Below are 1153433 nucleotides of genomic sequence, written 5' to 3' on the forward strand. Positions count from 1 at the left end.
ATTCATTTAAAAGTGTCATTCCTCTGCCTAGGTTTTCTAGTGCTTCCTGCTGCTTCCCAGAGTTCATATTCCTTAAGATCCCTTCTTATAGCCTCTTTCCACTTTATAGTCTTCTCCGCTCAGGGCTCTCTAACTGTGGCCATCCTGAATTCCTTAAAATTCCCTTCAACATCCTATACTATCTCAAGAATCTCTCCCAATACTATCTCTTTTTCTCTGCCTCTCAGGACAGGTACCTTCATGACCGGCAGCTCTGTGGAAGGTGGTTGTGATGATGAAATAAAAGGAATGTTCAGTGTTAACATAGCTTATAGTTGGTGCTCAACAATTAATAGGTCTAGTTCCCTAGGAACGTCTGGAAAAGTTTTAACACAAGCCTATATTACAAAGTTCAGATGCAGATGACTTTACCAGTTTCTGGAAGAAACACCCCATTGGTATTACTAAGTGATAGGATTAGTATTTAGAATATTAAAGTCCTAAACCTATACCCTTTTTAAGAAATGTGTTGTTTTTCAAGCATTGTGAAATATTCTTGTTTTCTTTCTGTTAATTTCCAACTGGAGTCCATTAGGGCAGAGGGCATACACTGTGTGATTTCAACCTTGAACAAATATGTAAAGGTTGGTTTTATGACCCATGATAGATACTTGAAACAATATGTCTTCTGCTATTGTTCAGAGGAGTGTTCTGTACTCTGTGTCTGGTAGACCTTATTAGATATTTGTGTTGTTTGAGTGCATCTGTACCCTTGTTGATTTCTTATCTACTAATTCTATCAATTACTATAAGAGTCCTAATATCTGCAACTGAAAAATACAGGTTTGTCAATGTGTTTATTCAGTTCTGGTGTGTGTGTGTTGTTGTGTTGTATTTGTTAGTCGCTCAGTCATGCCCGACTCTTTGTGACCCCACGGACTGTAGTCTGCCAGGCTCCTCTGTTTGTGAAATTCTTCCGGCAGCAAAACTGAAGTGGGTTGCCCTTCCCCTTTCAGGGTATCTTCCCGACTGAGGGATCAAACATGTCTTCTGCATCGCAGGCCAGATTCTTTACCATCTGAGCCACCAATGAATTTGGCAGCTCTTTTATGGCATATACACAGACATTAAAATTGCTGTGTCATCTTGGTGAATTGGCTCTTTAATTATTACATAATGTCTCTCTATATCTCTGATGACTGTCTTTGCCTGAACCTTATCCTATATCACCACAACAGCTCTCCTTTGGTTAATATTTGCATAGCATATGCTTTTCCATTCTTTTACTTTTAGCATATTTATATGATTATATTTGAAATGAATTTTTGTATATAACTTATAGGTAGATTATTATTTCATTCTACCAAACCCTCTTTTAATTGGTGAATTTAGATCATATATATTTAGTGTATGTTTTGATGTGTGAACACTAAAGTCTACTGTTTTATTATTTCTGTTTTTCACTTTGCTTTCTATCTTCTATTTCTCTTTTTTTTCTCTTACTTTGAGTCACTTAAACATTTTGTGAGCACCCCATTTTAATGTATCTGTAGTGTTTTTGAGTATATCTCTTTGTATTCCAGTTTAAGTGCTTGCTGTAAAGCTTACAGGCTATGCATACATAGCTTATTGCCTCATCTGATATTGTTTCCATTTTAAGGCTGAAGAAACTGACAGAAATCTGTCAAATTATTTGCCTAAGTTATTCAAAATTGATAATGATCAAACAAGGACTTACACCTAAGACTATTTGAATCCTACACACAATCTCTACTTAGGCTACCTGACTTTTTTTGATATAGTTAATGAATAATTGATTTATTCTAAGATTCATTTATCCAAGAGGCATTTATGAAGTACTTACCAGATGACAGGCATAGTACAAGAGAGTGTATGATGTAATGTGTGGTATAACCCACCTTTGGGTAACCAAACGAAATATCATTAGGTAGGTTTACTGCGATTGGGAAACCACGGGATAACCTCTGAAGAATGTTGAAATAAATTTGGCTGAACTTGAAAGGCATGTTATGCAAGTGGTTATGGAATAAAGTAGACAGGAGATTTTTGAATAGGAGACAGTGACATGAGCGAAAACAAAGTGACAGAACAGTGAAGAAATAGGCCTATTTGTTTGGCATGATGAGAACCTTCCTTATTTTCTCCCCATTTTCTAAACTCTCTCTGTCATAGCTGCAAGGCTTATTAAGAGAACATTCTGGAAATATGAAGAAATCTTATTGGCTATGGTGGGGAAGTGATAGATAAGGTAGATAATTGTATTATGAGGATATACATCAGGCTGCTTGTAACAAAAAGATTTCTAAATACAGTAGTGGAAAAAGGTTGAAATGTATTTGTCTCTCACAAGTAGAAATAGATGTAGGCAGGAAGACCAGGATAACAAGGCTGCTATGTACCGCAAAGTCTTCTGAAAACTGCAACACTTCTGTCTTACTGCTCTGGTCCTGCAGCAGTGTCACATGTGAGAACTGTGCCGTGACAAGAGGAAAATGGGAGATGATGGGAAGCAACTTTCTTTTAAGGACACGACCTAGAAGATGCACACACCATCACTACTCACGCCCCACTGGACTCATGTGAAACTGATAGAAAAGTAAGGTGTCCCATTAACCCTAGGGAATTCATCACTCAGAAGAACAGAGAATATCTCCATGCTTTCATTTAAGGATGAGTCATACAGAGGGAGCTAGAGAGAGCCCTACTTTATGCTCATTAATTAGGCTCTTTATCTCTGTGCCTCTTTTTCTGAAAGCTGAGAATAAATTCTGGGGTTGTCATAAGAATTAAACAAGTCATGAATATCAGTTAACTGCCAGGATGCCTAGCACATAGTCGATGCTTATTTCTATGTCTATCACCCTCTCCCATTCTTCAGAACTTTATAGTAACAAATTCAAGGAAAAACCAGTTGTTGGTTGCATACCAGGAATCACTTGTCTGGCCTGATCACTACATGGGCTCCATCCATCCAGTCTCTGGCCACTTCTTCCAAATCCTTTCACTAAAATACACTTCCAAATAGATCAATAACAATAAATAATTTATTATTAATTTTAGTATTATGATCACTATTTTTGTGGGCCGAAACCTTGACTTTCTCTGTTCACTGAAGCCAAATAAAAGAGAAAGACAGGAGGATATAGAAAGTTGGCTTTAACTCTCAGCCAACAGAGAGGGGAACACAGTAGGTTCATGCCTCAAAAACTGTGCCTGTCCTCTGCCTCATGAAGAGTCTTCAGTTCAGTCACTCAGTCATGTCCAACTCTTTGCCACTCCATGAACCACAGCATGCCAGGCCTCCCTGTCCATCACCAACTTCTGGAGTCTACCCAAACCCATGTCTTTTGAGTCGGTGATGCTATCCAATCATCTCATCCTCTGTCATCCCCTTCTCTTCCTGGCCTCAATCTTTCCAATCATCAGGGTCTTCTTAAATAAGTCAGCTCTTCACATCAAGTGGCCAAACTATTGAAGTTTCAGCTTCAAGATCAGTCCTTCCAATGAACACCCAGGACTGATCTCCTTTAGGATGGACTGGTTGGACCTCCTTGCAGTCCAAGGGACTCTCAAGAGTCTTCTCCAACACCACAGTTCAAAAGCATCAATTCTTCGGCACTCAGCTGAAAAACTATAGCCTTGACTAGATAGACCTTTGTTGGCAAAGTAATATCTCTGCTTTTTAATATGCTATCTAGGTTGGTCATAACTTTCCTTCCAAGGAGTAAGTGTCTTTTAGTTTCATGGCTGCAATCACCATCTGCAGTGATTTTGGAGCCCCCCCCAAAAAATAAAGTCAGCCACTGTATCCCCATCTATTTCCTATGAAGTGATGGGACCAGATGCCATGATATTAGTTTTCTGAATGTTGAGCTTTAAGCCAACTTTTTCACTCTTCTCTTTTACTTTCCTCAAGAGGCTCTTTAGTTCTTCTTCACTTTCTCCCATAAGGGTGGTGTCATCTGCATATCTGAGGTTATTGATATTTCTGTGGCAATCTTGATTCCAGCTTGTGTTTCTTCCAGCCCAGCATTTCTCATGATGTACTCTGCAAATAAGTTAAATAAGCAGGGTGACAGTATACAGCCTTGACATACTCCTTGTCCTATTTGGAACCAGTCTGTTATTCCATGTCCAGTTCTAACTGTTGCTTCCTGACCTGCATATAGGTTTCTCAAGAGGCAGGTCAGGTCGTCTGGTATTCCCATCTCTTAAAAAAATTTCCACAGATTATTGTGATCCACACAGTCAAAGGCTTTGGCATAGTCAATAAAGCAGAAACAGATGTTTTTCTGGAACTCTCTTGCTTTTTCGATGATCCAGTGGATGTTGGCAATTTGATCTCTGGTTCCTCTGCCTTTTCTAAAACCAGCTTGAACGTCTGGAAGTTCATGGTTCACATATTGCTGAAGCCTGGCTTGTAGAATTTGGAGCATTACATTACTAGCTTTTGAGATGAGTTCAATTATGTAGTAGTTTGAGCATTCTTTGGCATTGCCTTTCTTTGGAATGGAATGAAAACTGATCTTTTCCAGTCCTGTGGGCACTGCTGAATTTTCCAAATTCTGGCATATTGAGTATAGCACTCTCACAGCATCATCTTTCAGGATTTGAAATAGCACAACTGGAATTCCATCATCTCCACTAGCTTTGTTCCTAGTGATACTTCCTAAGGCCCACTTGCCTTCACATTCCAGGATGTCTGGCTCTAGGTAAGTGTGAGTGATCACACCATCATGATTATCTGAGTCATGAAGATATTTTTTGTACAGTTCTTCTGTGTATTCTTGCCACCTCTTCTTGATATCTTCTGCTTCTATTAGGTCCATACCATTTATGTACTTTATTGTGCCCATCTATGCATGAAATGTTCTCTTGGTATCTCTAATTTTCTTGAAGAGATCTCTAATCTTTCCCATTCTATTGTTTTCCTCTATTTCTTTGCATTGATCACTGAGGAAAGCTTTCTTATCTCTCCCTGCTATTCTTTGGAACTCTGCATTCAAATGGGTATATCTTTCCTTGAGGAGACTAGGGGCTTATATAAGATAAAGGTTCACAGTCATGAGTTGATGATGAGAAACACAGGTGTTAACATGTGTTTTTTGTTTTTTTTCCTTTTGTATTGTTTCAAAAACAGTCATAGGCTGGGGTCACTAACCCAGTAATTGAGTCTGGCAATTTGGTGGTCCTGTGGCCTTCTTTCTGATATGTAAAAAAGAACTACAAGAGGAAGAGAGTATTGGAAGGGTCAGCACCAGACAGAGGATGTATTTAGCATAGAGTCAAAGGGAAAATAGGTGTGAAATGTGCCTCCTACAGAGAGCTGCTGCTGCTGCTAAGTCTCTTCAGTCGTGTCCGACTCTGTGTGACACCATAGACAGCAGCCCACCAGAGTCCCCCGTCCCTGGGATTCTCCAGGCAAGAAACTGGAGTGGGTTGCCATTTCCTTCTCTAATGCATGAAAGTGAAAAGTGAAAGTGAAGTCGCTCAGTCGTGTCCGACTCTTAGCGACCCCATGGACTGCAGCCTACCAGGCTCCTCCGTCCATGGGATTTTCTAGGGGGGCAGAAAAGTAAACTTAGTTACAGACATGTTGAGTTAGGAGGCAGAAAAGCAAACTTAGTTATGGACATGCAGTTAGGAGCAGTTGGGTGATGCTAGTGCGAGAATCATTTCCTAGGCAGGTTGATAAGAAGTCTAGGGGTCCCCAAGGAGAGAGGGGTCTGGAATTCTCAAGGAGGAGAAAAGGACAAACTTTTTTTTCCTCTGCATTCCTTAGTTTTAGTCAGTTACACAACTCAGTTTAAACTCTGTACTAGGGATTATGAAGCAATGTATCCAGCTGGAGGACAGTTTCTCCTTCCTGAAAACCTTCTGACTAATCCTGATATCTTAGAAAGTATATTATGGGAGTGGGCCTGGAGGATCTTTCTATTGTCAAATGCTAATCCTATTATCTTAAAATGTAAATTATGGAAGTAGGTCTGGTTGAGGTCTTTACAACCTCCAGACATTCTTTTGATTCACTGGAGAGTACATAACTCCACTGCTAACATTAGCAAGGGGGCACTCTTTCTGCCCCCTTCTGATGCCTATGGCAAAAGCTTTCTCTATCTCCTTAACACTTTAATAAAACTTTATTACACAAAAGCTCTAAGCCATCAAGCCTCTGGCCCCGGATTGAATTCTTCTCTTCCGGAGGCCAAGAATCCTGGCGTCTTTTCGTGGTTCAGCAACAACCTTTCACTAGTGATAAAGAAACTGCCTGTCAGTGCAGGAGATATGAGACATGGGTTTGATCCATGGGTCAGGAAGAGCCCCTTGAGGAGGGGGCTCCACTCCAGTATTCTTACCTGGAGAATCCCATGGATAGAAGAGCCTTGCAGGCTACAATCCATAGAGTCACACAGAATCAAACATGACTGAAGCAAATTTGCATGCATGCACACACCTATGCAAAGTAAGAAAACGCAGAATGTTCAGGCCTGCCCACTGTTCTCTTATCTTCATTGTTTTCAGGAAAGGGAAAGAAAACTCATTCCTCTTTTTTCCCCCTTTTCATTGCAACACTATCACCAGAATCCTAAATTGTAATAGCTGTCATTTTATACATTTTGAAATTGAGACAGAGGGAATTTAAAAAGCTTGACTAAATATCACACAGAAAGTAACAAGTGGAAGCTGAATACAAAGGGATTTGTATGACTTCAAAATCCAAGCTCTGAGGCACTCACCTTACCTCATCTATTCAGGTTTCTAAATACAAGCAAAACAAGGTCTAAAGTGTTTCACTTGACATTAAGACATCCTTGGTCCAGCTCACAGTACCTTGCCAGCCTGTATCCCATCTCTCTACACAGTGAGAGCTATTTTTTCCAGGAACCTATCCTAGCCCCTGGGTTCCTTATGTGTCTGTGACACACCCACACACTCTCCCTTTCTCTTTCTTTCTCTTTGGTCCATTATTCTCATTCTCACTTTCATGCTGTCACATCCACGAAACTCTAAGGTCCAGTACCATCTCAAGTTCATGTTTCTGTTCTTATATCTTACATAATGCCTGGCATATTCCCTCCAGCCACCAATAGCTCTGTCACATTGTCTAAGTTGCTTCTCCATGACTAATTTTCCTTACTAAAACCTGAATAAAATCATTAGTACTGTAGGGTGGTGTGAAGGAAATGAGATAAAAGGTGAAAGTAGTTAGCATGGCACCCAGGAGCTGTGGTTGTCTATGAACATCCATGCCTTTCTTCTGCACGTCATCCATATGCTCTTGTCCTATCTGTCCCCTTGAGCAAGTGCATGCATGTCGCTTTGCACACAGAGGCCATTCATTCCCCACACTATAGAGTGGCTGTCTGACAGGACCCAGGGCACAAAGTGCATTTCACATTATTGTTCTCATTCCTCCTCACAGAAACCATTTGGGTTCTGGAGTGTGGGGTTTTCCAGCGCACCGTTCTGCTTGTGGGATTTTGCTCCCTGTGCAGGGATCATACCTGGGTCCAGGGCAGTGGATGCCTAGTCCTAATCACTGAAGGGTCAGGGAGTTCCCCCTCACAGAAACTCCAAGGGAGGAACAGTTTTCTACCTTTCACAGCTGGGGAGCTTAGGCGCCAAGAAAAGTGAAGCAACTATTCTGAGATCTCAGTTGTCAATCACAGAGTTGACATGACTCCAGAACTAGTGTTCACTTCTCCATATCTAGTCCCTGACTCAGAGTGACTTTTTTTTATCACCTAGAACCTGTTGAGGAAGGGGATGTTCTCTTGTGATTTAACAGATACTATGCACTAAGAAGTCCATGCTTGATAGGTTAGTCTTCAACTAAACATCTCTGACTTCTCTGGTGAGTCACATGTGCTGAATTCTCTCCATTCACTAAATTCTAAGATGCTTAGGATAAGAGACCTTTGCTTACTTTATTATATTTTATGCATTATTCGCAGGTCACATAAGCTCACTCAAGTAAGTTGAACATATGAATGAGTTTTATAATGAATGTCTGTGCCCTCTAGTGGATTTCGTGGACGTCTAAATGCAGCCCAAGACGCACACACATACACACAGATTCCACTCATTACAAGCCTCCCCTCTGCACCCCCCACCCCACACCCCCATCGCAGCTCCACACATTCTCCATCTAGGACACATAGACGTGTACATACTCAACTGTGACTCTTCTATTTTTCAGGTTGTGAAGAAATATGGGAACATTATTAGGCTAGATTTTGGTGTAATTCATTCCATCGTTATAACTGGATTGCCCTATATCAAAGAAGCCCTTGTCGACCAGGAACAAAACTTTGTAAACCGCCCCATGATACCTCTTCAGAAACATATCTTTAACAATAAAGGTAAGTTCCATGACCAAAATAAGAAGCATATATTTGATATTCCTGTGGCCTCTGAAATTGCTTCCAACACTCCCAGGACCAGGCCCCTCATGGAATCTCTGCCCCTCAAGGAAATGGAGTGGCCCCATTTCCTGTTGAAGTCACCTCCTCAGGGAACCTGGCCAGGTCAGCTCTAATGTCAGGGATTTGGGAGAAGTGGCATCACCTGCATGAACTCACTCTGGGTGTTTTGATAAATAAGTATCCTCATCACTCAGTGATGTGATGTGTTTTTTTAAGAAGAAGAAAGGCAATGCTGTGTTCTCAGGCTCTCTTCTATTTTCTCATTCAAATCTTCAAATCTTGTCCCCTAGGAAAATATGTAGATCAGTTTCCTCGTACTGACTTTGTGATCCCTTCTTGCCTCTAATTCCTTGTGCTCTGTTATTAAAGCTGTGCCTCACAAAGTATCTCGAGCTTTCTGTCAATGGAAGAGTTTGGCATGAATACTTAAAAAGATCATAAAATAAACTTGGTAAATTAACTTAGATTTTCACAAATCTGAATGAAAAGCTAAAGTCAATTCTTCTACCAAAGCACTCTTTTTTTTTACCCCCGGGGGTTTCTCGATTCCTCTTTGAAATATTGCATCTATTAACTCTATGTCCATTTATTCTATGTCTGTAATGTGAACCTAGTGGCTGGCTCTAGTGATAAAACTGTGAGTAGAACAGACAAAATCCTTGGTTATCTATAACTTACAAGTGACTAAGAAAGACGATATCAATTACACAAATCATTTAAGGCTATGAAGTGTTACGAAGAGCAGGGTTCATCTATTATGGGTATCTAATCTAGTCCTGAGACTCAGGAGAAGCTAATGAAGTTAAAGACAATTGATAAAGTGAAGAAGCAATCCAGAAATCCAGTGACGAAGCAATCCGGAATAGAATATGAAAAGTCTCTGAAGTGGGAAGGACAGTAAACTGAGGAATTGAAAGAGGGCCAGTGTAGTACACACAGGGATTAAATGGAGATAATTAAGTGGAGATAAAGCTGGGGAGTTTGGCCAGAAACAGTTCATCCAAATTCTTGTTAAGGATGTTGTTTTTTATCCTAATAACAATGGAGGCTCCTGAATGGTTTCAGTAGAGAAAGGAATCACCATATTTACATTGTACATTTTAGAGACTTATCTAAGCTGCAATGTCAAGAATGGAATAAAAGGAGCAAGAGACTATGGAGTCTTGGAGGTTAGAGGAGGTGGTGGCCTGGATGAGGGAGGTGGCAAGAAATGATAGCATAGTGAGTTAGACCAGGAAAGTGACTGTGAAGATACATGGATTTAAGCTACTCAGGAGGCAAATCCAATAGGACATGATGACCTAGACAGAGGGACAGTGAGGTGCTGAGGTAGACACCCAAATGGGTAGGTAAAGGAAAGAAGGGTCATGTGAAGGAGGACAGATGTTGACTGGCCTGAGTGGGGAGTTGTATGGAGCAAACCATGAATTCAGTCATTGATATGCTGAGTGTGAAGCCAGGAGAGACAAGCAGCAGGGAATTGTGTAAGCACCTGAAGCTGAGAGACAATAGCACATGTTAACTATCAGTAGATGTCATTTGAAATTTTGGAGTGGAGATTTCCTAGAAATGGAGGATGGGGTAAGAAGAGAAGAGGCTTCAGACCTAATCTTGAAGAGCTCCATCATTTCAAAATTAGATCAAAGAAGATAGTTAACCAAAGGTATGATAATTTCTCTGAAGTCAGCGAATTAGCAGAAAAATCTGGAGAGTGTGATGTTCTGGGCTCCATTGGCAGAGAGTGTTTCAAGAAGAAAGCATCTCATGCTGCTGAGACATCAAGATGAAGCTGAAAAGGACCCTGGATTGAACAGTAAGAAGAGCCATTTCACTAAGGTGATGGAAGCCAAAGGGAGATATTAGAAGGAGTTGAAGTGTAAGATGAAAGGAAGAAATAAGAGGACGGTGGCCTCACCAGTGTTATAAAATAAATGCCTTTATACGATGGCATATTAAGATGTATTCTTTTTTCCTTTTTCTGTGGTATTCTTTCTGCACAGTGTTCACATTTCTTTATGTTCTTGGGTGATTTATTTATCTTTTTAAGGTCTTTTGTCCTTATGAGTATTGATTTTGTATAATCCATAAATTCATACTTAATATGTAGCATAGCAAATTCTTAAATATGGTTATGTGACAAGTAATCAAAGTGTGGGTTTTGGAGTCAGGCAGACTTGAATTTGAATGCATGTTCAGGTGTATACTGACTCTATGACCTTTTATAGTGTGATTTATCCTTTGAGACTCATTTTTCTCATCATCAAAATTGGGAGGCTTTTTTGGCAGTAACGGTTATACTTACATCAGAGAAATTCCATGAGTACTAAATTACATAATGCATTAAAAATGCTAATGTGCCCAGCATTGCAAGCAATCAGTAAATTCAAGCCATTATATCCATTGCTTAGAGATTATTTCTCTGAATAATTTTCAAGTGCCTTAAAGTGCTTCTCCTTCCTTCCATCTGACAGGTTATCACCCATGGACCTTGTTGCCTTGCTTTTCATACCATTGTATTCATTTTCCCAGGCTTGGTCAGGTCCAATGGCCAGGTATGGAAAGAGCAAAGAAGGTTCACCCTGACAACTCTGAGGAACTTCGGTTTGGGAAGGAAGAGCTTAGAGGAACGCATTCAGGAAGAGGTCACCTACCTCATCCAGGCAATAGGAGAGAAGAACGGTGAGCCAGTCGTAGGACAGATGCAGGTTCATGCTTTCACTAACTGTGAAACCACTAACTGTGGTTCATGCTTTCACTAACCAGAAGCTCATCAATACCTACATGTCTGTCCTAATACCAGCACTTTGTAGGGTCCTAGGGTCATAGTCCTGGTGGTGGTTCTATTGTCTTTATGTCATACATCATATAGAGTAGACTTTTAGTGGCATGAGAAAGAAACCTATCTGAAGGCTCCATCTCTTCTCCTGCCTCCAGGACAGCCTTTTGACCCTCACTTCATAATCAACAATGCCGTTTCCAATATTATTTGCTCCATCACCTTCGGGGAGCGGTTTGACTACAAGGATGATCAGTTCCAGGAGCTGCTGAGGCTGCTGGATGAGATCTTGTGTATTCAGGCATCAGTGTGCTGCCAGGTAAAACAGTTCACATTTCATGTCTTGAAAAAAATATTGGGTTGATGTCAGAATCAGATGAGATGGAGTCACTCTTTCCTTTTTAGCTGAAATCTAATCTTTTTCAACACAAGCTTATTTGAAATCAATCTGTTGATTTTACTGTTTTTGGGTAATATTGTTTAATATTTACTATGGACAAAGAAAATTTCCAACATTCATATAAAGTACAAAACTTTACATGACAAACCATGTATGCACTTATGTTTTTTCCCTTGAAAAACATAACATTGCCATCACTTTTGAGTTTTCCTATCCATTTCCTGACTCTCCATTAGGTGCACTAATGATCTCGTGTGATTTGGTCATGCAAATAACCCTGGTGCCCAATGTCATGACAGATTACATCACCATCATTATCATCATTATTATTGTCCCCCAAATTTATGAAAGCAGCAGAGCTAATAGTCAAACCCATGTCTGTTTCATTGTAAGTCAAGGAAACTTTCCATTATGTTGTGCTATCAATTTTATACCAGAAAGTATTAGAGAAAATATATCCAAAAGTCACTTAATTTTATTAAAAATATCTTACCCACATGGAGAATACATCATAATGGGCAGATAATCAAATACATATCTATTTTTAACATAGATGGCTAGCTAGCTAGACAGTGGTATTCTACACACACACACACACACACAAATACACACTCATATGCTAGAGACAATTGCCATGAAAAAAAATAAAGCAGAATTAAGGGAATGGAGAAAGGATTCCAGAGATGCTGCTACTTAGAGGATTATCATGATGAATGAAATAAAAGGCTGGTGTTATACAGATTCCAGAGGAAGACCAATTGCCATTGAAAGAATAGCAAATACAAAGGACTAAATATTGTCATCCTTGATGTTATCACAGAGACCATTAGGGATGGACTAGAAAGACTAAGAGAGAGCGAAGATGGCAGTGAGTGACAGCAGAGGAAGGGACACGAGGGTGAGGAGTCGGGACATGTAGAGCTCCAGGCCAGGAGAAGGGTATAGAGTTTGTCTAAACATCTTCAAAAGTCACCAGAATATTGAGGGATAAACAGTAAAACAATCTATTAAACTCTTAAAGGATCCCTCCAGCTGCTCAGTAGAAGGAAGACTGGGAAGGGGGTTAAGGAGAGAATCAGGAAATGTGTTGGAGGCTTTACAGAATCCAGATAAGAAATGGTGGTGATTTTTACTAAACTGAAAATGCATAGAGTAGTGAGAAGTGGTTCAAAATTGGCTATATTTTGATGGAGGCCAGAGGGGAAAGAAGAGGATTGAGGCAGAGAAGATGAGTCAAGGGTGACGCCAAGGGCCAAGTGTAAGTAAAGAAGAGACATAGAATGGGGAACACTGTCTCACCCCCTTGTCCACTTGACTGTCGTTTTCTCCATCAGCTCTACAATGCCTTTCCAAGAATAATGAATTTCCTTCCGGGATCCCACCACACTCTCTTTCGTAAATGGGAGAAACTGAAAATGTTTGTTGCTAATGTGATTGAAAACCACAGGAAAGACTGGAATCCTGCTGAAGCAAGAGACTTCATTGATGCTTACCTCCAGGAGATAGAGAAGGTGAGTGAACCTGGGTGTTTCCCTGAGGAGTGTTCTTAAAGAGCACATGGGGGGATTCTGGTTTCTTATTGCTGCTGTAACAAATCACCACAAACTTGGGGGCTGAAAACAACCAGGGCCCCTTCCTCCAACTTCAAAACCATTGGTGTAGATTCTTCTCTGCCCCCATCCTCACATCTTCTCTTTATGTTCTACTTACTTCCCCTTATAGACTCTTGTGACTATAATGGTACACTGGGATAATCTAGAATAATCCTCCCGTATCAAGATCCTTAACTTCATCATATCTGCAAAGCTCCATCTTTCAAAAAGTATTCACCCATTCCAGAGATTAGGACATTCATATGTTTGTGAGTCATTATTCAGTCTATCACAGGGGAGAAAAAACAGAGGCAATATTTCAGTGTGTACAAATATCATTAACTCAGAATTGATGATACAATTAGAAATAAAGATATTGGTTAAAGAGTATTTGGCTTGTGTGCATGCTCAGTCACTAAGTCATGTCCAACTCTTTGTAACCTCATGGGCTGTAGTCCACCAGGCTCCTCTGTTCATGAAATTTCCCAAACAAGAATACTGGAGAGGGTAGCCATTTCATTCTCAAGGGGATCTCCCCATGTCTCCTACATTGCAGGCAGATTCTCTGCCTGGGTAGCCCATTTGACTTGAAATCTTTGGAAAGACCAAATACTGCCTTTAATAGTCTATTCTATCCTCTACCCATATGTGAGAGACCTGTACACAAAGGAAAAAGAGGCATTGTTTTATTCTTACTTGTCAATACCAGTCTCCTACACTTTTCTCAAGCTCCCCAGTACAGAACACAAAAGTGAAATTGAGTCTGATGCCCAGAGTTTAGCCTCAAGTGGGAGGGACTTTTGCCTTCCTCCCTCATCCCCATGTCATCCACTTTTCAGTACTATTTGCAAAAAGCAGGAAAAAGGCAAAATTGGATGTCTATCCTTTAACATAGTGAGTTCAGTTCAGTTCAGTCGCTCAGTCATGTCCGACTCTTTGCAACCCTATGAATCGCAGCATGCCAGGCCTCCCTGTCCATCACCAACTCCCAGAGTTCACCCAGACTCACATCCATCAAGTCAGTGATGCCATCCAGCCATCTCATCCTCTGATCCCCTGGTTAATGTTCACCATTGCATTTTGGACTCATTGGATTGTTTATTCCTTCCCAGGAGTTGAAAGAACGAAACATTTTTTCTGTCTCCTCTATTTCACCTTCTTGTTATAACATAGAAGCATTGATTCCTCCTGAAAGGAGGAGACTTCACTTGCTATGAAGTGTGCAGTTGTGGACGGCACACAGGGCAACACTGACTCATTGAAGCTTCTGGAGGAAGGTGGTAAAGATGCTGGAATGCCATTCAGAATGGCTGTTGGAATCAGAGATGTTTAACTGGGGAGGCGTGAGGATTATACTTTAGTGAAATGCATTTATTGTTTCTGGTGTCAGTAAAAGCATTTGTTGAGGATTTGTTATATGCCATTTCCTACTCACATAATCCATAATGCCACTTGATGGGTGAATATTGTTATTTCTATTTTATGGAAAAGGCAATTGAAATATAGACAGGTTTGTGTGTGTGTTAGTCACTCAGTTGTGTCCAACTCTGCAATCCCCTGGACTGTAGCCTGCCAGGCTCTTCTGTCCATGAAATTCTCCAGGCAAGAATACTGGAGTGGGTTGCCATTTCCTTCTCTAGGGGCTCTTCCTGACCCAGGGATCAAACCCCAGTCTCCTGCGTTTCAGTCAAATTCTTTACTATCTGAGCCACCAGGGAAGCCCAAATAAGTTGTGGGCCTTGGTTCAGGGCTGAGATTAAAGCCCTGGAGGAGCTGGGACTTGAACCCAGGACCTTGTGCATGCTAAGCACAAGCTCTACTACTGAGCTACACCCCAGTTATAGACAGGTTTAGTGATTTAGGAACTTGGTCAAGTTGTACACATAGTGAATGCTGTGGCTAATGTAGGAATGGAAAGCTGTTTTTCCAGTGAAATAACATGTGTGTATGTGTTTGTGTGTGCAGTTGCTTAGTCTTGTCCAACTCTTGTGGTCCCATGGATATAGCCCACCAGGCTACATGGGCAGAGGAGTCTGGTGGGCTACAGTCCAAGGAATTTTTCTAGAGTATGGTGGGCTACAGTCCATGGTATTTTGCTGGCAAGAATACTGGAACAGGTTACCATTTCCTACTCCAGGGGATCTTCCCAACGTAAGGATCAATCCAGTGTCTCTGATGTCTCCTGCATTGGCAGGCAGATTTTTTACCACAAGACCCAGGATATTAATAGATTCTCCCAAATTATGGTAGTAAAATAAATTAATTGACCCATTTCCATCCACCAAAACTAACAAAAGCTTCCAGCACTTGAGCCGGAGGATGATAATGATACTGCAGTAATAAGTCTCTGCATCCTGGGATGGCTAAAGGGAAAGTCATTTCTCCTGGGGGGAGGGGGTGTTTCCTTCCCTGTTCTCTCTTGGGTGAAGCCCCCTGTGCTGTGGCAACTTAGAATCATCTGAAAAGTCAATAATCACTATGCTTTCTAGCACAAAGGCAGTGCTACTTCGAGTTTCGATGACGAAAACCTCATCTGCAGCACCCTGGACCTCTTCTTGGCTGGAACAGAGACAACTTCAACTACCCTGCGCTGGGGATTGCTTTTCATGGCCCTGAACCCCGAAATCCAAGGTGAGCACATCAGTGTGTGTGCCTGGACCAAGTCAGAGTGCTTCTGTAAATCAGTTCTTATAAATCTTAATGTTCCTAAAAGGAAAGTTGATTTATCCTCACTAGTCAGGCGAAACTAAGCCTCAACAAGCTTCAGGAACTCTCAGCAGAAATGTTGTAGAGCAAGAGTTTGGCACCAGATTTGTCTCACACCAGGGCCCACTTCCCACTCACATACCTCCCTGGGGAGCAGTCTGGAGAGCTCACTATAGCTTTAGCCATTTTGATCCTAGTTATTCCATTCCTTAGCTTAACCAGGCTTAAGGAAAATTATGGAATATTAGAATAATACAGCCTCCTCTTATTTCCCAGAAAAAGTCCAAGCTGAGATCGACAGGGTGCTCGGGCAATCACAGAAGGTGAGCACGGCCTCTCGAGAGTCCATGCCCTACACCAACGCTGTCATCCACGAGGTGCAGAGAATGGGGAACATCGTCCCCATGAACGTGCCCAGGGAGGTGACAGTGGACACCGTCCTGGCTGGATACCACTTGGTCAAGGTAATTAGAGGCTCACTCACAGCCTCAGATCTCCAAGCTTATATTTTAAATGGTGTGAATCTCAACTGAAAAGTGACATGTTTTCTTCTCTTAGAGAAACACTTATGGGGAGAGGTATTTTTGCTGGTGGAATACTAGATTTTTTCTTTCATTTGGGATCTTTACAAGATTAGTTCAAATATATGTTAATAGGTGTTCTGGAGGGGAAGGGGGACTCCTAGGTCAAATGTGTTTATATGAAGATTGGCTTTTCTTTGCTACGAGATTGCTCAGTGTTCTTACTCCGTGATTGTGAATATCTCTGGGGATATAGCTGCAGCAATTCTCAGTCAGACTTTGCTAAGAGATCCTTTTGTTTGCCTTGGGAGAGCTTCTCACAGGATGGGGACCTGCCAGACTTATGTTGGAAAGTTCTGCTTCTTTTTTTTTTTTTAATTTTATTTTATTTTTAAACTTTACATAATTGTATTAGTTTTGCCAAATATCAAAATGAATCCGCCACAGGTATACATGTGTTCCCCATCCTGAACCCTCCTCCCTCCTCCCTCCCCATACCATCCCTCTGGGTCGTCCCAGTGCACTAGCCCCAAGCATCCAGTATCGTGCATCGAACCTGGACTGGCAACTCGTTTCTTACATGATATTTTACATGTTTCAATGCCATTCTCCCAAATCTTCCCACCCTCTCCCTCTCCCACAGAGACCATAAGACTGTTCTATACATCAGTGTCTCTTTTGCTGTCTCGTACACAGGGTTATTGTTACCATCTTTCTAAATTCCATATACATGCGTTAGTATACTGTATTGGTGTTTTTCTTTCTGGCTTACTTCACTCTGTATAATAGGCTCCAGTTTCATCCACCTCATTAGAACTGATTCAAATGTATTCTTTTAATGGCTGAGTAATACTCCATTGTGTATATGTACCATAGCTTTCTTATCCATTCATCTGCTGATGGACATCTAGGTTGCTTCCATGTCCTGGCTATTATAAACAGTGCTGCGATGAACATTGGGGTACATGTGTCTCTTTCCCTTCTGGTTTCCTCAGTGTGTATGCCCAGCAGTGGGGTTGCTGGATCATAAGGCAGTTCTATTTCCAGTTTTTTAAGGAATCTCCACACTGTTCTCCATAGTGGCTGTACTAGTTTGCATTCCCACCAACAGTGTAAGAGGGTTCCCTTTTCTCCACACCCTCTCCAGCATTTATTGCCTGTAGACTTTTGGATCGCAGCCGTTCTGACTGGCGTGAAATGGTACCTCATAGTGGTTTTGATTTGCATTTCTCTGATAATGAGTGATGTTGAGCATCTTTTCGGGCAGAAAATGTTGACTTATGAGGGACATGTGGGACCACTTGAACCAAAATCACATTAGTACTGCTGTTTCTAACATAACATCCCCACAGGTATTGTTTCCAGCGTTAACTTACAGCCCCTTGATGGGACTACCTCAAAAGGGAAAAGAATCCAAGCCTGTGCACTATTAAATAACAGAAAAGAGGAGAAGGAAACCAATACTTCCTTGGTTCCTAAAGCAGTCAGGACTCTATAGATTCTTTCAAAATGTCTGATTCAGTCCTCAGAATAATTCTGCTATCCTCATTTTACAAATTTGAAATCCAGGCTCAGAGAGTGATTAATCTTGTTTAAGAATTCTCAGTTACAAAGTGACGAGAGTTGGGTTCCAGAAACAGACTCGTTCTGAGTTCCAGGCTCATCTTTGTTGTCTACACCATGTTCTCTTTATAAGAGTTGCTCTACTTTGACTTTAGAAGAGTCTCCCTGCAATTGTTCTCAGTGGTTCTCTGTTAAATTCCCTGCGTTCACAGAGGAAATTCTGCTCTCTCTGCCCTGCTCTCTTAGGATCTCAGCAGACAGCTCTGCTGTGCCCCCTAGTGCCCTCTCTGCACACTGCACATTCACAGTCTGCTTTCTCACCACCTTGGTCCATCTCTGTGGATGCATTGCAGTTGGCCTGAGTCCCTCTGTATGTGGAACCTGGGGTTGATCTCAAGGGAAAAACACAGGAGCATCTCCCGTGGGCTCCCCATGGTCTCTGTGCCTACAGAGCCTGTAAATGCAGTTATTCCTGCAGCAACTGTGTTTTTGATTTTCTTGCTGATTGACCATCTTATGTGTGAAATATGAGGTCTAAAGGTTTTCACAGGTGATCTTTGCATATTCACAGCAATATATTTAACTGCTATTTATATTTAAGAACTATCCTAACTTAAAAGATTCATTCCAACAGATTTTTTCTGATGTAATGTTCAATGAGACCTAGCGAACCAACTAAATCTGATTTTTATTTTATTTCATTTATTTTAATTTGAAGACAATTACTTTACAATATTGTGGTGGTTTTTGCCATACATCAACATGAATCAGCCACAGGTGCACATGTGTCACCCTATGCTGAACCCCCCTCCCACCTCCTTCCCCACCCCATCCCTCAGGGTTGTCCCAGGACACCAGCTTTGAGTGTCCTGCTTCATGCATCGAACTTGCACTGGTCATGTGTTTTACGTATGGTAATATACATGTTTCAATGCTATTCTCTCAAATCATCCCACCTTCACCTTTCCCACTGAGTCCAATAATCTGTTCTTTATGTCTGTGTCTCTTTTGCTGCCTTGCATATAGGATCATCATTACCGTCTTTCTAAATTTCATATATATGCATTAATATACTGTATTGGTGTTTCTCTTTCTGACTTACTTCACTTTGTATAATAGGCTCCAGTTCCATCCACCTCATTAGAACTGACTCAAATGTGTTCTTCTTTATAGCTGAGAAATAGTCCATCGTGTATGTACCACAACTTTCTTATCCATTCATCTGCCAATGGGCATCTAGGCTGCTTCCATGTCCTACCTATGTAAACAGTGCTGCAGTGAACATTGGAGTAAATGTGTCTCTTTAATTCTGGTTCCCTCTGTGTGTATGCCCAGCTGTGGAATTGCTGGGTCATATGGCAGAATGGAACTGGAGGAATCAACTTTTCTGACTTCAGCCTATACTACCAAGCTACAGTCATCAAGACAGTATGGTACTGGCCAAAGACAGAAGTACAGATCAATGGAACAAAATAAAAAGCCCAGGGATAAATCCATGGAACCCTTATCTTTGAAAAGGTGAAACTATACAATGGAGAAAAGACTATCTCTTTAACAGGTGGTGCTGGGAAAACTGGCCAACCACCTGTAAAAGAATGAAACTAGAACACTTTCTAACACCACACAGAAAAATAAACTCAAAATTAATTAAAGATCTAAATGTAAGACCAGAAACTATAAAACTCTTGGAGGAAAACATAAGCAGAACACTCTCTGACATAAATCACAGCAAGATCCTCTATGACCCACTTCCCAGAGTAATAAATAAAAATAAAAATAAACAAATGGGACCTAACTAAACTTAAAAGCTTTTCCACAATGAAGGAAACTATAAGCAAGGTTGATAAGGCAGCCTTCAGAATGGGGGGAAATAATAGCAAATGAAACAACTGACAAAGAACTAGTCTCCAAAATATACAAGCAGCTCATGTAGCTCAATACCAGAGAAACAAACAACTCAATCAAAAAGGGGGCCAAAGAACTAAACAGACATTTCTCCAAAGAAGACATGAAAGTGAAAGTGAAAGTGAATTCGCTCAGTCATGTCCGACTCTTTGCGACCCTGTGGACTGTAGCCCACCACGCTTCTCTGTCCATGAGATTTTCCAGGCAAGAGTACTGGAGTGGGTTGCCATTTCCTTCTCCAGAAGATCTTCCTGACCCAGGGATCAAACCCAAGTCTCATACAGATGGCTAATAAACACATGAAAAGATGCTCAACATCACTCATTTTTAGAGAAATGCAAATCAAAACCACAGTGAGGTATCATCTCACACGGGTCAGAATGGCCACCATTAAAGTCTATAAACAATAAATGCTGGAGAGGGTGTGGAGACAAGGGAACCCTCTTACACTCGTACAGTCACTATGCAGAAGTGTGGGGATTCCTTACACTGACTTTTAGTAGCAACTAAAGTCCCCCTGGAGGATGTCGTGTGCAGTGCTTCTCTGTAAGCCCCAGCATGGGAGCTCTGAAGTCCTGGCTGCCAGGGTCAGGATGCGCCCCTCTATTAGCAAGGGAAACTGACTGAAAGCAAAAGAAAAGAAGATGAGGTAATGGATCCTTGGCCAAGGATCCTTGGCCAAGGATACATAATGAAAGCGATCCTCAAATTGTGTAAGATTTAGGTCCCACAAAGCTGGCCTGGTTGATTCGTTCAAGATGATGCAACAGAAGGACACCAGCTTAACTCTTCTTATGTAAACACAAAAATCACAATTATCTACTGGGTGCTCAGTCGCTCAGTCATGTCCGACTCTTTAAGATCCCATGGACTGTACCCTACTAGGCTTTTCTGTCCATGGGATTTTCTAGGCAAGATTACTGGAGTGGATTGCCATTTCCTTCTCCAGGGATCTGCTGAATAACCATTAACAAAACTGCTAAAACTTGTCAAAAAAGACACCCTAATTCCAGTTTTTTAAGGAATCTCCACACTGTTCTCCATAGTGGCTGTACTAGTTTGCATTCCCACCAACAGTGTAAGGGGTTTCCCTTTTCTCCACACCCTCTCCAGCATTTATTGCCTGTAGACTTTTGGATCACAGCCATTCTGACTGGCGTGAAATGGTACCTCATTGTGGTTTTGATTTGCATTTCCCTGATAACGAGTGATGTTGAACATCTTTTCATGTGTTCGGATAAGAAAGCTGTGGTACATATATATAATGGAGTATTACTCAGCCATTAAAAAGAATACATTTGAATCAGTTCTAATGAGGTGGATGACTCTGGAGCCTATTGTACAGAGTGAAGTAAGCCAGAAAGAAAAACACCAATAGAGTATACTAACACATATATATGGAATTTAGAAAGATGGTAACGATAACCTGTATGCGAGACAGCAAAAGAGACACAGATGTATAGAACAGTCTTTCGGACTCTGTGGGAGAGGGCAAGGGTGGGATGATTTGGGAGAATGGCATTGAAACATGTATATTATCATATGTGAAACAAATGTCAGTCCAGGTTTGATGCAGGATACAGGGTGCTCAGGGCTGGTGCACTGGGAAGACCCAGAGGGATGGTACGGGGAGGGAGGTGGGAAGGGAGTTCAGGATGGGGGACACATGTACACCCGTGGCGGATTCATTCCAATGTATGGCAAAACCACTACAATATCATAAAGTAATTAGCCTCCAATTAAAATAAATAAATTTATATATTTAAAAAAAGACACCCTAAATAGATAGCCAGTGGGAATTTGCCATATGACTCAAGGAGCTCAAACTGGTGCTCTATAACAACACAGAGGGGTAGGATGGGGTGGGAGGGAGGATCAAGAGGGCAGGGACGTATGTATACTATAGTTGATACATGTTGAGGTATGGCAGAAACCCAACACAATATTGTAAAGCAATTATCCTTAAATTAAAAATAAATAAAAATTTTTAAAGATACCTTAAATCCAAAGACAAAGAAGAAGCCACCACAAGATATCAGGAGGGGTAGAACTGCAACAAAATCAGCTCCCATACCCACCAGATGCTGTGCTTAATCACTTAGTCATGTTCAGTCTTTGTGGACATGTAACCATGTAACCAAGGACTGTAACCCACCAGGCACCTCTGTCCATGGGGATTCTCCAGGCAAGAATACTGGAGTGGGCTCCCATTCCCTCCTCCAGGGGATCTTTCCAATCCAGGGATCAAACCCAGGTCTCCCACATTGCAGGTGGATTCTTTACAGTCTGAGCCACCAGGGAAGCCTACTTGCCAGGTGGGCAACCTGCCAACTGGAAAACAATTATACTACAGAAGTTCTGCCACAGTAGTGAAAATCCTGAGCCCCAAGGCAGGCATCCCAGCCTAGGGGTCTGGTAACAGGAGGAGGAGCCCCCAGAGAATGTAGCTATGAAGATGAGCAGATTGTGATCTCAGGAATTCCACAGGGCTGGATGGAAAAAGGACAGTCTTGGAGGGCACACACAAGACTGTGGACTGTGTGCACATGAGCACACAGGCAAATAAAGCAGTGACCTCATAAGAGGCTGGACCAGACCTACTGCTAGTATTGGAGGGTCACCTGCAGAGGCAGGGGGCAGCACAGCTCACAGCAGGGACAAAGACACTCAGAGCAGCAGCTCCAGCAGATACTCATTGGCATGAGGATGCCCAGAGGTTGCCATACAAAGAGTCCTGGAAAATATTGGGAACAAATGACAAATTGAGAAACTGAAAGAGACTTGATGTAGTAAGCACGCAGGGAGAAGGATGGTGACTCAGGATGGGCAGGTGACGTGCCCATAACCTAAGAGAGATGGAAGCCATTGAGGGGTATCTATTGAGGTCCAAATATGGTGGGCGGATAGAAGTGACATAATTAAATCATGTCCAAAGCTATCTCAGCTTTCAATGTGTCCAGCACATTGAAGGGGAAAGAAAGGATATGGATGTAGTTAGGACTAGTGTAGGAGTGTGGGAAACCAAGGTAGTAACTTGGACCAGGCAGTGATGGACCTGAAATGGAGGTGACAGAATCCAGAGAAAACTCAAGTCAAGTTGAGCAGCCCAGCGAAGGCCTGGACGAAGGCAGAATGAGGGAAAGGGGGGCGTTAAGGAGGACTCCTGAGTTTGTTGCTGCATACCAGGAAGAATAGTGGTTTCTTCCACTTGGTGACCTTATTCTATTGTTAAACTTTCTGTGGACTTTACTAGATAATGGAGGGAAGAGAATGTGAGAACCGTAGGCAAATGAGACATTTTTCATGTTGGACAAACTGCCATAGTTACCACTTGAGTAAGCAGCTGGGTCAGTCTCGGTCTAGAACTGCCTGCCCACTGTCACATTATTCATATATGTTTCATATGTGTTCACTGATGCATATGTGTTCCCTCCCAAGTTCTACACTGACAAGTCCCTGCAGAGATCCATTCTGCACTAAGAGCAGTCACACTTCCCTGACAAATTCCCAGCAGACAATTCCAGTCCATCACTGTAAGCTGTCCCAAGGCAAAAAAAACAGTGCTAGGGATTGGGCTCAGAAGGTGGTGGGTTGGTGAGGCCGAGGGAGTTCAGGGTGCTGTCAGCCCAGGTGTGGGAGCGCCGGAGGACTGCCGCCCGTCTGTACGTGTATGTTGTGTGGGTCAAGTCTGCCTGAGTCTCTTCTGCCTTCTTCAGGGCACCATGGTGCTGACCAACCTGACTGCACTGCACAGGGACCCCGCAGAGTGGGCCACCCCTGACACGTTCAATCCAGAGCATTTTCTGGAAAATGGACAGTTTAAGAAAAGGGAATCCTTTCTGCCTTTCTCAATAGGTGAGTAGCAAGAAATAGGTATGTGGGAACCCAGGACTCCTCTCTCTACCCTTGCCTACTCTTCTCCTTGTGATGCTTTGCTTTAGTTGGAACAACTCCAGATAGCCCTGCCAAGCATGACTCACTCTTGCTGTGGTTGCACCTCAAGATTCCCTGGGGTGAGCATCCCCAGGATTAATGCTGTTGCTTCCTAAGCCCTGGCTTGACTCTGATGGAGATTTCAGCTTCACATTGTTCTGTCCCTGCCAACACTGGGGATAGAAGCGTAGCCTCCTCCTGTTACCCACAAAGAAGGTTGGAACCTTACCATCTGAGTAGAGTTTTAAGTGTTCCAAGATCTTTTTAGAGCCTCCCACTCACAAAAATGTAAAGTGAATTACTACAAAAGGGATGGGGGAGGTGCCAGTAAAGGAGCTGCTTGTCTGTCATTATGGGCATCACAAGGGACTTGTGCCATGGACTTAAGTAGATGAGATTCTACTCTTTAAGATATTCCTGAAGAGGTCTTTTAAAATTTTGCCTTTTTAAACTCTAATAACCCCTTTACAAATATAGTTACATCATTCACATGATGCACAACCCGAAATGTATGAAAGAGAATGCAGGGAAACTCTCTCTCATGTTTCCAAGGCAGCCAGTTCCAAAAGTTCCAAAAGCTCCAAATATTTTAACTTATAACTGTGAAATGAGTAACAAAATTCTTCATATGTATCAGATAATGAGTTATGTATTTTGTTGAGATCATTTCAAATAATATCCCAGATCCTTAATTCTATAAATGTTTCTTGAGCACCTGTTATGTGTAAAGTATTCAGTCCTGAGGATATGAAAAATGATTCAGTAGACAAAAATACCATGCAGTTCTCCTGTAACCTTCCAAGGTTCAAATTTGAATCACCGCTTTGGGTATAAGGAAGATAACTGAAGTTTAGCAGGGTCAGCTATGGAATATACACTCATAAAAGTCATGGGGGCAGTCCTAGAATTGAGTGTTATTCATGTTTATCCAATACTAATGCCCGTGCCTCTTCCTAACAGTATCTCCTAAAATAATAACTAAATGCTACACTGAGTTGACATTCTGAAATTCATAGTAGTTTTCTTATCATTAATTTTCTGTGACAGTATCATTTTGCTGATCATGCCACAAAGGCACAGAGAGGAAGGGTCTGGAATTTGACCCCATGCTTAGCTTAGCTTAGGCATGATCCAGAGCCCAGGCTTCCCTGCTGTAGGATACTGTCCTGAGTGTATCTGAACTCATTCGATTAGATCTTCTGTGTCTTTCCTCTCCAGTTCTGTGCCACCTTTGCTCACATTGGGCAAGTCACTTTCTAATCTCAAAGCAGAGATGAGATGTAAGAAAACCTTCCAGTCTTCCTGTCTATAAGAGCTTCAGGTTTCCTATTACAGTACAAAGTTTTAGCTGTTTTAATGTTATAATTCTCCTGAAGTTTTTGTTGTTGTTGTTGTGAGAGTTGTAACACACCCTTCTAATTACAGATTTTATTTGCAAGGAAATTATTTTATTTAATATGTACAGCAATCCAGTTATTAACAGTTTGACAGGAAAGAAATCAGTATTTCCTTTCCCAAGGCATAGAAATTAGGATTTAGAGAAAGCTGTTTCTTACCCAAGGCCATGTGCCCAAGGAATTGGCAGAAAACAGCCTAAGACTCATTTGTTGTTTTTTTAATTTTTTTTTTGTAAAGCAGAGTTGATTTACAATATTGTGTTACTTTCAGTAGTAGAGCAAAGTGATTCAATTATATATATATATATATATATATATATATATATATATACACACACACACACACACATATATGGAGAAGGAACTGGCAACCCACTCCAGTGTTCTTGCCTGGAGAATCCCAGGGATGGGGAGCCTGGTGGCTGCCGTCTATGGGGTCACACAGAGTCGGACACGACTGAAGTGACTTAGCAGCATACACGTATATACACACACCTTTTTTTGTTGTTTTAGTTTTTTCCCTTACAAGATACTACAAAATATTGGTATACTTCCCTGAGCTATACAGTAGGTCTTCATTGGTTATGTATGAAGTTCTAATCTAGTGTGCTCCCTAACACAACTAGAATGTAACACATTTACTTACTTAAAAGCCCTTCCATTTTAAGATTCACCAAGTCCATGTCATATGTATCGATTGTTACATTGCTGTATTACAAAGGTGGTAAACTCAGTGACGTAAAACAGTAAGTGTGTATCGTTGCCCGAAGCCTACAATTGAGCTGGGAGCTGCCTGATCTTAGCCGGGCTCTCTTGCCTGTGTAGGAGGTCAGATGACTGAAGACTGATCTAGGACTAGATCGGCTGGGTCAGTGGGACTCTTTTCCAAGTTTCCTCCTCCAGCAAGCTAACCCCCGCTGGTATACATGCAGATGATAAGACCCAGGAGGGAGGAAAGCACACAGTGCCTCCTGAGAGCCAGGCTGGGAACTGGCGACCGTCACTCCCACTTCATTCCGGGGCCCACGCAGGTCACACTGTGAGCCCCAGTTCAAGGGAAAGGGAAATAGCACAGCTTTTATGGGAAGGGCTGTGCAATCACATTGCAGATGATGTGGGTACAGGGAGAGGGGGGAGATTGGAATTTATGGGAAGGGCTATGGAATCACATTGCAGATGATGTGGGTACAGGGAGAGGGGGGAGATTGGAATTTATGGGAAGGGCTATGGAATCACATTGCAGATGATGTGGGTACAGGGAGAGGGGGGAGATTGGAACAAGTGTTGCAATCAGGTAATATCCCTCTTTCTGCCTGGGAAGAATGAAATTCAGAGAAGGTAAGCAACTTGGGGTTTTCCTCAGCTGTGGCAGAACGCAGCCTACCTAAATAGAGTAGGAAACGGAAGCCTGAAAAATGCTCTGAATCGAAAAGTCAACACTACTATTCGTTTTTCTCCCACCACACTCCCATCTGGGGCACAGTTGCTTTGACTCATTCTTGATCCAGCACTTTGTAAAGAAAGCTTCCTTGAAGAATGGGGTGTGGAGAGCTCCCTCCCTTCTCTTGGAGAGGCGATCAGGTGTGGAATTAGAACACACACACAGTCAGGGCAGATGGCAGAGGTATCATTGCAAACATATTTTTTTTCTTCATTTAAGTGTTTCCCTGTTGATGCAGCAAAAGACATCTTCATGAAGACAAGAGACTGAGTCCTCATTTTTCAAAGTAATCACTGGATCATAGGAGACAAAAAGAGAAAGACCTTTTTTCAGAAACCCTAGACCAATTCTCTCATTCTTAGTGAGGTGATTGATCTAGTTATTTAGAGGGAGCACCAAGGAGAAGGTCCACATTTCCCGTGGTCCAGAATGAAGTTGTAGAATCAAGTGGCCCTCCTTTTCATGATTTTAAAATCAAATTCATATCTCCTGTATTACTCATATCCTTGTCCAGCCACATAGTGTAGTTAGGATATTATTTTACAAGTTTGACAACTGAAAATGGTTTAGGTTGGTGAGAATATTTACTCATAGCCCAGAACTGGTTACTGGTTACCAACACTGTAAATCTGGATCCTGACTCTGTGGATCCAGTTTTGTCACAAATCTGGATTACTTGAGGATAATTTTCAGTATTTACAATACAGCTGGTTTGGTACCATTTGAACAAATTTCTTCCTCTGCTGCATTTTTAACTGATGTCCTCATTGTTCTATTAGTGATGCGTAAAGAGATCAGAGAGAGGGGAACAGAGATGATTAGAAACTGCTGGTGGGAAACACAGACACACAGGCACAAAATCATATAAAAAGGACATAATTCTGAAGCATATCTTGATTTATTAAACACATTTGCAGGCATTCTCTAATCTTATTTTCAACAACTGCTTACAGAGGCAGAGGACAAAATTGAGGCATACCCCTACAATAACTATTTTTGAAGAATATTTCACGACATGGGGAAAAACCAAAGTAACAATAGCAATGCCCAGAATTAACTACAGAGAGTAATCTCAGGGATGGGTGTGCAGGAGAATCTTTACAAAGACAGTGAGGAAATTTGTCAAATGTTAACAAGGGTTTTTTGTCTGGATTATGGGATTACAAACATCTTTTATATCTTTATACTTCTCAGACTTTTTTTTTTTCATTTTTGCAATGAACATGTATTAATTAGTGAGAAGGTAAATTATTAAAACACCCACAAGAGAGATAATGGAGACCCGAGTAGGGTGTTGTAGCCCAAGTGGGGAGGAGGGCATCATGAAGGGAGGGGCTGGGGGAAGCCTGGAAGAGATGGTGCAGAGGTGGGCTGAGACGGGGTTGGCCCTGCACGGGCAGCCCTGGCAGGGAGATGCCCAGTCCTGATGGAGGGAAACGTGATGTAGAGAGAAGATGCCTCATACTTGAGAAGCCTTGATCTGATGTTCACTTTCTTATCCTTCTCAACAGTTGTTTTTTATAATGATTGAAAAATATTAAAACAGAATTTTTCTTTTTGTCTGCTTTTGTCATCATCATTTCCTGATGGATTTTTGAACGACTTTAGGCTAGACGCTGTTTGTAGGTCAGCCCAGCCCCTCTGCGCTCTGTCCGCAGCCTGCACCTGCACCCTGTACCTTACCATCCTGACCCCTGAAGGCACTGAGCTGTGCGATTGTAGATTCACTCAATTGGGCTTAGGTTTACAAGGTGGTTGCCATGAAATAAGCCAGCTGCATAAAGGCCAGGGCCTATCAGCCTCTCACTTTGCTCAGTTTTTTAAGACGTGGTACAAGATTTCAGTCCTTGCAAGACACAGTCACCACCTGAGCAGGTAACTCACGTCATATTTTTGTCTTTTAGGAAAGCGGATGTGCCTTGGAGAACAATTGGCCAGGACAGAGTTGTTTATTTTCTTTACTTCACTTCTGCAAAAATTTACCTTCAGGCCTCCAGAGAATGAGAAGCTGAGCCTGAAGTTTAGAGAAAGCCTGACCAGCTCCCCAGCCAGCTACCGCCTCTGTGCTATTCCTCGGGCCTGAAATTGTCCAGAGTGGGAGGAGAAGGAAAGAAAGAAGAATGGGCCTGTTCCCCTCAAGACAGAGCACATGCTCAGGAGTGAGGGAGCAGCATTCAGTGCCTCTAGGACAGGTCACAGGAACTGGACTCAGAGGAAACTGAATCCAAACCCCAGCTTAACCGTCTCCAGTGGGGCCTTGGGCAAATCAGTTATGTTGTGAGTGATTTCATTTTCATCTGGGAAATAGAAGGTGGACAATGATTTCTTCTCTAAAGCAAAAACTAATGCAAAGATCAAAGGAAATTAAGGGCTTTAAATGGCTTGGAAACCATAAAGCACATCATAAAATTCATAGTTGTGATCTGCCTTCTGTGTCCTTCCTTAGACAGAAATATGCTTCTGGCCTGTTGAGATGGCCTGGGTCAAAGTGGGACCAAATGGTGGATAAGAGTCAGAAGTTGGGCCCTGGGGCAGCCATGGAGGTCAGCCAGAAAGGCCCTCACATTTGGTAGCACCAGGCAATCTTATCCTGCTTCTGCCTCAGACTGGCCCCTGGGAAGTCAGCAAGGCAGGTAGATTCCTATTAATAAGCACGGTTCTGTGGAAAAGCAGTTTCTCTGGTTTACCTAAGAAAATACTACCTTGGCCTTGGACACCAGAGACAAATAGAATGTCACCAAATTTAAACAAACATGGAAAGCTACTTAGGGGGAAGTAAATGTGGAAATATTTTCTGACTTTAACGTGCCCTCTTACCTTAAAACCTCCCTCATGCATTATTTCTGAACCCCCTTATTGTTGTTAAGAACACGGTGGTTGTGATGTTTTCTTAAAAATTGATTGTCACTGTGATTGACATGTAGCCCCAGCCTAAACACAGATGATGAGCATTGACAGAGTATTGTGTAGAAGGAGACAGAAATGCAGGAATCCTGCTCAGCCCTCCTGTGTGGGTGCTAAGGAGAGAAAATGCCATCAACTGGAAGGCCAGGTCCCACTGAGAACCCATGGGGTTGGGATGCCAGCCCACATGCAGACAAGCAATGAAACATGGTAAACCTTATAGAAGGTCTTTTTTCCTAAGGCTGTTAGAATTAAGGAATTTAAATAGCTCAGAGCAAAAAGGGCCATGAAGACATGGGGCTCTTCAATCCTGTTGCTGGGATTCAGAGAAAAACTATGTCAGTGGGCACCATTAAAGGAAAATAGAAATAGGAAGGGAGGCAGGGAGGAAGGGAGAGTCTGGCTGGATCTATCCTGTGTCTGTCAGAGCCAATTGGTATTCAAAGAGAAATGATTGTGTTTCCTAAAGTGCATGGGGAGGGTTTGAGTTAGACTAGAACTCACTTCATGGAAAAGAGACAGGGAAAAAATGAAAACATTAACAGGCTTTATTTTCTTGGGCTCCAAGATCACTACAGATAGTGACTGCAGCCATGAAGTTAAAAGACATTTGCTCCTTGGAAGAAAAGCTATGACAAACCTAGACAGCATTAAAAAGCAAAGACATCACTTTGCCAATAAAGATCTGTATAGTCAAAGCTATGATTTTCCAATAGTCATGTACAGATGTCAAAGTTGAACCATAAAGAAGGTTGAGCACTGAAGAATTGATTCTTTCAAATTGCTGTGCTGAGAAGACTCTTAAGAGTCCCTTCAACAGCAGGGAAATCAAACTAGTCAATCCTAAAGGAAATCAACCCTGAATATTCATTGGAAGGAATGATGCTGAAGCTGAAGCTCCAATACTTTGGCCACTTGATGTAAAGAGCTGACTCATTGGAAAAGACCCTGATTCTGGGAAAGGTTGAGGGCAGGAGGAGAAGGGAGTGACAGAGGATGAGATGGTTGGATGTCATCACCAACTCGATGGACATGAGTTTGAGCAAGCTCCGGGAGTTGGTGATGGACAGGGACGCCTAGTATGCTTCAGTCCATGGAGTCATAAAGAGCTGGACACACCTGAGTGACTGAACAACAACAGCAGGACACTGAGAGCCCCAGCTGCATCACCCGAATGCACTTTCCTTGTAACCTTTTGGAAAGCTGCCTCTCTGGAAAGCACTGCAAATTATATTTCTAGAATAAAATGAATCAAACCAGCCCTCGAACACCCAAACATCTGAGACCTTGTCTTCCACTCTTTATTCCCCCAATCAGTTTATCCTCTTTGGAGACTAAGAATTGGCCAAAATACTTTTCATTATGTGCTCAGTCTCCTAAATTATAAAATATAGGGCTTTTTATAGTCATCTCTGAGGTCCATTCCTACTCTGTTGTGCATTTTCCATGACTCTCTGGTGGATCAGAGGTTAAAGCATCTGCCTGCACTGTGGGAGACCTGGGTTCGATCCCTGGGTCGGGAAGATCCCCTGGAGAAGGAAATGGCAACCCACTCCAGTATTCTTGCCTGGAGAATCCCATGGATGGAGGAGCTTGGTGGGCTACAGTCCACCATCCCAAGAGGGATGGTATGGGGAGGGAGGAGGGAGGAGGGTTCAGGATGGGGAACACATGTATACCTGTGGCGGATTCATTTTGATATTTGGCAAAACTAACACAATTTTTAAAGTTTAAAAATAAAATAAAATTTAAAATAATATAAAAAGAATTTTTAAAAAGAGAGTTATAAAAGGACAGAAAACAAAAATTATTTTGTAATGCTTTTACAGATCGAGAATTTATATTTTACGGTCTCTCAATGAGCTTTTGAGAAAAATATAGGGCAGAAAGTTCAACTACCCTCAGTCCTGTGTCCCCAAGTTTCTGGTTAATTGTGGTCACATGCTACTTGGGTCTGGGCCCCATTGCATCTATCAGGCCAGATGAGTGTCCAGGGGTTTTCCATTGATCCCATGAAAGTGAAAGTGAAGTTGCTCAGTCCTGTCCGACTCTTTGCAACCCCGTGGACCATAGCCCACCAAATTCCTCTGTCCATGGGATTCTCCAGGCAAGAATACTGGAGTGGGTTGCCATGCCCTCTGCAGATATACCATCCTAACACCAATCAAAAGAAAAGTGAAGTCGCTGTACTAAGTGCTGATATCAGAGCAAGGAAAATTATAAATTTTAAAGGGGAAGTACATAACAAAAGGATCAGTTCTCCACGAAGACATAGCAATTCTACAATGTGCATGCACCTGCAAACTGATGGAACTGCAAGGGAAAATAGATGAATTTCTTATTATAGTTAGATACTTGAATATCCCTTTACCATCAGTGGACAGAACCAAGAGTCAGAAAATCAGTAAAGGCAAAGTTGAACCATGCAATATTACCACTTACTTGGATCCAATTGAGATTTATAGAATTCATAATCTAACAAGAGCAGCACGCATATTCTTCTCAAGCTCATGTTGAACATTCACCAAATAGGCCACATTCTAAGTATAAAACACATTTTATCAAGTATCATATGGAAATCACACAAATTATGTTTTCATAACAAAATGGAGTTAACTAGAGACCAATAAAAGAATAGTACATGAAAAACTTAAAACTATTTGAATATTGAATAACACATATAAATAAGCATGGACCAAAGAAGAAATCTCCAAAAAATATCTTTAAACAAAGAAAATATAAGGTATCAAAATGTGTAGATGCAGTGAAATCAGTGCGCTGAGGAAAATTTATACCATTGAATAAATAAAGGTTTAAAATAATCTATGCTTCCACCTCATGGTTCTAGAAAAGGAAGAGAAAATTAAATCCAAAGAAATCATAAGAAAATAAATAATAAAAATTAAAGCATCAGTGAATGAAATTGAAGATAGGAAAATAGAGAAAATGAACAAAACCAAAAGTTAAAAAAATTTAAGTTTTTAAATTGGCAAACATCTAACCAAGTTAACTAAGAAAAAGAGAGAGATGGTTTAAGTTACTACTATAAATGAACATGCAACATCACTACTCATCTCATGGACATTGTAAGAAAGGAATATTATGTACAACTCTGTGCCCACAAATTTGATAAATGGGCCAATTCACTGAAACACAGTCTAGAAAAACTCACAAGGAGAAATAGATATCTCAATAGGCCTGTATCCATTTAAGAAATAAAATAAATAATAAACTTTGAAAAGTGAAAGCACCAGATCCAGAAGCTTCCAAATATCCATTCTACTAAACTTTAAGAAGAAAACTATAGCAAGTTGCTACAATCTCTTCCAGAAAATCAAAGCATAGAAAATACTTCATAATTCAGCCCTTGAGACCAGCACTAAAAAAAAAAAAAAAAAGACATCAGAAAAAGGGAAAAATCAATCTCTCTCTGATATAAGTGCAAAAATCTTCAAACAAGTATTAGTAAATCCAATCCAGAGATTACACAGTTATATAGCATGATCAAGTGGAATTTTTTCTATGGTGCAAAGTGGGTTTGAAATTCAGTTAATGAAGCTCCATCACATCAACAGACTAAAGAAGAATATTCATATAACTTCATCAACAGATGCAGAAGGAGCATTTGACAAACTCCAACATGCACTAATAATAAAAACTCTTAGCAAATGAAGAATAGAGAAGGACTTCCTCAACTTGATAAAAAAATATCTACAGAGAACTCATGGCTAACTAACATCATAGTCAATGGCAAGAAGCTAGACGCTTTCATCAAAAGATCAGTAAAAAGATATAGGTATCCTTCTTATTCAAGATTGTACCAGAAGTCCTAGCTAATGCAATATGACAAGAAAATGAGATTAAAGATATATATATATATATATATATATATATATATATATATAAACTACCAAGAAAGAAACAAAATGTCTATGTAGAGAATCACAAGAAATTAACAAAATACCTTCTGGAACTAATAAGCAATGGTAGCAACGTAGTAGGACAAAACATTGGATTATACTACAAAGTATTAAGTAAAAAAAGATGAATACATAAAATTTAATTTCTTTAAATACAAGCAAAGAACAATAGAAATTTGAAATTAACAACTTAGTATCGTATGCAAGCTAAATATGGGAACTTTCTTTACTTATCACTCATTTTATGTAAATTTATAATACAAAGTTGACGATCTGTTCCTAAAGTTTTTATGGAAAGGCAAAAGATCCAGAATAATAAACACAAAATTGAAGGAGAAGAGCAAATTTGGAGGACTGACACCAGCAGACTTCAAGACTTACTATAAGCTGCATATCAGGATGTGTGGTATTGGTGGAGAATAGACACATAGATCAGTAGAACAGAATAAAGACCCCAGAAATAGATTCAGAAAAACACAGTCCTTGACAAAGGAGCAAATGCAATTCAATGGAGAAAAAGTAATATCTTTTGCTGGAATAACTGGAATCCCTATGGAAAAAATGAACCTGGACACAGATGTTACACTTCTCACAAAGGTTGACTCAAAATGGATCACAGATATAAATGTAAAACTCAAAACTATTAAACCTCTAGAAGATAACAAGGAAGCTATCTAGATGACCTTGAGCGTTTCTCATGATTTTCCATATAACACCAAATGCAAGATTTATGAAACAAAAAAGTAAGCTGGACTTCATTAAAATTTAAAAAATTAACACTTATTTGAAAGTGCACTTTGAAAATTAGCCATATTTATTCCAGATAGTAGCTGTTCAGGTAACTGTGGTTGAGGACTTCTACTGGACTGTATCCAAAGGAAACTGATTAGGATGGATAAGATTCCCAAATTCACCAAAAGCCTAGTAGATATCAGATATCTCAGAACTTTGGCCTTAAATTGATTTAATTCTTACAACTCTCAGTATGAAGTGAAAATATTATTCTCATTATACAGAAGGCCCAAAAGAGTGAAGTGTTTTGCCAAAGCTCACCAAGGCAGAATGAATGGCACAGCCAAAATAAGAACCTGGGTTTTTTTAGTCAAATACCTTTGTCAATTATATTCAAATATGACTTATAAAAAATTAACTATAACAGTGATAGCAATGAAATAAGTTACCAGTGAGTGCTCAACATTACTTACTATTAGGAAAATGAAAATGAAAATGAGCTATGCCCTCATACTTGTCATAATGGCTATTATCAAAAGATATCAAGTGTTGGCAAGTACATGGACAAACCCTTGTACACTGTTGATGAGTAAGTAAATTGGCACAACCATTATGGAAAACATTATAAAGATTACTCAAAATTTTAAATAGGTCAACCTTATGATCCAGTGATCCTCAGTCAGTCAGTTCAGTTGCTCAGTCGTGTCCGACTTTTTGCCACCCCATGAATCGCAGCACGCCAGGCCTCCCTGTCCAACACCAACTTCCGGAGTTCACTCAGACTTACGTCCATCGAGTCAATGATGCCATGCAGCCATCTCATCCTCTGTTGTCCCCTTCTCCTCCTGCTCCCTATCCTTCTCAGCATCAGAGTCTTTTGCAATGAGTCAACTCTTTGCATGAGGTGGCCAAAGTACTGGAGTTTCAGCTTTAGCATCATTCCTTCCAAAGAAATCCCAGGACTGATCTCCTTCAGAATGGACTGGTTGGATCTCCTTGCAGTCCAAGGGACTCTCGAGAGTCTGCTCCAACACCAGAGTTCAAAAGCGTCAATTCTTCGGTGCTCAGCTTTCTTCACAGTCCAACCCTCACATCCATACATGACCACAGGAAAAACCATAGCCTTGACTAGACGGACCTTTGTTGGCAAAGTAATGTCTCTGCTTTTCAATATGCTATCTAGATTGGTCATAACTTTCCTTCCAAGGAGTAAGCGTCTTTTAATTTCATGGCGGCAGTCACCATCTGCAGTGATTTTGGAGCCCCAAAAAATAAAGTCTGACACTGTTTCCACTGTTGCCCCATCTATTTCCCATGACGTGATGGGACCAGATGCCATGATCTTCGTTTTCTGAATGTTGAGCTTTAAGCCAAGTTTTTCACTCTCCACTTTCACTTTCGTCAAGAGGCTTTTTAGTAACTCTTCACTTTCTGCCATAATGATCTCTGTTAGTTTCCAAGGCAAACCATTCAATATCACAGTAATCCAAGTCTATGCCCCAACAAGTAATGCTGAAGAAGCTGAAATTGAATGGTTCTATGAAGACCTACAAGATCTTTTAGAACTAACACCCAAAAAAGATGTCCTTTTCATTAAAGGGGAATGGAATGCAAAAGTAGGAAGTCAAGAAACACCTGGAGTAACAGGAAAATTTGGCCTTGGAATACAGAATGAAGCAGGGCAAAGGCTAATAGAGTTTTGCCAAGAGAACACACTGGTCATAGTAAACACCCTCTTCCAACAACACAAGAGAAGACTCTACACATGGACATCACCAGATGGTCAACTCCAAAATCAGATTGATTATATTCTTTGCAGCCAAAGATGGAGATGCTCTATACAGTCAGCAAAAACAAGACCAGGAGCCGACTGTGGCTCAGATCATGAATTCCTTATTGCCAAATTCAGACATAAATTGAAGAAAGTAGGGAAAACCACTAGACCATTCAGGTATGACCCAAATGGAATCCCTTATGATTATACAGTGGAAGTGAGAAATAGATTTAAGAGATTAGATCTGATAGATAGAGTGCCTGATGAACTATAGATGGAGGTTCATGACATTGTACAGGAGACAGGGATCAAGACCATCCCCATGGAAAAGAAATGCAAAAAAGCAAAATGGCTGTCTGGGAAGGCTTTACAAATAGCTGTGAATAGAAGAGAAGTGAAAAGCAAAGGAGAAAAGGAAAGATATAAGTATCTGAATGCAGAGTTCCAAAGAATAGCAAGGAGAGATAAGAAAACCTTCCTCAGTGATCAATACAAAGAAATAGAGGAAAACAACAGAATGGGAAAGACCAGCGATCTCTTCAAGAAAATTAGAGATACCAAGGGAACATTTAATGCAAAGATGGGTTTGATAAGGGACAGAAATGGTATGAACCTAACAGAAGCAGAAGATATTAAGAAGAGGTGGCAAGAATACACAGAAGAACTGTACAAAAAGGATCTTGATGACCCAGATAATCACGATGGTGTCATCACTGACCTAGAGCCGGACATCCTGGAATGTGAAGTCAAGTGGGCCTTAGGAAGCATCACTACCAACAAAGCTAGCAGAGGTGATGGAATTCCAGTTGAACTATTTCAAATCCTGAAAGACGATGCTGTGAAAGTGCTGCACTCAATATGCCAGCAAATTTGGAAAACTCAGCAGTGGCCATAGGACTGGAAAAGGTCAGTTTTCATTCCAATCCCAAAGAAAGGCAATGCCAAAGAATGCTCAAACTACTGTACAATTGCACTCATCTCACATGGTAGTAAAGTAATGATCAAAATTCTCCAAGCCAGGTTTCAACAATATGCGAACTGTGAACTTCCAGAAGTTCAAGCTGGTTTTAGAAAAGGCAGAGGAACCAGAGATCAAATTGCCAACATCCACTGGATCATCGAAAAAGGAAGAGAGTTCCAGAAAAACATCTATTTCTGCTTTATTGACTATGCCAAAGCCTTTGACTGTGTGGATCACAATAATCTGTGGAAATTTTTTTAAGAGATGGGAATGCCAGACCACCTGACCTGCCTCTTGAGAAACCTATATGCAGGTCAGGAAGCAACAGTTAGAACTGGACATGGAATAACAGACTGGTTCCAAATAGGAAAAGGAGTACGTCAAGGCTGTATACTGTCACCCTGCTTATTTAACTTCTATGCAGAGTACATCATGAGAAACGCTGGGCTGGAAGAATCACAAGCTGGAATCAAGATTACCGGGAGAATTATCAATAACCTCAGATATCCAGATGACAGCACCCTTATGGCAGGAAGTGAAGAAGAACTAAAGAGCCTCTTGATGAAAGTGAAAGAGGAGAGTGAAAAAGTTGGCTTAAAGCTCAATATTCAGAAAACTAAGATCATGGCATCTGGTCCCATCACTTCATGGGAAATAGATGGGGAAAGGGTGGAAACAGTGTCAGACTTTATTTTGGGGGGAGGGCTCCAAAATCACTGCAGATGCTGATTGCAGCCATGAAATTAAAAGACGCTTACTCCTTGGAAGGAAAGTTATGACCAACCTAGATAGCATATTCAAATCAGAGACATTACTTTGCCAACAAAGGTCTGTCTAGTCAAGGCTATGGTTTTTCCAGTAGTCATGTATGGATGTGAAAGTTGGACGGTGAAGAAAGCTGAGCGCTGAAGAATTGATGCTTTTGAACTGTGGTGCTGGAGAAGACTCTTGAGAGTCCCTTGGACTGCAAGGAGATCCAACCAGTCCATTCTAAAGGAGATCAGTCCTGGGTGTTCTTTGGAAGGACTGACGCTAAAGCTGAAACTCCAGTACTTTGACCACCTCGTGCAAAGAGTTGACTCCTTGGAAAAGACTCTGATGCTGGGAGGGATTGGGGGCAGGAGGAGAAGGGGACGACAGAGGATGAGATGGCTGGATGGCATCACCGACTTGATGGACATGAGTTTGAGTGAACTCCAGGAGTTGGTGATGGACAGGGAGGCCTGGCGTGCTGCAATTCATGTGGTCACAAAGAGTCGGACATGACTGAGTGACTGATCTGAACTGAACTGAACTGAATGGTCTATTGGTTTTCCCTACTTTCTTCAATTTATGTCTGAATTTGGCAATGAGGAAATTATGATCTGAGCCACAGTCAGCTCCCAGTCTTGTTTTTGCTGACTGTATAGAGCTTCTCCATCTTTGGCTGCAAAGAATATAATCAATCTGATTTTGGTGTTGACCATCTGGTGATGTCCACGTGTAGAGTCTTCTCTTGTGTTGTTGGAAGAGGGTGTTTGCTATGACCAGTGTGTTCTCTTGGCAAAACTCTATTAACCTTTGCCTTGCTTCATTCCATATTCCAAGGCCAAAATTGCTTGTTGCTCCAGGTGTTTCTTGACTTCCTACTTTTGCATTCCAGTCCCCTTTAATGAAAAGGACATCATTTTTGGGTGTTAGTTCTAAAAGGACAGAATGTGGTCCACTGGAGAAGGGAATGGCAAACCACATCAATATTCTTGCTTTGAGAACCCCATAAAGGTCTCCAAAATCACTGCAGATGGTGATTGCAGCCATGAAATTAAAAGATGCTTGCTCCTTGGAAGGAAAGTTATGACCAAACTAGACAGCATATTAAAAAGCAGAGACATTACTTTGCCAACAAAGGTCCGTCTAGTCAAGGCTATGGTTTTTCCAGTAGTCATGTATGGATGTGAGAGTTGGACTATAAAGAAAGCTGAGTGCTGAAGAACCTATGCTTTTGAACTATCGTGTTGGAGAAGACTCTTGAGAGTCCCTTGGACAACAAGGAGTCAAACCAGTCCATCCTAAAGAAATCAGTCTTTAAATTCATTGGAAGCACTAATGCTACAGTTGAAGCACCAATACTTTGGCCACATGATGTAAAGATCTGACTCATTAGAAAAACCCTGATGCTGGGAAAGATTGGGGGCAGGAGGAGAAGGGGACGGCAGAGGATGAGATGGTTGGATGGCATCACCGACTCAATGGACGTGAGTTTTGGTAAACTCTGGGAGTTGGTAATGGACAGGGAAGCCTGGCCTGCTGCAGTGCATGGCTGCAAAGAGTTGGACACGACTGAGGGACTAAACTGAACTGAATTGCTGGGAGGGGCCATGCTTAGTAAATCTTTAATCCAATTTTCTGTTGAAGGGTGGTGCTGTGTTCCCTCCTTCTCTGTGTGCAGATGATACTATATTAATATGTGAAGTAAAGAAGTGAAGTGAAGTTGCTCAGTTGTGTCTGACTCTTTGCTACCCCATGGACTGTAGCCTACCAGGCCTCTCTGTCCATGGGATTCTCCAGGCAAGAATACTGGAGTGGGTTACCATTTCCTTCTCCAGGGGATCTTCCCAACCCAGGGATCAAACCCAGGTCTCCCGCATTGGAGGCAGATGCTTTAACCTCTGAGCCACCAGAGAAGCCCTTATATTAATATGTAGGAAACACTAAAGATACCACATACACAAAAGCTGTTAGAAATAACAAATTAATTCAGCAAATTTGCAGGATCCAAAACCTACAAAACTCAGTTGTGTTTCTGTACATTAATAAAAAACCATCTGAAACAGGTCTTGTTTATTTCTTTAATGGACTCTGACAGTCTTTTAATTAGTGTGTTTAGAATATTAATGTTTAATGTGGTTATTGATACAGACTATTATCTACCATATTCATTGCTGTTTTCTGTTCATTGCTTTTGATTTTTGTTTCTTTTTGTTTTTCACTTTTTTCTCCCCTTTTAACTGAGTATTTTGCATAATTCCATTTTCTCTTTGTCTTAGCATGTCAATTATATTTCTTTTTTAAAATTTCAGTGGTGGCTCTACAGTTCACAGTATATATTTCCAACTGATTCAAATCCACTTTCAGCTAGAACTAGTCTACTTGATTGGTAGTGCAAGTACCTTACAGTAGAATTTTCCTAATTAATTCTATCCCTTCCAACATTTTATCTTTCATATCATCTTTGCATTTGCTGAAATCACCAAGTATATTGTTGCTATTTTTATTTTGAACAAACTTTTATCAGCTCAATTAAGTAAAAGCAAATAGTATTTAATACTTTAATTTTTTTCTTTAATGTCCTTGTTTAGGTCTGTGTTTGTATTCTATATATCTTTCCTTCTCTCTGAGGAACTTAATTAATCATTTCTTGTGAGGCAGGTCTACTAACAACAAATTCCCTCAGACTTTGAGAAGATATTTATTTTTCCTTAACTGCTAGATGGAACAAAAAATGCATACACATAATTTTTTTTACTGAAGCAATCTATATAAAGCAGAGAGTTCAGTGCCTTGTTATAAAGTAGTTCACAAGAAATGTCAGCTGCTGCTGTTTTTGTGATGGTTCACCAGGCTGGATTCCATCCTTTGGTGAGAAGGTGATTGAAAATTGAGATGCTCAAGTGTCTGTGGAGCTCTCTGAGATACAATAAAACCATAAACCTTAGCGCCCCTTGGTCTCAGAGAATGACACTCTCCAGATAGAGTAACAAACCAATGGAAAAGAACCAACACATGAGAAATGGAATATTTCCTGCCATATCAGTAAACAAAGGATGTCAGAGTCATCAGCAATTGCAGTCACCAGAGAGGGTGAGCTGATTACCTTGAGGGAACTCAGGAAGAAAAGAATACCTGCCACCTAGCAGCCATCAGACTGCAGCCACTTCCTATGTTGAGCCCCGAGGAAACTCAGGATGTGAAGACATAGGATACTGGCCGCAGATAGGTAAGGTGCCTATCAAAGGAATGATTTCAGTGAGCCCAGACTCTTACATCTTTCCATATACAGGAAAGTGCTAAATTTCTTAACTTGAGATATCTGGATTTCCTTTAATTAATGAAAATCTTTTGCCTTTCAGACTACTTGACCTTTGTTGCAAAACTTCTAAATAACCTGGCTCCCATCTTCTCCTCAGCTGAGCAGTTCTCTCACTGTTACTTGAGATGCTGCCTTCTGGACTTAAAGTCCTAAAGTGAAAGTGAAGTCGCTCAGTCATGTCTGACTCTTTGCGACCCCATGGACTCCTAGCTGCCTCCTGCATCCATCCATGGGATTTTCCAGGCAAGAGTACTGGAGTGGGTTGTCATTTCGTTCTCCAGGGGATCTTCCCAGTCCAGGAATCAAACCTGGGTCTCCCACATTGTAGGCAGATGCTTTTACCATCTGAGCCACCAGGGAAGTCCTAAAAATCCCCACCAAATAAAACATAACTTTAAATATTTAGGTGGTGAATATTCTTTAAGTTGATGAAACAAAAAACTTCCAGCCTGTCCTTTTTCTGATATCTAAGCATGTTCTCCAGGGAATCCCATGCCTGACATCTAGTGGATAACAGGCAGGCTGGGCTACAGCCCAGAAAGGGAAAGAATCTGTTAGGGGCCAGTTGTGGGGAGGGGAGGAGAAGGAAGGGCTACTCCATCTACAATCCACTCTCACTAAGGTATTCATTTTAAAATGTTCCTCTGCCTAGGTTTTCTTAGTGCTTCCTGCTGCTTCCCAGAGTTCATATTCCTTAGGGAGCCACATGGATCCCTTCTTGTAGCCTCTTTCCACTTGATAGTCTTCTTACCTCAGCATTCCATAACTGTGGCCACTCTGAATTCCTTAAAATTCCCTGCAACACCCAACACTCTCAAGAATCATCAGCTTCTTCCCTGCCTCCCAGCACAGGTATCTTCCTGACAAACAGCACTGTGGTAGGTGGTTGTGATGATTAAATAAAAGGAATGTTCAATGCTAACATAGCTTATTGTTGGTACTCAGCAAAGAATAGTTCTAGATCGCTAGAAATGCCTGGAGCACTGTCAACACAAGCCTGTATTACAAACTGAAGTTCAGAAGGAGATGGCTTCATCACTTACTAGGAGAAACCCCAATTGGTAGCACTAAGTGACAGGATTAGTATATAGAATTTTAAAGCTAAGATCCTAAACCTGTATACCCTTCTTTGAGAAATATTTTGTTTAATTTCCAAGTATTAGAAGTTTTTCTTGTTTTCTTTACCTGTTAATGATTTACAATTGGAGATCGTTAGGGTCAGAGAACATTTAACTGTATGATTTCAACTTTGAACAAATATATAAAGGTTGGTTTTATGACCCAAGATAGAGTCCATGCATACTTTAAAAAATATGTCTCCTGCTGTTGCTGTGTGGAGCATTCTGTACTATATGTCAGTTAGACTTGAAGAGATTAGTTTGTTGGTTAGTGCTTCTATGCCCTTGTTGACTTCTTATCTACTAATTCTATCAATTACTAGGAGAGGCGTGTTGAAGTTTCTAACTATAATTAGAGGCTTATTTCTGTATCTAGTCAGTTCTGATAGTTTTATTTCATGTATTTGGCAGCTCTTTTATTTGGCACATGCACATTAAAATTGTTACATTATCTTGGTGAACTGGCTCTTTAATTATTACATAATGTCCTTCTTTATCCCTGATTTTCTTTGCCTGAACTTTATCCAATATAATTTAGCCACAGCAGCTCTCTTTTGATTAGTATTTGCATAGCATATGCTTCTCCATTCTTTCACTTTTAACCTACTTATACGGTTATATTTTAGATGTGTTTTTATATGTAACATATAGGTGGGTCATTTTTTTCATTCTCCCACTCTCTCTTTTAATTCATAAATCTAGATCATTTATATTTAGCACAATTTCTGAGGTCTAAACAATTACGTCTTCCATTATACTATTTACTTTGTATTTCACTTTTTTTATTCCTCTGTTTCTCCTTTCTGGTCTTCCTATGGGTCAGTCACTTGAACATTCTGTAAGAATTCTGTTCTAATTTATCTGTAATATTTTTGAGTATGTATCTTTGTACTGTGCTTTAAGCACTTCCTATAAAGTTGTACACATAGTGAATGGTGTGGCTAATATTGGAACCAAAGGCTGTATTCCAGTGTAATAATAGATTCTCCCAAATTATGGAAGTAAAAAAAAATAACTGTCTCAATTTTCATCTACCAAAGTAACTAAACCTTCCAGCATTTGGGTAGGAGTATGCTAATGATACTTCAGTAATAAGCCTCTGCCTCCTGAGATGGCCAAAGGGAAAGCCATTTCTCCTGGGGATGTCATTTCTCTTTAGAATGAAGCCCCCTTTGTTGTGGCAACCAAGAACCATCTGAATAAGCCAATAATCACTGTGCTTTCTAGCATAAGGGCAATGCTGATTCAAGTTTACGTGAAGAAAACCTCATCTAAAACACCCTGGACCTCTTCTTTTCTGGAACAGAGACAACTTCAACCACCCTGCGCTAGGGGCTTCTCTATATGGCCCTGAACCCCAAAATCCAAGGTCAGTGCATCAGTGGGTAGACCTGGCCCAGATCAGTATGCTTCCATAAAGCAGTTCATATAAATCTCAATATTCCTAAAGGGAAATTGGATTCACTGTCACTAATAACGAGAAGAAACTGAGGCTCAAAGAGCTTTAGGATCTCACAGCAGACATGTGGATCAAGGGTTTGCCACCAGATTTGTCTCACACAAGGGCCCACTTCCCACTCACATACATCCCTGAGGAGCTAGTCTGGAGAGCTTACTATAGCTTTAGCCATTATGATCCTGGTTATTCCATTCTTTAGTTTGACCAGCCTGCATGAATGTTATGGGAAAATAGAATAATAGAAGCTCCTCTGCTTTTTTCAGAAAAAGTCCAAGCTGAGATTGACAGCATGCTTGGCCAGTCACGACAGCCAAACAGCCATTCCAGACTCCATGACCTACACCAATGCTGTCATCCACGAGGTGCTGAGAATGGAAAACATCATCCCCGTGAACGTGCCCCGGGAGGTGGCACTGGACACCACTCTGGCTGGATACCACATGCCCAAAGTAATTAGAGGTTCACTAACAGTCTTCAAGCTCCTATTTGTAAATACTAGGAATCTCAACTAGAAAAGTCACATGTATTCTTATCTTAGGGAAACACTTAAATGGAGGGAGAGATGTATTACTGTTGATGTGATACCAGATTTTTTTTCTTCATTTGGTGTCCTTAGAAAATTAGTTCAAATTAATGTTAACAGGTGTTGTGGTGAAGAAGGCAGATTCCTAGGTCAAACATTTTCAAGCAAAGATTGACTTTTCTTTGCTATGAAATTTCCCAGTGTTTTTACTATGTGATATGAATTGTCAGAGCTTCCCTGGTGGTGCTAGTGGTAAAGTGGTGCTAGGTGGTGCTAGACTGCTTTGCTGCTGCTGCTGCTAAGTCGCTTCAGTCGTGTCGGACTCTGTGCGACCCCATAGATGGCAGCCCACCAGGCTCCACCACCCTGGGATTCTCCAGGCAAGAACACCGGAGTGGGTTGCCATTGCTTTCTCCAATGCATGAAAGTGAAAAGTGAAAGTGAAGTCACTCAGTCATGTCTGACTCTTCGCAACCCCATGGACTGCAGCCCACTAGGCTCCTCGGTCCATGGATTCTCCAGGCAAGAGTACTGGAGTGGGTTGCCATTACCTTCTCCGAGACTGCTTTGCTAGTCTCCTGCTTTGCAGGTTCCATCTCTGGGTTGGGAAGATCCCCCGGAAGAAGGCACAGCAACCCACTCCAGCATTCTTGCCTGGGAAATCCCATGAAGAGAGGAGCCTGGTGGGCTACAGTCCTTAGAATTGCAAAAAGTTGGACATGACAAGCAACTTAGCACGCACACATGCAAGCACGTGCATTGTTAATACTTGTTGAGATGCAGCAGGCAGCAATTCTCAGTCAGCCTTTGCCATGAGATCCTTTTCTTTGCCTTGGGAGAACTTCTTACAGGGACCTACCACACTTACTTTGGAAAATTCTCCTTCACAATCCTGGGCCTATAGAATGTTGAAATATGAATACATATTTGAGATCACCTGAACCAACATTACATTAAATTGGTGTTTCCAACATAATATCCCCAAAGGTATTTCTCCAACTTTAACTTAGAGCCCCTTAATGAGATTACCTCACAAGGGAAAAGAATCCAAGCTATGTAGCATTAAGTATTAAAAACAGAAAAGAATTGTTAAGCAATGATTATGTGCCATGGACTATAAAGGTTCTTTCAAAATGTCTTTATCAGTCTTCAGAATAATTCTGTTATCCTCCTTTTAGAAATTTGAAATTCAGGCTCAGAGAATGATTAATCTTGCATTTGAATTCTCAACTACAAAGTGACCAAAGCTGGGTTCCGGAAACAAACCTGTTTTAATTTCCAGGCTCATCTTTTTCTTACTATATACATGTTCTCTCCACAGGAGCTGCTTTACTTTGACTTTGGAAGAGTCTCCCTGCAACTCTTCTCAGTGATTCCCTGTTAAATTTCCTGTCCTCTCCAAGGCAATTCTGCTCTCACTCTGCCCACCCTTCTCAACAATCTCAGCAGACAGCTCTCCTGTGCCCCCTAGTGCCCTCTCTGCACACTGCACACCACCTTGGTCCAACTCTGAGGATCCACTGCAGTTTTTCTGAGTCCCTCCAGGGACAGGGGAGCCTGGTGGGCTGCTGTCTATGGGGTCGCACAGAGTCGGATACGACTGAAGTGACTTAGCAGCAGCTTGTGTGTGGAACCTGGGGTTGTTCTTAAAGCAAAACCAGAGGAACTTCCCCATTGTGTTTCCCTTGGTCACCATCGCTGCAAACCAAGAAAAACAGCTATTTCTGCAGTGAGTGCATTTACTATTTTCTTGCTGATTGACCATCTTGTGGGTGACATTGAGAGCTAAATGAGTTCACAAAGGACCTGTGCATATTCATAGCAATTGATTTAGCTCCAGAGAACCATCCCATCTCAACAGACTGGTTCTAATGGGTTTTCTTTTCTAATGTGTTGTTCTGTGAGGCCCAGTGAGCCCAGTGATTTTTAATAACAACTTGAATAGCACCCTGGGGGGTGTCATTCACAGTGCTTCTCCACACTGCCCCAAGCTGAGGAGTGCCAGTCCTCTGCATGCAACTTTCTATGAGCAAGGGACACTAGACTGAATGCAAAGGGAAAGAGAGGGGTAAGTGGACACTGAGGTAAGCCAGAGTCTTGCCCATGGATACACAATGAGAGTGCTCCTCAAGTTGTGTAAGGTTTAGGTCCCCCAAAGCTGGGGCCTGGTCAGTTAGCTCAAGAGGGTACGGTAGGAGGTTGTGGGCTTAACCCTTCTTATGTAAACATAAAAATCACAATTATCAATTGAACAATCACTGAGAAGAAAAAAAAAGAAAGAAAGTTACCAAAAAGATATATTACATCCAAAGACAAAGAAGGAGCCACAAGAAGATGGTAGGAAGGGCACAAGTGCAGTAAAATCAAATCCCATACCCATCAGGTGGGCAACCTGCAAACTGGAAAGCAATTATATTAATAACAAGTTCTGTCACAGATGTGAAAGTCCTGAGCACAGTGTAAGGCTTCCCAGCCTGGGGGTCTGGTAACAAGAGGAGGAGCCCCCAGAGAATGTAGCTTTGTAGACCAGCAGCTTTTGAACCCAGGAACTCTACAAGGCTGTGTGGGGAAAAGAAACTCCATATATGAAGGGCACACCCAATGTCGTGTGCACACCAGGACCCAGGGAATAAGGCAGTGACCTCATAGGAGACTGGACCAGACCTACCTGCTAGTACTGGAGGATCCCCTGGAAAAGGAGGGGGTCAGGGGCAGCTTTGGCTCACACCAGGGATAAAGACACTGGCGGCAGCAGCTTCAGCCAGTACTCACTGGCATGAGGATGCCCAGAGGCTGCCATGAAAAGAGGCATGGAAAGAAGTGGGAACAAATGGCATGACTGAGAAGCTAAAAGAAATTTGATGAAGTGGGAGTGCAGGCAGAAGGTCAGTGGCTCACACAGGGGGCAGGCGATGTGTCCATCTAAGAGAGATGGGAACTATTGAAGGGTATCTATAAGGTCCAGGTGTAGTGGGTGGATAGGAGTGGCATAATAAAATCATGTCCAAAACTAACTCTGCTTTCAGTGTGTTGAGTACATTCATGGAGAAGAGAAGATGGGCATGGATGGGGCTACTGTAGGAGTGTGAGCAACTAAGGTAGTAACTTGGACCAGCTTGCAGTTGACATAAAATGCGGGTGATAGAATCAAGAGAAATCTCAAGTGAAATTGACCAGCACAATGAAGAATGGAATGAAGGCAGAATGAGGGAAAGCGAGGCTCCTACAAGGACTCCTGGGTTTCTTACTGCATTCCAGGAAGGATAGTGGTTCCTTCCACTGGGTGACCTGATTCTATTATTCAACCCTCTATGGAGTGTGCTGGATAATGGATGGAAGTTAATGGGAGAAAGTTAGATGAATGAGATATTTTTCATGTTGTAGAAGCTCCTATAGTTACCTCTTCACTGAGCAGCTCAGTTGATTTTGGTCCAGAACTGCCTGCCCACTGTCACATTATTTATACATGTTGCATACATGTTCATTGATACATACATATTCTCTCCCAAGATCTACATGAAGTCCCTCCAGAGACCCATTCTTTACTCGGAAGTAATCACAGTCCCCTGATAAAATTCCCAGCAGTTAATTCCAGTCCATCATCTTAAGCTTTTCCATGGCAAAGAGCAAAGTCCTAGGGTTGGGCTTAGAAGGTGGAGGGTTGGGGATGCTGAGGGACTTCAGGGTGCTGTCAGCCTTGGTGTGGGAACCTGGGGGACTGCTGCCCCTTTGCACATGCGTGTTGTGTGTGTCAAGTCTTTGTGAGTCTCTTCTGCCTTCTCCAGGGTACCATGGGGCTGACCAACCTGACTGCACTGCACAGGGACCCCGCAAAGTGCACCACCTCTGACACGTTCAATACAGAGCATTTTCTGGAGAATGGACAGTTTAAGAAAAGGGAATCCTTCCTGCCTTTCTCAATAGGTGAGTAGCAAGATATAGGTATCTGAAAATCGAGTCCCTCTCTCTGCCCTTGCCTACTCTTCTCCTTGTGATGCTTTGCTTTCGTTGGAATGTCTCCAGATAGCCCTGCCCAGCGTGACTCACTATTGCTGTGGTTGCACCTCAGGTTTCCTTGGGTGGAGCATCACCGGGACTGTGTTCTTATTTCCTAAGCTCTGGCTTGATTCTGGCGATGATTTCAGCTTCAAGTTGTTCTGTGTCCCAGAACACTGGGAACAGAAGCTTAGCCTCTGCCTGCTACCTACAGAGAAGATTGGAACATTGCCATCTTTATAGAATTTTAAATGATCCAAGATCTTTTTACGGCATACTCCGTAGTGGCTCGAGGGCTTCCCGAGTGGCTCAGATGATAAAGAATCTGCCTGCAGTGTAGGAGACCTGGGTCCAATCCCTGGATCAGGGAAGATCCCCTGGAGACAGAAATGGCTACCCATTCCAGTATTCTTGCCTGGGAAATCCCATGGACAGAGGAGACTGGCAGGCTACAGTCCATGGGGTCTAAGGAGTCGGACACGACTGAGTGACAGACACTTTCACTTTGCTTCTCTGGTGGCTCAGATGGTAAAGAATCTTCCTGCAATGCAGGAGACCTGGATTTAATCCCTGGGTTGGGATCAAAACTAAAGCTAACTGCTAAGAAAGGGATGGATGAGGCACCAGTAAAGGGGTTACTTCTTTATCATTATGGGCAACACAAGTGACTCTAGGTGCCATGGACTTACTAGATGAGATTCTATTCTATATATTCTTTCTGAAGAGGTCTTTTTGCCTTTTTAATTTCTAATAACCTTTAAGAAATCCAGTTAATATATTTACAGGGTGTACAACTGGAAATGCATAAGGAGAATGCAGAGATATTCTCTCACATTTCCAAGTCATCCAGTTGCAAAAGGGTGTAACTCTTAACAGTATGAAATAAGAAAAATTCTTTATATATACCAGATAATTAGTTAAATATGTTCTTGGGGTTATTTCAAATAATTTCCCAAATCCTTGATTCTGTAAATGTTTCCTGAGTACCTATTATGTGTCAAGTATTCAGCCTGGAGGATATGACAATGATTAGGTAGGAAAAAAAAATGCAACTCTCGTGGACCATATATTGTAGTGCAATCTTACAAGGTTCAAATTCCAGTCACCACGTTGGGGATAAGGAAGGACTCTGAAGCTTAGCAGAGTCAAGAATGGTACCTATAGTCATAAAGCTCACAGGGGCAGAGTTAGAACTCAATGTTAACCAGGTTTATCAAATATAAAACCTGAGTTCAGAATGTGACATGATTAGATGCATCATTTAGGAAAATAACTGGTGCTGCTGAAGGTTAAATTGGAGACAAGTAAGATTTATGTACATAATTACCATCAACAATGGTGAAAGTGATGACCACACGATGTATAGGTTAAGTGCTATGGAAAGATTATACATACCTCTTTCATTTTGAAGAATATTTCTAAAAGGACAGAGAGTAATCTATGTTTGATGTTACTCTTATTTCTGTTCTACATCAGTCCAGTTTGTATTGTCTACCATATAGTCTGTAATTTAAGATAAACCTTAGGAAACAGTTTCCAACTTTAAATTAAAAGGATCTCTATTAACAGCTACAGCATCATTGCTTTCATTTCATTTTAGTTTGCTTTGCCTTTCACTTAAAATCTGTACAAAAACAAAAAGTGTGCCCTTCCTAGCAATATCTCCCGAAAATAATGACTACATGCCACAGTGAGTTGGCACTTTGAAATTCGTAATAGTTTTCTTATAATTAATTTAAATTAAATATAGATTGATTTTTTGGTGACAGTATCATTTTGCTAATCATGCCCAAAAGGCACAGAAAGGGAGGCAATGGAATTTGACCCCATGTATACATGATGCAGAGAGAAGGCAATGGCACCCCACTCCAGTACTCTTGCCTGGAAAATCCCATGGATGGAGGAGCCTGGTAGGCTGCAGTCCATGGGGTCGGAAGAGTCGGACACGACTGAGCGACTTCACTTTCACTTTTCACTTTCATGCATTGGAGAAGGAAATGGCAACCCACTCCAGTGTTCTTGCTTGGAGAATCCCAGGGACGGGGGAGCCTGGTGGGCTGCCGTCTATGGGGTCGCACAGAGTCGGACACAACTTCGACTTAGCAGCAGCAGCAGCAGCATACATGATGCAGAGCCCAGGTTTTCCTGCTGTAGGACACTGTTTAGCAGGTATCTGGACTGATTCTGGTTAGATCTTCTGTGTCTTTCTTCCTCTGGTCCTGTGCCACCTTTGCTCACTTGGACAAATCACTTCCTAACATGAAAGCCCATATGAGATGCAGGAAAACCTTTCAGTCTTCCTGTCTACAAAAGCTTCATATTTCCTGTTACAGTACAAAGTTTCAGTTGTTTTAAGAATTATAATCATTCTTGTTTCTTTTGTTGTGGTGGTTATTGAGAGGTGTTACACAGAGTTCTAATTATAGATTTTATTTGCAAGCAAGTTATCTTATTTAATACTTACTTATTTAATTAACAGTTAAAGAGGACAGGGATCAGAGTTTCCTTTCTCAATGTAAGGAAATTAGGGTTAAAAGAAAGTTATTTCTCATCCAAGGTAATGCGCCCAAGGAACTGACAGAAAATGGCCTAATGCTAAAGTTTTGTTTTAACTTTTTTTGAAGTGTAGTTGATTTACAATGTTATGTTCATTTCGGATGTACATAGAAGTGTTTAAGTTATACATACATATATATCCTTTATCTGGGTTATTACAAAATATTGAGTATAGTTCCCTCTACTATAGAGTAGGTCCTTGTTGGTTATGCATTAAGTTCTAACTGAGTATTCTAAACAATAAGAATGTAACTCATTTTCCCATTTAAAAGCCCTCCATTTTACCATTCACCAAGTTCATATCATATGTATCAATTATTATTTTAAGTCACCGAGTTTTCCACCTTTGTAATGTAGCAATATAATAGGGGTGCATTATTGCTCACAAGTCTACAGTTGAGCTGGGAGCTCCATTGATCTTAGCTGGGCTCTCTTGTCTGTGTGGGAAGTCAGTTGGCTGAGGCTGATCTAGGATGACCTCGGCTGGGGCAATGGGGCTCTTTTCCAAGTTTCCTTTCCAGGAAAATAGCCCAGTTGGTGTACATCTGGAAGATAAGACCCTGTGAGGAAGAAAAGCACATAGTGCTTCCTAAGGGTCAGGCTTGGAATAGGTAACCATCACTCCCACTGCTTTCTGGGCCCATGTAGGTCATACTGTGAGCCCCAGTCCAAGGAAAAGGGAAAATAGCACAATTTTTATGAGAAGAGCTATGAAATCACATTGCAAATGATGTGGATTCAGGGAGAGGGGGAAATTGGAGCCAGTGTTGAAATCAGGTGATCTCACTGTCTGTCTTTCTGCCTGAGTGAAATTCAGGGAAGGCAAGCAATTTGGGGACGCTATCAGTCGTGAGAGAATAAGGCCTAGCTAAACAGAACAGCAAATGGAAACTCCAAAGCTCCACCGAGTCGCAGTGTCAACACCCCTGGCAGGTTTATTCCTACCACACTCCCGTCTTTGGAGCACAATTGCTGTCCCTCGTTCTTGATCCAGTACTTTGTAAAGAAAGCTTACTTGAAGGAATGGCATGTATATAGCTCCTTCCCTTTCCTTAGAAAAAACAGTCAGGTATAGGATTAGGACATATGCACAGTCAGGGCAGATGACAAAGGTGTTATTGCAAACTTACATTTTCTTTTCTTCATTTCAGTTTTTCCCTTTTGATCCAACAAAGCAGCAGACAGTTTCATGAAAGGCAAGAGGTTGAGTCCTCATTTAAAAAAAAAAAAAGTCACTGGGTCATAGCAACAAGATTTGAAAGATCTTTTTAAAAAAAAACTCTAGGTTAATTCTCTCATTCCTAGAGAGGTAATTGATGTGTTTGCTAGTGATGGCCAGTTACTGGAAGCACCAAGGAGAAGCTTCATGTTTCATATAATCCAGAATGAAGCCTTGAAATAAGGTAGCCCTGATTTTCATGATTTTAAGATCAAATTCTCATCTCCTGTCTTACTGGTATCCTGCCCAGCCACATAACATAGATAGGAGAGAAATTATTTCTTCAGTTTGACAAGTGAGAATGTTTTTGTTAGGGGAGAATAAGCTGTTTAGTTATGGCCCAGAGCTGGTCCGGTACTCCAGCACTGGTTCCTGACTCTGTGGCTCCAGTTTTGTCACAATATCTGGACTCTCCTAGAATTTGAGGTATTTCCAATGCAGCTGGTTTGGTGCCATTTGAACAAATTTCCTCATTTGCTGCAATGTTAACCAATTTTCTCAGTGTTCTATTAGTAACTGGTAAAGAGAGGTAATGAGAGGAACAGAGATAATTAAACTTGTGCTGCTGGGAAATACAGGCATCAGTTCAGTTCAGTTCAGTCGCTCAGTCGTGTCCGACTCTTTGTGACCCCATGAATCGCAGCACGCCAGGCCTCCCTGTCCATCACCAACTCCCGGAGTTCACTCAAACTCACGTCCATTGAGTCGGTCATACCATCCAGCCATCTCATCCTCTGTCGTCCCCTTCTCCTCCTGCCCCCAATCCCTCCCAGCATCAGTCTTTTCCGAGGAGTCAACTCTTCGCATGAGGTGGCCAAAGTACTGGAGTTTCAGCTTTAGCATCATTCCTTCCAAAGAACACCCAGGGTTGATCTCCTTTAGAATGGACTGCTTGGATCTCCTTGCAGTCCAAGGGACTCTCAAGAGTCTTCTCCAACACCACAGTTCAAAGGCATCAATTCTTCGGTGCTCAGCTTTCTTCACAGTCCAACTCTCATATCCATACATGACCACTGGAAAAATCATAGCCTTGACTAGACGGACCTTTGTTGGCAAAGTAATGTCTCTGCTTTTAAATATGCTGTCTAGGTTGGTCATAACTTTTCTTCCAAGGAGTAAGCATCTTTTAATTTCATGGCTGCAGTCACCATCTGCAGTGACTTTGGAGCCCAGAAAAATAAAGTCTGACACTGTTTCCACTGTTTCCCCATCTATTTCCCATGAAGTGATGTTCCAGAGTAGCTCACAATAAATGTCAGGTGCTGTTGTTTTCCCCAAAGTTCAAGATGCTGGGCTCCAATACTTTGGTGAGAAGTTGACTGAAAAACACAAAGCTCAAGGATCTGTGGAGCCCTCTGAGATGCAATGAAACCAAAAACCTTAGGGCACCCTTGGTCTCAGGGAATGACGAGCTCTCTAAACAGCAACAACAACAACAAAATACTCCAAGCCTGGCCTTTACCAAGACCCAAGTGTGTGTTCTTTCCAGAATCCCATGGAGCCAGCTGGTGGGCAGGAGGAAGGCCGGATTTCAGAGGCAAGGAGTGATGCGGTGGAGATTTGGCGGGGGCAGGCGAGGTGCACAAGAGGTGGGGCCTGGGGGAAAGCCAGGACTGGTCTGGCCCACCTCGTCACTGGAAGCTAGGCCACGCCAGGGGCGGGGCGAAGCGGAGTTGCGGACGGAGGGAAGAAGAAGAGCAGGAGGAGGTGGGGCAGGAAAGCACCAAAGAGAAAGGAAAAGACCGGGTGCACAGAGGGACGGGGAGGCGGGGCCTGGGAAGCCGACTCGCTGGGGAAGGAGGGCGGTGCTGGCAGCTGGGAGGCAGAGCCCCCACAGGGACCTCCGCAGACTCGGACCGCGGAAGGGGGAGCAGGCAGCGCAGCCATGTTGGAGGCGTTGGGCTCCCTGGCGGCTGCCCTCTGGGCCGCGCTCCGTCCTGGCACTGTCCTGCTGGGGGCCGTTGTCTTTCTTTTCTTAGATGATTTTCTCAAAAGGCGTCGACCAAAGAACTACCCGCCAGGGCCCCCGCCCCTGCCCTTCGTAGGCAACTTCTTCCAACTGGATTTCGACAAGGCGCACCTGTCGCTTCAGCGGGTAGGAGCGGGCGAAGGTGCCCACGCGCGTCCTGACCCTGACCTGCGGGACAGGGGCCATTCCGGGTACCGAGGGCGGGAGGCCTGGGAGGGTGCACGCTCTGGAGGCTTCCCTGGTGGCTCAGGCGGTAAATAATCTGCCTGCAGTGCAGGAACCCCAGGTTTGATCCCTGGGTGTGGAATATCCCCTGGAGAAAGAAATAGCAACCCACTCCAGTATTCTTGTCTGGAGAAGCCCATGAACAGGGAGCCTGGTGGGCTATAGTCCATGGGGTCGCAAGGAGTTGGACACTATGGAGCAATTAACAATTTCACTTTTCTGAGGCTAACGCAGGCACCCTGGTACACCCACTTTGAGCCTCTCTCTTGACCGTAGCAAGTGGCATGATTCACAGTGCTTTCTACGTGTGAAATATGGTTAACTTTTCACTGTTGAGTGTGCTAGAAAAAATATACTTTGGGGGCGGTGGTGCAGGTTTATTGTACAAAACAAAAAGTGCCTCTCGGTCCATCTAGCTGTGGGAAAAAGTTTAACTATTGAACTGTAGCTTCTCAGGTGCCTCAGTGGTAAGAATCAGCCTGCCAAGCCGATTGGAGGAGGAATGGCAACCCACTGCAATATTCTTGCCTGAGACACCCCCAAGGACAGAGGAGCCTGGCGGGCTATAGTCCATGGGGCTGCTAAGTGTCCGACACCATTTAGGGATTCAGTAACAACAAGCACTCATCTGAAGCCTTCACATGCTGCCAGGAGCTTAGTCATCCGCATATTTTCTCTTCTGTCAGGATACAGTATGGTTCAGAACCCACTCTGCATGCTTAGTAAATGTTTTTGACTGACCAGGTGGTCCTTTATCTCTTCCATTTCTTTTATTGGAGCCTTGAGGGTGACAGACACAATACGGTTTTAAGTCATTTAGTTGCGTCTTGTTACACATTGAGCTTCCCTGATAGCTCAATTGGTAAAGAATCCGCCTACAATGCAGGAGACCTGGGTTCAATCCCTGGGTTGGGAAGAACCCCTGGAGAAGGGAAAGGCTACCCACTCCAGTATTCTGGTCTGGAGAATTCCAGGGACTGAATAGTCCATGGGGCCGCAAAGAGTCAGACACGACTGAACGACTTTCTCTCTTCTCTGTTACGTATTACTGGGACATTCTTTTTATAGTATGATCACTTTGTCTTTTTTTTTCACATTGTTTATTTTTGGCTGCACTAGGTCTTCCTTGCTTTTGCTAGGGCCTTCTCTAGTTGCTCCAAGTGGGGACTGCTGTTGGTTGGAGTATCTGGGCTTCTCATTGTGGTGCCTTCTCTTGTTGTGGAGAACAGACTTTAGGCACAGGGCCTTCGGTGGTTGCATTTCGCTGGCTCTAAATCGTGAGCCCAGTAGTTGAGGTGCTCATGCTTAGTTGCTTGTGGAATATGGAATTTTCCCAGACCAGAGATAGAACCCATGTCCCCTGCATTGGCAGGCAGATTCTCATCCACTGCGCCCCCAGGGAAATCTCCCACTTTGTCCTTTTAACATTATTATCCTTGGTGGGGAAAGAGAGAGTGGAAGCTATACTTTCCCTGGGAGGTTCTGTTTCCCTGGTGTAAAATGATTATGAAGAAAAGAAGTGAAAGTATTAGACACTCAGTCATGTCTGAGTCTTTGCGACCCCATTGACTGTAGCCCTCCAGACGCATCCGTCCGTGGAATTCTCCAGGCAGGTATACTGGAGTGGGTTGCCAGTCCCTCCTCCGTGGGATTTTCCCAACCTAGGAATCAAACCCAGGGCTTCTGCATTGAAAGCAGATTCTTTACGGTCTGAGCCACCTAAATCTTCACCACTTGTCAACCACATTGTTCCCATCCCCACAAGGTTAGAGCCCCTCATCTTCAGGTTCCTCCTTCTACAATCCACTCTCAATAACGTACTCATTTTAAAATGCCATTCGTCTGTCTAGATTTTCTTAGTGCTTCCTGCTGCTTCCCAGAGTTCATATTCCTTAGGGAGCCACATGGATCCCTTCTTGTAGCCTCTTTCCACTTTATAGTCATCTCCCCTCAGGGCTCCCTAACTGTGGCCACCCTGAATTCCATAAAATTCCTTTCACCACTCAACACTATCTCAAGAATCATCAGCTGCTTCCCTGCCTCTCAGCACAGGTACCTTCCTGACAGACAGCTCAGTGGTAAGTGGTTGTGATGATTAAATAAAAGGAATGTTCAATGTTAATGTAGCTTAATGTTGGTGCTCAGAATAGTTCAAGTTACCTAAGAATGCCTGGAGCACTTCAACACAAGCTTGTATTACAAACTCAAGTTCAAATGGAGATGGCTTCATCACTTTCTGTGAGAAACACCCAGTTGGTAGCACTAAGTGACAGGATTAGTATATAGAGTTTTAAAGCTAAGATGCTAAACCTGTACCTTTCTTTGAGAACTGTGTTGTTTAATTTCCAAGTATTGGAAGCTTTTCCTGTTTTCTTTCTGTTAGTGATTTTGCTTGAACTTGAAAGAACTGTGAGGCAAGTGGCTATATGGAGTAAAGTGGACAGTAAGTTTTTAAATGGGAGGTAACATGAGCTAAAACAAAGTGAGAAGGCAGTGAAGAAGCTGGTTGATTTGTTTGACATAAGCGGAACCTTCCTTATTTCCCCCATTTCTGAAACATTCTCCACCATAACTATATGGCTTATTATAGAAACATAAATGTGAATAACGAAAAAAATCTAACTGGACTAAGGATGGGAAGTGATAGATAAGGAGGATAAATGTATTATGAGGATATAAATTAGGCTGCTTGTAACAAAAAGATCCCAAAGTACAGTGGTGTGAGAATATTGAAATTTATTTCTCTAAACAAATAAGGTGAGATGTAGGCAGGAAGACCAGGATAGCAAGGCTGCTTTGCTCCACAAGGTTATCCAAATACTCAGTGCTTCTATCTTGCTGCTCTGGTCCCACAACCCTCAACATGTGCGATTTCTGTACCATGAAAAGGGGAAAGTGGGAGGTGGTGAGCAGCAGCTTTCCTTTAAGGACATGACCCGGAAGATGCACACATCACCACTACTCACATCCCGTTGGAAGTTAATTGGAAAGTAATGTGGCCAGTTAATCCTTAGGGAGTTCCATCACGCAGCAGAAAAGAGAGAGAATATGCTTTCTCCATGCTTTCATTTAAGGATGAGACATACAGAGCGAGTTAGAGCTCTACTTTATGCCCACCGACTAGGCACTAAATCTCTGTGCATCATTTTCTGAAAACTAGGAATACATTATAGGGTTGTTATAGGAACCAAACAAGTTTGTGAATATCAGTTTACCCCAGGGTAAACTAGCACATAGCTAATGCTTACTTCTATATCTACCCTTCTCCCCTTTTCTTCAAAAATGTATGGTAACCAACTCAAGGAAAAACCAATTGTTGATTATAAATGTGGCATCACTTGTCTGACCTGATTACCTCATGGACTTCATTTATCCACTCTCTAGCCACTGCCCCTCCATTTCTTTGTCAATACCTTATTAGAATCTTTTTGCTAAAATACACTCCCAAATATATCAATAAAAATAATTTTCTTGTTGTGTTATGGTTGCTATCACCAGAATCTTAAAGATGGGAATTTGTAATAGCCCTCATTTTATTCATTTGGAAACTGAGACAGAAGAAAGTCCTATCTGTCCCTTTGAACAAGGGCTTCCACATCCCTTTGCACACAGAGTCCATTCATTCCGCAGAGGCTCCAGTGGCCGTCTGCCAGGGACCCAGGAACAAAGTGACTTTCACATTGCTGTTCTCATTCTTCCTCACAGAAGCTTCTTTGGAGGGAAGGGAACACACAGTGCTGCTTGTGGGACTTTTGTTCCCTGTCCAGGCATTGAACCTGGATACTCAGCAGTGAAGGCCTGAGTCCTGATGTCCTGACCACTGACCCACCAGGGAATTCCCCCTTACATAAACTTTGAGGGAAGAACAGTTTTCTACCTTTTATATATGGGAAGGTGAGGCTCATAAAAAAATGAAGTAGCTTTCCTAAGTGCTCACAGCTAGTCAACCACGGAGTTAAGATTTCCACATGTCTCCACAGCTAGTGTACTCCTCTCCATAATTCCTCTAATGAAACTTCTGTCACCTACAGCCTGCTGAGTAAGGGGACATTCTCTCCTAGTTTAGTAGATTTGATTTACTAGGAAGTCCCTGTTCCCTACCCCAGAATTCACTAAACATATCTCTGCCTTCTCTGGTAAGTCACATGGGCTGAATTCTCTCTTTTCATTAGACTCTAAGATGCTTGAGGTTAGAGACCTTGTTTATTTTATCTTTATGCCTTATTCTCAGGACACATGTGCTCACCCAATTCAAGTATATTGAACATATAAATGAGGGTGTATAATGAATGTCTATGTCCTATGGTGTAGTCTAGATAAGAGCAAAAAAAAAATGGAAACAGGTAGACATATTTCCAACAGCTCAAGGTACACAGACAGACAAACACAGAGACTCCCCTCAATACAAGCCTCCTGCCAGCTCCACACACCCTCCATTCCAGGATTCAGAGACATATGCATACTCAACTGTGGCTCTTCTATTTTTCAGTTCGTGAAGAAATATGGAAATGTTTTTAGCGTCGATTTTGGTATATTTCGTTCCGTTCTTATAACTGGATTGCCCTTAATCAAAGAAGCCCTTGTCCACCAAGACCAAAACTTTGCCAACCGCCCCTTGATCCCTATTGAAAAACGTATCTTTAACAATAAAGGTAAGTTTCTTGAACAATGTATGTTTGCTATTCCTATGGTCCATGAAAGGGTCTCCAATAATCCCAAGGACCAGGCTCATCATATTCCTGCCCCTCTAGGAAGCTGAGTCCCCACTCAGCTTTTTTTGAAGGTACCCCCTCAGGGAACCTGGCAGGGTCAGCCCTAATGTCAAGGATTTGGGAGAAGCCATGTTTTTTCAGATGTTTCCCAGTTTCTCTTTGAAACATTTAATCTATTAACTCTATATCCATTCACTCCATGAAAGCCAGGTGTACCTAGTGCTAGGCACCAGTGATAGAACAGTGAGGATAACATACAAAATCCTTGATTGTTCTGTAACTTACATACTATTAAGAGAAACAGTGTCAATTACATTCATAATTTAAGGCCTCAGTGTTATGAAGATAAGAGCAGGGTTCACTTATTACAGGTATCTAATCTAGTCCTGAGACTCAGGAAAAACTTATGTAAGTAAATGACATTTAATAAAGTGATGAAGCAGTGCAGCAGAGGAAATAAAATGTAAAAGTTTCTAAGATGGGAAGACAGACAGTGAACTGAGGAATTGAAAGGTGGCCAGTGCGGGAAGCACAGAGATTAAATGGAGATAATGAAATGAAGATGAAGCTGCTGAGTTTGGCCAGAAATAGTTCATGCAAGTTCTTTTTAAGAATGTTGCTTTTTATCCTAATAACAATGGAGGTTCTGAATGGTTTAAGTAGAGAAAGGAACCATCATATTTATATGGGACATTTTAAAGACTTCTCTAAGCTGCAATGTCAAGAATGGAATAAAGGAAGCAAGAGACTGTTGTAGCCTTTTAGATTAGAAGAGGTGGTGGCCTAGAAGAGGGGGATGGCAAGAAATGTCAGTCCAGTAGGTTAGAGCAGGAGAGTGACTGAAGATACATGGATTTAAGCTACTCAGGAGGCAACTCCAATAGGACACGATGACCTAGACAGAGGGAGAATGAGGTGCTGAGGTACACACCCAAGTGGGTAGGTAAAGGAAAGAAGAGAGATGTGGAGGAGGACAAAGTGTTGGCTGGCCTGGGTAGGGAGTTGTATAGAGTGAATCATGAATTCAGTGATGAATATGCTGAGTGTGAAGCCGAGAGAGTCAAGCAGAGAATTGTACATGTGTCTGGAGCTGAGAGGCAGAAAATAGGTGTTTACTGTCAGTAGATGTGATTTGAAGTTTTAGAAATTGAGATTTCCTAGAAATGGAGGATAGGGTAAAAGAGAGGAAGCTTCAGATCTAGTATAGAAGATAGTTAACCTAAGGTATGATAATTTCTCTGAAGTCATAGAATTACCAGAAAATTATGGAGAGTGTGGTATCCTGGGCTACACTGGCACAGAATGTTTCAGAAAGAAAGGATCTCATGCTGCTGACTCATTAGGATGGGGTTGAAAAGGATCCTGAATTGAACAGCAGGGAGGGCCATTTCACTAAGGTGATGGAAGTGAAAGGAGACGTTAGAAGGAGTTGAAGAGTGCTCTGGAATGAAGAAATGGGAGGATGGTGGCCTCTCCTGTCTTATAAAATCACTGAAATTCAACTGCACACACCATACAGATTGTTTTCCTTTGCCTGTGGTGTTCTTTCTGCACAGTGTCCACAGTTTGTTATCTAGGGTGATTCTTATCTTTTTAAGATATTTAAGATCTTTTCTGTTTATGGGTATTGACTCCTTCTAATCCGTAAGTTCATACTTGCTATGTAGCATAACTGCTGCTGCTGCTGCTAAGTCGCTTCAGTCCTAGTAATTAAATAGTCTTATGAGACAAGTAATCAAATGACAGGCTTTGGAGTCAAGCAGACTCGAATTTGAATGCCTGTTCAGCTGCTTACTCACTCTGTGACCTAGCAGAATTTCCTTTTATCTCCCATGTCTCATTTTTCTCATCATCAAAGTTAGGCTGTTGGTTTGGCCTAACGATTGTACCTCCCCCAGAGAGTTTCTGTGAACACTAAATTACACAATGCATTAAAAATGCTAGCATGTCCATCATGACAAGCAATCAGTAAATTCAAGGGATTATTGCTTTGGAATTATTTCTCTGAATAGTTTTCAAGCACCTTAAAGCCCTCCTTTCCTCCATCTGGTACATTATCCTTAATGGGTCTTGTTGGCTTTTTTTAATGTTAGCTTTCTTTTCCCAGGATTGATCATGTCCAATGGCCATGTGTGGAAAGAACAAAGAAGATTTGCCCTGACAACTCTGAGGAACTTTGGTTTAGGAAAGAAGAGCTTAGAGGAACGCATTCAGGAAGAGGCTGCCTACCTCATCCAGGAAATAGGAGAGGAGAACGGTAATCAGGTCCCAGGACAGGTGCAGCGACTGTGGTTTACTCATTCACTAGTCAGATGCTGAGTTAGAGCCCATGTGCCTGTCCTGTGCCCAGCACTGTGGGACACTGAGGGAATGACAGTGGACAGCTAACCATGACCTGCCCTCGTGGGGGTCAAGAATTAAGAAGAAGAAGAAGAGGGGTATTAAAACTTACTATTGGTTTTAAATCCTGGTCATCACTTCGACTTCCCAGACATTGACTAAGTACTTGCTGTGTGTCAGACCCTGTGCAGGGGCTGTGGACACAGTCTAAGATGTGGTTCTGTAGTCAGTGTGCCGTATGTCACAGAGAGTAGGTTCTCTGGAAAATAGAAACCAATCTGAAGGCTCTATCTCTTCTCCTGCCTCCAGGACAGCCTTTCGACCCTCACTTCACAATCAACAATGCCGTTTCCAATATTATTTGCTCCATCACCTTTGGGGAGCGGTTTGACTACCAGGATGATCAGTTCCAGGAGCTACTGAGGCTGTTCGATGAGGTGATGCATCTGAGGACATCAACGTGCTGCCAGGTGAGCCCCTTCTCACTTCCTCTCTTGGATAAAGACAGTGGGCTAATGTCAGATACAGATGAGATGGTCTTCCTTTTGTTTTAGGCTAAAATGCAACCTTTGAAATTGACTTCACCACAAACTTGTTTAAAATAAATCTGTTGACTTTAGTGTTTGTGTCCCTGGTGGCTCAGATGGTAAAAAATCTACCGGCAATGTGCAAGACCTAGGTTCCATCCCTGGGTTGGGAAAATCCCCTGGAGAAGGGAATGGCAACCCACTCCAGTATTCTTGCCTGGAGAATTCATGCACAGAGGAGCCTGAGGACCTACAGTCCAAGGGGTTGCAAAGAGTCAGACACAACTGAGCTACTAACACACACACATTAAATATTTACTATCAATAAAAAACATTTCTTACGGTCATTTAAAGTACAGAATTTATGACAGACACGTATGCACTTACGTTTTTTTCCTTAAAAAACAATATCACCATCACTTTTGAGTCTCTCCTCTCCACGTTCCTCCCTAGCTCCACACCTCCATGATCCTCAGATGTGTGTTTCTGTGCCTGACTCTCCCTCAGCACATTGTTTTGATTCATTTGTTAGTTCCTCTTATTTTACTCTGCATAGTTTTCCACTTCATGAATGTGACACTGATTGTTATTCTCTTGAATAAAGGCTCGGGGGATTGATTGATAAACACATTTCTAATTAGAGGGATTTCTAATTTGAGGGATATTATGAATAAAGCGGCAATGAATATTCTTGTTTTATGCACACTCAAAGATACACATACACACACACACACTAGAGACAATTGCCATGAACAAATAGTAAAACAATGTAAGGGAATAGGAGAAGGGCCCCAGGGGTGCTGCTGATTAGAGGATACCAGGAAAGACAGGTCCAAGTAAGTGACACTTATGTGGACATGAATGAAGTACAAGGCTAGTGTTGTACAGATTTCAGACGAAGACCAATCGGATTGTATGAATAGCCAACGCAAAAGACTAAACATTATCATCCTTCAGGTTGTCACAGAGACCAAAGGGGCTGGACTAGAAAGACTAAGAGAGAGTAAGATGACAGCAAGTGATAGCAGAAGAGAGAACAGGAGGGTGAGAGGCCAGCTCATGTGGAGTCCAGATCAGGAGAAGATTTGTCGAAATGTCATGGAAAGTCAGTAAAGTATTGAGGGATAAGCAGTGAAATGATTATGCTCTCCAATGTCTTTCCAAGGATAATGAATTTCCTTCCGGGTCCCCAGCATACACTCTTTAGTAAATGGGAGAAACTGAAAATGTTTATTGCTGGTGTGATTGAAAACCACAAGAGAGACTGGAATCCTGCTGAAGCAAGAGACTTCGTTGATGCTTATGATGAAATGATTTATTAAACTGTTAAAGGGTCCCTCTGGCACCTCAGTGGAAAATCAACTGGGAAGGGGGTTAAGGAGAGAATCAAGGGAAATGGTGGAGGCTTTACAGCATCCAGGTGAGAAATGTTGGTGCTTTGTACTAGAATGACAAATACATTGAGTAGTGAGAAGTGGTCTGAAATTGGTTGTATTTTGGAAGAAGTGCTAAAATACTTTGCCAAGAGAAAAGAGGATTGAGACAGAGAAGATGAATCAAGGGTAACTCAAAGGGTTAAGTGTAAGCAAAGAAAATATAGATAACGATACAATAGTTTCTTAGTCTTCAAGAGTGGAAAACTGGCACCCCCTTGTCTTCATGACTGTTCTGTTTTCTCCGTCAGCTCTACAATATCTTTCCAAGGATAATGAGTTTCCTTCCGGGTCCCCAGCATGCACTCTTTAGTAAATGGGAGAAACTGAAAATGTTTATTGCTGGTGTGATTGAAAACCACAAGAGAGACTGGAATCCTGCAGAAGCAAGAGACTTCATTGATGCTTATCTGCAGGAAATAGAAAAGGTGAGAGAACCTAAGTGTTTTCCTGAGTAGTGTTCTTAAAGAACAAGTGAAAGGATTCTGGTTTCTTATGCTGCTGTGACAAATCAAACTTAGGGGCTTAAATAGACCCACATTTATCAAGGCAAGGTGTTGGCAGGGCTGGCTCCTTCAGTGGCTCTAGGGCAGAATTATTGACTGACTTCTCCAGCGTCTCGAGGCTGCTTGTACTCCATGACTCAGGGCCCCTTCCTCCACCTTCCAAACCATTGATATATCTTCTTCTCTGCCACCATCCTCATGTGGTCTCTTTACGTTCTTCTTGCCTCCTCTTATAGAGACTCTTGTGATTATAATTGAAACACTGGGATGATCCAGGATAATCTTCCCACAAAAGTGGACAATTTTTATGGCTCATTTTTCAGCCCACCACAGGGGAAGGATATAGAGATTAGAAATATCATTAGCTTAGAATTGATGATACAATTAGAAATAAAAATATTAGTGTAAGAGTAATTGACTTGAGGTCTTTGAAAAGCCCAAACAACTGCCTTTTCATTGTTCAGTCTCTGTCTTCTACCTGAGTCTGAAGTGCCTGTGCACAAAAGGATGAAGAACCATTGTTTCACTATTACTTGGGCCAATGCCCAGTCTCTCGCCCCTTTCTTTAGCTCCCTAGTACAGAACACAAATGAAGCTGAGGCAGAGGCCAGAGTTAAGCCTCAAGTGGAGGGACATGTGCCTCCTCCCACATCCTCATATCATCCACTTTCCAATATTATATAGGAGAAGCAAGAGAAAGGCCAGTTTGGATGTATATCATTTAACATAGTGAACCCCCTGGTTAATACTCATCACTGCATCAGTGTTATCATTTTTGTCTCATTAGATTGTTCATTCCTTCTCCTGGAGTTAAAAGAATGGTGCATTTTTCCCCCATCTCCTCTCTTAGTTCACCTTACTCTTACGACATAGATAGAGGCACTGATTCTTCCTGAGAGAAAGAGACTTCACTTGCTATGAGGTGTGCAGATGTGGGATCACACACAGAGCCACATGGACACACTGAAGCTCCTGGAGGACGGTGGTAAAGACGCTGGGGTGCCATGAGGAATGACTGTTAGAATTAGAGAAGTTTAACTGGGGTGATGCGAGAATTGTTGTACTTTAGAGAAATGCATTTTATTCTTTCTGGTATCAATACAAACAGTTGTTGAAAATTTGTTATGTGCCCTTTCTACTCACATAATCTACAGTATAACTTTCAGGGGTGAGTGTTATTATTTCTATTTTACGTATCAGGAAAGTGAAAAATAGACAGGCTGATAAGTTTGAGGTTTAGTAACCTGGCCAAGTTGTACAGATAGTGAATGATGTGGCTAATATTGGAACTCAAGACTGTTTTTCAAATGTAATAATAGATTCTCCCAAGTTATAGAAGTAAAATAAATTTATTGTCTCAATTTTCATCCACCAGAGCTAACAGAAGATTCTAGCACTTGGGGCAGGAGGATGCTAATTATATTGGAGTAATAAGTCTCTGCCTCCTGAGATGACCAAAGGGAAAGCCATTTCTCCTGGAGAGGGAGTGGTCTCTCCTCCCATGTTCTGTCTAGGATGAAGCCCCCTATGTTGTGGCCACTAAGAACAGTCTCAATAAACCAATAATCACTGTGCTTTCTAGCATAAGGGCAATGCTACTTCATGTTTCCATGAAGAAAACCTTATCTATAATACCCTGGACCTCTTCTTTGCTGGAACAGAGACAACTTCAACCACCTTGCGGTGGGGACTGCTCTACATGGCCTTGTATCCTGAAATCCAAGGTGAGCACATCAGAGGGTAGGCCTGGGTCAGGTCAGAATACTTCCCTAAATTAGTTCATGTCAATCTCAGTATTCCTAAAGAGTGCTATTTGATTTATCCTCACTATTAAGAAGAGGAACCCGAGGCTCAAAGAGCTTCCGAAACTCACAGCAGGAATGTTGTCCAGCAAGAATTTGCCACCAGATTTGTCTCACACCAGGGTCTACTTCCTACTCATATAACCTCCCTGAAGAGCTAGTCTGGAGAACCTAAAATAGCCATTTTGATCCTGGTTATTCCATTCCTTAGCTTAATCAGGCTTAAGAAAAATTATGGAATACTAGAATAATACAACCTCCTCTTATTTTCCAGAAAAAGTCCAAGCTGAGATTGATAGGGTGCTTGGCCAATCTCAGAAACCAAGCATGGCCGCGCGAGAGTCCATGCCGTACACCAACGCTGTCATCCATGAGGTGCTGAGAATGGGAAACATCCTCCCTCTGAACGTGCCCCGGGAGGTGGCAGTGGACACCACCCTGGCTGGATACCACCTGCCCAAGGTAGTTAGGGCCTCTCTCATAGCCTCAGGTCTCCAAGTTCATATTTGTAAATGGTTGGAGTCTCAATAGGAAATGTGACGTGTTTTCATGTCTTAGGGAAGCACTTAAATAGGGAGAGAGAGATATTAATATTATTGCTGATGTAATAGTAGAATTTTTTTTTTTCTTGTGGGGTTTTTAGAACGTTAGTTCAAAAAAACGTTAATAGGTGTTGTGGGAAAGTAAGGGGATTCCTAGGTCAAACATGTTTAGGCAAAGATTTGCTGTTTTAGATTTGAGATATCTCAGTGTTTTAATATGTGATGTGCATTGTTAATTCCTGTGGGGAGACAGCAGGCAGCAATTCTCAGTCAGACTTTGCCGTGAGGTCCTTTTCTTTGCCTTGGGAGAGCTTCTCACAGGATATGGACCTGCCACATGTATGTTGGAAAATTCTGCTTCACAATCCTGGTGGTTTAGAATATTGAAATATGAATAAATATTTGAGACCATCTTAAATCACTTTAAAGTGATTTGAACCAAAGTGAACCAAAATCACTTTAAAGTGATGGTTCTAACATAATGTCCCCAAATGTATTTTTCCAGCTCTGATGTACACCCTCTTGATGGGACTGCATCACAAGGGGAAACAATCCAAGTCTGTGTAGTACTAAATATCAGAAAAGGAGAGAAAGGAACGTGTGCTTTTTAAGCAGTAATTATGTGGCATTGGTCTTCCCTGGTGGCTCAGACTGTAAAGAATCTGCCTGCAATGCAGGAGACCCACATTTGATCCCCGGGTCGGGAAGATCCCCTGGAGAAGGGAATGACAGCCCGCTCCAGTATTCTTGCCTGGAGACTCCCATGGAGAGAGTAGCCTGGCGGGCTGCAGTCCATGGGGTTGCACAGAGTCGGACACGGCTGAGCGACAAGCACACACACACCATGTGCCACTGGCTGCTCAGGCTCTCTCAGAACATCTGCATCGGTCCTCAGAATAATTTTGTTATCCTCATTTTACAAATTGGAACTTCAGGCTGAGAGAGTTACTAGTCTTTTAAAGACTTCTCAACTATAAAATGACCACAGTTGGGTTCCAGAAACAGAGATTTTCTGATGCCCAGGCTCATCTTTTTCTGTTCTACACCAAGTTCTCTCCTCAGGGGTTACTTTACTTTGCCTTTAAAAAAGTCTCCCTGCAATTATTCTCTGTGGGGCCCTGTCCTCACAAAGGCAATTCTGCTCTCATTCTGCCCACCACTCTTAGGACCTCAGCAGACAGCTCTCCTGTGCCCCCGAGTGCCCTCTCTGCACACTGCGCATTCACAGTTCTTTCCTTTCTCACCCCTTGGTCCATCTCTGTGGATCCATTGCAGTTTGTCTGAGTTCCTCTGTGTGTGGAACCTGGGGCTGATATCAAGGCAGAACAGTAGGAACTTCCCCATTGCGTTCCCCTTTGTCCCCATCCTGCAGAGCTGGGAAAAGCAGCTATTCCTGCAATGATTGCGTTTACTATTCTCTTGCTGATTGACCATTTTGTGGGTGAAATCTGAAGTCTAAATGACTTCACAGGTTATCTTTGTATATTCATACCAATTAATTTAGTTCCCGATAACCATTCTAAGTCAATAGACTGGTTATAACAAGTTTTCTTTTCTGATGTAACATTCTGCAGGCCCAGAAAGCCAAGTAAAACTGAGTTTTAATAGCAGCTCGAATAATCACCCTGAGGGGTGGCATGCGCAGTGCTTCTCCACCCTTCTCTCAGCCCCAAGCGGAGGAGTTCTGAAGCGTTGGCTTCCAGGCCTCTGCAAGCAACCCTCTAGGAGCAAGTGATACTAGACTAAATGCAGAGGAAAAGAAGATAGGGCATTGGGTGCTGAGGATAGGCAGGTACTTGCTGAAGGATACACGATGAGAATGCTCCTCAAATTGGGTTAAACTTAGGTCACAGAAAGCTAGGTCCTGGTTGATTAGCTCACAATGGTGTAGTAGAAGGACTTGAACTTAACCTTCTTATGCAAACACAAAAACCACAGATATCTTCTGAACAACCACTGACCAAAAAAAAAAGGAAACCTACCAGAAAAGATACCCTACATCCAAAGATGAAGAAGCCACAGCAAGATGGCACGATTAGGATAAAGTCAAGTCCCATACTCACTGGGTGGGCGGTGCGCAAACAGGAAGCCAATTACGTCACAGAAATTCTGCCACAGAAGTGGAAGCCCTGAGCCCCATGTCAAGTGCCCCAGCCTGGGGGTCTAACAACAGGAGGAAGTGCCCCCACAGAACCTAGCTTTGAAGACCAGCAGCGTTTGATTGCTGGAATTCCACAGGACTGGGGGTAACAGAAGCGCCACTCTTGGAGGGCACACACAAGGTGGTGTGCACCCCAGGACCCAGGGGAAAAAAGCAGTGACCTCGTAAGAGGCTGGACCAGACCTACCTGCTAGTATTGGAGGGTGTCCTGGAAAGGTGGGGGGCAGCTGTGGCTCACAGCAGGGACAAACACTGGTAACTCCAGCAAGTACTCATTGGCATGAAGATACCCAGAGGCTGCCATGCAAAACGGCATGGAAGGGAGTGGGGACAAACGACAGATTGAGAAATTGAAAGAGGCTGGATGTAGTGGGAGTGCAGGTAGAAGGACAGTGGCTCCAACAGGGCAAGTGATGTGTCCTTAATCTGAGAGTGATGGGAGCTCTTGAAGGCTGTCTGTCAAGTGCCAGGTATGGTGGGTGGACAGGACTAACATGATTAAATCATGTCCAGAGCTAACTCTGCTTTCATTGTGTTGAGAACATTGAAGGGGAAGAGAGGATATAGAGTTGTAGTCAGAGCTACTGTAGGAGTGTGTGGACAACCAAGGTGGTACCTTGGACGTGGCAGTGGGCATAATGCAGGTGACAGAATCAAGAGAAATTTCAAGTAAAATTGACCAGCCTGCCTGAAGGACTGGATGAAGGCAAAAAGGGGGAAAGGGAGGCACTAAGGAGGACTCCTGGGTTTCTTGCTGTGTATCAAAAAGGATAGTGGTTCCTTCCACTGGGTGACCTGATTCTATCATTAAACCTTCTGTGGAATGTGCTAGATAATGGAGGGAGAAACTTAGACAAATGAGACATTTTTGTTATACAAACGGCCATAGTTACCACTTCACTGAGCAGCTGGGTTGATTTTGGTCCAGAACTGCCTGCCCACTGTCACATGGTTCATACCTGTTGCATACATGTTCATTGATTCATACGTGTTCCCTCCCAAGATCAACACTGAAAGGTCCCTGCAGAGATGCATTCTGCACTAAGAGTAGTCATACTTCCCCAATCAAATTCCCAAAAGACAATTCCAGTCCACAATTTTAAGCTGACCCATGACAAAGAGCTGAGTCGCAGGGGCTGGGCTCTGAAGTAACTGGGTTGGGGAGTTTGAGGGAGTTTGGGGTGCCGTCAGCATTGATGTAGGAGACCGGGGGGCTGCTTCCCTATCCCACACGCGTGTTGTGTGTGTCATGAGTCTTTTCTGCCTTCTCCAGGGCACCATGGTCACGACCAACCTGACTGCACTGCACAGGGACCCTGCAGAGTGGGCCACCCCTGACACATTCAATCCAGAGCATTTTCTGGAGAATGGGCAGTTTAAAAAAAGGGAATCCTTTCTGCCTTTTTCAATAGGTGAGTAGAAAAAATTAGGAGTGCGGGAACCCAGAGTCTCTCTCTCTTTACCCTTCCCTACTCTTCTCCTTGTGAGGCTTTGCTTTAGTTGGAATGTCTCTAGATCGCCCTGCCCAGCGGGACTCACTCTTGCTGCGATTACATCTTAGGAGTCCCTGGGTGGAGCATCATGAGGACTCATGCCCTTACTTCCTAAGCCCTGGCTTGACTCTGGTGGAGATTTCACCATCAAGTTGTTCTGTCCCCAGAACACCAGAGACAGAAGCTTAGCCTCTGCCTGTTACCCACAAAGAAGGTTAGAACCTCACCATCTTCATAGAGCTTTAAGTTCCATGATCCTTTTAGGGCTGCCCACTCACAAAACTAAAGCTATTTTCTAAGAAAGAGGTTGGAGGAGGTTCCGGTAAAGGGGCCGCTTCCTTATCATTATGGGCATCACAAGTGACTCTGGGTGCCATGGACTTAAGCAGATGAGGTTCTACTCTATCCGTTTTCTGATGAGGTCCCTTTGCCTTTCTAAATTCTAATAACCCTTTAAAAATCTAGTTAATACATTTACATGGTGCACAACTTGAAATGTACAAAAGAGAATGCAGACAAAACGCTTTCTCTCATGTTTCCCAGCCTGCCTGTTAAAAAAGGGTGTTTTAACTCATAACAACGTGAAATGAGTAGCAAAAGTCTCCATATATACCAGATAACGAGTTAAGTATGTTGCTGACATCGTTTCAAATAAATTCCCAAATCCTTAATTCTATAAATGTTTCCTAAGCACTTATTTTGTGTCAAGCATTCAGCCTGGAGGATATGACAATGATTAGGTAGCGGGGGAAAAACAATGCAACTCCCATGGACCACGTCTTGTAGTGTAACCTTACATGGTTCAAATTCCTGTCACCACATTGGGGTTAAGGAAGGAAACTGAAGCTTAGAAGGGCCAACTGTGGTATCTACAGTAATAAAGCTCATAGAAGCAGAGCTAGAACTCAGTGTTGAACATGTTTATCAAATACTGAAGCCTGTGCTCTTCCTAGCAGTGTGTTCTTTAAAAAGTAACTAAATGCTAGTGAGTTAACACTCTGAAATTCATAGTAGTTTTCTAATCATTAATTTAAATTAAATATAGATTGATTATCTGCAACAGTATAATTTTGCTGATCATGACACAAAGGCACAGTAAGGGAGGGATTGGAATTTGAACCCACATAGACGTGATGCAGAGCCCAGGTTTCCTGCTGTAGGACTCTGTCCTGCGTGTATCTAGACTGATTCTAATTAGATCTTCTGTGTCTTTCTCACTCTCATTCTATGCTACCGTTGCTCATTTTGACAAGTCACTTTTCAACATGAAAGCAGACATGAGATGTAGGAAAACCTTTCAGTCTTCCTGTCTACAAGAGCTTCCAATTTCCTATTATAGTACAAAGCTTCAGGTGCTTTATTTAAGTATGAAATTATTCTCGCCTCACTGGTTTTGTTGTTATTGCTGTTTTTATTCAAAGTTGTATCATACTCTTCTAATTATAGATTTCATTGGCAAGCAAATTGTTTTATTTACTGCTTTGCTAATGCTAAGTCACTTCAGTCATGTCCGACTCTGTGTGACCCCATAGACGGCAGCCCACCAGGCTCCACAGTCCCTGGGATTCTCTAGGCAAGAACACTGGAGTGGGTTGCCATTTCCTTCTCCAACGCATGAAAGAGAAAAGTGAAAGTGAAGTCTCTCAGTCGTGTCCGACTCTTAGCGACCCCATAGACTGCAGCCTACCAGGCTCCTCTGTCCATGGATTTTCCAGGCAAGAGTACTGGAGTGGGGTGCCATTGCCTTCTCCGATTTGCTACTTACAAAAACCCAATTATTAGCAGTTAAAGGGATCAGTATCTAACTTGCAATATAAGGAAATGAGGATTCAGAGAAAGTTGTTTCTCATCCAAGGTCATCTGCCCAAGGAATTGGCAGAAAAGGGCCAAAGACTCAAGTTTCTGGTTTCTTTTTAAATTTTTATTGATGTATAGTTGATTTACATTATTGTATTAGTTTCAAGTGTACAGAAAAGTGGTTCCGTTATACATACATTTATATCTTTTTTCCTACTTTTTTTCCCCTTACTGATTATTACAAAATATTTAGTATAGTTCCCTGTGCTATACAGTAGGTCCTTGGTGGTTATATTTAAGTTCTGATCTAGTGCTCTTGCTAACACAATTAGAACGTTACTTATTTTCCTAAAGTAACTTCCATTTTAAGATTCACTGAGTTCCTATTTATATATATTGATCATTATATTACTACATAATAAAGTCAAGAACTCAGTTACTTAAAATAATATGTATTATTGCTCCCAAGTCTACAATTGAGCCTGGGAGCTCGACTGATCTTAGCTGGGCTTCCTTGCCTGTTTGGAAGGTCAACTGGCTGAAGGCTGATCTAAGATGACCCTGGCTGGGACAACAGGGCTCTTTTCTAGGTTTTTTCCCTCCAGCAGGTTAGCCCAGCTGGTGTACTTGTGGAAGATATGACCACAGGTGGGAGAACAGAAGCACACAGTGCCTCCAAAAGGCCTAGCTGGGAACTAGTGACCATCACTGTGACTGCATTCTGCTGCCCATGCAGATTATAGCCCCAGTTCAAAGGAAAGGGAAAACAGCACAATTTGGGGGAAAGAGCTATGAATCACATTGCAAATGATGGGGGTACAGGGAGAGGGTAGAACTTGGAGCCACTGTTGCAATCAAGAGTTCTCACAAGCTGTCTTTCTGCCTAAGAGTCAAATCTAGAAAAGGCAAGCATTTTGGGGATACTCTCAGCTATTACAGAATGAGAGCTAGCTGAACACAGCAGAATATAGAAACCTGAAAAATGCACTGAGTCACAAAGTCAACACAGCTGTCAGGTTTTTCGCACCCCACTCCCATCTTCGGGGCACTGTTGCTTTGCCTCATTCTTGATCCAGCACTTTGTAAAGAAAACTTCCTTGAAGGAATGGGATGCGGAAAGCTCCTTCCCTTCTCTTGGAAAGACGATCAGGTGTGGAATTAGGAGGTATGCACAGTCAACTATTATTGCAAACTTGTATTTTCTTCATGTAAGGTTTTCCCCTTTGATCCAACAAAACAGCAAACAACTTGAAAAGCAAGAGGCTGAATCCTCATTTTCAAAAAGAAATAATTGGATCATAGGAGATAAGATTAGAAAGATCTTTTTTCAAAAGCCCTAGGCCAGTTCTCTCATTCCTAGTGAGGCAATTGACCTGGTTAGTGATGGCCAGCTAGTGGAAGCACCAAGGAGAAGGCTATGTTTCCCGTAGTCCAGGATGAAGACTTGAAGTAAAGTAGCCCTACTTTTCATGGTTTATAAATCATGTCTCCTGTCTTACTGGTATCCTTTCCCAGCCACATACTGTGGGTAGGAGAAAGATTACTTCACAAGTTTGACAAGTGAGAATTGTTTATGTCAGTGAGAATAAAGGATTTACTCATAGCCCAGAGCTGGGTACTGATAAGACCAGTACTGTAACACTGGTTGCTGACTCTGTGGGTCCAATTTTGTCACAATATCTGAATTCTTCTAGAAAAATCTTGGGTATTTACAATACAACTGATTTGGTATCGTTTGAACCAATTTTTTCATTGTTCCATTAGTGATGGATAAAGAAATCAGAATGAGAGGAACAGAAATGATTAGATGTGTGCTGGTGGGAAGCACAGAAACAGAATTATATAAAAATGGCATAATTCTGAAGCATATTTTGATTTATTAAACACTTTTGCAGCTACTCTCTGATTTTATTTCCTCAACAAGTGGTTTCAGGCAAAGGACAAAATGGAAGCATGCTACATTGCTGCTTTCCAAGAATATTTCATTACTTGGGGAAACACGAAAAAGCAGCACCCAGAATTAACTACAGAGAGTCATGCCAGTGAGGGTGTACAGCAGAATCTTTTCAAAGACAGATAGGCAATATGTCAAAATGTTAACAAGGGTTTTGTCTGGATTATAGGATTACAGACATCTTTTATATTTTTCACACATTTTCTTCATTTTTCCAGTAAACATGCATTACTTAGGGAGAAAGTAAGTTATGAAAACACCCACAAGAGAGATGGTGGTAGAGCCCTGTGTGGGGTGTTGTAGCCCAAGTCAGGGAGGAAAACATCATGAAGGGGAAGGGGTGAGGGAAGCCTGGAGCAGGTGAACACAGGTGGGATGAGATGGAGTCTTACTTCTATCCTATGGGCAGTGGGAATGGGGTCCTATGGCAGTGAGATTCCCAGTTATTAAGGCAGGAAACCTGCCATAGGGAAAAGTGCCTCCTGCTTGAGAAACTTTGACATTCATTTGCTTATACTTTTCATCAGTCTTCTTCTGAAAATTGAAAAAAAAAATGCAAAATTTTGCTTTTTGTCTGCTTTTGTCCTTATCATTTGCTAATGGATTTTTGAAAGACTTTTGACGACATTTGTAGGTCAACCCAACCCCTCGCTTGTTTCATCCACACCCTGTACCTTCGTCCTGTGCCTCACCAGTCTGATCCTTGAAGGCAATGGAGTGTGTGATTGTGGAATGAACTCGCTGGACTTAGGTTACACCAGGTGGTTGTGATCAAATAAACAGTGCATAAAGGCCCAGGACCAGGCAGGCCCTCACTTTGCTCAGGTTTTACAAGATGTGGTGGAAGATTTCCATCCTTTCGGGACACAGATACCATCTGAGGAGGTAACTCATCTTATATTTTTGTCTTTTAGGAAAGCGGATGTGCCTTGGAGAACAGTTGGCCAGGACTGAGTTGTTTATTTTCTTTACTTCACTTCTGCAAAAATTTACTTTCAGGCCTCCAGAGAATGAGAAGCTGAGCCTGAAGTTCAGAATGAGCATGACCCTCTCCCCACTCAGCCACCGCCTCTGTGCTATTCCTAGGGTGTGATATTGCAGGGAAGGGGAGGAAAGCTGGAAGAATGGGCATGTCCCCTCAAGGCAGGGGCCCTGCTCAGAAATGAGGGAGCTGCATCCAGAGCCTCTAGGACAGGTCACAGGAGCTGGACTCAGACGGAACTGGATCCAAACCTCAGCTTTGTCATCTTCAGTGGAGCCTTAGGAAATCAGTTACTTTGTGAGTGATTTGCCATTTCATCTAGGAGATTTAATCAATCTTGAGCACGCTTTGGAAGGACTGATGCTGAAACTGAAGCTCCAATACTCTGGCCACCTGATGCCAACGACTGATTCATTGGAAAAGACCCTGATGCTGGGAAAGAGTCAGGACAGGAGGAGAAGAGGGCGGCAGAGGATGAGATGGTTGGATGGCATCACCAATTCAATGGACATGAACTTGGGCAAACTCTGGGAGATGGTGAGGGACAGGTGTAAAGTATGGAGTTAGAGTAGGTGAGTCAGAAAAAGAATGAGACTGGCACTCTACAGGAACAGATCACCTTTAATGAGGCGAGAAGGGGCAGCAGTCAGATTAGCGAGCTGCTTCACTTATCTAAGAAAAGAGTAAGTATATATAGGCATGTATGTAGAAAGCCCCCTTAAGGGGGCCTGTTCTTCTCCAAGGTTGCTGGGAGTAGTTATCTCTTAAACAGCTGGGACAAGGAGTTCTGGAGATTGGCCAGAGGCTGGGCCGGCTTGGAGCTGGGCGTAATCAACCTAATGTCTATTTTTCCTTCTGGTGAGAGAGTTCTTTGTTTTGCCTAGAAAGGTGGGGAGGTCCTGGAGGGGAGTTTTAATTCCAGGTTACCTTTAGCCATGCAACTTTCCTTCATTCCAGGCTTTAAGGAATATATATAAAAAGAGAAAGAGATGTGGGTGCCGTTAATGTTAGGGCTTCTTCGTGCTGATAAATGAGAGTCAGGGGTTTGTAGTTTGGGGGGAAGGAAGTCTAAGTCCCATAGTGTTGATTTTTTATTCTCGCCATCAGGGTTTCAAGCATAAGAACAGTCTTGACTTGGTCTCGAGAGATGGCCCGAATCCGTTCTTGGAGAAACCTTTGAAAGAGATTGAAGAGACAGGGTCTAAATAAAAGGAATAAATGATAAGTACCAATGGTCCCAAGAAAGGGAGTAACCAAAGGAGGGCCTGTTGGAATGGGTTTTGGGGAGTGTAAAGGTTTTTTAACTCTTTTTTGCGGTGTTCAATTCTGTCTCTAAGTTCTTTGACTTTGCCCTGGAGTATGCCTATTTCATTAACAAAATAGCAGCAGTCTTACCCTAGAAAAAGGCAGGTCCCTCCCTTTTCTGTGGTGAGTAGGTCCAGGGCTCGCCTATTTTGTAGGGCCACAGAAGCCAATGAGTTAATTTGTCTTTGGACTGAAATGAAGGACTCTACTGCTTGCTCCATATCCTCATTAAGTTCTTGGTACAGTTTGTAGTAAAAATGGCCTGAGGTCGAGATGCCCCCAATGCCAGTGCCTAGGGCTGCTGCTATGTCAGTCCCAATCAGGAGGGGCTATGACAGCTCGTCTTTTTGTGGGAAAGTTCTCCTTGGGGGTAGACTATTTGTTCTACTTCTTTGAGGAATGTTGGACCTGGGGTCAGGAAGACCATGATGCAAGGTCCAAGGGGATCAAGGGGGAGACATGAATATGCATAGGTCCCACAGAGAATGAAGATTCCTGGGTTGGTGCAATTATTTGTGCTGTTCCAAAGAACTCAAGTGGAACAGAAGGAGGGAGCGGAGATTGTAAGACCAGTGTAGTTAGGACGAGAGTAGTTGATACAGGTTAGGTTTGAAGAGGCTGAGAGTAGGACATTGTCAGAGACTGGCCCAATGAGTTATGTGGTTTTTTGGGGGGAAGGGGAGATATAGTTGTTCTGTGACAGCCAGGTTGAGGATAAGGGAATTGCTATGTGCGGTGAGGGAGACAGTGACACGTATATCCAACACTGGGATGTTTGTTGTGTGTACTGGAAGAATTGGAAAGAAGAGCTGAGAAGGCAGGTAAGGTGTTGGTTATCAGAGGGAGGTTTTAGGAGAGGCCGTAATTGGGAAAGGAGGTCTAGGCGTTTATAAGGCTCAGGGGTCACCTGTAACTGGGAAGTTAAGTTCTTTATAACTTTTTTTTTCTTTTTTTATTTTGATCTAGTATCCCACCCCTAGAAACATATGTTTTTTTCCATTTGGCTTATGGCAGGTACTCACGAAACTTCCTCTCTTTTGTACTTTAACAGTGGATAGGGTATTGGACTGTCTCCCCCCGAGGTTCATGGTGCATGGTCTTGGAGCCCTATTATAACATAAAGAATGAACATAGGAATAAATGTCTAAGCAGGGGCAGGGACTAGCCAGAAGGCTGGGGAGTGCAGCAAGGATAAGGAACAGAGGAGCCATGATTCTGTTAGTTAGGCAGTGCAGAGGAAATAATACCCTGTAGGCGATACCAACAGAAAGACGAAGGGTAAGTGACCAGTCCTGAAGGGAGATAGTTATTAGGCCTATAGCAAGGACTAAGATTAAGAGTGCAGTTATAGTTAGAGAGACGGGAAGAGGCCAGTCAGGGCGAGGGGCAGAAGGTCCCAAGTTGGTGGTTGCTTGAATCTGAGGAGGGAACAGTGTTCATTAGGATGTAGAATGATGTAGAGAATGAGAGTAAAGAAATCAGTTTCTTCTGGAGTCAGGTTGTAAAAGGTTCCCTGAAGTCACAGTTGAGATACTAGCATGGTCAGGTCTTCGAAGGAGGTTCCTGTCAGGGCACTGGTCCAGAGGTCTTGTAGTAGTTGGGTCAGGAACAGCTGTAGGTTGAAGAGTGTCCAGGTCATTCAGTGTCTTCTTGGATGGTTGACAGAGGTTGTCACCGGGTGATTTTTAAGGAGGTAGGTCCAGTGAGAGAGACCTGAGAGGGGTCAGTTAAGGAGGGCAGCACAGGATCAGAAGTGACCCGTTTTAGGTGAGAGAGGTTTACCCAGGAGGTGACTCCAGTGGGTAATGGGATAGAAATATAAGGGGCTTTGTTGTTTTTTTGGCAAAGGCAGTTTAATGTCTTAAGAAACTTGTATCATGCACAAAACTCTCTTCTACTTGCTGCTGCTGCTGCTAAGTCGCTTCAGTAGTGTCCGACTCTGTGCGACCCCACAGACGGCAGCCCACCAGGTTCCCCCGTCCCTGGGATTCTCCAGGCAAGAACACTGGAGTGGGTTGCCATTTCCTTCTACTTGTCACAGACCTTTTTTACACTTTCTGTATTCATCACTTTATTTGTCCATTCATAGAACAGGCAATCTATAAGCCATACTTCCTTTTTCTCTTAATAAAATGTAATTCTATTTCTTATACCTTTTTTAGTGAAAACATGCATCTTACTTTCTTTCAGAAACCATGAACTGTTGTTTAGCTCATTTATAAATTAACCTCAGCAATATTATCCAGAGACAAAGACATACACTGAGACATACATGTATATCCAGGCAGACAGAGATCTCACAGTCTTCTCCTTTAAGATTTAAAAGATCTCTTTGCCCTCTTTTTTTTTTTTTGGCTTGAAGTTGTACTAATCTGTCTAAGGCTGACATCTCAGGCAAAGTGGGTTGTCTGTTTCGATAATGTGATAAGAGTTAACTATAGGCTTTTACCAAGGCATGTTTCTATTATATCAGGGTTGGAGCTGTTGGGTCAGGAACAGCTGTAGGTTGAAGAGAGTCCAGGTCATTCAGTGTCTTCTTGGACGGTCGACAGAGGCTGTCGCGGGTGACTTTTAAGGAGGTAGGTTCTGTGAGGGAGGCCTGATAGGGGTCAAATAAGGAGGGCAGCGCAGGATGAGAAGTGACCCATTTTAGGCAAGAGAGGTGTACCCAGGAAGTGACCTTCTCGAGTTTAGCTACAGTTGGGGTAAGCAGGATGATTTTGAATGGTCCCTGCCACTTTGGATTTAGGTCACCTGGGGATTATCCGACAGATAGACCATGTCTCTAATTTGTAAAGGGGGCAAGGGGGCTTGGGGGTCAGGGGCAGGCAGGTAGTGGTTGATGAATTTCCAGAGGGCATTGTGGAGTTCTGCCAGCAGAGGGGAGTGTAGGAAGCTTGGTATGGGAGGAGCTTCAGCAGGGAGTCCAGGAAGGAGCATGGGCCTTCCATACATCACCTCAAAGGGGCTCAGCCCCAGGGGCTTTTTGGGCAAAGCCCGTACTCTGAGGAGAACAATCGACAAAAGTTTTAGTCCAATCCAGATGTACCTCGAGGGTTAATTTGGTAAGAGTTTCTTTGATTATTCTATTCATCCTTTCTACCTTTCCTGAGGACTGGGGATGATATGGAATGTGAAATTTCCAGGGTATCTGTAAGAATTGGACAAGTTGTTGGGTGACCTTGGATGTAAATTTTGGGCCCTTATCAGACTGTAGGGATGAAGGCAGGCCAAACCTGGGGATAGTTTTTGTGAGGAGGATTTGGGCCACAGTGTGGGCTCTTTTGTTTGTAGTGGGAAATGTTTCTACCCATCCCGAAAAAGTGTCCACAAGGACCAGGAGGTATCTGAATTGCCAAACCGGGGACATATGAGTAAAGTCTATCTGCCAGTCTATCTGCCAGCTGGGAGGCTGTCTCGCATTTGATGAGTTGGAAAGGAGGTAGGTTTAAGGTTGGAATTGGGCTTAATACGTTGACATGTTTGACAGGAGCAGGTAAGGTTATCTAAATATTGTTGGTCAGCAATGAATATAGGGAAGTAGTTATGGAGGAACTGTTGGGGTGTCTTGGATGAGGGATGAAAGAGTGAATGTAGATAAGAGGACTTTTTTGGTGGTGGGAGGGTCGGATGGAGTCAGAAGTAAGATGACAGGGTGCTGGAGGGAGAGATGAGACAGGGCTATCTCTTTTGTCTTCTGGTCTGCAGCATTGTTGTAGGCTGATATGAGACTTCTCTTTTGATGTCCCCTACAGTGGAGGATGGCAGCTTTGTTTGGTAAGAGTGCTGCTTCTAGAAGTTGTGGATGAGGTCTGAGTTAATAATGGGGGATCCCTTTTGGGTTTGGAAACCTCTCTCTCTCTCTGTATTAGGATGTTTGAGTGAAGTATGTTATAGGCGTATTTGGAGTCTGTGTGGATGTTAACCCTTAGATTTTTAGCCAGAGTCAAAGCTCTGGTGAAAGCTATCAGTTCTGCCTGTTGGGAGGTGGTGTGAGGTGGCAGAGGTGAAGCTTCAATTGTCTGGGTCTCATAATTGTGACAAAGGTCCACCTGGATAATGGCATATCCTGCTGCGAAGGGTGGGGATTTTTGAGAGCTGCCATCAACAAACCAGTTGATGTCTGGAGTGTCTGGATCTAGGATGGGCTGTTAAATGTTGAAAGGAGTTTTGGATAAGATATACTGGTCAACCACTTGTAAAAGAATGAAGCTAGAACACTTTCTAATACCATACACAAAAATAAACTCAAAATGGATTAAAGATCTACACATAAGACCAAAAACTATAAAACTCTTAGAGGAGAACATAGGCAAAACACTCTCCGACATACATCACAGCAGGCTCCTCTATGACCCACCTCCCAGAATATTGGAAATAAAAGCAAAAATAAACAAATGGAATCTAATTAAAATTAAAAGCTTCTGCACAACAAAAGAAACTATTAGCAAGGTGAAAGGACAGCCTTCAGAATGGGAGAAAATAATAGCAAATGAAGCAACAGACAAACAACTAATCTCAAAAATATACAAGCAACTCCTGCAGCTCAATTCCAGAAAAATAAACGACCTAATAAAAAAATGGGCCAAAGAACTAAATAGACATTTCTCCAAAGAAGACATACAGATGGCTAACAAACACATGAAAAGATGCTCAACATCACTCATTAGCAGAGAAATGCAAATCAAAACCACTATGAGGTACCATTTCATGCCAGTCAGAATGGCTGTGATCCAAAAGTCTACAAGCAATAAATGCTGGAGAGGATGTGAAGAAAAGGGAACCCTCTTACACTGTTGGTGGGAATGCAAACTAGTACAGCCACTATGGAGAACAGTGTGGAGATTCCTTTAAAAACTGGAAATAGAACTGCCATACAACCCAGCAAGCCCCCTGCTGGGCATACACACCAAGGAAACCAGAATTGAAAGAGACATGTGTACCCCAATGTTCATCACAGCACTGTTTATAATAGCCAGGACATGGAGGCAACCTAGATGTCCATCAGCAGATGAATGGATAAGAAAGCTGTGGTACATATACACAATGGAGTATTACTCAGCCATTAAAAAGAATACATTTGAATCAGTTTTAATGAGGTGGATTCTCGGGGTCCAGCCCCGGTTGGATCCAGGGATTCCCTCAGGATGACGGCATTGGCGATTAGAATAGCAAAGCAGAGATTTATTAGATGCTCAATAATAACTGGTTTACGTGGGAAATCAATAAAGTTCGTGACACCAAACTTGCTCTGACCACGGAGGCTGCAGGTGCCCTCTCAAATAGCAGAAGGTGCCCCACCTTAGGCACCTTCTCGAGTGGGTCTTAGAAACCCAGGCAAATAAGTGGTCACAGAGGACCCCCGCACTCCAATTATTTTGGCATGAAGGAAGAACAGAAGAGAAAAGCAGGAAAAGGAAACAAGAAAGAACGACACGGGGAGACCAAGCTTCGGTGAGCAAGGCCCATAGCTTTATTTTCAACAGGGGCTTTTATACCCTAAGTTGCACATAGAGGATAATAGGGGGTATGAAATCATGCAAAGTCAGCAGTCTTTGATCCTTATTGAGACCAGGCTTTCTTTTCTGCAAATTTATTGTATACAAATGGTTTAGGTGATTTCCATCATCTTCTGGCCAGAAGGCCTGTTAACATTTTATGACTCTGATAAAGGTTTGTCAACCATAAGACTTATTTTCTCTAAGAGTAATTATTTTAAAGTTTGGCGCCATCCTCTGAAGGTGTTAGATAAAGTTGCATTCCTGTAGGGCAAAGGTGCAGTGGGTTTACAACAAAGAAAAGAATTTATTACTTTAAGGGTCTAAAGTTGTTAACACCAAGGCCACTACTTATTTTTTCTACATACCAACTATATTAATTATACACTTCCAAGGATACAATACAGGGGATGTGGAAACTTGGCAGCAAGCATTGGCCCAACAATGAAATCTTCTACTAGTTCTATTCTGACAATTTCTAAGTCTCCGAGAGGCTCTATACTATTTGAATATCTTAAGCTTCCCGTGCCTCTCCCGGCTGGGAGACTGTAAACAATCGTATGCATAGCTGTAGGAGTCCAGGTAAACCTGTCAGGCAAGTTAGGGAGCCATCTGAGGGGTTTGTGAACTAAAACACTCTTGTCACACCTGGGAACTTTATTAACTGGGGCTGTAAGTTAATTCTTTTCCAGAGAGAGAGAATGGTGGTGGGGGACAGGTCCCCGTAGAGTCAGAGGTGTAGGTGAGCACAAAGCAGTAAAGTAGGCAGACTCTGGTTTTGGGGTAGATGCTCAGGCAGGCCCAGAGGGGCACCCCTCAAGTTCTGGCTCACCTTGCCCACCAGAACGCTCCCACATAACCTTGTTATGGGTGGGGACTCCCGTGCTGGCTCCCGGCAGTGGATGAAACTGGAGCCTATTATACAGACTGAAGTAAGCCAGAAAGAAAAACACCAATACAGTATACTAACGCATATATATGGAATTTAGAAAGATGGTAACAACAACCCTGTATGTGAGAGAGCAAAAGAGACACAGATGTATAGAACAGTCTTTTGGACTCTGTGGGGTGGGGGGGAGATTTGGGAGAATGGCATTAAAACATGTAAAATATCATATATGAAACGAATCGCCAGTCCAGGTTCGATGCAGGATACAGGATGCTTGGGGCTGGTGCACTGGGATGACCCAGAGGGATGGTATGGGGAGGGAGTTGGGAGGGGGTTTCAGGATTGGGAACACGTGTACACCCATGGCGGATGTATGTTGATGTATGGCAAAACCAATACAATATTGTAAAGTAAAAAAGTAATAATTAAAAAAAAAAAAAAGATCTACTGTTAGGCTGCAGCTATGTCGGAGAGGGTCTGTTGTAGAGGACGTGGGTAATAAGCTGATGGGGTTAAGGGGAGAGCAGGTGGAGAATGAGAGCCGAGGGTCGAGGAGAAAGGCGTGTAGGACCTGTACCCTGGAAGGGTGAAGGGAGAGGAAAGCCTGATGTGATAGTAAGTGTCAGAAGGTGTGTGGAGAACAGACTGTTAAAGGGGCATGTCTAGAGAGTTTATTTGCTTCGGGTACAAGGGCTGCAATAGCAGCCATGGCCTGTATGCAGGGAGGCCACTCCTTGGTCACCATGTCAAGCTCTTTTGACAGATAGGCTATAGGAGACCAGGTGTCTCCAGCCTGCTGACATAGAAGTCCCAGGGCCTGTCCTTGGTTGGAATGGGCAAAGAGAAAGAATGGTCTGGTGTGATCTGGCAGGTGGAGAGTTAGCACTCTGAGGAGGCTCTGGGTGAGCCGGCAAATAGGATTGGCCAGGGAGGAGGGATTAAAGAGGGGCTCATCTGGACATCCTTTAGTTGCCTCATAGAGCGGCTTTGCAAGGAGGGAGAAGTTAGGGATCCAGATATGGAAAGAGTTGAGGAGGATAGGCAGGAGTCCCTTTTCGTTTTTGGAAGTGGACAGTAATCAAGGCCTGGATTCTATCTGGAGGAATCGTTCTTTGTTGGTGGGATATGGAGAGCCCCAGGTAGGTGACATTTGTCTGTACTACTTGGGCCTTGGATCAGAACACCCAATAACCCTAAGATCCCAGGGCCCCAAGGAGTTTGGCAGTATGTTGGAGACAGAGTTTTGGGTTTGGGCTACAAAGGAAGAGGTCATCTACGTATTGGAGGAGATGACTTGGGGCTAGGTCGAGTGTCTGTAGGTCCTTTTGTAAAGCCTGTCCAAAAATGTGGGGGCTGTCTCTGGGGGAGAACTGTCTATGTTAGTTGTTGGGAAATGTGAGTCTTGGGGTCTTGCCAGGTGAAGGTGAAAAGGGGTTGGGAGAGTGGGTGGAGGGAGATAGTGAGAAAGGCATCTTTGAGATCTAATACTGTGAAGTGGCTTGCAGTTGGGGTATGGCAGACAGAAGGGTGTAAGGATTAGGGACTACTGGGAATGTTGGCATAATTGCCTCATTGATATTTTTCAGGTCCTGGACCAGTCTTCAAGAGTTTGGTCCCTTTCTTACTGCCAGAATAGGTGTGTTGTGTGGTAAATGGGTAGGAATTAAGATAGAGGCTTGAAGAAGACTATCTATGATAGGCTTAAGTCCCTTGTGGGCCTCTGGGGTGAGAGAGTACTGTTGTTGGGTGATTATAGTCGAGGGGTCTTTTAGGGTAATGTGGACTGGGGGATGATGTTTGGCTATGGATGGGTGATCAGTGTCCCAGACTTAGGTGTCTAAGGTGGGTAGATCCAAGGGAAGGTCAGAGGTGAGAGATAGGGACGATCCAGGTGTCATCTGCATGCAGAATATAGAGACTGTATCGAGGAGGGGAATGGTAATAAAGATTCCCAATTTAGATAATAGGTCTCTCTCCAGGAGTGCCATTGGGCACTTAGGCATTATGAGGAATGAGTGTATGAGGGTTGATTTTCTAAATTGACAGAGTAATGGAGGACTGATTTTTGGCCTTAAGGGAACTCCAGAGACCCCCTTGATTTTGAGTTCTGAATCTTGAGTTAGGCCAGAATAGGAAGTTAAGAGAGAGAAAGTGGCTCCAGTGTCTACTCTAAAGGAGGTCTTTTTTCCAGCCACTACCCCGTCTACCCTAGGTTCCGAGCTCATGTCCGGGACATGGGCTGGGGGCCTGGAACCTGGGTCCTGTCATTGGACAAACTCTTGTAGTGTTGGGCTGGGGTTTTAGTGAGAAGTGGGGATCTCCCCAGGGGCACCAGGGCGTCTCTGTGGACATTCCATTCTCCAGGTCTGGGAGGTGGGGACCTCTCCAGGGGTGTCAGGGCGTCCCTGGGGACAGTCCATCTTCCAGTGTCCCCACTGGCCACAGGTCGGGCATGTTTTTGTAGGGGGCTGCGGGTTTGGGCATGCTTTTGCTCAGTGTCCTGACTGGTTGCATCGGAAGCAGGGTCCAGGGGCGGGCGGTTGTGGCGGGGGGGTGGGGGGGGCGGTCTTGAGTCCCAGTCTGGGATGACTTGGGCCAGGCTGATCTCTTCCCTTAATTGCTGCCACCAAAAGGGCATATTTAGCTTTTCTCTCGGGGTCTTTTTCTCTCTTAGCTTCTTCCTCTCTATTATTGAACACCTTGAAGGCTACTTCTAGAAGGTCTCTTTGAGGGGTATCGGGGCCCTTCTCTAGTTGTCGAAGCTTGCGTCTAATGTCAAGGGTGGACTGGCTGATGAATTGAACATGAAGGTAGAGTAACCCAGCAGGGGTGGTGATATGTAGCTTTGGACTGCCTCTGTGAAGCGTGCCAAGAATAAGGCTGGATTTTCATTTGCCCCTTGGGTGATTTCTCTGATTTTATCATAATTGACATGGATATAAGTATTCTTCTGCATTCCTTCTAGAAGGCAAGTAATCATATGATTGAGCCTCTTGATACCTGGGTCATTGGGCTGGTAAGTCCAGTGGGGATCTAATTGAGGCAGCGCCTCATCCGCAATTGTGCTATCCCAGTCTTGGTTATGTAAGTGATCAGCATGGGCTTTTGCCGCTTGCCAGTTACGGTCTTTTTCATGAGAGTGAAAGTGTGAGAGTGGCATTTAGGATATAATATATGTCACTCCATGTGAGGTTATAGGCCTGGGAGAGTCTCAGGAATTCTTTTCTGTATCTGGTAGGATTTTCAGAAAATGACCCTAACTTTTCTTCTGTCTGGCTCATATCTGACAATGAAAATGGTACATGGACTCGGGTGGGGCCCTCTGACCCCGCTACCTCTCTCCGGGGAAACACATGTTGGGTACGTGACCCTGTGGCAGGAGGGGAGGGAAGAGGGGAGGGGGAGTCAGGGAGATGGAGTAGCAGGGTTGAGGGGGAGTCAGGAGAGGTTTTGGGGTCAGTAGGTGAATTGGATGAAGGGGAAGGAGAGGGTTGGCGGGGTGGCAGATAGGGCGGGGGCTCGTCCGCTGGGTCAAACTCTGGGGGTGCAGAAGGTCATGACCAGCAGTTAGTTGAAGAAGAGCCCTTTATGGGGGGAGGCAAGGTGCATAGAAGGACCTCATGGGTAGAGCAATTCTTGCATAGGGAGGGCCTGCTCTGAAGGGCCCAAAAAGCTTGGGCATATAGGACCTCCGACCCTTTTCCATTCCGTTTGAGGAAGTTAGTGAGATCTGATAAAATATTGAAATCAAAAGTCCTGAACTCAGGCCAGTGGTTTTGTCTGTCTAATTGGTATTGAGGCCAAATCTGTATACAGAGTTGTTTTAAGTGGTTAGCTTTGAGTTCAGTGAGAGAGAGTGGCTTGAGATTTTTGAGAACACAGGCCAGAGGGGAATCCTTTGGGACAGATTGGCCAGACCCCATAATTGAAAGGCAATCAGAGACTCCTGTTGGGAGCTCGAGTCATCACCTGTAGTCGCAATAGGAGTTATGAGAAGAGAGCTCTGTGTTGAGGTGGAGCATCCCCCATTGTTGCCTACAGAATGGCCCTAGGCTGGGGGTCCCTGGAACCCGGAGAGGACTAAGTTTTAGGGCACCATTAGAAAACTGTCCAGAATGGGTCTTACCTTAATTTAGGGGCTGGCTTGAATGGAGTGTTGCATGTAAAACGGTCAAATGGCAAAAGGCCTCTGTCCTGAGTTGGTCAGTCTCACGGAAAATAAAGTATAGAGAAAGCAGGAATAGAGAGAGAGAGAGGCCAGTATTCCTTGGGGTACATGGAAAACCAATAAAGCCCTTACACAGGACTTGTACCGCTTACAAAGGCACAGGGCATTCTCTCGAGGAGGTCTTGAAAGCCCGGGCAGCAAAGTGAGCTCAGCAGGCTTCCACGCTCTGAAGAGCTGGCCAAGGGGAAGGAGAAGGAACCTCAACCTCCCTGGTTTCAGCACCAAAAATGTAAGGTATGGAGTTAGAGTAGGCGAGGTTCAGAAAAAGAATGAGACTGGCACTCTACAGGAACAGATCACCTTTAATGAGGCGAGAAGGGGCAGAAGTCAGATTAGCAAGCTGCTGTACTTATCTAAGAAAAGAGTAAGTATATATAGGCATGTATGTAGAAAGCTACTGTCTTAAAGGGGGCCTGTTCTTCTCCAAGGTTGCTGGGAGTAGCTATCTCTTAAACGGCTAGGGCAAGGAGTTCTGGAGATTGGCCAGAGGCTGGGCCGGCTTGGAGCTGGGCATAATCAACCTAATGTCTATTTTTCCTTCTGGTGAGAATTCTTTGTTTTGCCTAGAAAGGTGGGGAGGACCTGGAGGGGAGTTTTACTTCCAGGTTACCTTGAGCCATGCAACTTTCCTTCAACAGGGAAGTCTGGTGTGCTGCAATCCATGGGGTCTCAAAGAGTCAGACACAGCTGAGTGACTGAACAACGAATAACAACAACTAGGAGGTTTGAAGTGGACAGCAATTCCTTAACTAAACAAAAAACTGCTGTTAAGATCAGAGGAGTAGAGAACAGACTTATGGAGAAAGGAGGGGAAAGACAGGGTAGAACTAATTGAGGAAGTAGCATTGCCATATATACACGACCATGTGAAAAATAGATATTGGGAAGCTGCTGTATAACACAGGGCGCTCAGCTGGTGCTCTATGACCTCCTAGAGGGGTGGGATGGGGTGGGAGGATTGAGGCTCAAGAGGGAGTGGATATATGTATATCCACGGGACTTCCTGGGCAAGAAAACTGGAGTGGATAGTCATTCCATTCTTCGGGGGATCTTCCTGGCCCAGGGATCAAACCCAGGCCTCCTACATTTCAGGCAGATTCTTTACCATCTGAGCCACCAGGGAAGCCATGTGTGTGTGTGTGTGTGTGTGTGTGTGTTTATGTCTGATTCACATTGTTGTATAGCAGAAACCAACATGACATTGTAAAGCAATTTTGCTCCATTAAAAAAAATAGATCAGGGAAAATAATGGACTTTAAGTGGTTTGTAAATTGTAAAGCACATCAAAAAAGTTATCATCGAGATCTGCTTTTCTGTGTAGTTCCTGAGAGGGAAATTTGCTTCTGGCCTGTTGAGATGGCCTGGGTCAAAGAGGTGCCAAATGATGGATAAGAGTCAGAAGTTGGGCCCTGGGGCAACCATGGTGGTCAACCAGGAAGGCCCTCACATTTGGTAGCACTGGGCAAACTTATCCTGCTTCTGCCTCAGACTGGCCCCTGGGAAATCAGTAGGGCAGGGAGATTCTTGATTTATAGGCAGGTTTCTATGGAGAAGCAGTTTCTCTGGTTTACCTAAGAACACACTGCCTTGGCTTTTGACACTAGAGCCAAGAAGAACATCACTACATATGACCAAACATAGAAATCAATTTATGGAGAAACAAACGTGGAAATATTTTGTCATTATATTGTGCCTCCTTACCTTAACTCTTCTCATGCATTTATTCCCACCCCACCCCACCCCCCTTATTGGTATTAGTAACATGGTAGTTGTGATCTTTTCTTATATATTGATTGTCAGCTTTTGACTGATAAATATTCCCAGCCTAAACACAACTGATGAGCTCTGGTAAAGTATAGTATAGAAGGAAACAGAAATGCCAGAATCCTGTTAGCCCTCCTGTGTGTGGTCACTGAGGGGCAAAAATGGCATTAACAGGAAGGCCAGGTCCCACTGAGAGTCCATGGGGTTTTAATGCCAATCCCCATGCAGACAAACACCAGCAAACCTGGTAAACTGGATTAAACCTTGTAGTTTATTTTCTCAGGTGTTAGAATTTAAAAAATATAAATATCTCAGAACAAAAAGACACTTGAAGACATGGGCCTTTTCATCCCTGTTGCTTGGGATTTAGAGAAAAGCTAAAACATGGCACCATTAGAAAGGGACTCAGGAAGAGAAGGCAAGAGAGAAGGAGTGAGAGCATCTGGCTGGAGCTAGCCTGAGCCTGTCAGAGTCAAGAGTAAGTCTGGGAGAAATGGTTGCATGTCCTGAAGGGCAGGGAGATGATTTGCAGTAGAGTAGAAAATGAGAACCCCAGCTGCCCACCAGAGTGCACTTTCTTTGTAACCTCTTGAAAAGTTGCATCTCTAGAAAACACCCTAAATGATATTTCTGAAATGAAACCAATCAAACCAGACCTTGAACTTCCCGAGCATCTGAGACCTTGTCATCCGCTCTGTGTTTCTGCAGTCAGATCATTGTCATAGGAGACTGCAAACTGGCCAAAATACTTTCCCCTATCTACTCAATCTCCTCAACTGTTAAATGAACTCTACTGAATCATCTCCAAGGTCCATTCATGCTCTGCTGTGCATTTTCCATGATTTACTAGAATCATGTTTACTAGAGTTGGTAGGGCAGGCATTTACCTACTCCCTGTGGAATCAATGGAAAACTCCTGGACACTCATCCTGCCCTAATAGATGCAGTGGGACCCAGACCCAAGTAGCATGTGATCACAATTAACCAGAAAGCTACAGGACACAGGGCTGGGAGTAGCTGAATTTCTGAACTTGCAAAATGTCTCCTTTTTTCCTCAAAGCTCATATTTCAGAGACCCTTAAGTATGAATTCTCTACTGTAAAAGCATTAACAAGGATTTTGTTTTCTGTCCTTTTGTAACTCTCTTATTCCTCATCTATTTTGGAAGCTCCACGTCATCGTTCCCTCTTTCTTTGTGTCTGTATCTGACACATAGCATGCCAGCATATGACGTGTTCTGTGACATCGTGGATGAGATGCAGATTTTACTGGAAAGCACCCAGGCTGTGAATATTCCCTTCACCCTCGTCCTCCCTTAGAGACACTGACATGCACATGCTGCTGTGTTATTTAAGGTCAGGTCAGAGGCTGGCCTTTTACAAGTAGATGAGGAGCAGGGCACTCAGGATACCCTGAGTTGTATAGAAACATATTCAGGTCAGGCATGACTGCAGAACATGACCAAGAAGCGGGTCTAGCAGAGGAGCCACTTCCCATGCCCCTGTGTGTTTACAGACAGGAGGCAGGAGCTGGCAGATGCCTAAGAAACAAGGACAGTGTCCTAGGTGAGTTTCTATGTGTGACCTGAGAACCCCAGAGCCTACCTCCATGTCAAGCTCTTCTCCCTGTGATCTAACTCAAACTTGCTTATTGCTAAGCTACCAAGAAGGAAGGAGGCGTGCACTGAGGATGAGTGTCCAGGGACATTGGTCCATGTCAGTCATCCCAAATTCCAAATTTCTCTTCTTAGCAAGATGACACTGCTGCTGCTGCTGCTAAGTCGCTTCAGTCGTGTCTGACTCTGTGCGACCCCATAGATGGCAGCACACCAGGCTCCCCCGTCCCTGGGATTCTCCAAGTCAGAACACTGGAGTGGGTTGCCATTTCCTTCTCCAATGCATGAAAGTGAAAAGTGAAAGTGAAGTCGCTCAGTCGTGTCAGACTGTTAGCGACCCCATGGACTGCAACCTACCAGGCTTCTCCGTCCATGGGATTTTCCAGGCAAGAGTACTGGAGTGGGGTGCCATTGCCTTCTCTACTATGTTGCAAATTCTCTCATTGTTGTAAAAGATTCAAGTCAGTCTTCCAGGGAGCGCCTTATGTTTCATATTTAACATATTTTATTTAATATATTAAATATTTATATATATAATATATACTAGATTTAAATTATATATTATATAAACATTTTTGTGGTATAAATATATATGTAATATATCTATATTAAATCAAGTTACAGTTTACTTTGCATATAATACACTAAAGTGTAGTTGTAGTCTTAGAAAAGTACAACCCGCCAAGTATGAACCAGAAAGAAATAGAAATTATATAGAGACCAATCACAAGCACTGGAATTGAAACTGCAATCAAAAATCTTCCAGAAAACAAAAACCCAAGGCCAGATCACTTTACAGGCAAATTCTATCAAATATTTAGGGAAGAGCTCACATATATTCTGCTCAAACTCTTCCAAAAAATTGCAGGGGGAGGAATACTCCCAAACTCGTTCAATTAATATGATGCCATGATCACCCTGATACCAAAAGAAGACAATGATACCACCAAAAAAGAAAATTACAGGCCAATATCACTGATAAACATATGTCAAAAATCCTCAATAAAATGCTAGCAAACAGAATCCAACAACACATTAAAAGGATCATATACCGTGATCAAGTGGGGTTTATCCTAGAGATGCAAGGATTCTTCAAAATATAAAAATCAATCAATGTGATACACCGTATTAAGAAACTGAATGATAAAAACCATATAATAATTTCAATAGATGCAGAAAAAGCGTTTGACAAAATTCAACATTCACTTATGATAAAAACTCTCCAGAATATGGGCATAGAAGGAACCTACCTCAACATAATAAAGTCCCTATACGAAAAACCTACAGCAAACATTATTCTCAAAGGTGAAAGACTGAAAGCATTTCCCCTAAGATGAGAAATAAGACAAGGTTGCCCACTCTCACCACTATTATTAAGTATAGATTTGGAAGCTCTAGCCATAGGAATCAGAGAAGAAAAAGATATAAAATGAATACAGATTGAAAAAGAAGTAAAACTCTAAGTGGTTGCAGATGACATGATGCTATACAAAGAAAACCCTAAAGATGCCATCAGAAAATTACTAGAACTAACCAATGAATTTAGTAATACTGCAGGATACAAAATTAACACACAGAAATCCCTTGCCTTCCTATACACTAAAAATGAAAAATCAGAAAGAGAAATTGAGGAAGCAATCCCAATTACCATTTCACCAAAAAGAATAAAATACCTAGGAATAAACCTAGAGAGAAAAAAGACCTGTATGCTGAAAATTATAAGACATTGATGAAAGAAATCAATGATGACATAAACAGATGGAAAGATATAGCATGTTCTTGGGTTGAAAGAATCAATATTGTGAAAATGACTATACTACCCAAAGCAATCTACAGATTCAATGCAATCGCTATCAAATTACCAATGGCATTTTCTACAGAACTAGAATACAATTTTACCATTTGTGTGGAAACACAGAAGACTCCAAATACCCAAAGCAATTTTGAGAAAGAAAAATTGAGCTGGAGGAATCAGGTTCCATGACTTTAGGCTATCCTACAAAACTACAGTCATCAAGATACTATGGCATGAAAATAGAAATGTACCTCAGTGAACAGGATAGAATGCTCAGAGATAAACCCACATACCTATAGGCAACTTATCTTTGACAAAGGAGGCAAGAATATACAATAGAGAAAAGGCAGCTTCTTCAATAAGTGGTGCCACTAAAACTGTATAGCTACATGTAAAAGGATGGAAGTAGAACACGTACTAACACCATACACAAAAATAAATTCAAAGTGAATTAAAGATCTAAATGTAAGGACAGAAACTATGAAATTCCTAGAGGAAAACATAGAACACTCTTTGACATAAAGAGCAGCAAGATCCTTTTTGACCTACCTCATAGAGTAATGAAAATAGAAACAAGAGTAAACAAATGGGACCTAATTAAACCTGAAAGCCTTTGCACAATAAAGGGAGTTATAAATAAGATGAAAGACAACCCTCAGAATGGGAGAAAATGATTACAAATGAAGCAACTGACAAAGGATTAATCTCCAAAATATACAAACAGCTCAGGCAACCCAATATCAGGGAAACAAACAATCCAATCAAAAAATGGACAGAAGATCTAAGCAGACATTTCTCTTAAGAAGACACACAAATGGCAAATAAACACATGAAAATAATGCTCAACATTGCTTATTACTAGAGAAATGCAAATCAAAACTACAATGAAGTGTCAACTAACACGGGTCAGAAGGGCCATCATCAAAAAATCTACAGACAATAAATGCTGGAGAGGGTGTGGAGAAAAGGGAACCCTCTGGCATTGCTGGTGGGAATGTAAATTAATACAACCACTAAGGAGAACAATATGGGGATTCCTTGCGGTTGGGGAGTGGGGGGACTAGGAATAAAACTACCTTATGACTCAAAACTCAACATTTGAAACACTAAGATCGTGGCATCCAGTTCCATCACTTCATGGCAAATAGACAAGGGGAAAATGGAAACAGTGACAGACTTCATTTTCTTGGGCTCCAAAATTACCGAAGACAGTGACTGCAGCCGTGAAATTAAAAGATGCTTGCTCCTGGGAAGAAAAGTTATGATAAACCTAGATGGTATATTAAGAAGCAGAGACATCATTTTGCTGACAAATACTCATATAGTCAAAGCTATGCTTTTTCCAGTAGTCACGTACGGATTTGAGAATTGGACCATAAAAAAGGCTGAGCACTGAAGAATTGATTCTTTAGGACTGCAGTGCTGGAGAAGACTCTTGAGAATCCGCTGGACAGCAAGGAGATCAAAAAGGATCTCCTTTAGTCTGACTAAAGGATCTCCTTTAGTCAATCCTAAAGGAAGTCAGTCCTGAATATTCATTGGAAGGACTGATCATGAAGCTGAAGCTAATACTTTGGCCACATGATGCGAAGAGCTGATTCATTGGAAAAGACCCTGATGGTGGGAAAGATTGTGGGCAGGAGGAGAAGGGGGTGAGGAGGATGAGAAGGTTGGATGGCATCATCGACTCAATGGACATGAGTTTGAGAAAATTCTGGGAGATAGCAAAGGACAGGAAAACCTGGTATGCTGCAGTCCATGGGGTTGCAAAGAGTCAGACAAGACTTAGCGACTGAACAATAACAATAACCCAGCAATCCCACTCCTGGGCATATACTCTGAAAAAAACATAATTCAATAAGACACATGTACCATAATGTTCATTACAACAATATTTACAATAGCCAGGCCATGGAAACCATCTAGATGTCCATCAACAGATGGTATGTACCATGTATGTACCAACAGATGAATGGTAAAGAAGTTGCGATACATATATACAATGGAATATTCCGTTCAGTTTGGTTCAGTTGCTCAGTCGTGTCCGACTCTTTGCGACCCCATGAATCGCAGCACACCAGGCCTCCCTGTCCATCACCAACTCCCAGAGTTCACTCAGACTCACGTCCGAGTTGGTGCTGCCATCCAGCCATCTCATCCTTTGTCATCCCCTTTTCCTCCTGCCCCCAATCCCTTCCAGCATCAGAGTCTTTTCCAATGAGTCAACTCTTCGCATGAGGTGGCCAAAGTACTGGAGTTTCAGCTTTAGCATCATTCCTTCCAAAGAACACCCAGGGCTGATCTCCTTCAGAATGGATTGCTTGCATCTCCTTGCAGTCCAAGGGACTCTCAAGAGTCTTCTCCAACACCACAGTTCAAAAGCATCAATTCTTTGGTGCTCAGCTTTCTTCATAGTCCGACTCTCACAGCCATACATGACCGCTAGAAAAACCATAGCCTTGACTAGATGGACCTTTGTTGGCAAAGTAATGTCTCTGCTTTTCAATATGCTATCTAGGTTGGTCATAACTTTCCTTCTAAGGAGTAAGCGTCTTTTAATTTCATGGCTGCAGTCACCATCTGCAGTGATTTTGGAGCCCCCCAAAATAAAGTCTGACACTTTTTCCACTGTTTCCCCATCTATTTCCCATGAAGTGATGGGACCGGATGCCATGATCTTCGTTTTCTAAATGTTGCGCTTTAAGCCAACTTTTTCACTCTCCTCTTTCACTTTCATCAAGAAGCTTTTTAGTTCCTCTTCTCAGCCATAAAAGGAATAATTTGAATCCATTGAAATGAGGTGGATGAATCTGAAGCAGAGTGCAGTAAATCACAAGAGAAAAACAAATATTGTATATTAATGCATATATATGGAATCTATGAAAACGGTGTGGATAAACCTATTTGCAGGACAGGAATAAAGACATAGATGTACTGAACGGACTTGTGGACACAGTTGGGGAAGGGAAGAGTGGAACAAACTGAGAGCAGCATTGATACATATACACTACCATGTGTAAAATAGATAGTCACTGAGAAGATGCTGTATAGCACAGGGAGCTCAGCCAATGCTCTGTTACAACTCTAGAGGGGTGAGATGCAGGGGTGCATGAGGGAAGCTCAAGAGGGAGATGATGTATGTATAATTATAGCTGATACATGTTGTAGTCTGACATAAACCAACACAACATTGTAACGCAATTATCTAGTTAAATATAGGAAAGAAATCATAAAAATCCAAGCAGAAATAAATGAAAAAGAAATGAAAGAAACAATAATAAAGATTAATAAAACTAAAAGCTGGTTATTTGAGAAGATAAAATTGACAAACCTTTAGGCAGACTCATCAAGAAAAAGAGAAGAATCAAATCAACAAAATCAGAAATTAAAAAGGAGAGGTTACAACAGACAATGCAGAAATACAAAAGATTAGAAGAGACTATTATGGACAACTCTATGGCAATAAAATAGATAACCTGGAAGAAATGGACAGATTCTTAGAAAAGTTCAATCTTCCAAGACTAAACCAGCAAGAAATAGAAATTATGAACAACCCAATTACAAGCCCTGAAATTGAAGCTGTGATCAAAAATCTCCCCCAAAATAGAAGCCCAGGACCAGATGGCTTCACAGAATTCTATCAAACATTTAGAGAAGACCTAATGCCTGTCCTTCTAAAACTCTTTCAAAAAAATTTCAGAGAAAGGAACACTTCCAAACTCATTCTATGAGGCCACCATCACCCTGATACCAAAACCAGACAAAGACAACACACAAAAAAGAAAACTACAGGCCAATATTACTGATGAACACAGATGCAAAAATCCTCAACAAAATTTTAGCAAACAGAATTCAGCAACACATCAAAAAGCTCACACATCATGATCAAGTTGGGTTTATTCCAGCAATGCAAATATTCTTCAATATACACAAAACAATTGATGTGATACACCATATTAACAAACTGAAAGGTAAAAGCCATATGATCATCTCAAAAGATGCAGAAAAAATCCTTTGACAAAATTCAGCACCCATTTGATTAAAACTCTTCAAAAAATGGGCATAGAAGGAACCTACCTCAACATAGTAAAGGCCATATATAATATGCCCACAGCAAACATTATTCTCAATGGTGAAAAAATGAAAGCAGTCCCCCTAAGATCAGGGACAAGACAACAGTGTCCACTTCCACCACTATTAATCAACATAGTTCTGGAAGTCCCAGCTACACCAATCAGAGAAGAAGAAGAAATAAAAGGAATCCAGATTGGAAAAGAAGTCAAGCTCTCACTGTTTGCAGATGACATGATACTGTACACAGAAAACCCTAAAGATGGTATCAGAAAATTACTAGAGCTATTCAGTGAATTTAGCAAAGTTGCAGGATACAAAACCAATACACAGAAATCACTTGCATTTCTATATACTAATAATGAAAAATCAGAAAGAGAAATTAAGGAATCAATGCCATTCACCATTGCAACAAAAACAATTAAATATCTAGGAATAAACTTACCTAAGGAGACAAAAGAACTGTACACAGGAAATTAGAAGACATTAATGAAAGAAACCAAAGATGACATAAACAGATGGAGAGATATTCCATTTTCCTGGGAAGGAAGAATCAATATTATGAAAATGTCTATACTACCAAATGCAATCTACAGATTCAATGGAATCCCTATCAAATTACCAATGCCATTTTTCACAGAACTAGAACAAAAAATTTCACAATTCATATGGAAACACAAAAGACCCCGAATAGCCAAAGCACTCTTGAGAAAGACTGAAGGAAGAATGGAGCTGGAGGAATCAACCTTCCTAACTTCATATTATACTACAAATCTACAGTCATCAAGACAGTATGGTACTGGCACAAAAACAGAAATATAGACCAATGCAACAAGATCAAAAGCCCAGAAATAAACGCATGCACCTATGGGTACCTTATTTTTGACAAAGGAGGTGAGGATATACAATGGGGCAAAGACAGCCTCTTCAATAAATGGTGCTGGGAAAACTGGACAGCTACGTGCGAAAGAATGAAATCAGAACACTTCCTAACACCATACACCAAGATAAACTCAAAATGGATTAAAGACCTAATGTAATACCAGAAACTATAAATCTCTTAGAGGAAAACATAGGCAGAACACTCAATGACATAAATCAAAGCAAGATCCTCTAGGACCCACCTCCTAGAGTAACCAAAATACAAACAAAAGTAAACAAGTGGGACCTGATTAAATTTAAAACTTTTGCACAGCAAAGGAAACTATAAGCAAGGTGAAAAGACAACACTCAGAATGGGAGAAAATAATAGCAAATGAAACAGCTGACAAAGAATTAATTTCCAAAATATACAAGCAGATCATATAACTCAAAGCCAGAAAAATGAACAACCTAATCAAAAAGCAGGAAAAAGATCAAAACAGACATTTGTCCAAAGAAGACATACGGATAGCTAACAAACACATGAAAAGATGCTCAACATCACTGATTATTAGAGAAGTGCAAATCAAAACCACAATGAGATATCACCTCACACCAGTCAGAATGGCCATCGACAAAAAGTCTAAAAACAATAATTGCTGAAGAGAGTGTGGAGAAAAGGGAACACTCTTGCATTGTTGGTGGGAATGTAAATTGATATAGCCATTATGGAAGACCATGTGGAGAGTCCTAAAAAAAAAAAAAAAAAAAAAAACTAGGAGTAAAACCACCATGACCCAGCAATCCTACTCCTGGGCATATACCTTGAGGAAATCAAAATTGAAATAGACACCTGTATCCCATTGTTCATTGCAGCATAATTTACAATAGCTAGAACATGGAAGCACCTAGATGTCATTTGACAGATGAATGGATTAAAAAGTGTGGTACATATACACAATGGAATATTACTCAGCCACAGAAAGGAACACGTTTGAGTCAGTTCTGATGAGGTGGATGAACCTAGAACCTATTATACAGAGTGAAGTGAGTCAGAAAGAGAAAGATAAATATCGTACTCTAACACGTATATACAGAATCTAGAAAAATGGTACTGAAGAATATATTTACGGGGTGGCAATGGAGAAACAGACATAGAGAATAGACTTACGGGCATGGGGAGAGGGGAGAAGAGGGTGGGATGTATGGAAAGAGTAACATGGAAACTTACATTACCATATATAAAATAGACAGCCAATGGGAATTTGCTGTATGACTCAGAAAACTCGAACAGGGACTCTGTTATCAACCCGGAAGGGGTGGGATGGGGAGGGAAAATAAATAAATAAATAAATTTTAAAAGTGAATAAAGTGTAATTATAATGCTGTAATACTTTCTACCAGACCACCTGACCTGCCTCTTGAGAAACTTATATGCAGGTCAGGAAGCAACAGTTAGAACTGGACATGGAACAACAGACTGGTTCGCTGAGTAAATTCCACAAAACAACTTCTGAAAGCCGGCAGAGGACATCAGGCACCCAGAAAAGCAACCCAAGTCTTGAAAGGAGGTAGGGAAAAATATAAAAGACAAAAAAAGGGACAAAAGAGGGAGGGACGGAGTTCCGTCCCGGGAAGGGAGTCTTAAAAAGAGAGAAGTTTCCAAACACCAGGAAACCTTCTCACTGCCGAATCTGTGCCGAGCCTTGGAAGCACAGAGGGCAACATAACAGGGAGGAAAAATAAATAATTAAAACCCGCACATTGGGAGCCCTACGGTAACTCCCCAGCGGAGAAGCAGCGCAGAGGCCTGCATACGCCATTAGCAAGCGGGGGCTGGGCAGGGAGGCGCGGCGCGGGCTGCATCGCAAGAATCTGGCCTGAATACCCCGAGCACTATCTGAGCGAAATAATTTGGGCTAGCAAACCAGACTGTGGGATATCTACCACACGAAAAGCCAGCCCTAACCTATGACACCGCCAGGCCCGCGCACGGAATAAAGGACTGAACAGAGATAGCCGGCGGCAGACCATCCCCCTCCGGTGATAGGCAGCCAGAGCCGGAAGGGGACAATCGCAGCCCCAGAGAGACATTATCTATAAAACTGTAAGCAGGCTTCTTTGCTAACTAAAACTTCTTGGGGGTCTGGACGGTCAACATCTGCCTGAGAAGGTGTGCCGGTGCACAACTAGATAACCGAGCGGCGGGGAGGCGATAAGTCGCAGCAATCGTGCGCGCAAAACACCTCATCACCTGAGCTGCTCGGATCTGGGAAGGGCACAAAACGCAGGCCCAACTGAGAGTCTGCGCCTCTGAGGACTACCCGAGTGCCTGAACCTGAGCGGCTTGGACCTGGGAAGTACAGGCAGCCCAGGGCAGGCTGCGGATGGTTCGTGGCGGAGCAACCTAGAGCCTGAGCAGCGTGGGCAGAGAGGCTACACGCGCCGTGAACTGGGGGCAGACCCAGTGTGGCTGAGGCACTGCGAGCACACGCCAGTGTTATTTGTTTGCAGCATCCCTCCCTACCTCCCCTCAGTGCGACTGAACAAGTGAGCCTATAAAAAAAAAAAAAAAATTAAGTCCTCTATTATTCCTTTAATTTCCACTTTTATAACTGATTACTTTGCAAAAAAAAAAAAAAAAAAAAAGACCCTATTTTTTTAAAGCAAACTTCATATATATTTTTTTAATAATTTTTTTGACTTTTTTTCTTTTTCCTTCTTTTTTTAACATTGTATTTTTGAAATTCCAAACTCTACTCTAGATTTTTAATTTTAGCTTTTTAGTATTTGTTATCAATTTTGTACCTATAGTTTTTTTTTTGTTTTTGTTTTATATAATTTCTGTGACCCCTTTTTTTTTTTTTTTTTTTTTTCTCTGTTTCTTTCTCTTCTTCTTTTAAATAACATTGTATATCTGAAATTCCAAACTCTATTCTAGATTTTTAATTTATGCTTTTTGGTATTTGTTATCAATTTTGTACCTGTTTTTTTATTTATATAATTTATGCGACCTTGTTTGTTTTTGTTTGTTTTTTTTTTTTCTCTCTTTTTTTTCTTCTTCTTTTTTAACATTGTATTTTTGAAATTCCAAACTCTACTCTAGATTTTTAACTTTTGCTTTTTGGTATTAGTTATCAATTTTGTACCTATATTTTCTTTATAATTTTTGTGACCTTGTTTGTGTTTGTTCGTTTTTTCTGTCTTTCTTTTCCTTCTTCTTTCCTTTAACATCTTATTTTTGAAATTCCAAACTCTACTCTAGATTTTAAATTTTTGCTTTTATGTATTTGTTACCAATTTTGTACCTTTAAGAACCCAATCTTCAGTACCCATTTTTCACTAGGGAGCGAGATTACTGGCTTAACTGCTCTCTCTCCCTTTGGACTCTCCTTTTTCTCCACTAGGTCGCCTGTGTCTCCTCCCTAACCCCTCTCTACTCTACCCAACTCTGCGAATTTCTGTGTGTTCCAGACGGTGGAGAACACTTAGGGAACTGATTACTGGCTGGATCTGTCTCCCTCCTTTTCATTCCCCCCATTTATCCTCCTGGCCACCTCTGCCACCTTCTTCCTTCTTCTCTTCTCTGTATAACTCTGTGAACAACTCTGAGCAGTCCAGTTGTGGAGTGCACATAAGGAAGAGATTACTGAATAGCCCACTGAATAGCCCTCTATTGACTCCACCTCATCTCATTTGGGTCACCTCTAACTCCCTCCTCACTCTTCTCTTCTCCATATAACGCTGTAAACCTCTCTGGGCGAAACAAGTTTCAGGGCAAGACATACCAAGCAAATTCTCCAGCAGCAAGGAACACAGCCCTGAGCTCCAAGATACAGGCAGCCCAAAGTCACCCCAAAACCATAGACATCCCATAACTCATTACTGGACATTTCATTGCACTCCAGAGAGAAGAAATACAGCTCCACTCACCAGAACACCAACACAAGCTTCCCTAACCAAGAAACCTTGACAAGCCACCTGTACAAACCCACACAGAGCGAGGAAATGCCACAATAAAGAGAACTCCACAAACTGCCAGAATACAGAAAGGACACCCCAAACTCAGCAATTTAAACAAGATGAAGAGAAAGAGGAATACCCAGCAGATAAAGGAACAGGATAAAAGCCCACCAAACCAACGAGGAAGAGATAGGGAATCTACCTGATAAAGAATTCCGAATAATGATAGTGAAATTGATCCAAAATCTTGAAATCAAAATGGAATCACAGATAAATAGCTTGGAGACAAAGATTGAGAAGATGCAAGAAAGGTTTAACAAGGACCTAGAAGAAATAAAAGAGAGTCAATATAAAATGAATAATGCAATAAATGAAATTAAAAACACTCTGGAGGCAACAAATAGTAGAATAACAGAGGCAGAAGATAGGATTAGTGAATTAGAAGATAGAATGGTAGAAATAAATGAATCAGAGAGGATAAAAGAAAAACGAATTAAAAGAAATGAGGACAATCTCAGAGACCTCCAGGACAATATTAAACACTACAACATTCGAATCATAGGGGTCCCAGAAGAAGAAGACAAAAAGAAAGACCATGAGAAAATACTTGAGGAGATAATAGTTGAAAACTTCCCTAAAATGGGGAAGGAAATAATCACCCAAGTCCAAGAAACCCAGAGAGTCCCAAACAGGATAAACCCAAGGCAAAAAAAACCCCAAGACACATATTAATCAAATTAACAAAGATCAAACACAAAGAACAAATATTAAAAGCAGCAAGGGAAAAACAACAAATAACACACAAGGGAATTCCCATTAGGATAACAGCTGATCTTTCAATAGAAACTCTTCAAGCCAGGAGGGAATGGCAAGACATACTTAAAGTGATGAAAGAAAATAACCTACAGCCCAGATTATTGTACCCAGCAAGGATCTCATTCAAATATGAAGGAGAAATCAAAAGTTTCTCAGACAAGCAAAAGCTGAGAGGATTCAGCACCACCAAACCAGCTCTCCAACAAATACTAAAGGATATTCTCTAGACAGGAAACACAAAAACAGTGTATAAACTCGAACCCAAAACAATAAAGTAAATGGCAATGGGATCATACTTATCAGTAATTACCTTAAATGTAAATAGGTTGAATGCCCCAACCAAAAGACAAAGACTGGCTGAATGGATACAAAAACAAGACCCCTATATATGTTGTCTACAAGAGACCCACCTCAAAACAGGGGACACATACAGACTGAAAGTGAAGGGCTGGAAAAAGATTTTCCATGCAAATAGGGACCAAAAGAAAGCAGGAGTAGCAATACTTATATCAGATAAAATAGACTTTAAAACAAAGGCTGTGAAAAGAGACAAAGATGGTCACTACCTAATGATCAAAGGATCAATCCAAGAAGAAGATATAACAATTATAAATATATATGCACCCAACACGGGAGCACCGCAATATGTAAGACAAATGCTAACAAGTATGAAAGGAGAAATTAACAATAACACAATAATAGTGGGAGACTTTAATACCCCACTCACACCTATGGATAGATCAACTAAACAGAAAATTAACAAGGAAACACAAACGTTAAACGATACAATAGACCAGTTAGACCTAATTGATATCTATAGGACATTTCATCCCAAAACAATGAATTTCACCTTTTTCTCAAGCGCACATGGAACCTTCTCCAGGATAGATCACATCCTGGGCCATAAATCTAGCCTTGGTAAATTCAAAAAAAATAGAAATCATTCCAAGCATCTTTTCTGACCACAATGCAGTAAGATTAGATCTCAATTACAGGAGAAAAACTATTAAAAATTCCAACATATGGAGGATGAACAACACCCTGCTGAATAACCAACAAATCACAGAAGAAATCAAAAAAGAAATCAAAATTTGCATAGAAACTAATGAAAATGAAAACACAACAACTCAAAACCTGTGGGACACTTTAAAAGCAGTCCTAAGGGGAAAGTTCATAGCAATACAGGCATACCTAAAGAAACAAGGAAAAAGTCAAATAAATAACCTAACCCTACACCTAAAGCAACTAGAAAAGGAAGAAATGAAGAACCCCAGGGTTAGTAGAAGGAAAGAAATCTTAAAAATTAGGGCAGAAATAAATGCAAAAGAAACAAAAGAGACCATAGCAAAAATCAACAAAGCCAAAAGCTGGTTCTTTGAAAGGATAAATAAAATTGACAAACCATTAGCCAGACTCATCAAGAAACAAAGGAAGAAAAATCAAATCAATAAAATTAGAAATGAAAATGGAGAGATCACAACAGACAACACAGAAATACAAAGGATCATAAGAGACTACTATCAACAATTATATGCCAATAAAATGGACAACGTGGAAGAAATGGACAAATTCTTAGAAAAGTACAACTTTCCAAAACTGGACCAGGAAGAAATAGAAAATCTTAACAGACCCATCACAAGCACGGAAATTGAAACTGTAATCAAAAATCTTCCAGCAAACAAAAGCCCAGGTCCAGACGGCTTCACAGCTGAATTCTACCAAAAATTTAGAGAAGAGCTAACACCTATCCTGCTCAAACTCTTCCAGAAAATTGCAGAGGAAGGTAAACTTCCAAACTCATTCTATGAGGCCACCATCACCCTAATACCAAAACCTGACAAAGATGCCACAAAAAAAGAAAACTACAGGCCAATATCACTGATGAACATAGATGCAAAAATCCTTAACAAAATTCTAGCAATCAGAATCCAACAACACATTAAAAAGATCATACACCATGACCAAGTGGGCTTTATCCCAGGGATGCAAGGATTCTTCAATATCTGCAAATCAATCAATGTTATACACCACATTAACAAATTGAAAAACAAAAACCATATGATTATCTCAATAGATGCAGAGAAAGCCTTTGACAAAATTCAACACCCATTTATGATAAGAACTCTCCAGAAAGCAGGAATAGAAGGAATATACCTCAACATAATAAAAGCTGTATATGACAAACCCACAGCAAACATTATCCTCAATGGTGAAAAATTGAAAGCATTTCCTCTAAAGTCAGGAACAAGACAAGGGTGCCCACTTTCACCATTACTATTCAACATAGTTTTGGACGTTTTGGCCACAGCAATCAGAGCAGAAAAAGAAATAAAAGGAATCCAAATTGGAAAAGAAGAAATAAAACTCTCACTGTTTGCAGATGACATGATCCTTTACATAGAAAACCCTAAAGACTCCACCAGAAAATTACTAGAACTTATCAATGATTATAGTAAAGTTGCAGGATATAAAATCAACACACAGAAATCCCTTGCATTCCTATACACTAATAATGAGAAAACTGAAAGAGAAATTAAGGAAACAATTCCATTCACCATTGCAATGGAAAGAATAAAATACTTAGGAATATATCTACCTAAAGAAACTAAAGACCTGTATATAGAAAACTATAAAACACTGGTGAAAGAAATCAAAGAGGACACTAATAGATGGAGAAATATACCATGTTCATGGATTGGAAGAATCAATATAGTGAAAATGAGTATACTACCCAAAGCAATTTATAGATTCAATGCAATCCCTATCAAGCTACCAACTGTATTCTTCACAGAGCTAGAACAAATAATTTCACAATTTGTATGGAAATACAAAATACCTCGAATAGCCAAAGCTATCTTGAGAAAGAAGAATGGAACTGGAGGAATCAACCTACCTGACTTCAGGCTCTATTACAAAGCCACAGTTATCAAGACAGTATGGTACTGGCACAAAGACAGAAATATAGATCAATGGAACAAAATAGAAAGCCCAGAGATAAATCCACGCACATATGGACACCTTATCTTTGACAAAGGAGGCAAGAATATACAATGGATTAAAGACAATCTCTTTAACAAGTGGTGCTGGGAAAACTGGTCAACCACTTGTAAAAGAATGAAACTAGAACACTTTCTAACACCTTACACAAAAATAAACTCAAAATGGATTAAAGATCTAAATGTAAGACCAGAAACTATAAAACTCCTAGAGGAGAACATAGGCAAAACACTCTCCGACATACATCACAGCAGGATCCTCTATGACCCACCTCCCAGAATATTGGAAATAAAAGCAAAAATAAACAAATGGGACCTAATTAAACTTAAAAGCTTCTGCACAACAAAGGAAACTATTAGCAAGGTGAAAAGGCAGCCTTCAGAATGGGAGAAAATATTAGCAAATGAAGCAACGGACAAACAACTAATCTCAAAAATATACAAGCAACTCCTACAGCTCAACTCCAGAAAACTAAATGATCCAATCAAAAAATGGGCCAAAGAACTAAATAGACATTTCTCCAAAGAAGACATACAGATGGCTAACAAACACATGAAAAGATGCTCAACATCACTCATTAGCAGAGAAATGCAAATCAAAACCACTATGAGGTACCATTTCACGCCAGTCAGAATGGCTGCGATCCAAAAGTCTACAAGCAATAAATGCTGGAGAGGGTATGGAGAAAAGGGAACTCTCTTACACTGTTGGTGGGAATGCAAACTAGTACAGCCACTATGGAGAACAGTGTGGAGATTCCTTAAAAAACTGGAAATAGAACTGCCTTATGATCCAGCAATCCCACTGCTGGGCATACACACTGAGGAAACCAGAAGGGAAAGAGACACGTGTACCCCAATGTTCATCACAGCACTGTTTATAATAGCCAGGACATGGAAGCAACCTAGATGTCCATCAGCAGATGAATGGATAAGAAAGCAGTGGTACATATACACAATGGAGTATTACTCAGCCATTAAAAAGAATACATTTGAATTAGTTCTAATGAGATGGATGAAACTGGAACCTATTATACAGAGTGAAGTAAGCCAGAAAGAAAAACACCAATACAGTATACTAACGCATATATATGGAATTTAGAAAGATGGTAACAATAACCCTGTGTACGAGACAGCAAAAGAGACACCGATGTACAGATCAGTCTTATGGACTCTGTGGGAGAGGGAGAGGGTGGGGAGATTTGGGAGAATAGCATTGAAACATGTATAATATCATGTATGAAACGAGTCGCCAGTCCAGGTTCAATGCACGGTACTGGATGCTTGGGGCTGGTGCACTGGGACGACCCAGAGGGAGGGGAGAGGAGGGAGGAGGGTTCAGGATGGGGGATGCGGGTATACCTGTTGCGGATTCATTTTGATATTTGGCAAAACTAATACAATATTGTAAAGTTTAAAAATAAAATAAAATTAAAAAAAATTATATAAAAAAAAGAAAGTGAAGAGGAACTTTCATTTTTTTTAGTTTTTTCACAACTAAAAAGCCTGTTGATGAAAGTGAAAGAGGAGAGTGAAACAGTTCGCTTAAAGCTCAACATTCAGAAAACGAAGATCATGGCATCTGGTCCCATCACTTCATGGGAAATAGATGAGGAAACAGTGGAAAAAGTGTCAGACTTTATTTTTCTGGGCTCCAAAATCACTGCAGATGGTGATTGCAGCCATGAAATTAAAAGATGCTTACTCCTTGGAAGGAAAGTTATGACCAACCTAGATAGCATATTGAAAAGCAAAGACATTACTTTGCCAACAAAGGTCCGTCTACTCAAGACTATGGTTTCTCCAGTGGTCATGTATGGATGTGAGAGTTGGACTGTGAAGAAAGCTGAGCGCCAAAGAATTGATGCTTTTGAACTGCGGTGTTGGAGAAGACTCTTGAGAGTGCCTTGGACTGCAAGGAGATCCAAGCAGCCCATTCTAGAGGAGATCAGCCCTGGGTGTTCTTTGGAAGGAATGATGCTAAAGCTGAAACTCCAGTACTTTGGCCACCTCATGCAAAGAGTTGACTCATTGGAAAAGACTCTGATGCTGGGAGGGATTGGGGGTAGGAGGAAAAGGGGATGACAGAGGATGAGATAGCTGGATGGCATCACCGACTTGATGGACGTGAGTTTGAGTGAACTCCAGGAGTTGGTGATGGACAGGGAGGCCTGGCGTGCTGTGATTCATGAGGTCGCAAAGAGTTGGACACAACTGAGCGACTGAACTGACTGAATTGAACTGAATACTTTCTCAGACTTAGCCTCCAGTTATTTCTATACCCTTTTTCTATGCCATTTGATCTCTTCCTCACTGGCTTCACAGAGCAATTACTGTCCTTCCTATAGACCACAGGGAATGGAGTTCTTAACCACAGTTATCTGAACAGCTATGCTCTGAAGGAAATATGGCATACACTTCCTTCAATATTCAAAAGTGCACTTGCAGATAAGTAGGATTTTTTAAATCTTAATAAAGTCTAAATTACTTTTTTGTTTCACAGAACATGCATTTGGTATTTATCTAAAATCATTGACAAGTGCTGGATGTATCGCAATATTTTCCTATGTTATCTCCTAGGAGTTTCTGTTTTGATTTTACACATAAGTCTGTGATCCATTTTGAGTCAACTTTTGTGAAAAGTGTAAGGTTTTGTCAAGTTTCATTTTCATGGGCACATCCAGTTGTTCCAGCACCACTTGTTATGAATATTACCCTTTTCCCATGAACTGCATTTGCTCCTTTGTCAAAGGACTATATTTATCTATTTCTGGGGGTTTTATTCTTTTCAAACGATCTATGTGTCTATTCTTCCACCAGTACCACATGCCCTGATATATGCAGCTTTATAGTAAGTCTTGAAGTCAGGTGGTGTCAGTCCCCCAATGTTCTTCTCCTTCAATTTTGTGTTTACTATTCTGGGTTTTTGTCTTTCTAAATAAACTTTAGAATCAGATTGTCAATTTTGTTTTACAAATTTACAGAAAAAAACAAGTGAAAAGTAGAAAGTTCCCATATACCCTTTCACTAGTTCCCATACATTCTTCTCCTATTCTTAATATTTTGCATTGAATAGTAATTTTTAAATTTCAAACTCCAATTATTCATTGCTGATACATAAGAAAGAAATTAACTTTTCTGTGTTAATCCTTTTTTTAACTAATACTTTTATAGTATAATCCAATATTCTGTCTTACAACCTTGCTATCATTGCTCACTATTTCCAGGAGACATTTTGTTAATTTTTCATAATTCTCTACATAGACCTTTTGTTTCTTTCTTTGTAATCTAAATATAGCTTTTGTTTCCTTGTCTTTGTCATAGTGTATTAGCTAGGACTACAGGTACAATGTTGAATAAGGTGGTGAAAGAGGCCATTGTATCTTTTTACTGATCTTATGGAGAAAATACCTGGCAACTCAGATTTGACTATGATCTCGGTGGTGGTACTTTAGTCGCTAAGCTGCGTCTTGTGACTCCATGGACTGTAGCCCACCAGGATCCTCTGTCCATGGGATTTCCAGGCAGGAATACTGGAGTGCCTTGCCATTTCCTTCTCCAGGTGATCTGCCCGACACAGGAATCTAACCATGAGTTTTTTGTAGATATTCTTTTCTAAGTTGAGTAAGTTTCCCTCTATTCTCCATTTGCTGAGGTTTTATCATGAATGTTGGAGAAGGCAATGGCACCCCACTCCAGTCCTCTTGCCTGGAAAATCCCATGGACGGAGAAGCCTGGTAGGCTGCAGTCCATGGAGTCGCTAAGAGTTGGACACGACTGAGCGACTTCCCTTTCACTTTTCACTTTCATGCATTGGAGAAGACCCCCGTCTCTGGGGTCACACAGAGTTGGACACGACTGAAGCGACTTAGCAGCAGTTTATCATAAATGTATGTTGGAATCTGTCAAATACTTTTTCTGCATCTGTTGACTTGCTGCATCTATTGACCCCATGAATAGTATGAAAAGGCAAAAAGATAGGATACTGAAAGATGAACTCCCCAGGTTGGTAAGTGCCCAATATGCTACTGGGGATCAGTGGAGAAATAGCTCCAGAAAAAATAAAGGGATGGAGCCAAAGCAAAAACAACACCCAGTTGTGAATGGGACTGGTGATAGAAGCAAGGTTCGATGCTGTAAAGAGCAATATTGCACAGGAACCTGGAATGTTAGGTCCATGAATCAAGGCAAATTGGAAGTGGTCAAACAGGAGACGGCAAGAGTGAACGTCGACACTCTAGGAATCAGTGAGCTAAGATGGACTGGAATGGGTGAATTTAACTCAGATGACCATTATATCTACTACTGTGGGCAGGAATCCGTTAGAACAAATGGAGTAGCCATCATAGTCAACAAAAGAGTCCGAAATGCAGTACTTGGATGCAATCTCAAAAGGACAGAATGATCTCTGTTTGTTTCTGAGGCAAACCATTCAATATCACGATATTCCAAGTCTATGCCCTGACCAGTAACACTGAAGAAGCTGAAGTTGAACAGTTCTGTGAAGACCGAAGAACATGATGGCACCCCACGCCAGTCCTCTTGCCTGGAAAATCCCATGGAAGGAGGAACCTGGTAGGCTGCAGTCCATGGGGTTGTGAAGAGTTGGACACAACTGAGCGACTTCCCTTTCACTTTTCACTTTCATGCATTGGAGAAAGAAATGGCAACCCACTCCATTGTTCTTGCCTGGAGAATCCCAGGGATGGGGGAGCTTGGTGGGCTGCCATCTATGGGGTCACATAGAGTCAGACACAACTGAAGTGACTTAGTATAGTATAGTATAGTATAGTATAGTATAGTATAGTATAGTATAGTATCGTATGAAGACCGACAAGACCTTCTAGAACTAACACCCCAAAAAGATGTTCTTTTCATTATAGGGGACTGGAATGCAAAAGTAGAAAGTCAAGAAACACCTGGAATAACAGGCAAATTTGGCCTTGGAGTACAGAATGAAGCAGGGCAAAGGCTAATAGAGTTCTGCCAAGAGAACGCACTGGTCATAGCAAACACACTCTTCCAACAACACAAGAGAAGACTCTACACATGGACATCACCAGATGATCAATATCAAAATCAGATTGATTATATTCTTTGCAGCCAAAGATGGAGAAGCTCTGTACAGTCAGCAAAAACAAGACCAGGAGCTGACTGGCTCAGATCATGAACTCCTTATTGCCAAATTCAGACTTAAATTGAAGAAAATGGACAAAACCACTAGACCATTCAGGCATGACCTAAATCAAATCCCTTATGACTATACAGTGAAAGTGAGAAATAGATTTAAGGGACTAGATCTGATAGAGTGCCTGATGAACTATGGATGGAGGTTCATGACATTGTATAGGAGACAGGAATCAAGACTGTGCCCAAGAAAAAGAAATGCAAAAAAGCAAAATGGCTGTCTGAGGTGGCCTTACAAATAGCTGTGAAAATAAGAGAAGTGAAAAGCAGAGGAGAAAAGGAAAGATATACCCATTTGAATGCAGAGTTCCAAAGAATGGCAAGGAGGAATAAAAAAGGCTTCCTCAGTGATCAATGAAAAGAAATAGAGGAAAACAACAGAATAGGAAAGACTAGAGATCTCTTTAAGAAAACTAGAGATACCAAGGGAATATTTCATGCAAAGATGGGCTCAATAAAGGACAGAAATGGTATGGACCTAACAGAAGCAGAAGATATTAAGAAGAGATGGCAAGAATACACAGAAGAACTGTACAAAAAGGATCTTCGCGACCCAGATAATCACGATGGTATGATCACTCACCTAGAGCCAGACATTCTGGAATGTGAAGTCAAGTGGGCCTTAGGAAGCATCACTATGAACAAAGCTAGTGGTGATGAAATTCCAGTTGAGCTATTTCAAATCCTGAAAGATGATGCTGTGAAAGTGCTGCACTCAACATTCCAACAAATTTGGAAAACTCAGCAGTGGCCATAGGACTGGAAAAGGTCAGTTTTCATTCCAATCCCAAAGAAAGGCAATGCCAAAGAATGCTCAAACTACAATACAATTGCACTCATCTCACACGCTAGTAAAGTAATGCTCAAAATTCTCCAAGCCAGGCTTCAGCAATACATGAACTGTGAAATTCTAGATGTTCAAGCTGGATTTAGAAAAGGCAGAGGAACCAGAGATCAAATTCCCAACGTCTGCTGGATCATCGAAAAAGCAAGAGAGTTCCAGAAAAACATCTATTTCTGCTTTATTGACTATGCCAAAGCCTTTGACTGCGTGGATCACAATAAACTGTGGAAAATTCTGAAAGAAATGGGAATACCAGACGACCTGACCTGCCTCTTGAGAAACCTATATGCAGGTCAGGAAGCAACAGTTAGAACTGGACATGGAACAACAGATTGGTTCCAAATAGGAAAAGGAGTACGTCAAGGCTGTATATTGTCACCCTGCTTATTTAACTTCTATGCAGAGTACATCATGAGAAACACTGGGCTGGAAGAAGCACAAGTTGGAATTATGATTGCCAGGAGAAATATCAATAACCTCAGATATGCAGATGACACCACCCTTATGGCAGAAAGTGAAGAAGAACTAAAGAGCCTCTTGGTGAAAGTGAAAGAGGAGAGTGAAAAAGTTGGCTTAAAGCTCAACATTCAGAAAATGAAGATCATGGCATCTGGTCCCATCACTTCATGGGAAATAGATGGGGAAACAGGGGGAACAGTGGCTGACTTTATTTTTCGGGGCTCCAAAATCACTGCAGATGGTGATTGCAGCCATGAAATTAAAAGACGCTTACTTCTTGGAAGGAATTTATGACCAACCTAGGCAGCATATTAAAAAGCAGAGACATTACTTTGCCAACAAAGGCCCATCTAGTCAAAGCTATGTTTTTTCCAATGGTCATATATGGATGTGAGAGTTGGACTATAAAGAATGCTGAACACCAAAGAGTTGATGCTTTTGAACTGTGGTGTTGGAGAAGACTTTTGAGAGTCCTTCGTACTGCAAGGAGATCCAACCAGTCCATCCTAAAGGAGACCAGTCCTGGATGTTCATTGGAGGGACTGATGTTGAAGCTGAAACTCCAATACTTTGGCCACCTGATGCAGAGAGCTGACTCATTTGAAAAGACCCTGATGCTAGGAAAGATTGAGGGTAGGAGGAGAAGGGGACGACAGAGGATGAAATTGTTGGATGGCTCACGGACACAATGGACATGGGTTTGGGTGGCCTCCGGGAGTTGGTGACAGACTGGGAGGCCTGGAGGGCTGCACTTCATGGGGTCGCAAAAAGTTGGACACGACTGAGCAACTGAACTGAACTGAACTGATTGACTTGCTCTTCAGCCAACTAAGTAGCGTTCAATGCTTTGTGACCCCGATGGACTTCAGGCTTTCCTGTCCTTCACTATAACCCAGAGTTGGCTCAGATTCGTGCCCAGTGAGTCAGCTCTTTGCATCAGGTAGCCAAATTATTGGAGGTTCAGTTTCAGCATCAGTCCTTCCAATTATTATTCAGGGTTGATTTCCTTTAGGATTGACTGCTTAATATCCTTGCTGTCTAATGGATGCTCAAACAGCACAGGTCAAAAGCATCAGTTCTTTGGCACTTAGCCTTCTTTTTGGTCCAATTCTAACATCTATATGTGACTACTGGAAAAACTATAGCTTTGACAATATGGACCTCCATCGGCAAAGTGATCTCTTGCTTTTAAATATGCTGTCTAAGTTTGTCATAGCTTTTCTTCCAAGGAGTAAGCATCTTTTAAGTTCATGACTATTAGTCACTGATTTTTCAGTAATTTTGGACCCCCCAAAATAAAATCTGTCACTGTTCCCAGCTTTTCTCCAAATATCTTCCATGAAGTGATGGGACTGGATGTCATGTTCTTAATTTTTTGAATGTTGAGTTTCAAGCCAGCTTTTTCCCTCTCCACTTTCACATTCATTAAGATGCTGTTTAGTTCCTCTTCACTTTCTGCCATTAGAGTGGTATCATCTAATGATAGAATCTATTGATGGAATCACATATTTTTCTTTAGCCTGTTGATGTGATGAAGTTACATTGATTGAATTTCAAATATGGGATCCACTTTGCATACCTAGCAGAAAATCCTTCTTGATCATGGTGTATACCACCTTGTATACATCTCTGAATTTGATTTACTAACACTTGACAAAATTTTTGCACCAATGTTCATGAGAGTGATTCTTCCTTCTCCTCAGATCTTTGTTTGGTTTTTTAATTAGTGTAACATTGGTCTCAAGGACTAAATTAATATTTTCTATGCATTGATTTTGTGGAAAAGATTGTAGTAACTTATTATGTTACTACAATGTAGTAACATAATAGTTCTTCTGTTCAGTAGTTCTTCTTAAAGTTCAGTAGAATACATCTTTGAAAGCTTCTGGGTCTGTACTTTCACCTTTGAAAGTTTATTAATGAATTACTTTTTCTTTAATAGATATAGGCTTATTGAGATCTCTATTTCTTCTTATGTGAGTTTTTGTAGACTGTCTCTCAATGAATTGGCCCATTTCATGTAGGTTATCAAATGTGTGGGCATAGAGTTATTCATGATATTCCTTTCTTATAATATCCATTAGATGAGTAGTGATGGTGTTTATTCATTTATCATAGTAATTTACATCCTTTCTCTCTTTTCTCAGTTAACTTGGCTAGACATTTGCCAATTTTTAAGAAATTAAAAAAAAAAAACTTTTGCTTTTGTTCATTTTTCTATTGTTCGCCTATCTTCATTTTGATTAATTACTGCTCTAATTTTTATTATTTATCTTCTCATGCTTTCTTTGGATTTAATTTTCTCTTCTTTTTCTAGAATCATGAGATAGAAGATTAGATTGTTAAGTCTTTTATTCTTTCCTGCTATATACCTTCAATGGTATAAAATTTCCTCAAAACACTGATTTTACTGAATCCACACATTTTGATAAGTTATATTTTCATTTGTTCAAGATTTTTTATTTTTTGGAGATTTCTTCTTTGAGTCATGTTTATTTATGTGTGTTGTTCAATATCCAAGTAGTTTGCAGTTTTCTACCTACTATTCTTTTATTGATATCTAGTTAACTTTGTTTTATTATGAAAGCATAATTTGTGTGACTTATATATTGATATTTAATAAAATATATTTTATATTAGAATGTGGCCTATTTGGTGAATGTCCTACATGAGCCTGAGAAGAATATGCATGCTGATCTTGTTGGATGATGAATTCTATAAAGGTTAATTGAATCCAGGTAATAGATAATGCTGCCTGGTTCAACTTTGCTCTTACTGGTTTTCTGCATCTTGGTTCTGTCCATTGATGGTAGAGGGGTATTCAAGTCTCTAAGTATAATGGTAAATTCATCTATTTTCCCTTGAAGTTCCATCATTTTGCCTGCAAGTACTTTGAAACTCCATTGTTAGGTATATACACATTATAGAATTGCTTACTCCTTGGAAGGAAAGTTATGACCAACCTAGATAGCATATTCAAAAGCAGAGACATTACTTTGCCAACAAAGGTTCGTCTAGTCAAGGCTATGGTTTTTCCTGTGGTCATGTATGGATGTGAGAGTTGGACTGTGAAGAAGGCTGAGCGCCAAAGAATTGATGCTTTTGAACTGTGGTGTTGGAGAAGACTCTTGAGAGTCCCTTGGACTGCAAGGAGATCCAACCAGTCCATTCTGAAGGAGATCAGCCCTGGGATTTCTTTGGAAGGAATGATGCTAAAGCTGAAACTCCAGTACTTTGGCCACCTCATGCGAAGAGTTGACTCATTGGAAAAGACTGATGCTGGGAGGGATTGGGGGCAGGAGGAGAAGGGGATGACAGAGGATGAGATGGCTGGATGGCATCACTGACTCGATGGACGTGAGTCTGAGTGAACTCCGGGAGTTGGTGATGGACAGGGAGGCCTGGTGCGCTGCGATTCATGGGGTCGCGAAGAGTCGGACACGACTGAGCGACTGATCTGATCTGATCTGATGTCCTCTTGGAGAACTGACCCTTTATCATTATGCATAGACCTTTGATTCATTGCTGCTCTAATTTTTATTATTTATTTCTTGTGCTTTCTTTGGATTTAATTTTCTCTTCTTTTTCTAGAATCATGAGTTAGGAGATTAAATTGTTTATTTTAGTCTTTTATTCTTTCCTACTATATGCATTCAATGATATAAATTTTACAGTTTATGAAAGTTTTCCTTGTTCTGGTATCAGCAATTAATACAGCTACTTCAGTTTTCTTTGATTGGTGTTATCATGGTATATCTTCCTCCAACCCTTTAATTTCAATATATCTGTGTCTCCATATTTAAAATCAGTCTGCTCTAGGCAACATACAGTTGGGTCTGTGTATGTGTGATCAAAAACAAATAACAGGAGATCTACCTGATATATAAAATTTTAAATGTAGAGTAAATCACCAGCTGTGGGGTTCCATGTTGTAATGGTTAGCACTCTGGACTCTGAATCCAGTGACCTAACTTCCCTGGTGCTTAGATGGTAAACAATCACTCTGCAGTGCAGGAGACCTAGGTTTGATCTGTGGATCAGGAAGATGCCCTGGAGGAGGAAATGGCAACCCACTCCAGTATCTTGCCTGGAGAATTCTATGGACAGAGGAGCCAGGCAGGCTACAGTTCATAGCGTCTCAAAGAGTCAGACAAGACTGAGTGACTAACACTTTCACTTCTAAGTGTATAGGACAGTAGTGTTAACTCTAACCACAGCATTTCACACATGATCTCTAGAAATTTTCCATCTCACATGGTTGAAACTCTATTCCCATGGAGCAGAAAATTTTCATTTTTCTCCTTCCTCCAGTATCTGGAAACAACTAGTGTGGGCAAACTGGGAGACTTATGCACCATTGGTAAGAATGTAAAGTGGTGCAGTCACTATGGAAACCAGTATGGAGATTCTTTACAATTAAAAATAGATCTTCCCTATGAACCACTGGTGCTATTACTGGGCACTTATCCACAAGAATAGAAATCAGAAAATTGAAGAGAGAGATTTTGATTTCACAGCACCATTATTCATAATAACCAAGAGTTGGAAACAAGCTAAATGTCCTTTAATGAATGAATGAGTAATGAAAATGTGTACTATATATGCAATGAAATATTCTTCATTCATAAAGGAGAAAGAAACCTTATCAAATTCTAGAAATGGATGACCATTGAGGACTTTATACTAAGTGAAATAAGCTAGCCATTGAAGGACAAATACTACATGATTCTACTTCTCTCAATTATCTAAAACAGACAGCTCATAGACAAAAGTGTGAGGTATCCAAGGTTGCTTTGACTATTCAGAGTCTTTGTGATTTCATATAGATATTAGGATTATATTCTCTATTTCTATAAAAAATGCCTTTGGGATTTTGACAGAAATTGTATTGACTAACATGAGCAATTTAATAATATTAATTCTTCTAGTTCACAAGCATGAGATAGCTTTCCATTTATCTGCATCTTCTTTAATTTTCCTCAGCAATATTTTACATTTTCAATGTAAAGTCCTTTGCCTTCTTGGTTAAGTTTATTCCTAAGTATCTTGTTCTTTCTGATGCTGGGCTAAAACTATTTCTGTGTGTAGATGACATTATTTTAATGTGTGTGTGTGTGTGTGTGCATGCATGCACACGCATGCTCACTCATATCCAATTCTTTGTGACCCCATGGAGTGAGTCCACCAGGCTCCCCTGCCCATGGAATTTTCCAGGCAAGAATACTGAAATGGGTTGCCATTTCCTTCTCCAGGAGATCTTCCAGATCCTGAGACTGACCTGGGTTTTTTTGCATCTCCTACATTGGCAGGCGATTCTTTACCACTGCACCACTTGGGAAGCCCATTTTAATATCTAGAAAACTCTAATGATTACACACATACAAAAACTGTTACAAATAATAAACGAATTCAGCAAAGTCTCAGGATCCAAAACCTACAAAAATCAGTCATGTTTCTGTATCTTAATAATGAACCATCTGAAAGGAGTCTTTTTTTTTTTAATGGACCCTGACAGTCTTTTAACAAGTGTGTTCAGAATATAAATATTTAATGTGGTTATTGATACAGATTATTATCTATAATAGTCATTATTTTTTCCTATTCATTGCTTTTGATATGTGTTTCTTTTTTGTCTTTCACTCTTTTTATCTCTCCTTTGGTTTTAACCGAGTATTTTGTATAAATCCATTTTCTCTTCTGTCTGAGCATACAGTTATATTTCTTTTTTAAACCTTTAGTGATTGCTCTATAGTTCACAGTATACATTTCCAACTAATTCAAATCCACCTTCAAATAATACTACACTGCTTAATTAGAAGGTCAAGTACCTTATAACAGAATTTTCCCAATTCTTTCCTTCTGTGCAACCAACATTTCATCTTTCATATCACCTATCTATATGCTAAAATCACCAAATACATTGTTGCTATTTTTTTTGAACAAAGTTTTATTATCAGCTCAATTAAGAAAAAGCAAGTAAGACTCAATATGCTTTACTTGTTTCTCTAATGTTCTTTATTTATATTTGTGTTTTTGACCTATATATCTTTCTTTCTGAAGACCTTAAACATTATTAAGGCAGGTCTACTAGCAACAAATTCTTTCAAACTTTGTTTGAAAAGATGTTTACTTCTCCTTAACTGCTAAATGGAACCAAGAATGCATCCCCATAATTTTGTCACTGAAGTAATTTATATAAAGAGAAGAGTTCAGTCCCTTGTTACAGAGTACCTCACAAGAAATGTCTGGTTCTGTTGTTTTTCCGAAGTTCAAGATGCTGGGCTCCAATCCTTTGGTGAGAAGGTGATTGAAAAACACAAAGCTCAAGTGTCTGTGGAGCTCTCTGAGATGCAATGAAACCATCAACCTTAGTACATCCTTGGTCTCAGAATGACAGGCTCTCTAAATAGAGCAAAACAATAAACAAACCAACAAATGAGAAATGGACTATTTCCTGTTGTATTAGTAAACAAAGTATGTCAAAATCATCAGCGATTGCAGTAACTGCAGATGGTGAGCTGATGACCCTTGAGGGAACTCAGGAAAGAAAGAATACTTGCCTCCTAGGAGCCATCAGACTGCAGCTACTCCCTATGTTGAGCCCTGAGAAAACTCAGGATGTGAAGACACTGGATACTGGCCCCAGATAAGTGAGGTGCCTATCAAAGGAATGATTTCAGTGAGCCCAGACTCTTACATCTTACTGTATATAGAAAAGTGCTAAATTCCTTAACTTGAGATATCTGGTTTTACTTTAATTAACAATAATCTTTTGCCACTCAGACTGCCTGTCCCCCCACCAACTCCTCTGAGCAGTTCTCTGTTACTTGAAATGCTGCTGCCCTAGCTGGTGACTGCAGCCATGAAATTAAAAGATGCTTGCTCCTTGGAAGAAAAGCTATGACCAACCTAGACAGCATATTAAAAAGCAGAGACATTACTTTGCCGACAAAGGTCCATCTAGTCAAGACTATGGTTTTTCCAGTAGTCAGGTATGGATGTGAGAGTTGGACTATAAAGAAAGCTAAGCTCCAAAGAATTGATGCTTTTGAACTGTGATGTTGGAGAAGACTTGAGAGTCCCTTGGACTGCAAGGAGATCCAACCAGTCAATCCTAAAGGAAACCAGTCCTGAATATTCATTGGAAGGACTGATGCTGAAGCTGAAACTCCAATACTTTGGCCACCTGATGTGAAGATCTGACTCCTTGGAAAAGACCCTGATGCTGGGAAAGATTAAAGGCAGGAAGAGAAGGGGATGACAGAGGATGAGATGCTTGGATGGCATCACCTACTCAATGGACATGATATGAACAAGTTCCGGGAGCTGGTGATGGACAGGGAGGCCTGGCATGCTGCAGTCCATGGGGTCACAAAAAGTTGGACATGACTGAGCGACTGAACTGAATTGAACTAGCTTGAAGTTCTAAACTTCTCATGGAATAAAACATAACCCTCAATGTTTAGGTTGTGAATATTCTTTCAGTGGACACAAAAAACCTCCCAGCCTAGCCTTTTCTCAGATCCAAGTATGTTCTCCAGGGAATCCCATGCCTGACATCTAGTGGGTAGCAGATAGGCTGGGCTCCAGCCCAGAGAAGAACAGGCTCAGGTGGGAGAAAGTTGGAGAGAGGGGAGGAGGAGACAGGACCTAAGGAAAGGCAAGGAGGGGTAAGGTGGACCCGGTGCCACAGGGAGCCAGGGGTGGGGCTTAGCTGAGCGCTGGGGGAAGGGAAGAGCAGTGGTGGGAGGAGGGAAGGGCGGGGTGAGACGGTAGGATGGGGCGGGATCTGGGAACCCGGCTGAGCGCACAAGACGCACAGATCCTCACAGAAGCGAAACCAGACATCGCAGTAATGCTGGAGGCCTTCAGCTCCCTGGCAGCGGCCCTCTGGGCAGCTCTCCGTCCTGGCACTGTCCTCCTGGGGGCTGTCGCTTTTCTCTTCTTTGCTGATTTCCTCAAAAGGCGGCGTCCAAAGAACTTCCCGCCAGGGCCCGCGGGCCTGCCCTTTGTAGGCAACTCGTTCCAGCTGGATCCTGAGAAGGTGCACCTGACGCTTCAGCAGGTAGGACTCGGTGACGGTGTCAGAGCCGCGTCCTGACCTGATCTGCAGGACAAGGGCCTTCCGGGTACCGAGGGCCGGAGCATGGGGGCTTCTGAAGCATTCAGTCGGGAACCGGGTATACCCTGCTTTGAGCTTCTCTTTCCTCACCATCACCTGGAATGATTCCAGCTGTGCTTTCTAGGGGTGAACTGTTGTTGCTGCTGCTGCTGCTGCTAAGTCGCTTCAGTGGTGTCCGACTCTGTGCTACCCCATAGACTGCAGCTCACCAGGCTCCCCCTTCCCTGGGATTCTCCAGGCAAGAACACTGGAGTGGGTTGCCATTTCCTTCTCCAATGCATGAAAGTGAAAAGTGAAAGTGAAGTCGCTCCGTCGTATCTGACTCTTAGCGACCTCATGGACTGTAGCCCACCAGAATCCTCCATCCGTGGGATTCTCCAGGCAAGAGGACTGGGATGGGGTGCCATTGCCTTCTCCAGAACTGTTGTTAACTGTTTACCATTTAAGTGTCCCGACACGATCAGCTTTTGGGAAGGTAGGGGCTGCAGGTTTATTGTACAAAACAAAAAGTGTTTCTTGGTCCATATAGCTGATGGAAAAAGTGTAAATATTGAACTGTAGCTCTCATCTGAAGCCTCACATACTGCCAGGAGCTTTAACATCTGCATATTTTCTCTCGTGTCAGGGATCCTTGGATAGAATATGGTTCAGAATCCCCTCTATATGCTCAGTAAATGTTTTTGACTGACCAAGTGACTCTTTGTCTCTTCTGTTTCTTTTATGAGTCTAGAGTGTGACAGACACATGTTTTTAAAGTCATTTTGAAAAAAAATTAAAAAGTCATTTCGTTGTGTCTGGTTACATATTACTGGGACATTCTATTTATAGTATGATCACTTGTCTTTTCAATACTTTTATTCTTGGCGGGGGTAGGGGTGAATGCTATACTTCCCCTCTTGGAGGCTCCATTTTCCATATGTAAAATGAGGATGTCTGTGCGTGTGCTTAGTCGCTCAGTCACATCCAACTCTTTGTAATCCCATAGACTGTAGCTCACCAGTGTCCTCTGTTCATGAGATTTTTTTCGGGCAAGAATACTGGAGTTGCCATTTCCTTCAGGGGATCTTTCAGAATTGGGGATCGAACCCGAGTCTCCTTTGACTCCTGCACTGCAGGTTGACTCTACCCACTGAGCCATCCCTACCTAAATCCTCACGACCTTTCAACTACATTGCTTCCATCCACACAATGACAGAGTTCCTCATCTTCAGGCTCTTCCTTCTACAATCCACTCTCACTAAAGTATTCATTTAAAAATGTCATTCTGCCTAGATTTTCTTAGTGCTTTCTGCTGCTTCCTATAGTTCATATTCCTTAGGGAGCCACACGGATACTTTCTTGTAGCCTCTTTCCACTTTATAGTTGTCTCCCATCAAGGCTCCCTAATTGTGGCCATTCTGAATTCCTTAAAATTCCCTTCATCACTTAATACTGTCTCAAGAATCAACTGCCTCCCTGCCTCTCAGCACAGGCATCTTCCTGACCGACAACACTGTGGTAAGTGGTTGTGATGATTAAATAAAAGGAATGTTCAGTGTTAAAATAGCTTATAGTTGGTGCTAAAAAAAGAATAGTTCTAGTTCCCTAGAAATTCCTGGAGCACTTTCAACACAAGCCTGTATTACAAACTCAAGTTCAGATGGAGATGGCTTCATCACTTTCTGGGAGAAACAGCCCATTGGTTGCACAAAGTTACAGGATGAGTATATAGAATTTTAAAGCCAAGATGCTAAGATTCTAAACCTGTGCCTTTCTTCAAGAATTGTGCTGTTTAATTTCCAAGTATTGGAAGATCTTCCTGATTTCTTTCTGTTAATGATTTACAGTTGGCATTCATTAGGGTCAGAGGACATATACTGTATTTCAACTTTGAACAGATATGTACAGGTTGGTTTTATGACCTAAAATGGAGTCCATGCATACTTGAAATAATGTCTTCTGCTGTTGTTGGAGCATTCTGTACTATAGATCAGATAGACTTGAAGAGGTGAGTGCGTTGTTTAGTGCTTCTATACCCTTGGTGAATTTTTATCTACTAATTCTGTCAATTATTAGGAGAGGCATGTTGAAGTTTCCAACTATAATTAGAAGTTCATCTATGTGTCAAATCAGTTCCGATAGTTTTACTTTATATATTTGGCAGCTCTTTTTATTTAGCTCATACACATTAAAATTGTTACATTGTCTTCATGAATTGGCTCTTTAGTTATTACATGTTCTTCTTTATCCCTGAAGATTTTCTTTGCCTGAATGTTACCTGATATAATAGAGCCACACCAGCTCTCTTTTAATTAGGATTTGCATACTATATGCTTCTCCATTCTTTCACTTTTAACCAACTTATATGATTATACTTGAAATGAGTTTTTATATAGAACATACAGGTGGGTCATTTTTTCATGGTGCCAATATCTCTTTTAATTGGTGAATCTAGATCATTTGTATTTAGGGTAGCTTTTGATGTTTGAGGGATTCCCTGGTAGCTCAGCTGGTAAAGAATCCTCCTGCAGTGCCAGAGACCCTGCTTTGATGCCTGGGTCAGGAAGATCTCCTGGAGAAGGGAAAGGCTACCCACTCCAGTATTCTGGCCTGGAGAATTCCATAGGCTGTATAGTCCACGGAGTCACAAAGAGTCGGACAGGACTGAGAGACTTTCGCTTTGATGTGTGAACACTTAAGTATGCCATTTTACTATTCACTTTCTATTGTTCACTTTGTTTTTTGTTCCTCTGTTTCTCCTCTCCGGTCTTTTGTGGGTCACTTGAGCATTTTTAAGAATTCCTTTCTAATTTAACTGTAGTGTTTATAGTACGTTTCTTTGTTTGGTGCTTTAAGTGTTTGCTCTAAAGTTCATGTGCTATGCATACATAGCTTATTGTATCATCTGAGGTTGTTTCTCCATTTTAAGGCTGAGGAAACTGAAAACTAAGTGATTTGCCTAAGTTACTCAACACTGAAAATGGCCAAAGTAGGACTTGAATCTTAATCTGGTCTCTACTTATGCTACTTGACTTTTCATGATATAGTTAGCAGATAGTTGATTTTGTTCAGGGTTGCACTTATCCAATAGACACTTAAGAAGTGCTTATCATATGACAGGTATAATACAAGAAGAGTATATGGTGAAATGTGTGGTATAAATTTTTGGTAACCAAATGAGATGTCATTAGGTGGGTTCATTGTGAATGGGAATCCATGGGGATACCCTCCATTGAATGTTGAAATAAACTTGGCTGAACTTGAACAGAGGCAAGTGGCTCTGTGGAGTAAAGTGGACAGGAGATTTTAAGTTGGAGAAGCGACTTGAGCTAAAACAAAATAAGAAGGCAGTGAAGAAACTGGCTGATTGGTTTAGCATGGTTTTTCCCCCATTTTCTCAACATTCTCTACCATAGCTGTCTGGCTTATTATTGAAACATTTATGTAAATAAGAAAAATTTCTTATTGGACTAAGAAGGGGAAATGGTAGATAAGTTGGTTAAATGCACTATAAGGGTTTATATAGAGTTGCTTGTAACAAAAAGATTCCAAAAGACAGTGTTGTAAAAAGACTGAAATTGATTTGTCACTCACAAGTAGGTTGAGATGTAGGTAGGAAGACTAGGATAGGAAGGCTGCTTTGCTCCACAAGGTCATCTAAAACCACAGTGCTTCTGTCTTGTTGCTCTGGCCCTGCAACAGTGTCATGTGTAAGTTCTGCGCCATGAAAAGGGGAAAGTGAGAGGTGGTGAGAAGCAACTTTCCTTTAAGAACACGACCCAGAAGATGCACACGTCACCTCTGCTCACGTCCCATTGGATTCACGTGAAATTAAGTGAGGAGTAATGTGCCAAAGCCTTTGACTGTGTGGATCACAATAAACTGTGGAAAATTCTGAAAGAGATGGGAATACCAGACCACCTGACCTGCCTCTTGAGAAACCTATATGCAGGTCAGGAAGCAATAGTTAGAACTGGACATGGAACAACAGACTGGTTCCAAATAGGAAAAGGAGTACGTCAAGGCTGTACTTGTCACCCTGCTTACTTAACTTATATGCAGAGGACATCATGAGAAATGCTGGGCTGGAGGAAGCACAAGCTGGAATCAAGATTGCCAGGAGAAATATCAATAACCTCAGATATGCAGATGACACCACCCTTATGGCAGAAAGTGAAGAGGAACTAAAAAGCCTCTTGATGAGAGTGAAAGAGGGGAGTGAAAAAGTTGGCTTAAAGCTCAACATTCAGAAAACTAAGATCATGGCATCTGGTCCCATTACTTCATGGCAAATAGATGGGGAAACAGTGGAAACAGTGTCAGACTTTATCTTTCTGGGCTCCAAAATCACTGCAGATGGTGATTGCAGCCATGAAATTAAAAGATGCTTACTCCTTGGAAGGAAAGTTATGACCAACCTAGATAGCATATTGAAAAGCAGAGACATTACTTTGCCAACAAAGTTCTGTCTAGTCAAGGCTATGGTTTTTCCTGTGGTCATGTATGGATGTGAGAGTTGGACTGTGAAGAAGGCTGAGCACCGAAGAATTGATGCTTTTGAACTGTGGTGTTGGAGAAGACTCTTGAGAGTCCCTTGGAGTGCAAGGAGATCCAACCGGTCCATTCTGAAGGAGATCAGCCCTGGGATTTCTTTGGAAGGAATGATGCTAAAGCTAAAACTCCAATACTTTGGCCACCTCATGCAAAGAGTTGACTCATTGGGAGAGAGTCTGATGCTGGAAGGGATTGGGGGCAGGAGGAAAAGGGAATGACAGAGGATGAGATGGCTGGATGGCATCACCAACTCGATGGACGTGAGTCTGAGTGAACTCCGGGAGTTGGTGATGGACAGGGAGGCCTGGCATGCTGCGATTCACGGGTTCGCAAAGAGTCAGACACGACTGAGCAGCTGAACTGAACTGAACTGAATGTGACCAGTTAATCCTTAGGGAGTTCCATCACTTAGCAGAAGAGAGAGAGAATGTGTCCATGCTTTCTTTAAGGATGAGACATACAGAGCAAATTAGAAACAGTCCTACTTTATGCCCATCAGCTATGCACTATTATCTCTGTGCCTCTTTTTCTGAAAATTGGGCATACATTATAGAGTTGTTACAAGAAAAAAATTAGGATTATCAGCCTACTGCCAGGGTGCCTAGCATACAGTTGATGCTCAGTTTATATATCTACCTCCCTCCCCCTCTCTTCAAACATTTACAGTAACCAATTCAAGAACAAAAAGTTTTTGATTGCAAATGAGGCATCACTTGTCTGGCCTGCTTGCTGCATGGGCTCCCTTCATACACACTCTGCCCACTTCCCCTCCATTTCTTTGTCAGTATCTTACAAGAAATCTTTTGTTAAAATACACTCCCAATATATCAATAAAAGTACATAATTTTATTATTAACCTTAGTATTATGATTACTAACCCCAGAATCCTAAAGATTAGAATTTGTAAGAGCCCTCATTTTATATATTTGGAAACTGAGACAGAGAGAAGTTAAATAACTTGACCAAGTGTCACATAGAAAATAACCAGTGGAAGCTGGATACAAAGGGATTTGTATGCCTTCAAAATCCAAGTACTAAGCACTCACCTTACCTCTCCTATTCAATTTTTAGTTGCAAACATAACAAGGTATAAAGTGTTTCACTTGACATTAAGACGTCCTTGGTCTAGCTCATAGTACCTTTCTGGCCTTGTAGCCCATCTCCCTACACAGGTGAGAGGTATTCTTTCCAGGAACCTATCCCAGCCCCAGGACCCTTATGTGTGTGTGACACACCCAGACACTCTTCCTTTCACTCACACTCTCTTTCTCTCCTCTCCCTGCCCCATTACTCTCATTCTCAGTTTATTGCTGTCACATCCAGTAAACTCTAAGTTCCCAGTGCTATTCCAGCTTTATGTCTTTGTCTTTAAATCTTACAAATACCTCCAGTCCTTAATATCTTTGGCACTTTGGCTAAGTTACTTCTCCATGACTCATTTTCCTTACTAAAACATAAATAATATCATTACTGCCATAGGGTGGATGGATGAGTGGTTAAGAAAATGCGCTTCCACAGTAGGAGGCACGAGTTCGATCCCTATTCAGGGAACTAAGGACCCACAGCAATGTGGTGCACTCAAAAAAAGATATATTCGGTCTAGCTTCCCTAATAGGGAGTACACACCGTCATAGGGTGGTGTGAGGGAAATGAGATAAAAGGTGAAGGGTGGTTAGCGTGGCACCCAGTGGGTGTGGCTGGCTGTGACCAGCGGTGCCTTTCCCCTGTACGTCTTCCCTTTGCTCTTGTCCTGTCTGCCTCCTTGAGCAAGTGCACCTGTGCTCCTTTGCTCACGGAGCCCATGCATTCCCCAGAGTCTAGAGTGGCTGTCTGCCAGTATCGAAAACAAACTGTTTTTCCCATTGTTGTTCTCTTTTTTCCTCACAGAAATTTTCTTTCCCCTTTTTCAGGGCTGTAGAGAGCATACTGCCCTGCTTGTGAGATTTTAGTTCCCCGTCCAGGGTTAAACCTGTATCCATGGCACTAAAAGTCCAAGCCCTGACCACTGGACAGCCAGGGAATTACCCCTCCCAAAAACTGTAAGCGAAAAATTGTTTTCTCCCTCTTATACGGGGGGAGTGGAGGCTCCAAAAAAAAGTGAAACAACGTTTCCGAGATCTCAAAGCTAGCCAAGCATAGAGTTTGCATGGCTCCAGCTAGTGTGTTCTTGTCTATGACTGGCCCTAGCCCTGTAATGAATTTTTTGCCACCTAGAACCTGTTGAAGAAGGGGACACTGTCTTGTGGTTAAACAGATATGATTTACTACGAAGTCCATGCTTTCTACCCCAGACATTCACTAAACACATCTCTGCCTTCTCTGCTGAGTCACATAGGCTGAATTCTCTCGCTTCACTAGAGTCTAAGATGCTTGAGGTTAGAGACCTCGCTTATTTTATTGTATCCTTATGCCTTATTCTCAGGATACATATGTTCACTCAATCCAAGTAAAGTGAACATATGGATGAGTATTTATAATGAATGTCTACATCCTCTAGTGGATTGAACTGAAGTCAAGTTGACAGCAAGAGAAATGGAAACAGGCATAAGTATTTCCAACAGCAAAGGTATACACACACACACACACACACACACACACACACACACACAAACACAGAGATTCCCCTCAATATAATCTCCCTCAGCTCTACATACCCTCCATTCCAGGACACACAGGATGTGCATATGTAACTGTAACTCTTCTACTATTTTTCAGTTTGTGAAGAAATATGGGAATGTTTTTAGCTTGGATTTTGGTACATTTCCTTCTATTCTTATAACTGGATTACCCTTAATTAAAGAAGCGCTTGTCCACCAAGGCGAAAACTTTTCCAAACGTCCTGTAATGCCTCTCCAGGAGCGTATCTTTAACACTAAAGGTAAGTTCTTGCATTGGTTAGCATGTGTTTTATATTCTTGTGGTCTGTGAAAGTATCTCCAACAATCCCAGGGACCAAGCTCCTCATAAGCAACCTGAGTGCCCGCATTTCCCTGTTGAAGGCACCCCCTCAGGGCACCTGGCAGAGTCAGCTCTAATGTCAGGGATTTGGGGGAAGCGACATCACCTGCATGAACTCACTCTGGATGCTTTGATAAATAAGTATCCTCATCACTCAGTGAATGTGATGTGTTGTTTAAGCAGAGAAAAGGCAATGCGTCCTCAGGCTCTCTTTCTGCTTTCCCGCTCAGATCTCTTCCCCTAGAAAACGGATGTGGATCAGCTTGTTCCTGTTGATTAAGTGATCCCTTCTTGCCTCCAGTTCCTTATGCTCTATTTTGAGGCTGTGCTCCAAAGGTATCTCAAGCCTTCTATCTATGTTAAAAGAGTTTGGCATGAGTACTTAGAATGGTCACTAAATAAACTTACTTTTTCAAAATTCTAAATGAAAAACTTTATACTTCTACAAAAATTTTATACTTCTACACCATTTTTTTCCAGGTATTTCTCAATCCCTCTTTGAAATAGTTCACCCATTATTCTACATCCATTCACTCAATTATCTGCCATGAGAACTTAGGACTAGAGGCACCAGTGACAGAGTAGTGAGTAGAACAGAAAAAATTCTTGATTTTTGTGTAATTTACATGTTATTAAGAGAGTCAGTATCAAGTATGCTAAAATTTAATGCCTCGGTTTTATGAAGATAAGAGCAGGGTTCACTTAGTATGGGTATCAAATCTGGTCCTGAGACTCAGGAAAAGCTATTGTAAGTAAATAACAAGTAATAAAATGAAGAAGCAATCCACTAGGGGGAATAGAATATGAAAAGTTTCTAAGATGGGTAAATGGACAGTGAACTGAGGAATTGAAAGGTGTCCAGTGTGAGAAGAACGGGGTTTAAATGGAGATAATTAAATGAAGATGAAGATGCTAAGTTTGTCCAGAAATACTTCATGTTTAAGGATATTGCTTTTTATCCTAATAACAATGCAGGCTTCTGAATGTTTAAGTAGTAAAAGGGATCAACATACTTACATGGTAAGTTTTAAAGACTTCTCTAAGCTTCAATGTCAAGAATGGAATAAAAGGAGCAAAAGACTACTGTAGAATTTTAAGTGAGAAGAGGTGGTAGCCTGAACTAGGGAAGTGGCAAGAAATGGTAGTCTAGTAGGTTACACTAGGAGAGTGACTGTGAAGACAAGTTGATTTAAGCTATTCAGGAGGCATATTCAATAGGACATGATGACCTAGATGGAAGGAGAATGAGGTAGACACCCAAATGGGTAGGTAAAGGAAAAAAGGAAGATGTGGAGGAGAACAAGGTGTTCATTGGCCTGGGTGGTGAGTTGTATGGAGCAAATCATTAACTCAGTCATGAATATGCTGAGTGTGAAGCCAAGAGAGTCAAGCAGAAAATTGGTTACATGTCTGCACAGATACAGACATTCACATCAGTAGATGTCATTTGAAATATTTGGAATTGATAAGATTTAGTAGAAATGGAGGATAAGGATAAGGAGAGAAGAGGCTTTGATCCAAGATTGAAAAGGTTCATCATTTCAAAATTTGATAGGAGATAAGTTAACCTAAGATATGATGATTTCTGTGAAGTCAGAGAATTAGCAGAAGAGTCTGGAGAGTGTGGTGTCCTGGGCACCACTGGAAAAGAGTGTTTCAAGAAAAAAGCATCTCGTGCTGTTGACACATCAACATGAGGCTGAAAAGGATCCTGGACTGAACAGCAGGGAGGGCCACTTCACTAAGGTGGTGGAAGTGAAAGGGACATATTAGAAGGAGTGGAAGAGTGTATGGGAATGAAGAATTGAGAGGGTGGTGGTCTCACCTGTGTTATAAAATAAATGAAGTTCTCTGCACACCTCATGATGGATTTTTTATCCTTTGCCTGTGATTTTCTTTCTGCACACATTCACAATTCTTTGTTTGCTTGGGTGATTCATCTTTTTAGGATCTTTAAGCACTTTCTCCTTATGAGTTTTGGTTTTGTCTAGTCCATTAGTGCATACTTAGTATGTAGCATAACAAATACTTAAATATAGTATGTGACAGGTAATCAAAGCATGGGCATCAGTCAGGCAGGCTTGAAAATGAATGCCTGTTCTGCTGCTCCAACTCTGTGACCTTGCAGAGTGTACTTTTATCTCTTGTGCCTCAATTTTCTCATCAGCAAAATTGGGGTAGTGGTTTGGCAATAGTGATATATATAGAAGTATATCAGAGAGTGAATACTAAATGCCAGAATGCATTACAAATGCTAATGTGCATGGCATTGCAAGCAATCAGTAAATTCAATCCATTATATCAATTGGTTTGAAATTATTTCTCTGAATAGTTTCAAGCACCTTAAAGCCCTTTTTTCATCCTTTTGATACATCATGGGTCTTGTTGGCTTTTTTTCATAATGTTGGCTTTTTTTCATAATGTTGGCTTTCTTTTCCCAGGCTTGATCATGTCCAGTGGCCGCATATGGAAGGAACAAAGAAGGTTTGCCCTGACAACTCTTAGGAACTTTGGTTTAGGAAAGAAGAGCTTAGAGGAACGCATTCAGGAGGAGGCCTCCTACCTCATCCAGATGATAAGAGAGGAGAATGGTGAGCATGTCATAGGACAGGTGCAGGGACTGTGGCTCATACTTTCACTAACCAGATGTTCATCAGTGCCTACCTGCCTTTCCTGAGCCCAGAGTTGTGTAGGGTGCTGAGGGGATAACAGGGAACAGCTAACCGTGACCTGTCCTCATGGGGCTCATGAATTAAGACAAAGATGGGTAATAAACATATTGGTTTTAAATCCTGGTCATCAGTTTGACTTCCCATGCATTGACTAAGTACTGGCCCAGTGTCAGACCCTGGGGTCACAGTCTCGGAGGTGGTTCTATAGTCAGTGTGTCGTATGTCATACAGAGCAGCATCTCTGTAAAATAGAAGCAATCCAATATGAAGGCTCCATCTCTTCTTCTTCCTCCAGGAAAGCCTTTCGACCCTCACTTCATAATCAACAATGCCGTTTCCAATATTATTTGCTCCATCACCTTCGGGGAGCGGTTTGACTACCAGGATAGTCAGTTCCGGGAGCTGCTGAGGCTGCTGGATGAGGTCTTAAATCTGCATACGTCACTGTGCTGCCAGGTGAGGCAGTTGTCACTTCCTATCTTGCATAAAGATATTATGTTGATGTTTGTCACAGATTAGATGGGGTCTTCCTTTCCTTTGTAGCTAAAAGATAACCTTTTTAAATTGACTTCAGCACAAACTTGTTTGAAATCCATCTGTTGACTTTAATGTTTTTTATAATATTGTCAAATATTTACTATTGATAAATAACATTACTAACATTTGTATAAAGTACAGTACTTTACATGACATACAGGTATACACTACATTCTTTTCCTTAAAAAACAGAATACTGCCATAACTTTTGAGTCCCTTCTGCCCATGTCCCTCCCTAGTCCCACACGTCTGTGATCCTCAAATGTATGCTTCTGTGCCTGGCTCTAACTCAGCTCATTGTCTTGAAATTTATTTATTGGCTCTTCTAATTTGCTCTGTGTAGTTTTCCTCTGCATGCAGGTGCCACTGATTGTTATTCTCCTGAATAATGCTTGCAGATTTATTGAACATATGAGGGATTTCTAATTTGAGGATGTTATGAATAAAGCTGCCATGAACATTCCTGTTTTATTGTTCATGTGGACTGCTGCTGCTGCTGCTAAGTCGCTTCAGTCGTGTCCAACTCTGTGCGACCCCATAGATGGCAGCCTACCAGGCTCCACCGTCCCTGGGATTCTCCGGGCAAGAACCCTGGAATGGGTTGCCATTTCCTTCTCCAGTGCATGAAAGTGAAAAGTGAAAGTGAAGTCGCTCAGTCATGTCTGACTCTTAGCGACTCCATGGACTGCAGCCTACCAGGCTCCTCTGTCCATGGGATTTTCCAGGCAAGAGTACTGGAGTGGGGTGCCATTGCCTTCTCCGGTTCATGTGGACACATCCACTCATTTCTCTTGCATATGCACCTGTATGTAAAAACCCTTAATGGTTTCCACCTGTTGGTCTATTTCCATGCCCATCCACACTTGTTCCTACCAGTTTTCTAAATGTCTAGGATATGGATTTAAGGGATTCAACCCTCACCCTGTCCTTGGTAGTCCCTGCCGTCTCCTTTTGCCCTGCTAGGGTTGTAAGTCTGTCAAAAGCTCTGCTCATCTGCTTGGCCTCTCAGCCCCTTTTGTGTATCTGGAAGGCACTGTTAGGGGAAAATCAGCCCTAAGTGTTGGGGTAAACCCTTGTATATGTAAAGGAGGATTTACTTGTAATCATTTTTTAAAAGTAACATTGCCTGGAGATTTATGAACTTCACCTAACCTGATAAAGCAGTTAGCATGAATCCTGGCACAGAAAACGGACATAATGAATGTGAGCTACTATGATTATTATTGTCAGTATTATTTTTGAACAACATTTCTTATTGTCACTTCTAATCATGGTAACCCCTCCATTCAGTAATTCCATTTTCTTCCTTCCCATTAAGACAGAACTTAGGAAGTCTGGGACCTCAGTGAGCATGTGTTGACTATTCCAAGGGAAAAGAAATTCCTGAGAAGGTTGGATGAGGCAGTGAGGCAGGGGGTAATAAACATTTTTTAGAGACCCAAAATAGCTCAGGCAGTATGACTGACAATTCCATATACTTTATTTCAATTTTTACAACAACCCTTTAAAGATGAAATGGAGCATCCTAATGTGTGCAAGTAGATATGGGAATGCTTAAGCATATTCACATAGTGATCCACTGGCTGTGTGTTAAGTGTGGAATAGATCTCATGTGATTGAATAAGGAAAATAACTCTGGTGCCCCAATGGCAGCGGATTATACTAAGCCCAGACAAATTACATCATCATCTTCATTATTGTCATTATTATTATTCCTGAAGCCTTATATCTAGAAAGCAGTGGAGCTAATATTCAAAGGCATGTATGTTTCATTTTAAGTCTAGGCAATTTTCCATTATGTTGGGCTATCTGTTTTCCACCAGATATTTTTAGGGAAAATATGTCCAAAATACACTTAATTTTATTAAAAATATCTTATCCGCATGAAGAATACATCATAATGGTAAGTTAGATAAACACATATCTATGTTTAACATAACTAACTAGCTGGCTAGAAAGAGGTGTTTCATGCACAAAGATATATACACACAGAGGAAAATGTCATGAAAAAATAGAAAATAAGGGAATGGGAAGAGATTCTAGAAGTACTGCATTATAGGATTATCAGGTAAGATATCTCCAAGCAAGAGCCAACCTGAATGAAACAAAGGCTAGAATTATACAAATTCCAGAGGAAGACCAATCTTCATTGAAGGAATAGTGAATGGAAAAACTAAACATTGTCATTCTTGACGTTGTCACAGAGACCAACGGAGCTGGACTAGAAAGACCAAGAGAGAGTAAGATGGCAGCAAGTGATAGCAGAAGAGGGGACAGGAGTGGAAGAGGCCAGCTCATGTGGAGCTCCAGGCCAGGAGAATGATGTAGAATTTCTCTAAATGTCACGGAAAGTCATTGGAGGATTGAAAGATAAATAGTGAAATGATCTGATTAAACTGTTAAATGATCTCTCTGGCAGCTCAGTGGAAAATAGACTGGGAAAGGGGTTGAGGACAGAATCAGGGAAATTGCTGGGAGGCCTTAAAGCACCTAGGTAAGAAATATTGGGGCTTTGTCCTAGAATGACAAACACATGGAGTACTGAGAAGTGGTCTGAAAATGGTTCTATTTTGGATGGAGTGCTGAAATGCTTTGCCAGAGGGGAAAGAAGAGGGGTGTGACAGAGAAGATGAGACAAGGGTGATTCCAAGGGTTAATGTAAGCAAAGAAAATACATATAGAGATACAATGGTTTCCTCGTCTTCAAAAGTAGAAAACAGGCACCTCCTTGTCTCCCTGACTGTTTTGTTTTCTCCATCAGCTCTACAGTGTCTTTCCAAGGATAATGAATTTCGTTCCGGGTCCCCACCAAACCCTCTTTAGTAATTTGGAGAAACTGAAAATGTTTGTTGCCGAAATGATTGAAAACCACAAGAGAGACTGGAATCCTGCTGAAGCAAGAGACTTCATTGATGCTTATCTCCAGGAAATAGAAAAGGTGAAGGAACCTTGAGTGTTTTCCTGAGTAGTGTTCTTAAAGAGCAAATGAGGTGATTCTAGTATCTTATCGCTGCTGTAAGAGATCACTATTTTAAACTTGGTGGCTTAAAACAACCAACATTTATCAACTCAAGGTTGGGGCAGGCTGGCTCTTTTGAGGCTCTAGGGCAGAATCCATTGATGGGCTTTTCCAGCATCTAGAGGCTGTCTATACCCCTGAATTCATGCCCCTTCCCTCTGTCTTCAAAGCCATTGATGTAATGTCTTCCTTTCCACTGTCCTTGCGTCTTCTCTTAATTTGCTCCTTGTCTCCTCTTATTGGAGAAGGCAATGGCACCTCACTCCAGTCCTCTTGCCTGGAAAATCCCATGGACGGAGGAGCCTGGTAGGCAGAGGTCCATGGGGTTGCTAAGAGTTGGACACGACTAAACGACTTTACTTTCACTTTTCACTTTCATGCATTGGAGAAGGAAATGGCAACCCACTCCAGAGTTCTTGCCTGGAGAATCACAGGGACGGGGGAGCCTGGTGGGCTGCCGTCTCTGGGGTTGCACAGAGTTGGACACGACTGAAGTGACTTAGCAGCAGTCTCCTCTTATACTCTTCTGATTACAATGGGCACGCTGCTGCTGCTGCTGCTAAGTCGCTTCAGTCGTGTCCGACTCTGTGCAACCCTAGAGACGGCAGCCCACCAGGCTCTGCCATCCCTGGGATTCTCCAGGCAAGAACACTGGAGTGGGTTGCCATTTCCTTCTCCAATGTATGAAAGTGAAAAGTGAAAGGGAAGTCGCTCAGTCGTGTCCAACTCTTAGCGACCCCATGGACTGCAGCCCACCAGACTTCTCCATCCATGGGATTTTCCAGGCAAGAGTACTGGAGTGGGGTGCCATTGCCTTCTCCGAATGGGCACGCTAGGATAATCCATATCAAGATCCTTAATTTCATGATATCTACAAAGTTCCATCTGTCAAAAAAAATTTACCCGTTCCAGAGATTAGGACATGGACATTTTTGTGGGTCATTATTCAGCCTAGCACAAGGTTGGAAAAATAGAGACACTATTTCAGAGTTTAGGAATATCATTAGCTCAGAATTAATGATACATTTGAAATAAAGATACTGGTTTAAGAATATTCAGCTTGAGATCTTTGGAAAGCCCACATATACTGCCTTTTGATAGTCTATTTCTGTCCTCTACCCATATCTGAAAGACCTGTACACAATAGGGAAAAGAAGAATTGTTTCATTATTACTTGTACCAATGTCCAGTCCCCTACCCCTTCCCCAGTTCCCCAGCGCAGAGTATAAGTGAAGCTGAGTCAGATGTCAAAGGTTAGTCTCAAGTGGAGGACTTTTGCCTTCCTCTCTCCTCCCTATTTCATGTACTTTAAAATGTTGTCTGTGAGATGCAGGGAGAAGGCCAAATTGGATATAGGTCCTTTAACATATTAAGCCCTGTGGTTAACACTCATCACTACATCAGTGTCATCATTTTTGACTCATTTTCAACTTGTAGAGTTGAAAGAATGGTGAATTTTTTTTTCTGTCTCCTCTCTTATTTCACCTTATTGTTATACCATTAATAGAAGTATTGATTCCTCCTGAGAGGAGGAGACTTCACTTGTTATAAGGTGTGCAGGCACACAGAGGAACACTGACACATTGAAGCTCCTGTAGGAAAGTGGTGAAGACGCTGGAGTGCCATGAGGAATGATTGTTGGAATCAGGGAAGGTTAACCTAAGGAGGATGTTGATGGGGGATTATGAGAATTGTACTTTAGAGAAATTAATTTTATTCTTTCTGGTATCAATGCAAACATTTGTTGAGGATTTCTTACATGACCTTTCCATCTCACATAGTTCATAATGCCAAGTGAGGAGTGAATACTGAACACAGAGTGTTTGAGAGGTTTAGTAACTTGGTCAAGTTGTACATATAGTGAAAGGTGTGGCTAATATTGGAACGCAAATATTATTATATTTCCAATATAATAATAGATTCTCCCAAAATATGGAAGTAAAAAGGTTCTCTCAATTTTCATCCTTCCAAGGTGACAAAAGCTCCCAGCACTTGGCGCAGGAAGATGCTAATGATACTGCAATAATAAGCCTCTGCCTGCTGAGATGGTCAAAGGAAAAGTCATTTCTCTTGGGGGAATCTCTCCTCCCATGTTCTCACTAGGATGAAGCCTCCTATGTTGTGGCAACTAAGAACCATCTGGATAAACCAATAATCACTGTATTTTCTAGCATAAGGGAGGTGATGCTTCAAGTTTCCGTGAAGAAAACCTCATCTACAGCACCTTGGACCTCTTCCTTGCTGGAACAGAGACAACTTCAACCAGCCTGCGCTGGGGGCTGCTCTACATGGCCCTTAACCCCGAAATCCAAGGTGAGCTCATTAGTGGATGGGCTGGGCCAGGCCAGTATGCTTCCATAAATTAGTTCATCAGTGTCTCAATATTCCTAAAGGGAATGTTGGTTCACCCTCACTAATAAGAGGAACCTGAGGCTCCCACAGCTTTAGGAACTTGCAGCAGGAATGTTGTTTAGCAAGAGTTTTCCACCTAATTTGTCTCACACCAGGGCCCACTTCCCACTTTCATACCTCCCTGAGAAGCTAGTCTGGAGAGCCTAAGATAGCCATTTTGATGCTGGTTATTTCATTCCTTAACTTAACCAGGCTCAAGGAGAGTTATGGAAAAACAGAATAATAGAACCACCTCTGCTTTTTTCAGAAAAAGTCCAAGCTGAGATTGACAGGGTGCTTGGCCAATCACAACAGCCAAGCACGGCCGCTCGAGAGTCCATGCCCTACACCAACGCTGTCATCCATGAGGTGCTGCGAATGGGGAACATTATCCCTCTGAACGTGCCCCGGGAGGTGGCAGTGGACACCACCCTGGCTGGATACCACCTGCCCAAGGTAGTTAGAGGCTCACACCAATAACCTTAGATCTCCAAGCTCATATTTGTAAATGATGGAAATCTCAATGGCAAATGCGATGTGTTTTCTTGTCTTAGGGAAACACTTAATTGGACAGGGAGATATATTACCACTGATGTAATTCTAGATATTTTTCTTTACATGGGGTCTTTAGAATATTAGTTCAAATAAATGTTAATAGTTGTTCTAGAGGAGAAGGGGGATTCCTACGTCAAACATGTTCAGACAAAGCCTGGCTTTTCTCTGCTATGAGATTTCTCATTCTTTTTACTGCCTGACGTGCATTGTTAATTCTTGTGGGGAAACAGCAGGCAGCAATTCTCAGTCAGACTTTGCCATGAGGTCCTTTTCTTTGCCATGGGAGAGCTTTTCACAGGATAGGGACCTGCCAGACTTATTTTGGAAAATTCTGTTTCAAAATCCTGGGGGTTTAGAATGTTGAAATATGAGAGACAGTTGAGACCTCCTGGGCCAACATCACATTAAACTGGTGTTTCTAACATAATATCCCCACAGGTATCGCTTCCAGCCTTGACTTACAGTCCCTTGATGGGCCTGCCTCACAAGGGGATCGATCCAAGCCTGTGCACATTGAATCTCACAGGAGTGAAAGAACCAATGGTTTTTAAGCAGTGATCATGTACTATGGACTATATAGGTTCTTTCAACTTAGTCAGTCCTCAGAATAATTCTACCTTTTTTTTTTTTTTTTTTTTTACAAATTTATAATGAAGGTTCAGAGCTGACTGATCTCACATAAAATCTCTGGTGTACAAAGTGACAAGAGTGGGGTTAAAGAAATAGATGTGTTCTGGGCCCCAGGCTCATCTTTTTTGTGCTATACCATGTTTTCTCCACAGGACTTGCTTTACTTTAAAAGAAGCTCCTTAAATTGTTCTCAGTAGGACCCTGTTAAGTTCCCTGTCCTCACAAAGGCAGTTCTGCGCTCTGCCAATCACTCTTAAGATCTCAGCAATCAGCTCTCCTGTCCCTACTAGTGCCTTCTCTGCACACTGCACATTCACAGTTTTGCTTTCTCGACACCTTAGTCCATTTCCATGGATCCATTTCAGTTTGTCTGAGTCCCTCTTTGTGTGTCGAACCTGGTGTTGATTTCAAGATAAAACCAGAAGAGCCTATGCTTTGGGCTCGCCTTGGTCATGGTCCCTGCAGCCCTTGGAGAAGCAGCTATTCCTGCAGTGATTTCATTTACTATTTTCTTGTTGATTGACCATCTTATGGATGAATTCTGAGGTCTAGATGATATTACAGGTGATCTTCACATATTCACAGCAATTCACTTAGCTCCAGAGAACCATCCTAGCTCAAGAGATTGGTTTTGTAAGATTTTTTTAAGTACTGTTCTGCAAGACCCTTACCCACTGGGTGGGCAACTTGCAAACTGGAAAACAATTATACTATAGAAGTTCTGCCACAGGAGCAAAAGTCCTGAGCCCCAAGGCAATCTTCCCAGCCTGAGGGTCTGGCATCAGGAGGAGGAGCCCCCAAGAATCTGGCTTTGAATGTCAGCAGCCTTTTATTGCAGGAATTCCACTGGACTAAAGGAAGCATCAACTCCACTCTTGGGTCATGTGCATACTGAGACCCATGGAAAAATAGCAGTGACCTCATAAGAGTCTGGACCAGACCTACCTACTAATATCGGAAGGTCTCCTGCAGAGGCAGGGGGCAGCTGGGGCTCACGGCAGGGACAAAGACCCTGGCACTGGCAGCTCTAGTGAGTAGTCACTGGCATGAAGATGCCCAGAGGCCACCATGCAAAAAGGTATGGGAAGCAGTGGTATGATTGAGAAACTGAAAAAGGCTTGATATAGTGGGAGTGCAGGCAGAAGGACCATGACTCAGACAGAGGGCTGGTGATAGGTCCTTAATCTGAGTGATGAGAACTATTTGGAGGGTTTTTTATCAAGTTCCAGGAGTGTTGGGTGGCTAGGAGGGACATAACTAAATCATCTCAAGAGCTAACTCTGCTTTCCGTGTGTGAAGCACTTTGAAGGGGGAAGAGGATATAGAGTTATAGTTAGGCCTACTGTAGGAGTGTGGACAACCAAGGTAGTATCTTGGACCAGACAGTGGGGGGAAATAACATGGAGGTGATAGAATCAAGAGGAATTTCAAGGAAAATTGACCAGGCTGGAAAAGGATGGAATGAAGGCAGAATGAAGTAAAGGTGGGGGGCCATTAAGGAGGACTCTTGGGTTTCTTGCTGCAAGCCGGAAAGAATAGTGGTTCTTTCCACTAGGTGACCTGATTGTATTATTAAACCTTCTCTGGAATGTGTGAGATAATGGAGGGAAGAGAATGGGAGAAACAGATGAATGAGACATTTTTCATGTTGGGGAGGCTGCCGTATTTACCACTTCACTGAGCAACGGGGTTGATTTTGGTCCAGAACTGCCTACGCACTGTCACATTATTCTCTCATTAATGCACACATCTTCCCATTCTGCACTAAGAGTAGTCACATTTTGCTGATAAAATTCCCAGCAGACAATTCCAGTCCATCATTGTAAGCTGTCCCATGGCAAAGAGCAGGGTCCTAGGGGTTGAGCTCAGCAGGTACAGGGTTGGGGAGGCCGAAGAAGTTCGATCAGCCTTGATGTGGGAGCCTGGGGGACTGCTGCCCCTCGGCACACATCTGCTGTGTGTGTCATGTCTTGCATGAGCCTCCTGCTTTCTCCAGGGAACCGTGGTTGTGACCAATCTGACTGCACTGCACAGGGACCCTGCAGAATGGGCCACCCCTGACACCTTCAATCCAGAGCATTTCTTGGAAAATGGACAGTTTAAGAAAAGGGAATCCTTTCTGCCTTTTTCAATAGGTGAGTGTCTGGAAATAGGAGTGTGGGAACCCAGAGTCCCTCTCTCAGCCCTTCTTCTGATGCTCTCTCAGCCCTGCTCTTCCTATGATGCTTTGCTTTAGTTGGCATGTCTCTAGATAGCCCTGCCTAGCATGACTCACTCTTGCTGTGGGTGCATTGCAGGTTTCCCTGGGCTGAGCATCACCAGGATTCACTCTCTTATATCCTAAGCCCTGGCTTGACTCTGATGGAGATTTCAGCTTTAAATTGTTTGGTCCCTAGGAACTTTGGGGAGAGGAACTTAGCCTCTGCCTGGTACCCACAAAAGAAGGTTGGGCACTTGCCATCTTTATAGAACTTAAAGTATTCCGAGATCTTTTTAGTGCTTCCCATTCACAAAAACATAAAGCTAATTGCTAAGAAGGGGTAGGAGAGGTTCCAGTAAAGGGACTGTTTTCTTATCATTATGGGCATTACAAATGACTCTAGGTGCCATGGGCTTAAGTAGATGAGATTCTATCTATAATATGTTCTTCCTGAAGAGGTCCTTTTACTTTTTTAAATGAGATGGTTTGATAGCATCAATGCTATGGACACGAGTTTGAGCAAACTCTGAGATGTGGTGAAGTACAGGGAAGTCTGTGTAGTGCGGTACATGGGGTCGCAAAGAGTCAGACACAACTTAGTGACTGAATAACAGCATCCTTTACACATCTAGTTAATACATTTACATGGTGTATAACTTGAAATATATGAAAGAGAATGCAGAGAAAACTCTTTCTCTCATGTTTCCCAGCCAGCCAGTTCCAAAGTGGTGTTTTACTCATAACTTTGTGAAATGAGGAAGGAAAAGTCTTTTATTTACCAGGTAATGAGTTAAGTATGTTACTGAGATCATTTTAAATAATTTCCCAAATCCTTAATTCTATAAATGTTTTCTAAGCACCTATTATGTGTCAATTATGCAGCCCTGAGAATATGACAATGATTAGGTAGGAAAAAAACCAGTGCAACTTTTAAGGACCATGTGTTCAACCTTAAAATTACAAGGTCCAAATTCTAGTCACCACACTGGAGATAAGGGAGGAAACTGCAGCTCAACAGGGTCAACTGTGGTATCTATAGTCATAAAGCTCACAGAGCAGAGACTGAACTCAGTGTTCACCAGGTTTATCAAATAAAGCCTATGCACTTTCTAGAAACGTCTCCCAAGAAAGTAACTAAATGCTACAGTGAGTGAATGCTCTGAATTTCGCAGCAATTTTCTTATCATTAAGTTAAATTAAATAGACATTGACTTTCTGTGACAGTATAATCTTATTGATCATGCCACAAAGGCACAGAAAGGGAGGGACTGGAAATTGACCCCATGTAGGCATGATACAGAGCCCAGGCTTTTCTGCTATAGGACACTGTCCTGCATGTATCTGGACTGATTCCAATTAGATCTTCTTTCTTTCTCTGGTTCTCTGCCACCTTTGCTCACTTGCACAAGTCACTTTTTAATATGAAAGCAGACATGAGAATGTTGGAAAACCTTCCAGACTTCTTGTCTGCCTTGGTGCATGCTAAGTCGCTTCAGTCATGTCTGACTCTTTGCAACCTTATGGGCTATAGCCTGCCAGGCTCCTCTGTCCATGGGAATCTCCAGACAAGAATACTGGATGCATTGCCATGCCTTCCTCCAGGGAATCTTCCCAGCCCACGGTTTGAACCCATATCTTCTAAGTCTACTGCATTAGCAGGTGGATTCTTACCACTAGCACCACCTGGGAAGCGTAGACTTCTTGCCTACAAGAGCTTTATGTTTCTTATTATAGTGCAGAGTTTCAGCTGTTTTATCTTAAGTGTTATAATTTTTATTGCTTCACTGTATTTTTTGTTATTTAGAGTTGAAACACATCCTTCCTACTACAGATTTCATTTGCAAGCAAATTATTTTATTTTATACTTACAGCAACCCAATTATTAACAGTTAGGAAAACGATTAGTATCTCCTTTCTCAGTGAAAGGAAATTAGGATTAAGAGAAAGTTATTTCTCATCCAAGGTCATGTGCCCAAGGAATTGGCATAAAAGGGCTGAAGACTCAAGTTTCTGGTTTCTTTTAAATTTTTGTTGAAGTATAGTTGATTTACAATATTGAATTAGTCTCAGGTGTACAGCAAAGTGATTTAGCTATGTTCTTAGTTGCTCAATCATGTCCAACTCTTTGTGACCCCATGGACTACAGCCCACCAGGCTCCTCTGTCCATGGGGATTCTCCAGGCACGAATACTAGAGTGGATTGCCATGCTCTCCCTCTGCCAGGGGGTCTTCCCAAACCCACAGATCAAACCCAGGTCTCCAACTTTGCAGGCAGATTCTCTACCGACTGAACCACCAGGGAAGCCCAAGAATACTGGAGTGGGTAGCCTATCCCTTCTCCAGGGGATCTTTGTGATCCAAGGATCAAACTAGGGTCTCCTGCATTGCAGACGGATTCTTTACCAGCTGAGCTACTGGCTCACATGGTAAAGATTTAGTTATAGATACATATATATCTTTTTCTTTCTAGGTTTCCACCTTACTGGTTATTACAAAATATTGCGTATAGTTCCCTATGCTATACAGTAGGTCCTTGTTGGTTATATACATAGTTCTAATCTAGTGTTCTCCCTAACACACTTAGAATTTTCCTACTTAAAGGCCCTTCCATTTTAAGATTCACTAAATTCATATCATATGTATCAATTGTTACATTGCTGCATCACAAAGGTGGCAAACTCAATGACTTAGAACAATAAGTGTATGTTATTGCTCACAAGGCTACAGTTGAACTGAGAGCTCCACTGTTCTTAGCTGGCCTGTCTTGCCCATTAGGGAGGTCAGCTGGCTGAAGGCTGATCTAGGATGACATCAGCTGGGACAATAGGGCTCTTTTCCAAGTTTCCTCCTCCAGCAAGCTAGCCCATCTAGCTTGTGTGCATGTAGAAGACAAGACCCCAGAAGGGAAGAAAGCACACAGTGCCTCCCAAAGGCCAGGCTGGGAACTGGTGACCATCACTCCCACTGCATTCTGGTGCCCAAGCAGGCCATACTGTGAGCCCCAGTTCAAGGGAAAGGGCAAATAGCACGATTTTTATGGGAAGGGCTATGGAATCACACTGCAAATGATGGGGGTTTGGGGAGAGGGGGGAAATTGGAGCCAGTATTGCAGTCAGGTGATCTCACTATCTTTCTTTCTGCCCAAGAAGAGTGATTCAGACCAAGCTAGCAATTTGGGGATCCCCTCAGCTGTGACTAAATGAGGACTAGCGAAGCAGAAACGGAAATAGAAACTGGAAAATCCACTGACTTAAAGTGTCAGCACTGCCGTCAGGTTTATTCCCACCAGACTCCCGTTTTTAGGGCTCAGTTGCTTTGCCTCATACCTGATCCAGCACTTTATAAAGAAAGTTTCCCTGAAGGAACAGGGTGTGAAAAAGCACCCTCCCTTCTCTTGAAAAGAAGGTCAGGTGTGGAATTAGGAGACATGCACAGCTGGGGAGATTACAAAGGTGTTATGCAAACATATATTTTCTTTTCTTCATTTAAGTTTTCCCTTTCGATCCAACAAAGCAGTAGATATCTTCATGAAAGGCAAGAGTCTGAGTCCTCAATTTCCAGAAATATCACTGAATCATGGAGATAAGATTAGGAAGATCTTCTCTCAAAAACCCTAGGTCAATGCTCTCACTTCTAGTGACTGATCTGGTTAGTCAGTGATGGTGAGTTAGTACATGCACCAAGAAGAAAGTCTGTGTTTCCCATAATGCAGGATGAAGCCTTGAAATAAGGTAGCACTCCTTTTCATGACTTATAAATCACACTTAAATCTCCTTTTTACTGGTATCCTTGATCAGCCATATATAGTACTTAGGAGAGCAATTACTTCACAGGTTTGACAAGTGAAAATTGTATATGGTGATGAAAATAAGCAATTTACTCAGAGCCCAGAGCTGGTTACTGATGGAACCAGTAATGTAATCCTGGATCCTGACTCTAAGGGTGCAGTTTTATCCCAAAATATGGATTTTTCTAGGAGAATTTTGGGTATTTATAATATGGCTGATCTGGTGCCATCTAAAACAAATTTTTCATTTCCTGCAATTTAAGCCAATTTCTTTTTTTTTTTTTTCAATTCAGTTCAGTTCAGTTCAGTCCCTCAGTTATGTCTGAAATTTGTGACCCCGTGGACTGCAGCACAGCAGGCCCCCCTGTCCATCACCAACTCCGGGAGTTTACTCAAACTCATGTCCCTTAAGTCAGTGATGCCATCCAACCATCTCATCTTCTGTTGTCCCCTCTCCTCCCACCTTCAAACTTTCCCAGCATCAGGGTCTTTTCAAATGAGTCAGTTCTTTGCATCAGGTGGCCAAAGTATTAGAGTTCCAGCTTCATCATCAGTCCTTCCAATGAATATTCAGGACTGATTTCCTTTAGGATGGACTGGTTGGATCTCCTTGCAGTCCAAGGGACTCTCAAGTTCAAAAGCATCAATACTTCAGTGCTCAGCTTTCTTTATAGTCCAAGTCTCACATCCATACATGACTATTGGAAAAACCATAGCTTTGACTAGATAGACCTTTGTTGGCAAAGTAATGCTTCTGCTTTTTAATATGCTGTCTAGGTTGGTCATAACTTTTCTTCCAAGGAGCAAGCATCTTTTAATTTCATGGCTACAGTCACCATCTGCAGTGATTTTGGAGCCCCCCAAAATAAAGTCTGTCACTGTTTCCACTGTTTACGCATCTATTTGCCATTAAGTAATGGGACTGGATGTCATGATCTTAGTTTTCTGAATGTTGAGTTTTAACCCAACTTTTTCATTCTCCTCTTTCACTTTCATCAAGAGGCTCTTTATTTCTTCTTCACTTTCTGCCAGAAGGGTGGTGTCATCTGCATATCTGAGGTTATTGATATTTCTCCCAGCAATCTTGATTCCAGCTTGTGCTTCATCCAGCCCAGCGTTTCTCATGATGTACTCTGCATATAAATTAAATAAGCAGGGTGACAATATACAGCCTTGATGTACTCCTTTCCCTATGTGGAACCAGTCTGTTGTTCCATGTCTAGCTGCATGTCCAGATCATGTCTGTTTCTTCTTGATCTGCATACAAATTTCTCAGGAGGCAGGTCAGGTGGTCTGGAATTCCCATCTCTTGAAGAACTTTCCAGTTTGTTGTGATCCACACAGCCGAAGGCTTTGGCATAGTCAATAAAGCAAAAGTAGATGTTTTTCTGGAACTCTTGCTTTTTTGATGATCCAGTAGATGTTGGGAATTTGATCTCTGGTTCCTCAGCCTTTTCTAAAACCAGCTTGAATATCTGGAAGTTCACAGTTCACGTACTGTTGAAGCTGGGCTTGGACAATTTTGAGCACTACTTTACTAGCGTGTGAGATGAGTGCAATTGTGCAGTAGCTTGAGCATTCTTTGGCATTGCCTTTCTATGGGATTGGAATGAAAACTGACCTTTTCCAGTCCTATGGCCACTGCTGAGTTTTCCAAATTTGCTGACATATTGAGTGCAGAACTTTCACAGCATCATCTTTTAGGATTTGAAAGAGCTCAACAGGAATTCCATCACCTCCACTAGCTTTGTTCATAGTGATGCTTCCTAAGGCATACTTGACTTTGCATTGCAGGATGTCTGGCTCTAGGTGTGTGATCATACCATCGCAGTTATCTGGGTTGTGAAGATCTTTTTTGTACAGTTCTTCTGTGTATTCTTGCCACCTCTTCTTAATATCTTCTGCTTCTGTTAGGTCCATATCATTTCTGTCCTTTATTGTGCCCATCTTTGCATGAAAAGTTCCTGTGGTATCTCTAATTTTCTTGAAGAGACCTCTAGTCTTTCCCATTCTATTGTTTTCCTCTATTTCTTTGTATTGATCACTGAGGATGGCTTTCTTATCTTTCCTTGCTACTCTTTGGAACTCTGCATTCAAATGGGTATATCTTTCCTTTTCTCCTTTGCCTTTTGCTTCCCCTCTTTTCACAGCTATTTGTAAGGCCTCCTCAGACAACCATTTTGTCTTTTTGCATTTCTTTTTCTTGAGGATGGTCTTGATCCCTGCCTTCTGTATAATGTCATAAACCTCCATCTATAGTTCTTCAGGCACTCTATCAGATATAATACCTTAAATCTATTTGTCACTTGCACTGTATAATCTTAAGGGATTTGATTTAGGTCATACCTGAATGGTCAAGTGGTTTTCCCTACTTTCTTCAAGTTCAGTCTGAGTTTGGCAATAAGGAGCTCATGATCTGAGCCACAGTCAGCTCCTGTTCTTGTTTTTGCTGACTGTATAGAGCTTCTCTATCTTTAGCTGCAAAGAATATAATCAATATGATTCTGGTGTTGACCATCTGGTGATGTCCATGTATAGAGTCTTCTCTTGTGTTGTTGGAAGAGGGTGTTTGCTATGACCAGTGCGGTCTCTTGGTAAAACTCTATTAACCTTTGCCCTGCTTCATTCGGTACTCCAAGGCCAAATTTGCCTGTTACTCCAGGTATTTCTTGACTTCCTACTTTTGCATTCCAGTCCCCTATAATGAAAACGACATCTTTTTTGGGTGTTAGTTCTAGAAGTTCCTGTAGGCCTTCATAAAACCGTTCAACTTCACCTTCTTCAGCATTACTGGTTGGGGCATAGTCATTGGATTACATTACATCACATTGGATTACTGTGATATTGAGTGGTTTGCCTTGGAAATGAACAGAGATCATTCTGTCATTTTTAAGATTGCATCCAAGTAGTATATTTAGGACTCTTGTTGACTATGATGGCTACTCCACTTCTTCTAAGGGATTCCTGCCCACAGTAGTAGATGTAATGTTTGTCTGAGTTAAATTCACCCATTTCAGTCCATTTTAGTTTGCTGATTCCTAAAATGTTTACATTCACTCTTGCCATCTCCTGTTTGACAACTTCCAATTTGCCTTGATTCATGGACATAACAGTCTAGGTTCCTATGCAGTATTGCTCTTTACAGCATCAGACTTTACTTCTATCACCAGCCATATCCACAACTGGGTGTTGTTTTTGCTTTGACTCCATCTCTTCATTCTTTCTGGAGTTATTTCTCTACTTTTCTCCAGAAGCATATTGGGCACATACTCACCTGGGGAGTTCATCTTTCGCTGTCCTATCTTTTTGCCTCTTCATAGTGTTTATAGGGTTCTCAAGGCAAGGATACTGAAGTGGTTTGTTATTCTCTTCTCCAGTGGACCACGGTTTGTCAGAACTCTCCACCATGACCTGTCTGTCTTGGGTGGCCCTACACAGCATGGCTCGTAGTTTCATTGAGTTAGCAAGGCTGTGTTCCATGCGATCAGATTGGTTAGTTTTCTGATTGTGGTTTTCAGTCTATCTGAAACTCTGAATTTCTCAACAACTGGTTACAGGCAGAGTACAAAATAGAGGCATCCTGCATTAACCATTTTCCAAGAATATTTCATTACATGGGAAAGCAAAAAGTAGCAAAAGTCATGCTCACAATTAACTTCAGAGGGTAATCCCACTGATGATATCCAGGAGAATCTTTACTGAGATAGTGAGGAACTATGTAAGATGTTAACGAGGGTTTTTCTGGATTTGGGGATTAAAATATGTTTTAATATTTTTATACTTTTCACACTTTTTTCATTTTTGCCATGAACATATATTAATTAGGGAGAAAGTGAGCTATTAAAACACTCACAAGAGAGATGATGATAGAGTCTTTTGTGGGGTGTTGTTGCCCAAGTTGGGCAAGAAGGCATCGTGAAGAGGAGGGGCTGGGGGAAGCCTAGAGCAGGCAAACACAGGTGGGATGAGATGAGGTTGGCCCTGCATGGGGAACCCTGGCAGGAAGATTCCCGGTCATGATGGGGGAATACTTGACATAGGGAAAAGATGCCTCATACTTGAAAAACCTTGCTTTGACATTTACTTTCTTTTAACTTTCAACATTTTTTTTTGAAAATTGAGAGAGGTAAACACAGAGTTTTGCTTTTGTCCTTACCGTTTGCTAATGGATTTTTGTAAGACTTTTGGCTAGACCACATTTATAGGTCAACCTTGGCTGCTCACTTGCTTCATCCACAGCCTGCCTCTTCACCATTGCTCGACTGTCTGAGTCCTGAAGGCACTGGAGTGTGTGATTGTGGAATGACCTCACTGGGCTTAGGTTACCCCAGGTGGTCGTGATTAAATAAGCTGAGTGCGTAAAGGCTCAGGGCCAAGCAGGCCTGCGATTTGCTCAGGTTTTGCAAGATGTGGTGGAAGATTTCAGTCCTTGCTGGCACAAACCAAATGAGGTACTCATATTTTTGTCTTTTAGGAAAACGGATGTGCCTTGGAGAACAGTTGGCCAGAGCTGAGTTGTTTATTTTCTTTACTTCACTTCTGCAAAAATTTACCTTCAGGCCTCCAGAGAATGAGAAGTTGAGCCTGAAGTTCAGAGTTAGCTTGACCCTTGCCCCAGTCAGCCACCGGCTCTGTGCTGTTCCTCGGGGCTGAAGTTGCTGGGGTCGGGGGAGTGAAGAAAAGCAGGAAGAATGAGCTTTCTCACACACCCCAAGGCAGGGCATCTGCTCAGAAGTGAGGGAACAGCATCCAGTGCCTCTAGGATATGTCACAGGAACTGGACTCAGAGGAAACTGGAACCAAACCCCAGCTTTGCCATCTCCAGTGGGGCCCTGAGCAAATGAGTTATGTTGTGAGTGATTTCGTTTTCATCCAGAAGATTTAAAGTGGACAATGATTCCATCTCTAAAGGAAAATCTACTATATAGATCAGAGGAAATAATGGACTTTAAATGGCTTGGAAACCATAAAGCACATCATAAAAGTCATAGCTGTGATCTGCCTCCTCCCTACTTCCTTACTTAGCTTGGTTTTGCTTCTGGTCTGTTGAAATGGCCTGGGTCAAAGAGGTGCCAAATAGTGGATAAGAGTTAGAAGTTGGGTCTGGGACAGCTATGGAGGTCAGCCAGAAAGGCACTTATACTTGGTAGCCCTGGGCAAGCTTATCCTGCTTCTCCCTCAGACTGACCCCTGGGAAATAGCAGGGCAGGTGGATTCCTGATTTATAGACAGGTTCCTATGGAGAAGGAGTTCCTCTGATTTATCTAAGGAAACACTACCTTAGCCTTGGACACCAGAGCCAATAAGAATGTCACCACAATAACCAAGTATGGAACTCAGGTTCAGTTTAGTTCAGTTCAGTCGTTCAGTCGTGTCCAACTCTTTGTGACCCCATGAATCGCAGCACGCCAGGCCTCCCTGTCCATCACCAGCTCCCAGAGTTTACCCAAACTCATGTCCATCGAGTCGGTGATGCCATCCAGCCATCTCATCCTCTGTCGTCCCCTTCTCCTCCTGCCCCCAATCCCTCCCAGCATCAGAGTCTTTTCCAAGGAGTCAACTCTTCGCATGAGGTGGCCAAAGTACTGGAGTTTCAGCTTCAGCATCATTCCTTCCAAAGAAATCCCAGGACTGATCTCCTTTAGAATGGACTGGTTGGATCTCCCTGCAGTCCAAGGGACTCTCATGAGTCTTCTCCAACACCACAGTTCAAAAGCATTAATTCTTCGGTGCTCAGCTTTCTTCACAGGTTAGGAGGGAACAAATGTGGAAATAGTTTCTGTCATTACTGTGCCTCCTTACCTTAAATCCTCTCATGCATTTACTCCCAGCCCCATGATTGGTGTTAACAACTTGATGGTTGTGATCTTTTAGTATATATTGCTTGTCAGCTTTTGATTGACAAGTATTCCCAGGCTAAACACAACTGATAAGCTCTGGTAAAGTATAGTATAGAAGGAAACAGAAATGCCAGAATCCTGTTAGCCTTCCTGTGTGTGGTCACTGAGGGGCAAAAATGGTATCAATGGAAAGGCCAGGTGCCACTGAGAGTCCCTGGAATTTGGATGCCAACCCCATGCAGACAAATATCAACACACCTATAAAATGGACTTATCCATAAAGAAAAGTTATTTTTCTCAAGTGTTAGAATTTAAGAAATTTAAATATCTCAGAACAAAAAGGCACTTGAGGACATGGGCCTTTTCATCCCTGTTGCTTGGGATTTAGAGAAAAGCTAAATCATGGCACCATTAGAAAGGGAATCAGAAGTAGGAAGAGGAGGCAAGAGAGAAGGAGTGAGAGTGTCTGGCTGGAGCTAGCCTGAGCCTGTCAGAGTCAAGAGTAAGTCTGGGAGAAATAGTTGTGTGTCCTGAAGGGCAGGGAGATGGTATGTACTAGAGTAAAAAGTTAGAACCCCAGCTGCCCACCAGAGTGCACTTTCTTTGTAACCTCTTGAAAAGTTGCATCTCTAGAAAACACCCTAAATGATATTTCTGAAATGAAACCAATCAAACCAGACCTTGAACTTCCCGAGCATCTGAGACCTTGTCATCCGCTCTGGGTTTCTGCAGTCAGATCATTGTCATAGGAGACTGCAAACTGGCCAAAATACTTTCCCTTATCTACTCAGTCTCCTCAACTGTTAAATGAACTCTACTGAATCATCTCCAAGGTCCATTCATGCTCTGCTGTGCATTTTCCATGATTTACTAGAATCATGTTTACTAGAGTCGGTAGGGCAGGCATTTACCTACTCCCTGTGGAATCAATGGAAAACTCTTGGACAGTCATCCTGCCCTAATAGATGCAGTGGGACCCAGACCCAAGTAGCATGTGATCACAATTAACCAGAAAGCTACAGGACACAGGGCTGGGAGTAGCTGAATTTCTGAACTTGCAAAATGTCTCCTTTTTTCCTCAAAGCTCATATTTCAGAGACCCTTAAGTATGAATTCTCTACTGTAAAAGCATTAACAAGGATTTTGTTTTCTGTCCTTTTGTAACTCTCTTATTCCTCATCTATTTTGGAAGCTCCATGTCATCTTTCCCTCTTCCTTTGTGTCTGTATCTGACACATAGCATGCCAGCATATGACATGTTCTGTGACATCGTGGATGAGATGCAGATTTTACTGGAAAGCACCCAGGCTGTGAATATTCCCTTCACCCTCGTCCTCCCTTAGAGACACTGACATGCACAGGCTGCAGTGTTATATAAAGTGAGGTTGGAGGCTGGCCCTTTACAAGTAGATGAGGAGCAGGGCACTCAGGATACCCTGAGTTGTATAGAAACATATTCAGGTCAGGCATGACTGCAGGACATGCACCAAGCAGGGGCTCTAGCAGAGGAGCCACTTCCCACTCCCCTGTGTGTTTACAGACAGGAGGCAGGAGCTGGCAGATGCCTAAGAAACAAGGACAGTGTCCTAGGTGAGTTTCTATGTGTGACCTGAGAACCCCAGAGCCTACCTCCATGTCAAGCTCTTCTCCCTGTGATCTAACTCAAACTTGCTTATTGCTAAGCTACCAAGAAGGAAGGAGGTGGGCACTGAGGATGAGTGCCCAGGGACATTGGTCCATGTCATTCATCCCAAATTCCAATGTATTTTCTCTTCTTAGCAAGATGACACTACTATGTTGCAAATTCCCACCCCCTCCTTCTTGTAAGGGATTCAAGTCAATGCCTCCAGGAAGCCACCTATTGTTCATATTTAACATATTTCGTTTAATATATTAAATATTCATATATAATCAATTAGATTTCAATTATATAGTATATAACATTTTATTGTGAATAAATATAAATGTAATATATATATTAAATCAAGTAACAGTTTACTTTGCATATAATACCTTAAAGTACAGCTGTAGCCTTAAAAAAGTACAACTTGCCAATAATGAACTAGGAAGAAATAGAAATTATGAACATGCCAGTCACAAGCACTAAAATTGAAACTGTGATCTAATAACAAACAAAAACCCAGGGCCGGATGGCTTCACAGGCAAATTCTATCAAACGTTTAGAAAAGAGCTGACATATATCCTCCTCAAATTCTTCCAAAAACATTGCAGAGGGAGAAACACTCCCAAACTCATTCTATTAATATGAGGCCACCATCACCCTGATACCAAAACAAGACAAGGATACCACCAAAAAAGAAAATTACAGGTCAATATCACTGATAAACATAGTTGTAAAATATCCTCAATAAAATACTAGTGAACAGAATCCAACAGCACATTAAAAGGATCATATACCATAATCAAGAGGGGTTTATCCCAGAGATGCAAGGATTCTTCAATCAATGTGATACACCATATTAAAAATCTGAAACATAAAAACCATATAATTTCAACAGATGCAGAAAAAACTTTTGACAAAATTCAACATCCATTTATGATAAAAACTCTCCAGATAGAAACTCTCCAGGGCCTAGAAACAACCTTCCTCAACATAATAAAGGCCGTATATGACAAACAAACCCACAGCAAACATTATTCTCAGAAAAAAAAAAAAAAAAAACTGAAAGCATTTCCTGTTAGATCAGAAATAAGACAATGGTGCCCACTCTCGTCACTATTATTTAATATAGTTTTGGAAGTCCTAGCAATGGGAAGCAGGGGGGAAAAAGATATAAAAGGAATCCAGATAGAAAAAGAAGTAAAACTCTAACTGGTGGCAGGTGACATGACACTATACACAGAAAATCCTAAATATACCATCAAAAAATTACTAGAATTAATCAATGAATTTAGTAACATGACAGTATATAAAATTAAACACAGAAATCCCTTGCAAACCTATAGACCAACAATGAAAACGCAGAATGAAATTGAGGAAACAATCCCAATCACCACTGCAACAAAAAGAATAAAATACCTAAAGGAGACAAAAGACATGTTTGCAGAAAATTATAAGACACTGATGAAAGAAAGAAACGATGACATAAACAGATGGAGATATATATATAGCATCTTCTTGAATCTGAAGAATCAATATTATGAAAACAACTATACTACCCAAAGCGGTCTACAGATTCAATGCAATCATTTTTCACAAAACTAGAATAAAATTTTACCATTTGTGTAGAAACACAAAAGACTAGAAATACCCAAAGCAATCTTAAGAAAGAAAAATTGAGCTGGAGGAATCAGGCTCCCTGACTTCAGATTATACTACAAAGCTCAGTCAGCATGATAGAATGGCACAAAAGCAGAAATATAGATCAATGAAACAAGATAGAAAGCTCCAAGATAAACCCACTATGGGCACCTTAACTTTGACAAAGGAGGCAAGAATACACAATGGAGAAAAGACAGACTCTTCACTAAGCGGTGCTGGGAAGACTGGACAGCTACATATAAAAGAATGAAACTAGGACATTTCCTAACACCATACACAAAAATAAACTCAAACTGAATTAAAGACCTAAATGGAAGGCCAGAAACTATAAATTTTTTAGAGGAAAAGCTAGATAGAACACTCTTTGACATAAAGAGCAGCAAGATCCTTTTTGACCCATCTCATAGACTGATGAAAATAGAAATGGAATCTAATTGTACTTAAAAGCTTTTGCACAACAAATGAAATTGTAAGCAAGATGAAAAGACAACCCTCAGACTGGGAGAAAATAATTGTAAATGAAGCAAGTGACAAAGGATTAATCTCCAAAATATACAATCAACTCATGCAACACAATGTCAGAAAAACAAGCAACCCAATTTTTAAAAAATGGGCAAAATACTTAAACAGACATTTATCCAAAGAAGACATACAGATGGCAAATTAACACATGAAATAAATGCTCAACATTGCTCATTATTAGAAAAACACAAATAAAAAGTAAAATGAGGTGTCACCTAACACTGGTCAGAAAGGCCATCATCAAAAAATCTACAAAAAATAAATGCTGGACAGGACGTGGACAAAAGTGAACCCTCTTGCACTGTTGGTAGGAATGTAAATTAATGCAACCACTAGGAGAACAATATGGACATTTCTTACAAAACTAGGAATAAAATTACCATATGACTTAAAACTCAACATCAAAAAACTAAGATCATGGCATCTGGTCCCATCACATCATGACAAAAAGATGGGGAGAAATGGAAAGAGTGACATTTATTTTCTTAGGCTCAAAAATCACTGTGGACATTGACTATAGCCATGAAATTAAAGATGCTTGCTCTTCAAAAGAAAAACTATGACAAACCCTGACAGCATATTAAAAAGCAGAGACCATATTTTACCAACAAAGTCCATATATTCAAAGCTATCAAAGCTATGGTTTTTCCAGTAGTCATGTATGGATGTGAGATTTGCACCATAATAATGCTGAATACTGAAGAATTGATGCTTTTGAACTATGGTGTTGCAGACTGTCGAGAGTCCCTTGGACTGCAAAGAGATCAAATAAGTCAATCCTAAAGGAAATCAACCCAGAATATTCACTGGAAGGACTGATGCTGAAGCAGAAGATCCAATACTTTGGCCAACAGAAGTGAAGAGTTGACTCTATGGAAAAGACCCTGATGCTGGGAAAGATTGAGGATGGGAGGAGAAGAGGAGAACAGAAGATGAGAAGTTTGGATGGCATCACTGACTCTATGAACATGAGTTTGAGCAAACTCTGGGTGATAGTGAAGGACAATGAAATATGGTGTGCTGCAGTCCATGGAGTCAGAAAGAGTCAGACATGATTTAGTGACTGAACAGAAACAATGACCCATCAATCGCACTCGGAGGCATATATCCTGAAAAAACATAATTCAAAAACACATAGGTATCCTAGTGTTCACTGAAGCACTACTTACAATAGCCAGGATGAGGAAACGATCTAGATGTTCATCAACAAATGAATGGTAAAGAAGTTGGGGTACATATATACAATGGAATATTACTCAGCCATAAAAAGTAATAAATTTGATTCAGCTGAAATGAGGTGGATGAACCTAAAGCCTGCCATACAGACTGCAGTAAGTCAGAGAAAAACAAATATCCTATATTCATGCATATATATGGAATCTATAAAAGCAACACTGATAAACCTATTTGCAGAGCACAGATAAACATGCAGATGTAGAGAATGGACCTGTGGACACAGCTGAGGAAGGGAAGCATGGGACAAATTGAGAGAGTGGTATTGAAATGAATACCCTACCATGTATAAAATAAATAGCTAGTGGGAAGCTGCTGTATAACACCGGGAGCACAGCCAGGGCTCTGTGACAACCCAGAAGGGGAGGCGGGGAACTCAAAAGGGAAGTGATATGTGATTCATCAAAAAAGCAAGAGAGTTCCAGAAAAACATATACTTCTGCTTTTTTGACTATGTCAAAGCCCCGTTGTGTGAATCACAACAATCTGTGAAAAATTCTTCGAGAGATGGGACTACCAGACCACCTCACCTGCCTCCTAAGAAATCTGTATGCAGGTCAAGAAGCAAAAGTTAGAACTGGACATGGAACAATGAACTGTTTCCAAATTGGGAAAGGAGTATGTCAAGACTATATATGTTCACCCTGCTTATTTAACTTATATGCAGAGTACATCATGTGAAATGCCAGGTTAGATGAAGCACAAGCTAGAATCAAGATTGCCAGGAGAAATATCAATAACCTCAGATATGCAGATAACACCAGCCTTATGGCAGAAAGTGAAGAGGAACTGAGGAACCTCTCAATGAAGGTGAAAGAGGAGAGTGAAAAAGTTGACTTAAAACTCAACTTTCAAAAAAATAAGATCATGGTATCCGGTTCCATTACTCCAAGGCAGATAGATGGGGAAACAATGGAAACAGCGAGAGACTTTATTTTCTTGGGATTCAAAATTACTGCAGATGGTGACTGCAGCCATGAAAGGAAAAGACACTTGCTCCCTCAAAGAAAATCTATGACCAACCTAGACAGCATATTAAAAAGCAGAGACATTACTTTATCAACAAAGGTCTGTCTAGTCAAAGCTATGGTTTTTCCAGTAGACCATGTATGGACATGTCTACTGTAGACATGTAGACATGTGAGAGCAGGACCATAAAGAAAGCTGAGTGCCAAAAAATTGATGCTTTTGAACTGTGGTGTTGGAGAAAACTCTTGAGAGTCCCTTGGACTGCAAGATCAAGCCAGTCAATCCTAAAGGAAATCAGTCCTGAATATTCACTGGAAGGACTGATGCTGATGCTGAAGCGCCAATACTTTGGCCACCTTATGTGAAGAACTGACTCATTTGAAAAGATCCTGATGCTGGGAAAGATTGAAGGCAGGAGGAGAATGGAATGACAGAGGATGAGACGGTTGGATGGCATCACTGACTCGATGGACATGAGTTTGAGGGAGTTCCAGGAGTTGGTGATGGACAGGGAAGCCTAGCGTGCTGCAGTCCATGGGGTCGCAAAGAGTCAGACATGACTGAGTGACAACTGAACCATGCTGATGGCTGATTCATGTTGTTGTCTGACAGAAACCAACACAACATTGTAAAGCAATTATGCTCTAATTAAAAATAAAATTTTTAAAAGTCTAATTGTAAGCTTTATGATTTCTCAGATAAAGCCTCTAGTTATTTCTACTTTTTTTCTAGGCCATTTGATTTCTTCCTCAATGGGTTCACAGGGCAATTACTGTCCTTCCTATAGACTACAGGAAGAGGAAGTTCCTAACAATAGTTACCTGAACAGTTACTCTCTGAAAGAAATACGGCATGCACTTCCTCTAATTTTCAAAAGTGCACTTGCAGATAAGTAGGATTTTTTAAATCTTCAGTTCAGTTCAGTCAGTTCAGTCGCTCAGTCGTGTCCGACTCTGCGACCCCATGAATTGCAGCACGCCAGGCCTCCCTGTCCATCACAAACTCCCGGAGTTCACTCAGACTCAAGTCCATCGAGTCAGTGATGCCATCCAGCCATCTCATCCTCTGGCATCCCCTTCTCCTCCTGCCCTCAATCCCTCCCAGCATCAGAGTCTTTTCCAATGAGTCAGCTCTTCACATGAGGTGGCCAAACTACTGGAGTTTCAGCTTCAGCATCATTCCCTCCAAAGAAATCCCAGGGCTGATCTCCTTCAGAATGGACTGGTTGGATCTCCTTGCAGTTCAAGGTTTTTAAATTTTAAATCTTAATGAAGTCTAAATTACTTTTTCTGTTTCATAGCTCATGCCTTTGGTATTTATCAGAAATCATTGACAAGAGCTGAAGGTCATCTTGGCATTTTCCTATGTTATCTTCTTGAAGTTTTAGCTTTGAATTTTACATGTAGGTCTGTGATCCATTTTGAGTCAACTTCTGTGAGAAGTGTAAGATCTGTGTCCAGATTCCTCTTTGCATAGAGATGTCCAGTGTTCCAGCACCACTTGTATGAATATTACACTTTTTCCATTGAACTGCATTTGCTCCTTTGTCAAAGGACTATATTTTTCTATTACTGGGATCTTTATTCTTTTCTAATGACCTATATGGAGAAGGAAATGGCAACCCACTCCAGTATTCTTGCCTGAAGAATTCCATGGACAGAGGAGCCTGGTGGCTATAGTTCATGGGGTCTCAAAGAGTCGAACACGACTGAGTGACTAAACAACAATGACCCATATGTCTTCTTCCACCAATACCACATGCCCTGATACATGCAGCTTAATAGTAAATCTAGAAGTCAATCGTATCAGTCCCCCAAAATTGTTCTTCTCCTTCAATTTTGTGTTTACTATTCTAGGTTTTTGCCTTTCTATATAAACTTTAGAATCAGATTGTCAATTTTGTTTTACAGATTTACAGAGAAAAATATGAGTGAGAAGTAGAGAGTTCCCATATACCCATTCTTTATTCCTCACACATTTTTCTCCTATTATTAATATTTTGCATTGGAAGTAAGTAATTGGAAGTAAGTAATATTTTGCATTGGAAGTTTAATTTCAAACTACAATTGTTCATTGCTGGTACTTAAGAAAGAAATTAACTCTTCTGTGTTAATCCCTTTTTTAATGAATGCTTTTGTAGTATAATCTGAGACTCTATCCTACTATCATTGATATAGATAACCTTGCTATCATTGCTTACTAGTTCCAGGAGACATTTTGTTAATTCTTTGTGATTGTCTACATAGACATTTTGTTTTTTTATTTGTAATCTAAATACAGCTTTTGTTTCCTTGTCTTTGTCATAGTGTATTAGCTAGGACTACAGGTACAATGTTGAATAAGATGGTCAAAGAGGCCACGTATACCCTTTTACTGATCTTATAGAGAAAGCATCTGGTTTCTCAACCTTGACTATGGTGTTAGCCATGAGTTTTTTGTAGATATTATTTTTCAACTTGAGGACATTTCCTTCTATTCTTCATTAGCTAAGAATTTTTATTGTGAATGGATGTTGGAATTTGTCAAATACTTTTTCTGCATTTATTGATTTGTTGTTCAGTCACTAAGTCAAGTCTGACTCTTTGTGACCCATTAACTGTAGCTTGCTAGGCTTCCCTGTGCTTCACTACCTCCCTGAGTTTGCTCAAACTCATGTCCGTTTGAATCAGTGATGCCATCCAACCGTCTCATCTTCTGCTGCCCCCTTCTCCTTTTGCCTTTAATCTTTCCCATCATCAGGACTTTTCAGTGAGTCAGCTCTTTGCATCAGGTAGCCAAAGTATTGGGCTTCTGCTTCAGCATCAGTCCTTCCAATGAATATTCAGGATTGCTTTCCTTTAGGATTGACAGTATGATCTCCTTGCTCTTCAAGGGACTCTCAAGAGTCTTTTCCAGCACCACAGTTCAAAAGCATCAATTCTTTGGCACTCTGCCTTCTTTATGGTTCAACTCTCAAATCCATGCATGGCTATAGGAAAATCCATAGCTCTGACTATTCACACCTTTGTCAGCAAAGTGATGTCTCTGCTTTTTCATACACTGTCTAGGTTTGTCAAAGCTGTTCTTCCAAGGAGTATCTTTTAATTTCCTGGCTTCAGTCACCATCCCTCAGTGATATGGAGCCCAAGAAAATAAAATATGTCACAATTTTTCTCCATCTATTTGCCATGAAGTAATGGGACCAGATGCCATGATCATAATTTTGAATGTTCAGTTTTAAGCCAGCTTTTTCACTCTCTTTCACCTTCATCAAGAGACTCTTTAGTTCCTCTTAGTTTTCTGCCATTATAGTAGTGTCATCTAACGATAGAATCTATTGATAGAATCATATATTTTTCTTTAGCCTGTTGATGTGATGGAGATACAATAATTGAATTTCAAATATGGAGTCCACTTTGCATGTCTAGCAGAAAATCCCTCTTGATCATGGTGTATACTGTTTCGTATACATCTCTGGATCTGATTTACCAACACCAGTTTAAAGATTTTTGCAACTATGTTCACAAGAAATACTGATTTTCCTTCTCCTGATGTCTTTGATTTTTTTTTTTTTTTTAGTGTAATGCTAGTCTCAAGGACTGAATTATAAAGTATTTTCTATGCTTTGATTTTATAGAATAGATTGTAGCAACTTACTGTAATTTGCTTCTTAAAGTTTAGTACAATATATCTTTGCAAGTTTCTGGATCTGTGTTTTCACTTTTGTGCATTTATTAATGACTTATTTTTTTCTTTAATAGATACAAGCCTATTGAGATCTCTTGTTCTCCTTATGTGAGTTTTTGCAGATTGTGTCATTCAGTGAGTTGGCCCACTTCATCTGTGTTTTCAAATTTGTGGGCATAGAGTTATTCATAACATTTCTTTCTTATAATGTCCATGAGATGAATAGTGATGGCACTTGTTCATTTATGATAATAATTAACACCCTATTTTCTTAGATAAGTTGGCTAGACATTTGCCAATTTAAAAAAAATTTTTTTAACTTTTGCTTTTGTTCATTTTTCTATTGTTTTCCTATTTTCAGTTTGATTTAATGCTGCACTGATTTTTATTATTTATCTTCTTGTCCTTCCTTTGGATTTAATTTTCTGCTCTTTTTCTAGAATCTAGAAAGTCAGATTTTTTATTTTAGTCTTCTCTTCTTTCTAATATATGCATTCAATGGTATAAATTTTCCTCAAATCACTGTTTTCACTGTGTCCACACATATTGATAAGCTTTATTTTCATTTGTTCAAAGATATTTTTTATTTTTTGGAGATTTCTTCTTTGAGCCATGTTTATTTCTGTGTGTTATTCAATAGTCAGGTAGTTTGAAGTTTTCTACCTCCTATTCCTTTATTGATTTCTAGTTAATTCTGTTTTGTTATGAAAGCAAAATTTGTGTGATTTCTATATTTATATTTAATAAAGTATGTTTGATATTAGAATGTGGCCTATTTGTTGAATGTTGTACATGAGCTTGAGAAGAATATGCATGCTGCTCTTGCTGGATGATAAGTTCTATGCATATAAGTTGGATCCAGGTAATTGATAATGCTGCATGGTTCAACTTTGCTTTTATTTGTTTTCTGCCTCTTGTTCTGTCCATTGGTAGTAGAGGGATATTCAAGTCTCTAATTATAATGGTAAAGTCATCTAATTTTCCCTGCAGTTCCGTCAGTTTGCCTGCACATATTTTGAAGCTCCCTTATTAGGTGTAAACACATTATAGAACTGCTATGTCTTCTTGGAGAATTGACCCTTTATCATTATGTAATGCCCTTTTACAGTTAATTAATATTTTCTTTGCTCTGATATCAGCAATAAACAGTTACTCCAGTTTTCTTTTGATTGGTGTTAGCATGGTATATCGGAGAAAGCGATGGCACCCCACTCCAGTACTCTTGCCTGGAAAATCCCACGGACGGAGGAGCCTGGTTGGCTGCAGCCCATGGGGTTGCGAAGAGTCAGACACGACTGAGCGACTTCCCATTCACTTTTCACTTTCATGCATTGGAGAAGGAAATGGCAACCCACTCCAGTGTTCTTGCCTGGAGAATCCCAGGGATGGGGAAGCCTGGTTGGCTGTCGTCTAGGGGGTCACACAGAGTCGGACACGACTGAAGCGACTTAGCAGCAGCAGCAGCATGGTATATCTTCCTCCAACCCTTTAATTTCAATCTATTTGTGTCTCCATATTTAAAGTCAGTTTGTCCTAGATAATGTATAGTTAGGTTTGTGTGTGTGTGTGTGTAATCAAAAACAAATAACAAGAGATCTACCTGGTTTATAAAATGTTAAGTGTACAGTAAACCACCAGTTCTTGGGTCCCGTGGTGTAATGATTAGTGCTCTGGACTCTGAATCCAGCAATCCGGCTTCCCTGGTGGCTCAGATGGTAAACAATCTGCCTACAATGCAGGAGACACAAGTTCAATCCCTGAGTCAGGACGATGCCCTCGAGAAGGAAATGGCAGCCCACTCCAGTATCTTGCCTGGAGAATTCCATGGACAGAGGAGACTGATGGGCTAAAGTCCATAGAGTCGCAAAGAGCTGGATATGACTCTGGACATGCGGGATTAACACTTTCACTTTCAAGTGTATAGTACAGTAGTGTTAACTCTAAGCACTGTGTTTCACACATGAACTCTGGAAATTTTCCATCTCACATGGCTGGAACTCTCTTCCCATGGAACAGAAAATTTTCATTTTCTCCTTCCTCCAGTCCCAGGAAACCACTAGTGTGGGCAAATTGGGAGACTTGTGCACCATTGGTAAGAATGTAAAATGGTGCAGCCACTATAGAAAACAGTATGCTGCTGCTAAGTCGCTTCAGTCGTGTCCGACTCTGTGCGACCCCAGAGATGGCAGCCCACCAGGCTTCGCCGTCCCCAGGATTCTCCAGGCAAGAACACTGGAGTGGGTTGCCATTTCCTTCTCCAACGCCTGAAAGTGAAAAGTGACAGTGAAGTCGCTCAGTCGGGTCTGACTCTTTGCAACCCTGGACTACAGCCCACCAGGCTCCTCCGTCCATGGGATTTTCCAGGCAGGAGTACTGGAGTGGGGTGCCATCGCCTTCTCCACAGAAAACAGTATAGAGATTCTTTAAAATTAAAAATAGATCTCCCCTATGATCCACTAGTGTGATTACTGGACATTTATCCACAAGAATGGAAATCAGAATCTTGAAGAGATATTCTCATTTCACAGCACCATTATTCATAATAACCAAGAGGTGGATATAAGCTAAATGTCCTTTAATGAATGAATGGATAATGAAAATGTGGACTATACATACAATGAAATATTCTTCTGCCAATAAGAAGAAAGAAATATTTTCAAATTCTAGAAACAGATGAACCTTGAAAACTTTATGCTAAGTGAAATAAGCCAGCCACAGAAGGAAAAATATTACATGATTTCACTCCTCTCAGTTACCTTATAGACAGCTCATAGACAAAAATGTGAGGTGTCCAAGGTTGTTTTGACTATTCAGAGTCTTTGTGCTTGGGTCGGGAAGGTCCCCTGGAGAAGGAAATGGCAACCCACTCCAGTATTCATGCCTGGAAAATCCCATGGACCGAGGAGCCTGGTGGGCTACAGTCCATGGGATCACAAAAAGTCGGACACGACTGAGCGACTTCATTTCATTTTCTATTTCTGTAAAAAATGCCTTTAGGATTTTGATAAGAATTGTATTGACTAACATGAGCAATTTAATAATATTAAGTCTTTCAGTTTTGAACATGAGATATCTTTCCATATCTTCAGCTTCTTCAATTTTGCTGAGCAATATTTTATATTTTCAATGTATGAGTCCTTTGCCTTCTTGCTTAAGTTATTGCTAAGTATCTTGTTCTTTTTGATGCTGAGCTAATACTATCTCTGTGTGCAGATGACATTGTTTTAATGTGTGTGTGTGTGTGTAACTGTGCTCACTCATGTCTGACTCTTTGTGACCCCACGGACTGTAGCTGACTGTGCTCCTCTGTCCATGGACTTTTTCACGCAAGAATACAGGAATGGGTTGCCATTTCCTTCTCCAGGGGATCTTCCAGACCCAGTGATCGACCTGGGTCTCTTTGTGTCTTCTACATTGGCAGTCAATTCTTGACCACTGCACCAAATGGGAAACCCATATTAATATCTAGAAAACCCTAAAGATTACACATACACATAAACTGTTGGAAATAATAAATGAATTCAGCAAAGTCTCAGGATTCAACACCTACAAAAATAAATTGTGTTTCCATATTTTGATAATGAAGCATCTGCAAGGAGTCTTGGTCTTTATTTTAATGAACTCATAAACATTCTTTTAATTAATGTGTTCAGAATATTAATATTTAATGTGGTTATTGATTCAGATTATCTACCATAGTCATTACTGTTTTCTATTCATTGCATTTAAGTTTTGTTTCTTTTTTGTCTTTCACTCTTTTCCCTTTCTTCTTTGGTTTTAACTAAGCATTTTGTATAACTCCATTTTCTCTTCTGTCTTAGCACGTTGATTATATTTCTTTTCTAAAACTTCAGTTGTTGACTTATAGTTCACAGTATGCATTTCCAACTAATTCAAATCTAGCTTCAAATAGTACTACACTGCTTAATTCGAAGTTCAAGGACCTTAATGGAATGTTCCTAATCCCTTCCTTCTGCTCAGCCAACATTGCATCTTTCATGTCACTTATCTATATGATAAAAATCACCAAATTTCTCAACGTTAAGGCTGTGAATATTCTTTAGACAGAAATAAAAAAAACCTCCCAGCCTGGCCTTTTCTGACATCCAGGCAGGTTCTCCAGGGAATCCCATGCTTGACATCTAGTGGGTAGCAGACAGGCTGGGCTCCAGCCCAGAGAAGAACAGGCTCAGGTGGGAGAAAGTTGGAGAGAGGGGAGGAGGAGACAGGACCTGAGGAAAGGCAAGGAGGGGTAAGGTGGACCAGGTGCCACAGGGAGCCAGGGGTGGGGCTTAGGTGAGCGCTGGGGGAAGGGAAGAGCAGTGGTGGGAGGAGGGAAGGGCGGGGTGAGACGGTAGGATGGGGCGGGGCCTGGGAACCCGGCTGAGAGCTCGGAGGCACCGACCCTCACAGAAGAGAAACCAGACGTCGCAGTGATGCTGGAAGCCCTGAGCTCCCTGGCGACGGCCCTCTGGGCCGCGCTCCGTCCTGACACCGTCCTGCTGGGGACACTCGCCTTTCTCCTCTTTGTTGATTTCCTCAAAAGGCGGCATCCAAAGAACTACCCGCCGGGGCCCCCCGGCCTGCCCTTCGTAGGCAATTTGTTCCAGCTGGACCCTGAGAAGGCGCCCCTGGTCCTTCATCAGGTAGGAGCAGGCGAAAGTGTCAGGGCCACGTCTTCACCCTGACCTGCAGGACAAGGGCCATTCTGGGTACTGAGGACAGGAGACTGAGGGGGCTCTGAGGTTAAATCGGAAACACGGGTACACCCGACGTTGAACTTCTCTTTCCTTACCATCAACTGGAATGATTCCAGCTGTACTTTCTAGGGGTGAACTGCTGTTAACTGTTTACTATTTAAGAATCCCGCCTCCATGCGCTTTGGGGGAGGGAGGGGCTGCAGGTTTAATGTACGAAGCAAAACTTGCTTCTCAGTGCATCTAGCTGATGCAAAGAAGTGTAAATATTGAACTGTAGCACTCATCTGAAGTCTCATATCCTTCCAGGAGCTTGGTTATCTGCATAATTTCTCTCCTGTTAAGGATATTTGGATAGAGTATGGTTCAGAACGCCCTCTGCATTCTCAGTAAATGTTTTTGACTGACTAGGTGACCCTGTGTTTTCTCTTCAGTTTCTTTTATTTCTTTTATTACAGTTTCTTTTATTTTGAGGGTGACAGATATAATACATTTGTAAGTCATTTAGTTGTGTCTTGTTGCGTATTACTGGGACATTCAATTTATAGTATGATAATTTTGTCTTTTTAATAATTTTATCCTTGGTAGGGGGAGGAGGGATGCTATATTTCCCCTTTTGGAGGTTCCCTTTTCTAACTGTAAAATGAGGATATGTGTGTGTGTGTGCCTAGTAGCTCAGTCCTGCCTCTCTCTTTGTGACCCCATGAATGGTAGCCTGCAAGGGTCCTCTATCCATAGGATTTTTTCAAGCAAGAAAAGTGGAGTGGGTTGCCATTTCCTTCTCCAGGGGATCTCTCAGACCCAGGAATCGAGCCCGAGACTCCTGTGTCTCCTGCACTACAGGTGGATTCTTTACCTGCTGAGCAATCACCACCTAAATCCTCACCATTTTTCAACCACATTGCTTCCATCCCCACAAGGACAGAGCCCCTCACTTTCAGGATCCTCCATAAACAGTCCACTCTCACTAAAGTATTAATTTAAAAATGTCATTAAGTAGCATTAAGTGATATGATTAGAATATAAAATTTTCAAGCTAAAATGCTAGGATACTAAACCTGCACCTTTCTTTAAGAAATGTGTTTTTTAATTTCCAAGTATTGGAGGATTTTCTCTTTTCTTTCTGTTAATGATTTACAGTTGGCGTTCATTAGGATCAGAAGACATATACTATATGATTTCAAATTTGAACAAATGTGTAAAGGTTGGTTTTATGACCCATGATAGACACTTAAAAAAAAAAATTCTGCTGCTGCTGCTGTTTGGAGCGCCCTGTACTATATGTCATTAAGCTTGAAAAGATGAGTGTGTTCTTTGTGCTTCCATACCCTTGCTGACTTCTTATCTACTCATTCTATCAATTACTAGGAGAGGCGTGTTAAGTTTCCAGACATAATTAGAGGCTTATTTCTGCGTTTGGTCAGTTCTGGTAGTTCTACTTTATTTATTTGACAGCTCTTTAATTTGGCTCATGCATATTAAAATTGTTATGTCATCTTGGTGAATTGGCTCTTTAATTATTATACAATGTCATTCTTTATCCCTGATGATTGTCTTTGCCTGAACTTTATTTGATATAATATAGCCACGCCAGCTCTCTTTTGATTAGTATTTATGTAGCACATGCTTCTCCAGTTTTTCACTTTTGACCTACTTATATGATTATACTTGAAATGAGTTTTTATATATAACATATAAGTGGCTCATTGTTTCATTCTACCAATATCTTTTAATTGGTGAATCTAGATCATTTGTATGTTGTGTAATTTTTGTTGTGGAAACACTTAAGTCTGCCATTTTACTATTTATTTTCTATTTTTCACTTTGTTTTTTGTTCCTCTAGTTCTCCTTTCTCCTCTGGGTCACACGAATATTTTTTAAGAATTCCTTTTTAATTTATCCATAGTTTTTTTTTAGTACATCTCTTTATATTGTGCTCTAAGTGCTTGCTGTAAACCTTATGTGCTATGCAGTCAGTCAGTTCAGTCACTCAGTCGTGTCTAACTCTGCAACCCCATGGACTGCAGCATGCCAGGCTCCCCTGTCCATCACCAATCCCAGAGCTTGCTCAAACTCATGTCCGTTGAGTCAAAAACTAAGTGATTTGCCTAAGTTATTCAAAATTGATAATGGCCAAACAAGGACTTGAAACTTACATCTATCTGGTCTTTACTTATGCTACTTTTCATGATATAGGTAGCAGGTAATTGATTTTTCAGGGTTTCATTTAGCCAACAGGCATTTATGACGTACTTATCGAATGACAGCATAATACAAGAGAGTATGTGATGAAATGTGTGGTATAAATTTTTGATAACCAAGTGAGATGTCATTAAGTGGTTCACTGTGAATAGGAAACCTTGGGGATAACCTCTGTAGAATGCTGAAATAAATTTGAGTGAACTTGAACAGAATGGTAGGAGAGGGGTTGTGTGGAGTAAAGTGGACAGGAGATTTTTTAATTGGAGAAGTGACAGGAGCTGAAACAAAGTGAGAAGGCAGTGAAGAAACTGGCTTATCTGTTTGGCATGATGAGAACCTTCTTAATTTCCCATGCCCCATTTTCTAAACATTTTCTACAATAGCTGTCTGGCTTATTTTAGAATCATTTATGTGAATAAGAAAAAAATCTTACTGGACTATGATAGGGAAATGGTATCACTCTCTGGCCATTTCCCCTCTATTTCTTTGTCAATATCTTTCAAGAATTATTTGCTAAAATACACTCTAAATATATTAATAATAATACATAATTTTATTATTAAGTTTAGTGTTATGATTACTAACAGCAGAATCCTAATAATGAGATTTATAACAGCTCTCATTTTATACCTTTAGAAACTGAGACAGAGGGAAGTTATGTAGCTTAACCAAATATAACATGGAAAGTAAACAGTGGAAGCTGGATACAAAGCAATTTGTTGGCCTTCAAAATCCAAGTTCTTAAACACTCACCTTTTGACATTAAGACCTTCTTGGTCTAATTCTAGCACCTTTCCGACACTGTATCCCAGCTCCCTACCCAAGTGAGATGTATTCTCTGCGGGCACCTCTCCTAGCCCGGGACACACCCACACACCCTTCCTTAATTAGTGCTTCCTCCCTCTTCCTCTCCCTGCCCCATTACTCTCATTCTCAGTTTACTGCTGTCATATCCAGTAAACTCTAAGTTCTCCGTGCTATTTCAGCTTTATGTCTTTGTCCTTAAATCTCACAAATACCTACAGTCCCATATATTTTTGGCACTTTGGCTAAGTTATTTCTCCATGACTCATTTTCCTTACTAAAACATGACTAACATCATTACTGCCATAAGGTGGTGTGAGGGAAATGAGATAAAAGGTGAAAGGTGGTTAGCGTGGCACCCAGTGGGTGTGGCTGGCTGTGACCACCGGTGCCTTTCCCCTGTACGTCTTCCCTTTGCTCTTGTCCTGTCTGCCCCTTGAGCAAGTGCACCTGTGCTCCTTTGCTCACGGAGCCCATGCATTCCCCAGAGTCTAGAATGGCCGTCTGCCAGTATCAGAAAACAAACTGTCTTTCCCATTGTTGTCCTCTTTCTTCCTCACAGAAACTTTTTTCCCCTTTATTAGGGGTGTAGAGAGCACACTGCCCTGCTTGTGAGATTTTAGTTCCCCGTCCAGGATTAAACCTGTATCCATGGCACTAAAAGTCCAAGCCCTGACCACTCGACAGCCAGGGAATTACCCCGTCCCAGAAACTGTAAGGGAAGAATAATTTTCTCTCTCTTATAGCTGGGGAGCACAGGCTCCAAAAAAAATGAAACAACTTTCCCGAGATCTCACAGCTAGCCAGCCGTAGAGTTAACTTGGCTCCAGCTAGTGTGTTCTTGTCTATGACTGGCCCTAGCCCTGTAATGAATTTTTTGCCACCTAGAACCTGTTGAAGAAGGGGACACTGTCTTGTGGTTAAACAGATATGATTTACTATGAAGTCCATGCTTTCTACCCCAGACGTTCACTAAACACATCTCTGCCTTCTCTGGTGAGTCACATGGGCTGAATTCTCTCGCTTCACTAGAGTCTAAGATGCTTGAGGTTAGAGACCTTGCTTATTTTATTGTATCTTTATGCCTTATTCTCAGGATACATATGCTCACTCAATCCAAGTAAGGTGAACATATGGATGAGTATTTGTAATGAATGCCTGTGTCCTGTAGTAGATTAAACTGAAGTCTAGTTAGGACCAAGAAAAATGGAAACAGGCAGAAATATTTCCAACAGCCCAAGGCGTGCGTGCGCGCGCGCGCGCACACACACACACACACACAAATTCCCCTTAATATAGGCTGCCAAAGCTCCACATACCCTCCATTCCAGGACACACAGAGATGTGCATATGTAACTGTAACTTTTCTACTATTTTTCAGTTTGTGAAGAAATATGGGAATGTTTTTAGCTTGGATTTTGGTACAGTTCCTTCTGTTCTTATAACTGGATTGCCCTTAATTAAAGAAGTGCTTGTCCACCAAGGCCAAATCTTCTCCAACCGCCCTGTAGTGCCTCTCCAAGAGCACATCATAAACAACAAAGGTAAGCTGTTACACTGGTAAGTGTATGTTTGATATTCTTGTGGTCTGTGAAAGTGTCTCCAACAATCCCAGGAGCCAAGCTCCTCATAAGGAACCTGAGTGCCCGCGTTTCCCTGTTGAAGGCACCCCCTCAGGGCACCTGGCAGAGTCAGCTCTAATGTCAGGGATTTGGAGGAAGCGACATCACCTGCATGAACTCACTCTGGATGCTTTGATAAATAAGTATCCTCATCACTCAGTGATGTGATGTGTTGTTTAAGCAGAGAAAAGGCAATGCATCCTCAGGCTCTCTTTCTGCTTTCCCGCTCAGATCTCTTCCCCTAGAAATCGGATGTGGATCAGCTTGTTCCTGTTGATTAAGTGATCCCTTCTTGCCTCCAGTTCCTTATGCTCTATTTTAAGGCTGTGCCCCAAAGGTATCTCAAGCCTTCTATCTATGTTAAAAGAGTTTGGCGTGAATACTTAGAATTGTCACTAAATAAACTTCCATTTTCAAAAATCTAAATGCAAAACTTAAATCTATACTTCTAACAAGACAGCATTTTTTTTTCAGGTATTTCTCAATCCCGCTTTGAAATAGTGCACCCATTATTTTGCATTCATTTACTCCATCATCTGCCGTGTGAACCTAGTAAGACTAGGCACCAGTGACAGAGTAGTGAGTAGAACGAAAAAATTCTTGATTTTTCTGTAAGCTACATGCGATTAAGAAAAACAGTATCAAGTAAGCTAATAATTTAAGTCCTCGGTGTTATGAAGTTAAGAGCAGGGTTCACTTAGTATGGGTATCGAATCTGGTCCTGAGACTCAGGAAAAGCTATTGTAAGTAAATGACAAGTAATCAAGTGAAGAAGCAATCCACTAGAGGGAATAGAATATGAAAAGTTTATGAGGTGGGAAGAAGGACAGTGAATTGAGGAATTGAAAGGTACCCAGTGTGGGAAGAACAGAGATTAAATGGAGATAATTAAATGAAGATGAAGATGCTAAGTTTGGCCAGAAAGAGTTCATGTTTAAGGATGTTGCTTTTATCCTAGTAACGACAGAGGATTCTGAATGGTTTAAGTAGAAAAAGAAATCATTGTATTTACATGCTACATTTTAAAGACTTCTCTAAGCTATAATGTCAAGAATGGAATAAAAGGAGTAGGAGACTACTGTAGCGTTTTAGGTGAGAGAGGGTGGTGGCCTGGATTAGGGAGTTATCAAGAAATGGCAGTTCAGTAGGCTAGACCAGGAGACTGACTGTGAAAATATATGGATTTAAGCTATTCAGGAGGCATATCCAATAGGATATGATGACCTAGACAGAGGGAGAATGAGGTAGACACCCAAATGAGTACGTAAAGGAAAGAAGGAGGATATGAAGAAGGAGAAGGTGTTGGCTGGCCTGGATGGGGAGTTGTATGGAGCAAGTCATGAATAAAATCATGAATATGCTGAGTATAAAGCCAAGAGAGTCAAGCAGACAATTGGTTACGTACCTGCAGCTGAGGCACAGATAGAGATGTTCACATCAGTAGATGTTATTTGAAATATTTGGAGCTGATGAGATTTCACAGAAATGGAAGATAAGGGTAAGAGAGAAGAGGGTTTGACCCAAGCTTGAAAAGGCCCATCATTTCAAAATTTGATAGGAGATAAGTTAACTGAAGGTATGATGATTTCTGTGAAGTCAGAGAATTAGCAGAAACGTCTGGAGAGTGTGGTGTCCTGGGCACCACTGGAAAAGAGTGTTTCAAGAAAAAAGCATCTCGTGCTGTTGACACATCAACATGAGGCTGAAAAGGATCCTGGACTGAACAGCAGGGAGGGCCACTTCACTAAGGTGGTGGAAGTGAAAGGGAGATAGTAGAAGGAGTGGAAGAGTGTATGGGAATGAAGAATTGAGAGGGTGGTGGTCTCACCTGTGTTATAAAATAAATGAAGTTCTCTGCACACCTCATGATGGATTTTTTATCCTTTGCCTGTGATTTTCTTTCTGCACACATTCACAATTCTTTGTTTTCTTGGGTGATTCATCTATTTTTTAAAGATATTTAAACTCTCTCCTTATGAGTTTTGATTTTGTCTAGTCCATTAGTGCATACTTAGTACGTAGCATAACAAATACTTAAATATAGTATGTGACAAGTAATCAGAGCATGGGCATCAGGGTCAGGCAGGCTTGAAAATGAATGCCTGTTTAACTGTTCCAACTGTGTAACCTTGTAGAATGTACTTTTATCTCCTGTGCCTTATTTTTCTCATCAAAAAATGGGGGGGCTGATTTTACACTAATGATTTAATCAGAGAGTATCTGTGAGTACTAAATCCCAGAATGCATTACAAATGCTAATGTGCACAGCACTGCAAGCAATCAGTAAATTCAAGCCATTATATTCTTGCTTAGGGACTATTTCTCTGATTAGTTTTCAAGTACCTTACAGCCCTTTTTCTTCCTTTCATCTGATACATCATGGGTCTTGTTGGCTTTTTTTCATAATCTTGGCCTTCTTTTCCCAGGCTTGATCATGTCCAGTGGCCAGTTATGGAAGGAACAAAGAAGGTTTGCCCTGACAACTCTTAGGAACTTTGGTTTAGGAAAGAAGAGCTTAGAGGAACGCATTCAGGAGGAGGCCTCCTACCTCATCCAGACGATAAGAGAGGAGAACGGTGAGCATGTCATAGGACAGGTGCAGGGACTGTGGCTCATACTTTCACTAACTAGATGTTCATCAGTGCCTACCTGCCTTTCCTGAGCCCAGAATTGTGTAGGGTGCTGAGGGGATGACAGGGAACAGCTAACCATGACCTGCCCTCATGTGGCTTGTGAAATAAGGAAAAGATTGGTATTAAACACATTATTGGTTTCAAATACTGGTCATCAGTTAGACTTGCCAGGCATTGACTGAATACTGATTAGACCCTGAGGGTGTCAGACCCGGGGTCACAGTCTCAGAGGTGGTTCTGTAGTCAGTGTGCCATACATCACACAGAGTAGCATCTCTGTAAAATAGAAGCAACCCTATCCGAAGGCTCCATTTCTTCTCCTGCCTCCAGGACAGCCTTTTGACCCTCACTTGACAATCAACAATGCCGTTTCCAATATTATTTGCTCCATCACCTTCGGGGAGCGCTTTGACTACCAGGATGATCAGTTCCAGGAACTGCTGAGGATGCTGGATGAGATATTAAATCTGCAGACGTCAATGTGCTGCCAGGTGAGGCAGTTGTCACTTGCTATCTTTCATAAAGACATTAGGCTGATGTCCATCACAGGTTAGATTGGGTCTTTCTTTCCTTTTTAACTAATGTAACCTTTTAAAATTGACTTCAGCACAAACCTGTTTGAAATCGATCTGTTGACTTTACTGTTTTTGATTCTTATTCTATTGTTCATGTGGACACATCCACTCCTTTCTCTTGCATATTCACCTGTTTGTAAAAATCCTTAAAGATTTCCACCTGTTGCACTATTTCCATGCCCATCCACACTTGTTATTACCAGTTTTCTAAATTTGTAGGATATGGATTTAAGGGATTCAACACTCACCCCATCCTTGGTAGTCCCTGCTGTCTCCTTTTGTCCTGCTAGGGTTTTAAGTCTGTCAAAAGCTCTGCTCATCTGCTTGGTCTCTTAGGCTCTTTTCTTTATTTGGAAGGTACTTCTAGGGGAAAATCAGCCCCAAGTCTTGAGGTAAATCCTTGTACACCTAAAGGACGATTTATTTGTAATCATTTTTAACAAGCAACACTGCCCGGAGTTTGATGGACCCATCTCACCCAAACTGATAAAGCAGTTAGCATGTTTCCTGGCACATTAAAGGAACATAATGAATATGAGCTACTAGGATTATTGTTGTCAGTATTACTTTTGAATAACATTCCTTATTGTCACTTCTAATCATGCTAAACCCCAGCCCCTGTTCAGTAATTCCGTTTTCTTCTGTCCTATTAAGACAGAACCTAGGAAGTTTGGGACCTCAGTGAGCATGTATTGACTATTCCCAGGGAAAAGAAATTCCGGGGAAGGTTGGATGAGTCAGGAGGCAGGGGGTAATATGCATTTTTTTAGAGACCCAAAATAGATCAGGCAGTTTACCCGACAATTTCACATACTTTATTTCAGTCAGTTTTTTTACAAAAATCCTTTAAAGATGAAATGGAGCATCCTAATGTGTGCAAGTAGATATGGGAATGCTTAAGCAAATCCACATAGTGACCCATTGGCTGTTGTTAAGTGTGGAATAGATCTCATGTAATTAATTGAGTAAGGAAAATAACTCTGGTGCCCCAATGGCAGTGGGTTACACTAAGTCCTTCAAATTACATCATCATCTTCATTATTGTCATTAATATCATTATTATTCCCAAAGCCTTATAGCTAGAAAGCGATAGAGCTAACAGTCAAAGGCATGTATGTTTCATTTTAAGTCTAGGCAATTTTCCATTATGTTGGGCTATCCGTTTTCTACCAGATATTTTTAGTGAAAATATATCCAAAATCCACTTAGTTTTAAAAATGTCTTATCCACATGAAGAATACATCATAATGCATAGATAGTCAAACATGCATCTATGTTGAACGTAACTAGCTACCTAGCTAGAAAGAGGTGTTTTATGCACACACAAAGATATATACACGCATAGTAGAGAAAAATGCCATGAAAAAATAATAAAAGGAAGTAGGGGGATGGGAAGAGGTTCCAGAAGTACTGCATTATAGAATTATCAGGTAAGATATCTCCAAGCAAGTGACACTTGAGCCTACCTGAATGAAACCAAGGCTAGAGTTATACAATTTCCAGAGGAAGACCAATCTTCATTGAAGGAATAGTGAATGGAAAAACTAAATGTTGTCATTCTTGACGTTGTCACAGAGACCAACGGAGCTGGACTAGAAAGACCAAGAGAGAGTAAGATGGCAGCGAGTGATAGCAGAAGAGGGGACAGGAGGGTGAGAGGCCAGCTCATGTGGAGCTCCAGGCCAGGAGAATGATGTAGAATTTCTCTAAATGTCATGGAAAGTCATTGGAGGATTGAAAGATAAATAGTGAAATGATCTGATTAAATTGTTAAATGATCTCTCTGGCAGCTCAGTGGAAATTAGACTGGGAAGGGGGTTGAGGACAGAATCAGGGAAATTGCTGGGAGGCCTTAAAGCACCTAGGTAAGAAATATTGGGGCTTTGTCCTAGAATGACAAACACATGGAGTACTGAGAAGTGGTCTGAAAATGGTTCTATTTTGGATGGAGTGCTGAAATGCTTTGCCAGAGGGGAAAGAAGAGGGGTGTGACAGAGAAGATGAGACAAGGGTGATTCCAAGGGTTGAGTGTTAGCAAAAAAAAATACATATAGAAATACAATGGTTTCTTTGTCTTCAAAAGTAGAAATCTGGTACCCACTTGTCTCTAAGACTGTTTTGTTTTCTCCATCAGCTCTACAATGTTTTTCCAAGGATAATGAATTTCCTTCCGGGTCCGCACCAAGCACTCTTTAGTAATATGGAGAAACTGAAAATGTTTGTTGCCCGTATGATTGAAAACCACAAGAGAGACTGGAATCCTGCTGAAGCAAGAGACTTCATTGATGCTTATCTCCAGGAAATAGAAAAGGTTAGGGAACCTGAGTATTTTCCTGAGTAGTGTTCTTAGAGAGCAAATGAGGCAATTCTGATATCTTATTGCTGCTATAAGAAATCACCACAAACTTGGTACTTAAGACAACCAACATTTATCAAGTCAAGGTTGGGCAGGGCTGGCTCTTTCCAGTCTTTAGGGCAGAATCCATTGACGGGATTTTTCAGAGTCTAGAAGCTACCTGTACCCCTCAACTTATGCCCCTTTCCTCCATCTTCAGAACCATCAATGTAGCTTCTTCTCTTGCACCATCCTCACGTATTCTCTCAATGTGCAACTTGCCTCCTCTTACAGAGACTCTTCTGATTATAATGGGTTCACTAAGATAATCCATATCAAAATCATTAATTTCATCATATCTACAAAATTATATCTGTCAAAAATTATTTACCAGTTCCAGAGATGAGACATGAACATCTTTGTGAGTCATTATTCAGCCTACCAGAGGGTTGGAAAAATAGAGACACTATTTCAGAGTGTGCTGCTGCTAAGTCTCTTCAGTTGTGTCCGACTCTATGCGACCCCATAGATGGCAGCCCACCAGGCTCCACCGTCCCTGGGATTCTCCAGGCAAGAACACTGGAGTGGGTTTCCATTTCCATCTCCAATGCATGAAAGTGAAACGTGAAAGTGAAGTCGCTCAGTCATGTCTGGCTCTTCGCGACCCCATGGACTGCAGCCCACCAGGCTCCTCTGTCCATGGGATTTTCCAGGCAAGAGTACTGGAGTGGGGTGCCATTTCCTTCCCCTATTTCAGAGTGTAGGAATATCATTAACTCAGAATACAGATACATTCAAAATAAAGATATTTGTTTAAGAGTATTTGGCTTGAGGTCTTTCAGTTCAGTTCAGTCGCTCAGTTGTGTCCGACTCTTTGTGACCTCATGGACTGTAGCACGCCAGGCTTCTCTGTATAACAACAGTTCCCGTAGCTTAATCAAACTCATATCCATCGAGTCAGTGATGCTATCCAACCATCTCATCCTCTTTTGTCCCCTTCTGCTCCTGGTTTTAATCTTTCCCAGCATCAGGGTCTTCTCAAATGAGTCAGTTCTTAACATCAGGTGGCCAAAGTATTGGAGCTTTAGCTTAGCATCAGTCCTTCCAATGAATATTCATGACTGATTTCCTTTAGTATTAACTGGTTTGATCTTGCAGTCCAACGGACTCTCAAGAGTCTTCTCCAACACCACAGTTCAACAGCATCAATTCTTTGGCACTCAGCTTTCTTTATAGTCCAACTCTCACATCCAAACATGACTACTGGAAAAACCATAGCTTTGACTAGATGAACCTTTGTTGGCAAAGTAATGACTCTGCTTTTTAATATGTTGTGTAGGTTGGTCATAGCTTTTCATCCAGGGAGCAAGCATCTTACTTTCATGGCTTCAGTCACCATCTGGAGTGATTTGGAACCCCAAGAAATAAAGTCTGTCACTGTTTCCATTGTTTTGCCATCTATTTTCCATAAAGTGATGGGACCAGATGCCATAATCTTCATTTTCTGAATGTTGAGTTTTAAACCAGGTTTTTCACTCTCCTCTTTTACCTTCATCAAGAGTCTCTTCAGTTCCTCTTTGCTTTCTGCCATAGGAGTGATATCATCTGTGTATCTGAGGTTATTGATATTTCCCCCAGTAATCTTGATTCCAGCTTGTGCTTCATCCAGCCCAGCATTTTGCACGATGTGACCTGAATATAATTTAAATCAGCAGGGTGACAATATACAGCCTTGACATACTCCTTTCCCAATGTGGAAACAGTCTGTTGTTCCATGCCCTGTTCTAACTGTTGTTTCTTGACCTGCATACAGATTTCTCAAGAGGCAGGTAAGGTGTCTGGTATTATCATCTCTGTGAGAATTTTCAACAGTTTGCTGTGATCTGCACAGTCAAAGGCTTTGGCTTAGTCAATAAAGCAGAAGTAGATGTTTTTCTGGAACTCTCTTGCTTTTTTTTAATTAATTTTTTTATTGAAGGATAATTGCTTTATAGAATTTTGTTGTTTTCTGTCAAATCTCAACATAAATCCACCATAGTTATACATATATCCCCTCCCTTTTGAACCTTCCTTCCATCTCCCTTCCCATCCCACCCCTCTAGGTTGATACAGAGCACCTGTTTGAGTTTCCTGAGCCACATAGCAAATTCCCATTGCCTATCTATTTTAAATAAGGTAATGTAAGTTTCCACGTTACTCTTTCCATAGATCTCACCTCTCCTCCCCTCTCCCTATGTCCATAAGTCTATTCTCTATGTCTGTTTCTCCATTGCTGCCCTGTAAATAAATTCTTCAGAACCATTTTTCTAGATTCTGTATATATGCATTAGCATATGATATTTATCTTTCTCTTTCTGACTTACTTCCCTCTGTATAATAGGTTCTAGGTTCATCCACCTCATCAGAACTGACTCAAATGCATTCCTTTTTATCACTGAGTAATATTCCATTGTGTATATATACATGACTTCTTTATCCATTCGTCTGTAGATGGATATCTAGTTTGTTCTGCCGGGGTCCAGCCCCGGCTGATCCAGGGTATTCGAAGCGGGGACAGCATCGGCGAGGATCAGGATACAATAGCTTCAATTAGATATTAATTAGAGATGTAAAGAGTAATAGAAAGAGGATAGCTCAGTAGGAAAATTCAGTGGAGAAAAGAGGCTGAGTAGCTTGGTTTACGCGGGAGACCAATAAAACTTCAAGACAAGAAGTTTGCACCACTTACGTAGGCCGCAGGCGTCCTTCCGTTCTCCCAAAGGAGAGGAGACACTGAGGCCTCCCTGGTCAGATCTTAGAAGCCCAGGCAAAATTAGTAAGCATGGTGGGTTCTGCACTCCAGATTTAGACTCAGCCACAGTGAGAGAGAGAGCGACATGGGGAGACCAGTATTTCGAGAAACTGATCCCAATTCTTTATTTTCCATGGTCTACTTTTATACACTGAGAGGTTATGCAAAAATCACATGGGGTCAGCAGTCCTGACTTTTATCAAGTCAGGTGCTTCATACAAATGTATACGGAGGTCTTAGGGGTGTTACATCATCTTCTGGACAGGCAGCCTGCTGACAATTTATGACCCTCTCCTTGTGACAGCGGTCAGTCAACCAGGACACTTATTTCTCCAGGGGTGATTATTCTTAAAACAGATGCCACCCAAATAAAGTTACATTCCTATAGGGTGAGGGTGTAGTGGATTTTAGTTAAGGAAAGAATTTACTTAGCCTAAGGTCTAACGTGATTAATATCAAAGGTTAATACTTATTTCTTCTATATATTCATTAATGTGTGTAAGGGCAGGGGATATGGAGTCTTAGCAACAAACATTGGCTCAACAAATGAAAAACCCTTCACCAATACAATTTCTAATCAGCCCATTATACTTATACTAATAGTTTTCTAACTTTTCTAAGGAACCTGTTTTTAGAAGGTTTAAAGCATCTCGTGCTTCTCACGGTTGGGAGGCTGTGAGCAATCACATGTGGCCGGACAAGCCTGTCAGGCAGGCTAGAGAACCTTCAGAGGAGTTTGTAGGTTAAAACACTCTTGTCACGCCCAGGAGTTTTTATTAACTGGAGCTCTAAGTTAACTCCTTCTCCGAAAGAGGTGATGGGGGACAGCCCCCCGTAAAGTCAGAGGTGTAGGTGGGAGCACTAAGTAGTAAAGTAGGCAGGCTCTGGTTATGGGGGTAGATGCTCGAGGATTTCCAGGGGGACTCCTGAGGCTCGATCCCGTCTTTGTGTATGTCGAGCCTCCTTCCTCATGACCTTTGCCATGGGCAGAGTGCCTCACTCTGGCCCCCAACATTGTTCCATGTTCTAGCTATTGTAAATAATGCTGCAGTAAACAATGAGATACATGTGTCTTTTTTGATTTTGGTTTCCTCAGGGTATAGGCCTAGGAGTGGGATTGCTGGGTCATATGGTGGGTTTAATCCTAGCTTTTTAAGGAATTTCCATACCATCTTCCATAGTAACTGAATCAATTTACGTTCCCACCAACAGTGCAAGAGTGTTCCCTTTTCTCCAGCATTTATTCTTTGTAGACTTTTTGATGATGGCCATTCTGACTAGTGTGAGTGATATCTCATTGTAGTTTTGATTTGCATTTCTCTAATAATGAGAGACATTGAGCATCTTTTCATGTGTTTGTTAGCCATCTGTATGTCTTCTTTGGAGAAATATCTGTTTAGGTCTTCTTCCCACTTTTTGATTGGATTGTTTGTTTTTCTGTCTTTGAGTTGTATGACCTGCTTGTATATTATGAAAATTAATCCTTTGTCATTTGTTTCATTTGCTATTATTTTCTTCCATTCTGAGGGTTGTCTTTTCACCTTGCTATAGTTTCCTTTGCTATGCAAAAGTTTAATCAGGTCCCACTTGTTTACTTTTGTTTTTATTTCTGTTACTCTAGGAGGTGGGTCCTAGAGGATCCTGCTTTGATTTATGTAATTGAGTGTTCTGCCTGTGTTTTCCTCTAATAGTTTTATAGTTTCTGGTCTTATATTTAGGTCTTTAATCCATTTTGAGTTTGTCTTTTTGTTTGATGTTAGGAAGTGTTCTAATTTCATTCTTTTACATGTAGCTGTCCAGTTTTCACAGCACCATTTATTGAAGAAGCTGTCTTTGCCCCATTGTATATTCATGCCTCCTTTGTTAAAAATAAGGTACCCATAGGTGCATGGGTTTATTTCTGGGCTTTCGATCTTGTTCCATTGATCTGTATTTCTTTTCTGTGCCAGTACCATCTTTTCTTGATGACTATAGCTTTGTAGTATAATCTGAAGCCAGGAAGGTTGATTCCTCCAGCTCCATTCTTACTTCTCAAGATTGCTTTGGCTATTCAGGGTCTTCTGTGTTTTCATATGAATTTGTTCTGGTTCTGTGAAAAATGTCTCTGGTAATTTGATAGGGATCATATTGAATCTGTAGATTGCATTTGGTAGTATAGTCATGTTCATAATATTGATTATTCCTACCCAGGAACATGAAATATCTCTGCATCTATTTATGTTGTCTTTGATTTTTCATTAGTGTCATAATTTTCTGTGTACAATTCTTATATTTCCTTAGGTAAGTTTATTCCTTGGTATTTAATTCTTTTTGTTGCAGTGGTGAATGGGATTGATTCCTTAATTTCTCTTTCTGAGTTTTCATTGTTAGTATAGAGAAATGCAAGTGATTTCTGTGTATTGATTTTGTATCCTGCAACTTTGCTAAATTCACTGATTAGCTCTAGTAATTTTCTGATACTATCTTTTGGGTTTTCTATGTACAGTATCATGTCATCTGCAAACAGTGAGAGCTTTCCTTCTTTTCTGATCTGGATTCCTTTTGTTTCCTTTTCTTCTCTGATTGCTGTAACAGGACTTCCAGAATGATATTGAATAATAGTGGTGAAAGTGGACACCATTGTCTTGTTCCTGATCTTAGGGGGAATACTTTCAGTTTTTCACCATTGAGAATAATATTTGCTATAGTCTTATCATTTACGGTCTTTACTGTTTTGAGGTAGGTTCTTTCTATGCCCATTTTTTTGAAGGATTTTAATCACAAATGGGTGCTGTATTTTATCAAATTCTTTTTCTGCATCTATTAAAATGATATGGTTTTTATCTTTCAATTTGTTAATATGGTGTATTACATTGAATGATTTGAGTATATTGAAGAATCCTTACATCCCTGGAATAAACCCAACTTTATCATTATGTATGAGCTTTTTGTTGTGTTGCTAAATTCTATTGCTAAAATTTTGTTGAGGATTTTTACATCAATGTTCATCAGTGATATTGGCCTGTAGTTTTCTTTTTTGTGTGTTGTCTTTCCCTGGTTTTGGTATCAGGGTAATGATGGCCTCATAGAATGAGTTTGGAAGTGTTCCTTCCTCTGAAATTTTTTGAAAGAGTTTTAGAAGGACAGGCATTAGGTCTTCTCTAAATGTTTGATAGAACTCTCCTGTGAAGCCATCTGGTCCTGGGCTTTTGTTTTTGGGGAAATTTTTGATCACAGCTTCAATTTCAGTGCTTGTATTTGGGTTGTTCATAATTTCTATTTCTTGCCAGTTCAGTGTTGGAAGATGGAACTTTTCTAAGAATCTGTCCACTTCCTCCAGGTTATCCATTTTATTGCCATAGAGTTGTTCATAATAGTCTCTTATGATCCTTTGTATTACTGCATTGTCTGTTGTAACCTCTTCTTTTTCATTTCTAATTTTGTTGATTTGATTCTTCTCTTTTTTCTTGAAGAGTCTGGATAAAGGTTTGTCAATTTTGTTTATCTTCTCAAAGAATCAGCTTTCAGTTTTATTAATCTTTACTATTGTTTCTTTCATTTCTTTTTCATTTATTTCTGCTTGGATCTTTATGGTTTCTTTCCTTCTGCTAATCTTTGGATTTTTTGTTTTGTTTTTCTTTTCCCAGTTGTTTTAGGTGTAAAGTTAGGTTGTCTATTAGATGTTTTTCTTGTTTCCTGAGGTAGGATTGTATTTCTATAAACTTCCCTCTTAGAACTGCTTTCGCTGCATCCCATAGGTTTTGAGTTGTCATGTTTTCATTGCCATTTGTTCCTAGAAATTTTTTTATTTCCCTTTTGATTTCTTCAGTCACCTGTTGGTTATTTAGAAATGTATTATTTAATCTCCAAGTGTTTGTGTTTCTTACCATTTTTTCTTGTAATTGATATCTAGTCTCATAGAATTGTGGTCGAAGAAGATGCTTGGTATGATTTCAATTTCTTAAATTCACTGAGGTTTGATTTGTGACCCAAGATGTGGTCTATCCTGGCCAATGTTCCATGTGTACCTGAGAAGGTGTATTCTTCTGCATTTGGATGGAATGTCCTGAAGATATGAATGACATCCATCTCATCTAATGTATCACTTAAGACTTGTGTTTCCTTATTAATTTTCTGTTTTGATGATCTGTCCACTGGTGTGAGTGGGGTGTTAAAGTCTCCTACTATTATTGTGTTACTGTCAATTTCTCCTTATGTCTGTTAGTGTTAGTCTTATGTACTGAGGTGCTCTTATGTTGGGTGCATAGATATTTACAATTGTTATCTCTTCATCTTGATTGTTCCCTTGATCATTATGTAGTGTCCTTCCTTATCTCTTGTAATATTCTTTATTTTAATGTCTATTTTGTCTTATATGAGGATTGCTGCTCCAGCTTTCTTTTACTTCCCATTTGCAAGGAATATATTTTTCCATCCTATCACTTTCAGTCTATATGTGTCTTTAGATCTGAAGTGGGTTTCTTGTAGACAGAAAATATGGGTCTTATTTTTGCATCCATTCAGCCAGTCTGTGTCTTTTGGTTGGAGTATTTAATCCATGTACATTTGAAGTAATTATTGATATATGTGTTCCTATTGCCATTTTCTTAATTGTTTGGGGTTTGATTTTGTAGATCTTTTTCTTCTCTTATATTTCTTGACTATATAAGTCCCTTTAACATTTGTTGTAAAGCTGGTTTGGTGGTACTGAATTCTCTTAACTTTTGCTTGTCTGAAAAGCTTTTATCTCTCCATCAACTTTGAATGAGATCCTTGCTGAGTACAATAATCTTGGTTGTAGATTTTTCCTTTTCAGTACTTTAAATATATCCTGCCATTCCCTTCTGGCCTGCAGTTTCTGCTGAAAGATCAGCTATTAAGCAAATGGGGTTTCCCATGTATGTTACTTGTTGCTTTTCCCTTGCTGCTTTTAATATTATTTCTTTGTGTTTAGTCTTTGTTAGTTTGATTAGTATGTGTCATGGTGTGTTTCTCCTTGGGTTTATCATCAATGGGACTCTTTGTTCCTCTTGGACTTGACTATTTCCTCTTCCATGTTGGGGAAATTTTCAACTATAATCTCTTCAAAAATTTTCTCATACCCTTTCTTTTTCTGTTCTTCTTCTGGGACCCCTATAATTCAAATTTGGGGCATTTGATATTGTCTCAGAGGTTTCTGAGACTATCCTCAGTTCTTTTCATTATTTTTACTTTATCTGTTCTTCAGAAGTTATTTCCACAATTTTGTCTCCCAGCTCACTGATTCATTCTTCTGCTTCAGATATTCTGATATTGAATCCTTCTAGAGTATTTTTAATTTCAGTAATTGTGTTGTTTGTCTGTCTTGGCTTATTCTTTAATTCTTCTAGGTCTTTGTTAATTGATTCTTGCATTTTCTCCATTTTGTTTTCAAGGTTTTTGATCATCTTTACTATCATTATTCTGAATTCTTTTTCAGGTAGTTTGCGTATTTCCTCTTCATTTATTTGGACCTCTGTGTTTCTAGTCTGTTCCTTCATTTGCATAGTACTTCTCTGCCTTTTCATTATTATTTTTTTTAACTTATTGTGTTTGAGGTCTCCTTTTCTCAATCTTCAAGGTTGAATTATTTCTTCTTTTTGGTTTCTGCCCTCCTAAGTGTTGGTCCAGTGTAAGCTTTGTATAGGATGGGATTTGTGCTGAGTTTTTTGTTTGTTTGTTTTTCCTCAGATGGGCAAGGCTGAGTGAGGTGGTAATCCTCTGTGCTGATGATTGGGTTTGTATTGTTTTGTTTGTTTAGATGAAGCATCCTGCACAGGGTGCTACTGGTGGTTGAGTGATGCCATATTTTGTATTCAAGTGGCTTCCTTTGTGTGAGTTCTCACTATTTGATACTCCCTGGGGTTAGTTCTCTGGTAGACTAGGGTCGTGGAGTCAGTGCTTTCATTCCAAAGGCTTAGGGCTTGATCTCTGGTCATGAACAAAGATTCCTCAAGTGGTTTGCTGTGGTATTAAGTGAGATTAAAACAAATACCCCAAACCAAGAACCCAAAGATGAACCCCCGACAAATAGCCGTTACAAAATCAGGTAAATAATAATCAAAATAACAGAATATACACACATATATATATATACCCATAAGTAAAGTCAAAACAGTCCAACGAAAATAAAGTACAGTAGATTGACCAGGTGAACAAAGGAAATAAAAAATTGTATTTATCAGTTAAGAACAAAACTAACTAAAGCACAAACTGGAAAACAAAACTAAATCAAGGTGCAAATAAAGCAATGAAAGCAGACCTAACAAATATGTTGAGAGGAAAGAAAAGAAAGAATAGATATGCAAAGTTAAATAGTCATGGATGCAGAAGATTTATATACATTAACAATTAACTGCAAAATGAAGAATAGTAGGAAAGGCAAACCAAGGAATAAATGTAGAAAAATATATAGTAGGTTTAAAAAATTAAAAATTAAAATTATAAAAAAGAAAAGAAAAAAAGAAGATTAAAAAAAGGAAGAATAAAGAAAGAAAAAGGAAAACTCCACAGAACTGCAAAAGCCCAATATAGAGGCAGAGGTTTATAACAACAATAAAAAGTGTCACTGAATACACACACACACACACACACACATATATATATACACACCCATAAGCAAAATCAAAACAGTCCAACAAAAATAAAGTAGAATAGATTAACCTGGCGAACAAAGGAAACCAAAAATTATATCTACCAGTTAAGAATAAAACTAACTAAAGCACAAACTGGAAAACAAAACAAAAGCAAGGTGCCAATTGGGGAATAAAGCAATGAAAATAAAACTAACAAATATGTTGAGAGGAAAGGAAAGAAAGTAAAGAAAGAATAGATATGCAAAGTTAAATAGAGGTAGATAAAGAAGATTTATATACATTAAAGATTAACTGCAGGGGAAAAGAACAGTAGGAAAAGCAAACAAAGGAATAAATATAGAAAAATAATAATAGGTTTAAAAAGTCAAAAATTAAAATAAAAAAAACAAAAGGAAAACTCCACAGAACTGTGAAAGCCCAACATAGAGGCAGAGGTTTATAACAACAATAAAAAATGTGAGGAAAAAAAAAAAAGCTCAAATGCTTAATTAGATTTCATAGTGCCAATAAAATCAACAACTACAACAGAAAGGGGGGAAAAAAGAAAAAAAAATCCAAAAGAATCTACAGAACAAATCAAAACACAAGAATAATAAATGTTTTTCCTGAATCATTGCTGTCAGAGTCCTTTTCCTCTCTGGGAGTCACAGTCCACCTCACTTCTCTAGGATGCCCTCCAACACTATGCTGATCTCTGGACCTGCTGTGGGTGCAGCTCAGATTCTAATCTGGTCCCATTCCTGTGTGTTCTTCCCTCCAGTGTCCACAGCTAACAGAACCAGTGCATTTTCTTTTGTGCGAGCTCTCAGTGTCCTTTTACATATTCCATAGGCACAGAGACTGCCTAGTTGATCATGTGGGTTTAATCTGGAGCTTGTACAGCTGGTGGGAAGATTTTGGGTCTTCTTCCTTGGCCACACTGCCCCTGGGTTTCAATTGTGGTTTTATTTCCACTTCTGCATGTGGGTCATCCATCGTTCATTGGGGTTTGCTTCTGAGGCTGCCCTGGAGGACTTGGGTTTGCCCTTGTGAAGGTCAAGTGCAGAGGTGGTCCAGCTGCTTGGGTCGCAGGGGTTCTGGCAGCACCAGGTACTCAGAGGAGTTGGCGGCTAGGGCAGCAGGAAATATAGTGCTCTAGAAGAGTATGGCAACCAGTATTGGCCAATATGTTCCAGTATTCTTACCTGGAGAAGCCCCCTAACAGAGAAGCCTGGCAGGCCACAGGGTCTACAGGGTCACAAAGAGTTGGACACGAATGAAGTGATCCTGTTTGCATAGATGCAAGACTTTTTTTTTTTTTTTTGGCCTGTGGCAGCTCTGCCCCAGTGAGAGTTGAGCATGAAGGTGGCGCAGCTTCTTGGCTTGCAGGGACCCTGGCAGCACCAAGTGTGTGGGGAGACGGACTGCCTCCATCGCAGGAGTTATGACCCTCTCAGAGTCTTTTTTCAAGCCTCTTGTAGCTGGTGATCAGAAGGCCTCTTTAGCCAGCCTTTCTCTGTAGCTCTGCTCATTCAGGCACTTAGAGGGCTCCCTTGCCTGGGGTCGTTTTCTGTTGTTGGGCACGTCAGGCACATAGAGGGGCCCACCTGGCTGGCATCCTACTCTGTAGATCTGTGTATCAGGCACTTAAAGAGGCACCCTGGGTGGGGTCCTACTCTAGTTCAGTGCATCAGGCGTTTGATGGGCCAGCCTCTCTATTGTTCACACCGATGCTGGTGTGTGGGGAGAGAGAGGCTATGGTGAATGTTCCAGACACTACTGCGTGACTCAGAAGTATTGCTTTGCTTCCATGGCTGCCCAGGTTTTCTCCACAGGCATTTCCCACCATAATCTTCTTGTTCACATCCCCTCGATCTGTCTCTCTGTAACCAGCAGCAGCCCTCACCCTGGGATTGCTCCACAATCCCTAAACTCCATCTCTCAGCCATTGCACCTTCCAGGGAACCTATGTCCCTGTCCAATGTATGTGTGGCTGCAGCAAGGACTGTCTGGTTTTCATTCCATTTAGGCTGCCACAGATCAGCTGTTTCACTCTCAGCCTTAAATGTTTCTCCTCTGACTCATACAATTGCCCCAATGTGGGGATAGGACCCCTGCTTCAGTTCCCCCACCGGTTGAGGGCAGGTCCACTCCTAGTTTTCCCCCTCATTCCTTCATCCTACTGAGTTTTGCATGGTTCTGGATATTCTTTTCTGCTGGTCAGGCACTCCTGTCCACTCACAGCTGGTGTTCTGCATGCACATCTCTGTTCGAAGGTGTATTCCTGGTGTATCTGTGGAGAGAGATGTACTCCATGTCCACCTACTCCTCTGCCATCTTATTCTCCTCCTCAAGCTTCTGTGAGGCTTCTTTAAAGAGAACCATAAAGGTGTGTGTGGTGAGCTCTTCAAAGCATTTTGCCCATGGATTGGAGCACGCAGATGTCCCCTGCCGGCTCCTGGCTTGGGGTGGGACGGTGCTGCATCGAGCTCCTTGCAAGCACCCATGGTCTTGCTGATCTGCTCAGGAGAAGCAGTCAGTGTGAATGGTCTCTCTTGCTCTTTTGATGATCCAAAAGAGTTGGCAATTTGATCTCTGGTTCCTCTGTCTTTTCTAAATCCACCTTGAACATCTGGAAGTTCTTGGTTCACGTACTGTTGAAGTCTCTTGGAGAATTTTGAGCATTACTTTGCTAGTGTGTGAGATGAGTGCACTTGTGCAGTAGTTTGACATTCTTTGGCATTGCCTTTCTTGGGGATCGGAATGAGAACTGACCTTTTCCAGTCCTATGACCATGGCTGAGTTTTCCAAATTTGCTGACATATTGAGTGCAGTGCTTTAACAGCATCATCTTTTAGGATTTGAAATGGCTCGACTGGAATTCCATCACCTCTAGTAGCTTTGTTCATAGTGATGCTTCCTAAGGCCCACTTGATTTCACATTCCAGGATGTCTGGCTGTACATGAGTGATCACACCATTGTGGTTATATGAGTCATTAAGATCTTTTTTGTATAGTTCTTGTGTGTATTCTTGCCACCTCTTCATAATATCTTCTGCTTCTGTTAGGTCCATACTGTTTCTGTCCTTTATTGTGCCCATCTTCACATGAAATGTTCCCATGGTATCTTTAATTTTCTTGAAGAGATCTCTAGTTTTTCCCATTCTATTGTTTTCCTCTATTTCTTTGCACTGACCACTTAGGAAGGGTTTCTTATCTCTCCTTGCTGTTCTTTGTAACTTGGTATTCAGATGGGTATATCTTTCCTTTTCTCCTTTGCTTTTAGCCTCTCTTCTTTTCTCAGCTATTTGTAAAGCCTCCTCAGACAACCATTTTGCTTTTTTTCATTTCTTTTTCTTGATCACTACCGCCTATACAATGTCATGAACCTCATCCATAGTTCTTCAGGCACTCTGTCTATCAGATCTAATCCCTTGAATCTATTTGTCACTTCCACTGTATAATCATAAGGTATTTGATTTAGGTCATACCTGGATGGTCTAGTAGTTTCCCCTACTTTCTTTAATTGAGGTCTTTGGAAAGCCCAAATACTGCCTTTTCAGTCTAATCTCTATGCTCTGCCCATATCTGAAAGACCTGTACCCGATAAGAAAAAGAAGCATTGTTTTCTTAATAGCCATACAATGTCCAGTCCACTACCTCTTTCCCAGTTCCCCAGTGCAGAGCACAAGCGAACATGAGTCAGATGCCAAAGGTTAGCCTCAAGTGGAGGACTTTGGCCAGGATTCCTTCCTCCTCCCTATTTCATGCACTTTCAAATGTTATTTGTAAGATGCATGGGAAAGGCCAAATAGGTTGTATGTCCTTTAACATAGTAAGCCCTCTGGCTAATACTCATCACTGCCACAGTGGCATAATTTTTGACTCATTTTCAACTCTTGCAGTTGAAATAATTGTGCATTTTTCTCTGTCTCCTATTTCACTTTATCATTATACCATTAATAGAAGCATTGATTTCTCCTGAGAGGAGGCGATTTCACTTGTTATAAGGTGTGCAGGTGTGCGACCACACACAGAGGAACACTGACACTTTGAAGCTTCTCTAGCAAAGTGGTGAAGATGCTGAAGTGCCATGAGGAATGGCCGCTGGAATCAGAGAATTTTAACCTAAAAAGGAGGATGTTGATGGGAAATTATGAAAATTGTTGTACTGCAGAGAAATTCATTTTATTCTTTATGATAACAGTACAAACATTTGTTGAGGATTTCTTCTATGACCTTTCCATCTCACATAGTTCATAATGCCAGTTGAGGGATGGGTATTGAATGTAGTTTGAAAGGTTTAGTAACTTGGTCAAGTCATATACATAGTAAAAGGTGTGGCTAATATTGTAACCCAAATATTATTATATTTCCAATATAATAATATACTGTTATAATAATAAATAACAGATTCTCCCAAAATATGGAAGTAAAGAGGATGTCTCAATTTTCACCCATCCACGGTGACAAGAGATTCCAGCACTTGGGGCAGGAGTATGCTAATGATACTGCAATAATAAGCCTTGGCCTGCTGAGATGGTCAAAGGAAAAGTCATTTCTCTTGGGGGAATCTCTCCTCCCATGTTCTCACTAGGATGAAGCCTCCTATGTTGTGGCAACTAAGAACCATCTGGATAAGTCAATAATCGCTGTATTTTTTAGCATAAGGGTGATGCTACTTCAAGTTTCCAGGAAGAAAACCTCATCTACAACACCCTGGACCTCTTCCTTGCTGGAACAGAGACGACTTCAACCAGCCTGCGCTGGGGGCTGCTCTTCATGGCCCTTAACCCCGAAATCCAAGGTGAGCTCATTAGTGGATGGGCTGGGCCAGGCCAGTATGCTTCCATAAATTAGTTCATCTATAGGGAATGTTGGTTCACTCTCACTAATAAGAGGAATCTGAAGCTCAGAGAGCTTTCCAGCAGGAATGTTGTTGAGCAAGAGTTTGCCACCTAATTTGTCTCAGAGCAGGGCCCACTTCCCACTTTCATACCTCCCTGAGAAGCTAGTCTGGAGAGCCTAAGATAGCCATTTTGATGCTGGTTATTTCATTCCTTAACTTAACCAGGCTCAAGGAGAGTTATGGAAAAACAGAATAATAGAACCACCTCTGCTTTTTTCAGAAAAAGTCCAAGCTGAGATTGACAGGGTGCTTGGCCAATCACAACAGCCAAGCATGGCCGCTCGAGAGTCCATGCCCTACACCAACGCTGTCATCCATGAGGTGCTGCGAATGGGGAACATCATCCCTCTGAACGTGCCCCGGGAGGTGGCAGTGGACACCACCCTGGCTGGATACCACCTGCCCAAGGTAATTAGGGACTCACACCAACAGCCTCAGATCTCCAAGCTCATATTTTAAATGGTGGGATTCTCACCTGGAAAAGCGACCTGTTTTCTTGTCTTAGCGAAACACTTAAATGGGGAGAGAGAGATATAATTACTGACCTAATACTGGATATCTCTCTTCATGTGAGGTCTTCAGAACATTATCAGATCAATGGTAATTGGTGTTCTGAAGGAGAATGGAAATTCCTACGTCAAGCACATTCAGGCAAAGGCTGAATTCTCTCTGCTGTGAGATTTCTCATTCTTTTTACTGCATGATGTGCAGGCAGCAATTCTCAGTCAGCCTTTGCCATGAAGTCCTTTTCTTTGTCATGGGAGGGCTTCTGATAGGATAGTGACTTGCCAGATTTATTTTTGGAAAATTCTGCTTCACAATCCTAGGGCTATAGAATGTTAAAATGTGAGGGACAGTTGAGACCTCCTGGGCCATCACATTAAACTGGTGTTTCTAACATAATATCCCCACAGGTATTGCCTTGACTTACAGTCTGTTGATGGGACTACCTCACAAGAGAATCAATCCAAGCCTGTGCACATTAAATATCACAAAAGGAGAGAACTAATGAATGCTTTTTAAGGAGTGGTTATGTACTATGAACTATATAGATGCTTTCAAAATGTCTTAATTCTCAATCATTCTCTTATCTTCATTTTACGAATTTGCATCAAGGCTCAGAGCTGATTGATCTTGTATTTAAGATCCCTTGGCTACAAAGTCATATGAGTTGGGTTAAAGAAATAGAAGTGTTCTGATGCCCAGGTTCATCTTTTTTGTACTACACCATGTTCTCCCACTGGAGTTGCTTCATTTGGCTTGATTTCAAGAGAGTGTTCCTGCAATTGTTCTCAGCAGGGCCCTGTTAAATTCCCTCTCCTCACAAAGGCAATTCTGCTCTCTCTCTGCCCATCACTCCTAAGGATCTCAGCAAACAGCTCTCCTCTGCCCCATAGTATCTCACCAGAACACTGCACATATCCAGTACCTTGCTTTCTCGCCACCTTGGTCTATTTCTGTGGATCCAATCCAATCTGATCCCTCTTTGTGTATTGAACCTGGTGTTGATCTCAAGGCAAAACTGGAAGAACCTCCCTTTGGGCTCGTTTGGTCATGGTCCCTGCAGCCCTAGAAAAAGCAGCTATTCCCGCAGTGATTGCATTTGCTATTTTCTTATTGATTGACCACTTTATGGGTGAATTCTGAGGTCTAAATGATATTACGGGTGATCTTCACATATTCGTAGCAATTCAGTTAGCTCCAGAGAACCATCCTAGCTCAACAGACTGGTTCTACAAGATTTTTTTTCTGATGTAGTATTCTGTGAGGACTAGAACAAATCTCTGGGTGGGGAACTTGCAGCTGGAAAATGATTACAATACAGAAATTCTGCCCACAAGAGTGAAAGTCCTGAGCCCGAAGGAATCTGGCTTTGAATGCCAGCAGCTTTTGATTGCAGGAATTCCACAGGGCTATAGGAAATATCAACTCCACTCTTGGATCATGTGCACACTAGCACTCAGGGAAAAACAGCAGTGACCTCATAAGAGACCGGACCAGACCTACCTACTAATATTGGAAGGTCTCCTGCAGAGGGAGGGGGCGACCAGGGCTCATGCCAGGGACAAAGACCCTGGCACCAGCAGGTCTAGTGAGGAAGCCCGGAAGCCACCATGTAGAAAGTTATGGGAACAAGTGGTATGATTGAGAAACTGAAAGGGGCTTGATATAGTGGGAGTGCAGGCAGAAGGACCATGACTCAGATAGAGGGCAGGTGATGTGTCCTTAATATAAGAGTGCTGGGAAATACTGGAGTGTATCTATCAGGTTCCAGATGTAGTGGATGGATAGCAGTGACAACCAAATCATGTCCAGACCTAACTCTGCTTTCCGTGTGTGAAGCACTTTGAAGCGGGGAGAGGATATAGAGTTGTAGTTAGGCCTACTGTAGGAGTGTGGACAACCAAGGTAGTAACTTGGACCAGACAGTGGAGGACATAACATGGAGGTGATAGAATCGAGAGGAATTTCAAGGAAAAGTGGCCAGCCTGGTGAAGGATGGGATGAAAGCAGAATGAGGGAAAGGGAGGCACTAAGGAGGACTCCTGGGTTTCTTGCTGGGCACTGGGAAGGACAGTGGTTCCTTTCACTGGGTGACCTGATTCTGTCATTAAATCTTCTGTGGAATGTGCTAGACAATGAAGGGAAGAGAGTTGGAGAATCTTAGATGAATGAGACATTTTTCATGTTGGAGAAGCTGCCATCTCACTGAGCAACTGGGTTGATTTTGGTCCAGAACTGCCTGCCCACTGTCACAGTATTCTCTTATTGATGCACACACCTTCCTTCCCGAGTTCTACACTGGCAAGTCCCTGAAGGGATCCATTCTGCACTCGAGTAGCCACACTTCCCTGATAAAATTCCCAGCAGACAATTTCAGTGCACCATTGTAAGCTGTCCCATGGCAAGGAGCATGGTGCTAGGGGCTGGCCTCAGAAGGTGGTGAGTTGGGGAGACGGAGGGAGTTCAGGGTGCTGTCAGCCCTGGAGCCTGGGCTGCGTGAGCAGGGGGACTGCCTCTGCACACATGTGTTGTGTCCTGTCTTGCATGAGTCACTTCTGTCTTCTCCAGGGCACCATGGTCATGACTAACCTGATTGCACTGCACAGGGACCCCACAGAGTGGGCCACCCCTGACACCTTCAATCCAGAGCATTTTCTGGAGAATGGACAGTTTAAGAAAAGGGAATCCTTTCTGCCTTTTTCAATAGGTGAGTAACAAGAAATAGGAGCATGGGGACCCAGAGTTCCTCTCTCTGCCCTTCCCTACTCTTCTTCTTGTGATGCTTTGCTTTAGTTGGAATGTCTCCAGATAGCCCTACCCAGCATGAGTCACTCTTGCAGCTGTTTGTACCTCAAGGTTCCCTAGGCTGTGCATCACCAAGACTCATGCCCTTACTTCCTAAGCCCTGGCTTGACTCTGATGGAGATTTCAGCTTCAAGTTGTTCCCTCCCTAGAAACTTGGGGGATAGGAGCTTAGCCTCTGCCTGTTACCCACAAAGAAGATTGGACACTCACCATCTTTATTGAGCTTTAAATGTTCTGAGATCTTTTTAGGGCCTCCCACTCACAAAAACGTGAAGCTAATTGCTGAGAAAGGGATGGGGAAGGCTGCTTCCTTAGCACTGTGGGCATCACAAGTGATTCTAAGTACCATGGACTTAAGTAGATGAGATTCTACTCTGTAAGTTCTTCCTGCAGAGGTCGTTTTGCCTTTTTAAATGAGATGGTTAGATAAGCATCACCGACTCAGGGAACATGAGTTTGAGCAAACTCCCAGAGATTGTGAAAAACAGGGAAGCCTGGTGTAGTGCAGTATGTGGGGTCACAAAGAGTCAGACACAACTCAGTGACTGAACAACAACCACCCTTTACAAATCTAGGTGATACATTTATATGATGCATAACTTGAAATATGAATGAGAATGCAGAGAAAACTCTTTCTCTCTTGTTTCCCAGCCAGCCAGCCAGTTGGGTGTTTTACTCATAATATTGTAAAATGAGTAAGAAAAATTCTTTTTTGTATACCAAATAAAGAGTTAGTTATGCTGCTGAGATCATTTCAAATTGTTTCCTAAGTCCTTATATCTATAAATGCTTCCTGAGCATATATTATGTCTCAATTATGCAACCCTGTGAATATGACAATAATTAGGTAGAAAAAAGACCAGTGCAACTTTCATGGACCATGTGTTCTAGTTTAAGGTTACAAGGTTCAAATTCCAATCACCACACTGGGGATAAGGCTCAAAAGTGGAGCTTATCAGGGCCAACTATGGGATCTACAGTCTTAAAGCTCACAGGGCACAAGTAGAACTCAGGTTGACCAGGTTTATCAAATAGTAAAGCCTGTGCTCTTCTAGCAGTGTCTCCCCCAAAAAGTAACTAAATGCTACAGTAAGTTGACACTTGAAATTCATAATAGTTTTCTTATCATTGCTGCTGCTGCTGCTAAGTCACTTCAGTCGTGTCTGACTGTGCGCCCTCGTAGACGGCAGCCCACCAGGCTCCTCCATCCCTGGGATTCTCCAGGCAAGAACACTGGAGTGGGTTGCCATTTCCTTCTCCTTTTCTTATCATTAAATTAAATATGGACTGACTTTCTGTGACAGTATAGTTTTGCTGATCATGCCACAGAGGCACAGAAAGGGAGGGACTGGAATTTGAACTCATGTAGGAGTGATTCACAGCCCAGGCTTTCCTGATGTAGGACACTGTCCTGCGTGTATCTGAACTGACTCTGATTAGATCTTCTGTGTCTTTCTTCCTCTGGTTCTATGCTACCTTTGCTCACACTGGACAAGTAACTTTCTAACATGAAAGCAGACATGAGATATAGGAAAACCTTCCAGTCTTCCTATCTACAAGAGCTTTATATTTCCTATCATAGAACAAGTTTCAGCTGTTTTAAGTATTATAATTATTCTTGCTTCACTGTTTTGTTGTTGTTATTGAGAGTTGTAATGCATCCTTTTAATTACAGATTTCATTTGCAAGCAAATTATTTTATTTTATACTTACAGCAACCCAGTTATTAACAGTTAGGAAAGCAATTAGTAGCTCCTTTCTCAGTGAAAGGAAATAAGAAGATAAGGTTTTTTCTCATCCAAGGTCATGTGCCCAAGGAATTGGCTTAAAAGGGCTGAAGACTCAACTTTCTGGTTTCTTTTTTAAAATTTTTGTTGAAGTATAGTTGATTTACAATATTGTATTCGTTTTAGGTGTACTGCGAAGTGATTCAATTATACATATATACAGGCTCCTCTGTCCATGGGATTTCCCAGGCAAGAATACTCGAGTGGGTTGCCATTTCCTTCTCCAGGGGATCTCCTCCACCCAGGGATCGAACTAGCATCTCTTATGTCTCCGGCCACTCCTGCGTTGCTGGCGGATTCTTTACCACTGAGCCTAAAGAGGCACAACTGTAATTGCACTGGGAAATACAAAGTAGCAGAAGTTACACCCAGAATTAACTACAGAGGGTCATCTCAGTGACAGTGTGCAAGAGAATCTTTACAGAGATAGTGAGCAACTACATCAAATATTAACAAGGGTTTTTTCTGGATTGGGGGATTACAAACATCTTTAATGTCTTTATACTTTTTTTTTTTTCATTTTTGCAGTTAAACATGTATTACTTAGGGAGAAAGTAAAACACCCCCAAGAGAGATGATGGTAGAGACCAGTGTGGGGTGTTGTAGCCCAAGTCGGGGCAGAGGGCGTCATGAAGGGGAGGGGCTAGGGGAAGCCTGGAGCAGGTGATGCATGGCTGGGATGAGATGGGGTCGGCCCTGCACGGGGAGCCCTGGCAGGGAGCTTCCCGGTCTGAAGGAGGGAAACGACATAGCGAAAAGGTGCCTTGCTTTAACACTGACTTTCTTTTACTTCTCAACAATTTTTTTTGAAAATTGAAAGAGATAAACACAGAGTTTTGCTTTTGTCCTTTGCTAATGGATTTTTGATAAGACTTTCGGCTCGACCACACTTATAGGTCAACCTTGGCCCTCGCTTGTTTCCTCTATACCCGGCCCCTTCACCCTTGCTCACCTGTCTGAGCCCTGAAGGCACTGAATGTGTGAAGGTGGAATGAGCTTGGAGGGCTTCTGTTACCCCAGGTGGCTGTGATCAACTAAGCTGAGTACGTAAAGGCCCAGGGCCAGGCAGGCCTGCCATTTGCTCAGGTTTTGCAAGACGTGGTGGAAGATTTCCGTCCCTGCTGACACAGACCACCTAACCAGGTAACTCACATTTTTGTCTTTCAGGAAAGCGGATGTGCCTTGGAGAACAGTTGGCCAGGACTGAGTTGTTTATTTTTTTTACCTCACTTCTGCAAAAATTTACCTTCAGGCCTCCAGAGAATGAGAAGTTGAGCCTGAAGTTCAGAGTTAGCTTGACCCTTGCCCCAGTCAGCCACCGGCTCTGTGCTGTTCCCCGAGGGTGAAGTTGTTGGGGCGGGGGAGTGAAGGAGAGCAGGAAGAATGGGCCTGTCCCCGCTCAAGGCTCGGGGCCTGCTCAGAAGTGAGGGAACAGCATCCAGCACCTCTAGGACAGATCATAGGAACCAGACACAGGAAACTGCATTCAGGCTTTACCGTCTCCAGTGGGACCTTGAAGAAATCAGTTACGTTGTGATTCCATTTTCATCCAGAAGATTTAAAGTGGACAATGATTCCTTCTCTAAAGGAAAAATTGCTGTAAATATCAGAGGAAAGAATGGATTTTAAGTGGTTTGGAAATCATAAAGCACATCATAAAAGTCATAGCTCTGATCTGCTTCCTTCTATGACCTTCCTTAGATGAGGACTTGCTTCTGGCCTGTTGAGATGGCCTGGGTCAAACTGGTGCCAAATGGTGGATAAGAGTTAGAAGTTGGGCCCGGGGGCAGCCACTGACCTAGGCCAGAAAGGCCCTCACACTGGTAGCACTGAGCAAGCTTATCCTGCTTCTCCCTCAGACTAGCTCCTGGGAAGTCAGCAGGGCAGGTAAATTCCTGACAAATAGGGTTCTATGGAGAAACGATTCATCTGGTTTACCTACGGAAACACTACCTTGGCGTTGGACACCAGAGCTAAGAAGAATGTGAGCAAAATAAAGTAAACCTGGAAGGCAGGTTTGGGGAACAAATGTAGACGTGTTTTCTGTCTTTTTATGTGCCTCTTTACCTTAAACCCCATCTTGGGCATTTATTCCCAAGCCCCATGTTGGGATAACGATATGGTGGGTGTGATCTTTTCTTGAAAACTGATTGTCAGCTTTTGATTGACAAGTTAAGTCCCAGGCTTAACACAATTGATCAGCATTTTGCAGAGTGTGTATAGGAAGAAACTTTTTTTAAAATGTGCATATCTATTATAAATTTTTGCTTTGCCATTACCATCCATGGACAGAGGAGCCTGGCGGGCTACAGTCTGTGGGGTCGCAGAGTGGGACATGACTGAGCGATTAACACACACACATTACCATAAAGTTTTTGTATAGCAATCTATATAGCTGTAGATCAGCAACTTAGAGCAATCATATATATTGCTTGCTGATCTCTTAATTCCAATTGCATTTTAAACACCCTGCATTTGTACTCTCTGCCTGTGATTACTGTTTTTATATCATATTTTACATCTAATTGCTTGCTTTTTGTGGATGCAAGTGATTTTACTACGTTGTGAAAGTCACTCAGTTGTGTCCGACTCTTGGCAACCCCATGGACTATACAATCCAGGGAATTCTCCAGGCCAGAATACTGGAGTGGGTAGCCTTTCCTTTCTCCAGGGGATCTTCCCAACCCAGGGATCGAACTCAGGTCTCCCGCTTCGCAGGCGGATTCTTTAGCAGCTGAGCCACTAGGGAAGCCCAATCATGAACTTTTTTTCACTGCCTTAGTCTTTTAACCTGCTCATCAGTTTAGGATCAGATGGTTTCCTACCTTTACTGTTTGCCTTTACCATACTTTATTGTTTCTATTTTATTCTGCCTACAGAAGTTCCTTTAGGATTTGTTGTAAAACTAGTTTGGTGCTGAATTCTTCTAAATTTTCCTTTTGATTTCTCCATTAAATCTGAACATGAGCCTCTCGGAGTATTATTGTTGCAAGTTTTCCCCTTTCATCACCTTAAATATGACATGCCACTCCCTTCTGACCTGCAGATTCTGCTGAAAAATCATCTGATGATTTTATGGGAATTTCCTTGTATTTTATTTGTTGCTTTCCCCTTGTTGCTCTTAATATTCCCTTTTCTTTTTTTTTTTCATTTTGATTGTGATGTGTGTGTGTGTTCCTCCTTGAGTTAATCCTGTATAGGACTCTCTGGAATTTCTGGACTTGTTGACTGTTTGCTTTCCCAGGCTAGGGAGTATTTTCAGTTATTATCTTTCAAGTATTTCTGAGGTTCTTTCTTCTGTTATCCTTATGGGACCCCTATAATGTGAATATCACAGTTGATGTTGTCCCAGAGGTCTCTTAAACTGCTCTTATTTCTTTTCATTTTTTTCCCCTTTATTCTGTTCCATAGCAGTGATTTCCACTACTCTGTCTTACAGCTCACTGATCTATTCTTTTGCATCATCTGGCCAACTTGATTTCTTGTAGTGTATTTTTCACTTCACTTATCATATTCTTCAACTCTGCTTTTTTGTTCTTTATATTTTCTAAGTATTTTTTAAACTTCTAAGTTCTCACTCTGAATGTGAGAATGTGCATACATTCTCTTCCTGAGTTCTTTGATCACCTTTACGTTCATTACTCTGAACTTTTTTTCAGGTAGACTGCCTGTCTCTACATCACTTAGTTCTTCTGTGATTTTATCTTGTTCTTTTGTCCCATATGTATTCCCCTGCCACCACATTAGTTTTTATATGTATGTGGTAGGTTTGTTATGCTTTTCAATCTTGGAGATGTGACCCTCTGTAAGAGATGTCCTATGTATCTGAGCAGAGCCCTCCCCTCTCATCACTCAAGGGTCAGGGACAAATTGGTCCCAGGATAGGGTGTGGTGTACATGATGGTTAATATGGGGCTTATATAAAATATAGTTGTAACCGTCTATTTAAGATAACTTCACTTGCAAACAAATCTTTCTCTCCTCCCCCATTATATGGTAATGTCACAACTTACATCTGTTTATATTGTGTATCCATTAATCAATCTTTTGTACTAGAATGAAAAATGATTTACCACCACTGTAATAGTAATATAGAATTGTTTTTGTCTATATATTTACATTTATCAATGAGTTTCATAATTTCTTATGCTCTTATGTTGTTTAATATCCTTCAGCTTTTATCTGTGAAAGTCTTTTGTTTCCTCTTCATTTTTGAAGGACAGCTTTGTCAGATATAGTATTCTTGGCTAGCAGTTTTTTTTCCCCTGCAGAATTTTAAATATATCATCACATTCCCTTCTAGAGGGCAAAATTTCTGATGAAAAATCTGCTTATAGTTTTATGGGGCTTCCCTTGTACCTAACAAATCACTTTCTCTTTTGTTTCAAAATTCTGTTTAACCTTTTAATAATTTGATTGTAATGTGTCTTGGTGTGGGTCTTATTTTATTTGGTATCCTTTAGGATTCATGGACCTGAATGGCTGTTTCTTTTCCCAGGTTTGTGAAGTTTTCAGCTATTATTTCTTTGAATAAACTTTCCCTTTCTTTCTCCTCCTGTGCTGCTCCACTGTTTCACTGCTCAGTCATGTCCGATTCTTTATGACCCTATAGACTGTAGCCTGCCAGGCACCTCTGTCCATGGGGATTCTCCAGGCAAGAACACTGGTGTGGGTTTTCATACCCTCCTCCAGGGGATCTTCCCGACCCAGTAATCGAACCAGGGTCCTCCGCATTGCAGGCAGATTCTTTGCCAACTGATGTACCGGGGAAGTCCCCTCCTCCTCCTGGGACTCTCTGAACTTTCTGTAAGTCCTTTAAGCTATCTTTTTTCCCTTTTTACCCTCTGATTTCCAACAGCCAGTCTTTTTGGTTTGTCAATGCTTTTATCAGCTTGATTTATTGTTTTGAAGCCCATTAAAGTTTTTCAGTTCAGCTATTGTATTCTTTACCTCTGCGATTTCTGCTTAGTACTTTTTAAAATTTTCTGTGTGAAATTCTTTGTTCATGCATTCCTCTTCAGTCCTTCGTGAACATCTTTATGACCATTATTCTGAATTCCCTGCCAGGTAAATCACCAATCTCCATTTTATTTGGCATCAGTTTCTGGAAACTTATCTTGTTCTTTTATTTGGAACATATTTCCTTCTTTGTTTTCCTTGACTCTCTGTTGATTTCTACACATCAGATAAAACACCCACCTCTCCCAGGCTTCATGGACTTTCTGTGTATAGTATGAGATAAACCTCACCAATTATTCTGGCCAGAGATTCTGAGTGCCTCTCAGACTACTGTGCTTGTCCAAACTTTCATCTTTGTTCTTATTTCCCCCCAGGAAAATAAAGAATGTCAAGTCCTCAGAAAAGGTGACAAGTCAGTAGGTCAAATAACAGCTAGAAAACTTGGGGCACTAAATGAGTAAACCAAGTCCTTCTCTAAGTGAGACATCAGAAGCTGGAGTTTATCACTCACTTGCTATACAATGAACTTGGGTGAAGAACTGTGGCAAATTTCTGCACCCTTATTCAGACCAACCACTCTTTCAAATGGTTGCTTTGCTGTATTTCTCCCAGAGTCTTAGCAAATGCTGTGTAATGTTAGGTTTCATAGGTGGGTTAAAAGCAGTCCCTTGGGTAGCAGTTGCAAAGTGGGGGTCTTGATGTGAAGTTCAACTTCCTCTAGGGAGAAGCTGGGAGCTTGATTTTATCACTGTTGCAGGCAGGGGAGGGTAGGAGCTGCAGAAAGTGCCTGCATACCTGTTTAAACTCCCAGTAGACTGGTCATTGCCTGTCCTGCGGGCTCTCAGAGACAGGCAAGTTAGAAATCAGATCCTCAGGCAGCAACTGTAAGTCAGAGCACCAGTATGCAGTTTAACTCGTCCTAAAGTGTAGCTGAGAGCTGGGTATTTTGGAGTGAGCTGAGGAGTGTGATGGGAAAAGCATGCAGGGCCATTCAGAATTGTTGCTTCTCTGTTAACCCTGGGTGACTAATGCAGGCCTCCCAAAGAAAGGCAAGTTAAACCATTAAAGAGCCAGCTGGAAAAGTGAGGACATTGACTGTACAGTTCAGCTCTTTCTAGGGAGAAGCTGGAGGCTTGGATTTTCACTGGAGCAAGCCAATGAGAAACCAAAGGAAATGCCCACATGCCCCTTTAAGCTGCGAAGCATAATAATTACCTACCCCAATAGCCCCCAGATAATACCCATTAGCACCAGGGGGCTTCCCTGGTGGCTCAGTCAAGAATCTGCCTGCAATGTGGGAGACCTGGATTCGATCCCTGGAAGATCCCCTGGAGAAGGGAATGGCTACCCACTAGAGTATTCTTGCCTGGAGAATTCCGTGGACAGAAGAGTATGGTAGGGTATTGTCCATGAGGCTGAGAAGAGTCGGACATGACTGAGCGAATAACTCTAACATTAGCTCCCAGATGCAGGCTGGTTAGAAGGCAAATCCTCAGACAGCAGTTGGGAAAGGCAGTGACATGAGCAGTCAACCCCTTCCAGGATGCAGGTGGGACCTGAGTATTATTGCCTGCTCACTCAGCACCTAGCCAAGGGGAAGGAGCTGGGCAAGTGTTGCACAAGTTTAAAACTACCTTATAGTTCCTTGAGGTCTTGGGGAACAAGCAAAGACCAGGCCCCATCAGCTCCCAAAGGATTAGAAGCCAGTCCTTCAGGAGGCAGCCATAAAAATTGGGATGCTAGATGTGTGGTCCAAACCCTTCACTCAAGTTGAAGCTGGTGGCTGACAGTTTCCTCCCAAATGCCAATTGTATGGCATGCTGTTGATGATGAAGTTCATGGGAAGGGTGGCTCAGCCATTCCACCTGTTTCAATGGGTATTTTCTTAGTCACCCAGTGTGTAGGAGTCTCTAGTTTCGTGAAGTTTATCGAATCTGTGGGTAGAGGGTTGTTTGCCTATTCAGATACTCCTTCCAACACACCCTGCCCTGATGTCCAGGGCAGAAAACATTCTGTCCAGCATCAGCAATTCTCGTTCAGCTAGTGCATATTTACTGACTCTGTGGAACATACTGTGCCAAGTGTTGTGGGAGAAACAGAAATGAACCAGATATGGCCAAAGACCTCAAGAAACTTAGTGTAGCAGGACAGACACATTTTTTAAAAAAGGTAGACTGCATTAAGGTCACTAGGAAAAAGACTTTGAAAGTTACAGAAAAAATAGATCTCTCATTTTATCTTGGAATTTGAGTTGAAACGAGACAAGTGATCTAATTTACAACGTTTAACCACTTATTGATAGCAAGTTGTTGCAGCCTAGGTGGGCAAGGGAATGGAGCACTTCACCATGAAAATTAGTTTAAGGATCCAACCGTAGCTCTATTCCTGAACATGTTACTGTGTGCAGGGTGATGCCTGGAAGTTTCACTTCATTATATTTTTGTTATCCCCTATAATCTGGAACCTCAGAGAGCTGTAGAGTATGTACATAAACCTAGGTATCTAGAGTGAAAGTGAAGTCACTCAGTCGTGTCTGACTCTTTCCAACCCCGTGGACTGTAGCCTACCAGGCTCCTCCATCCATGGGATTCTCCGGGCAAGAATACTGGAGTGGGTTGCCATTTCCTTCTCCAGAGGATCTTCCCGACCCAGGGATCGAACCCGGGTCTCCTGCATTACAGGCAGACGCTTTAACCTCTGAGCCACCAGGGAAGCCAGATATCTAGAGATATCTAGAGTAGAACTGTCCAATAGGATTTTCTTTGATGACAGAAATGTTCTTAATCTGCACTGTCCCTCAGGCACATGGCATTCTAGATAAGGAGTGGAAGGGGGAGAACTAGGGAAAGCTTGCCCTTTCTTTAACTAGGCACCCATCACTATTATTCACATCTCTTTGGCCAGAACGTAGTTAAATGGCCCACCCAGTTTTACAAAGTAATCTGCTGTGCTGTGCTGAGTCACATCTGACTCTTTATGACCCCACAGACTGCAGCCCTCCACAGGCTCCTCTGTCCATAGAATTTCCCAGGCAAGAAGACTGGAGTGGCTTGCCATTTCCTTCTCCAGAAGATCTTCCCAATCCAGGGATCGAACCTGCACTCCTGCATTAGCAGGCAGATTCTTTACCACTGCCCCACCTGGAAAGCCCCACAAAGGAATTTGGCAAGTAGTTAATCCATACCTCCTTCCCATGCCTTCCCCTTGGTAAATGTAACAAGCTAAAGTATGGGGTTCTGTGACTAAAGAAAGAAGAGAAAAATGAATATTAAAGGACAGTATCAGATTTTGCAAAAAAAAAAAAAATTCTAGAGTCCATGATAATGCAAACTGGGGACATAAATGATACATCAAAAATCACTTTTACACATCTTCTCATTCACCAAAAAAAATTCAAATGTAAAACAAAATTAGAATGAATGCAATTATTTTCTCTTTACCAGTCTAAATATTTAAGTTTTTTATTTAAAGCAGCAAATAAATGTGCACTTGTACCCACTAAAAATACATATCAGACACAAAATCAGAAAGTTTATTTACTTAAAACATCTGACAACCATCATATTGGACAATCATTTATTTAAAATAATATCCTAAATACTTACAAAAATAAATCCAGTATCACTTCTATTTTTTAAGTGTCAAAGTCTTTGCCATAGAAAATAGAAAGAACCTTTTATAAACTAAAAATTACATTTAAGATACATCAAGTTTAATAACTGCACACTATTTTCTTTTATGGTTGTGCTTTACAAATTTACTTCTTTGCAATGTACAGATTCACAATATGAATGTATGCATAAAACCACATACACACATTTTTACATAGGAATGTTATTCATTAAATACACATACAGAGAACCTAACACAGATAATATTGTGGCCTAAAAGCCATCCCATAGGGCCAGAGGTGTAGAAACAGGTATAGAAGTAGAAGTATTATTTGACATTCAACTTAGCACTCCAGTTATTAAAGATGAGGGCATCTTAGCAAGGGATTCTCAGTTTAATGTTTCTAGACAAGACATTAATTCTTAATGTATCTTAAATCATTAGTTCAACAGTCTTCTTCACTGAAAAAATACAATGAACTTGAAATATTTTGCGTTACATTAAGTTAAGCAGAGGATAAACATCACTGTCATATGTATACACACTTTTATTTTAAAAAGATAAAGGGAAGAGAAATTCAGCATTTATGTATTTGATAAGGAATGGAATGTCCCAGTGATTATAAAGTAAAACCACTTTGGGAATGATCTTTAATTTTCAGCATTTTCTCTAAGATTAATAATTCCTTTATCTTTACCACCCACAGGGTGTCAATCTCACTATATTAACCAGATGTGGAAAAGACTCTCACTTCTGATCAGTTCCTGAATTTCCATATAATAATCACAATAATATAGAACTTTAAATTATGTTAGTAATTTATAAGTATAAATACATATTGAGCATGTTAAATTCTATCAACTAGAAAAGTGATAAATCACAAAATTTGCTTTCTCTCTATTTAGGAAAAAAGAATCTAGCCTCACATCCTTATTTAGAAATTGCATGAATTATTTAGAAATTTCAAATATAATAACTGGAAAATTATAAGCAATTGGACTGTGAAAATTCTAATTTATTGAAATTGATGTTTTAGAACTGATTTCATTAAAAGGGAGCTTGAAGAGCTTCTGAAATCTCAATTACAGCAAGTAGTAAACACTAAAGGAGCAGATGTCTTACATTGACCAAAATGTACCAAAATGCTATAATACTTGGAAAATTTAATTAGCATGCTAAAATAGTTTCATTTCACTAAAAGTCACAGGCAAGCACAGACTATAAAAATATAGGAAAATGCAACCCAACAACATAATTGCACCACCAGTAAAGAACACCAAAATCTAAGAGGTAGTCAAAAGAAGTAACCCTGATAAAACAAAATATCCTGGCAGATGCTCCCTAATCTCAGAGACCCAAATAGAGTATTAAATTCTTACATCTTCAATGATTAGAAACATTTACTGGTATAGAATCTAAAAACCAAGTATCTGAATAATACTATAAATGGAACAATACTCGTATTTTCAAAAAAACAAAAAGGCTAAGAGGCTAAGAATAAAATCTTTAACAGAGGCCTATAAGCCTACTAAGTCTGGCCTACTGCTGGTTTCTGCGAAGTTTTACTGAAATACAACCACATCTATTTTATTTACATATTGTGTATGGTGGCTGCTTTTATACTTTCAGCTGAGATGAGTATTTGCAATAGATTATATGGCCCACAAAGTCTAAAACATTTACTGAAATATCGACCATCTGTCCCTTTATGGAAAGTTTGCTGGCCCCTGCTCTAGACCTGTGCTGATCGGTACTGTAACTGTGAACAGCTCTGGAAAAATTAACTGTGAATGTCACAACACAAGGTATTCAACTGAAAGGAATGTAAGATGCTGGTTACATCACAATTCAATTCCTTTTCATGTCTGATATCGTCCTAACATTTTTCTTTTTTTTTTCATCTTTGTGTTCTAACATCGAGTATTCCAGGTTTTTATAAAAAGATCAAGTACTGCGCTGTCCACTGGAGGTTTCTGCATTTTACATCTGCACTGTCCAGTACTGGAGCCACTAGCCACACGTGGCTGTTGAGCCCTTGAAATGTGGCTAGTGAAACCAACAACCTGAATTTTCAGTTTTAATCAATTTGCCACATCGTGGCTTTTGGTTACATTATTGGACAGCACAGATTTTACTCAAATTAAAATTCCAAAGTGTGACTCTTAAAAATAACTAAAAATAATGGAGTAACACCTTTGAGAAAAAGAGCTTTGGGCAGATATGAACTGAATACCATAAACTCAGCCCAAGACAGGTTTCTTAATTAGTAAACAAGGTAAAACTTATTCCAAATTGACCCTTCACTCTACCTCTGTACACTCTCTTTTCAGTGAAGAGGTAAACTACTATCTTTTTTTTTTTTTAACGAGAAGCCCTCTTAATTTTTCGCTTAAAAACAATAATAATTTTATGCTTTAAAGCAATAATTGTAATCTTCATTAATTATATTAAATATAGTGTGGGCATTTCACACAAAGTAGACTTTTCAGCTTGCTTCCCGTCCGAAAGTCATCTCTTAAAGTCAAAAGTCCATACCCTTAACATTTCAAGCATGCTATACAGAAGCCTTTGTTTATAGTAGGTACATATGAGAACTATGACCTTGTCTAAATCTGCAACATTTCCAAATAGTCACTCTACTATGGAGAAGTCATTTCAATATAGTCAAATCTTCCAAATGTTATTTTCCATTACATGATAAAATATACCCATTCAACGACAGAATGAGAGGTCAGAGGTAATATCTGTGTATTTTTAATCAAAAAATATAACTCTTGCATAGTTCTCCATGTGCCTACCTGTTCACTATTTTTATATGGACCAGAACAGTAGTTTTAAATTGCATATAACTGATTACACATTGCAAATTAGTTACTGCTACAACTGAGAACATTAAAATATACTAAGTCAATGTGAAATAATATAATACTCTCCAAAGACAAAAGTTTGAGATGTTTACCTTATTATATCTTCCAATTACTCACACGTGCTCCCCCAGATAGCTACTTCTAAATTCTGTCTCCATATTAATCTGGCAAGATTAATTGCATACATTTTGATTTTTAAAAAAGCTGCTATCCAGAAACATACACTTCTTTTCAACCATGCAGTTAGTTGAAAGATACAAAACATTTTAAGGGCACTTCTGTTTATGTGTTCTTTTGCGGTTTAATCAGTTGTCGCAGCAGGAACTTTAACAGAGAGACTTCTTCTGGTGCTGGTGATGTGGCGCTGCTGTGCTAGGAAAGACCGGGCAGGAGCATAGGTCCCCGTGTCTTTGCAAGCACCACTGCTGCTCACAAGTCTAGATTCCATCCCCAATTTCTGGAATGCTAGACTCTGAACAAAAATAAACAAATAAACAAATAATAAATGACTATTTAGAGTCTGCAAAGTGCTTTCCACCTATACAAAGTCATTTAATCCTCAAAACAATTCTCTAAAGCTGGTGTTTTCCTCACTTCTTATAGAGAAAAATAAGAGTTCAGAAGCTAATCTGCACATGATAATACCCATTAAGATAGGAGAAAACCAGGGCATAAAACCCAGTTTCTCTATTTTAATCCATTACATTTGAAATCTTTAAAAACAATAGCTTAAAATAATGTTCTAGAATTAAGCTTAAGTATAAAAACAACAAAAAAAGTTCCAAGGCAAACACTCGTGTCAGGCCATTATTCCAGCCACTATGAGCAGATACAGCACAAGAGAACAGCTCAGATCAATGGTGCTTGAAGTGTGGCCTGTGGATTAATACCTGCACCACTGGGAATTTAAAAGTGCAAATTATACTTATGGATTCTACCCAGACTGACTGACTAAGAACCTCTGCAGGTAAGTCCGGTAGTGTATTTTAACAAGCCTTCTGACGCATGCTGAAGTTTGAGAATAACAGACTACTTCAAATTTACTATGGTCTAGCTGTAAATCTGTACATGACAAATTATTGTAGTTGTGGGCTGTTGCGTTCCTTACTAAGGAAAGTCATTACTCCTCTCTCACTAGACCACATTTCAGTTACAGCTTCACTAGTAACTAGTACATAGGGTAAGTGTCAGTCACTCAGTCGTGCCTGACTCTCTGCGACCCCATGGACTGCAGCCCACCAGGCTTCTCTGTCCATGAGATTTTCCAGGCAAGGATACTGGAGTGGGTTGCCATTTAAATGCTCAAAAAACACAGGCTGAGAAATGACTAAATAATGCATTATTTGGCTCTAGTATCTTTGCTGATTTATGTGTCAAGAGGCCACAGAGCAACAAGGAAAATAATAAATAAGATCGTCTCTGATCTTAACTAGGATGGATAACCCATGAGGGAAGGTGCTGGGAACATTTCACACAATTTCCTTCAAGGTCTTGCTAAATTAAGGCAGAGTTTATCAAACAGAGGAGGGAGGGAAAGAATACAGACAAAAAGTATGATAGCATGAAAGAAGAAGGCATGTTTGAGGAAGGAGAGCCAGCTCCACGTGATGAAGTACAGGGTTCACAGGTTGAGAGTCCGAAACTCTCCCACACTATCAATAAATACACAGTAGCTAAGGTCGATGGAGAAGGAAATGGCAACCCACGTCAGTGTTCTTGCCTGGAGAGTCCCAGGGATGGGGGAGCTTGGTGGGCTGCCGTCTATGGGGTCGCACAGAGTCGGACACAACTGAGCGACTTCACTTTCACTTTTCACTTTCATGCATTGGAGAAGGAGATGGCAACCCACGCCAGTGTTCTTGCCTGGAGAATCCCAGGGACAGGGGAGCCTGGTGGGCTGCCGTCTATGGGGTCGCACAGAGTCGGACACGACTGAAGCGACTTAGCAGCAGCAGCAGCTAAGGTCGACAATGGCTGTGTTATTATCTATGCTAGCTGGTTAGAATACCCAAAAGAACCATATACATCAAGAAATGCTACTCTTGAAAACATCCCACTAAGGATAACAAAATAAAATGTATTTCAAATTATTTTATACTACTTTCTTTGTTAGGACAGACAGATAATTCTTAAAGAGCAGTGTCTGGACTAAAACAAATAAATATAATAAAGGGCATACTGAGATCAGCTTTATGGATATTAAATGCTGAGCACTAGTAACACTTAATTTTGCATTATACAGATATTTGTATTTCCACAGAAACCCTTTATGAAGAACATATTAACTGCTTTAGCTCAAATGAGGCAATTTTTAAAATGTTTATGAATTGCACTAATGCTTCATGTACATTAATTTAAAGGTTAGTGAGTAATGAAATCAATTTAGTGGTTTTGAAAAAGTCAGAATCAACTAAGGACATTAAAATAAAATATAAAGTAAATTTGGATTATGATCAGTTTTTTTTTTAAATAAAAGATCATACAACAAAATACCTGAGTGCAACACACAGTCAGGTTAACTCTGTTCAGCTGTGCATAAACAGGAGCATGTTCTGATTTGCACTGATTCCTTCCATGGGTCATGGTCAAAATGCTTGATGAGCATGGTTCAAGACATCCAGTCACTGGCTAAATTTCAACTCACCTTATTATACCAGGCAGAAACAATGAGCTTTTCTTCATAATCACGGAATTTTGCTACTTTACATTCACTCTGGAAAAAGATACGAGGACTATTTAATATCCCAGAAATAAACCCAAACTGCTAAAAATGGATACTTTTTCATTATGCTCATGATCAAGAGAATGTGAAGAATGTGCTGGGAGGCACATACAGCAGACAAAATGTAAAGCTGAATCATGGAGAGTATATGCCCAACACCTTTAGGAAAGAGTAAGACTGACTAATAAATGTAGGAAGTTTACTGGGAGAACAGATACTGAACAATAACAACAAAAACTGAGCGGTTCTATCTAGAGAAAAAAGTAACCACTGGCTTCAGTGACAAAACAGAGCTGCACCTGTGGAGGAGTCAAAACTAAGGAGAAAAGGGATGTGGGGAAAAATAACCCGAAAAATCTTTTAAAATTTCCTGTAAAGCTTAAGCATCAATTGTTCTGTCTGTATACTAGACTGGCTGTGGCCCTATCTGTTTGCCTAGAGACTGACATTCATTTCTTAACTATTCTAGTACAGTGGATTTTGTAATTTTGTTGAGCACCTGATATAGTTGACTCACATAAAATGTTATAACCTAAAACATCTGAATGTTCCTACAGATGCTCATGAAACAAAAAGCGTACAGGAAACAAAGGAGGTAAGATGATCTTCTGGATCACAGGCACTCCAGGAGGACTGCCCAAGGAGAATGCAGACAGAATAACCTCTGCTATAAACACTAGCTTTCTGCTCTTTACTTCTGCAGTGTGTATACAGATATGCATCCATAAATTAAAAGTCCATATGAAGGGTCTTAACTGAAGATTTCCTCAGAGCCCTGTATTAGAGGCATGGTTTTATCATCACAGCTGTTAGGGAGCTGCATGTCAGGCAACGACACTGGTGTACTCAGCTCATGGGCTTTCACTGGGAAGTGAATAATCAGAGCAACTTAGAGTTCAGCAATCATTCAGTTCAAGTCCCATTATTTTACGGATGAACAGACTGACGACTAGAGAGGAAGTTGATAACTTTAACATATATTAACACTAAAGCTGTAACCTTGGCCTCTGATTGATGTGATACTGAATGCTGCGGGTACAGAGATATAAGATACAGCCCCTGTCCTCAAGACACTCTAACACATGTCATAAAGAAAGATGCTATCATGGAATGAATTCATGAGTTCAAAGTACATGGAGTCACTATGGAGAGATCACTAACTGTGCCTAAGATATATACGGAGAGCTTTATAAAAGAGGAGATATTCAAACTGGATCCTGAAGAATGAATAGTATTTCTCCCGAGAGATGCCTCTATCCAGTGCTTTTTACAATGCCTGACATGGCCTGGACAAGCATTTATAGCAAGCGCCACCATAACGCTGGTGTACATGCTGGATATTAAAGTCTTCAAGTCTTTAAATATTTTTACCACACTCTATCTAATGGCTCAGAAATAATGTAAAGAAAATGATAAATGAATACACTTCCCTAAAACATAACCTTCCTAGTTGACTTACAGGGAGAAGAAAAGGGAAGAAGAATCTGGTTAACTGAGTACTGCTGCTGCTGCTGCTAAGTCACTTCAGTCATGTCCAACTCTGTGCGACCGGCAGCCCACCAGACTCCCCAGTCCCTGGGATTCTCCAGGCAAGAACACTGGAGTGGGTTTTCCTTCTCCAATGCATGAAAGTGAAAAGTGAAAGTGAAGTCGCTCAGTCGTGTCCGACTCTTCGCGACCCCATGGACTGCAGCCTACCAGGCTCCTCCGTCCATGGTATTTTCCAGGCAAGAGTACTGGAGTAGGGTGCCAGATGAGCTTTGTTTCTTTTTTAAAAAAAAATGAACTCTCATCCATCCTTTGATTTTAAAAGGAGCATGATAGCAGAACTCTACTAGAAAGAAGGACTAGCTATATGACTGGCTGTTACAGACAGAGAGACATACAATGCGGCAGGGTACACAAGCTTGGAAAGGCCCATCTTGTGGGCTAGTGAGATGCTCTATAATAACCATACTGAGTGCTAAAATGTGCTACTCTTCTAAGTTCTTGTGAAACTTGATCATTAATGGAAAATGCTAACAGCAGTTAATTATTAGGATTATACAGAATTAAGAGGGGATAAATGCATATGGAAATTTTACCTCCAGAATCTCAATTCTTCTCTCTTTCTCTGCCAACTGCTTTCTAAGTAGCATTATTTCAGCTGATGCTGGATTTAATTTGGGATCTAAAGTTTTTATTACCTGTTTAAAGGAAAGAAAACAAAACAAATCTCTTATGTTTACTTTGTCAAATACTGAAATATGAACACAGTCCATAAAATCAGTGTAAATAAAGTGGAACATTATCCAGAAAGTGATCCAAGAGTTAAGTGCAGAATAATAAAAATAACATTCTAAAGAAATTCAATATTAAAAATATGAAGATACACATCCCCAAATCAAATTTCCTTTCTTCAAGACACAGTACTCAGGAATAGTTACTTAGCTTTATAAAGCTTTGAGCACTGAAGCCTTGAAATAACCCTTTTAAACATTTATCTGACTTATATCAGACAAATTAAAAATTTTGTTTAAGTTTAATTAAAATGAATTCAATAATTATACAATCTGCTGAATATACACGGTTAAGAGTAACAAAAATTTCTTAGCAATAATCTTTTTTATCACCATTATCTAGTTAAATGTAATTCAATATATAAGATCAATATAATAGGTATTGATGATTTTATGTGTAAATTCTAGAGTACTCAATTATAGCTATGTAAATTACTACAAGTTGAGTAAAAACAAAGTTTGATCAGATGTTGCTCAGAGTGGACTAAACTAGGTGGTCACCTAGTTTACTAGGTGTTTTCCTACTATGGTGGAAAATCAACTCAGAAATATCAGGTGTAAATTACAAGCAAAAACAAGTTTCCAATAATAAGGTCATTTGTTTGATCTAATTACAAAGCTATTTTAAAGGATTTAAAATTTACTGAAACTCCAATAATTTGGCCACCTGATGCAAAGAACTGACTCACTGGAAAAGACCCTGATGCTGGGAAAGACTGAAGGCAGGAGGAGGGGACAACAGAGGATGAGATGGTTGGATGGCATCACTGACTTGATGGACATGAGTTTGAGCAAGCTCCAGGAGTTGTTGAGGGACAGTGAAGCCTGGTGTGCTGCAGTCCATGGGGTTGCAAAGAATTGGACACGACTAAGGACTGAACTGAAAATTTAATGAATTCAGAAAATTTCATCTATGTTTACAGAAGTTAAGGAAAAAAAGACTAGAAGGTAATAATCCCTGAAAATTACTGTGGTTCATTCAAAACAATTTACTGAGCACTAAATGCGGCAGGCATTACGGCAGATGGGACTACAACAGTTCACCAGAGTCAGGGGACACTCCCATAGAAGTACACATTATAAAAGCAGACATATTAGTGTTTAAATCACAGTTTAATTACAAAGAACACATTAATAGTTTGTTGCCTCTAAGTGCTGAAAGTATGGTTGTGACTTTTTTATATTTTCTGAGTTTTCTATTATATACACATGCTGCTGCTACTGCTGCTAAGTTGCTTCAGTTGTGTCCGACTCTGTGTGACCCCAGAGATGGCAGCCCACCAGGCTCCCCCGTCCCTGGGATTCTCCAGGCAAGAACACTGGAGTGAGTTGCCGTTTCCTCCTCCAATGCATGAAAATGAAAAGTGAAAGTGAAGTCGCTCAGTCGTGTCCGACCCTCAGCGACCCCATGGACTGCAGCCTTCCAGGCTCCTCCGTCCATGGGATTTTCCAGGCAAGAGTACTGGAGTGGGGCGCCACTGCCTTCTCCAATTATATACACATGGTACTACTTTAACCTCTGCCCTGAAGTAGCATAAGGGTAAAAAACAAAATCATATTTACCAAAAAAGCAGCTGTTTTTTAAATGACAATATTTGATGACAGCAAGAAGATGGGATTCATTGTCACTGCTTCATCTAAGTAGTTATAATACTTTTGGAATATCATTTCAAGCATCTTAACAATGTTCTTATACTTTGACCTAATAATTTTATTTGATAGATAAACCTAGGAATGAGATTAAGACAATAAACCAAAATAAGGCGAAAAACTTTCTATATAAATATGCTGCCTATAGCCTTATTTTTAGGAGCAAAAAAAAAAAAAAGACATGGAAACAAAATTTTTCCAACAATAGGACATCGACTAGGTAAACTATGATATATCCACTCAACTGAAAGAATATTACCTAGCGAGTCTTTTATTTTGTAGTCTGCTTCATATACAAAGTGTCTTCTTTGCCACTGCATTCCCAGTACTTAGCATAACATTAAATATTAAATTATATCTATATAACATGAGAACATTAAGTTTTAAAATACAAATCATATGATCACAAATCATATGTGATATGATCATACAAACCAAGTGTGCGTTTGTATTATGGTAAACAATCACAGAGATAATAGGCATTGAAAAAAATGCACTGTTAAGAAAATATACCAAAAGGTTATGAGCAGTTGTCTCTGGGAACCTTACAATATATTTTCACTGAAAGCATTTACACTTTTGTTTTTAACTGAGACACTGAACTGTGGCAGTCTGCCTGGATGTTTCACAAGCCTGCCTCCCTAGAAGTTGGGAGCAGCCACATGCCTGAATTCTGCCCAATGAAATGAGAGGGAAGTGCTTTACACCTGATCCACTGAGTATCTCCCATGCAATCTTGGCTGTCTTCCCCAATCCACAGCTGGACAATGTCAAGTGAATCTGAGAACTCCATAGTGAAGAAGGCTGAGCCTCCGTCAGCTTGGGACTCTGCATGATTGCGTAGAGTAGAGCCCCTCCCACACTGACCAAGAAGTAAACTCCTACCTTGTTAAGCCTTGAGGTCATGGGGTTTACCTGTTGCTGCAGGTACAATAACATTCTTTGAAAATACTTACAGTTAATGAATAAAATATATTCACGGAAGTAAAAGATTTTATGAAAACAGTACTTACAAATATTTAAGAAAAAGTATGAAATAAGGGAAAGAATAATCTGGTGGACAGTAGACCAGTCTTTAGTTGTCTATTATAGACAATGCTAAAACAAGTTAAACACGTTTTCAAAGCTCAGTTTTCATAAAGGCAAATGTTAATTGTAAGAGCTAAAGATTACGTTACTTACAGTAATCATTTTCTCCAGTGAGGTTACTGCAACATTTAAACTGTCCCTATGAAGTCATGTGCAGTTATTGTACCTGTTTCTATTTACTGAATAAAAGAAGAGAATTTTATGCAGAGCCTTAAAATACTGCTAATATGTCTGCCTTGCAAATAGGGACCTGACTGACAAGGCAGGGTGGTAAGGAGCAAAGCAACGTGACGTAGATCCATGAAGGGGGGTATGGACCCCGTTAGAACCCGAGTCACAAAGACTAAAATGCTGGAAGACAAGCCACTCACATTTCTTGCTTTCTCTAAGTACATTTTGTATCTTTCCTCCATTGCTTTCATATCTTCATCTTTCTTCTGAAGAGCAGCTTCAAGCTCATTGATCTTTTGTACTATTGTTGAAAAAAAAGAGATATGACCAATTTGAAATACTCCCTCCTCACATAAAAAGAGTACATGTATTTTCTAAAGACTGATAAAGAGAACTTAAGAGAGAAACCTTTTATTCCTTCTTTATAGTGAATTCTCTAAAACTTTTGAACTATACCCAAGACATCCATGTTTATTTTGTATTATTTTTTCTCAAAAATATCAATAATTTGCATTCCCAACCTATTTTTCTCCTTTCTAGCAGGTATTTCAATGAGCAAATACAGCTTATAATTTAAGCACAACCATCACAAAGTAAAATGTTCTTTCTACATATTTGAAGCTCATTTTAATCTGATTACAAATTTTATTTACACTTTCAAATTGCTAATTCTATTATGTTTTACAATGTTTGATACTCCTATATATCATTCGGTTCATTTTATAGATTTACTTTTTGCTTTAAGATATAATCATTTATTAATTACTTAAATCATTGAAAATTATCAATGATTTTTATTTGCAACGTATTTATCTTTGCATTGCCCAAAGACTTATATACACAGTTCTAGCATCCTTCAACTAAAAAGGCAAGTCTTTAGATACAGTCTGATTCAGGTTTTTACAAATACCCACCGTTCTGGTTTACATCTGGCTGGAGGTCTTCAATGAGCTCTTGTTTCTTCTGTAGTTCTTCATGGACCTCTGTTAGTTTTTCCCTAAGTAATGGAAAGAGCATGGAGGTTTGGAGCCAGAGAGACCTAAGAATGAAAACTGCTTTCTGCCATATAACATCTGTGGACTATGGACAAGTCACTTTCTGATTCATAATTTCCTTATCTGTGAAATGGTAATAATCCCTGGCAAGTATTCTAAGGGTTGGTTGTGAGGATGCAAACTGCCTGACACGTGGTGAATGGCAAAAATTTTAGTTTTTTTTCCCCAGCCACCCTAACTTTCCTAAGAAAGTTAAAATAAATATTTTACAGGTTAAACACCCCACATTGCCTGGCGGGCTACAATGGGGTCACAAAGAGTTGGACATGACCGAGAGACTAACACTTTCACTTTTCCTTTCCACATAATCTAGTTGTGACAGGTGTCTATTTTGTAAATTCTTCAAATGACACTAGCAATTGAAAAATACAGGAGTTTGGGATCACGAGCAGGCAGGCTGAATCTTTTACCATGTTTTTCTTTTCACATTTTGGTGACAGTGCTGAACATTCGATTGCATCAGGGTTTTTACTTTTTATAAACAAAATCAGAAAAGGGTATTAATAACCTTTTAAAGTAAAATCCTTCCCCTCTCACATTTGAAACGAAGTATCAGTTTACTTACATATGAGCTTCCAACTTCTGCTTTAGTTTGCTGGACTATAAAAATTAGAAAAAGTTGCTGTAAGATAACTATTGTGACAAAGGTAAGTTTTTCAGACATCAAAATCTCTTTACCTCCTTTTGAAGATGGATTATATAAAATAATAAATGTTTTTAAAATTTTATTTCTAATAACATACTTTCAAAACATAAAATTTTAAGTATATTTTTACTTCAAATGAAGACAGGAAAGAGAACAGAAAATTAAATTAGGAATAGTGCAAGAGTAGAAAGAAAAATGCTTCATATTTCTAAATACAATGAAAGTAAAATTTGAACTTGATGAAAAATAGCAAATGCAAGCTGAATGTGATATACTGAGGAGTATCAAACATTTAAACATCTAAAGAATTATCCATCTAAAATATAAAATTTAAGATTTTAGACCTTCACTGAAGAACAGACTTAAAAAACTATATCATCTCTATAATAAAACCTTACCATTAAATGCAAACACTTCTAATGATAACATCAAAATGAGGCAACTGGATTTTGTTAAAAAAAAAATTTAAAACACAAAATTTTCTGTTTAAAAGAACAGGAATTTAAGTGGCAATAGTAGTTCTGAATCATCTACCAAACAGATTGAAAAGTTTGAAATATATAATCTGAAATGTATTTTTGATACCAATTATTTTTGTTTGTTTGTTTTTGGCCGAACCACACAGCACACAGGGTCTTAATTTCCTGACCAGGAACTGAACCTATGCCCTTTGCAGTGGAAATGTGGCGTCTCAGCCACTGGACCACCAGGAAAGCTCTCCAATAAATTTTTTATAGTGATAAATTTAAAATCTTTAAAACACTGCGATCCAAAATGTACTACCCCAAAATGATCCCATTTTAAAAATATTCTCTACTGTGGCTTAACAAAATTTGTATTAGAGAGGTACAATACCGTATATATGCACATATGAGATGCCGCCATGCATGAGACGATTTCTATTTTCCAAGCCCCCAGGGAAGAAAGAGAAAATCATATAAAGCATATAAAAGACAGAAAGGAAACAACCCTTTCAATCTTCCTTTTCATCTTATTTACTCTCACTCCATAGTTTTCTCCCCCATCAATACAGGTATGTCAGCTAACATTCTATCCAATCAAAATCTATCTAACACACCCTTCCTTTTTGTTGTTGTTGTTTTAGTTAAATACATTCTCCCTCAATTATTACTCCTTTTTTTCTCTGCACAGAACTCAAACTAGGGAAACATTGCTATGTCTACTCAGTTACACTGTATGATCTCTTTTAGGTTCTCTTGTCTCTATACCCTCACAATTATTGACCATAAAAACCATGAGAAATGGCAAGGCCATGAGTCTGTAGGAAAGGAGGGAAGAATTAAGGGGCAATGTACTTCAAGACTGCTTTAAGATTTCTGTCCTTTGGAGGCTGGTGTGATCTACTATTTCCTGAGTGCTCTTTTGGTAGAAATCGCTTTCTCACTCTCTCTTTTCCTCAATTCTGACTGCTAATTACTCTTATTAGGGTTTTTCTCAGGCTAGTCCTGTTGGGATTCCAGCACTACTGTGAAGGTTCAAGTGTAGCACGCATGTAATCAGGAATTACATGAATCTAAGGGGTAGCTATTGAAGAACAGCAGATACAAATCACTTTCCAACCCATATTACTGATTTATAGGCTTCAAATTGGCAAAGTCACTGCATCTGTTATGCAGATATATACGGTATTTAAGGGCACCCCCCAATGATAAGGGTAGCATTTTCAAATATAAGATTAATTTGGGCATCAGGACCAATTACAGAGAGTCCATCCACAACAGAAGTATCATAATTTTTAAGTTACTTACACTTTCACCTTCAGACTTGGAGCCTTGTTCTTGTAAAGACTTCTGGAGGTCCTCAATCTGCTGCTGCAACTCTCGGATTCGCTCTTTGCTCAGCCTATTATAAGATGGGTTACATGTGTTTATTTGTACTGAAAGTCAAAGCACTTAAGGATTCGTGCATGTGTGCTAAATTGCTTCAATTGTGTCCAACTCTTTGTGACCCTATGGACTATAGTCTGCCAGGCTCCTCTGTCCATTGGAATTCTCCAGGCAAGAAAACTAGAGAGGGTTGCCATACTCCCTGCCAGGTGATCTTCCCCACCCAGGGATCAATCCCACTTCTCCTACATTGCCAGCGGATTCTTTATTTGCTGAGCCTCCAGGGAAGCCAGGTGCATTATGCAATTTAACTCACAGAGTGTGCATTTAATAGCAACAACCAAAGCTGAAAAACTACCTGTGGCTAGATATAATATATGGTACAGTAAACTACTTTCAAGGAAATATTCTTTTAAAAAAGATATTTTTATCCTAAAAGCATATATGCCCACATTTAAAAGTTTAAAGTACCTTAATGAGTTAGTTTAAGAAGCATAACATTTCTGCAGTGAACTCACTGGAATAAAAATTAGAAAACTAGCTCAGTTTTCCTTCAGTTGTATTTTTAATGAATGGAAACTAGGTTTCTGTTTCTTGTTTCAGATTTCCTACGGTATTGCAAGAAAAGGAAGGCCACCATTTTTTCAACCATTTCTTCATGACCTAAAAGAGCCTGGCACTAGCAACAAGTGTAGCTTTTTAACTTGGCAAAATCTCATTCTTTAAAACCTTGCTTAATCATTACCTCTACTGAAGTTACCAGCAAGACAATTAGTATCTGTCTTTCTCTTCATATATATGTATATGACAAAACATCCCCTGCCCACTATAATACTACATATTTCCACTGTTATATATATTACATAATCATTACCTATTCACATGTTTACCTTCCTGTATTAAAAGCTCAAACTCAGCATCTCCAGTGCTGATACTGAATTATATAAATTAGCAATATTTCCCTTATGGCTCAGCTGGTAAAGAATCTGCCTGCAATGCAGGAGACCTGGGTTCGATCCCTGAGTTGGAAAGATGCCCTGGAGTAGGGAAAGGCTACCCACTCCAGTATTCTGGCCTGGAGAATTCCATGGACTGTATAGCACGTGGGGTCACAAAGAGTTGGACATGACTGAGTGACTTTCACTTTCAACAGTCTCTTCAAGAAGCTAAAATGCTATTATTCTTTTAACTACGGTTGATATAATAGTACACATACAGGTTGACAGACAAGGTTCAAGTGTCTAAAATTCCTAGTGATCTCTCAGATCCAATACAGGTATGTCCAACAAACCCAAATACTTTTATTGCCAGTATGCTATTTGTAAGAGGCAGGACAGCAACAGTGGTAACAGCACAGACTGAAGCCTGACTGACAGAAGGCTCAAAGGCAGGTCCAGAACTCACTAGCTGTGTGATTTGGGCAAGTTTCTTAACGTCCTTGCACCCTCGGTTTCCTGTTCATAAAATGAGATTATCACACTTACTACTTCATAGAGTTATTATAAGAATTTCATGAGTTAATATCAAAAAGAGCTTAGAAGCTCACTAGTAAGCACCACATGTTGGTGTTGTAGTATAGTCACTATGTCATGTCTGACTCTTTGCGACCCCATGAAATGTGGCCCTGCCAGGCTCCTCTGTTCATGAGATTTCCCAGTCAAGAATACTGGAGTGGGTAGCCATTCCTTCTCCAAGAGATCTTCCCAACCCAAGGTTCAAATCCGCATCTCCCACATTGGCAGGTGGGTTCTTTACCAATGAGCCACCAGGAAAGCCCAAGCGCCACCTGAACATAATTTTTTAAAAATATTTATAAATTTTAAGCACCTCACTGGTATCAAATAAGTACACCATCTGTTTTAAACACATTACCTGTAATCTTCATTACAACCTGCAAATAGGTGCCATCTCCAATTTATATCTGGGATACTAAGTGTGAGTTTAAGTAAATGCCCAGTTAAGTAAAGGTGGCATTCAAATTTGATTCCACAATCTGTGTACCATCTGTGCACCGGACTCCAGTTGAAAACCATTTATTGCCATTTATTCATTTGTTAAATTTTCTGTCATTTGTGAAGACATATGAATGAAATTCAAGAATAAGCAATCTGCTTAACAAAGTCTGCTAAAAATAATGGATAGTGAGAGATGAAAAAAACAGAAACTGAAACTTGCACAAATCCTAATGATTTGAACTACAATGACATCTTCCGCCTTTGTGAGTCACAATTCTGTGGCCAGGTAATTAAATGGCTATGATCATCGACTAGGAAGGAGTGCATCAGTCACCTCTGCTCGGTTTCCAGCTCATTCATCTTGCGGTGCTTCTGCTCCAGCTGCTCCTGCAGCTCCTCAATACGCTCGTTCTCAGTGCCTTCCTGCTGTAATCGAAGCATCTTATTTTCATGTTGCAGTCGAATGAACACCTCCCTGATGTTAAAAATCAAAATTTCTTTTTAAATTTTTTAAATATGAGTTTAAAAAATTCTTTAACTTTTGAAAAAGAAAATTTCTATCTACTCAACAGCTGTCATTTTGAAATGTTACTAAAGTTTCTAAAAGCTTTTCTTTTAAAAAAAATGTACACTCTAACACTATGTCTCAAAAAACAAATAGTAAATTTTTAAAGGTACAAGATTATAGATCAATAAATGTTTATTATGCAACTCTCCAAGAGATAATATGAATTTTTTTTGATAATTGAGAAACAATTCACATTAAAGTAATATACAGCACATCCTTAAAAAACATATGAAGAAAAAGCAATAGATTTAAGAAATTACAGTCTGCCTAAAATTTTTAAATATCCTTTTATGCTAATGACTGTCTTTAGAATTCTGTTTCTAGAAAATATTTTATTAAAGGTATATATACATATATTTTTTAAAAATGCAAATGATAGGAATGGTGTTAAATTAAAAATAATGCTCTACTACCTGCTGCCCTCCTAAATCCCATTACCCAAAAACAACTAATTTCAATTAATCTCAATTTCTGTTCTGAATGCCAGCATGATAACTTTAAAAATATAGGCTCATAGGACTATTTTTAAGTGATTAATATCACTGCTGCTGCTGCTAAGTCACTTCAGTCATGTCTGACTCTGTGCGACCCCATAGACAGCAGCCCACCAGGCTCCCCCATCCCTGGGATTCTCCAGGCAAGAACACTGGAGTGGGTTGCCATTTCCTTCTCCAATGCATGAAAGTGAAAGTGAAGTCGCTCAGTGGTATCCGACTCTTAGCAACCCCATGGACTGCAGCCTACCAGGCTCCTCCATCCATGGGATTTTCCAGGATGCCATTTTCCAGGGTGCCATTGCCTTCTCCTGATTAATACCACTGGATATTACTAACTAAAAGTGCAAGTTAGTTTCCAGCCCAGCTTGTAAGGAGCTTTATCTTAACAGCAAAAAAACTGAACAAACTGAAAATCAACAACTTATAAAAACTATGCAAAATGAAAGAATTCAACCACAAAAGGCCACATATGGTATGATTCCACAAATATGAAATGTCTGTAATAAGCAAATCCACAGAGATAAAGAGTAGATTACTGGCTACCTGGAGCTGGCACTGGAGGGGAGGCAGGAATGGGTATCTTTTGGGGAGGATGAAAATGTTCTAGAATTAGATAGCGATGATGGTTGTACAACTTGTGACTACTAAAAAGTACCAGGCTGCACATTTGTAAATGCATGAATTATATCTCAGTAATAAATAAAGAGTAGGATGTGAAGTAATTAATAAGTAAAACTGTTGCCACAAAAAGGAAAAGAAGACCGTAAAAATACCAGGTAAGTCAAATACCTAGAAGTAAACACAGCAATAAAATACCAAAATAAAAGTTGGGTCAAGAGGAACCTTTAAAATGTGTATTTTAACTCTGGCTTACTCGTCCTGCAATTGACAGATCATCTCCTACTTTGTTTCACTGCTGGGAATTTGAAAACTATGTATTAAAAAGGTTTTCCAGAGTTTAAGAAAGGAAATTCCTGTCCATTAAATAACTGTCATTTTAAAGTGATACCAAAGAGTTTAAGGATAGAAAAATAAGTTCTACACAATAAAGGTCATATTACAAAAAACCAGAATATGTTATTCAGCTAGTAAGTGAAATTTTATTTCTGGTAAATTTTTAAACTGCTATAGTAGCAATAACAATGTGATTTAGAAAGTATAAGCAGATGAGACAAAGTATTTTCAAGCTCTATGACTCATAAAATGAAAAATAAAGGCTTAGAAAATTATGAAAAGAATTCACATTTCTAATATTAAGTATGGGTTGTCAATTGATAAAAACAAATTTACCTATATTCCACTGGCATAATCTCAGCAGCAAGATTCTCATAACTTTTTGTAGCGGACGCATCTAAACAATATCAGCAACGAAAAAACAGATTAACATCCCAGTATCTAACATTAAAAAACCTTTTCTAAATGCAACAAAATCCACCTGCTTGGTTTAGGTGATCCTGTTGTACTTGTGAACATCGAAGCTCTTCATTTGTTTCTTTCAGAGTGTCACGCTGTTCTATTAGTCTCTAAAAAAGAATTATTTATATAAGCAAAATATTTAATTCTGCCCAAAAGCAATGTACTTTATACTTAAGATAATTTACCTTAATATGTTAATCTGATAATTGCTACCTACTTAATTAAAAAAGACAACGTTTTAGTTTTAGTGCTAAGGGGTAATTTTCTCTTGTGTAAATCACATAAATAACAAGACTTTATACAACACAAAGCTTGTGATTTTCCCACTAGATAGCTTATCTTTGAACCAAATGAATGTATTATACAACAGAGTACAAAAATTTAACTTTAGAGTAATAACAGGATATGGACTCTGGAGGCAAACAGAGTGTGGCTTGAATTCAGTTTTACTATTTCCAGTTGTATTATTTAAGGCAAGCTACTGACTCTTTGGCTTTAGATCTTTATCATCAAAATTGAGATACTGATTCATAAGCCCCTACAAGGTGTTCTGAGTAGTGAATAAGAAAAAGTTTGTCTAAAGCTAGAATACAGTCCAGTGTGTAAGAGATATGAGAGACTTGTTATTTCCTTCTATTACTGTAAACAGCATATTGGAAGTATGAATCTGTGAAAACCCACTATCTACCAGGGATAGTATGCTAGGACTTCATGTCATTAGTTATTTTATTTTACTGGACTGGATGAAGCACAAGCTGGAATCAAGATTGCCGGGAGAAATATCAATAACCTCAGATATGCCGATGACACCACCCTTGTGGCAGAAAGCAAAGAGGAACTAAAGAGCCTCTTCGTGAAGGTGAAAGAGGAGAGTGAAAAAGCTGGCTTAAAACTCAACATTCAAAAAGAGAAGATTCTGGCATCCAGTCCCATCACTTCATGCAAATAGATGGGGAAATAATGGAAACAGAGACAGACTATTTTCTCAGGCTCCAAAATCACTGCAGATGGTGACTGCAGCCACGAAAGTAAAAGACACTTGCTCCTTGGAAGAAAGTTATGACAAACCTAGACAGCATATTAAAAAAGAGACATTATTTTATGGACAAAGGTCCATATAGTCAAAGCTATGGTTTTTCCAGTAGTCATGTATAGTTGTGACAGTTGGACCATAAAGAAGGCTGAGCGCCGAAGTATTGATGCTTTTGAATTGTAGTGTGGGAGAAAGTGCTTGAGAGTCCCTTGAACTGGAAGAAGATCCAACCAGTCCATCCTAAAGGAAATCAGGCTGGAATATTCATTGGAATGACTGATCATGAAGCTGAAGCTCATACTATGGCCACCTGATGTGAAGAACTAACTCACTGGAAAAGACCCTGTTCCTGGGAAATATTGAAGGCAGGAGGAGAAGGGGACAACAGAGGATGAAACAGTTGGATGGCATCACCGACTCAATGGACATAAGTTTGAGCAAGCTCCAGAAGTGGGTGATAGACAGGGAAGCCTGGTGTGCTCCAGTGCTGCTGTTGCTAAGTCGCTTCAGTCGTATCTGACTCTGTGGGACCCCAGAGACGGCAGCCCACCCGTCCCAGGGGTTCTCCGGGCAAGAACACTGGAGTAGGTTGCCATTTCCTTCTCCAAGGCATGAAAGTGAAAAGTAAAAGTGAAGTCGCTCAGTTGTGTCCGACTCTTAGCGACCCCATGGACTGCAGCCTACCAGGCTCCTCCGTCCATGGGATTTTCCAGGCAGGAGTACTGGAGTGGGGTGCCACTGCCTTCTCCACATGGGGTTGCAAAAAGTTGTACAAGACCGAGCCACTGAACTCAACTCGTTTTATTTTACAGCTGACAGTCAAATGACAAATTACTACACTCTGAGAAAAAGGCTCAGGTTTAAATGAGTTTTCCAGAACCTGAAAAGTAACATAAAATCGTATTTTAAATGCTGCTATACTTCAAATCAATAAACAAAACCCTATTAGGTCCATCCAGATCAGATCAGATCAGATCAGATAAGTCGCTCAGTCGTGTCCAACTCTTTGCGACCCCATGAATCGCAGCACGCCAGGCCTCCCTGTCCATCACCAACTCCCAGAGTTCACTGAGACTCACATCCATTGAGTCAGTGATGCCATCCAGACATCTCATCCTCTGTCGTCCCCTTCTCCTCTTGCCCCCAATCCCTCCCAGCATCAGAGTCTTTTGCAATGAGTCAACTCTTCGAATGAGGTGGCCAAAGTACTGGAGTTTCAGCTTCAGCATCATTCCTTCCAAAGAAATCCCAGGGCTGATCTCCTTCAGAATGGACTGGTTGGATCTCCTTGCAGTCCAAAGGACTCTCAAGAGTCTTCTCCAACACCATAGTTCAAATGCATCAATTCTTCGGTGCTCAGCCTTCTTCACAGTCCAACTCTCATATCCATACATGACCACAGGAAAAACCATAGCCTTGACTAGATGAACCTTTGTTGGCAAAGTAATGTCTCTGCTTTTCAATATGCTATCTAGGTTGGTCATAACTTTCCTTCCAAGGAGTAAGCGTCTTTTAATTTCATGGCTGCAATCACCATCTGCAGTGATTTTGGAGCCCCCAAAAATAAAGTCTGACAGTGTTTCCACTGTTTCCCCATCGATTTCCCATGAAGTGATGGGACCAGATGCCATGATCTTCGTTTTCTGAATGTTGAGCTTTAAGCCAACTTTTTCACTCTCCACTTTCACTTTCATCAAGAGGCTTTTGAGTTCCTCTTCACTTTCTGCCATAAGGGTGGTGTCATCTGCATATCTGAGGTGATTGATATTTCTCCCGGCAATCTTGATTCCAGCTTGTGATTCTCCCAGTCCAGCGTTTCTCATGATGTACTCTGCATATAAGTTAAATAAACAGGGTGATAATATACAGCCTTGACGTACTCCTTTTCCTATTTGGAACCAGTCTGTTGTTCCATGTCCAGTTCTAACTGTTGCTTCCTGACCTGCATACAAATTTCTCAAGAGGCAGATCAGGTGGTCTGGTATTCCCATCTCTCAGAATTTTCCACAGTTTATTGTGATCCACACAGTCAAAGGCTTTGGCATAGTCAATAAAGCAGAAATAGATGCTTTTCTGGAACTCTCTTGCTTTTTCCATGATCCAGCAGATGTTGGCAATTTGATCTCTGGTTCCTCTGCCTTTTCTAAAACCAGCTTGAACATCAGGAAGTTCACGGTTCACATATTGCTGAAGCCTGGCTTGGAGAATTTTGAGCATTACTTTACTAGCGTGTGAGATGAGTGCAATTGTGCGGTAGTTTGAGCATTCTTTGGCATTGCCTTTCTTTGGGATTGGAATGAAAACTGACCTTTTCCAGTCCTGTGGCCTCTGCTGAGTTTTCCAAATTTGCTGGCATTTTGAGTGCAGCACTTTCACAGCATCATCTTTCAGGATTTGGAATAGCTCAACTGGAATTCCATCACCTCCACTAGCTTTGTTCGTAGTGATGCTTTCTAAGGCCCACCTGACTTCACATCCCAGGATGTCTGGCTCTAGGTCAGTAATCACACCATCATGATTATCTGGGTCGTGAAGATCCTTTTTGTACAGTTCTTCTGTGTATTCTTGCCATCTCTTCTTAATATCTTCTGCTTCTGTTAGGTCCATACCATTTCTGTCCTTTATCAAGCAATCAACTTAGCAGTAAATTGGTAACTGATTCCAAGGGTCCTTAGGCCAGTGTGTACAGTGTTCTAAGAATCTCTGAATGCTATAAATTATAACTACGTCAGGCATCAGGACCCCTATAAATCTGTTCCTTCAAAAATGCAATGTGAACACTTGAAATTTGTCAAAATCAACTTTTCAAAAAGTCTGAAGATTAACCAAAGGTCAGCCATGATTTTAGGAGCACTTATTAAAGAAAATGTGCTAAACCTCAGAACAGTGAGCTTTTTGTTCTAACTATCCTGATTACTATCACCCTCTCCCTAACCATGGAGTAGCCCTGAGTAGCTTTGAAAGCAGAGGTTACCACCACCTGGAGAGGCTGACTAGCTATGAAACTCTTCTTTAAAAGCCCCATGCTAGATATATCAAAAGAAAAAGAAAACTATCACTATTTGGTCTGTCGAGCAGCACCCTGGAGAAGTCCCAATCATGCTTTTCATTATTTGAGCTAATTTGGTGCTTGCTGTGCCAGAAAATATTCCTTCAGATCAGTCACTCAGTCGTGTCTGACTCTTTGCAACCCCATGAATCGCAGCACGCCAGGCCTCCCTGTCCATCACCAACTCCCAGAGTTCACTCAGACTCACGTCCATAGAGTCAGTGATGCCATCCAGCCATCTCATCCTCTGTCATCCCCTTCTCCTCCTGCCCCCAATTCCTCCCAGCATCAGAGTCTTTTCCAAGGAGTCAACTCTTCGCATGAGGTGGCCAAAGTACTGGAATTTCAGCTTCAGCATCATTCCTTCCAAAGAAATCCCAGGGCTGATCTCCTTCAGAATGGACTGGTTGGATCTCCTTGCAGTCCAAGGGACTCTCAAGAGTCTTCTCCAACACCACAGTTCAAAAGCATCAATTCTTTGGCGCTCAGCCTTCTTCACAGTCCAACTCTCATATCCATACATGACCACAGGAAAAACCATAGCCTTGACTAGACAGACCTTTGTTGGCAAAGTAATGTCTCTGCTTTTCAATATGCTATCTAGGTTGGTCATAACTTTCCTTCCAAGGAGTAAGCGTCTTTTAATTTCATGGCTGCGGTCACCATCTGCAGTGATTTTGGAGCCCAGAAAAATAAAGTCTGACACTATTTCCCCAGCTATTTCCCATGAAGTGCTGGGACCGGATGCCATGATCTTCGTTTTCTGAATGTTGAGCTTTAAGCCAACTTTTTCACTCTCCACTTTCACCTTCATCAAGAGGCTTTTGAGTTCCTCTTCATTTTCTGCCATAAGGGTGGTGTCATCTGCATATCTGAGGTGATTGATATTTCTCCCGGCAATCTTGATTCCAGCTTGTGATTCTCCCAGTCCAGCGTTTCTCATGATGTACTCTGCATATAAGTTAAATAAACAGGGTGATAATATACAGCCTTGACATACTCCTTTTCCTATTTGGAACCAGTCTGTTGTTCCATGTCCAGTTCTAACTGTTGCTTCCTGACCGGCATACAAATTTCTCAAGAGGCAGATCAGGTGGTCTGGTATTCCCATCTCTCTCAGAATTTTCCACAGTTTATTGTGATCCACACAGTCAAAGGTTTTGGCATAGTCAATAAGGCAGAAATAGATGTTTTTCTGGAACTCTCTTGCTTTTTCTATGATCCAGCGGATGTTGGCAATTTGATCTCTGGTTCCTCTGCCTTTTCTAAAACCAGCTTGAACATCTAGGGGCAATGGCTGGGAGGAGCTACCCCATGCCCCCACGCCCGATGCCAGGGGCGGCGGCCGGGAGGAGCAACCCACGCCCGAGGCCAGGGTCAGCAAGGAGAGGAGTTACCCGGAGCCGTGGCTGCAAGGGCGCAGGAGGGCCTAGAGGAGCTATCCCACATTGAAGGTCAGGAAGGGCGGCGGTGAGGATGATAGAGTCAGTTCCTAGACAGGTTGATAGGGAGTCTAGGGGTCCCCAAGGAGAGAGGGGTCTGAAATTCTCAAGGAGGAAGAAAGGACAAACTTTTTTCTTTCTCCACATTCCTTAGGATTATATACCAATAATGTATCCTGCCTAAGGACAGTCTTTGGATTCAACCTTCTGTTATTTTAAAATGTTAATTATGGGAGTATACCTGGTCTTTACAAGGATGTATCTTGCCTGAGGACAGTGTTATCTTAAAATGTAAATTATGGGAGTAGGTCGGAGGAGGTCTTTACAACCTCCAGACATTCTTTGGATTATATAACCTCATTATTAACACTAGCAAGCGGGTACTCTTTCTACCCCCTTCTGATGCCTATGTCAGAAGCTTTCTCTATCTCCTTTATACTTTAATAAAACTTTATTACACAAAAGCTCCGAGCGATCAAGCCTTGTCTCTGGCCCCGGATTGAATTCTTCTCCTCCGGGGGCCAAGAATCCCGGTGTATTCGTGTGATTCAACAACAACCTTTCAAGGAGATACCCCTCATCCAAGGTAAGGAGCAATGGCTGTGCTTTGTTGGAGCAGCCGTGAAGAGATACCCCACGCCCAAGGTAAGAGAAACCCAAGTAGGATGATAAGTGTTCTAAGAGGGCATCAGAGGGCAAACACACTGAAACCATACTCACAGAAAACTAGTCAATCTAATCACAGTAGGACCACAGCCTTGTCTAACTCAATGAAACTAAGTCATGCCCGTGGGGCAACCCAAGACGGGCGGGTCATGGTGGAGAGATTTGACAGAATGTGGTCCACTGGAGAAGGGAATGGCAAACCACTTCAGTATTCTTGCCTTGAGAACCCCATGAACAGTATGAAAAGGCAAAATGATAGGATACTGAAAGAGAAACTCCCCAGGTCAGTAGGTGAATCATCAGCAATTGCTTTCATTATAGCTGCTGAAGGCATGATGCCAGTTAAGGCAAGTAAGACTCTTGCCAAAAACTTACAAGGAAGAGCTGGGGAACAAGATATCCATAGAGGACGTTAAAAAGTCCTAACATATTCCTGTAGATCCAGGAGGTCAGCTATGTACAGAGCTGTGTGCATGCCCAGAAATAACCTGAGAGGACCCCAATGTCTCAGCTCTGGATAAACTTGAAGCCCTGTGCAAACAGGAAATAAAGGCAAAGGCAGAGTTTTAAACTTCCTAAGAACTGAAGATGTTTTCCAAAATAAACACACATTGAGTCCTTTGGCAAAGATTGGGACATCTACGGAAATAGCTGACAAATCATTAACTGATCTCAGTGGTTACTGGGCAGAGAATGCAGTGGCTCCACATTACAAAGAAAAAAAAACTTTACAAAGAAAAAAAAACTTTATAGAATTAGTCTAAAAGAGTCACTAAAAAACCAGCAAAAACAAAAAACCCTGAGGTTGGGGGGAAATCTGATTTCCAGAGTTGAAATACATTATTATTTTAAAGGTCATATTTTAAACAACAACAAAAAAACAAAACATGCAAAGAAATAGAGAAATACCTACACAGGGGGAAAAAAATGAACAGTTAACAGAAAGAGTCAATGAGATGACACTAGTGGGTGGACATACTAGACAAAGACTTTAAGTGAGCTAAGACCAAAAATGCAGGAACATTTTCTCAATGCATTTTATATCATATCACCTTGACACCAAAACCAGGCAATGACATCAAAACAAAACTACCAACCAATATCTCTTATAATACAGATGGGAAAACACTCAACAAAATACTAGTAAACTGAATCAAGCAACATACAAAAGTGATTATACCCTATGACTAAGTAGAATTTACCTTAAGAACACAAACTGGTTTAAGATTTTAAAAAATCAATGTAATACATGACATTAATACAGTAAAAGACAAGAACTATGTGTCATCCTACTAACCCAGAAACAGAAGTTGACAAAATCCAGAACCCTTTCAGGATAAAAACATGGAATAAATTAGGAATTAAAACTTCTTTAACCTGACAGAAGGCATCTACAAATAAAATCTACAACTAATAAGACACATAATGGTGAAAGAATGAATGCTTTCTTCGAATATTGGAAACAAGAGAAAGATACTCTCACCTTGCCATTTCTTTCAACAAAGTACTGAAGGTTCTAGACAGGACAATTTAACAAGAAATAAAAGACTCAGAATGCAAAAAAAGAAATAAAACTATCTGTATTTACAGATGTCCTGATTTTGTATATAGAAATCCTAAAGAATTCACTAAAAACTATTAGAAATACTAAGGGAATCCAACAAGGATGTAAATAAAATATAAGATCAATGTCAAAAAATAAATTGTATTTCTATTGTTAGCACTGACAGAAAGAATAAAAACTCATGAACAGTTTTAAAAGGTATGAATTTTATAAAATGAAAACTACAAAACACTGTTGAAAGAAACTAAAGACCTAAATATATGGAATGTTATGACATATTAATGGATCAGAAAACTTAATGCTATTAAGGTGGCCAGGTTTCCAAACTGATCAACAAATTCAGGAAATTTCTATCAATATTTCAATCTGGCTATTTTGCAGTAACAATAATCTGACCCTTATATTCGTATGAAATGCTAGAGACCCAGAATAACCAAAACAATAGCTTTCCAAAGAAAAAGTTGGAGAACTTATTTCAAACAAGTATACTTTCCAATTTGAACTTGGTACAAAGCTTCAGTAATCATGACAGTGTGGTACTACCATAAAATTAGACATGTATATCAATGACAGTTAAAAATCTGGAAATAAACTCTAACATTTGTGGCCAAATGCTTTCTTTTTACTTTAAAAAAATTAATAGGTTTTTTTTTTTTTTTAAAAAGACCTGAACAGAAAGTACAAAGTTCCCATATATTCCATCATCGCCACCCCTCACCAACTCCCCAGTTTCCCTTATTATTAACATCTTGCATTAGTGTGGCTACTTGTAAGAACTGATAAGCCAAAAGTGATACACTACTATTAACTAAAGGACGTAAGTCTACATTAGGGGACATTCTTTGTTTCATTTTTATGAGTTTTGACAAAGGTATAATATATCCATCATTACAGGACCATGTCAACTGATTTTTAACAGTAGTATCAAGAATATTCAGTGGGGGAAAGAACAGTCATGTCAACAAATGGTGCTGGGACAAATGAATATCTAAACACAAAGGAAGAAAGTTAGAAACCTATCTCATACCACATAAAAATGAATTTAATATTGATCACAGAGTAAATATAAGAGCTAAAAATATAAAATTCCTAAAAGAAAACAGAGGAATAAACCTTTATAACCTTAAGGTTACCCAATGGTGTCATAGAAACACCACCAAAAAAACACAAAATAAAAAGTAGATAACTTTGTTTTCATCAAATAAAAAACTATTCTGCTGCAACACACACACACACACCATTTAAAAAGTGCAAAGATGACTCACAGAATGGGAGAAAATATTTGCAAACCACGTATCTGACAAAAGATTTGTATCTAGAATATATAAAGAACTCTTAGAATTCAAAAATAAAAAAGCAAATAACAAATAAAATATGGTCTAAAGAATTTGAAGAGGCATTTCTCAAAGAAATAAAATCAGAAATGGTCAATAAGTTCATGAAAAGATGTTCAACATCATTTGTCATTAGGGAAATACAAATCAAAACCACAATGATATACTACTGCATACCTACTAGGATAGCCAAAGTCAAAACTCAATATGATTTGACAAGAGTTGGGAGAAATTGGAATCTTTTACAAACTACTAGTGAGAATGAAAAATGGTTCATCCACTTTAGAAAAGTCTGGTAATTCTTAAAAAAGTTAAACACCTACCATATGACCCAGCAATACCATTCCTCAACACCTATTCAAGAAATGAAGATGTGTGTCCACATAAAAACTTGTACATAAATGTTCATAGCCCAATACAGTATACTAACGCATATATATGGAATTTAGAAAGACAACCCTGTATGCGAGACAGCAAAAGAGACACAGATGTATAAAACAGTCTTTTGGCAACTCTGTGGGAGAGGGAGGTGGGGATGATTTGGGAAAATGGCATTAAAACATGTATAATATCATGTAAGAAACAAATTGCCAGTCCAGGTTCGATGCAGGATATAGGAAGCTTGGGGCTGGTGCACGGGATGACCCAGAGGGATGGTATGGGGAGGTGAGAGGGGGGTTCAGGATGGGGAACATGTGTCCACCCGTGGTGGATGCATGTTGATGTATGGCAAAACCAATACAATATTGTAAAGTAAAAAAAAAAAAAAGAAGATGCAACAATATACTGGCAAAAAAAAAAAAAATGTTCATAGCCATATTATTCATTTAATAGGCAAAATGTGGAAACAACCCAATTGCACTTTGTTTCCACTGATGAACAGATAAATAAAATGGAGTATATCCATATAACAGATTACTCAATTCAGTTCAGTTCAGTCGCTCAGTCGTGTCCGACTCTTTGCAACCCCATGAATCGCAGCACACCAGGCCTCCCTGTCCATCACCAGCTCCCACAGTTTACCCAAACTCATGTCCATTGAGTCAGTGATGCCATCCAGCCAACTGACCCTCTGTCGTCCCCTTCTCCTCCAGCCCCCAATCCCTCCCAGCATCAGAGTCTTTTCCAAGGAGTCAACTCTTTGCATGAGGTGGCCAAAGTACTGGAGTTTCAGCTTTAGCATCATTCCTTCCAAAGAAATCCCAGGGCTGATCTCCTTCAGAATGTACTGGTTGGATCTCCTTGAAGTCCAAGGGACTCTCAAGAGTCTTCTCCAACACCACAGTTCAAAAGCATCAACTCTTCGGCACTCAGCCTTCTTCACAGTCCAACTCTCACATCCATACATGACCACAGGAAAAACCATAGCCTTGACTAGACGGACCTTTGTTGGCAAAACAATGTCTCTGCTTTTGCATGTTCTATCTAGGTTGGTCATAACTTTCCTTTCAAGGAGTAAGCGTCTTTTAATTTCATGGCTGCAATCACCATCTGCAATGATTTTGCAGCCCCCCAAAATAAAGTCTGATGGATTACTACTCAGCAATAAAAATGAGTGTAGTACTGATACCTGCTACAACACTGATAAACCCTGAAAGTATTATGCTAAATGATGGAACCCAGTCACAAAAGTCATAAAGTGCATGATTATATATTCAGGACAGACCAGGCAAATTCACAGACAGCAAGTAGATGATGGTTGCTAAGGCTGGGGAAAAGGGGACCAGATGCAGAATAACTGCTATCAGGCACAGGGTCTCTTTGGAATGATGACAGAATTCTAGAAACAATGATGGTTTCCAACTCTGAATACTTACACCACTGAACTATACCTTTTAACTAGGTGCAATTTATGATATGTAAATTATATACTAATAAAGCTTTTAAAAATTGCATCTATGGTCCTTGCTTTCAAGGAATTGACAGTCTAGAGCTGGAACACATGCACTGAGACATGACTTCATCATATCAAGAAAATTTAACAAAACTGCACAAAGAATTTCTACAAGACTTTCTTTTACATCACTAATTTCAATTTGGAGAAAGAAGAACTGGTTACATCACTTCCATTCTTAAAACAGCAAGGATAATATTAAAACTAAAATAGGACATACATATTTCACATCAATTACATTTATGTTTACCTCTTTTTCCTTAAGTAAAGCTTCGTGTTTCTCTTCAAGCCGCTTCATTTCAAATGCTAGTGTGTCCGCCCTTTTGGATTCAGAGGAAAGTTTAACATGAAGATCCTGAACCTTTTATCAGAAACAAAAGTAGAAAATAAAGAGTATATAATATTCATAGCATTTCAGAGATCAATAAATGAACTGGAAATAAAATTTATAGTAAGATTACAGTCTAATTCTAAATATTTGTGGAAATGGCATGTAAATAAAAAATTAAAATAAGTTTTAAAATACACAAATAATAATTTAGCAAAAAAACATAAGTAAGTCTTCTACTGTTTCTCTAGGGTGTTTGATAAATAACAAAAGAGAATATTTTAGGTTATAACTCCATTCTCTAGGTATTTATCCCTGGTTACCAGAAATGTTAATGAAACAATAAAATATCCCCAAAGTATACAAGCTCAGAAGCCAATAAAAATGCCACAAGGGAAGCCCAATAATACTGGAGTGGGTGGTTTATCCCTTCTCCAGCAGATCTTCCTGACCCAGGAATCAAACCGAGGTCTCCTGCACTGCAGACGGATTCTTTACCAACTAAGCTATCAGGGAAGTCCAAAAGACCTAGAAAACACAAACTCAATGATCAACTCTTGAATTAAAATTACAGATAGAAGATACATGTGATAATAAGTACACAACTGACTACAAGTAGTGTTTATTTGGGGCTTCCTGGGTAGCTCAGTGGGTAAAGAATCCACCTGAAATGCAGGAGACCCCAGTTCTATTCCTGGGTCGGGAAGTTTCCCTGGAGAAGGAATAGACTACCCACTCCAGTATTTTGGGGCTTCCCTGGTGGCTCAGATGGTAAATAATCCACCTGCAATGTGTGAGACGTGGGTTCTATTACTGGGTTGGGAAGATCCCCTGGAGGAGGGCATAGCAACCCACTCCAGTACTCTTGCCTGGAGAATCCCAATAGACAGAGGAGCCTGGCAAGCTACACAGTCCATGGGATTGCTGAGTCAGACACAACTGAGTAACTAAGCACAGCACAGCACAGTGTTTATTCACTGCTACATCCTTCTTAAGGAGTGAAAAGTTATACTCTTTCAATTTTATTGATTAAAAAAAATTAGGTATTTTCTCACCTGTCTCTTGTATGTTTCTAATTGTGTGCGTGCAGCATTTGCCTTCTTTAATTCCTCTTCTAAGCTGACTGTATTATGCATGTACATCATGTTTGTTTCCTGTAAAGTTTTCACTTGCTTGCGAAGGTCATTCAGATCTTGTAGCTTCTGACGATATATCTCAACTGTAGACTCCAGTTTATTTGCTTTATCAGAGGTAGCCCTATAATAACAAAGATTAAACATTACTATGTAAAAACAAGTAAATGCACATAACAGTGTTATTCTGGCTGTAAAACGAGTCTTCCAAATGAACTATCAACTGGTCAAAAAAAATGAGAGGGACAGAGACAAGAAATCATTAACTTTGTGAGAAATCTGGAAACGGGCTCAAAAAGTTCAACCCTTCTGTTATAAAGTCATCAAAATAAAATGCTCAAAATTTGACACACTGTATTATTGAACTATTCTATATATCTCAACAATGTATAAAAAAAAGAATGGTTTTGTAAATACAGCTGAACAATTCCAAGCTGCATTTTAGCTCACAGGCCAGTTGTGCTCTGTGCATAAATCTAATGTAGTTTGTTGTAAGTATTTGATATACTCAGTAAGTTGACCTAATTTATAATTTGTTTGGCAAAGCACTTCCCTTTAGAGCTGTGCACACCTGACAAATGGGATGGAGAAAAAATAAATAAACAGAATCACTTCAATATCACATGAAGGTTAAAATTAATGCTTATAAAGATTTTGTTTTAAATGAACATTAAAAACTGTGTAAGAAATGGTTAATTAAGAAAAATTAACATAAAAAATCATTTAAACAGATTCTTTGCTTAACATTTCGTAGGCAAAGCTCATTATAAACTTTGTACTGTCAAAGACAATAAGAGAACCTGGGATAATCTTGAAATAAATGCTAGGATTCTTATCTATATTTTATCAAATGTCAAAATACGGTTTGTGAGAATACATTTCTTACACAAAAATTTCACAATATGTACTAGTAAGTACAAGAAGGTCAAGTCAAATGTATCTAAAAATAACAGCTTACAAATTTTTAAGAAAAAGGTATCGTCTTCTTTAATCAGAAATAAGAAAAAGGTTTATGGTTCCAATATGAAAATCTGTCCTAACACGAATCAAATATTATCCTAAAACTTCACATAACTATCAACTAACATAAAAGAAGTAAAGACTAGGAACTTGGATAAAAACTGATCAATACTTGATACACAGGTATAACTGTAAGATTCCTTAATTAAAATATAGAATACCAAAATGAGAAGTGACATAATTATATTTAGACATGCCATACCTAAGAACATCTATTTCATCTTTCAGGGCTCTTGTTTCCTCAGCAAGACTAGTCAATTCATCATTCCTATGTTGAAATTCAATTAATTGCTTTTCAAGTTCTTCACAGTGAACACGGTAATCATCTTTTGCAGCTTCAAGCCTTGCATAAAGAAAACAAGTATTTATAATGTAATTTCCATTATTTGTTTTTTCACTGAGATATGAGCTTAGCAAAACTAACTTCTAAAATGTTTGATTCCACATTCAAAAAAAGAAAAACTAAAGGAATAAGCTACTTTCTGGTCCTTAGTTTTAAAACAATAGCTTAAAAAAAGTTGGAGAACTCATACTTTCCCATTTTAAAAGTTACTACAAAGCTACAGTAATCATGATAGTGTCATCCTACCATAAAGCTAGACATATGGATCAATGACAATTAGAAGTCCAAAAGTAAACTCTTAACATTTATGGTCAAATGATTTTTTTTTACTTAAAAAAATTAATAGATTTTTTTTTTCCCCCCAGAAAAACTGAACAGAAAGTACAAAGTTCCTGTATATTCTCTCATGGTTGTCTCATTCCCCAGTTTCCCTTATTATTAACATCTTGCATTAGTGTGGTTACTTGTAAGAACTGATAAGCCAGTAATGTTCTGAATTTTCATTATCACTCTGAAACACTGAGTCTGGTTCTCTAGTTCAAATAGGAATTTTAATTTCAAAACAAAAAGAGAAACCATATAAAGTTACCCAAAAATGTACATAGCACACAAAGTGGTAAAATATGAACTCTAAGTATAGACTGTGATAAAGAATAAATACTTTGAACCCAAAAGGAACAACAAAAACTAAAATGACTATATAGTGATAAAAATATTTAAAAATTACTTGATCAGCTGACAATAATGCAGAAAAGAAAAATAAACACAAGAACATATATGACAAATGAAAAATAGCAAACTGATAGACCCTAAGCACAACCATATCAAAAATTATGTAAAGGGCAAAAGGACTAAACACACCAATTAAAAAGGCAGAGACTATCAGATGGATAAAAAAGCAAGGCTCAAATATATACTAGTTATGAGAAACATTTTAAATATCAAAACACAATAGGTTAAAAGTAAAAAGATGAAAATAAGTATCATGTAAATAATAAGCAAAGAAAACTGGGGTATTTATCTTAACATCAAAAAAATGGTTTAATACAAAAAGTATTACCAAAGGTATAGATATTTCACAATTATAACAGGGTCAAGCCATCAGAAAGACATATCAAAAAATTATATGTAACTAAAAACAAAATTTTAAAACAGATGAAGCAAAAACTGACAGAATCAGAGATCTACAAATCCATAATTATTGTCAAGAATGTTAACATCAGTCTCCCAATAAATGAAAGAACTAACCAAAAATGTCAAATACAGAAGAAATCTGAATAACCTTACTAATCAGCTTGATATAATAAATATTTGTGAAACATGTCAGTAAAAAATTACAGAATACACATCCTTTGCAAGTACACATGGAATATTCACTGCAATAAAACGTGATGATCAATAGGTATCATAAATATTAAAAAGAATGAAGTCTTACGGACTATATTCTTTAACCGCGAGGAAATTAAATTAGGAATCAGTCACAATGAGAAGTTTGGAGAAAAGCCTTAAATATTTGCAAATTTTAAAATACATTTCTAAATGATTCCTGAGTCAGAGAAGAAATCAGAGAGGAAATTAGAAAATATTTTGAACTGAATAATAACAGAAACACAATCAATCAAATTTTAGGGACACAGCTAAACCAGTGCTTAAAGAGAAATTTACAGTTTTAAAGGCTTATAATAGAAATAAAGAAATGCTTAAAATCAATCATCTAACTTTAGGAGGCTAGAAAAAGAAGAGCAAATCAAATCCAAAGTAAGTAAAAGGAAAGGAATAAAGAACAGAGATCTAAAACTCACACTATGGGAAACTAATAAAGGCTGTTCGATTAATAAAGGGTGTAAGATTAATAAAACTGATGAACCTCAAGCAAGGGTGACCAAGAAAAATGAAAGAAAACACAAATTACCAACATCAAGAAAGAAAAAGGAAACACCATTACAGCTCCTGTAATCATTAAAGGGACCATAAATAGAATATTATGAAAAACTTCATGCCAATAAATTAAACAACTTAAATCAAATAAATACATACCTTGAAAAAAACAATTTAGGAAACTGACATAATATGAAACAAAATCTAAAAAGCCTATGAACCATTAAATAAATTACATGTGTCATTAAAAGCCCTTTCACAAAGAAAACCACAGATCCAATTGTTTTACTGATTAATTCTATCAAATATTGAAGGAAGAAATAATGTCATTCTTACATAAACTCTTTCAGAAAATAGAGGAGGAGAGAGTATTTCCCAATTATTCTATGAGACTAGCAGAACAAAACCTGAAAGACATTACAAGAGAAAAAAGTTATAGACCAGTATCTATTATAAAGACAAGACACAAAAATACTTTCAAAATATCAACCAATCAAATCGAGTCATATGTGCATAAGATAAGAAAATATGACCAAGGTGGTTTTTCTCTGGAATACAAATTTTTTTAACAGTCAAAAATTAATTGTATTAAAAGAATAAAAAAGAAAAACCAAACCATCTTTTTTCAAGATGCATAGAAGTCCTAAGACAAAAATCAACACTCATAAGTGATAAAAACTCTTAGCAAGGCAGAAATAAAGGAGAACTCTTTCAATCTGATAAAAAGCCCATTTAAAAACTCTACAGCAGGTTTCCCTGGTGGCTCAGTGGTAAAGAATCTGCCTGCCAATGCAGGAGACACAAGTTTGATTCCCAGTCCAGGAAGATTCTACATGCAGCAGAGTAACTAAGCCCATGTGCCACGACTGTTGGCCCTGTGCTCTAGAGACCACGTGCTGCAACTACCGATCTGTGTGCCTAGATCCCGTGCTCCAAAACAAGACACTGCAATGAGAAGCTGGCACACAACTAGAGCGTATCCGCCACTCTTCACAACTACCACAACTAGAGAGTACTGCCGACTCTCCACAACTAGAGAAAGCCCACACAATAGCAAAGACCCAGCACAGCCAGAAATAAACAAAGAAATATAAAAACACTACTAGCTAGCTTCATTCTTGACAGTACTTAATTGGACGTTTACTCCCCAAGACTCAGAACATAGCAAGATGTTTGCGCCTGTTCAAAGCAAGGAAAATAAAGACAAGGCAGAAATAACAAAAGGAAGAGGTAAAGGTCTATTAATAGATGACTGTAGATTCCTTAGGATTTTTTTTACCAAAACAAACTACTAGAATCAGTAAGTGAATTAAAAAACTTTGCAGGGCTTCCCTGGTGGTCCAGCGGTTAAGACTTTGCACTTCCACTGCAGGAGCACGGGACTGGACCCTGGTCAGAGAATCAAGATCCTGCATGCTGAGCAGTGTGGCCAAAAAATAAAAAAGGAAATAAATAAAGTTGTTTGAACAAAAAAAAGGGGAAACTCTGCAAAACATACAAGTTTTCAAATGCAAGACATTAAGATTCAAGATATAAAAGTTTCAACATATAAAAACCAACTGTGTATCTATATATTAGCAGCAACTTTTCAGAATAATTTTTGTAACTGTGTTTGTAATAGCAAAAAATTAAATATTTGAGAATGAAATGAACAGAAGACACACACAACACTATGCTGGAAACAATACAACACTGCTAGAGAAATTAAAGACAAATAGACAAAGACACTAAATTCATAAAACAGAAATTCTCAATATGGTTAAGGAATCAATCATATACAACTTGAAGACACAATCACAAAAGGTTTTTAAGAGAAACTGACCAAAAAAGCAAAAAGACAGAAGAGTCAACAACATATTTTGAGAAGAAAGAGTTGGAATATTCACACTATCTGATTTTAAATGACTTACTCTAGAGCTATAGTAGTCAAGATCAAGTCTTACGGGCTAAAGACAGACAAATTCATCAGTAGGAAGGAACTGAATACAGAAAATCACCCAAATTTTATAGCTATATCATTTTTCACAAAGGCGCCAAAGCAATTTGATGGAGTAAAATAAAAATCTTTTCACCTGATGATACTGGAACAACTGGATACACATAAGGGAAATAAAAGTAAAGTCTGACACCCACATATCACACTATTTTCAAAAAAGTCAATTCAAGATGGATCACAGACCTAACTGTGAAAAATAAAACTATAAAGGTTCTAGAAGGAAATACTATTTTCATGACTAGGGAGTAGACAGATTTCTTGGACAGTACATAAAAAGCACTAATCTAAAAAATACTGATAAATCAGACTTCATCTAAGAACTTTAATTCCTGATAGATAACATTTGAAAATGAAGTGGCAGGCTACAGAAAAGATGAAATATTATTACATGCATATCTGACAGAGATTCTATAACCAGAATATATATTTTTTAAACTCTTACAACTCAGTAATAAAGACAAACAACCCAATTTAAAAATAGGCTAACAGTGTGGAGAGACAATTCATATAGTAAAATATAGTGCAAAAAAGCACATGAAAAGGTGCTTACCACCATTATCATTAGTTATCAGGAAAATGCATATTAAAGCCACAATTCAACACTCTTAACCCATTCCCTGGAATAACTAAAATGAAGAAGACTGATAAGGCCAACTTACGTTATATAGGCAGAGTAACTAGAGCAACCAGCAGCAAGCACTGCTGGTGGGGATGTAAAACAATATGACCACTTTGGGAAATGGTCTGCTGGTGTCTTTTAAATGTAACACAAACAAAATGTGTGACTCAGCAATGCCACTCTATATAATTGCCAATGAGAAATGAATAAATATGTTCACAAAAGTTTTATATTCCCATGTTCATATCCATTTTATTTATATTAGCCAAAATCTGGAAACTCAAATGTCCATCTAAAGGAAAATGAATAAGCAAAATGTGTTACAATGTGCAATAATTCCATTTAGCAGAATACTACTCAGCAATTAAAAAAAAAATGAACTGATATATTCAGCAACATTGGTAGATTTCACAAATATGCTGAGCAAAAGAAGCCAGTCACCAAAGAATTCATATTACAATTTCTAAGAAGTTCTAGATCAGAGAAAACATTCTATACTGGAAAATAATCGGAAGAGTCTCTGGGACATAGGGGTTATCTGGGAAGGGACATAGGGGAACTTTCTGTAGTGACAGAAATGATTTATCAAATGATAAAGATGTGAGTTACACAAATGTATGCTTTTAGTAAAAGATGCCAAACAGTGCAATTCACTCAACTCACGGTATGTAAACGTTATCTTGAAAAAAGAACTGTAAACATACTGAAGTGTAGCATTAGTTTGCACTGTAGCGTTACCTTTTTATAGAAGGCATGAATTAGCAATTCTTACTTCAAAAGTGTTTTGGGATTGAGTAGATGAATAAATCTGCTGAGGAAAATGGAAGTCAGGTTTCTCAATGTTGGAGAAGGGAGTTACAATATGAAAATGCAGAAAATCAGAATGCACCCTGAAGTCACTGGACTGAAATGGAAGATGATAATATGAATTCACTGTTCACTATGAAAATAGATAGATACATGCATAGACATATGTGTGCAAACATGGACTGGTATGAACCTGTACAAGTGACTTTCCTAGCTCTGTACACCAAGGTGGCCCAGAAGCAATGACAAAAAAACTCATCTAGATCATCCTTGGAAGAAAAGCCATGATCAACTTAGACAGCATATTAAAAAGCAGAGACATTACTTTGCCAACAAAGGTCCATCTAGTCAAAGCTATGGTTTTTCCAGTAGTCATGTATGGATGTGAGAGTTGGACTATAAAGAAAGCTGAGTGCTGAAGAATTGATGGTTTTGAACAGTGGTATTGGAGAAGACTCTTGAGAGTTCCTTGGAATGCAAGGAGATACAACCAGTCCATCCTAAAAGATATCTGCCCTGAATATTCACTGGAAGGACTAATGCTAAACCTAAAACTCCAATACTTTGGCCACCTGATGTGAAGAACTGACTCACTGGAAAAGACTGAAGGCAGGAGGAGAGGGGGATGACAGAGGATGAGATGGTTGGATAGCATCACTGACTTGATGGACATGAGTTTGAGTGAGCTCCGGGAGTTGGTTATGGACAGGGAAGCCTGGCGTGCTGCAGTCGGTGGGATCACAAAGAATCAGACACGGCTGAGCGACTGAACTGAACTGAGACCATAGACCTTTGTTTTTAGCGGAGAATAAATCTAGACAGAAAAATTCATCTAGACCATAGATCTCTCTTTTTAGTGGAGAATAATATTCTCCACTAAAAGGAATCAGGACTTTTGGAGAAATGGTTGATCTAGAGTGGAGGAAGAACAATTAGAGTCTGGAACATTTTGTTGTGCCAGAAAGACGAAAATACTCAAAAAAGGATAGCAACATATTGTAAAGACACATGGCTAATAGAAAGGCTTCTCAGTGGTCAAATCTGGGACAATTTAAACATAAAAATAAATGACGATAGTAATGGAATTATAGTCCGTTGAGTAAGAATCAATTTCTAAATGCAAAGCACGATCCTGGATTAGATTCTGAAACAAGAAAAAGCTTAAGTTTTAAGGATACTGAGATAGCTGATAGAATTTGCATATGATTTATAGATTAGATAATGATTTGTTTCAAATACCAATTCACTAATTTTGATAACTATGCTGCGGTTTATAAGAGAATATCTTTGTTCTTAGGAAATACACACTGAAGTACATAGGGGTAAAGCAGTATGCCTCCAGTTTATTCTCAAATGGTTCAAAAAACAAAACATATATACACATGTGACCATGTAAAGAGACTGCTAAAGCAAATGAATAGAACTGTAAAACAAATGTCGAATCTGAATGAGAAATATACAGAAGCTCCCTATCCTATTCTTGCAACTTTTTTCAGTAAGTTTGAAATCATACCAAAATAAAGTAACACAAAAACACATACAGTACAACTGGAGCGCCTATTTATCAGGGCCTTACATTGCAGGGCTCAGGGGTAAGCACACAAAAAGATAATGTTTATCAAAGGTTAGATGTACACTTTTTTTTCCCAAACGAAGAAATATAAAAGTTGATATGAAAAGCATCCTTTTAGTGTGACACTTATATATTTCTTCCAATTATCAAGTTCCCTCTTCTATGCAAAAATTTCTCTTCTCCCCAGGCTTTAGCAATCATTCTTTTAATTCCTCGTGGACTTGCCTATGGCTTTTGTTTGGCCCTCATCACACATTATTTTGAATTGTTTTGCTTTTTATATATGTATCCCACTTGCTTAACTGGATTGTTAGCCCTACGAGGACAGGAACCACTTATACTAGACAGTATTTTCATCCACTTAGTATTCTAAACATGTGTTGTAATGCTTAATCATCAGTTGTTGCTATTATGATTTTTAGCTACTGGTTTAATAAAACTGTATAGAATGATTTCTACTAAAAATGCTACCTGAAGTTTTCTTCCTGTAATTGTTCTAGTTGCAACTGTGCATGAAAATATTTTTTTGCAACCATTGTATTTGGATCATCAAAAGATCCATCCAACTGGTCAAGTTTTTCATTCATCATCTCGTTCTCAGAAACTAGTGAATTCTTTTCATCTTGAAGCGCTGTCACCTAAAAAACAAAAACACAAACATAAGCATCAGTAGCAAATAAAGAGTTTAGAGTGGAATTCTAGATTCTAAATCTGACCAAGCCATTAACTAGCCTAGTCAATCAGACTAGATAAATTCTTAAAGATCCTTCTAGCTCTGGAATTCTGGGTCTAGGTTTGGATCAGAAGAAATAAAATTAATTTTATTAATAGAGAGAAAAGAGAGTTAATACATATAAAGCAGAATATCTTCCAAACTTCATGCTTGCTTTAGGTCAGAGAAGAAACTGTTTCTAAGTCTCTAAAAATTTTATGCACCTATGTACTTCAAAAAAATAATTTGTTTCCCCTTTAGGTATAAATGTATTTTCAGGATGCTGTTACCTAGTAAACTGAGGTACAAACAAATATGCACAAAATTACCATTTTAGGTTCATAGTAGAAAATTATCAGATTCACATGTATCTTCAGGGGATAACCACATTATTTGGTTAGTGAATCAGCAGCAAAAAACTGAACCCAATTGCACACTGAAACTATTTGCTTAAGATTTAATGGATATAAACATATAACTTTAGAATGACATAAATACCAGCACTTGATACATTTTTAATTCTACTTACATATTTGTGTTAACAAGCATTATTTGCTCCCTTAGTTCTACTTCTTTTTCATTTAAAAATATCTTTAAACATTTAGAGATAAGGCTGCAACCTTTTATAAGACATGCTTCCTGAGTAACTCAGTCGGTAAAGCATCTGCCTGCAATGCGGGAGACCTGGGTTCAATTCCTGGGTCAGGAAGATCCCCTGGAGAAGGAAATAGCAACCCACTCCAGTATTCTTGCCTGGAGAATTCCATAGACAGAGGAGCCTGGTGGGCTACAGTTTGTGGGATCCCAAGAGTTGGACATGACTTAGCGCTATCTTTCTTTCCTTTCTTTCTTTATAAGACCAGACATCTACATGGGATTTTACTAAGATTAGTTTGAAAAAGGCTGACTTATCATAACTTACAATACATTGTAAGTTATTGGGCTTCCCTAGTGGCTCAGCTGGTAAAGAATCTGCCTGCAATGAAGGAGACCTTGGTTCGATCCCTGCATTGGGAAGATCCCCTGGAGAAGAGAATGGCTACCCACTCCAGTATTCTGGCCTGGAGAATTCCATGGACGTATAGTCAGTCCATGAGGTCACAAAGAGTCAGACACAACTGAGCGACTTTCACTTTCACAACATATTACTGCACAAGTTTGCTATTTATAGTTTCAAAAGGTGTAATCAATGCAGTCTAGTTATGTGAATGGGACTACATATTGATACACCGAGCTAATAACAGCAAATTAAAATCAAGTTATAGGGACTTCCCTGGTGGTCTGGTGGTTAAGAATCACCTGTGAATGCAGGGGTCATGGGTTTGATTCCTCATGCAGGAAGATTCCACATGCCACGGGGCACCTAAGCCCAAGAACCACAATTACTGAGCCTGTGCTCCACAACAAGAGAAGCTACCACAATGAGAAGCCCTCTCACTGCAACAAAAAGTAGCTCTTGATCACCAGAACAAGCGAAAGCCCATGCACAGCAACAAAGACCTAGAGTAGCTAAAAATAAATAAATAATCTTTTTAAAAAAATCAAGTTATATTATATAGTCTTAAATACAGTGTAGGCAAGTTACAAACACTGTCCTCCAAATGAGTAACACAAAATCTAAAAAACCACTGCCAGACAAAGAGGAAACAGTTTTTCTTCCTAAATACAATGCATGCATCCATCCTTGTCATATAAGCAGTTTAGTGACTATTATCTGTCATGTAATACAATCCTGTTATTGAGATACAAAAAACAGTGGAGGCTGCACCCTTTAAGATCCCTACAGAAGAAATGTAAACAATTATAGGACAGAAAATGTGGTGCTTTGATGAAATTATGCTATTTGGGGGTGCGAGAAAAGAATCTCTCTATTAGCTTGAGGGTAGGGGCTGTTACAAGACTGGTAGAGTAGAAACAATACCTTGTCTTCAAACTGGATAGGAATCCCCTGAAGAAGGGAGAAGAGCAAGGGCAAACTTAGTTTTCAATATCTAGTGGGAAACCAACCCTGTTCCTAACCATGAATTTCACATAGTCGTTCCAGAGCCACCCCGGATGAGTGACTTAGAATGTCCAGAGGTGGTTCTAGGTATCTTTTAACAAGATGCCATGGTGATATTTTGTTTAGGCTCACTCTGTACCTGCCTCTGTCCCTTTCTGTTTCTCTAGTTTTTCTGTCTCTCTCTCTCTCTGAGCTACTTAAAAGAAAGTTCAAAAAGCTAAAAAAAATAATGCTCTTTTCTCATGTCACTCAGATTTAATATTTTTATCATATTAGCTTATTAAAAACTTAAAACATAAATTTCTATAGCTGGAGTCCTGTTTCACACATAATTTTCAGACACCTTTAGGTTTGAAGATCACTGCCTCACTACATGTGACACGATGCTGGGTAGGAGTATGTTTCTCTCTAACATACTGTAAGCAAGAATAACCAGCCTCTGTTACTCCAGTAAGTGAAAGAGAGCTACTGATGGCTGTCAAGTGTTAGGATTAATGGTTGAGTAAGGCAGAGGAAAGAGCTGTTGATAAACTCATCCTAACTTGCCCAAAGGCCCCATAATCATTGGACAAAAACTATAAGATTACATGAGTTTCTCAAACCTTACATCTAATTCTCATATGGGTTTTTTTCTTTTCTTTTTAAAGTACACATAATCAGGCTTCCTCCTGATTTAGTGAGTCAGAATTTCAGTTGTTCCAGAATCTGTAACCATAATTTGCACAGAATGCACATAGATCTTTATTTAAATGGGTAATGCTTCACCACCAGATCTTTCACTACAGAGTTCTTGCATTTTTTTATTCTGATTAAAACATGTTTGCTAACTGGACTGTGCGAACAAGCAGGTTTTTTTCAAGAAGGGCTCATGAATTTGCATCTGTGCTCTTCTTCAGTTAACGCAGTTAACGCGTCTTCAGCTAATGCTCTTCCCTGCCTCAGCATTTTATGGATATAGCTCCTCCATTTTCTGGCATCAAACTTGCAGGGGAGCCTGATTTTCTTATCTTTGTCAGTGATTTAGCTTTTCTACCTGTGTTACAGAGTTGTTTTGCCTTTATTCCTGAAATCTGAGAGCTTAACTAGGACGAGGTTTGATGTTAATTATTCACTAATTTGTTTCTAGCCGAAATTTCCTTTTAAATCTCACTTCACTGTCCTACCACCTAGTCTACTCTACTGAAGTGTTCTTATGAAACTGTAATACTACATAAAGCAAAAGTTCTCTAAGCTTGAGTGCGTGCGTGCTAAGTCGCTTCAGTCATGCCCAGCTCTTTGCGACCCTATAGACTGTAGCCTGCCAAGCTCCTCTGTCCATGGGATTCTCCACGCAAGGATTCATTTCAATATTTGGCAAAACTAATACAATATTGTAAAGTTTAAAAATAAAATAAAATTAAAAAAAAAAGAATACTGGAATAGGTTGCCATGTCCTTCTCCAGAGGAACTTCCTGACCCAGGGATCAAACCTGTGTCTCCCATGTCTCCTGCACTGGCAGGCAGATTCTTTACCACTAAGCCACCTGGGTAGCCCTCTCTAAGCTCGGCTACCGTCTTCTACGTACACTTATCTATTTCTGGTTTTAGTCTGTAATGTTCACACAGATGTCACGCTTTTATTCTTTTCATCTAGTTCATGCTTTGCTGGCAGTCAAGATACCCTATTTGTTTTGGCAATGTTGAAGACTTCTTGGACATGCTCTCCAATGTACCCCATGGCCCAGTATGCTTTCCCCTCTTGAGTTATAGCTGGGACTGTTTTTTCTCCACCACTCTATACAGCCTTGTGAATGGTGAGGGAAGGCAGTAGTTGCGGGGGCGGGGAAGAGCAGCTGAGCCAGTGGGCAATCTTTTTTAATAACACGTGAGCTAGGCTATCATTTCCGAGGTTTAAGTACCTCATACAAGGACGGTGAGAATGGCATTCCATTGCCGTGGAGAAATTCCTTTGGGCATCAGTGCTGCCCCAATTCAGTGTGTGGCCCTATACCCTTTGTTCTTATCAGAGTCAGGCCCTTAGTTTCTTCTTGGCCATTATTTCCACTCATATCTAGTGCAAATAAAATGAAGAACTCAAAGAGTGAATTTCCTTCTGATTGAGATTACTGTGAGAAGTCACAAGATTTCTGTTGACTCCCCAGCAAGAGCAAGGAATGAAGAATGAACAGCAGGTTTCTGCTCTGCAGCACCTCTGTCAATATCAATACGCTTGCTTCTTTCCTTGATTACCAAGCTTTTTAATTTAACTTTATTAGGTTAAGCCCTTTTTCTTGTTTACCTGCCCTTGGCGAATTTCTTTGCCACCTATTTTTCTTTTTTGGTTCATTTGGTTGGGTATTAAAAAAATTCCCCCCTAATTTAAATATCACTCTCCAGTTTTATTGTTGTTCAGTTGCCCAGTCACGTCTGACTCTGTGACACCATGGACTGTAGCACACCAGGCCTCCCTGTCCCTCACCATCTCCCGAAGCCTGGCCAAGTTCGTGTCCAATCCAAGTTCATGCATCCATGAATCCAGTGATGTTATCCAACCATCTCATCCTCTGATGCCCTCTTCTCCTGCCCTCAATCTTTCCCAGCATCAGGGACTTTTCCAATGAGGTAGCTATTCTCATCAGCTGAGCAAAGTACTGGAGCTTCAGCATCAGTCCTTCCAATGAATATTCATGGTTGATTTCCCTTAAGATTGACTGGTTTGATCTCCTTGCTGTTAATTGGACTTCCAGGAGTCTTCTCCAGCACCACAGTTCGAAGGCATCAATTCTTTGGTGCTCTGCCTTCTTTATGGTCCAGCTCTCAAGACTGTATGTGACCGTTGGGAAGACCATAGCCTTGATTATATGGACTCTTCTCAGCAGAGAAACATCTCTGCTTTTCAACATACTGTCTAGGTTTGTCATAACTTTCCTGCCAAGAAGCTACTGTCTTTTGATTTCATGGCTGCAGTCATCATCCACAGTGATTTTAGAGCCCAAGATGATGAAATCTGTCACTATTTCCATCTTTTCCCCTTCTATTTGCCATGAAGTAATATAACCTACTGTCTGGTTACATATGATTAAAAATACACATTTTTCAAAAATAATTTTTCTTATAAAATTAGGGTATGCATCATATACACCTGTGTGAAATTCACATTGTTAAATTAATCAATTACTTTTTGTTCTGATTATATGCAGTAGTCATTTATTTCACACATGTAGCAGATAGTTGAGGGTTGCCTCTATTTTGATACTGGAATTAAAATGCCAAAACTTGGGATGTCTATACTTTTCAACAAAAATCAGATCATCATGTACTCTTCACCATGTGTTACAAATACTGAAATGTTTTAACCGAATTTTGTGTTCTTTTTTAAAAAAGAATTTCTCAGAAAACTGTACAGAGATCTTACATAAGGCTGGTAACACCTGAATGAGTCAGTCCTCTACTCCTTACATGAGGTGTTCTGGAAGGATATAATCTTACTTGAAAATAAAACATTTCAGATGCTGTGCATGTGGTTAAGAATGAAGAAAGGCAAAAACATAGTGAGACACTAGTTTTGTTCAAACACAGAGGAGGGATATTTAATGATAAAGTTAGGAGGTTTGGATTCTGGTGCTGGTTGTCACTGCCCTGCACATCTGAATCACCCTGACCAAGTCACTTCTCATCTCATTTGCAAACTCAGGAAGGTTAGAAATACACCCAGCGCTATACTTTTAGATAGTTAAGCAAGGGTATTGCTACCACAAGCCTTGTTCCTTGTCCTCATACTTTTCAGAGTCAATTATTTACGTAGCTCATTATTTGAATGAAAAACATGTAGCATATTAGGATGGCATATTTAACCTTTTGTACAATTTTTCAAGACTTATTGCATAATTTCATATTTGCACTTTCATTTAATAATAACAATATATGCAAACACATACATAACCCCTTATGTGCCTGGCCCTCTTTAAGAGCTTCAAGTATATTAATTCACTTAATCTTCATATCACTCAGGGAAATATATACTATTATCACATCATTTCTCAAAAGAGAAAAACGAAGTATAGAGAAACTAAGCAATGAGCCCAAGTAGACACAACTAGCTAGTAACATGACCAGGACTTCCCTGGTGGCTCAGCTGTAAATCCACTTGCAACTCAGGAGACATGGATTCAATCCCTGGGTCAGGAAGATCCCCTGGAGAAGGAAATTGGCACCTACTCCAGGATTCTTGCCTGGGAAATCCCACGGACAGATGAGCTTGGCGGGCTACCATTAATGGGGTCACAGAAGAGTTGGACATGACTTAGCAACTAAACAACAACAACAGTAACACGATCAGGTTCTGAATACAGGAAGCCTGGTCTGACGATTCACCCCTTCAACTATTTAACTACTGTTTCTCATTCCCAGTTTATTTTGCTAACATGTATGTGCATACCAACCTGAGAATTACATACGTGTTCATATACACGTACATGTTAGCAAAACAAACTTTGCACCTGCATTTACTGGAGGTCAAGCACTTCTAAATATTTCCATAAAGGACTCCACTTAACACTCACACCTTATAAAGGAGATACTTTAGTTTCCCCTTTTTATAGAATAACAAATTAAGCTCTATCTAAGCAGTTGAAATTTTACAATTTGAATGATCTTCTCAATGAAGTAGTTATGCCAGCAATTTTCAACTCTAAAAGAAAAATGATCAAATTTATGTTTCAATATTCAAGTCTATAGCAAACTCTTTCAATGGTCCCTCCGTGAAATAAAATCCAATCTCCAAAACACTTTACCCATTAATTAATTAAAAAAGGCTTATTAATTCAAAGAGGAAATTACTCTCATATCCATACCTGCATATCTAGTTCTTGGCATCTTTGCCTCAGTTCTTCTTTTTCTGCTAGTGCTTCCTGAAGTTCTTCTAGGGCCCTTTTAAGCTGAAACAGAAAATGTCCTAATTCTTAGTAAATCATATTTTGAAACAAACTGATGTATTTATCACAACACATATATATACTGATGTTGGAAACAGTTTCAAAATTAACAAACGCATTTGCCTCTTCTTTTACCATTTCCCTTCCAACCGAGGTTGGGTTATACAGAGGAAGAGAGTATCTTTCCCACCAGGGAAAACAACTGTGTAAAATACCCAGGGGAAGGAGTCTTGAGTACAGAACCGTAGAGTTCAGTATTAAAGGAAATCAACTGTGATAAAAATCACATTTCCTTATTAGATAAATCAGAATTTAGCAGAATTTTTAAAATTGTCTGCTATTTAATTATGTAACTATATAGCATGAGCTACATATGTATTAACAAATATCAGGAAAGTTTAATGCCACTTGACTCTTCAAACACCACCATTAAAAACTGGAAATCAACACTACCTGCATTCAAGAAGCAATGAATAATATTATTTAAGATCTTACAAGAGAACAAACTATCTAAATTTCACGGAGGAAAATATCTTGTATGTGCTCTCCGATATAAGCCTTTAAGACAGTACTGGGTTTGCCAGAAAGTTCGTTTGGGTCCTTCCATTAAGATGTATGGAAAACCCGAATGAACCTTTTAGTTAACCCAGTAACTGACAGAGGAACTCAATCACTGTTACATTTTCCTCACATATTGAAATACTCACCTGTTGTTCTAATTCTCCAACAGCATCATTTGTGGGAGAGCTCACAATTTCTTTACTCATCAACTAGGATGAAAATAATAAAATTAAGTACAATAAACTGAGGCACACACAGTAAAAGTATTCACTTTTTTTTACAAGCAAAAAGTTCTTTTACACAGTAAAAATAACAGTAAGGTGTTTTATGTTTAATTTTTCCTTGCCTTAATTTGATGACCCTTATTTTATTCAAATAAAAAATATATAGCAGCTTAAGCTAAATAACTCAATGTTCAAACATTATATTAGTGAAGACAAAAAGTAGAGTGTGCTTGAAATATGTAAATAGATATATTTAAAATACTAATGTACTAAAAATTATAATACAAATTCTACATAAAATTGAGCACATTAAATAATTTTAAAGAATGATTCTTCTGTAACATGAGTTGGCACTTTAAAAATTCAGCTATAAATGAGTTATGTGGCAAAATTCCTAATCCAAGAAGCCATTTTAAATGTAAGAGCTACAATTATATGAGAAAAAAGATCCTGTAAAATAATTTATTTTGCATATGCGAGACATGTATATTTATGCATAGCAGTGTTTTGAATTCAAACTAGCAATGCAGACTCAGGGTATATCCATTTTTCACGTCCTATATGCTGCCTCTCTTTAAATCACGACTCTTCCAAACTAACCCTTCACTCAATTTTCCCTCAGGCCTCCTCTTCACTTGACTTCATCTCTGCCTTCTGGTCTGACTTTAAGAATGAACATGTGCCAAATGAATTCTGAATCTTTATGGCATAACTTAAGATAACCAGGCTGGATTGAACCCAGATGACCTGGCTCTGAAATATACTTATCACTGTGTTTGCTCACAGTTCTAACATTCTGAAAATGCACATAAGATACATACACACACACACTTTAAATTTCAGAGACAATTATTCTATCTGGCAGAAAAAAGAGAAGGTATAAAAATTCCTATCTGGGAAGATGCTGTTTATCCTGCTTAGCTGAAGTTACTTAAAGGAACTTAATAGTAATTTAACTTTTAAAATGCAGAGGTACTAAAATTGGGCTTGAAGTCCTTATAAGAAATTTTGGGGAAAAAGAATGAAGGGACAACACAACAATCAAAGACAAATCAACCTACTGCAAAGGGCACGTTTATACAGTAGTGAAATATACATCCATAAAGTTTTTGTGAACAGTTTTATTCAATTTGGTTTAGGATTTTTATACATGTGTGATTATGATATAACGTACCTCTTGAATAGCAGTCATGACCACATGTTGAACAGATTCTTCCAAAGTCATTATATTCTGAATATGTTCTATGATTAAAAAAAAAAATCAGATCTGATAAAAACTCTACTCTTTACCCACAGTAATTCAGCCATTCAATTAACCACATAAAAATTCATTCACTACATATAATTCTTTATGCAAGTACAATACTTTTTCCACAAGAAATATGTCCATTGAAAACAAATACGCATAATTGAAAATATTCATATAAATATTTATAAATGTTTTAAAGAAAATCTCTAAGTCTCTTATAAGGGAGAAAACGAGAAGTAATTGCAATTAATCTTAAAACAACTATGACAATTTCTTCCATCTTGTTAAATATTCAACATTATGGGATGAATTCACATATACAGATATAGCACAGAGATATTATAAGTTCAGTTCCAGACAATAAAGCAATGATCACAATAAAGTAAGTCACGTGAATTTTTTAGTTTAAAAGTTCTATTTACAAACTACTGTAATCAATTAAGTGACAATAGCATTATATCTAAAAAAGACAATGTACAAACCTGAATTAAAAATTGCTTTATTGCTAACAAAATGCTAACCATCATCTGAGACTTTAGTAAGTGCTGATCCTTTTACTAATAAGAGGATCTTATTGATATTTTGATGCTGATGGCTGCTAGAAGAAAACCAAAGAGGGTGCTAGCGAAAGCTGTGGTGTCTGTGGCAATTTCTTAAAATAAGACACCAGTGAAGTCTGCCGTATCAACTGACTCTTCCTTTCACAAACAATTTCTCTATAGCATGCAGTGCTGTTTGATACCATTTTACACACAGTATAGCTTCTTTCAAAACTAGAGTCTATCCTCTCAAATCCTGCTACTGCTTCATCAACTAAGTTTATGTAATTTCTAAATTCTTTGTTGTCATTTCAGCAATCTTCACGGCATCTTCGCCAGGAGTAGATTCCATGTCAAGAAACCATTTTCTTTGTTCATCCATAAGAACCAACTCATCTATTAACATTTTCTCATGAGATTTAGTCGTATCTTTAAGCTCCACTTCTAATTCAAATTCTCTTGCTATTTTACATCTGCAGTTAAACCCTCCATTGAAGTCTTGAACTGCTTAAGTCATGTACGAGAGTTGGAGTTCATGTACGAGAGTTGGAGTTAGTTTTTTCCAAACTCTAATTAATGCTGGAGTTTAATGTTTTTACCTCTTCCCATGAATCATCTATGCTCTTTCTTTTTCCCCTAAGGCAAACACGCCTTTACCTTTTTAATTTTTATTTTACATTGGAATATAGTTGATTTACAATGTTGTGTTCATTCTGGGTGTACAGGAAAGTAGTTACACATATAACATCCAGTCTTTCTCATAGTCTTTTCCCATATAGGTTACTACAGAGTATTGAGTAGAATATGGTAGTTTGCATATGTTAATCTCAATATCCTAGTTTATCTGCCCTCCCCACCTTTCCCCTTTGGCAACCATAAGTTTGTTTGCTAAGCCTGTGAATCTGTTTCTGTTTTATAAATAAACTCACTTGTACAATTTTTAGATTTCACATATTAGTATATGATATATGTCTTTCTCTGTCCGACTTACTTCACTTAGTAACAATCTCTAATTGCATCCATGTTGCTGCAAATAGCATTATTTCATTCCTTCTCTATGGCTGAGTAATCTTCCATTGTATATATGTACCACATCTTCCTTACCATTATCTACTGATGGACATTTAGGCTGCTTCCATGCCTTGGCTATTGTAAATAGTGCTGCAATCAACATTGGGGTGCAAGGATCTTTGCTAATTAGTTTTCTTCAGATATATGCCCAAGAGTGAATCAAATCTATTTTTAGTTTTTAACATCTATATTGTTCTCTATAGTGGCTGTACCAATTTATATTCCCACCAACAGTCTAGGCTGACACAAACAAATGTAATGATATACCAAGTTCTTGGATTGGAAGAATCAATATTGTCAAAATGACTACACCACCCAAAGGTAACCTACAGATTCAATGCAATCCCTATCAAATTACCAATGGCATTTTTTTGCAGCTCTAGAACAAAAATATCTTAAAATTTGTATGGAAACACAAAAGACCCTGAATAGCTAAAGCAATCTTGAGAGAGGAAAAATGGAGCTAGAGGAAACAGGCTCCCTGACCTCAGATTATAAAGTAATCAAAACCTACAGTAATCAAACAGTTTGGTAATGGCACAAAAACAGAGGTATTGATCAATGGGACAGGATAGAAAGTCCAGAGATAAACTCATGTACCTATGGTCCATTAATCTATAACAAAGGAGGCAAGAATATAAAATGGAGAAAAGACAGTCTCTTCAATAAGTGGTACTGGAAAAACTGAATAGGTAAATGTAAAAGAATGAATTAACATTCTCTAACATCATACACAAAAATAAATTTTAAATGGATTAAAGACCTACATGTAAGACCATATACTGTAAAACTCTCAAAGGAAAATATAGGCAGAACACTTTTTGACATAAACTGCTGCAATATCTTTTTGGATCCACCTCCTTAGAGTAGTAAAAATAAAAATAAATAATAGGACCTAGTTAAACTTAAAAATTTTTTTTGCACAGCAAAGGATAGCTATGAGAAATAAAAACCTATAGAGAAGTACTCACTTGCCCAAGAAAAAACAGCCAGTTAATAATAGAGATGGCCTAATATGAAAGTTTTCTGATACCCAAACCCTTTTTTATTGACAAACTATAGCTGATTTCATATATTTTATTTTTCTCCTTCCTGAATTAATTCTTACTGAATTTATCTTGTCTTCTGTGCTGTCTTCATTAGTTAGATAACACTGAATATTTTCTAAGGTTCTGACTTAAAGTATTTTACAAACTTCAGCACCCAACATCCTCTTAAAAAGGTGATGTCCTAAAGCCAGTTTTGGATAAGTCATGCAAAAAATATCAGGATCAAAAATCTCATCACCCAGACTGATGCAAGCTCCTGAGAGAAGTAGATCTTGGTCTGTTCAGTTCATCATTTTACTCATTACTTTCAACCAAAAACACTCTTTTTGTACTCAGCTGGATATGGATTACTGTGTTCAGATATACTAATATAGTCCTCAACTCCGTTTATATCATCAGACTGCTCTCTGGAGGACACATTGAAGGCATTCTTCTGAAAATAGCAGAATATCACCTGAAGAAGCCTGGATTATAATTTAGCAGCTGCATAATCATTTATGAAAGTCTGAACCAACATAAGGTTCTGTATGTGAAAGAAAAAGCTTATCAAATGAATAAGTACAGTTTTTATTGAATATCCACTAAGTCCTAAGCACTGATTAAATTAAGCTAATTAAAGTACATTTTATTTAGCCACTGAATATGAATCTCAGAATCCAGAAATACAATTATACTGAAGATCTATAGCTTTTTAATGGCAGAGCTGTGCTTGAATTCAGAACCTCTGGCCTTTTGCCAACCCTCAATACTACATTATTATGCTCTTTCTTATAAGCAATGTAGGTTGTTTCTAGAAAGTAGATATACTCAAATAATTGAAATTCACTTACCTTGTTTCTTTTCACAGTTGACAGCACAACCTAAAATAAGCTGGAGCAATCTCCCAAGCTCCACAGAATCTGAACATTCAGTTATCTGGTTTAAATCAGGGATAAGTTCTTCAGAAATCTGTTGCCCCAAAAACTGCAGTGTTAAAAATAAATTAGATCACTCACTTATGTAGGCTACAGAGAACTGACTACATTTAGTTGTTATAAGGAAGATAAATTCTATAAATAGGTTCATGAAATGATTCAGATAAATTAACAAATGACAAAACCACAATTATTGACTAAAACCAGTTAGCAAAGTTAAAGCAAGCTCCTAAAATTTTGAGAACCAACCTAATGCAACTAACATGGTTTTATACCAAGTATCATTTTACCCCACTGTCAGAGAGAGGAATTGTTTAGGAAGCCCCTGGCCTGATCTATTATGATAAAACTTATGCCTTTCCATATAAAATAAACAGATTTATGTTAAGTCAAAGAATATTCAAAATATTTTGATATAGTCTTGATGAACAGAGAAACACAAAATAAACTGTCACACTTTGACAAATGAATAACAGATTTAAACGATTAATCTTGGCTGGCTCTATAATTTTTCTGCATGGTGTCCATGGGATCGCAGAGTGGGACACAACTTAAGAGACGGAACAACAACTTTCATTCTATTTTTCTGTTGTGCCACACGGCTTGTGGGATCTTAATTTCCCAACCAGGGACTGAACCAGTGCCCTGGGAGTGAAAGTGCCAAGTTCTATCACTGAATTGCCAGGGAGTTCCCAAGACTGTTTTCTTCAAGTTACTAAAAGTATTCTTGGCATTAAAAAGACAAAAAAACAAACCAAAACTCAAAATGAGTTTTAGGCATTAGTGAATTGAAAAATTTTAGTTCTAAAATTACTTGGAAGAAACAAGTTCAATTGTACAAAAATTAAAAAAAAATTCTTTAATGGCAAAACCAGACCAAAAGTTTTCACACATTAAGCAATTAACCTTCTAATATCAAATAATCCTACTAGAGAATTTCTTATAATGCTGAATAAGAAAAACAAAGTACTTGAATAATGTAATATCTAATGCGACTTTAATACTACTTTTATTTTGCATTCTTCCTCAATTCACTTGCATAAGCATAATTTCATAGTGTATTTTGCTGCTGTTTACGCTGGAAAGAAACAGAATAATATTTTAAACATAGAAGTACTTCAATTTAATTATAAGATCTACTTTATAGCATTGCATAAAATCAAATTATATAAAGATGTAAGCAATTTTATTTGAGAAAATAATCAACTTAAAGAGTAGCAACATATAAACATTATTTTACAAATCAATATATTAAGTTTTAGCCCTTTTATATTCACAAAATTTGAGTGTACTAAAAATGGAGAAAAAACAATATCTTTCAATTATGAATTATACATCATAAAATGTTATAAACTAAAAGCAAGTCATTTTTCATTGTCAATGTAATTGTCACAGAGTATTTTATATTTAAATAGTCAGATGATTTTCATACCTCATTGTAGTAACTCATAATTCCTTGAAGTACCTTCTTTAAATTACTAGCCTAACAGAAGAAAAAATAAGAATTAAATCATTTAATATTAATAATGAAAGAAAATGCATGTCAAGGTGAAAGACAATAAAAACTTCCCAATAAAAAGGACAACAAAAATACATATTGGAGTTCTACAAATACAAGTACATGGTAATTTTTAAACATCAAAGCTTTATTTAGAGTTTTATTAAAGAAAAAATGTTTTACTGCTTACATAGTTTAACCACAGTGATTCTATTTAAAATGAGCCACAACTAAGTTGTGGCTAAGTTAAAATTCAAGTACTAACTTAGAAAATTTAGCTATGAGCATGCCCACCTTTAGTCACGAGTAACAACAAGAAAACAGGAATATTATCTTCAAGCTTAGCCAAAAGACAATATAGAACTCTAATTTCTGAGAGAAGAAAAACAAAAAAGGTGAGCCCTATACTAATCTAAGATTTCTCTCTAGAGGTAATTTTCATACCATGGGATAGGGAGGTGGGAACGAAACAAAGCCTGACATTCTAGTGGATTTGAGAAGATAGACATCAGAAGTTCAGGAAGAAAAAAAAAAAAAAAAAGAAGTTCAGGAAGGTCAAGGTAGTTGGGATTTGCAGAGTATAAAAATGAAGAGGTGAGAGCTATGGAAAGAAAAAGCTCCAGAAATCTGCATAGTAGTTCCTTTGACTCTTTGGCTGAACAATAATTTGCACGTGCATGGGTGAAACTCTATGAGATTAAACAAAAATAATTTCCAAGGAAACAACAATCCAGGGAACTATAAACTGAACAATTCCTGAAGATTGCACAGGGCCAGAAACAGTTGAAATTCTCACCAGTAAGAGTGAAGAGACCATGACCAGGTTAATACAGATAAGCATTCAATAAAGACCTCAAAAAGGTCACAACTTAGTGAATCTAAATAGTCCAAGAGGAGAAAATAACTCTAGATCTGCCTTCCATTTCCACAAACCATGAAAGAATCAAACTGATTCACAAGGATCTTAACTGCCTATGAGAACAAAATCCAACACTCTTTAAAGGAATACAAAAAACCCCAGCACTCAATAATAAAATTCATACTATCTAGCATCCAATAAAAAATTACTACACACATGAAGAAGCAGGAATATGTGAACTATAATTAGGAGAAACCACAGTCAATAGAAAGAAGCCCAAAAATGAGAGATGAAAGAATTAGAAAACAAGATGTTAAAATTGCTAGTTTAAAATGTTCAAGGATTTAAATAGCAGGAATATAAGAAAGCTAATGATTTATTTAAAAAAAAACTAAATAAAGAGACTGTTAATGGACTTTTTAAAAAGCAAGATCTATTAGGTGTCCACAGCATTTTCAATATAAACAGAGAGAGACTAAAGAAAAAGACAACAGGCAAAAAAAATCATAACAAAAGTGGTTATATCAGTATTGGAAAAATTACACTTTCAAAGAGAAAATATTACCAGGATAAAGAAAGTCATTTCATAATGGTAAGTAGATTCATTCATCAACAAGACATAAAAAACTAATGTATGTAAACCATATAACATAGATTCAAATTACATGATTAAAATATTTGCAGATCTGAAAGGAGAAACTGAAAAATCCACACTCATCATTAGTGATTTGAAAACTCCTCCTCCCTTAACTGACAGAATAATCAGACAGAAAATCAATAGAGATATAAAAGATGTAAACAGTACTATCAAAGAAGTGAAATAATCCATACTTGTAGAAATGCAGACTGTATGTTATTTTCAAGTGTACATGGAATATTCACCAAGACAGACTATATATTAGGTCACAAAATAAGTCTCAGTAAATGTAAAAGAATTCAGAGTATGTTCTCAAACTAAAATGGAATTAATTTATAAATTAATAAATAAAAGATACATAGAAAATCCTCAAATATTTAGAAGCTGAAATACTTATTCTAATCTACTCAGGGGTCAAAAGAAAAATCACAAGGGAAATTATCAAATATTTTGAATGAAATGAAAATAAGAACATAGTATGTTAAAATGTGTGGATGTGGCTAAAGCAATGCTTACTATTAGGGAAAAGTGCTTAAAACATCATTTAAGCTTTCACCTTAAGAAGCAAAAAAAAAGTGCAGATGTAAAGAAGAAAGGAAATAATAAAGATCAGAAAGGAAATCAACAAAAAAGAAAACAAAAGCTGCTCTTTTGAAAAAAAAATTTCAAAAAATGGAAAATCAAACCAGATTTATCAAGAAAGAAAATACAAAAGCCATAAATCACCAGTATTAAGGAAGAAAGACTAAAAACAGTTCAAAGATTCATCAACAGGCCAAGCAAACTGTAGTAAATCAGTGTAATGAAATACTAGTCAGCAAAAAAAAAAAAAAAAACTAATACAGGCAACGTTGATGAGTCTCTAAATAAAATATTACACTGAGTAAAAGAATACCAGAGAGTTCATAATGTCCATAGAGTTCAATCCATTTATATTGAACTCTAGAAATGAAGGGCTTCCCTGATAGCTCAGTTGGTACAGAATCCACCTGCAATGCAGGACACATGGTTCAATTCCTGGGTCGGGAAGATCCCCTGGAGAAGGGATAGGCTACCCACTGCAGCATTCTTGGGCTTCCTTTGTGGCTCAGCTGGTAAATAATCTGCCTGCAATATGGGAGACTCTGGGCCTGGGTTGGGAAGATCCCCTGGAGAAGGGAAAAGCTACCCACTCCAATATATTGGCCTGGAGAATTACATGATATAGTTCATGGGGCCGCAAAGAGTAGGACAAGACTGAGCGACTTCCACTTTCTAGAAATTAAACCTACAGTGACTAAAAGCAGACCTGTGGCCATCCAGGGCCAACTTAGGAGTGAGGATTAACTAGTAAGGGGAATACGTACATGTTTTCGGTTAATGAAAATGTTCTATGTCTGATTATGATGGTATAAGAACACATGTAACTATCAAAACTGAAACTACACACAACAAAATACAGCCTTCAGTTAGTTTAAAAAAGAAGATTTAGTTGAGCTTAGTGCTAATTTCAGAACCACTGTTTGGATCATGTATACCTAGCATTCATCCTGCATACCTTTATTCTCCAGTTGTCACCAGTATCTTCTTTAATTCGGCTTAACCAAGGTTCATCGAACCAAGCTACATCACTACAACAAAAATACAAATGAACATTAAAATGTTTTTATGACATGAAAATACCACATCTAATCAATAGATAAAGTTATTTTCCATCTTAAAGGCTGTCCTTATCAAGAACAGTAAATATTATTTAAAATGAACCCACTGAATTTTTTGTTATTCCTGAGGGTTTCTTTTGGAATTTCTCATAGTAAATGAATTAAGTCAGTAACATCTTCAATTTAACAAAATTTACTAAATAACTCATACTAGGCACCCTGGTAGCAGGTAGATGTAAAAATCCCAATCCTAAAGGGGAAAAAAAAGAAAACAATTTAATGTATCTACTACGTGTCAATAATTGTGCCTAATGTTTTTCCATATCACTTCATTTTAATATAACAGTAACTCCAGTACTTTTGCCTGGAAAATCCCATGGATGGAGGGGCCTGGTAGGCTGCAGTCCATGGGGTTGCTAAGAGTCGGACACGACTGAGCGACTTCGCTTTCACTTTTCACTTTCATGCACTGGAGAAGGAAATGGCAACCCACTCCAGTGTTCTTGCCTGGCGAATCCCAGGGACGGGGGAGCCTGGTGGATGCCGTCTATGGGGTCACACAGAGTCGGACACAACTGAAGTGACTTAGCATAGCATAACTTAGTAAATATCAACGACCTCAGATATGCAGATGACACCACCCTTATGGCAAAAAGTGAAGAGGAACTAAAAAGCCTCTTCATGAAAGTGAAAGAGGAGAGTGAAAAAGTTGGCTTAAAGCTCAACATTCAGAAAACTAAGATCATGGAATCTGGTCCCATCATTTCATGGGAAATAGATGGGGAAACAGTGGAAACAGTGGCTGAATTTATTTTTTGGGGCTCGAAAATCACCACAGATGGTGACTGCAGCCATGAAATTAAAAGACGCTTACTCCGTGGAAGGAAAGTTATGCCAACCTAGATAGCATATTGAAAAGCAGAGACATTACTTTGCCAACAAAGGTCCATCTAGTCATGGCTATGGTTTTTCCAGTGGTCATGTATGGATGAGAGTTGGACTGTGAAGAAAGCTGAGTGCCGAAGAACTGATGCTTTTGAACTGTGGTGTTGGAAAAGACTCTTGAGGGTCCCTTGGACTGCAAGGAGATTCTGAAGGAGATCAGCCCTGGGATTTCTTTGGAGGGAATGTTTCTAAAGCTGAAACTCCAGTACTTTGGCCCCCTCATGCGAAGAGTTGACTCATTGGAAAAACTCTGATGCTGGGAGGGATTGGGACCAGAAGGAAGAGGGGACGACAGAGGATGAGATGGCTGGATGGCATCACTGACTCGATGGACGTGAGTCTGAGTGAACTCCGGGAGTTGGTGATGGACAGGGAGGCCTGGCGTGCTGTGATTCATGGGGTCACAAAGAGTCGGACACGACTGAGCGACTGAACTGAACTGAGTAAAGGGTCTATGATCCCCAATCTTATTCCTTTAGTGAACTGAGAATAAGATAGTAATTTGCACTAAGTGACACTGCTGCTGCTGCTAGGTCACTTGAGTCATGTCTGACTCTGTACGACCTCATAGACGGCAGCCCACCAGGCTCCTCTGTCCCTGGGATTCTCCAGGCAAGAATACTGGAGTGGGTTGCCATTTCCTTCTCCAATGCATGCATGCACGCATGCTAAGTCGCTTCAGCCATGTCTGACTCTGTGCGACCCTATGGACAGCAGCCCTCCAGGCTCCTCTGTCCACAAGATTCTCCAGGTAAGAATACTGGAGTGGGTTGCCATTTCCTTCTCCTAAGTGACACTAGTACATAGCAAAGTTTAGTATTAAATTTGTTAAGCCTTAAATTGGCATGGAAGTCCAAGACAAAGAGCTACTATATCAAATTATTATGTATTTAATAAGGCCTTGAAGAATAACATCTGATTAAAAATAGTCAGCTATAATAAAAGATTATATTCTAAGCAACATTTGGAGGCTTACTCTGAGTAAAAACATTGAGTGAGATTAATACAAAGATGAAAAATTTACTATCCTCTTAGAGAAATAGCTACTAAAGGGAGAAAGTAAAGAGCACCCTTATGGCAGAAAGTGAAGAAGAACTAAAGAGCCTCTTGATGAAAGTGAAAGAGGAGAGTGAAAAAGTTGACTTAAAGCTCAACATTCAGAAAACGAAGATCATGGCATCCAGTCCCATCACTTCATGGGAAATAGATGGGGAAACAGTGGAAATAGTGGCTGACTTTATTTTTCTGGGCTCCAAAATCACCGCAGATGGTGACTGCAGCCATGAAATTAAAAGACGCTTACTCCTTGGAAGGAAAGTTATGACCAACCTACACAGCATATTAAAAAGCAGAGACATTACTTTGTCAACAAAGGTCCATCTGTTCAAGCCTATAGTTTTCCCAGTGGTCATGTATGGATGTGAGAGTTGGATTGTGAAGAAAGCTGAACACTGAAGAATTGATGCTTTTGAACTGTGGTGTTGGAGAAGACTCTTGAGAGTCCCTTGGACTGCAAGGAGATCCAACCAGGCCATCCTAAAGGAGATCAGTCCTGGGTGTTCATTGGAAGGACTGATCTTGAAGCTTTAACTCCAATACTTCGGCGACCTGATGCGAAGAGCTGACTCACTGGAAAACACCCCGATGCTGGGAAAGTTTGAGAGCAGGAGAAAGGACGACAGAGGATGAGATGGTTGGATGGCATCACTGACTCAATGGACATGGGTGTGGGTGGACTCCGGGAGTTGGTGATGGACAGGGAGGCCTGGCATGCTGCGATTCATGGGGTCGCAAAGAGCTGGGACACGACTGAGCGACTGAAGTGAACTGAACCTCAAACTAAGGGATGCCTGGAGACCCAGAGACTAGAAACAGCAAGGTAGGATCCTGACCTAGAGGTTTTGAAGGGAACATGGTCCAGTTAATACCTTGATATAGGATTTGTAACCTCCTGAAAGCTAAAGAAGATATTTTTGTTGTTTTAAGCCACATAATCTGTTGCACTTTGTTATGAAAATCCCAAGAAATGAATACAGTTGTAGTTACAGGTTTTCTCCCATGTGTCTTTAAAATAGCAAGTTTCTGCGTTTTTTAAAGTGATATATATTATTTATTTGGATTAAAGATAACAAATACAGAAGTGTAGAATCCTACCAACAATTTCATGACTCATCATGTCTAAGTCATATACTTTGGGAATTGATTTTTAAGACTGTATTATTTAGAAGTGTATCTGCCTCAGGTAACTAATGAAAGAATTATTCACTAGATTTTGCTATTTCCTTAAAAAAGCAAACTTTCCCATCTCATTTTCAGTAACAACTTTGATGTGAGTCACAACAGCCATCAAAGAAATACATAATAAATTGGAACATATATAAAGTGCTTTGAAGTGTTCAAAGAAATGAAGTAAAATTTGCTTTTTTTTCTTTTTTTAAAGCAGGAATATGATACACTGACCCAACTAAGGGAAAATATGTGCTGTGAATTTCACTGTCTGGAACCAGACTTCTAAAAAGCTTACAAAAATGGAAGGGAGTTCAAAAGAAAAATAAATTTAAACTGGCTCTTATAGGATAAGGAGGTTTACACATCTCAGTTCAGTTCAGTCGCTCAGTTGTGTCCGACTCTTTGCGACCCCATGAATTGCAGCTCGCCAGGCCTCCCTGTCCATCACCAATTCCCAGAGTTCACTCAAACTCACGTCTATCGAGTCGGTAATGCCATCCAGCCATTTCATCCTCTGTCGTCTCCTTCTCTTCCTGCCCCCAATCCCTCCCAGCATCAGTCTTTTCCAATGACTCAACTCTTCCCATGAGGTGACCAAAGTATTGGAGTCAGCTTCAGCATCATTCCTTCCAATGAACACTCAGGACTGATCTCCTTTAGAATGGACTGGTTGGATCTCCTTGCAGTCCAAAGGACTCTCAAGAGTCTTCCCCAACACCACAGTTCAAAAGCATCAATTCTTCGGCGCTCAGCCTTCTGAGAGTCAACTCCCAACTCTTACATCCATACATGACCACAGGAAAAACCATAGCCTTCACTAAAAGGACCTTTGTTGGCAAAGTAATGTCTGTGCTTTTGAATATGCCATCTAGGTTGGTCATAACTTTCCTTCCAAGGAGTAAGCGTCTTTTAATTTCATGGCTACAATCACCATCTGCAGTGATTTGGGAGCCCAAAAAAAAGTCTGACACTGTTTCCACTATTTCCCCATCTATTTCCCATGAAGTGATTGGACCAGATGCCATGATCTTCGTTTTCTGAATGTTGAGCTTTAAGCCAACTTTTTCACTCTCCTTCACTTTCATCAATAGGCTTTTTAGTTCCTCTTCACTTTCTGCCATAAGGGTGGTGTCATCTGCATATCTGAGGTTACTGATATTTCTCCCAGCAAGTACATGCAAAAACAAGTAAATGAAGCCAGAGGTTTAGAGCCAATTTTAGGTCACTGTCATTTGTTTTATGAAGAAAGAAAGCTTTCTGATTGGTTCACTCATATTATTCCTACAGAAAAGCTATTAGAAGATGGTAAGAGACAAAAGAGAGAATAAAAAAAGAAAAATTGGAGAGACAGAGGATCAGCAATAACAACAGAATCCAACATATTATGTAAAAATGAGTTGGTGATAAAGGATACAGTTTAACTAAAATTGACCTGACCCTACTCTAAACATCAGGTATAGTACTGGCATATAGGAGGTCAAAGAGCCATATGTATATAATCATATAATGGTAAAAACAGCTCTCATCTACTATGTTGTGGTGTAAAGCTATGAAAGATGCTTCAATACATATAAATAACATTTTTGGATATCAAAGTAAGTGAACATTCATCAGCCTTACATCTATGCCAACCACAAGATAGCTATATGTACACCAATAACCACAACAATAAGAAAAGGCCAGACTGTACATTAAAACAATGATGAATTTCCCAAATCAACAAGACCATGTTCACAATTCTTGTGTGCATGCTAAGTTGCTTCAGTTGTGTCCAATTCTTTCTGACTGTATAGACTGCAGCCTGCCAGGCTCCTGTGTCCATGGGATACTCCAGGCAAGAATACTGGAGTGGGTTGCCATTCCCTTCTCCAGGGGATCTTCCCAACCCAGGGACTGAACCAGTGTCTCTTATATCTCCTGCTTTGGCAGATGGGTTCTTTACCACTAGGCACCATCCGGGAAGCCCAATTCTTAGTTTGGACCAATTAAATCACTTTAAAGACAATCTATATGCAAGACAGGAAGCAATAGTTAGAACTGGACATGGAACAACAGGCTGGTTCCAAATAGTAAAAGGAGTACATCAAGGCTGTATATTGTCACCCTGCTTATTTAACTTATATGCAGAGTACATCATGAGAAACACTGGGCTGAGGAAGCACAAGCTGGAATCAAGACTGCCAAGAGAAATATCAATAACTTCAGATATGCAGATGACACCACCCTTATGGCAGAAAGTGAAGAGGAACTAAAACGTCTCTTGAAGAAAGTGAAAGAGGAGAGTGAAAAAGTTGGCTTAAAGCTCAACATTCAGAAAATGAAGATCATGGCATGTGGTCCATCACTTCATGGGAAATAGATGGGGAAACAGTGGCTGACTTTATTTTGGGGGGCTCCAAAAGCACTGCAGATGATGACTGCAGCCATGAAATTAAGACACTTACTCCTTGGAAGGAAAGTTATGACCAACCTACACAGCATATTAAAAAGCAGAGACATTACTTTGTCAACAAAGGTCCGTCTAGTCAAGGCTATGGTTTTTCCAGTGGTCATGTATGGATGTGAGAGTTGGACTGTGAAGAAAGCTGAGTGCCGAAGAACTGATGCTTTTGAACTGTGGTGTTGAAGAAGACTCTTGAGAGTCCCTTGGAGTGCAGGGAGATCCAACCAGTCCCTTCTGAAGGAGATCAGCCCTGGGATTTCTTTGGAAGGAATGATGCTAAAGCTGAAACTCCAGTATTTTGGCCACCTCATGCGAAGAGTTGACTCATTGGAAAAGACTCTGATGCTGGGAGGGATTGGGGGCAGGAGGAGAAGGGGACGACAGAGGATGAGATGGCTGGATGGCATCACTGACTCGATGGATATGAGTTTGGGTACGCTCCAGGAATTGGTGATGGACAGGGAGGCCTGGTGTGCTGCGATTCATGGAGTCTCAAAGAGTCGGACACGACTGAGTGACTTAACTGAACTGAACTGAAAGCCAATCAGGGTAAAAATAAAATAATTAAGAAATATTTTTAAGAAAGCAGGGAATTAAGGCATACTTCAGAATGACTGCCAAAAAAAAAATGTTAACATGCTAAATTTAATGCTCAAGTGTTAATCTTGAGTTAACCATAAAATCTGTCTATTCTAATTAGATCATTTTAAAGATTCAACGTAACTAAGATTATGATAATGTTTCAAGTTGTTTTTTTAAGATGGTAAAGAATTTCTGCTAACCCATTTTTTGCTAAAGCATTTTTCAGAGTCAATCATAAAAAAAAAAACCTTTACAAAAATGATGGCAATAATTAAACAATTTCTGACATCTAAAGCCATGTAGCAGAGATAGGATTCATTGAAGATATATTATGAATGTCAGCTAGTACAAAATCAATATGAAAATTAATAAATCATGACTATAGCATTGGCCCTCTTTGTCTTATTAAGAGTACAGTTCATACTGTGGATATTATAATCCTAATCCTCTTACAATGCTTGGCAAAAATGGTGAAATAATGGATTAAGGCTCTTCTGATATTGTATAATTACTTAAAATGGGCCCAAGCCAAACAGAATCTCTTTACTGGGCTAAAATTTCATTTATAGAATATTTCATTATTGGTGGATTCATACAATTGCTATTATTAATTCAAATATAAATTTTAAATTTAATATTTTTTCTAAAACCAGTATTTCATGTTTGAATTATCTAAAAAGCAATAATCTCTACGGATTGATACCTTAAAATGACAACAGTATAATTGGAGAAAACACTGTAAGAAATTACATCACTCATTTAACCTGCTTCTTTCCTAGTAACTGTAACTTGTGAACATGACCAGAACAAGTTTAAAATTAAACATCTGTTGAATAGATAAGAATCCTGATTGGTAATTTAATTAAGATGTATCTCTATGAATAAGCAAGAAATAATCAGATGGTAAAACTTTTTGTCCCCTAGATGCATGAATACCTTGATACCATACGCCTGTCAGCGCTAAAAAGGATCAAGTTTCAGTAGCCTTTCAATATAATTATTTTAGGAAGAATCTGAAACAATACGTACATTTGATGAAGAACTTGTGCCATGGCAACTCCACTAGTCAGCTGTTGGACATCCTGACAGGGTGCAGCAGTATTGAATGTCTGCAGCTAAAATGACATAAAGCAAGTTACTTTAATGCCATAGTCCTCACTCCACTGAATTTATATACATGAATGAGCACTGGAGAGAACACTCTGCCAAACAAAGGAAACTATACTAATAAGTTTCTATAACTGGGTTGTATTTTCATAAGAATAAACACTTAACATTTCATAAAACCACTGAATATTATACCTAAAATATTCAGATATATTGATGTCATATATGAAGTACTTCAGAATTTCTGAAAAATACATGTAGAACTCAAGAGAGTCATACTTTCTGTTTTGTCAAGTTTTAGGAGAATAACATCAGAAAAAGAACTTTAAAACAACCTAATATCTGCAAGTGAAAATTTCATTCATATCACTTGCTAGGAAAACAAAGGCTACAAATGTCAAGTTTAACACTACCTAGTTTATCACGGAGCTCTAGGCAAGACTTCTGCCTGCTACCAACAGTTATCCTCAGAGCATGAACAGTCCAGGGCGCACCTTCAACATCAAGTTGTTTCTATCTAGTTCGGTGTTAGATACTACTAACTTTCCAAATCTCTGTTAAATATTCACGTATATTTTGAGAAGAGAAGTGAAATGGCAGCAGCTCTTTCTAAGAGGTAAATACAAGATAGAAGAATTATTTAAAAGCAAATTACAATAGAGCTAAATGGATTATATATTTTCTAGAAATCCAATCTCAATCTGTAAAGATCTTAAATATACTATGATTCTCTTTTCCCACATTTATTCATCTCCTTTACTATTCAGTTATTCAATTCTAATTCCTTAGTTTATCACCATAAAACACCTTTAGTGGTTGCTGTTTATTTTGAGGTTCTAGAAATCTGTCTCTATTATCCTAACACAACATGGAAGATTGACAGAAACTAAATCGAGCCACAATTACATTCAAAGCACAAAGATAAAGATACTTTCCTGAGCTTTCTACTGTACATAGGGCACTGCAGTATAAGGTGGAATTACAAGGGAACATTACCGGGCTTCCACATTTAGTAGCTTCAACTGAGAATTCAGGAGAGGAGAAAAAGACACAAATCATCTCTAGAAGATGCCACTTCTTCTCCCATGACTGCAGCATGCACAAAATGTTCTGAAGTGTGTAAGAGCCAGCTAATCAAACTAGGGTGTGTACTAGGAAAGACTTTACTAGAGATGATTCCAATGGATGGTCTTGAGTACACAAAGGACCAGGAGAAGGAAGCTTTAGGAAATAGCAACATAGAGTACAAATACAAGAAATGGTGTTTTTAGGTAAGGCATAGTTCAGTATTAATGGCTTTCTACGCATTTCAGTGCCAAGGGAGACAACCAAGGGGCGCAGGTTAGAGCTCGGAAGGGCCGTGGTAAGAAACTTGGAATTAACCTTCAGGGCATTATCTATATTATAGGGAAACAGCAAAATAGTTTCTACCTCACAAGATGGTTGTGAGAATTAAATAAATTAGCAAACACAGTGTACTCAGATCTGTGTCTAGCACATGGTACAAATTCAACAGCTGTTAGCACATTAGCTAAGGGTTTCTCAAAGTGTAGAGTCCAAGACAACATGTATCAGAATCAGAAAATCCCCAAGTGATTGTTATGCACCTCATTTTTTTAGAACTATTGCTCTGGGTGATGAAGAATCACTGAAGAATAACAAGGGAGAGACATCTTTATCTTTAGTATGTTGTGGAGAGCAGTTAAGAGTGACACAGAGAAGGAGAGAGAACAGCTTTATGCCTGTGTCAGTTAGAAGGCTCCGGCAATGGTCTTTGTGATAACCTGGGATGCTGAGATGAGTTACCATAATACTGACTGAAAGGACAGCAAATTCATGGAATATGTAAAATACAAAGTAAAAAGGATTTTGCAGTCAAGTGGATGTACAAGGAAGAAAAACCCCAGGGTTTAGGGCATTTTTCAAAGGAAGATAATCATATACTTTCAGGTAAAATGTGGCTTCCATTTTTCAACCCTTCCTACTTATACTTTACACCATTAAGTTTCTATAAAATGGTTATGATTAGTGATTTTAAAAAGACAATTTCATGAGACACAGAATATTAGGCAAAATAGGAAAGAAGTATGTAAAAGGAGTAAATACACTGAGTGCCTCAAGGCCCACCACACCCAAATTAAGATCGATTTCTCCTTTTTACAACCATGAAAAGTATTTCCTATAAGCTTTTAAACTAGTTACAAAATAGGTAACAGAGAATGTCATTTCATTTGGCTAAACTGAAAGACTTTACAACCAAAAGTGTGACTAAATTATAAAGCCCAGTACGGGGAGTATAGCCAAAGCAGCAGGATGAAAGAAAATGTATTCTTTCAGACTACTCTTCATAGAGGTGAAGAGGCCGAAGTCTCTTTGTGAGTGACCCAAAAATGACAGACAGGGCTTCCATCTCTAAACACAGTTCTTTGGCAAATAGCATCTTACTGTCTTCTTTATTTTTTAAATAAAGCAAATGATCAGAAATGTGGAAATGCTGTTCCTGAACTGCTTCAATATAAATGTCAAAGAAATCAAGAAAGAAAAGGGGTTTTCACAACTGAAAGCCAACAAAAACTCAACTTTGAGTCAACTCTGGTCTCAAATTCTCTTCCTCCAGCCGCTCATTTCAGAAAGAGGATCACCGCTTTGAATTTTAAGATCTTTATAAAAACAATTCAACCATGCTTTTTTTTTTTTTTTTGTAATTTGGGCATATCCAACACTCTAATTCTATTGGTGAAATCAGAGTCCAATAACTTTAAAATTTTAAATGTCACAGAGCCAAGAGGCAGAATTAAATTCACCTTCACACACATACCTTGAACTCTCTCCACCACGTAAACGATGCCAAATTTATCTTTCAGCCCTGAATTTTTTTGCTAAGTGGCAGTATAACATTTCGAAGAATTAGTTATTTTAAGATGAATTTCAAATCATAAAATGTACCTTTTAAAACACTGCCAAAACAGGCATCTCTTCACCTAACCAACTTTTCTTGGTGACTTCTCTGTTAAGGATGGTTCTACTGTCCTAGAACAATGTGCAGCACTGAAAGAACACGGTTTACTACCATCTGTGTTCTCTCCTCCGTTATAACTTTTTTTTTTTACCTTCTATCTCCTACAACTTCCTCTCAGCAGATTAACATTACTTAGATTGGCAGGGAACACATTAAGAGTCCAGGGGTATCATGACAAACGTGTCTTCCATTACCATCTTTCAATCTATCATCAAAGACGACCATTTACATTACTTCTAAGGGTTCTTCTCTGTGTCTTGAAAACTCATTTCTCCTGATTTCAATGTGTTGAAATGCATCAATCTTCTATGAAACAGTTAAAAATGTATCCCAGGTACTTAGTGGTGAAATAATCAATGGTGAAATATTAGTTTTCGAGATGAGGACCAAGACTAGGATATTTACTATCATCACGTTGATTCAGTGTTGTACTAGAGATCCTAGTCAGTTTTTGTTCCTGGGGACAGAACAGAAAACAGGTTGGGCAAGGCCTCTGTCCCTAAAGTGCAAACAAGATGACTTCAGAAAATATTAAGTGTTTACAGACACAACAAAAAGGGGTTAGCAGGTTACAACGGGATATGAGTAGGGTACAGGTAGGTCACTCACTGTCACAGTGTCTCTGAAACATGACACTAGACCCAAGAAATGAACGGTAAGAAGTCAATCAGCCACTGAAAGAACTAGAAGAAGGATATTTCAAAGAGAAATTAAAAAGCTGTGATGCATTTATAAATAAAAACAAACAAAAAAAACCCACACAAATGCTTATCTTCCTAAAGAAAGTCAATGTAGCATGGGGGCAAAGAGAAGCATGGCATGAGGGCAGTTTGTAGAAAGTTGGAGAGGTAAGCTAACACTAACAGTGAAGTGGCTGACAATCAGCAAAGTTCCCTGCTGCTGCTGCTAAGTCACTTCAGTCTTGCCCGACTCTGTGCGACCCCACAGATGGCAGCCCACCAGGCTCCCCCGTCCCTGGATTCTCCAGGCAAGAACACTGGAGTGGGTTGCCATTTCCTTCTCCAATGCATGAAAGAGAAAAGTGAAAGTGAAGTCAAAGAAGTAAAGAAAAGCCTAGAGGCAAGAACCCAAGAAACTAAGGCAGAAGATAATTTCACAAAGGAATCATCAATTAACATAAGGATAATAAAAGTTTCCAGTTTGCCAAACCCAGTAAGAGAAGGCCTTAGAGCAAAGAATGCCAGTGCAGTGGGCTGAGGTGTAAATAAAAGTTCAAAAAGTATAAAGGATGAGTATTTAAAAATGAAAGAAATATGACTGAAGGAAAGTGGGGGGATACAGTGTGGCTCAGTAGACACCGATGGCTTTCTGCTTTTTCTCTTTAGGAGAGGGAATATTTGATCAAGTTTACATGTAGTGAGGAAGGAGCTAATGGAAAGGAAAAAATAGATACTAGAGGGGATAAATGACAGAGCAAAGTTTAAGACAACGTCGAAGGTGTGGATCTAGAGCCAGAGCCAAAGATAAGGAGGAGGTCACTTTCCTGATGGAGAGAAGCATTGGGGCTCAAATAGGATACTGATTAAGGTTTGCAAAGAGAAACATGAGAGGAACTGTATGGTTAATCTTAATAGTAAAGCTGGGCTGGGTATGGAAACAGGAGGATTTGTCTATAGCAGCATTTGGGAGGCAACAGTCTGTACATTAATTCCATTTTCTCCATAATGTTTCAGCAGCCTGAGAGAGAACTGGAGAAGCAAACAACCGATTATACTCTGTCATCTATTATCATTCCTTATGTTTTAAATAATTTTTTTACATGGGGCTTCCCTGGAGGTCTAGTGGTTAAGACTCTGCACTCCCAATGCAGGAGGCACGGGTTCAATCCCATCCCTGGTGGGGGAACAAAGATCCTATATGCTGAATGGCACAGCCGAAAAAAAATAAAATAAAAATTTTACTGTTTTTAAGGAATTTTGCCTTCCATTACAAAAAATACACAGATCTACCTACCACACCAATTAAAATGGAAGATTCTTTTGATTATTCTTGATATCTTTCTTCCTCAGTGTCTTATACAAAGTAGGAATGTCACTATTAATACTGATTAAAAGAATGGATATAGTCACGAAATAGTTTAAACTTTTTAATAAAATTCATGAAAATCTTATACTTCACCACCAACCCTCATATAAGTCAATGACATCATGAAGACTAAGTTTACTATAAGTCACATGTTTAGAGCAACAATGCAACAGATTAGGAAACACCCTTTAATTAGTAATTTACTAAGCCACACCATTAGAAGTAACTGCCTTGTTTCACGACAACCTTAAATATGGCATTTAAACCCCATACTAAGTTTAAGTGAAAATATGGGTGAACAGTCAGCTAACTGCTTTTAACTCAGAAACTCCAGATGCTTGCATTTTACTTAGAGCAAAAACTTTTTACCTCCAAAGTGTAAAGGTAGCTTTACATTATGGTTATTTACAAGAGAATTCACATACTGCCAGAAACATTCCCTGATTTCTTTCTTTTGAATTACATGCACTGAGAGAGAGAGAAATTCATCAATTACTGCCTCTTAATCTAGTCTGTTTACATTCCATTCTACACACACTCCCGGACACAAAATTAAAAAACTGCTTTAGGGGTGAGCATCACTGACTGCACCTTGTGGACCATGGAGCGTCAGACTTGCCCAATATGGACTAGAAGCCACACCTAAATGCCAGCTCTCTCCGATCGCTGAGCACTTCCAAAAGGTGAGACACTTTTGTTGATCGCAATACTGAGGACAGATCCTGTCTGTCCAAACCCAACATAAATTAATAGGACTACCAAGTGCGGATAAAGTGCAAACGAAAATGCCAAGTTTTTTTTTTTCTTTAAAGAAAATGCTTGTCCATTGGAAGAGGAGGGGAACCAGTGAGAACAAGAGAATACGAGCGCCCCACCCCCAACATTATCTTCTGATCCACGCAGGAAATATATACGTGGAAACATCTCTTCTAAGAGGCCTCTACAAAAACGGATGTCCTGGGGTCCGGGAGAAGCACTAACCCATGAACTAAAACCACTTCTTTGCCACCTGCGTCCAAATTAGAGCTAGGTGGTTGCAGTGGGAGGGAGGTTTCAGAGGGGGCTCTTCACTCCCAAGGAGCATAAAGGTCTCTATGAGAAGGCTGTTCTGCAGACGTAAGGCAAGGATGTCGGTGGTCCAGAAAGTCTAGAGCCTGGGCGCAGAGCAGGGGGTAGCAAATGGCCCAGCGAGGAGTAAACGGATGGGCGCTAGGCTCCCGCCACAGCTGTCAGGAGCAGGATCAGGGCGGTAAGACAAGTGTCCTTCTTCCCGCTCCCCCACCCCCACTCCCAGCTCCTTTTACCCTCCCTCCTCCCGCCCGCGAAGACAGAAACACACGTACGCACACTCACTCACCTACGCACACCTGCCCCGCGACCCGCAGGTGGCACTCTCGAGGTCAAGGGCGACTGGAGACGCGGAGGGCTACGCGCAGTCCGGGGCGCAGGTGACCGTCGCTCCTCCGCAGGCTAACGTGCGAGAACCAGGCACCCCCCTGCCCCAGGAACTCGCCGCGGCCCCTCGGCCCGATTCGCCCCCTCGCACTCACCCAGATGATGAGGCTGTCGCACAGCGGGAGCTCGGACTGCGGAAGCGGCTGCGTCTCTTCCATGGCCAGGACCGCCGTCGACTACACCGCTGACGCCGACACCTCCCTCCTCCCCGCGCTCCCCCAGGAGCCGACGTCGAGGACCTGCTCGCCCACCGGGAAAGCTCGGTAGCCAGGCCCAGTGCCCTCGCCGCTCACGCGCGAAGCCTCGCGCGGCCGACGTCGCCGGCGTAACGCCCTCCTCGCCGCTGCCCCCGCCCCGCTCCGCAGTTCGCCCCCTCCCGCTTCTGGCCTGGACTGCGCCGCACGGCACCTGAGCCCCGCCCCCTCCCCTCCTCTTTTCTCCCCTCCTCTCCCCTCCCCTCCCTGTCCTCCTCCCGCCCCTCCTTCCCACCCCGGCACACCTCTGCCTGGCGCACTGAGTGACCTGGGTGCGCACCAGTCACAAAGAAGATAGGCGCCCGAGAGGGACGGGTGGGGCGGGGAGGGGGCGGGAAGAGCGGGAATTGGTGGAGCAGGAGGGATTGCTGATTGGACGCACCCTCTTGGGCTTCGACCAATCAACGTGAGATAAGACTGAGCCTCCTAGAGAGAGCTCAAGCGGGTGGGAAGGGGTTTATGACCTGGCAGGTGCAGTTAGGGCGGGGGGCAATGAGTGCGCGTGCGCGATGGGGCGTTAGTGAGGTAGTCGATCGCGTAGTCCCAAGGGCACAAGTGGCCACGGGGGCCTAGGAATGTGTAGGAGAAACTCCAGGCATCTTCCCGCCTCCTTGCGAGTAGGGCAGCTCCTGGCTACACCTGTGGAGACCGACAGACTGCTTCCACAGCGTCTTCAGAGATAGATCCTACCAGTGAATAAAAACCATCCAGAAAGGGAAAGCTAATGTTCTAGGCGCTCATTAGAAAAGGATATTTTAATTTGCAGATATGGGAAAGAAATTTTTTCCTATAGGGTAAAATACTATTCAGTTCAGTTCAGTTCAGTTCAGACGCTCAGTCGGGTCCGACTCTTTGCGACCCCATGAATCGCAGCACGCCAGGCCTCCCTGTCCATCACCAACTCCCGGAGTGAATACTATAAAGCTGCTTAAACCAAATAAGCTCTCACAAGATCACAAAACCATGGACAATTTTATTTTAAATGAGGCAAAAGGGAAAGTCATTTACAGGTAGGAAAATGAAAAATAAAATGATCTTTTACTTTTCAAAAAAATATGAAAGATATCAATGTACAATGCTTCTTATGTTTCTAGAGCGGTTGAAAAACCTGTCTTTTCTCAAAATGTTCATGAGGAGGTGTAAAATTGGAAACTAAGGTACTGACTGATATATAGCTTAGGTTATTGAATTGGGCTAGAATATCCCATGGACGGAGGAGCCTGTTAGGCTGCAGTCCATGGGGTCGCTAAGAGTCGGACACGACAGAGAGCCTTCATTTTCACTTTTCACTTTCATGCATTGGAGAAGGAAATGGCAACCCACTCCAGTGTTCTTGCCTGGAGAATCCCAGGGACCGGGGAGCCTGGTGGGCTGCCGTCTATGGGGTCGCACAGAGTCGGACACGACTGAAGTGATTTAGCAGCAACAGCAGCAGAATATTATTACTCTCGCTTGATTTTCATCACTCATTCATAAACTCATCAGTCCATGCTATGTGTAAAACTGCAGCTGGCTCATTTATATTATTGCATCTTTATGTTTCGACATGGAATGTTTAAAACTGATCACTGCAATTAAAAGCCCCCCAATTTAAATCAGTCTCATTCTAAAACTAGAGTACATGCATTTGCTACTGAGTCCCTTAACATTATTCCAGGACTTTCTTACACTGTGTGGAGTCATTTTATACTTCTGTACACTGGCAACACTAGTAATATGACTTAATGAAAAGTAGAAGATCTAGGAATTGAAGACCTGGTCTGGGTCTTGATTTTACTCTTCACTGGCAATGTTGACAGCTTTCTCCTGTGGAACCTACCCTCCACCTTCCTAAAATGATGAGAATGACACTAACCTCCCCTGGGTACCTCATAAGGGCAAAAATGACAATGGACGTGGAAGGTTTTTATGAATGGAAAACTCTTTTGCAGATATGAGTTACTACAATCATATATGCTTAGAAGTGTATGAGAACGTGTCTCTAAGAGCCACATTAGTGACTACTGGAAATATTTAAGAAGGGGCAACTGAGGGGCAATTGAGTTATCTTTCTGGGATCTATACAATCAGGAATAGATGCCCAGTTTTATTCATGATACTAGATTCAATAAGAAAATATTAACATGTGAAGGACATGATTGTGAATTTAAAGAAATATTTCAAATTTGAAAAGTTAGAAAAGTGTAAAACATGAATCATTGAAATAAAACAATACAAAATGTTGAAAAGAGTAAAGTGTACTTTCATATACAACTGGAACAAGCATTTTAGAAATTTTTTTCTGTTTTTAATTATAAGATTATCTTGTATTACATTGGACCAGAAAAAAAAAAGATGTTAAAAGAAATGCCTAATACAATGTAGGCTGTTATTTTCCAACTGTTGGCATTCATTTCTAAAAGTCAGCACCCATTATTTGGAGAATTGGATAAAACTAACTTTTAAGCAGTAGCAATGGAATTATAAATTGATACACTCTTCTGAAAAGTTTTTGAGGATATCAAGAATCTTTAAAATGTTCAAGCCTTTAAGTCAATTTTACTTCCAGAATCTATTCTAAGAAAATAATCAGATGCCAACAAAGTTGTTGATTGCAGTGCTATTTATCAAAGCAGAAAATAGAAACAGTCATTAAATATCTGAAAGAAGAATGATTAACTACATTATGATATATCCATACAATAAAATATATAGTAGCTCTTAAAATATTTTGAAAGAAGTTTAATTGCTCAGGAAAATGCTTACAAAATAATATTAAAATTAAAAAGTGATGATACAAATCTGTACATACAGTGTGGCTCTCTTGAGAGAGAGAGAGATGAATAGTAATATAATGATAATATCCAGGTTTTGGACTAATTGGTAAGTTTTACCTCTTTGTACTTGACAATAATTTTGAAATTTTCTACAGTGATTTTTATCATTAGACAAACTAAAGAACTGAAAATAATTAAAATTTGAATATGGCTAGATCTCAACTGTGGAAGAATATATATAAGAATGCAAACACACACACACACACACACACACACCCCACCCCTAAGTGTTTGAACAGAGAGAGATTGAAAAGAAAGTTGATTAAAATTATGCCTATGACCTAGCAATCCCACTCCTGGGCATATACTGGGAGAAAACCATAAATTGAAAAGCTTCATGAACACTAATGTTCATTGTAGCACTGTTTACAATAGCCAGGACATGGAAGCAACCTAATGTCCATCAACAGAGGAATGGATAAAAAAGATGTGGTACATACATACAATGGAATATTAGCCATAAAAAGCATGAAATAATGCTATTTTCAACAACATGGATGGACCTAGAGATTATCATCCTGAATGAAGTAAGTTAGACACAGAATGATAAACATCATATGGTATTTATATGTGGAATCTAAAAACAATAGGATACAAATGAACTTATTTATCAAACAGAAGTAGAGTCACGTGTAGAAAACAAATTAATGGTTACCAGGGAATAAGGGGGTGGGGCAATAAATTGGGAGATTGGGATTGACATATACACACTACTATATGTAAAACATATACACATACACATACACATACACTACTATATGTAAAACAGATAACTAAGAAGAACCTGCTGTATAGCATAGGGAACTCTACTCAATACTTGTAAAGGTTATACGGGAAAAGACTCTAAAAGAGTGGATATATGTATATGTGTAACTGATTCACTTGGCTGTATACTGAAACTAACAGAACACTATAAATCAACTATATGCCCACAAATTTTTTAAAAAATATTAAGTTCAAACTTTAGTGTTCTAGATACCTGATGTGACTTATTGCCTGGATGATCTTGGGCAAGTCACTTAATTTCAGTAATCTCCAATTTCAGTCTCTGTAAACTCAAATAATACTAGTCAAATAATATTACTCTGTAAACTCAAATAATACTACTCAAATAATATTACTGGGCATTTCTATATTGATTAGGGGTTTTTTGGTGGTAAGTAGGTGAAATTTAACCTGCTAACTATTAAAATGTTATCACAAGGGTACAAAATCTCTCGGATTCAGAGAAAAAATCTGAAGAACTCCACATGGGAAAGGGCAGGTCTCAGAGGAGCTCATCAGATCTAGGTTGCAAAAGTTATAACAAGTCTTTTCAAGAGAGTGCCACCCAGATGAATATGATAAAAATGGTTTCAAGTCTTTTTGAGTCATTCTATTCAAAATTCAAGTTGGAGAAAGAGCATCTAGTGGGTCTATCATGACATATTTGTCCAATCCTTTGCCAGAAGAAGATAAAGTACCTAGAATGGCTGCCCTACCAGGACTGTAAACCCAAGTTGAAATCATGCAATGGTTGCCCCATGTGGATAGAGTAGGGTGTATGGATGCCTGCAGACAAAAACAAAACCAGCAATTCCCTCCATGTAAACTCATATGGTTGCTGTGAATACCAAATGCATATAAAATGTCTAACAGAACTCTTAGCTCATGATAGTTGCTAAATCTATTTTAGTACAACTATTATTTACACTGCATGTATGTCTTAAGGTGTGTGTGTGTGTTTGCACTCATTATAAAAACAGTGAAAGAAGATACATTAAAATTTTGGTAGAGGTTATTCACAATGATTATTAATTTTTAAAATTTCCTCTCTTACCAAAATGAACTAATATTACCTTTTAAAAATAAAACCAAAACTTCTAAAAGAGAAAGATGAGATCAGGATGAGATTTTTAAGCTCTAAATTGGCCTCTAAGTGGATGGATATGTGATAAAAGGAGAAAAGTCCTAACTAGGTACCTTAAAAAGAACTGTAGACGGCTCTACTAATAAGAGTATATCTGTGCCTTGCCCATACAAGTTATGGAGTGAAAAAAATGGAGAAGTCTAAGATTTTCCCTGCTGATATGTAGATACACTGAATGGCTGAGGGAGAAAATGGAAGAAAACCCTGGCCTGGACAGGCACAGATCTGGACATTCAGAAAGAACAGCCATTCTAGCAGAGTGACCATATCAGCAGCAAACAACCCAGTGGACCTCCCAGCAAAGCATTCATTCCTGAAGCAAATTATTGGGCCCCTACACACAAGATCCTACATCCAGTCAGCATCTAGATCTATAATGAGCTGAATACAACAGGAGACATTTCTAGATTGTGACAATTTGTAGAATCTGGGAGATGTTTTGGAGTAAGAGTGTCCACATCCTGGGAAAGGGGATTTACAAGCCCTAGGTAGATTCCCAGGGAAGAGAAATGATGATGAAAAATCTACATTTTAAAACAACATCTAGTTCTTAGGCCTGTGACCAGAGTTGGTGCAAGTGCCTAGCTCTATTAAATCCTGTACTGGCTTTAGGAAAGCAAGACCTCAAGACCAACCCCAAACACTAACCGTAGGTGAGCTTTAGCTTTTTGATGAGACAATCTTGGACAGAATTGACTTGAGCACTCAGTGGGAGTCATCCCCACAGGCACTTTCAGACCTGATGACTAATGGGAAAGAAACTGGAGAAAATGGATCAGGGATGAGGACTACTTCCCACTGGGTATAAAAGGGAATACTTCACCTTGGCCAGGAACTGACTCCTGTTACGAAAATAATGATCATTTGGAGACTTACAGGATACTGAAAATATTGCTTCTGGGGCTTTTCATAGACTTATGAGATTTTATATCACTTAATAAAACTGCTTTTAAGTGCATTTTATTTCAGTATTTAAAATCAATATGATTACTAACCTATTGAGCTACCCCAAAAGAGATTATTCTAAGATTTCAATGATGAAGTTCATGTTCATGTTCAGATCAAGAGTGAAAGCATCTCTGTCATTGATGAATATACAGATACAATACAAAAGATTTTAAATTTATATTATAAGAAAAAAATTTCAAAAAGTGATTTTGAGATGAAGATTAGCATTCAGGAGGTTTGTTAAGAAGTGCTCTTGAAGGTCTTCCCTGGTAGTCCATTGGATAAGAATCTGCCTGCAGGGGACAGGGGTTTGATCCCTAGTCCAGGAACTAAGATCCCACATGCCTTGGGGGCAACTAAGCCCATACAGTATAACTACTAAGTCTGTGTGTTCTAAAGCCTGTACTCTGCACCAAGAGAAGACACCACAATGAGAAACCCATGCACCGCAACTGGAGAGAGTCCATGCATAGCAACAAAGAGCCCGTGAGCCACAATATTACCCAGCACAGGCAATAAATAAATAAATACATGTATTACTTTAAAAAAGAAATGCTCTTGGGAATAACAGCCGTGGAAGGGAAGGAAAGGAAGCAGAAGTGAGTAGAGGGAGAAAGAAGGCTGAGATGGAGTCCTATTGATAGTCCCAACCAACCCCTGTGGAGCTCTGAAGCTGGGATGATGTGTCTGAGTTTTCTGAGTTTGAATGAAAGGGGTTTAATCCTTATGCCTCCATAGTCCTTGGATGTGGGCTATCCTAGAAAGGTGGCATGGCAGCCCAGGCAGTTCACAATGGCTGATGGCTGTCTGTGAACAGCACTCCCCCATGTTGGGATCTGGGCATCACATCACAGAATCCTCTGAACAGCAGTCGGGCCCACAGTCATGTAGATGGAGGTGGGGGTGCCATCACTCAGAATGGTAAAGCCTGGTTCAGAAAAGCCTGGACAAGTAGCCCCAACTGGAGCAATAGTATCATAACCACGAAGTTAAAACAGTCCCAGAGGAAGAACGCTGGCATCCTTCGTTCTTGTACTGAGAAGGCACCAAAATGGAAAGAGAGTATAGAAACAGTTATAATTTCATATAGAGACTTGGTGTCAAATAACTAAACAAATACTGCCTTGGAGAATTTAAAACCGGGGTGTCTGGGGAAATAAAAGTTATGAAAGACAAATCACAATGTAGGATGATATTATCAATTGTATTTTAAACTGATGAGAACGAATGATCAATATGTCACTTAATTGAGTGAAAATGAATACCACCATTTCATTTACTAAGCATATTTAAACACACTCCAAAGCTAAGTCAAATAAAGCTGAACCTGATTATTTTATCTTGCCCTAAGGTGGCACAGTGGTAAAGAATCTGCTTTTAATCCAGGAGACTTGGGTTCAGTCCCTGGGGTGGGAAGATCCCCTGGAGTATGAAATGACAACCCACTCCAGTATACTTGCCTGAAGAATTCCATGGACAGAAAAGCCTGGCAGGCTATAGTCCATAGAGCCACAAAGACTCGGACATGATTGAGCCACTGACACACACAAGAAACAAAGATGAGAAAAAAAAAATTAATAGCAAGGTATATATTTCAAAAACTACATTTCAAAAACCTAAAAGCAACACGTAACAAAAATAAATATTTAGTAAAATGTATTGATAATAATGTAACCAACCTAAAGCATCACTTTAAACATACAAGTCGTCTGCTTTCCGGCTCAGCTTCCCTAAGTGAATCACAAGATATGTCATCATTTTACACTCTGTTAGAAGAGCTGATCCCCACTCCTCATTCTGTTGGTGACCTGTTTCTTCTATACAAAAATCCTTCTAATCCATGTAAGCAGATTTTTAAAATAAAACCTAAACAGACACACAGTGGCTTATCACTTAATCCACAGATGTTTGTTTCTAAAAAGCAAGCAAAATCTAACTTTACAGTATAACTCTCCAAGGTACCTCCTATTGTCTTCAAGGGTATTGAAGATTAATATTTCAAAAATAAGAAGTTCTTTAGTTTACACCATGTAAATGGAAAGTGAATACAATCACATTCACGAGACAAGGTTCACAAAAATGATAAAAGTATGGTTTCTAAGGATGACAGGGATCACTGTGTTAGAAATACTGCTTATATCTTTTTATAGCTTGAAAAACCTATATTTGAAACCATTATGCCTAAACATGGTGTTTAGGCGTAATGAAACCTCCACATGTATATCAATTGAAAATAAGGAAAGTGATTTTTCCCTGAGGAGATATACCTGTTCACTCTCCATGTGTTAAATACTGTGACTTAAAATACCAAAATGCTAGAAGGAAGAAATTTATCTGGAAATTAAGGACAAAAGAAGAGGGTGGGCTATCTAATCAAGAGCCATACAAGTCAGGCTGTAAAAATAAAGACAGAAAGGCCGGGACAGACGCGTGATGGCTTTGTTAATATGAGCAACTATAGGAAATACCTAAAAGTCCAATTAAGGTTAATAAAATTTTTGAAGTGATTTAACCAAATAAATAAATACTCTGTAATGTGACTTGGAAATATTTTCCAGATAGCCTAAAAATAAAACAAAACAAACATAAATTTAAAAACTGATCAAGGTTTATTCTTATAAAGAGAGAAGCTACACATTTCATTAAAGTACGGGGCCTCACGCTTAAATAGTGTTTAGTATGATCGTGATTGGTAACCAAGAAGATACCTAGTCCTGAGGCTATAAAGACCTACAACAGCAACAATAGTAATAGCAGCTAAAATTTAAGGCATAGTTATTAGGTGCTAAGCACTATTCAAAGTACTTCATCTTTGCCAATTCATTTATTAATATCTTTAACAAACTGACAAGGTAGGTAACATTTTTAGTCTTTTGCAGATGAAGAAACTGATCATGAATAAGCTGCATACTTCAGAAAATCTCTTTCCAAATGTGAAGAGGAGACTTCTACTAGGGGATATCAACACTGTTTTTTAAGCTTTATTATAGTATAATTGATATACAAACATTTACACACATTTAACATATGCATATTGATCAGTTTGAATATCTGCATATACCCATCATGCCATCACCACAATCAAGGTTCTAAACCTAGCCACCATCTCCAAAAATTTCCTTGTGTTCTTTGGTGTTTGTGTGTGGTTTGTGGTAAGAACTGATTTTTTTTTTTTAAGATAACCATTACAAAATAAAATATAGCACATTCAGTTCTTCAGTCATTATTGTTTTTGTTTTGTCCCTTGCTACTGAAATCTGTCTTCAGGCAGTCAAGATTCTTTTTGTTAAACACTGTGAAGCAAGTGAAGCCATCATATCCAGATGAGTGAAATTAATTGTTGCTTTTAGAGAGTCTGCTAACTGAAGGCTAGTGACTATACACGTGACTGAGAGACCTTGAGTGGATCAAGCTTTTGACATTTTTTATCTGAAGATGAGTCTGACTTATTATTTCAAATATGATTTTTCTTATAAACATTGCATGATTTTTCTCAGCAATAATTAAGTTGGCTGTTTGGTCTGAATAACTGGTCTACTATTGGGGGTGTATTTTTTATGTTCAAATTGTTTTTATTGATTATAGTCACCATGTTCATTCTCTCTGTATATTTCAATAGTAATCAAAATAGTTACCCTTTCTCCTTAAATCATCAAATAATAAGAATGATTATTCTTATTAGGTTGAATGGGAAGCCATTCAACCTACAATCCTTACATAACCTGGCTGGCTTCCCTGGTAGCTCAGATGATAAAGAATCTGCCTGCAATGTGGGAGACCCAGGGTTGATCTCTGGGTTGGGAAGACCCCCTGGAGAAGGAAATGGCAACCCACTCCAGTATTCTTACCTGGAAAATCCCATGGACAGAGGAGCCTGGCGGGCTACAGTCTATTGGGTGGCAAAGCGTCAGACACAACTGAGCAACTACCACACACACTTACATAACCACCTATAATCATCACATTTGGGAAATTTAACATTAATACAATATTATTATTCAATCATGTGTGCTCGATTGCTCTCTGTGACCCCATTGACAGTAACCCACAAGGTTCCTCTGTCTATGTAACTTTCCAGGCAAGAATACTGGTATGGGTTACCATTTCCTCCTTCAGGGGACCTTCCCCATCCAGGGATAGAACTCACAAATCCTGAAGCTCCTGCATTGGTAGGTGGATTCTGCCACCCGGGAAGCCATTCAACCTACAATCCTTCTTTAAATTTACCTAATTGTCCTTAATTATTTTTCTCCCTCCGGAATCCTCATTGACCCCAGGGACTGTAGCCCATGAGGCTCCTCTGTCCAGGGGATTTCCTAGACAAGAATATAGGAGTGGGTTGCCATTTCCTCCTCCAAGAGATCTTCCCCACCCAGGAACTGAATCCACGTCTCCTGTGTCTCCAAGTTGCTTTGATCTCCCTTAATCTAGGTCAGTACTCTAGCCTGTGTGCATGTGTATGTGTGTGATTTCATGACCTCAACATTTTTGAATGGCCCGGTCTAGTAACATTTGTCAGATTGTCTCCTTATGACAAGATTTGGTTTAACCATTTTTATATATGAACTCAATGAGTGTGTCACATTGGCAGGAACATGACATTGTGTCATCTGATTATGCTGCTAAGTCGCTTCAGTCGTGTCCGACTCTGTGCAACCCCAGAGATGGCAGCCCACCAGGCTCCCCTGTCCCTGGGATTCTCCAGGCAAGAACACTGGAGTGGGTGGCCATTTCCTTCTCCAGTGCATGAAAGTGAAAAGTGAAAGTGAAGTTGCTCAGTTGTGTCCGACCCTCAGCGACCCCATGGACTGCAGCCCACCAGGCTCCTATGTCCATGGGATTTTCCAGGCAAGAATACTGGAGTGGGGTGCCATTGCTTCTCTGCATCTGATTATGGGAGAAGTTAAATTTTATAATTTAGATAGGATCCACCAGATTTCTCCATTGTAAAGATTTTTTTTTCATTGTAATTACTTAGTAACTTGACACTGTGTGAATATATGGTTCCCCAAGAGTTTGTCAGCCAGTCCTTTTAGCATCTACTGTTAGTTATTGCCTGAACTGATTACTATCATGGTGGTCACAAAATGGTGCTTTTCCATTTCCATCATTCTTTTTACATCTGTTAGCTGACACTGTTTTGTTAAAAATGACCTTTCCTCTTATCTCCACACCCACTTTTAACTTTTTAAAGTATAAATATGGACTCATAAATGTGTTTTAATTCAATATGACACAATTAATTCTCATCACTATTTTTTAGTCATCAAACCGTCCCAAATTCAGCCAGTAGGAGCCCCTTCCAGTTGGCTTCTATGTCCTTTCTGCATACCGCTCCTGTTTTTATGCACTTCTCTACACAAGAAGTTCCAAGTTCCCTTTGTACTTTCCTGCCCCTATCTTGACATCAGTCATTTCTCACAGAAACCCTGGCTCCATTTTATGGGGAATGGTATTTAGTAGGGCTGAATTTCTGTGACCAAAGTGGGTTACATTTCTTAATTATAATTTTGTTTTTTTGACATTCGATTTTTCTGTGTTGAAATAATACATCCCTGTAAAAACTAGAATATGGAACATAATAGTCATTTACATGTCAGGGTGAAAGTATTTATCAGCTTGCATATTTTATAAGAGATTGGAAGCAGAGAGAATGAGGACACCAGACAATGTGAAGGGAGGAGGTTGAGGGCGGTAGAGAGGTGAAACAGGTTCATGGATAGAAAGAAAGCTAATATCAATTACTTCTATTCTGGGAACATTTGTGTAAACTATTTAAATTAATCCTTACAACAATCCTTATTTTTACAAAAGAGGAAGTAACTTCCTCAAAGTTGTAATATGTATAGCAGATAGTCTAGAACTAAAACCCTTTTTGCTTGGCCAGAAAAACCTTGTCTGTGCCTTCTATTACCCTAAGTTGTTCCCCAAGGCAAGCAAGGAGGTTGATTAGCTAAAAAGACAAGTTTCGCCTACCTCAGTTTTGAAGCAGAGTAAACTACGGTCCAGCTGCTTACCCTCTTTCACTTGAAGTTGTTTGTTATGAGTTGCATGCATAGCCACCCTCACAAATACTGTCCTTCAGTTGAGAATAAGGTTCAAACATTTTTCCAGTGCTCGGGAAGTCTGTGGGAAGCAATTCGATTTCATTTGCTTTCATTGTTGATTCAAAAAGAACAGACAGGCATCTCAAATTGAATGTTTCTCAGTTGGATTATTTATTACAAGTCCTGCCTGTTGCCAGAAGTTTGTCTAGTGGTGGGAAAGCTTGTTAAAGGCTTGAAAGAGAGAACTGAGGCAAGTTACCCGAAAAACAAGGTTGGGAACAAAACCCACAAGAACATGCTTGTCTCCCCTTCTTATTAATACATTGGTTGACTCCCAAATTCTCTTGGTTCTCAGTTTTCTTACTGTAAATGGGGATGATAGCTTTCTTGCCTGAAGAAAGGAGGCAGAATACCTAGGACATCAATAACCACGCATTAAGTATCTTCTATTCAGTTCAGCTCAGTTCAGTCGCTCAGTCGTGTCCAGCCCTTTGCAACCCCACCGATAGCACCAGGCTTGCCATCACCAACTCCTGGAGCTTGTTCAAACTCATGTCCATTGAGTTGGTGATGCCATCCAACGATTTCATCCTAGTTGTCCCCTTCTCCTCCTGCCTTCAGTTTTTCGCAGCATCAGGGTCTTTTCCAATGAGTCAGTTCTTCACATCAGGTGGCCAAAGTATTGGAGTTTCAGCTTCAGCATCAATCCTTCTAATGAATATTCAGAACTGATTTCCTTTAAGATTGACTGACTTGATCTCCTTGCAGTCCAAGGGACTCTCAAGAGTCTTCTCCAACACCACAGTTCAAAAGCATCCATTCTTTGGCGCTCAGCTTTTTTTATGGTCCAGTTCTCACATCCATACATGACTACTGGAAAAACTATAGCCTTGACTAGATGGACCTTTGTTGGCAAAGTAATGTTTCTGCTTTATAATATGCTGTCTAGATTTGTTATAGCTTTCCTTCCAAGGAGCAAGCATCTTTGAATTTCACGGCTGCAGTCACCAGCTGCAGTGATTTTGGAGCTCAAGAAAATAAAGTCCATCACTGTTTCCATTATTTCCCCATCTATTTGTCGTGAAGTGATGGAACTGGATGCCATGATCTTAGTTTTTCGAATGTTGATTTTTAAGCCAGCCTTTTCACTCTGCTCTTCCACTTTCATCAAGAGGCTCTTTATTTCCTCTTCACTTTCTGCAATAAGGGTGGTGTCATCTGCATATCTGAGGTTATTGATATTTCTTCCAGCAATCTTGATTCCAGCTTGTGCTTCATCCAGTCTGGCATTTCGCATGATGTACTCTGCATATAAGTTAAATAAGCAGGATGACAATATATACCCTTGACATACTCCTTTCCCAATTTGGAACCAGTCCGTTGTTCCATGTCAGGTTCTAACCATTGCTTCTTGACCTGCCTACAGATTTCTCAAGAGGCAGGTAAGATGGTCTGGTATTCCCATCTCTTTAAGAATTTTCCACAGTTTGTTTTCATCCACACAGTCAAAGGCTTCAGCATAGTCAATGAAGCCTAAAGTAGAAGTTTTGCTGGAATTCAACTGCTTTTTCTATGATCCAATGGATGTTAGCAATCTGATCTCTGAACATTTCCTTTGACACTGAAAATGTGGAGAACTATAAGGCAGAGTATCTACTCTTACTATGCTGGCCATCTAGTTGGGGATGCTGAATTTGCATATGAAAAAGAACAAATAAATTTTGTAACACACCATGTGAGTGTCAAAGACAAGGGAAATGATTAATTACCAAGGACAGTATTAGTGTACTAATTTAAAATAATAATAAAATACAACTTTCTTTTTTTTCAATCAATGTTTTAGAAATGAAGTAAGAAACAAGGAATGAAGAGACAAGGAAAATGGAACAAATGAAGAGGGAAGGGAGAAAGGAAAGGAAAAAAACGGAGAGCAATGATGATAACTACATAGGTTAAAAAAGTTAGTATTAATGTAGTTTTACTTTGTAACTCCTTGTTTTCCTATAAAATAATTATTGTAAGTCTATGTTGATGGGTATACAATGCATAAAAGGTAACGTGACAGTAGCATAAAGGGAGGATCAAATTGTATAGGAACAAACATTTCCTACATAATTGAAGCTTCAGTTCAGTTCAGTTCAGTTCAGTCGCTGAGTCATGTCCGACTCTTTGCCACCCCATGAATTGCAGCATGCCAGGCCTCCCTGTCCATCACCAACTCCCGGAGTTCCCCCAGACTCACGTCCATCGAGTCAGTGATGCCATCCAGCCATCTCATCCTCTGTCGTCCCCTTCTTATCCTGCCCCCAATCCCTCCCAGTATCAGAGTCTTTTCCAATGAGTTAACTCTTCGCATGAGGTGGCCAAAGTACTGGAGTTTCAGCTTCAGCTTCATTCCCTCCAAAGAAATCCCAGGGCTGATCTCCTTCAGAATGGACTGGTTGGATCTCCTTGCAGTCCAAGGGGCTCTCAAGAGTCTTCTCCAACTCCACAGTTCAAAAGCATCAATTCTTCGGCGCTCAGCCTTCTTCACAGTCCAACTCTCACATCCATACATGACCACAGGAAAAACCACAGCCTTGACTAGACGGACCTTTGTTGGCAAAGCGATGTCTCTGCTTTTGAATATGCTATCTAGGTTGGACATAACTTTCCTTCCAAGGAGTAAGCATCTTTTAATTTCATGGCTGCAGTCACCATCTGCAGTGATTTTGGAGCCCAGAAAAATAAAGTCTGACACTTTTTCCACTGTTTCCCCATCGATTTCCCATGAAGTGATGGGACCGGATGCCATGATCTTCATTTTCTGAATGTTGAGCTTTAAGCCAACTTTTTCACTCTCCACTTTCACTTTCATCAAGAGGCTTTTGAGTTCCTCTTCACTTTCTGCCAGAAGGGTGGTGTCATCTGCATATCTGAGGTTATTGATATTTCTCCTGGCAATCTTGATTCCAGCTTGTGTTTCTTCCAGCCCAGCGTTTCTCATGATGTACTCTGCATATAAGTTAAATAAGCAGGGTGACAGTATACAGCCTTGATGTACTCCTTTTCCTATTTGGAACCAGTCTGTTGTTCCATGTCCAGTTCTAACTGTTGCTTCCTGACCTGCATACAGATTTCTTAAGAGGCAGGTCAGGTGGTCTGGTATTCCCATCTCTCTCAGAATTTTCCAGAGTTTATTGTGATCCACACAGTCAAAGGCTTTGGCATAGTCAATAAAGCAGAAATAGATGTTTTTCTGGAACTCTCTTGCTTTTTCCATGATCCAGTGGATGTTGGCAATTTGATCTCTGGTTCCTCTCCGTTTTCTAAAACCAGCTTGAACATCAGGAAGTTCACGGTTCACGTATTGCTGAAGCCTGGCTTGGAGAATTTTGAGCATTACTTTACTAGCATGTGAGATGAGTGCAATTGTGCGGTAGTTTGAGCATTCTTTGGCACTGCCTTTCTTTGGGATTGGAATGAAAACTGACCTTTTCCAGTCCTATGGCCACTGCTGAGTTTTCCAAATTTGCTGGCACATTGAGTGCAGCACTTTCACAGCATCATCTTTCAGGATTTGAAATAGCTCAACTGGAATTCCATCACCTCCACTAGCTTTGTTCCTAGTGATGCTTTCTAAGGCCCACTTGACTTCATATTCCAGGATATCTGGCTCTAGATGAGTTATCACACCATTGTGATTGTCTGGGTCATGAAGATCTTTTTTGTACAGTTCTTCTGTGTATTCTTGCCACCTCTTCTTAATATCTTCTGCTTCTGTTAGGTCCATACAATTTCTGTCCTTTATCAAGCCCATCTTTGCATGAAATATTCCCTTGGTATCTCTGATTTTCTTGAAGAGATTTCTAGTCTTTCCCATTCTGTTGTTTTTCTCTTATTTCTTTGCATTGATCACTAAGGAAGGCTTTCTTATCTCTTCTTGCTATTCTTTGGAACTCTGCATTCAGATGCTTATATCTTTTCTTTTCTCCTTTGCTTTTCGTTTCTCTTCTTTCACAGCTATTTGTAAGGCCTCCCCAGACAGCCATTTTGCTTTTTTGCATTTCTTTTCCATGGGGATGGTCTTGATCCCTGTCTTCTGAACAATGTCACGAACCTCATTCCATAGTTCATCAGGCACTCTATCTATCAGATCTAGGCCCTTAAATCTATTTCTCACTTCCACTGTATAATCATAAGGGATTTTATTTAGGTCATACCTGAATGGTCTAGTGGTTTTCCCTACTTTCTTCAATTTAAGTCTGAATTTGGTAATAAGGAGTTCATGATCTGAGCCACAGTCAGCTCCTGGTCTTGTTTTTGTTGACTGTTTAGAGCTTCTCCATCTTTGGCTGCAAAGAATATAATCAATCTGATTTCGGTGTTGACCATCTGGTGATGTCCATGTGTAGAGTCTTCTCTTGTGTTGTTGGAAGAGGGTGTTTGCTATGACCAGTGCATTTAATTGACACTAATTCAAACTAGATTGTTATGAATCAAAATGCTACTTACAATCTCTAGGGCAACCACTAAGAAAATAACTTAAAAATGTGTAGAAAAAAAGAGAAAGGAATCAAAGTGGTTCACTAAAAAATACTTATTGAACATGAAAGAAGGCAGTCATGGAGTTGATGTACAAGAAAAGATATAAGACATGTAGAGAACCTATGCAAAATAGAAATCCTCCCTTATCTGTAATAACATTGAAGGAAAATGAAATTAAAACTTCAACCAAAAGGCAAAAAAAAAAAGGCAGAATGGTTTCTAAAAACATGATTCAATCATATGCTATCTATAAGAGACTCACCTTGCACTCAAAGGTAAGTAAGGTTGAAAATTTAGAGATATGAAAAAAATATTCCATGCAAACACTAATCAAAACACAGGTGGATTGTCTATACTAATATCAGACAAAACATAGTTTAAGAAAAATTATTATAAAAGATAAAAGGCCATTACATAGTGATAAAACGATCCATCAAGAAGACATATTAAGTACAAACACATAAATCAAGCCAAAAAAATATATGAAGCAAAAACTAACAATTAAAGCACCAAACAATAATAGTAGAACATACATATACCCCACTTTCAATGATGGATGAAACAACTACACAGAAGTCAGCAAGGAAACAGAAGACTTTAACAACGTTATAAGCCAACTAGAGCTAAGAGACATATATAGAACAGAACACCCAGTAACAGCAGAATAAACTTTCTTGTCAGGAGCATGTGGAACATTCTCCAGGAAAGACCATATATTAGGCCACAAAATACATTTAAAAAGACCAATACCATACAAAATATGTTTTCTGACCACAATGGAACAAAATGAGAAATTAGTGTAGAAGTCCTAGAAGAAAACACAGAAGAAACGCTCATGACATTGGGTTTGGCAATGATTCTTGCATAATACACCAAAAGCACAAGCAACAAAAGCAAAAATACAGATGCAATCACACTAAAAATCTTCTGCATAGTGAAGGAAACAGGGTGAAAAGACAGAATATAGAGAAGGAAAAATATTTTAAAACCATATATCTGATAAAAGATTAGTATCCAAAATATACAAGGAACTCCTACAACTCAACAGCCAAAAAAAAAAAAAAAAAGATTAAAAAATGAGCAATGAACTTGAATAAACATTTCTCCAAAGATAGGCCACTGGTTGACAGGCATATGAAAAGATGCTCAGCATCATTAATCACCAGGGAAATGCAAATCAAAGTCACAATTAGATATCACTCACACTTGTTAGGATAGCTATTATAAATATTTCAAAGGTAATGAGTGTTGGTAAGGAAGTGGAGAAATTGGAACTCTTGTACACTTTTGGTAGATGTAAGATATATAAAAGGGCGAGCCTCTATGGAAAACAGTATAGAGTTTCTTTAAAAAATTAAAATTAGACTTACCAGGGGATCATATATCAAAATAAACTGGATTCAGGATCTCCACAAGATATATGCATTCCAAAGTTCTTTGCATTATTGACAATAACCAAGATATAGGAATGACCTAAATATCCAACAACAGATGAAAGAAAATGTGATATATACATACAATGGAATATTGTTCAACCTTAAAAAAGAAGGAAATCCTGCCATATGTGTCAATATAGATAAACCTAGAGGACACTATGCTAAATGAGATAACCCAGTCACAGGGGATAAATACTGCCTGATTTCAGTTAGATGAGGTATTTAAAACTGCCAACCTCATAGAAACAGAGAATACAATGATGGTTGCCAGGGGCTGGAGGGACGGGAAAGTGGGACGGCGCTGTTTAACAGGTATAAGGTTTCAGTGTTGCCACCTGAAAAACTTCTAGAGATCTGCTGTACAATACTCTGCCTAAGTTAACCTATAATAATACTGTATTGTGCACTTAAAGTTTATTAACAGAGTAGATAGATATGTTTAGTGTTAACACACAAAAAGTCCTTCTTAAAAGATAGATAGAAGAAAAAGAAAGAAAAGTGCAAAGGAAGGAAGGGAATAAGGGAGGAAGATAACAAACAGGAGAACTGTCAAATTCACAAATATATGGAAATTAAACAACACACTAACCAATGGGTCAAAAATGAAATCGCAAGAAATTAGAAGATACTGTGAGATGAATGAAAAAGAAAACATAACACACCAAAACTTATGGGATGCAGTTAAAGCAGTTTGTGGTGGTGTAGCCACACGTTCCGGGAAACAAACTCACTCAGGACGATGCAGATAGTGGAGTGCAGCTTATTACACCGGTGGGCCCAAGGCAGAGTCTCCTCTTAGCCAAGGACCCTGACCAGTTTTTGCGAAAATCTTATATATCTGAAGTGTATGTGCACAAAACCTTCCCCAAATTCCCTGAAACTAGTCTGAATAAAGGAAAAAGAAAGATACAGTCAAAGTTAACCTGTGATTCATATGCCTTCAGCCTAGGTAGTTAACAGTGGACAATTATCAATAGGCCTGTGGTCAGACCCCAATAAGCATAATAGAATGTATGATTCTATTCGGTTACACAGATAATTAGGATATTCTTTTAGGCCAGGGAAAGTATAGGTAGGAGCCCTGGGCTCTTCCTCCCGGGGGCCTGGTTTTCCAGTTGGTATGTCGTTTTCTTAGATACTGGGCATATAGCTCATAGTCCACAGTCTGGCCTAAGATGGAGTCCTACTTTCAAGATAGAGCCTGTTTTGTTTCCTCTTTCAGTAGAAGAAAATTTGTGGTTCTAAAATGCTTACATTCAAAAAAAAGAAAAACCTTATTATCAATAATCTAAACTTCTAAGGAACTAGTAAAGAAAAATCCAAACTACCAAACTAAATCCAAAGCAAACAGAAAGAAACAATGAAAATTTGAGTAGAGATAAATGAAATAGAAAAAAAAAAGATTCCACTTAAGATCAAAATGAATAAAATACTTAGTATAACTAAGGAGGTATAAGACTCATACACTAAAAACAACAAAATATTGCTCAAAGAAATTGAAGAAGACCTAAATAAATGGAAGGGCATCCCACATTCATAGATTGGAAGACCTAACATAGTTAAGAGGCAATATTCCTTCTTGGTTCAGATGGTAAAGAATCTGCCTGCACTGCAAGAGACCTAAGTTCAATCCCTGGGTTGGGAAGATCCTCTGGAGAAGGGAATGGCTACCCACTCCAGTATTCTTGCCTGCAGAATTCAATGGAGAGAGGAGCCTGGAGGGTTACAGTCCATGGGGTTGCAAAGCGTTGGACATAACTGAGCAACTAATATTCATATTCCTCAAGTTGATGTACAGATTCAGTGTAATCTCTATCAAAATTCCAGGTGCCTTTTTGAAGAATGGACAAGCTGATTATAAAATTCACATGTAATTGCAAAGGATGCCAAATATCCAAAATCTTGAAAAAGGGCAAAATTCTTCATATTTCTCTATTTCAAAACTTACTGCTAAGCTACAGTAACCAAAACACTGTTGTGCTGAAGTAAGGACTGACATACAGATCAATGGAATATAATTCAGAATCCAGAAGTAAACCCAAATATCTATAAGATACCAAGAACATTCAATGGGAGAAAGAATAGCCTTTTCAACATACAGTCCTGGGACTGAAGGAGGAAACAGATTGAATGGGCTCCTTCTTGAAAGCAGGACTCCATCTTGGGCCAGACTGTGGACTTTGAGCTATATGCCCAGTATCTATGGAAACGACATACCAACTAGAAAACCAGGCCCCCAGAAGGAAGAGCCCAGGGCTCGTATCTAGACTCTCCCTGGCCTAAAAGAATACCCTAATTATCTGTGTAATCGGATAGAATCATACATTCTGTTATGCTTATTGGGGTATGACCACAGACCTATTGATAATTGTCCACTGTTAACTACCTAGGCTGAAGGCATATGAATCTTGGGTTAACTTTGATTGTATCTTTCTTTCCCTTTGTTCAGACTAGTTTCAGAGAATTTGGGGAGGTAGGTTTGAGCACATACACTTAGGGTATATAGTTCAGTTCAGTCGCTCAGTCGTGTCTGACTCTTTGCAACCCCATGAATCGCAGCACGCCAGGCCTCCCTGTCCATCACCATCTCCCGGAGTTCACTCAAATTCACGTCCATTGAGTTGGTGATGCCATCCAGCCATCTCATCCTCTGTCGTCCCCCTTTCTTCCTGCCCCCAATCCCTCTCAGCATCAGAATCTTTTCCAATGAGTCAACTCTTCGCATGAGGTGGCCAAAGTACTGGAGTTTCAGCTTTAGCATCATTCCTTCCAAAGAACACCCACGGCTGATCTCCTTTAGGATGGACTGGTTGGATCTCCTTGCAGTCCAAGGGACTCTCAAGAGTCTTCTCCAACACCACAGTTCAAAAGCATCAAGTCTTTGGCGCTCAGCTTTCTTCACAGTCCAACTCTCACATCCATACATGACCACAGGAAAAACCATAGCCTTGACTAGATGGACCTTTGTTGGTAAAGTAATGTCTCTGCTTTTGAATATGCTATCTAGGTTGGTCATAACTTTCCTTCCAAGGAGTAAGCGTCTTTTAATTTCATGGCTGCAGTCACCATCTGCAGTGATTTTGGTATATATAAGGTTTTCACAAAAACTGGTCGGGGTCCTTGGCTAAGAGGAGACTCTGTGTTGGACCCACCGGTGTAATAAACTGCACTCCACTGTCTGCATTGTCCTTCTGAGTGAGTTTGTTTCCTGGAACACGTGGCTACAACAGGACAACTGGATATCCACACAAAAGAATGAACTTAGATGTCTACTTCTACCATATACAAAAAAATAATTCAAAATTAATCAAAAGACCTAAATGTGAGTGCTAAAGTTCTACAACTCTAGGAAAGAACATAGATGTTAAATCTTCATGACTTTGGGTTAGGCAATAGTTTCTTAAACATGATACCTAAACCACAAGCAACAAAAGGAAAAAAGTAGATAATCTGGACTTTATAAAAATTTAAAACAGCACTTTTTTTCATCAAAGGACACCATCCTTTAAATAAAGACAACTATAGTATGAGAGAAAATATTTGCATATCATCTATTTGTTAAGAGACTTGTGTGCAGAATACATAAATAACTTGCCATACAACAACAAAAAGGTCAAACAATCCAGTTTAAAAATGGACAAATGATCTGAATAGACATTTTTTCTAAAAAAGAAATTTTAATGGTCAATAAGCCCATATAAAGTTGCTCAAAATCATCAGTCAGTAGGAAAACACAAACGAAAACCACAATGAGATGCCACTTTACTCCCACTGGGATGGCTGCAAGCAAAGCCAAGCCAAAACAAAACAAAACAGAAAATAACAAGCATCAGTGAGGTGTGAAGAAATTAAAACACTCATACGTTGCTGATAATAATGTAAAATGGTACACCCACAAAGGCAGCTTAATCGTTCCTCAAAAAGTTAACTGTCTCATTAGCATGTGACCCAGCAATTCCACTCCCAGGTATGTATCCTGCAGAAAAATTGAAAACAGGTGTTTAAATAAAAACTTGTATGTGAATGTTGATACCAACACTGTTCGCAACAGGCAAAAGGTAGTAATGACGCAGTGTCTACCAACAGATGAATGGTTACACAAAACATGGTATTTGTGTACAATGAAATGTTATTCAGTCATAAAAAGAAATGAAGTACCAATTCACATTAATATTTGGATGAACCTTGAAAACATTATGGTAAGTGAAAGAAGGCAGACACAAAAGGGCACATATGCTATGATTATATTCATAAGAAATGTCTGGAACAGACAAATCCTTAGGAACAGATAGCAGATTAGTGGTTGCCAGGTGCTGGAGGGGGAGGGGAATGACCAGTGACTTCTCAATGGGCACAGCCTTTCTTTGTAGGCTGATGAAGATATTCTAGAATTAGATAGTGATAATGCTTGAAAAACATTGTGAATGTACTAACACCACTGAACTGTATAATTTAAAATGATGAACAGGGTGTTACACGAATTTCACTTCCATTAAGAAAATACAGGAGGAGAGAGGAAGCATTTGATGATTCTTATCTTATTCCCAGTCTTACCCTAGGCATTTTGCATTTGTTTTCTCATTGAGCCAAGTGGACCATAAATTCATTTGTCCATAAATAGGTCATGACTTGACTGAAGAGAATTTCCCAGCTGGAATTAAAACTTTAGAATTTGCACAATTCCACCTCCTCTGTGAAGCATCCCCTTAACTCTTCTAAGACAAAAAAAAAAAAATGTTTACAGATTTTGGAGCAATTTTCTACCTTTTTCCAGCTTCTAATACCTGCACATTTTACCCCTTAGCTTTACTTTTCACATGTATTTTCTTTTACAATGTGACATGTTCATTGCCTGGTTTCTGAGCTCCTCAAGATCAGGACTGCTCCTTTGTGTTTACAGGTCTGTGCTCAGCATACTGGAGAAGGCGATGGCACCCCACTCCAGTACTCTTGCCTGGAAAATCCCATGGAAGAGGAGTCTGGTGGGGTACAGTCCATGGGGTCTCGAAGAGTCGGACACGACTGAGCAGCTTCACTTTCACTTTTCACGCATCGGAGAAAGAAATGGCAACCCACTCCAGTGTTCTTGCCTGGAGAATCCCAGGGACAGGGGAGCCTGGTGGGCTGCCGTCTATGGGGTCGCACAGAGTCAGACACAACTGAAGTGACTTAGCAGCAGCAGCAGCTCAGCATATAGTACATGCTCAATGAAGGTTTTCACCGGCCAGCTGGAATCACATATTTGGTTCCTGTAAATATACTACATTAATGGCTCCTAAAATAGCCATGCCTGTTTGACTTGCCTGTGCTACACTCAGCATCCATTTCCCAGAATGAAACTAGGTCACATCTGGGACGCATGAACAGTTTTAAGAAAGTTCCGTCTGAAATTCAAAACCCTTCAGTGTATATCAAATGTAATCAAGCTGATGATGCCAAAAAAACTGTAAAGGATTAAAACTTCACTTCATTATTACATTTTTGGTCTTTGCTCTTTTACTTCATTTAATAAGTTTTACAGCAACAGAACGATTTGCACATGTTAAAAACCAAAACAGGATGAAAATGGCAAAAAAAGAAAAGCAAAGCATTTCACTTTATGCATCTTTGTCTTTGTGAGTTCTCCCCGATCCTGTGGTTATTTTGTACAAGGTCTGTCTGTTTGGTTATAGGGACAGCTTTTGGGCAAAAGATCTAAGACATCTCTGCCCTCCTGTAAAAATGTGCATCAACAGAGAAAAGAAAAAAAAAATGGATCTCTTTCTATAAAGAGGTCCTGAGAATGAGAGTCTCTCCTGATGGTAGTAACATGTAGGATATTTCAGTAAGGGAAGCTCTTGAAATTATGTGCCTTTGGTGTCTTCTAGGGACAACAGCAGAATTTGCTGTGCGGTCACAAACCTTTTGTTGTCCCTCTGCTGGAACACTCTTCATGAGTTCTTGTTGTGGTCTCTCTTGTTTGTGATTCTTAAAGTATCTTTATTTTGAAAGGGAGACAAAGTACTTCCTTTCTGATTGCACATCCTTGGAAAATTATAAATCATTCCAAAATCAAAAAGTGCATGAGCACACTAGGCATTTCATTAATTATGTTTATGTCCACTCACCTGTATCCCACCCCCAGGTATGTGAAATGGCACAAAGAAAATTCACATACTTGCTTTCTGCTGCATTATTTCTTTTTGAATTTTTTCTGAAACCTAGAACAATAGTTTACATCTTCATAAATGCTGGCATTTTGTTGTGGTTGTGCAAGTTAAACAGCCTGATTAATCCTGCTTATTCCTCTTTCTTCTGCTGACATTCCATACTGGGGAAAGGAGGTCATCTGATGGAAAGGATCCGAGTCCTATGCCTCAACTTCTTGTGTGTGAAATCTGTTCTCCTTTATCCTTCTCATACCCCTTACTTCAGATTTATCAGCATTTATTGAATATCTGCTATAAATATTGACTGGTCTATGGTTGGCCTGTAGTTGGGGCTCAAAAATCAAATCTATTCAGTCAGGGCCCTGACCAGAAATAGAAAATATGCTCATGTTGGATTCCGGTGAGAATTTAATGAAGGGACTGCTTACAGAAATATGAATGGAGCTGGGGAAACCAACAAGTGATCCTGAGATACCCTGTGATCCTTTGGCCTAAAGAAGGAAGGGGAGGCCACAGTCTTGGAGCCTGGTGAGAGTTGGTGGTCTGGAAGGTAGCTGCTCATCAGGAGCTACAGTCATAAAGGGACCAGCTACCATAAGACTCTCGGCATTGAAGAGGTGGGGAGAGGTTTCTCCTCGTTGGTTGAATGGAATAGGAAGCCTGAGGGCAAAGGGAGCCCAGGCAATGCAGCCTGCAGGGCAGAGAAGTGAGGGAATGGATCTCGGTGACCAAAGGGAAGATAAAGAATATGCTCACTTCACAGTTTAACTTCAGAATAATTGAGGAAGCAGCATTATTATCCAAAGTTTACAAATGAAGACACTGAGGCAGTCAAGTTTAAATAACTTGCTGAAGGTCATATGGCTACTAAGTGGCAGCCTGTGCGTGTGTATCCTAAGTCACTTCAATCTTGTCCAACTCTGCAACCATATGAACCATAGGTAGCCTGCCAGACTCCTCTGTCCCTGGGATTCTCCAGGCAAGAATACTGGAGTGGGTTGCCATTTCCTCTTCCAGGACTAAATGGCAGACCTAAAATTCAAATTCAGGCCTTCTAGTGCCACTTCTATTTCTTTATACTAAAATGGTTGTCCTGTCCTTACACTTTACTTACATGACCAGCCTTATATTTTTGACAATGTGAGCCTTGTAAATGATTATGACTTCCATATTTAATTTGGTTGTTAGGAAATTCTATCAAATATTAAGCCCCCATTGCTAATTGTGCAGGATTTTGTGGCTTGCATATCTCAGTGGCCTTACCTACCTTTTGCCTTGTTATTTAAAATCTTTTCATATTACATGTCTTTTTTGAAGAGGTAAAGGATAAACAAATGAGTAAATGAGTAGCTAGTATCTGAATAACCTTGGGGATCTGTGCTTGATTAGCCTTTCCCCTAATACAGACCATCACCGTATAGGGACTGCTAATGTTGACCTCCATTCTCAAACACACACATCTGTTAACTTTGTGGTAGAGTTGGCTTTATTATCACAGCCTTTTTCAACGTTGTATTCCTAGCAACCACTACCCATCAATTAATATTGACAGCGGAGTTGAAACCTATTTGCTATGCCTGGTGTAATACGACCAGTAAATCAACCAATGTCTGTTTAATCGCAGACATCCTGAGAGCCTTTTATTAAGCTCACTGTATGTGATGCACGTCATTATAGTCTGACTGCTTCCCATGCTTCAGATACTTTAGTAAAAGGCAGTATATGCAATATATGAGTGCACTCCTTCTCCAAATAATTAAGTTTTCTTCTTTAGACTCAAGTATGTGGCATGATTCCAACGATATCTCAAGTGGTTATTTTAAGAAGTTGCTTGCTGTTTGTTTTTTTTATCATCCTAGATAAAGGCCTCTTTGGCCTTATTAATAGAGTTAGCGTTGTTAAAGCTGCCGGGTCACAATAACATTATCTCACATCCTGAAGCAGCACGACAACACTATTCAGAAAGGAGTGGAACTCATTTAAGCAATTTGAGACTTGGATTTCATTCAAGTGCATTTAGTGAAAGTTTCAAAGGACTATTATTATGAAGCCTTGCCTGTGAGTTTGTAATGGCACTGGAACAGTATAACAATCAAAATACTACAGATAATAGCAGTTTCTTGGTTAGATAGCATCACCAACTCAGTGGTCATGAATTTGAGCAAACTCTGGGAGATAGTGAAGGACAGAGGAACCTGGCATGCTGCAGTTCATGGGGTTGCAAGGAGTTGGACATGACTTAGCGAATGAAAAACAACAAAAGCAGTTTCTTAGAGTTCCATACATATTGGTAGGTTTTAATGTGTTTTCACCTATGTTATCTCATAATCTCCAAATGAAGCTTTAACAAGGTTCATATTAATGCACATATTTAACTGTAGGTATAAAAACATATAAACAAAAGGAGTTTAAGTCTGTGGAGAATCTACCCACACTCACTGATCAGCATCATTAATATGTTCTTTAATCAAACCATTCACCTTCTACTCTGTTGTGTGAAACAGGTTCACTGACCTGTGACCTTTGATCATGAGAAATGATTCTTTTACCCCAGTGAAAGCCTGAGCACTTTTTCTTTCTCCTCCAAGTCCAGTTTATGAAACTTCGACATTGACACAGATGTGGCTATTTCTGATTCAGTTATAGTCTGTTCTTTCATGTGTTTGAGGACTAAAACTAAGAAAATGTTCAGGATTCTGACACCTTCCAATGTAGAATCTTCCTGGTAGCTCTTCTTTCCATGTTCGTACTATTCCTCCATTTGTTTCAAAGATGAACAATGGACATTTGATGATGTTTTCACATTTAAAAATTGCTTTCTCTTGTAACACTTCATTATTTTTCTATATCACCCTGTGTAGTGGATATCAAGGTTCATACTTTACCAATGAAGATATTAATGCTCTGGCATTCAGAGCTAGATCAGGTGTGGGAGAGTCAGCTGAGCCAATGGTGCCGTAATCATTGGTGTTCATCATTTACTGTTGATTTTAAAATATCTGTTGTTCACCTCTGTGTGTACCACACAATACCAGACATGCGGAGCAATACACAGATACACAGAACACTTTGGGACATGTCCTCCAAGCCCCAGGAGTAACTTACTTGTGAGGGAAGACCTCCCGGTCTTTCCAAGTGCTGCTTTTTCTGCCTGGAAGTTTCTTCCTAACTCTTTTTAACTCTTCTTAATTTCTCTAAAACTCATGAATTAAGCAGTAGGTCTGTATTTCCTGCTGTATTCCTGTCACTAGTGCTCTGTACATGGTAAACGCTCCATCAGTATTTGCTGACTTAATAGGGCATATCTTGTCTCATTCTGTCCCTGCAGTAATTTTACTTCCTTGCTGCCCTGTTGTAACTACAGCTCACATTTCTCTTGCTTTGGAGTCCTACTGCCATTTCTGCTTCTGATTCTGAAATAAACTCCAGAAAACAGGTGATACAGAAGGTCTCAAAAGTCTTTTCTCAAAAGTTCATCATGTTATTTGGCTTGGGCCCACTGTCAAGCCAAAACAGAAAGAAGTGATCAGGACAATACTAAGAACTAAACACAAAACCTGGGGGTTTCTGCCGAGGCACCGTGAGAATCCGGAACAGTTGGGGTCCAGCCCGGATTGCTAAAGTGGACTGTGTGCTCCCGGGTCATGGCCAATGTAGCTTTCCCGCAGGAGATAAGCTGAGTCTGCAAGATTGAGAGGGGTTGGGGTGATTAGAAATTGTAAAGAGGTCTACTGAAGTCAAAATGTCTCAAAAAATCCAAGGCGGGTCTGTAGTAGAGATGCAAGAAGATGAAATGACATGAATCATTTGGGAGTTGATTAAAGAGAAACTCATTTTTCCCTATGTGGAACTGGATCAGCACAGCTACAATTTAGGCATAGAGAATCACCATGCCACCAATGACTAGGTCACCGAGGACGCTGCAGAAGCTATAAAGAAGTACAACGTTGGTGTCAAGTATGCCACCATCACCCCCGATGAGAAGAGAGTGGAGAAGTTCAAGTTGAAACAAACGTGGAAATCTCCAAATGGCACCATCTGAATTATCTTGGGTGGCACTGTCTTCAGGGAAGCTATTATCTGGAAAAATATGCCCTGGCTTGTGAGTGGATGGGTAAAACCCATTATCATGGGTCGTCATGCTTACGGGGATCAATATAGAGCAACCAATTTTGTTGTGCCGGGGCCTGGAAAAGTAGAGACGTCCTACATGCCAAGTGATGGATCCCCCAAAACGGTATACCTAGTATATAACTTCAGAGAGTGGTGGTGTTGCCATGGGGATGTACAATCAAGATAAGTCAATAGAAGATTTTGCATACAGTTCTTTCCAGATGGCTTTGTCTAAGAATTGGCCTTTGTATCGGAGCACCAAAAACACTATTCTGAAGAAATACAATGGACGTTTTAAAGACATCTTTCAGGAGATACATGACAAGCAGTACAAATCTGAATTTAAAGCTCAGAATATCTGGTATGAGCACAGGCTCATTGATGACATGGTGGCCCAAGCTATGAAATCGGAGGGGGGCTTCATTTGGGCCTGTAAGAACTATGATGGGGACGTGCAGTTGGACTCCATGGTCCAAGGTTATGGCTCTCTCAGCATGATGACTAGTGTGCTGGTTTGTCAAGATGGCAAGACAGTAGAAGCAGAGGCTGCCCACGGGACTGTAACCCGTCACTACCAAATGTACCAGAAAGGACAGGAGACATCCACCAATCCCATTGCTTCCATTTTTGCCTGGACCAGAGACTTAGCCCACAGAGCTAAGCTTGATAACAGTAAAGAGCTCAGCTTTTTTGCAAAGGCTTTGGAAGAAGTCTGTATTGAGATCATTGAGGCTGGCTTCATGACCAAGGACTTAGCTGCATGTATTAAAGGTTTACCCAACATGCAACGTTCTGACTACTTGAAATTTTTGAGTTCATGGATAAACTCGGAGAGAACCTGCAGTTAAAACTAGCCCAGGCCAAACTTTAAGGTCATTTCTTGTCTTTGGAGGATTTTTTTTTTTTTTTTTCTGGTAACTAGGGTTTACATTTTTCTCTATAACTCTCATGGGTAAAGGCAAAATCAATTTTGTAATTTGTTTAGAAGCCAGAATTTATCTTTTCTATAAGTTTACAGCCTTTTTCTTATGCATACAGTTATGCCACCTTTGTGAACGTGGCCGGGGACTTTTTTTTAAATTTTATTTTCTACTAATAGCCTAGGAACTACTTTTAATGTCCACTTGTACTCACTGTCACTTTTTCTCATGTGCTGAGATCAATGACCAAAATGAACAGTGCTCAAAAGGATAAACTATAGCCACGGTATTATTCCCTGAAATTGTATAAGGTAGAGATTCATTCCTTTTCCCGCTTTCCATGGCCTGGGGCCCTGGGTCATTCTAATGTAACAGATATCTCATTATTTGCAGTAGAAGCTGTATGTTAGACTTGCACATGATTTGAAATGAAGAGCATGGCCGTAACTAAAACCTGTTGAAGACTCATCTTTGTAAAGAGCTCTAGTTGAATCTTTTAAAAATACTAAATATTTTTTAGCTCCTTGGAGAATCCAGAAGAAATACTACCTGGGGGTGGGGGGGGGGTGGCTGGTATTTGTGTCCTCCTCCTGACCTTGTGTGGCCTAAGTATTATGCGACCTTGAACAGCGTGTTTCATCCAAGTGCAATAATACAAGCTGCACCTTTTTTTTTGGACATCTGCTGGCCTCTTTTATTTCCTTTATGTAAATGTGATTTTTCAGAAGTTGATTGTAAACACTATTCTAGTCCTGTTCTTCATCTAAACTATCGATTTTAATTAAAATTCAGTGCTAATGAAAAAAACAAACACAAAACCTGATAAAATTCACCAGTTTAGTAAAAAATTAGCCCGTTTCTAACTTTTTTTTTTTACTAGAAATAGTAGAATCATCAATCATACAGTTGCAAATCCAGATTTTCAGTTACATTAATTGGTAAAGCTCAGTATATAATATCTATGACTCAGTTAGAAGAAATGTATTGCTTTCAAAATAAGTAAAACAAATTTTAAAGGTTTAACAAGAGGAAATATCGTAACTCCATGATAATGTTCTGATGTTGTTACATAGATGTAATCTAAGAATTACCATGTACATGTTTAATTCTATGAAACTTGTTTTCATCATTATCTTCTATTCAAACATCTCTAGATATCTGGCATGAGCACTGGGGATGGTGTATTGTGTGTACTCAGAAAACATTCTTGAAATGAATGAATACATATACCATGACTGATCCTTGACAAGAAATTTACGGTATAGAAAGTGGACCATTTTTCAGCAATTATTCCATTGGAACCTCATAACAGCCTAGTGGTTTGGATAGAGGGATAACTATGAACTCTATCTTAAAAATAAAAGAAGAGCAATTCAGAAGGACTAATTGATTTGTCTGAGTTCACACATAGTATGTAATAGAGCTGTCTTTTAAATCCAAGTTTTGGTGCTGATGCTTTTCTGACTTGACCTTCAAACTTAAGTTTATGTATGGTATGCTGCTGCTGCTGCTAAGTCACTTCAGTCGTCTGACTCTGTGTGACCCCATAGACGGCAGCCCACCAGGCTCCCCCGTCCCTGGGATTCTCCAGGCAAGAACACTGGAGTGGGTTGCCATTTCCTTCTCCAATGCATGAAAGTGAAAAGTGAAAGTGAAGTTGCTCAGTCGTGTCTGACCCTCAGCTATCCCATGGACTGCAGCCCACCAGTCTCCTCCATCCATGGGATTTTCCAGGCAAGAGTACTGGAGTGGGGTGCCATTGTTATGTATGGCATAAGGACTGAGAATTCTTTAACAAGTCAACTGGCACTCTATATATTTGTAAAATGTCAAAATAAAATGTTCTAATTTTTAAAAATTAGAATCATTAATCTAAATAAACACAGAGACTATTAAAATAAATTTAGAATCTGCAAATAATTGAACACATTGTCTTAGGACTAAAATGGGAGGAAACCACAGGTGTGTGGAATAAAAACAATCATGCTGTTAGCGAAATGTCAGCATCTCTTGGTCTGAAGGACTAAGTAATTATCACAAGAGGAAAGGAAAAATAAACTGTAATTAAGCAATGACTGTAATGGTGTTCTTCTGGTGATAATTGTTTGTCTTTATTGCATTCCAGCAATTCTACTCTATAGATGATATAGAACCTACCATTTTCATTTCAATAGTTACATTTGATCCATGCATTTTTAAATCTATGATTTTAATAAACAAATTGCTTTCTTAAGGTATTTTAAGCTTAGTAAACCTTTACTTTTACATAAGGCACAATGAACATTTTAAATAACCAGTACCCTGTTATTTAACAAAAACAACAGACCATTGTTAATTCATTTGGCCCAACAATCAACAAACATTAACAACTCTGCAGTAATTAGAGCTTTTCAGAGAAACAGAGCAACGTCAGGAGCTCTGTGTTGCTGAAATCCTCAGGCTGAGGCTCGTAGTGGTGCCAGAGAGAAAATTCTAGACTCGAGTAGTAGGATAGCCTTCTTATTTCTTTGTTCATTAAAAAAATATATATCTATATTGTAACGGCCCTCACTTCAAAAAATATCTTCAATTTGTAAAAGTACAGATATAATAAACTATCCAAGCAGTCACTATAATCAACCAATCAGTAAAAGAGGAGAGGAGAAATTATTTTATCAAGAATTCGCAGGAAAATACAACTGGGTGTGTATCATATGTGGTCCTGAACTTCATAGCAACTGAGCAACAGAAGGAAACACTATTCTTACTATTTAGCAGAGCCTGGAGTTCTGTGAAGCACTGGATATAAGTCTGTTCATAGAAAAGGCTTTACATAGACAATGTAAATGAGAGCACACTTTACAACTAAAGCATACAGGTATCCCTCATATGACTGCATTTCATAGATATGGCCTTGGTGAAATCCAAAACAAACTGGAAAGAGAAGACTGTGGTGTGGACCACAGTGATATGGCTTCCTGGAATGGGTGCCAGCAGAGACAAGCTTATAGGAGAGAGGGCAAGGAGAGCCGAGGCGGTTGGGGGTGGTTCCCACTTCACACAGGCGTACATTTCTATGTGAACCAGGATGCATCTCCCTCCCTATTTAAAGCCCTTCAATGATAACCCATTGCATTCATGACAAAACCTGAAATTCTCATCATGGCCTTCGAGGCCATACATGATTCAGCCTCTGCCCATTTACAGTTACATTTCCCTTGGATCTCTTTGCTCTCACCATGATGGATCTCTTCCACTTCTGCAAATGCAAGAGCTCTTCCTACACAGTATTTCTTCAGAGGCTGCTCCTGCCTGAAATGCTCTCTCTCCTTGCCCTTTTTGTCTGGCTAATTCTTGTTCATTTATAAGATTTTGGCTTATGTATTCCTGCTACAAAGAAGATCACACTGGCCACTGCCTTGCCTCATTTATAGTAAATAACACCTGCTGCTGCTGCTGCTAAGTCGCTTCAGTCATGTCTGACTCTGTGAGACCCCATAGACGGCAGCCCACCAGGCTCCCCTGTCCCTGGGATTCTCCAGGCAAGAACACTGGAGTGGGTTGCCATTTTCTTCTCCAATGCATGAAAGTGAAAAGTGAAAGTGAAGTCGCTCAGTTGTATCCGACCCTCAGCGACCCCATGGACTGCAGCCTACCAGGCTCCTCCATCCATGGGATTTTCCAGGCAAGAGTACTGGAGTGGGGTGCCATTGCCTTCTCCATAACTCCTGTCTATTGTGAGAAAACATCAGACAAACCCAAACTAAGGGATTTCATACAAGCTACCTAATCTTTAATTTTCAAGTCTCAAGGTCATTAAAAAAAAGAAGTCTGAGAAACTGGCACAGATTGGAGGAGAGTACGAAGACATTGCTGACTAAATGCAATGTTTTGTCCTATGTGGAATCCTGGAACAAAAATATTAGCGGAAAAGCTGGTGAAATCTATTAAAATCTGTAGCTCAGTTAGGAGTATTGCACCAATGTTAATACTTAGTGATAAACATTCTATGGTTATGTTAGATGTTAACATTAGGGTAGATGGGAGAAGCATATACTGGTACTCTGCATTACTTGCAACTGTTCTGTAAAACTATTTCAAAATGAGAAGCTAAAAATATCTTCTTCCACAGAACTCCATCAGCAGGAATCATCTCGGCAGTATATCCATTCCTAGAATGCTGTTATCCAGATATGCTGGATAAGACTTTGGTTTCCAGAGCCTGGGGGTATATTTAATTCCTGTCCTGGCCACTCATGAGCTATGTTATGAACAAGTTTCTTAAGTATTCCATGTTTCAATGTTCTCATCTGTAAAAGAGAAGATAGGTGGTTATGAGAATGGCAGGGTTTAATATGTATAAAACACAAATAACAGTGGAGGGTTAGTTATCATTGATTTAATTCCCATTCAATATATCATTGTTGAATGATTGAAGAATGAATGATGCAAGGTTTTTGCTAAGAGGGAGTTGCGATTCAATTAAAGTCAGAGAGAGTTTGGAGAAGAAGCTGAGGGCGCAAAGTGGAGGCTCCATGAGGCACAGTGGAGGGGTTGGCATAAAGATGGCACAAATATAAGAATAATTTGTGGGGGGTAGGGCGGTGAAACAAGGAGCAATACTGATATGGAAGTGTGTCTGAGTGCCCTGAATTCTGATTAACAGTGAGGAGCGAGTAGTCTCTCTAGGGCATGCTGCCTTAGGTAGGTTCTTCTCTTGAACCCCACTCTGCATTTGCAGGAGGCTATCCCCTGCAGGCTGCATTTCTCAGCCTTCCATTTCTGCTGGTTTCCAGCTCAATACGGTCAATTGGGCTTCCCAGGTAGCTCTGTTGGTAAAGAATCTGCCTGCAATGCAGGAGACCCCAGTTCAATTTTTGGGTCAGTAAAATCCACTGGAGAAGGGATAGGCTACCCACTCCAGTATTCTTGGGCTTCGCTTGTATTCTTGGGCTTCCCTTGTAGCTCAGCTGGTAAAGAATCCACCTGCAAAGTGGGAAACCTGGGTTCGATCCCTGCGTTGGGAAGATGCCTTGGAGAAGGGAAAGGCTAGCCACTCCAGTATTCTGGCCTGGAGAATTCCATGCACTGTACTGGACTGTATCAGTCATGGGGTCTCAAAGAGTCGGACACGACTGAGTCACTTTCACTTCACTTTCACAGTCAATAGGAGGCAATGTTGAGATGCTGCAGAGTGGGAGACTGGAGTCCCTGGCTAGGGCAATGACTCCAGCAGCAGTGACATTTCGCCCATGAACAGTCCTGCCATGGCCTCAGTTTTTGCCCAGGGGCCAGTCATGTCACCACCTCCTCTGTCCCTGTAACTTAAGAGTCTTAATGGCTCCTTCTGTGGTATTCTCACAGAATAACTCCTTCTGTGAGTTATTCTCTGGGTTGCCTCCCTGTCCTCTGTTTGGCTGTCAGTCCCTCCATTACCCGTGTAACTTATTCCCAGTTTTGAAACTGCTGTTTAATGAATGCTCAGGTGGTTTCTGTTTCCTGGTTAGATTCTGACAAAAACAAAGGTCGTGGTGAAATTCCCTGTTTTCCAGATGGACTGAAACTCTGGGGCACGGTTTCCCAGCGCTCCATGGCTTGTTATCCTAATTATCTGTGACAGTCAGTGTGCTGTGAAGTATCCTGGGCTTCAGGGATTGTGAAGTTCAGAAGAAGGTGGTGTTTCTGGGAGTCAGTGTAGGATTACTGAAGCACCACTGCTTTCCAGACAGTCCCAGACAGGTAAGAAACATCTGATGGGAGGAGGAAGTGTTAGAATCCCAGTGACACACAGCCAACCCCAGTGATGGGTCAACAGGGTTTATATGGGCAAAAGAGCCCCCCTGATTAGAAGTATGCTCAAGTACTGGAGTCAGAGAAGGGGCATCCATACCATTCCAGGTGCTTTAAATAAACCTGACTTGGCCACGCTGGTACTTCATGCACAAAGATGCTACGATCATTAGCATTGTGTCTCCAGCATTTGTTTAGACAGCCTCTCACATGTGTTCTTGTTCTCTTTCTCCTCATTTGGGCTCCATTTCCCACACTTATTCCTCACTTTGCCCTTGGGAAGGGCAACCTGGCTTGGCTGGCTGCCCTACCTTGACCTTGGTGTCCCTTCCAGGACATCATTCTGGAATTTGTCTCTCAGCTCCTCATACCCCCACCACAGTGATGAAGGACCCTCCTTCCATACATTCACTTAGGACCTCACCAGGGTCTTCCTTTCATTTCAATTAAAAATAGGAAACCAAATGAAAGATGGGTGTGAGGGTTGATGATGAGGTTGGCAGCAATGGTCAGGTTAGAATAATGGAACGAGAGATGGGGGCAAGCAGTTAGCTAGGGAGCTGTTAAATGTAGTTAGAACCTGGACTCTGAGAGTGGAAGAAGTGAAGATGTATGGGAACTCCAAGAGATTTCTTTAGAGAGAGAGATAATGATAGTAATAATATTTAATAATGAAGACACAGCTTTCAGAGTATCTGATCCCTTCCTTTTGGCCTCAGTTGGATGGTTCTGTAAACATCCTTGCCTATCTGAGACAGTAGCAGTGACAGGTAGGGTTTTTAGGGTGAGGGGGTTTCTCATTCCTATGGAAAGGGTGTTGCAAAAGCAGTTTTATGAGAAGTCTGTTAGTTCCTCCTTTCCACCAAATTGAGTCCTCAAAGAAATTCCTATATAGACATTCTCAGTTCTCTACTGAAAGAGGTACTTTATGGCTATTAAATATTGATCATGGCACTTAAAATCTAGAAAACAGTATCATTAGTTGGTGATTTAGTTAGAGAGTGCAACCACCTACACTCCCATGCAAGCCAGGCTCATAAATGCCTTCTTCTCGTCACCTCTAAAGGTAAGCCTGATTGTGTTCACATCCCCAGAGGTGACTCTTTGATGAAAAATAATGAAAACATTTGTCACCACAGGCTGAGACTGAGAAGTTACCTGCTCAGCCTAGATAGCAACTTATTTTTAGCCAGGAATCCAGGAAGACAATATATCTGGAGTGTGATATTGTGAGCAATATGGGTTTTGCGTGGATGAAGACCTACTTTGAGTACTGGCTTCACTATTTACCGGCTGTGTGACTATTGGTAATTTATTTAACTTCCCTGTGCTTCATTCTATCACAAAAATCAGGATAATAATGCATCCCTTATAGTGCTTTCTAAAGGATTAAATGAGTAATACTACTGGATCTAGCATAGCTGGTATTTAGTGGCTTGTTATTGCTAGTGATGGTGTTTTTAAGTGTATTTCCTGAAGGACAGGCTCTCTCATTCCTGTTCCATAGAGCCCTCTCCTAGAGATAAAATGAAGTTAGATTGTGATGGTTCTTTTTTGGGGGAGCCACACAGCGTGGAATGTGGGATGTCAGTTCCCTGCCAGGGATCGAACCCATGACTCCAACATTGAAAGCTCAGAGTATTAACCACTTGAATGCCAGGAAAGTCCATTCCAATGGTTCTTAGTGACAGCTGCACTTTAGAATTACTTGGCAGAGATTTTCAAATATACCAATGCCAGGCCACATCTCAGAACAATTCAGTCAGAATGTCTGACTGGTAAAATCTGGTAAATGTAAAAACTGGTAAAATGTCTGGAGGTAAAATCCAAACAGGTTCTTCTAACATGCAATTGGGAGTGAGAATCACCAGCTTAGAGGAACCATGGATCTGAAGTTGGATGGCATGATGGTTAATTTTGTGTGTCAACTTGACAAGGGCCATGGTGGGGGTGGTCCACATATTTGATTAAATGTTATTTCTATGCATGTCTGTGGGGATATTTCTGGATAAGATTAGCATTTGAATCTAATAGACTACGAAAGGCAGATTACCATCCCCAATGTGGGTGAGCATCATCCAGTCTTTTCAGGAAGTGAAGAGAACCAAAAGGTGGAGGGAGAATTCTCTCTAATTATATAAGCTGGGACATCGCCTTCTGCCTTTAGGCTGGGATTTTTACCATTGGCTCTTTCTGGTCTTTTTGGCCGTTGAACTTGACTATACCACCGGATTTCCTGGGTCTCCAGTTTACAGACAGCAGATTGTGGGATTTCTTAGCTTCCATAATTTTGTGATCCAATTCTTTATAACAAAGTACAAAGTATATATACACGGCTCCCCTGGTGGCTCAGTGGTAAAGAATCCACCTGCCAGTGCAGGAGACATGGGTTCAATCCCTGGGTTGGGAAGATTCCCCTCGAGCAGGAACTGGCAATCCACTCCAGTACCCTTGTCTGGAAAATCCCATGGACAAAGGAGCATGGCAGGCAGAAGAGTCAATGGGGTCGCAAAAGAGTCAGACACAATTTAGTAACCTAACAACAGTATATATATGTGTGTGTGTGTATGTGTGTGTGTGTCTATTCTGTTTCTCTGGAGTACTCTAATACAGACAACAGTCTTACAATCCTTTGTGTTCTACAGATTTGAGAAGACTAGTATTCGTCCTCTCTTATGAGCAATATGAACCTTCATTTTCCTAAAAGAGACAATTTCAGTTTACTATCACCTTATATTCAGATCAACCCACTCCAGTATTCTTGCCTGGAGAATCCCATGGACAGAGGAGCCTGGTGGGCTACAGTCCACAGGGTCGCAAAGAGTTGGACACGACTGAGTGACTTCACTTTATATTCAGATCTAGGGTGGAAGGATTTTGCTGAATCTATTTGCATAAATATGATTTTATTAGCAGTATGTTGCAGAGTTATCCAGTGGATAAATGTAAATTAAGTCATGTTTATATTTAGGGACTACTCTTGCTTGGAGAATCCCAGGGACGGAGGAACCTGGTGGGCTGCCATCTATGGGGTCTCACAGAGTTGGACACGACTGAAGCAACTTAGCAGCAGCAGCAGCATGGATGTTTACATATTGATATATACCTATTTATCCATTATAGTTGTTTCTTTTTTTGATGCAATAATTGCCATATTTGGCCAGTAGAAACACTTCAAGTTGGCTCTAGTGTTATTTTAATATGACCCAATAGTCTTTGATAATACTTATCCAGTGTAAGATATTATCATTATTAGTTATTTTTATTGGTACATAGACTATAAATACTTGAAATGAGAGCTGGGATTAAAGCATCATATGAGAAACAATAATTTTTAGAACACTGAATTGAGTACAAACACAAAAGCTTGCAAGGAGAGTAAAATAATAAGGAAAGGTTTAAAAGGGTAACACATTGTTATCTCATTCTACATTTACAATCATAAAGATGTTTTTTTTCTTAACCACTTCCTCACCAACTTAATCACCTTTATAACAAAGTCAACATTGTATATATTTCTGGTAGATTTCATAAGCTGCCAGAAGTTTCCTGGCAATACCTTGTATTAAAAAGAGCAGGTGATACCAAGGCCAAGTATATGTTCCTGATATAAATAGCAGGAAGTCTATGAAGTGTTTGTTTTAAGAAGAGTAGGTTTGAAACATATGCTTGAATATATAGAAGCACAATACATTCTCCAGTGCAGTATAACACCTGTGTAGAACAGCTAAGCCATATGTTTCAGAAATTATACTTTGAAAATTACTATGTAGATGTCAAAAAGGAAAATGCACATTTACAAAAAACTAAACACGTTTGCTATTAACACAACTCAACTGTATGTTTTCTTCAAATCCTTTTTAAATGCAACAAGTTTTTAAAAATCTAAGATATGCCAAAACTTCTTCTAAAACCATTAACATACAATAAGCCAAAAATCTAAGAAGTCTATTGTCAAAAAGATGATACTAAAATTTCTATGCAACATTGAGATATAAATCAACTCAGTTTTAATGCAACTCACAAAATGTAGTTATCAGAAACTCCATGTGTCACAAAATAGCTATTGGCAGATATATTTTCCATTGAAATTTTGTTGGTCTCAGGGAAAGAGCTTTCTACTCTTTTTAGCTGAAGATCTAACACTGTGTTAAGGTTGTTCATGTTGTAGGTATGGTTTAGGGTTAGGGTGTGCACAGGAAAGTAAGGTAAGAGTGGGATGTCTCTCAGGCTGCTGTGTGCGACTGGAGAGTTTCCTACCTGGAATATATCATAGAGCAGAGGAAGACTTAAAGTTGGAATAAATGGAAATACTAAGTTTGATAATATTACCAAAAAAGGCAGCATTGTATCTTCAGCTGTATTTAACACTAGCTGCTACCCTAATGATTTGATCTATGCTGCACTAAGAGCTAAAATTTAACTGAAAGGATAATTTGATTGAATTGAAAGATTTATCATAATGTGCTCCTAAATAAACATACTCTTTGAGCCTATTTTTAATGACTAGTTTGTGCACGCTCAGTCGTTTCAGTCATGTCAGACTCTTTGTGACCCTATGGACTGCAGCCCATCAGGCTCCTCTGTCCACGGGAGTCTCCAGACAAGAGTACCGGAGTGGGTAGCCATGCCCTCCTCCAGGGGATCTTCCTGACCCAGGGATGGGACACGCACATCCAGCTTTGCAGATGGATTCTTTACTGCTGAGGCACAGGGGAAGCCCCAGTGACTAGTTTGCTAAGTCGCTTCAGTCGTGTCCGACTCTGTGCAACCCCAGAGACGGCAGCCCACCCGTCCCTGGGGTTCTCCAGGCAAGAACACTGGAGTGGGTTGCCATTTCCTTCTCCAATGCATGAAAGTGAAAAGTGAAAGGGAAGTCGCTCAGTCCTGTCCGACTCTTAGGGACCCCACGGACTGCAGCCCACCAGGCTCCTCTGTCCATGGGATTTTCCAGGCAGGAGTACTGGAGTGGGGTGCCATTGCCTTCTCCGAGTGACTAGTTTAGACCTTGACAATTAATACTCATTTGTAAGGTAATATTTGATGTAGCAAAGTAGTGAGTATAGTACATTGATACAGTAAAGCAATTTGTTTCTATAATTCGGTTTCTATAATTAGGTAAAATAACCAAATTTCATTTAATAGCTATTAATTTGCTGAATAAATCTCTTATTCACAGATAACATGAAAGAAACATTCATACAACTCAAGGTAAAACATTACAAACTCTTGGTCAGTTTGTATCACTATAGTGGTTCTATATGAGTACAATAAAATGGTCACTACAAAAATGAGATAAGTCTGGAATATGCCTCACAACTTGTCTCTCTCTCTCTCTAGGAGATTCACAGTGCACAGAGGATAAGATTATTCTAGTTTAGTTCAGTTCAGTTCAGTCATTCAGTTGTGTCCGACTCTGCGATCTCACCAACTGCAGCATGCCAGGCTTCCCCGTTCATCACCAACTCCTGGAGCTTGCTCAAACTCATGTCCATCAAGTTGGTGATGCCACCCAACCATCTCATCTTCCGTCATCCCCTTCTCCTCCCGCCTCCAATCTTTCCCAGTATCAGGGTCTTTTCCAGTGTGTCAGTTCTTCATATCAGGTAGCCAAAGTATTAGAGCTTCAGCTTTAGCATCAGTCTGAATTATTCTAAGATATCGTATAATAACAAAGCCTGTTTTAACTGTTTCCCAAAGTTGGTTGTTCCTGGGTCATTTTCCCAAGGAAAACCTTTATTCTGGCAAACCCTGTTGGCTCCTTATACAACAGTCCTTCCCTCCTCCCCTTTTCTAACAGAACAATGATTTCATTGGAACAGCAACATGCCCAGTCCCAATGCATCTTGCGTTCTCTAAGCCAGTCTTGAGAATCCCTAGTGGCAGACCTGTGATGCAGAACCTGGCCAATGAGACCTAAGGAGAAGTCTCCTGAGAGATTCTTCCTTTATCACAAAGTGTGGCATTGCGAACCAGGCCTATTATCCTATTATCCTTTGGATACTGTTCTGTGAAAAATAAGACACCTCTAAAAGTGACAGCCTCTTACAGTCAGGAAGTTACAAAACCTGAGGTCAAAAGCCTTCTGGCTGAGGTGGGAGGAACAGAAAGATGAAAAGGACTTGAATCTTTGATGAAATTGTTGAATCCAAAAATCAACTTGATGACTGCGCCTGTCTCCATATTTCTTAATAAGAAAATGCAAATTTCATGTAAGCTACTCTCAAACGTGATTTCTGTCACTTGCAGCTCCAACCATCCCAATCGACAAACATTCTCTCGGGCAATGGAATTAAGAGGGTGTCCGGCTGATTTCCTGTGAGATTGAGTGCTCAACACACACTAGTTGGGGAAGGAAGCATGAAGGGTTGTTCAGGGCTGGGACCAAGGGGATTAATTTAACAAGACTGAGTCTGCTGTTCAGATCACAGCAAACTTAGCTTCATGTGAGTCAGTGTGGTGCTAATAGTATGAGGTCTATCCGCTGTGAAGTCCATCAGTAAGGATAAAAAGAGATTATGCTGAGGGAAGAAACAATCTTAAAAATTTGAGTCTCATTCAAGCTGCAAGTCCTGTGGGTTGACTGGGGGTCTCTGCTCTGACTCATCTTCACTCTGGGGCCCAGGAGGAGGGAGAATCCTTGTCTGGACCAGTGCTGGTTGTTGTATAACAGAAAAGAAAGCTCTGGGGATTCTCACTTGACAATCAAAGGCTTGGGCCAGAAATAACACCCATCATTTCTCACAGCTCATTAAACAGAACTGGTTACAAGATTCCACTCAACCATAAAGAGGCCAGGAACGGGAAGCACTCAGAGACCATCTTCACCGGCTATGGCTCACAGCAGCGGGGCTGGCACTGCAACAAAAGTTTCTAGCCAGAAAGAATGCTTGAGTCCCTTGGATTCTCTCTGGGAGGTCTGTCTGGGCAAAAGCCAGGCCTGAGTTGGTGGCTGGAGGGTTTCAGGGAACTGCATTTGGCCTTGGGGGAGAGAGCTCACAAGCACTAGACGAAGTGTCAGGGTTCTATCAAACAGCCCAAAATCCAAGCAGGACTCTGGCCCCAGGAGGGAAACTGGAGGCCTAGATGTTTACAAGTTTCTATTTGCTGAGTTCAGGTAGATAAACCTTCCATATGGTTTAATTTGAGAGGAATTTCTGGGGCCAGGTGGGATGGGAGAGAGGATTTGTAAGTCAGAGTAGCAGGAAGGTGAATTTAACCAACTCATGGTTGAAGGAGAGCCAAAGTTCCACCCAGGGAGATAGTTTCAAAAGTCAAATTTGAAGGGATTAGTGAGGCCAGAAATAAGAGAATAAGTAAACAAAGCCCGAGTTCAGGAGGATTACATGTGGAACGCAATGTAATGTGAGGCATGGACTTTGACAAGTAGCTTAGGAATAATGCAGTGAACCATGTGAGTGGACTCAACATTTCTTTCTTTGTGTCCAGCATAAGAAGAACTGCGCAATTTCAAGGGGTCATGCCACACTGGACAAACATGTTTGTTCCTTAGGGGAGAAGCCTGTGATTTAGTGAGGCTCCCAGTGCCTTGGGCCTAAGGGCAGAAAGACAAATTCCAGACTCACTGGCTGGGGAAGAGCTGCAGCTGGTCTGAACTGGGTGTACACAGCCTGGGTGTACCTTGGGGATGGAGCAGAGCTGAATCTTCAGGTGAAAGACCTTCAGTACCTGAGCTTAGCAGAGCTGAAAAGGAGGGCTGGCTGTTTCATCACTTACAGATGGCTTTTCAAGACAGACCTACATTACTGGCAGCCTTGGATCTCTCTCAACACCACTCATTGGGCATCTAGAATGAGATTTCTGGGCATTTGAAATCTCTTTCTCTGTATATTCCCTTTCTCAGTGACTTGCACCTGGCCTCTTGATGCACTGACAAGAACTATTCCGGCACTCTTGACCTAGTAAGAACCCATTAATCATTGGTTGTTATGGATGGAACATAGAACTTCTATCCACAGAAACTGGATATAAAGTTGTCCAACCTGACTGGAAACAATGCTTCTTGAAACTTTATGATGTAAAATTGGATTGATTGAGGAGAAAAACTGCTATCTGTTGCAATTCTATTTTATATCAGGCACTGGGCCAGGCGGGGCTTCCCAAGTGGCACTTCCCACGTGCCGATGCAGGAGACGTGAGATGGGGGTTCTATCCCTGGGTCTGAAAGATCTCCTGGAGGAGGATACAGCAACCCACTCCAGTATTCTTGCCTGGAGAATCCCATGGACAGAGAAACCTGGTGGCCTATAATCCATAGGGTCACAAAGATTCAGACATGACCGAAGCAATTTAACATTCACACACACGCTGGGCCAGGTACTTCAAAACATCATCCCATTTACTTCTCACATTAGTCATGAGGCAGATTTTCTTTTCTTTCACTTTATAAATAAGGACCAGAGACTCACAGGTTAATTAGCTTGCATGAGTTTATACACTGTGTGGATCAGTAAGCAATGAAGCTGTGTTCTGAAGGCAGGACTCCATAGCTCAAGGCGTTATCACTTCACCACTCCGCAGACAATAGAAATAACACAGTACTTTGACCAACCAATGAGCATCACAAGGGGCCTCCTAGATATTATTTATACATCTGCTAAAGAGGGGAACCACAGAGGAGAGAGCAATTAGCTAACTAGTGAATCATCCTCTGTTGCACAAATAAGCTAATTGAATTTACTTAGGAAGAAACAAGGCCCCCCTGTTTCTGCTATCCAGTCTTGGGCCAGTTAATTTACCTCTTGGAGCCCTGGTTTATGTATCTATAAAATGTGATCTCCCCCTTTGTCAGGGATTCCCTTACCAATCCATTTATAAGGAGTAGCTGAGATTATATATGTTCAATCAATACGGATACTGAAAAGAAATATTCAAATGGAAGACATCATTATTGACTTTGCCCACCAGACATTATAAGTCAAATATTTTCCACTTCATGTGTTAAAATTGTACAGGAGGGAGCCAGGCTAACCCTAGATTTTAACGAGAAAACATTTCTAATCAAGACATCAGACATAACTTAAGCAAACAAAATTAGGTCTTTAGAACAATTTATTCTAATATGTAATTTTAAATGATTTTCTGTATAGAATAGAAATGGATCATAAGATTAATGAGTGAGCTAATCACAAGTTAGGAAACCTGAATTTATTAGCAGTAGTCTTTAAGTTACTTTTGCTTTATAAATTTTATATAATTGCCAAATATTTAGAAGTACAGGCAGAAACATCCTTTTAAAAATGTACTGCTTTTTAAGTTCTTTCTATGAAAACTAGGAAAGGAAAAAAACAATTTTTTATATGCAAGACTTCCTGCTATTAACCGTCAATAACACTTAAGTGTATTTTTGGAGACATGAAACAGCACAAAGATGCTTCTGTAATTCATTAGAAGGCCCTTCTTAAGTATAATTATATTACACAGCTCTGCTTGGTCATTAGTTTCTTGTTTAGCAACAATGTCCTTCATTTTAAATCCTTTGATGGTAATCATTTGTAACTATGCCCTTGAATTCTGAAAGCGTGTGTACCACAGCCCTGATGAACAATGGGTATTTCTGGACAACGACGTAACTGGTTTCCCATAAGAGATCATACAGAAATGGCCTGTAAGAACACTAACAATTTGCAGAAGGCTTCTGAGCTTGGAGCACAGCCCCAAATGTGGTGTGTGCTTATGCATGTACATGTGTGCGCTTGTGCAATAAAAAACTAAAAGCAAGTCGTTAGATACAAGGCATGATTTTCGTAATGGCTTAATAACCATGTCACATTTTAAAGTTTTTGATGCTGCTTAAATTAAGGTGTGTTAACACATATCAAGGAGAAGGCAATGGCACCCCACTCCAGTACTCTTGCCTGGAAAATCCCATGGACAGAGGAACCTGGTAGGCTGCAGTCCATAGGGTCGCTAAGAGTCGGACACGTCTGAGCGGTTTTACTTTCACTTTTCACTTTCATGCATTGGAGAAGGAAATGGCAACCCACTCCAGTGTTCTTGCCTGGAGAATCCCAGGGATGGTGGAGCCTGATGGGCTGCCATCTATGGGGGTCGCACAGAGTCGGACACGACTGAAGTGACTTAGCAACACATATCATAGATTGACCTGAGAGTGAGACATTTTGGAGATATTTTTAGTTTTACCCGTCTTCTTTGTGCAGAAAAATGTCTCATGTTTGTGTATTTACTTACATATACATATATTGAGCACCCATATGCATTGGGAACTATTTAGGTGCATAGAACCCAGATCTTGGTTTCCACAAGAGCAACCAGGTCAGTGGCAGGGGAACAAATAAGTCAACCTGAATAACCTGATTATCCTCCAGCCTGTGAGAAACAGAGGATCACGTTAATGTTAAGACTTTAATGCTCCAGCTTGTTACCCTCACCTGCTGATCTAGTGCCTCCTCAAAGCTGGGTGTTTCCAGGGATGGCCTACAATATTTTGACCCACCCCTTGGAACACACTCTATCCTTCTGCCCGCTAGTGCAACCAGCAACAACACAGACTGCTCTGATATTAAGACCAACTGCCCAGCTGGGATCCCCCTGAGAGGGCATCGTGTTCAGCTGCTGCACTTGGACGCTAGCGTCAGGTCCTGCTGTCTATCCCTGCTCTGCACCACATCAAACGTTCTGCTGTCCCTGTCTTTTCTTCCCTGTTTCCCTCCTCTCCCAGCTTTTGTTCTTCCAGGCTCTTTGGAAAGCCATATTTACATTCTTCACATATGGCAAGTATTTTTGGTCAAAAGAAAAAAATCTGCACTGTGCTCCTTAGCACAGTGATTTGAGAAACAAGACTGGCTTCAACTTGAAAGAAAAGCTTGTGGTAGGCAACCAAATCAAACAAAATCCCCAGAACCACTCTGGCCACACTGTAATTCTTATTCGTAAAAGCTAAATACACTTACACTTTACAGGTGTGCATTAAATAAACCCCCCCCCCTTACCAGTGCAAGAAGGTGAGTACTGGAGTCATTAAAATTTTTATTATTGAGCCACCATTGGTTAAAGAAAGCCATATAGACATCTACATTTTCCTAAGACACTGGCATTATAGTAAGAACCAGAATTATTTTCTTAGGGATTAGCCATCTGGCCAGATGGCATCAGAGAACACTGTGGGAACAATACTTGCAGAGTGTCTATTACCCACTGAGGTAGGGCCTTTATGTTTTCTTCACTGAATCCTTATGACCAACATTAGGAGGTAAGTAACAGGTAGGTAAGCACTGACAGAGAAAGAGACTGAGGCTTACAGGTTAAGTATCTTGGCCAAGGCTTTTCAGCCCTTCTAACTTAGTTCAGCTCCCTACTCTTAAGATGCCGGAGCATTTCTAGGATTCCCATGTTCCTTGCCTCTTTTGTGTGTTTTCCTTTCTCTATAAAGCAATGGGAACCCTAGGTCAGGTTTGGTTTGGATAGGAGTTGCCTCAAAGAATGACCAGTAGCTCTGCTAGTCACCCACATCAGAAGCACTCTAACCAAAGAGCAGATGGATAGTAGGGACAGATTCCTTTGTAGCTGTTATTACTACACCAAGGAAACACTCGAAGTTTTGCACCCACAGAGATCTGGACTTGTATCCTGTCTCTACTACCACCTGAGGGACTCGGGGCAAGCTGTTTAACTTCTCTGAGCCTTAGCTTTCTTAACTGCAATGTGAAGTTAATGCTACCTACTTCTCCACACTATGGTAAGGATTACAGGAAGGACTTGGCAAACAGTGGCTAATTATTCTCCCTCCTACCTTTGCAGTTCCTGGAGGCACAGCTCCTGCATTCATCACTGCTTTGCCAGAGTGGGGCCAGGCCTGCCCTGGTCTCTAAGTCAGTGTTGATCAGCATTAGGAGCCTAGGCCTGTCAGACTGTGGTCCTAACATCTTGCCTAGATCCTGCTGTACCTGACTTCTCCTCAGTCTTTATCATCCCTAGCTCAGGTTCTGTCTGGGGTCTAGGTGAATGAACTGGTCTTCTTCCTGCTGCCAAAGCCTGCTGGATTGGATGGCCACACTCACTTTACACCCTACTCCATGCCCAAGATCTTGATGTCCTTTAGATGCTATAGAATGCTATTATAGAGCTGGCCTCTGCAACTGGGTATGATCATCCTACTCATAATTTGTATTGTTATTGTTATTTTTCTGAGCATCTCCTCAGAAGTTAGAAGTGAAACCAGGCCTAGTCTGCAATGCAGGAGACCTGGGTTTGATTCCTGGGTTGGGGAGATTCCCTGGAGAAGGAAATAGCAACCCACTCCAGTATTCTTGCCTGGAGAATCCCATGGACAGAGAAGCCTAGCAGGCTACAGTCCATGGGGTCACAATAGTCAGCCACAACTTAGCGACTAAACCACCACTGAGCATCTCCTAGGTGACAGGCCCTGCAAAAAGACAGATATGGTCCAGACAATGGAGCTAAGTGCCTTACAAGTATGATTTCACTTAATCCTTGTTATGATCTGGTAAAGTAGGTACTATGAACATCTTCATTTAAAAACTGAAACTTGGGAAGACTGAGGGACTTTCTTCAAGTCATGCAGGAAGTTAGAGGTGAAACCAGGCCAAGAATCCCAAGCCAAAGGTCACAGCCATTATACCATAATGCTCCATCCAATCTGTCAGTCTCCCACTTTTCTGGCTGTTTGATATGCTCTGTGGCAGCAGATGCCTTCTTTCAATGCGGCGACTCTTACAATGTACTGTGATTAATTTACTCGTTTCTGTGTTTCTTTAGACTGGAAGAGCCCTGAGAGCAGGGACCATGTGTTTTGTTTTGTTTTTTTTAATCCCTGTACTCCAGTGTGTAGCACAATAAGAATAAGAAATACGAAGAATAATAATACGAAATAAGATACGAAATAAGAATAAGAAATACGAAATCCTATCCTGACACAGAATAAGAAATACGAAATCCTAAAGAGGTTCACTGACCGAGTGGTAGTGGTGACTTTTCTACCTGCTGACTTATGTTGCTGAGGTTGCATACGCTTTCTATCCAAATTCGTCTGAAGGATGACAGCTCTGGAATCAACACTGGCAGTTACTCTTGGGTCCAAAATGGTATGTGTGTGAATGTACATATTGCGTGTGTTTGTATGTATGTATTATGATATCAACTAAAGTAACTGTAGTTGTGTTTTCAAACACTTGTCTGCATCAAAAACTTTAAGCCACCATGCTTCTTTTCCACACACTTTGCATGACATAAATACTTTTAAAGAATATAGTCTATTAAAAGAATAGAATGCTGCCCAATTTGGGTTTTAGCTAATGCTTCCTTCTGATTAGATGGAGGCTATGAGTTCCCAGCCAGAATGATGTTGTGTCCTTTTCAGGCTGTCACATCTGGAGGCCCCTGATGTCTATTTATGCATCTGAAGTTAATTTTGATCACCCAGTCAAGACGCTGTCCCATGTCTTCCCTGCGTGGTTAACATTTTTTTTCCCTTCTTTTAACTGATAAACAATCTATGAGGAGACATTTTAAGACCACACAAATCCGGTTACTCATCAAAATTTCCTTCTGGATTCATTGATGATTCCTGCCTGTACCTATCTTTAATATGATGTTTGCAAGATGACTCTTCTGCAGTTAAAAGGAGTGGTGGTGGTGGTTTCATCATTAAACTGTGTCCAACTCTTTGCAATGTCTCAGTCTAAACTGGATCCTATGCAGGAGGGAAAAAATGCCATAGAAGACATTATTGAATTATTGACAAAATCAGAATATGAATGGAAGATTAAATAAAAGCACTATATAAAAATTAAGGCTACTGAAATTTACTCTCAAGTGATTCATAAAAATCTGTGTGTATATGTATTCATATGAGAATGAATATATATGAGTATACACACACACACACATAGAGGGAACATATAAATGGGAAAGCAGATGGATGGGATAATTATTCAAAGGTAATGGGTGTTCCCTCTATTATTCCTATTCTTGCAACTTTTCTGTAAGTTTGAAATTATTTCCAAATAAATTAACAACAAGTGTTTAGCCATCTCTAGAATAAACATTTGGAGAAGGCAATGGCACCCCACTCCAGTATTCTTGCCTGGAAAATCCCATGGACAGAGGAGCCTGGTAGGCTGCAGTCCATGGGGTCGTGAAGAGTTGGACATGACTGAGTGACTTCACTCTCACTTTTCACTCTCATGCATTGGAGAAGGAAATGGCAACCCACTCCAGTGTTCTTGCCTGGAGAATCCCAGGGACGGGGGATCCTGGTGGGCTGTCTTCTATGGGGTTGCACAGAGTTGGACATGACTGAAGTGACTTAGCAGCAGCAGCAGAATAAACATTGGATGTCCCACATGAAGTGATGTACGTCTTTAGTGACTGGCATCAAATCAATTACCAAGGACCATTTCTCCTGGATGGAATGATCCCCAAGTTCCAGTCCTATAGGAGATCCTATGCTACCTGGTGAAACTTCTGTCTCCATGATGGTGCCCGTGGCAACTACCAAGTAAATAATGGTGGTATTTTGAAATGGAAGACTCTAGTTTTGGTTGCATATGTCTCAGCTTTTTTTTATTAAAAGGCAATGCAGAAATGAATGAAATGATACCTAAGGGTCTCGAATGTAAGGTGAAATGACAGAGGTCCCCGATGCAATGATATGAAACCTGGCATCAGCCCCTGCAAGCTCTGCTCAGTCCCCTTTCATGATGGCTGCATACTCCTTCTGGTGTTCAACCAGCTTCAGGAATACTTGATATTTCTTGTCATAATACCTGTAGGAAAAAAATAATCATGTTGAATGATCTCAACAAAACTGCTGTGCAGCTTCCCCCAAGGTTTAGAAAAACAGGAATATCTGTTTCGGTTTTGCAAACACTTCCCAGTCTTTGGATGCGGACGGCACCCTGAGTCACATGTTTCACACCCCCTATCTTTAACCTCCATGGGTGAATCTACATCTCCATGTTAGAGGTAAAGATTTTATATCTGAGAGCTGCTCAAGGAGGCAAATCTAGAGTATCACTAAAAATGGGCAGAGCTGGAATTCAAACTCAGGGCTGCCTGATTTCAAAGCCTCCACCATAACATAGTGAAAAACCCAGGGCTGACACAGGACTTTTCGCATTCTCAGCTTCAATAAGTATTTCATATATGACTACTCCACCCCTACTCCAGTTTAGTGACTGGTTTAAAGTCATAGCCTGCCCAGAGATGAGACTGAGTGTTTTAATCACCATTTGCAGATTCTGCACCTGTGTTTCCTTTGCAGACTGCTTTATCTGGGAGTAAAACCCTATGAAAACATGACTAATGCCTCTCCTGGAGCTGCACCCTGCCTTCCAGGCATCCCACAGAGGACCCTCCTCTCCTGTACTCTCTGGCTGAGTCTTCAGATGAGACGTGTTAGAACTAGTGTTGCCCATGAGTCAGACAGCAGAGCAGCTGAAGCTACCTTGGCATCACAATCTTCAAAAGGACAATAGTAGCTAAGACCAGTTATACTTGCAGATGGCAGCTTGGCCCTTATTCCTTTTGGCTGGGAGAAAGGATAAGGGGTTAATGAAACCTGTCTAACATGCCTTGGTAGATTCTGAGGTTCTTTGAAAAGAAGTCTTCATGAAGGAACTTTGGGGCAAGCTTGGGAATTGGGGGTGAGAGAGTGTAAAAGTAACCCTGGATTACACATAGGGACTTCTACCTGTAACACGCAGGGCTAAATGGATCAACAGGAATACAACCCCCCAGTGCCACCCCACCCCCACCCCAGCATTTCCACTTTAAGAATTCTGGTAACTTAAGAGCTGTGATGGGGCCAAACACACGGTTAAGAAGTGGACTTTGAGGCCTGGGTTTGAGTCTCAGCTTGGCCTCATTGCTAGTTGTGTGACCATGGATATTTTACTTAATCTATTCGTTCCTAAATGTCCTATTTGTAAATGGGACAGCTCTCAACCTCAGACAGCTCTCTACCTCAAGAGAGCTGTTATGTGAACTAAATGAGGTAATATTTGAGAAGCTCTTAGAACAGCACTAGGATCATAGCAAGTGATATCAACGCTGGCTATGGCTACTCCTTAAAAATTAATGTTCCAGTCTTATCATCAATCTCACTATATGTAGGTTCTACGAAAACTCGCTCTATGAGCCTCCAAATTTATTAACCACAGAATGATTTGGGGAACAGCAATTTGCTTCTTCTAATGTTACTCTCAGACAGTCTAATGTCAATAATTTTTTTTTCACTATATGAGATGGATTTTCTGACTCTGGGGACACTTCTAGAAGGGAGCTTGGGTCAGTATTCCTTCTCATATACTTCAAGATTTCCAGTTTTAATACTGAAACCTTCGCAGCAACTTCGTACAGTGGGAAAAGCATCGGCTTTTCAGGCAGAGAAGGCTAGGTGATTTGGGGGAACTTCTTTAAATGGCCCAAGTCTCAGTTTCCCCGCTGTTAGAGGGATGATAACAGTACCTAATGTCACAGAGTGACTGAACTGTAAACATGAAAATGAACACGAAGTACTCTCCAGGCTGTCAAACTCTTACACATGTGAGCTAATGTTCTTATATCCTTCTAGTATTCTGAAATGTCAAGAGATGGATAGACTGTTATTCAGGCATAAAAAAGAATGAAATAATGAAATTTGCAACCACGTGGATGGACATAGAGATTATCATACTAAGTGAAGTCAGAAAGAGAAAAATACCATATGGTATCACTTATACATGGAATCCAAAAAAAATTATACAAATTAACTATTTACAAAACAGAAATAGACTCACTGATATAGAAAACAAACTTACGGTTACCAAAAGAGAAAGGGAAGGAGGAATAAATTAGGAGCTTGGAATTAAAATACATACACTACTATATATAAAATAAATAAGCAACAAGAACCTACTGTATAGCACAAGGAACTATACTTAATATCTTGTAATAAACTATAATGGAAAAGAATCTAAAGAAGAATATATATATACACATACACACACATACGCACACATATATACATATCTGCATAACTGAATCACTTTGCTATATGCCTGACACATAACACAACACATTATAAATTAACTACACTTCAACAACAACAACAAAAAAAGAGAGATGGATAGACTATATTTTCCCTTTCTTATACATGGCAAGCTGAGGTCCCAAGGCACTTCTTTCCCTGTGCTTTTAATTTTTCAATCTTTTTTTATTGTGGTAAAATACACACCACGGCTTCCCTGGTGACTCAGATGGTAAAGTGTCTGCCTGCAATGTGGGAGACCTGGGCTCGATCCCTGTGTTAGCAAGATCCCCTGGAGAAGGAAATGGCAACCCACTCCAGTACCTGTGCCTAGAAAATTCCATAGACCAAGGAGCCTGGTAGGCTACAGTCCATAGGGTCACAAAGAGTCAGACACGACTGAGCAACTTCACTTCACTTCATACATACCACGAAATTGACTGTTTTAGACATTTTAAACTGCACAATTTAGTAGTATTAAGTACATTCATATCACTGTACAGTCATCGCCACCATCTATCCACGGAACAGTTTTCACTTTGCAAAACTAAAACTCTACCCATTAAACAGTAACTTCGCTTTCTCTCCTTCTCCCTAGTCTCTAGCCACCACCATTCTATTTTCTGTCTCTCTGAATTCAACTATACTAGGTTCCTCATGTAAGTGGCATGCTATGCTAAGTCCCTTCAGTCGTGTTTGACTCTGTGCAACCCTATGGACTATAACCCGCCAGGCTCCTCTATCCATGGGGTTCTCCAGGCAAGAATACTGGAGTGGCTTGCCATTTCCTTCTCCAGGGAGTGGCATGTAAATGGAATCATATGGTATTTGTCATTTTCTGACTGACTCTTTTCACTAACATAATGTCCTCAAGGCCCATCCATGTTACAGCATATTTCAGAATCCTATTTTTTAAGGCTGAATAATATTCTATCATATGTACATACCACTTTTTCTTCATGTATTCAACTGTTGGTGGACACCTAAGTTGCCTTCATTCAACTACTGTGAATAATGCTGCTGTGAACATGGGTGCCTAAATACCCAGAAGTGGACTTTCTGGGTTATATGATAATTCTATCTTTACATTTTGAGGAACCACTGTATTATTTTTGACAGAGGATGCACCATTTTACATTCCCACTAGCAGTGGGCAAGGGATCCAGTTTTTCTGCACCCTTGTAAATAAAAGTGAAAAGTGAAAGTGTTAGTTGCTCAGTCCTTGTGACCCTATGGACTATTGCCCACCAGGCTCCCCTGTCTATGGACTTCTCCAGGCAAGAACACTGGAGTGGGTAGCCATTCCCTTCTCCAGGGGATCTTCCCAACCCAGGGATTGAACCCAGGTCTCCTGCATTGCGGGCGGATTCTTTACCATCAGAGCCACCAGGGAAGCCCCTACTAGTTAATTTTTGCTTTTTTGACAGTAGCCATCCTAATGACTGTAAATTTGTATCTCATTGTGGTTTTGATTTGCATTTCCCTAAAGATTAGTGATGTTGATCTTTTCATGTGCTTACTGGCTATATATTATTTTTGGAGAAATGTCTATTCAAAGTCCTTTGCCCATTTTTGATTTGGGTTGTTGGTTTTCTTGTTGTGGAGTTTTAAGAGTTATCTGTATATGGATATTAATCCTTGATCAGATAATCCTCGATCCTTCCATCTTGGGTCTGTGTGGCACAGACCTGAGTGACTGTTTTGTTCAGACAAGAACATGATTTGAGTCAAGATGTTGAGAAATGCCCGGAAGGAAACCGGCTCTCTTTCCACTTGCAAATCTCCGGGCCACCTGCAGATGGTGCTAGAGCACCGTGTGTGGCTCCCTCGCAGAGGCCCGCTCCCAGCTGACGGCAAGAAACCAAGGATTCTTCTCAAAAGAACACGTGGGACCTACTCAAAGAACTGAAAAACAGACTTTCCTCAAAAGTCTTCGGAGGGTCAGTGAGGAGATGGAAAGAAGAATCTGTTTCTAATTTCAACAAAAGAGGGATGTTGCTAGCCCAGGGCTCCCACCGCCGCCGGGAACTCAGATCTCTCCATGTTCTGCTTTACAACCCCGGTATTTAGAGAGGGGTTTATATTCAGGGGATTAACAGCTCCCATTTGGAGATCTTCTAAGAAAATAAAAGGTGGATGGCTTTTTCCATGGACCATTCCACTCTGTTAAACGTTGATCATGCTTTGGTGGGATCAGCACCTTTTCTTGTCCATTACATAAGGTAGAATTTGCTTTTATGTCTTAACCTCAAATACTTTCCTAAAATGATAAAGCCACTGGCACAATTGTTCTTTCATCTCTAAACTGAAAACCAGTGAGTCAGTATAGGTTCTTTTCATCTCTCAAATGGATTGTTGAAAAGTTTTCCATCTGGTCTCTCTGCTTCTACCCTTAGGCCCTCTCATGTATCCTCTAAGAGGATCTTTCTAATATCTGCATCTGAACAGGTCCCACCACTCCTTAAAATTCACTATCTCCATTCTGCTGGTAGGATGAAACCTGAGGTCCTTAGCTCCCTCACAGCTCCCTATGAGAGGAACCCTCTGTTCCCCCAACACCCTGTTCCATTTCCTATCATCTCCCATCTCATACTTTGCATTTCAGAATTATGAGTTGTTTAGAGTTTCCTAAATATACTATGCTGTTCCCACCTTTATAACTTGGCCTTTGTTATTCCCTCTACTGACAAAAGTTCTTTTTGGTTTTGGTTTGACAATTTCTTTTAAGCATTTAAAGTCAGGTAAACTTAACCTCCTCTCAAAAGCTTTCCCTTACTCCTACAGGGTCAAATTTTCTTCTGCTTTGGGTTACTTTATCATCTGGTAATACTTTTATTATAAAACATACCTGTTTGTCCTGAAGTGATCTATTACATAAATAAGATTGTGTCTTACTCTCTTCTAAGTCCTGCCTAGATGTCAAGGAGCATAATGGCTTAAAGATAGGAGGGACTCAATAAATAAGTGTTTTGTGAATTGGGGTTAAAACATTAATCAAAATGATGGTGGTCTACTGTATAGCACAGGGAACTATACTCAATATTGTAATAACTATAAAGGAACAGAATCTGAAAAAGACACACACACACACACACACACAGGCATGCATATATATAACTGAACTGCTGTGCTGTATACCTGAAACTAACAGGATATTGTAAATCAAATATACTTCAATTAAAAAAAAAAAAGTCATGTTGTAACCCTCAAAGTCACGTAATGCAAAGGCAAAGGGTGGAGGAACAGATAGATGCTACTGTGTGGGAAGACATGAGATTTCCATTTTAGGACAGATGAGACCAGATTTGCTGTTAATGATCTAAGGAAAAGAAATTGATTTGAAGTTCAAAGTTCAGAAGCTAATATTTGACCCCCAGGTCTGGCCCTTCCTGGCTCTGCGATCTTAGGGAACTGAAAAGGACTTTACCTTTCTGAGATGTAGTTTTATCAACTATGAAATGAAAAGGCTGGCTTGCTGATCCCTGCGGTTTATTCCAGCTCTAGAGTTGCATGTGTCTGTTGTTTTCATTCCTCAGCATTGTGGACAGAAAACATATAAACTTACCTTTTATCCTCATGTCTAGGAAACACGACTTTTCCAACTTTGCTCATTTTTGCCATTGCCTCCTGTCAAATAGAAAACAGAACACAGCTAAGTTGGAAAGTTAAAACCTAAGTGAGGCCTATCACGGGCAAAAACATGTTAATGAGAATTTATTTCCCCTTAAGAGATTCAGTGAGTTCATTTTTTTTCAACTTAATATCTCTAGTGTTAAGATGAAAACCCAATGAATATTAAAAGTTACATCTACCACCACAAGCCTGGGCTTAATAAATGATTGCCTATTGAGACCTCCAGAGCATAAAGATCCTGGAAGGCAAAGCACTTTTGTGATGGCTTGCAGGGGGCTATGGGAGGGAACTATTTCCACTTCCCATTGCCCGGACATGAGGGCCTGAGAGGTAACATAATCTGCCACTGAGCCTGTTGTCCACTTAACTCACAACAGTAACTGAACAGAAGCCACTCTGCACCCAAACTTTAGGTCAGAATATTTAAGACCTCTTCATTTCACTTTCAGTTCTTTTCCCAGTAGTCTCTGCAACTGTGAGTACAGATGTGAGACCTCTGGGCTGAGCCTAACAGACTTGACCTCAGGACATTCTTGTCTTTACAATGGGGCAGGTGGGCAGTCAGCAAGTTGCAGTGTCTTGGGTGGACATGGTTGGAATGAACAGCAGCAAGATCAACCACAGATTGCATTGGCTCCATTGCATGAAAGGAGAGGTCAGGTTTCCTTGGATGGTCTCTCAATGTTGTTAAGTCTGTGGGAAAGTTAGGGGAGTAGAGTGAACCCATACTTTGTGGAATCCAAAGTCTTGACTTTGGGGAGATTGCAAGCAATAGCATGACAAAGCTCCTCAGAAGAGGTCCTGTCTTGGGAACAGCTATTGAACTCCTATTGTTAAGGATGTAGTCATTCTGGGGTCACATATGTACAACTTCTTACTCTATACATGTATTAATTACTATGTACCAGACACTGTGCTAGGAATACAGATTTGTGTAAGACATGCTCTATGGCCTAGGGAAACTCACATACTAGCAGAGGAGGAAAGAAACTTAAGAATCTGGCTACCACACAGAATGTGAAAGGCCTGGGCATCTTCAAAACATGCCCAAGTGTTTCCCTGAACATCCTTACCACTTTACTGGTGATTTATTTATTTACATATACATACATATGTACTTATCCAATTCTATAAATATTATATTTATTATTTATCACTAATTCTTGTGTGACAAGTCATGTACTTACTAGTTTATATTCCTTCTCTGCCTCTTCATCCTTCGTTCTAACCAGAATGTAAGCTACATAGGCTGGGAGATATGTCTGTTTGCTGCTTAATCTCAGTACCTGAAATATTCATAAAACATATTGAGCCCCTTCCATGTGCCAAGCACAGCATTCACTATATATGGAAAACAGAGATGAAGAATTAAGTGGTCCTTTCATCAAGGAGCTCACCATGGAATGGAAAAGACATTTACTGCGATCAAAATAGAATGTGATAAATACCATGCTAGAAGCAGATAAACTTCAATAGCTATTCAAGGATTAAGAAACTTGATACTTTTTCATCTACTAATCACTTATTTAATCTATTAATCACTTACACATATTTCCAATCTGGCAAATATGTTCTACCAGCTCTTTCTCAAGGATGCCATGGACATTCTGACTAGTTATCTGGTTTCCTGGTGTCCAGGGGTTTTAAAAGTGCTGTTTGGGAGATCAGAAATGCTGAGAGTAAGAAGCCCACTGACAGAAGGAAAAAAACAGCAAACTTACTAAGGAGGAGGTTTGAAAAATTATGAAAAGTTATTGAAAAGGGAATCAAGGTGAAAGGATAAGAACCAACAAAGGGCAGTCTAGAGACAGTTTGTAAAAGAGCAACCATATCTTAGTGCGGTCACTGCTGTTCCACTTAGCAAGAATATTTAAACAGCTCTGCTCACCCCAACGTATGCCAGACGTTCTCCTTCATAAACTAAATTCTGATTTCCTCTAAAGCAAGTCCCATGTGTTGCTGAGATGGGTGCAGTCATTCCCCCACCAACTTTGCCACTAGGTCTCCTGTTTTGGGCTCGCTTCTTCCTTCACAGCGGTGCTCTGTTCTGCTCTGCCTGTTTTAGGGCAGACCTGCCTGCTCTCAATCTTGAAAATACCCTGGGGGAATCCTCAGCATTGGGCTTAGGCTTTAAACTTGAGCCGACATTCCAAGACCGCCTTCATGGGTGGGATCCAGGAAACTTGTATTATACAAGAAGCATCATAAATGTCACTTCCCTTCACACCGTAATGGATGTGTAGACACATGGCAGATAGCAGGGAATTCTTTCTTCCTGTCTTCATGTTACTTTTGCTTATTTTTAAAATAAATTTTTGACGAATAAAAGCAATAGAGATTTCAAAGGTTTAACAAGAGGTTATTTTGTTTCTCACAAAAGTACAGATTTAAGACATTAAGCTGAGCTCAGGTACTGATTCCACAGAAGGTCTTTCCTGACTCATCCTCACTGCCTGCCTCCCACCTAGAATGAGTTATCTGCTACTCTAGAAACTTATGCTTCCATCTATCATAGCATTTATGACACAGTACCACAATTTTTTGTTACCACATCAGCTTCCCCAACTAGACTCCTGCTCCTTAAGCAGCAACTCTTTTAACCATTTCCACTGCCAAACTCAGCATCTGGTGTATCATACATGCCCAGCAAATGTCTATGGGATGAGTGAACTTAAGGACCATACACATGAAGGAATGTTAAAATGCAAGTTTTGTCTGAGAGCTAAAGTTGACAGATATAAGATACCAAAGTGAGCTGGAAACAGACCACCCTGAAAGGGTAGCTGAGGACCCATAAATCAACTCTGAAACCTTTCATCCATGTGGAAGGTCAGAAAAAGAGGTGGAATTTTAGGAGGGAGCTGTGTGTGGACTGAGCATCAGGGCTCCTTCCAGGGGAGAGGGTGAGAGCATGGTTTCACTGATATCAACTGGTATCTGGACACATGTCCCTGAGGTTGTGGGACAGGGTGGGCTGAGTGTACCTCTTGTCTGGAGAAGTGCTAGCTGGCAGCTTTGGTATAGAAGTGAAGGAGGCTTGCCCTGGGATCAGCGAGTTCTGCCAGTGTCTGTCAGACTTCAAAAGGCATGACTGTTTTCCACAGACCCGAGGTGGCCACGGGTGAGAGGGCTTTGTGGGTTGTCTAAGATCCTGGCCAGTAAGGCCATCTAATGAGGAGAGGGAGCCTGCACTGGGAGCCTGCTATAAAGCACAGAAAGCTCAGCTCAGTGCTCTGTGATCTCCATGGTTGGGATGGGGGTGGGATGGCAGGGAGGTCCAAGAGAGAGGGGATATATATGTACACATGGCTGATTCAGTTCACTGTACAGCAGAAATGAACACAACATTGTAAAGCAATTATATTCCAATTTAAAAAAAGAGAAAAAAGAAGCTTGAGGCAACCAGCTGGATTTTTAAGGAATTAAAAGAGCTACTAGAATGGAGAAGGACAAGGACAAGATACAATGAGATGTCTACAGAAGTGGAGAGTCTCCCTAAAAAATCTGCAATGGAGCCCAGCTGTAAACACATTTTTGACTTAGCACCAAGCCCATTTATGACAGTGCTATTCAAGATAAGAACTTTCCTACACCCCTTAACTCTCTTCCTTTCCAGCTTCCAACCACATCTGAAGAACAAGAAGAAAGCTAACATATTCTTGGAGAGAAAGCGAATGAGGAAAAACAGAAGAATCTAATCACAGCCATCTCTTCATATCCCCAGCAGTCCTGGCTGGAGCAATGAGGAGCTGTCTTATCTTTAGATGAACGTTCAAGTGATGAGCATGATATATTTCTTGGTATTCTAATGTTGGAATTTTGGTTATGTCTCATGACTTACAGGGACCATAAAACCCACATTATCTAAGTGACTTTCTGCTTACTTAAGAAAGTAATGGTACTACCAAAATTTTTAAGTGGGCCAGAGAGAAACTAGCTAAAGTGCACAGATATAAAGGGACAGTGGGAGTAAAAAATATAGTTGTTTTTCAATTCTGTCTCAAAAATTATGTATATGTGCATAATAAACAATAGTTGAAAATATATTTAAAAAATCAACAGGTTCAGGAGCATGGGTGGTTAGTTTTTTAGTGTTCACTTGTTTTTTTCTGTCTTCACTTGATACAGTGGCACAAAGGGATTTGATCATTTGAAGGAGAATAAAACAAAACTGCACTCTAAAAAAAAAGTGATGCTTCTAGAGGCAATCAAAATGACTCGTGGTCATTCTCCTTTCTTCTGGGAGGCAGGGCTCATTGAGGGTATTCGACACAATATGGAGAGTACCCAGAGAACTGGTGCTGTCATCAGAAACGGCACTGCTGAGTTTTCCCATTTTTCCAAATCATTAACATAAAACTGAAACCTCATGAACCCACTGGCTGCAGTAAATCTGGAAATTACCACAGCATAACAATATGAATTTATTATGGACATGCTGACACGTGCTAAATATAGTCACCTCCCCCCCACAATGTATTTCTGTTCAAAAGGGTTTATTTGAAGTTGGCCTCAAAATTCATTCTTTTTGTCAGCAGGCAAGAGCTGGACAATCTGGATTTGTGGCACGCTACCCTCTTTGTTGGGGAGTCTAGACAGAAACAACGAAGACAGGGACTTTTCTCTTTCCTTTTTGCCCACACAATGAGAGCTTTTGAAAACAAAATATTTGGCAAAATCGCCTTTTAATCACTTCTTTTCTTTCTGTCTATAAGGCCAAGCTATAAATAAACCATGAAAGTTCACATTTGATCGTCACTTCTGTAAGAAAAAATAGGAGCCCTGTATCAGGGCCATGAAAGACCGCATTCATGGGGTATGACCCTTCCCTGCCGTGTCAAGGCCGAGATACCAGTCCGCACACGCAGCTCACCACTTCCCTGGAGCAGCGCTGGCAGCCACCAGGCCTGTGTAGGCCCAGGGAACTCCCAGTTCTCACGTCTTCCAGACTGGCTTGGGAGCCACCGGAGGGCTGTAGGCTACACTGGGGGAGGTACCCAGGGAAGTCAAGTTCAAGAAAGGAAGGTGCTCATCAGCACCCATGGAGAAGAAGGGGATTCCGAGAGTGGCAGACAGAAGTTTCGGCAATTTGGGGAGCAGGGGATTTGATACTTTCCCTCCTACCCAGGAGAAGAGGAACAATGACCTTAAGACTTTGGGAAGGCTGGCAGGTAGTCTAGACTTAGGCACCAAAGTGCAGTGCAAGTTTGGCAGCGTCGAGTCATGGTCTGCAGGGAAGAACAACCACAACCTGGCCTGGTGGGAGCTAAACTGTGACTCCCACAAGGCAGGAACCATGTCACTAAGTCTCACGCTTAGCATGGTCCTAGCACATAAGGGCATAGTTGCGTGGTGAATGTTGGCTGAGCTGCTGAATGAAAGGGTGGTGACATTCATGACAGAGGTAATGGAAGATCACCTAAAATAGCATACATGCGCTCCAAGGGAGTGCTGGAGATGACCTACTAAGATTTCAGAAGAAAATACTGGGAGCGCTACTTATATGACTTTTAGTCTGAGGAAATTAATTCAGCTTTAATATACAGATTGTCACCAGTTCTAAAGGTTGGTCCACACATCAGCCATGAATACGATGTGTGAGGTCTCCTAAAGGGAGGGTGAGAGTTCTGCTACACCACCTCAGAGGCCAGCAGGGCGCTCCATGCTGTGTCCCCAGCTTCCAGGGGTTTGCTACGTGTGTCATTTACGTGTTCCAGGTTGGGAGTTTATGTGCAAGTGTGAGTGTGCACTTGCTAAGTCATGTCTGACTCTTTGTGACCCCATGGACTGAATAGCCAGCCAGGCTCCTCCATCCATGGGATTTCCCAGGCAAGACTACGGGAGTGGGCTGCCATTTCCTCCTCCAAGGGTCTTCTTGACCCAGGGATTGAACCTGTGTCTCCCACGTCTCCTGCTTGGCAGGTGGATTCTTTACCACTGAGTCACCTGGAAAGCTAATAAGTCAGATAGAAAAAGATAAATACTGTATGACATCACTTATATGTGGAATCTAAAAAAATAATACAAATGAATTCATATGTAAAACAGTAGAGGACAAACCAGTGTTTATCAATCGGGACAAGGATGGAAGGATGGGTAAGATGGGAGTAGGAGATTGAGAGAAATAAATTATGTATAAAATAGATAAGCAATAAGCATATACTGTACTATTGTATAGCACAGGGAATCATAGTCTTTATCTTGTAATAACTTCATGGAGTATAATCGGTAAAAATACTGAATCACTATGCTGTATACTTGAAATTAACATAATATCATAAATCAACTATACTTTAATTAAAAAAAGAAAAAGAATACTGTTTGATATATAGAGGGGCACATACAAAATCATTTAGAAATCATCAATAATCATTTAAAAAATCATTAAAAACTCATCTGGCCATAGACAGTGTACCTTCAACTATTGCCTAATGTTAGTATGATGCTATTATGATGAAATAGTATCTTATTTCAGCTCTATTTCAGTTGTTTTATGTGTAAATAATCTACAAGCACAGTAGAATATGTATACGCTTTTTCATAAATAAGCTTCCATGTATTTAGGATGTAAGTTCAATTTCTTTTTAAACTGATGGAGTTTATGAGCCAAAAAGCAAGGTGTCCATTGGCCCAGCAGTCAACTCCCATGGTTGTTGCTAGGTGACCAGTTCAGCCAAGATACTGCAGGTGCTACTTTGTGCTGTGCATTGTACTAGTCACTTTATGTACGACTCTTTAAATTCTCAAAATGACTATGACACAGATATCATCATCTATCTTCACTTTATGGGCCAAGAAGTGAACGGAGAGAGTATGAGGAATTTGCCCAAGGTAAGAAAGCGAATATGCAGTAAAGCTAGAATTCAGACCCACCTCTGACTCCAGGCTTTTGCTTAGCCCTACACTCAGGCGTGACCCTCCTGTCCTCCTTGCGATGCAAAAACCTCGTGCCTGAGTCCCCTGGTGGTGGTGGTTTAATAAGTCGTGTTCAACTCTTGTGACTCCGTGGATTGTAGCCTGCCAGGCTCCTCTGTCCGTGGGATTTCCCAAGAATACTGGAGTGGGTTGCCATTTCCCTCTTCAAGGCAGCCACCAGGGAAGCCCTGAGTCCCCTGGGCTTGAGTTCAAATCCCACTTCTGCTGCTGATTAGCCATGTGATCGATGTGTGTGCGTTTGTGAGACACACCAATACAGAACACTGTACCTTTTTTCAAAGGTGCTGACACATAGCTCTGAAATACATGAATATGCCTTCTTGAGGAACTCTGACTCATTTGACTGGAACAACAAGTTCACATGCTAATGTGTGGGCTGAGGCACATGACCCCTCCGAAGAAAAACAAAGTATAGCAATGTGATTCTCCTCCAGCAAGTGTTAAGAAATGGCTCGTTGTTCTCCTATTTATTTTGTTTTTCGTTTTGACACACTCATCTTTTGACCTGCACCTGGTATTCTGTGTAACCTCCGTGACAACAACAATTGAGAGGCAAGAAAGGATGAGAGAAAGGAAAGTGAGTCTTCATCACGAATCATGACATAAAGACTCACGCCTCATTTATAATTTTAAATACATGGCATCAATCTACCTAACCTGTATGTGAAATTATATTGTTAATTTATCTGCATCCTTGCTTCCTGTCTATTTCTTCCTTGGCTTTCACATCTACTCCTTCCTTGTGAACCTAAGCTCTATGAAATCAGGTCCTTGGCTTTCTTATTCATTGATGTATCCTTAGCTTTTAGGAGGATGTTAGCTGAAGGTTATTTGAAAGTATACACTAATTAAGTGTCTGTTCTGGTGAGGCACTGTGTATCTATATCTTGCCTCATTTGATGCTCACAAACATTCTGTAATGAAGGACTTATTATCTAAATTTATAATGAGCAAACAGAGGCTCAGAGCGGTTAAGTGACTTTCCTAAGCTAGTAGATGGATTAGCTAGGATTTGAAACTTGCTTTAACTCATGAATAAGACCAGGCCTATTCCTTGACAAGCTCACAAGTTAATAGATCTCCAGCATTAGTTCAAGACAATTTATCTTGCTCTGATGACTTTAAGGCCCTGTTAAACCCTAAAAGCTTGCTTTCTCCACCATCAAAGACAAATTCAATTATAGTTATGATATTGTGCTCACAAAGGCAGGAAGATTCGTTGATGTATGGAAAGACTGTTCATATTAATTTTTGAAGCAAACAAAATTATTGCCAGCTGTATGACCCTGAGTAAGGCTCTAGCCTTCCCTGGGACTCACTTTCCTTATCAGCAAAATAAAGGGATTGGATTAGATTATTTCTAAAATCTTTGCCAGCTTTGCAATCTGTTGGTTCCATGTACATGTCTTTTTTTGATTAACTTTCAGTTGACAAATGAACCGGTTACTCTCAATGGTACATTTTATTTTATTTATTTATTTTATTTAACTAGGTTCACTCTAAGAGGGAATATACCTACCATGTTTCCTCAGCAAGGTACAGCCTATTCCAACTCAGTCATACAATCATGGCAGAGGAGAGAGGTCCCATAATAGGTAAGGATACCTACCACTGTGATATTTTGAGATGCAGTCCTAATACAGGGCCTGGTTGCAAAGGGTTTGGGCCCTAAAATGAATAATTGAGCAACTATTCATCCTACTTACATTGGTTTGACTTGGCTCTTCTGAGTTTTCTCAAAGGCAAAATATCAAGCTTCTTGCTAAAAGCATCAGATTATAGACTTCAAAACTGCAAGTTATCACCCATTTAATAATCTGTTATTGACTGAAAAAGAAATGGTCCTGCTGATATTTCTGGCTGAGTACTGCAGTGAGCTATGACAGAAATACTACTATTAATAATAACTCAACAACAAAAATAATAATGGCAGCTAATGGCCCAATACTCTATTAAACGCTTTGTTGTTGCTGTTGTTGAGTCACTAAGTTGTGTATGATTCTTTGCGACCTCACTGACTGTATTGCCAGGCTCCTATGGAATTTTCCAGGCAAGAATACTGGAGCCAGTTGCCATTTTCTACTCTCTCTAAGGGATCTTCATGACCCAAGGACTGAACTCATGTCTCTTGTGTCTCCCGCATTGCAGGTGGATTCTTTACCATTGCGCCACTTGGGAAACCCCATTAAACACTTTACCTACTTCACATCCCCAACTGAAAGATGAGGAGACAAACAGTTTTGGAATTCTATTCTTAACCATTCACTGTGGAACAAAGGCTTTGGTGATAAAAGAGACCATAATTCAAACCCTGCTGCTGCTGCTGCGTCACTTCAGTCATGTCTGACTCTGTGTGACCCCATAGACGGCAGCCCACCAGGCTCCGCCATCCCTGGGGTTCTCCAGGCAAGAACACTGGAGTGGGTTGCCATTTCCATCTCCAATGCATGAAAGTGAAAAGTGAAAGTGAAGTCGCTCAGTCGTGTCCAACTCTTAGCGACCCCGTTGTTGTTATTATTACTACTACTATTTACCCATCAACTGAAACAAACCTTATTTTCCCAGAAGCTTTATTAAAAGTAAGAGTTAACATGCATTACTAATACTTGGATATATGTTTCAGGTTGGTGGGGTGGGTGGATTAGGGAAGGTGGTGGATGTTAACAATCTCATGGCTCCTTATCATCATTTCTGGATGATTGCTTCTCCATCTGCAAGCAAAAACCTCTACTCTGAGTTTTATGCCATCTAACGATAGAGATATAATCATATTTAGTTCCTCTGCATCTCTGTGCTGTCATCATTAGCCTCTTGTTGACGTCAAATGAGCCTAAGGCTTAGATATCATCTCCCTATCCATCTAGGGGTTTGTCATCATCATGTAAGACTTCAGTGTCTGTTTACAAGACCCATCCAATGCTTGAGACTTATGGTTTTGAAGTGTTTTCAATATTATAATTGCCACTTTCTGACTTCAGTTGCCCATTAATTTAATCTTGTTTGCCACATCATTCCTATCATATGTCTTCCTCCACCTGACAGTTATTGCCAGAATCTCAGTCCCTTTTTTCAGTCTATATACCTTTTCTGACTTATTTCTTCCATATATAGGGGTGAGTCCCTGTCCATTAAATCAAACACTGATCAATAAGAGTCACCACTGATTCTCTTTTATTTGTCAAATTCAATTGATACATCTAATCCACAGACATTCCTTAGCAGGAATATGCTTCATTTATGACTGTAGGAGAAAAACAAAGTTTAGGAAGGAGTGGGCTGAGGGGAGATTGCAACTTGAGAAAATACAGGATCCTGAAAGTTCTCACGGTCCAAATACCTTGGAAATTTACACTTCCTGTTTCAAAGCTAATTTTGTATTGTGAAGATTTTTTTGGTTAACAGATCAGGTACCATAATTGATAGCAGAAAATAAAAATGTAATGGCATTAACATTTTTTAATGTTCCAAATCTGATATATTTTATTATACTCCGTTGTAAAACCAAAAATCCCCCCATTGCACAGAGGCTAATATCCTATAAGATCATGAAAAAGTGGTGTAGAACATGCAAGACATGATGACTGAGCTCCAAGGGATGTTGGGTAGTCACTAGTCAATTTCTCTGTGTTTAGGCTGGTAAATAACCACATTTTCTAAGACGCAGGTATTTTTCCATCTATTTTGTCCTCCACACTCCTTAAAGCTCCATGTTTTAGATTTCCAACTCTCCTAGATCAGAGTCACATTAGAAGTGGGGCATGCACATCCTGGTCTAGCCTTTGGGTTGGCCTTAGACTGCTTTATGATACAGATGTGCTTCCGGCTATGCCAGAATGCATTTCAAACCTACATTAGTAGGACAAAGACAAGCAGGGAGGATGTGTCTGAAACCAGGAGTAGAGGAGGCTGAAGATGTCGGCAAAGCTCCAAAAGCATGAGAAAGCCTGGAGGGAAACCGGGAAGGAAGGAGAGAGCAGAGGTACACAGGGTAAAGAAAGCACGGCAGGCAGGTCCAGGATAACTCATATGTGTCCTTTTAAGTTGGTTTATAAGCTTCTCTTGTGTCCCAAAGCCCCCTGTATCTTAGCACTTGGCATGCAGTAGGATAAATATCTTTTTACTTATGTTTCTTACACTAGACAGTGAGAGCTCAGAGGAGAGAGGCCATTAATTTTACCAGTATCCTCAACAATAGATATAATGTGACTTTTCAATAAGTAATGTTGAGAGAGTAAAAGAACGAATGAGTAGACAGATCAATGAATGAATGAATTAGAGATGGGATATCTGTATAAATCAACTATGGGATCTCCCTCAATTGTACTTTTTGGTATTTCCTGTCAGGTCAACCTATTCTTCACTTTCAGATATCACACCATTAAGATCATGGGTTCTGGACTGACTAGATCAGAGCCTTGGCTCTTTTAAATGAATGGCTTAGGCGATTTAATAACCTCTTTATGCCTCAGTTTACTCATCTGTAAAACAGAAACAATAGAAATAATTACTCATAGAGTTAGTAAGACAAGAGAAAATATATGCAAACCATCTAATTTAGTGCCTGGCACAAGTGAGAGCTAAAAAATTTGTTATTTTTATAAAAATCTCCACTATCTCCATCCCAACACTATACAGGATCTTATATTGTTTTCTTGAGCACTACTATTTAAAGACAGCACTTCCTAATCTTCTGCTACATGTGACATGCTGCCTCGGCAGGGGATTGATAAAAAGCATGGAATGAAGGCATTGCTCAACCCTGAACCAGCTGATGCCTCTGGTTAATGCAGGGAAGGAAGAAGTACAATAAGCAGAATGGGGCCTGTAGGCAATAAAAGTTGTAGGAGTTTGTAGGTTTAGAAATACGGAGTTTACTTTTGGGTTGGACTTCCAGGCCTTTTACATAAAACAAAGAAAATAACAACTATGTCAGCTGTGTTTATGAACATGAGCTTGCGCTGGCTTTCTCAAAACATAGGGAATTCAGTCTACTTCCCTCTGTTTACTAAGTTATTGACAAACACATGATGTACTGGAAAGAAGACTGACCTGGAAATCAGGAGGCTCTGGTCCTGTATGAATCTCAGTCTGGGCTCTGTAATTTTGAATGAATTGCTTCCTTTCTTTGGATACTAGTTTCCTCATCTCCAAAACGAGAAGTCTGAGTCAGATAATGTTTTACTGTTCAACAAATAGTTATTGAGGACCTACTGTGTGCCAGACATTGTACTAGGCACTGTGGATACATAAGTGAATCAGATGGCTCTGATCCTTGACCTCATGGAGTTCAGAGTCTATTAGAAAAACACAGGAGCTATGTGAGAGCGCCAGATGAAGACAAAACTAGTTTGGGGGCTTAGCGAACTATCTGAAGGTTCACTAGGACATGGGCAAACAGTTAAAGAAAACTGATGAAGAGGGTCCCAGGCTGAAGAAAAGGCATATTTTCAGGTCCCAAGTCAAGATTATATGGTGCATTCAAAGAACTAAAAGAAGTCCAAGGTGGTTTGAGTAGACAGAATGCAGGCAAAGAGTGAAAACAGACAAAGCTACAAATGAAGGCAGGAATAGGTTCTGGGGTGGCCTCTTAACATCATGTTAAAGGTTTCCGACATTATGCCAAAGTCAAGGGGAAGACACTGAAGGTTTTTAAGCTAAAGCATCCTATTCAAGTTTGTAAAAGATCACTTTGGCAGATGTGTAGAGAATGGATTAGAGTGGTAAAAGTGGTGGTAGGGAACCCATTCAAGAGGCTCTTGGAGAAGTCCGGGTGAGAGCTGATGGTGGCTTGGACTAGGGTGGGACTGTGGAATTAAAGCAAAGTGGAGAATTAAAGAGACACAACGAGTAGTTTAGAAAGAGACCAGGAGAGACCACAGTGGAGGAAGAAGAGGGTGGGCTATGAATGTCCTTGAGGTCCTGGCAGAAGTGATTAAGTAGATGTGGTACCATTACCAATACTGCCATGTCCTAAGCTAGCGCCAGTTTTGCAGGCAGAGGTGGAGATGCTGAGTTCAGGTTTGAACCTGTTTAAGTTGAGATGCCTGTGAGACCTTTAAGTGCAGATGTACAGCTGCTTGCATATCAATAGAAAATGAATCCTTAGAAGTAGATGAGAGGGAAGATGGCGGAAGAGTAGGACGGGGAGAACACTTTCTCCCCCACAAATTCATCAAAAGAGCATTTAAACGTCGAGTAAATTCCACAAAACAACTTCTGAATGCCGGCAGAAGACATCAGGCACCCAGAAAAGCAACCCAACTCTTCGAAAGGAGGTAGGAAAAAATATTAAAAACAAAAAAAAAGAGACAAAAGAGGGAGGGACGGAGTTCCATCCCGGGAAGGGAATCTTAAAAAGAGAGAAGTTTCCAAACACCAGGAAACCTTCTCACTGCCGAATCCGTGCCGAGCTTTGGAAGCACAGAGGGCAACATAACAGGGAGAAAAAATAAATAAACAATTAAAACTCGCAGATTGCGAGCCCTACGGTAACTCCCCCAGCGGAGAAGCAGCGCAGACGCCTGCATTCGCCATTAGCAAGCCGGGGCTGGGCAGGGAGGCGCGGCGTGGGCTGCATCACTGAGAGTAAGAATCTGGCCTGAATACCCTGAGCACTATCTGAGCGAAATAATTTGGGCTAGCAAACCAGACTGTGGGATATCTACCACGCGAAAAGCCAGCCCTAACCTAAGACCGCCAGGCCCGCGCACGGAACAAAGGACTGAACAGAGATAGCCGGCTGCAGATCTTCCTCCGTGACAGGCAGCCAGAGCCGGAAGGGGGCAATCGCAGCCCCAGAGAGACATTATCTATAAAACTGTAAGCAGGCTTCTTTGCTAACTAAAACTTCTTGGGGGTCTGGACGGTCAACATCTGCCTGAGAAGGTGCGCCGGTTTTAACACCCAGATAACCGAGTGGCAGGGAGGCGATAAGTCGCAGCATTGGCGCTCGCCAAACACCTCATCACCTGAGCTGCTCGGACCTGGGAAGAGCACAAAACGCAGGCCCAACTGAGTCTGCGCCTCTGAGGACTACCCGAGTGCCTGAACCTGAGCGGCTTGGACCTGGGAGGTGCATGCAGCCCAGGGCCAGCCTCGGATTGTTCCCGGCGGAACAACCTAGAGTCCGAGCAGTGTGGACAGGGAGGCTACACGCACCGTGAGCAGGGGCAGACCCAGGGTGGCTGAGGCACTGCGAGCCCACGCCAGTGTTATTTGTTTGCAGCATCCCTCCCTCCCTCCCTCCCTCCCCACAGCGTGACTGAACAAGTAAGCCTAAAAAAAAAAAAAAAAAAAGAAAAAAAAAGTGTCCTCCACCGTGCCCTTTGTGTCAGGGCGGAAACCAGATACTGAAGAGACTAGCAAACAGAAGAAGATATAACAGAGGGAAACGCCTTGGAAGCTACAGGCAATAGATCAAAACCCTGTGGTTACTACGGACTACATAGGAAGGGGCCTATAGATCTTGAGAAATATAAATCTGACCAAGGAACTAGCCAAAAATGAACTGAACCCACAACACCCACAAAAAAAAAAAACAAAAAGTCCTAGATATATTTTTATTATTTTTACAATCATTCTTTTCTTTTTTTTTTTTAAAAAAAATTTTTTTAAGTCCTCTATTGTTTCTTTAAATTTCACTTTTATAACCTATTACTTTGCAAAAAAAAAAAAAAAAAAAAAGACCCTATTTTTTTCTTCTTCAGCAAACTTCATATATATATATTTTATAATTTTTTGACCTTGTTTTTTGTTTATTTTTTTTTTTTCTTCTTTTCTTTAACATTGTATTTTTGAAATTCCAAACTCTACTCTAGATTTTTAATTTTCACTTTTTGGTATATTTTATCAATTTTGTACCTATTTTTTTTTTTTATATAATTTCTGACTTTTTTTTTTTTTCCTTCTCTGTTTCTTTCTCTTCTTCTTTTATATAACATTGTATATCTGAAATTCCAAACTTTACTCTAGATTTTTAATTTATGCTTTTTGGTATTTGATATCAATTTTGTACCTGTATTTTCTTTATAATTTTTGTGACATTGTTCATATTTGTTTGTTTGTTTTTCTTTTTTTTTTTTTCTTTTTTTTTTTTTTTTTTCTTCTAGATTTTTTAATTTTTTTTTTTAACATTGTATTTTTGAAATTCCAAACTTGTTTGTTTTTTGTTTCTACTCTAGATTTTTAATTTTTGCTTTCTGGTATTTAGTTATCAATTTTGTACCTGTATTTTTTTCTTTATAATTTTTACCTGTATTTTCCTTGTTTGTTTTTGTTTGTTTTGTTTGTTTTTCTCTCTTTTTTTCCTTCTTCTTTCTTTTTCTTTATCGTATTTTTGAAATTCCAAACTCTACTCTAGATTTTTAATTTTTGCTTTCTGGTATTAGTTATCAATTTTGTACCTGTACTTTCTTTATAATTTTCGTGACCTTGTTTGTTTTTGTTTGTTCGTTTTTCTCTCTTTCTTTTCCTTCTTTCTTTTCTTTAACATCATATTTTTGAAATTCCAAACTCTACTCTAGATTTTTAATTTTTGCTTTTATGTATTTGTTACCAATTTTGTACCTTTAAGGACCCAATCTTCAGGACCCATTTTTCACTAGGGAGTGAGATTACTGGCTTGACTGCTCTCTCTCCCTTTGGACTCTCCTTTTTCTCCACCAGGTCGCCTGTGTCTCCTCCCTAACCCCTCTCTACTCTACCCAACTCTGTGAAATTCTGTGTGTTCCAGACGGTGGAGAACACTTAGGGAACTGATTACTGGCTGGATCTGTCTCCCTCCTTTTCATTCCCCCCTTTTATCCTTCTGGCCACCTCTGTTACCTTCCTCCTTCTTCTCTTCTCTGTATAACCCCATGAACATCTCTGAGTGGTCCAGTTGTGGAGTGCACATAAGGAAGTGACTACTGGCTAGCCCACTCTCTCCACTATTGATTCACCTCATCTCATTTGGGTCACCTCTAACTCCCTCCTCCCTCTTCTCTTCTCCATGTAACCCTGTGAACCTCTCTGAGTGACCCTCACTGTAGAGAAACTTTTCATCTTTAATGTAGATGTTTTATCAATGGTGCTGTATAGAAGGAGAAGTTTTTAAACTACTGTAAAAATAAGACCAATAACCGGAAGCAGGAGACTTAAGTCCAAACCCTGACTCCAGGGAACTCCTGACTCCAAGGAACATTAATTGACGGGAGCTCATCAAACGCATCCATACCGACACTGAAACCAAGCACCACACAAGGGCCAATAAATTCCAGGGCAAGACATACCAAACAAATTCTCTAGCAACAAAGGAACACAGCCCTGAGCTTCAAGATACAGGCTGCCCAAAGTCACCCCAAAACTATAGACATCTCATAAATCATTACTGGACATTTCATTGCACTCCAGAGAGAAGAAATACAGCTCCACCCACCAGAACACCGACACAAGCTTCCCTAACCAGGAAACCTTGACAAGCCACCTGTACAAACCCCACACACAGTGAGGAAACGCCACAATAAAGAGAACTCCACAAACTGCCAGAATACAGAAAGGACACCCCAAACTCAGCAATTTAAACAAGATGAAGAGACAGAGGAATACTCAGCAGATAAAGGAACAGGATAAATGCCCACCAAACCAAACAAAAGAGGAAGAGATAGGGAATCTACCTGATAAAGAATTCGAATAATGATAGTGAAATTGATCCAAAATCTTGAAACTAAAATGGAATCACAGATAAATAGCCTGGAGACAAGGATTGAGAAGATGCAAGAAAGGTTTAACAAGGACCTAGAAGAAATAAAAAGAGTCAATATATAATGAATAATGCAATAAGTGAAATTAAAAACACTCTGGAGGCAAACAAATAGTAGAATAACAGAGGCAGAACACAGGATTAGTGAATTAGAAGATAGAATGGTAGAAATAAATGAATCAGAGAGGATAAAAGAAAACGAATCAAAAGAAATGAGGACAATCTCAGAGACCTCCAGGACAATATTAAACGCTACAACATTCAATCATAGGGTTCCAGAAGAAGAAGACAAAAAGAAAGACCATGAGAAAATACTTGAGGAGATAATAGTGGAAAACTTCCCTAAAATGGGGAAGGAAATAATCACCCAAGTCCAAGAAACCCAGAGAGTCCCAAACAGGATAAAAACCCAAGGAGAAACACCCAAGACACATATTAATCAAATTAACAAAGATCAAACACAAAGAACAAATATTAAAAGCAGCAAGGGAAAAACAACAAATAACACACAAGGGAATTCCCATACGGATAACAGCTGATCTTTCAATAGAAACTCTTCAAGCCAGGAGGGAATGGCAAGACATACTTAAAATGATGAAAGAAAATAACCTACAGCCCAGATTATTGTACCCAGCAAGGATCTCATTCAAGTATGAAGGAGAAATCAAAAGCTTTTCAGACAAGCAAAAGCTGAGAGAATTCTGCACCACCAAACCAGCTCTCCAACAAATACTAAAGGATATTCTCTAGACAGGAAACACAAAAACGGTGTATAAATTCGAACCCAAAACAATAAAGTAAATGGCAACGGATCATACTTATCAGTAATTACCTTAAACGTAAATGGGTTGAATGCCCCAACCAAAAGACAAAGACTGGCTGAATAGATACAAAAACAAGACCCCTACATATGTTGTCTACAAGAGACCCACCTCAAAACAGGGGACACATACAGACTGAAAGTGAAGGGCTGGAAAAAGATTTTCCATGCAAATAGGGACCAAAAGAAAGCAGGAGTAGCAATACTTATATCAGATAAAATAGACTTTAAAACAAAGGCTGTGAAAAGAGACAAAGAAGGTCACTACATAATGATCAAAGGATCAATCCAAGAAGAAGATATAACAATTATAAATATATATGCACCCAACACGGGAGCACCACAGTATGTAAGACAAATGCTAACAAGTATGAAAGGAGAAATTAATAATAACACAATAATAGTGGGAGACTTTAATACCCCACTTACACCTATGGATAGATCAACTAAACAGAAAATTAACAAGGAAACACAAACTTTAAACGATACAATAGACCAGTTAGACCTAATTGATATCTATAGGACATTTCATCCCAAAACAATGAATTTCACCTTTTTCTCAAGCGCACATGGAACCTTCTCCAGGATAGATCACATCCTGGGCCATAAAGCTAGCCTTGGTAAATTCAAAAAAATAGAAATCATTCCAAGCATTTTTTATGACCACAATGCAGTAAGATTAGATCTCAATTACAGGAGAAAAACTATTAAAAATTCCAACATATGGAGGCTGAACAACACACTGCTGAATAACCAACAAATCACAGAAGAAATCAAAAAAGAAATCAAAATTTGCATAGAAACGAATGAAAATGAAAACACAACAACCCCAAACCTGTGGGACACGGTAAAAGCAGTCCTAAGGGGAAAGTTCATAGCAATACAGGCACACCTCAAGAAAAAGAAAAAGTCAAATAAATAACCTAACTCTACACCTAAAGCAACTAGAAAAGGAAGAAATGAAGAACCCCAGGGTTAGTAGAAGGAAAGAAATCTTAAAAATTAGGCAGAAATAAATGCAAAAGAAACAAAAGAGACCATAGCAAAAATCAACAAAACCAAAAGCTGGTTCTTTGAAAGGATAAATAAAATTGACAAACCATTAGCCAGACTCATCAAGAAACAAAGGGAGAAAAATCAAATCAACAAAATTAGAAACGAAAATGGAGATATCACAACAGACAACACAGAAATACAAAGGATCATAAGAGACTACTATCAACAATTATATGCCAATAAAATGGACAACGTGGAAGAAATGGACAAATTCTTAGAAAAGTACAACTTTCCAAAATTGGACCAGGAAGAAATAGAAAATCTTAACAGACCCATCACAAGCATGGAAATTGAAACTGTAATCAAAAATCTTCCAGCAAACAAAAGCCCAGGTCCAGACGGCTTCACAGCTGAATTCTACCAAAAATTTAGAGAAGAGCTCACACCTATCCTGCTCAAACTCTTCCAGAAAATTGCAGAGGAAGGTAAACTTCCAAACTCATTCTATGAGGCCACCATCACCCTAATACCAAAACCTGACAAAGATGCCACAAAAAAAAGAAAACTACAGGCCAATATCACTGATGAACATAGATGCAAAAATCCTTAACAAAATTCTAGCAATCAGAATCCAGCAACACATTAAAAGATCATACACCATGATCAAGTGGGCTTTATCCCAGGGATGCAAGGATTCTTCAATATCCGCAAATCAATCAATGTAATACACCACATTAACAAATTGAAAAATAAAACCATATGATTATCCCAATAGATGCAGAGAAAGCCTTTGACAAAATTCAACATCCATTTATGATAAAAACTCTCCAGAAAGCAGGAATAGAAGGAACATACCTCAACATAATAAAAGCTATATATGACAAACCCACAGCAAACATTATCCTCAATGGTGAAAAATTGAAAGCATTTCCTCTAAAGTCAGGAACAAGACAAGGGTGCCCACTTTCACCATTACTATTCAACATAGTTTTGGAAGTTTTGGCCACAGCAATCAGAGCAGAAAAAGAAATAAAAGGAATCCAAATTGGAAAAGAAGAAGTAAAACTCTCACTATTTGCAGATGACATGATCCTCTACATAGAAAACCCTAAAGATTCCACCAGAAAATTACTAGAAATAATCAATGACTATAGTAAAGTTGCAGGATATAAAATCAACACACAGAAATCCTTTGCATTCCTATACACTAATAATGAGAAAACTGAAAGAGAAATTAAGGAAACAATTCCATTCAGCATTGCAACGGAAAGAATAAAATACTTAGGAATATATCTACCTAAAGAAACTAAAGACCTATATATAGAAAACTATAAAACACTGGTGAAAGAAATCAAAAGAGGACACTACTAGATGGAGAAATATACCATGTTCATGGATTGGAAGAATCAATATAGTGAAAATGAGTATACTACCCAAAGCAATTTATAGATTCAATGCAATCCCTATCAAGCTACCAACAGTATTCTTCACAGAGCTAGAACAAATAATTTCACAATTTGTATAGAAATACAAAAACCTCGAATAGCCAAAGCGATCTTGAGAAAGAAGAATGGAACTGGAGGAATCAACCTACCTGACTTCAGGCTCTACTACAAAGCCACAGTTATCAAGACAGTATGGTACTGGCACAAAGACAGAAATATTGATCAATGGAATAAAATAGAAAGCCCAGAGATAAATCCAGGCACATATGGACACCTTATCTTTGACAAAGGAGGCAAGAATATACAATGGATTAAAGACAATCTCTTTAACAAGTGGTGCTGGGAAATCTGGTCAACCACTTGTAAAAGAATGAAACTGGACCACTTTCTAACACCATACACAAAAATAAACTCAAAATGGATTAAAGATCTAAACGTAAGACCAGAAACTATAAAACTCCTAGAGGAGAACATAGGCAAAACACTCTCTGACATACATCACAGCAGGATCCTCTATGACCCACCTCCCAGAATATTGGAAATAAAAGCAAAAATAAACAAATGGGACCTAATTAACCTTAAAAGCTTCTGCACATCAAAGGAAACTATTAGCAAGGTGAAAAGACAGCCTTCAGAATGGGAGAAAATAATAGCAAATGAAGCAACCGACAAACAACTAATCTCAAAAATATACAAGCAACTCCTACAGCTCAACTCCAGAAAATAAATGACCCAATCAAAAAATGGGCCAAAGAACTAAATAGACATTTCTCCAAAGAAGACATACAGATGGCTAACAAACACATGAAAAGATGCTCAACATCACTCATTATCAGAGAAATGCAAATCAAAACCACTATGAGGTACCATTTCACACCAGTCAGAATGGCTGCAATCCAAAAGTCTACAAATAATAAATGCTGGAGAGGGTGTGGAGAAAAGGAACCCTCTTACACTGTTGGTGGGAATGCAACCTAGTACAGCCACTATGGAGAACAGTGTGGAGATTCCTTAAAAACTGGAAATAGAACTGCCTTATGATCCAGCAATCCCACTGCTGGGCATACACACTGAGGAAACCAGAAGGGAAAGAGACACGTGTACCCCAATGTTCATCGCAGCACTGTTTATAATAGCCAGGACATGGAAGCAACCTAGATGTCCATCAGCAGATGAATGGATAAGAAAGCTGTGGTACATATACACAATGGAGTATTACTCAGCCATTAAAAAGAATACATTTGAATCAGTTCTAATGAGGTGGATGAAACTGGAGCCTATTATACAGAGTGAAGTAAGCCAGAAGGAAAAACATAAATACAGTATACTAACGCATATATATGGAATTTAGAAAGATGGTAACAATAACTCTGTATACGAGACAGCAAAAGAGACACTGATGTATAGAACAGTCTTATGGACTCTGTGGGAGAGGGAGGGTGGGAAGATTTGGGAGAATGGCATTGAAACATGTAAAATATCATGTAGGAAACGAGTTGCCAGTCCAGGTTCGATGCATGATGCTGATGCTTGGGGCTGGTGCACTGGGACGACCAGAGGGTTGGTATGAGGAGGGAAGAGGGAGGAGGGTTCGGGATGGGGAACACATGTATATACCTGGCGGATTCATTTTGATATTTGGCAAAACTAATACAATTATGTAAAGATTAAAAATAAAATAAAATTAGAAAAAAAAAAAAAAAAGAAGTAGATGAGAGGGACAAAATCTTATAGAAGACCAACACAGAATTCTAGGTAGAGGAGAGACAGGAGCTGACAAGGAATCTGGAAAGCAGCGTTATGAGCATCTCAGTAGGAGGAAAATCAAGAAAGTATGCTGTCAATGGGAAAGTGTTTCCAAATGAACTTATCTATGAAACAGGAACAGACTCATAGCCAGAGAGAACAGACTTGTGTTTGCCAAGGGGAGGGAGAGTCAGTGGGGGGGAATGGACTGGGAATTTGCGGGTAATAAGGTCCTACTGTAGGCACAGAGAACTATATTCAGTATCCTGTGATAAACCATAATGGAAAAGAATACAAAAAGAATGCATATATATATTTATATATGAATAATGGAATTTGCTGTACAGTGGAAATTAACACAATAGTGTAACTCAACTATACTTTAATCAAGTTAAAAAAATAAAAAGAAAAGTGTTTCAATGAAGTGAGTACGCCACATTGCAAACTGCTGCTCAGGGTAAAGCAGGGTAAGGCCCGGACAGTCCTTTGTGGTGTGCAATGACCTAGGTTAGCATTAGTGACCTAAACTAGCATGATTCTGGTAGATTTGTGGAACAGGAAGGCAGATCATCTTTGGTTGAGGAGAGAGGTGGTGTGTAAGAAAATCATGACAGGGCTTCCCTGGTGGCTGAGTGGTAAAGAATTCTCCTGCCAATGCAGGAGACATGGGTTCGATCCCTGATCTGGGAAGATCCCACATGCCACAGAGCAACTGAACCCCTGTGTCAAAACTATTGAGCCTGTGCTCTAGTGCCCACACACCATAACTTCTGAAGCCCACATGCCTAGAGCCCATGCTCAGCAACAAGAGGAGCCACCCCAGGGAGAAACTGGTGCACAGCAGCTAGAGAGTAGCCCCCGCTCACCACAAGCAGAGAAGAGCCCGCATAGCAACGAAGACCCGGAACAACCAAAACTAAATAAATAGATCTATTTAAAATAAAGAAAATCACAATGACAGTGGCCACTTTTTAAAGCATTTTTGACTGTGAGAGGCAGTAACTGGAGGGGCTGATAGGGAGAAGAAGAGACTTTATTTTTAAGATGAGAGTTTGTGGTAGCACTGTCCAATAGAAATAATGTGAATTCTGTAAGTAATTTTAAATTTCCTAGAAGCCATTTAAAAAAGTGAAAAGAAATTGCTGAACTTTATTTTAATGTCTTTTATTTACCCTATTATATCCCAAATATCTTTTCAACAATATAAAAATTATTAATGAAATAGTCTATGTTCTTGTATTCATACTAAATCTTTGAAATCTGGTGTGTCTTCTACACATTTAAGTTTGCACTGGCCACATTTCAAGTGCTCAGTAACTATGTCTGATGAGTGGCTTCAGTGTGGGACAGCACAAGTTTAGAGCAGGTTTAAATGTTGATGAGGAGTTAGTATGGAAGGAGAGGCTAAATACGCCAGAGGAAGAGATCGATGGATTATCAAACGTAGTGGGAGGTGGAGAGCCTCTGATAACAGGTGGGGTGTCTCTTCCACTATACCAAATGTAAAGGAGCAAAAGGCTGCATCTGGATGTAAGCAGTGGCATGCTGATAAATGCTCAACAACTGGTTCTATTAAAAAAAAAAAAAGGCTCTGATTCATAGCACTGGGGTGTAAAGACTTCCACTATGGCTGATTTCATGAGGAAACAATGGAAACAGTGAGAGATTTTATTTTTGGGGGCTCCAAAATCGACTGCAGCCGTGAAATTAAAAGACACTTGCTCCTTGGAAGAAAAGCTATGACCAACCTAGACAGCATATTAAAAAGCAGAGATATTACTTTGCCAACAAAGGTCCATCTAGTCAAAGCTATGGTTTTTCCAGTGGTCATGTAAGGATGTGAGAGTTGGACTATAAAGAAAGCTGAGTGCCGAGAATTGATGCTTTTGAACTGTGGTATTAGAGAAGACTCTTAAGAGTGTCTTGGACTGCAAGGAGATTGAACCGGTCAACCCTAAAGTAAATCAGTCCTGAATATTCATTGGAAGGACTGATGCTGAAGCTGAAGCCCCAATACTTTGGCCACCTGATGTGAAGAACTGACTCATTGGAAAAGACCCTGATGCTGAGAAAGACTGAAGGTAGGAGGAGAAGGGGATGACAGAAGATGAGATGGTTGGATGGTATTACCAACTGTATGGACATGATTTGAGTAAGCTCTGGGAGTTGGTGATGGACAGGGAAGACTGGCGTGCTGCAGTCCATGGGATCACAGAGTCGGACACAACTGAGTGACTGAACTGAACTAAATGTGATGTCTCTGAAAGTGAAGCTGGGCAGAGATGCCCACAGTTGCCTCCTGGGAGCAGGCGAGAGTCAGCTTCAGCACATCACTGGATATGAGAAACACAGGTTTGACAGGAGGTGTCTTTCCAATGGCTTTTATTTTCTTTTTGAGGTAGTTGGGGGTTGAGATAAATAGGAGGTCATATGCCTGAATGTGAGAGGAAAGACAGGGCTGGGAATGGAGAAGATTTGATATCATGTTGCAGAAAATTAGAGACTGATCTGATGTATTAGTCTGGTTTCTGTGAGGAAACAGATGGACATTGGGTAACTGAAGTAAAGCTTAACAAAGGGTTTGTTTTAAAGAAGGTTTAGGAAAAGACTAGCAACAGTGGAGAACCTTTACTGCCTCCAGGCCTGAAGCAGCAAGGGGAGGGAGTGATTCCCATCACCTGGAGAGAAGATGGGACGAGGGAGAGGGCCACATGCCGGAATTGTGGTCTATGGTATAGACACATAGTAGATGGATCAGCTAAACCGTGGCAATTCAGCAAGGAGGGATCTGGGGAAACAAATAGCTCCATCTACCCTCCAGGCTTCCTCTGGTGCCCAGTGGCCAAATCCAACTAGAAACTAGAGGGTGAGGGAGGCTGTCTGAGGATCATTCATACATAAAGTTAGAAGTCAATACAACTTATTGTTGTATGTGTGCATGCGTGAGTGCTAAGTGCTTCAGTTGTGTCCAACTCTTTGTGACTACAGAATAAGCCTGCCAGGATTTTCTGTCCATGGGATTCTCCAGGCAAGAATACTGGAGTGGGTTGTCATGCCCTCCTCCAGGGGATCTTCCCAACCCAGGGATCAAACCCAGGTCTCCTGCAGCTCCTTCACTGCAGGTGGATTCTTTATCGCTGAGCCACCAGGGAAGCCCCCTATTGCTGTATAGTGTTTCCCTATAGTGTTCAGTTTCAAATCCTGAAAGATGATGCTATGAAAGTGCTGCACTCAATATGCCAGCAAATTTGGAAAACTCAGCAGTGGCCACAGGACTGGAAAAGGTCAGTTTTCATTCCAATCCCAAAGAAAGGTAATGCCAAAGAATGCTCAAACTACCACACAATTGCACTCATCTCACACGCTAGTAAAGTGATGCTCAAAATTCTCCGAGCCAGGCTTCAGCAATACGTGAACCGTGAACTTCCTGATGTTCAAGCTGGTTTTAGAAAATGGAGAGGAACCAGAGATCAAATTGCCAACATCCGCTGGATCATCGAAAAAGCAAGAGAGTTCCGAAAAACACCTATTTCTGCTTTACTGACTATGCCAAAGCCTTTGACTGTGTGGATCACAATAAACTGTGGAAAATTCTGAGAGAGATGGGAATACCAGACCACCTGACTGGCCTCTTGAGAAACCTATATGTAGGTCAGGAAGCAACAGTTAGAACTGGACATGGAACAACAGACTGGTTCCAAATAGGAAAAGGAGTACGTCAAGGCTGTATATTGTCACCCTGCTTATTTAACTTCTATGCAGAGTACATCATGAGAAATGCTGGGCTGGAAGAAGCACAAGCTGGAATCAAGATTGCTGGGACAAATATCGATAACCTCAGATATGCAGATGACACCACCCTTATGGCAGAAAGTGAAGAGGAACTCAAAAGCCTCTTGATGAAAATGAAAGTGGAGAGTAAAAAGTTGGCTTAAAGCTCAACATTCAGAAAACGAAGATCATGGCATCTGGCCCCATCACTTCATGGGAAATAGATGGGGAAACAGTGGAAACAGTGTCAGACTTTTTTTTGGGCTCCAAAATCACTGCAGATGGTAACTGCAGCCATGAAATTAAAAGACGCTTACTCCTTGGAAGGAAAGTTATGACCAACCTAGAGAGCATATTCAAAAGCAGAGACATTACTTTGCCAACAAAGGTCTGTCTAGTCAAGGCTATGGTTTTTCCTGTGGTCATGTATGGATGTGAGAGTTGGACTGTGAAGAAAGCTGAGTGCCAAAGAATTGATGCTTTTTAACTGTGGTGTTGGAGAAGACTCTTGAGTCCCTTGGACTGCAAGGAGATCCAACCAGTCCATTCTGAAGGAGATCAGTCCTGGGTATTCTTTGGAAGGAATGATGCTAAAGCTGAAACTCCAGTACTTTGGCCATCTCATGTGAAGAGTTGACTCATTGGAAAAGACTGATGCTGGGAGGGATTGGGGGCAGGAGGAGAAGGGGACGACAGAGGATGAGATGGCTGGATGGCATCACCGACTCAACGGACATGAGTTTGAGTGAACTCCGGGAGTTGGTGATAGACAGGGAGGCCTGGCGTGCTGTGATTCACGGGGTCGTAAAGAGTCAGACACGACTGAGCAATTGAACCGAACTGAACTGATATTGTTCAGTGGCCTTCAGGCAGGCATAAGGTTGAAAGCTGGATTCATCCTCGATTGGGATTTGGTAAAAGAAGAACAAAGGGAAAAAGTGAAAAAATTAAATAGTCATAAATAGATTGGCCAGCTGTAAGGAGAGAAGAGGGGCAAGAAGAACGGAAAGAAAGTCCCACAACAGCCTTTCAAAGTACACGTTAATTCTGTTTTAGACACAAGGAACTAGAAGTAAAGAGTGGCCTGCCTCAGAAGTAAGCTTAGTTAGTGGAGGAGTCAGGAGACAGGTCTGCCAAGTGGGCACACAGTTTCTGCACTGCTGGTCCACCTGCAAGCTAAGGAGAGGTGTGATTGATTTGGGGAGTGGAGGTACACTTTCATGTTCCTTTAAACTCTTCATTGAAACCAATATATTATTGGAATTTTCCTATCCTGTATATATGAACTCACACACACTGAAAAACTAAGATGTCCTTTGGTTTGTCATTACAGATGCTCATTCCCAAGGGACAAGCTAAGAGGCGGGTAAGGCATGTGCAAGGGGGTCTGTGATGAATCAGAAGTGGTGTTATGCTCTCAGGCAGGCTCTTTTCTCCAGTCTGCATCTGCTCTGGTCTCCCCTCTAGGCAGTACCTGACTAGGTTACCTTCTTCCTCACACCCAGTGGGGTGGGCAGAGGGGGCGAGAGAGTGCCATATGATTCCCCTGTGTGTCTGGTACACAACTATAACCCATGCATATTCCCAGGGGCATGGCCTGTGACAAATGATTAGTGATTACAGGGTAAATGGAACCTTTCAAGGGCCGTATTTCTGTGTCAAATATTACATGGTCTGACAACAAGATAAAAGATTAGAAATAAGAATTCTCTCTAATTGGGAGAGGTACACAGAAAGCACTGGAAATAGCTAGATTGGAATTCCTGTGATATGACCTTGGAACTTAATCTCTCTTGGTCCATTTACAAAATCTCCTTCTTTATAAAATTTGGCCAATACCTAAATGGGTAGTTGTAAAGACTAAAGGAGACCAAGGGTGCAAAGCTCCTGCCTCATGCAAGAACTCAGCTAAAGTCCATTCTTCCCACCTTCCTGTCCCTCTCTGGTCCTTCTGTTATTTAACTCTTTCTTTCATTTCCCACAATTATCACTTTCTTCTGATGCTGTATTCCATTGACAGAAGACAGTGGTGGTTTGCCTACAACTTCCCAATCAAGATTACTCTAGTTTTGTTTTGGTCACATTGGGGTCTTGGTGACCTCAGGTGACCATTCCGTGGAAACCATGGCATTTTGGGTCATGGCTTTTCCCCCATCTTTGAATAAACACCGAAAGCTTTCTTTACCTTTTCTTCCAACTCTCATTTGCCATCTGGTGCCTGGTTTGGCTGCATCTGTGTTTGCTTAATGATTTGAGGCGAAGACTGAGTTTACATATGGGAAGAAGGAAAGGGCTTTGCTTGATTTCTTCCATATGTTCATTTATTCATATATTATGATTTTTGTAATCTCACCAGCACAGATCCCTTCAGACAATCCTTACCCTGTTCCTTGGAGACTCCCTTCTTTGTGTGTTCAGCTGGAAGTCTCTGTGAGAACATGTTTGCAATGCCCAATACCTTTGGCTTACTTACCCAATACATACAGCTCGGCATGGCTTTTAGACAGGGACAAAACCAATGTTCTTGGAAGTTCTTCTTTTTGATTGGAGGAGGCCTATTTGACTCTGCCAATTCTGTGGAGTCAGGAGACCTGGGGTCTAGTCTCTGCTCTCCATCTCTAACTGGTGTGAACTCAAACAAGTTTTGTAACCATTCTAGTCCTCTGTTTGTCGTGTATCCAAAGGCTCAGGTTGGGTTTGCTCTGACACCTAAGAGCCTCACAGCACCCAATGTTCTCTCTTTTGTTTCTTCCTCTTCCTCTGGTACTGGGTCTGTGACTCTTACAGACGAGTATGTGAAGTCCCAGCGTGTGTTTTCCCTCTTCTTAGCTCCCAGGAAGAGGTATGCATGAGGGGGAATCCAAGAAAGGCATTTCATCTCCTGCATAATGCATGAATGAAAGAGGATGAGCTCTATTTCTCGTTTTGTAAAAAGTCACTGTTATTTCTTTCCCTGCAGTACACTTGGGACTCAGCTTAGTGTGAAGCGGATCTAGGTTTGAAACCCATCTTCACCAGCCTATGGACCTGGGCAATTTTCTTAATATTCCTAAGTCTTAATCTTTCTTCTCTGTAACATGGGAATAATAACCTCATAGGGATTGTGAGTAGAAAGTTAGTTCAGTTCAGTCGCTCAGCTGTGTCCGACTCTTTGCAACCCCATGGACTTCAGCATACCAGGCTTCCCTGTCTATCACCAACTCCCGGAGCTTGCTCAAACTCATGTCCATCAAGTCAGTGATGCCATCCAACCATCTCAGCCTCTGTTGTCCCCTTCTCCTGCTTTCATTATTTCTCAGCATCAGTCTCTTTTGCAATGAGTCAGTTCTTCACATCAGGTGGCCAAAGTACTGGAGCTTCAGCTTCAGCATCAGTCCTTCCAATGAACACCCAGGACTGATCTCCTTTAGCATTGACTGGTTTGATCTCCTTGTAGGCTAAGGAACTCTCAAGAGTCTCTCCAACACCACAGTTCAAAAACATCAATTTTTCGGTGCTCAGCTTTCTTTATGGTCCAGCTCTCACATCCATACATGACTACTGGAAAAACCATCACTTTCACTAGACAGACCTTTGTTGGCAAAGTAATGTCTCTGTTTTTTAATATGCTGCCTAGGTTGGTCATAGCTTTTCTTCCAAGGAGCATGCGTCTTTTAATTTCATGGCTGCAGTCACTGTCCACAGTGATTTTGGAGCCCCCCAAAATAAAGTCTGTCACTGTTTCCATTGTTTCTCCATCTATTTGCCATGAAGTGATGGGACCAGATGCCATGATCTTAGTTTTATGAATGTTGAGTTTTAAGCCAGTTTTGTCAGTCTCCTCTTTTACTTTCATCAAGAGGCTCTTTAGTTCCTCTTTGCTTTCTACCATAAGGGTGTTGTCATCTGCATATCTGAGATTATTGATATTTCTCCTGGCAAACTTGATTCCAGGTTGTGCTCATCCAGCCCGGTGTTTCAGGGGATCTTCCTGGCCCAGGGATCAAACCTATGTCTCCTGCATTGGCATGTGGGTTCTCTTCCACTGAACCATCAGGGAAGTCCCGAGTGTAGCCCAAAAGAAAAAAAAAAAATTCTTTGAACGAATGTTTTGGATGTGGCTAGAGAGATAGGTGAGGTTATGCTTGATAGTTTGGGTGGGAAAGCTTTGCAAGTTTGCTTGCAGAAGTCAAATTAATCTCTGCCTGGTAATCAAGGAATGATCTGCCAGTTTAGAGACAAGGTGAGAAGAAATGATCAAGTCCACAGCCTCCCCTTGGACAGTCTGCTCACGAGTGTGAGGAGGAGTGACATGACATGGCTAGTTCAGACAGCTGTCTCCTCAGATCCTTCCTCTCTCTGTCAGAGAGCCGGCTGAATCAGAGAGAGGAGGGCTCACTCTTCCCCCAGGGACGGTCCACTGCCTCTGATGTACGGCATGCGTGTATGTACGCTATCTTATGTATGTGTGTATGCATCCTATATGTTATGGCTTGGCTGACATTCAAAGATGTGCTGGCATTAGCTGGCTGAAGGACGGGGGAAGCATGCACCCAGCAGAGGAGAGGACCATGTGCAGCAAGCGGAAAAGCGACACCTCTGAGGTAGGAGAAGGCCAGCATGTTCGGAGCAGACAGGGCAAGGGCAAGGGCAGACGACACACAGCCAAGAGGCAGGCAGTGCCCGCACAGCCCTTGCTGGCCGTCTCCCTTCCCTGGGCACAGGGAAGCCAGAGGCGTGCCACTGGGCTGCTCTGCTGTGTTCAACCTGGCAGGGGTCAGGTGCAGGGGTCCAGGGGGAAATCAGGGTGGTGCTACTGGACAAGAGAGATGCATGCAGATATAAGAGGTGCTCGGGAGGCTTTGGTGGTGGAGGTGTTAGGGAGCAAACAGTTGGGGGTATTAGAGAACAAAAGTTGTCAGAAGCAACTCAAGAACTGGTAGATATCTGGGCTTAGGCATCTGCCTGGTTAGTTGGAGGCAGAGTGAGGATTGGGACTGAGGGCTGTCTGCACACAGCCTGCTTCTCTAGATCTGAAAGGGCCACTCAGGGTCACGGAGCAGCAAAGCCTCAGCCCTGCCTCTTCCTGTTCCGAGGACATCGGTTATAAGAAAAGAACATCAGCAGAAATAATGTTGCAAAGGTTCCTCACAGACCTGGCCAAAGCTTACATCAGCCAGTCATGTGGGTTTTAAGCTCCCTTTCTCAGTAAGAAATGGATTTGTCCTTGTAAGTGCTACAAGATCTGGCACCTACTTCTGAGAGTGAAGGCATTTTTTTTTAAAACAGCAGCTCTGGACAACCTGGGAGTTTAAGTGTAACTTTTGGACACTCAGCACAGTATCTGTGGCTGAGACCCTCCCAGAGAGGCATCTCCCGGTTTCCTGAGGGTGTTCAGGAGGAGATGGGAAGACACAAAAATGTGTCAGGACAGAAGACACAAGGCCATGGAAAATGCTAGAGCACTTATGCACAGACATCTTCGAGCAAGCAACTATGGCTGCTTGGAACCACAGAGCCTTTACCTGGGGTGCACCGGGTGGGAGCCTCCACCCAGGAGTGAATGTGTACGGGACATGCATAGGGAATTCAAGGGGGAACTTGGGAGCTTTTCAAGGCTGGAATGGACATGAAGCATGCGTTCTAAGTCGCTCTTTGCGACTCTATGGCTCATAGCCCGCCAGGCTCCTCTGTTCATGGGATTTCCTGGGAAGAATACTGGAATGGGTTGCCATGCCCTCCTAGGGGGGATCTTCCCAGCCCAGGGATTGAACTTGTATCTCTTAAGTCTCCTGCATTGGTAGGCAGGCTCTTTACCACTAGTGTTACCTGGGAAGCCCATGGACATGGAGAGGCCCATTTAAATCAGACACTGGAAGGAAACTTCCTTCTGCCTCCTACTTTCTCACATCCCCAGCAGATTTCTGCTCAGGGGCCAGATCTTACTTCCACCCTTGTAGAAAAGAAGAAAATAAGAATCAGCACAACTCCTTAAGCACTTATAGTAACCATGGCTAACATTATTTGGTGTCATATGCATTTTGCACCATGTTAAGAGTGTACATGCCTTATTTCATCAATATTCACAGTGACCCCATAAGATGGGTGCTATAATTATTAACCCTATTTTATAGGGGAGAGAAGAGAGGTTACTGTACACCTGAAACTAACACAACATTGTAAATCAACTGTACTCCAACAAAAACTAAAATTACACAAAGGTAAACAGAGGTTAAGTAACTTGCTCAAAAGTACCCAGATAGTAAACGATAAATCCAGAATTCAAACCCAGGTAATAGAATCTATCTGTTTAACTCAGAGGTATATCAAAGGGCAGGGTGGTATGAGCCATTCACCTTGAGTGTGGACAATGTGGGTGGGAGGGCTGTACTCTCTGTAGAGAATTAAAATATAAGAAGAAGACTGGTTAAAAGGTTCATCTGATTTTATTATCACAGGCATTGGCAGTTTGTTGGTGGTAAATCTCCCCTCCAGGGCACACTTCCCATTCTCATAAGACAATTGCCCTAGAAGGTAGCAATCACGAGGCACGTTTACAGGTCTCAGCTTCCATTTAAACACTCCCATCACACCCTGTACCTCTCCTTTAAGTTCTCATAATGAATATATTGGTTATATGTACAATTATTTCTTTATTCTCTGACTTTGTCATTGGCCCAACAACTCCAGGGCGGGTAGGACCTATGTATACAGGTCATACTGAAGCACAGAGATTAGCCTGCTGGTGATGCTCACTCAGTAAATATTTGCTGAATGAATGGATAGTGAATAAATGGTCAACCTAAAATGCCACTGGCTTCCCAGGTCGCTCAGTGGTAAAGAATCTGCCTGCCAGTGCAGGAGATGTAAGAGAGGTGGGTTCAGTCCTTAGGTCAGAAGATCCCCTGAAGGAGGAAATGGCAGCCCACTCCAGTATTCTCGCCAGGAGAATCCCATGGACAGAAGAACCTGGTGGGCTACAGTCCATGGGGTTGCAAAGAATTGGACATGATTGTCTGAGCAGAAAATGCCACCTCCTCCAGGAAGTTTTCCTTAAGGAATGAAGGCCTCAGCTTTTCAGAGTAAAGTGAAGTGAGTGACGTTGGCAGAAGCTGTGTTGCTGGACTGGGCCCCTTTCACCTCCATGGCAGCCCAGGAAGTTCTCTGCCAGGTGAGACGAGCGTGGGTCTTAGTGTAGCTTTGCGCTTTGAACCCCAACATTTCTCCTCATGGAATCACCCTCCCCAGGAAGAGAAGACACCCTTTTTGAGACTGATGTTTGAGAACTACTAGTGACTGGATCTAAGGCCTGGAACTACTTATACTGAGACAAGATTTTGGATTATCTTTAGGACTGCTGAATCTTTGATCAGAATTTAGATATTAAAAAAAATCCCAGTATGTTCCTTAGAGAAATCTACTCTGTTTCTGCATGTTTCTCAGGTGCTGGATAAATGCAACTCTGCAGACAACCCTATGATATGGGATGTAGTTTTTACTCCAAAATGGAAGCATGTTGGTTTATAAGTTCACTACAACTAAGACACATTTTGCTAAAGCACTTCTCACAGGCCATTTCAAGCCTGTTTACTAAATGAGACTGTAATCTTTTATAAATTGTTCTAGATATCATGCTGTATCATGTCCTTTTATTCATCCTTTAAAAAATATATATTTTTTTCCACCAAAAATAAAATGATGCTCCAGGCAGCCTTTCTGAGTGGTCTATCTATAAGAGAAGAGTTCCCAGGTCTCCTCTGACAGGTGGGTCACAGCAAAGTCAGTCCTTGTGTTGGGACACCCGGGAGGGGGGCTGTGTGAACTGTACCAGGAGGGAACAGACACACTGAGGTCAGGGGCACAGACACTCTGGGGTCACAGCTGGCCAGTGGCAGGAACCACTGGAACGGCTCAGCATTTAACATGGAGTCAGGCAGAGTTGAGGTCAGATAAAAAGTCTCCTGACCCCCAAATTCTGCCATGACATCTTTGAAAATTTCTATGATGTTGGAGGAAGGGCCTTCATAAGTAAGGTCCCCAGGGGCCATGTGACACCAAAAGCTTGCTTATCTCCATGGCTTACTACCTGGAGTCTTGATCCTATAAGAGTTTAATTAAGATAGTATCTCCAGAGGACAAATGTCTGCCTTTTTATTGTGTTTAATAAGAAGGGATTTGTGAAACAGTCAATATGCTGGAAAGTATCTTTGTTATATCAATATGATGGAGATGCCTAGAGCAAGTCCTGGAGGGGTGGGAAACAAGAAAGAAAAGTGAGGACAGAGGAGGCTAGATGTACTCTGTAGCCCTTTATGTCCTAAGAAGTATGAGAGAATCTGACCCCAAAGAGAGTGAACTCTAGAAGTAATTTTTCTTTTTGTCCCAATAACCTTCGTTTCCTCTTCCCTCATCCTGCTTCCTCCCTCCCTCTCTTCTTTTCTCCTTTCTTCCTTTCTCCCATCTCCTTTATTTCCTCCCTCCCTTTATATACATTTATTGAACACCTACTACGTAACATCCCTGTTTTAGGCTCTGTCAGTTACTGGTAAACAAAATCGGCATAGAAGTGAGTCAGTTCTAATGAGGTGGAGCCTATTATACAGAGTGAAGTAAGTCAGAAGGAAACATCAATACAGTATACTAACACATATACATGGAATTTAGAAAGATGGTAATGATGACCCTATGTGCGAGACAGCAAAAGAGATACAGATGTAAAGAACAGACTTTTGGACTCTGTGGGAGAAGGTAAGGGTGGGATGATTTGAGAGAACAGCATTGAACATGTATATTATCATATGTGAAACAGATCGCCAGTCCAGGTTTGATGCATGAGACAGGGTGCTCAGGGCTCATGCACTGGGATGACCCTGACGGATGGGATGGGGAGGGATGGGGAGCGATGGGGAGGTGGGAGGGGGGTTCAGGATGGGGAACACATGTACACCCATGGCTGATTCATGTCAATGTACGGCAAAAACCACTACAATAATTAGCCTCCAATTAAAATAAATAAATTAACAAACAAACAAAATTGGCATAGTTCTCACCCTTGATAGACTTACCAGAAACAAATAGCAAACAAATATCCTCAAAAATATCTATACCAATTCATTACACTTGTGGAACGGAAGTACTGGGCTACAGGATATCATGTGAAGAACACAAGTTTAGATTGGGGGGTGTTGGGAAATACTTTTCTCAGGAAGTGACATTTAAACTCATGAAGGAAGGAACAGGAGGACCTAGGTCACAAGAAAAAGTCTGTGTGTTGGGGGAGGGGTGGCATTACAGCCAAGGGAATAAATGAAATGATAACAATGATAACAATGATGAGGACGATAGAGACAGCAATTTTGAGCAGGTGCCAGTCACTATACTAAGTACCTGATAACTATTTATTCACTTAATCTTTACATCAGCTTTCTGAGACAATCACCATTCGTGTTCCCCATTTTTCAGATAGGGAAAATGAGGCACAAAGCTGTGAAGTAGCTTGCTCAACCCAGGTCACATAGCTCGAAGGCAGACACCTGGATAAAACTCGGGTGATGTGGCTGCAGGGAAGGGAGGCCTGGAGAGGGAGATGATGGAAGGGCGGTGGCCTGAGCTGCAGCGACAACAGGGGCGGAGGTGCGGGGCACTGCTAGGCGCTCAGAGGCCATCTCCAAGCGAGACTGTACTTCCCACCAGATGCGTGGGAGAAGTCTACCGTCGGAGTCCTGGAGGGAGAAGAAGCTGTTTGCATGAAATAGCCAGCTAAATAACTAGCCACCTCGCTAAACTTCTTAAACACCACCTGCCCTTTGGCTCTTTCGCTCTGTCTCCACGGTTCTTTCTGGTCTGCCGCTCCAGCACAAGGTGGAGGACACAGTAACGGGAACCCACCCGCCCCCAACCCCAACCCTGCTGTTTGCCAAGCCCAGGCAGGCTCTGGCATTCCTCCGTCTCCTCCGAGGCACCCTTTCTCCCTTCGGATCAGGAGCATCCTCTTCGGTGCCTGTGTGCTGAGAGCAGCTGCCGGTATCTAGAACAACTCCCAGCTGTTCTCCCAACTTTTCTCAAGTGTTTCCAGTGTCAATGCCTCTGCTTAGTGAAAAGAGGAAGGGGGGCGGTAAACAGAGGAGCAAAAGAGAGGCCTAATTTTAGCTGTAGCCAAAAGGACTTTCCCTTAAATACACTGTGATCTCAAAATACTTAGCTAAGCCCATATGGACGAGGCAGAGAGAGGATTTAAAGAGCTACAGAAGAAGAAACATTCAAAGGCCAAAAGGGACAGCCCCTGCCTTGCTTTATGACTTGCGGGGAGAGGAAAGGGATAAAAGCAGAGTATGTCTTTACTCTGTGCCAGGCTATGTGCTGGGTCCCATGAGTGTGCACCAACTCAGTCATTCATCTCCTCCACATGAGTAATGGTGCAGAGACTAGGTCCCCTCATTTTACAGATGAGGAAACTGAGAGCTGGTCAAATTGAAGTTGCTCTCTCCAAGATGGCAAAGCGAACCTGAGAGCCAGGATTTAAACTTGGGCCTGTCTGATTCCACCATGCCTAGCAAGAAGATGTCGAACTGAGGCCAGAAGGGGCACTGGGTACATGGGTTAAGTGGAGATTCAGGGCAGTCTCCGAGCAAGAATCCTGAGGATGCTGGCTCTCAGAACGCCAAGGGGCATCCTTGTGAGAACTGGCACGAATTGCTCAGGGCCTCGACTTTTTCCAATCCTGAAATCCCTCCCAACCCTCCTAAGATGGGCTAGAGGAATGACCAGGCTGTCACTAACCATTTAAAGTAGATAAATCATTTGGTGAATGCCCCTCATCCCTGACTCTAGCACAAAAAGACCTGCACTTTCCACAATCAAAGAAGATGCACTGCTGGGCAAAGGCATCTGAACTGGCTAATCTGCACATCCCCCCCACCTCCACACCCCCGCCTTCTCAAAGTCATGGTGGAATCTGGGCGCCTTCAGAAAACGGGCCACCTGGTAGGACTCATCACGTCAACTTCCTTCATCTCAGTTCAAGCTTAAAAGGCCTCTTCACTGGGAAGCTCCCCAGTGAGGTTTTCCACGCACATCTGGAGATTTCCCACAATAGGCCTTTGAAGCGGCCTGAAGTATTCCGGGAAGTCCGCCTCACTGGGCTGAGGTTTAAAGAGCAGAAGCCCACATTTATTTTTCTTTCCCGCCTTCTTTGACAAAACTGCCCCCAGTGGTTTGTGGGCATTTGCAAAGCAGCCCTGATTTGCAGCTCACTACTTCGAGGGCTGCAGTCTTAAAGAAAAACGACAATGAAGCAAATTCAAAGGGAGCAACTGGCACCAGAAAGATCTGTTTATGTGTTTGGCTCCTCCGCCAGGCTCTGACTCGTGCGTGAGTCATCTTTGCAGCAGGAGGAAAATGGACTCTGGACTCAAAGGGACTTGCTCCATGGCTCAGCATGGGTGACATTCTGTCAAGTCACTTAAACTCTCTGATCTGTGAAAGAATTAATGGTGCCTGCTTTGTGTGGTGCACTAAATGTTACATGAGTTGTGGTGAGAAAATCACTTTACATGTTGTTGTACATGAACTTTAACAGGTCCATGCTGGCTCCTCTGCCAGTATCACCCTCCCTTATATGAGCTAGAAGTGACTTGTTCTTTACAACTCAACTCACGTGGTGGTTTCCTCCTTTGGCAATGTTTTACCTCCATATTGCTTAGGCTAGTTTAGGTAGGCATCTTCCATGTTTCAATACCTACCTATTCCTAATTCATAGTTTATTGTTATTTCCATTTACAGTATGTCTACCATGCCCCCTACTACCATTGTAATGGCTGTAGACACATGGGAACTTTTTCATTGCTGTGTCTCCATACCAAGCACAGTGCCTAGTATACTGATGTGCCCAGTGAATATCAACTGATTAATCAATGTATCTAACAAGTATTTATTAAGCAGCTACTTTGAGTCAGGTACTATTTCAGCTATTGAAAATATACTAGTGAATAAAACAGACACAGCCCTTGCTTTCATAAATTAATATTCTTGTAGGAGAATCAGAAAATACACTAAGGAAATATAGAGAGTGACGTCCTTTTATAGCTCCAGTGTGTAAAGAAGTTAGAAGTCATTACTCCCATTTCTATAATAAGAAAAGAGCTAACAAATGGAAAGTTACTGATGGCTCTCAGATTGTTTCTGCCTGCAATGCAGGAGACCATGATTCGATTCCTGGGTCAGGAAGATCCACTAAAAGGGATAGGCTACCCACTCCAATAAAGGGATAGGCTACCCACTCCAGTATTCTTGGGCTTCCCTTGTGGCTCAGCTGGTAAAGAATCCGTCTGTTATGTGGGAGACCTGGGTTCGATCCCTGGGAAGATCCCCTGGACAATGGAATGGCTATGCATTTCAGTATTCTGGCCTAGAGGATTCCATGGAGAGTCTGTGGGGTCACAAAGAGTCAGACATGACTGAGCGACTTTCACTTCCACTCAGATTGTTTGGAGAAATGAGGTTACGGGGCAAACCACCAGCTTGAGTTCTGGACAGACAGGAGAATTCCAAAGAGTTGGAGGCCAGATCTCCTTACCGAGAGTAGAAGCCACTGGAGTCACAAACTGGTAGAAACATTTAAGTGATCATTTTGATGAGGTGCTGGGGGTGTGAGACTGAGAAATTTCAGGGGCTATAGTTTTAGGGGGAGGCCCACACATTCATGAATTTTACCTCTGGGAACCCTACCAGGTACTCACTGTAAAGAAGCAAGAATGATCCCCCACTGGTTCCAGCAGGAGTGAAAGAGAAGAAACACTGTGATATATGCCAGAGAGTTCTTTATAACAAAGGTCTACTTTCAAGGATAAAAGGCTTAACCAAAGCCTCATCCTATACAGGGGAGGGACATCTTTTGAACCCTAGCCCCTTCTAACCTGCCGTTCTCACTTAACAAGGGAGGTAAAAAGGTAAGAAACTTTGTGAAGGTCACAACCCAAGGACACAGGCTCAAGATTAAATCAAGTGCTTTCCCTTTCCCACCCCTTAAAACCACACTACCAAGTGCTCCAGTAAAATAATAGTGGATTACAGCTGAAAGTTGCAGGCTCTGTTTATGGAGGAGTTCCTGGGGAAGCCCTAAGACAGAAAAAAATTTAAGCCATATCAAAAAAGAAAGAAAGAAGAATAAAAAGCAAGAAAAAAATAATAAAAGGCAGAAATCAATGAAACTGAACACAGGAGAACAATAGAGAAAATCAATGAAACTAAAATCTGGTTCTTTGAAAAGATTAATTAAATAGATGAACCTTTAACCAGGTTAACCAAGATAGAGAGAGGACACAAAATACTAATATCAGATATTAAAGAGAGATCATGATTATTGATCCCATGGACATCGATCAGATAAAAAAAGAATCTATGAGCAACTCTATGCCCACAAATTTTATAACTTAGATGAAACAGACTATTCAATGAAAGATTCAAACTTCAAAAAAGCCCACAAAGCACCAGGCTCAGATGGTTTTACTAGTGAATCCTACCAAACACTTAAAAAATAAATTATACCAGTTCTTCACTATCTCCTCCAAAAAAAAAAGAGGAGCAGAGCAAAGACATTCTGACTCATTCTGAGGCCAGCATTACTCTACTACCAAAAATCAGATAATGACATTTCAAGAAAGGAAATCCAAAAACAAATACGTCATGAATATAGACGCAAAATCTTTAATATTATCAATATATTAGCATGTCGAATTAAATAACGTAAAAAAAGAAATATACACCGCAACCAAATAGAAATTATTCCAGTTATGCAAGACTGGTTCAACACTCAAAATTCAATCAGTGTAATTCACCACATCAACAGGTTAAAGAATAATAATCATATTAATAGATGCAGAAAAGACATCTGACAAACTTTAACACCTATTCATGATTAAAAACTCTCAGCAAACTTGGAAAATATGGGAACAAATCCAATTTGATAAAGAACATCTACCAAAACCTCTACAGCTAACATCATACTTAATGAGAAAAAACTGGGAACAAGGCAAGGATGTCCTTTCTTACCATTCTTATTCAAGATTGTATTGGTCTTAGATGGTACAATAAGACAAGAAAAGGAAACAAAAAGTATACAAACTGGGAAGGAAGAAATAAAGCTGTCTTCATTCTCAGATGACATAACTATCTATGTGGAAAACTCCAAATAAAAAAAAAAAAAAAACACCGTTTGAACTAATAAAAGAGCACAGTAAAGTCACAGGACATAAGGTAATATATAATTATGTCCCACAAGTTGCTAGCAATGAAATACTGGAATTTGAAGTAAAAATAATTTATATTAGCAAACTGCAAAACCTAAAATATTTTGGCATAAGTTTAACATAAAATATACAGAATCTATGTATGGAAAAGTACATAACTCTAATGAAAGAAATTAAAGAAGATCTAAGTAAATGGAGAGATATTCTGTATTCATGGATTGTAAGATTCAATGTTGTTAAGATGACAAATTTTCCCAACTTGATCAATAGATTCAACACAGTCCCAACTGAACATTCAGAAAGCTATTTTGTAAATCATCAACAAAATGATTCTAAGATTTATATGAAAGGCAAAAGACATAGATTAGTCAATATAATAGTAAAGAAGAAGAACAAAGTCAGACTTCATGACTCACTATGCGAAGTGAAAGTCGCTTAGTCATGTCTGACTCTGTGACCCCACGGACTGGGGCCTGCCAGGCTCCTCTGTCCTGGGATTCTCCAGGCAAGAACACTGGAGTGGGTAGCTGTTCCCTTCTCCAGGGGATCTTCCCAACCCAGGGATCAAACCCAGGTCTCCCACATTGAAGGCAGATTCTTTACCATCTGAGCCACCAGGAAGTCCAAGAATACTAGAGTGGATAGTCTAGCCCTTCTCCAGGTGATCTTCCCGACCCAGGAATCGAATTGGGGTCTCCTGCACTGCAGGCAGATTCTTTATTGGCTGAGCTACCAGGGGAAGCCCGTGACTTACATAAAGCTATAATAATCACAATAGTGTGGAACTGGTGAAAGAACAGGAAAACAGATCAATGAAGTCAGTCCATAAATAGGCCCACACAAACACAATTAGCTGATCTTTGACAAAGGAGCAAAGTCAATTCACAGGATAAAGGGTAGTCTTTTCAATAAATGATGCTGAAACAAGTGGACACACACATGCAAAAAGAATAATAAAATAATCTATGCACTGACATTATACCTCCCACAAAACCTAACTTAAAATGGCTCATAAACCCAAAGGTAAAATGTGCAACCATAAAAGTTCTAGAACATAACACAGGAGAAAATTAAGGTGGCCTTGGGTTTAACAATAAGTTTTTAGATACAACATCAAAAGAACAATCCATGAAAGAAAAAATCGATTAGCTGGATCATTAACATTTAAAAACTGCTCTGTGATAGACAATTTCAAGGGAATGAATAGACTAGCCACAGACTTGGAGAACATATCTGTAAAACATACATTTGAGAATTTGCATCCAAAATATACAAAGAATACTTAAAATTCAACAATAACAAAAGAAGCAACCCAGTAAAAAGATGACCAAAAGATATGAACTTAACCAAAGAAAATAGGCTGACGGCAAATAATCATATGAAAAGATGCTCAACATCATTTTCCATTAGCAAATTAAAAATTAAAACAATAATGATATATCACTACAAACCTATATATATCACTACAAAATAGCCCAGATCCACAAAACTGGCAGTATCAAACTTTCACATAAATGGTGAGCAACAGGAACTCTCAATCTTTGCTGGTGGAACTTCAAAATAGTACAGCTACTTTGGAAGATAGTTTGCTCTTTTATAACAAATGTGAATATAGTCTTATTGTGCAACCTAGCTCAGTAGGTGAGTGAATAAATAAGCTGGTATATCTGTACCATCTACACCAATTGAATATTATTACACAATAAAAAGAAATGAATTACCAAGCTTCAATAAGACATGGATGCATCTTACATGCATATTACCAAGTGAGAGAAATGAGTCTGAAAAGGTTAAATATTCATGATTCCAATTATGTGACATTCTGGAATGTAACCATGTATATACAACATTATACATTTGTCAAAACCACTGAATGTTACAGCACAAAGAGTGAGCCATAAGATGTGCAAATTCAAAAAGTAATTTCAGAGATGAGGGGAATCCTATGATGGAATACAGTAGGTGTCAAGCAATCTAACTGTAATACAATGTATGATATGAGACCATCTCACTGTAGGTTGTGGGAGATTAAGGTGCTGATCTAAATAATTTTGGAAATGAGAAGAGTTTGTAAAACTAAAGGCAAAAGAAACTGTACATAAATAGTGTACTCTAGTTGATGAAGCTATACTCCATAAGAGTCTGGCTTAATAATTCCGATATTTCCATACAGGTGCACTGGAATTGAACAATTGAAAAGCGATGGTGAATGGTGGGAGCCAGGTTTCTCACTATGTGAGTGAGAGTTTACAAATAAGCGAAAGGGGAAGGTTAGACTGATTCATGTGGTAACAGACTACAGTTGTAGACATCAGTATAAATTAATGTGTAGCTTAATGTAGACAGAGATGATTATATATAGAAATACTTATAGAGATGGGTATATACACAGATTAGTATATGCACATATATTTCCTTTCACTGTCCACTGGATCATTCTCTAATAAAAACAATCAGAGTTCCTGGAGAAGTGTCTGATTCCAGCTCTGGGGCAAGAAATATAAAAGGTGAGCCTGGAACATCTTGTACTGCCCAAAATTAAAGAAGTAATTAAAAAAAATACTATAGAATTATGAGGTTATATCAGGGAGATAAAGAAGGCAATTAAGGAGCTTGCAATGGTCAAAAGTGGAAGAATTGGGAAACAGGGTAAGTAGTATGGGATTATAACCCAAAATATACCATAGATAGCTATGAATGCAAACTATCATAAAGAAATGACTAAGTAAATACAGAAAGAATGAATGAATAAGGACATGAATCTCCCACACAGAATTCTATGTAAATATTCCACCCTTAAGGAAATAGAGCATGATTTCCATGCTGTTAAGCGTGGGATTCACACAGTGACTTCCTCCCAAAGAGAACAGCATGTAAAGTAGAAAAAGAGCAATTTTACAGTGGAGAAACCTGGCTTACACTACTTCAGCCAGGTGATCAAAGTCAGCGTCAACAATGACAAGCCATATTGACAGTAGGTACCTTTGATGTGATGTGATGAGAATGGTACTTCATCTCTGTGGTCCTCCTCCCCCAAACTTACAGCCACAGTCTAATCATAAGAGAAGCATCAGACAAATGCCAATTGAACATTCTATAAGACTCCTCCAAACTGTCAGGGTCATCAAAAACCAGAGAAGCCTAAGGACACATGATGTTTAAGTGTAATCTAATATACTGGATGGGATCCTGGAACAAGTAAAGGATATTATGTTAAAATTGAGGAAATCTAAATAAAGTATGGACTTTAATAATAACCTATCAATATTGGTTAACTAATTGCAACAAACATACTATACTAATGTAAGATGCTAATAATAAGGGACACTGGGCATGGGGTTTATGCCCAGTTTATGAAAACTCTATATTTTTACAGAGATATAATTACATAATTTTATATAATTTTCTATAAATACAACATCGTTCAAAAAAAGAGTTTATTAAAATAATATATGAATAAGTACACATACACATACATTATGTTAGGTGGTGATGAGTACTAGGGAAACAAAACCAAGTAGGATAAGGGGATGAAGGATTCTCTACAGGAGTCGAGAAGGCAGTTTGTACAGGGCAGCGGGAAAGGCATCACTCTGAAACAACGATGTTAGAGCAGAGATCTGAAAGGGATGAGAAGATGAACCATGCAAATATCTAAGGAAGAGGAGTCTACGCAGAGGGAACTATATGTCTGAAAGCCCAGAGGTGGAAGTGTGCTTAGTATATGGACAGAGAGTGAAGGGGCCAGGGCAGATATGCAACCTGGGAAAGGGGCAAAGAGCTGGAGATGAAGGCAGAAAAGGACTGGGTGCCAGGTGGGCACCCTTGTAGGCCACAGTGAGGATCAAATAAATGAATCAATAAATGAGATGAATGGAAACTGTTCATTTTGAAATTTATTTTAGGTACTCCAGTTTTTCAAAAAAGTTTAAATAAAGAGACATCCTTTGTAATACACCTCCCTCCCCCAAGCATATGCAAATATTTTATCATAAGAACACAAAATCTCTTATCCATTAATTGCTCTAACAAGACCCTCTAGACCCACCAAAGCAGTCTAAGGCATGCCATCTCCTCCCTGAAACTAAATTTCAGTCTAGTTTCTAGACAGGCAAAGTGAAATGAAGGCTTGAGGCCAACTTTTCACATAATTCAATTAAAAAAAAAAACTACATATGCCTGAAATCTTTAGATAATGGAAAGAAAAGTGGATTTTCCTCTCTTCATTATTAGAGCAATTGGCTCAAACTCTCATTTCATTTTGGACGTGTAGGCACAACCCAGAGTCTGTAATTAGTTTCAAACCACCAAAGTAGAAACAGAATAAAACCTCAACTAACTGAAGGAACTTTTTTTCCCTGACATACTTGGCTTTCAATGGCTAGAGGCATAAGGCACTGATCCAAAAAGCAAGCTTATGACTGAGATTGATTTAAAAAAACAAAACAAAATAACTTGCAAAGTATGCCTTGGGTGAGTCCAATATAAGCTCCTTACCTACTGCCTTTTCCCTCTCTTAATTCCAGTCCCACATAAGGAGAAAAGTTATCCTTCAGGATGACAAAATCCCCAGTTATTGGAGGACAGCCCCCCAGGCTCATCACTAGCACGCTAAGATGGACACGGAACTCTCACCTCTTTCAGAGATTTGTACGAATAGGCTGAAATAAAAAATACTTTTATTTGAACTTCCGTTTTACCAGAAAGGTATATAAACCAAGGCATTCAGTTGCATGAATATGAGAATAAAGTGTGACTCTCTCAAGAGTGGGGACTTGATCTGAGAGTACCTTGGTTTATTCATGGCTACACTCAATCACTGGACACGTCTTTGGAGAAGCCACTCTTTCTGAACCTTGGTTTCTTCATCTGTAAAATGACAATTCTAATGTTTGCCTGAAAAGCTCTTATCAAGATGAAATGTAAGTTCATTTGTATCTTTTTTTTTTTTTTTTGAAGAAACTTATTTACAAAACAGAAACACAGACTCACAGATTTAATGAATGTATTTATGGTTGCCAGTGGGGAAAGGCGGGGATAAGGGATACATTGAGAGTTTGGGATTGATACGGACTGCTGCTGCTGCACTGCTATGTTAACTCATATATGTGGAATCTAAAAAAATAGTACAGATGAACATATTTCCAGGGTGGGAATAGAGATGCAGATATAGAGATGGACATGTGGTTACAGGGAGGCAAGGGGAGCGGGGGACGAGCTGGGAGATTAGACTTGACAGCTAGCTAGTGGGAACCTGCTATAAAGAACAGGAAGCTCAGCTCGGTGCTCTGTGATGACATAGTGGGTGGGATGGGGGTGGGACTGGAGGGAGGTCCAAGAGGCAGGGGATATATGTATATATACAGCTGACTCGTTTCCTGTATAGCAGAAACTAACACAGCACTGTAAAGCAATTATATTCCTATAAAAATAAATTTAAAAATGAGATAAGATAAACACAGTGAAAGTGTTAATTGCTCAGTTGTATCTGAATCTTTGTGACCCCGTGGACTGTAGCCTGCCAGGTTCCTCTGTCCAGGGAATTCTCCAAGCAAGAATACTGGAGTGGCTAACCATTCCCTTCTCCAGGGGATTGTCCTGACCCAAGGATCAAAAGATAAACAAGGACCTACTGTAAAAATATTAATAAATTAAAAATATATGCTTTATAAGGTTAAAAATAAAAACACATTTATACATAAAAATAGATAAAATGATATATGTCCCTAAAACTGCCTAGAATAGGGTATGGCCTGTAGTAAGTGATTAACATGCATTGCTTCCTCTCATAAACATACATCCTATATTTGTACCTGGCATAGATTTGGCAAAGAGTAGCCTCCTGATAAATGCCTGCTGAGTAAATAACTGTGTGAACTATCTCCAGGGAGTCTTGAATGATACTTATATAATGATACTTAATATAATGCTGATAATAACTACCACTTGTTGAGAACTTACTGCTGGTCAGGTGGTGTGACACGTGCTCGCATACATCATTTCACCAAAGTCTCACAACTACCCCATAAGACAGACCTTTTCCCCTCCACTTTACAAATGAAGGACAGAGACAGAGCAATTTTCCTGGGATGACACAGCTAGCAAGCAGAAATGGATTTTAAACCCATATGCTTCTGATTTCAGAGGCCATGACTTAACTGCTATAGCATTCTGGGTAGAATTGTAACACACATTAAAAAAAACAAACAACAAACAAAACAACAATGAAAGGCCTTTTGACTTCTTCTGTTAAAGACTCCACCAGTGTGAATAAGTCTTTGCTGCTCCCGGAATAGCCTCATCTAGTTGGACTGGCAGCTACCGGGCCAGGAACAGATGGGACTGCTAACATGGTCAGGGACCAGCCTATGAGAAAGTGGCTGAACAAGCTGTCCAGTCCTGTTTCCAGGATCCAATACAAATCTGATGGGGATGCCACTCGTGTGGGCTGGCACTGGAGGGAGGAAGCTGGGTGCTAGAGTCTTACCTTGAACAAAGAGGTAAAAGTGCCCCAAATAATTATTAATTTGTAATAAAAAAAAATTATTCAGAGAAGGAGAACTGGAGGTTGGGCATAAGTGCTACTGGATTGGGAAGCTAGAACCAAGGGCACTGGGTATGGCCAGGAGCCAGGAGGTGGCGGAGGTGGGGAGGCGTGGGGGCAGGGTCTGTGCAGAGGACACAGTGAAATGTTCCAGACGGGCTGTGAGAAGTACCAGGCTGTGGCAAGGAGTCTTCTCAGTGGGAGGTCCCGACCCTGTGGTGTGGAGGCAGGGCTGTCAGTGTGCAGGTGATGGAGTGGGAAGTGTGTGTACGGGTGCTCAGTTGCTCAGTCACGTCTGACTCTCTGTGACTCCAAGGACTGTTGCCGCCAGGCTCTTCTATCCATGTTTTTGTTTTTTGTTTTTTTTCAGGGAAGAATAGTGGAGTGGGTTGCCATTTCCTCCTCCAGGGGACCTTCCCGACCCAGGAAACGAACCTGCGTCTCCTGCATTGGAAGGCAGGTTCTTTATCCCTGAGCCAAATGGAAGCCCTGATGGGGTGGGACAGAACAGCCTTAACCCCAGAACCGTCTCTGAGGTAAATGTGCCTCAGAGACCATGTGAAAATGACTAAGAGCAAGGACTCTGGTGCCACACTGCCTGGGTTCAAAGCTTAGTTTCTCTATTTACCAGCTGCGTGACCACAGCCATGTTGCTTAACCTCTCTATGCCTCTGTCTCCCCATATATCCAAAGGGGATGAAAATGCTCCCTATCTCGTGGGGTTTTTATGAAGATTAAATATATAGAGAGAAATGGCTAGAAGAGAACATGAAAAGTGCTGGTTCCAGAAGTATTTACATATTATCTACTGTTCTTATTATTACCACCTCCAAAAGTTGATGAGAAAACACAGAAGATGGTGTCTAACTCCAACAGCATAAAATTCCTCCCCATTCCCTCTTCCTATACAAGTGCAACTTTAGCAGTAGAGCCAGGACTTGAACCTAAATCTTCAGGCTCCAAGTCCTATGTACCTCAGGCATGGCTGGTAGAAAGGTCTAAGCAGTGCTGGTCTTGGCCCTCTGACTAACATATACATGCCCCTCTCTTCTTGCCAGATCCTCTTCAGTCATCCCAAACCTAAGCTCTTACAGCTCAATTCAAGGAGGGCTTGGATACTGCATATCACACTTGTGGGTTCATATTCCCTCCTTCCTGATGAGAGAGTCAGTTCCTAGGAAGGTTGATAAGAAGTCCAGGGTCCCCAAGGAGGAGATAGCGGTTTGGAATTCTCAAGGAGGAGGAAAGAACAAATGTCTTTTTTTTCCTCTACATTCCTTAGTCTTAGTCACACAAACTTTTTTTTTTTTTTTTTCTTTAAGCCAAGAACTGATGATTACACAACAAACAACTCAGTTTAAGCTCTGTACTAAGGATTATATAACAACAATGTATCCTGCTTGAGGACAGTTTCCTCTTCCTAAAAATGTGACTAATCCTAATACCTTAGAATGTATATTATGGGAGTGGGTCTGGTAAAGTCTTTCTATTGTTAGGTTCTATTCCCGTTATCTTAAAATGTAAAGTGCGGAAGTTCAGTACAGTTCAGTTCAGTCACTCAGTCCTATCCAACTCTTTGCAACCCCATGGATTGCAGCAAGTAAGACCTCCCTGTCCATCACTGACTCCTGGAGTTTATTCAAACTTATGTCCATCGAGTTGGTGGTGCCATCCAACCATCTCATCCTCTGTCGTCCCCTTCTCCTCCTACTTTCAATCTTTCACAGCATCAGGCTCTTTTCCAAAAAGTCAGTTCTTCTCATCAGGTGGTTAAAGTATTGGAGTTTCAGCTTTAGCATCAGTCCTTCCAATGATTATTCAGGACTAATTTCCTTTAGGATTGACTGGTTTGATTTCTTTGCAATCTAAGGGACTCTGAAGAGTCTTCTCCAACACCACAGTTCAAAAGTATAAATTCTTCAGTGCTCAGCTTTCTTTATGGTCCAACTCTCACATCCATACATGACTACTGGAAAAACCATCGCTTTGACTAGATGGACTTTTTTTTGGCAAAGTAATGTCTCTGCTTTTTTAATATGCTGTCTAAGTTGGTCATAGCTTTTCTTCCAAGGAGTAAGAGTCTTTTCATTTCATGGCTGCAGTCACCATCCTCAGTGATTTTGGAGCCCCCCAAAATAAAGTCTGTCACTGTTTCCATTGTTTCCCCATCTATTTGCTGCAAAGTGATGGGACCAGATGCCATGATCTTAGTTTTCTGAATGTTGAGTTTTAAGCCAACTTTTTCACTCTCCTCTTTCACTTTCATCAAGAGGCTCTTAAGTTTTTCTTCACTTTCTGCCATAAGGGTGGTGTTATCTGCATAACTGAAGTTATTGCTATTTCTCCCGGCAATCTTGATTCTACCTTGTGCTTCCATCCAGCCCAGCATTTCGCATGATGTACTCTGCATATAAGTTAAATAAGCAGGGTGACAATATACAGCCTTGATGTATTCCTTTCCTGATTTGGAACCAGTCTGTTGTTCCATGTCCAGTTCTCACTGTTGTTTCCTGATCTGCATACAGATTTCTCAGGAGGCAGGGAAGGTTGTCTGGTATTCCCATCTCTTGAAGAATTTTCCAGTTTGTTGTGATCCACACAGTCCAAGGCTTTGGCATAGTCAAGAAAGCAGAAGTAGTTGTTTTTCTGGAACTCTCTCTCTTTTTCAATGATCCCAGATGTTGGCAATTTGATCTCTGGTTCCTCTGTCTTTTCTAAATCCAGCTTGAACATTTTGAAGTTCATGGTTCATGTACTGTTGAAGTCTGGCTTGGAAAATTTTGAGAATTACTTTGCTAGCCTGTGAGATGAGTGCAATTGTGCAGTAGTTTGAGAATTCTATGGCTTTGCCTTTCTTTGGGATTGGAATGAAAACTTATCTTTTCCAGCCATGTGGCCACTGCTGAGTTTTCCAAATCTGCTGACATATTGAGTGTAGCACTTTCATGGCATCATCTTTTAGGATTTAAAATAGTTCAACTGGAATTCCATCACCTCCACTAGCTTTGTTCGTAGTGATGCTTTCTAAGGCCCACTTGACTTCACATTCCAGGATGTCTGGCTCTAGGTGAGTGATCACACCATCATGGTTATCTGGGTCATGAAGATCTTTTTTGTATAGTTCTTCCGTGTATTCTTGCCACCTCTTCTTAATATCTTCTGCTTCTGTTAGGTCCATTTCTGTCCTTTATCAAGCCCATCGTTGCATGAAATGTTCCCTTGGTATCTCTAATTTTCTTGAAGAGATCTCTAGTCTTTCCCATTCTGTTGTTTTCCTCTATTTCTTTGCATTGATCACTGAGGAAGGCTTTCTTATCTCTCCTTGCTATTCTTTGGAACTCTGCATTCAAATGGGTATATCTTTCCTTTTCTCCTTTGCCTTTTGCTTCTCTTCTTTTCTCAGCTATTTGTAAGGCCTCCTCAGACAACCATTTTGACTTTTTGCATTTCTTTTTCTTGAGGATGGTCTTGATCCCTGCCTTCTGTACAATGTCATGAACCTCCATCCATAGTTCATCAGGCACTCTATCAGATCTAATGCCTTGAATCTATTTGTCACTTTCACTGTATAATCAAAAGGGATTTGATTTAGGTCATACCTGAATGGTCTAGTGGTTTTCCCTACTTTATTCAATTAAAGTCTGAATTTGGCAATAAGGAGTTCATGATCTGAGCCACAGTCAGCTCCTGGTCTTGTTTTTGCTGACTGTAAAGAGCTTTTCCATCTTTGGCTGCAAAGAATATAATCAATCTGATTTTGGTGTTGACCATCTGGTGATGTCCAGGTGTGGAGTCTTCTCTTGTGTTGTTGGAAGAGGTGTTTGCTATGACTAGTGCATACTCTTGGCAAAACTCTGTTAGCCTTTGCCCTGCTTCATTCTGTACTCTGAGGTCAAATTTGCCTGTTACTCCAGGTACCTCTTGACTTCCTACTTTTGCCTTCCAGTCCCCTATAATGAAAAGGACATCTTTTTTAGGTGTTAGTTCTAGAAGGTCTTGTAGGTCTTCATCCTTCATTTTAATCCTGTTATCTTAAAATGTAAACTGTGGGAGTGGGTCTGGTAAAATTTTTCAACCTTGAGACATTCTTTTGATTTATTGTAATAACCAATTAAAAAGTATATAACCCCCTTGCTTAGATTTTTGAGGGGGGCACTCTCCATCTCCCTTCTGATGTCTATTTTAGAAGCTTTCTCTGTCCCTTTTTCACTTTAATAAAACTCTCCTACACAAAAGCTCTTGAGTGACCAAGCCTGGTCCCTGGTGCAGAAGCTAAATCTTCTTCAGAGATTATGAATCAGACACCGTTCACCATAAGCTATCACTGACTTTCCCAGCTCCCACCCAGCTTGACTTTGTTGGCAGAGTAGTTTCCTCATTATGGCATCTCCTGCTCCAAAGCATTCCACGGCTCCCTACTGCCTGTGATGAGAGGTATCATAGTGGTCCAGGTGTAGAGCCTCTAATCTCTGGTGTTCTCCGTCTGAGTCCACGGGCAACCGTAGATTACAGGATCAGAGCAAGCGAGGATAATTTTACCAGCAAAGCCTAAGAGTATACTGTATGAAAGTGAAAGTGAAGTAGCTCAGTCGTGTCTGACTCTTTGCGACCCCATGGACTGTAGCCTACCAGGCTCTTCCCTCCATGGGATTCTCCAGGCAAGAATACTGGAGTGGGTTGCTATTTCCTTTTCCAGAGGATCTTCCCAGCTCAGGGATCAAACCCGGGTCTCCCACATTGCAGGCAGACGCTTTAACCTCTGAGCCACCAGGGAGTATACTGTATGGACATATCTAAAACCCCAACTGAAAGCACATGTATCCACAGAAGAAGTGAACAACAAAAAAGCCCTGTGCTGTTGAACTAAGCATATGGAAGATTTCTGATTTTCCCATTAATATTTGATTGCTACAGTGTAAGCCTCAATGTTCTCATCTGCAAGATAGGACAATACTAATTGTGCATCACCGACGGGTTGTTAGGGTTAAAGGAGAGTATGTATCTAGAGTGCCTGGGTCAGCAACCCTTTGCCAAAGTGTTACCATAATTAGCACTATCATTATTCTAAAGCCCTCTCTCAGCCTTCAAAGTCCTGTACAATTTGTTCCTACTCTCTTTACCCATTCACAGGGTCGTTTGATGGATTGAGATAATGGGTATAAAATCGCCCAGAAGTCTGCTGAATTGAAAACACACTCTGGTAGAAGAGAAAGATAAGGCAATTGGAATTGACAGTAACCTGCAAGGGGAGGCAGAAGGAAAAAGAGAACCATGGAGGAATGCAAAGGATTGCTAAGGCAGCAGACATCAGGCATCTCCTATGTGTCAGGCATTGCACTAAACAATTCATATATATTACATGTAGGTTACTGGTGAAGATCACAAGTTCTGGATGAGGCCACTGGGTTCCACTCCTAGTTCTATCTGTCACTAACTAATGACTTCAGTTAAGCTATTTAAAATACCCATGGCTTATTTTCTTCATCTTTCAGTTGGGATGATTCATAGCAAGGGTTGACAAATTTGCTTCTGTAGAAAGCCAGATAACAAATACTTCAGGTTTGGTTGGACATATAGTTTCTGTTGCAACTACTCAACCCTGGAGCTATAGCATGAAAGTAGCCGCAGAGTACACATGAACTGATGTGCATAACTATGTTCCAAAGAACATTATTTGCACAAATAAGCAGTGGGCAAGAACTGCCCATGGTGAGTAGTTTGCAACCTCTAATACACACTTTACCTTATAGGGTCTCTAGAGGATTGAAGAGAATACTCTTCATGCTTTTATTTTTATTTATTTATTTCTTTTTTAAAGTTTTTATTTTTATTTTTTAAAATTAATTTATTTTAATTGCAGGCTAATTATAATATTGTAGTGGTTTTTGCCATACATTGACACGAATAAGCCATGGGTATACATGTGTTCCCTATCCTGAACCCCCTTCCCACCTCCTTCCCCATCCCATCCCTCAGGGTCATCCCAGTGCACCAACCCTGAGCACCCTGTCTCATGCATCGAACCTGGGCTGGTGATCTGTTCACATATGATAATACACATGTTCAGTTCATGCTTTTACAACAGTGTTCACACACTGAAATTGCTCAACAAATGTTCGCTGTTGTTATGATAATGAACCCATGGAAGAGGTGTTAGGATGGTCTTTTCTAGGGAAAGAAATTAAATCTCAGAAATAACCTGGTAACTTCTTCAAGATCTGGTACTGTCTAATAGCAGCAGAGTCAGACTCAGAGCAGAGGCTGGTTGGTCTTTAGAGTCTGTAATTTTTCCTCTGTAATTTTGTCAACTTCACAGATTTTATTAGAACCAAGACCTTACTGCACAGACCTGCAGAGAACCTGCAACTCTGGTCCTTTATCTACAAGTGTTTTGGTACTTGACTCAAAAGCTGGTGATACCCAGAATGCTGAAATCAGGCCTGGGATCCAAATGAGCACTGTAGGCAAGCCCTTGTCTTTATTTCCCTTGAGTCTTGATCCAAGTCAGTGGGGAACAGGTGTGGAATTCACGTTCACCCCCTCTTGGGTGCTCACAGTCTCAGCCTTTGCTGGCTCTGGCGTCGGTTTCCTATGACACCGATGGATCAACTGCCTTTGGGGAGCCCTAATTAAGTGCACAAATAGGGCAGCTTTCCCAAATCTCACATTAGTTCTGCTGTGGAATGCCAGAATTTTCTACCATGGAAAAATGCTTTATGCTCTGACTCTTAACAAACACAGCAAGCTCAAATGCATTTCTGGGGACGGGGTGGGGGACAAGAATCCCAAGCTGTTATGTGAGAAGGCAAGGAAAGAAAGGGCTTTTCTTGAAAGGGGGGAAAAAAAGGGCATCCAGAAATGTCACCAAAATGCCCTGCAAACTCTCCAGCTTGCCTTGAGCTGTTCTTTGTCTGAAGAACTTGAAAGTGATTTATGTCTCTCTTTCCTTAGGTCAGCAATCGACTTCTTAAACCTGAGACTCTGAAGCAGGTATTGACCAAGATTTCTTTCCATATGGATAAAAAGAAATACACATGGGATAAGAAGGAAAAGTAATCCCAATTAAATGCAACAGATCTTGTACATTTCAAAACTGTACACCTCTGCAACGTGTTATTTCTCTTTTCCCTCCTCCTCCCCTTCCTCCTCCCTCTCACTTCTCACCCCAAAGCCCAGTCTGCCAATGTCTATTCTAGGGAAAGCCTCTCTGGTTCTGTAACTGAGAAGAGGCCATAATGGTTGGTTTTGAGCATGTGGGCTTAGCACTAATCAGCTGTCTGCTTTATGTCTAATGCCACATCTTTGGGAGTAAAACTATTTAGGCTACAGACCCCAAAAGGCGCTGTGTACTGTCTATATCCAGATTTCAGTGGACCACTGTGTTGATGTATTTTCCCTCATCAAAGGATGGAAAGCGGGTTGGCCTTCGACTTAATGCTCCTACAAAACAAACAATGGTGGGAGGCACTGCGCTGGGAGTCGCAGAGATTTACCACCACAAGGGGATCTTCCAGGCTCCAGGCTGGCAGGACAGATGCAACCCTTCAACTGCCCACAAGTGGTTCCTGCTGCTCCAGGAGAGATGAAAGTGAAAGTCGCTCAGTCATGTCTGACTCTTTGCAACCCCATGGACTATACAGTCCATGGAATCCTCCAGGCCAGAATACTGGAGTGGGTAGCTGTTCTATTCTCCAGGGGATCTTTCCAACCCAGGGATTTAACCCAGGTCTCCCTCATTGCAGGCAGATGCTTTACCAGCTGAGCCACCAGGGAAGCCCCAGGAGAGATGAAGGGGACTTTAATAAAGGGAGTCATAGTTTATTAACCCAATGAACTCTCTTTTGAGTCCTGGACAATTTAATGATCAATTAATAATTAGACTAGGACATCAGACATAAGCTGGATTTGTCCTGGGTATGTTATTATTTTCCATTTTATTTCTGTGGACCTCTTGATGGTTGGGAAATTTAGAGAAATGATCTCTAGGGTCACAGAAAACTGAAAGTTTCAGACTTTGAATTTCTATTTTGATGCCCTTATTCTGTGTTGCCTCTTCTCACAGATTCCACCAGACTTTAGACTTCACAAAAGCAAAGATGTACCTAGAAACTACTGAAATATACAATTACTAAAGGTATGCCATTCGGATTCCAGCAGCTGGGGAAGAAGCTCCATTCCTAACAATCAGGGAGGGCTATCTTCCTGGAAGCCCCAGCTCAGGAGTTCCCAGTCCTTTTGGAGATCTACAAAGAATTGTCAGCTTCTTATTTTGCTTTGCCATTTGTGCTCAGAAGGTCAGTGCTCAGTTGTGTCTGACTTTTTCTGACCCCATGGATTGTAGCCCGCCAGGCTCCTCTGTCCATGGGATTTCCCAGGCAAGAATATTGGAGTGGGTAGCCATGTCCTTCTCAAGGGGATCTTCCTGACCCAGGGACTGAACTCGTGTTTCTTATTCTCCTGCACTGGCAGGTGGGGTCTTTACCATTAGCACCACATGGGAAGCCCATATAAGCACCTTAGAAACAAAACAACCAACCAAAACCTACTCAACTTTAGTCTGGCCATCATGGCCATCATGTCCTAATGAAAAAGAGTTTTAAATGGGCAGGAAATCCAAACAAGAGGGCTTAACAAATACGTATAGCTGATTCACTTTGCTGTCCATAGAAACTAACACAATGTTGTAAGGCAACCATACTCCAATAAAAGTCAAGTAAAAAGTGAATCCATATACCACCAAAATATAAATAAATAAATCCAAGAAAAAAAAGATTTTAACACTAAAGGGAGGGGAGCGGGAAACAGTTATCATAATCTCAGAATATAGGGAAATCATTTAAATTGTTCACATACAGTTTTGGTAAAACCTTGACAGACTGCCCTCACTTTTTCATTTCCCCTCTACTAGTGACGCTCTGTTAAAGAGTTGCAATAAGGATCAATTTTATGGGTATGTCACCTGTGCAGTCGCCCAGGGCCCTGTGCCAGGAAGGGCTCAAGCTTGGGGTTCTGTGATTTGCAGGCCCTCCCTGTTTGGAAATTCTTGATTTTATCTTTGAATGTGTGCTTTGCAGATGAAGGGTGATGGAACAAGGGAGCATGTGCTGGGCGGGTGGGGGAAGACCTGCTACTGCCTCTCCTTTTCTGGGATCAGTTCTTGGCTATGTGCTCCTTGCCTTTGGGCACTTTACCCCACTTCCCCACTGCTGAACACGTACCCCCAGGGTGGCACGGGGAGGGGGCAGTACAGGGACAAGCACAGGTGTGGGGAGAGCCAGGCCAAGCCATGAGCCTGCCTGTGGTGTCTCAGGGCCAGCCGAGCAGTGCCTCTCCCGCCCCATGCCCCACTGCCATGGAGTGTTGCACAGACACCTGGGAAGCTGGAAACCCCTGGGGCTGGCCTGTCAGCCAGTGGCAGGTGCCCCTCGTCAGTTTCTTGACTTTCAACAAGTTCTATTAAGGTTAGATTTTATCTGCAATGGATTAGCCTGTGCTAGAAAATGAACTTCACATTTTAAGGATGAATGAAAGGGTCTTTAATGACTTCTGCTTACCTGACAGTGACCCATTCCTGACTGGTCAATTGGAGTAACTGTGAGGAGCAGAGAGTGGGGTCAAGAAATTAACCATCACCATTAAAACCAATGGCTTCCCAGGTGACACTAGTGGTAAAGAACCTGCCTATCAATGCAGGAGACATAAGAGATGGAGGTTCAGTCCCTGGGTTGGGAAGATCCCCGGAGGAGGGCATGGAAACCCAGTCCACTATTCTTGCCTGGAGAATCTTATGGACAGAGGAGCCTGGTGGGCTACCGTCATCCATAGGGTTGCAAAGAGTCTGACACAAAGCGACTTAGCATGCATGCATGTCACTGAGAGACCCTGGCCCCTAAAGAGCCCCTACACTCCCCTTCTTGTAAGTAGACTCTTTGAGCAGCGGGTTCGATAAGCAGATGTCCTTGTGGAAGGCACATTCCCCCAGGGGCTAAACACCTGCCTGTTGGGAGTCATTTCCTGCTTGGCCTGGATTGATTGCTAATTGTCATCCTCACTATCCTTCACGGGTGGGTGGCTCTTCACAGATTAGAAAGTACACACTAATCTCATTTTCTCTAGCCTGGTGAAATTGAAAGAGCTTATACTTTGGAATTTTGCACCAATCTAGGTTCAGGTCCCAACTCTCTCCCTTTCTAGCTATGTGGCTTCTTGGTCCTCGTTTGTAAGTGGAAATGATAGTATCTATCTACCCCACATAGCCTAAATTGAAGATTAAATGGGGTTATATAATCCAGCATATTATCAGACAATCAATTAGCATCCAATCCTTTCTTCTTCCTGGCCTTCCCCTGGAGATGAGAAATGATGCTTGGGGAGGCCTTGTCTCACCTGGGAAACCCACCCAACAGGTGCTGAGCCAGGCACCCTCCCAGTCTGGGCACCTATCCATTGTTCAAGAGGTTGCACTGCCATAACAGGAAAAAGCCCTGGACAGGGGAGCAACGAACCCTGGACACCCGAGAAGCTGCTTCTCAAGGATCTAGATTTGGGCCCACAGAACTAGCTTTGACAGGTGAGGGGAAACACTGAAAGGCGGGGACAGACGTGGAGGGGAAGGCAGAATACAACAAGGAGAAGCACAGCCTCCTTCCTACATCTCCTGTCTTTCAGCTCTGCCCTCTGAAAAGGCTGGTGGGAACTTCATGATTATGCTGGGAAGGCTCAGGAGGGCAGCACGAGATGTGTTTTAGACTAAGAATCAGGAAGCCCTGATTCTAGTCTCAGACTTTCTCTCTATAACCTTGGGAATGTCACTTCCCACTTGGGAAACTAATGTCTCCATCTATTAAATGCATTAGACGAGATGACTTAAGTCAATCTCATCTTTGATACTTTATTTTTAATTAGAAAAAGGATAGCTATAAAAACATATTCTATAACCAGCTAGGGCAGGCCCACTGAACCAGGATGGACCCCTTCAAAGCTGTGGCTTTAGGAAGGACTGGCCCTAGACCAGGATGCTGGTTTCTTGGGCAGGCCATTTGGTGAGACTTCACAATGACTGGTCATCTGATGATTCTTGTGTCTCTACTCACACCCAGGGCACCTCGTGCAAATGGGCTGTGACTGACTTGGTGAACAGTAACAGATTCAGACATTTCCATGCGAAGTGTTTTGACAGTCCTCTCCAAACAGAAGGAGCACAGTGGGCTGCTGTGACGAGAATTCTGGGGAGTACTATTTATGGCTGTGTTTTGGTTTACCCTTGGCCTAGTACACAGGGTACAGTTGAAAATGGCCCCTGCTGAAAACCCTTTCTTAGTCTTTCGGGGCAAAATTTCCAAATTTTTACATGCAGCCTGTCAGCTCCAGACCTGCTGCCCCTTCCTCCACCTCCTCTGGTCTCCCAGAAAACAGGGTCACGCCCCTACTCCACCCTGCTCCCGCTGGGCCTCTGAGTCATTCCCAACAGAGGCGGGACATATATTAACAGCGTGTTATTAGGGATTTGGAGCTGGATAGTCCTGGGCTCAAATCCCAGTTCCTCCACTTGTTAGCCGTGTGATCTTAGGCAAGTCACCTAACCTCTCTGACCCTCAGTTTTCACCAGGTGATAACTGGAAATAACAGGACCTACCCAATAGAATGATTTTAAGAATCACAAGGAGATACATCACTGAACTAAATCCTGCCAGACACCCTTCACTGTGTTTCTCTCTCTATGCAAACCATTCTGGATGATCTGTAAAAACCAGGCTTGTGCTCAGATTCCCTTTTGAGTTTTGGCCCTTTTTCCTATCTTCTGGTCCAAACCCAGCAGAATGGATTGGGCATGGGCTCTGGCGGTGCTGCTGTTCCTCCTGCCCAGGGACTCCTGACTGCAGGCAGGAGTCTTTCCATTGATGGAGATGTAAGTAACAATAACAGTTAATTTTATTATGCACTTTCTATGTTCCTGTTTTATCATCATTTCCTCCTCATATCAAACCTAGAGGTAGGCACCACTCTCAATCCTATTCAACAGATCAGGAAACTGAATGTCACAAAGGTTTAGGTCCAAGGTCAGAGTCAAGAGTAGTGGAGGCTGAGTTCTAATACCCAGTGTGTCTGACTACAGAATCTTCTTTTTTAATCACCAGTCTCTCTGTTTTTCAGTGTTGAATCCTCCTTGCGTATTCACTGCTGGCTTTTTCAATAATCATCACCACAGTAACAACCAATAATTGAAGCCTTATACTCATTACATGGCTTCCCTATTGGCTCAGTGGTAAAGAATCCTCCTGCCAATGTAGGAGACATGGATCCCTGGGTCAGGAAGACCCACTGGAGAAGGAAATGGCAACCTACTTCAGTATTCTTGCCTGGAGAATCCCATGGACAGAGGAGCCTGGTGGTTCATGGGATCATGAAGAGTTGGACACGACTTAGCAACCAAACAACATAACAATACTCATTACATATATTATCCCACTTGACTTTCCCAGCAATCCTATGAAGTAGGTATTTTCATACCCATTTTACAAATGAGAGAGCTGAGGTCAGAATAAGTACATTATCCAAAGTCAGCCAGCTGTGAAAGAAGAAACCAGGATTCAGATACCATCTGTGATTTCTTTGTAGCTCCTTGATCACTGTACTATGTACCAGGGCTTTATAAGTATTAATTCTTATAACAGCCCTATGGACTAGGTAATATGAGTATTCCCATTTTACAGAAAGGGAAACTGAGGTAGAGAGCAATTAAGTCATTTGTTCCAGGCTGGATCTTATACCCAGGTAGTTTAACTCAAGTGTCTGTGATCCTAACTTTGAGTGTTGTGTTGCTATAAGAAGCAAAGGATGCCAGGCAAGGGATGGAGAAGAGGAGATGATTTCAAAGAAGAGCGGATTGTCCTTGCCCAGGCAAGAACTCAGTGAGTCCAGGAACTACTAAAGCTCTCTGCCTACATGGACTGTGTCCCCCAGAACCCTGGCTTCTGTCTGCCAGAGGTGTTGGCCACCCTGGAGAATTTTCCAGCATTGAGCAACAGTGTAGGTGTTTCGTTTCCTTTAGGCCCACAGAGATGTATCATGAGGAAATTGCCTCAGACTCTTGGGTAAGCTGTGACTCCACAATTCAGCTACAAAATCCTCCGAAGAAATGGAAGTCAACAGTTTTCAGTGACCAATTATACTTAAATGTGCAGGGAGAAGGGAAAAAAAAGACTTTTATCAGGAGAGGCAGAAACAAGCATGCATTAAGTGGGCTGGGACACGGGAGACATTAAACCTCACAGTAATCCTTTGGAATTGTGATTTGCCCAGTTTTACAGAGAAATAAACTAAGGCTCAGAGCAGCAACGTGATGTCCCCAAATCAAGTGGTAAGTACGGGAGCTGGGATATGGTCCAAGGCCCACATATATGACTGTGGGCTGCCTGCTAGCTAGTTCCCTGCGGCCTCTCATTTGCCTATGACTGATCCATATGGTTTCAGAATTTCCCCATTGTTAATCGCGAAATAACCAAGAATGTCTGCAAAAACACAGAGGCCATTCTGCCAACCTGGTGTGTTGTAGTGTACAATGTTATTATTCTGAAAAACACAGCTTCAGGAAAAGAAATAGTTTACAGGAAAAACTTGCAAGAAATCTTGAAGCCATAAAGAAAGAGATTCATGGATGTAAACACAAGAAAATTTAAAACTCCTATATGAGACACTATAAGCAAAGGTAGATATTGAGGGTTTGGGAGAACGGCATTGAAACATGTATAATATCATATATGAAACGAGTCGCCAGTCCAGGTTCGATGCACGATACTGGATGCTTGGGGCTGGTGCACTGGGACGACCCAGAGGGATGGTACGGGGAGGGAGGAGGGAGGAGGGTTCAGGATGGGGAACACATGTATACCTGTGGCAGATTCATTTTGATATATGGCAAAACCAATACAATATTGTAAAGTTAAAAAATAAAATAAAATTATAAAAAGAAAATCTTTAATATATATGACAAAGAATTGATGTACAGACCACACGAAGAACCCCTCCAGATCCCTGAGGGAAAGACAAACAACCTTATGGGAACATGAAGAGAGGATAGTAATAGGCCATTAACAGAAAACAGAGGGTCTTTCCAGGTGTTGCTAGTGATAAAGAACCTGCCTGCCAACGCAGGAGACATAAGAGACGTGGATACAATCCCTGGGTTGGGAAGATCCCCTGGAGGAGGGCAAAGCAACCTACTCCAGAATTCTTGCCTGGAGAATGGTATGGACAGAAGAGCCTAGCTGGCTACAGTCTATAAGGTCACAAAGAGTCAGACCTGACTGAAGCATGCACAACAGAATACAGTATTAAGTGACTGAAGATAAATAAAGAAAATGTTCATTCTCACTAGCAACAGGGCTGAGGCAAAGGAAAGGAACAATGAGCTGTCATTGTCTGCCTAAGAAATGGGCAAAAATGTTAAATGGTTAACAATATGCAGTGTTGGCAAAGGCACGGGGGCACCATTGGCAGGGAGACAAACTGGGACAGCCTCTTTGGAGGATAGTTTTGGCCACAGCTAACACTTTACACTTTCATGCATTGGAGAAGGAAATGGCCACCCACTCCAGTGCTCTTGCCTGGAGAATCCCAGGGACGGGGGAGCCTGGTGGGCTGCTGTCTATAGGGTCTCACAGAGTTGGACACGACAAGTGACTTAGCAGCAGCAGCAGCAACATGATTTCAAACACACAAATCCTTCCAGTAGAAATTCCACCTTTTGTATCTCTCCAAGAGAACTGTTCATATTTATGTATAAAGAACCATACCCAGGATGATCCTTGTATCTCTGTTTGCAAAAGCCAGACACTAGAAACAACCTAAATGTCTGTCAATAGGACATTGGTTAAATAACGTTTATGTATGCAGGCTCTGGAATTTCTATCAATATGTAACAGGCATGGGGTGGCTCTACCTGTACTGACATATTCCAAATATCTAATAAGTGAAAAAAAACTTGCAGAACAGTTTGTACTATATGACCCTATTCATGCACACACACGCACACACACACATATATATATATCTGTGACTGTATTAAAAAGATTAGAAAGACAAATAAAACGGACAATACGATTATCTCTGTGATGAGGGGATATTTGTGTCTTTTGCCTTTTACTCTATGTGCTCAGTTGCTCAGTCGTGTCTGACTCTTTGCGACCCCATGGACTGTAGCCCAGCAGGCTCCTCTGTCCACGGGATTCTCCAGGCAAGAATACTGGAGTGGGCTGCCATGCCCTCCTCCAGGGGATCTTCCTGTCCCAGGGATCGAACCCAGGTATCCCCGCATTGCAGGTGGATTCTTTACCAGCTGAGCTACCAGGGAAGCCCATTGCTACGTTGTTTGAGATTTTACAATATAAATGTATTTCCATCATTTTTCAGTTATCTAAAGAGGAGCAATTCACAGGAGTGCAGACATTTGTCTTGGGTTCTGGGTAATGTCCTGTTCACCTAGGATTGAGAAGTACTCTGGTCCAGGGCTGAGACTCCCTCCTCTGCAGATGGGACAAGAAAGCAGCTGCTTTGGAAGCCTGTCCCCTCCCCCACCTTCTCTCCCTCTCATTTCCAGGGGGGCTCACCCATCTCAGCACTTGCACATTGTACACCTTCCTCTCGGGCACATATTCACTCAGAATAGCTACTGCATAGGTCAGTTCAACACTCGAGAGCTTCTGAACCGCGGACCAAAGATTCTCGTCACCTTGATAAAACTCGTACAGTCACACCCCGAAAGAACCACAACAGCAGTAACAAATTGTCAGGCTCCCTCAGCACAAGCCTTGATTTAAACCATGGGGTTCAAGAGACACATACTGGATGTAGAGCTCCTTAAATAATGGCTCTGCTAGCCTAAAACATATCAGATGTTCCTTTAGCCTTAGCTCGCCCAAGACATAAACTATGTGTTCGGGGGAAAGCAAAGTCAAATGACTCATGACAGAGTTTGTTTTTAGTATGAATTATTTTTTCTGGCTCCTTGCTTTTAAAGACGATCCTTTTCAGATGGGCGGACGCAAGGGCTGCTGGGAGCTGGGCTCAGGAGCCTAGCAGTCCCACCTCTTCTGAAAGCTGGGAGTGGATGACCTGGGAAGGAGAGTTGATCTCCAGAGCATCACTCCCATAATGCACAACTTCTTCATTTTCCTTTCAAAACAAGCCAGTGCCAGCCTGGGTGAGGTGGGAAAAAGAGCATTGGATTTGGAGTCTGAGAGATCTGAGAGCTGAGCTCTGATTCCAACTGTGCCGTTTACAAATTGCACCCTGCAGGGAATGTTACATGACTCCTCTGCTCTCTGGGCTGGGGCCTGAAAAGAATTCTGAGAATAAGTATCACTCTGGACTGAGGTGGGGACTCAGTGAGGTAGCCAAGGTGCAGCATGTGCCTCACAGTAGGCACTGGACTGGACTCCTCAGGGCAGAGGTGTCCTACAACCACAGGATCCATCCTGTTTGCTGAGAATAGAGCAGAAAATGTTTGAGGAAGGAAGGAAGCAATGCACATTGTACCTACAGTGTACCAGGTACCGTTCTAACTGCTTTATATGAATTATTTCATTCCTCTTTACAAAAAACTCTATAGATTTATTTGCTATCCACCAGAGAGAGTGGAGAAGGCAATGACCACCCACTCCAGTACTCTTGCCTGGGAAATCCCATGGACGGAGGAGCCTGGTGGGCTGCAGTCCATGGGGTCACAAAGAGTCGGACACGACTGAGCGACTTCCCTTTCACTTTTCACTTTCATGCATTGGAGAAGGAAATGGCAACCCACTCCAGTGTTCTTGCCTGGAGAATCCCAGGGACGGGGAAGCCTGGTGGGCTGCCGTCTGTGGGGTCGCACAGAGTCAGACACGACTGAAGCGACTTAGCAGCAGCAGCAGCAGCAGCAGAGAGATTAAGGCACCTGATGAAGGCTACACAGGTGGTTAGTGGAAGGGCTGGGATATGAATGCTTGTGATATGGCTTTAGAGCAGGAAGGAAAGAGGGAAAATAAGCAGACCAGAGGCTCAGTGTGGGGGCTCTCAGGAAAGGCTACATCAGGAATAGCTGAGCTCTCGCATCACTGTAGAACAGACACGGGGAGGAGAAGGCCACCAGGAGTGAAGTCATGCATGGCTCTGCAGGAACACAGGTGAAGGACAGTCAGACCCGCCCACGAGTGTGGCAGGTCAGGATAGCTCCTTAGGGTTCTCTGGGCCAGGAGATGCCCAGGCTTCTTGGGGAGGAAGCACCCCAGGGCGGGGCTGGTACCCATACATACCCACTCCCTCCCTCTCTTCATCTGGTGGAACTAAGATGATCACAGAATTTCAGAGCTGAAGGGGATCTCAGCCATTGCCTGGCATCACTGCACTGCACAGGGTAGAGACCAATGCCACACCAAAAACAGAGCAAAGACCAGAAGCCAGGTCCTTGCCTCTTTCAAGCCAGCACTCTTCCTCTCGCATCTCGAACATTCTAACAGCCACTCTCCCTTCTATGCACAGCCTTGAGATTCCGACTTCATTTTTTTAACCCTTCATCCATCCCACAGTTGTCATCTAAGTAATGTTCAGGATAGATAGGGATGCTGGTCATTGGGCTTGGGATAGATCCGTTCCCCAGGTTAAAAATGACTGCTTAATTCACTTTTCCAATAAATCCCTGCATGATCTATGAGGCAAGCAGCCTTCTGATAATCACACAGGTTTTCATGAGAGTCTGCCCACAGGCACAGGACAGGCAGCATTGGGAACAGTGACTTATCAAAGTAAATTAACAAAATGTCTTCCGGCTTTCTACTTCCATGTTAGGAGCTGCTCCTACAAGACCAAAGCATTAATTTGTTCATTCGTTTATTTACTCAAATTCATATTTTCATCCAGTACATACTGAATTCACCTTTAGGTTCATGAATCCTTTGTTCCCAAGATCTAAAATTGTGTACACCCTCCCCCATCTCAGCACACACACACACACACACACACCCCCCTCTGTTTAGTTCATACTTCCAAGTCCTGGTGCAACTGTCATTCCTTTGAACTTTTTCTCTGCCTCCCAAAGGCTGGGTGAGGTGCATCACCTATTACAGCACAGAGCAGACTCCAGTACGGTTGGTTGTCTACTTTACTGTATTTTCCCTCTGCAATACTGTAAACTTGAGAACAAGGACCGGGTCTTTCTTGTGCAGACCTGCATCTATGGACAGAGAGACAGACCTAGCATAAGTGGCTGGCACTCAGAAACAGTGCCGGGTAAATGAATGCAAGAAGGAAAACGGCTTGAAGAATGATTCTGACATAGCTTCTGCCCTCAATAAGCTTCTAGCCTGGTGGGAGGAAGAGTTGCCCTACATATGAGGAGGAATATGTGCCCGGTCTGTTCTGTACTACAGGAGCACTGAAGGATGAATGACTCGCTGTGCCAGGAAGGGCTGGGACCTCACTTCTGCCTTATGCTCACTTTAATCCGACTGTACACAATAGACAGACATTACATGTGAGTGTACCTGGCAGACAAACGGAGTGTAGGCTCTCCCCAGTCTGATCCTCTTGCCAGTGTCCCTCCCTGTCCCCTGACTTCCATGAATATCATCCCAGGATTCTGTCATTCCAGATCATTTCTTTGAATTCAGCAAGACCAGGGTCTGAGGCAGAAAATGGAGTGTCAGAGAGCTGAGGAGGGAGAGAAAGAAGAGACCCATTCCCTGGTTTTTTCCTGCTCTTCTTTAGACATGTTCGGTTCATTCCCACCCACGGACCTTTGCACCCCGTGCTCTCTGCCATGCCAGTCTCATCTCAGACATCCTAACTCAGGACGGCCCTTCTACCAACGCTGCTCACACAGCCAGTCCCACCTGCCCAATCTGCCTGGCCTTCTCTCTTTGTTCCTTCATGTTGCTTTACTTCCTCTTACAGCATTTTTTTTTTTTTTTTTGCTACCTGAAATCCTATTATTTGTTGTGACTACTTGTTTCCAGAAATACTTGTATGAGACTCCTCCCAATGAGAGTATAAGCTCTGGGAGGGCAGACATTGCTCTTTCAGGAGATAAAGCTGGAGTCACCCAGTGAGGAGAAGTTGACAGGTATAAAAGGGTGAAGGGAAGCATAAGCTCCCAAAGGGAGAGTTGGTTAATGGGACAAAGACAAGTGACCCAAACTAATTCTTAAAGTCCAAGAAAGAGCCACTAATATTAACTTTTTAATTGCACATTAGCTATGGCAGGCTCATACATTACCTTGTAGACGTTTCCTTTTGGGGAACACACAAACATTCTGTAAACATGTATAAAATGGGAATACTTTTAGATCTTATCCCATGATATTGTTTTGGTGATTAAATATGCTAATTCATGTAAAGTGATTTGAACAGTGTTTGGCCTGTGGAAGTCATCAAGTGATGCCTAAAATCATTATCACTGCCATCATCATCTACAGAGATATGGCACATAGGTAGTAATGCCTGTTTACAAGACTTTTATGTACTGCTATGCACTATAGAAACCTGTATGCAGGTGAGGAAGCAACAGTTAGAACTGGACATGGAACAACAGACTGGTTCCAAATAGGAAAAGGAGTACGTCAAGGCTGTATATTGTCACCCTGCTTATTTAACTTATATGCAGAGTACATCATGAGAAACGCTGGGCTGGAAGAAACACAAGCTGGAATCAGGATTGCCGGGAGAAATATCAATAACCTCAGATATGCAGATGACACCACCCTTATGGCAGAAAGTGAAGAGGAACTCAAAAGCCTCTTGATGAAAGTGGAAGAGGAGAGTGAAAAAGTTGGCTTAAAGCTCAACATTCAGAAAACGAAGATCATGGCATCTGGTCCCATCACTTCATGGGAAATAGATGGGGAAACAGTGGAATCAGTGTCAGACTTTATTTTTCTGGGCTCCAAAATCACTACAGATGATGACTGCAGCCATTAAATTAAAAGACGCTTACTCCTTGGAAGGAAAGTTATGACCAACCTAGATAGCATATTCAAAAGCAGAGACATTACTTTGCCAACAAAGGTCTGTCTAGTCAAGGCTATGGTTTTTCCTGTGGTCATGTATGGATGTGAGAGTTGGACTGTGAAGAAGGCTCAGTGCCAAAGAATTGATGCTTTTGAACTGTGGTGTTGGAGAAGACTCTTGAGAGTCCTTTGGACTGCAAGGAGATCCAACCAGTCCATTCTAAAGGAGATCAGTCCTGGGTGTTCATTGGAAGGACTGATGCTGAAGCTGAAACTCCAATACTTTGGTCACCTCATGCGAAGAGTTGACTCATTGGAAAAGACCCTGATGCTAGGAGGGATTAGGGGCAGGAGGAGAAGGGGATGACAGAGGATGAGATGGCTGGATGGAATCACCAACTTGATGGACATGAGTTTGGGTGAACTCCGGGAGTTGGTGATGGATAGGGAGGCCTGGCATGCTGCGATTCACGGGGTCGCAAAGAGTCGGACACGACTGAGCGACTGAACTGAACTGATGTACTATATTTAATTTTTTTTTAAAGTGAACCATAGAACATCTACAGTGTACAAAGTTAAACACATGTTAAATTTTGGATTTAATATGATGCAAATAACAGTTTTGTAAGCATTATTTATCAGCACTAATATAATCAAAGAATTGTGTTGTGTTTTTTAATAAACACATTTGTGATACTTTAATCAGGTTTTAAAACGTTTTCAGATGTAAACACAAAGAACCATATAAGAACTCCAGAAACAAGAAGAAACGATAATGAAACATTAATGGAAAGCATAAACAGGCTGGAGGCTGAAATAAAACTTTATAAGGACTAATACAGAGAACAATGAAGAAAGAAGAGAGCGTGTAGAAATGTGAGAGGCAAGTAATTACTATAAGATCAAAACCGAAGCACCACATGCAAGAATCATTTCACTACGTTATGTTGGAAAATGCATTACAAGGATGAAAACAGCAAGAAAACTGCTGGGCACAAGAAAAAGAGTGAAACATGTTAAATAAATACAATGATGTTTTATTAATAATTTTTTAAAAATCTGCTGGAACAGAATATTTTACTCCAAGTGTGGCTAATTCTTTATAAAAGGAATGCTTTCTAGTTATAGCTCTTTTTGGTTTGTCACCAGATTGGAAACCTGGTGGATGGAGATAGGAGCCTACCTCAACAGGCTACTACTGCCTTCTCTCTTCTTCAACCCCAAGACCCACAAGCCTTTTGTCATTACATCCTGAAGAGCAGGGGAATTGCTTTTTAAAAAGCTACTAACTGTGAAGAAAGCTGAGCACCGAAGAATTGATGCTTTTGAACTGTGGTGTTGGAGAAGACTCTTGAGAGTCTTCTTGGACTGCAAGGAGATCCAACCAGTCCATTCTGAAGGAGATCAGCCCTGGGATTTCTTTGGAAGGAATGATGCTAAAGCTGAAACTCCAGTACTTTGGCCACCTCATGTGAAGAGTTGACTCACTGGAAAAGACTCTGATGCTGGAAGGGATTGGGGGCAGGAGGAGAAGGGGACGACAGAGGATGAGATGGCTGGATGGCATCACTGACTCGATGGACGTGAGTTTGGGTGAACTCCGGGAGTTGGTGATGGACAGGGAGGCCTGGCGTGCTGCGATTCATGGGGTGGCAAAGAGTCGGACACGACTGAGCGACTGAAACGAAGATCATTTTAGCAGCACATGCAATGTTCCCCACAGCCTGTAGGTGGTGCTATTGCAAAACTAACAGAAGCGTGAATCATCACAAAGGGGAAGAAAAAAATGAACACAGTACATTTAGTACAAAACACTAAAAGCAACAACAACTCAAAAGGCAGACACCATTCGTTACAGAAACTACAAACAATTTACTATCTCCAAGGCACTTATTAACTTCCTTTTAAATTCAGGGACTCACCCCATGAAGAAGAGACATTTCATTTTTCAGCCAGGAAAAAAAAAAACAAAAAAGCTCAGGGTTATTCTCTTTCTAAAACATTTACATTTAAGGGCCCAGTGCAAATGATGCTAAAAGTCTGTGGTATAAATTGTTTATGATCAAAATTGGCTTAATAACACAAAAGAACTAGACTAACATTCAGAGTAAAAATATAAGACAGTGACTGAGGGCTGGCTGGGGAAAAATAAAGTTATGTTAATACAGCTTGAAAGTCAACCAAAAGCCATACTATTACTAAATATATTTAAACATGGTTTTCATTTAGATTTGGCATCTTGACTAATGGGGATGTATTAAATAATACCTGGCTGCTAAGAATATACATGTTTAGGAATCAGTGCCACATAACACACATATACATTCAGTTTCATTGTTATTTAAGGCTTCTCTTCTATTCTCTTGGCTGTGGGCACACACACATATTAAAAATTAAGTACACAGTCAATGTATGCTCAACCCTTTTAAAAGGCTTTCTTTTTAAACAGAAACACAATGGAAAGTGAACTCAACTCTGGTGAAATGTAATGGATGCATCCCTTTGGGGACAGCTGTCCTGTTTATCAAAAGAAAGAAGATGGGAGGGTCAAATCCAGGGGGAAATAAAAGAGTGGTCAGCAAGGAGAGTGCTGAGAGAGGAGCCCAAATCAGTTTCCATCTGCAGGCTTCCTTGTCAAATGAATGGTACCTTTTACCATGAGGCCATGGGGATATTGGAATGGGAAGAGAGAGAATATCTTGAGATATGGGGAATGTATTAGTGGCCAAAGAAATGCAGGCACATGTTGAGTGATTCCCAATGCATTAAAGAAACAGTTTAAAAAAAAAATGGCAGCAGGGCGAGCAGGATCTGTAGTTTTCTGGGTATCTTGCAGGCCCTGATGAAGGGCTGGGAGCTGGGGGACAAGGATGGTTAAGATAAGCCAGGGAGACTGCAAATGCTAATGATGCAAAGGGCCAAGGGCCATAATAGAGTAGTACTCAGAGTTTTGGATGAAAAAGTACTATATCTGACCTACAGAGGCTGCATAATAAATGAGCGTTTTCTCCTTTCCAATATCATGAGGTTCCCTAGAACTTTCAGCCTGGAACAAGATGTCTCAGTGGCCAAAATGTCAGATAACATCACATCCCATCTCCGAACAATCCAGTGGAAGAAATTACCGATTATTATTTTTCAGTTTGAGAAACTAAGTCCAGAAATAATATCTTACCACATAAAAGGAGAAAAAAAAGCTTTAAAAAAGAAAAATTATATACAAGTATTATTCTATCCATCCACAGATAACAGAAGCATAGCTTTGAGAGTTAATCATATTATGCATGATCCTAGATTTAGTAAGTTACAGAGGCTAGACTGGAATCCAAGGCTGTTTTACTTGAAAATCCACTTTTTAAATCACTAACCACCACCTTATGGTTCCTTTGTGGCTGACGGAAGACTTGAGGTGGAAGCAATGAAGGGAACTGGGGGTGAGGGTGGGAGATACAGCAAGCAATCTCATTTATCTCCCTTGTCACCTACTTAGAAAAGATTGGAAGACGAAGGCTTGAGTTCCTCTTAGATACTGATTTTCACTGCTGCTGTCATCCACAACTGAGCTATCTATTTCCCCCACTGGAGAAAAGTCACTAAAATAGTAAGCATGCCGAAGTCTTAACGGTGATGATGGGTATAATCAGGAACCACAGAGAACAGTCTGTGTCACATCAAGAAAACAACCAGGAAGGAGAGAAATTCTGACACATGCCACCATGAGTATGGCTCTTGAGGACATTATGCTAAATGAAAGAAGCTAGTCACAAAAAAGACAAATATGTATGATTGCACTTATATATGTACTGAGAGTAGTAAAATTCACAGAGATAGAAAGTAGAATCATGGTTGCTAGAACCTGGAAGAGAGAGGGGTGGGGAACTGTTGTTTAATGGGTAGAGAGTTCAGTTTTGCAAAATGAAAAGAGTTCTGGACCTTGGTTGCACAATAATGTGAATAATACTTAACACTACTATATCATTTATGCAAAAATGGTAAATTTTGTTATGTATATTTTACAATTAAAACAAACAAACAAATGAATAGAACCAGGAATGCCTTCTCCAGTGATCGTTTACAATGTTCTGCTTGGCATAGCATGAAGCATGACCTCCCAAATTTTTAAGTTTGTTAAAGTAAAAGTCCTTTTGTGGTATATCCCTGCTACTTTTCTGGAAAAAGGAGACAGTTTTTTTTTTTTTTTCCTTTTTACATGTAACTTTTTTGTTTCTTTATTTTTTGTGGCCGCACCTCTCAGCAAGTAGGATCTTAGTTACCTGACCAGGGATTGAACTTGCACCTCGTGCATTGGAAGCACAGAGTCTTAACCACTGGACCACCAGGGAAGTCCTTACATGTAACATTTTATATCTGCCTGTTTTATATGAATTCTCATCCTGGTTTGATTAGCTAAGAGCTCTGAACAAAGCACTTCTCCTCTCTGGGTCCCAAGTTCCACATCCATAAAAGGCAAGATTGGGTGAGATGATCTCTGAGTGCCCTTTCAATTCTCAGATTCCAATTCCTGTTTTTGAAAATGCTAACACTGTCTATGTTTAGTACGTATACATGTTATTTATTATTGACATTCGTCCGAACATTTTTGCAAAGTCATGAGTCACTTCTGAAATACCCACTCATTGCATTATTACTGAGGGATGAGTGGCTGGATGAGGCAGACACAGTTAAAGGTGTCCTGGAAGGAGCATTGGACTCGGAGTCTGAAGCTCTGGCTTAGACCTGGGGTCTGCCACTTGCTGGCCCAGTGAATCAGAAAGAAAGGAAGAATTTACTGGGGCCTCCTTGGAAGGAAAGTTATGACCAACCTAGACAGCATATTCAAAAACAGAGACATTACTTTGCCAGCAAAGGTTCGTCTAGTCAAGGCTACGGTTTTTCCTGTGGTCATGTATGGATGTGAGAGTTGGACTGTGAAGAAGGCTGAGTGCCAAAGAATTGATGCTTTTGAACTGTGGTGTTGGAGAAGACTCTTGAGAGTCCCTTGGACTGCAAGGAGATCCAACCAGTCCATTCTGAAGGAGATCAGCCCTGGGATTTCTTTGGAAGGAATGATGCTAAAGCTGAAACTCCAGTACTTTGGCCACCTCATGCGAAGAGTTGACTCATTGGAAAAGACTCTGATGCTGGGAGGGATTGGGGGCAAGAGGAGAAGGGGATGACAGAGGATGAGATGTCTGGATGGCATCACTGACTCGATGGATGTGAGTCTCAGTGAACTCTGGGAGTTGGTGATGGACAGGGAGGCCTGGCGTGCTGTGATTCATGGGGTCCCAAAGAGTCGGACACGACTGAGCAACTGATCTGATTTGATCTATGCATGAGGCTTCCCTGGTGGCTCAGACAATAAAGAATATGCCTGCAATGCAGGAGACCTGGGTTCAGTGCCTGGGTTGAGAAGAGGCCCTGGAGAAGGGAATGGCAACCCACTCCAGTATTCTTGCCTGGAGAATTCCATGGACAGAGGAGCCTGGCAGGTTATAGTCCATGGCATCACAAAGAGTTGGAGACAACTGAGCAACTAACCCTTCTTTCACTTTCTATGCATGAGACACTTTCACACATGTTACTTTATTACTTCACAAATTTTATTCACATACCATCTTCATAATTGTTTCCATGTTCAAGTATCATGTGTAGTATTATATTAGTATAATATTTTTTTCTAAATTTGGAATAAATTCTTTTTTCTCTTTTTTCAAATTGCCTTGTTCTTGGCAAAAATGTCTATGAAAACATAGGTATGATGCTGGTTACCTTTTTCTAATATATGTTAAATTAAATATATATCTATTACAAAAAGAGTGTCCACAAGCCAGCTAAAATCCTGGGTGCTACCGATGGTTTACCTGTGCATTTGGGGAGAAACCATGTTATTCTGTTTTGTATCCATTTATGGCTCCTGGACACTTGAGTCCATGGAGTTTAGTGACTCGTTCAAGTTTGAACCAACAGACCCAAAGCAATGTGCTGGTTCACATTCCTCTCATCTTTCCTGTCACCACTCTCATTGTGTCTGACCCACAGGACTGCTAGGAGGATGTGATGGGACAACACCTGGGAAAGTGCACTGACAATGTGTTACCTATTGTTCTTACTGTTCTTTGGATCTCAGGTTAGAAGTTCCTTCCCCTGGGAAACTCCTCTTGACCTACGAAGTAGGAATAAGAAGCCCCTGTCCCGGAGAATCCCATGGATGGATGAGCCTGGTGGGCTGCAGTCCATGGGGTCGCTAAGAGTCGGACATGACTGAGCGACTTCACTTTGACTTTTCACTTTCATGCATTGGAGAAGGAAATGGCAACCCACCCCAGTGTTCTTGCCTGGAGAATCCCAGGGATGGGGGAGCCTGGTGGGCTGCCGTCTCTGGGGTCGCACAGAGTCGGACACGACTGAAGCGACTTAGCAGCAGCAGTCCTTGGTACCACAGCACCCTTGCTTTCTACCCTTCACCTGCATTGCTATTGCCAGGCGATTTCTCTATCACCCCAAAATGCTCACAAGAGCTCCAAGATGGTAAGAGTGGAAATATATGGATCTTGTTGTTGCTTCTCCACCATCCAGCATGAAGTCACTGCCAAATACAGCATTGTTGTTCACTCGCTCAGTTGTGTCTGACTCTCTGCGACCCCAAGCACTACAGCGCACAGGCTTCCCTGTCCTTCACCAGGGAAGGACATACAGGATTGGCGCCCTTTTAATTTGTAAAATGGACACATGAATGACGGGAAGATTGGTGGGATTTTTCAAACTTGTTATGTGGTACTACTTGTACACTTGATGGTCTTGACTCTTGGTTTACAGTAGCACTTTTCAATGTTTGGTCCTTTAGCAAAGTAAAATGCTCCATGAAAAACTAACTTTTTGGGCAAGTAAATTTAGGAAAGTCTGTATTCTAAATGCCTCCACAACCTGGGAGATTCACGAGGCACGTTAATATATTAAACTCTTATGCAAAGTCTTACTATTAAGATACCTAGTTAACTTGAATGTAGTGTTTTCCAAAGGAATTATTTCCAGGAATACCTTCTAATGTCCAAAAGAACAGTCTATGGGAAATCCTGGCCTATAGAGAACTTGGGCTCTGAGTAAATTTTTTTCATGATTTCTGTGAATTCTTTGTCTTGGTTGTCCTTCCCCAGTTAAACAGCACAGCCGGAAGGAGGAGAGACACGCACACGGGGCTGGACAGAAAGGGAACAGAGACAAAAGAACCTTTGACAAAACTGAACACAGGAATGGGCTACCAGCCCAGGAACTAACCAAAAATATTTTGACCATGAGTAGAATGCCCTCATTTGTATCACACCTCAGAGCTTTCATAGTTCTACACACGTACATCATTGCGTATCACTGCAACTGCTTTTCTTCCTCTTTCCCTTTCCTACTTTTCTTCTCCAGAATCAGCATCACCATGGTTAAATAACATAGCACACTGTCTATGCCAGACATTTGCTGTCAGTGTAGTAACTGATGAGATGACGTTACGTTGCATTTTGTAGATCTGGAGTCTTAGAAAGCTACTATTAGTGGTAGCAATAATAATGACAAAAGTAACAATGGCCACCTCTCACTTTTGGTGAGCTTATTGTTCACGGCAAAAGAACTCAGAAAGGGCAGATCTGAGGCTCAGATGCAAGTCTTCTGATGCCAAGTCCAGAGTTTGCTCCACCCACAGAAGACGGGTCTCTCCAACAAGACCATAGCATGCTCCCAGCTGCGAAAGGGGAGAGAGGGTTACAGCACCGGCTCGGCATTCAGATGGTGTGGTTTATAAAGTGACTCAACATCTGTCATTAATTAGAGTTCTTGTTCCCATGGTGATGGCTTATTATTGCTAGGCTGATAAGATGACCAATTCAAGAATACTATCTTCCTCCCTTTCCCTCTAACTCTTGAACATAGATTTTTCTCTTTGTTTTCTTCCTCTCCCCTAACATAATTGATCATTTGCAACAAGGTAGGATATAGTGTTCCTCAGTCAGCGACTCCCTATTGGATCCCTGATGATAATCTTTGGAATTTTTTCCCTTTTGCTCAATGCAGAGTCTCTCTCAGACCAACTTGCATTTGTCCCAGACATTTACTGACTCTGATCATGAACGAGTTAATTACTTTCCTTGGGCCTTCCTTTTTTATCTGGAATAAGGGATACTGCTGCTGCTACTGCTAGGTCACGTCAGTCGTGTCCGACTCTGTGCGACTCCACAGACGGCAGCCCACCAGGCTCCCCCGTCCCTGGGATTCTCCAGGCAAGAACACTGGAGTGGGTTGCCGTTTCCTTCTCCAATGCATGAAAGTGAAAAGTGAAAGTGAAGTCACTCAGTCGTGTCCGACTCCTAGCGACCCCATGGACTGCAGCCTACCAGGCTCCTCCATCCGTGGGATGTTCCAGGCAAGAGTACTGCAGTGGGGTGCCATTGCCTTCTCTGGAATAAGGGATAAGAAGGTCTAAACAGCAAGGTTCTTTTGAGAATTTGATGCACTAAATAGGAAGGTAATAGCACAGAGCTTGGAATGTGGTGGATACTCAAGAAATGGCAGCAGTTGTGATAGTTAAAATAATACCAATAATAATTATTTACAAAGAGATGAGATGAGACAGATTTTGAGTTGGCAGTTGGGGTCATTTTCCTTTCATTCATCAATCAAATTTGTCCTTTCATTGAAACTGTTCTTTTCCCTTTAGAGCCCTTATAGTATATTCCAAGATACACTATATATTTATTTGGATTTACTTTTTTAATGGTCTCTTACACTCCACTGTAAATGGGATGAAACCTGGTACAATGGTTATTTTACACATTGTTGCACCTGGGGCGGGGGTGGGGTGGGGGGAGGTTGTATTTGTAGAATGAAATATAAATATTTACCATGCAGTCCAGGTCAGTCTCTGTGTTAGGGTCTGGAGATTTGGAAATAACTAAATAACTAGATTAGTTAACTAAATAACTAAAACTAGATTCTTACCCTTGAGGCATTCACATAAGGAATCGGTGAAAACTGACCAAAAAAAAAAAAAGAAATGGGGCATTCATGCCTGATTCCCAAAGGTTTTTTTTTTTTTTTAAATAAATCCAGTGACATAAATGGAATTAAATCTCTAGTAATCTTCGAGCACAAAACACCAATGAAGAGGGTGGTATGGATCTCTCAAAGCTCTAAATGCCAAGAGGGATTCAAACTCACGGTGTTAAGCCCCCAATCAGAAATTCCCCTTGAAGCATACAGTTAAAAAAAGAAAGAAAGAGAAAGAAAGGAAAGGCTTTTCAGAGGGTTAGCTCACAGCTCCTCCCAGGACAGTCTGATCCCCTAGGCTGGTGAAGCAAGAGGTCAGATCCCCAGACAGAAAATCAACCTCTAAGAGTCACTGGCTAGAATTTCTAATTCACCAGTGCCACAGCACACAGTCTGTCTTCAGTCAAGGAGGATGGGCCCAGAGGCTTTAGCTTCCCCAGCCCACTGTACACAGTCAAGCTACACACCCGCTTCCTCCAGGAGCACACAGAGAAGCCTTCAACAGAGAAGCAGGCACGGGGGTCTCGCTGGCAGCCCTTGAACCCATTTTTTCCAATGGCCTGGATCTTCCATTCTGAACTCATTTTAATTACTGTACTATTAAGTATTTGTGTTGATTACCTTAATATATTTGGGGTTATTGCCTCTGAAACAATTGAGAGCCCGGCTTCTTACGTTCAGCTGGGACCCTCGGTGAACAGGAGACGTGGCTCGGCTTCTGTGTGTTTACACAGTGGCCTCCTAAGTGGTCCACCACTTTAAACTGTTTGAAAATCAAGACCTAATTTTTTCGGTGTAGATGAGGAATCTGAGGCCTCAAGTGGTAGACCTCTTGTCCCAGGTTATATACTGAGTTGTTTAGTAACCAAACCGACTTTGAGGATGGGGACTTTATCTTTGGAAAAAAGAGAGTACCTGAGAATCACAAGGAACAGTCTGGAGTGAATGCCCATGAGAATGGGGAAAGCTGTTTTCAGAGACAGAGCTAAGAAATAGGTGGTCTTGCATCAGATTTTACCTGCTAAGGGTTTTCAATCCACGTCTGTCCACAGCAGTACTTCTGCTTTAAGTGGCTGCTCAGCCAGATCAAGGGAGACTATACATTCTCTGTCAATTTCACCTCCTTTGTGGTACCACACATGTTTATGCAGCACTCTCTACTGGTTAAGGATGAAGACTTCTGGGATCCTTCCCTGGAAGCCCATACCCAAGTGGGGTAAGCAGACACTGAAACACTGAAGGGCAATACTAGAGATAAGCACAGGCTTGGGTGGGGAGTGTAGAGGTGGGCCTGACACGAGGAAATGTCCCAAGGCAATTTCACAGATGGGTTCCAGTATTATTCCAGTGGAGAGACTACAGGGTCAGAACATCACCCAAGTATATCTTACCAGCTTTGTGACCTTGGGAAAGTATTTAATTTGTGATTTGACCTCCTTATCTGCAAAGACCTCTTTATCTGCAAAGCACTAGGAATATCAGAATTGAATGGAATAGTTGTGAGGATTAAGTGATTTAATCCACAAAGTCACATGCACAATGACTGGTGAAATGACATGAATACCCTCTGTTATCCTTTTAGGAGCCCCTTGAAGAGCAGGTTCCTAGTTCCCCACCACGTCACAACATGCTGGACTCACAAAGCCTGCTGCTCCTCAGTAGTCTAAGCACTTGCTTGAGTCACCACTTTAGGGCTGTCTATAAATTTTTCCTCTGTAAATATCTGTTAGTCGTGGTTAATCAGCTTACTAAGATGAAGACAACCGCTATAATCCAATTACCTAAACCAGTCTGGTCTCTCAGGATCCTTCCTCATCAGAGATGCTGACAGGTGAAACTGACATGGCCAACTTGGTAGGAATTTCAGTCTGATCAACTCCATCCAACATACAGGCTCCTCTGGGCAAGGTGTCAGTTGAGACAGGGAGGGGAAGGAGTAGGATTTGAGGTGGGGTGAGGGGGGTTGCTTGCTTCCCGTTATCTCAGTGGCCTTGTCTCAGAAGGTATCTTCATCCTGAAATTCTCAAACATGATATGCTATAACACTCTATACACAAATGTTCTCTTGCAAAATAGGATACTTTTCCAGGGGCATTTAAAGACTTTAAAACTGTTAGATATAAATAATCAATCTCTGTTGTTACTCTCAGGTTGAATTAGTTTACAGGTTTTATTTTTTAAGTGGGAAACAGTATTATCATCTAAGAAGCACTTGATGTTGTTGATTTAAAAAAAAATGAGACTATTAGCCTGAAACATTAAAAAAACAAAAAACAGCTGACAGAGTTGCAGGATGTTGGGCAAAGCACGCTCCCAAGACTCCTGATCAAATTCCTAATAATTTGTTCATAGTTGATGACCCCCATTCCCAGTCAAGTGTGGTCCTTATGTATCGAGCTTTTTCTTCTGTTCCTCATGAACTGGGATGCTTCCCTAGGAGCTGAGTTGATGTCTCTTCTGTCTGTGTTGTTCCTTTCCTTTCACTAGCATCTCTGTCTGAAAAGTCCACTTCCTACTGCTTCTCTGCTCCTCCTAAATTACCATTTCCATTTCAAGCCCTACTTCTTCTACAAAGTCACACTTCTCTTTCCTGCCTGTAGCTGTTACCAGGGAGTAGATCATGTAACAGCACTGTCTGGTTTCAGGTTGCTTCATTTTTATTTTTCTAGCCTGTCAACTCCTTGAAGGTGGGGAACCTGGCCTTGTTTTTCCCCTTTTTCTTTTTTAAAACTGTAAAACATTTGGCCTTCTATCACATAATCCAGTACTTTGACGTCACCAGTAGGAATAGTGTTTGCTTGGGGACAGGAAAACCTGTATTCAAATTTCAGCTTGAATATTAACACCTAGTGTGACCTTGGGTAAGTTCTTTTCACTTTCTGTTTTCTCATTTGTAAAACTGAAGGCAAGAAAATTTGCATATAAATCTATTGTGAGAATTAGGGGAGAAAAGGCTAACTATTGATTCTGCAAGGGAATGTCTACAAGACCAGAGAAATACGAGTTTTGCAAGTAGCTTTCTTATAATTTGCTTTGAAACAGGAAGAAAGTTTGGAAAATCTTGAGTAAACGATATGTCTTAATAAACATAAGCTCCGAGACATACAGACTTAAACTAATGCCACTACTTAATAGCTACGGGATGCTGGGCAAATCGCTTGTCCTTTCTGAGTCTCTATTTCCTCACTTGAGTGATGAGAATAATCACACATGTAATATAATGACTCACTTAGAATGGTCCAGAGTTCTGGTTCAAGAAAGAGGAGTTTCTATTCTTTTCGACTAGACTCTCCCTTGACCTGGGCCCGGTTCTGACCTGTACTCCAGCCGTGTCTCCTGATGGAAGTGGTAAGCTATGCACAGCCACTGTCCTCAATGCCTGACTCAGAGTTTGATTATTCAGAGCTGGGTATTCACTAGAGTTGCTAAGGTCAATTTTCTTGTCTGTTTTATTTAGTCAAAGTAAACTGTTCTTCATGAGAAGCAGCCACTCTTCCTCCCACTGGCCTAGCCCATTCCAACAGGCAGAGAGAAGGGGAAGTGGATTCACCGTAAGGACTGACTTCTCTTTTAATATTTAAAAGCAACGGTATCATTAGAGTGCAGTCAGGAGACGCGAAGCCACTCTAGGTCATTTAACAGAAAGAACTGAGCGCAAGAAATTGTTTTCACTGACGACAGAGGAAACTAAGAAGCCAAACTGATGATGCCAAAGGAACTCAGAGGTCAGGGATGGCAGAAAGCTGCTATTCCTCTCAGGGGTCAAGAGCTGATGGGAGGCAGTAGTGTGACCAGAGATAGGGGCTAGGGATGTCAGGCTGGAGCTGAAACCAACTAAGGGCTGAGTGCTCAGCACTGGAACCTGAAGGGGAAGGCTGGAAGCTGGAATCACAAAGGAGATGCAGCTGCTGCTGCTGCTGAAGTAAAAGAGAGCAATGACCTGACTTCTCCCTGTTTCCTGCATACCAATCTCCATCACTATCTCCCATTAACCAAATACTAAAACTAAACCAAAAACAGTGCTAAATACTACTTAATGGCCAGTTGCAAGAGAGTCCAGGAAATGTAATGCACAGGTAGTAAAAAGCTACCTGAGAGCAAACAGGAGGTAAATGAGTGGCCCAGCCGTCTTTTAATAATGTACTTAAAGAGCTATAACAACATGTAATTTACAGTCAGCTAATAAGGAGAGGTATCATAAACATTTCTCTAACTTTGTAGAATTCTCACTGAAAGTTTATTCATACCAGCCACTGTGCTAAATACTTTCTACATATTATCTCATTTAATCTTCACGGCACTCTTTTTGAGGCAGGCGCTTTAAACAGTCTCATTTGTACAGTGAGAACACCAGTTTTGACAGGAGAGGTAAAGGGATTGACCTAACGTGCAGCTTTAGCATCTGAACTCAGGACTGGAGCCCAGACTTCTGTGACATCTGAGTCTGTGCTCTGAACTATGGGCCTATTTATTGCTTATAATATGAATCATACTTCTAACAGTAAAAGGGAGGGTACTAGATAAGCTGAACATGAAACGTCTCATAATTACTGGGAGGATATTTTGAAGACCTACACTTCTAGGGCTGAAAGCCTAGAACACTCTGTGAACATTAAATCTGCCCTTTAAAAAAAAATAGAGGTTAAGAAAAAATATATCACCTAATGCAGTTTATAAAAGTCCATGGTGTTCCCTCTTGAAGGCAACAGTGTATTTTTGCTAGGAGGATGCCAAGTTCACTGGCCTCTGTAGGCTTGCTGTTTACTGACATCTGATAGGCTTCAACATCTGTTGCCCTTCTCGATTGATGGCTGCTTCATTTTAGCACGTCCCTGATGCCAGGCTGGTAAAAGCTTTAGTACTGAGGTCTTCTAAGATACTCCTAGGTCAGTGACACAGCTCTGTTTGTGAAGCTGGCTGAGGGAAGGAATATTCAGGGAAGAGTGGTAAGGGACACGCCATCCATCTACCATGCTGGGTATTCAGTTTTACCCTTGGGTCAAGCGACAGCTCCACAAAGTTATAAACCTGGGCAATTCTTAAGTTCAAGTCAAGTTTCAATGTTCTGCTCTGGACTCTTAACAACTTAATATAGGATGAATTCTTCTGCTGCTTCTGTAAAGTTTCAAAGAAGGATTTCTCAGTTTGTTTTTAAAGAAATGGCAACTTTGGAATTTGATAGCAGGGAAGACATAGTCTCTTTTGGAGAATGGGTGTATACTTCCTTGACTCCGTGGACACTATCTGACTTGACCTATTTCCCAGTTCTGTGTTGGCTGCTGGGAAGCTCCAAGTAATCCCCTTATTTCAGGGTCAGAGACCCACAGGCCAAATCTGCCCCATAAATCTGCTTGGTCTGGCACTCACCAAAGCAGGGTTAAAACAACCTGAATGGCAATGTCCTTAGGCAAGAGTATACATTCTCCAACCTGCAGAAGAAATCATCTTGGCCTTTGCTGGTATTGTCCCAAGTTTATACAGACTAGTTGGCACCTGAAGGCATACATATTTGAGGATCCCCTAGTCTAAGTAGTTGGGGTATTCTCTTTCTACATAGCTTCTAACTTGTGTTTTATTTTGCTTAGTTTTATTCTGCTTAGCCCTTTATTATAAGCTTGCTCAAATCCTTTATGGAAGAGGAGTATGAATGATAAATACACTGTTTTCTTCCCAAAGCAAAACTGCCAAGATGAGTTCAAGTAGCTGCATCCATTGCATCCAAGGGATGATCATTTCAGGGGGTCTCTTTGGCCTGCCCCATCTGTTAAAGGGAATCCTGTTGTTCCTTCAAGCGGGAGAAAAGATTTCTTCCTCATTAGCAAGTGAGGGGCCTGGACATAATCAAGTGACATCTTCCCTACTTCTAGCATATAATATGTAAATTGAGCTCCAGGTGCTCTCTGAAGCACTGGGCAGCAAGGGAGATGCAGAGGGTAAGCCTAGAGTTAGACAGCTAAACAGGAACCCTCCTCTCTGCACCAGCCATCCATGTGACCTTAGGAGCTCATCAGCATCTTGATGCCTCCATTTCCTGCTTTATAAAGTGGGATGATGTTACTACCTACTTGACTGGGTTTTAGGTAAAGATTAAATCAATACAGGAAATAATAACAGTATTTTTGTGTATGCAGAGTATTGTGCTAAATGTGCTTTCATTCACAGAATATTTGCAGTTATTCAGTGGGGTCAGTTAATATGGCACAGAGGCTGAGAGAAATGAAGTATCTTGCCTGTCGGGATGGTTCACCCAGCTAGCAAGTCAAGGAGATGCCATCACCTTGAGTGGAATAAGGTGACTTACACTTTTTACTGCCCCATTTGATTTCCTCTTATCTTGCCCACAACAGGTGTAGCTCATTTGCCCTCTTCCACTCCCCAGACTTGGCAGGCAGTTGCCATAACACAACTGAACTCCATCAGTTATTACTATTTATTGTGTGGAATTAAAGTGGAGAGAGATTTGTGTAGGACTGAAGTATATGCTCCTTCCTCTACTTCCAGAGAAGAGACTCCAATGCAAAGATTAAAAGCCAGCCTGGGTCACATGCCCCTCCAAACAGAGTTCCAGCTCTAGAGTAACTAATGCTCTATGGCCTGGTTCAAATGTCCCCTTCTCAGAAGGACACTCATAGCCCTAAGGCAATGGAAGACACTCCTTCGTGGTACTCCACTATCCAAGTATAGTTAAGTAATAGCCAACATTAAATAGACAGGATTCTGCTTTGTTGCTGTTTATTTGCTAAGTAGTGACTGACTGTTTTGTGACTCCATGGATTATAGCCCACCAGGCTCCTCCGACCATAGGATTTCCCAGGCAAGAATACTGGAGTGGGTTGCCATTTCCTTCTCCAGGGGATCTTCCCAACCCAGGGATCAAACCCACATCTCCTGACTTGGCAGATGGATTCCTTACCGCTGAGCCACCTTGAAGGCCCGTTCTACCCTTACAGGTACTCATGTGTTTGCCTCTTACAACACAAACTGTGAGATAGCATATCATGATGCAGATATTATGGTTAGGCTTACAGATGAGGGCTCTGAGGCACAGAGAAATTAAGTAAGTCACCCAAGGTAAGTGGCAGAGTCATGATCTGAGCCCAAGCCAAGGCCCACTGATCCTTGCCATTACACTTAGTGCTGACTTTTTCATAACTGTATCTATCTGCCTGTGTCCATCTTTTCCCCCCGAGATTGGAACCCCATGGGTCCTGAGATGTGTTTAATTCTTCTTTGTCCTGCTACCATCTGGGACTGTCCCTGACACATGGCAGCCTTCCTCTGATGAGCTCTAGGTCAAACAATGAAGCAGGGAGCCTCAGCACCTGGTTGAATCAGGCCCAGACACATGCCTTTTCCAGATCCAGCCCACTGTTATCTGACAGCCCAGCTATCACAGCCCACCCTATCTCCAGCAGCAGAGGGAGAGCAGAAAATGCATCCTGACATCACAGGAAGGACCCAAATAAAAGGTGCATTAATGGGGGCAAGAACAAGCCAGCAGAGTGATTAATTTGGCCTCCTCTTCAATATTATGTTTACACAAGTTGATTATATAGCACTTAATTACTAATTTGCCCTACTTAAACCAAGAGTGCTTTTAATTTTTAATGAGATAAGGGAATGAGATGCCTTCACTTAGTAAGGAGCAGCTATTTTATTTCCTTCGCTTGTTTTGCCCAGCCAATTAATAACATTTCTAAGGAAATGTATCCCTTGCATGAATTCTTTCTCCTCATCTTCTTTCCAAACTCCCAGATTAAAAAAGAGATAGAAACAGACAAGAGGTCCTTAGAAACAAACTGACTTCACCTTCTGATCTGGCTGGCTGGGTTGGGAAAGGCCTTATAAAACTGAGTGACATGGGATCCATAAATGGTTCTTTTTTTTTGGGAGTTGGGGTGTGTCTATTCCCAGAAACCATGACTTGGTTGTTACCGACACCAGAACACGGCTCTGGACCTCCAAACAAGGCAATCCCACCAGAATTCTGCATTGTTTCCTAAGTATTAATGTCAGATAATTTTAAGCGTGGTCCTAGGGCAGCCCATAGGAAGAGCATGGGTTCTGGAGTCAGCTCTGGATTTGATCACCACCTCTGCTTACTTGTTAGATGATGTATTTAAACTTTCTGAGCCTCAGTTTCCTATCTGTAATGGTGAGGTGAATCACCTATTTTCAAGAAATAAATGTCATCTCCAGTACCTTAGCACACTGCCTATCTCAGAAGAGGCACAGACAGTTTTCCTATCTTTAGTGGAAGGTAAGGGAGGAAAATAAAGGCAGATATAAGGGGGTTCTCTCTGTCATCTGCAGAGCTGGCAGATCTGATCAGGGCTACTTAAAGGGGCTGTCCATGACATAATGACAAAAAGAGTTGCGGCAGAAAGTAAACACACTGATTCTTTCACTGAGAATACTGTGCTATGAACAAAAGGTCATAATTGAGTTACATTCTGATGCAAGTGCTTTATCTCATCGCAAATCTGTAACAAACCATTCACAGATTGGCCTCTGGTCTGCAGACAGACCTGCCCAGCCCAGTCTGGATGACTGCAGAGGATGGCGGTACATGCTCCTGAACACTCTCTCCCACCCTCCTCTGGGCTGAGCCAGGCTCATGTGTATGGACCGTATTAACAAGCTTCCTTGACCTCTGACTTTGACTGCACCCAATGGAAGCCTGACAGCCAATCAGTGAGAGGGAAGAGAAAGGAGTCAATAATCCAGCTCTTCACTTCCAAGGTCACTGGCAAGACAGCTGACTTGGTAGCCTCCATATAGTCCTCTTCTGGGATTCAGAGGTTCTAGGAACTGTGTTCCTCCTTCACCTCTTAAGGTCCAGCTCTTACAGATTCCAGTGTACTACATCGCCCCTTGTGATTTCTCCACAGCCAGTCTACAGTCTGTAAACAGTCCCTCTACTAAACTCCCTACAACTATCCATTTGAGGGTATCTTCTGTGAAGACCCTGACTAACACAGTGACATTTTAATGTATATTCAAATTCTAGTTGTCTAGAGAAGCAGACTCACAGATATAGAGAACATATTTGTGGTTGCCAAGAGGGAGGGGGAGTGAGGCAGAGATGGATTAGGAGTTTGGGATTAGCAGATGCAAACTACACAGGATGCAAAATACACAGGATGGATAAACAACAAGGTCCTGGATAGCCGAGGGAACGATATTCAATATCCTGTGATAAGCCATAATGGAAAAGAATATGAAAAAGAGGGTATACATAAGTATAACTGAATCATTTTGTTGCACAGCAGAAAATAACACAATACTGTAAATCAGCTATACTTCAATAAAATACATTTTAAAAAATTTTTAAAAAGTAATGGTAATCACACTCAGCCCCACAGGAGTCCACTTCCAAGTATGATTAAGTTGAACAATCTTCAGCTTTGGAATTCTAGCCTAGGCCTTGGATTCTGGCTCCCACCATTTCTAGCCTTTGACTTTGGTAAGTCACTTAAACCTTCCTACCCTGTTTCTTCATTTGTAAAATTTATGATGATAATAGTATAGGAAATTTCCTTATGAATCACTTTTAACATGATATTAAATTTTTAGATGTTAAAATTTCTTTGATATGTATATGATTAGAGAGATGACATCCAAGTTTCTGTACCCGTAGTACTTTATGGCTCACTGCAAAGTATCAAACATTTCCAATAAGTAACTGTAATAATGATATTTTTCTCTCACATACATCTTGATCATTTGCCTCAATGATGCAATCAGAAGTCTTTCATAGATTTCAGAAAGACCTCTAAATATTCCATGGCTCTGAATCAATCTTCGTCCAGTGGCATCTATGTGCGCATTTATGTGTGTGCACGTGTAGGCATTTTTAAGAACTTTTCCCCAATTACAGACAATTTCTGATTTAACTAAAGGTCTTATCTTCCCTCATGTCTTATTTGCTTCTATAGCTTAATTTACGGTGTTGAATATTAAATTTATATTGCACAGATCTTCTATTCCTAACATCCTAAAGAGAAAAAAGCCCAACTTATTCATTTCTAATTTATTAGAAATTTCTAATTATTAGAAATTTCTAATTTATCCCAACAAGGAAATTCACCATAAAAAGTAAAAGCATAAATGATAATTAGAATGATGAATTAAGTATGTATAGACATTCATTTCTACAAAATAATCTAATATATTTCTTCAGATTTGTACCAGTATAAAATGTTGTCTTGAACAAAATTAAGTCAAAGAGAAGTAGGTAAACTTTATTTTAGAATTACAGTTCTGAAATCCTCCTAAGCCACTAAAGGACTCAGTAGATATTTGGCTATTGTTTGTTTTTATAAAAGCCCAATTCTTAAGTTCCTGAGTAAAAACTGCAGGAGGAAGGAGATATTTGAAAAAAATGTTTGTTAGCCTAAACCTCTGTGTTAATAACAATACCATAAAAACTGTCTTTTAACTAAAGTTCTTAATTAGTTAAGTGCTTTTTTATATCTATCTCTATAAAAAGTAAATGGACAGGTTATGATTAAATACAAAAAGATAAAACACTACTGGGAACATGGTATGCAGTCTTCTCCAAACAAAAGAAGTAGAAAGCTTCCAAACCAAACAGAGTATGTTTCTTCTTTTTATTTCTACAAGTCATAATCAACAAAGTAGCAATGATAAACATGGATGCTGATTATTCTATTATCCATTCCACCCTAGAAGGGCAGCTGAGCTGCCACATGGTAATCTCTGCTTTTTCCAAGCAACAGATATAAAAAGCATGGTTTGTTGGAACAAAAAGAACAAGGTTATATGACCTCTCCATGCCTCACTGAAACTCCAAAACTTTGGCCACCTGATGCGAAGAGTTGACTCATTGGAAAAGACTCTGATGCTGGCAGGGATTGGGGGCAGGAGGAGAAGGGGACGACAGAGAATGAGATGGCTGGATGGCATCACTGACTCGATGGACATGAGTCTGAGTGAACTCCGGGAGTTGGTGATGGACAGGGAGGCCTGGCGTGCTGTGATTCATGGGGTCGCAAAGAGTTGGACATGACTGAGCGACTGAACTGATGCCTCACTGTCCCCATCTGCACAGTGGGGACTGTTAACATCCACTGGTTGCTGCAGAGATTCTATGAATGACAAACCAAAGATTCCATGACTGACATAGGATGGAAAGTAACAGGCCTTGATCTAGGATCACCCTATAAAGAGCGGGAGAGTCAAATGTCATATATCTTATATATTGAAATAATCTCTTAAAAACAGAATTCCAATTTTGAGCTATTTTTAAATATTTATTTATTTTTATTGGAGTTGGTGATGGACAGGGAGGCCTGGTGTGCTGCGATTCACAGGGTCGCAAAGAGTCGGACACGACTGAACGACTGAACTGAACTGGACTGATAGTTACTTTACAATGTTGTGTTAAAGTTTCTGCTGTACAGCAAAGTAAATCAGTTATATGTGTACATATATGTTCTCTTTTTTAGATTTCCTTCCCATTTAGGTCACCACAGAGCACTGAGTAGAGGTCCTTGTGCTATACAGTAAGTCTTCATTAGGGGATCTTAGTTCCCCAACCAGGGATCAAACCCATGTCCCCCTGAAGTGGAAGCACTGAGTCTTAACCACTGGGGAAGTCCCTAATTTTTGACTTTTATATCCATGATGCCATTTTGCAAACCGGATTAGAGTAAGAGATATGTAATTAATCAGGACCTGAATTTGTGGTTGGTTGGTTGTTTTTTTTGAGTAGGAGCAATTTTCAAAAAATATAAGAATGTACTGTTAACCAGGTATGGCAGTAAGTATAAAGAATGTTAAGGGCAATATCACATTCTTAATTTAATCCTTCTTTAAATTAATTACCATTTCAGGATTTTCTGTTGATTTTCTACGAGGCACTCCCATATGGGATAGGACATTGAAAATCCAATCAGAGGCCTGAATCTACTTAATAAGAAACCAGAATCTCATAGCTCTTGAAGCATATGCTTATGCAGCAAAGGGCAAAAGGCTACTAAAGAGAGCTGACAGTATCAGGACCATATGTGAAATGAATGGGATTTTAAGAGGCCTGGGAATGAAAACCAAATGAAACTAAAACTCATACCAAAAGACTCCTTACACACAAGAAATGTGAGCCCTGAAATTTCACTCACTGTTGGTGGGAGTATAAAGTGCTAATATGTATCAAAGTCCTAAAGCTTGGGCAAACTCTTTGACCAAACAACTATACTTCCATAATTTAGTTTCTGGAAATAATTTAGGGTGTGGTGGGCAAATTTTAGCTACAGAGATGTTATTAGTTGCAACATTCCTTAAAACAACAGAGACAACCTAAATATTCAAAACTAGAGGACTGGAAAAAATAAGTCACGGCATTTTCTATGGGGCAAAAAATTATACAGCCTACAAAAATGATAAATATAGATGTTTACTATGTATTTTGGGGTGGGGGAAAAGGTTATAAAACAATATGCATTGTATGAATACATTTCTGCAATCAATAAAAGTACAAAGTAATTTTAAAATATGGACCAAAGGATTAAAAGGACAGAAACCAGAATATAATATAGTGATAGTTTTAGGATAGCAATATCCTATCCTAAAACTTTTCATACTTTTCTTTCAGCTTAACTGAATTTTCTTATTTTTCCCAATGAACACGAATTATTATTACTTGTATTACAGAAAAAGGAAAAAACTCAGCAAATTAATATTGAATGTACCAAGAAATGGGATGGTTTCATATTTCTGAACATCCATTATATAAATCTATCCGTCCTTCCAAACCTCCAGAAAGCAAGATCATGATAATCAACTTTACTTTGCAAAATGTAAAACTGGTATTTATGGTGACAGAAAACCAAACAGAACTAAAAAGCACAGAAAGTTGACTCTCACAAAATAAAGCAGACTGGAGACGTATTGTGTCACATACAAAACCACAGGCTTTGAAGCACATAATAGGTGATGAATATAAACTGGCTCCAAATGAAGTAAAACCTCGCAAAAAAGAACAGAAAGGAGGAGAGGCTTTGGCTAAGTAGTGAGGGTGTTTGCAAGGACTGACCTTGAGGGTAGACCACTGCGGTCAGCGTGGATCGTTTATCCTGTGGGCACACATTACAGAAAGGGTGAGTAATCACCGCTCTCCACTGGCCGCTTACACGTATTGGTCTGCGAGACACAGGAGTCTGTCTGGAACGTGACAAGGAAAGCTGATGGTGGGAACACATGGAGTCAATGGTTTTCAGAGGCAGCAGCCCTCACACCATGGGAGGAAAAGAGGTTTTGATTAATTGGTTGATTCCAAGGGCTTGTTTTCCTTACCCTGAAAGATGGCTGAATTCATTCTGATCTCCTGTCACCGTCTCATTTTGCTGATTTTTGCTTTAGAGGCTTCTCTCTACTGCTTACCCGCCTCCTCCTGAGGTGGGGAGGGTGGGATCAAGATAAATAGCACTGTTAGAATTAAAGCTTATTTTATATAAATAGTCTTGGGGAAAAAAAACTGCCTTATAAGATAAGAAATTACAGGAAGCTAATGACTTCTGCAGAGGGCCTGAAGGAAGCAGAAAGTGGAAAGCCATGTTGTATTTCTGCCTCTTTGCCATTGGACTGAGTTTTTCTCTCATGGCATCATGAACCCGGTTTCTTGTTTTATGTGTCCTTTGCATTTCTCAGAACTTCTCTATTGTCTGTGCTTAGAAAATGGAAGTGTGCTGATAGCTCATAAAGTTATTTTTTCTAGTTTGTTAATTTTCCAGGACCTAGGAGCCTACAGAATTGTTATGGGATGCTCCCAACTTCTAATTGTGATTATTTGCATTCCAGGACATTCAGAATTAGAGAGGATCACTTTGAAGTGCACTGATGGACAGAGGAGCAGTGGGTGACCTTCTAGGGATGGGGGAGAGGTCAGATAGAAAGATCATAGATGCCAAGACTGCCTGTATTCCATGTTTTTATGACTATAAGGAGGGAGGAAGGCTGGGCGTTTGTGGGCTGGGGGTTGGGGACCCCTGCTTTAAGATATTATTATTCTATTGTTTAATGTGGCTGGATGGCTATATCAATACCCTTTGTGAGACCCTAATTTGAAAAGGGAAGAGTAGGAAGACTCTGCGGAAGAATCGATGCTTCTGAACTGTGGCATTGGAGAAGACTCTTGGGAGTCCCTTGGACTATAAGGAAATCAAACCAGTCAACCTTAAAGGAAATCCACCCTGAATGTTCATTGGAAGGACTGATGCTGAAGCTGAAGCTCCAATACTTTGGCCACGTGATGCGAAGAACTGACTCATTGGAAAAGACCCTGATGCTGGGAAAGATTGAAGGCAGGAGGAGAAGGGGACAACAGAGGATGAGATGGTTGGATGTCATCACTGACTCGATGGACATGAGTTTGAACAAGCTCCAGGAGTTGGTGACCAACAGGGAGGCCTGGCATGCTGCAGTCCATAGGGTTGTAAAGAGTTGGACACAACTGAGCGACTGAACTGAACTGGGGAAGACTTTAGCCGTCTAAAGGGAGGGCAGACAAGGGCAGGGGAAGAAAGGAAGACTCTGAGGATGAGAATATGAATGGATAAATAAACAAAGGGTGGAAGTAGGAACTGTCAGTGGAGTGCAAAATTTGAATAGCAATGGACCTTGTAACTTGAGTAATCTCTCTCATTAATAACCCATCAGAAAATTCCATCCACTATCCCTTTCCCTCCAGCTGATACACTTTCCCCAGAATTGAAATATATAGAAGTGTGCAATAGCTATAAGTAAAATTCACAACTCTAAGTTCTTCTGATCTGTTTGTACTGGCAAAGGAAGGCATAGCACTCTATCCCTGGCTGATGTCATCCATTCATGGGCCTAAGAATTTGGGAAATTCTGTCTCCCCAGGCACGTAGTCTGGGTCTTTTGGAGTCTTCTTATCCTTTCCTTCATCTGAAGGAGATGCCACTGGCTAAACATACGAAAGTCAGCCCATCTAGATAAGAAGTGAAATTCTTTATCCAGCTACCATATGTGTAGCCTATGAGAAGACAAAACATATGGCCCATGGGAATCACTGAGTTGCTGGCAAGCTTTGCTCAGCTTTCTTAAAGGAAGGGGTAGCAGGCATCCTGAAGATCAAGTTAGGACCTATGAAGTTCAGGTTTGAAGTTTGAAGTTCAGGTTGAAGAATATGAATCACAGGGAGGAAGTTATTCTGTTTCACCTCAACCTGCCAGAGTCCTGATCTGGTCCCCAGACCTGGGGCACAGAGGTTTGCATCTCTTCTTTAGAGAGAGATGAATGAATCCAAGTGTACATGTATTTACATTTCCAAACATAATCATTATAACAATGTTGATAATTATACCTGGGCTTCATGGAGGTTCATGGAATCAAGACTGCTGGGAGAAATATCAATAACCTCAGATATGCAGATGACACCATGCTTATGGCAGAAAGCAAAGAACTAAAGAGCTCTTAATGAAAGTGAAAGAGGAGAGTGAAAAAGTTGGCTTAAAACTCAACATTCAGAAAACCAAGATCATGGCATCTGGTCCCATCACTTCACGGCAAATAGATGGTGAAACAATGGAAACAGTGACAGACTTTATTTTGGGGGGCTCCAAAATCACTGCAGATGGTAACTGAAGCCATGAAATTAAAAGATGCTTGCTCCTTGGAAGAAAAGTTATGACCAACCTAGATAGCATACTAAAAAGCAGAGACATTACCTTGTCAACAAAGGTCCGTCTAGTCAAAGCTGTGGTTTTTCCAGTAGTCATGTATGTATGTGAGAGTTGGACTATAAAGAAAGCTGAGCACTGAAGAAGTGATGCTTTTGAATTGTGGTTTGGAGAAGGCTCTTGAGAGTCCCTTGGACTGCAAGGAGAACCAACCAGTCAATGCTAAAGGAAATCAATCCTAAATATTCATTGGAAGGACTGATGCTGAAGCTGAAACTCCAGTAGTTTGGTCACTGGATGTGAAGAACTGACTCATTTGAAAAGACCCTGATGCTAGGAAAGATTGAAAGCAGGAGAAGAAGGGGATGACACGATGAGATGGTTGGATGGCATCACCGACTCAATGTAGATAAGTTTGTGTAAACTCTGGGAGTTGCTAATTGACAGGGAGGCCTGGCATGCAGCAGTCCATGGGGTCGCAAAAGAGTTGGACGCAACTGAACTGAACTTCATGGAGGTCACTGAACCTTTCAAAGGCGCTATCTCAGCAGTCCCACAGGTGTGGCAATTCTTAATTAAACATTTTTTTAAAAGGAAATAAACAAATGAAACAAGCACCTGGAGAGGTCAAGTGGCACTGCTTGAAGATGTATAACAACCACACACAGAAGTCAAGACCACATGGGTTCTCTCTGGCATGTGATGGCAGGTAAGATTCAGGTCTCTTGCACCTGCGGGCTTTCTTTACTAGATTATAGTGTCTCCTAAAAATAATCAGGAGAGGCACTTAATTTTGTGGGTTGAACAGGGGATGGGAGCTTGTCTTTAAAATGTGGTAAGCCTTGCAGTTGCTACTCAAGTCACTGATTCCAACATTCAATCTACCTTATCTTAGATACTTTTCTGGAAGACTAAGGGAGAATATTATGTAGTGAAGAAGACGTCAGTGTGGGATGAGGCTCAGTTTCCATCTAGGAGAAGATGTGAGTGGAATATTCTCAGAGTTAGAAACTCCAAATATGACTAAAATATCAACGAGGAGCTATAAGTCATGGTATGAAGAATTGGACAGAACAGTCAGATCATGTCACACTACTCTGTTTTGGCTGTAGACAATCTCCTTGTGACCAATGACATTCCTTTGCAGAAAATTCACCCTTGAACATATAAGAAGCCAAAAAACATTTTTCAAGAAAAAAGAAAAATATAAATAAAAACAGAAAGAAAATCGGCAGAGGATATATATGACCTTGATTTCAATTTTGCTTTTGTCCCTTATTAACTGTAGCCTTGGGCAAATTTCTTAAAACATCTCTGAGCCTGGTTTTCTTCATATATAACACAGGAATAAAAAGTCCTACCTGGAGACTGTCAAGATTAAATGAGGTGTCTTCATCTGCTCGGGCTGACATCACGAAATACCAGATTGAGTGTTTAAACAACATAAATCTATTTTCTCAAGGTGCCAATATCAAGGTGCCAGCAGGGTTGGTTCTGGTTTGCAGATGGCTACCTTTGGGCTGTGTCCTCACATAACACAGAGAAAGCAAGGTCCAGTATTCTTCTTAGAAGGGCACTAATCTCACCATAGAGGTCCCACCCTCATGACCTCACCTAATCCAAATTACCTCCCAGAGGCCACATCTCTAAATATTATCATGCTGCAGGATTCAGGATTCAACATTTGAATTTTAAGGGAAAAGAAACTTCCAGTTCATAATATGAATTAACCTATGCAGAGCCTTAGTAAGCATCTCTATTGCTTTGTTTTAGCAATTATGCTTCATCCCAGGGAGGGCGAGGCAGCTAGTTCTGAGAACATCTTCATCAATCAATACATTAAAATAAGTCACTGACATTTCAACAATAAATACCTCCATGTGACGTTTCTGACAGTTACCAGAAAATCCAGAAAAATGTTGAAAATTCAACTCTCCCATCTTTGTATAAAAACTCCAGTTAAAATCCACAAGCATAAGACTGATCTATACATCAGTGTCTCTTTTGCTGTCTCGTACACAGGGTTATTGTTACCATCTTTCTAAATTCCATATATATGCGTTAGTATACTGTATTGGTGTTTTTCTTTCTGGCTTACTTCACTCTGTATGATAGGTTCCAGTTTCATCCATCTCATATGGACTCTGTGGGAGAGGGAGAGGGTGGGGAGATTTGGGAGAATGGCATTGAAACATGTATAATATCATGTATGAAATGAGTCGCCAGTCCAGGTTCGATGCACGATACTGGATGCTTGGGGATGGTGCACTGGGACGACCCAGAGGGAGGCTATGGGGAGGGAGGAGGGAGGAGGGTTCAGGATGGGGAACACAGGTATACCTGTGGCGGATTCATTTCGATATTTGGCAAAACTAATACAATATTGTAAAGTTTAAAAATAAAATAAAATTAAAAAAAAAATCCACAAGCAGTCATGAATGGGTTCAATTCTTTGGAAGAGATAGTTCATAAGCATCAGCTTGAGAGGCTTGGACAGGGTGCAGGGCATTACACTTTCAAAGTGTTGGAATGAGACCCTTGCATGTGACCATTTCCAATATGTACCCTTAAATTCTGTAATCTTTCTGGATCTCTGTTGCCCATGTGGGTTGTGAGAGGTACCAGGAAGATTATACGAAAAGCACCTAGAATAGTTCTTGGTACAAAAGAAGGTTACAATAAATAAAGCTCTCATTATTGAGCTACTAATGGAAAACCTGGCTTCTAGTCCCAACCTTGAGACCGTGGGCAAGTCACTTAAGCTCTCTGATGCTCAGCTGAACAAACACTTCTTCAACTTTCAGTTACAGCTTCGGAGCCAGACTTCTTGGTTTTGGCATTTACTAGCTGTTTCAACATAAGCCAAGTTATTTAACTTCTTTTGCCTCAGACTCATCAACTATAAAAGGGGGATAATAGAGCTGTTGTGGGACTGAATGTACATTCCTGATTCAGAGAAAGAACTCATGTGCTCCTGATTGTTATTATAGATAAAGAAACAGAGTGAACAGCAGATCACAGAACTTGTAGGAAGTCAAGTGAGGGCTGACTGCAGAGCTTGTGCTCTGAGCCCTAATCCATATGGTTTCTCTACCTTTTTGTAAACCTATTGTTAGCCTTATTATTTTACAACTCAAAATCTCTCCATAAAACCCATGTGTGAAATGTCTTTTGCAATTTGGTGGGAGGAAAAGCTTTGTCTCCCAAAGAGACTAATATGCTTCCTCTTTTTGAAAATAAGAATTATGCAACTTATCATGTGTTCTTTTTTGTCTTGGCTGCCAGGAAGCTCAGAGTCAAATTGTGTGCTCCATCATCACCAGCAAGTTGTTTCCTTCTTCCTGTATCTCTGTTCCTTATTTTTTTCTTTTAATTCCCTTTTACAAACATTTTCATTTGTGTCTCTTGTTGAAAGAGGCCTTGGAGGTATTTAAAAAGTGGTAGGTGGAGATGAAGGAAGCAAATAAAAATCAGAAATTCACATGAAAAATTTAAGTTTTCTACCTTACCTGTTTCACTTGCTAAAAGAAAAAAAAATGGGGAAATTTAGATGAAATCATGTAAGAGCTATTTTAAAGGAGGAAAAAAAAAAAAAAAGAAAGCCAATAGAAGAACAGAACGACTGACAGTAACGAAGGCCAAGTCAAATGAAAACTGCAATAAATACGTCTGAAGCTAGAAGTGTTTGTGCTTTCCCTGGCTGGAACCTATCATTTCTTAATTATATCCTGTGTGTGTTTTGCAAGACATGAGCTGCTGTCAAGACGAAGGACAGCCCCAGACAGGGGCGGGGCCACGGCCCACCCCTTGGTCCTCACATACCTGTACAGAAGCGAAATCCCCCGAGGCACAGGCCCCCAGAACAGCAGCGCCCACAAGTACAGACTCCACCTCTTGCGACAGGACCACAGGCAAGCCTGCGCAGAACAAGGCCACACCTTGGTTAGGGAGCAGGGCCAGGGGAGCCAGTCAGCAGCCCCGGCAGCACAAACACCTGATGTAGAGGCAGCGGCAGGGCTCCCTCCCTGCCCCCTGCAGTTCCAGTTCTGTAGGATTACCTGCCTGCCAGTACCATAGACAAGGGTCCCTTGGGAACCAACACACACACACACACACACACACACACACACACACACACACACACACACACCTCAACTCAGGAGACCTTTCTGCCTAGGGTTTCTAGGCTTCTGCTAGCTGCTACCTGCCATTTCGAGTAGTTTTCTACAAACTTTTCTGAAGTGCTCTACTGAGCCTATGGTAGACAGAGATGAATCTGACTTCTCTGCTACTCAGGTCTCAAAGGGGAGATGGATGAGAAAGAGACAGAGGCCTCACATGGGGTTCAGTCTATAACTGAGATGCACTAAGAAAAGGGAAGTGTGACAGAGGGTGTGATGAACCTTGGAGGGGGGGGTGCTCCTACATCTCTCAGAGTGCAAGCGAAAGCCCTTACCAAGGCTGACAAGGCACTCCAGGACCAGGGCTACTTCTCCCACCCTGACTGGCTCCTCCTCTCCTCCAGGCCGCATGATCCTGTCACCTTGCTCTTTCCTGAATCAGCTTCAGGCCTTGCCTGTGCTGTTCCTCCTGTCTGGGTCACTTCCTTCAGGATGTCCCTGGGGCAACTCCTTCCTGCAAGTTTGTGCAAACATGTCTTCCCATTGTGGCTTTCCTGGCCATCCGAAGGAAAATGACAACTTACCCACAACATCCCTTATCCCCCTTGACTTCCTCAATGCCCTCCAACACTGTATTATTACTTCTCTGGTTTTCTGTCTTGTCTGCTAGAACACAAGCTCCATGAGGGCAGAGGCTTTATTTTGTCCACTGCTGAATCCCTAGAATTGAGACTGGTATTGAGCACATGTAAGCGCTTATATGATGAACGAATAAATTTTTGAGATGGGGAAGGGGGTCAGAGCAGTGGAGCTCAGGATTCAATAAGACTATGAAGGATGAGTAGGGGTCCACCAGGTAGGGAGGAACACTCCTAGCTCAAAGTGGACTTAAGATGAATAGGAATAATTTAGAATTCTTAGTATTTTATATGTGTGCATATGAAAAAAAATACATAAAATATAAATATTTTTGATAATCAGGAGATGGCAGCAAACTCCACAGAGGTAAGCTCTGTGGCCAGACCTGTAGGATCTTCCTTTACTCAAGACATTGTTTTTCCAAAGACTGGATTTTTCTTCCTGTCTTTTCTGGGGAAGACTTCCTGGACATAGCCTCCTCTGCCCTCCCACCATCTCCTAACTCATCATCCCACTCCAAGGTTGGGGCCCTTTCCCCAGCTACCCTTGATGAAGGGAACAGGGGACAGAATTCTCACACATATCCCAGCAGACTTAGGAATACCAGCACCATCCACAGGGGCAGTGCTGGAGACTTTGCTGATAAGATGGGGTGGGGTCTCTGGGAAAAGCTCAACCTGGTTCCACTAGCCCTGTGTTCTTCAGCAAGTCATTTATACACTTTTAGCCTCAGTTTCCCCCTGTGTAAAACGGGGATAATAACAGGTTTGCTGGAATTTAATGGGAAAGGGTACGTGCAGGGCTCAACACAATCCCTTTCAGAATGGTGGTGTTAGGATGAATCTCAATGAGGGGTGAGGGCCTTCTAGGTGCACTTCACCTGGGCTGGAAAGTGGACCAGTGGGGAAAGAATGGGGGAGATGCCCATCAGTCGTCCAGAAGACAGGAGAGACACCAGGCCACGTGGGAGGGCTGTGTGGGCCACACGTGGAGAGAGCATGACAAGCCTTTGCAGAGTCTGGGGATCGTGGGGATGGGAATGTGATCTTGACCATCCCATGGGCTTTGGACTTATCACATGACATCATCCCACATGCTGCTTGCCTCCTAGCCTTTCTTTCCCTGGTAAAGCCTCACTGGTCTGAGCAAAGAAGAACTGCTCACGGCCCCTGTCCTCGGGAATGGGACTCCAGGGGGAGCTGGGTGGATCCCCTCTCAGCTCTCCAGTTGCAGCCCAAAGTACTCTGGAGTCAGGCTGCCAGGGTTTGAATTTTGGCTTCCTCCCTGTCTTAGCTGTGTGACCCTAGGTGAGTTATTTAACCTCTTTGTGCCTGTTTTCCCAGCTGCAAAATGAGGTTGAAATTCCACTGATCTCACAGAGTTGTTGTGAGAATTTACAAGCTTATTTGAGCATTTTTAATACTGTTTCGGAACATTCTCATAAAAAATTGACCCAACTTCTATACTTAAAAAAAAAAAGTGATATTGTAAATAAGGCACTTAAAAGAGTTTGTGGCTTAGAGAAAGCACTAAACTGGGCTTCCCAGGTGGCACTAGTGGCAAAGAACCCGCCTGCCAATGCAGGAGACACAAGAGATGAGGGTTTGATGCCTGGATTTGGAAGATCCCCTGGAGAAGGGCATGGCAACCCATTCCATTATTCTTGCCTGGAAAATCCCAAATTCTTCATGTTTATCCGATTTGGGTCCTGGGACACTGACCTGTATGGACCATGTCTGCAGGCCCCCTGCCCTCTGATCACATCCTTGACTGAGCTCATCTGCAGTCAGGCGGCCCTTCTTCACGCAGCCCCTCAGCCCCAGGTGGGTTACCTCCCGCCCTGGCCCCTGGAAGCCTCGGGGTAGTTAGACTGTGAGTAGACTCATGGTACTGCCTGGTGGCCGGGGTTTCCCTCAAACCTGCCCATGCCTCTAAACAGACCCTTTACTGGACTTATCTCCAGTTAATCCAATGTGAGTGTGTCATCTGCTCTCTGCTTGGATCTGACTCATACTGACACCAACGTCCTCTGGGTCTCCTTATCCTCTCTGGAGAGTGGTCAGAGCACAAGAACACTTTTTCTGTTTGTAATGAGCCTCTTGGCAGGACAGGACTGTTCTTCTTTACATGCCCGTGCCAAACTCAGAGAATGAATACATGAAAGAGTAAATGACTGAATAATGAATAAGACAGGCACAGGGAAACCCCTACTGAAATGGCCAGAATTTTTCAAAACAAAATTTAGGAGGAACATTTAGTCCCGAGTCAGTGAGAGAAACCTATAATTACTCAGTACACACCAAGTATTTCTTGAAACCACAGTTAACTATATGCCCAGGGTACAACAAGATTCCTCTTCCTCACGTAGAGGACATTTCTCAAGTTGGCAAAATCCTGCTCTCCTGCTCTCCTGCATGGAGCAGGCAGGAGCAGACTGTTCCCCAAATGGCAAAGACTTGCTTACAAAATATTTAACTTCTTTTTTTCTAAAATGCACCTCCATCTTTTCGGCGTGGGGCTGCCTGAAGGGAAGAAGTGAACTAACATTCATTGAACACTTATCTTAAGCTAAGCACAGAGATTGGTGCACACAAACTCATGAGTATTTATTCCTCGGCATGCTCTCTATGAGGGAAAGAATATTATTTCTACCTTTCAGAAGGGGGAAATGAGGCTGAGTGGTAAAGCAATTTGCCTAAAGTCACAGAGCTAGTGCTCTGCTCCATTATTCCATACTATCTCCAATGAATCTGCCAAATTCCATTATGTTTTCACATGTATTCCTGAGACCCATGTATCAGGTCTATGGTTCTTTCTATAGCTTTGTTTGCAGGAAAACTAGAGCAATTACAATTTTCAAGGCACCAAACACTCTACCTATACACCCACAGCTTGTGTACCCGTCTTTTACAGAAACAAATGCAAATGTGTTCTTTTTGCAGAGTGCTGGGTGAAGGAGAGGAAGAAGGCAGCTTTGCCTGGAATGTGAACTATTTTATCTGATGCATTAATGAGTCTAGCAGAACCCAAAGCATTTCAAGGCAGATGCACTTTGCCATCACTTGTCAATCACAGGCTTCCCCAGGCAGAGGCATTTCAGGCCAAAGAAAAGATCCCTTTGTTCAAAACTGTAACTGGTCCACAGTCAGAGACAAAGGGTCCAGTTTCAATCGGAATCCAAATAACGATTAACAGCCTTTTCATTTGACAGCCTAAAGCAGAACAGTTTCCAAAGTAGAACTTTCTATGAAGCCACTGCACCCCTTTCTTCTGAGTCAGCTCAGTGGTGTGAGGCCTGGAAGAGAACTCACTTTCCTAAAGGCTGGAGCCACAGTGCAGAGTCAGGGCCGGCTGCCCTGCTCTCGGGCCATTGTTTCCTATTCCCTCGGGTGATGTGTCAGCCAGGGTTGATTCTATCTCCCTTCCTAGATCCAGGTAGGAAGTCTTGGTGGCTCTTTGGAGGCTGGATGTTGGAAAGTCACTCACAGATCAGATCTGAAGTATGAATTGTATTTGAACAAGCTAGTTATGGCTTTTCTCTTAGGGAAAATTATAAGGTAATCTGGGCTCCTTTTTTACGTCTTCTTTTCTGCCTCCATATGGCCCGTTTCCATAGGTTTTGGACACTTTAGGAAAGGGGGATTCATCATTAAATGGTTATAAACTGGGCAGAAAAGTTAAGAAACCTGGGTCAGCAGCATAGTGTAGAGGACATTAGGTCTGGACACACCCGGTACCATCCTAGTCCGGCACCTACCAGGTGTCTGACCTTGGATGGTCAATATAAGTCACCTCCCTGACCCTCAGTTTCCCTGCTGTAAGACAGGGGCACCGATTCCTACCTTTGGTGGTGTGTGCAGATTAAATGTAAATAAAGTGATTTACCTTGACACAGAGTAGGAGTGCAGTTGAGTGTAGTCAATTCTACTCCTATTTTTACATACTTACCCTTAGACCGTGTGCTTTTGATACTGTTCACTGGCCTATGCTTCTGTTTCCCTACCTCTAAGAAGGGGTTCAGCAACAGAGTTTGATCTCATAACGTGAAGAGGGTGATGTTGCCCATCATGTGTGGGAAAGCTCTCACCTGTGGGTATCTTCGTGGCCTGGAGGGGGGAAGGGAGAGTCTGGCAGAAAACTGGAGCCCCCATTCATCAGAGGTATGGCATACAGGGGACAGGGGGGCAGCAAGAGATCATGATGAATGGAGGCCAGTGGAGGGAGAATCAGATGAGACTGGAGTTGGGGCTGTGAGCAGGGTTCAATCCTTTCCCACTTCCCTCTGCTTGCCCTGCCCTGGTACCTGGCCTCCGTGTGGTGGTGGGGAGTGGGAACATGAGTTCTCAGGAGACAGTGGGAGAGAAGGGAGCAAAAGGCATGAGGGCAGCAGGTCCAGAGGGAAAGGAGCCCAGGTCAGCCACTGGGACTCAAGCAGGCCTCCTATTCATGGGGTCCCTTCCATGGGGCTCGGGAGTCTGCACTATGAAGCCTGCTTGCTTTTGTCTGTTCAGATCACAGAAGGATCAGCCCATTACCCAGGATTCCCTCCATCTGTGTCATGATCTCTGGTTCTGATGAGTTGAGAAGGAATCACAGGATCTTGACATTTCAATCAGGGCTCAAATTCCCACCAGCAGCCAGACACCCACAGCTCCCACCATAGCCAGGCTCGGCAATCTTTCTTCAAGATGGTTTGCTTATCACTTCCGCCAGTCACTTGCCCTGCACTGTTACAGATCCAAACCAGGGCAAGGTCATGGTGTTTCCATAACACCCTGTGCTTTTCTCACTCAAAGCTCTTGCTACACTAGATGTGATGTGTCTGTTTGCTGTCCGCCTTCTTCCACAGACCCTGAGCTCTCTGGGGGCAAGAATCATGTTTTCATTTCTGTATCTTCAATACTACCCAAAGTGGGGTATGAGAAGAGGTACTCAAGACTCTTAAGTAAATATTTGAAAACTAAGATCTGGCCCTTGCCAACTTCTCTTATTTCTTACCATCATCCAGTAGTTGGATACACATAGAAGTCACTTTTCCTGGTATGACAACAGCAGTTAACTTAAGAAAAAAATCATTTTAACATAAATGCTCCAAATAATATGGCACCCCACCTATATCCTCCTTTTTTCTACCCTGTCTAGATCTTGGCCACATTCATGTGCTGTCAAGTCTAGGATAATCTCTACTCTTCCTCCTCATACTTACCAGTGATATCGGCGTGCATTTGCACAAAAAGGGGATTCTTGCTGAGGCCACCACACAGGAAAAGGGTGCTGATCGAGTGCCCTGCTGACTCCATGGCCTCTATAATGAGGCGCGTCCCGAACTTAAAAGGAAAAATAGAAGAAAGCATCAGCATGGTAGCAAAGGGAAATGATATAGAACATTTGCTAAGTGTTTACCCAGCAGTAGAACCTGCACTTGGAGCCTGACATATATATACTCTCTTAGAAAGTCAGGACTCAAGGAGATTACATTGCTCGTGATAATGCCATTATATTAAGTTGCAGAGTGGGAATTCCAACCTGGGTCTGCCTGATTCCAAAACCTTCTGAATTATTATACCATTTGCTTCTATCAGTAGTCATACATTGACAAAACAAGTTGACAGTGTTAACACAGTTCATTCAACTACACAGATTTGATGAGTATCCACTATGGTCCAGATCCTCTACGATAAACTTTTTGGCACCAGGGGCTAGTTTTGTGGAAGACAATTCTTCCACAGACTGGCGTGGGGTTGGTGGTTTCTGGATGACTCTCATAAGGAACGTGCAACCTAGATCCCTTACATGTGCAGTTCACAGCAGGATTCGTGATCCTATAAGAATCTAATGCTGTGGCTGATCTGACAGGAAGGAGAGCTCAGTTGGTAACATGAGTGATGGGGAGCAACTGTAAATACAGATGAAGCTTCGCTAGCTCACCTGCCACTCACCTCCTGCTGTGCAACCTGGCAGGCTGGGGACCTCTGCTCTATAAGTTATGGGGAATGGAGTGACTGGCAGCTCTGCTCCAAAAAACTCTGTTTCAAAAGATCGCTGCTGGAGATCTCTAAGTCAGTTTTCCTTCCCTAAAGAGGAACTAAAGAAGTTAGTTCCTTGGAAATGGCGCCAACAAACTCAGCAGCAGAAACATGGAAAGAGGGCTCTCATTGCACAAGGAAGGTGAGCCACAAGACTTCAGGCTGGCAAAGGGCTAAAAGAACCTTTGTTATCACCTGAAGCCAGGTAGTGGTTCTAATGAGACGGTTTCCAGTGCCAGAATCCATTCCTCATCAGTCCTTAGTGATCTGAGATGATGCAGAAACCACATGCCCTGTTTGGCTCAAGCTTCACCGTATTTTCATTTCAGCCCTTGTGTCTTCCTATCTTTCGAAAATGTGTTATTTTCATCCTTGTCTTGTTCAGTTCACAAAACTCAGTAAAAACTGATGCTTGACAAGAAGATACTACCATAGGGTCATCAAGGTGAATCTTAATACATAAGTCATTAGTTTTAGGTAGGGTATTAGAGTAGCTAAAAACCATAATTTCCTAGAACATTAAAAAACTGGAAGTCTCCAAATCATCATTTATTTGAGAGAGGATTAAAAACAAAAAGATGAACTGTGATATGATGTTAGGAGGCAGCTGCACAGTGATGTTAGAGAAAGTGGCTCTGGGAAGAAATGAGGGAGAAGGTATTTTGGTGTCACGATAGCCCTTGAGATGTTCAGACAGAGCAACTATGGAGAGTGACCAAGTCCCAGGTGTGCACACAGGAAGTGGCTGAAGCAGATGGAAGAAAAGGTCAAGGGGAAGGAGAAGGTCAAGGGAGAAAGGGAGGTTAAGGATCTGGGAGGTAAGAGATGGTGCAAACACCAAGAAGGTGGGGTGTGGGCTTCACAGGTTCAGTGAAGGTAGACAGTGGTTCTGGTCAGATGGCATTCAAGTGCACAAAGAAGGCGACGACAGCTCAGCTTGAGGACATGCAGTATCTGAGCTTCACCAAAGGAAGGGAAGAGGGTTTAGGAAATCATCAGGATGCAGAAAATCCTGATTGCTGTTGAGTAAATAATGAGGGATGGAGGAGGTCCTAGCAAGGAACCTGGAACTAATAAGCCACCACCAAGTGGAAGAGTTCAGGAAAGGTCAAAAGGAGACACCACATGTCCTACTACTTCCCAGAATCCTTCTTGCTGACATTCATCTTGACTGAGCAGTGCTTGCACCACCAGGAAGGGCCCTGGCCACAGAAAACCAGGAAACTAATCCCATCACCATAACACCTGAAACTGTGAGCCACGTGGCAGAGCAGTTCTCCTGGGTTCCCTACCCTGCTGCTCTCTGCCCGGGTGCCCCTTCCCAATAAAGTCTCTTGTTTTGTCGGCACGTGTGTCTCCTTGGACAGTTCATTTCCGAGTATTAGACCCCTTTTTGAGTCCTGGAAGAGGTCCCCTTTCCTGCAATAGTGGGGGCAGTTCAGGAGCAGAACCAGGCATTTCCAGCCCACAGGTCTTCAGGTTTGTTGGAGCTATTAGCGAGTCTAGTAAGAATATGGATTAGATAAAACTTGGGCCGCCAAAGATCATCCACAGATGTAGTGTGTTAAAGAAAAGATTAAAACATGTTGTACCCTATAAGACCAGATCCTGCTTATTGAATATGCCTGATTACCCCCAGGTGTTCTTTCTTAAGCTTTTTGCGGCGGTCATGAACCCTCTTGAGAATACGATAAAGCCTACTGACCTCCCCAGAAAAAAGTCATATATAAAATAGTATTATAATTAATTTTAGGAGCCCTACAAATGGCCTTACATCTGCCATGGATCATTTGGTGTCCGTGGATTCCAGGTAACCCTAGTCTACTCTAGGAGCATGAATCTGTACCTAGGAAATAAGAGTATGGCTTTTGAATTAAAAAAACAAAACCAAAAAAAAAAAAAACCTGGGAAGGCATTCAGGCATTTTACCTACTTTTAGAATCAAATTCACACCTAACCTTTCCATGACTCAATTCTCATTTTAAAAATGGGAATAAAACATCATATTTTTCATTTGATAACTCCATGGACTGTCTAAAATGTTAATATGCAACGAAAATTTAAAATGTGGTCTTAGACTTGATGAAATACAGAAATATTTACCTTGCAAAGTTGCTGCTGTAGACAGCATATGTAAAGCTCAGAGAAGAGTGTCTAGTACACGGAAGGTATTTAGAAATGAGAGCTATTCTGGTTATTAGCTATAGGCTAAGCACTCTGCTATGCTCTTTAACATCACTTCTAATTTTATGAAAAAAAATCAAAAGCTGCATATTATTATCCCCATTTAGGATTTCCATAATTTGCTTAAAGCCATGCATTCTGCTTCAGGGGAGGGGAAGCTGCCTCCTAACGTGCATGGAGATGCCGTGCAAAATGGATATTTCTGATATTTCTAAAACCAGAAACCTGGGGGCTCATGTGATTAGCAGGCCTGAGAGGAGAGTAACACAAAGCACATTCTCTGGGAAAAGTTGCGAAGCGATCAGAACAAGAGGCGCTCCCTCCAGAGGGGCTGGGATGGCCGGTCTATCCTCCGTGTGGCATTGTCAGCAGGAAATTCCCACTCAGGCTGCTGGTTAGTTACAGGGCCTTCCCTTTCGGCAACTTAAACGCCACTCTGTGTGAAACACTCCACCCTCCTTAAACGCCCCACCAAAGGGCTTTGTGCTAAAATGATTTTGTGCTCACCTTTCTGGAAAAAATGTTTTCACAGAGAAATTTAAATTAAAATTAGGCCGTTCCACTGGGAATGTACAGAACCAAATGCAAATAGAGAGACTTCAAATGCAAATAGTACTTTTAAAGAGTCTATTCTGCAAAGAAAACTATAGATGAACAGGCTATGGATAAACTGGGTGTTTGACAGGTCTTTCAATTAAGCTTGGTCAAGAGAGAATTTCATTTCATGAAGGGTTTTGCATAGTCTCAAATTAACTTCACTACAATATCTCTTTAATTTCATTCTGTTCTTAGAAAATGTCAACCATAGATATTGCTATGGAGAGGAATGTGCTTAAATAACTTTATAATCAATAGGTGTAAGGAATATTCATAGTCAGTGAACACATTTTTTTGAACATCATGGGAAAATCTCTGGTATTAGAATGCTCATTAAAATGCACATTAAAACACACAAATGAACTAAAAGATCAGAACACCCAGATACTTTTGCAAAACAGACCGAACTCCTCACAGTTCAATGGACTGCACAACATAGCCTTATTGAAAAATCTGTCTTCAATTGCCTTTCCTTTGTGGTGCTATAAAGGTCATTAAAACAATGGAGAGAATAAATATGATAGCTTTTAATACATGTACGACCTATTACAAACAAAAGTGATTTGCCAAGTGTGTGGTGTTCTGGAAAATGTAGCTGGCTTCCCCCGCCCCAGCCTTCCCCCACCCATGGCCTGCATTGTACATTCTTGGATTTCTGCTACACTGTTCTTACCAGGAAGGGGACTCTGTGGGACAATCCTGGCCAGATTAATGATGTTTTCTAAAATGTGTCAAATCAAAACTGTTCTTGGGAATGCCTGAAGGCTTATTTCAATCACGTAGCTTTTACAAACTGATCCAAGAGCAATGGTAGCATGGTAACATGAAAGAGCAAAAGCCAGAGAGCAGAAGGACAGAGGTTCAGATTCTGACTCTGCCATGCACTAGCTGTTTGACCTTGGCAAGCAGTGTTCCCTGTCTGTAAAATGAGACAAGCCCACCTACTTACAGGGTTACTCACTGTGGGTAAGGTACCCTGTTTGGTGCCTGGCACAGGCAGTGGGCATCAGTGAGAGGGAACAGGGATGATCATCAGATGATGGTGACCCTTGGCTCATCCTGGGTGGCCTCCTTCTTCATGTTTCCCTCTTAGCAGGGACTCAGAAGGATGAGCCTCATGCAGCGCTGATATTTTCCTAGATTATTCATTTTAATGCCTGTGATTCATTCCACTATAAGACTTTCCACACATTAACATCAGAAAATAAAAGCTCCTCAATACACTGTGTACCCAGGTTTATTTTACAAATCTGTGGGTTTAAATCCCAGTTCTGCCACTTACTAGCGGTATGAAACTGAGCAAGTTAATTAACCTCACTTAGGCTTAGATTCTAATCTTTGGAACAGGGATTATAATTCCTCCCTCATAAGGTAAAGTCATATAATGTATGTAAAATATTTAGCCTACTACCTGGTACATAATATCTCAAAACTGTATCATTTATTATTATTATCTTTACTATAAAGCAAGATCACTAAATAACTACCTTTACTACTGATGCATATTTCTGTTCTCCATTTTTTCATCTTTTCATACTAGTCACTCTTGCCATTTTGAGAGATGTCAGAACTATCCTTTTTTTTTTTTTTAAACCAAGTTCCCATAAATAAAGCAGGCTGACTGGTATTACTGGACTGGACAAGCTCTTATATCAATAAGACAGTTGCTTCAGTAAGTTGTTTCTAGATGAACTTGTTTATAAGCTAAAAAGGATTATTTAATTGTGTTGGCCAACTGGGCTCTTTTATTGTATGTATGTGGTACCTGGGTAAATCCAAACAAAAGGAAAGTACTTTAGTTGATGATATGGACATATAGAAACTATGTATGTAATTCTATTCTTTAAACCAATGAGGATATGAAAGTGGCATGTGGAGAACAGAGTAATTGAATAGCATATAGTTATATCTATATAGCATGAATAAATAAAAGTACTTTGCTTAAGTAGGTATATTTATGAAAAATAAACTATGACTCAGAATTCAGGGAACTGATTCTCCTTTCCTTTAGTCTCCAACTCCCTTTCCAGAGCAGAGCAACTAAGCCTCACTGGATTATTGTTATTTTGGAGTTCCTACCAGCTCTGAGATCCTGAAAGCCATGACTCACTCCCTTCAAATGCACTTTCTAACATGCACATACATGCAATCTTTCATGTTATTTCAGGGTTTAGAGCCCTCCTGTAGCTCACTCACAGATCACCTCTAGACAATGAGTCCTTAGACAGTGATGCTTGACCTTCTAAAAACTTGTTTTCATTTCTGGTTGATCTTCAGTTTAGGAGTTCCTAACACTGAATTCTCCCCTTTCTCCTTCCCTAACCATCCAATGCTTTCGTTTAAGCACCTAATTATAAAAACAAACATTTTCATGTTCCAAGGAAGCTTACTATTTAAAGGAACCCCGGACTGGATGCTTTTGTAAAGTGAACAATATCACATATTTTATAAATCTGGACATTCTTAATGCCAGCTCTTCTTAATGCACAAGAACATGGCATCTGCTTGCTTGCTTCTATTTAATTGAACTTAGAAGACAAAGTAGATAAATGGTAGGTAAGATGTTCTAAGATTTTAACTCCTTTTAGTTCTCAGCTATGTGAAGCTATTAGTAAAGTAGATAAAGATCTTCAGAATTTCCTTCTGGACAAGCATCTATTTTTGGCAAGCTCCCTAGAATCTCTGTCACAACAGCATATGATGTATCCTGGGGGATATGCAGTCTCAACTTTATCAATAGACCTAAATCTCTTTAAAAATGGCATTCAAGTGTCTTACAGCAATAGCTTGAACTGTGGCCAGGTAGAGAATGGCAAGATCATCGAGGTCCTGAGATAGTTTCAATCCAGTGACCTATAGGGATGAAGAAAAGAAAAGATGGAGCCATGGTTAGAGATAGTTCCCATGAAACACGCTCAGATGTGTTTTCTTGCCGAAGCAAGTTCATATGCAAATCCCCTTTTTGTAAGCTGAACGTGAAGCGACTACTAAATTGTTTAATCTCCAGACCTGGAAAAAGTATTCTTTCTTCCCCCAAAGAAAATGCCTTGCGTTGGATTAGAGAAAAACAAACCAAACAGTATAAGGAGATTGTGTGTGGTTTTTCTTAGGAGATTGTGTTTGATATTTATTAGCATGGAATGAATTAAATATTTTTCTTCTTATCTGAAAACATTATTCTTTTATTACCAACACCTATTTTCTTTGGCTTGCAGAAATCAACATGTAGCTCTGGCATTCTAGTAAAAGATGATCTTATTCTGAGTTCTGCTACTGTTAGAAATCAGTGGGGTATTCAGAGTAAACTAACATGTCTCCTATAAATGTTATACCTGCTGCTGCTGCTGCTGCTAAGTCACGTCAGTCATGTCCGACTCTGTGCGACCCCATAGATGGCAGCCTACCAGGCTCCCCCGTCCCTAGGATTCTCCAGGCAAGAACACTGGAGTGGGTTGCCATTTCCTTCTCCAATGCATGAAAGTGAAAGTGAAGTCGTTCAGTCATGTCTGACTCTTCTCGACCCCATGGATTGCAGCCTACCAGGCTCCTCCATCCATGGGATTTCCCAGGCAAGAGTACTGGAGTGGGGTGCCATTGCCTTCTCTGAATGTTATACCTACTAGGGGATAACTTAGAATCTGTGGTTTGCAAGGGAATTCAATTAAAGTCAATCCAAACCACATGCTTTTTTATGGAGCATGTAAATTTCTGAGAGGTTCCAGGACAACAGGTTACTGGATTTGGGGAGTTTCAAGACTTGTTCATGGTCTCACTTTCATGTCTCCCATTTGTGAAGGTGTTCTCTTGGGACATTTCTAGAGGGTGAAGACTGCCGGTTTCTTTAAGTCTAGTCCGAAGCTGGTGGGCATCAGTGCCACAGTTCACTTCAGATTTTCATGACAAAATTAATTTACATCCAGTACTCCTGCCTGGAAAATCCCATGGATGGAGGAGCCTGGTAGGCTGAGGGCCATGGGGTCGCTAAGAGTCGGACATGACTGAGCGACTTCACTTTCACTTTTCACTTTCATGCATTGGAGAAGGAAATGGCAACCCACTCCAGTGTTCTTGCCTGGAGAATCCCAGGGACAGGGGAGCCTGGTGGGCTGCCGTCTATGGGGTTGCACAGAGTCGGACATGACTAAAGCGACTTAGAAGCAGCAGCAGCAGCAACGGTATTTACATTTCTGAGTTCAATGAAGTGGTGACATGCAGCCTGCACTAAAACGGGGGAGCCTAGTGGTCTACCCAGGTCTCTGTCCTTCAATCGCTCCAGCCCCATTTATCATTTTCTCCAGATTCCACCCCCGGCCAGGATTAAGGCGTCAGCCTTGGCCTGTTACAGGGCACAGATATCCCTCCACTACTCAAACCAGAAACCTGGGAGCACTTTCCCCTGACTTCCCTCTCCCTTCTTGTGTTTAATCAGTCTCCAAGTCTTGTACATTTGAGCTCCCAAATTTATTTTGAATCCATCCCCTCTCTTCATCTTGTCAGTCACTTCCTTAATCCAGGTCCTTCCGCACATTCTTCCTGATTGCTGAAATAGCTCCTGATCAAATCTCCTTGTTTCCAATGGGGCTTGCTCCTCTCTACAAGGGAGCTAGTGCTTATTCTCAAAAGTAAACTGATCATGTGAAAAATTCTGCCCCATTGCCTTCAGTCTGAAGGCACCTTCCCTGTCTTCTGTGAGTGATTCTGCCCATGGTCAATCCCACTCTCTTCCCCAGTGTCTCATCTTTTCTATTCTCACTTAACATCCTGTGTTCTGGCTGTTTTTTTTTTGGGGGGAGGGGGTGGGTTGCTGATAGCTGAGTGGGTAAAGAATTCGCCTGGAATGCAGGAGATATAGGAGGTGTGGGTTCGATCCCTGGATCAGGAAGATTCCCTGAAGTAGGAAATGACAACCCACTACAGTATCCCTGCCTGGAGAATCCCACGGACACAGAAGCCTGTCAGGCTGCATTCAGTGGGGTTGCAAAAAGCGAGACACGACTGAGCACACGGCACATGCACATGCTTATTTATTTATTTATATTTTAACTTTTTGGCTGCATAGCCTGTGGGATCTAGTTCCCTGACCAGGGATCTAACTCACGTCCCCTGCAGTGGAAGCACAGGGTCTTAACCACTGGGCCACCAGGGAAGTCACCCAGCTGTTCTGATTACTCATCTAAGTCTGCTAAAGTGGGTATTCCTGAATTCAGTAGAGCTACCTGCTGATAGAGGGCAGATTATGGAGCCACTCAATGATAGTAGTGGTGTTGATATGAACACAAAGGAGCATGGGAGGTTTGAAGGAGAAACCAGAAAGGAGCTCTTGGGGTACATATTCTCCAGCCAAGAACTCGGAAGGAACATCTCTCAGAAAGTTCTCCAGAGGCCTAAATATGCAGTAAGAATGTTGGAACTAGGAGAACATGAACCACACTGATAACATAGAGGTTTATGACACAGAGGAGAAAGCAGTTTGCTTAAGAGAGAATCCAGAGGTTCATGGAAGCCAGAACCCAGGTGTTCTGACAGACTCTGTGTTACTCACCACAGTACCTCCCATGCCTGCCACTGACCTGGTACACAGCAGCACTAAGCTAACACTTGGTGAATGTGTGGCGCTTCAGTGCTCCTTTTTCTTTATGAATGCCATTCTCTCTTCTAACATCCTATCCCTCTCTGTCATATACAATTATAAAAGTGAAAAAAAAAGCAAAAGTGTTAGTTGTTCCTGTCATGTCTGACTCTTTAGGACACCATGGACTATAGCCCACCAGGCTCCTCTGACCATGGAATTCTCCAGGCGAGAACACTGGAGTGGGTAGCCATTCCCTTCTCCAGGAGGTCTTCCCAATAGAGGGATCAAACCTGGGTCTCTTGCACTGCAGGAAGATTCTTTCCTGTCTGGGCCACCAGGAAAGACAGTATCTATTCCCTCAGCCCCTCATAAATTCACAGAGGTGGAGTGGGTATATTTTCTCCACACCCCAAGAAAGAAAAACACTGGACCATCACTTAATAGTTGCTTACCCCATGCTCTTCCCCCTCCCCGAACCTCCACACTTTCTCTTCCTCATCAGAGAAGTGATTTCTATGAGACTGCAGTAAAAGAAAGTAAGTTAAAGTATTAAGTTGCTCAGTCATGTCTGGCTCTTTGAAACCCCATGAACTGTAGCTTGCCAGTCTCCTTTGGAATTCTCCAGGCAAGAATACTGGATTGGGTAACCATTCCCTCCTCCAGGGGATCTTCCTGACTCAGGAATCAAACCCAGTCTGCAGGAAGATTCTGCCAGCAGAACCCTCATTGCAGGCAGACTCCTTACTGTCTGAGACACCTGGGCAGCCCCAAGAATACTGGTGTGGATAGCCATTCTCTTCTCCAGGGGATCTTTCCAACCCGGGAATCAAACCAGGGTCTCCTGCATTGCAGGCAGATTCTTTACCATCTGAACCACCTGGGTTGCTATTTCCTACTCCAGGGGAATCTTCCTGACCCAGAGATTAAACTCGTGTCTCCTGCATTGGAGGCAGATTCTTAATCACTGCACCACCTGGGAAGCAGAAGAAGTGACCCTGTAGGTTATATGGGGCTGTTGTGTGATTTAGAAAACGGTGCTCCTGCTAGGTGGACTAAATGCAAGACATTCCATCGAGAAGAGTGAATTATAAAAAGCAGCAGAGTGGACAGGATTTCAGCCCTGCCCTAAGGCCCCTCAGCCAAACACCCTCTGTGAACACCAGCCCCAGGGAGTGCAGTGGTGCTTGGTAAAGATCACAAGTCATAAGTGGTCTCTCTTTCTCTCTTCTTCACAACTGGCCTGACCTCAACAGGGTAGGAAAAGTTATTGGGCCACGGTTTAGAGCTCTCTTTCAGAGTCAGTCCAATAGGTAGTCTAGCTTTGGCTTCCTCTCGCTGGCTATCAGTGAGGTGTGAATCAGACCATGGTCCTCCATGTGGTTGGGTACGAGTCTGTTTGGCAGACCAACATCCATCCACAGGAGGGTCCTGAATGCCACATGTGGATAAACTGTGATGGAGGGTTTTGACTTTTTATATAGACCATTTTCCTATTAATTTATTAGGGCTCTGTATAATAACATTGACGATGTAACTGGTTCTGATACTCTTCTCAATTAGTAAGAACCCATGAGAGAGGAGGACTAAAATACCACTAGATTGAGTTTTCTTAATCCCAGCAACTATTCAGGAGAACTTCCCCAACGTATCTATATTCAAACAAAAAGATACGATGAACCCTTCTCTAAATTCTGAGTGTTTTCAAAGCTCAGAAATCATAGGGAAGAAAAGAGAAGATAGTTTCTTTTCTTCAGAAATGGAGAATGAGATGATCAAGGTAAATGAGTACTAAATTTAACTCTTGAGCTGGTTTACTAGTAGCTATGGCAAAAAAAGAAACATGAGGGATGGCACAGCCTTTCATTTATGACAAATAAAACATATCACTCTTCAAGAGAAACAAAATTATTCCTGGGGAGGAATTTATTACATGGACCATCATATGGAAGGCCTTCAGTATCAAAAGGGAGTAATAAGCAAGAATGGTTCTCCCATGGCTATTTCCAACATTCCCTCACCACTAATACCAGAGACATGAGTTGAAATGTGACTCAGTGAAAGACACTTCTCTCTAAACTGTGAAATTACTATGGCCCAGGGTCCCTGCTTTCTTGACATCTCACCTTATTTGCCAATGGAGACAGTAGAAGAACAGATAATCATTTGATTCTCCCTCAAGTATCAGGCATCCCAGCCTCATCTTGACAAAAATCAAATGACAGTCAACACAAGATGGAACTTTCTAAGGTGTGTCTGTCATGTGGACCACTCAGGAGGCTACAGAGGACCCTCATGGAGCTATCATGGCAAGAGGTGTCAGAGCCCTGGAGATGCCAGGATGTCCTGGGGGAGGCACAGCTTTGCAACCAGCCAGAAAGCTGGAACAGGCCAGAGGAGCCGATACTCTTGGCTGAAGGCTGAATGGCTCCATCAGTAAGAAGATATGAAAAGGAAGCATAACTGGAAGGAATCTGTTTATAGATGCACATGTGCCTGTTTCAAATGCTTGGGAGAGAGTGAAATGAGTGGGGAAGCCCCCATGGAGAGTTCCAATGGTAAGCATATTTTATTTATTTTGACTATTGTGAAATGAAGACTGTAACAGAAAACATTCATAATTAATATTTAGAGCATATGGTGGCCAAAGAGACGTGAACTGCAATGGATAATTTCAACCTCCTAGGTACGATTATAAAACACTTATGTAAATACTATTGGGATTTATAAAGGTGAAAGAAAGACGATACACTTTGGAGTAAGATGTTCTCTCTGATTGACGGCAGGACAATTGTGAGTTTTGTTGTCTGAGCCTCAGTTTTTTAAATTCTGTAAAATAAGAATAATAATACCTCAAGGTATTTAATAATTAAATGAGTTATCATTTGCAAAGCATCTAACCTTTTATGCAAGCTGTACCAAATCGACAAGAGCTAGACACTTATAGCGCTTAATAAATGTTCATACTCTTCCCTTTTCTCTTAATAAATGTTCACTTCTGTTCTTCTGAATTACATGAGCGGCTCAATCTCATTCACTAATTGGGATATAGAAACAAAAGATCTCCTGCAACATGCTGTGGGTACTCCCAGGGTATCAGCGATGGGGACTGAAGACCAGTAGTGGTATAGGGTGGGGAAGGCAGAGCAGAAAGAGTGCTGGGTGTCAGATCAGGATCACGTGAGACGTCCAGGAGTGTGGAGAAGCAGGGTGCCCCGATGAGCGGCCAGCAATAGGACAGTGGAAGACTCACTTTCAAGGACTTCTTGGAGAAGCCTTAGTCCTTATCAACCTACACACTTCCGTTCATTCTGTGAAAGGAAAGACACATGATCTTCACCCTAGACTTCAGCTGAAATCCTGTACCCCCCAGGCAGCTGTGTGAACTTGGGCTTCTCTCTTAACGCTTTCCTGAGGTCTGAGTTAAAGGCAGATTTCCTGTGATCCAACTTCTAGTTACTGAGCTTTTGGTGGGGGCCCAGCAATCTGCATTTTTAGCAAGGCCTGAATGCATGATAAATTGTAGGAACAATTGCCCTAAACCTTGGTTATGTCAATTATAGGTCCATAGGCCACGGAGTAGTTGAGATTATAAACAAAGGTCTATCAGTAATTTAGTTAGCTAAGTTTTTCCCTTCTTAGTTGTTCAAAAAATTAAGTGATTATGTATATTGGTAAGAAAAAAAATGCTTAGAAATAGAGCTCAAGGGGTTTCTAAACATTATGAAAGACAAGAAAACGGGATTCTTTGTCATAAGATTTTCTAGGGTCATCAGAGTTTGATGGAGTATCCAAGGCTCAAGGGAATTGACTGAAAACTTTTCAGAACACAAAGGAATAAGAAACGCTCTGCTGTTCAGTCAGTAACGAAGGAGATGATGGGCATATAGCAAGGAAATAAGGAGGATCAGAGAAAGATGTCCGGTAAACCTCTGGAGAGAGGCCAGAGATTGGAGAACAGGTCTCAGATAGTCAGCAGCCTGGAAGAGAAAGGGAGATAAAATTTCCCCAAAATATTTATAGGTTATCAGTATCGGGGATGGAGACCAACACTTGGCATTGTCAAAAACTCATCCAGAAATGGGAAATGCATATAAATGTATTAACACAATGTGATAGGCCAAATTTAGGTTAACATCCCCTGACTATCCTGCTGCTGCTGCTAAGTCACTTCAGTCATGTCTGATCCTGTGTGACCCCAGATGGCAGCCCACCAGGCTCCCCCGTCCCTGGGATTCTCCAGGTAAGAGCACTGGAGTGGGTTGCCATTTCCTTCTCCAATGCATGAAAGTGAAAAGTGAAAATGAAGTTGCTCAGTCATGTCTGACTCTTAGTGACCCCATGGACTGCAGCCCACCAGGCTCCTCGGTCCATGGGACTTTTCCAGGAAAGAGTACTGGAGTGGGGTGCCATTGCCTTCTCCCCTGACTACCCTACCAAACACTAATTTGGGCACTGCTATAACGGGCTTTTGCAGATGGAACTGGTTACTAGCCAGTTGATCTTAAAATAGGGATATTACCCTGGATTATCCATTTGGGCCCAATGTAATCCTGTGAGCTATTAAAGACAGAAGAGGAAGACAGAAGAGTCAGTCAAGAGATACAGTAGAATAATGTAGGAGAGATGAGGTAGAAGTGGAAATTAGAGAGATTCAAAGCATGGGAAGGACTTGATCTGCCATTGCTGGCTCTGAAGATGGAGAAAGAGGACGATGAGCCAAGGCATTCATGTGGCCTCTCAAACCTGAGGATCCCTAGCTAACAGCTATGTTGGAAACAGGCACCTCTGTCTTACAACTGCACAGAGCTGAGTTTGGCCAACAACTTGAAGGATTTGATAGCAGATTATTCCCAGAACCTCCCTTAGTTCTGGTCTTGTGAAAACAGGAGCAGAGAAACCAGTTGGGCCAGCCTGGGCTTCTGACCTACATAACTGTGAGATAATAAATTTAAGCCTTGAACTTCCCTTGTGGACCAGGGGTTAAGAATCTGCCTGCCAACGCAGGAGACAAGGGTTTGATACGTTGTCTGGAAAGATTCCACATACCATGGAGCAACTAAGCCTGTGCACCTCAACCACTGAGGCCTGAGCAACAAGAGAAGCCACCACCATGAGAAGCCTGAACACAGCAAAGGGGGGAGCCCCACTCGCCACAACTAGAGAAAGTGCGTGCGTAGCAACGAAGACCCAGCAGAGCCAACGTTAGATGAATCATTTACAAATAAATATAAAAAATACATTTAAGCCACTAGGCTTGTGGTAATTTATTCCAGAAGCAATGGACAACTAATACACATATGACAACGGGAGAATGGACTGACATTCTCCTTCACAGCCTATTTTGTTGGTGAACTCTGTACCAAGAACACTAGTCCATTTGCTGTTTCCCAGATGTACCAGGTGGAGTAGGAAGTGGCAACCCACTCCTGTATTCTTGCATGGAGAATTCCATGGACAGAGGAGCCTGGCAGGCTACGGTTCATAGGACCGCAAAGAGTTGGACATGACTGAAGCGACCTAGCACAGCGCAGCACAGATGTACCAGGTACTTCACACCTTCATCTGCCTTGCTTCTGATGTGCTAAACCTAAGTCTAAAAAATCTAAATCTAAAATAATCATATATTTTAATATGCACTTAACAAGGCTGTTTTGGTCAACAGTCCTGGTTCACATTTGCTGTCATATAACCCTGTCTTGGATTTACACACAACTTGGATCCCATCCTGGGTCCTCTGGCCTTAATTATTTCCCATTATTCATCTCTTAGGTCTTCCTGGCAGATTTCCACCTGATTTACTCCTCAATCTTTTATCATGATACACTATCTTGAGAAAGGATCCTGTTCACAATCCACACTGCCCCCTAGCCCCAGTTTTGTCATTTGGTGCATACAGGGAAGATAAAAAGCACTAAGAAAAGACTGATTCTATACTGCAATTAAAAAAAAAAAAATCACTAAACTAAGGGAGAAATATTTCAGACAGATTGAAAACAGAACAAAAGGAATGCCAAAAATACAAAGATTAAATTTTTCATTTGAGAATGTCAGTGACCTCGGTTTGAACTGACTGGGTTCTACTACTACTTCTGGTCTTTTCTTCCCTGAGTGAATTACTTAGACTCTCTGACCCTCAATTTCTCCACTGTTTTCAATGTGGTAATAATACTGTCTTGTAGGGTTATAAAGAAAGCTGGTGATGATGCTTGGAAGGCACCTATCATGGTGCTTGGTAGGTCATGATTCCTGAAAAAAAAAGCACCTATTACAAATCATCATACTAGCTGGTAAATTAGTTGCTTTAATAAAAAAAATACATTATCTGAAAACCAGTTAAATGATACTGAAGATATTAAACTTCATTATAAGAGTCAATTTTTCATAGGCAAAAACAATATGTGAAAGAATGGTACATAAAACAATATTAAATCAGAACCAAAAAAATCAATAAACTCATGTCAAAGAGTCCATGTGTTTCCAAGGCTTACAAATATATCATTCAAACGCTGCTTAATTGGTCCTGAGCTTCCAACTCGATCATCTATCTCCCAATCAGGTGAAGCCACAGGGATACAGCCTCTGGCTTCTCTGCACACACTCGCCAGAATTGCTGACTCCCCCACATCTGACTCTGTTCAGCCATGTCCGTCTCTAGCTGGGAGTCAGTCCTCTGGGAACTGGCTAAGATCTCATAGTGCTTCTTTCCTGACTCCCTCCTAGTTTTCCACACGCACGTTGCACTGTGCTTGTTTTGAAGAGCCCTTGGAACAGCGCTCAACCTCTCCAGCAGTTTGAGCAGCATATGGCCTTATGTTAGAAATCACAGCTCTTCAAAGAACCAGAAAATAACTTTCCGTTCTGGGTAGTGTTGTACTTGCAAAATGAAGCAGGGAAAACACGTTTCAGCCAATTGGTGAATGTGGTGTGTTCTCACCTCCCAGTATGTCTCTGAGGTAATTTACTTCTCTGAGTGGGCGTTTCAGGAAAGGAATTTTTTTAAAACCCACCATAACAAAGAGGGCATATTGATTTGAGAATAAACACTGGTTGTGTACACAAGGAGGCAAGGACTCTTTTACAACTAAGGCACAGCAAAGGGGAGTTTCCTATCATATTGATGATGAAACTGAGGGCTGATAATTTAAATACTCAAGTGTGAAGCGTTCTCAGTCACTCAGTTGTGTCCGAATCTTTGTGACCCCATGGACTGTGGCCCACCAGGCTCCTCAGCCCAGGGGATTTTCCAGGCAAGAATACTGGAGTGGGTAGCCATTCCAGGATCCCCTGGGAAGACCTCAGGGATGGAACCCATGTCTCTTACGTCTGTGGCATTGGCAAGTGGATTCTTTAGCACTAGTGCAACCTGGGAAAGAGAAGGCGAATCTCTAACCTTGTACGAAACATGGTTCCTGTGATGGACCAAGTGATTGTTTAGTTTCTCTAGCTGATTGTTTGTGGCTGGAGGCCTTGGTGGCTGGTAGGTACCATCTGTTCTGAGCCTAAAGTGGATGGCTTGTGACCAGCTGCCTGGGATTCAAAGGCCATCTTGTAAACATGCAAGTAAGGGCCACTAAGCAGGACCTACAATTCAAAAGTAGCTGCCGTTGCTGTCTGTCTGCTGTGTGACAGTCTCTCCATTTGATTCTGACAATGACCCTGCAAGGAAGCCTCTGCTGCCCCTGCTTACTGACAGGCAGACGGACCTCACAGAGCTAACCTCAGAGGTCACACACAGCTGGCACATTTTCAAGCTACGTCTGACTTCAAATCCTGGGCTCACTTTATTGTTTCACTTGAGTAAAAGCTATCCAACCAATTTTCACTTGACTAAAAGCTATCCAACCAATCATTCAAAATAAAAATCACACATACGTCTACTATCTAAGACACACAACCATTACTGGTGGTATTTAGCTTCATCTCTATGACCACATGACCACATCATACCTCTTTAAAAAGTATTGTTTTTGTTTTTAAAGAACCTAGAATCATTGGTGTTAAACGTTTTGATGTTGACTGCTGTTACCCAGCCTCCTTTCAAACATCAGATGCATGACCCTTACCTCTCCATGCCTCATTTATCAAGTGGCAAGGAGAAATATTTACATAGGTGGCTACTCGGTTCAAGCATACTATTAAGTTGCCCACCCTCTAACCATCGCTCTTTTGAGTCCAGTGCCACAGGTCAATCCTGCATCACTGAAGGAGAAATGAAACAGCTAGTAACATGGCAGGAAGCCAACTCTTACCAGAATAAAAGAAAGTGATTCCTATCAAGCTTCATGGAAGGATTCCTGAGTTTTACCCTGTTCTATTTAAGAGGGTAGGCACCTAAAGTGGAAGGGTTTAGAGTCAGGTCAAACCAGGAGTGGTGATTACTTCTGAAATCTGAGTCAGTGAGGGTGGAAAGAAAAACAGGACTATTATTGAGAAAAGATAGGGTTAGAGCTTAAATCCAAGAATCAGGGTAAGGGGAAAAATGGGAGAACAAGCAAGAAGGCTAGTGGTCAGATAGGAGGTGACATTGACTGAGTGAAATAGATTTCAGTGTGAAATCATGCATGATAGAGCTCTGGGGACTCCTTTTTATAGTCAGTGCATCCCATGAAGTCCAGAGGTATGAGTTAAGGAAGTCTCGGGATAGGTTACCCACTCCAGCATTCTCAGGCTTCCCTGATAGGCTTCCCTTAGGCTCAGACAATAAAGAATCCTCCTGCAATGCAGGAGACCTGGGTTGGGAAGATCCCCTGGAGGAGGGCATGGCAACCGACTCTAGTATTCTTGCCTGGAGAATCCCCATGGACAGAGGAACCTGGTAGACCAGTGTCCATGGGGTCGCAGAGTTGGACATGCTGCTGTTGCTGCTAAGTCACTTCAGTCATGTCCGACTCTGTGCGACCCCATAGACGGCAGCCCACCAGGCTCCCCCGTCCCTGGGATTCTCCAGGCAAGAACACTGGAGGGGGTTGCCATTTCCTTCTCCAATACATGACTGAGCGACTAGGCATAGCACACAGCACATGGGTGTGCATCCTAAAAGCTGGGATTCCTGTTTTCATCTAAGCTCTGCTGCTTCTTGGTGTTGTGACCTTGGCAGGTCACGGTTCCTTCCTCCCTTGGCAAGTGAAGGCTGCAATAATTGCTTAACCAGAAGGCAATTATTCAGTGCCCATCTTTGATCTAAGCACTGTTGAAATTAGAAACAAAATAAGCCATACAATCCTTACAATAAGCCTTACAATCAAAAATTTTTTCTAATACATTTAAAGCACATGTTGCTTTGTGACAGCTCTGATCTTATTTTTTTAGTACAAATTATGAATTTTGCATTCAAATCTTCAATGTAGGTTTTAATCTTGCTGCTATATTTTCAGTTGTCTTTATTATTTCCTTTGTTTTCTCATTCCATTGGCTCTCTATCTGAACTCACTTTTTTCTAATAAGTTTCTGCCCTCTTTCACAGAGATGTGCTTTGAAAAAAAATCCTATTGAATATGCCGAGAAGTTTTAAAATATTCTCTTTGGTTTCAGTAGTAAGTAATTTTTAAGAGGCCTTTCCCTTAAGCATTCAAAATGGTATTTCTTTTACTTTATATGCAACATGTTTTTCCTAAGGGACTCACTTTATTACTATTTTTTTAATTCACTTTTACTAGGGCACTATACATATTCAGTATTTCCCAGCACACTATACACATGATTTACTCTCAGCCTCACTCACTGTAACTTGGGTTTGCCTCTTCAGATCTTTAGCTAGTTGCAAATTCCCAGAGTCTAGCAGTTTTTATTTTGTGTAGCTTTGTTGGCCTGAGGGGGATGACCACTGCCTGGCTTTCTGACCCTAGAGCAGATGACAGACATGTAAAGCTACCCGCCTGTCAAATTCACAGAGTTTCCCTATCTCTGCCCCACTAAGAGAGTCCGATTCAGGGTCCTCAGACCGCAGCCCATCAGCATACATCCTAAATCAGCCTTCCAGCCCAGCTGGCTACTTGGGTTGGCAGTTTTCTAATGGACTGAACTGAAAGGGAAGATAAGGTCTGGGTTCTGGAAGAGTTCTGGGAAACTAAGCGCACTGGCTGCTTCCAAAAAGCAAAGCAAAACAAAACAAAAAACCTTAACCATCAGCATTAGAGTAGAGGGATGACTGCTCTGTTTTTAGGCTTAAAGGGACCTTGCATTTTTAAGCTAGGGACCAGGAAGTGGAGAGGTCCCAACTTTTGCAAGGCTGATGGTTTATTTTGTTCATATGTCAGACATTATATTTCTCAAACAAGTTATTAAATACATTTAATCTTTTTGATTCTGTAAAACCTTCCCAGATTCTCCCTAAGAGTGTCAATTCTAGTTTTTCTAGTTGAATGTCATCTCAATTGTTTAAGTCAGCACAAGTTTATGCTTTTTTCTTGCACCTTCATAGATATTTTCAAATGAAGCAGAGAAAGGCTGCATCAGGGTTTGTTGCCCAAATGCCACCTAAAAGATTCAAACTCAGGCATTTACTGAGTACCTCCTTTGGCTTGTGGGACTTCCCTGGTAGCTTAGATGGTAAAGCATCTGCCTACAATGTGGGAGACCTGGGTTCAATCCCTGGGTTGAGACGATCTCCTGGAGAAGGAAATGGTAACCCACTCCAGTATTCTTGCCTGGAAAATGCCATGGATGGAGGAACCTGGTAGGCTACAGTCCATGGAGTTGCAAAGAGTTGGACACAACTGAGCGACTTCACTTTCACTTTTCCTTTGGCTTGTACAGATGTCTGTATTACAGTATATACATATACACAAATACACACACACTCACACATGTACAATATTATTCCCCCAATTATCATGTGAACTTGGAACAGGTACAGTTTCTTTTTAAGTCTGTTTCCCCTCAGTTTAGCCTAGCCCTGCACATAGTAGGTGATCAATAAAGGGTAACAGAAAAGAGCCAACCATGGAGAGAGAAAAGAATTGGGAGAGTGTGCTGTTGGTGAAGCAGAAGAACAGGGAGTGGCCACTGGTTCTTTGAGAGATTTTTTATTACCTAGATAGAATGCTAAGTGCAGTCTATCACTGGTTAGACAGTGACATATGGACCCCGAAATTGTAAACATTCACCCACCATGCTCTCCCCGCCTCTAGAACACTGCACTGTTATGAACACTGTTCGTAAACCCTGTTTTCTATTTCACTCAGTCAATGTCACTTCCTATCTGAAGCTTTTCTTGACTGCTGAGACCATGGTGGGCCATCATTTTCTATATGTCTATAGAGCCTTGGACAGTGAGTGGCATCTGGAGCTTGAACTTGCATCCCCATTGCCTGTTTATATAAATCATATATTGTTCATGGGATTGTTCATCCCTACTGGGATTTTCTTAGTAGGGCTTGGCACAAAGTAGGCATCAAATAAATTTTTTCCGAATGAGTGTTGCAGAAAGTAGTCACTGTAGGTTCTGGCAAAAGGATAAAATGACAAATAGATTCAGGGTGATTATTTGGATGTTATCCAAAACTGGACTGAGGGAAAGAGATTTGAACATAGATACAAAAATCCTCAAGAAAATACTAGCAAACTGGATCCAACAACACATCAAAAGGACCACACATCATGATCACGTAAGGTTTATCCCCAGGATGCAAGGATTTTTCAATATACACAAATTAATCTAATTCTTTGAAAACTGATACAAATGTGATACAAACTGAAGAATAAAAACCATATGATCATCTCAATAGTTGCATAAAAAGTTTTCAACAAAATTCAACACCTATTTATGATTAAAAACTCTCCAGAAACTGGGCATAAAAGAAAACTATCTCAACATAATAAAGGCCATATATGACAAACCCACAGCTAACATCATACTCAATGGTGAAAAACTAAAAGCATTTCCTCTAAGATTAGGAACAAGACAAGGATGTCTACTCTCGCCACTTTTACTCAACATAATTTTAGATGTCCTAGCCATGGCAATCAGAGAAGAAAAAAGAAATAAAAGGAATCCAAACTGGAAAAGCAGAAGTAAAACTGTTTGCAGATACATGACACTGTACATAGAAAATCCTAAAGATGCTATCAGAAAACTACTAGAGCTCATCAATGAATTCAATAAAATTGAAGGAAACCAAAGAATATGCAAAAACCTGTTGCATTTCTATACACTAACAATGAAAGATCAGAAAGAAAAATTAAGGAAACAATCCCATTTACCACCACATCAAAAAGAATAAAATACCTAGGAATAAACCTACCTAAGGAGGCAAAAGACCTGTACTCTGAAAGCTATAAGACACTGATGAAAAAAACTGAAGATGACACAAACAGATGAAAAGATATACTATGTTCTTGAATTGGAAGAATTAATATTGTCAAAATAACTATACTACCCAAAGCAATCTACAGAATCAATGCAATCCCTATCAAATTGGCAATTTTCAAAGAACTAGATAAACAAAATTTTAAAATGTGTATGGAAACACAGAAGACTCTGAATAGCCAAAAGAATCTTGAAGTAGAATAGAGCTGGAAGAATCATGCATCCTGACCTCAGACTATATTACAAAGTTACAGTAATCAAAGCAGTACAGTACTGGCCCAGCAGAAATATAGATCAATGGAGCAGGATGGAAAGCTCAGAAATAAACCCACACATCTGTGTTCAATTATTCTATGACAAAAGAGGAAAGAATATACAAGGGAGAGAAGACAGTCCCTTCAATAATCGGTGCTGGGGAAACTGGATAGCTATATGTAAAAGAATAAATTAGAACATTCTCCAATACCATACAAAAAGAAGCTTGAAATGGATTAAAGACTTAAATATAAGACCAGATAGTATAAAACGCTTGGAAGAAAACAGACAGAGCACTCTTTGACATAAATATCAGCAATATCGTTCTGGATCCATCTCTTAGGATTAATGAAAACGAAAACAAAAATAAACAAATGGGGCCTAATTATACTTAGAAGCTTTTTCACAGAAAAGGAAACCATAAACAAAACAAAAAGACAGCCCACAGAATTGGAGAAAATATTTGCAAATGAGGTAACTGACAAGCAATTAACCTCCAAAACACACAAGCAGTTCATGCATCTCAATCTAAAAAACCAGACAACCTAATCAAAAATGGGCAAAACATCTAAATAGATATTTCCCTAAAAAGACATACAGATGACCAGAAAGCACATGAAAAGATACTCAACACTACTAATTATTTGTTGCTGTTGTTCAGTTGCTAAGTCATGTCTGATTCTTTGTGATTATTAGAGAAATGCAAATCAAAATGCAATGGGTCATCACCTCATCAGTCAGAATGGCCATAATCAAAAACTCTACAAACAAAAATGCTAGAGAGGCCGTGGAGAAAAGGGAACCCTACTACATTGTTGGTGGAAATGTAAGTTGGTACCGCCACTATGGCGAACAGTATGGAGGTTTCTTAAGAAAACTAAAAACAGAACTACCACATGATACTTCAATCTCACTCCTGGGCAAATATTTGGAGGAAACCATAATTTTAAAGATACAGGCACCCCAACATTCATCGCAGCACTATATTTACAATAGCCAAGACATGGAAGCAACCGAAATGTTCATTGACAGATGCTGAATGGACAAAGAAGATGTGGTACATATATAAAATGGAATATTACTCAGCCATCCAAAAGAATGAAATAATGCCATTTGCAGCAACACGGATGGACACTTTTTATATCACTAAAAAAAGTGACATAAGTTGGACAGAGTAAGACAAATATCAATGACATTACTTATAGGTGGAATCTAAAAAAATAATACAAATGAATTTATTTGTATAACAGAAACAGACTCACAGGCTTCAAAAACAAAACTTATGGTTGGAAAGGTGTTGGGGAGGGATGAATTAGGCGTTTGGGATTAACATATATACACTACTATGTATAAAATAATCAACAAGGACCTACTGTATAGCACAGAGAACTCTACTTAATGTTCTGTAGTAACCTATATGGAAAAAGAATCTGAAAAAGAATAGATATATGTATATGTATAACTGAATCACTTTGTACACCTGAAACCAACACAGCATTTTAAATCAGCTATACTCCAATATTAAATAAAAATTTTTTTAAAAAATGAGATTTGGGGAAAAATTTCTAGCCTAGGATTTCCTTTCTTGTATCTTATCTAGGTCATCTTCTCCTTCCAGTTTGTGAGATAAATTCATAGCATGATAGCTATTCAAAGGTAAAGCCAACCCAGGGGCAATTGTGAAGGGAAATCCCTGCTAAGAAACATCAGGTGATTATAAAGTATGTTTATAAAACAATAAAACTTCTAAAAAAGTAAATACAGGGACTTCCCTCACAGTCCAGTCATTGAGACTGTGCTTCCACCGTAGGGGGTGCAGGTTCAATCCCAGGTCAGGAACTAATACCCCACATGCTGTACGGCATGGCCAAAACATTAAATACATCAACAAACAAACCTGTATTCATATACTGCTTCAATAGAAAGAGAGATTCTATTTTTAAAAATATAGCAGGATTTTTTAATACAGTTGGGCATATGTCCCCACGCAAGACATCTCCTTTGGTGAGTACATACCTATTTGTACTTAATCTAATAAGACAGACGCTCTTTGAAGCAGTCATTGGCTTGTTTGGAATCCCATTCTGTGTTTGAGCTAACTTTATTGGAATCCTGATGATGGCAATTCTTAAGTCTCTGGATGTCAGGGTTGGTTTTAAGAAATGGACAAAGCCCTTGGGAAGCCATGGCACTTGCCATGCTGGGTGGTGAAGCTGGTACAGCAGGTTTCGCAAGGTAAGGACCCTAAGGGAAGGCCTCTGGATCCAAGCCCTGGACTTCAGAGCCATTTTATGATACAACCCTGCTTTTCTGGGGGAGGCGGGGGGGCAGTCATTTTATGAACCAGTCATCCTTCTCAACTTCTTTAACATTTTTTAAAAGTTTTAATTTTTATTTCTTTGTTTCCAGTTTTTCATTCATTCTATTTCTTTTTTCTTTTTCTTTTTGGTTGCGTCATGTGACATGTGGCATTTTAGTTTCCCAATCAGGGATTGAACCTGGGTCCCTTGCAGTGGAAGCATGGAGTCTTAACCACTGAACTGCTAGGGAAGACCCTTCTTTAACATTTTAAGTGTCTCCTATATTTTGCTTTAGATATTTGTCTCTAAGATATGGATTTTTATACTCATACAAAATGTGTTCTTCTCTTAAGTTCTGTTTGTACCCAGAAAGTCAGTCATCTGAAAGTATGACTTTCTAGCTGTAGCCTAGGGCACATGGGCCTCTCTGGACATTCCTCTTCTGTTTCCATGGGCCAAATAGGAGGCCAAGTTCATTATTTTTCACACGGGCCTGCTTCACGGACTCCAGACAGACACTGCTTTCGCTATGTCCAATTTTCTTTTCTATCATGACTCCCTTTTATACACAGAAGTTGATTGTGTCAAATAGGTAATGAAAGTAAAGACTGGGTCTTTCTGTTGGCTACACAAAAATATTCAAAATAATCCTAATAGAATTAACCACAAAACCAAAGCTCGTTAAGTCTTGAAGTTCCTCAAGCCAGCAGGCCTGCTCCGCTGTCACATAGTGAGTGCATAAAGCTTGCACTGCCCAGGGCTTCCACTCTAAAGCCCTGCCTTAATGCACCTCATACTTTGCTTCTCAATGGGACATCTGGATTCTGAATTTATCTTTTCCTGTTTGTGGTCTCTCCTGGCCTCTTGGACCTGAAGTTTGTCTCTTTTTCCCTAGTTTTCACATGCTTCATCCATCCTCAAACACGATTCTTAGTGCTAAGCTACTCTTAGCCACCCAATCTTGCTTGACCATTGGGATGTTATCCCTTAGTTTAGGTGGTTGTGAGCACTTCCACCAAGGTCATGTTGGCACCTCCAGCCCCAAATCTCTGAACCTAAAGTGAGTCTAAAGGTCACTAACAACTGAATTTACCCACTAACATAAGTTATTAACTTTATTTTACTTTTACCAATGTTTATCTGAAATTCTAATAATGTTAGCCTACACTCTGAACATCCCTGATTGAGAGCCTAGGCAGATGTGTGGCTGTTGCAAGCTAGACCATGGGTGGTAATATTTACCACTTATTTACCCAGCAGCCTGGAGATGGAGATGGAAAACATGACTCCACAAACTGATGTAAATAGAAAAATTGCATAGGCAGGGGCTCACACTTCTAGTCGCTTCATGGGACAAAGAGGCAGCAGTAGCTATAAGCAAGAAATCCTGCTTTTAACACTCTCAAAGTTGGCTCAGAAACAATGAGAACTTTCAGCAGATTGTCCTGTGTAGTTGCAAGAACCTTCTCAACAGCAGTACATCTGCAAGAAGCCAGTGGGCTGCTGGCCGGCTTTGTTGGTATTTCCTCTTTTTTCCTTCTCCTCAACTTTGCTTCTTCCAACTCTGGAGCCCTCTGGCCCACCTTCACCTTCGTGCAAGAACTGACTGTTACTTACCATGCCCTTTAGTGTCAGATCTGCTAAGGGAGACCGGTTGCCATGGAAATCTGGCCAAACATGTAAATCAACAGTGAGGAAACCCACGGGCTGAGCCTTCTTAATCAGATCCAGGTGACTGTTCAAATATGCATATACACTCTGGCCTCTGGAAGAGAAGAGGATGTTGTTTTTAAAAGGCGGGGTAGGGTCAGGGAGCAAACTGCTCTGTAGAAAGAAACTGTTTGTACTCCCACATCAGATCCAGAAAGTAAGTGGGGTCCCAAAAGCTTCAGCAAAGAAACTACCCCCAACTTACAGAAATCAGCAAACCACACTCTCGGATCACATTGTGCTCTCACCAAGGACAGGAAGCCTGTCCTGGTGGAAGGTGGAAAGGTCTGGACTTGGAAGACCAGATCCAAGAATGGCTTTTCTCCATAGTAGGTATGTAACCACGAAAAAGTTATTCAAACTTTCTGAACCATTCTTTCTGCATCTGTAAAAAAAGCCATTATAATTTCTGCCCAACTGACCTCATAGGATTATTGTGAAGATCAAAGGAGACTATGTAGGTGAAGATACACGATTTTGCAAACTGTACAGTGCTGTACATATGTAAAGGATTTTAAAAAATCAGTATTACTAATTGTAATAATAATTTGACATATGGAGACAAATGTAAGTTCCCAGACTCAGGATGGGAGTTTGCTGAAAGCAGTGATAGGCTGGGCTGGATGCAGTTGGGATCAACAGCTGGGAGACTTGATTTCCAACCCAAACCTACCTAATGACAATGCATTAGTTCTTGTTCTTTTTAAGCCTTAGTTTCTTCATATGTAGAATGAAAGAGATGACCTTTCTCATTGTCTCAGTCTATTTACTTGAGAGAGAGCCAGAGAGGTTGGGCTTGGGAGAATGGGCTTAGGGCAGGCAGAACCAGGATCTGTATCCAAGACCATGCTGGATAGAGATCGTGGTTCTACCTGTTCTCACTGGGTGACACAAGCCAGTGACTTAACCTCTCTGAACTTCAGTTTCCCATACATGTAATGAGTGGGAAATTTCACCTTAGTGGGTGAAATCTCATTGCATGACACAAAGATTAAAGTTGGTTAGCCTTCCTCTCTTTAAAGGTGCTTGCTTCTCTTGAACTGACAATTCTAGAAGAAAGTGGACTAGTATCCCATGCCACCACTCACCGTTGCCCTTGGAACCATAGCTTTAAAGCATAAAAACACAGCTTGAATAATGGTAAGTAAAAAAAGTATGAGAGATCAATGACCAAGAGATGTTGATACATAAGACACCTAACATATTTATTATTTATATTTAAAATGCTTTAGGAGTACAGCTAAGAGATTCCTAGTTTTAGTTTTGTGAAACTGAATGTCTTTCTGGATCCTATGAAATTCCTGAAAAATTTTTACACTAGGTATAAAGAAACAAACAGTGGTGTTTTTCAAACTCTTACAGTATATAAATTTTATGTAGAACTCCAAGATAGAAAATATAGAAAAAAAAAAACTAATCTATGTAAGTACTTGCATGTGTATGTGAGAATGTGTGTGTGTGTGTGTTTGTGAGATGTGTGCTGGGTGGAGGTGCGGGCAGTCCTCCTTACCAGGCGCTCTCTTTGGTCCTTGACCTGACATCTCATTCCCATTTGGAAAAATCTTTCAACCTATATCAGAAAATGAAGATCTTTTGTGGAAAAGGCTTACTAACCACAGCAACATTAACTGCTGCTCCTTCTTCCTCTGGCCTTCAACCACAACCCAGTGAGCCAGGTACTGGTAACACCCCTTATAGAGGGAATGTGTAAGGAGTGAAGACATGTGACCAAGGTCAAACTTAAACCCTCTCTGTGATTCTGAAGCCATGTGCTTTCTGTATCTCTGGTCAGGAATGATTTGTCAAAGCCCCAAGTTTAAGCTCTGTTTTAGAATGATTCTATGATAGTGTTGGGCTTCCCTGGTGGCTCAGCAGTAAAGAACCTTCCTGCAATGTCGGAGATGCAGGAGACTCGGTCTCGACTCCTGGGTTGGGAAGATCCCTTGGAAAAGGGCATGGCAATCCACTTCACTATTCTTGTTTGGAGAATCCCATGGACAGAGGAGCCTGGAGGGCTACAATCTACAGGGTTGCAACAGTCTATACAATTGGACATGACTACAGCAACTGAGCACAGTGCATGCATGACAATGTCAGGCAAGGGTCCTCTGAGGTCTTCATAGATGACAAGGCCAGAATCACACATCTGGGAAGAATACGACTGTACCCTGCTTTTACATTTCCCAGCTTCTCTGCTCCTGGTCCAACAGAATCACCCGGTCAACAATGGCCATAAGAACATCCTTTCCACCTACAAGTCAAGAGTCTGCATTAATTCTAGCTTCAGAAAAACATCACTGTACTTAGGGTAAAGGGATTAAAAAAAAAAAAAAAAAAAAAGCACATGTCTATAAATCTTTTGTCTCTCAAGGAATCTCAGAGCAGGGCATTTGGTTTCAGACATCTGGGTCAATAAGAATCTATTGGCTTAATTACTATTGATTCGTCATTGTCTCATTTACTGTGGGTCTTTGCAAACAGTGAGATTCATTTAGCCTCTACATATATGGTCACTCATGCACTAATGAGATCCCTGGGGGATGGGGCATATGCTTACCCCTTTGACTCCTAACCTCCTCGCAGCTGTATGTTTATTCTTTGAATGCAGCCATTCTCCGGCACATTTTTTCAATTATCCCTTACCATGTGTGCTATCTGAGTATATCATTCAAAATGAAATGCACTTGGAAAACATTAAAATAACAAATGCACATCATTATTCACATAATTTTAACCTTGCATGGTGCCTTTTTTGGTTCTGACTTTGTTTCAGTTTGTATGTTTTATCAATTCTTTCCCAAATGGCGGTCTGCCCTCTTTCAGCTTGGGAATCATATATTAACTGTTCTTAGTGGATCTGTCTCCCACTTTCTCATGAAAATTCCAGGCTCATATATCCTCTCTTACAGAGAGAAATCCTTGCTCTCCTAGTCTTGGTGTGTATGAAGGAAATACAGTTTCAACAATGACAAAGCGACTTCACTGTGTGCCAGGTGGCTGGCCAGACACACTAAACCTCTCCAAGCCCGGTTTACTTTTTTGCCATCGGGGCCAATACTTTTACCCTATAGGCTGCTCTGAAGATTAGATATGGAGTCCTGAGTACTACAAAATGATAGACGATCAATAAATAGTTCCCTCCTGTTTCTATCACAGGACATTCATTTCTAGTTTTTTTCAAAATATAAGAGTCAGGGAAGATTTGTTTTTTCAGACTTTATGTCTCACAATCTTCAATGCAGACGGACCCTTGGAATCTCCCCTTTCCTTCTCCATAAATCATTTAATTCTTTGGATTCACAGGCTGCCCTAAAGTATGGTTACCACATTTTCAAATCCCAAATCAGAACACATGGTGTAACTGAAGAATTTGTGCCCTTTCTAGGAGAAAGAGAAAGTCTTGGAAAAGAAGCTTCCACACTCTTTCTAGTTCCTCCTTCCTGACCCACTGCAAAAGGTATTCTGCTTGCACTTCCCCTCTGCCTTACCCCACCCCATTCTACTGAGACTGGTCCCACCATAAAGATCAGTCCCCTCTTTGTCACTATCTCCAGTGAACCATGATTTACCTTTATTTCACTTGAACTGTCTTTTGCATTTTGTACTGCATGACCATTCCTTACTCATTTGTTTTTATCCCCTTGTTTCCAGGCCACAATTCTCTTTTGGTTTCCTATCTCCTCTCCAGCTGGTTCCCTTCCTCTGTTTGTCCCTAAGTATATGAAGACTCCCAGAGTCCAGTCCACTGTCCTTTTCTCATTCTTTCTCTGTCCTTGGATGATTCCATCTTCCTTTCACGGCCCCAGTTAACCATCTAGTGCTGAAGACTTCCAAATATATGCCCTCATCTCCAGCTTCTTTCTCTGTGATGAGTTCCATGTCAAATATTCAAGCACCCACCAAATGCTTCCCCCTGGAAGCCCAAAGGGACCTCAACTAAAGCTAGCTATTAGGACACACATCATCTTTTCTGACATACTCAATCTTCCTTCTATGCTCCTTGGTTTGATCAAAGCCAAGCTCACTTAACTTCCCTGGTGGTTCAGTGGTAAAGAATCTGCCTGCAACATAGGAGACATGAGTTCGATCCCTAGGCAAGGAAGATCCCCTGGAGAAGGAAATGGCAACCAACTCCAGTATTCTTGCCTGGGAAATCCCACGGACAGAGGAGCCTGGTGGCTACAGTCCACGGGGTCACAAAATTGCTGGATAAGACTTAGCAACTAAACAACAAGAAGCTCACTTAAGTGGTTGCTCAATCATTTTAGGGGAAGAATCAGAGTGGGTATCATATTTGACTTCTCTTTCTCCCTCAGTTTCCAAATTTAAGTTTTCACCAAAATCTGTCAACTTATTATTTTAAATATTCCTCTAACCAGCATACTTTTCTCTTGTGCAACTGCCACTCTTTATGCATGCCTCCTTAAATGCCCAGATTAGAGCTTTGGCCTCAACTTATCTCCCCTGTTGAAAATTTTGCCCGCTTCAACTGGGTTTTCTGCACTCCTTCCTGGGTGGTTCATTGAAAAATGCAACTCTGATTATGACTCCATACCTACCTAAAACTTTTAGTGGCTCCTTCCCATTGCCCTCACGATAAAGCATAAGCTTCCTTGTTTGACATAGATGTTCTTCCTTATTTAGTCCTTGTCACACTGTTCCATACTACAGACATGTTTTCCATTCCTCCTCCCTCCTCACCCCTGCACACATCATGCTCCAGTGACACTAAACTACTTCGGATTTTTCAAAGTATGCAGGTCTTAACCTCTGAATGTTTGCCTATTCTCCTTCTCTCCTAGAATTCTCTTCCTTGCCTCCTTTACCTGCCTATGGTAATCATTGTTCAAGACTCTTTTTAATTGAAGTATAGTTGGTTTACAGTGCTGTGTTATTTCTTGGTATACAGCAAAGTGATTCAGTTTATATATAAATAACTTGGGCTTCCCTGGTGGCTCAGCAGGTAAAGAGTTCACCTGCAATGCAGGAGAAACAGGAAATGCAGGTTTGATCCCAGGGTTGGGAAGATCCCTTGGAGGAGGGCATGGCAACCCACTCCAGTATTCTTCCCTAGGAAACCCCATGGACAGAGGAGCCTGGCAGGCTACAGTCCATAGGGTCACACAGAGACAGACATTACTGAAGTGACTGAGTACACACACATACATATACACATACATATACAAACATACATACACATATATGTATATACAGACATATATGTATGGGTGTTCTATATATATATATTCTTTTTCAGATTATTTTTCTCTATAGTTTATTATAAGGTATAGAGTATAGTTCCCTCCGCTATACAGTAGAACCTTATTGTTTATCTATTTTATATATAGTAGTTTGTATCTGGTATCCCAAACTCCTTATATATCCCTCCTTACCCCCTTTCCCATTTGGTAACCTTTGGTGTTTTTCCCTTCTGCTCTTCACATGATTATCTCATTTTTATCCCTTTTGTCTTAACTGTGTTTCCATTAGCTGGGGTTTCCCTGACCACCTCATCTAAATGGGGTTCCCCTGATATTCTATGACTGTACTCTGTCAGTTTTTTTCATATCAGGTCACCATATATTTATTCATGGGTTTGTTTACTTATTAACTGCCTGTGGCCTCCTGTGGACTTTAAGCTTCATGAAGGCAGGGCATCACCAGTATACATTCAGAATTTAGCAGAGAACTTGGCACACAGTACCACTCAAGAGTATATATCAAATGGATGGTCCTTCTGCCACTATATGATAATTGTCCCAATGTTATCTGTATCCATCTCTGGAATCTGAACTCCTGGGAAACAGTCACATCTGACTCATCCCACCAGGTGTTCAACACGGTTACTAAAGTGTAGAGTGAATAAATACTGATCCCACATGGGATATTAGACGTTATTTTTTAGCCTCTCCATCTCATTGTAGCACAGGGCTGCCAAAGAGTAGATTTCTGTAGTCACATGGACACAGCCTTCCAGGAGTGTAGATGTATCCCACAGAAGAGGGCAGAGAAAAGGAATAATCATCTTGTGACATCCACCCCCCTGCTTCCACTCATGTGCCAGGCGCTATGTTGGGCTGCAGTGAATCTGCTGAGAGGCAGAAAATCAAGAATTGATTTCCTAAGTCAGCATAGCCCTCAGTCTTCTTAGCACCCTAATGAGCACTTTCTTATACTTGCCCAAAGAACAGAAGCCAAAGAAAGGCATTGTAATATCCAGCTTATGTCTATTTAAAAAACATTTCTCATCCAAGAGATATCAAGAATTCACTAATTATCCTGGCACACCCTGGGGGATAAAAGGTGTTAATATCATCACCCTGGCTTTATGATTGCCAGAGCTCAGGGGAGCCTAAGTAAATACTTGTTGATAGACTGATGGTTCCAGTTGTTGGAATGAGGGACCAAGGTTGAAGAATCCATACAGGCCAAGGGAACACAAGAATGGATAGTGAGGACAATGTTTACAAGTGGAGTCCCTATAGTACTCATTTCCTCATCTAGAATTAAATGAGATTTTATATATATATATATAAAATTATCACTAAACACAGTGTTAGGCACATTGAAAATTCTTAAAAAGTGTTCTTGGCCTTTCTTTCTCGAGGGGGAATTTATACAGATTTTAATGGAAAGATTTGCTGCTGCTGCTGCTGCTAAGTCGCTTCAGTCATGTCTGACTCTGTGCGACCCCGTAGACGGCAGCCCACTAGGCTACCCTGTCCCTGGGATTCTCCAGGCAAGAACACTGGAGTGGGTTGCCATTTCCTTCTCCAATGCATGAAAGTGAAAAGTGAAAGTGAAGTTGCTCAGTCCTCTCCGACTCTTAGTGACCCCACGGACTGCAGCCCACCAGGCTCCTCCATCCATGGGATTTTCCAGGCAAGAGTACTGGAGTGGGGTGCCATTGCCTTCTCCGAATGGAAAGATTTAGATATACCCTAAGATTTGGCATATGGGGGACTAGTACATTTTAAAAGTGATCCTCAGTGGGATTATGGAAATCACAGAAACAAAAGCGGTTTGAAGAAGAAATCAGATTAAAAAAAATTGATTGTCCTCAAAGGAATAACAAAAAAACTCCAGGGGGAAGTGGGATAAAAGAAACACAGATTGAGCAAGAGGATGGGAATTAGCAGAACCTTGCACCTCTGAGACTGGAAGTGAACAAAAATCACACCACTGCCTGCAGTGAGGCTGCAAAAGTAGCTCAGAATGGGGCTGGGCTTCTCTGTCTCCAGTCCTCCTCCTCCAGAAGATTATCAGCCTGCTGAGGTCAGGATCCCTGGATTCCACTGACCCCTCTTCCCACCAATGGTCTAGTTTATTCTCTATAGAGCACCCAAAGTCATCCTTTAAACAAAAGTCTTTAATAAAGTCCGGTGGTCTCAGAGCTTTCTACAATAACCCACATGGTTTGGCCCTTGGCTAAATTTCAGCTCTCATCTGTCCCCCATTCTCTTCCACTTTGGTCCAGCCATAGTGACCTTTAAAATGTCTACTGAGTTTGCCAAGCTGGCTTCTGCCTCCAGGCCGTGGGACTTGTTTCTTTCATTCAAAGGGATCTTCTTTGCATAATCATGGCTCGTTCCCTCTCCTTATTCAGAGTCCTCTTTGAATGCAACCTAATGAAGGATGGCTCCCCCACCTGAAATAGCTCCCATCCATCACCTTAACACCTCTCATTCTATGTCTCCTTACTCATCTCTATTTTTCCTTTATGCTGCTGCTGCTGCTAAGTTACTTCAGTCGTGTCCGACTCTGTGCGACCCCATAGACGGCAGCCCATCAGGCTCCCCCGTCCCTGGGATTCTCCAGGCAAGAATACTGGAGTGGGTTGCCATTTCCTTCTCCAATGCATGAGAGTGAACAGTGAAAGTGAAGTCGCTCAGTCGTGCCTGACTCTTAGCCACCCCATGGACTGCAGCCTACCAGGCTCCTCCATCCATGGGATTTTCCAAGCAAGAGTACTGGAGTGGGGTGCCATTGCCTTCTCCAATTTTTCCTTTATAATGCTGACCAATTCCTGGAGTATGTGTTCTCTCTCTCTGCAGATACGCACATACATACATGTATGTGTATGTGCATGACCATAATTTCCATGAAAACAGGGACTTATTTATTTCTTGTTCACTGTTACACCATAAGGGTTCATAAGACACTTAGCAGACAGTCTGAGGACCCAAATTTTAACCTTGGCTCTGCTGTCGACCTTGAATCCAGTACTTGTGGATTATTATCTTCCCATCAAATCCTGCCATCACCATAACCTCATTCTGAAACACTGGTAAAGAGTCTTTAAGAGAAGTAAGAAAATAATAGGCAGACTAGAGGAAAAGAGCTGAAGTTATAATCAATGGAAAGTGATCTCTGGCAAAGCAGTAAAATATGTGGATATTTGGCCCCACATAGAAAGAGACTCTGGTTGTCATTTACATGCATTGGTACATCTAGTTACTGTTTACACACTTGATAAGCTCATAAAACAGTCCTCTTCAGGATGAACTCTAGGAGTACAGTACATGGAGAGTATAAAATACTAAGTCTGTTTATCAACATTTGTCTCTATGGTTTCAAATAGGATTTGCTGATGCTAAGCTCTGAGATAGGGGTGACCTGCATTACTGTTTTCAGAGAGCCCCAAGTCACACCAAAAGAGGCATACAGTTTTTCATTCCAAGGGATTTGTTGTCCCTTCCAAATAACCAACTTCACATAATAACAACTATCCTTATTTGGTTCTAAGATCCGAAGTATAGTGAGTGCTATAGTCCTGATACAGTCTATTTATAGATCTGATAAATAGAGACATTTTCCTTTGCAAGATAACAGAAGGAAACTAGAAGGGAAGAGAATCAACACTGAATGCCTACTAAATACATGAGCTGGAGATAAAATATAGAATTAAATGAAGCCAACGATGTAGATGGGGTTATGGAAAAAGACCACGAAGAGAGAATAGCTCCAAGAATGTAGCTGTGATGAACTCTGATGTCAGTGATCAAGAAGAGGATCATGAGCTTGAAAAGGAGATTAAGAAAGAGTCAGACATACAGAAGCTTCACGTACATGGGTGAAGACGACATTCTAAACAATCAACAGAAGAGAGTATTGGAAAGAGGAGTGATTACTGGTGCCGCATGCAGCTGGGAGTTCAAGGAAAGGGACTGCAAGGCATCCTGTGTTTGCTGAAAACTGGGATATTAAATGTTTCAGGGGCTGATAATAACAGAATTCAAACTCAAGTGGGCAAGGAAGGAGTGAGGAAACTGACCAGGAGTACACACAATGCTTTGGGTCAACTTAGCTCTAAAGAGAAGGAAAAATACAGACAGGCAGTTGGAAAGGGGGTTGAAGTCAGCTGGCACGTGAAGAGATGTGGGATTTAAACCTAGCCTGACTTTAAGAGTGAATTCCATAAATTAATGCTTCTGGACCACCCTATGCTGTGGTTTCTCTGAGTTTTCATGCTAATCCATAAATTCTTTCTTCCTATTTTCAGTCAAAACTACTTACATGAGGTTCAGCTACAGAAGAAAGTTCTGGAAATTTTGAGTATTTCATGGCAAAGTCTAAACTATCCCTTAGGTTTGTGCTGAACTTTAAGGTCTTCAGAGACTGGTGTTTCCATGGTCTACTTTCATCCTCATAATACGTGGAAAACTAGTTAAGCAGGGTGGTATTCTTGTAATTTTATGGGTGAGGAAACTGAGTCATCAAGAGATTTATGGCAGAATCGGTACAAGAAGCCAAGACCTCTGATTCCCATTCCAGTGTTCTTGATACTCCCTGAGAGTAAGTAAGGTGATGGATGACGGATATCTGCTGCTTAACCCTAGAACAATCCCCTCCAAAAAAATCCTCCTCTTTTATGATCATTTGTAATAGCAGTAGAAGTTGTGGTAGTGGTGGTTGTCATTGTCATTGTATAGTTTATGAAGGCTTTCGAAATACTCAAATTCTTGGAGCTACCCACAGCTGGCTCTCTCCTGTCTACTACCTCATGTCAGTTAAGGAAACTAAGGTTCACACAACAATGCATGTGAGAGCTGGGATTTGAATCCAGATCTTGGAACTCTGTATCTGCCCTCTTTTCTGTGGGTTAAAGGTTTATAAATGCTGGATCTCCTCGAGAATCTGATAAAAGCTATGGCCTCTCTTTCCAGAAATACACACATAAATATGTAATCAATAAAACTCTGCACACAATTAGCGGTTCACTGATGATCTGAGGTTAGGCATCCCTCCTCTAGGTTATGTGGTCTCTAAGCCAACTAAAATGCTAATTATTGGTTAAGTGGTGTGATCCCTCTAGTACAATGGTAATGACCTTGTACTACAGACTCCTAGAAGGGAAAAACATACGAAGCCTTTCTGAGACTCTTGGTCGGGGTCAAACCCCCTCTATACCCCGACAACACAGTGTTTATATTCTAGTCAGTATGCACTTCCTTCTGCTCTGTGCAGGTGTGCCTTTCCATGATTGCATGTCCCTTGGTGGAAAGGAAATGTCTAACACAAGTGACTACAACACCTTTCATCACTATCTATATCAGTTCAGTTCAGTTCAGTCGCTCAGTCGTGTCCAACTCTTTGCGATCCCATGAACCGCAGCACGCCAGGTCTCCCTGTCCATCACCAACTCCCAGAGTTTACCCAAACTCATGTCCATCGAATTGGTGATGCCATCCAGCCATCTCATCCTCTGTCGTCCCCTTCTCCTCCTGCCCCCAATCCCTCCCAGCATCAGAGTCTTTTCCAATGAGTCAACTCTTCGCATCAGGTGGCCAAAGTATTGGAGTTTTGGCTTTAGCATCATTCCTTCCAAAGAACACCCAGGACTGATCTCCTTCAGAATGGACTGATTGGATCTCCTTGCAGTCCAAGGGACTCTCAAGAGTCTTCTCCAACACCACAGTTCAAAAGCATCAATTCTTCGGTGCTCAGCTTTCCTCACATTCCAACTCTCACATCCATACATGACCATTGGAAAAACCATAGCCTTGACTAGACAGAGCTTTGTTGGCAAAATAATGTCTCTGCTTTTGAATATGCATTTACTAAATACCTATTACAGGTATTCAGTAAATCTCAGCAACTGTCATTGTATCCCAGACACTATTGAAATTCATTTAATTTTCTCGACAACCTAATGAGGTGCTTACTATTATTTTCCTGTAGAGTAAAGTATGAAGGCACAATGAGGTTAAATAAGTTGTGAGGGTGACAAGCTACTAAGGGCTGAAGCTGAGACAGGCAATTTGGCTCCAGAATCTATAATAATAACCTTCACCTTAGACTTTCTCCCTTTTGCCAGGTACTAGCTACACTGATGGAACTTCTCTGATAATATTATAAAATACCTTACTTTTGTTAAAAAGCCCAACAATTAGCATTAATATCATGGAATTAATTTGATAATTATTCTTCAAACTTTTTTCAAAATCATTTTAGATTTACAGAAAAATTGCAAAAACAGTATGCAGACTTCCCTTATACTCATCATCTAAGAAATTAACACAAATACTATAGTATTACTAATCTCTATACTTATTTGAATGTTGACAGTTTTTCCCCACTAATGGCCTTTTTCTAAGATCAAAACCAACCCATGATCAAATATTGTTTCCAGATGCAGTAGCATCTTAGTCTCTTTGAATCTGGGACAGTTCTCTAGTAATTCCTTAAATTTCATAATCTTTGAGGCATGTTTGCTAATAATTTTGTAGAATGTCCCTCAATTTGGGTTTGCATAATGTTTCCTCATGTTTACACTGAGGTGATACATTTTCGGTTAAACATTACAAAAATGATGTTGTATTCTTCTCAGTGCATCATAAAATGAGGTCCATGATGCTGATGTACCTTATTGCCAGTATTGTTAGTCTTGATCACTTGGATAAGGTATTGCCTGCCAAATTTCTCCACTGTGAAGCCAAGATTTCTTTATTATTTTTCTTTTCTTTTAATAAGTATCTTACAGTGAAATACTATGGGACTATGTAAATACCCTGCTTTTTAAAAAAAATTATTTTTTTTAATTGAAGGGTAATTGCTTTACAGACTTTCGTTGTTTTCTGTCAAACCTCAACATGAATCAGCCATAGGTATACATATATCTCCTTCCTTTTGAACCTGCCTCCCATCTCTCTCCCCATTCCACCCCTCTAGGCTATTACAGAGCCCCTGTTTGAATACTCTGCTTTGTATCAGACTCTCACTCATTAATTTTATTTATTTACTTGAAATACAGTTGATTTACAATGTTGTGTTAGTTTCAGGCATACAGCACAATGATTCAGTTATACATATACGCATATTCCTTTCCATTAAGGCTTATTACATGATATTGAATGCAGTTCCCTGTGCTGTGAGTAGGACTTTGTTTTATATATATATATATGTGTATATATATAGTAGTTTGTATCTATTAATCCCAAACTCCTAATTTAATCCTTCCCCAACTTTCCTTTTTGGCAACCATGGGTGCTGGGCGTACACATTGTTAGGAAGGTGTCATTACTTCTAAACCATCTCAGCAGAGATTGCTAGAGAACAAATAAATATGTCACACTCACTCACCCATGAATATATGTATCTATATTTATTTCTACCTAGATCCAGCAATATATAAACTAAAAAGCCACAAGCTGATACTGATACCTCTGACTTCCACCCATTACTATACTGTTCATTCTAACATTCTCCTTTTCTTGTCTATAGAAAACCTGGCTCTCATCATCTAAAAAAAAAAAAAAATCTATTTTTCTGCTCAACTATAGCATACACATAAAGGATTTTCAGAATAGCTAACTGATACTATAAAAAACAAACTCATTAATAATAGCATATTATTTATGTAGTTATTTCTATTTTTAGCCATACAGCATACTCTCAAAATATTCTTTCTCAGAGTTACTTAGGTTAGTTTTTTTCTTTCTCAAATCTCTGTTAGTGTGATCGTGTTATTAGTAATACAATAGGTTCCTTTTTTTTTTTTTACTATTTGCACTTCACCCCCATCACACGCATCTATCCAAGTATCTATCTATCCATCCATCCATCCATCCATCCCCCTATCCATCTATCTGTTATTTATTTTCAGAGGGACATGAAGTACCATCGTGATTCTAAGAGTCAGAGTTATATAAGAAGGCATACTCAAAGAAGTGTTGTTCCCTCCTACTATCCTGTTCCCATTTCCCCATTATTTCCATTGCATTCCTACCCACACCCCCCTATAGTTAATAACTTCATTAGTTTCTGATTTAACTTTCCTATACTTCTTTTGCATAAATGAGTAGATACACATATATTTTCTTTTATCACCTTCTTTCTACATAAAAAGAGTATACTGCAAAACTCCTTTATACTCTGCTTTCTTCCCTTAACAATATATTCTAGAAACCACTCCTGTCAGTTACTATCTTGTTTCATAGATGAAAGACAGGCTTAGAGAGATTGAATAACTTACCCAAGGTCACACAGTTAATAAGTAGAAAAACTGTATTCGAATCCAAGAAGTTCTGACTCCAAAATCCATGCACCCTCTTCTACATCAGAGCATCTCAACCATGGTCACTACAATATTCTATGGGGATCTCTAGGTTCTTTGTGAGTTATCGTAGGCTGTTTTGAAAATGAATACATGTATGTTCTGAATCATCCAGATGACTGTCTTATAACTAAGAACTTCCAGGCATTTTCATTGCTCACAGAATGTGAAAATCATGCAGCCGCCTAAAGTCAGTGCCACGGGTGCAGCTGGGCTTGGGAAGTTGTAGGGAACAGAGAGAGCCATTACCTGGCTGTGGCCTTGGCTTGTAGTTCAGGAAAGGCAGCATGGCCCTGCACCATGTGGTCTATCTGAAAAACAAGAGAGAGGGGTCAGTTTTATAGCTTCTCTAGCTTATGTTTAAGCCAGAAGAAGATACATTAAAATGTCTGTTTCTTTCAATTCCTTGTCTACAGAGGAGCCAAGAATGCTAAAAAGCTAACTCAGGAAGAGGGTCTCAGCTCTTTCAGAAATCTAGCTTTGTTTAACTAACTGCTGGCTTCTTGGATTTATAAAACAAAGAAGTTTAAAGAGAAGAACAGTAGGAAATGAAACTCCCAAGGCTGAACTGGTAGCAGCAGGTAGTGTCAGATCTAAGAGTGAGGTTTGACAGAGGTGTGAGAAGGAGGTATAACTCAAGTAACTCAGGGTAAGTGTTTGGGATTGGGGAGGGGGACCTGGGTATTAAAAACACTGATCTCTGGGTTACATTATCTCCCCCTCCTCCTGTTACCCCATGCTATCACCCCAGGGCAATGCCAGACCTTGAATTACTCTCTGCATCTTACTAATGGAAAAGCTGAGTGAAAGAGACTCTGAGGAGGGAGTCCGAGTTTAAAAAAGCACCAAAGAGTTGCCCCAGAGCTGTCAAGAGAACCTCTTCTGACTGAGAAGTTATCCTGTGAGAAAGTGGGACAGAGCTTTCCAAGGACAGAAATGTCTGAGCTCTGTGGACAATGGTCTTCTCATTTGAAATTCCATGCCTAGGGTTTATTCCTTAATCCACTTGGTGGCTCTAAACAAAATAATATGTGCTAAGTATCAGGAAGGGATGTGTTTCCCCATGCTGTGACTCTGCTTGCTAAAACACACCCCACACCCGGCTTGAGTTCCTGAACCTAATCTGTGTATTTTCTCAGTGTTTACATGAGTCTCCAAAACAACCATTCTGACCTATTTATTTTCATTCAAACTATGAACAGACCAGTTTCTGTGGCCTCATGGAGATAGTCTCTCTGAGCATGCCTCCAGAGAGTCAGGACTGTGTAAAGAGAAAGAAGCTTTGTTCTGGAGTTGCCTAGGTTGGGTCTGGGGTTCTGGCTCTGATAGGAACTAGCTGTGTGACTTTGTGCAAGTCATTTTACTGCTCCGAGCCTCAGTAAGCTCCTCTCCCCCTTTCCCCATCCTAGTATCCTTTTAAAGCGGGGTTTCTAGGACACAGAGTGTGCTTACCATAATGCCAACAACAGTATAAATGATATCACCTAAAATGTACTGACTCATTTACTATATACCAATACTAAGCTAAGCATTTTACATTCATTATCTCGTTTATCCTTACAACACTTCTGTGAAGAAGATACTATTATTCACCATGGAGGTGAAAAAACTAGAAGAGATTAAGTAACCCTAGGGTTGCCTAGGGTCATAGGGAATAAGTGGCAGATTTAGGTTTCAAACCTAGGTCTATTTAAAGTCTCTGGTCTTCAGCACTATGTCACATTGTCTCCTGAACTTCTAGGTATAAGGTATTAAATTCCACTTGTGTAGAGCTGCAAAAATATTTTAAAATAACACCAAAGCAATTGGTCATTTCAATGGAAAGAAAGTCATTCAGGTTTTGAATGTTTACTTCCTGAAGGTTCAATTTTCGGTTACTGTAATGAGGCACAATCTGAGCCTTAAAGAGTTTGCAATCTAGTAGGAACATCACAATGAACCCACTGGCATCTATAATGGATAATTAAAGCCATTACTTGATTTGATGCTAATTTCTATGGGAAGTGCTTTAGGAGGTCAGAGAAAGGGGATTTAGATGAGCTTCTTGGAGGAAGCACAGAACTTAGCATGTGAACCACGTGCGTGAATGTGGTTATTTGGTATTTGCCAAGTGCCTACCTCACCAGGTACTATGACTAGGTTCTGGGATAGAGTGGAAAAAACAAACACATATAATGCGTAGTAGCAAAAGGAAAGAAGTAAAGAAAAAGCAGTTTGGAGGAGTAAAGAGTTGCAGGCAAGAGATGCCAGGAAGTAGGCTGTGATGAGCAGAGATATGAAGATGGAAAGACAAATCTGGTACAGACAGCAGGAGACTGGTCTAGCCTTGAGACTGGCAATTGTAGATGCTCAATAAGTATCCAATGAATAAACATGGGATGTATGAACCATAATAGACCACATGCTCACAGAATACCATGTGCTTCTTGGGAACACTTAACTACCCTTTATATTTGTATCTGTTTGTGTGGGGCACACATGGTCAGAGAGTAACTATATATTACATTAGAGAATAAATGAAGTGGTAAAAATACGGGTACACGAGGAGGGTGTGGACTGCCAGTGGTTCTTAAAAGTCAGATAAGTGACTATAGTTTTACTGAATTATAGGCTGTAGGAAATCATTTTGATTCGTGGAGTAAAATAATGACAAGTTAAGGAAAATTAACCTAGCAGGGTAGGCACAACTGGGTAGGAAACACACACAGGATTCAGAGGCTGACGTTGGGAACACAGGCACAAATATCCTCTGCCTTTGCTCTATTGTAGCATTTATCAGCTTAATTAAGTTCTTCTCAATTATTAGTTTATATGTCTCTTACCTTACCCTCTGAGCGCTTTTAAATCAAAAGCTTTGTAATTTCCCATTCTTCAATGCCTACAATAATGCCTGGCATCTCGAATGGATGGATGAGATACATTTTGAAGGAAATAAAACAAACTCGAAAGAAAGTGAAGTTGCTTAGTCATGTTGCTTTGCAACTCCATGGACTGTAGCCTATCAGTCTCCTCCGTCCATGGGATTTTCTAGGCAAGAGTACTGGAATGGGTTGCCATTTCCTTCTCCAAGTGATCTTCCTGACCCAGGGATCGAATCCAGGTCTCTCACATTGCAGGCAGACACTTTACTGTCCGAGCCACCAAACTTAGTGACTGAATCGTTACAGAATATAAGAAAATCAGAATGAAAAGATGCTTTGGACTTTTGGGTCTAAGTAAAGGAAATGTGGTCATTGTAATCACATCTTTTTATTTTCTGTATTTATGATGCTTTGGGATCTGGGGCCCTGGTAACCCTGGTGAGACTGTTCCTTCCATGGTTAGCCAATTCCCAGGGATAGTGAAGGACTCACTGGCCTGTGAGCATTGTCTTTCATATGAAAAGTAACTGATCCAGAGCCCAGAATAATAATAAAAATCTATATTTTAAAACAGCAGCTGAAACATGGGCCTTGGGAAAAGGCTTAGGTTCATACTCATGGTCTATACTTATGTCCTCTGCTATCTAAGTTTGTGGATAGTAAAATTAGCTTTGTAGGGAAGGTTGTGGTGAGTGATATAGAGATGGTTTTCGGATCATAACACCTATTATTAAAAAGAAGGAGGTACCACCCAAACAGTAAAAATGACTGGAAGAACAGGATTTAAAAGGTCAGCTGCGGTTCGTTTTTCCACAGCGTCTGATGGTAAAGGCCCACCCTGATTAATAAACAAGGAGCCAGTTTGTCAAATAACTGAGCACTCATTTCAAAAGTCTGGAGTGCCTGTCCCAAGGGTTGATCTTTCGACATATGTTCTAATCTCTAGCATTGAGCAGAGTATAGAAGATCACAGAGTCCCATTAGTGGTTATTTGTTTCCCCATGAAATAACCAGTTTTACCACAATAACTTTATTTGCCAAGTGGTTGCCATAGAGATATATAGACAGAACTACCCTAACTCTATGACTCTTTTCTTGTTTCTTCCATCTTCTCAGATTTCAGCTCTGAGAGCTGGCAGCTGTAGGAGTAGGCAGAAAAAACTACAAACTATTTAGAGAGGTAGGAAGCTTACACTGGCTGGGTGGAGTCATATCTTCAGGATGGCTTTCAGGTCAGGATCAAGAGGAAAAAGGCCATCTTACACTACACAAGTAGAATTTTTGTTTCTTTTTTGCATTTCCTTATAAAAGTGGAATACAATAGAATAGAAATGCAATACAATAGAAAACAGAGATCATACATGTGTAGTAGGAGGTGGCATCTGGCCCACAGATGTACTTTATTTGGGATATATAATGTTTTTAAAAATGAGCCAATGTTTTAAAATTGAGAGATGTCGCGTTCAGTCCAGATTTTGGTTTCTCTTGAAGAAGTGGTGAATATAAAACACTGGGTCACCCAGATTCCCCATGGTAAGAGTCAGCTGGAGCTGAGTGGGGACTGATCCCCTCAGACAGGCCTGCACCCTCCACTTTGTGAGAGGCGCCACCACTCAATTTATCATCATGATGGCACTAATGCTTTACTCGGAGCAGAGATTTATTTCTCTATGCCCATCTCTCAGTCAAAGGAGGGAACATGGAATTCAGCCCAAGAGTACTGTAAGCTGAAAAGAGAAACTGCTCTGGAGAAGTAAAAAATCTCTCTTTGCCTGGTCTGTTTGTTCATTTATGCTATCTCTCTAACTTCTTTAAGCATTGGCGTTTTTGACCCTTGATATGGCAGAGTGAGCACAGTCAAGGACTCTTGAGATCTGAGCTCTGCTCTGGCTCAGGGCATGACTTTGGAAAAGACCATTTCTAATTTTCTAAAACATTTAATAAGTTAATATGACAAATAGGCAAGAGCTTATAAAATTACAGAGAACTGCACCATTTGAGATATCAAAACTGTTGGCAAAGAGTTTATAGGCAAGCAAAAGACAAATTTAAAATGTAAGAATTTTAGGTTCCATAATTGTTTTTGCTAAGACTAAGCTGTCTTATTGCATGATGGGCTTTTCTCTATTAAAAACAGCTTTATGTATTAATCTTGAGACAGGGAAGTCTGGCGTGCTGTGGTTCATGGGGTCGCAAAGAGTCAGACATGACTGAGTGACTGAACTGAACTGATAAGAAGGTTTTTTATGGATGCAATGAATATTAGGGTTTCCCTCATGGGTCAGATGGTAAAGATTCTGCCTGTAATGCAAGAGACCTGGGTTCGATCCCGGGGTCAGGAAGATCCTCTGGAGAAGGAAATGGCAACCCACTCCAGGATTCTTGCCTAGAAAATCCCATGGACGGAGGACCCTGATGGGCTACACTGCATGGGATCGCAAAGAGTTGGGCATGACTGAGTGACTAACACACACACCCACACACACCCAAATACACACACACTCACTCTGTTTTGGTCATAGTCAATAAGCACAGGGGATTCTTTCTGTTCACATGCAGATTTTCTTTTTCACATGGAGATTATATTCTATTGAGATATAGAGTCAACAAATATATATAATAATTAAAGATTGTGATTAGTTTTTTGAAGGAAATAGATAAATCACTGTAATAAAAACACTGGTTTGGGGAGTTCCCTGGTGGTTCAGGGTTAGGACTTGGCGCTTTCCCTGCTGTGGCCCCTGGTTCAATCCCTGGTTGGGGAACTAAGATCCTGCAAGCTGTGCAGACAGGTCAAAAATTAAAGAGAGAAAGAGAAAAAAAAAGAAACACTGATTTCAGATAGAGGATTCAGTAAAGATGGAGAGATTTGAAGGTGAAATTTGAGCAAAGATATGAACAAAAAATAAGAACCAATAATTCCCAGTAGAGAGAATGACAAATGCAAAGATTCAATAGTAGGAAAGAGCTTCATGTGTCCTAGGAATTGATAGGTATCCAAAGGAGCAAAGAAGCAGAAAAGTTGTATGAAATGAAGATAAAGAGGTAGAAGTGGGGCAGATCAAGCAGGCCATCTCAAAGGCTTTAGATTTTACTCTAAGTACAATCAGAGGACATAGGTGGCTTTTTTTTTTTAATTGAAGTATAACTGATTTACAGTATTGTGTTAGTGTCAGGTATACAGCAAAGTGATTCAGTTATTTTTTCTAATTATATCCCATATAGGTTATTATATATACAGGACTTCCCTGTAGCTTAGATGGTAAAGAATCTGCCTGCAATGTAGGAGACCTGGGTTTGATCCCTGAGTTGGAAAGATCCTCTGGAGAAGGGAATGGCAACCCACTTCAGTATTGTTGTCTGGAGAATCCCATGGACAGAGGAGCCCGGTGGGCTACAGTCCGTGGGGGTCTAAGAGTTAGACAGGACTGAGCAACTAACACTGTTACTATAAATTTATAATATGACATTGGATATAGTATCCTGTGCTGTACAGTGTATCTTTGCTGCTTATCTATTTTATATAGTAGTTTTTATCTGTTAATCCCATATTGCTAATTTATCCTCTCCCTACCTTGCTAGCAATAAATTTGTCTTCTATATCTGTGAGTCTGTTTCTATTTTGTATATAGAGTCATCTGTGTTATTTTTTAAGATTCTACATAGAAGTGACATGATATAGTATTTGTTTTTCTCTTCTGACTTACTTCACTTAGTATAATATTTTCTAGGTTCCTCCATATTGCTGCAAATGGCAGTATTTCATAATATTTATACCTGAGTAATATTCCATTGTAAATACATACCACATCTTCTTAATCCAATCATCTGTTGATGGGCATTTGGGTGGTTTCCAATGGTAAAGCGTCTGCCTACAATGGGGGAGACCCGGGTTCAATCCCTGGCTTGGGAAGATCTCTTGGAGAAGGAAATGGTAACCCATTACAGTATTCTTGCCTGGAAAATCACATGGATGGAGGAGCCTGGTAGGCTGCAGTCCATGGGGTCGCAAAGAATTGGACACGACTGAGCGACTTCACTTTTGTTTTCAATTTCATGTCTTAGCTATTATAAAGAGTGGTGCTATGAGCACTGGGGTGCATGTTATCTTTCCAAATTAGAATTTTCTTTTTCTTTTCACATGGTAGCGCTATCTTTAGCTTTTTAAGAGACTTCCATACTGTTTTCCATAGTGGCTGCACCAAGTTACACTTCCACCAACATTGTAGGAGACTTCCCTTTTCTCCATACCCCTTCTATCATTTATTATTTGTAGATTTTTTGAGGATAGCCATTCTGCAATGGCACCCCACTCCAGTACTCTTGCCTGGAAAATCCCATGAATGGAGGAGCCTGGTAGGCTGCAGTCCATGGGGTCGCTAAGAGTCAGACACAACTGACTTCATTTTCACTTTCCACTTTCATGCATTGGAGAAAGAAATGGCAACCCACTCCAGTGTTCTTGCCTGGAGAATCCCATGTACAGAGAAGCCTGGTAGGCTGCAGTCCATGGGGTTGCACAGAGTCAGACACAACTGGAGTGACTTAGCAGCATTCTGACCACAATGAAATTAGATCACTCCCCCACACCATAAACGAAAATAAATGGTCTAAATTGAAATGGTCTAAAAACCTAAATGTAAGACATGACACCATAAAAATTCTCAAAGAGAACATAGGCATTCTTTGACATAAATTGTAGCAATATATTTTCTTAGATCAGTCTCTTAAGGCACAATAAATTAAAGCAAAACTAAATAATAGGACCTAATCAAACTGAAAAGCTTCTGCACAGCAAAGGAAACCATCAACAAAATGAAGAGACAACTTACAGAATGGGAAAAAACATTTGCAAATGATGAGACCAACAAGGGATTGTATCTAAATTATACGAACAGCCCATACAACCCAATATAAATAAACAACTCAATCAAACAATGGGCAGAAGACCTAAATAGGCATTTTTCCAAAGAAGACCAGACAGATGACATGCAGATGGCCAACAGAAGGGTTTTAATCAGGAAAGAGATGTAATCTTGTTTGCTTTAAAAGAAATCATTTAGGAGTTCTACTTCTTAAGTTGACTAGATAGCTCTTATTTGCAAACAATTATAAATAACAATATAACAATTATAAATGCTTATCAAATTACAGTAAACAATTCTCTGAAGATATTAGAAAGTTACCAAACCAGGTAGAAACTGATGAGGAATAGACACATAGGAGGAAAAAACAGCATTATATGTGTTTCTTGATTTTACAGATTTTTGCTGGAGAGCAGGCCTCAATCACTGCCATTCAGGACAACTAATAATCAGATAGAAATACACAGTCTTCCTAGCTAGGAAATGAGAGGTTAGAGCTCAAGGCAACCATAACAACTAGAAAGTAAGAGATAGGGAGATATCAGAAAGGAGACAGACATTAAAAGGGAGTTCAACACTATGACTATAAATGCTACCTTGATCTCTGGATGATCTACGAATTACACAATATGTAGCCTGGCTAAGGCTTAGAGAGTTCAACAAAGATTTCAGTAGGTGTCCATTATAAGAGAGAAAACCCTTGGAGTTTGCATTCAGTCATTAAATTACTTGCTTAAAAAAAAAGTACTCTCCAGAAAAAAGGTATAAGCCAGTGTCACTATATGACATCAATTACAAAATTAAAGATAAGAGTCAAAATTACTAGACACAACAGGAAAATGTAATCCTTACTTAAGAGAAAGGCCATTTAATGGACAACATCCCTGAGATAATACAGATGTTAAAATAAAAAGGCAAGAATTTTAAAGCCAGCAGGTTAACAATGCTCAAGGATATAAAAGGATAACATTCCATAACTAATAAATAGATAGGAGATGGTAAAGAAATGGAAACAATTATAACAAAAAGTAGAAATTCTAATATTGATAAATATAATATCTGAAATAAATATTTAATGGATGGGCCTGATAGCTGATTGGAAATTGCAGACAGAAGAGACCATGAACTTGATAAACAACCAATAGAGAGTGTCTAATGAGAGAGAGAAGAGAAAGACAGAGAGAAAAACTAGGGGGAGGGAAAAACCACAGAATCCCTCAGGTGGGGCCATGAGACAATAGCCTAAGGTCTTCAATATGTATAACTGGCGTCATAGTAGGAGGAATACGAGCAGATAGGTAGAAAAGATATTTTCTATGTAATTGCAATATTAGAAAATACATAGAAAGATCATTTTTATGTAATTACATTTCTATGTAAATGCTAAAGATTTCTCAAATTTGGTAAAAGACAGCAATTTACACATTCAACAAGTATAGCAAATCTTGGAGAAGGATAAATTCCTCAAACACCACATATGTGCACACCATCATAAAACTAAGATTAGGAGAGAAACTTTAAAAGTAGCTAGAGAAAAAGGATATACTGCATGAAGGGGAAGAACAAAATAAATGATGGTTGACTTCTCATAAGAAACAATGGTGCCAGAATGCAATATATTGACATATTTAACTGTTGAAAAAAAAAAAAAAAAGAAGAAAACTAAGAAGGTATTTTTGTTGTTGTTTCACCAGTAGACCTGTAAGAACCAAAGCAATGCTAAAGAGAGTTCTTTAGAGTGAAGGGAAATACAGATGGAAGCTTAATTTTTTCATAATAATTTCATAAAGAAATTTTAAAAAATGATGGAAATTGTAACTATGTAGGTAAACACAAAAGATTATGTTTTGTTTCTCAGAATTTCTTTGAAATACATCTGACTGTTATGGACTAAATGGTATCCTTTAAAAATTCAGATGTTGAAGTCCAACCCCCAATAAGACTGCATTTGGAGATGGAGACATTATGGAGGTAATTAAAGTTAAATGAGGTCATAAGGGTGGGGCCCTAATCTGATAGGATTGTTGTCCTTATAAGAAGAGGAAGGGACACCAGAGCTCCCTCTCTATGTCATACACCTAGCAAAGGCCATGTGAGGGACATAGTGAAAATATAGCCCTGTGCAGGCCAGTAAGAGAGTTCTCGCTAGAAACCAAACTTGCCAGCATAAATAGCACCTTGATACAGAACTGTAAGAAAGTAAATGTCTACTGGTTAAGCCACCTAGTCTGTGGCATTTTGTTATGGCATTCCAAGCAGACCGGGTTAAAGCAAACAGTACAGCAACTACTGTTCTGTTGCGTGTACAGCTTTGTAGATACCACACAAAATACAACATAAAGAGTTGGGGGAACTAGTAAATGCAACTACAGAGTTGAATGCTTTTTGAATTTTACACAAAGTTATACAGTATACAGTCTAAGTAGACTGAAAAGTTTAGAATGTTTACTATAATTCCTAAAAAAAGGCATTTAAAAAGAATGGAAAAATGCCTACAAACCAGTAGAAAAATGAAATTTTCAAAACTGGAAAATATTCAATCTAATAGACAAAAATGTGAGATGGAGAAAGCAAAAATACAAAAGTGACCACAGAAAACCAAGAGTAAAATGGAAGACTAAATCTGAGTATATTCGTCGTTACATTAAATGTTGATAGCTTAAACACTCCAAGAAAAATCAGAGGTTATAAAACAAAACAGGAAGGCAAGACCTAATTACATGCTGTGCACAAAAGATGCACCTTACATGGTCCAGGACACAGACAACGGTGGTTTGGCCAGTGGTGCTGGGAGTGAAGGTAAAGAGAAACAGCTAGATTGGTGATGTACATTCTGGAGTTAGAAACAAGGTTTTCTGATGAATTGGACGTGGGCAGAGAGGGAAAAGAGGGAGGGAAGTACGAATCCTAAATTTCTGGCTTTAATAAGTATATAAATGATGGTGTACTTTACCAAGACGAAGACAAACAATGGAGGATCACAGTGAGTTTACCAGTTACTACAGTCAGAAAACGGAGTAATCCTTGACTCCTTCTGCCCTCTACCTCCTTGATATTTAATCCACTGTCTCTATCCATAGAAAAATTATCCTTCAAAACCCCTCTCCTTTGTCTTTTCTGCACACTTCACATTCAATCCAGCAGGAAATACTTTTGCTTCTACCTTCAAAACATATCCCCAATCTGGGCGCTTTTCACTAAGCCCACGGCCATCATTCTCACCTCTCATTTGGCCTACTCCAAGAGCTTCTTTCTGGTCTTCCTGCTTCTACTTCCCCTACTCCCATCCACAGTTTCTTCCCAACATAGCAGACGGCAGCCAGAATGATACTTAAAGACCGAAGTCATAGCATATCTCTCCTCTGTTCATCATTGTTCAGTGACTTCCCATTTTACAGAGTAAAAGCCAAAATCCTTACAGTGGCCAAAATACAACCTCCATTAGCTCTCTGACTGTATTCCCTACAACTCTCATTCCGGTTCCCTCTGCCCCATTCCTGTGGCCTCCTTGCTATTCCTATATTATTCCAGGTAAGCGACCCCCTCAGGATCTTTGCACTGGTTTTCCTTTGGCCTGATATGTTCTTCTCCCAGGTTTCCAAATGGCTAAGTGAAAGTGAAAGTCACTCAGTTGCGTCCGACTCACTCTTTGCAACCCCATGGACTATACAGTCCATGGAATTCTCTAGGCCAGAATACTGGAGTGAGTAGCCTTTCCCTTCTCCAGGGTATCTTCCCAACCCAGGGATTGAACCCACCAAATGGCTAACTCCCTTCCAAACCATATTTGTTAGATGTCACTTCAATGAGGCCTATCCTGACCACCCTATTTAAAACTGCAAAGTCAACTCACAAGTTGACTTCCTCTATTAGTTTTACAACTTATATCATAAAATAAAACTTACTTATCATTTTATTGTGTATTATCTGTCTCCTGTTGTTAGAATGTAAGCTTGACAAGAGGACAGATTTTCAGAGGAGGGCAGAAGGGGTTGTTTTACTTATTGCCTTTTTCTCACTCAGAACAGTGCCTTGAAAACAGTAGGCACTCAATAAATACTGACTGTATAAATAAACATCACTCAAGTTTAGACTTTACAGATAACTGGAGAGCTAACAAGAGAGACAGGGTCATCTCTATGCTTTAGAAAGATTGTTTTAGCTGCAATCTTTAGAGAGGGTGATGTGACTAAATGTGTCCCCCTACCCCTGCCCCCCAATTCATACTTTTAATCTTAACCACCAATGTCATGGTGTTGGGAGGTGAGGCCTCTGGAAGGTGGTTAGGTCATGAGGGTAGAGGCCTGATGAATGGGATTAGTGTCCTTATAAAGATCTGAAGAAACCAGAGTTCTCCTTTTCTACCAGGTGAAGATGCAAGGAAAAGACAGCCTTCTGAAAACCAGAAGAGGGCCCTCACCAGACCCCAACCATGCTGCTACCTTGACCTTGGGCCCAGTGTCCAGAACTATGAGAAATAAATTTCTGTTGTTTATAAGCCACTTGGTCCGTCGAACTTTCTTTTAATAGCAGCCCAAACTAATACACCAGGGTTAAAGGGGGAAAGATTAGAATTGAGAAGGTAATTAGGAAGCTGAGCAGGATCTAGGGGGATGTACAAAAGAAAAAAAAAAAAAAAGTGAAGGCCTGGGCAGGAGGAGGAAACAGAGAAGCATCTGTTTATGCAGAGCTGGTCTTTGTATCCATGAAGTCGGTCCAATTAGCTAATGTGAGATGCTTGGCATGAAACACACCTATCTCTATACACCTAGATCCTGCCAACACTGATTCACACACTTTTCTCTTTCATGACCTCACAAAGTCTACTAACTATGTGTTTTAATACTCTTGAAAAGAAAAGTCACACTAGCTGATAAAATAATTGCTTCTCAAGGAAGTGCACAAGAGAACTGTAAGAAAAAATTCAGAAAGGCAGCTCTACAAAAGTCAGGTCCATTTCTGGAAACATCTGGGGCTTCCAGTAGCTGACTTGGGTTTGAATCAAGGCTCTCACCACCTATAGCTGTTAGATCTTGATCAAGTTACCTCACTGTTCTGAGCCTATTTAGTCACTAGTAACACTTATAAAACTGACCACACAAACATGCTGTGAAGATCAGATAAAATCCTGAATCTTCACGAGGGCCTGAATGTGCTTAGCATAGAACAGATTCTTCCAGTCGACTGTAGGGGTAGTGCAATTTACTTTTATGTGCTACAATAAATTATAATTACCAGTTCTGTATCCAACTTTCCCATTAGATGATAAGCTACTGGAGGACAGGAATCATGTGACCATGTCCTTGCCTGGCCCAGATTAATCCCTCAGGAAATCTCTCTGTAACAGGAAGGAAACAGTGACTAAATGAAGTCACAGGTAGTGACATCACTATCTCTGTAAGCTGGATCTCTGTACGCTTATCTCTGTAAGCTGTGTACACTCTAAGCTCTTCATGTTGTTGTTGTTCAGTCCCTAGGTCCCATCTGACTCTTTGTGACCCCATGGACTGCAGTGTACCAGGCTCCTCGGTCCTCCACCATCTCTTGCAGCTTATTCAAATTCATGTCCATTGAGTCAATGATGCTACTTAACCACCTCATCCTCCACTGCTCCTTCTCCTTTGCCTTCACTATTTCCCAGCATCAGGGTCTTTTCCCATTGTGTCAGCTCTTCACATCAGGTAGCCAAAGTATTGGAGCTTCAGCTTCAGTATAAATACTTCTGCTAGGTAGTTAGAATAGGAAAAGGGAGTCCAGAATGGCAGTGGCTAAAAGACAAGGAAGGCATAAGCCCATGAAAATAGAACAAAGGAAGGTCTGAGGACTGGAGTGAGGACCTCAGGTAGAACAAACAGCACTCCTGGCTCGTCCAATTTACAAAGGGCAGGCCTAGGTGGAGAAGAAAAAACATATAAAAAGAGGAGCCAAAGGACCGGGGTCTCTCTCTTCTCTTCATGTCTTTTGGGTCATCATGCCCTCATGCTTTGAGGATGTATTCTCCTTTATTTTCTAAATAAAACTGAATTGTAACACAGAGCGTAACACTGATCCATCTGACAGCTATAACACTCGTCTGTCTGAGGGCTGTAATGCTGGTCCATCGCTTCAAATTTTTGTTGGGAGGAGACAGAACTGAGGAAATCACACACTCCCCTAACACTTCCAATGAATATTCATGGTTGATTTCCTTTAGGATTGACTGATTTGATCTCCATGCTGTCCAAGGGACTCTCAAGAATCTTCTCCAGCACCATAATTTGAAAGCATCAGTTCTTTGGCACTGAGGCTTTTTTATGACTCAACTCTCACTTCTGTACATGACTACTGGAAAACCATAGCTTTGACTATATGAACCTTTGTTGGCAAAGTGATGTCTCTGCTTTTTAATATGCTGTCTAGGTTTGCTCTAGCTTTCCTTCCAAGGAGCAAGGTTCTTTTAATCTCATGGTTGCAGTCACCATCCACAGTGATTTCAGAACCCAAGAAAACCAAATCTGTCACTGCTTCCACTTTTTCCCCTTCTATTTGCCATGAAGTGATAGGACCAGATGCCAAGATTTTAGCTTTTTTAATGCTGAATTACAAGTCAGCCTTTTCACTCTCCTCTTTCACCCTCACCAAAAAGCTCTTGATGATGTTCCGCTTCACTTTCTGCCATTAGAGTGGTATCATCTGCATATCTGAGGCTGTTGATATTTCTCTGGGTGATCTTGACTCCAGCTTGTGATTCATCCAGCCCAACGTTTTGCATGATGTACTCTGTATACACTCAGTTATGGAGGACTGGCTGAGCCCCTGAGGCTAGCCCCAGGCTGAAGGGCATTGGTGATAAAGGAGGAAGCAGATAGGCACTCATGATGCACAAATCCTAAACTCCAAGAGCAAGCAGCAGGTCACATAACCCTGTGGCTCAAGTTTATAAAGTTAAATTCTGACTCCAAGCAATTCAATGTTAATTTCCACCAAGCCCTGGTGTCCCAGAAAGCCAGTGCACCACAGGCGCAGCTTAGGAATCTGTCCTAGTCTCTTTTACCCAGTGCCTGCCCCAATAAAAATGACTTCAAGTAAGATAGAGAAGACAGCTTGGAGAGAAGGATGGCTGAGGTCCAGTTGGAAATAAGCTTCAGCATCTGGACGCAGTGACTGCATGGGTTGGTATTCTGTGGAAAAAATCTGGGCAAAAAACGATGGTTTTTGCACAGCTATTCTGGAAAGAGTATCGACAAGCACGAGACAGTCTTTGATGGGTGTTTGGTGAGCTGAAATAAATCATCCATGGGAACAGGGTATGTGCCTTTCTAAGAGGAAATAAATATCGGCTGCACAAGTTTGAAATGAGTGGAAAACAAGCCCAAATCTCAGGCAGATGAAACTGCAAGGACTCCAGAGCCAGAAAAGATTCTATCCTATTTTTTTTTTCTTCATCCTGAAGTTAACCAGATGGAGACTTTTTTTTTTTTTAAGTACCAATCTATTCATATACTTGGAATGAAAGACTTTGCTTTGTGATGGAAGATCTGTATTTAATTGCAAAAATAAGACAAAATATCTTTTTTTCCAAATCTAGAGTTCAGATAAATTTTATTTCTTTTTTTCCCCCTCTCTCCTTTACTTCCCTTTTCTTCTTCTGTCTCTTCTCTTCCACTTTAGATGATATATTTATGACTGCATGCTTGTAATGTATTCTGGACAGTATAATAATAGAGCAGACTCTTATAAACAAAGTATATGAGAGAAGGTGTACATATGAAACACAGAACAAAAGAGATGTAACTTCCTCTTATAGTGTTCTGTACAATGACAATATGCTGAAAAACCAGTGATAAGAATTCACAAAACATGAACCAGAATAAGTAAATAGAAAGGAAAGATAAGTGGCAAAGGAATCATGTAAAAAGGTCATTAACAGCGCGTCAGGAAACTCTCCAGGCTGTGCTTGAGATCCTGAGTTTCAGTTCCTCATCTGTAAAATATGGATAACAACTGTACCTAACCTGTCGGAGTTCCAAGAGGATTAAATAAAATAGTACATGAAAGGCTCTTGTAATAGAGACTAAATAAGTCTTCAAAATAAATATTAGGCATTGTGATTATTATGACTATCACTCAAGGATTAACAAGATTATATATAGAAATCTTTCCCATGGGAAAATGCACTCAATAAGGTACAATTATTGTTGCTATTATTATTAGCATCATCATTGCTATTCTTTTTATATCTCTATTTTCTAGGTGGTTTATGTCTCTTTGCTTGGCCTCTTTGAACTGATGCTTTATTGGATAGTCTGTTTTTTTCTTGATTCAGATTTTGCTCCATTTTGCTAGCTTCTGGACTTCCTTAGATTTTGCTTTTTGTAACACATGGGTCAATCATGCTCCATCCCAAGGTCCAGTGAAACTATATACATAGAATTATCTAAAGTAGAACTCTATATGCAGCTTTACTGATGGTGCAAAATCAACTAACTAGATAAAGGCCAACAGTTCCCATGATTCTTTTCAAAAACCATAGTGGACACTTATGAAGATTTTGTTAATGGTCAGAAAAGAGTCACTCTTTAAGCTTTAATTTCAGGCTCAGGAAGTAGGCATAACCAATTCTTGTCCACCAAAATACATCATAATGTTTGGGCAAAGATGGCTTATATCCATAGCAACGGAACAAACTCTAAGCCAAATACTAGGAAAAGCATTTCTTGACTGACACAGATGTTCAACTGGCATACTGAGTCTCTGAAAACCTGTTGACGGACAGCTTCATGGACAATGCATCCTGCAAAAAGAGTTAGTTTAATGAAAATAGTGATAAAAAATAGTGATTTTTTTTGTTTTGTTTTTTTGTTATAAAAGACTCTAGGTTGTGTCTGCTATGAATTCTGAGTCTTCCAAGGTAATTATACCATAATGTGGGCTTGTAAAGGTGTTTGTTTCAGTAACGGGTTTTCTTTGTGTCACAGAAAGGAAGTGGATATTTAAGTTGAAAAGTTGTGTAAAAGACATGACACTACGTTTAAATAGGAGATCGTCAAGTTCCAATCCCACTGCGCCTTTGGCACACAGTGATGTCTTCTTCTCAACTTTTCTATTGAGAACAATCGAATGTTATTTAATTTACACTTCTCTACTAGAAAACGAGCTCCTTAAACCTGGGACTATTAGGGGACTAATTCATATATCTTAATAGCCTGGCATAAGAGTGGAGGCACACACCTATGCATCCGTCAACTTTGAGAGAGAACACAAGGCATCTAAGATTAATATACAAACACACTGAGAAATGGAAATTCATGGTCATTTGTATCCACATTCAGCTTGGGATCAGACCACTTTTGATTTGGCTGAACATTCAGAAGAGCTGGAGAGGAGCAGACCATAAACAGATGATTTCAATACAACATAGTAAATGTGAGGTTGGGTAACCGAGGCTGGGTCTCATTTTCTCTTGCTTTTCCACATTTAATCCCTCAAAGGTCTGCTGATCTCTCGACCTCAATTCTCAGTCATTATTGCCACTGTTCTCATTCAGGCTCTCATGGCTTTTTGTCAGTGGGTCAGTCTATTGAAGCTAGTCTCTTTTTGTTGGGCTATGTACACCTAAGCTTTCTTCCTGAGGGCTACTAGCCAGTTTTTATAACAGAGATCTGACAACATCTGTCACTCTTCCAATCTTTTACCTGTTCCTCTTGGTCTTCTTCTGTGGGGTCCCTGACCAGTTCTCCCAATTTTATTGCAAGCCATTTTTCTAAGAACAGTTTATGCCACAACTGAAAGTTTGCAATTATACTCAAATATGCCTTGTTTGGAGAAGGCAATGGCACCGCACTCCAGTACTCTTGCCTGGAAAATCCCATGGACGGAGGAGCCTGGTGGGCTGCAGTCCATGGGGTCGCTAGAGTTGGACATGACTGAGCGACTTCCCTTTCACTTTTCACTTTCATGCATTGGAGAAGGAAATGGCAACCCACTCCAGTGTTCTTGCCTAGAGAATCCCAGGGACGGGGGAGCCTGGTGGGCTGCCGTCTATGGGGTCGCACAGAGTCAGACACCACTGAAGCTAATTAGCAGCAGCATGCCTTGTTATTTTTTCACTCGGATAACTTTGTGTTTATGCCAGTTCTCCTACCTAGGAAATATCCCTGCCTTTCTTTGTCTGGTTGGTCCCTATTTATCATTAAAGCTCAGCACATAACTGTCTCTACTGCCAAGAATTTCTTAATCTAGCTTTGTTCCAGCTCTGCGTCTTATACCTTAGGTATAGTACACATCTCATTTTTATTGATCTTCTGTCTTCCCTATGAGATGACCCCATGAATTCAACACATTTTCTCTAAGCACCTTTTATGAACCAGGCACTGGGCTGGATACAAAAAGTACAATATGGCCCATACTTTTAAAGAGCTCCTGCATGTAGGTCGCTTCAGTCGTATCTGACTCTTTGCAACTCTATGGACTGTAGCCCACTAGGCTCCTCTGTCCATGGGGTTTTCCAGGCAATGATCCTGGAGTGGGTTGCCATGCCCCTTCTCCAGGGGATCTTCCTGACCCAGGGATTGCATGGGGCTGGATACAAAGAGAAGTATGATATGGTCCATACCTTTAAAGAGCTCCTAGATTTCTGGAAAATACAGATTATCTCAGAATGTGCTAAGAACTGAAGCTATGTCTTAAAGATCAAGTAAAGCTAGCAAGTGACAAAGAACTCTCCAAGCAGAGCATATACCAAGACATAGAGGAGTCGAATAACATGAGCCACGGGGAAGCTGTGAGTAGGGCAATCCAGCCGTAGTGACAAGTTCACATGCCAGACTGGAAGGGATAGACCACAAAGGGAATGATGTGCCCAGAAAACTATCTGAACTATGCCCCCAGGGCTATGAGGAACCAGTGAAGGATGCTGGCTAGAAATTAACACAGTCCTTTTCACACAGTAGAACATCACTCTTGTTGCCATGAGAAAAATGGGTTGTTATGTGAAAAGAAAGCTAGGTGAGAAGATCGGTTAGTCATCAATGCCTGGACCAACATTTATTCCTTTGGCAAACACAGGCTGCATATGCTCCATATGTGAGGTTGTATGCTAAGGAAAAGTTAATTCTGATTTAAGAGTCTGCATATCTTTCAGATACTGGGTATAAAGAATATGACAAAATGGACTAGTCAAGGGTGGAAAAACATTAAAGACCATAGGAAGAAAGGGTCAACTTACCAGTTTTCCAGTAACGCTCTGACCACCTTCATTCAGCCAGAACCCAGGGACCATGGCTGAGAAATAAGGGCCCCAGACACCTGGTACAAAGATTGGGTTTTTGCTGATCTGGAAAGAAAGGGGAAAAGTATGTGAAAATATTGATCCTCAAGGCTAGAAGCAGTCTTATCTTCCTCCCATGTGAGGTCCCTCTGACCATGGAATTCAGCTTCTTGCTAAATACCTTTGATGGTGGGGAAGTCACTCCTGCCAAAGGATGGGCCTGGCTTCTTCTTTAAGAACCTTTCTGATAAACTCATCCAGGTGTCAAGGTAGCAAAAGGGATCATTTTGGAAAGAAACTGACGTGACAGTCCTTGGCTGGCTCCCTCTCTGTAGTGAACTGATTGCGGTCGTGGTCCCCATTTCCTAGCCCTCTCTGCATCCACCTGCTCTGCAATGTGACTTCGCAGCCCCTGTCATTGAGAGGTGGGGTCCCCATCCCTTGAGTCTGGATCAACTTTGTCACTCGGTCTGGCCAACAGAATCGAGCAGAAGTGACATTAGGTACCAGTTTTCAGGCCAAAACCTCAAGAACTGTGTGCTCCTGTTCTTCCTCTTCTCCCTCTGCCATGAGTACATGCCCCAGTGAGCCTTCTGGACAGATATGCAGAAAGCTGAGTCAGTCCAGTTGTCACACGTGATGATTCAGATACATGAGACAGCCAAAATCGGATCAGCAAATCCTTTTAGTCAACCAGCAGCTGGCAAGCCTGGATCACCAGAACCACTCAGCCAACTGATAAGACTTGTGAACAAAAATACACGTCCTGTTGTGTGTCATGAGGATCTTATGTTTGTTTCCCACCTAAAATATTAAAGGCAAGAGATAACTGATACCTCCCCTTATTTCTACAAACATTTATTAGACACCTAATAGCATACTATCTCTCTTGACTGGGGACACGGAGATGAATGAGAAAGAGCTCTAGTCTGCAAGAAACTCCTCATTTAGAGGGAGCTAGATAAGTAAAGAGTCAAATAGAAAAGAGTGTGGTCCGTGGGATGGTAAAGACAAAGCATGGAATGCTGTGGAGGGCACACTGGGTAAGGAATGAAGTGGTCCAGACTGTGGCTCTTAGAGAATGGGACATACACTTAGACTAGTAAGATTTAGCAAGATGAAACAGAACGGGCATTCCAGGTCAAGGGGATAGCTTGAACAAAGCCATGTAGGTGAGACAGATGCTCTTGGTATTCAAGATATGGCAATGTCTTTTTGTAGCAGACCATGGAAGTCCATTAGGTGTTAGGAAAGTACATCAAGGGATGAGACAGGACAGGCAGGGATGGACCACGTGATTCCTGATCTGGAAAGGCATGAGCTTCTCATCCACCCACTGGGGGTGAATGCTGAAGTGATGTTATGGTTGTGGGAGGGTGTATGAGAAGGTAAGGATGAAAAGGGAGTTAGGTGCCTTGGGTCTACTCCTGAGTGTCCTGAAGCTGGGCAGAGAATGTATGCATTCATTTATTCTACAAATATTTATTCAGCTCTTACTATGCCAGGCCCTAGGGATACAAAGTGAACTGAATATATCTATAATTTCTGCCCTCATGGAGTTTATAGTACAGAACTTCAGCATATGGATAAATCTTCTAACTATTCTGGTTCTCTTTTCATTAAATGAGTGAAATCAGTCAAATCAGTAGGAGTTCCAATCCCCAGAAAGGAAGGGGGTGAGGGAAGGCAGGAGACTATACAATATTATCAACTTTAAATTTTGTCAAATAAAGATAGTTTATAAAAAGGGTAAATTTAACACCTAACGTAATCTCAGGGGTAAAGAGCTTTTCTGGTTTTTCTTCCCTGTAAGGAAAGACCATTTTATATTCACTCATTTCTTGACGGGTTCAGCAGATGTTTCCTGAGTTCCTGTTGTGATCCAGGCACTGAAAGTAAATGTACAGAAAAGAGTGCAGTCTCCACCTTCATGGAACCGCTCTCTTAAGAGGAAAGTAGACTAGGGGGGCTGATGATTCAGGTTTGGCCAGGATTCTCTCAGTTTTAGCACTAAAATCCCTATGTCCTAGAAAATTCTCAGTACTAGGCAAAAGGGACAGCTGGTCACCCTAAGATGGGTATCACTCAAATGTATAAATACAAACTGTGATAAGTGAATGAAGGAATATCAAATGGTTTTATAAGGGCTCATTAAGTGAGGTACCTAATGCAACCTAGGGGTCAGACTTTTCTAAAGAAGTGATATTTGAATTAAGGTGAAAACATACACAGAAATTATTTAGGTGTGAGCATATATACATCTGTATTTTGTACATATATATGTGTTTGTATATGTACATGATATAGAGAGTGTTCCAGACAGAAGCAGCACATGCTAAACGGTATTCATTTTTATCACGTTGTCTTTGCTAGTGAAAATTTTATCACATGCCAGCTCTAGAAACTACTGCCCTACTCTGCAATGCCTGAGCCACTGTGGGGTGAATAAGACAGCCCATGCCCATAAGCACGTAAGCCCCGGGGTCTAGATGGGTGCGTGGACACCCACCAAAGTCAAGCCATCTCTTTTCATGCCCTGCACCCCTTCTCGTCCAGAATTCTTCCAGCACCATTCGACAGATTAGTTTCAGAGAGGTGGCATGTTGTCCACAGTCACAAAGTTTGTAAATGGCTGAGGTGGGAGTTGAGCCCAAGTAGATACTAGCCTCAAACTCTAGGATATGCTTTTTATTTATTTATTATTATTTTTTTTTTAGGATATGCTTTTTAAAAACAAACAAAATTTGTATAAATTGCTTAGGAGGATTTTGCATCTCTCCCGCCGCCCCTCCCCCACCCCCCACAACTGTCCCTGCACCTCAAACCCCATGATTTAAAGATGTTTCTGTATCAGTTTTTGCCGAACTCCACTGGCAGACTGGACTCTGCTGCTCAGAAATGGCAGTAAAGGCTCTGTCTGACTGTTCAGAATGCTCTGAGTTGATTCCTGCTTGTGTTCACTCATTTGGAATGGCACACACTTCTCACTGGACATCCTGACTACAGCAAGGAAACAGATACAGAAATATGCTCCCCAGAGCACCTCCAATTACTCCCAAACTCTGGGAGAAAACAAGTAAGAGTTTGTTTAGACTGAGTGCACATTCGTGTATTTATGTGTACTTTAATCCTCTGCAGTAAACCTAAATACGTCAGAAAAATTTTGTGAAAGCCCTTTCCATGCTGATGGCTATCTTGGCCTGAAGGCTGCTCTGGGACTCAAAGGGAAGGAGCACATTTTACTCCACTAGTAACGGGTGTCATACAGGACATTGACTTTCCAGCAATAATGTGCTATTGGCAACAGCAACCACTACAATTGACTGGGTACTTATTAAAGATCCTATTCTAAGCACACTGCAGGAATTAAATCACTTGATCCCCACAATAACCCTAAGGGGAAGATTCTGTCATTACTCCTATTGTTCAGATATGTAAACTGAGGCAGAGACTCTTAAACAGCATACATGCTCATGCTCAGTTGCTCGGTCATGTCTGACTCTTTGCAATCCTGTGGACTGTGGCCCACCAGGCTCCTCTGTCCATGGGATTTTTCTAGGCAAGAACACTGGAGAGGGTTGCCATTTTCTCCTTCAGAGGATCTTCCTGACCCAGGGATTGAACCCACATCTCCTGTGTCCCCTGCACTGGCAGGTAGATTACCACTGAGCCACCTGGGAAGCCCATGAAACAGCATACATAATATACACAAGGTTATAAAAACACAAAGCAGTCAGGCTCTACAGGTTCTGTGTTTGTTCCTGTTCTGTATTTCTTCCTGATTTTAGGCTACCATTGCTTCTTTGAGTCCTTCATTTACCTTTAAAGGGCAGAAAGCAAGGGTCATTAGAGCCAAAAGAGACTCACTTAGACTGAACCAACCTCCTGGCCTTGATGACACGTAGGTTAGGGAATCTTCAGGTGCAAAAGTTTTGATAAGTTTCCCCCTATAGACTTGTGAAGGGAGAGGAGAAAGAAAGGACTGAGTCAAAGGCCTGTCTTCACTCTATCATGACTACCATGTTCTTAGCCAGGTGACCTTATGAAAGGGAATCTTTCTAAGCCTCAGTTTCCTCAGTTCCAAAATGGGAACAATGATATAAATGTGGTAGGACTTTCATGAAAATAAAATAAGCTGTCACCTATAAACAGCTTATTATGTGTTAAATATCATGTAAACATTAGTTCTTGAAATGAGGAAGGTATGACGGGATAGTCAGGTGACTGGGATGAATGGCCATAGCCGAAAGTAACTGCTACCATTAAGTACACATCCTGGTAACTCAGTTGGTAAAGAATCTGCCTGCAGTGCAGGAGACCTGGGTTCGATCTGTGGGTCAGGAAATCCCCTGGAAAAGGAAATGGCAACCCACTCCAGTATTCTTGCCTAGAAAATCCTACAGACAGAGGACCTTGGCAGGCTATAGTCCATGGGGTCACAAGAGTAGGACATGGCTTAGCAACTAAACCACCACCACCACCATGAAGGAAGTCTCTAGATGCATTCTTGGTTTAATTTAGTCAACGTTCTTAATAATGAAGTAGAAGATGACATGGGCTTCCCAGGTGGCCTAGAGTTCAAGAATTTGCCTACCAATGCAGGAGACGCAGTGGGTGCTGGTTTGATCCCTGGGTCAGGAAGACCCCGTGGAGAAGGAAATGGCAACTTGCTGCGGTATTCTTGCCTGGAGAATTCCATGGACAGAGGAGCCCAGAAGACTACAGTCCATGGAGTCACAAACAACTGGACACGAGTTTGAGTGACTCAGCAGAGCACACAGAAGCTGATATAGAAGCAAAGTTTATCATATTTTCAGGGGTTATAAACTTGGGAGGATTATTTATCATGCTGCTGCTAAGTCACTTCAGTCGTGTCTAACTCTGTGCAACCCCATAGATGGCAGCCCACCAGGCTCCCCTGTCCCTGGGATTCTCCAAGCAAGAACACTGGAGTGGGTTGCCATTTCCTTCTCCAATGCATGAAAGTGAAAAGTGAAAGTGAAGTCGCTCAGTCCTGTCCGACCCTCAGTGACCCCATGGACTGCAGCCTTCCAGACTACTCCATCCATGGGATTTTCCAGGCAAGAGTACTGGAGTGGGGTGCCAATGAGCCATGTCCAAATCATGATTCAAACTTACTTTAAGAACTAGAACATTAAGAAAAATACAACAAGAAAATAGTTCAGTTCAGTTGCTCAGTCGTGTCCGACTCTTTGCGACCCCATGAATCACAGCACGCCAGGCCTCCCTGTTCATTAGAACTCCTGGAGTTCACTCAAACTCATGTCCATCGAGTCAGTGATGCCATCCAGCCATCTCATCCTCTGTCGTCCCTTTCTCCTCCTGCCCCCAATCCCTCCCAGCATCAGAGTCTTTTCCAATGAGTCAACTCTTCGCAAGAGGTGGCCGAAGTATTGGAGTTTCAGCTTTAGCATCATTCCTTCCAAAGAACACCCAGGACTGATCTCCTTTAGAATGGACTGGTTGGATCTCCTTGCAGTCCAAGGGACTCTCAAGAGTCTTCTTCAACACCACAGTTCAAAAGCATCAATTCTTTGGCGCTCAGCTTTCTTCACAGCCCAAATTTCACATCCATACATGACCACTGGAAAAACCATAGCCTTGACTAGATGGACCTTTGTTGGCAAAGTAATGTCTCTGCTTTTGAATATGCTATCTAGGTTGGTCATAACTTTCCTTCCAAGGAGTAAGCGTCTTTTAATTTCATTTATTAAATCGTAAAGTCAAAATTTCACACTTAAAAGGTACTGGTAATATTCCCTTCTGGAATATTCCTTTTAATGGGTGATGTTACATGAGCATTCAATTTAGTATGAATTGTATGGAAACCTTTGACATATTGTTTAATTATGTGTGATAGAAATAAAGTTATAAAAACCTACAATAAAACAAAATATTTGGTTGCACGCTGTATGACAGGCACTAAGATCAGCAACAAGGTTAATAAAATAATAAGGCATAATAATAATAATAATAGAAAAAGAAGAAGAACAGTGAGGAGAGAGAAGGGAGGAGAGAGGAGAAGAAGAAGAATTAACAATAAGGCACAGCCCTTTTCCATAAGGTGCTCCTGGTCAGACTGGGTAGACAGAGGTGGAAATTAACAAATTACAACAAAACATGCCAAGTGCTACAGTGAGTTGGGTGAGGAGTGTGGTAGGAGCCCAAACTGCCTGGGAGAAGAGCAAGCACTTCACAGAGGTGGCCATGTGGGAGCCAGGCCTTAAGGGATGAATAAGCACTTCCTTAGGTGGACAGGGAGGGTATCCCAGGTAACAAGCCTCAGAGGCATGAAGCTATGCAAGCATCTCAATTTTTACGAGGGCTTAAATTCTCCACTTTACATAAAAGTTCACAAGGTCTGAAGGATGGGTATATTTTTGCAACAACATATCCTATTGCTTGTCAAAGATCCCATTTTAAAAACCCAATGACGGAAAAAACCCTCAGTGAAACCACCCTCAAAGTCAGAAAGAAGAAATAATAATACAGAAATAATAATAATAAGTAATGAAATAGCAATTGCTAACAGTTATTGTGGATTTATTACATGCCAGACTCTTCGAGGCACTTTACAGACATTATCACATTTAATACTCATGACAACCCAATGAGATAGATACTATTATTATACTTACTCCACAAATGTGGAAATCTAAGCTGAAGGAGGTCAAATAACTCTTAAATACAAAAGGAGTAATTGCAAGGTCCAGGAAGGATCTAAGCTATGATCTACCAACTTATTTTTCTCTCCAGATTATATTTTCCTTACCCATAAAATAGCCTGGACTAGAGATGTTTAATATCTCTTTTGTCTTTGAGATTCTCTGATTCCTGAAAGTTGAGTCATTCTCCCTTAGCTGGCCAATCGGAACTCTCCAGAACACTATTAATATTTCAACACAGACTCTGCCCTCACATGGCCTGGGGCTCATGGGGTTGTCTGGGGTTGCTTCTTGGGGCATCTCTAAGTACCCAACTTTGCTCTAACAACTCTCTGACCTATGGCCAACATTATTGGGGGCTTCTCCAGATTGCCAACTTCATGGATTATATTCAATGGCTATTATCTATAATATCTTACATTAGCTGGGTAAATATTCAGCAACTACTTACTGGATACACACTGACTTCAAACTACTGTTTTAAATATAAAAAGAAAGATGGGTGTTGAGAGCCATGTAAATGACATAATCCCTGTTTACAATCTAGTAGGCACTGGAGAACAGGATGAGCTGGGTAGTCACTCAGGCATCAAGTGACTTCTGAATGTACATTTGCATTCAGACTTAAAATAATCCTACTAATACATGGAGTCAAACACACAGAGTCCGTTTTACAGGTGAAGACACAAGAATGGGGACTGTAATTGAACTACCCAGGATCACAAGGATCAGAAATGGTGGAGTTGGGATTAGAAGTCTCTCTCCATGTGCTCCTGCCTCTTTTCATGTCTGTATCCGAGCTGTCTCCAGGAGTGGATGCCACTGGCTGACTTTTCATCTAGGGCTACAGTCAGCTGAGTTTCCCTGTGGTGATAAAACCCAGGCGCCTGCTCACACCTTTCTGGGGGCAGTGACTGGGTTCAGGGCAGGGAGCTGCTCCAGCAACGTCCGCTCTGCCTTCCCCCATCCCATCATCCCAAGCTTGGCCTAAGCCTCTGGCAGGGGCAGGAGGCAGGCTGCAGGCGCCAGTGGTCCTGGGAGGGAACAGGAGGTTTTGTTTTGAGTGCCTCCAGCCAGGTTGGGAATGTAAGAGGGTAGCCGCAGGCATGTGTGGGACTGGGTATTTCCGTGGTGGCTCATCTCTCCCTCCAAATGGACTGTGCTATCGTCTTACTAGAAAAAACCATTTATACACATTCCAGCCAGCTCCCAGCTCACTACACAGTACAAAAAAAGAGCACAGAGAATTCTGTTTATGAATGGGGGCTCTTAGCATTCACCTCTATTTTTGCACTTCTCAGGCTGAATTGCAATGAGCCTCTCCTACAAAATGGTGAGGAACCATGTGTTATCTTAAAGGTAGTAAATAAACATGGTTTGGTAATATGAGCATAGACCTTGGAGTCAGGAAAAGTGTTGTTAGACGCTCAGTTGCGTCTGACTCTTTGTGACCCCATGAACCGTAGCCTGCCAGGCTCCTCTGTCCACCAAATTCTCCAGACAAGCATACTGGAGTGGGTTGTCATTTCCTACAGGAGATCTTTCTGACCCAGGGATTGAACCCAGGTCTCCCGTGTTGCTGGTAGATTCTTTACCAAAAGCTGGCGAACCCAGGTCTCCTTCGTAGCTGGTAGAATCTTTACCTAAAGCTGGCTGTCAGTTATGGTTGGGTTGCATCCTAGCCGTGAACCTTTGAATCTCTTTGAGTCCCTTTCCTCAATTATAAATGGGGATAACTCCAGATCCTATCCCTCATCAGCTCCATCTCTCTGGTGGGCTCTTCTTCCTCTTTCCTCCTGGATTGGTCTCACTTACCACATCTCTCAGGGTCAGTTCACTCTCATGTAGTTATGACAATTTTTATGCTGCTGAGTTTCAAATTTTTATTCCAAATGCAGACCTCACTCCTGAGTTCCATATAGGACATTTGACCCGAATGTCTAATCAACATGTCCAATATAGAGAGACCTTGTCATTCTTCCTCCCAGGGCTCCTCCTGTCTTGGGGTCCCTGTCTTACTACATGGTACCCTATTTACTTAACCAGCAGAATATCATTCTGGACTTCTCCATCTCATTGCTCCACGTTAGGTCGCATGTACGGTCAACTCTATTTTCAAACAGAAACCTTTATGTTTCTCCCCACGGCCATTATATTAGTCAATCCTTTACCTTCTCTTGCTTGGGTTCTTGCAACAGCAATTAAACTGGTTTATTTTCCTCAAATACTGTCCTCCTCCCTGCAATCTGCAAGCCCCATCAGAGACTAACTTCCATACCTGCAGCCCAGTGGTCTTTCTAATACACAAATATAATTCTATCACTTCCTTTACTTACATCCTTTAGACATTGACCAGACATTCCCACCTCTCTGACCTGATCTACGTATGATTTGGCCAAATAGACCTTTGGTTCAAGTGGTCATTTCCTCCACTCTTTACCCTATCATTTTTTATTTTTTACTGCAATAAGCTTATCACAGCATAGAAATTCCATAAGTGAGCCATTTTCTTTCTCATCTCTGAATCTTCAACAATTCTCCTCTCTCTTTCTAAAAGGCAGCCCCAGGAATTCCCAGGTAGTCCAGTGTTTGAGACTGTGCTTCCAGTGCAGAGGGTGCTGGTTCAATCCCTGGTTGGGGAACTAAGATCCCACATGCTGTGGGGCACGGCCAAAAAAAAAAGAAAGAAAACCTCACTGCTTATTTGAAATACACATTAAAAAAAAAAAAAAAAAAAAAAAAAAGAAAAGAAAAGAGGGCAGCCCCTCTCACCACCCCCTAACTCTAAAATGTCCTTTTGTAATTCTCCATTCCATATTACTTTTGCCTGCTCTGGGAAACCTCTGAACTCCGACTTTCCTCCTAGTTCCCAGGTGGGTGTGCCTCCTTGCATCTTCCCTTAGCTCTCGGTACTTTCATGATGTAGGCAATTCTAACATTACATGTGTAAATATGTATACTGAGGTCTATAAATACAACTTATATCTACAGAGTATGCTTTGTAAATGAAATCATCACATATATGCAAGAAATGGCTAAAATTACTATTAATAGTTTTAATAAATTTACTAATAATTAATATTAATTATCTCACATGCATTAAGAACAACCATAGAATAAAACACATATCCAATCACTGTAAGTGATCTGTGGCTAATAAAGCTCAGGTCTGCCAAGTTTTCCTCTTCTCTATTTGGAGGTTTTGGAAAGGTTCAGAGTCCTCCAATAAAGTCTGCCTTTCCTAGAAACTCAATCCCTTTATTTCAGCTGGAGCAAAATAAGAACACATAAACTCCATTCACAGATATCTTCTGGGGCTTAGCAGTCTAAGTGGGCAGGCGGGGAGGGTACTGGGCAGGTGTGTCACCCAAACAAATGGTCCCCAGTCTGGGGATGGAGGGAAGCTGCCAGATATTGCCTGGAATGTCCTGAATTATTTGCAAAGGATTCTGGACCCTTTAAACCTCCTTCTTCATCATCTTGAAACTGGTATGTGATCACAACAGCAGTGTCATTCATCTGTTTCTTATCCACTCACATTGAACACACCCAAAGTTGACTGCAAGAGAGACTGAATAGCCAAGACTTTGAGATCCTCCTGAAGTTCCAAAGTTGACTGCAAGAGAGATTGAATAGCCAAGAAGACTTTGGGGGCCCTCCTGAAGTTCCCCCAGCTTCCTTTCCCCTTCAGACCAGAAGCCACACTCAACCTTCTCTGTACAAATGCCTGATGCGCTCCAGGGAGCTCAGACTGGCTTCAGCTTTGGAAGCTTTGAGAGCTGTGTGACCCCAAAGATGTAAAATCATATCTGGCCTCTTTTTCACAGCCCAAACAGTCTGTGGTGGGTAAACCACAGTTTCTTCTGTAATGGGGGAGGGGCCACAGGGGAGTGAGGGAGGGAGCTAAAGAGGAGGAGGGGTGCTCTGTGTGCACAGTATTTATCCATCAGACAGATTCTTAGCTCTGTTGCTCTGATGTTACATAGTGAATTGGACCCTCAAAATCAGAACTGTATTTTCTATTTTTGTCCCACCCTTCATGAATGAGCACAGTGCTATTAAGCAGTTCTCAAATACGGTTCAACCAATGCTCTTTTGATTCCAAATTAGCTTCTATATAAAGCAGCTCCCCCTTACAGAATTTCAGTTCAGTTCAGTTCAGTCACTCAGTCGTGTCCGATTCCTTGCGACCCCATGAATCGCAGCATGCCAGGCCTCCCTGTCCATCACCAACTCCAGGAGTTCACTCAAACTCACGTCCATCAAGTCGGTGATGCCATCCAGCCATCTCATCCTCTGTCGTCCCCTTCTCCTCCTGCCCCCAATCCCTCACAGCATCAGAGTCTTTTCCAATGAGTCAACTCTTCGCATGAGGTGGCCAAAGTAAAGAATTTAGGTGCCCTTTAAAAAGGTGCCCAGAACAGAGCAGCAGAAATATATGATATCTCTTATATGCAGAATCTAAAAAGAAATGATATAAATGAAACTACTTAAAAAATGGACAGAGACTCACAGACTTAGAGAATGAACTTATTGTTGCCGGGGAAAGGATAGGGAGAAGGGATAATTAGGGAGTTGGGGATGGACATGTACACACTGCTATATTTAAAATGGATAACCAGTTAGGTCCTCCTGTATAGCTCAAGGAACTCTGCCCAATCTTATGTGGCAATCTGGATGAGAGGGGAGTTTGGGGGAGAATGGATACATGTATATGTATGGCTGAGTCCCTTGGCTACCCACCTGAAACTATCACAATATTGTTAATTGGCTATGCTGCTGCTGCTGCTAAGTCGCTTTGGTCGTGTCTGACTCTGTGCGACCCCATAGAAGGCAGCCCACCAGGCTTCCCGTCCCTGGGATTCTCTAGGCAAGAACACTGGAGTGGGTTGCCATTTCCTTCTCCAATGCATGAGAGTAAAAAGTGAAAGTGAAGTCGCTCAGTTGTGTCCAACTCTAGCGACCCCATAGACTGCAGCCTACCAGGCTCCTCTGTCCATGGGATTTTCTAGGCAAAAGTACTGGAGTGGGGTGCCATTGCCTTCTCTATACTCTAGTATAAAATAAAAAGTTTAAAGGAAAAAAAAAAGTTATAGCAAGGGGTGAAAAATGATAGCAGTGAGTAGTTTCATAACTGAGGCTGAGCAAATCAGCACGTCCAGAGGGGGATGACACAGCCTTTTCCCTTGTGACAGACCCTTGGCACCTATGACACAGCGCCTCCATCAGACATGCTCTGACTCTGCCTGCTAAGTTGTGGACATTTCTCTCCCAGCCCTGCTCCTGATCTCTTTCTGTATGTCCCTTATTAAGACCGTGGTCTGGCCTCAGCTATCTCATAAATCTGACCATGGATTCTGCTTTTCTGGTTTAATATTCAATGTTCTGTCTTAACTTGCTGTGTGACCTAGCCCCTTGGGGGTAGTCATCTGAAAAATGGGGTGCAGAGGACCTCTTTTTACAGATTTGTAAAGATTAAATGTGCCACAGTCTATTATAGGCATTGGTGCCGTGCCTGGTACATTCAGTGACCCAGGGAAATGAAGCCTGTATTAATATCATCACCTCCATACCAGCCAAAGTGTACTTCTTATTTATGGATTGGCATACACATGGGTGTTTAATTTTAAAATGCACGATCTGACATGTTCTTGACTAGAATGCTAAAGTAGGGTACAGAAGTTGCACTGGCTCTAGAGAAGAGAATGCAAGATAAGAATCAAACTCTCACTCGGATGAGTTCAGTTCTATTGGCAAGACCTGTCACTGGGATTAAACACAATCGAGGCTTTACCCTGGTAAAAGCATATAATATAAAGGCAAAGAGAGCCTTGGCTGATTTATATTGGAGCCTCTTTTGATAAAAGAATTTCTGTGCATACATATTTGGAAGTGCTCCCCAGACACCCCACTCCTGCTAATCAGGGGATACTCAGGAACTTGAGCCATGTCCATGCAAGTCTAGACCTGAAGAATCCTCCTCTGCAGAATTTTCTCTCCATTTTTGGCCTCACAGAAGATAAAGCCAGAAGAGAAACTAAAAACTATCCATATTTATATGATACTTCCCTCAATGAGTAACTACAAAAGTATTATAAACAGAGAAGTTTATTCAAAACTCAGGGTGAAGGGGTTTACCCCTTACATTTTCTCTGTAACAACAGAGATTGAGAACATCAAAACATAGTGATGGCTGTATGCAAGTGAGGAGAAAGAAGATGGGGAGAAATGGTGTGAAACCCAACCTTCTCTGGCTACCAGCATGTCCAGAGCAGACAAGTGATTATGGCCCTCTGTCCTGCCATTTCTGGAGCAGGCATCCAGGGTGCTTCTGAAGAGTCACTGCCATCAAATGCAGTGACGTGCCCTGAAACGTCTCTGTCATCTGATGGGGGCGGGGGCACTTTCACATATATTCCAAGATGCTGGGATGGCCTGTGCTGTATGTGATTCTGATGGGAAAGGGAGCTGAGCTTTAGAGATACTAACTCAAGTTCCCAGCTTCCAAAAGGCAGAATCAGGATTTAGACTCAGATGGGATGTAAGAGTCCCTAACTTTTCTGAGACATTGTTTTAGAGGAAAAAGGTTGTAAGAACACAGGAGACAGAGAGCCCTCTCTTCCATATTTGGTCTGGAGCAAGCCTGGTGCCTTCTGGACCTCGAATGGAATATGTAACTTGCAAATTCAACAAGCATGATGAGATTTTCCTATACTGGGGAGAGAAAGAGAAAAAAGAGAACCCACATATTCCAGAGTATTTTTTTCCTCCTCTCTATGCACGCAGAGTTCTCAGTTGTGTTCGACTCTTTGCAGCCCCCCGGACTGTAGCCCGCCAGGCTCCTCTGTCCTTGGGATTCTCAAGGCAAGAATGCTAGAGTGGGTTGCCATTTCCTCCTCCAGGGGATCTTCCCCACCCAGGGATTGAACCTGCATGTCCAGCGTCTCCTGCATTGCAGGCAGGCTCTTTACTACTGAGCCATCAGGGAAGCCTCCGATCTATACTCAATAGAAATTCTTTAAGAATATTAAGGGAGTTTCATGTTTAGATAAAAATAACTTACTTAATAAATTACTTTCCTATTTAAATGAGATCTTATAAAAGAGAAATGGCTTGTACCACAGAGGCAAGGGGACTAAAGAAGAAAGGATGCTGAATGCTCAGAGGGGAAGTTGATTGAGGGGGTGTGCCCTCTGCCTGTACTCTTATAGAAGACCACGCTAATATAGGCAATATGTAAACACTGCAGAACAATCAGAAACAAAAGAAAGGAGGGCTGCAGAGTAACAAAGTTCAGCTGTGGGCGATGGCCCGGAGGCAGCTTTTGTTATGCACAGATCATCTGCATGTGAGGCAGGCCTGATTTCAACTAGGCTATAGGCTAGTTAGTGTATGAGAATGGATCAGGGCCCATCTGGATTTCCTTAGGAAAAAAGCATGGGGGAGTGGGTAGAAAAAGAGAAAAAAGCAGGTATCTGCAAAATATAAAATAAATGACCTGATGTAGGTCAGGGTTACAGTTCTGGAAGAGTGGTTTAAATAAAGTTTCTGTGTTATAGATCAGTCATGTATTTAGCCTGTGCTAAGTCGTGTCTGACTCTTTGTGACCCCACGGACTGTAGTCCTCCAGGCTCCTCTCTCCGTGGGATTTTCCAAGCAAAGAATATTGGCTGCTGCTGCTGCTAAGTCGCTTCAGTCGTGCCCGACTCTGTGGAGTGGGTTGCTATTTCCTTCTTCAGGGGATCTTCCTTACCCCGGGATAGAACCTGTGTCTCCTGGATTGGCAGGTGGAATCTTTACCACTGAGCTACCTGGAAAGCATTATTTAGCTCACAATGTAACAAATGACAATTACTGGGTTTGCCAAGAAGTTTGTTCTGGTTTTTCCATTACATGTTATGGAAAAATGAAATTATTGGCCAACTCAATACAATGGTTTATATATTTATATATTTAAAGGCACTGTAAATAAACACAGGGGAGAAGGGAAGGGAAGACAGCTAACATTTGCCAAACAGTTGCTATGTCTGATGGTTTTTACATATTTATAGATTTTCTTCGATTTACAGAGGGCCTCCCTGGTGTCTCAGACAGTAAAAGCATCTGCCTACAATGCGGGAGACCAGGGTTTGATCCCTGGGTAGGTAAGGTCCCCTGGAGAAGGAAATGGCAACCCACTCCAGTTCTCTTGCCTGGAAAAGCCCACGGATTGAGGAACCTGGTAGGTTACAGTCCATGGGGTTGCAAAGAGTACGACACGACTGAACAACTTCACTTTGTTTTACAGATGAAGAAACCATAGCTCACAAAATTCAAAGCCCTGTTCATGGCCACACAGGTACCAAGGGACAGAAAGGGGATTGGTCTGGGTCTGTCTGACTCCAAAAGCCATGCTCTTCCTATAGCTGCTTCTTGGCTCTCTGGGAATCAGAAAAGTCAAATGGATGTAAGAGGGTGAGTGGAAGCAGCCCTTCCCATTCTGGGTGTGAGCCTGGGCTGTGGGTTTACAGAGAGGGGCCCTTGGTGCTTGCAAGGATAAGGGCACTGCCTAAGGGTTCCCTTAATGAGCGAACCAAGCCTAGGTTCTGGAGCTCAGTGTGCTTCCCTAGGGTCCTGCTTCCCTGTCTCCACTCATCGTGCAGCAATCAGAGATAAGATTAAATGAAACTGGCCACCAGGGCCAGCCTGGCTTCCAGGATGTGTGAATTCCGGCAGAACGCTCTGTGTGTTGATACCCTCTGTGTGTGGTGTGGGCTTATTCGCCATTGGCCTAGCAATCTGAGAATCTGGCTCTCACCTGAGGGACAGATGTCAGGGTAAGGAGTCAGAGCTATTTTTCCACTTCACTGGCAGGCTGTCGGAGGGTGGTGACTGAGCACACAGCCATGGTGGGAAGAGACACTCCTCAACCCTCCACAATGGCCTCTGGGGGATACAGAGAGGGGAGCGCTGGTTAATGGGATCTGGGGTGAGACTCCTTCCTCAAGGCCAAATAGTGCCATAAAGGAGAGGATTTCGGTTGAGCCAGATAGGGAGTTAAAACTTGTGTGGTAAGTTATTAAAGTGAAAAGTGTTAGTAGCTCAGTCGTGTCTGACTCTGTGACCCCCTGGCTCTGTGATGACCAGGCTCCTCTGTCCATGGAATTTTCTAGGCAAGAATACTGGAATAGGTAGCCATTCCCTTTTCTAGGGGATCTTCCTGACCCAGGAATCAAACCCAGGAATCAAACCCAGGAATCAAACTCCCTCATTGCACGCAGGTTCTTTACCAAGTTATCAGACTCTGGTGAATCCTGGTTTCTTTCATGTCAGTGACAGACAAGAGTATTTACCTTCCAGAAGGTTCAGGAATATTACAGGCAACAGAGAGAAAACCCTGACATGGTGCCTGCACACAGTAAATAATCAACAAGCGATAGCTGATTATTTAACTTCCTGAACCAGGAAATGTTAAGCCAGGCAACGTTTGATCTACATTTTTCTGAGTAAAGAGAGCAGACTGGCCTGGTTAATCCTGCTCAGGTGCAAATAACTGAGATGCCGGCAGAGGGTGTGAATGGCTGGAGATACAGTAGGGTTTGGGTGGAAGGAATGTGGGTCTCATTTGTTTTTAGCCAGACCGGGAGGATGGCTTGGATCTCAAGTTGTGTCCCTAATGGGTTGATGGTAAAAAAAAAAAAAAAAAAAAAAAAAAACCCAACTAATGTTTACACTTGAGGCATTTCTGTTAATTGAGGCTCTGCACTCATCTGTGAAGAGCTTCCGCAGCTGCCTTCTAGAGCTGGGGCTATGAGCTGTGACTGCATGCAAAGCACCTCGTGTGGTTTCTGACACCCAGCAGGTCCCTAAGACGGGGGAAGAGAGGAGGGCCCAGGCAACACCTGGGGCCTCTGTGGAATCAAGATTCTCTGGAACAGAGACACTTCACACACTGCTTCAGCAAACATTTAATTGAGCACCTACTCTGTGTCAGGCCCTGGAGAAATAAAGATGAAAAGAAGTCTGTCTTTGTGCTAGTCTGCAGTGTTGTCATGATGTCCAACAGCTAACCCTCCAGTGGCAAGAGACTCTGATAAACTTTTCAATAAAGGCATAAGTTCTTAGCATAATAATGGCTTGGCTAGAGTGTAGACTATATAGTAATAATAACAAAAAGCATACAAATGTTGAATTGGCACAAGGTGTGAGCAAAAGACTGTGTTAGTGGCTTTATCTGCACTATCTCATGTAATAATTATTACAGGCCTGTAAGATAGCTATCTGTATTCCCATTTTTACAGATGAAGGAACTGAGGCTCAGCAGGGTTATATAACTTGCCCAACATCAGGCCGCCATGGAGGAGGACAAGAAAATATTAAATGTCAGACCTATGAGTGGACAGCAGGCAGAGGTCGGATGATGAAAGCCTTTTCACGACATGCTGAAGAGTAGAGATTTTTTTTCTTGCAGACAATAGGGGAAATATATTCCCAGTTTCTGTTTTGGTTATTTTGCAGCTGGAAGTCCACAAACCCACTGCTTCCCCCATCTCAAGCACATATTCGGGATTACCAGAGGCCAAACTTGCATAGTGGTTCAGTTTGGTTTGTTTTGATTCACAACTGAATGCATAATGAATGATAATTGTCTGTTATGTGGCCCAAAAGTTCCTGTGGTCACAGCCTACGTAAGTGTCCACACAGAGCCCGACCTTCCCCGGCCTCAGGAGTCTCCAAGCTCTGGATCGGCCTCCTGGTGCATAAGGATGTGTGGTTTCTTCTACTTTGCTAAGTCAACAGTTCTAGGCAGGGTAACAGGCGTTGCCTCAAATACATCTCCCCAGAAAGTCCTTCATCTCATTTAATCCATCTACTCTTCCCAAACTGTGCCCTATACCACCTTCTGCCACTCCATTCTTTGAATGTTTCAGACCTGGTACTTTGACCGTGGACCTTTAAACCACCTGACCAATCCAAGCCAGAAAACCCAAAACATAAATGTGAGCCTTGGACCTCTCAAAGCGGACGGGGACTGTCAGCCCTTCAGACCTACTTCTGTCTTGATTTAGGTAACATTTCGCCCAAGACCTTCATCTCCATCTCTCACTCATGACATGCCTGGTCTCGAGGTTCTGGCGTTTGAATTTAGTCTAAATCCTGACTGCTCTTGGCAATGTTGGCTGAGAAGCCCTCCCCCAGCTCTCCTTGCTCTGACAGCAGTTTTTCCTTTAGTGGCAGTAAAGAGCAGATACTATGAGACCATAAGATCTGGGTGAGGAAGCTGCACCTGCCATGCCAGAAGTTCTCAGTGCAGCACCCAGGCACAGGGACACTAGGGAATCATTGTAGCATTATGGAATGGTGGGTTTCGTTGGATCCTCAAGACTGGGAGAGCCCTCAGGAATACCTTCAAGATACCAAGATGAGCATTCAACACCACCATGTCTCCAAGGCTTGTCCCATTTCCAACTTGAGTCCTACGTGAACAATTGTTTAATTAAAAATTCATCAAAAGCCAACTTTGGGTCGGGGTTGTAGCAGGCGCTCATGATACAGAAATGAATAGGCTACAATACCGGCCCTTGAATTCACACCACTGAGCAATTCACACCACTGAGCAAGGATACCCAACTAACAACAAACAAACAACGCAACAAGCACTGCTATAAAGGTATGTACTATGAGGGCACGCAGATATCCCACCTAGTGGAGTCTGAAAGCTTCCAGAAAGAGATGATGTCTGAACCAAGATATGACAGCTAAGTGGGAATTAACCAGGAGGAGTGGGAAGCAGCCACTGAAAGGGGAAGGAGGGGAAACGGGGAGTGCAGCACCGCAGGGTTGTAGGAGAAGGGAAAGGAGACGCTGTGTAATGTGGGGTCACAGAGGTCAACATGGGCCACTCTGTGCACAGGGTCACGGAATTTGCCGAGAACTTCGGGTGCTGACTGCGGGGGGCGGGGTCAGAAGGGGAAGGTCATACGATTCCAGCTGGTAAAGGAGATGGTGGCCAAGACCTCTGTCCTCTCTGGGACTCCACTTTGCCATCTGTAAATCAGAGAACTCAACTGGATGATCTTTAAAGTTCCTTCTGGGTCCCATAATCTGATTCTTCTTTGAAAGGATGATCACGGTTCTAGAAATATTTTTCACGCTCTTATAGAGATGGTAGCTAAATCTTACCAATGGGTGCCTGAAAGATCTTTTAAGCTCCAAAGGAAGGGAGAAAGAACACAGCATTTGGCTCTCAGTGACCTGAGCTCAGACAACTGTGCTACTGACTGACTGCATGACCAGGTAAATCACTCACATTCTCTTTCATCTGTAAGAGGGAGAGCAGTGCTTTAGAGGGTTACTACAAGCAGTGAAGAACACCAAATACTTCAAAATACCTGGCCCATAGCAGTTACTCAAGAAATGTCCACTATTTTTTTTTTTCCTTTTAATCAGTATTTTTTTTAATTTTATTTTATTTTTAAACTTTACAAAATTGTATTAGTTTTGCCAAATATCAAAATGAATCCACCACAGGTATACATGTGTTCCCCATCCTGAACCCTTCTCCTTCCTCCCTCCCCATACCATCCCTCTGGGTCGTCCCAGTGCACTAGCCCCAGACATCCAGTATCGTGTATTGAACCTGGACTGGCAACTCGTTTCATATATGATATTGTACATGTTTCAATGCCATTCTCCCAAATCTTCCCACCCTCTCCCTCTCCCACAGAGTCCATAAGACTGTTCTATACATCAGTGTCTCTTTTGCTGTCTCGTATACAGGGTTATTGTTACCATCTTTCTAAATTCCATATATATGTGTTAGTATACTGTATTGGTGTTTTTCTTTCTGGCTTACTTCACTCTGTACAATAGGCTCCAGTTTCATCCACCTCATTAGAACTGATTCAAATGTATTCTTTTTAATGGCTGAGTAATACTCCATTGTGTATATGTACCACTGCTTTCTTATCCATTCATCTGCTGATGGACATCTAGGTTGCTTCCATGTCCTGGCTATTATAAACAGTGCTGCGGTGAACATTGGGGTACACGTGTCTCTTTCCCTTCTGGTTTCCTCAGTGTGTATGCCCAGCAGTGGGGTTGCTGGATCATAAGGCAGTTCTATTTCCAGTTTTTTAAGGAATCTCTACACTGTTCTCCATAGTGGCTGTACTAGTTTGCATTCCCACCAACAGTGTAAGAGGGTTCCCTTTTCTCCACACCCTCTCCAGCATTTATTGCTTGTAGACTTTTGGATCACAGCCATTCTGACTGGCGTGAAATGGTACCTCATAGTGGTTTTGATTTGCATTTCTCTGATAATGAGTGATGTTGAGCATCTTTTCATGTGTTTGTTAGCCATCTGTATGTCTTCTTTGGAGAAATGTCTATTTAGTTCTTTGGCCCATTTTTTGATTGGGTCATTTATTTTTCTGGAGTTGAGCTGTAGGAGTTGCTTGTATATTTTTGAGATTAGTTGTTTGTCAGTTGCTTCATTTGCTATTATTTTCTCCCATTCTGAAGGCTGCCTTTTCACCTTGCTAATAGTTTCCTTTGATGTGCAGAAGCTTTTAAGGTTAATTAGGTCCCATTTGTTTATTTTTGCTTTTATTTCCAATATTTTGGGAGGTGGGTCATAGAGGATCCTGCTGTGATGTATGTCAGAGAGTGTTTTGCCTATGTTCTCCTCTAGGCGTTTTATAGTTTCTAGTCTTACGTTTAGATCTTTAATCCATTTTGAGTTTATTTTTGTGTATGGTGTTAGAAAGTGTTCTAGTTTCATTCTTTTACAAGTGGTTGACCAGATTTCCCAGCACCATTTGTTAAAGAGATTGTCTTTAATCCATTGTATATTCTTGCCTCCTTTGTCAAAGATAAGGTGTCCATATGTGCGTGGGTTTATCTCTGGGCTTTCTATTTTGTTCCATTGATCTATATTTCTGTCTTTGTGCCAGTACCATACTGTCTTGATAACTGTGGCTTTGTAGTAGAGCCTGAAGTCAGGTAGGTTGATTCCTCCAGTTCCATTCTTCTTTCTCAAGATAGCTTTGGCTATTCGAGGTTTTTTGTATTTCCATACAAATTGTGAAATTATTTGTTCTAGCTCTGTGAAGAATACTGTTGGTAGCTTGATAGGGATTGCATTGAATCTATAAATTGCTTTGGGTAGTATACTCATTTTCACTATATTGATTCTTCCGATCCATGAACATGGTATATTTTTCCATCTAGTAGTGTCCTCTTTGATTTCTTTCACCAGTGTTTTATAGTTTTCTATGTATAGGTCTTTAGTTTCTCTAGGTAGATATATTCCTAAGTATTTTATTCTTTCTGTTGCAATGGTGAATGGAATTGTTTCCTTAATTTCTCTTTCAGTTTTCTCATTATTAGTGTATAGGAATGCAAGGGATTTCTGTGTGTTGATTTTACATCCTGCAACTTTACTATAATCATTGATTAGTTCTAGTAATTTTCTGGTGGAGTCTTTAGGGTTTTCTATGTAGAGGATCATGTCATCTGCAAATAGTGAGTTTTACTTCTTCTTTTCCAATTTGATTCCTTTTATTTCTTTTTCTGCTCTGATTGCTGTGGCCCAAGCTTCCAAAACTATGTTGAATAGTAATGGTGAAAGTGGGCACCCTTGTCTTGTTCCTGACTTTAGAGGGAATGCTTTCAATTTTTCACCATTGAGGATAATGTTTGCTGTGGGTTTGTCATATATAGCTTTTATTATGTTGAGGTATGTTCCTTCTATTCCTGCTTTCTGGAGAGTTTTTATCATAAATGGATGTTGAATTTTGTCAAAGGCTTTCTCTGCATCTATTGAGATAATCATATGGTTTTTATTTTTCAATTTGTTAATGTGGTGTATTACATTGATTGATTTGTGGATATTGAAGAATCCTTGCATCCCTGGGATAAAGCCCACTTGATCATGGTGTATGATCTTTTTAATGTGTTGTTGGATTCTGATTGCTAGAATTTTGTTAAGGATTTTTGTATCTATGTTCATCAGTGATATTGGCCTGTAGTTTTCTTTTTGTGGCATCTTTGTCAGGTTTTGGTATTAGGGTGATGTTGGCCTCATAGAATGAGTTTGGAAGTTTACCTTCCTCTGCAATTTTCTGGAAGAGTTTGAGCAGGATAGGTGTTAGCTCTTCTCTAAATTTTTGGTAGAATTCAGCTGTGAAGCCGTCTGGACCTGGCCTTTTGTTTGTTGGAAGATTTTTGATTACAGTTTCAATTTCCGTGCTTGTGATGGGTCTGTTAAGATTTTCTATTTCTTCCTGGTCCAGTTTTGGAAAGTTGTACTTTTCTAAGAATTTGTCCATTTCTTCCATGTTGTCCATTTTATTGGCATATAATTGTTGATAGTAGTCTCTTATGGTCCTTTGTATTTCTGTGTTGTCTGTTGTGATCTCTCCAGTTTCATTTCTAATTTTATTGATTTGATTTTTCTCCCTTTGTTTCTTGATGAGTCTGGCTAATGGTTTGTCAATTATAACAATTATAAATATATATGCATCCAACACGGGAGCACCACAGTATGTAAGACAAATGCTAACAAGTATGAAAGGAGAAATTAACAATAACACAATAATAGTGGGAGACTTTAATACCCCACTCACACCTATGGATAGATCAACTAAACAGAAAATCAACAAGGAAACACAAACTTTAAACGATACAATAGACCAGTTAGACCTAATTGATATCTATAGGACATTTCATCCCAAAACAATGAATTTCACCTTTTTCTCAAGCGCACATGGAACCTTCTCCAGGATAGATCACATCCTGGGCCATAAATCTAGCCTTGGTAAATTCAAAAAAATAGAAATCATTCCAAGCATCTTTTCTGACCACAATGCAGTAAGATTAGATCTCAATTACAGAAGAAAAACTATTAAAAATTCCAACATATGGAGCCTGAGCAACACGCTGCTGAATAACCAACAAATCACAGAAGAAATCAAAAAAGAAATCAAAATTTGCATAGAAATGAATGAAAATGAAAACACAACAACCCCAAACCTGTGGGAAAATGTAAAAGCAGTCCTAAGGGGAAAGTTCATAGCAATACAGGCATACCTCAAGAAACAAGAAAAAAGTCAAATAAATAACCTAACTGTACACCTAAAGCAACTAGAAAAGGAAGAAATGAAGAACCCCAGGGTTAGTAGAAGGAAAGAAATCTTAAAAATTAGGGCATAAATAAATGCAAAAGAAACAAAAGAGACCATAGCAAAAATCAACAAAGCCAAAAGCTGGTCCACTGACTATTAATGGGACACAGCAGACTGGAGCTCAGTATATGCTAGACCTTGAGCATCAGAGATGAATGAGCCACCGTCACGGCCCTTGGGAGCTCAAGGAGTAGGCTTGGGAGCTCAAGGGCTAGTGGCAGAGACACCCATTTGCTACATTTTTATTAAAAAAAAAACAAAACTTTTTATTTTGTCTTGGAATATAGCTGATTGACAATGTTGTGACAGTTTCAGGTGAACAGCAAAGGGACTCAGCCATATATACATGTATCCATTCTCCCCCAAACTCCTCTCTCATTTAGGCTGCCACATAACATTGAGCAGAATTCCCTGTGTTATACAGTAGGTCCTTGCTGGTCTTCCATTTTGAATAAAGCAGTGTGTACATGTCCATCCCCAACTCCCTAACTCTCTCGCTCTACCATTCTTTCCTAGGGCAACCACAAGTTCTTTTCTAAGTCTGTGAATTTGTTTCTGTTTTGTAAGTAAGTTCATTTGTATCATTTCTTTTTAGATTCCACATATTAGGGATGTTATACAATATTTCTCCTCTGTCTGACTTACTTCACTCAGTATGACAATCTCTAGCTTCATCCACGTTGCTGCCAATGGCAATATTTCATTCTTTTTAATGGCTAATATTCCATTGTATATATGAACCACATCTTATTTATCCATTCCTCTGTTGCCATTTGCTACTTTGTAAAATAAAATGAATGCAATGACATTCATAAGAATAAAGTGCTACGGCAACACAAACAAACTTGCGATGACTTTTGCCTGGGATCATGGGAGGAGGCTCAGGTATTAGAGATGAGGTGCTAGTTGAGCTGGTGACCAACGGTAGATAAACAAGCTGTTTAATCTACTATTTAACATATCTCATTCCACAGAAGTTGTGAGAGAGTTTATCTCCAAATCTAATTTTGTCTCTTATAGAGGTTCTCAACAAGGGATTCTAATGAAATTCCTTCTCATGCAAATGATCTCAGGGAATAAAAACAGGGAGGAAGTTAAAAAAAAAAAAAACCTGAGAAAAAGAATAAGTCATCTGTAAATTTTTAATTTCAAATTTCATCATGAAATATTACCATCTTCTTGGCCAAAAACTTAATGGGATCTTACTAGGGAGGCACTGAGCTAAAGTGATTGACCAGCCTCATCTCCCAAACCATTTCAGGGAAGACAGAAATGATTTCATGTGCTCAATGACCCAATGTCATTTCCCCCATGCACAAATTAATATGTCTTAAAATTACTCAGTGAATTAAAATTATTAAAATAGTTAGTAAAAACTAAAGTTTCTAAACTTCCATTTTTATCGGGTTTGTAAATAAAAGCAAATTGTCTACTTAAAAAATATATATATAACAAGCTTACCAAAGTCATTGACAGACATCATTGTGCTTCATAACATAAATGGTTGGAGGCTAACAGTTGGGGGCATTTCAGCTGTTCCATAGGCCAAGTGAGAGAAAAATTCCTTACTTAGCATGGCCACAGGGCAGGCCAGTCAATGGAAGAGATGGGCTTTCTCCTTGACTAGTAAATGAAAGAAGCTTGAAAAAAATGACGGACATAAAATGTGTGCTTAGGACTTTCTTATGATGAAGAAGAGAAGAGAACAGTAAGGAGGAAGAGGGGGAAGAGGAAAAAGAGAAAGAGAAAGAGAAAGCTGAGGGATTAGAAAGTCTAGATTTAGGATTTATCCTGCTGTATGGAATTCAAAGACAGCTATCTACAATTCTACAACATGAGAAGGACCTGCGGTTGTTGAATCAGTTCAGTTCAGTTCAGTCGCTCAGTCGTGTCCAACTCTTCGCGACCCCATGAATCACAGCACACCAGGCCTCCCTGTCCATCACCAACTCCCAGAGTTCACTCAGACTCACGTCCATTGAGTCAGTGATGCCATCCAGCCATCTCATCCTCTGTCGTCCCCTTCTCCTCCTGTCCCCAATCCCTCCCAGCATCAGAGTCTTTTCCAATGAGTCAACTCTTCACATCAGGTAGCCAAAGTACTGGAGTTTCAGCTTTAGCATCATTTCTTCCAAAGAAATTCCAGGGCTGATCTCCTTTAGAATGGACTGGTTGGATCTCCTTGCAGTCCAAGGGACTCTCAAGAGTCTTCTCCAACACCACAGTTCAAAAGCATCAATTCTTCTGCGCTCAGCCTTCTTCACAGTCCAACTCTCACATCCGTACATGACCACTGGAAAAACCATAGCCTTGACTAGATGGACTTTTGTTGGCAAAGCAATGTCTCTGCTTTTGAATATGCTATCTAAGTTGGTCATAACTTTCCTTCCAAGGAAGTTGGTTGTTGAATGAGTCATCTCTAAAATCTAAACATCGAGAAAGAACACGAGCTCTTCTAGTGGTAAACAGCCTGAACTTGATTAAAGTGAAATATAACTGAGAGGTTAGAGTTCTGCAGAGTGTGATAACATCTGACTAGGGCACCAGCACAGAGAGGGTGGGATGGAAATGGGGTCTCAAAGGATGCACGAGATTTTAGCAGGTTCATTTGGGGTGGGAGAAAGGAAGAAAGAAAGGAAGGGAAAGAGAAGTTTTTTCGCCTGAAGAAACAGAATATGGAAAGGCCAAAGAAAGTCAGGAAACATTCCTTTAAAAAAAACCAAACAGACAAACAACAACAAAAAAAATTGTTTCTGAGACTGGAATCTAGAAAAATAATAAGATGATTTATTGCAAAGCAGAAATAGACACACAAAAATAGAGAACAAACCTGTGGACAACAAGATGGGAAAGGAGAGGTGGGATGAATTGAGAGATTAGGACTGACATATACACACTATTGATACTTTATACAAAATAGATAAATAATGAGAACCTACTATATCGCTCTCAGGTTCCCTGGTGGCTCAGAGGTTAAAGAGTCTGCCTGCAATGCAGGAGACCTGGGTTCGATCCCTGGGTGGGGAAGATCCCCCTGGAGAAGGAAATGGCAACCCATTCCAGTATTCTTGTCTGGAGAATACTGGAGGAGGAGGAATACAGAGGAGCCTGGTGGGCTACAGTCCACGGGGTCGCAAAGAGTCGGACATGACTGAGTGACTTCACTCTCACTATATCACTCTTGGGTTCCCAGGTGGCTCAGACAGTAAAGTGTCTGCCTGCAATGCAGGAGACCTGGGTTTGATTTCTGGGTCTGGAAGATACCCTGGAGAAAGAAATGGTAACCCACTCCAGTACTCTTGCCTAGAAAATCCCATGGATGGAGGAACATGGTAGGCTACAGTCCATGGGGTCACAAAGAGTCAGACATGACTGAGTGACTTCTCTTGATCTTGACTATATAGCTCAGTGAACTCTACTCAGTGCTCTGTGGTGAACTAAATGGGAAGGAAATCCAAAAAAAGAGAAGATATATGTACAGCTGATTCACTTTGCTATACAGTAAAAACTTATACAACATTGTAAAGTAATTGTCAGTTCAGTTCAGTCATTCAGCTGTGTCTGACTCTTTGTGACACCATGGACTGCAGCATGCCAGGCTTCCGCGTCCATCACCAACTCCCAGTACTTACTCAAATTCATGTTTATCAAGTCAGTGATGCCATCCAACCATCTCATCCTCTGTCGGCCCCTTCTCCTCCCACCTTCAATCCTTTCCAGCATCAGGGTCTTTTCTGTGAGTCAGTTCTTTGCATCAGGTGGCCAAAGTATTGGAGTTTCAGCTTCAGCATCAGTACTTCCAATGAATATTCAGGACTGATTTCCTTTAGGATGGACTAGTTGGATCTCCTTGCAGTCTAAGGGACTCTCAAAAGTCTTCTCCAACACCACAGTTCAAAAGCATCAATTCTGCGCTCAGCCTTCTTCACAGTCCAACTCTCACATCCATAGATGACTACTGGAAAACCATAGTTTTGACTAGATGGACCTTTGTTCACAAAGCAGTATCTCAGCTTTTTAATATGCTGTCTAGGTTGGTCATTGCTTTTCTTCCAAGGAGCAAGCATCTTTTAATTTTATGGCTGCATTCACTATCTGCAGTGATTCTGGAGCCCCCCAAAATAAAGTCTATCACTGTTTTCATTTTTCCCCACCTATTTGCCATGAAGTGATTGGACCGGATGCCATGATCTTAGTTTTCTGAATGTTGAGTTTTAAGCCAACCTTTTCACTCTCCTCTTTCACTTTCATCAAGAGGCTCTTTAGTTCTTCTTCACTTTCTGCCATGAGGGTGGTGTCATCTGCATATCTGAGGTTATTGATATTTCTCCTGGCAATATTTATTCCAGCTTGTGCATCATCCAGCCCAGCATTTCACATGATGTACTCTGCATATAAGTAAAATAAGCAGGGTGACAACATGCAGGCTTGATGTACTCCTTTTCCAATTTGGGACCAGTCTGTTGTTCCTTGTCCAGTTCTAACTGTTTTCTTCTTTACCTGCAAACAGATTTCTCAGGAGGCAGGTCAGGTGGTCTGGTATTCCCATCTCTTTCAGAATTTCCAACAGTTTATGTGATCCACACAGTTAAAGGCTTTGGCATAGTCAGTAAAGCAGAAGTAGATGTTTTTCTGGAACTCTCCTGCTTTTTTGATGATCCAAGGGATGTTGGCAATTTGATCTCTGGTTCCTATGCGTTTTCTAAATCCAGAGTGAACATCTGAAAGTTCATGGGTCACGTACTGTTGAAGCCTGGCTTGGAGAATTTTGAGCATTACTTTGCTAGCATGTAAGATGAATTCAATTGTGTGGTAACTGGACCATTCTTTGGCATTGCCTTTCTTTGGGATTGGAATGAAAACTGACCTTTTCCAGTCCTATGGCCACTGCTGAATTTTCCAAATTTGCTGTCACATTGAGTGCAGCACTTTCACAGCATCATGTTTTAGGATTTGCAACAGCTCAACTGGAATTCCATCACCTCCACTAGCTTTCAAGGCACTGTTCAATGGGTTACAGATACAGCTGGGAAAAAACAAAGTCCTGCCTTTATGGAGCTTATGGTCTGATGGAACGTGGGATGACAAAAATAAAGGAATATATAATTTATATAGTCTATACATATAATACAGATTATATATAATTATATATATATATGTTATATATATATAATATATAATATGTATTCAAATATATAATAAGTCAGCAGTGATAGGGCTTTTTAGAAAAATAAAGCAGGGAGGAGAAAGTAAGTAGTGTGGTGAGGGCAAATGTTGTTATTTTAATACAGGGTGATCTCAGTGGACTTTTATGATGAGGTTACTTTAAGCTGAGACTGTAAGGGAATGAGGGAGGGAAGCATGGAGTCAGGAATGATACAGACTGAGAGGTAAGAGCAAGTGCAAAGGCCCTGCGGCAGGGGTGTGCTTGCTATCTGACATGAATAACTATCTTACATCAGTGCAGCTGGAGTGATATGAACAAAGAGGAAAGTCATAAATGAGGGCAGAAAAGTAAAGACAGGAGATACATGGAGGTATGGGAGTTCCATACGGGGTTAAGAGAATTTTTCCCCCTTCTCTTCAGTTCTTCTTGCTGAGTCGCTAAGTTGTCTGACTCTTTGCAACCCCATGGACTGTAGGCCTTACAGTCTACAGATTGTTGTCATCCTTACGGCCAGACTCCTTACAGCCTGTTGTCATCTTATATGGTTGAAGAGAACAAGATTTGTCAGTGCAGGAGAGGGAGAGGAGAACTGCTAGAGCCTGGAGTACATTCTGATTTACTGAAGGACCTGCACAGTTACAGCAGTGTACAGGGGGGAAGCATTTGTTTCTCTACTCCTTACAAAATTTGTTCTGTGAACACTTCTTCCTCATCCTGGAATGAAATTTCAGGGTGGGCCATAGTATTCATACACCCTGAAATAATAAAAACTGTTTGGTCGACCTTCAACATTTAATGTGAACACTCCTTTGTAATGTTTAAAACTCCCATCTTGATTCACTTGGCAGTACAGCAGAAACTGATACAGCAGTGTAAAGCAGCTATACTCAACAACAACAGAAAGATAATCGCAGCACTAGACAATAGCCAAGATATAGAAGCAAGCTAAATGTCCATCAGCAGAAGAATAAAGGAAACACAGTGTATGCATGTATATACACGTACTATGTATATCAATAAACACACACACGTGCTAGAATATTACTCAGCCATAAAAAAGAATGAAATACTGACATGTGCTGCAACATACTAAGTGAGGTAAGTTAGAGAAAGATAAATATCATACTATAACACTTGTATATGAAATCTTAAAAAGTGATACAAATGAACTTACATGCAAAATCGAAACAGACTCAAAAACTTTGAAAACAATTTTATGGTTATCGAAGGGGAAACATGGGGGGGATAAATTAGGAGTTTTGGATTAACATACACACACTAGTATATCTAAAATAGATAATCAATAAGGACTTACTGTATAGCACAGGGAACTGTACTCAATACTCTGTAATTACCTATATGGGAAAAGAGTCAGAAAAAGAATGTATATGTGTGTGTGTGTGTGTGTGTGTGTGTGTGTATTTATAACTGGAACACTTTGCTGTACACCTGAAACTAACACAATACTGCAAATCAACTATATTCCAAGATAAAATAAAAACTAAATTTAAGGGGAAAAAAAGCTCTCATCTCATCTAATTGAAAACATCTCTCTCCCATGGCTACAACTGACTTAGAAGCATACCTGGGGGCAGGGGCTGGGGGTTCAGGCTGTTTCTTTTTCCTTCCACCCTTTCCTCTGCTGGCTAGCCACCTGCTGCTCAGGCTACTCCACAGCCTAGGCAGGCACCTTGGAGAGGTCTTACTGGACTGAAAGGACCATGATCTGGCTCCGATATGTCCTCCGAGTAGGATGCAGGTCCCAAACAGACTCTCTCATGATCTGGTTCTGTTGATTCACGACAAGCCCACTGGGGACTCCCCATAGCCCCACATGCTTTCTCGCTCGCTCTCCCTCCCTCTCCACTGCTCTGCTCAGGAGTCTCTTTCATTCCTGGCCCTCAGTGTTAAACCCTACTACTCCTCACTCATTCCTTCTGCACAAGGTCCCCTGTAAGATATGCCCTGCTGGGTTGCTTGTGCCAGATCCATGAGTACAGCTCGGCCTTGTCTTCAGCAGACTCATAGCCCACACCCAGAGCAGCCCTCACTTTTGGCCTTAGTATCTCATACACAACAGTCAACCCTGGCCTCTTTCCTCAGACTTCTGTATTATATCCTCAGGGTGGTTTTTAACACTAGTTTAACAAACTTTGAGGAAGCCCTATGTAGGCAGTCTGGTCTCTGGGGCCTCTTCTGAAAGCCTGAGGAGAGGAAGAGCCCTATTGTAAGATCTCCTTAGAGGTACGGAAGCAGAGCACACATGCAGGAAAGGAGGTGCGCATAGCTGGCCAGGGCTTGATAAGTCGACATATTTTCTGGCGACAGTAGTCATCAAAGGCTGAGTAGAGACCCAAATCAGGAAAACGTCATCAATTTCTGAACACCAGACATTCTAATTCTGGGTGTTACTTTAACTAACTTATTAAATGAAATCCCCCTTGACATGAGAAGTACATATAGGATTATAAAGAATTGTAAAGAATTCAAAACTGCTAAGATATTCTTACCTAATTTCCTATTTTATGATAACCAACCTCCCTCAGTTATTCACCAATAAATCTGTATATAATCTTACCAGTGTATTCAAATCTATCTTTTTGGATGTAAGCCTGCGACTCTACCACCCCTTTCCAATTTCGTACTGAAATTCTGAACCCTCTACTAACATACTAAGATAATCCTTTGTGAGTACTTTTGTCTTAATTCAGAACAATCGCTTTCAATACTCCTGGTGACATATACAAATTGAAAGACACAGGCATGAGATGAATGGCCAACTTTAAGGAGAAAATGAAATTAGCAATTATTCCATTAAAGAAAGTATTTTATGTTTGTCCTGATTAAATCATCTTAACCACCTGGCTCCAGTTCCAATAAAAATGAATCATTAGGGACAAAGTCTAATAGCTAGCAACAGAATACTCTCTGACTGATTCATTCATTTCTACCTTTCTGTGTCCAACGCTCATCTGACTGAGCCACATGCTGAGAGAATATAAGAATGCCCACACCGCACACTCAGTGCCTGGTGTGAGGGGTGTGGAATGTAGCATGGTTTCTGGTTCCCCTTAAGAAAACAATTTGCTAACTTTAAATCATTCATTCACAAATACTTATTAAATATCTTCTACTCTTCATTCAATAAATATTGAATGTCTAGCTGAGTCCCAGGTACTAGAATAGACACAGAGGATACAATGGAGAGCTGATGGTCCCTACCTTTGTGAAATTTAGACTGATGGAGTTCCCCGGCCCTGGAATGGAACTGTCAAATAAAACCACCTTTAGTGGTTATTCAAGCATAGGCTACTGATCAACTGTCCTGAATGCTATGGGAGATCATTTTCTCAATTTCACAAAAAGAATATCTATATTTATATATCTATACATCTCAAAAATCTCCAGTAAATACCACATTCACTAGAGAAATTTCAGACACAGCCCCTCTAATATCAGGAACAAGATGACATTGCTTTTTAATCATAACTTTAACATAATACTTGAGGTCCTGATTAACACAATTACACACAAATTGACAACAACAACAACAAAAGGTATAAAGAAGGGAAGAGAGAGAAGAAATTTTGTAGGTGATAATGATCTTCCAGATAAAGTTCATACTTATCCTGCTAAGACCTCTTCCAACATCACGGCCTTACAGAAGCCTTCCGTGACCATCCAAACCATATAAGATCACCTGGTTCTATGGTTTAAAACTTACTGTGAAAGCTATCAGGCATGTAGAGATTGTTTAACACAGGCACATTTTAAAATTTCAGTTCAGTTCAGTTCAGTTGCTCACTCGTGTACGACTCTTTGTGACCCCATGAACCACAGCACGCCAGGCCTCCCTGTCCATCACCAACTCCCAGAGTTTACCCAAATTCATGTTCATTGAGTCGGTGATACCATCTAACCATCTCATTCTCTGTCATCCCCTCCTCCTCCTGCCTTAAATCCTTCCCAACATCAGGGTCTTTTCAAATGAGTCAGCTCTTTGCATCAGGTGGCCAAAATATTGGAGTTTCAGCTTCAACATCAGTCCTTCTCATGAACAACCAGGACTGATCTCCTTTAGGATGGACTGGTTGGATCTCCTCGCAGTCCAAGGGACTCTCAAGAGTCTTCTACAACACCACAGTTCAAAAGCATCAATTCTTCGGCGCTCAGCTTTCTTTATAGTCCAATTCTCACATCTATACGTGACTACTGGGAAAACCACAGCCTTGACTAGATGGACCTTTGTTGACAAAGTAATGTCTCTGCTTTTTAATATGCTATCTAGGTTGGTCATAACTTTCCTTCCAAGGAGTAAGCATCTTTTAATTTCATGGCTGCAATCACCATCTGCAGTGATTTTGGAGCCCAAAAAAATAAAGTCTGACACTGTTTCCACTGTTTCCCCATCTATTTGCTATGAAGTGATGGGACCGGATGCCATGATCTTAGTTTTCTGAATGTTGAGCTTTAAGCCAACTTTTTCACTCTCCACTTTCACTTTCATCAAGAGGCTCTTTAGTTCTTCTTCACTTTCTGCCATGAGGGTGGTGTCCTCTGCATATCTGAGGTTATTGATATTTCTCCTGGAAATCTTGATTCCAGTTGTGCTTCCTCCAGCCCAGCATTTTAAAATTTAGTAAAATGCATATTTACAATAGCTAACACATGGAAGCAACCTAAATGTTCACTGACAGATGAATGGATAAAGAAGATGTGGTGGATGTGTGTGTGTGTGTGTGTGTGTAATGGAATACTATTCAGCTATAAAAAAGAATGAAATAATTCCATTTGCAGCAATATGGATGGACCTAGAGATGATCATACTAAGTGAAATAAGTCAGACATAGAAATCCAAATAGCATATGCTATTACTTACATGTGGAATCTAAAATATGATACAAATGAACTTACTTACAGAATAGAAACAAATTCACAGACATAGAAAACAAATTTATGGTTACCAAAGGAGCAGGCAGAAATAAACTAGGAGTTTGAGATTAGCAGATACAAACTAATACATATAAATTAAACAATAAGGTCCTACTATATGGCACAGGGGACTGTATTAGATACCATGTAATAACCTATAATGGGAAAGAATATGAAAAAAATCTATCTAGCTAGCTACCTATATATATATATCTGTATTGTTTTTCTATATACCAGAATCACAACACTGTAAATCAACTATACTTCAATTACAAAATTAATAAAATGCATTCAGCAAGGTTAGTGGATATAAGACCAATTTTTAAACATCAAATATATTTCTCTATTTCAGCAGTAAGTAAATAGGAAATATAAGACAGAACTGGATGAAATTCATTTAAGTAATTAAAAGTCACTGTACCGGAGTTTGACTCTTTGCTTTATCTGTGCTCTTCTGCTACACACAAATGTAAAAGTACTTAACACTTCCTGAAGAAACTATTATATTTTAACTGTATTTACTTTTAAAAAATGTATTTTGATGTTACTTCTTTTCACAAAGCATGTGGTACACTGAATAATGATCCTCTCAAAGACAGCTGTGTCCAAATCCCTGCAATTTGTGAATGCTACTGTATATGGCAAAAAAAAAAAAAGTGGGGGGTGATATAATCATGGATTATCTAGGTGGGCTCTAAATGCAGTCATAAGTGTCCTTCTGAGAGAGAAGAGGGAGATTTGACCATAGAGCACCGAAGTCGTGTATCCTCAAGCCAAGTTACGGTCGCAGCCACCGGAAGTTGCAAGAAGCAAGGAACAGCTCGCCTCCAGAGAGAGGAAGACCCCATTCACACTTGATCTCAGTGTACTGAACCTGATTTTGGACTTCTGGTCTCCAGAACTTTAAGAATATGAATGTGTATTGTTTTAAGCCAGCAAGTGTGTAATAGTTTGTTACAGCATCCATTAAAAACTAATTCAAAAGGTTTTAGATATTTTATATAGCCCCCTTCAACACACACACACACACACACAGATGTTATAGTAACTCATAAACAAAAGCTATAAATATAAAACTAATGAAAAGAAGAATGGAAATATGATAAACCAAATATGATAAACCATTTTAGCTTGAGTGTTAGATTTCAACTCTAAGCTTCCTGGTTTACAGAGATAGAAGAAAAATGGGATTGGTTGTATAGCTTGCATTATGGAAAGAAGGATATGTAAGTTCAGATTAAATAACATTTTTAACCAGTAAATTCTAAAGCAAATTCTCCAGTGGAACTTTATATGGGGTACAGTGAGTAACATATTAGCTTATCAGCATAGTTAAAGTAACAGAGGTATGACTTTCATATGGCTATTACTCTTTAATTTTTGCATTTAACATTTTTTATTAAAAATAATGTTAGACTTAGAGAAAAGCTGCAAAAATAGTACAAAGAATTCTGTATACCCTTCATTGATTCAGAGTCTCTTAATATGTTGTACAGGCATTCTTTCTTTCTATCCACTTATCTATCCATTCCCCTCACACATATTGTGTGTATGTGAAAAAAATTTTTCTGAACCAATGTAAGTTGTAGATATAATGCCCATTTACCCCTAAATACTTAAGCACATTTTATTTTTAAAAGGCTATTTCTTTATATGGCCCTAATGGCACCCCACTCTAGTACTCTTGCCTGGAAAATCCCATGGACGGAGGCGCCTGGTAGGCTGCAGTCTGTGGGGTCCCTAAGAGTCGGACGGGACTGAGCGACTTCACTTTCACTTTTCACTTTCATGCTTTGGAGAAGGAAATGGCAACCCACTCCAGTGTTCTTTCCTGGAGAATCCCAGGGATGGCGGAGCCTGGTGGGCTGCCATCTATGGGGTCGCAGAGTCGGACATGACTGAAGCGACTTAGCAGCAGCAGCAGCAATACAATTATAGTATCAGGAAATACAAATGGACAAAATTCTATTATTTTATCTATAGGCCTTATTCAAATTTCACCAATTGCTACAAAACATCTTTTACAGTAAAAGGAAAAAAGAATTCTCTAGTTTAGGACTCAATTTAGGATCATATGCTGCCTTCAGATGTTAGTCTCCTTAACATCTGTGTTAATCAGAAAGGTTTCTCCTCTCCTAGGAAGCCTTGATTGCATCCGCCCTGCAACCTTGGCATTTCCACTGCCAAAAGTACCATCAATTCCATCTTCTAACTGTCTTTCAAATATATCCACTCCTCTCCATCTCCCCTGCCATACTCTGAGACAAGCTATTGCAATACCATCTCACCTGATTTCTAAGGTCCTTCTATCTAATCTTCTCGCATCCACTGCGGTCTCTCTCTAATCTGTCCTTCAAATTGCAATTATTTTGATCCTTTGTAAATCTACTTATGTTACCCACTGTGCTTAAAACCTTTGTTTCTTTTAAAAGACCAACATCTTTCACAAGGATTACAAACCTAGCGTGTCCTGCCCCTTTTTGCTTCTGCAGGCTTAACTTGTGTCATGCCTGTACCGAACCCAATCTGCTAGTTTCCCTCCTATCATCCCACTGTACTCTTCCTGGATCACTCACCAGTCATCCACTGCCATGTTCAACCCTCCCTGCTGCTGCTGCTGCTGCTGCGAAGTCGCGTCAGTCGTGTCCGACTCTGTGTGACCCCATAGACGGTGGCCCACCAGGCTCCCCCGTCCCTGGGATTCTCCAGGCAAGAACACCGGAGCGGGTTGCCATTTCCTTCTCCAATGCATGAAAGGGAAAAGTGAAAGTGAAGTCGCTCAGTCGTGTCCGACTCTTCGCGACCCCATGGTCTGAAGCCTACCAGGCTCCTCTGCTTAGTTACCTAACCAAAGTATTTCATCTCAAACATCCCTGCCTTATAAAAGCCAATCACCCAAACGTCATCAGTCACTTGACTCTACACTCTCATGGTTTTCCCTCCGCGTCACAGCACTTTGTTGTTGTTCAGTTACTAAATTGTGTCACACTCTTTGCAACCCCATGGACTGCAGTACGCCAGGCTTCCCTATCTGGCACTATCTCCCAGAGTTTGCTCAAACTCATGTCCATTGAATTGGTGATGCCATCCAACCATCTCATCCTCTGCCACTCCTTCTCCTCACAGCATTTACACACCAGACACATATATGTATAATTCAAAGACTGAATATAAAGACTCATCCAACCTTTATCCATAATGCTACTTGTCACAAGCCCCTCCTGGAAGGCATCTTTTCTTTTTAACCTCAATAACCAGCAGCCGCAGCCATGTAATTAACCAAGTGTTCTGTGAATGAAGTCGAGTGAAGTCGCTCAGTTGTGTCCGACTCTTTGCGACCCCATGGACTGTAGCCTACCAGGCTCCTCTCTCCATGGGATTCTCCAGGCAAGAATACTGGAGTCGGTTGCCATTTCCTTCTCCAGGGGATCTTCCCGAACCCAGGGATTGAACCCGGGTCTCCCGCATTCCAGGCAGACGCTTTAACCTCTTAGCCACCAGGGAAGCCCTGTAGGAAGTGTTATGTACTTATAGCCAAAAAATTTCTTGCTTGTCTTTCAAGGTTCATCACCTATACATACATTCCTAAAATGTGTTGTCTCTCTTGTCTCTCTGAATTTTATTTGAATAAAATAATTCTGTATCTTCTTTCATGCCTTGTTTCTTTCACTTAAAATTTTTTGACATGTATAAAGTGAAAGTGAAAGTGAAGTCATGTCTGACTCTTTGCGACTCCATAGACTGTAGCCTACCAGGCTCCTCTGTCCATGGGATTTTCCAGGCAATAGTACTGGAGTGGATTACCATTTCCCACTGTAAGACTATAATACACTTTAGCATATTCATTCTATTATAAGGAGAAACTTGGGTTGATTCAAATTTGGAGTTATTATAAAAATAATGCTATGAACACTCTTTGTACTAGTCTCTGGGTTCATATTGGTACAAGGGTATGATAGTTTCTCCAGGTTTTTACCTAGGAATGAAACTGGTAGAGTGCAAGTTATGTGCATATTCATATAATGCTTCACTGTTTTCCCAACTGATTACACCCATTTGTACTCCCATCAGCTGGGTATCAAACCAGTAAGTCCTAAAGGAAATCAAGCCTGAATATCATTGGAAGGACTGACGCTGAAGCTGAAGCTCTAGTATTTTGGCCATCTGATGTGAAGAGCTGACTCAATGAAAAAGACCCTGATGCTAGAGAAGATTAAGGGCAGGAGGAGAAGGGGACAACAGAGGATGAGATGGTTGGATGGCATCACCGACTCAATGGACATGATTTTGATCTAACTCAGGGAGATAGTGAAGGACAAGGAAGGAAGCCTGGCATGCTATAGGGTCGCAAAGAGTTGGACACAACTAAGCAGCTGAACAACAGCAGCAGGGTATGAATGTAAAGCACCTATCAAGATCTGTAACTACATATTTTTGTGATTGTTTGCTTAGTATCCATCTTCCCCATTAGACTGTAAGGTCTGTGTCTACTCGTGATTACCATTTCACTCCAGTGCCTGGCACAGAGCAGGAGCTCAAGAACAACTGGCTGAATAAAAGAAGGCACTCTGGATAAGAAAGTTTAAGTGTTTTGGATGTGAACATAAGTCTATCTAACTTCACAACCCATGTCTTTTCTATCATTTACATTTTCCTTCTCTGAAAATGGTAATGATCATTTGTATCCTACTTACTAGTTTCCAATGCAATGCAAGTGAAAGTTGCCCAGTCGTGTCTGACTCTTTGCAACCCCATGGACTATAGGCCATGGAATTCTCCAGGCCAGAATAATGGAGTGGGCCGCCTTTCCCTTCTCCATGGGATCTTCCCAACCTAGGGATCGAACCCAGGTCTCCCACATTGAAGGTGGAGTCTTTACCAGCTGAGCCACAAGAGAAGCCCAAGAATACTGGAGTGGGCAGCCTATTCCCTCTCCAGTGGATCTTTCTGATCCAGGAATCGAACCAGGGTCTCCTACATTGCGGGCGGATTCTTTATCGAGTTATCAGGGAAGCCCTGAAAGTGAAAGTTGCTCAGTCGTGCCCAGCTCTTTGCTACCCCATGGACTGTCCATGGGATTCTCCAGGCCACAATAATGGAGTGGGTAGCCTTTCCCTTCTCCAGGGGATCTTCCCACCCAAGGACTGAACCCAGGTCTCCCTCACTGCAGATGGATTCTTTACCAGCTGAGCCACAAGGAAAGCCCAAGAATATTGGAGTGGGTAGCCTTTCTCTTCTCCAGGGGATCTTCCCACCAAGGGATCGAACCCAGGTCTCCCACATTGCAGGCAGATTCTTTACCAGTTGAGCCACAAGGGAAGTCCGATGCAATGGTAGCAATCAAATGTGATTACAGATGTCACTCCAATAAGCATGGAGTACCCAGTAAGTGTCCACCAATGTTCCACTGCTATGCACCTGGACTCAAAGGTCCGCAGATGGGGTATATGAAAGGTGACTGTCAATGGCAAATGGTTGATGAATGTATGTGGATTAAGATTACTTTGTGTACAAATATAGGGGTTTCAGATATCACTACAGGGAAAACCAGGGAGTGCAATTAATGCTTTCAAGTCCAAATTGCACCTGTGTCCCAAATTATTCACCAGCACAAACAAAAGAAGCTTGCTCCAAGCCCCTATCAGAACAAACATTTGAAAATGCTTTTAATCCAGATGGCATCACTTTTCATCTGTGCCTGGGCTCACAGAAAGGCTGGGCAGAGAGCTGTATTACATACTGCACTTCAGCTTGGCACTGTGGGTTCAAAAAGTAAACTCTGACTTCCTATTTACACTGAAGATCTTAGGCCCCTGCGGTTTCCTGTTGCATCCTGGTGTGTCTGTGCTTTGGTTTCTGAGTTGCCTGCACAGAGCAGCAAATGGGGTCCCTCACAGTTTCACTTCATCTTGCTTTTCATAAGAAAATAAGAATTCTACAGTCTAATTGTTAGCAGATTCTACGAGGTACTCTCTCCAAGTCCTGACTTCTGAATCTGTTTGGACCTAAGCCTACCAAGAGATGTTTTCCTTTGAAAGGATGGAGACTCATGGAACCTCCAAGTGTGACCCAAGCCAGCAGGGACAGACTGACCATTCAACTTAATTTACTACATTTTACACTACTTTTACATTTATTTACTTCACTCTTAACATTCATCAAGTATAAATTTAGAGTCCCTTCTATGTACAAAGTGCTGTGTTGGGCACTGAGGAAACCATGATGAGAAGGTATAATTGCTACTCTGAAGGAGCTTAAAGCCATTTTCTGAAAGTCCCTGATTAGAATCACTGGGCCACCTGTTAAAATGACAGTATACTCCTTCCCAGAAAGACTCACTGACTCACTCCCTGTGGGAGTGGCACCTGAAGAACTGCATTTGTAAGGAGTCTTCAGGGACATTTCATGCACAGTAATTGAGAACCACTGGTTGGTGGCTCAACGGAGAATTTACAGTCTCAGCGGTGGCGGGGCAGTGTCAGAATCAGGGGCCTTTCCTATGATATATCAGACTTCCGCCAACTGCAGGATCCTTCAATTTGAGTAAATGAACCAACTAAGCATGCAGCAGAAATGGCTTTGGGTTTGCTCACATATGTATCTGAACGTTGGACCTAACCCTTACTATTAATAGCCAGGGGACTTTGGACAGATCACTCAGTTTCTCTGAACCTCATTTAAAAAAAGAAAACAACACCTGCTGTGTCTACCTCACTTAGTTATTCTGAGTATCACATTCCACAAGGCATTTTACAAACTCTAAAGCACCAAGAATGAGTTAGTCATTTTATGATCACAAAAACTTTAATAAACAAGAAAATTAAGCCAACCCATAAGGTTTCTCTTAAGCAGCCAGAACTAGCCCATCTCTTAACCATCCTGAACTTTGCTCCCACTTTCTCCTAAACATTGTAACTGTGTATTATGTGCTTCCTTCCAAGTTCCAGCAGCTTTTTCCAGAAGCAGAACTCGAAAATGGACCCAGTTCTGGGTAGGACAGTGGGATATACTCTTGGTACCATGTTAACATTTGCAAGGAATGAATATAAAAGACAGGAGACCAGTCAGACCTGGCTTCCTCTGCCTCATCCCAGCTCTGTAATCTCTCTGACCTCAATTCTATCATCTCTTAGATGGAGAAATATGCTCTATTGGGTCATTTTAGGTTACTACCCTTTAAGGACATTTGACTTTTGTTTAATGTGAATGTATTAGTACTACCCTTTATTCTGACTTAAAACATGCCTACTATACCTTTCTCTTTTGTAAGTTAATCACCCATATTTGTTATGAGGATAAGATATTCTATATACAGGCTGCCAGACAGAGGAACTAGCACAAAGTAATTATGTAATAAATCCCAGCTATTGTTATTGCTAAATATAAACACGTTGCTTGTTCATCCCTAAGATGTTGTCCCCAGAAAATTCCTCTTCTGTACATACAACACATAAATTTGAGTAGTCTTTTGTTTGGTAAATATTTCCTTCTCTTTTTAAAATTCAAATTTGTATCCCTCAAATTGTGGTGGTCTTTACTATCTAACTTCACCAGGATTACAGATCATTTACTGTCTGTTAGCAAACCTCTCTGGGTGGACTTGATAACATGTGGTATGCTGAATTCCTCCTGTGTGCCCTAGGGATAGAGCATGAAGGAGGCTTCTCCTTGACTGCTCAATGAGCTCAGGCATGTAGGGAAGACAAGGAGTGATAAGTGCTGCTCTGGAGCTGGGCTTAGGGAGCTATGAGGGCCAGAGGAAGCAGAACTCACCAAACATGCTGGAGGAAGGGACAAGAGCCACGTGAAGTAACACCTGACCTTTGGGGAACTTTGTGTAAGACTTGCACTAAGGATACTGTAGTGACTAAGAACACAGGTTCTGGGGTCCCTGGGCTTTGGTTCAACCTCTGTTCTGCCTCCTCCTCCCATTGTGAGCTCCCCAAGCCTCAGTTTCCTCATCTGAACACTTGGGATCATAATACAATGAGAGTCATCCTAGAGTTTACTGGGAGTATCAAATAACATGGTAAATGTTCAATAAATGTGAACTGTAATAATGATGATGATTCTAGTAGTGATGAGACTCACCAGGTAGAAGAGAGCTGTGGCCATTCCAGCCAGAGTTTAAAAAAAAATATGCCTAAAGGCCAAATGAGAAAGTACAGGATCTCTGCAAGAAGAAGTCTATACTTCTTCAATCTAAAGCATTCCAAATACCAATCGCTTTTTTCATGTTTCATGGGATGGCAAAATGAATAAATAGCTTACTATTTAGAACCTATTTAACATCCCCGGTGTGAATATTCATAAGCTTTACTGAAGAAATACAAATGTGATTGATTATGGGTGCTATCCTAGATCTCACTAACATTGGTATGTAATATACTGTATACATACAGTATAAACTTTTAAAAATCTGGATATTCTCTATTCTACAAATCTTTGACCCCATGGAATTCACAAAAGGATATGGGATATACTTGTTATTAAAATATAGGATGAAAAGTCAGGAATAGCAGGGGATGAGGCCAGGGGTGGGCAGGGCTCAGGTCACACATGATCCTCTATGATCTGCTAGGATTCGAGAGACTCACTGAGAGATTTTAACTGGGAGAGTGAAGCCATCAGACTTGATATTCAGGACCATCTCCACTGTGAGTCCGTCAAAGTAGGTCCATGCAAATTAGGGTCTTGCATAACACAGAAGAATGAGTACATGTGTTACTATAACTGGCCATTCTCTCCATGGGCTCCCTCTTTTTCATGGATCATTTCCCTAATTTCAGAGAACACCAGCCCTGACTTTCAAGATCACAGCTAGTCTTTCAATGAAGAGTTACATGGAAACCTGAGGAACTTTCAGTAGATTTTAACAGGTAGGCAGATGGCAGGTAGGTAAGCCAGGATGGCCCTGTGACTCGTCTACATCAAGCAGCTCCTGGATGGCTGACCAGTTACTCACAAACACCCTCCACTTAAACATCCCCTCAATCAACAGAATCAAGGCTGTTTCTGCCTGGCTCGACTTAAGGCTAAAATCAGTGACACAAGGCTCAAACACAAATCTGGCAATTGGATGATATGGACACTTTTCAATCAGTTTTATGCTTTTGCTTATGGTCTGCTTCAAGGTATAATTTAGTGAAACAAATCAGTTCTCACGCGGATAGAATTTTGTGACTAAACGAGCAATGCTGCTATAATAAGTGGGAAGGATCAGGTCATCAAGGAAAGAACCTGTTGTCTTCTTGAAGACCAGAGAGTGGACATGCTGGATCTTCCTTCTTTCACCACGTAGCCCGTCAACCCATCGAAGAAAAGGGCACCAAACTGGTATGGCCTGATGTGTTCTTCAGAAAACCTGGATGGTTGCTACCCAGCATATTTCTGTTTGTCCTTCTATCTATCAATCCAATATTTACTAGACCCACACCACGTGTCAGGTGCTATCCCAAGTGCAAGCAGAAGTGGAAATTTATTGTTCTGTGTTATCTTTCTATTACCCCTGTAAGTAACAAAGACCACAAGCTGGTATCGTTCCATAGTATAACCTGGAATATGGGCACTAAATCTTTCTCTTTCTCAAACATCACTAAACTCCATTCTCTAGAGTTCTGAAAAATACACGACAGGGGTGAGTTTTATGGTATGTGAATTATCTTTCAGCAAAAAGTTAAAAAATAATACATCATAGCACTGCAGTAACTTTCACCTCCTTGAGATTTAAGACTTTCATTCTTTTTAAACTGAATATATCCCAAATCTATAACAACATGGCCAAATTCTCCACTGGGTTTTCACACTGAACCTCTTTTTTTTTTTCCTATTGGCAGTAGGGAGCCACTGATGTTCATTAGGGAGGGACTTCCAACCTCAACCCTCCAGCACTGATTGCTCAAAAAATTTCTCATGGGTTTTTCTGGGACCTTTGTTGTCTTACATGTCATTTCTCCTGGTGTTCTCACACTGGTAAGATGGAAGAACAGAAACTACACCAAACTTCTGACGGCTCTGAGGGTCAAAAAAATAGGAAAATTTAATTAAGGTGTAAAAAGAGGTCCTTGGAGCACACACACAAGGAGAGTGGGAGATGGGGATGAAAAATAAGGGGGAAGGGGGACTTCCCTGGTGGTCCCGTGGCTAAGACTTCATGCTCCCAATGCAGGGGGCCTGGGTTCAATCCCTGGCCAGGGAACGACAGCCCAAAAGCTGTAGCTAAGAAATGGTACAGCCAAATAAATAAATAAAGACGAAAAAAATACATATTAACAAAAACCTAGAAAACAATAAGGCAGAAGTTCTGAAACCCCAGAATGTATGTAGAAGTGGAGGAGTTGATGTGTACTGAGAACCACAGTACAAAAGCTGACGCTTAGTGAGGGCTCTGCCTGTCTCAGACTCCTTTACATCCTCACTCATTCGCTGGAAGAGCACTAACACTGCCCATCGCTGCTAGGTCACCCTCAGCAACCACAGTATCAGAGTCACCCTTCCAGCAGATGAGTGGGAAATAGAAAAAGGGGGAATAAAAATCAATGTGGTTTTCATTTCATGCTCTTCCAAATGAATACAAAAACATCTCCGTGATTTGAGAAGTTAGTCACATGTCTTCAAATTGCCTAATTCCGTACTTGACCACAGAGCAGCGGGGAAACAGGGAAGATGATAAATAAGAAGTCTCATAAATACATGCCCAGGGGACAGTGGTTGACAAGTGATGCTGTTTATTTTTATTGTTATCATTAGTCTGGGGGCCCCTTGAAGGGCAGTGATTTGAGAGACTGGGAAGGAGGGAAAATGAGAACATTGTGGTTGAACTGCACCCAGGCCTCACTGTGCAGTTATCACCAGACTTTGAAAAAGATCTGCCTTGTAGTCGCTTCACCCCATTCCCACGAAACACCCATGTGCACAACCAACCAGCCCATGGCCCCTGTCTCATTGTTCTGCAAAGAGCTGACAATGTGAGCTCTGGAATCAAACAGCCTGGGTTAGAAACATCTCCAGGACTTACTAGCTATGGACTTGGATAAGTACTTTGCCTCTCTGAAACCCAGGTTCAGTCCCTATAAAACGAGAGGATAACATTGATAACTGCATAAGGTTATTATGAGAGTTAGATACAATAATAGATGCACATTTCTTACCCCATCATAAGCATGCAGTAAATATTAGCTGCTGTTGTTACAGCTGCTAATTTCGATTCTTCCCTCTGCCACAACCATTCTTCCAGGCGAGCTGCCGTCTTTTGTGGAAAACTGGGCTCATGCCAGCTGACACACTCTCATTTGTTCTGACCTCATGAAAGGTCTTGTGTTACCTGGCTTTGCTGTGTTCCTGGTGGGCTTCCAGACACACGGGACCAGACGGCCCTGCCCAGCTTTTATGGGAGCGGAATGGCTGGATCGCACAGCACATGTGAGAGTCTCTTATAAGAAACTGCTCAACTATTTTCCGAAGTGGTTGTGCCATTTCACGTACCCGGCAGGAGCCTGTGAGGGTTCCAGTTCCACATGCTTATCAAACTTCAGTCCTTCTAACAAGTATGTCGCGGGTCTCAGTGTGGTTTGAATTTGCATTTCCCTTGTAAGGAACCATGTATGGCACCCTCTGTCCCTCAGTCTGGACCTGGGTAGAGCACTCCACTGCTATAATCATCACCCAAAGAGCACAGTTCCAACGACGTGGCCTGGTCTGAGGGGTGTTTTCTCTGGTTAGAGCTCAGGACTCTAGGACTCCTGAGCCCTCGTTTCCAAACAGAGCAGAGATCAAGCTGCAGATCTACTCTGGGCCAAGGTGCATCCTGAAGAGCTGCTGAGAAGAGACCCCGTTCTCTTCCAGGGACCCATGATGGATGGGAATGGAGAGCTCTGGAGGACTGTGAGGTAGAGGAAGGAAGAGAAAGCAGGTCCTGCTGAAGTAAAGCTGTTTAGTGAGGCTCTCACTTCCTAGAGAAGCCAAGTGAGCTCCCAGGTATCACTGGCAAGGTGGGGGTAGGAGACAGACTGACAGCATCCTGGACGGGGGAGCTTCTACCAGTTGGTCAGCCGCCCCCCCTGCCCCTCAGCAGAAACAGATGATGAAAGACGGCCCTACTGCAGTGGGGAGGTGTGAAAGGAGACTTAGGAAAATTCAAGCACTTGCACGCTTGTCAGCAAGGGAAGTGGTGGTGCTGGTGGGGAAGCAATCCAGCCACGTAGTCACTAAGCATCTATGAATATTATACACCAGCTCTAAACCGGACAGGATGGGATGAGAGGGGTAACAGAGACATGGACCCACTAGTGTGGACCTGATAAGCAAGTCAGCTTCCTATAAGATATGAGCTGGTAACATTAAACAGAGTCTTGTCCAACTCTTTGTGACCCCATGGACTGTAGCCCACCAGGCTCCTCTGTCCATGGAATTCTCCAGGCAAAAATACTGGAGTGGGTTGCCATTCTCTTCCCCAGGGGATCTTCCTGACCCAGGGACTGAACCCATGTCTTCTACATTGCAGGCAGATTCTTTACGGGCTGAGCCACCAGGGAATCCCCACCATTAAAACACAGATAAGCACACCTGGTAATCATGAGTGGGGAGGGAAAGCAGGAGGAGGAGACAGGGGGTTTGGGATTGACATGTATACACCGTTACATTTAAAATGGATAACCAACAAGGACCTACTGCGTAGCACAGGAAACTCTGCTCAATGTTATGTGGCAGCCTGGATGGGAGGGGAGTTTGGGGGAGCATGGATACATGTATATGTATGGCTGAGTTGCTCTGCTGTATACCTGAAATTATCACAATGTTGTTAATCGACTATATTCTAATATAAGATAAAAAATTTAAAAAATACAAATAACCATACCTATCAGTCTGTGCTAGGGACCAAAGAACACAACAGTAAATATGTCAGACTACCTAGAGAATTTACTTGGGTTAGAAGGAAAGAAGTGACAACTAATATTTATTGAGCATCTACTATGTACTATTTTTTAAATTAAGACTAAACCATTTTTAGAGATATTGTGCCTGGAAAATAGTAAGCACTATATAAGTTACTGTAGGCAGTATTATTATTGTTCTTATTTTCTGGTATTTTTTATTTTTTTTAAAGCTTTACTGAACTATAATTGGTATTCATTAAGTTGCACATATTTAAAATATCCGGTTTGATAAATTTTGACATAGAAGACAACCACAAATGAAGATATTATTATAATCAAGGTACGTATATCCAGGCTTCCCTTGTAGCTCAGTCGGTAAAGAATTTGCCTGCAGTGCAGGAGACCTGGGTTCGATCCCTGGGTTGGGAAGATCCCCTGGAGAAGGAAATGGCAACCCACTCCAGTATCCTTGCCTGGAAAATCTCATGGACAGAGGAACCTGGTGGACTGCAGTCTATGGGGTCACAAACAGTCAGGCACAACTGAGCGACTAACACACAGGTATATCCATCACCCCCAAAAGTTTCCTTGTGCCCATCTATAATCCTATCCTCCTGGTCCTCATTCTGCCCACGGCCCCACCGTAGGCAATCACTGATCTGCTTTCTGTCATTATCTATTAGACATAAATATATATATAATGCATTTCCTAATAATTTTTAATAAATGGAATTACATATAGTTTATACTCTTTCTGTTTGGCTTCTCTCATTGAGCATAATTAATACTTTGAGATGAATCCATGTTGTATCATATTAATAGCTCATTCCCTTTTATCGCTTAGTAGTATTCCATTCTAACAATGGACCAATAGTTTATCTATTCACTGTTGACAGGCATTTGGGTTGTTTCCAGTTTGGGGCTATTACAAATGAGACTGCTATGAACTTGAACTACTATGAACTACTACTACTATTCCTGCATGAGTTTCTGTATAGACATAATGCTTTTATGAGTGGAACAGTGGGGTCACACAGTAGGTGTATGCTGACTTTGTAAGAGAGTGCTAAACTACTTTCCAAAGTGGTTGTACCATTTCACATTCCCCTCAGCAGTGTGTTAGGTTCTAATTTCCTGCCCCTTCATCACAATGTCAGCCATTCTCACAAGCATGTAGTGGATCTCACGGTGGTTTGAATTGGCATTTCCCTAGTGACTAATGGCATGAGCATCTTCCCAGGTATTTGTCATTCAAATCTTTTCTTTGAGGAGATGTCTGCAACAACACTGGCCCTTATTTCAATCGAGTCTGCTCTCCCTCTCCCCTGGGGAATTGAGAGAAGCTATGATATGCAGAGTACATCATGAGAAATGCTGGACTGGAAGAAACACAAGCTGGAATCAAGATTGCCGGGAGAAATATCAATAACCTCAGATATGCAGATGACACCACCCTTATGGCAGACAGTGAAGAAGAACTAAAAAGCCTCTTGATGAAAGTGAAAGTGGAGAGTGAAAAAGTTGGCTTAAAACTCAACATTTACAAGACGAAGATCATGGCATCCGGTCCCATCACTTCATGGGAAATAGATGGGGAAACAGTGGAAACAGTGTCAGACTTTATTTTTTTGGGCTCCAAAATCACTGTAGATGGTGACTGCAGCCATGAAATTAAAAGACGCTTACTCCTTGGAAGGAAAGTTATGACCAACCTAGATAGCATATTCAAAAGCAAAGACATTACTTTGCCAACAAAGGTCCATCTAGTCAAGGCTATGGTTTTTCCTGTGGTCATGCATGGATGTGAGAGTTGGACTTTGAAGAAGGCTGAGCACAGAAGAATTGATGCTTTTGAACTGTGGTGTTGGAGAAGACTCTTGAGAGTCCCTTGGACCGCAAGGAGATCCAACCAGTCCATTCTGAAGGAGATCAGCCCTGCGATTTCTTTGGAGGGAATGATGCTGAAGTTGAAACTCCAGTACTTTGGCCACCTCATGCGAAGAGTTGACTCATTGGAAAAGACTCTGATGCTGGGAGGGATTGGGGGCAGGAGGAGAAGGGGACGGCAGAGGATGAGATGGCTGGATGGCATCACTGACTCGATGGACGTGGGTCTGGGTGGACTCCGGGAGTTGGTGATGGACAGGGAGGCCTGGCGTGCTGCGATTCATGGGGCCGCACAGAGTCAGACACGACTGAGCGACTGAACTGAACTGAACTGATGGACCTGAAAGGGAAGAGCAAGGACTCTGGGCTCAGTCTCCTAGAGGGGGGTCAGTCCCCACTTCCTGCACATGGTGTGACCCACTTAACTGCTCTTTACCTTCATATCCTCACTTGTGAAATGGGGAGAGTAATGGTGCCCAGCTCACAGGACTGCTGAGCTGATGACAAGACATACAGGATTTAGCACAGTGCCTGGTACACTGTAGGTGCTCAATAGATGGCAGCAGCCAATACTATTGCCTGTCTTCAGATAATGACTGAGGCTGGACCAGGGATGCTGAACTTTATCCATTCAGCGCAGTGTAGAACTGTCCTGCCTCAAATGCCAGGAGAAGCACTATGCTGAGTTTTCTGATTGTTTGAGCTTCTTACTGCTCATAGAACCATGCCAAACCCCTCCTTGCCAATCAATGCCTAGCATACAGTCTGTTTTCCAAACATGTTGTTGAGGGGCCCAGGGTGAACCTCAGTATAGAGAGTACTCCTGAGAACACTGGTCCTAAAGGTTGACAACTGCAGGCCCTAGTGAATCATGCACAGGAACCTGCCTCCTTCCCTGGGAGTTGTGACTGTGGACCTATCTGTGCCTATGGACTCCCTTCCTTCTCCACCTCTCTCGTGACCTCTGCAGATGCCACTTGCTAAACAGACTAAGGCAGAGAAACTCGCCCACTCTCTCTTAGCTGTGACCTTCTCCTTTTCTACAGTCCTATCCCAGTGGGTCTGCAATACCTACAAACCATCCAGGAGTATAGGAACTCAGTGATGGGTGCTGTAGATACAAAAGACCAAGATAAGGAGTAAGAGGGTGAGACTAGGGGGGGATCTGGTGCCTGAAACTGAGTAGGAAGAGCATCCCCATGCAGTGGGGAAACTACAGTCCTGTAAGTACTACATGCTACAGGAAAGCTTCCCTGTCTACTGAAGACTTGACTGGTCCCATTCTCCATATGAAAGTGAAAGTGAAATAGTCGCTCAGTTGTGTTCAACTCTTTGCAACCCCATGGACCATTGTCCGCCAGGCTCCTCTGTCCATGGGATTTCCTAGGCAAGAATACTGGAGTGGGTAGCCATTTCCTTCTCCTGGAGATCTTACGGACCCAGGGATTGAACCCCAGTCTCCTGCATTGCAGGCATATTCTTTACTGTCTGAGCCATCAGGGTAGCCCCCACTCCTCCACATTCTAGTCTTAAATTTACCATCAGAATTACCACTCTGACCTGTGGTCATCTCCTCGTCTGTCTTTGTCCATGAAGGCAGGCATGACACTTTATCTTATTTATCTTAATACCCTTAGTACTTAGCCAGGCAAATACAAGAAAACATTTTGGTAATGAGTGAACGATTTAATAAATATTTTTTTTAATGAACTTTTAATTTTAAAACAGCTTAGATTACAGAAAAGTTGGGAAGATAGTACAGTTTCATAGATTTGACACCTAGTTTTGTCATTAATATCTTACATTAAGCTAATACGTCACGATTAAAAAATGATGATATATTATCATTAACTAAAGACCTTACTTGATTCAGATTTCCTTAATGTTCATCTAACATCTTTCTTCTGTTTTAGGATCCCATCCAGGATGCCACACTACATTCAGTTGTTACATCTCTTTAGACTCCTCTTGACTGCGATAATTTCTCAGACTTTCCTTGTTTCTTGATGGCCTGGATGGTGCTGGTCAGGTATTTTGTAGCATGTCTCTCAAATGGAATTTGTCTGATGTTTTTCTTATGATTAATTAGACTACGGTTATGGGTTTGGGGGAGGAAGATAACAGAGATAAAGTGCCATTCTCCTCACATCATGGCAACAGTACATACTATCAACATTACTTACCACTGTTGGTGCTGACCTTGATCACCTGGCTAAAGTTAGCACTCAGATTTCTCCATTGCAAAATTATTCTTTTTCCCCCTTTTTGTACTGTCCTTCCTCTTTGAAAGAAAGTTACCATGTGTAGCTCATGCTTTAAGAGTAGGAAGTCATGCTCCACCTCGTGGAGGGGGGGGGTATATATCTACATAAATTATTTGGAATTCTCCTGCCTGGGAGATTTGTCTCTTCTATTTACTTATTTATATCAGTATGGGCTCATATTCATAATATATATGTGACACTTTGGGTTATAATCCAATACACTTTATTTATATCTCCAGGCAAGAATACTGGAGTGAGTTACCATTCCCTTCTCCAGGGGATCTTCCTGATGCAGGGATCTAAACAATTGAACCATGGTTTCCTGCATTGCAGGCAGATTCTTTACCATCTGAGCAAACAGGGAGGTCCCCTCAAATTGTTACAGTGTTTTCTTTTTTTAACATTTCTTTATTTTTGGTGCTACTGCAAGATACTCTAGGATCATCTTGTCTATTTCCTGCCTCAGTCCCCAGTTCAGTTCAGTTCAGTTGCTCAGTGGTGTCCGGGTTGGGCTGCCGACCCCATGGACCACAGCACGCCAGGCCCCCCTATCTATCACCAACTCCTGGAGTTTACCCAAACTCATGTCTATTGAGTCGGTGATGCCATCCAACCATCTCATCTTCTGTCATCACCTTCTCCTGCCCTCAATCTTTCCCACCATCAGGGTCTTTTCAATTGAGTCAGTTCTTCACATCAGGTGGCCAAAGTATTGGAGTTTCAGTTTCAGCATCAGTCCTTCCAATGAACACTCAGGACTGATCTCCTTTAGAATGGACTGGTTGGATCTCCTTGCAGTCCAAAGGACTCTCAAGAGTCTTCTCCAACACCACAGTTCAAAAGCATCAATTTTTTGGTGCTCAGCTTTCTTTATAGTCCAACTCTCACATCCATACATGACTACTGGAAAAACCATAGCCTTGACTAGATGGACCTTTGCTGGCAAAGTAAGGTCTCTGCTTTTTAATATGCTGTCTAGGTTGGTTGGGAGAAATATCAATAACCTCAGATATGCAGATGACACCACACTTATGGCAGAAAGTGAAGAAGAACTAAAGGGCCTCTTGATGAAAGTGAAAGTGGAGAGTTAAAAAGTTGGCTTAAAACTCAATATTCAGAAAACTAAGATCATGGCATCCGGTCCCATCACTTCATGGGAAAGAGATGGGGAAACAGTGGCTGACTTTATTTTTCTGGGCTTCAAAATCACTGCAGATGGTGACTGCAGCCATGAAATTAAAAGACGCTTACTCCTTGGAAGGAAAGTTATGACCAACCTAGACAGCATATTGAAAAGCAGAGACATTACTTTGTCACAAAGGTCTGCCTAGTTAAGGCTATGGTTTTTCCAGTAGTCATCTATGGATGTGAGAGTTGGGTGATAAAGAAAGCTGAGCGCAGAAGAATTGATGCTTTTGAACTGTGGTGTTGGAGAAGCCTCTTGAGGGTCCCTTGGACTGCAAAGAGATCCAACCAGTCCATTGTAAAGGAGATCAGTCCTGAATATTCATTGGAAGGACTGATGCTGAAGCAGAAACTCCAATACTTTGGCCACCTGATGCGAAGAGCTGACTCGTTTGAAAAGACCCTCATGCTGGGAAAGATTGAGGGCAGGAGGAGAAGGGGACGGCAGAGGATGAGATGGTTGGATGGCATCACCGGCTCAATGAACATGGGTTTGGGTGGACTCTGGGAGTTGGTGATGGGCAGGGAGGCCTGGCATGCTGCGGTTCATGGGGTCACAAGTAGTTGGACATGACTGAGCAACTGAACTGAATTGAATTAGGTTGGTCATAAACTTTCCTTTCAAGAAGTAAGCATCTTTTAATTTCATGGCTGCAGTCACCATTTGCAATGATTTTGGAGCCCCCCAAAATAAAGCCAGACACTGTTTCCACTGTTTCCCCATCTATTTCCCATGAAGTGATGGGACTGGATACCATGATCTTAGTTTTCTGACTGTTGAGCTTTAAGCCAACTCTTTCATTCTCTTCTTTCATCAAGAGGCTCTTTTTTCTTCTTCACTTTCTGCCATAAGGGTGGTGTCCTCTGCATATCTGAGGTCCTAGAATCAACCATTTCTCCAAGAAGGCCTGATACTTTTTATTGGAAAACAGTATTAGAAATGAAGATCTAGGCACCAGGAGTGCTTGTAGCAACTAGCTGCTAGGGTGTCCTTGTTTGAAAGACCCCTCCACTATCACAGCTAGGAAATGCAGGTTTACTAAACTGAATACCTACATATGTCTATAAATATTTCTCTCTCTATATATGCATCTGAGATCTACAATAAACTCAACATGAGTTTATCTTGATGTTTTTAATTTGAACCCATTGTCACATGGATCATTCTAGCATTGCTGTTGTTGCTGTTTAGCCACTAATTTGTGTCTGACTCTGCAACCCCATGAACTGCAGCATGCCAGGCTTCCCTGTCCTTAGCTAACTCCAGGAGTTTCTTCAAACTCATGTCCATTGTGTCAGTGATGCCAGCCAACCATCTCATCCTCAGTTACCCTCTTCTCCTCCTGCCTTCAATCTTTCCCTGAATCAGGGTATTTTCCAATGAGTCGGCTCTTGAATCACTTTTAACAATAATGCCATATTTGGTATATGGTGCTAGGAACAGTGCCAAACTGCTTACAAACATTACTTCACTTAATCCTCAAAACAATGTTATGTAAATACTATTGCCCACATAAAACAGACGAAGTTACAGAGGTACTAAAAGATGAAGTATCTTACCTAAGTGAGCGGTAAAGGCAATGTAAGAGCCTGCCTTTGAAATTACACCCACTATGTGATAGCTAATCATCAGGTCTACGTTCACCTAAAATGAAAAAACTTCAGTTCTGAGTGATTTAAGATGCAGATGTAATTCCTAGGTCTCACCAACTATTGTTCTGCTCAAACCTTACCTCTTCAATGCTTCGCCACCCTCCGCCCCAGGGTCCTCTCCCCATCTGTCATGCTGACTGAAGACAAGTTGCCAAGTTACGACCTGACTTGACAGCTCGAGAAAAGGGGTGCTGGGAGCGATGGCAGGGATCAGCTCCATCTGACCCCATGACTTTTCAACCTCTGGCTCACCCCTGCTGCGTATGATCTTGGGTTTTGGTGACTTGGTAGTAATTAACTCTGAACAAGCAGCTCTGCTTTCATGCAGTTAAAAAAAGAACAGTATTCTTTTTCCTTGTTAATTAAATCATCTACAAGGAAGATAAATGTGCAGCCCACACTTGTATCTTCTAAAATATCAAAGGCCTGATTAGTAAGGCTTATGTTCAACCTCAGGCTTTTTCCTCTAGATTCCTGGAAGTAACAGGGACGTGAAGAAAGGCAACTCTAAAGGACTTGTTACTTGGACATTCCTTCATTCATTCACTCTGGGTGACCTAGAAAGAGGCAACCTGGATCAAATGCAAAATATTCCTGGGAGTTTTGCCCCAATCAAAATTAGAATTAGAAACATCAGCAGTGAGGAGACAGGAAGAAAGAGAATCCTTCAGACCAAGCTGGAAATCACTTTTTGAAAACCCCACAGACCCCTCTAGTCCCTGTGTTCTGTTTGGAGAATTTTTCCTGACAGTTGGTGGTTTTACTTGCCAGAACCACAACAAAGAGGGTCCTTGAGCTTCCTGGAGAGTGTTTCCTCAGACCTGCACCTCTCCGAGATCTCACAAAGGTGTCATTGTTGCTGGCTCGCTGGGCGCCCAGCACCTGAGCCAGATCAAAGGCATTTTCCGATGCCAGCATGACCACAGTCTCGCCCTCACCACATAACATTAAAGCTGATGATTAATCCCCTTGGCCCAGGAGGTCCCTTCCCACTCCCAAGTACAAAGCGGGGTGGGGGTGGGGACTTTATTTCCAGCACAACACGACCATAATAAACCGGCATTTTATGGCCCTCATTCATTGCAACCAACTGCAGCTGCCCATCAAACTTGTTAAAGTCCCAACAGTTGCTTCATGTGAGCCTTTTTTATCACTAGGGAAGTGTAATAAGAATCTCCACCATTTCTGAGTGTCTATTATGCATAGGGGATGTATGTACATAACTCATGTTACCCAGCAACCCTTTAAGATGGGCATCCTCACCCTCAGTGTGATGGATCAAGAATCTGAGGCTCAGAGAACTTCAGTAGCTCACATCAGGTCATGGGGTCAAAATGTGCATGAGCAGATGTCCAAACCTACACCTGTCTGACTCTGAAGCCCAAGCTCGCTCCACTCCAGTACTGGCCCTTTAAAACTGTGCACAGCACAGGAAGGCACCGAGGGGATGCATGTGGGACTCAGGCAGAGTTAGACCTGCGTTCTCAGCTCCAGCGTAAGTTTTGTGACCTTGGGAAAATGTCTGGTCTTTCTTAGGGTTTAGTTGCTTAATTTGTAAAATAGATGGTATACAACAAGCCAGCACCATTTCCATGAAGACACCAGGAAATTAAGACATGGGGATGTCATAGACTCACGTTCAAACAGATTTGCTGTTGCTCACAAATCCAAACTGAGTGGGGTAAAAGTATTCAATACTTAAGACTTTATAGGAGAAACCAGGTTAGACGTGTCCCTGTGAAAATGGGAGATGATTGCAACAGGCTTAAAACAGTGTTCAGTGAAGACAAGCTGGATAGTGTAGACTCACAGAGCGGGAGATGAGGGCTGAGTGTCCTGGTGGGCACCTCCTGCCCTCCAGCTCACGGTGGCCTTAGGCCTCCGTAGATTTCTCCCTTCAGGGACAGCCAAGCCTTATGACAGGGCTGCTGAGGGAAAGACAGAGGCCAGGACTTTTCAAGAAGTTCCATTTAAAAGTGTGTCCACAGAAACAAGCAGAAGAAAATTTTTTTGAGGAGGTTTAAGAAGTCCAGTGTACTGTCCTCTTAGGAAGTTGTCTCTAAGCCTGGACCCTTCCTAGGCAGGCACTGTATCCTTTCTGCCCAGCACACCAGTGCTAGCGATGGGGAGCTAGCCCTGGCAAAGTGCTTACTCCCTGTGCGCACACCTCGATTCATCCTCACCGCACTATGAGACACGTACTCTAACTCTCTCATCTCACAGAGGAATCCGGGGTCCAGAGAGGCTAAATGCTGTCTAAGGGCCCATCGTTAGGAAGTGGAGGAACTGGGATTGGAAACCAGTCCGGTGGCCCCATCATCTCTATGAAATGTGTGAGAACCCTGACACCATGTCTGCTGCATACTAGATGCTCAGCTTCTCAAGTTCAATCTGAATCTACACCAAGGGGCCTTGTACCATAGTACCTGTTATCATTCTATCTCACCAATGGGAAGACTCATATCATGCTTATGTCCCCAGGGTTTAGCACAAGAGCAAAGGATCAGTGGATAAGTAAATGTATCAATATTTACTCAACCAAAGTATTACATGGTATAACAGGCTCATTGGTCCCCACAGTAACTAAACACAGTTTCTCAGGGCCTACGAGTTCCTCCACTGTGGTAGGGTTTCTGCCCTGGACTGTATCCCAGATCCCCCTCTAACCCTTCCTCCTGTCTCTAGGCCTTCCTCTTCCTCCCCCAACGCTCCCCTCTATTTTACTCATCTGGGAAAAATCCAAGGATCGTCCATCTAACTTTAACAGAGTAATGCCTTTTAAATAAAAATATGGTAGAAATGGGTACTTATCGAAATGGAATGCTTTCAGACTCAGGCATTTAAAGAAGATATAAATTTTAGGGCAGGCACTAAATTTTAACTGTAATCTTGGAGAAAGCCTTTCCACTAATTCATGGAGAAAAATTAACAGAGTGAAAATTGCTTATCAGTGTGCTTTTGAAGTCATGATATGCAGCCTAATTCTATACATCATCAGACCGCTCCCAGGGAGATGGATTTATATTGACTGAGGGAAAGCCTGGCTGCCAAGGGAAACAGACACCTCTGTGCAGAGAAGACTTGGCTACCCATTAGGGACAGATTGTCTGGGAGTGAGGCATTGCCATCTCTGGATCCGATTTCACTCCTCGCCCCTCAGCTCTCTGGCCCGGGTAATGTCAAAGGTGGGTTCATGCCTTTTTACACTTTTTACAAATCTGACCCCTGTAAAAAGGTCTGGCAAATCAAAGCAAGGCTATTGGAAGGAGCGCTGTGCTTTCCACTCGACATGGCACAGGCGACAGAAAGAGAAGTTGCTGAGGGGGCCCAGGAGCCAGCAGCTCAGATCTCCCCCCTGGCTGGGCTGTCCACCCGAGTGTGGCGGCCCCGCCCTCACCCGCTCGGCAGACTCACGCCCATGTGACAAGAAGATGTTCCACAGATGACAGCCAGCCGTGACGTCACCGGCTGTCCCTCACAGGCGAGGCCGTGCCCCTTCACATCTGCTCCAATCACTCCTGTGAGAAAACAAAACGGAATCCTCTTAAAAAAGAAAGCAAGAAAGCTAGAACACACCCAAGACACTCTTTAATTAATTTATTTTTTAACACCAAACAACGCTGAGAAGGCATTCCAGGTGTAGGCCAGTCTCGACTAGAAACCAAAAGAGCATACCAGCCTGCCAGGGGAACTAAGAGGCCTGTCTATTTTTGCCTTTCTCTGGTCAGGGTATGGCTTCTGGTAAAGAACCTGCCTGTCAAAGCAGGAGATGTAACAGAACTGGGTTGGGTTCGATCTCTGGGTTGGGAAGATCCCCGGGAGAAGGGCATGGCAAACCACTCCAGTATTCTTGTCTGAAGAAACCCATGGACAGAGGAGCCTGGAGGGCTATGATCCACAGGGTTGCAAAGAGCGGGACGTGAACTGAAGCGACTTGGCACACACCAGCACACACAGTGTATGGTCTCGAACACAGGAATAATGATAGCGACTCTAACAGAATGATAGAAGCAATGCTCATCAGTGAGTTTGGGTCCCAAACTACCAGGCACTGTGCTGAATAGTTACAAGTATAGTCTCATTTTATATGAAGCCTGTCACGCTGATGCTATTAACACCACACATTAGTGAAAGAGGGAAGGCCTATGTTTTGGTGAAGTGACCTGTCCAAGATCACATTGCTAGTAAGAAACAGGGCTGAAGGGAACCTAGTTTAACCCATCACATTTCAATCTCAAAGAAGGCAATAGAATCATTCGATGACGGGATCTTCTCAGCATCTCTGGGTCAGCATTCTTAATACTACTCTTTCCAGAACTCTCAGTGTAAAGGGTAGAGTGACTAACAGTAAGTTTCTGTTGAAAGAATGCCAGGTGGCAGAGAGTGTCCCATAAATGGTATAAGCTCAGGCTGCTCCTCCACATGGACTGTGTTCCTTGATACTTACTGGGCAGGTGAAGTTACAAATGCAAGGGGGGAGTTAGACTGTTTAGAGCCTTGGGTCATCCATCATTCATTCAATGAGCACCTTCAACACATAATACAACATACTGGGTTTTATACGTGGGACATGCAAACACGGAAACATTCCCAGTGAGGACACAGGCAGGAGGTGGAGAGCGTCAGGGCAGAGCACAGAGGCTGGGATGTGGGAGAGGACAGCTCCTTCCCGCCTCATGGACTCTGGGCCATGCTGCCCCACGCTCCATGTCTAATCCTCAGTGCTCCTTCCCACCTCCAGACCTCTGCATCCACTCTGCCCTCTGCCTGAAATGCCATTCCCCAACCTCTCTGCCAGGTGAACTCCAATTCCTTCCTAACTCAAATGTTATTTCCTCGGAAGGCTTCCCTGCTCCTCCAGGAAAGATGCTCTCACACCTTCTTGGACTTCCCTAACACACAAGACACTGGTAATTTACAGAATTACTGCACCCCGTCTGTCTCTCTTGCAATCATAAAAGCTGCTGGAAGCTGGCATTGCCTTGCAAACATGCTTAGATCCCCAGCACCGACCACAGTGGCTAGTACACAGTAGGAAGTGAAAGTTCCTATGTGGGGGACGTGATGATAAGATGACAGCTCTTGTCCTAGTGCTGCTCACAGTCCTGTGGGAGGGCGGGAAGGAGAAGCCTAGATGGAGCATTGAAATGCAGGGATCAGATGGGACAGGAAGAACTGCAGGGCCTCTAACCACAGTGGAGAACAATATGGAGGTGTCTTAAAAAACTAAAAACAGAACTATAATGTGATCCAATAAATCCCACCCCAGGGCATATATCCATAGAAAAGTACAATCTGAACGGATTGTACTCTGATGTTCATTGCAGTACTGTTTACAACAGTCAAGACATGGAAGTCACCTGAATGTCCATCAAGAATGAATGGATAAGGAAGATACGGTGTATTTGTGTATACAATGGAATACTCCTCCGTCACAAAAAGAAGGAAATAATGCCATTTGCAGCAACATGGATGGACCTAGATATAAATCAGAGAAAGACAAATAACATATAATATCACTTATGTATGGAATCTAAAAAACACACATATTCAACTTTTTTACAAAACAGGAGTAGAATCACGGATGTAGAAAACAAGCACGTGATTACCAGGGGGAAAGCAGGGATGGAGGAGGACAAACTGGGAGAATGGGATTGGTATGTTGTTCAGTCACTCAGTCATGTCAGACTCTTTGGGACCCCGTGGACTGCAGCACACCAGGCTTCCTGGTCCTTCGCCATTTCCCGGAGCCTGCTCAAACTCATGTCCATTGAGTTGATGACGTCATCCAACCATCTCATCCTCTGCCGTCCCTTTCTTCTCCTACCTTCTATCTTTCCCAGCATCAGGGTCTTTTCCAGTGAATCAGTTCCTTGTATCTGGTGGTCAAACTATCAGAGCTTCAGTTTCAGCATCAGTCCTTCCAATAAATATTCAGGGTTGATTTCCTTTAGGATTGACTGGTTTGCTCTCCTTGAGGTCCAAGGGACTCTCAAGAGTCTTCTCCAACACCATAGTTCAAAAGCATCAATTCTTCGGCAGTCAGCTTTCTTTATAGTCCAACTCTTACATCCATACATGACTACTGGTCCCATCACTTCATGGCAAATAGATGGGGAAACAATGAAAACAGTGACAGACCTTATTTTCTTGGGCTCCAAAATCACTGCAGATGGTGACTACAGACATGAGATTAAAAGACATTTGCTTCTTGGAAGAAAAGCTATGACAAATCTAGACAGCCTATTAGAAAGCCGAAACATTACTTTGCTGGTGAAGGTCCAACTAGTCAAAGCTATGGTTTTTCCAGTAGTCATGTATGGATGTGAGAGTTGGATCATAAAGCAAGCTGAGCACTGAAGAATTGATGCTTTTGAAATGTGGTGTTGGAGAAGACTCTTGAGAGTCCCTTGGATTGCGAGGAGATCAAACCAGTCAATCCTAAAGGAAATGAGTCCTGAATATTCATTGGAAGGACTGATGCTAAAGTTAAAGCCCTAATACTTTGGCCACCTGATGCAAAGAACTGACTCCTTAGAAAAGACTTTGATGCTGGGAAAGATTAAAGGCAGCAGGAAAAGGGGACAACAGAGGATGAGATTGTTGGAATGCATCACTGACTATGATGGACATGAGTTTAAGCAAGCTCTGGGAGTTGGTAATGGACAGGGAAACCTGATGTGCTGCAGTCCATGGGGTTGCAAACCGTCGGACACAACTGAGTGACTGAACTGAACTAAACTGACTACAAAGACCTACTCTATAGCACAGAGAACTCTGATTGATAATCTGCAATGCCCCTTATGGGAAAAGAATCTAAAAAGAGTGGATGTATGTGTAACTGATTCACTTTGCTGCATAGCAGAAACTAACACAACACTGTAAATCAGCTATATGCTACAAAATTTTAAGAAAATAATCAAAGAAGAAGAAAGAGAAGGAGAAGAAGGAGGAGAAATGGGATAAAGAGAAGTAGAAGAAAGGCGGACGAGGAGAATTGCACAGCAGCTTAGCTCACCTTCAGGGATTCAGGGGATTTCCAAGGAGGGGGTCTATGCTGAGTTCTGCAGGAGTCAGGCATGTGAAAGGGTGAAGGTCCATCCTCAAGCCACAGATCCTTAGCTACTGAAGGCTGTGGCTGCTCAACAAGCAGGCTTTTCCAGAAAGCAGGATCTAGTGGGCCACTACGAGGTCTCTTGCATGCCAACAACTTTCTAGGCTTTCTCCTAAAGCTTTTTCTATATTCTACTTTCTTGGGCACAGCGACTTGGAACCTCAGTTATTGTGCAGAGGCCCAGTGGTGGAGGAAAAGCCTCTTTGTAAGTCTCTGTGTTGGTTATCACAGCCTGTTTTGTGTTATCACAGGAATTAGGTCCCAGCTACCAAGTGACTGAAGTCTGGGACTACGGCTGGAAGAGTCCTGGGCCTGAGGGGTTTCACTAAGTCCTGAGCATCATGTGGCTGCCCCTGTGACCCCTGTTTCCCAGACCCGTGTGACCCATGGGACTAGGCCACCCAATCAGGGCCCTGCCAGGAGATCTGAAGGCTTAAGGCACTGGAGAGCCAGAGTGCGTCTCCCCTACTCCCCTCGTGTCAAGGGGCTGCTACTTCATGACTTCAGCTGTGCTGACAGGGCCGAGACTCCCACTCGGCCCATGTGGACCACTATGCCTCTGGTTACACCACCTCCTCCTATGTCCCTCCAGCAAGGGGTGGCAATGGCTTCCATTTTGCTATTTCCCTGACTTGCTTTGCAGGGAATATAACCCTTTACAGCTCCTTCATAATCTAAGTCACCATTTTTATGTATTAAATTCCCTGTTTTTTTGTATATACTTACAGTGCTTTACATTTTTTTCTGGGAAATCCTGGGTGATAAATTTCCCCATCCAGGGCACAAAGACTTTTGACAGAAAGAAACCCTAGATATGAGATCATTTTATTTGAGTTGTATTGGCAGTCTCTCTCTCTGTGAAAGTGTTAGTCGTTCAGTTGTGTCCAACTCTTTGTGACCCCATGGATTGTAGCCTGCCAGGTTCCTCTGTCCATGGAATTTTTTCAGGCCAGAATACTGGAATAGGTAGCTATTCCCTTCTCCAGGGGATCTTCTTGACCCAGGGATTGAACCCAGGTCTCTTGCATTGGCAGGCGGATTCTTTATCATCTGAACCAGCAGGGAAGCCCCCTCTTTCTGTACATGTCTCATTTTATTCTTACAACCACTGAGTGTGATGGGTGTTATTAAAATTCTCATTTTTACAAAGGAAGAAACTGAAGCTTAGAAATGAGAACTGAACCAAGCTCACACAGCTCACCAGAAGCAGGGCTGGGAATCCCATCCAGGTAGCTTGATTTCGAACTGCTGGGTCTAGGTTTTTCTCCAAAATAAAAATCGTATAACCAGGTAGTCAATGTTTACTCATCTGTATACCTCAAAATATTGGGGCCTTACAATACTGATCCTGAGATCCTTGCTGGAAAAGGGGTTGGCCATAGGTGGTCCACCGTGTTATAAGCATGGGCAAGGAATTCCTGCTGATGACTGCTTTTATTGGTCCCATACATATAAAGCATGGGCAAAGGTTATCTTATAGGGTACCTCAATCCTGAAAGGGAGTTATGCAAGGTAAGAAAAGAAATTTGTGGAAAATATTTCTTTGTTTCCTGATTAGCAGATTCATTGTTGATATTACTAGGCTTAGAATCTGAGAATGAGTGTATTACAATGAAAAAAGAATGAATCTCCACAACGTTCTTCATAGCAGCCACACCGATTTGCAGGGTAGAGATAGAGACACAGGCACAGAAAACAGATGTGTGGACACTGGGGTGGGGGCGGGGTGGGAATGGGATGAATTGAGGGTTGGGACTGACTTATATGCATTGCTGTCTATGGAATGGATGACTAATGAGGAACTCCTGTGTGGTGCAGGGAGCTCTGCTCAGTGCACTGTGCTGACCTGGATGGGAGGGAAATCCAAAGGGGATGGGATATATGTATACATATGGCTGATTCACCTTGCTTGTGCAGTGGGAAGTTAGCACAACACTGTGGAGTAACTAAACTCCAATAAAAATTAAAAAATAAAAAATGATTTAAAAGCTGCTGTCACATATTAGAAAAAAAAAGAATGGGATTTGGAGACAGTAAGGTCTGCTATAACATGCAGAAAATAACAATATCACATGGTAGCTGTGATATAGAGGTAATGCTTAAAAATAAAACTTGGATTAATGGGTGCTGTGTCACCACCATCACTATCCAGCATCATCAGTATCCTCTGAACTCTTCTCAAGAGACAGTTGTATTCTTCCTACGTTTTTAGAAAATTGATCAGATGGCTAGGATAGGCTGGATATTGCATTAAAGTCTTTCAATATTGTCTCACAACCTTCACAACATATATTCTTTCTTCCCTTCAACACATACAGAAGCAGCAAAGTAATTTGCCCAAGGTCACAGAGGTATAAGACCAGTGCCAGGATGTGGCATCTTGAATTTATTTGGTCTGACCCTAAAACCCGTTCTTTCTAGAATCCCTCACTTTATAATGTGATAATCATCTTATACAAAGGAAATATATTTATAAGTGTCAGTTCACCAGGGACCATTTACTCAGAGCCATGAGTTTCGAGTTTGAAAATCTGAGTTTGAGCTGAAGTTCTGCCATGAACCACCTGAAAGTCTGAACTATTCCCACACATCCACTAGGAGAGAAGTGGATCACAAATGGAGGTTCTTTTTCAGCCATTTTCAGGATATAACATACACGATTCTTTGAAAATACTGATTCTTTGAAAAAGTGTCACCTGGCCTGGAAACAGGAGGGTTGAAAGAAATCCCTCCCAAGAAGGTATAGTCTCAAGTCCCGAGGGAACATAGAAAATCTCAGGCCAGGCTGGCACAGCACCAGTGAGAGGCAAGAATTGCCTGGTTTCCCCTCCAGAGAGGTTCTGAGCACTCTGCCTAACAGATCTGATCCAAGGGCTGATGCTGCTGAGACCACGTGAGTCTCAGCCCTGGCATCCCTCATTTTGTCTTTGGCCACATAGAGCTTGGAGGTGCCGACCCAGAGAAAAGAGGTCCAAGGTCCAGGAAGCAACAGAGGGGAGGAGGAGCTTTCTCTTTTCTGCATAAACACATTTCACAACCCATAGAGGGATCATGGGCCTCATGTGTACATCAGGAAACAATTCCTAAGACGGGGTTTTGACAAGCACAGCTCTCAGCACTGCTGGGGCCCTTCACATGACTATGCAAGTGTCAGTGAATTCAGCATTCCTCAGAAAGTTTAAAAAGCAAAATTAGCAGCTGAAGAAATAGGCACCAAAAAAAAAAAAAAAAAACCTTGAGAGATTCAACTGCATTTTCCTTGAACCTTGCACAATGTTCAGCTGATGGTAGTTGCTTAACAAAATTTTTTTTGTTGAATGAAAAACAAACAGCTTACTGAGTCAATGAATCAATTCAGGGCCTCTTATTTAATGACTTTTCTCCTTTAGTTCATATCAAGAAATGTGTTTTAAAAACACAGAATTAAAAAGGGAGAATTAAAAACCCATGAACAAGTCTTATTTTCCCTTATGTGCTCTTTCCCTCCCTCTGTCCCATCCACCAAACATCCATCCTCCATCCAAACACTTATTGAATATCGACTCTATTTCTGTCAAAGAAAAAAGAGACTTTGCAAATGTTATGATTAACAGTGGGTTGGTTATCCTGTCATTTATCAAACCACAACCGCTTTGAAAACTTTAAAGGGTTGCACAGAAGGAAACATCCCAAGCTCTGCACTTGTGCCGTAATTATCTCGTACTTCATAGCTACATAAAGTCCTTTACAGTTTGCGAAGCATCCTTAAACACTGTACCCTTCATGAAGATTTTTTAAAAATCCTGTAATATGTGTTATTTTGAGATCACAGTTGAAGAAACCATTTAAGAGAGGTAAAGTAACTTACTCAAGTTTATTTAGCTACTTAGAGGCAGGAGCAGGACTCAATTAGGAGTTTTAACTCTCCTAGTCTGAAGATTTTTTCTTATGTTTGAAAAATAAAAAGGTCTGTTTTAGATGGATTTACATCTTGAAAATGATGCTCTTAAAATAACAACCCAGGTACCTTTCTGAAGAAAAAAAGGATGAGAAGGAATTTGAACATTACCTATGACTGCATGAACTTGAGACTCTTGAACTGGCCATGTGGAGGAATAAACTGACTGATAAATTTCATCAAATGAGCTGTTTGACTAAGCCAGCCAAGGGGTTTAGAGGTTCTTCAGGAAGAGGATCTTTGAAGACCACCAGCCTTGTGTAACCAAAGATTTTTCAATAATTGTAAGCTCCCAGGATTTTTTCTGCAGAGGACCAGACACTAGTTTCTACACAAGAAGATACTGAATTCTGTTGTTTTTATGAATATTCATTCATTTTATATAGAAAATAATAGATGAGTTTGGCACTAGAGTGCTTAAAAACCTGGACTTGTTCATCAGGGGCCCTTGGTTAAGTTTCTTATCTCCTTTACGCATTAGTTTCTACATCTGTACAATTTGAATAATTGTATCCTCCTCATCGGATAGTTGTAAGGATTAGATGTGTTAATATGTGTAAAGTGCTTATACCAGTGCTGTCTGGAGAACATTCTAAGATGACAGAAATGTTCTGTAATTGCATTTTCCAACACAGCAGTCACCAGACATAGATGGCAACTGAGCCCTCAGAATGTGGCTAGTGCAACTGAGGAACGGAATTTTCCATTTTGATTAATTTCAGTAGCACATGTGGCTAAGTGGCTGCTGTATTAGAGCATGCTGAGGACTATATGAATGCTTGCTGTTTTTATTATCGTTGCTATTATTGTTGTCTTCAGACTTAGCCTTGAACCCCATTAACACGTTCTTAGGCAAAAGCCTTGATCTCTAGAACCTCAATTTCCAAATCTAAAGATTCTGGATAACAATGTTTACCTTCCAAAATTGCTGTGGGTGGGGATTAAGTGAGATGTAGGTGGACTCTACCCATACTCAACAAATGGGACCATCAGGTGTGCTTGGCACAAATGTAGAGATTTCCTACTTATTCCTGAATGCTCCTTGCTCAGCCAGGCCACTGAACATTTCCTCATGCTCTTCCTTCTCCTCGGAACGTTCTTCCCCTAGTACACGCCATCCCCCAACAATCTACCAGGGGAACATGGGCTCCAGGGTGCAGACCCAGCTCTTTCATCAGCAGTCTTTCCAGACTGTGACTTCCCCCATCCCCCTGAACACCCCAGTCAGGGAGAACTGGTCAAGCCTCTTGTATCTGTAATGTACTTGTTTGCACAGCTGTCTCCCTCTACCAGACTGTGAGCAGACTGAGGCCAGGGAAGGCCCACTAATTTTGGCTGTTGTTTAATAAATGAATGATGGCATGTTGTACAAGGTATACATAATATTAGTGAAACACAAGATGTTTTCTAGATAAAGGTAGTGGATTTAATCATGGGCAGATACGCTGTGTCTTAAATATGACTGACAGTGAAAGATAAAAGAGTTTTGAAGGACAATTTATAAGTGATGGTAAAAATCTTACTGGAGCCTCACAACTCACCTTGTTTTGAATTGTCAAAATCACTGGTAAAGATAAAGGTCCTAAGACCCTTCTGATTATTGAAACACTGTATTATGTCTCAGACCTTACAAGTATTATTGTATTAAATTCTTAAAATGATCTCAAGAGGTAGCTGTTATCACACTGTTTTAGTAACTCAGAAAATGAGACCAAAAGTTGTTCAAGGAACTTATTCAAGGTCCTTCAGAGTCAGAGCGAGGGAAGACAACACACAGATCAGATCCACCCAATGCTAAATCTCATGGAGCTACAGAAACTAGTTCCTTTCTTTCCAACCACTTACAGGAATTTCAAATATTCACAGACAGCAGAGCTGAACTCAGATCTCTTTCAGGATTTACTGTCATAATCCACCACAGCAAGCCCAAAGGGTTCATCTCAAGCCTAACAAATGAAGGGGAGTGAAACAGCTGAAAAGATTTCTGTGATCCCAGTGTTTGATGAAGGATCACTTTGGCTTTGAAAGAAATGTCACTTAGAATGCATCCAGTCCAAATCCTAAAGTAGGTGTATCTTTAAAAAAAAAAAATCCTAGGTAAAACTTCTACAAAGAAATTTCGCACACCTTGACACTGCCACCATCTCTGTTCCCCTCAGGCCATGCCCCCATCCACAGAACTGGAAAGATAATAGGAAAGGTTTTTGCCTAAATGAGATGTGAACAGACTTTACAAGATATCTGCACTATTTCAGGCATAATGGTGAAGAACAAGTGCTCTAGAATCAGACTGCCTGACTTCAAGTCTGCAGCTTAGTCAAGTCACTTAACCTTGTTGGGCCTCGGTTCCCTTGCCTATGAAATTGGAATGATAACAGAATGTAGCTCCGAGCGCTATTGTGAAGACAAGGTGAGCAGGTTGGTACCCGGATCACAGTTTGCTCCATATAGTTCTGCCATCGTTGTTACTATTGACCAATCTCAGTCTTCGGCGTTAAAGCAGGGCTTGGCACGACTGTTCAGGCATTCCCTCTCAGCATGCTGCACGCTCTGCCAGAGGGATTTGGGCCTACAGAGAGTGACTGGAACATTTGTTTTCTGTCCTTGTGTGTACAACTGATGACAGCATAATTGAGGGCTCAGGGGAATCACAAAAATGAGACACCAGGTAGTAGGAACAATCCAGGCTAACATTTTAAACACTGCTGATAATGAACTAAAAGCTATTTATACTCCTTAAACCCACAATAACATGTAGGATCGTTCTTCCTACAGTACCACTTGGTGATGGCGAACATCGATTCTAAATGTCACACTTGTCCAAGACTTGCACCCATCAGATGCCAAAACAAGAGCTTTAGGAAGGTCAGAGAACAAAGAAGAGACCCTCAGATAATTGTATGTGGGTCTCACTCCTCTGTTCTCCCTTCTACCCAGAAAGATCAAATCTCAAAGGTAGGCTATAATATGTAATAGCTTGGAAATCTGAGACACAGAGAACACTGGCAAAATCCACAGTAAAGACTAACTAAGCAAAAGCTTGATTTCAGAAATTCCTTTCTTTGTAACCGCAACACAGCCTCTAGATGACTTGGACATTCTCATCTGTGACATCATAAAAAACAATTTTTCACTCACGGGCATTAGACATGGAAAAGGGTCAAGTTGAAATCCAATCCAAACAGCCAAGTTAAGTCACAAAAATCACTTACCATCTAAGTAAAAGAAATAAAATTAAGAGAGCTGGTCCAAGTATCACAAATGTGTCTTCTGGAATAAGTCCTTACATAGATCTAAAACTGTGAGACTAAATCACACAGTTGCCTTCTGATGTTTTATAAGTTAGTTAATTTGACAGCTATTTATTGATTCCCAGTTATAAGCCAGGCACTGTGAGGAGCAAGAATGCTAAAGATGAAAATTGTTTCCTTTTTTACTACTGGATCCCAGTCTAGGAGGTAGAAAAGGGACACAGGCAGACACAAGAAAATAAGGAACAACCAGTGACTCAGATCTGAACCTGTCTAATCAAAGTATGCAGCCAGGACCCCTGATCTAGTTTGGATGGTCAAGAAGGACCTCCTCAAGGAGGGGAAGCAGGAGTCTCCTCAGTCAGCAGCGGGAGAGAATAGGAAAGGAAAAGCATTTCCAGTAGCCTAGAGATAGACAGATAAGACAAAGGAGAGAGAAACAGATGATGTGAACTACTGGCCTACAGAATCTGAAGAAGATGCAACCCTGTATTGTGAAGAACACGGTTGGACAGGCTCTGGATCAGAAGGCAGACAATTTATACTGGGTTCCCAGGTCCACCACGTGTGCACTATGCAGCATCAGCTAGTGCATAAGCACAAGCACTTAGCACATTGCATAAGCTAACTCGCCTCTTTGGGCCTCAGTTTTCTCAGGTGGGAGGTGGGACTAACAGCATCTACTTGGCCACCTGATGCGAAGAGCTGACTCCTTGGAGAAGACTCTGATGCTGGGAAAGATTGAAGGCTGGAGGACAAGAGGGCTACAGAAGATGAGGCATCCTGAACTCAATGGACATGAGTTTGAGCAAACTCCGGGAGACACTGAAGGACAGGGAAGCCTAGTGTGCTGCAGTTCATGGGGTTGCAACTGGACATGATTTAGTGGCTGAACAACAGCAACAATAGCACTGTATACCCAGTGTCCCAGGAAGCACGCCCCCATCCCAAGCCCTGAGCAAGTTGTAATGTATGGTCACCCTACACGTAAGGCAAGCAGCCTTGTGCCTGGGATATAAAAACTGCTAAATAAATATCAGTGTCCAACTTCTCCCGGGAGATAGTAATCTTTTCTTGGCCCTAGACAAATGGTCTCATTTATCAAATTCTCTGAAGGCACTCCGCAGGTGAGAAAGGAAGTAATCACCCAGACAGTCCCCTCAAAGACATAGAGCAGACTGGTGAGACGATTCAGGACAACACTAAGGGGAGATGGGACTTGCTCAGACAGATTCTTTTGGACACCTGAACCTGGGAAAGAGGCCTGAAATTTCAGAGGAAAATATCATAGTTGGCTCCCCAGTTCTCTCTCCCTAGCCTCTGAGGCCACACTCAGTGCCTCCTCCCTTGGTGTGAGTTTTGGTTCCATCAAAAAATGTCCAGAGGTTTTGTGGGGTTAGTTGAACATTGACAGATTCTTCAAAGCCTGGAATTCCCTCCCAGAGCCAAAACCAGGCAAGTTTCTACGGGGCTAGGATCTCCCCCAGAGAGGGTAACAGGGCTTCACTACACCTAGACTGACTGATCTAACCTTGCGCCACGCTTCAGACAACAAGCAGACAAAAAAGAACAATAGATTTTTGAAGCTGGATCCTCTGTTCCTGGGACCTATTACTGGCTGAGTGGGGGTGGGAGTGTAAGGCGACCCATCGCTGAATGAGAGTCATGCGGAGCAGCTGGAGAGAGGAAAAACAAAACAAAACCTGAGCAGGATAAAGGGTCCAGGGTTTTAACACAGCGAATGAATGACATGTGGCTCAAATAGTTTCAAAGAGAACAAAGGCTTAGGTAAATAAATAGTGTGGAAGACGAGAGCAAAAATGAATTATAGAAAATCCCACAAGGAATACACTGGGATTTTTCAAAAACTGCTGATGAAACGACAAGAGATCAACATTCAGCCCTCCCTTTCCACCTACACACCTGCTCCCGACATCCACGTTCTTGGGATAGTTAGCCCTGGCCAGGTTCCTCTCTTCTTTCTCTGGGCCTGCCCTGGGCTCTGGGGGGAAGGGGGATGGTCTGCAAGAGCCCTGGACTTCAGGGAGAAAGAGATGTTTCCAGCTACATGACTTTGAGCAAATGAGCTGAGTTCCTTGAGCCTCTAATACCTCCTTTGTAAAAGTGAAGTGATGATTTCAAAGTAAAAGTGTAAAAAGGCAATCTTGTTTTGAAAGAAAAGTGCTGTGATCACATCTTAGGCCCTGAATAATATTCTCTCTCTCCTCCATTGGGTAGGATCCAATTTGATAAACGTTTACTGAGCACAGCTCTCCATGAGGCAGCATGCTTAGCACTGCAGGGGAAACAGTACCTGAAAAAACATAATCACTGTCCTTCTAGGGTTCACAATCTCCTGGGAGCCAAGGATGCAGGTACCCGGCAGCCTGACCATGGCTGCCAAAGGAGCACAGCAAGTGACGAGCAGAAGGGTCTCACCATGTGTGGGTCCAGACAGGCTTCCCCACTGAGGGCCTGTTTCCTCTTTGACCTGGTGATCAGAGGCCTCCTCTAACTCGGCTGTGGCCACTCACTCCAGGTCTTGCTGCAGCCTACCTGAAAAGCTTTAGGTCTTCTCTACAACACCATTAGAATAAGAGCTAACACCTGTGTAGTTTTTACCTGCTCCAGGAACTCTTCTAGGTGCTTTTTGTAAATGATCATAGAAGTGAATCCACACAATTGTTATGAGACCCATCTGAGAAACAAGAACCTGCGAGCCAGCAGGGTGAGTAATGACCAGTGATCACAGAGAGCAGGTGATATGTGGAATAAGAATCAGGCTGTCTGGCTCTGGAAGTCATGCTTTATTCCAACCCTGAGAGTATAGGAATGGAGTTGTGGGTATTCTTGGACAGGGCTTTTCGGTACACACAGGTACTTAATTCTGTTGGATATATGCTGTGTGTTCATATTATTTTTTCACTCTGACTTTGCTCTCACTCCTTCTAAGTTCTTTACTATGAAGGGAAGAATTCTTGAGTGATTTAAAAAATAACACCCAGTCCATCACTTCAAAGCACCTCTGGGCAAACCTGGAGTGTGTCCAAGTCAGTGCATCTCTTTGAGCACTCTTTGGAGAGATAACTCCCAAGGCCATCAGCAGTGTGGACCAGAGGCAGCAATTGAACAGACAATGTGAAGCAGCTTCCACTCGCCAGGCCTTCCAACCTTGCATTGTCCAGGCACACCTGTTATGCTGTCCCTGGGCGCTGTCCCCCAAAGCTGGCCAGTCCTCATCATCATCTACAGCCTCCCCACGTTCTGCCATCTGCCAATCTGCAACCTAGATTCTGGCAGCTCCACAGGTGTTCTTTTCTTCTTTACTGCATTCTTTTTCTTTGGAGCTGTGTGGCTGGAGTTCATTTGGGCTGTTATCAATCAAGCAATGCAACCAAACTTTATTAAGAACAAAAATAATCTGACTAGCAACCTGGAATTTTTTAGGATAAAACTTAAACTAATTAAACTTAAAAGCTTCTGCACAACAAAGGAAACTATAAGCAAGGTAAAAAGACAGCCTTCAGAATGGGAGAAAATAATAGCAAATGAAGCAACTGACAAACAACTAATCTCAAAAATATATAAGCAACTCCTACAGCTCAATTCCAGAAAAATAAATGACCCAATCAAAAAATGGGCCAAAGAACTAAATAGACATTTCTCCAAAGAAGACATACAGATGGCTAGCAAACACATGAAAAGATGCTCAACATCACTCATTATCAGAGAAATGCAAATCAAAGCCACTATGAGGTACCATTTCACGCCAGTCAGAATGGCTGCGATCCAAAAGTCTACAAGCAATAAATGCTGGAGAGGGTGTGGAGAAAAGGGAACCCTCTTACACTGTTGGTGAGAATGCAAACTAGTACAGCCACTATGGAGAACAGTGTGGAGATTCCTTAAAAAAACTGGAAATAGAACTACCTTACGACCTAGCAATCCCACTGCTGGGCATACACACTGAGGAAACCAGAAGGGAAAGAGATACGTGTACCCCAATGTTCATCGCAGCACTGTTTATAATAGCCAGGACATGGAAGCAACCTAGATGTCCATCAGCAGATGAATGGATAAGAAAGCAGTGGTACATATACACAATGGAGTATTACTCAGCCATTAAAAAGAATACATTTGAATCAGTTCTAATGAGGTGGATGAAACTGGAGCCTATTATACAGAGTGAAGTAAGCCAGAAAGAAAAACACGAATACAGTAGACTAATGCATATATATGGAATTTAGAAAGATGGCAACAATAACCCTGTATATGAGACAGCAAAAGAGACACTGATGTATAGAACAGTCTTTTGGACTCTGTGGGAGAGGGAGAGGGTGGGATGATTTGGGAGAATGGCATTGAAACATGTATAATATCATATATGAAATGAGTCGCCAGTCCAGGTTCAATGCACGATACTGGATGCTTGGGGCTGGTGCACTGGGACGACCCAGAGGGATGGTATGGGGAGGAAGGTGGAAGGAGGGTTCAGGATGGGGAACACATGTATACCTGTGGCGGATTCATTTTGATATATGGCAAAACCAATACAATATTGTAAAGTTAAAAATTAAAAAAAAAAAACAACTAGACTACTGAGAAGAAAAGAAATTTCCATGGAAAAGAAAAAAAAAAAAACACCCTGTAAACTAGTAAATTTTGCTTTTACTCTTACCATGGCAGAGGGAGGAACATGCAAAAAATAAAAATGATGAAAGGGTTCAAAGTCATTTTCACAATTCACTGAAGTACTGAACCATTGTCAGTTATCAGAACTTAGCTGGGAAGGTTTGGTATCCATTCCTCATTTCTTTTTTTCATTAGCTTTTGACCTCCTTCATCCATTTCTCCGACTTCTCACCCCCTGCCTCTAGCAACCAACAACCTGTTCTCTGTATTTATGAGCTTGGGATTTGTTTTTTGATTCCACATATAAGAGAGATCATACAGTATTTGTCTTTTCCTGTCCTATCCATTTCACTTAGCATAATGCCCTTGAGGTCTATCCATGTTGGCACAAATGGCAAGATGCCATTCTTTTTAATTACTGAATAATAGTCCATTGTCTATAAATTGTATATAAAATCCACTGAAATTTATTTTTAATGTATGGGGTTTCCCTAGTAGCTCAGCTGGTAAAGAATCCATCTGCAGTGCAGGAGACCCTGGTTCGATTTCTGGGTTGGGAAGATCTGCTGGAGAAGGGATAGGCTACCGACTCCAGTACTCTTGGGCTTCCCTGGTGGCTCAGCTGGTAAAGTATCTGCCTGCAATGCAGAAGACCTGGGTTCAATCCCTGGGTTGGGAAGATCCCCTGGACAAGGGAAAGGCTACCCACTCCAGTATTCTGGCCTGGAGAATTTCATGGACTATATAGTCCATGGGGTCGTAAAGGGTTGGACACGACTGAGTCACTTTCACTTGATGGTATAAGGTAAGGGGCAACATCCAATTTTTCCCATACCGATATCCAATTAACACACCTCACAGATCTGCAGTACTACCCCGGTAATAAATTAATTGTTTATATATGAGTAAGTCTGTTTCTAGACTCCTTAATCTGTTTTCCTCTGGTTTGTCTGAAAATGAAAGTGAAGTCGCTCAGTCGTGTCCGACTCTTTGCGATCCCATGAACTGTAGTCTACCAGGCTTCTCTGTCCATGGGATTTTCCAGGCAAGAGTACTAGAGTGGGTTGCCATTTCCTTCTCCAAGGGATCTTCCTGACCCAGGGATCGAACCCAGGTCTCCTGCATTGCAGGCAGACGCTTTACCCTCTGAGCCACCAGGGAAGCCCTGGTTGGTATACCCATGCCATAATACCAGCCTTTATTACTTTATAACAATTTTTTTATATATATCTGGTAGTATTAAATTCTCCCAACTTTGTTCTTCTCCAAAGTTATCTTGTTTATTATTGGCTCTTTCCATAAAGTTTCAGAATTTGACCATCAATTTCTACCCCCTCACACATAAATCTGCTAGAATTTTGAACTGGACTCATTGAGTCCATATAAGAAACTGGAAAGAACAAAAAAAGGAGATTATAATATTGAGTCTTCCAATCAATGAACATCATATATCCCTCCATTCATTTGTGTCTTCTTCAGTTTCTTTCAATAATATTTTATAGATTTGTGCATAGATGTCCTAAATATCTGCCATTAAATTTACTTCTAGGTATTGGATTTTTTTATATTACTGTAAATTATGCTATTTAAAATTTTAGTATTTTAAATAAACATTTGTCCTTTATGAAAATCAAATTTATTTCTGTCCTGACTTTTTGAATAGCAATATTGCTAAATTATCTATAGATTTTAATACTTTATCTATAAAATATTAAATTTTCTATATGTGTGTTATGTCATTTATGATACCAGTTGTACTTCTTTCTCATAATCTTTATATTTTTCTTGACTTACTGCTGTGGCTAGGACATACACTAAAATGTGGAATAAAAGTGGTAAGAATGGGAAAGTTTTACTTCACCATTAAGTCTGATGTTTGAATTAAGTGTTTTGTTCTGTGTGCACCCTTAATCAGAATAAAGAAAGTTCCTTTCTGTTCTACGTTTGCCAAGATTTTTTTTAAAGTCATGAATCTGTCTTACATTTTATTTATGAAAAGTCTTTCTTTAAGCAGCTATTAAAATAATCCTATCATTTTCTTCTTTTTTAAATATGAAACTGCATTAATAGTTTTTTTTTTTTTCAAATGTTAAAATGATTCACTTGAGTTCTTTTACCCATTTTGGAAAACTTTTGGAAATTATCTTTTCAAATATAGCTTCTGCTTTATAATATATCTCCTCTCCTTCTAGGCTTCTGATTCTATCTCTGCCAGACCCCTTTACCATGCTCATATCTCATACTCTTGTGTATTTTCCATCCTTTTGTATACTATGTGGCAGTATGGATATTTTCCTGACCTACTGTCCAGTTCATTAATTCTTTCTTAGGCTGTATTGAATCTGCTGTTAATTTTAGTTATTGCATTTTCAGCTCTAGAATTTCCATTTGGTTCTTTCTAAACTTCCCAGTCCTCTGAATTCTCCATCTTTTCCTATAATTTCTTGAATATAATACTTCCAACATCTCAATCATCTGTGGGTTTGGTTTTTCTCTTGATTTATGAAAATTCTTATATTTTACATACCTAAGTGGAGAAACTGTAAATGAAAAATTTTATGTATAAGTTGAACCTCTTATGTTGTCTTCCTCCAGAAAAAATACAGTTTTGCTTCTTGCAGTTAGCTGAAGAGGGAGAGATTTAGCTGCATTTAATTAGGTGCTGACTTGATTCAAAGCCAGGCTTCAGTAAAGTTTGTCTTTTCCAGTTTACTCTTATGGCTCCAACTAAAAGTCTAGAGTGTTTACCAGTATCCTTCATCCTTAATGATCCCTGAACTCAAGTTGTTGTCCTTCCGTCCTGGGGAGGTTACCAAATTGGTGCTTAGCTTGCTAGAATCTCAGCTGCAGATTTCAAATCAGCAAATGTCTTGTGTAAAGGGTAGAAATATCAAGTCAAATTCTCTGGGCTTCTCTTTTGATCATGGCCCCTCAAGTCAAGTGGATACCGCCATTAAATAAAATAAGTTTTAATGAAAGCCCAGCTTAAAATTGAATAAATTATTCTGACTACTTTAAAGTTAACAAGTTATTTATTATATTTTGCCAATTATGAGAGAAACTTCATTTGAAATTCAAAAGATACTTTCATACATTTAGTAATAGGAGAAATATAAAGAGCATCCAAAATTTTCAGTAACTTTTGCATAATCAGTGAGTTTAGAAAAGAAGGAGAAGGAGAAAAGTGGAAGAGGAGAAAGAAGGTGGAGGAGGTGTCCAGAGGGGGGAGGAGGAGGAAAACTGGCAAATTCCCTGTATTCTGTTCAAATTCCCTGGATTTCTTTCAAGGTCCCCTGGTACAATGCTATTATAGACTCCTCCTTCTCCTTTGCACTTTCCTCTTCCCAAACTTTTGGGAAATATAGAAACATCTGCTTGGAATAAGTATCTTGTTTAAAACCACCTTCAGTGCCTTGACGATGCCTGTGAAGAGGAGGGGAGCACAGATTTTCAACATGATGCTCAAGTACTGCCATTTTCTCCCCACCTATTTGATCCTTATAACCCGTCTTCCAGGAGTCTCTTACAGATATTACAGACTTCGGCCAGATCGAAACGCTTACCATTTCTCAAGCCCGTTCTAGTGGCTTCATGAATGCTATTCTCCCCATCCAGACTACTTTATATTTCATTGCTTGCAATGGAGAAGATACTTATTATTCTGGGTTCAGTTCAAAGGCCACCCCTCACACTTTCCTAAAGGACTATGGCAGCTGACATTCTAGGGTTCTCATTACTAGTTGTGTGATCTTGTGTAAGCTGCTGGAGTTGATATGACGATCATACAAGTAGACTGCTGCTGCTGCTGCTGCTGCTAAGTCGCTTCAGTCATGTCCGACTCTGTGTGACCCCACAGACGGCAGCCCACCAGGCTCCGCTGTCCCTGGGATTCTCCAGGCAAGAACACTACCTAGCACATTACTGCCATACTGAAGTTATTCAAAGAATTTTAGTATCTTGTCTTTCCATTGTCTTACTGTTTCTCCTGAGAGAGACTTCTCCCTTTTCCAAATTCCTATAGAACTTAGTCCTCAGGCTAAGAACTTCTTTACATCACTGTTTTTTGCCACACTATTAATAGCATAGTGCTTAGCATGTTTATAGGCAAAAACATTAACTGAAGTATATACTTACTGGGTTAAGTGCTGGGCTCTGAAGTTATGGAGATGAATATGACCAGATTCATTGCCCGCAAGAAGCTCATAGTCTAAGTAGGGGAGACAGTAATATAATCATCTACTTAAATGTTATTCTCTATGTGTTACATTTAGAGATATGCACACGGGGAAAGAATTATTATCCCACATGCATTAGGCTGGGCAATTAGGTTACACCACAGTAAACCAGACAATGTGTGAATAAGACACATATTATTCAAGAATATTTAATGTGTTCCACAGAATCGAATTGTGTGGGTTTTTCTTTACAAGTTTCAGTGGTGAGAGGCCTGAATATAAAAGGTGTGTGGAGTCTTCACTCATGTTACTGATACTGGTGGCAGAGTCGCCCGCCCTCCCCACCTCAGTTTCACAGTGGTGAGTCACAAGGCTGGTACGCTTTTAACTCACTAGGCTAAATTCAGCCCAGGAACCTGTAATAACACAGCTCAACAGCCTAACACAATCTCTTTAAACAGAATATAAGAACCTCAGCTTTCCCTAGACCTGAACATTTGATTCAAAGGTTCACCACGTTTTCCCTTTTTTCAACATTAAAAAAAAAAAAATTTGTTTATGGCTAACTCAGTTAACACAGGCTTGGGTGAAGCTACCTGATGGTAAGAACAGGAGACCCAGAGTCAGATAGACCTTCAAGGTTCTCCTCTCATCCCACCCACATGCCTGAACCGAAGTAAGTCTCATTTTGACCTTTACATGGGGGTGGGAAGAACGTACATAGCCAGAGTTGTAAGTGTTGTAAGGTAAACACTTATGCAGTGCCCAACTTATGGTAAGTGTACCAGATTGGAAGAGCTCTTTATTGCTCTACTTTTCAAATAGAAAATTTTAAAAGCAGTCCTTCAGTTAGCCTGGACTCAGTTTTGTTCTTTCTGGGTTATAAACATCAGATAACTTTGACTGGAACCAACCTGAGTTCTGACCATCCCTCGCACATCTTTTAAAGTGCTGGTGGTGAAGTCCATTAGTATCATGTGGGGACTGGATTCAAGGCAGATGTTTAGGCCACAGTCAAAGCTACTATTCAGTATTTATGGTAGTGGTGGTTGTGGGAACCCAGTACTCTGCATTTTAATTAATCCTTGATTGACTCTGCATATTCAAACCACTGTAATAAGTAAATAAGATCAGGAATCAGATGTACAAACAAACGAAAACTTACGTCATTCTATGTTCAAAGTAAAATATTTGTGTTTTTTTTGGATTATCTGGATGATGATTTCAATTTACTACAGAGAATTGGAAATAATGTAAATGACTTATTTTTTCATATTGCTCCTCTGTGCATTTTCCATTTTCAGTCTCCAGTAAATAATAATTTCTAAACAAAATGGGAACGGAGGGCAGCTATGTGGGAACATTTGTATTACCACCAAAAAAATGAAGATGGAATATTGAGAAGTATGGGCATAGAAATCCTTAAGGATTCTGGAAGAACATTCAGCATCTCAGACTACAGTGAGCACGGGCAGACTTTGTACATTACTGTTTGGATTTGAAGAGAGAGATGACAGGACCAGAGATAAAACTTCTCACATAAAGACAGTGGCCAAGATCAGGGTGGGTACGAGACAGTGAAAAGGATCACTGCCACCCTCAGACCTGATGGATGAGAAACCGTGATGCTGAGATATGGAAGTCAGAGATGGGGAAATGTATTTCGCCTTCCAGCTACACTTCTGCAGGTTGGGAAGTGATGCTGTAAAGGAAGAGTGCAAAGCCCTGGCAGAAAAAAGCAGGTTATTTCTGAATTCCCAGGGCCTGGGAGAACAAATATCTGCTTCATTCCCTTGAAGTAAATTTTTGCTTTAAGGTTAAATTGATATATCATTATTATTTTTTTTACTGCTCTATTTCTTTTGGACTATCATCCGTTGGTATTACAAACTGTAGACGTACTCTCAAGGCAAATGCGTCCTGTAGAACACTTGACATGGTTGTCACATGACAATCAGTGCTGAGGAAGCTACTTGAATAGATATGGTTGATCCAACTTAATTTTCACATCCAGTCTCCTAGACTTGGAATTCAAGGCTTTTTACATTTGAGCTTCTGACCTGGAAGAGCTAACACTTAAGGGCTCACCATGTGTTAGGAGAAGGTGTCTACACAATTCCAGAGGATCATCTCCATTTAGAGAAAAGAACTCTGAGGCGTAGAGCAGCTATGTAACTTGTTAAAAACCAATGGCAAAGCTGGGAGCTCAGAACCCATACTATGGTACATGGCTTCTGCTTTCTGGGCCATCTCTCACTGTTCCCCTCAGAGATGGACTGCAGGCTTGCCATACTGAAAGGATCCTTGATGGAGTCAGGCCTTATCACACTCGGACATTTTTCACATTCTGTCCTGGCCTCTTGAAATGCTTATCCCATTTCCACCTCCTAAGTGATGCTTCTCTCTCTTGTCCTGGCAGAGGTGGTTGATCTATTCCCTGCACTCTTGTGACACTTCCCTTTCATCTGGGAAAAGCAGGATGCAGCTTCCAGTGAGATTTTCCTGATGACAGGTCTGCCTTGTCTACCAGCTGCTAAGCTCCTCTAAAGAAAGGCCTGGGTCATCTTCACCCTGGTAGCCCCAGTTTCCTGTATGGCATCTCAGGGCCAAGTATGGGCCTAAAACATATTTGCTGACTGAATTAATTGCTACTTGCTTCTTAAACCACAAAATGTTCCCTTACTCTGCTAAGGTATGTTTCCTCAAATGTCACCACTCTGGATTAAACTTTCCAGAACTCTCTGTACTGGCAGCAACTGCTGGCACTCTGCATTGCTTTACACAGATCTGATCTTCGTAACACTTAGCAGTACCTGATAAAGACACATGAATGCATATATGCATATACACACAAACCCACACATACACTACACTCCAGTGTATGCGTGTGGGTATATTGGCACACACATATGTACATACAAACATACATACAAACATTCAGCCAAACATACATATTTAAGAGCATGCAGATATAGGTACATTTGTACATGCATTTGGAGAAACACAGCATGTATACATATATGCAGATGGAAGTGTATAACAAATGAAAACATATGGACTCATGTAAGCACATGCATGAACATGTCCATCCACGTGCATGTGTGTGCATGTGCATGCATGCATTCAGTGCATATAAAATATATACACATATGTGAGCTTATGAACACTTCCAGCAAGATACAACACCATCAGCAAATAGAAGCTCTACAGAGTAGGAACTTGTTTCTTTTCAATACCATATCTAACACTCCTATAATAACACATGGCACATAAAAGGAAGATATCACATATTTATTAAATAAAGGAAAGGAAATTTGAATTTCTCTTGCCCACTTCTATCATTCATAATGTAAATCTGTTGAGATCCCACTGCTCACACATAAATATACAGACACTGTTCTAAGTGCTTTACAAATACTACCTCATTTATTCTTCAAACAACTCTACGAGGTGGGTGTGATTTTTATTCCCATTTTACAGGAGGAAAAACTGAAGGATGGAGTGTCAAGCGACTTCCCAAAGTCACATAGACAGCAAGTAGAATCAGGATTTGAATCCTTTCAGTTCAGTCGTTCATCATGTCTGACTCTTTGCAACCCCATGGACTGCAGCACGGCAGCCCTCCCTGTCCATCACCAACTCCTGGAGTTTACTCAAGTTCATGTCCATTGAGTCGGTGATCCCATCCAACCAATTCATCCTCTGTCATCCTTTTTCCTCCTTTCTCCTCCCATTTTCAATCTTTCCTATCATCAGGGTCTTTTCAAATGAGTCAGTTCTTTGCATAAGATGGCCATAGTATTGAGTTTCAGCTTCAACATCAGTCCTTTCAATGAATATTCAGGACTGATTTCCTTCAAGATGGACTGGTTGGATCTTCTTGCAGTCCAAGGGACTCTCAAGAGTCTTCTCCAACACCACACTTCAAAAGCATCAATTCTTTGGCACTCAGCTTTCTTTACAGTCTAACTCTCACATCCCTACATGACCACTGGAAAAACCATAGCTGTGACTAGACTGACCTTTGTTGGCAAAGTAATGTCTCTGTTTTTTAATATGCTGTCTAGGTTGGTCATAACTTTTCTTCAAAGGAGTAAGCATCTTTTAATTTCATGGCTGCAGTCACCATCTGCAGTGATTTTGGAGCCCCCAAAAATAAAGTTTGTCATTGTTTCCACTGTTTCCACCTCTATCTGCCATGAAGTGATGGGACCAGATGCCATGATCTTAGTTTTCTGAATGTTGAGCTTTAAGCCAACTTTTTCACTCTCCTCTTCACTTTCAAGAGGCTCTTTAATTCTCTTTCACTTTCTGCCCTAAGCGTGATGTCATCTGCATATCTGAGGTTATTGATATTTCTTCCAGCAATCATGATTCCAGCTTGGTGCTTCATACAGCCCAGTGTTTCTCATGATGTACTCTGCATATAAATTAAATAAGCAGGGTGACAATATACAGCCTTAACGTACTCCTTTCCTGATTTGGAACCAATTGGTTCCAAATTGACTCTGTTGTTCCATGTCCAGTTCTAACTGTTGCTTCCTGACCTGCATACAGATTTCTCAGGAGGCAGGGAAGGTTGTCTGGTATTCCCATATCTTGAAGAATTTTCCACAGTTTACTGTGGTCCATACAGTCAAAGGCTTTGGCATAGTCAATAAAGCAGAAACAGATGTGTTTCTGGAACTCTCTTGGTTTTTTGATAATCCAACGGATGTTGGCAATTTGATCTCTGGTTCCTCTGCTTTTTCTAAAACCAGCTTAAACATCTGGAAGTTCACGGTTCATGTATTGCTGGAGCCTGGCTTGGAGAATTTTGAGCATTTCTCTACTAGCATGTGAGATGAGTGCAATTGTGCGGTAGTTTGAGTATTCTTTGGCAAGGCCTTTCTTTGGGATTGGAATGAAAACTGACCTTTTCCAGTCCTGTGGCCACTGCTGAGTTTTCCAAATTTGCTGTCATATTGAGTGCAGCACTTTCACAGCATCATCTTTTAGGATTTGAAATAGCTCAACTGGAATTCCATCACCTCCACTAGCTTTGTTGATAGTGATGCTTCCTAAGGCCCACTTGACTTCGTATTCCAGGATGTCTGGCTCCAGGTGAGTGATCACACCATTGTGATTATCTGGGTTGTGAAGATCTGTTTTGTACAGTTCTTCTGTGTCTTCTTGCCACCTCTTCTTAATATCTTCTGCTTCTGTTAGGTCCATACCATTTCTGATTCATTTGAATCAGTTATGTGTTCTTACTTGCTGCCTTGTGTTACCTCAAGAGTTTCCATTTTCATTGTCTTCAGAAATCAAATTCTTACATCAGAATCATAGCACAGAACATGGTAAAATTAGAGTTATCAAGGTAGGTGGGGGAGACGCTACTAAAAGATTTTACTAGAGACTAATGCAATTTTTTGATATTGCAAAAAATTTTATTCCTTAGTTTCTCTAGACATCTATAGTGGTTGCAGGGTGCCAGGAGGTGATCCTCAAGATTCCCAGTGTAGGAAAAATTTTTTTCTTTCCTCTTCGCCTTTTATTATGACTCATATGAATGCTTAGTTAAGAGAAAATTGAAAACAAGGAAATTCAGCAGGCCCGTGGAGAGATGATAAGGAAGCAGCCAGCAGTTCAGATGTGAGGCTGCCGCCACTGAGCAATAACTGGAGATGTTCATTTTCCCACCAACAGCTGCGGATGTGAGAGCCCCAAAGTAAACATTAGCACTTGGGGATATTATATGGATGTGAAGCATCATGTGTTGAGTTTCTGTGCCATGAAAAACAGTGGGCCCGTAGGGTAAGCCTACTCACACAGTCAGTGACGCAAGTGCAATCTTAGAACTCAGGCCCCCAAACAAACACTTTTCCAGCAGCCTTCTACCTTTTGAACTTGGAGTGGGAAGTCCTCCTAACAGGTGGTGGAGGTGTCAGAACCTAGGACCGGGTTATTCTGTGTCTTTGTTTTTGTTCCCAAGTTCAGCAACCGAAAACAACAGCTCATGTTTTCAGTCACGTATTAATACAGAAGAGAATAAGTAGAGCCTCCTGGTTAAAAATTCCCTCTGGATACCAGATAAGTTTCTGAAGCTGATGAGTTGGTCACAGGTTTACTTGAAATCAGGGCCTCCGGGCCCAGGAACTCACACTGAGTTAAAACATTCTGCTCTATTTAGGAGGAAGCACTTGCTCCATTGTTTGATGAAAAATCTTCACCAAAGTAGACAAAAAGTCAAGGGGAGAGAGAGATCAGTATCATAGTCTTGAATACAATCCTTCACCCTGTATCCCTAAGAAAATTCCTTTACCTGCTGGAGTCTATTTGTTCAACCATTCATGGAGGTAAAAATACCATGATGGTGGTTAGAACAGCAAGTCACTACACAAGTTAAGTTTAGTGTCAATATCCATTTCAGTATTAATCAAAAAAATAATCAATGAAATCTTATCAACTTTAGTATTACTGATCTCTCCAGCATTCAGTCAAAAAAGAGCCAGCCTGATCATTAAGCCTGGTCTTAATTCCCCACAACTGGGAGATCCCCAGAAATCTGTGCTGGCTTAATTATATTTTATTAAGTCCCTTCTCCACTCTGTGCCTCAACTCTCTCATCCATAAAATGGATTTAGAAACACACCTACCTGGAAGAATGTTAAATATTATAGAAGCTCTATCTTCTGCTTTACATATAGACATATGTTTGTGTAACTGCAGGCTAATGTAAGTAAAGTCATAGATATAATCTAGACAGACAAAAATATTCTTGCAGGGCAAGCAAGAGAAAGCGTATAGACTCTGGAGTTAGAAAGACTTGGACCTAGGGTCCAACTTTATCATTTATCAAAATGCCATGCTGAACAAGTTTTTAAATCTTGATATCCTTGTATGTCAAATACAGAAAACAATGTTATGTCTCAGCATAGCTGTGAGTTGATGACACTGACTATTTAAGTGCCCAGCACAAAGTTGGGCACAGAATGAAACAAAAAATAACTGCTTTGAACTTCCCAGAAGGACCTTGAATGCCAGGTGCTTTTATTAGTACCAGCTTTTAAGGGAGACTGTGATAACAAAATGGAAGAGACTTGCTCATGTGTAGCTTAGAACAACTAGTTTACCTATTTGATGGCCACCTAGGATCCTAATTACAGTCTTTAAGTGGGACATGATGTGTAGAATGAAGTAACAGTGTATGTGCACATGCAGGGATTTACTGGAACATACACGCGTACATGCAGGGCATACAGTTGCACATATATATATTCATTTAAGCACCTGTGTGAGTATACCTGCTTCTCACCTCCTATTTTCTACAACTGATAAGTGTCCCAGATACCCAAAACCATTTCCTCTTCCTAATTTGGAGATAGTGTGGTAGAATGGGGGCAGGGCCCCTGACCAATGAATTAGGAGGCTCGGTTTCTAACTCCAACTCTGATGGTAATGTGAGGGGCAACCCTGATGACTCACTGTTTTTCTGGGCTTTGGTTTTCTCATTTTCATATTGAAGAATTTGATATAGAAAGTCTTTGAGCAAACTTTTAGTTCTGAAGCCCATGATCACTCATTATCCAAAGAGCAGCATGTGTACCAAATAAAGAAACTAAAGAAACAACCTTTTCAGGGCAGGCTCATGGCTGTATATCCTGGGTTGTGCAGTGAAGAAGGGTAGGGCACGGGAGCTAGCTGCAGCCCCATGGGCCCTCATTCCTCCCAGATTTCTGGCCACAGAAAAGACTGTTCTCTCAGCTATGGCCCATCCCTTACAATCCAGAGAAGCACAGTGTTCCAGGAAAGCCCTTGGGCCTGGGGGCAGGAAACCCAAAGCTATCTTGCCCACCCCCTTTTCCCGTCTCTGCCCCTCAACAAGTCTCGCGCAGCTGCTCTGATATCAGGCAGCAGTGGTTCTCATTAAACCAAACCTCATCCTAAAACAATAGTCTTAAAAATCACACAAACAAACTCCTCCTCCCCCTTCTGATTCACATCCAGTAACTCCCAGAGTCACCCTCACTCTATCTGTTTGGGTACTAACACTGCTTTTCTCCTTCTAGATTAGCCAGCAAGTCTTTATCTGCTCTTCTAATCCCCTCCATTCCTCACAGAAAGTCTGCCTCTTTGGATCCACCTTTGCTTTCTTGCTGGATACACTCCTTCCTGCCTCCAGCTCCTGATCCGAGTCTAGGCCTGGCTCCTTCTTAGCACCATTCTGCTTTGGTCGGATCTGTCCACCTGAAAGCTACACATCCCTCTGCTTCTCACCTGTGTACTCGGTGCCAACCTGTCCTGCAGGCCTTCTCCCCTGGGCACCAGGTGACACCTTCCATCCCATAAGCAGTTTTCTGGACCCACCTCATACACTCAGACTCAGGATACTTGGTGGGCAGGCCGTAAGTATCTACATTTTTTAAAATGCTCCCGTACCTGGATTTACCAATTCTTGTTTTGGATCTTTCAAAATCCTCTCACTTTTACTATCTTAATTAACTCACCGATACCCAGAGGACTGACTCTGTGGTTCTATGCTGAATGATGGGTAGGAAAAAACACGATATGGTGTGAAAAGTGGAAAAGGAGAAAGTGCGGCAGAGATACGAGGAGGGAGTGATTCTTGGTTTCTAAGAATGAGGTTAAGTTTGGAGACATCTCCACTGTGGAAATGACATTTAGCCCGATTTGTCATGTATGAGTAGGACTGTGGAAGTGGGGGGGAGGGGAGCACCCCAAACAGAGCAAACAGCCCAAGCAAAGGCCAGAGGGCAAGTGTATCTGATGTGTTGAAAGGAGGACAAGTGGTCTAGCGTTAGACTTGGGAAAGACAGAAGGGGCAGGAATCATCTTATACTCCTCATTCAGAAGTCTTCAGTTTCGTATCTCACAACTAGTTTCACTGACAAGTTAATTTCAGAAAGAACATTTTGATGAAGTACTAACATATCATTAAGACAGTTAATTGGGGTTGCTTCCTGGTTTCTACAGAAAAACAAATAAACAAACAAAAAACCACCTGAATTGATGAAGGGAAATAAAATCATTGGGAGGGTTTCAATTAAGAGTAGGACTCCTCATCCCCAGCACTGCTGACATTTGAGGCTGGATAACTCCGTTGTGGGGCTGTCCTGAGTGCTCTAGGGCATTTAGCAGCATTCTTGGCCTCTACCATGCCATACCAGTTCCTCTTTTCCAAATGACAATCAAAAATATGTCTCCAGATATGGCCAAATGTCCCAGGGGAGTGGGGCTGAGGAGTTAAAATCACCCCTGGTTGAGAACCACTGAGATAAAGAAAAAGATCATGAGCTTTGAAGTCAGTCTCAGGTCCACATCTTGCCATGATACTAGCTATGGGATGGTGGAAATATTATTCTTTCTGCCTTCAGCTTCCTCATGTATAGAATGGGAAATAACTTCTGCCTTGTAGGATCATCATGAGAAGCAACAGATAAAGTATGTGACGTGTTAGCCACCGTACTTGGCACTTGGAAGGCAAGTAAGAAACAGTTACAGTAACAGTGGGGTGCCGATAAGAGTAGTGGTTCTTGTTTTACTAGTGATATTGTCGTTGTTTTTAGGAACAAAGCCTCATTGAAGTTTGAAAGTTTAAACAACTAAATAAATTCCATTTTATCAAGAAGCAATTGTGTCCTAAGTCACTTCAGAGACCTAAGGACTATAGCCTGCTTGGCTCCTCTGTCCATGGGATTCTTCAAGCAATACTGGAGTGGGTTGGCATTTCCTTCTCCAGGAGATGTTCCTGACCCAGGGATTGAACACGCATCTCTTATTATGTCTCCTGCATTGACAGGCAGGTTCTTTACCACTAGCTCCACCTGGGAAGCACAAGAAGAAATTGTAGGGCGGGGAATGTTGCAACTACATTACAGACATCACTTGCTCTAGGAATCCTTTCACAATTTTTCAAGTCTCAGTTTTGGGCCCATTCCATATCTTCCCAAAGCCTTATATACTTGGAATGTATAATTGTGTTGTGTATTTAATGTTTATTTTCACTACTAATAGATACAAGTACCCAGAAGTTTAATTCTCTTTCATATGTACCTTAAACCCCCATCAACTAGTAGAGTGAGTCATCAACAAATATTTATCAAAATAATTTCTTTTTTTGATACTTGCTACTTTCTCATGTGCTATTTTTTAACTTTTTGTTTTATATTGGAGTATGCTGTTGCTGTTGCTGCTAAGTCTCTTCAGTTGTGTCATAGTTGGCAGCCCACCAGGCTCCCCCGTCCCTGGGATTCTCCAGGCAAGACCTTCTCCAATGCGTGAAAGTGAAGTCGCTCAGTCGTGTCTGACTCTTTGCGACCCCCTGGACTGCAGCCTACCAGGTTCCTCTGTCCTGGGATTTTCCAGGCAAGAGTACTGCAGTGGGGTGCCATCGCCTTCTCTGATAGTGGAGTATAACTGAGGGCAAATGCAAGCCTAGGCTGGACCATACTGTAACAAATATGCATTCCATAAGGCACAGTGATCAGAAGTGTGGAATCAAATAGCGTGGGTTTAAATCATGAATTTACCACTTGTTAACCACGTGACTTTAGGTATGTGAGGTAGTCTTTGTGGGCTTCATTGTTTTATTTAATAAAGGAAACAAAATAATAGTGTGTATAAAGCTGCTCTGAGAATCAGTATGGCTTCTAGAGTACTGACAATGGTGAGATGTAAAGTTGGCGAGTTTTATTGCTCATTGGAATAAACCACGTTTTTTCTCTAAGAGGGCACTGAACCAGAAGTTCTTTTTGCAAGATGGGCTAAACCAATTCTTCTGCAAAAAGACAGGAAGGAAGGAAGTGGAGAGCAGAGGGGAAGGGACGGGAGGAGAGGGAGAAATGAAAAATTCGCATTTTGGTTTGATTCTGCAACTCAAGTGATTTAAGTCAATTCAACATCTGGCCTAGATGAGCAATTTAAACCAAATCAACATCTGGCAAAGAAACCAGTGTCTGGAATCAGAGTGATGCCAAACCAAGGCACTACGTTTGCTCCCGGCCAACACCTGCTAATGTGAGGGAGCACAAAAGACACGAGTTTCCAGACATCCCAGACTGGATCAGGGAGTGCTCAACACGACCCTTTTGCCTCGTGCAGACTTGAGCCAGGTACGCCTACTGTGCAGGGACAGTAGGACCTCTGTAATGGGAGGTTACCCTATTTCTCAGCTGAGTATCCATCCCTCATGGAGGGGATGCCATTCACTCACTCATTCATCACCGAATATGCACGGTGTTAACCATCCTCTACTTGCAAAGCACTGGGCTGGTTGCTGGAATATAAGAATGAAACGGCACAGGGCTTACTCTCAAAGAGTCCACAAACTTGGAAATGAGGTAAATGAGATGTCACAAACAAACCTGGGTGATGTGTACAGTAATGGAGGCGAGTCTCACACATCATGGGGCGGAGAGAAAAGACCCCTTAAGTCAGCTTAGGGGAGTCAGGGAAGGCCCCCTGAGGAAATGGCCTGATCTCAAGATGTGAAGGACAATCAGAAGTTGGACTGGTAGAGAAGAAAAACTGGAGGGGAGAGGGACAGAGACAGGAATCAGGTTGTTATTGCCTTTCAGGACAGCTGGGCTGCCAGAGCCAAGCACAGACCTGGAACCAAGTTAATACTATTTTTGTAAGCTAGAAAAATATCAGCAGTAGGAGCCTTGGCCAGAACCACCCCCACAAAGAGCAAACAAAATTAGTCCTATCTTCTGGCTGTCTGCTGGAGTACTTACTAACCAGCACCTTAAGTACGAAATGTCCCTTTATCTTTGATTTTTATTCCCATCAAGTCCTTCCTCCTCTTTTTCCAGAACTGGAAAAAGCAGGAGTTGAGTGGCACTTGCTTCTTTGATCTTTATCCTCCTGTTCCCAGGCTTCCCCGGAGACTGAGAGTCCAGGAGGCTTTCTCCAAAGCAGAATGTTGACTCCTTCTGCCAGTCAGAATGTGGGATCTGCAGCAGGTCACACCAGGTCAGCACTTGAAGGAACCGTAATTGTTTGGGGCTTGTGTGAAGCCTGGATGACATCCAATTCCAAAGCCAGATCCTTAACCTGACTCTTGGCAATCTCTCAGCATGGAGTTCATCTAATCAGATCTTGAGGTTGTTTCTGACCTCAACCTAAACAGAATCTTAAAGTAGGAAACCCTGCATTCCATGAAAGAGTTTTGGGGAAGGAAATATAGGGTAGAGATTCAAGGAATCAGATGACATCCAGAAGCCTGGGTGGGGTTCTTCTCCGACTGCCTATGCAAAGGGAAGATAATTCTCCTGGATATTAACTAAGAGAACTTCCCTTAATAAGGCTCCTACTTTGTGTCAGGCACTGTGATTCCAGAGTGAGAAAAATCAAAGGAAGATAGCTCATGACTGCATGCCTGCGATGTGCCAGATGCTAAGCCAGATGCTCTACTTATGTACATCCTCACATATCTATGAGGAGAGTATTGCTATCTCCTACTGCCTGAAGGGAAATTCAGAAGTATGAAGAGGTATGATATTTGACCCAAGGTACACAGGTAGAGAGAATATAAACATTTAAATCCAGATCTTCAAACTCCATGTTCAGAGCCCTGATTACAGTATCACAATACATCTCAGGGGATGGCTGTCTCACACCAATACCGTTAAGTCACAAACATGCAGGCCAGGTGAGAACAACTGAAAGCTTTGGGACATTGGCTGCCTGGTTCACTGCTATAATCTCCAGCACCTGGACCAGCACTCAGTTGTGTCCAACTCTTTGGGACCCCATGGATTGCAGCCCAACAGGCTCCTCTATCCGTGGAATTCTTTAGGCACGAATACAGGAGTGCATCACCACTTCCTTCTCCAGTAAGCACCAGGTTTGCAAGCTTTCAATATATATCCTTAGTAACTACATGCTTGGATGGGTGAATGACTTTTTAAGACATTTGAGCCTCTCTTCTCCTCCCATCCTGAAAGGAGCATAGGCAGGCTGGGAAACAAGGCAGAATATTTGCTCCCAGGCCTCCTTTCTTTCCGAGACATTCTAACTCTAAACTGGCTATGAGATGAAGACGAGAGATGGAGGTAGAAGAAGGATAAAACTTGGTCAAAACTGCTAAATAGATTACCTTCCTAGGCCCTCCTTAGCCACTTCTGGCTTCTACATTTAACCCTTTAAGAATCCAAGGTCCTGTCCTCTCTTTCTGCTTAAAAAACTTACTTTTGGAAAAGAAAGGGGGAAACATTAACGTAAGTGCATTTATGTTTTAAAAGCAACAAAAACATCTGGGCCAAAGTTTCTAAATAAATAGCTGAGAAAAGAACAGAAGGTAAAGCCAAAGTTTAGACACATTTGAATGCAGAGTTCCAAAGAATAGCAAGCAGACAAGTATGACACATTTGAATGCAGAGTTCCAAAGAATAGCAAGCAGACAATAGCAATGCTAACAAGTATGAAAGGAGAAATTAACAATAACACAATAATAGTGGGAGACTTTAATACCCCACTCACACCTATGGATAGATCAACTAAACAGAAAATTAATAAGGAAACACAAACTTTAAACGATACAATAGACCAGTTAGACCTAATTGATATCTATAGGACATTTCATCCCAAAACAATGAATTTCACCTTTTTCTCAAGCGCACATGGAACCTTCTCCAGGATAGATCACATCCTGGGCCATAAAGCTAGCCTTGGTAAATTCAAAAAAATAGAAATCATTCCAAGCATCTTTTCTGACCACAATGCAGTAAGATTAGATCTCAATTACAGGAGAAAAACTATTAAAAATTCCAACATATGGAGGCTGAACAACACGCTGCTGAATAACCAACAAATCACAGAAGAAATCAAAAAAGAAATCAAAATTTGCATAGAAACGAATGAAAATGAAAACACAACAACCCAAAACCTGTGGGACACAGTAAAAGCAGTCCTAAGGGGAAAGTTCATAGCAATACAGGCACACCTCAAGAAACAAGAAAAAGTCAAATAAATAACCTAACTCTACACCTCAAACAACTAGAAAAGGAAGAAATGAAGAACCCCAGGTTAGTAGAAGGAAAGAAATCTTAAAAATTAGAGCAGAAATAAATGCAAAAGAAACAAAAGAGACCATAGCAAAAATCAACAAAGCCAAAAGCTGGTTCTTTGAAAGGATAAATAAAATTGACAAACCATTAGCCAGACTCATCAAGAAACAAAGGGAGAAAAATCAAATCAATAAAATTAGAAATGACAGTGGAGAGATCACAACAGACAATATAGAAATACAAAGGATCATAAGAGACTATTATCAACAGTTATATGCCAATAAAATGGACAACGAGGAAGAAATGGACAAATTCTTAGAAAAATACAACTTTCCAAAACTCGACCAGGAAGAAATAGAAAACCTTAACAGACCCATCACAAGCATGGAAATTGAAACTGTAATCAAAAATCTTCCAGCAAACAAAAGCCCAGGTCCAGATGGCTTCACAGCTGAATTCTACCAAAAATTTAGAGAAGAGCTAACACCTATCCTGCTCAAACTCTTCCAGAAAATTGCAGAGGAAGGTAAACTTCCAAACTCATTCTATGAGGCCACCATCACCCTAATACCAAAACCTGACAAAGATGCCACAAAAAAAAAAAACTATAGACCAATATCACTGATGAACATAGATGCAAAAATCCTAAACAAAATTCTAGCAATCAGAATCCAACAACACATTAAAAAGATCATACACCATGACCAAGTGGGCTTTATCCCAGGGATGCAAGGATTCTTCAATATCTGCAAATCAATCAATGTAATACACCACATTAACAAATTCAAAAACAAAAACCATATGGTTATCTCAATAGATGCAGAGAAAGCCTTTGACAAAATTCAACACCCATTTATGATAAAAACTCTCCAGAAAGCAGGAATAGAAGGAACATACCTCAACATAATAAAAGCTATATATGACAAACCCACAGCAAACATTATCCTCAATGGTGAAAAATTGAAAGCATTTCCTCTAAAGTCAGGAACAAAACAAGGTGCCCACTTTCACCATTACTATTCAACATAGTTTTGGAAGTTTTGGCTACAGCAATCAGAGCAGAAAAAGAAATAAAAGGAATCCAAATTGGAAAAGAAGAAGTAAAACTCTCACTATTTGCAGATGACATGATCCTCTACATAGAAAACCCTAAAGACTCCACCAGAAAATTACTAGAACTAATCAATGATTATAGTAAAGTTGCAGGATATAAAATCAACACACAGAAATCCCTTGCATTCCTATACACTAATAATGAGAAAACAGAAAGAGAAATTAAGGAAGCAATTCCATTCACCATTGCAAACGTAAGAGAATAAAATACTTAGGAATATATCTACCTAAAGAAACTAAAGACCTATATATAGAAAACTATAAAACACTGGTGAAAGAAATCAAAGAGGACACTAATAGATGGAGAAATATACCATGTTCATGGATTGGAAGAATCAATATAGTGAAAATGAGTATACTACCCAAAGCAATTTATAGATTCAATGCAATCCCTATCAAGCTACCAACAGTATTCTTCACAGAGCTAGAACAAATAATTTCACAATTTGTATGGAAATACAAAAAACCTCGAATAGCCAAAGCGATCTTGAGAAAGAAAAATGGAACTGGAGGAATCAACCTACCTGACTTCAGGCTCTACTACAAAGCCACAGTCATCAAGACAGTATGGTACTGGCACAAAGACAGAAATATAGATCAATGGAACAAAATAGAAAGCCCAGAGATAAATCCACACACATATGGACACCTTATCTTTGACAAAGGAGGCAAGAATATACAGTGGATTAAAGACAATCTCTTTAACAAGTGGTGCTGGGAAATCTGGTCAACCACTTGTAAAAGAATGAAACTAGAACACTTTCTAACACCATATACAAAAATAAACTCAAAATGGATTAAAGATCTCAACATAAGACCAGAAACTATAAAACTCCTAGAGGAGAACATAAGCAAAACACTCTCTGACATACATCACAGCAGGATCCTCTATGACCCACCTCCCAGAATATTGAAATAAAAGCAAAATAAACAAATGGGACCTAATTAAACTTAAAAGCTTCTGCACATCAAAGGAAACTATTAGCAAGGTGAAAAGACAGCCTTCAGAATGGGAGAAAATAATAGCAAATGAAGCAACCGACAAACAACTAATCTCAAAAATATACAAGCAACTCCTACAGCTCAACTCCAGAAAAATAAATGACCCAATCAAAAAATGGGCCAAAGATCTAAATAGACATTTCTCCAAAGAAGACATACAGATGGCTAACAAACACTTGAAAAGATGTTCAACATCACTCTTTATCAGAGAAATGCAAATCAAAACCACTATGAGGTACCATTTCACACCAGTCAGAATGGCTGCGATCCAAAAGTCTACAAATAATAAATGCTGGAGAGGGTGTGGAGAAAAGGGAACCCTCTTACACTGTTGGTGGGAATGCAAATTAGTACAGCCACTATGGAGAACAGTGTGGAGATTCCTTAAAAACTGGAAATAGAACTGCCTTATGATCCAGCAATCCCACTGCTGGGCATACACACTGAGGAAACCAGAAGGGAAAGAGACACGTAAACCCCAATGTTCATCGCAGCACTGTTTATAATAGCCAGGACATGGAAGCAACCTAGATGTCCATCAGCAGATGAATGGATAAAAAGCTGTGGTACATATACACAATGGAGTATTACTCAGCCATTAAAAAGAATACATTTGAATCAGTTCTAATGAGGTGGATGAAACTGGAGACTATTATACAGAGTGAAGTAAGCCAGAAGGAAAAACATAAATACAGTATACTAAGCATGTATATGGAATTTAGAAAGATGGTAACGATAACCCTGTATGCTAGAGACAGCAAAAAGAGACACTGATGTATAGAACAGTCTTATGGACTCTGTGGGAGAGGGTGGGAAGATTTGGGAGAATGTCATTGAAACATGTGAAATGTCATGTATGAAACGAGATGCCAGTCCAGGTTCAGTGCACGATGCTGGATGCTTGGGGCTGGTGCGCTGGGAAGGCCCAGGGGATGGTATGGGGAGGTTGGGAGGAGGAGGGTTCAGGATGGGGAGCATGTGATTTTTTTTTAAAAATAAAATTAAAAAAAAAAAAAATAAATAAAAAAAAAAATAAAAGTTCTTTGTACATTCATGATTTTTATGCTTTATGAAAATATGTTATATTTGAACTTAAAAAGTTTATGAAAAGAAATATTTTGAGTTAACCGTAGGAGTGAATGGCATCCAAGATTGTATTAGATTTTTTTGCATTGTAAAGTTCATATTATCAGTGTTGTAAGATAGAAAATTATGTGTATCTACAGATACAAATAAATAAAGAGAGCTCCATAAATAAATATAGAAAAAAAAAAAAAAAAAGAATAGCAAGCAGAGATAAGAATGCCTTCCTCAGTGATCAATACAAAGAAATAGAAATAGAATGGGAAAGACTAGAGATCTCTTCAAGAAAATTAGAGATACCAAGGGAACATTTTATGCAAAGATGGGCTCGATAAAGGACAGAAATGGTATGGACCTAAGAGAAGCAGAAGATATTAAGAAGAAGTGGCAAGAATACACAGAAGAACTATACAAAAAAGATCTTCATGACCCTGAGAACCACGATAGTGTGATCCCTCACCTACAGCCAGACATCCTGGAACGTGAAGTTAAGTCGGCCTTAGGAAGCATCACTATGAACAAAGCTAGTGGAGGTGATGGAATTCCAGTTGAGCTATTTCAAATCCTACAAGATGATGCTGTGAAAGTGCTGCACTCAATATGACAGCAGATTTGGAAAACTCAGCAGTGGCCACAGCACTGGAAAAGGTCAGTTTTCATTCCAATCCCAAAGAAAGGCAATGCCAAAGAATGCTCAAACTACCACACAATTGCACTCATTTCACATGCTAGTAAAGTAATGCTCAAAATTCTCCAGGCCAGGCTTCAACAGTACATGAACCATGAACTTCCAGATGTTCAAGCTGGTTTTAGAAAAGGCAGAGGAACCAGAGATCAAATTGCCAACATCCACTGGATCATTGAAAAAGCAAGAGAGTTCCAGAAAAACGTATACTTCTGCTTTACTGACTATGCCAAAGCCTTTGACTGTGTGGATCACAACAAACTGTGGAAAATTCTGAAAGAGATGGGAATACCAGACCACCTGACCTGCCTCTTGAGAAATCTGTATGCAGGTCAGGAAGCAACAGTTAGAACTGGACATGGAACAACAGACTGGTTTCAAATTGGGAAAGGAGTACATCAAGGCTGTATACTGTCACCCTGCTTGTTTAACTTATATGCAGAGTACATCATGCAAAATGCTGGGCTGGATTAAGCACAAGCTGGAAACAAGATTGCCAGGAGAAATATCAACAACCTCAGATATGCAGATGACACCACCCTTATAGTAGAAAGTGAAGAAGAACTAAAGAACCTCTTGATGAAAGAGAAAGAGGAGAGTGAAAAAGTTGGTTTAAAGCTCAACATTCAGAAAAATAAGATCATGGCATCTGGTCCCATCACTTCATGGCAAATAGATGGGAAAACAATGGAAATAGTGACAGATTTTATTTTTTTGGGCTCCAAAAATCACTGTAAATGGTGACTGCAGCCATGAAATTTAAAGATGCTTGCTTTCTGGACAAAAAGCTATGACTAACCTAGACAGCACATTAAAAAGCAGAGACATTACTTTGCCAACAAAGATCTGTCTAGTCACAGCTATGGTTTTTCCAGTAGTATGGATGTGAGATGTGAGAGTTGGACTATAAAGAAAGCTGAGCACTGAAGAATTGATGCTTTTGAACTGTGGTGTTGGAGAAGACTCTTGAGAGTCCCTTGGACTGCAAGGAGATCCAACCAGTCAATCTTAAAGGAAATCCGTTCTGACTGAATATTCATCGGAAGGACCATGTTGAAGCTGAAACTCCAATATTTTGGCCACCTGATGCAAAGAACTGACTCATTTGAAAATACCCTGATGCTGGGAAAGATTGAAGGCAGGAGGGCAAGGGGATAACAGAGGATGAGATGGTTGGGTGGCACCACCAACTTGATGGACATGAATTTGAGTAAGCTCTGGGAGTTGGTGATGGACAGGGAGGCCTGGTATTCTGCAGTCCATGGGGTTGCAAAGACTCAGACATGACTGAGCAACCGAAATGAAAGCTTCTAAGGGTAAAATTTCTGCCACTGACCATCTTTGGTTTAGGAAAACATGTGGGTGCTCATTTCACGGCCCAGAATCCTCTCAGTGCAGGTCAACTTAGACTCTTTGAGTGTATTCAAGTACCAGGTACCACACAGGACACAGCCTCCTCTCCTAAAGGATACAGTGAGCCCTGGGCAGAAGTGAGAAGGCAGGTTTGGGTTTGTTCCTTAGGGAGGTCTGGCAAACTTACAAGGGAACCAGAGTTCGAATGTTCCCAAGTGTAGCCCTTTTTCTTTCAGCACGTGGTGGTCCAAGTCAAGTCCTTGTCTCCTGGGGTGCAGGTGGATGACTGAGACTGTTGCCCCAGGATAACTGAAAAAGCTTGATGGAGGAGGCTTCCCTTGCCTCAAACAGGACATGAGAGGTAGGGATTACCAGGATATAGGAACACTCTATGTCTGTCTAGACCACAAGTTCTCTTTGTGCCCGTTCTTAGAAACCAAAATCATGACATTCCAATCAAAAGTGCACACTGCCCACATTAAAAAGGGAAGGAAACACCCTTGCCTATAATCAATAATCAATATTGTCCAATGCACATGCTTTATTGGCTTGTTACTATTTCTCAGGAACTGTGTTAAATTCTGAACACATAAAGATAAATAAAACAGGCATGTTTGTAGATACCTCTTCTGCTCTGAAACTCCAGAGGCCATGTGGAAGACTGCTGCTGCTGCTGCTGCTGCTGCTAAGTCGCTTCAGTCGTGTCCGACTCTGTGCAACCCCACAGATGGCAGTCCACCAGGCTCTCCCATCCCTGGGATTCTCCAGGCAAGACACTGGAGTGGGTTGCCATTTCCTTCTCCAATGCATGAAAGTGAAAAGTGAAAGTGAAGTCGCTCAGTGGTATCCAACTCTTCACAACCCCATGGACTACAGCCTACCAGGCTCTTCTGTCTATGGGATTTTTCAGGCAAGAGTACTGGAGTGGGGTGCCATTGCTTTCTCCTAGACATTGCTTAATAATCTGCTGTGTAAGGAAACATTAACTTTCACTCTACAGTTTAGGACCGTTTTATCTTATTCTTGACTTAATGGGACTATATTCATTTAATAAATTTATCAAGCGCCTGTGAGAACCAGAAACAGGGCTGAGCATGGGTTATACAGGATGAATAATACAATGCCCATGCCTTCAAGGAGTTTACAGTCTAGTGGGAAAGACAAGCAGATAAAACGGCAATTACAACACAATCACTTCTTCCATAGGGGTAGGTAAAAGCGATGAAAGAAAGACAGCTTAGAGAATTTAGATATAAATGGAAGAGTTGTCCATGGAAGGCCACACAGAGGATACAGCGTCCAAGATCGTCTTCAACTTAGAGTAGAAGTTAGCTAGTGGCAAAGTGCAGGATGAGTCATCCCCGCGCAGAGAAACACATGTGCAAAGACACGGAAATAAAAATGCAAAGACAGAGGTCTGTGAGTGCAGTTTGATGTAAGCATTTGATAGATAACTTTTGACTGTAATATGAAGTATGGACTAAAATATTTTTCAAAGTTTTTTGATGGTAATCCATAGTAAGAAATTCACTTTCATTATGGAGCAGTATACACATGCAGACACATACAATTGCAGTGGAAATGTATGTTCTACAAAAAAGTGCTCTTCTGGTCAGTCCATTTTGTTCTGAAAATATAATGGTCATGATCTCCTAAATTGATCTCAAGAAGTTTGAACCATAATTTAAAAAGAAACACTTAGAAAGAAAGGCTAGGGAAAAAAAAAAGTTTGTCTATAGTTGAAGTAAGAAATATTGAGAATATGAAAAATCCACCCCCAAAAAAATAAAACTGCAATGAGAATGAAGAAGAGGATAGAGTCATCACACTTTACAGTAAACTTTGCCTCACGGTCTGCCTCCCACTGGGGGATGAAACCTTGTGTTTGTTTTTTTTTAATTCATTGTTTCCTAGCACCATGCTTGGGACACACCAAGTGTTCAATGGTTCTTTGATGAATGAATAAATGAATACAAGCATGCCAGGTTGTAGATTTACTTAAAAGATTAAATCAGGAATATACCCAAGTAACTGGACATGGGATATAAGCCAAATATATTATGAAAATAAAATTAGACTTGCAAGGGCTTTGGAGTATGTGTAGAAAAAGTAGTACAGGTAAGTACACCATTGTCATACATGCTAGTTGGAAGTTAACATATCTTTATCAAGTTTTCAGTAAACCAAAGAGCCATCCAGGTATTTATTTATATCATTTTTCTATTAGTTTGTATGGGTAAACTGATAAAATTATAAATGAATTCTACAGTTGATGAAAAGTTCTATAATTCTATACATATGCTTAAGTATAAAAAGGCTTTCTTCTCTAACTAGAATCACTAGCTCTCAATCTTTGCTTTAAAAATAGAAAAGCAGTGTGTTCGATCCTAGACAGTGACTGAACACAGTGCTAGTGGTGACACGGGGAAAGAGGTTACCTAGTCCTCCTGCATGAGCATCAATTAGTGAGGCTGCCACTGCAATTCCGGGAGGAAGGCCAAGGTCCTTTGCTGCCTCTGGTGTGAGCCCACTTCCAAGAGAAGCTCCAGGAGGCAGCACTTGGTTTCCTGGGTAGACAGGAGAAAAAATAAACACCTGTCAGCTTGAAAAACACAAAAGCAAATAGAGAGTTTTCTTAAGAGAACCTCTTGGACCCCTCCCCTCTCCTCTGCCTTTTCTCAACTTCATGAAGATAGAAACCATGCAGCTACAAAGAGTCCTTGTGCTCATCTGGTGACTTAGGTGTATGAGCTTGGTTCCCAAAGGTCACGCTCTAGAGTGCTTTACAAAGCCAAGAGCTCTAAGGCATCTTTCAAATCAGAGAAAGATTCCATTCATGGGAAATTTCAAAAGATACAAATACAGTGGCCTCTTGGAGACAAGGTTGAAATGGTCAAACTGTTCCAAATGTGCTTCGTAACATAGCAGCCCTACCAGCATATGTTATACACACACACACACACACACAATCACATACCCATACATACTCCCTGATTAATGTATATTCCCAAGAAGTTAAGAAAATTTACTTATATAGTTGCTTCCTGTCAGAAGATAAGGAAGGAAATTATTTTGTTCCAATAAAGAATTTCTTAGAAGTTCATCTCGGTTGGGAATGAGAGCCCAGCTTAAACCTTGCAGACTTCACAAGGCTGCTACTTGCACAATCACAGAATACAGTTTGAATGGTGTTCTTTGGAGTTGTGCAATGCACTGACCCTGATATTTCAAGTGACCTTGAATTCCTGCAGTCAGCCAGGCTTTCAGTTAAGAATTTATTGATTGTCTTGCTTTGTGTGGGCGCCACAGCACTGTTGTACAAGGCAGTCCTTGCCCCCAACCTAGTTAGGGAGAAGAGATCAGGACTCAGACAACCATGCAAGTCAGAAGAGAATGAAGAGATCCATCTGCTCGCAGGTGTTTAGCAGAGGCTGAGTGCCCCCTGCCTCCCACAACCCCTGTTCAGCCAAAGAATTTATAGTAACTATTTCTGTAAAATAAGGAGGGTATGGAGCTGGACCTCTGTATATGCTAAGATCTTTCTGAGCTTCAAGGCTCTAAGATTCTGAATGGGTGCCATTTGCTCAGTGCTAAAATTCCCACCACTTGTTAATTGTTTCATGGAGTTCCAGGGATGAACAGAGGCACTTCAGGACTTCTGGGGACAGAGGTGAGAGTGGAAAATTAGAGGAAGGCAGAGGGTGAATGGCTCACCAATCTCCTGTAACCAAAAACAAAGCACCTCTACAATACCATTTTGTATCCATTTTTCAAATTTTCTCCAATTTGGAAAAAGTTTAGCTAAGGAAAGAAAGCAGGAGAAGACTGAACCCACTGCACGGCCTCTACAGCTTCACTGCCCAGTATGGGATCCACTGGGCATATGTGGGTGGAACTTTTGAAATGTGGCTGGAGTAACTAGGTGCTAAATTAATTTCACCTGAATTAATTTCCATTTCCATTTCAAAACTGATACTCAATTCAATTACTGAAAAACTTCTAAGTATGCTTGGAACAACTAGCACCAATTGATTTTTCAACATTAATTCAAGAAATCTAAATCAAGTATTCACAGTGAAAATTTAGAGTCTGAATTGAGAGGAACTAAGTAGAAAATACACATCAGATGTCAAAGATTTTGTATGAGGAAATGAATGTAAAATATCTCAATAATTTGTAGATCAATTATATATTAAAATGATGTGTGGATATGGTAGGTAAAATAAAACTTATTAAAATTAATCTCACCTATGTCTTTTTACTTTAAAGTGGCTACTGGAAAATGTTAAATTTCAGGGCTTCCCTAGAGGCTCAGTGGTAAAGAATCCACCTGCCAATGCAGGGGTCATGGGTTCCATCCCTGATTGGGAGGATCCCATATGCCTTGGAGCAACTAGGTCCATGTGCCACAACTGTTGAGCCTGTGCTCTAGAGCCTGCGTGCTGCAGCTACTAAACTCCTGTGTCACAACTACTAAAGCCCTCATGCCCTAGAGCCTGTGCTCTTCAACAGGAGAAGTCACTGCAATGAGAAGCCCATGTACCACAGCCAGAGAGTAGCCCCAACTCGCCACAACTAGAGAAAAGCCCACACAACGACGAAGACACAGCATAGACAAAAGTAAATAATAATAAATAAATGCATATTAATTTTTTAAAACTACATGTAAATTTTTGATTTCATATGTGGCTCACATTATATTGCGCTTCCCTGGTGGTTCAGAGGTTAAAAGCATCTGCTTGCAATGCAGGAGACCTGGGTTCGATCCCTGGGTCGGGCAGATACCCTGGAGAAATAAATGGCACCCCATTCCAGTATTCTTGCCTGGAGAATCCCATGGACGGAGGAGCTTGGTGGGCTACAGTCCAGGGGTCACAAAGAGTCGGACATGACTGCGTGACTTCACTTTCACTTTCACATTATATTTCTATTGGACAGCACTGGACTGGAGGATAAGGTCCAGATACTCAAATGATGGGGTGGGGGGCCCAGAGAATCTCTAGTCTGCTTTGAATGCACAGCCAGCAGAAACTTGGAGGAAAACAACACCATTGGGTGTGGACAGTCTGGCTCTGGACACTGTCTCCATCATGTCACTATGTCTAGTATCCAGCACATACCAAACAGCATTCCCATTCACTGAGCACTTCTATGCTGGGGACCATCCTAAGGATATATCACACATTTTCTCACTTCATTGTCACAGAAACCCTATCTTCCTCTGGGAACATTCCCTATGTGGGTACTATTCTAATTTGTCCTCATTGTGCAGATAGATGGGGAAAATCAAATTTATGAATGGAAAGTAAATTTACCACAATCACATGACTTACGGTGTTGGAACACGGGCATGGATTCCAATCTGATGGATACCAACCCTGTGCCCCTGTTCTTTACATTTCAGTGCAGCTTCTAGGTGAAGGAAGGAATCAAGAGAAGTATTTGTAGAACAAACACATTACATGTGTTTAAAAAGTGGCCCATGTAGAAATCATGTGATCTATATTCAGATTTCTCTTTGAAGGGTGAATTTTCGTAGGAGGGTCAAAATGGGAACTTCTATTCATCCCCAATCCCCACAAACACAAAGCCTGCAATTTTCAATGAAAAAAAAAAAAAAAAACAATTCAGAAAAGAAAAAGGGTTAGCTGGGTGGGGTACACTTTCAAGCCTTTTGGACAGTAATTTAGAAAGGAACGCTGGCTGATGAGATGCAGAGGGAGCCCTGGGCTTGTAGTCAGAAGATATGGATTCAAATGACATGCTGGAGAGGTACAAATAGACTTCACAGTACAGGCAGCGTTTTGAGCAAAGGCCAAGAAAGAGAGGAGACCCACAGGGCTGAGTGAGCTGGTATAGAAGGTGGGGTGGGGCTTAGCAGTGGGTGGAGGAGGCTGATAAGGTTGGAGAGGTACATGTGGAAATCCAGATGATGGTGTCTCAATTTATCACAAAGATCTCTGTAAGTTTCTGAAAGAGCTAAGCCTGGGAGTGAGGTGAATGAATGTTCGCTTTTGCGTGTGTGTGTGTGTGTGAAGCATAATTGTTTTACAATATTGTGTCAGTTTCAGATATACAGCAAAGTGATTTGGTTTCAAATATATATACATATACATATATATATTCTTTTTTCTACTCTTTTTCATTATAGTTTATTACAGGATATTACAAACTTCTGTATGCAGGTCAAAAAAACAACAGTTAGAACCAGACATGGAACAATGGACTGGTTCAAAATTGGGAAAGGAGTACATCAAGGCTGTATATTGTCACCCTGCTTATTTATCTTACTTGCAGAGTACATCATGCGAAATGATGGGCTGGATGAAGCAAAAGCTGGAATCAACACTGAAGGGAGAAATATCAACAACCTCAGATATGCAGATGATACCACCCCTATAGCAGAAAGCAAAGAGGAACTAAAGAGCCTCTTGATGAAAGTGAAAGAGGAGAGTGAAAAAGCGACTTAAAACTCAACATTCAGAAAACTAAGATCATGGCATCTGGTGCCATCACTTCATGGTAAATAGATGGGGAAACAATGGAAACAGTGAGAGACTCTATTATCTTGGGCTCCAAAATCACTGCAGATGGTTACTGCAGCCACAAAATTAAAAGATGCTTGCTCCTTGGAAAAAAAGCTATGATAAACCTAGACAGTGTATTAAAAAGCAGAGACATTACTTTGCCAACAAAGGTCCATCTAGTCAAAGCTATGGTTTTTCCAGTAGTCATGTATGGATGTGAGAATTGGGTCATAAAGAAGGCTGAGTGCCTAAAAATTGATGTTTTTGAACTGTGGTGTTGGAGAAGACTCTTGAGAGTCCCTTGGACTGCAAGGAGATCCAACCAGTCAATCCTAAAGGAAATCAGTCCTGAATTTTCATTGGAAGGACTGACGCTGAAGCTGCAATACTTTGGCTGCCTGATGTGAAGAGCCAACTCACTGGAAAAGATCCTGATGCTGGGAAATATTGAAGTCAGGAGGAGAAGGGGACGGCAGAGGATAAGATGGTTGGATGGCATCACCGACTCAATGGACATGAGTTTGAGCAAGCTCCGCGAGTTGGTGATAGGGAAGCCTGGCATGCTGCAGTCCGTGGGGTTTCAAAGAGACAGACATGATTGAGGAACTGAACAGCAACAACAACAAGATACTGAATACAGTACCCAGACTCCAAGCTGAAGCTCCAGCACTTTGGCCATGTGAAGTAAAGAGCCAACTGATTGGAAAAGACCCTGATGCTGGAAAAGATTGATGGCAGGAAGAGAAAGGGGCGACAAAGGATGAGATGGTTGGATGGCATCACCAACTCAATGGACATGAGTTTAAGCAAACTCCGGGAGATAGTAAAGGACAAGGAAGCCAGGCGTGCTGCAATCCATGCGGTTGCAAAGAGTTGAATGGGACTCAGTGACTGAAAAACAACAACTCAGACTCACAGACATGAATTTGCATCTTTTTAAAGATCTCTCTGGAAGTGGACAGAATGATGTAAGGAAAAACAGTAGTGAAGCTCTCTCAGTAACCAGAGAATAGAGAAGGGCGTTCATCAAGGTTACTGGCAAGTAAGATGCAGAAACAGAGGCAGATATGAGAGATTTTGTGGAGTGAGAAATGGTGGGCAGTCTGGTAGACAGGGAGCCATGACCACTTGGATTCCCATTAAGCATGGACATGCTGCCCAGTGGGCGGTCAGGCCAGCAGACAGCCTCCAACTGCCAGTTCCTCAAGGTCATCAGATAAGGTGATGACTTTCCCAGTATGGCCACAACGGCAGACTCAACAGAATGGGAGCAGAGGGCTCTGATGTGCACCACTCACTCCAGAACAGAATGCTCTGGCCGGTCAGCCCAGGTCTCATCAGACTTCATCACATTTGAATTCACCCTCTGCCCAATTCTACTACAATCCCCTTTCTTTCACAGATGGCAACCCCCAATAACCATCTTATACCTCCAAATCTATCTCAGCATCTGCTTCCAAAGAACCCGAACTAACACAGTGAACCAGGCTTTCTCCTCAATCCCATGGTATAAGAACAAAAATAAATACGCACAAAGATTAACATCCTCTTGTGAACTGGAACCACAGCCTTCAGAAATCATTTCCCTGGACCCCAAGCAGGAAGAAGCTTTGTTTAGCTAGAGCCCAAAGGGAAACAGCTTGGTATAAGATGGGATGATAGAAACAGGTGGGGACCTCTAAGAAGGCATCCCAGGAGATCACACTTCATCAGCCAGAGGTGCACTGGGGACCAGAGGAGCTGTCAGAGTAGGCTTTAGTGTGTCTTGACAACTTTTCTGGAAATAATCTTCCTTTCGCTCTTCTTTCACCATAAAATTCAATTAATCACAGTATCGGTTTTCCCAGACTTAACGAGAACTTCACAGCCCCAGCATTTGCAGTCTCTTCCCTTCTTCACTCAACTGTTTATTCACGCATTTTAGCAGACATTTCAAGAACAAAGGTAATGAGGATGGCCCCAGATATTTTCGATTGTCCTGTGCCCAGATCTAGGTGCTGGGGAATGAGTGATAGATTCAACGAGGAGCTTCTGACCTCAGAAGGCTCACACAGTGGTCTGTGCAAACCAAGGCTCTCCAAACCACAGAGAAAATGCTCTCAAGGTGGAATGTGCATGTCGGTCCCAGAGCACCGAGGAGGGACAGTGAGGGTGGCCGGGGGGAGAGCAGGAAATCAAGATGAAGGTGACATCTGAGCCTGGTTTGGAAAGACAGGTGGCAGATTGCTGGTTTCAGTGCTTGGGGAGATGGAGGCCATTAGAGCGAAAAGCGATTTCACTGGAGGGAGCCTGGAGGGGCACACAGCATGTTTGATGCTTTCATATGTTGCCAAAAAGGGCACCAGGGAGGAGAGAATGGTGGCAGCCTGGACAAGAAAGGGGGACCTCAGGTGGGGTCAACTAAGGCCATGTGGCCTGATGACCAGTGACTTTGAACTCTTATATTTATTACTTAAGAAAATAAATCTGCAGTGAGAAACACTAGAAAAGGAACTTCAGGCTGGGAAACATTATGTAGAGATGAATTCTTGTTAAGGACATCAACAAAGATGTAGATGGACTTACTTGTAGAAATATATTCCTAGGGGGAAAATACAGAGAATAGGTTTTCTCTGGATAGAGAAATTATGACTTTTTTCTTTTTACTAACCTATACTTTCTAATTATTCTACCTGGAACATGTGCTTCTTGTGTAATATTTTTGAAGGTGTTTCCCCCTTAAATCTGTGTAGGGTGAGTCAATTAGGGCACATGCATTCCGCAGCATCCTTCATAACCATTCAAATGAATGAGGAAGAATTGAGGTATGGATTTGGAAGGGAGTCCAAGATAAACCAAGTGAAAATGGCAAGATGCAGAGTGGTATTCAGAGTATGCTCCCACTTGTGAATTCTGTTAAAGGATACAGAACTGTAAGCACAGACACTTTCAGAAAGTCCTAGGAAAAAAGCATAGAATATTGTTCCAGTGGGGACCGGGATCCAGGGTGGCCCTTGTCTCTGCCACTTGTGTTTCATCTGTACCTGGCCTTGAACATCTTCTGTGATCAAAGCAAACTGGTTAAGTTAAAATAAAAGCAAGATTAAAACAAGGAGAATTCTGCATACTTTTTCCAAACAGTACTCTTCAGCTTGAAGGCAGGGGAGAAGCCCTAGTCCATTTTACTTACTTTCTTGATCTGGTTGGCTTCTTTTCCTGTGAACACACCCTCACCTTGGGGTGTAAAAAAGCAATTGCTTTGAGGGCTCTTGGGCCCCTCTGTCCACTGATTCCCATTCTGATGGGCAGAGTCGGTTTGAGGGTCACAAACGGGGGCCTACAATTAGCTGGTGGTTACAGTCTCTCTGCATAGGCAGGGGCTACTATTACACCAAATCTTCCTCTACCAGTTTTTCAATTATCTATGACTAATGAGCACTTTGGGAACAGTTTCAGACACACACATAATCCTCTTTCCTGACGTCAGCAGCAGAAATTAATGACTGTGTGGATTGCTGGGAGACAGAAAATGCATTATAATGGTCAACAGAACTGTTATCCTCTCCAGGAAGGGGGAGGTGGGGGCGGGGTGTCATATTAACTGGAAGGTTCAGTGTTCCTTTGTATTCCTACAAACATGAGATGAAACCCAAGGGGAGAGCTGGCTCAAAGCCCGTGCAAATGTCAGAGAGAGGTTTGGGCGTGGGTGGTATGTGACCCTGGTTCCTCTGTGCTTGGCACTGGACCCCTGGTCCCTGCTCATTTCTGCCAAGGTCAACAGGCCAACCGGATCAACCAGGACAGTGCTAAGTGACATCCTGCCCTGCCTGCAGAGTGGGTCTCTGAGGACTTTCAGATTGAATCCACTTTCAATCTGGTTTTGAGATGGGAGAACAAAACATGCGAACATGCAACTCTCAAACAACAGGCTGGGAACTACTTCAAAAGAGTGTGGTGGTTTCTATGACTTTGTTGTTTCCACGGGCAAACTGAGCTGGGATAGTTCCAAAGATTTGTAAAGACCTGGTCCAATTCTGGTAGAGCTCCAAAGTTATGTGAGCCATGAGGCCTCACGTTATCAAAACATAATACCATTATATGCTTAAGGCTGCCAGTCGATTGGCTATTGATACTTATTTTTAAAAGAACTGACAGAATCAGGGGCTTCAGCCATACCTAGCACCAAAATTCTCCTACAGAGATCACACCTGGGCAGGTTGGTTCAGGGGGCTTTCTAGACCTGGAACCAAAACTGATACAAGACTCACTGAATAACATTCCGGTAATTCTTGCTCCCGAATGGGAAGTACACATGCCTACAACTATTCACTCAGAGTAAGCAATGAAAAACTCAAATGTGACATGTTCCACCACCTGTTGAAAGACATCTTCTGAAACAAGAAGTCGTTCATTTCCCTGCTAAAAATAACCTTGTTTCAACTAGGAACTAAACTGTATTTTAAATTACTGATTTAATAATTTTCTGATGATAGCCTCATCATTCATTGGTCATTAAAGAAATGTTTACTGAACACCTACTATGTGCCAAACACTGTTGTCATGATAAAAATGGATTAAGAAACAAGAGAGATGAGGGTCTCTGCCCTCCTAGACACTAATCACAACCAATACTTCTTCTGAGTTATATCTTGTAACTATTCCAATACTGTAAGCTCTTCTGTGATTTGGACTCTCTCTTTTATACTGCTATATCCCTACCATTCTATTCTGATTCAAAGTAGGTGTTTACTCAATAAACACACAGTATATTTTAAATCAAGCTTTGAATAACCCTTATGTTATGTTTTGTTTTTTTCCTGTTTCTCTTTTCTTCTCTCCTATTAGAGAACAGCTTAAAGACAATTGTATTTATCTCTGCATTCATTTCCCCACCCCGCAGCACCCAGCAGTGTTTTCTAGAACACAAATTCTCAGGAATGTTCATTCAATTGAATTTACAGATTCCTTTCAGAAAGAACATAAAGTTGCGATCAACTAACTTAGAAAGATTATACACACACACAAGGCTGAATATCAGTAGTTGGGACAGTCAAGAGCAGAGACTGGTTTGAAGGTTAATTCTTCAATGCTACTGAGACAAGGAACATGTTTCCTTATATAATCCCACAAGTAATATACTCTCATCTAACTCAGGCACAATGTAATGTATTAAGATGTATGCATGTGCCTAGAAAATGATTGACCAGCAGATCCAAGGCTCTCACTAGGTATGGTGATGCTATGGTGATAAGTCATTGTGGATAACATCCTGAATGAAACAGAGGCTCTCAAACTCTCCTTCCCTGGTCAAGTCAGATTCAAGAAGTGGATGGTGGTCAAGTTATAGGTTGAAAGCCCCAGGTCTTAGAGCTAAGTGGGCCTGAGGAAGGCAGGATGGACACTAAAGAGTTTGGACTTTTTCTAACAAGCAACTGCCACTGTAGGTCAATGAGCCAAGAAGTGGCATATATGACTTATATCTTAGGAAGATAAATATCCTAAAAATAATAATGCCTATTTATCAAAACCTATGGACTCTCAGTTACTGTTCTTGGCATTGCTCAGTTTCTGTCTACTTCAGTAACAGCAACAAACCCGTGAGGCTAGTATTAGAATCACCATGTTTGTCGTTCAGTAGCTAAGTTACGTCTGACTCTTTGGGACCCCATGGACGGCAGCACGCCAGACTTCCCTGTTCTTCACTATCTTATGGAGTTTGCTCAAATTCATGCCCATTGAATTGGTGATGTTATTCAACCATCTCATTTTCTGTTTCCCCCCTTCTCCTTTTGCCCTCAATCTTTCCCAGCATCAGGGTCTTTTCCAATGAGTTGGCTCTTCACATCAGGTGGCCAACGTATTGGAGTTTCAGCATCAGTCCTTCCAATGAATATTCAGGGTTGATTTTCTTTAGGATTGACTAGTTTGATCTCTTTGCAGTCCAACGGACTCTCAAGAGTCTCTTTCCAGCACCACGATTTGAGAGCATTAATTCTTCAATACTTAGCCTTCCTTATGGGCCAACTCTCACATCTGTACATGATTACTGGAAAAACAATGGCTTTAACTATACAGAACTTTGCTGGCAAAGCAATGACTCTGCTTTTTAATACACTGTTTCAGTTCAGTTCAGTCACTCAGTCATATAGGACTCTTTGCGACCTCAAAGTACATTGTTTAGGTTTGTCATAGCTTTCCTTCCAAGGAGGAAATGTCTTTTAATTTCATGGCTGCAGTCACCATCTGCTGTGATTTTGGAGCCCAAGAAAAAAACTGTCACTACTTCTACTTTTTTCCCTCCTATCTGCCATGAAGTGATAGGACCAGCTGCCATGATCTTAGACTTTTGAATGTTAAGTTTTAAGCCAGCTTTTTCACTTCCTCTTTCACTGTCATCAAGAGGCTCTTCAGTTCCCCTTCGTTTTCTGCCATTAAGAGTGGTATCATCTGCATAACTCAGGTTGCTGATATTTCTCCTGGCAATCTTGATTCCACCTTGTGATTCATCCAGTCTGGCACTTTGCATGATGTACTGTACTCCTTTCTTAAATTTTGAACCAGTTTGTTGTTCCATGTTCAGTTCTAACTGTTGCTTCTTGACCTGCATACAGGTTTCTCAGAAGACTGGTAAGGTGGTCTGGTATTTCCATCTCTTGAAGAATTTTCCACAGTTTACTGTGATCCACATAGTCAAAGGCTTTAGTGTAGTCAATGAAGCAGAAGTAGATATTTTTCTGAAAATCCCTTGCTTTCCTTATGATACAATGAATATTGGCAATTTGATCTTTGGTTCCTCTGACTTTTCTAAATCCAACTTATACATCTGGAAGTTCTCAGTTCATATACCATTGAAGTCTAGCTTGTAGGGTTTTCATTATACCTTGCTAGCATGAGAAATGAGCACAATTGTATGGTAATTTGAACATTCTTTGGGATTGGAATGAAAACTGACCTTTTCCAGTCCTGTGGCCACTGCTGAGTTTTTTCAAATCTGTTGGCATATTGAGTGCAGCACTTTAACAGCATCATCTTTTAGGATTTGAAATAGCTCAGCTGGAATTCCATCACCTTCACTATTTTTGTTCATAGTGATGTTTCCTAAGGCCTACTTGACTTCACAATCTAGGATATCTGACTCTAGGTGAGTGACCACATCATCATGGTTATCCAGGTCATGAAGATCTTTTTTATATAGTTCTCCTGTGTATTCTTGCCACCTCCTCTTAATCTCTTCTGCTTCTGTTAGGTCCTTACCATTTCTGTACTTTAGCATGCCCATCCTTGCATGACATGTTCCCTTGATATCTCCAATTTCCTTTATGAGATCTCTAGTCTTATCCATTCTACTGTTTTCCTCTATTTCTTTGCATTGCTCAGTTAAGAAGGCTTTCCTATCTCTCCTTGTTATTTTTTGGAACTCTTGCATTCAGATGGGTATATCTTTGCCTTTCCCTTCTTTACTATCTGAGTCACCAGGGAAGCCCAGAATCACTATGTTACAATTGCAGAAATAAACACAACAGAAAGGTTACATAATTTGTTGAAACTCATCTATCTGATAAGGGACATGGTCTGGGTTTCAATCCAGGATTCTTAGATTCCAAAGTCAGAGATCTTCCTACTATACCACATAGATTCGAGGTGGGAGATACAGAGCCAGAGAGGATGATCTCAAGAATATACTGACTGTCATGGATATAACAGGAGGAAGCTTCATTTACAAGAGGCTCCCAAGTGGGTCATGTCCAGGAACATGAAATCCGAGCATGCTGATCCATCTAGATCCTTCCTTTTCTCTCCTAGGCAAATTCCAAAGACAGAGACTCAAGACTTCAAATGGCCATTAGGGACCATCAACTTTGGTATATTCCTCTTACGGCCCAAAACACTGAATCAGGGAGGAAGGTGGGTTCCCTGGGGTCACTCTCTGTGGTAGTAGAGTCTGGAATGAACCCTAGGGCTCCCAACCAGAGGCAGGCTTCCTCCACTTCTCCATCCTGCCCCAACCCCAACTGGAGCAGGAAGCTCACCTAAGCCAGGGTCTAAGTCACAGGGAGAACAGGAGAGTTGGCAAAATTCCAGTGGATTCCAGCAGTGTAGGCAGCCAATTCTAAACTATTCAGAGCATAAAGTGCAGTTTTTTAGCTTGAAATCATCCACTTTGACACCCACAGTGACCTAATTCTCTAGATAATTGCTGATGCCCTATTTTGCCCTCACCTAGCCTAAGGCCACCTCCAAAGAGCCTTTCCTGGGTAGATCATAATTAATCAGTCTTTCCTCTACAATCCCACAGCATGTTTCTTGGAATTACATCATTCTGTTCTACATAATGGCTTCCCCCCGCCCCTCTTTTGCTTCCTTCTCCTATTTTAGATTCTAACCACCTTGAGGGCAGAGCTCTTTTGGTTTAGCAGAGCACTCGGAAGGTCAGGTGAGGAGGTGGGGAGGCTTGGATGAGGATCCTGGCTTTACCAATCACAGGGCTTGTGACCTGGGCAAGTGATTCAATTTCCTTGCTGCAATATCCTCATTTTTAAAAAGGCTACAATCATGCTATTGAATATTTTTCTCCCAAAGTGGTTGTCAGACTCACACAAGGTGATACATATAAAAGGACTTTAGGATTCTGTCTGCCACATAGGAAATGTTTAATAAATGTAGATGTCATGGTTCTTGTGACTCTGTATTGCTGGTGTATAGGTACTGCCTGGAACACAGTGGTTACTCAGTTCATTCTGGCAGATTATAAAGCTGAGGAGAGAGCCTCAATGTTAGGGCATGTGGAGATATATGCTTTGGGGTTTATGAGAACAAACCAGAGAAACTGTGAAAATCTGTTAAAATATTCACAGTAATGGAGTTCAGTTTTCCAGCACAAAAAAGTGTCTCCCCACGGCTGTGTCTCCATGGTATGTCTCCAGAGTGAAATGTTTTAAAAGCGCTGAAGGTGTTCCCCTCAGAGTTATTTTAAGGACCAAATGTTTGCTTCAAAAGGAAAAATTATGATTTTGTCAGTGAAACGCTTGACTGTTAAGATGACCAATGATTTTAAAACCCAGGCACACAGTTCTGCCGCGGAGACTTCCCCTATTGCTAGAGGAAGGCAAATTCAGGAAGTATATGAAAATATTTTAGCTGTCATTGTGCTGAAGATATTAGAGCTGTGGTCTGGCCAGTTTTATTTTCTCTTTGCATAATTCAGTAAAAAAATAAAAATCTTATATGATTGGGACTTATATAAACTTGAGACTGACACAGGCTTCTCAATTTTTTATTTAGTCTCCTGGATTCATTTTAAAAAAATCCTAGAATTGGGATCATTTGTGACAATAGAAAGGGGATGACCTCAAAATAAAGGACATTCTCTTAAAATTAAATATATTATCTTTTATGGAATTTATTTTCTCATCCTATCACACACCAGTGAACACCTTGCCAGGGGCCATAGTCGGTCTCTAGTCTAGACTGCTGTTAGCAAACTGCTGGTTTACAGAATGCTAATAGCCTTTTAACAATGGGGAAAACAAACAGCAAGCTCTCACGTGAAGAAGTCTGTTGGTGGGTCCAGTGTTAACCACACATCATCAAACATCTGGTGATCTAAAGACATCTGGGGCTTTTCCATCATGTAGACCAAACATGATTCAGGTAATTGACCAAATTTTTCACTTCCCAACCAGATGTCTTAGTTTCATATAAATGAAGCCAATCTTGTACTTTCATGTGCAAATAAGTGAGACATAAATTCACCCTGGAGGGCAGAATTAATTGCTTATTTTCAATGAATAGTAAATTACATATTCTTTTTTTCCCCAATGATTTTACCTTGAAAAAAAAGGTTTTCCACTCCTGTTTTGAAAAGCATATACTGTATCTTAGGAGTGTTCTATCATTTTAAAATGTTTATTCCTTATTTAGTTAGCTAGTACGTTTTGCAGTAAGTCAGTATGCTATAATGAAAAGAGTGGTCTTAGGAGTCAGGACGAATAAGGTTCTAGTTCTGTGTCCATTCCCACCCTCAGACTTGTAAGGGCCTTGGACAAAGCTACTTAAAGTCTCTGGATTCTGATTTTCTTTGCAGATATAAATCATAAAACCATTTATAAGGAGCACTGGGAGGACTTGAGATCATTCATTTCTACCATGTGTGTTGGACATTTACTGAGTCTATTACAGAGACACCACGGGGAACCCCAGTGCTGTCTTGGGGCTTCTGTCAAGAGCACAGGTGCTCAAGTTGGGGTGCTGTTCAAGCCCTGTTTAAAGTGCTGGAAGGACAAGCATACTGTCCAACAAGGGCAGTGCCTTGATTCAGGGTTTTTAATAAAAATATGAGCAACTCCAAGTGAAGCTAATGTTTAAGGGAGTATCAAATTTGTAAAAGGAAGGACCTGTCTGAAACCTTTCCTCTTCTTTTATGGCTCTCAAGCACACCCTGGAATTTGCTCTCATCACATTTGTTTAAAGAATTCATGTGGTTATCAATGACCCTCCACCTTCTATGCTGTTGCCCTGACAACCAACCATTTATCAGACAGAATATGGAAAGCAGATGACAATGTGTCCCTTTGGTCAGGGTTAACAGCAAAACTCAACAATACCCAGACAATATTAAAAGACCAGGGTCTCAGGGTCTTGAGATCCTTCAAAGGGATATAAATACACAGATGCAGACATACAAATACACATATAAAGAAGGAGAGGGGAATATATGGTGAACTCAACTGGGCAAGGAGAAGCTGCTACGAAGAACTCAATTTAACAGCTGTTTAATAGCTATTTTATTTCAATAGCCAAGCTACAAAGAGAAACACTGCACATAGAGGCAAAAAGGGCTGAGTTTGTTGTTGTGTTCTAAGAAGTTAAATTCTTTTATTACCAAAGTATAGAAACATCTAAAATATACGAATAAACAGAATGTTGCTGTGGTTTTGAAACTTTTTTCCAAAAATCAGAACTTTTTTTTTTCCCCAAATGGAATCAATACATAATTCTGATTTGGTTCAACTAGAGAGGACATGCCCCAAAGTGCTGGATGCCCTAGCCCTGACATCTATAAGACATCCAGATTTGGGGGCTGAGGTTCAGGGATTCTAATCTCGAACTTAATCTATAGTGAGAAACTGTGATGGGAAGGTACTCTGCAGGGGAGTGATGGTAATCTGGTGCTGGAAAACCGTGGGTCTGTAAAGCTGTCGTTGTTCAGTCTCTAAGTCATGTTGGACTCCTTGCGACCTCATGGACTGCACTGCACCTACTACCTCCCAGAGGTTGCTCAAATTCATGTCCATTGAGTTGGTGATGCTATCTAACCATCTCCTCCTCTGCCACCCCTTTCTCCTTTTGCCTTCCCTCTGTCCCAGCATCAAGCTCTAAGGCTGCGCTGTAGAACAAAAAGTGAAGAGCAGAAAGTGTCCACTATTTAACCACAAAGACAGTGACCTCATTCTGAGTGAGCGAAGATGCTGGCACTGAAGGACCCACAAGCAGGAGTGGAATATGCCAGGTTGGCATTGAGCCAAACGTCAGAGTAAAGTCCCCGAAGCCCTCAACTGTGTCACCGTGGGAATTTAGCAGGAAAAGTTTCCAAACGTGATGCTCTAACTTAATGTCTTTTAAGTCTCCGATTGGCTCATCCAGTGTGTATGCTGGGAAGGGAGAAGGCTTGTGGAGATTTTGGGGAAAATGCTCAAGTGATAAGAAGATGCAACTTTAAGCTTTGTAAATAAAACAAAATCTAATTTCTCAATTTCAAAGTCTCATTCTCTGGACACAGGACCAGGGAGACTAAACAGACCATGCCCCAAAGGAAGGCTGGCTCAGAGCCCAGAAGTGTCACTGGCCATCTCATCCTTTCACAATGGCCACAGGGATGATTCCCAGAAGGGGAACTGGGTGCAGAGGAAGCTAGTGCCTTGGTTCAGGAGGAGAAACAGACAGACTGTGCAGGATTCTACCTTTGGCAGAGAGTTTTGGGATTGTGTAGCCTCTGGAAGGCGAACAAGGGTGGACATCTATGAGGCGGGTGGGGGGAGGTGTCTATAAGGTTAATCCACCAGGCCCTAGCTTGCATAGCCAGAGTCGACTATTTTTTAAACAAAAATCAAGATCACAAAGCTATTATGCAGAAATATAATATGTAGAAAAACTTTTTTTCTCTCTAGTTTACAAAGATAATACAAATTCCTTACAGGCAATTCAAACACTACAAAAAGACAGCAGAAAAAATTTCCCACTTATTTCCTTCTCCCAGAGATAACTACCCCTGAAACTCATAGAGAATACCCTACCAACATATTAAAGTACCAGTAGTTCAGTGGTAAAGAATCTGCCTGCTAATGCAGGAGACGCAGGTTTGATCCCTGGGTTGGGAAGATCCATTGGAGGAGGAAATGGCAACCCACTCTAGTATTCTTGCCTGGGAAATCCCATGAACAGAGCAGCCTGGCAGACTAAAGTCCACAAAAAGAGACAACTGAACACACATGCACATACCATACATACATGTTTACTTTTATGTAAAGGCATATTACACGCATGTAATTTTATAGTTTGTCTTTTTAACTCAGCAGTGTGTCACAGACCTCTTTACTCATCAGTGAGTACATTTTTTTTTTGAAAATGTATCATTCTGTAATATGGACGTGCCATATTATTTAACTAAGCCCCTGGTTTCAGAAACTTGGTTTGTTTCTGTCAAATTAAGCAGATCTAAATTTACTTAGGAGAGGCTTCACTTCAATTCAGTCACTCAATTGTGTCCGACTCTGACTGCAGCAGGCCAGGCTTCCCTGTCCATCACCAACTCCTAAAGCTTGCTCAAACTCATGTCCATCGAGTCAGCGATGCCATCCAATCAGCTCATCCTCTGTCGTCCCCTTCTCCTCCTGCCTTCAATCCTTCCCAGCATCAGGGTCTGTTCCAATGAGTCAGTTCTTCACATCAAGAGGCCAAAGTATTAGAGCTTAAGCTTTAGCATCAATGATTATGCAGGACTGATTTACTTGAGGATACACGGGTTTGATCTTGCAGTCCAAGGAACTCTCAAAAGTCTTCTCCAACAACACAGTTCAAAAGCATCAATTCTTCGGTGCTCAGCTTTCTTTATAGTCCAACTCTCACATCCATACATGGCTACTGGAAAAACCATAGCTTTGACTATGTCAGCAAAGTAATGTCTTTGTTTTTTAATATGCTGTCTAGGTTGGTCATAGCTTTTCTTCCAAGGAGCAAGCATCTTTTAATTTCATGGCTGCAGTCACCATCTGCAGTGATTTTGGAGCCCAAGAAAATAAAGTCTCTCACTGTTTCCATTGTTTTCCCATCTATTTGCCATGAAGTGATGGGGCCAGATGCCATGATCATAGTTTTTTGAATGCTGAGTTTTAAGCCAGCTTTTTCACTCTCCTCTTTCACTTTCATCAAGAGGCTCTTTAGTTCCTCTTTGCTTTTAGCCATAAGGGTGGTGTCATCTGCGTATCTGAGGTTATTGATATTTCTCTTGGCAATCTTGATTCCAGCTTGTGCTTCATCCTGCCTGGCATTTCGTATGATGTACTCTGCATGTAAGTTAAATAAGCAGGGTGACAATATACAGCCTCGACATACTCCTTTCCCAATTTGGAACCAGTCTGTTGTTCCATGTCCAGTTCTAACTGTTGCTTCTTGATCTGCATACAGATTTCTCAGGAGGCAGGTAAGGTGGTCTGGTATTCCCATCTCTTGAAGAATTTTCCACAGTTTGTTGTGATCCATGCAGTCAAAAGCTTTAGTGCAATCAGTGAAGCAGAAGTATATGTTTTTTCTGGAATTCTCTTGCTTTTTCTATGATCTAATGGATATTGGCAGTTTGATCTCTGGTTCCTCTGCCTTTTCTAAAACCAGCTTGAACATCTGGAAGTTCTCGGTTCATACACTGTTGAAGCCTCACTTGGAGAATGTTGAGCATTACTTTACTAGCGTGTGAGATGAGTGCAATTGTGTGGTAGTTTGAACATTCTTTGGTATTGCCTTTCTTTGGGATTGGAATGAAAACTGACCTTTTCCAGTCTGTGGCCACTGCTTAGTCTTCCAAATTTTCTGGCATACCTAGTATAGCACTTTAACAGCATCATCTTTTAGGTTGTAAAATAGCTCAGCTGGAATGCCATCGCCTCCAGTAGCTTTTTACATTGTGATGCTTCCTAAGGCCCATTTGACTTTGAACTCCAGGATGTCTGGCTCTAGGTGGGTGATCACTAGAAGAGACTTAGTATGGATTATTGTAAGGGGGTAAAGGGGCTTTTGCAATAGGAGAGGAAAATTTACTGCAATAAGGAGAATATTGTAACCATAAAATCTGTAAGTATCCCAAGACTTACACATAAATTGTGTGTCTTTTATAGAGTAAACAAGGCTAGAAAGAATAAAGTATAGGGAAATGGCAAGAAAGAGTAGATAGAGTGTTTTACCTTGAGGCCAGTCTATTTTGGGGGAGGGACTCATGATAGTTTATTTTCCATGTTACCCTGACTAGGCCACAGGGTGCCCGGATATTTGATGAAATGTTTTTCTAGGTATATCTGTGAAGGTGTTTTTGGATGAGATGAAATCAATAGACTGAAAAAAGCAGACTGCCGTCCCTAATGTGGGTGGGCCTCATCTAATCAGTTAAAGACCTGAATTGAACAAAAAGGCTGATGCATTCCTCGACCTACCTCCAACCCCTACTAACACAGAATCCTTTCTGCCTGAAAACCTTTCAGTTTGCCATAGGCTTTTTTCCTGCCTTTGGACTTGAAATGAAACACCAGCTCTTCCTGAGTCTCCAACCTGCCATCTTCAGGATGCAACTACACCATCAGCTCTCCTGAGTCTCTACTTTGCCAACTTACCCTGCAGATCTTGAGATGTGCCAACCCCTACAACTGCATGAACCAATTCATTATAAAATGCACATGCTCTCATCCACATGCACCCTATTCATCTGTTCCTCTGGAGAACCCTTATATGAGACTCTTAAGGAGGGCTGTATGTTGGTTCAGGCTGAGGGTGGGCCAAAGGTCAGGGGCCTGAGGAAGCACAATGTATGGTTAAACCTGTATGTTGTTCTAAATGATCAGTGGGGACATGCAGTGCAGCTAATCGTTCATAAAGCCAAGAATGGGAATGTGGAGGGTCTGTGTCTGGCCTTGTTGGAAGTAAACAAAGGAACGACCTATGAGTCTTATCCAAGTCACACAGGGAAGGACAATTCTCTGCAGCTGCCATTTCCTGGAACACAAAGCTTGGGGGCATTTGTAAACCTTCCCAGCTTTCCAGGAGCACAGGGCTCAGACAAAATTCATTGCTGTCATTTCTAAGCATTCTTTTTATAAATAATACAGTGAAGAACATCTTTGAATTCATCCTCAACTACACGGCACCATGGCTTACTTGAGGAGTTTAGGAAGAGCACCTCTGCTATCCCTCACTTAGAAAGAGAAGCCATAAATAAATGTCTAATATTCTCCAACAGCTCACATCCTTAAGGAACTAGAAAAACAAGGCAAAAGTATGAAAACTTTTTCCAGCCAGAAAGGTCACACCCAAAACACCTGCATCTCCTTCCTTAGATGGACGCTGTCCCGGGTTCCTTGCTCAGTGAGATATGACAGAAGGAGCACAGGTGTTGAATTTAGACATACTAGGGTTCAAAGCCACTTGAACATTTACCAGCTATAAAAATTTAGGTTATGTGGTTAAGTTGTATAATCTGGGGAGAACAGTACACAAAAGGAATGCCGTGAAGAAATGAGTAAGATGATGAATATAAAAGAGCCTAGCATATTGCAAGGCATTTAACTGACTTTCCTTAAGTATTTTATTTTCCTCTTTTTCCCACAGACATGAAGTTACATAGAAGTAAATAATGGAAGGGGCCACATTGCATTAAGCACCAACTGTGACCCAAGCATGATAAATGTGCTTTATGCTTCTTGTATCATTTAAAGTCTTTTACTAAGCCTGTGAGGGAGCAGAGGTCATCCCCATATTGTAGATAAAGAAACCAAGATATAGTGTGGACTTATAACATGTTTGAGTTCCACTTCAAATAAATAGCAGGACTAGAGTTACGATCTAGTTGCTCTGGTTGTAAAACTCATTTCCTTTTGTTTCCCAAAGCCTGGATGTTGCTATTAGCTCTACTCTTCCTTTCGGGGAAAATGACAGTCTTCCAAATGTGCTTGCAAATTCCCTCAGTAAGATTCTGCTTAGTAACCCTAGCCTCCCTCTCCAATAGAAGGCTGATATTGCTTTCTCCCCAGAGCCAATACTCCAGGCCATGAGCTAGTTAGTGGTCTACCCAAAAGATGCTCCAGGATTCTACCATTTTTCCACCTTGCATATGCTCTCGGGGACAACGAAGGAGAGGAAAACATGTCAGAAGAGATACCAACCATATCAGGACTGACTAATTCACAAAATGAATTCACACTAGAGCTTGCTTCCACTGCCTGAAGAAACCTCCTGAACTAAAGACTAAAAGTGAAGCCTTTGGGATTTCACGATTCTTTCCTAAGCTAAGTGTAAAGGGAAGAGATGGAAACTGAGACTCCATTTATGAAATGTCTGGGAGGCAGTTATGAGCAGTGCCATTTTTCAGCTGGAAAAACTGGAGCCCGGAGCTTTCATAGCGGTGAAGCTGGGGACTGATGCCAGCTGTCTGACTCGAAACCCACTTCAACATCTCCCTTCCTATTTCTGAATTAAAATGTTTGGTCAGAGTCAATTAAAACCTCAAGGACTTAAGAAAAGGAGACTGCATTAGCATTTGCCTTATGAGTGCTAACTCTCCTGTTCTCCTCACTTTGCTCTGTTCCCTCATTTTCACCTGCTGCATCAGACTGGTGTTATCAAAGCAGGTTCCCCAGTGGCAGCATGAACGGCAACTGGGAACCTGCTAGAAAGGCACGTTCTTGGGCTGCACTCCAGACCTCCAGAGCAGAAGCTCTGGGGTGCAGCCCAAATGGCCCTCCAAGTGATCTTGATGAGAACCACTGCTGAGATGGCTGGATGGCATCACTGACTCAATGGACATGAGTTTGAGCAAACTCCGGGAGATGGGTGAAGGACAGTGAAACCTGGCATGTTGTGGTCCATAGGGTCACAAAGAATCAGACAAGACTGAGCGACTGAACAACAACTGCATTATCACCTGGAGGGCCTTCGAAAACAGCAGTTCCCGGGCCCCATCTGACTTTTGCTCAATGGTTTTAAAGTGGGGCCTGAGAATCCTTACTTTTAAAGTTCTCCTGGTGAGCCTGAAGCATAAGCAGATGTAAGCACAGAATCCCCAGAAAATAAATGTTTACAATTAAATCATTTAGTGACACTGTGTACTGGATGCGTGAACTTTGCAAATGCACCCTTGGTTTAAATAATGGCCTCTCTTCTGATCAGCTGAGTGACCTTGGGAAAATGATTCCCCAGCCCCTTTCTCCTCATGTGCAAAACAGAATTAATAACACATACTTAGGGTTGTGAAAATTAAATGATAATATACAATGCTTGGCACAGTGTCTGGTACCTTGTAAGTACTAAATAAGCAGAAGCTATTTCTTTCAATCACCTAATAACAATGAAGAAAGCATAATCCACGTAAAGCACCTCTATTCTGTCAGACAGAAGGGGCTGAGCACACAGATGCGAGACTGTTGGGTATCTGCGAGGTACCTTTCCATTTCCTTGGGTCCTGCTGTGGGCGAGACTCTCTCCTGTGGGAAATATGACATCCTCTCATTATGTTGCCTTGCACCAATGAGATGCAAATGAACTTGGAAGGATGTGGAAGGGAACGCCACACCGGGAGGCAATGTGAGAGGATGTGGAAAGGATGCAAAGACAGAAAGGATGGTGCTACAGAGCTGTAGGTACTCACAGGAAATCCACGTTTCCAGGAAGGCGGAGCCACCTGACACAGGTGAAAACAGTGCCCAGCGGGGGGCTTCTGTCTGTCCTTCCCAAGACAGAGCTGCACCGTGTGTGCAGGGCAGGGGAGAAAAAGGCTGTGGAAAGGATACTGGGAAAGTGAGAGAGGCCGACAGAGGCAACAGAGGACAGGTGCCTACTGGACAGCAGAAATCAGCAGCTGAGGTTAAAATCCAGATTAGGAAAAGTACATTCTACGATCTCCATTCTAAAACAACTCTTTCCACTGCAGAGTGAAACAAGCAAATGCATCCTGTCCTGCTCGAAATCTGTTCATCTATTTTCCTGGGATAATGAAGTGGTTATTTGGGTCTCGATGTCTGTACTCAGGCTGTTCGTTCTCTATGGAATATCCCTTCCCTTGCTTCTTCACGTAGCTAACTTCTCTTTCCGTCACAGGAAGCGACTCAGGGCTCAGCTCCTCCTGGAAGGCCACCCTGAATGCCTACCTCTTCCACACCCTGAACTCTGCTCGGTCTCCTCTCGGCATAGCCGTCTCACCCGGCATGTAACTTGTCATCTTTCCTTAATTCAGTGTTTCCCAGGGTGTATTTCACACTCCATGAGTTCAAAAATCTGTTAGAAGATGTTATTTAAAACAAACTCTTGGTGTTTTATTTGGGGAAGAAATAAAGCTCTTGGTGTTTTATTTGGGAAAGGCTAAGCTGAACTACAGATGGATTTCTTTACTGATCCTAGAAATTTTTTCCTAAAAATCATCTTTAGTCTCAGAGTGTACACTGTGGGCTAGGCTGCTATATTTTCATGGCACTGTCTGCTCTTTCTTCCTTAGTAGACTATGATTTCCTTGTGGGCCACAGTGTCTGCTCAGTGCTGCATATCTAGTGTCTACCTAAGCACTTGCTATATGGTAGACACTTGGTGAAAGTCAACCACATGCTAAAAGGCAAAATCATCACATCATTCCCCTTCTGAAAACCCTCTAGGGGCTTTCTCTTATCACCCTGAGGGAAACTCCATCTGCCTTACTTCAAGGCTCATGAGGCTCCACATTTAAAAAATCTTTTACCCTGCCTTTTGCCAATCCCCTCTCTGACTACATTCTGTTAAACTGGTCTTTTTGACTTCCTTAAAAGAATCAGTCCTAGTCCCCTCCTGAGCCTAAACACATGCTGTTTCTCATGCCATTCCTATGCCCACACGTTCACGTTGCTGAAACCATCTCCACTTTAAGGTCTCAACTCAAAAGTGTTCCCCCCCCACCACACTGCACTCAGCATTTTGTTTCCATCATTACACGCATCAATATTTGCCACTGTCTTCTCTGTATATGTTCTTGCTATTGTATGGAATCCCCTCTTCTCACTGTAATGCAATATAAGCTAAACATTTGGGCTCACTGTTACCATCAAGAATGATGGAACAAAGAAGATGCTAAAAGAAGATTTGCTGGTTGCTAAATGAATGAATCAATCAATGCATCACAGCAGTTAAGAGCCCCAGCCTTCCTCCCAGAATGAGATCAAATCCTCACCCACCAAAGACTAGCTCTGTGACCAGGGCAAGTCATTTAAGTTCCAGAAGGCGTCCTATAAAATAGGAAATAATGGACTTCTATTTATATAACAGATTGAGCATATTAATTAGTTTTCTCTCTCTCAAGTTGGGAGTGAAGTAAAAGTAAAGGGGTATTCCTTTTTTTAAAACTGTAGTAAAATAAACACAATATAAAATTTAAAACCTTAACCATTTAACCATTTTTTAGCTCAGTGTGCAATTAAGTGCATTCACACTGTTATGTAACTATCACTATCATCCATCTCCAGAACTCTTTTCATCTGGCAAAACTGTAGCTCTGTATGAATGAAACAATAAAGCCCCATTCTCCCCCTACTCTCGGCCCCTGGTAACCACCATTCTAATTTCTGTCTCTGAATTTAACTACTCTAGGTACCTTATATCAGTAGAGTCATATAGTATTTGACCTTCTGTGATTGTCTTATTTCACTTAATGTTTCCAAGGTTCATCTTTCAAAGTGTCAGAATTTCCTTCTTTTTCCAGGCTGAATAGTATTCCATTGTATGTCTATCCCACATTTTATCTGTTCATCTGTCATTGGACACAGCTATTGTCAATACTGCTGCTTTGAACAGGGGTGTACACATATATTTCTTCAAGTCCTGTCTTCAATTCTCTTGGGTATATACCCAAGAATGGAATGCTGGATCACACGATAAGTCTATTTTTTAATTTTCTGAGGAACCACCATTCTGTTTTCCACAGTGGACACACTATTTTACATTCCCATCAACAATACACAGAACTTTCAATCTCTCTACACTCTTGCTAACACTCTCATCCTGGTGAGTGTGAGGTACAAGGGTACATCTTTTAAAAGAAATAAGGCCAAAAAAAATGTAAAAGGTGATAGCAGCAACAAACTTTTGGAAGCTTGGAAAGAAGAGCCATGAACCCTAAGTGACCTGAATCCTAAACTGGTTGTTAGGAAAGTTAAGAAGCAATGATGCCATCTGCCCTGCAGAACCCCCAAAGGCTTAGGAATTTAGTGGTACACATTATCTCTGGAAGTGACATTTGTGGTTGAAAATAGGAGGTCTGCTTGAAAGCCTATATAATAAAAAGGTAAGCTCAACACAGACATGACATTGGCATGACCATCCCTTTCCCCAACCTGGCCAAAGATTTATTCCCTGAAAAGAGCAAATTGGATCTGGATACAGGATACCAGGCAACGAGAGTAGGGATGCTGAAGTGCAAAGAGGAAAGAAAGAGCAAAAGATTTCATAATGAGTTTAGAGACATCCAACCTCATTCCTACCCTGCTTTCTTGAACTTAAGAAGCCAGGCCTGTATCCCTGCTATGGGATATTAAAATATTGGAAGATTTTTTTTCTGGGGACTCCAATGAAAGCAAGAGAAGAAATTCAAAGGTTCTCATAGTAAGCAAACCATCCAGCTTGCCCTATAGGAAGCACTGTGCTGATAAGCCCTGTAACAGAATTTTCAATCAGCTATTTAGTATCACATTCTCAAATATAAACAGCCAAGAATCACCTGAACATCTGAAGACAGCCTCTCATACAAAAGACAGACACCCAAATAAGCAGGCAGATTCAAAAGATAATAAAAATTTGGAGGCAATAGAGGAATCACATTATGCAGAGAGATTACATCTCTCTTGATGCATATACTACAGTGTGGGACCAGACACTCCATGCAAAATAAATGAACAATAGTTATTATCAAAATGATGGGCAGAGTTGTAGAACTAACTTAGCCACTGGCCCTAAAACAGTTGAGAGTTGAAATATGATATTTTGCTTTTACACATCCTAAGAGTATTCAGCCATTTTATTACAGAATTCCAGAGTTGGGAGGATGAGATCTGAGAAAATGACATAGCCTGATTCTTTGTATCCAATAAGGACAACATGTAAGTGCCTATTATTACTTTATAAGAGCAACATTTGATAAAAAAATTATTTTCATATTTTCAGAAACTTTTATACTTTATAATTAAAATTGTGCTTATAAAGGGCATAATGAAAAACAGAAATATGAATACATAATAGTGTTACTTTAAAGACTGCAAGTCACAAACTAGTATAAAATAGGGGTTTTAATTGTGTTAAATTGTCCAGGAAAAAAAGGCAAAGTTAATTAAAATTGTATTAGGGTATTTGAGTGGTGAGGTTGTTTTCTGCTTTCATTTACTTTTTGACTTTTCACTAGTTCCCTTTACTTGTACCTTTTTTTTGCAAAATAAAAGAAAAAATTAAGAGGGAGGAGATCATGCTGGTGTTACCTGGTTGCCTTTTTGGAAACCAACATTGACATATGCTCAAGATCACACTGCAGTGAAGTTCACTTGTGAAAAGGCCTCAGTCAAAGTCAGGCTGGGGAGAAGCCTTGGAGCCTGGGGCTGGCAGTGGGAATGGTGAGAAGAGCATTTAGAGGTGGGGGGCTTAACGAGGTGATAATGAGCCAAGATGGTCCAAAGCTCCTGCTGCTGCTGCTAAGTCACTTCAGTCGTGTCCGACTCTGTGCGACCCTATAGACGTCAACCCACCAGGCTCCCCTGTCCCTGGGATTCTCCAGGCAAGAACACTGGAGTGGGTTGCCATTTCCTTCTCCAATGCATGAAAGTGAAAAGTGAAAGTGAAGTCGCTCAGTCGTGTACTACTCTTAGCGACCCCATGGACTGCAGCCTACCAGGCTCCTCCATCCATGGGATTTTCCAGGCAAGAGTACTGGAGTGGGGTGCCATTGCCTTCTCCTAAGGCCTTTCATATATCAAGTATCTCTGGATAATTATCAGTTTCAGGAGTTTCTGCAGCATTAGAGCAGCACCAGCCCAGGCAGGTTTTATCTCCCTGAAGGCTTAACTGAGTGCCTCAGCAGCTCTAGATTTCAGCCCTAAGTAACTGAGAAAGCTTCTCAGTGGATTGTCTTGAAGGCCGGAGACTAGAAAGCCACATCAGTGTTTGACAAGGAACTGCCTGGCAAAACTGAGTCAGGTACTGTGTTGATTCTGAGTTACAGCAGGTGGACATGCCCCTGCCCTCATGGAATGTGTAATCGACCATGAACATTAAGCTCATAATTACAAACAATCCATGAAAAATTCAAACATAATGAGTGTTATAAAAGGAAGTGCACAAGATTTGTGGTTTGCATAAAAATGACACAAATTCAACTGCACACAAGATTCAGGAAGCAAATGAAGATGCAGAGAGAAATTAAGCAATATAAATAATGCAATTGATTTATTTCACCGTCCCACTCAGGGAACCCAGACCTAGAGTAGGATGTAAATCCGCTGTTTGCTGGGTTTTGGCTTCAGCTCTGATTTTCTCACAGTGTGTCTCCTATTGTTACATATAATTCTCAACAAGCCCTCATATACAGTTCTGCAGGCCCTGAACAACTTCAGAGGGCACCATTTATATCATGGTCTCCTACCTGAGCTCCTGGGGATGCTCAGCTGAATGTGATATAATTCTTTCATTAACTTAGACCCTAAAATAGGCCAGTATCTCAAAGGAAGAAAAACTAAATACTGAATTTTTGCTTCTGCTGTTTTGTCAGTTTCCACTGTAGATCTTGCTCCTACGGGATTTTCAAGGATAATTCTGGCTGACAAAATTCTCACCATAGGTACTGACTTTAGAACCAAATCTTCCATTTCGACAGGTTCTACCACATTCAGAGGGTGTATAAGAGAGATCTGATCTGGTCTACTAAGAAGAGCCTCCTTGTAGGTCACTGAGAGCAGAAGGATGAGCAGAACTTATCTAGGGAGAGAGGCTGGGAAAGCATGGCCAGCAGTGAGAAGAGGATTAGGTACCAAAGCAGGTAAGCATGGAATTGAAGGAACTAAACTTGTGACACAGAAAGGGCAGAAAGGAGAGGGCAGCCTAATTTACCTCCTACTAAGCCAAATCTTACCAACTCTGCAAGACCCCCTCACTGACTGATTTCACCAACATTAACCTAGAATTTACCCTTAGTAAGAGACTTACTCCATGAGAGCTTTGGATCTCAAAGATCTCCATACCTTTTGATTCACAATTTTGACTTCTTCCTACTCACACAGCACTTAATTATGGGCTGTCACTTCAGTTTTGGAAACACTCATGGGTTCCTGGGTGTAGTAATGTTGTTCTGTATTTTCCTTGTTTCTCAGGTTAACTCAAAGGTTCAGCTCTCAACTCTCTGACCAACCTGTGCAGTCTTTGGGTCAGGGCTGTCATGAATACATTTATGTGCCTGGCACAGTGCCAGGCCCAGAGTGGATGCCCAATACACATGGTTAGGTACTGTCACATGGGAAGTTCGAGGCACAGGGGGAGTTCCGCAAAGTTACAGAGGACACTCAACATAGTGACAGTCAGGTATAGGGGATAAACCTGCTCTATGGGGAAAAGCTGGAGTCTGAATCTGGCTTTTTCTTCTAATCTATGACTCAATGGGTAAAGAATCTGCCTGCAGTGCAGAAGACAAAGGAGACTGGGGTTCAATCCCTGGGTCAGGAAGATCCTCTGGAGGAGGAAATGGCAAGTTACTCCAGCATTCTTGCCTGGAAAATCCCATGGACCAAGGAGCCTAGTGAGCTACAGTGCACAGGGTTGCAAAGAATCGGACATAACTGAGCACACAGCCATAAAACACACTTTATCAAATATCTAGCTTTTACTTGTTTTTGAAATGTTGTCAAGTCACATCCCCACAGTGGTTTAGAGAAAGTTCTAGACCTAGCTTGGTTTCACCTCCTGGCTTCGTTGTACGAAACTGGGTTAAGTTATTTAACCTCTCTATGCTTCTGAATGCATAGTTCCAAAGAACAGCAAGAAGAGATAAGAAAGCCTTCTTCAGCGATCAATGCAAAGAAATAGAGGAAAACAACAGAATGGGAAAGACTAGGGATCTCTTCAAGAAAATCAGAGATACCAAAGGAACATTTCATGCAAAGATGGGCTTGATAAAGGACAGAAATGGTATGGACCTAACAGAAGCAGAAGATATTAAGAAGAGATGGCAAGAATACACAGAAGAACTGTACAAAAAAGATCTTCATGACCCAGATAATCACGATGGTGTGATCACTGACCTAGAGCCAGACATCCTGGAATGTGAAGTCAAGTGGGCCTTAGAAAGCATCACTATGAACAAAGCTAGTGGAGGTGATGGAATTCCAGTTGAGCTATTCCAAATCCTGAAAGATGATGCTGTGAAAGTGCTGCACTCAATATGCCAGCAAATTTGGAAAACTCAGCAGTGGCCACAGGACTGGAAAAGGTCAGTTTTCATTCCAATCCCAAAGAAAGGCAATGCCAAAGAATGCTCAAACTACTGCACAATTGCACTCATCTCACACGCTAGTAAAGTAATGCTCAAAATTCTCCAAGCCAGGCTTCAGCAATATGTGAACTGTGAACTTCCTGATGTTCAAGCTGGTTTTAGAAAAGGCAGAGGAACCAGAGATCAAATTGCCAACATCCGCTGGATCATGGAAAAAGCAAGAGAGTTCCAGAAAAACATCTATTTCTGCTTTATTGACTATGCCAAGGCCTTTGACTGTGTGGATCACAATAAACTGTGGAAAATTCTGAAAGAGATGGGAATACCAGACCACCTGACCTGCCTCTTGAGAAATCTGTATGCAGGTCAGGAAGCAACAGTTAGAACTGGCCATGGAACAACAGACTGGTTTCAAATAGGAAAAGGAGTACGTCAAGGCTGTATATTGTCACCCTGCTTATTTAACTTATATGCAGAGTACATCATGAGAAATGCTGGACTGGAAGAAACACAAGCTGGAATCAAGATTGCCGGGAGAAATATCAATAACCTCACATATGCACATGACATCACCCTTATGGCAGAAAGTGAAGAGGAACTCATAAGCCTCTTGATGAAGGTGAAAGTGGAGAGTGAAAAAGTCAGAAAACGAAGATCATGGCATCTGGTCCCATCACTTCATGGGAAATAGATGGGGAAACAGTGGAAACAGTGTCAGACTTTATTTTTCTGGGCTCCAAAATCACTGCAGATGGTGACTGCAGCCATGAAATTAAAAGACGCTTACTCCTTGGAAGGAAAGTTATGACCAACCTAGATAGCATATTCAAAAGCAGAGACATTACTTTGCCAACAAAGGTTCGTCTAGTCAAGGCTATGGTTTTTCCTGTGGTCATGTATGGATGTGAGAGTTGGACTGTGAAGAAGGCTGAGAGCCGAAGAATTGATGCTTTTGAACTGTGGTTTGGAGAAGACTCTTGAGAGTCCCTTGGACTGCAAAGAGATCCAACCAGTCCATTCTGAAGGAGATCAGCCCTGGGATTTCTTTGGAAGAAATGATGCTAAAGCTGAAACTCCAGTACTTTGGCCACCTCATGTGAAGAGTTGACTCACTGGGAAATACTCTGATGTTGGGAGGGATTGGGGGCAAGAGGAGAAGGGGACAACAGAGGATGAGATGGCTGGATGGCATGACTGACTCGATGGACGTGAGTCTGAGTGAACTCTGGGAGTTGGTGATGGACAGGGAGGCCTGGCGTGCTGCGATTCATGGGGTCACAAAGAGTCGGACACGACTGAGCGACTGATCTGATCTGATCTGATGCTTCTGTTTCATCACCTGTAAAATGGGGATAACAGTCTCTTAGAAGACTTTTGAGTGAGTTATGTGAGCTATAACAGATAAAGCTCTCAGAATATTTCCTGGCACATAGAAGGGGCTCAATACATAAATACAGCTAAACTTATTATGTTCATGTTCTTGCTGTTTCCTCAAACCTGCTGAGTCACTATTTTTATTAGTTATAATTAAATGTAGTTACAAACCCACAAAAGACCGACATAAAAAACAAAACCAAATTTCTCTTTTAGAGGAAGTCAAAAGAGCAAATTCAAAGCAGGTACTGTAGCACCACAAACGCTCACTCCTCTGCCATCCTTGATGTATGGCTCCCATCTTCCTTATCTAAAATGGCTGCAGGAACTCCAGCCAGTCTACTTGATTCAGGTATGAAGGAAGGGTGCCTTTTTAGATGCCCCTCTCCGCACTTAAAGGAGGTATCTGAGGAATTCCAAAGAATACTTCCCCTTACGTCATGTTGGCCAAAACTCAGATGAACATATGTAGGTGCAAAGGAAGCCAGGAAATGTAAAGATACCTATATTCAGCTAAAAGTCTGAATTTTGTTAAGAAAAGGGTAAGAATACATAGATGAGGTGGGCATGTGCCTCTGGGTCATGTGCCACTAGCTGGCAGTGAAGGGGGGAAGTTAATCGCAGTCCTACTCAGTTTTATCAAAGCTTTGGGGTTCACAGCAAATCAAAGGACATTTTCTGAGCACATGATCTCAAGATCTATAAAGCTGCCTCAACTTTAATTATTGTGAAAGCATATCTCTCTTAAAGGAGATGTAACTATAAGGGTCTGATTCACTCTAAATTATTGAAAAATTGATTTTTTAAAAAGGTGTTTGCTAGCCAAGACTTTTGGAACCATCTTAATGAGCTTAAAAAAAAAAAAAAAACACTCTTTCTTCTGAAGAAGAGAATCAGGATTTTTTTCCTGACAAAGAGAAAAACTAAGTATCCAGATTAATGTGTTTACATATTCCTTAATGATGGATAATCCATCTATCATAAGTCCTTGGCTTAGAAAAAAAAATAAAAACACATTCTCATCACTCTGGTGGTGAATTTTATTTTAAAACACATATTATTTACTTTATATTAATTATGTATTATCAATAATTTGAGTGCTTTTTATTGCCAAATCTTTAAAAATAAATGCATGTGATAGTGAAACTTCATGGAGGCATTACTTACTGAAGCATTTTTCCAATCACAAGGATATAGATGAGGCTCGTAAAAAAGTCAGATCTGTGATTGAATATCCCTTTCAAAAAACATTATAGTTCTGAACAAATGCACTTTTACTCCCTGGCAAACTTACCAGACTTCTACTGTATCAGAGGAACAGTCCATAAGAAGCTACTGCTTTACAACCAACGGAAAGAAAGAAGGTGATAGGGTAGGCGTACTGTGTTGGAAAAAAAGGGCAGGGAGAGACAGACAGAGTGCGGAAGACACATTGGATCTGGCCCTGTTCAGTGAGATGAGTCAGAAAACCAGTAAGCTGAATGATTCAGCACCATCCCCATGAAAAATGCATGAAGTGACTGGGGATGTAATTTACTGGTAAAGAGCATGAGTTTCGGAGTAATACAGGCCTGGTTTTGAATTCCTGCTTCTTCACCAAATAGCTATGAAAACTTAGCTAGTTATGTAAACTCTGTGAGCCTTGATTTTCATATCTGTAAAAGGAGATAGAAATAGGACCTGTACCTCATTGGTCTGTCAGAAAATTTACTTGATAATTCAAATAAAATGCTTGGCAACAGTTCCTGGTACATAACACACACTCAACAAATGATAACCATTATCAGGACACTGTTCCCTTTCTTCCTTTTTTTTAAATTTTTTTAATTGAAGGATAATTGCTTTACAGAATTTTGTTTTCTGTCAAACCTCAACATGAATCAACCATAGGTATACATAAACCTGTATGTATACATATACATACAGAAATGGTATGGACCTAACAGAAGCAGAAGATGTTAAGAAGAGGTGGCAAGAAGACACAGAAGAACTGTACAAAAAAGATCTTCACGACCCAGATAATCATGATGGTGTGATCATTCACACTTACCTAGAGCCGGACATCCTGGAATGTGAAGTCAGGAGGGCCTTAGGAAGCATCACTACAAACAAAGCTAGCGGAGGCAATGGTATTTCAGTTGAGCTATTTCAAATTCTAAAAGATGATGCTGTGAAAGTGCTGCACTCAATATGCCAGCAAATTTGGAAAACTCAGCAGTGGCCACAGGACTGGAAAAGGTCAGTTTTCATTCCAATCCCAAAGAAAGGCAATGCCAAAGAATGTTCAAACTACTGCACAATTGCACTCATCTCACACGCTAGTAAAGTCATGCTCAAAATTCTCCAAGCCAGGCTTCAGCAATATGTGAACCGTGAACTTCCAGATATTCAAGCTGGTTTTGGAAAAGGCAGAGGAACCAGAGATCAAATCGCCAACATCCACTGGAAAAAGCAAGAGAGTTCCAGAAAAACATCCATTTCTGCTTTATTGACTATGCCAAAACCTTTGACTGTGTGGATCACAATAAACTGTGGAAAATTCTGAAAGAGATGGGAATACCAGACCACCTGACCTGCCTCTTGAGAAACTTGTATACAGGTCAGGACGCAACAGTTAGAACTGGCCATGGAACAACAGACTGGTTCCAAATAGGAAAAGGAGTATGTCAAGGCTGTATATTCACCCTACTTAACCACTCCAGAACTCTTGCCTGGAAAACCCCATGGACAGAGGAGCCTGGTAGACTATAGTCCATGAGGTCGCAAAGAGTCAGACACGACTGAGCAACTTCACTTCTTCATTTAACTTATATGCAGAGTACATCATGAGAAATGCTGGGCTGGAGGAAGCACAAGCTGGAATCAAGATTGCTGGGAGAAATATCAATAACCTCAGATATGCAGATGACACCACGCTTAAGGCGGAAAGTGAAGAAGAACTAAAGAGCCTCTTGATGAAAGTGAAAGAAGAGAGTGAACAAGTTGGCTTAAAGCTCAACATTCAGAAAACTAAGATCATGGCATCTGGTCCCATCACTTCATGGGAAATAGATGGGGAAACAGTGGAAACAGTGGCTGACTTTATTTTGGGGGGCTCCAAAATCACTGCGGATGGTGATTGCAGCCATGGAGTTAAAACATGCTTACTCCTTGGAAGGAAAGTTATGACCAACCTAGATAGCATATTAAAAAGCAGAGACATTACTTTGTCATCAAAGGTCCGTCTAGTCAAGGCTATGGTTTTTCCAGTAGTCATGTATGGATGTGAGAGTTGGACTATAAAGAAAGCTGAGCGCCGAAGAATTGATGCTTTTGAACTGTGGTATTAGAGAAGACTCTTGAGAGTCCCTTGGACTGCAAGGAGATCCAACCAGTCCATGGTAAAGGAGATCATTCCTGGGTGTTCATTGGAAGGATTGTTGGTGAAGCTGAAACTCCAATACTTTGGCCACCTCATGCGAAGAGTTGACTCATTTGAAAAGACCCTGATGCTGGGAAAGATTGAGGGCAGGAGGAGAAGGGGACAACAAAGGATGAGATGGTTGGATGGCATCACCAACTCGATGGACATGGGTTTGGGTGTACTCTGGGAGTTGGTGATGGACAGGGAGACCTGGCATGCTGAGGTTCATGGGGTCGCAAAGAGTCGGACACGCCTGAGCGACTGAACTGAACTGACTGATACATATATCCCCTCCCTTTTGAACTTCCCTCCCATCTCCCTTCCCATCCCACTCCTCTGGGTTGATACAGAGCCCCTGTTTGAGTTTCCTTAGCCATAGAGCAAATTCCCCTTGGCTGTCTATTTTACATATGGTAATGTAAGTTTCCCTGTTACTCTCTCCATGCATCTCACCCTCCCCTCCCCTCTCCCCATGTCCACACGTCTATTCTCTATGTTTGTTTCTCCATTGCTGCCCTGTAAGAAAATTCTTCAGTACCATTTTTCTAGATTCCGTATATATGCATAAGAATATGATATGTATCTTTCTCTTTCTGACTTGCTTCACTCTGTATAATAGGTTCTAGATTCATCCACCTCATTAGAACTGACTCAAATGCATTCCGTTTTATGGCTCAATAATATTCCATTCTGCATATGTACAACTTCTTTATCCATTCATCTGTCGATGGACATCCAAGTTGCTTCCATGTTCTAGCTGTTGTAAACAGTGCTGCAATGAACAATGGGATACATGTGTCTTACTCAATTTTGGTTTCCTCAGGGTATATGCTTAGAAGTGGGATTGCTGGGTCATCAGTCAGTTCAGTTCAGTTGCTCAGTCGTGTCTGACTCTTTGCGACCCCATGAACCGCAGCACACCAGGCCTCCAAGTCCATCACCAACTCCTGGAGTTCAACGAAACTCATGTCCATTGAGTCGGTGATGCCATCCATTCTCTGCAATCCCCTTCTCCTCCTGCCCTCAATCTTTCCCAGCATCAGGGTCATATGGTGGGCTTATTCCTAGTTTTTTAAGGGATCTCCATAATGTTGAAAGGTTGTTGTTGAATCACACGAAGACACCGGGATTCTTGGCCCCCGGAGGAGAAGAATTCAATCCAGGGCCAGAGACAAGGCTTGATTGCTCAGAGCTTTTGTGTAATAAAGTTTTATTAAAGTATAAAGGAGATAGAGAAAGCTTCTGACATAAGCATCAGAAGTGGGTACAAAGAGTACCCGCTTGCTAGTGTTAACAATGAAGTTATATAATCCAAAGAATGTCTGGAGGTTGTAAAGACCTCATCAGACCTACTCCCATAATTTACATTTTAAGATAACACTGTCCTCAGGCAGGATACATCCTTGTAAAGACCAGGTCTACTCCCATAATTTACATTTTAAGGTAACAGAAGGTTTAATCCAGAGACTGTCCTTAGGCAGCATACATTATTGTTGTATAATCCTAAGGAATGTGGAGAAAGAAAAAAAGTTTTTCCTTTCTTCCTCCTTGAGAATTCCAGATCCCTCTCTCCTTGGGGACCCCTAGACTCCTTATCAACCTGCCTAGGAACTGATTCTCTCAATGTCTTCCAAAGTGGCTGTATAAATTTACATTCCCACCAACAGTGCAAGAAGGTTCCCTTTTCTCCACACCCTCTCCAGCATTTATCGTTTGTAGACTTTTTGATGATGTCCATTATGACTGGTGTGAGGTGATAGCTCCTTGTGGTTTTGATTTGCATTTCTCTAATAATGAGAGATGTTGAGCATCTTTTCATGTGTTTGTTAGCCATCTGTATGTCTTCTTTGGAGAAATGTCTGTTTAGGTTTTTTCCCCACTTTTTGATTGAGGTGTTTGTTTTTCTGGCATTCAGTTGTATGAGCTGCTTGTATATTTTGGAAATAAATCCTTTGTCAGTTGTTTCATTTGCTATTATTTCCTCCCATTCTGAGGGTATGTCTTTTCACCTTGCTTATAGTCTCCTTTGCTGTACAAAAGCTTTAAAGTTTAATCAGGTCCCAGTTTTTTATTTCTGTTTTTATTTCCATTACTTTAGGAGGTGGGTCATAGACGATCTTGCATTGATTTATGTCATCAAGTGTTCTGCCTATGTTTTCCTCTAAGAGTTTTATAGTTTCTGGTCTTACACGTAGGTCTTCAATCCATTTTATCTTTGTGTATGGTGTTAGAAAGTGTTCTAATTTCATTCTTTTACATGTAGCTGTCCAGTTTTCGCAGCACCACTTGTTGAAGAGGCTATCTTTGCCCCATTGTATATTCTTCCCACCTTTGTCAAAAATAAGATACTCATAGGTGCATGGGTATATTTCTGGGCTTTCTATCTTTCTTTATAGTCCAACTCTCACATCCATACATGACTACTGGAAAAACCATAGCTTTGACTAGACAGACCTTTGTTGGCATAGTAATGTCTCTGCTTTTTAAGAAGCTGTCTAGTTTGGTCATAATTTCTCTTTCAAGGAGCAAGCGTCTTTTAACTTCATGCCTACAGTCACCATCTGCAGTGATTTTTCAGCCCCCAAAATAAAGCCTGTCACTGTTTCCACTGTTTCCCCATCTATTTGCCATGAAGTGATGGGACCAGATGCCATGATCTTAGTTGTCTGAATGTTGAATTTTAGGGCAACTTCAACTTATGTTGAATAACAGTGGTGAAAGTGGACACCCTTGTCTTGTTCCTGATCTTAGGTGAAATGCTTTCAGCTTTTCATCATTGACAATAATGTTTGCTGTAGGCTTATCATATATGGCCTTTACTATGTTGAGGTAGGTTCCTTCTACGCCCATTTTTTGAAGAGTTTTAATCATAAATGGGTGCTGAATTTTGTCAAAGGTGTTTTCTGCATCTATTGAGATTATCATATGGTTTTTATCTTTCAATTCATTAATATGGTGTATCACATTGATTGATTTACATATATTGAAGAATCCTTGTCCGTGGAATAAACACAACTTGATCATGGTGTATGAGCTTTTTGATGTGTTGCTGAATTCTGTTTGCTAAAATTTTGTTGAGGATTTTTGCATCTATGTTCATCAGTGATATTGGCCTGTAGTTTTCTTTTTTGTGTTGTCTTTGTCTGGTTTTGGTATCAGGGTGATGGTGGCCTCATAGAATGAGGGTGGATGTATTCCTTCCTTGGAAAGTTTTTGAAAGAGTTTTAGAAGGATTGGTGTTAGCTCTTCTCTAAATGTTTGATAGAATTCTCCTGTGAAGCCATCTGGTCTTGGGATTTTGTTTTTTGGGAGATTTTTGATCACAGCTTCAATTTTGGTGCTTGTAATTGGGTTGTTTATAATTTCTATTTCTTCTTGGTTCAGCCTTGGAAGATTGAACTTTTCTTAGAATATGTCCATTTCTTCCAGGTTATTCATTTTATTGCCATATAGTTGGTCATAGTGGTCTCATAATCCTTTGTATTTCTACATTGTCTGTGGTAACATCTCCTTTTTCATTTCTAATTTTGTTGACTCGATTCTTCTCTAGTTTTTTCTTGATGAGTCTGGCCAAAGGTTTGTCAATTTTGTTTATCTTCTCAAAGAATCAGGTTTTAGTTCTGTTAATCTTTACTACTGTTTCTTTCATTTCTTTTTCAATGATTTCTGCTCTGAACTTTATGATTTCTTTCCTTCTCCTAATTTTGGGGGATTTTCTATTCTTCTTTTTCCAGTTGTTTTAGGTATAAAGTTAGGTTGTCTATTTGAGATTTTCTTGTTTCTTGAGGTAGCTATATACTTGTATTCTTGTATTGCTATAAATTTCCCTCTTAGCACTGCTTTTACTGAATCCCACGAGTTTTGAGTTGCCATGTTTTCATTGTCATTTGCTTCTACAAATGTCTTATTTCCCTTTTGATTTCTTCAGTAACCTGTTGGTTATTTAGAAACGTATTGCTTAATCTCCGGGTGTTTGTGTTTTTTACAGTTTTTTTCTTGTAATTTAGTCTCAAAGCATTGTGGTCAGAGAAGATGCTTGATAAGATTTCAACTTTCTTAAATTTACTGAGGTTTAATTTGTGACCCAAGGTGTGGTCTATCCTGGAGAATGTTCCATGTGCACTTGAGAAGAAAGGGTATTCTTCTGCATTTGGATGGAATGTCCTGAAGAAATCAATGAGATCCATCTCATCTAGTGTATCACTTAAGACTTGTGCTTTCTAAAAAAAAAAAAAAAGACTTGTGCTTTCTTATTAATTTTCTGTTTTGATGATCTGTCCATTGGTGTGAGTGGGGTGTTAAAGTCTCCTACTATTATTGTGTTACTGTCAGTTTCTTCTTTTATGTTTGGTAGTGTTTGTCTTAGGTATTGACGTGCTCCTTCTTTGCGTCCATAGATGTTTACAATTGTTATGTCTTCCTCTTGGATTGATCCCTTGATCATAATGTAGTATCCTTCCTTATCTCTTGTGATATTCTTTATTTTAAGGTCTATTTTGTCTGATATGAGGATTGCTGCTCCATCTTTCTTTTGCTTTCCATTTGTATGGAGTATATATTTCCATCCTCTCACTTTCAGTCTATATGCGTCTTGAGGTCTGAAGTGGGTTTCTTGTAGACAGCATATATATGGGTCTTGCTTTTGTATCCATTCAGCCAGTCTGTGTCTTTTGGTTCGAGCATTTAATTCATTTACATTTAAAGTAATTATTGATATATATGTTCCTATTGCCATTTTTGTAATTGTTTGGGGTTTGATTTTGTAGAACTTTTTCTTCTTTTGTATTTCTAGACTACATAAGTCCCTTTAACATTTGCTGTAAAGCTGGTTTGGTGGTACTGAATTCTCTTAACTTTTGCTTCTCTGAAAAGCTTTTTATTTCTCCATCAATTTTGAGTGAGATCCTTGCTGGGTCCAGTAATCTTGGTTGTAGATTTTCCCCTTTCAGTACTTTAACTATATCCTGCCATTCCCTTCTGGGCTTCAGAGTTTCTGCTGAAAGATGAGCTGTTAAACGTATGGGGTTTCCCTTGTATGTTACTTATTGTTTCTCCCTTGCTGCTTTTCATATTCTTTCTTTGTGTTTAGTCTTTGTTACTTTAGTATGTGTCTTGGCGTGTTTCTCCTTGGGTTTATCCTGAATGGGGCTCTTTGTGTCTCTAAGACTTGATTGACTATTTCGTTTTCCATGTTGGAGAAATTTTCAACTCTAATCTCTTCAAAAATTTTCTCATACCCTTTCTTTTTCTCTTCATCTTCTGGGACCCCTATAATTTGAATGTTGGTACACTGGATATTGTTCCAGAGGTCTCTGAGACTATCCTCAGTTCTTTTCATTCTTTTTACTTTATTCTGCTCTTGAAAAGTTATTTCCATCATTATATCTTCCAGCTCACTGATTCATTCTTCTGCTTCAGATATTCTTCTATTTATTCCTTCCTGAGTATTTTTAATTTCAGTAATTGTGTTGTTTGTCTCTGTATGTTTATGCTTTAATTCTTCTAGCTCGTTGTTAATTGACTCTTGCATTTTCTCCACTTTGTTTTCAAGGCTTTTGATCATCTTTATTATCATCATTCTGAATTCTTTTTCAAGTAGTTTGCCTATTTCCTCTTTGTTTATTTGGGCTTCTGTGTTTCTAAGTTGTTCCTTCATTTGTGTAGTAATTCCCTGCCTTTTCATGATTTTTTTTTTTTTTTTCACTTATTGAGTTTGAGGTCTCCTTTTCCCAGCCTTCAAGGCTGCATTTGTTCTTCTTTTTGGTTTCTGCCCTTCTAAGATTGGTCCAGTGGTTTGTGTAAGCTTTGTATAGGGTGAGATTTGAGCTGAATTTTGTTTGTTTGTCTGTTTTTCCTCTGATGGGCAAGGCTGAGTGAGGTGGTAATCCTGTCTGCTGATCACTGGATATGTATTTTTGTTTTGTTTAGATGAGGCATCCTGAACAGGGTGCTACTGGTGGTTGGGTGATGCGGGTCTTGTATTCAAATGGTTTCTTTTGTGTGAGTTCTCTCTATTTGATACTCCTTAGGGTTAGTTCTCTGGTAGTCTAGGGTCTTGGAGTCAGTGTTCCTACTCCAAAGGCTCAGGGCTTGATCTTTGGTCAGGAACGAAGATTCCACAAGTGGTTGGTTCCGGCATTAGTGAGTGAAGTTGCTCAGTTGTGTCCGACCACATGGACTGTAGCCTACCAGGCTCCTCTGTCCATAGGATTTTCCAGGCAAGAGTACTGGAATGGGTTGCCATCTCCTTCTCCAGGAGATCTTCCTGACCCTGGGATTGAACCAGGGTCTCCTGCATTGTATGCAGACGCTTTACGGTCTGAGCCACCAGGGAAGGGGCGATGTATTAAGTGACATTGAAATAGATACCCAAAAACAAAAAACTGAAGATGAACCTCAAACAAATGGCAGTTACAAAGTCAGGCAAATAATACTTAAAATAATGGAATATACACATATACATATATACCCATAAGCAAAGTTAGAACAGTCCAACTAAAATAAAGTACAGTAGATTGACCTGAAAAACAAAGGAAATCAAAAATTATATTTACCAGTTAAGAACAAAACTAACTTAAGCACAACTCAGAAAACAAAATGAAAGCAAGCTGCTAAGTGTGGAATAAAGCAGTGAAAACAAAATGAACAAATATATTGAGAGGGAAGGAAAGAAAGAATAGATATGCAAAGTTAAATAGAGGTAGATAAAGAAAATTTGTATTTCTGCTTTATTGACTATGCCAAAGCCTTTGACTGTGTGGATCACAATAAACTGTGGAAAATTCTGAAAGAGATGGGAATACCAGACCACCTGACCTGCCTCTTGAGAAATCTGTATGCAGGTCAGGAAGCAACAGTTAGAACTAGACATGGAACAACAGACTGGTTCCAAATAGGAAAAGGAGTACGTCAAGGCTGTATATTGTCACTCTGCTTATTTAACTTATATGCAGAGCACATCATGAGAAACACTGGACTGGAAGAAACACAAGCTGGAATCAAGATTGCCGGGAGAAATATCAATAACCTCAGATATGCAGATGATACCACCCTTATGGCAGAAAGTGAAGAGGAATTAAAAAGCCTCTTGATGAAAGTGAAAGTGGAGAGTGAAAAAGTTGGCTTAAAGCTCAACATTCAGAAAACGAAGATCATGGCATCTGGTCCCATCACTTCATGGCAGATAGATGGGGAAACAGTGGAAACAGTGTCAGACTTTATTTTTTTGGGGCTCCAAAACCACTGCAGATGGTGACTGCAGCCATGAAATTAAAAGACGCTCACTCCTTGGAAGGAAAGTTATGACCAACTTAGATAGCATATTCAAAAGCAGAGACATTGCTTTGCCAGCAAAGGTCCGTCTAGGCAAGGCTATCGTTTTTCCTGTGGTCATGTATGGATGTGAGAGTTGGACTGTGAAGAAGGCTGAGCGCCAAAGAATTGATGCTTTTGAACTGTGGTTTGGAGAAGACTCTTGAGTCCCTTGGACTGCAAGGAGATCTAACCAGTCCATTCTGAAGGAGATCAGCCCTGGGATTTCTTTGGAAGGAATGATGCTAAAGCTGAAACTCCAGTACTTTGGCCAGCTCATGCGAAGAGTTGACTCATTGGAAAAGACTCTGATGCTGGGAGGGATTGGGGGCAGGAGGAGAAGGGGACGACAGAGGATGAGATGGCTGGATGGCATCACTGACTCGATGGACGTGAGTCTGAGTGAACTCCGGAAGTTGGTGATGGACAGGGAGGCCTGGCGTGCTGTGATTCATGGAGTCGCAAAGAGTTGGACACAACTGAGTGACTGAACTGAACTGAACTGAAAGAAGATTTGTATACATTAAAGATTAACTGCATGGGGAAAAGAAGAGTAGGAAAAGCAAACAAAGGAATAAATATAGAAAAAATAATAATAGCTTTAACAAATTTTTTTAAAGAGAAAAGAAGAAGAAAAGAAAGGCAATCTCCACAGAACTGCAAAGCCCAACATAGAGGCAGAGGTTTATAACAACAACTGAGAAAAATACAAAAGCTCAAAAGCTTAATTATATTTCATAGTGCCAATAAAATCAACAATTACAATAGAGGGGGGGAAAAAAGAAAAGAAAAAAGAAATCCAAAAGAATCTACAGAAGAAGTCAACACATAAGAATAATAAATGTTTTTCTTAAGTCACTGCTGTCAGAGTCCTTTCCCATGCTGGGAGTCATAGTCCACCTCACCTCCCTAGGATGCCCTCCAACACTGTGCTGATCTCTGGACCTTCTGTGGGGGCTGCTCAGATTCTAATCTGGTCCTACTCCTGTGTGTTCTTGCCTCCAATGTCCACAGCTATCAGAACTAGTGTGTTTTCTTTTGTGGGAGCTCTCAATGACTTTTTATATATTCCATAGACAGTTGACTGTGTGGATTTAATCTGCAGCTAACACAGTTGGTGGCAAGGTTTTGGGTCTTCTTCCTTAGCCACACTGCCCCTGGGTTTCAATTGTGGTTTTATTTCCACCTCTGCATGTGGGTCGTCCACTGGGGTTTGTTCCTGAGGACTTGGGTTTGCCCCTGTTGAGGGCCAAGTGTGGAGGTGGTACAGCTTCTTGGGTTGCAGGGGTTCTGATAGCACCAGGTACTCAAGGGAGTTGGCAGCTAGGGGAGCAGGAAATACAGTGCTCTAGAAGGGTATGGAAACCAGTATTGGCCAATACGCTCCAGTATTCTTGCCTGGAAAACCCCCCTCCCTGACAGAGAAGCCTAGCAGGCCACTGTCTACAGGATCACAAAGAGCTGGACACGACTGAAGCGACCCTGTGCACATAGGCGCAAGATTTTTTTTTTTTTTTTGCCTGTGGCAGCTTTGTCCTAGTGAGAGTTGAGAATGAAGGTGGTGCAGCTGTTTGGCTTGTTGGGAGCCTGGCAGCACAAAATGTGAAGGGACACGGACTGCCTCCACCCCAGGACTTATGTCCCTAGCAGAATCTTTTTCGAGGCTCTTATAGCTGGCAATCAGGCCTCTTTGGCCAGTCTTTCTCTATAGCTCCACCTGTTCAGGCACTAAGAGGGCTCCCTTGCCTGGGGTCCTTCTCTGCGTTCAGCTAATCAGGCACATAGAGGGGCCCCCCTGGTTCGGGTTCTACTCTGTAGATTGGCACGTCAGTCACTTAAAGGGGCACCCTGGGTGGGGTCCACTTCTGTAGTTGAGTGCATCAGGTGTTTGATGGGCCAGCCTCTCTATTCTTAAGCTCCCGATGCTGGTGTGTGGGGAGAGAGAGGCTACGGTGATGGCTCCACACCCTACGCGTGACTCAGCAGTATCGCCTTGCTTCCATGGCTGCCTGGCTTTCCTCCACAGGCATTTCCCACCATGATCTCCTCCCTCACATCCCCTAGATTCATTTCTCTGTAGTCAATAGCAGCCCTCACTCTGGGATTGCTACACAATCCCTAAACTCCAGCTCCCAACCCCTGCACCTTCCAGGGGACCTGCGTCCCTGTCCAGGGTATGTATGGCTCCATCAGGGACTGTCTGATTCTCATTCCATTTAGGCTGCCACAGATCAGCTGTTCACTCTTAACCTTAAATATTTCTTTTCTGTCTAAGACAATTTCCCTGATGTGGGGATTGGACCCCTGCTTCAGCTCCCCCACCTGCTGAGGGCAAGTCCATTCCTACTAACACTCCTGTTTTCCCCCCTAGTTCCTTCATCCTGCCGAGTTTTTCGTGGTTCTGTATATTCTTTTCCACTGGTCAGGCACTCCTGTCCACTCTCAGCTGGTGTTCTGCATGCACTTCTGTGTCTGAAGGTGTATTCCTGATGCATCCATGGAGAGAGATGCACTTCATGTCCACCTACTCCTCTGCCATCTTGTTCTCTCTTTCCTCCTCTTTTTATACTAGACATCCTCCTGTCACAAACCCTGCATCTTTAAACTTTTATTCTTTAAAAAAAAAAGCCACACCGCTGGAGGTATGGGTGGGAGTGCAGATGACTATTTGAATTCATCCCCCCAGGACTTCTAATTTCATTGAAGCTGGAATAACAGTGCAGAAATTGCTTTAGACAAGGGTTTCTGCTCTTGCTGTTGATTTAACCTGTCACTATCTGCTAAAAATGAAAATGCAAATTTGAACAAAGCCAAGGTTTCATCTAGGACAGGAAGGCAACATTTAAGTTGGCAAAAATTGAATGAAAATGCCACTTACTGAGCTGGCACAACAGAAATACCTCAAAAAGTCAAGAAAAAAAAATCAAACTAGATATAGAAAACAGACAATTTATGACTTAAGACCATAGTAGAAAGTAGACCTGCTTAGGTAAAGTTTGAAAATATCATCGAAAATTCCAGAGAAGGCTATTTTATTTTTATATGGCCTGTATATCCTTTTCAGTAACAACAATAAATGAATAATCTGTTTTCTCCAGATCCCACACAGGGGATGCACATCCCTGTGCACATCCCAGGCAGGGACCAGATGTGTTTTCATCATATCAGTATTTTGCACAATGCTTGGCACGTGGAATACTCAATAAACTTTGGTTGAACAAATTAGTGAAAGAATACAAGAAGGAGTAATTTTCATCAGCATTTTTCTCCAAGTCATACTGAGACTGTTCCTGGATCATCACCAAATTTGGCCAAAGCCATTGAGAAGTCACCACATGAAGTATTAATAGTAATCTTTCTGTTCTGCAGGAGATGAAGGAAGTTAGCCAGGTCACAGGCCCTCTCGTAGGAAATGGCTGGAAAGAATCTGAAAGATTATCTACTTCAATGGGTCTCAAAGTGTGGCTGGAGACCATCACCTGGGAACTTGCTGGAAAGGCCCCACTCCATACCTTGAACCAGAAATGCCACGGGGGGCCTGGAAATCAGTGTTTTAAGAAGTCCTTCAGTTTGAGAAAAACTGATAATAGTCCAATCTTCTAAGTCTACAAGAGAGGAAATGGAAACCCAGAAAGGGCTTTGATTCCAGAATCAACTTCTGTAATAAGCAGAAAGTTTAACAGTGCCAAATTTACCACTTCTTGGCTTTGTGAGATTATTTCACTTCAGTTTTAGGTCTCTTACCCATAATACTGGGAAGAATAATACTTACTCATGGTGGTTATAATAACTAAATGATATTTTATATAACGAACATAGAATACGGTAGACTTTCAACCAAGTTAAGTTCTCATATCACCATGTTTCCCCATGCTTTAGGGTAGACTGTGAAACAGTCTCATAGGATTTGACACTCATTTCTACTAAAAATAGAGAAAAAGATGTTGGGAAACTCACATTCAACTTAATTTGTATGGCAGAGACTAATATCTGGTCCCCAATATACATCCTCTGTCCCTTCTATGGTGCAAGGTATTTTGGGTGGACACATGGCCATCAGCTAAAGAATGCCTTGTGACTAGGTTCTGGTCAACGGGATGAGAGTAAAGTGATCTGTATAAGTACTTGTTCATGACCTTGAAGAAGAGAACCATATGTTCCCCCTCCTCTTTGTTCCTGAGGGCTGGAATGGTTCTTCCTTCAGACATATGGTCAAAGCCCCGTGAATGACAGAACACCAGTGGGAAAGCCTGTATCCCTGAATCCATTCAGGTGCAGTACAGCCCTGAACTACGAGAAAGAAGACCTTTTTTTGTTTGTTTGTTTGAGTCACTTTAATTTGAGATTTTATTACAGCAATAGCTTATACTCTAAGTAATAAAAATCAGAAACTCTAGTCATATATATGTTCATCCACAGACAATCATAAAATTGTATGGTATATATACTGGATTCTTTCTTGCTGTGCCCAAAGGGGTTAGAGTGTTCTGGCAAAGGCAATTATTTCAATGTACAAACTAAATCTCAGACAATGCAGGGTTGTCAAATAAATAAAAACTATTTTCTGGTCCTACATACACTTGTATGTAGTTTTAGGACCAGAAAATAGTTTTTATTTATATATATATATAGTTTTTATTTTATATATATATATATATGAAATAGGATTCTATACAGAATATACACACATATGTACATAGACACAAAATTTCCCCCTTGGGAAATGTAGTCAAGATTCTTATCTCCAAACTTATTAAATGTTTTTATGCACCCTCTCTCTTTTAAATAAATGGTCATTTTTCCAAGGGTGAGAACTTGCTCAAATATGAAAACATTTGCCCGTGATTCATATAATTGAGCTTGAGGTTGGAGTTTGCTACCATGAAAACTACAGACTTCACTTCAGATTTGTGTCTGGCAAGCCCACAGGAGTTCTAACATCAGTCTGGCTTTTGAAATAATTCCAGGGTGACCTAAGCCATTAAAAGAGGACTCAGCTGGTGATAAAAAGATCCTGGTAAACACAATCATCAACTTGACAAACACATTCGTCTAGAGACATCTAACCCTTGGTCTATACCCCTATAAACTGAAGTTTCTGAATAGTTTAGCATACATGAGAGAGCACAGATTGTGTTCACCATCTGGTTATCAGCCCTGTTCTTCCCCTACTTGCAGAGCTCGGCTGATGATGGCATGAGGAAATAAATCAATTACCCTAGCCAAAAAGCAGTGAACATAGAACTGAACTAGTATTCACAGCATCAGGAAATAGGATTCTATAAATCAGAATTTTTTTTCCTATCAGTTTTCAAAGATACTCTCTGTGAAACATAACCCAATACAGACACATTCCCACAGGAACACGTGTTTCTTCATATGCACACAGCCGACGTAAAGCGGAGCAGCGCACCTCTTGGGAAGTCTGTCTTCCCAAGTCAGAAAGCTGTTCAGTTCAATCTCGAGCCCCTTAGCTTTGCTGATATAATGTCTAAAGTTTTTCCAATTAGTTGAACTTCATATGGTTTCAGCATAATGGAAAAACAGGCCCTGTAGGAACCTGTGCCTTGTAACGTCTAGGTTGAAAGTAAGAGTCAGTAGAATCGAACGTTAAACTGGCTAATTTACTGTCACAAAAACTCTATTTTGTTGGTGTTCATGTTTAATGGAAATACACAGCTTTGCTCTCTACCTGGCTCCCACAGGTCTATGGTTCTGATGAGAAAGTAATTGTTGAAGAAAGAAGATGAGAATCAGGAAGAGAAGAACTGTGTAGCTAAAATGCACAAACGAAACAGAAGGTGGGTTTAGGCCCAGGACCTGCCTCAAGCTAATTCAGAGACTGTCCCTAGTTATTTCTCCTTTGTGGGCTTCACTGTTTCCCTTGTAAAGCCAGTAGGTGTGCTTCATGTTTCTTTTTAAGTACTAACATTCTAAAAATATATATTTTTTAATTTAAAGAACTTTATATTGTTAAGGAAAGAAATGACAAAATGAACCCCATTATTTCCTTGTTTAAAATGCTTCAAGGTCCTTGATGCCTAATGCAATAGTTTTTAACATTTTGATTGTGCATGCCACTAAAAGTCTTTAGCATCAGTTCCCAATATATATTTATTACTTATAAATTACATTACATATTTGTGCTATTGAATTTATGTATTATGTGTGCATTATGCAACATACATAAAAGTGGAATTTAAAAATAATGAAATTAAAAGTAAACAGAAATTCTAAATTTCTTTCCATACTCAGTGGACCATCTTGGCTGACATCATTCGAGGTATAAAATCTCATTTAGAGAACATGAAGATACAGGATAAAGTTTAAGCAACTCATTGTGCATAGAAAGGTCATTCATTATAATTTGATTCCTGCTTACTTTTCCAGTTTCATCTCTCCCCTTTCCTGGCCTCTAACTCAGTGTTCCAGAAATTTCTTCCCTGAACATACCCCATCACTCAGTTTGAATCTTTATTTATGCTGTCACTTCTATCAGCAATACCCTTCACCTGGATAGCTCTTCACCTGGAAAACACCTTCTCATCTATGGCAGAGACTATGGCTTGCCTACTTAGTTACAGAACCTCCCCTTTCTTAATTATACAACTCTTGTTTTTATTGGCAGCTGAAATGTAACCAGTGAAAAATTTATCTTTTTTTCAGCTTCCCTTAGTTGTAATCGTGTAAAACCATTCTGGCCAATGAGATGTAAGCAGAAGTGGTAGATGAACTGTAACATTCTAAAATGGAAGCAGACTCATTGAACATGAACACTTTTGCTCTTGGTCTTCCTCATCTTCCTAGAACATGGACTTGACCCTGAAGGCAACCATAGTAAGACCATCAGATGAGGCTCCATGGTGAGGACAAGGGTATGATGTGTAGAGGACTGAAAAAGGGCAGTCAACCAGAAGACAGACATCAGAGGGGGAGATGGTGGCAGAAGGGGAGGCCAAGATGGGGTTTTGTTTTGTGCCCCAAGAGCATTTGGAATTCTCGAGAAGGTTTATGCTGTGAAGTCACAGGATTTGATTTTCATTATAGAAAGTTCATGCTGGCTACAGTATGCAGAATGGGATGAAGAAGGCAAGTTTCCACTCAGTGAGAAGTATCAGAAGCCTGTTGAATAGCCCAGAAGGGAGATTACGGGACTATAAACTTGGTGGCATTTAAGGTGGAGAGTGTATGAATTAGAGATACTCAGAGGATGAAACTGACAGCACTTGGTAATTGATTAGACATGTGAAATCAAAGAAAAGGAGATGTCAAGGGCTTGCAAAACAAAACAACAAATGAATGATCCCCACCCTGTGTGCTGATAATCACAACGTGGAGCACTGCTGGAGAAAATCACACCACAGGGCAGATTAATAGTAAATCCATGACTGCCCCTCACCCGGGCTCTTAGGACTATTCATTAATCCTCCAAGTTCTCTCTAATTACTTTGCTCCCCTACTCCCTACTTAAACCTGGTCTACTCTTCTCAAACTTCTGACTCCTCCAGTTCTCTACCACACTCACAGAGAAAATATAAGTCACCTGAAGAAAGCTCCCTCAACTTTCCATTCTGAGCTTACATTTCCCCAGGTCTGCATTCTTTTTTTTATATCAATAGTAGGGTTAAATCCCTGCTCTTGTCTAGAAGTCACTGCTTCCTGCCTTCTCCGAAACCTTACATGCCCATTCTCCCTTCTCTCTCTGATGTCCCTAACCTGTCACTCACTGCTAGAACCTTCCCATCAGCAAGTAGACCTGCTCAAGCAAACCTCTGCCATTATCAACTGACCAACCAAACAGAAAACTCCATTTACTTTCAGTTACTCCTCCATTAGCAACTGCCCCCATTTCTCTCTTTCCCTCCCAACCAAATTTCTTAAGAACTGCCTAAACGTGCTGGCTCTGTTTTCTCAGCTATCATTCTGAGTCTGGCATCTGAATGTCTTGGCTTGAATCCTGACTACCTAGCTGGCCTGTGGCTTGAATCCACACTAGCTAGCTGTGCAACTCTGGGTGATTAAATTCCTTTAGACTCAATTTACCTCTTCTGTAAAAAGTGGTTGGGGAGGTATAAGATGACTACGTGCTGCAATGTCATAATCCATTTTAAGCACTTGGCATGGTGTCTGGCATTCAGTCATTATTAGTTGTAGCTGCTGTACTAATCATCATTTATTCCTCAACCCTTATCATCTGTCCCCAGTAGTATAATAAAGTCACTTTATCAAATAGACAGTTTTCAGTCCTAATCTCATTTCCTCTCCCAACCTCCCTGGAGGCTGTTCCCTCCCATTTTCAGCTCTCCTGGTCTGATTAGCTCTTGTTCATTACTCTTTAGCCCCCCTTTGCAGGCACATCCTCCTCTACTGAGTCTTTAAGTGCTGCAATTCCTTTGTGCCAAATTCATTATTCTGCTAGAGTCTCTCACGCATATCTACAGCTTCAAACATCACCTACACTGACAGCTTCCAAATCTCTACTTCTAACCTTATCTCTTATTTCAGCATAGACCCAACTGTCTACTCCTTGTCTTCATTTAGATATCTCAGAAGCAGGACTCATGATCTTAACCCTTTTTCCTTTGTTTTAACTCTCCTCTGAAGCCTGTCTTTGTGCATGTCCTAACACTTCTATCAATACATCCATTCATTTACCAAGCATCTACTGAGTACCTATGTTCCAGAGTGTTTTTCTACACATTATTTCGTTTTAGAAAATATTTGAGAGAACTTATAACTGGTAAGCAAAGATAAACAAGGGGGTGGGGTTAAAGATGAAACACACATTAAAGATTAAATAAAGCCAACGATGGGAACAAAATGAATTGGGATGGGCCTAAACACATATACCAGTGGCTTTAAAATCCATTAAAAATGAGTCTCAGATTTGCTTTAAATTTTCAGGCAGCTAAAGGGGCGAGGAATATCTTGCCAGTGACTCAAGATGATGCCCAGGAGAAACTAAAATTATTCAGAAAAACTAAGAGAAACTAAAAATAATTTAAATACTCAGATCAGACAAGATTTTTTTTTCTGTGAGGCCTGCATTACGAGGTCTCTGTGTGAGGTAATCCTAATGACCAGGTATTATTTAGGAATTACCTTCTCAGTGTGCGAGGTGGGTGAACTCAGGTTTAACAACTGTCTTGATACTAGTCACACAGCTAGGAAACGGCAAGGCCAAGATTTTAAACTCATATATACATACGCTACCAAACCCATGTTCTTTACATAACCCCAAAGTGCCTTTTAAAAATAAATGTCCCTGGGCTTTCCTGGTGGTCTAGTGGTTAGCAATCTTCCAGCCTATGCAGGAGACATGGGTTCGATCCCTGGTCCGGGAAGATCCCACACACCTTGGAGCACCTAAGCCCATGCACCACAACTCCTGAGCCTGTGCTCTAGAGCCTGAGAGCCACACTACTGAAGCCCGTGTGCCTAGAATTCATGCTCCACAATAAGAAGCCACCACCATGAGAAATCCATCCAGGGCCAGACAGTAGCCCCTGTTCACTGCAACTGGAGAAAGTTCCATGCAGCAACGAAGGCCCAGCATGGCCAAAAAGAAATAAATAAGTAAATCTTTTTAAAAACGCCCCCCTGCCCAGCATCTCTGAGACAACAGATGTCTACATACAGCATCCATAACAGTGCAACATATGATATCGCAAAAGCTCTCTATCTTGAAGATCCCCTGGCAGCTCTGCGCTTTCAATTTAAAGACAAATCCATAGTCCTTGGTAGAAAAGATTGTGGGGAGGGAAGAATATGATGTATTAATAAAACATTGTAAAATCATTACCTGGTCCCTTAAGTAGCCTCTGAAGTAAGGGCAGTGGGGGAAAAAAAAAAAAAAAAAAAACACTGCAGGAGGTTTTTTTTTTTCCCGTCCTAATAGATCATACATTTCAGCAGCTAAAAGGGTATGAAAATTTAACGGAATTTTTAATGTCTTTCTAGGTTTTACGATACCACAAAGAGATCATTTTCGTTCTCCTCGCCACGAGAACAGATGGGTGACAGGGGTGGCAGGGCCGTGACTCACCATCTCCTCCTGCCCGCAGAGCCTGCTTGAGCAGTGGGCAAACTTCTGGGATCAATAGGGTTCAAGGCAAGGCAGTATCTGCCAGCAAACCTTGGAGAAGGCCATTAGTCAACCAGTGACCTGCCAACCTGACCACAGTGGCCTTCTAATGTGGATTCTCAGAAAGGTTAGCCCGTGCTGGGGAACTGAAAAGGTCGTGGGTATCTCACCATCAAAACTCTACAGAACTGGGGTAAAGGGCAGAGCAGAAGAGCTAGGCTGTCAGAGGGAAGGGCCACCTCAGAGGCCAAGGTCATCACCCATCTGCTGCGTGACCGAGAGAAGCTAAGTGGAAGAGGCAGCAGCTGACATGCTTCGTGCAGCAGAGAACGGCAGCCACCGGAAATGGCTGCCCTTCAAGAAAATTGAACGGAATGTCCTCCAAACGGATGACAATCGTGGCATGAGCTCAGGTGTCTAAGCAGGATCTAGAAGCTAATACCTTTCAGAATAAGGGAAAAGAAATCCAAAATGGAGCTGTACGTTTTAATGTGATTAAAATACATGCCACTTTGTATCATACTGTCCAGTCCTTCTGGGATTTTAGAGGGACTGAGACAGTTCTAATCATCTGAGAACCACATCCTTAAGCCTCTTTTATCTATGTTATTTCAGAGAAAGGGAAGAAGGAACCCATGAGATGGCAGGCATCTCCAGTGATCTTCTTGAGCCATATCCTTGAGTAGGCAACCAGAAGGGGCTCTGGAGTCCAGCAGATCTTGACATGGATCTAGCTCCATGATTCATTAATATTTTGACTTTGGGCAGGTGATTTCATTAGATCAGACAACCCCAGAAACTCTTCAACTGTTTCCCTTTCACTGGGTCGAAAGTATGATTTTTATCTGGGTCATTTTCCTGTAGATAAACCATTTTGTTTTGTCAGTGGCCTTTATAGGCCTAGAATAGGAAACAGGATTTCAGATATAATCTGATCAGAAGGGGCTCTTGCTATCTTGGTTTGAATAGTGCAGCTGTATAAATGCGGCCCACCCCCAGGAGGCTCTGCAGCCTTGTGGTCAGATATGCCGGCTCTAGAGAAAACCTATCTCTAGCTCCATTACTTACTGCGTGACTCTGAGCAACTTACTTCTCTGTGCCTTAGTGTACTGATAAGTAAAGTAAGTATAAAATAGTATCTACATAGACTGGTTAAGGGAATTAAATAAGTTAATAGATGTAAAGTATCTAGAAGTGACCAGTATGTAATACTCAACAAATATTTACTTGGTTTATTATAGTGATTCTCTAAGAAATTTAGGCTACTACTGAGTTCACATTTATACCACTGAAAAGATAATTTTTCCATCCCTTTATTTTTTTTATTACAGCATAATTTATATATAGCATTACATTAGTTTTAGGTGAATAACATGATTTAATATTTGTAGATATTACAAAATGAGCATCACAATAAATCTAGCTAACTTTCATCACCGTTAGCCTCTGGCAACCACCAATCTGTTTTCTGTTTTGAAAAGCTTGGTTTTATTATTATTTTTTTAATTCTACATATAAGTGAGATCAAAAGGTATTTGTCTTTCTCTGACTTGTTTCACTTAGCACAATGCCTTCAAGGTCCTTCTATATTGTCACAAATGTTAAGATTTCATTTTTTTATGGCTGAATAATATCTCATTGTATATATATTCCATATCATCTTTACTCATTCATCTGTTGGTGAGCACTGAGGTGGTTACTTTAGTATCTTGGATATTGTACATAATGCTGCAATGAACACAGAGATACATACACCTTCTCAAGTTAGTGTTTTCATTTTCTTCAGATAAATCTCCAGAAGTAGAATTGTTGCATCAAGTGGTAGTCCTATTTTTAATTTTTTGAGAAACCTTCATAATGTTTTCCACAGTGGCTGTACCAACTCAGAGTCCTACCAACCATCATAAATTTTCTTCTCTTCATATCCTCACCAACACTTAGTTATTTATTGTGTTTTTGATAATAGTCATTCAGGAGTGTGAGGTAATATTTCATTGTGGTTTTGATCTGCATTTTGCTGATGATTAGAGATGTTGAGCATCTATTCATTTACCTACTGGCCATCTGTATGTCTTTTTGGGGGAAAAAAATGTCTATTCATATCTTCTGTCATTCTTTCCTTGTATTTTTTAATGAAAAGACATGACTATAAACCCTTGATAAAAATTCACCTTGTTAAGTTTAGGCTACCTTCTAGTCCACTGATGTTTAAACTATTTTTGGATTATGTTGTTCAATGTATTAATTACAGTTGTTTTCTATCATTTGCATTTTTATTCAGCAAGCCTCTTGTGTATTCATCTAAGTTGTTGATCAAAAATACTGGCAGAGGCAAGTCAGAATGCAGTGCTGTGTGTCATACCAGCAGGGATACACGGGTTGAGATCTGGTCCATTACAGTCTTTGAGATACTTCCTTGTACATTTGGGAATCCATTTTGAACACATTTATTTCAAATACCTCTTTTCATTATGAGAAAATTTTTAAAATTCTCAAAAATGTGTTGAATGCAGGATACTTTTCTTCTATGCCATTTTACTGATCTATCATGTTCTCAAAATTCTAAATAATTAACTCATTTATATGTTCAATAACAATTCATGAACAGCATTCTGTCATTAAACAGATAAATAAATTTAATAACAAGGTAATTTCATATAGTGACAAGTGCTGAGAAGAAAATACAACAAAGAAACAGCATATGGATAGAGCAGGGGTGGTGGCGTGGGTGGGAAGGAAGGCTCTTCTCTAATGACATTTGAGCTTAGACCTAAAAAGAAAGGGATGGCCATGAAGATATTTTGAGAAAGACCGAGCCAGAGAGAAGTTAGAGATAATGAAAAGGAAATATATACTGGAAATCTTTGAGGACAGAAAGAAGGTTACTATGGTTGAATGGTGACTATGGGGGTCATGGTAAGCAATAAAAAAGACAGAGAGGGAGATATCACATGTGACCTTGTAGAGCATGGCAAGGGATTTAGTTTGGTGTTTTTTTTTCCCTACTGTAATGAAAAGCCACTGCTGGGAAGAATTTAGGCAGGATAGTAACATGATCTAATTTACATTTTAAAAATAATATTCTGGCTGCCGTGCAGAAAACAGATTATCAGAGGGAAGAACATGATGAAGGAAACCAATGAAGAGGCTGGGACACTAACCTAGCGACAGATGAGATAAGAGCTGGGAGGGTAACAGCGGAAGAGGGGAAGAAAGCCCACTTCTGGGTTCCTTTTGGAGTCAAACAGAGAGATGCGGGTTACCGAGAAAAGAATTTCAAGAACAGATAACACCTAAGGTCAGGGTATTGATGAATTGAAGGTAAAGTGCAAGTGAAAAAGAAGCACGAAGAATTACTTCTAGATTTGGGTCCTGACCAACTGGAGAATTGTGGTACCTTTCACTGAGATGGAGATACCCACATGTTGTATGGCTGGGCTGTGTGAGCAAATTAAGAGTTCTGTGTTGGAATTCATCTTCCCCATGCATCTATGCCCCTATTAAACGTTCATTTTGTGGTGATGCTAGGACACAGAGAGGAGACAAGGAGTCTTAAAAGAGAGTCTACAAGAAGATATAAAAGCGGACAGACAAGATGTAAGCACCAGGTGCTACTGGAGCTTGGTTTATGTACCAACTACCAGATAAGGAGAGTGTTACTGAGAAAAGAATTTCAAGAACAGAAACCACCTAAGGTCAGGGTGGCAGGACTTATTCACAGTGAACCCGGGTTACCTAATGACATTCTCTTTCACAGTTATAGGCTTAACAACCAAAACCAAGGTATCTTATATCATTAATATAAAGGACACAGATCAAGAGTTTTGAGGGACTAAACTTTTGGAAAATTGGGATAAAGTATGACTATTTCCTACCTCTAGGCAGCAATTCAGTTTTATTCCCAGGGGCTCCAAGATCACATCTAAAACTTATTTTCTTCATTGTGAATGCCCAGCTGGACATAAAATTGACTGAGATGGTCAAAATGCCATCTAAGGTTTTATTTTCTCTCAGGCATACTTGGTCTGAATGAAGCTAGTTCTCTGGAATAATGATTTCAGCATCTTGCATCCTATAGATTTCCAACTTTCTCAGCTCAGGCCACAGTAGCCTCATCTCACCATGCTCCCTCCTGCCACAGTCATTCAAATGCTGTCACCTCTGCCTCAAACACTGTTCACATGCCTCTTCAAAGAGTTAATGCACATTAAGTTACATAAGCATCACTTTCTCAAACATTTCCTAGTTTCTCTGACAAGCTCATATTCTCTCTTACATTCTTGGAGCCCCTTTCCCCATTCTTTGCAGCATTTACCTCAGTGGCAGTTTTGTGATGCTCTCTCCACTACTCTAAACCCTCTAGGAAGACAGAAATCTAGCTGGCTTTGGTTCACCATTATTCTCCTGCATGGAGCACAATGCTTTCTTCATCTTTATTAAACCTGTATAGGAATACCTACCTTGCATTGTCCTTATGAGGGAGTGGGTTTGTATGTGTGTGTTGTTAATTTGACGAACAAAAGCAAAGAAGAAAAATAAAAGTCTTTCCTCTCTTTTTATACACTGTCATTACCATTACCATGTTTTCGTATCCCATTAGCCCAACCTTCTTACTTTCCCTTCCCCTGAATAAAATTACCAAAAGTTCCTTTTAGTTATTCATAGGATTTGGCAGTAGGGCAGCCCACTGTTAGTTCTACTATGATATTTTATGGAGTACTGAAACTCGCATTGGTTAAGTTAGTTACTGTTTGCCAGGGTCTTAACAGAAGTCACAACACACACATACAAACCCACTCCCTCATAAGGACAATGCAAGGTAGGTATTCCTATACAGGTTTAATAAAGATGAAGAAACTGAGTCTCAGAGGTTGAGTGACATATCCAAGGTTCCACAGCCAAGTGGTAATTCTGGGATTTGATCCCTGGTCCTTCTGACTTGAAAGCTTGTGATTTCTGGTTCTCCCAAATGTAAACTTTTTTTTTCAGAGCTGATGGGAAATATAAATGTGATAGTATATGATTAAAAAAAAAAAAACACCTCTTCTAAAGTTGTAAAGCATTGTGGGAACATTAGTCACTGAGTTTCCCAGTTAATTACCAATACACACTGTATTTTTTTATTTGCCTGTGGCTATGTGCTCAAAATTCTCCAAGCCAGGCTTCAGCAATACGTGAACCATGAACTTCCTGATGTTCAAGCTGGTTTTAGAAAAGGCAGAGGAACCAGAGATCAAATTGCCAACATCCGCTGGATCATGGAAAAAGCAAGAGAGTTCCAGAAAAACATCTATTTCTGCTTTATTGACTATGCCAAAGCCTTTGACTGTGTGGATCACAATAAACTGTGGAAAATTCTGAAAGAGATGGGAATACAAGACCACCTGACCTGCCTCTTGAGAAATCTGTATGCAGGTCAGGAAGCAACAGTTAGAACTGGACAAGGAACAACAGACTGGTTCCAAATAGGAAAAGGAGTACATCAAGGCTGTATATTGTCACCCTGCTTATTTAACTTATATGCAGAGTACATCATGAGAAACGCTGGACTGGAAGAAACACAAGCTGGAATCAAGATTGCCGGGAGAAATATCAATAACCTCAGATATGCAAATGACACCACCCTTATGGCAGAAAGTGAAGAGGAATTAAAAAGCCTCTTGATGAAAGTGAAAGTGGAGAGTGAAAAAGTTGGCTTAAAGCTCAACATTCAGAAAATGAAGATCATGGCATCTGGTCCTGTCACTTCATGGGAAATAGATGGGGAAACAGTGGAAACAGTGTCAGACTTTATTTTGGGGCTCCAAAATCACTGCAGATGGTGACTGCAGCCATGAAATTAGAAGACGCTTACTCCTTGGAAGGAAAGTTATGACCCACCTAGATAGCATATTGAAAAGCAGAGACATTACTTTGCCAACAAAGGTCCGTCTAGTCAAGGCTATGGTTTTTCCAGTGGTCATGTATGGATGTGAGAGTTGGACTGTGAAGAAGGCTGAGCACTGAAGAATTGATGCTTTTGAACTGAAGTGTTGGAGAAGACTCTTGAGAGTCCCCTGGACTGCAAGGAGATCCAACCAGTACATTCTGGAGATCAGCCCTGGGATTTCTTTGGGAGGAATGATGCTAAAGCTGAAACTCCAGTATTTTGGCCACCTCATGTGAAGAGTTGACTCACTGGAAAAGACTCTGATGCTGGGAGGGATTGGGGGCAGGAGGAGAAGGGGACAACAGAGGATGAGATGGCTGGATGGCATCACTGACTCGATGGATGTGAGTCTGAGTGAACTCCGGGAGTTGGTGATGGACAGGAAGGCCTGGCGTGCTGCGATTCATGGGGTCACAAAGACTTGGACACGACTGAGCGACTGAACTGAACTGACTGAACTGATGTGCTATTTTGCTCATCAAAAAACCCGAAAGAACAGTCTAATGGACCTGTGGGAGAGGGAGAGGGTGGGAAGATTTGGGAGAATGGCATGGAAACATGTATATATCATGTATGAAACGAGTCGCCAGTCCAGGTTCGATGCATGATACTGGATGCTTGGGGATGGTGCACTGGGAGGACCCAGAGGGATGATATGGGGAGGGAGGAGGGTTCAGGATGGGGAACACATGTATACCTGTGGTGGATTCATTTCGATATTTGGCAAAACTAATACAATATTGTAAAGTTTGAAAATAAAATTAAATTAAAAAAAAAAAAAAAAAAAAGTTGCCAGTTATGGAACTGAAGGAAAACCTATAATTCAAATCATGGTAACCTCTTAAAGGGACTTCACAGTTGGCACAATGGTAAAGAATCTGCCTGTCAATGCAGAAGATGCAAGAGACATGAGTTCAATCCCTGGGTGGGGAAGATCCCCTGGAGTAGGAAATGGCAACCCATCCAAATGTTCTTGCCTGGAAAATTCTATGGACAGAGGAGCCTGGGAGGCTACCATCCATGGAGTCACAAAGAGTTGGACACAGCTGAGCATGCACACGTGCATACACACACATATACACACAGACACAACCTCTTAAAGTGTTAAGAATGTGATTATGATTTAGAAGCAGACATCTGCTTAGTCTATTATATCCAACTTGGGGGAAAAAAAGCTGTGGGAACCCAAAGATGAAGCTCAGAAAAAGATATTCCCCAAATTTATACATTGGTAATAATTATATTGGGTTGTTTAAGAGGAATGGGTCTTGAAGACATGATCTGTCACTTAGAGAAGACTTTGTGTTCAGAAGAGACAGCTGTGAAGATACCAAGGACTAATGTGATTATGATTTATTAAGGCAGAAACATCTGCTTAGCAAAATCTATTATATCCAACTCTGGTGACCGCATCTTTAAACATTAAAAAAAGTTGTTCAGGGAACCCATGGACTAAAGGCTCCTCTGATGAATTTCCATTTCCTTCTCTCAGAAAAGATATTCACACAAATTTATATTCTTCCTCATTGGTAATAGGATTATATTGGGTTGTTTAAGAGTATGAATGTGTTTGAAGTCTTGGAAAGACATGATCTGTCTATGCTGATGCCCAGGCCTAGAGAAGACATGTATATTTGTGTTCAGAAGAGCCTTTTCTCTTCACTTTCAGTCAACAGTGCATGGAAGATAGTGCTGGGTCAAGGACTAATGTTTTCTGAAGACAATAGGATGATTTTCCCAGGCACAGTCAGTCCCAATTGCAGGAATCCTGCTTGGATGAGATGGACAGGCCTACATTTTTTTTGAGGATGGGGCAGGGGCAGTATAATTTTTGCATTGAATTCAATTTTATTTTCAAAATACCGGGTTAAGGTTGCCTAGAAAAATATGTTTTTCAGCCCTTTATGTTTTCTTCTGTATTTTCTAAAATAAAATACAGTTGAGTGTCTTCATGATATGGAGCCAGAAAAGACTGAACTCAAAGATCTGATCATAATGAAAAAAATTATCTTTAAACTATTAAAATTTGTAGTTGTTCTAAAACCAAAAAAACATGGAGTTGAAACCCAGCCACATTTTGGAAGATGGTTGCAAAAGGATAGAAATGGTATTCAGAATACATAATAGTCTTAAAATTCAAAAAAGCAAAAGGCAAACAATCTAAGTCTTTAAAAACTGAATAAAAGAAAATGGTGAAGAAGAAACACACAGATTCTTTACCAGTGAGATAGAGGTCTTAAAACTTTAAAATTGGCAATGACCAATATACTACTTATTTTATTTATATAAGTTACTTGAAAGCTTGCTTGATATGGTCCAAGATCCAACCATTTCCAGCTTTTTTGGGCAAAGCAGTTTTTGCATCTTCAAGATTGAACATTGGACAATGGTTGGGTTCACCTATGCAGGTCTTTCCCTCAGTGACATTCTTCTAGAGCTTACTCCCTTTTAAGTGATAGTATCCAGATTGGCTAAATGACCAAAATTTACTGAAAAATGTCAAAGAGGAAAGTTGACAAGGAGTAGTGAAATGGAACTGGGGTCAGAAGATCTGGTTTCTGATATCAGCTCTGTCACTAAGAGGCTGCAAGATGAAAAGAAATTCACCCTGACTCCCCGAGTGTTGGTTTTTCATCAATAAAATGAGGGCATTAGAGCAAAATCTTCAAGATCTCTTTTGGCTCTGGTACTCACTGGCTGTCCAGTGGTAGGAAAAGAAGCTGGAGTTTGACCTCACTTTTGGGAGGCTCCCAATTATTTTCCAGATGCCATGCTGAAAAGAGGAACAGTTCCATGAAACCTTATATGACCTCTGACAGTCATTATTTTACAAACTGATGTGGTCATCACTGTTCTGTTATCCTTCTGGCTCTGCAGGGCTATTCCTGGAAGCACCAGCAGCTGAAACAGTACTTCTGGGAATCTAAGGGTGCTGAAGAGTGGGGAACATGGTTGCTTCTTTCAGGCCCACTGATAGGAAACAAGGAGTGTCCAGGGAGTGAAGGCTGTTGTCCTCTAGTTGCCAAGGCACACTTACAAATGATAACAGATAACATGTCTACAGGTTTTGTAAATCACATTGTCCTCTGATCTGATATCTCATTTAAGCTTCTCAACAAACTTTATGGAAGGGAAGGTAGGTAACGGGTACTATATGTGACTGAAGGAAAGAAATGGGCTTGGGAAACACACACACGCACACACACAATTTCTCAGCTTCATAGGAGCTACAAAACTCCTTCCTACAACTTCTTCACTTTTATCTACTTTATTTATAGCACTGGCAGGAATAATTATTGGAACCATCTCTTGAGAGCAGTGAAGCCAATTTTTTGACACTGAGTCTCTTACCAGTGGCCCCATATTCAAGGAAGGATAGAAATGTCATTAGAAGTGAAACCCAGTCCCCTTTCCTATCCCATCTTCTGCCCATCCTCTATCCCACTCATCCCCACCCCATGCCAAGTCCACTGCTCCAGCGACACCCAACCATTCACTGATGTTCTTCTGTATCTTCATGACTTTGTCTGTGCTGTTTCTTCTACCTCACAAGTCATTTTCCCTTTTTTCTTGGTAAAACACTACTCATATTCTTTCAGACACATCTCAAATGCTATCTCATGCGAAGACTTCTTTGATACAACCTCTAGTTATTGGTGACTTCCTGCTCTGCTTGCCCAAGTAAGTTGTACATGTCTGCTGCTGCTAAGTCGCTTCAGTCGTGTCTGACTCTGTGCGACCCCATAGACGGCAGCCCACCAGGCTCTGCCGTCCTTGGGATTCTCCAGGCAAGAACGCTGGAGTGGGTTGCCATTTCCTTCTGCAATGCATGAAAGTGAAAAGTGAAAGTGAAGTCACTCAGTCGTCTCCGACTCTTAGCGACCCCATGGACTGAAGCCTATCAGGCTCCTCTGTCCATGGGATTTTCCAGGCAAGAGTACTGAAGTGGGGTGCCATTGCCTTCTCCATGTACATCTCTAGATTATTGAAAAACATAAAAAACATTGAGAATTTTAATTCAATTATCTCCACTCCTAATCCCACAGATGTGAGATACACAAGGGATGGACCATGATGAATCCAATTTTTCTGTCCCTGGTGCTTAGCCCAGCACCTAGCACATAGGAGACGCTCAGCAGTATGGCTAGAGGGATGGATGCATGATTGGATAGGTCACTAACTGACAGGAAGACCTCTAGGTCATTTCCCATCAGGAAGAAGTTTAATTTTAAAGGGTAAAGTAAGATACTATGATACTCAAAGGATATGTTATTGTCTCAAGTCCTGGAAAGACCTTGTTCTGGCACTTGGACAAGAAAGAAAAAGATGTTAAGAGTAGAAAGGATAAGACCAAAGATTCATGGTCAAGGGTAAAGCCTAGTCCACAGCACCTACAGGGATGGTCTCCCTCAGGACAAGGAAGAGATAGTACAACAGACCCTACAGAGCCTAGAAAATATTGCAATTACCTGTGGCCCATGGTTTCTCCAGACATCCCAATGTAAATTACCAAAAACAGCACTGACATCTTGTGATACCAAGATGGTGCAACAAGCAATTCAGCAAAGCTTGAAATGACAAGGAAGTCTCACACTCTAAGGAACAAATGGATAAATCCTTGTAAACATGTCTAGTTTTATTGGGCAAATTCAGAACATTGAGTATTCACAGATACAAGGATTTTATAATATCCACAGCTATGGATGCCGTTGCTGGACTCAGGCTTCCAACATTGTTCCTGATGAATACTGCTGGTGAAAACTCCTTGGGTGTGTTTCTACAATGGGATTTCCTCTTCTTTCCCCAAGGATGTGGTAGAATTAGCAGAAATACTCCCATTTCCTACTTCTATACTCTTATTTAATCCTAGGAAAAGGAAATGCCTAACTGATTCATGAGACTTGGAGAAAAAAACCAATACCATGGGGCCATTTTAACGAGGAAGTAGAGCCACAGCCTTGAAAGGGGTCAGTGCAGGTGTGGCATGAGAGTCTCTTCTTGAACCACCTCTAGGCCAGTGGGCTCTTGGAGTCTGAGTTTGAATTTAGCAGATCAAACAGCACATCAAGTGCTGAAACAAGCCCAGCCAGATGTCTTGTCTCTTTATCCCAGCTCCTTGGCCTGCCAATAAATGGATCAAGTCACTGCCATGCAGTTTCCAGGGCCCAGGCAGGTCCAAAAAAGAGGGTAAGATTCCCTTCATGTTCTTTAATTTAGTCTAACCAAAATCAAAACAACACTTTGCTTCAGGTGTCTCTGCAAAATATTCTCAACTGGTTAGACTCTGGGGCAGAACAGTGGTGAATACTAGCAGATCTATGTCCCCAACATGTACACGTCATTAGTCAAGATCCTTAAGCTATAATTTTAAGCCTAAAGGACAAAAATATCTAAACTGCAGCTTCAGTTAACTGCAGGATTTATTTTACTCTATGAAAAAAGTGGTATTCTCAGGGATTCCCTGGTGGCTCAGTGGTAAAGAATTTGTCTTGCAATGCAAGAGATATCGGCTCAACCCCTGGTCCAGGAAGATCCCACATGTTGCAGAGCAACTAAGCCCGTGTACCACAACCACTGAGCCTGTGCTCTAGAGCCTGCTTGCCACAGCTACTGAAACCCCCGCACTCTAGCTCAGTCTCTGCAACACGAGAAGCCACCACAGTGAGAAACCTGTGTACTCCAACTACAGAGGAGCCCCCACTTGTCATAAGCAGAGAAAAAGCCCCTGCAGCAATGAAGACCCACCACAGCCAAAAATGAATAAATAAATACACTTAAAAAAAGTGACATTCTCAATCTCTTGAAAATAAGTTGTGCATGTTGCTTTGGGTTTTTTTTTTTTTTTTTTCTGAAGGAGTCTAATATTTCCTTTTAGGAAAGTCTCTGACAGACTTGTAGGAATGAGCTCTCATTCAGGTGGGGGTGTGTCTTCCACAGGAGTCCCTGCTTAAGTGGCAAATGGGTTAGTGAAAAAAGGACTATGAACACTGGATTTATGAAACAAAATCATTGTCTATCATCTAATACTATCATTTAATTCAAAAGGAGGTACAAGAGACCATTAACTGTTAGGTTAATTGTTCCCAACTAGTAGGAGCAATTGAAGCCAAAGAGGGACTTATTTATCAAATCCTTTGTTCAAACACATATTCACTCATTCAAGTACATATTTCATCAGTATGTACTAAGTGCCAGATAAAGGGCCCACAGTGTCCAATGCCTAAAACATGGTCTCATAAAGGGAGAGGAAACAAGATAAAAAACGCAGCCTCCCTCCTCTTAAGGAATGGTCCCCTTTACATCTGCTTCATCATCATTTCTGCCTCTCATGTAACAGTTAATAACTCCTTCTACTTGGACTTTAAGTTTCTGTGTTGTCTGGCTTCCCTGACCCCAGAAAACAAGTGATCTATAAGCTAACATACTGTACCCTTTTAGGCATTACAAGGGTCTTTCTGTAATGCAAATTACCACTCTATAATTCAACCATGCTGTACACATTCATAAAATGGCCTGCCCCAACAACACAATGAAACACTTTTCCCAGGAAGATAAAAAGCAATTGGGACATGCTTAAAGAGAGCCTGGATAATCAATTAGAACAGGTAGGATGCTGCTTCTCTTCCTAAGGATCCTTCTTCCCTGTTGATTTCTTTCTTCCTATTTGCTTTTGATAGATGTTTAGGATCAGATAGATAACAAGACAAGGGTTCACACAGAAGGGAAGGTCAAAATCTATTGACACAGATAATTTTATTGGACTACGGGTATATAATTCCCTACAAAATACTGGGCTTGAGGTTTCTCTATCAATTCTGAACATGAAATCAACTGGTATAGTTTTAACAACTGTCCAAAAAAATGTCTACTATATGCTTCTGATTCACAAAACTGTTTTTTTCCCTTATTTTGTATAATGTTCCCAAACCAAACCACTCAAACATCTCCCTGAAGGAAAGCATTAAGTAGTAACATTTTATCTTTGGAAATTTGCAAGTAGTTACTTAAAACATTGTAAATTTCTTCCCTTGTCCTTGAAATGCACCATATAAATATTGCATTTGATCCTTAACTTACACTTCATAAATAATTTATTTCAAAAATATCCCTCCAAAGACTATCAGCTGCTGAGGTGTTCAGTTTTCGGGGAAAGCATTTATTTACTGCATGAGCCCAGGAAGGCTGGTAAAGACTTGGCTAAAAGCTCCACACGGAACGAATTATGGTAATTATATTAATGGTCAAATCCATGATGTGCTGTTCAAATCTGTTAAAAGGTTTTGCACTGTATTGCCCACGTCTGATGGGCAATGAGTGCACTGGAAATGTTTAACACTTCATAGGGAAGCTTCCAAGATACATTTCTCATAGTTCCAAGAATTGCAACAGACTATCTGGAGGTAACTTCCAGAGGAGTCTCTGAAAGTCACAACTGGGAGTGCATATTTATCTCTTTAACATCCTCCACTTCTGGTTCAGACTGAAACTACAAGCTCAGGTCACCAGAAATGAAAATCAAAGGAAACATCACACAATTAATTTTGATGAATGGGTAAGTTTTAATTCACGTATGGTAATATTCTGGTTAATGATATGTCTCCTTAGGACATCCATTAAAAATCCATTAACTTAACAGGCAAAATCTAATAAAGTTACTCTGGAAACTTTCTGTGAGGTTAACATTATAGACTTTAATGAATATTTCCTGTAGGTATTGCTCTATTAGCAGAGCTAATATACTTATTAAACATGGATCTTGTGCTGGGGGGGAGCACAAAAAGATGAAAATAATCAGAAAATCAGAGTTGAGGTTGGACCCAAGCCACCTAAAATCCTGCTAAAATTAGTAAAGAGCACTAGAGCTTTTAGAAGTGAAAATTGTGGATATCACAGTACCAGCCACCCCAGTCATTCATTTATCCTTATCCACTTACTAATCAAAGAGTAATTTAGCTGCTAAAATGTGCCATGTCTTATGCTGGGACCATAATATGAAGGTAAACAAGTGAAGATTCGCAGGTCAAGAAGCTTACAGTCTACAGTAAAAGCAAGACATCTAACAGGTAATCAATGTATACTATAATAAAGCTGTGTTCAACACACCATGGGAATACTCAGGAACAAACAACTAAATCTGAGGGAAAGGGTGGGCAAATAAATTTTAAAAATCACTGAAACAATGAAGCAACTGAAGTTGAAATTTGTGTTCCAGTAAACTATTAGCTCTTCTAGGCTACCCCACAGGGAAAGTTTTAATTCTGGACATCACTTATTGATTCTGCATGTGGTTACAGAAAGCTCCTTCTCTCTCTGATTCTAATCTAAAAACAAGGTAACAGTATACTTTTGTCACTGGTTGTGAAAATTACATGCAACAAGGTACATAAAAACACATAGAAATGTGCTTGAAATACAGAAGGGGAAGGAGGTTTAGCATTTATTTATTGCCTACTATAGACTCCAATCAATATTATTTGGAAGTCAATACAGTGTCATGGTTAACGCAGGATTTGGAATCCTCCAAACATAGGTTTGAATTCTGCCTCTACCATTTGCAAACTGTGCAACCATAGGTTAGACACCCTTCCCTTTTCTGAACCTTGGCTGCTTCAGCTGTAGAGCAGGATAACTAAAAATAACTCTGTTATGAAAATTTTGAAAGATAATGGTTGTAATGCAATAGTACCACATCTCAGAAACAATACACTGTTACTTTTAATTCTACCATTAACTATATCTTTCATAGACAAGACTATAGAGATAAAAAAAGCATTATGAGACTTGTCTAAGTTCATACAATCAATGCTAAAACTAAAACTACCCTTGCTCCCAGTTCCATGTTCTAGATCCAACTTTCCTGCAGTCCTCAATTAGATGACAATAGTCCTGCCCCTGAGACCCAGTCTTGATGGTTCTTCTTTGAGGCAGGGAACTTATGGGGTACCTCCAGAACATCAGACTGGAGAATTAGAACTTAGGGGCCCTGCTTTAGCGCCAATGACCAATGAACTAGTACCCTGGGGTTGTAGGCTACATTCTGTACCCAAGATTCATATGTTAAAGGTCTAGCCTTCAATGTGATTGCATTTGGAGATTAGAGTTGATAAGGAGGTACTCATCTCACACGCAAGCAAAGTAACGCTCAAAATTCTCCAAGCAAGGCTTCAACAGTACATGAATCAAGAACTTCCAGACACTCAAGTTGTACTTAGAAAAGGCAGAGGAACCAGAGATCAAATTGCCAACATACGTTGGATCATCAACAAAGCAACAGAGATCCAGAAAAACATCTATTTCTGCTTTATTGACCACGCCAAAGACTTTGACTGTGGGGATCACAACAAACTGTGGAAAATTCTGAAAGAGATGGGAATACCAGACCACCTTACCTGCCTCTTGAGAAATGTGTATGCAGGTCAAGAACCAACAGTTAGAACCAGACAAGGACATGGTTAGAGCTTGGGAAAGGAGTATATCGAGGCTGTATATTGTCTCCCTGATTATTTAACTTCTATGCAGAGTACATCATGAGAAATGCCAGACTGGATGCAGCACGAGCTGGAATCAAGACTGAAGGAAGAAATATCAATAACCTCAAATATGAAGATGACACCACCCTTATGGCAGAATAAAAAGAGGAACTAAAGAGCCTCTTGATGAGTGAAAGAGGAGAGTGAAAAAGTTGGCTTAAAACTCCACATTTAAAAAACTAAGATCATGGCATCTGATCCCATCACTTCATGGCAACTAGATAGGGAAACAATGGAAACAGTGAGAAACTTTATTTTCTTGAGCTCCAAAATCACTGCAGATGGTGACTGCAGCCATGAAATTAAAAGACGCTTGCTCTTTGGAAGAAAAGTTATGACCAACCTAGACAGCATATTAAAAAGCAGAGACATTACTTTGCCAACAAAGGTCCATCTAGTCAAAGCTATGGTTTTTCCAGTAGTCATATGTGGATGTGAGAGTTGGACCAGAAAGAAAGCTGAGTGCCGAAGAATGCTTTTAAACTGTGGTGTTGGAGAAGGCTCTTGAGAGTCCCTAGGACTGAATGGAGATCAAACCAGTCAATCCTAAAGGAAATCAGTCCTGAATATTCATTGGAGAGACCAATGCTGAAGCTGAAGCTCCAATACTTTGGCCACCCAATGTGAAAAACTGACTCATTGGAAAAGACTCTGATGTTGGAAAAGAGTGAAGGCAGGAGAATAAGGGGATTAGAGAGGATTAAATGGTTGGATGGCATCACTGACTTGATGGACATGAGTTTGAGCAATCTTCAGGAGTTGGTGATGGACAGGGAAGCCTGATGTACTGCAATCCAAGGGGTCGCAAAGAGTCAGACGTGACTGAGCAACTAAACTGAACTGAACCTCCCAGTCCATGTCAATTCAAACAACTACGCCTATATTGTACACATTCTGTCAGTAGGTATTTATCAACATCTTCTATGCCAAGATACTCAAGGGTAAGGCAGATACAGTCCCTGCCCTCCAGAAGCTTGTGGTTTAGTATCATTTTTCTCTCTGGCTGCCTGGCTCCAAGTGGTGTGAATATCTAGAATTTTAAGGTACTATATGCTTTAAAGTATTAACACTTTTTATACCCTGTGAAGTTATATTCCCTCATCAGTTGAGGGTCTATCACACTCAGACTCTAATCTAAGTATGGACTATGGATGTTTGTTTCAATGAAGCTCAAACTGGATTTAGATGCTAAATATTGGAATTCTGCCTAACCCTGCTGGAGGTAAGTTATACAGCCACATCAGCCCCCTCAAGTCTCCAATAGCCCAAGGAGGACGTCTGCTTTGGTAGGAAAGTATAGAGTTAGAGACTGCAGTCCTAATAATGACCCTACAAGAGCAGACAAAAGAACTGAATCTCAGTCTTTCCATGTGAAAATTGGAAATAGCTAGACAAATAGGTTTGTGAGAGCCAAATGAGATAAATGAATTAATCACCTATCAAACCACCAACCAAAGGACTTAGAATGCTACTAATGACTAATGATCGCTGGTTTGCTTTCTTCTTCTCTTCCTCTGGTCCCAAGCTCCTGCCCTTCTCCACAAGCTCCAATCTTACAGTGGTTTCAGTTGAGCTACAGAAAGTCCACAAGGGTTCTTTTGCATACTACCCTGGCTCTGTTCTTTTCCCTAGATTTAGCTATGAGTAGTTGAGCAGACCATGCTCAGCTGAACTATGCTGTCTACAGCACAGCAGTATGGATGCTACTTGGATCTTTCATATTTCTGTCCTTATATTCTCGAAATGTAAGACAGTAGTCATGAGGACTCGACCAGAGAAAAGTTGGACTGAAATAATCTCTATGTGACTCACTTATCAACGGCAGTTGAAACTGTAGCAGACACTACTATTTTCACCCACATTTCACCCGTATTTCACAGCACAGCTCTCAGTTTCTGGTCTGTCACATGGATGGCCACAAGGCCGCTTGGCCAATTACCACATTTCCCAGCCACCCCTGCAGCCTAGTGGGGCTTCATTAAGAAGCGCTGGTGTACAGGCTGTGATCAGAAATGAACTGGTCCATTTTTCTGTTATGCTTCCTCCAAAGGAATGTGGATGGATTCTTCTGGTCCTTTTCTTTCTTCCCAATCCCTAGCTGGGAACTGATGAGAACTGAAGGAGCAATTTGGACCCAAACTTGGAGGTCATGTTATAAGAAAGGCAGAGCTGCCTGATAATCACTTACTTCAGTTCTAATACATAAAAGGGAAATATTCTGCCATCCTGTTTAATTCACAGTACTTTAGAATTGTCTTGTTCCAACCTCCTAGCCCACACACTAAACAATACAGAAGTATTTTCTTTCATAAGGTGTAATATCTTACCTGAAGACAGCTTACTAGAAAGGTAGGTAGTAACTATATGAAATAAGCATCTGTCTGTGACATGAATATGAACTTTATCTTGAAACTTTAACATATCAGCTACCATTATATATACCTAGTATCTGAATTACTTTACAGGTAAATTCCTACTAGTCATCCACTCCTTTACTACTTAGTTAGTGCCACATAAAACTGGAAGTCAGGGGTCCTAAGGCTTTAGTCAGGAACAACTGGCTCACATTCCAGTTTATGCTTTGTTCTTGATACTTCCAATTTTGATCTCTTCAATTATTATTATTATTATTTTTTTTTCCTGTTCATGGCCTTACCTGGTTCCTTGAACCTAAATCACAACACATTTTCCAAGATCCGACTGGAATGATCCATAAATAACTTTGATTATGTTATTTCCAGCTGCTCCATGCAAAAATCTTCCCCAGTCTAGTGGCATGTCTAAGAGATTATCATAGCTCAGTTACTGTAAGCCCCAATACAAAGGCCTATTAGTCATGGACTACCCATCATAGCTTACTAGCTTCTCTTTGAAAAATAGGGATGTGTTCCTATATTTTAATTTAGACAAAAACAAACAAAAAGCAAACACCAATATCTTCATGTATACGTATACATAATCAGAAAAATGTAAATTATTTTTTACCTATTTTGCTGTAATTATCTGTAACCAAGTCTTCCAAACCAACCATCTTCCAGAAACTGTCGTCCCAGCCTTTCTCTGCAGAGTATGTCCATTTGCACACCAGGGAGCAGAGAGACCTAGGGAAATAGGAGCGAGGTAGAACCAATAATAAGAGCCAGGCTTCCTTTATATTTTGCCAAACACTTGTTCAGATAACTGTAATAGTGAAAAAACAGAATAAACTGAAGTAATTATTCACCCCTGATTAAATCAAAAGTCCTCAGTGGTATCTATTAATGATTGAGAACATCTTCTTTTTTCAAAAGGGTTGCAGCCCTTTATTTGGATCTGACTAAACAGTATATATAAATATTTGCATGTATATTTCTATTCATATTTATATGACATTTATGAGATAACCAGAAATTACAACAATGACTAGTTACCTGGGATCCTCCAGGCAAGAATACTGGAGTGGGTTGCCATGCTCTCCTCCAAGGGATCTTCCCAACCCAGGGATGGAACCCAAGGTATTCCACATTACAGGCAGATTCTTTACCATCTGAGCCACCAGGGAAGCCCAAGAATACTGGAGTGGGTAGCCTATCCCTTCTCCAGGGGATCTTCCCAACCCAGGAATTGAACCAGGGTCTCCTGCATTGCAGGCGGATTCTTTACCAGCTGAGCTACTAGGGAAGCCCTGAGATAAACAGAAATTAAAACAATGACTAGCTATTTGATGATACTGCTGCTGCTGCTGCTGCTGCTAAGTCGCTTCAGTTGTGTACGACTCTGCGCAACCCCATAGATGGCAGCCCACCAGGCTCCGCCATCCCTGGGATTCTCCAGGCAAGAACACTGGAGTGGGTTGCCATTTCCTTCTCCAATACATGAAAGTGAAAAGTGAAAGCGAAGTCGCTCAGTCGTGTCCGACTCTAGCGACCCCATGGACTGCAGCCTACCACGCTCCTCCATCCATGGGATTCTGAGCATTATTATTAAGTATTAGGTATGAAATTGATACTTTTGGTTATGTTTTGAAAAAGGCTTCTTAGCTAACTGATACATATTGAAACACTGATGTATAAAATGATATATTATCTGGGATCTACTATAAAATAACAGTGAAGGGGAAGTGAATGACATTGCAGATGGAGCAGAATTGGCCATGGGTTGGTAGCTGTGGGGCTGAGGGTGGTTAAATGGGTGTTCATTATACGTCTCTATTCTGTACATGTTCAAAATTCTCTGTGATAAAAAAATAAAAAAAAAGGTGCCTGGTATAGATGTGATCACTGCAGTCTAAAGCAATATTCAACAGGAGGAAGACTGAGTGCTAGATGGCCTTTTCCTTTCTGGCTTCATGTCTCATTGATTCCTTCAGTTCAATTCAGTCCCTCAGTCGTGTCCGACTCTTTGCAACCCCATGAATTGCAGCACGCCAGGCCTCCCTGTCCATCACCAACTCCCGGAGTTCACTTAGTCTCACGTCCATCGAGTCAGTGATGCCATCCAACCATCTCATCCTCTGTCATCCCCTTTTCCTCCTGCCCCTAATCCCTCCCAGAGTCTTTTCCAGTGAGTCAACTCTTTGCATGAGATGGAGCAACCCCACGTCCAAGGAGCGGTGGCTGCACGGGTGCAGGAGGGCCTAGAGGAGCTACTCCACATTCAAGGTCAGGAGGGGTGGTGGTGAGGAGATACCCCTCGTCCAAGGTAAGGAGCAGCGGCTGCGCTTTGCTGGAGCAGCCATGAAGAGATACCCCACCTCCAAGGTAAGAGAAACCCAAGTAAGATGGTAGGTGTTGCAAGAGGGCATCAGAGGGCAGACAACTCCCTCTTAGTGTTCTATATTCCAGCAGTAAACAATCCTTTGGAGTGCCCTGAAAAAGTCACATTCTTGCATACTTCTGTGCTTGCATACTTCTCTTCTATGTGCTTGAAAAATTCTTCAGCCTCATAACTTCCTTTAGTCTAGACCGAGACCTCAGTTCTAGTTTAGATGTTCCCGCTCTGACATCACAGAGCAAGCACCAAATCTATTAGAGACCTTATCACACTGAGTAATTAACTGCTTATTTGTTTATCTTCTTCCCAACAGCCCCAAGCCTTCCAATCTATTCTCCATTGTGTCCAGAGAAAACATTCTAAAGTAAAATCTGATGGTACCAACTCCTGATTAAAAGCCTTCAGTTGCTCCTCACTCCCTTCAGGAAAAGTCCAGTCCTCAGCTAGGCTTGAATGACACTTTGTGATATGACCATGTTGACCTCCGGCTTCCTCTCCTGTCGTTCCTATCCTTGCTTTCTTCATTCTACACTAATGAATTATTTGAGGCTTTCCATAGTGGGCCTTGATTGCTCACTTCCCAGTGCCTTGAACCTCTGCTCCATTCTGCCGAAAATGTTCTTCCCTGTTATGTGTCTGACTGCTGATTAGCCTTCCTGACTCAGTTCAGACTCCCCTTTTTACAAAGCCCCAATGGAGGTCCAGCTGAGTCCAAAGCCTCTTCTCCAAGTTCAACATTCTCATACCCATATCTTAATACTTAGCACAGTCATTGTCCTTGCCCCTTCCCATCTCTATTTCTCCCACTAAACCAGCAATACCTTCAGAGGAGAACCTACCTTACTAATCTCCAGATCACCAGTATTCACATCCAGCCAGAGCTCAAGCCACAGTGAATACTGATCAAGTGGAAGCTCTGGAGAATAAATGTAGTCTGTCCACATTACCACAGGTAAGTGATAAACCTGGAGAGTTCTTGCTGTTTTATAAATAAAGCAAAACCTATCTATTTCATAGAGCCAGCAGTTTTGGCCTATCTGATTCAGTCATTAAACTGACTCACTCATTCACTCACTCGCTTAATAAATATTTAGTATTCAGTCATTATGACCCTGGCACTATGCTAGGTGCTGGGGATCCAGTTATATGCAAAACAGTCAGCCTGCTGCTCTCCTACACACTAATGATATAATTGAGGAGACAGTGATCAAATAATCACATCTAAAGTCACATACTAACAAAAAGTTATGAAGGAAGTAGAGAGAGAAATGGAAAGTTTTAGCAGGAGAAACTGGCAGGAGAAAGAGGGAGAAAGTGTCAGGGAGGGCTTCACAGAAGACCTCACCTTCTGTGAGACCTCAATGCCTTCTGAAAGCAAACAAACATTACTTATCATTATTTTTTTCACATGTGGCATAGATGGAAGATTCTAGGATCAGGAAGATCCCTTGGAGAAGGAAATGGCAACCCACTCCAGTATTCTTGCCTGGAGAATCCCATGGTCAGAGGACACTGGCAGGCTACAGTCCATGGGGTTGTAAGAGTCGGACATGACTTAGCAACTCCGCCACCACCATCACAGACGACAGGACACGCTGAGCTAAGCTAAGTGGCATGGATATACTGAAGGGACACTAGTCCCATTGGAAACAATATGTCTGTGTGAAACCCTTCACCTGACTTAAGCAAAATAATTTTTTGAGGTATAAAGAAAGATGTTACCTATGAAGCATGTTCTGAAGAATATGCAATAGGATAACTCTTCCTGGCACAATGCCTGAAATTTTGATGTTTTAGAAGCTATGATAACTCACTGGAAAGAGCAATGTGATGAAACAATATAGTGTGCAAGGACTGTGTCTTATGATCCACCCACATAGGACAACTCTTCACTCCCCAAATACTCCACTCATTTGCAGACTTCCGGGACCAGCCTCTACTCTGTCCCATCTATCATTAACTCAGTGTTGCTCCATCCACTCATCCTTGTCTACCTGGAAAATTCCATGTCTTTCTCATGGTCCAGCTCTTCTGCACAGGTTTCCTCACTACCTCCAAGCTAACTTCCTGGCTATCTCCTTTGAAGTAGCATTACAACTTGGAAATACTTCACTGTATTTCTTAACAGCTGAGATAGGTTGAGTTCATGGCCCCCAGTCTTCCAATCTCTAAATATCCACACCCTTTGCCACTTAATTTGTAGTGTTGCACCTCCTTCTCTCAATCCCCACAGGGGGCACAGCCTCCTTTCCTACTTCAAGATTTTGGATATTGTCACACAACTGGATTTGGCCAAAAGAATGAGGCAGAAATAACTGCATTCCAGTTTCAAGTCTAAGCAAAAAGCAGCATTATATGTTTCTGCTTGCTCTATTGCACTTCCGGTATTGCTGTGAGAAGATAATGCAGGGTTAGCTCACTGGTCCCAGGAGGAGGGCAAGAGGTATGTGGGTAGAGGAATGACCACCAAGTCCAGTCTGGATCACACATCCCCAGGCAGCCAAGACCTGAGGGAGTGAGTACAGGTGAGAACGGAAGAACCACCCTGCAGAACAGAGTCTACGTGCTGTGTCCATGAGGCAGATGAATGATTATTGTGTGAACTACTAAGCACTGGTGTGATTCATAACAGAGCAAGAGTTAAACAACTCAACAGTTTATAGCATAACTAACTTATCCCACATAGACTGCCTGTGCGATCCCCAATAAGAGCAAGGAGAGGGATGTCTATCTCACAGCCAGTTAGAATAAGTGGCCAGAGAGTGTGCTTGGAGTAAAGATGACTGAGCCCAACAGGCAGGAACTGTTACAGCTCCAGGTGCCTCTGGTAACTCCATCCTCCATTAGGTTTATCCAAACACTATGAGGGTCTATCTCATTTGGTCTCTAAATCAGCTCTTGGATAAAATGGACGTGTGAAAGTGGCAGAATTGGCAAAATGTAGAGGCATGACAGAGGATGAGATGGTTATTTAGCATCAAACTCAATGGACATGAGTTTGGGCAAACTCCAGGAGACAGTGAGACAGGGAAGCTTGGCGTGCTGCAGTCCATGGGGTTGCAAAGACTCAGACACAACTGAGAGACTGAACAACAACAGCAAGAGAGTACAACCGAGGCCACAGCTTCTCTGGAAATCTCCAGGAGAGAGAGAGCAAATATAGGACTTCATCTCCTTAGTAAGTAAAGGCAAGTTCCCAGAAGTAGAACAAAAGGTCTGCCTCCCTCTGAGGCTTCTATGAAGACCACGTTTTGTCATTCTCTCAAGCGTTTCAGTGAACAACCTGCACTCTAAGGATAGCTATTCACATTCAGGCAAGCTGACCTATCGGGCGTGTCTGTGTGTGTGTGTGTGTGTGTGTGTGTGTGTCTGTCTGTCTGTGTGTCTGTGTGTGTGTGTCTGTGTGTGTCTGTGTGTGTCTTTGTGTGTGTAGGCATGAGTGGGAGGAGTGATTTGTAGGATTAGAATTAAAGACAGGAACCTGAAGCTGACAGGGGCTCCACTAGCCCCTGTTTCCAAGACTGGCAGGAAAGGAGAGCTGCATCTGCCCAGGGAAAAGGGTCCCTCACGATTTGTTCCTTGCCAGCCAGAATACCATGGCAGAAACTGCTGTATCCTTCACTGCTTTCAGGTTTTTTAACATCAAAGAGACACTAAAAGCCTACAGCCTACATGAGAGTTGAAAGAACATAAATTAAAGAGAAGGCAAAATGAAAACAACACCTAACTTAGGGGACTAGTTCACCCAAGAGAAGATTCATACAGAAGGCCTCCAAGAGAAAGGTCTCAGTGACATAGAAATGATGAAAAAATAATTGGAAGAGAATACCAATAAGGACAGCAATGAGAAATCAGAAGGGAGCAAGAAAGACTCTGAACTAAAGCTATGAATTTTAAAATTTATTAAAAATTTCCTTAGAAGAACTAAATAAAACACTGGCATTGTTAAAAATTGAATTAATGATCTATAAGACAAAGTGAGCAAAATATCTTACTACTTGTAACAAAGACACAAAAGAAGAAATAATGAGAGAATCAATAAGGGGCCTTTTGAAGGACAGATCTGGCAGCTTAACACAAAAATAGAAGGAATTCCAGAAGGGGTTTTTTTTTTTTAAAGGAGAAAAGGAAAAAAAAAAGAAAAGTTGAAGGAGATACTCTAATTAAAACAAATACAGTACTAGGTTTTTGTTTTTCTTTTTAAACTGGCTGAAGCAAGATTTAAGCCTGCAGATGAAAAGTCTCATTAAGTTCAGTAAGTGAATCCAGGAAATACTTGAATTTCAAGTGTAAACAGAAAATTATACAAACTTCCAGACAGAAAGAGTAAGTTAGGAATTAAGGCAAGAAACAAAGGCAAGAAATTAAGCCTCACTAAGGAATTCTCATCTACAACTATGGAATGTAGAAGATGGAAGAACAACGTACAGACCATTAACAAAAATGACCCAAGAATCCTATATTTAGGCAAAATATTACTCAGCTGTTAGGGGAAAGGAAAACATTTTCAGAGTGCAAGGATTCTAAAGTAAACTTCCCATATATGTTCTCTGAGGATAGCATTTGAGAAAGCACATAACCAGAAAAGCAATGGGTTCTGAGGAGCTATATCAACAGAGTGGAAACCAAAGATTAGAGGAAGCAGTGGTGGTGAAACCTGATGTTAATTCATATTCATTCTCTATGTATATATACATATGTGTATGTGTGTGTGTGTGTATATATATATATGTATATATATCATAAATATTGCTATTGTTGTTATTCAGTTGCTAAGTGTCCAACTCTTTGTGATCCCATGCATTGAAGCATGCCAGGCTCCTCTGTCCTCCACTATCTCCCAGAGTTTGCTTGAATTCATGTCCATTGAGTCAGTGATGCTATCTAATCATCTCATCCTCTGCCGCCCCTTTTTCCTTTTGTCTTCAATCTTTTCCAGTGGCAGGGTCTTTTCCAAAGAGTCTGCTCTTCGCATCAGGTGGCCAAAGTACTGGAGCTTCAGCTTCAGCATCAATCTAAGAAAATAAAATCTACCACTGCTTCCACTTTTTCCTTATCTGTTTGCCATGAAGTGATGGAACTGGACGCTATGATCTTAGTTTTTTTTTAGTGTTGAGTTTCAAGTCAGCTTTTTCACTCTCTTCTTTCACCCTCATTAAAAGGCTATTCACTTTATCTTTACTTTCTGCCGTTAAAATGGTATCATCTACCTATCTGAGGTTGTTAATATTTTTCCTGGTAATCTGGACTCCAGACTGTGATTCATCCAGCCCAGTATTTCACATGATGTACTCTGCATGTAAGTTAAAATAAGCAGGGTGACAATGCACAGCCTTGTTGTATTACTTTCCTGATTTTGAACTAGTCAGTTACTCCATGTCTGGTCCTAACTCTTGCTTCTTGACCTGCATACAAGTTTCTCAGGAAACAGGTAAGGTGGTATGGTACTCCCATCTCTTGAAGAATTTTCCACAGTTTGTTGTGATCCACATAGTCAAAGACTTTAGTGTAGTCAAAGAAACAGAAGTAGATGTTTTTCTGGAACTCCCTTGCTTTCTCCATGAGCCAATGAATGCTGGTAATTTCATCTCTGGTTCCTCTTCCTCTTTGAAACCCAGCTTGTACACCTGCAGATTCATGACCTGTCCTTCTTGGGTGGCCCTGCATGGCATGGCTCATAGCTTCATTAATTTATGCAAGCCCCTTTACCATGACAAGGCTGTGATCCATGAAGGGGATAGTGTGTAAATACATATGCATGTGTGTGTGCACGCATGCATACATATATATATATATGTTTACACACACACGCATGTATATATAGGTGTACACATACTTTATCTAAATAGATGATAATAATGTGCCAGGAATTTGCAATATTAAGTTTTGTTGAAACATAACAAGTATGCCATCTTAGAAGGAAAACCAAATGATAGTCTGGAACCAAAATATTAATTTAGCAAAACATCAAGTCAGACACTTGAAAAAGCATTCATAAGAAAAGGATTTTATGTGTATATGCACAGAGCGTAAGTTTAATGTTGGTTGTAAGAAATGAAAAGGTAATCACTAATGGAAACAGCTTAATAGAATGCTCAAATTAACAAATTAAACCAAACTAAGCCAAGAAAAATTAAAAGAGGGAGTAATGTAATATATACAGAAAAGAAAAATAAAATAGAAAGAATAAAATCAGCTATTTCAATTATTACAACATATGTGAATGAGCTGAATTCTGCCACTGGTTGAAAGATAATAATAGCCACAGTGGGATTAAAATTAAGGGATACCCTGTTTATAATATAAAATTTTTAAAATGTGTTAAAGAGGTTTTTTTTTTTTTTCCAAAAAAGTCAACAAAAAAAAACAAATGCATATTTTAAAAATATCAGAGTAGAACACAAGACCAAAAATATTAGCAAGACTAAGAGGAAGATTCCAGTAACTAAATGCTCAATCAAAGAAGAATACTACTCTTTGTTAAATTTTATGAACTAAACAACATAATGTGAAATATATAAAATAAGCACTCCTGGATAAAAAATGTACTCAAAGAGAGACACACTTTATTTAAAGATGTTATTATTCTTTGATAATTTAAAGGACCAGGTAAAGCAAAACATTAATAACAATTACTACTACTATTGAGGAATTAAAGACTCAAATACAGTCAACAAACTCAATTGCTTTTATTCATATGAGGGAAGAAAGAAAGAATGTTTTATTATTCAATACAAGCAGAGACCAGATGAGTAAAGTGGTATTTCATGGGTAAACTTAAAAGTTTTAAAACACTTCATTTGAAAAGAAAGAAGTCTGAAAATTAATAACCTAAGCAGCCAACTTATGAAATTATGAAAAACAGTAAACAGCTGAAAGAAAGATCAAAAAGGAGTAGTAAAGATAAGAGCAGATGAAAGACATAAAATAGCAAGATAAAATTCAGGGGATTAACAGAGCCAAACAACGGTTCTATGAAAAGGCAAGTTAAACAAAAAGGCGTCTGGTAAAATTGAGGAAGAAAAAAAGAAGAGAAGGCAAAAATAACAAATACCACGAATGAAAATGGGAGTGATAACTACCAATAAAGCAGACAGTAAAAAAATAAAGAAGAATTACATGAACAGTATTTTGTTAGTAAACTTGAAAATTTAGATGAAATGGAAAATTTACTAAAAAAACAGAACTTACCATAACTGACTCAAAAAAAAAAAAAAAAACCCACAAGAAATCTTAGTGAATTTATTACATTAAAGAAATTAAAGAAATTAATCCAGCAGTTAAAAACCACACCTCAAATAAAGCCTCAGGCCCAGATGGTTGTACTGGAAAGTTCTAACAAATGTTCAAGGAACAGAGTACCCCAAAATATATATTTCAGAATCTAGAAGAGAAGGAATGTTCCCTAAGTTATTTATAAAGATACGGTAACTATGTTACAAAGAGCAAGCAGAGATAAACAAAAATCAGAGTCCACTCACATTATGAATGTGAACATAAAAATTCTGAATTAGACATGACCAAATTTAATATAAAAATGTGGGGAAAACACATCAAGAACAATATTCAAGAAATATTTAATAACAGAAGAACTGTGGATGTATTTTACCACAGTATTTTATTAAGAGAAAGAAAATGATTAACTTGTATCTAACAATAGAAAGTATCTGATAAAATTAAATGCACATAAATAGAAACCCATTGAAGTGGGAATAACAGAAGTGCAATCATGTGGGAGTATCAGAGACTGGATTTTACCACCTTGCCCTAAACAACTAGGGAACTCCGAGAAAATGTATGAAACAACTGTTTTCAGACTTCAACAAGACGCAGCGTAGGTCTCTGATCCCCGAGAGAAGGAAACAATGGGATGAGTCCTAAGATTGCCCGCTGGCTCTCTGCCTGGGAGAACATGCCAGACCACAAAGCAGAAAGAGAGATGCCAAGGAAAACATGGCAGCTTCATGAAGCTAAGGGAACTGAGATAAGAATCCAGAGAAGTTAAAGTGGCTGGGAACACAGCCTTCCCAAGAGGAGGTAGCAATGTACAATGAGGGCCTAGAAATTTGCACAAGAGTCCTGTGAAATCTTTGCTGATTATCGCAATGCAGATATGCATGCTGACACTCTTGAGATCTGCTAAAGAGTGAATGGGAATCTGTTATCAAAACAATTTCTGAGTTCACAAACAGCTGGGAATCACTTGAATTACTAAAATTAAGAATGGAACACCATCACTGATCACTTGAGACATTCAGTGGAGACCCCAAAAGGTATATGCCTTAGCAATGTGACTATACTACCCATGTTACCAAAGTTTAAAAAGACTACAAAGGGTAAAACTAAGCCAAAAGTACATTAATAGGTTCCTATGAAAAGCAGCTCAACAATCCTTAAAGGAAGCCAACAAAATCCAGACACTCAACAACATAAAATTGATCATGTCAGCATCTAATAAAAAATATTTGAAGAAACAATGGCCACATTTTTTTTCTCGACTCAATAAAAGCTATCAATCCACAGATTTAAGCTCAATGAAACCAAGGCAAGATAAACACAAAACCACATCAAGATCGATTACAATGAAATTGTTTTTTAAATGAAAAAAGAAAAATCTTTAAAAGTACTCAGAGAAAAAGAAACATTACAGAGGAACAGGATAAAAATGTCTTCAGACTCTTTGCCAGAAACAACACAATCCAGAAGAAAATGGAATGATGTCTTTAAAGCACTGAAAAAATTTTAAAAGAAAAATCAATATAGAATTCTATATTCAGCAAAAATAGCTTCGAACAATTAATGTGGAACATAGGCTTTTCCAGACAAACAAACGCTGAGAAAATTCATTTCCAAGAAACCTACACTACATAAGAAATGTTAAAGGAAGTTCTTGAGGTAGAAGGGAAATGAGAATAAAGGGAAATATGAATGTATACAAAGGGATGAAAAATATCAGTCAGTAAATATATGGGTAAATACAAAGGACCTTTTTATTTTAAAATTTATTTTAAAGATAATTGACTTTCAACCTTTATCTTTAAAAGATAATTTAGGGAAAACAATCAATGCCTTGAGGGATTTATATGTACAAAGAAAACACACAACAATAGCAGCATTAACGATGAGATATTATGAAGATAGATGTGATGGGGTATAAAATTATTTTAAGGTAATGGTATAAATGAATTTATTTGCAAAGCAGAAACAGAGACACAGATGTAGAGAACAAATGTATGGATATCAAGAGGGGTAGGGGTGTGGGACAGATTAGGAGATTGGGGTTAAGGTATGTATACTACTGTGTATAAAATGGATAACTAATGAGAACCGACTGCATGGCACAGGGAACCCTACTGAGTGGTCTGTGGTGACTCAAATGGGAAGGAAATTCAAGGATTAGGGGATACATCTATACATGTAGATGATTCACTTTGTTGTACAGCAGAAACTAACACAGCACTGTAAAGTGACTATATTCCAATAAAAAGGTAAAAATATTTGTAGACTAAGGACCATTTAATCCTGAAGGAACACAAAAGTTAAATGAAAAGCAAAATATTCTAAATAAATTTGATCTTTTATTCCCTTAAAGAAAGCTGTGATTATTTAAAATGCATATTATAAATCCTTGAAGAGCCAGTGAAAAAGATAAAATGAATAAACAAACTTGGGGGATAAAACAGAATACTAAAAAATAATACAGCAATCTAGCAGAAGGCAAGAAAAAGGCAAAATAACATAGAATATATTGAAGAAACAAAAAGCAAATAGCAAGATGGTAGATTAAAATCCAAACATTACATGTAAATGGCCTAGGGACTTCCCTGATGGGCCAGTGGCTAGGACTCTGCACTCCCAATGCACAGGGCCTATGTTTGATCCCTGGTCAGGGAACTAGATCCCATATGCTGCAATTCAGAGTTCACACGCTGCAACTAAAGATCCAGCGTGCCACTGCAAGACCCAGCACAGTCCAATTAATAAATTAACTGATGAAAAATATGTTGAAAAATGTAAATGGCCTAAAAACGTCAATGTAAGGACAGAAATCATCAACTGGACATTTGAAAATGAAAAATAAAATTCAACTATATACTGTCTGTAAGAAACATCCTAAATATAAACATACAAATAGGTTAAAGAATAAAAAGGTAGAAAAAGAAGCAATGGCACCCCACTCCAGTACTCTTGCCTGGAAAATCCCATGGATGGAGGAGCCTGGAAGGCTGCAGTCCATGGGGTCGCTGAGGGTCGAACATGACTGAACGACTTCACTTTCACTTTTCACTTTCATGCACTGGAGAAGGAAATGGCAACCCACTCCAGTGGTCTTGCCTGGAGAATCCCAGGGACGGCGGAGCCTGGTGGGCTGCTGTCTATGGAGTCACACAGAGTTGGACACGACTGAAGTGACTTAGCAATAGCAATAGCAATATGAATATCAGAAAGTAGACTTGTCAGAACAAGAAACATTACCAGGGAAGAAGAGATACATTACATAGTGATAAAAGGGTCAATTTGTCAAGAAGACTTGTGACTTAAAGAAGAAATGATACTTTTGTAGAATGGCAACTTGAATGCAACTGAAGTCAGATTTCTTTTCTCTTTATTTAGCTCAGAACAAACAAGCAGTGTAAAAAGTGCATGTGATATCAAGGATTCATGGTGGTATAATTGGATGTGGTTACCTAGGGTTGGGCTTCCCTGGTGGCTCAGTGGTAAAGAATCTACCTGCAATGCAGGAGAATGCAGGTTCAATCCCTGGGTCAGGAAGATCCCCTGGAGAAGGAAATGGAAACCCACTCCAGTATTCTTATCTGGGAAATCCCATGGACAGAAAAACCTGGCAGGCTACAGTCCATGGGGTGGAAAAAGAGTTGGACATGACTTAAAGACTAAGCGCCACCACCCAGGGTTGCCCTTGCTTCTTTTACAGGCGTGCCTGAAATTTAGTGGTCTCAGTGGCCCATGCTGATTAAACAACCTGACAGACTGGAGAAATCTAGAACTGTGGGCTTGCTGCATTTTACAAGCTTGCTGTATTTTGGACAAGAGTGTGTATGATTGGGTAAGGCCAGGAGGTTCCGAAAGATCTACCTCCTAATCATAACAAAACATTATTATTTTGTTTCATTTCCTGATGTTCTATCTGTTCTTCTGGGGAATTTCAGTATATGAGGCCTGGCCATGACCTCCCATAGCAGGGGCCATATCTATCTCATCCAACATGCCATTCCCTAGCACCAAGCAGAGTGCCTCTTTGGCAAATTTTGAGCGCTCAATGAATGCTTATTAGGGAATGAATGAGAACTCTAGGAGGTCAGTTATAGAAGGAAACGTTGTGGTTCCTAATCACTTTTGAGTTATTTATATTCCAAGGCCCAAATCTTTAGCTATTGCCTTCTGTGCAAGTCCTAAAGGAGACAGAAGTGAGATCTCTGGAGGGTCCAAGGTCAGTAGCAGAGCGCTGGGCTCCTTGTACAGACCATCCCCCTCCACAGAACACAGACAGCTCTGAAAATGCACTGTGCCTTCCTTCCAGATTGAGTTGGTGTAGTGTATTCTTGGTTATGGAAATACTCATAGCTTTGGGACTCTGAAATGGTAATGGACTTTGAAATGTGTGAATCAGCATGATACGTAACTGCAAGATCTTAATTACATAAAAATGGATGCTTAGTTGTGAAAATAAACAAATGAAACCTAGAAGAACACATCAAAGGGTAAACTGCTTGTGATTAGGAATGACTTTGTTTTTTGCTTCTTGTGTTTTTGTTTCTCATTATGTACGTGCTAAGAAATAAATGTTATCTTAAAAACCTTAAAAAAAAAGAAAAAGAAAGAAAATGCACTGTGCCTACCTCACACAGCTCCCATCTCCTATTTCCCTAAACACAAAAGCATGTCAAATCTCAAATACATCTACTTTCCTTTTCTGATAAATGAAAAACAAGGAGACCTTCAGAGAAAGACATCAGATTGACTAGACACGACTTATGCTCCCTTTAAAAATTCCAATAAAATGGCAGTGGAAGAAAATTTCAAAAAGGCAAAACTCTACCATGTCAAAGTAGACAGAATAAAAGATGAGAGTAGCAGAACTCTAAGAGCTAGAAAATATGGAGGGATGAGTTGTAACTCACTCGGCAGACTTGTAAAGATAAAAATTAAGTAGCAGTGGAAAAAACTCCAGAAGCCCAATTACCCTAAAGAGACTCAGACAAGTTCAGGACATGGTGGCACCAGGTACCTCTGAAAAGTGGGGATAAAAGTGGAGCTAAAATCAAAGGGCTTCCCAGCTGGTGCACATGGGATTCTTTAGAGTTCGCTTGCCAATGAAGGAGATACAAGAGATGTAGGTTCAATCCTTGGGTTGGGAAGAGTCCCTAGAGAAGGAAATGGTGACCCATAGTATTCTTGGTGGAAAATTCCATGGACAGAGGAGACTGGCGGGCTACAGTGTATGGGGTAGCAAAGAGTTGGACATGACTGAATGACTAAGCACACACACAAAATCAACAGGATGGTTGAACGCTGTGTAAGATGAAACTAGAACCACCCCACCCTGCCCTGTGCCCTCATGATAAGCAACCTGGATGCCATCTCTCCCACACCCTGAAGACTATGCAGGTTCACCCTCAGACAGAGTGGGGCCCAAGGCCCAGATAAGAGTAGGGGGCACCCTGACAAGAACAGAGATGAAGTAAGGCCCTGCCTTTGTGCAGGTCAGCCTTCAAGATCCTTTCCCCAACTCAGCTCCCAGAGATCTGGCTGCCAGGTTTATACCCTGAAAATTCATTTTAGGGGAATCTAGCCTGACACAAGGGAAAAACCTAAGGTTAGTTGGGAGGCCAGAGGGTACAGAAAGGATAGGCCAGCCAGATGACTCAGGCCTTAAGAGGATTAAAATGACACAATATAAGTAAAGACCATTTTTCATGATCAATAGTGGTAATTCTATAATAATCATCACTATTTAAAAAAAAAACATTAAAAAAAATTACTGTGGGCTCACTAGGGACATACCAGAGTATTTCCAGGCTGGTGGGAGCCCCCAGACTCTGGGAGAAACAAAGAGAAAGTATCACCAAGATTCCGGCCAGACTCCTGAGACCATGAACAGTCTGAGGCAGAACAAGGAGAACTTTTGACTTTCCTGCTTTTACCCAGAGCAAGGCACACATCAAAAGCACATGCCTGCTGAGTTCCAGGGGCCTGATCATTATCACATATTTCTGCAACATGATTTTATAAAAATGAAGTCGGCACTGCTGCATTATTTATAAGCAGTTCACTGTATTGACGCTGCCAGGCCCCCACTTTCAAGGGAAACCTTTTGTTCTCTGCTTGGGGAAGGCAGGGCCTGGAGAGTCTCAATCGAACAAGCGAGTGGATAACAGAATAATTAGAGCTGAGGGTAGGGATAAATTACCAAGATATTCCTGGCTGCGGCATTCAGTACATCCCAGGCCTGTGAAGGCTCTGTTTTTCCAAGCCATACAAGAGACCAAGTTACTAGCACTGAAGATACAGCTCATGGGGAGATATGACTTGAATGGGATTGTTAATTGTATCAACAAAGGGACCAAGAGGGCCTTATTTCTGAAGAAATACCATTGCACCCATCAGACTTGCTCCTGTTAAAGAGCTGTCAGACTCCAGGCTTGTTACTATTGGCTCTGCACTTCATCAAGACTTGCTGACAGGTCAGACCGAAATAATATATGCCATGATGCAAGGCAGGGCAATATTAAATTGCCTTTTCAGTTGGGCTTGCCTATAATATAGTTTGAAGGTGGCCATGACAATACGGGAAGCATGAAAGAACTGAATACATGATCAAGTGCAGGGAGCTTTCCCATGCCCCCAAGAGAGAAAGACTGAAGATCCTAAGGATCCTAGGGTTTCAGCCAAAACATTCCAAGATCCTGGTAAAGCCCGTGGGTGCCAGGATTTGGATTTATCCCCTAAAGAATAAGAATGACGACAATTAGATGATGACTCAAAAGAAGTGAAGAGCTCAAGAAACATAGAGCTCAGGGAGCAAATGGATTGCTGCCTTAGGTTTCCTGTGAGGATGGTTTGATAAAAGTCACCCTGTTAAAGAGATGCATACCATAGGCAGGGACACAAGGCCAACAATAAGATGCTCTCTCAAGACGGGGAAATGAAGACTGCTTTTGAGAGTTCAGCTGTTATGCTCATTCATGATGAACTGGAATCCAAATCTGCAAAATTTTCCTAAAAAGACAAAATGGGTTCCAGGACCTTTCGGGCTCCCAGGAACCAGACTGACAGCATAATGATGGTCAAGAAAAAATGTCAGTCAGATGGATGGCTGGTCTGCATGAGTGAGGAAAAGGCAGGAGCAGAAGAGGGAGAGGCAGAGATCAGTGTCAATGGGGGGAGGGAGGAAATCTCCAGGTAGAAAGAACCACATGTGAAGGAGGCTGGAAGTGGGAAACAGGAGAGTGCAAAGCACGTCTCAGAGAGTCTCTCCATGCAAACCTCAAAGGCTGAGCATCTTCCCCAAATAGGAAAAGGAACAAAAAGACCATTCACTCCCTCTGTCCTGCATTCACTAACAATTATTTAGTAAGCTCTTAACGTATACCAAAAAGAGATACTGCCTCTTCCTTCATGGGGCTTAGAATCTAGCAGAAGGGAAAAATCCATGAGGGGCTCACTCAAATTTCTAATAAACACTATGAAGGGTAAGTGAAATGAAGAAGCATTACAGGGTGTACATAGAGCTCATGGTATCAAAAGACATGGAGAACAAGAATTTATATTCTCTCTCAGGTTCTTCCATTAAGGCACCAGGACTTGGGCACAAGGGTTTCCACTGGCGGATCCTAGAGCTGCTGCTGCTGCTGCTAAGTAGCTTCAGTCGTGTCCGACTCTGTGCGATCCCATAGATGGCAGCCCACCAGGCTCCTCCATCCCTAGGACTCTCCAGGCAAGAACACTGGAGTGGGTTGCCATTTCCTTCTCCAATGCATGAAAGTGAAAAAAGTGAAAGTGAAGTCGCTCAGTCGTGTCCGACTCTTAGCGACCCCATGGACTGCAGCCTTCCAGGCTCCTCCATCCATGGGATTCTCCAGGCAAGAGCACTGGAGTGGGGTGCCACTGCCTTCTCCAATCCTAGAGCTAAAGGGCATCAAAATGGGGCTGCCTTTTCATGGAACCATCCTCAGATTTTGCCCTCTCCTCCTGCCTCTGGTTCGCCTCTGCTGTTGCCTTGGGCCTTCTCCATTCTGGTGATGCTGGGTTTCTAAGTTAATCATTTCAGGCTTACATTGACATATATACACTATCATGTGTAAAATAGCTAGCTAGCGGGAAGCTGCTCTATAACACAGGGAACCCAGCCTGGCACTCTGAGATGACGGATGGTGGGGAGGTGAGAAAGGTTTAAGAGAGAGGGGATACAGGGATATGTATATGTGTATGCATATATTAGCTGTTGTTCAGTCGTGTCTGACTTTTTGCGATCCCATGGACCAGTCCATCCTAAAGGAGATCAGTCCTGGGTGTTCATTGGAAGGACTGATGTTGAAGCTGAAACTCCAATACTTTAGCCACCTGATGTGAAGAGCTGATTCATTTGAAAAGAACCTGATGCTGGGAAAGATTGAGGGCAGGAGGAGAAGGGGACAACAGAGGATGAGATGGTTGGATGGCATCACTGACTCGATGGACATGGGTTTGGGTGGACTCCAGGAGTTGGTGATGGACAGCGAGGCCTGGCCTGCTTCAGTTCATGGGGTCGCAAAGAGTCGGACAAGACTGAGCAACTGAACTGAACTGATGGACACAGCATGCCAGGCTTGCCTGTCCTTCACTATCTCCCGGAATTTTCTCAAACTCATGTCCATTGAGTCAGTGATACCAACCAACCATCTCATCCTCTGTGACATATATATAATTATAACTGATTTGAGTTGCTGTATGGCAGAAACCAATACAACATTGTAAAGTAACTTTCCTCTAATTAAAATTTTTAAAAAAGAACAGAAACTGTTATGATTTGGGGAATTTCATTGGATTGGCCAAACAAGAAAAACTATTTTATTTCTTGGGCATGAGACTTAATCTCAGCCTTTAGGCTCTGGTCATCTGAAGATTCACCACTGGTTCCCATTCTAGTGGGCTTCTCTGGTGGCTCAGTGGTAAAGAATCTGCTTGCCAATGCAGGATACACAAGTTTGATCCCTGGGTTGGAGAGATCCCCTGGAGAAGGAAATGACAACCCACTCAGTATTTTTGGATGGAAAATCCCATGGACAGAGAAGCCCAGTAGGCTACAGTCCATGGGGTTGCAAAAGAGTAGACACAACTTAGAGACATAAAAACAAAGCCCCTTTTAGCTCTTTCAAACCTCTGGGACCAAGGTCCCAGACTCTGCTGCTGGCTTCCTCCATAAGGTCTATCCTAGTAAGGATATGAGGTTATTGATACCAAGATCTATGTCCAATCATATCTGTATCCTAGCATAACTTGGAAGACACTGTAGGACATACAGACCTATCCCAGTCTGACTCAGAAGGGAGTCCTTTCCCAAACATTTTATAAGTTCCAATACTAAAGTGTTTCTTCCAAGGTTAACTCATTTTAGCCTATCCTATTACAGGACAACACACTGTGTATTAATGAAGACAAACAGTGATGTCTATACAATCCTTATCTCTCAACATTCCTCAGTCCTAATGGCATCCCAAATGTGCCATTTGTTAAGCTGAGCACTGGACTGATCCAAAGTTATCTAAAGAGCACACATTAGTAAGTCTGAAATCCAATGCTACAGACAAGAAATACGTGAAAAAGACCAAAGCTATTCTAATGCAACTCCTTGGTAGGGAGGGAAGCAAGGAAAAGAGAGTTACATTAATATATGGTCATTCAAGGCTGCTCTGCTGTGAAGAGATAATTTAAGATTCCTGGCAGAGGATGAGAAAGAGGCAGTTGATTCAAACAGCTCCTGCCAAGTGGCCCCATGTATTCCTTTATTTCATTTGGCCTTTTGGCTATTAGGCCTTTGGAACACCCAACAAACCTTATCTTAACTCAAGAATACTTTTCAATATAAATAAATGCATAAACAAATTATAAAAACAATCTTTCCTGGATAAGCTGGGATTACCTTTGCAAATCCCCTTAGTAATAACAATTATACTATGCTATAGTTTAGCATAGTCCCTACCATACTCCAGGCACTCAACAAACGTTTTACTTTATCTTTTATGAGACACTGACAAGACGTAGTGTCTTCTGTTACAATAAACATTCCAAAGTGCTACACTTGATGTTTTTGTCCAGTCCTGAAAATGGCAGATCTCTGCTTCTAATTTTCTTTCTCTGTCAGGTTTGGTTTGGTCTCTAGAAACGATGCCACTGTTCTCCCATGGTGCAAAGTGCACGAGTGTTTGGAGACTTCTTTCCTTGTTCTCCTGTTGCCAGGACTCATTGTACTCCAGGTACTGAGGGTGCCAAAATGAGGATGGCCACAGTGATAAGCGGAAGTCACCGTGGTGATGCCAGTACCCTTCTCAGTAATCACGTCCACTGTGCTAGCACCTGAGGAGCTGCCTGCTTACTTACTTGCAGAGCCGAGAGTTTTAACTTCAAGTAGTAGCTCTCTAGAACAAAGAAGAGAGAGCCAGGTTAAGACTTTTCAAACAAGACAAAGAGGAGAAAACACTAAAAGAAACAGATGGTATCCAGAAACAATAAATGCTGGAGGGGGTGTGAAGAAAACGGAACCCTCTTACAAACTGTTGGTGGGGATGTCAATTGGTACAGATACTAAGAACAGTATGGAAGCTCCTTAAAAAAGAGTTATCATATGATCCAGCAATCCCACTCCTGAACATATATCTGGAGAAATCTATAATCCAAAAAGTTATACGCGCCCCTCTTGCCAATGTTCATTGCAGAACTATTTAAAATAGTCAAGACATGGAAGTAACCTAAATATCCATCCACAGAGGAGTGAATAAAGAAGATGTGGTACATTTATACAATACTGCTGCTGCTGCTAAGTCACTTCAGTCATGTCCGACTCTGTGCGACCCCATAGACGGCAGCCCACCAGGCTCCCCCGTCCCTGGGATTCTCCAGGCAAGAACACTGGAGTGGGTTGCCATTCCCTTCTCCAATGCATGAAAGTGAAAAGTGAAAGTGAAGTCGCTCAGTCGTGTCCGACTCTAGCGACCCCATGGACTGCAGCCTACCAGGCTCCTCTGTCCACGGGATTTTCCAGGCAAGAGTACTGGAGTGGGGTGCCATTGCCTTCTCCAATATTACTCAACCATAAAAAGTGAGAAATGCTGCCATTTGCAGCAACATGGATGGACCTAGAAAATATCATACTAAGTGATGTCAAGACAGAGAAAGACAAAGGGCACATGCCATCACTTAAATGTGGAACTGACTTAAAAGTGATACAAATGAACTTACAAAACAGGAACAGACTTGCAAACATTGAAAACAAACTTACAGTCACCAAAGGGGAAAGAGACATGGAATGGGGGGACAAATCAGGAGCTTGGGATAAGCATATACACATTACTATATGTGAGACAGATAACCAACAAAGACCTACTGTAGAGCACAGGGACCTCTCCTCGATATTCTGTGATAACCTATAAGAGAAAAGAATCTAAAAAGTAGTGACTATATGCATAACTGAATATCTCTGCTGTGTCTGAAACTAATACAACATTGTAAATCAACTATAATCCAATAAAATTAAAATTTTTTAAAAGAGTCAGTGAACTATAAGTATAGACTTGAAGTTTTCATAACTTTCAAGATATTATCATTTCTAAAAAAAGGAAGGAAAGGAAAGGAACAAAAACGGGAAAATGAAATGGAAATGGAAAAGAAAAAGAATCAGACAAAAATATGACCTTAAATCTAGGTTCTCAAAGGATGAACTGGCAGAACACAGAGGGTTTTCAGGACACTGAAACTACTCTGTATGATTCTATAATGTTATTGTTGTTCAGTCAGTCAGTTGTGTCTGACTCTGTGACCCCACGGACTTCAGCACGCCAGGCTTCCCAGTCCTTCAGTGTCTCTCGGAGGTTGCTCAATCTCATGTCCATTGAGTCAGTGATGACATTCAACCATCTCAGCCTCTGTCATCCCCTTCTTCTGTCCTCAATCTTTCCCAGCATCAGCGTCTTTTCCAATGAGCTGGCTCTTCACATCAGGTCGCCAAAGTGTAGACATATATCTACATAATTCTATAAATGCAGAAACATATCTATATTTGTCCAAACTCATGAAATGTGCAACACCAAGAGAATATTAATGTTAGTCATGGATTTAGGGTGCTTGCGATATGTCACTATAAGTTCATCAATTGCAAGAAACATACCACTCTAATGGTGGAATGCTGATATGCAGGTGTTAGGGAAGGGGTATATGGAAGTCTTTGTACCTCTGATCATTTTTTCTGTAGACTAACAACTGCTCTAAAAAATAGCCTATTAAAAACAATGATGACAACAACTTTAGTTCTCAATGTCCTTCAGGGCTCAAGATCAAGAAACTGACTGGCATAAACCACACGTCAGCTCTTCAAAGGAAGATAACAAACAGACTTGCTATTAATGTCAGGAAAATGGGAATTTTCTGACTTAGCCATTTAAATTATTATATTATAAATATAAATATATTATAAAGCACCTCTCTAGCTTCAGGGGGTTTACAGTCTCTCAGGGGAACAGCACACCCCAAGATCACCCAGTTAGCATGAGGAGATAAAGTGGACCCAACAGCTTCAGAGCCATGTCCTTAACAAAACACACTGCTTCTAGGGAACATACCGTTTGCATGACACTGACTGGGGTGGGGGGGTTGCATTTCACAGGTGAAATATAAGGTATAGAAGAGGAACAACAGAGGAAGGAAGAAGACATCCTACCTGGGGCTCTTAAGGACACTTTCCTCAGAGGAGGAGTTTGAGCTGTGAGCCCTGAAATGTGAATAAGAGTTCACTGGTGGGGTGGGGGAGGGGGACAGAGGCTGTGGAAGAGATGTTTCAGGCAGAGTATATGTACCGCGGCATTCAGTTCAAGTGTGATCCTGCCATCAGATGGGAGACAGAACACCTGACCTCCTCAGGGCTCCTCTAGTCTTTTGGTCTGAGAGAATATGGTCCACTGGAGAAGGGAATGGCAAACCACTTCAGTATTCTTGCCTTGAGAACCCCATGAACAGTATGAAAAGGCAAAAAGATAGGATACTGAAAGAGGAACTCGTAAGTACCCTATATGCTACTGGAGATCAGTGGAGAAATAACTCCAGAAAGAATGAAGGGATGGAGCCAAAGCAAAAACAATACCCAGTTGTGGAGGTGACTGGTGATAGAAGCAAGGTCCAATGCTGTAAAGAGCAATATTGCATAGGAACCTGGAATGTTAGGTCCATGAATCAAGGCAAATTGGAAGTGGTCAAATAGGAGATGGCAAGAGTGAACCTCAGCCTTCTAGGAATCAGCGAACTAAGATGGACTGGATTGGGTGAATTTAACTCAGATGACCATTATATCTACTACTGTGGACCTTTTAGAACTAACACCCAAAAAAGATACCCTTTTCATTATAGGGGACTGGAATGCAAAAGTAGGAAGTCAAGAAACACCTGAGGTAACAGTCAAATTTGGCCTTGGAATACGGAATGAAGCAGGGCAAAGGCTAACAGGGTTTTGCCAAGAGAACGCACTAGTCATAGCAAACACCCTCTTACAACAACACAAGAGAAGACTCTACACATGGACATCATCAAATGGTCAACACTGAAATCAGATTGATTATATTCTTTGCAGCCAAAGATGGAGAAGCTCTATACAATCAACAAAAACAAGACTGGGAGCTGACTGTGGCTCAGATCATGAACTCCTTGTTGCCAAATTCAGACTGAAATTGAAGAAAGTAGGGAAAACAACTAGACCATTCAGGTATGACCTAAATCAAATCCCTTATGATTATACAGTGGAAGTGAGAAACAGATTTAAGGGACTAGATCTGACAGACAGAGTGCCTGATGAACTATGGACGGAGGTTCATGACATTGTACAGGAGACATGGATCAAAACCATTCCCAAGAAAAAGAAATGCAAAAAAGCAAAATGGCTGTCTGAGGCTGTCTGAGGAGGCCTTACAAATAGCTGTGGAAAGAAGAGAAGTGAAAAGCAAAGGAGAAAAGGAAAGATATAAGCATCTGAATGCAGAGTTCCAAAGAATAGCAAGGAGAGATAAGAAAGCCTTCCTCAGCGATCAATGCAAAGAAATAGAGGAAAATGATAGAATGGGGAAGACTAGAGATCTCTTCAAGAAAATTAAGAGATACCAAGGGAACATTTCATGCAAAGATGGGCTCGATAAAGGACAGAAATGGTATGGACCTAACAGAAGATATTAAGAAGAGGTGGCAAGAATACAGAGAAGAACTGTACAAAAAGATCTTCACAACCCAGATAATCACGATGGTGTGATCACTCATCTAGAGCCAGACATCCTGCAATGTGAAGTCAAGTGGGCCTTAGGAAGCATCACTCTGAACAAAGCTAGTGGAGGTGATGGAATTCCAGTTGAGCTATTTCAAATTCTAAAAGATGATGCTGTGAAAATGCTGCACTCAATATGCCAGCAAATTTGGAAAACTCAGCAGTGGCCACAGGACTGGAAAAGGTCAGTTTTCATTCCAATCCCAAAGAAAGGCAAAGCCAAAGAATGCTCAAACTACTGCACAATTGCACTCATCTCACACGCTAGTAAAATAATGTTCAAAATTCTCCAAGCCAGGCTTCAGCAATATGTGAACCGTGAACTTCCAGATGTTCAAGCTGGGTTTAGAAAAGGTAGAGGAACCAGAGATCAAATTGCCAACATCTGCTGGATCATGGAAAAAGCAAGAGAGTTCCAGAAATACATCTATTTCTGCTTTATTGCCTATACCAAAGCCTTTGACTGTGTGGATCACAATAAACTGTGGAAAATTCTGAGAGAGATGGGAATACCAGACCACCTGACCTGCCTCTTAAGAAACCTATATGCAGGTCAGGAAGCAACAGTTAGAACTGGACATGGAACAACAGACTGGTTCCAAATAGGAAAAGGAGTACGTCAAGGCTGTATATTGTCACCCTGCTTATTTAACTTATATGCAGAGTACATCATGAGAAACGCTGGGCTGGAAGAAACACAAGCTGGAATCAAGATTGCTGGGAGAAATATCAATAACCACAGATATGCAGATGATACCACCCTTATGGCAGAAAGTGAAGAGGAACTAAAAAGCCTCTTGATGAAAGTGAAATTGGAGAGTGAAAAGTTGGCTTAAAGTTCAACATTCAGAAAACTAAGATCATGGCATCTGGTCCCATCACTTCATGGGAAATACATGGGCAAACAGTGAAAACAGTGGCTGACTTTATTTTTTTGGCTCCAAAATCACTGCAGATGGTGACTGCAGCCATGAAATTAAAAGATGCTTACTCCTTGGAAGGAAAGTTATGACCAACCTAGATAGCATATTGAAAAGCAGAGACATTACTTTGCCAACAAAGGTCCATCTAGTCAAGGCTATGGCTTTTCCAGTGGTCATGTATGGATGTGAGAGTTGGACTATAAAGAAAGCTGAGCACCAAAAAATTGATGCTTTTGAATTGCAGTGTTGGAGAGGACTCTTGAGAGTCCCTTGGACTGCAAGGAGATCTAACCAGTCATTCTAAATGAGATCAGTCCTGGGTGTTCTTTGGAAGGACTGATGTTAAAGCTGAAACTCCAATACTTTGGCCACCTCATGCGAAGAGTTGACTCACTGAAAAAGACCCTGATGGTGGCAGGGATTAGGGGCAGGAGGAGAAGGGGACGGCAGAGGATGAGATGGCTGGATGGCATCACCTACTCGATGGACATGAGTTTGAGTAAACTGCGGGAGTTGGTGATGGACAGGGAGGCCTGGCATGCTGCAATTCATGGGGTCGCAAAGAGGTGGACACGACTGAGCGACTGAACTGAACTGAACTGAAGAGGAAGGGATTACTGAGCATGTACAGAGTCTAGATCAGACATGATGATGCTCCCCTGCACTTCATTCTCTTTATCCCTTAAGCCAAATAAGTAGCATTTATCTCATAAATTAATTTACATAGTGCATGTAGCACAGCATCTGGTACACAGCATGGAAACAATGAACAGGAGTCATTTATGTTCCCGTTGTTTTCATTACCACTACCACCATTTCATCTCATAGTTACCTCTTATCAAGAGAATACTAACAAAAGAAATACTCAGATGAAAACTTGCTTCAAGACAACACTAAGAATACTACAGAGAAATAACCTGGGTTTTCAGCTCTATGTTGATGAGCATAAACTGAACTAAATGAAATAATAACCTAAGCAACCCAGCTCACTGTTGCTCAATTCAATATACAATTGGGTTAAAAACCAAATTTTTGTTTCATATCTGGCATACGAATATTGGACCCAAACTGTGACCCCTCAGCAAAGTTGGGGCAAAACCAGTCAGAATACTCCATGCATTTCTGGAATGATTCGTTCATTCCCAGACACAATTTTGCCACCACTGAGCATGGTGTCACAGAGATATGGAGGCAAGTACTAGATCTCCTCCCTCAAACCACTCAGAGAGAGGGAAACACAGTCATATAAAGGGAAATGCGAAAAGCAAGGAAAGAAGGGTTTCACTGAGCATATATGAAAGCTCTAGAAGAGCACAGAAGCCTTGAGAAATTAACTCCATGTATATATTGTAGAAACCTTGATAAAACACCAGAGAAAAATTAAAAATGTGCCTGAGATACACGTCCCAGGGAAGCTAGGGTGAGGACTACTAAGTTGCCTATTCTCTGGTTCAAACAAGCCGCAGTCCCCTCAATAGGTCCTGTTTCCACTTGCTTCTGCGCATGACATGGAGTTCCTTTGTCTGAGACACCCTTACCCTGCGGCCCTTGGTAAATCTTAATCACCTTCCAATATCGATCTTTCGGGAGTTTGTCCAAGGGCGTGTTCCTCACTCCTCAGTGGCACCTCCCTGGCCCCATCCCAGCATGTACGGCACTATGACTGTCTGCTAAATTGTCCGTTTCCCACTCGACTGCAAACTACACGCACAGTCTGCTTTTTGGACTTTTCGGTAAGGCTGACACATGGAAGACATTGAGTAAATGTCTGTTGATTCACTATTATCACTGACGTCTTCTCTAGCCTGCATACATACCCATTTTCTTCCTGTACTGGAAGTCTGCTTGGAGTGTTGAACCGGAATTCTACCACTGCAACTCAGTCCGTATGTTGAGGTTTTAAGTGCATTCAAACTAAAAACAAACAAAACAACCAACCCATGAAAGGGGGCCCAGAGACCTCTGCTCAAGTTGCAAGTCCTTGGTAAACTAAATAAGGAAAGGAAGTCGCTTGCTTGCTAGTCTTTTTAATAACTAGCACAAAGAAGCTCAAGGGGTTTCTTAATAGAGAAACCATACAAAAAGGTAAAAGGGCACTTACAGTGTACCATGTTCTTTTTTTTACTCTCCTTTAAAATGATCATGTGTTTTTCTAATTGAGAAAGGCTTATTTATAAACCAGATCTGAAGAAAAAAAGTCCATGGCCTAAATTTGCTGTTTCCATGTGCATCATTTCTGTTTCTTTTGAACCTTGCAAAGCAGTTTATGACAAACAAATCATGTCTTGTAAATTAAGCAACTGGAGAATCTGAGATGAGAATGGTTGATGGCAGGCTTAGAAAGAAACCATCATATATCACACACAGTCTCAGTATTTCAGTTACTCACCAACCTGGCTGGATCCACTGATTTTAATGGTGTGAGACATACTTCCAGGTACATCTGAAATCAATGATCACTTACTAATCATACCTAACCTAAAGTTTTCTTTAGGCAAAAGACCAATAAATTAAGAGTGTAGCATTCAATAGTTGGGAAATGGAGAACGGAAAGGAATGTCAGATGGAAAGGAGAATTACACCAGGAGAAGAGAAGGATGTGGAATGATGGAATAACCATCTTTGGAAAGGGAAATATTTTCAGTTGAAAGCAGCTGGTTTCCATTTCTATGAAAGCAATGAGCATAAATTTCAGTAAGGGAGGATTCAGATTAACTGAGAGAACACTGCCTAACTTACAAGACTAGAAGCCATGATGAGCTGGTATGAGATGACATTCTCCGTTAAAGGGGATCTTTGCAAAAGGACAGCCATAACAGTTTCAGGTGACTGAGGAACTGTCTGAAGAGAAGGGAATGGATCACATAGATGACTTCTAGTTTCCATCCTTATTACTGTTGTTATTCTGGTCCCGAGATTCTGTGATTCATTTTATTTACTGTAAAGCCAACCTCTTGGATCTCAACAAAAGAACAATCCTGAAGAATAACGTTTCTGAGAATTTTGAATGCATGAAGACGGTTGTGCTGAATTTATGGGCTTATTTAAATAAAAGCACACAGGCTTCTTTTCAAATTGCAATTTAATAAAATATATTGAGTGGCTATGAAGTGCAAATTCTGTGGGAGGTGTCAGGAGCATGGAGATAAAACATGAGTCTCAGTCCTCAGTCCAATGAAGGAGAGAAAATGAGCCCATGAATTACTGTGATGTAAGTGAGACTAATAAGTAGCATTACAGAAATCCAAACCGTGGGGCAACAAAATTAAATAAAATAAAAACAGAAAGGAGACATGCAGTTGGGCTGTCAAGCGCTGGAAAGAATTTGAGGAAGAAGTAGCCTATGAAGTTGGTATTAAAAAGTCATAAGATGGTAAATGTTATAAACATTATAAACAAAGACGCAGAAGTATCAATATTTGAATCATGCCTGGGAACAGGGAATGGCCTCGTTTAAACTGAACAAAGGTTGCTGTTGGGAAGTAATAAGAAAGAAAACTCAAAAGAGGGCTTGGGTCATAGAAGTGACCCAGTATATAGATCTCTAACGGTGAGGCTAGAGATATTTATTATCCTTAGGTCAAAATAAAGTAATTTCCTAATTATTTTCCCCTCAACTGACAGAAGTCAGATAAAATTTATTATGATTTTTTTAACAGAATTCCTGATGTTGAAAGTGATAATTCAGACAATTAACAAATAGCTGCTAAACACACACACAATCTTTGGTTTCCCAGCCACTTAACGCATCCATAAGGAGCCAATATGGATTGGATTGCCTAGTGGAGGACCAGCTAACGGAACGGCTGTGGCACTTTTGGTAACGGTTTAAAAATATTGCCACAGTAGCTACCTGACTCTGAAAAACCTTTCCAACTAGAAGCAGAGAAACATCACTGTCAGCTATTTGGGGAAAACAACAACAACAACAACAACAAAACAAAAACTATGATATGCCTAAACCTTAGAGCTGGCCACTTCTGCAGGATTTGCAAAACATTCTGGGTTTCCAATGAATAAAGAAAGAAGAGAATAAGTTCCCAACTGGTAATTACCTCTCAAGAAAACAAAAGAATGTTTCAGGATGCTGTGTAATGTTATGGAAAAGGCAGAGGTTTTGGAAATAGGTAGGTCTGGATTGAAATTTTAGTTCTGCCACTTGCTGTGTGATTAGGCGTGGGCAACTCTCTGAACCGCTCCATCTTCTTACTTCTAAGTTGGGGTAATGACACTGAATGTGGAACCTTATTGTGAAGAACAGATATACTGGAAAGGACCTCCTGGCACTGCAATTGACCCAGGCAGGCCCTCATTAACAACACCTAGTATTACCAGTAATCCTTATTCTTCACCTTCACTTGGCACATTTAAACACTCACACACATCACACACATCACACACACACACACACACACACATCTCAATAAATTAAATAAGTTCTTCTGAAACCCCGAGATCTCTCCTTGACTGGTACAGAGACCACATGGGGAAGGTCGGTTTTACATCATCACACAATTCTCCTGTCAGTCCATAAACTGGCTTAGATTCCTTCCAGTCAGTCTGTTCCCCTGAGCTTAATAATCCTCTAGCTTGACAAACGGTCTGAAACATTCATGTTTTCAGTGGCATGTACGTACAAACTCCAAACAAGAACATTTCCAGTGAAATGCCTGCGCTCATCCTGGTCCATCAGCACAGTCACTGACATGCATACGTGCGCATGGATGTAATCTCCAGCGAGAGCCACATGCTGGCACATCAGTAACACAGTGTTAACTTTACCAAGTATTTCCCCAACACTTCCTCCAAGGCAGTCACCAGACCCATTGCTTAGGAAGTAGGATGAAGGTGGAATATGTTCAAATATGTCCTTAGTGACTACACGTAATGGGTAAATGAAATTTCTTTTCTGTTGACTGTTGTGTACCTTTGAAAATTTCCACAATGAAAAGAGGAATCAAGTTAAAGAGGATTTAGAGACATGGAGTCTAATGTTGACCTTCAGTTCAGTTCAGTTCAGTCGCTCAGTTGTGTCTGACTCTTTGCGACCCCATGAATCGCAGCACACCAGGCCTCCCTGTCCATCATCAACTCCCGGAGTTCACTCAAACTCATGTCCATCAAGTCAGTGATACCATTCAGCCATCTCATCCTCTGTCGTCCCCTTCTCCTCCTGCCCCCGATCCCTCCCAGCATCAGAGTCTTTTCCAATGAGTCAACTATTCGCATGAGGTGGCCAGAGTACTGGAGTTTCAGTTTTAGCATTATTCCTTCCAAAGAACACCCAGGGCTTAGGGAATGGTAATTTGAACAATTCTGTGCCAGTCACTGAAGGAAATAAAATCAACATCCTGCACCCAGAATGGGGCTGCAGAGCCCAGTGTTAAACATAAAATTATATAACTACTTAAAGTCTTCTTAAGTGGGAAAGGTGCAGGGAACCATGAAATCTTATAGTAAGAGAGGCCCAGTTTACTTGCAGGGGTCAGGGCAGGACTGCTTAGGGAAGTGGCGGGGTGAACAAGCGCTGTTCACTGAGGCGTGAGGGCGGGGACAGTGTCCCAACCAGGAGGACAGCCTGGGGATGGAAGGAGAAAATGGTACTTTGGCACATCTGATTTTTGCCTCCTGATAGTGCTGGGAACAAGAAACAGAATTTAAGTACCTGACTCAAAGTTGCACAGCCAAAATTACTCACTAATATTAGCAACTGCGATTTCTCTTTCAGATCCTCTTCAGCAAATATCAGTTGCCTGACATTTTATACACCTTATGGATGTGTATACGCCAGGTAGGGATTAGAAACCAATGGAGTTCTAGGTCTCAAATAGTGTCATTAACTAAAAAAGCATGAGTCGGTGTGCTTTCCTTAGGTAGGAATAGGTACAGAAGCCCTGGAGATGAACTCATGAGCCAGGTCTGGGTCTTATTGTGACTGAGAACAGGCCAGTCCAGGGTGGTATAGACTTGGGTGCGTAGCTAGTGCCTGGCCTGCAGAGAAAGCTCCACTATGGGGTTGGGGGGGGATCATCATTCTGACAGCAAGGGAGCGGGTTATTTCTGCCTCACGCTTTCCCCTGCAGATTGCATCTCCGTACAGAACTGCCTTCCTACCACCAATCTAGAAGAACATCACTCAACGTCACTGGTGGTCATCCAGACATCGTCACGTGTAATGCAAATTAAAACACAGGCCTCCTCAGACAACAACAGAGCTCTGAACCTATGCTGCTGCTCAACCTCCCGAGGAAGAAGAGAAGCTACTGGGGAGCTGGAATCACAAGGACTTGGTGAGAGAGTGAGCATGGAGGGGGAGGAGGAGAACAAAGCCTTCAGGGTGGCACCCTGAGTCCTGGATCATTCTTCAAATACGAAATCCACGTCTGGAGTTGTCTCTTCAGCTCTAATTAACCAAGGGTCAGGGAAACGAGGGTCTGGGAACCCTGGGCTAGTTGGGACAGGACTTGTAAACACCCACCTCCTGTCTGGTTTCCCTTAACCTTTCTCCAAGAACAGTGGCCTTAGGCAATGGGGAACAAAGATCACCCCCAAAGGGCTAATTCTAGTTCTTATTGTAACATCCAGAGATGAAGCTCTTCCCTTTCCTATGCTGGGACAAGACAAACACAAAGCTCCTTATCCTCTCCGGTTAACCTGATACAGGCAGACTTCTGTGAAGGGCAAGCTCCAGCCTGGGCCGCGGAATCTCATCCGTGAGCTTTCTCAAAGAAGAGGGTTGTCATAGCAGACTCAGGTGCTCTTCATTCACCCACTCTCTCTACACTCATCCATCTACATAATCAGTCCCTTGACAAGGACATACTCAGGAAACACACTCAGTTTCCTTAGCATGTGCCATCTAACAGGCCTAGGAGTTGACCCTCGGTGCACAGAGATGAGTGAGATGAACTGGCTGCCCTTCCTGGAGGCCTGGGGAGAACAGCCAGAGTCAGACAGTGAGTCACAAAAATAACTATGTAACGATAGTGGTGATCAATGCAAGGAAGGTGTATTTGAGAGGCCTCTGGTCTGGTCCAGGGGCTTGAGGACAGATTCCTGGGAAGGACTATTTAAGTTGAAACTTGAAGGATAATGGAAGCTTCAGGAAGAGAACATGGAAAGGGCTGGATCTGCCAGAATGTGGTCTGACTGGACAGTGGTGATGTCACTGAGGCTAGAGCAGGAGGGGAGGGTGTGCAGAGAACTGGGGGCTGTGAGGCTAGAGGCGATGCAGGGGCAGCATGAAGGTCTATGGCACATGCCAAGTGCCAAGTGCTGGGGAGCTAATGTGACAACCAGAGGGGAGGCAATGACAGGTTTCAAGCAAGGCGCTTGAAAATCCCAACTGTGCTTTGGTTATCCATATGACATCAGCTGGGTTTCCATTCCTCTGATTCTGCCCTGTGAAGACAGCCTCCTCCCACATCTGGCCTTGTTCAATCAACAAACAGGTCTTCATCATGTGTCTAATTTGTGCCAGCCATGTGTCATCAATGGCATGCAACAGGAAACAGGACAGGTCCTGACATTCTTGGAGCTTACATCCCAGCAAGGAGCATCAGCCAGGAAAACACATGTGCCAGAGAGGAAACGAGCAGGTTGATGAGGAAGAGAGTAACCTGGGAGGCTGCCTTTTGACGGGGCAGGCTGGGTGGGTCTCTGCAGAGAAGACCCTGGATCTGAGGCCCAGGGTGAGGACCTAAGAGTAGCCGAGATGGATTGAGCCCTCAGCCAAGCACTGTTTTTACAAATGACAACTTGGATTTAATCCTCACAACAGTCCCATGTGAGGTAGGGGGTATTATTGCCCCTATAGAGGAGGACAGTTAAGATGCAGAGAGGTAGAGTAACCTGTCCACAATTGTGAAGCCAGTCGCTGGCTGGTGACGCCAGATCCTGGTCCCCCAGAAGAAGACTTTGGCAGAGGGGAGGGTGATCGTAAAGCCCGGGGCCTATGCAGCCGAGTAAGTCGAACTGAGCACGGAGCCCGAGGAGCACAGCTGGCAGAGAAGGGGCATCCCCATGGCACAGGGCCTCCTTGGAGTGGGGGTGATGCTGCACGAGCAGCTGGGAGACTGTGAGTGGCCTGATCTCAGTGACTCTGTGAGATCACCTAGGCTGCAGTGCTGGGGAGAGGGCTGTGGAAGGAGTGAGACCCAGACAGTGTGCTGTGCCCTACTGCCGACAGCACATCACGTTGCGTCACTAGCCAGCGACTGGCTTCACAATCGTGGACAGGTCACTCCACCTCTCTGCATCTTAACTGTCCTCCTCTATAGGGGCAATAATATCCCGTAGCTCACATGGGACTGTTGTGAGGACTAAATCCAAGTTGTCACTTGTAAAAACAGTGCTTGGCTGAGGGCTCAGTCCGTCTCGGCTACTCTCATGTCCTCACTATTCATTTCCATCCATCTCTGCTACTGGACTCTGAGCACCTCATCTTTATCTGCCCAGCACCTGTCCTACTGTTTATCCTAGGTACTCTGTAAATTAAATAGGAGTCACAAATGGTTGCAGGAAGACTTAAATGGGCCCACAGACACATTTGCTTTGGCTGATGCAGAGACTTTGAAATTCATGACCATGAGTGTCTTCAGGCTGCAGGTGCTCTCCCCAGATTCCTGGGCCCCTCCCCACCTGTCTCGTCTTATACTTGCCAGAGTCTTACACGTGGACTGCCTCTCCAGGCACTCCAGTTTGGGACCCTAATAAACACTCTGTAAACTCTTTAAAATATGACTGTTTGGAATCTCTTTCACAAATGTAAGTGACACACAAACCATAGAGTAACTCTCTACCCTTGTCTCCAACCCTCAAGGGGTCAATGGGCCACAGGGTCTGACTTTCCAACATTTCTTCATACAGTCATTCGTCAGGTATTTACTGAGTACTTTCTAGGTCCCGGGACCTGGGAGAAAAAGACAAAGTCTACCTCAACTGAACTTTAAACCAGTTCCCACAAGCAAGGATGCTGCAGTCTTCTTGGATATAAAAGGTGCACTAATAGTATATTATACTGGAGAGTCTAAGCCTTTTGCACAGATTATCTTATTTTGTTCTTATAATACCTCTGCAGGGGTAAGTTACTCTCTTCATTGCAAACAAATGAAGGACCAAGGAAGCTAAGTATACTGCCCCAAATGACACAGCCAGTAAATGGCAGATTTTGAGTTCCTGCCCCTTGTCATCAATCAAGGCAATGCAAGCATGAAGGTGTTAACTCCAGAAAAGCCCTACAAAGTTTTCTCCTTGCAACATGCTACAGGCCTGAGAAAAATAAAGGGGACAGTGATACCCAGACACTGACCACCATGCGGAGACAGAACGTAGATTGGCTTAGACGGCAGGAAAAGCCATGACAAGGGGGCTGGCAGAGAATGAGGAGAGCCTTGGATTCCAACAGAGTTCTCCATGGGCTCCACGTGTCACCAGTGACACATCTGGAAACAGAAAAGAGAAGCTGGGAAAGAGAACACGGCCCCTGTTTTGCCAGGAGTTACAAAAGCATATTTTTGGGTAAGACAACGATTTTGCCAGGTGGTGCCAGGCCAGAGAACAGATCTGCACGGCCCAGCGAGCTCTGCCTCCAGAGGGACCCTCTCTAGTATTTCCCAAAAAGGCCTGGCACACGCAGGGAGATCACCATGGCTGCCTCTGCAGACACACTCTGAGTGGAGCAAGACTCCTCTCTGCACGCCAGACACAGAGGTCTGGAAAATACATCAGCGTCTTTGAGAGACTCAGCCGCCTTACCAGTCCTGAGATGTCCTTTCTGGATGTGAGCGCTACTCAAGGCTCCTAAGCTGTCACTTGATCTAAATCAGTGGTTCTTAACCAGGGGGATATTGCCTCCCAGGGGCTGGCTGGTTGTCTGGGGACATTTTTGGTCTCCCTGACAGAAGGTTAGAGAGATGTACTACTGGCATTTAGTTTGTGGATGCCAAGGATGCTGCTAAACACTCAACAACACACAATTGCACAGCCGCACAACAAAGAATGAAGATTTTGGAGTACAGAATGAGGCAGGGCAAAGGGTAGTAGAGTTTTGCCAAGGGAACCCAATGGTCACAGCAAACACCCTGTTCTAACAACACAAGAGAAGACTCTACACATGGACATCACCAGGTGGTCAATACCGAAATCAGATTGATTACATTCTTTGTAGCTAAAGATGGAGAAGCTCTACACAGTCAGCAGAAACAAGACCATGAGCTGACTGTGGCTCAGATCATGAACTCCTTATTGCCAAATTCAGACTGAAATTGAAGAAAGTGGAGAAGAGCACTAGACCATTCAGGTATGACCTAAATCAAATTCCTTACGATTATACAGTGGAAGTGACAAATAGATTCAAGGGATTAGATCAGATAGACAGACTGCCTGAAGAACTGTAGACAGAGATTTGTAACATTGTAAAGGAGGCAGGAATCAAGGCAATCCCCAAGAAAAGAAGTGCAAAAAGGCAAAATGGTTGCCTGATGAGGCCTTACAAATAGCTGTGGAAAGAAGAGAAACTGAAGGCAAAGGAGAAAAGGAAAGATATACCCATTTCAATGCAGAGTTCCAAAGAATAGCAAGGAGAGATAAAAAAGCCTTCCTCAGTGATTAATGCAAAGAAATAGAGGAAAACAATAGAATGGGAAAGACTAGAGATTTCTTCAAGAAAATTAGAGATACCAAGGCAACATTTCATGCAAAGATGGGCTCAGTAAAGGACAGAAATGGTATGGATCTAATGGTAGCAGAAGATATTAAGAAGAGGTGGCAAGAATACACAGAAGAACTGTACAAAAAAGATCTTCACGACCCAGATAATCATGTTGGTGCGATCACTCACCTAGAGCCAGACATCCTGCAATGTGAAGTCAAGTGGGTCTTAGAAGGCATCACTACGAACAAAGCTAGTGGAGGTGATGGAATTCCAGTTGAGCTATTTCAAATCCTGAAAGATGATGCTGTGAAAGTGCTGCACTCAATATGCCAGCAAATTTGGAAAACGCAGCAGTGGCCACAGGACTGGAAAAGGTCAGTTTTCATTCCAATCCCAAAGAAAGGCAATGCCAAAGAATGCTCAAACTACCACACAATGGCACTCATTTCACACACTAGTAAAGTTATGCTCAAAATTCTCCAAGCCAGGCTTCAACAGTATGTGAACCGTGAACTTCCAGATGTTCAAGCTGGTTTCAGAAAAGGCAGAGGAACCAGAGATCAAACTGCCAACATCCGCTGGATCATCGAAAAAGCAAGAGAGTTCCAGAAAAATATATACTTCTTTTTTTTAATTTTATTTTATTTTTAAACTTTACAATATTGTATCAGTTTTGCCAAATATCGAAATGAACCCACCACAGGTATGCCTGTGTTCCCCATCCTAAACCCTCCTCCCTCCTCCCTCCCCATACCCTCCCTCTGGGTTGTCCCAGTACACCAGCCCCAAGCATCCAGTATCGTGCATCGAACCTGGACTGGCGACTCGTTTCATACATGATATTATACATGTTTCAATGCCATTCTCCCAAATCTCCCCACCCTCTCCCTCTCCCACAGAGTCCATAAGACTGATCTATACATCAGTGTCTCTTTTGCTGTCTCGTACACAGGGTTATTGTTAGCATTTTTCTAAATTCCATATATATGTGTTAGTATACTGTATTGGTGTTTTTCTTTCTGGCTTACTTCACTCTGTATAATAGGCTCCAGTTTAATCCACCTCATTAGAACTGATTCAAATGTATTCTTTTTAATGGCTGAGTAATACTCCATTGTGTATACTTCTGCTTTATTGACTTTGACTGTGTAGATCACAAAAAACTGTGGAAAACTCTTAGAGAGATGGGAATATCATACCACCTGACCTGCTTCTTTAGAAACCTGTATGTAGGTCAGGAAGCAACAGTTAGAAGTAGACATGACACAACAGACTGGTTCCAAATCTGGAAAGGAGTACGTCAAGGCTGTATATTGTCACCCTGCTTATTTAACTTATATGCATAGTACATCATGAGAAATGCTGGGCTGGATGAAGCACAAGCTGAATTCAAGATTGCAGGGAAAAATTTCAACAACCTCAGATATGCAGCTAACATCACTCTTATGGCAGCAAGCGAAGAACTAAAGAGCCTATTGATGAAAGTGAAAAAGGACAGTGAAAAAGTTGGCTTAAAGCTTAATATTCAGAAAACTAAGATCATGGCACCGGGTCCCATCACTTCATGGCAAATAGATGGGAAAACAATGGAAACAATGGCAGACCTTATTTTCTTGGGCTCCAAAATCACTGCAGATGGTGACTGCAGCCATGAAATTAAAAGACATTTGCTCTTTAGAAGAAAAGTTATGAACACTAGACAGCACACTAAAAAGCAGAGATGCTACTTTGCCAACAAAGGTCCGTCTAGTCAAGGCTATGGTTTTTCTGGTAGTCATGTATGGTTGTGAGAGTTGGACTATAAAGAAAGCTGAGCACAGAAGAATTGATGCTTTTGAACTGTGGTGTTGAAGAAGACGACTCTTGAGAGTCCCTTGGACTGCAAGGAGATCAAACCAGTCAATTCTAAAGGAAATCAGTCCTGAATATTCATTGGAAGGACTGATGCTGAAGCTGAAACTCCAATCCTTTGGCCACCTGATGCAAAGAAGTGACTCATTAGAAAAGATCCTGATGCTGGGAAAGATTGAAGGTGGGAGGAGAAAGGGACGGCAGAGGATGAGATGGTTGGATGGCATCACTGACTCAAAGGACTTGAGTTTGAGTAAACTCTGGGAGTTGGTTGTGGACAGGGAGGCCTGGCTTGCTGTGGTTCATGGGGTTGCAAAGAGTCGGACACGACTGAGCAACTGAGCTGAACTGACAACAAAGAATTCTCTGACTAGCTGGTGGCTCCAGCTATCACAGGGCAGAAGCAGCCCAGTAATTATTTTCTCCCCAATTACGGTTAATTTTCTGCAAGTTTCTCTGGCCTCTCCAGGTGGATCAGCAGTAAAGAATCCACCTGCTAACGCAGGAGACACAGGTTCGATTCCTGGGTTGGGAAGATCCCTTGGAGAAGGAAATGGCAATCCACTCCAGTATTCTTGCCTGGAGAATCCCCACAGACAGGGGAGCCTGGTGGGCTACAATCCATAGGGTCACAAAGAGTAGGACACGACTGAAACGAGAGCATACATGCATACTCTGCAAGTTAATTCTTGGCTTTTCTAAAACAGGACCCCAAAATTAGCTGTTCACATGCCAGACTATAGATATTGGGCCCAGCAGCAGCTTCTCACTGCGGTTACTCCTTATTCCTACTTCTTAAGAATTAAGGAGAGGGCAGGAAGTGGGGTTTTAACTTAGGCACCATTTAGCCAAGTGGAGAGAAAAATCTCCCTTCCGCTCTGAAACAAGATCATGCTGCTATAAAATTTATTGGACGCAACTCAGGCAAGGGTGTTGGGTGAAAAGAATCAAAGAAAGAACCACGGGCTGAGCTCAGAAGGGCGTAACGAAATCTGCACCTGTTGTCACTCACTTATTACCCCAGATCTCCCAGGCAGCTTCAATTTAAACCTGACAGGCCTACTGCCCGCCCTAGCTGATTCTGGCGTTTTTTTACCTATCAGCATAAAGTCAAAACCATGTGCAAGCACACGTGTGTGTGCCTGGGTGTGTGTGCGTGTCGGCTACAAGCACACTGGGGGGGACCTAGAAAAGAGTGAGACTTCTTGTTGTGGGGTACAGGCAGGGGCAAGACAGCAAATTTACTGGCAAATGACTTCAGGCCAAAAAAGCCAAATTCCAGATTGCCTGATATTTGCAATTTGAGGCTTGTGTTTTCAAGTGTATTTTGATCAAATCCCCAGAAGTAATCTTTTTCATAAAAGGAAAGCAATAGCACCAAATGAATTCAGCTGATTGGCAAGACAGAAAGTTTCCCAACAACAAAAAAAAAAGGAGAGACTGCTAAAACATAAAAATATTATTCCATTTACCCTCTCATGGGCCCTATTTTCACATGCATTTTAAATATCTACATATATACTTAGGTATCTGTACGTATTATTATTTAACCTTTAAGTTTCTAAGGTAGTTTTAAAAAGGCCAAAATTATTGAAATTAGCAGGTCCAGCAGGAGATTCACTTTTCTAAAGGTCTCTTTACTCTCTTGCATTCAGTGTAGTCACACATCTGATGGTCTCATGTGTTCAGTTTTCATGAAGATGAAGAAAGTTTCCTGCTGCATGAGGTCAGTCACTTGGTGATCAGCCACTCACGCGCATGCTAGCCAAACGCTCCTCGCCCAGAGGAGTCCCCTGGCCCCAGCCAGGGGTTGGTGGCCAGGAAGAGCAGCTGGGAAACTTCCCTGCTCACACTGGTAAGTAAGGGCAGGATTTTTCCAAGTTCTAGAGAACAGAAGAGACCTAGGTGAGGGGGATATTCACCCCACCTTTTGTATTCAAAAGCACCTCTAATGTTGCCAAGGGGTCCACTCAGGATGCATTAGCACCAACAGGTACCATCAGAGACTCCAGAGGCAGGCAGGCCTTGGCTTGAGTAGCAGCCCCCAAAGGCAAGCTACCTTACTCTACGAGCCTTACCTTCCCTGAAAAAGAGGAGTAACAGTTTTGAAAGTTTAAATGAAATAACCCAGTTTTTTTTTTTTTTAATCTGTACATGTTTTTAGTATCCTGTATGTACCCATAGTATTTTGAAAGTACTTCGTAAACTCAAAAGAGACAGGCAGATAACAGTTAATAAATCTCGGGCAACTTTCTGATCTCTGTTTCCTTAGCAACCAATTCCTACACACAGACATTCAATGTTAATCTCCAGCTGAAGAGGGGTGCAAGGTGGGAATAGAGAACTTAGGTTCTGAAGACAGATCTGAGTTTGAATTCAAGGTCTATTGCTTATTAGCTGAATGCCTTTGGATAAGTCATTTAAAAGATTCTCTCTGCATAAGGAGGAGGGGTAAATGATGGAATCTCCAACTCTCAATAAAAGTCATATTGTGTGTGTGTTCCTCACCTTTATTAATAAAGTTTATTCTCAGGCAGTGATTAAGATGGGAAACTGTTACATGATCCCTGAAGGACACACCAGTTCAGTTCAGTTCGGTCACTCAGTCACATCCAACTCTTTGTGACCCTATAAACTGCAGCACACCAGGCTTCCCTGTCCACCAACTCCTGGAGCTAAAACGGGGGCAGATATTACCATCAAGTCAGGTAATATCCAGCATGTGAACTACTACCCACGTCCATACACCTGGAGAACATCAGGAGTGGCTGTTTCTTGGGACTTCCCTGGTGGTCAGTTAAGACCGCACTTCCACTGCAGGAGACATAGGTTTGATCCCTTGTTGGGGAACTAAGATCTGGCATACTGCAGGTGCAGCCAAAAAAAGAAAGAGTGGATATTTCTTTCTGGTTTAGCTGAGACTGACTTATCTGTCACCCCTTGCTCTGCTCCAAACAGCAATTTCCAATTGATAAAAACAGACTGAGAGCTAAGCTATATGATGTCCCCAATCCAGTCCCACCTTCATGAGACAGCAGGAGGTTATGGAGGTTAAGTGACCTGCCAAGGGTCCCACCTCTAGCAGATGACAATCTTGGCTCCAGAGAGGAAACCATCCATCTCCCCATTCCTGCGCCACCTTTTCGAGCCGCCCACACCATCTCAGGCAGATGGGAGAAGCCACTCCTCAGGGCTGCCCAGAGGGGGAGGCTGTACTTCATGAACAACTGCTAAGCTAACTCCAGCAACCCCTTGTGTGGCAGGTGAAGGAAGAAGGGGAAAAATAAAGTATCTTTTTCAAATGCTCTGATTGAAGGCATACACACTTACAAATATACCCGGCCAAGTCTGCTTCTCACTGGCATGAGCAGACAGAATGCCTGCAACCCACAGAACCTGACACGAAACTTCAGCTGAGGCAGAGTGAGTCACCTCAGCTGTGGAGGGAACGCAAGGTGACCGGCCCTCACCTCCACCATCCCCATCTCTGTCTCCCTGGCCGTGAGTAAAGCAGCAGCTATGCAGTCCATGCCACCGCATCAGCGGCGGCCTGAGGCCATCTGTTTCTGTCTGGCAGGCAGGATCCCAGCATGAGCTGGTTCCAAAGGGATTTTTGTGGGGAGGGAGGCAGAGGAGGCCCCAGCTGCTGTCACCAGACAAGGAGGCGCCTTCTCCTCACCTCCATCCTGGGCGCCCTCCACGGACCTGAGTTCCCAGCTGTCCTGTGGCTAGAGACTTTTCTTGCCTGACTCAGAATATAAATGTGCCATCCCTCCAAAGAAAGCATTAAAAACAATTGGGTGTGTGTTTATTCATATCTGTGATAAGGAGTGGAGGCTGGGGTGGAGAAATCAGACTTAATTCTTTTGCAGGTGGTACCATCTGTTGCAAGACTTTTACTTCCCTCAGTCTACAACATGCCTAGCATCCTCAAGAGTTTGAAACAAAATAATAATCGTGATGATAACAACCAAGCCTGTATCAGCATTGCCTGACCTGCCTTAGAGAACTGTAGGCAACTGCACTCCTTTCTTCAACATTAATCTCACCAAAAGCAACTTGGATTGTCACAGTCATTCCTGTCCACTCATTCAACATGTACTGATTTAAACTGTCTATTCCCAGATACAGTTCTAGGCACTGGGGAGCAAGCAGGCAGGTCCCTGCCTTCGTGGAGCTTAGACGACATTTGGGGGACTCTGGCAATTAAATATCGTTTAGACACCTAAACAATACAAAAGAATAAACAATGCATTTCCAGAGAGTAGTAAGTGCAATGGGGACTTAAACATGGAGTGTAGAAGAAGTCCACCTGAGATGGTCTCCGTGAGGCGATAACTTCTAAGGTGAGAACTATGAATAGGCCACCACATTTTGGTGTTAAACCATATTGTGTTGGTTATTTTTAGTCCTAAATTACTGGGTTTTTTTTAATATATAATACTGTTATTTCAGACATCAGTCAGCAACTGACTTTTTTTTAATTGACTTCAGTTGATTTTAATTGACTTTAGATGATGTACAATGTTGTGTTAATTTCTGGTATGCTGCTGCTGCTGCTGCTAAGTCACTTCAGTCGTGTCTGACTCTGTGCGACCCCACAGACGGCAGCCCACCAGGCTCCGCCGTCCCTGGGATTCTCCAGGCAAGAACACTGGAGTGGGTTGCCATTTTCTTCTCCAATGCATGAAAGTGAAAAGCCAAAGTGAAGTCGCTCAGACGTGTCCGACCCTTCGCGACCCCATGGACTGCAGCCTTCCAGGCTCCTCCGTCCATGGGATTCTCCAGGCAAGAGTACTGGAGTGGGGTGCCATTGCCTTCTCCGAGTTTCTGGTATACAGTAGAGTCATTCAGTTACACACATATATATAATACTTTTTCATATTCTTTTCTATTAAGGTTTATCACAGGATTTTGAATATAGTTCTCTGTACTGTACAATAAGACCTTTCTGTTTATCTATTTTATATATAGTAGAGTCTGTCTGCTAACCCCAAACTCCTAATTTACCTCTCCCCTACCCCCATTCCCCTTTGGTAACCGCACATTTGTTTTCTACATCTGTGAGTCTGCCTCTGCTTTGTAAATAAGCCCATTTGTTCGATTTTTCAGATTCCACATATAAGTGATATCATATATTTGTCTTTGTCTGACTTCACTTAGTATGATCGTCTCTAGGTCCATCCATATTGCTACAAATGACATGTCATTCTTTTTTATGGCTGAGGAATCTTCCATCATGTATATGCACCACATCTTTATCCATTCATCTGTCAGTGAATAACTAAGTCATTTCCATGTCAACTTTCTCCTCCTTGACTCTACCATCCAATTACTCCCTCCTTCCTGTCCTGGATACCCTGATGACAAGTATTCCTGGCCCCTCTTTGCTACTCAGCTCTGGTAACCTCTCTGCCGGGACTCATCTTCCACTGGGGAGGGGAGGAACTGGGTCCCCAGCAGGGCCATCTACTGGATTCACAGAAAGAAAGTGAAATTGAAAGTTGCTCAGTTGTGTCCGACTCTTTGCTACCCCATGGACTATACAGTCCATGGAATTCTCCAGGCCAGAATACTGGACTGGGTAGCCTTTCCATTCTCCAGGGGATCTTCCCAACCCAGGGATCAAACCCATGTCTCCCACATTACAGGCAGATTCTTTACCAGCTGAGCCACAAGGGAAGCCTGCTGGATTCATAGGGAAAGGGACAAAACCACCTGCAACAGTCTAAAGCAGAGGAGCTGCCTGAAGGCTCAAGTAGGGTGAAGGGAAGGGTGCAGCGGTTATTGTTAACAACTCTCTATGAGGAGAGAGCAGCTCTACAGGGAGCCCAAGGGAGAGAAGCGGTGGTGTTTAGTCCCTAAGTTGTGTCCAGCTCTTTTGTGACCTCATGAACTGTAGCCCACCTGGCTCCTCTGTCCATGACTTCCCAGGCAAGAAGACTGGAGTGGGTTGCCATTTCTTGCACCAGAGAATACTGAAAAAAAAAAAAAATTCCATGATGCCAAGGAATAGATCTTGGCATCATGTAAAATAAATAATAAAAAGCCAATATTGTTATTTTGCTCCAGTACCACTATAGGAAAAGGAGCCTGCTGATTTTCTGAAAAATGAAAGAGGCAGAGGAGAATTTCAGTCAAAAGGATTGGCAGATTCAAAGAATCCAAGGCAGAAAAGAACTTGGCATTTTCTAGGAGCCCAAGAGAAGCAGAGGTGGGTGGAGAAAGGGAGAGATGTCCTAATGGAAAGGGGAAGAATTAGGTAGAGGTCAGGATCATGACCACAGTGAAAACTCTCACGCCAAGGTCTACAGGGACACACACACACACACACAGAGCAGAAGGAAAGTCAGGCGCATGTAGTTCGTCATGGGAAGAGCAGTTCTAATTTTTCTACCTAAAATAAATATATAAATAAAAGCTTATTTCCATCCTCCTCCTCTTCTCATCATGATCTCCTGCCAGAAAAGCCTTACCTTGCAACAGGTCCCCAGTATTAGGGCAGAGGGAATCTATGTACCGGGTGGGTAAGATGGAGGCACATCCCCCTACCTCCATTTTCCAAAGTTAAAAAAGTACAGACAGACAGAAATCTTCAAAGCACATGAAAACAGCTAGAGTACTGTGCAATCTACTGTAACTCGGATTCTTCTGTGCCAGTTTAACAATTGTGCCATTTTCATTAAATTTAACTACCTCCTCTAAATAATCCGTTTCCCAGGCATCCAGTCACACTGTATCTGTATAAGGTTTTACTTACCATTGATGGAGAGCCCAATACGTGCTCTGCATTATGGCATGTGCTTTATATATGATATTGCTTTAATTCCTCACAAGAATAAAGACAGCAATATCAATCTCATTTTACGGGTGAAGAAACTGAAGCTCAGAGATCTTTAAGTCATAAAACTGGTAACTGAAAGAGTCCAAATTTGAACCTAGATCTCTTTGGTTATAAAACCCATCTTCCTTCCAATATACCAAGAGCCCTGCAAAAATTCTGATCCTCTTAAGACTAAAACCACAACCAGTTCCTCTGATTCCTCAAAGCCTAATTCCTTCACAACAGGTACACTGTGAAGCCCTCCTTGACCACTCTGGCCATAACCATGCTTTCTTTTGACCTTGAACAGGACTGCATAGTGACAACCATTCATCTAGTCCCTGAATTATTTACGTGAGCACCTACTACACTCTAGGCATTGTTCTACACTGATGATACAACAGGAGACAAGTTAAAGACCATGCTCTCAGGGAGCTTACAGTACAGTGGGAAAGACAGGCAACAAACACATGGGAAAATCAAATCCTGCCAGGCACCATAAGTCATAATTAAATTTTATATATTTTCTTGGGGTTCTTTTCCACTCTGTTTCCAGGATGGGCTGCACAGCTATGAGTGTGAGGACTCTGGATGCTCCTGATGCAGGGAGGGGTAGAAAATGCAGGGGGGACACAGCCAGCCCAGGAAGGGTCTTCACTGCAGTGCAGGGGGGCTCAAGGGATGGGGAGTCATTGAAGGGATTGCACTAGGGAGGAACATAATCAGATCTGCGTCTTTACAAGGATCCTCTCTGAGCAAAGTGTCTTGGAAAATAGACCACAGAAAGGAAGGCCAGTATGCAAGACACCAGCTGAGTGACATACACAGAGCCTGGAATCCACTGAGGGAGGTTTTTCTTTCCAGCTGACATTCTGACTTCCCCACTGTCAGAGAAGGCCAAGGTGCTGGATGGTGCTCACAAAACCCCCCATATCTCAGGCCTATGACAAGGTTCCCTATACACACAAATTCCAATATGGGAAAACCATCCAGAAGAGGCTTCTGCCCCTCAACTGTCACAGCTCCCTGCCGTGACACCCTGGTATTGTGAGCAGCAACAAAGCTTTCAGTGGGACCCTTTATCCAGCTGTGGACCAAGAAAAACAAACACACCAGTACAGCCCAGCAAAGGAAGCTCTGGCAGCCTGCCGCACTGGTCGGGTTTCCTGACCTCTAAACAGATTTCCCCTCGTGGCACACAATCCTCTAAGGCTTCGAAAGGACTGGCAAATGGGCAGCAGGGTTTGGAACGGCTGTGTGGTAGAAAAGACAGGTAAATCTGGCTTCAATACTCCTCCTGTCACAGGTTCACTGATGACTTTGGGTATAATACTGAACTTCTCTGAGTTTCTGTGCCATCAAGTATAAAGATGGACAGTAAAAACTGCTCTCCAGAGCTCTGGCAAAAATTAAAGGAGAAAATATAAATGATTAGTCAAGTTGACTACCAGAGCAGCACTTGATAAGTACGTTATCTTTTTCTTGACTTTCTTTTCTGTATTCAGCATTTGTTTATCTTGTATGTATGTCTGTGCTCAGTCGTGTCTGACTTTTTGCGACTCTGGACTGTAGCCCGCCAGGCTCTTCTGTCCATGGCATTTTTCAGGCAAGAATACTGGAGTGGGCTGCCATTTCCTCCTCCAGGGGATCTTCCCAACCCAGGGACTGAGCCCACATCTCCTGTATCTCTTGCATTAGCAGGCAGATTCTTTACCCACTGAGCCATCAGATGCTTATGCAGTAACTATCAGATGCAACACCTTGTTCATGAACATGTCATCTTACATAAAAACATTATAAACAGTAACTGATACCAGTGGAAAATTTGCCATATCCATTGTAATAAAGCAGAACTGTATGGAAATACAATCTAAATCTGCTCCTTGAGCAACTAGAATCCCTCCAATCTATCAAAGAACCACTAAGTCTAGTAGACTAGAGAAGTAGTAAGTAGTCACTTGGGCTTCCCTGGTAGCTCAGTTGGTAAAAAATCTGCCTACGTTGGGAAGATCCCCTGGAGAAGGAAATGGCAACCCATTCCAGTATTCTTGCCTGGAAAATCCTATGGATAGAGGAGCTCGGTGGGCTACAGTCTGTGGAGTTTCAAGAGTTGGGCATTACTGAGCGACTAAACCACCCGCCACAAGTGATCACATAGTCATGTTCGACTCTTTGAGACCCCATGTTCTGACCCAGGAATTGAACCTGGGTCTCCTGCATTGCAGGCAGATTCTTTACCATCTGAACCACTGGGGAAGATTCCCCAATCTAATGATCATGAGAATCATGAGAGGCTAACAAAACTATGGATTTTCAGCTTTTGTTTCCATTCAAATCTCAATCAGAATTCCCAGTGAACTGCCCAAGTATCTCTACTGAAAGGTTTTTTGTTTTTTAATCTCTACAGGTGATTCTCTCCCTGATTTACTTTCTGAGGCTAGTTTGGGAGACAGTGATCAAATCAGACCAACCTCACAGCAAAACTTGTAGGAACTGACTGTTGTGGGACGGTGGTCTAGTCAAGTTTTGTCCTCAGCCAGCAGGATTACTTAGTGGTCAAGCAGGCCCTGGCAGCCTGCCACACTCATCGGAGTCTCCAGAAAGTGCCCAGCCCTTGTGTGGCCCTGATAATATGTCCCAAGTATATCTGTAACTTGATACAAAACATATGTCTTCTCTTCTTGTCAACCCTAGTGAAGGTCAGAAAAGGAAAGAAATGGAAGAAATGAAGACAGGAAAACAGAAAGACAGATTAAGGAGGGTGGGAACAGAAAGACAAGTGGATAGAATATAGGGAGGGAAGGAGGGAGAGACAGACAGGGAAACAGCCACAACTAAAGGAGAAAACATCCCTCCACTGGGATTTAGGGAGGTGTGGAAGAGAAGCAAATGCAACCAAAAGAAATTCTTTTAGGGACCCAAGACTTTCAGAGATCCCAAACTGTTAATTAAAAACAAACAAACAAACAACAAAAAAAAACTTTTTAGTATGTTAAATTACAAACATATTCAAAATTAGAAAGAACAGTTAGTGAACTCTCAGATACTTACAACAGCTACATGTAATTTCAATTCATGCCCATCTTGTTTCATCTGTACCCCACTCTGATTTTTTTTAAGAGAATTTTAGACTTTGTATTATTTTTCTGCACAGCATGCAATTATAAAGTACAAGATATCTTTTAGAATGTAATTTCAGTAGTATCATATTTTAAAATAATTCCTTATTGTTGTGTTCCTACTTCTCCTAATACTTTACTTTCTTCTTTAACAGTTGTTGTTTGAATGAAGGTTCAAATAAAGGCATACATTACAAGTGGGCCATATGCTTCTTATGTCTCTTTTCTTCATAGTTCCTCATCCCTCTCTCTATTCTTCCTTCTCCTGGCACCTTTTTGTTGCTTTTGCTGAAGGAACTAGGTCACCTAACTAGCTTTTTATGCTAGAGTTCATTCTTTGTGACAAAGAGATTTCCCTGTTCTAAGAAATGACTTGAGAAGCTTCATTAAAAAAAAATAAAAGTTAATGACTGCTGGAGAACTCACTCAAAAACAACTTTGCTGAGCCGGTATATATAAAGTAAATAAGAAACACGTCCTAGAATAATGCTGTAGCAAAAACACCCCAGAAAATACTCGTGTCCAAAGCTTCTTGGTGTCCAGGAAGCTGGGGGCAAATTAGGCCTCTTTGTGATCACTGGGATCACCCATTTCTGTTAGTCTCATTAAAAAGCAAAAAAGATATTTAAAAATTCAAAAGAACTCTTCTGGATGTCACACATTTCCAAAATACAGTGTTTTGATCATTCTGGGATAAATGAATCAGAAATGTACAGAAGGCATGGCCCTTAGTAGACACCAGTATGCAAACACTTGGCAAAATACATTTGGGGAAGTCCTGAACCCTCCAAAAGAGTTCCCTGATGGCTCAGAGGTTAAAGCGTCTACCTGGAATGCGGGAGACCGAGGTTCGATCCCTGGGTCGGGAAGATCCCCTGGAGAAGGAAATGGCAACCCACTCCAGTACTCTTGCCTGGAGAACCCCATGGAGGGAGGAGCCTGGTAGGCTACAGTCCATGGGGTCGCAGAGAGTCGGACACGACTGAGCGACTTCACTTTCACTTTCTTTGAACCCTCCAAGCCTGAAAAATAAGTCGACAAACAGTGAATGCCATGTGCCTGGATTCAGTCTGTCCCTCTGTTCAAGGGTGCTGGACTCAGAACGTCCAAGACTGCCATTCAGGGAGAGCCGCGGCCTCTGCCTGTGGAGAGTGACTGCAGAGGCAGCGGACCTGTGCTTCCACAGGGGCTTGCACAAGCGCACATCCACCCACGCCCACCTTGGGAAAGACGCCTTCACAAAGCAGGCCTGGTCAGAGGGCCAGCCGTGTTTCATGCTATCACCCTATCCACCCTACCCTTGAAAATACTCATAATTCCCACTGGACATAGGTCTGACTACTTAAAATTAGGCTCAAGAGGTATTTTCTGATGCTCATAGTATCTGAAGGCAGGACATCCAGAGAGAGAGAAAAAAACACACACACACAAAACTGTGTGTGTAAGCTATTCATTCATTTTCATTCCTGAGGTGAAGCAGATTCAGCTTTGTGAAGAGCCCAAGTTTGCTTCTTAAAGTTATATTTCATAATTTAGGTATCAGTGAGGATTTATTTAACTAGTGAACAAGCCACGATACTTTTTTGACAAGTATGGATGTGTGCTCAGTCACTAAGTCACGTCTGACTCTGTGACCACCATGGGCTGCAGCTCACCAGACTCTGTCCCTGGAATTTTCCAGGCAAGAATACTGGAGCATGTTGCCATTTCCTACTCCAGGGGACCTTCCCAACTCAGGGATCAAACCCTTGTATCTTGTGTCTCCTGCATTAGCAGGTGGATTCTTTACTGCTGTGCCACATGGGAAGACCTCTAATATGCTTACAAGGAGGAAAACCAACCTAGCAACAGCTTAACAACACTTACTTTAGAGTTCTTATTACTAAGTCTGCAAAAACTGTAGTGTACTCACAGGGTAGGATTCAGTTCAGTTCAGTCGCTCAGTCATGTCCAACTCTTTGCGACCCCATGAACTGCAGCTCGCCAGGCCTCCCTGTCCATCACCAACTCCCAGAGTTCACTCAAACTCATGTCCATCGAGTCGGTGATGCCATCCAGCCATCTCATCCTCTGTCGTCCCCTTCTCCTCCTGCCTCCAATCCCTCCCAGCATCAGAGTCTTTTCCAATGAGTCAACTCTTCGCATGAGGTGGCCAAAGTATTGGAGTTTCAGCCTCAGCATCATTCCTTCCAATGAACACCCAGGACTGATCTCCTTTAGGATGGACTGGTTGGATCTCCTTGCAGTCCAAGGGACTCTCAAGAGTCTTCTCCAACATCATAGTTCAAAAGCATCAATTCTTCAGCGCTCAGCTTTCTTCACAGTCCAATTCTCACGTCCATACATGACTACTAGAAAAACCATAGCCTTAACTAGACAGGATTACTATGTTTAAAAAAAAAAATCCATGGACACATAACTTGTATTTGCTATTTTCAGAGTCCACATGGATAATTCATCTTCACTGATGGCTGAGAGTCCCAGGCAAGCCTCCATATTGTGGTTAACTCTGGATTTAACTTCATAAATGAGGAGTTCATCAAGTTTTCTTTGTCCCCTTCAGGGGTCCTTTCAGAATTGAGCCATAGAGGATGAGCTCATGTCCCCATTTAGAAATAACTCTTCCAAGGCCACCATGTCTCTCCACTCAACTCCAGCCTCACAGCTTCCAAAGGTCACCAATGTTCTCAGCATTAACGGTGGTGGTGGTTAGTTGCTAAGTCATCTCCAACTCTTTGGTGACACCAAGGACTGTAGCCTGCCAGGCTCCTCTGTCCGTGGGATTTTCCAGGCAAGAATACTGGAGTGGGTTGCCATTTCCTTCTCCAGTCTCAGAGTAATATTCAGCACCAATTCTCTGGAATTCAAGGTGACTCTCCTGGGACATGAAAAGAATATATACAAGTCCCACTCTTCACATTTCATTTAAATCAACATCACTTCTTGCCCAGTTCACAGTAAAGAGGTTAGTGGGGACAAGTTATCAGCTTGGTTGTTAATATCTATACTGATGGCAATGAACATGATGAGTAGCAGATATTTATGTGTACTCAAGACACAGAGGCTTAACCTGTGTCACTATCATTGGTGTACTGTAAACAGACTGACTGACATGATTAGGGACACACATGTGTATATTCAGTAACCGAATGAGTTGGTTTATACTCCTGCTTTTGTTCAGGCTCTTCAACAGCTTCTTAATTGGTCTTCTCTTCCTCTAGCCTCCCTTGCTCCAATCTACTTTTCACAATGTTGTCAGAAGGTTGTCTAAAAAGTCAACATAACTGCATAATTTCCAACTTAAAAAGCTCTGATGACTTCTTGTCACATACAATATTTAAAAATAAACAAAAATACCAGAACAAAACAAAACAAGATTCATATGCATTGAGGATCCATGCCTATGATCTGGTTGTCTCTCTTCCCAGCCTTCTTGATATACCATCATCCTTAAAGCCTATTTTCTGGCCATAACAAGCATCTTACCACTCCACCCACTGCAGCATGGTAGGCCCCTGTTAACCCCCATACTTTTCTACATAATGTTACTCACAAAACATGGTCCATAGGCCAACTCCAGCCCACAACCTGTTTCTATAAATCAAGTCTGATTAGAACACAGTATGGTCCATTAACCTACATACTGTCTCTGACTGCTTTCTCACTAAAATGACAAAACTGAATAGTTATGACAGATACCATATAGAAGCAAAGCCAAGAATATTTAGCATCTAACTTTTTACAGAAAAAGACTGCCAATCCCTGATCTAGAATTTTGGCCTCCCACTCATCCCTTGCCCCAGCTTTTCCCTTGGGAAAATTCTATGCATCTTCAGGAGATATATATTGAATGTGCAGATCCATATCTTTAGGGATCAGGATATCTTACAATTTCTGAAGAATGTTCTATAGTTATATTCCATTTCTCTTAGCTTAAGAAATCTGATTTTTGTTTCGAGTGGCCATGTGCCCACCTCCAAGTGATCAGTGTTGATGGTCTAAGCCAGTGCTGTCCAGTATACTCTGTGATGATGGAGATGCTCTACACACGCACCACCCACTAGTGCAGCCACTTTCCATAGAGTGACTGAGCACCTGAAACGTGGCCAGTGAGACTGAGAAACGGAGTCTTCGATTTTATTTCATTTTCAGTTCAGTTCAGTTGCTCAGTTGTGTCCGACTCTTCGCAACCCCATGAACTGCAGCACACCAGGCCTCCCTGTCCATCACCAACTCCTGGAGTTTACCCAAACCCATGTCCATTGAGTCAGTGATGCCATCCAACCATCTCATTCTCTGTCATCCCCTTTTCCTCCTGCCCTCAATCTTTCCCAGCATCAGGGTCTTTTCAAATGAGTCAGCTCTTCACATCAGGTGGCCAAAATATTGGAGTTTCAGCTTCAGCATCAGTCCTTCCAATGTACACTCAGGACTGATCTCCTTTAGGATGGACTGGTTGGATCTCCTTGCTGTTCAAGGGACTCTCAAGAGTCTTCTCCAACACCACAGTTCAAAAGCATCAATTCTTTGGCGCTCAGTTTTCTTTATAGTCCAACTCTCACATCCATACGTGATCATGGGGAAAACCATAGCCTTGACTAGACGGACCTTTGTTGACAAAGTGATGTCTCTGCTTTTTAATATGCTGTCTAGGTTGGTCATAACTTTCCTTCCAAGGAGTAAGCGTCTTTTAATTTCATGGCTGCAATCACCATCTGCACTGATTTTGGAGCCCAGAAAAATAAAGTCAGCCACTGTTTCTCCATCGATTTGCCACTGCTTTGAAGGAAGTCTGGTATTTCTTCAAAGGGTTAAGCATAGAGTTATCATATAATCTAGTACTTTCACTCCTAGGAATATACCCAACAGAACTGAAAACATGTTCACACAAAAACTTGTATATGGATGTTTATAGTAGTATTTATGACAACTAAAAAGTGGAAATGACCTAAATGTCCATCAACAAGTGAACAGATAACAGATGTGGCATATCCATGCAGCTGACTATTGTTGTTCAGTTGCTCAGTCATGTCCTACTCTGTGACACCATGGACTACAGCACGCTAGGCTTCCCTGTCCTTCAGCATCTCCCATAGCTTGCTCAAACTCATGTCCATTAAGTCGGTGATGCCATCCAACCATCTCATCCTCTGTTGTCCCCTTCTCCTCCTGCCTTCAATATTTCCCAGCATCAGGGTCTTTTCTAATGAGTCGGCTCATGAGTTGACTATTACAAAGTCATAAAAATGAATGGATTTTATAGAAGCACTGATAGATGTTATAACTTAACTGAAATTTGAGAAACTTATGCTAACTGAAGGAACCCAGATACAAAATGCCATATACTGTATAATTCCATTTTTATGAAATGTCCAGAACAGACAAATCCGTAGGGACAGAAAGTAGATTGCCAGGGCCTGGGGGTAGGAGAAATGAGTGAATACTAATGATATTGGATTTCTTCGGGGGATGATGAAAATGTTCTGGAATTAGTGATGCTTGTACATGATCTTGTGAATATATTAAAAATCACCAAAAAGTACACTTAATATGATAAATATTATGGTATATGAATCATATCTTAATAAGAAAATTTTTAAATAGTCATAGCTGGCTATCATATTAAATTGTGTAGGTCTAAGTGAGCATGATAATCTTGTTCTCCCCTTTCCCTGCCTCTCTTATAGCTACAAGTGACGATGCAACCTAATTCTACCCAGTGATACCTAAGCAGAAGTCAAGTAGGAGAGCTCTTGGAAAAGCTTTAACTCTGCTCATTAAAAAAAAAGAAAAAAAAAGGAGACACTGCTTTCTTCATTTCTTCCCCATTCTTCTACCATTAAAGGTAGATGTAATGTCTAGAGCTACAGTAATTATCCCCTAACCATGAGATAATTAGCATGAAGGAAAAGTCTACAGAACTAAAGATATGCTGGTTTTGAAATGGTCAAACCACCTTTGGACTTTCATTTAGGAGCAGAAAAATCAAGTAGAGTAGGAAATCAAGCCTACTTGTTTAAGCCACTGTAAAATGGTATTTTGATGAGTATATTGTTAAACAAGTTAATTTAATATAACATCCAAAAAAATTCCTAGCACTTGCTAAGTACTGCAAAACTGTTAGGTATTATTGTTGTCATTAGAACTCAGTGTTTCTCAACCAGTTTTTCACCATCAACCCCACTAAAGAGAATTTTCAGACATTCCTTGGGGACATCCCTGCCCCTATCAAGTTTTAACACCTGTATATCGGTTTACAATGTCAGGTACAGCTGAGTTTTAGAAGACCACAAACCATTTTAATGCCTGAGATTTTTTCATCCTCCAAAAACCAATGTTTGCACTCTTGCAGATATATTCCTGATCCATGCTTCTTCCTCACTGCAACTCACTGATTTAAATGAGAGCTTCTTAGTGTTATGAAGCTGAATGCATTCCTAATTGATTCATCCTCCTCTACTGCAACCCATGGATTTAAGTAAGAGTTGATATGATTATATAGACCCCATGCCACTGGCCATGACAGATTCCCCTGGGAATGGACACTTGCCTAAAGCTGAGACCATTATAACACCTCACGCCCATGGGTATAGTTTAATCAATAAAGAGGGTGGACCTGACTCATATGAAAATAATCAAAATTCTTCCCCGGGATTTTGGAACTTGTTGTTCTCCATTGTAGAAGCTACAGTATGTGAGCCTGAGAACTCCCTGCAGAGGTGTAGGGGAACCTGGGCAACAGGAATGAAGGCAGCATTGACAAACAGGAGACAAGGCTGGTGATAAGGAGATGAATAAAACATAGTAGCATGACCTAAAGAAGGTCCCAGGCTAGTAGAGGAAGGAATTGCAACACAATGTGCTAACTGCTGGGAACAGCCTTGGCCTCCAGGAGAAGCACTGGGGGATCCCAGAGGCTTCCACGAGACGAGAACTGAGAAACGAGGCTATGGCCACATCACAAGATATGACACAAGATGGTCCACAGTCAAGCCAGCGCTGCTGTGGCTGCTAATTTCCACACCTCAGTAAGGCAGAGAGCACAATATTAGCCAACAATAATAATTTGGAGGCTGGTACCAACATATCTAGGCTTCCCTGGTGGCTGAGATGGTAAAGAATCTGCCTTCAAAGTGGGAGACCTGGGTTCAGTCCCTGGGTTGGGAACATCCCCTGGAGAAGGGAATGGCTGCCCACTTTAATGTTCTTGCTTGGAGAATCCCATGAACAGAGGAGCTTGGCAGGCTATAGTCCTTGCGATCACAAAGAGTTGAACAGGACTGAATGACTAACACACCAACATATTTATTAATAGCCTTTGTGGATGTTTGTGTTGATGGTAGGGAAACTGGAATACAGAAAAAGTATAGTGAAAAAAAGGATTATCTCACAACACAGTTACATCTGTTTTATATAGAAAAACAGCTTCACTGAGGTATACTGATCATTTTACTGTAGCTTCTTCCAGCCTTTCCCAAGGCCCTGTCAACAACACTGAAATATTCTCTTTTGAGCCTCTCCAAAACTTTGTGGTGTAGCATTAGCCTTGCTCCCATCATGTGATGAGGAAATATGAGCTTGGTGAAACTGGAAGAACTGAAGGACTGGTGTTGAAGCTGAAACTCCAATACTTTGGCCACCTGACACGAAGAGCTGACTCATTTGAAAAGACCCTGATGCTGGGAAAGATTGAGGGCAGGAGGAGAAGGGGACGACAGAGATGAGATGGTTGGATGGTATCACCGACTCTATGGACATGGGTTTGGGTGGACTCTGGAAGTTGGTGATGGACAGGGAGGCCTGGCGTGCTGTGGTTCATGGGGTCGCAAAGAGTCAGACATGACTGAGCAACTGAACTGAACTGAGAATTGCCCGGTGAGTAGGTGGAGCAGATGTGATTTTGTACCAGACTCTGACTCCAAAGCACAGCACCCCCCACCACCACCTGACTCCTCCACAAATATCTGACCACAAGCAGCAGCAGTCAGAATCAACACCACCATGTCCCAGCATCTTCCATCTGCCTCTCCAGATTCACTCTCTAACCTTCTCCCCACTGCTTTGTGATCAGGATGCATTTGGTGTGGATCATACCAAAAGGCTCTCTGCCCTCTGGCCTGGGTTTGGCCAATGTGGGGGTAAGGGAGGGGGCACTGAGGGGTATCAGCAGGCAAGAGGGAAGTGTGGCCTGGACATGGCTCTCTACCAAAGGTCACACTGCTGAACTTCTCCATACATAATCTCTCCGGGACCTGGTGACACACCAGCCCCTTGCCCTTGACACAAGCTCCACATTTGGTAGCCTGGGGCTCTTGCACACTATCCTTGTGGTTAGCTCACACTTGCCCACTCTTCTCAAACTACCTCACTGGAGTATGCCACCAGCTTCTTGCAGGGACTCTGGCTGATGCTGTGACAAAACAGAATGGACACAGGTGTCCCAGAGGGGACTGGATGAATACCAGTGGAACTTTCTCCCACCTCTCGCTCTACTCATAACAGCAGATTCTGGAAAGGGAAGACAAAGAAGAGCTATGAACATGTGGAGATGGAGGTTAAGTATACTATCCATCTCATTCCTCAGAATCCTGCCTGATCTGTATACCCTGAATGGATGTAAGATGTTGCCAGGTAACTAGAATCTGGATGAAGCAGTATTTGTGGTGAAGATCTAGGACTTAAAAAAAGCTTTTTTTCCCTCCAGATTGAGTAGGATGCCAGGTTGCTATTAATCAATTGCTTTCCACCCCTACCCTCCGTTCTCTTCCTGGCCCTTCAAAAGCTGAACTTTCTGCGCCAACAGAATAGATCAAATTAATTTCAGCATAGGAAGGTTAAGTGCTGTCAACACCAAGTTCCATTTCCCCTTAACTAGTAAGAACAAGTGTCAATATAGTCATGTTAGAAGAAAAATTCAAACACGTTTTGATAGAGTTATCTTTACAATTTTTGTCTTTCCAATGGATTGTTGTAAGGGATACATACTAAAGGATCAAGATATTTCTGGAGAGAGAAAAACATCAGGAAGTGACCTGAGACAACCATTAAACTGATCTTGGCCTTATGACTTTACCTCGACACCCAAAAGTAAAACTCTTTTGTCAAAAAAATGCCCCGAAGTATAAATCGAAACCTTTTTATATTTTTCCCCCAATAAACTAAGTTTGCTAGATCTCAATAAAATTATCAGTGTTTTCTTAGAGACGAAAAAAGATGAGAGAGTGCTTGTTTGTGCTGTTCAATCAATAGGCGTAAATGATGGTTTATTAATGTAGCACCTCTAGTCACCTTTTAAGCCTGGCTTCTTCTTTATTTGCTAAATAAACCTTGCTCAGCTCTTTCTCCCTACTTGCTCATTCTCCTTTTCTCTCCTCAAACACACACAATCAAATAATCAGTTACGTAGGCCCACTGATTTTATGTCCCAAATACACTGACTGTGTCCCTTTCACCCTGTCACTAAGGAGCTCGTGCTCTCAGTAGCTCAGTTGGTCAGAGCAGGGCTTCTCAATCTTGTCACTACCGCCATTTGGGGCTGGACAGTTCTTTGTTGTGGGGGGCTATCTTGTTAGTAGAGGATGTTTAGCAGTACCTCTAGCCTCTATTACTAAGATGCCCACAGCACACCCCCTCCTCATGTCTACAGACTTTGCCAAGTGTCCCCTGAGAAGCAAAATCACCCAGGTTAAGAACCACTGAATTGGGTAACAGGCTCCTATTAGGTCCGCCTGCATATGCTCTTCTCCCTTCAGAATTTATCCACCTTATAAGGGACAGCCATGTCATTCCTGTGCTTAAACCATCCCCTGACTACTCCCCACTTACTCTACATTGAAATCTAAACTCTTCAGGAAAAATATACAAAGACACCCTGATTGGGCCCCCACTGGCTTCTCTGGCCCCTACAAGCTCTGTGTGCTGTGGGTGGACAGGAGTTATGCCAGTTTTCCAATATCCCACGTAGTTTTCACATCTCCAGGCATTTCCTCTTACTGCAACTCCCTCCTTCCTTCTATCCACACTCAACTGTCCCCTTTTCTCACTTCCCACTTGGAGAAATTTTCAACTGCTTTCTAAAATAGAGATTGCAAACTCAAGTGTATTCAAGGTCAGCTTTGTTGTAGTTCAGTCCCTAAGTCTGTCCGATTCTTTGCGACTTCATGGACTGCAGCACGCCAAGCTCCTCTGTCCTCCACTGTCTCCCAGTATTTCCTCAAATTCATGTCCATTGAGTCAGTGATGCTATCTAGCCATCTCATCCTCTGCCATCCCCTTCTCCTTTTGCCTTCAATCTTTCCCAGAATCAGGGTCTTTTCCAAAGAGCTGGCTCTTTGCATCAGATGGCCAAAGTATTGGAGCTTCAGCTTCAGCAACAGTCCTTCCAATGAATATTTAATTTCCTGTAGGATTGACTGGTCAGGATGGTTAACATAAATGAGTAAAGCTGAGAGGACTGTGGAACAGTCGCCCACACATAAAGGCAGTCCCTTGCCCCTCAGTTTCTCCAGCTCTAGGATACTGTTTCATGCAGAGAATGGCCCAACATTGCCAAATGTGGGAAGCTGAAGGATTTTTATATTGGGGTATCTGAATTTTTTTAAATAAATAAACAAACACGGAGTGGCTGAAACAAGACACATCTACAGGCAAAACCTGCTGACCATCACTTGCCATCTACACTCTCAGGATCTCTAAGCATTTATCACTACACTCAGAGTGTTTACATTCCTGTTCCTCTATAAGCACGACAGTATCTTAAGGTCATAGGGTCAGGTCCCTGTTTCTTTCATTTATTTATCTGTTTTAATTCACATACCATTTTTCTTCTTTCTCCCACCTACTCGTTCAGTCATCCATCCAACTCACCAATAGATAGAATCACTATAAGCACTCTGTTAAGAAGGCAAAAACAAAGAGACGTGATCTCTGGTCTCAAAGTGTTCCTAGGCCAGTGAGCAGAGACACAGACAAATGATTATAATACACACACTCATGAGAATATTATGAAGGAATCACATACTCAAAGCACAACACTCAGACAACAGAAAAAGCGCTGAACTATCCCTCGTTGAGTCAAGTTGGCTTCAGATAAGATTTGAGCCAAAGGCAGAAATATGCCCCTTGGTAAGCGAGAGTGTTCCAGGCCACACGAACAGTCTATGCTGTGGTGTGTAGGTAGGAGAGAGATGGCACATTTGAGGAACTACAGTAATGCCGTTCTGATCTGAAACAGGGAATAAAAAGAGTGAAAGTTCACAGTATATCACTCTTAAACGGGCAGTATTCAGTGCAGTTCTTGGCACCTAGAGGATACTCAAAAAGTATCTGTTTAATTCATTCATTCAAAAACTGGGCAGGAAGGAATGCTGATCAAGCATAGCTTGACAATAATTAAGCAGTCCCTTAGACATGAGAGAGATGCTAGGGGAATACATAATAGGAGTTGATTGAGGAACTGTTACCTGATCTAATATAAGAACCATTCAATTGATACAGTAATAACAGTAATAAGTGACATTTATTAAGTGCTTACTATAGTCCAAGTACTTAACTAAGGGCTACACCAGCATTATCTAATTCAATGGACATAAGGATCCTATGCAGTATTATCATCCCCACTTTACAGACTAAAAATAGGCTCAGAGAAAGGAGTTGGGGCTCAAACCCAGGAATGTCTGAATCCAAAGTTCAACCTCTTATTCAACACAGTTTTGTTTTGTTTTGTTTTTAATGGAAAAAATCCCTGAGGATTTCTTGCAAAGGCTTTTGGTTGTGTTTGAACCCAGAGCATCAGAGTACCAAGGAATAAGCTTGCTCTCTTTGTGGGTGACTAAAATTTGTCCAAAATAAAAGCTACCTTCTAAAGTAAGCAGAGAACTGACCACCAACTGGGAATTGCCACATCAGCATAATGCTGTTGCCAGCAGCTCTCAATTAAAAACAAACAAACTCTTTAGAAAACGCCATGGAGCGGGGAAGCAGGGGGAATCTCCTTCCAGAGCTAGCCCAGGCCAGGCCTGTCTGCTGGGGACAGCTGGGTGAAGCTATCAGAAGACCCAGATGACCTACAGAGAACCCATCCAATATTGAGACTCCGAGAAAGTAGGCAACAGGTTCCCTGTTACAGGGGGCAAATTTTTGTTTACTTTCAGACACCTGGACTCCCTTATATGTCATATTTGTAAATGACATTAAAGTGTCTTCAATGTGAACACTGAAATTTCACAATTTGTAATGAACTTCTCTGTGATTCAGCTGATTTCAGTTCAGTTCAGTCACTTAGTCATTTTCTACTATTTGCAACCCCATGGACTGCAGCACACCAGGCTTCCCTGTCCATCACCAACTCCCAGAGCTTGTTCAAACTTACGTCCATCGATTTGGTGATGCCATCCAACCATCTCATCCTCTGAAGCTCCAATACTTTGGCCACCTGATGTGAAGAACTGACTTATTGGAAAAGACCCTGATGCTGGGAAACACAGAAGGCAGGAGAAGGGGATGACAGTTGATTTCATGGATAAAGCAAATGTACCTAAAACAAGGAGCTAAAATCTGCAAGGGAAAGATGTGTTTTCAAACACCCATTGAGTACTTATCAAGCACCATTTTATATAAAGATGATATTGTAACCAAGGGAAAAAAAATTATATATAGGCAAATTATATATAGATAGCAACTTACTACGGAGAAGGCAATGGCACCCCGCTCCAGTACTCTTGCCTGGAAAATCCCATGGACAGAGGAGCCTGGTGGGCTGCAGTCCATGGGGTCGCTAAGAGTCGGACACGACTGAGCGACTTCACTTTCACTTTTCACTTTCATGCATTGGAGAAGGAAATGGCAACCCACTCCAGTGTTCTTGCCTGGAGAATCCCAGGGATGGAGCCTGGTGGGCTGCTATCTATGGGGTCACACAGAGTTGGACACGACTGAAATGACTTAGCAGCAGCAGCAGTAACTTACTAGAAGAGGTCTGCTATAAGCAAATCTAGGTAATTCTAGTTGATTACTTCTACTTCTTATCCATTTGTCATTTATTTTCTATTTTTAAAACATTTGCTTTCTTTTTATTCCCATTTTTATTGAGCAATAATTCACAAATATAATTGTGTATATATTAAAGTATACAACATGATTTGACATACATATATACACTGTGCAATGATGATCAAGATCATACCCTTGTTACTTATAGCTCCTGTAACACAGATGAACAGTTCACTATTTTATGCTGATAAAGAATACACATTCTGCAATTAACGTCACCTGGGTTCAAACTGCCACTTTGCCACTTGCTACTATGTGATTTGGACAAATGACAAGTTTTCTCCAAGTCTCAGTTTTCATCATCTATAAAATGGGTGTAATAATGGAGACTTAGATATATTCCTTCCAAAGCTACCTGAATGACCAAATTAACGTTGTAGAAGAAACGGAAATAAGAAGGCACACTGAAAAACATTTAGAAAGTAACACAAGCAAGTCACAGAGGTGGACTAACACGACATTCTGAACATGACATTTGTCAGAAAGGCAGGCATCAAGAATGAAGCCAGGTTTCCGCCTGGATCCCTCAGAAAAGATAGTGAATCACTTGGATGAAGCAAGCAGAAAAGAGGAAGGTGATGAGGAATGTGAATCTGGGACCTTCTGGTGGAGACAACAGTGGAAAGCTACCTACGTCCTGTGGCCACTTCTATTTTGAAGAAGAGTTCTGGAAATACAGATTTGGAAGTCATGGGCTCATACACTAATAAGAAAACCAAGCCATGTACACATTGAGTTACCCCAGAAAGAATATTTCAGCACAAGTTGCAAACCAGTGGCCCATGGACCACATCTGGAACACAGACTTGTTTTGTTTGGCCTCCACAGCTTTCTAAAAAAAGCTTCAGCCAACATACAAAAATCTTAAGATTGCAACTCTTTTAAAAATTGCATTTCTGGTTTGTCTTGAAAAACTAAGACTTTGCAATACGGGGCCAGCATCCCCTCTGGAGATCATTTCAGAAAGCCCCCTGAGACCAGGCTCACGCGACACAGTTAGTTCACTGTAGTTGTCCCCACTCCCAAGGTGTGGACGTGTACAGTTATCTCAGCCTGTGTTTCTCTTATGCTATTTTCTGGGATCCCACAGAAACGTGAGTTTGCTTCTTTCGTTGTGCAGTTCCTGGCAGAAAAGAAAGAGAAACAAACCAAGGCCAGGAGCCTCTGAAAACTCACATAAAGAGACTCCAGAAGAGGAACCTGTGAATGAGACACAGACAGAAGTGTCAAACAGGTGTAAGCATGCGAATTATCATCAAGGTCAAGGGAATAGAAGGGTCACTGATTCATTCTTGATTACTCTTTGCCTGAAACTCCCCTCCCTCACACCAGCAAGTCTTTTCAGCGTCAGCTTCATAATAGATCCCCACTCTAAACACTTTCCATCATCTTTATGACTGTGGTCCAAAGCACAGTCATTTCTCACTTGGATTATTGCAACTGCTGCTTGCCTGTTTCTACTCTTATCTCCCTACAATCCCTGCTCCACACAGCAGCTAGAAACAGCTCCTTAAAATGTAAATTGGATCATGTCACTCTTCTGCCAAAACTATGCAGTGGCCTAGAATCAGCTGATTCCAAGGCCGGACAAGGAAAGTACTAAGTGACATCCTATGGTGCCTGGAAGTAAACATGTCCTCAAAAAAAAGTTGGGGCACAGAAGGACACAGAAGCGGTGTGAAGGGGTTCCCAATGGTTAAGTCAAAGACTGTTTAGGCAACAAAATAATGATAATACTGGATTATAACCAACAGAATAAAACAAGAATTCAGAAGCACATATTGAAAATAATAAATAAATATTTGAAAGAATAAATAAGTAAGAGACAAGGGGAAAGTCACTAACAGGAGAGTTCCAGTTAATAAATGTAGAAGAAAGTATAAACATAGAAAAACACTACCTGGCAAAACCAAAGGAATACTTGTCTCAAGCAAGAATTAATAATGAACGCTAAAATTACTGGGCAAAGATACTACAGGAAGCATGATATTTACATAGTCTCAAAGGATCTCCCCACGAGGTAATATTAATTACAAAGGAGGAGATAGTAAGTTTATACTGGAAAACCTGGGAGACACAATCTTAACCAAGAGACATCACAAGTTGACCTCACCAGTGATGGGGCAAATCAACATCACATGCCTCCTGATATCATGTACTGTAAAGAGCACATCATTTCTCTGGTTTTCCTGCCAAAAATGCATAATGTAAATGGAATCCTGAGGAAACTTCAGATAAGTTGAGGGACACAACACAAACTAACTGGCTGGATGCTTTAAAAGGTCATGGTCATAAAGAACAAGACTGAAGAACAGTTCCAGATTAAAGCGAACAAAGAGTATGTCACAATTAAATGCACTGTAATTCCAGATTATGTTCTGGACCAGAAAAAGAGACATCAGTAGAACAATAGGAAAGAGCATAATAAGTTCTATACATCGATAATAGCTCTGTATGAATGTCAATATCAGGTGCTATGAATAACACCTGATTCTGACCACTGTACAGTGAACATGGAAGATGTCAGTGGGAGAGAGAGGAGAAAAATGTGATGGCCAGAGAGACACAGAAGGTTCCAACAGTAGCTGAAAGTGGTGGGTCATTTTTCAGCAGGTAAGAGGTATATGGATGTCCACTACAATATTCTTTATTCCTTATATATGCATTATATTATTCTGCATGTATAAACATGTCATAATTTTTTAAGAGGAGAAAATATAAACATGTCATAATTTTTTTAAGAAGAGAAAAATTTTAAATACAAAGTATAACAAATGTTGCTGTGTCCTTTTAGATTCTGTTGTCTAAGCCTCATAGCCTGAGCTCTGTTTTCTCTTTAAAAAAAAAAAAAAGGATGAAGTATTAGAAAGCTATAAAATGCATTAGTGCTCCTTTCTGCAATCTAATGGTCTACAAGACAGTTGAAAAGGGGCGGCCCCTTCTTCACTATGTGAGTCGCTGTTTTATAAGCCCTGGCCTCCACTACTATAAGTCATCTTATGTATCACATGAGGTCCCCACATGTGTTCCCAGGGATGTGTGTCCATATGCTGAGTAGAAGGAGAACGCTGTTGGTGTAAGACATAGTTTTGATGTAGGTTCAAATCCCATTCTTCCATTTTCCAGTGGTGTGAGGTACAGCAGGGAGGTGACTCCACTTCCCTGAGTATTTCCAAATCTGTAAATGAGAGAAAACTCTGAAGTTGTTATATGGCTGAACTGAAACAATAAATGATAAATAAAAACCCAAGTAACTGTGCCTGGTATATAGACATAAATATTCACATATGAGCAATACTCATCATTACTGTCTTTCCTTCATTTCCAACTGAGACTAAGAAAGCAAGCCTACCTCGGACATAAATCCCTAGAAATAAAATGATATTGCAGTAGAGCATGACACACCACGTCTGCACCGATGGCGACATATCTACCACTTCTGAGTGGCTTCACCCCAATATTGGGACATCATCCTAACATGGAGATCTGGTATAGAGGGCATGGCAAAGTTTCTGCAGCCACACCTGGACTCCAAAGAGTCACCTCCTTGTCCCATGTGACCTTGGACAAATGAATGAACCCTCAAAGCTTCAGAGATTTCCTGTTTAAAATGGGGAAACCACCACCCTCTCACAGGATTTCGATTAAAATGTACCTTGCATGAATGTGTAAAAACAGTGCCAGATGCATCTATTAAATTCCAAATCCTAATTTATCTCTCTCTAGATACATATTCAGTTCAGTTCAGTTCAGTCGTTCAGTTGTGTCCAACTCTTTGTGACCCCATGAATCGCAGCACGCCAGGCCTCCCTGTCCATCACCAACTCCCAGAAAAAAACAAGGACATACAAGCACAGGGAACAAGATCCAACATTTTGTAACAACCTATAATGGAAAGAACCTGAAAAAGAATATATTCAGTTGCACAGTCGTGTCCAACTCTGTGACCCCGTGAATCACAGCACTCCAGGCTTCCCTGTCCATCACCAACTCCCAGAGTTCACTCAAACTCATGTCCATCGAGTCGGTGATGCCATCGAGCCATCTCATTCTTTGTCGTCCCCTTTTCCTCCTGCCCCCAATCCCTAAGAATATATACTAAGCTATAAAAAAAAGAATGAAATAATGTCATTTGTAGCAACATGGATGGACCTAAGATCATACTAAGCAAAGCAAGTCAGAAAGAGAAAGGCAAAAACCATATGCTGCTGCTGCTGCTGCTGCTAAGTCGCTTCAGTCGTGTCCGACTCTGTGCGACCCCATAGACGGTAGCCCACCAGCCTGCCCCGTCCCTGGGATTCTCCAGGCAAGAACACTGGAGTGGGTTGCCATTTCCTTCTCCAATGCATGAAAGTGAAAAGTGAAAGTGAAGTTGCTCAGTCCTGTCCGACTTAGCGACCCCATGGACTGTAGCCTTCCAGGCTCCTCCATCCATGGGATTTTCCAGGCAAGAGTACTGGAGTGGGTTGCCATTGCCTTCTCCAAATGTGAAATATAAAATACAACACAAATGAACATATCTACAAAACAGAAACAGACTCACTGACATAAAGAACAGACTTATGGTTGCAAATGGGGAGGGAAGGATTGGGACTTTGGGATTAGCAGATGCAAACTACTATACAGAAGATGGATAAACAACCAGGTCCAACTGCACAGCACTGGAAAGTATATTCAATATCCTGTGATAAACCATGATGGAAAAAAATGAACAAATATATTTATCTGTATAGCAGAACTGAACCTCTTTGCTGGAGAGCAGAAATTAACACAGTAAATTAACTGTACTTCAATTTTAAAATTAAAAAGAAAGCATAAAAAAAAAAAAAAAAACAGTTCCTGATGCATTTTTAAATACTGCAAAGATCTTAGTCTCTCCCTTTGGAAGAATATCAAAAGAAACTAAGCTCCAAAGAAGGGCCATGGAAATCAAGGAAGGAAAAGTACTGGGGAAGAGAAAGGCAATACACAAACTGGTTAATCCAGACTCACTCTAATCCTGGTTAGACCCTAAATTTCCTTCACCTTGAAGAGCTTCAGTTTCCCCCTTCTATAAAAGAAAACTGCTACCACCTCTTTTGCAAAGCCGTGAGGGTTGGTGGAGGTAATGAAGTATGTCCCATGCGGCCATGGATCTGCTGGGAGATAAATACACACAAGTTGGAGCTACAGGAAGCTAGTGGAGGTGATGGAATTCCAGTTGAGCTATTTCAAATCCTAAAAGATGATGCTGTAAAAGTGTTGCACTCAATATGCCAGCAAATTTGGAAAACTCAGCAGTGGCCACAGGACTGGAAAAAGTCAGTTTTCATTCCAATCCCAAAGAAAGGCAATTTCAAAGAATGTTCAAACTAAGGCACAATCGCACTCATCTCATATACTAGCAAAGAATGCTCAAAATTCTCCAAGCAAGGCTTCAACAGTATGCAAACTGAGAACTTCCAGATGTTCAAGCTGGATTTAGAAAAGGCACAGGAATCAGAGATCAAATTGCCAATATGCACTGGATCACAGAAAAAGCAAGAGAATTCCAGAAAAACATCTACTTCTGCTTCATTGACTAGGCCAAAGCCTTTGACTGTGTGGATCACAACAAACTGGAAAATTCTTTAAGAGATGGGAATCTCCGCCTTCTGAGAAATCTATACACAGGTCAAGAAGCAACAGTTAGAACCAGACATGGAACAACAGACTGCTTCCAAATTGGGAAAGGAGTATGTCAAGGCTGTATACTGTCACCCTGCTTATTTAACTTCTATGCAGAGTACATCATGCAAAATGCCAGGCTGCATAAAGCAAAAGCTGGAATCAAGATTGCCAGGATAAATATCAATAGCCTCAGATATGCAGGTGACACCACCTTTATGGCAGAAAGCAAAGAGGAACTAAAGAGCCTCTTGATGAAAGTGAATGAGGATGGTGAAAAGCTGTCTTAAAACTCAACAATCAAAAAACTAAGATCATGGCATCTGGTCCCATCACTTCATGACAAATAGAAGGGGAAACAATGGAAACAGTGAGAGACTTTATTTTCTTGGGCTCCAAAATCACTGCAGATGGTGACTGCAGCCATGAGATTAAAAGACGCCTGCTCCTTGGAAGAAAAGCTATGATCAACCTAGACAGCATATTAAAAAGCAGAGACATCCCTTTCCCGACAAAGGTCCATCTAGTCAAAGCTATGGTTTTTCCAGTAGTCATGCATGGATGTGAGAGTTGGACAATAAAGAAAGTTGAGCACCAAAGAATTGATGCTTTTGAACTATGGTGTTAAGAGAAGACTCTTGAGAGTCCCTTGGACTGCAAGGATATCAAACCAGTCAATTCTAATGGAAATCAATCCTGAATATTCATTGGAAGGACTGATGCTGAAGTTCTAACACTTTAGCCACCTGATGTGAAGAACTGACTCACTGGAAAAGACCCTGATGGTGGGAAAGATTGACAGCAGGAGGAGAAGGGGACAACAGAGGATGAGATGGCTGGATGTCATCACCGACTCAATGGACATGAGTTTGAACAAGCTCTGGGAGATGGTGAAGGACAGGGAAGCCTGGCGTGCTGCAGTCCGTGGGGTCACAGAGTCAGAAACAACTGAGCAACTAAACTGAACTGGAGCTACAGGAAGCTATATGGGGATTCCCCCAGCCTGTTTCGGCCTCTTGCTCCCTTTCTCAAGAGCCTGAACTATCATTTAGCATTCAAGGCTCAGGGTCTGGAAGTAGTTATCCCTTCAATCCTTCTCTGTCTAAACCATCCACAGCCCTGGCTCCTGGACCCTCACAGAGGAAATAAAAGTCCCCCCAAGGCCAAGAGAAGTATCACAGTACTTTCTAAAACCCACACCCCTACTCCCAAGCCACACCACAACTTCTGTCTGTGCTTTTTTGAATTCTAAAACCTGTATTTAATCTTCCTAAGCAACCCAGAAAAAAAAGTCCTAATTCAGTATGTGTGTTAAGATTTTAGACACTTCCTAAAGGATGGACTTAAATGTCATACTCTTGACTTTGGAGGAAAATCTGAAGACAAAAGAGGGATTAGGAACTGTGGGATGGGGAGAATGGAGATTTAAAAACAAAATTAGGTTAAGGTTACAAGGATAAAAGTTAAATAAGAAAACAAAAGCCTGGTTAAGGCTGCTGTGGTTAAAGTTACAAATAAAGTCAAACACTTCATAGATCTTTAGTTCGTGAACCCAAGAGAGCTCTGGGGTGGCTCTCATGAGCTTGAACAACAAGCTAATTTTCAAGCAGGAATCAAAGGGGTTGAGCCCCAGGACAAATAGGTTGAAAGCCCAAGCATAAGCCTGGGCTCAGAGAGTTAAAAGGAATGCAGACTGCCCCAAAACACACCAGTCGTTTGTTTTTTCTGCCACCTTTCCAACGGTCATGTCTGGAGTGTGGATAAACAGTTCTGAGGGAAAAAAATTCTGTGAAGTACAGACTTTAAGAAAATAAAACCCTAGAAGAATGTTTCTTAAAGAGCTATATGTGTGCCTGCATATATATATACAAACATAGTGAAAGAGAAAGAGAAAAAAGAATAAATATACACATATAAATATATACGCAAGTACGTGCATATGCCAAAATTAACCAAACTTCTGCATGTTTTTCAGGTGTGAATAACAAAGGCTGTAACCAGTCTTTAAGAAGTTGTAGGTATTTTTAATAACAAAACCAAAGTGTTGTTTTACAAAGGTATTCCAGAAATAGTGAAGGGTGTCTGAGCAACATTTCGGGTTTATTTAATAAGATTAAACTGTGTGCTTTTGGTTATTATTAATAGCATATTTTATTCTAGGTTGTTAGAAATGTGTTTGGAAAGTCCCAGATAGAGGACTAAGAAAATGAGACGAGAAAGCTGCCTTTTATGGCTGCCCCACTGGGGGCCAGGAATTGTGCTCAGTACTGTTCCCATTCTGTCCTATTTCAACTACATGACCACCTTAAACGGTAAACATGACCACTCAAACTACACAGTTGCAAGTGGCAGAGCCATTCTTGCCCCAGAATCTAAGGCTTTTTCCATCATTATTCCGCATTTCTTCTCCATGAAATACTCAAAGCCCGTAGCAATCTTTCCAAGTATTGCTACAGGCAGAGTAATGTACCATATTCCTGGGACAGGAAAATAGCACAGGCAGGAATGGCAGGTAAAAAGGCAACTTCTCTGTGATATCTACTTCAGCAAAAATGAGACAAGAAACCTTTTGGTCCAAGAGGTAAAGCAAACAGATGAACAACTTACACATGGTAGTTGATAAATATTTAATGTCACTTGGTACAGTGGTTCTTCAAAAATGTCTTTCAGCTCTGAAGGCCCTTCCATAAATCCACATTTCAGCAGTGTGGCCAAGGCTCAGAAAAAATACATTTTGAATAAGGACTGTGCCAACGTGAAAGGTTGAAAATGGAATATAAGACCCACAGGGGACCTCACACTCTAGGGAGACAGGGTCCTAATGTGAAAAAGGAAATAAAAAGAGGCCAGAAACATATATATATATTCTAGGGAGATACACACACACACACACATATACAAATTCTAGAAAAATACATACATCTATATATATATTCTTGGAGAAGGAAATGGCAACCCACTCCAGTATTCTTGCCTGGAGAATTCCATGGACAGAGGGGTCCACAGGGTCGCAAAGAGTCGAACGTAACTGAGCGACTACCACACACACATATATATATATATTCTAGGGAATGAGGCCCTGTTAGAACTCTGTCAGAATAATTAGAACGGATTTTTTTTCCTTCCCTCAGTGGATGATCTAGTCAGGTTAAGGGGCATCATATTCCAGACAAACACGCTCAGGTCACAAGGCACTGACTACTCTCCAACCGCCGACGGCATCTCAGCTGCTTAACTTGTGCATGCGGAGTCCAGCACCACATCCTCAGCACACACGGCCCTCAGGCTGAGGACTCTCTCCACCCCTCACTCCTGTCTCAGTCTCTCTCATACGGTGTTGGGCCCTTGCTACTAGTCTCTCTCTCTCTTTTTTTTTGGTCTTGTTTTGGCGTTTGAATCTGATGCTTTACCCAGGGGACAGGGAAGATTAGGGACAGCAGGAAGCCGCTCCCACTCGTGGGCCGAAAGGACAAAAGGAGGAGGTGTGGTTGCTGGGGTCACTCAGCAGAAGATGGAGCCTGCCCTGTGGGTGGGAGAGCCACAAAGGGGATGTGGCCACTGCCAGCAACGCTGTCCAAGGCAGAGAGTGAAGGACAATATATTCGGCTTCCCTTTCTCCTATCCTCCCATCTCCCACTGGTGTCAAACTGTCAGAGGGCAGGGGTCAACCATCTGGACTGCAGAAGAGAGCAGGATAGGACAACAAATAGATCTGGGCCAAAGGCCAACACCACTGATGAGTTAAGGTATGTCACAGACCACTGATGAGTTAAGATATGTCAAAGAACAGTGTGTCGTGTGATACTACAGTTCCTAAACATATGCACATACAATTTAAGCAAATATACACATACTGCACACAACAGAGATTGAGGCATTGTGAGACACAAGAGAAAACAAGAAGAGTAGAAAGATACACTGTTGATTCTCATTATCCACCAAGGTTTAGGTTCTACGAAGTCTCCACAAACATGGCTCCATCGTTCCTAGGGGAAACACAGGGTTAGGTTCCTGCAAGCCTCTGGTTCTGTTTTCACCAACTTATGAATACATAACCTTGTTTTTTGTGCTTCTGTTTAAAAACACACCATTTAATATATGCTGTTGATTCATTAACAGTGAATGTAACAGCCAATAGCACTTAACTCATGTCTGAACAAAGTTTATCTAACATAGTTTCTCTATAAGTCACAGCAGAGCCTTCTTATACTTAGGAATACAGACAATACCAAGCCTGGGGGTCATTTAAACACTAAGACCACCAGTAAAAAGCACAAAAATAAGAAAAATAGGGTACTAATAGACCACAAAAGGACACATATAGAGTGACAACAGAAACAAGAAGGCAGAGTGTCACCTAGCACAAACTCTGCTGGGAATACACACACAAATCAGAAAATTTTTGCTGCTCCATGCTTATCTGATAATGACCACAGAAACACCACCAATATTAATTTGGGAGTTACAAATAAATTTGAGTAGATGAATTTTAAAATACAGAATTTGCAAACAATTAGAACAAAGCATATATCAAGATATTTAAAGAAAAAGAAGTTGTCTCTAGATGGTAGGAGATGAAATGTTTTTTATTTCATTATACATTTTTACTGCTACTGCTGCTACTGCTAAGTCACTTCAGCCGTGTCCGACTCTGTGTGACCCCATAGACGGCAGCCCACCAGGCTCCCCCATCCCTGGGATTCTCCAGGCAAGAACACTGGAGTGGGTTGCCATTTCCTTCTCCAATGCATGAAAGTGAAAAGTGAAAGTGAAGTCGCTCAGTTGTGTCTGACTCTATCGACCCCATGGACTACAGCCTACCAGGTTCCTCCATCCATGGGATTTTCCAGGCAAGAGTACTGGAGTGGGGTGCCATTGCCTTCTCCGTTATACATTTTTACTTCTTTTTATTTTCCACTGTTGCCTAGTGTTCATTAAGCTTGTAATTAGTGGAGGGCAGAGGAGGAGAGAGATTCTAAACTTAAGAGTTCAAAAAGAAAGAAAAACTAGGAGCAAAAGTATTGAGAAGTAGAATCACTTAGTTGAGCAGGAGGTGATGCTAGATATGGCCCCAAGAGCAGAATGGGTCATCCTCACTGCATGATGTGAAGGGCAGTTCCAAGGTACCCCTCCAAATCTCTACCACTCCTTCAGCAAACAACCCAAGGGGTGAGGAGGATGGCTGCAAAGGTCAACCATGGGGCAGGCTGAGGGCAGGAGGGGCACATGAGCTGACTTCCTGAATGAATGGACAACATTCCCCAAACAACCTCCCTGGGCTTCACAGACTCACACCCTCCTCACCCATCTTGAGCAAAATCTCCTTATGCTCAAGCTGATTCATGAGAAAATGTGAGCCTCTTTCAAATCAATTCAACAAATATCATTTGAGCCCCAACGATGTGAACTATGTACAAATTTCTGTACAAGGTGCCAGAAGAATTAAGCATCATTTTGCATGTTTTTATCTCTTCTTTGTTTTGTGTGTTTGTCGCTCAGTTGGGTCCAACTCTTTGCGACTCCATGTACTGTAGTCTGCCAGGCTACCCTGTCCATGGGATTTCCTAAGCAAGAATACTGGAATGGGTTGCCATTTCTTTCTCCAGGGGATCTTCCGCACCCAGGGATGGAATCTGGGTCTCCTGCATTGTAGACAGACTCTTTATCATCTGAGCTACCACTTTTGTGTTTTACCTGTTTGTAAATAATATTCTACCTAATTTGAGAATAATCAGAAGGTTTGGATCCCTAACTTTATCACCTCATACTGGTAAATGGCTTATATTTGTAAAGCACTTTCTATTGCTAACATCCTTATATATACATTATCTCCTGGCTCTAAATGTCTGTGTTAGTGATTAGTGATCCCTCTGCCACTGTATAGATACCTCTACTATGAGATTTTATATCATCTCAATTTATTTATCAGTTCATTTTCCCTTTTAGTCTCTGAGCTAGCTTCTTGAGGAGAAGCACTGCCCAAGTAGGGTTAGTAAGCACTGCAGAGTTATTGCATTTAGCTTAAACCTCCCAAGAACACTAAAGTGGGAATTAGATATTAATTTTTACAGGGACTTCCCTGGCAGTGCAGTGGTTAAGACTCTGCACTTTCAATGCAGAGGACATGGGGTTTGATCTCTCTTTGGAGAACTGAGATCCTGAATGCTATATGATGCAGCCAAAAAATTAAAACAAATAGAACATTCAGAATTACTGCCCATGTAGAGGCGTTCTCATGGCAGCACACTAAGTGACAAAAAAAAAAAAAAAAAAAAAAAAAGCTAAAAAAAATAATACTTTCTACAGATGAGGGAAGAGAATCAGAGAGGTGAAGTTATTTGTCCAAGAGCATGTTATAAAGTGCTGACTCTGACCCTAGGCCCAGTGTTCCTTCCCCGTATCAGAGCTGTTGCATCTTCCAGTGTTAGTCACTCAGTTTTGTCCAACTCTTTGTGACCCCATGGGCTGTAGCTCGCCAGGCTCCTCTGTCCATAGAATTCTCCAGGCAGGAATACTGGAGTAGGCATTCCCTTCTCCAGGGGATCTTTCTGACCTAGGAATCAAACTTGGGTCTCCTGCATTGCAGGCAGATTCTATACCATCTGAGCCACCAGGGAAGCCCTGGGTACATGTTATAAAAATGACATGAGTCCAGCCAAGTTCTAGAAGCACAACTGTACACATATCCACTGAAACATCTCTTTTTTTTTTAACCTATAAAGCAAGAGAGGGAGAAAAGTCTGTACTCGGGTACTGCTTTCTATCTTTGTGTTCAAAAATATTTATCAGCAGTAAAGGCCCCTTCTGGGTTAAGAATGGAGCTTCAAGTAACAAGTGTCTATTGAGCTTATTTTAGATGCACAAACCTACTCTAATGATTGAAAAATAAAATAAAAAACTTAAATTTATGAGATTCTTAAGCTTCAAACTAGGGATAAAACTAAGTTGCAGAACTGGAAAAGCATTAGCCTAGCAGAAAAGCATAGTAATTTAGCTCTCTGTTCATTCCTTATGCCATTAACAAGCAACTTTTAATCTTTAATCCTCCTTCACTAAGCTGCTTTTACTGTCCCATCTGCTCCTCTTACTCATTCCGTCAGGATCTTATAATTAAATTCTAATTAAAGTTTAAGGCATGTAATAAAGAAAACACTTGCGGAATGCCTTTGATTCAAGAGGCCAAAATAACATTTCAGCAGTTTGAAAAATGAATTATATCCTTTTGCTTAACAAGCATCTTTAAAATGGAATTAAAATGGGAAATTCCAATCTTCCATGATTTCACCAGCCACACATTATGTAAATATGGTCATCATCAAGGGTTACATTTAAGTCGGCTGAAAACATCATGAACAGAACGCTGCCCAGCATGCACAATATGGATGTGAGCTCAACTGGCAATGCAGGAGGCAGAGCTTTCATAAAAACCATGGTGGTACCTTGAAATATGAACACGCTGGCATCAGCATGTATCTAGCACAACTCCTGAATGCTGAGAAAAGAGGGTTCTCACCTTCTCATCTAATGGCTCACCAGACTCGAGCAAGTCTACCTTTCCAGCATCTGCCAGATCCACCTCCACTTCCACCATGTTAGGTCAGACCTCCAACACCCCTTGAGGACATTGCTATACTTGCCCACCACCAGCCCAGGTCCTGTGTTCCAAGTCACACTCCATTCCACAGGGCTGACAGTGACCTTTCTTTAGCATCACTCTTATCAGAGTGTTCCACTCTGACTACAGGTTATGATTTAAGAACAGTGCATGCTAAGTCACTTCAGTCATGTTGGACTCTTTGTGACCCTATGGACTGCAGCCCACCAAGCTCCTCTGTACATGGGATTCTCCAGGCAAGAATGCTAGAGTGGGTTCCCATGCCCTCCTCCAGGGGATCTTCCCAATCCAGGGATCGAACCTGCATCTCTTATGTCTCCTGCACTGGCAGGCAGGTTCTTTACCACTAGCACCACTTGAGAAGCCCTTAAGAACAAAAATCACTGTTAATTATATGATTCTATATCTTATACAATAATCATAATTATCAATATGCCAGACATTACTCAAAATTCCTTGTTATTACTCAAATTCTCACATCCACACTATGATACATGTCCTATTATTTCATCAGATGAAAAACGGAGGGACAGAAAAATCAAGGTGCCTGCCCAGGATCCCAGGGGCACACAGCAGTGGGGCCAGGGTTTAGAGCCATGAAGTGTGGCTCCGCAGTCTGTGTCACAAAGCCCAAAGCCTGAGTAAAGTACATGGGGATGTCTTGGTCTTCTTTCCACATGCTCCTAACATGCGCCCTATGTTCTGGTTACGTCAACAAGCCCCGCCTTTGCAGAAACATCAGAGTCTTTCATACCTATGGCTTTGCGCATGCTGTCTGTTTGCCAGGTGGTCTTCATGACCCCACCTGGTAAATTTTTGCTCATTCCTTTCCTATCTCATGAGGACTGTCCTGATTCCCTGGATAGAGCTTATCACTCACCTCTTTGCGACTGCAGAATCTAGAACCTACAGGACCTCCATTATGGTGCTAACTGCACTTCAATGTGACTGAGGCTTGGTTTCATCTCAGAGTCCCTTAAAGGCAGGACACACAGCAGGACTTTGATAGATGCATGACAAGTAAAGAAACTAAGAGTTCTCGAAATCGATACATTGGCCATATATACAACATGGCCTAGTATTATTAGTATAGAGAAAAATGTTGCTCTCTGGTTCAACTTATAGACAGAAAGGAAAGAAAAACCATATTTTGCTTCATAAATCTAAGAACACTTCTAAACTTCCCAAACTTCCCAAAGCATCCAATTCACTGATAATGCACACCCTATTTTAGTTTTCTGACAATCAAAATGCATTAAGTTCCTTTCTTCCGTGACCCTACAATCCTTAAGATGAGCCCTATCCAGACCACAGCAGGGGGCAAACAGTAGGCTTAGGTTCAGCCACACAAGGTAGTCTGGACCTAACTGTGCTACCCGTGTCCTAGCTTGGAGTCCAAGGCCTCAGCAGAGCAGGCTCCCCACTCTCAGGCTTCCTAGACCCGTGGCTTCTTTACCAGCTGGGATCTGAGCATCTGAGCTGTCACTTGATTTGTCCTCCAGGGTTCCATTGAGACTGGAGCCTTTTCCTTGACCTGATGAGCCCCGACAAACCTCGTCTCCTTTCAATAAATAGTCCATCTTGCTGAGGATCTGAGCGCCCCTAGCCCGCGCTAGTACTAGCTTAGTTCTGTTCCAGGCAGACTGGCCATTGTGAACCATACAGCTGCTACCATGTCTAAACGTCCAGTCCCTCTCACCTAGAAATTCCTAAGCTGTGTCTCCCACTCAGTGAATAAATATCAGGCATGGTACTAGGTCTTTTATGTAGTTCTATCCAAAATTCCTCAAAGCCTACTTTCAAAAAGATATAATTATACTAATTAGCCCATTCAACAAATCTTCAGTGAATATACTCTGTAATAAGCAGGACAACAAAGCTAGGTGACATGTCCAATGTTACACGGATGATGAGTAGCAGAAGTGGGATATGAAAAGAGATCTTTTGCATTCCCGTGATATATTCCAGTTTTTGGTCTTCTTTGTTCTTGAAAAGATGAAGATGTACTGAAGAAAGGCATGCACTCAAGAAACTGAAGACTATCACCCTTAACCATGGCTTACATAAGCACAGATGACTAGCCCAACCCTTCACAAGACCCCAGTTCATATTTCCATGCCCTGTCCACTCCATAGCACCCACTTTTCTCTGAACATGCAGTGAGTTTTCACACCTTCATTCATGCTCAAGTCTTTGGCTGTAATGTCCTATCTCCCCATGAGGACTGTATTCACCCCTGAAGCTCACTCATTCACCATTCTGTATTTACTAAATACCTGTTAGGTACCAGTTCCTGTAGAAAATGATGGAGATATAAGACTCAGGACCCATCTTTCGAGAGCTTACGGTCCAGTGGGAGGTGAGGATGAGTAAACACACAAGCACACCAAAGAGTACGTCTGTCCCATGGCAAGGGAAACACAGGCTGCCTGTAGCTCAAAGGAAAGGCCTGGAACCCAGTCTTGGTGCCTCCTCCCTGAGACACTGTTCTCCCCATTCTGCCTCCAATCCCACCATAATTCATTGTTCCTCACATTTCTTACTGTACTATACACTCTGCAGTTACAGTTTTCACAGTGAATCATAATGTATGACATGATCATTTATCTTCATTTCTAGAATTGAGGGAACTGATTTTTTTAATTGACAAATATTTATTGAGCGTCTTGCAGGACTGTAGTGGTTAAGAGTCTGAGTTTTATTGTTTAAATTCTGGCAAGTAATTACAAGCATGTGACCTTGGGCAGGTTATTTAACATCTCAGTCCCACAACATTTTCCACATCTCTAAAGTGGGGAAAAAATCAGGAATACGCTGAAGTTTAGCATGATGACAGTATTTATCCCAAGTCATTGTGAGTTTCATCTTTGGCCTCAGTCTTCACCTTGCTTGTTTCAACACCAGGCCTAGCATCACCTAACCTAGGTGTGACCAATGATAATGACCACAGTGAGGTTCTCCACCACCTCTATACAGTGTAAACATGTCAGTAAGACAAGATAGCTTTGGGATTTAATGTTACTATCATAATATCACTTCTAAATATGGTAAGCAATTTAGATCAAACTTAGAGTTTAAAAAAAAAATCTCTTTATGGGCATTATATGTTCAAGATGTACCAGTTAGTTTAAATATAAATGTACAGGTATTATTACAAAAGAAAAATGCTATTAACGATGATTTGGAAAACTGCTAATATTATGTACCAAATCAACAATTAAGAAATATAATTTACATTGATAGATTGATAGTTAAATCATACGTCAAGAGAGACAGCATTAGACACTTGAATTGACAGAGAACACTGCCATATAAAGTTAAATCATATAAAGCAAGATATTATTAACAAGGAGAATGTAATTCTAATCTTTATGGTGCTATTTGGTCCTAACATTCATAACATAAAACAATAATAAAGAACTACATATAAGGTTTGATTCCATTTATGTCAAAAGCCTTTTAAGGGGTACTTTGACTTAGGATTGCTTCATATCTTATAAAGATTAATTAAAAGCAGAATGTCAACCTCAGGATCTCCATATTTTATAAGGAAGAAAAATTTCAAAATTATGTACAATAATATATTTTGCCGCTACTAACTTATCTTCAAAATTACAAACTTTAAAGTAAGTGGTAAGAGGACAATTTCTTAAAAGTGTGTTTCTGGAGAGAGGTCCTGATATTCGATGAGAAGCTATGTCTGGCATGGGTGTTTATGACATAATTCACAATAAAGGAATTACCAGTGTCCTCCAAGGTAGGTGGTTAGGGTGAAACCATATTGTAGGGGGTTAAGTAACGAATGGGTAATTAAATAAAAGAAGGAAGTGGGTGTGAATCCTTCATATAAAGGTTCTGATGCCAAAAGGAAAGGGAGAAATAGGGCAGTAGTTTGCAGTCCAATTTTACAAAGTGTTTTGACTTACTAAGACAGGCGACATAAGCTAAAACATCATGGAATACATTACATTTTTACATACCAGTCTGAAGGATTACTGTTGCTTCTGAATGCAAAATATGTATGCATAATGCTGACTCGACCCAACCCATCCAAACTTATTCGGTTCCCAAATGCTTGGCTTCAGCTGAGCCAGTTTTCTTAACAACTTCCAGAATAAACAGAAAAGCAAAATGTTGAGGCCAAGATGTTTTCATGTTCAAGTCCACGATCCTGAACATTTGTGAGTTTCCTTACATAGCACCCGGATTTAGTACCCATCCATCTACTTCTAGACTGGATGCAAGTACTCATATACACTGATACCCAGACACCAAATATAGCCCCAAATCATACAGGAGATTCTGAAGTTCTGAAGTTCTCAGAAATGTTGTAAGAATCCATCCTTAAGAACTTTGTTTTAATCCCTACAGATATATACCTAATACGAGGAATAGAAAAAAGACAAATTCTATTGCATGGGAGCTGTAATCAAAGGTGATGATACGATCACAGCGCATCATGTAAAGAGTGCCCAGTAGTTACCAAGCACTTTATGTACAATATCTAATCCCAATGAAGGGTTATTGTTATTCCTATTAGAAATAATAAAACCATGGCTTGGGGAAACCTAACTAAGAAGTTAACTGAGAATAAGAACTCAGCTTTGTTACTAACCTAGCTCTGTTACTTTGGGTAAGTCTCTTACTATCTCTAAAACCTGACTTTACTCATCTATAAAATGAGTATAATCATACATACCTTGAAAAGTCAAAGTAAGTTTTGAGAGAGAAATAATGTAAGGTACCTAATATTACGATTGGCAGCATAAGTTATATTCAATAAATGGCAGCTATGTTGATCGTTATCAGTATTGCCCAGTACTATATGCCTTGTGAGTGACAGAGTGGGCATTTAAATTCACATTTGACTGATTCTAAAACCCCGTTCACCGAGAAGATCACCTACGAGGAGCTCGTGGAGGGCACAGGCAGCCTGGACGAGGACATGGCCATGCAAGGCTGGCATGGGGGGCCCACTGCAGGAGAGCCCAGCCTAGCGCCTCCGTCTGGAGAGCAGCCTCTGAGACCCCCAGGAAGCAAATTAAAGCACATGTAACCTGAAGCAATGGCACCCCACTCCAGTACTTTTGCCTGGAAAATCCCACAGACGGAGGAGCCTGGTAAGCTGCAGTCCATGGGGTCAGTCGGACATGACTGAGCGACTTCACTTCCACTTTTCACTTTCATGCATTGGAGAAGGAAATGGCAATCCACTCCAGTGTTCTTGCCTGGAGAATCCCAGGGACAGGGGAGCCTGGTGGGCTGCCATCTATGGGGTCGCACAGAGTCGGACACGACTGAAGCGACTTAGCAGCAGCAGCAAAACCAACACAAACAATAGTACTTACTGATAATTTATCATGTGCCAGCCCTGCTTGCTTGCTAAGTTGCTTCCATCATGTCCAACTCTGTGTGACCCTATGGATAGTAGTCCACCAGGCCCCTCTGTCCATGGGACTTTCCGGGCAAGAATACTGGAGTAGGTTGCCATTTCCTTCCCCAGGGGATCTTCCTAAACTCAGGGATCGAACCTGCGTCTCTTATGGCTTCTTCATTGGCAGGCGGGTTCTTTACCACTAGCACCACCCAAAGTGCCAGCATTACCATGTAAAAGTTTTAACTATATTAACACAACCAAAGGTCTCAACAACCCTACGAAAATGTTACTATTATTATCCCCACAATATAAAGAAATTGAGATTTTAAAAAAGTGCCTCACAGCTACTGGAAGTTTGACAGGCTTCTTCAGTCCTGATTTTAGATAATTCCAATAATATATTATTCCCAACACTACACTCATTTATCCTTCATGATGATGTGCCTGCATTTTGAAACCACAAACAATATCTCAGATATATTTTGGAAACATAGGGCATACAAAAAGGGACTCTGCTTAAATTTAAGAAGATAAAAACTATACAAACATAAAGTAATATTATTACTATTTTGCAGACATAAACAAGTTGAACCAGGAATTTTATTGCCCTAATTAGCCAACAAGGTTCTAGCTGAATTGAGTCAGACTCCGCTTTAATTTTCCTTTCTCATTCTGCAAAATTTCAAGATCTCTGGACTGCCTGAAACATACCAAAGAATGGTCCCAGAAGCCACATGTGAACAGACCTTTGGGCCCAAAAGACCCCAAATGGACATAAGTGAAAAGGTCACCATATTCTATTTTCCCATGGCAAATGGCCTTTGAAACCCCCCCTTTTTTAATATACTTTCAGTCAAGTGATCATGATCAACAAGAGTGAGATAAAATTGACTGCAGCTGGAGAAAAATGCTGACATGAGTGGCTAAAAACACCATGTGTAGCTTAATAAAAGGGTACAGGATCATAATGTAAGTTGAGGCCCCACAGAATCGACCCGTCTAAAGTCACATCTCATTAAGACTAGAAGCAGCAGCTGGTTTCCCCCAAAAAAGTCCTGGATGATCAAAATTAGAAGGGTCGCTGTCCTTTAGATGTGCTCTTGAAAATATCACGTCCTTGATCTGCATGGACTTCTTTAGATAGTTGACAGGGTGCATGTTGCGTGCATGTTGTACATGCACTCTGGTCAGACCTGAGTGCGTGTTGTTCTAAAGGTCAAAGAACTGGCAAAAGTGGATGTGACTGTTGTCAAACAAGAATGAGCTCTCTTTGAAGTTGGAGGCTTAGATGAGCTGATTCTGGAATGCTCTCTTCAAAGGTGAGGGTGAAAAGTAAAAATGCTGCCCTGTGTAAGCTGAAATGTCTTTAAGTAATATAGAGTGCACTACCCTGCCATCCTGCCATGACCCACTGTTAAAATCTGGGTGAAAAAGAACAATCCCTGAAGGTGGAATGATATTAGCAAACAGTCATCATGAACACTCCATTCCCTACATCTTGCAAAGGCCCATGAAAAAAACTCCCTCAAGGTCCTTCTGCTTCCAGTTTAATCAGCTCACTATTTGCCTCACCCTCTATTTACGTGTGCTCACCTACTAATAGGCTTCCCAGGTGGCACAATGGTAACGAATCTGCCTGCCAATGCAGGAGATGCAAGTTCAATGCCTGGGTCAGGAAGATCCCCTGGAGAAGGAAAAGGCCACCCACGCCTGGGAAATCCCATGGACAGAGGAGCCTGGAGGGCTACAGTCCATGGGATCACAAAGAGTCAGACACTACTTAGTGACTCAGCAACAACCACCAGCTACTAGTTATTCCCCCTCGCTTGTATTTTGTTCTGCAGATGACTTCTGGCCAAACCTGCTGTCGTGCCAAATATACTTGAGTTGCTGTTGTGGTTGTTATCACTCAGGAAATTTCACTCTATTGCTATCTGAAACTTCTCTGACTTTCAGTTTGGTAAATCAGACTCCTGTTCCACCTCATAAATCAGAAACACAGCCCTGTGTTGCTCGTCCTTGTGGCCCCAGTAGCTGTGCAATGGATATCAGCAGAATTAAGTGAAGTTCTTGCAGACTCAAATATCACAGAAATGTGGTAATTTGTCTTTATTAATAGAAGGTCAAATGCCATGTACCTCTGACAGTTGCATCAATATTTTTACAGTCCTTAGGTCTTGACTTGCACCAATGGCCTCTTTAACACACACACACACACACACACACACACAGACATACACAGACACACACCAACCCCCCCACCTGCCACCCTTAAGACTAAATCATGACATTGTTAAACCACTTTTTGAAAACTAGGAGATTGAAGACATAAAGCATCTCACCTGGGGCATGGTTTTCTCTAGATCTGAACATCCCAGAACTCCATTCCTGGGAATATCAGCCACTGTGTGGAGTCCTTGCCACCCTGTAAAACTTACAAATATTTTCTTAGGAAATGCTCTGGTAAAGATGCTAGTGACTAGCTCTAGCTCTTACCACTTCTTTCAATACAGTATTTTGTTTTCCAAGTTGCAGATTTTAACTCAGACAACTGAATTTATTAGCAACAACAACTATTACAGGTTAAATGTTCATAATATGAGCATTTAAAATCCTCATATAATCATTATTAAGTAGGTAATATTATCCCGATTTTACAGATGAAGAAACTGCTGCTCAGCAAGGTTATTTCCCTAAAATCACATATGCAAAGAGGCTGAAGCAGGATTCCAAGTCCAATTTGAAGTCCAGTATTCTTTTTTGCTATTGTGTATAAATCAAGAGGCCATAGGGTTGAGGTTCTCTCTGAGAAGTGTGATGGCAAGAATCTCTGGTTCCCCCATCCACTGGTTCTGTGACCTCCCCTTTTCTATTATCCCTCCATCTCTGGCAACTTCTTTACCCTCCAGTCAGGGGAACCTGAGAGAGCAGCGCTGGATGGAGGAGGTCTTGTATTCTTTCAGTTCCCAGATTCTGAAATCTGTCAGTACTGAAAAAAGAAAAGTATCAAGCCCAAATCTCAAAGCCGCTCAGGAACCTCAGCAAAAATATTCACAGAGTCTAGTAGTGAGTCTCCCACATAAATGTCGCAAAACTCAGGGCTATACAGTGGTGAGATACTCAAAAAGCATGTTTTAAGAAAAGTCAAATGTACCATGGGAAAAAAAAAAAATCAAAGTATCAAAAAAAGATAACAAGTGCTCACAAGCAAGTGGAGGAAAGGGAACCCTTGTGCACTGCTGATGGGAATGTAAACTGGTGCAGCCACTATGGAAAACAGCATGGAGGTTTCTTGAAAAAATTAAAAACAGAACTAAAATATGACCTAGCGATTTCACTTCTGGGTTTAGATCCAAAGGAAATAAAAACAGGATCTAAAACAGCTGTCTTCTCTCCAATGTTCACTGCAGCATTATTTACAATGTAGAAATGATCCAAGTGCCAATGGATAGAAGGATAAAGATGTGGTATATAAATAGATATACGTATATATGTATATATACAATGAAATATTATTCCGCCAGGAAAAATAAGGAAATCCTGTCACTTAACAACATGGGTGAACTGTGCTAAGTGAGATAGAAAAAGACAAATACTGTACGATATCACTTATGTGTGGGGACCTGGAAAAGCCAAGTTCAGAGAAACAGAGCAGAATGGTGGTTGCCAGAGGCTAGAGGTAGGAAAAATGAGGAGATGTTGGTGAAAGGATATAAACTTCCAGTTATAAGATGAATGAATTTTGGGGGTTTAATATACAACACAGTGATTATAGTTGATTACACTTTATTATATACTAGAAAGTTAGGAGAGTAGATCTTAAATACTACCATGGTAATCATCTTGCAGTATGTAGCTGTATCAAATCAACACAAGGCACACCTGTGTGCATGAGTGCTCAGTTGTGTCTATCTCTTTGGGACCCCATGGACCGTAGCCCACCAGGCTCCTCTGTCCATGGGATTTCCCAGACAAGAATACTGAAGTGGGTTGCCATTCCCTTCTTCAGGGGATCTTTCTGACCCAGGAACTGAACCCGTGTCTACTGCATTGGCAGGTGTATTCTTTACCACCGAGCCACCTGGGAAATCCTTGTAATCATTTTGCAATATGTAATTGTATCAAATCAACACAATGTACACCTTAAAATTATGTAATGTCATATGTCAATTATTGGAGAAGGCAACGGCAATCCACGCCAGTACTCTTGCCTGGAAAATTCCATGGACGGAGGAGCCTGGTAGGCTATAGTCCATAGGGTCGTTAAGAGTCGGACACGACTGAGTGACTTCACTTTCACTTTTCACTTTCATGCATTGCAGAAGGAAATGGCAACCCACTCCAGTGTTCTTGCCTGGAGAATCCCAGGGACAGGAGAGCCTGGTGGGCTGCCATCTATGGGGTCGCACAGAGTCGGACACGACTGAATTGACTTAGCAGCAGCAGCAGCATATGTCAATTATATTTCAATAAACTAGGGAAAATTTTTAAATGTTCTTATTTTCTACTCAGAAAAGGAAAGGAGAAGTGAAAAGAGAAAGGGAAAGAAAATTCCAGAGAAAATTATTTAGTCTTAGACCATGGTTCTCATCAGAAGCTTCTGTGGGATCAAAACAGATGAATGGGTCCTGCTCCCTGAGCTTCTAATTCAGTAGGTAGAGTGAAAACAGAGAATCTGCACTTCCAATGTATGTCCAGACGATGTTCATACTGCTGGTCTGGGGATCATGCTTTGAGAACCACTGGTTTAGAGTAAATAATCACCTAACAAATGAACACTTCAGAAAAACAGGTATCTAAGAGATTCCCTTAATAATCAGGTAACAAACAAGTGCTGAGCTAGTTAATACTAAGCAGAGACAGTACACCATTGTGGTAAAAAGTCTGCATTCTGGGGCCAGACTTCTTGTTGCTGTTTTCAGACTGCTGCTGCTGCTGCTGCTAAGTCGCTTCAGTCGTGTCCGACTCTGTGCGACCCCACACACGGCAGCCTGCCTGGGTTCAAATCCCAGCTCTGCTGCTCACCAACTGTGTGATTTCACACAAGGTCCTTGGCCTCTTTGAACCTCGGGTTCCCACAGGTGCATATGGGGAGGACTGGCGGGGCTTGTATATCTACAGTGCTCACAACAGTGCCTACACATGTTGAGTACTATTATTAGTATTTGTTTTATTTTGTTAGTTGCTTAATCGTGTCTGACTCTTTGTGATTCTGTGGACTGTAGCATGCCAGGCTCCTCTGCCTATAGCATTTTCCAGGCAAGAATACTGGAGCAGGTCACCATTTCCTTCTCCAGGGGATTTTCCTGACCCAGAGACTGAACCCACGGCTCCTGTGTCTCCGGCATTTCAGGTGGATACTTAACCTGCTGAGTCATTGGGGAAGCCCTGTTATCAGTATAAACTACTTCTAATATTATTATTATAGCTTTCTTCTACTAGGAGAGATAATAGTTTTTCTAGAACTATTAGAACTATTACCCTGTGTCAATGCCAGTGTTAGATCTTGGGGATAGAGCTGTAGACCAAACATGCAATGTTCTGTACTAAGTTACAGTCTAGAACAAAAGAAGACACTATTTAAGTAGTTGTTTACAAGGCACATCCTTAAATCAGAGGGCTGAAAGCAGGGAAACAAAGAGAAAACTCTACAAAGTCATTTCAAATTGGAGATCAATCAGACATTAAGAACATTTCTTCAAGTGGAATAAAAACTAGCAGAAAAACATGATTCTGTGTAATTATACCATACAGCTCTTCTGAAACAAACTGTTGTGGCTTTTAAAATATAATGAAATATGAAGAAAAATTCTTTTCAGTAAAATCTTCCCCAAATTTCTCTGCACTTAGTATGTGTGACGTTCTCTTAGTATTTGTCACTTCAGCAAAGGCCAGGTCTTAGGGCCAGAGAGAAGTGGCCAGTTCACTACAGACCAAACAAGACGTGCAGACAGCGCTGTATGAGAGGCATTAGATGTTCCATTCTTTCTCCCCTGCTAGAAAGATGGGCCACAGCAAGAGCCATGCAAACCGGGGTTCAGAGCCAGCCTCTACTCCTTAGTAACTGTGTGATCTTGAACATGTTCCTTGACCTCAGTCTTGGTTACCTCATCTGTAAAAATGACACCCTAACGATACAGAATGAAAAGCTCTTTACCATCAATCCCCTCAAATTCCTCTGCAGCTAATATGTATTGTGCATACTGTAAAGCTGGATAAACTGTGCTTTCTTTATACAAAGGGTTCCTAAGTTACTAGGGGAAAAAAACACTTGTGGAGAAATAATTACAGTATGGTGAGGGAAGTGCTAGAAAAACTAGAGTAACAATGAAGAGGGAGTGGCTAGCTGCCCCAGGGAATCTGAGGGCTTCACAAACAACAGGATGTTTAAGGTGGGTCCTGAAGGATGAGCTTCCCTGGTAGCTCAGTGGTTAAAGCGTCTGCCTGCAATGAGGGAGACCCGGTTCAATCCCTGGGTTGGGAAGATCCCCTGGAGAAGGAAATGGCAACCCACTCCAGTATTCTTGCCTGGAGAGTCCCATGGACAGAGGAGTCTGGTGGGCTACAGTCCACAGGGTCGCAAAGAGTCGGACATGACTGAGCGACTTCACTTCTGAAGGATGAGCAACAGCTCAGCAGGGAAAAGAGCAGGCAGGTGATATTCTGGAGGACCAGTCTGCGTAGAGGTGAGAAGACACGCAAAGGGCCTAGGGATCAACGAGACAGCTAACGGGGCTGGAATGCTGGTGTGTGATGAAGAGTGGCAGGAGATGAAGACAGCTCATGTCTTGGTTCTGTGAAAATATCACCAGTTTTTCACATAATGAAATTTATTTGAAGCCATTTGGATGACGGTCAAAGATGATAAGGAAATCAGCGCATTAAGGGATAGTCTGTGGGCTTTTTAACGTAAGTCTGAAGTTATCCTGGCACTCTTCCCCTCAGAAGGTCAGTGTTCTAATGGCAAACTCGGGTATTCAGCTCCATCTATGTGGGTCTCATATACCAGTAACAGCAACCACTGCACTGGGGGCTGCTGACATCTACTGACTTCTAAGCATGCCGTCCTACAAGCTCCACATGTGTGAACTCTTACAATCCCCACTAGCAAGCCTGCAAGGTACAAAGAGGTAAATGAAGGGCAGAAAAGGTAAGAAGCTTGCTCCAGGTCACATGATGAGTTCCAGGGCTGGCGCGATACCCTAGAGCCCAAATTCAACGGCTACCTTGAGTTTCATTCCTCCCTCCACAAAGGATGCTCTCACATCACTTCCCTGGGCAAATCCACATCTTGAAGGGTCTGAAGCTTTTACATGGGGGAGGGGGTGCTCTTAAAGAAAGGAATGCAAAACTATGACTATAAAATCGGGTGCAATATTGAATATTTACAATAAGAAAAAATTAAATAACTGGAGCCTCGAGGATTTAGGTTCCCTTTTCCTTAGATCAGAAATGTCTACATAGAAATGCTTCCTGATTGTAACCCCTCCCCACCTGGAACATTCTACAACTCCCATCAACTACCTGAACTCTTGGGGCCCATGTGAGTAAGGGTCCCTGAAGCTTAAGCTCCATTGTGTTCATTTCACAGTGGCGGTGAAGCCCATTTCCACTACCACTTAAAAGTCTCTCGTGTGTCCCTACTAAGTTCCTTCAGTCAGGTCCGACTCTGTGTGACCCTATGGAATGTAGCTTGCCAGTCTCCTCTGTCCAGTGGGATTCTCCAGGCAAGAAATCTGGAGTGGGTTGCCATGCCCTCCTCCAGGGGATCTTCCCAACCCAGGGATCAAACCCATATCTTTTGTATCTCCTGCATTGGCAGGCAGTTCTTTTACCAGGAGCACCACCAAAATTTTCCAAACCCTTTGACAAAGGCCAGATCTGAGAGTCAGAGGAAGACGGCCAGCTCACTACAGACCACCCAAGAGGTGGAGACAAATGCAGCATGAGAAGCACTAAGCTTTCCATCCTTTCTCCCCTGCTAGAAAGGCTGGCCACAGCAAAGGGCTCCAACTTGAAGCCATGCAAACCTAGGTTCAGACCCAGCCTCTGCTCCTCAGTGGCTGTGTGACCTTGAACATGTTCCTTGACCTCTTGGAGTTTCTTAAGTCTCAATTTCCTCATCTGCAAAAATGAGACACTGGAAGAATCAAATAGTATAACTTGCAAACTTCCCAGGAATGCCAGCTCCCTTCCTCTAGGTGGGCCTTTCCTGAGCTTTATCCTCCTTTTCGACCCTCACCCCACCCCAAGTTTGGGGGTGGGTAGACCGGTCCCTTCTATGTACTCCCAGCATACTCTGTAGAGCCTCCACTAGAGCATATCACTCTCATTAATTCAGCAAGCACTCTCTGGATACAAAGATGAACACGGACAAGCTATTGTCTTCCAGAAGCTCACTTCTAGTTCCGGAAGTTCAGGTCAGGGAGCCATTTTCCCTGGAGGCTGGGGCCATGTCTCATACCACTGGAGATCCTGGGACATAAGGCAGATTGTACCCAACTGAAAACAAGTGAGACCACCTTCCACCACGCCAAGTCTCAGCTAGCGCCTTTGCCAGCAGCCTTGCTCGCCTGGCCCCCTCCCCCGCCCCTCCAGCACCGCTCTCACCAGGCCCCAGTGATGCTGGTCTGCACATCCCCCTCACAGCAGGATCAATGGAGTTTGGTTTACAGGGCACTGGGTCCATTGTTGGCTCTCACCTCAAGAACAAAGAAGAATACTGGCCCTTCCAAGGCAAAACAAAGGCTGACTTCTCCCCCATGGATCCCTTTTCCTTTATGGGCAGCAGTATGCAGACCCCCGGCCCTCCACTGAACTACATTTAAAATAGCTTTTGTGAAGGGCAGACACAGCGGCCATTTTCATGTGTGTGCGTGCCTGCAGCAATGAACTGATTGTAATGTGAACAATGTGCACTTCTTGCCACTTCTGACAGAATAGATGACATTGTGTCGTGGGCCCGGGGCGGGGGGGCAACGAAAAAAACCAAGCCTTCAGGTTTATGACATGAAATTCTGACAAAAAGCATTTTGAAGCCTCTTTCCCATCATCAAGAAACCACACTGGGCAAGATCAGAGCTTAACAGCCAACAACAACAACAAAAAAAAAGACACATTCAATCCCTGAGATCATTTTCCTGAAATAGAAAACTACATATGTTTCTCAAATTTCACATCAAGCCACTGCAGAGGCCAGACTGCCGGGCTGAATTGGGCCAAAGTAAGTAAGGGAGAGAGAGAGAAAGAGAAAGGGAGGGGAGAGGGGGAGGGGTTGGAAAAGGGAGTAAACAGAAGAAAATGAGCCCATTCTTCCACATCACCACATTTCTCTAGCACAATCTAAACTTACAAACACCCCCAGTTTCACAGAAATTGTAGTTAGGGTTGCTTATCGGGCAGTCTTTACTTTGTCAAATTAAGACACATTGCCTTGGATTAGCAAGACTCCTTAAATTCGAAATGACTTCATGGTTGGCTCAGAGTTCAGTGTCTCTAGGGCCAGCCGCCAGGAACATATCCACTGTGGGCCTCCCTCCCCTCTCCATACTGACCTGCCTGACTTTTCCATGGAGACAGCAGAGCAAAATCCCAAGCAGACAGGCTGTCAGTGTTAATTAAAAGTCCAAACACCTCTTTAGAAACTATCTCCAGCTCAATATTTATACAGAATATAAGACTCCTAACAGGCAGGGCTGGAGAAGGGAGCAGGAGGTTGAGGGCGGAAATAGGTCTGAATGGCATTTGGAACCCATTAATTTTTAAAAGACACGCTGCCACTCTATATAGACCCAGAGAGGTTCAAAATTTAACGAAACCAGGAAGATGAATGAGCCGAAGATTGTTTAGAAAGCCTGGGGACAGCGCTTAGCTTTTGAAAAGAATATCTGGGCAATAATGAGAGCTGACGCTTTTTTTTGGTGAACACAGTTTCTGGCACATTTTCACAATACAGGTTGACAATTTTTTGTATTTAACAAAAGGAAAGGCAATCTTCTAAATGACTTGGGAACAAAGGGCTCCCTGACTACAATTTCTTAATAACATTTAAGAATTCTCTTCAAAGGTCCCTGACAATAATTTAGATAGAGGGAGGGAAGAAAAGTGAAGAAAACAATGAAAAAAAGAAGATAAATTAAAAAATAATTAACTAGAAGAGGTGAAAAAAGAAGGAAAGAGTTTGACACTAAGTGACATCACAAAGGGTTGAACTTAATGCTTAACTTTTACAATACTTTTTCTAAAAAAGGTGAAGCAAGAAGTCAAAGTAAGACTTTGATCAATACCATTTCCTCTCAGACTCAAGAGTTTTAATCCAGGGAGAAGCTAAATGGATCACCTAAGCCAACCATCAGATTCTGCAGACACACTGAGTTCCAGGAGACCCAAAGTTATCTGACTGGACCAGACACATCTTCCCAGTTTCAAACCATGACACCTTATGTACCTAATGATGTGGGTCCTGGCCATCGCCAAGGTCTCAGATCTTACAGTATCATGGACTCCAAGACCGAATATACATACCTTCATCAGATTGACAGAAATTTAGAGGCTACCCAGAATCACACAGGTACAGTATACTCAGAAGACCCAATAATGAAATTCATTAAGAGTTCACCTACAGTGATAGCCACCCTGGACAACAAACTACAATGTACAAGTTTCACCCTCAGAGTGAGACCCTTCTGAAATTCTGTCATATTACAAGGAAAATGAGATCTCTATTCTTTAGCATTTTTATAGTTCCAAACATTTTTTAGCAAAGAATATACCACCATAGGGCTTCCCTGCTAGCTTAGCTGGTAAAGAATCTGCCTGCAATGCAGGAGAATCTGGTTCGATTCCTGGGTTGGGAAGACCCACTGGAGAAGGGAAAGGCTACCCACTCCAGTATTCTTGGGCTTTCCTGGTGGCTCAGATGGTAAAGAATCTGCCTGCAATGTGGGAGACCTGGGTTCGATACCTGGGTTGGGAAGATCCCTTGGAGGAGGGCATGGCAACCCATTCCAGTATTCTTGCTTGGAGAATCCCCATGGACCAAGAAGCCTGGCAGGCTACAGTCCATGGGGTCCCAAAGAGTTGGACATGACTGAGCGACTAAGCACAGCACAGCACAGCACATACCATCATACTGTTTTTAAATGAGGTATCCCATCCCAAGATTGCTGTATTCTAAAAGTGATACTAGGTCTCAGAGAAAACTCTTAAGTAAAGGAAACGCTATGGAGCTGCTCAGTTGGAAAATTACAGTGATACTGGCCATTATCTTTCAGGTGTAAGCACTCACATCTTGGGGGGGGGGCTGTGTGTGTGTGTGTGTAGGTGTGTGTGTGTGTGTGTAGGGGTGGTAGGGGTATGTGTGTGTGTGTGTGTGTGTGTGTAGGGGTGGTAGGGGTGTGTGGGTGTGTGAGTGTGTAGGGGTGTGTGTGTGTGTGTGTGTGTGAAGGGGTTTGTGTGTGTGTGTAGGGGTGTATGTGTGTGTGCGTGTGTGTGTGTGTGTGTGTAGGGGTGGTAGGGGTGTGTGGGTGTGTGAGTGTGTAGGGGTGTGTGTGTGTGTGAAGGGGTTTGTGTGAGTGTGTAGGGATGTGTGTGTGTGTAGGGGTGAGTGTATGTGTAGGGTGTGTGTGTGTGTAGGGGTGTGTATGTGCGCGTAGGGGGGCGTGTGTGTGTGTGATGGAATATTACTCAGCCAAAGAAAGAATGAAACACCGCCATTTACAGCAACACAGACCCAGAGATTATCATACTAAGTGAAATATGCCAGACAGAAAAAGACAAATATCATATGATATCACTTATATGTGGAATTTCACTGAAAAAAAGATACAAATGAAATTATTGACAAAATAGAAATAGACCCACAGACATAGAAAACAAACTTAGGGTTACCAAAGGAGAAAGGGGAAGGAGAGGGACAAATTAGAGGATTTTTTACTGGATTTATTAATCCCATAAAATATGGGATTAACATATACACACTACAATACAGAAAATAGATAATCAACAAGAACCTACTGAACAGTACAAAGAACTGTACTCAATATTCCGTAATAACCTAAGGGAATATATACATGTCTGAATCACTGTGCTGTACACCTGAAACTAAAAGAACATTGTAAACCAACTGTACTTCAACATATATGTGTCACTTCAGTCGTGCCCGACTCTTTGCAAACCTGCCAGGTCCCTCTGTCCGAGGCATTCTCTAGGCAAGAATACTGGAGTGTGTTGCCACGCCCTTCTCCACAGGATTTTCCAGACCCAGGGATCAAACCCATGTCTCTTATGTCTTCTGCACTGGCAGGCGGATTCTTTATCGCGAGCACCACCTGGGAAGCCCCACCCCATACATATATATATATATATATATATCTTTTTAAAAAGACCTGATACCAGTACCTTGATATCTAGATACACAGCAAGTACTCAATAAAAATTGGCTGTTATTATTTTTTTAAGTTATGGAAACTAAGTAAATTCAAATCAGTGGTTCTTAATGAAGGGCGAACATCATAACCACCCAAGGTCACACATTTCTACCTCCTTTGTCCCAAAGAACAAAGGTAGGGATTCTTAACCTTTTCTATGGAGATTTGCTTTACTGATGACAAGTGAAAGAAGAAATCCTTCCCCAGGATTTCACTCAACATAGTAGATAAAGGACCGTCACTGACCCCATAGTTAAGCAATACTGCGGGTAGCAGCAGGACTCCCAGGCTCCGGGGGTCTGTACCTCAATTCTGATGCTTTTGGTAGGTGTGGGTGAGAAGCAATGATAGGAACACTGCATTCCCCTCCTGCTCCAACAAGCCTGGGTATATTCAATTCTCTCCTGCCCTCCCTGGACTTGCAGCCCCTGAACACTGACAGCCTGTGGTTTCCTGGCATCTGCTCATTTTTTCACACCCACAATAGCTCCTGGAGCTTTGGTAACACTCTCACACTCCCTGACTCACAGCACCCTGATCATATCCATAGGAAGGCTAGACAAAAGCTGCAAATAGGGGGAGACAGGTTGCCCAACAGATTATTGTTTATAAATGGTCCATTGTCCACACCCCACCTGGAAGCTGTTTAACTAAATTTAGCTTCACCTTAAAAGTTAAAACTAAAAATAAAGACCAAAGAGAAAGATAAATGAAAGTAGAAACTTGTGTGCACTTTCCGTACAGGTTTCACCACAGTGCTCCATTTTCTCCCTAAAACAAAGCCATGAAGTTTTTGTCCCTCTTTAACCAAAAAAGGAGAAGGAACTGGCAACCCACTCCAGTATTCTTGCCTGGAGAGTTCGGTGGACGGAGAAGCCTGGTGGGCTGCTGTCCATGGGGTCGCACAAGTCGGACACGACTGAAGCGACTTAGCAGCAGCAACAGCACCAACCAAAACTGGAACCTGGGACTGAGAAGGATTACATAACTTATCCAAGTTCACCCAGCTAATCAATGGCAGAGCAAAACTTTGAGCTAAGGAGTATTTGGCTCCAGACCTTAAATGAATTTGTACAGTTTAAATAAATGTGTACCTACCTACTGTTAGACAAGACAGAGGAGGCATCTTAGGTGGTCTATTAATATATACACAAAGAATAAGTGAATGAATGGATAGATGAAGGAAATTGTAAGCTAAGGTTGTTTCAAACTTACATCATCTCCTCTATGACCTCTACCATGCTCACCCTTCTCTCTGTCACTATCACAGAAGGCTTATAAATCAGTATCTGGGATATCAATTAATATTTACTGACAAATTACAATTTGTGACTATCTTTTTACTTGCTCAGTATTAATTCTCCCTTTTTATTTAGTAGTAAGATAAACAATTTCACTCAAGTCACAAGGCATTCAACTTTATCTGGCTCCAGTCTAGCTGCATGCGAGCACAAACCAATGATATGCAAGCAAAAGTATTCTGCAGATCTTCAAAGAATGCTTTAAAAAGGCTGACTCAGGTGTGTACATCATTTTATGCACCTCCAACCTTCTTTCAGCAATACATGAACTTCCAGATGTTCAAGCTGGTTTTAGAAAAGGCAGAGGAACCAGAGATCAAATTGCTGACATCCGCTGGATCATCGAAAAACAAGAGAGTTCCAGAAAAACATCTATTTCTGCTTTATTGACTATGCCAAAGCCTTTGACTGTGTGGATCACAATAAACTGTGGAAAATTCTTCGAGATGGGAATACCAGACCACCTGACCTGCCTCTTGAGAAACCTATATGCAGGTCAGGAAGCAACAGTTAGAACTGGACATGGAAAAAAGACTATTGGTTCCAAATAGGAAAAGGAGTAAGTCGAGGCTGTATATTGTCACCCTGCTTATTTAACTTATATGCAGAGTACATCATGAGAAACGCTGGACTAGAAGAAGCACAAGCTGGAATCAAGATTGCCAGGAGAAATATCAATAACCTCAGATATGCAGATGACACCACCCTTATGGCAGAAAGGGAAGAGGAACTAAGAAGTCTCTTGATGAAAGTGAAAGAGCAGAGTAAAAAGGTTGGCTTAAAGCTCAACAGTCAGAAAACTAAGATCATGGCATCTGGTCCCATCACTTCATGGGAAATAGATGTTTAGTGGAAACAGTGTCAGACTTTATTTTGGGGGGCTCCCAAATCACTGCAAATGATGATTGCAGCCATGAAATTAAATGACGCTTACTCCTTGGAAGGAAAGTTACGACCAACCTAGATAGCATATTCAAAAGCAGAGACGTTACTTTGCCAACAAAGCTCCGTCTAGTCAAGGCTACAGTTTTCCCAGTGGTCATGTATGGATGTGAGAGTTGGACTGTGAAGAAAGCTGAGCGCCGAAGAATTGATGCTTTTGAAGTGTGGTGTTTGAGAAGACTCTTGAGAGTCCCTTGGACTGCAAGGAGATCCAACCAGTCCATTCTGAAAGAGATCAGTCCTGGGTGTTCTTTGGAAGGACTGATGGTGAAGCTGAAACTCCAGTACTTTGGCCACCTCGTGCGAAGAGTTAACTCATTGGAAAAGACTCTGATGCTGGGAGGGATTGGGGGCAGGAGGAGAAGGGGACGACATAGGATGAGATCCCCTGGATCTCAGTATGGCTGGATGGCATCACCGACTCGAAGGACATGAGTTTGGGTGAACTCCGGGAGTTGGTAATGGACAGGGAGGCCTGGCGTGCTGCAATTCATGGGGTCGCAAAGAGTTGGACACAACTGAGCCACTGAACTGAACTGAACCTTCTTTCTTCCTGCTACGTGGAATGTGGGCTGAGAAGTCTGTACTCTAGCAGCCATTTTGAGGTCTCAATGTCATGAGATGTCTTTGAGGACAGAAGTCAGGCCCAAAGATAACTGAAGTAAAAATGCCAAAACAGTTAGTGTCCTTGATGACTTCATGGGACTTTCAAAGTAGCCCAAGACTACCAGATATATTTACAGAAGAGAATGAACACTTATGTGTTCAAACCACTGTGATTTTAAACTTTCTATTATTTCTATTACTCATCAGTGAAGAGATAAGGATTGTATTTCCTCTGTAAGAGTGAGAGAACTCCTTCTTCCCAAAAAATAAGGATAAAGGAAATCTAATATTTACAGGCCATTTCTCAGCACTATTATAAAGATACTGAAAAATAAGCTGATGCAAAATGTGGCAGATTCATTTTGATATTTGGCAAAACTAATACAATTATGTAAAGTTTAAAAAATAAATTAAAATTAATTAAAAAAAAAAAAAAAATAAAAAAAAAAAGGATGGATGAATCATTTTTCATAGAACCTAGAAGAAATGTTTTATACTGTTGTTCTGAGAACACAACCATAAAACAATGCAAATCAAAGAGTTTTTGCATCAATCATATCAGAAATAAATTATATTTTCCCCAGAATTCTTTAATTTTATGATACTACCTCTAGAACCCTTGTCAAGTTTCAACCAAATTATGGCCCAAAAATGTTACCTCTAGAATGACCTAAATCCAATCAGTTTTCCTTTAATTCAATATATTGCAAACAAAAAAAATCAAGTCATTAACAACAATGAGAATCCATTTGGCAGTTATGAGAGTAGCTATAATTAAAAAAAAAACAAAACACGGAAACAAATGTTGGTGAAGATGTAGAGAAATCAGAATCCTTATACGTTGCTGGTGGGAATACTGAATGAAGCAATTGCTATGGAAAAGTACACTGGGTCCTCAGAAAGCTAAACAAGGGATTGCCATGTGACCCAGCAATTAAACTCCTAGTTAAATACTGACAAGAACTGAAAGAAGAGACTCAAAAATATATACCAATACTCCTGGTAGCATTATTCATTATAGCCAAAAGGAAGAAATGACCCAATTATCCATCAAGGGTCCACCAACAGATGAATGGAAAAGCAAAATGCAGTGCATGTATAAAATGGAATATCATTCAGCCATAAAAATGAAGGAAATTCTTATGTATTACAACATGGATGAATACTGAAAGCACTACTGATAAGCCAGACATATGAAATCCTACTTTTATGGGATATCTATAATAGGCAAATTCATAAAGACAGAAAGTAGGTTGGACATTACAAGGAGAGAGGGAAGGAATGAACTGGGAGTTGTTACTTAATGGTTAGAATTTGTATTTGAGTAACAAATTTTGGAGATAGTGGTAACAGCTGTTCAATACCATGAATGTAATTAATGCTACTGAACTGTATACTTAAAAATATAAAATATATTAACTGTATACTTAAAAATATTGAACTGTATACTTAAAATTACTTTAATATTGTAAAGTAAAAAAAATAAATTAATTAAAAACAGAAAAAAAAATTAAAATGGCCTAAATGGTAAATTGTATGCTATAAATATTTAGCTATTATAACTCATAAAATAATCTATCAAAAGCACTGGCCTATATAAATGAGTGACTTGTACAGTATATGAATTCTTTCACAATAAAGCTGTTTTTTTAATCAAATCTTATCTTAGATATGCAATGAGAGAGGTAATCAGGACATCAAGTACTAAGGGAGGGATGTGGACAGCAGGCACGTCACCAGAGGCAGATATTATCATAGAAGTCTCTCCCTCCTTCCTCCCATGCTGCCTTGCTATCTTGGCCTGTAGGGAGCATGCGATGGCTACCCACTGGCTCTCTCCACTGAGAGCAGCACCAGAGGAAGCAGAGCTGACTTTACACCCTAGCCTCTGACTTAATTTTCTCCAAGAGGGTAAGGGAAATCCATCTGACTGTTGTGATACTGGAATATATTAAGCCACGTTTTAAGGGGTCACTGTGTTAAAGATGTCATTCTTAGAATAACACAGAGCCCACACCGTTGCTCTCTATGACCAGGTGCAACCAGGGTGCCTTGGCTTCAAGAAAGCACACCTAAGTGTCATCTGCATTCATGTTGCTGACTCAGTTACTTGACTTGATGACATGTGGTTGGCATACCAGGCCAGCCTTCCTCCATGTAAGTACACATACACCTGCATATGTGGTTGCTGGTTTAGCCTCATTTCTGAGTTGCTTTATCCATCCAGTATACTAAAAGCTCTACACACTAGAAGTTAATGAGTATTTTCTAAAATTACGAGGTAGGTGTTCATTGTTTATTTAGCTAATATGCTCTTTATGTAGTCTCTATCAGTCAGAACCCCAACAGCAAGGAAAGGTGAGTGGTACTTTGAACACTTAACCAATAGGTATGTGCATGTAAGTTACTCCATCATGTCTGACTCTTTACGATCCTAAGGACTGTATAGGAGCCATCAGGCTCCTCTGTCCATGGAATTCTCCAGACAAGAAACGGGAGTAGGTTGCCATTCCCTTCTCCAGGGGATCTTCACGACTGGGAGATTAAACCAGGGTCTCCCACATTACAGGCAGATTCTTTACTGTCTGAGCCACCAGAAAAGCCCCAACCAAAGGGTACCTGTTGGGAATGTACATAGTGAGTGTGTTAGTGTTAGTCACTCAGTTGTGTCTGACTCTTGTGACCCCACGGACTGCAGTCTGCTAGGCTCCTCTGTAAAGAATCCTCCAGGCAAGATTTCTAGAGTGGGTTGCCATTTCCTACTCCAGGGATCTTCCTAACCCAGGGATCGAACCCTGGTCTCCTTCATTGCAGGCAGATTCATTACCATCTGAGCCATTAGGGAAGCACTGGCGGGCAGGTTCTTTACCACCAGCACCACCTGGAAGCCCACAATAGTGAGGATTAACGCTAATCGTCCTAAGTGTGATTAACAGCACTGTGTTTACATAGGAGAAGGACAGTACTCTTGGAGACCGCATTGCAGAATTTATGAAGAAAAATATGGTATTTGGAATTCATTTATAAATGGCTTAGCAAAATAAACACATATTTGCATGTCAGAGCGCTTTTGAGCACAATGTAACAAAAACATTAACTGATGAATGTAGTTTATTGTAAAGATATGGTGTTCCCTATATCACTCTCTCAACTTTTCTGTAGCTTTAAACTTGTTTCAAAAATAATACCTTGGGGGGAAATACTAAAACAACAACAACAACAAAAATGAATGCTCACCAATACTTAAGAAAACACTGAAATCCAATATTAATATTAGTAGTTGACATAAATAGGTAATTGATACCTGTAATACTAATAGTTATTGATGTTAACTGGCATAACTTAATAGAATAAGTAGTTAATAAATATAAGAAAAAGTAAATGCTTTTTTTTTTTTTTGCAGCAAGATTTACTTTTTACTTTATTTTGTACTGGGGGTATAGCGGATTAACAAACAATGTTGTAACAGTTTCAGGTGAATAGTAAAGGGATTCAGCCTTAAATATATCCATGGGAGATGTAGCTTTTGTTTACAAATACACTGACATATTCAGTTCAGTTCAGTCGCTCAGTTGTGTCTGAATCTTTGTGCCCCATGAAGTGCAGCATGCCAGGCCCCCCTGTCCATCAGCAACCCCCGGAGTCCACCCAAACCCACATCCACCAAGTCGGTGATGCCATCCAACCATCCCATCCTCTGTCATCCCCTTCTCCTCCTGCCCTCAATCCTTCCCAGCATCAGGGTCCCTTCCAATGAGTCAGCTCTTCACATCATATGGCCAAAGCATCAGAGCTTCAGCTTCAACATCAGTCCCTCCAATGAACACCCAGGATCGATCTCTTCCAGGATGGACTGGCTGGATCTCCCCGCAGTCCAAGGGACCCTCAAGAGTCCTCTCCAACAACACAGTTCAAAAGCATCAATTCTTTGGTGCTCAGCTTTCTTTATAGTCCAACTCTCACATCCATACATGACCACTGGGAAAACCATAGCCTTGACTAGACGGACCTTTGTGAAAGAAGTAATGTCTCTGTTTTTTAATATGCTGTCTAGGTTGGTCATAACTTTCCTTCCAAAGAGTAAGTGTCTTTTAATTTCATGGCTGCAGTCACCATCTGCAGTGATTTTGCAGCCCAGAAAAATAAAGTCTGACACTGTTTCCACTGTTTCCCCGTCTATTTGTCGTGAAGTGATGGGACCAGATGCCATGATCTTAGTTTTCTGAATGTTGAGCTTTAAGCCAAATTTTTCACTTTCCTCTTTCACTTTCATCAAGAGGCTCTTTAGTTCTTCTTCACTTTCTGCCATAAGGGTGGTGTCATCTGCATATCTGAGGTTATTGATATTTCTCCTGGCAATCTTGATTCCAGCTTGTGCTTCCTCCAGCCCAGCAATTCTCATGATGTACTCTGCATAGAAGTTAAATAAGCAGGGTGACACCTATTTGGTGTCTGTTGTTCCATGCCCAGTTCTGACTGTTGCTTCCTGACCTGCATATAGGTTTCTCAAGAGGCAGGTCAGGTGGTCTGGTATTCCCATCTCTTCCAGAATTTTCCACAGTTTACTGTGATCCACACAGTCAAAGGCTTTGGCATAGTCAATAAAGCAGAAATAGGTGTTTTTCTGGAACTCTCTTGCTTTTTCCATGATCCAGCAGATGTTGGCAATTTGATCTCTGGTTCCTCTGCCTTTTCTAAAACCAGCTTGAACATCTGGAAGTTCACGGTTAATGTATTGCTGAAGCCTGGCTTGGAGAATTTTGAGCATTACTTTACTAGCGTGTGAGATGAGTACAATTGTGCGGTAGTTTGAGCATTCTTTGGCATTGCCTTTCCTTGGGATTGGAATGAAAACTGACCTTTTCCAGTTCTGTGGCCAGTGCTGAGTTTTATATATATACAATGGAATATTATTCAGCCATTATAGAGAATGAAATAATGCCATCTGCAGCAACGTGGATGGACCTAGAGATTGTCATACTGAGTGAAGTAAGTCATACAGAGAAGGAGAAATATCGTTAAGCATCACTAATACGTAGAATCTAAAAAGAAATGATACAAATGAACTTACTTACAAAACAGAAAGAGACTCACAGAATTAGAGTATGAACTTATGGTTGCCTGGGAGAAGGATGGGGGAAAGGGATAAGTTAGGGAGTGTGGGATGGACATGTACACGCTGCTGTAATTAAAATGGGTAACCAACAAGGACCTACTGTATAGGACATGGAACTCTGCTCAATGTTACGTGGCAGCCTGGATGGAAGGATAGTTTGGGGGAGAATGGATATATGTATATGTATGGCTGAATTCCTTTGCTGTTAACCTGAAACTATCACAATATTGTTAATTGGCTATACTCCAATATAAAATAAAAGTTAAAAAAAAAATAAAGCCACCAAAGATATCAATTTTCTCCCAAACTGACTTATTGATTTAATCCAATTCCAAAAACAATCCCAGCAGCTGTTTTTATTCTCTCTGTAGAAATTGACAAGTTGATTCTAAAATCTATCTGCAAATGTAAAAGACCAAGAGCAGTCAATAGAACCTTGAAGAAGAAAAACAAGGCTTGGGGACTTGCACTACCAGTTATGAAGACTTGTTTTATTGTTACAATAATGAAGATAATGGGCCCAAGGAGAGAAAAATAGAAAGATGAAAGAGAATAGAAAGTCCAGAAACATACACACATATATACCTAATGTATATATTATATATACATACATATCTACAGATACACACACACACATATATATAGAGTCAAAAAATTGATGCTTTTAAACTGTGTGCTGGAGAAGACTCCTGAGAGTCCCCTGGACTGCAAAGAAATCAAACCAGTCAACTCCGAAGGCTATCAATCCTGAATATTCACAGGAAGGACCGATGCCAAAGCTGAAGCATTTAATAATATAAATACACATTAAAATAAGCCATCATTTTAAGGTTAAAGATTGACACAGACATATCATATAGATATAGGATAGAATATTAAACAGGTATCAAAAACATGTTTTCAGATAATATCTATTGATATGGAAAATACAATAATGAATAAAATAAATTGTGCAAGGCAGATTTATAATTTAATAAATGAAACACAATAATAACCCGTCTAAATAATTTTACTAAATTTTTGAAATCTTGGAGATTATACTTGGAAAATGACTACAGATGTGGATCAATAACCTTCCAGAATCTTCACCTAACAGATTAGCAAATAACCATAAGGAAAATAACAATATATTAATATCCCTCAACCCCAAACATAGAGAACCATGCAAATCCAGACAATAAATGCAATTTTAAAAAGATTACAGTTCTAAAGAACATAAATTCATCTCTTAAAGTAGAAAATATTTACCAACAACCTTCACAGAATTTTACATTGTAGTAGGCAAGAGTCGGACACGACTGAACGACTCAACTGAACTGAACTGAGGGGGGAGAGAAGTAATGTATAACATATATGAAATGTAAGGAAAAATAAACCTGAGATTCTAGAAGCTTAGTCCTGGTTTCCCACATGCCATAGAAAAGTCTCAGAAATTCTAACATATAACTTCTAAAGCAAACTAACCAAATAGTCTCTTGTGCATAAGGAACCTGGTCATCATTTCTTTTAGTCCTAAGCAATAAAAACAAATGAATTGAGGATAAATCTCCTATGAAAATTCAAAGTAATTTATGTAGATAACTCTATTCTTAAGAAAATAAAGCATAACTCCTTTCTACTCCTTGCCATGAACTGTGAATGGTGATTTCTTTCCAAAAAGTACAAGATAGGAAGAGGAAAGGAGTAACTTTACATTGGAGAAACCTGACAAACGATACCTCAGCCACAAGATCAAGGTCAACATCAACACTGATATCATATTAACAGTATTTACCCTTGATATATGATGTGGTATGATAGATGATCGGAGAAGGCAATGGCATCCCACTCCAGTACTCTTGCCTGGGAAATCCTATGGATGGAGGAGCCTGGACGGCTGCAGTCCATGGGGTCGCTGAGGGTCAGACACGACTGAGCGACTTCACTTTCACTTTTCACTTTCATGCATTGGAGAGGGAAATGGCAACCCACTCCAGTGTTCTTGCCTGGAGAATCCCAGGGACGGAGGAGCCTGGTGGGCTGCCGTCTATGGGATCACACAGAGTCGGACACGATTGAAGTGACTTAGCAGCATGATAGATGATATGACATGACATGATATGATAATATCAGTACTCAACAGAAAATGGCACGGTAGTCTTCCAAAAACATACTACTCATGTCTCATCATGAGATAAACATCAAACAAATTACATTTGAGGGACATGCTATAATATATATAACCACTCTTCGAAACCATCAAAGTCATCAAACACAGGGAAAGTGGAGAAATTGTCAAAGTCATGAAGAGACTAAGGAGATATGATTACATGTATATGGTATCCAAAATCGGATCTTGGAATTAAAAAAAAAAAAAAAAAGCCCATTAGGTAAAAGCTAAAGAAATATGACTAGGTACAGAATTTAGTTAATAATAATATAGCAACACTGGTTCATCAACTGTTTATGAATGTATCACACTAACATAAATGTTAATAATAAGGGAAACGGGGTGTCAAGTATATTGGAACTCTCATACTATCTTCACAACTTTCCTGTAAATCTAGAATTAGTTTAACATAAAGCCTACTTGAAATTATAATTGAATTTAAAAGGACATACTTTTAGACAGTTTACAGAGTATTGCTAATCCTTGATAATCCAGGAGGAACTTATCTCAGATCCCAGTATTAGAAGTAGTTCTACTCCTGAACAGCAATTGGGTTCTCATCTGTTCACTCAGTCCATCTTGATTATGTTCTCACTTTTTCTTTGGTGACTAGGAAGTTTGGAAACAAATCCGTTGGTAATTAAGAAGAACTACATAGTTTTTATGATGTTCTTAACTTTATGTTGGAGAAGACAATGGCACCCCACTCCGGTATTCTTGCCTGGAAAATCCCACGGGTGGAGGAGCCTGGTGGGCTGCAATCCATGGGGTCGCTAAGAGTTGGACATGACTGAGCGACTTCACTTTCACTTTTCACTTTCATGCATTGGAGAAGGAAATGGCAACCCACTCCAGTGTTCTTGCCTGGAGAATCCCAGGGACAGGGAAGCCTGGTGGGCTGCCGTCTCTGGGGTCGCACAGAGTCGGACACGACTGGAATGACTTAGCAGCAATAGCAGCAACTTTATGTTATTCTATTAATACTTCACTCCATTGTGATTTCATTCCACTTTTCACATCTTTATCACTGTTTTTATCTTCTATTACTAGTCACTTCAAATCTCTTTAGGGAGATTTATATGTATATATGGTTTTCTCTGATTACACAAAATTTTATTATACAAATTTCTGACTTCCCATTTCTCATGTTACCAAAATTCTGGACTATTAGCCACTAAAGGCTATGATGTGGCAAATTACTAAAACATGGAGCTTCAGTTCTTGAATGGTAAAATGGTGATACCATAACCTGTTTTACCTGATGCTTAGGAAGACTAATGGGGTTCACAATTGTTAAAATATTAGCTCAGATACAGAGAATGCATTTGGTAAATGATGATGATGATTATATAAATTCAGTCAGTTCAGTTCAGTTCAGTCACTCAGTCGTGTCCAACTCTTTGCGACCCCATGAATTGCAGCACGCCAGGCCTCCCTGTCCATCACCAACTCCCGGAGTTCATTCAAACTCATGTCCACTGAGTCAGTGATGCCATCCAGCCATCTCATCCTCTGTCGTCCCCTTCTCCTCCTGCCCCCAATGCCTCCCAGCATCAGAGTCTTTTCCAATGAGTCAACTCTTCACATGAGGTGACCAAAGTGTTGGAGTTTCAGCTTTAGGATAGTCCTTCCAATGAACACCTAGGACTGATCTCCTTTAGAATGGACTGGTTGGATCTCCTTGCAGTCCAAGGGACTCTAAAGAGTCTACTCCAACATCACAGTTCAAAAGCATCAATTCTTTGGCGCTCAGTTTTCTTCACAGTCCAACTCTCACATCCATACATGACCACAGGAAAAACCATAGCCTTGACTAGACAGATCTTTGTTGGCAAAGTAATGTCTCTGCTTTTGAATATGCTATCTAGCTTGGTCAAAACTTTCCTTCCAAGGAGTAAGCGTCTTTTAATTTCATGGCTGCAGTCACCATCTGCAGTGATTTTGGAGCCCAGAAAAATAAAGTCTGACACTGTTTCCACTGTTTCCCCATCTATTTTCCATGAACTGATGGGACCAGATGCCATGATCTTAGTTTTCTGAATGTTCAGCTTTAAGCCAACTTTTTCACTCTCCTCTTTCACTTTCATCAAGAGACTTTTTAGTTCCTCTTCACTTTCTGCCATAAGGGTGGTGTCATCTGCATATCTGAGGTTATTGATATTTCTCCCAGCAATCTTGATTCCAATTTGTGCTTCTTCCAGCCCAGTGTTTCTCACAATGTACTCTGCATAGAAGTTAAATAAGCAGGGTGACAATATACAGCCTTGACATACTTCTTTTCCTATTTGGAATCAGTCTGTTGTTCCATGTCCAGTTCTAACTGTTGCTTCCTGACCTGCATACAGGTTTCTCAAGAGGCAGGTCAGGTGGTCTGGTATTCCCATCTCTTCCAGAATTTTCCACAATTTATTGTGATCCACACAGTCAAAGGCTTTAGCATAGTCAATAAAGCAGAAATAGATGTTTTTCTGGAACTCTCTTGCTTTTTCAATGATCCAGCAGATGTTGGCAATTTGATCTCTGATTCCTCTGCCTTTTCTAAAACCAGCTTGAACATCTTGAAGTTCATGGTTCACGTATTGCTGAAGCCTGGCTTGGAGAATTCTGAGCATTACTTTACTAGCGTGTGAGATGAGTGCAATTGTGTGGTAGTTTGAGCATTCTTTGGCTTTGCCTTTCTTTGGGATTGGAATGAAAACTGACCTTTTCCAGTCCTGTGGCCACTGCTGAGTTTTCCAAATTTGCTGGCATATTGAGTGCAGCACTTTCACAGCATCATCTTTCAGGATGTGAAAGAGCTCAACTGGAATTCCATCACCTCCACTAGCTTTGTTCGTAGTGATGCTTTCCAAGGCCCACTTGACTTCACATTGCAGGATGTCTGGCTCTAGGTGAGTGATCACACCATCGTGATTATCTGGGTCATGAAGATCTTTTTTGTACAGTTCTTCTGTGTATTCTTGCCACCTCTTCTTAATATCTTCTGCTTCTGTTAGGTCCATACCATTTCTGTCCTTTATCGAGCCCATCTTTGCATGAAATGCTCCCTTGATATCTTTAATTTTCTTGAAGAGATTTCTAGTCTTTCCCATTCTGTTGTTTTCCTCTATTTCTTTGCATTGATTGCTGAGGAAGGCTTTCTTATCTCTCCTTGCTATTTTTTGGAACTCTGCATTCAGATGCTTATATCTTTCCTTTTCTCCTTTGCTTTTTGCTTCTCTTCTTTTCACAGCTATTTGTAAGGCCTCCCCAGACAACCATTTTGCTTTTTTGCATTTCTTTTCCATGGGGATGGTCTTGATCCCTGTCTCCTGTACAATGTCACGAACCTCAGTCCATAGTTTATCAGGTACTCTATCACATCTAGTCCCTTAAATCTATTTCTCACTTCCACTGTATAATCAAAAGGGATTTGATTTAGGTCATTCCTGAATGGTCTAGTGGTTCTCCCTACTTTCTTCAATTTCAGTCTGAATTTCGCAATAAGGAGTTCACGATCTGAGCCACAGTCAGCTCCCGGTCTTGTTTTTGCTGACTGTATAGAGCTTCTCCATCTTTGGCTGCAAAGAATATAATCAATCTGATTTCAGTGTTGACCATCTGGTGATGTCCGTGTGTAGAGTCTTCTCCTGTGTTATATAAATTACTATTAACAAAAATAGCAATAATTATTTTCATGGATATAATGAAAAGATGGGCTTCCCTTGTGGCTCAGGGGTGAAGAAGCCACTTGCCAATGCAGGAGATGCAGGTTTGATACCTGGGTTGGGACGATCCCCTGAGAAGCGAATGGCAACCCATGCAGTATTCTGACCTGGAAGATTCCATGCACAGAGGAGGCTGGTAGGCTACAGACCATGGGGTCGCGAAAGAGACACAACTTAGCAACTCGAACAACAATGCTGAAAAGCATGCAACTGAATTACAAATTAACCAAAGCCAAAGTGATGATTTTTCAGTGACCCAGATATACAAGAGTAGCTGCCATATTTTGGAGGATAAGATCAATAAATAAAGGGTGCAGGTCAAACAAGAGAACAGAAGAAAACAGATGAGAGGAGGAAGAAGAAGACTTCTTACACAGTCACTGCCAAAAACAAGTCTGAAGGCTTAAGACAAGGTGAAATCTGATCACTTTTTAGCTATGATTCCACTAGAATAATAAAAAATAAAGGAAAAAAAAAAAACACCCTCTAGCCTTTTGGCACCCATGTACCCAAAAGCTCCCAAAACAATCACAATAAGAGCCAGATAAACACCAAATCTGACCCTTTCATTGGCGCAGAGGATGCCAAGTTCATTTTCCACTGCCCAAAGTTTGTTTGGCATTGGTACATTCAAACACAGATCCTCATCTTCCCTATTCTAGAAGATGGACAGACCATGGGGAATTTTCACTACAAGAACTATGAGTTCTTTAACTCCTATGTGCTACACGTTTTAGCCACAGTACCTCTAACCCTGACCGGATGTCCAGATGAGGACCTGAATTTGAGTTGGGGGATTAGTAGTAATTTCCTCCAGGTACTCACAGACAGTACATGGCAGAGACACTGAACCCAGATCCCCTGACTACAAGGGTTTCCCTCTTCCTGCTATGCCAGAAACGTAATGCAAAGATCCCCTGCCAAAATCGATAAAGAAAACCAAATAAAATTGCTAATTCTTTCAAAAAGTTTCTCAGCGCTGTGTCAGAAGTTTTTCTGTCACCTCATTGAGTCAGTCCATATAGTAACTCCATGGAGTAAGTACTGTCATTCCCCCAATCATGTTTATAATTGAGAAAGCTCAGAGGTCTCCTGTTTCACCCTTGATCATGCAAGTTGAAATAGAGAAGAAAGAAAGAAGAGCTTGAAGAAACAATAGTAAAGACAGATGTAAGAGAGACATGTGCCAGGGAGAGGGCAACCATCTTAACAAGAGGAATGTGATGCCCAGGGTCCAAGGTCCATGGCTCAGCTTTTCAGGAGAGGGAAGCTGGAAGAGGGGCCTCTGAAGGTGCTGGCAAGTTCTGGCAAAGGGTGGGGGAGGGGTCTGCAAATTCATACTAAGTAGAATGAGTCATGAGTGTCTCAGTCAAGAAAAAAATGGCAGGGATGACTGGACTAGTCAGTAAGTCATTTCTGAGCACTAATCTTTCTGCATCCTCAGGGTTTCAGATTGTCACGGGTGGGCAACGGAAGCCCCCAGTCATGTTCTGATAAGCCAACCGGAAGTTGTCCATTTTTAAATTCACCAAATTAATTTGACTCTTTAAAACACTCTAATCCTTCACAGGAATGGACCAACTTACCATCACATATTACTTCCATGTACTCTTTAGGCACTGTTGTTCCAATTTACCTGACCACATAACTACCTGGGGCCCTTGTTAATCACACATATTCCCAGGTATCCCGTGGAGATTCTGATTCAGTAGGTTTAAAACTGGAAGTCCTGGGGGTGTGGGCTTTGAATGATCCAGCTGATTCCTATAAGCAGGCTAGTTTGGAAAAAAATTGTTTTAACAAGACTTTGCCAATGGGCTCGCAAGGTACATTTTATAGATAAGGAAAGAGAGATACAAACAAGGGAAGGCCATGCCCAAGGTCACCAAACTCTTGTGTGGCAGAACTGAGGATAAATTACACTGTAACTCCACAGCATATATGCATGCCACAGCATTTAAATCTATCTGAGCCAGATCTAATTTCAAAAGCAAGCTTCCTGGTGTCTTAACATGACATCAGACGCTTGGAAATGGGGTGTGGACAATCTAGCACCATCAGAAAAAAACAAGGGATAGTTAGGGAGTTTGGAATTGACAGTTAAAATAACCAACGAAGACCTAGTGTACAGCACAGAAAATTCTGCTCAATGTCATGTGGTAGCCTAGATGGCAAGGGAGTTTGAGGGAGAATAGATACATGTATATGTATGGCTGAGTCACTCTGTAATACACCTGAAACTATCACAACATTATTAATCAGCTATTCTCAAATACAAAATAAAAAAGTTTAAATAAAAAAACAACAACAACAAAACCCAGGAAGACATCATTATACTGGACTGATTAACACCCAAGGAAAGAAAAGGAAAATTGAGGTCCTCTGCCATCTTTAGTTCTGTTTTGAAGTCCTCAAGGCTTGCAGGCTAATGGATTGTTACTGATACCCACACTATTTACACTGCTTTGACTTCTAGGTCCATTTGGCTAAATTAATCAAAACACTTCCTTCACTACTGCACAAAAATGGGCGGGGGGCGGGGAGGGGGGGGACTAGAGAAAGGTCCTTCCTGAAATAACTGTGGACAATCAATATTACAACAAAAGAGCAAGGTCCAGATGAGACATTTACCCAAACCCCTCTCCTCGTTGATGGTAACAAGATGACGGTGACTAATTGCACGTTCTGGGGTCAAGTTCAGACCACTCCTCCAGAGCCCTCTCCCCAGAGAAAGGTGAGTACCTGAGGTTTGCCAAGGCCATTTTTATATGCACGTGAATCCCCTCTACTCTAGCATTTCACGAAGAGGAGGGGAGAGTAATCAACAAAATGAATAAAGTGCTTGTGAAATGCATCTTCTACTTTCTGGAAGGCCCTGCTGCTGAATGAACTACTAGACTCCCATCAACTCTCCACTAGTTAAGTCCAAATCACACAAAATGGGACAAACGGAAAGAGCACAGGAAAAACGAAACTCCCCGTCCCAGCTTCTCATTAGTTAAATAAAAAGAAAAATGGAGAAGATTTAAAAGAGAGGAATTTAAGATACACCTAAATATATACACTGAAGCAGGTTTATCCGTCCTTTGGGAGATGATCTTCTTTCTTATATGCAATTATGAGCCATTTTCAAGATAAGAAGACCCCTGCCCTTGTGCATCCCCTGAAATTTGAGGTCAAGATGACAACAGGTTTGCATGCACTGAGAGTTCATGTCCTATCTGTCCAAATATATGCACATCTGTGCACACATCCACTCTGTTTACTGCAGCAGCTACAATCACACTTGAGTATTTTTTTAAATTGTCAGGTGTGTGCCAGATAGCACATGACTTATGTATAACATTCAAAATTTATTAAGAAATACTATTGATATCAACATACATACCTTTATCCTCTGGGATGATTCAGGTACATTGATACAAAAAGCAAAATAGCTTCATTAACACACCAATCTAGTTAAAGTTAAAATCAGCTTCCTTAAAAAAACGTATCTCTTGCCTTAATTTTAGGGGCCTAAATGTTTCTTTTCTTCATCATGTAAAAAAGTGGCTTTGGAAAAATAGTCACATTTCACAATGGACTATTCACATCTCCTTTAAATGTGTCCAATTTTAATGAATGGTCTTCACCTTGGATACACACATTCCAGGCCTCATAAAAACAATGGTGTTTGGGCATGTGCAGTGGAGGTGGAAGATGGATTCAAGATGTTTCAAGTATGCAAAATCACATGCAGATGTACAAATAGTACATCGAGTCAAAGCGCGTTAAGAAAGCAATATATATACAGACACCCAGGAATGGATGAACGCAAATAAAATCCAACTTGTAATTAACATACCGTGCTGTGACACCTGTTGCCTTCCACGATAAGAAGTCTGGGAGATCAAAGAAATGTCCCGCCTTATCCCAGCAAGTCTCTCTCAAGTTCTGCCAAATTAAATATATATTAGAATCAATTACAGGCTATTTTTTCTCCTCCTCTCCTCTCTCAATAATGTTTCAAAATTTTCAAAACAAAAGTACAGCCAACAATGCCCAAGAAAACATCTGTGCAGGGGCTGGGAAGTGGTGGTGGGGAGGGGAGTATAAAAGCAGTACACAGGAAAGAAAAATTGGCAATTATTGATCCTTCCAAAAATGACTATAATTTCCCTTTTATTCTTCTTTGCCAACCTGGTGTGGGAAGAAGTACACTTTGCAAGGGGATGCAATCCATCTTGCAAGGGGATATATTTCAAGACATATAAAAAGACTTCAAAGCTGAACAGCTGGGAACTGGGGAGAAAAATCACACTAGGAAACTACCTGATGAAATGTGATGTGTCCTGCCATGAAAACGTCTCCCCACGCTAACAGGTTCCAAAAACAACAGGAATGATCCCCCCTTGTCCACAAAGAACTTCCAATCTAAGCCAGAGAATGGTACTGAATCAACCTATCCTTATACCTTTTTAAAATATTTGTTGCTTCCAATTTCTTCCACATTGCCAATTTGGCCAGATTTTTTTTTTTCTTACCACTGGGCTTTTTCTTTTCTCTGCCACCTGTGCCTGGAACCCTCCTTCTTCACTTACCGCCTTTTTCCCTCCCAGGGTCCACATTGCCCTGCCCCTTTTGGTTAACCAGATCCAGCCTTCCCTGGAGAAGGAAATGGCAACCCACTCCAGTGTTCTTGCCTGGAGAATCCCAGGGACGGGAGCCTGGTGGGCTGCCGTCTATGGGGTCGCACAGAGTCAGTTGGACATGACTGACGTGACGTGACTCAGCAGCAGCCTTCCCTAGGGAGGTCATCCACGATCTCCTCCTCAGGGGGGGATCTGGCTGTCATACAACCCCTATCACCTCACAAGTATCTGTATAATGTCCTTCTCTCCTGCTAGACTGTAAGCTCCATGAGGCCAAGGACCTTTCAGCTTCATGAACTGTAACATCCCATGATTGTCTTCTCTCCTCCCCCACACAGGACTGGACTCTTAGCTGCCAGGTGGAAATCACATGACTCCAGCCCCAGTCTGGAGTCTCCCCCAAGGGTAGAAGACAACGCGCTTAACTGGACAAGGGACAGCCATGTGTCCTAGCGGGGCCAATTTGACTCTTTCTCCCAGGAATTTAGAATCAGGATCCAATTAGAGTCATTTAACTTCTGCCTTTGAGTGGAACGGGAGGTGAGATAAAGCTGGAAATTGTGAAGTGGCCATTTTTTGCCAAGGACCTGGAGAAGTAGGACTTCATAAAGAAAAGAGCACTGCAGACAAGTGGCAGCAAGAAAGGTTCCCTACCAACCAGGCAACTCTCTGTGTCCTGGTTTCACTTATTCCCTCCCCAAGAGGCTACAACAAAGCTGAAAGCACCAAAAGCTCAAGGGTATCTTTGGGATCCCAGAGGCAACAAGGCAGAAACTCCAAAAGAGACATATGCCAGTGTCAGCTAGCAGGTGATGTAGAGCAGACATTCAACAGATAAGGTTAACAACCAAACTGCTCATTTTCACCTTTCAAACTTTCTCAGGTGAGGGGCACTTCAGAGTTTACAAAGGCTTTTCACGTGTGTTATCTCCACTGCTTGTGGTTTAGTCGCTAAGTTATGTCCAACTCTTTGCAACCCCATAGACTGCAGCCTGCCAGGCTTCTCCGTCCGTGGGATTTTCCAGATAAGAACACTGGAGTGGGTTGCCATTTCCTGCTCCAGGGGATCTTCCTGAACCAGGGATCAAACCCATATCTTCTGCATTGGCAGGCAGATTCTTTACTGCTGAGCCACCAGGGAAGCACTGCGTGGCATACAAAAGTCCCAAGTGCTGCTGTATCTATTTTACAGACATACCACTGGCCTTCATCCACATTTGCCCTCAACTTCTATGAGTTCTTCCTATTTTCTCCTTCCCCATCACAACTTTCAGAACACAGACCCTTACTCACAGCAGAGAAAATCAGTTTTAACCCAGAACAGTGTCCCATTAAAACAACACTAACATCACAAGAGCTCAGATGTAAAAGGCAGTATTAAGCCCATTTTCTGTTACTGCTGGTTGTTTTAAATTCCTAAGCATTTGGGTGAGCGCTTACATGCAGAAGGGGCTTCCCTGGTGGCTCAGACAGAAGAATCTGGCTGCAATGCAAGAGACCTGGCTTCAACCCCTGGGTCAGGAAGATCCTCTGGAGAAGGGAATGGCTACCCATTCCAGTATTCTTGCCTGAAGAATTCCATGGACAGAAGAGCCTGGCATGCTATAGTCCACGGGGTCACATAGAGTTGGACACTACTGAGTGACTAATACATTTTCACTTTACATGTAGAAAGGGCTAAACTTTGCTTTGAACAACCATATATCTTAATGTTAAAAAAAGTAATACTTAAAGTTAACTAAATAGACCAAAAGTAGTTCTGAACTAGCAGTACCTTTGTACACTAATAGATTACAGTCAGGAAATGGTAGCCTTTGAAATGATGAGTCAAATTACTAGTATGTCTTCTGGGTAGTCCCCCAGATTGCTTCCCACATACTCTGTGGTTTCAGTGATCAATTCTCAGGGAGAAATGGCAGCCTCCTTCTAAAGACTCCAGAAATTCAAGGCCAATCAGAAAAAAACCCACGAAACTGCTACAGCATCAATCAGTGCCACCAGCCAAAGCCAAGCAGTCTTCCTCAACTGGGACAACAACTGCTTCTGTTAGATCTAGTGCACAGTCATTACAGACCTGAAGAATCGGAGCTTGCAGCCTGTGGCCAGGCACACAGGCTGCTGTGGACAATGGAACCCAGGCAGTACATCTCAGAGAGCACTTCAGGCCTCTGGCCAGAAAGAGACACTTCAGGGGCAGGAGGGGCAAGGCAGCCTGGTGGGTCATCTTTTCCTGAAACAATGCCAGCATCACCAGGCAAAGTCAGAGATCCCAGCTCAAACTCTCCACAGAATGAGACACCAGAAATGGTATCATATTAGGAGTGTGGAAGATCCTTAAGAATGCCTCCCTTCTCGGGAGAGAAGACAGCAGTAGTATGAACTCCCTGTCTTCTCCACAAAAGCAAAGTCTGCAACTCAGCCAGAAAAGGAGAGGGGGCAAGCGTATGCCTGGATGAAAGGGATGCTCCGAGAGCCAGATCCCTCACTGGGAAACGTTGACACTGCTTAGCAGGCTCCCATGATGTTCTTAGGTTGGGCTCCATGATTCACAAGTGTTTAGTCATCACATGCCAGACTGGCCAAGGGCCTATTACCCCCTGTGGATGGATTTTTAATCCAGTTCTATGAGAAAATCCCTCCATCCCTGCCCCTCCCCAGTCACTAGAGTCCCAGCCCAGGGCCTCAATCTTACTGAATTAACTCTGCCTTTGGAACCACTGGGCCTGCACCAGACACCGTGACTGTGCGCTTAGATTCTTCCACAGCTCACAACAGCGCCCGCGTCTCAAGACAGTGCCTTGTCTCACTGGATTCTCAGGATGGTTCAGAGGTTGTAGGTGATACACAGTAGTCCACATGTCAAGGATACAGAAACTGAGGTTCAGGTGATAATACTTTGCCCAAAGTCAGACAAGACTTGGCCCAAACCTGCTCTAAAGTGAGGGTTCCTTTTCTCCACCAGGCCACAGTCACCACCCTGAAGCTCCCTGATCTATCAGAGCTGTAGGTTTTGGCCTTTTGAAAGCATCATGATAGAAGCTATTGCTGACAAAGGTCTGTAGAGTCAAAGCTGTGGTTTTTCCAATAGTCATGTAGGGATGTAAGAGTTGGACCATAAAGAAAGCTGATGCTTGAGAAGACTCTTGGGAGTCCCTTGGACAGCAAGGAGATCAAATCAGTCAATCCTAAAGGAAATCAACCCTGAATATTTATTGGAAGGACTGACGCTGAAGCTCCAATAATTCATCCAACTGATGAGAAGAGCCAAAGAAAGCCCAGATGCTGGGAAAGACTGATGGCAGGAGGAGAAGGGAGTGACAGAGAATGAGATGGTTGGATGGCATCACTGACTCAATGGACATGAGTTTGAGCAAACTCCAAGAGATAGTGAAGGACAGGGAAGCCCGGCGTGCTGTAGTTCACTGGGTCACAAAGAGTCAGACATGACCCAGTAACTGAACAACAACAACAAGAACAACATTAAATTTCAAAGATTTCACTTTCAATCCTGGACAACTCACTTAACTTCTATATCCCTTGAAACTCTCATAAAACACAAATGGTACATGGGCTGGAGTAAACACAGAGCAGGTCCCCATCACAGGACAACTTTAGACGCATCTCATAATCTGGGCACTGAATCCAGTTCAAACTAGGAGGTCTCTGTGCTGAAGGAGTTAAGTCTCTCCTACAGTTACCAAGCAACTTACAAAAAGTAGTCTTTTCAAGAAAAAAAAAAGAAGAAATCAGCGGTTACTGGGGTGTGTGACTTGGCAATCAAGGCTTCTGCATTCCAATAACAATCCTTTGAGCTAAGCAATCCCTTAGGCTTGGAAGCCACCAAAGAGAACAACTCTAAAAAAAAAAATCATCTATTACTTCATTAAAACCACGGCCTTTCTTGGGAGGAGACTACCACTCAAAGCACACACAGCTTTGGGTCTCAGCAGCGGCTAGAGGTGGAGTAGTAAAACCAAGGTTCAAGGCCAGGCAGCAACCACCTCACCAGCCTGGGGCACAGAGATGAAGCTTTCGCCCTTTCCTTCTCACTGCCATGTCCAGGGAGGCAGTGAGGTCTCTGCTGGCTTCTAGATGCCAAGGGAACTTTGGGATAAAATGAAGCAGATGCTGCAATGTATGTCAGGGGATGCCAGGGTCCAGGAACATCATGGGAAAGTAGGGGTGACCAGTTAAGAAGGGATCATGAAGTATTTTGTTATGACTTACAAAGGGATTTTATCTGGGCTTCCTGCTGTCTACACTGAATGAAAGGGAGGAACAGAGCTTCCTACTTCCCCTCCCAGTAAAGGATCCTGCTGGATCATCTCCAATACTCACGTTGTTTTCCAGCACAAGGACATTCTGAAAAGAAAAAACTTATCCTCACTCTACATTTAGGACTGAGAAGTAGGGCACAGGCTAATAGCCCAGAGAGGAGAGATGTTTCAGGAAAAAATTTTAATCCCTAATGTCATTCTTAAAAAAAAAAAAAAAAAAAAGGCTAAAAACATGGACTGGGTCATAATCCCCAACTAGAAACTTTCCAGAATGAATGAAACAACTGTGCTTCAAACTCCCATCTACAGAGAAAAAAGAGCAAACACTGGAGATATTTCAAGTCAGACAGACAGATACACTGAGAAGTTTGTGCTACCAGAGGTATCTTTCTAAAAAACTTAAAACATACCATGACATTTCTTTGTTTAAAATGGTTCGACAGTTCCCCATGGCCTGGAATCACATTTTATCTCCTTGGCACGGCTCTCAGGACACTTAACCTAGCTCCAACTTGGCCATTACTTGTATGACTCCTTCTGGGCTCACTGCCCATCACCTCTCTCTTCGCCACTCCCCACCCTGATCTCACCTCATTTCTTTCCCTTCCCCAAATGCACTGTACTCTTTTATACTCCCCTGTCTCTGTCGAGGCTAAAGCCTCTACTATGGGATTGACTTTCCCATCTTCTCTCATGATCAAATGTCTACCTGATTCAAATGCAGCTCAAATGTCACCTTTTCAGTGAATCTCTCCATCCCTTGCTGCGTCCTTATTATATACTCATACACCTAAGTCCATCTCAAAGGGACAAACTCCTGGAGGGCAAAAGCCAGCTAACTTCTGGGAAAAAAATGAAAAAAGTTTCAGGAGGTATAAAGAAATTTAAGATCAAAAACTTCTAAAGTAAAATTACAATGAAGCTGGAGAAAGATGTGTGCAAAGGAAACAGTCGGTAATGAATAAGATGATGTATGATGATCATGTAATGAGCCTGATAGCAAGGTTTGGTGAGTCAGCCTCATAACTCATTTTGTGTGTGTGTGGCCATATATCTACCTCTAATGACTAATCATAGACATTGTTCAGAGAAGGGAAAGGGCTTTGGGGCCGAGGTGGCTAAAAAAGACTTTATGGCAGAGAGATTTGAGCTGAAGCCTAAAGATCAAGTAGAAAAAAATATTTATGCTTCTGCTGAGAATGACACCCAATAAACAAATGTACAGACACCAAGGGTTTAAGAGAGGTGGGATAAACTGGGAGATTGGGAATGACACATATATACTCTACTGATACTGTGTATAAAATAATGAGAACCTACTACATAGCTCAGAGAACTCTACTCAATGCTGTGTGATGACCTAAATGGGAAGGAAATCCAAAAAAGAGGGGATATGTGTATACATATAGCAGATTCACTTTGTTGTTCAATAGAAACTAGCATGACACTGTAAAGCAACTATATTCCAATAAAAATTAATTTAAAAATAAAATAAAAGTGAATCTTCCTCAAAAATAAAATAAACTGACAAGGTAGATTATTCCTTTTAGAGACGGATTTGTTTTACTGTACCTTCACAGAATTTATTTATAAAATGAAATAATTCCATTGGAAGATTTCAATTAATCTTCAAGAACTAGACATACATATGCATCCTCTCCCCACACCTTCCCTGAAGCCCTGCTATTATACAGAGAGGTGAATTTATAATCCACACTAGAAATGATTCCCTCACCATAAAAATGTTATCATTTGTATGAAAACTGATCATATTCTTCAAGGCTGACTTTGCCCAGGAATGTGATACCACCACAATCATTAGGAAAACAAGGCTTTGGTATGTGGGCTCTAAGAACTTTGGAGTCAGGCAGACCTGAGTTTGATTACTGTCCTTGCCACTTCCCAACTGTGTAGCTTTTAGGCAAATTAATTTCTCTAAGCCTCAGTTTCCTCTAACGGCACATGACTAGCACTGACCTCAAAGGACGTTGTGAGGGTTAAGTGAAATAACACGAGTGCCTAATAAGTCAATAGATCTTACTCTAATTACTGCTGCAGAGCTTCATGAGTTTTAAAACACTTTGACATGCATGATCTCATCTGATCTGCCTAATTCTTTAAGGCAAAGAATAAAGGGAAGGCAAAAAATTATAAACTTCACCTTGCAGGTTGACAAAGTAAAAACCAGCAAGGGATCACAACTGTCCCAAGGTCACACAACACGTAAGTGGAAAGACAGACTAAAATGTATCGACAGATCCCTAATGCGTGGCCTTGTGCTAGTCAGTCTGCCTCCCCTACAGCACAATAAAGTGAAGCAGGGGGAAAGGAGAAAGATGCAATGGTGACCTAGATACCAGTTTCAAGTAGGTGGTACTGTCTCTGGAGGGGAGGATCTAACAGAAGAGAGGGCTTTGGACTGGGTAATGTCTTGGAACAGACAAAACATAAAGTGGGAGATTTGGACAAGTAGAGGTTGAGTGGGGTCTTGCTTATCACTTCATTCTCCTGGACTCCTTCATGCCCTTCTCATCATTGCTTTTCTATCTCCTTCCCGAGCTCCTGCTCTTTAGTTTCCCTTTAAATGCTGATGTTCTTGTCTCATCTAAATGCTCTTCTCATTGTTCATGGGCTCCCTGAACAAGTTTAATTATTTCCAAGGTTCCAACCAACTACAAGTCAAATAACATGCATGATCTCAAACTGCCCCACTGAACCTCTAACTTGACAGGCCCATAACAGAATCCATTATTTTCCCCAAATGTTTCCCTCCTCCTCAGTGGACGAGTTACCCAATAAGTCATCTTCTCCTTCTCTCTCACGGCTTATATCCAATCATCCTTCTAGTTTAAATTTCCAAGTAACCCATGAAGCAGTTCCCACCTCTCATCCCCCCGTATTAGTCAGAGCTCTCCAAAGAAAAAGAATCAATATAGAAATGTAAGTTGGTACAGACACTATGGGAAACGGTATGGAGGTTCCTCAAAAAAGTAAAACTAGAATTACCATACAACCCAGCAATCCCACTCCTGGACATATATCCAGAGAAAACTACAGTCCAAAAACATACATTCTCCCCAGTGTTCACAGCAGCATTATTCACAATAGCCAAGACATGGAAACAACCTAAATACTCATCAACAGATGGATGGATAGAGAAGACGTGGTGCATATATAAAATGGAGTACCACTCAGCCATAAAAAGGAACACATTAATGCCATGTACAGCAACATGGATACAACTACAAATGATCAAACTAAATCAGAGGGAGAAAGACAAATATGATATCACTATATGTGGAATCTAAAATATGAGACAAATGAACTTACCTACAAAACAGAGACAGACTCATGGACATAAACAACAAACTTGTGGTTGCCAAGGGGGAGGGGGCTGGGGAAGGGATGGACTGGAAGGTTGCAGTAAGCAGATGGAAACTATTATAGAGAGAATAGGTAGACAACAAGGCCCTACTGTATAGCACAGAGAACCATATTCAATATCCTATGATACACCATAATGGAAAAAAATACTAAAAAATTACATATATGTATAAACGAATCATTTTGCTGTACAGCAGAATATAACATGGTAAATCACCTATACTTCATCTAAAATAAAAATAAGAAGGTGAACCTGTTTCTCCACCACATGGAGATCACTAGGGCTGGGCACAGTATCTGGTTTAACCAATGCAATGAAGCAGAAGCACCACTGTGATGCTCCTAAATAGAGGTCTCAAAGACCTTGCTTTTTTTCTCCTTGGAGCGTAGAGCTACGGCATGAGGCAACTCAGAAACCTGGAGGATGAGAGGACCCTTGGAGCAAAAACAAACCATCTCGGCTAAGGCTCCATGCTTTCAAGAGAGATGAGAAGAGCCCAGATCAGGAAAGCCAGCAGCCCTCCAGGGACTCTTGAACACATTCAGCAGAGACCAGAAAATCCATTTCCCTTAGCCCATCCCAAATCAGTAACCTGTGTAATTACAAGGTAAATAAATAGTTGCTCTTTTACTCTATTAAGTGCTAAGGTGGTTTGTTATCTCCCTAGTTGATATGGCCTCTTTCAAACTTTAACCCCCTTCAATTCCCACCCTCTACACAGCCAATTAGAATACAATGGCCAATGTTCATTGCAGCACTATTTATAATAGCCAGGACATGGAAGCAACCTAGATGTCCATCAGCACATGAATGGATAAGAAAGCTGTGGTACATATACACAATGGAGTATTACTCAGCCATTAAAAAGAATACATTTGCATCAGTTCTAATGAGGTGGATGAAACTGGAGCCTATTATACAGAGTGAAGTAAGCCAGAAAGAAAAGCATTAATACAGTATGCTGCTGCTGCTAAGTTGCTTCAGTCATGACCAACTCTGTGCGACCCCATAGACGGTAGCCCACCAGGCTCCCCCATCCCTGGGATTCTCCAGGCAAGAACACTGGAGTGGGTTGCCATTCGACCCCATAGACGGCAGCCCACCAGGCTCCCCCATCCCTGGGATTCTCCAGGCAAGAACACTGGAGTGGGTTGCCATTGAACACTGGAGTGGGTTTCCATTTCCTTCTCCAATGCATGAAAGTGAAAAACGAAAATGAAGTCGCGCAGTCGTGTCCAACTCTCTGCGACCCCATGGACTGCAGCCTACCAGGCTCCTCCGTCCATGGGATTTTCCAGGCAAGAGTACTGGAGTGGGGTGCCATTGCCTTCTCCGCCAGTACAGTATACTAATGCATATATATGGAATTTAGAAAGATGGTAATAATAACCCTGTATGCGAGACAGCAAAAGAGACACAGATGTATAGAACAGTATTTTGGACTCTGTGGGAGAGGGAGAGTGGGGGATGATTTGGGAGAATGGCATTGAAACATGTATAATATCATATAAGAAATGAATCGCCAGTCCAGGTTCGATGCAGGATACAGGATGCTTGGGGCTGGTGCACTGGGATGACCCAGAAGGATGGTACAGGGAGGGAGGTGGGAGGGGGGTTCAGGATGGGGAGCACCACCCGTGGCAGATTCATGCTGATGTATGGCAAAACCAATACAATATTGTAAAGTAATTAGCCTCCAATTAAAATTAATAAATTTAAATTTAAAAAATAACAAAATTTAAAAAAAAGAATACAATGGCCTACGTAAAATGTATATTTGACTATGTAAATCATTCATTCATTCTTCATTCTGCATCCTCTACACATCAGGCTCTGTGCTCAGTACTAGGGACATGAGAGCAAACAGCAGACACAGCTCCACCCACAGGGACCTTTCAAAGTTTTCTACCACCTTTGGAGTTAAAGACTAAGGACTTCCCTGGAGGTCCAGTGGTTAAGACTCGCCTTCCAGTGTGGGGGATGCAGGTTTGATCCCTGATGGGTAGCTAAGATCACACATGACTTGTGGTCACAAAAACAAAATGTAAAACACAAGCAATATAGTAACAAATGCAATGATGACTTTAAAAATGGTCCATATAAAAACAAACAAAAAAAGACATTGTCTTCTTTAAAAAAAAAGATTAAATTTATTTACATGTAAATTTATTACAAGTAAACCATGTCTTACTTGGCAGCTTCCTCTCTGATATTCTCCATCTCTGAGATAACTGCACTAAACTGTCCTTTTTCTCACCATTATTATTACGTCTTTATCCACAGTGTTGCTTATCTGGATACTCTCCCTCTCTCACCTGGCCAACATGAGATCATCATTTAAGACTCATGCACTCCATGACATCTTTGATTCCCCCACACCGAGTCGGGTGCTGCTGCGCTATGCTCCTCCATAACCCTCAGTGGCTAGCCCCACCATGACACTTCCCATTGTCCATTCACGTGTCTGTCTCCCTAGCTACACTGAAAATTCTTAAGAGTCGTGGACTGTGTTTTTGTTCAGTCTCTCTGCTGCTAGGACCTTGCATTCTATCTGATGTATAGATGATGAATAACATTAGCTGAATGAATGAAGAAATAAATGAATGAGCATAGATGTGCAACCAAAATAGGAGTTTATGGAAATGGAAATAAGAAATGAATGGATAAATGAATGAGGTTGTGAATAAGGACTGTCACAGTTTCTCTTTTCTCATTCAAGTTAATGGCTTTTCACTGTCTGTCTTAGGGGCACAGACATATCGTAGCCAAGCCAGACTGCCAGGAAGATAAATTTCTCTTCTCAGGGTGAGCAGGTCCTTTGGAGAAGTTTCATTTTAATTGGAAAATGGATTCATTCACTTCCTGGCTGGGACTCCTGGGTCAGTGCAGTACTACCCTGAATGTCTGCCAAGCACACTGGAGAGGGGGCTGAAGCGGGAAAAGTGCTCTGTCAGGTGTCGCGTGCTCTGGGACATCTGAGGACAAGCTGGCGGCAGGTCCAGGCTGGCTCGCAGGGATGGCCTTCCTCTTTTTTCTCCAGTTTCCTTCAACCCAAACGTTACTTATACCAACACATAAAGGATGGGTGTACTTCACAGTTCCATTTGGCCCTTCTTGGGGGACTTATCTGGGTGTGTGTGGGTGTGGGTGTGTGTGTGGAAACAACCTAAACTTCCACTGACAGATGAATGGATAAAGATATGGTGCATATCATCTGCATCAGTTCAGTTCAGTCGCTCAGTCGTGTCTGACTCTTTGCGACCCCATGAATCGCAGCACGCCAGGCCTCCCTGTTCGTCACCAACTCCCGGAGTTCCCCCAGACTCACGTCCATCGAGTCAGTGATGCCATCCAGCCATCTCATCCTCTGTCGTCCCTTTCTTCTCTTGCCCCCAATTCCTCCCAGCATCAGAGTCTTTTCCAATGAGTCAACTCTTTGCATGAGGTGGCCCAAGTACTGGAGTTTCAGCTTCAGCATCATTCCTTCCAAAGAAATCCCAGGGCTGATCTCCTTCAGAATGGACTGGTTGGATCTCCTTGCAGTCCAAGGGACTCTCAAGAGTCTTCTCCAGCACCACAGTTCAAAAGCATCAATTCTTCGGTGCTCAGCCTTCTTCACAGTCCAACTCTCACATCCATACATGACCACAGGAAAAACCATAGCCTTGACTAGATGGACCTTTGTTGGCAAAGTAATGTCTCTGCTTTTGAATATGCAGTCTAGGTTGGTCATAACTTTTCTTCCAAGGAGTAAGCGTCTTTTAATTTCATGGCTGCAGTTACCATCTGCAGTGATTTTGGAGCCCAAAAAAATAAAGTCTGACACTGTTTCCACTGTTTCCCCATCTATTTCTCATGAAGTGATGGGACCAGATGCCATGATCTTCGTTTTCTGTATACACATATGTATCGTATGATATATATGTCTGTGGACAAGGTCCACAACTAAGGATCCCTTCACTACTCAAGTAGCAGAAGATCAGAACTTCATGAACTCTTCCTTATGATGGTGCATAACTGCCCAACATCACAGAAAACATCCTTTCTAAGGAACACTTCTGCATCTTCTGTAAAGAGTCCTTACAGAGGGCACTGAACACTATAAGGATTTTGTGGCCTGGCCCCAGGCTTCCCTTTAGCCTCATCTCTCAACACGTTTGCCTTTCAACACCACCCCTCCCCACCCTGTCCCTGATTCCTCAAACTGACTGATGCAATGGTAGCTCTAGTAACACAATGTTCTACTCCGCACAGAGGTGCCTTTGCACTCTCCACTGCTTCTTCTTCACAGACAGACTGCAAGAGTGAAAATCCCAGATCTAATGCATCATGGCCTTGGGAGAGCTACTCAACTACCCTTCACTTCAATCTCTCTGTCTATGGTGACTACGGAGGGCACAGCACCACCTTTACCACACAGCTACTGAGAGAACAATGATGAGCAAGGGTATGTCAAGTGTCCAGAACAACGTCTGGCGCAGAGTAACCACTTCTTAAGTGATTTCTGTATTAGTTAGAATGTCTGCTCCACCACATTTCCATTTTCAGGAAGGACAATGGGCTTTGGAGACTGACACACTTTAGTTTCAACCTTGTTTCTCCCAAGGGAACCCTCCTACACTGTTGGTAGGAATGTAAATTGGTACAGACAGCATGGAAAACAGTATGGAGGTTCCACACAAAGCTAAAACCAGAGTTACCACATGATCCACCAATCCCACTCCTGGGCATATAGTGACAAAACTATAATTCAAAAGATGCACGCACCCCAGTGTTCACTGTAGCACTGTTGACAACAGCCAAGACAAGGAAACAATACAAATGTCCATCGACAGATGAACGTACTTCCCTGGTGGCTCAGACGGGAAAGCGTCTGTCTACAACGCGGGGGACCCAGGGTCCATCCCTGGGTTGGGAAGATCTGCAAAGATGTGGTACATATATACAACGAAATACTCCTCAGTAATACAAAAATAATGCCATTTGCAGCAACATGGATGTAATTAGAGATCAGTATACTAAGTGAAGTTGGACAAAGAAAAAGACAAATAGATGGTATCACATATGTAGGATTAAAAATACGACACAAATGAACTTATCTACAGAACAGAAACAAACTTAGACATAGAGAACAGGTTTTTGGTTGCCAAGGAAGAAAGAAGGTCGGAGAGAGAAAAATTGAGTTTGGGATTGGCAGAGGAAAAATATTACACATAGAATGGAAAAACAACAAGGTCCTATGGTATAGCACAGGGAACTGTATTTGATATCCTGTGATAAACCATAATGAAAAAGAACATTTAAAAGAATATTTATATATGTGTGTATATATACATATTTATATATGTGTATACATATATATAGACACACATATATATAACTGAATCACTTTGCTGTACAGCAGAAATTAACACAACATTGTAAATCAATTATACTTTAATAAAATACATTTTTAAAATAATAAAAAAATTTTTAACGCTAGGTTCTCCTACTTGGTAATTACATTACTTCTGAACAATAGTCACCTAATATCTCTGGGTCTCCCTTTGTTCACTTACAGCAATGTTTAACTCGCACTGTTAGTAGGATTCAATTCAATGAGGTTATACATGTCACAATGTTCATCCTGGCACAATCACAAGTAAATGTTAGTTTCCCTCACAATCCTTACTTTTCTCAAATTATATGGGACCAATCTGTCTCCCTTATTAGACTCTTAGGTCCTTTTAAGAAGAGATCATAATTTATTCACCTGTGTCCCTGAGATAACATGAAATAATGATTTCTTAAATGAAATACTTATTGACCACGCAACAGTTTGTCCATCAGTCCCAGTTTGTGCTGGGTGTGTGCTACACATGAAGGTAACCATAGATGAAAGGCAGGAATATACTGGTCCTAATTCTTAGGTTGCTTATTGGCCAGGTGGAGCAAAGAATCTGCATAGGAAACACTCAGCAGGGATGGATAAGCAGCAAAAAATAATTCTTAAGTTTGAAAACATCTGATTTATAAACTGAGAATGCTGCATGGTCATGAAAGAAAGGCACTGCTGTGGGCAGGCAGCAGAGGGGTGGTATTACTTGCGAGGGAGAGCCTGACCTCAGTGTGGAGAGAAGGCAAAGACTAAGGAAGACGGGATGGAGACGTCCAGCTCCAGTGATGGCTTGAGCAAAGTGCAGGAAGAAGCAGCAACACTATCCATGGTCATGAGAGAGGAACGCTGGGAAGGTCAGGCTGAGAGACGTGTGCCAAGGCGGAGGAAGAGGGAAATTCCTATTAGATGCTCAAGTCAGAAGACAATGGGGGCCACCTTGAGTCCTGAGCAGGGGGTGATTTGTGGATCCAGTTTTAGGAAGGGGAGGATAGCAACAACATGGAGGGAAGTCTGGAGGGGAGGGAGAGGTAGGAGGACCAGCTTCCGTATACTTTTCAGACACAGAAGGAAGAGAAAGGGCAGAGGGAAAGGAAGAAGAAGGAAGAGGAAGACAAAAGAGCAGAGAAGATGAGCGAGAAGGAAAGTGAAACAAAGGAAAGTAGAAGAGAGGAAGGAAGAAGAAAAAGACAAAAGCAAAAGACAGAGAGAGAGAGAAGGGGAAGTGAAGGTGAAGGCAAAGAATAGGTTAAACATGAGAAGTGAATAAAATGAGAAGGACAGAAAAGCAGCAAAGTGAAAGATGCGTGGCAAACAAGAGCAGGACCACGACAACGTCCCCAGGACGAGACAGAGGTGGAGAAGGAAGGGCAGAAGCCGGAGCCCCGCGCGTGGTCTGCAGCCGCCTCTCCTCTCAGGGAATGAAGTCATGGCTGATGTCACCGCCTCTGAGTCACACGCCCACCAAGGAGGTGTTCCATCCCACCCTCCCAGACAACAGGGGCTCATTCCCTGCCTTGTGCTCTGGGACACTGTCTAGTCTGGTCCTGAGAGGACTGAAATGAGCAGGGTTCTCCTTGGGCCCCGGGAGGACACCACAGCCACAGGAGCACGCCAAGCCTGTCGCCACTGGTCCAGGCCCTGCGGTGGGATGGTCAGAACAGGTGGGACAGAAAGTTCCGACTTTCTCTGACTGGGGCTAGGGCTCCATTCCATAATGTTTATAAAGGAAATTCCCACGATGAATAGTAGCGAATTCGCAAAAGGGCCTAAAAAGGTGCTTTTAGACTGACACAGAACTGCTTTCTCACGTTCGAGGCTCTCACCACGCTCCCACTGCAGCCCCAAGGAGGCCTGCTTTCCTTGGACGGCCAGACCCCTCCCTGCACCAGTCATCCACCCTGCCGAGCGCCCGCTTCCATCTACTCCCAGCCTACACGTCATCTCCTCCCGACTCCTCTCCCCTAACATGGGTGTATTTCCATCCTGCTTACAGAGCGCTGTGCCTTTACTTCTGTTCCTCTACTAGAATATGAGCTGCTTAAGGACAGGGACTCTGGTTTACTGCATTTAACCAAATACCTGGAATAAAACACATTTTCAATATGTTTTCATATTGAAACACAATATTTCAAACACAAATTTCAAATATTTGCTGAATGAATGAATGTCCCTGTCAACTCTGGAAGGAAGTGATAGGCACCATGCTAGCATTTTCAGACTTCTCTGAAACACGGGCCCGCTCTTATAGACATAGTCCTAAGAATGTTGCTTGCTGAAGACAGTACCCTAAAGTTACACATAACGATGCAAGTGAAATTGCTCTGGAAGCAGTTGCTTGGGGCATCTGAGGATGGATTTTCTCTCTCCCTGGGACTGTAAGCTGTTGTAGGAAGGGTAGAGGATTGAGTTAGTTTTAATTTAGATGCCCTGCTCTAACACTCACACTCAGCCTGTCCCCATTTGCTCAAACACAAATGACACCACCCATTCCCCAAGCTGTCCAGCAAGATTAAGCATAGTTTAAAGAAAAAAAAAACAGTGCTTACCTCAAGAAAATATGGATTTTTACTTTCATGTTTAGCTTTCTTAACTGCATTTAGAGATGAGCATATGGAAAATAGACTTCATTAACCTCTTTTTTTCCTGAAAATCAACTTTTTCTGTTCTAATCATCATCAGAAAATACATCACTACCACCAGCACTCTGCTGCTGCTGCTAAGTCGCTTCAGTCGTGTCCGACTCTGTGCAACCCCATGGACGGCAGCCCACCAGGCTTCCCCGTCCCTGAGATTCTCCAGGCAAGAACACTGGAGTGGGTTGCCATTTCCTTCTCCAATGCGTGAAAGTGAAAAGTGAAAGTGAAGTCATTTAGTTGTGTCTGACTCTTTGCGACCCCATGGACTGCAGACTGCCAGGCTCCTCCATCCATGGGATTTTCCAGGCAAGAGTACTGGAGTGGGGTGCCATTGCCTTCTCCGTACCAGCACTCTACAACTTACCAAATACCTTCTGATACAAAATATTCGTGTCAATACCTTTTATGGACAGGAAACTAAGGCCCGTCAGAGAAATGAATTTCCTAAGATCATGCAGAGAGTAAGTGAAACCCTAGCCACTTGAACTCCAAACCTAGTATTTCTTCTTTGCTGCCCCTGTTGCTGCCTCCCAGGACATGGGAGGTGCTCAATAAATACTTGCACAGTGATTCACTCCCTTTCTCAGGTCCATGGGCTGGTCTCTGACCTCTGGCCAAAGCCAGACCACACGGCCTCACGCCAAGACAACTGCAGTAGGCTTCACTCTAGTCCCGATTCTCTCCCTATCTATCTTAGGCTCACAGAACACCAGCACTGAAAGAGAACTTCAGGGGTCATGGAGAACAGCTGTTCCCAAATGCCAGACCCTGACTGCTGCTAGCCCTTGACTGGTCATTTTTGCTAATCAGTGGTGAATAATATCAATAGAGAAGATGAAATACTTATTATTAATAATACTATCAATAATTGATTGGTAAAAAGATCTCATGTCCTGGTAGCTCACTTTGCTTTTCTTGGGCAAGCTCCAATACTCTACACACACAACGTTATTGGGAGAAAAACATCGATCTGTGCCACTATTCTGATCCTTAAGCAAAGACATGAGAGAGAGAGACCAAACAGGGCAGCCACTACCCGGGCAGCTTCTATTTCCCTCTGAACACTCCCTAAGTGAAAAGTGAAGTCGCTCAGTCCTGTCCGACTCTTCGAAACCCCTAGAGTGCAGCCTACCAGGCTCCTCTGTCCATGGGATTTTCAAGGCAAGAGTACTAGAGTGGGTTGCCACTGCCTTCTCCATCATTACTCCCAGACATAACCAATTAGATCATATCTTCTTATTTTCAACAAGCAGTCAGCACTTCTCAAATAATGCAGAACATTGATTTCCAGGTATTTATCTCTGTATGCTATTTATCCAAATAGATTTATACTGGAATTGAGCACTTTAGAAATGTATTAATAGCAAAAATACATTAAACACTCATAATTAGACCACGTATGGCTTTCCTTGTCTTCTATATAGATATACTTACCCATTCATTAATTCCCTAGTCTTGTGTTTTTGAGCCAGAAGACACTGACTGTTGAGAAGACAGAGCCTGGAAGCCAGACTAAAGCAGCTTTTTGAGAAGGTGTGGGTTGGAGTACTGATGAGGCTGTAGAGCTGAGATCAGACTTTCTTTTATTACTGAGGTGGTGCCCAAGTTTCACCTAATCCTCAGCCTCTCCATACAGGAAAGATTCAGAGATGTGGGCTTTCATGCAGATCCTGGAATCCCTTTATCATTCAACCACCAAAGTGGCCACAGCTTCATGCATAGAGACTGGACTCCAGTGACATCTTAGCTACAGAAGTACCGCCAGGACCCCCAGGTTCAGAACAGTTAAGGAAGTAGTTGAGTCATTTATTCATTTTTTCCAACTGTAAACATTTCAGGTGAGTGCAAGGAGAAGGAAGAGGCCAGACCTTTGGGAGGTAACTTCATGTGCTGGATCACAGAGAAAAAAAGAGGAATGTGTTGGAGCTTGTGTAGTAGAGGAAACCTCAGATTTCACCCGTTTCAAGCATGATTCTTCAATCGTATGTCTAAATAAGTAGAATTTTTTATTCTAGAGTTCATATTTATCTTAAAAATCTGAGTTAGACAAAATGCTGTCTGGGATTTGAAGCTTAAACTAAGAGAACTAGCTCTCTTTACCTAGGTATCTCATCCGTAGGCATGGGGGTGGGGGGCGGGGAGCATTGCCTGATACAGGCTGGAGTTGACCAAATAACCTTTACTTCTTCTTAAATCCATTTCCTAGAGTTAGAAAACCCAGGTTTTTGCATTGCAGCACTCCCAGAAGTCATAGAGCTGGGAGGTGGTAATCCATCTAACTCTCTCCATCTTCAGCTTCTTTATCTTCAAAATAAGTGATAACATCTATTTCATAGGATTTTCAGACGAATTAACTGAGATAGCAGACTTAAGAGCATATGGTAGAATATTTAATAAATTCTAGTGCAGGTGTCAATAATGTTCATGGATAGCAATCAAACAGGGTCAATATCTTGAGTAATATTGATAAGCATCTCAAAAAAGTAAAGGGTTTTAATATTTCAACATGCTTTCACAAGTGTAATAATGTCTTGTGCGTGCACGCTAAGTTGCTTCAGTCATGTCCGACTCTTTGCAGCCCTATGGACTGTAGCCCACCAGGCTCCTCTGTCCACGGGATTCTCCAGGGAGAATACTGGAGTGGGTTGCCATGCCCTCCTCTAGGGGATCGTCTCGACCCAGGTATCAAACCAGTGCCTCTTGTGTTTCCTGCATTGGCAGGCGGGTTCTTTACCACCAGCACCATCTGGGAAGCCCAACAGTGACTCAACCTATTCCAAAAACTTAAGATGGCCTGATTGGGTGGACAGAAGGACAGATAGATGGACATACACATGATAAGCCAAGTACAGTACAATACTAAAGACAGAATCCAGGTCAGAGTTCTATGTGTTCATTATAAAACTGTTTCTACGTCTCTGTATGTTTGACAATTTTGACAATAAAGTGTTGAGGGAAAATGGCTTTCACAGCCTGTTACACTTGATCCTAGCCTTGGGAGCCCCTTGAGATAAAGGATGCTCTCGGCTTCCACTCTGCCTCCCCATCCCAGGCACAGTGCCTTTCTCACAGTATTTACTAGATGAATGCTTGTTTCACTGATTAAATGAACATAGTCCTACAATAACAGAATAGTTATTCTCATTTTGAAGACAACAACAGAACAACAACAAAAGAAAATAAAACCAACCTGTATGTTCAGAGAAATGAGACTACTACTTCAGAAGAATGCTCCGACTTACGTCCTTCCTGACTTCTGGCCTGCCTCCTCCCTTTCCCTAATTAACATCCACCTCTCCTGGGCCTCCAGATTTCCAACGGAACAGTTCACCTCAATGAAGCTGACCGTGCTAATGAGTTCCTGTATACCACAACAAGCATTAAATACACTGTCTTTTTTAGCATATTTTCTAAAGACAGTTCTTTCCTCCAATAGATGTGACCTCCATTTTAACCTGGTGAGAAAAGAATTTTGTTCAATCTTTGTCTTACATTGAAAATAATACCATGTAGGACTAAGGCCAGTGGAACATAGCAATTGTTCTCTCACTTCTCTATATATTCCTGGAAGTAGCTGACATCCCTACACACTTGTCAGGACGGCTGGCAGCAAGGAAGCTGGGGACAGGGGCTTTGCTATTTATTTCAGCCATAAGTCTGCCTTAGACCAGAAAACAAGGAATCATTTGGAAAATATTTATCGAGTATGTTTTCAATGCCAAGCACCACGTTTGGGTAAGGGGAGGAAACAGGTATGGAAAGAGATTTGGTACCTACTTTTATGGAGCTCAGAAACCACCAACCTAAATGAGAAAGGAACATGATGCAACAGATGACAAACAAAATAACAAGACAGGATTTAGGGCCAGAAGCACCTTCATGAAGGCCCAAGCCTGATACCTGTGGACAAGGCACTGCATCTATTTGAGGCTTATTCTGTTTATCTATAAAATGCAGCAAACATTCAGTATTTAACTCACAGGGCCATGTCATCAGTCAAATAAAGAAAATACAGTTTCAAGCCATAGAAGCTGTAAAGTAAAATGCAAAATATAGTATCATAACAATAGCTGATGTTTATTAAATGTTATTAGGTATCAGGCCAAGTCCTTCTTTTTTTAAAAAATTTGGCCTGCTTTTTAAAATCACTTTGTTGGCCTATAAAACTAAAAGAATACAGCACATAGCTGGCATATAAATCAAATATGCAAATGCAGGGATAAAGAAAAGATTCACTGTCCAGGTAAATGAAGACAGGCCATGAGCCTCAACACTCCATATATTTCAGTTACGAGCCCAGTTTATGGGAAGACCACCCTGGAGAGAAAATCCACAACAGATGCCCTAACACCAGCTGACAATACGGTCGGCCGTGCTCAAAGGCTGGGAGAAATCTGGTCCAAACGTAATATGGCCCTAGTATAAACACTCTAAAAAAGAGCTTGTTTGATTCAGATGATGTGTCTTCAATTTTCTTGGGGATGAAAGAAGCAACACAAAGGGGTTAGTCCCCTCAGAGTACAAAGACAAGGAGAGAAGCACAGAGGAGTTCCTGCCTCTATCTGGAGGCTTCATTTCACACAAAATATGCAGTGACTTGAGGTGATAGGCTGCAGCCAAGGGGTGGCTCTGGGGTGGAAAGGAGCAGTAATACTCCAAACTTCCTTTTCCACAATAGGGAAGAGAAAAGTAACATATGCTTGACATGCAGTGATCTTTACTTTGGAACAGAACAGACACACCCAGCAACCAAAAATGGCATGACAAATGATTTAGTAAGTTTACCCATTCATCCATTAAAATATTTACTGAGTTATCACTGTTAGATACAAAGCAAAGCAATGCCCCAGACATCACAGACGTGGAGATAAATGAGATGCAATAATAGTTTAATAAATTCCAGGGTAGGGGTAAGAGGAAGATGCCATAGGCGGAGCAGAGGGTGGGACTCTAATCAACACCCCATGGTGAAAGTCAAGGAAGGCTTCTCAGAGCTTGAAGAATTGGTATAAATTTCCCCAAGTGAAAAGAAATCATTGTAAGTTTACCATGCAGAAGGAAGACCTCAGCAAAGATCCAGAGGTGTAAGAGAACATGGGTAAGGTATCCTTAGATCCACTGATCAAGAAATGCACCATCTGGCAAGACTTCCCATTTCTCTAAGTATTCTGTTATAGGAAAAGTAATGATGGAGTCCTTGAACAAATTCTTGCGGCCTGGGTCTCAGCTCCAAGCGCCCAGAGGGTTAGTTGCTGGAAGAGGAAAGGGTGAAGCAGGCTGGGTGGGGAACCTGTAAAATGCAGGACACTCACCCCTTTTTGAGGGACAGCCCCAGCGCAGCTCTGGCCAGTTCCTCCCACATGGGAATGTGAACCCAGGACTGCCAAGTCCTTTTATTATTTTTTCGAGAGGAACAGAGAAATCTGGATTTTTATGTGAAATTTCTTTTTTTTTTTTTAATGTTGGACACTAATTCAAAAAGGAATTTTTTTTTTCAAGTACAGGGTGGGTCCAACAAAACCCATCTGGGGACCAGATTCAGTTTGTGGGCTGCTAGCCTATAACCCTGCACATGGGCAGAAATGAGTCACAGAGCAGTGCAGGCCAATGAATAGCGCCCAGGGCTGGAGGCTGGACTAGTGAGAATCCTGGCTCTACCACCTACTTGTTGTGTAGCTTTAAAGAAACTATTCAAGCCCCCGGGTCTTGTTTTCCTCATCTGTATAATGGAATAACAATACCTGTCACAGCGGGTTAGATGAAATAATGTAAGTAAATCCCTTCGTATAGTGCAGATGGTTTAAGGAAATAATCCCAGCGGGGGCGAAAAAAAATCCCATGCTAAATAATGAAGTGCTGTAGACCAGAAAGGATACCTGGAACTATAAGATTATTTTTTAGTGGAAAAGACTAAGAAGTAATAAAAGCCTGAGCACTGTGCTGTAACAGTAGCAAACTATTCCAACCATGGATAGTATCTCATTATTGTGCTTTGTAATGATATATGCAGCCATTTTTTCCTATATTGTAAATTTCTTAAAACAAATGCATTTGTAAGACTGTAGAGCCTCATAATTTTTCCCTTTAACATTGCAGTGTAAACTTTGTTGTTGCTATACAAATATTTATTATCTACCCAGTACATGTGCCAGAAGTATTTTTTTTTCCAAAGTCATAACATAGATCATGTCACACCCATGTTTAAAATCCATCAACCATTTCCCACTGCTCTTAGAATAAATCCAAATTCCTGCCAATGACCTCAAGGCTGTGTAGGGTCTGGCCCTTGGTCACTTCTCTAACCCCCCTTCTGCCCCTGTCTGCCTCGCTCATACCCTGCCCCTGGCCCTGCTGACCTAGGTGGATCTCATAGGTGCTTCTCTCCCCTGAGAGTCTTCTCTCCACTGAGTCTGCTGCTCCTGCTTCCTGAAAATCTCATCATTCTTGTCAACCGAAACCTCCCAAGAGAACACACCAGCCATGCCAAATCTGTTCACCTGAGTTTCTCCCTCATAGCATTTTCCAGGAAACAAAATCACTTTGCATATATATTTGTTCTATTTTCTGTCTCTCTACACCAAAATCTAAGTTCCCAGAAGCCTACGCAGGGCGCTCATCTATCTTGCTCACCTTGGCATCCCCAATACTCATCACAGAGGAAACACTCAACCAATATTTTGTAAATGAAAAAAAATGATCCCAGCACCCATTGTTCCCAGCCTCAGATGCTCCTGAAGTTGTCACATCCAAGTTTCTTCCCTGAACTAGTTTATGCAAACCCTGGAAGGCAAACATTTGAAGAAGCAGTAGAGTGAAATGGTGATAAGCCCATTCTGTGGGTCTGAAATGCCAAGGTTCAAACCCCAATCTCGCCTTTTATTAGCTGAATAACCTCAGGCAAGTTGTTTAACATTTCTGAGGCTGTTTTGTCATCTGTAAAAGATGAGACTTACTTTCTAGGGTGGTTGTGAAGATCAGATAAGTCTAACTGGGATGAAATGCTTAGACAAGTGCTAGATATATAATAAGAACTATGTACATTTTAGCTACTGATTTCATCTATTTCCTTGGCTGTTGCTGTTGTTCAGTTGTGTACAAATCTTTGCGACTCCTTGGACTGCAACACACCAGACTTCCCTGTCCTTCACCATTTCCTGGAGCTTGCTCCAACTCATGCCCATTGAGTCGGTGATGCCATCCAACCATCTCGTTCTGTCATCCCCTTCTCCTGCCTTCAATCTTTCCCAGCAGCAGAGTCTTTTCAAATGAGTCAGCTCTTCACATCAGGTGGCCAAAGTATTGGAGCTTCAGCATCAGTCCTTCCAAAGAATATTAAGGGCTGATTTCCTTTAGGATTGACTGGTTTGATCTCCTTGTAGTCCAAGGGACTCTCAAGAGGCTTCTCCAAAACCACATCTATTTCCTTATTCTGTTCTTATTGCTTAGTTCAAAAAGGCTATAATTTTGTGAAGGCAGAGATCACTTTTTTTGTGAAGGCAGGCCCCCATAGGACGGAAAAGAGACAGGGTGGAGCTGTTTGTATGGTTTTTGATGTACATATACTTACATGATATGAGGCTAGAAGTAAGACATTTAACCTTTTTGGGGGGCCTTAGTTTCCTCATTTATGGGCTTCCCCAGTGGCTCAGCAGTAAAGAATCTGCCTGTAGTGCTAGGAGACTCAAGAGATGTGAGTTCGATCCCTGGGTGGAGAAATTCCCCTAGAAGAGGGCATGGCAACCCACTCCAGTATTCCTGTCTGGAGAATCCCATGGTCAGAGGAGCCTGGCAGGCTACAGTCCATAAAGTCACAGAGTCAGACACAACTGAAGCGACTGAGAACGCATGCATCTTCCTCATTTATAAAAAATGATAAATCTAACCACAAGATAGTATAAAAATTAAATAATCACTGTGGAATAAAATAACTCAGGGGCTGTAAGCATTGGTGAATTTTCGGGGAAACATGTACAAGATATTCAGTAAGTCACTCTGCTTTGCAGTTCAAAGCTGGCTGCCTCCTGGTACAGGTATCATACATAGGATACGGAGGATTCAGATAAATGAATGACTCTGAAAACATGTTTTACACTCTTCTACTATTTTCTATGACTGTTGATTTGCCTGACAATTTTGTGGTCATTTTTAGATGCTCTCTTTAGCTATTATTCAAACAGGAAAAACATGCAACTCATTACACTCAGTGACATGAAATAAGATATTCTAGTGTTTAACATTCTCTCAATTGGCTATAGAACGTTACTGACATATCCATCAGTAGAGACAAACATTTTAAAACACAGTGGAAGTGAGAATTAAACTACCATTTGAATATCTACTGTATATTTTACAAATATCTGACTAAATTACAATTAATTCCACAAGACTGACATTATTGTCATTAGTCATTTGACAGCTACGCATGCTGAAAATCACAGACATTGATTTAGTCAAAGGTCATGCAAAACTGGTAAATGGCGGAGAAAGATTTCAATGCAAGTGTCATTTGCCTTCAAATCCAGTACTTGTTGTTGTTACACAACTGTGTTCTACCTCCCAAAGTTCCTGTCTTGTATTAGCTCTACGGCAAAGACCTGACGAATGTAGGTAAATAATATCAAGACCTATGCATGCATTTAAAGCCAGAGTAACGAATAGAGAAAGACTAGTTTCCACTATATTGCCATCAAAAAAGAAAGGCTCCATTTTTAAGACAGAAACTGACACTGTTTATCTTTCATAAAGTTTCAAGACAAGAAACCTGAAGAAAAGAAAATAGATCTTACTATATAATCAAGAGGAATAGAAGAATAAGGCTGGTCAAGGCACTTATTGTGCAAGCCTCTCACTGTACAGAGGAGACAATGATCGGGCTTTCCTGCAGTCTAACAGTTTTCTTTTTAATAGTTCCTACTGCAAAGCATTCAACTGATACCTTGCACAGCTAGCAGGAAGTTATCAAACCACCTCTCTGGGCATCCAAACTCCCTGGCTGCTCCCAAGAACCTACATATACAGGAAAAAGCACATTAGAACCAATCAGAATATCACTTACTCATTTTCCCAATATGTTACCAAGAGAACAGAAGCAGAAGTGTATGGACTAGGGAAATGAAAGGGACAGATACGTGTTCTAAACGCATCAACAAAATTCTCTGACATTCTAGCCAGTTGCTTCCAGACTTTGGAATGAACAATGAAAACTGCAAACTATAAAATGATTAGCTTTCTGCTCTGCTGACAATGGCAAAAAAAGGAAATGAGTTAAAAGAGGGGTTGGAATATCTCCATGCATCCTCTACAAGCCAGTTAATTATCTTCCATTAACACTGAGCTGTCAGGATCGGCATCAGCCCGTTAACTTACTTGACCTTCCTCAGCCTGCACCTCGTTACCCTACGATGTTTCATGTTTATAAAGATAGGAGACTCCAGCTGTTTCAGCCTGAGAGAACTTAATTTACATTTGGCCTTCATTAAGATGAGAGTCAGAATCATTGAGACCAAATGGAGAAGCCAGACTGCTGGGGGTTATGAAAAATTCAAATGGCATTTTTCCTTTTATCTGACAATTCTTATTAAGGAGACATACGTCAACCTAAAACACATAAACCTTAAATGAAAAAGACACGATTAAAATTCCATATTGCAGAACTAGGACTCAAGTGGCTTTGCCCACGAGCCATGGTGGTCCTAGTACATCACTCTGTCTTCTGGGAAGTCTGAATTCCAAATTCTATCCAACTGCCTCCGACATTCGATTCCAGGCTAAGCACAAGGAGCGCATGAATGACAGCAATACTGAAATGAGTGGTCAGCTCTGACTCCTCCACCTAGCTCACCCCTCGTGGCCAATCAGCCTCAATGTCCTGCTGACATTAATCCCTAACAATTTTGGGAACCTGTCTCCTCTCCATCCCACTGTGCCTAATTCAGGTCTCATCACTTCTCACCTGGAGAACTGTAAGAGCTCCTTATTGTCCCACTCAAGTCATTCAAAAAATATTTATTGAGTACCCATTATGTGCCAGGCATTTGATTAAGTATAGGGACACAGCAAGGAACAAAATGGACATCACCTCCATCTTCCTGTGGATTACAATGGTTGGAAGGGGTGAGCTTTATACAAGTCGTTACACAAATGGACATGCCATTACAATTTATGAAAGATATAATGAAATAAAATTAAGAGTAAAATGACAGGGCTTCCCTGGTGGTCCAGTGGTTAAGAATCCACCTGCCAATGCAGGAGACATGGGTTTGAACCTCAGTCTGGGAAGATCCCACATGCCTCGAGGCAGCTAAGCCCAAGTACCACAGCTACTGAAGCCCACGTGCTCTAGAGCCCATGCTCCACAACAATAGAAGAGGCAATGAGAAACCCGAATATTGCAACTAGAGAAAGCCTGCACGAAGCAACCAAGACCCAGCTCAGCCAAAAATAAATCAATTAATGTTTTAAAAAAGAGTAAAATGACAAAAGACCTCTGATTTACTTGAAAGTCAGAAAAGGCTTCTTTAAATATGTGACAGTAAAACTGAGATTTACATGATGAGTTAGAATCAATGGTGAGTAGAGGGAAGAATATTCAATCAGAAGGCCCAGCGTCATTTAAGACCAGAGATCAGCAAACATTTTCTATAATGATTTAAGAGAGTAAACATTTTCAGCTTTGCAGGAAATGCAATCTCCATCTCAAATATGCAGATCTACTGCTGAAGTACAAAAGTACCTCAGACAGTCCATAAACAAATAATGTGGCTGGCTGCCAGTAAAACTTTACGGCCACCAAAGTCTTAATTTCATCTCATTTTCACCAGTCACAAAACATGACTCTTCTTTAAATTCTTATTCAACATTTGAAAAGGTAAAAGCCATTCTCAGCTCCCAGGACACCCAAAAGTAGGCAGCAGGCCAGATTCGGCCCATGGCCATAGTTGGCCAACCCCTAGTCAAAGACTCTGAGATGGCAAAGACCTGGAGTGACTGAGGCACTCTGAGTGGATGGATCCCTATGGATGGACCGGAGACAGCAAAGTGAGGGACACACAGTAAGCAGCAGGGGGGAGGTGAAAATGATATCCTACACCATCTTCTGAGCCAGATTACAAATTTTGGAGCTTATCCTAAGAGCAAAGCAAGGCCAATAAAGTGCTATAATCAGAAAAATAAGAAAACTGATTCTTGGGGAATTCCCTGGTGGTCCAGTGGTTAGGACTTGGCACGTTCACTGCTGGGGCCTGGTTTCGATTTCTGTAAAGAACTAAGCTCCCACAAGCTATGTGGCATGGGCAACAAATAAATAAATTAAAAAAAAAAAAAGATAACTGGCTCTTACTCCCCACCACACACACATTTTCTTACTCCTAGTCCAATCTTTTCACCCTGCCCAAGGTATCTAGGATATTTCCTCTCTTGGCTAACAACCATCCTTAATTTCTCTCACCAAACAGGCTCTTAACAAATCAAGCCCAGGCTACTTACCTGGTCTCATTTCCTACTACTCTCAGGGAAGCATCCCAGGCTCCTGTCCTGGGGCCTATGTACCTTACAATAACAAAAAAACAGTCTCTCTAGAATATCCTTCCTTTATTCTCTACTAGGCAAAACCTCCAGTCATATCTTGAGGCTCATCTCAAGTACCTTGTCCAGGAAGCAAATTATTTTCCCCAAAAGCACTTTTCATATTCCTGAATCACAGTGCTCAGTGCATGTTCTGCTGGCTCTGGGTCCATGCTTCTATCCTCCTTATGCTTCCCCACCACTGTTCCCACTGGACACTGTGCCCCTCGAGGGTAAGGCTGAGTCCTCCTTGTACCCATGCCCCCAGTGCCTACCATACTGCCAGCTGACGGCAGGACCACAAGTAAGATTTGACAAACTAAGGAATGAATGAAGAATAACCACCTAGCAGCCCTGTGAACTTGCATAGTCTCATGTTCTGATGTTGAATGTGCTGTTGGACAGTTAGTGAAGCTATGTGTATGCATGTATGCTAAGTCGCTTCAGTTGTGTACAACTCTTCGCGATCCTATGGACTAGAGCCCGCCAGGCTCCTCTGTCCATGGGATTTCTCCAGGCAAGAATAGTGGAGTGGGTTACCATGCCCTCCTCCAGGGGATCTTCCAGACCCAGGGATCAAACCTGTGTCTCTTACATCTCTTGCATTGGCAGGTGGGTTCTTTACCACTAGTGCCATCTGGGAAGCAGTACTTTCCTATGTCTCAGTTCCCCATAGGCCCACTAAAAAGAAGGAACTGCTTCCCACTTCTCCATACACGGATACTTTTCAGGATATAAGGGTAGAAAAGCCTTTAGAACCAAAAGTGGTTTTGTGAATCTGCAGGCAGGAACATCAGCACCACCTGGGAGCTTGTTAGAAACCCAAATTTTCAGGTCCCATCTCAGGGTTACTAAGTCAGAATCCACAGTTCAGTAAGATCTCCAGGTGATTCATTTACATTAAAGTTTGAGAAGCTATAAAGCCACTGGCACGCTTTAAGGAGAAGATGCGAAAACTGATTTCTTTAGAAGTTGTTTTGATTTTGAATTTGCAAACACAGTAAAACCAAAGGAATTCTCAGCAAGGATTCCTGGGTATGCTTACCAAAAAATAAAAATCAATTAAAAAAAATCTGAAACACAGGTTTGAAGCTCAATGTTCAGGTAGTTGAATACACAGTGAGGCACGGTTTAGAGCCTTACTCAGAAAATTCTGAAATGGAATCGACTAAATGAATGGACAGATGGATGGTCAGTCTTAGGTCATAAACACAGCCAGGCAATCTAGATATTAATTATTTTCTGTGGGTTTTATTTAGCTTACTTTGATCTCAAGCACATAGGTAAATATCCAGACAAGCTTATAACTGGATGTATATTAAGATCTCCTGGGATACAAAACACTAAGCTGGCTACAAACCAGGTGCTCAGGAAGGTGCTGGTACTGCACCAATGACCACCTGTCCCATTCTTCTCACCTAATTTAGAATGGCTCTTCCTCACCTATGGCTAACAAGGGTGACATGGCCAACCCATTTGTTCTTTTGTACCATGTTTAGGCGGAGAAAGCAATGGCAACCCACTCCAGTACTCTTGCTTGGAAAATCCCATGGACGGAGGAGCCTGGTAGGCTGCAGTCCATGGGGTGGCGAAGAGTCGGACACGACTGAGCAACTTCACTTTCACTTTTCACTTTCCTGAATTGGAGAAGGAAACGGCAACCCACTCCAGTGTTCTCGCCTGGAGAATCCCAGTGATGGGGGAGCCTGGCGGGCTGCCATCTATGGGGTCACACAGAGTTGGACACGACTGAAGCGACTTAGCAGCAGCAGAAGCAGCAACCATGTTTAGGCTGGCTTAAAGACCACTACCACCCCTGTTACTGGTACTTCCTGGACAAGCAACTTTAAAGAGGGTTTCAGCACTGCATGACAAATGGAATGAGCTGGGATTTAGAGACCAGGAGACACCAGTTTACATTCTGGCTCTATCATCTGTTTGGGAAAGTCATATAACCCTCTCTCTCAGCCTCAGTTTCTCATGCCATCAAGCAGTCAGAGGTTGCTAGAACGAAATCAATTAAAACCTATCAAACACAGAATAGAGTGTGGGGGCAGTGCAGGGCAGTTTAGTAATCTGATTTGTATTTCAGGATATTTTGGTATCCAGTTTTCAAAGTGACCCAATTCAACTCACTCACTTTCTAGATGGAAAAAGTGAAGCCTGGGATGACAAATACAGTGTGATGCTAGTAGAGTCAGAATTAGGATCCTGAAACCCCAACTCCTAAAACACTGTATTTTCAAACTCCTAGCAAATACATACATCTTTCTGCAAATTCAAACTTACAAAATAGCTCAATATACTAAACAAGTAACAACCCAAGCCTGCCTTAATTATCAATATCCTTTTTGCTCATCTCTCTCTGTCCCATGGTGGCAATCCAAGGACACCTTCTCAGTACCCTGAGACTCCCCCAATCCCACGTTTGAGTAATTGAAGAATCAACCCACCAGAGCCAGTAAATGAATCATGTTAGGCCTTATCCTTAGATGAATTCTCTTCTCACCAGAGCACTAGGGGTTTTCAAGTCCTTACAGATCCCAGAGGACCTGAACTTTCTCATGCATCCATATCTACCAGGAACCATTAAGTTGACATCACCATTCTCCGCACTTCATAAATGATCCTAACATCTGGAAATGGGAACCACCTGCAAGTGCTTTGTCCAGAGATCACCTTATCACACAAGGACATGGAAACTCAGGTTCAGGTGAGATGAGAAAGGCATTCCATAAAATGCCACCAAGGTCAAACATTAATCATTGGGGGCTAAAAGTATGCAGAGAATGTTCCCGTTAGAAAATCAGGACTTGAATCCCAGCTCTGCCACTTTCTAACCGGAATGGTAATTAACCTCTGTGAACTGCAGTAGAGCAGTGGATGTTATGAAAAATCAATTTCAGAGTCAGTTTTAGGTTCAGATTCTGGCTCTGTTGCATGCTTCTGAGTCACTTAGAGTGAGCTGACAAATCTCTATTAGTTTTAGCTTTTACAAAACACATAAAGAAGAAAAAGAAAACTAGAGGGTTGCTGCTAAGATTAAGTTGCTTAGGGTGAGCTGATGAATCTCTATTAGCTTTAGTTTTTACAAAACACACACAAAAAAAGAAAAAAAAACCTACTTTATAGGGTTGCTGTTAGGATTCAAAGAGATAATCTCTGTCAAATACTTATCACGGTGCCTTGCATGAGTTACGCAGAATGACTTAACTGCTACTGAATCAATAAAATGGGATCAACCTTCTGGGAGTTGCTGGAAAAATCCAACACAGCAGACTCGAGCAGGGTGCCTGGTACGGATAGATTCCCTGGAAGGAATCCTCTGCTATTATGAGCAATCTCTCCCCAAGCCTGTGCACTCACCTCTTTTAGCCACAGAAGTTTCGGGGCCTGCATCTCCACAGACATTACACCCCCAACGTACTGCAGGACGCTGTGCTTGGTCTCGTTGATCCGGTGGACCTGACTGACCGCCCGGTGATCCAGCCACATGATGATGTTTCGATGGGAATCCCCTAGCAAAAACAAGGAAAGTGAGGACACAGGCACATCCTTGTCATTCTAATTCAAGGGGCTGTTTGTGGATTCCCAAGGGCAGAAATCTTCACAATCGCTTCTATAGTTTCACACATCAACAGGGAACACCACCAGCACCGACTAGTACATCCCACCCGAACCTCGGATCTCCCTTCAAAAGATGTACTCTTTGAATATAGTTTCAAGGTTAAATGTCTACACAAAATCCTAGTCAAGATTCACTGATTAATTATACAGTATTGCCATTCATTCTCTCAACTTTTCCCCTCTCCTATCCCTTATATCTAAGAAAAACTTTTCTGGACATATACTCAAGCAAAGAAGCAATGAAATAAGCCTAAATGATACTTCAGTTTTTTAAGGTATGCCTCCTGGAAATCAGGACATATAATTTCAGGTATAATTATCATATGCATCTACATAATGGCTATTATCTGCTTATAGTCTCACTGCCTCTAGTCACTTTAATTAAAATTAGTTAATTTAAGTGCTTTTTCCTCACTTGGTTGGTTTTGTGGAGTGGAAAACACTGGAATATTTTTTTTCCATTTGGGGAACCAAGCAGACCTAACGAGGAACGCTCTTTCAGTACAGAGATACTGAAAAAGTTGGGGAATTTTTCTCAGCCTGAGTGTTCTTCTCTATAAAATGGGGATAACCAGGCCTAGATGGATTAACTGAGATTTTTTTCACTCATTGAACAAAAGATAATGTGCATAAAGATATGGCACATACTTGTTGCATAGCAGACCCTCGAGAGGAATGTTTCATAGGAAGCAGAATGTGAAACCAGCTGGAAAAGGAGCATGGCCAGTGCCCCTCGCCTCCTGCTTCTGACACCCTGCAGCCCATAGAGGAACTAGTTGCTCCGCTGGCCCTCCCCCAGCCTTGTTAATTCATACTGCAGTGACGGGCAAGTCACTACTCTTCACAGCCCTCTGCTTCCTCCAATGGCAAAATGCAGAGAACAGCAATGAATATGCCTGGCAGATTATAAACAGGAGAGAGAAAAAGGACTCCAGAGGAACTGAGTTCACGCGTTATTTTATTTATTGGCAAAATAACTGCAGCTATTATATAATTTTTGCTAATAACAAATATTGATAAAGCTCTGTGTGTGTGTGTGTGTGCAGCCCTGTGCTAAACATTTTATATACATTATCTTATTTAATCTTAAAAACAACTCTGAGATCTAGGTCATTTTCAATGACAAACTGCCTTCAAGCTTGAAGACCTGCCTGCTCTCTCATAGCTGGGAAAAGCACAAATGTGTTTTGAAAGTAGATCTGTGCAGAGAATGGATAAATAAATTAGTAAAACAAGTTTAAACTTGAGCTACACCAGTTGGGGTATTTTTAAACACAATATATATTGTTTGTTGTTGTGCGTATACACACATGTGATAAAAGCACAGAAGAAAAGTGTTTGTGAACACCAATTACAGCAGAACCATCACCTGCTGACAGAGGAGAGGAGGAGGGCATGGACTAAAGTGGTTTTTTCTTAAAAAAAAAAAAGAATTGTGGCAAATGTGATAAAACTTCATCTGTTTATCTTCATACATACATAGGAGGCTGTTATCTTATTTTCCTTACTCTTCCATATATTTGAAAAAGAATTTTTAAAACATAACAAAAAAAGTCAACCTGAGAAAATACTAAATTAGGTCATCTTTGAAATAAGCCAGGGCCTCAATCACTGATTTGCCTGACCAGAGAGATTTCAGGTCCCAAAAAGCTCCTCAAACAACATTAACACATTGAAAATAAAAGAAAGTACATGAAACCTTCCATAAGCACATCTAAGATTTTATATAAAGGGCTGAGTGGATTCTACTATATAACAAAACCACTTACAGCTCTGGTTCTCAACCCTAGTTGCACATTATAATCTCCCGGGATAGCTTTAAAAAATACTAATGTCCAGGTCCTATTCAAGAACCATCACAGAATCAGAAGGTGGGTGTGTGAACACACATCATGCATACACACACACACACACACGTGTGTGGGTGTTAGAAAGGACAGTATCAGTATTCTGATACCGTGGACGGTATCTTCAATATTGTGTAGAATGTATTTGCAGCTGCTTCAAGACAAAAACACCTGTTGCTAAACTATTACCTGTAAAGACCAACTGATCAGCTACCACTGCTCTACATGAAGAGGCTCTCAGAATGACATAATGAAGACTGTGCAGAATCAACTACTTTACTCTATTTATTATGATTATTAACTAATAATGTTCATTATAGACAACAACATGGAAGGTGATCTTTCCAGTGCTTGTAGAAAAATACAAACAAATGACTCCACTGAAAGTTCACTTCATCTTTTATTAACCATTTGCTACATGCCAGACACAGTGCTGGGTGCTAAGATACCAAGAAGAATGTGCCATAGACCCTGCCCTTGTGGAGCAGGTGGGTAAGTGGACAAAACTGTATGTAGTAATGACTGCCAGGACAGAAGACCTGGACATGGTACACATAAGAGGAGGGGCACAGAGAAGCCCCCAGTTAGTGAAACCTGAGGCTGCACAGGGGGCTTCCGCTAGGCGGGAAAGTTTTTGGTTAATTCTGAAAGTGACTGGTCACTGGGTAGGCAGGTGAAGAAAGAGTGAGGGAAAAGGGATCACACAACAGAAACAGCATGTGAGACCAACAGAGCACAGACCCAAGACAGCATCATATTTAATACAATTGGAAGCAATCTAATAGAGAAGAATTAGGGTTACATAGTCAGTTTACCCTTGGGCAGATTATTCATCCCTGTACTCATTCAATTAATACTGTGAATGCCTCACAGGAGGTGTTCCAGGGATACTTGAAGGAAATGACTAGATCAGAAAACCATCTAAACATGAGGTTTCTGTTGCAGAGTTGGCCTAGGTAGTAACTTCCTCCCTGACCCTAAATTATCAGCCTCAATTGCTCTCCCTCCCAAGAGCTCCTGTGGCTGGAATGACTGACCCAGAGTTATGGTCTGAGCCAGGCAGGCTGTAGAGGTAGGAAGCACAGAGCAATGTCACCATGGCCCAACCCAGAGCTAATCTGACCTTCAAAGGAAGAGAAACCAAACAATGAGACGACTTTATCACACAGGTCAGTGTCCTTAAACTATTATACTTAGCTTACTTGAGAATTTTTCTCGTTTTTTTGGTTACCATCTAAAGATGGTAAATTTTGCCAGTCTTGGGGGTTTTGTTTTAATGTCTGTGTGTGCTCAGTCATGTCCGACGCTTGGTGGCCCCAAGGACTGTAGCTCGCCAGGCTCCTCTGTCCGTGGAATTTTCCAGGCAAGAATACTGGATTGGGTCGCCATTTCCTATGTCAGGGGATTTTCCCAACCCAGGACTGAACCTGCATTTCTTGTGTCTCCTGCATTGGCAGGTGGATTCGTTACCACTCGCACCACCTCAGAAACCCTCGGTTTTAACAGTGATAGCTAATTTTTTGATCCCACTCCACAATTACTCCAATTGACCAATCAAGAATGGGTCATTGCCAGGTAAGGAGAAGTCATTAAAGACCCTTTAATTCATCCTTAAAATCTGAATTTCACTTTCCAACACAGGCTAATCCACTGCATATAAAATCTAACCTTAAAAGAACCTGCTGAAAGGCAAGAAACTGGTAAGGGGAACCTGCAGCTGGGTGCATTTGATGAATGGGTACATTTTAACCTTTTAGGTGGAATACAATTTTTTTCAACACTTATAATTATGGCTGCAACCTGGCTACTCTTTTCTTTAATAGGTTGCAACCTAATTACCCAATATTTTCAACACATAATTAGGGTAGCTTCCTACATACCCTTTTAATTGTTAATAGGAAGCAATTCTACCTACACTGAGAAGAAAAGATGGTATCTGAGGGTGCTTGTATAAGCAGATTTAACAAAGAACTCTTCTTCCTCCATTTCAAATGTTCTTGTTCCTAATATTTTAGCTGTTCATTCATCTGTACCCAGTGATTCTCCAAATACTAGAATTATTGAGAAGACTATAAAAACACGGATAGCCTAAGTTCACCCAAGCCAAGTGAATAAAAACAACCCTGGGTAAGGCTCATGAACTGATAATCTTAAAAAGATCTCCAGTTGATTCTAACATGCAACCAGATTTAAAACCCTGTATTTTAGCAGATTAGAGGCATAGAGTCCTTGGAACTTAGGGCTCTTAGCATCTAAAGCCCCATACAAAATGAGAATTCCTCATACAACATCCCTGACAGAACATCACCTGACCGCTCCTTAAAGCCATCCTAAAAGCAGCCCTGGCAGCCTCCCCACGCGGCCTGCTCCGTGGCTGGAGAGGGCTTGCTGCTGCTGAGCTGAGTGCGCAGGTTCGGTCCCATCCTTTGGGTCTCTGCTCTCTGAAGTGGTCCAGACCGGGACCACTCCTGGACCAGAACAATGCCAACCAAGCCAGTGGTTGGCCACTTGTATTCATCTTTGAAGCCTTAACACTTAATAAGACAGGGATTGGCACACAAGCTGTGCTAGTAAATGTGACATAATTAGAAAAAATGTGTGTGTGTAAAAGATGGTCACCATTACTACTTGTGCTAATCATTCGTCCATTTGCATACTTCTTCAGGGCATGTCATTTATAGATATCACTGTTCCATGCATCAGGTCCATAGGAATGAGTGGAACACATTCTCCTAAGTTAAAGAATTCATAATCGGATGGAAGAAAGTTTTCTAAACAATCAGGTATCAGTCTCTCACTTAATTCTCACAGCAAAGTGCTGTTTCATTATTCCAAGTCTTTCAGAGATGAAACCAAGTCACGCGGAGGTTAAGTGATTCACTCAAGGTATCACAGCTCAGCAGTAGCAGGGTTAAGATCTGAAACTGTCTGACTCCAATTTCAGAATGTCTCAGAGTGCCCCAGTGTCTACAGCCACCATTTAAGAAAGGTGCTACTACAGCAGTGTCCACTACTAAGGATTTCTTAACACAGCCCAAAGCATGCTGTGGTGCCTATGCTGGTAACAGCCAACTGAAAATGCAGAGAGCCACACTCCTTGAGATGCAGCATGCAATTTCCAATGCACCATAGTCTCCACCACTCCCAAATGTATGCCACCCGTTGAAAGGATAAACATCAGTTGAAATTTATCTCTGCACATGCGCTGTTATTTTTCTCAAATTTGGCCCACTTTACTCACTTCCATTACCTACCTGACTTCTGGGGTTGCAACTTCCGTGCTAGCACTATTGGCTAAAGTATCCCAAAAGGGCACATACTCATCCATGAAAATTTTCTGATGGCAGGTGCAGGTGGCATTTAAACATTTGAAACAGCTCATTATAGTACTCAAGAGTGTCTGTTAGAACAACATCATTCAATGGGAACATCTTTGGTCTGACTATTGAAAACAGAGAACATTTGTTTCCAGCTTCTGTGTGATATATGGTTCTACCTATCTTATTCTATTTCCTTTAAATTAACTTGACTCATCCACTCAAATGAACGTGGTGGTGAAATACATATGCACAAGCAACTGCAGACTGCTTCCTTGGAAAGGCCCAGACCACTTACCTGTTTCAAGGCTACTCACTCTGAGCTAACATCAAACTTTCTGCTGCTGCTCTTGTGCCCTAGGGAGCAGAGTCTCTTCCTAATCCACCTAACCCTAATGTCACCCCTCTCCTACTAACTGCTGTCCAAGCTCTTAACCTCTGGGGACATGATCTCTGGTCTCCATGCTCCACTCGTGAATCTCACTCATGGCGATAACAGACACCTGGGGTCACGCTCCCCCTGGGCCCCAGCCAGTCTCCCACTACCACAAAAAGAGACAGAAACGGTCCTACCTTCATGATTGACTGGCAAAGGACGAAACTGCTTATCCAAAACAACCAGAGAACATGTGGCATCAAACCCAAGCCCTCGAATTTGGTGTAAATTGACCCCTTGTACAACTTTCTGTTTTAAAAACAAATAAACGAAAACATGAATTACAAAACAGGCTTCTAAAAGACTTACAACAGTTATGACTAGAAGGAAATGAATAAAGTACTTACAACAAAACACAGATAAAAACTCAATATCACTAAAATATCAGAATATTCTATACATTAATTTTGAAAAAGACAACCAATCTAATTGGAAATTAAGCAAAGGACATGAGAAGTCACTTCATAAAAGAAACAAAGAGTATATAAAGAGTATATAAAACAATTCCTAACTCCACTAAAATTAAATAAATGCAAATAAAAATACTCCACTCTTCATCTTGTTTATTGGCAAAAATCTAAGAATTAAAAATATATAGTATTAATAGTGGCAAGATAGGGAGAAGTGGGCCTTCTTTACATTCTAACAATGTGATAATTTAGTACAGATTCTGAAGAATATAGTATAGTGTTTATTAAAATTAAAAACATATATAACTTTTGACCCAGAAATCCACTTCTAGGAAACTATCTTAATGAATTATTAGCATAAGTAAGTAAAATATTATATAAACCAAGGTTAACTGTTTATGAATATAAAAATCAGTAAAAACTACTTTATTAAATAAACCTATAAAATAGAATTTTCTACACCATTAAAAAAAAGTAGAGAAGCATATTCTGGGTTTGGTAGTATGAAGAAGTTGGCAAATCTGCTTAGCAAAATAAAAGCATAAAACGGGACAAAATCATCAAAAACAACTATTTGAGTGGAATAAAACTTAACCAAAGTCACATAAGAAACTGAGAAGTAATCTTTCTTGAAAAATAAAACTGTACCTAAAACATTTCCACAAAACATATACAAAAAAACCCCACACTTTTAGACTTTATCTTATACCATACATAAACATTAACTCTAAAATGTATCATATCCCCAAATGTTAAGAATTAAGACTATAACACTTGCAGAGAAAACCTTTATGACATGGGCTAGACAAAGATTTATTAAAAAGCAAGACTCATAAAAGAAAAAAATAATAAATTTGACTTCATTAAAATTTTTAAATTTTGCTCTTTAAAAGAAACAACAAGATAGTGAAAAGATAAACTAAATACTAGAAGAAAATATTTGCAATTCATACATCTGATAATAGACATATGTGAAATATATAAAGAACACTTATAACTCAATAACAAGAAGATAAACAATGCAGCTATTTCATGAAGTGCAATAAAATTTATCACACAATCCAGCAGTTTCACTCCTTGGTATCCAAGCAGGAAAAATAAAAACTTATGTCAACATAAAGACTTGTATGTGAATATTCACAGCAGCAATATTCAAAATACCCTAAAACTGGGAACAAATCAAATATTCATCATGGTTTAACCAAATGGTGAAACCAAGTATGGTATATCCATACAATGATATGTGTAACCACATGAATTAACCTTAAAAACATTATTCTAAGTGAAAAAAGTCAGACACAAAAGAAGATATGTTGCATGATTCCATTTATGTAAACTTTCTAGAAAAGAATAACTATAAAGACAGAAAAAATTATCTATCTAGGGCTGAGGACTGACTACAAACAGGCATAAGGGAACTTTGGGGGTTTAACAGAAACATTGTGGGCTTCCCTGATAGCTCAGTTGGTAAAGAATCTGCCTGCAATGCAGGAGACCCTGGTTCAATTCCTGGATTGGGAAGATCTGCTGGAGAAGGAATAGGCCACCCACACCAGTATTCTTGGGCTTCCCTTGTGGCTCAGCTGGTAAAGAATGTGCCTTCAATGTGGGAGACCTGGGTTTGATCTCTGGGTTGGGAAGAACCCCTGGAGAAGGTTCAGCTACCCACTCCAGTATTCTGGCCTGGAGAATTCCATGGACTGTACAGTCCATGGGGTAGCAAAGAGATGGACACAACTGAGCGACTTTCACTTAGAAAGAAATGTTCTAAAGTTTAATTATGGTGATGATTATACAAAGGTATAAATTTAATAAAATCATTGAATTATACATTTAAATTGATGCTTTTATGGTATGTAAATTATACCTGAAGCTGTTAAATATTTTTGAAAAAACTGAGCTATAAAATGCAAAAAATGGAAATATACCCATGGTACATTAACAAGGTAAAAAAAAGAAAAAGCATATACAACTGTTACTAATGGGTGCCTCTGAGAGCAGAAACGACAGCTGGAGGAGATGGGAGATTTTTCACTTTGTCATGTAATTTTTTAAGTTGTAGAATAACACATTTATTAATTCTATTTTTTTTATTTTTGTTTCCACAGTTTCCTTTTGTGAAAAAGCACAAGTGATTATATTCATTAACATTTTCTGGAAACTTAAAACAGATAATAATCTTTTAAACCCCACAAAAATCAATTCAAAAGTGTCCATCATCATTAAAAAAGTAAAAAAACAAAATTAAAAATAAATTTAAAGAGATAAACTGTACAATTCTTCTTTTCCCCTGTTATAGAATGCCAGACTTGTCATTTAGGACTCTATTTCTTACTTTGAATGTGTTCCTCAAATAAGAGCTACACACAACTATTACATATTTTCAACAAGGAAAAGAATTAATTTTTTTTCAAATACTAACAACAAATAATAAAATGTCATCACGTATTGAGCACTTACTGTGTGCCAGGTACTCTACAAGCATCACCTTACTGAATCCTTACAAAGCCTACTGAGGGAACATTTAGTATTTTCATTTCATAAAAAGAGTAAGTAGAAGACTAGGGAAAGAAGGGAAGAGCAAGCACATCCCAGAGACCGAGAACTTGAACTTAATCCTGTTTCAGAACCCATCAATGGCTATGTTCTTCCTACTCCACCACACTGCCTGCCTGCCCAAGAGACTTATCCTGCAGACAGGGCATGTGTCCTCAGAAGAACACTGCCAGTGAACCCCCCTGTGACTCCAGGCAATGTCTTTGCTCCACAATACCAGGTAAACGCCCTGTAAATCTTTACTACATTGATCCATCTAGAGTTAGAACAGCCTGTTCAGTTCAGTCACTCAGTCATGTCCGACTCTTTGCGACCCCATGAACCGCAGCATGCCAGGCCTCCCTGTCCATCACCAACTCCCAGAGTCCACCCAAACCCATGTCCACTGAGTCAGTGATGCCATCCAACCATCTCATCCTCTGTCGTCCCCTTCTCCCCTGCCCCCAATCCCTCCCAGCATCAGGGTCTTTTCAAATGAGTCAGCTCTTCGCATCAGGTGGCCAAAGTGTTGGAGTTTCAGCTTCAACATCAGTCCTACCAATGAAGAGCATGCTGCTGCTGCTGCTAAGTCACTTCAGTCGTGTCCAACTCTGTGTGACCCCAAAGATGGCAGCCCACCAGGCTCCCCAGTCCCTGGGATTCTCCAGGCAAGAACACTGGAGTGGGTTGCCATTGCCTTCTCCACTGCATGAAAGTGAAAAGTGAAAGTGAAGTCGCTCAGTCGTGTCTGACTCCTAGCGACCCCATGGACTGCAGCCCACCAGGCTTCTCTGGCCATGGGATTTGCCAGGCAAGAGTACTGGAGTGGGTTGCCATTGAAGAGCATGAGGAACATATAAATTCATGACAAAGAGCTACAAAGACCTGGTTTCAAATCCTAGCTCTGTCACTCTGGCTACATGATTCAATGCAGGTTACACAATTTCAGTCCTTCCAGTCACCTTGTCTTGCTGGATCATGTCTCTGCAGCATTTATAAGCATGGCCAACTCTGTCTGGAATGTCCTTCCAAGTTGGCTTGGAAATCTCTAGGTAGTGGCTAATATCAATGGTGTTGGGTGCAGACTATCTGAGCTTGAAACCTGGCTCCACCACTGATTAGTCTTGTGACTTTAGGAAGCCAAAAAAACAGCTCCCTTGGTTATGCAAAGCTACTACTTAGACTATATCTCCTATTGATGTTAGGAGAACTCAGCAAAATAAGGTGTGATTAGCCCAACATCAGTGCACAAGAAGTAGCTGCCATTATGAGTAAATTAATTGCATCCAGTCTTTGAACTCATGGAGCCTCAATCTGTCAATGCATAAACCAGCCCTAACTTCTACCTGCCATGCAGCCCTATTGATCTCTGTGCCCAGAGAGCACATGCCTGACTTAGGCAAGCCCATCCCACACAGGCCTACAAAAGGTCTCTAGTCAAGAGAGGAAGTAGGAGAGAACAGGTAGAAAATGCAAAAAAACTCAATACAAAAAGGCAGCTCTGCGGGAGAAAGGAGTATACACTATGGTTATCAAAAGCACCAGCTTCTGGTCCCAACACCCAGTTCAGGTAATCTTGCACTAATATCATCACCTTTACGAGCCTCAGGCTCCTGACAGAGAGACAGGTAAGGATCAAAAGTGTCAATTAGTTTGAAAGTGCTTTGGAACCGATCAACCTTTGTAGGAAACGTGGAGGATGGAAAAATCCACTTGATGCTTCATTAATTGTGTTTATGGAATCTTATGTATGAAGTATAGCATGCTCTCTGTGTAATGTAATCACATATAAAAACCACAGGATGAACAATTGAAAGATTAAACTCGAATCCTCCTAAGAATTGTGGTGAAGGTGACCTTCCAATAGAAGCAAAAAAAATATTCTCTTCAATCTATTTTATGAATCCCCTCTGAAGACCTACAGAGTTCTATATTCTAATTATGGCTTTTCAGCAACAAAGGTTCAGCGTCTCCATCTCTAAAAGGGAAACCTATCACAAAGAACTGGAGAAAAAACTGTGACATGCATTTAAACCTGATTTGGTTAGGCAGCCACTGTCATTTGCCCAGCCTTATATGGAAATACCTTATGATCATGCTTATCATGATTGAGACCCCCTACCACAACTCCTCCACCTCACCCCCAGCTAAACCATCTCAGAGAGACGGCTGTCAGAGTCACACTACCCAGAAGGCCCCCGGGACTTTGACCTGCTGACCTGAGGATTCTTTTTTATACTCTCATTAATGGAAGAAGAAAGCAGGCTAGTAAACTCACCCCAGCAACTTGGCATCAAGGGAATTTCCTCAGCTAGAGAGAAAGCACATTGCTCTGCTAAAGAATTTCCAGAGAAGGAGATTTCTGCAACTTCATTCTGTAACCTGGTCCATGTCTCGCAACTGTCAACTCGTAGCTATGGGGCAGCAAACAAATATTTGGGGAAGGGATTGTGCATCGCTTTGTTCTGACTGTGGGAACCAGTTCAATACTGCATGTGTTTTAAATCAGTAGGCTCTGCCATATTGGGTGGGGAGACAGCGTTCCTCAGAAATCTTCCAAACTGAGAACTGGAGGGTCAGAGGCATACCTGGTTTTATCTTTAGCTCTATCTGAATCAACGGTCAAGGCCTGGGGCCTCACGGAATTCAGCTTCCAACAGAGTTCCATGTGGCTGGTACTGTATTATTTTAAATCTTGATTTGAATGCCTTTGTCAGCTTTGGGGGTGTGCATGAGGTTATGAAATCCCTAGTTCCCTTAGGCCCATCAGTCCCCATTGCCTGCACAATTCAATTACTCATTCATTCAATTAGTTAGCAAATATTCAATACCATCAAGCCCCTTCTAAGGTCATGCTATGCACTCTTCCAGGTATTTGGGAAGCAAGGGAAAGGAAAAAAAATTTTTTTAATTCCTTACCCTTTTGGAGGTTACACTGTAAGGACAGACAACAGCCATAAACTGAAAAAATTAAATAGTGTATATACAGCATACTAGAAAGTGATGTCACGGGAATCAGGAATGTCAGGGAAGGCAGACAGTTGCCAAAAAGGTGAGATTTGAGGAAACACTCGAAGGACCTGAGAAGCTGACCTTGTAGAAACAAGCTGACCTTGTTTCTATAGGCTGTAGAAACCTGTGCAAAAAAAAGTGTTTCCAATAAGTGAATTTTGACCTACACTTCATTTTAACTAAAGGTAAATGGTGACATGTGGCTCAGTTTAGTCGCTCAGTTGTGTCTGACTCTTTGTGACCCCATGGACTGCAGCACACCAGGATTCCCTGTCCATCACCAACTCCCGGAGTCTACCCAAACTCATGTCCATTGAGTTGGTGATGCCCTCCAACCATCTCATCCTCTGTCATCCCCTTCTCTGCCTGCCCTCAATTTTTCCCAGCATCAGGGTGTTTTCAAATGAGTCAGCTCTTCCCATCAGCTGGCCAAAGTATTGGAATTTCAGCCTCAGCATCAGTCCTTCCAATGAACACCCAGGATTGGTCTCCTTTAGAATGGACTGGTTGGATCTCCTTGCAGTCCAAGGGGCTCTCAAGAGTCTTCTCCAACACCACACTTCAAAAGCATCAATTCTTTGGCACTCAGCTTTCTTTACAGTCCAACTCTCACATCCATACATGACTACTGGAAAAACCATAGCCTTGACTAGACGGACCTTTGTTGTCAAAGTAATGGCACTGGAACGGCGGGATTACTGGAGTGCCATGGCACCCACCCAAGATGGACGGGTCATGGTGAAGAGTTCTGACAAAATGTGGTCCACTGGAGAAGGGAATGGCAAACCACTTTGGTATTCTTTCCCTGAGAACCCCGTGAACAGTATGAAAAGACATGTGGCTAGTGACTGCCATATTGGACCTTATGGATCTAAGGATGTATGGGAGTGAAATCTGTTGGCTGAAGGCAGGAAGAGTGTACAGGAAGAAGAGAGAATATGTGTGAAAGAGAGGAAGCACTGCATGTGTGAAGACAGGACAGAAGGAAAATGCAGGTGGAAGGCAGAGCTGAAAGGAGGATCATGAGATAAACCAGAAGAGCAGGCTAAAACCAAACCATGCGAGGCCTGGAGGGCATGTTATGAATTCTTTCTGAAGAGTAGTTTGAGGCTATAGAAGAGTTGTCAGGTTAGCATTATCATTCCTGCTCAAGAAGGAGAACAATCATAGAGGGGAAGGACATTTTAGGAGGAGGTTACATTCCAGCGCTGATCTAAACAAAAGATGAAGGTATCGGGTGTTGGAGACGGAGGGAATCCAGAGATATGACCTGACTTCAGGCTTATCACCCACTTCCTGGGTGACTTAGGAAAAGTCACTTCACTCTCTGGATCCCAGCTGTTCTTTTCAACTATAATATGGAAGAAACAATCCCTCCCCTACCCACCTCCTATGACAATCAAGTGGATAGGAACATGCTTTGCAAACCACACAGTTCTATGAATGGTAGGAGGGTGACATCATTGCACCCTCAGTCCCACATGTATGACTCCTCCTTCTGCTCTCTCTCTCTAGAAGTATATATTACTCATACAGCTGGTACAATTTAGGGGGTAAAAAAAATGGTACTTTGTTGACTTTGTGGATATTTTTTCCCCATGCAACTGAACTATTTCATCCTTAGAGGCAGAGAACTTGTTGTAGCCCCCTCTCCCATACATACTCCAGTTCTTAGCAAACAGCATAGCACATAGTCTGCTGCTGCTGCTGCTAAGTCGCTTCAGTCGTGTCCAACTCTGTGCGACCCCACAGACGGCAGCCCACCAGGCTCTGCCATCCCTGGGATTCTCCAGGCAAGAACACTGGAGTGAGTTGCCATTTCCTTCTCCAATGCATGAAAGTGAAAAGTGAAAGTGAAGTCGCTCAGTTGTGTCCGACTCTTAGCGATCCCATGGACTGCAGCCCACCAAGCTCCTCCGTCCATGGGATTTTCCAGGCAAGAGTACTGGAGTGGGGTGCCATTGCCTTCTCCGATAGCACACAGTAGTGCTCAATAAATATTTGCAGAATAAATGACACCTCCAGCTTATCATCTTCTTCCTAATGGAATCTGTTACTATACACTAAACTTGCAATGTTCTTGCCTTGTTGAGGGGATTAATATTTGTGGCTCCAAAAGAAATGTTTAGTCACTAAGTTATGTTTGACTCTTTGGTGAGCCTATGGACTGTAGCCTGCCAAGCTCCTCTGTCCATGGGATTTTCCAGGCAAGAATACTGGAGTAGGTTGCCATTTCCTCCTTCAGAGGACCTTCCCGACCCAGGGATGGAATTCATATCTCCTGCACTGGCAGGTGGATTCTTTACCACTGAGCCCCTGGGAAGCCCCCCAAAAGGAACATAAGCCATTAAAATCAGCGATGACACAGAACTCAAGACATGGAAGCAACCTAAATGTCCATCAACAGAGAAATGAATAAAGAAGATGTGGTTCATATATACGATGGAATATTAGTTAAAAAAATTTGCCCCAATAAAAATGGACCTAGAGATTGTCTTACTAAGTGAACTAAGCCAGGCAGAAAAGGACAAAAGATTCCACGTATATTATTGCTTATACATGGAATCTTAAAAAAAAGATGCAAATGTACTTAGATACAAAATAGAAATAGCCCTATAAACACAGAAAACAAACTTATGGTTACCAAAAGAAAAAGTGAGGGAGGGATAAATTAGGGGTTTGGGATTAATATATACACACTACTTCCCCGGTGGCTCAGACAGTAAAGAGTTGGCCTGTAATGTGGGAGACTTGGGTTTGATCCCTGGGTCGGGAAGATCCCCTGGAGAAGGGAATAGCGACACACTCCAGTATTCTTGCCTGGAAAATCCCATGGACAGAGGAGCCTGGTGGGCTACAGTCCATGGGGTCACAAAGAGCTAGACACAACTCAGTGACTTCACTTTCACTATATATAAAATAACAAACAAGGACCTACACTATAGCACAGGAAACTATACTCAATAATTTTGTACTAACCAATAAGGGGAAAGAGTCTGAAAAAGAACATATGTGTGTGTGTGTGTGTGTATATATATAACTGAATTGCTTTGCTGTACATGTGAAACTAACATAACATTATAAACCAACTATACTTCAATTTTTTAAAAAAGATTTTTTGTGTAGATAACAAGGAGTGATTGGTATAAAGTGTTCAGCATGATACCTGGAACAGAATTAGTGCCCAAGAAATGTTAGTTGCCATCATCATTACTATTACTGCTAATATTACTATTAATTATTAATGATTACTGTTATTATTACTATTACTAATAATAGTGGTAACTATTATTACTGTTGCTGCTGTTGTTGTTTTTATTAATTTGACTACAGGAAAACCATCTCAGGGAATGTGAGCGACTTAGAGAAAAGGAAACAATACAACGGCTCTCAAGCCCTTGAGCTCCTTAAGTTTTTGAGAACAAGACAGGTCAGGGTGTATTTTATGTCACCCTTTGCCCCAGACCATTGCTTCTCAAAATCTCACATAGAAAGAACCCTAACCAGAAAAGGAGTGAATATTCCCCATGAGGTACCTCCCTTACTGACTCTGACTTCTCAACATTCTATCTTAAAAATTCATTCTCCTCCATAATCTACTCATTTTTGTTACTGTTATCAGTGCAATTGCCATAGGAATCACAGTGCTTACTCATTTCCAGGCACTGTTATGACATTTTGTATGCATTAACTCATTTAATCCTCACAGCGACCCAATGCAGATAGGTACAGTCATCATTCCCATTTTACAGATGATGAAACTCAAGCAAGAAACCGAAAGTAATTTTTTCAAGATGACAAGCTAATAAATGTTGGAACTGGGATGTCAATCCAGGCAGTCCAGCTCTAGAATCTGTGCTCTCTGGTGTGTTACTTCTCCAATATAAACACGCTTCCCTCCTTCAACCCCACAGCGATGAGCTATGAGCAGACGTGTCATGCTTATCCCACGGCTTCTGACACATGGCCACGTGGCCATGCCCCTTGTGAGAAGAAGGGCCTAAGACCAATAGTGTTATCCAGGTTTACTCTAGAAGCACAGCCTCAAGAAGGACAATGCCCAGAGCACTCACATGGCTGAAGGGGCTCAAAGAGATAATGTGGTGGCTGCCACTGCAAGATGATTAAAAATCCAACATTAAACCAAGCTGTACTTAGAGCAGACCTGTTTTAAAGTAGCTTTTCATCAGGGGATTATATTTTCTTCTTGACAATTTCCTTAATGGCAAGAAAGACTCTATGTTGGAAGGACAAAGGAGACCCAAGGGCAAAGAGTAGAGGATTCTCACCAAGGCAAGGGCTGGGAGGGGGAGGGAGGAAGAAAGTTAAACAGGCAGAAGAAAAGGCACGCCTCCCTTTTATTCCTATATCATGCTCCAGTGCTGCCCACCCCCAGCCTCCTCTCCCTGCCTTCTTCTCTGGGGGGACTAACAGCAGCCCTGAGCTCATGAAAGTTTAAACAGACTGATCAATACGGACAGAATGGTGAATTGTCCATCTGCAAATTACCAAGCCCATCATGAATATTTAAGGAACTAAACCAGAAACAGGGAGAAGACAGAATCCAGGTCTTTATTTTTCCCTCTGGAAAAATAAAAAGACAAAAACATCTCTGTCGTTCCTGATTACTGGGATATAAAACCAGTCAAGCGAAACTAAAAGGGAACAATTCTCATCCAGCATCACTTTTTTCCAAGTCAGCAAGCTGACTGCAAATAAAGGCCCCTCAAGAAAAATGCCTACCTGCTACAACTCAGAGATGCACTGGTCTTGCTCGACTTTCTTCCTTTCTCAGAGCCCACCTTGCCTTTGCATATGTTGCTCCCTCTGAACAAGAGAGGTTCCCCTCACTTGTCCACTTGGAAGGCAGGACAGTCCAGTGACTCAGGGTGCAGCACTGGAATCAGACTGCTTAGGTTCCAGCCCTGCCTTTCCTACTTACTAACTGCATGAGCATGGGGAAGTTATCTAATCTTTCTGTGCCTCTGTTTCTGCCTCAATGAAATGAGGGTGTTAATAGCACTGCCTCTATACAGCCATTGCAAGGATTCTCCTCTATGATGCAGGTTAACCTATTTTACACAGAACTGGGCACACCTGAAGGCACCGTAGAGGTGAGCTCTGGTGATCAGTGACGTCTTCACATCCAGTCACACCCAACCAAATCCTCTGACTGCATGCTCCGAGTCCTCCACCGTCTACCCTGAGCCCCTCTGGCTTGGCCCCATCCTCAGCTCCAGCCACAGTCACTTTGTTCCCACACCTCTCATGTCATATCCCTGCTGACTGTTGGTCTCTGTCACAGACTCTGAGCTCCCAAAAGGCAAAGCCAGTGTCTAAAGTTACCCATACGTTGTCCCTGGTACCAGATGGACACACAAGAGACACTCAGTGGAGGGGCGGGGGGAAGGAAGCATGTGCAAGGATAGAATGCCAGAGTCAGGGCCATACCTTTGAGACAACGCAGCATGCGGCCCAGATGTCCTCGGACGACTGCTCATGGTGGTTGAACTGAGGCTCCCATTGATTGATGGGCTGGTCTGCAAAAGCCAAGAGGGTGCCCCTCTGGTCCACAAGGGCTGCTCGGACACTGCCGGTCCCCACATCCACGCCCACATAGTAGCTCCTGGGTTCATTTCCACCGGGCATTGTTATCCCTCCACCTGTGGGGTCAAAGGCCAAACCACGTGAAGACCAAGCGGGTCTGCAAAGTCGAGCACAGGAACATCTTGAAAGTGGAAATGAAGGGGCACAGCTGACGAACTGGATGATTATTCATTAATCCAAGAAAGATGCTCATTGCTGCCAGTGTGCGAGCAGGCACTGAGGTAGGTGGTGGGTGAACAGGCAGACGTGGCCTCAGACATGGAGTTTCTGTTCTCTGGAGGGAGTCAGATGATGAGCATTTACAAGCTTCACCATTATTCAAGCAAAATCATGATATCGGATGAAAAGTGCAATGAAGAAAAACAAAAGGTTGTAGAACTGAGAATCTGGAAGCAACAGGTACACATTTTCTCCTCAATGAATTTGAATCAAAAGGGCAATGGCCATGGTGCTAAAAAGGAACTCACCTACCTGGTCAGCCATTCATTGAAAAAACTATCTACTGAGCACCTATCACGTGCCAATAAGCACTCTAAACAGTACATGAGTAAGTGAGTGAAGTCACTCAGTCGTGTCTGACTCTTTGCGACCCCATGGACTGCAGTCTACCAGGCTCCTCCATCCATGGGATCTTCCAGGCAAGAGTACTGCAGTGGGTTGCCATTTCCTTCTCCAGGGAATCTTCCTGACCCAGGGATCGAACCTGGGTCACCCGCATTGTAGGCAGATGCTTTACCATCTGAGCTACCAGGGAAGTCATAGAGGCCCTCTACTCACTGTGATGCTACAAGGTGAGATTGTTTTTATTCCAGTTTTATTAAAGTATAATTGACATACAGAACTATTGTTCAAGGTACACAGCATAAAGCTTACATACCTTAAGAAATGATTATCACAATACATCTAGTAAAAATCTATCATCTCATACAGATTGAAAAGCAAAGAAACAGAAAAATATTTGTGTCATGAGGTCTCGTAGGATCTACTCTCTTAACAACTTTCATATACAAATACAGCAGGGTTAATTATATTTATCACATTGTACATTATATTCCTAGTATTCATTTATCACTGGAAGTTTTGTACCTTTTGCCTACTTTCATCCAATTCCCCCCTCACCCTGACGGTGAGTGTCTATTTTATAGGCGATTAAGATGAGACTCCAAGGAATATATAAATTTTCTCTTAATGCTAGGTCCATACACTTATGAACAGTAAATGGAAGTTGGAATAATCATGCACATTATACTGACAGGCAAAAAGGTTTCGGAAATGAAGAGATGAGGCAGCACGACTGCAGAGCAGCCTGAACCCACAATCCCACACCTGTACATTCTCTTTTCCTTGGTAACAGCTCACAGCACAGATTCAGAGAAGAGGCAAATACACTGCAGGCCGTGTCGTGAACTGACTGGGACTGGGAAGGAGCCTCGAGGGAGACAGGATCAGGAATTTGTTAGACAATCTGTTTTCTTTACAGACGCCTTGCGAGTTACAAGGAAACCTGACCAGCGAACACTCCAGGAATTCCTTGGCCTTCACTGCTGCTCTGGGTCCCTTTGCTCAGATTAGCCCCTAGGACGCAGACATCTCACAGAGGCTTTCATTTTCCAGACTGGTGTTTTAAAGAATAAGAACAAGCCCCCAAGATATTTATGCTGGAGAACGTGCTACAGTCCCCTAGGTGAGCTCAGGGTAGCCTCAGCGCCCAGGGTCTAATTTCAACCACAGCAGTGTTCTGTATTCTTTCACTTCAAAGAGGTAATATTTCCTCGGCAAGATCATACTTGGGGATTCAAAAACGAAGTCAGCCAGCAGGTGTTCCGTTAAGGTTTCCTGGGTATTTATCCCAGTTAAAAATGGCTTCGTTAAACATGATGGTTTCTGACTTGCTCACAATGATCCCCCAACAGCATGTGGCCCCTATGGTTCATGAGCAGCTGGAGAGGCGAAGGTGGAAGCTGGAGTACGAACAAGGGCTATCCTCCTCTGAGCTTCAGAGAACAACTCCAAGGCTCCGGCCTAACTGCTTTCTCATCTCCTCGCCCACACGATCAGCGGCACCAGTTTTCAAAACATGCATTCCTTCAAACACCCAAAAGGGATATTTTTTCTTCAAGCCATTACTCGAAGGAAACTGAAAACTGAAATAGATCAAAGCACAGCAGCGCTGTGTCAAGCAAAGATCATCCTTGCCTGGCCCTCGACCCTCCCCCAACAGTGACTCTGCTGAGTTCTTCCTAAGGACTTAAAACCATTGGCTGAGGCCCTCGGCACAGCATCCCAGGCCCTCCAGGATCTGCCCTCTGCCTCCTATCCAGCCACATCTACTACAGTCCTGCCTGTTCTCACATCAGGCTTCAGACACATTGAACCCTCACAGGTTCCCAGGTGCACCACACCACTACAGGACTGTCTCCACTTCATGCTTCTCTTTCCTTCCAACTTCCTTTCTCTCTTCTGTGCATCAGTTCAGTTCAGTCGCTCAGTCATGTCTGAATCTTTGCAACCCCATGGACTGCAGCATGCCAGGCCTCCCTGTCCATCACCAACTCACGGGGTTTACTCAGACTCATGTCCATGGAGTCGGTGATACCATCCAACCATCTCATCCTCTGTCATCCCCTTCTCCTCCTGCCTTCAATCTTTCCCATGATCAGAGTCTTTTCCGATGAGTCAGGTGGCCAAAGTATTGGAGCTTCAGCTTCAGCATCAGTCCTTCCAATGAATATTCAGGACTGATTTCCTCTAGGATGGACTGGTTGGATCTCCTTGCAGTCCAAGGGACTCTCAAGAGTCTTCTCCAACACCACAGTTCAAAAGCATCAATTCTTCAGCGCTCAGCTCTCTTTATAGTCCAACTCTCACATCCATACATGACTACTGTAAAAATCACAGCTTTGACTAGAAGGGCCGTTGTTGGCATCTCTGCTTTTTAATATGCTGCCTACTGACTTTCACGTTAAGATCTTGCTCAACCAACACTTTTTTCTTAATTTGTTTGGCTGTTCTGTGGCACATAGGATCTTTGCTGCCATGTGTGGGATCTTCACTGAGGCATGTAGGATATAGTTCCCAGACCAGAGATTGGACCTGGGTTCCTTCCCCTGGAAGCACAGAGTCTTAATCACTGCACCACCAGAGAATCCCAACCATCACCTCTTGCCTCTCTCCATGCCCCAGCGCCACCAGAGTACTGTGTCCCTTCTTTCTTTTAAACTTTTTAAAAATCACTCTGACCGAATTTTTGGCTTCTGTGTTCACCTCCCTCACTGGCCTGAACCTGAAGAAAGGAACTGATTGATTTCTATATCCTCAGCTCCTACAAGTGCCTGTATCCCCAAACACTGTCTGGTACATAATAGTTCTAACTAAGTTCTTATGGAATGAACACCTAAATCAGTGAATCAACAAAAAAAAATAAGGATGAACAGGTTCATGCTTTAATGCTTTAATAGTTCAGATTCCTAGGTTTGGATTTATCTGCACTAGTGTTTTGCCTTGATTCTAATATCTGTATGCTTCATTCATCCAATTAATAAATATTTACTGGATGCTTACAACCACATTTTATTAATTCTAAGGTACTCATTTCTTTTCACATTTAGCTTCTCTGAAATCAGTGACTTAAAAACCAATGGCAACTGGGAACATCTTTCTTAGTGATATATGAAATAATGAGGCATGTTGCAATCAGTGACTGATATTAGAAGAAATGCAGATTGTGCCAGGCATCAGACACCCTGCTAGGAACTGAGGATACAGTGAAGGGCAAAACAGGGCAGTGCCATGGCTTATATCTTCCTAGATTTCTTTATCTGCAGAGGAAGAAGACTGACGAGGCTGGCCGCTCCACCGCCCCCAAATGACCACAGGCCTCCACTTGCTGAACTCAGGACTGCCTCTCTTAGCGTCCCACTGTCACCACTTGGAAGGACCCAAGGACGCTGCCCTCCAACACTGATCCTGGCAAGTCAACAACTCTGTCCTTGACTAGAGCTTTTCAAAACTATTCTAAACACTGCAGGGAGAAACAAGGGGAAAGAAATAGGAAATGAAGAGTCCATGCAAACATTCTGGCTTACACAGACCTGGCCAGCCACCCAAGCTTCTCTCTACTCCTACCAGAGCCAGTGACAAAAGAGGCCCCCAGGGGGCTGGCCCAGCTCCTCAGGCCTGGTTCCTTCACTTGCGACTGTCTTCTTCTGCATGGAATATCTCATCTCACCACCCACCAGACATCCTGATTCAGTCCAGTAAAATCCAAAGAGGCAAATTTCCACTCTGTAGCTGACTCAGGGCTTACCCTGGCTCTGGGTTTTGGACCTATTTCTTGGCTAAAGAGGAAAGAGCCCATCCTTCCGGAGAACCCTCCCCCTCCACTCTGACTTGTATGCAGACTGGAGCTTTGCCATTAGAGAGTTAACTCCAGGGCTGCCTGGACCACAGCGGTACCCCTAGTGCCAGCCCAGTGTCTGGCACATGGCACAAACTCACCATGTCCCTGAGACTCAGAGCAAACTCTTAAAACCCACCTTCAGGTAAAATTTACTGTGTATCTGATGCTTTACTAAGCAGCTTGCTTACATTTTTAAATCCACTTTTTGTCCTGATATCAACCCTTGAAGAGAATTACTAGGACCATTCCCATTTTACTGATGAGGGAAAACAAGTCCTAGGCTAGTCAAGTAACTTGCTCACGTACGTTATATAAATACCAAGTGATAGAGGTGAGAGCAGTCTCGATCCCTCTGCTACCAAATCCCTAACCGTTCTTGGAATGCCATGCTAACAGGTTCATGCGTGCTAAGTTGCTTCGGTCGTGTCTGGCTCTGCGACCCCATGGATTGTATGTAGCCCATCAGGCTCCTCTGTCCATAGGGACTCTCCAGGTGAGAATACTAGAGTGGGTTGCCGTGCCCTCCTCCAGGAGATCTTCCCAACTCAGGGATAGAACCCACCTCTCTTATGTCTCCTGCACTGGCAGGTGGGTTCTTTACCACCAGTGCCACCTAGGAAGCCCCATGCTGCAGGATACCCTCCACGTAGTTAACGCACGTTTGCCAAGGACTCTGCCTACTCTGTACCCTGTTCTTGTTGTTTAGTCACTAAGTTGTGTCTGACTCTTTTGTGACCCTGTGAGATGCAGCCCACCAGGCTCCTCTGTTCATGACAAGAATACTGGAGTGGATTTCCTTCTCCGGGGGATCTTCCTGACCTAGGGCTCAAAGCCATGTGCCTACTCTGTCTACAACTGGTTTACTCAGAACTCAGGCTGCCCACCTTCAGAGACTGGCCCTTCCCCAATACCAGGTGGCCTCTCTCTGGTAAAACTATCCATTTCTAGACTGTATGACTGAGATATCAGTCCAAAAGAGAGTCAAACCCATGGGAACAAGGGCATCATACCTTCTCTGCGTTGTTCACACACACACACCCCAGTTCATGTTTTTGTAAGAAATAGATCCTAATTAAATATTTCAGGTTCACTACGTTTCCTATTACTATAGTTTTAAGTGATCTCTTTATGATTGTTTCCACACCTGGATCTTGAGAAGTTCAAGCTCTAGGGCAGCTTCCCTGAAACTTGACCCTGTGAGTTATAAAAACTCTGCCAGAGGATTTTCTGCACTCAGATTCCTAGTCTCCCCTCTGTGCCCTTTGTTCCTGGGTCATAAGTACTCTCTGATGTGTCCTAGACTCCAAACTACATTCCAGTTCCTCTTGGCCTCAGAGAATAAAGTAACTGCAAAATGGAAAACATTATTCCCTTTTATAATTTGCTTTAAAAAAAAAAAAAGGATTAGGATCCTCCTGCATGCTTGGCATTTTTACACCTTTGTTCATCTCTTCCAACTGAAATGCATTCAAGCTGGGGAACCTACCACCATTTTATACCTTGTTGGGATAGGAAAATTTGCCCCAAGTCACACAAAGAGTAAACAGCAGCAGCATCTGCATTTGAACCCTGGCCTCTTAAGGCAACTTTAGGGCTCTTTCCAACCTAAAAGTGAAAACCGAATCCTTCAACAACAGTGCCAACAACAAAGGCAGCAACAACTGGCACTTATTAGGCTCTGCTCTGCAAATCATCCACCTGATTCTGTGATTTCACTTGTAACAATCCCGTGAGGTTGCCACTGTGAGCTCATTTCCCAGTTAGAGAGACTGAGGTTCTCAGCAATAAAGCAGTTTAAGGTCACAGAGCACAACACCAAAGGAGCTGGGTTTTGTCCAGGTCACAATGGTGTGGCTTTAAACCCCAACAGATGAATGCTGAGAGTCAGAAAGTTGATCCCACTTCATTCATTTGAGGCAGAGATAAATTCTCTAAAAAGAAAGACAACTAATAAGGAATATGGGGTATCCGACTCTCTGTGACCTCATGGGCTGTAGCCCACCAGGCTGCTTTGTCTATGGCAATAATCCAGGCAAGAATACTGGAATGGGTTGGCATGGCCTCCTCCAGGGGATCTTCTCAACCCAGGTATCGAACCCAGGTCTTCTGCATTACAGGCAGATTCTTTACCATCTGAGCCACCAGGGAAGCCCATTAAAAAAGAAACACAACTAACAGGGAATATGGGGTGGCTGGTCAGACAAGAGAATTAAGAGCATAGACTGTGGAAGCCAAGAGAAAGAAAAGCTACAGGGAGAAATTCAAGCTGGCTGCACACATGTCCCAGGCCTTACCTAACTTCTCAGTCTACAAGAGGCTCCAAAGGGCAGAACAGCTTCCCAGCCAATTGCCAGCATTGACTGAACTGGTTTTTAGCCTCTGTTCATGATCAAAAGACCGCTCTTATGATAAATATTTATATGGTGCATTAAACAATAGCCTGTACAAATATTATTAGAAATGTGCCACAGGAAACCACAGGCTTCACAGCTGATTCCTCAACAAACGTGAAAGCTGCTCAAAGGCAGTGTGAGAAAAGGAGACAGAGTCAGGGACATGGAGGCTGTTCTCTGCATAACTGTCCCAAAAATTCTCAAAAGGGGTCATGCTACACATAATCGTGCTGAAAACCACTCTTTGGGGTTGTCTCTTATATTTATTTGCTTCCTTCTTTTCCCCTAAATGACTAAAGAGCAGAACACTAGTCCCTAAGACTGCAACCCTCCAGAGTGGATAAGCTTACCTGCAGTTCTACTTCTTAGTGGGCCACTCCTCCAGGACAAACTTGAGGACAGTGGCTACAGATACAGTGTCCCAGGGACCTGGGAGTGAGCTTAATATCCTCTCTTGACTTTGATCTTTGGTCTTGGCTGGGAGTTCAAGTACACAAGTCACACACACATTTTTTTTTTTAGTTATAATATAATCAGGGGGTTGGGAGATTTGGGAAGAAAAAGATAAGCAATGAGTATGCTGCTCCACTTCAGTCTCCTTAACAGAAAGAATTAAATACCACTTAAAGCAATTCTCCCATGCTCTAAAATGGAGAGAAAATTTGGCAGGGGAAGGAAAGAGCTAATCTGGCAATAATACCTGGTTCTCCATCGGCTTTACCAAAAATATACATGGGAGAACAAGTACAGCTTCTTGACAGGTACTTCTCCTCTTAAAGTGAAAGGCTGTCTCCCGCAGCTCCAATCTTGCTATATGCTTTGAACGATTAACTAAGATTGTATAACCAGGGGGCCCAGCACAGTGCCTGGTATTAATATATGGTATGCTCAGTAACAGCTTCCCTAGTGGCTCAGATGGTAAAGAATCTGCCTACAATATGGGAGACCCAGCTTTGACCTCCGGATTGGGAAGATCCCCTGGAGAAGGGAATGGCCACCCACTCCAGTATTCTTGCCTGGAGAATTCCATGGACAGAGGAGCTTGGCAGGCTACAGTCATAGGATCACAGAGAGTCAGACATGACTGAGTGGCTAAACACACACACACACACACACACAAACACACTCAGTAAACAGCAGCAATTATTAGGTCTATTAAGATATGCCAACCTTCTCTTTCATGACCAAATCATCCCTGAACATCTGCAGGGATGTTTAGTATGCATGATCTATACCTAGGTATTCACACCATGTCTAACAGCTCAAATTCCAGTAAACAAATGTAAAGTGCTTTCTCTGGGTCAGGACACTAGGAATAGGAAGCTGAAAAATATATCATTTCTGATTTTAAATAGTTGACAATTTAGTGTAAGAATCTTATTTTTGAAAGTCAAACAGTGATGCCTCAAGTTGTGCCTAGTTTATGTACTTGAAGCACAACTAATGCACCTGGTAATATTGCACGTGGCAGTAAGGGGGGCTCCATTTGCCAGTGGAACCTCGGCTATACTCTTGAAGCCAAGCGTCTTGTTTCAACTCCACCTTCCTTGGCAGAATATGGAGATGTAAGTTGATAAAATAAGTACAGGGTTACTGTTTTCATCAGTCTTCCAAGCACTAGATCAGAAGCCCAGTATTTTTCAAGATGTTTAGGATCTTCATGCTTTGGACTGAGCCCATCTTTAAAGACAAATCTGAGATGACTGGATGAGGGGTATGGAATTAAATCAGACAGAAGAAAAGCTGGCTGTCGTCTTAGATTCAAAGTTGGATTCCAACAGGTAGAACAGGCAAACTTAAGGAAGCCTCGTGCATGCCTCACAATGTGGTGGTCACAGGGATCAACACTGAGGCGATCCTGGGCCGTGGCCAAAACCCACCACCGTCCAAAAGCCACACAGGCAATGCTCAATGGATGACACAGAGAAAATACAAAACCCAGCCATGCTGAGGCCAAATGCACGGTATAAGTCCTAACAAAATCATGGGTGGAAAATCTGACGCATCAAATGACATCCCCAAACTCCCAAAACAAACATTGCCTGAGAGTAAATTAAACTCTGGATCTCCCATGTCCTCTTCTATAAAACCTCACTTACACTCCCTTCTCTTCAATCCTTGTGATCCAATAAAGCAGCTCCCTACTTGTTAAAATGCCTTCCAAGCCCTTTAAAATGCCCTACCAAGCTATTCTCTCTGCAGAGACGGGGAGAGGGGGAACCCACATTTATGACACCCACCCTTCCCCCACTTACAGGGGGAAGACACTGAAATCCTGAGGGGAACAAAATCCAGTGGATGGTCACAAAGCTGGAAGATTAAGGAGGCTGTATTCAATTTCAGGTTTGTCTAGGCCAGAACAGGACTCTTATCTATCCCTGAAATGACTTGACTTTTCCCACCTCCCAACCAAGTTGCTTTCATCCTTAGCATACTCAGAACACAATTCCAAGTCAGTTCATCCTGTGAAAACTTCTCAGACACTCAACCATCAGAAACGCCTCCTCCATGCTCTGATTAATGACAACCCTATGTCACTATACAGGCTACTATGAGAAGCATTAGATATTGAGAATGTTCTGCCCTCTACTTCCTTCTGCCTAGACGGAAACATGCCGTGTGTCCTGCAGTAATAGGGAATTCTTGGGCTGGGAGGGAGGAGGAAATTATTAATGTATAAAATAGTCAAATACCTTTTAAAATAAAAAGCATCTAAAAACTCTCCATCCCTGGAGAGGTCTAGAAGCACAGTCAGCAAGCCTTTCTTCTGTATGAAGCACTGCACCCCTTCCCAGGGCATTCTTCCTCCTGACCTGCAGCCCACTTCCGCACACACAGGCATTGAGGAGAGAAGTATTGGGTACAGCAACAAAATCCAGTCCCTGCACCATCTTGCAAAACTCTGCCCTCAAAGACAATGCCCAGCCTGAGGATGGCTGAGGTTTCTACCCTACTCTTTTGGCTTTTTTTTCCCCTTTTTAAAGAAATTCTATTATTTTTTTCCTATTATTTTACTAATATAAACATTTTTATGTTATTATTATATAGTATATATTATTAATATATAGTAATGTATTTTTACTTACTGCTAACAATTACTGACCATTTGTTAATTGGAGGATAACTACTTTACAATGTTGTGTTCATTTTTGCTGTACAACGCGCTGCTCTACGACGATGCCCCCCTACCCTATTTATGAAGAATGGCTAGGTGGCTTCAAGGCCCCACGTGAAAGGCCGAAAGAATGAGTTACTGGAAGATTACTGAACAGTGTGCCTTTCCAGAAACAGGCCCTGTTAAAATTATCACGAGCTGCAGGGTAAGCTTCAACACCAGCAATGCTGCTTCTGTCCAAAGTGAAGGCCAAGTTCTTTATCTGGCCCACAAGGAACTCAAAGCTCCTGCTCCTGCCCAAACCACTAACCCCACTGCCCAACCTCATCTCTGATCACAACTCCTAATATGCCAACCTTACAACATTACTAGCAATCCCGCAAATAAAAGTTTGCTGCCTTTGTTCATGTGATGCAAAAAATACAAACTTGCAGTTCATAGAAAAAGATATTCAATCCATACATTGACCCTTTAACCTCACAAAAAATGGAGGGAAATGCAAATCAAAACAACACTGATATACAATTTTACACCTTAAAAAAATGGGCAGAAAATGAAAACACTGATAATATCCATTTTGGGCAAGTGCTTGGGGACACAAGCAGTTTCAGATACTTTTAGCAGGAGAATAATTGGTTCATCCTCCTTTAGAACAATTTGGCAATATCTATCTGTTTTCCAAATCTACCTCTTTACCCAAGAGCTGTAACTTCTAAGAATTTACCTTCTAAGAACTGAAGATTGGCTCATCTAAAAGATATATACAAAAATGCACATTTCAGATTTATTTTTTAAAGGCAAGGGCACACTCACAAAAACCCTGGAAACAAATTCAATATTCATCTATAGTGCCTGCATGCTAAGTCGCTTAGTTGTGTCTGTCTGACTCTTTGCAACCTCACGGACTGTAGACCACCAGGCTCCTCTATCCAAGGGATTCTCCAATCAAGAATACTGGAGTGTGTTGTCATGCCCTCCTCCAGGGGATCTTCCCAACCCAGGGATCAAACCCACATCTCCTGCAGCTCCTGCATTGCAGCTGGATTCTTTACCACTGAACCACTAGGGAAGCCCCATTCATTTATAGGGGCCTTGCTAAAACTGATACAGAAGCAGTTGTTAAAAATGAGACATAGCTAAAGAAAACTGCTAATTACGTGTTATTGAGTAAAAGAGCAAATTCTTAGACACTACAATATGACTGCATTTGTAAGAACTCTGTAAAGAGGAAACCACATCAGTGGTTCTCAAACTGTGAGCTTCAGAAAGTCAGCATCAGCACCACCAAGCAATGTGTTAGAAACGCAAACTCTCAGGCTCCAACCCAGACCTACTAATGCAGAAACTCTAGGGAGTACGGTTCACAGTCTGTGCTATTAAAACCCTTCAGGCTACCCTGAATGCTGCTGCTGCTGCTGCTAAGTCGCTTCAGTCATGTCTGACTCTGTGTGACCCCATAGACGGCAGCCCACCAGGCTCCACCGTCCCTGGGATTCTCCGGGCAAGGACATTGGAGTGGGTTGGCATTTCCTTCTCCAATGCATGAAAGTGAAAAGTGAAAGTGAAGTCGCTCAGTTGTGTCTGACTCTTAGCAACCCCATGGACTGCAGCCCACTAGGCTCCTCTGTCCATGGGATTTTCCGGGCAAGAGTACTGGAATGGGGTACCATTGCCTTCTCCGAAACTGTGTAAGGACCTAACATACAAAACTTCAGGAAGAATATGCAAAAGCCTGCTTACTGCAGTGACATCTACAGAAAGCAGTACAGTGGAAGCATGGAGGGCAATTTTTAACCTCCCCTCTCTGTGCTGTTTGAATTTTCACAATAGGCAGCTACTATTGTAATTATAAGAAAGATTCTTGTACTGGGTTGAAATCTACTTTATGTGGCTTCCACCCTCTAGTCCACATTTTTATCCCATGGGATCATCCAAACCACCTAATCTCTCTTAAGTGAGCTAGCCCTTGGATATGCAGCCCTTAGATATGCAGATGACACCACCCTTATGGCAGAAAGTGAAGAACTAAAGAGCCTCTTGATGAAAGTGAAAGAGGAGAGTGAGAAAGCTGGCTTAAAACTCAACATTCAGAAAATGAAGATCGTGGCATCTAGTCTCATCACTTCATGGCAGATAGATGGGGAAACAATGGAAACAGTGACAGATTTCATTTTGGGGGGCTCCAAAATCATTGCAGATGGTGACTGTAGCCATGAAATTAAGACACTTGCTCCTTGGAAGAAAAGCTGTGACCTACCTAGACAGCATATTAAAAAGCAGAGACATTATTTGCCAACAAAGGTCCATCTAGTCAAAGCTATGGTTTTTCCAATAGTCATGTATGGATATAAGATTTGGACTATAAAGAAAGCTGAGCACTAAAGAATGGATGCTTTTGAACTGTGGTGTTAGAGAAGACTCTTGAGAGTCCCTTGGACTGTAAGAGATCCAACCAGTTCATCCTAAAGAAGATCAGTCCTGAATATTCATTGGAAGGACTGATGTTGAAGCTGAAACTCCAATACTTTGGCCACCTAATGCAAAGAGCTGACTCATTTGACAAGACCCTGATGCTGGGAAAGACTGAAGGAGGGAGGAGAAGGGGATGACAGAGGGTGAGATGGTTGGATGGCATCACCAGCCCGATGGACATGAGTAGGACTATAAAGAAAGCTGAGTGCTGAAGAATTGATGCTTTTGAACTGTGGTGTTGGAGAAGACTCTTGAGAGCCCCTTGGACTGTAAGAGATCCAACCAGTTCATCCTAAAGAAGATCAGTCCTGAATATTCACTGGAAGGACTGATGCTGAAGCTGAAACTCCAATCCTTTGGCCACCTGATGCGAAGAACTGACTAATCTGAAAAGACCCTGATATTGGGAAAGATTGAAGGCGGGAGAAGGGGATGACAGAGGATGAGATGATTGGATGGCATCACCAACTCAATGAACATGAGTTTCAGTAAACTCTGGGAGCTGGTGATGGACAGGGAGGCCTAGCGTGCTGCAGTCCATGGGGTCACAAACATTCAGACACGACTGAGAGACTGAACTGAACTGAGCCCTTAGAATGTTTTAAAATGATTCTCATGACCTCCTCGAGGAAGGAACTTTCTTTCCTCTTTGTTATACACTTTTAGTTCCGACAACTGCTCCTCCATGCCATGGCTTTTCCTAAAATCAAGAGACAGGAAAAAAGGATATGGTGTGCTTAGTACATTTAACAAGAATAATCTTCAGAGTCCCATGTTCCCATGTGACTCTGTGTGGAGATGAGGGAAGCTGGGCTAATAGCAACCTGTGAGCACACAGTAGGTCTTCTTTACCTCCCTGGAGGCTCCCCAGATGGAACACATGCTGGGACAAATCACTGGCCCATCCAGCCCAATACCCAATCTCACACACTAAAAAGGGAACAATCTGCAGAGGAGAAAAGGGAAGGAGAGGTGGGGTGTCTTGCAAAGTGCTTTGGAAGGTGAGCTTTGAGGTAACCTCCTCAAGTACCTGACTCATCCTTTAAGGTCCCTAGAATTTGGTGTTGTCTATGTTCTATCAATATGTATCATCACACGAATAGCAATCTTTCTCAAACTTGTATTTTGTGCCAACCGTCATCTTGGATCAACAGATTTCATGTGAGCATTTACTCTCTTCCTGGCCTGCTACTAGTGACTTAGTAGATGGCCTTGCTGAAACTTCCAGCAACTTTGGAGGGTCCACAAACAAAAACTGATCCTTTTGAACTGCGGTGTTGGAAAAGACTCCTGAGAGTCCCTTGGACTGCAAGGAGATCCAACCAGTCCATCCTAAAGGAAACTAGTCCTGAGTATTCATTGGAAGGACTAATGCTGAAGCTGAAACTCCAATCCTTTGGCCACCTGATGCAAAGAACTGACTGACCAGTTCTTAGGGGAAACTAAGGTTCTGTGCATTTAGGTCACTTGCCCAATGGCACCCCACTTCAGTACTCTTGCCTGGAAAATCCCATGGACGGAGGAGCCTGGTAGGCCGCAGTCCATGGGGTCGTGAAGAGTCGGATACAACTGAGCGACTTCCCTTTCACTTTTCACTTTCATGCATTGGAGAAGGAAATGGCAACCCACTCCACTGTTCTTGCCTGGAGAATCCCAGGGACGGGGGAGCCTGGTGGGCTGCCGTCTATAGGGTCGCACAGAGTCGGACATGACTGAAGTGACTTCGCAGCAGCAGCCCAATGTCACAGACTCAGTAAAAAACAAGAGAGGGACTTCAACCCATGCTCTTTCCACTATGTCGCATGATGATTTAAAACAGCCACACTCTAATATCAACGTTGGCCACATAATTCTATAATCCCGGAATCTGATAAATTATACTGAGTTTGGCGTATCTAAATCACGCTTGATTTTATCACCTGTCTTCTCAACTTTTATCCCCTATAGGTGTTCAGTAACTGAGTGCTTTCCAAATCTCTTCATCCCATAGCCACTCTAGCAGAATTCAAAATACTCAGCTCTCAGCCTGGTCTGCAACAGATTTCAGTGTAACTGGCCCAAAATCCAGATGGCCCAAGGGACAGGCAACACATACATTTAGGCTGAATGATTTTTACTTTATTTTCCCCACTCTTCCTAAACCCAGTCCCCACACAAATCACTGTATATGTACTTGCTATATAAACTCTGCTTCATCATCCATGTTGATAAGGACCTTCTAAACAATTTAAAACGATAGTTACAGGACTTCCAGGAAAAACCATCTCATTGTTTTTCCTTGTGTCAAACCCACTTCTGCCCAAACATACTGTGCCTTTTCTCTTCTTTCCCACCAAGTGGCACCACCAACCACCCTGACATTGTAGCCAGCAATCTAAAAATTATCACTGATTCCCTGTGCAGGTTATTCTGTTTACCCACCTCTTCCACACTCAACCCTTTTCTGCCTACCCTGTGTCCTGGGGATTATAGTCTGATCTCTAAGGCTCTCTAACCCTTTTATCTTCTAGTTGGTTTTGCCCATGGAGAGCCATTAGCAGAAACCTTAAAGGAGGAAGGAAAGTAAGGTCAGGGTTCCCCTCCTTTGGAGCTGCCTCAAACTTGCTGCATTTCTTTAAGATAATACATCCTCTCAAGGCAGCTTTCTCCACGGGATTTCTGAGTTCTCCATCCCTTGCCCACTTAAGTAGAAAGGTATAACAATACCACTAATATTAGCTCTAGGCATTCATGCTGCCCTCATCTTTCTAAATAGTTCCTGTACTTAAAATTATACAAATCTAAGGGTGTCTTTCCTTCTGATTTATTCCTTCACTGTGCCCTTTCAGGCCTCAAGCAGTAAAAGTGCCTGAATAACTTAAATTCCCTTCCTCAGAAACTCTAGTAGTCTCTCTTAAAATTTTCTTCAAAATTTCCAGGTGAAGACCTCCACGTCTAGCCAAGATAGATAAAGAGCACCATATTTACCCTCCCACCTTAAATAACTAAAATAATGAATACAGGAAACAAAGATTCTCAGGATACAGGACATCAGGCAACAAAATACAGTGATGTTAGAGAGATGGGGGTAGAAAAAGAGGTATCCTGAAATTGTTCAAGCTGAATGCCTGGGACGTGGACACAGGAAGAGAAAATCCACACCAAGGCCTGCAGTTTCCTGAACTGAGCGAGAGCTAGGAGTCTGTGCAGAGCAAGGAGGCTAGAATTCTTGGGGCAAAGTAGGAGATAGGAAAGTTGCCCCAGAAGGTGTGTTCGTCAAGTATTCAGGACAGTAGCAGTCACTATACACATGCGAAGAAGCCGTCTGAGCCAGAAGCACTCAAAAGGATGACAGTGAGCAATCAGTGGACTTCACACAGGGCCATGAATAGTGGCGATTCACACCAGCCAGTGAGGAAAACCTCACAATTAACAGCGCTTGGGGGCAAGTACACAGACGGGCTTTACCTCAGCAGTGAAGAAGCATTAGTCCTACTCAACAAAGCTTAAGCAGGACGCAAGAGGATCAAACTGTTTCCAAATAACTTAGACATGCTGCAAAACAAAGATCAAGTGTATTTATAGAAATACGGAAATATCTAGCATTGAACAAGGTAAAACACATAAGGTCTGGTATTCAGTCAAAACTTAACAGCATGCAAAGAACCAAGAAAATACGACTTAAAGTGAGAAAAATCAATGGACTCCAACCCAGAACTGACCTATCTGATAGAATGAGTTGATGCAGATATTATGGCAGTTATTATACGTGAAAGTCCTATGTTCAAAAAGCTAAAGGAAAGAGTGAATTTAAAAGTTCAGACATATAAGGTTTTTAAAAGAATCAAGTTGAAATTATAAAAATGAAAACTAAAATATCTGAGATGAAAAGCTGACTGTATGAGATTACATAACACAGAAGATTAGTGACCTTCAAGACATTGTAATAGAAACTATCAAAAATATAACAAAGAGAAAAAAGATTTTTTAAAAATAGAGCATCAGTGAGCTGTGGAAAAACTTAAGTGACCTAATATATGTGAGATGGGAATACCTGAAGGAGAGAACAAAGAAGAGATCAGGAGAAATACATTAGACATAATGCTTATAAATTTCCAAATTTGATGAAAACTATAAAACCACATATTCAAGAACACAAATGAACTCCAAGCAAAAGAAACATAAAGAAAACTCAGCCAAGCAACATCATAACCAAATTGTTCAAAACCAATAGTAAAGAGAAATCTTAAAGGCAGTCAGGGTAGAGATGGCAAATTATGCAAAAAAAAAGAAAAAAATGTGAGAATGTCAACAGAAATAATGCAAGCTATGAACAGCAGAGCTAGATTTGAAGAACTAGAAGAAAAAACTTTATACTAGAATTCTTTATCCTGTGGGGGAAAACAATCTTTCAAAACTGAAGCTGAAATAAAGATTTTTTTTGAGACATACCAAAGATGTCATACCAAAATTCATCATCAGAGGAAAAAAAAAAAAAAAAGAACAGAACATCGGTGGCTTCCCTGGTGGTCCAGTGGTTAAGACTCTGCTGTTCCACTGCAGAGGGTGTGGACTCTATCTCTAGTTGGGGAAGTTTCACATGCCTCAAGGTGTGGACCCAAAAAAAAGAAAAAAAGATCAAAATTTCTCAGCAGCAGAACTGTACCACAAGAAGTGGGAGAAAATAATATCTCATGGAAATCTGGATCCATAAAATAAAAGGAAGAGCATAAAGTTAACTATGTGGGTATATATACACTTTTTAAAAAGTTCTGAATGTCTTAAAAAGATAATTGACTGCTTAAAACTAAAATAGTGACCATGTATTGTGGGGTTTCAATACACGCAGAAGTAAAATGTATTGTAGAAGGCAATGGCACCCCACTCCAGTCCTCTTGCCTGGAGAATCCCATGGACGGAGGAGCCTGGTGGGCTGCAGTCCATGGGGTCGCTAAGAGTCGGACACGACTGAGCGACTTCACTTTCACTTTTCACTTTCATGCATTGGAGAAGGAAATGGCAACCCACTCCAGTGTTCTTGCCTGGAGAATCCCAGGGAAGGGGGAGCCTGGTGGGCTGCCGTCTCTGGGGTCGCACAGAGTCGGACACGACTGAAGCGACTTAGCAGCAGCAGCAGCAAGTAGATTTTAAAGCAAAAATATTACCAGGAATAATGATTCAGTAGATACTGAAGAAAAATAGCAGCAGAAATTATGAAATGATAAAGTGGATGATTCACCAATATGACCTAAAAATCCAAATATTAATCCACCTAATAAGAGAGTGTCAGAATACCTAAAGCAAAATCTTATAGAACTGCAAGGAGAAACATGTATGTCTACAATTATCATGAGAGATTTAAATGTGCCACTCTCAATAATTGGTAGAACAGGCAGATAGAAAATCAGCAAGTACATAATACATACCAGTAGTCAATAAAGCTAACTGACATGTAAAAAGCACATTTCCCAACAAGAGTAGAATATATTTTTTCTTTTCAAGAGCACGTGGAATACTTATTAGGTTGGTACAAACGTAATTGTAGTTTTGGACTATGAATTTTAAATTATAACTAGGCTCAAGCATATCTTTATTAACCATGATAGGAATCATTATAATAAACACATTTTTGCCAATAAGAAATAAGTTTGTTTACTCCTGTAGCATAAAAATCTATGCTTTAGGATTTCACAAAATCTTGGAAAGTATTTTCTGCATCCTGCTGGTTGTGGAAACATTTTCCCTGAAAAAATTTTTCTAGATGCTTGAAGAAGTGGTAGTCAGTTGGCAATAGGTCAGGTGAATATTGCAGATGAGGCAAAACTTCATAGTCCAATATGTTTAACTTTTGAAGTTCTGAGTGTGAAGTGTGGTCAGGTGTTCTTGTGGAGAAGAGGGCCCTTTCTGTTGACTGATGCCAGCTGCAGGCATCGCAATCTTTGGTGAAACTCATCCATCTGCAGAACATACATCTTAGATGTAATGGTTTCATTGGAATTCAGGAAGCTAAAGGACATCACCAGATGGCCAACACCGAAATTAGATTGATTATATTCTTTGCAGCCAAAGAGGGAGAAGCTCTATACAGTCAGCAAAACAAGACCAGGAGCTGACTGCGGCTCAGATCATGAACTCCTTATTGCCAAATTCAGACTGAAATTGAAGAAAGTGGGGAAAAACCACTAGACCATTCAGGTATGACCTAAATCAAATTTCTTATGCTTATACAGTGGAAGTGAGAAATAGATTTAAGGGACTAGATCTGATAGACAGAGTGCCTGATGAACTATGGATGGAGGTTCGTGACATTGTACAGGAGACAGGAATCAAGAACATCTCCAAGAAAAAGAAATGCAAAAAACAAAAATGGCTGTCTGGGGAGGCCTTACAAATAGCTGTGAAAAGAAGAGAAGTGAAAAGCAAAGGAGAAAAGGAAAGATATACCCATTTGAATGCACAGTTCCAAAGAATAGCAAGGAGAGATAAGAAAGCCTTCCTCAGGTATCAATGCAAAGAAATAGAGGAAAACAACAGAATGGGAAAGACTAGAGATCTCTTCAAGAAAATTAGAGCTACCAAGGGAAATTTTCATGCAAAGATGAGCACAATAAACGACAGAAATGGTATGGACCTAACAGAAGCAGAAGATATAAGAAGAGGTGGCAAGAATACACAGAAGAACTGTACAAAAAAGATCTTCACGACCCAGATAATCACAATGGTGTGATCACTCACCTAGAGCCAGACATCCTGCAATGTGAAGTCAAGTGGGCCTTAGAAAGCATCACTACGAACAAAGCTAGTGGAGGTGATGGAATTCCAGTTGAGCTCTTTCACATCCTAAAAGATGATGCTGTGAAAGTGCTGCACTCAGTATGCCAGCAAATTTGGAAAACTCAGCAGTGGCCACAGGACGGGAAAAGGTCAGTTTTCATTCCAATCCCAAAGAAAGGCAATGCCAAAGAATGCTCAAACTACCACACAATTGCACTCATCTCACACACTACTAAAGTAATGCTCAAAATTCTCCAAGCCAGGCTTCAGGAATACATGAACCGTAAACTTCCAGATGTTCAAGCTGGTTTTAGAAAAGGCAGAGGAACCAGAGATCAAATTGCCGACATCCGCTGGATCATCGAAAAACAAGAGAGTTCCAGAAAAACATCTATTTCTGCTTTATTGACTATGCCAAAGCCTTTGACTGTGTGGATCACAATAAACTGTGGAAAATTCTGAAAGAGATGGGAATAACAAACCACTTCAACTGCCTCCTGAGAAATCTGTGTGCAGGTCAGGAAGCAACAGTTAGAACTGGACATGGAACAGACTGGTTCCAAATAGGAAAAGGAGTACGTCAAGGCTGTATATTGTCACCCTGCTTATTTAACTTATATGCAGAGTACATCATGAGAGACGCTGGGCTAGAAGAAGCACAAGCTGGAATCAAGATTGCCAGGAGAAATATCAATAACCTCATATATACAGATGACACCACCCTTATGGCAGAAAGTGAAGAAGAACTAAAGAGCCTCTTGATGAAAGAGGAGAGTGAAAAAGTTAGCTTAAAGCTCAACATTCAGAAAACTAAGATCATGGCATCCAGTCCCATCACTTCATGGCAAATAGATGGGGAAACAGTGGAAACAGTGTCAGACTTTATTTTTTAGGGGTTCCAAACTTACTGCAGATGGTGATTGCAGCCATGAAATTAAAAGATGCTTACTCCTTGGAAAGAAAGTTATGACCAACCTAGACAGCATATTAAAAAGCAGAGACATTAACTTTGCCAACAAAGGTCCATCTAGTCTAGGCTATGGTTTTTCCAGTAGTCATGTATGGATGTGACAGTTGGACTGTAAAGAAAGCTGAGCACCTAAGAATTAATGCTTTTGAACTGTGGTGTTGGAGAAGACTCTTGAGAGTCCCTTGGACTGCAAGGAAATCCAACCGGTCAATCCTAAAGGAAATCAGTCCTGAATATTCATTGCAAGGACTGATGCTGAAGCTGAAATTCCAATACTTTGGCCACCTGATGTGAAGAGCTGACTCACCTGAAAAGTCCCTGATGCTGGGAAAGTTTGAGGGCAGGAGGAGAAGGGGTCGACAGAGGATGAGATGGTTGGATGGCATCACTGACTCAATGGACATGAGGTTGGGTAAACTCCGGGAGTTGGTGATGAACAGGGAGGCCTGGCGTGCTGCAGTCCACGGAGTTGTAAAGAGTTGGCCACGACTGGGTGACTGAACTGAACTGAACTGAAAGTAAATCAAACCAGCAACAGACCACCAAACAGTGACCATGACCTTTTTCTGGTGCGAGTTTGGCTTTGGAAAGCGCTTTGAAGTTTCTTCTTGGTCCAACCTCTGAGCTAGTCACCTCCGGTTGTCAAATAAAATCCAGTTTTTGTCACACATCACAATCCGATCAAGAAATGGTTTGTTGCTGTTGCATACAATAAGAGAAGATGACACTTCAAAATGACAATTTTTTTGAATTTCGGTCAGCTCATGAGGCACACACTTATCAACCTTTTTCATCTTTCCAATTTGTTTCAAATACCAAATGAATGTAGGATGGTCGACACTGAGATCTTGGGCAACTTTTCATGTAGTTGTAAGAGCATCAGCTTCGATGATCCTCTCAACTAGTGATTGTCAGCTTCCCAATGGCTGGCCACTATGCTCTTTATCTTCAAGGCTCTCATCTCGTTTGCACAACTTCTTGAGCCACGACTGCTTTTTGTACACTCATTAGCAGTTTTGAGCCAGATGCATTGCTGATGCTGTGAGTTGTCTACATTGCTTTATGACTCACTTTGAATAAGCAAATTCTAATAAGCAAATCACTTGAATTCACTTTTGTTATCTAACATCATTTCCCTAGTCTAAAATAAATATAAAATAAACAGTAAGTAATAAGTCATTAACAAAAAAATAAAGTGAGAAATGTGCATTAAAATGACATATAACATAACCACACTTAAGAATGTATTCCAGTATAAAACAGCAAAGTTCAACACTGTAAAACTGCAAGTACTTTTGCACCAACCTAATACAAGACAGACCATATTCTGGGCCATAAAGCAAGTCTCAAAAAGGTAAAAAAATTCAAATCATATAAACTACTTTCTGTGACTTAAATGGAACTAAATTATAAATCAATAATAGATATGTGGAACATCCTCAAATATTTGGAGACTGATTGACACACTTCTATAAACCACAGGTCAAAAAGACACTTTAAAAAACTAGAAAATGTATTCACTGAATGAAAATACAAACAACAAAACTTGTGGGATGCAGCTGAAGCCATGCTTAAAAATTTACAGACTCAAATGCCTATATTAGAAAAGACGTCTCAAGTAAATGACCGTAATTTCTACCTTAATACATTAGGGAAAAAAAAAGGGTAAGAGGGATCCAAAGTTAGCAGAAGAAAGAAAATAAAATTTAGGGTAAGTATCAATAAATTAAAAAATAATAAAGAGAATAAATGAAAACAAAAAGCTGACTCTTTCAGAAGATCCATAATATTAATAAATTTCTGGCAAGAATGATCAAGAAAATAAAGAGAAAAGAGACACATAACCAGTATTTGGAATGAGGGAAATGAAATTACAACAGCTTCTATAAATGTTTAAATGGTAATAAAAGTATTATGAGCACCTTAGATGATATGTACAGATTCCTTTAAATATATTAACAGAAACTATCAAACCTCACTCAAGAAGAAACAGATAATCTGCACAGTCCTCTATTATTAAGTCAATTGACTTTTCTGTCTCCTCCATTAAAAAAAAAAAAACTCAAATGGCTAAATGGCTTCACTGATGAATTCTACCAAACATCTGAGAAAGAAACAATGTCAATTCTACATGAACCCTTACAGAAAACTGAAGAGAAATAAATGTTTCCCTGATCATTCTATGAGGCCAGAATTATCTTGATAACAAAACTTAAAAGACAATATAAGGAAAGAAAATTATATCATTACCAAACATTAACACAGATGCAAATATTCTTAAAATTTTAGCAAATAGAATCCAACAAAATATAAAAAGGATAGTAGGTCCTGGCCAAATGGGATCTATCTCAGTAATATAAGGTTAATTTAACGTTCAAAAAAAAAAAAAAATCAATGAATGTAACTGACCAGTCTTTGAAAAAATTATGATCTCAATAGTTACAGAAAAAAGCAACTGACAAAACATTACACCCATTCTTCATTTAAAAAAATTAATGAAACCTCTCAGCACAGGAGATTCTAGCCAGTGTACTATGGCAAGAAAAGTTAAGACATTCTTACTGAAAGGAAGAAGTAAAATTGTCTTTTTTCACAGATAACATGATCAGATAGACAATCTGATGGTACCAGCAAAAAGTTACTAGAACTAAATAAGTAATTTAGCAAGATGGCAAGATACACGGTCAATATACAAGTAGCAACAAACAATTGATAGCTGAAACCTAAAAGGACATTATTTTCAACAGCATCAAAAAACGTGAACGACCTACAGATAATCTGACAAAGATCCATCTATGAAAGCTAAAAAAACACTGTTGAAAGAAATTAAGGAAGACCTAAATAAATGAATAGATATACTCTGTCCAAGGATAGAAAACAAAATTTAAGACGTCAATTCTCTCCCCAAATTAATGTATAGATTAAACTAAATTGCAATTAAAATCTAAGCAGGGCTTTATTTTGAAATGATTGTAAAATTAATATGGAAATGTAACAGATGTAGAATAACCAAAACAACTTTAAAAACAAAAAAGTGGAAGGATATTCTACCTGACTTTAATATCTATTACAAAGCTATAGTCATCAAAACGAAGTGGTAATAGCATTAAAATAGACAAAGAAATGGATGTAATGAAATAAAACATCCAGAAATGGGTCCACATATACATATGGTAAACTGATTCTATTCAAAGGTACAAAGACACTTCATGAGACACAGGATAGGCTTTTTATCAAATGGTACTGGAACAGCTGATACCATAGGCAAAAAATAAACCTGTCCATATCTTGTTCTACAGGTTAACATAAAATAGATCCTGGATGTAATATAAAATAATAAATAAAGCTTCTTTAAAAAAAAAATAGGACAAACTATCTGAGATCTCAGACTAGGCTCAACTTCTTAGATACCAAAACCATGATCCATAAAAGAATAAACTGATAAAACAGACATCATTAAAATTACAAATTGATAAATTAAACTTCACCAAAATTAAGAACTCCGCTTTTCAAGACACTGTTAAGAAATGAAAATATAAGCCACAAAATGGGAGAAAATTTTTCCAAATCACAACTATGATTTAAAAAAAACAAACTTGTAATGCGAATATACATAAAAACCTCTCAAAAATCAATAAAGAAATAGGTCATTTTTTTAAATGGACAAAAGATTTAATAAACACTTCAACCAAGATGTATGAAATATATACGGGGAAATAAGCACATGAAAAGAAGCTTGAGATTATTAGTCATTAGGGAAGTACACATTAAAACCCCATGAAAGAATTCCACATTAATAGAATAACTAAAATTTAAAAGTGACCACAGCAGTTGGGGCAAACTAGAATCACTCTGAAATACAGATTGGATGCATCTTAAAAAGTTAAATACACACCTACCGTGTAAACTAGCCATTCCACTTCTAAGTATTTAACCAAGAGAAAGAAAGGCTGCACAAAGACATTTATACAAGTAATCATATCAGCTTTACGTGTAGTAGCCAAGAAGCAGCAAATAATTCAAATGTCCATCAACAGGTTAATGGATAAACTAAATATGGCATAGTTGTACAATGGAATACTACTCAGAAAAACAAAACATAAACCATGTATGCACATACCACCTGGACAAATCTCAAGAGGATCATGCTAAAGAAAAGTCACCATACATAAAAGATACATATTGTATGACCCTACAGATAAATATTCTAAAAAAGTTTAAATAATGTATCCTGACAGGAAGCAGCTCACTGGTTCTTGGAGGGAATTAGAAAAGGGCACAAGAAATCAACGGGGGTATAAGAAATGTTCTTTATCTTGGTTGTGATGATAGTGTCACGGATAATATTAAAACTTCTCAAATTAGACACTTTATATATGTACAGTTTACCTTATGCCAGGTATACCTCAATAAAGCTGCTGAAAAATATCCCAGTGGTGAATGCCTTTTCTTTTCCAGGGTACCCTGACTGCTATATTCTTTCCTTATCTCCTACATTCAATCAGTAAATAATTCTTAAGCATTCTATTCTAATCCCTTTCTTCTAGTCCCATAACTATGCTAACCCATCTCTCACCTGCATTAAATTACTCTCTTCAGTCCTCACCACTTCATTTGCCACCCTGCAGCCAGAATTAACTTTCTAAAACACATCCCTGAGTGTCAGTCACTTCACTAGCTGCTGCTTGCTCTAGAGATACATTTCACTCCTTAACCTGATTCACCTGACCCTCCCTGAGCTGGCCTTTGCACTCTCCCATCCTCCTTTTTGGCGATTTCCCACTTCACTCTCTCCTGTCTGCCCATAATCAGTAGTGCACCAGCCTTGCGTAGCTTTGCCCATGCTGTCCCAGGTCAGCATGTCTCTCCAGCCCAGTCATACTGATGGCCCTATAGTGGGCCATTTGGACTTCTCTCAACTCCTGAGAATCTTTTAAAATTGATTTTTATTGGAGTATAGTTGGTTAACAATGTTGTGTTAGTTTCAGGTGTACAGCAAAGTGAATCAGCAATATCCATTCTTTTTTTTTTAGATTTTTTTTTCCCCATACAGTCCATTACAGGGGAGAATCTTCTTATACCTTGCTACAGCACCAATCTCAGTATCATATAATCTCCTTTGCCAGACTAGACAGAAGCAGAATGGATGAAAGCTTGAAAGCAAAGACCAATCCTTGCTTTCCCAGAGCCTACCACAGTGCTCAGGCCCAGAGCAGGTTCCCAAATCAGGGAACAAACAAATGAACGCAAGAGGTGGTTTGGGTGCCTCCCCTTACATAATCTGAGTAGACTCTAAATTCTACCGTATAAAAATAGGGGCAGGTAAGAGGCTGAATACTCTATGTAGTGCATTCTGGTAAAATAATTATTTCAAATATTTAGGGGTGGGGGTGGGGAAGATTCACTACCTGAAACGGTTTTCAGAACCAGCTGATAACAGATGGTGATTTGAACTAAGTGAAGTAGGTTAGGGAAAGGGAACCAGATTCTAGGAAAAGACAAGGTCCCTAGTAACAATTACTGATAGTAACAATTAACACAGCCTGGAAGAAGGTCCAGTAAACTTAACTTCACCCAGAAAGACACAGATCTCCACCCTCTGGGTTAGTTCCTTCTTCCAGTACACATGTTTTGACTTCCAAAGCCAGCAGGGAGACTCCCTTCCCCTCAGAATCAATCTCCAGGCCTTCTTACCCTCCGGGTTCCTTCAATCATCCTTAATAAAGAGTTTTCTGAGCCTGCCACCAGGAAGTCCTCCTTAGCTGATCCCTCCAAGAGTCAGGCCAGTGACCACCAGGTCAAAAGCCAAGGACAGGACCTCATTAACAGGAAACTCCCAGAAGACCAGGAGGCAGCCAGAAGGCTGGAAGACCCAGCTGACAACTTAACTACAACTTGAGGATGCACATTTGGTGGATTACAGGGAAGGGGGGAAAAGCAAGCAAAATAAAACAGAACTCTACCCTCTATACACCAGCCACAAACTAAAAGGCAGGTTGCCTTCTCACTGCTCTGCAATTCAAAAGCATCATCAATTCCTCCCCCTAATACCGTATTTTAAAAATTAATCTAATGATGACTGCTTTTCAATATTTTGTAAATGACTTGACTCTTTAGAGACAAAATCAGAGACTCTTTAGAGACAAATGTTAAGACATGAAAAGTGCTTTAGTGGAACATAGTCAAGGATTAGGGAAATTCACCATTTTGCATCTTGTTCTTAAAAAGAAAGGTCATTAATAAAAATGGAAAGATACTCCTAGGCCGTTTCTACCCAGGATAACTGTAGCCAAAGGGCATTATACCATCTAATCTAAACTTCAAAAATTACAAGTTGCTGAAAGCGTTGAAAGCTACAAGCAACACAGGTCTTAAAATGCCTTACAGTAGCCAGATTGAAATTAAAAGGCTCAAAAATGCCTAGGTGAAAGTTGCTCCGTCGTGTCCGACTCTTTGCGACCCCAAAATATAGTCCATGGAATTCTACAGGCCAGTAGCCTTTTCCTTCTCCAGGGAATCTTTCCAACCCAAGGATCGAACCTCGGTCTCCTGCATTGCGGGCGGATTCTTTACCAGGAAATATCCTGAAATAGGTGGTAGAGGGCCCTGAGGGGATGAGGGGAAAGCGAGGAAATTAACATAATTAACTGGATAGTGACTGCAGAGGACCCAGGGTTCCACACATCTTAGGCAGCATGGGGGAATGCAGAAAAGGCCCACCCGTCTCTTGAGTGGCCGGACACCTCACCCAGAACACAGGGGACTCAACAAGATCTCCGAGGCCAAGGGCCCGGCTGGCGCTGGCGTTAAGACTCGGGCGGTGAGAGGAGGAAGAGGAGGAGGCGACTGCGGGAAAGGGGAGGGAAGCTTGGGCCAGATACGCTCTCCGGTTGGAGAACGTTCGCGCTGCGAGCCTGCGCTTCTGTAAAGCCCCTGGTACACACGTGGGACTGAGAGGAGGGTCACTTACTTGTCCAATCTGAAATTACATTTTAGCTATCAGGGCTCTGCAGGTTGCTGAGCGGAGCCCCACCGGGCCTGGACTGGGCGGTCCACAGGGGCAGCTGAGGCTCCGCCCCGCCCCGCGCGCGGCCCCGCCCCCTCCGGCCGGGGCCCTTGTAAAACGTGCCGCGATTGGCCCTTTGAACCGGGCCGGGATTGGCCCCTGCCTCTCCTGCGGTCATATGGCCCCGGCGAGTCGTGTGGACCTCAGTCTCTTAACAGGTTCTTCCACCCTCTCAGGGACGTTTAAGGCCTGAAGTGGGTCTGTCCTCTCAGGCCTCGAGTTTCCTGCTCTGCAGGCTCTTCTAGCAGAATTTATCCATGCAAACTTTTCGTAGCCGCTGGTATGTGTCCAGCGTGTATCCTGTAACTTTGCGTTTCAACAATGCACTGAACATCAGGACTCATGCAGACAGTTGCTAAAATAAAGTGGTAGTGGTTTAGTCGCTAAGTCGTGTTCGACTCTTGCGACCCCATGGACTGTGGCCTGCCAGGCTCCTCTGTCCATGGGATTCTCCACGGCAAGAATACTGGAGTGGGTTGCCATTTCCTTCGCCAGGGCATTTTCCTGACCCAGGAATCGAGTCTGGGTCTCCTGCATTACAGGCAGATTCTTTACCGACTGAGCTAAGAGGGAAGCCCTTCTAATAATATTTATCAAATGTTTTTAGTTTGTGCCAGATCCTATTCCTGATACTTTATTTAAATTTTCTCATTTAATTTTGTGAGCAACCATGAGAAGAAGTGTCACAGTTTGTAAATCTACAAATGGGTTCCAGCCTTTAAGGAAATTACAGTCTGGTGGGTCCTGGACACACCTATCTCATTTAATCTTCACTATCCTTACATTTCCAGTTCGCTAGGTCCTAGTTGTCCCTGGTTTACAGATGCAGGGAGTCTGAAACGTTTTTTAGCTTGTTTTGAGACACCCAGTAAGTAACAGGAGGGAAGATTCCACAAACTTAGCTTAAACCTGAGCCATGTCTTTTAAAAAGTCAGGCTCCCAGGCATTTGGAAGATAAGTTATCAAGTCTAAATTCTTTATTTTCCTAGAAAAGGAGATGAAGTTACAGTAAAAGGAAGTTATTGTCCAAGGACATGCCAGCTCTGAGAGGTAAGCCTAGGTAATCACTGTGCTTGCACTGAACTGGGGTGTGTGCCATGTCTGTGATAGTCACTCTGCTCTCCTCATAACTACCCCAAATACATGTTCTTCTCTTGGTCTTACAGGTGAGGATACTGGCTCAGTGAGGCTGAGGCCGTGTGATTAGTTCCTAGGGCTCCTGGATTGGGGTTGTCAGGAGGAAGTTCTTTTCTACCCTTCTAGGTTCTTCTGGCTGGTCAAGAATTGAATTTACAGATCAATGGGAGAAAACCAAATGAAAGTTTAATCACATGTGTACATGGGAAAGACCATCCTCAACTAAAGATTGAAAAAAAAAAAAAGACAAAGATGTTGGAGGTGTGGTTTGAGTTTTCAGAAGGGAGGAAGGCAGTTTACATGAAGACGGAAAATAAAATGTTTAGTAAACAAATGTTTTCTGGATGCACAGAGACAGTAGGACACAGAACAGAATTAGAGAAAAAAAACCTTCCCAGGTTTCTCCCAGTCTACCATACCTAGTTCATGCTATAGTTATCTATGATAGCTTCTTGGAAAAGGTTCCCTGTCTGCATTCTTTAGGCAGCTAAGGGGGGACATCAGAGCTTTTTCCTGAGTCGTCTTGGGCTTTGAATTTTTTCAGCTGTCAATAATTTGCATGCCAAAGAGACATTTTGGGGTGGCAACTCTACCCATCCCCACAGGGTCATTTTCTTTCTTCTACACCATGGCTATTCACCTTCATATTCCAACAAATAGCCAAAGCTTTAACCATGGACTCTTTGGCAATGTGGGAAGTACTAGGATCTGCTTCTCGGCACCTGTGTGAATCATAATGTATTAATACAGTAGGAATAATAATATTAAGACCTGTTCATCTTACCTTTCCAGAGTATTGTGATGAGTAAATAAGGTAATAAATATAGAAATACTTGGTGAAGTGTTAGAAGCTGAACACATGTAAGATGCCTTCTGAACCTTCCTCAGTTGTACCTCAGGAATAGAATAAATGAATATACTGCTTGCCTTAGAAACTATGACAGGAGATCTCATCCTGGCTAGACTTGAATTAATGTGGGTTTTCTTCCTGGCCTTTATAGATGTCTCTGTTACTAGGCATTTGTATTTGATTTGGGTTTGTTTCCTCTTATCATCATGCTGTCGTCAGTGGTAATAGCAACAATAGCGCAGTGGCTGGAGCTCCAGCAGCCATCTTGGACCATGAGAGGATTTCAGGAATGAAGTTTACACACCCCAAGGTGCAAGGGCTTGAGTTTCTAACACCAAGCAGAACCAGACCAATACCCACTGCCCACTTCCACTTGTAAGAAAGAAACTGCTTTCTTGTGCAAGACACTGCAATTTTGTGTTTTCTGTCCATGGGGCCAAACATAACCATAACTGATATGTATACTTTATGTCACAGAAATCCTGGAGCAACTCTGTGATAGATGCAGAAGCAGACCTGAGAGTGTAAATGACTTGTTCAGTGTCATCCAGCCAAGTGATCGAGGCATAATTTTGTGGCCTGTTCTCATTTTCTTTTTCAACTATGACCCACTGCCTATTGTGCATGAACAAATCTATTTTTTTTTTCATCTGCTACAAGTCTCCTACATATGAATGAGTTCTGTTTTGTGAGCACATTCATTAAGTCCAACAAAGTTAGACTAGGTACCCAACTGACACATTGGCTATATAGTACTGTACTGTAGTAGGTTTGTAATACTTTTCATACAGCAAACACATAAAAAATAAATAAATAAAACATTTTTAGTTTTATAGTAAAGTATCTTGAAGATTACAGTAGTACCATACAACAGCTGGCCTACAGAGACACATTCACATCTTTGAAACTTTGCAACTTGAAGGTTTGTATGTAGGGGACTTGCTGTACTTCCACTCCATTCATTTATTCTAGGAGGTGGCAAACTTTTTCTATAAAGCACCAAATAGTGAATTTGGGGGACTTTGTAAGTCATCTAGTTTCTGTTGCAACTACTCAACTCTGCTTTTGTAGGGCAAAAGCAACCATAGATAAAAGTAAATAAGTGGGTGTAACTATTTCAATACAACTTTACAAAGGCATACAATGGCCAGTGTGACCCAGTGTGCCTTAGCTTGCCAGCCCCTGATTTATTAGATTCTGATGTCCCATCACAAGAGTGCATCAAAAATATATTACAGGGTGTAGGGGGACTGTGACATTCCAGGCATCTGTACACTGTTGACCAGTATAAAGCTAGTGAGTGACAATGAGATACAAAAGAAAGAAAGATCCCTAAATTGATAATCATGAGATCTGGACACTCAGTTCAAATCTGCCCTGAAACCAGACCTATATCCTGAACCAACCCCAGTTGCCTAAGTTTCCTTTATATTGGGATCAAATAACGTAAATATTATCCATACTTTCCCATTTTTCATGGCTACAAGGAAGACTAAGATGATATACATAACCGTAACTTGAAAGCTGCAATTATTATGTGTACTATGTGTACACTGCTTCACTTTAGGTGGGATTATAGCCTCCTTCAGCTCTCTATCCTTACCTCTATCATGGAACTAGAATGTATCAAATGCTTAGTAGTTATTAGTGCATCTGTTTATTTTCACTAAGCATAAAGGATTATCATGTCACATTGGATTAAAAGACTCAATTATTGGAAAGTCTTGACATCCACTCTAGGTTATTGGCAGGCAGTGTGGGGATCACGCAAAGTCGTCGTCCATTAGACAGGTCACAAGTCACATCAGTGACGCAGCACATCAGATTTAAGTGAGACAGAAAGAGCTGGGTTGTGACACTGGAACCAGCTGAACTGGAAGTTTGTGTAATTTCCTTCCTGTTCAGAGACTATTATGTGCAATATCAGGAGGCAGACAGGAGACCTGGTGCTCTCCCTGGTGATCCATGGTGACCCTCTGATGCTCCAACTGCATTCTCTGAAAGCTTTTTCTAAGTAACCACCCCTTCCCCACTACGGAGAAGACATATTTTCCCTGAGATTCTTAGAGTCATGGCACAGAAATAGGTATGCTTATTCATTTATTCATGAATTCAGACACTTATGTATTCACACATCTAACAGTTTGAGAGACTTTTTTTTAATTTATATATTTATTTTAATTGGAGGATAGTTACTTTACAGTATTGTTATGGTATTTGCCATATATCAGTATGAATTGGCCATAGGCATACACGTGTCCCCTCTGTCCTGAACCTCCCTTCCGCCTCATTCCCTATCCCATCCTTCCAACTTGTCAGAGTACCAGCTTTGGGTACCCTTTATCATACATTAAACTCCCACTGGTCATCTATTTTAGATATGCTAATGTATATGTTTCAAAGCTATTCTCTCAAATCATCCCACCCTCTCCCTCTCCCACTGAGTCCGAAAGTCTGTTCTTTATGGAGATGGTGTTGAGAAGAACAGATATTGTCCATGTCATCATGAAACTGACAGACACGAAACAGACATTCAATATATAAGCATACAGAGATAGATAGATATATATATATCTGCAACTGAATCCATGTAGATAGATCCAGTTGCAGGTAGGACTGGATGTGGGATACTATGACAGAGGGAACGTGATTTCAATTGAAGTCTGAAATTGGTGATTCTGAGGAGCCTGGTGCATTACATACACTGAAGACCTAAGGGTCTTCAACAACCTTGTAAAGTGGCTACTATCACAACCACTGGCAACTAGGGAAACTGAGGCTTAAGGGGAGATTAGCTGATTGGCTTCAGGTTGCACTGTTAGTAAGTTTGGAGCAGGCGGTGCTCTCTCCACTGCTCTGCACTGCACAGCACAAACCCAAAGGTCGCATTTTTCCAGCTTCCACCTTTGCACACACTATGCCTCCTTCAACCTGGAAAGCCTACCCCTCCATCCTTCTCTTATTGGATTCATAATCTGCCTTCAGCATCTAATGCAGGACCTGCTTCCTCAGCAGGTCTCAACACATCTCTTGTTTTCTAAGCTTCCGTAACAGTCGTCATGTTTTACTCATGTGGCACTGGCCCTGAGACACCTGGTAAAGTTCCTTCTCCTTACTCGCCTGCCCTGATGCCCTTGTTCACAGTCCTGTGAGAAGCACAAAGTCATCAAAGCAGACAAACCTGGGTTCTTTTTCAAGTCCTACTTGTTTCTTTAATGACCTGGAGAACATTGCTTAACCTCTCTGTAGTTTCTTTGGAGAACAGTAATTTATTTCTTGAGATAGGTCTTAAAGCACGTGTCCCAGTGCTGAATGGATAGTACTTGGTCCTTGCTTCATAGTTTTATGTGCTGTGCCGTGCTTAGTCGCTCAGTCATGTCTGACTCTTTATGACCTCATGGACTGTAGCCCACCAGGCTCCTCTGTCTATGGGGATTCTCCAGGCAAGAATACTGGAGTAGGTTGCCATGCCTTCCTCCAGGGGATCTTCCGAACCCAGGGATCAAACCCAGGTCTCCTGCATTGCAGGTGGATTCTTTACCATCTGAGCCTCCAGGGATGCCCCATTACCTAGATCAGAAGCCTGTGGAGGGCAAGACCTATGCCTTCTACTTTACAGTCTCAGCAACTATCACAGTGCTCTGTGATAGCAGGTATCATGCTTGTGCTGTCACTCAGCTGTGTCCAACTCTATGATCCCTGTGGACTGTAGCCTTTCAGGCTCCTCTGTCCATGGAGTTTCCCAGGTGCCGGGAGCCACCACGGGAGATCCCACCCATGACAAAGGTCATGCGGAAGAGACCTGACAGCAGAGGCAGATCAGGCCTCGAGGGACCCCCTGAATCTGCTCGACCATCCACCCCAAAACCAAAATCTGTCTGTCTTACTATTTTGTGCCTTTCACCAACTCTTCTGACATTAACAGGGGGCTATCCCCGACCACCTTTCTCTGAAAGAAGTCAACTTAGGGCTCTAATTAATAAGTCTCCTGGGCATGAAAGGAGTATTTCAATTAAAACCCCTCTGTTGGCATTCTAGCTTGCCTGTCCATACTCTTGCAATTAACACACATGATTGTTCACAACTCCCCAACCTTGGAAGACACAGGAAGCCAAAACATTCTAAAAGTCCTAATAAGCATAGAGTCCTTTAAGGGATGAAAAATTATTGGAATAGATAGTACTGGTAAAGGGCTTCATTAGTGGGCCAATGCTTGCTGCCAAGTGCCCATATCCCTTATCCATTGTGCACCTGGGAGTGCATTGGTTAACATAGTTAGAATGTAAGAAAAACAAGCAGCAGCCTTGGAATTAACCACATCAGACCTTTGAGCTAACTGGTTCTTTCTTTGTTGTGACCCACTGCACCTTTGCTCTGTGAGAATGTAACTCTGTTTAGTACTTTCTGAGGCTGGGAGAAATAAAGAAGAAACACTTTAAGGGAAAATAAGTTTTCTGGTTGAGCAGCCTTTATCAAAAAAGCGTCATAAAATGTCCACAGGCCTCCAAGGCCAGAAGATAATGTACACAACATTGTTTATGGGAAAGGTATGCAGAAAAAATCCTGGTTTTGATAAAGACAAAACAGATGTAATGTTTGGGCTGACTCTGTATGACTTTGCATCTTTCATTTCCCTCTATGTACAAGTCAAGGTATAAAAGTTCCTTTTGAAAATAAAGTTATGGGCCTCGCTCACCAAAGCTTGGTCTCCCCGTGTCATTCTTTTTTTTTCCTTTTCTCTCCTTTTCTCTCTCTGTTCTTCTTTCAGGATGACTCCTTGGAACACAGGAGCTTTATTGGCTTTCTGTGTTAATCAAGGAAGATCAAGCCCTGCTCTCTGCTTTGCTATCCTTTCGCCTAGGCCATCATCCTGAAGGTACCCCTGGATCCTGCTGGGGCTGGACCCTGGCACCCAGGCAACATTACTGGAGTGGGTTGTCATTTTCTTCTCTAGGGGATCTTCCTGACCCAGGGATCGAATCCATATCTCCTACATTGTCAGGCAGGTTCTTTAATGCTGTGCCACCTAGGTATCCTCTCGATAGCAGGTACATCACTAACTTATAATTATGGCAGTGGCAGCACTTACCTGCCTCCTGGTTCCCTCCCTCCTAATCAAACTTGTTCTCTCCTGTCTCACCCACTCCCTAGTTCCCAGACCTCACCATTCTAACCAGTTCTACACTACCTATATCCTTCTCCCCTAACATCTCCCGACTGCAACCCCACAGCCTCTTGGCCATGAGTCATTTTAACAAAAGAGCAAACTGTGTGATGATCCATGACAAAAATGTGTGACCCTAAACTCCAATGAGCGTTTTTCTACTGTGAGGCAACAGAAGGAAGAAGAGAGCCCAGGACCATGAGATGATGACAAGGCCAGAGGAGAGCCAGGAGTCAGCCTGCTGGAAGCACATAATGCCAGGCCCCAGGGGCTGGGTCAGAGGAGGCCACTGAAGCCTGTGTGGTATGTGGACTTCAGTTGGAGGAATGCTGCCATTCGCTTCTCCAGAACCATGGCGTTTGGGAATAATTAGAGAACTTTGGTTTGGGTAGTTTTCAAACTGCATCCTGTAGGAAGAGGCCTGCACAGCACGAAAGAAGCTGAATGGACCCACAGGCCTTCCAGAATGTCCCCCACCTCTGCCAAGTTGTTCTCTTCCGCAAGACAGTCAGTAAGGGGGAGCTAGTGGGGACTGAAATCCAGTCCCTGCTCTGCCAGCCAGACTATGGGCCTGTGAGGCTGCCCCACCCCAGCCAAGAGGGCAACTTTTCTGAATTTGTGCAAAGTGCAGAATCATGTTGTTGTTATTTAGTTGCTTAGTCATGTCCAACTCTTTGCAGCCCTCTGCATGGTAGCCCTCCAGGCTCCTCTGTCCTTGGGATTTTCCAGGCAGGAATACTGGAGTGGGTTCATTGTGACTAACATTGAATCAAGCTGAGTATTCACTGACAGATGAATGGATGAAGATGTAGTATGTGTATAGCATGGAATACTACTTAGCCATTAAAAAGAATGAAATAATGTTTACAGCAACATGGATGGATCTAGGGATTATCATAACAAATGAAGTAAGTCAGAAAGAGAAAGACAAATACCACATGATATCAGGTATATGGAATCTAAAACATGATGCAAGTGAGTTTATCTACGAAACAGAAACAGACTCACAGACCCAAAGAACAGACTTGTGGCTGCCAAGGGGAAGAGGTGTGGGGAGGAAAGGATTCGGAGTATGAGATTAGCTGATGCAAGCTATTATATATAAAAGGGATAAAAAGGTCCAACAGAATATCACAGGGAATATACCATGATAAACCATAATGGAAAAGAACATAAACGTGTATATGTTTAACTGAATTACTTTGCTGGACAGTAGAAATTAACATTGTAAATCAACTATACCTCAATTAAAAATTATTTTAAAAAGCAGTACATGATTAAAAATATGAAAAAACCTAAAGGAGATTTTCACTAAAAATTATCTAAATCATGTCTAATTATATCTACAAGAGATTTTCTCGGTATTAATAAAAGTTTAAAAAACTTAGAAAGCATCCTCATGGCTTAATTGCCAATGCTTTTTCTTTCTAAGACATATGTAAATTAAGAGTTCAGCTGGTGGCCTCTTAACTTTGATGAAATAAGATACTGAAACCTGATGCCTCCCCCAGGACTTTCTTCCAGTTTCTTTATTGTCTAGCCTGTAGATAAGGTGTCATATCTGAGGGCATTCTGTGTAGAAACTGTGCTAAAGGCTTTACAAACATCCTCTCAAGTGTCTCACAGTAACCCTGTAGGAGACACCATTATCATACACTTCTAACGCTGAAGAGACTGAGATATCTTGCCTGAGGTTAAACAGTTTACACCACTTCCTTTCTGAAATTAGTGGAGGATCACAAAATGAACTTTTCCCAGCCCAGATAAACGATAATGCATCAAGCTCCTGTCTCTTTTTTTAAAAATTAACTCCTATTGGAGTGTATTTGCTTTACAGTGTTGTGTTAACTTCTACTATCCAGCAAAATGAATCAGTCATACATATACATATACCTACCCCCTTTTTTTGATTTCCTTCCACAGAGCATTGAGTAGAGCTCCCTGTGCTATACAGTAGGTTCTCATTAGTTGTCTATTTTATACATAGTAGCATATATATCAGAAAAGGCAATGGCACCCCACTCCAGTACTTTTGCCTGGAAAATCCCATGGACGGAGGAGCCTGGTGGGCTGCAGTCCATGGGGTCGCTAAGAGTCGGACACGACTGAGCGACTTCACTTTCACTTTTCACTTTCATGCATTGGAGAAGGAAATGGCAACCCACTCCAGTATTCTTGCCTGGAGAATCCCAGGGATGGGGGAGCCTGGTGGGCTGCCGTCTATGGGGTCGCTAAGAGTCGGACACGACTGAAGCGACTTAGCAGCAGCAGCAGCAGCAGCATATATATGTAGCAATCCCAATCTCCCAATTCATCCCACCCCACCCCTTTCCCCCTTGGTATGTATATGCTTGTTCTCTTACGTCTGTCTCTATCTCTGCTTTGCAAATAAGATCATCTATACAATTTTTCTAGATTTCAAATATATACTCCTTTGTCTTGGGACAGCACTGCAAGAGGTCAAGAGGTTTAGAACAGCCTCTCACGTACACCCTGAGGAAGGCAGGCGCACATGCAATGGAACAAAAATAAGCTTTGAAATCAAACAGAACCCAGTTATAACCTCAACTATAACATATAGATTGTGTGATTTTGCACAGACTTGATTGTTGGAGCCTCCGTTTCCTCTTCTGTAAATGGAACTGTTGATACCTACATCCAAGAGTTGTGTGAGAGTTAAGTAAGTTCATTCAATTATTCACTCATTCAACAAATACCTGCAGGGTACTTACCTCATGCTAGGCACTGTATGTAATATAAAATGAATACTATACAAAAGTCCCTAACAGCTGGATGGCTACATAGCAGACACTCTGGGGAAATTTTATCATTTTGTTTTTATTTTTCTGGACCAATTTCCCTCTTCTACTAGCACCTTATTTTTATATTTAGTCCCTTCCACTCCCAATCTAGGGACTTCCCAGGTCGCTCTAGCGGTAAAGAACCCGCCTGCCAGTGCAAGAGAAACTAAAAGACACAGGTTTGATCCCTGGGTTGGGAAGATCCCCTGGAGAAGGGCACAGCAACCCACTGCAGTATTCTTGCCTGGAGAATCCCATGGACAGAGGAGTCCATAGGGTCGTAAAGAGTTGGACGTGACTGAAGCAACTTAGCACACTATAGTACATTCTGTAATCAGGTGCCCTGCCCTTCCCGGGCCTGGGGGTGAGCATGTGAACCAAGGTAGGTCATGGCCACACTCTCTCTGGAATTTGAATCTTCAGCAGAATGATACAGAGACTGAAAATGGTAGGAGCTCATGCATTCCACCCTTGCCAAAACTCTTCTGCCTGGGAGCAAAGATGTCTTGGTTCCAACTCACTTCCAAGCCTAATTCTCCAGTCTTACTATCATTTTTGTTTGTTTTGAGGTCACATTATCATTCCAAAAATTCCCTTTTGCATAAGCAGTGAAGAAGCGGTGTTTGTCATAGGCAAACATATCAGATGCCCACTAAAGACAAAAATTTAACTCTCCTTTCCCAAGTATTGCTGAGTTAACAGAAGAGTTACTAAATAGTGTAACTAATGGCACATAGAGGTTAGAAGTGCTCACTTTGGCACCATAGATCATAAATTCAGAATAGTTCATGTCTGATATTCTAAATAAGAATGCCATTGACTTACATTGGTTGGCCGGTAGCCCTTACACTGGGATGTACATGGTACACCCATTGTCCCATCCAAAGATCGAAGAAATCTGAGGAGTAAATGCCCTTATCACACCTTGTTTTAGGTGAGGATGTTAACGCTCAGAGGGGTTAAATAACTTGCTTACAGTGATAATAATTTGTGGAGTCTAGTCCAAAATAGAAATACAGGGCCCTATGCTGAGAAATTGTTAAAGAATTTCAAGATGGTGACAGCAGAGCATTAAACCAACTTCAGATTCCTTCTGAGCTTGAGCCCCCTCTCCTTCCTTTACCCCCATGACTGCACAGGTCACATATCCATAAAGTTGGTCCAGCTTACTTAAGTTAGTAAGTGATAGAGCTGACTTATACCTGGACCTCTTTGATTCAAAAGTCCATGGTCTCAATTCATGTTGTCAAATCACTCATGTTGTCTACATATTGCCCTCATCCCCTACTCCATAGGGAAGCTGTGTGACTCAAATAAGGTTAATAACAATGAGAGCTTCAGAGACTCACAGGGAAAAGTAATCCAGAATAGCAGAGATACGCTTAGTCTCCCCTGCCTTCTTCCTGGTGTTCAGTCTAGCCCTACCCTTTGAGAGGGTCCTAGACCACTTAGAATGAATTTAGAGGAGGCTGAGCAGGATGGTGATGGGGCTGCATGCACCCATCTTATGCACCCATGCACTTCTCACTCTGAAGATGAGAAGAGTCACAGTGGTCATCAAATCTCTTTCCTGCTGAGACAGAAGCTCTATAAGAGCCGGATCTGTCCTGCTCACCAAAATACCCCATGTGTGTGGCACAGTGTGTATGATATGATTAACGCTCAATAAATAGTATATGGAGCATTAATTAAACAGTTCACTGAATGTCTGTTAAGTGGAAGAGGCATTAGATGTGTTTTTTTCCCCCCCAAGGAGGAGGTCAGTTCCAGGGGGGTAGACGGATTTTGACTCTTCGGCATAAAAAGCTCTATGGCCCCAGGATGAAAAAGACTACTAGGAGGTCCCCTTCCAAAAAGGGGCTCCAGTGTGGAGATGATGACAAGGATATTCCCCAAATACATTCCCTAGAATACCAGACATGGCAAAGAAGACTCTGGTCCTAAGGCACTTCCAGCTGAATGATAGTAGCCATCTGGGCCTCTGTAAGAAACAGTGCTGTCCCTTAGACAGCCTTCTAAGCTGCAGTGTTTGTGTGTGCATGCTCAGTTGCTCAGTCGTGTCTGACTATCTGCAACCTCATGGACTGTAGCCCACTAGGCTCCTCTGTCCATGGAATTTTCCAGGCAAGAATACTGGAATGGGTTGCTATTTCCTACTCCAGGGAGTCTTCCTGACCCAGGGATGTTTAGAATCTATGAATCTGCATGTTTTATCCAAGCTGTAAATGTTGGTAAGGCCAACTTCAGTATTCCAAAGTAAGACAAATTAACTGAAACTAAGTTCACTAAAGTTGTGGGGGTTTTGAGGGTTCTCTGCTTCTTAGCTTTGGGCTTAGATAAAGTAAATATAATATTCAACCCCAGTGGGCAATCCGGATGTCAGATTCACCATGCTTACAGACAGCTGTGGAGGGAGAACTCTGAATAAATCTGTCTAACTCGTAATGATGAATTACATTACTTCATAGTGATGTTAACCTTCGGAGGCAAAAGTCCAGACAGGTTGAGGAATGGAAAATGAGGACATAAGGGGCGAACAATTCCATTAGCTCTAATCAAAGGAAGAGGCCAAAAGGGGATTAAAATCTATAGCTTGCACAAAAAAGAGCAGAGACTAAACCACTCCAACTTCAAAAAGATTAAATATTTGCCACTGGCTCCTGTTTCTTCCACCAAAAGAGTTTATTAATTTACACTTAACAGTCTGCCTACTTCAGCTAACAATAGTTTTGAAAATGAATAATAGACCTACTTATTTAAAACCAAGGAAAAGAAAATCTAGGGTGTAGTTCCCATTTCCTCTGACCTATATTTTTACCTTTATTTAGACCAGGGATTTTAAGCCTGGGGGGTCCAAGTACTCTATTTTTTAGATAGAATTCAGGAAGTCACCACAATTTTATTAGAATTTTAAAATAATATATACATACATTACTTTTTTTTTTTCCTGGTGAAATGACTCACAGCTATTTAAGATTTTAAGAGGGTATCTGCCTACATCTCTGGAAAAAAATATTAAGAATTTTTTTTTTTTTTTTTTTTTGCCACACTGTGTGGCATGTGGGATCCTAGTTCCCCCACCAGAGATCAAACCCACACCCCCTGCACTGGGATCTCAGAGTCTTAACCACTGGACCTCCAGGGAAGTCCCCAAGAAATCTTAGATCAACTTCTTCATTTCAAGCTTTCTTCTCTTCTTGATTCAGATATCCATTGTATGTTGAGCCCGGTGCTGAACACTATTCTCAATTTTTGTACTGAATGCTTCCTCATTTAACCCTTCTGAGAGGTAGGTAACATTGCCTGCCTCCCACTTTTTTTTTCATTCTTGAAGCAAACAGAGAGTTTAATAGTAATTGCTACCATTTATTGAATACTTTTTTTTTTTTTTATTGAATACTTCTCATATACTCATTGTTTTTCAGTTTAGTTCAGTTGCTCAGTCATGTCCGACTCTTTGCAACCCCATAGACTGCAGCACGCCAGGCTTCCCTGTCCATCACCAACTGCCAGAACTTACTTAAACTCATGTCCATTGAGCTGGTGATGCCATCCAACCATCTCATCCTCTGTCGTCCCCTTCTTCTCCCTCCTTCAATCTTTCCCAGCATCAGGGTCTTTTCCAGTGAGTCAGTTCTTCACATCAGGTAGCCAAAGTATTGGAGTTTCAGCTTCAGCATCTGTCCTTCCAATGAATATTCAGGACTGATTTCCTTTAGGATTAACTGGTTGGATCTCCTTGCAGTCCAAGGGACTCTCAAGAGTCTTCTCCAACACCACAGTTCAAAAGCATCCATTCTTTGGTGCTCAGCCTTCTTTATAGTCCAACTCTCACATCCGTACATGACTACTGGAAAAGCCATAGATTTGACTAGACAGACCTTTGTGGGCAACGTAATGTCTCTGCTTTCTAATTTGCTGTCTAGGTTGGTCATAGCTTTTCTACCATTGTTTTTACATCTCATATAATCTTACAACAATCCAATGAGATAAAATGTTATTTTCTGCCTGTGTCATTGGTGACAAGCCAAATAATCAAAAAAGTTGAGTAACTTATTCAAAGATATTTAACTAGATAGATGAAACATGAGCCCAAATCTAATTCCAAATCCTGTTCTTTAGTCACTGCAACATACTGTTTTTTTCCTGATAGTCTGTAGTACTTGCTCACGTGCGCTCCTGTCACTTACCGGAAGCTGCTATAGTGTTCACTGTCTTACTGACCTCTTTTGTAGTCTCAGTTCAGTTATACCGGCTTTCCTTCCATCAGTGGACACTTTCAGAAGATGGGAGATATTTCACCAAGTAGTTGTAATACGAAAATATCTTACAACTTTCCCCCTCTGGAAATTGTTTCCAGGCCATCCAAAGTTGTATCCACAAGTGCTTTTTTATGTGTTTCCTGTGAAACTCTCACAAGAGAGTAATCTCCCTTATTGGGTCTCACAGGAGCTCTGTTTCCAGGCAGAGGAGGGTCTTCTGGGTGTAGAACCAGAAATGAAGCAACTAGGGACTGATGGAGTCCACAGAGAAGATACTCCCTTCTCCATCTTTCTGATCCTTCAAGGCTCCCACTAAATCTCTTCTCCAAGAAACCTCCCTGACGGGACATTTGGTCTCATTAGCACTCCCATGTCAGCACCACACTACAGTCGAAGAATTGCCTGTGAGCAGAGGAGGTATGAAATGTTTGTTATCACGATCTCTCACTCACTCCTACACGTCTTTATTTTCTTGTCTGTAATGCACCAGACACTTCTGAGGTGAAGAAGATGTAACCCTTCCTCAGAGTGGTAGGGGAACCACATGTGAAGAAATAATTTCAATATCTGTGTTAGGGGCTAAAATAGTGGTATTTTTCAAGTAATGTAGGAGCCCAGAAGAGATAGCAACAGCCTCCCTGGGGCTGCTCAGGAAGGCTTCGTGGGGGAAGTGACATTTAAGTGTGGTTCAGAAAAAAGAGCAGGAATTTTCCGAGAAAGAGAAAAAAAGGGGGTGCTGAAGGCGTTCAAGAAGGGTACTGTGTAGAGGTGTAAACAGTCACAACATGCTGGGGAACAGCGAGACTTTCGGTTTGACTGGAAGGGAGGTGTATTGAGGGATGGGTTTGAGTTTGGTGCAAGATTATGAAAGGCCTTATGTGTCGGCTCCAAGTTCTCAGCTTTATCTTGTCAGCACTAGCATTTTCTTTTCAATTCTTTGAATATCTTACTGCTGCTGCTGCTAAGTCGCTTCAGTCATGTCCAACTCTGTGTGACCCCACAGACGGCAGCCCACCAGGCTCCCCCGTCCCTGGGATTCTCCAGGCAAGAACACTGGAATGGGTTGCCATTTTCTTCTCCAATGCATGAAAGTGAAAAGTGAAAGTGAAGTCTCTCAGTCGTGTCCAACTGTTCGAGACCCCACGGACTGCAGCTGACCAGGCTCCTCCGTCCATGGGATTTTCCAGGCAAGAGTACTGGAGTGGGGTGCCATCACCTTCTCCATATATCTTACTGCATGTCCCCCTTATTGTATTACAAACATGGGTGAGAATTAGAAGTTAGAAAAGACATAATGGAGAAGAGAAACAGACAACGGTATAATTAAAACAGTTACCAAAGATAGAAACAATTTAAGCACAGAAATATCATAATTTTTAGCTTTAATTAAAAATGTGTGGACAAAGGACCCTCCTTATATGCAGTGTGAAGAAAAATACATTAAAGAAAATGCTTTGCTCTTAAAAAAATTTCTGGAAGAAGAAGGTTAGCGAGGAGACAAGGAGACAGGAAGGTATATTTATTGAGTGCTTGTCCTGTGTTGTTTTGCACAAAACTGAATTCATTCTAATCCTTAGTTCATGGTATGCTTTCATCATGTTAGCAGTGAGGAAATGTCCATCATCATCATTAATAGTAAAATAAAATATTCTTGAACTTGCCACCAAGTTCAACAAATAGAACTAGAACATCAGTGTTTGCCCATGTGTTCCTCTTCTTTCCTTTTCCCTCCACCCCCAGCCAAATTAACCCTTCTCAAATGCTATTGACTCTCGCATGTTTATTCCTTACTTTTAATATACAGTATGCACACATACACATACATTTGCATTTACTTTTACAGAAATTCACCACTCTGGTGCATATGGCTATAGTTTATTCCCTTTTACTACTTTTTTTCCTTTACTGTCTTCTATTGTGTGACTATATCACTATATATTTAGACGTTGTGCTGTCAGTGGGTATTGGGGGTTTTCCTTGACTACCTACTCCAATGAATAACTCTGAATTTTTTTTTTCCTTCTCCAGTTTCAAATCTCCCACCAACTCTTTGAGCTGGGTATGATTATCTTCACTTTAGCTATGAGGCCACTGAAACTCAAAGAGCATTAGAAACTTTTCTGTTGTCACATGGCCACAGAGTGGCAGAGCCAGGGTTTCATTCAATTCTCTCTGACTCCAAAGCCTGCAGTGGCACTTCCTCCCTTCCTTGGAGGACCAGTTCTCCTCTCAATCCAATGTGTTTCAGGCTCAGAAGACTTCCCCAGCTCACTTTTGCTCTGAGTCCCTGTGAGTCACTGCTGGGGTGAAGAGGGGATTTCCTGAGCTGCCCCTGTCAATATATGTCAAAACATCCTGTTCAGTCAGACAATTCCACTGGTAGTAGTCAGCTGCACTAGGAGCTTCTGGTCCAGCCACTTGGGTGGGGCTGCCTTGGCCCAGCAACCTGCAAGAGTGAATCTCCTTCTTTCCACCATTTGTGTCCTCAACTAGGTAATAATGATAATAACACTCTTGAGATCTGTACCATTTCCAAAACTCTCTGTGAATTAGGAAAATGATTTCTATTAGCCCCATTTTCCTGATCAGGAAACCAGGAAGTAAATGGTAGATTGAAAAAAGGACACCTGGTCCAGGGTCTGTTCTGACTTTCTGTACAAATATCTTCTACTTAAATATATCACACTATGCTGAAGACTCTGAACACTCAATATTCAGGCCATTCTCCCAACATCATCCCTTACGACTGAGTGCCTTTATTTCCAAAGGAAAAGTAGTCAGCTTTCTTTTTCCTTCAGCAAAACCACAGATTTGCTAAATGATAGTCACAATACCTATGATGTGGTTTGAAGGTGCTAGACCATCATCCCCCTTAATGTCTCTTTTCACTGTCTGTCACAGGGACAGAAGTTCCTCCATTTCTGCCTTGGTTGTTGTTGGCCCTCAGAAAGTTTTTTAGGAAAAGGTAAGATCTAGTATAGATCCTAGTTTTTTTTTTTTAAAGAACTACCAAAAACTTAGATTGAACTTTAACTATGTATTCTTCCAGTATCATTTTGGAGCACTGTCTAACAGGCCTGTCAGTGTGTGCTCCGTAACTCAGTCGTGTCCGACTCTTTGCAACCTCATGGACTGTAGCCCGCCACATTCCTCTGTCCATGGAATTTTCCATGCAGGAATACTGGAGTGAGTTGCCATTTCCTACTCCATGAGACCTTCACGACCCAGGGATCAAACCCATGTCTCCTGCATCTCCTGTACTGGCAGATCTGCTGCTGCTGCTGCTAAGTCGCTTCAGTTGTGTCCAACTCTGTGCGACCCCATAGACGGCAGCCCACCAGGCTCCACCATCCCTGGGATTCTCCAGGCAAGGACATTGGAGTGGGTTGGCATTTCCTTCTCCAATGCATGAAAGTGAAAAGTGAAAGTGAAGTCGCTCAGTCGTGTCCGACTGTTCGAGACCCCATGGACTGCAGCCCACCAGGCTCCTCCGTCCATGGGATTTTCCAGGCAAGAGTACTGGAGTGGGGTGCCATTAGGGTTATTAATTTTCTAATGTTTGGCACATTATTTACTATTGTTTAAGGCCCAGAGTCTGTGAAGAAACATAATATAGATTTGTTTCCCAGTACAGATGCAAATGACTTTTGTTTGGAAGAAAAATAACCCCAAAGATTATGCTTTCATTGCTCTATAGGATGTTAAATGGTTTTGTCCAGTTTTGTGTTTAACTGATTAGTCTTATCCCAATGTACTTTCTTCAGTACATAAAAAGTGTCTCACATGTTTTTTCAAATGACTTTTAGTCATCTGCTGGCTCCTTGATTAATGAGTTAGATTACTCTTGTGCTCACTTCATAATTGTTGATATTCTTTTTTAAAGAAATTTGAGATTTCAAATACTTGATTTACGATGTTGCATTAGTTTCAAGTGTACAGCAAAGTGAATCAGTTATACATAGATACATATATTCACTCTTCTTAAGATTCTTTTCCCATATAGGCCATTACAGAACATTGAGTAGAGTTTCCTGTGATATATAGCAGATCCTTGTAAGTGATACATTTTGTATATAGTAGTGTGTATATGTCAATCCCAATCTCTCAATTTATCCTCCCACTTACCCCTGGCTACCACAGTTTGTTTTCTACATCTATAACTCTATTTCTGTTTTGTAGATAATTTCATTTGTACCCCTTTTTTAGATTCCACATATATAATTGTTGATATTCTAAAAAAATTATTCTTTGACAGTCCACATTTAATGCCAAAAAATGATCGTTTTCCAGTCATTATTACCACATAACAAATTACCCTAAAAATTAGTGACATAAAACAGCAACCATATAATTTAGTCACAGTATAGTGGGTTGGACCTTTGGGAAGGGCTTACTGAGAAGCTTTTGTTTGGAGTCTCTCATATGGTTAGAGTCAGGGGTCTTCTGAGGCTGTAGGCCACAGTCTTGGTTGGTCTGGGTGTCCAGGGTGGCTCATACTCAGGCTGCAGTTGCTGCTGGGTGCTGGCTGGGAGCTCCGCTGGAGCTGTCCACAGAGCCCCTGTCCATAGCCTCTGTAGCATGGTTGGCTTGAATCCAGACTTCTTAAAGGGTGGCTGGCTTCCCTGGGGCAAGCATTCTGAGAAAACCAGGTGTCCATGGCCTAGAACTACATGGCCTTTACTGACCTGCTGTGGGAAGTTGATAGCATCATTTCTGTGGCACTTCATGAGTCAAGGGAAGGGAACATAGACCCCACCTCTTTTTATGCAGAGTGTCAAGGAATTTTCAGACTATGACTTAAAAAGTCACATGGGAAACCTCTTTGAACCTCATAGTGAGAAGGAAGCTTACATTTGCGCTATTACATTAGCAAAAAAATGGCTGTGGACAAAGAGAACAAGAGACGGTCAGAGAAATAGTGGTAGGAAATCCAGAAAGCAGATTTTGTGCTGCTGCTGCTGCTAAGTTGCTTCAGTCGTGTCCAACTCTGTGTGACCCCATAGACGGCAGCCCACCAGGCTCCCCTGCCCCTGGGATTCTCCAGGCAAGAATACTGGAGTGGGTTGCCATTTCCTTCTCCAATGCATGAAAAGTGAAAGTGAAGTCGGTCAGTCATGTCCGACTCTTAGCGACCCCATGGACTGCAGCCCACCAGGCTCCTCCATCCATGGGATTTTCCAGGCAAGAGTACTGGAGTGGGGTGCCATTGCTACTTGAATTAAAAAAGTGATTGAAAACTTTATTCATTTAGGATCATAAGAGAGGAGGGGAAAAGCACATGAGTCCAAACTGAGTTGCTTCAGTCATGTCTGACTCTTTGCGACTTCATGGACTGTAGCCCATCAGGCTCCTCTGTCCATGGGATTCTCCAGGCAAGAATAGTGGAGTGGGTTGCCATTTCCTCTTCCAGGGTATCTTCCCAGCCCAGGGATTGAACCCTCATCTCGTTATGCCTCTTGCATTGGCAGGCATGTTCTTTACCACTGGGCACTACCTGGGAAGCCCCTAGAGGCACATGTTAGAGAGAATTCAGATTAAGAATTGAGAAGATGTGGTAGCTGCCTGGCAGAGATCTACCCTATAAGCTTTATAGTAAAGAATCTTACTCTTTTTTTTTTTCTTCTTCTTCTTTTTTGATGCTTCTAAGCCTCACCCTCTTCTTCTCCCCAAACTCCATATCTGAGCATGCTGATAAGAAAGTCTGGTACTCCCTCCTTTGGCACCAGTGACAAGTTTAAATCATGCATGGGAACCCTCACCCCATCCTCACCCCGCAGCCACCATAAAATCCCAACCAAGTTTCCTGCCCCTGCCCTCTCTCAAGCCATTTTTGGATGTGCTTGGCAGCCACTCTGGTCTCCCCAGAAAGTCTCATTATATGAGTAATAAATTATATGTCCCCTTTTATATTTAATAACATTTTTACTGTGTGAACAGTGTCATCACACTAAGATCCACCATTTAAGTAGGGGTCCATCCTTTGTCCTCAGACGACCACGACAAGGTTCCAGTTACAGAAAATATAGCTCCTGAATTTAAAAATTAATAAATCTTAGCATTTATTGCCTTCTATATGCTGGGCACTGGGAGGGAGGCACTATTATTATTCCCGTTTGACAAGTGCAGAAATGGTCCAGAAGAGAGCAGCAGGTGGTGGGGAGAAATTGACTCAGATAACCTTACTGACTTGAAGTTTGGTTGAGAAGCTGATGGCATCACTGACTAAGAGTAGGAGACTTGGAGAGGGTCCATTTCTATGGGAAGAAAAGCTCAGTTTTAGACACCTTTAATTTCTGATGAAAGGGGCTGTATAACTGATGATGTCCTTTGGTGGTTAGAGATAAAGAATTTATTGGGCACCATGTAAGTGCCAGACTCTAGGTAGGTACCCAACAGAGCTCTGGTGAGAAAATGAGAATTGTAGAGTCACCAACATAGTGGATGCTGAAGCTTGAATTTAGATGTCAAGAGAAAGAGCAGAGCAGAGCAGAGGATTATGAACTCATGTTTAGAGCATAGGAGAAACAGAAGGAGCCAGCAAATCGGATAGAGAAAGGACAGTGGTGTAAATGTAGTGGAATATCTGAGTGGGTCCAAAACATTTTTTTAAGTAAGCTGCCATTTTAAAATTGCCTCTCTGCCTAGAAAAAAAGCCTGGACACCAGTGGAGTCATCTTTCTTTGATCTGGAAGATGTCTCTTCACATGATGGCCCTTTCTAGTTGCACATACGTAAGGCAAGTGGGCACACAGTGCCTAAGGGAATTCTGTAATAAAGTCTTTTATTTGTGGCTTTGGGAGGCTGCTCTCCCTTCATATTTTAAAAAAATCTCTTGGATGGCTATAGAAATATTTGCACAGAGACTCAAGGCATTGACACCAGAACTTTCCTTTGGGTATTCAGCTGTAGTATGGACTAGAGACAGCCCAGCTAAAGTCTCCTGGCAAAAAGGACAGTGAGAGTTGCTTTAAAAAAGAAAAAAAATGAGCTGCTTGACCTCATGCAGCTCAAAACCAGAAAAATAAATGACCCAATAAAAAAGTGGGCCAAAGAACTAAACAGACATTTCTCCAAAGAAGACATACAGATGGTTAACAAACACATGGAAAGATGCTCAAAATCACTTATTATCAAAGAAATGCAGATCAAAACCACAATGAAGTACCATCTCATGCCAGTCAGAATGGCTGTCATCAAAAAGTCTACAAGCAATAAATGCTGGAGAGGTTGTGGAGAAAAGGGAACCCTCTTATACTGTTGGTGGGAATATAAACTAGTACAACCACTATAGAGAACAGTGTGGAGATTCCTTAAAAAAAACTGGAAATAGAATTGCCATATGAGGAAACCAGAATTGAAAGAGATACGTGTACCCTAATGTTCATTGCAGCACTGTTTACGATAGCTAGGACATGGAAGCAACCTAAATGTCCACCGGCAGATGAATGGATAAGGAAGTTATGACACATATACACAATGGAATATTACTCAGCTACAAAAATAATGCATTTTAGTCAGTTCTAATGAGGTGGATGAAACTGGAGCCTATTATACAGAGTGAAGTAAGTCAGAAAGAGAAACCCCGATATATTAACACATATATGTGCAATTTACAAAGATGGTAACGATAACCCTATATGGGAGACAGCAAAAGAGACACAGATGTAAAGAACAGACTTTTGGACTCTGTGGGAGAAGGCGAGGGTGGGATGATTTGAGAGAATAGCGTTGAAACATGTATATTACAATATGTAAAATAGATGACCAGTGCAAGTTCGATGCATAAAGCAGGGCACTGAAAGCTGGTGCTCTGGGAAAACCCAGAGGGATGGGGTGGGGAGGGAAGTGGGAGGGGGGTTCAGGATGGGGGGACACATGTACACCCGTGGCTGATTCATGTCGATGTATGGCAAAAACCACCACAATATTGTAAAGTAATTAGCCTCCAATTAAATAAATAAAATTTTTAAAAACCCGTGAGGAAATTTCTTGACTGATTATTGTTACTGTTGTTTAGTTGCTAAGTCTTGTCCAACTCTTTTGTGACCCCATGTAGTGTAGCCTGTCAGGCTCCTCTGTCCATGGATTTTCTCAGGCAAGAATATAGGAGTGAGTTGCCATTTCCTTCTCCAGGGGATCTTCCCAATGCACAGATCGAACCTACATCTCATTGGCAAGCAGATATTTTTTTTTTTTTACCACTGTGGGTACAAAGGGAAGATCATTTTAGTCAACTGTGTGGCCTCTGATTCTGCTGGTGGAAATGCTTTGAGGATAGTTGGAAGCACAGATATGGAGCAACCATGGCCAAGAATAGCACTGAGAAGATAGTGTTGTCCTTCCTTAAAAAAAAAAAAAAAAAAGCCTCTGAAGCTTTGAAAGGGTCTGAAAAAGTAAGAATGGCACTAGGCAGGAGGTGAGTGTGAAGGTGACTAGGCAGGACCAGACTGTGATGATGACCCCATGCAGTAGTGTCAGAAGCTAGAAAGCAGAGCCACTCATACACGAATTAAAGCTTCCTTTTCTTCCTTTGAGAGTTATTAGAAATAGCCTGAGTTTTTGGATGAGGAAAGCAATTCAAAGAGAAGAAGCAAAATGAAAGAGGGAAGCCAGAGTCATGCTCATCAAAATGTTTAACCATGAAAATATGACCTTAATTGCAACCCAGGTTATGAAGCAACTCATGCAGTTATGAGGACAAAAAAGGCATATGTGTAATCACCCTATTCTCATGCTTTGAATACTGATTATGCACATTGTTTTGCACTGTTTCTGATACATAAAAGATGCTCAGTGTATGGTAACTGTGATCAGTAACATTATTATTAATACTAGTATATTGTTGGTTAAAGTAGTTATAAACGTACAGTCCTGGTAGAATATTAAGTACTGATGCCATGGTCATCAGCACGGTCATTAGAATCTCATTCCTTAAGTGAACTCTGACCAGGGCATGAAGAGCTATTGTTTGAGATCCGGAAGGAAAGGCTGCTGCAAAAGCCATCGTCACAGCAAGTGGTGACCATCCTTACGGCTGAGACCTTAATGAAAGAGGAGAGGCACGTTCCTCACCCTCTAGGGATAGTTATTAACGAGGTTCCCAAGTAGCAACAAGAGATGGCTTTGTCTACTTAATTTTTCACCCTCCACCCAAGCCCAATTCTGGGGGATTCTGCCAAGGGAAAAAGTAATTCCGTGTAGATAGGGGCAATCTGATAAATCTCTAGGTTTTGAAGGGGAGCCTTCGTCCCTGTAGAGGTGTCTCCTCCCCCTCCTCCTTTTTCTCATCTGCCTTCTCTGTCTCAGCGTCTTCCTCCTCCTTGACTTCTCTGCATCCTAAACACAAACCCTGTATTTCTTCATATTCCCATCTATGTGACCTTGGGAACATTTCCCCATCCCACAGATGTTCCACCTACAGTGGCTCTGTGGTTAAGGAGTTTTGGGAAACTCAGGATCCCAAATAACTATCCTTCCTAGAAATTCACAGTGCAACTCACCATGTGGAAAGTGCTGAGAAATCCTGTGGTGAAATCACCCTTTAACTCTGGCTAGCCAGGGCTTCCTCATCTTCTTTGCTCACAAATGCAATCACATTTTTTTTTTTTTTTGCAATACTTATTAATAACCCTGGAGAAGGAAATGGCAACCCACTCCAGTATTCTTGCCTGGGAAATCCCACGGGCTAAGGAGTCTGGTGGCTTACAGTCAATAGGGTAGCAAGAGTCGGACATGACTTAGCGACTAAGCCATTATTACATTAATATCCCTCATTATTAGACTCCAAGGGATTTGGATCAGGGCATTCCAGGAAGAGGGAAGAAGTGAAAAGGCACAGCAGTGTGAAAATATTTTGTTTGATGGTGTGTGGTAGGAGGAGGGCTGGGGGAAACTATTAATGTGTTGTATATGCCTCATGTTTATAGAAAAGAAGAGAGTGCAAAGAAAGACCTAGTCCTCAGAAATAAGTTTCATGAAGGCGCCTACAAAGGCTACTCTGAAAGCAAGTAGGGAGGAAAGGTGGAAGGAAATTACATTGTCCCAGCTCCCCACTAAGCCTCTTCTGTGTCTGTATCATGAAGGTGAATTGGAAGACTGTGACTGATATACATGGCAGTGAAATTAGAGAGGGGAACTAAGTTGTAAGCTAAATACTGGAATTTTATTCTCATTGGTGCTTTTCAGCTTTTGTCTCATCATGGTGCACATAGAAAATTAGAGCATTTTTTATTTACTATGGCTGCTGCTGCTGCTAAGTCACTTCAGTCGTGTCCAACTCTGTGCGACCCCATAGACGTCAGCCCACCAGGCTCTCCCGCCCCTGGGATTCTGCAGGCAAGAACACTGGAGTGGGTTGCCATTTCTTTCTCCAATGCATGAAAGTGAAAAGTGAAAGTGAAGTCACTCAGTCTTGTCCAACTCTTAGTGACCCCATGGACTGCAGCCTACCAGGCTCCTCCATCCATGGGATTTTCCAGGCAAGAGTACTGGAGTGGGATTTCCTATGGCACAGTGGAGTAAATGGAAGAGGATGCCAACTCCAGGGATGGAGGGACTTTATAAGTCATTTGTGACACAGCAGTGTGTCCTGATGCTGTTGGAAAGTGTTGTTCTAGGTGATGGGAAGTAATATAAGAGCTTTAGGTACGTAAATGACCTGGTTAGGTTTGCATAAAGAGATAACCTCAGTGGGCTTTAACCAAGACCCAGAAAGAGATCAGAAGCAGCTGTCCTTCTAGTTGCACAAACCTGACTTGCTTCCCCCACGACAGGATCCTTTACATACATTTCCTTCCATCTAGAAATGTTCCCTCTATCATCCCAGGTCTTCACTTTGTTTTTGACTACTCATCCTTCTGATCACAACTGAAACTTCACTTTTCAAAGGAAGCTGTCCCTCCTTCCTCAAAGTCAGGTCTTCTTTATCACATCTTCATATATATTTTCCTCCATGCCCCTAAATTTAATTTACAGCTGTGTCTTTGTGTTATTACACAGTCAACTCCTAACTAGACTATGTATTTGTAACATTGCTTCCCCACCTGGTAAGGCCTCCCATCTCCATAAACTCAAATCATAGCCATCCTTCCAGGTCTATTCCTTCCAGGAATTCTCTTTCCCACCAGTCTCCCCATCTGGAAATATTGTTACCCTTCTTCTCTCAGTTAAATTCAGTTCAGTTGCTGAATCATGTCCGACTCTTTGCAACCCCATGAACTGGAGCACGCCAGGCTTCCCTGTCCATCACCAACTCCCAGAGCTTACTCAAGCTTATGTCCATCAAGCTGGTGATGCCATCCAACCATCTCATCCTCTGTTGTCCCCTTCTCCTCCTGCCTTCAATCTTTCCCAGCATCAGGGTCTTTTCCAATGAGTCAGTTCTTCACATCAGTTGGCCAAAGGATTGGAGTTTCAGCTTCAGCATCAGTCCTTCCAATGAATATTCAGGACTGATTTCCTTCAGGATGGACTGGTTGGATCTCCTTGCAGTCCAAGGGACTCTCAGAAGTCTTCTCTAACACCATAGTTTAAAAACATCCATTCTTTAGCGCTCAGTTTTCTTTATAGTCCAACACTCACATCCATACATGACTACTGGAAAAACCATAGCTATGACTAGACAGCGTTTTGTTGACAAAGCAATGTCTCTGCTTTTTAATATTCTGTCTAGGTTGGTCATAGCTTTTCTTCCAAGGAGCAAGCATTATTTAATTTCACGGCTGCAGTCACCATTTGCAGTGGTTTTGGAGTCGCCCAAAATAAAATCTGTCACTGTTTCCATTGTTTCCCCATCTATTTGCCATGAAATGATGGGACTCGATGCCACGATCTTAGTTTTTTGAATGTTGAGTTTTAAGCCAAGTTTTTCTTTTTTTAAGCCAACTCTTCTCTTTTACTTTCATCAAGAGGCTCTTTAGTTCTTCTTCACTTTCTGCCATAAGGATGGTGTCATCTGCATGTCTGAGGTTATTAATATTTCTCCCAGCAATCTTGATTCCAGCTTGTGCTTCATCCAGCCTGGCATTTCGCATGATGTACTCTGCATATAAGTTGAATAAGCAGGGTGGCAATATACAGCCTTGATGTACTCCTTTCCTGATTTGGAATTAGTCTGTTGTTCCATGTCCAGTTCTAACTGTTGCTTCTTGACCTGCATACAGATTTCTCAGGAGGCAGATCAGGTGGTCTGGTATTCCCATCTCTTTAAGAATTTTTCATAGTTTGTTGGATTCCACATAATCAAAGGCTTTGGCATAGTCAATAAAGCAGAAATAGATGTTTTTCTGGAACTCTCTTGCTTTTTCGATGATCCAATGGATGTTGGCAATTTGATTTCTGGATCCTCTGCCTTTCCTAAATACAGTTTGAACATCTGGAAGTTCACTGTTTACATACTGTTGAAGCCTGGCTTCAAGAATTTTGAGCATTACTTTGCTAGTGTGTGAGATGAGTGCAATTGTGTGGTAGTTTGAGCTTTCTTTGGCATTGGCTTTCTTTGGGACTGGAATGAAAACTGACCTTTTCCAGTCCTGTGGTCACTGCTGAGTTTTCCAAATTTGCTTTCATATTGAGTGTAGCACTTTCACAGCATCAGCTTTTAGGATTTGAAATAGCTCAACTGGAATTCCATCACCTCCACTAGCTTTGTTTTTAGTGATACTTCTTCTCTAATCATCTCTAAATATGGTTTCTGGACATCTCTGATTGCTTTGTAGAACAGACATCAGAGAAATTCCTGCCTACTTCTAGTTGTTTTCTGGAACTTGCTCTGCTTGTCTTCCAGCTCCAGTCACATAGTTACTGTGGGACCTGACATGTGACATGAGTGTAACTCTACCCAAGACTCTAGCTCTAGGGGTGAGCAAGGCATATACTTGAACTCTGGGCTGATGAGTAAGGATTACTTACTTACTTTGGGATTTTTAGAAAGAGTTCTTTCACCTGTCTTATTATCTGAAGCTCTAAGATGTATGACTCTGGAGCTCTTAAGGGCTATGGTTTTGCTTTGTGTAAATCATGGGCTTCCAGTAAAAGAGAAGAATGAAGGTGTACACAAAGAGAAACAGAGACAGGATAATATCCCATCAGTATTGTAGTCTCTGGTTCCAATAGTTCCTGGGCTCCAACTATATCCAACATTTGCCTAGCCTTGGAGCTGTGAGATACCTATGGCTGCATGTTAAATGGCTTCAGTCATGTCCGACTCTTAGAGAACCTATGGACTGTGGCCCACCAGGCTTCTCTGTCCATGAGATTCACCAGGGAAAAATACTGGAGTGGGTTGCCATGCCCTCCTCCAGGAGATCTTTCCGACCTGGGAATCTAACACATGTCTCTTGTGCCTCCTGCATGGACAGAAAGTTTCTTTACACTAGCACCACCTGGGAAGATACTTCCAATAATTCTCTCGCTTTGTCACCAAGAATATAAACTAATAAATACATCTTGATCTCTTTTGAGAGCTCCCTGAGATGGGATTTATTGCTTGAATTCAGGACAACCAGGGTAGAGAAAGTTAAACTGCAATGAAGCATCTCAGATTTTAACATATAGTTTCTAAAATATGTTTATCTGAAGTCTCCACTGGGAGAGAGCACAATATAATGGGAAGATTATGTGCTTTGGAGTCAGACTTGGATTTGAGGCCAACTCTATGTTTCCTAGTAGAAATTGTTACTCTAGACAGTTGACTGCACTACTCTGAGCCTCGTCAAATGGAGATAATATTACCCACATTAAAGAGTTATTATCACATGGTGTAATGAATAATGGATTAAAGGACTTGGCATAGAATCTGGTTCAGCATAGGCACTTGGCATTACACATTTCACTGAGTTAAAGATGATATCAGATGTAATCGGTATCATGATTTGGGATATCACTGAAAAAGGAAAACCCAATTAATCTGTGACATGCCATTGATGATATAAGGCATTCTGATTTTAAAACTTTTAAATTAAAAAAAAAAAGTGCGTCTTAGAATTGATGAAATGCAGTATATTTATTGGGCACAGATGATATGAGCAATAATGTTAGGCACTAGTGATATAATTGAACAAGACTAATATAGCCCCTCAAGATGCTGGGGTCTAATAATTAATACAATTCAGATTTTCAAAAGGACTCACAATAACCTTACATGGTAAATTCCTGGCTTTCAAAACTGCCTAGGACCAAGAAGTAAAGCAGGAGAGAAATACTAGACTTTAATCCTCTTATATGTTGTTAGATCCTATAGCAGTTATATTTTCATGCTCTGCATACAATCCAAAACAAATTGTCTGCTTACAATTAAAATCCTGCTGAGTTTCCAAGAGCCCGGCCCCCAGGGAGCTATTTGAACACCATGTCTTATCCACAATGACGCAATTCTACTTTTAAGGGACAATTAAGGGGTTTCCTTGTAAGTCAGGCCAGACTTTCCCCAAAATACATGAAGGAAGTGCCTAGAAAAGAAAATGTTTGAGGCTTGTTTTCATACTGTCATTTAAGAAAAACAATTTCCAAAAAGAACTGGATTAAAAAAAAAATTAAATTTGGAAGGCTTGTACTTTTATAGCCCTTTGCAGCCTTTTAGTAGAACAGAACAGTGTCCCTTAGGAAACTTAATGTAACAGTAACCAAATGTCCTTGTTAAGCAGCCATTTATTGGTCTATTAAATCTGATCTGAACTGTGATATTTTGCGGTAAATCTCTTCAACATAAATTGCTTAAGATGGGCTTATTTAGGCATCTACCCCACTAGAGACGGCTTCAGCATCATCCCAGCAACGACAAATGTGTTTGCATCTTCCTGGAGAGCTCTTCCAATATGGGAGATCTAAAAAGAACATTTTCTTTGTCTCTTTTGCTTAGGAAGAGTTAAAAATGGTTTTAGAGATCATTCAGCCCAATTTTACTGATGAGATGGAGACCAACAATTAATTATTCATTATAGGCTAGGTGCTATCTTAGACCCTGAGGTTGGAGAGATAAATAAGATATTTTCTCTGCCCTCAAGGCACTCGCCATCCAGTGGGGATACAAGATCAGTAAATAGAGCCATGCAACCAAGTGAGCCACCCAAATAAGGGCAGGCAGTTGGGAGAGGAGAGGAAAATAAGGAGCCAGGATTCATTCAGAGAGTTTAAATGTAGAGACTGTAATGAATAGTCTTGGAGAGTGACAAGAACAAACGAAGGACTTGAGGGCACCTGGAGAATACAGTCAATGAGAAGCTAGCATATCCTCCAGAGCCAGAGGGCAGGAGGTAGAGATAGTGTATTACAGTCTGGTAAGAACTGGAGCCTTGGAGAGCAGCCTTTCAGCAGGGGCTTCAGCCACAGAGAGTCACAACAGCTGCCAGAGAACAGGCACCAAAGCCAGGAAGAAATGCCCCAGCCTCTCTCTGCTCAGTTTCCTAATTTTCCATTGGTGCTTCCCATTGTCTGAATCCAGTGGAAGTCAGATCACAAATGTGATGTAACCTGACAGACTCAGCCTCCTGAAGCATAGAGGAGGGCAAAGTAGAGCAGAAAATAGGTCCCGGGAGAGGGTAAATGGAGACTAACCAACACATCTGGCATTCAAGGTTTCTTCCATGTATGTGTACATGTCATACACACACATTATTCATTCATTAGCAAATAATTTGAAGTACCTACTATGAAATAATAGAGATAAAATCTGCTGAAGACAGTTTACTTAACTATGGAGATGAAAAGCAAACTAAAAAAATACCATTTTACCCTACGGGCTTTCTATCTAGTGAAAAAAAGACAAAATAAATAATTCATAAAGCTTAATGACTATTATGTTAAAGAGAGGTCAGGGGGCTTTGGGAGTATAATGAGTGGGAAAGTAGCTAATCAAATCTGGAGCCCATAGAATGTTCCCCTGAGAAAGTGACCTTTAGGTTGAGACTTGGGAATGAATGGAAGTCAGCCACCTAGAGGAGTGAGTTCCAGAGAGAGGAGTGTTCCTTGTGGAAAGAGTGCAAAGGCCCAGAGGCAACAGTGAGCATTAAGTTCAAGGGTCTGAAGACCTTCAACGTTCTTGGACCTTGGAGCATGAGGTATTGAAAGATGAGACTGAAGTGACAATCAGAACCAGATTGTTTGAGGCTACGTGTTTCCAGATTTTGATCCTAAAGGCAATGAGGAATTATCTGAAAGCTCTAATTAGGTTTTCTCCAGGTTCGTAAGGGTCGCTCAGGATGTACATTTCTGTTGGCCATCCTGACTTATGGGGACATGGGCGTGGGTATGCTCAAGAGATGAGTCCTAAGGACAGTAGGAGCCACTCATTGATAACAATTAAGAATGTTGTTTCAAGGGAAGAATACGTGCAAAGGCTCAGAGACAAAGCAGAGCAGAATCCAGGAACATTAAGTCATTGCTACTGATGGAATATTGACAATGAATGAGGAAGTTGGTGAAGTGGTGGGACAGGTTAGAGATGACTGAGTTATTATACCCTTCGTCCCGTGCACCCTGAATTTCAAGGCCTTCAACCCTCTTACTGCCACTAGTGCTGATGCTTTCATCTCATATATGGTCAATACCTGGTACTGGAATTGCTGAGCCCAGGAGGAGACATATGTTTCATTTTTAATAAAAGTTCTCAAGTTCTCTCTCTCTGGTGCTAATTCTGTGTCTAGAATCCTCTTTCCACCATCTGTTGAAGAAAGCTGCTTGATAGCAGTTGCAAAAACTGAATATCAGGAGTGCCAGGACAAGACAAGAGGATGGCCAGCAGGCAGTAGCCCATTTGGAGCAGGATTGGGGAGGCAAGTCAACAGGAAGAGGACTTGCAATGCAGAACAAGTACCAAAAGTGCTGACGGTAATTTCAAGATGGAATCTTGGAAGCATGGAGCTTATAAGAGCAAGTCAGTTTCAGATCACCACATCCAGTCAGCTTCTTCAGCCTTGTTTTGTACTCACTTAGCTGCCCTGGTGGCTCAGACGGTAAAGCGTCTGCCTGTAATGCAGGAGACCCAGGTTTGATCCCTGGGTTGGGAAGATCCCATGGAGAAGGAAATGGCAATCCACTCCAGTATCCTTGCTGGAAAATTGCATGGTCAGAGGAGCCTGATAGGTTAAAGTCCATGGGGTCACAAAGAGTAGGACACAACTAAGCAACTTCACTCACTCACTCAAAGCTGCAAGTCTCAGTACTTGTTGCCTAACCACACTGTTCTGTTCTTTCCTTTTAATCTGCTGCAACACCTGAACATACTTTTCTTCATTAAATGGTGTGACAGGCCCTGTTGTAGTCTGGTGAATGAAATGTAAACTGGTACAACCATTTCAAAGGAATTGTGTGACGTGTATGGCAGACCTTTCATGCGTCAATATTCTTTAATCCAGGGATTTCCCTAATGATAATGGGTAATTGTGCCATGCTTAGTTGCTCAGTCACATCTGACTCTCTGTGCCCCCTGGCTCCTCTGTCCATGGCAATACTCCAGGCAAGAATACTGAAGTGGGTTGCCATGTCCTCCTTCAGGGGCTCTTCCCTACCCAGGGATCGAACCCAGGTCTCCCACACTGCAAACGGATTCTTTACCATCTGAGCCACCAGGGAAGCCCAAATACGTAATTATTAATCATTAATTTTATGTGTCAACTTGACAGGGCCAGAGGGTGCCCAGATATTTGGACAAGCATTCTGGATATTTCTGTGAGTATGTTTTTGGATAAGGCTCACATTTAACTTGACAGATTAAGTAAAGTCAGTTTTCCTTGCTAATGAAGTGGGCCTCATTCAATCAGCTGAAGGCCTACATGGAACAAAAGGCTGAGGACCTCCTGCCTGACTGCTGTTAGCAGGGGCATTGCTTTTTTCCTGCCTTTGGACTCAAACTAAAGAAGCATCTGCTCTTATTGGGTCTCAGGCCTGTTGGTGTTCAGGCTGGAATGGCACCATTGGCTCTGCTGGGGCTGCAGCTTGCTGACTGCAGATCTTGGACTTGGCAGCTACCATAATCACATGAGCCAATTCCTTTTAAAAAAAATAAAAAGGAAAATGAAAAAAAAAAATTGAAGTCCATCAGTGTTCTATTGGCTCTGCTTCTCTGAAGAATTCAGATGCAATTATCAAATACTTAGTATGTACAGGCAATGTTTTAAGTGAATTACATATTAGGACAGTTACATCTCATTAAACCCTATGCGATAGACACTATTATTATTGCTTTCTTATTGGTGAGGAAAAAGATAAGGGAAATAGAGCAGATATACCATGCCCACACTTGCACATCTGGTAATTTGCAGAGCAAGAATTTAAACCGAGGCAGTCTGACATCAGAGCTGGCATGCTTAGCACCATGCTTCATGGCCTTCCCAATTTATGTAGATAGGTATATGGGTTAAGATGTACACTCAAAAATATGCAGTAGCATATTATTTATCCTAGGGAATATTTTGGTACTTTTTAAATATATAATTGACTTACAGTATTGCAAAATCTTAAGTGTTTAGTTCAATCAATTTTTTCATACAAACATAGATCATGTGACTGCCACTCACATCAAGCTATAGAACATTCCTCTATCCCAGTGGTCTCCTGCTTTCCTCTTCCTCTTTAATAACCCATACCCAGAGGTAATCACTACCCAGCTTCCATGTACATAGATTGATTTGCCTATTCAACAACTTCATATAGATAGAACCATATAGTAAGTGCCTTCTGTGATTTTTTCATTACGCTTTATGTTTGTAAAGTTCATCCATTTTTGTGAATATAAACGGGAAATGGCAACCCATTCCAGTACTCTTGCCTGGAAAATTCCATGGACGGGGGAGCCTGGTGGGCTACCGTCCATGGGGTTGCAAAGAGTTGGACACCACTGAGCGACTTCACTTTCTTTCTTTTTTCCTGTTACTGTTTCCAATTACATTGTACACATTTTTGACAGTGTTTCACATCCATCCTCCTGTTGATGGGCAATCATGTTGTTTTTCCAGTGTGGGTCCATTATGAATGAAGTTTTTATAAGTATTTTTGTACATGTCTTTAGTGTATATATGGGCTTCCCTCATAGTTCAGTTGGTAAAGAATCCACCTGCAATGCAGGAGACCCCGGTTCGATTCCTGGGTTGGGAAGATCCCCTGGAGAAGGGATAGGCTACCCACTCCAGTATTCTTGGGCTTCCCTTGTGGCTCAGCTGGGAAAGAATCTGCCTGCAATGTGGGCAACCTGCGTTTGATCCCTGGGTTGGGAAGATCCCCTGGAGAAGGGAAAGGCTACCCACTCCAGTATTCTGGCCTGGAGAATTCCATGGACTTTATAGTTCATGGGGTCTCAAAGAGTTGGACATGACTGAGCGACTTTCATTTCACTTAGTGTATATGTATTTTCATCCATATCCTGCATCTTGGTTTTCATTGATACTGAAAAACAGTTTTCCAAAGTGTCTAAACTAGTTTACAATGATACCATTAATGTATGAGAGTTCCAGTTGTTCCATATCCTTGATTACCCTTGATATAGCTAGTCATTAACTTTAGCCATTTTGGTGGTTTTATGGTGGCATCTCATTGTGGTTTTATCTTCCCTTATGACTAATGAAATCAAATACTTCTTAATGTTCTTGCTATTTGAATAAGCTTTTTAGTGCAGTATTCCAAGTATTTTTGCCTTCAAAAAATCAGGTTGTCTGTGTTTTTTAAATTCATTTTTGAAAGTTCTTTTTATGTTGTGAGAATGTGTTTTATTTGTTGGATTTGTGTTATCAATAATAGCTTCCAGTCAAACTATGGCTTACTTATTCACTTTTTGATAAACAGAAATTCTTAACATTGGTATAATCCATTTAATCATTTTTATAGCAAGTTCTTTTGCATCCTATTTATTTTGTGCCCTTTAATATGTATTAAAGTCAGGATATTATTCTTCTATATTTTATGCTAGAAGCCTTATTGTTTCAGCCTTTACACTGAGATTTTTAATCCACTTTGAATTAGTTTTTGTGCATCCTTTGAGGTTGAGATCAAGGATCAAAGTTCAAAAAAATGAACCATAAGGATATTCAATTTGCCTTGCACCACTTGTAGAAAACTTGCCTTTTTCCTACTGAACTTCAGGGTTGTAAATCAAGTGCCCCTATATGTGGGGATCTATTTCTGGATTCTATATTCTGTTACACTGATCTACTTTTCTAACTTAGCACCAGCACTATACTGGCTTAATTACTGTAGTTTTATAATAAGTCATGAAGTCTGTTGAGATCCTTTAGCTTTGTTCTTTTTTAAAAAAGATTACTTTGATATATACATTTTTTGATGTCCTATAATAAATAAGTTATAGCACTCCTATAAAAATGCAGTAGTATGTATCCATAAAAGTCAAGTTTATAAAATTTTAAATGATGTAGGAAAACACATAAGAAATAATACTGAGTCAACAGAGAAGAACATAATTCAATTATGTCCAGATTATTCTGTCATAATCTGTCATACAGATTATTCTGTATGATCTCAATTATGTAAATGGAAAATACATTAAAAGAGGATGAAAAGTAAATATGCCAGCATGTAAACCATGGCTGTCTCTTCAAAGTGAAGTTTTAGATATGTTTCTGTTTTCTTGTTTGATCTCAGACCCGTTCACCACTTTTGTCATCTTCATCGTAGTAGAAAGAGCCAAGCCTTGCAAACTACATTTCTCATAATCACACATGCTTGCTTTCTGTCACTGTGTTGGGATTGGCCAATGGAAGGCACTAGACCGGGGCGGGGGTGGGGGCGGGGGTGGGAGGGGGAGAGAAGACAGGGCATTTCTCTGCCCCTCCTCTGTCTCAGACAGCATTTCCAGGTGGCAATGATTCCACGATTGTTTCATCTCCCCCTGGCAACCCCTCCCTCTGTGCGGCTCTGCTTCTCAGTTCTGATACCATTTTTTTCCTGCTATCCTTAAGGGTGACAATGGGTTTCTGCTCATTTCTGGGTCACTCCTCTATCCATTGTTTGTACCTTTAGTTCTCCCAAGACACATGAAATGAGTTTCTCCTATTAAATTTCCTCTATTGAATTACTTGGCCTAGCTTCTGTTTTTCTAACTGGACCGTGACTGACCTGGTAATTATTATTTTCTTAATGGTATTCTTTTACATTTTTAGAAATTTACTCAGCTATACATAGATAGCTATCATAATTTTTTTCTTCCAGTTTTTACCCAAGATGCTAGAGAGGGAATCAAACCTTTGGGCAATTTAAAAATTATTGAGGGTCTACTGTGGGCCTGGTACAAAGCTATCAATGAATTGGCCACAAATAATGGTGCTAGGTGCTATGGATACAAAAGCTACAAAAGATGCGACACTTGGACCGACTTTCTGCTAAAACTCTTCTGATCTAGTTTTCTTTGTTTCTCACTTCTATAATCACAAAGAGTAGAAAGTGTATCACATAGGAAATGAAACAGAATAAACGCATTTTTTGAGCAGAAAGGATAAACCTGATTTGTTTGGATCTTGGAATCATGTAGAAAGGGCAAGCTTGACGTGCTAATTCTTGGGAAGGAGTCTAGAGACAGAATAATCTGGACTACAGAAAGAGGGATTGAGAGGGAGAATGTGAATCTGGAGTGTTTCTTCTGCATCAACTGAATTCTCCTGAAGGTTGAGCTAGAGGCAGAGCAGTGCCTTCTTCCCATTATGTCTTTCTGCTTATATCTTAACTATCCTGTCAACATAAACCCCTTAGAGTCATAGGCATAGTGTCATCGTTTCGTTCATTTGTTTTTCAGAAGCTTGGGAAAGACAAACTGAACTCTACAGACCAACAGAAAAGCAGGATCTGGAAGTAAGCAGTGGCCAGGTGGGTGTTTCACCAGGGATGGAGTCATATGGCATCTCTCTACTCTCCACACTATACATCTTTGGCAGGATCTTAGGACCCAGTCTCTCCCTTTCAAAAGCACTTACACTCAGAGCGACTATGTGTGTGTGTTAGTAGCTTCAGTTGTGTCCAGCTCTTTGCAACTCCATGGACTGTAGCCCATCAGGCTCCTCTGTCCATGGGATTTCCCGGGGAAGAATACTGGAGTGGGCTTCCATCTCCTCCAGGGAATCTTCACGACCCAGGGATCAAACCTGGGTCTCTGCACTGCAGGCATATTCTCTACTGCCTGAGCCACAGGGTGATGTCTAAAGAACCTGGGATTTGGACTCAGAATACCTGAGTCTTGGTTGAGGCTCTTTAATTCTCTCTCTCTTTCTCATACAAACACGAGTATGTTATTTATTCTGTGAACCATAGTTCCTCTATCACTACAGTTGGGGATAATAACACTCACCTAACAAAGCAATTTGTAAATCAAATCTGCTGCTTTCAATAATTTAATAGCTCCTTATGTCCCTGTGGTGGTGGTGGCTTCCCTGGTGGCTCAGGTGGTAAAGAATCTGCCTGCAATGCAGGAGACCTGGGTTCAATCCCTGGGTTAGGAAGATCCCCTGGAGAAGGGAACTGCCTACCCTCTCCAGTATTCTGGCCTGGAGAATTCCATGGACTACATAATCCATGGGGTTGCAAAGAGTCGGACACGACTGAGTGACTTTCATTTTCACTTTCCCTCTCTATCTCCCTCTGGAGACAGTCCATATTCCTTATTATGATATATGAAGCCTTCGTCTCACTCTGTACTTGCTGCTCTCTTTTCTTTTCACTGTCCTCTGAGTCTTGGTGACTTCCCCATACCTAAGGACTGGCATGGTTCTCTCAGTGATTTCTCACAGCCCTGATTCCTTTACTACACAAATCATTTTCTCTCATGCAAAACCCCTTTCTCTATGGTCTGGATAACAAACTTCTCCACTTACTTGAAAACTCAACTCTTACTTCTTGGTTGTCTTCCCTTTGTTCTGGACGCCTAATTAATTACTTCTTTTGGCTAATCCACTTCATCTCTGAAAACCTCCAATAGTAACTATAACTGTTTTTGTATCTGTCTTCCCTAAAGGACTAGGAGTTCCCGTAGTGTAAATTTTTGTATTCTCTGGGACTAAACCATTAGTTGTCCTGTAGAAAGCGATGAGTAAATATAGACTGAATAAATAAACACAATTTCAAGAGTTGAGAGGTGAAATATTTCTGGTGAGGTGTCAGGAAGTAGCAGAAAGGCTGATGAAGAGGCGAGATGGATTCTGACTCTGGTTTCAAATCATCCAACAACCCCATCTCTCTGGGTCTTGATTTTCTCATCTTAAAGCAAAAATATGGAACCAGATGACGTTCTTTAAGGTCCCTCTCAGCTCAAGTATCTTCTGCCTGTCCTTCCCTTGTGTAACCAGCAGAGATTCTAGCTCTTTGGCTAAAGGATCACATCTGATGGCAGTTAAAAATAATGAAAAATTAAAGTACTACAAACTTTGGTATGGGGGAAAGATGTTGCATTAGACAAGAAAATCTAGTTTTAAGTCTTATCTCTGCTACTTCCTAAGAATGATACGATTTTGCTTAGAAAGGTCATTTCTTTCCTGGGAACTTTATCTTTCTTGTTAGTCATGTGGGGTAGAATAAAGTTTCCACAAAATCCATGTTAAAATTAAATTAATACATTTTAAAACTCTAACCCTCTCAACCAAACAACAGAGTATTATTATTTTGATTATTACCTCTCTCACCAATTTGGGGCCTTAAAAGATCTACCTTGAAAACCAGAGGAGCTTTTTTAGATGATTTCTTAAAATGGATCATTGATATTAAATTACTGGCCAGAAATTTGCACTCTAAATTTTGTAGTCAAAGCCGTTTTTACAATGTTCACCCTGCCAACTGTTTCATTGCTCAGCTGCAGCCCTCAAATGCTTCAGCTTTGAAGTTAGACATGAATTAAACTGTCTCCAGCTTCAACATTTGGAGGGAAATTATTCAGTGGTAAATTGTCTCATAAACCCTGATCAAATGTATCATAAAACCAACACAGTGGACAATGTAAGCTGTATAATAATTTCTCAGTGACACTGGATGGACCATGAGGGCTTCCAGAATGCAAGAGAAGTTGATACATATCTCCTCAAATAAAGCAGTTTTTCTTCTTAACTGTTACTTCACTGAGAATAAGCTGTCAATGGCATATGTCAATATACTTGGATATGTGTATATGTTAGTTCATGACCCATATGATTCAGGCACCAAAAATATAAAACAGTTTATAATGTTTTCATGATAATGAGGATTGAGAGGCAAACAGTTTTCTTGCACCGTTTCACCCCAGGTTTTTCTCAGAATCCAACAATGGACCTATAGCTAAACTTTCTGGATAATATAGGGGATACAAAGCAGATGCTCAGTTGTCTACATGGCCTGGACTACTCATCACTCCTTGTCCCTATTAAGGGTACTGAGAAGCATCAAGCCAGATGGATTTGGAGTCACAGAGCACCACTCTGCAATTCCTGCCAAGACTGTAGAGTTGTAGGGTGGGGAGAAAGAAATGGCAATCCACTCCACTGTTCTTGCCTGGAGAATCTCAGGGACGGGGGAGCCTGGTGTCTCGGGGGAGAAGGGGGAGCTGCCGTCTATGGGGTCCTACAGAGTCAGATCTGACTGAAGCAACTTAGCAACAGCAGCAGCAACAGGGTTCTGGAATGACCTCAGAGAGGACCTGGACTCCAAGGAAAGAGACCAGATGACTTCTTCCCTTATCTCCCACCCAACACAATCCTCTAGAAGAGTGGGAGAGAGAAATGCTTTCCACAAAAGAGGGAAAGGGAAAGATGTGGGAATCATTTTACAGTTTGTCAAGATACAAATTCACGCAGGACCTCCTTAGCAGTCCAGTGGTTAAGACTCTGTGCTTCCAATGCAAAAGGCTCAAATTGATCCCTGGTTGGGGAACTAAGATGCCACGTGCTGCATGCTGCTGCTGCTTCTGCTAAGTCGCTTCAGTTGTGTCCGACTCTGTGCGACCCCATAGACGGCAGCCCACCAGGCTCCCCCATCCCTGGGATTCTCCAGGCAAGAATACTGGAGTGGGGTGCCATCGCCTTCTTCGTACATGCTGCATAGCATGGCCAAAAAAATTAAGATTGATTTTTTTTTTTTTAAGATATAATTTGTGCAACTAGTCTTTTTAGCAAAATAGCATTGAATGTATTGCTTGGCCAGTACTGCTTTCTATTAGTGATTCTGTTTTCATATACAAAGTAAGTAATATTATATGATGGTGAAGGGCTCAGACCCTGAGATCAGAGAATTTGGAACCAAATCCTGATTCTGCCATTTATTAATTCTGTGACTTTGAACAGGTTACAATAACTCAGTGATCTCAATTTTCTCATCTCTAATGGGAGATAATCTGAACACTTACCCCATAGGGATGTTGTGATGCCTAATGGAATACCACCTGTAAGGCACTGATAAGCATGCTCAGCACTTAGACTTTCCCAGTGCATGTTAGCTGCTCATTTCTCTGCTTTGTGAGCTTCTCAGGGGCAGAGACTATGGATTCATTCATCCAATAAGCAGTTTTCAACCATGTACTATGTGCCAGGAATGGATGGCAAAGGTGGGTAACACACCAGTGCCCATCATTTCAGGGACTCAGCATCTAGTGAAAACAAATAGATACCATTCTACAAATACTATATACCATGTATGTGGATGATTTTAAGGGACCCTAGTGTTGTAATGAATAATTCTGCTCAAGAGACCCAAGTAAGACTGAGTCTTAAAGTTTGAAAAGCATATGCCAGATTAACAAGGCAGAACATTCTAGGGGAATGTATATTTTCTCTGTGTTAGAAACGTAAATGTATCTGTATGTGTGTGTGTGTCTGTCTGTCTGTCTGTCTGGGTGCAAATGCATTTATATTCAAGATTGAATATATTTCAGTCATAATTATATATTTGCTGATGAGTCACTTTTTATTCTATGTATTTCATTCAGTTCAGTTTAGTTCAGTTGCTCAGTCGTGTCCGACTCTTTGCGACCCCATGAATTGCAGCACGCCAGGCCTCCCTGTCCATCACCAACTCCCGGATTTCACCCAAACTCACATCCATTGAGTCGGTGATGCTGCCCCCAATCCCTCCCAGCATCAGAGTCTTTTCCAATGAGTCAACTCTTCGCATTAGGTGGCCAAAGTATTGGAGTTTCAGCTTTAGCATCATTCCTTCCAAAGAACACCCAGGACTGATCTACTTTAGGATGGACTGGTTGGATCTCCTTGCAGTCCAAGGGACTTTCAAGAGTCTTCTCCAACACCACAGTTCAAAAGCATCAATTTTTCTGCGCTCAGCTTTTATATAGTCCAACTCTCTCATCCATACATGACCACTGGAAAAACCATAGCCTTGACTAGACGGACCTTTGCTAGCAAAGTAATGTCTCTGCTTTTTAATGTGCTGTCTAGAGTGGTCATAACTTTTCTTCCAAGGAGTAAGCGTCTTTTAATTTCATGGCTGCAGTCACCATCTGCAGTGATTTTGGAGCCCAAAAAAATAAAGTCTGAGATATTTCATTAGGTTTTAGGTAAATACAGGTTTATAATTTTTCCATCTTCTTGGCAGAATTCCTTTTAATTATTATTTAGCATTCTTTACTTTACTAATCCCTTTTTCCTTAAGTTGTTTTTGGTGTAATTCTAATATTGATGTACCAGCTTTATTTGACTCACATGTGGCTGCTAACTCTTGTTTCGTACACTTAGTTTTGATCTTTGGGCCATTCTGTTTTGGCTATGTCTCTTTGATGAGGCATTTAACAGGATGTCTTAAAAATCCAATATGATAATCTCTAGCTTTCTGCAGAGGAATTTAATGCACTTATAATCAACTTTATTATTACTTTTTGTATATATTTCTACCATTTTTGGATAATTTTCATTCCTCATTAGTGATAAATAGCTTTTAGTGGTTCTTGAAGGTAATAATTGCTCTAGTGTTTTGTGGGTCTGAATATGTCTTTCTCTTACTCTTTATTATGGATTGAATTGCATCCTCTCCCCCAATTCATATGATAAAGCCCTAAACTCCACTACATCAGAATGTGACTATATTTGGCAATAGGACCTTTAAATGGTTAAGTTAAAATGAGGCTATTAGTGTGAGGTCTTATCCAATCTGATTTCCCTCTATGAAGAGAAAATTTGGACATGTGAAAAAGACACCAGGAGTTTATGTGCCTGGAGGAAAGACCATGTGAGGACATAGCACAAAGGCAGCTGTCTGCAAGCAAAGGAGAGAGGCCTCAGAAGAAATCAAATCTGCGGATACCCAGACCTTGGACTTTCAACTTCCAAAACTGTGAGAAAATAAATTTTGACTGTTTATGTCAATGTGTGGTATTTTATTATGGCAGCCCTAGCAGTATACTAATATACCTTTGCTTGATAGTCACACAGGGTATAGAAGTCTAGGTCAGATCTTTCCCCCATCAGCACTTTGTAGGTATCTATTGAGTTCTGGCAGAGATTGCTGCTGCTGAGTAACCTGCCATCTGCCTCACTATCGTTCTGTGCTAGACAATCTGCCCTTTTTCTCTAGTAGTTTTGGAGATTTTCTTGGTATCCATAATGTTCTGCCCTTTGTGTGTAAATACAGTTCAATTTTTATTTCTTTAGACTTCCTTGTGTTTCAAAGTCCAGTGGTCTATCATTCATGCTGGAAAAATTCTCATCCATTATCTTTTCATATACTGCTTCTCCACCCTTGTCTAGAAGAGGGTCAATAACAAATCACTTGACCCAAATCCTAGTTGCACAGTTGTCTGTTTCCTTCCTAGAGCATTATACAAATCATAGCCCTGGACAATGGGTGGTATGACTTTAAGCCTTTCTTCATGGATTGGAGAGTCCTGCCTGAGACTCTAAATTTTAGCTTATGAGATTCACTGGGTTCCCTGCCACATGTGGTTCTCCTTGCCTCAGAAGCTCAACTACTCAGTGTTGGCTAGCTAGGTGAAGAGCCTAGTAGGCCACACCTTTAGCCCCTGATTATTGCTGTATTTTGGTTCTATATCTGGGCCAAAGAAATGCTTATCTTTTTTTCCTCAACCACAGTTATTTTTTTTAATTTTTCTTTTGAAATAGTTTTGGATTCTCAGAAGAATTTCAGCAATAGTACAGAAAGTAACTGAATAACTTCCACCAACTTCTCCTGATGTTAACCTCTCATATAACACAGGTTTTTTTATGTTTTTTTTTTTTTTTTTTTCCTTTTTGTAGTTGATCTCTCATTTTTGGGTATTTGGCACTCAAGGACACTGGAAGCATGAACTCATCAAACCATATTGACTAGGAATCTGGCCCAGGAAATCTTCCCATTGACTAACCATTTAATCATCCACCCATTCATTCAATAAGTATTTATTAAGCACTTATTTTGTTTCAAATACTATTCTAGGCACAGAAGTTATAACAGTGATGAAAATAAGCAAAAATTCCTGCTCTGTGTTGTTAAAATGTTACTATTGGAGACAGAAATTAAAGAAGATAAAAATGGTAAAATATGCAGTGTAATATATTGTGGTGAGTAAGTACTGAAGTGAAAAAGCATGAAAAGAGGATAAGAAGTATTGGAGGCAGGTAGGGGTGTATTCAGCGTTAAATACAAAGCTTGGGGAAGTCTCCACTGGGAAGGACAATTGAGTGAAGACCCAAAGAGGTGTGATCATGAGGCATATAGATATGTGGGGGAAGAGATCAGCCCTCAAAATAACCTGAAGAACTAGGCACTAGAGCCCCAAGAAAACTGAAGTTCAGAGGAACTAACTTGCCCCTGTACAGAAGTAATAAATGAGAGAACTGTGATTTGGACCCAGGTCTTCCTGACCCCAGAACTTGTGTTCTTATCTGGTTGACTAAGCACAGATTTACAAAGAGACACACATCCCTTCAAAGGTGCATTCTGGTCCTTTCACTCACATAATTTAGTGCTAAGCCATGGTGTTCTCATAAACCTTTCGAGAAAATCCTAGAAATCTATTTATGGACTACTTGAGGTTTTTCAGCACGGTGTTTTCATTGAGCTAGCTGAGCTTCATAAAATACGACTTTGACTTTTCTAACCATTGGTCTGGAGATGGAGTGGTCATGGCCATCCTGGAAGGTAGCCAGTGCCTCTATTTAGGGAAGCTCGTTTGTCAGCTCCTACACTAGTAGGAAAGCTAATAATTCTTCCCAAGAGTGTTTGTTCTTATTTTCCTAACTTTGGGTACTCATATCATCCACTTCTATCAAAATATATTGGGGAAAATGAGCCCTTATGAGCAAACTCTACTAGCTCTTATGAAGCAGAGAAATAGACAGTTTATATTACAAAAAAGTTTGGATTACAGAGAATCTTGGAAGGACAAGAGCACCTATAATTTGTTCTTTAGGAAGGATGTAATAATAACAACCTGTTCCCAGGTGGAGGTCTCGTGGAGTCATTTTATTGTTTGTGAGACTATCCTGGACTGTTTAAATGCATATGATTCCTGAGCCTAACTTTTATGAATTCGATTCAGGTCTTTCAGATGACAAAGAATGTGCTTGTTCATTACTTACCCCTCTTACAAGTAACCATTCCTTGGTCCAGAAGGCCAAATGCAGATCCCTCCTGAGGGAACTAGTGGCTTCTCCAGGATCAGCCCTAGCCTCTGTCAGTAGTTCTGCCACTCCCTATCCCTTGCTCTTTCCTCCTTACCCTTATCATCTCATGTACACATGCTCTGACCACTCACACTACTTCTTATTTCCTTGAATTTCCCCACCAAGATAGTTTTGATCCATTGAGTCCCTTGGAAAGCTTTTTCTCTCACCCTGCATATTAAAGGCTTGCCTCTTGTTCATGACCCTATTCAGTCAGGGCTTATATTCCATAAGTCTTCCTAAATCCTCCAGTTAGAATGAATTCCCCCTTTTCTATGCTTCCATAGTTTGAAAGAAAAAGAAGGAGAGGGAGAGGATAAGAAAGACAGAGAGGAATGGAGGAGGAGAAGAGGAAAAGGAGACAGGAGGAGGAGAGAAGATGAAGGTCAGGGAGGGGGAGGGAAAATGGAGAAGAGGAAGGATGGGGAGAGGAAGGAGAGGAAGGAATATCACTATGATGGATCTTAACACGGCTTGCCCTCAGTAGGCTCAAATGGATAATTTTTATCTTTCTTTTGCTCTGAGGCCCAGCACTGTATTTTGCACTAGAAGATATTCACTAAATTCTTATTGCCTCAATAGATGAGGATCATTAGCAATTAGTGCATGGATGACTACTGTGAAATAAGTGAAGTTCTACTCAAGTGCTGGAAATCATAGGTTTCCTAAGTAGATTAAGTGATGCTGCAACAATCTTGCCTATATATTTATATACTTGGCTAGAAATTCCTTGTTTTTTTATTTTCCTTTTCACATTTAAATTTTTACCCTGAACTATGGATCAAATCTAGTTAAAAATTTTAAAAGTTATTGGTAGGTAGGCTCTACACTCTTGCTGAGATTGTAGAACACACCAGGATTTAGAATAATAAGCATAGATTATCACTACGTTATCACTTCCATCCATTGCCAAATTGATAAATCTTTCTTTTACTTTTTAAATTTTTACTGATGTATAGTTGATTTATTAGGACTTCCCTGGTGGCTCAGATGGTAAAGAATCTGTCCGCAATGCGGAAGACTTGGGTTCGATCCCTGTCTCAGGAAGATCCCCTGGAGAAGGGAATGGTTACCCACTCCAGTATTCTCGAGGGCTGTTCTATGTATATATTTTTGTGCCAGTACTATTTTGTTGATTGTAGCTTTGTAGCAGAGCCTGAAATTCTTCTTTTCTCAGAATTGCTTTAGCTATTCAGGGTCTTTTGTGGTTCCATACAAATTTAAAAATTATTTGTTCTAGTTCTGTGGAAAATGCCATTAATAATTTCATAGGGAGTGCATTAAATCTATAGATTGCCTTGGGTAGTATGGTCATTTAAATCTCCCTTTTATTGAAACAGTTCTGTTTTCAAAAACAAATATGTCTCCTCCCATTTCCTAAAATGTGGACAATACCTCTCTCAGAGGCTTCTCTATACATCTTAGATTAGATAATATATTAAGGATAGTAACACAAAGACTAACTCAATAAGTGCAAAATAAATGGTGTAATTATTATTAAGAGTTATTAGCAATGATTCCCTCTCCTAAGTCACTGTCAGTACAGAGCTATTCTCAGTGGACTCATTTGTAGCCCCTGTACCCAAAAGGTCAGATACCATCCTAGGCATGAACAAGCCAGGCAAAACTGTTCTGTGGTTGCTCATGTCTTGAAGGTATCTGACTATTTCTGAACTTGATCAACGTGATCACCTCTTTCTGCCATTGGTTCTTTCCTTTCCCAATTGAGCAAGGACGTATAGGCTTTGGTGGTGGCTCTTCCCACCTCTGAGGAGACCAGCTTATTCTCGATTCAGTCCTTCAGAGGAAGTACAATGATGGCATTCTGGGTATAATCTTTTAACTTTGCATTTTGAAATAATTTCAGTCTTATAAAAAAAGTTTCAACATTAGAACAAAGAATGTCTAAATTTTACTCTAATTCCCCAAATGTTAACTTTCTTCCAAATAGTCATTGTATAACTGTCAAATTTATGAGAGGAATGTTAATACAATGTTTAGTATCTAATTCAAGGACTTAATGCAAAAGTCTCCAGTTGTTCCACAGATGTCTATTTTTCTGGCCTAGTGTTCAAACAGGTTGAATTTTATTGCCATATCTACATGATCTCCTTTAATATAAAATACTTCCTGAGTCATTCTTTGACTTGATACTTGGTGTGTGGCTCAGCAGTAAAGAATCCACCTGGAATGCAGGAACCACAAGAGACAGACTTCAATCCTTGGGTAGGGAAGATCCCCTGGAGGGAGGCATGGCAACCCACTCCAGTATTCTTGCCTGGAGAATCCCATGGACAGAAGAGCCTGGCAGGATGGAGTCCATAATGTCATAACAAGTTGGACAAGACTGAAGCAACCTAACATGCACACACAGGCACACACACTAACAAGGAAATTTCCCTTCTCCTCATTCATTCCTTCTTCCATTCATATATTCATTTATTATTATCAGTATGAGCTCATTGACTCTTATTTTAGTCTTTGGTTATCATCTATTACATTCACTATTTTGTGGCTAACATTATCCCAGACTTGGCCATCTGGAGCCATTTCAAGTTGGCTCTTGAATCCCTTTGACAAATTCTTACATCTTACATTGTTTTGCCTTCTGAGAGTTGTGTTGAGATTATATTGATATAGATCAGAAAAATAAAACATCTCTGATCCACCCCAGTGAATTTAAGTGGCTCTGTTGATAACACTGCCCTTCCAAAGATTGTGATTTAGCTGTGCCCTGTAAGTATTATTTAGATGGTGTTTGTGTGTACATCCGGTTTTTTTCAGCTACTCCTATGTGGTCTGCCATTACTGCCTCTCCATTGGTAGTTTCTTTGAAATCTGACAACACAATTCCCTGTGGCCTCTTGGGCTCTAAACCACGCTCTTTCTGCATCGTTCTTGCACTGGATTCTATTTAATTAACATTTGATTTTGCCTTGCAAGACCCTGATATACATTAGGAGGTCACCACCCAGCCATTTATCTTTTAAAGTAACTGGGCTGGTTATTTTTTTTAAAGTTCCATCAGGTTAAAACAGTTAGCAATTTTTCTCCTTGCAGTGTCCCTTCATCCTGCACCAGACGGATAATAGATCAGTGTAGGTTCAGATGCATTGCAACATTAGTCATCAATTAGGTTTAAACCGGCACTGTAATATATCATTTATCTTGCCTGCCACGGTTCTTCTGAACATTTAATTTTTTAAGGCCTCTTAGGTTTTTTTTTTTTTCCTTTCTAACTGGCCTTCTGCCTCTCTCCTTTGTCTCCGACATAGTCATCTCCTTAAGGAACAATAAAAATTAGATTTGTTTGACCTGCTCTCAGGGTTTGTTTCAGCAAGATGGATTTTAATAGCTTTGACTGGTTGGGCAGACAGCTTTTATGTAATATTCCAGACATTTACGCACTGTCTTCACTGAGCCCTGAGCAGGTGTGTATGGGAGAGGATGTGTCTGGGTGCCACTAAAGAGCTCCTTACTATTCCTTTCACATCAGATAATCCTCTGGGAAATTGCTTACTTCTAGATACAGTGGGCATCTCATTAAAAGCTCAAGGCTTTGGCATGTCTTTCTCGTCCTAATAACGTTTTTCTAATCTCCTGCATTCAGCATGTATTGCATTGTTAATGTTAAAAGGATGCTCTTTGTTTGATCGGGATCTTTCTAAATTGACTTGGATTGTAATGGGGGTCTCTCTATTTTTTCTAGGTGTGCAACAACACCTCTCTGTGAATATCTTAATTGAGGGATGGGTCAATTTCTCATTGCAAGGTAGATTGAGGTCATGACAAGAGCAAGAGTTTTGAGGCCACACACACGAGGGTTTGAATTGTGACCCAGCACTTTATTAAGTGAACTGCTCTGTGATTCGAACTGGTGACCCTATCTTTCTGAGTCTCAGTGTCCATCCGACTAGAATAATGACATTAGCTACATCACAATGTGTCCCCAGTTTTCAGTGCGAGTGTGGAAGACTTGGAGTGTCTGACACAAGATCAGGAATTTTTTTCTTAGCATCACTAAATTTAGCTTTTTCTATTCAGGTAAGGATAATATTTATTCAATATTCATGCCATGGATATTTAGTGAATATAAACTTGGTACCAACACTCTTCCAGACAGGGGAAGCAGCAGTGAACAAAGCAGACAAAGATTCAGACTTTGTGGAGGCTAAATTCTAGTGGAGGAGACCGATAGTGGACAAGGTGGATAAATAAAATGCATGGGATGTTAGATAGTGCTAAGCACTGCAGAGAAAAAGATGAAGCAGGGTTGTTGAAAAGATTAAGTAAGATGACATGTAAAATGTTCCTGGCCAGTGTCTGGTGCATAATCAGTTGTCCATTAATAGTAGTCATTCATATCAATCATTTATTCATTATTTCACACATTTATTCAGTATCTGTTGAAACCACGTTTCAAGCTAGGCACAGATGTCATAATTTGGATACACTTTGGAACTTTTAGGCATTCAGATCAAATCAGTCGCTCAGTCGTGTCCAACTCTTTGCGACCCCATGAATCGCAGCACGCCAGGCCTCCCTGTCCATCACCAACTCCTGGAGTTCACTCAGACTCACGTCCATCGAGTCAGTGATGCCATCCAGCCATCTCATCCTCTGTTGTCCCCTTCTCCTCCTGCCCCCAATCCCTCCCAGCATCAGTCTTTTCCAATGAGTCAACTCTTCGCATGAGGTGGCCAGAGTACTGGAGTTTCAGCTTTAGCATTTTTTTTTTTTTTTTGTGTAGTAAAGTTTTATTAAAGTATAAAGGAGTCAGCTTTAGCATTATTCCTTCCAAAGAAATCCTAGGGCTGATCTCCTTTAGCATGGATTGGTTGGATGTCCTTGCAGTCCAAGGGACTCTCAAGAGTCTTCTCCAACACCACAGTTCAAAAGCATCAATTCTTCCGCACTCATCCTTCTTCACAGTCCAACTCTTTTAGGCATTAAGTTCATTTATTCATTCTCACATTTTTTGAACTCCTATGTTACCCAAGGCCTTTGGCTAAGTGCTGGGATCTGGAGATGAATAAAGTAGGTCCTTGTCCTCAAGTTACTCAGAGTCTCATGGCATCTTAACTATGAAGCCAAAGAACTGAGAAGAGAAATTTGACAGAGGCCTAGAAGGAGGTTGAATTTGGAATGGTACCATAGAAGAAAGGAAGAAAGCAGGTTAAGACTTCTAGCTTGCTGTGATCAGGCTTCTGGTAATACAATTTCTTGATGCTGATGGTGATGTCCTTCGATGCCCCAGGCTCTTAGACAACCCCCTCCAGCATCTCAGGTCTTTTTCTGAAGCCACCTCTGAAGCTTATCTATATCTCAGTGAGAGCAGAGCATAGGTGTGAGGTGGAACTCAAGCCCACATGCTCTGCTAGTAGACAACCCTCAGCTTCTGTTGGAAGAACTGAGTTACAGGCTGAATTGGCATTTCTTGTGCTGGGGGAAAAACATCACTGGAGAAAATAAGTAAAATTAATCAAGAATTTTTACTTTATTTTAGTATATTGACATGACTCAGTTTTAATCTTAACCCTACCAAGAATGTGTTGTTTACATGTGGGCTCTGAAAAATGCAGGGGTTCAATTAAATACACTTCTGGCTCTGAAAATAATTCTATGAAATGAGTTAATTTAATCCCTTTATTCTCATTCACAGAGTGTTGGTTTAACTATCCATTTGTTCATTATTTTTTCATTCAACTAGGTTTTTGAGCATCTTTTCTGCCAGTCACTGTGCTTCAGGACATAATACAATAAACCATGGTTCCAGTCTCAAAAAATTGACTCTCTGGAGAGGGTTTTTCAGAGATTTTTTAAATTCTCTTTTACTTTACTAGACATAATAATAACAGTATAATTCTCCCTCAACATTACCGTATAGAATAATAACCCTGTGAGTGACACAGGACAAGTATTAGCCCCCTTTGTTCCCATTGTAAAGGGAAAGAAATCAAGGCATTGAAAACTCTAGTGAGACTAGCAGAGGCTCAGTACACACCAGGTACTAGCAAGGCTGCTGGTAATACAGTAGTGAATAAGTCGGGTGATCAACCATCCGACTTGCCTGACACTGTTTAGTTTTAAACCTGAAAGTTCTTGCATCCTAAAACCAGGATGCAGCCAGGGCAGGTGATCCCATAAGTTTCCTATAAAATTGTACCCCCATCACAAGACACTAAGTGTCACGCCAGGAACGTGAAATGAAGTTCAGTATGATTTTATCGATTTGAATTTAAACAAATGGAAATCATGCCAGAAATATTTATTTCCTTAGAGACCTGAAATATGCCTCCTTCTTTTCCTCATGAACCCCCAGTTTAAATAACTACTAAACAGATAGGAGACATCTGCTTCACGGAGAAACCAGTGATAATAGAAGACATTGATATTATGATGTTGCAGAGGACCAATTTAGGCCCCTTCCCTTCCCTGTCTTGAGTGTTGCATAAAGAGCACAGGGACCGCAGGCTGTCTTTGAAGGATGTATTACTTAGGGTATCTTTGACAAGTAGTTTTACTTTGGGGGATGGGGAGACAAAATTCCATGAATGCTATCAGCCATGAATGAATCACTTTACATTCCATAAACTCTACCCTTCTTGAAGCAGAGAGCTTCCTGTCTCTAGTAACTTTTAAAGACAGCCTTATGCAGGTCATTCCATTGAGTGAAGAGAGTGGTGGATGGAGGATCAGGGAAAACTCAGGCCCTTCATATAATTTGAAACCTTAGGCTAGTGCTTTTCTCTCCCGAGGTCTCAACATTTCCATCTGGAAAGAGGCACAGACACACCTGCGTTTCTGGAGAGGCCAAGAAATAAAGAGATGCCCCCCACACCCCTTGCAAAATGTCCTGAAATCTTGGAAGGGAGGTCCAGGTGATCATCACTTCATGATTAGACTGTTCAGTTTTAATCAACAAATAATCCTGGCCCTGGTACTAAATCATGGGTTATGCTGGGCAAATCACATATCTTTTCTGATTTATTTCCTTAGCTGAAACTTGGGGAATTACATTCCTATAACAAAATGTTGTTGTAAGGATTAGAGACAACATTAAGTAGAGCCCCCAGCATAGCACTGAACCCTGGGTGAGGTAATAAGATGTTGTGAGACCTTGCATTGGACCTGAGAGGTGTTTATGTTGTTACTACATGAAACACCTATTTTCATCAAAATTGTAGTCATGTTTATCCAAAAATTTCTTTTCTGGAGCAAATTCTATTGAGCCAGTTTATAATTTTCATTGAATTTCTATACAGCACCATTCACTATTTCTGAGTGTCCTATTTACCTTTTATTAGAATCAAATATTTCTTTGTAAATTGTAAACTGAATATTATACTAACCAATCATCATTTTTTCCATATCATATTGATCTGATAATAGCTTCTGGCACTGCCAGTTTTCTTTCATAAACATTAATTCTATAAAATTCAGTTTGAAAATCTATTCTTACTTAAGAAGAGTTGATATTTCTGTTAACTGATAGCCAATAACATGTTATGCTGTGTGTGGTTTTATCATTATCAATTGTGTTTTATGCTAGTTATTTTTACCAGTGGTGTTCATTAAGAATTAACCAGCATAAATCAATTATACTTCAATTAAAAAAAAAAAAGAATCGACCAACAATTGAACATAAAAGACTGAGAAAATCAATGGTATCTCTGTTTTCTTTTTTTAAAAGCAAAGGAGAAAGGACATTAGTATAGCTGAGAGGTCATCCAATATGATGGGATTCCCTGGTGGCTCAGAGGGTAAAGAGTCTGCCTGCAATGCAGGAAACCTGTGTTTGATCCCTGGGTTGGGAAGATCTGCTGGAAAAGAAAATGGCAACCCATTCTAGTATTCTTACCTGGAAAATCCCATGGATGGAGGAGCCTAGCGGGCTACAGTCCATAGGGTCGCAAAGAGTCAGACATGACTGAGCAACTTCACTTTCTTTCTGTCATGCAGTATGAGTCAGAGTCAAGATGATGGGGTCAAAGCATCTGACTTCTCTCCTGATCCTTCCCTCATCCACCTCGCCAGGCCTGAGCTCCTGACCTTGGCCTTTGCCTGAGCCCCACCTGAACTGGCCTTATTCTTTAATTATGAAGTATTGAAGCAAAAGGCTACACTGAAGGGCTTTGTAAGCTTGTCAGTTTTCCCATTCACTTCTTGCTCACTGCCAGCCTTCTCCCCACTTCACTAGCTCATCTCAGCAGGGCTTGCATCCGGGTCTGGAAAAACCTTGTTTTAGCAAAATCTTGTTTTGAACAAAAATTTATCTTGAGGAGTGAAAGAGATACCATTGATAATGAACTTCAGCTTGATACCCAACGTGGCAGGCCCTTGATATGTAAACTTCATTCCTCTACCCTTCTGTTCTGGTTCCCTCCTTCTTAGGGAGAGAATGTAGCCCAGTGAATGGGAATGGGCTCTGAAATCAACTGTGCTGGGTTAAAATCTTCTCCCATTTTTTTTTCTGTATGTTCTTCTATTTGGTTTTTTTGAGCTTCAGTTTCATTAACAATAAAATGGGAGAAAAATATCACTTTTATCTTAACATTGTTGAGGAGATTTAATGACAGTGTATGTGAAACAGTCACTAGACTCTGAGAATACATGATGAACACAAGCCCCTGTCTACATACAATTTAGGGGGGGTACCCAGCCCATCACAAATAAGGATCCAATTGATAAATTATTACCGTCATGATGACTGTGGTGAAAGAGGTGCTATAAGGGCAAATAAGAAAATCTCATCTCATTGAACGTTGGTTGGGAGCATCACTGAGGAGGTGCACTTGATGGTTATGCCATGTTTCCCTGTGTGTGTGTGCATGTGTGCATGTGTGTGTGTGTGCACGTGTGTGTGTGTGTAAGCAGTGATTACAAGTAGAGTCTTTATAATTAGGCATTCATAATCTTGAATCCTGGCTTACAAGTGAATTTTAACAAAGTACTAAATTTCCTAAATCTCAGTTTCTCATCTGTAAAAGAGGATCATAAAGGCTAATAGAGTTCTGCCAAGAGAACGCACTGGTCATAGCAAGCACCCTCTTCCAACAACACAAGAGAAGACTCTACACATGGACATCACCAGATGGTCAACTCCAAAATCAGATTGATTATATTCTTTGCAGCCAAAGATGGAGAAGCTCTATACAGTCAGCAAAAACAAGACCAGGAGCTGACTGTGGCTCAGATCATGAACTCCTTATTGCCAAATTCAGACTTTAATTGAAGAAAGTAGGGAAACCACTAGACCATTCAGGTATGACCTAAATCAAATCCCTTATGACTATACAGTGGAAGTGAGAAATAGATTTAAGGGACTAGATGTGATAGAGTGCCTGATGAACTATGGATGGAGGTTCATAACATTGTACAGGAGACAGGGATCAAGACCATCCCCGTGGAAAAGAAATGTAAAAAGGCAAAATGGTTGTCTGGGGAGGCCTTACAAATAGCTGTGAAAAGAAGAGACGCGAAAAGCAAAGGAGAAAAGGAAAGATATAAGCATCTGAATGCAGAGTTCCAAAGAATAGCAAGAAGAGATAAGAAAGCCTTCCTCAGCGATCAATGCAAAGAAATAGAGGAAAGCAACAGACTGGGAAAGACTAGAGATCTCTTCAAGAAAATTAGAGATACCAAGGGAACATTTCATGCAAAGATGGGCTCAATAAAGGACAGAAATAGTATGGACCTAACAGAAGCAGAAGATATGAAGAAGAGTTGGTAAGAATACACAGAAGAACTGTACAGAAAAGATCTTCACAACCCAGATAATATGATGGTGTGATCACTGACCTAGAGCCAGACATCCTGGAATGTGATGTCAAGTGGGCCTTAGAAAGCATCACTACAAACAAAGCTAGTGGAGGTGATAGAATTCCAGTTGAGCTATTCCAAATCCTGCAAGATGATGCTGTGAAAGTGCTGCACTCAATATGCCAGCAAATTGAAAAACTCAGCAGTGGCCACAGGACTGGAAAAGGTCAGTTTTCATTCCAATCCCAAAGAAAGGCAATACCAAAGAATGCTCAAACTACCGCACAATTGCACTCATCTCACACGCTAGTAAAGTAATGCTGAAAATTCTCCAAGCCAGGCTTCAGGAATATGTGAACCATGAACTTCCTGATGTTCAAGCTGGTTTTAGAAAAGGCAGAGGAACCAGAGATCAAATTGCCAACATCTGCTGGATCATCAAAAAAGCAAGAGAGTTCTAGAAAAATGTCTATTTCTGCTTTATTGACTATGCTAAAGCCTTTGACTGTGTGGATCACAATAAACTGTGGAAAATTCTGAAAGAGATGGGAATATACAGGTCAGGAAGCAACAGTTAGAACTGGACATGGAACAACAGACTGGTTCCAAATAGGAAAAGGAGTTCATCAAGGCTGTATATTGTCACCCTGCTTATTTAACTTATATGCCGAGTACATCGTGAGAAACGCTGGACTGGAAGAAGCACAAGCTGGAATCAAGATTGCTGGGAGAAATATCAATAACCTCAGATATGCAGATGACACCACCCTTATGGCAGAAAGTGAAGAAGAACTAAAGAGCCTCTTGATGAAAGTGAAAGAACAGAGTGGAAAAGTTGGCTTAAAGCTCAACATTCAGAAAACTAAGATCATGGCATCCAGTCCCATCACTTCATGGGAAATAGATGGGGAAACAATGGAAACACTGTCACACTTTATTTTGGGGGGCTCCAAAATCACTGCAGGTGGTGATTGCAGCCATGAAATTAAAAGACGCTTGCTTCTTGGAAGGAAAGTTATGACCAACCTAGATAGCACATTCAAAAGCAGAGACATTACTTTGCCAACAAAGGTCCATCTAATCAAGGTTAGGTTTTTCCAGTAGTCATGTATGGATGTGAGAGCTGGACTGTGAAGAAAGCTGAGCACTGAAGAATTGATGCTTTTGAAGTGTGGTGTTGGAGAAGACTCTTGAGAGTCCCTTGGACTGCAAGGAGATCCAACCAGTCCATTCTAAAGGAGATCAGCCGTGGGATTTCTTTGGAAGGAATGATGCTGAAGCTGAAACTCCAGTACTTTGGCCACCTCATGCGAAGAGTTGATTCATTGGAAAAGACTCTGATGCTGGGAGGGATTGGGGGCAGGAGGAGAAGGGACGACAGAGGATGAGATGGCTGGATGGCATCACTGACTCGATGGACGTGAGTTTGAGTGAACTCCTGGAGTTGGTGGTGGACAGGGAGGCCTGGCGTGCTGCGATTCATGGGGTCACAAAGAGTTTGACACGACTGAGCGACTGAAAATGAACATATTTACCATGTAGAGCTGGCCTAAGGATTATCCTCCCCTTTCTCCACATCTCTTAACTTTATTGAATGTTTTCTATGTGCTGGGCACCATATATGTAATATGAATAATATCATGAAATTGGGACTATTAATGTCCTGAGAAAACTAAGGCAACCAGAAGTTAGGCAACTTGTCCAGAGGCATACACTTGTGATAGAGTAAGATATAGTTTCAACCCAAAAATCTGGCTTGTAAGGCTGTGTACTTTGCATGCACTGATCATATGGAGAGAGAGTCTAATACTTAGGTGTTTTTGCTGTGATTCTTTATCATTGGGCTCGTTTTCCCCAGAAAGAGCATAGTAGTAATGTGCTTTCCTCTCATCCATCTCCCCAAGACCCCTTGCTCACAATAACTGCTCTGTAAGTGCATCTTAAACAGATGAGTAGCTGGGCCTGGCAAAGGTAGCTTTGTTTTAGACCAGGTGGGTAGAGGTGGGAAGGGAGTGAAGACCCACACCCCTCCCCAGCACCTTTAGAAAGGCTTTCAACACCCTTGATTGCTATGTGCTCTGACAAATGCATAAAATATGGTTCCCTTCCAGCTGTTCACTCCATTCATTTCTGGAGAGGTGCCAGCCACCTATTTGATCACCTTTAAGCAGCAGTAAGGTAGTTAAAGCTGAGCAGAGTGCAGTCGGTTGATAAAAGGGTAAATATTTTATAAACTGTATGGTAAATAATGTACACATTCAGAGAAACAAGGTGAATCTTTTATAGGTCTCAGTCCCTGTTAAGTCTGGAATTAAATGCTGGTGCTGGAAGAAATAAATGCTAGTCTTAAGTCTCCCTACCTTATAGAGAGTCAAAGGCTTGCCCTTAAGCCCCGGATAAGAAGTTCTGTCTCTGTTCCCTGCTGCTGAATTGCTCAAATTGTGGTGTCTTTCCTATAAGAAAAAAGGTCCAAGGACTTCCCTAGTGGTTATAAAACCCCATGCTTCCAATGCAGGGGGCATGGGTTCAGTCCCTGATTGGGACCTAAGATCCATGTGCTGAGTGGTATGGCCAGAAAATTTTAAAAGAAAAGAAAAAAGGTCCATTTCCTTATCCCAATGCCATATATATATATACACACACATACATACATACATACACACACACACACAAACATTTCTTTCCCAACATTTATATTTTTATATACTTTTTTGGCTTAAGTGTCTACTGTGAGCTGTATTCTTACATGTAGGAGATTTTAGTCCTCACAGAAATTCCAGTGAGATGCACAGAGTAGGTTCATATACATATTTGGAATTTCATTTATATTTGTTGGGAGCCTGCCTTGTGCCAGGTCCTCTTCTGGGTAATGGGTACCCTAAGTCTGGAGTATATGGTCTGATGGTAAGAGATAAATGATAAACAAGAGTTTCAGATGGAAATTAGCCCAGTGGAAAAAAATGAAACAGAGTGAGAGGAACAGCATGTGCTAGGGGAGAGGCCTCACTCGTAAGATGGCATTTCACATTCTCTGGCAGTGTGAATGGTGGTGGTAAGAATGTTCCTATAATTTCACGGTATTGTAGAGAATGTTGTATTGTGTGGCCCACATCAGGACCAAGGTATTCATTTCCCTGGCTTCTGGAAGCTGCTGGTGGCCCCCACCTGAACCTCTCCCCTGGAACTGCCCCTCAACAAAGGAGCTACCTGGATCACATTTTGCCCCTACTGTCTAGGGGCAGTTCACATCCAATGCAGAGTTACAAAGACCTGACCCCTTGTCTCAGTGGGGGCTAACTCAATGGGCATCCTGGCAGACAATGAGGGCCCTACTGCTGGCGATAGGTAGAGCCCTGATAGCCCTGGCAGTACAACTGTTAACACTTTAATTAGTGGTGAATGAGAGACTAGTGGAAAGGAATGCACTAGCTATGCTGTATCTCAGCCATTTAAGAGATTTAAAGGAAAGAGTAATTATAAAGACAATGGAATCAGATGGTTGAGTGTAATTAACACATTGGAAAGACATGAAAGGCTGGGGTGATTAATCACCAATTTATGACAAAATGTGAAAGTCAGCAGTCCTCTTTGGCAGCATACAGACAGACTCCCATGTAATGCAAGCAGAGGGCAGAAAAAAAAAAAAATCTGAGTCTCAATCCCAGAACTTAATTATAACGATAGCAGAACTCTCTTTAGAGAAGATTGAATTCTCAACTACAGTGAACCAGCTAAACCACCTTCGAGTTTATTGACTCTGATCATCAGCAGGAGGTAGAGCTGCTATTATATGATAGGGTCATGGAGGGATCAGTTTGACACCCAGGGGGATCACAGGGGCATCATTTGATATTCCTGTAACCAATTTTGAGAGTAAATGGACAGGAAGAACATGATGGCAGAGTCTCAGACTTCATAGGTGAGAATCTAGATTATCCTCTATCTTCTCATGTAAACCACCTAGATTAGCAGAGGCTGTAGAAAACAAGAGGGACAGACGGGTAAGGAGAGGGAAGTGATGCAACTCTGTTGCCTCCAGGAGGCCAACTGCAGTGGCAGGGACTAGTTCATCCTACTAATTTTCCCCTTGTAAGTTTCCCTGGGAAAAGAAAACAGACTCCAAGAGGAGCTATTCAGTTGGGTTGAACTTATTATTCAAAGCACATAGAGTTGAATGGTATAGTTGTAGCGCTATACCCCCAGATCACACACTCATTAACCCAGCTCTCAGGTGTCTGATGAGCTTCCAAACTGGTGAATTTTTGGAGGGGGAAGGGACCATGGGCTGAATGTAAGAAGGAAGACACCTAGTGAGTCAAATTGCCACCATCCGTTGGATCATAGAGAGAACAAAGGGATTCCAGAGAAACACCTACTTCTGCTTCATTGACTACACTAAAACCTTTGACTGTGTGGATCACAACAAACTGTGGAAAATTCTTAAAGAGATGGGAATACCAGACTACCTTACCTGTCGCCTGAGAAACCTGCATGCAGGCCAAGAAGTGACAGAACCAGACATGGAACAATGGACTGGTTCAGAATTGGGAAAGGAGTATGTCAAGGCTGTATATTATCACCCTGCTTATTTAACTTACATGCAGAGTACATCATGCAAAATGCTGGGCTGGATAAATCACAAGCTGGAATCAAGATTGCCAGGAGAAATAGCAACAACTTCAGATATGCAGATGATACCACTCTAATGGCAGAAAGTGAAGAAAAATTAAAGAACCTCTTGATGAGGGTAAAAGAGCAGAGTGAAAAAGCTGGCTTAAAACTCAACATTCAAAAAACTTAAGACCATGACATCTGGTCCCACCACTTCATGGCAAATAGATGGAAAATAGGGGAATAGGGGAAATGGCAAATAGGGGGAAAAGTGGAAACAGTGACAGATTTTCTTTTCCTGGGCTCCAAAATCAATGCGGATGGTGACTACAAACCATGAAATTAAAAGACACTTGCTCTTTGGAGGAAAAGTTATGACAAACAAAGCATTTTAAAAATCAGACATCACTCTGCCAACAATGGTTTTTCCAGTAGTCATGTACAGATGTGAGAGTTGAACCATAAAGAATACTGAGCACTGAAGAACTGATGCTTTGAAACTGTGGTGCTGGAGAAGACTCTTGAGAGTCCCTTGGATATCAAGGAGATCAAACCAGCATTCTAAAGGAAATCAACCATGAACATCATAGGAAGGACTGATGCTGAAACTGAAGCTCCGTACTTTAGCCACTTGATGCAAAGAACCAACTCTGGTAAAAACCCTGATGCTGGGAAAGATTGAAGTCAGGAGGAGAAGGGTGTGACAGAGGATGAGATGGTTGGATGGAATAACCGACTCGATGACATGAGTTTGAGCAAACTCCGGGAGATTGTGAAGGATAGGGAAGCCTGGTGTGCTGCAGTCCGTGGAGTCTCAGAGTTGGACAGGACTTAGTGACTAAACCACAGCAATCAATCTCCAGTCCTGTTCCAGTGATGCAAGAATGTAGTGGAGGAAACAGCCACTGCTTGAAAGACTCACTGAATGTTGGGTTAATCAATTCCCTCTGTTTAACAACAACAGCAAAAACCCAAGATATGGGATGGGGTGGGTATAAGAGTTTGAATTATCAAAAGTCCCAGAGTAGATTTGCAGTAGATATGGGATTTGAACTCAAAGATTTTATTTTCTGTATTGAGGTATGATTGCTAAACAATATTATATACATTACAGGTGTACAATATTGTGAGTCACAATTTTTAAAGTTTAAACTTCATTTGTAGTTCTTATAAAGTGTTGGCTGTATTCCCTGTGTTGTACAATATATCCCTGTAATTTATTTTATACATAATAGTTTGTACCTCTTAAACTCCTACGTCTAATATAGCCTCTCCTCCTCACTCTCCCCATTAGTAAGCACTAGTTTTTTTCCTCTATGAGTCTGTTTCTTTATTGTTATGATCACTACTTTGTTGTATGTTTTAGATTCCACATATAAGTGATATCATACAGTCTTTGTCTGTCTCTGACTTACCTCACTTAGCATAATACTGTTCAAAGCTTCCCTGGTGTCTCAATGGTAAAGAATCTGCCTGCCAGTGCAGGAAACACTGGTTCAATCCCTGGTCTTGGAATATCCCACATGCCACAGAGCAGCAAAACCTGTGCACTACAACTTCTGAGGCTGTGCTCCAGAGTCCAGGAACAACAGCCGCCGAACCCATACACCACAGGTTCTAAAGCGCCACGCCCTAGAGCCCATGCTCTGCACCAAGAGAAGCCAGCCCAGTGACAAGCCGGCACAACACAGCAAGAGAGTAGTCCCCACTCTCCACAACTAGAGAAAGCCCACGCAACAACACACGCCCAGCACGGCCAAAAATAGATAAGTAAATAAAACTATTAAAAGATACCATCCAGGTTCTTCCATGTTGTTGCAAATGACAAAAATTCATTCATTTTTGTGGCTGAAATAGTATTCCATTGTATATGTGTGTGTGTGTGTGTGTGTATGTGCATATTATGAATATATATATGTTGTTTCCATATCTTGACAATTATAAATAATGCTGCCATGAACATTGGGGTACATGTATCTTTTTCAATTAGTGTTTTTGTTATTTTTGGATATAAACTCAGGGGTGGAATTGCTGGGTCATATATATTGCTGGGTAGTTATATTTTGAGTTTTTTGAGAAGCCTTCACATTGGGTTCCACAGTGACTGTACCAACTTAACATTCCCACCAACAGTATACAAGGGTTCCCTTTCCTTAAAAACTTTTGTTATTTGTGTTTTTTTGATGATAGCCATTCTGACAGGTGTGAGGTGATATCTCACCATGGTTTTGATTTGCATTTCCCTGGTTATTAGTGATGTTGAACATCTTTTCATGTGCTCATTGGCTATCTGCATATCCTCTTTGGAAAAATGTCTCTTTGGGTCTTCTGCACATTTTTAAATCAGATTTTTTTTATATTGAGTTGTATTAGCTGTTTATATATTTTGGATATTAACCCCTTATTGGTCATATCATTTGCAACTACTTTTCCTTTGATATACTGAGTTTGATTAGGTCCCATTTTGTTTATTTTGCTTTTATTTCCTTTGCTTTAAAAGACAGATCCAGAAAAACGCTGCTATGATTTCTATCAGAGACTGTTCTGCCTGTGTTTCCCTTTAGGAGTTTTTGTAGTTTTCAGTCTTATATTTAGGTTTTTAATCCATCTTGTGTTTATTTTTACATATGGTGTTAGAGAATGTTCTGATTTCATTCTTTTACATGTAGCTGTCCAGTTTTATCAGCACCACTTGAAGAGATGACTGTTTTTTCATTGGATATCCTTGCCTCCTTTGTCATAGATTAATTGACCATAAATAAGTGTGCGAAATTATTTCTGGGCTCTCTCTTCTGTTCTGTTGATCTTTGTGTCTGGTTTTGTGCCAGTACCATACTATTATGACTGTAGCTTTGTAGTGTAGTCTGAAGTCAGGAAGCATGATTCCTCCAGTTCTGTTCTTGTTTCTCAAGGTTGTTTTGTCTATTCAGAGTTTTTTGTTTCCATACAAATTTTAAAATTATTTGTTCTAGTTCTGTTAAAAATATTCTTGGTACATGTTCCTTTTGCAATTTAGATTCCTTTTTATTTCTTTTTCTTGTCTGATTGTGGCTAGAACTTCCAATATTATATTTAATAAAAGTGGTGAGAGTCTGCATCCTTGTCTTGTTCCTGATTTTAGAGGAAATGCTTTCAGCTTTTCATCATTGAGTATGATGTTAGCCATGAGTTTTTCATATACAGTCTTTATTATGTGGAGGTATGTTCCCTCTATGCCTGATTTCTGGAGAATTTTTATTGTAAATAGATGCTGAATTTGTCAAAAGTTTTTTTTTTTTTCTGTATCTATTGAGATGATCATATGGTTTTTACTTTTCAATTTATAAATCTGCTTTAGCACATTGAATAATTTGTGGATATTGAAATACCCTTGCCTCCCTGGGATTAATCCCACCTGATCATGGTGTGTGATCATTTTAACATATTGTTGGATTTGATTTGCTAATGTTTTGTTGAGGATTTTTTCATCTTTGTTCATCAGTGATATTAACCTATAAGTTTGTTTTTGTGTGTGATATCTTTGGTTTGCTTATCAGGCCAATGCTAACATCATAGAATGAGTTTGAAAGTGTTCCTTCCATTGCAATTTTTGGAAACAGTTTGAGAAGGATAAGTGTTAGCTGTTCTCTAAATTTTGGTAGAATTCATCTGTGAAACCTTCTGGTTCTGGACTTTTATTTATCAGGAATTTTTTAATTAGACTCACTTTCATACTGGTAATCGGTCTGTTCATATTTTAGATTGTACAATTCTAAGAATTTGTCCATGTCTTCTAAGTTGTCCGTTTTATTGGCCTAGAGTTGTTCATAGTAGTTGCTTATGTTCTTTTATATTTCTTTGATGTGAATTGTAGCTTGCCTTTTTTCATTTCTGATTTTATTGATTTAGGTCCTCTCCCTTTTTTTCTTGAGTCTGGCTACAGTTTTCTCACTTTTGTTTATCTTTTCAAATAACCCACTTTTAGTTTCATTGATGTTTTCTATTTTTTAATTCTCTATTTCACTTATTTCTGCTCTCATCTTTATGATTTCTTTTCTCCTACTAATTTGGGGTTTTGTTTTTTCTTCTTTCTCTAGGTCCTTTAGTTGTAAGGTTAGGTTGTTAACTGAGGTTTTTGTTTTCTGAGGTAAGCTTGTATCTCTATAAACTTCCCTCTTAGAACTGCTTTTGATACATTCCACAGATTTCTGATTATTGTGTTTTCATTTTCCTTTGTCTTCTGCTGCTGCTGCTGCTGCTGCTGCTAAGTCGCTACAGTCGTGTCCGACTCTGTGCGACCCCAGAGGCAGCAGCCCACCAGGCTCCCCCGTCCCTGGGATTCTCCAGGCAAGAACACTGGAGTGGGTTGCCATTTCCTTCTCCAATGCGTGAAAGTGAAAAGTGAAAGTGAAGTTGCTCAGTCGTGTCTGACTCCTAGCGACCCCATGGACTGCAGCCTACCAGGCTCCTCCATCCATGGGATTTTCCAGGCAAGAGTGCTGGAGTGGGGTGCCATTGCCTTCTCCGTCCTTTGTCTTCAGGTAGTTTTTATTCCCTCTTTAATTTCTTCAGTAATCCATTGATTCTGGGTGAACTCTGGGAGTTGATGATGGACAGGGAGGCCTGGCGTGCTGCGATTCATGGGGTCACAAAGAGTTTGACACGACTGAGAGACTGAACTGAACTGAACTGAATCCATTGATTATTCAGTAGCATATTGTTACGCCTCCACAAGTTTGTATTTTTTGCATTTTGTTCTTGTAACTGATTCTGGTCTCAGAGCCTTGTTGTCAGAGAGGTGTTTGATTTTATTTCAGTTTTCTTATTTTACCAAGACTTGTTCTGTGGCTTTGTTTGTGATCTATTCTGGAGAATGTTCTGTATGCACTTGAAAATAATGTGTATTCTGTATGTTTGGGTGAAATATTCTGTATGTATTAATTAATCTATCTGATCTAAGGTGTCATTTAAGATCAGTGTTTTCTTATTGACTTTCTATCTGTATGATCTGTCCATTGATGTAAGTAGCATGTTAAAGTCCCCTGCTATTATTGTGTTATGTCAGTTTCTCCCTCTATGTCTGTTAATATTTGCCTAATATATTGAGGTGTTCCTATGTTGGGTGCATATATATTTCCAATTATATATCTTCTTATATGGATTCCTTGAACATTATGTAGTGTCCTTCTTTGTCTTTTGTAACAGTCACTATTTTAAAGTCTATTTAGTCTAATATGACTATTGCAACTCCAACTTTGTTTTGGTATCCATTTGCATAGAATACCTTTGTCCGTCTCCTCACTTTCAGTCTCTGTGTGTCTTTAGCTCTAAAGTGACTCTGCTGTAGGCAGCATATACACAGGTCTTGTTTCTGTATCCATTCAGCCACTCTGTGTCTTTTGATTGGAGCATTTACACTTACATTTACACTTGAAGTAATTATATATGTATGTTCTTATTGCCATTTTATTGAAGTTGTTTCTGTAGAATGTTTCACCCCCTACCCCTCGCTTATTTTGTTCTCTTCTCTTGTGATTTAATGACTATCTTTAGTGTTGTATCTGGATTCATTTTTCTTTTCTGTGCAAATATCTTTTATAGATTTTTGCTTTGAGGTTAGCATGAGGTTTTTATATAGCAATCTATATATGTGTGTGTGTGATTGTTTTCAGTTGCTTATCTCTTAATTTCAAGTGCATTTTTAAAACATTGCATTTGTACTCCCTTCCCCTCATGATTACTTCTTTTGATATCGTATTTTACATGTAATTGTTTTGTGTATTCCTTAACTGATTATTGTAGATATAGATTATTTTTACTGCTTTTGTCTTTTAACCTTCTTATACTTGCTTTGTGTGTAGACAATTTCCTTTCTTTACTGTATCATTGCCTTTACTGATGAATTACAAAGTTCATATTGTAATTTTCACACTTCTAGTTGTGGCTTTTTTTTTTTTCACTTAAAAAGGTTCCTTTAATTTTTCTTGTAAAGTTGGTTTGGTGGTGCAGAACTCTTTTAGCTTTTGCTTGTCTGTAAAGCCTTTGGTCTCTCCCTCCATCAAATCTGAATAAGAATCTTGCTGTGTTGAGTAGTCTTGGTTGTAGGTTTTTCCCTTTATTCACTATAAATATATTGTGCCACTCCCTTCCATCCTGCAATTTCTGCTGAAAAGTCGGCTGATAGGCTTACAAGAGTTTTCATTTCATTTCATTCATTTTTTTTTTCTATAGAGCAACAGTGATTTCCACTACTCTGTCTTCCAGCTCACTGATCCATTCCTCTATATCATTTAGTCTACTGTTGATTTCTTCCGGCATTTTTCCTTTAAGTTATTGTATTCGTCATCTCTGTTTCAGTTCAGTTCATTTCAGTACAGTCGCTCAGTCATGTCCAACTCTTTGTGACCCCATGAACTGCAGCACGCCAGGCCTCCCTGTCCATCACCAATTCCCGGAGTCCACCTAAACCCATGTCCATTGAGTCCGTGATGCCATCCAACCATCTCATCCTCTGTTGTCCCCTTCTCCTCCTTCCCTCAATCTTTCCCAGCATCAGGGTCTTTTCAAACGAGTCAGCTCTTCACATCAGGTGGCCAAAGTATGGAGTTTCAGATTTAACATCAGCCCTTCCAAAGAACACCCAGGACTGATCTCCTTCAGAATGGACTGGTTGGATCTCCTTGCAGTCCAAGGGACTCTCAAGAGTATTCTCCAGCACCACAGTTCAAAAGCATCAATTCTTTGGTGCTCAGCTTTCTTCATAGTCCAACTCTCACATCCATACATGACTACTAGAAAAACCATAGCCTTGAATAGACAGACCTTTGTTGGCAAAGTGATGTCTCTACTTTTGAATGTGCCATCTAGGTTGGTCATAACTTTCCTTCCAAGGAGTAAGTGTCTTTTAATTTCATGGCTGCAGTCACCATCTGCAGTGATTTTGGAGCCCAGGAAAATAAAGTCAGCCACTCTTTCCAATGTTTCTCCATCTATTTCCCATGAAGTGATGGGACCGGATGCCATGATGTTCGTTTTCTGAATGTTGAGCTTTAAGCCAACTTTTTCACTCTCCTCTTTCACTTTCAACAAGAGGCTCTTTAGTTCTTCTTCACTTTCTGCCAGAAGGGTGGTGTCATCTGCGTATCTGAGGTTATTGATATTTCTCCCAGCAATCTTGATTCCAGCTTGTGCTTCTTCCAGCCCAGCGTTTCTCATGATGTACTCTGCATATAAGTTAAATAAGCAGGGTGACAATATACAGCCTTGACGTACTCCTTTTCCTATTTGGAGCCAATCTGTTGTTCCATGTCCAGTTCTAACTGTTGCTTCCTGACCTGCATACAGGTTTCTCAAGAGGCAGGTCAGGTGGTCTGGTATTTCCATCTCTTTCAGAATTTTCCACAGTTCATTGTGATCCACACAGTCAAAGGCTTTGGCATAGTCAATAAAGCAGAAATATATGTTTTCCTGGAACTCTCTTGCTTTCTCGATGATCCAGTGAATGTTGGCAATTTGATCTCTGGTTCCTCTGCCTTTTCTTAAAACCAGCTTGAACATCTGGAAGTTCACAGTTCATGTATTCCTGAAGCCTGGCTTGGAGAATTTTGAGCATTACTTTACTAGCGTGTGAGATGAGTGCAATTGTGCGATAGATTGAGCATTCTTTGGCATTGCCTTTCTTTGGGATTGGAATGAAAACTGACCTTTTCCAGTCCTGTGGCCACTGCTGAGTTTTCCAAATTTGCTGGCATATTGAGTGCAGCACTTTCACAGCATCATCTTTCAGGATGATTTGAAATAACTCAACTGGAATTCCATCACCTCCACTAGCTTTATTTGTAGTTATGCTTCCTAAGGCCCACTTGACATCACATTCCAGGATGTCTGGCTCTAGGTGAGTGATCACACCATCGTGATTATCTTGGTTGTGAAGATCTTTTTTGTACAGTTCTTCTGTGTATTCTTGCCATCTCTTCTTAATATCTTCTGCTTCTGTTAGGTCCCTACCATTTTTGTCCTTTATCGAGCCCATCTTTGCATGAAATGTTGCCTTGGTATCTCTAATTTTCTTGAAGAGATCTCTAGTCTTTCCCATTCTATTGTTTTCCTCTATTTCTTTGCATTGATCTCTGGTTGTTTTTTAATGTATTTTCTAATTCTTTGTTTAAAGCTTCTAAGTTTTCACTCTGTTCATCTATTTTTTTCCTGAGTTTTTGGTCATCTTTATGATCACCACCCTAAATTCTTTCTTGAGTAGTTTGCCTATGTCCAGTTCACTTACTTCTTCTCTGGGGTTTTGTCTTATTCCTTCATCTGGAAAATGTTCTTCTGTCACCTCATTTTGCCTAAGTTGCTGTGTATTTTTATGTACCTGGTCAATTCATTACATTTCCCAAAGTTGGAGAGTTGGCCTTCTATAGGAGACATCCTACACATCCTAGCAATGCACTCCCTTCTTATCACCCAAGCTATGTGCCCTAGAAATTTCCCCATTAGGGTTTCATGGGTCCTTCTCTTGTGTTGGGCTGACTATGCAGGTGGTCTGGTAGTCTTGAGTGGCCTCTGATCTGGTTGGTTACCAGGTGCCTTTGCAGATGTTGCCAGCTTCTGGTTGACACGTCCAGGTCATGAGGTGGCTGTCTACAGAACCCCAGGAGGCCCTGAGTCTAGTACTGGCTCACTGGTGAGTGAAGTCAGGGTCTAGAAGACTCCAGAGCTGTTGTCCGCCCACTGGTGGTTTAATCTAGATCCTAGGGTTAGTGCCAGACAGACCTACTGGCAGGCAGAGCCAGGTCTTAGATTTGATTGTGAGGCCCTGGGATCCCTGGTATCAGATCTGGTTGGGGGGTGGGGGGAGCTGTCTCTTGACACAATTGGGTATGAGGCTTGGGGTGTCCCAGAGTTTGTGTTGACTTGCTAGTGTACAGTGCTGTGGCCCAGCTAGTTCCAAGGCAGGGTCTACCCTGCTGTCAGCTGGCTGGGTCTGCAAGCTGCTAGATTGTGTTTTTCTTGCATTTGGTGTCTGCTGTCTGGTGGGTGAGGCTGGTCCAGAGGCTCAGGCAGCCTTTCTGGAGGGCAGAGCCAGGGTTTAGGGGATTCTGGAGCTGGTGGCTGCCCAGTAGTGGTGGAACTCAGACCTGGACCCTCTGGTGGGCAGGGCCATGTCCAGAGGGGAATGCAGGCTCAGGAAGTCTTGAGGCAGCGTGTCTGCTGATGGGTGGGGCTATGTTCCTGCCTGGTTAGTTGATTGGCCTGAGGCATCGTAGCACTGGCACTTACAGGATATTAGGTAGAGCAAAGCCTTGGCACATAATGATCTAAGGGAGGAGTCTACATTGGTGCCTGCCAGCCCCATCATCCACGTGACAGAAAGAGCTCTGAGGAATGGCTGGTACCAGTGTCTGTGTCCCCAGGGTGAGCCATAGCTGACCCCTGCCTCTCCAGGAGACCAAGACCAGCAGGAAGGTCTGGCCCATCAGTTCAGTTCAGTTCAGTTGCTCAGTCGTGTCAGACTCTTTGTGATCCATGGACTGCAGCACACCAGGCTTCCCTGTCCATCAACAACTCTTGAAGCCTACTTCAACTCATGTCCATTGAGTCAGTGATGCTATCCAGCCATCTCATCTCCTGTCATCCCCTTCTCCTCCAGCCTTCAATCTTTCCCAGCATCAGGGTCTTTTCAAATGAGTCAGTTCTTCGCATCAGGTGGCCAAAGGATTGGAGTTTCAGCTTCAACATCAGTCCTTCCAATGAACACCCAGGACTGGTCTCCTTTAGAATGGACTGGTTGGATCTCCTTGCAGTCCAAGGGACTCTCAAGAGTCTTCTCCAGCACCACAGTTCAAAAGCATCCATTCTTTGGCACTTAGTTTCTTTATAGTCCAACTCTCACATCCATACATGACTACTGGAAAAACCATAGCTTTGACTAGATGGACCTTTGTTGGCAAAGTAATGTCTCTGCTATTTGGCCCAGGTTCCTATCAAATTACTGCTTTGGCCCTGGGTCCCAGAGTCTGTGAGATTTTGTATGTGTCTTTTAAGAGTGAGGTCTCTATTTCTCCCAGTCTTGTGGGTCTTCTGAAACTAAGACCCACAGGCCCTCAAAGCCAGATCCTCTAGGGACTCATCTTCCTAGTACAGGACCCCTGGAGCCTGATGTGGGGCTCATAGCTCTCTCTCCCATAGGAGAATCTCTGCAATATAATATTTCTGCAGTTTGTGACTTGCCCATCTTGGAGTATGGGACTTGACTGTATCATGAGTCTACCCGTCCTACCCATTTCTCTGTGGTTCTTTCTTTGTCTTTAGTTGTAGATCTTTTATGGAAAGTTCCAGTATTTTTCATCAAATAGTTCCACAAATGGTTATGATTTTGGTGTGTTTATAACAAGAGGTGAGCCCAGGGTCTTTCTATTCTTCCATTTTGGCCAACCTCCTTTGAGCTCAAAGATTTTAATTCAAAGCCTAAGATACTTCTGGCATCCACATGGGGTCTTTTTAGGCTTCTAGTCCTAAAATCTGATTTTGCAGTAGAGGACATTGAGGTTCTGGTAGACTAGATGATGTGTCCAAGACTTGCCACCAGGTCTTCTGACTCAAGCTTCATTCTGCAGCACCATTTTCAGTGCAACTCATTGTACCAGAACATGAGCTTGGTGGCTTTGAGGTGGGTTTTGAGGAATTGGGCTGTCAAAAACTGCCCAGTGTCACCCTACTAGTCACAAAGGTCTGTCTGATTTCCAAGCAGGGCTCCTTCAATTGTACATCCTTCTTTATAGGTTACTAAGAGTTATTGAGGACTTCAGCACAGTTCAGTCCATGGCAAGTGGCCAGCATAAGGTGGATGCTTAATAAATATTTGTCACTTGAATGAAGCATACAGCTGTGCTGGCCACTTGCTGTGGACTGACCTGTGCTGAAGTCCTCAATAACTCCTGATTAAAGGAGGCCAGTTGGATTTGGGGAAAACAGAATGGCCTTATGTCTGAGAACCTGGGCTTTGGCATTAGATACCTCTAGGTTCAAATCCAGGTTCAAGAACATTTGCTGGCTGGTTGACTTTTGCTAAATTATAACCTCTTTGAGTCTTAGTTTCTTCATTTGTAAAATGAAGGATACTAAAACCTACCACAGAGAACTGCTGAATTATTAAATGGCAACAGATACATCAAACTTACAGGGCTTGGTACATGGAAGCATTCAGTCAAGATGAGATATTATTAGCTACTCTTTCTTTGGCTTGAATCCCGACTTTCTCTTTGTACCTCAGGTTGTCTGCGAATTCTTTGCTTTTGCTCTTCTGCCAAATGTGCCCAGGTTTAATACTAGGTATTGACCCCTGGAATCCCACTTTCCTTCCCCTTTGCTCTCACTCTGAGTGCCCTCTGCTCTTACCCACTCATTGCTGGATCCAGGACTGGTTCCTGCCCTATTCATGGGGTCCATCACTTTTTTGGTAAGTACCCAGTTCAGAGAACTCATATTGATACATTCTGGCTATGCTAATTATTAGGATAAAAACAATTAATTTATTGTTGCTTTGCTAAGCCCTTGTATCTATTATCTCATTTAAAACTCATAGCAATACTGGAGGTAAATTGTGTTTTAATTTCTTTTACAGAGCTGGAGAATAAATCTCCCAGAGGTTAAGTAATGTGCCCAAGGCCCAGATTTTTAAATTAGTGGAATGAGGTGTCATCTTCGGCTGTCTGACTTCAGAGCCTGTTTTTTTAACCTCAGAAAATCACTCCTGCTGACATCTGTGGGCACTGCTTACCTGAGGACAGAGGCTGTGGCCAACCTGTGGGCCCCTGCCAGGCCTTCTGCCTCCCTTTAGAAAGCTGAGGCTGATTTGTCTGAATCAGGGAAATACATATTACCTGAAAGATACCAGTTTATTTTTGTTTCACTTCTGTTCCTCCATTACATTTTAACTCCAGGAAGACAAAGGCAATGACTTATTCTCTTCTGTGTCTCTACTTTCCAGAACCAGGGGCTGACACACAGTGGATGCCCAGCAGAGAGTTGTTGAATGATTGCTGAATGAATCCCATGAAGCTTACCACACCCCTCAGACCCCACCCTCTCAGTGTTGGCCCAGCTGCAAGTCCACATTCAGGCAGATAGCCAGGCCTGCTCCTCTGGCTGCTCGGCCTCTTGGAAGCTCTGTTTCTCCCTTTCTGTTGCTGGATGAAGTCTCTGCTTTCCCTCCCCACAACTTCGAGACCTCTGGAACTATGAATGGAAACCAAATCAGCCTCATAAATTGTATTCATCTGTGGGGACCCAGGTGATTCAGAGAGGGCCTGAACTGTGCATGTGGCACGTGGCCACTCCACCCAGCTGCCTTTACCTAAAATATTAACTGTTATTGATGGAGTCCCTCCTAGGATGCTGGACCTAAGGCCTTATTACATTATTTCATTCAGTCCTTTAAACAAATTTTAGGGAGTAAATGTGTATATCCTTTGGGGACAGGTGAAGAAATTGAAGCCCAGAAAGATGAATTCACTTGGCCAAAATCACTGTCAGTGGCACAATTGGGTGTTGAATCCAGATGTTTGATTCCAAAGGTAGTTCTCTTATCCACCAATCAGAAGTTGGATACATCATCAGTGGGTTTGCCCTGGAAAGGACTCCTGTATCCAGAAGACAGGGATGGAGACGGGGAGAGACATCCCACCCTGACATGGGCTCATGTTACTCTCTGGGATCAGACTGGAGAAAGCACCTGGCTCAGCCTGTGGCAGCTTTAGCTGCTCACCTCTCCCACTCCCCCGGGGGCCCCCTGGGGTAGGTCATATTTCTCTCTGACATTCTTGGAATATTTTATGATTCATCCTTGGAGCATGACCTTCTTAACTTTTTTCCCATGGAGGAATTTCTTCTTCCTTAGCTGCAGAGCTGCATGGAAATGCACAGAACTTACACGAACAAGAAAGAGGGACACCCTTTGGTGCTTCATCTCCTGTTCCCCCCATAAGCATGACTTATTGGAGTCTCATCATCCTTTATTAGCTTGTTTTAGAGACCATCAAACCTGGACAGGACCAGAAGGGACCTCATCTTCCAGACAAGGGACTTGGCCAAGGAGATGGACAGAGATAAGAGCTCAGGACTTATACTTGGAGTCCTAAGCTCTTTGCATTCCAAGTTCATAAATTTGTGATTCCTGACATAGTACAGTGTACTAACAAGTTCAAGATGAACCAAAATTTACAGGTTGGTCTATGGCATCCATGTTTTCAATTAATATGTTCCCTGTTCCTGCCCTGCAAATAGGTTAACCTTTACCATGTTTCTAGGTTCCATATATATGTATATGTTAATATATTGTCAACTAATACTTTCCTAAATCTCTTTCTAGGGCAGAACAACTGAACTGAGTGAGCTGTGGATGACCAATAAACGAGTGAAACTCCACAAGGAGAAAATTCTTGCAGAGCTAATATATGCTGCAAAAGAAACGTGTTAGTTGCTCAATTGTGTCCTACTCTTTGTGACTCCATAGACTGTAGCCAGCCATGCTCCTCTGTCCATGGAGTTCTCCAGGAAAGAATACTGGAGTGGATTTCCGTTTCCTTCTTCAGGGCTTTTTCTTGACCCAGGGGTTGAATCTGGATCTCCCTCATTGCAGGCAGATTCTTTGCTATCTGAGCCACCAGGGAAGCCCATATACTGCCAAAGTTAATTACAAATATTTTCTTCTATGGTGCTCCTGATAACCCTGTGAGAGATACATTGTTATCCCCATATAGATATAGATATATGTTCATATAGATATATGTTCTTAAAGATAAAGAACTAAGATTCATAGAAAGTAATTAATTTGCTTAAGATCTCCCAGCTTGTAACAGAGCCAGGATCCAAACTCAGATCAACTTCACTACAAAGCTTGAGGTCTTTTCACAACCCTATCATTTCCAGAAATTATTTGGGTTTTACAAAAGTTTGAATTTCTCCAGAAGTGCAAGGACTCTTTGATTAGCAGCCTGGGGAGGGATTTGCAATTTCTCAGGAGGAAGGAGGGGGGACAGTGATAGCAGAGGTTACACCCCACTCCATTCCCCATGCGCCACCCCTCTGACATCATGTGCATGCAACTCATTTCTGGAAGGCCCTGCCTAGCGAGGCTCCACCCAAGTGGCCCAGCACCATGGAAAGGAGCCCATCCTCTGGGCCAGGGGTGTCAGTACTTGCTCCCAAGGCACAAGAGGAAGCCAGAGGCTGCGTGAGTTTCAGGCCAGACATCAGAGCCTAGGACCCAGAGGTAAATGGTTGGAGGCATCCAAGAAATTCCAGTAGTTCCATCTCAGTGACTTAAGATCCTAGTTCTGTGGAATACTCCTCAAATGGCTCTCAATAGCAGTCAGAATAAAGTTTGAAGTCTTATATCCGGGCATACAAGACCCTTCATGACCTAATTCTTGCCCTTAACACCTATCTCCTTCTTGCTTATACCTTTTCTCTAACCGCACAAACCACCACCACTGTTCCATGCCCTGGTTCTTCTCCTACTCCCTACAACACTTGTTACTTCTTTGTTTGGATAACTCCAGCCTTTCTTTCAAAACTCAGCTTTCAGCCATAATACTTCTTCTGGGAATTCTTCTTGAAAGTCCAAGTCTGAGTGTGATGGCCCATCTTATCAATACAACTCTCCTCCATCACATTGCTTTGCTTCATGTCTGCCATCTCCCTTAGAATGTGAGGTACTCCAGAGCAGGGCTGTATCTTAATCTGTGTTGGTGTGCCCAGCACTTAAGAATGGTTGGTCCTCATTTGAACAAAATATCAGAAAGAGCTTTTGGTTATTTCTCATCATCAAAATGAAAATGCTTTTTACTTCTGAGCACATGTAAAGATGATCTGGAATGTTTATTTTCTCACTTTGCCATCTCCCATGCCAGAGTCCAACTGACATACACATTTGGGATCCAGGGACTTTGTTCCTCCCTTTTCGATTCCCTTCTTTTTCTACGCTTGCTTCCTGCCTATATGTCCTCCTCCCCTGCCCAGAATCTCAGGTTCAATCCAAAGGGCAGCAGTAAATCTATAAAGCTTTAGGATCTTTCAGTTCTTCTGAGTGGAATAGCGGCATTCAAAGCCAAACCAGCATTTTGACTTTCTTAGTAAACCTTCAATGTATTTTTGTGCAGACACAACCTTTTTATCTTTATCCTGTCTTACTAACAATCACTTCTCGCAAAATATTTGTGGCAGGAGAAAGAAGGAAGTGAGGCGGAAATCAAATGCTAAGTTTTATGGAAAGATTTCATATAGAAAAAGATGGGTGGAGGATTGGATGGATGAACAGATGAAGGGCAGGATGTGTAGATGAGTAAATAAATGAAGTGCCCTTGTTTGGCCTTGGCCCCTGATTCTGCAATCCTGACCTTTCTTGTGCTTGCTCCCCTGTATAGTCGCTGTCTTGAATCCCAGGGCCCTGAGCAGAAATACTGATTGGGATTCAATTATTGCAGAATCCTACCTGAAACTGATCACTGTAACAGTCTTCCTAGTACCTCCTAAGCTTCTAACTTCCTAGTATCTCCATATCCATAGATCCATGTACTTGTCAGTGTAACCCCCTTCTGAAGTCACGGAGTAGACAGACCCATTAACAGTTATTTATGAAGAATCTACTAAGTTCCAAGCCCTGTTATTGGCTTTTTAAGTAGAGACTATAACCTGCTGCTGTACCACACTCTCTCATGGTCTAATTGTTCCACACACCAGCTTGAACCCCCTCCGAGAATTTGTAGGTACACCTGTGTACCCCCAAACTTGTTTGTTCTTTAGTCACTAAATCATGCCCGACTCTTGGAAACCCCATGAACTATAGCTCCTCTGCCCGTGGAGTTTTCCAGGTAAGAATACTGGAGTGAGTGTGCCGTGCCCTTCTCCAGGGGATCTTCCTGACCCAGGGATCGAACCCGCATCTCTAACATCTCCTGTATTGGCAGGCAGATTCTTTACCACTAGTGCCACATGTCCTTACACATATAAAGCCAGGATAGTAGGTTAGATAGAGCACCTGTTAGGATATCTGCCATTGGAAGTCTTCTCTGATAGGCCCTCATTCAACTCCTGGGTTACCTGTCCCTGCCGTGTGCCTCTAAAGTATCCTAAACTTCCCTACATCCCTGGTACTGGTCCTCCAGAATTGACATGTTTGTCTACCCTGTGATAAACCATAATGGAAAGGAATATAAAAAAGATTGTATACATGTGTAACCAAGTCTCTTTCCTATACAGTAGAAATTAACACAACATTGTAAATTAAATTTAAAAAAGAAATGGCCTTCCATACTGCAGTGAGTTCCCTAAGGGCAGAGACTCATGGTTTTCCTCACTCTTGGGCTTCCAGACTTTCAGGGAAAGCCTGGTACAGTTCCTGAACTACTGCTTTGAGGCATGCACGAAGGAACACACCCAACCTCTGTTTTATAAAACTCGGTCTCTGAAAGTTCCTGTTTCTTGCTCAGCCTGTCCCTTGGCGTCACCTGTCTGGTGAGGTCACACACTCAGGACAAGTAAGTCCAGTCACTGCGAAGGGGTAGGAGCCTGGACGACCGGGTCAAACCAAATGGTGGCGCACCCCCCACCCCGGAAGGTGTGTGTTGGGGGGACGGCGCTGGAATGCACGTGATGTAACCACATTGCTAGGCCTGGTATTAAACCCCTCTAATTTGGTTTTGAAAACATGTGGTTTTGTCCTTGTTCAAATATTGATTTTAAGTAACTTGAGCCTGGCAGAACAGGCCTTTGCCAAAGCCAATGGGGCTGTTTGTTGCCTTAATGACATTTCTGTGTGTTTGCATAACACGGGCCGGCGGTCGAGTTGTCGCTCCCCGGGAAGATTTACGGGACTTTACACTTTGGAAGATATTGAGACAAACTGTTGATGAAGGCCCAGGGCATAAATCAGACCCTCTTGGGCCAACAAAGGACACTTTGGAAACTTTGCCAACCACCCCTCTCGTGTGAGTGAGGGGTTTGGATTAGGTCAGCTGGTTCCAGAGTGTGCTGCCCACAATCCTTGGATTTCAAGGAGCAGTTGGAGGGAGGCAGAGAAGAGGAGCACTTTTGGGTGTGATGAGGAGCAGGCAGGGTTCCATGACCTTTCAGAACTTTATCAGTTTTGTAATTATGGTTCTTACTAGATCTCTGCGAGTAACAATAAAAAAAAAAAAAAAATTTGAAAAACATGTAAGTAGTAGACTCTAAAACGCCTTCCAGACTCTAAACTCTCATACTAAATTGCCCTGGGTCCTAACAGGAAACAGATGGCTTATTCAAATGGAGTGATTGAGGACAGTTTAATGAAGGGACTACTAAAAAGGTATGAATGGAATTAAGGGAAACAAACAAGAGTAACCAGGCCCTTAGAGCAGGAGCTATGCGGTGGCTTCAGCAGAAGGCTACCTAATGGGAAGCGAGGCCTTTGGTAAAGGGGCACAACCACTGCCAACCTGTGGTCTCAGAGGAGGGAGCATGGAATAAATACTCTGCTCTCAAATCTCCTGAGGTTGCCTCCCATTGGTTGAACCCAATGGAAACTAGAGGGTTCATGGGGTCCATGGAGGCCATACTCCTGGGGTCCTGAGACACTGAAGTGGAAGGGGGATTTGCAAGGGTGAATGGAAACCACCCAGTTTATATCAGGAGTCTTGCAGACCAGTGCAAGATGGCAGGAGGTGGAAGGCCCTGTGTCTCCTCCACCCTCTGTCCATGGCCAGCCTTCAGCCAGGCATCTCACATCTTCAGCTACCTTGTTTCTGTTTTTGATCAAATAGAGTTTGGTGATTTCTCCACATCTTTTCCTGTGCTGCTGCTGCTGCTTCTGCTATATCGCTTCAGTCGTGTCCAACTCTGTGCGACCCCATAGACGGCAGCCCACCAGGCTCCCCCGTCCCTGTGATTCTCCAGGCAAGAACACTGGAGTGGGTTTCCTGTGCTAGAAAACATCATATCTACCTGAACGGAAATGCTGGTTAGCAGAGTTTGAAGAGAAAGAGTGAAGGATATTGACTAAGATCCTGGACCAGAAGGTCATAGACAACTGGGTTTCAACATTGGCTCCTGTCTCTTAATAGCTGGGTGACTTTGGGTACGTTATAGCATGTCTTAGAGCCTCAGCTTCTCCCCTGTGAAATGGAGACAATTATACTACCTTACAGCACTGGAGCAGTGACAAAATGAGTTTAAACATGTAATGAGTGTGCTTAGAGTTAAGCCCCTGGTTAGGAATCAACTGGCAGCAGTTATTCAAGAGTTCACTCACATATACAACAGTATTAACGTTCTCATTTCCTATTAATCTTTGCCTTCTTCTCGCTCTCTGTCCCCATCTTTATGAATCAAGAATCCAGCAGTTTGGGGTTAGCACCAAAAGACATTAAATGAGATAGCCTTTAACCTTTGAGCTGAGCAAGTTAACTCTTCAAATTCTGCCCTTGGGGAGGAACATCCTCTCATCTATCAGAGACTAAGCTTCTTCAGTTCTGCCATTCTTGTCACCACAACAAACTGGCATCTTCGGGGCACAGCAAAGTGCGAGCATGGCAGTTTCCTGCTTTCTCTCTCTTTCGGTGTGAGAGGTTCAGCCAGGGCAGGTTGGCCCCCCTGCACCTCTGGGCACATAAAATCCTAGCTCCTATCAAAGCCAAATGGACAGAACCACGGGCACTGGTGACCTAAGGCTTCCTCCTCCTCGTTCTAACAAATGCCACTCCCCTGGGGCCTGCGGAGACAAATAAACAGTTCACATCTCAGCAGCTGGCCCTGGCTGTAAGTCTGCACGATTTACCTTGGCTCTCACTGGCATTGTGAATGAGGTCATAGAGGGAGGGGACAATGGAGAAGACCTCTAGGAGGGCAGCAGTAAAACACGCCATCAGAAGGCGGGAGAGGACACTTGAGTCATGGGGTCCTTGGCAGCTGTCTTTGAGAGGTAAATAACTTCAAAAAGTCCTTGACTGGAAGATAAAATGTGTGCTTTTATGCTTACTAAAGGCCATCTCTAGACTTTTCTCTCATTTATTTTTATGAAACCAATTTCCTTAAGGCCCAAGAGTATGGTATGGTAAAACGAACGAGACCTGGAGTGGTGAGAAGAGAGAGAGATTTCCAGCACCATACAGGGGTTAGTGGTGGACGAGGAAATCTAGTCCATGCTTACCTCTCTGGGACTCTCCTCCTCACTCCCCATGTGCCAGTTGTACTGGAATTTTCCCATCAGTTTTCCTGAGATGCGTACCCTCTGAGTCCTTCTGGAAATCTCTCCTCATCACTCTTCCTTTGGCTGATTCCTGTATATTCTTCAAATTTTTGTATATCTATGTCATTCTTCGGGGTCCTTTCCTATTTCACTTCTTCTTTTTTCCTTTTATCCTTCATGATATCTGAAATGCAGGTGTGATTACTGAGATTTGAGCAGCCATTTTGGACCATGAGGTAAAGGTTAAAGCTGTACATGGCAGAACTGCAAGATAGAAAGAGTGTGAATCCCTGAAGTTGTCATAAAGATGCATACCAGTTTTAAATTTCCACCTCTGGATTTATTTTTTTCCAATTGAGGTAAAATTTGTGTAACATAATTGGCCATTAACCATTTTAAAGTGTACAATTCAGCGGCATTTAGTATATTTACCAGGTTATGAAATAATCATCTCTGTTTAGTTCCAAGATCTATTAATCACCCCCAGAAAGAAGCATCATACGCATTATGCAGTCACTATCCATTCCCTCCTTTCCTCAGTCATTAGAAACTATGAGTCTGCTCTCAGTTTCTATGGATTTGCCTATTATGGACATCTCATATACATGGAATCGTAGTATCTGTGACCATTTGTGTCTGGCTTCTTTCATTTAGGATAATGTTTTTGAGATTTGTGCACATCAGATGGATTATGTATCAGTACTCTGTTCCTTTCTTTGAATGAATAATAGTTCCTTTGTGTTTATACCACATTCTGCTTATCTGTTCACCTGTTGATGGACATTTGGGTTATTTCCACTTTTTGACTATAGTGAATAGTGTTCTATGAATGTTTGTGTACAAGCATCTCTAGATTTCTTTTACACAAGCCAGGAGTATGGTTCTGTCTACTTAACCCATTTTTGTTTGGAGTTTTGTCATTCTTAACTGGTCATAATTTTAGCTTTTATAATGTGTAACGTGCTCAACTGCTCAGTCGTGTCCGACTCTTTGTGATCCCATGGACTGTCGCCTGCTAGGCTCCTCTGTCCATGGAATTTTCCAGGCAATAATACTGGAGTGGGTTGCCACTTCCTTCTCCAAGGGATCTTTCCAGCTCAGGGATCTAACCCACATTTCTTACATCTCCTGTATTGGCAGACAAAATCTTTTACCACTAGTACCACCTGGAACGCTTATATATGGAATCTAGCAATTACAATTTTTAAAAATCTTATTTCTTACTTATTTATCCTGTCTAGAAGTAGAGAATATTAAGAAGCAGAAAGATCTGTGTTATCATTTTCTCTCCACCAACATTTCCTGTGTTTCTTTGGACCTCAGCAGCTTTATCTATAAAATGGGGATAAACAGGCCCTTGAAAGCAGAGGTCTAAGCCAGATAATCTCTCATGGTCTCTTGTGTTTAATTCTTCAAAGTGTGTTTTGAAAGGGCTAGAGGTTACAGGAAACTGCATGAAACCCATTAAAATGTCATGTCGTTTTCTTTGGAACACTTTCCCAATTTCATCCCCTTCTATTGTCCGTGAGCTGGATTTTTCGCTTTCATCTCCCTGCCCTGTCACACTTCTAAAGCTGCATTTTTCACAATCTAGCTTAAATTTGTTGTATACATATCTGTTTTCTGGGTAGAGCCTATAGTCTTGAAAAATAAGTTGTTTAAATGGAGTCTGCTTTTCCAAACAGAGGAACACGTAAAACCTAAGCACACGAACAACATATATTCTGGGTGTTTCCCAACTCCTTGTCATTCCCGTGGCCTTCTGATCTCCTGGGCCTTGGTATCTGTGTTCTGGTATCTCTTCCAGTGCCCCTTGATAAAGACATTGTTTTTTCGATGCCAGTCTTGTCCCTCCTCAATTCCATCTGATCATTTGAGCCACAGATACAGCTTAGAGCCATGCCATACTCTAGGGTGTTGCCTTGGACCGTGAAACTCAGTGGCTGAAAGAAAGACCTCAGTTGATCAAAGTTTTTGTTTTGTTTTTCTTTGTTTGTTACCAAGGAACAAAACCTAGAGGCAAAGCGTAATCCTGGTCCTTGTGGTAACCTAAGTTGAAGATGGTGAATAAAACTATTAGGCAGAATTCTTTAGTATAAGTCTAAAGATATGCTTCTAATTCCTGTTTCTCTCTAAATTACCTCTCCCTTCTGCCCCCTAAATGAGTCAATTCCTGGCATATACCAAGGGTATGTTAAATGAATTAAACTTGGAAACTTTAAAAAGTTAATAATAGCTAATGTGCATATTATACAAGTACTTATCACATGCTAGGCATAATGAAAATTCCTTTATATGGACCTTCTCAGTTATTACCTGCAAAACTCTATGTGGTAGATACTTTAATTATTTTTATTTTATATCTGAAAACATGGAAGGTTTTTTGACAAGCTAAGTAACTTGCCCCAAATCTCATATCTAATAAGTAAGGGGACCTTGTTTTCACTCAGGTCATCTGATACTAGTCTCCACACACAACTAGTCTTCTATGCCCAAATGAAATTCAAATTTATATAAGTGTTTCCATGCATCCCTTTTTCCATTCATCAAGCTTGTACTGAGTGTCTCTGCTTAACTACTTGCTTAGGATAAAGAGGTAACTAAGCAGGACATCTATGCAAAACATGGAAATATGAAGACATTCAACATTATTTCTGGTAAACTCTAATAGTCCCTAATCCGCAGCTTCAGTCACAAGGTATTTTTAATGTTGAAATCCTTCTGAAGCCCTCCATATCTGCTTTTTAAAGAGTTTTAAAATCAACATTTATTTCTTAAAAGTTAGCATGTGCATTGTACGAAAGCAAAACGCATAAGCAAAAGACAAAGTCACCCATAATCACAAGAAGTTTACAATTTAATGTGTCCTTCTAGGTCTAATTTTTGTATTTAGACAACTATTCATCATTTTTATTTAATTAAGTTAATAATAAAGTGGGATTCCCTGGTGGCTCAGCAGTAAAGAATCCACCTGCCAAGCAGGAGATGTGGGTTGGATCCTTGGGTCAGGAAGATCCCTAGAGAAGTAAATGGCAACCCACTCTAGTATTCTTGCCTGGGATATCCCATGAACAGAGGAGCCTGGCGGGCTCATGGGGTCGCAAAGAGTCAGACATGACTTAGCGACTAAACAAGAACACAGTAAGCATGCTAGGCAAACTACTACTTAAATATCTCTTAAGTATAGCTGAATAATAGAACTCAAAGATATCAGGCCCTAATCCCTAAGACCTATAAATGTTATTTTATGTAGCAAAGACATTGTAGATGTGATTAAATTAAAAAATTTGAGATGCGACTATTTTGGGTTATTCATGTGGGCCCTAAATGCAATCACAAGTGTTCTTGTAAGAGGGAGGCAGAGGGGGATTCGAATACACACAGAAGTTGTTGTCATTTCTTTTCAGTCTCTACATCATGTCTGACTCTTTGTGATCCCATGGACTACAACACACTAGGCTCCTCTGTCTTCCACTATCTCATGGAGTTTGCTCAAATTCCTGTCCATTCAATTGGTGATGCTATCTAACCATCTCATCCTCTGCCACCCTCTTCTTTTACCCTCAATCTTCCCAGCATCAGGGGCTTTTCAAATGAATCAACTCTTTGCATTAGGTGACCAAAGTAGTGGAGCTACAGCTTCAGCATCAGTCCTTCCAATAAAAATTCAGGGTGGATTTCCTTTAGGATTGACTGGACTGATCTCCTTGCTGTCCAAGGGACTCTCTCAAGAGTCTTCTCCAACACCACAGTTCAAAAGCATCAATTCTTCAGTGCTCATCCTTCTTTATGGTCCAACTCTCACATCCATGCATGACTATTGGAAAAACCATAGCTTTGCCTATGTGCACCTTTGTTAGCAAAGCAATCTCACTGATTTTTAAGGCAATGTAACCATAGAGGTTCAGAGAAGGCAATGGCACTCCACTCCAGTACTCTTGCCTGGAAAATCCCATGGACGGAGGAGCCTGGTGGGCTGCAGTCCATGGGGTCGAGAAGAGTCGGACACGACTGAGCCACTTCACTTTCACTTTTCACTTTCATGCATTGGAGAAGGAAATGGCAACCCACTCCAGTGTTCTTGCCTGGAGAATCCCAGGGACGGGGGAAACTGGTGGGCTGTCGTCTATGGGGTCACACAGAGTCGGACACAACTGGAGCGACTTAGCAGCAGCAGCAGCAGCAACCATAGAGGTTGAGGCTAGGTTGATGCGGCCACAAGCCAAGGAAGCTTAAAAGAGGTAGGAATAGATTTTCCTCTGGAATCCCCAGACAGACATCCCAATTTTGGGTTAGTGAAACTGATTTCAGACCTCTGGCCTCCAGAACTTCGAGAGAATAAAAGTCTTTTGTTTTAAGCCACCCAATTGGTGTTAATTTGTTACAAAAGCCACAACAAACTAATATGCCAACTTTGCATACTTTGCTCCTTTGATGACCTCTGAGATCACTAGGCCAGGACAAGTATGAAACATACAACGTAGAAAATTGTTTCAAACAAGCAGATTAATTTGCCCAGGGTCACATGGCTAGCAGGCAATGGAGCTGGGATTAAAACCTACTACTGATTAACTTCTGAGTTTTGCAAACCACTTTATAGTTTGTAACCACCTTTACTTAACTTTTTTTTTTTAATTTTCATGGACACCCAGAGCAGATTTTAAAAAATTTATGTTGATAGGGAATTTGAAGTTCAACAAGGTGAAGGGACAGACCTTCTATCACAATGGAATAGCAGTAGTAGTACATCACAACCCAATCCTGGTTGGGTCTTTGGATTCCCCTCCCCTGAACCCACCTCCCTTGACTGAATTAGGGGTTCCTGCCATGAGCTTCCTGCAAGCCTGGTTGCAGGCACCCCCAGCTTATCAGTCTGACCTTTGGTTTTTCACGGCAAACCCCTATGTGGAGGAAGCTGCCATTAGGCAGTCAAGTCTCTGCATTGTCCTTATTTAGAATTGCTTTCACTTAAACTGGCTCTGCTCTTGCAAAACATGTTTATTCTGGTTTCCTCTCCGTCCTGGCTGCTTGACTGTTGTGAGCCCAGAGCACAGCAGCTCCAGCTATCAGACCTGGGCCAGGCCAGGCAGGGCCAGGAAGAGAACATGAGACTCCAGAGAGAGGGCACAGGAGGGCTTCATTTCCCTTCCCAAGTTGTGTGCCAGAAAGTATGGACACCCTCTCTTTGTGGTGTTTCTGTGGGTCCTGGGGAGAATGGGCCATTCAACGTACACCCCTGCTGAGACTGACCTCAGAGAGTACAAAGAACTGAAGGAGAGACCTTTACTTTCTTGAACCCCTAACAGTTTTAGAGTAACAATAACACTAATAATAATAATGATAGTTCTAATAATATAGCAACTTCCTTTTCTTCAGTACTGACTGTCCACCAAGCAAGCTACAAAATATATTATGTAGTTTATTTTGTTTAATCCTCAGGATAACCATATTAAATAGATACTTTTAATAACCTTGTTTAGTAAACAAAGGAAACCTTCCTAGTAAACAAGGAAACTTTAGAGAGGTCAAGGTTATATGGCTAATAAGCCAGAGGAAGTGATTTGAAGCTAAGTATGTCTGTGTCTAGAGTGTGTTCTCTTATGCAACACTCCCCATTAGGGACCCCACTTTGTAGAAGAGGGAGGTTCACAGAGCAGAGTGGCTTGCCTGAGGTCACACAGTGAGTACCAGCAGAGCTCATTGTCCAGGATTCCAGAACAGTATTCTTTCCAATAGGTTACCCTAATGTGAACTGTAATTTTAAAAAGAAGAAAAAGCAATTCAAGATTTCCCACTTGCCATCATTTGAAAGGCTTTTCCTCCACTCTGTTTATCCCTTTGAGTTCATTTTCAAGATGTTATTGTCTTTGGGTCAGTACATTTCTTCAATGGGCATATCTGGGTATAATTTGGCAGCAAGAAGAGAAAGAAAGCTATGAGGTTGAAAGGAGTGAACCTGCCAAGTTCACCGTGACAGCTTTACATGGAGAACATTTGATGAAGCATGTTTCCTGGCATCACAGAAGAGTCTTACCACTTCTGGGGAGTGTCCTCATTTTGCTGTTGAGTAAAGTGAAGTTCAGAGACAGTATGTCATGTATCCCCTGCAAATAGCCAGTAAAAGAGTAGAGCTGGTCCCCTGAGTCGTCTGCCTGCCTGGTGACAGGGAACAGAAACACTGCACACAAGCTGGGTTTCTCCCAGGCCAGAGAGTCCCCTCCCCAGCCATCATTCCACTTTGTTTTCTGTTGGAAATCAGAACTAGTCTGTTGGCAATTTGGCTCTTGCTCAGGAGAGTGAAGGAGAGGGAAAGGAAAGCTTCTCAAGTGAATTTTCTTCATTGTAGGAGAGGTGATTTGAGAAGAAAGCAACCCAAAAAGCAATGCAATAATTCTTTTACTCTCAAGTCACTCTCTCATGGGATCTAGAACACATATTTTCAAAGAACTTTTTAAAAACATGTGCCATGCACAAAAGGGTTTAGCCCTCTTCCAGGTGTCTGGCCCCTTGTTGAGTTCTGATGCAAATGTCAACATCTGCATGGAGAGTGTCATCAACAATTACAGGGGGTGGGTGAGTGGATGGCTCATGGGCAGGGCTATACTCCTGCCCTGTCCAGCAGATTCAAAAGTGAAGATTCCTTTAGAGGTCAGCCAGTCTGTCCATTGGAAATATATGGTTTCCTTTTATTTGCCCCATGGTTTTTGTCTTACTCTTGTTCTGATTATCTTCTGTTTATGGTGCTCTTCCAGGAATCTCACAGTTTTCGATGAGGTTTGTGGTTGGCCTTTTAAAGGGTGATATGACACTAGTTTAATGAGGATGAAAGAGCTATATTCACAATCTTCTTATTCCCTCTAATTTTTCTGCCTCATAGTAAACAGTGTGATCCGCATACTGTCCCCAGAGTAGGAAGAGAAGCCGTGGGCATTTTGCTAAAAGTAAGGTTTGATTTTCTCATCTATGTCATAGACATGATCATCTTGGCCTTTCCCGTCTCATGTGGTATCGAAGATCAAAGAAATATGGAAACTTTAAAAATGCTGAAGTGCTAGAAAAGGTGCTAAATTATTGAACAGACTATGATTTGGAGAGTTCCCGCCCCTTAGTGGGAAAACAATCCTAAGTAATCATTAATTTAGCAACCTGTTGCTACCCAGAATCTTCTCTCTGCTTCTCAGAGTAGAATACCAAGGATGAATATATGGGCAGTGAGGGTGGGGGTGATGAGTGGTAGGGCGCTTCCAAGGTTGAATCAAAGATGATTTTCAAGTCTCAGAGATGGCTTTTGCTAGCTGTTTGTGCTAAGCAAAGCACGTACTCTTTTCCAGGTCCAGTCTCCTGATCTGTAAAATGGGACTACAATGCCTCCCTCACAGGGTACCAACATGACTGCCAAATACTGAACACTTGGCTTGTATCAGCTATTTGATTAATGACTTCAGCACTCATAATGCCTTGGAAACCCATGCTTCATTAGACTGTTTTTAGAGTTAAGGGAATCTGAAGCTCAGAGGAGATCAGCAATTCACCTAGAATCATAAAGTGAGTTGAAGAGGTAGAATTCTAACACAGATCTAATTATTCTAAAATCTGGTAACTTTTCACTGCCTCACTTTGCTTTTGAGGGTATATGTGGCAATGCTTTAAAATCAGTCAAATGATGTGGAGAGCCACTTGCTTCATGAAGAAACACTTACTTAGGATCTGTTTTGTCAAGAACCTGGGATGCAGTCTAGGGATGGAAGCCATGGGTTTAGTATTTCCTTCCTTTGGGCATCATTTTTCCTGTAGGTCCAATTAAAGAGGAATCTCTTAGATCCTCTTTAAAGTGCCATTTTGCCTAGCTCTGATTTTCTAAAAGTATGTATCAAAAGAATTTTGGAAAAGTAATGAGACACAGTGAATATGGGGAGGAGAGAACAGATGTTCATCCAAGTCTGATATGCCATGTATGTATATGTCATATACTGTGTGTTTGTGAGTCTCCAAAGGTGGCTGCCCCCAAAGCTCCCCTCTCTGTACCTGCATTCTGCTCTTCACATGAAGAGCTGAAGTCCAGTTCCATCTTCCCTTTGAATCTAGTCTGGCTTCAGTGACTTACTTGGCCAACAGAATCTGCAGAAATGATTATCTGGGACTGCCAGGACAAGGTCGCAAGAAGCTTTGTTAGTACTGGTTCTAGGAATGCTCCTTCTTGGAACCCAGCCCTGTTGCTGTGTTGTTACTGTATGTTTCTGTTCCATGCCACATGGAAAGTCCGTGATAGGTGTTTCAGTCAAGAGAAACTTAGTTGAGCTCCCAGGTAACATCAACTGCCAGCCGTATGAGCGCCCCATCTTGGATATCTAGTCCAGTTGAACCTTCAGGTGACTTTGGCCCCAGCAAATATCTGACTACAATTCATGAGAGGAAGTAAGCAAAAACTGCTTGGCCAAATCCAGGCAACTAAGACAACTGTGAGAGCCCGTTGTAAGTTGTTGTTGGAAGCTACTAAATTTGGGGTGGTTTTGACAGGCAGCAGTAGATAACTGAAACACATGGTTCAATTGCCACAATAAGACTTGGGATTTTAGCCCTTTTTATGGGGAGGACATCTGAAGTTCAAAGAGATTAAATTAATTGTTTAAGGTCATATGGAACGTGGCAAACCTTTGTTCAGAAAGGAAATCTATTTGATTTTAAATCCTGCATTTTAAACTTCATTACCAAAGGGTTTTTTTTTCCCCTTTAGCTATTTATTTACAAAACCATTAAGTTGAAGTAGAAACTGAACCTAGATACTGCTATATATATAATAAGATTTGGGGGAAATTATAAAATAATAACTTTAATTTTCCTTTATTGGCTATTAATTATATTTTAATGATGTGTGTTTATGGCTTATAAAACCAGGATTATTCTTCCCACATTTTCAGTGAAAATTTGGCCAAATTGCTGGTCCAAATCTTTGTGAAATATCTACATATGAGTCAAAGTGTGTGGGGTCCCTTTGTCTCTCCCGAGTTTTCTCGGCCCTGTCTCCAACTGTGCAGATATGTCTGCCACCTACCACCTCTATTGCCCTGAGAACCTGGCCCTTTATTCAAAGCTCATTCAGAAGATGATAAGTGAATGTTGATTCTGGAAAGGTACCATGCTTGATCCCGGGGACTTGGAATCTGGGATTGAGATTACAGACAAACAGACAAAAAATCGCACATCCATAACCCAGAGTCAGGATGGAGTGGAGAGGCTCTTGAGGGGTTTGTGAGCTCTTCATTCCCCTCTGCTCACATCCAGCATACCTTGAGCTACTTTTAAGTCCCTGAACGTGCTGTCCTATTTCTCAGCCCTGGCTTTATTCACGCTGTTTTTTCCTGCCCTTCTTCACCTCAAAAGCTTCTGTGAAGTTTTATTACCTCAACTGGCAAACTTAGCAAATGGCTATGCAATTGTCTGCTACTCTGGGTATCTATCCTTTTAACTGCATTCCTTCAAAGCAGGGATTGTCTTTTGTCTTTTTTTCCATTTTGTTTTCCCTGCCTTTTAAAAAAGAGATCAAATTAATAACGTCTAATGACCACCACTAAAAACAATAAAACTGGATTAATGGATACAGACACTTTTCAATCAGTGTCACCAATAACACTCTTCTGCGCTTTGTTTGGGTTGTTTGATTTGAAAGACCTGAATTGCTTTGGTGAGAAGTTTCCAATACTGTATTGAAAGAGTGAGCTTTCTAATTTCAGGGGCGTGGGGTTCATAGAGGGGACAGGCGTTTCCCATTCAAAACGTCCACAAAGACAAATTAACTTGTCAGCGTGTGACATCATTACTTAACAACAATGCAATCGAAGAAATAAACAAGGTAAGTGTAGATTGTGTTCCAGATTGAAGAGGTTGAAATGAGGGTAATGTTTCAGAGAGTAACTGGAGCCCAGAGAGGAAAGAGGGATTTGAGGTAGGAGCTGGAGAAAGCCCCTTTGGAAAACTGGCAAGTTTGAGGAGATAACTAAGAGTGAGAATAATCCAGATATGCAAACAGCAGAAGGAAGAACATTCTGAAGAGTACAAAGGCTCCTGAGCAGAAATAAGCCTGGGAATGATCCTGAACGTTCCTTTTAGGAAACCACACCAGGGCCTTCAGATAAACCTAGATATTCCCAGTGACCCCATATAGATGCCTGACCTCTTTTCTCAAACACAGTGTCACTTGAGCAAACTTGGGACGCACTGGACCCATTTGATAGCCGAGGAGTAGAATGGAAATATGACAACTGGTTACTGACAGGCCATAATGAGGTCCCAGCAACAGTCTGGCTTCAAGTCCAAGAGTCCTAACCACAGCTTCACACCACTCTGCAGTGAGAAGGTAGAGTCGTTCCTTAAACCCAACCTTCTTCCACCAGAAACCAGGGACTTGGTGCCAGGGAAGAATTTATGACCTAGTAACTGAGGACAGAAATAATTGGTTGCATTAGTGCCTGGCAGTCTCAGACTGGGCTCCACTCCAGAGGGGCGGCATGGATTGAAATAGCTGAGGAAAGTTTACTTTTCTCAGCCCAGGTGCTCTGCTGTGGCCAAGGTAGCCCTAATGAGCTCTGCATATTCAGGACACAAATAATTGATGGTCCAATTTAAAGTGTGCAGAGGCCACATTTCTTTCCAGGCTCTGAAGGAAAAACACCAGCTGAGGAAGAATGAAGAACTGCCTGTTCTAAGTTATTTTCCTTCTGTGGTCATTCAATCCCCACGAAGACTGTGCCTACCCAATCAAGGGCCTGGATAAAGGAGGCAATTACCCAGAGAAGTCAAGCAAAAAGAAAAGGACAAAGGGAAAGCATGCACTGCGGATGAGGGGCTGGGCTACATGCTAGAATGAGTACAGCTTTTAACATAGCCTGCTATGCACCGAAGCTTGAGCTAAGGTCTTGGACTTTGGGGTCAGATAGATCTAGATTTGAAAATGAATTCAACTACCTTTAAATGGGTGATCTAGGCAAGATTAAACTGCTTGGTGCCTCGGTTTACTCATCTGCTAAGTGGGGATGAACAGACTTTGGGGCAATTGAACTTGGATTTCCATCTCATCTCTGCCACTGATACGTCATAAAGGGCCAGTTACCCAAACTCACATGTTAATTTCTTTATTTCTAAAGAGGAAGTGAGTAAGTAGTTACCTATGAGTTCTTCTGGGAGGACTTCTTGAGATGAGACATAAAATGAATGTGCACAGCCCTCAGCAGGATCATTGTGAATTTGTTACTTACCACTGGTTAATCTCTAGGACAGTGGTTCTCAAAGTGTGGTCTCTAGACCAGCAGCATTAGCCTCACCTGGGGATGTGTTAGAAATAACCCAGACCCAGTAAATCAGAAACTTTGGGGGTAGACCCAGCATGCTGTGATTTATCAAGTCTTTCAGAGGATTCTGGTACATGCTAAGTCTGAGATTCTCTTCTCTCCATGGTAATCCAGAACGCACCTGAGATATTGCAGTTCTGCAGCTGTCTCATACTTTTAAGTGCTGTAATCTTTCCAAATGAGCTCTTTGTTCATTCCTTTCTGCTCTCAAAACAGGGAAGAAATACTTTATCACCCAAGGTAAAGTACTCATCTCATATGAGATAACATATACTATAAGCATACTATATTCCAGGGATGCTGATAACAGCATCACATGGATTTGTTTCACATGGATTGTTGCAGTTTGTCTCTTTAATCACCCTCTGTGGTAGCTATTTTGAGTTTCCCCAGTGGCTGAGCAGTAGCAGATCCACCCGCAATGTAGGAGATTCGAGTTCAATCCCTGGGTCAGGAAGATCCCTGGAGGAGGAAATGGCAACCTACTCCAGTGTTCTTCCCTGGGAAATTCCATGGACAGAGGAGCCTGGTGGGCTACAGTCCATGGGGTCCCAAAAGAGTAGGCCATGACATGGTAGATATTATCTTTGTTTTATAGATAAAGGAACTGAAGTTCTGTGAGGTGGAGAAAATTGCCCCAAAATTTACAGTTAGGAAGTAGTGAAGTCGGGAGTCAAACCTCAGTACTCTGTGTCTAGAGCCATCACATTACCCTTTTACACCAATATGAGGAGCCTGGGTGCAGAGGGTGGCAGTCCTGTGGGATCATCGTAACCTCTCTGGGCCTCCATTTTTTCATTATGTAGAGGGGTCAATAGGGAATTCCTTACTGAGGCTTGAAGGATTCGAGGAGCTTGAAATATGGTTCATCGTATCACATGATTCTCTCTAGTCCTCCCTGCAAATTATAAAATGTCTTTGGGGAGAACATATTATTTTTCTTTTCCTTTTTTTGTTGAAGTATAACTGCTCTTGAATGCTGTGTTAGTTTCTGCTATACAGCAAAGAGATACATATATGCTCTTTTTCATACTGTTTTCCATAATGGTTTAGCACAGGATATTGAATATAGCTCCCTGTGCTCTACAGTAGGACCTTGTCTGTCTGTTCTATATATGCGTGTGCATCTGCTAGTCCCAAGCTCCCAATCCAGCCCTCCCCCACCCCATCCCCTTATCAACCAAAAGCTTGTTCTCTGTCTGTGAGTTACTGTTTTGCAGATAAGTTCATTTGTGTGAGATTCCATATATAAGTGATATCATACGGCATTTGAATTTCTCTTTCTGACTTACTTCGTTTAGTATGATAATCTCTAAGTCCGTCCATGTTGCTACAAATGACATTACTTCATTCTTTCTTTTGGGGGCAGCTGAGTAATTTTTCATTGTATATATGGACCGCATCTTCTTTATCCAGTCATCTGTTGATAGACATGTAGGTTGTTCCCATGTTTCAGCTATTGCGAAAAGAGCTGCTAGAGTTTTGTCCAGATACATGCCCAGAAGTGTCGTTGCTGGATCTTATAGCAAGTAGAGTTTTCGTTTTTTGAGGAATCTTCATGCTAGAGGAGAACATATTTATGATTCATTGAGATATCGTTTCTATTGCTTTCCACTCATCTCTAACTCCTGCCTTCTTACCTGAAATATAGCTATTCTATGTCTATAAATACATAACTGCCTACCTATTATGTACCACATATTGAACTTAAGAACAATTTAACAAATAAGTGCCCTTTCTCATTTGCTACCAGTCATCTCATAGACACCCAATCTGGGTGAACATTTTCTTGGACACACCATGGTTCCTGTGAATCTGTGTGTATGCACTTAACAGAATAATCCACAGCACCCCATAATATGAAGAGACCTATAGGAGGAAAGAAGGAACAGGAAAGAAAACCCTGAACTAATCTCTCTATAGGCAACTAATGGAAATGTTGTGGTTATTTGGGGCACTTGATCACTGTGGAAAGAACCTAGTCTCTGGGGTAACAAGCCACACACAAACTGATCTCCATTTTGAACCCCTTTGATAGGGAGCAGAGTGTTTCAGGTGGAGATTCTAGAAGACTTAAAAGCAGGTCTGTTTTTAAGCACACTGCATATTGAACTTTCTCCACTGTGGGAGGCAGGCCAAGTAGTGATTTTTGAAGCTTTTAAAGGTTCACTGGCCCTTCAAAAAATGGCTGTTGTGGACATATGGTTTTAGAAGCTTTTTAAAAAGCCTTGTGAGCTTATTTTTAGAGCAAACCTTAACCTTGTAAAACATCTTAAAGGAGCCACAGAGGGTCCAATCACTAAAGCCCCCAGGCAGCTGCTCCCAAGGTTTCCAACATAGCTTCTCCCTGTGCTTGATGTGAGTACCAGGCTGCCAGAGGAGCCTGGAGTCAGCTGCCTCTTGAGAGGGTTGTGTCCTTGGAGCCAGGAGACCCCAGACCTGGGCCATAGGTGAGTTACGCAAGTAGTCAGGGTTTTCTACCATGAGTGGGGACCCTAGAATCACAGACTCACAGAATCTCAGAGACTCCCCTGAAGGAAAAAAACCTTAAAAGTCATCCAGTCAACTGTGATTTGATGCTCAAACTTCCCCTGAAACACATTTATAAAGAGATGATTCCACCTCTGTGTGCATACCTCCAGCTGCAAGGAGATCATTGTCTGGACACTTATTATTCTACACATTTGTTACTGAGTACACATTACTGCAATGGCACCCCACTCCAGTACTCTTGCCTGGAGAATCCCATGGACAGAGGAGCCTGGTAGGCTACAGTCCATGGAGTCACTAAGAGTCGGACACGACTGAGCGACTTCACTTTCACTTTTCACTTTCATGCAATGGAGAAGGAAGTGGCAATCCACTCCAGTGTTCTTGCCTGGAGAATCCCAGGGACAGAGGAGCCTGTTGGGCTGCCGTCTGTGGGGTCGCACAGAGTCAGATATGACTGATGCGACTTAGCAGCACACATTACTTCCCTGGCACTGTGCAAAGTGCTGGGATGCAACAGTGAGTAAAACATTTAGTCTCAATACAGACTAAACATTGGTCAGAAAATGATCAAGTGATCACTTCCATCCATAATTGCAAGTGAAAAGTATCATTCAGAAAAAAATCAAGGACTCATAACTGCTTCTGGCCAGACCTGATGTGGTCTGAGGGATCAGGGAAAGTTAGATGAAGAAGCATCCTTTGAACCAGGACCCCATGAATGAATGTTAACAAGGCAAAGGAGTTTGGAGGAGGGCATAGAGAGCCAGGGAAACATCTCTGAGAGGCTTTTAGGCAGCTGGGAATGCAGTATTTTAGAAGAAATGAAAACAGTCCAGGTATAGATGGTAAAGAATCTGCCTGCAATGCAGGAGACCTGGGTTCAATCCTCGGGTTGGGCAGATCCCCTGGAGAAGAGAATGGCAACCCACTCCAGAATTCTTGCCTGGAGAATCTCCATGGACAGAGGAGACTGCGGGCTACAGTCCATGGGGTCACAAAGAGTCGGACACGACTGAGTGACTAACACTACCACAACTATATCACATAAAGGGGAGAGACCTGGTTTGAGGCTGGAGACATGCAGTGTGTAGGTCATGCCTGGCCTGGCCTGGCTGTCATGTTGAGGATTTTTATTTCAAACAGAGAGGTGTTGGAAACCTTGGTTCATTTTAAACAAAGGCTAGGCAATTCGCACCACAGCTGCAAATTCTTTCTCATTAGCTAAGTGTAGTGGTCAAAAATATGTCCATCATTCTCGGCCTAATTTCCTTCCCTTGAATGTAGGCAGTCTTAATTCTATTAATAACTGATAAAATGTGACAGAAGTGATTCTATGTGGCTTCTGCAGCTAGGATAGCTTCCCTGACATGCTCTCTCTGCCAAACTACATGCTTTGGGGAAAGTTAGTCACCATGCTGTAGGGACACTCAGGCAGCCTATGGTGAAGTCTAGATGGAGAGGAACTTCAACAGTACCAAATTGCTAGCCATCACAGCTGGAAACAGATCCTTCAGGCCCAGTCAAACCTGTAGATAACTGTAGCCCCAGCTGACATCTTTTTGAAAAAATATTTACTTATTTGCCTGGACTCAACATTCAGAAAACTAAGATCATGGCATCCGGTCCCATCACTTAATGGCAAATAGATGGGTAAACAATGAAAACAGTGAGAAACTTTATTTTGGGGGGCTCCAAACTCACTGCAGATGGTGACTGCAGCCATAAAATTAAAAGATGCTTGCTCCTTGGAAGAAAAGCTATGACGAACCTAGACAGCATATTCAAAAGCAGAGACATTACTTTGCCAAAAAAGGTCCATCTAGTCAAAGCTATGATTTTTCCAATAGTCATGTATGGATGCAAGAGTTGGACTATAAAGAAAGCTGAGTGCTAAAGAATGGATGCTTTTGAAGTGTGGTGTTAGAGAAGACTCTTAAGAGTCCCTTGGACTGTAAGAGATCCAATCAGTTCATCCTAAAGGAGATCAGTCCTGAATATTCATTGGGAGGACTGATGTTGAAGCTGAAACTCCAATACTTTGGCCCCCTAATGCAAAGAGCTGACTCATTTGAAAGGACCCTGATGCTGGGAAAGTTTGAAGGCAGGAGGAGAAGGGGATGACAGAGGGTGAGATGGTTGGATGGTATCACCAGCCCGATGGACATGAGTTTGAGCAAGCTCTGGGAATTGGTGATGGACCTGGCATGCTGCAGTCTATGGGGTCACAAAGAGCCACACACGACTGAGCGACTGAACTGACTGACTGCTGGGCCTTAGTTGTAGCATGAGGGATCTTCAGTCCTTGTTGCAGCATGTGGGATCTTTAGCTGTGGCATGCAAACTTTTAGTTGGAGCACATGGGATCGAGTTCCCTGGCCAGGGATTGAACTCAGGCCCCCTGTGTTGGCAGCAGGGCATCCTAGCCACTGGACCACCAGGGAAGTCCCTCCAGCTGACATCTTGACTGTCTCCTCATGACACAGTCTGAACCACCTAGATAAGCCAGCCCTGAATTTCTGGCGCACAAAAAACTGTGAGATAATATGTGCATCTTGTTTCAAATTATTGACTTTGGGTCATTGTTAGGCTCTAATAGCTCACAGCACTAACAGTGGGAATTCCTATAGTGTAGTGGTAAAGAATCTGCCTGCAATGCAGAGACTTGGGTTTGATCCAGGGAAGATCCCCTGGAGGAGGAAACAACCCACTCCAGTATTCTTGCCTGGAAAATTCCATGGACAGAGAAGCCTGAAGGGCTACAGTCCGTGGGGTTGCAAAGAGTCGGACACGACTGAGCACACACACACACACAAGCTATGTATTTTGGTAAGGCATTTCAAAGGATGAGGATGAGAGTAGGGACTCGGGTTGGTTGGAAAGGGTTGGTTGGAAAGACTTGTATTTTGAACACCAACTCTTCAGTTTCCTGGTTGTTGGAGTGAAGGCATGTCCTGTTACCTCCTGGAGCTCCCACATTACATCTATAACATGACATGAGGCCTGCAGAACTCCCATGATATAGAAGCATACCATCATTCTCAGTTTCCTTGTCCTCTTCCATTTCATATACAAGTGAGACATGCTAGTCTCAAAGCAGAGAAGAGTTTAAAAAAGATTGCTATATATAAAAAAGATGACTAATAAAGACCTACCATATAGCACAGGTAACTCTACTCAATACTCTGTGATGGCCTATATGGGAAAAGAATCTATAAAAGAGTGGATATATGTATAACTGATTTCACTTTGCTATATATCTGAAACTAACACAACATTGTAAATCAAGTATACTCCAATAATTTTTTTTTTAAGGACTGTATGTCAATAAGCACTGCAGACTATGGGTTATCACAATTCTCTTATAATGAGAGGGCTTGAGAATTGTTTGGCTGAAGTTGCCTTAGGCCAGATTTTATTAAAGCATGATAGATTTTCAGGCCTATTCTCCATTGCAGTCAATGAGTTTAACAAGTATATCTCCTGCCTTGGTAACAGAATTGCCTTTTATTTATTTGAAATTCACCTCCTCATAGTTGCATAGCTTATTTTCTTCATTTGCAAGGCAATAAGGAGTAGATTTATGATGAGTCTTCTTATGAAAGGGATTATTACATCAGTTCTTACTATGTGTCATATACTTGTGAGAACATTTTTAGTTAAATCTCAAAACACAATCCTGTAATATTTGTTATTTGTGCCATTTTATGGATTAGGAAACAGATATAAAAGTCAATAATAATACTTGACCACCTAGTATTATGTGACCTTCGCTAGTTATTAAACTTCTAGAATATCTTAGGTTCCTCGTCTGCAAAATGGTGTAAAAGAACAGAACCTATAGAAAATAAGGTTGATATGAAGATGAAAGGAGATGATGTGTCTCCAATACTTAGAACAGTGTCTAGCATATTTTGATATATGTCTGATTATTATTTTTCTTACTTTTTAACCAGTATTTCAAAAATTCAGAGCAAAAATTCCTCCTAAGCCATTTTCCTTCAGCCAAGATATTTCTCTCCTGTCCTTCCCATTTTTTATAACATTTTTTACATCCAGTTGATTCTTTTAACAGGTTAGTGCCTCAGCATCATTATCTTGTTTCTTCTTCAGCTGAACAAACTAAGGCTCAGAAAGGTGAATGAAAATTGCTCAAAGAACTTTAGCAAGCTGCAGAAACCAACTGAATCCAGCTTAAGCTGAAGTTCATCTCAAGACAATTTCCAAATTCACAAGTTATCACTCCAACCATAGGGGAGATTGCCCTTTGCTCACTTTGCTCACTTTGCTTGGATTACACATGACCACAGATGGGACCCGGATGGACCAGCTTGGGTCTGGGGCTTTCCCCTGGTCTGGTCAAACTTGGTCCATGAGTGGCACCGTGGTGTACACACACTGCTGCTGGACACTCACTCCTGTAGATTCCTTCAACTGTGTCTGATTCTTTGTGACCCTATGGACTATAGGTCGCCAGGCTCCACTGTCTATGGGATTCTCCAAGCAAGAATTTGGGAGTGGCTTGCATGCCCTCCTCCAGGGGATCTTCCCCACCCAGGGATTGAACCTGCGTCTCATGTCTCCTGCATTGGCAGGCAGGTTCTTTACAACTTGTGCTATCTGGGAAGCCCAGGAAGGTCATGAAGAACACTCCAGAAGGAGCCCACAACATGAAGTAAATTTCCTTTCATTTTACTCATTGGGTTGACTGAAGCAGGATTATCTTCTAGAGTTTCTTTATCAAGAGGCCAACACTTTTCCTATAAGACTTCATCTACTTCCCTTCAGGAGACCAGCAATCCTGGGATTCGGGCTGGGGGAGATGTGGGTGCTTTTCTAATTGTGGTCTTTCTACAGATGGAATCAGCCTTATACACAAGCAGTGTCATATATTACTCACTTCTCCCGGTAAGAGAATTCTATATTCCTATCATTTGCCCTGTGACTTGCAGTGTCTTCCTGGAGAAGGAATTACTAGTATCAAAACTGTGGACATATGACTTGCTTTAGCCAATGGAACCTTAAGTGGGAGTCACTTAGACTGAGACCAGGCAGAAATCCTGAGCCATTGCAAATGTCAGCCATGTCCGTTTTCCCTCTGCCATTAGAATGGCATGTCCCTTCAGTTTGGATTTTGGAATAAAAAAGACACAAAGCAGAGCACTGCTACCCTGCCTTTGCCTCTGACAATAACCTAAGAGAGAAATGATCTTTTAAAAGATAACTCATCTGAGACTCTCTCTTGAGAGTAGGCTTTTAAAAGGGGTGAGGGTAGGAAGGAGAGGGAGGCAGAAATTGGGTGATTTTTTTTTTTTTTTTTTTTGCCATCAGGGGAGATGGTTATTAGACCTTTCACTCAGAGCAAGAACTTTGGAGGAGATGGTTGGTGGGGAATGGTGATGTGTTTGGTTTTGAACATGCCAATTTGAGGTGCATGGGGGCGGCAGAAATGCAGTAGATAGTAGGATTAATTAGTCTGTATTAGGAAGGAGACCAAGCAAGAGTTATGGGTTGGTGTTTGTCTGCTTATAGAGCTACCTGAAGCCTTGAATGTCAGTGAAGTAAAAAAGAATAGAAACATAAGAGAGGAAGGAAATGATGTTAAGGCACACCAATGTTGGTGGAAATGGTAGATGAGGAGGAGCAGGGTTAGGGGATGGGTGCAGCCTAGGCAGGCAGGCGGAGGAAATGGGAGAGATATATGCTACAAGGGATAGTGAACTAAACCACTGGCATCTGAATTCCTCTTGGGAAAAGAATTGCCTTTTTTTTTCTTTCAAAGCCATCAATTTATATGAGCTTCAAAAGGATCCCATGAGGTGTATTTAGAGGGGAACATATATATTTTGGAGAAGGCCATGGCAACCCACTCCAGTACTCTTGCCTGGAAAATCCCATGGGCAGAGGAGCCTGGTAGGCTGCAGTCCATGGGGTCGAGAAGAGTCTGACACGACTGAGTGACTTCACTTTCACTTTTCACTTTCATGCACTGGAGAAGGAAATGGCAACCCACTCGAGTGTTCTTGCCTGGAAAATCCCAGGGACGGGGGAACCTGGTGGGCTGCCGTCTCTGGGGTTGCACAGAGTCGGACACGACTGAAGCAACTTAGCAGCAGCAGCAGCATATATATTTATCCTTAATTACCAGTGAGGAAACCAAGATTCTGAAGGATACATTCCTTGCCCAGAGGGTTTTTTAATTTTAACTTTTAATTGGGGGGGTGGAATAACATACAACTGACCATCTTAACTCCTTCTAAGTGTGCAAGTCAGTGGTGCTAAGTATATTCACATCGTTGTGTAACTCATATCCAGAATGTTTTCATCTTAATCAGACTTGGTACTCGTTAATCAGTCCCTCCCCATTTCTCCCCTCCCTCCAGCCTCTGGCAGCCACTATTCTACTTCCTGTTTCTATGATTTTGACTCTAGATAGTTCATGTATTGGCTTGGCCGAAAAGCTCATTCAGGTTTTTCCACATGATTGTATGGAAAAACCCAAGCAAACATCTTGGCCAACCAATAAGTGGACTAATACAATAGTTATCTCTTTGAGACAGGTTTACTTTATTAGTATAATGTCCTCAAGGCTCATCCATGTTGTAGTGTGTATAGGAATTTCCTTCCCTTTTAAGATTGAATATGTTCCATTGTGTGCATATAGCAGATGTTGTTAATCTACTCATTTTGTCTTTGGCCACTTGGGTTGCCTTCTCCTCCTGGCATTGTGCATAGAGCTGCTCTGAAGATGGGTGCTTTGAGACATGTCGGACAGAAAGGGAATCCTAGGAACATAGTGTGAAGACAAAAGAAGGGATATCATTACTGCTCCATACGAGAAAATGAGGAGAATTACCTCCTGAGAGGGATTGGGAGAGAAGAGGGGATTGGGAGAGAAGAGGGGATTGGGGCCGGGCAGGAAAGGTAGGAAGAGATGATCCAGGGAGATGAGGTGACATAGGGAACACCTGGAATGAGGGCCCAATGTGTGTGTTCAGAGACCAGAGATGTGGTTACAGATAAAGTGGTTACAGTAATTGTTTTACTCCATCCTCACTACTTAACACATTTTTGGAAAATCTCCTACACACATACACACACATGTTCTGTGTAAGTTGCTTTTGGTGGAAACTGAGAAAGGGATTAAGTTTTCAGTCTGGTTTGATATGGAACGGGCAGAGTGTGTGAGCAAAGGAGAACAGAACAGGCTTTCAATTGTCCCATGCAGGAGAACAGTTCTCCCAGAGTTAGCAGAGGTGACTCTGAGAGGGTTAGCTCCCTGGAAATTCACGGACAATTCAGGGAGGACTTTGGGCTTCCCTGGTGGCTCAGATGGTAAAGAGTCTGCCTGCAATGCAGGAGACCCGGGTTCGATCCCTGGAGAAGGAAATGACAGCTCACTCCAGTATTCTTACCTGGAAAATCCCATGGACGGAGGAGCCTGGCTGTCTACATCCCATGGGGTCACAAAGAGCGACTAACACACATTTGGACTTCCATAGAATGTACACTAGGGATTTGGACTTCCAGGTAACACAGCTAGGAGCTTCAATGCAATCTTACGTCAAACAGTGCTTCTTAAATTTCAGTGTGTTTCCACACCACCTGAGGGTCTTGGGGAGATGTAGATTTTGATTCAGTCAGTCTGCAGGGAATCATTTCAAGCAGGCTCAAGCTCACGGGTGATGGTAGTGCTGTTGTGATCTTCCCACCACACCTTGAGTCCTAGGGCTCTAGCTCTCAAAGGGATGGAAAATTTCCGATGGCATCATACTACCTCTCTTTCTGCCTTTCTGTCTCTGTCTCTCTCTCTCTCCACAATACCCCCCATCAACATCGTCTTCATCTCATCCTCCTCTCCCAGTGTTCCTGAGAAATCTGGGCTCCCGTGTCCTCTGGTGACAGAGTAAGCTGTCAAGAAACCACGGCTTCCTTGTTAGCCCTTCTCCTCAGTCCCTGCTCTGTCCCCACCCAGGCAGCGTAAGAGGTCACGCCGGGTATGCTCAGCACTCCCTTCTGCCTGCTTTGGCCCAGGGTATTAGAACAACAATCTGCAGGGGGGGAAACCAAAGACTCTTTCTCTGTAGTTGGCCTCAGAACTCCCTCTCTCAGAAAGAGGAAAGGAGGTGGAGAAAGAGCTTTAAATGGTATTTTTCTTGAGAAAGGTCGCTCTGGGGAGCCAAGCATGAAATGAGAGTGTGATTGGGAGAGGGCCGTGTGGTCAACTCCCTTGTTTTCCACAGATGTTGCAGGAGTTGGAGCCAAAGTTCAGGAAAAATGTTTTCCCTCAGACCCACCCCTGCCCCAGAGGCTGTGAGGAAGTTGGCAAATGACATCCAGATCTAGCTGGGCCCTGGCAACCTCACGGAAATGGGAAAATTCACCAAATCTGAGGGGAAATGGTGGCCGGAGAGCATCTAATGTGAAAAGAAGTGAGGAAGAGGCAGGAAGCCTCACCAAATGGTGTAGAGCCCTGTGCTAGAAGCTTCCCAGTATGTATCTTAGCTGCTGGAGGAACCCCCTGGCTTGCTCAGCAGGTGCTTCTTTTGCTGGGAGGGCTGTCTGCCTCAGAGGCAGCCCAGCTCGCTCAGAAGCATGCACTGTGGAAGTGATCTCAGGTGGCCCTGGACTGTGGTGGCTTGAAGTAGGGTTTCAGTTCCCGGCCAGAGACTGAAGTCAGGCCATGGCAGTGAGAGTGCAGAATCCTAGCCACTAGACCACCAGGTACCAGTGGCCAGACCCTGGCTCATGACCTTTGTAGAAATGAGTTTTTATAAAGAGGCAGAATGTAGTGAAACAAATAATGTGTTTATTAGGAGGAAAAAGTACATATGAATAGGCACACACAGACAGAATGAGAGAGAGTGCCATGCCCTCATGGTAATTTGAATCACTTATTATAGGGCATTTTTTCCCAGTTTCTTTTGGCCAGTCACTTTGCTTTGCCTGACTCTGAGTCCATATTTGGTTTATCTCAATGTGTGTGTACACACCACATTTCTTCGCCAAAATGGATTCTAGTGAAGAGGCCTATGGGTATGTTGACATCATCTATTAAGGGATGGTACCCCAACTTTGACCTCTGAAGAGCCTTTCGGTGCATGCGTAGTTGGGAAGGTGTCCTAGACCTCCGGAATGAGGAATATGAAGTCTCTCTCTGGGCATGGCCCAGCTTCTCCCTCCTGCTATTGTCTTCATCTTGGAGTGTCTGTCCACAGGAAACCAACTCCACCTCATCAGCCTGGGGCCCATCTATCTCTTGCCTCAGCAAGTCTACCCTTTTACCTGCCACTGAAATCTTCTTTTCTCATCTGTGCTGTGAACTTCTGTGCTAAGGTGCTTGCTTGCATGCACAGTTACTTCAGTTGTGCCCAACTCTCTGTCACCCTATGGACTGTAGCCCACCAGGTTCCTCTGTCCACGGGACTCTCCAGGTACGAATACTGGAGTGGGTTGCCATGCCCTCCTCCAGGGGATCTTCCTAATCCAGAGATCAAACCCGTGTCTCTTACATCTCCTGCATTGACAGATGGCTTCCTTACCACTAATGCCCCCGGGAAGCCCCTTTGTGCTGATGCTGTCCTCCAAAACCACAGCAAGCAGGACACCCCTTGCATTTCTACCCTGCTTCCCCCAGTCAACAGAGCACATCTCAACCATGTCCATTGGCTTATCTGATCCTCAGAGCTTCCTGGAAGAAAGCAGGGGCAGTTCTTCTCCCAGGGTTTCAGATAACAGAGTGGAAACCTTGAGATGCTGCTCGTGCTTGTGGGAGAGGCTGTGAGTGCAGACTCTAGAGTCTGGCTGCCTGGGTCATACCCCAGCCATTGTTGGCTGTGTGTCTTTAGATGGGCTCTTTGACCACTCTGAGCCTGTGTTTCCTCTGCTGTAAAATGGGCATAATGATATTACCTACTAGAGAGAGTAGTGAACTGAAGTGAAGTCGCTCAGTCGTGTCCAACTCTTTGTGACCCCATGGACTGTAGCCTACCAGGCTCCATCCATGGGATTTTCCAGGCAAGAATACTGAAGTGGGGTGCCTTTTCCTTCTCCAGGGGATCTTCCTAACCCAGGGATCAAACCCAGGTCTCCTGCATTGCAGGCAGACGCTTTACCGTCTGAGCCACCAGGGAAGCCCAGAGAGAGTAGTAGGTTTTTTTTTTTTTTTGGACTTCAGAGAGAGTAGTAGTGAAGTCCAAAAATACAGAAGTCAAGTACTTTACCTGGGTTTGTAGGAACTTCTTGTCTGTTCTTAAGGAGGAAGAGGAGAAAAAGATAGAGGTTAAATGACTCACTCAAGCCCAGAAAATGGTGCCACCAGATCTAAGACTTGGATATTCTGAGGCTGAATCCAGTACTTACCCCTTCCATTCAGTATCTTGCACTCCTAGGTCCATCAAAGACTGAAACTCTCCCCTGACCCTCACCTTGGTGGGTGAAGTCAACCCGCACTTGCACTGGTGTGTTCACAGCCCCTGATGGGGGTTGGGATAGCCTACCTGACCTGCCTCTGCAATCCTCCCCAAAAGCCCAAAAGGGCTATGTCAGCTCTTCTGACCTTGGAGTTCGGCGCTGTCCTTTCCCCTTCAGCCTCTTTTCAAACACGGACACCCTCACTGGGTGGGAGGAATGGTGGGAAGCTCCCTCTGCTGAAGCCTGTCCTGGTCTAGTCATGCCACAGATGCCGAGCTGCTGCCCCTTCACAACCACTGCACCAAGCAGTGTTACTCCCTGTGTCACAGGGGGAGAGAGAAAAGCCCAGAGAGGTTAAGGAACTTGCCTGAGGCCGCACACAAGCACTGATGGCACAGGGCTTTGAACCGTGCAGTCCGGTGGCAGTGTCTGTGCTCATCCCCTATAGGGTATAGTCCCCAGCTCCTTCTGTCTTATAAGAGGAAGGGGAGATGAATATTTCTAGAAGGCTTCCCCTTCACAGGATGGTGTCTAACTTGTGTCACATTCCCTTGCTTGCACTCTCTAGTCTGTCCCATGTCAACCCAGACAGAAAACGAATCCCTCCCTCAGTTTCCGCCAAAAGAATACTACGTAATTGCATCTGACCCTCCCTGCAGCACTCTGAGGGGATCACTAGTGCCTGTAGTTTGACAGCAGATGGACATCAGAGAGGCGAAGTAACTTGCCCAGCGGACAGAGCTGTGTTCAACAGAGGTTCAGCTAGTGCTTCCTGTACAACCCCACCTCCAAGCTTGCAGGCAGCCTCCAACACCCTGGGGGGCCTTCTTCAGATTCTTTCGGGATGTCACAACAGGCACTCGGGGCTGGGCAGGCCCTAGGTCTGGCCCCTCCAGAAACAAGCCTCAATCAGCAGGGTGGGGAGGACATCAGGGAGCCATAGGAGGTGATGACAGCGTTGTCCTGTGAAGCAGGCGGAGCAGGTTTCCAGAGTCTGGGATGGGGAATGAGTGAAAGGTCCAGGCAGGCTTTCAGGTCAGGAGTTGCAGCTGTTTCCACAGAGTGAGGAGCTGTGGAATCCAGCCATGGGATTGGAGAGAATCCAGTGCATAGGGTCGGCGAGTCAGCAGGCGTGTTCCATGAGGGTTTGCCCAAACACTGATAGGGTTAAGCCCCAGGGAGATGACTGGAGCGGTGGGATATTAGACCCGCTGATCAGGAGGGAAGATTTCTGAGGCCACACTGCCTAGATTCTTACCCTTGTGCCTCCATTTGTTACCTGTGGGACCTTGGTGAGCTACTCAGATCTTTTCTATCTTGCGTTCAGGATCTAAGTCATAAATAGGATTCTTATAAAGATGAAATAGATTAGAAAGAGAAAAGTAGCCAGATATCTATAAACTGGCCCAGCACTAAAAGCTAGGTTGTTCGGTGCTGGTCCTGTCCTTGCTGTATTCTTTGGCTGTGCTGGGTCTTAGTTGCTCCCTGCAAGCTTTCTTTGGTTGCAGCAAGTGGGGGCTACTCTCTAGTTGCAACGTGCAGATGTCTCATTGCAGTGGCTTCTCCTGTGGAGCACAGGCTCTAGGATGGGTGAGCTTCAGGAGCTGCACATGGGCTCAGTAATTGCTTGCCCTGTAGCACGTGGATTCTTCCCTGACTGGAGATCGAACCCATGATTCCTGCATTGGCAGGAGAATCCTCAGCCACTGGATCACCGGGGAAGCCCTGCAGAATTCTCCTGCTGAACATAAATAATCTCACAAATGAAACCAAAAAAGAGCTATTTTATATTTTTTCCAAGTATTTACGGAGACAGGGTTGCCATGCAAACCGCAAAAATACCAGACATCCCGCTTTCCTGGCTAATATGAATAAATGACTGCTGCCTCTTTATAAATTACTGTTTTAGCCTCTGTCTATTCTTCCCTCTTTCTTGATAACATCCACTAAGGTATCAAATTAGAATTATACTTGCTTCTTTTTTCAATTTTATTGAAGTATAATTGATTTATAAGGTTGTGATAATTTATTCTGTGCAGCAAAGTGCCTCAGTTTACCATATGGATAAGAGTGTGTGTATGTGTGTGTGTGTGTGTATACATACACACATTCTTTTCCATATCCTTTTCTATTATGGTTTGTCACAGGATATTGTATATAGTTCCTTATGTTATACAGTTGCTTATCCATTGTTGCTTATCCATTCTCTATATAGTAGTTTGCTTATCCTTGCTCCTTGGTAGCACCCAATATGGAGCAAATTCCCACTTCCTAGAATTCTCTCCAACATCACCTGACTTCAGCTCCTATAAGTACACATCCTATAAGCCCTTTCAGACACCCTCTGCTGAAACACCCCAGAGTTCCCTGTGATGTGTGCTCTCCCTCATTACAATGAGTCCATCAATCCAGCGTTCAACTACAGATTGTTCCTGGTGATCTTTGGTTGGAGGGCATGGACACAGTTAATAAGTGGAAGCACGTACAACAGTTTCTGACACAGAGTAAGCACCATGCCAGTGATGTCATCATAATTACTGAGTGTGTTACAAAGACAACCTCAGGGACAGGGAGATCTGAGAGAAAAAGCTTCAGGACAGAGGCCAGGGGAATAGACAATGTACAGTCAGGAGACTTCACTTTAAGTCATTACCTGCCCTTCCAAATAGTAATTCACATTTTATTTTACACTTCAGAAGAGCCCAAAACAGAGTTGAGTGTTCAAAGTGAAGGATCTCACTTATTCACTGAGGTGCCATGGGTCAGTTGCTTAACCTCTCTGAGCCTCAATTTTTCCATCTGTGAAAAATGGGAAAAATAAAAATACAGGCTTGTTTTAGTCTTAAATGATATATTAGATGAGATGGATCTCATTGATATCTTCAAGACATTCCATCCAAATGCAGACGATTACACCTTCTTCTCAAGAGCACATGGAACATTCTCCAGAATAGATCACATCTTGGGTCACAATTCAAACCTCAGGAAATTTAAGAAAACTGAAATCATATCAAGCATCTTCTCTGACCACAATGGTATGAGACTAGAGATCAGTTACAAGAAAAAAACTGTAAGAAACACAAACACATAGAAATTAAACAACACATTTCTAAATAACCAATCGGTTACTGAAGAAATCAGAAGGGAAATCAAAAAACTTCTAGACACAAATGACAATGAAAATGCGACAACTCAAAACCTCTCAGTTCAGTTCAGTCGCTCAGTCGTGTCTGACTCTTTGCGACCCCATAAACTGCAGCATGCCAGGCCTCCCTGTCTATCACCAACTCCCGGAGTCCACCCAAACCCATGTCCGTTGAGTCGATGATGCCACCCAACTATCTCATCCTCTGTTGTCCCCTTCTCCTCCTGCCTTCAATCTTTCCCAGCATCAGGGGCTTTCCCAATGAGTCAGCTCTTCTCATGAGGTGGCCAAAGTATTGGAATTTCAGCTTCAACATCAGTCCTTCCAAAGAACACCCAGGACTGATCTCCTTTAGGATGGACTAGTTGGATCTCCTTGCAGTCCAAGGGACTCTCAAGAGTCTTCTCCAACACCACAGTTCAAAAGCATCAATTCTTCGGTGCTCAGCTTTCTTTATAGTCCAACTCTCACATCCATACGTGACCACTGGAAAAACCATAGCCTTGATTAGATGAACCTTTGTTGACAAAGTAATGTCTCTGCTTTTGAATATGCTGTCTAGGTTGGTCATAACTTTCCTTCCAAGGAGTAAGCGTCTTCTAATTTCATGGCTGCAGTCACCAACTGCAGTGATTTTGGAGCCCAGAAAAATAAAGTCAGACACTGTTTCCACTGTTTCCCTATCTATTCCCCATAAAATGATGGGACCGATGCCATGATCTTAGTTTTCTGAATGTTGAGCTTTAAGCCAACTTTTTCACTCTCCACTTTCACTTTCATCAAGAGGCTTTTGAGTTCCTCTTCACTTTCTGCCATAAGGGTGGTGTCATCTGCATATCTGAGGTTATTGATATTTCTCCTGGCAATCTTGATTCCAGCTTGTGCTTCTTCCAGCCCAATGTTTCTCACGATGTACTCTGCATAGAAGTTAAATAAGCAGGGTGACAATATACAGCCTTGACGAACTCCTTTTCCTATTTGGAACCAGTCTGTTGTTCCATGTCCAGTTCTAACTGTTGCTTCCTGACCTGCATATAGGTTTTTCAAGAGGCAGGTCAGGTGCTCTGGTATTCCCATCTCTTTCAGAATTTTCCACAGTTATTGTGATCCACACAGTCAAAGGCTTTGGCATAGTCGATAAAGCAGAAATAGATGTTTTTCTGGAGCTATCTTGCTTTTTTGATGATCCAGCAGATGTTGGCAATTTGATCTCTGGTTCCTCTGCCTTTTCTAAAACCAGCTTGAACATCTGGAAGTTCATGGTTCGTGTATTGCTGAAGCCTGGCTTGGAGAATTTTGAGCATTACTTTACTAGCGTGTGAGATGAGTGCAATTGTGCAGTAGTTTGAGCATTCTTTGGTATTGCCTTTCTTTGGGATTGGAATGAAAAACTGACCTTTTCCCGTCCTGTGGCCACTGCTGAGTTTTCCAAATTTGCTGGCATATGGAGTGCAGCACTTTCACAGCATCATCTTTCAGGATTTGAAATAGCTCAACTGGAATTCCATCACCTCCACTAGCTTTGTTCATAGTGATGTTTTCTAAGGCCCACTTGACTTCACATTCCAGGATGTCTGGCTCTAGGTGAGTGATCACACCATCATGATTATCTGGGTCATGAAGACCTTTTTTGTACAGTTCGTCTGTGTATTCTTGCCACTTCTTAATATCTTCTGCTTCTGCTAGGTCCCTACCATTTCTGTCCTTTATTGTGCCCATCTTTGCATGAAATGTTTCCTTGGTATCTCTAATTTTCTTGAAGCAATCTCTAGTCTTTCCCATTCTGTTGTTTTCCTCTTTTTCTTTGCATTGACCACTGAGGAAAGCTTTCTTATCTCTCCTTGCTGTTCTTTGGAACTCTGCATTCAGATGTTTATATCTTTCCTTTTCTCCTTTGGTTTTTGCTTCTCTTCTTTTCACAGCTATTTGTAAGGCCTCCCCAGACAGCCATTTTGCTTTTTTGCATTTCTTTTCCATGGGGATGGTCTTGATTCCTGTCTCCTATTCAATGCCACGAACCTCCATCCACAGTTCATCAGGCACTCTATCTATCAGATCTAGTCCCTTAAGTCTATTTCTCACTTCCACTGTATAATCATAAGGGATTTGATTTAGGTCATACCTGAATGGTCTAGTGGTTTTCTCCACTTTCTTCAATTTCAGTCTGAATTTGGCAATAAGGAGTTCATGATCTGAGCCACAATCAGCTCCCGGTCTTGTTTTTGCTGACTGTATAGAGCTTCTCCATCTTTGGCTGCAAAGAATATAATCAATCTGATTTTGGTGTTGACCACCTGGTGATGTCCATGTGTAGAGTCTTCTCTTGTGTAGTTGGAAGAGGATGTTTGCTATGACCAGTACATTCTCTTGGCAGAACTCTATTAGCCTTTGCCTTGCTTCGTTCTGTACTCCAAGGCCAAATTTGACACTTACTTCAGGTGTTTCTTGACTTCCTACTTTTGCATTCCAGTCACCTATAATGAAAAGGACATCTTTTTTGGGTGTTAGTTCTAGAAGGTCTTGTAGGTCTTCATAGAACTGTTCAACTTCAGCTTCTTCAGTGTTACTGGTCAGGGCATAGACTTGGATTACCATGATATTGAATGGTTTGCCTTGGGAACGAACAGAGATCATTCTGTCGTTTTTGAGATTGCATCCAAGTACTGCATTTCAGACTCTTTTGTTGACTATGATGGCTACTCCATTTCTTCTAAGGGATATTTCTGGTTAGGAAGAATCAATATTGTGAAAATGACTATACTACGAAATGCAATCTACAGATTCAGTGCAATCCCTATCAAATTGCCAATGGTATTTTTTTTTACAAAACTAGAACAAAAATTTCACAATTCATATGGAAACACAAAAGTCCCCGAATAGCCAAAGCAGTCTTGAGGAAGAAGAATGGAGCTGGCGGAATCAACCTTCCTGACTTCAGATTATACTGCAAAGCTATAGTCATCAAGACAGTATGGTACTAGCACAAAAAAAGACATATAGACCAATGGAACAAGATAGAAAGCCCAGAAATAAACCAATGCACCTATGGGTACCTTATTTTTGACAAAGGAGGCAAGAATATACAATGGGGTAAAGACAGCCTCTTCAGTAAATGGTGCTGGGAAAACTGGACAGCTACATGTGAAAGAATGAAATTAGAACACTTCCTAACACCATACACAAAGATAAACTCAAAATGGATTGAAGACCTACATGTAAGACCAGAAACTATAAAACTCTTAGAGGAAAACATAGGCAGAACACTTGGTGACATAAATCAAACAAGATCCTCTATGACCCACCTCCTAGAGTAATGCAAATAAAAAACAAAAGCAAACAAGTGGGACCTGATTAAACTTAAAAGCTTTTGTACAGCAAAGGAAACTATAAGCAAGGTGAAAAGACAACCCTCAGAATGGGAGAAAATAATAGCAAATGAAACAACTGACAAAGGATTAATTTCTAAAATATACAAGCAGGTCATACAACTCAGTGCCAGAAAAACAAACAACCCAATCAAAAAGTGGGGAAAAGGCCTAAACAGACATTTATCTAAAGAAGACATACAGATGGCTAACAAACACATGAAAAGATGCTCAACATCGCTCATTATTAGAGAAGTGCAAATCAAAACCACAGTGAGATATCACCTCACACTGGTCAGAATGGCTATCAACAAAAATTCTACAAACAATAAATGCTGGAGAGGGTGTGGAGAAAAGGGAACACCCTTGTACTGTTGGTGGGAGTGTAAATTGATTATAGCCATTATGGAAGATGGTATGGAGATTCCTTAAAAAAAGAAATAAAACCGCCTTATGACCCAGCAATCTGACTCCTAGGCATACACCCTAAGGAAACCAAAATTGAAGAAGACACGTGTATCCCATTGTTCATTGCAGCACTCTTTACAACAGCTAGAACATGGAAGCAACCTAGATATCCATCAACAGATGAATGGATAAAGAAGTTGTGGTACGCAATGGAATATTACTCAGCCATAAAAAGGAATGCATTTGAGTCAGTTCTGATGTAGTGCATGAACCTAAAACCTATTATACAGAGTGAAGTGAGTCAGAAAGAGAAAGATAAACATCGTATTCTAAGTCATATATACAGAGTCTAGAAAAATGGTATTGAAGAATTTATTTACAGGGTGACAATGGAGAAACAGACATAGAGAACAGACTTACGGGGATAGGGGAGGAGAGGGTGAGATGTATGGAAAGAGTAGCATGGAAACTTACATTACCATATGTAAAATAGATACCCAATAGGAATTTGCTGTATGGTTCAGGAAACACAAAGAGGGGCTCTGTATCAATCTAGAGGGGTGGGATGGGGCGGGAGATGGGAGGGAGGTTAAAATGGGAGGGGATAAATGAATACCTATGGCTGATTCATGTTGAGGTTTGATAGAATCCAACAAAATTATGTAAAGCAATTATCCTTCAATAAAAAATAAATAAAAAGAAAACTAATTACAGGCTTATTTTGTGACTCCAATGAAAGTGAGTGTGCTGTAGTCTAGGTTATGGTCATAAAGCTATTCAGTTATTCCAGCTGGTACCTAAGGCTGGCAAAGCACAGAGGCCATGGCTGTTTTAAAGTCAGATTCCTGAAATTCCTGCATTTTTTTACCTTCTTACAGAAGAGGCCAGAACTGTCAGTCTGAATTGTGTGGCTCTATGGCAGTGGTGAAAAGGCATCTGTCAGGAACTCCTTCCTTAGCCTCAAGTTTCCACGTAAATCTTTTTCCAGGGAGATGAGGAATGATGAAAAGCTTTTGGCTCCTTGTCACTTACTAATACGACCAAGGCGCTTCTTTGAAACTTGGTTTTCCTACAAAATGGGAATACAGTTAATTCCTGCCCCATATATTTGTCATGGGGATCAAATAAAAAGGTGCATATGGAACACTGTTGTCAGCCACAAAAAAGAAATTATCTGTTCCTCTGGGACTGCCTCCCACAGTGTGGTCTCTCACTTGGGGACGCAAGTGTCTGCTCCCTGAGGGCTGAGCTGCTGGCCATTGGCCAAGGCGCTCTTTCATGGTCTCTGGGCATTAACCCCTCCTGTAGAGCCACAGGTGTCAGGGAGGCTTCATGGAGCCCCACACTGGGCTGATAGAAAACAGATTTCTTTCTCTTTTAACAGACCAAAGGAAAGCAGTGGGGTTAGTGGCGTGGCTGTACTCCACAAGCCACCCACGTTTCTTCCAGCTGATTTCTGTACCATCTTTATTGATTTTTAAAAACTTTTTAATAATAGGAAGTGTTATCTTTATTTTTTTTAAGTTTTTTGGCCACACAGAGTGGCTTGCAGGATCTTAGTTCCCCAACCAGGGACAGAACCCATGTCTTCTGCAGTGGAAGCACAGAGTCTTACCCATTGAACCACCAGGGAAATCCTTCGTATCATCTTCAGAGTGTCATCCTTTTCTCTGGTTGAAACTGGGTTGCTATTTTGTCAGCTTTCCAGCATGCAGGGAGGAAAAAAAGCAAGTCCTGCATGAGGGATTTTATCTTTAAGAAGGTGACAAGAGGCTCCATGCATCATTTACCCTTATTCATGTCCCACTTCAAGGAAGGATGACAGATGGAGTCTCTAGCTTGGTGACCATGTGCCCGGCTTCAATTTGAGAGTTTTATTGTTCAAGATCAGGAATGACAGAAGCAAGAAAAACATCAGGGAAATGAATATACTCAGCCCTCAATACCTGCAGATTCCACATCCATGGATTCAACCAAGCAAGGATAGAAAATATTTGGAAAAAAATTCTAGGAAGCTCCAAATAGCAAAACTTGAATTTGCCATGCAGTCAACTATTTACATGCCAATTATATTGCATCCAGTGTTATAGATAGTCTAGAGATAATTTAAAGTATACAAGAGGATGTGCATGATGATATGCAAGTACTACACCATTTTATGGAGAAGGCAATGGCACCCCACTCCAGTACTCTTGCCTGGAAAATCCCATGGATGGAGGAGCCTGGAAGGCTGCAGTCCATGGGGTCACTGAGGGTTGGACACGACTGAGCGACTTCACTTTCACTTTTCACTTTCATGCATTGGAGAAGGAAATGGCAACCCACTCCAGTGTTCTTGCCTGGAGAATCCCAGGGATGGCGGAGCCTGGTGGGCTGCCGTCTATGGGGTCACACGGAGTCGGACACGACTGAAGCGACTTAGCAGCAGCAGCAGCACACCATTTTATATGAGGAACTGAAACATCCATGGATTTTGATGTCGGTGTTGGCGGTCCTGAAACCAATCCCTTGCAGATACCTAAGGACAGTTGTATAGATCAATTCACCCATCAGGTCACTGAGTCTGAGCTAACATCTGTACTGAGTAAATAACCTGGGTGAAAAGCAGAGCGAAGGTCTAGTCAGTTGCTTTACTTTAGCATGGGTCATCTTTAGCATGACCCAATGCTAAAGATCAAATATTTGGAATCATCCCTGTGAATCTTCACATTTTTCAGTTTCTCTGTAGATATTGGCACTGGGCAGACAGAGCCTTGGCCTCATAACTCAGTATGTGGACACCCACATAACCCCCACACATAGGCGTATGTGTACAGACCTATTGAATACATACATATGCAACATAGATTTACACTTGCATAGATCCTAATCTTATACTAGAGGAGGAGAGATCACACCTAGTTACCTTCCTCTTTTTAGTGGTCCTGTGGCTTTGCTGAAAAAAGCAGTTTTAGGAACCAGAAGAATTGATGCTTTTGAACTGTGGTGTTGGAGAAGACTCTTGAGAGTCCCTTGGACTGCAAGGAGATCCAACCAGTCCATTCTAAAGATCAGTCCTGGGTGTTCATTGGAAGGACTGATGTTGAAGCTGAAACTCCAATACTTTGGCCACCTGATGTGAAGAGCTGACTCATTGGGAAAGCCCCTGATGCTGGGAAAGATTGAGGGCAGGAGGAGAGGGGGACGACAGAGGATGAGATGGCTGGATGGCATCACCGACTCAATGGACATGAGTTTGGGTAAACTCTGGGAGTTGGTGATGGACAGGGAGGCCTGGTGTGCTGCGGTTCATGGGATCACAAAGAGTCTGTCATGACTGAGCGACTGAACTGAAACTGAACTAAAGGAGCCAGAGATCTAGATTCAAGTGCAACCCATGTCATTAATACATAGTGTAACTCTGGGCAAGTTACTCAATCTGTCTTAACTTATGTTTCCACATTTGTAAAATGAGTATACTGTTCTCTCTCCTGAAATATTTTACAGTTAATTACAATGTCATACTTATTTGTTTGACATAATACTTTAAGTAGTTATTTTATTATTATTAGGCTATTGAGGCCCAGAGCAAATTAATATCAGATCAGGAATTTCCCATCTCCCTCCTTAATATAAAGCAAGATCCCTTTCTGCTCTCAAATACACTTACTTGTTTTTAAAAATTGGTTAAGTCCTTTTTAAAGGTACATTGTTTTTAAGTAAATGTACATACAGAAAAGGATAAGGCAATGGCAACCCACTCTAGTATCTTGCCTGGAAAATCCCATGGACGGAGGAGCCTGGTGGGCTGCAGCCCATGGGGTCGCTAAGAGTCAGACATGACTAGGCGACTTCACTTTCACTTTTCACTTTCATGCATTGGAGAAGGAAATGGCAACCCACTCCAGTATTCTTGCCTGGAGAATCCCAGGGACAGAGGAGCCTAGTGGGCTGCCGTCTATGGGGTCTAACAGAGTCGGACATGACTGAAGCAACTTAGCAGCAGCAGCAGCAACATACAGAAAAAATGCGTAAGTCATAAGTGTATAGCTCACTGAGTTTTCCAAATGGAGAATGTGCCCCATGTTACTAGCGTTCAAATTAAGAACCAGAACATCTCCAGCAGCCCCCTTACTACCATCTCTGAAGGTAACTACCAGTTTACATTATGGGTTTCCCTGGTGGCTCAGTGGTAAAGAAACGGACTGCCAATGCAGGAGATGCAAGAGACACGAGTTTGATTCCTGGGTCAGGAAGATCTCTTGGAGAAGGAAATGACAGCACACTCCAATATTCTTGCCTGGGAAATTCCATGGACAGAGGAGCCTGGCAGGCTATAGTCCTTGGGGTCGCAAAAAGAGTCAGACAAGAGTTAGTGACTAAACACCACCAAACAACATAACAACTTTACACTATAGATGAATTTTGCCTTTTTATACTTTATACAAATGAAATCACAAGTAGATGTTCTTATGTCTGGATTTTTTTAACTCTACATGGTACTGGAGACATGCATTCATAGTGTGTGTAGTTGTGTCTTGCTTGATCACTCTCATTCTGCACAGTGTCCAGTGTGTATACAGCAATTCACTGATCCATTCTACTGTTGTTGGGCATCTGGATGGTTCCTGAGTTTGGGCTATTATCAAAAATGCTGCCATAAAAATCCTTGGATGTGTCTTTAGTTCATGCATTTCTGTTGAGTACATATCTGTGAGTGGAATTTCTGAATGTTGGGATTTGTACACGTTCGCCTTCTGTAGATATTATCATGCAGTTTTACAAAGTAGCTGAATGTTCCCTGCTTTTAATTGGTAAGAACTCAAGAAGGTTTGATAGCTCTGTCTGTTCACAATCTCTTTCTCATTGTACTTCCTAGAACCTATGAACTGTAATCTTACTCTTTGGGTATAAGAAATCAATAGCTTTGGGTAACCCAATGTACCAGTTATCTATTGCTACACACACATGCACACACACAACCTCCTCTAAATAAGTGGCCTAACTAAATGAAAAAAATACACATTTATTATGCCTCATGCTTTAGGTGGGTGAGGAATTGGGGAATAATTTGGCTGCTGATTCAAACATTCAGACTTAGACTTGAATGAGATTGAATCAGATGTTGGTCTGGGCTAGATAAAGTCATCTAAAAAGTTGACTGGGGCTAGATGATCCACTTTCAAGGTGGTTCTCTCATATATAACTAGGAAGATGGTACTGACTGTTGGCAGAAAGCTTCAGTTTCTATCCGCGTGAGTCTATCCACAGGGCTGCTGAGTGTCCTCACAACATGGTGGCTGGCTTCATGTGAGCAGTGCCAGAGCCCAAGGCAGAGGCAGCAGTGTGCCTTATGGTCTCGCCCTGGACATCATACACAGTCACTTTCTCATTATTTTACTGACCACCCAAGTCATCCTTATTCAGCATGGGAGGGCACACTACTAAGGCATGAAAATCATAAATTGAGGATCCTTTTTGGCAGTTTTGGAGGCTGGTCAATATACCATTAAACCCTTATTTCTACCAGTTGAAGACTTTTTTCTGTAATAATTGGAGCCCTAAGTGATTAGCACAGTTCAGTCGCTCAGTCGTGTCTGACTCTTTGTGACCCCATGAACCGCAGCACACCAGGCCTCCCTGTCCATCACCAACTCCCAGAGTTTACCCAAACTCATGTCCATTGAGTTGGTGATGCCATCCAGCCATCTCATCCTCTGTCGTCCCCTTCTCCTCCTGCCCCCAACCTTTCCCAGCAACAGGGTCTTTTCAAATGAGTCAGCTCTTCACATCAGGTGGCCAAAGTATTGGAGTTTCAGCTTCAACAAGAGTCCTTCCAATGAACACCCAGGACTGATCTCCTTTAGAATGGACTGGTTAGATCTCCTTGCAGTCCAAGGGACTCTCAAGAGTCTTCAGGAGCAGGTAAATTCTGATGGGCAAATAGAAAGAAGAAAGAATACATAGAACTAGTCGAGTGTAAGGAGAAAGACTTGGCTAAATATAGCAGTCAAGAGGCAGGTTTAGCATTTCGAGTATCTGAGTAGGAGTGAACAAATAAATAATGTGTGAGTTTGAGTCTAAGGGATGGGGTGAGAGACTGTATATAAAGTGCCAGAAATGCCTTTCTTTGTTTACTAATTAGATCATGGTTTTGGACCATGAAGAGTCAACTTTGGCATTGCTTATATAAAAACAGTAGCCCAAATTGAGTATTCTCAACTTTTCTCACAGGTTATTCAGTTTACCACCCATCCGTCCATTCACATATCCATATCTTATTAAGCATACAGCAAATACCAGGTTGTATTCAAGAGGGCAATGGGGGTGAAGAAATGAACAAATGCACCAACCTTACTTGGGTGATTATGAAGAGGGAACGACCATTTATCATTTACCTACTGTGTTCCAATACTTTCACAATTATTGCTTTAAATAATTCTCATAACTACTCTATATGTTGGGCATAATGGTTCCCACTTGGCAGATGGATAAACTTGAGACTTGAAAATTTAACTGATTTTCAACTCAGAGTTGGAGCTGAAAAGTGAAACTGAATCCTCTGCAGATACAAAGTAGAAAGTGATTAAATGTGAAAGAAAAGTACACATATAATACAATGGCAGCTCAGAGAATGGGGTGAATTCTTTGGCCTGAGATGGTAAGAGAAGACTTGATGGAAGAGATGGAATTTCAGCCAGATCTTGATTGATGAGTAAGAGATGATGGGAAAAGGCCATATGTAAGGAATAAAGAATATCTAAAACACAAAGGCATAAAGGTAGGAATGAATATTAATAATGATGATATACACAGAGATGCACAGAGACATACACATATAATGTGGCTAGAGAAATATGCATAAAGGAGAGAACCAGCTGATAGAGGTGAACAATATGTATTGCTGCTGCTACTGCTGCTGCTAAGTCGCTTCAGTCGTGTCTGACTCTGTGCGACCCCATAGACAGCAGCCCACCAGGTTCCTGGGATTCTCCAGGCAAGAACACTGGAGTGGGTTGCCATTTCCTTCTCCAATGCATGAAAGTGAAAAGTGAAAGTGAAGTCGCTCAGTCGTGTCCGACTCCTAGCGACCCCATGGACTGCAGCCCACCAGGCCCCTCTGTCCATGGGATTTTCCAGGCAAGAGTACTGGAGTGGGTTGCCATTGCCTTCTCCGGAACAATATATATTAGGGCCACATAGATACCAGACAGATACCAGACCTAGTTATTCATTAATGCAACAGGAAATCAGAGAAGGCTAGATCATCATTTGTATAACTGAGTGTGAACTCCTTTCAGATTGTGTGGATAACATCTTCTCCAAGGTTATTAAAAATTAAATCAGGAGTGTACATTGACACCCAGTAAAAAAAAATATATAGATCAACAAACTATATAAGAATATACAAATTATTGAATAAAAAATGAGAAATGTCATTGATCAGCAACAATCACATACTGATGATGAGGTCTGCTGCTAGTTGATGATAAGAGTAGAAAGTCTAGAAAAGACCTCAGGCCCTGAGACTAGTTAAGTACCAGATAAATCCAAGAATCTCAGAGCTGGGAGTTGCCTGAAGCATTATTTATACATATTATTTATAAAGTTATTATGAAACTTTCCATTTACATATGAGAAAACCAAGGCCAGGAAGTAGGAGTGACTTGTTCTTCTGGAGCAGAGCTCCTTCTAATTCACCACAGCCTTGTGAAAAGAGCAAGACATAATTCCTCTCCTGGGTTAAGCTATGAGATTAGCGAGTGCTGTGAAAAATCACTAGGTACAAAATGTGTTAGGAATTGAACTGTGTCTTCCACAAATTCATAATTTGAAATTCTAACTTTCAGAACTTCAGAATATAGCCTTATTTGGAAACAGGATGAGTGCAGATGAAATTAATGAAGATGAGGTCATACTAGGGTAGAGTGGGCCCTGAATACATTGCATTCAATGTAGTCAATAACTGGGGTCCTTATTAAAGGGAGGTTTAGGTGTGCACACAGAGAGAAATGGCAAGTGAACATGAAGACAGAGATCGGGACAGTGTATCTACAAAGCAAGAACACCTCAAATTTCCAGCAAACCACTAGGAGTAAAGAAAGAAGCATGGAACAGAATCTCCTTCCCAGGAACCTCCCTTAGTAGGAACCAACCCTGTGACACCTTGATACTTGCCTCCTAGCCTTCTGAACTGTGAAACAACACATTTCTGTTCTTTAAGCCACTCACTTTGCAGTGTTTGTTATGGAAGCTTTAGGAAACTAATACAATCACTAGAAGAAAGAAAAGTTATGTGTCAGGGGGGCTTCCCTGCTGGCTCAGTGGTAAAGAATATGCCTGCCAAAGCAGGAGATATGGGTTCAATCCCTGATCAACATGCTGCAGAGCAGCTAAGCCTGTGTGCCACAACTATTGAGCCTGTGCTCGAGCGCCCGGGAGCGGCAACTACTGAGCCCACAAGCCGCAGCTGTTGAAGCCCATGCACCTAGAGCCTGTGCTCCACAAGAGAAGCGATCGCAACGAGAAGCCCACGCACCACTAGAGAGTAGCCCCTGCTCTCTGCAACTAGAGAAAAGCCTGCACGCAGAGCCAAAATTAAGTAAATAAATAAGCTTAAAAAAAAGGTTACGTGGTAGCCGTAGGAAGTAGGCACTGTGAAGGAAGGGATGATGCCTTAATGAAACAATCAGATCAGATCAGATCAATGTATTTATCATTCACACACTGAATCTGTATGAGGTAACTTTCACTTGGTCCTGGAGCAGATACACGAAGAATTAGAAAACCACAATTCAAAACGATAGATGCACCCCGGTGTTGATTGCAGCATTATTTATCATAGCCAGGACATGGAAACAACCTAAACACTCAGCAACAGAGGACTAGAAAAAGAAGATGTGGTACATTTACACAATATGATATTGTGTGTGCGTGCTCAGGTGCTCAGTCATGTCCGACCCTTTGCCATCCTATGGACTATAGCCCTCCAGGGTCCTCTGTCCAGGAAATTTTCCCAGAAAGAATACTGGAGTGGGTTGCCATTTCCTACTCCAGGACATCTTCCCAACCCAGGGATCAAACCTATGTCTCCTGCATTGGCAGGCAGATTCCTTACCAGTGCACCACCTAGGAAGCCATATAATAGAATATTACTCAGTCATAAAAGGGAACAAAATTGTGCCATTTGCAGAGATGTGAGTGGACCTAGAGAATGTCATACAGAGCGAAGTCAGTCAGAAAGAAAAACAAATATCATATATTAACACATATGTGGAATCTAGAAAAATGGTGTAGATGAACATATTCGCAAGGCACAAACAGAGACACAGATGTAGAGAACAAACATATGGATACCAAGAGAGGAAAGGAGGGTGGGATAGACTGAGAGATTGGGATGAGCATATATACACTACTATGTATAAAGTAGATAACTATTGAGAACCGACCACAGAACTCTGTGGTGACCTAGAAGGAAATCCAAAGAAGAAAGGATATATGTATATGTGTAGCTGATTCACTTCGCTCTATAGCAGAAATTAACACAACATTGAAAAGCAACTATACTCCAATTTTTAAGAGATGAGTTAGAATATGATTCTCTTTGCCTTTGAGAAGCCCAAAATATGGTCCAGTTAGGCTCAAAACAGAAGTAAATGTTACGGGGCCCCAAAGGAATGCTATAGACAAAGGTTTGGATGCAGAAGGTGACATCTGAGCCAGGATTTTAAAGATGAGTATATTTGCTTGCTACTTGCTTAATGGACCTAATTATTTCTGTCATTGGAAAGAGCCTCCTAAAATCTCCTCCCTGGTCTGGAGAGCCATCAAAGAAGCAAAAATCGCAGGCTTGCTAAGCTTGTTCAATCTGGCATTTCAAAAAACAGCCTCAACCACGAGGCTGGTTGTCTGGATCTCCTGCCCCAGTTGGCCTGCCATTTGTGGGAAAAACAGGAAGAGAGATGCTGACCTCTGGCTGCTCAGGCCCAAATCCCCTTAGAGCTTCAGGCTCGTGTAAGAACTGGCTCCCGAAAGTCACTCTTGTAGGGGGGTGGGGGGGGTCTTACATCCTGGCTGCCTAGACCTCTCTGTAGTGCTGAAAAGTCAGATTGTATTATTTATATAAAAACAACAACAAAAATAACTTTTTCTTTCCAAATATCACACATGCACAAGAAGCCAAGCCTTCAGCGGGTCATTTAATATGTTGACGTTTTGAAGAACTGTGCTTCCAGACCCTGAAACAGAAGCTAGGTCTGCTGGCCTTGGCCTTGAGATCTCTTGGCTCTCTCATATTAAGGACCCCCAGGCTCTCAAAATTGAGCTCCCGGCAGCCACTGCTCTGCGTAATGCTGCTAAGAACAGAGCCAATTGCAGCTGGAGCCACAATCTGCCTCTGTGGAATGATGTCAGGAGTGCTGGGGGGAAGGCAAGGGGTGTCTCCTGACTCTAATTATCTCCCCACTGGTCAGCCACGCTCCCTGAAATTCCATTAAGATGATGGAACTTATTCTGTTAGGCTTATGAGGGATAATGATGGGATAGGAGAGGACTTGCATGCAAGCTAGCATTCTCTGCTTGGCGGATTACATTGGAAAGGCTCTGGGCAGGACATGCGCGATCATTTGCCCCAGGCCTTGTGGCCCCTCACAGTATTGCATCAGGTCTGTTCACTGTGATTTTTACCTGCCTGAACTCTCCGAGCATTCGTTCTTGTAAACTTTGCTTGATTCATTCATACACATGGTTTTGACCACCCCCTGGATGGAAATACATCAAAACTTCTCCAGTTTGTGCCTTTTCTTGTCAAGCGTCTGACCCTTCCATCTAAATTCCTGACCTTGAGTGCCTTGTTTTCAACTAATTCATCATATTTGCTCACAAAACTATCCCTAAAAGGAGTCTCTTTATCCAGTTTCCCAAGTAAAGAAGACTGGAAAGCATCCTTCCCTTACTAGTAACCCTTCCCTTACTAGCATATCAAATCAATCACTAAGATCTACTAACATTGTTTCCTAAAAGTCTCTTATCACGGTTCTTGCCTCTTCATTCTTCCTGACAATTTCCTAATTCAGAATAACATTACCTATTGCTTCAACTAGTACAAAAGGGAATCCCCTAGTGGTCTAGTTGTTAGGACATGGCACTTTGGCTGCCATGGCCCAGGTTCAATCTCTGGTCTGGGAACTAAGATCCCACAAACCACATGGTGCAGCTGAAACAAATAAACAAACTAGTACAACAGCTTCCAGAAAGCTTCTATCATATCATCCCCACCCAGTCTATTCCCCACTGAGTAGCCCAGGTGTCTTTAAAAATGTAATCTGTACTCAAAAGACTAGGAACAAAGGGAACTACCTTAACATAGTAAAGACCATGTGTGAAAAAAACTACAGCTAACATACTCAGTGGTGGAAAACTAAAAGCTTTTTCTCTAAGAGCAGGACAGGCAAGAATGCCTGGTTTTGCCACTTGCATTAAACTTAATAATGGAAGTCCTAGCCAAAGTAATTAGGCAAGAAAAATAAAAGCCATCCAAATTGGAAATGAAAGTATAAAATTGTTTCTGTTCACAGATGGCATGATCTTATATGAATAAAATTTAAAGATTTTTTAAAAAAATTGTTAGGACTAATAAATAAATGAGCAAATTTGCAAAATTCAAAATCAATGAGCAAAATATCAGTTGCACCTGCCTATGCTAACAATGAACCATCTGAAAAGGAAATTAAGAAAACAATAGCATCAAAAAAGAATAAAATATTAATGAGTAAACTTAACCAAGACAGCAGATGACACTGAGAACTACAAAATGATGCTGAAAGAAATTAAATATACAAATAATGGAAAGGCATCCTGTGTTCACAGGCAGGAAGACTTAATATTGTTAAGATGTTAATGTAACTGAAAGCTATTTACAGATTCAATGCAGTCCCTGTTAAATTTCCAATGATTTTTTTTCAGAAATAGAAAAGTACATTCTCAAGTTTATATGAAATTTCAAATTTCAAGGGACCCAGAAGAGCCAAAATAACCTTGAAAAAAGAAGAACATAGTTAGAAGTTTCACACTTCCTCATTTCAAAACTTATTGAAAAGCTTTGGTAATCAAAAAAGTGAGGTACTAGCATAAAGATACACATATAGACCAATGGAACAAAATAAGAACCAGAAATAAACCCTTGCATATATAGTAAAATGATTTTCACTAGCATGCCAAAGCATTCAAATGGGGGAAAGGGCAGGTTTTCAACAAATGGTGTTTGAAAACCTGGATATTCATGTGAAAAAAACAGAAGTTGGACCCTTATACCATATACAAAAATTAACTCAAAATGGATCAAAGCTAAACATAAAAGCTAACAGTATAACATTTTTATAAGTTGATGTATATATGTAGTGTATGTATATATTTATATACATACATATAACTTGCTTTTGTTAATACCTTTTACTATAGGCACAGTAGAAGCACTTTATACACTACCTCCAAATTTTACAGAAATTCCATTTTACAAAGAGGAAACAGATACCAGAGAAGATAAGAAATTTGCTTAAGATCAGTCTAATCTTAACCTGATTGTGGGCAGATTCTGAACTTTTCTCAAAATCAGATTTCTGGCCAACTCAAAGTAAAGCCTTACAAAGAGTACTTTAAAATCAGAAAGAACACTGACGAAAACCATGTGGTTGTTTTAGGAAACATTTTTAACCTTTCTGTTGACTCAATTTCCTCATCTCTAATATGCAGATAATAATATCTGACCTTTTGCAAGTCGTAGGTGGTGAAGACTAATTAAAAGGAAATAGGGACAAACAGAAGAATGATTTTTGACTTAGTCGTTCTGTCTCTCTAGGGCTCATAGATAGGTAGAAATCTAAGCAATGCCAGAATATGAGAGGTGATTCCTACTCTGGAAATGGAAGGAAAGGGAAATAAGAGAGACGGAAAATCAAGATGAAGGTGAACACTGTTTCTAAGAAACTAGCGTGAGAAGATATTTTGAAAGCTCTTTTGTTTTATTTATTAACGGGAAAGGAATTATAAATAGGTATGTCATACAAATTACTTCTATAAAGCAATTTGGAGTTGGCACTGTAATACTGTAGAGAGAGCTCTTGAGTTCTAGCTCATGATGAAATTTGGGCATGTCATGTAAATCCTCTACATCTCCAGGTCCCTATCTAAAAATGCAGGAATATTAAAACCTACCTAACATTCTGGGGAGAACAGTGACAAAATAGAGTTATATGTTATTTGAAAAGTTAAAATACCATTTGGGTCGAGGTTAAAGTCACTTCTACTAAACATATGGCTGAAACCACTCATTTTTCTGAACCTGTTTACTCACCTCTAAAGACATAAATAGAGCCTACATCCTATAATTGTTAAAGGGATTAAGTGAAATAATGCAGGCAAATGTTAGCATGGTGTTGGCACATAGGAAGGACTCAATGAGTGGCTGTGTTTCTGCTATATACCAACAACAACAGCAATAGAAACCTTCCTTTATTGCTTGGGATTAAAGGAAATGTAAGATCTGTTGAAAATTTTAGGATCTGAATCCATGGAAATTTTTAAAAAATCCAGATTTCTGAGTCTTCTTAATTTTTCCTTACCCTGAGAAACTGCAAGAGAATGGCATGCCTGAGGTAACCTGTTTCTCTCCATTTTCTTTGACTCTACAAGGTTAGAAGCTTCTCGTCTTCTGTGATTGAACACTCCCAAGACATTGGATCATTTCCTGAATTTCATTTATTTAATAACTAATCTTTTATTGCCTTCCCTCTTTGAAGCAAGCCGGCAAGTCTGGTTCCCTCCCCTACCCCTCTTCAAGGTCTCACCTCTTTAATCATTTGGATAAAGCTGGGACACACTACAAACCATTTTAATGGGAAGCTGATAAGTGAAGGCCATTTTTCCTCCCAGCTCCTTCTCAACCAGGCTGTATTTCAGATGATTTCCAATCATCCCAGCAAATCACTCATGTCATTCTCCCACGCCACCTAGTTAATATCAGCAGTCAACAGGTTTCTTTTGGCTCTTTTGTCTGGGAATGCTTGCTAGGCAAGACCCCAGAACTCCAGAGAAATGAATCTGAATCTGGAATTCACACAAACTGAGCCCTCAGCTGCAGGATTAACATTTTCCCAAGTTAACATTAATAGCTATTGTCTCTGAGCTCTACTTCTATGTCAGGCACTAGGCCAAGCAGTGTGTCTGTATTATCAGGTTTAATCCTCATAAAACTTACTAGGGATTACTCTCATGTCTGTTTTGTGGACAAAGAAGTTTAGGACTAGGCCACTGTTACTCAAAGTGTGGTCCTTGGAGCTACAACAGATTACCAGAGAACTTGTTAGAAATGTAAATTCTTCAGCTCCATCACAAACCTCCTAAAACCAAATCCCTGTGGGGTGGTGTTCAGGAATCTGTGCTTTAACAAGCCCCTTGGTGATGCTGATGCAGACTAACATTTGAGAAGGACTGCACTAGAAAAAGTGAGTAACTTGCCAAATTCCCAGAGCTAATAAGTCACAAGAAGAAGTTTTAAAATAGAGTCCACTGTCTCCTAAACCAGAGTCTGGGAGACTGTATTGAGATGGTTCACAAAGATTTAGGATTTGAAATAAAATTGCCTTGCACTGTAAGAACATCTATTATTTCTTGTAATAAGATGTACAGAAGTAGCTCAGTTCCATATTTTATTTAATTCAGCAGTTCAGTGGCTTTATGGCTCCAGCTCAACAGTATCTCCCATTCTCCTGACTTTTTCTTCATGGTCACGAGAAGACTGCAGCAATTCCAGACATCAGTGAAGAAAGGGCATGTCTCTTCTTCCATGTCTTTTTTAAGAGCAATACTTTCTTCCCCCAAGGTATACTCTTCCCCCAAAGACCTCCTCTCATGTGTTACTACTGTACTGAATTTCATCACACCCACATTACCAAGCCAATCACTGGGAAGAAAAATGGAATAACATGATTGGATAAAAACTATTTGAGATTTGCCTCATTTGAAGCCTGTGGATGCCTGAATGAACACAGTGGATGGAAGTGCTAAATCAATGCAATAGGGACACATTTTGAAACAGAAATAAGTTTAGATTCACAGGATGGCATCAGATGATAGGAATCCAGATAGAAAAATTAAGAGTATATGCTCTAAGTCCTGTAGAACCTGTTACCTTTGAGCAGGGGATAGGAATATGTAAGGACATGCATGGAAAGAGTCCACTGATGATGTGCAGCAGAGATGAGCACTAGACTCAGGGGAGGGATTGATGAGCGGCTGTGAGAGAAGCTCAGCTATTGCTGCAGCCTTGGTAGAATTTGCCAAGGACTTGGTCTAGGTAGGTGGCATGGGTAAGAAGGATGGCTGAAGATGAGTCATCTGGAAGGAAACTGGCAAGAGTGGGTGACTGGCCATAGGGAGATAAAGAAGGGGACAAGTCAGAGGTTACACACCATCTTTGTGTGTGTGACCAGCTGTTCTCCTGCCCATCTGCAGTCATGATGAAAAGTGCTATTTCCTACAAAAGGAATGTAGGCAAGTTAAAGGAAAACTGTCAGATGTATTAATAATGGGTTATTTAAGGGTATATGCTTAAATTCTCAAATTCAGTCTTGGCTCTATGATGTAATAATAATAGTAATAGTTGAACTTATTGCCAGCCTATTATGTCTTGCTGTTTTATTTCTTTAAACTTATTTTTATTATAGAAAATTTCAAACATATATAGAAGTAGGGAAAATAGTATAATGAACCCGAAGGTACCTATTAATCAGCTTCTACATGATCAAATCATAGCCAATTAATCTTGTTTCTCTAGTCTCTCTCTTACTCTCTATAATCAACATCAACTCAGGTTTTATTTTTTGAATAACAACGTTCAGTTCAGTTCAGTTCAGTCACTCAGTCATGTCTGACTCTTTGCAACCCCATGGACTGCAGCACGCCAGGCCTCCCTGTACATCACCAACTTCCGGAGTTCACTCAAACTCATGTCCATTGAGTTGGTGATGCCATCCAACCATCTCATCCTCTGTAGTCCACTTCTCCTCCCACCTTCAATCTTTCCCAGCGTCAGGGTCTTTTCCAATGAGTCAGCTCCTCTCATCAGGTGGCCAAAGTATTGGAGTTTCAGCTTCAGCATCAGTCCTTGCAATGAATATTCGGGACTGATTTCCTTTAGGATGGACTGGTTTGATCTCCTTGCAGTCCAAGGGACTCTCAAGAGTCTTCTCCAACACCACAGTTCAAAAGCATCAATTCTTCAGTGCTCAGCTGTCTTCACAGTCCAACTCTCACATCCATACATGACCACTGGAAAAACCATAGCCTTGATTAGACGGACCTTTGTTGGCAAAGTAATGTCTCTGCTTTTTAATAAGCTGTCTAGGTTGGTCATAACTTTTCTTCCAAGGGGCAAGCGTCTTTAAATTTCATGGCTGCAGTCACCATCTGCAGTGATTTTGGAGCCCCCCAAAATAAAGTCTGAGACTGTTTCCACTGTTTCCCCATCTATTTGCCATGAAGTAATGGGACCAGATGCCATGACCTTCATTTTCTGAATGTTGAGCTTTAAGCCAACTTTTTCACTCTCCTCTTTCACTTTCATCAAGAGGCTCTTTAGTAGTTCTTTGCTTTCTGCCATAAGGGTGGTATCATCTGTGTATCTGAGATTACTGATATTTTTCCTGGCAATCTTGATTCCAGGTTGTGCTTCATCGCTAAGATACAATACAATTAACATACCATACAATGCACATATTTAAAGTGTGTAATGCAAATAGTTTGTAGTATATTCATAGAGTTGTGCAACCATCACCACAATCAATTTCAGAACATTTCATCACCCCAAAAAGAAATTCCGTACTCTAGCTGTCACTCTCTGTTCCTACATCCCTCTTCCTCCAGCCCTAAGTAACCACTAATCTGCTTTCTGTCACTATAGATTTTCATATGATGGACACTTTATATAAATGGAATCATACAGTATATAGTCTTCCGTGAATATCTTCTTTCACTTAGGATCATGATTTCAAGGTTCACCTATATTGTAGAATCTATTAGCACTTCATTTCTTTATTCTGCCACATAATACCCCATTGTGTGGATAGGCTACATCTTACCCATTCATCCAGCAGTCGATGGACATTGAGCTCCCATTTTTGGCTATTATGAATAATTTACTAAGAACACCTGTGTACAAGAACATTCATATACAAGTGGACATATATTTTCATTTCTTTTGAGTATATACTTAAGAGAGACATTTCTGAATCATAGAGTAACGTTATGGGGGTTCCCTGATAGCTCAGTTGGTAAAGAATTTGGCTGCAATGCAGGAGACCCCAGTTCAATTCCTGGTTTGGGAAGATCCGCTGGAGAAGGGATAGGCTACCCACTCCAGTATTCTGGCAGAGATAATTCTGTGTCATAGAGTAACTATATGTTTAACCTTTTAAGAAACTACCAGACTGGTTTTCACAGTGGCTATACCATTTTACATACCTACCAACAGTGTATAAGAATTCTAATTTTTCCACATCTTCCTCACACTTTTTGCTATTTTTCATTATTTAAAGTTGTTAATTTTAAATTAAAAGTTCTAAGGACTTTATTTTTAGAGCAGTTTTAGGTTCTCAAAATGGAGTGCATGCATGCTCAGTTGTGTCTGATTCTTTGCCACCCCATGGACTCTAGCCCACTAAGTTTCTCTGTCCATGGGATTATCTAGGCAAGAATACTAGAGTGGGTGGCCATTTCCTCCTCCAGGGGGTGCCTCCTGACCCAGAGATCAAACCCACATCTCCTGTATTGGCAGGCATATTCTTTACTGCTGAGCCAGCTGGGAACCCCCCTCCCCCCCACCTCCGCCCCACATATGCTTAGCATTCCCTATTAACTTCTTCCACCAGAATGGTACATTTGTTACAATTGAAGAATCTATATTGATCCATAATAATCACCCAAATTCCAGTTTACAATAGGATTCGTATTTGGTGTTGTATATTCTATGAGTTTGAACAAATATATAATGATCTATATCAATCATTATAATAGCATTCAGAGTATTTTGACTGCCCTAATAATAATTCTGCATCCTTGATTTTATTAGTATTTCCTTGATTTCTGAGGATGTTGAGCATTTTCATGTGCTCCGTAGTCATTTGTACAGTATTCCCTTCTTATCCTCAATTTCACTTTCTGTGGTTTCTGTTACCCACAGTCAACCACGATCAGAAAATATTAAATGGAAAACTCCAGGAATAAATACTTCATAAATTTAAAAATTGTGAACTGTTCTGAGCAACAGGATGAAATCTCACGCAGTCTTGTTCCAGCCTACCCAGGATCTCCAACCTTCCATATCATCTGTTTCTGACATCCAAGCATCAACATCATCATGGCTCAATGATCCAGGATCACCTGAAGCTGATGATCCTCCTTCTGATGTATCAGCAGAAGGTCAACATTAGCCTAGTGTGACGTCACAATGCCTGTCATTCACCTCACTTCATCTCATCATGGAGGCATTTTATCACCTCGCATCATCACAAGAAGAAGGGCATGGTACTGTAATTTTGAAAGAGAGTCAGAGAGAAAGAGGGAGTCCACATTCACTTAACTTTTATTACAGTATGTTGTCATAATTGTTCTATTTTATTATTAGTTAGTGTTTAATTTCTTACCATGCCTAATTTATGAATTAAACTTTTTCATAGCTATATATTTGTAAGAAAAAACATAGTATGCAGGTTTCAGTACGATCTGCAATTTCAGGCCTCCAAAGTGGGTCTTGGAACATACTCCCAATGGATAAAGGGGGACTACTTAGAGAAATATCTATTCAGATCATTTGGCCATTTTTAATTGAGTTATTCATCTTTTTACTACTAAGATGTGAAAGTTCTTCATATATTCAAGATATGTGTCATCAAATAAATAATTTTTAAATATTAATATTTTCTGCTATTCTGTGGGTCATCTTTTTCTGTATGGTATCCTTCAAAGCACCAAACTTTTTGATTCTGATGGAGCCCAAGTTACCTACTGCTTTTCTTTTGTTGCTTATATTTATGGTGTCAAATCTAACAAACAGTTGCTTAATTCAAGATCATGAAGATGTACATCTATGCTTTCTTGTAAGAGTTTTATAGCTTTAGTCATTATATTTAGGTGTTTGATTCATTTCAAGTTAATTTTTATACATGGTATGAGATACTGTCTCACTTCATTCTTTTGCAAGAGGATATCCAGGTGTTATAGCACCATTTGTTGAAAACAATATTCAAAAGACTGTTGAACTGTCTTGGTTCCCTTTTTGAAAATCAATTGACCATCATCTCCTGTTATTTTGAAGCAAATTGCAGACATATCAGTTCATCTGTAAATATGTCAGTGTGTATCTCCAAACTTCAGTGCCCCACCATTTTATCTGTCTTATCACTAATCCTTACAATAACCATCAAGGTACCATTATCCACATTTAACAGAAAAGATACTGATGCTTAGAGGGGTTGCATGACTTGCCCAAGGTCATACAGCTATTTAAGTGACAGAACCAGATCCAAAGACTGTGCCCTTCCTATTATACCATCACCCACTGTGGCCAAAAACAGAGAAATATAGTAATAGTGAGGGCAGGCTGACCCAGGCAACCCTTGTCTTCGGTTCTCTAAAGGTATCATTTAACTTGTTTACTTTCTTCACTGGCACCACCACCATTTCTATTTGCCCTTTATCCAGCATTCTATCCATCAGATCAGGAGACAGACAGCTCTCTAAAGACTCATAGTTCACAGCCTCAGAACTCAGGGAGAATGTAAGGTAGAAAAAATCAATAGCTCAAGGTGAGGACACTGAATTTGTATCAATCTGAGAGGTAACCCTGTCCATTCTGAAGTAAGGAGCAGATTGAACCATCTTAAATTTCAAATGGGCACTGAAATTTTGTTTACTAGAAGGATGGCTTGAATTACCAAATCTTAGCATGGAATGACACCTTCAGGAGGGCTTCGTCTGACCTCTTATTTGGCTGATGCAAAAATGTTCACTGACTTCTTCAAGGTTACAGGCTAGTTGGTGGCAGCAAAGGGGCTCAAAGGCAAGTCCTCTGATTCCATTTTAGGGAATGTCAGAGTTTTCCTCTGTTCCTGGAGCCTACCAAGTATGAAATGCCAGATAACCTGCCCTCACCAAGTCAAGGGTATATAATAGTCTCATGTGATTCTAAAACAATTATAGGAAGGTGGGAAGGGGAAGAAAAATCATGGAAGAGTGTGATTTTTCTGAACCTGTTTCTGGGAAACAGGAATTTTCAAATACCTATAGGACAATAAGCAATTTAACTTTAGAGTCAGAGGGAAGATCTATGATCCAGGGATCGGGGAGCATCTTGCACACTCTGTCATTTTTTTTTTTTTTCCAATGAGGCAAAGAAAAACAGAGAATTGAGCTCAGACTCAACTTCAATATACTGCTTAGGGCACAACAGAAATATCGATACATTGGAGAGAACCTGGATTTAAAAAATCTAGGGTGAGGATAAGACCTTCAGCCGATGCTGGAAAGGTTTAAGTCTAGGCCAGAGAGCAAAATCCCACCAAGTTGGACTACGTAGAGGAACCAGTGACGGGGCCTTCAGGACTGATACCATCTGAATTTCTTCTCAGCCCCCATTCTACCTCTAGCAGAAGCTATGTTAGCAAAGGTACTGATGACAGCCAAGTGTAGGTGTTATAAAAAAGCTTTAGGATCAACTAGCCAAGATTTCAAATTCTCATTCCTTTACTGCCTAGCTGTGTGATCTTAGGCAAGTCATGTCACTTCTCCAAGTCTCAGTTTCTTCCTCTGTACAAAGGATATCATCAGGGTGAACTGAGGCCTGAGGCGATGGTACATTGCATACAGCACTGTTCCTGGGACAATAGTGGATATTTCACATGTGCATTTTTCCACCCTTCTTTGGTCTTTCTCAGCTTCATATGATTTTTATGCCACCTCTTTAGATGCTCTTTGGATCTCAGGACCTATCTCTTTCAGTATGAAATTAAATATTAAATTATCCTAATGGAGAGATTTTAAGAACTAAAGTTCCAGAGGCCCTACGGAACCCAAGGCCAGAGCATTCATGGCAGAGTGGACAACTAGACTGTCCATCCAGTGCTCCCTCCTTGGCATCACCATGGTGTTCTTAGGATGCTGGTTGCCATGACTACCTAATCACTTCCTCTAGGTCTGACCACTACAACAGACTGAAACACTTGCCAAACTCCCAGCCAAATAAGCAGCAGATGTCCAATTTGAAAAACGTAATTCCTGAACAATAATGTTTGTTTTCTCATTCATCACGTGGACCCATCCACAGAGATGGAGGCAGAGAGGCAGCTACAGAGAGAAACCAGGAATAACACCTGGGATGCAGAAAGACCCACACTTACCTCTGTGTATTCCCCTGGATGAACCATGAGGGGGACATTCTTCCTGACGTGACATCCTGATTCATTTATGGAGTCATTAACTCTGTCCAGTTGGTTTTATGACAAGTTCAGAATAACCATTCAGCAGCAGTGAAGGACAAAGCTAAAGCCTTCAGAGTCAGACAGGTGTGGGTATCAATGCCACTTTTGCCTCTGACTTTGACCAAATTCGCTTCTCTGAGCTCCATTTCCTCATACAGAATGAAGATTGTAATACGTGCCTTATACAATTGTCATCGTGGGATTAAAATAAAAACCAGGGATGTAGCACAATGCTTAGACCTAGGAGGTTCTTAATGAATGCCATAAATTTGACTTAAATTAATTCTGCCATAATATGCCAAGAAGAATGATTGCTTTTGAGACATACAGAATCTCACCAAACAAAGGGAGTCTTACAAATTATTTCAAACAACACTCTTATTTTACAGAAGAGGAAATTGAGACCCAAAAAGATTAAGGTCTTTGGCTGATATCACACAGCTAGCTAATGAACAGCAGGGGTAGGGTTAGAATGCCAGGGTTCTAATATCCAACCCAGTACTTTTTCCAGCATCCAGTAGTGACTGAGAAAGGGAAGCAGGGAAGAGAATTTTCAGATGTTGAGCATCTGCTATTCACAGATATTCTGCATGAGCTCTTCTATTTAGTTCATACAGCAATAATATATTTAATATATTATTCATCTTAATAAATGAGAAAACTAGAATATAGGCTTTAAAGAGCAAGGAGTATGTCCTTCTCGTTCATTCTTGTATCCTCAATAGGCAGAACAGTGCTTGTCACCTAGCAAGTGCCCAGTAAATATTTGCCAGTGAGCAAGATAAAGTAATTTGTCAAACCCAGATAACTAATAAATGACAGAAACAGGACTTGAAATAAAAATCTGACTCTGAAGTCTATCCTTTTTCTGAGCCGGCTCTTGTACTTCCTTCCCTAGCAGAACTGGGAGGCCTGAATGAAAAAGAAAGGGAAGTCTCATTCTTTAAGAAAGTTGTAAATTCCAAGGTATTAAACTAAGCATATTTGTATATATTATCTCATTTACTTTTCACAATCACCAAGGATAACTATTTTCTTTTTTTAAACATATGAGAAACTATATGAAATATAGAAAGCTTTGGTGACTCTTCCAAGTAAAACAGTGTGAAGAAGAAAAAAAAACAGAACCCAGATTTCAGTGCCAGAGTTTCACCTCCATCAAGGACTCTTCTGTTAATATCACACCTGCTTATACTATGGGCCCTGAAGGAGGCTGGTGGTATGCCAGGAACATGATATCAGACCTGTACACAAAGGGGCAAGCATAGTCCCTTTGGGTTTGCCACTGGATTTTTTTTAAACTTTTTATTTTATTTTGTAGTATAGCTGATTAACAATGTTGTAAAGTTTCAGGCGGACAGCAAAGTGACTCAGCCATACATATACATGGATCTGTTCTCCCCCACACGCTCCTCCCATTGCTACTGGATTTTGGTCAAGATGCCCAACTCCATGGTAGCCTTCTATGACCAAAACCACAAAGATAGAAAACTAGTAAGTTGAGGGTGGCTGGGTGCCTGGGGACACTGTTGGCACTTGCAACAAATCTGTCTATTGCCTGCTTCCCCCCTCCTAGCTACGTTTTTTTTTTTTTTTTTCTAGCTACGTTTAATAACAAAATGCATTTGTTTCTTAAGCTGTTATTAGTATTGTTTTCTTATCTGCCCCCAAAATTTTTTTTTTTTTTTAGCAGTGAGAGAACAGTAAAGACCACGGCACTTACTGCCTGTTCTTTCACAAACAGGCAAATCTGTATACTTCCGAATCCTCAGTGTCCATATTTTCATTAGCGGGAGGTATCTGAGGTTTCTGAAAGTGTCAGAAAAGAATTTGAGCCAGCTTCTATAAATGTGAGGAAAGCTTTAATAAGAATAAGAGGCATCTCTTGGGACCCAAGTATAGGGATTCAGCTGAGCCTGGTGGTGGACTGTAACTAGGATCTCAAAAGCATTTGGCACTCTGTTTCTAAGAGTATCTGCTTTTTTCTTTTCTCTTCCTCCTTCTCTTCTTGCTTCCCCAGCCATCCCCTCTCATCCTTCCACTCCCTTCCCCCTCTTCTTCTCCTTCCCCTCCCCCTTCTCACCTCTTCCTCCCCTCCTGCTCCTCTCCCTGCTTCTTTCTCCATCTCCTTCACCTCTTCCTCTTCTCCCCCTAACCTTCTCTCTCTCACTTTGAATAACAGCCTCCGTTGGTATCTACATTTAGTTGTAACCAATTCAACCACCAAAAAAGAGACTGAATCTAGGTCCTAGTTAAAGTTTCTTGCAGAGCAGGTATCATCGGCCACACTCCAATCTTGTGGTCAATGTCAGGCAACTCTGACCAGGAGAAAGGATTACAGAGGATGACTCTGACTTCCTCGGGCTGGTCCCTGGACACCATGTAGATGACAGAGCAGGGAAGTTCTGACAATAGATGGACTGTCCCATCTCCTCTCTCTTCCTGAGGCATGGAGTGCTGGTGTTAGTTATTAGCAAGGCCAAGTGAGAACCCTGGCCTTACTGAAGTTTGGTCCTTTATTCCCTTAACATTTAACAAGTTCTACTCTAGGCATTGGGCCTGGAGCAGTGACCAAAGCTGGCTAAGTCACTGCTCTCAGAAATCTGATCCTTTCCCCTTCAATTATGGGATGTTTCACATCCTTTCAATAAGTTATCCCTTTGTCCAAGCTCATCTGAGATGGGAATCTAAATTGGGATAGATTAGGGAGTTGCTAGGACTCTACCATACAGGGTGGATATATTAGCAATCCTTGTTAGGAGGTAGAAAATCAGTTTGGCTAAAAGATTATCTGTGAACATACAGTAAGTGTTGTAAGTTGTATGTAAAGAACAACAGTAAGTGTTCCTTATATATACTGAATACAAATCCCTTAGATATAAAATTTGCAAATATTCTCTCCCATTCTGTGGGTTGTCTCTTCAGTTTTTCTTTTCACATAAAAGTTTTAAATTTTGATGAAGTCTAATTTATGTTCTTCCCTTGTCATTCATGCTTGTTGTATTATATCTAATAAACTATTGCTTAATCTGAGGTTAAAAAAAATTATCAGTTGTCTGCTAGAATTCAGAACATTGCCCACAAAATAGGAACTTTAGGAACCTGGTAGAAAAATGTCAAAATATTGCCACCTGTTCTTCTCTAAGTAACTTGTTGATTTTGGCCTAATAGCAGATAACCAGAATAGCTGGACAGATTTACAGTCCTGTTTATTTCTACCTGTAGTGAGGAATTTGAGTCTGTTGAATCAGATAAACAAGTGCCTTAAGAATCTGGTCTTAAAGTTGGTACGGCAGAATCTAGGAATCCTAGTGATCAGATTCTTTCTGAGCAACTCTCCTGTGCATCCCTGCCTGGGAACGTTGGAAATACACATTTGGATGGTAGCAAAGTTGAGACAGGAGCTTCATGGCAGAAAGACTGAGCCTTTCCTCATTACTCCAGGCTATTACTCTTCAAACTTTGAGTCAGAGGCCCATAAGCTAAGATCTAAGGAGATGTGCAGAGTCCCTAGTATTGATATTAAGAAACTTATGGTACAAATATGAGGTCCAAATTCAAAAATAAAATTTGGGCAAGATTTCTGGTATTGGGTACCAGCAAACTGGGTCTCTCATGCCTCCTCCCTCCTCTAACCCAGTGAAATCAATAGGCTTGGCTAAGAAAAGATTTTAAAAGCTGTGCTGTAAGAAAGACTCAAGCCTAGGAAAAAGAGACATGTGCTTATTGAACCCTGAAAGCAACACTTGGGGCATATTCATGACTCAAACAGAAATGAACTACCAAAACTGTACAGTCCCTTATGATGGAACCCTCCTCAATTCTCCTATCAGTTTTGGTACTGACTAACATTGGCCAAAGAAAGCCCTCTTGGTAGGTAGAACCCAGGGCCGCTAGAATAACTGGTCAAGGAACAAACAGAGACCCATGGATAGTGCAACAGAATCCAGGTGATGCTCTACCAAGTGACTCAAGTATCTACCCAAGTATCTTGTTGCTTCCTCTCACCCTCAATAGGGAGTCTTATTATCTTTTATTTCCCCAATGCTTGTAGAATGAGTGTATTGGGCTGTTAAGTACATTATTTAGCCCTTGACTTGAAAAATCTCAAGGAGCCACAGTAAGCCATGCTCAAGAGGAGGAATTGATACTCATCAGAAAACTTGAGCTTGGAAAAAACTGGCCCCAGGTTTCTCTTCTGGATTTATCATCTGGATGGGACTTCAAGATTTTTCCAATGGAAAAAGGGTTGACACCAGATGAAAAACAATGATTTCTGCAATAATAATAGTTAATGCTCATTGAATCATTATTAAGTACCAGGCACTGATTTAGGTCTTTATGTACATAACTCATTTAATCATCCCAACTCCCCTATGAGGAGATACTATTATCATGTGCATTTTATAGAAGTAATTAACTACCTTGCTTAAAGTGAAGCTGATAATTGAATCTATGGCTTGGGTTCTTAACTATTATGTTACATTTATTTTAGGTTACTTCCCTTGCTCATATTTGCTTTTATTTTCTTCAATTTCTTACTGCTGTATCTTCTTGGCAGCCTATCTCTGCTGATTTTTTGAGATGCAGTTGACATGCAATAACCAGTAAAAACTGATGAGTTCTGACATATGTTTACACTCATAAAAAATCACTACAGTTCAAATAAGGAGCATATCCATCATTCCCTCTCCCAGTCTTCCTCATGTCTCTTTGTAGTCTAGCTCTTCTCCAGCTCTCCCCCATTCCTTGGTAACCACTGATCTGCTTCCTGTCGTTATAGATCTGTTTGCATTTTCTAGAATTGGAATCATCTAGTATGTATTATTTTTCTGTCTTCCTTCATTCACTCAGCATAATTATTTTGAGATCCATGACTTAGAGTATATCATTACCTTGTTCTTTTTTATTTCTTTTGTTTCATTGTATGGATGCTGCTGTGTATAACAGTATGTACATCAGCACAGATGTAACTGCTATGAATATTCATGTACAAGTCTCTGTGTGGTCATATACTTTTATTTAAATACATATCTAGGAGTGTAATGGCTGGATTGTATGGAAGGTATATGTTTAACTTTTTAAGACACTGTCTCAGAGTTTTCCAAAATAAGTGTACTATTTTACCTTCTCACCAGCAATGTTTGACAGTTCCAGTTGCTTGTGTCCTCACCAGCACTTGATATGATCAGTCTTTTTAATTTTAGCCATTCTAGCTATCAAGTAGAGGTATTTCATTGTGGTTTTAACTGATGTTTCACTAATGACTAATGATATTAAGCCTGTGCTTATTTGCCATGTACATCTCTTTGTGAAAAGGCTTATTTTGGCAAATATTTTGTCCCTTTTATTTTTATTGGATTGTTTGATTTTTTTTTTTAAATTGTTCTAGTTCTTCCCCCTGGAGTCAGCTTCCTTTTTTTCTAAGAGGACATTCCAGAGATTAGAACACAGATGGAGTTGATGAGCATGGTTTAGTAGCTAGGGCACAGGTTTGGAAATCACCTGATATATTTAGATTTGCACCTTAGCTCTATTACGTGATAAATCATGTTGCTTTGAGCAACTCAGTTCATGCCCCTGCACCTCAGTTCATTTGTCTGTAAAATGGATCTGGGGAACCTATTTCCCGGTGTTTCTATGAGGAATAAGGGAAACATTCATTTTAAACAAGTGGCATAAAACAATGAGAAATAACCCTTGTTAAGGCCAAGTCCTAAAAAGAAGACTGCTTCTAAGAATTTTAATTATAAGAATTATTAGAATACTCTCAATACCAGATATTAATGTAGAATAATATCTGGAATGACATCTTGCTTATTACTTCATTGTTTAATATTTTCTTCCTTTCTGTATATATACTTACTTTGCTGAAGAGGTTTCTCATACACACATAACACAGCCCGACATTATCACACCCTAACACATTCTGTGGTATTCGTCTTTCACCAGGGATCTGGGAGCCCTCTGATCTAGAGGCGCTTCTTCTTAGTCATCCTGTTTTTACACTGTTTTACACTGTTTCCATCCCTTTTCGAGTTCCTCCTTGTCTATGTCCTGCCTAGGTAGACAAAGCAATAGTCACTTCCACATGGGTAATCGGCCTGCCAATGCAGGAGACACGGCTTCGATCCCTGGATCAGGAAGATACCCTGCAGAAGGAAATGGCAACCCACTCCAGTATTCTTGCCTGGGAAATCCCATGGTCAGAGGAGCCTGGGTTGCAAAAGGGTTGGACATTTAGCGACAAAACAACAATAACAATAAAGCATTCCTACTCTCTCAGTCTTCAGGGGCTTAAAGATACAAGTGGTCATCAACAGCTAATAAGGAGGTTTATTTTCTTCCATTGTGCACAAGGTACGAGGCACAAGTAGTAGCTCAGTGGACCTCTACCTGGACCTCTGAGTATCTCTCCCTGGGCCCTCAGCTGCCTGCATGGCTTTCTTGGTGGGGGGAGGGGCAGGAACTGATGAACAGGATGATAGCTATTGCCCCTGGCTCTTTGACAGGAAAAGAGCAGCTTTCAGACAGGGTTCAACCTGCAAAAAGGCTCCCCTGCTGTGCAGGAATTATTCACTCTAGGATAAGCTTCCTGTGCAGTAACATCAAATATTCCTGCTGCCTAAACTCAGAACTTGACAGCTTAACTGTTTTGTGCCCAGTCTGCAAGAGCTTCAGAATCCTCTGCCACAATGCTGTGAACACAATGGGTGCCCAGTAATGGTAGTTTTCTTCCTAATTCTGATTTCTGCTCCCCAGAAGGAATCCGGGCCATCTCTCCACTCTCCCCTGTGGTTAATGTTACTGTGGTTCTGTATATGTGTCCTCACTCCTGGAGACCACTTTCTGTGAGGTTCCTTCCTTTAGTCCTACCAGTCCTGGATGAACCTGTCAATCAAAAAATATTGCCTGCTGTGTCAGTTAACCAAGGATGTTGCAGCCCTCAAGCCACTACAGACTGACAGCGAGCCCTGAGAGAACTCAGGATGGAATCAAGAGGACTGCCAAGCCCTCAGCCCCTGCAGCCACGCCCTCGACAATGGTGCACCCTGAGGAGACTCAGGATGGGAAAGGAAAGCACAGGCTACTGCACCTGGATAGCTGGGGTGTGTGCCAAAGGAATGGTTTCAGAGAGCTCAGACTCTCGCATCTTCCCTTGTGTAGAGGAGCACTAAGTTCCTTAACTTGAGAAGCCTGGTTTTCTTGAATTAATAGTAATCTTTTGATGTCCTGACTTCCTTGTCTTTGTTGCAAAACTCCTATATATCCTAGTTTCTCCCTTCTCCTGAAAAATATTTTCAGACAGCAGTTTCTCAGAGCTGTCTGAGATGCTGTGTCCTGGGCTAAGTCCTCAGTTTAGTTCACCATATAAAACAGAATTCTCAGCATTTAGGTTGTGCATTGTTTTCAGTCGACAAACCCAACAACCAGCCTCATAAAAGATGCCAAGGGACTCATGGAAGATCGTGTGTGCTAAGTTGCTTCAGTCCGACCCTGTGTGACCCTGTGGACTGTAGCCCACAGTCTCCTCTGTCCATGGGCTTCTCCAGGCAAGAATACTGGAGTGGGCTGCTATGCCCTCTTCTAGGGAATCTTCCGGACCCAGCGATCTAAACTGAACCTGCATCTCTTACATCTCCAGCTTTGGCAGGCGGGTTCTTTACTACTAACTCCACCTGGAAAACCCTCATGGAAGATCACAGATTAAAGGGATAAAGAGCCCTCCCAGTGTGTTAGGACTTAGACCTGTCCTGAAGAACTTCACTTATGCTCGACCCGAAGGCCTTGGACATATCTTGGTGAAAAGGCGGGTGAGATATCTGAAATAGCCATCTCTCTCACTAAGTGGAAACATTCTGGCCTTTTTGGCGGAGAAATTCATCACAATAAACCTGCAGTAGATTACAGAGGGTACATGGAAGGAGGCGGATGTCCTCCGGGATGCCGCAGGAAGACTGGCTGAGACTCAAATGCTAATAGCCCCACTGATGAGCATGGACAACGTGATTACACAGGGACTGCAAGGCCAAGTTGTGCACTCTCTCCCCAGCTGGCAGGAGCAGGCTTCCTGGAACAGCTCGCTCCTACCTCCCAGCCTCTCTGCACTTAAAAAAACTTCCGGGAATCTTACTTCCTGCCTTTAGCATTTTCAGACAAAATGAATGGATTAAGAAGTTGCCCCTCACACAAATCTCAGTGCCTTATCTTCCAGCACCATCATTAGAAAACAAAACACTAAATCAGCTCTTTTATGGAGCAAAGTGTTACCACTAGAAAGAATACCAGGCTGGATCTGAAGGATGTGCAGAGATTGATGATCTGCAGGGGTCCTGGGGAGAGCTCTGTTCCTCGAGCTCCCTGTGCTGGGCTCCTTATCTTCTAGGATAAGGACTGTAAACATCAGTTTTAGGAGTGAAGGGACAGAGGCTCATGGAGTGAGTGGTAAAGAACCAATACAGGAGACATAAGAGACATGGGTTCAATCCCTGGGCTGGGAAGATCCCCTGGAGAAGAGCATGGCAACATACTCCTGTGTTCTTGCCTGGAGAATCCCATGGACAGAAGAGCCTGGTGGGCTATAGTCCATGAGGTTGCAATGAGTCGGACATGACTGAAGCGACTTAGCATGCACACACGCATACAAAGATTAGCAATGGACCTGGGATTTGATGATGAGTAGGTCTGATGTCCAAAGCACATGGGTTTCCCACTGTAAGTATTTTCTATTTTTGCAACATGTCCCTCATTTCATGCACCTATATGTCAAACAGCCAAACCCTCTGGTCTCTAGCCATGCTGTACCTCTGACTTCTGAGGTTGTGCCCAGTAGTACTTATTCTTTTTTTTTTTTTTAAATATATGTTTTATGTGGACTGTTTTTAAAGTCTTCATTGAATTTTTTATAATATTGCTTCTGTTTTCTGTTTTGGTGTTTTGGCTACAAGGCATGTGGTATCTTAGCTCCCTGACCAGGGATTGAACCCTTGCCCCCTATATTGGAAGGCGAAGTCTTAACTACTGGACCATGAGAGAAATCCCAGCACCACTTAGTCTTTTCTCTGTTCTTCACAGTTTTCCAGGCTGTTAAGACTACTCACAGTCTCTTCCCCTTCATTCTCTCCTAACTTCTCCATTGGGCTCTTGAGGGGCCAAATGCTTCTGTGAGGAGAGACCCACAGTGAGGAGCAAGGTCTGCATCTTTCTATTTCAAAGTTGGCGCTACTGTTCCAGCCATTCATTCAGTTCCTACTATTTGTTATTTTGGTGGTGGTGGTATGCTGGGCTTCCCTGGTGGGTCATCAGTAAAGAATCCACCTGAAATTCAAGAGATGTGGGTTCAATCCCTGGGTTGGGAAGATCCCCTGGAGAAGGAAATGGCAACCCACTCCAGACAGAGGAGCCTGGCAGGTGACACTCCATGGGGTCTCAAAGAGTTGGACCCAACCTAAGGACTAAACAACAACAAAAGTGTGTTGTTCACTGGTTGGTCTGATAGCAACTTTGACTTCAAAGCTCTTTTGGTAAATACAGATAAATGACCTGCCCCTCTTTAATTCTGGTTAGTGGCTCCACTCACTTCTTTAAGGGGTTCATTTTTCAGAAACTTCTCTTGACAATTTTGGACGTGAAGGATACAAAGATGAATGAGACTTGATCTTAGCCTACTAGCACTCAACCTCTATCATTCAGTGTTCAAGAAATAGAAGCCATTCTAGGTATTTCAAGCACAGAGGATTTCAATGTGGGGATTAGAGGCTCATAGGGCCATTGCAAGGGCTGGAGGAGGGGACTGTAGGCTCCAAGGTAACTTCCAGAGAGACCTGCGACGTCTGCTCCATCAGAAAGGTGAACATCAGGAAGACTCAAATTCAATCTTGAATTCTAGTTTCTAGAATCTGTAACAAATCCCGTATTTTTATCTAGGGAATCAGATAAAAGCTTCAGGAAGCTGTTATTGCTACTGTTAAAACTGACTCTTGAAAATCATAAAACTGTTGATGAGTTATTAGAATACAATGCAGAAAAGCTTCATGTCACCACAACCGTGCTTGCCAGCTGAAAATGTCTAAAAGAGCAGAATTTCCTTTGTTTCACTTTAACTTTTCAAATCTCATTCATGTACATCTACTGGCAGAACTGAATTTGCATTCAGAACCCTATCTACAAGGAAGTCTGGAAATGGCCTTTTATTATGGAAGATGAGAACTGGGACTGGGAGAATCATTAGCAGTGTTCCCCATGGGCTCAAGAATGTATACACACGCTACAGCGTTAGAGGAAGCATGTTATACAATCACAAAGAAGAGAGAAATCAGGTCTACTTGGGGTTCAGGGAAAGTGGCAGAGAAAAGAGTCCGCCTGCTGAGTCTTGAAGAATATCCTGTAGAAGTTAACTTAGGAGCAGGAAAAACAGGAATATTGAGAGGATACTGCAACATGGTAGACAAGACAAGGTTAGAACCTAAATTAGGATTATGGATGTTGGGCTGGAGAAGAGAGGGTTTGAAATATGTCAGGAAGTTGAAAATCAATAGGGCTTGACTGAGCTGAAATAATTGGGAACAATTATTGCGTGTATACTATGTGCCAGGCTCTATTCTATACATTTTGCATGTATGAACCCATTCAATCCCTACAAAGCCCTATGAAATAGATTCAATTATCCATCCACAGAAGAGAAAACTGACGGACAGCTGGCAAATGTTACAGCCTGTTGTAGTTGTCTAGTTTTAGAAAACGAACACTCAACAAATTTACTATGAAACTCCTTTGCTTTTAGACATAAAGTCCGCCTTCCTGTACTTTATTAATCTGCATTTTACTTCTTAATTCTGGTTTGGACCCTGAATCAGGAGTTATTTTAGCCTGGATGTTCATGGATGAATTTCTGCAAGTCTAATGAACCCTGAAATTGTAATCAAAATTTTTCAGCATTTGTGTCTTGTTTTTCTGGGAAGTGGTGACAAGACTTATCAAATGGGTTATCAGAGATTCTCAAATGGGTTTTTGACCCCAAAATACATTTAAGAACTTTGCTTTAGAGCTGCTGCTGCTGCTGCTAAGTCGCTTCAGTCGTGTCCGACTCTATGCGACCCCATAGACGGCAGCCCACCAGGCTCCCCCGTCCCCAGTATTCTCCAGGCAAGAATACTGGAGTGGGTTGCCATTTTCCTCTCCAATGCATGAAAGTGAAAAGTGAAAGTGAAGTCGCTCAGTCCTGTCCGACTCTGAGCGACCCCACGGACTGCAGCCCACCGGGCTCCTCCGTCCATCAGCAGCATCCGCATCTCCAGGGCACTTGTTAGGAAATGTGTATTCCCAGGCCCACCCAAGACCTAGTAAGCCAGGAACTTTGAGCGTGGGGCCCAGAAATCTGTTGATGAGTCTTTCAGGTGCTTCTGATATATGCTTAAGTTTGGGAAACACTGCCTTAACACAGGCATAAACTTGAGTGATACGGCATTAGACACGGTTCACTGGCCTAAGTGGGATTTTGACAGTGCATACGATCAAAGAAGATAGAGGAAAATCTTAGAAGCCTGAGATCCTTTTTGGATTCTCTCAGGAAGGAAACACTGAGGCATAGCTTTGAATTCTGCCAATATTTTGACAAGGCATTCCCTGCGGGCTTCTGCGGCTCTCAGAGCAGGCATTTCTGGGAGCTACTGGACTCAGGACTTGCAGCTGAGAAGATGCACAGCATGGACCTGTGCACCAGTCCCACAGCGCCTGGGCTGCCATCCTCTCCCCTCTCCCATACAGTTACTCCTAGCGCTGCAGATTAGGTATCTTGTTTCATCCAAGGTAACACAGACCTCTAAGGACATTTCAGTAGAGGATAACCTGTCCAGCCTCCTGGAGCATCTGGTATCGTCTGACACCCTGCTCCACCGGGAGGTGCCAGGACCTCTGGACCACACCTTGCCCAGTTGACACAACAGCTGTGTGGCCTGTGCGGGATTGCTGCCTGCAATGCCAGTCTCCTTTTACATCTTCTGGGAAACATGAAAATGTCCAGAAACAACCTGCAGTGCCAGCTGATGGGAATGGCAAGGAGACTTGCAGCCTGCTCCCCTGAGGCCTCTCTCCTGCAGAATCCCAGGTCCGGCTCTTCCTTTCTGCTAAGTCACAAAGCTAGAAGGCTTTTAGGGTAGGGAGAGAGCAAGCGCCTGCTGGTTGGCTTGGAAAGGTTCTGGGAATTCATTATGATCTAAACAACTATTCCAGTTATTCAAGTGACTCAGCCCCTGAAAGCTGGATCTTCCTGTGTCCACGGGGCTGGGTGTTGCTGACTCAGTGCTGAAGAGGGCACCTTGTCAGCCCTCCTGGGCTCCCCACCTCCAACCTCCTCCCTGTCATTCCCAGAGGACACCAGAGGGAAGCAGACAGTGGAGCTGAGCTTCGAGGCGTGTTCAGTTTCATTTCTAAGAAGGTAGCCAACCTCCTCCCATTACAGCTCTCACCACACACATCTGTCAGTCTTTGGGGCATTTTGGAGGGGAAGTATTAAGAAACAGGCACTCAGACATCATACATGCACATATGCATTTAGCATATGTTCATCCAGCACCTACTATGTGTCTGGTTGATTCCTAAGGGCTGAGATTCAGAGAGACATGGCTGTTTCTGCACATACTGTTCAGGGGTCTGGTGGGGGAAAATGCATTCACAGACATTTAGGAAGTAATGGGGAAAGCACTGTGGCTGAGCCAGAGAAAGAGCTTTGAGAACCCTGAGCAATGAGTGGCAACCATCTCTAGGTGTCTGGAATTCCTCTTTAACATGCAACAAAATTCAGTGTGGGTGGGAATTCCTTTTGTCTCTGGGAGCCAGAGAGAGAAGAAAATGCCAGAAACCAAAATGGTACAAAAGAAGGACTTTCTGGAAGTAGGGAGGCTGAAGAAGGAGACAAAAGGGTGGGGAGACTAAAGTGTTAAGTTTTACAGTTTTGCCAAAGGGTCTTTTCTTGACTTGAACCTGTTTCACTCTATCTGCTAGGCAGGATGGTGAAATTTCCCTGAAATAGTAAGTAAACTTCTTGAACTTTTCTCGTTTGAGGAATAAAAAGAGAAGGAGAATAGAAAGATCCCATGCTGCTGTATAGAAATGAAAGAAAAACCACACATACTAATGTGGGCATCTAATGTGTATCAAAACTTTGTGTCTATAGTATACCTCACTGAATACTAACAGAACATGCACACACACACACAGTAGATTTTGTTACACAAAGGGGTAAAGCAGATACCTGGGCTGAGATTAGGACCTGTGTTCCTGCCACTTACAAACTAACCTTGAGTGTAGGTATATAATGTAAAGTGAAAGTGTTAGTCACTCAGTCACATCTGACTCTTTGTGACTCCATGGACTGTAGCCTGCCAGGTTCCTCTATTCATGGAATTCTCCAGGCAAGAATACTGGAGTAGGTAGCCATTCCCTTCTTCAGGGGAACTTCCCGACCCAGGAATCAAACCCAGGTCTCTTGCATTGCAGGCAGATTCTTTACCATCTTAACTGCCAGGGAAGCCCAGAATATAACATAATGTTAAAAAATACTCATATCCCCATTTTACAGATGGGGAAACTGAGATACAGGGAAATTAACTAAGTTCTCCAGGGTCATACTAGTAGTGAGTAAAGTAATAGGACTTCAGACCCAAATCTGTCTGAATTCAGAGCATGGACCCTTTCATCACACCACTCTGCTTTTTTTTTTCTTCTTCCTCATTTTTGAGACCAGATTTCATCTCTCTATAGTATCTACTGTCTGAACTTCTGTAAAAATGGAACCTGATGTCATATCCTCCAGGATTATGATTATCTACTATAATGTTAGAATTAAAATAGTCATAACTCCAAGCATGCTTTCTTATTCATTCATTTAATACATTTATACTGAATCTACTTTTCCCAGACACAAGGTCCCGAGGGTGGAGCAATGAAAAAGGCAGCCATTTTCTTCTCATGGAGTTTTCAGGGTAGCCTGAGAGGAAAGCAGGAAATTAAATATATAATTCTTATATAAGAATTACACAACAATCAGTTTATTACAATGGCAGTAAATACTATAATAACAATAGCTAACACCTCAATTAAACTTACTTTGTGCCAGGGATTATTCTGAGTACCATATATTCATACAGTTTTACTCATTTATTTCTTACATGCCAGTGAGGGAAGTGAAGAAATCAGCAAAGTCTTCCTGAAGGAAGTGTCAGCTTATTCTAGAAACAGGAAGAGTTAATTTTGTTGAGAAGAAAGATCAGGAGTTTGAGTCTAGGGTGGTGCAGTCCATGTATTCACTAGCCACATGAAGCTTTAGAGTACTTGAAATGAGGCTAGGCTGAATTGAGGTGTGATATGAGTGTAAAATACATTCTGGGTTTCAAAGACAGTATAGGAAAAAATAAAGTAAAATATCTCATTGATTTTTGTATTGATTACATGTTGACAAGATGCTATTTTGGCTATAATGGGTTAAATCAAATCTATTAGTAGAACTAATTTTGCCTATTTCTTTTTACTTTTGTTTTAATGTGGCCACCAGAAAATTTTAAATAACATGTGCAGCTGATATTCTATTTTGATTGGACAGTGCTGCTGTAGAAGCCTGGGGCGTGTCAGGGAGCAGGGGCATCAGGGAAACTAGAGCCTGGAGGAGGCATGGAGAATGATGGGAAAAAAGAAAGAAGGATGCTGAGGCAAATGTAAACAGCTCACCGTCTGTCCTGCAGGTTAGAAAAAGTAATTATAACCTGTATTAACTATCTGAGATGGATGGCCTGACTAACCTACTGAAAATTGTCTCTCAGAACCAGCTCCGGCTGTGAGCCAGATTAACACTATTCTTAAACTTGGTATTGTAGATGGAAGAGGCAAGAACAGGACAAAAAAGTAAAGAAAAATGGAGGGACATTTTAGGGTAAAAGTCAAACCCTGTGAATGGTCGCTCCACCCCAGCCCTATAACACCTTCCTGCCTGCCTCTTACCTCTCTGTCCTCAATCTCCTGCTCAGCTCTTTCCATACCCCGCCCCACTCAGTTACACTCACCTCTCCGTGGGGCCTCGGATATGCTAGGCATGCTCCTACCTCAGGACTTTCGCTCCAGCTGTTCCCCTTACCTGAAAACTCTCCTCTCTGGTATCACATGGTTGCCTACCTTAACTCTTGGTTCAAATGTCACCTTCCCAACAAGGCCTACCTTGACCATGTTGTTTAAAATTGTACTCAGTGGCACCCCCTTACCTTACTTGGTTTTTTCCCCCATAGGATTTATAATTTATTTCTAGCATACTATTTTCCTAAGTTTATTGTTAATCTGCCTACTAGAAAGCATTCTCCCTAAGACATTGACCCCAGTTTTATTTCCCTTATGACCCCCAATCCCCAGCTGGTAGGAGTAAGTGTCAGTGGCACTGATCAGTGTGTTACTGGTCATTAAATAGGAATCCTCCATGCACTCTCCTCTCCTGAAGAAAAGGACTTTTTTCTCCCTTTCCTGGAGATGGACTTGATTAACATTGCTTTCCACTCAGCTTTTACTCCTCAGGGTTCTGCCCTGTTCTGGATCCCAGTTCTACCCGCGAAAGGGTAGAGAAACGGCTGCTGCTACCAGACAGCTTCGGGGGCTGGGAGCTGGGATTCCTGGTACCCTCCGGGCTTTGCCCAGGCGCAGATCAGGGGTTCCGGACTCTCTTGAGAGGCTGAACAAGCTACTTGGTGGATCAAGGAGGAAAAGGAGGGAGACAGTTGTCCCATACTGGGCAGTGGTTTTCAAGCCTGGGTACGGGGACTAGATATATCAACATCACCTGGGAACTTAAAAGAAACACATAGCCTATGGCTCCAACCTAAACCCACCAGTCAGAAACAGGAGGGTGGGGTGGAGCGTCATCGACTTAATTAAATCGTTCAATTAAATAAATGAACAAAGCCTCATTCTGATTCTGATGCACTCAAGTGTGAGAAGCCTCCGGCTAGGGAAAGGAGGCACTCAGAGCTTTGAAGGCAGGGAGGGACTTTAAAAAGTCAGGCCAGAGGACAGGTCCCTCGGGCAGGCTAGCTCAGGGTGGGTTCCCTGCACCGGAGGCAGCGCGGGGTGGTCTGACCTGGGAAGTTAAAGGCCAGCGTTGTTCGCAGGTCCTCCACCCCCACCCCAGGAAAGTCCCGCGGCGCGGCCGTGACCTTCTGACGGCCACGGCCCTCTCCAGGCTGGGCTGTCTGGAGCCCTGGGCGCAGGCGCTGCACTCGGGGTGCGCTCTGTTCACCACAGCCAGGCCACCGCCCCTCCCGCTGGGGTCCCCCCCACGCCCCCCCCCACCCCCCCGCCGAGTCCTTGGGCTTCAGCCAGCAGAGTCCCTCCCTCTGCCCCCGGCTGCCAGCCGCCTCAGGCCCCTCTGGCTGTCTTCTCTATCTTTGATGGAGCTCTGTCTCTATTTTTCTCTCTTCCTGCCCGATGTGTTCTCCTTGCCTCTCTTTATTTTTCATTCTCATACTTTTTTTTTTTTTTTAAACAGTTACTAAGCTCCCATGATGTGCCCTGGGTGGTCCTAGGCTCTGGGCAGTGAGCACTGAAAACAAGCAAACCTGTGGGCAGGGAGCTTACTGGGTCTTGAATCCATCTCTCCCCACCTTCCTCTGCTGCCTCTGCACCCCAGCTCTCCCCTGCCTTCTCAGCACTGGCTGTTCTTCCCTCTACCTCTCCTGGTCATATCTAAAGGAACTTTTCTTTGGGTCCCATGGTAGGAAAAAAAAGCCTACTTCTGTCTGTTATAAAGTTGCAGTTAAAATGGCAATCTTACCTTCAAGGACACTAGTTTCAAATGTTAGCCGCTATGGACACCTCAACCAAAATTAGTTTATTAGTTTAATGCAGACAGTCAGATCCTATGAGGTCACCTAGTATCTACCTATTAATACACTGACCTTTGTGCTGCTGCTGCTGCTGCTGCTAAGTCGCTTCAGTTGTGTCCAACTCTGTGCGACCCCATAGACGGCAGCCCACCAGGCTCCGCCATCCCTGGGCTTCTGCAGGCAAGAACACCGGAGTGGGTTGCCATTTCCTTCTCCAGTGCATGAAAGTGAAAAGTGAAAGTGAAGTCGCTCAGTCGTCCAACCTTTGTGCTAGACAGTCATTGGAGAAAATGCATGCGTGCATCCAACGATGTATTGAAGACTTAGTCTTCGCTGGAGATTGTTCAGAAGGAGCTCTGTCCAATAGATGGTGTGCTTCACAGCGCTCTGAAAAAATTAAAACAATGATGCAGAGTGACCAAACAATGCCGCATTTAACCCTTTCAACCTCTCTTCTAGGTGAATAAGACTGTATAATAATTTGATAGATATGGAAACTGAGGCTGAGAGACCATGCACCTTGTCCAAGTACCTATAACTGAAAAGCTGCATGACCAAGATTTAACCCCCTGTATGACTGACTCCTGAGTTGGTTCCCATTAACCTTCAAGGCCAGCTTGGAGGGAAGGGTACCACAAAGAAGATGGAGGTGAGGAAGGAGGAGTGGAATGGCTCTAGAGAGAAAACTTCTGAGTACTAAACTGAGGTTTGGGTGATGCTGTGTGTTATTAATGAAGTTTCATGATCTCTCTGGATCCTCCTTATAGGTAAAATGTAGAGCTTGGCTCTTTGGCTACAAAAGCCTCCTTCAGATATAATATATAGGTTAGCACATAGGGTCTGGAGCCAGACTAGCCGAGCTGGAAATTTGCTTCCACTACTGACTTGCTGCGTGATCTTGGATAAGTCACTTAAGCCTTCTGGGCCTCAATTTTATCATCTGAAAGATTGCTATAATGGTTACTGCTTCCCTGGGCAGATAACAGGTAAACAGTTTTTAAGGTTAGGAAGGCTATTTAGCACAAAGTAAGTACCCAGTGAATGTTACCTGGTTCTTTTGTTATCCCAGCTCTAAATGGAGGCTTCTTCACCCAGGCCAGGAACCTGTCACGCTGCAGCCCAGGCCTATCTCATGCCTGGCTCATGCCCAGTCTAAGCCCTTTCTTTCGCAAAGAAATGAAAGTCATGATCTCTAGGTCCTGATTGTGAAGAAACCAGGATATCCTAGGAGTCTTGGAACCCAGTGGATTTTCAGTCTGGCTCACCCACAGAGGAGATAGTTTAGTATAGAAGAGTTAGAAACTTTTCATCATTAAATGTATCTGCTTCCACAAAGGTTTTATGCAAAACTCAAAGCATGTTATCTTCCTTTCAGGTGGGCTAGACTAGAATCCAAAGTCAGCGAAGACAGTTTTGCATGCATGCCTGCTCAGTTGTATCTGACTCTGTGACCCCTTTTCACCAGGCTCCTCTGTCCATGGGAATTCCCAGGCAAGAATACTGGAGCGGGTTGTCATTTCCATCTCCATGGGATCTTCCTGACCCAGGGATCCTGACTGCATCTCTTTCGTCTCCTGCATTGGCAGGCAGATCCTTTACCAGCTGACCCACTGGGGAAGCTCAGTATTACGTTGTGCCAAAGAGCAGGTCCTTTGTGTGGTGGTTGATTGATCATCCTAGTGGGAGGACCTTAACTGGTTTTGAGTTTCGATTTTCTTTATTTTAAAATGAGCTTGACAGCAGCATCTATCTCATGGCAAATTTGTAGAAATGAAATGAAAAATTGCATACAAGCATTGAACACAGTGGCTAGCACACAGTAATCATAGGATGGATATTGGCTATGGTCATAGTAATAGACCTCATGGATTTTGTACTTTGAATTTTAGTTTCCTCATCTAAAAAATGGGAACAAAAATATTATATATACAGTCTGCCACATACTGTCTTCCTAAAGGGATAGAGAAGTGTGTTGAACATCATAAACCTTCACATAAGTATGAGGGAACAGTCCCTGGCATTTTTCCAATGTGTAGCTTGTCTCCCCTTTCCCAGCTCCCAGCCCTGCCGAGCAGTCACACAGAGCCACGTACCATCACCTGCACAGGTGTCTGCTGTTTCATGCCCCAGTGCCTGTGATCTTTGCACAACTCAATTTCTCTGTCTGGTATGCCCTTCCCCTCATCCTTCAACTTACATACCTCTTGCAGGATGCCTAAGAAACCTGACTCATTCTCCAAGGCCCAGCTCCCAAGGGTCTCCTCTCTCAAATCCTCTTAGATCCAACCAGCCAGTCAGTCATCTCATCCCTGCTTTGTAACCCACTGTAATGGTTCAGACTGCCATCACCTTGCATTACAACTATTGTTTAACCTTCCATTTAATGGCAACAAGGATGAAGCACATAAGTTCTGGAACCTGAGTTCCAGTCCTGACTCTCACACGTATTAGCTGTGTTACCTGGGTAAAGTATAACTTACCTTCTCTGTGCCTTAGTTTCCCTGTCTGCCAAGTAGGGATGATAATAATATCTCCCTCATATGGCTGTTGTTGAGGCGAGTCACCCTTAAACAGAATAGTGGCTGGTGCATAGTAAGTACTGTGTAAATTTCAACTTTCATTAGTGTTTCTGTCTTTCTTATCTAACGGCACAGACTGGGACTTTTCCTCAGTACCTACAGTGAGCCCTGGCACACAGGAGGAGCTCAGCAAATGATTGTTGAATGAGTGGCTCAGAATCCCAAGGTCATAAATTCTTCTGTCTCCATTCAGTCATCTCTGCTCCCCACCAGATCCTGCCTGCCCTCCACTTCTCCTTAGAAGTGGGTCTTTGTAGCTTCCGGTCTCCTTTTAGTACCGGTGCTGCTTTCTCCATCAGAGGTTTCCCCTCCTCTTGTCCAGCTTCCTCCTTGGCTTTTCTGACCCTGCGTTGTCTTCTCCCACCGGAGCCCACAGCCCTTCTTCAGACCCCACCTGCCAACACATTGTTCCCCCCCATGCAGCCTCTGCTTCTGATCCTTCCGGAGTTTGTATTCTCTACTGAATTAATTCCAGAGCTTTCCAGGTCCTCCAGTATTTGGATCCCCACCACCATGAATTTATCTTCTCAAGAAGGGTTTGCTTGGGTGCTTCTCTGAGCATGGTGAAGACCTCACCATCCTACCATCCAGTCATCTATCCACCCATCCATCTCCCCACTTATCCTCTCACCCAGAGCACCCATACATCTGTTCACCCACCTACCACTCATCACCTTTCTGTTATTTATCCATCTTGACCTATCTTCTCACCTACCCACAGACCCACCAGCCAAATTACCGTCCATCCATGCAGCCTTCCATTCATCCCTCTGTTTATCCACCAGATCAATTAACATTCACTATATACACCCCCCTCTCCAGTCACTATATGGAATACAGACTTGAACAAGAAAAGCTGGTTTCCTATTTCACGTAGTTAAAAATCTACCTGGGGAAATTAGAAAACGGAACCACAATTTGTGGCCAAAGGTAGTTTGTGTCATATGGGTGCTATGGCAGGTTATTAGAGTCCATAGGTGAGCTTCAGGGATCTGGAATTCCGTGGGTGACAAGGTGTGCATGGTGTCTGTTTATATATGTGTGTGTTTTCAGGGAAGAGGCTCATGGCTTTCACGACATTCTCAAAGGGGGGTCCCTAGGAAGCACTAGAGGCTGCATAAGGAGAAGCGTGAAGAAGAGATAGCCCTAGTTCAGGGCCTTGAGGTGGAGGAAAAGTGGAACTAACATTGATTTTAGGCCCACTGTATTATGAACTGAATGTTTGTATCCCCTTAAATTCATAGCTTAAAGCCCTAACCCTAAGGTTGGGAGGAAATTAGGTTTAGATGAGATAATGAGGGTGGAGCCCCTGTGATGGCATTGTTATTGTTGTGTTAGTCACTCAGTTGTGTCTGACTCTTTTGAGACCCCATGGACTGTAGCCCGCCAGGCTCCTCTGTCCATGGAATTCTCTAAGCAAGAGTACTAGAGTGAGTAACCATTCCCTTCTCCAGGGACTCTTCCTGACCCAGGGATCAAACCCTGGTCTCCTGCCTTGCAGGCAGATTCTTTACCTTTTGAGCCACCAGGAAAGCCACTATGATGAGATTAGTGATTAATGACCTTATAAAAAAAAATGAGGATGTTCTTACTTTGGCAGTAGTATACTAAAATTGCAAGGATACAGAGGATTAGCATGGCCCCTGCTCAAGGTTGATACACAAATTCATGAAGCGTTCCATATTTTTCTGTGACAATCTAAAGGGATGGGACGGTGGGGGGTGGGAGGGAGGTTCAAGAGGGGGAAACATACGTATAGTTATGGCTGATTCACGTTGTATGGCAGAAGCCAGCACAACATTGTAAAGCAATTATCCTCCAACTAATAAATTTAAGAAAAAAAAGAAGAGGAGGAGACATCAAAACTTCCTCCCTCTGCCATGTGAGGATACAGCAGGAAGACAGTCATCTACAAGCAAGGAAGAGGGTCCTCACCAGACCTGACCATGTAGACAGACACCCCGATGTCAGACTTCCAAGCCTCCAGCACCATGAGAAATAGATGTCTGTTGTTTAAGCCATCCAGTCTTTGGCATTTTGTGATAGTAGCCTGAGCTGACTAAGGCTCTATATGCTAGGCACCACTTCTTCTAGTTACGGAAACTTAGACATGTCCTTATCTGGAATATAGGAATGAAAGAGAAATATGGCCAAGGAAATGAGCTTTCCCCAAGCACCAGCTAGGCAGAATCTTCTTATTGAACACTTACAACAACCTTTCAAATCGGCATATTATCCCTATTTTACAGAAGAGGAAGCTCAGAGAGGTAAAGTAAGGACCACAGTCACACTGTCATATGGGGCACAAAGGATGTGAATCCAGGTCACTGGGGCTCTAGGGCCCAGGAGCTCTGCCCCTCCCCCAGGCTTGTTTATGGATCAAGGGTGACCCTGAGTGAGTGAGTGCTTTTGAGCTGTAGAACCCCGCTCAGGCTAAGAGAAGATGCGGTTGTTGTCTGTGCTTAGAGAAATGTTAAAAGAATTTTACAAGCCTCAGGAATTGCTGTCATTAAAATTTCAACAACCTTTTCCTGCAGATTCTGCCCATGGAAAAGGTCAGTGAGTGTTGGTTCTCACCCAGGGAGTGTTATCACAGTGGTTTCCAGGAACAAGGCTGGCACAGGGCAGACACTTAGGAAGCACTCATAGGTGGGTCTGTTGACAGAAAAGTGCCCTCAGCCCCCAGCCAACCTCTGTGGCCCCCGTCTGCTGGGGGAGTAGGGGTGGGCAGCAGCCTGTTCCATCACAGCTGGCAAAATAGATGTCACCTTAAAACTGCCCCAATGCTTGGAACCAGGGGCCCCACCAGCAGGGTGTACCGTCACTCAGGTCCAGGGGTTTCTGAAACTTCAAGAAAGCTTGTGTCCAGGCCAGCTGCCCATCCAGACTCTCTCCAGGCTGCCACTACTGCCTTCCCTCACTGAAGGAGTTCAAACCCAGGTTGAAAACCACTAGACTTCTTGCAAAAAGGAGATTGAACTGAATGACCCTTCAGCTCCCTTCTGGTCATGTAAGACTGGGATGAATTAAGGGAGAAAATGTTTTTTCAACTAAAACTCTTTTCTCCTTGAAGGCAAGGACCGTGTAATTTGTTGATTTGGCCTTATAACCAGATATACCCTCCCTCACCATCCCCTCAGCCACCACCCTAGTCTGAGACACGCTGGTGTGACCCTGAACCACTCCCGCTGCTTCCTCACTGGTCTCCCTTTACGCAGTCTATTCCGTCCCGGTCAGACTGGCCTTTCTAAACGGATTGTATTAGACCTCTGGCCTTCTCCTTGCTGAGTTACAAGGCCAAAAGTTTTTACCAACTTCTCCGCATTCTTAACTTACCTCTTTACACTCTGTGCTATTCCACCGATGCTCTGGCCAGCTCTACACCTCCCCCAATTCATGTTCTCCTGGGCTGTTTTTCTGCTCCCAGAACCCTCAGATTCCCCAGTGAACTCCTCTTCAGCCACTCAACAGGGAGCCAACTGTTCCCCTGAATCTGGGTAGGTGGCCTTCTCTGCGCTCCACAGTACCTGCAGGCTTCTTCACTCTGTATTGTAATTTTCTGGTCCATTTTCTGTCTCTCCCACCAGCTGTAAGCTCCGGGCAGGCTACATCTGTGATTGCTTGTTTATCATATTCTCAGTGTCCAGCCTACAAGACCTAAGACCCTCACTCGTAAGAGGTGCTTAATGAACACATTTGCATTCCTTCCAGCACGACTCTACTTGGAGGCAAGGTCAGATTCCTTGCCCCCACTCTTGAGAGGCCTCTCTGCAGAGGCCCCCAATGTGGAAACCATTAGCGCGCCCTCCCCCTGCCCTTAACTGAATTTGCTCGGAAGAGGCAGGAGCTTTTGGAAGCACCTGAATCCGATTATAGAGCTTGGAAGCAAAGCCAGGCATAATTGGGCTGCCTCACCCACCCCACCCCACCCCCCTTTTTTAGCCAGATGACCAGCATCCTACCCCCGCAAGCGGCCCTCCTGCTTCTCTGCTAGCCTGTGCTGGCTTGACAGCTCAGCCACCACTGAATGGGCAGCTGCAGCCGCATTTAGAGAGGGTGAGGCAGAGACACTCACTTCAACTCTGACATTCAGTCCGTCTCCTGTGACTCAGGTTGCCCCTGGGGCTGCAGGACACGAGCAGGGCTAGCCCTTTCATTAGATATCTGTGACATGGGAAAAGGTCAGACAAGTGGACTGTGCTGCTGAGTCACCGAGCGTGAGTGTCCATCCTGGCAACCTGCCCATCGCAAGGGGTACCCGTTTGCCCTTTGAAGGTGGTTTGATTCCTGGGATAGATTCAATGCAGGGCATGCGGGGGAAGATGTCTGTTTCTGTAAAAGGAACCTAAGTAACATGGTTGGGAGGAGAGCTGTCTTTGGAGTCAGACACACCTGCTTTGGAGTCTCAACTCTACAGCACTGGCTGCAGTCCCAGAAGCAAGTTCTTAACTTCCCTGACTCTCAGACCTTCATTTATATGGTGTATGCATGCTAAGTTACGCATACTAAGTCGCTTCAGTTGTTTCTGACTCTTTGAAATCCTATGGATTGTAGCCCGCCAGGCTCCTCTGTCCATGGGATTCTCCAGGCAAGAGTACTGGAGTTGCTTACCATGCCTTTCTCCAGGGGATCTTCCTGACCCGGGGATCAAATCCTCTACTCTTATGTCTCCTGCATTGGCACGCGGGTTCTTTACCACTAGTGCCACCTGGGAAGGAGGCCATCCTACACCTAAGGCACAGAGCTCCTGTGAGAATAAATGAGGTAAAGGATGTGAGAAGCTTAGCAGAGAGCTTGGCGAACAGCAAATGGTCCATGAATGGTAGGTATTATTGTTTGGACACGCTGAGTGGGTACTTGATCCCCAGGGAACATGGTGTCTCCTCACAGTCACCAGGGTCTTGGCCCCCACCTACCACATCCATAGTCACATAGTTCTGGCTTGGGGCAATTTAGTTAAAACGGGGATGAGCCAAGAAGAAATGAAAAGGAAGTAAAAGGCTAGTGACATTTAAAAAATTTTACTATCTCACATGGACAAATTGTTTCCTCATGGTTGTGCTGGTCTCAGTGGAAACCAGATGCATAGGTAGACACAGGGCCACACACAGGCGGCCAGGCAAGCAGGCTCTTACCGTCTCTGCCTTGTCGTCCTGGACAGCTGGAGAAAGCTGACCTCTGAAACACACACTCCTTTACCATTCACTGAATTCCCAGCCCCCAGGGTTGCGCCCTTTGGCTCTTGGCTCAGTATCCTCCCTCCATCCAATGCTCTACTCCTCCAAGTAGAGGGAAAACATCAAAGAACTCTTCGGACATCGCAGAGAAGACCAAATTTGCTCAGCGTCATTTGGCAAGCTGTTTAACCTCCCTTGTAACCTAGCTATCTTTAGCCTCCTAGATGCTATTTTGAAATGTCAAACTAGCAAATACTGCTTCCAGAATGGTTCTGATATGGGATGTGACAGGATGCTTGGGGGAAGGGAGACGAGTGGGAGGTGGGGATGGGAAGGGAGCTTTCTGGTAGAGGGGGAGAAAATGCACTAACTTTACAACCGCCAAGTCTCTCCCTTCTACTGGCTCAGCCACCTCCTCTGGAAAGCCAGCACACTTAAGGGCCAATGGGGGCATTGAGTCCCACCTGGACTTAACCTCGAGGGATGTCTGCCTATCTGACTCTGGAGCCAGACCTGGATGTCCCATTAGCCAAAAGAGCAAACTGACTCTCGTGTACCCAGTACAGTCTAAAAATATTCATTCATTCTCTCACTTATTCACTCATTCATTCAGCAGGTATTTACTGAGTAGTAACTATGTGCCAGGCATGGTACTAGGCACTGGGAACACAAAGATAGCTTGCAAAGATTGATACCCATTGGAATCATCTGGGCAGTTGATTAAACTAGCGCCCCTCCTGCAAGAGTCAGTGCAGCAGGTTTGATGCAGATCTGGGAGTCTGCATTTTGAACGAGCACCCAGGCATTCTGCAGCACATAGTCCAGCGTATGAGAAGCCCTAGTCTAGCTTGTAGCAACATCTGTTTCCTAAGCAGCTCCCCAGTACCAAAAGCTAGGAGCAATGAAATACATGTTATAGCCTCAGACCTTGAAGAACTCGCCATTCACAGACTCCAGAAAGAGACAGATGTCATTTCAGGGTGCTAAGTGCTCTGAAAGCAGAGGTACAAAGTACAGTTAGGCCTCATCAAGGAGGTAACCTGCTCTTAGGAACTTGGGGGCTCTATAAAGGAGGTGATGTTTGAGCTGGGTCTTAAAGCATAAGAAGGGTTTTTCAGACAGAAAAGAGTGGATACAGATTATACCTTCTAGAAATGGACTCAGCAAGCTGTATCTCCCGTCCCATGTGCTCCTCTCATAGTGAGACTGGCCTGCCTCATATGGAGAAGCAGCGGGCTCTGTGTTCCCTGCTCTGGAATCTGGGTGGTGGCTTTTGACTACTTCCTCCCAGAGAGGGCAGAGAAGCGATGTGTGACTTCTGAGGTTAGGTCACTGAAAGCAACCTGGATTTTGCTTGGTTTTCTCTCTCTCTCTCTCCCCCTCTCAGGATTTATGCCTCAGGAGGCCTGAGCTGTCTGGTAAGACGTCTGGCTACCCTGAAACTGACATGTAGACACCACTTGGAAAAGCCATGCACAATGGAGAGAGATGCCCAGGGACCCCACCTTTGGTTAATTTCAGCCCCCCGGCCTTAGAGGCACCCAGCTGACACTGAGTGAAGCAGAGAAGAGCCGTTTCCTCTCAGTCAGCCTAAATTGCAGATTTGGGGGCAAAATAGAGATTTTTGTGATTTCATTATAAAGCATTATGTTTGGGGTGCTTTGTTAACACAGCATTAGATACCTGAAACAGGCTGTAAGGGTTGTAGGAAGAGGATGCAATAGCAGGTACAAAGATTTCGAGGGGGGAAAGGCTGCCTAACTGTTCTTGGAATTTGAAGAGATTTGATATGCTCATGAAGAATTCCAAGGTCTTGATTCACCATGGAACCGATGCGTACAGTGAAGCTACCTGTGTTTGCTGAGTGGTGAGGTCGAAGCTCTTGCTCCAGGCCACATAATCCACAGATCGGGTGACCAACTCCCCCCCCGACCCCCCTCCCCCCCACACACAATTGGCATACATGGTGTTAACTCTCCTCTTTTTGTTGTGATGTCATTTTGAGGATATCCGTGCTACCTTCTCAGCTCCTAGGAAGAGATTCACTGGGTGTTAAAGTTGAAGTGATTCAGGTGTCATTTCATCTAAGTGCCTCTCAGATCTTACTGTGCCCAGCAGGCCAGCAGCAAATGTTGACCGAGGCTTTGAATGAGGCTGGTGTCTGAGGGGCAGCGTCAGAGCAAGGCCTGCATCCCTGACTCATGGGATCTCAAAATCATGGGCCTGGGAGGGGTGTTTGCAGGTCATCCTTTCAGAAAACCTGTCCATAGCAGGAACTCAGAAGCCAGTCCTGCCTGCTCTGAAGTTCTTTCTTCAACTGGGTCCAAATCTTCTTCCCTAACTGGCAGATAAAGCAGGTAATATAACATCCAGTCCACAAGGGACGAAATTGAGGCTCAGAGACACCACACAGCTTCTGTGTGATAGCAGCTCAACGTGGCCCCCAGGGTTGAATTAAGTCTGATGTCTCCCCACTCCCATACTCTATGCACCCCATGAGCACACCAGGAGCCCGTGACCTCTACACCACACTGTGTCCTCCACCTGAGATGCCTTCCTCATCCTGTCTATCTGTTTGACTCTTTATCTTTGTTGAAGTCCCCTATTTCAACCTTAACTCCCCTGGGAAGACTCTGCTTGTTCATATAGCCGGCAGGGGTCTGCAGTTACCCACACTTCCCTGTGGTCTTCCCTTCCTGACCACTTATCTGTGGATGTTGTTTGCTTAGCCAGCTCTCCCAATTACACAGGATAATTAACAACAGTTATAACAATAACAATCGTAAACTACTACATTTTCTTTTAAATGATTTATCTTTTTTAATGTTAGATAATCTAAAATTATTAATACAGAAAATGTGAATACTTAGTCCATTTCTTGTTAAATTTTATTTTGAAGGGTAGTCTACAAATGAGTCACCATGTGATAGGTTTTCATCAGAGTTTATAATATTTTAAGCCTATTCTTCAATTTGTTTGAATTGGCTTTCTATCATGGTGGTGGTGGTTTAATTGCTAAATCCTGTCTAACTCTTGTGACCTCATAGACTGTAGCCCACCAGGCTCCTTTGTCCATGGGATTTTCCAGGTAAGAATACTGGAATGGGTTGTCATTTCATTCTCCAGGGGATCTTCCCAACCTAGGAATCGAACTCAGGTCTCCTGTATTGCAGGTAGATTCTTTACCAACTGAGCCACCAAGGAAGCCCTATGCTTCCTATACATGAAACCAAAAGCCCTTAGTTTATTGAACATATGAAACATGACTGAATTTTGAAAATCTACAAATAAACTGAGTTGCTTTCTCTTTGATTTGCTATTCTTGCTTTCAGACAAAAATCAATGGGATTTTCAGGTATAGAAGAATTTATCCTAAAATAGTTGGTATTCTGTTAAAAAGCAAACTTGTGCTATTCCTGGAACAATATGGATTATAAAATTTCTCATTTTTTTTGGAGTGGTATTAATAAAATCAAACAAGAAAGAGACAAAAATCAGGCACATGAACTTTTTGGTATTGACTCAACAACTTTCCTAAGTTTCCTAAGTGTTTTGAAACAGCTTCCTTACTTTTATTTATTTATTTAACATTAAAAAAAACTGAGATATAAATGACATATAACATTGTATTGGTTTTAGATGTACAACATGATGAATTAACATATGTCTATTTTATATTAACTTTCCACTAATGAATCTATCAATCATCTATTATCTGTCTATCTCAGTCATCTGTCTTTCATACTAGTTGAAGTCTGACTGATGCAATCACAGAAGACTTCTGTGCCCCAGTCTTCCTTCTCCAGCTTTTCAGCCTTAGTTCCACCCATGTTCTTTATACAGTGTGGCTTTGAGTCCCTTCACCATGCCTCCAGACACACTACATTTCTCTGCCTGTCCTTATAGTTTACCCTTTCAGCGAGTACTCGTCACATCCCTGCTGCATGCCAGGGAGCATCTGGGAGCACGAGAAGGAGCAAGACTCTCCAGTGCCTGCCTTCCTGAAGTTTGAACCCCTAATTCTATGCCTGCATTGCTGGGAGGGTGTAGACCAGACCTTCAAACACTGGGGGAGGAAAGCTGTTTAGCTGTTCAGCTATCAGAACCATAACCCCTCAGCGAGCATCACTCAGTGCTGTGAAGAAGCAAGCTCTTCTTGCTCTTAGAATTTAATGAACATCATCTGATGACAAGGCTGGACGACAGTTCCATCAACTGTCAGGCATTTGAAAATTAGTTATTCCATATAATCCTCACAGTGACCCTAAGAGGTAGACATGACCCAGGAGACGGCATGGCTTGTACCAGCAGAGCCAAGCACTGCTCACAAGATTGTGAGACCCCTGGACCCTGTGTGGCTGAACATCAACACGTGACCTTTTCTTCTCTGAGGCTCCCAGGGAAGGAGTCAGTTGTCATCCATTTGAGGCCCAAGTTCTTTTCCAGGCACTCGTCCCTGTAGCTCTAATTTTACCATGACCTTTTGTGCTCAGCCCAGCCAAGTACAGGAAAGAACTTTGTGCTCTTCAAAGGCTCAACAAGGCAAATGGCTTGGACAGGAATAAATTATAAATTATACTGAGAACAATGCTTTCTGCAGTTACCCTTCTGGGCCTTTGATATACGATGGAACATGAACATGGACTGCTGTTCACTGCTGGGACTACTGCTTTCAGAAGAGCAGTGGAGGGGAGGTAGGGAACTGGTGATCGTGAGCACCCACATGGGCCATGTGCAAACAATAACAGCAACAGCAATAATTCATAAATATCAGCTGCATACTCAGTGTGTGCCAGGCACTATTCTAAACTCTTCACATATGTTAACTTATCTAATCTTCTTAACAACCCCATGAGTTGACTACTATTATTATCCCCATGTTATAGATCAGGAAATTGGTTTAGTAATTCCTTAAGTGATACAATTAATATGTGGCCACATTGGGATTTGAACGGAGGCAGCCTGGTTCCGTTCCTGTTCTGTGCTCTTCTCAAAATCACAGTAGGCTCTCAAATACTTTATCTCATTTAATCCTAATGGTCCTGTATGTCAGGTGGTATCTCAGCCCTGCTAATCCTCCCACAGCAAATACTTTATTCTCAGAACTTGTCAGATTCTTCCCTTACTCCATAAGCTTCTGGGAGGAGGGGGCCCTATCTGTCTTGTTTACTTTTGGGTGTCCAGTGCCTAGCACAGTGTCTAAATGACATAGTAGCTATTGATAAACAAGAAAGTACACACACATTTTACAAACAAGGCAACCAAAACAAACCATCCAAGATCAAACTGGTACTGTGTGATGGAACTGAAACTGAAATCCAGGTTTCCATGATGTCAAATTCTAAACTTTCTTTCTGTCACTTGTTTTTCTCTGCAAATACCCAGGTCCCAGACGAGGGCTTGCACATCATAGCTACTTAATAAAATGTGCTGTTAAAGAAGTGAAATGACCTATCCCCCAACTTTCCCAGCATGCCATCTCTTCACCCCTTTATTTTAGAGTTCTGCCTTTTCCGTCATGCCAATGACATAGGATATATTTTCCATGCTCACCCCTCCATCCCACCCTGTGATCTCTAGCTCCCCTCAGCAGCGCATCACATTTATATCATATTTTGCACACCCCCCACTTTGGAAATGCCTGCTTTTTGAGCTTGAAGTTTGAAGCTACCAAACTTCACAGTAATGTGGCTCACTTACATAATACAAATGCTTTTTCTTTTTTTTTTTTTCACTCTGAACTTCTCAAATTTTTATTTGGTTTCTTGGAATCTACATGCTTATAGATGAGGAGGATTTGCCTACAAAGGCATCAAATGGAGAGAATTTCTTGAATTTTTAAAAGGAAAGACTTATACCAAGGGAAGTATGGCAACTTCCTGAATTAAATGGAATTATTTCAGACCCAAAGGTTACAATTGGAAAATCTCAAGCAAGTGATAAAGTCAAGCTAGAGAAATTATAATTTGGGGGAGTTAGAGGTAATTTGAATTGATCGAATGAACACTAACCCAATGAGGCAATGACTTCTAATGAAATGAGCTATAAATTCAGGCCCTAGTTGTTCATTCCTTCATCCATCCATCCAGGGAGGAAAGTTTCAGGCAGATGGATAGCATGTTCATCAACCCAGCAGTAAGAAAGATGTTCTATGTGGGAAAGATATAGATGTTCCATATAAATGAAAGTATTAGTCACTCAGTCATGTCTGACTCTTTGTGACCCCATGTACTATAGCCCACCAGGCTCCTCTGTGCATGGAATTCTCCAGGCAAGAACACTAGAGTGGGTTGTCATTCCCTTCTCCAGGGGATCTTCCTGACCTGGGGATTGAAACCAGGTCTCCTGCATTGGAGGCAGAGTCTTTAGCAGCTACTAGGGAAGCCCATATAAATGGATGATTTCAAAGAAGGAAAGACAAGAGATGAACCTTGCCTGTTAAACAGAGACCAGCTCTTGAAGGACCTTGTAAGTCTTGCCCTGAAGTTTGTCCTTCAGTGGTATTGAAGAGATATAGGCAAGGGGGTACTTATATTAATTCATCAGTTAAAAAAAAAAACTTTGAAGATTTTGGGAACATGTATGTAGCTCTACACATAGTCTTTGTGTTTCATGATTCTGAGGTTGCCAGACAGGACTAGACTTACTTCCATTTCTAACCCATATTATGATTGGGATGAGTTACTTCCTATTTGGGATCCTTAGTTCTCTCATCCATAAGAAAGCATAAGGAAAGAAAGGGGATTGGAAAGCTGAGTCTTCAGAATAGTTTTCCTTTGCTGAACTGTTCCCAGAGGGGCAACCAGCCTTCACTAGGTGTGATTAATAAATTACAAAAGGTAAATAGAGTGCCTTGAAAAATTTTATGTTCCTTTTTAAAATTTTACCTGTCTTTCGAGTCTGCTGGGAAGCCTGTCACTCAACTCTTAGTAATAAAACAGCCCTGCACGAAGAAAGAAAAATAAATCAGAAGCTGTATGCCTTTAAACTCACTAAATGAAAGCCCAGCATGCATGCTGCCTCCCTCCAAACTAATCACTGGGTTAAATTCGAGATGCACACTCCAAATCAATAGCTGGGGAGAACTCCTGCCTGTGCCTCAGGAAAATTCCACTTCCTTTCTGATGTTGTCACTTGACACGTCAGGAAGTTTCCACTCACCACCCACTCCTGAAAAGGCCACCATCACCATGCTTCACATTTCCTGGCTGCCTTTCTTCAAAGGAATCAAGATGTCTTGCAGAGGGAGCCCACTCCTTGTCACAGACTCTCCTGGAGCTTGAAAGAAGGGCTGTGTGCAGAGAGGAGAGGTGTGGAGATGCCTGCTTTAGACAGAGAGAAATCAAAGTGTAAAGAAGCCCACGTCTTGTTCAAAAGTCCCAATGACACAAGACTTATACTCCCTTGGATGGCAATATAGCAAGTGGGAAGAACATGAGATATGAACATAAATCATGCCCCTAAAACCACTCCCTGCTTCACCTTTCTTGACTATAAAATAGAAGAAATAAAATACTATATATTACTAGCTGCTTTAACCTTGGGCAAGTTACATAACTTCTCTGTGTCTGAATGTCTTCATTTGTAAATGAGGTCATATAGGCTAAATGGCCAACCCATTGTCACTGCTCAGCACATGATAATAATGGGGTATTTTCATCTCTGGATCAAGGCTACGTCTCCTTTCTCTACTATTCAAGACTCAACCTTGCCATCACCTTCTCTAGTAGCCTCCAGACTGGGTTAGGTCCCTTTGCTGTGCTATTATAATAATATTGATAGTAATTTGAAAAATCAGTGATGATACTAACACTAAAAACCACCATTTATGGATCACTTACTACACAACAGCTTCTAAGCCTTATATTTGAATTAGCTCATTTAATCCTCATAACAACCCTATGAAATAAGAATATAGATACATTCTGCATTTTACAGAGGAAGACACTGAAGCACACAGAGTATACATCACCTGCCTGAGATGTCATCAGTGAGAAGCAGGTGAGCTCACCTGTCTCCTAGAGCACCAGGGTTCCACTCTTTCTTGATTTAACTGTGGGACCATGGTAATCCCATTTACCTGGCTTTCATCTCCACTGGACTTCAGGCTCCCCTGAAATAGGGACTGAGTATTATCCATTTTTGTATTCCCAAAGTCTAGCACAGAGTAGGTGCTCCTTGACTTTGAAATGAAATGAAACTGACTCATCATACAAAGGCAATAGAGTACACGTATTTAATACCAAGGGATCAAAATTGAGACGGTGACTTCCCCGGTCAGGCTGCTGCAGAGCTAGACATCATCTCACACGGGAGGGGCTTGGCCAGACTGAGACAAAGCAAAGACAAGAGCTGGGCAGACGAGTCAACTGAAAAAAAAAGACCCAAGTACAACCCTCCCACCTAAACTCTTTCGTTAGTCACACAAACGAAAGACACTCAATAGATGCTTCAAGAGGACGGCCTGAAAGTTGCCCTCAGAACCCCCGTGAATGATGTGCATGGTTGACAAACGCAGTGGTGGCAAAAGCAAAAACTTTTTGGAGCTCTAATTTCAGAGAGTTGTCTCTGTCTTTCTTAACAAATTCTTGCCTCACTGTCATGTAGTCTTGAATTGAAAACTTAATGGGGTGTTGTTAGAACTGGATCTCAAGACTGAGTGGGACCCACTGGAGTCAAGATTCTGATGCTAACAGCAATGGCACAAAATAAGAAAAAAATAAATATTCTGTAAACATATAGAAAGATCCTCAGTTGCACTAATCATCAAAGAAATTCAAACTAAGTAAATGAGATTTTCTTCCAAGATTTGCAAAAGTTAAAAAGGTCAACAGTGTTCAAGGTACGTGATGCTCTGAGAAAATGGATATGATTATATTCAGTTAGTGGGAGTCTAAATATAGAGTCTCCACCAAAATTCAATTTCCAGGACACTAATACATAGGTAAATCCACACATGTGCTCACAAATATATTTTCAAGCACATTCACTTCAGCATCGTTTGTAATAGTGAAAAAAAATCTTCCAAAGTAGGGAATGGTTTTTAAAATGATGGTATATTCATAGAAAGGAATGGAAAGATGACCAGATTCTAAAAAATGAACACCTGTCTCCCCAGGAGCCCTCGATCTTCTAATTACAACTCTCTTCTGATTTGTCCCTGGGGGTGTCACACCAGATACATAACTAAGGAACAGGGATGGGAAGGGGATGAGACTCCCCTCCCCCATTTATATCTGTGGTTTCCTTTCTTCCCTTCTTCCTTCCTTCATTCTATCCTATCTTTTATTCTTTCTTCCTTAAGTCTAATAAACATGCATTTTTGTTATCAAGATTACTTTATCTTTTTTTTTTTTTTACAAGATGCTGGTACCCAGCAAGCCAAAGCCAGACTTGTGAACAGGTTTAGTTCAGTAATAAAAGTATGGACAGAACTCCATGCTAATACAGAAGAGAATGTAAAACAAACACCTTTCCAAAAACCCAGGAGAAGATGCACAGAAGAGGAGGCTCGGGGAGTTAGCCTGAGCTCGGCTTGGGCATCTCTTAGGAAGAGATGCTCTCCAGGGGAAGACAATGAAGGCAAAGCTTCCTAGGCAGAGGAACGCAAGAACCCAGGCCTAGGGCCTGAAACAGGGTGGGCTGTGCTGTGTTTGCAGCTGGAATGTGACCCTCAGTGCTCAGATGCTTTATTCAGTCCTGAAACAAGGCACCAGAAGAAGCACAGGCCGAGGAGTGGCCTGAATTTAGTTCTAGTTTGGAGGAGCAGCCACGGAGGAAGAAGGCAAGAGAGATGGGTGAACGATTTGCACATAGTTTTCATCTGACCTGCTGTGGAATGTGGCTCATAATTCATCTACATGGGCAGCTAGCTACTGGAATGGACAAAGGAAACCCAGCCAGTGGAAATTCCTGGGAAACTGTCATGGGGCCCAAATAGGAAATGCCACTCAAGAGATTTTACTGGTGCCAGGCTTGGATACCAGTGTCGGAACCATGCTCCTCCAAGAACCATTTCTTCCTGTCAGCCAAGAGAGAGACATTTCGGCTGATACATATGTGGATAATAAGCAGGGTCCCATCCACATTATTCTTTTCAGCCATGTTACATTCACCATCTAACTTGATACTTCAAGAACTGCTGAATCAAGGATAATTATCTTCATTTTACAGATCTTGGAATGGAGGCTAAGGGAAATTTAGTGACTCAGGTAAGGTCACACAGCTAAGGGAGACATAAATGTATCATTAAAAATCTTTTGCTTTTGAAATGATACAGGCTTATTTTAAAATCTTTATTCCATTAAGTCGTGATTCCATACTCACTACTTCATATGACTTTGGGTAATTTACTTTCCTCTCTGAGTCTATTTTCCTATATGTAGAATGGGAATAACTTTATCTATCTTATAGAACTTTTGGAAACATGGAGTGAAATTATATATGCTGCCCACTATGTAAGTCCTCCTTCCTTAGGACTCAAAACTAATTTGATGTGGTTATTGATGCTTTAATCACTCAGTTGTGTCCTACTCTTTTGCGACCCCATGAACAGAAGCCCACCAATCTCCTCTGTCCTTAGGATTTCCCAGGCAAGAATGCTGGAGTGTGTTGCCATTTCTTTCTCCCAGGGATTTTTCTGACCCAGGGACTGAATCCATGACTCCTGCATTGGCAGGCAGATTCTTTACCACTGAGCCACCAGGGAAGTCCAGTTTGATGTGGTATGCTTAGTCGCTCAGTAATGTCTGACTCTTTGCAACCCCATGGACAGTAGCTCACCAGGCTCCTCTGTCCATGGGGATTCTCCAGGCAAGACTACTGAAGTGGGTTGCCATGCCCTCCTCCAGGGGAATCTTCCTAATCCAGGGATCAAACCCAGGTCTCCTGCCTTGCAGGCAGATTCTTTACCATCTGAGACACCAGGGAAGCCCACTTTGATGTGGATGGGGCAGCAAATGCACCCACTTAAAATATTCTATTTCCCAGTCTTCATTGCACTTGGATGTGGCCATGTGACATAGTTCTGGGCAATGAAATGTAAACAGGAGTCTCTAGGAAAGGGACCTGGTCCTGAATAAAAAAATTAAACCTTTTTCGCAAAAGCCTTCCTTCTCCCCTTCTTCCTTCTTGGGATGAAATTACGTTCCAAGGAATAGAGGGGAAAATGGAGATTCAGCAGCCAGCTTGGAGAGATGGAAGAGCTTGTACCTCTGCTAGGATTGTTGGTTGGGCTGCTTTTCCCTGGACTTATTGCTTGAGACAAATCCACCCTGGCTAGCTTAATCAGGTTGCAGCTGTCCATATTCCTGACTGATGGAATAATCTAGGCTTTGATACACCACACATACCCAAATAAATGGCAGTCATTTTGATTAGAGCAGGGACTTTTCTCTGAAATGCAGGCAAGAATTTAAACTCCTGTGCTTCATTCTTAAAATAGTATTAACCTGCTGAGTCATCCCACTCCCCACACTCTACACAGTGTTCTTGTCTCCATTCTCTGCCTTGCTCACCTCCAAAGTTGGGTACATGGGACGCTCCCCTGCTGGTCCTTCTCAGCTCAAATGAGACAACGTATATAAAATCCCTAGCTCAGTGCCTGGCACACATGCGTGCAACAAATGGGATTTATTTGTCTTGAGTCAGATGTTTTAAAGCAGTCTCAGCAAATCAGAATCTTCTTTGACAAGCTTTAATAAACTTTAGCAAGGTTTTAACAAACACGTGAGTTTATCTTCAGGAGCCCCATGACCTACAGGGTAAAGAAACTCAAGCAGTTATTACATGTTGTTCAAGGTCCTAACTCTTGCCTACAGCTCTGGACTCCTCCTGGGTCCCTAGATAATGTCCTTTCCCCAGCTTGCACTCAATAGGGTTTTCATCTCCTCTGCTTAGGGCTCATCTGATTGTAGCTACTGAGTTTGCCACCTCCTCTGAAGGTAAGGCTTACATCTTATTTACCTTTGACTCCTTGGTAACCCTGCACAGAGTACTCAGTGAATTATAACTGAATGAATAAATGAGTTTCCAGTCAATGCCCAGGAGTCTATTCACATAGAGGTCTTAGCTTTTCCCTGAAAATGGATGAGCATTTTCATGCTTCAGGAGTTTTGCACGGGCTATTTCTTTTATTCAGAATTCTTTCCCTCCATTTTTGGCTATAGGACTCCTACTCACCCACACTGCTGCTGCTGCTAAGTCGCTTCAGTCGTGTTGGACTCTGTGCGACCCCATAGACGGCAGCCCACCAGGCTCCCCAGTCCCTGGGATTCTCCAGGCAAAAACAGTTGGAGTGGGTTGCCATTTCCTTCTCCAATGCATGAAAGTGAAAAGTGAAAGTGAAGCCGACTCTTCGTGACCCCATGGACTGCAGCCTACCAGCCTCCTTCGCCCATGGGATTTTCCAGGCAAGAGTACTGGAGTGGGGTGCCATTGCCTACTCACCCACACACACCTCCTCAAACATCACCTCTTCCAATTCCCTTAGTTGCTTATTCTCTTAAAGCATCTGATACTTAACTCTCCTATGGCATATGACCCGCTATTTATTATTATGATCATTTGTCTACACGCTTCTTTCCCCTGAAGTCTGATTTCTTAAAGGCATTTAGTCATTTTTTTCCTGTCAGTTGTATTCAGTAGAATTCCTGGATTATGGTAGATATTGAGAATTTTGTGAATCTAGTTACAGTTTTGAATTTACACAGAATTGTGACTTTGAGTTGTTGCCCATCCTTACCTCATAATGAGCTGGTGACATCAGGTACTGAGAAGGTAAATGAAAGAAAATGAGTCTAATTTAATTGGTACCTTCTATGGACCAGTCATTATCATTGTCCATGCTATTAGTATTTAAATGATTGGTTTAAATTGAGGTAACAGTCCCTTCATCACAGTCATTGGGATGACTCTTTGACACACAATGCATCCGTGGTTCTAAGAACCTTGAAGGATCCCAGTGACTCTGTTTGCATTGTGACCCTCCACACCCAATAAAGACATGAGCGTCTGACCCAAGCAGGTTGAATCAGGTTCTCTCTAACAGAAATACGAAATTTGGAATGGATTGCTGAAGAGCCTGGGAGCTGTGGGAGCTGAGTCACACTTGTGGCAGTCCTCCAAGGTGAAAGGCCATGAAGAATTCTGAGATACCAGAACTGCCTTGGGTTCTCCTATCTTGGTAGTTCAGCATTTCCTTTGATTTTCTGAGACACCCCCAGCATCCTTCCAATAAATTTCCCTTTAGCTTAAGCTAGACAAAGTCCATTTCAGATGCTTATAAGTTTAAAAAATCAGAACCAATACAGTCCAAATCCAAAAAAGAATTTCCTGTTTGGTCTCTGAATTGGTGAAGATTTGCATCAGCTGTAAGTGACAGGAAACCAAATATAAGATTACAAGTCTGTTTTTCTCCCAAATCAACTAATTACCTGATCATCCAAGTTCCCTCTCTCATGTTGTTCTGCCAATCTCAGGATGCAGCTTTCATCTCATGACCAAGATGGCTGCTCAAATTCCAGTCACCAGTCCAGCATGTAGGAAGGAGAAAGACATGCCCCATCTTTTAAAGGTGTGCCCCTCAAAGTTGATCACACTATTGCTAATTCTGTTCCACTGGCCAAAGTGTAGTTACGTAATTCCCACATGCCATCTATTTGATCCTCCAGGCCCACTGCCTAGTCCTCTTCATCTGCTCTCTGCCATGGGTGGGGGTGGCCCGCGGGCACCTCATCAGTGGGAGGTGGTAATCCCTGCTTTTTATGGCCCTAGTGTAGACAATAGGGGCTCTTATGTTATGGAGTTGCGAGGTCCAACTCTTTGTGACCCCAGGGACTGTAACCCGCCAGGCTCCTCTGTCCATGGGATTTTCCAGGCAAGAACATTGGAGCAGTTGTCATTTCCTTCTCCAAGGGGCTATAGCAAGAGATCAAAAAACAAACAAACAAACATGAGGTCAGGCATTTATTTCGCTGGATCCCTCCCTTCAATGTTGCACTGGGTGGGTTACTTATCCTTGAAAAATGATTGATTTTACCTGCTTCTCTCTTTTTCTAGTCTCTAGTAACTGCTCCCTCCCTTCATCCCATTAGGCCCTGAGGGAGATAACAGCCCAGTTGCTATGAGCACTGGATTACTGCATTATACTTACAGTTCCTCCACACCCAATCTTAGTAAATAGGTCCTTTAGAAATAAAATCTCTTTGACTTATCCCATTTTGAGTATGTCATCTGTATTCTGTTAGGATTTTGACACACCTACCTAACTACAAGGTTTTTATTATGGGACAGTCACTTACTTAAAAATTAACAGTTCTATTACCGAAATAGGAGAGGAGAACCCATATAGCAAAACAGCAAGCAGTCTTTGCCATGGTCCCATCAGTTTTTCTTGATCAGTTCTTCAGTTCAGTTCAGTCGCTCAGTCGTGTCCGACTCTTTGCGACCCCGTGAATCGCAGCACTCCAGGCCTCCCTGTCCATCACCAACTCCCGGCGTTCACTCAAACTCATGTCCATCGAGTCGGTGACGCCATCCAGCCATCTCATCCTCTGTTGTCCCCTTCTCCTCCTGCCCCCAATCCCTCCCAGCATCAGGGTCTTTTCCAATGAGTTAATTCTTCACATGAGGTGGCCTAAGTATTGGAGTTTCAGCTTTAGCATCAGTCCTTCCAATGAACACCCAGGATGGTTGAACCTCTATCCTTCAGTATTGATCTCCATAGTGCAAGGAAATCACCATCTTTCTTACCCAATATAACCTTGCAAGAATATATCTATACATGAGGGAGTTATAATTATTAATAAGTTATCAATATATTTGACCTATGAAGGATAGTAAAATCGACACATGTTGAGTGAATGTATGAATGAAATGATAAATCTATGTTTTTACTTTTTTGGTGACAAAATTGCCATATTGTACCACATGGTGGCTGACTGCCTTCTACTGCTGACTTCCAAGTATTATTTTGCCAGCTCCATGTCATAATTTTCCATGAGTCATGGAAATAAATATGGGAAGTCCCATAGAAAAATTAGATAAACCCGATAAGTTACCCAGCCTGGTAGTCCAAGCAGAACCAGGAGAGCAGCCAGGAGTACTGGCTCACACAGATTCTGTTAGAAGAGGCAGGAGATGAAAGGCAGCTTAGCAGACAGGAAACAATCTCAAATACCCAAAGGAAGTACACAGGCCCAGGTAACCAGAAGGCTAGAATCACACACATGGCAAAACAACAGTCAATTCAGACAGAAACAAAGAAATCTGCTATCCCTTAATAGAATACTGGAGTCATCCTAGTGAAACTCCAAGTGTTGTCTATGGCTTCTGCCTCTTTCCTACTCCCCATATCTGGCCAGTCTTCAGGTCAGTTGTTTACAGCTTCTAAATACCTCTCACTCATCTACTATCTCAGTTCCCATTTCTAATAACAGCTTAAGTCCAAAGCTGCTGCTGCTAAGTCACTTCAGTCGTGTCCGACTCTGTGCGACCCCATAGACGGTCCATAGGTCCAAAGCATCTTTTGCCTAAAGTAATGCTAAGTCTTCCTGATAGATTATTGTTTCCTCCATATAGCCCTGTTTTCCAAACTGCAGCCCATGATATTTAAAAAGAAATTAGACCATGTTATTCACCTGGGTAAACTATTCAATAGTTCCTCAGTTCTCCTAGAATAGAATTAAGTTTTAAAATAATACCTTATATTACTCAGCTCCTACATCTCTTTTTAGCTTCATCTCACTCCACTCTTATGCTTTCCACGTGACACTTCATCCACTCTGAAATATAAATAATTCCCTAAAGAAATTAAATATAGTTTTGCATGTGTGTGCTTTAACCCTAATTCCTCCCACTTTCTTCATCTGACACATTCTTACTCATCCATCAGGACTCCACTCCTAAGTCATTATCTCCTGTAGACAGCCATCTTTTCTTTTTTTTTTTTTTTAATTTTCCATATGTCAAAACTTAATCCATTGAAAACATTGTCCTTTATCCTTTTATTTTAAAGACTAAGATGTCTTTAGTTTTATGAAATAATGGTCATAATAAATAGCATGGATTTGTATATGTAATGTCTTGAGCTGACAGCTTCAAGTTACCCCTCAAATACGGGAAGTGTCGCAACTGGTCTAAAGAGACAAAGGGATAGACAGTGCATCTTGATACTCCCACCCTCACTCAAGTTGGACACCTTTCCATCCTCTGTGTTCTCATAACCCCTGGGTTCTCTCTCCTGTATTACTTATCCTGATGTGTTGTTATTTCCATGTTGTCTAGTTCTCCCTCGCCTATGAGTTTTTTAAAGGACAAAGGCTATATCTCATTCATCCTGTTAGCTTAACACAGTGGCTTAGCACAGTGACAAAGATAGTGCTCAAAACATATTTATGGAATGAATGAATGGAGGAGCAAGGCCAGTTGTGTGTGGAGTGGGATTAAGTTGGATTATCACTTTCCTAGTCTTAGACACCATACTTCCTTTAATGAATACATCTTAGACATCACTCTTTGTACATGTTTCATTTTGCTATTGTAACATGATTATTCCTGCTTCCAGTCTTGAAGTTTACCATTTTCTCTAAATGTACAAATAAAAGTATAATAGTTGAACTTCCATTTCAGGCCATGGTGGGGTGATAGGGTCCAGACATATTTTCTCATCATAAACAATAAGGAAACTGGAAAAAATTATACAAAACGACTGTTTTCAGATATTGAACAACAGACAGTATGTATTATGATTCCCAAGAAAAGGAAATAAGTGAGATAAGCCCTTGACTGTCTGCTTGGAATCACATTCTGGATCTCACTGCAGCAAAGGGAATCCTAAGCAGAGCACCACAGTCTAAGTAAATTGAGAAGACAGATATCGAAGATCTGGGGGGTTGAGGTGACTCAAAATTGTGGAATAGACTTTCAGAAATAAGACAGCAACATAGAAAAAGTACTTCAGAGTCTTTGCTAAATACTCATACATGTATGCCTAAGGCATAACTCCATGAGGCCAGGCAGTGGATGACTGGGGAGCTGTAGGCTGAGCAGTTCACAGAAGTCACAGAGTTGGGAGACTCCAACCACTATAAGCAGAGAGATCACCTGGGACATTCAGTAGAGACCAGAGAGGTGTCATGACTTAGTAGAGGGTTAAACTGTCTCTAGAGTAAAGACTTGTCTAGACTTGCTCTAAAACATCTTGAAAAGAAGTCTGGAAGGGATCAGGCTGATCAGCAAGTTATTTTCCCTGCTAGAACAAAGCTCAACTCTCTTTAAAGGATAACCACGAAATCCAGACACTCAGCATAAAGCACAATGGTCATTATCCACTAATATGTGGATATGTCAATTCTTGATATGTCAAGAAGTAGCCAGATGTTATCTATAATCAGGAAAAAAACAGTCAACAGAAACAGACTCAGAAATTATACAGATGACAGGCTTGCAGAGAAGGACTTTAAACAGCTCTTAAGTTATATGGATTTATTCAAAGGTAAGCATGAATTTAGTGAGAAGAGAAATGGGAGACTTTTAAAAAGACAAAATGAAACTTCTAGAGATTAAAAAAATATATGCTAATATCAACTTCTCTAGAAAGACGAGGAGTGTATTATATACTGAAGAAGAAAATATTAATAAATTGAAGATATGGTAGTAGAAGGTATACAAGTGAATCTTATAGAAGAAAATAATTGAAAAGCATAACTAACAGTATCTTAGTGACATTTAAGACAGTTTTGAAGTGGTTTAACAGAATAATAAAAGGAGAGGCTAGGGCAAAGGGAAGCAGAAGAATATTTTTAATTGTAATAATTAAAAATTCCCAAATTTGATCAAAAATATAATTTTAATGAGCCTCAGTCAAGATAACAAAGATAACTCCACCAGGGCACATTACAACCAAGTTTTGGAAAACAAGTGGTAATGAGAAAAATTGTCAAAGTAACCAAAGGGGGGAAAAAAAAAAAACACATTACATATAGAGGAACAAAGATAAAAAAAAATGATTATAGACTTCTTATCTGAAACTATATAAGAAGACAACAGGACACTATAGTTAAAGTGCTGAATAATAGAAGAAGAAAAAGCAAATGTTGACCTAAGATTTTATAGCCAATGAAAACTGTCTTCAGAAATGAAGATGACATAAAGGCTTTCAGTCAAATATGAGCTGAGATCATTTCTTACCAGAAGTGCTGAACTATAATACTGAAGGATGTCCTTTAGACAGAAGAAAATTTTCAACAGCTGGAAATTTGGATGTAGAAAAGAAGTGAAGAATGCAAAGTATGGTAAATGTATGAGTGAATATGAAATACCTTTTATTTCTTAATTTCTTTAAAAATATTGGACTCTTCAAAGTAAAACAATAAAGTGTATTTGGGGGTTATAATATATGCAGAAATAAAATATAGGACAAAGAACAGGAGGGGAAAAATGAAAGTATATTGTTTTATAGTTTTTATATGTGAAGTGATATAATATTATTTGAAGGTAGATTGTGATAATTTACAGAAACATAGTAAACACTACAGCAGGAGTTGGCAAACTCTTTCTATAAAGGATCAGGTAATACATAGTTTAGTCTTCTGGGTAAGAAGGTCACTGTCATGACTACTTAACTCTGATTTATAGCATAAAACTCATTAGCTACATAGACAGCTAAAGACAATACAAAAGTAAGTGAGAATGTGTTCCAATCAAATTTTCTTTAATAGAAATAAATAATGGGTCAGATTTGACTACAGGCTGTATTGTGCTAACCCCTGCCTAGAGCAACCACTGAAAATAAAATAAAATGGTAAACAAATAAGCTTATAATGGAGACAAAGTGGAATAATCAATCAAAGGAGGCATAAAAAGGTGAAGAATGGCTGAAGGACGGATGGGACAAATGGAAAACAAATAACAAGATGATAGAATGAAGCACAGTATTGCTAATTACAGTAAATGTAAGGAGTGGAAATACTTAAATTGCAAAGCAAATATTGTAAGACTAGATTTCCAAAAAAAAACAAAAATGCAAGTCTCAACAATAGACTATTAGAAACCTCTTTAACTATAAAGACATAGAGTAAAAGGGTGGGAAAAAGTACTGTGAAAACACCAGCCTTGAGAAATTTGGATTGTCTGTAATAATATCAGACAAAGTAGGTTTCGGCAAAAACAATATGACCAGGGATATAGTGAGATGTTTCATAATGACAGAAGGGTAGATTCATCTGAAAGACACAATAATCCTAAATCCGTCTCCCAGATCTTCAAAATGCAGGAAGCAAAAACTGACAGAACAGAAAGGGGAAATAGACAAATCCACAGATTGTTTGTTATAAAGAAATGGATACATGTATATGTATGGCTGAGTTCCTTCCTTGTTCACCTATCACAACATTGTTAATTGACTAGATCCCAATACAACAGAATAAAAAATTAAAGAAATGGGGCAGACTTCAAAAAAGGTATCAGCAACTTGATATTATTGATATTTATGGAACATTCTACCCAGAATGCACCTACTTTTCAAGTGCACGTGGAACATTTAACAAGATCTACCATAGGCAAGAGGGGCTTTCCTCATGGCTTAGTCGGTAAAGAATCTGCCTGCAATGCAGGAGACCTGGGTTCAATCCCTGGGTCAGGAAGATTCCCTGGAGAAGAAAATGGCAACCCACTCCAGTATTCTTGCCTAGAGAATCCCATGGACAGAGGACCCTAGCAGGCTATAGTCCATGGGGTTGCAAGAGTCAGACATGACTTGGTGATGAAACAACCACCACACCATATGCAGGGAAATAATACTTTTCTTTTTTTTTCAGCTGTGCTGAGTCTTCATTGCTGTACCAGCTTTTCTCTAGCTGTGGGGAGGAGGGCCTACTCTCTAGTTGCAGCGCTCAGGCTTCTCATCACAGTGGCTAATCCTGTTGCCGAGCACAGGCTTTAGGGAGCAAGAGAGCAAGAGTTTCAACAGCTGTGGCCCATGGGCTCAGAAGTTGGGGTTCCAGGGCTCTAGAGCACAGGCTCAACAATTGTGGTGCATGGGCTTAGGTGCTCCTCGCCTTGTGGAATCTTCCCAGATCAGCGATCTAACCCATGACTCCTACATTGGTAGGCAGATGCTTTACCACTGAGCCACCAAGAAAGCCCAGAAATCATACTTTTTAAAATATTGAAATCATATGAAGTATTTTCTTTGACCAAAATAAAAATATATTAGAAATCATATTACCAGACATGTGTGCAATATCCTCAAATTTTTGGATTTTAAATAACACAGTTCTCTATAACTCATGGGTCAGAAAATAATCACAATGTATACTAGAAAATATATTGTACTGAATGAAAATGACAACATACGTCAAAGTTGGTGGAATGGAGTTAAGGGAGAAATTTATGGCTTTCCAGGCTTATGTTAGAAAACTAGGGCTATCCAAAATCAGCTAGAAAAAGAAGACAACTTCAAACCTAAATACGTAGAAGTAAAGAAATAATAAAAATAATGCCAATTACATATAATAGAACAATCATCTTGGGGAAATCAGTGAATCTAAAAGCTGTTCTTTCTTAAAACATAAATAAGTGGATAAATCTCTAGTAGACTCATCAAATAGGAGATGAAGAAAGCATAAATGATCAATAATAGGGATAAATGAGGGAATATTGTTATAATTACAAATTTACAATCCTACGGAAATTTAAAGAATAATAGGTAATATTTTAAGCAACCTTATACCAAAAATTTGACAATGTAAATAAAATGCACAAGTTTCTTGGTTTCTTGAAATACTCAAATTGCCAGACTAATACTAGAAAAAAGAGAAAACCTATAATGCCCTAAATCACCTACAGAATTTGAAACTGTTGTTAAAAACTTTCCTTGATAAAAATAAAGACTTCCAAGATAGATTATATCAAACATTTAAGGGAGAAATAATGTATTGTTCAGTCACCAAGCTGTGTCTGACTCTTCAAGACCCCATGGACAGCGGCAGCTTCCCTGCCCCTCACTGTTTACCAGAGTTGCCCAAGTTCATGTCCACTGCATCAGTGGTGCCGTCCAAGCATCTTATCCTCTGTCACCCTTACCCTTATCCTCTGCCACTCTCTTCTCCTTCTGCCGTCAATCTTTTCCAGCATCAGGGTCTTTTCCAATGAGTCGGCTGTTTGCATCAGATGGCCAAAGAATTGGAGCTTCAGCTCCAATAATAATAAATATGAAATCATATGAATCCTGCATAAATTGTTTCAGGAAACACTTCACAACTTACTTTATAAGGTTAGACTTATCTTGCAATCAAAACCAAATACTCTATAAGAATAAACTCGACAAACTAATACCTTTCCTGAGGTTGGTGTAAAAAACCTTTTAAAAAATAGCAAATAAAATCCAGGAATACTTTAAAAAGGGTAATATACTGCATCCAGTTGGGATTTATTCCAAGAACATAGAGATGATTTAACATATAAGAATCAGTTAATATAACTTAACATATTGATAGTAAAAAGAAACGTTTAATGGGTGGAAAAAAGCATTTGAAAAATTATGTTCATTCATTATTTTTATGAAAAAGAAAGAAAATACTTATCAACCTAAGAATAAAAGGGAGCTTCCTCAACAACTTGATAAAGAGCATCTATGAAAATCTTGCCACTAATACATGTAAAGGTGAAAGAATACTTTCATTGTAAGATCAAGACCCTTAACTCACAAACTTAAATCAGAAAATCAAAAAAAAATTACTTGAAATGGATCATAGATCTAAATGTAAAAGCTAAAACTACACATTTGCAGAAGAAAACATTGAGCAAATATTTTCAACCTCTCTGTTGGCAAATATTGTGACAGAATGCAAACAGTATAAGACAATTAGATAAACTAGGAAATGGCAACCCACTCCAGTGTTCTTGCCTGGAGAATCCCAGGGACAGGGGAGCCTGGCGGGCTGCCGTCTATGGGGTCGCACAGAGTCGGACATGACTGAAGCGACTTAGCAGCAGCAGCAGCAGCAGACTTCAGGAAAAATTAAAGCTACTATTCCAGAAACATCATCAAAAGACTAAGAAGCTACCCCATAGACTGGGAAAATACTTGTCATAGCTAATTCTGACAAAGGACAAGTATTTAGTGTATATAAGCAATTCTTATAACATGACAAAAAATATTTTTAAGTGAGCAAAAGTCTAGAACACATACTTTCCAAAAGAAGATATAAAAGTGGCCAATAAGTATGAGAAGATGCTTGATAGTATTAATCATTAGGGAAATATCAAATAAAATCACAATGAGACACGCAGTCATTAAAATGCCCAAAACTTAGACTGTAATAACAAGTATTGACAGGATGTGGATTAACTAAAATTTTTTGTGTCGCTGATGGTAACAAAGCCAGCACAACCACTCTGGAAAAAAGCACTTTCTTATAAACATATACCTCTATGACTACCCGATGTGCATGCTAAGTCGCTTCAGTCCTGTCTGACTCTGTGTGACCCTATGGACTGTAGCCCACCAGGCTTCTCTGTCCATGGGATTCTCCAGGCAAGAATACTGGAGTGGGCTGCCATGCCTTCCTACAGGGGATCTTTCCGACCCAGTGACTGAACTTGTGTCTCATGTCTCCTGTGTTGGCAGACAGGTTCTGTACCACTAGCACCACCTGGGAAGGCCCTATGACTACCCTACACCATAGCAATTTCACCTCAAGTTGTTCACATAAGAGAAACCAAAATGTATGTCCACACAAAGGCTTGTACACAAATGGCCATAACAGTATTTTTGATACTATCCCCAATCTGGGAACAACCCAAATGACCACCAGCACATGAATGGATCAACAATCAAGCCATCAACCAATCAGTCTACTGAAAAATGCAACCACATGGAGGAACCTAAACTACCATTCTATACAAAAGGGTCTGCTGCTGCTGCTGCTAAGTTGCTTCAGTCTTGTCCGACTCTGTGCGACCTCATAGATGGCAGCCCACCAGGCTCCCCCATCCCTGGGATTCTCCAGGCAAGAACACTGGAGTGGGTTGCCATTTCCTCCTCCAATGCATGAAAGTGAAAAGTGAAAGTGAAGTCACTCAGTCGTGTCTGACTCTTATCGACCCCATGGACTGCAGCCTTCCAGGCTCCTCCGTTCATGGGATTTTTCAGTACTGGAGTGGGGTGCCATTGCCTTCTCCGACAAAAGGGTCTATGCTATATAATTCTATTCATATGAAATTCTAGAAGAGACAAAACTGATATACAGTGACAAAAACTTGTTTATCCATTTCTTACCACCAGAGATATGTAGGGGTTTATTGATAGAATGAGCAGAAGGAAATTTTTTAGGTGATGGTATTAGAGATCTTGGTTGTATATATTTGTCAAAGTTGATTAAACTGTACAAATACAGTAGGAGTCTTCTATTGTATGTAAACAATATCCCCTGGGCTTCCCTTGGTGACTCAGTGTTAAAGAATCCACCTGCAATTCAGGAGATGCAGAAGATTTGGGTTCAATCCCTGTGTCAAGAAGATCCCTGGAGAAGGAAATAGAATCCAGTATTCTTGTCTGGGAAATCCCACAGAGGAGCCTGGCGGGCTACAATCCATGGGGTCACGAAGACTCGGACCTGACTTAGTGACTAAATAACAACAAATGATATCCCACAAACCCCAGGCTTCCAGCAGTCTTCTCAGATTTTCCAGAGGGAGGGTCCCTCAAGTTTCTGCAGATTGCCCTGTGAAGCCCTTCCTCTTTGTTCTATGTATTTCCCCTCCACCTCAATTCTCACTCACTTTTCACTCTCAGGTCCCCGTTTCCCATGGCTATTCAAGTTCTCTCTAGTTATTTCACTGGAAAACCCCAGCCTGCTCCTCTCTCCTCTCTCCCAACGCACTAGCAACACAGAGCCATTTTGTATAGAGCATTTTACTAAAGATTTGGTGATGAAGTAAGGAAGTCACATCACAAGAAAGGAGACAAGTAAAGCTAAATGTCAGACAGCGTTCATCATCTGTCCCTTGAAGGCAGTGACTCACTCTTGGCTACAGCCTCCTTCCATGGGGCCGGCCCTGTTCTTTTCTCTCCCAAGTCCAAGCACTAAGATTTTGACAGGGGCTGACAATAGGAAAACCTCCAAGCCCTACTATGTTGTAAAAATTTTGAAAATGTAAATCTCGTCTTTTTTTGAACTCTCTCATCAAGATGAGTCGTGGCACCTGCCTTTGCCAAGTCCAAAAAGCCAATTAATTTCTCAAGCAAATGAGAATTTCTTTCCTAACATGAAGTTTTCCTAGATTTGTGGTTTTCACCTGGTATGATTATTAAAAATGCAGATTACAGTATCCAGGAAGATCCAGATTCAGATCAGATCAGTTGCTCAGTCGTGTCCAACTCTTTGCGACCCCATGAATTGCAGCATGCCAGGCCTCCCTGTCCATCACCAACTCCCGGAGTTCACTCAGACTCACGTCCATCAAGTCAGTGATGCCATCCAGCCATCTCATCCTCTGTCATCCCCTTCTCTTCCTGCCCCCAATCCCTCCCAGCATCAGAGTCTTTTCCAATGAGTCAACTCTTTGCATGAGGTGACCAAAGTACTGGAGTTTCAGCTTCAGCATCATTCCTTCCAAAGAAATCCCGGGCTGATCTCCTTCAGAATGGACTGATTGGATCTCCTTGCAGTCCAAGGGACTCTCAAGAGTCTTCTCCAACACCACAGTTCAAAAGCATCAATTCTTCGGTGCTCAGCCTTCTTCACAGTCTGACTCTCACATCCATACATGACCACAGGAAAAACCATAGCCTTGACTAGACGAACCTTTGTTGGCAAAGTAACGTCTCTGCTTTTGAATATACTATCTAGGTTGGTCATAACTTTCCTTCCAAGGAGTAAGCGTCTTTTAATTTCATGGCTGCAGTCACCATCTGTAGTGATTTTGGAGCCCAGAAAAATAAAGTCTGACACTGTTTCCACTGTTTCCCCATCTATTTCCCATGAAGTGGTGGGACCGGATGCCATGATCTTAGTTTTCTGAATGTTGAGCTTTAAGCCAACTTTTTCACCCTCCTCTTTCACTTTCATCAAGAGGCTTTTGAGTTCCTCTTCACTTTCTGCCATAAGGGTGGTGTCATCTGCACATCTGAGGTTATTGATATTTCTCCCGGCAATCTTGATTCCAGCTTGTGTTTCTTCCAGTCCAGCGTTTCTCATGATGTACTCTGCATAAAAGTTAAATAAACAGGGTGACAATATACAGCCTTGACGAACTCCTTTTCCTATTTGGAACCAGTCTGTTGTTCCATGTCCAGTTCTAACTGTTGCTTCCTGACCTGCATACAGATTTCTCAAGAGGCAGATCAGGTGGTCTGGTATTCCCATCTCTTGAAGAATTTCCCACAGTTTATTGTGATCCACACAGTCAAAGGCTTTGGCATAGTCAATAAAGCAGAAATAGATGTTTTTCTGGAACTCTCTTGCTTTTTCCATGATCCATCAGATGTTGGCAATTTGATCTCTGGTTCCTCTGCCTTTTCTAAAACCAGCTTGAACATCAGGAAGTTCACGGTTCACATATTGCTGAAGCCTGGCTTGGAGAATTTTGAGCATTACTTTACTAGCGTGTGAGATGAGTGCAATTGTGCAGTAGTTTGAGCATTCTTTGGCATTGCCTTTCTTTGGGATTGGAATGAAAACTGACCTTTTCCAGTCCTGTGGCCACTGCTGAGTTTTCCAAATTTGCTGGCATATTGAGTGCAGCACTTTCACAGCATCATCTTTCAGGATTTGGAATAGCTCAACTGGAATTCTATCACCTCCACTAGCTTTGTTCGTAGTGATGCTTTCTAAGGCCCACTTGACTTCACATTCCAGGATGTCTGGCTCTAGGTGAGTGATCACACCATCATGATTATCTGGGTCGTGAAGATCTTTTTTGTACAGATCTTCTGTGTATTCTTGCCATCTCTTCTTAATATCTTCTGCTTCTGTTAGGTCCATACCATTTCTGTCCTTTATAGAACTCATCTTTGCATGAAATGTTCCTTTGGTATCTCTGATTTTCTTGAAGAGATCCAGATTGCAGTGTCCAAATAAGAATTTCTTGGCCCGAAACCTGGGAATCTGCATTTTAACCGGCACCTTCCCAGATCTCTCTGCTTTGATTTCTTAAGGCAATTTAAAACAGAAAAAATTCCCCTTGTTTTGTGATGAATAAATCTTCTCAATATGTCCCTCAATAGATACGATTTCAGTCATGGGTAGGTCAGCCTTGACTTCAGTAGTTAATACTTGAATTGTACATACAGGAATGGCTTCTCTCCCATTTTCCATCTTCACAGCCCACTTCTGGACCAACAGTCCAAAGGAAGTGGGGGTAGAACCACAAAAATGCTTTTGTTTCATTGGCCTTCCTCTGGTTCCTGGTGGTATTTAAGGCTGGTGACCTGGGAAACATCTTAAAAGTCCATATATAAAATCTGTTTGTAGCTCCTTTAAATCACAAGTCACTCCATCATCACTGCTCTTAACCACAGATTACTGTGGGCTTCCCATGCCACCAGGAAGTTTTAGAGCAGGCTCTGAAAACATGGATTACCCAATAAGATCTTTAGATCGGCAAGATCTAGTTGAATGTGTTAGACAAAGTTCTGGAAAACTGTCTGGGCATGTGCTCTGTCTAGAGCCAAGAAGTGCTTCGGGGAAACCTTGACATAGCAAATGGCAGAACTTTCCCTGAGTTCTCAGATGTTTCTCTACCAATTCTAGAAGTATGCCAAGAACTAAATTTCATTTGGGGCACCTCTTATCAGCAAGCAAAGATCAAGTCTTAACAGCAAACATGTGGTTTGATGTGAATGAAGTTTTCAAAGCCCTGCATTTGCCTTTTCAAGAACTGATTACAGCATGATCCTCTTCCCTGCTCCCCACTGCTCCTCCAGCCCCGGCCCCCAGATCCTGCTGAGTTGCTTTGATCCCTTCGGGGTCTGTGAATGCAGAGAGTGAACCATATGTGTGTTAAACTCTGTCTTTCATCACAAGTCTTTCAGGGGCACACTGTTCCTCTGCTCATAAAAATTATGGTGTTCCTTGTGGTTCAGAGATTCACATGAGAAGTAAGCTTCCTTTTCATCTTTTAAGTATAAATACCACATTTGTAGGGTTCCCTGATGTCTCAGTGGTAAAGAATCTGCCTACCAATGCAGGAGTCTCTTGTTCGATCCCTGTGTCAGGAAGATCCCCTGAAGAAGGAAATGGCAACCCCCTCCAGTACTCTTGCTTGGAAAAATGCCACGGACAAGAGGAGCTTGGCGGGCTCCAGCATGGGGTTGCAAAAAGGTCAGACATGACTTGGTAGCTAAAACACACTGTTGAGTCTCATTGAATATATTTGAGGAGCTGGTTTTTACCAACCATGAGGATGTTCCCTTATGAACTCCTGTGGATCATCAGAGCCGATACCATTTATTTTGTGCTTCTGTGTTAATGCCACCTTTTGTGTTCATTATGACCTTCTATCTGAATAGAATCCTGTGGCAAATATTTTATGCTCATCCCCGTTTTTCAAAGGAGTCAGTGAGGTGAAGTTCTCAACTGCAGAGTGAGGGCCAGGGGGTGCATCTTCAAAGCGCTCATGCCTGACTCCACCATGCAAAGATCTGCTCCGTGTTCACTATGAACCAGGTACTGTGGTGGGTGCTGAGGATCCCTACCCCCAGGGGCTTAGCGTGTATTTCACCTCTATCCTGGGAACTTGTGATTGTTTATCTAACCAGTCTCTGTGGTGAAATGTTTCAACTCTTTCTGCTTTAATGCTCTTTATGAGGGACAATGTTCTGATTGATAAATCTTTGTCCAAGCCTTTGTTGATTTCATGAAGACAGTGAGGATGAGGCAGTTGAAAGTTATGAATATTGATTCAAGTTCTTGACACATGTTACCAAATACCCTCAGAAAGGGTATAACAATTTACACTTCCATCAGCTTCAGCAGTTTCTGAGAATGGCCATTTCACCCCACCCTTGCCAACACTGAATATTCTCTCTCTCTTTTTAATCTCATGTATCTGATAGACATCACACTCATAGCTCTGTAACCACAAACTGTACTTGATTTTATTTAGAGAAAAATAGATGTCACTGACTCAGAATAGTTGAAGAATGACAATTTGTTGTTAAAACACCTCTCATTCCCCCATAATCAAATAGGAAAGCCCCATGCTTCCTTTTTGGGGCATATGGATATGATTATTAAGCTATCAATTATGTCTGAGAAGCACACAAAGTGCTTACTGATGTGTAAATCTCTCTGGGGAACAGCTCATCTGTGTTTCCACACGTTGTAACTAGGGAGCCTGGGAATAATTGGCTTTTTTTTTTTTTTGGTGAGTGAGTACTTGCCCATCCCTGAAGGACTCCAAAACTCTGCTGGAGGGACATTTGATCAGGCCCTTTTTAGAGGCTTCTTTGCACTGTCTCGCCTTCTTAGATGTGCATGCTAAGTTGCTTCAATTATCTCTGACTCTTCATGATCCTATGGACTATAGCCCGCCAGGCTCCTCTGTCCATGGGATTCTCCAGGCAAGGATACTGGAGTGGGTTGCCATGACCTCCTCCAGGGGATCTTCCCAACCCAGGGATCGAAACTGAATCCCTTATATCTGTTGCATTGGCAAGTGGGTTCTTTACCACTAGCACCACCTGGGAAGCCCAATTTCTCCCTTTTAGGGGTTTCCAGAGTGCATTCTATGTCCCTCTGTTATGACATTAACACATCCAGTCATGTGAAATGTGTGCTTTCCTTAGCTCTCTGACTACAGCAATAAGGCTAACAGTACCTGTTATGTAGATGTGCTGAAACACACTTATGTAACACACTTATCTGGCACAGAAATACCCTCAACACATATCTACTGAGTGAAGGAATGAATAGTGAACACGTGATAAATCTTGGATGCTTCTCACTCCAGACAAATGTACATAATGCCAATCAGAGGGATTCGTGAGAACACAGGACCTGTGGCTTTTTCTCCAGAGTTTGTGATTCAGTAAATCTGGAGTCAAAGTGCAGGCATCAAAGTGATCTGGACACTACACTTAACACAGAGAATCTTGGTTCCTTGTGAGCTCCAAGTGGCAAGGATGATATGATGTCTACTTCTAAATGACCCTGCATCTATCCACTCCACTCCCACACATGCAGGAAGTGCTCAAGGACAGGTAACCTGAATTTTGACATTATTGTATGAAGGAGGCATAGTTTCCAGGCTTGCTGCTGCTGCTAAGTCGCTTCTATCGTGTCCGACTCTGTGCAACTCCATAGATGGCAGCCCACCAGGCTCCTCTGTCCCTGAGATTCTCCAGGCAAGAATACTGGAGTGGATTGCCATTTCCTTCTCCAATGCATGCATGCATGCTAAGTTGCTTCAGACAACTGAAGGGGACAACAAAGGATGAGATGATTGGATGGGATCACTGACTCAATGGACATGAGTTTGAGCAAGCTCCAGGAGTTGGTGATGGACAGGGAAGCCTCGCATGCTGCAGTCCATGGGGGTCTCAAAAAGTCAGACGTGACTGAGTGACTGAACTGAAACTGAACATTATCTGATTTAACTTTCATGGTAATCCTCCTGAGATTTCATGGTAATCTTCTTAAAGAGATGGGAATACCAGATCACCTTACCTGCCTCCTATGAAACCTATATGCAGGTCAAGAAGCAAATTAGAACCAGACATAGAACAATGGACTGGTTCCAAATTGGGAAAGGAGTATATCAAATCTGTATATTGTCTCCCTGCTTATTTAACTTATATGCAGAATACATCATGTGAAATGCCAGGCTGGATGAAGCACAAGTTGGAATCAAGATTGCTGGGAGGGGTATCAATAACCTCAGATATGCAGATGACACCACCCTTATAGCAAAAATTGAAGAGGAACTAAAGAGCCTCTTGATGAAGGTGAAAGAGGAGAGTGGAAAAGTTGGCTTAAAACAACATTCAGAAAACTAAGAGCATGGCATCTAGTCCCATCATTTCATGGCAAATAGATGGGGAAACAATGGAAACAATGACAGATTTTATTTTCTTGGTCTCCAAAATCACTGTGGTTGGTGACTGCAGCCATGAAATTAAAAGATGCTTGCTTCTTGGAAGGAAAGCTCTGACAACCTAAACAGCATATTAAAAACCAGAGACATTACTTTACCGACAAAGGTCTGTCTAGTCAAAGCTATGATTTTTCCAGTGGTCATGTATGGATGTGAGAGTTGGACTATAAAGAAGGCTAATCAATGACAAATTGATACCTTTGAACTGTGGTGTTGGAGAGTCCCTTGGACTGCAAGGATATCAATCCAGTCAATTCAAAAGGAAATCAATCCTGAATATTCATTGGAAGGACTGATGCTGAAGTTGAAGCTCCAATACTTTGGCCACTTGATGCGAAGAGCCAACTCATTAGAAAGGACCCTGATTCTGGGAAAGATTAAAAACAGGAGAAGGGGAAAACAGAGGACAAGATGGTTGGATGGCATCACCGATTCGATGGACATGAGTTTGAGGAAGTTCCAAGAGATGATGAAGGACAGGGAAACCTGGAGCACTTCAGTCCATGGGGGCCACAAAGAGTCAGACACAACTGAGTGACTGAAGAACAACAATCTTCCTAAGGGGGGAAACTGAGGCTCAGAGAGTTTGGCACTTGTCTGAAGTCACAGAGCAAGTCAGTTGCCATGCTGGGCTTCATATCAGGCATGAGTGACTGCCCGAACTGAGACCCTTCCATGCAGCTCAGCCCTGGGATGGAGGAGAGGAACTGCGCAGCATCTCTCGGCCTGCTGGGGCAGGTGAGACATGGGACCCGCTGTCAGTGTTTGCAAGTGTTCCTTGCCAGCAAATTCTTGATTATAGGTAATCGCATAAAACAGAGGAGATTTCTCCCTTGTAAGTAGATATTATAAATATAGGATATTAAATAACCCTGACTTCATCTCCAGCCGATCAGCCCTTGACGGTTTGCATGCTGCATATGTACAGCATGACTCAAAGGACCCTCAGGCAGTGGGTGGGTTAAAATCAATCAAACAATAATACTTTTCATAAGTGAGAACTCCCTGGCTTCCCGGTTGGCTGTTTGGTTATTCGTGAGTCATGAATTTCCTTTTGAGGATAATATTTACCATAGCGCATGGTTAGTTATAAGGAATACGTAATATCCACTATCTGATGGGAAACATGTTATCAAAACATTACCTAATGATAGATTTACCTGATAAATAATCCCTAGGATTAAACAAAAAGGTTAGGGAGGAACTAGGGAGAGATCGAAGAGAACAGAAAAGGGAACAGGAATAAGCCATGGTGTGGTGGTAAATAGAAAAGGGTTTTGTCCAGAGGTGGGTGTTGAAATAATCCTGACTCTAATAATTGGAAGAGATAGAGAAAAAGACAGACACAAGAAGGATAGTAAGAATGAACATTGGAAAAAGTTAATAAGCACCTTTAATTGTATTGTTATAATATGCAGATCAGATCAGATCAGATCAGTCACTCAGTCGTGTCCGACTCTTTGCGACCCCATGAAACGCAGCACGCCAGGCCTCCCTGTCCATCACCAACTCCCGGAGTTCACTCAGACTCACGTCCATCGAGTTGGTGATGCCATCCAGCCATGTCATCCTCTGTCATCCCCTTCTCCTCTTGCCCCCAATCCCTCCCAGCATCAGAGTCTTTTCCAATGAGTCAACTCTTCCCATGAGGTGGCCAAAGTACTGGAGTTTCAGCTTTAGCATCAGTCCTTCCAAAGAACACCCAGGGCTGATCTCCTTCAGAATGAACTGGTTGGATCTCCTTGCAGTCCAAGGGACTCTCAAGAGTCTTCTCCAACACCACACTTCAAAAGCATCAATTCTTCAGCGTTCAGCTTTCTTCACAGTCCAACTCTCACATCCATACATGACCACAGGAAAAACCATAGCCTTGACTAGACGAACCTTTGTTGGCAAAGTAACGTCTCTGCTTTTGAATATGCTATCTAGGTTGGTCATAACTTTCCTTCCAAGGAGTAAGTGTCTTTTAATTTCATGGCTGGGTCACCATCTGCAGTGATTTTGGAGCCCAGAAAAATAAAGTCTGACACTGTTTCCACTGTTTCCCCATCTACTTCCTATGAAGTGATGGGACCAGATACCATGATCTTCGTTTTCTGAATGTTGAGCTTTAAGCCAACTTTTTCACTCTCCACTTTCACTTTCATCAAGAGGCTTTTGAGTTCCTCTTCACTTTCTGCCATAAGGGTGGTGTCATCTGCATATCTGAGGTTATTGATATTTCTCCCGGCAATCTTGATTCCAGCTTGTGTTTCTTCCAGTCCAGCGTTTCTCATGATGTACTCTGCATATAAGTTAAATAAACAGGGTGACAATATACAGCCTTGACGAACTCCTTTTCCTGTTTGGAACCAGTCTGTTGTTCCATGTCCAGTTCTAACTGTTGCTTCCTGACCTGCATACAAATTTCTCAAGAAGCAGAAGCACTGGGCTAATTATCTTACATACATCCTCATTTTTACTCTCATGAAAATCCTGGGGTTCGCTCTCACTACCATCCCCATTTCTCAGATGCAGTCCAGGATTGCAAAATGTTAAGAGCACAGACTCTGGAGAGAGAGTGTCTGAGTTTGCATCTTGACTTCCTGTTTACCAGCAGTGAAACCTTTCTCTCTGCCTCAGTCTTCTCATCTGTGGAATGGAAATAATACTTTCGCCCACCTTCTAGGGTTGTTTAGAGAACTAAGTAAGTGACTATATAAAGCACTTGTAAACTCAAATTCAGCTACTATTTCAGGCAGAAGAATCAAAGGTCAGAAGTTCAATCACTTGCCCAAGTTCACAAACTACAAAGTGGCAGAGGTGGGATTTGAATCCAGGTCTGTCTGACTCCAGCCCCTGTGTGCTCTTAACCATTCTGTGCTTGATGGGAACAGTCATGGTGGGGACTGAAGAGACATAACAGAGTCTATTTTCCTAAGACACATGATGCCAACACTCACCATTTGAGTCAAGCTATCCTAAATTTATGGACTACTGTATAAACATAGAGTACAATCTAGAAGACACCTTAGAGATCATCTCTTTCGAAGATTCAGTTCAGTTCAGTTCAGTCGCTCAGTCGTGACCGACTCTTTGCGACCCCATGAATCGCAGCACACCAGGCCTCCCTGTCCATCACCATCTCCCGGAGTTCACTCAGACTCACGTCCATCAAGTCAGTGATGCCATCCAGCCATCTCATCCTCTGCCGTCCCCTTCTCCTCCTGCCCCAAATCCCTTCCAGCAGCAGAGTCTTTTCCAATGAGTTAACTCTTCACATGAGGTGGCCAAAGTATTGGAGTTTCAGCTTTAGCATCATTCCTTCCAAAGAACACTCAGGGCTGATCTCCTTTAGAATGGACTGGTTGGATCTCCTTGCAGTCCAAGGGACTCTCAAGAGTCTTCTCCAACACCACACTTCAAAAGCATCAATTCTTCAGGGCTCAGCCTTCTTCACAGTCCAACTCTCACATCCATACATAACTACTGGAAAAACCATAGCCTTGACTAGATGGACCTTTGTTGGCAAAGTAATGTCTCTGCTTTTGAATATGCTATCTAGGTTGGTCATAACTTTCCTTCCAAGGAGTAAGCGTCTTTTAATTTCATGGCTGCAGTCACCATCTGCAGTGATTTTGGAGCCCAAAAAGATAAAGTCTGACACTGTTTCCACTGTTTCCCCATCTATTTCCCATGAAGTGATGGGACCAGATTACAAGCTATCAAATCAGGGTCTCTTTTATTTTCCAGAGATGTGTTTTGTTTGGGCTGCATAGTGTTGTTTGGCGCAGAGCTATGACAATTTCTGAATGAGTTGCCAAAATGAAAATTATAACACTTCACAAGAAAACCCAGATTTATGTCTTCTCTAGAAAAGCTGGAGGATCTGGACCCACATCGCTCTGAAATTGTCAGTTGCACTCAGCTTCCTGGGAGTATATTTACACTACATCCTCTCCTGCATCTGGACCACTTCACACATTTCTCTCCCGTGACAGCCCATCAAATACAGGACACCTGGACCCAAGCCTTCTGAGCTTCCTTTCCTCAGACTTGATATCTTAACTCAAAGACTTTGTCAGTGAATTCAATGAGGGGGGAGTCCTTGTCCACCCTCCAGCTGCCACCTGTCTTCTGAAACCTTGCATGTATTCAAATCTCTCTGATAGAACAGGTCTCTGAATAAACCGAGCTCCTTGAGAGGGGTCAACCCAGAAGACAGTGCTGAGGGACAGTTGACCTACACCTATTGAGATCTTCTGAGATCTCCCATCAGAGCTTCTCCTGTTGGACCAGCCTCAGCAGGTCAATGGGAACTTCCGTGCTGCTGTCCTATGCTTCATGGTGACAAGGAAGCCCAGGATGTCCAGAATTTTGGTCTGTCTCAGGGCCCAAAGTGGACACTTGAGACGCTTCTTGCCTGAGGTTAGCTGGTTCTCTAGACACAAGGTCAAGTTGTCTCTCTGCTTCTGGAAGATGGAGGGTTTGTCCTCCACCACAGTCAAGCCCGTCTTGTTTGGGTGTTGCCAAGATCACAGTGACACTCAGCTTCCATGCTGAGTTCTCAGGAGCAGGTGATGCTTGCTTCTAGAGCCAGTTTGTCGTATTTAATCTGTATAACTACACTGTGAGGCAGGAGTTAGGACCCGCATTTTTTTATAGAAAGGGAAGCTGAGGCTGAACAAGGTTACTTTCTTGTCCAATGACACATCTAATTTCACAGCTCCATGCCCTATCCAGCAGGTTTAAGAACTCAGCTCTGTGAAGTGGAGGAAGGAGAGTGATGGATGTTGTTTGAGTTTGGAGGTGGTTCAGAAAAGGGAAAGATGACTCAGAGCATCAGGAAGGCTCCTGGAGAAGTAAACTAGAGTGGAGCCTTGAGAAATGAGAGGGTCTTTAAAGGGGGAAAGAAGATTACAGATGGAGGCCACAGCAATATAAAATCTCAGAGGCGGAGAATCTCAGGATGTGTCATTTAATTCACCCGACCTAGAACATCTTAGGAATGAAGAGACAGAAAAGGCCAGACTCTGCCAGAGAGAGATGCCCGCCCTCCTCCCCTTCCTCTTCCACCCTTTCCTTCTGTTGTTGAGTCCTCTTGCCATAGACAGGCTGTGGTTGAAGGAGGTAGCCTGTGTAGCAGAAAATGCATGAGCATTTGAGACTGATCACAGCTGGAGCAAAACGAGTTACAGATTATTGATGGAGAAGGGGGCATTTGATCAGGAACAAGAAGGACAGATGAGGTGTCAGCCCTCAGAGACGAGAGCGAAGGGTGTTCCAGGTGGAGAAGCCAATGCAAGCAAAGAGACAGAGGCAGGAATTTAGCAGGGTCATTTGGGGAACAGTGACTAATTTCCTCTTTCTGAAATGGAAGGTGAGGAGGGGCATGGGGTGTGGAGTGGGTATAAGGCAGGGATGGTAGACTTTTGGCACATGTCAAGCTAAGGTGCTCATATATAGTCTGAAACACAAAGGGAGGCCTGGAAGGATTGGAGGCAGGGGAGTGATGTTGATGTCTAGGATAATAGTCTGCAGGATGGATGGAAGAGCGTCAAGGAGAGACTAGAGACAGATGCTAAATGCAAAGTCGATCCAATGATTCATCTAAGATGCGATGGGCATAGGAACTAGGATGATGGCCATTGGAACATAGAGTTCTTTCTATCTTGGCATCAAGAATAGTGTAGCCTGGTTGTAAACAGGACACATTCCTGCCATTATCATCATTGTCATTTTTGTTGTTGTTGCCTTCTTCTCCCCCTCTCCCCCACTCATCCCCCTCCCCGTTCATTCTTCTTCCTCCTCCTCCTCCACCCCTCCTCCTCCTCTCTCACTCCCACCTCCTTTCTCCTTCTTATTCTTCCCCTTCTTCTTTTTCTTACTCTCTTCCTTGTCTTCTTTTCTCCTCTTCTATGATTATTTGCATCATAATAACCCTTCCAGATTTACTTTTACATCATTTCCTCGTGTGGTTGTTTTAGAATTTTGAACTTTTTCAACTCTGTAACAATTAGAATTGGATTCTGCTGGGAGTAAGGGAAATCCAGAAGTAACGGTAAACTTTCTTTCTCTCTCTGGTTATGTGAGCAGCTGCCCCCTGATTGTCAGACCCAGGCTCTTGCTGTCTTACTGCTCTGCCATCCTCAGTTGATAGCATCCACCTTGTGATTCATGAAGGCTGCTCAAGTCTGAGTCATTAGATCTGTTTTTCAGGCAGGAGAGTGGCAGAAGAGACACTTCCTGAAATTTGCATTCTTCAGCTCCATTTACTTTTGATTAACCAGACCTTAGCCACATTGCCATATTTAGGAACCAGAGACACTGGGAAATGAGGACTTTGTGCGGGGTCACCATTTGCTAGAGTCCAGACCTGCTAGAGTAGCCAAGAGAGAGCAGAGGGCACATTCTGAGGCCCACGCAGAGGACATCGGCTGCATCTCTGGTAATGCCATGCCCCAGCGCACATCCTCACACTGAACTAGCAGGTCTGTTCTGGGTCATCAGGGGGACAGTACTGAGTGTGATATCTGCCTTGCAGACGCTGGTGTATTCACACACTGTGGAATCTCCTAGCTGTGAGGGGTTGACTCTAGTCTTCTCTTCTAATCTGTCCTAAACACACCATCTTCAGCTCCTACTGGCACACCTCCAGACTCAGGAGCTACATCTGAGGCTGCTTACTCAACGAGGCACAGGGCTCCCTTCTTATATTAATAACATTTGCATCCTGGTAACTTTCACCCAGTGGCGCAGCGGTAAAGAATCCAGAATCTGCCTGCAGTGCAGGAGACGAGGTTTCAATTCCTGGGTCGGGAAGATCCCCTAGAGAAGGAAACGACAACCCACTCCATGCCTGGAGAATTCCATGGACAGCGGAGCCTGGGGAGCTACAGTCCATGGAGTTGCAAAGAGCCAGATACAACTTAGTGACTAAACAACAACAACATATCCTTTCACCTAAGAGCACCGATTCAGCTAGGAGATAAGTCTTGCTTATTCCTCATGCTACAGAACAGCCCATTTGCTATGTGAAGGCACTTTCATGTCTGTTTGTCCTCTGTTTTTCCAACCAATCTCCAATTTTCTAGAGTGTGTGTGGCATATGGTGAAGCTGACATGCTTGGCTGTCTCTAGGCCTGGCTCAGATATTCTGATGCTTACTAGCTATGTGACCTGGAGCGAATGACTTATGCTATTTGAGACTTCATTTCTCTATTTGTAATATAGGGCTCATGAGGTTATTGTGAGGTTTAAATGAGCTAATGAATGCAAAACAGATAGCCTGACACCAAATATAGCAGTCAGTATCACTGCAAACATCTTGATGATTAATAATAAAACATCTCTGGCTTTTTTCTCTTCTTCAGTGAGTTGTGATGAGATACTAGATAACAAAGAGGAAGAATCTCTTAGCAGTTTTGGGGGAAATTTGCATAAAAATACCACCCTCAGTTGTGACCAGGAGCCACAACATTTGGTCTCCTGAGCTGTTTCCCTGGATTACTATTGCTATCCATAGAAAACTGCTTCCTATGTTCACTGGTTTGCTCTCTCTCTTCCCACAGTGCCTCCTGGGATGTTCCATCTGTTAGGATGGGCTTTGGCATTCCTTGGGCTGATTTGTTGTTGTTGTTGTTAGCAGAAGCAAATAGAACACAAATACACAAACATATTGGAGAACACAAAGATTATCTACATTGTGGGGGGAAAAGGAGTAAGGAAGCCTGGCTTTGAATTCCCACCTCACCGCCAACTAGTTGGGGTACTGGGGATAAGTCACAGTGCCCCTCTGAGCCTCTGATTTTTGAGATCCTCATCAGCAACAGCCTCCTGGGATGGGAGAAAGGATGTGCCATGGCCTGGATTCCCCTGGAATCCCTTTCTCCCCATCTAGGGCTAGTCCAGGTGGAAGCAGCATCTGGGCGGAGGCTGGGAACATGCCCAGGCAGCCCTGTGTGGTCTGTGAGCCAGGCCGAGCCTGCCTGCTACCAGGGTGTGATTGTTCTTGTGATTTGGCAACACTGGGCAAACGTGTCCCATCAGGGCTGAGCTAAAAATAGGTCCTGTGCCGTGGGGCCCAGGAAAATCAGCAGTCGGGCACATACAGGATTGGCCAACCAGGCAGAAGTAAACAGCCACCAGTGCCCCAGGGGCACAGTGGGCAAAGAGAGGAGGTCTGGCTCATTTTCCCACATGCATCCCCTTTCCCCACTCTCCTGAAACCACGCCCCCTAGCCCACCCCCACCCCCATACCATTAGAACCAGTGCCTTCCTCTGCCTTTCCTTGGTCTTCTCTACCTTCAGGTAAACTGATATTTGCAGAGGCACTGAAGGCATTGCATGGTATAGTGGAAAGAGCTGGTGTTGAGGCCTCAGTGGCTTGGGCTCAAATCCTGACTCTGCAGTTTTCTGGCTGGTGGACCATGAGCACATGACCCTCAGTTGCCACGGTGATGTAATGGAGCTCATTATACCTATTTCTAGGGATTGTTATGGATACTAAAATCAGCAAATGGCTAGAGCAGTGGTTCAAGAAATGTATCTTGCGTCTGAGTCATGTAGGTCAATGGGGAACCTGTTGAAACTGAGATCTCTGGGCTCTGGCCCCCAGTTTCTGATTCCATGGGTCTGGATAGTATGGATTTCCTGCACACTGCCAAGTGATGCTTATGCTGCTGGTCTGGGGATCACCACTGGGCCAGCGGTTACGTGTGTAAGCTCTTGAGACAGACTTCAACGAGTTCAACTCCTGGCTCTGCTACATCTAAGAGAGTGTCCTGAGGCCGTTCCTAAATCTTACCTGGAAAATAGGGGTGATAATCATTTTGACTTTATAGTGTTGTTATGAGTATTAAGTGAATTAATTCGTGTAAAGCACTTAAAACAGAGGCTGGCAAACAGCAAGCGTGGAATAAACATTAGCCTTTATGGGTTTTACAGAGTCTACTCAGACTAGGAGTTCAATACACATTCTTTTCTCTCTCTCCCTGCAGTGTTTGCTGGCTCCGCTCATAGCTGTGATCTGGCCTCGCCTCCCTGGGTGACAGGCAGGGAGGATGTGGGGCACCAAGGAGCACAGATTGAATGTCACAGTATAAAGATCACCCAAGAACCTGAAGCCCTCAGTCGGGAATGGGCTTACTCAAGGGGCGTCCAGTTCAAAGGGGCAGAAGGAAAAGTAGACCCAGGTTTCCTGACTTTTAAGCCAAGACACATTCCAGGACATCCTGACGTGTCCCCAGAGGCAGCTCTGGCTACCCCCACATGTGTTTAGGAAACACCCAGCTCCCCACCCCCGACTCCTGTGCCATTGCTAAGCATTTGGTTTGTTTCTCTTTTGATGGTCTATGATTGAAGATGACATGACTGTAAACATTTTACATCTGAGTATAAATGACGATTTTCTTTTGGATTTTTTTTTTCCCTTGGGCTAGTGTCCTCAGAGTGGAATTACTGATTCCAAAAGTACAGCCAGTGTTATAGCTAGAAGCAAGCTAGACATAGCAACTCTTCCAGTGAAGGAACTTCTCATTTCTCAGAAACCATAAGATGGCTGAGGATGTTGGGGTTTGAAGTAAATTAGGGCATTCTGGACTAAGATGGACTAAGTGGATGCCTAGCAACCACTGGTAATTTCCACAAGAAATGGTGTTTAAACAGTGCTTCACAAACATCAATGCGCATAGGACTTCCCTGAGGACCTTGTTAATATGCAGAATCTGATTCAGGAGATCTAGGGTGGGACCCAAGAGTCCACATTTCTAATAAGCTCCAGGTGATGCTGATTCAGCTGATCGATGGACCACACTTGATCAGCAAGAGGTGAAGTTCTCCTGCCTTTATTCATGCTCGTCCTCTGCCTAACTCATCATTCCCACCATTTTCCAGACTCATTTCCAGAGACTCCTCCTGATTGGCCTATTTATAGGCCAATCTCTATTTATACTTGTCACAGCGCTGCTCTTGTACTAAACTGTCTGTCCCTTTCTCTTCCTGAGGGCACGTACCTGATTCACCACTGTAGTCTCAGCATCGAGGACAATGTCTATCATGATATGAGCCTAATTACTTATGATTGGATAAGTGAATGTGTAAATGAATGAATGGATAAATTAAGAAGTGACTGAGAGGAATGGAGTAGGAAGTAATAGGTTAGGAAAAGCATGGTGAACAATCAGATTTGGCCCAAAGACCGTTACTGTCAATGTGGGGACTTCTGAACCATGTTCACTTACTGAAAGCTCAGAGTCAGTGACCCTCCTCTGATCCTTGCCAACTTTTTCTACACTCCCAACAATGCTGACCCTGAACCAAGAATGAACTCAGATAAATGAATAAGATCCAGGAAGCTTAGAGGTCCCTCACAGGGTGGCTCTAATAAATACCAGAAAACAAAAAGCAGGTGTTGGCAATCTTTCTCCTGCCCAAAGAGTTATTTACACAAGTTTCCAAAGCAATTCCCTTCATTGCTTTTACATGCCTATTACACGGTTCTCTGCAGGGAAAAGTCTGGAGTTGGTTAGCTCTGGTGATTAGAGAGTGATTCCTTCAAAGACAAGGGCAGTGGGAGCTCTTCCCCTCCTCTGCTCCATGGCTGCAGGCTGACCGCCCAGTCCTGGCCAGTGGTAGCCATGGTCCTGCTTGGTCCCAGTGATTAGAGAATGCGAATGAGTCAGTGCAAATCCATCCCTCCTACTCACTGTGAAAGGCAGCACCGTGAAGAATGAACTTGAGCTTTGACATCGGACAGCCCCAGGAAGGAAAAGTGGATATATCATTTACCAACTGTATCATCTTTTTTAAAAAAAGTTTTTAAAATTTTGAAATAATTTCGAACTTACAGAGAAGTTGCAAGAGTGTTACAGGGAAGTCTTTGCTCAGATTCAGCAATTTTTAACATTGTGCCACGTTTCCTATCTTGTTCTTTTTCTCTCTTTTAATTTTTTATTTTAATCCCTCTCTGGTTGAAGAGGACAAACATTCATTGGCCACAAAAAATTACATTCAGAGACAAAAATGTTCTGAAACCAAAAAATTAAAGCAAAATGTTCAAAAATCATAAAAGTAAAAGAAATATAAGTAAACATTGAAGTGCCACTGCTTGTAACTTTTTAGCATTTATACTTCTAAAGTTATTGCAGCTTAAAACTGCACTAAAATTTTTGGGGACAAACTATGATATTATATAATAATATGAATTTATTTTTGGAGCTACTTGAGAATAGATTACATGTATCATGCTGTGTAGATCACACCTCTTAGGACTTTCATGTGTACTACCGAAGGATAGTTTCTTAATGTAACCTCAGTACAGTTTCTGGAACTTTAACATTAATATATTAAGTTTATATACAGTCTGTATTTCAATTTTTTCAATGTCTTTTATAGCAGTTTTTTCCCTCCAGGAACTGAAGTAATTACTGGTATATTTATTTCTATTTGTATACAAATGTAAATTTTTCCTTCTTGATTTAATTTTACTTTTTGAACATTGAAAACATTAACATGCTTTCTAAGACAAAACTCTACCAAAAGATATGTTCTTCCTCCTAATTCTTTTTACCTCACTCCCTCAAGTCCTGGTGGGTAAACAACTTGATTGCTCTCTGTTTTATTATTCCTTTATTGCAAAAGTAAGCAGAAAGATATGCTTCTGTTTCCCCTATTTCTGCATCTTTCTTATGCAAAATCTATACTTTTGCACTTTGCTTTTTCCCTGGAAGTCACACATATCCATCCACAGAGATGTGCCCCACTTTTTTTCACCTGTGCATGTTTGTGATAGGCTATCGTGGCCATAAATTATATGATGCTTCTCTCAGCAAAAGGTGGAGTCTCCTTCCTCTGCCCTTGACTTTGGGATGGCCTTGTCAATTGTTTGAGTGACAGCAGATGGCATAAATGCCGTTCAAGTCTACTTTCGTGTCTTTCAGATTTGTTTCATAGTTTTCTTGGTATAATTTCTGATCATTTCTTGTCAAAATTTAAGTTGTTTTTAAGAAGTCACTTCATCCTTCTGAATCTCAGATTGTTCATCCATGAAAAAAGGATTATTACAGCTTTCTTGAAGAGTTATTGTGAAAAGCAAATGAGGTAAATTGACAATAAGTGCTGTGTAAATCCTAATTTCCTTACTCTTCCCTTGAAGCTCAGGCTTGCTCTTGAGGAGCCGGGAGGGGAATAATTGATCACATGTGTCTTTCTAGCAAAGACATTGTCTAGGTCGGTCAATAAGTCAGTCAATACTGCAGAGCTCACCATCTACCAGGGGCTTTAACAGTTGCTGGGGATATAACCGTGAGAAAAATCAAACTTAATTCCTGCTCTCAAAGAGCTTCTTGTTAATGAGCATTTCCTATTAATCCTATGAGATTTTCTAAAAATCAAAATGCAAACCCAATTAGCAAGCATGGTCTTGCAATCCAACAGATTGTAAAATTGCACCACATAGGGAAGTAGAGGCTTTTTAGTTTTAGAATTCAGATCCCAGTTTGAGTCATCCTGCAAACAGATATTACCTAAAATAAAAGAGAGAGCTAGAAGGAACACGTGGAGGAGGAAGCTGAGGGACAGTGGGTCATGATTGAACCAGGATAACACAGTTAATGAGTGGCTGAGCTGAGACTGGAGACTGAGCTGAGACTTGGTATCCAGGCTCCCAGGCTGGGGTATTTTCCAACACACACCCACTGCCATTCTATTTTCTATCTGCATCTCTTGTCACTGCCACGTAGGTAATCAGGTTTTCAGCTCTCCACACTGGTCTGGTCGTCTAGGGAACGTTGGCCAGGAATGAACAGCACATTTCTAAGAAAGACCTGCTATCACTAGAGTCACCATGTCATGAGGCTGCAACTCACTCCACCAAGAAGGCAATTTAGCAAATCTATACCAATACAGTGGAGAAGGAAATGGCAACCCACTCCAGTGTTCTTGCCTGGAGAATCCCATGGACACAGAAGCCTGGTAGGCTGCAGTCCATGGGGTCACACAGAGTCGGACACGACTGAAGCGACTTGGCAGCAGCATACCAGTACAGAGAGTTGGAGAGTGGGTCAAACGGGATAAAATCAGAATCATAGCATAGTGTTGTTTGGCATCAAGCACACAATAGTTTATTGTCTGTGCAACCTTTACCAGGTTGTTGAATTTCCCTGAGCTTTGTTTTTTCTCCTGTTTAGAATGAGCATGTACCTTGTGGGGTCCGTTGAAGAGGCTAATTGTTTTTAGTTTGGTTTTCTCCTCCCTCTATTGTAATAGAACCCCCAGTTCTTCGCTGAGCAAATGACTGTCTGGACCCAAGACCGCATTTCCCCTGTTTTCATTACAGCAAGGCACAGACATAGGAGTAAACTCTGCCTAGCAGAATGCCAGCAGAAATGACATGTCCAATTTCTGAGAAATATCCCTGCAGGGTAAAAGTATGACTTCCTTCTACTATTTTCATGCCTTTGGTTGAGATACAGTGGTGAAAACTCAATCTAGAGGAGCTATTGGGAACTCAGAGGAAACCATGGGAATGAAGGTCACACTTTGTGAAGCCTAGGATAGGAGTCTGGGCCAGTATGAGCCCCAACCAGTTCTGAATAGCTTACTGATGTGTTGACCTAAGATTTTTTTCTCTTTTTAATCCACTGCTGTTTTGACGACTAGCAGTCCCCAAAGTCCCCACGGGAAGAAGTCCCATCAATATTAACTCTTTGCTGTAATGAGTTGTTGTTGATTAGTTGCTAAGTCATGTCTGACTCCTTGTGATCCCATGGACTGTAGCTCACGGGCTCCTCTGTTCATAGGATTTCCTAGACAAGAATACTGGAGCAGGTTGCCATTTCCTGCTTCAGGGGATCTTCCCAACCCGGGGACCAAACCCACATCTCCTGCACTGGCAAGCAGATTCTTTATTGCAGAGCCGCAAGAGAAGCCCGCCATATGAGTAGCTGTTGTTTTTGCCTGCCTGGCCTCCATTTTTCCCACTTTTAATGATCACACCCAAGTTTTCTTTGAGGAATGACCTCTCCCCCAGCCTTAGTAGAATTATTAAATAAGTTGCATCACCTTTCCCAGAGCTAGACTTTGAATGAAATTTGAACCTTGGACATCGTAACCCTAGCACCAAGAATGTCAGGAGTGGATAAGTCCTGGAGGTGAGTGGTGAGAAAGCCTCTTCCTCACTAAAGATTAACATTTAAGACATGTAACAGGAAAGCTAAACAGAGAAAATCACCGTTTTTCAACCACGATAATACTGGACTCAAATGAGATTCATCCTGGAATGATGGTTAAATGGTTAAAACCACTTGGTGAAAAAATGGGGAACAAGGTATTCACAGTCTGAAAGTACCACTCAGTAGGTTACTAATCAGCTACAAAGCGCTCTTCACAGTGGAGAGGTTGGGAGAGACCACTGACCAGATGATCAACGCAAGTGTCACCAGTGACAGGACATCCTATGGCCCCTGATGTGAGTCACCTGGAAGGATTCAGTATTCATGACAAAACTGATCCACCTGAATCTAATTAAGAAGAAATAATCAGGCAAATTCACACAAACATTTTGCCTGACTGGCCTAGGCTCTTCAGATTTTTCACTAGCATGAAAGCCTTAAAAAAACTCTAAAATAAAAAGAAACACTTGGAAATTATTCTAGATAGAAAGAGATTCTAACAAAACATGATGGTTAAAATGTGTGATCCTTGATTGGATCCTAGATGTGACTGTATATTATATTGTTATTATGACTTTGTATTATACAATAGTATCATATCATGTAAGTTACCTGAGTGTGAAAATTGTGGTTGTGTAGGAGAATATTCCCATTTCCTTCTTCTTAGGAGATCTATGCTAAAGTATTTGAGTCAAACTGTCTGGAAAATCCCATGGACAGAGGAGCCTGGCAGGCTACAGTCCATGGGGTCACAGAAGAGTTGGACATGACTGAGCCAACTGAACAACAATTATGATTTCTGCAACTAATATTCAAACGGTTCTGCAAAAGAAGTTAAAATGGATAAACACATAGGAAAGAAGGAGAGAGAGTGGAGAGAGAGGGAGAGAGAAAATGAATGTTGTCAAATATGAACACTTGGTGGGGCTACTGGAAGGGCATATGCTCATTGTACTATTCTTGTAGCTTTTCTGTAAATTTCAAATTTTCCAAATAAAGACTTGGGGGGAAAAGTCTCTTTTCTTCCTTCTATCCTTAGAGTGAAATACACTTCAAAGGCAATGTTTCCCTCTGTCGCAGGCCTGGGTCCTTAATGCCAGACAGCCTGTGGGCCAAGGGAGTGACACCATGGCTGTCAGCGCAGAGCCACAGAGCCTGTCCACTGTGAGGGCACTTGAGGTCGAGTCCGTGGAGAGGGCTCACAGTGTGTGACAGTGGCCCTCGGGTCACTCCCGGGCGGACAGACCATCAGAAGAGGGGTAGTGAGCGAAGAAATTGAGGACCCATTGCACTCGTGGTCCAGTGGTTAAGACTCTGTGCTCCCAATGCAAGGAGCCTGGGTTTGATCCCTGGTCAAGGAAGTAGATCCCACAAACTGCAACCAAGCATTCACATGCCAAAACTAAAGATCCCTCGTGCCACAGCTAAGACCCGGCACAGCCAAATAAATAAATAAATGCTTAAGAAAAGGTCCTGCCTCTCTCTGCAATCTTCTCTCTCTCTCTTTTTTTTTTTTTTGAAGTATAGTTGATTTACAAAGTTGTGTTAGTGTTGGGTGTAGACCAAAGTGATTCAGATATATATATATATATATATATATATATTTATATTATATATATATATACACTTTTCAGCTTCTTTTTCCTTTGTAGGTTATTACAAGATATTGAATATAGTTCCCTGTGCTGTTCAGTAGGTCCTTATTGTCTATGTATTTTATATACAGTGGTGTGTATCTGTTAACCCCAGACTCCTAATTTATCCTTTCCTCCCTTCCCGTTTGATAACTATGTTTGTTTTCTGTGTCTTTGAATTTGTTTCTGTTTTGTAAATAAGTTCATTTGTATCATGTCTTTAGAGTCCACAGGTAAGTGATATATGATATTTGTCTTTTTATGATTTACTTCACTTATTACAATCATCTCTAGGTTCATCCATGTTGCTGCATAAGGCGTTCTTTTTCTAATTATTAAATTCTTTTGTTTGTTTTTAATCTGTAATTGCATTTCCTGTGTCCCTTCCTCCTCCTTGAGTCTAGCCCTACAGGCCTTCCTTCTCCTCACACAGGCCACATTTGTTAGCACCTCGGCACCTTTGTGCTTGTGGGTCTCAGGGCTGGAAGTGCTTTGCCTCCTGATCCTCACACAGCTGCCTCTCTGAGCTGAAAAGCCACCCCCTCCGTAAGACCTTTCCTGACCCCATCTACTGCTCCCCTCCAGCCCCAGCCCACTCTCTGCCCCATTACACATCGAGGCTGCCTCCACAGCCTCTGTCAGTCTGGATGCTCCTGCTTATTGTCCGTCTCCTGCACTAGAAAGTGAACCCCACAAGAGCCAGGCTTGGCCACTGCTTCACTTCCCTGTCCCAGCAAGTAGATTGCTGCCTGGCCCTCTGCTGGGCACTCTGGACCCAGAGTGGGTGAGGCTCCTGTTGGGCTTACATCTGGGTAGGTAGTCAGGAGTTTGATGGGGTTCTGACCTGCGGAGGAGCTATGAGAGATACGAGCAGGCAAATAAGTGAAGAGGGGCTTCCCTGGTGGCTCAGTGGTAAAGAATTCACCTGCCAATGCCGGAGACGTGGGTTTTATCCCTGCAGTGGGAAGATTCCCTGGAGAAGGAAATGGCAACCCACTCCAGTATTCTTGCCTGGGAAATCCCATGGACAGAGGAGCCTGGTGGGCTACAGTCCTTGGGGACACAACTTAGCAACTAAGCCACAACAGATAAGTGAAGGATGCTTCCTTTCACACCTTACTGGCTCAGCATCCCGTCTTCACTACATGCCTATGAGCGAGATGCTATTGTTGTTCCATTTCACTGAAGAGGAAAGAGAAGCTCAGAGGTTTCAGCGAGGTGTTCAAACTCACAGAGCTCTTAAGTGGCAGAACCTGGCCTCAAGTCCACACTTGTAAGATACCCAAGGCCATGGCCTTGTCTGGACTCCTTGCTCTATTTTTCTCTACCCCTCACTCTTTGTTCCTTCCTTATCAGCCTCCTGTATATGCACCACGTCCCTGCTAGCCCCATAAATATCAGGGCTCACCAAGATTCTATCCACAGGCCTCCACACCTCACAAACCTCTTGAGAAACCTCAGCTATTTCTGGTTCTAAATACCTACCTGCTAATGATTCTCACATCCTTATCTATAAGGACACAGAATAGCTCCAGGGGGTTACTGGACATCTGTTATGGACTGAATGTTTCTGCCTCTCAAATGCGTTAGTTGAAAAATTCCCCTTCAATGTGATGGTATTGAAGGGGTAAGGCCTTTGGGATTTGATTAGGTCATGAGGCTGGAGTCCTCATGAATGGGATTCATGCCCTTATAAAAGAGACCCCAGAGAGATCTCTGGTTTTTTTTTTTTTTTCCTGTCATTTAAGGACACAGTGAAAGAGAATAGCTAACTATGAATGAGGAAATGGGCTCTCATAGGCACAGAATCTGCTGGCACCTTCATCTTGGACTTCCCAGGTTCCAGAACTCTGAGAAATAGATGTTTGCTTTAAGTCACTCACTCTACGGTAGCTGTTAAAGCAGTCTAAACTGAGACATCTCTGCCTGGTGGTTGTTCCCTGGGCATCACTCTTCTAGTGTGCCCCAATCCGAATTCAGCACTGTCTCCTGAGACCTGCTTCTTTTCTGCTCCTGTTCTCAGTATTTGTGAATGGCATGAATATCCACCCAGGCACCTGAGTGTCAGCTCCCACATTCAAACAGTTACTAAGACCTGTTAAGACACATGCCATGAATTATACTAATTGCTTTTACCCAAATTTGTTAAATCTCTAGAAAAATCAGGGCTGTTAGCTATGAATAATGAGTCAATGGCTGTTGTTCAGTTGCTAAATCTTGTCTGGCTCTTTGTGACCCCCTGGACAGTAGCCCTCCAGGCCCCTCTGTCCATGGGGATTTTCCAAGCAAGAGTACAGGAGTGGGTTGCCATTTCATTCTCCAGGGGATCTTCCCAGTCCAGAGATCAAACCCACATCTCCTGCACTGGCAGGCAGATTCTTTACCACTGAGCCCCTGAGCTAATAGCACGTCTAACCTTGTTGAGGCATGTAACATGCACTTGCTTATTAAGCCTCACAATAGCATTATGAAATATCATAATATTATTATTATTTTCTTTTTAAAGATGAGGAGACTGAGACCTCAACAGATGAAGTTATTTGCCTCAGGTTACACATCTAGTAAGTAATGAAGCTGGGAGTCATCTCCCAAGAGTCAATGGCTAGGCCCCAGACTTTGTTGCAACATACCTCCAAAGCCATAAATTTACAATAAACATAACTATCATGAATAGTTTTGAATGTTCAGTATAGTCATTGCAAACAGTTCTCAAATTCAAAACACATTTTGGGGGGTTGAGAAGGTGCTGCGTGTACTTTGCAAACAGCACCTCTGAGTTAAGCCTATCACTTAACTCCAGCCACCAGGACATTGAACATTTTTAGTTGCATCAGAGAGGTGACATGATAAAATTTCTCAGCATGAATAAATGCCAAAGACATAATCAAGAATGCTTTGGAAAAGCCATTTGTTCTGGATTCCTGAGTCATAATCCTCTAGTAAAACAGCCTGAAATGAAGACTTGCTGGAAACAAACAATAGACTAAACATTGCATGGTCACATCCATTCCAGAAGACGGGATGTTAGAGGACTTGGACTTGCCAGCTTTGACCTCTGGCCCCTTGGAATGCAGAGGGAAGTGGAATCTAGGAGATCCATAGTGTGCATTGATTCAGCGTGAATGCTTAAATCTTTAGTAGAACAGCCTGGGGCATGTAGTTACCTAAGTCCACAAACTTTGGGAACCAGAGTCAGAGGGAAGGAGCCAGAGACAGTAGGTGGAGTGATGATCAATCTGGAGTCCCTCAATCTGGGGCTTAAATTCCTGCTCTGTAACTTACTCTTGGTGTGAACCTCAGCAAACTACTTAAATACTCTGAGTCTCAGTTTTACTGTTGGTAAAATGGGGATAATAGTTCCCACCTTATATTATTGTGAAATTAAATGAGAAATGTCTGTAAAACTCTACTTGCTAATGATGGATAATATTTACAGGGCACTTCCATTGCCAGGTACTTCTTTAAGCATTTTTATTATATGTTAACTTATTTAAATCCTCCTAAGAACCCTATGAAGAAGGTATCTGAAGATCAGAAGGCTCTCCTGGGACACCAGGAGACTAGCGAGCCAAAGATGGAAGTAGTCAAATGCACTGACTGTCCCACACAGATGTGTCTTGACTTGGGAGATACAGTTTGTAACTTACTTGTAAGCCTATATTAGTTGTTCAAATAGCAACAACTGAAATGTTTTCCCACCCATTCATAAGCTGCTGCTGCCCTGACCCCTTCCGTTGGTTACCTCAGCCATCGCAGACAGCCCCCAGGACCATCTCTTACCCCCTGAGTCAGCAACCTGTTGCCATTGCACAGCAGGGAGTGGCCCAGACCTGAATCCAGTTCTTTGACCTAAGCATTCTGACCCTTGGGTCCCTAGACTGCATAAGCTGTTAACAGTTTTGCATACTGCCCTTTCCCCCACCCTCCTCCTTCCCCTCCTTCACAGACCCAAGTTCACCCACGGGAAGCTCTATCTTTGCTAATGCGGGTCCTTGAATTATGTGAGGCTGAATCCAGGAAATGTAGAAGAAACAGAGACTGAAAGGCAGAAGGAAAGAGAAACTGAGTGATCTGTGCAATAAAGAGTTGAAGAGGAGAACGAGAAAAGAAAGAAAAACCTTGAAGGCTAAAATCTGAGCGATATTGCCAGTGTATTTGCTGAATGTGTGGTTTTAGAGCAATAGTACAAAGCAATCAGTTAGGGAGGAAAGATTTCTCCAGAAGCATTGCTGAGAATTGGTCTTCCTTAAAGTTCCCAAGACATACATATACATAGGAGTTTGTCCTTGGTTACTGCTGGGCTTGGCTTCTTGATAGTCTACTCCATGTAGAGGCGAGGCCACATGGAGCCCTGAATTTCTCAGTGTTGCAAGAAACTAATTTCTAAGATTCCTTCTAATGTTAACTATAAACAGAACATCTGGATTGACCCTTCAAAGGTGTGTTACTTCTATAGGTTCTATAGGTAAGATGAAAGCTGTAGTGTTACATAGCACTGAACTCAGTAGGCTTATACTGAGTAGAATAGTCTTGGATCCACACAGAGTCCACTGTGAGTTCTTAGGGGTGAATCTTACCTTTAGGGGTCTCAATACTTTTGTTTATAAAATGGGGAAGATAATTTTTATTGTTGTTGCTTTTTCTGAAGTTGTGTTGGTATTGTTACTCTTTTGAGTTCTAACTATGTCCAGACACTCTTTTCTATCTACCCCTTAATTGAACCCTTACAGTGAATTGTATATGATCATTTCCTTTCCAGAGACTAGACCCAAGAAACATGAGCAGCTTGCTGAGGGACTCCCAGCTAAGCAGTGGCAGAGCTGGGATTCAGTGTCTTCTCTGCCTCCAGATCCAGTGCTTTTTCCTTTAGTACATATCTTCCTAGCCTGCCTGCAGAACCCAGAATGAAAATCATGAGTAAGCTTTTGTATGGGAGGATGCTTTGAAAAACTATTAAACGCCATAGAAATCTGAGGGGTTTAAAATATATTATTAACTACTCATCCTCTAAAGCACTCATCTGTACTTTCTGTTATCTCATCAGAATTACCCTTCTATATCTGGGTGGATGCTATGTTGACCAATCAGACCCCCTTCAATGAAGAACTTGTAATTAATGACCCCACCTGCTGAAAGTGCTATTAGCAGACAGCCCTCAGAGATGCTTTAGTGGGGAGAGCCACCTCCCCAAGGTCAGCCGTTTCTGGGGCAGCCCACATCCAATGACTGATTAACCCAGGGCTGTAAAAAGATTCAGCCATCCGGACCTAACTTTGGACAATGTAGGAGTGCCTTCTCACTCTGCCAGTCCTGCTTCTGACCTTGCCCACTTCCATGGGTGTTAATCCCAAGGCACTCCCTAAAAGCATCCTGTGTGCTCAACACCTTCCGAGTCTACTTCTCTGGGGACCCAGCCTGTGACAAAATTATATTATAGTCAGCTCTTTATGAGTTTACACGTCTTTATTAACCTGAAAGCTTCTCGAGGGCAAGAAAACTCGTTTTATTCATTCCTAAATACCACGGCTTGGCCTGACATTAGGTGCAGAAAAGATACTCCTTATTATATATTCAATAAAGGAGGAATATACTTGTGAACTTCTAGGATAATAATAATATTAGTTAACACTTACATATGCTTCATCAGTAAAGAATCTGTCTGCAATGCAGGAGATCTAGGAGACGTGTGTTTGATCCCTGGCTCAGGAAAATCCCCTGGAGAAGGAAATAGCAACCCACTCCAGTACTCTTGCCTGCAAAATCCCATGGACAGAGGAGCTTGACAGGCTACAGTCCATGGGGTTGCAAACAGTCACGCACAGTACCTATATAGTATTTACAATTTGCCACATACTATTTTAAGGGCTTTGAACGTATCAACTCAACTCTCACAATAGTCCTAGGAAGTTGTTCTTGTTATTATTGTTTCTGTTATGTAGATGAATAGAGTTCTTCCCAAGGCTGTGGATCAGGTGGTGGCTTTGTGTGTTGGTTGCTGGGAATCTGTCTCTGAGGGAAGCTCTCTTAACTGCTGCTCCTTACTGCTTCTATTATTATCACCATGCCTGTGCTTAGTCATGTGTGACTCTTTGTGACCCGATGGATATAGCCCACCAGGCTCCTCTGTCCATGCGGATTGTCCAGGCAAGAATACTGGAGTGGGTTGCCATTCCCTTCTCCAGGGCATCTTCCCAACCCAGGAATTGAACATAGGTCTTCTGCAGGGCAAGTGGGTTCTTTACCATCCAGGCCACCAGGGAAGCCCACCATTATGTCTACTGAGCTCTTATCTACCAACTTGTCAGAAAGAGATTGAAAAGTGCTGGGTAGGAGCTGGGAGAGAGAGGGATGGTCCTTTCATTCCAGGCAGTCTGGCATCACCCCAGACCATTTCCAGTGATGCCAGGTCTGCTCTGTGTGCCAAGACTGCAGCATTGACCCGTTCAGGGTGGCGGGCTCCAAAGCCCCCACGTGATTTTGGTGCCCCCGAGGCTCAGGAAGTGCTGATACAGATGGCCATTTCAGGCACACAGAAGGCACTTCTAAACATGCCAAATGGAGGCCCAGGGATGTGCAGTGATCTGGCAGTAGCCATGGTGGCAGGGAGAGAGAAGCAGCCAAGACGCTTGTGTTTCAGGGTCCCAGCCCAGGATTGTCTGCACTGTGCTTCTTGAGGCTGGGCCAGGAATCTGCCCAGGGCCTGGGGAACCACATACCTCACGCGTGCATCTAATGATTACTCAGGAAGTGCAGGCTTTGGGGCTGACAAACCCGAGGCACCGGAAAGGGGTGGGGAGAGCCCGCCAGGAGGGGGTCAGCAGAGCCAGCTCCCTCAAAGCATTGTCCTTTCCTTCCTCCCACAGGATGCCAGGAGCCCTGCAGAAAAGGGACTCATTTGTCTTCCTTCCCAGCACAGTCACTTGCCACTGGCCTTTCTCTTGGGCTTGCTCAGAGCAACAGGATACTGTCTCTGCCAGGAGAGAAGGAAGGAAGGAGGGAGGGAGGGAGGAGAGGAAAGTCACTGAAGCTCAGGATCTCAAAGACCCCAACGCAGACTCCGGACCCTGAAAAGACCCAGGGGCATCTGGGTCCAACAGGGCCTGAGGAGAAAAACCATTTCTACTCACAGGCTGCAGGGTAATCCTTTATCAGAAGCAGGCTGAGTAATGGATAAAAGCTCAGCTGTCTTTCTGGGTGGTCTCTTTACAACTTTCATCTTAATCTAGTCTTCTTTGCACAGTTAAAGAAGGAAAATAAATAGGAGTCTTATCAGAACAGGTCTTCTTTCCTTTTTCCTTTGGTATTAAAAAGAAGAATGCATGATTTGGAGATTTTTCTTAAGCTCTTTTTTTATAGTTGAGATGTTTCTGGTGTCACCCCAGACCTACAGCATCAGAAAGTCTGTGTGTGTGTGTGTGTGTGTGTGTGTGTGTGTGGGGTGGGTGGGGTGGGTGGTGGGGGAGGGACATGGCAGGAACTTAGCCATGGCAGAGACAGAGGGTAGTGTGGGTTGAAGAACTGGAATCAATACTGCAATGTGCCCTCCTGTGTGCCTTCTCAGTCATCAGTTGTATCTGAATCTTTGTGACCCCTTGGACTCTAGCCCTCCAGGCTCCTCTGTTCATGGGATTCTCCCATGCAAGAATACTGGAATGGGTTGCCATTTTCTCCCCCAGGGGATCTTTCCAAACCAGGGATCAAACCTGTATTTGTAAGCAAATTCTTTACCTCTTGAGCCACCTGGGAAGCCTAATCTACCACCACAGGGATTACCAAAACAATGAACAAATCAACACATTTTTGACAAATGCTTATTGAAATTTAAGTACATTTCAAATGCAGCTAGGGATGGTGATGCTGTTTAGTCACTAAGTCCTGTCTGACTTTTTCGTGACCCCATGCACTGTAGCCCACCAGGCTCCTCTGTGCATGGGATTTCCCAGGTAAGAATATTGGACTGGGTTGCCATTTCCTCCTCCAGGGGATCTTCCCCACCCAGGGATCAAACCAGCATCTCTTGCATTGGCAGGTGAATTCTTAACCACTGAGCCACCAGAAAGCTTCGTACACAGCTAACCCAGAAGCTTACAGTTCAGTAGGTGGCTCCGACAGGAAATAGATAACCTAGAGTGTTAGAATGACTCGCAGGACAAGTCAGTTGGCTGGGAGTCTGAGGGACCCTGGTGAAGAGGCTCCCCTTGCCCTAAGCACTAAGCTTGTGGGGCAGATGAGCAGCTGGATGTGAGTGCTGGGTCAGCAATCCTCCCCAGATACGGTTGCTGAAGAAAGTTACACTCATCTCAGATTAACATTCTAGTCTTGCCTCTAACACTCTTCTGAGGTACAGAACAAAGATATCACCGTCGTTTAAAACATGGGCCCTTCACGTGAACTCTGCTTCCTGTCAAGGAAATCACATACTTAACTTTTTAAAACTAAATTTATTTGGATTTCAGCTCAGACACATTTTAGTGATTAGGCTTGTTTCTCTCTCTCTCTCTCTCTCTCCCTCCCTCCCTCCAGTGTTTCCAATCTATTCAGCTATGCAGAGAAAAGATGGGGAAGAGGACATTTCTCTGGTGGTTCCCAGGTACAAAGCAGAAGTAACAAGGTTCCTGGCCTTCCCTATGGAACTCCCAGCCTGGCTCAAGCTCAGAGCTGAAAGTAGCCGACTGGGATACAGTCTAGATGGACTAACCTGATCATTGTCTCTTCTGCTCAGAGTTGCTTTTGGAAGAGCCTTCCCAAAAAGAGGTAAGAAAAAAGGACAGGTGAGAAAGAGGGAGAGAGGGTAGGAAGAAACCATCATTTGTTAAGTATGTACTTGGTCAAGCACTTTACACACGATTTCTCTTATACCATCTCTATTCCCATGAATTGCAACCTCCTTTCACCAGGGGCTGAAAAGGAAAAGTTAAAATTTTACATAACCTCCTTCTCCTTCTGCATCTGTAAGTTAGCTTGCCCCTTGCAAAGCCTAGATCACATAGGTCACGTAGTCTCAGAAAGTGGGGACTTTCAATACTGGGAACAGGAGTTTATCTCACTCACCCTTGTCCTGTTCTTTGCAATCACCCAGCCCCTGCAAACCTGCTTAATCATGCCTGTCCAGATCAGGCATCCACCTCCCCATCTTGACCATTGTTCCCGTGCATACAAAACTCCTTAGCTTAAACCAGCCTATTAACAGCAAGTGTTGCCCACTACAGTCTGTCTATAAAAACTCTGTAATCCCTTTGTTCGGGGCTCAGAGCTTGGAGTGTTAACTTCTCTGGGCCCGCTGGCATAATCAACCTGAGTTCTCCAGCTCTCTGAGTGTGGTGCTTGGTTTCTCAAGTACTGGTTTCTGCAACAGGGCAAGGGTGAGAATGGAGGCTCAGGGAGGTGAATGCTGGCTGTTTGCAATAGGTCACACTGCTGGTCAGAAGCAGAATTGGAATCCCTCTCCAAATCAACCTCATTCGAAAGCATGCATTCTCTGTGCCTCTCCCCTTCTCATTCAAAACCTTTTCCTGGTTGGTTGTGTACCATCTGACAAAACTGTTATCCGATTGGCTATTGGATGAAGCTCTGAGCAGGAGCCCCTCAAATCTTCCATGATGAGGATGTCCTCTTTCAAGTCAAGGAAACTCTTTCTCAGAGCTTTTGTAATTCTTATATAACTTGTAATGTCTTCTCCTCTCTGTAGGTATCTAGTAAATGTTTCTTGACAGTGGAAGGAAGGAAGGAAGTTTTGTTTTTTTAAGAGAGGCAGGGTTTTGCTGCCCAAAGTGTGGTCCCTGAACCAGCAGCATTACAATCACCTGGAAGTTTGTTGCTGCTGCTGCTAAGTCGCGTCAGTCGTGTCTGACTCTGTGCGACCCCATAGATGGCAGCCCACCAGGCTCCGCCATCCCTGGGATTCTGCAGTCAAGAACACTGGAGTGGGTTGCCATTTCCTTCTCCAATGCATGAAAGTGAAAAGTGAAAGTGAAGTCGATCAGTCATGTCCGACTCTTAGCAACCCCATGGACTGTAGCCTACCAGGCTCCTCCATCCATGGGATTCTCCAGGCAAGAGTACTGGAGTGGGGTGCCATTTGTTAGACGTGCAGAATTGTGAGCACAGACCTCCAGAATAAGTGAGCTAATGCTTACTTCAGCCCTGGTACCCAGTGTTTGTGTGTGTGTGTGCACTCAGTTGCTTATTCGTGTTCCCCTCTTTGCAACCCCATGGACTCTAGTCTGCCAGGCTCCTCTGTCCATGGAATTTTCCAGGCAAGAATACTGGAATGGGTTGCCATTTCCTTCTCCAGGGGATCTTACTGACCCAGGAACTGAACTTGAGTCTCTTTTATCTCCTGCATTGGCAGGTGGATTCTTTAACACTAGCACCATCTGGGAAATCTGGTACCTAGTATACCACCTGTAAATGGTACTTCCTTTCTGTTCCCATCTTCCCCTCTCCTTTTTTAGCTTTTAATTTTTCACTAAAATGTAGTTGATTTTCCATTTTACAGGTATAGAGCAAAATGTTTCATTATTTACATATACACATCTATTCTTTTTCAAATTCTTTTTCATTACAGGTTATTATTATAAGATATTGAATATAATTCCCTGTGCTATATAGTAGGTCTTTGTTGTTTATTTTATATATAGTAGTCCTTCTATTTAAAAAAATTTTTTCACCTTCAAGAGTGAGCCCACTATAGAATCTGTTCTCTTAGAGAAAGAAAATGCCTCTGAAATACTAATCATATCTGTTAGACCTGTACTACACAGTAGCTACTTGCTATATGTGGCTATTAAGTTAAAAATTCACTTTCTTAGTCATACTAGCCACATATGGCTAGTGACTACCACATTGGATAGTATACAGATTTAGAGCATTTCCCCCATCTTGGAAGGTTCTACTGGACATTTCTCCTGAGTTTTTGCTAACCCACAACCCAGCTGCTCACACAGTAAGAGGTCAATAATATGCTCATAGACTTAAATTTCACAGCTTCATTCATTGGAAGAAAAAAAAAAGGCAGGAGAGTCCCAAGATTTGTTGTCCACTTCCTGCTCTGTCTACTAAGGAGCCGTGTGACTTGGGTAAGTCATTTCCCCTCTCCCTTGCTTTGTTCATCTACACACTTAAAGAGGAAGAGATAATAAGAGTGCCTCAAGTAAGTCTGGAAGGTTTTGTGCTTTTATCTCTGACAGTTTGGCCAAGCTTCCAGCCTGAGAATATGACCAACTCATCTTGGTTTGACTGGGACTGTCCCAGTCTTAAAACTGGATGTCCCATGTCACAAGAGCTCCCACATTCTCAGGCAAATCAAGATGTCCCAGTTATAAAATTCTATGACCCTGTGCAAGCCTGAGAGTAGGGTGCCAGGAATCCTCAAACTGCTGTAAACAGCTGAGGACTGTGGTTACGACCTTAGGCTTTGTAATCAGACAAACCCGGATTCCCATACTGATGCTGCCACTTGATTTCTGTGTGAACTTGGGCAAATGACTTCATTTTTCTGAGACTCGGTTTCCCCATCTGCAAAACGAGACTGCTGACAATAGTTCTTTCTTCTGTATGTTACTATGAAGATTAACTTAGCAAAGTTTTGCACTGTGCCTCTCAAAGCAATGTTAGCAATTGTTGATTCAGCAGACGGTGAAAAGGGGGTGGGTGGGTCTGTCTTTAGGGAGACTCTGACCCTGACATTTGTGGGGAACCCAGTGTATCAACTAAAAGAAAGATGACTCACCTGTGAGCTATTAAGCTCCTCTTCATCCAAACTCCCACAACTCCTGCCCTGGACTCATCTCTAATAAATAACAGTTCAAACTGGTTATGGAAAGCACATTTCAACTCCCTGTGCCCTGCTGGGATAAAGTGACTCTGAGGGAGCAAGTTTATTGAAACACAAACTAATCATTCCTGTTGCCAAAGTAGGCTTTTGGCAGAGCCCTGTGAGAGAAAGAGAGTGAAAAAAATGTCCTGAATTGCTGAGACAGCACTGTATTTAGACAATTAAATTTGGAAAAGCAGGATGGTTCCTGTAACTACCTCCCACACCCCCTCCTCCAAGAACAAAAGGTTTTGTTGAAAGTATTCATATGGATATTAATACCGACATGTTAATGAGCCCCTCAGTAAACTCATCAGCACTAATTATACCCAGTCACAGTGCCACAGGTGGGAGGGTGCAAATCGCACCACCAAAAATTAGTCACTTGTAAGTAACCCCACAGTCATGTCAAGCAGCCTACACTTGATGGCTGATTCACAAAGATGCCTTGACACCGCTGTAGTTAAAAGGGCCAGATCACCATGGGAAGCCTGCAGAAAGTGAACCATGGGAAAAGTTCACATGTACAAAAGACCTACGTGTCGGAGCAAAGAGTTTGGAGGAAACCAGGGACATAGCTTTATTCTGGGTTGTGATGGTAGCCAAGCTCATCCTGCTGAGCACTTGCTGTGTACCTGGTGGGGTGCGGAGCACTGCCTCTAATCCTCACCTAGATCTCAGAGGCAGGGAGGGTTCTATGATGCCCATTTTACAGGTGAGGACACTGAGGCTCAGAGCATCTGAAGCGTTGATGAAGTGTTGATCCAAAGTCTCCATGCTAAAATGGTGGGAGTGGAAATTTGAACCCAGTACCTAGGTGAGATGTGAACCTAACCTATGAAACAGGGATGGGAAAAAAAGTGGTGCTTTTTCTTCTTGTGCTCAGTTATGTCTGACTCTGCAACCCCATGGACTGCAGCCTGCCAGCCTCCTCTGTCCATGGGATTCTCCAGGCAAGAATACTGGAATGGGTTGCCATTTCCTCCCCCAGGGGATTGAACCCAGGTATCTTGCTTCTTCTGCGTTGGCGGGTGAATTTTTTTTTTTTTTAATCACTGAGCCACCTGAAGCTTCACTTCCTGGAGGTCTCACTTCCTGGAGGTATTTTAGAGGCTGGATTTTGCCTTGGGTTTGGCCTTGACCCTCGATATGAAAATCCATAGAGGAAAGTCTCTTTGTCTTCCTAACCCAAACCACTCTCTAAAATTTCCCTTCTTGGGCCCAGACCTTTCATCATTGCTCTGGCTGCCGTATCTTTGTCCAGTTTTTCCTTTGGTTGCCTATTTCTAGAAGTAGCATGGACTGAAAGAGATCAAAAATAAAAGAGTGAGGAAAAAAAGAGAGAATGAAAGACAGGATGAAGAGGGGGCAAGTGAGAGTGAAACAGAGAAGGTTAAAAGGAGTGAATGAAGAGAGAGAGAGACAGGGAGAGACAGGAAGACAGAGATACAGAGAAAGAGTGATGCACAGAGAGAGACAGAAACAGACAGAGATGGAGACCGAAAGAGAGACAGAGATGGAGACTGAAAGAGAGACAGAGAGGGAGAATGAAAGGGAAAGGGAGAGGCAGGCCAGGCTCTGCGGTCACCCAGATTTGGCCTGAATCATTGCTTTTACCAGCTGTTCAACGTTAAATAAAGCTCTCTGACTCAGTTTCCTCATCTGTAAAATGAGGATGAGACTATCTCATAGGATTGTTGTGAGGCTCAAATAAAATTTTGTCTATGCATTTTCTGCCACCCAGTGAAAATAAGTCGCTCAATCGTGTCTGACTCTTTGGGACTCAAAGAGTCACAAAGAATTCTCCAGGCCAGAATACTAGAGTGGGTAGCTGCTCCCTTCTCCAGGGGATATTTCCAACCCAGGGCTCAAACCCAGGTCTCCTGTAGCGCAGGCAGATTCTTCACCAGCTGAGCCACCAGGGGAGCCACAAATACTGGAGTGGGTAGCTACTCCCATCTCCAGGGTATCTTCCCAACCTGGGAATCAAACCAGGGTCTCTTGCATTGCAGGCAGCGCCTTTACCAGCTGAGCTACCAGTGAAGCCCTTCTGCCACCCAACAGACTCTCAATAAACCTCCTTCCTCCTTCCCTTCCTTCCTCCCTCATCAGCACCACCTAAGCCCCAGCAGGCCTTATCGGTTTAGTCCTTGAAGCAACTCATGAATCTTCATGTGGTATTCCATCTCATTTTACCAGGAGGCCTAGAGAAGGGGCATTATCAGCTAGGATCACCCAACAAGTGACTGTCCCAGCCAGATGTGCAATGCAGATCTCTTTCTCATTGTTTAATCGCTAAGTTGCAACTAAGTCCATGTTGCGACCCCATGGACTGTATCCTGCCAGGTTCCTCTGTCCATGGGATTTCTCTACTACTGGGGAAAGAAATAATAAGGGGGTAGCTGGGCATCTGAACTGATGGGCTTTTACAATTTTCTTCTTTAGCAGTTCCACTGGAGGGCTGTTGAGAAAATTATCCAAATCATGTTAATAAGCAATTGAGTGCTAGTGTTTCAGCTCTGCTTGGGGCTGGCAGCTACTCACTGTGATCATTATCTTAGCTGATACAACCCAGGGGCTCTCAGCTCAAATAATTAACTCAGTTACCTCCTCTCAGAGCTGAAGTGGAGCTACTACAACTGAACCACCTAGCTTGTGGGAAAATGATTCTGTGCTCGGTGGTGAAATGCTTGCAAGGCTGCCTGGTGCTGAGTGGTGTCAGCGCAGAAGCTGAGTGGTGAGTACCGATCAGACCCAGGGAGGACCTCATGTGATCTGAAGGAGCTATCAAAGCTTTGATGTTGGTTCAATGGAGGTGGGTCTCAATCTAAGATCCATTATGAATGAGCGTGGCATGTTAGCTGATATTGGGCAGATGTAGGTGTAGCACTCAACCTGAGTCTTAGTTCCTCCTCCATAAAATAGAGTTAATAGAATTTACTTCCCAACTGAGGCATTGGGTAGATATAAAGATCTTTATAAAGGGCCCTGCACTTAGCAGTTAGTTACTCAAGCAGACTTGAGGTTCCTTCCCCTCAAGAACAGTTTTCTTCGGGGAAGGAAAGAGAAATGTAGTCCCCACAGACAGAGAACCTCATTTGCATCCCCTCTTTAGGGAAATGAGTTAACCAACTCTAAGACTTGTGGATTTGAATAGGCAAATCACTTTTACTGATGGTCTGGATTTAAAGGATTTTATCCATTTGTTTTCTTCCTTCCTCCTACAGACCCATTACTACAGAAATGTTTTTAATTTATTTTTTCTTACCCATAATCCCTTTTTACTGAGCACTTACTCTGTGCCAGGCACTGTGCTAAATGCCTTCCTGACTTATTTCATTTTTCACAAAAATAAGAAGCGATTTATCTTCTATAATCCAGTGGAATAGGTATAACTGTCATCCCTGTGTTACAGAGAGGAAACCAAAACATAGAAAAGAAAAAAAGGAAGAACTGAGATCTGTTTGATTCCAACCTGCTTTCAGCATGATTAGGGTCAAGGGCCCTTTCTGACACCATCCTACAGATGTTCAGCTGCCCAGGCTGGGCACATAAGAGTGTTCAGGAGTTTAGTCCCTTCTCCCTGGAGTCTGCTATCTCACCACCCTCACCCTTGAGAAGTATGTTCAGAGCTTCATTCAGAAATCACTGGTGACCTTTCCCAAAGCATCAGCAGGGTTGTCTGACAAATAAGACTATGCTAAACTTGCCAAGCTGATTCAAAGAACCTTCTCTCCTCACCCAGCCTGCCTCTGCTCCCTGACCTTGCTGTTGACCCATCATAGCCTCTTCACCCAAGCACTGCCTAGCACACAGCAGGTACTTGCTCTGGGTCTCCAGAGTCTATGATCTGGCCTCTCAACACAGCTCCTCTTGCAAAGCTCCTTAGCATGGCAATTAAGGTTCTCTGTGAACTCAGCTATTCTCGGTCTTTGAACTACAGTTCTCTCCATGTCTTTGCTTATGTACTGCCCCCTGTCTAGAAGATTCTCCCCACTTCTCTCCATCTGGAATCCTGCTCCTTCTTCAAAGTCAAATGCCATTTCCTCTTCTAGGACTTGACACCTCCCCCCCTCCAATTAAGCTCTTTCGCCTGGTTCATCTGGAACATAGGAAACAGGAAAGAGGTCAATCCTGCATTGTCTTTCTTTTTGCCCTGAGAGTGTGAGCTCCTGGAGATGATAGAGGAAGTAGGGTTATTAACACCTAACACAGTGCCCAGCTGCTAGAACTTTCCATCATTCCAGCTTTGGACTAAATGTCACATCATCTCTCAGAGAGGCTGTCTCCAGTCTTTCCATCGTAATAAGATTTTCTCCCATCCCTCACACTTTACCATCACAGTACCCAGTGGGTCCTTAGGTGTCAGATAGACCCTGTGCTTAGATCAGATAGACCCTGTGCTTAGGGGTCTGACTCTTGTGTCAGACACTGGAGTTCAGATCCTCACTTAGGAATTTGTTCACTATGGGACCTTGGGCAAACTGTCTCATTTCTTAAGTCTCTGTTTCCTCATCTGTAAAATGAGGCTAATGATGGGACCTTGTAGGAGAGTCTCCAAGATTAAATAATGTTTGTAATGCGCTCAGCACAGTGCCTGCATTCAAGGCGGCTACGTGTTTGGCCTTTAGAAATCCAAGGTGGCTACAAGTTACTCCCTCTAGAATGTCTACAATGCAAAGGCAGACCCATGCTTTTGCTTTTTTTGGTGTTGATTTTCCAAGGCAGTGTCTGAAAGAGTAGAATCAATAAGCATTAGTGGACTGCATGATGAAGGAGGAGAGAAGCAGGGCCCCTGGAGCCTCCTCTGTAGCCTGGAGGCCTGTGTCACTGAGGGGCAGTAACTCAGCCCTGGACTGAGGTCAGCATGCCTGCATCTGGACTCTTTCTCTGGCACTCATTGCTTTGCAAACCATGGTCAGTTGTGAATCTATGCCTTGGATTCCTTATCTGTACAAGTGGGTAATAATAACTGTCTCTTGGGGTTGTTATAAAAATAATAATACTAATGAAACAGCATGTCATTATTGTACAGTAATACTAATGTAATGTGCTTGGATATGACTGTCATGCAAATATTGTTAGCAACCATTATTCCATATCTGATAATTCTGTATTATATCACACAGTATGATAATTCTGTCTCTTTCTCTCTCTTCCCTTACTAACATGAGCTCCTTGTGGGTAGGATCTGTAGGATCAGTATCTGCTTTATGTATCCTGTATCTTACTTTGGTAGTAGATGCTAGTAAATTTATCTTTAATATGCTATGTTTTTCAATATATAACCCCCTCAAAGATCTTCAAGGTACCCACAGTGGGCATTATTATCCTCTATTTAAGGACACAAGACTCTGAAGCACAGGGTTAAGTGCACTGCTGAGATCACAACACCACTTCAGTGGTTTGACTCAGCTTTCTGAGCTCTGATGGGCCACCACAGGGCTGTTGGGAAGCTCTTTTTTTTCTTCATTCATAGGAAGGGGAGGGGGATCCTATGTTGGCCACGCTATTCTCACGTGAGCAAGCACAGCTACCACTCCCTGTGGGGGGAGTTCTAGGGGCTGCATGGCTGGTGTATGCATCTCTCACCCTGGAGATGATCCAGGAAATACATCAAGATCAATCTGCTCATCTCTACCCCACCACTTCAGCCCTGAGTCCCAGCCCAAACCTAGGCAGTTCTGGGCTCCGGCAGGCAGCTTTTGCTCCCTTATCTGCCATCCCATGGATCCAGTTGATCAAAACTCTTCACCTTTTCTGCCGGTCCAGTTCTCGTTGAGTTCTAGACCTACCTTCAGAAACACTCATCCCTGAGCTTTCTCTCCCCTGTGTCCTCATGACCAGAGAGGGGTTCAATTCAGTTCAATTCTAGCAATATCTATCAAATAATCACAAGTCCTACTTGTAGGGTCCTTCATCATTTAAAAATCACCCTCACATTCATTTTCATTCCTGTACCAGGAACCATGTGCTGGGGCTGTGGGAGGTGAGTAAGACATGCCCTACTCTCGAAACACTCAGAACCTCTAGGGAAAACAGAAATATGTGATTACCTTAATACTACAGCAGTAGTACAAGTAATACTATAGCAGTACTAGTACTAGCCAGCTACCGTTTATTGTTAAGCTCACCACATACCAGACACTGTTCTAAACTCATTTAAGCTTCACCATGCCCTGTGAGATAAGTGAACATAACTATGAATACTATCGGAGTTGAAAGAAAGTTTGCCAGGCAGGGGAAATCCTCATCACTTAAGAAACAAGTTTTGCTGGTCTCCTACTGCAATGCTGTGTGCTTACTACATAAGGTAAGACTCTGAGTTCAAGCCTCTGGTCACCTCATGAGCTGGATCATTAGATTACACACTTTGTTATTATGAAGGTGCAGGTCAGACATCTGGGATCCTGTTTTCAATGAGATATGGGACAGATTACATCAAATCCCAGGTGGGTCTGAGTCACAAAGAGGCAAATCTGTATGGGCATACCATAGGCTTGGCAATGGTTTTCAGGTGTGTTTCCTATCTCCATTTCACAGAAGTGGAGAGGAGACCGAGGCTCAGATAATAAATCATTTTTTCATGGTCTCAGAATTAGTAGAAGAAATAGCATTCTACCTCAGGGATCTAATCCCAAATATTAATATATTCATTCACTCTAGATAAAAACAAAATAGTGTAGATGCACAGAGAAAGGAGTGATTTTTAATAATTCCAGCTGAGAGAGGGTGTCACAAAGGAGGCAGCATCTGAACTGAGTCTTGGGGCACAAGAAGAATTTCCCCAAGTGGGGAAACAGAGAGGGACGTCCCATGTAGAGCACAGGCAGCCAGGCCTGAACACAGAAGTCTTGCAGTGTGCTAGGGAGAAAGAGTGGTGTGATCATTTGTCATGGGAACTAGTGATGCTCTGGCCATTCTCTACTGAGAAATGGAAAGGTTGGACTCAGACATAATAATCACAGTTAATAAAGGTACAGCCGTTTGGAGTTAACAGTGTGCTTCCACATCCATGATGACTTTTGTTCTCATAGCAACACTGTTATCATCCTCATTTTCTAGAGGAGGAAACTGACACTCCCTCAGCTGATAAATTTGGCCTATTATCAGTCAGAAAATGGTGGAATCAGAAATTGGTTTCCAAATTCCATGGTCCATGCAGCCCTTCCTACCAAACTGTCTTTAAATTGTCACTGTTGAGTCCATGTAGCCAGCCAGACTTTGATCCTAGACTTCTGGGCTACATCTGTTACACAGTGGCATGTTGCTCACTTCAGGTCAAGAAGCCATTTCATCTTAGTATATGTCTCTGCCCAACCCTGATGAGTTCTAGGGTCTCACTGGAGGATAATGGCCTGGAAATATAAAGAAGTGGGTCAGGGGGCTGACGTGCTCTCACTCACTTGGCCTTACCGGAAGGGAGTTGAAAGAGTCTTTTGGTCCCCTCCACTTCCCTCCTCAGAACACAATATTTAGGACTATTTCCCCACCTTTGAAATTAAATAACACTTGCTCCTTGGAAGGAAAGCCATGACAAAACTAGACAGTGTATTAAAAAGCAGAGACATCAATTTGCCAACAAAGATCCATACAAAGTTACAGTTTTTCCAGTAGTCATGTACAGATGTGAGAGTTGGACCATAAAGAAGGCCGAACACCTAAGACCTGATGTTTTCAAACTGTGGTGCTAGAAAAGACTCTTGAGAGTCCCTCGGGCTGCAAGGAGATCAAACCAGTCAATCCTAAAGGAAATCAACCCTGAATATTCATTGGAAGGACTGATGCTGAGGCTCTAATACTTTGGCCACCTGATGCAAAGAGCCAACTCATTGGAAAAGACCCTGCTGATGCTGGGTAGGAGGAGAAGTGGATGACAGACGACTCAATGGATATGACTTCGAGCAAACTCTGACAGATGGTGAAAGGCAGGGAAGCCTGGTGTGCTGCAGTCCATGGGGTCATAAAGAGTCAGACATGACGGAGCAACTGAATAACAACAACCCCACCTTTGAGAAGCTTCCATGGATTCCTGCAAGACAGAGAGGTGGGACCCACTTGGGACCAGTTGCTTTGGAAAGAGTGCGAAGATTCTGTGTGGTTCATGTGTGTACAGTCTTCTCTGTGACCACTGGAAAATCACTTAACTTTGCTGAACCTCAATTTTCTATCTATGAAACCAGCAGAGGAAGAGATGGGCTTCTACCTACAGAGAAGCAATATAGAGATGAAGAGCATGGACTGTGAAGCTAGATGGCCAGAGCCTGAACCCTGCCTCTAGTTCTCAGCCTTGGCCGCTTTACTTAACCTCTTTGTGCCTCAGTTGTTTCCTTTACTGTTCAGTTCAGTCGCTCAGTCGTGCCCGACTCTTTGTGACCCCATGAATCGCAGCACACCAGGCCTCCCTGTCCATCACCAACTCCTGGAGTTCACTCAGACTCACGTCCATTAAGTCAGTGATGCCATCCAGCCATCTCATCCTCTGTTGTCCCCTTCTCCTCCTGCCCCCAATCCCTCCCAGCATCAGAGTCTTTTCCAATGAGTCAACTCTTCGCATGAGGTGGCCAAAGTACTGGAGTTTCAGTTTTAGCATCATTCCTTCCAAAGAACACCCAGGGCTGATCTCCTTCAGAATGGACTGGTTGGATCTCCTTGCAGTCCAAGGGACTCTCAAGAGTCTTCTCCAACACCACACTTCTAAAGCATTGGGGCTAAAAATGATCCTCCTTACCTCCCATTGTGGAGAAGGCAATGGCACCCCACTCCAGTACTCTTGTCTGGAAAATCCCATGGATGGAGGAGTCTGGTAGGCTGCGGTCCATGGGGTTGCTAAGAGTTGGACATGACTGACTTCACTTTCACTTTTCACTTTCATGCGTTGGAGAAGGAAATGGCAACCCACTCCAGTGTTCTTGCCTGGAGAATCCCAGGGGTGGGGGAGCCTGGTGGGCTGACGTCTATGGAGTTGCATAGAGTCGGACACGACTGAAGTGACTTAGCAGCAGCATCTCCCATTGTAAGGGCCATTGTCAGGAATGAATAATTAACATGTGTGAAGCACTTCCAACAATCTTTTAACAAGCTGTCTCTGGAATTAGAACAAATAAAAACTAGCATTTGTATCATGTTACAGAATCTAAGATTTTGTCACAGAGCCTCCCTCCCCTTTGCCTCTCATGGGAACATCTGCAAGGCAGTGGTCATCACCCTCCCTTCTCATAGTTGATATAGCTGAGATGCAGAGAAGCCAGATAACTTTCCCAAGATCATACAGCCTATGAAAGACTAAAGAGGGATGGATGCCCAGGTCTTATCCCTCCTGCAGAGCTGGCATAGCACAGCACGGCAGACCCAGACCCCATCCTGGTGAGGTGCTCTTTCTCTTTCTCCCTCCTCCTCTCTCCCCATCTCCCTCTCTCACTCCCCAGCCCTGAAAATGTCCACTTCACTGAAGGCTTTAGTTCCTCAACTCTATAGTGAGGATGCTACAACCTATGACTTGGGATTATTTGCTTTCCTCTTCTCATGTCATCAAATCCCAGAAAAAGGAGATCTAAACCCTTGTTATTTAAAAGTGCGGTCCACAGACCAGGGGCATCAGAGTCACCTGCACAAACTCAAACCTATTGAATCAGAACGTGTGTTTTAACAAGATCCCAGGTGATTTGTACGGAGAAGGCAAAGGCACCCCACTCCAGTACTCTTGCCTGGAAAATCCCATAGATGGAGGAGTCTGGTAGGCTGCAATCCATGGGGTTGCGAAGAGTTGGACACAACTGACCGACTTCACTTTCATTTTTCACTTTCATGCATTGGAGAAGGAAATGGCAACCCACTCCAGTGTTCTTGCCTGGAGAATCCCAGGGACAGGGAAGCCTGGTGGGCTGCCATCTATGGGGTCGCACAGAGTCGGACACGACTGAAGTGACTTAGCAGCAGCAGTAGCAGCAGGTGATTTGTGTATGCATGACTGAGGAACATTGAGCTCAAAGATGTGTTTAGTAAAGCTGGGTGCGGGCTTCCCTGGTGGCTCAGGGGTAAAGAATCTGGCTGCTAATACAGGAGACATGGGTTTAGTCCTGGGTGGGGAAGATCCCCTGGATGAGGAAATGGCAACTCACTTTGTGTTGTTGCCTGGGGAATCCCATGGACAGAGAGCCTGGCAGGCTTCAGTCCATGGGGTCGCAGAGAGTCACATGTGACTGAGCAACTGAGCACGCACACGAAGTCAGGTGCACCGTGCTAGCGGCAACTGGGTAGAGATGAGTGTTGGTACACCTGCACACACTCAGCTCTACTCATCACTGCTGGCCACATGCTCACAAGTAATAAGTAGATAAGAAAGTGACAGAAGAGAAGCATTTTCCTGATTAAGTTGATTCTTCAGGAACATACTTACACAGGGTGTATTTATATTAAAAATTGTTACTTACCTGAAATTCCAGGATAACTGGATGCTCTATATTTTATATGACAATTCTTTTCCTAAATAGACTCAGTATTTTCTTTTCTTTTCTTTTTTGACCACACTAAGTGACTTGCAAGATCTTAGTTCCCTGACCAGGGACTGCACCCAGGCCCCAGGTACTGAAAGCACTAACTACTGGTTCACCAGGGAATTCTGTGGACTCAGTTGTTATTTGAATGCTGAATCCCTGAAGTTTGTAGCCAGCTGTTGGGTCCTCTCCAGACCTAATGTATGGCAAAGTAGGGAACAATATTAATATTTGTCCCACTTTGTTGAGCATCTGTTATTTCCCAGTTCCTTTACTTAGTTATCACCACAGTTTGGAGCCTTGCACCTCCAAGTAGGGTCATGGACCACCAGCCCTGCTTATTATAAATGCAGGTTCTCAGGCCCCACTCGGGACTGACATAGTCCCTATGGGTGATTCATATATACATGAACATTCAACAATACTGTCTGAGGCAACTCCAGGTAAAAGATACCTAGTCAAAAACTCTCTTTAAAAAAAAATAATAAAAATTGATTTTTTAAAGAGAAGTTTTAGGTTTACAGCAAAATAGAGCAGAAGGTAGAGTTCTCATATGCTTCATCTCTATACAGACTTTCCCCTGTTATTAATGTTCAGTTAATTAAACAAAGAGCTCATAAGATGGAGGTCGTTTTCTAATGTTGTTGCTGCCTACTTAAGCAAACCCAAACCTAACCTATAAATGCCTCAAGGCTAAGAATGTGGAACACGAAGACCACTGATCACAAACGGCCAACTAGGTTTCTCCAAATAAGGCAACCACTAAAGCTGTAGCCAATCAGATGATTCCTTTGCTTTGCTTCTAGGTCTTTTCTGCTAAAGTCTGCTGCTGCTGCTGCTGCTGCTGCTAAATCGCTTCAGTCGTGTCCGACTCTGTGCGACCCCATAGACGGCAGCCCAAGAGGCCTCCCTGTCCCTGGGATTCTCTAGGCAAGAACACTGAAGTGGGGTGCCGTTGTCTTCTCTGCTGTTAAAGTCTAGGAGCCCTCTATCCTCCCACTCCTATTACTGGAGCCCTCCAAACCATTTCCAGTTTGGTGTTGCCCTATTGAAATAGATGTTTGCTCAAATAAACTTAAAAATTTTAACATGCCCTAGCTTATCTTTTACCATGGACACCTTCCATTAGTGTGGGACATTGGTTACGGTTGATGAACCAATATTACAATATTTTAAACCCAAATCCATAGTTTACACTAGGGCTCACTTTATGTTGTACACCCTATGTGTTATGACAAATACATAATGTCATGTATTGGCCATTACAGTATTACACAGAATAGTTTTCAAATCAGATCAGTCGCTCAGTCGTGTCCAACTCTTTGTGACCCCATGAATTGCAGCACACCAGGCCTCCCTGTCCATCACCAACTCCCAGAGTTCACTCAGACTCACGTCCACTGGGTCAGTGATGCCATCCAGCCATCTCATGCTCTGTCGTCCCCTTTTCCTCCTGCCCCCAATTCCTCCCAGCATCAGAGTCTTTTCCAATGAGTCAACTCTTCCCATGAGGTGGCCAAAGTACTGGAGTTTCAGTTTTAGCATCAGTCCTTCCAAAGAACACCCAGGGCTGATCTCCTTCAGAATGGACTGGTTGGATCTCCTTGCAGTCCAAGGGACTCTCAAGAGTCTTCTCCAACACCACACTTCAAAAGCATCAATTCTTCAGCGTTCAGCTTTCTTCACAGTCCGACTCTCACATCCATACATGACCACAGGAAAAACCATAGCCTTGACTAGACGAACCTTTGTTGGCAAAGTAACGTCTCTGCTTTTGAATATGCTATCTAGGTTGGTCATAACTTTCCTTCCAAGGAGTAAGCGTCTTTTAATTTCATGGCTGCAGTCACCATCTGTAGTGATTTTGGAGCCCAGAAAAATAAAGTCTGACACTGTTTCCACTGTTTCCCCATCTATTTGCCATGAAGTGGTGGGACCGGATGCCATGATCTTCGTTTTCTGAATGTTGAGCTTTAAGCCAACTTTTTCACTCTCCACTTTCACTTTCATCAAGAGGCATTTTAGTTCCTCTTCACTTTCTGCCATAAGGGTGGTGTCATCTGCATATCTGAGTTATTGATATTTCTCCCGGCAATCTTGATTCCAGCTTGTGTTTCTTCCAGTCCAGCGTTTCTCATGATGTACTCTGCATAGAAGTTAAATAAGCAGGGTGACAATATACAGCCTTGACGTACTCCTTTTCCTATTTGGAACCAGCCTGTTGTTCCATGTCCAGTTCTAACTGTTGCTTCCTGACCTGCATACAAATTTCTCAAGAGGCAGATTAGGTGGTCTGGTATTCCCATCTCTTGAAGAATTTTCCACAGTTTATTGTGATCCACACAGTCAAAGGCTTTGGCATAGTCAATAAAGCAGAAATAGATGCTTTTCTGGAACTCTCTTGCTTTTTCCATGATCCAGCCGATGTTGGCAATTTGATCTCTGGTTCCTCTGCCTTTTCTAAAACCAGCTTGAACATCAGGAAATTCACGGTTCACATATTGCTGAAGCCTGGCTTGGAGAATTTTGAGCATTACTTTACTAGCATGTAAGATGAGTGCAATTGTGGGGTAGTTTGAGCATTCTTTGGCGTTGCCTTTCTTTGGGATTGGAATGAAAACTGACCTTTTCCAGTCCTGTGGCCACTGCTGAGTTTTCCAAATTTGCTGGCATATTGAGTGCAGCACTTTCACAGCATCATCTTTCAGGATTTGGAATAGCTCAACTGGAATTCTATCACCTCCACTAGCTTTGTTCATAGTGATGTTTTCTAAGGCCCACTTGACTTCTCATTCCAGGATGTCTGGCTCTAGATCAGTGATCACACCATCATGATTATCTGGGTTGTGAAGATCTTTTTTGTACAGTTCTTCTCTGTATTCTTGCCACCTCTTCTTCATATCTTCTGCTTCTGTTAGGTCCATACCATTTCTGTCCTTTATCAAGCCCATCTTTGCATGAAATGTCCGCTTGGTATCTCTGATTTTCTTGAAGAGCTCTCTAGTCTTTCCCATTCTGTTGTTTTCCTCTATTTCTTTGCATTGATCACTGAAGAAGGCTTTCTTATCTCTTCTTGCTATTCTTTGGAACGCTGCATTCAGATGTTTATATCTTTCCTTTTCTCCTTTGGTTTTTGCTTCTCTTCTTTTCACAGCTATTTGTAAGGCCTCCCCAGACAGCCATCTTGCTTTTTTGCGTTTCTTTTCCATGGGGATGGTCTTGATGTTTTACTGCCCTAAAAATCCCCTGTGTTCCACCTATTCACCTCTCCTTTCTTGCCCCTGAACCCTGGCAAACATCGATCTTTTACCATCTTTTACCCTTTTGATTTGCTAGAAAATTCATTAAAAGTCTTGCCTAAAGACAAGAGTGTTTTTCAATAATGAAACTGATAGAGAGGTTACATGACTTGTTCAAAGTCACCAAACTAATAAGTACAGGTTTCTAACTCAGGTCTAGCTCCAAATCTCTGTTCTCTTCAGGGTGACCAAGTCTTTTTTTTAACTAGAAGGAGATATTTGAGCTTCTGAACTGTAGGAGAGGTTCAGAGTTCTTGGTAACTATTACCCCTATGGATAGTGTGTGCATGTAGTGGGATGGGGGTTAGGCAGAGAGATAGAAACCATCTGACCTGCAGAGGTCCCCAAGAATTCCTAACATGTGCTACAGTGGGAGCTGTAGCTGAATCTCCCCACGCCAACTGCTTCTGCACCTCAGTCAAGCCAGTTATTAATACGATTTACAAATGGGAACTTAGAAATGCTAATGGCCCTGATTGGGCTCACTAATTACTCCTTAATCAGCTGCTAATGAGTATTAGCTGCCAGCCCGGGGTGGCCGATAGGGCTTTTACGCCTCCAGCTGGCCAAAGTTAAAGGGAAGCTGGTTGTCAAAGTGTCACTGGCCTTGAAAATAGGAGAAAGCCATGGGTGGGTGAAAAGTGTCCTCTTTTCACCTTCTTCTCTGTCTTTTTGTCTGGATGTTTGGGCCCAGTCATGCAGGGATGGGAAGCAAAGGTTATTTGGAGGACGTGAGGAACCAGGAAGAGCAAGGAGTGAGCAGCTAGCAAGCAGAGGTCAGAAGACAGTCAACAACCAACTGTTGAATGTGGCCAACGTCAGGGATTGTGCTGAGTGCTTTCCTCCTGATGCTGTCAAGGTCATGGTTTCAGAGGGACAGAAAGGAAGTGAGGAAAAGTTGAATGTGTAGGAAAGTGAGGGGAACATGAAGGACAGAAGTCAAGAATCAGAGGTATCTGAAGGTTGGCGAGAAAAAAAACAAAGAGAAACTAACATTTACAGAACATGTTTTAAAAATACTTGTTAGTCATCTGAAATCGACCACTCTCTGTGGGAGATATTTTAACAATAACACCTGCCATGAATTGTGACATTCCCAGCATGTGCTGTTCCCCACAATGACTATCTTCAATAGAGATTTACTGTACCTATTCTACAGATGTAGAAATTAGGATTCACAGAGGTTAAGAGTCATACCTGTGCTCGCATTGCTATTATGTAGCTCTGTGGTATTTCTGATTGCAATTTTTAATAGCTTTACTGAGATAGTATTGTCATATATAAAGTATATATGTATTTAAGATGTACAACTTGGTATTTTGGTGTGTGTATATATTGTGGAATGATCACCACAAAACAGCTAACATATTTATTATTTCTACAAAGTTACCACTTGTGTGTAAGAAGATTTAAGATTTATTGATTTATCCTTTTAGCAATTTTAAGTACATACTGCAGTGTCAGATTTTATTTTCCTGGACTCCAAAATCAATGTGGATGTTGACTGCAGCCACAAAGTTAAAAGATGCTTGCTCCTTGGAAGAATAGCTATGACAAACCTAGACAGTGTATTAAAAAGCAGAGACATCACTTTGCCAACAAAGGTCTGTCTAGTCAAAGCTATGGTTTTTCCAGTAGTCATGTATGGATATGAGAGTCGGATCATAAAGAAAACTGAGTGCTGAAGAATTGATGTTTTTGAACTGTGGTGCTGGGGAAGACTCTTGAGTCCCTTGGACAGCAAGGAGATCAAACCAGTTAATCCTAAAGGAAATCAGTCCTAAATATTCATTGGAAGGACTGATGCTGAAGCTGAAGGGCCAATTCTTTGGCCACCTGATGCATTGAGCTGACTCATTGGAAAAGACTGATGCTGGGAAAGATTGAGGGCAAGAGGAGAAGGAGGTGACAGAGGATGAGATGGTTGGATGGCATCACTGACTCAATGGACATGAGTTTCAGCAAACTTGGGGAGATGGTGAAGGACAGGGGAGCCTGGCGTGCTGCAGTTCATGGGGTTGCAAAGAGTCGGACGTGACTTAACTGAAGAGCAACAACAGTGCTGATCACTGTCATCACCATGTGTGCATCAGATCTCTAGACTTATCTTAGCTAACTGAAACTTTGTACCCTTTACCAACATCATCGCATTTCCTCCTCCCCTAGCTCCTGGCAGCCACTGACCTACCCTTTGTTTCTGTGAGTGTGACTATTTTAGATTCTGTATATAAGATCATGTAGTGTTTCTCTTTCTGTATCTTGCTTATTTCACTTAGTATAATGCCCTTCAGCGCCAACCATTTTGTTGCACATGGCAAGATTCCCTTCTTTTTTGAAGGCTGAGTAATATTCCACTGTGTATATATATATACACACACACTTCATTTTCTTTATTTGTTCATCTATCAAAGGACATTTAATTTGTTTCCTTGTCTTGGCTGTTGTGAATAATGCAGATATCTCTTTGTGTTCCTACTTTTTATTTCTTTGGGTATATACCGAGAAGTGGGATTGCAGGTTCACATGGTAATTCTATTGTTATTTCTTTTTTGAGAAATCGCCATATGTTATCTATAATGGCTGCATCAATTACCATGCACACCCACTGGCACAAGGGTTCCCTTTTCTTCACATCTTTCCCAATGCTTATTATTTTTTGTCTGTTTTATATCAGCTGTTCTGGCAGATATGAGGTGATAGCCTATGGAGGTTTTAATGATAATTAGAAATATTGAGCATCTTTTCACATACCTGTGTCATTTGAGTTTCTTTTAAGAAGTGTATTTAGGCCCTTTGCCCATTTTTAAATCAGGCTATTTGTATGTTTGGCAAAGAGTTGTGGGAGTTCCTTATATATTTTGGATGTTAACCTTTATCGGATATGACTTGTACATATTTTGTCACATTCCATAGGTTGCCTTTTCATTCCATTGATTGTCTCTTTTGCTGTGCAGAGGCTTTTTAATTTGATATTCTCTATTTTTTGCTTTGTTGCCTTGTGCTTTCAGTGTCATATTTTTAAAAATTTTGCCAGTATCAATGTCAGTAAGATTTTTTCCCTTAATTTCTTCTAGGAGCTTTAAGGTTTTAAGTTCCATGTTTAAGAATTTAATCCATTTTAAGTAAATTTCTGTGTATGGTATGAAGCTGGGGCCAGTTTCTTTCTTTTGCATGTAGATATCTAGTTTTCTTACCACCGTTTGTTGAAGAATCTCTATCCTTTCTCCATTGCAGAAGATTAGTTGACTGTAAATTCATGACTTTATTTCTGGGTTCTCTATTCTGTTCCATTGGTCTCCATGTCTATTTTTCTTCCAGCACCATACTGTTATGATTGCTATAAATTTGTAATATAACTTGAAGTCATTAAGTATGATGCATCCAGCTTTGTTCCTCTTGCTCAAGGTTCCTTGTGTTGTGGGGGAGGCAGGTGCTGGTATGTAGAACTGTTAGGGTTTTGTATGTATGTATCATCATGTCATTTGCAAACTGAGAGAAGTATACTACTTCCCTTCTGATTGGTGCCTTTTATTTCTTTTTCTTGCCTGATTGACTTCCAGTACTCTGTTGAATAGCAATGGTGAGAGTAGGCATCTTTGCCTTGCTCTAGATTTCAGTTTTTCCCCACTGATTAGCACATCAGCTGTGAGTTTGTCATACATGACCTTCACTGTGTTTGGGTAAGAGGTTGGCATTATTAAAACTTAGAAATGCATGGGAGGGAGCCTATGGAGCTGAAACTTAGATTGTGAGAAGGGGTAATTCCTTATGATGGTGTTTCTGAGCTTGAAGGAGGGGTCCTATTGGCTGGGGACCCAGATCTCTGAGGAAGGGACTTGGGTTGCCTGGTATCACTGAGGAGGACAGTGAGGTTGCTTCTGTGAGTGTTGCTACAAAGTGGGTTCAACGGTTGCTCCTGACAGGAAGTCCTGCTGCCAGGGTAAAGAAGTGTTGCTCATAACACAGACAAGAGCCCCAGGGAGACAGGAAGGAAACAGGAAGGAGTCCCCTCTCACCCCTCCAGCTGTGCAGGCTCCCTCTTTTACCCCCTATTGGCAGAGTTTAATGGGTTACTAGCTAGCCTAGCCTAAAATGTGGTTTGCCAATGCTTAGCCCCAACACCTCTAAGTACACATTGTGGTGTAGTGAAAAATACCTGAAATTAAGCATCCAAAGACCTGGACTCTTGCAAAAACTATTTTCAATCCCGTGTCCCTCTAATCCACTCTTAACTGCCAGTGCCCTTGCAATGAGGGGAAGTCCTCTGGTTAAGTTATGGCCAATGGAATGTATGTGGAAGGGATGTGTGAAGTTTTCATTCACTTCATTTAAAGGAAGCTGCTTCCCGTCCTTTTCTTCTTTCCTACTTCCCACTTACTGGAACATGGCATGGCTGTGGTGAAAAACTACAACCATGGGATGATGGCAGCATTCTAGAGAGCTGATTGGGCACCAAGAAGAAAGAAAATGGAGTCCTTGAATGACCTTGAGGGGCAGAGGCGCTGTAGTTTACTGGCCTGCCTTTTATCTTGTTTAAGAGATTGTATTTGTCCTGGTGAAATGGCTGAAGCAATGTCCTAATTAGAAACCTCTAGTATTAAATGGCTTTGGAGTGGAGTTATTGGCAGGGCCTTCCCTGGTGGCTCAATGATAAACAATCTGCCTGCAATGCAGGAGACCTGGGTTCTATCCCTGGGTCAGGGAAGGACTGAATAAATAGAATTTAGATTAATCTTTTAGAAATGAGCCCAAAGTCCTGGGTAAGACAGAGACTTTCTATCTCTTCTTGGACCTTCTATGGAATGGAAACTTTGGTTCCAAAGCTGCTCCAGGGCAACTAAGACCAGGAAGAGCCAGGTTATGCCTGCTACAGTCCCCATCAACAGAATGAACCCCTGGTGCCCTGTCTCTTGATCCCCACAAAACAAGCAACCCAGGACAGAGTGCTCCACCAAGGATGCTACCAAACAACCAAGCATCCTCACAGCTAAGCTTACCCCTGAAGCAGCAGAGGCAGCAGAAGCTAGTCCTTACATGACTGCTTTCCAGAGTTCATGTTCGTGCACCTGATTGGCCAAACCTAAATCACGCCCAGAGCTCAGCTGCGAGGGAGTCTAGGACACATACCTTTTATCTTTCTAGCCCCGCATTATAGCCATGTATTCTAGAATGAGGATGAGACAGACTGTGAGTGCTAATCCACCCTATCTGGCAAAGTAGATTTATAATATCCTGAGAGTCACTCTGCATTCAGATGCTTATATCTTTCCTTTGCTCCTTTGCTTTTCACTTCTCTTCTTTTCACAGCTATTTGTAAGGCCTCCCCAGACAGCCATTTTGCTTTTTTGCAATTCTTTTCCATGGGGGATGGTCTTGATCCCTGTCTCCTGAACAATGTCATGAACCTCATTCCATAGTTCATCAGGCACTCTATCTATCAGATCTAGGCCCTTAAATCTATTTCTCACTTCCACTGTATAATCATAAGGGATTTGATTTAGGTCATACCTGAATGGTCTAGTGGTTTTCCCTACTTTCTTCAATTTAAGTCTGAATTTGGCAATAAGGAGTTCATGATCTGAGCCACAGTCAGCTCCTGGTCTTGTTTTTGTTGACTCTATAGAGCTTCTCCATCTTTGGCTGCAAAGAATATAATCAGTCTGATTTCGGTGTTGACCATCTGGTGATGTCCATGTGTAGAGTCTTCTCTTGTGTTGTTGGAAGAGGGTGTTTGCTATGACCAGTGCATTTTCTTAGCAAAACTCTATTAGTCTTTGCCCTGCTTCATTCCGTATTCCAAGGCCAAATTTGCCTGTTACTCCAGGTGTTTCTTGACTTCCTACTTTTGCATTCCAATCCCCTATAATGAAAAGGACACCTTTTTTGGGTGTTAGTTCTAAAAGGTCTTGTAGGTCTTCATAGAACCGTTCAACTTCAGCTTGTTCAGCGTACTGGTTGGGGCATAGACTTGGATTATTGTGAAATTGAATGGTATGCCTTGGAAACGAACAGAGATCATTCTGTTGTTTTTGAGATTGCATCCAAGTACTGCATTTTGAACTCTTTTGTTGACCATGATGGCTACTCCCTTTCTTCTGAGGGATTCCTGCCCGCAGTAGTAGATATAATGGTCATCTGAGTTTAATTCACCCATTCCAGTCCATTTTAGTTCGCTGATTCCTAGAATGTCGACGTTCACTCTTGCCATCTCTTGTTTGACCGCTTCCAATTTCGTGTCTGACTCTGTGTGACCCCATGGACTGCAGCCTACCAGGCTTCTCTATCCATGGGATTCTCCAGGCAAGAACACTGGAGTGGGTTGCCATTTCCTTCTCCAATGCATGAAAGTGGAAAGTGAAAGTGAAGTCACTCAGTCATGTCTGACTCTTAGCGACCCCATGGATTGCAGCCTACCAGGCTCCTCCATCCATGGGATTTTCCAAGCAACAGTACTGGAGTGGGGTGCCATTGCCTTCTCCCAATTTGCCTTGATTCATGCAGGTTCCTATGCAATATTGCTCTTTATAGCGTCAGACCTTGCTTCTATCACCAGTCACATCCACAACTGGGTATTGTTTTTGCTTTGGCTCCATCCCTTCATTCTTTCTGGAGTTATTTCTCCACTGATCTCCACTAGCATATTGGGTACCTACTGACCTGGGGAGTTCCTCTTTCAGTATCCTATCATTTTGCCTTTTCATACTGTTCATGGGGTTCTCAAGGCAAGAATACTGAAGTGGTTTGCCATTCCCTTCCAGTGGACCACATTCTGTCAGACCTCTCCACCATGACCCCCCCATCTTGGGTGTCCCCACGGGCATGGTTTAGTTTCATTGAGTTAGACAAGGCTGTGGTCCTAGTGTGATTAGATTGACTAGTTTTCTGTGAGTATGGTTTCAGTGTGTCTGCCCTCTGATGCCCTCTTGCAACACCTACCGTCTTACTTGGGAGCAAAGGAAAGATATAAGCATCTGAATGCAGAGTTCCAAAGAATAGCAAGAAGAGATAAGAAAGCCTTCCTCAGCAATCAATGCAAAGAAATAGAGGAAAACAACAGAATGGGAAAGACTAGAGATCTCTTCAAGAAAATTAGAGATACCATGGAAACATTTCATACAAAGATGGGCTCGATAAAGGACAGAAATGGTATGGACCTAACAGAAGCAGAAAATATGAAGAAGAGGTGGCAAGAATACAGAGAAGAACTGTACAAAAAAGATCTTCATGACCCAGATAATCACGATGGTGTGATCACTGACCTAGAGCCAGACATCCTAGAATGTGAAGTCAGGTGGGCCTTAGAAAGTATCACTACGAACAAAGCTAGTGGAGGTGATGGAATTCCAGTTGAGCTATTTCAAATCCTACAAGATAATGCTGTGAAAGTGCTGCACTCAATATGCCAGCAAATTTGGAAAACTCAGCAGTGGCCACAGGACTGGAAAAGGTCAGTTTTCATTCCAATCCCAAAGAAAGGCAACGCCAAAGAATGCTCAAACTACCACACAATTGCACTCATTTCACTTGCCAGTAAAGTAATGCTCAAAATTCTCCAAGCCAGGCTTCAGCAATACATGAACCATGAACTTCCAATTGTTCAAGCTGGTTTTAGAAAAGGCAGAGGAACCAGAGACCAAATTGCCAATATCGGCTGGATCATGGAAAAAGCAAGAGAGTTCCAGAAAAGCATCTATTTCTGCTTTATTGACTATGCCAAAGCCTTTGACTGTGTGGATCACAATAAACTGTGGAAAATTCTGAAAGAGATGGAAATACCAGACCACCTGATCTGCCTCCTGAGAAATCTGTATTCAGGTCAGGAAGCAACAGTTAGAACTGGACATGGAACAACAGGCTGGTTCCAAATAGGAAAAGGAGTACGTCAAGGCTGTATATTGTCACCCTGCTTATTTAACTTCTATGCAGAGTACATCATGAGAAACGCTGGACTGGAAGAAACACAAGCTGGAATCAAGATTGCCAGGAGAAATATCAATAACCTCAGATGTGCAGATGACACCACCCTTATGGCAGAAAGTGAAGAGGAACTCAAAAGCCTCTTGATGAAAGTGAAAGAGGAGGGTGAAAAAGTTAGCTTAAAGCTCAACATGCAGAAAACGAAGATCATGGCATCCGGTCCCAACACTTCATGGGAAATAGATGGGGAAACAGTGTCAGACTTTATTTTTCTGGGCTCCAAAATCACTACAGATGGTGACTGCAGCCATGAAATTAAAAGACGCTTACTCCTTGGAAGGAAAGTTATGACCAACCTAGATAGCATATTCAAAAGCAGAGACATTACTTTGCCAACAAAGGTCCGTCTAGTCAAGGCTATGGTTTTTCCTGTGGTCATGTATGGATGTGAGAGTTGGACTGTAAAGAAGGCTGAGTGCCGAAGAATTGATGTTTTTGAACTGTGGTATTTGAGAAGACTCTTGAGAGTCCCTTGGACTACAAGTAGATTCAACCAGTCCATTCTAAAGGAGATCAGCCCTGGGATTTCTTTGGAAGGAATGACGTTAAAGCTGAAACTCCAGTACTTTGGCCACCTCATGCAAAGAGTTGACTCATTGGAAAAGACTCTGATGCTGGGAGGGATTGGGGGCAGGAGGAGAAGGGGACAACAGAGGATGAGATGGCTGGATGGCATCGCTGACTCGATGGACGTGAGTCTGAGTGAACTCTGGGAGTTGGTGATGGACAGGGAGGCCTGATGTGCTGCAATTCATGGGGTCGCAAAGAGTCAGGCACGACTGAGAGACTGAACTGAATTGATCTGAGAGTCACTCAACAGATATTCTCTTCTGAGCATTCATTATATGCTGTGGTCATAGCTGAATATGATACAGCCCTTAACCTCAAAGAATTTTTTTCCTGTACAATTTATAGCAGTGTGCAAAGCTCTATGAGGAAAGCCTGGAGTCCTGAGGGAAGGAAGAACAGGGCTGTTAACCAGGTCTTACATGTAAAGGAAAGACGAAGGGACACTGCTCAGGGAGGGCTTAAGCAGATGATGCTGGAGCCTCATCCTGAAGGAAACGTCACAGCTTTCTGACTGAGAATTTAGACTCTGGGATGAGACCGTATTGAATCCCACTTGACCATTCACTAACTGAAACCCTGAGTAAGTTCCCCTGCAGGCCTAAATATAAGGCTTCCCTGGTAGCTCAGCAGGAAAGAATCTGCCTGCCAATTCAGATTTGGGATCAATCCCTGGGTTAGGAAGATCCCTTGGAGAAGGAAATGGCAACCTATTCCAGTATTCTTCCCTGGGAAATCCCATGGACAGAGGAGCCTGGTGGGCTGTTGTCCTTGGGGGTCACAAAGAGTTGAACGTGACTTAGCAACTAAACGACAAAAACAACTTGTTCCTTCACCCTATCCTACCCCCCAAAAATGATCTCAGCAAAAGGGAAAGTCTTAGTCTTTGGGTTTCTATAACAAAAATTCCAAGCTTGTAAACAATAGAAATATAATCCCACTGTCCTGGACGCTGGAAGTCTGAGATTAGAGTACAAGTGTGGTCACAAGAGGGCCCTCTTCCAGGTGGCAAACTTCTCTTTGTATCTTCATGTGGTATAAGGGGCTAGTGAGCTTAGTGGGGTCTCTTTTCCAAGAGCACTAATCCCATTCATAAGGGGTCCATCCTCATGACCTAAGCCCCCACCCCCAAAAAGCCAATTTCCTAATACCATCCCATTGGAATTAGAATTTCAACAAATCAATTTGGGGTGGGGGGATACATGCAGACCATAGCAGGGAATGACTTTATATTCAACCCCTTGTAGAAGTTAGTGCTTTATTTTGAAAATGATATATTAACTTGCAATAATATTACCTGATATGATATATGATACCTTTGAAAAAAGAAAGCACTCACCCACAGTCACACAAATAGAGATGGCTGGAGGCAGAATTGACCCTTTCTCTATAACTCACCTCTTAGCTAGTAACCATACCATTCTTTCCTACTGGCTTCTCCCTCCACTGGAGCCCATTTCTGAACAGTGTTTCTGGCATATGGGACTTTGCTTTTCCTGTGTAGTTTTGGCTCAGCCTGTACCTTCAGCCTCCCAAGGTCTCAGGCAAGGACTCCTTGCCTCCAGACATGTGGCCCTGGGGAGGCCCTCTTGTGATCTGGCTTTTCTGCTGGTTGGAGCCGGACTCAGACTTTTCCTGAGTCAGATATACCCGAGTCTGAGGATGACCTCACATTTGTAGGAGCGGCCAACACTGTAGACCCAGCCTTTCTTCCTTTAGTCATGCCAACAGCCTGGGATGATTTACTCTGGGTAAGTGTGTACAGGAAGCTAAACTCAAATTGGGAACAGCTTAGTTGGTTAGTATCCATAGAAACACTGAATACTCAATCGGAGGTGATTCCCTTCTATGTAACACAGCAGCCAACGCTTGACTCATTCAAGCGTTGACCTGTGCAAATGAGAACCAATAACTAAGGGATTCCTGGACATTTCCCCTGCCCCTGAGTTTCCAGAGATGCCCTGACATCACTGGCCCTGCCAGTTTTCCTACCTTTGTTGTTGTTGTTTAGTTGTTAAGTCATGTCTGACTCTTTGGAAACCCATGGACTGTAGCCCACAAGGCTTCTCTGTCCATGGGATTCTCCAGGCAAGAATACTGGAGTGGGTTGCTGTGCCCTTCTCCAGGGGATCTTCTGGAGTTAGGGACTGAACCCATGTCTCCTGTGTCTCCTGCATTGGCAGGAGGATTCTTTACCACTGAGCCACCTGGGAGGCCCTTTCCTACCCTTACTTGTCCCTGAATCCACTTGGGCCTTCTCTCAAACACTATTAGAATATGATTTGGGGTTCCATCCAGGGATGGTAGACCCAACTTCTAGATTGCAGTGCTTTATCTTACCCACAAGTATTGTGTTGTATTAAGAGACCTGATATTCACTTTCTCTGTTGCCCTGAGACCTAGAATGCCTTCACTTATAAAATATACAAAAATAAGTTGAGGTTCTAGGAAGACCACATGCTGGAGAGGCAGCCTAAAGGCATGAAAAGAGCCCTGGTCTGGGAGTCTAAAGATAGGAACTGAAGCCCTAGTTCTGGTGCTGAGGAGCTGTGTGAACTTAAATAGTTTCTGCTATCCTTCCTGCTGCTTCAGCAGTTGAAATCCTGAAAGTTGGCTACACTAGATCAGATGTTAATGTGCATAAGAATCACCTCAGAATCTGTTAAAGTGCAGAATTTGATTCAGCAGGCCCGGGGTTAGTCTGAGACTCTGCATTTCTCAAAAGTTTTAGTGAAGCTGATGGACTAGGGAATATAGTTGAAGTGAGAATCAATTTCAGAAGTTCCCTCCTATGTTCTACAAGCATCATAGTCTTTTGAGTGACAATAATTATGGTTCTGAGGATTTTAGGTATATCCTTACACACACCATTTGTTAAATTACATATGTAATACAGACGGTTAAAAATTCAAACAATACAGAAATATAAAAATATAGGGTGTGGAAGTGCCCTGGTAATTGACCCCCAAAAGAGAACCATTGGTAATGATGTAAAGTATTTAAGAATCTGACCACCTGCCAAAAGTCATGCTCAGCTGTGATCATGATCATGATCATGAACAGAAGTCTTTTTGGGAAAGGATCTGGTTTTTTCTTCAGCCAAGTCATTGCAGCCACTCAGTGTGATAGGTGGCGAGGTAATGCGTTTGGGCTGATTATGTGGAGGAGAGGGTTTCTGGGTGTTGTCTTCTCAGGTGGGGATCTAGAGTTCATGGTGACATCAGCAAGGGATCTTCACAGAGATAAGGGAGGGAGAATGAAAACACAGAGAACTAGAAATTTGGTCACCTGGGGCTTTCCAAATAGGGGCTTTCTCCTTAATTTCTCTGTGAGGGCATCGCTCAGTTATTGGGAGGAAAGTTGGCATATATTTTCCCTGAAAAATGCCCTGTGACATCAAAGAGTGGTCTCATGGAACCCAAAGAAGAGAAGAGTTTTCTTCAGTAGTAGATATAGGACCAATTTGTCCTGGCTGTCTGGAGCAGAATCCTCTTAGTCCAGAGGCATCCACGAGAGGGGAAGGTTTTTAACTTCTGCCTCTGCAAGCATGCAGATGAGACAGACAGAGGCAAATTCTGGCTTTGCTGCTGGTTTAAGTGCAACTCCTGAGACACAGGTTACCCAGTTACCCTCAGGATTGCATTCAAAGTATTCAAGATGGCTGGGTGCTTCTCTTCTTCTCCAATCCCTTCCTTTCTGCCTGTTTTTCCTCTCATGAGGGAGTCTTGATGCAATTACAAAAGCAGTTTCCTTTAATTATCCCAGCTCTTTATAGCCTCTGGACTTCTCTAGGTTGTGCCCTCTTACTGGAACACACTGCTGGCTGTATCATCCCCTCCCACAACCCTCACTAACTTCCCTTCCCTCCTTTCCCTTCCCCTGATGAACTAGGATGGCTCTTCTTTCTGCTGGCATCTTATACCACTTCTAGAATAACACTTCCTACACACTATAATTTTTTGTCTCCCATGGTAGACTGAAAATCCTTGAGGACAGATACACTATTCTAGTTAAGGTTTTTTCTCCTATAGCATCAAATATTTGTTAAATGAATGGATGAAATTTAACTTTACTCAGTTCAATTCAGTTCAGTCGCTCAGTCCTGTCCAACTCTTTGCTACCCCATGAATCACAGCACACCAGGCCTCCCTGTCCATCACCAAATCCCAGAGTCTACCCAAACTCATGTCCATTGAGTGATGCCATCTAACCATCTCGTCCTCTGTTGTCCCCTTCTCCTCCTGCCCTCAATCTTTCCCAGCATCGGGGTTTTTTCCAATGAGTCAGCTCTTCGCATCAGGTGGCCAAAGTATTGGAGTTTCAGCTTCAACATCAGTCCTTCCATTGAACACCCAGGACTGATCTCCTTTAGGATGGACTGGTTGGATCTCCTTGCAGTCCAAGGGACTCTCAAGAGTCTTCTCCAACACCACAGTTCAAGAGCATCAGTTCTTCAACGCTCAGCCTTCTTTATAGTCCAACTCTCACATCCATACTGGAAAAACCATAGCCTTGACTAGATGGACCTTTGTTGGCAAAATAATGTCTCTGCTTTTGAATATGCTGTCTAGGTTGGTCATAACTTTCCTTTCAAGGAGCAAGCATCTTTTAATTTCATGGCTGCAATCACCATCTGCAGTGATTTTGGAGCCCCCCAAAATAAAGTCAGCCACTATTTCCCCATATATTTGCCATGAAGTGGTGGGACAGGATGCCATGATCTTCGTTTTCTGAATGTTGAGCTTTAAGCCAACTTTTTCACTCTCCACTTTCATTTTCATCAAGACGCTCTTTAGTTCTTCTTCACTTTCTGGCATAAGGGTGGTGTCATCTGCATATCCAAGATGATTGATATTTCTCCTGGCAATCTTGATTCCAGCTTGTGCTTCCTCTAGCCCAGCATTTCTCATGATGTACTCTGCATATAAGTTAAATAAGCAGGGTGACAATATACAGCCTTGACGTAGTCTTTTTCCTATTTGGAACCAATCTGTTGTTCCATGTCCAATTCTAACTTGCTTCTTGACCTGCATACAGGTTTCTCAAGAGGGATAATTAAAATGACAATTACTAATACACTTACCTGAATTAATTTTTGGTTGAGGATTTTCTAATAAAGATATGGTCACTAATGCATTTGCTTTGTGGCCAAATTTTTAGAAGACAGTATGGTGTAGTGTAAGAGACTGGACAAGAGATAAAAGGGACCCAAGTCTATCTTTTATATGTTGTATATCTTTAGGTTGGTGCTTGGCTTTTCTGGGAACCATTATCTTCCACAGAGAAAGTGTGATTCCTATCATTTTCAAAAGATTAAATGAGATACTGCTGCTGCTGCTGCTGCTAAGTCACTTCAGTCGTGTCCAACTCTGTGCGACCCCATAGACGGCAGCCCACCAGGCTCCCCTGTCCCTGGGATTCTCCAGGCAAGAACACTGGAGTGGGTTGCCATTTCTTTCTCCAATGCAGGAAAGTAAAAAGTGAAAGTGAAGTCACTCTGTCGTGCCCAACTCTTAGTGACCCCATGGACTGCAGCCTACCAGGCTCCTCCGTCCATGGGATTTTCCAGGCAAGAGTACTGGAGTGGGGTGCCATTGTCTTCTCCAAATGAGATACTAGGCTCAATTAAATGAAAACCTACAGTGAGATACACAAATATCAGCTATTATAATGGAACATTTAAGAAAATTAAAAATTTATTCTTTATGATTGGCTTCACAGGTGGCACTAGTAGTAAAGAATCCACTTGCCAATGCAGGACACACAAGAGATGTAGGTTCGATCCCTGGGTGGGGAAGATCCCCTGGAGTAGGAAATGGCAACCTACTCTAGTATCCTTGCCTGGAAAATTCCATGGATAGGCTGCAGGCCATGGTGTCGCAAAGAGCTGGACATGACTGAGCATGCACACACACACACACACACACACACACACACCCTTTATGATACCAAATGATTGTCACCAGTGTCAGGGATGGCTCTGTGTATAAGTCATGAAGGTATTGTCTCTGGTTTACAACCCCTCATCCCCCTCCCCGCAATTCAGTTCTCTGTTTTGAAACTCTGGATTGGCACTCTCCAAACCAAATGCCTCCTTTGCCAACAGCTCACTTTTTAGGCTCCGCTGACACGGAATTCTAGTAATTGTTGTTCAATCACTCAGTCATGTCTGACTCTTTGCAACCCTGCAGACTGCAGCGCTCTAGGCTTTCCTGTCCTTCACCATCTTCCAGAGTTTGCTCAAACTCATGTCCAGTGAATCGGTGATGCTATCCAATCATCTCATCCTCTGTTGACCCCATTCTCCCCCTGCTTTCAATCTTCCCCAGCATCAGGGTTTTTTCCAATGAGTCAGGTCTTTTCCAGTGACTCAGCTCTTTGTACCAGGTGGCCAAAGCATTGGAGTTTCAGCTTCAGCATCAGTCCTTCCAATGAACATCCAGGATTGATTTCCTTTAGGATGGACTAGTTTGATCTCCTTGTTGTCCAAGGGACTCTGAAGAGTCTTCTCCAGCACCACAGTTTGAGAGTGTCAATTCTTCAGTGCTCAGCCTTCCTTATGGTTCAGCTCTCACATCCATATATGACTACTGAGAAAACCATAGTTTTGACTATACCGACCTTTATCAGCAAAGTATTGTATAGGGGATCCTAGAGAGAATCCTAACCCTAACCCCAAACTAACTCCAACTGTAAGCCTGGCAGAGGAAGGAGAGACTTACTCCTTCCTGTTTTCTTCCTGTTCCTGCCAGTGTTAACACTTACCTTTCCTCTTCTCCTCCCCCTCTCTGGGCAGGGCAGCAGCAATTCCTTCCAGCTGAAGCCAGGTAGGAATTTTCCAATTCTTGAAGAATTAGCCTCACTGCATCTGCCCAGGATCATCAGCACTAGCTGCTGGCACCCACAGGTCTGGGTTGCAGCCACACAGAGCTCTTCCTCCAAGTTCGAGACCTCGTCCCAGACGAGCAACACCCCCATTGTGTTTCAGTCCTCATTCAGCCCCACATTCAAGTTCCTACATTTTGATATTTCCAACTTCTTTCTTCATTTCCCCAGTGCTGGAGGTAGTAGTTGCTTTCTGCCATCTTTGCCTCCTGTTACTCTTTTCTTTCTTAGTTTTTTTTAACACCTAGTTAACAATTCTTTATATGAAGTTCTCTCTGTTAACATAGCTGGTGTGCTTCTGTCTCCCAACTGTATCCTAAGAAGCTCTCAGGAGATCTGAGCTGTGGTACAATCACCTTGGCCCATATGTTCTGTCAGATGATATAATGTTGGAGATAACTGGCTAGGAACATCTTCATTGTGAATCTTGCAGCATTTTCCGGGGAGAGGCACCACGCAGGTTCCGGGATTCTGCAAAAAGACCATGTCTCTGCACAGGGAATTATACAGATAAGCCATCAGTCTAAATTTGATTGAAAAAAATGAGAGCTGCAAAGTGAAAATGACCAGAAATGACACAAACAAGAAACATCATGGCCATGATAGTACAAATTATTCAGGAGATGGTTTAACCATCCCCAGTATGTATTAATCAGAGGAACCTGGCTTACTTAGACCAAACAGTGAGCACATAGTAGTGTTTAAAAAAATAAAAGTAGATGGTAAAGAATCGACTTGCAATACAGGAGACCCAGGTTCAATCCCTGGATCAGGAAGATCCCCTGGAGAAGGGCATGGCAACCCACTCAAGTATTCTCACCTGAAGAATCCCATGGACAGAGGAGCCTGGTGGGCTCCAAGTCCATAGGGTCACAAAGAGTCGGACATGACTGAGCAACTAACACTTTCACTTTAGTAAAAGAGTGGGCATATTTTTAGCTAATGTCAGAGAGTTCTTTTCATATTGGAATAGAAGCATGGCTTTGTCTCCAAAAAGAAAGATTTTTCCTTTTTCCTCAGCAGACGACTAGAACAGCGTTTCCCAGCATCTCTCCCACACTGTGGTATATGCAGGTCAGCATCCTGGGTAAAATAAGATGAGGGTCAGAACCTAGATGCTGCCGCTTATGAATGAAAACCCCAGGTCCAGCTACACCGAAATACTGACCAAAAACTTTCTTTCATTTCAAGTTTTTTTCATTTCATTTCATACTTTTCATTTTCATGAAGAACTTTATGGAAGAACATATTTAACTAGCTGAACAAACTTTTTGCCCAACCCAGTAGATATCTTATTGATAGGGAAGTTTTGTCCGAGACCATGAGCAACTCATCAGCATCAGATGCTTCAGCCCTTGACCTCAGGTCTTGAGGGAAGGATGCCCACATGCAGGGTCAATTAGACATCACCACCAATCCTGAGCAGTTGTAGTATTAGATACAAAATGCAACACTTTGTCTTTCACTTTGGAGGGGCTATCCCAAGCATGGCCGGGACCACTAGATGTCTATCAACTTCACTGAAGTGAGAGATCCCTGAATCTTTGTAAGGTTGAGTTGCTCCCCTTTGACGCACATGTGTCTTACCAAGGTCTCTAGCCTACTGGCCACTGCTTGTCTATCATTTCCAATCAACTTGATAGGATTGCTGTAATGGATCAGTGTCCCGTCTCTCAGGTTACATTACGATGGTGGCCAGGAGAATTCCCAGGTGGTGGGTGCTAGTGGTGAAGAATCTGCCTGCCAATGCAGGAGATGCCAGAGATGCAGGTTCGATCCCTGGGTCAGGAAGATCCCCTGGAGAAAGAAATGGCAACCTACTCCAGTATTCTTGCCTGGAAAATTCCACGGACAGAGGAGCCTAGTGGGCTATAGTCCATGGGGTTGGACTGTAGAGTTGGACACAACTAACTGACTAAGCACAGGAGAAATTCACATAGTCCTGAGAAAAATTAATACTATTATCTGTCCCATGAGAATACAGATTGTTTCTGATTCTCTTTTTAAGTTGAAAGGAAAAAATGCATTCACCAAATCGATAGTGGTATACCGTATCCCTGAGGTCTTGTCAGTCAGTTCTGGCCCAAAGGCCACGTCTGGCATAGTTGCTGCACTCAGGGCTGCTACTTATGGAGTCTGCAGCACTCTTCAGAATCGGTCAGCTTTCTGCGATGTCTGTGCTGCAGGGTCTAGACTGGTGAATTACACGGGACCACCACTTCTGCAATTTTTAAATGTTTAATGGTGAGACTAATTCTCCACTCCCCCAGGATGTGATTGCTTTTGGTTTACTATCTTGGCTGAGGTGCGGAGCAGTTTCAGAGTAATTCCTTTTGCTTTCCTGCCATGCTAGCCCTTGATCATAATCCAGGGATCTGATGTGGGATTATTCCAATTGCTGAATATATAAATTCCAATTATATACTCAGGCTTCCCAGGCAGTGCAGTGGTAAAGAATCTGCCTGCCATTGCAGGAGTCACAAGAGACTCAGGTTCAATCCCTAGGTTTCGAAGATCCCCTGGGGGTGGAAATGACAACCTGCTCCAGTATTCCTGCCTGGAAAATTCCACAGAGCCTGGTGGGCTACTGTCCAAGGAGTCACAAAGAGTTGGACACAACTGAGCAACTGAGCACACACAATTATATACTCATGAACTGAGAAAATGACCACTGGGTCAGTCCAGGGGCCTGCTGGGCTTACTATGAGTCAGATATTAGACAGAATTTCATTTATTACCTGTCTCCTATAGACATGGCTGGCTACATAATATGCAGAGCCCAGTAAAAATAAAAATGCAGGGCTCCTTGTTCAAAAAGCAAAAAAAAAAAGTGTCACTCATGATACACATAAAGATTTTCCTTTCTTCTGTGTGTTGTCTCAATTTGTTATGGTGTTTTTATTTGCTATTTAAGGTATAAATAAAAATTTGAAATGATTAGCATTAATTTTATCATCCATCGTGCCAGTTTTCAATGTAAATATCAGAGTGAACTTGTAGACAGAATCACCCAAACTACTTATTTGTATTTCATAGCTTGTCCCTAAGGGTGCCTCAAGATGGCTACAAGAGACAAATATAAGCCAGACTCATGAAGGTTAGAATGAGAAAAAAGGATCCCTGCAGACACAGAACCAGACAATACAAGCTTTGTGGGTATGGAGATACTTGCAGTGTGAGTACAAGCCAGCCTTCAAAGTAGGGCACACTGGCCTGATGTCTCCAAGGGCTCCTCTCACCAGCTACTGGACTGATGCACCATGTCTGATAAGGAATCGAGTATGAGAAGGTTGGGGCTTCCCTGGTAGCTCAGCTGGTAAAGAATCCACCTGCAATGCAGGAGACCTGGGTTCGAGAGTTGGGAAGATCCCTTGGAGGAGGGCATGGCAACCCATTCCAGTATTCTTGCCTGGAGAATCCCATGAACAGAGGAGCCTGGGGGGATATAGTCCATGGGGTCGCAAAGAGTCAGACATGACTGAGCGACTAAGCCCAGCACAGTGCATGGGGAAGTTGAGCTGAGTGTCTTCACATCCCAAGACCCACCATCCCAGCTCACGGCACATAGGCCACCCCCAAGGATCTTTAAACCTCTGCCCCAGGACATGCAATATGCTTGGTACCAAGATCAGGGGTGAGCAAGACACACCTTTGGCCTGTCACCCACCAGGTATACTGTGGTATTGTCAGCCCAAGGCAGTGACGGCTGCTTCCACGCCCTTCTCTGAGATGCTCTGTGATGCTGTGAGCTGACCCTTTCTTTGCCCGTGTCCAGGTCTCTCCCAGGTTGGAGGACAGTGGTGATTGCAGGACATGGAGAAGGAGTCTGGGTGGGCCCTGGAGGACAAGCAGCAGGTGACAGAGAACTTGTCCTTGGAAGGCAGTGGTGGGTGAGGGTCATGCTGGTTTCCCCCGTGTCATTAGACATTGCTTACGAAAAATCAAAGATAAAATTAAGAGTGTCAAAGCAGCAGTCCCAGAGCGTGCAGGCCCTTTTGAGTATGGCTACGCTGGTCACACGGCCAGTACAAGAGGCCCCACCTATGGGTGGGACCATATAGCCCCCACTATAACAGGGGGCTGTGATGGTGCTTTGGACCTCTGGATATTGATGTTACTCAGACCCTGTAATTAGTAATCCTACAAATCCTGATATTCCAATTTTCCCCAGAATAGTCACCCATATGCATGGGCACAGGTCCATTTAAAAAGGGACTGAGGAGAGCATCACAGTATGTGTTTGTCATGGTCCTCAGAGTTTTCCTTCCAAGGTTACAGCCATCTCTTCACCAATGAGCTCTGGATCTGATAAAGGGCTCAGGTATGAAACTGAACAAAGATCATGGCTTTTTATTAGGAGGATTGCCCTCAACCTCCTAGCCCTCCATGTTTGTTTTTCTTTGTAATAGATGTTAAGCATCATCCTTGTTAAATGTCCATTAATTTTGCCCCTGTGGACATCATGTGCTATTAACTATCTCCTCAGCTTCCCCTGGGTCATTCTCTCCTGATTGCCCCTCTGACCTTGCTGGTCATTACAGCAATTGTGGTCTCCTGGTTTCTGGTGGTTAAGCACCACCACCTGGCCTCCTTTATTTGGGTGGGTGGGTGGGTGAGGTGCCATCCCCCAGGGTGATTTAAGGAGCCCATCTCTGTGATAATTTCTCTGGCCATCATCCACGGCCTGCAGAGGAGGTCACCTCTGAACTTAGCAATCCTGTGCTCCTCTCACCAGTGTGTTCCTGGTGGCCTTGGGGAACAGCATGTCTTCAGGTGGACATTATGGCCTTATATATTACATTAATTACAGTGTGTTTCCTCTCTCTGCCTCTCTACTTCCTCTTCCATCTTCTGGGACACTTCAGGCAGTTTCATTTCCCTGACAGCGGCCCATCTGTTTTTCCAGGCTTCTAACAGCCATCCCTATGGTAAGTTTGCCCCATCCTGGGGTCCTTCCTGGAATGTTAAGTCCCATGTCCCCTAAACATTCCCCTGAGTCAATGAATCCTTGGTTTTTTACTTTCTTCATCAAGCATCCTCAAAATCCAACCCCAGCAGTAGTCCCTTGGCTCCTATTGGTGTTTAACAGCTCATTCCTGCAACTCTTTAAGTATGGGGTCTCCTTTCTCTCTTACTAAAGCCAACACACCTCCAGCTGGGTTATGTGGAGATTTAACCATAGGTACTGCCTTAGAAGTGAGCAGAGTCAACACATTCAGGGGGACCCATCCAGATGTCCCTGTTCCATACTTCAGGGTCCCAGGTTTTCACACCAGAACACTGTCCCTCACATCACAGCCCTTCCTTGACTAGGCATTCAACATCTCTGGAGCCCTGCAGGTCTCACAGGTAGGGCTTCAGCATGTCCTTCAGCTGGGGTTGCCCTTCGGTCACAGGTGATATAGGCCTGTCTACAAGCTGATGACCCTGCTACTTGGACACTAGCTGCTTATTAAATGCCATCTCTCAGTATCTTTCTTTGGGGTGTTAATACAACTTAGGAGTAACCAAACAACTTCCTGGTCTTTTAGGCATTATACCCCCACCCCCATTTTTCATATGTTTACATCATTGAACGTGCCACAGCATTTCCCATCACCAGGACATTTTCCCAGGTCACCACTGGTGAAACCCTCTCCGTGAGGCCACCACCTGAGTGCAGGGACCACCTGTGCCTCACCTGTCAGCCACGACTGTGTCCCCCTCCTCGGCCGTGTGGGAGACGAGCTCATTTCAACTCCCCATTTTACTGTCTGTTTTTTTGGACCACTCTCAGTGCCACGCACGCTGTTCTGGGTCCTCTGAGAAGCCGACACAAGTCTATATGTGTGAGAAATTTATTAGGGAAATTTAAACACGTAAGAGAAAAGAAGGAGCTGGGGGATCCCAGGAAGGCTGGTATGACTCTGAATGAAGAAGAGAGAGAGGAAGGAAGGAAAGTTGGGTGGAAGTGTCTTAGACTTCAGAGCAGTCCCAAGGGCAGTCTGGCAGAGCTGTTGGGAGTCCTGAGCCAGTGCCGCTCATCAGGGGAGTCCTCTGTCTTCTGCTCACAGCCAGCCTATCCTACTGTGTATCTCAGTACCCTGGTGCAGGTGGCCCCGGGCTGGGGGCAGCCGGTGGGAACATGGCTCTGGTGCTAATATAAGTAATGGATCTGAGAGCCCAGGGCTGAGGGCTTTGGGGCTCATGCAGTCAGTGACCTGAGAAGCCCATTTTCATGCTCATGCTCAGCCGCTCAGTTGTGTCTGACTCGTTGCAACCTCATGGACTGTAGCCTGCCAGGTTCCTCTGTCCTTCGAATTTTCCAGGCAGAAATACTGGAGTGGGTTGCCATTTCCTACTCCAGGGGATCTTCCCAACCCAGGGATAGTACCCACATCTCTTGTGCGGATTCTTTACCCCATTCACCACCCGGGAAGCCCCTCTACATCAGTAGCTGAACTCAGAGTATTGTAGAATGAAGCCTCATCCATATTTCCAAAGAGTGGAGAGTAAGAACCCGCTAGGTTCTTGTGTCCTATTCATACAGAAGTGACTATGGTCTCCATAATATTTTAGCCAACCCACATATCTTTAAAATAATTCATTGAAACCTACTTCTAATATCTATTGTGCTAATTAACAAAACGTTTGACATTAAATGGAGTGAAATATAACTGAAATGCTGTCTCTGAAGTGTGATCCCTTGATTAAGTAGCTGCCTGGAATATGTTATCCTGCTTACGGCAGCAGGACATCCCAGGGTATAGAATAAAATAAACTAACACAGACTTACAGAGCTCACTGAATCTACAGTGAATTTATATTAAAGCAGATTGGAGATAATACTTATATCTGGAAGAAAATAGGAGAACAGCGGAAAATGGTGAAAATCTTAGGAATATTGAACTAATTCACGTACAACCCTGAGAACCCCACAATGAATGGCTGACATTATTATTATCATCTAACTATATTGCAACTTTATAGAGTTTTATAGTATTAAGGAAAAGAAGCCTTAGATGCTGTGGAACAATTAGGATTTCTTCATTTCTCTTTGCCAGCACATGAACAGAAGCAAGCAGAGAATAAAGATGGAACTTGCCATATTAGGAAAAGAGGGCTGAACTTTTTCATGTGCTTAACTTATCCAGGGTGTGTATGGACAAGTGGCTGAATTAGGGGAGCGCTGGAAGGGAAGGCTGCACCCCTGACTCTGTGCATAGGTGGTGTGTCAGAGGTGGAGAGCTGGGGAAACACCGATCCTTTCACGTGGAACTTCTGATTGATCAGCATCTGTGTGTCAACATAATGATGAATATTTACATAGGGCTTTGCATTTTATAAAGCTCTTCCCCACAATACATTGTCTCATTTAATCCTCATAATCCTGTAAGGCAAACAGTATTTTTGTCCCCATTTCCTAGATGGAGAATATGACTCAGAGATGAAGTGAACTTCCTAAGGTATACATGGTCAATCCCTGCAAAGCCTGAATTGCCCACCTGCCCCACCATTCTCCAGGCTCCCAGAGCCACATTCATCTCTCATGTGCCACCACTAGTTAACATTGAGGATACACAGGGGGTAGGTCAGATGGTAAATAATCTGCCTGCAATGTAGGAGACTTGGGTTCAATCCCTAGGTCAAGAAGATCCCCTGGAGAAGGAAATAGCAACTCACTCCAGTATTCTGGCCTGGAGAATCCCATGGACAGAGGAGTCTGGTGGGCTACAGGCTATGGGTTCACAAAGAGTTGGACACGACTGAGTGACTAACACCCACACACCGTGCTCCCAAAGAGCTTTTCTCCATAAGAATTCCTTGAGAATATTTCACACTGCCAGAAACTCTGAGAAGATAGACGGAAAGCATACATTATGACCTTTTCCCTGGAAGACTTTACACTCTAAAGGGTTTTTTGTTGGGGGGTGGGTATCTTTGTTTTTGTTTTTGCTATTTGTTATGGATCAATTTCAGGTTTATAGAAGGCCTGCAAACATGATACAGATTCCCACATAACCTTCACCTAGCTTCCCCTGATGTTACATAACCAAAATGCGTCTGTCAATCCTAAGAAATTAACACTGGTTCATTACTATTAACTGGACCATAGATGTGACTCGGATTTCTACAGTTTTCCAGCCTAGGTCCTTCTTCCTGCTTCAGGACTCAATCTGTGATGCAGACTCCTTAGTCTCCTCCAATCTGTGATGGTTCCTCTTTATTTCGCCTTTCTTAACTTTGATCTTGATACTGATCGAGTATTTTGCAGAATGGTTTTCAATTTGTGTTTGTCTGATGTTTCTCTCAAGATTAGACTGAGGTTATGGATTTGAGAAAAGGATACACATAAATGATGTGCCAGCCATCTCATCACATCCTATCAGTGGGTACCTTGTGTCAACATGACTTATCCCCGGTAATGCTAACCTGGAACACTTAGATAAGGTGGTATCTGGCAGGTTTCTCTATTGCAAATTGCTGTTTTTTTACCCCAATACTCTAGTCACTAAGTCTAACCTACACTCAAGGGTTAGCAGGGAATTACGTTTCACCTCCGGAGAGAGGAATATCAAGGAGTTTAGGACTTATGTTAAAAACCACCATGGTAATTAATACATAATTAGGGGAAGGTGGTTTGAACCTATGCAAAATATCTTTTTTTCCTTAAGGTTTCATCCATTAATGTTAGCCTTCATCAATGAATCTTGCCTGAGGCAATTATTGCTGTTCTCATGGTGATTTTCTGCTTCTCTCATTTCTTTTATACTTATTATTGGAAATGGTCTGTAAAGAAAATTGACCCTTCCACCCCAACTTGTTTATTTATTCAGTCAATCATTTATCACAATATGGACTCATGGGTATTTATATTATTGTGTTCAATACAATACAGTTTATTTTTTGTGTGCAATTCAATACAATTGCTATTTTGTTGTTGTGCCTCAAATCGTTCTAGCCTTGGGCACTGGGAGTTCTTTTTAGTTTGATTCCTGTGCCCTTTTGACATTCTCCCTCCATTTTTGGCTTAGTTTAGAACACTTTTTTTTTTCCACTGCATGATACTCCAGGCTTACCTTGTATGTCTTCAAGGAATCCCAATTTCTTTTATTGGAGAATGGTATATAAAACCAAGCCCTGGGCACTTAAGTTGTGCTTGTTGCTCTTGGAATGTCATTGCTTCTGGGCCCTTTCAAGGGGCAGTATCTATCTATTCTAATCTACATATACATGCATCTCTACCCATGTGTATATTCATTAAACTAAATGAGGGTCATGCTGATGTCTCCAGCTTCAACCCGGCACTCCACTTTTGCTTATTTGTTATTTCTTTCTCCAACACTGAAAGCACAAAGGAGCTGTTTAAGTTGGAAAGAGATTCTACACATTAAGGGATGATGTGTAGAATCTTTCTTCTCTGCGTGGAAGAAAGACGAAGCAGAACAGGAGACCAGAGAACCCATCTGTGGGGCTACAGGCAACCCTAATTGTATAGAACAGATTTGCCCAGACTTCAAAGTCTTTGGAAATATTAAAGAGCTTTTCATGGGGGAAAAAATCCCCAATTAATTAAAAGCATTTACCCTGAGATCATCTTCTACGTCTTGCTTCTCCATTCCCTCCCATCACTAGAGCAGCCCTAATAGCAGAGTCTTCTTTCTATGCCCTGGGTTAGAATTCCATCTGTACAACCTCCTTATTTTATAGGTGAGAGTACCTGAAGCTCAGAGAGGGGAGGATCTCACCCAAAGTCACACAGCAAGTCAACAGTAGAGCCAGAAGAAGAACTCAGGTCTCCAAACGTCCAGACCAATGCTCTCCTGAACTGCAGAATATGGCAGGAGTGGGAGATGTCCACTGTACATGTGGAGTACAGACCTCCTTGCTTAATTTTGACAAGGGTCTTCAGCTGCTGGGATAAAAACGGACACTCTTTGTTGAGTGCAGCTTTAGTGGTAGGCATTAAGTGTCAATATCTCCTTGAACATGTAACCCTATGACACAGGTGTGACTTGCAGATTAGCAAACCGAAAATGGAAAAGTTCACAAACTAGCCCAACATCATGATGGGACCAAGGTGGGATGCAGGCCTGAAACTGTGCATTAAATGCCGACTCCTGACTTGCAGACCTGCTTGTTGCTGAGCTGCAGAAGCTGCCTTAACTGTCCCGCAGGAGGAGGAGTGTATGTCTCCATCATTGCTGGGGGTAAGCGAGCACTGGCCTGGAAAGGGCTAACTGTGATAACAACAAGAAACGCCTTGTAAAGTGGCCACACGGAGGCAGAAATACTTTGAGAAGTTGTGCAAGCATTCTGCATGCTGCCCTTTCTTCTCTCTTCTCCTCCTCTTAGTCTTCTTCTCTCTCTCTGTCTCTTTCTCTCTCTCACACACGCACACCATACACACATCTCCTCCCATATTATTGCGACTCTACCCTTGTCACTTTTCCTGAGCCAACCATCTTCAGCTCTGCATCCTTAGTAGGTCATGGAAGAAAACCATCCTTGTTGGTGCAGGACTATGAACCAAGCAAGGGCTTGGGAGCCTAGATGATCTGGGTTCCAGTTTCCAGGTCTGTTCTTTATGAACTGTCCCTCTGAGGGAGTTGTGTGACCTGGGCAGATTATATACTATGTCGCTCGTCACATCTGACTGTTTGAGCCCCTGTAGACCATAGCCCACCAGGCTCCTCTGTCCATGGGATTCTCCAGGCAAGAATACTGGAGATTGTTGCTGTGCCCTCCTCCGAGGGATCTTCCAGACCCAGGGATTGAACCCACATCGCTTATGTTTCCTGCATTGGCAGGAGGGTTCTTTTCCACTAGGGCCACCTGGGAAGTCAGGGCAAATTACACAGCATTTATAAATGAAATAATAATACCTAAACTGTAATGTTGGGCTTCCCTTGTGGTTCAGCTGGTAAAGAATCTGCCTGCAATATGGGAGAACTGGGTTTGATCCCTGGGTTGGGAAGATCCCCTGGAGAAGGGAAAGGCTCAGTTCAGTTCAGTTCAGTCACTCAGTCGTGTCCAACTCTTTGCGACCCCATGACTCACAGCACGCCAGGCCTCCCTGTCCATCACAAACTCCTGGAGTTCACTCAGATTCACGTCCATCGAGTCAGTGATGCCATCCAGCCATCTTATCCTCTGTCGTTCCCTTCTCCTCCTGCCCCCAATCCCTCCCAGTATCAGAGTCTACCCACTCCAATATTCTGGCCTGGAGAATTCCATGGACTGTATAGTCCATGGGGTGGCAAAGAGTTGGACACAACTGAGCGACTAAGCACAGCACAGCACAGCCTGTAATGTTAAAGTCAATAGAAAAATGTATCTTGAATTTCTCTGTTATCCCCTCTCTTGTTCCTTTTCAGAACTGCCATGTTGTTCCCAGGAATAATCTTATAAAAACATAAATCTGGTCATTAGAGCTTCTCCCCCAATATTATCAACAAAAAAATGCCAAGCATTTCTCATTGCACTTAGAATAAAACCCCCATCCTTATCATGTAAGGGCCTCTGTGATCTGGCCCCCGCCTACCTCTCCACTCCCCCGCCTTCCCAGACTCCCCTGCAGACCCTCTCTCTCTCCTGCCTAAGCAGAGACTCCTTCCTGCCAGGAACCCCTCACCTGCTGTTCCAGCCCCCAGGGACTCCCCTTCCCGTCTTTTCACCTGGACTTTCCTGGTAGCTCAGTTGGTAAAGAATCCACCTGCAATGCAGGAGACCCAGTTCGATTCCTGAGTTGGACACGACTGAGCAACAAAGCCCACAGCACACAATACCTATTTATCCTTTAAGTCTCAACTTGTCCTCCCAAAAGAGGCCTTCCCCGAACGCTCTGTTCAAACCCAGCCCCCTCTTTCATGGTCTCCTGCTGCCCTTCCTTTTCCTGCAGAGTCCTTATCACCACTTATAATCGTGCATCTGGTTATGTGATTCCTCATTCAGTGTCGGGTCTCCTCCCATAGGTGGAGAACAGAGCGTGTCTCTCCTTTCCTTTCTGTCTCTCCCTGGGGTCAGTTGCAGCGCCTGGGGCAGACCGGGCAGTCAGGAAGTCTGTGGCGTCTGATGGAATGAATGAGAGTCCTGTGTAGAGCGCAGGTGGGCACACAGTGTGCCTTTAGCAGATCTTCGTAGCCTCAGCCCGCCCTTCCCCAGCCTGGTGGATGGACTAGAGCGGAGCTCTCAGCAGTGGGTACAGTCTCTTCCTCATCCCAGGTCCCCAGCCCTGTGGGGCTGGCTGGGTGCAAAGCCCCAGAGGCCAAGGGCAGACCCTGCCACCCCTGAGAGCAGGAGCCGCCTGTCGGGAGTGGGCAAAGCCGCTGGGAGCAGGGCCCCTGGGTCCTCATCAGGCTCGAGTCCTCCCTGTCCTTTCTCCCCACTGCAGAGAGCCAATGCCAGTGGAGCTTGGCTTGTTTTGTTGTACGCGCTGCTAGGCAACCGGCCTGTTTTTGCTTATTTACCTCCCCTGGGCCGTTTCACAACATTCTGTAATAGGCCCTGCTCTCTCTGCTGCACATCTGGTTTGGGTTTAGACTGTCAGAGTCCCCACTGCACAGCGAGCTAGTGCTTTGCCCAAGTCACTGAGAGGGACCCTGCACTCTGGCTGCCCAGCCTCCATAGTGTTGGGCCAGCCCATGGAGCCCTTCACTTGCCCAGTCCTGACTCCCTTCTCCACCCTGAACCTCCTAGTCCTTGTTTTCAACAGTGGACACATTTCAAAGCCTGAGAGTAGGGACATGTTGAGAAGGAAAAGAATGATAGGGGTTCAAGAAATCCTATAGTAGGAAGTAAATTTACAGAGAATAAAGTCTGAGCCTTTATACAGCCACTCATCTCCCTTGATCCACAGAGAGGGGAGTTGATTTAACCAAGGGGACACAGATAGACAGGGGCAGACCCAAGACCAAGTTCCTTGGCCAAGAGCCTTCCCACCAAGATGACAACCTTAGGGATAGAGTGGGTTAAATTGGTTGTTAGTAGGTTTAAATGAAATAGTAGATTCATTCCTGTCTCCAACATACCCCAAAATTCCTGGTGGGGTTTCTCCAAAAGGACCAAAAAAGAACTGGAGATTTGGTGGATGTCACTAGAGAGAGAGAGTTTCTGATTTCTTTATCTACCTGCAGGGCAGGGACAGGGACAGGTCAATGAAGGAGCGCTGCTTGGGAACAGACACAGGATGCCTCTCTCTGCGCCTTCCTCACACTCAGAGTAAAACCCAAGGTTCTGACATGGCTTACAAGGCTCTCTCTACACGACTTCTCTCTCTGACCTCACCCTCCCCTCCCCTGCCCTCCTGCATTCAGCCCCAGTGGTTGGTGCCAAGAAGAGCAAGAAGGCTTCCTTGGTGCAGAAGCAGCCAGCCACTGGGCAAAGCTGGATGAGTCAAGTGAGGACTGGGTTTCTCACCTGTTTTCTCTGGCAGAGAACAAAACACTCAGACAAAATACACAGTGTTTTATTTTTCTCTGCAGCACTTAACCTGCTCCTGACATATGGTTACATTTTGAATTTACTGTCCGTCTTTTTCCACTAGAATGTAAACTTCTCACAGGCAGGGTCTTTCTTCTGCTCATTGTTATGTCCTTGTACCTGCAAGAGTTTTACATGAAAATTGGGCTTCAGAAGGATTTGTTTGAATGAATGTGTAAGTGAGTGAGTCTGTTTGTCCTCCTAAGCTTGTTCACATGGTGGTATTCCTTTACACCTACTTCTCACCTACAAACTGAGATGCTCTCTGAGGGCCTGGGCTCTCTATTCTCAGCTCTCTGTGATGCTCCACATCTCCTAACTTGTGGAGCACATACTTCCCCTCTGCCTGGAATGCCCCTCTCAGTCCAGCTCTGTATCTCCCGGTAGGGTCTGACCTGGTAACTTTTCATGCTGAGATGAACCTTTGACAGTTTCTGGCTGCCTCTCTGTGGCTTGCCATCATGACAGTTATTACTTATTAGGCTGCTCCATGTTGATTAATCAACGAGGAATAAGGGAACCACATGACCAGGTGTGTAGCAACTGAGCAGTGGTCTTTGCCCTCGAAAGTTTCCTTCTGATTCTTTTTCAGGCTTACTTTGTCAGTTGTTGACCTTCAGTATAGACCTCTTGTGGCACAAGAGTACAGAGTGTGTGAGTCACTCAGTTGTGTCTGACTCTCTGCGACCCCATGGTCTGTAGCCTGTCAGCCTGTAGTCAGGCTCCTCTGACCATGGGATTCTCCAGGCAAGAATACTGGAATGGGTTGCCATTCCCTTCTGCAGGGGATCTTCCCGACCCAGGGATCAAACCCAGGTCTCCCACATTGCAGGCAGACTCTTTACAGTCTGAGCCATCGGGGAAGATTACAGAATGGTATGTAGAACAGACCTCTTGATTTTTTTTTTCCCCCTCAATCTTTCACCTTCCCCACTGACCTACAGTGAATGGCAACACCATCTGCTTAGTTTCTTAAAGCAAAAACTCAGGTCTTGGCTACTGATCCAGACTGGATCCATCATCTCCCCCATACCAAGCCACTGTCAAGTCCTACCAACTCTAATCCCCTGGCATATCTGAAAAGCATCATATTCTCTCCACCTCTGTGACTCCACCCTCGTCCAGACCCCCAGCATTCTTACCTGCCTTACCGGCTCTTTTTTTCTACTCTTAACTGACCAGCAAGTGATTAGAATCAGGTTTCAAAAGAGAAATTAGGTCATGTTGCTTCTTTCTTTAAAATTGCCCAAATGGCTTCCTGTTTCACTTAGGGTCAGAACCTTGTCCTATCTTTACCTTGGCCTCAAAGGCTACAATCTAGCCCCTGCTAACCTCTCCTACTTCAGTTCATCTCAATCCCTAATTCCCCTTTTCTCATTGTGCCTCAGCCACACTAACCCTCTTTCTGTTCTTTGAATAAGTAAACTCATTCCGGTTTCAGAACTTCTGCACCGTCAATCACCTCTCCTTGGACTACTCTTCCTTCTAATCTTCACATGATTCCTCCAGCCACTCAAATCCTGATTTAAACAGCATGTCTTCAGAGAAGACTTCTCTGACCATTCAGTTTATAATAACATGACTCCTCTCCCATATACATACTTTCTCATATTGTTTTAAGTTCTTTCTAACATGGACCACAAGATTTTCTATTGGTATATGTATTTTATTGTATGTCTTTCCTGAATTAGAATGAAACAAAGAAAACAGAAACCACTGTGACCCCAGCACCGAGAATAGGGCCTGACACATAATAGACGCTCAAAATGTTTCTTGAATAAGTGAATGAATGAATCCACAGTAGCCCGAACATGGACTGAGAGTCAGGCATCCTGTGTTCAACTGTAACCTGGCTGCTTTCACATTACATGACTTTGAACTTGTCATGTATCACTCTGGGCTTCAGTCTCCACATCTGTAAAGTGAGTTCCGATTTCATGATCCTTCAAGTTCTTTTCAACTTCCAGATACTCTGATCCTATTGATCTTTTCATATTGTTAAACATAAAAAGCTGTCAAAGATGGTGATGACAGCAATGACTTGATGAAAGCTGATGAATTATTTCTTAAATCTCACACAGTGTCCCAGATTACATTAGTTATTTATGATTTGTACTTAAGCTACATATCTGAAAAGGATTTGAGTGGCTTAGGTTTCTGGTCCACTTTTCCAAACATTTCTTTCCTTGTTTCATTTTCACATGCCCCCTTCTAGATTGCTATATTACAATGGGTGCTTCTGATTACAGCTGATAGAAACCTAACTGAATTCAACTACAATATGTAATCCAAGGAAAGATGAATAACTAAGGTTTTAGGAAGACAGCAAGAGAGCAGAGCCTCAGATGCTGCTGGAACCAGGGACTCATACCCCACTACTGCCCCCTCCACCATTTTCTCCATCTATCAGTGTGTTGACTGTATCCTTCTCTCTCTAAGTAACCTAGTTCTTTCCCTGTAGTTCCAGCAAAGCATTGATCACACTTTATCATAACGGATTCATTTTGTTGCTTAGTTTTGGGATCTTATCCATTTGTTAATCCCTTGCCTCCAGCACAGTGCCTGGAGCATAGAAGGTGCTCAATAAATGCTAATTAGATAAATGAAGGATTAGCTCAAAAAATGCTAATTAGATAAGTGAATGCTAATTAGAAAACATAGCCACCAGCTGCTCCAGAGTTTAATGCTGGGCAACTTCAGTTATTGGAGAAAGGCTAGCAAAGCTCTCTTAGACTCTAGCCAGAAAAGAAAAAAAATTTTTTTTAGAAAAGAAACTGTTTAGTCCAATGAGGCCACATGCTTACCCTTGGCAAACAGCAGTAGCCATTGAATGTGATAGTATCTCAGCATCCATGTGAATTGGGGGAAGAGATGCTTTTGGAATCTGGGAGGATTTCCTCCAAATCATGGTGGTAAAGAACCCGCTTGCCAATGCAGGAGACATAAGAAACATGGGTTCAATCCCTGGGTCAGGAAGATCCCTTGGAAGAGGAAATGGCAACCCACTCCAGTATTCTTGCATGGAGCATCCCATGGACAGTGGTGCCTTCCAGGCTACAGTCCATGGGGTCACAAACAGTCGGATATGACTGAAGCAACTTAACATATAGCACTAACACACTCACAAAATTGTTGCAGAGATCAAATGAGATATTGTAGGAGAAGGTGTTTTGGAAAGCTATTATGAGGTTGCCATTTTTACAGGTCAAAATTGGTCAAATGTTATCAATTGCGTATGTTTCCATTTACATGGATGTAAGATATAATTGGAGAAGGTGACGGCACCCACTCCAGTACTCTTGCCTGGAGAATCCCAGGGACGGAGGAGCCTGGTGCGCTGCAGTCCATGCGGTCTCTAGGAGTCGGACACGACTGAGCGACTTCCCTTTCACTTTTCACTTTCATGCTTTGGAGAAGGAAATGACAACCCACTCCAGTGTTCTTGCCTGGAGAATCCCAGGGACGGGGGAGCCTGGTGGGCTGCCATCTCTGGGGTCGCACAGAGTCAGACACAACTGAAGCAACTTAGCAGCAGCAGCAGCAAGATATAATTGATTTGATTGTATGTCAGCACACTAAGAGGGGATATTTTTAAGATGAAGTGTTAAGTTCCTTTTTGAAATGATGGTAACTAAATGATCTACTGGGTGTTATCTTTACAAGGAACAGTGCTACGTGCCTTACGTGGATAGTTCAGTATTTCTTTCAACACTTTGATGAGGTAGATCCTATAATTATCCCCATTCTGCAGACAAGAAAATTGAGATTCGGTGAGGTTAACACATTATTGACCAGGGGATTTTTGCAGAAACTAATGCCTGTGGCCAATGATTCGTTATGTAAGTGAATGTTGAAACACTCCTGTCATTAACATTTGGGTAACAGAGTAACATAAAATGTATTAACATGTCTCTGGCAACAATGTATTAAGTTATACATTCCAGATAACACAGCTGAAATAGCGGCAGGGCCAGGATTTGAACCTTGGTTTCTGGGATCCAGTGCTATTTACACTACATTAGGACTTGGAGGTCCAGCTCTTCCACGAAAGTTACTAAGATGAGAGGTTCTCAGTTCTAAGAAGGCAATTAAGCCTAGAGCCTATTATGCAGAGTGAAGTAAGAAAGAGAAAGACAGATATCGTATATTAGTGCATATATATGGCATCTAGAAAGATGGTACTGATGATTCTACTTGCAGGGCAGCAAAGGCGACGTAGACATTAAGATCAGACTTTTGGACACAGTCGGGTGGGATGATTTAAGAGAGTAGCATTGAAATATATATATTCCCATATGTAAAATAGATAGCCAGTGGGAATTTTCTGTGTGATGCAGGGAGCTCAAAGCTGGTGGTTTGTGCCAACCTAGTGGGGTGGGATGGGAAGGGAAGTTCAAGAGAGAAGGGACAATAGGTATACCTGCAGCCAATTCATGTTGATATATGGCAGAAACCATCACAATATTGTAATTATCCTTTAATTAAAAATGAAAATGAAAAAAAAAAAAAATGAATGACTCGTTCTGTTACCTGTGAATCCACAGACTTGTGTATATCCCCTACCCCTAAGTCACAGACATTGTATTATAACTAGTAGTAAGTGTATCTTCTGCCTAAGACTGGTTAATTTGCTTGAGGGACCATCTTATTCATCTTTGCACTCAAAATAAGCCTTACATTTTACTTAGCATATGAAAGGCACTCTCCAAAGGTTTACTGAAGTGAATGGGGTAGACAGATAAAGATGGTTCAATATCGCCAATGAGTATCGTCTATGGTCTGCATGTTTGTGGTGGTGAAGGAACAATAATATCAGGGCCAATTATAAAAACAGACCCATGTGTTAGGAGCCTATTATGTTTCAGAAGGTTTTGCCCATTATATCTAGTTTTCATATTACCTTGCTGGGTAAGGGGTGGTATCTCCAGGTCTTTCCTCTTAGGAGCAGCAGAATGTATTATTTCCAAAGACTGTAAACACCTCCTCTGTGACATTAAAGCTGGGCCATGAAAATACATTTGCTCCAACTAGGGTCACACAGAGCTTTTAACCTAAAAACCATCCTCAGCTGGAATTGCACAGAATTCCATTCTGGGCGTGCCCCCAATTTCTTCTAAATGCAAACCCCACCCACACTCCAGAGCCCTACAACTCTGTCAAGCAAATGTTTGATTTGATTGTATGGGAACTTGATTCTGAGCCATGGAATTTGAGAGCTGTGCCTGCAAGCCTGGAATTTCAATATTAGCCTTTCTGACCTGGATAGCTTTGATCTCCCAAGTTTACACTCGCAAGTATTGATAACATGGCTCAAATCACAAGCAAGAGCACCAGGTCCACAGCCCATGGCTGCCAAGTGTGTGCATGTGTACACAGATCTCTGTTGAGATCAAAATGGATTTAGATTACACAGGGCTTATCTGATGGTGGGGCAGAGAGACAGAGTTCACTTTCATTCAGACAATCATCCTGTAGCACAGAAATCAAGAGTGAACTGCAGCTGAACTCTGGTAAGGCCAGACCTTTGCAATGTGGCCCAACCTTCCTTCGTTTCTTAGAGTCTGCTTTCTCACTGGGGAATGGCCGCTTTAGTTAGCCACCATTTTCCAAGCATCTGTAGTGGGCACCGTAAGTCTACATAAAGTTAATAATACCATGTTAAACGTATAGATGCTAGTCACTTCCTCGCTTAAATGCCTTCGGTGTTTCTCAGTGCCTGCAGAACAGGCACTTACCTTTACCCCTGCCTTACCTTCCCACGATCCAGTCTCTGTCTCTCTCTCTCTCTGATCTCGATTCCTACCACTCCCTCTCTCATTCCCAATGTCCTGATATATTTAAGTATTCCAAGCCTTCCAGACAAAGTGACTGCACTTCCTTTCCCTTAAGGGGAATGTCCCATCCAGTTCTGCTTTCCAGTAAACACCTGTACCTCCTTCCCATCTATGCAAAAAAATTTTTTTTTTCCTTTTTAGATCCACACTCCAGCTTTCTCCATTTGCGCTCTGCCCAGGAAGTTGATCTGTGGGGATGGCATCAGTGGGTGCTTGTCCAGTTGGGAATTTCAGAAGGAGAGAGGGAATGCCTTCCTCCCTGCAAGCGCACTGGAGCTGGCATGTCTCTCACTGCTCCTCCTAAGGTGATCAACTCTGTAGGATGCTCCGTCCCCTTGTGGGAAAAGTTCAGCAGCTATTAAGCTCCTGTACTCGCCCTGTGATTCTTCCACATCTGCATCTTTGCAGATAAGCCCTCCTCTAAACACAAATGAAATGATTGGCTGTTGAGACCCTAATGGGTACATGCTGATGCAGCACAAGCTCAAGGAGTCCTTTGTAGGCACCTACCTGTTACATCAGGCTTCAATGGCTCAGCAGGTAAAGATTCTGGCTGCAATGCAGGAGATGTGGGAGACTCAGGAGACATGGGAGACATGGGTTTGATCCCTGGTATTGGAAGATCCCATAGAGGAGCAAATGGCAACTCAGTCCAGTATTCTTGTCTAGAAAATCCCGTAGACAGAGGAGCCAGGTAGGCTACAGTTCACAGGGTCACAAAGAGTCAGACACACACACACACACACCGGTTACTCACAATGCTGTTTGCTCCCCCGTCTGCCCTACCAGATTGCTTCGTTCCACCTTGCTTTATAAATATTAAAGTGGCCCACCCACATTTAGTGATTAGCTTCTACACCCTGGGCTGTGGCCCAGGCACAGCAGATTCAGAGGTTAATAGATGATCATTCTTGACCTTGAAGATCCCCCACTCTAGTGCCAGAGATATGCTGTAGGCTCTGTCTGTGGCTCTGAGCACAGGACTAGTTAACAGTGGACTCGTGTTCAAATCCCAGTTCCATCACTGACGAGCCATGTACTCTGGGTGAGTTCATCTTTCTGAGCCTCAGTTTCTCATCTGTAAATTGAAATAATAGAAGCGACTTCAGAAGAGTAGTTATAAGGATTAAAGTAGCACTCTATAAACATCCATTATTATTTTTATTATAGCAGGTGCCTAGTTGCATGCATGCATTCTCAGTTGCTCCGTGGTGTCTGACTCTTTGCAACCCCAGGGACTGTAGCCCAGCAGGTTCCTCTGTCCCTGGGATTTTCCAGGCAAGAGTACTGGAATGGGTGGCCATTTCCTCCTCTAGGGGATCTTCCTGACCCAGGGATCGAATCTGCAACTCTTGCATCTCCTGAATTGGCAGGTGGATTCTTTATCACTGACCCACCTGAGAGGCCCAGGTGCTTAGTTAGGGTACATGAAATAGGGACTGAATTTACTCTCTCATTTGCTCTAACAACACTTTTTCCATCCTTCCCCACTATATGTATTCCAAGTAGACAGCAAAAATGCTTCGTTTCCCCATCTGTAGGAGTGAATGAATGAATATTTGAATATCTAACCTCCTCAGTCTGTTCTGCATCCCCCACTTCCTGCTGGTGGCCACAGCTGCACTGTTTGTTTGGGAAGCTGGGAGCTCCAAGCCCTGGAGAAGTGGCCCTGGCTTTCCCTCTGGGGGATGTGCCAAGAGCTCTCCGTTATTTGGTCTGGGCGCAGGTGCTTCTGGGCTTTGTAAACACTTGGCCTCTGGGCTCTGCCCCAGAAGCCCCCAGCTTCCCAGAACCAGTGGCCCCAGTTCCTGTTCAGCAGCTGCTCTTTCTGTAAGGCCTTTGCAAGCCTCAGTGCCCCTTCTGGTAAGTGCAGGGGCCAGGAGAGAGGTTCTACTTTCACATTCACTACCACACCCACAGGAGGGAGATTTCTCAATGTGGAGGGGAAATTTCCTTTCTCTTTAGACCTAACCTCAAGCTTGATGCTGAACTCATTTTTTTCAGGACATACTCAATTTTCTGTTGAGGCTTGGGTGTCCCCAATATCTAAACTTGGATCTGCTCCAGAAACAAGGGAGACCCATGGCCCTGCTGAGCCCCTGCAGCAGGCACGCCCTGTGCTCAAGTGTGCATTACATGCATCTGGATATGGCCCTGCCCCTGCCCCATTTTACAGACGTAGGCACTGAGGCTCAGGGCAATGGAATAACTAGAGCTGGAATGTTCAGATGGGGAAATCTTCCCCCTTAGAGCTTTGAAACAGTTGGAAATGGCCACCGAAAGGAAATCCCCAGATGGAATTAATCTTGGCTGCTTGTCTACACATCCCCAACTCTGTTCCTTTGCTTCCTGTAATCTGCATGTTTATTTGTGTCCATATCTGGGTCTCCTACTTGACGGCCCCTCCTCAAGGGCAGAGAAGGTGACTCGTTTATGCCTTTTCCCTGGTCCCAGCACAAGGCCTGAGGCAGGAAGAGATTGCTGCTCTAAGAAGTTAAAAGCATGAGAGCAAGCCAATGTGTCTGGTGGTGGAGAGTTAGTGGTGGGGAACTGCAGGGCGAGGCTGGAGATAAAACCGAGGCCGTGGTGAGGGATCTGTCTTTAATTCTAAGGGAAAAAGGAAGCCACTTAAGGCTTTTGAGCAGGGCCCTTCCGTGTTGTGCTGTGTATACTCAACCACTCAGTTATGTCTGACTCTTTGCAATCCCATGGACTGTAGCCCACCAGGAACCTCTGTCCAGGGACTTTTCCAGGCAAGAATCCTTGAGCAGGTTACCATTTGCTACTCCAGGGGATCTTCCTGACCCAAGGATTGAACCTGCATCTCTGATGTCTCCTGCATTGGCAAGCAGATTATTTACCACTGCGCCACCATGTTACAACAAAGTAATCTGGCTGTAGTGTGGGAAACAGATTGGAAAGTAACAGATGAGGAAGCTCAGTGAGGAGCTGTCCCAGTGCACCAGGCAAGAGATAAGAGAATCTCTTGAGGTCAGTGCTTCTCAGACTTGAGTGGGCATCAGAATCCCCTGGAAGGCCTGTTAAAGCCCAGCTTGCTGGCCCCACCCCCAGTTTCTGATTCAGTGGGTCTGGGGTGGGACCCACCTAAGTACTTGTACTTCTAGCAAGGTCCCAGGTGGTGAGGATGCTGCTGATCCCCGAGGACCACTGGCTTTAGGGAAAGAGAAGAGGGAAAGGATGAGTGAGACAGTCTTATCCTAGAAGACCTTCATCTCATGGGAGCACAGTGTGATTAGTGCAGTTCTAGAGAAGTGGACGCATCTGCATTTTCATAGCCCAGGGAGGGAACCCTCCTCCAGTTTGGGGTGGAAGAGGGGGTCAGAGGAAACTTTCTGGAAGAGGGAATTCTTGAATTAAGTTACAATAGTTAAGTAAGAGTCAACCAGGCGAGAAAGGTCAGCAGGAAAAATGGGAAGGAGAAGATGCTCAAATCAGAGGGCAAACCTTGAGCAAAGGCAAGGAGGTGAAGAATAGTGAGATTTGTTTGAGCAATTGAACAAGAGACTTCAAAATGAAGACAGTATATCAAGAAGGGCTTTGCATGCCTTACAAATTAAAGACTTTGGACTTGATTCTGTGGATCAGAGGTTTGTAAACTATTTTAGGAGGAGGAGGGACTGGGAAGTATGTGGTGTGAGAAATGTCACAGACCCCTCTGAGAATCTGAACAAAGTTAATATGCACACAAATAGAACTAGGGTGTACATTTCAGGATGTTCACAGATTTGCTGAAGGCTATCCATAAACTTTAAAACATTCAAATCTCTGCAGTGGATGATGGGTTTTAAGCAGATAGGTATCTTAATTAGGTTTTAGTTTAGAAAGAACTCTCACTGGCCAAGTAAACAATGGATTTGAGCAGAGGTAACTGGGTGAAAGGTAATATATAACAGTGTGGGAAGGGACCGGTTTAACACCCATAACACAAGCGTTAGGTTGGTAAGTGTCAAGATCAGACTTGCTTTTTAGCAAAGTCACTGCTCAATTCAAGAAGCATTGCTTGAGAGCTCAGAGGCTGTCTTTGCCTGGCTATAAACCAGCAGGAAGGAGCCATCTGCACCCTCACCCCACCTACTAGAATCTGCTGGTCATCAGTCAGCTGAGGCCCAGATATCCCAGGCCTTTGAGGGCCAGAAGCCAAGGACGTGAAGGAAGGCAGTGCTCTGATGAGCTGGGGAGAAGCCCAAAGCGGCAAAGTAGGGCAGTGAGTTTTGCGGAGGTGGCCAGAGTGTCAGTCCTCCCAAAGGTTTTGCAATAGCCCTAGGAAGGGAACAGGACTAAGATGATTATCTCTGTTGAACAGATGGGACACCGAAGGCCAGGAAAGGTGAGAACTTGCCAAAAGACACGTAGCAAACACCAAGGCGGAACTGAGAAGAGAACTCATCAACACTGGATTCTTGGGTCAGTATCTCTCATCTTAATCTGACCTTGCTGCAAATTTTGCCATAGCTGTAGCCTGTGGCTCTGTAATCGCGTAATTCTGTGATTCTAGCAAGAGGTTGTCGTCTACAGTTAACTCAATTCAAAGGAATATCTGCCTTTTCACCCCAAAACCATATCATCAACCACCTGTGAAGCTTGGAGCCAGCCACTTGGCCTCTCTGCCTCAAGTTTTCTCTTCACCTATAAAATAAGAGGATAGCACTCAATGTCCACAAAGCCTTCATCTTCTCTGGACTACAGTGGTTCCACAAAGGCTTCAGTGATCCAAAATGCTGCCCCACAGCCTGGATGGGAGGGGAGTTTGGGGAAGAATGGATGCATGTATATGTATGGCTTAGTCTCTCTGCTGTGCACCTGAGACAATCACAACATTATTAATCAGCTACATTCTAGTATAAAATAAAAAGCTACAAAATATTCTGCCCCAGCTTTGATGTGACAACAGGATTCTCACTAGCCCAACTCCTTTTATATACTATTACGAGCAATAAGAAGAAGAATGATAAAGATTAACATTTATTTCTTCCCATGGGCCAAACACTGATCTAAGTATACTTTTATGTTTAAAAAAAATACTTTTGAAGGCTACTGTTATTATTATTTCCATTTTATAAATTAGAAAACTAAGAGAGAAGTTGTGTTACTTAACATAGGTCATACAGCTAACTATTTATAGAACCAGGGTTCAAACCCAAGCAGTTGGCTCAGGGTCCATGGTCCTTAGGAGCTGAAGAGTGAGGGGTGGGGACTGCCAAGTGAAGCCTCAGCGATGGGAGGCTCACTCCCATCATCACTCACATCTTCACAGAAAGCTGTGCTATGTCACACTGCCCTCCACCCTCTGCAAAGGGATGCTTGTAAGATGTTATCTAGTGACTTGTGGAAGGAATTGCCAAATCAGACAAATAAAAATACAAGATACCTGGTTAAATTCAAATTTTCAGTAAAAAGCAAATAATTTTTTAAGTCTATTCCCATGCAACATTTGTGACATATTTATATAAAAACTTTTCATTATTTATCTGAAATTCAGATTTAGCTAGGCATCCTGTGTTCTATACGACAAACATGCTTCCAATATAACAAAAATAAGGACAAGTCATGGCAACTTCCTTCTAGAAGACTGAGTGGGTATTGTTATTGCTTTGCTCCCTGGTCCAGAAGGTTGACATGATGGCCTTGGCTGAATCATTTTCAAGGGAATAGGAATGACTGCTCCTCCCTCATCTCAAATGGAAGTCCAGAATGACCTGGAACAGGCCTTGTTCACTGGCTGCCCGCATCTCTGGCTGAGTTTCCAGTGCCCTGCTCACAACTTGGAAGGTGACATAAACAGGGATCTCCCTCCTTCTCTGCTCCCCAGTAGATTCCCAGGGCCTTTCTAGGACATTCAGGTCTTCAAATACTAATTATTGCTCCTCTCTGAACCTGAGTAATTGCTTCTGGGATAGTTAGAGGAAAAGTAAGATAAGCACATATTAGATTCTCAAGTCAGAGTGGGTCATTTCTCAGGTTTTCCTCATACTGAATGTTGTGGAGTCTGGGGAGAATACCAAGACCCAAGGATTTTCCGACTTTAACAACATGTTATGATTTCCCAAAATCCACCCCCACAATCTGCCCCAGGAAATGGGTTTTGAAATACAAATATGTGGGGTTAGTCCACATCTGACACAGCTGTGCCGAAGCTTGCTTTCTCATGGCTGGCATCCCAAACAGACCCTGGGCTTGACCAAACTCCTACCTCCTCATCACAACCTGACCCTGGGCTTCCCCCTCTCCCTCACCACATCCCACCCATGCCCTGTGTGGAGTGGTTTTTATCAATAGAGCCTGTCTCATCTCATTGGGAAACTGGCTGCTCACATGCTTTCAATCTGCTTTGTCTCCCCTGATTACCAAGATGTCCCAGACCAAATCGCACTTAAATGAAATGCATTTGGGTGGTGGACCCCGCCTGTCTCAGCAGAAATATTAGAGCAGCTGCCTAGAGCACAGCCAAGACTTAACATAAAATGCACATCAGCATCCCAAAAGTAAAAGGTATTTTGAAAAGTGTTTTGTATTAACATTCTTGAATATATACATTTATAGGCATACTGATGGGGCTTCTTTGGTTGCTCAGACAATAAGTAATCCACCTGCAGTGCAGGAGACCCAGGTTCGATCCCTGGGGTGGGGAAGATCCCCTGGATAAGGAAATGGCTACCCACTCCAGTATTCTTGCCTGGAGAATTCCATGGAGAGAAGAGCCTGTCAGGCTGTATGGGGTCTATACAGTCTATGGGGTTGTAAAGAGTCGGATGGGACTGAGCAACTAACACACACACAAGCATTCTGATTAGGCCCCAGACAGAGGTCACAGTTATTTCCTTAAAAGAATTCATTTGAAAAAGATTTAGAACAGAGCAAAAATAAACCCTTCTTGGCTGAGAAGGATAGGGGTCCCAGGTTTTTTTTTTTTTTTTCTGAATATTTTCTTACTGAAATCTGGTGCTGCTGCTGCTAAGTTGCTTCAGTCGTGTCCGACTCTTAGCGACCCCACGGAATGCAGCCCACCAGGCTCCCCCGTCCCTGGGATTTTCCAGGCAAGAGTACTGGAGTGGGGTGCCGTTGCCTTCTCCGGAAATCCTCTAAGCTGACCTTATTAACCAGACATGTGCTTGGCTTCATCAACTGGAGCCAGAATATCCGAGTCATCATTACTGTCATTACCATGGCTGAGAGTCATTGATCACTTATTTTGAGCCAGGAATTTTGCTAACTATTCTACATGATTTATATCACTGAATTCCCTAATGATCTCCTATGAGAAGTATAATGTTTTCATTAAGATTTCTTTTTTCTTAGAGCAGTTTAAGGTTCACGACAGAATTGAGGGACAGTACTGAGATGTCTTATGCACCACCTGTCCCCATATATGCATAGCCTACCTCATTATGAACATCACCCACCAGAGGAATATGTTTGTTTTAGTTGCTGAACCTACATTAACACATCATGCATGGGTCCTAAGTTGCTTCAGTGGTGTCCGACTTCTTTATGACCCTATGGACTGTAGCCTGCCAAACACCTCTGTCCATGGGGATTATCTAGGCAAGAATAATGGAGTGAGTTGCCATGCCCTCCTCCAGGGGATCTTCCCCACGAAAAGATCAAACCTTGGTCTCTTACGTTTCCTGCATTGGCAGGCAGATTCTCTACTGCTAACGACATCTTGGAAGCCCCTTCCCACATCATTCAGTTCAGTTCAGTTCATAATTACCCCCAAATCCATACTTTACCCTTGGTACTGTACATTCTATGGGTCTGAACAAATGTATAATGACATATATCCATCATTATAACATTATACATAAGTACTTTCGCTGCCTTAAAAATCCTCTGTGCTCTACCTATTCATTCTCCCTGCCCCCTCCCAACTTCTGGCAACCACTAATCTTTCTGTCTCCATAGTCTTGCCTTTCCTAGAATGTCCTATAGTTGGAATCATAAGCATGTAGCCTCTTCAGATTGACTTCTTTTATAGCCTCTTCAGATTGACTTCTTTTACTTACAAACTATGCATTTAAGTTTCCTTTTCATCACTTTTAGGACTGAATAATAATTCATTGTCTAGATGTACCACAGTTTATTTATCCATTCACCTACTGAAGGGTATCTTTGTTGCTTCCAAGTTTTGGCAATTGTAAGTAAAGCTGCTATAAATATCTGTGTGTAGGTTTTTCTTTAGACATAAATTTTCAATGACTATTATCTCCAGATCAAATGGTGAAATATATTTAGCTTTGTAAGAAATTGCCAGACTCTTCCAAAGTGACTGTACTATTTTGCATTTTCACCAGCGAAGGATGAGAGTTCCAGTTGCTCCATTTTCTTGCCAGCACTTGTTGTAAGCATTCAGGATTTTGGCCGTTCTTATAGATATGTAGTGGTAGTTCAATATTGCTTTAAGTTGAATTGACATATGACGTGGAGCATATTTTCATATGTTTATTTGCCATCTGTATATCTTCCTTGTGAGATATCTGTCAAGCTCTTAGCTAACTTTTAATCAAGTTGTTTGATTTCTTGTCACTGAATTTTAAGAGCTCTTTATATATTTTGGATAACAGTCCTTTATCAGATGTCATCTGCAAATATTTCCTCCTGCTCTTGGATTGTCTTCTCCATCTCTTGATGTTGTCTTTCACAGAGCAGAAGTTTTAATTTCAGTGAAGATCAATTTAATGATTATTTCTTTCATGAATCATGTGTTATGTCTAAAACGTCGCCATCATACCTACATCTATGCATCATTCTTTCCTATGTTATCTTCTAAGAGTCTCATACTTTCAAGTTTTACATATAGGTCTGTAATCCATTTTGAGTTAACTTTTGTGAAGGGTTTAAGGTCTCTGTCTACGTTAGTGGGGTTGGTGTTGTTTTGCCCATGTATGTCCAGCTGTTGCAGCACTATTTGTATAAATGACTGTATTTACTCCATTGCACTGCCTTTGTTCTTTTGTCAAAGGTCAGTTGACTATATTTATGTGGGTCAATTTCTGGGCTCTCGACTCTGTCCATTGGTCTATTTGTCTGTTTTTTCACCAATCCCACACCATCTCGATTACTATAACTTTATATAGTGAGTCTTGAAGTTGGATAGTTTTAGTCCTCCAACTTTTTTCTCCATGTTGGCTAGTTGAGGCTTTTGTCTCTACACATAAAGTTTAGAATTAGTTTGACAGTATCCATGAAATAACTTGCTGAAGTTTTGGTTGGGATTACATTGAATCCATAGATCAAGTTGTAAAGAATGAACATTTTTATAATACTGATCTTCCTATGCATATATCTAGTTTTTCTTTAATTTTTTCATCAGAGATTTGTAGTCTTAATCACATGAATCTTGTACACATTTTGTTAGATTTATACCTAAGTTTTTAAATTTTGGGGGCTTTAATGTAAATGGTATTGTATTTTTACTTTCAAATTCCAATTTTTCATCAGTGATATGTGTGTAAGCAACTGACCTTTGTATACTGATCTGTACAATAAGTCATCTTGTAAAAATCACTTATTAGTTTCAGGACATTTTTAGCAATTCAGATTTTCTTAGATAACCATAGTATCTGTAGACAAATATAGTTTTATCTTTCTTTTCCCAGTCTGCACACTTGTTATTGTATTTTTCTTTTTTGTCTTAGGACATTAGCTAGAACATCCAGTGTCATGTTGAAAGGAGTGGTGACGGGTATCCTTGTCCTGTACCCAATCTTAGTGTGAAAGCTTGGAGGTTTTCATCATGTGTGATGTTAGCTGTGGGTTTTTTGAAGATATTCTTTATCAAGTCAAGGAAGTTCTTTATTCATAATTCACTAAGAGTTCTTACCATGAATGGTTGTTGGATGTCTTTTCTGCATTTATTGATATGATCATGTAATCAAGTGACTTTTTTTTTCCCCTTAGCCTGTTGATGTAATGGATTACTTGAACTGATTTTCTAATTTTCAACCAACCTTCAGTTCAGTTCAGTTGCTCAGTTGTGTCCAACTCTTTGCGATCCCATGAATCTCAGCACGCCAGGCCTCCCTGTCCATCGCCAACTCCCAGAGTTCACTCAAACTCATGTCCATCGAGTCAGTGATGCCATCCAGCCATCTCATCCTCTGTTGTCCCCTTCTCCTCCTGCCCCCAATCCCTCCCAGCATCAGAGTCTTTTCCAATGAGTCAACTCTTCGCATGAGGTGGCCAAAGTACTGGAGTTTCAGCTTCACCATCAGTCCTTCCAAAGAACACCCAGGACTGATCTCCTTTAGGATGGACTAGTTGGATCTCCTTGCAGTCCAAGGGACTCTCAAGAGTCTTCTCCAACACCACAGTTCAAAAGCATCAATTCTTCGGAGCTCAGCTTTCATCACGGTCCAACTCTCACATCCATACATGACCACAGGAAAAACCATAGCCTTGACTAGACGGACCTTTGTTGGCAAAGTGATGTCTCTGCTTTTGAATATGCTATCTAGGTTGGTCATAACTTTCCTTCCAAGGAGTAAGCATCTTTTAATTTCCTGTCTGAAATCACCATCTTCAGTGATTTTGGAGCCCCAAAAAATAAAGTCTGATACTGTTTCCACTGTTTCTCCATCTATTTCCCATAAGTGATGGGACCACATGCCATGATCTTCATTTTCTGAATGTTGAGCTTTAAGCCAACTTTTTTACTCTCTTCTTTCACTTTCATCAAGAGGCTCTTTAGTTCCTCTTCACTTTCTGCCATCAGGGTGGTGTCATCCGCATATCTGAGGTCATTGATATTTCTTCTGGCAATCTTGATTCCAGCTTGTGCTTCTTCCAGCCCAGCGTTTCTCATGATGTACTCTGCATAGAAGTTACATAAGCAGGGTGATAATATACAGCCTTGATGTACTCCTTTTCCTATTTGGAACCAGTCTGTTGTTCCATGTCCAGTTCTAAATGTTGCTTCCTGACCTACATATAGGTTTCTTAAGAGGCAGGTCAGGTGGTCTGGTATTCCCATCTCTTGAGGAATTTTCCACAGTTTATTTGGATCCACACAGTCAAAGGCTTTGGCATGGTCAATAAAGCAGAAATATATGTTTTTTCTGGAACTCTCTTGCTTTTTTGATGATCCAGCAGATGTTGGCAATTTGATCTCTGATTCCTCTGCCTTTTCTAAAACCAGCTTGAACATCTGGAAGTTCACGGTTCATGTATTGCTGAAGCCTGGCTTGGAGAATTTTGAGCATTACTTTACTAGCATGTGAGATGAGTGCAATTGTGCGGTAGCTTGAGCATTCTTTGGCATTGCCTTTCTTTGGGATTGGAATGAAAAACTGACATTTTCCAGTCCTGTGGCCACTGCTGAGTTTTCCAAATTTGCTGGCATATTGAGTGCAGCACTTTCACAGCATCATCTTTCAAGATTTGAAATAGCTCAACTGGAATTCCATCACCTCCACTAGCTTTGTTCGTAGTGATGCTTTCTAAGGCCCACTTGACTTCACATTCCAGGATGTCTGGCTCTAGGTGAGTGATCGTACCATCATGATTATCTTGGTCGTGAAGATCCTTTTTGCACAGTTCTTCTGTGTATTCTTGCCACCTCTTCTTGATATCTTCTGCTTCTGTTAGGTCCATACCATTTCTGTCCTTTGTCAAGCCCATCTTTGCATGAAATATTCCCTTGGTATCTCTAATTTTCTTGAAGAGATCTCCAGTCTTTCCCATTCTGTTTTTTTCCTCCATTTCTTTGCATTGATTGCTGAGGAAGGCTTTCTTATCTCTTCTTGCTGTTCTTTGGAACTCTGCATTCAGATGCTTATATCTTTCCTTTTCTCCTTTGGTTTTTGCTTCTCTTCTTTTCACAGCTATTTGTAAAGCCTCCCCAGACAGCCATTTTGCTTTTTTGCATTTCTTTTCCATGGGGATGGTCTTGATCCCTGTCTCCTGTACAATGTCACGAACCTCCGACCATAGTTCATCAGGCACTCTATCTATCAGATCTAGTCCCTTGAATCTATTTCTCACTTCCACTGTATAATCATAGGGGATTTGATTTAGGTCATACCCAAATGGTCTAGTGGTTTTTCCTACTTTCTTCAATTTAAGTCTGAATTTGGCAATAGGAGTTCATGATCTGAGCCACAGTCAGCTCCTGGTCTTGTAAGTGTGGGCGGCTGCCATGGCGCACAAACTCGGGAGGCTGCGACAGCGCACAAGTGCAGCTGAGAGGAGCTGCCCCATGTCCGAGTTCCGGGGCAGAAGCTGGGAGGACCCCATGCCTGAGGGGTGGTAGCTAAGAGGAGCTACCCCTTGCCCGAGACCAGGGGCAGTGGCCAGGAGGAGCAACCCCCCACTGGAGGCCAGGGGCGGCATCTGGGAGGAGCAACCCCACTTCCAAGGAGCAGTGGCTGTGCAGGCACAGGAGGACATAGAGGAGATATTCCACTTTCAAGGTAAGGAGGGGCGGCAGTGAGGAGATACCCCTCATCCAAGGTAAGGAGCAGCGGCTGCGCTTTGCTGGAACAGCCATGAAGAGATACCCCATGTCCAAGGTAAGAGAAACCCAAGTAAGAGGGTAGGTGTTGCAAGAGGGCATCAGAGGGCAGACACACTGAAACCATAATCACAGAAAACTAGTCAATCTAATCACACTAGGACCACAGCCTTGTCTAACTCAATGAAACTAAGCCATGCCATGTGGGGCCACCCAAGACAGTTGGGTCATGGTGGAGAGATCTGACAGAATGTTGTCCACTGGAGAAGGGAATGGCAAACCATTTCAGTATTCTTGCCTTGAAAACCCCATGAACAGTATGAAAAGGCAAAATGGTAGGATACTGAAAGAGGAACTCCCCAGGTCAATAGGTGCCCAATACGCTACTGGAGATCAGTGGAGAAATAACTCCAGAAAGAATGAAGGGATGGAGCCAAAGCAAAAACAATACCCAGTTGTGGATGTGACTGGTGATAGAAGCAAGGTCTGATGCTGTAAAGAGCAATATTGCATAGGAACCTGGAATGTCAGGTCCATGAATCAAGGCAAATTGGAAGTGGTCAAACAAGAGATGGCAAGGGTGAATGCCGACATTCTAGGAATCAGTGAACTGAAATGGACTGGAATGGGTGAATTTAACTCAGATGACCATTATATCTACTACTGTGGGCAGGAATCCCTCAGAAGAAATGGAGTAGCCATCATGGTCAACAAAAGAGTCCGAAATGCAGTACTTGGATGCAGTCTCAAAAACAACAGAATGATCTCTGTTCGTTTCCAAGGCATACCATTCAATATCATAGTAAGCCAAGTCTATGCCCCAATCAGTAACGCTGAAGAAGCTGAAGTTGAATGGTTCTGTGAAGACCTACAAGACCTTTTAGAACTAACACCCAAAAAAGATGTCCTTTTCATTATAGGGGACTGGAATGCAAAAGTAGGAAGTCAAGAAACACCTGGAGTAATGCAAATTTGGCCTTGGAATACGGAATGAAGCAGGGCAAAGACTAATAGAGTTTTGCCAAGAAAATGCACTGGTTCATAGCAAACACCCTCTTCCAACAACACAAGAGAAGACTCCACACATGGACATCACCAGACAGTCAACACTGATATCAGATGGATTATATTCTTTGCAGCCAAAGATGTAGAAGCGCTATATAGTCAGCAAAAACAACCAGCCTTACTTACCTGGGATAAATCCCACTTGGTTGTGGTGTATAATTCTTTTTATATATTGATGGATTTAATTTGCTAATATTTTGAAGAGTTTTGCATCTATGTTCATGAAAGATATTGGTCTGCAGATTTATTTTCTCACAATGTCTTTGTCTGTTTTTGGTTTTAGGATAATACTGACCTCATAGAATGCATTAGGAAGTATACCTTTGACTCCTTCTATACTTTGAAAAAGATTATAGAGATTTGGTGTAACTTTTTAAAAATGTTTGGTAGAATTCACCACTGAACCCATTTGGTCTTAGTGTTTTCTGTCTTGGAAGGTTATTAACTGATCTATTAGGATTAATAATTTCTTTAATAGGCACAGGCCTGTTCAGGTTATCTATTTCTTCTCATGCAAATTTTAGCAAATTATGTCTTTCATGGAATTAGTTAATTTCACCTAAATTATCGAATTTGTAGGTATAGAGTTGTTTATAGTATTCCTTTATTTCCCTATGATAGCCATAGGATCTATAGTGATTGTATCAGGAGGTACAATTTTTAATCCCTATTTTGTGGATAAGGAAATTGAGAGTTAAGAAGATTACTTGATATACCCAGGGTCACATAGCTAATCAAGGTGAAAGCTGTTGTTCTAACCCCAGACTGTACAACCCAAGGCTGGAACATTCAGTCTTGGCAACCCTTACTTCCCAGAGACTGGTGGCAAGGCAGTTCTGGGAACGTAGGTACATGGTAACTATTTGGCCAAGGAGATTAAAGAGACTCATTCATTTTTCATGGCCTGCCTCAAAACTCTCCTGGATATAGATAGTAGATCCAGCCCTTCTCTTTGTACCTCCTTGGCTATGAAGGCATTTATAAGAGTTTGAGCTCCCTTCAGGTGATGAGAGGACACGATGCAGAAAAGGAAAATACTTTGATGGCAGACAGAGCTGGATTTAAATGATGGCTCAAAATTTAACCAATTCTATGAAGATGGGACAGAAAACTCTAAATTTTAGTTTCCTCATGTATAAAATGGGTAAAATTTCATTTGTTTCACAGGATTATTATAAGTATTAACTAGAAAAATTTAGCCTGCATTCAGGCATCCAGTATTTTTTGAGCACTTATTATGTGCAGAGGCCATTAGGAACTTGCTCAATGCCCATTACTATCCTTTCAGGACAGGGATTGTATATTCCATGCTCTTCATCCCCATGACCCAGGAGACAGCCTAGGATAGAATGTGTGCTCATTAAATGGCGAGCATACGATGTTCACATAAATTAACAAATAACATATAAGTCAAAACTCCATGACATGACATATATGGCCCACCTAGTTTATCTTTGTGGCCTCATGTGGCCTCCAGCTACACATGATTGGTAGCTGGAGGGTAGGGGTGTAATCGGCATTCAGCGAACAAACCATGTCTTTCCATGTCTCAGCATCAACCCGGTTCTCAAATAATTCTCAGTCTTGAATGCCTGCCGCACCCTTTTTGTCCACTGGCAAGTTATTCAGTAGTCTTAGTTTTACCTAGTGGAAAATTCAGAATAAATCTGCTTCCACTCTGCATGCCAGCTTTTCAAATAGTTGAAATCAGTCTCTATGACTCCCTTCCTTATCCTACCCTTCCAGGTCATACTTTCTTCCTTGTTCCCAATAATTCTTGTAGGTGATGGTCTGAATTCCATAGTATCTGGGGCCCTCCCCACTTAGCCAGTTGCCTCTTAGTCATTGTCTTGGGTTTCCCTGGTGGCTCAGGCAGTAAACAATCTGCCTGCGATGAGGGAGACCCAGGTTCAAGCTCTGGGTCAGGAAGAGCTTCTGGAGGGGGAAATGGCAACCCACTCCAGTATTCTTGCCTGGAAAAATCCCATGGGCAGAAGAGCCTGGCGGGCTACGGTCCATTGAATTGCAAAGCGTCAGACACGACTGAGCAGCTAACACGTTCACTTCCACTTTCTTAGCTGTTCTTTCACTGGCTATTTGTAAGACAAAATATAGTTTGTCACAAGAAGAAAAATTTGCGAAGCTTATATTCTAGTGAGGAGCTGGACCACAAACAAATAAAAATTGAATTTATATATTGGCTGTAGATGCATCAGAAAGAAAAAGAAAATGAGCAAGTGAGGAGAGAAGGGAGAGTGTGAAAATTATGGATGGGTGCACCTCTGAAGCGAGATGCTGAAGGAAATGACGGTGGAAGCCATGTGACTGTCTGGGGGAGGTGCCTTCCAGATGGAGAGAAAAGCTAGTATACATGCCCTCAGGCAAGAGCAACTCTGTTTGGCAGTGCCAGGAGGTCCATGTGATGGAGCGGAGAGAGTGGGAGAAAGCACAGTTGGAGATGAAAGAGGAACCAAGGGCAGATTATGTAGGTCCTCCAGGACAATGAGAAGGACATTGTTTTAAGTGAGATGGAAATTTAACAGGACTTTACAAAGCTGAGTTTTAGAGGAACAAGCATAGAAACAGAGAGACCTAGTTAGGGGTTATTGCAGTAACCACAGCAGGAGATGATGGTGACTGGAAACTGCAAATGCACTAGAATTCTGGATGTACTTAGAAAGCAGAGCCCACTGCATTTGTTAGAGGATCAAACGTGGGGCAGGGGACACTGTACCTCAGTCTCCTTCTTTATAAAATAGGGATAATATTTGTACTGTGCAGTTGTTAAGCTTCACAGCAGATGCTCAGGAAATGTAAATTTTCTCTCTCAGCAACTCAGTTGGCAGTGGTCACAGGACCATTAATTATAGTAGACTATTGAAAGTCTGGGTAGAGAGGAGAGATGATGAATTTCAAGTACCTGAAAGAAAGTGAAAGTGAAAGTCGCTCAGTCGCGTCCGACTCTTTGTGACCCCATGGAGTATACAGTCCATGGAGTTCGCCAGGCCAGAATACTGGAGTGGGTAACCTTTCCCTTCTCCAGGGGATCTTCCCAACCCAGGGATTGAACCCAAGTCTCCCTCATTGCAGGCGGATTCTTTACCAGCTGAGCCACCAGGGAAGCCCAAGAATACTGGAGTGCGTAGCCTATCCCTTCTCCTGTGGATCTTCCCCACCCAGGAATTGAACCAGGGTTTCCTGCATTGAAGGCAGATTCTTTACCGACTGAGCTATGAGGGAAGCCACCTGTGGGACCCCAAAAGGGAGAGGTACCATGGGAAACACATAGTGCCTGATTCAGGATACAGTTCAGGGTGAAAGTCTGGGAGATGTCTTTGAGTACGTAGCCCTGAAACCACAGGCGTAAGTCAAGAATAGAGTCCTTTCCATTACCGTAGTAACACTGTGCAATATTCATGGGACTAATATGTACTTTAAAGAGGAAATCACAGCATCATTAGAAACAGAATGAAAAATATGGTATCATATGAAATGAGGGAATAATTTTTTTCTGGAATATTGGGCTAAAAGAAGCCAGGAAAAATGAGCTGACATATGGTATAATTTCTTGGAAGTATACCTTAAAGGGAACCGAGTATCTCTATGGTTGTTAGTAATCAAGGTAGGGAAGACAGTTTAGGCAACATGCGTGTAAATCGAACAGGCTTGAGCCTTCATCCAGGCCTTCCCCCTATACTATATTATCAGGTTTTAACAATAGCCATGGAATTGTTATCGGTTTGATTGGCTGATAGCATCTCTGGTGGCTCAGATCTGGATTCTGCATCTGTGGGCATGCTGGCTGTGCACAGATGTGTGGTCCATGGGAGCCCCCAGGGACACATGATAAATTCCATGCAACTATTTGCATATTGCAAAGGCTAGTCCCCTCTCTTACTGGTTTATTGGTATTTCTCCATCTGCCCCACCTACCTGAGAATCAACAGAACTGGGCTCTTTCCTGACTCTGTCATCACCCAGTGGTATCTGTGTGTTGAGATGATTGATCTGATCTGCACACTTACACAATCATGTGTGGTTCTGGCCCCACACTGTGAGAAGGTCACAAATACACTATGATTCCAGAAGAGTGTGTCAGGATGAAATAGAGGGCATGTGTGGCTGGAAAATGATGTATAGAGATGAACTGAAAGAGATAGTGTTTTGTTTTTTTGCATGGGGGATAGGAGATTCAAGTAGGATGTGTCTTCAAATGCTTTAAGGGCAACTATTTGGGAGAGAAATTGACTTATTCCAATTTCATATTGACTACTATAGGGATGGATCAAAGAGATACATTTTGGTTCATTGTCATAAAAGGTATTTCTAATAACATTATCATCCAACTGTGAAATAAGCTGCCTTTGGAGGAGGATGACTGATGGAACCAACTTTTTTAGCTTGGATTCAAGCATTGGATCTGACATTGGACTAGATGAATAACACCTTCTTGCCTCCTCCTCCCTTCTTCTCATTATCTCCTCTTCCTATGGTGGTCCTCTCACTTAACCTCAGAGGAACAAACCTATCTGGACTTTAATTGTGTTGGTCTAAAAGTTCATTCAAAATGAACTTTTTGGCCAACTCAATACTAAGTGGGAGTCAAAGGGGCTCCTTTGTCTGCAAGATTTATACTTTCAGTTTGATCCAAGATGTTCATAACTTTTTTGACTGATTAATGGGGAAGGCAAATACCTTTCATTCCTCAGGGCTACCAATGACTGTGCGTTAAGTGACCTCATCTGGGCACCGAATGGCACCCCATCCCCTGAGGGTTACTGCTCCTTGATTGGCCCCAGATCAAGGCTTGATACAGTTTGCTTTGAGGGGAGGAATGTGAAACATGCCCTCTGTGAAAGCCCAGAACAGATGTTATGTTTACTTTTATGACTGGCTTTGCTAAGTGGCTTGTGAGCTGGGCCCTTGGAAGTCAAACCAGTCTTGACCAGGGCTGTTAATGAAGAGATGATCAGATCCCTCAGACAAAGGGGGAAAGTCCAAAGGATAAGATGTAGGAAGGTGGGCTGTTCTAGAATCTGGGGAAATATACAGGAGTCTCAAAACCAAAAAGAATCTAACAGGCCAAATAGTTTGACCCTGTGATTTTACAGATGAGGAAACTGAAGGGCAGAGAGACAGGGACTTCTTTGAAGTTATGCAGAAAAGCAGACCCATGAGGACTAGGACTGGGGCAAGGCAAGTGAGGCCCCTGCACGGCCCTGAGGGATTCCTCCTGAAATTTTCATTTGCCTCAATCCTGAAGCCTGTACCACCTAAGCTACGGAACTCACCTGCCACACTCAAAGTCCCTCCAGAGAGCTTCTACTCATGGAAGGCACCATGCTTTCTTGCAGATGATTCTATCCCAGTTAGACTAAAGAAGGACCCCTGACTATAGGCGGCCAAAACAGTCTGGCTAGCATCTTAAGGTAGTCTGGTGTGGGCAGTTGTCCCATGGGCCTAAAGTGATTTAACAATCAGATTCTCTCCTGGGGAGTTGAATCAGCAGTAAGAGGAGACGGTCTTTAGTGGCTGAGAGATAAAGTCAAGGGCATTCTTGCTCCTCAGTTCTGTTACTTTCATTGTTCTCTATTCATTCTTGTGATGGGAAGGGAGAAAGGAAGGACCAGTCCTATGCCTCTCCCAATTTCTTCCTGTTGCTAAAGGGTATACGTCCTGTGCCACTGTTCAGATTCTGCACTGCTGTGGGTACTACCTGCCTCCCAATCATCCATTTAACAAATAGTGATTGTTGGGTACAAAGGTTATTAACATTTGGCAATTACGCATAGGTGCTTCCACCTTAACAGAGAGACAGATACAAAAGAGATAATAATAGTACCATTTGATGAGTATTAACAAAGGAGAAAAGCAACATGTTGTTGGGGCACCAGGAAAAGGTTCATAACCCTTCTAGTAGAACTAGCAGTAAGTACAAAGAAGACTTCCCCAAGGAAGCATTGCCTGCACCGAGTTCTCAGCAATGGGCAGGATTTTGCCATGTGAAGAGTAAGAATAAAGCACTCTAGGCTTGATCAGGTACAGTACATGCATGCATGCTAAGTCACTTCAGTGGTGTCCTACTCTTTGCAGCCCTACGGACCATAGCCTGCCAGGCTCCTCTGTACAAGGGATTCTCCAGGCAAAAGTACTGCAGTGGGTTGCTGTGCCCTCCTCCAGGGGCAAGGTACAGTAAGTCCCCTGCATATGAACACGTTCTATTCTGAGAACTCATTTTTAAGTTGAATTTGTTCATATAAGTCCAACAAAGTTAGCCTAGGTACCCAACTAACACAATCAATTATGTAGTACTGAACTGTAATAGGTTTGCAATACTTTCCACATAAATAATATGTAAACAATAGACAAACACAAAAACTAAGACAACATTTTCACTCTTACAGTACAGTTCCTTGGAAAGTACAGTAGTACAGTACAACAGCTCATATACAGGGGCTGGCATTTAGTGAACAGGCAAGAAGAGTCACTGCCTGGAGGAGGGAGAGGACGTAGGAAATGATAGAGCTGAAGGATCATCAACAATAGGAGACAGAGTAGGGGGTGGCAAGCTGGAATTTCATTCATGCCTGATGTTGATGGAACATACATTCACATTTATGAGAGTTCAGAACTTGAAGGTTCATATGTAGGAGACTCCCTGTACAGAGCTGACGACCAGCATGGCACGTATAGAGGGACTGAGAGCAGCTGGACAGCTGTATGAATTTCAAGTCAGCAGGGCAGAGCAGGAGGAGGAGGCTGATCCTTGTAAGCCAGGCTAAGGAGCTTGGATTTCACACACCAGGGGAACTCTCTTACTCTGGTAATCCAAGACTGCACTCAGTGCCAGGGCAAGCTTTCCTTGGCCCACGGAGGATTTTACAGAATTCTGAGTCTGAATGCCTTTAGACAGTGATGTCTCGGTTTGCCATAATCCCTACTGCTCCCCCATCGCTTTCCATGGTCCTGGCACTCATGTCTATTTCCTTCTACCTTCTGTAGGCTCTGAGGACATGATCCCTGCTCTGGATGCTGGAGAATCTCTGAAGAATTTTTGGCATGCATAATCAGGCCTCTGCTTTACAAATGTGGATGAGGGCTTTTAGGGGCCATCTGGAGGCAAGTAAGTCCTTTGGAGGCCATTGTAACAATCCAGGCAAAAGATGTCAAGGGCCTGGAAACATGCCACAGAGGAGGATACAATAGGCATTGAGCTATGGCCCCTCCAGCCACTCTTGGGTGTTTTGGAGGCCTGGGGCAATGTAGGAGATGAGCCAGCTATTCTGTGCCAAGCACCACTTTACAAGACAGAATGCTGTGACAGTCCTAACCTGCTGGGTTCCTCCTATGTCACCGAGGCTTAACATCCATCACCTCTTGCCAAGATCCAACAATCCTGTGAGCTACTGCCCCTCCCTCACCATCCCATGAAGGCTCAGAGAGATGAAGTGTCTCCCATGAAGGGTCCTTGCTAAGTGATTGGTCAGGAATAAAGTCAGGACTTGCTCTACTCTAGTTCATCTCACATGCTGCCTGGTAGGTTTGTCTGGACACTCTTGGAGCCCAGAAGCTATGACAGCAGCATCTTTGGGAGCCGACCCAGCAGAGAATTAATACAGACTTAAGTAGGCTTCCCTGTTGGCTCAGATGGTAAAGAATCGACCTGCAATGTGGGAGATTCAGGTTTGATCCCTGCATCTAGAAGATCCCTTGGAGAAGGCACCGGCTACTCCAGTATTCTTGCCTGGAGAATTCCATGGACATAGGAACCTGGCAGACTACAGTCCAGGGGGTTGCAAAAGAGTCTGAGAGCGACTAATGCTTTCATTTTCACTTCACTTGGGAACCACACGACTGAGAAAAAAAGAACTGAAGGTAGACTACCCAAGAGGACGAGCTGAAATGTTGTGCATTTGGTGTATATGTATTTGGCTTAGCAAAGCCCAGCTCTGTTCTCTAAGAAAAGAAGTGAAAGTCTAAGTGCATTGACCTGTTGGCACACAAATGCCAAAGCCACAGTAGGTGTTGTTCTTTGGGGTCCATTGGCCACGAGAAGTGTGAGGGGGAAAGCTGGCTGGAAAGGATCCTTCTGGAAGGACCCCAGATGCCCTGGCCTGGGAGCTCCTGTCCCCAGCTCTGTTGTTTCTTTAGAAAACACTCCTATGGCCCTAAAAGTCCTTCTTACAGACTCAAGCACCCCCTCTAAGTCAGTTCTTCTCGAAGTATGGTTCTTAGACTGGCAGCAGCTTCATCACCTGAGAGCTGGTTAGAAATGCAAATGATCAGACCCCACACAAACATCCTGAGTCAGAAACCAGAGGGTAGCGCAGGGCCAGCGCTCTGTGTTTCAGCAAGCCCACCAAGGGATTCTGATGTGAGCCCAGGTTTGAGAACCCCTGCCATAGGTGATAATGTGATGATGCTGTGAATGTTTTACTGGCTGCTTTAGTGTATCTCACGTACTTTTCCTGCAATGTCCTGGGCTTCCTCCAAATGAATAAACACTTCCTGCCGCATCGCTTTGAGTCCAGCAGAATCCCAGTGTAGCCCGTCAAAGAGTGGGCAGGGACAGGTAGACCAATGGTCAGTTCAAACTCAAATCCTATTCTGGCTTGCTTTGTTTTGATGTTGCTTGATCTGATCTTGGCTTCAATGGCTGTTCCTCAGGGAAGGCTTCCCAGCTTTCCCAGGCTAGGTTAGAGGCTTCTGTCATATTTTCCAGGAGTACCCCAAGTTCCTGCTCATCCTCCCAGTACTCATCCATCAGTCTGTGTCACAATCACCTGTTTAGTAAATAAGTGTCTTTTCTTCCACTTCACTCTAAGTCCAGTGAGGGTGGAGCCTGTAGGTTTCCTGTGCATCTGCACATCCCCGTGGTAGAGTGGAGAGGCACAGAGTAAAGATGTGTTCAGTTAATGGAACACCGAGCTCACCTGGAGGCCGTGTATAGTGGTTCCCTCAGGCTGGACTGTTGCTCCCCAGCTCTAGCTGTGGCTTTCTCTATCTTCTCATTCCAGCTTTAGCTACCAGGTCATCGTCTCCTGACCTCCCAACCCAACCCAGTTTGTCGTGACCATCCCACTGCTTTGTCTTCAACTGAGCACTGAATCACTATTTAACAGTCTATTTGATTACTTTATGTTCTGACTCCCTCATTCCCACTCCCCTAGACTATAAGTTTCAAAGTCAGGTTTATCTAGTCAACTGTGTCCCTTTAGCACATCAGATTCCCAGTTAGTGATTTTCAGATGATATATGACTTCTTACTGACTCATTATTCAGACACGTATACATCTTCTATGTATGACCATTTCAGAGATGGAGAAAGACAAACCCAAGAAGAGTGCCAGTTGCCCAAGTCACATAGCTGGTGAGGAGCAGAACTGAGCTAGAATCTATGGCTTCTGGCTTTTAAGCCCATCCTCTTTCCACCACATTGCTTACCTTCTTGCCTGACTAAAAAGTTTAGTATTTTTGGTCATCTCTATGTCTTGTTTGGAGAAATGTGTATTTAGATCTTCTGCTGTTTTTATTGTGTGTGTGTTTTTTTGTTTTTTGTTTTTTTTTTTTTTTATGTTGAGCATGAAGGCTTTGACTGTGTGGATCACAAAAAACTGTGGAAAATTCTTAAAGAGATGGGAGTACCAGACCACCTCACCTGCCTCCTCAGAAATCTGTATGCAGGTCAGGAAGCAACAGTTAGAACTGGACATGAAACAACAGACAGGTTCCAAATAGGAAAAGGAGTATGTCAAGGCTGTATATTGTCACCCTGCTTATTTAACTTATATGCAGAGTACGTCATGAGAAATGCTGGGCTGGATAAAGCACAAGCTGGAATCAAGATTGCCGGGAGAAATATCAATAACTTCAGATACACAGATGACACCACCCTTATGGCAGAAAGTGAAGAAGAACTAAAGAGCCTCTTGATGAAAGTGAAAGAGGAGAGTGAAAAAGTTGGCTTAAAACTCAACATTCATAAAACTAAGATCATGGCATCTGGTCCCATCACTTTATGGCAAATAGATGGGGAAACAGTGGAAACAGTGATAGACTTTATTTTGGGGGGCTCTGAAATCATTGGAGATGGTGACTGCAGCCATGAAATTAAAAGACACTTGCTCCTTTGAAGAAAAGTTATGACCAACCTAGACAGCTTATTCAAAAGCAGAGACATTACTTTGCCAACAAAGGTCCATCTAGTCAAGGCTATGGTTTTTCCCATGGTCATGTATGGATGTGAGAGTTGGACTGTGAAGAAAGCTGAGCACCGAAGAATTGATGCTTTTGAACTATGGTGTTAGAGAAGACTCTCGAGAGTCCCTTGGACTGCAAGGCAGTCCAACCTAAAGGAAATAAATCCTGAATATAACTTTGGCCACCTGATGCAAAGAACTGACTCATTTGAAAAGACCCTGATGCTGGGAAAGATCGAAGGTGGGAAGAGACGGGGACAACAGAGGATGAGATGGTTGGATGGTATCACTGACTCCATGGACATTCATTTGAGTAAACTCTGGGACTTGGTGATGGACAGGGAGGCCTGGCATGCTGCAGTCCATGAGGTCTCAAAGAGTCGGACACGACTGAGCGACTGAACTGAATAAAAGGATGCTCAACATCACTAATTATTAGAGAAATGCAAATCAAAACTACAATGAGGTATCACCTCACACCAGTCAAAATGGTCATCATCAAAAAATCCACAAACAATAAATACTGGTGAGGGTGTGGAGAAAAGGGATCCCTCCTACACTGTTGATGGGAATGTAAATTGATACATTGGAGAACAGTATGGAGGTTCTTTTAAAAAACTAAAAATAAAAATTTTTAATGAAAAAAAAAAAGAACCATCGTATGACCCAGCAATCCCACTCCTGGGCATATATATGGAGAAAACCATAATTTCAAGGGGTACATCCACCCCAGTGCTTTCACTGAAGCACTATTTACAATAACCAAGTCATGGAAGCAACTTAAATATCCATCAATGGAGGAATGGATAAAGAAGATGTGGTACATACGTACAATGGAATATTGCTCAGCATAAAAGGAATGAAATTGTGTCATTTGCTGAGATATGGGTAGACCTGCAGACTGTCATTCAGAGTGAAGAAATTCAGAAAGATAAAAAAGCAAATATTTTACATTAACACATATATGTGAAATCTAGAAAAATGGTACAGATGAACCTACTTGCAGAGCAGAAATAGAGACACAGATGTAAAGAACTAAAGTATGAACACCAAGCAGGGAAGGAGTGGGAAGAATTGGGCGATTGCAATTGACATATATACAGTACTATGTATAAAATGGATAACTAATGAGACCCTACTGTATACCATAAGGAATTCTACACAGTGCTCTGTGGTGACCTCAATGGGAAGGAAATCTAAAAAAGTAGAGAGACATGCATTCAGTTCAATTCAGTTCAGTTCAGTCGCTCATACGTAGAACTAATTCACTTTCCTGCATGGCAGGAACAATACAGTATTGTAAAGCAACTGTGTGTGTGTGTGTGTGTGTGTGTGTGTGTGTGTGTGTGTTGGAGAGTGTGTGTATTTCACTCAGTCATCTGACTCTTTGTGACCCCATGGACTGCAGCCTGCCAGGCTCCTCTGTCCATGGTATTCTCCCGGCAAGAATACCAGAGTGGGTTGCTATGCCCTCCTCCAGGGGATCGTCCCAACCCAGGGATCGAGCCCAGGTCTCCCACATTGCAGGTGGATTCTTTACCATCAGAGCCACTAGGGAAGCCCAAAGCAACCATACTCCCATAATAAAAGAAAACGTTTGATATTTTTCCTGGAAGTTTTAGGGAGTGACTGAATTCTTGAATTTCAAGGAAGTATTAGAATGGGCTGTGTTTTTACTATATAAGGTAGGTCCCTCTCTCCCCTTCTTGCTACAGTGACTAATCTTATTTCAAAGGCATCTGCTTTTCCATCTATGGGTCATGAAGCCACTGCCACACACCATAAACCCATCATTGACATTTTCTCGCAGCTGTGTTAGTTGACAGCTCTGAATCATCAGCGCTGTGAAGTTGCCAAAACGGCTGGTGCTGTCAAAGCATATCAGCTAGAGATGTTCTGCAGTTGGCAGTGGCCCCACTGATGTACCTGTGCTATACAGAGGCCCCTCCACCCTGCCTGGCTGCTGCAGATAGGCGTCCAGGGGAGATGAAGGGGTGTTACTCCAGGAGGCAGATGATTTATGTCAGAGGATTAAACCTGATCCCATATCAAGTTCAAGATTTGCTCAATCAACCCAGAACCCCTAGAACCTCATCAGCTGTAAAGAAAGCCTCCCTGCTGTAACTTTGGACCAAAAAAAGAATACCCATGTTCACTGAAGTATCTTTGATAATGGCAAAAAAAAAAAAAAAAAAAGTAGGGAATCGTAATACCAATTCTGGTACTTTCACAGGAATATTAGGCAGCTGCTAGAATCTGAGTTAAAAATAGGTAGGCATAACTGGATTCTTATAATTAATTGGTGAAAAAATTAGGTTACAACATGTAATGTTCCAGATAAGCATATTTTTAGTGACATCTAGATGGATTGATGGAGAAGGCAATGGCACCCCACTCCAGTACTCTTGCCTGGAAAATCCCATGGACAGAGGAGCCTCGAAGGCTGCAGTCCATGGGGTCGCTGAGGGTCAGACAAGACTGAGCGACTTCACTTTCACTTTTCACTTTCATGCATTGGAGAAAGAAATGGAAACCCACTCCAGTGTTCTTGCCTGGAGAATTCCAGGGACGGCGGAGCCTGGTGGGCTGACGTCTGTGGGGTCACACAGAGTCGGACATGACTGATGTGACTTAGCAGCACCAGCAGCAGATGGGTTGATGGATGAATAAATAGAAGAATTATAGATAGATATGGAGGAAAGTAGGTATATAGCTAGATGGACAGACACATGGATGAGAGAGATACGAAAGACTGGAAAGACCTACACCAGTATATTAACAGTAGTTATATCTGAATGGAGGTATTAAGAGTAATTTTTAAAATCGCTCACCTTTAGTTCCTGATTGCTGCTGTTGTTGTTCAGTTGCTAAGTTGTATCCCACTCTTTGCAGGCCCTTGGACTGCAGCATATCAGGCTCCTCTGTCCTCCACATCTTCCAGAGTTTGTTCAAATTCATGTCCATTGAGTCTACGATGCTATCAAACCATCTCATCCTCTGCTGCTCCCTTCTCCTTTTGCCTTCAATCTTTCCCAGCATCAGGATCTTTTCCAGTGAGTCGGCTCTTCACATCAGGTGGCCAAAGGATTGGAGCTTCAGCTTCAGCATCAGTTCTTCCAATGAATATTCAGGATTGATTTCCCTTAGGACTGACTGGTTTGATCTCCTTGAAGTCCAAGGGACTCTCAAGAGTCTTCTCCAGCACCATAGTTCGAAAGCATCAGTTCTTCAGCACTCAGCCTTTGTTATGGTTCAACTCTCACATCCATATGTGCCTACTGGAAAAACCATAGCTTTAACTGTATGGACCTTTGTTGGCAAAGTGATGTCTCTGCTTCTTAATATTTAAGAGTAAATTTTCATTGCTCTTGTCAATACATAGTTACTGACACCAACAATTATAGCATTCAGAGTCAAGAATTTATCTTTGACTTATGTTCCTCTCAATTCTTTCTGAGTAGATGTTCATAGCATCCTTCCAACCATCCATCCAGAAAGCAGAATCTACTTGGACTTCAGGATGGCATTTAAACAATATCCCATGTTATTTTTATATCCATTTCATGTCTTTTCATGATTCTGGATTGTTTTTGTTTTTTAATCCTTCTGTAGACCTGGGTGGAGAAGGAAATGGCAACCCACTCCAGCGTTCTTGCCTGGAGAATCCCAGGGACAGGGGAGCCTGGTGGGCTGCCGTCTATGGAGTCGCACAGAGTTGGACACGACTGAAGTGACTTAGCAGCAGTAAACCTGGGAGCCCTGTCTACACTCCACCTTGCCACCTGTTATTCTCCTGGTCAATTCCTACTCATGCTCCAAGACCTTCTTAATAACTGCCTCTTCCTTGGTTGGTTCTTCCATCCCCTCCATGTACCACCTGTGTTCTCGCATTGCACTTTATGCCCATTGTATTTTATTCTGTTTGAAACTTTTCCAATCTGTATGGTTATTATCCATATGCTTGCTGTCAGACTCTGTGTTCATTGATACTCCATCTCACTTCTACCTCTGCATCAGGGCCTGATTGCCTAATAAAAACTCTTCTGCTTCTCCTGCAAGTATGTACCCATCAGTCTAAAAGGCAGCTTGGCTAACAACCTTGATGCCATTCACTTAATTGACAGGCATTTACTGAGCATTTTCTATATGTCAATTACAGAGATTAACAAGGTCCTCTCCCTCCAGAGGCTCACAGCCAGGTAGCAGAGCCAGACATGGGCACATAAAAATGAACCAAAAGCTTCTACCAGAGGATGTCAGTTTCCTATTACAGCCTAGACAGTGTGTCTTCTTGGAGTTCAAGAGATTCCTGCTGGCTGTATGGACAGGAAAGGACTTCCCAGGGGAGTTAGGGTTAGAACAGGGAGTTCATAGAAGAGAAGGATTCAGACAAATAGATGGGAAGGGCATTTCAGATGGAGGAACTAGCGTGGCAAAGGTGCAGAGGTCGTGGGCTCCTGGTGTGTTCATGAGGTGTACAGACTATCGGAGTGGGAAGACATCAGACTTAATTCAGCCCTGGGGGCTGTATCTAGCTGGTATCGAACAGGGGCTGTGTGGTTTCTCTGAGCTCCAATTTCCTCACCTGTAAGCTGGATGTTATATTACCTGTTTCATCTGCTGCACAGGGAAGTTGGGAGAATCAAATAAGACCATATACTGTTTGGAAGCACTTTGTAAGTTATAAAGCAATACACTCATGGAAACCAAAGAATAAGAAAGAAACAATACAGCTAGAAAAAAGGAGCTGGGGAAAGAAGGGAAATGCTGACATATGTTGGAAATATTTAAGGCAGGGTTTGGGGAAGGCCTACAAGATTCTGGATTTGTTTTTCCATTTGGATCTCATCATCCCCAGTTTCACTTCTGTGACTTCTTCCTCATCAACCTAGCCCCTCAGCCCCAGGCCCCAGTCTGGGTTAGGTGCCTACCTCTGCGTTCCTAATCCCACTTAACTGGCAGAACAGCCTTTTAATTTCTGTTAATGTATCCATCTCCCTGACCAGGCTAGGAGTTCACGGATAGCAGGTACCGTGCCTTATTCATTTTATATCTTCAGTGCAGGGCACCTAGTGGACAAACAGTAATTGTGTGCTAGTGCTGACTCTCCTTGCTGCTATGAGTCATGAAGTTCCAGGTGGCAGTCATTTTGCTAAGCACATATTAAGAATTTGCTCATTCCTTCAACAACCCTGGGAAACAGGTCTTATTCCCATTTTATAGATAGAAGTAGTGAGTCTTGGGAAGCAAAATAATTCAATTATGTTTGCCCAATCTGTGAGCATTGGAATCAGCATTTAAGCTGAGGCAGTTAAGCTTCAGAATGCTGTACCTTTCTTGGGAATTCACTCACTCATTCATTCCACCCATAATGATCATGTGTCTACCATGTGCCAGGAAACAGTCCAAGCTGAAGAAGGGATAAACAGGATCTGGAAGAAGGGATACATAGGATCTCAGAGTATCCCATTCTTGTTGAAAAATGTGAAACAGTTGTTGTTCAGCTGCTGAGGTTGTGTCCGACTCTTTGCAACCTCATGGACTGCAGCACGCCAGTCTTCCCTGTCCTTCACTATCTCCTGGAGTTTGATGAAACTCATGTCCATTGGTGATACCATCCAACCATCTCATCCTTTGTCATCTCCTTCTCCTCCTGCCCTCAATCTTTCCCAGTATCAGGGTCTTTTCCAATGAGTCAGCTCTTCGCATCAGGTAGCCAAAGTATTGGAAACTGATGAGGGACCAAAGCACAGAGCATCCCAGAGGTGTGGACAATTTGGCTCAGGTGGGGGTGGAGGAGGCCTCCCCCAGAGGAGAAAGAGAGGCAAGGGCATTCTGTTCAAGCAGAGGAAGAGCCAAGTGTAAGGACATTAAGGTGGAAAGTAGCAGGTCTAGTATGAATGTTGCAGGAAGTCTTCCTGACTAGACAGTGTGCTTCTTGAGGGTAGAAACCATGTCTTAAACAACTCCATTTTCATAACCATGCACAGCAGGTGTCCCCAACCACCCCTCCCCCCGCCACTGGGCCACACAGCAGGAGGTAGCAGCAGGCAAGTGAGTGAAGCTTCATCTATAGCTCCCATGGCTTCCCATTGCTCATATTACCACCTGAACCATCTCCCCCGCTGGGTCCATGGAAAAACTGTCTTCCACACTGGTCCCTGGTGCCAAAAAGGTTAGGGACTGCTGAGACACAGTGCCTGGAACCCCAAAGCAGTGAAAGTTGGGTAATGAATGATACTGGCTTCTGCATTTAAAAGAAAAAAGAATAAACTTCACATTTTGGGAAAACATGGGAAGGCTGAATGGGAAGATGACCCCAACTTGCAAGGGGCAGCCAAGGATGACCAGAAGTTAGAGAACTCACGTGCTTACCAAGAACCTCTTAGTTGGTTCCAAAGATCTCCGGGCCCCCACCTCAAACCTACTCTCCTGTTAAAGAAAAAGCGAAAACAATCCCTTGTCTAGGGGACTGTGGCTTTTGCAAGTTGCTAGGATATCAATATATTTACCCACAACCGCAGACGTTTGGCTCAAGAACAGCCCACTCGAGCCTCACATGAGGCAAGATCATGAGGATTCAATCTATGTGAGTTCCTGAGGGGCCTTTGAAATCAGCCAGGGAGTTGATAATTGCTCAGAGACACCACAGCTGTAGTTTTTCTCCAGGTTTTGCTATAATCAGCTTTTTTTTGTTGTTGTTAAGTTGATTTGCTCTGACTTCCTCAGGGGTTTCAAATTCAGTTGTGATTTGCACCTGCTTTTTTTTTTTTTTTTTTTTTTGAACCTTCAGAAACTTAGGAGGGAGAGAAAGGAGTCATATTTTTCCACTCCACAGGCCCCGGGCTTCCAACACGGGGCTCCTCTGGGCCTAGAAGCTCTCGGGGGAACCAGACCTTTGGCTTTGGCGCCCTTTAGGTAGACATGCAAGAAACATGTTCTAGAGCAGGCTGAAATCCCGGTCTGAGTGCCAACACTAGAAGACTGCTGCCTCTGCAGTGATATCAGGGTGGGGGTGAGAAGGACCCTCTCTGTCAAAATGCAGGACTCAGGGCTAACTCAAGACCCGTATCAGAGCCAAGCACTTAGCTTTTACCTGCCTCAAGGGCACACCGGTTTGATCACAGCAAGGGAAAGCAAAGTGGGCTCACTCCCTGAATTTAAAAGCTCTTCCGAATTGTTACATTCTGTGGAGGAAACAAGGTTCTGCTATTTCAACTCCATCCCTTTCTAAAAGAACTGCAACCTTCTCTTGGCATCACCATCACCCAGTATTTTTTGAGGATTCCTTTTCATGTAGACCCCTGAGCTACCTGTCAGAGCTGGATGCTAATTCACAAATATGCCTCATGCCTCGTTCCCATAGAGAACGAGGGAAAGGATCTTCTCTTTGGTTGAAGTTATTACTTCCACCAGTAAGTGATCTTTTATCTAATTATTGGCAGCAAAGACAGCTTAATATCAACACTTCTAAAACTCTGTTTTAGGCTGACGACTACACAAATGTAACTGTCTCATAGCCCATAACCTTTACAATGGCTCGATTTTTATGGTAATTTTAGTGACATAATTTGCAACTAATTCAACCTGAAAAATCTCATTGACAATTTATATTGCTCAAAACTGCATGTTCCATAGTGTATTATTAAAATCTTTTTCCTGAAGTTTTGCAGTTCTAGTGGACAACTGGCAACCCCTGCTTTAAACGGTATTCAGTTTAAATCATACTGACTATATTCAATGGCATATATTAGCTTTTCCCAGAGCTGCCTTTGCCAAACACAGTCCTGCAAGATTATTTGTGTGGGGAGTTCTGTAGTCTAAATCTGTGTTTAGTTCTGACTGTGAAGCAGCACAGAATCAAATGGACAGTAGAAATCATGAGGGTCCTGACAGTCTGCAGATCTGTGTTCCTAGGCTACCCCAATTTTGACATTTATAATAATTTTATTTTTTGAACTCTCTCGAGTTTTATTTCATACCCAGATTTTAACATTAAAAGTACTTATTATAAAGAAATAAATCTATGACATTTTTTAAATATCACCACTGGCTGTTCCATCCTCCTTCCTCCACCAGAACCTGAAATGAGCCTTTTGTTTGTTTCACTACTTAAGACATAATGACGGACTTTAAAATAGTCATGCAGAAAAGCAGAAGAAAGATAGTTTCTGTGCTTCTGCTTTCCCATGGGGAAACTGGGAAATAGAATATGCTTAGAGAAACTCAGGCCTGATGTAGACATGCTTTGTCCATTCATGTGCTACAGAAACGTCTATTAATTGTGTAAGTATAAATAACATGAGAGATCCGCAGGGCAAATCCAAAATCCTCCACAGTCGGTCTTATGCCTACTTTCCAGGCATTACTTCCCACAGGAACCCTCCGTTCCAGCTCAGGTGGTGTCTTCCAGTGTGGACATGTCTTCTGGAATGCCACCTCTATCTACCTCTGTCTTTTTCAGGAAGCCTTCTCCTCAGCCATCCACCCCAGGACTCTCTGCCTCCTTTATATATGTACTTATCTTTTTCAATCATTTATTCATTCTATTATATATATAATACAAAAATCCTATCCAACATCCACATCCACCATCCACAACCACATCCCATGACACTGCATCTATATCCACATCCAATATCTATAATCATATCCAGCATCCACATCCTCATCCATTCCAACACCCAACATCCACATCCATGCACAACATCTGCATCCAACATCCACAACCTCATCCACATCTGATATGGAACATCTACACCTGCATCCCACACCCACATCCACATCCATATATAAAAATTCTATATTTATTTCAACACTTAGGTTCTATCAGTTGTTTCAGGCCTCATCATTTGCCTCATTTTGATCTGTTTATCTTTACAAAGTGGATATCTTTTCTACCCTGTTACACCATGGACTCCTTAGAGATAGCAATATAATTTAATGATTTTTGTATGATTTTTGTATCTTACACTGACACACAGTAGGTCCTCAAGGTATATATGATTTTGGGAGAAAGACAGCACCCACCAAACATACCCCGAGTGTCATTGTTCTGGGCAGGTCAGTCACATCATCTCATTTAATCCTTGTGACCTTCTGACCTTGTCTCTTTCACTGTGATCCAGCTGCACTAGTCTGTTTTTAATGCCTTGGGTATGCAAGCTTGTTCAACCTCTGACTTTTGCACTGGCTGTCCATTTGCCTGGATTTCTTTCCCCACCAGATCCTCCCATGGTTGGCATTTTCTCTCCATTTTTATTTAAGCTCAAAAGTTACCTACTCTGAGAGTCTCACCCTGACCACTGTAGTCAAGGAACCCAACCCAGTCCCCACACTGGGTTATTCTACATTCCAATGTCCCTTTTGGAGAAGGCAATGGCAACCCACTTCAGTACTCTTGCCTGGAAAATCCCATGGGCAGAGGAGCCTGGTGGGCTGCAACCCATGGGGTTGCGAAGAGTCGGACACAACTGAGCAACTTCACTTTCACTTTTCACTTTCATGCATTGGAGAAGGAAATGGCACCCCACTCCAGTACTCTTGCCTGGAGAATCCCAGGGATGGGGGAGCCTGGTGGGTTGCCACCTATGGGGTCTCACAGAGTTGGACATGACTGAAGTGACTTAGCAGCAATGTCCCTTTTCATTCTCCCCATAACACTTATTAACACCTGAAGTTAGCTTATTGATCTGTTTACTTGTTTATTATCTGTCTCCCCTTGCCCCTTCCCCAACTATCGAATAATAAAGTATAAGCCCCTTGAGGGCAGGGGTTATATAGTCTGTTTGTGGCTGCATTTATAGCCTAGAATCAAGCCTGACACATAGTACATGCTCTGTTATCATCCAATGAGGAAATAACCTTCAGTGGATACCAATTTTGAGATGTGGAAACTGAGGCTTACAGATGTGGAGTGACATGCCTCCTGTCAGCAACTTATAATTGGCAAATCTGAGACCCAAAGCCCTTCTCAAGACCCAGGCCTCTCATGCTACAGGAAATTGCTGCTCCATAGACACAGATACATTTATGGAAACATGATGCTTCTTCTACATTGTTCAGATCTTCTGATGTTTCTCATGTGTCCTTGTGTGCTTTGAAATTATAGACAAATAGACATGTAGGTCTCTAATTTCAGAAAGTTTCATTCACCAGTGTAATAACAACAAGAGCTGCTATATTTGCTAATACACTAACTGACCTAGATAGCACATTCAAAAGCAGAGACATTACTTTGCCAACAAAGCTCCGTCTAGTCAAGGCTATGGTTTTTCCAGTGGTCATGTATGGATGTGAGAGTTGGACTGTGAAGAAAGCTGAGCACCAAAGAATTGGTGCTTTTGAAGTGTGGTGTTGGAGAATACTCTTGAGAGTCCCTTGGACTGCAAGGAGATCCAACCAGTCCACTCTAAAGGAGATCAGTCCTGGGTGTTCTTTGGAAGGAATGATGCTAAAGCTGAAACTCCAATACTCTGGCCACCTCATGCAAAGAGTTGACTCATTGGAAAAGACTCTGATGCTGGGAGGGATTGGGGGCAGGAGGAAAAGGGGATGACAGAGGATGAGATGGCTGGATGGCATCACCGACTCGATAGACGTGAGTTTGAGTGAACTCTGGTAGTTGGTGATGGACAGGGAGGCCTGGCATGCTGCAATTCATGGGGTCTCAAAGAGTCAGACACAACTGAGCGAACTGATTCATGTTGAGGTTTGACATAAAACAACAAAGTTCTGTAAAGCAATTATCCTTCAATTAAAAAATAAATAATTTAAAAAAGCAGGCTCTGAGATGGGTACCAAGGATATTAAGACTCATTCTCTGACCACAACAAGCTCTCAAGGCTAAATAAGAAAGACCTAGTTTGAACAAGAAAAGAGCCAATGTATGGGATGAGAGTGAGGAGCAGAGGGAGGTGGGCACACCTGAATGGGAGTAAGGATAGACACAACTGAACTTCAGTTTCTTCAGTGTCACACCAGGGCTGTAGTGGGAGAAGGCCCCCTGCAAATTCCATTTCAGTGGTGTTGCCAGTAGGAGAGAGCCTGCTCAAGTATGGTGCTGGAGAAGCATGCGAATGAAGGGACTACACAGCCATAGAATGCGGCCAGAGGTGGCTCAGGACAGCAGTGTGATTACAGTGGTCCCGAGATCCACTGACCTTCTTCCCGTCATGGCCTAATGCCAGTCACTCTGACTTGCGGGCCCCTGGCTGCTGGAAACCCACAGAAGCCCAGTTTTCTTCCTGGATTACTTGGTTCTGGTTTCATTTTCTGATACAGAATATGGTCATCATGTATATTAAGCTTACAAATGTCCTTATACTTTCAAAGCTTGCAGAACGAAGAAAAAAGTGGTCTTGTGACAATGTGGTCAGCTCCGTGAAGAGTCCACATCTGACCAGCAGGGACACGGGCTTCCTTAACAGAGTGAGGTCCTGGCCTGTTGAGTCAGCAGACCCAACTTTCCCTACCAAGAAGGTTATCTTGATCAGTGTTCCAACAAGGACAGAACACATGCTCAAACAGGGTCATTTGGGGAATATTGAACAAAAGGACCGTTACTTAGGTGCAAAGGAAATGAACAGGAGATGGTATGAAGGAAACCTTGGGGCTGGCAAAGGCGAGAAAGCCATTACCATCATTTGGTCTTAAAGGGGCAAGAAGAGGGAGAAGTTCCTGGAAGCAGAAGAGGATAGTTGTGGGGAGAGGACCTCCTGAGAAGAGGAAATCAGCTGAGCCCCAGGAACCCTGAAAGGAAGGGACTGGGGAAAGCAAACATACCAGTCTTACTCTCTGCCTCCTGCTGATGCGTCCCATAAGCTGGAGTCACCTGGGAGCTGGAGGGCCAGGAACTCATTGATGTGGCCTCTTGGGATGCAGAAGAGTGAGAGGTGATCTAGAGCGATATGGACACTCACCAGCACAATGGTTATGGCTGGTCGAGAGTAACTATACCACGAGTAATGATTTTGGCCGATAGCTTCCATTGACTACTTGATGCATACGTAGCACTTTGAAAACTCATTCATAGATTAGCTCATTTGATCCTCACAGAAAGCCCGTGAGGTAAGCACTCTCCTGGTCCCATTTTTTAGACTGGGAACTAGAGACTATAGAGATACTGCTTGTAAATAGAGGAGTGTGGGCTTGAACCCAGTTGGCCACGATTACACATCCAGTGTCGTTTGTCTACGAGACCCACTCATCTTACCTAAAATGAAAACTGATGATTTAGGTAGTAAAGCATTGATAAAATGGAGGGAGTGTCTGAAATATAACCTGTGAGACAAAGATGTGGTATTTCCATAGCTTTGTTTGGCTTATGAGATTGAATACATCCTCCATTTAAGAGATATTAAAGTATAAACCAAGAGAAAAGAGAGAGAGAGAGAAACCAGAAAACAGAGAGAGAGAGAGAGAGTGCACACCAGTTGCATATAGGATATAGGCCAAATGTCTAATTACAGTTGATAAGGCCCCTTATGATCTGTGCCTTGACCTGACTCATCTTTCCCCATTCCCTGTGGAGCACTGTGTCCCAGGCAAACTACATTTTATTTTAGGTCTCTAAATAGCCCTCACATCTTTGCCCATGTTGTCCGTTTAGCCTGAAATACTTTCCCTTGCTTCCCATTCCACCCACCTTAAACCCTATTTATCTATCAGGCCCTGACTTTGACTTTTCTTTCCTCTTTCTTCCCTCTTTCCTCCTGCCAGCACATATTTACTGGACACAGTACCTGCAGGCACAGTGGTAGGTGTTTCTGACATGGGTCCCTCCCTCATGGAGTTTCTATGAGAAAGCCTTCCTTCGTGCTCATGTCTGGGTTGGGCGGCTCTCCTCTGTGCTTCCTCAGCAGCCTGAGCTGACCCTATTGCAGTCTTTTTACTCTGCATTCTGGAACCTTGGTTCTGTCTCCTTCACTAGGCCATGGGCTTCATGGTAGTAGGACTGTGTGTCTATGTGGGTGTTAGTTTCCAATTGTTGCTATATGTAACAAATTACCATGAACTCATGGCTTAAACCAACCCGAATGAATGACCTTAGAGTTCTGGGGTTGAAAGTCCAATACAGCCCTCACTGGGCTAAAATCCAGTTGTGTGGTTGTGTGGAGTCCCTGTTCCTTTATAGAGGCTCTACGGGCAGAATATGTTTTCTTGTTTTTTCCAACTAGAGACTGCCTGCATTCCTTGGGTGATGGTACCTTCCTCCATCTTCAAACCCATCAGTGACTGGGGGAGTCTTCCTCACTTTGCATCACTCTGACACTGACAACAACTCTTTTGCCTTCTCTTTTTATCATTTAATGACCTCTGTGATTATATTGGGCCTACCAGGGTAGTCCAGGCTAATACTCCTATCTTAAAGTCAGCTGATTAGCAAACTGAATTCCATCTGCAACCTCAATTTTCTTTGCCGTGTAACATAACGTACTCACAGGTTCTAAGGATTAGGACATGAACATCTTTCAGAAGCCATTTGCTGTCAGCCACCCTGTGTATCCCCAGATGCTAGTCCAAGGGCAAAAGTAGAATATCTCGGGATGCAGGTAGGTTGTGTGTGTGTAGAACATATAGATGATCTATATATGTCTAAGGCATGTGTTTGTGTGACACACATATATTTGCTGAGTATATATGCCCATATCACATGGGCAGATATGTCTGTGTGGTTTGGGGGGCATATGCTGCCTGACCTCATTAGCTTTGGTCAGTATTAGGTGTTGGATGGTAGGAACACCACCCAAGGAGGAAATATAAAGATGAACCAGGCAACCAAGTACTACTTTCCTGACAATTCATGTTGCGACATAATTTAACTCCCATATAGATACTTGTGTTTAGAGACCTGGATTTCTATGCCTGTGGTCATATGTGTTGGTTACCACATTCACAGTGAAGGTAGCATCCTGCCTGGCCAGGCACCCCCTCTAGAAGGGCCTGTATGAGTCAGCATATAGCTCAGGGGCACATTTAGTGCTGCCAGCAATGAATAGATCAATCAAATTATTCTTTCCCATCTTTCCAACAAGAATAACAGCTTCTGATAAGGAATCCTGATCAAATCATCAGCCCTTCCCTTACCGCAACTCTGAGAACAGCTGAGCCTGCCAGAGGCCTTGGGGATCATCTTCACTTTATGGAAGCCACAAAGCCAGTAAGAGGGCAGCTTGAGCAAGTTCATACAGGAATCCATAGACAGGACAAGAAGGGGGACCACTACTGCCATTTATGGGGTGACTGCCAGCACCCTGAAGGCAGGGACTCCACATTAAATGCTCCTATAGCATCGGGCTTCCTTAGAACTTGCTGCTCCCCAGGTCTTCATGTTGCTATGAAAAGATAAAACCAAGAGAACGTGCTTATAGACAGAGCCACTTTGTTATTGAGAGATGCTTCTACTCAGATTTCTCACATAAGAATCTGGGATAGACAGTCTACAAATCTCAAAGCATGTTTTTCTGCTTTTCCCTTATAGCTTAGGCTGAAGCCAGACCCAAGCTATACCTTCCTTGCTCAGAGTTTCCTGGTCCTGTTTTGACGCTACTCAGCTTTCCCAAGGAAACCTGCCTTCTCCATGCATTCAGTCAACGTGTCTGGGTGTCCCTACTGAGTGCAGTCCCTATGCTAGATGTCAGGTACATTGCAGTGAACAGACAGGGGTGGATACTTGCCCTCAAGGGGCCTGTAATCAAAGAACTTCCAGGTTAAAGGCAACCACACTCAGTCTCAAAGTTTTCTCATTTTTAAAAAACAGAGAAGAGAGAAAGAGAGAAACACTTTCAATCAGAGTGGGAACAGGCAGGAAGAAAAGATATCATGAAAAAAAAAAAAAAAAGACAGAGGCACACCAAGACCCAGAGGAAGGAAGATGTGGTAAAATATCTAGAATCACAGAGGCAGAGACAGGACCAAAGAGTCTCCCTACCACAAACACCTCTTCTCCATCTGCAGAAAATTTCAAGAAAGGGTTTTGGCTTCATGATGTATAATCCCTGTGCAAGTTCCTGCCATGCTTGGGAAGAAGGAGGCTGGGATGCAAGGAGACCCTCTTTGGATCCAACCTTACCCAAGGGCTGCTCTGAGCTCCCCTTCTCCACAGAGTCCTCCCCAGCATCCCTGAACAGAAACTGCTATCCCTGCAATGGAAAAGGAAAGGAAACCATTCGCTCTACATGGAGTCTCAGCTCAAGGTACCTCACCTTGTCCTGTTAGCTGTGATTGCATGTGCCATGTTGTGCCATAGGCTAAGTACAGCAGGAACTCTATAAATGAATGGTCTTTCCCTCTAAGACTAAGAACAGAAACCACTTATTCATTCTCATTTAATCAACTAGTGTTTACATCCCTAGGCTTGACCACACAGAAGATGCTTATAATCTTGAACAATCAAGGATTCAGGTTCCTCCCTTATAGACAAGGGAACTGAAATGCAAAGAAAGTAAGGGCCCCAGATAATGCCAAGACTCCGACCTTCCTGGAGCTAACCTTCAGCTCTCTCACTTCCTACCCCCAGCCCAGCTCTACCTATCATGTATATGTAGCCTGACATACACATGAGCCCAGGATATTTCCTGGTTCTCAGGCTGAGGACCCAAAAGGGAACCTTCCAGATGAATCAAGAGATACTATCTTCTAAGACAAGAAGAACTCATCTTTATATCCTCATCACCCAGCTCCAATCCTTGGCACATAGTAGGTTCTCTAAAAATGAGTTGAAGAAATGAATTAAGCTCTATAGTATAGACCTCTCAGAGAATCTTTCCTGTCTCATTCAAGTCTTAGCAGAGGAGACAACAACCCCAACCTCATAGTTCCTTTGCTGCCCTATTCCTAGATAAAATGTGTAGCATCAGCCAAAAGTGGTATTGTCCTTGAGGCATGCTGGGACTTCCTCATGTGTTGTTAGGGATGTGGCAAATTCAGGCTTGGAATCTGGGGCAGGAGGGACTAAATGGTAGTGGTGTATGATGGCAGGAGGTTCTAGACAGGGTGTGGTACCAGTAGTTACATAGGTCCCAGGATGATTTCCCCCTTTACTCTGAAGGGAGACTCTGAAGGGGCTATAACTTGCAGCCTATGACAGCAGCCTCTGCCCCACTCCATTCAGCCTCAGTCTCCCCTTGACCTGGATTTAAGTTTTGTCCGTGTCTTCCAAACAGTGCTGGAAGCCATGTTTTCACCCTCCTCACCACAAGTACATTCTGGGGCAGGGAACAGTCTCCCCTGAAATGGGCTCAGTGACATCTCCTTAGTCATCTCGACTGCCATACAGAATACTATAGACTGGAGGGCTTAAACAACAGGAATTTATCTCTCACAGCTCTGATGGCTAGAAGTCTGTGATAAAGGAACTGATCTAAGATCAGCATGCCTCAAGGATGATAACCAGGGCTTTCTTCCTGGTTTGGAGACAGCTGCCTTCTCATTGGGCCCTCACATGATGGAGAGAAAATACAGCAGGCAAGCTCTCTGGTGTTGCCTCCTGTAAACACACTAATCCCATCAGGAGGACCCCATCCTCTTGACCTCAACATTAACCCCCAATGGTCCCATCTCCAAACACTGTCACTTTGGGGTTTAGAGCTCCAGCATATAAATATGGGTCATGGTGGGGGATGTGTGTTCAGTCACCCAGTTGTGTCTGATTCTTTGTGACTCCATAGACTGCAGCACACCAGTCTTCCCTGTCCCTCACCATCTCCTGAAGTTTGCCCAAGTTTGCGTCTATTGTTTTGGTGATGCCATCCAGCCATCTCATCCTCTGACTCCCTCTTCTTCTGCCCTCAATCTTTCCCAGCATCAGGGGCTTTTCCAATGAGTTGGCTGCTTTCCTCAGATGACCAAAATACTGGAGCTTCAGCTTCAGCATCAGTCCTTCCAACAAGTATTCAGGGTTGATTTCCCTTAAAATTGACTGGTTTGATCTCCTTGCTGTCTAAGGGACTTTCAGGAGTCTTCTCCAGCACCACAGTTCGAAGGCATCAATTCTTTGGCATTCTGTGTTCTTTATGGTCTAGCTCTCACCACCAAGGTAGGGGGTGGGAGCACAATTCAGTCCATGAAACCTTGCCACACTCATCCCCAGTCCCTCCCACAGGCCAGATTCTGTACTAAATAGCAGTTATATAAAGGTAGGAAGGACTCACATCCTGCCCTCCAGGAACTCGAAGTCCTTGTGGGGATAGGGATGGAAGATGGGGAGCGTAGGTGAGGACACACCAAGATGAAAATACGTGCAAAGAAGTGCACAGACTGCTTTGGAAACACTTGAGAAGAGGTGATACTGCGTAGAGGGATTTGGGAAGGTTTCATGGAGGAGCTGATGGATGAATTGGGCCTTCAAGGTTCAGTGGATTTTTGCCAGCTAGACAAGGAGCATAATAGCACTCCCAGTTAGGGAGGAGCATGGAGCATGGAAGAGCATGACAGATATTGGGGAGACTAACCAACCATGCAGATGGGTGTGTGGATGTGGGCATCACACAATAGAACAAGCCTGGAGAGACATCTGGAACTGGCCATGCTGCAAGGCCTGAGCCAGTCTGTGTGGACAATGGGGTTAGAGGGACATAAGTATTGTCTGTGACCTGATCCTGTGGTCATAGCTTGGGAGGCAATCCTTTAAATGGGGCCAAAGGCAGTGAGATTTGTGGGTTAGACTGTCTTAGTCCATTTAGGCTGCTGTAACAAAATACCACAGGGAGCTTATAAACAAAGAAAATTATTCCTTATGCTTCTAGAGGCTCGAAATCCAAGATCAAGGTGCCAACATGATCAGGTTCTGGTGAAGGCCCTCTTCTGGGTTGCAGACTGTGAATGTCTCGTTGTGTTCTCACCTGACAGAAGGGATGAGGGAGCTCTCTGGAGCCTCTTGTGTGTGTGTGTGCGTGTGTGTATGTGTACGCGCGTGTGTGCACGCTCACGCACGTGCTGAGTGCTGAGTCGTGTCTGACTCTTTGCAACCCTATGGACTATAGACTTTCAGGCTCCTCTATCCATGGGATATTTCAAGCAAAAATACTGGAGTGGGTTGCCTTTTCCTTCTGCAGGGGATCTTACTGATCCAGGGATCAAATCCACACCTCCTGTGTCTCCTGCATTGCAGACAGATTCTTTATCTGCTAAGCCATCGGGGAAGCCCTTAAGAAGACATTAATTCCATTCATGAGAGTTCCATCTTCATGACCTAATTACTTCCCAAACACTAAACCTTCTAGCACCATCATACTGGGCATTAGGATTTCAATATATGATTTGGTGGTTGAGGGGGCCACAAACATTCAGAGACCAACAAGGAGACTCTAGTAGTGGGCTAGGTGAGAGGCAATGAAAGTCTGATTCTGGAGAATAGGAAGTAATGCTATTGGGGATGGATGTAGGGAGAGATTGTATTGAAACTTGCAAGACCCTAAGTATGTGAAGGACAAACAACCCACCATCTTTCTGTGCCTCAATTTCACCCAAAGCCAACCATTGTTAGTATGAGAGGGATTCTTCAGGCTTCAAACTGGGGTATGCAAACATCAAGATTAGATAAACACTTTTGGGTGAGAATAAGCCCCTACCTGTCCCATAACCCAAGATTTTGCTAGGATATATTAGCCTTTGATTTCCTAAGTTCTTATATCCTTAAAAATGCACCAACTTTCCATCTGTGCTTGAAGGGAGAAAGATCTCAGCTTATAGGAGAACTCAACCTTCAAGGCAGCCTGTTTTTCAGCTGCGTATTGCACACACAAAGTTGTTTCTGGTACAAAAACAACTGTTTCCCCCCATTTTCCCCAGCGTTTCCCTGTTTTCCCAATGTACATTTTTTCCTCCAGCCATCCAAAGGAGCACCTCAAGACGTTCACATTTCCATACTTTCAGTTCAGTTCAGTTCAGTTGCTCAGTCATGTCTGACTGTTTGCGAACCCATGGACTGCAGCACGCCAGGCCTCCCTGTCCATCACCAACTCTCAGAGTTTACCCAAACTCATGTCCATTGAGTCAGTGATGCCATCCAACCATCTCATCCTCTGTTGTCCCCTTCTCCTCCCGCCTTCAATCTTTCCCAGCATCAGGGTCTTTTCAAATGAGTCAGTTCTTTGCATCAGGTGGCCCAAGTATTGGAGTTTCAGCTTCAACATCCATCCTTCCAATGAACATTCAGGACTGATCTCCTTTAGGATGGACTGGTTGGATCTCCTTGCAGTCCAAAGGATTCCCAAGAGTCTTGTCCAACACCATAGTTCAAAAGCATCAATTCTTCAGCTTTGCGCAATAAGAAAAGGCAGCAAAGCCTCGAGTCACCAAGGCCCCCCGGGTACCTAGGAGAAGATGTTTACGGCATAATTTTGCCCAAAGCACATCTGCCCATCAGCATTTTTCTAAACCTTGGAGAAAGAAGAAGCAGCAGAAACTGCTGAAATGTGAAAATAATTAGAGAAGAGACTTTCCCAGGAAACAAACATGGCCCACACTGTACAGAGGAAAGAACAAACAAATGTTGGGGAGGTTATGGAGCTGTAAAATTCTTGTTTACTTCTGAAGAAAGAAATAAAGTTGGAGGAGAGCCACTGGGTCTGCACAACAATAAATCAAGTTCCAGGGGGTGAGAAAGGAGGGGTTGGGCCATAAATCCAGAGTCCAAAACAAAGCCACATTCCAGTGGTCCCTGGTGGCGTATGAACCTGTAACATTTGATTTCTGGAGAGATCTGCCCACTGTCTCCATGAGGTCAATACCCCCCGGGTGCTCCACACAGAATAGCATTTGGTTCGGGTTAAAGTATCTGAAATCAAGTCGTGGGTTTGTTCGACTTTCAAACAGAAAAGGGAAAAAAAAAATCAAAACAGCTCAGTTCCCTCTTCTGCTCAAGCTGAACTTTCCGCAGCAGTTTCAGGGGTGACAGAAGCCACAAGGAGCCCAGTCAGGCGCAGCAGGGCAGGCCCAGGAAGGCCAGGAGGAAATTCCCACAGCTGTGCGCTTGGAAAGGGGGCTCCCAGGCCTCTTCCCTCCAGGCTTGGGGTAAATTTGCTTGTGAAAGGTCACCAGGGAACAGCCTCCTGGCTCAGGGATTTTTCTTCAGGCTAATACCTCAGGTTTCTGGAAGAGGGAGGTCCTATTTCCTGTTAACTCAGTCTTCTAGAAATAACACTCCCTTTTTAAGTGACAGGAACGCCAGGCACGAAGTTACAGTTCTCACCTTTGGTTAATAGCCCTATAACTCTCCTCGCCTTGAACCTTCAGACATTTTCCCCTCCTCTATTTTTAAATGAAAATGAAAGCAAGGGAATTTACTTCATTAAATATTGACTAAGGGCCTACTATGTGCCAGCTAGGCTTAGCCCTTTATTTATTATTATTTTTAGTTTTGGCTTTGCTGGGTCTTTACGCAGCATGTGAGCTTCTCTTGGTGTGGAGCACAGACTCTTGAACAAACAGGTTTAATTGCTCCTTGGCACATGGGATCTTGGGCTTCCCTGGTGGCCCAGTGGTAAAGCATCTGCCTGCAACACAGGAGCTGCAGGAGGCGTGAGTTCAATCCCTGGGTGGGGAAGATCCCTGGGAGAAGGGCATGGCAACCCACTCCAGTAATCTTGCCTGGAAAATCCATGGAAAGAGGAGCATGGTGGGCTATAGTCTACAGGGTTGCAAAGAGTCAGACACGACTGAAAGAACTCAGCATGCACACACCCACGCGTGTGGGGTCTTGGTTCACCGACCAGGGATCAAACCCACGACCCCCCCCACCAACCCCGCCGTCTTTGGAAGGTGAATTCTGAACCACTGGCTCACCATGAAAGTCCCCAGGCTAAGCTCTTTAAATACATTGTTTCATATAATTCTCCTCACAATTCTAAGAGATAAATATTAAGATCAGTCCATATTACAGATAAAGGCTTGGAAAGTTCCCATGATTGGCCTGATACCATTGGCCTGATAGCCAGTGGTGTGAATAAGGTGCATACTTAGGTTATTCTCTAACTTCATTTCTCTTAACCACTAAGCTCTACTGCCCCTATGGCACAAAGTCCCTGTAGGAACTATAGGTAACTTACTAAAGGTACAGGGGATGAGATTTTTCTACAGTTAATTACCTTCATTAAGAACTGGGCAACAATAATGACAAATAATGACCTTGCTAAAAAAGCAGCTAATTTTTGAGCACTTTCTATACCCACTTTCAGTTCAGTTCAGTCACTCAGTCGTGTCCGACTCTTTGCGACCCCATGCATCGCAGCACGCCAGGCCTCCCTGTCCATCACCAACTCCCAGAGTTCACTCAAACTCATGTCCATCGAGTTGGTGATGCCATCCAGCCATCTCATCCTCTGTCGACCCCTTCTCCTCCTGCCCCTAATCCCTCCCAGCATCAGAGTCTTTTCCAATGAGTCAACTCTTCACATGAGGTGGCCAAAGTACTGGAGTTTCAGCTTTAGCATCATTCCTTCCAAAGAACACCCAGGACTGATCTCCTTTAGGATGAACTGGTTGGGTCTCCTTGCAGTCCAAGGGACTCTCAAGAGTCTTCTCCAACACCACACTTCAAAAGCATCAGTTCTTCGGTGCTCAGCTTTCTTCACAGTCCAACTCTCACATCCATACATGACCACTGGAAAAACCATAGCCTTGACTAGACGGACCTTTGTTGGCAAAGTAATGTCTCTGCTTTTGAATATGCTATCTAAGTTGGTCATAACTTTCCTTCCAAGCAGTAAGCATCTTTTAATTTCCCGGCTGCAATAACCATCTTCAGTGATTCTGGAGCCCAAAAAATTAAAGTCTGACACTGTTTCCACTTTTCCCATGAAGTGATAGGACCAGATGCCATGATCTTCGTCTTCTGAATGTTGAGCTTTAAGCCAACTTTTTCACTCTCCTCTTTCACTTTCATCAAGAGGCTTTTTAGTTCCTCTTTACTTTCTGTCATAAGGGTGGTGTCATTTGCATATCTGAGGTTATTGATATTTCTCCCTGCAATCTTGATTCCAGCTTGTGCTTCTTCCAGCCCAGCATTTCTCATGATGTACTCTGCATATAAGTTAAATAAGCAGGGTGACAATATACAGCCTTGACGTCCTCCTTTTCCTGTTTGGAACCAGTCTGTTGTTCCATGTTCAGTTCTAACTGTTGCTTCCTGACCTGCATATAGGTTTCTCAAGAGGCAGGTCAGGTGGTCTGGTATTCCCATCTCTTGAGAATTTTCCACAGTTTATTGTGATCCACACAGTCAAAGGCTTTGGTATAGTCAATAAAGCAGAAATAGATGTTTTTCGGGAACTCTCTTGCTTTTTCCATGATCCAGCGGATGTTGGCAATTTGATCTCTGGTTCCTCTGCCTTTTCTAAAACCAGCTTGAACATCTGGAAGTTCACAGTTCACATATTGCTGAAGCCTGGTTTGGAGAATTTTGAGCATTACTTTACTAGTGTGTGAGATGAGTACAATTGTGCGGTAGTTTGAGCATTCTTTGGCATTGCCTTTCTTTGGGATTGGAATGAAAACTGACCTTTTCCAGTCCTGTGGCCATTTCAGCCACTCCACAAAAGTACCCTTTGAGGAAGGGGGCACCCCCATTTTACAGATGAGGTAGCTGGTCAGAGAGAAGATGCGGAGCTTACCTAAGGTTACCTAACTGGAAGATGGCAGAATTACATCTGGAGGTCTGCTAGGTTGTAACAGCAGCTCAAAGGCTGGACCTGTTGCAGAGCCTCAGGGTCTTGACGGTCTCTGCAGAATACACCTACAGGTAGAATGTTGTTTTACTTTTTTAAACTTAAAATGACTAAATGGGGACTTCCCTGGTGGTCCAGTGGTTAAGACTCCATAATTCCAAAGGCGGTACAGATCATCCCTAGATTGGGAACTAAGGGCTTCCCAGGAGGTGCTAGTGATTAAGAACCCACCTGCTAATGCAGGAGACATAGAGATGTGGGTTTGATGCCTGGGTCGGGAAGATACCCTGGAGAAGGGCATAGCACCCACTGCAGTATTCTTACCTGGATAACCCCATGGACAGAGGAGCCTGACAGGCTATGGTGTTACAAGGAATTAGACACAACTGAAGCAAATTAGCACATGTGCTGGGAGCTAAGATCCCACATGCCTTGAAGTGTGGCCAATATTTTTTTTTTAATGACTAAATATGCAATTTTTCCCTAAGTCAGATGCTATCCTAACTGATTTCTGGTTATAAGCAAGGCCAAAGGCCTAAAGGAAAATATTAGAGCAAAACATAAAATTAATAAAACTATCCCGCTTGACTCCTTTCCCTCTGTGAAATGAGTCAAGGGGGTTCCTATTCAATTTCATGAGTAGATTGCCTCAGCCCAGCTTTCATGTTCCACAGAAGCATGGTTGGAATGTACCTCCACCACCTGGCCATGATATTTAGTCATTCTTTAATATTAAGACAATAGCAGCTGGCCTTTATGAGCTTCTCCACATGACAGGTAGGTTATTATCCTATTTTCCAGATGAGGAAGTCCTGGCTCAAAGAGGCGGAGTGATTTGTCCAAGCTGAAATAGCCAGATGATGAAAGAGCTGAGACTAGCACCCCAGTTCGCTGATATATTCTGAAGGGCTATTTCAAGCCCCTCCACCCTATCCTTGTTTCTTTTCTTCTACTTCTCTTCCTTGCTTGCACTATTCATTTCCTTGGGATGCTGTCACAAATGACTACAAGCTCAGTGGCTTAAGACAACACACACTGATTCGCTTACAGTTCTGGAGGCCAGAAGTTGGAAGTCAGTATCTCTGGCTGAAATCAAGGTGCTGGCAGGACCACACTCCCTTCAGAGGCTCCAGGGGATTAATCCACTTCCTGGTCTTTTCCAGCATCTGCTGCTGCATTCCTTGTATTCCTTGGTTCAGGGCCTCCTCCTCCACCTTCACAGCCAGCAGCACAGCATCTCCTCTCTCAGATTCTACTTTCCTCTTTTTCTGACTCACATCTTCTCTTCCATGGTAGTCAGACCTCGTTCTCTGTTTCCATCCACACCTGGGCTTCTTTCTCTTCTTCTCTGCCTATATTCAATCTCCCTCTGCCTCTCTCTTATAAGGACACTTGCGATTGTATTGAGGGCCCACCTGGGCCAAGATAATCTTCCAACTCAAGACCCTTAACTTAATTACATCTTGTTCCATGTAAGGTAATATTCACAACTTCCAGGGTTTAGGACCTAATATCTTTGGAGGATATCAGGTTTGCTTTCCCCCTGAAAACTGCCCTTGGCATTATTTCTTTCAGGAGTGGAAGTGGGACTGAATTTATCAACCACACTCTCTTGCCTGGTCACCGTGGTGACCTAAACACTACACATTTACCTAGTTCTTTCCAGTTATCCAACATCATGTGCCAGTTGCTCCACTGGGGTTCCAGTCTATGGTGCTCCCTCCCATACACAGATGTTGTGAGAAAGCTTGACACAAGGCAAGGCCTGGTGGAAACTAAAATGCAAGGAATTAAGCACATGAAAAGGAAAAATGAAGGGCCTTTGGGGAGTTGATGACCTATTGAGGCAAAGCATTATGTACATATGGAAAGTTACATGGGAATGCCAAGAATTGTCCACCAAATGTCAGTTATAAAGGGCAACAGGAAACTGGAAATGGAAGGCATCCTGTGGTCAAGAGAGGTCTGGAAGGGCTGAAGCCTGCGTTGAACTTTGAACATTAGCTAAGACTTATTGGGCTTCCCTGGTAGCTCAGATGGTAAAGAATCTGCCTGCAATGACAGAAATGCAGGTTCGATCCCTGGGCCAATAAGATCCCTAGAGAAGGAAATGGCAACCACTCCAGTATCCTTGCCTAGAGAATTCCATGGATGGAGGATCCTGGAGGGCTATGTCCATGTGGTCACAAAGAGTCAGGACAAAGCAACTAACATCCACATAAAAAGATAAGGGAGTTGCCATTTTTTGAGCATCTTTCATAAGCTAAGCCTCTCATACCTGCCACATTTACTCTTTTCTACAACCTGGGGTGGTGGGTATTATATGTTTACAAATGAGGAAACTGAGGCTTGATTGAAGTAATTACGCCCCTTGCTCAGCTGGTAGATGGCAGAGCTGAGACCTAACTTTGGGCCACTGCCTGGAGCCTGTGTACTTTCCACACACTGACATCCTTGACCTAGAACCCTAGCCTCAGGCATAAGTAATGGTAACACAGACCTGGTGTCCAGTGGACTTAAGGAAGAAGATGCCCATATTGTGCTAAGCAGAGAAACAGAAGTCACACAACATTAACATCTGAACTGTCTGAGAATGCTCATTGGTGGCCCACAGCCTGTATGAGGCTAGGAGGTATATTTTTGGAAGAACTCAACTAAGGTTTAAAGAAATTCTGGAACCCATCCTTGCAGCTAATATTAAAAAATAGCCATCTGCATGGTGAAGGGGGCAAACTTTTTATTCATGTCTGGCAAAAATCAGCTTGTATTAGAGCAGACAGGAGCTCATCACCTACAGTGAGGCATTCACCTCCAGACTCCTGGAGACATATGAATTTGAGGTCCTGATAAAATAGTCTCTCTAAACATTCATGCACCCATTATGAGAACCAAAATCAGATAACCCCTACCTTCATGTTAATTACAATTTCTAAGCAGTGTCAATATACTGACTGAAAACAAATCAAAGCAGAGTTGCATCTTCAAGCAAGACCTCCCCATGGGCCCATCACATGCTGCTTCTTCAACATCACTGGTAGGACTGTCTGAGATGAAGGATAACTCTTGTCAGAAACATGCTGCTTTAGTGTACAAAATATTTACATAGTCCTTCTTCTAATCCTCACAAGAATGATATGAGTTAGCTACTATTCCCATATGAAGATGAGGGAATTCTTTAAAATGGCAGTAGGACCTACTGGAAAGAGCACTGGTATTTTGGTTCAAGCCCCTGAAAGGTCTCTCTGAGGGGTTTCTGTTCCCTACACCTCAGTCTGTATATCATGATGGGCTTGTCTGACAAGATGGCTTGTATGAACCTATTTCCTCTGAAATTCTGTGACAGAAGAACAGACTTTTCCAGCGCCAAACATATGCACTATTCTTTGTAATGGCTTAAAATTGCACACAGTTTTAATAAAAACTATGAATTTTAAAAACCACCTTGCTCTTCAGCACTGGTCCTGTGTCTCTTAGACCCAGACTAAAAACCCATGTTTTTAGAAGGAACAAGCTCCTGACTATGAAAACCTAAATCAGTCTTCTGAGGAAAGCGAGTCTCAGCAAGGTTCTGTCACTTGCCTGAGGACACACAGCTTGTGAGTGACATGAATCAGAGGTCATGGCACCAAGCACAGTACAGCAAGAGTCTATGGAGGAGTGTTTCAAACTAAAGCATTTTCTTTTTTAAATTTTATTTTATTTATTTATTTATTTTTAACTTTACAATATTGTATTGGTTTTGCCATATATCAACATGAATCCACCACAGGTATACACGTGTTCCCCATCCTGAACCCTCCTCCCTCCTCCCTCCCCGTACCATCCCTCTGGGTCGTCCCAGTGCACCAGCCCCAAGCATCCAGTATTGTGCATTGAACCTGGACTGGTGACTCGTTTCATATATGATGGTAACAAACTAGAGCATTTTCTTCAGCCCTGATTCCTCTTGGGGTTGAACATGAGGTAAATTCAGATCTGTCCTTCAGGTTGACTTTTTTTGTCAGATTCAAGTACCACCCACTTCTTGACTTTCTTTCAGGGGAAGGGAGAGCAATTGTCTGGAAACTTTGCTTTAAAAATATACCTAAGAACTGATGGTATGTATGTAAGAGCGTGTTAGTCACTTAGTCATGTCCAACTCTGCAAACCCATGGACTGCAGCCTGCCAGGCTCCTCTGTCCATGGAAGTTTCCAGGCAAGAATACTGGAATGAGTTCCCATTGCCTTCTCCAGAGGATCTTCTCAACCCAGGGATCGAACCCTGTTCTCCCTTGTTGCAGGCAGATTCTTCCCATCTGAGCCACCAGGGAAGCCCAAGAATGGACAGGTATCACCAAGCAAAGCTGTGGTTGAATCAGAGCCAAGGTGGGTGCCTGTTTGGGTCTGAAACAAAAATTCTGTGACTGGCTGATGTGGCCCCTGATAATAATCTGTCTAGCTGGTGCCTTTCCTGAGATGCAGCCATAGACCACAGATGTGGACAAAGCCCTGCCTGGGTGGCAACCTGAATTCTGCATTCAGTCCAATTTCATCCTCAACTCACCCAGCGGTCTGTAGCATTTTCTCCATGTATCTCTATTTACCTTATCTGGTAAAAGGAACACAATGCCAATCCCCAGAACAGTCCTAAAGCACAAGACACCAGCTTTGCCTTGAGTCTGCATTCAAACCTCAGCTCCTTCCTCATTGGCCGTGTGACTTGGGGCATGGTGTTTAATCTTCTGAGCCTCAGTTTCTTCATTTGTCACATGAGGTTAAGGACTGGCTCAAAATGAAATAAAATCATGAAGATCAAGAGCCAGGTACTTAGGATAAAGGCAGCCATTTTTGCTGCAATATGAGTGAGTTTGGGAAATAGAGACAGCCACTAAAATCGAAGGTGAAGGCGTTATCAAAGCAGCTTTATTATCATTAACTCCCAGATGGGCCTGGAGGAGGGGAGGGAGGCAGCGGAGGTCAGAGAAGGCAGGAGCCATGAAGGGGCAGTTCCAGAAACATTCAGGCCAAGGGAAATATACATTTCTGACCATTTGTAGAATCCATCCCATGGCCTTCTCCAGCCCAAACACACACACACGCACACACACGCACACACACGACCCCAAAATTGAAAACCAAACCACAGCATTTTAAAACCTCCCGTTGGTTTCGCCTTTCCTTCCCCCACGTATTGTTTTTGGGAAGGGCTGTTTCAACCACAGCACTGCCAAGAAAACAGGGTGATTTCCCTTGACCACTGGCCACGAATGTGTGCCTTTTCCTGAGCTTTGTGCAGGAACCCACAGTGACTTTAAAAAAATAATAAAATTCTTCTCTATAAATAAACCCTTACGCTTTCTGCTGCAGGTCTTGGAGGGACGCGCTTCCCCTTCTTTTTGAACTCATTCAGGGCTCCGTGCCCTCCACAGTGGAGCTAGAGCGTGTAGCGAGGCATTCTGGGTAATCATTCTCCGTTGTGTTTTCCATCAATGCAGGAATGGCAACGTTCAGGAGCTTGTACTTAAAAATCCGCCTCTCCTCCAGAGACACACATCCTTCCACAAAATACCCCATTGCCACTTCCCCTAGAGATTTTATTCTCACAGCCTGTCCTGATTTTCAAGAGTCCGACAAGTTAAGCATTTACAGTTTACTCAGTGATGTGAAGCAGTGGAAAGACCATAAGTTTTCAAGTCCAGAGACCCAGGACTAAATTCTGGCTTTGTTTCCTGACTAGCTGTGTGATTGTGAACAAGAGGCTTACATCAACTTGGGCAAGGTACTTAACAATTGTGTATGTGCCTGCCTCGGTTTATTCACCTTGAAAATGGATATAAATGATCTGTAATGCATGGACTTAGGTGAGTATTAAATGGGAAAAATGCATACAAAGCCCCAGGCACACAGTAGGTAATCGACAGAAGGCCATTTTTATCAGGTTCTTGGCAGGACTAATTGTAGCACAAAGAAGAAGGCTGATTCTTCTGGGATTCTCAAGAGAATGTAATGAAGGGATAATTTATAGGAGTGGGGCAAGGCTAAAGGAATCAGTAAGGGGTGTTGAGGCACCCAGATACCTGCAGCAGTGGGGATTATCACCAACCCCAGATCTAATGGGAAAAGAGGAGGGCCAGGCAGCGCTAGAGCCCAGTCAGTGGTGGAGCAATGGAGAGAGGGTGCTGGCAGGAGCTATAGTGTTAGAGGAGCTAGTCACTGACAGACAGAGGCACAAAAGCAGGGAGGCAGCTGGGGGGCAATGCCCCAGCTTCTCCTGCTCCCACCCGTTAATCTTTTGCTGATACCTGTCACTGGCCACACCCAACTGAAGACAGAGAGAAGGGAGCCCCCAGATGCAATCCTAAGGGTCAGCCTTCCAGAGCACAGTGCAGATTGGAGAATAAAGCTCAGTAGGAAGAGAGTGCAAATGGTGAATCACTAGGCCATTCAGAGAGAGGAATGCCTTATGACTTACATACTGGCTAGTATTAGTCAACCCAAACAGTGAAAAAAACTCCTGCAAAAATCCTAAAGGGGTCATTGTCATCACATCACTTTAGACCTAAAGAGCTTGCAGCGGTTTCAAAGTACCTAAAGACCTACCTCACCCCTGGGATCCTGTCCCAGACCCTCCTCTCTCCCAGCTCATCTCCTGCCTCTCCTCTCCCAGAATTTCCTGAAGTTCTTGTCTCTTCTTTTACCCCCTGAGTTCAATAAACCCTAAATTACTTTATTCATTTTTAAATCAAATCGGTTTTTTAGTTTTTTTGATGTGAACCATTTTTAGTCCTTAATGAATCTGTTACTTCTATTTCATGTTTTTTTATTTTTTTGGCCGTGAGGCATCTGAATCTTAGCTCCCCAACCAGGGATCGAACCCACATCCCCTGCATTGAAAGGTGAAGTCATAACCCCTGGACCTCTAGGGAAGTCCCCCTAAAGGACTTTAGAGAAGTTATTAAACTTTCTGAATATCAATTTCCAGTTCTATAAAATCATGACTTTTTACTGGATAAGGTAAAGATAATATCCACTTCGTAACATAATTACATTTAAATGAAGTAATATACTCAGCATGTGGATGGCCACATGGAGACTCAGTAAAAAGGTCACTTCTTTGTTTCTGGGGGCATCCTCAGTCTTGCTGGTGACAGAGGAATGAAAAAGACAAGATGTACCACTTGATCTGACATAGGTTGTCCACAATGCACGGGATGTATCTCCAACTGGAATGCTTTTGTCTTGACACGCTTCTCAGCTTTGCACTTGAAACTTTCGATGGGTGGAAATCTGATTGGTGAGATCCTCATAAATCCTCTGTCCCTGTCTTCTCTGCTTAGCTAACTTATTGTCACCTGCCGACATGCAGACGGCTCCACCCCTAGGTGATGCACTTTACCCACACTCCTAGAAGTTCTCACACAGAGGCAGCTCTGGAGCTGAGCTGCCCAGCTTGAGGTTCCTGGACACAACATTTCTTTGCTGCACGGTACTCTTGCCACGTAACCTCTCTGTGCCCCAGTATCAGCATCTGTGAAATAGGGTGATGCTAGCACCCACGCCACAGGGTTTTCCTGAGATTAAATGTCAATATATGCAAATCATTGAGAATACTGCCTGGCATAGAGTAAGCAGTTAATAATATTAGCCAGCTTATTTTTAATCTCTTTATTACCAGTATGTCACAGTCCTTAACACAGCTAGTATAATTTCAGGTCTATCTGTCTGATTCCCATATTGATTCTTTGAGTACCTTGACAACAGGGCCTAAAATAATGCTTGGCACATAGTATGTGCTCAAGAAATGATCAGTGAGCGCATGAATAAATGAAAGAACGCATGAACGAACGACATAGGACTCAAAGTGCGTGCGGGGAGTCTGGTTTGGGTGTTCACATGAAGCTCAGCATAGGCCTTTTCTCAAGGATGTGAAGAACTGAAGAAGTCAGAGCCAGAAAACTCAAGCTGCTCCAGGGCAAAGCAGGGCCACCCACAGGGGCAACTCCCAGGGAGGCGTAGCGTGGGTGGGTCCCTGCCCGGAGCAGCCACCAGCTTTCTAATCTAATTGTGTGATAAGAGAAACCGCTCCCCCACCCTTCACACTTCCTCCTCCCACGTTAAAAACCAAGAGCAGTGATGTGCATTCAGGGGTCTCTGGGAAAGCCAATACTTGCCCCTGTCCAGCCAAACTCATCATCAGGACATTCAAGGGTGGAGGGGTCTGACCAAAGGATGCCATGAGTCCCCAGGGAACACCTGCCTGTCGATAGGCCACTCAGTCCGAGGGCCGAGGGCAGCCCTGCCCCTCCTCCCGCCTGCCTGGATGCCCTCCTTCCTACATCTGCTCATGTGTGTCCTCGCCCCCCACCCCGCATTGCTTCCATCTTATTCAGTTAAAGTGCAAGGACCTCAAAAACCTGCATGATCTGCCTCCTGACAGGCCCCCCATCCCTCATTCCTCCACTCTCCCCTTCGCTCACCCCACCGCGGGTTAGCCTGTCACTGGTTCACCGTGGAGTGAGCTTGCTGGCTATTTCTTTGCTAAAAAGGCCCTTGCTTCAGTCATCCTTGTAGCTTGATTCATCTCATTACTC

At 41.7% G+C, this 1153433-nt stretch overlaps 5 protein-coding genes, 2 long non-coding RNA genes, 2 other non-coding genes and 2 pseudogenes across 16 annotated transcripts; 7 read left to right on the forward strand and 4 right to left on the reverse strand.

Annotated features, from left to right (window-relative positions):
* Positions 1-18263, forward strand: part of LOC102284115 (cytochrome P450 2J2-like) — a 19332-nt pseudogene extending 1069 nt beyond the window's left edge.
* A 35331-nt stretch (positions 18264-53594) lies between these two features.
* On the forward strand, positions 53595-78025 carry LOC102283844 (cytochrome P450 2J2). The gene is made up of 9 exons (XM_005891227.2): positions 53595-53986; positions 58575-58737; positions 60905-61054; positions 61447-61607; positions 63349-63525; positions 65186-65327; positions 65680-65867; positions 69382-69520; positions 74267-78025. Exons 1-9 carry the CDS (start codon positions 53777-53779, stop codon positions 74443-74445), a joined length of 1509 nt encoding a protein of 502 aa, XP_005891289.2. The 5' UTR covers positions 53595-53776; the 3' UTR covers positions 74446-78025.
* A 40395-nt stretch (positions 78026-118420) lies between these two features.
* On the forward strand, positions 118421-149722 carry LOC102279546 (cytochrome P450 2J2-like). Its single transcript, XM_070367941.1, has 9 exons — positions 118421-118690; positions 125996-126158; positions 128680-128829; positions 129206-129366; positions 132209-132385; positions 134638-134779; positions 135126-135313; positions 138039-138177; positions 146504-149722. The coding sequence occupies exons 1-9, from the start codon at positions 118481-118483 to the stop codon at positions 146680-146682; spliced, it is 1509 nt and encodes a 502-aa protein (XP_070224042.1). The 5' UTR covers positions 118421-118480; the 3' UTR covers positions 146683-149722.
* A 12248-nt stretch (positions 149723-161970) lies between these two features.
* LOC102267400 (cytochrome P450 2J2) lies at positions 161971-193761 on the forward strand. 2 transcript variants are annotated; one of them, XM_070364676.1, is made up of 9 exons: positions 161971-162188; positions 166627-166789; positions 169294-169443; positions 169831-169991; positions 172210-172386; positions 186439-186580; positions 186903-187090; positions 189755-189893; positions 192946-193761. In XM_070364676.1, exons 1-9 carry the CDS (start codon positions 161979-161981, stop codon positions 193122-193124), a joined length of 1509 nt encoding a protein of 502 aa, XP_070220777.1. In that variant the 5' UTR covers positions 161971-161978; the 3' UTR covers positions 193125-193761. The 2 variants fall into 2 exon arrangements, with proteins under 2 accessions (XP_070220777.1, XP_070220786.1); XM_070364685.1 differs by lacking the exon at positions 189755-189893.
* A 5616-nt stretch (positions 193762-199377) lies between these two features.
* On the reverse strand, positions 199378-199449 carry TRNAY-GUA (transfer RNA tyrosine (anticodon GUA)). Its single transcript has one exon. It is a non-coding gene; the product is annotated as a tRNA-Tyr (tRNA).
* Positions 199450-200188: 739 nt separating this feature from the next.
* On the reverse strand, positions 200189-271843 carry HOOK1 (hook microtubule tethering protein 1). Its single transcript, XM_005907507.3, has 22 exons — positions 271580-271843; positions 264887-264972; positions 257556-257628; positions 254457-254507; positions 252941-253073; positions 249377-249444; positions 248125-248187; positions 247337-247420; positions 240262-240428; positions 232777-232917; positions 231477-231678; positions 230344-230454; positions 219131-219218; positions 218986-219046; positions 216965-217105; positions 214598-214691; positions 212748-212782; positions 212042-212124; positions 211328-211428; positions 208023-208124; positions 205861-205929; positions 200189-203688 (listed from the first exon to the last, which is right to left on the reverse strand). Exons 1-22 carry the CDS (start codon positions 271640-271642, stop codon positions 203518-203520), a joined length of 2187 nt encoding a protein of 728 aa, XP_005907569.2. The 5' UTR covers positions 271643-271843; the 3' UTR covers positions 200189-203517.
* Positions 271844-299312: 27469 nt separating this feature from the next.
* Positions 299313-301136, forward strand: LOC102265194 (isocitrate dehydrogenase [NADP] cytoplasmic pseudogene; annotated as a pseudogene).
* Positions 301137-320909: 19773 nt separating this feature from the next.
* FGGY (FGGY carbohydrate kinase domain containing) lies at positions 320910-837606 on the reverse strand. Of its 7 annotated transcripts, none has more exons than XM_070367942.1 (17): positions 837508-837606; positions 810280-810491; positions 799009-799120; positions 793011-793162; positions 761621-761709; positions 653186-653301; positions 583766-583894; positions 542385-542488; positions 486114-486221; positions 467431-467492; positions 453534-453681; positions 434261-434335; positions 427882-428002; positions 421738-421832; positions 328204-328302; positions 326949-327010; positions 320910-321140 (listed from the first exon to the last, which is right to left on the reverse strand). In XM_070367942.1, exons 2-17 carry the CDS (start codon positions 810475-810477, stop codon positions 321059-321061), a joined length of 1752 nt encoding a protein of 583 aa, XP_070224043.1. In that variant the 5' UTR covers positions 810478-810491; positions 837508-837606; the 3' UTR covers positions 320910-321058. The 7 variants fall into 7 exon arrangements, with proteins under 7 accessions (XP_070224043.1, XP_070224044.1, XP_070224045.1 ...); XM_070367943.1 differs by lacking the exon at positions 837508-837606 and adding an exon at positions 837286-837429; XM_070367944.1 differs by lacking the exon at positions 837508-837606 and adding an exon at positions 837258-837392.
* Positions 453762-476880, forward strand: LOC138987243 (uncharacterized). The gene is made up of 3 exons (XR_011463710.1): positions 453762-453959; positions 454649-454766; positions 476766-476880. It is a non-coding gene; the product is annotated as an uncharacterized lncRNA (long non-coding RNA).
* A 143890-nt stretch (positions 837607-981496) lies between the features above and the next one.
* LOC138987244 (uncharacterized) lies at positions 981497-990987 on the reverse strand. The gene is made up of 3 exons (XR_011463711.1): positions 990405-990987; positions 984562-984876; positions 981497-981617 (listed from the first exon to the last, which is right to left on the reverse strand). It is a non-coding gene; the product is annotated as an uncharacterized lncRNA (long non-coding RNA).
* On the forward strand, positions 988654-988756 carry LOC138987396 (U6 spliceosomal RNA). The gene has a single exon (XR_011463872.1). It is a non-coding gene; the product is annotated as a U6 spliceosomal RNA (small nuclear RNA).
* Positions 990988-1153433: the final 162446 nt, after the last annotated feature.

This window comes from Bos mutus, chromosome 3 (genome assembly GCF_027580195.1).
Source record: "Bos mutus isolate GX-2022 chromosome 3, NWIPB_WYAK_1.1, whole genome shotgun sequence".
Classification (NCBI taxonomy): domain Eukaryota; kingdom Metazoa; phylum Chordata; class Mammalia; order Artiodactyla; family Bovidae; genus Bos; species Bos mutus.

Excerpts from the sequence above, each read along its gene's own strand:
- LOC102267400 (XM_070364676.1), top strand. The coding sequence starts at position 161,979 with ATGCTGGAAGCCCTGAGCTCCCTGGCGACGGCCCTCTGGGCCGCGCTC. Across the intron at positions 162,189-166,626 it reads CGCCCCTGGTCCTTCATCAG|TTTGTGAAGAAATATGGGAA; the intron begins GTAGGAGCAGGC and ends ACTATTTTTCAG. Across the intron at positions 187,091-189,754 it reads CTGGATACCACCTGCCCAAG|GGCACCATGGTCATGACTAA; the intron begins GTAATTAGGGAC and ends TGTCTTCTCCAG.
- HOOK1 (XM_005907507.3), bottom strand. The coding sequence starts at position 271,642 with ATGGAAGAGACGCAGCCGCTTCCGCAGTCCGAGCTCCCGCTGTGCGAC. Across the intron at positions 264,973-271,579 it reads GCGACAGCCTCATCATCTGG|CTGCAGACATTCAATACTGC; the intron begins GTGAGTGCGAGG and ends ATGTCATTTTAG. Across the intron at positions 247,421-248,124 it reads TTGGAGAATTAGAACAACAG|CTTAAAAGGGCCCTAGAAGA; the intron begins GTGAGTATTTCA and ends TTTCTGTTTCAG.
- LOC102279546 (XM_070367941.1), top strand. The coding sequence starts at position 118,481 with ATGCTGGAGGCCTTCAGCTCCCTGGCAGCGGCCCTCTGGGCAGCTCTC. Across the intron at positions 135,314-138,038 it reads CTGGATACCACCTGCCCAAG|GGAACCGTGGTTGTGACCAA; the intron begins GTAGTTAGAGGC and ends TGCTTTCTCCAG. Across the intron at positions 138,178-146,503 it reads CTTTCTGCCTTTTTCAATAG|GAAAACGGATGTGCCTTGGA; the intron begins GTGAGTGTCTGG and ends TTTGTCTTTTAG.
- LOC102283844 (XM_005891227.2), top strand. The coding sequence starts at position 53,777 with ATGTTGGAGGCGTTGGGCTCCCTGGCGGCTGCCCTCTGGGCCGCGCTC. Across the intron at positions 53,987-58,574 it reads CGCACCTGTCGCTTCAGCGG|TTCGTGAAGAAATATGGAAA; the intron begins GTAGGAGCGGGC and ends TCTATTTTTCAG. Across the intron at positions 63,526-65,185 it reads ATCTGCAGGAAATAGAAAAG|CATAAGGGCAATGCTACTTC; the intron begins GTGAGAGAACCT and ends TGTGCTTTCTAG.
- FGGY (XM_070367942.1), bottom strand. The coding sequence starts at position 810,477 with ATGCCCGGTGGAAATGAACCCAGGAGCTACTATGTGGGCGTGGATGTG. Across the intron at positions 799,121-810,279 it reads CATGCTGCGTTGTCTCAAAG|AAAGTTGTACAAGGGGTCAA; the intron begins GTATGGCCCTGA and ends TTTTTAAAACAG. Across the intron at positions 467,493-486,113 it reads AGAGCGTTACTGGAAAACTG|ATAGACCACATGGTGCAGGG; the intron begins GTAAGTTGACCC and ends CTTGTTTTTCAG.